The sequence below is a fragment of the Lycorma delicatula genome, chromosome 8 (genome assembly GCF_047948215.1).
Source record: "Lycorma delicatula isolate Av1 chromosome 8, ASM4794821v1, whole genome shotgun sequence".
In the NCBI taxonomy this organism is placed as follows: domain Eukaryota; kingdom Metazoa; phylum Arthropoda; class Insecta; order Hemiptera; family Fulgoridae; genus Lycorma; species Lycorma delicatula.
The window spans coordinates 132,232,010-133,385,442 of NC_134462.1; the positions used below are offsets into that span (position 1 = coordinate 132,232,010).

Below are 1,153,433 nucleotides of genomic sequence, written 5' to 3' on the forward strand. Positions count from 1 at the left end.
TATTATTGCTGAAACAGGAAATATTTTTTAGAAACTGTATTAAGAGAGTAGTTTGTATTTTGAATTAGGAGAAAAACAATGTGCAGTTTTATATCATATTTAAAATATACTTATTCCTTTTTAGTTTTTTCAGATCATAATGGTGTTATCTCCCCACTAGAGCAATCAGAATCTTCTTTCAAACAAAATCATTGAACCAAACCTTATTGGACATTCACACATTTTCACATCTATTCTGTTTAATTTCTTTTTTCTGTAATTCTCTAGAAAATTCTAGAAATAAAAGCCCCAATAATCACTTGTACAAATATTTTCTATTATCGCATAGGTATTCTTCATTTATTTCTCAAGAGTTTATAATAATAAGAAATTATCTTTTATCTTAATTAAAGATAATTTAAAATTTATTTTTGTTTCCCATATTTCTAAATTTTTTCTGGACGTCAGTTGTAGTTAACTGCATTCATTTCTGGGTCTCTCGATTGTAACCTGAAAAAGAAATCTTTTGTAAAGCTGTTTTATTGTGTAATCAACCATTCCTGTTTTAGCTAAATTTATTTTAATTTTTTTCAGCTCACTAATAAATAAAAACAGAATGTTCAAATCCAATTAATACTTGTTCTAATCCATTTTCATTTGATCCATTACCATTTGTAGTGAATTGCCAACCGACACTCAAATTTCTGAATACTGTAATACAATCTTAATTTCTTCATTGAAATCATTTACAATTTTTTACTCTGCTTTTTCTTTCAGTTACAATTATTTTACTGAATTTATGTATAGCCATTTGTAAAACTTCATACAGGAAGAAAAATACAATCCCAGTTTATATTCCTACGTTTAAGAAAATAGTCAAATGACCATATACTCTAAAAGTTCCATTTATTTTCATAATAACAAGTAGTACACTGTAATTTTGTTCTTTATGTGAATTCTCTGTTTTTTAATGTAATGCTTTTTTTTTTGTCTTCAGTCATTTGACTGGTTTGATGCAGCTCTCCAAGATTCCCTATCTAGTGCTAGTCGTTTCATTTCAGTATACCCTCTACATCCTACATCCCTAACAATTTGTTTTACATATTCCAAACGTGGCCTGCCCACACAATTTTTTCCTTCTACCTGTCCTTCCAATACTAAAGCTACTATTCCAGGATGCCTTAGTATGTGGCCTATAAGTCTGTCTCTTCTTTTAACTATATTTTTCCAAACGCTTCTTTCTTCATCTATTTGCCGCAATACCTCTTCATTTGTCACTTTATCCACCCGTCTGATTTTTAATATTCTCCTATAGCACCGCATTTCAAAAGCTTCTAACCTCTTCTTCTCAGATACTCCGATCGTCCAAGTTTCACTTCCATATAAAGCGACACTCCAAACATACACTTTCAAAAATCTTTTCCTGACATTTAAATTAATTTTTGATGTAAACAAATTATATTTCTTACTGAAGGCTCGTTTAGCTTATGCTATTCGGCATTTTATATCGCTCCTGCTTCGTCCATCTTTAGTAATTCTACTTCCCAAATAACAAAATTCTTCTACCTCCGTAATCTTTTCTCCTCCTATTTTCACATTCAGCGGTCCATCTTTGTTATTTCTACTACATTTCATTATTTTTGTTTTGTTCTTGTTTATTTTCATGCGATAGTTCTTGCGTAGGACTTCATCTATGCCGTTCATTGTTTCTTCTAAATCCTTTTTACTTTCAGCTAAATGTAATGCAAATAATACAATTTCTCAAAAATATTAATAAGTATTAGTTTCCTAACCTTTTAATTAAATATTTAAATTTAACCTCTTTGGAGAGAGATAAATCTTTTTACTATGTATATTTCATATACAAATTATGTTTACACGGTTTTGTTGGCTCATATACAGTAATTTGAATAATATACATAAAATAATTAGGTAGCTTGTAATTGCATGTACTTGTTATGTAGCTAGTAATTTCATGTTGTTTGTAATTGCATGTTCTTTTTATGTAGCTTAGAAATATAATTGTTTTATCATAAAAAATTGTTTTACTAACATCGACTAACATTAATTACACTAATTTAAGTTTAGTTGATGGGTATTTTATGTATATCATTCATTCTGCTGTATTTGAGTCGAATATTAAAATTTAAATGTAATATAATTTGATTTTCAAGTATTAAATTAGAACTGTGTCTTCAAAGAGGTTAAATTATAATATAATTGATTTTAAGGAAGAGGGTATTATATAAACCACTTAAGACTGTTTATACAACTTTACCATTTTTATAAAATAAATAGAAATTTGTGATTTGTTTATTCATAGTATTGGCTTTTCTCAATCGTATTAGATCTGTTTATGTAAAACAGTCTAATTCGCCTTTATTTTTATAATTATATGAAATTTTTTTTTGTCTTCAGTCATTTGACTGGTTTGATGCAGCTCTCCAAGATTCCCTATCTAGTGCCAGTTGTTTCATTTCAGTATACCCTCTACATTCTACATCCCTAACAATTTGTTTTACATACCTCCGGAATATTTTACCAAGGAAGGCGCCTCCATTATTATTATGTGAAAATGCAGAGCCACATTTTCTTGGAAAAAAAAAACAGCTGTAGTTTTCCATTGCTTTCAGCTGCGCAGTACTCAGAGGACTGAGTGATGTTGATATGGCCGTTTAAGTCATTGTGACTCACGCCCCTAACAACTACTGAAAGAGCTGCTGCCCTCTTTCAGGAATCATTCCTTAGTCTGGCTCTCAACAGATACCTCTCCGATATGGTTGCTCCTTCGGTCCAGCTACTCTGTATCCCTGAGCACTCAAGCCCCCTCACCAACAGCAAGGATGAGACCTTGCCGATTCGTAGAGGAGGAATTATTTGAAATAATTTCTTAAATAAATAATCATATTTAACAACAAAATTAAATCGAAAACGTCCCTTTTATTATCTATATATAAACAAATTTAAGAATACAACACATCATCAGATTTTTTTAGCTTTCATTTAAAAACATCTTCATCCTTGTCCTAAGTATTATAAAAGCATCTAACATTACATAAATCTATTTTTGACACAGTCATGCAGTATTTGAACATATACTGGTCTTCTGCCCAGAAGAATCAAGGAACTATTACAGTATGTCGGTCAGGAATCATTTTAGTTCTATTTAAAAGGCCCATAACTATTACACCTTTGATAACTTTACAGGAATATACCTTACAGGAATATTAAACCTAAAAATACACTACATTAAACCTTTTGTATGAGCAAACTAAATATATAAACCCCCTGGTTTTAGTCTTCTAGAGTATATGCCATATCTTGCCTGGTGGTTATCCACTGAAATTATTAGTTTATTTTTCTATAAATGTATGTTTTTTATAAACGATTCTCCAAAACCATGTAAAACTGAAATGTAGCACATTCTCTTTTCTTATACGAGATCAGAATTTGTGATTTAATTGGTACCTGTAACCTGCTGTTAATCATTTTGCACCTCCCAGTGTTCACATATAGAATTAAACTGTAATTATATTTCACATTGTTGATGAAAAAAGACCCTCCTTATGGATTACTGAATAATAAGATTTAATTTTTTTCTATAATCCCATAGATAAAGCTAACCTCAATATTACATTTAGTATTTGCATTTTTTAATACCCCTTTTTTTCACTTTGATTGTCATCAATCACAAATTGATTCCATTTGCTATTCATTAGTAACTTTACTTTTTTTTTCTATAATTTAAATTATGGAAAAAAACAAATTAGACTTTGTTGTTTTTAATTCCAATTGGGATTGGCCATATTATGCTGTGAAAATGCATTCTTAAGAGAATCTTAAACGGGGTAATTAAGAGGTCTGGATGGTAATGCATAGATCTGCACAAGTGCAAAAGGGAAAAAAAGAAATATGGAAAATACAAGTAAATTCATTATGATTAAAGACTCTCTGAGTAATTGATTTCTTTGAAAAATCTTCTATTTTTAATATTGAAAATAATAGAAAAATCCCTTAAATTATGTTTCTTCAAATCCATAATATTTTTCTATTAAAATTATAAAACAAAAATGTTCTGGTTAATATTTCCTAGTTCAGTCTTCTAATTTTTTTTAGAAATGCAGCTTCAAATTATGTAACAGTAGAAACACACAGATTACACTGTATTATACAGATAGAAAATTTTTGATATTCTCTGACGCAGTTCAAGGTGTATCATTTTAGATTTTTGTTCAACATGTGGCAAATCTGATATGCTCTGACAGTTCAGGGTGTATGAATTGTTTTAAATTTTTAATCAACACATAGCAAATCTGATATGCTCTGACAGTTCAGGGTGTATGAATTGTTTTAAATTTTTAATCAACACATAGCAAATCTGATATGCTCTGAAACAGTTCAGGGTGTATTATTTTAAATAGATTTTTGATAAACATATAGTAAATCTGATATGCTCTGAAACAGTTAGGGTATATTATTTTAGATTTTTCATCAACACATAGCAAATCTGAAATGCTCTGAAACAGTTCAGGGTGTATTATTTTAGATTTTTGATCAACACATAGCAAATCTGATATGCTCTGAAACAGTTAGGGTATATTATTTTAGATTTTTCATCAACACATAGCAAATCTGATATGCTCTGAAACAGTTCAGGGTGTATTATTTTAGATTTTTGATCAACACATAGCAAATCTGATATGCTCTGAAACAGTTCAGGGTGTATTATTTTAGATTTTTGATAAACACATAGCAAATCTGATATGCTCTGAAACAGTTCAGGGTGTATTATTTTAGATTTTTCATCAACACATAGCAAATCTGATATGCTCTGAAACAGTTCAGGGTGTACTATTTTAGATTTTTGATCAACACATAGCAAATCTGATATGCTCTGAAACAGTTCAGGGTGTATTATTTTAGATTTTTGATCAACACATAGCAAATCTGATATGCTCTGAAACAGTTCAGGGTGTATTATTTTAGATTTTTGATAAACACATAGCAAATCTGATATGCTCTGAAACAGTTCAGGGTGTATTATTTTAGATTTTTGATCAACACATAGCAAATCTGATATGCTCTGAAACAGTTCAGGGTGTATTATTTTAAATAGATTTTTGATAAACACATAGTAAATCTGATATGCTCTGAAACAGTTCAGGGTGTATTATTTTAGATTTTTGATAAACACATAGCAAATCTGATATGCTCTGAAACAGTTCAGGGTGTATTATTTTAAATAGATTTTTGATAAACACATAGTAAATCTGATATGCTCTGAAACAGTTAGGGTATATTATTTTAGATTTTTCATCAACACATAGCAAATCTGATATGCTCTGAAACAGTTCAGGGTGTATTATTTTAGATTTTTGATCAACACATAGCAAATCTGATATGCTCTGAAACAGTTCAGGGTGTATTATTTTAGATTTTTGATCAACACATAGCAAATCTGATATGCTCTGAAACAGTTCAGGGTGTATTATTTTAGATTTTTCATCAACACATAGCAAATCTGATATGCTCTGAAACAGTTCAGGGTGTATTATTTTAGATTTTTGCTCAACAGATAGAAAATCTGATATGCTCTGAAACAGTTCAGGGTGTATTGTTTTAGATTTTTGCTCAACAGATAGAAAATCTGATATGCTCTGAAACAGTTCAGGGTGTATTATTTTAGATTTTTGATCAACACAGCAAATATCTGATATGCTCTGAAACAGTTCAGGGTGTATTATTTTAAATAGATTTTTGATAAACACATAGTAAATCTGATATGCTCTGAAACAGTTAGGGTATATTATTTTAGATTTTTCATCAACACATAGCAAATCTGATATGCTCTGAAACAGTTCAGGGTGTATTATTTTAGATTTTTGATCAACACATAGCAAATCTGATATGCTCTGAAACAGTTAGGGTATATTATTTTAGATTTTTCATCAACACATAGCAAATCTGATATGCTCTGAAACAGTTCAGGGTGTATTATTTTAGATTTTTGCTCAACAGATAGAAAATCTGATATGCTCTGAAACAGTTCAGGGTGTATTATTTTAGATTTTTGATCAACACATAGCAAATCTAATATGCTCTGAAACAGTTCAGGGTGTATTGTTTTAGATTTTTGCTCAACAGATAGAAAATCTGATATGCTCTGAAACAGTTCAGGGTGTATTATTTTAGATTTTTGATCAACACAGCAAATATCTGATATGCTCTGAAACAGTTCAGGATGTATTATTTAAGATTTTTCTTCACACAAAGCAAATTGTTGTGACAGTTCAGGGTGTATTATTTAAGATTTTTCTTCACACAAAGCAAATTGCTGTGACACAGTTCAGGGTATATTACAACTTTTTCTTTAACGGATAGGAAATTCAATGTGCTCTTACACAGATCAGGGTGTATTATTCACATTTTAGCTTATTAGGTACCAAATAAGATGCACAATTATTTTTAATTATAGTTCTTGCTTACATATTGAAATTGTAAATATCTATGTTGTGTGCAATGAATAGTTTTCGCGATAGCCGGGTATAGAAAGCATTCGTACCGCGTCAACCGCGTCGCGACCGTATTTCATCATCCCGATCTCGTTCATCGGGTTTCGGTTGGGGGTTGCTGTGTATATAAATGTGTCTATATATTGGGGGGTGATATATAAATATGATAATGTTAGAAATATTTTATTCATAATATTTATAATTATTCTATGTTTATTATGTTTCTGTATGTTTTCAGCTCATCTCTTCGCTACCAGTGGCTGAAGTCCTCCTTCTAAATCAATTTAAATTCATAAAAAATTAAATGTTATAATTTAAATTTATTATTTAATTTTAAATTTAATCACATAAAAATTCCTTTGTATAGTTTAAATTGCTTTATAAAATTTTATTTGAAATATTAATGAGTGGGTTTTTAAATTTCCTTTTTTATAAATTATTTAAACTTTATTCATTTCATTGATAAAATTAATCATTTAAATAAGTTCAAGAAATTTAAAAAATAGGTAAATATATAGAGGCAATTTCTTAATTAAATGCAGCTTTTAAATCTGGTTCATGTAGGATATATGTTTATTTTTATATATATATTTATTTTATTTGATATTTATTATTATACATAAGTTTTTTCTTCAATTGTTTTGGTAGGTGTTAATCAAATTGAAGGTTAGAGCATTTTTATATCTAATTACAGTTTAAAAAATTTTTTTTTCTCTTATTTGAAATATTTAAAATTTTGAATACCCCTTTGCTTTCCCCAATCAACGTTCAGCCAGCCACCTGCTTCAAAGAAGATGCATGCTTGCATGTTAGTTTAATTTTTTCAAACCAGGGTCAGCTGATTTTAGAGGTGCCATAATAAATTATTTCACTTTATTCGCTAATTTTTTTATTAAAAAAATTAACTTACTTGCAAAATTAACCATTTTTTTGTGGTAAAATCTTAAGTAGAATGTGAAAAAATTCATCTAGCATAACACTGTAATCCAAATTACTTCAAGATTTAATCATTTTTATATGTAATATATTTGCCTTGCATATTAAAAAGGCATGAACTGACCCTGGTTTTTAGTGTGTAATTATTTTATCTTTCACATATTTTGAAATTGTGGGGGAAATAAATGATTGGTGTAAATAAAGTGTGAAATTAAAGTGCGATCAAGATCAAAGTGTGAAATTAACATTATCTTCCTCACTACAAAAATTTACAAACTATAAATAAAAATGAGACTAGAAATAATACAGATTACCAGATTACATTCCACATCTCATCAACTCTTCACTTCATGCTGCATCCTATTTCTTCAGAGTACCAGATCGACCGATTTTTTCAGCTGCTCGATGGATTTGATCTTTGGATTAGTCGTGGCGATAAATGTAAAGCTGTGTTGCCAAATGGTAAAATATTAAGGTACTACTAATTCTTTACTACACCATATAATTTCATGATAATACTAGTATTTATTAAGAGTCCATCAGTTTATGTAATGTTTAGCTTCAGTTAGAGCAACCAAGTAATGGAGCTACTCGCTCTGTGAATTCAAACAGCCATTATCACGGCATTAGCCCACTGTGGCTAGTCTAGTGGTTAACTCGTCATTGCAAGTCAAGAGTTCTAAGGTTCAAATCCTAGTAAAGACGTTTAAATGGATTTGAATACTAGATTGTGGATATTAGTGTTCTTTCATGGTAGGGTTTCAATTAACCACACACTTCAGGAGTGGTCAACGTGATGCTGAACAAAACTACACTTAATTTGCATTCATACATACCATCCTCTGAAGTAATACCTAATGGTGGTTCCAGAGGCTAAACAGAAAAAGAGGGTCAGGCCATTAGTTTAGACTCCAGTTTACATCATTGATAGGTAACTTTCTCTTTTGATACTGCAGTTACTTTTATTTTTTAAATATTTTATTTGAAATATAAACCACCAAAACACAGTAATTAGATAAGTTAAACTTGACATATTAATTTCCACCGACTGTTTTTTGCAGTACCCTGCATCCCCAGTATGTATTAAATCTATTTTCATTACATTAAAAGTTATATTAATGATATCTATTTTTATGATAAATTATAATGTTATTGTGAAATTTTAAATGATGATATGAACATAAATAGGGTATACAACGTATCCTATTCTACAGGTACAACGTATACCAAAATGAAACAACTAGCACTATGTAGGGAATCTCGGAGAGCTCCATCAAAAACCAGTCAAATGACAAAAGACAAAAAAATGAACATAAATGTACTTGTGAAAATATTTATAATCTACACAAAAATAATACAAATAAATTAAAAAGGATAAGATAGAATTTAATAGCAAGTGAAGGTGCAAGATGCTGCACAAACTGGTTATTGGAAATAAATAAGGTAAGTATAAATAATCTAATTACTGTGTTTAGGTGGTTTATATTTCATATAATGTTTTATATATATATATATATATATATATATATATATATTTATACAAATTTTTATGAATTTTGTTAGTTACAGCAATGAAAATTCATAAGCTTATTATGTACATTTCTTGGCTTACGATATTTCAAGACGGCTGTTCATATTTTTTAACCTTTCTAATAGTATTTTGAGTATTTATCAGTTAACAGTACTTCATTTGATTTTTTTCCATCATTGTTAATAAAATTGAAATGCAACATTTACTTATAATTTAACTCAATTATTCTTATATAATGTAATGAATAGCCATGAAAAGCAACTGATTTTGTTTCATAGTGTAAAATAAATGAAATAAGAATCAAATTATTGTCGTGACAGTCATCTTTTCACTTAGATACCCCCAAACTTTTAATCATAATAAAAATGAATTTTATGTATGCTTACAGATAGAGAATGGGTTTTGATAGATGAAACAAAGCAATATCTTCATTTAACGTATTATTTTAATAGAAGATATACTGTGTAAAAATTTACAAGTGGTTTCACAAGTTATTTCTTTTTTGACATGGAAATTCTGTTGAGTCCTTTATTGTTTTGCTTGCTTTGGCAATGAATCTCTTGCCTGACAGCGGTTTGAAAATTGAATGAAACCATACTTGCACCTCTTTCTCAAAATTTGTAGAATATACTTATAAAGTAGATGGTACATAAATATTTCATGAATTTTAAATACCAGAGCAATCAAAGCAAGTGGAAAACTATATAAAATTGTAAAAAATAATAAGAAAATAAATGATGCATTTCATTCTATAAAAATATTACGTATGATTTAAAAGAAAATATATATATAAAAATTAGTAAAAGGATCAGGTAGTAAACCGATATCCTGTATCGATTTTTGTTACCATTCAACATTATTCTTAGCTGAAAATTTTAGCTCAGCCAAGTAAGTTCATATAACACACATTCCTGGATGCGATGAAGATCTGTTACCATCTATATCGGTGAACCTTAATTCAGAATAATGTTTTTGCATCTATTCTTGGTAAAGCGCTTTGATCTTGTACGAGAGGAATCCTTGCTGCCTTAAAAGGCGCTTATAATTTTTTTGAGCGAGTTGTCTTGTTTAACAATCTTCTGTGGATTACTCCTTTCTAACCTCCACTTTTTTCCTTTATTTTCTTCCACGTTGATCTATTAAACGGGTGTTTTTCAATGATTTCTCAATGGATATCTAACGATGCGGGGTCCGTAAAAAATTCAGTGTTGTTTGTATCTATCTAGTCTGGAGGAGGGTATAGCTTTTCTTGTGTACCTACTTAGCTAGCGATTCTATTTCTGTAAAAAATGCCTATATAAATACTTCTACGTCAGGTTAAATATTTAAGGAGTAAAAATGGACCCCGTAATCATTCCTAATAAATATTTTTGTTAGAAAAAGTTCAATGCTACCATACATGAAATAAATTTAATAACTAAAACAAAGCTATATTAATTTCACAACCGCTAATTGAATTTGTCTTACTTTCTTTTGTTTCAGGTAACTCACCGGTTCATTTAATATTCTAAGGGAGAGCTGCCATGTAAGTGGCCCTCCTTACATTGTGGTACCCCCTTTTATTGTAGTTTAATTTTCTACTAAAGGTACTTACTTTTGTTATTATTGTTTAATATTATAAATTTGCATGTTAAAAATAAGTTGTGTAGTTTTTAAGTTGATAGTATAATATTCTGATAAAATCGCGGTAGGTCCCAAGTCCCAGTAGGGTTCCCTGATAGGAACTTATCTGTAGGAATTTTTTATGTGTATTTTTGTGTATGTTTCTATTTCAGGTTCGACATAAATTCTATTTTTGTTATTATTGTTTAATATTATAAATTTGCATGTTAAAAATAAGTTGTGTAGTTTTTAAGTTGATAGTATAATATTCTGATAAAATCGCGGTAGGTCCCAAGTCCCAGTAGGGTTCCCTGATAGGAACTTATCTGTAGGAATTTTTTATGTGTATTTTTGTGTATGTTTCTATTTCAGGTTTGACATAAATTTTACATTAAAATTACTTAGATAAGCAGTGTAAATTAAGTTTTATGAAAATATATTTAAATTTTGTATATGCTGTGTATTTTTTTTCAGGTACAACGTAGATATTATTTTATTATTAGTTAGTTAAGTAGCGTCCGCGATCCCAATCCCTAATAGGGTCCTCCTCCCTAAGGGGGAGGTTTTTTAGTCGGTGAGAGCCCGACACTACCGTCTGTTGCGGGCGCAGACGGTGGCTGGAAGAGCTTTTTCCTCCTCCTACGCAAAAAAAAAAAAAAAAAAAAAAATTAACAGTTCATATTAAGTGCATTACTAATCTTTTTGCCAAGTGATTTTGAGTTGTAGGTGCTGTACCAGGAGTACTTTTAAATTCATGGAAGCTGTGACAAAAAAATGGTTACTGATTCTCAAATGTAATATTGAAAGTGGAGAATAATTATGGAAGATAAGGAAAATTTTAATTAAAGTGACTATCAACCGTAGTTTCAAATCTGGATAAAATAAAAAGTAAGTACCGTAAATGTCTAATAGAATTTTTAAAACGCAGTAAAACATGAAAAAAATATGTATATCTAGAATTGTACATGGTGATTTTAACAAATTTTGGGTGCTGAATTCAAAACTTATAAAATTTTGTGTAATACATTGCATTTTTAGATACATACGTTTTATTTATCAATAAATGCATAATCAGTAGGATAACAATATTCCAAAAAAGTTATTTTATGTGTATTCATTTATAATTTATTTAAATCGCCTAAATATTTGTTTATTCAAATACAAATGAATTGAAATATATTCAATACAGTTTTTAAACATTTAAATCATTGGAATTGAATTTTTAAAATATGTTGACAAATTTTTTCACTCGTGCGATGTTTGATCAGTATCTCTAAATAAAAACCAACAATAGTCGTCAATCATTCTAGATCCCATCTTCCTTGGTACTGATGCTTCATGGTCAGAATATCCTGACAGAAACACTCTCCCTGCTCATCAGTGACAGAGCCCAAATTTTCAGGATAAAAGTCTAAGTGGAAATGTAGAAAATTAATTTTTAATGACATCCTACATGCTAAATGTTTGTAGTTTTTTAATAGCTTATTAACAAAAAAACATAGTTTTCATATTTTCTGTTGCCTAAGAAATCACCAACAATGTCTTTGAAGAACTTCCATGCAGCTAATTCACATTTGCTAAGTTTATCCTCAAAAATATTTATTCATCACTCGATTTAGGAAAACTTATTGTTAAATAATTGTTACATAATCTATCACTATCACAATCACAATGCGGTGATGCATATAAAGCACAACAGATGCAAGAGATCTGTTGATCTGTCACTTTCATTAAGAATATCGATTTACATACGCGATCAGTCCCAGTGTTGAACAGAGTGAAGGTGTCGCTTGTACAGGTGAAAGATTTCTTGTCTTTTAGTGGGCTTGGCCTACTCTGGGTAGAAGATCGCTTTCCTTATTAAGCCTGGCGTGAAATGCTTTTTTCTTGACAATGGCAATGCCGTTTTGTGAGACTTGTATCTCATATCTTATCACATTCAATACTTTGTTTATGGCAAATGACATATATAAATGTCTCTAATTATTTTATTGACTTTTTTTAAACTACAATTTCTTCCTAAGTAAGTAGAAATAAATTTTTTTTAAATTACCATAACGGCTGTGGTGCCTCTATCATGTTTTAAAATAAATATCTGAACTTCAGTCAGGTTTAATGTAATTCTCAATTACAAAAAATTGTTCAGATCTTCTTATGCAATGTTAGGACAAATGCATAAAAACTGGCAAGTTTTACATTAGTAAAAATCTAAAGCTATCGTGAAAAGTCCATTCTCCACAATGTATAGACAAATATGGCATTTACATGAATTCTGGTAAGAAAAAAAACAGTGTCTAAATATTTTGTTATTTGGATCACTATATCTTATAAACATATCTGCACTATAGTTTCCTGTAGTCGATTTCCACTCTTGGGCACTTGTTACACCACAACACCGACTTTTGTAGAAATGATTTTTAAAATCCACCACCAGCCATCCATTTCTGAGCCCCTTGTTAGTTTCATTATACCGATTAACAGACAAATCTTTATCTTAATAAAGAGAAGGTATTCAAGCAGTATCCAAACAATAAAAATCTTCAACTTCAACCGACAACTAAAGCCTTTGAGTGGCTTATAGCGTAAGGTTATGCATTTTCATTCAGAAAAATAACAGCCATCGAGAGCAGCCTGCACAGTTTGATTTGTCTAACATCCTTCACTTCATAATAAGACTCTGATACGGCTGCAGTCCCAAGCTCCATCAATTCTGCTAGTAGATTCTTTTGTTCCCAAAATGTTGTGACGATCATTTTTCAGTTCAATAATATCATCTGAATTTGTATGGTTCACTTCTCTCTGATTTTCTGGCATCATGACTATGTCACTCATAATATTAGTATAAACATGAGATTATCATCTGCAGATTTTAGTTTCACTGTATGCTTGCTCATAAAAATGAATTACAAAACACTGAATTACAAGTTGGAAACGGCGATAACATCATGTCTTTCATCAATTGCTCCTTTACAAGCACTAAACAGAATGAAGAAGCGGTTGAACAAGTGATTACATAATAAATTCCTGATCTGTGACTTCTGTGTTATACAAGTCATGCAAGATACAAGTGATACCATATAAAGTTGATTTCTTTACATTTATTATGACACAATATAACCATTCAATGTGAATTAGAGTAAAAGGACCAATTTCAGGGCTGAATATCAGCTACAGTTTAGTTAACTTCGTGCTGATGTGCAATAATTTTGAGGCAAAGGCATCGGAAAAACAATTAAAATATCCATTTTCCTCAGCAAGCCTAATTCGTGATGTTGAGTTTTTATTAAGACTGGCTCAGCGTTTTTTTTTGGGAATAGATATGTGTCATGTCAGGTTATCTGTTGAATTGTGACACCTTCAGAGACATATAAATATTAATTATTATTATTATTATTGTGAATTAGACTTCTTGAGTCGATTGGAACCCCCTTTCCTCATATACATTATCTCACACACACGCACACACACACACACACACATCCGCAAGCAGAGAGAGAGAATGCGAGAAAGTGTGATAGATAGACATTACCGATAGAGAGACATTGACCATTAACAATTTACTGTACATATACATTATCTCACACACACACACACACACACACACACACACACACACACACACACTAATGCGGATGTGTGTGCGTTAGTGTGAGATAATGTATATGTACAGTAAATTGTCAATTGTCAATGTCTCTCTATCGGTAATGTCTCTCTATCACACTTATCTCTCTCTATCACACATCCGCAAGCAGCGACGGAGAGAGAGAATGCGAGAAAGTGTGATAGAGTGACATTACCGATAGAGAGACATTGACAATTAACAATTTACTGTACATATACATTATCTCACACGCACACACACACACACACACACACACACACACACACACACACACACATCCGCAAGCAGAGAGAGAGAGAGAGAGAGAGAATGCGAGAAAGTGTGATAGAGAGACATTACCGATAGAGAGACAATGACAATTGACAATTTACTGTACATATACATTATCTCACACACACGCGCACACACACACATCCGCAAGCAGAGAAAGAGAGAGAGAGAATGGGAGAAAGTGTGATAGAGATACATTACCGATAGAGAGACATTGACAATTGACAATTTACTGTACATATACATTATCACACACACACACACACACACACATCTGCAAGCAGAAAGAGCGAGAGAGAATGCGACAAAGTGTGATAGAGAGACATTACCGATAGGGAGACATTGACAATTTACTGTACATATACATTATGTCACACACACACACACACACACACACACACACACACACACACATCCGCAAGCAGAGAGAGAGAGAGAGAATGCGAGAAAGTGTGATAGAGAGACATTACCGATAGAGAGTCATTGACAATTTACTGTACATATACATTATCACACACACACGCACACACACATACACACACACACACATCCGCAAGCAGAGAGAGAGAGAGAGAATGCGACAAAGTGTGATAGAGAGACATTACCGATAGGGAGACATTGACAATTGACAATTTACTGTACATATACATTATCTCACACACACGCACACACACACACACACACACATATCCGCAAGCAGAGAGAGAGAGAGAGAGAATGCGAGAAAGTGTGATAGAGTGACATTACCGATAGAGAGACATTCACAAATGACAATTTACTGTACGTATACATTATCTCACACACACACACACACACACACACACATCCGCAAGCAGCGAGGGAGAGAGAGATTGCGTGAAAGTGTGATAGAGAGACATTACCGATAGAGAGACATTGACAATTGACAATTTACTGTACATATACATTATCTCACACTAACGCACACACATCCGCAAGCAGAGAGAGAGAGAGAGAGAGAATGCGAGAAAGTGTGATAGACAGACATTACCGATAGAGAGACATTGACAATTGACAATTTACTGTACATATACATTATCTCACACACACATCCGCAAGCAGAGAGAGAGAGAGAGAGAGAATGCGAGAAAGTGTGATAGATTGACATTACCGATAGAGAGACATTGACAATTGACAATTTACTGTACATATACATTATCACACACACACGCTCACGCGCGCGCACACACACCATCACGCAGTGAGAGAGAGTAATCGAGAAAGTGTGATAGAGCGACATTACCGATAGAGCGACATTAACAATTGACAATTTACTGTACATATACATTATAACATACATTCACGCACGCACGCGCGCACACACACACACACACACACAATAAAATGGCGGACAGGGGCAGAACGAAGAATAAATTGCCGTTACTATGGATATTTTTCGTTTAGTTTTACAAGTAAAATCCGAAAAAGTATTCCCAGCCCAGTATTTTAGAAACACTCTTTATACACACGTAATCATCCCTATTAACATATAAAAATTAAATCTCTATGGTTTAATCTTATTAAAGAGCTCTTTAAATTTTAAATAACCGCGTTTAAATGTATTCTTAGCGATGTAAGACAGGTGAGGACATTTAATTTTTAAATATCTGCTATTTCTACAACGTCATAATCCATTTAAAAATTAAAGCTCTTTGGAAGTTGATTTAATATTTAAATACCACGTAATAATAAATACGATATATATATATATATATATATCTTAGTTTGGGAAAAATTTAGTACTTTTTTACCAGATCCGAATTTTCGGAAGAAAATTGCAAATATCTCGAAAACGGTCGGTCCTAGCGCTCTGAAAAATTTCCTCAACCCCATCCGCTCCCGGTAGTTTCCGTCAGATGATATTTTTAAGCGCCCCCGTGACGCCGTTCGGAAATTGGTGAGTGGGTGCAACGGGGTGCCGCCGTAATATCTTGGCAACCGCTGGTCCGATTTGTACGATTTAAAAGACTTAAGTATCAGCAGGTCGAGCGCTAATCGTTTAACTCATCGGGTACACTCTTGATCGACCGGATCTTGGTTATCCGGAAATTAATTCGTTTATAGCCTTGTGTTTTGATCCCACTCACCCGACGTAAAACGTACTGATCCGATATTTCGCTAAATACGCTCAAATCTGTGCGCTAGCGATTACCGCGTCAAGGTGCATCAGAAATGTACAACGAGGCCTCGAGTCATTGTCTGTGATTAGGCATCGACCTCACTCCCAAACACTGATCAGAGCAAAGAGAGAAGGGTATGTTTTTATGAGAGGCTTACTAACTTTGTAAATCTGTTTCGAGGACTTTGAGTAAATTAAATCGTAGGACAAAACTGAGGTTGTTGCAGTCAACACTTGTTTTGTTAGCACGAGGATAGTATTTTTGACGTTTAAAGACACAAACAAAAATGATTTGAGTGCATCGTCTAATTGAAGTTAGATATAGGAAGAATTTTCGTGGAAACCTTCGGTGTTAACAAAGGCCGGACCTAATATATCCCATTTAATAAAAAATATTACGTCTGGAAATTAATTTATAACAAAATTCATTTTATATTTAGGTATTTTCACCTATATTAATTAACAAATTAATACCTTATTCTGTGTTAAAGAACATAATTTTACCAAATTTTTTTCTTAACTGAAAAAAAATAAATAACGGTGCAAAAAACGAAAGAAGTCTGTTAATTTTCGACTACATCGGCAATTTTGATGACGTAATTTGTTTTTATTAAATAGTATTTTAATACATGTAAAAGTAAAAAAATCGTTTTGAAATTGGTTCCTTCTTTTATTTTAAATTCAAATACATATATTTTAAAGCGATTATATATTAAAGATTACTAAGTTACGTCAGGAGGGATTCATTAGAACAATTAAACAACTGTAATACAATTGACCACTCAGAAACACAGAAAGGTAATTAACTTGTTTTTCTATTCTTATAACAAACAAAGTTGTTTGTCAAAATTTTAACGTTGGACGGATAAGATATGTCACGAGGGAGTCGCTCGGGTCTGTAACGAAACTCTCCGATATGATTGACCAATCAGAAACGCAGTACGGTAATTAACTTGTTTTTCAATATCTTGTAACCTCATACGAAGTAAAAGACAGTATCGCCGAATTCGTTGGACTGAGTACATCTGTGGTAACTTGAACAATCTTCTAGACTGGATAACCACATAATTTAGGACATTATTTTAAAGTGAGGGACATTTATTTTATTGCATACAACATAGTTTTATTTTTTTTTAATATATCGGTTTTAAATTAAACATTTTTTTTCTTAATTACAGTTTAATGAAAATTAAATTTTAACCTAGATTTTTTAAAGCACGTTACTACAGTTTATATGATGATCTTTTTTACGAAAAAAGATTTTCTTTTTTTATGAAATTTTGTTTTTTAATTTAAAATCTATTCTAGATAAATAATAATCTTCCATTTTACAAAATTAGGTTTATTAAAAAAAAAAAAGGGGGTGATGTAATCTTTTTTGAAATGGATACATCAACGTGGCAAAATTTTTATAAAATTAATTACCGATGAATTTTATGTAGGAACTAAAATGAATTTTATTCAAGAAAATGCTATAAAATGTATTATTATTTTCAATAATTTTATAGGAATTGCCTAATTTTTATATTACATCTGGATAGATTACTTGTATAAATAGTTAAGTGTAATCTATATGTACTGAATAAACAAGTTTTTTCTTGCGCTTGGCTACCTTTAATGTCTACTGAAAATAAGTACAAATACCTTAGTACAATGAATATCTTGTAGGAACTATCAAATTTTATAGTTTCATGTATCAAATACTTTAATTATTATTGCTAAAACAGGAAATATTTTTTAGAAACTGTATTAAAAGAAGAGTTTGTATTTTGAATTAGGAAATTAACAATGTGCAGTTTTATATCATATTTAAAATACACTTATTCCTTTTTAGTTTTTCAGATCATAATAATTGTGTTGTCTCCCCGCTAGAACAATCAGAATCTTCTTTCATACAAAATCATTGAACTAAATCTTTTTGGAGATCCACACATTTTCACATCTACGATGTTCAATTTCTTTTTTCTGTAATTCTCTAGAAAATTCTAGAAATAAAAGCCCCAATTATCACTTGTACAAATATTTTCCATTATTACATAGGTATTCTTCATTTATTTCTCAAGAGTTTATAATAATAAGAAATTATCTTTTATCTTAATTAAAGATAATTTAAAATTTATTTTTGTTTCCCATATTTCTAAATTTTTCCTGGACGTCAGTTGTAGTTAACTGCATTCATTTCTGGGTCTCTCGATTGTAACCTGAAAAAGAAATCTTTTGTAAAGCTGTTTTATTGTGTAATCAACCAAACCTGTTTTAGCTAAATTTATTTTAATTTTTTTCAGCTCACTAATAAATAAAAACAGAATATTCAAATCCAAATAATACTTGTTCTAATCCATTTTCATTTGATGCATTACCATTTGTAGTGAATTGCCAACCGGCACTCAAATTTCTGAATACTGTAATACAATCAAAAAAGTTTAATCTTATTTTTTAATTATTTTCAAGCAGGTGCAAATTTTTTATTTATTCTGATTATACAGATGACTAGGTAGAAAGAAAAAATAAGGGCATAATTTTTTAATTACTCATTTTTCTTCTAAGTTTTATATATATATCTCTGTATCTGTATCTATGTATCTGTTATACATATATCTCTTTTGTCACCACATTCATATAAAAAAGTTAGCGAATTATTCAAAATAATTTCTTCATTGAAATCATTTACAATTTTTTACTCTGCTTTTTCTTTCAGTTACAATTATTTTACTGAATTTATGTATAGCCATTTGTAAAACTTCATACAGGAAGAAAAATACAATCCCAGTTTATATTCATACTTTTAAGAAAATAGTCAAATGATCATATACTGTAAAGGTTCCATTTATTTTCATAATAACAAGTAGTACACTGTAATTTTGTTCTTTATGTGAATTCTCTATTTTGTAATGTAATGCAAATAATACAATTTTTCAAAAATATTAGTTTCCTAACCTTTTAATTAAATATTTAAATTTAACCTCTTTGGAGAGAGATAAATGTTTTTACTATGTATATTTCGTATACAAATTATGTTTACACGGTTTTATTGGCTCAAACAGTAATTTTAATAATATACATAAAATAATTAGGTAGCTTGTAATTGCATGTACTTGTTGTGTAGCTAGTAATTTCATGTAGCTTGTAATTGCATGTTCTTTTTATGTAGCTTAGAAATATAACTGTTTTATCATAAAAAATAGTTTTACTAACATTGACTAACATTAATTACACTAATTAATTTAAGTTTAGTTGATGGGTATTTTATGTATATCATTCATTCTGCTGTGTTTGAGTTGAATATCTAAATTTAAATGTAATATAAATCGATTATCAATTATTAAATTATAACTGGGTCTTCAAAGAGGTTAAATTATAATTGATTTTAATGAAGAAGGTGGTTTAATAAACCACTTAACAGGCTTTTTATACAATTTTTCCAGTATTCTTTAAATTAATTATTTTTACAGCAATTTTTTTTTAAATAAGGAGAAATTTGTGATTTGCTAATTCATAGTATTGGCTTTGTTCAATCGTATTTGATCTGTTTATGTAAAACATCCTTGCATCTTATTTTCTTTGTGGATTCACTTTTATTTTATAATTATCCTAAGTAACTTCTTAAATAAATAACCATATTTAACAAAAAAATTAATTCTAAAATGACCCTTTGATTATCTACATATAAACAAATTTAAGAATACAAATCAGATTTTTTGGCATTCGTTTAAAAAAAACTTTTCACCCTAACCATCCAATGTTAAATAAAACTATTTTTGACACCATCAAACAGTATTTGAAAGTATACTGGACTTCTACAGAGAACCATCAAGGAACTATTACAGTATATCCATCAGGAATCATTTTAGTTCTATTTAAAAGGCCTATCACTATTACCGTTGACATTTTTACAACCTAAAAATACACTATATTAAACCTTTTATATGAGCAAATTATATATATAAACCCCCTGGTTTTAGTCTTCTAGAATATATGCCATATCTTGCCTGGTGGTTATCCACTGAAATTATTAGTTTATTTCTATAAATGTATATTTTTTATAAACAATTTTCCAAAACCATGTAAAACTGAAATCGAGCACATTCTCTATCTTATACGGGATTAGAATTTGTAATTTAATTGGTACCTGTCACCTGCTATTAATCATTCTGCACCTCCCACTGTTCACATATAGAATTTCTTTGTAATTATATTTCATATTGTTGATGAAAAAAGACCTCCTTATTGATTACTGAATAATAAAATTTAATTTTTTCTATAATCCTACAGATACAGGTAACTTCAATATTACATTTAGTATTTGCATTATTACCCCCTTTTCACTTGCATTGTCATTAATCGTAACTTGATCCATTTGCTATTCATTAGCAACTTTACCTTTTTTTCAATAATATAAATTATAGACTTTTAATTCCAACCAGGATTGGCAATATTATGCTGTGAAAATGCATTCTTAGAGAATCTTAAATGGGATAATCAAGAGGTCTGGATAGTAATGCATACACCTGCACAGGTACATAAGGGAAAAAAAGAAATATGAAAAATACAAGTAAATTCATTATGATTAAAGACTCTATGAGTAATTGATTTCTTTGAAAAATCTTCTATTTTTAATATTGAAAATAAAAGAAAAATCCCTTAAGTTATATTTCTTCAAATCGATAACATTTTTCTGTTGAAATTATGAAACAAAAATCTTCTGGTTAATATTTCCCTAGTTCAGTCTTCTAATTGGGTATCATTTTTAGAAATACAGTTTCAAATTATTTAACTGTAACAACACACAGATTAGATTGTATATACAGACAGAAAATTTGATATGTCATATAGTTAAGGGTGTATTGTTTAAAATTTTTTATCAACTTAGCAAGTCTGATATGCTCTGAAACACTTCAGGGTGTATTGTTATAATTTTTTTATCAACTTAGCAAGTCTAATGTGCTCTGAAACAGTTCAGGGTGTATTGTTTTAAATTTTTGATCAACTTAGCAAGTCTGATATGCTCTGAAACACTTCAGGGTGTATTGTTATAAATTTTTGATCAACTTAGCAGTCTGATATGCTCTGAAACACTTCAGGGTGTATTGTTATAAATTTTTGATCAACTTAGCAAGTCTGATATGCTCTGAAAGAGTTCAGGGTGTATTGTTATAAATTTTTGTTCAACTTAGCAAGTCTGATATGCTCTGAAACACTTCAGGATGTATTGTTATAAATTGTTTATCAACTTAGCAAGTCTGATATGCTCTGAAACAGTTCAGGGTGTATTGTTATAAATTTTTGATCAACTTAGCAAGTCATATGCTCTGAAACAGTTCAGGGTGTATTGTTATAAATTTTTGATCAAAGCAAGTCTGATATGCTCTGAAACACTTCAGGGTGTATTGTTATAAATTGTTTATCAACTTAGCAAGTCTGATATGCTCTGAAACAGTTCAGGGTGTATTGATATAAATTTTTTATCAACTTAGCAAGTCTGATATGCTCTGAAACAGTTCAGGGTGTATTGATATAAATTTTTTATCAACTTAGCAAGTCTGATATGCTCTGAAACAGTTCAGGGTGTATTGTTATAAATTTTTGATCAACTTAGCAAGTCTGATATGCTCTGAAACACTTCAGGGTGTATGGTTTTAAATTCTTGATCAACTTAGTAAGTCTGATATGCTCTGAAACAGCTCAGGGTGTATTGTTATAAATTTTTGATCAACTTAGCAAGTCTGATATGCTCTGAAACAGTTCAGGGTGTATTGTTATAAATTTTTGATCAACTTAGCAAGTCTGATATGCTCTGAAACACTTCAGGGTGTATTGTTATAAATTTTTGATCAACTTAGCAAGTCATATGCTCTGAAACAGTTCAGGGTGTATTGTTATAAATTTTTTATCAACTTAGCAAGTCTGATATGCTCTGAAACAGTTCAGGGTGTATTGTTATAAATTTTTGATCAACTTAGCAAGTCTGATATGCTCTGAAACACTTCAGGGTGTATGGTTTTAAATTCTTGATCAACTTAGTAAGTCTGATATGCTCTGAAACAGCTCAGGGTGTATTGTTATAAATTTTTGATCAACTTAGCAAGTCTGATATGCTCTGAAACAGTTCAGGGTGTATTGTTATAAATTTTTGATCAACTTAGCAAGTCTGATATGCTCTGAAACACTTCAGGGTGTATTGTTATAAATTTTTGATCAACTTAGCAAGTCATATGCTCTGAAACAGTTCAGGGTGTATTGTTATAAATTTTTTATCAACTTAGCAAGTCTGATATGCTCTGAAACAGTTCAGGGTGTATTATTTTAGATTGCTGCTTCACACGAAGCAAATCTTATATGCTGTGACAGTTCAGGGTATATTATTTCAACGTTTTCCTTAACGGGTAGGAAATTCAATGTGCTCTTGCACAGTTCCGGGTGTATTATTCTCATCTTAGCTTATCAGTTACCTAATATGATATACAATTATTTTTAATTATAATTCTTGATTACATATTGACATTGTAAATATCTATGTTGTATGTAATGAATAGTTTTCGCAAGTGCCGGGTACATAAAGCATTCGTGCCGCGTCAACCGCGTCGCGACCGTACTTCATCATCCCGATATCGTTCATCGGGTTCGGTTGGGGGGTGCTGTGTATAGAAATGTGTCTATATATTGGGGGGGTGATATATAAATATGTTAATGTTAGAAATAGTTATTCATATAATTCATAATATTTTGTTATTCTATGTTTATTATGTTTCTTTGTGTTTTCAGCTCATCACTTCACTACCAGTGGCTGAAGTCCTCCTTATAAATCAATTTAAATTCATAAAAAATTCAGTTTAATAATTTAAATTTTTATTTTAATTTTAACTTTAATTGCATAAAAATTCCTTTTTTTATTTTAAATTGCTTTATAAAATTTTATTTGAAATATTAATGAGTGGGTTTTTAAAATTACCTTTTTTGTAAATTATTTAAATTTTGTTCATTTCATTGACAAAATTAATCATTTAAATAAGTACATATATAGATTTAATTAATTTCTTAATTAAATGCTTTTAAATCTGGTTCATGTAGGATATAATGTTTATTTTTTTTATTTTTTTTTTATTTGATATATATTATATTACATAAGCTTTTTCTTAAATTTTTTTGGTAGGTGTTAATCAAATTGAAGGTTAGAGCATATTTATATCTAATTACAGTTTTAAGAATTTTTTATTTTTTATTTTATTTGAAATATTTTAAATTTTGAATACCCTTTGCATTCCCCAATCTGCATTCAGCCAACCAGCTTCAGAGAAGATGCATGCTTGCATGTTAGTTTAATTTTTTCAAACCAGAGTCAGCTGATTTTAGAGGTGCCATAATAAATTATTTCACTTTATTTGCTTTTTTTTAATTAAAACAATTAACTTAGTTGCAAAATTTACCAATTTTTTGTGGTAAAAACCTAAGTAGAATGATTATTTGAAAAAAATCCATCTACTATAACAGTAATCCAAATTACTTCAAAATTTAATAATTTTTTTATGTAATATATTTGCCTTGCATATTAAAAAGGCGTGTACTGATTCTGGTTTTTAGTGTGTAATTATTTTATTTTCTCATATTTTGAAATTGTGGGGTAAATAAAGTGATTGGTGAAAATAAAGTGTGAAATTAAAGTGCGATCAATATCAAAGTGAGAAATTAACGTTATCTTCCTCACTACAAAAATTTACAAACTATAAATAAAAATGAGACTAGAAATAATACAGATTACCAGATTACATTCCACATCTCATCAACTCTTCACTTCATGCTGCATCCTATTTCTTCAGACTACCAGATCGACCGATTCTTTCAGCTGCTCGATTGGATTAGCCTTGGCGATAAATGTATAGCTGTGTTGCCAAATGGTAAAATATTAAGGTACTACTAATTCTTTACTACACCATATAATTTCATGATAATACTAGTATTTATTAAGACTCCATCCGTTTATGTAATGTTTAGCTTCAGTTAGAGCAACCAAGTATTGGAGATACTCACTCTGTGAATTCAACCGGCCATTATCACTTGCCTTGTACCAGGGGCCAAGGTCAGGGCATTAGCCCACTGTGGCTAGTCTAGTGGTAACTCGTCATTGCAAGTCAAATGATTTCAAAGTCGAGAGTTCTAAGGTTCAAATCCTAGTAAAGACTTTTAAATGGATTTGAATATTAGATTGTGGATATTAGTGTTCTTTCACGGTAGGGTTTCAATTAACCACACATTTCAGGAATAGTCGATGTGAGACTGAACAAAACTACACTTAATTTGCATTCATACATATCATCTTCTTAAGTAATACCTTATGGTGGTTCCCGAGGCTAAACAGAAAAAGAGCGGGTCAGGCCATTAGTTTAGACTCCAGTTTATATCACTGATAGGTAACTTTCTCTTTTGATACTGCAGGTACTTTTATTTCTAAATTTTTAAAAAATTTTAGGTAGATCTGTCATTAAATGTCATGCGAAACACAGAAATTCTGTGTGGCAAATTACAACATAATGCAATAAAGGAAAAAACAGTATAATAAAGAAAAGAAACTTAATAGTGTTACATATCAAGAAATGCCAGTATCTGGTCAATGCCTAATTTGTCTCTGATAAATATTTTATTTGAAATATAAACCACCAAAACACAGTAATTAGATAAGTTACACTTGCCATATTAATTTCCACCGACTGTTTTTTTGCATCTCCAGTATGTATTAAATTCTATTTTTATTACATTAAAACTTATTTGTTTTAATGATATCTATTTTTTATGATAAATTATAATGTTATCTTTTGTGAAATTTTAAATTATATTACGAACATAATTAGGGTATACAATATTGTACAGGTACAACGTATACCAAAATGAAACGACTAGCACTAAATAGGGAATCTTAAAGAGCTGCATCAAAAACCAGTCAAATGACCTAAGATAAAAAAATGAACATAAATGTACTGTGAAAATTTATAATTTATAATTATTTAAGTAAATAAAATATTTATAATTTACACAAAAATAATACAAATAAATTAAAAAGAATAAGATAGAATATAATAGCAAGTGAAGGTGTAAGATACTGCACAAACCGGTTATTGGAACATAAGTATAAATAATCTAATTACTGTGTTTAGGTGATTTAAATTTCATATAATGTTAAATTTTATATATATATATATATATATATGTATATACAAATTTTTATGAATTTTGTTACAGCAATTAAACTTAATAACTTATTATGTACATTTCTTGGCTTACAATATTTCAAGAATATTTTGAGTATTTATCAGTTAACAACTGTACATCATTTGATTTTTTTTCATCATTGTTAATAAAATTGAAATGCAACATGTACTTATAATTTAACTCAATTATTCTTTTTGTAGAAGACAATTATTCTTTTATAATGTAAAGAATAGCCATGAAAAGCAACTGATTTTGTTTGATTTCATGTGTAAAATAAATGAAATAAGAATCAAATTATTGTCATGACAGTCATCTTTTCACTTAGATACCTCCTTAATTATAATAAAAATGAATTTTATATATGTTTACAGATAGAGAATGGGTTTTGATAGATGAAACAAAGCAATATCTTCATTTAACGTATTATTTTAATAGAAAATATACTGTGTAAAAATTTAGAAGTGATTTCACAAGTTTTTTTGTTTTTGATAATGGAAATTCTGTTTAGTCCTTTATTGTTTTAATTGCTTTGACAATGAATCTCTTGCCTGACGGGGGCTTGAAAATTTAATGAAACCATGCTTGCACCTCTTTGTCAAAATTTGTTGAATATACTTATAAAGTAGATGGCACATAAATATTTCATGAATTTTAAATACCAGAGCAATCAAAGCAAGTGGAAACCTATATAAAATTGTAAAAAATAATAAGAAAATAAATGATGCATTTCATTCTATAAAAATATTAAATATGATTTTAAAAAAATAATATAAAAATTAGTAAAAGGATCAGGTGGTATACCGATATCCTGTATCGATTTTTGTTACCATTCAACATTATTCTTAGCTGAAAATTTTAGCTCGGCCAAGTAGGTTCATATAACACACATTCCTGGATGCGATATAGATTTGTTACCATCTACATCAGTGAACCTTAATTCAGAATAATGTTTTTGCATTTATTCTTGGTAAAGCGCTCTGATCTTGTACGAGAGGAATCCTTGCTGCCTTAAAAGGGGCTAAGAATTTTTTTGAGCGAGTTGTCTTGTTTAGCAATCTTCCTTTCTCACCTTCTAACTTCAACTTTTTTCCTTTATTTTCTTCTACCTTGATCTATTAAAAGGGTGTTTTTCAATGATTTCTCAATGGATATCTACCCGATGCGGGGTCCGTAAAAAATTCAGTGTTCTTTGTATCTATCTAGTCTGGAAGAAGGTATAGCTTTTCTTGTGTACCTACCTAGCTAGTGATTCTATTTCTGTAAAAAATGTCTATATAAATACTTGTACCTCAGGTTAAATATTTAAGAAGTAAAAATGGACCACCTAATCATTCCTAATAAATATTTTTGTTAGAAAAAGTTAAGTGCTATCATACATGAAATGAATTAAATAACTAAAACAAAACTATTTAATTTCACAACCGCTAATTGAATTTGTCTTATTTTCTTTTGTTTCAGGTAACTCAACGGTTCATTTAATATTCTAAGGGAGAGCTGCCATGTAAGTGGCCCTCCTTACATTGTGGTACTCCCTTTTATTGTAGGATAATTTTCTACTAAAGGTACTTACTTTTGTTATTATTGTTTAATATTATAAATTTTCATGTTAAAAATAAGTTGTGTAGTTTTTAAGTTGATAGTATAATATTCTTATAAAATCGCGGTAGGTGCCTAGTCCCAGTAGGGTCCCCTGATAGGAACTTTCCTTTAGGGAATTTTTTATGTCTATTTTTGTGCATGTTTCTATTTCAGGTTCAACATAAATTTTACATTAAAATTACTTAGATAAGCAGTGTAAATTAAGTTTTGTGAAAATAGATATAAATTTTGTATATGCTGTGTATGTTTTTTCAGGTACAATGCAGATATTATTTTATTATTAGTTAAGTCGCGTCCGCGATCCCAATGCCTAGTCCCAGTAGGGTCCCCTGATAGGAACTTTCCTGTAGGAAATTTTTATGTCTATTTTTGTGTATGTTTCTGTTTCAGGTTCAACGTAAATTTTACATTAAAATTACTTAGATAAGCAGTGTAAATTAAGTTTTATGAAAATAGATTTAAATTTTGTATATGCTGTGTATTTTTTTTCAGGTACAACGTAGATATTATTTTATTATTAGTTAGTTAAGTCGCGTCCACGATCCCAATCCCTAATAGGGTCCTCCTCCCTAAGGGGGAGGTTTTTAGTCGGTGAGAGCCCGACACTACCGTCTGTTGCGGGCGCAGACGGTGGCTGGTAGAGCTTTTCCTCCTCCTACGCAAAACAAAAAAAAAAAAAAAAAAATTAACAGTTCATATTAAGTGCATTACTAATCTTTTTGCCAAGTGATTTTGAGTTGTAGGTGCTGTACTGGGAGTACTTTTAAATTCATGGAAGCTGTGACAAAAAAAATGGTTACTGATTCTCAAATATAATATTGAAAGCGGAAAATGGTTATGGAAGATAAAATAAAATTTTAGTTAAAGTGACTATCAACCGTAGTTTCAAATCTGGATTGAATAAAAAGTAAGTACCGTAAATGTCTAATAGAATTTTTAAAACGCAGTAAAACATGAAAAAAATATGTATATCTAGAATTGTACATGGTGATTTTAACAAATTTTGGGTGCTGAATTAAAAACTTATAAAATTTTGTGTAATAATTGCATTTTTAGATACATACGTTTTATTTATCAATAAATGCATAATCAGTAGGATAACAATATTCCAAAAAAGTTATTTTATGTGTATTCATTTATAATTTATTTAAATCGCCTAAATATTTGTTTATTCAAATACAAATGAATTGAAATATATTCAATACAGTTTTTAAACATTTAAATCATTGGAATTGAATTTTTAAAATATGTTGACAAATTTTTTCACTCGTGCGATGTTTGATCAGTATCTCTAAATAAAAACCAACAATAGTCGTCAATCATTCTAGATCCCATCTTCCTTGGTACTGATGCTTCATGGTCAGAATATCCTGACAGAAACACTCTCCCTGCTCATCAGTGACAGAGCCCAAATTTTCAGGATAAAAGTCTAAGTGGAAATGTAGAAAATTAATTTTTAATGACATCCTACATGCTAAATGTTTGTAGTTTTTTAATAGCTTATTAACAAAAAAACATAGTTTTCATATTTTCTGTTGCCTAAGAAATCACCAACAATGTCTTTGAAGAACTTCCATGCAGCTAATTCACATTTGCTAAGTTTATCCTCAAAAATATTTATTCATCACTCGATTTAGGAAAACTTATTGTTAAATAATTGTTACATAATCTATCACTATCACAATCACAATGCGGTGATGCATATAAAGCACAACAGATGCAAGAGATCTGTTGATCTGTCACTTTCATTAAGAATATCGATTTACATACGCGATCAGTCCCAGTGTTGAACAGAGTGAAGGTGTCGCTTGTACAGGTGAAAGATTTCTTGTCTTTTAGTGGGCTTGGCCTACTCTGGGTAGAAGATCGCTTTCCTTATTAAGCCTGGCGTGAAATGCTTTTTTCTTGACAATGGCAATGCCGTTTTGTGAGACTTGTATCTCATATCTTATCACATTCAATACTTTGTTTATGGCAAATGACATATATAAATGTCTCTAATTATTTTATTGACTTTTTTTAAACTACAATTTCTTCCTAAGTAAGTAGAAATAAATTTTTTTTAAATTACCATAACGGCTGTGGTGCCTCTATCATGTTTTAAAATAAATATCTGAACTTCAGTCAGGTTTAATGTAATTCTCAATTACAAAAAATTGTTCAGATCTTCTTATGCAATGTTAGGACAAATGCATAAAAACTGGCAAGTTTTACATTAGTAAAAATCTAAAGCTATCGTGAAAAGTCCATTCTCCACAATGTATAGACAAATATGGCATTTACATGAATTCTGGTAAGAAAAAAAACAGTGTCTAAATATTTTGTTATTTGGATCACTATATCTTATAAACATATCTGCACTATAGTTTCCTGTAGTCGATTTCCACTCTTGGGCACTTGTTACACCACAACACCGACTTTTGTAGAAATGATTTTTAAAATCCACCACCAGCCATCCATTTCTGAGCCCCTTGTTAGTTTCATTATACCGATTAACAGACAAATCTTTATCTTAATAAAGAGAAGGTATTCAAGCAGTATCCAAACAATAAAAATCTTCAACTTCAACCGACAACTAAAGCCTTTGAGTGGCTTATAGCGTAAGGTTATGCATTTTCATTCAGAAAAATAACAGCCATCGAGAGCAGCCTGCACAGTTTGATTTGTCTAACATCCTTCACTTCATAATAAGACTCTGATACGGCTGCAGTCCCAAGCTCCATCAATTCTGCTAGTAGATTCTTTTGTTCCCAAAATGTTGTGACGATCATTTTTCAGTTCAATAATATCATCTGAATTTGTATGGTTCACTTCTCTCTGATTTTCTGGCATCATGACTATGTCACTCATAATATTAGTATAAACATGAGATTATCATCTGCAGATTTTAGTTTCACTGTATGCTTGCTCATAAAAATGAATTACAAAACACTGAATTACAAGTTGGAAACGGCGATAACATCATGTCTTTCATCAATTGCTCCTTTACAAGCACTAAACAGAATGAAGAAGCGGTTGAACAAGTGATTACATAATAAATTCCTGATCTGTGACTTCTGTGTTATACAAGTCATGCAAGATACAAGTGATACCATATAAAGTTGATTTCTTTACATTTATTATGACACAATATAACCATTCAATGTGAATTAGAGTAAAAGGACCAATTTCAGGGCTGAATATCAGCTACAGTTTAGTTAACTTCGTGCTGATGTGCAATAATTTTGAGGCAAAGGCATCGGAAAAACAATTAAAATATCCATTTTCCTCAGCAAGCCTAATTCGTGATGTTGAGTTTTTATTAAGACTGGCTCAGCGTTTTTTTTTGGGAATAGATATGTGTCATGTCAGGTTATCTGTTGAATTGTGACACCTTCAGAGACATATAAATATTAATTATTATTATTGTGAATTAGACTTCTTGAGTCGATTGGAACCCCCTTTCCTCATATGGATTCCATGAATATCAATTACATCTTTGAACTTCATCTTTGATAAAATTCTGGATTTATCTCTTGTACCGAGGCAATAGCTACTTTCTTAATGTCCCCTTAACAGAGTGATATTTGTCTGCTTATGAAACTTATTTCCCAGGCAAATTATTATATTAAAAGCACAACATACTACATTGGATATCTTGATGAATTAATTTACATTTCTTATAATTTAATTCACTGAATTTCTTCATAACATAAAGCATAAAGATAATTTTATAATTTATTTATAAACTGTATTCACAATTATGTGTGAACTTATCATTAAACAAATAATTATACTAATACAACTTGTAGACTTCTTTGCTATTTATTTGCAATAATTTAATAATAACTAAACAGGTAATTTTTCTTTTTCAGCAATGTCAGAAGGAGTACTGATATGGAGGACTTTCATCCCAGAATTTAATCAGAAATAGAATCTTCATTTTCATTAAATTAAATTGGAGAGGAAACTGTAAATCGGTAAGTTTTTAATTTAATTATTATAATATATAAAATGTGCAACACAATAAGTAAAAACCATAAAAAATTAATGTAGAAAAGTGGTAACATCAACGTACATTTAAGTGTCCAGCAGCTGTTAGAGAGGGGAAGACAGTTGTAACAGAAGATTGGAAGGGCTCTAAGAAAAAACATTCCATAGGTTTTTTAAGTTCAGAGAAAATACTTAAAAGGATTATGAAAACCTGGGATTAACTCATCGCTTCTTGATTCTACAAAGTTTTATTTATTTTATTATATTTGAAGGATTAGCTCTATATCAAAGTTTATAAATTACATTATATCAAAAATTATTTGTCTTGAAGATCATTACAATATTAGTAATGAAGCGATTAATTTGGATAACATTGAAAGTTCCAAGTTATCTTCAAGTCTTTTACATTACTTCATATAAGAAATGCAGCATATCCTGGTGGGTTTCAATGTATTTACCAAAGAGAGAAACGATCTACTTAATTTTAAAGGGAAAATTTTTTAAGTTTTTTGGGATAAGAGTGACATTTACACTTTCATTGTCCAGAAATTTCATTTATAATCACCGATATTCTTTAGCAGAATTTACAAAATTTGCTGGAATATTATAAGTTTCAAACAATATAAAAATCACTTATTCTTTTGACTAAGAGTTAAGAGAATCAAGCTCATCAAATGAAAACACCTTTAAATCATTAATTCACTTTCAGGCATGATTTTTATTTGTAACTTACCTGTAAATTATGGTAGAAAATAATCTACTTTGTTATCCACTAAAAATTTCTGTACCTGCATTTGCATGTAGAATCTGCCATAACTTAGTTTAAAATTATATTTTAATAAATGATGTCATTTTGTTATTATAAAATTTTTAACAGTTAAGCCCAAAAATATAATTTTAATAGAACATATGAGATGAAGAGGTAATAATTGTTTGAAAATTAACATAATCATCACAGTTTACTTATTAACTAGTAAATAAAAATTTTATTTTAAAGCATTACCTATCCAAGTGCTACTTGACCAGAGTAAGATGTGTATATCACGTACTTAAAATATCATACTCAAATGTGTGATAACTAAAAGAAAGTATATACTTATATTGCTATGTTTATTCTTGATAAATATTATTGTGCAGTGTACTGACGGGGCAGCTTAACAGCAAGTGCACCATTATATTTATAAGGTAATCTAATTTTTATATTTCCATTAGCATACATGTCTTAAAAGACGTAGCCATTTCACGGTTTTTGGAAAATATTTTAAATTCTTTAAGACAAAAAAAATTTCATTTTCAATTTTCTGAAATATTGGAAAACATTTATTTATACCGATAAAACAACTTAGTAGCTGTGGTATCAGTATCTGAAAAGAAACTTGCTTTTCAAGTCTTACCTCACAATTGTACACAAGTAGTAAGATTTTATCATTTGCCAAGAATACACATGTAAATTTAGGTCCTCGCTTCAAGATGTAGAGTGTGTAGTGCCTCAGGGAAAACTTTTTGCTTTCTTTATTGTTTATTAATGATCTGCTGCAAATTCTCGAGCCATTCATTACAACTCTTTTCACAGATGACACAGCTGTATCTATTTCTGAAGATAATTAATAAAAATGGATTGAATCTTTCACAATTGCAGCTTAAAAAAATTTTCACTGGATGGATTGAAACAATGTAACTTAAAATATGGATAAAACTGTCACATTGTGCTTCTTGGTTAAACATAACATTGCAGATTGTGTGGCCAGAATTCTCATTATATATATATATATATATATATATATATATATATAGTAATTTTGTTATCCACAAAGCAAAACTTTTGGGTTTTATATTTTATAAATTCTTGTGGGATGAAAATCTGATTTTGTTTACCAAAATGGAGTGAACAGTTTTACTCTGAAGCATCTTTATAAAACACTAAGCTTGTACTCATTATCGATTATTTTTATGCCTAAATATTTTCTCGTATAATGTGTAAAGTCAAATTTGTGGGCTTTTTAAAAACATAACCTTTTAGAATACAAAAAAGTGCTTTCAGATCATTATTGAGGCATACTTTATGAAAAAGGAAAACTATAATCAGTTACCAATCAGCTTATTTTACAATTAAAAGATTTAGTTTTACAGAAACAATATTGTTCTGTTGATGAATTAAAAAAAAGACGATTACATGATTTATCTACGTCCACTTCTACATGTACAGATATTAGTATATGCTCAGAATGATTTTCAGTAGCGATTTCTTTACTGTTAATATTTTATAATTAATTAATTTACCTTAACGTAATTTCATGTGTTTGATTAAATAATTAATATGAACTTTAAACACATCTATTTAGTTTTAATTTTATAATTTGTTTTGATCAGAAAAAAAACATTTATTTATAAAGTAGCAAGTTAGGTTAAATAATTTGTTATAAAAATCAACCTTACCAACTGTTTATATTATATCCCTAGCGTTTTGGGTCATTTGACCATCATCAGGAGTTAGATTTTTTTGTAATTAAAACTTTAAAATTAAAAACGTAAACAAAAAATAACAAAATACGATTAACAAAACAAGACGTCATAACTAGATAATCAAGTTAGGCAACGTGCTAATTATTAATTTAAATAGAAAATCATCTTCAAATTTTATATGTCCCTTTATTAATTTATTGTTGTAAAAATATACATAATTTTTTTGAGATTGCTGGTTTTATAAAAATTGTTGGAAAATCTGATATATAAATAAAATTATCCGGGCTGTAATTATGTATATTTTATAAAATGTGTTTAGCATAATTGGATTTTTAGAAACAGCCCATCTTATACTATTAATATGTTGTTTAGCTCTAATAGAAAAAGAACTGTTGGTCATAACAATATATTGTTGACGGTAGTTTTCACGTTTTAAACTATACCAATCTTGTCTATCTAAGATATTTATTTCATTATTTTAGTAGAATCGCTATTGTATATAAAATTTATGTTCTACAAAGTAAACTTGAAAAGTAATAGAACTTTTAATACATCTTTATATATATATTTTTTTCTTTAAATTGAGATTATACCAACCGGGTTGGAGTGGTGAACATGTCTTTGCAAATCAGCTGATTTCGTAGTCGCGAGTTACAACTTTCAAATCGTAGTAATATGATTTGTAATAAGTAATACCCTCTGTGATTCACGGAGACTACAGAAAACAAATTAGAAATTGAGATCACGTTATACAGATTGTGTATATCAAAATTTTTTCCGTGATTTTCATAACTTATTCTGCTTGTGAAATTAAAAAAATTAAAAATTTATTAAACACGGCTAAAATGTTTCGTTTGTAAATAAAGGTTAATGAACGATTTCGCTCGTGTTTCAGCAATCCCAGTGAAAGAGGTCGTACTGAAAATTTATAGGACAATAATTAAGGGGCAGAATTAGTGATTTCTATGTGTTTTTTACCTTAAAAATAGAATAAAATAGCTACCAAAACAGTATCTGCAATAGGTTTTAAGAAATCTGGGATGAAAATCAATAATTTAGAGTAAAAAACCCGTTATTATGTTTGATCTAGAATAACTTTGTTAAATGGGTAAGAAACATGTAAAACCTTTAAATAAAACTAATAGAGAATGTAATTCTGTACATAATGGTGCAAGATAAGTCAAATAAAACAAAAAAAGTTTAGAAAAATTAGAATTCAATTTAGAAAAAATACAGTAAGTCATACCTACCAGTTTATAACAAATATTCAAAACCAAGCCCACCAGTTTTAAAACCTCCCTTCTGTACTGCTTTTGTAGTTCTTTATAATACTTCAGGGCTATCCTTAAGTTTCTCAGCAGCATCCATAATGCAAACAATTAATTCCTCACGAGAATGTATTTTAGTTTTATATATGATATTTATCATCTGTCCCTAGATGCAAAAATCTAAAGGTGTTATAACAAATGTTCTTGGTGCCCAGAAATGTGGACCTCCACGACTGATCCATTTCTCAGTGAAATGATTGATACATTATCCTTTAGGTTTATTTATTTTATCTTTTTTTATTTAATGCAAGTATTTGAATGACTATTTATTTATCTTTGCAGATTTCATCAAGACAGAGAGAGTACAACACTTATAATTTAAGATCTGATCATATGATCATTGGATTCAAGAATTAAGAAGCCAAATCTTCCAATAACATCAATTTAGTTATTTCATATGGCAGTCATAAACTTCAAGATGATAAACTTCATAACTAAATTTTATGATGGCTGTATCATTATATTGATCGATATTACTGTGAAGTCAAGTAACAAACTTTTAAAAATTAAAAGCGTCAAGTACCATAAAACAATAAAAGTAAATGAATTACAGTCAAACTAAAAGAGATTGATGTGAAGTTAAAGCAAAATTAAGTAGGAACAAGTTTACAAGTTATTACAAAAGTAGATTCTATAGAAAGCCAAACGAATAAATTTAAAAAATAGAAATAATAAAGTCAGTAGAGTTAATATATTAGAAGGAACATGGAAGACAAAAGATGCAGTGAATGGTATCAAGTTAGATACATTCAACAGAAACCGGCTAAGGAAGATCGTTTGAAAGATACTGAGGTATAGGAATGACAATAATTAAAGGAAACTGATGTAACCAAAAGTAAGGAAAATTTTAGAGAAAACAAAGCTGAAATGAAATAGCAAAAGTGCATACGATAGCGTTTAGGGTGGAAGAAACATAGCAAATGACTATACAGAGTGTAAAGTTATAGTGGTGGTAGAGAAAATGAACCGATTTTGAAAAATCAAAATTTGATTAAGCATAAAGAGACTTGAACAAGGAGCAAGAACTGAAATGTACAATCAGAGCAACTATGTTGTGTATGCAAAAGACATAAGACCTGTGTTGGCTGTGTAAGATGAGTCTGGTGAAGTACCATCAAGAATTTCAATAAAGTGTTTTTTTTCTATATAAAAGTAAAGAAACTCCTGGTTTCTTGTACAAAGAACAAGAAACCAGGAGCATCAGGATGTATAACAGTTTTAGTGATTAGATATTGTTAATACCTAATTAATATATAATTCTTATCATCTGTATTTCTGTTATTTTAGCTCTTCTATCTGCTTGAATTTTTATACAGCTTCATTCCTGATGACCTAATATAATCGTATGGAAAATCATTAGGAAATTATTTAAATATAAAAATTATTAGTAAATAATTATAAAATGAATACAGAAAATCAATGTTTCAAGTAAAATGAAAAACATAATAATATATGATTTTGAATCGTGTTTTGTTTCATTATTAAATGTATTGTAATGTTTTAAATTCTTATTTGGAAATATTGTGGAGAAATTATTCATTAAGATTACAATACTTAGTTTTATATTATGTAAAATTAATTTTTCTTTCGCTCTCGAAAGTAATATTGTTAATTATTATTAAAAGTACAATATTTTTTTATATTTATTTGATTAATTTCTTTTGGATTTTGTTGTATGTTTAATTTATATTAAGAAATATTTTTAAAATATTTTATTACAAAAAACATTTATTAACTTTTATACTCTTTATTTATGTAAATATGTTGTTATTTCTTCTACAAAAGAAAAACTAAAAATATTTTAAGTGTTATTACAAATATTTTGAAGAAAAATTTTCATGTTGCCCAACAAATATATTTTAAGGTACTAAAATATAATTTCTTGTATATCAAAACAAGGGTTTGTTCTTATTTGTATTTATAATCATAAATGTGTAAAGACAATTGTAAAAGTTTGATGGTCACTAATGTAGGGCCCCTTCCTGATAAGAATATGTTAAAAAAATATGAGATTTTTCTTTCTTAATTGATTTTATTTCAGAACATAATGTAATTGGAAGAACTTAAATTATTTCTGATTGTAACTTTTATTTTTTTTGTATAATGAATATTTAAAAATATTTTTGATGTTCTGACCAAGGTTTTACCATGGTTTCCGTTGGTTGTAAGACAAATGCCAGAAAAATTAATTTTGCTGCTTCCATGGTTTGTGCTTAAATTTTTTTGCGAGTGCATATTATAATTTAATCAGAATAATAAAACAATATTTGTTTTGTTATAACACAAATTTGTTCAAAAATATTTAATAATAATAATGAACATGTTATAAAACCATACAGATAATTATTTAAGTCTATTTATTCAACTTCACCTTGTATACCTTTATTTATTTACAGTTTCTCTATTTGAGTAGGTACTCAAAATATAATATAGCGCAAATAATTATATTTATCTCCATTGCCTATTACATCTAAAAGTAAATGAGGGGCAGAGCTTTCATCATTTCAACACTGTTGTGAGAACACCAAACAACTTTGTTCGACGTTGCCATTGCATGTATAGTACAGTAGCACCACATGAAACAGTAATGACTGTGTTGTTTACTTAAAATGTTACCGATAATTATCAATTTTCTAATCTTTTATCAATAATTACTGCTTATAGTAGGAAAACCAGGTTCATATACTATTCCTATAGTTTAACCTTTACAGGCCCTAATGTGTTTTATGCCATAATATTAAAACATTGATTGCGATTAATAAATGCATTTAAACCAAACCCAAATGAAAAAAATATCTTCATTTTGTATGCTATTTTAATTAAAATGAAAATATTACAAAGGTAAATTTAATGTAAGTGAATTTATAATGTAGATGTTTGTCACCAGAAGCATGCTGTATAAATTATGTTTTAAAATATTCACAACATCAATACTTAAATCGCTAGAAAATAAATTTTTTAACAACCCACTAATGTAATTTTGATAACAACTTATAAATAAAAACAACTTCTCCAGCAAAAATTATGAAAATGGATATTACAGCTAATAACTAATTTAGATTGTATATTAACCCAACAATGCATGAATTTTCAAATTTAAAAAATGTGTAATTTTTCAGAAAAATAGTTAAAAAATTAAAAATTGAGTTTTTAAATTATTTAGAAATTTTTTTTATATGGCTGACAAATGGCTACTTTATGCATTTTGAACCATCTATTAGGTTCTAAATTATTTATATGTTGTTTATACTGTTAAATTTTATTAAAAAAATATTTTCTAATGGTAAATCATATAAAAAAACTATCATTTTCAACAATGTAATTAAAAATGTGCAATTTTAATAAATTTGAAAAAATAAAAAACAAAATATAAATATAAATAGATAAATAAAAATGTTAGATATTTTTAAAAGATGAATCTCAAATTATTTTTATTTTTAATTATTTTTTAGTTTTTAACAGATGCCTATAATCAGACTTTAAGAAAAACACTTTTTTAAAAATTAATACTCTATTTTTGATAAGCCACAAGCTATTTTTTTTAAATGATTTATATTGATAATTTTTAACATTATAATACTATCCTTTAGCCAACACAATAATTATTCTCTAAATCACTTTACATTATCTTCACAAATACACAGTCTAATTATGTTCAACAATACGACATTTCATAAAACAATTATTTTTGTTATTGAAACACAAAGTAAACACTGTGCACAAAGGATTTACAAGAGTAAATCGTTTACAATTTGGAATTTTACATTTTAATTTTTTTATACGTACAGGCCCCATTGTTCATATTTATCCAAACGAACATCAGCTAGAGTATCAGTTGACGATTTTAATTTTTTCTTTGCTGGAACTAGTATGACCTCTAGTCGATGTTGTATTTATACCAATTTCACATAATAATTAAGCTATCTCCAGTCTGAAAGCAAATGATGACAGGGTTTTTTGTTTACTACTGGTACCTGTATTTTCTAAAACTCTTCCTGTATAACAAAATATTTACAACAGTTTTATCGATTGTATGATAGAACAAACTGTAGTACCATTTTCTTGTTCTCTTCACAATTCATCCTCACCCATTTGAACTATTCATTAAGTCCACTCCACCTACGTGTTTATGTGACGATCATGTTTGGACAAGGTACCTATTCATGGGACTTTGTTTTTCTATTATAATGCACAACATTCTTCACAGGTTGGGTTCCAACAAACGATTAAAACATTGTGAAAACATGATTTTAATTTGTTTTTTGATGTTGAAAACGGATATGAACTCAGAATCTTTATATCGCCTACAATTTTTGAAAAAAATTTAAATTTTAATTAAAAGATTTATTTTCGTTTTTCAACATATAGTTAGCATTTTAAGCTCCTATATTGTATTTTGTTAGCTCATTTTTTATTGTTTAACTTTGTTAACATAATTTTTAAGCCATAAATAAACAATACTAGACAAAGAATTAAATCATATAATAATCGCATATTATGACATAATATCTAATACTGAAAAGAGAGCCGTCATGGTCAAGATTAAACACGTCTGTGCTGGTCAAAATATGTAGCTGAAAGCACTGTTGTGTTGTTTGTATTAAGCATTGGATTTAGGAATGAATTAATTTTGTTCAGTCTTATTGCTGTCTAAAGTTTGTTAACAATGACTCAAAATTGTGTAAATGATGTGGATGCCTTTTTTTATGTATGTGGTGAGTTTACTGTAAAATTAAATTGAAAAAACATTACACCTTTAATTAAAAAAGCATATCATTTGTATTTTCAGTGTAAATTTTGATAGTAGTACAACTGAGGAAAAAATCATTGTAAGATTGTTTGGCGGGCAGTATCATCAGTCCTGAATGTTTTCCTTTCCTTTTTATTTTCAATATTACGATGCTTACTGTTCTTTTCTATAGATATAAACAAGTTTGTTATGTTGCTGGCATGGTTACCCAGCTGTTTATCTTTAGCATGTATGTTTCAAAATAAAAAATAAAAATTAATAGTTCTTCGTTTGTCCCCTTCCAAAAGTTTGCAAGTTTTTCACCTGGAGATAACTGAAAACAGCAAGACTTAACCAAACTTAACCGACGCTCAATTTGTTCGCTAACCTTACCGATTAACAGTAATGTTTTGAATATTTAAATAATAAATTGCGGTGCTGTGGTGACTGGGATCCCGTGCACAAATTTATCAGGGTGTGTCTAGTAACAATGCCAACACAACTGTTTACAGGGATTGGAAAGCCAGGTGGGATTTATCCACGAAAGGGCGGTGGACGCATCGTTTTATCGCGCATATTGAGCAGTGTGCTGAACTGGAATTCTGGCTGACACAATTCCTGACCGGCCATGGGGTCTTTCGTTCATACCTGTGAGGACGAAGAAGAGCTCTGTCCCTACTGTCGGGAGTTAGACACGCCAGAACACGTGCAAAAAATTGCAATTTTTTTTTCAGTGCCCGCAGTGGGACGAGGAACTCCGCGACTGTTCTGCCGTAACTGGGCATCTCGAGGTGGGGACCATCGTTGGAACGATGTTACGAAGTTCGGTGGACTGCGACGGGGTTTGTGTGGGGAATAATTCAACTGAAATATTGGGAAGCGAGTGGGTGAGGGGCAGCTCCGTACGGGAGTGCCGTTCGTCCGTTGACGGCGGAGATGAAGTGCGGGGACTCTCGAAAGCTAAAAGACTCTAAGCAATAATTACAAAAAACTGTTCCCTGAGCTTAAAGACTGAGTCCCGGCGGGGCCGTCCCCATTAGAGGCGAAGCACAGAGAACCGACTTCCGGTTGCTGGGTGAGGGAGGCTGGTAACGGCATAGCCGAGTCTGGCGACTAGAGGCAAAGGCATCTCCCGGAACCGTGTTCATGCTTAATTGGGGGTCTGGTTCCGGGAGGTAGGGGGGGGGGGGAAATTCAGTAATTATTGCAATTATTTATTGTTTAAATAATCAAAAGATCACTGTTAATTAGTCGAGGTTAGCGAGCGTAGGTTAATTTTGGTTACATTAATAAATTCAGTAATTATTGCAATTATTTATTATCTATATAATCAAAATATAGTGTTAATTAATCGACGTTGGCTATGGAAGCGAGCGTAGGTTAAGTTTGGTTAGATTATACTTATCAATATTGCTTATATTTTTAATATGTAAAATATATTAATTTGGAGAATTATATATTGCTATATATTGCAATTGCTATATCTCCCTCTTGGTGTTCTTATCTATTAAATTGTTTTAATACACCAGCCATGTATTGCAATTTGCCAGTCAGATCAACTAATTCATTTTCGTCTTCCCTCTCCTCAGTACTGAGGGACGCCTCCTCTTCCTGTTGTCTTTAGGTTTAATATCTCTTCTATCCTATGAATTGATGTAGTCTCCATTACGGATACTGTACTAACTGTCAAAATAACTTCTGTCTCACCACTATCATAGATCTCAGTGGGGAACGGTCCGTAATGGTCTATCATAGACCTCCCAGGCCGAAATGGATCCCTTGTACTCATATTTCTTGAATTATCTGCTTTCAGAAAAGAGATACACACTAGCCGATGACAAAAAAACTAAGTTCTATGCCGAAAAACCAGTTCTTTGACATCCCACTCACCTATTCACAGGGGAGGGGTAGGGGTAGGTAAAATGTATGAACTCAAATCCAGGGGAAAAAAATTTGGGTGGTCAAAAGTTGGGAAAGGTTACGATCCAAATCCAAATCCAAAATCCTACGTTAGAACCGAGGATTTTGGATTTGGATGAAGGAGTAAGGAAATAATCGGACTGGAAGTTCCCCCTTATAATATGCTGCTAGGCCTTACAATAATTTCATTGAACTAGCAAGAACGATTCCAAGTCCTTGTTGACTACTACGGACAATGACATAATTGTCCTGCACAAGCACGTATAAAGACTAAGAATAAATCTAATACTTTATAGGTTAAGTACGACCAGAATAATACACAAAAATTGTAATAAAAATACAATCTGCTTACCAAAATTCACAAAATTTTATAGCCACGTCCATTAAGTATCCACCAACAAATTCCAAACTCACGAAGCAAAAAATAAAGCCAATAAACCATCGAAATAACCTTATAGGTTAATAATTTACAGAGTACTATTAAATACACTAGTAAAAACAAAAAAATCGAAATGAAATCACAATCCGTTATCCAAAAAACTCAAAACTTCACAGATATGTCCAATAACTATTCGCCAAAAATCCTAATAACAAACCGATAGAAAACTAAAAAAACCAGTCCAAAAAGTTTAAAAAATGCAGAGTAAAAATCAACATGTGTGAACACAGTGAGAGAACTCCAACTCAAGATATAGGAATGGTTGACCTGAGACTACAAAACTACACTTCATTTACATCAAACATATCATCCTCGTTCTCCTCTAAAGTAATACCTAACGGTGATTCTGGAGGCTAAACAAACAAAGGAAGTATAAGATGTCATAATTCCAGACTGTTTTGCATAAATGTAAAATGGTACAGGAAAGTAGCATTCGAATTACTTTTGGAAGAGCCAGTAGTTAATACATGGGTTATTTATAAGATGATTCTGAGTAAAAAAAATTAATATAACACAATTCAAGAGAATTAGTGAAGAGTTTAGTTCATATGGACAATAACAAAACAGAGAAATAACAGGCGAAGAGACTTTGTCACACATTCAAGCCAGAAGGTCCAGGGCGAAAGAGACGGAAAACATGCAGAGGTTGCTAACAAAATCTAAAAAAGAAAACAATAGCTAATAAACAAACAAGCAGGTAGAAAAGCGCATAGAGTTATTTCTTAAAGCTAAGACTATGAAAGAAAACTGGGATATTGTCTGGAGTGTTTTAATTCACATCATCTAACAATTTTAATACAAAAAAAAAAACTCTGAAAAACTCAAATTTTGATAACTCATTATTGTGCTTATTGTGTTTTTACTTTTTCTTTAGGATTATTTTGTTATGTGTTTATAGTAATTATTTTTCATCAATTTTAATTGATCTTAATTTGATTTTTGTTGTTAAAATAATTTCATATCTTTCTTTAATAAAAAAAATCCTGAAAAGCTAACAATTTTTTAATTTCTTATTGTTTTCATCATATTTTTATTTTATGATAATTACAGTATTATTATTTTTGGGATATTTTTAATGAAATGAAACTAATTTACATTTATACTGATTGAATTTTTATTTAATTTCTGCATTAACAATTGTCACTTCATTCTATTTTTTGTAGTTCATAGTTATACCTACCTCTCAAAGTGCATTATTAAAATAAAACCAGATAAAAAATAAAATAAAAAACTTAGAGGATAGGAACTAGATAAACGTTAACATTATTCCATGCATATATAGTGGATACACTTTTTAGTTCATTAGATTCAACAGATGGACATTAATAATGATTACATTCTGAGCGCTGGTTATTGAAGCTATATTGATACGATAGTGCTGTTCCCCTCACCAAAGAGTGGAGATGCAGGTACGCGAACTCAGGAAATATTGGTGTCACAGCTAACAATATGTTGCTTCCACCTTCTCAGGACTAGAATAACATCATCCTTGTACTCTGTCTGAAGGTTGATCATATTAAATTTATTCTTATGTTTATATATATATATAATATCTAAACTGTCAAAACCCTTATTATTCCTACCCATATCGCATTTTTTAATTTCCAATATTTTAAAAAGGTATAATAAAGAATGACATTATTATAAAGGTTGCGCAGTAGATAGTACCACTACCTGTTTAGATAATAGTGTTGAGTAACTGATCTTTCAATACGGTTAGTAAAGTAAATTCGGTGAAATGGCTAGACATGATTTTGCTTTGCTTAAGTTTTTGATTTATTTTAAAAGTCTTAATTTTCATCTTTGTAATTACATTTTAATTTTAATTTTGTGATGTTTTTGTAATATGTGTGTAAATGTATGCAGCTGATGATGCGAATCAAGTTCTTGAAAGCACTTCTGTTATGTAATGAAATAAAGTAAGTCATTCTATTTCAATTATTCTGTACTTAGGGTTGATCTATTAAACATAAATTAATTTGTATTCGTACACAAGAGTATGGGTATTAAAAGAATTTATTTTTATATAATATATTATTTATATATAAATATATATATATATATATATATGCACATTAAAGTCTATGAGAAACACTATTTCCGCTTTCATGACTGTTGGCTATACAAGAACCAAACTGCATGGCTCGTTTTGGAAAAGTGGCCACTTTACAAAGTCCAAGTTTCCATGCAGCTAATCGTAATAACAATTTATCTCCAATTCCAAGCGGCATTTCATCAGAAAGGCAACACCTGTAAGACAACAAACATACCATGATTATGGAAAATACAATGAAACTATTTTAACTTTTTCTTCCTTTTTTTTTTAAAGGTTAACATCACAAATTTTTCCCAAGTACATAGGATTTTTTCAGTCATAAAATTTAACTTTGGTATTACAATTTTTTATTTTTTTATGAATTGAGTAATTTTAAATTTCTAAGTAGACATGGTTACTATATGAAGAAGATCATGAGAAAAGTAGTTTGCTATATACTACTAGATCATATATTGCTAAACTGATAACTGATCCTGACTATTTCAAGATCAGCCAGATAACTTGTCAGTGTTGTTTTTGTACTTTTAAAAATGAAAATTCATTGGTATATAATGAGAGATCTGTAAATCAATTTTCAAACCCAAAAAATGTATGGTTGTGTAAGAAATTAATTAATAGATGAAGAAAGTTTACAGTGTTTATTCATAATTCAACAGTGTAATGAAAAAATGTAATACAGGAACGGAAAACATATAAGACTTTACAATTGGATACCATTATAGATGATTTGTTATCACATCAATAGAATCATCAGATAAGGTTGGCATCACACACACTTGATATCAATGAAAAATTTCTACTTATTTCTCATAGCATAATACTTGAAATAGTTACTATTTATCTCAAGTATGGAAAAATCTGTGCAAGGTGATTCCATATGTGTGTGAGCATCTATTCTATACTCTGGGCTTGGCCAAAAGCAATGTCAACCTTTTCATAAAACTTCATAAAACAGCTCAATAAAAGGAGTATCTGTTGTGGTGAATTATGATGAGTGGAAGGGAGTAATTACTATGATTCTGAGTGGACTGAAGGTGGAGAAATATTATGATGGCATAGAAGATTGTGATAGTTTTAAATGTTGCATAGCTACATGAAAAAATAACGAGTAAAAAGAAATAAGACAAAAAAAATTTAATGATTACCTTGTTTAAGGTACTACTTTCTGTATGATTCTCTTACAAAGCTGAGCCTCAAATCTAACGAGATTAATTTTAATGTTTGTGAACTTCAAAATAGTAGCTAAACATGTTCATTTAGAAATATGTCAATATTCATCATAACTGTATTTTTGACAAAGGTACGGTTGGGGTCCTAAACAGTGAACTACTCCAATTAGGCTGGTTTTTCTCACTACCTGCCTGTTTTTTTTTTTTTGTTATCTTTCATCTTTTCTTCTACAGGAAAATAGTGTATCATTGGTTTTATACGAGTAGGTTAACCTACTCGTATAAAACCAATGATACTAGATTCAACATGTTGAAGATATCAGAACTTTATGATGCATTGTTGATGTCATCTGCTAGGTGTTGACTGCCTGTAAACTGGCTCTATTTTTTTATTTATGATGAACCAGGTTATATAGAATTAATTACAGTAATAAATTCTATACAATTATGACAATAGAGATTTAGAAAAAGTTTAACGAATACTTACAAACATTTAAACATAAACAAAAATCAAACTATGCAGATCATATAAAATGCAACAAACAAACATTTTCTAATTTGCACGACTAAAAGATAAAAATAAGTAATAATAAATGAAAAAGTCTTTTGAAATACATATAATAATGAAATACATATAAATATAATAAATACATATAATAAATAATACATATAATGAAAACAATGATAATATTATTATAAATGAGCAAGTGAAATTTGAATATGAAAATAGATTCAGCAAATACTAAAATTCATACAATTATAAATTCATCTAATAAATAGTAGAATTATTATTATCAATGAAAATTTTCTTCAATTACCATTTAACAATCTGACTAAGAAAAAATAACATTCTTCTCTTTTTTAAATTCTTAAGTTTAATACATCTGATGAAGTGGTGCAAACCATGGAAGTGCAAACATGGTTGCACTTAATGTAAACATATTTTTAAAAGAAAAATAAGCAGTGATATTGTTTTATTTTATTTATTATTGATAAAAATCCCAAGTAATAGGAGATTTTATTAATCTTCTTATACTTGCAATTACTTTTTATTAAAGTAATTCTACCATAACACGTTTTTAAAAAAAACCATCAGTAATATAGTGACAAAATGTGACTTTAGCTTCTGTTTATTGGTAGGATAATGTGGAAATTTTGATCCCTAACCAAAAGTGATCGATGCTTAAATTTAATACGGATATAATCTTGGTTTTAATGTCTATTTAGTTCAATCTGAATTTATTAATTTTTCTTTAAAGAATTATGTAATTTTCCATTTACTTAAAAGTGGGTGATAGGTGAATAATATTTACATTAAACAATAAAATGCAAAGAAATAGGTAAGTTATAAAAAAAATAAATTAAAGTAATAATGAAAGATGACAAACCTATGCCATGGTGGTAACGACTGAATAAAGGCAACTACATGTTCATCAAGATATGGCAAACGAGGTTGACATCCATGATTAGCAAGAACTCTATTATCACGACCTAAATTTCTACGACCAATAATATCTAAATCATTAGCAAGACTCAAAGCAAGAGTCTTCCAACTACGTTCGCGCCTCCATTGGGTACGATGCCTCATATAACCTCCAAGCATTTCATCAGCTCCTAGACCCAATAGAATCACCTAAAATATACATTTTCATCTGTAAACTAACATTTACTAAAAGAAAAAATAACACATAAATCTTTTACTAACGTGCACAAACATATGACAATCAGTTTCATTGTTATCTTTAATATTTAAGTAAAAATCTTTGTTAAAAGTTAAAGTTAAAAAAAAATTATCAACTTCAATTGTTGAAATTGAGTATAATGGATGGTATCAAGAAAATTTATTTATAAAATGTAAAGAACCAATATTATTCTGCTGTAGAATAATGACAGTGACTTATCACTTTTATTGTAAATGATTTACAGCTGCAACATGTTTTTATATCTTTTAGATAAGAATCGCATTAGAAATTTTATTTCTTACATTTGCACCTTTCTTTTACTTTACAAGAAGCATATTCAGGGTGTTATAAATACAATCTCATTTTTAAACTGAATTTCCATTCTTACGTCACAGGCTTTATTTATACAACAAAAACAAGTAATGATAGAGTCTGAATACATGAACAGCTTCATCACAACTTTCAAGCTCATAAGCTGTGTGTATAAGCATACATTGTATACACACACACCACACTTATTACTTATTTGCAGTACACATAAGTATACTTCTTTCACCCATACGTGCATATGCTCAAACATAATTATTCATCTGAAATACAGCATTGGGTCTATATGTCCATCAGTATGTTTTTGAGAAGCTAGTCGCAATAATTAAGCTGTTCCAGTTTGCTTGTTCTCTTAAGTTGCTGTACAGTTGTAATACAATATGGTTTAAAATTTTAATTATGTAGAATTTTATGACAAGATGAATATTTTATACCAGTTTGTTGTGATAACTTAAACAGAGATTTTTCTCAGACTGCCTTTAATTCTTCTATGAATATTGGCTTTGGCTTCTGTAGCCCGAAAAGATTATCTATTCTGTTTTGTGTTTGAACCCCATCCCACTGTACACCATTTTTAACCAAACCATGTTTGCTATGCTTTGCTTGGATACGGGCATTTGTAAATTTTTCCATGAATATTTGACACATTCCTTGAAAAAATGCAGATTGGACGTAAGCTTCCACTATAACAAACTTGTTATAGTGGAAATGTTGTTATAGTGTAAATGCCTTGATTATGGCATTTTAAAAACATAACTACAAAGAGAACAGAACTATGCTGCACTGAAGCATGAACAGTTTACAACTGACAATGATAGATGAGAGTATGACATACGCAACTAATAGTGATACTAGTGGAAGTAGCAATAAAGGTAACACTCAAATAACTGCAGTTCATGCTGGCCTAGTTCAGTTTTAAGTTGCTCACCCATATAACACTATTAGGAATGTACATTCGGTGTCTTCTGTAAAAGGGGTTAAACTACTGCTTCTGCAATAGCCCTGAAGTAAGTGATAAGTATATTTATCAATATAATTCCTGTTATAGTTAAAACAAACGGCAGATGTGTCTTTAATCCTTCAAAATTATGTTCAACTTATTTGCCAAAACTTATGACAATTATAGAGGGCTCAATTTGACATATTTAATTGTAAAAATCAATTAAATATCTCATTATCTATATTTAAAATTTTTAATAAAGAAAAACTACATACATAAAACTAGTCTTACCCTTGCATATGATGAATATGGTTGTCCTGTTGATAGAACTCCTTGACCACGAGAAGCAAACCAAAGGGTACATCCTAAACTATCATCAAGAACAGTATTTAATGGATGTATAAGATGTGCAATAAGATTCTGACGCCATGTTACAAGTTCATCATGTGTAACATCTACCTAGGACAAATAAAAAGCAACATATTTTGTAATAAAATATGACATTAAATATATTACCCAAAAACCTACTTTAAGGTTTTAGAAACTAACAGATTTATAATGGTGTTTGCTATAATACATTTGAATACTGGATAACAAAAACTGTCAGGGGTAAGTTTACAGAAAGGAAGAAGGGATAACAAACAAATATTGGGAAATTTATATTGAATTGTAAGTAGAGAAATAATTGATAATTCTATGGAACGGGAATGACAAGAGTGGATTTAGTTAGATGCTTACATTTATTTACATCATCGCTAATAGCCATTTATTCAGTGAAAATACAGTCACCCTCCAGTTGGGCGACAACAACAGAAAGGCTAATGTGTTTTGATGTACTTGTTAGTGATGTGTAATCCAAGAACTGCAGATGCACTCATTTTTATAAATTAGGAATCAAGTGATTCTTCTTAGTCACACAATTGGCACTGGATAAATAACAATTTGAAGAAACCAAAAAAGGATGGTTAAGTTTTTTTAAGCCAAAAAGTCAACATTTTTAAAAATACAAACCACTGTATAAAAACAATAAAAAAAGTTTTCAACATTAAATATTACAAGGTTCAATATTTTGCATACTTACCATGCATGCAGAATAGTTATAACTTAAAAATATAGATAATTTAGTAAAAATCATTGAAAAATATTAGCAATAAAAAAAGACAAACTTTAACACTAATAATCAATAATAATACTGTTCAATTCTTTAAATTTCAGCTTTAGAAGTCAGTGATGTATTAAAAACAACTGCCAACAACTTAAACCCTTAACTTGGTGTAGATTTTAGTGTAATGTTAAAAAAAAAATAATTGAAAAGTATTATGTTTTATTTTTTTTAACATATTCTTTGAAAATTGTATTATTTTTATTTTATTTAAAAAAAAAAAAATTTGTTAGATCTAAACTGAGAATCTTTCTCACGCAAAACAGTAATTCAAAAAATTCAAAAGGGAAACCGGCCAGTGTTTTGATTAAAATAAGCAAAATAAGGCAAAAAAAGATAAGCACTAAGTTTGACTATTTATTCATGCAATGTTTAACTAATTATTAAGTGTGAGCTAGAGCTGTGTTAAATATGGTATATTTATCATTTTTTTTCTGAAGTTTTCAAACTATTTTTCCAATATTTCATTTAAAAATATGTTGACTACCAAGAAATAATTACCTTTATGCTGAACAATTTAACTACTAAGTGAAGGCAAAGAAATAAAAACATTATTTTCAAATTGTTTAAATGACCACATAATTTTCTGCTTAAAAAATATTCCACTCGTCTACTTTCTCTACACATTAGGTGATCAAAAGTAAAGAATCCTTTAACATATAATCTAACTTTTTTTTATATCTGCCAGGATTAAATCGTTTAAAACCAAGTATTTAATAACTGGCTTGAACTTCAATTTTATGCATTTTTCAGAAAATGTCAAACTTTTACTCGAACTTGAACTGAAATGAAGTTTGAAATGTGAAACTTTAACTTGAATAACACAAAAAGCCACAAAATGCACACATCTAAAACTTCATAGCACACCATCTAAAGCAGTGTGATTCTCAATTTCCATAACACCCAAAAAGTAAAAAAAAGGAAATAATATTCTGCAGCCCACAACCCAAAGAAACCTATTTACAACTATTTAGCTGTGCGATGGATAAGAACATACATGTATGAAGTGTATAAACATGAGCAATTTACAGCTTTTAACTTGATGTGTACATGCTCCTTGTAATTTGATTTGCTTGCTTAATATTTGCTGAGAGAGCATAATGCTCTAACAAACACATGTTAAGTTTGAACACATCATGCTCTCAGCAGTATAAAAGAGGTTTAACGGATTGCAGAATGTCAGCTAAGTTTTGAATGTGAAGCATGTGTCTGTTGCCTTAAGTTTATAAAAGCATAGTTTCATTGAACATAATAATAATTGAGGTTTTGGTTTTTTAATACACAGTCATAAATGTAACTGTTTTTTTTTTTCAATTACATTCTAATGCAAAATGAATAAATTTGTGAAAAATGAGCCATCTACATCCAGTGAAACGATCGGTAAAAAGATAAGCTTGTACAATGAAAGATATTTAAATTATGGTTTTACCTCATTTGATGGAAAGCTGCAATGCATTGTTTGCTTTTAAGTCCTCTCCGATGAAACCATTAAAATTAATTCTACTAAATATCAGAATCATAAAAGCATATCCTTGGAATTTATGAAAAGAAAATTACATACTTTGAGGAAATCAACAAGTGTCTATTTGTAAATCAAGTCATAGTGATAGAAGTACACCCAAAGTATCTTACTCTTAGCATTAAGAGTAGCTAAGATGACAAAACCCCAAATAATCGCAGAAAACCTCAAACGCCTGCTGCAATTGATGTGGTCTGTTTTAAAAGATGTGGAAGAATAAAAAAAAACTGAAAAAAGTTCAGCTTTCTAACAACACAGTATCAAGGATCCACCTTGATACTGTGTTGTTAAAAAGCTGAACTTTTTTCAGTTATTTTTTTATTATTCCACATCTTTTACATCACTGCCTATGTTCATGATTAGATAATTCTGCAACTTAATTCAAGTGAATTTTTTAGTATTAAATTTGATGATTCAACAGATGCGACAAACATTTCTCAATTCTTATTTTTGTGAGATATGAATGTGATTTCTTTCTGATGTTTTTTTATGAAGCTACTAAAAACTAAAACATAGATTGTACAACGTATTGCTATTGCAATATGTAGTGATGATGCAAAGGCAATAACAGAAAAGAACAGTGGATTTCTGAAAAAGTTAAAAGATCGTCTTATACCAAGGGCAGAATGGGTGCACTGCTTCCTTCATGTTCTTGCCACAAAAAATATGCCAGAAAATCTTAAATAAATTCTTTGTACAGATGGTTAATCTTATTAAAAGTCGATCATAACAGTATAGACTGTTTGCTAAACTATATGATGAAACGGGTGAAAAGAAAGAAAAAATCTCTTTTTCTTGAAAAGAAAGAAAAAATTTGAATGAAGAAGACATTATTTATTCATCACAGTTAGGATAGCATAAAGATGCATTTGCATGAGCTGAAAATTCAATTTACATAGTATTTCACCGAAGACAAATTTCTCAAAGAGAATGGTACTGGATCGTTGCAGTTGAGATTCACAAACAGTTCATTGGAATGTCTGCTGATAAAACATTACAACTACAATTCAAATATGAAGATTTAGAAGTTTTGGCTTGATCATTGAAGCGAACATTAAAATTTAGTCACAGATGCATTGAAATATTAATCCCTTTTGCCATATTTTACCTTTGTGAAAAGGATTTTTCATTTATGCTTGCACTGAAAATTAAATATAGGAATCTTCTTTTATCACTTGAAATAATTTGGTTTTGTGTGTTTCTACCATAGATCCATGTATGAAGAAAATTTTAATGAAAAACACATGTAATCATTTCATTAATCTATTTTCTTTATATATGTGCTTATAAATGTAAGTAAAATGTTTATAATAAATGACTCTTACTTCCTCGTACGAAGTAAAGGAATGAAAAATTTCTATCTTCAGATTTCATCTCCTTTTATTTTTTTTTTTATTTCCTTGTACGAAGTAAAGGAAGTTCGGTTTTCAAATTTCAATGGAAATATCCATTTTGACCATCCCTCCCTGAATTTTGACTAGTTTCAGCATGATGTCTGTACATATGCATCTCCAATAACTTAAAAACGATCAGCCATAGGATGTTGAAATTTTGGATTTAGCACTGTTGTAACATCTAGTTGTGCACTCCCTTTTTGATCTTATAAATTCTTATAAAAATTGTATATTTATTTTTAAAGAAATCATTTTACTCAATTATTTGACAGAAAAATAAAATTCATTTTTAAATTATATTCAATTTAAAGTGATTATTGAAATTTTTTTTTCACTTCTGTGTAATATGCACAAAATTTCTGGTGTGTCTGTTTAGTGAACTCGTGTATACTGGTTACTAATATTAATTTTAACCTTGCAGTGTAGAATAATAATTTTTTATTATTGGATTATTTGGTAAACGATTTATTTAAAGAATAATGAAGGGACTTTTACTCTAACCTAATATTTCACGTAAGATTGTTGAATTAATAACTGTATAAATATTTGATGTTAATAAAAACTAATAATTTAGCAATTGTGTAACTGTCCACTTTTAATAAAGAATTAGAGGATCGTATCTCACTTTCCAATGAAATAAGTTTAAATGAAGTGCAGCAAGAATGTGTCTATGTAATCTAATAAATGCACAAGGAAGTGCGTGTGGGGCTGGAGGTGTCATGTAGTGTCCACATCAGATTATTTTCTCATAAAATGATTTCACTATTGTTTACATGTAAAGTTGTAATTTCACGACCCTGTGTAAAGAATGTGTAAAAGTTGTTAGGTGTAAATTTGCATTAGTTACCAATTTTGCGAATCCCCTTTCATATCACCACGACCCGCTTGCAGAGAAATGTTGATTTATAGGATCACACTTGTCAATTACAGTCTTTGGTTACACTTTTCACTATCTTTTTTTCAGGCCGAGAATTTACCAAAACGATCCTGGTACAAGGCAATCAGTCTTATTTACTTTCATAATTTATTAATTATTTATTTTAATTTCTTTCATAATTTTATTAACATCATCTTAAGATTTATTTTAACTACATTATACTTTTTATTTAGTTGCAGTAAAGACTTGTATATTAAAAATATTACATAAGTAAGTAAATATATTGATTGTATAAAGAAATGGGAGGTACCTACCTTGTTGCTAGTGTCTACATGGTTGAACAAATCTGAAAAAAACTGCAAAATAGATCTAATTTTTGTTTTCAAAATACTGAATGTAAATTAATTTTTTTTTTTTTTTTTTTTTTGTCTTCAGTCATTTGACTGGTTTGATGCAGCTCTCCAAGATTCCCTATCTAGTGCTAGTCGTTTCATTTCAGTATACCCTCTACATCCTACATCCCCAACAATTTGTTTTACATACTCCAAACGTGGCCTGCCTACACAATTTTTCCCTTCTACCTGTCCTTCCAATATTAAAGTGACTATTCCAGGATGCCTTAGTATGTGGCCTATAAGTCTGTCTCTTCTTTTAACTATATTCTTCCAAATGCTTCTTTCTTCATCTATTTGCCGCAATACCTCTTCATTTGTCACTTTATCCACCCATCTGATTTTTAACATTCTCCTATAGCACCACATTTCAAAAGCTTCTAATCTTTTCTTCTCAGATACTCCGATTGTCCAAGTTTCACTTCCATATAAAGCGACACTCCAAACATACACTTTCAAAAATCTTTTCCTGAGATTTAAATTAATTTTTGATGTAAACAAATTATATTTCTTACTGAAGGCTCGTTTAGCTTGTGCTATTCGGCATTTTATATCGCTCCTGCTTCGTCCATCTTTAGTAATTTTACTTCCCAAATAACAAAATTCTTCTACCTCCATAATCTTTTCTCCTCCTATTTTCACATTCAGTGGTCCATCTTTGTTATTTCTACTACATTTCATTACTTTTGTTTTGTTCTTGTTTATTTTCATGCGATAGTTCTTGCGTAGGACTTCATCTATGCCGTTCATTGTTTCTTCTAAATCCTTTTTACTCTCGGCTAGAATTACTATATCATCAGCAAATCGTAGCATCTTTATCTTTTCACCTTGTACTGTTACTCCGAATCTAAATTGTTCTTTAACATCATTAACTGCTAGTTCCATGTAAAGATTAAAAAGTAACGGAGATAGGGAACATCCTTGTCGGACTCCCTTTCTTATTAGGGCTTCTTTCTTATGTTCTTCAATTGTTATTGTTGCTGTTTGGTTCCTGTACATGTTAGCAATTGTTCTTCTATCTCTGTATTTGAACCCTAATTTTTTTAAAATGCTGAACATTTTATTCCAATCTACGTTATCGAAAGCCTTTTCTAGGTCTATAAACGCCAAGTATGTTGGTTTGTTTTTCTTTAATCTTCCTTCTACTATTAATCTGAGGCCTAAAATTGCTTCCCTTGTCCCTATACTTTTCCTGAAACCAAATTGGTCTTCTCCTAACACTTCTTCCACTCTCCTCTCAATTCTTCTGTATAAAATTCTAGTTAAGATTTTTGATGCATGACTAGTTAAACTAATTGTTCTGTATTCTTCACATTTATCTGCCCCTGCTTTCTTTGGTATCATAACTATAACACTTTTTTTGAAGTCTGACGGAAATTCCCCTTTTTCATAAATATTACACACCAGTTTGTATAATCTATCAATCGCTTCCTCACCTGCACTGCGCAGTAATTCTACAGGTATTCCGTCTATTCCAGGAGCCTTTCTGCCATTTAAATCTTTTAATGCTCTCTTAAATTCAGATCTCAGTATTGTTTCTCCCATTTCATCCTCCTCAACTTCCTCTTCTTCCTCTATAACACCATTTTCTAATTCATTTCCTCCGTATAACTCTTCAATATATTCCACCCATCTATCGACTTTACCTTTCGTATTATATATTGGTGTACCATCTTTGTTTAACACATTATTAGATTTTAATTTATGTACCCCAAAATTTTCCTTAACTTTCCTGTATGCTCCGTCAATTTTACCAATGTTCATTTCTCTTTCCACTTCTGAACACTTTTCTTTAATCCACTCTTCTTTCGCCAGTTTGCATTTCCTATTTATAGCATTTCTTAATTGCCGATAGTTCCTTTTACTTTCTTCATCATTAGCATTCTTATATTTTCTACGTTCATCCATCAGCTGCAATATATCGTCTGAAACCCAAGGTTTTCTACCAGTTCTCTTTATTCCGCCTAAGTTTGCTTCTGCTGATTTAAGAATTTCCTTTTTAACATTCTCCCATTCTTCTTCTACATTTTCTACCATATCTTTTTTACTCAGACCTCTTGCGATGTCCTCCTCAAAAATCTTCTTTACCTCCTCTTCCTCAAGCTTCTCTAAATTCCACCGATTCATCTGACAACTTTTCTTCAGGTTTTTAAACCCCAATCTACATTTCATTATCACCAAATTATGGTCGCTATCAATGTCTGCTCCAGGGTAAGTTTTGCAGTCAACGAGTTGATTTCTAAATCTTTGCTTAACCATGATATAATCTATCTGATACCTTCCAGTATCGCCTGGCTTTTTCCAAGTGTATATTCTTCTATTATGATTTTTAAATTGGGTGTTGGCAATTACTAAATTATACTTCGTGCAAAACTCTATAAGTCGGTCCCCTCTTTCATTCCTTTTGCCCAGCCCGTATTCACCCACTATATTTCCTTCCTTGCCTTTTCCAATGCTTGCATTCCAATCTCCAACTATTATTAAATTTTCATCTCCCTTTACGTGTTTAATTGCTTCATCAATCTCTTCGTATACACACTCTACCTCATCATCATCATGGGCGCTTGTAGGCATATAAACGTTAACAATCGTTGTCGGTTTAGGTTTTGATTTTATCCTTATTACAATGATTCTATCGCTATGCGTTTTGAAATACTCCACTCTCCTCCCTATCTTCTTGTTCATCACGAAACCTACTCCTGCCTGCCCATTATTTGACGCTGAGTTAATTACTCTAAAATCACCTGACCAAAAGTCGCCTTCCTCTTCCCACCGAACCTCACTAATTCCTACTATATCCACATTCACCCTATCCATTTCCCTTTTTAAATTTTCTAGCCTACCAACCTTTTTTAAGCTTCTAACATTCCACGCTCCGACTCGTAGAATGTTATTTACATTCTGTAAATTAATAAGTAATATTTAATACAGTAATATTTACTGTAAATTAATAAGTCTTATAAATAATCATATACATATTTAAAAATGTTGGAAAATTACCTTAATAAAATTCCATTTTCTTAGTGGACTAAGTTTCTTTAGTTCTTCAAAAGCTATTTCACCAGTTTTCCTATCAGGAACATTAAAATTCATAATTTTCTTAGCAGGATTTTGGAATGCAACATTATATAAATCTATAGATTCATGAAGTGGTACATATTTATTCGCTAAAATTGCTAAAACAGTTGAATCAAGCCCACCTGAGAATAATATACCAATTTTAGAATGAGAACAATGAAAATCTTTTGAAAATGTACATTTTCTACAAAGATTAGGTTGTTTGTTAACTCTTAACTCCACAGATTTTGAAAGAATATTAATCAGTGATTCAACTCTGTTTAAAATTTCATTATTTTCTAAACATTTTTTTAAAATGTCATTCGAACTTCCTGCTTGATTACATATTGTCTTGTATATTTCTATATCATGAAATTTAGGTTCTTCTTTAAACCATTCTGCTTCTTTTTCTCCATTTTTAATAATGGCATGACTAGTGGTTTCACAAATATCTACTGATATTCCTATATCGATCTTCAACTCATTCATGCTGTGTTTCCAAGGAAAAAAATTAAGTTCTGTAAACAAACAAGAACTAATTAAAAACTCTTTCTGAAGAATTTAAAACAAGTTAAATTAAAAAAAAAGTACAAATTGTATACTTTCATTTAGGCCAAATGGTATTTAAAATAAATAAGTGAAGTAATGGTTACTTATTTAAAGTCTTTAAGGTATACTTAATGACATAGAACTTAATTTTTAAACTAATAAAAAAATCTTTCTTAACTAATGATTACTTCTATCAATGATAAAACTTTGAAATACACTTAAAAATATTAGTAAATATATTGTAACTCTCTGTAACTAGTAAATAAATATCTTGCTATTTTGAATTTTAAAAAATATATTTTAGAGGCTTCCTTACTCTGTGGGAAAATTTAGAAAATTTGATTTTTTTTAAAAGTAATGCCTAACAAAAAATTAATTTACAAGAAAATTTTTTTAAATATTGAAAAATTGAGTACAATTTTATGAAAAAATGTCTTTTTCATTTTGAGTCTGGAATAAAATATAGGTGCCAAAGTTATTTTAATTTTAATAGTCCTGATGAACAAACATACAAAGAAAAATTTAACAAAAAATAAAGTTATACAAAAAACAGAATATATATATATATTATTATTATTATTATGCTTTTACGGCCAACATGGGACCACTTAAGTCAATTTTAGTTGGATCTTTTCTGAGAAAATCGTGTTATTTTACTCTTCCGAGCTGCCCAGTATTTCTTCATCCATTCAGATCTTGCTTTCTTTTCTTCATCCGTAAACTTCATTGTATTTTGTCGTTTGTCAGTCTTTTGTTTAAATCTAATGCTTTTGTCATATATATATATATATTTAGAGGTGAGGAATACACATAAGTATGTTCTTATGTGTATTGCAGTGCTTTTGGCCTTCTATCTCAGGTCTGGATCAAACCAATTTTCTTCAGATTTGGTACAAATATTTCTATTTATGGGGCACTGACCACATTATTTGTTTCAAATTTCATTTAGGGTATGGAGAGATATCATGAAAAAACCAATTTTGATTTTCTTCAAAGACATTTTGGAGAAAATATTAAAGCAGACAAGACATGTTACCTACAATGCATAAATAATAAATTTTATTTTTTTTTAAGTCAGCCCTCATCTCTTAAAATTGAAATGTACATTTTTGTTATTTTGCTCTCTCTCTTTTTGGTTTAAATATATTTAAAAGATTTTTTGAAAGTTTATACTTCATATATAGAGCTACAAGAAATGTGTAAATTTAAAAAAAAATTACAGTCCCTAGACATGTAATATAGAAAAGGTTTTCGGAAATTTTATTTTTCTCATTTTTTTATTTTTCTAATTTTATTGAAGAGGGTGAAAATTACTTAAGGAAATTTGTTAAACATAACCTATATATTAATATTTTTATATATATATATATATACACAGGTGTATCATTAAGTTCTTCTGGAACTTTCAAAACCTATTCTAAAACGTTCATACAAACATATGTCCTAAAATGCTTTGTTTGCATGTTACAGCTAGCAAAAGAATTTGCTCAGATTTCAGCTACCCAGGTGCAACGAGGTCATACTGAAATTTTTAGGGCTTTAATAAAAATGCAGAATTAGTCATTTCTTATGGTTTTTGACCTCAAAAATTCAAATAAAATAGATCCCAGAACCATATCTGTAGTAATCTGAGAAATCTGATGTGAAAACCAATAAATTGGGGTAAAAATCCCTGTTTTTTATGTTTGATATAAAATAACTTTGTTATATGGGTAATAAACATGCTTTTGTTGCTCGTTTTAGTTCTTCAGGGCTGTCCTTAAGTCGCCCAGCTGCATCCATTACATGATCATTTAATTCCAATTAAGTTTTGTACTACAATATTTTTCATCCATCTAAGACAAAAAAATCTAAAGGTGTTAGATCAGGTGATCTTGGTGGCCAGGAATGTGGATCTCCACAACTGATGCATTTCACAGGGATATAATGATTTAAGTGAGTGGAAACTGCATAAGAGAATTGGGGAGATGTGCCATCGTGCTGGAATTATATATTTTGTGTCTCAGCACTAGAGGAACATCTTCGAGCAGCTCTGGCAATTCTTGAAGAAAGTGCAAGTAGACCTCACCTCAAGTAGTGGTCAGGTAATATGAACAGTCCAAACAACTGATTGTGAAGAAGGCCATAACCACACACTGACGCTAAATCAGTGTTCAAAATTACCTTTCACCGTTCACAAGCTGTTGACGCATCTCAAGTGAACTTTTCCTCATCAGTAAACAAAGCATACTTGTATATTTGTTGATTTGTATTACACCAGATGCAGAACTCAAAGAGAAGCAGACCATCCCCTGGATGTATATGTTGAACAAAACTTGTATTGTTAAGTGCCTTCCAAACCATCAAATGTGAAACTGTGATCCATTTCATCTGTTTCCCAAAGATTGTAAAAGTCGCGATACTTGTTTTAGAATCTGGAATACTGTGATTCGGGAAACGTATTTCACATTCTATTGCAGCAACTGTAGCATTACCATTACACTCAAGAGAAATACCATATCAGTGTATTCCTCTGCTGTAAATAAGCATGGCATTACTTCAATGGAACTTCAATCATGTTCAAACTAAAAGTTCAAACCCAATATACTTAATGTACCTTACAGAGTGATTTAAACACTAATACAATATTGCACACTATTGATAAGTTTGCCAACTTAGAAATAGTAATTAGTCAAATAATTTATTATATTTCTGTCATTAATAATAAAATTATCTTAAGTAATTTTTATTTTTCAATTGCATAACTTCCATTTTTTTAATAATTTTTAACGGTAAATTTTGTTTTTAGAAATTTTTTACATCACCAAAAAAGAATCTCGTTTACATTAAATAAGTACTTTTCTGACAAATGTAGTAATGTATGCTTCTAAATTAAATTGAAATTTTTCTAACTTTTCTTTGTTTTATTCAACCTAGTTTACAACATTTTGTTCAGAATTAAATTTTCTATAAGTTTTGTTTGTAAGTTTTTAATTGTTTATTACCCATTTAACAAACTAACTATATGTCAAACATAAAAACAGAGTTTTTTGTACCTTAATTTATTGGTTACACACCAGATTTCTCAAAAACTACTGCAGATTCGGGGATCTATTTTATTTGATTTTTTCAGGCCAAAAACCAAATGAAATGGCTAATTCTGCCCTTTAATTAATGTCCTAAAACTTTCAGTATGACCCATTTCACTGGAGCAGCTGAAATCTGAGCAAAATTTTTCACTAGCTGTTACTTGCAAACAAAGTATTTTAGGATATATGTTTATTTATGAACTTTTTACATTATTTTCATGGATAGAATAGGTTATGAAATTGCTGGGAAAACTATCATACACACTGCATGTAAACAATTTTTCTACTGTACATGAACATAGATTTCAGTATTTTATAATGCAATACATAATGTGACAAATGACTTACCTAAATTATCCAAAGAATCTTTAAGATCTAGCATAAATAATCCTACTGCAGGTACCTCCAATAAATCTTTAGCATGCTTATTACCAGAAGAAGTAATAAGAACATAATCAGATGAGATCAGCCATAGCAAACTATGTCTTCCAAAAACATCACGACCAAACCACAGACACTTATTTACATTGTCCCAGTAAATAAATGAATATGGTCCAACAACTTGTGTTAAACAAAATAAAACACTATTTCCATTACACGATAACTTTTTCAAAATTTCTGAACTATCACATCCGTCCTCGCTTGCCTTAACAGAAAAGCATAATTTAATTTTATTATTCTAAATCTATTAAAAATATAAGAAATAAGGAATAAACAACTAACTGGCTGAGTATTTTATAAATTAGGTTAGATTATAAAGTATTTCATGAATATCTTATACGAACCTACACTATGATTTAATTATACTGAAATTATAAATAAAAAAAATAAAATAAAACAGTCTTAGATTCCACGCAAGTAATGAAAGCAACTTTAAAATTATAATTAAATCAAATTATACTGAAAGTACATGACACATCTTCCAAGGCCCTTCTTTATACTTAACCATTTTTATGATAATTTAATTTTTTTATGATAATTACTTATCATAACGTCTTTCTTAGACTGATTTTGCAGTACTACTTTTCAACTGGTCTTTCCTCGGGTATTTATACTCCTACTTTCTTTACCTGCAGGATCAGACCCCAGTTGAGCATGAGAACGAATGCCAGTTGGGTGTGAGAACGTGAAAAGACTAATGTTAAACGAACCTGTTACCTTTACAAAAAGGGTTTCTTTTAGTCCGTTTCTGGATTTCTCTCATTATTACATTTTCTACTACTTTCTTCTTAATTGGTAAGAATCTGTTGCTCAGGTCCGTTATACCGGTCTTGATACAATATGCTTAAATAGAATTGAAAAAACTAGTAAAAGAATTATACTACATACAAATAGTACGTACAAAATGTTGCCCGCACACTCTTTAATTATCCTATATTAAACAGCAATGTTTTTTTTTTGCAATCGTGTTTTTTAATTTTAACATTTCTCTCTTGGTTGAATCTTATACAAAACAGGAAAAGAATCTTGTTATATTTACGTATTTTTCAACACCCTTATTATGATGTATTTTACAAAAAAATAAAATAGCATTTAAAAAATTACAATATTCAATTTGTCTAATTAGCTGTTTTTATTCTAAGCTGACTTTACCTTGCTAGGATATGTTAGGTGTTACTAATGTGTTGTTTGTTTTCTTATTATTTTAGTGTGAATAACTGGTTAACATTCAGTTTGAGTAGCGATAGTAAAATTAAATAATAGTAAAACATTTTTGTCAACAGAGAACAGAATTAATATAAGCAAAAAAAAGGAAGGCAGAAAATGAAAACTTAGAAAATGTGGAAGTATGTGAAAGTACGGTTATGCCATTGACAAGTAATAGTACAATTGAAAGTAGTGGCAGTCTAAATTTGAATATGATGGAGCATATGACACTCCAACTGAATTTGCTTTGTATGACAGTTATTGCCCACAAGTAAATGTTGATTTTGATGCACCAGTATATACTATAGTGGATTTGAATAGACTATTCAGAGTTTATTTTTACATTTCCATATAAGGAATGCTATTCAAGAAGTACTGATGTAACAGTTTTCCAAATGGTTCTGCTAATTTTCTAAAAAAACTATTGTTTTTCATGTAGTGCGAAATCAACTTTTGCCACGTCAGGTTATGTAATTTAAAATGAATCATCTAGAAAAGCTTCTGATTAAGTTGGAGAGTGATGCATGCTTTTTGACCAAAGGGGAAGGGGCACAGAGCATTAGAAATCTTAAGTACGTGTATGAACATGAAAGCAATGCAAAATGAAACTTATAATAAACACATTTTTCGTCTTCGTAATGACTATAAACAAAATGTTCAAAAATTCACTTCAAGAGGCAAGTGATGAAGTTAGAAAAGCTATATGAGATACTAGATAATGAAGGTTAACTAATTGACATTACTGTTAGCTATGATGGAAGCTGGCAGAAATGTGGCTTCACATCCAAATATGTTATTGGATGCTGCACTAATGTTGTAACTAGTTTTGTCATTGATTTTTGAGTTATTGTCAAAATACTGCCATATATGTGAAAAAGAAAACTGAATTCACTAATGATTCAGAAGTGTATATATAGTGTGGTATGAAACCCACAAACACAAATGTTACTAACTACAATGGCTCCTCTCCTGCCAAGGAAATGGTGGTGGCTATAACAATTTGGTCACCATCAAAAGAGTTTTTTTAGTTCGGATGGTGATATTAAAACACTCTCAATTTGAACTACCTAAAAATCTATGGTCATATTAAAATACAGAAAGTTAAATCATATGGAAAAAAGAGTGGAATAGGCCTAAGGAAAATTGTAAAAGATAGTGTAGGGACCAATGCTCTGATGGAAGGAAGAAAGCATGGCAATTTGACAGAAACTGTTATAAAAAAATTAACCGCTCAATATCAAATGATATTAAAAAAAAATTGATGTAGACAACACATGACTTCATTGTACGCCTATTAAATTACACATACACATTTTTTTTAAAATGAAAAGTATGTAAAATTTTATTTCATTAATAACTTTTGATATTTTTTCATATCTTTTTTTTTATTGTTACTACTGAATTATTATTTATCTTTTTTTTTTACAATCAGAGATTATTAATTATTAATAAATCAAAATATTTAAATTAAAAACAAAAGGAGAGGAAGTCAGAACCAAATTCTTTTGATTTTGGGCTTTTTTGGACACTTTTGGTTCGGTCAATTGCACTCAAAAGGGGAAGTGCACAACTAAATATTACAACAGCCCTAAATCAAAAATTTTAACATAATACGGCTAATCAATTGAGTTATGCAAGATACATACGTACATACAGATGTCATGCCGAAACTAGTCAAAATGGATTCAGGGATGGTCAAAATGTATATTTCCGTTGAAATCTGAAACTGAAATTTTTTGCGATCACAATACTTCCTTTACTTCATACAAGGAAGTAAAAACATTGGTAATGTTGATGATATAAGAAGATAATATTTATCACCCTTTCTCAGTGTCAGTCTACTGATGAATAGCCAAATCATGTAAAATGTTCTGTAGAAGAGGATTTTTGGTGTTTCTTTTAAAGAGCAATATCTTGAAATGAAATCTTTGAATTGCATGAAGGTAAATTAAAAACTCCTCTAACAGAAAAAGTTGTAAGTAAATTCTACCCTTACATCAAAGACTAGCATCAGACTCTATAGTAAAGAGTATACTAGAAAGATTTATGATTGATAAAACACAAAATGCCAACAAAGCGTTATATAATGTCATCTGGACCAAGTGTCCAAAAACTGTATTCATTTCAAAAGCAAGGTTAGAAACTGGTTTATATGAAACTATATGAGTGAGACAGCACTGCCTTATAATATAAGTATTTTCTGGGTTTCTATAGTAAATGATAACATTCATATAGTTTGTATGGTCTTAGTTTCTAAACAATTGTTTAATAATACACATACAACTTAAATTTTATGATAACAAACAAAGGTAATGTTGATAATTGTTTTGCTGAGTAAAGTTCTACTGGTTGCTGTCTGTTCCATGGAACATGAACTATCAACTACACTTACAAATATCAGAATCGTTCAATAATATTCCCAGTTATTCACTAGACTTTTGTTTCAAAATATTTTTTATAATAAAATGTTTCACTACTTCGTTAATATTTAAATTATAAAACTTAAATAACAAAAAAAACTATCAGTAAACAAACAAATTCACTGCTGATCAATAATGATGACATAATCCTCATAGTTTTAATATTTTCAAAATGTATGAAAAATATTTTATTGCTTAACAGAAAGGACACATATCATGTAGCAAAAACAGAAAATAACTGCATTGCAATAGACTGATGAATAAAACTGCTGTACATAAGACTGTAACAATTCAAGATTTCTAAGAACCATCTAATTATTTAAAACAAAGTTGTTAACTCTAATTTTTCATTAATAATTCAAGCTATGAATCATTATAAGTAGTCACATTAAAAAAAGTAATCAAGAGATTAAACAAGAAGATATTTATAAAAGCCAATGTTATTAGTGTTGACTAAAAATTTTTGGTAAACTATAAAAACAAAAGTACATCATAGTGTAACGGTAATATTGTTTTAAACTTAACCCTTGAATGGTAACTGGACATTTTTATGGAATATAAATGAATAATTCATACTTACCAAATTTCTCCAACATCTCAGTTACTTTTGTTTTATTTTTGGTACTTTAAATTAGAGGCCTTTTAAATAGTTAAAAACCTTTTTTTATTACGTTTGTTAGTTATTTCAAACTTGTAACTATTATTGGTATCTGTATTATGTTGCTAATGTACTTCAGATAATAGTTTATTTTTTGCAGGTTTAATAATATAAGAACTTTTGTATAAATATAATTTCTAATTTTTTTTTATATAAAAAATGATTAAAATTAAATAAATAAACTTAAGTCACAAAATGCATACTTAAAAAATATGTACAATTGATGGTTATGTACAATTTGGGTTATAGATTAGGGATAAAACATCACACATGTATAGACAGTATGCCCTGTTATTTTTTAATCTATCTTTTTCATTATGATTCATACATACAATTCATGTAAATTCAATAAATGAAAATTTTCAGTTGGCAATTCAAGAAAAGTTTTAAATTTCAATAACATAATAAGGTTTAGAAATACAAAAACAAAAACAATACTTAAAGAGAGATTAACTAGCACATAAACAGCACGTATCAATAAATGTTTATAAATTTGATTTTATCAGTGCTGGAAGCACCTAGAATAATAAAGATTACATGCTAAAACTTTAAAAAAAATACTTACAAAAGGTCCATTAAAAACATCTCCATTCCATAAAAGGATGTTACCATAAGAATCAGTCAATGGTTGTTTTGTAGGAGAAAATCCTTGAGTCCATAACACATGTCCAATAAACTTTGCTTGCCATCCATTAAATTCCATTTTTAATTCTCCTTTAATATCAGGTCCCCTTCTTGATAAAGTTTCATTAAACTCTTCCTGTAAATAAAATTAACCAAGAAAGACTTCACAATTATATTACAAAAGAAAAATAAATTTTTCACCAGAAACATATCAATTAAGTTATGTTTAATACCTAAATGGCAAAATGTGAATTAAAATACGGTAGTAGATATGTTTCAATTAAAAACTGCGGCTTTATACTTATTAAAAAATATTACTTGTTAACAACTAGCAAAGATTGGTTTTTAAAATAATTAATTACTCACATCTGGCCCATAATCAACATCAACATCTTTATGACATCGAGAAAGGGAATAAAATATCCCACACATAACAATACGTAAAATAATAGAAGACTAACACTGTCTCTTTTTTCTGTCCAGCTTCCGCAACAAACACTATTACCACGTGCAAAATTCTTGGAACACAAAACAAGCTACTAACCTAACAAAGCTTGACAGTAGTAGATTTTGCCTTCATATTTAAATCGTTCTTTAAAAACGATTTGGTTTTAGGTTCATAAAATCACTGATGTTAATCTGTAAACACGTATATTTTAGTAAATATCACGTAAAAAAAAGTTCAGTTAACTTCAAAATAGAGCAACGAGGTGATTAATGAACGGAATACCAGTCGATTTAACACCATAGTTGATTACTGCTTTTGCTAGGTCAATAAATGCAACGTAAGTTGGATATAGATAAATATTTCTATGAAACCTTAATTTTTATCCGAAATGGATAATTTCTTTTAAAAATTTAAACACTGGAAAAGGAACAGTGATTTTCAAAGAATAAGACTGCAGTTGCACATCTGTTTTAGTGGTTCTATAATCTGCAGTACGTAATAGTTATACATATACGGTATACAAGTTACGTTACATCAGGGTATAGCATGGGAAGGTAATACCAGCGCAACATTGGCCGTATTTCATAGGCTGCACCTCACCAGTCAAAGGCGCCGACCTCACGACCGTTTCGTAGACCAATACAGCTGTAGTATTTGCAGATACAGCGCCATCAAACCCACCGGGTTGGTCTAGTGGTGAACGGTGGAGATCGTGGATACCGGTGTTCTTTGGTGGTTGGGTTTCAATTAATCACACATCTCAGGAATGGTTGAACTGAGACTACAAGACTACACTTCATTTACACTCATACATATCATCCTCATTCATCCTCTGAAGTAATAGCTGAATGGTAATTCCTGGAGGCTAAACAGGTAAAAGAAAGAAATGTACAGCGCCATCGGTCTCAAAGGTGACCTTTAAATTAATAGGACCTGATTTCAGCGATTAGTCCTGGTGAGAGCAATCGACCACATACAAAGGTACATGCTTTCTGAATTCTGCAAAAGTTTATGCCAGGTTGCTTTCTTCTTGATCATAATAAATCTCTGGAAATCTATGAACATTCTATACATCTTATTGGTGTTGCCTTTCAAATCATTGTACGGGTAGTAATCAGAATTGAGATAAGACTTTCAAATTTTTTAACTTGCAAGAGTTGAATTTCAACATGTCTTTAGTTACTTGGTTTTCCTATCTTTTGGAAAGCCTTCACATACCTTGATTTCTTCTCTTGTGATGTGGTCTGCACTGTCCATATACTGGTACTGCTTAGTACACCACACCACCTTCACTTATTTTAACAAGTCAGCATAGGTTCTATTTTGAGCTGTTACCACTACAGTCTTCGAGGGTGGGCCCAGAATACGTTCAGATGATTTTGCCTGTCCCACTCCTTGATCGAGAAAAACTTCCTCCCACCAGCATACTTCAGTAACTTCTTCAGTAAGGGACCAGTTCTACCACCTGAAGTGCCAAAAACCATCTTGTTGTTTGATAGTTCAAATATTCGACCAATGCCACCTTTCAAATCTTCAACCATCTTATTGACACTCTGTGTGTATTCAACCATCACCACAAACACTGTGTGAAATTGCAGCTCCATTTCTTCACCAATGAGAACCTTCATTTATGGTTTAAATGCGAACAACTGTCCCGCTTTCAATCTGCCCCTTTCTGCCAGGCTTCTAATGTCTAAAAAATTTCTAAGAACTGACAATGTAAAAGGGTCATCGAGAGCTGCCAGATCAACCAAAACCACTATGTCCTTATCCACACTATCAAAATAGGAACCCTTCTTGTCTTCCACATAACTATAAGCAGCTTTAGGCCAGAATTTAACTATCAGACCCACCACCTCATCATCCTCAACTCCATTGTTAAGCTGCCGTAAAATATCATCATTATCTGACTTCGCATCAGTCTGTGTTGCAGTCTCCTGAGTGCTTATCTCCAATGATCTCTTAGACAAGGCCATCTTAAATCCAGCTATCTGCACGACTATATTATACATGTCTATTTAAACTTGTTTAATTTCCCTCTTTGTATTTTTATCAATCGACTTGTGCAGAATATGAGCTGCAGTCTCCAATTTACAAATCCACTCCACTAGCTCGTTGTCCGGGTCTCTTTCCTCAGTACTAGGAGGATGCCATCTCTTCCAATCTTCCATAGGCCTATTATCACCAGTATCCACTATTGGTATAGCCTCCACAGCCAACAGTAATGTGACTTCAGATACAACCTCTGCACTCTCCTTGCTGGTCGACACCTTTCCTCTCACCGGAGAACGATCCAGGACCTTTTGGGGTTTAAATGGGTTTCCATCCATATTCTTTGACTTCCTTCCAGAAGATAGATGGAAGCTTGACAACCTCAGATTCTAAGTAAATTATTGAAAAATTTACTAAGCAACAACAGCTTTAGGCACAAGTTATACAATAGCTTACCCACCTAAGCAAAATATCAGCCTCTGTTATCAGAAATATAACCACCTATAATAATTAAACTTTTATAATTAAATTAATGTAACTAAAATGTTTTGATGTTATCACTTTGATAACAACTTATACAACTAGATAAGAAATAATTCTTATTTTCTACTTCCAATACACACACACACACACACACACACACACACACAAACAGTACTGTCATGCAAATTTAACCTTTATTGCCAACAAGCAATAAAGCAATAAAAACTCAAAATCACTAAAAAATACTCACCTGTTGTCCAAAATTATCAATATATAAAAAACACATCCTATAAATTATCCACCACACTTGTTAATGTACAATCCAATCAAAAGCCATGAACACCAATCAGAATTAAAAAACCACACACAGAGATAAGAACACATCTTAACACAACCAAAATTTCCACTCGAATCTGCGCCTTCCATTATTCAGAACTTATGCCACTGGATCATTAATATCTTTAAATAAAGTCCTTGTTAGTCTGATCAGTATATGTTTTATTCATATTTAATTTATAACACATTTAGATACATTTTCACTTATTTAAATATTATATTTTTAGTAAATTATCTCACATTGTTAAGTTTAAAATGGTGTACATTTACAATATTGATGTTTAAAGAGTATTATAATTATTGTATTTATATTTAGATTCACATTTTAAGTTACATCTTTTACTGTTTGATTTAGACTAACAATACTATTAGAAAGACAAAATTAGAAAACCCAAAATATATAATATAAAACAGCTGTTGAACTCAGCTGAATAACAAATTTATATGCCTTACATAATTAAGAAAAAAATAGTTAGATAGTTAGTTTATTTACCATTAATAAGGAGGACATGAAACTGAACATAGCTGCCCGTCAAAAATTCAGAGTATTTTTCCTTTATAATACTGTAATGAAATATTACAAGTGATAACATGAAATAATATAAATAATCTTTGTTTTGTAATCTTGATAAGTTTAACAATATATATAATTATAAATATGTATTATTCAAAAGAAAGATAATCTAAGATGCTGTATAATAACGTGATTATTGAAGATTGAAGAAACGTTACAGCTAATAACATGAAATAATAAATGATTTTTAAATGTATATTATACAATATGATATAAATCACTTATAATTAAATTATTGAATCAATAGTTTCAAATTATGTTCACATCGGTTGTACATAATACAATAATAAATAGTAATGAATAATAATCATAGAGCTCGGATATATAATAAGTTGCTTTATCAGCAATATTTTCTTTCTAACAAGTAAGTGTATCTATATCTTAATTATCATCTTTACTAGTAAACCAGGTAATCTATACCGCTTATTGTAACTAAATCTTAGAGACTAGGATTTCTTTAGAAGTGTTGTTCATGAGTCCCTTTGACATATAGGTGCATTCACTGGCGAGCATGAAGATTTAATGTAAATAATGCATGTACAAATATCAGAAATCTGCTCTGATTGGAATCATCAATCCACTACAAAAATGAATATATGTATATGTACGTACATGTTTGTGTTGTATGTATGTATATGCATGTTGTGCGTGTTTGTACATGTATGTAGTATAATAACAAGTCTGTAAGTTGTTTTAAAGTGTAGAGTAATATAAACATGATGTAATAATTACATTAATATGCATCTAGCTTATAACAATAATACGTTAATCAACAGATTTAATCAAAACATGAAATTACAATAATAACATATAGTATAAATATTAAATCAAATAATAATATATCTTAAAAATATCATCATTTAAATTATCTAATTATTTATTTAAATAATAAAATTTATGTTAATTTTTAAAAGTTGGTAAAAACATAATGTATGTATAGGTCTCTTTAGTGAGCCATTAGCTGTATATACGAGGTGTGATAAAAAAATACGGTGAATGAATTTTTATAGCAGCAACTGCCGATGCTACATCCATATGCTGTAATTTGTCCAATAGCGTGATCAACTGAGACAGGCAGGGACAAGTTGTAACACGTTCGAGCTTGCCAGTCAGCTGCCAGAGCCGCTAGAGTGAGGTTGTGTTTATCGTGTCTGTCGCGCAACATGGATTTTGAACAACGCATTAACATTAAGTTTTGTTTTAAGTTGCAAAAGAGTGCCAAAGAAGCTCACGAAATGTTAGAATCGGTGTACGGCGATAATGCGGTAACTTTGAAGACTGTGTACAAGTGGTATGACCTATTTAAAAACGGAAATGAGTCTGTTGAAGACGATCAGCGTGCGGGACGTCCAGTAACCTCAAAAACAGTTGAAAATGTGGAAAAAGTGGAAACAATGGTTCGTTCAAACAGGCGAATGACTATTCGAGAGCTTAACATTTACATTGTTAAGGAAGACCTTAACATCTCGTACGGATCCGTTTAAAGCATTTAACTAATGAAATTGCAAATGAGACGAGTGAGTGCAAAATTTGTTCCCAGACTTTTGAGTGATGAACAGAAGGAAAATCGTGTGTCAATTTGCACGGAGTTGAAGGGTCGTCTTCATGCAGATCCGGACTTCATGACCAAAATTGTAACTGGAGATGAAATTTGGGTCTATGGCTACGACCCTGAGACCAAAGTACAGAGTTCCCAATGGAAAACCAGTTCATCTTCTCGCCCTAAAAAGGCACGTCAGTAAAAATCCAACATCAAGGTCATGCTCGTTGTTTTTTTTCGATAGTGAAAGATTGCTCGTTGTTTTTTTCGATAGTGCGATCAGAGTTTGTTTCAAGGGGAACAACTGTAAACTCTGAATTTTATAACTGTGTACTGCAACGTTTGCGAAACGACGTACGAAGAAAGCGACCAGAAAAATGGACCAATGGCTTCCTTCTTCACCACGACAACGCGCCGTGTCACACCTCGCTTCTCATTTGCGAGTTTTTGGCCGAAAAAAGTGTTCCTGTCTTCCACATCCGCCATACTCACCGGATTTAGCACCATGCGACTTTTGGCTCTTCCCAAAAATTAAAACTGTGCTTAAAGGAAAACGTTTTGACACCATTGCTGACATTGAGAGGGCCACGACCGTGCAGCTGAAAGCCCTTCCAGAAATGCCTCCAGTCATGGAGTCAACGTTGGTATAAGTGCATTGCTAGCCAAGGACAGTACTTTGAAGGAGATTAAATCGAATTCTATGTAACTTTATTACTTTTTTTAATAAAAAATTATTCACCATATTTTTTTATCATACCTCGTACATCTACAACTCTGACTAAATTGTCAGAACCCGGATAAACCTGAGTTACAACTCCATGCTTCTAATGCAAGGGGTGAAGTATTTTCATTGGTGATCAGAAGTAGATCTCCAACTGAAGGGTTACATGAGGGGAAAACGCCATTTGTTGTGTTTTTGAAGATAGTGCAGATAGTCCTTTGACCATCGTCTTTAAATGGGTTGTACAAATTTTTGGAGTAGTTGCCATCAACCTAATCATATAAATTCAACCCTTTGATAATTGGGTTCAGGTAAAGATGTGAGAGGACATCCAATAAGATAATGTCCCGGTGAAGTGGTACTGGGGGTCTCTTTCATCTGTGGAAGCAGCAAAAAAAGGGTGAGAGTTAAGGCAGGCCTCAATTTGTGTCAACACTGTATAAAATTCCTCATAGAATTATTTTTTGTATTACACATCATATATGATATTTGACACTTTTGATTGCACTTTCCCATAAACAACCAAAATAGGGAGAAGAAGGAGGAATAAATGACCAAGTAATCCCCTGTGATGTTGAAAAAATTTGAATATTTGTTTTAAATTTGTCTGACTTAAAGTTGATATAAGTTGTACAAAATATTTTTAGCAGAATGAAAGTTTTCACCGTTATCAGAAAATATTTTAGCAGGTAAAATCTGCGTGAAATAAATCTTTTGAAGGCGGAAATAAATGATTGTGAAATCAAATCAGAAACTAACTCTAAATGAATAGCCTTAGTGGCTAAACATATAAAAAGCACTATACGCTTTATTTAATGTTTTAGATCTCTGCCTGCCATGACAAATTATAATTGGGCCACTATAATCTACTGCGCAAGAAGAGAATGTACAGGAAGGAATCACTCACAATGGTAATTGACCAAGTTGTTGGAATTGAGTTTTTGAATCAAACTAAAGCAAGTTAAACACTTATGAATGATTGATGAAATGATTCTTTTTGCATTTATTATCCAGTATCTCCGTTACAACAAATGATGTATTAATTGTACATCAGCTTGTAAGAATCTTAAGTATTCAGAGTTGATTAATTTTGTAATGTTCACAATAGGGTGTAAAATGATAGGATGTTTAACGTGATAATGTAGGAGAGAATGTTGAAGTCTGCCTCCTACATGGATTAGACCTAAATTATCCAAAAATTGATCTAGTGAACTAAGTTTGACAAACTTTGTTTATCAAACCAGATTATTTTAAAATTCTTTATCTTATTATTGAAATACATGGATTGCGATTGATGTATAAAAAAGTAAGAAGTATGTTCTAATTCCTTTGTGGTTAGAGTACCAAAGTTACATTCAGACGGTTTTGATTTAATATTGTGAATGAATCTGAAACAGAAGCTAAATGTTTGTAACAAAGCATCTAAAGATGAAAACCTTTGTGTGTAATCACATACAACATTAGATACACATGAAATTAACATAATTTTACACCCTTCTAATAAGGATTCAGAATTTAGATTACCATCATTAAATGTAGTATTACGATCTGTTGGCCAATGGGTAGAAGATTTTAGTAGCCAACTAGGACCATGCCACCACAGTGACGTAACAAGTAATTTGCTTGGTGAGCAACCTCTAGACAGTACGTCTGCTGGATTATCAGAGGAGATGATGTAATGCCAATTGGTAATTGAAGTTTTTTGCTGAATTTCAGAAATTCTGTTACCAGTAAATACTTTCCAACTTGAAGAATGTCCATGAATCCAGCAAAGTGCTATTGTGGAATCCGTGTATAAGTGTACACTTATACGCTTTTATGCTACACTCACTTTCCAGAAAACTTAAATAATTGCATTACATTAAACTTAAATAATATTAGCGTAAATAAATAACAGAAACACAAAAATTGAACGCTAGAACAAAAGAGAGATCGTATAAAAAGATCTTAAGATTTTGATAGTTTTAAGAGAACTGAAAAAAATATAACATATAAACGTTTATTTGATTATATGACGGTGACTATATGTCAATAATGATTATAGTGTCGTATGCAGATACGGCCGCGTTATGAATCGACAATGATACAAGCAACGTGACTAAGCAAAATCATGACGAACTCACCAACACAAATGTAAGTTTGTTTATTCTTCACTCTCCTAAGCTAACTGAATACAGTATAATCTCTGTAATATTTTTTTAATCCTTATAATTTTACTTCTTTTGTTAGATAAAAAGTTTTGTTTAATAGTTACCGCCGAGGGTAACAATTGAAACTGTGAAATACGTGGAGTCATACATTTATTAAACCGTCAAAACTTTAAACCGGCTGAAATTCATAGGCAGTTGGTTGCTGTATATGATGATAATGTAATAAATGAAAAAAAACGTCTGAAAATAGTGTGAAAGGTTTAGAAATAACAGAATTAATTTGCATGATGAACAACGTTTGGGGAGGCCCTCAATAATCATCGAGGACTTGTTTAAACGCGTCGAAGATGAAATCAGAAAAGATCGTCGCTCAACGAATTGCGACCTGGCCCTTCTTTTTCCTATGTTTCAAGAGCTGTTACTGGTCGCATTGTTCATGACCATTTAGGCTTCAGAAAGATTTGTGCACGTTGAGTGCCGCACGTCTTAACAGAACGTCACAAAAAAATACGAATGGAATCTGCTTTGGAATTTTTGATGCGCTACACAGAAAAAGGCGATAAGTTCCTTAATTCAATTATTACCGGTGATGAAACAAGGACTTCGTATTACACGCCAGAGAGAAAACGGCAGTCAAGTGAATGGCGTTATCCTCAATCATCAACCAAACCGACAAAGGTCAAGTCACAGCCATTTGGACGGAAACTGATGGCCACAGTTTTTGTGATCGGTTTGGCATCTGCTCTGATTGATTTCATGTCACATGGAACGATTGTAAATGTAAAAGTCTACTGCGAAACTCTACGTAAGTTACGGCGTACCATTCAAAATCGGCGACGTTGGGCGCTGACCGACAGTGTCATCCTGCTGCGCGATAATGCACGTCCACATATTGCGGGTCCAACACGCGATTTACTGAGAACATTTGGAAGGGAAATTTACGATCACCGCCCATCTAGTCTGGACTTAACTTCTTCTGATTACCATTTGTTTGGGAAATTGAAAGAATTTTTGAGTGATAAGCAATTCGCGAGTGACGATGAACATAAAGATGCTGTTAATCAGTGGCTAAATGGACTGGCAGCAGAAGAATATGAGGAAGGTATATTGAAGTTTGTGTATCGCTATGATAAACGTCTTAATTTATGTGGCGATTATGTAAAGTAGTATAAGCTATGTAATCTAACAGAAATAAAAGATATTTATAAAGTTTTCAGAATAATGTTTTTTAAATGAAACGGTCTTTACTTTAGAAATAACCTCTTATAAATTGATTTATTCTTCTTTTTTTGTCTTCAGTCATTTGACTGGTTTGATGCAGCTCTCCAAGATTCCCTATCTAGTGCTAGTCGTTTCATTTCAGTATACCCCCTACATCCCTAACAATTTGTTCTACATATTCCGTTCATTATGAAACCTACTCCTGCCTTCCCATTATTTGAAGCTGAGTTAATTATTCTAAAATCGCCTGACCAAAAGTCGCCTTCCTCTTCCCACCGAACCTCACTAATTCCTACTACATCTACATTTATCCTATCCATTTCCCTTTTCAAATTTTTTAGCCTACCAACCTTTTTTAAACTTCTAACATTCCACGATCCGACTCGTAGAATGTTATTTTTTAATTTTCTGTTGACCCCTTCCTTAGTAGTCCCCACCCGGAGATCCGAACGGGGGACTAGTTTACCTCCGGAAAATTTTACCAAGGAAGGCGCCTCCATCATTGCTATATGAAAATGCAGAGAGCCACATTTTCTTGGAAAAAAAAAGCAGCTGTAGTTTTCCATTGCTTTCAGCTGCGCAGTACTCAGAGGTCTGAGTGATGTTGATATGGCCGTTTAAGTCGCCTGACTCACGCCCCTAACAACTACTGAAAGAGCTGCTGCCCTCTTTCAGGAATCATTCCTTAGTCTGGCTCTCAACAGATACCTCTCCGATACGGTTGCACCTTCGGTCCAGCTACTCTGTATCACTGAGCACTCAAGCCCCCTCACCAACGGCAAGGTCTCATGATTCATAGAGGAGGATTGATTTATTAAAGATTATTAATCCGTGATTATAAAAAAAAATGTTTTTAATAATAATTCAATAATAACAATAGAGAAAAAAATCAAAAGTTATTAGTGAAATAAATTTAAGTACTTTTAAAAATGTGTATATGTAATTTAATAGGCATTATTACATATGTTTATAAGTAATATAGTTGGTGAAACATACGATTATATAAATTGAAAATTATAATCTAGAATCGTATTATTTTTGGATTTTCGAATTTAATTTCTGTTTAATTTTATCTACATTAAAGTTAACTATAGAGTGACTGAAAAATAAACCCTCACAAGAAAAACATATACACATACATGTTCGATCTTTAATATATTGAATAAAGTCTTATCTTTTAGTTCATTACTTCTCTGATATTGTCGGACAAAAATTCCGGACAAATATTCTCCCTGTCGGAGTTGACCATCATTTCGTTTATTTGTTTTTTGTTACCAATCATTTAATCGTTCTTTGGGTTCTATAACTCTTCTGATTTTTTTTTGTGTACACGTTCTTTAGTTTTCAAATTTTCTCTCTCTTTATATTCATCATATTTTCTTAATCTTTTTATTCTTTCGTTGGTCTTAACGTTTTCTTCCTCTTTATATTTATTATCTTCTCTTAATGTTTTTACTACTTTTTTGTTTGCAGCATTTTCTTCATGTTTATTTATTTTTTTTGTTTGCTACATTTTCTTCCTTTTTATTCTTCCTTTGGTTTTAATATTTTCTTCCTCTTAATATTTATCATCTTCTCTTAATTATTTTATTCTTCCCTTGTTCTTAACATTTCCTTCCTGTTCATATTCATCTTCTTGACTTTTTTACTTCCTTATATGAAGTAAAGGAAATACTGTGATTGCGAAAAATTTCGTTTTTAAAATTTCACCGGAAATATTCATTTTGATCATCTCTGTATCCATTTTAACTAGTTTCGGCGTGACGTCTGTACGTATCTTGCATAATTCAAAAACTATTAGCCGTAGGATGTTGAAATTTTGTATTTAGGACTGTTGTAACATCTAGTTGTGCACCTTCCTTTTTGATTGAAATCGACTGAACCAAAAGTCAAAATAGCCCAAAATCCAAAGAATTTGAATTTTGGACTTAACTGCAGAAATAAGCCCTCATTGAGGGCTTTTCAACGATATATATCATAAGTGGTACTTATTTTCATTGGTTCCAGAGTTAAAGCCAAACAAAAGTTTAATTAATGAAATATTTGGATCTTGCGAGAGGAAGGCACATCGGTTGATATCAGACTTCACCTCCTTTTTTAAACTTTTTTTTTAAATATAAATATTTTGATTTATTAATAATTATTAACCACTGATTGTAAAAAAAAATTTACGATAAATTGTAATTCAATAATAACAATAAAAAGAAATATGAAAAATATCAGAAGTTATTAATGAAATAAAATTTTATGTGCTTTTTATTCTAAAAAAAAAATGTGTATATGTTGTAATTCAATAGGCGTACAAGGAAGTCATGTGGTATTCACATCAGATTTTTTTGAGATATATTTCTTCATGTTCAATTTCTTTTTTCTGTACGATTGTTTCTTTTTCATTTTTGATTATTCACGAAATAATCCAATAATAAAGACTGATTATTTTACACCGTAAGGTCGAAATTAACATTTGTAACCGGTATACAGGAGTTTACTAAACGGAATAGTTTAATTATTATTAACTTTTATTTATTAGACACACCAGAAATCTGAAACGTTTGTTAATCAGCAACTCACGAAGATACGAATAATACTGATCTAATAATACGAGTAATAAAGGGACTTTTACTGTATCCTAATATTTCATGTAAGATTGTTGGATTAATAACCGTATAAATATTTGATGTTAATAAAAACTAATATTCAAAAATCGTGTAATGTTCACTTTATTAAAGGATTGGAGGATCGTATCTAAGTTTCAAATGAAATAAGTTTAAATGAAGTGCAGCAAAAAACGTGTATATAATAAAAACGTGTAATTTAATAGGCGTTCAAGGAAGTCATGCGGTGTTCTTTTTTATTTTATTTAACTTGTGAAATTTAAATAATCGATGAATTTTTTTATAATAAAATTTATGAAATAAATTCATTATTTGGGAAAGTAAATTAAGAAATTATTTTATAATTCTGAGGATTTTGTTTTTTTAACTACATAATTCCCGCTTAAATTTAACTAAAAATGAAATAATTTTGCTACTTTTTTTGTAATTAATTTGAAATAATTAAATTTGTAATCGGTAATTTAATTAAGGTATTAAAAAAAATTACATTTTTTTTAAGAATAAAGATATCAGTTTTCATTTCAAATGTGGTATAAGAGATTATACGACTAAGAGATTAAGCATCGGAAGTTATCATCGCAAAAAGGGAATGTGTGTATTACACTGTTTAGCTTACCTCAGTTGGCAACAGTTGTATTTGGCTTAGAATTCTATCGACCTCTGCCAGGGATACTCTACAGCTCTAATAAAAAGGAATGGCTAAAGGAAAAGGTAATTTAAAAATAAATAAATACATTTATTTTCGTTTATAATTATTCCGTTATTATTTATAACATTAAAATAATATTTCTATTTTAATTCTTACTCGGAATAAAATTTGTAATTACGATAGAGTATATCTGACGTTATTTTTAGATCAGCTAATGTGCGTGATTAGAGATTAATGATTATATTTTTGTCACTATTTTATGATGTTTACATCTTAAAAATTATTAATAGCAACTCTATACTTTTTATCACTTTAAAATAATAATAAATTTAAATCAGTTTACAAAAAAATATTATTTGCTGACAAATATTTTAAGAAAAAGAAATTATAAAAAAAATATAAACAAATTTTGGCGATTTTATCTATTAAATTAAGTTTACAACAGGTATTTAAAGCCAGTTATAGTTGTCTATAATGATATACGTATTTTTTTCTAAGTAATAGTTTTTAAACATGACCGGAATTCGAACCCAGAACTATTAAGATGAAAGATGAATTAATATGAAATAAATGAATAATATATTTTATATTAATAATCATATTTACGCCAAAGGATGGTATTTTTTTCGTAATAATTTAGGAAACGTAATTAAAATTACTATAAAATATACTTGTTTATTTTAAACATCTTTTATATTTTTTAATTTTTATTTTGTTAGGTTGTTAAATTAGTGAAAATCTAAGTATATTTAGAGATTTACATAATACATTTATTTTTATTTTAAAAGTTACTGTCAGGTAAGTAAAGTGTATTTAATCGTTAAAAATACATAAATTTCGTAATATTGTTTAATTAAAATAAAAATAGAAGTGAACGACAAAAATAAGTATTACATTCGGAGACTTTTTATACTAATTATGTAGTTCATAAATAATTATTATAAGGAGTTTTGTATTTTTACGAGTTAATTGACTTTTTTTAAAATAAAAATTCTAGTTTATATCTTATAATACTGACACGTATAATACTTGAAAATGTTCGTTTATTCACAAATACGCAGTTAGAAGAATTATTTTAAATTTTACTTTAAAATGTCTTCTGATTTGATAAACCTATTTTATCCTACTGTAATTAAGATTATAATAAAAACAAGCTATTTTTTCTTGTAGTCTACTCATTTGGATCTCAGGAATTGACAAAAAATGGATCTCAGGAATTGACAAAAATTTTTTTACCAGGGACATTTTTTATTTAATGCCTCTTTCTTGTTTTTGTATGAACTTAAGTTCGTTTGTAAATTTTTATTTCTATAGACGAACAATGAAAGGTTACTTGTAATACAAATTTCTTGAAAAATCTACGGATATTAATCTTTACAGATTATTATTTTCGTAATTTTCAGTTTTTTTAATTTTAAATTAAAACATCTTGTGCAACTCTGAAGACCATTTCTAATTAAGTTTTCTTTTATCGTAAGTCTAGCTTAAGATGTATCTTTTAATTTTTCGATAAAATAATTGGATAACGTTATTAATATTTTAATAAGATTTATTCTTGGTTGACTCGAGCGATTGAGATATCTTCTGCCATTTTTTTTGAGAGCGTTCTTGAACTAAAACATATATTTTTTTCCTTTAAGATTAAGTGACCTTTCAAGTTCTGAAGTAGTGTTTATACTATGTGGAATAAAATTAATTTTTTTTTTAGGTGGTAAAGGCGGTGGAGGAGGTGGTGCGGCTGCTGCTACTGAAGAAGTGAGTTTTTCTAAGCAATTATTCGATGTTATTTAAAATAATTATGGCACATAATTTATGAGTAATATTAATTATTCCTTTTGATCTTTTATAGATTAATTACATTGTAAACACATCAATTATTGCAACGAATCTATTATATTTTTCCATGCTTTTTAAAATGTCTGCCTAAGACAGAGTTACGATTTTAGTAATTTTGGTAGGAGGAAAGAACAAGTATAGCATATTATGCTATATATATTACATATTAGCTTATATATATATATAACAACAAGAATTACCCTGTAATTCTTGTTCTTGATAAGCTTGGTAATTAGAATTGGTATACGGGTACACGCTGACTGCTAGACCAGAAGTACTTGATTCCATTCTCAGCGAGAGTATAAACTTTCTTGCTTAAAAAATCTTGAAATATCAAGTCAGAAGATTGAATTTTATCGGTCTAATGAGAAAGAATTAAATTTCAGGATAAACTTATTTTTTAAGTATACAAAATGATCCGGGACTTATTTTCAAAACTTCAGATACTAATTTAGGGCATCAAAATAATTAAAAAAGTTCACATCGACATAAGTCCTATTTTGCTTTGTTTTCCTTCTGGACGCCATTTTGTGATTTTCAACAAAATTATTTTTTCTCATAAACGGTTAAAATTATTTTTTAATTAAATTTGGAAAATCTAAGACTAGTGTCTTATTCTACAAAATAAAAAAAAAATTGAAAAGTCACCTTTAAAGATTTCAAAATGGTGGCCAACTTAATTTTTTAATCTTCAATAACTTTATAATTATTAGGTTTATCCAATCTTTACTTATACAAAATTTATTAAGCATTTTCTTTTGAACAAAATGACACCTCATTTGTAAAAATACGTTAACAAACAATCGAGTTTTTGCAGATAATTAACCCTTTCTTTCTTTCTTTCTTTTTCCTGTTTAGCCTCCGGTAACTACCGTTTAGATAATTCTTCAGAGGATGAATGAGGATGATATGTAAGAGTGTAAATGAAGTGTTAGTCTTGTACATTCCCAGTTCGACCATTCCTGAGATGTGTGGTTAATTGAAACCCAACCACCAAAGAACACCGGTATCCACGATCTAGTATTCAAATCCATGTAAAAATATCTGGCTTTACTAGGACTTGAACGCTGTAACTCTCGACTTCCAAATCAGCTGATTTGGGAAGACGCGTTAACCACTAGACCAACCCGGTGGGTTGCAGATAATTAACCCGGCAGTACGCTTGCGCACGGTAATGTAAGCTGATAATTTTTTGCCTGTTTTATTTCCTCCGCTAAATGTAATAAAGAATTATTACTAATAAATGATAATGTTAAATTAATAAAAATTATCAGTTCACAGTGCTCATTTTGGTGTCCTGAATCAGTACCTGAAGTTCGTGGAATACGGCCCGAATACCTTCTGTAATCATTTTCTATTGTAGTTACAATACTTAATATTTCTTTTTAATCCTCTATCACAGATCTATCAATTCATTCACCGTTAAAAAAGAATACAGTGAATCCTAGTAGTTAGCTAATAGTAGTGGGTGGGGCTAAAGGTAACGGTGGGGTTACACTAAGTGAAATCTGATCTTTTTGGTAGGCCGGCCTTAGTGGCGTGAGTGGTAGCGTCTCGGCCTTTATCCGGAAGTCACGGGTTCGAATCTCGGTCAGGCATAACATTATCACATACGATACAAATCATTCATCTCATCCTCTGTAGCAATACCTAATGGTGGTCCCGGAGGTTAAACAAAAAAAAAAAACAAAAACAAATGATCTTTTTGGTAGACCAGCAATTTCAAAATGTCATTTTTAAAACTATTTCCAAACGGCGTTAATATTCTGTTATAATTTTCATAGTTATTTTCACAATAATTCGGTGTTTTTAGAAGATAGAATATCAAATTATATAATTTTTAACAAAGCTTTTATTATTTTGTGACTTCAGCGTGTGAGGGAATTTGGCTTTATCATTTTATAAAACGTTTTCTTCCCTAAATTTCTTTGCCTTCCCTAAATGTACTTTTTTATAATTACAAGCAAAACATTCCTACAATTATGCAACTTAAAGTTTCCAACAAAAATTTTGTTTATGAAATAAAAACAAGTTAATTCATTACTACAGTATGGTGTAGGTAAAGGCGCATATATAGTAAAATCAGATATTAAAGAATTTAAAAATTTTGATGTCTTTTACACTTTTAAATATTTGAAACTAATTTCAGCCTCTCAATTGGTTGTGAGTCCTAACCGTCTAGAATGACCGACGCAAAAAATCGTCTTTCATATTAATAGTTATAGATTATTTTGAAACTCCAGCTTTTTCTTTTTTTTCAAACCTTTTTTGTTACTTTTTGGAAAAAATAATATTCACAGGTGATATTAAACTATGGAAACGTATTTCATATTTAAAAAGTGAGGTATGTTAGGAAGTAGAAAGAAGTGAAGATCTGCATAGTTACAAAATTACTACTTCATAGTGAGTTTCTTTCTTTTTCTTGTTTAGTCTCCGGTAATTACCTTTCGGATAATACTTCAGAGGATGATATGTATGAGTGTAAATGAAGTGTAGTCTTGTACAGTCTCAGTTCGACCGTTACTGAGATGTGTGGTTAATTGAAACCCAACCACCAAAGAACACCGGTATCCACGATCTAGTATTCAAATCCGTGTAGAAAATAACTGACTTTACTAGGACTAGAACGCTGAAACTTTCGACTTCCAAATCAGCTGATTTGGGAATATGCGTTCACCACTAGACCAACCGGGTGGGTTCATGGTGAGTTTTAACATTTTTGTCCGCTACTTGCATTCGTCATATTGATTCATACTTTTTTTTTTAAATAGGAAGATAGATAATTTTAATGTAAAATTTAACGAGAAAAACGATGTGGCGAAAGCCGTTTTTTTGATAAACCTTCGGTTTTTAATTATAAGCAAAGTTGCAAAAATGAGATGAAATAAAAAAAGTAATTATTTATTAATTTATTAAATTATTAATTAATTAGTTTTCATTACTGAAAAATGAAATAAAATCGGAAAAATGAATTGTCCATCTTGCTCACAGTTGATTTACTTATCGGTTCACTGTTTTGAAATCTATTATTAAATAAATCACATACCTCTTGTAAAGGTTGAATTTTATCATTGTACCCGTAAATCACAACGAGTTCTTTTTTGGTTTCACTAATAGGATCCGTTATTATTTAATAAAACTAAATGAACAAACGAAGTTAATTATAATAACAATGCCCCTTTCTTTTTCTTGTTTAGCCTCCGGGAATTACCGTCAGGTATTATTTCAGAGGATGATATGTATGAGTGTAAATGAAGTGTAGTCTTGTACAGTCTCAGTTCGACCATTTCTGAGATGTGTGGTTAATTGAAATCCAACCACCAAAGAACACCGGTATCCACCATCTAGTATTCAAGTCCGTATAAAAGTAACTTTCTTTACTAGGACTTGAACGCTGGAACTCTCGACTTCCAAATCATCTGATTTCGGAAGACGCGTTCACTACTAGATCAACCCGGTTGGTTAATAATAATGCCCTCTCTCTCTCTCTCTCTCTCTCTCTCTCTCTCTCTCTATTTTTCCTGTTTAGCCTCCGGTAACTACCGTTTTTAGATAATACTTCAGAGGATGATATGTATGAGTGTGAATGAAGTGTAGTCTTGTACATTCTCAGTTCGACTATTCCTGAGATGTGTGGTTAATTGAAACCCAACCACCAAAGAACACCGGTTATCCACGATCTAGTATTCAAATCCGTGTAAAAATAACTGGCTTTACTAGGACTTGAACGCTGGAACTCTCGGCTTCCAAATCAGCTGATTTGGGAAGACGCGTTCACCACTAGACCAACCCGGTGGGTTTAATAATAATGCCCTGGACAAACCTAACCCTACATCTGTGAATAACACGTACGCATACGTCCGGGGCGGACAACGACATGGTAGTTTGGTACCTTCACTTATGTCGGTCAACTGGGCAATGGTTTTGCCTAGGAGCTCCCCTCTGGAGTACGGGATTCTCGATTTCGCTGTTTGCAACGGGGTGGGATCTGTTTATGCTGAAGTACGGGCGGGGAGTGCTTGTCCCTCTTCTCGGTTGTGAAGGTGGGTTGAGGTTGAGCTGGTGTGAGTTTAGCTCTGCCGATGTCTTGTGCCGCTCAGCGTGAGTCAGTAACTCATCCTTGGTAGGGATTCTAGAATGAGTAACAGTATCGGAGCCCTTACTGTTACGTTTGAGACCTGGAATATGGGTATCGTGGGTCAGGCAGTACCTGACTCCACGGCCCGGGTTAAATTGTGGGAGGTGGCTGACAAGAGGAACCCAGGCAAGATCTATGATCCGGGTCACGCCCAACCATCTCTCCGCTCACATTAAATGAATACTGACTGACGATACTATAGGTTATACAAGCATCTACATCCACATCTTCCATGGCAGTGGGTGTACGTAAAAACCCTCGTCCAGGAGAACCTTTGTCTTCGGAATCAAAGAAAAGGAAGAGCGTTGAGTTCATTGAGGTAGAGAAGAACACCCGAACTAAGTTTCAACCTAAGATCATTGGACCGATTCCAAAGTATCTGGTGATAAAAAAAGAAAGAAAGGAATTTTTCTAAAGTTAGTCCTTTCGTGATTGCTCGTGGGATCACGGAAGCTGCAGGAGGATCTGAAAAAGAGACCAAGAGGACAGCTATGGGCTTGTTTGTAGAGACGGTCAATGACTTACAGTCATCACGGCTATTGAAAGCTACGAAGATAGAACTCATTGACGTTGAGGTTGTCCCGTAAGGTACACTTAATACATCCAAGGGAGTTGTGTGCAGTGGACCTCCTAAAATGTACAGAAGAAGAAATCGTAAAGGAGCTTCAAGAACAAGGATTTGTTACAGGTCGACGTTTGAACACCCGATGTAACGGAGAAGTTGTAGCCTCCGTATCGCGTGTTTTAACGTTTAACAAACCTAAGTGTCCTGAGAAAATTAAGGCTGGCTTTCATAGACTGGATGTCCTTTCTTTTATCCCGACTCCACTGCAGTATTTTGGATGTCAGAAATTCGGATATACCGTGGCGAGATGGTCTATGGAATGGAATGGAATGCAAAGTTGGCAGGAGTCTATTACTCCCTACTTTATCGCAGAACCTGGACAGAGTCCCTTGCTGCTGGATCATTCTAATCGGGGTTGTTTTTTAAAAGGTTATTTTTAATCTCGGATCTAATTTTTCAATTTTTGTCTATTATTATTTTAGTGAATTTAAGACGGATTGCATTCCAATCCGTTGTTAAACCAGCGTTATCGAACCCATTTCATGGGCCGACCGCGGAAGGCTAGGCTTATAAAGCCTGTCCTCCCGACGTAATTCCCCTTCAGACCGTCCACTGAAGTCCTTTCGGTGCTAACTCTTTAATAGGCTAGCAGGAATACGCCACAACGGGGCACTACCTGTAAGGAGGGAGCAATGCGTCACCTTTTCCGGAGGAGTCGCAATTGCTGGGTTATTTTATCTTATTGTAAGTTTTGAAAAGGAGAGGATGTTTAGAAGCTCTTCATCCGCTTCTGGTATGGGTGCCCTTCAGGACGCGAGATGGTCTAGAAAACAGATTTATTCTTGTGATGATCCATTACATCCGAATGATGTAATGGATCATCCATTGCAAGGATCAGCCGGTTTGTGTTAACTGCCATGGACATCTGCTAGATCGTCAACTATCCGATCTATAAAGAGGAAGTAGCAATACAGGAGGTGAGGACCATTCAAAAGGTTAGCTACTTCGAAGCCAGAAAAATTGTGCTCAGCAGATCACCGAAGCTTACGTCCTATGCTCAGGTTGGTGCGGCTTCTTCTAAACCAAAGGACGTAATTTCTGAACTTGCACCAACATTGGCAAGCACGGTCGAACGTATCATCGATTACAAATTCAAGAGTCGACCGATTAGAGAAAATAATCCAAAGACGATGAAGAAAGAAGCGGATGTCTCTACAAAAAAGATTGTTATACCCAAGGAATGAACATTCGACCGGTCAAAAGACGAAGGAAATCGAAACCAAAATGAAAAAGACTGACGCTGAAGTACATATTGAAAAAATCCCACTCAGGGATCTGCGAACCGAAAGTAAAGATTTTGGAAAAGGAAGATTTTCAAAAACTAATTATGAAGCCTCTGAAATCACGGAGGCCGTTAAACGAAAGGGCGAGCATTTCGGCCGTCCCTCACGCTCTAGAATGGAGTAATCGAGTCTTGACTCTGATGCACTGATGATGACCGCCCCATAACAGCCGGTTTCATCTAATGTCGGCAGCAGGAGATCTTCCGTGATTTGCTGCGGAGGATCGGAAAATTCCATCTTCGAGATCTCGGGTAGATGGAAAAACGAAAAAAGAAAAGATGGCCTAAGAGAAAACCTAGGCGATAAAATTAATGATTGAGGTACGTTTTTTTTTTTGAAAAATCTTAATAAATGAAGAGTACTTAATTTCTTTTGTTTGACAGTGAATTTATTTTCATAGTACTGACATTTCGTTAGAAATGCTTTTTTAAGTGTTTTCAGTTTTTAGTTTTAAATGTTTTTGAAGTGTCAAGGACCCTTTACACCGTTGTTATGTTGTGTTTCTTTTGGGGTTTTTTAATACTCCTTGAAAAGTCTACTTCTGGATGATATGTTACGACAAGAATAGTTGACTACGTCATTAGTGTTTTTAACAGAGAGGGGAAAATGTTTCTGTTTTTGTTCTTTTTTATGTGGAAAGGGGCTAATGACCGTAGCAGTCCATGCCCCTAAAACGTAAAAAAAAGTAATAAAATTTGCAATAGAGAACAAAAATTTGAAGCAGTATAACTTAATTCTTTAATGCGCAATTAATTTAGACAATCAAATACTATACTTGTATGTTGAAATAAGAAGCCAAAATGAGAAGTTAATAACTTACATTGTTGTAACCTAATACCGATTGCATTGTTTTAGTTTAAAAGCTGATTTAATTCTCTAAATTTTTAATACATTTTTTAAATCTCAAAAGTTTTTAAATTGTTAAAATTTAAAAAAAAAATATATTGTACGAAGTAATTAAGAACAGGAAACATTTAACTAAATTTTAAAATTAAATAATATGATAATTAATTAAGTAAATAATATCAGTTGACCTGCCATTTAATTTGTAGTAGTGTTGCAAATTCTAAGTTATGGTGTTTATTAATGTTATTTATTATTGGGAAAGCAGTTATTGTTAATGTTTGGGCCAAATTACAATATTAACTATTTAAAGTTTGTTATTGGATGTAATTGTGAAGGTAATACGAAATACAAAAGGTTACTACGGGGATTTTACCTCTTATTACTACCACAATGTTTCCGGTTTTATAAATTTAACTACTTATAACTGGAAAACAAAGTCATTTACTGAGAAACGGTTTACGCCATTGTTTTTGAAGTAAATTTTTGCGTTAAAATCATGTATCACCTCCCCACCTTTCTATTTTAAAAACGTTTTATTCAATATGGCGGATCCAAGATGGAAGACAAACATTTCAAAATTACCATAAAGTAGAAATATTGTAATTATGTAGATCCGCACTTGTTTCTACCATCCCTCAGTGTAGAAATATGAAGCTCGTTTTCATTCTTTAATATTACTTTGTATAGCATAATCAAAATTTAACTAAACAAATTTTGCAATTCCTAATCTTTTATATGCTCGTTTAAGTGTAATCTACATCTAATTTAAAAGAAAATATATTATTATATATTTGTATAAAAATATACATTTTTTTTTTTTTTTATTAGAAAAAGGCAGCAGGTGCTAAAGGAGCAGAAAAAGGGGGAAAAGGAGGAGAAAAAGGAGGTGGTGAAAAAGCTGGCGGAAAGAAAGGTAGGATTAAATTATTAACAAAAATAAATAGTATATACAGAGTGTCCCATATAAAACGCAACCCAACCTTATATTGGTAGGTCTAGAAATAATAAAAAGGCATGTGTAAATGTAAATGTAACTTTTATTATTACCATCCATTACCTTATATTTAGAGTAAACGTTGGAAGTGGTCGCCATCTTCTTGAATACAAGCTTCAATTCTTTTTACAGCGTTTCTTGCAACTTTTTTCAAAGTTTGTCGCTGGATATTTAATACAGCTTGTTCAATATTGACTTTCAATCGTTCAAGTGTTTGTGGTTTGTTGTTGTAGGCTTTTTCTTTGAGGTAACCCCGTAGAAAAAAATCCGCCGCAGTCAAATCTGTAGATGTTGGTGGCCACAATCCTCGACCGATAACACGATTACCAAAGAACTCCTCAACGAAATCAGAAGTTGAACCTGCGTAGTGCGATGTCGCACCGTCATGTTGTAGCCGGCAGTGTCTGTCTTCCTCTTCCAAGAGTGCGATGAACTGAAAAAAAAAAATATCCTGATATCGTTCTGCATTAATGGTGTACTCGAAAAAAATAGGACCGATTATTTTCTTCCGCGATATCGCGCACCACACGCCCGACTTCTGCGGGTGTAATTGTTTTTCGTGATAAACGTGGGGATTTTCAGCACTCCAAATTCTACTGTTTTGGCTGTTTACGTAGCCATCCAAATGAAACCGTGCTTCATCTGTGAAAAATAACGAATCGATAACATTAATTCCGTCACGCTGAAATCGACGGAACCGTTGACAATATTGTAGCCGTTTTTCTTTGTCCGGCTCTAGAAGTCGATGAACCGTTTGAATGCGATATCGTAATTGTAATTGTTTGGTCGCCCGATGAACAGACAAACGTCTGATCGATTTATTTGGCGAGGCGAGTAATCGGTCTTTGATTTCAGCGACTGTATCTGTATTCAACATCGACGCAGATCTTTTGTGTTCCTTGTTATTAACAGAACCGGTCTCTCTAAATTTTGCGACTAACCTTAATACTGATGTTTTGTTAGGAGCTGGTTTATCTGGGTAAGATATATTATAATTAAATATATCGTCCGTTATTTTAAAATATATACCATCCATATTATTAAAATCGATATTTCCTGTAGGCCTATAAATAACATAACATTTATTACAAAATTATATAACTAGCAAATGAATTGAATGTTAAGAAAAGATAACCTTCAATTTAAGTGTAATATCATGTTGCTGGAAGTAAATTACAGATTATATTTCAGTTAGTATCAGGATGAAAATATTGGAAATTCATTTATTATATGAATATAACATTACTTACACAGAAGAAATCTTTTTTTTTTCAACTAATCGATTTTCATCGAATTCGAAGTTGACATATCGACCTGATATCTTTCTTTTTTTAGAAATAGAATTGTTTTACATAAATACTATATGGCATATGAAACTAGTTAATTATTCTATTATTTATTTGTTTAATCCATTAATTATTAAAATGAAATTTTCTTGTTGCTAAATAAATAATGAATAGTTAAAATGCTGTTCGAAAATATGATATCATGCGTAACATTCATTATTTCTGACCTCTCTGGTTCTCCAGAACGAGTATATTGGACTACATTTAAGTATGTTTTATTCATTTTTTATTTATTACACATTCCTGTAACTAATGGATGATTCTTATTATTTAAATGCAGTTTTATCAAATGATTATGGTTCCTTGGAGAAGGTTTTTGGATTTTGAAATAATCATATTTGCAATAAAGTTTTTGAAATTATATAATTTCTTTCTCTTCTATCAAAGTTATTTTTCATTTACTGTTTTAATGATTTTTGCTTTCCTGGTATCATAGTTCTAGAGCTATACTGCAAGAAGGAAAGTATGGTAACCGATCATAAAGTAGGGTAAGGGGTTTTTCTGCATTTCTCGATATTTTATAACCCAGGGACCCAAAAAAACAAAAAAAAAAAAAGGGGTGGAAGGGATATTCGTACATAAGTACGAATGGAACGGAACGGAACGCAAGAATGGCGGAAATTTCAATATTTCTCCCTACAGATCGCAGAGCATGGACAATGTCCCTCGCTGCTGTATCTTTCTATTATCGGGCGGGTTTCATGGGTTATGTAGTGGCGGTTATAAATTTTAAGTTTTACTTATGGACGGATTTGATAATTTGCGTTCCCATCCGTATGAACCAGCGTGAAATTTATTTACTGGTTCTGACCGTGGGAGACTAAACTTTTGAGCCTAGTAATCCCGGCATGATTCCCCTTCAGTCCATCCGCTGAAGTCCTTTCGGCACCAGCACCTATGGGCTAGCAGGAATTCGCCTACCGGAGCCCTAGTTATCTGGAGGAAGAAATGCGCCCCGTTCTCCGGAAAGAGTCGGATATGCTGACTAAATGAAATTGTGGTCTGTTCGTGGGACGGTGTGAGGTGTTGTCTACGTGTTTATAGTTTTAACAAAATTTAATTGTGAAAACGGTCACTTTCGCGGCCGGAATTTTCGCGCGGTTTCCATTTATAGGTTACGCGACATAGAGGCTCCTAAGCCTGGTTCGTCATTTTTTGACTCTCGTACCGCCTCTTCATGGTGGTTCGTTTAATACGGCATGGGGCCGTTTTCTTATACCCTGTGGAGTACGGTCCTCTCGGCAGATGTCCCGGAGATGGCCGTGTTCGGACACGGCCGCTCTCCCGAACAGTCTGCGTGCCTGCGCCACCCCCACCTCGGATACGGTGTGTAGTCCCGCATCGTAGCGAAGAGTGACGTTTCTGATGAATCACGGTGCTCCAAATATCGTCCGCAACGCTATGTTTTGGACGGCTTCTAATTTCTTTTGAAGCGTGGAGTTCAACAAAGCTTTCCATGCTGGGTAAGCATATGTTAGAATTGGCAGGACGTATAGCCGAAAAATGAGCAATTTTGTCGCCAGTGGGTATGGACTGGCACTGTTCAGTACTGGGTATAGTGAGGCTCTGACGGCCTTTGCCCCTTAGGTCACATATTTAACATGTTCTCCTAAGGTAAGGCGCTTGTTCAAGACTACTCCCAGGTACTTGACTGTTTTCCCAAAAGGTATTTTCTCTCCTGAGATTTCCAGCTGCCTGGCTGGAGCACGTGTCTTGTATATGAACATCACGGCCACCGATTTTTCACCGTTGACCTTGATTCTACACATATCGAGCCACGGCTCTACTAGATCCAATTGCATTTGGAGCCTCTGAAGCGCGTAATCTAAATTTACGGACTCGTAAAAATATGCCGTGTCGTCTGCATATAGGGCCGTTTTTACTCCTTCCGACAGCGGCATGTCATTGACGTACACCGTGTACAAGAACGATGAAAGCACTGCTCCTTGGGGGACTCCAGTGGCTACGTCTCTGGTGGAGGAGATTGTTCCCCTACGCGTACAACAAATTGTCGGTCTAGTAAATAAGACCGTATCAATCTGACATTGCGACAGCGAATCGTCGTATGTGCGAATTTATACAGCAAGCCGCTATGCTAAGCTTTATCAAAGGCTTTAGCCACATCTAGAAAAACGGTTGCAGTTACCGCTTTTCTACTTAGGCCTCCGACAAGACTGTCGATTACTTTAACCAGTTGGAGGGTCGTCGAGTGGCCCTCCCTGAACCCAAATTGCTCAGGTCGTACTCCTTTTCCCAAATGACGCCTAAGACTCTCCAGGAAAATCCTTTCGAATAGCTTTGACAACACTGGTAATAAGGAGATCGGCCTATAATTCTGGGGAAAGAGTAGACTTTTCCCAGGTTTAGGTAGGCATACCACTTTTGCATTTTTCCAGCAATTCGGAAAGTATCCAACGTAACTGACGTAAATATTGTGGTTATGGTCGCTGTAAGAGCGGGTGGAACATTCCAGAATACGCGGGCACCGATTCCGTCAACACCTGGAGCCTTGTCGGAGCTTGTGGTTTTGATTGTAGCGGAAACCTCCGCCTTAGTGACTTGGTCTATTTCTAGTGGGGCGTCCTCCACCTGTGCTAAATAATCTACGAGGAAGGACTCTACCTCGGTTGTGTGGTCATCGTTCGGGGCGGGAGGGAGGTTTGGAGTTAACTGGCTCTCCAGGGTGTTGGCGAAAACTTCCGCCCTATCCGCCTCCGAATGTGCCAGAAGGCCTCGTTGCCCCAGTACCGGGTGGCGGGGCTTCTTTTTTTCTCGTAGTTTTTTATTTAACCTGAAAACCGTGTAGTGGTCGTCTGAGACCGAGGCGAGGTATTCATTCCACGGATCCTTTCGATGTTGTGCCAGCAGCTGTTTCACTCTGTCCGTTTGAATATAAAAAGCCCTTTTATCAACGGGGGACAGGGTGATTCGGTATCTACTCCTCATTCGGCGTTTTTCTGCTATAGCGTCAGAGAGGTGAGGTGGGAGATTATTACGGATCGGCCTCGTGGTCTTTTCCGTAGAGCTGTTTGACAGAGCCTCGGTCATTGACGATGTGACGCGTTCGACCGGGTCGTCGATTTCTTCCGGTGTGGTCAGGAGTTCAGGATGCGCTGGCCTGTAATCCCGTTGGAGAGTTTCATAGAACCTTTTCCAATTCACTTACTTTCGGGGTATAGTCGGGGAGTCTCGGCTGCCCCCTGCTTGGCCCAACTTTAATAAGACGCACTTGTCAATTAAAATCCCGGTCAGGCATGGAATTTCTATTACCATACTCGATCAGCTTAAAAAAAAAAGTCGGCAGAAAAAACCTTAACCTACGATGCAGTGTTATATGTTGCCAAACTTTTAACAAAAAATATATGACATAAAATGGTAGTTAGCTGGTAGTACACCTATCAAGGTAAGAAAAAATCTAAAAATTAACTGACAATCTCTTCATGTAATCATATTGTAAGTATGAAATACTTACGATATAAATGGAATAAGCTGAGAACAATTAAGTGGTGCATTTAGACAACTCTTACTACAATTCGTTCATTCAGGTAAAGTACGTATATTGTTACACTATCTGGATAATGAACTATAGTAAGAATAATTTAGTTTTGCAGATGATCGATGCAACACGGTAAAATTAAACTCCATTATTTTGGAAGACTTTTAGTTTTTCATAGCAATATAAAATTAATATGGAAAGTATCAGTGAATGAAAGATATATTTAAAAAATATGTATTTATTGAACGAAAGAGTGAATTTCATTCGGTCTCAAGCTATATTTTTTTTTTACTTATGGCCCCTGATTGGGGAGGGAGATTGTTAGCAACCATCATGACCAGTAATCCTATATTAATTCAGCTATACTGTGTTTTTTCCTCTTCAAAAGATTCCATATAGCCATACAGAAACTGAAAGGAAATGGCCTCTTTTATCTTTTTTTAGGAATTATTTTCAGATAGCTTTCAAAAAGATGTTAAGAATTTAAAGTTAAATATTTTATTTTAAAAAAATAACAGTTGTTTCCTGATCCTTCTTTTGTTTAATCAATTTTTTTTTAATCGTGACATCTTATCATTTATGAATGTTTGAACTATCTGTATTTTATGTAAATATAATGTTTAAAAAATTTTGTCATAGAATATAATTTATTGATAATTAAAATAGTAATTATATATTAGTTCTAAGTTCAAACGATTATTATTAATTCTTTAATATCTTTTCAGGTGGAAAGAAGTGATGTTTGGCCATTAAATTTAATCGCACTGGATGTCTAACCAATAATATTGTATGTAATTATTTATTGTCGTGACATCACATTTATTAGAAATACCATTAAAAGCAATGGACAATGTTGAAATATTCACATAGATGGATTAGATTTAGACAGACTTCACCATCTCTCTCTGTATTATTACATACCCTCTTTGTATTATTTCCCTCCCTCATAATCTTTACCTCCACCTCTCTTGTTCATTACTTCCTCCCTTTCTTTTGTTTTTTTTTTTATCTCTACTATTTATGTTGTATTTATAATATTATTATTTTTATAAAATAAATTTTTAAAAATAATTTTTTTAAATAAATAACAAAGTAATTCAAAGCACACTTTTAAAATAATTTAAAAAACAATATAAAATCGTGCCAATATGATAAAAGCTTAAATAGAAAAAATGGAATATATTTTGTTTCAAATTATATTAGTTCTAGTTTTATATATATTCCTTCTTAAATAAAAAACCTTAAAAAATAAATAAAAATAAAATTATTTGTGATTGCAATATCCATATGAAATGTTATACATAATAATTTCTTTATTTTTATTGTTTTACTTCTCAACTTTTTAAATTGGTTGTACAGGATAGTAAAAATTAATTGTATTTCTATTTATGAACTGAAATAATATTTCACCGATAATTAATTTTTAGTGATTTAAAAAAATAATTTGAATTAATTAAATGAAAATACAAAAAAAATAAATAAATAAATAAAAGCATTTATTTGTAATAATTATTAAACTTTTAATAAATAATTTACTGACTAAAAAGGTTGTATTGACTTATCTACTTTTTATACTGAGGTCATAGTTTTTAACGTAATTCATACATTTTAATTTACTAAATACTTTAATTACAATTTAAAGTATTTTTTTGAAGTAAATCATAATACTTATATAATACCATTTAAGTAAATACTTTAATACTTCAAATTCATATAAAATTGTGAATTTTCATATAATATGGCGCATGCAATTTAAATGGAATATATATATATATATATATATATATGGCAAATAATATATTGCCGTTAGATAAATTGGGAAATATTCTATAGCTTCATTATCTATAGTGTTACATCGCTGTTATGTTATAGACAAGTTCCATTAATGACACCATTATTCATAAAGGAGCATTGTAAAATAGGTCCAAACACCATGAAAGCATATACCTATGTATTTAGAAGTCAGGTCATTAAATTTTTTGAGAGAAAAACCCCTGAAATTAAAAAAAAATCCTTTTTTACTTAATATTTTAACAATAATGCATTTATAATAATATCAACAATAAATCCTTCTCTTGAATTCCTCTTAATTTATAATTATATAATGCAAAAATTAACTTTTTAATCCACTTAATAGTACCATATTAAAAAGCTTAATTTAGAAACATCAAATTTTTTAAATACTGGAAAGACTGCTTTTATAAATTAATATAAATATTATTATAAATTTAAAAAAAAACATTTATTATTAAACACTATGAAGGAAAATTATGTACAAAATACAGGTATTTTTGTATTAAATACCTAAATATTATATTTAATACATTTATTAAATACCTAAATATAACTACACTATTTTATATAAAAAATTATATGATATTTTGTATTCATTACTATTTTTTTTTTTTAACAAATGACCAAACAGTATTAAATCAAAACTTTAATATTTAAATTAAGAAAAAATAAAAATTTAAAGGCTGCATAATTTGTCGTTTAATATAAGATTTAAATATGATTAATTAACAGTTGGTATATATTTTTTATATTATATTGTGAACATAATTAATGATATTAGATTTAAAATCTACATCTGCATTTAAAATTTACTTCATCTATTCTAGGAATAACAGTATTTTTTTTTTTAATCAAAATAATGAGTGTTGGTAATTATTTTATTCTCAAATATATAATTTTTTTAGTGATTGATACATTGGATTTAATTTTAACATTATCTGAATTATTTATATTTTCTGTTAATAAAAAATGTTGATATGAATATATCTTATTTGAAATATGAAATCTGATATGATAAGTTTTTATTATGTTGGACTTAAATATTATTATTATTATTAATAGATGTTAATAATAATAATAATAAATTAATAATACATAAATATTTAATATATATTACATGCCAGACAATAGAAATGTTCACATTCAACTAGATGGTATTATGATTTCACAGCATTGTATAATAATATTTATTATTCATAAAATTATATTAAAAGTATTATGCTACTGTTGTATTGACCCTATTTATTGGCATTAATTTTATTTTTATTATAATAATAAATACTTATTTAAAATAATATATTTTTTATCTCTCATATTTAAAATATCTTTTTTAGTAATTTTTTAATCGTTTATCTAATATACGTAAGCAATATTATTTTTTAATATATATATATAAATGAACTTTAGTATACAGTAAATTCAGTACTTCCGTGGGCTAATTAAATTGTTAAATTTATAAAAAAAGGATTCTTGTCAAAAGTAGAACTTATTTTAGTCTTATACACATCGTTATTCCTTGCTATTAACTCTCCACATATATTGTCAGAACATGGTTTTGTGATATTATTGGAAGCTATATAATTGTCATTATATACTTTATAATTAATTCATTAATTTAAGCATAAAAAAAACCACCTACCTAAATTTCATTAAAATTAGTTTTACTTTTAGAAAATTTGTTTTTTTTAATAATTACTTCTAAAATAATTCAAGAGATGGAAAATGTGTAAATAATTCATTAACTCTGATACTCAGTTTAATGTGTATGAGAAACGGCTGAATGTTTTTTTCTATTTAACGAATAATAGAATTATGTGATCAGTAATGACTAGATTTTAATATTATGTAGTTGGATTTATCTATCCAAAGAGAAACTTAAATATAAATGTGGACTGATTTATTTTTAATTACTTCAACAACTGACATTTTGTCCTTGTATTCATTTATTTATCTGGACACTACTTGTTTTGATGAGTTTACTGTATATTATCTCTAAAATGTTAGATATTAATGATATTCTTTATTTTGTATATATTATTTAATATTCTATATTACAAATATTTTTGGGAAAATTATTTTAAAGCGAGTAAAAATCATATTTTATAATGTTATAGTTATGTTACATAGTTATTTTATTGTTGTGAATTAAAAAGAAATTATATAAATTATTAAAAATTTAATCATCTGTTAAATACACTTGGGAACAAGGGAAGTATAGCTGTTGATTCTTTTATGTATTGATGTAAAATCTATAATATGAAAAGTAATAAATGTTATTTTTGTTACTATATTTTTTAATTAACCTACATCTTAAATAATTTTTCTTTTCAACATTTATTAATTGGTAAAAAGAAAAGTCGGTCGTGAGATTAAATTGCATTAAATCTAAAGGAAAGATGTATCTAGTGATATATACATATATACAGTGGTAATAAGAATTTACAAACTATTAATTTGTAAGTTGTCAAGAATTATTATTATCGTCTCGTATACTGAGTTGTTTTATATCCTTTTTTCATTTGGTTCACAAACATTTTTTTCTTGTAATGGATAATAAACTCTTCGAATCACTTGTCTATAAAAACACTGATCCAAGAAAGTCATAGTGTTGGCTGTATGAGCCATAGCATTGTCCTGCCGAAACCAAGTGTACTTTATCTGGTCTGCAGGTATAGTGTTTACAAATTGTTGCACCACCTGTATGTAACACTCATTGTTCACTATGCCATTAAGATTCACCTACGTGAAATTGCACAACAAAAACCTACTTTTTATCCATGCAGAGGAGATTCGTGCAGTTGATGTGGAATTTCTGTACACCAAATGCATGAATTCTGTGCATTCACATACCCATGAAGTTGGAACTATACCTTGACAGACCAAAACCAATCATCATCGTGTTCTTCCCAATCTGGCGTTGTAGATGACATGAACCGCTAACAGAAAGTTACATGTTTTCCAGTATCTGCAGGTTAACAACTAATGAACAACACAAATTCTGTACAGATGCATCCTTAAACACCTGTGCAATGCTGTGTGGGCATTACCAAGAGAGACCAGACTAGCTAGTCAGGCATCGCACAGATTTCTTGCATGTTGATAAACTTTTCTGGTGTTAAACTTTCAATCGATGACATGGCTGTATCTACCACTTTCCCTGACTCTTGGAACTTGTTTACAGCTGCTTGATAAAGGACTTGTGTGGTGCATTCAGACCATACTTTTCTGCGAACCATTCTGAGTCTGGGCATATAACTGGGACATCTAACGTATTGGGAGACAATGAATACTCTCTGCTGCATTGCCTAACGCAATTTTCCTCAATTACACCAGCAACAAAAGAAGGAAACATTATTCCAATTAGGGTTGTGTCACTTTTTGAACACTGTATTATAGAAATCTATACTGGGGCTACTGATCTTTTTATTTTACACCTAAATTTTTGCTCAGATGTCTGCTGTGAAATTAGTGTTCTTTGTTAATAATATTAATGGCTTTGTAAGATGTAAGTCTGAATTCAAGTTGCTTTCTTTCTCAGGTTTTGTACTGGAAAGTTTAGAGATATGATTCATAAATTTAAGCTTGGTTTTAAATAAATCCAAAACAAAGATAATTAAACAAAAGAAAAACAAAAATAATTAATTTTAAGTTGTCTACGGAAAAGTAAACCAATCATACAGTATATACTGTAATTGACTGATCAACGCACCTTTTTGGAGATAAAAATAGTAAAAAATATTAAACTAGGGAGAGTATGCTTACTAATTAGCAAAATAAATATATTCTAAGAGTTTTGAATTTTATGTCACATCCTATATTATAAATGCTTTGCTTACCATTTATTATTTCACACCTTCATACTGTATTATTTTGTAAGATAGTTCCTCAGAGTAAAAAAGTATTTAATAATCAGAAAAAAATAATTTGTTTGATATTTAATAAATATCACAGTATTGTGCAAAACACTTTTTTCCCCGCTAACAATACTAATATTGTCTATTCTATACGTTTTTGAGCTTCTGATATATATTCATAACAACCAAGCATGACTTAAATTTAATTTTAAACATATTTTAAAACCAGAAAACTAAATTTCATGTTATCAAAATAAAATATCAGCTTAATTTAAGAGAAGTCTACAATATATTGAAATTAAATTATATAGTTTGTTGCCAGGTCATTGAATTCTTGGAACTTTAAAAAGCATTTATCAGAATTTTTCAGACGAAGCATATTACAATCTAATGAATTTCAATATGATTCAGTTCTGTGGAAATGATAAGAGCATTTTGTTCAAACTTTAATGTTTGTGATGTATTTATAATAACAAAATTACATTTTGTTAATATGATATATAAAGTGACCAGATATCAGCTACAGGTCAGTGGCAATTTAAGTGCCTATATTGTAATGGGTAGAAATAAAAAAATACATAAATGGGTCATCATCCTTAAGTGTGAGTATCTATAAATCAGCATTTAATATTCTGGGTCCTCATAGTTTTTTCATGAATCAAACCCTGCGATTCACTGAATTTTGGGTTTATGATATGTTCATTGAAAAGTATCCAGAAAAGATATTAATTTAATTTTATTGTTTTAAATATTTTATTTATCTTTTCATAAAATAATAACAAATTACCGATTATTTATTTCAAAAGAATTATATTTTATAATATAAAACTGTATTTTTATGAAACAAGTAAAATTAGCCAAATTAATAAATAAAAAAGATAATAAACAGTTTTTTTTTTTTAATTACTGCCTTTAACAAAATAAATTTGTATTAAAAAAAATATCATAGTAGAAGAGTACAAAACAATATTTAGTTATTAAAAGTTGTTTTTATTTACACAGAAAGTGTGTTTTATGATCAAACTATGCTGTACCTATGTTAATGCATATAGATGTAAGTAACAAGGTCAGTATGCTTACAAAAAAAATGTGCCATGTAGTGATAAAAAAAAGTTTTGAAACATATCACATGTTATGCCTAATAATTAATGAATAAAAATAAACAACTGTATTTATAAACATGTTGAGCGATGTTTGCTGGCAGTAGTATTTTGATGAATTCTGTCTTACTGAATATGATTGACAATGTTAATTTGCAAAACTGTTAGAATAGATCATTTATTTTTGTGTTATTAATCTACATTTATCTATACATTAATCATTAATGTATACATTTGTCTAATATCTTGAACAGTATGTTGATTGAGTTATATTTTATTAGTAATATACATCAGATAAATATATTTAAAAAATTCCTTGTATACGTACATAAGAATTTATTATTGATGTATTAAATGCATTAGTTTATTCTTTAAAAAAAGTATGTTCAATAATTAACTGAAATTTTTCATAACTAAAGCCTTTACTTTTTATTTTTATACTTCTTCACTTCCTTTTACTTATTTACTTTATTAAACTGGCAGTAGTAACATAAGCTGAAATTAGTAATATCACTGAAGTGATCAAATTTTTTGATGGTGTGATAACTCCTTTACTTCACAAATGACAAAATATTATACAATTAAGACAGAAAATTGTTTTAAGTTATCTGGTAATCATCTGAAGCATGCCAAAGGCTGAAATTGTTCTTTGTAGAAAATGTAAAATCAATCAAAATTATTTTAATAGATTTTACAGTAAAATAGATTAAAAGCACATTTAATGTAATTCAGTTTCTGAAAATGTTAGATGGTATATAAACTTGTAAATATTTTACAGTCATTATTATTATCTCCGGTTATCTAAGTAAGTTTCATTTGACATTATTACAAGCTGTCAAATGTGTATTTAATATTCCATTTCTAGAAGACATTAATTACTTTATACTGATTTTACATGCTCAACTAAAGTTTTTCTTTGCTCATATGATTTACAGTATGTGGTAGATAAATGGTACAAACTGAACAAGTCATGATGAAATGATGAAAGTATTTATTTATAAGAAAGAGCAGGGTTTCTGTGAAACATTTCAGCTACATGGTTTTGTGTATACTTCCAAAAATTTAACATAATCTCACCAGCTCCATATCTCTAATGAGTGCTCTAGGACCTTTCCAACTAGATCAGGAACCTTTGCATCTCCCAATAAACCATGCCCAATGATTTGGAATCATTTTTTCTCAAGGGCTTTGGGTTCAAGAATGATGTGTTTTGCAGTCTCAGGACACAGGTGACAAACGAGAGCCAGACTTTGGTGTAGACTCGTATAAGTAGATGCCTGTGGAATGATTCATGTAGTAATAAAGAATAGATACTTCTTCTATTTGGTTTTACCTAACTGGGAGGAAGAATTTGAGAGGAGATCTTTTTAAGGTCTACAGATCAACATCTTCCCTTAGCCCAGAATAGTTACACCAATTGGTAGTGTGGTCATTGTAAGCCCACCTAAAATCTTTAGTTCTAATTGCAATCAATTTCTGCTTCTAAGAGAGCACTTTGAGAAAAAACTTTCTTTAAAAAAAAGAAGCTTTCTTTGTTATTGCATCAATTATGTTCCTAAGTATGCATTTACTATTTGTCGTTTGATGTCTTGACAGGGCATCTAAGCATATGAATGTTAATGTTGATAATTATTTTGAGTGAAAGTAAATTAAAAAAAAAAGTCATAAAGAAAAGGTAAAAATCTGTATGGTAGTATTGATTTTCACTCAAAGTAAAACAATGAAATTGCTCTAAATGTCATCACTATATTCAAATTGTGATGCCATTGAATAATGAAATCAATTAATGTAAAAAAATTATATTTCTCCACTTGATACCATAACTAAATAACTGTAGGTATTCCAGTCGAATGACATAAGTTAGTTTCTTATTTGACATAAATCAATTAAAATGCAAATCATAAGTTTTAACAACTGACAAAAATTCCATACCAGGAATATTAAAGGCTGTGAGGAATGAAGTAGTTGTTTTTTTCACTTAGCCAACCATAGCACATCATCATACTTTGCCAGTCAAAAGTCAGTTTTAAAGTTGATGTCTTCAATTTTTTCTCCAAGGAGTAACTGTTTGATGAACGTTATTACTTTCAGAAAAAAGCAGATGGTTTTTTTTATTTTACAGGTATTGACTGCTGTGGTCATTAGCCCTTTTCCCAAACAAAAAAGGAAAAAAGATGCTTTCCCTCCCTAATAAACATAATCAGAAGACTAATCTTGTCAGGCATATCATTCAAAAATAGATTTGTCGTAGGATATTGAAACCCCAAAAATAAACACATAATGACAAGGGTATAGGGCCCTTGACACTTAAAACATACATCCATTTCTAAAGAAATATTGTCATATCTGTCAAAACGGGTGTAATCATCTCTCAATTCTAAAAACTCATCCTTAATGAAAAATTTGTCAAAAAACTTATAAAAACTGCAATTATACCATTTATTCCCAACATTTACCCTTATGTCATCCTTTTCTCTACCTTTTCTCCATCCTCCTGCTGTCCTCCACCTTTATTTCCAGGATGTCTAGAGGCTTTGGAGATGGAATCTTATGATCCTCTGTAGTAAATCACAGAGGATGTCTTGCTGTGGGTATCAGATGATACTGGCATAGAATGAGTATTGCATCAGAGTCTAAGTCTTAATGCACTCCCTGCTAAAATGTTTGGGGTGGCTAAAGAGCTCAAACTCTCTTTTAGAGGTCTTCAAGCTTTAGGGGGCTCCATTGATGCTTGTCCAACACTCTCTTTTCCACTTATTATCATCACGTCGTCTTCTTTGCTGATTCCCTGAATGTGGATGTTCTCTATTTCAACTTTTATCATCAGTGCATTAAACTAATGCACCAAAGCCAGAAAAACTAATGCCGAAAAAAGCAGATGTCTCCAAACAAAAGATTATTACACAATTGAGAAATGAGTCTTTGACCAGTCAAAAGGTGAATGATGAAGCTAAACTGCAGAAGAAGTCTGAACAATGCACTGAATGAAAAAGGATATAAAATGGGAAAAGAAATATTTTACAACTCACAACCCCCTCCCCCGAATTTACAGATATGTCTGAAAATTACTTAAGTAAATCCCCTTTTGAGTGTTTTTAGTACATATGTGCCTTACTGTAGTAGAGCACTGCTGAGTTAACCAATATGTATGCAATACAGAACAATACTGTACAATTTCTGCAACATCACAATTACTAGATGTTGCAGAAATTGGGACTCATAAGCCTCCACATTGTATTAGATAAATTGTGTATTTCCAAAGTGGAACTTTGCTGGGATCCATGAATTAAAATTACACTTTTTCAAGATTCAGGAATGTCAAAAGAAAAATTTTTCAAATTAAGAAATAATTTTCATTTTGTTAATAACTTAAGAAAATCGTCCAGTGTGGACTAGAATAAACTGTTCTACTGAAGGAAATTAATCAAAAAATACTTGTGGTCCTACTACTGATCATCAAACTATTGACATATTTCATAAAGTTCAACCTCTGTACAATAAAATAAATGAACGTTGCAAACAATTAGTAATAGAAAAATCTGTTTGTGTGTATGAGCATATAATTCCTTTTACTGGTAATATAACTGTTAAACAGTTTGTTAAGGGAAAGCCCTCACCCTGGGGGATAAAAGACTTCTTACTTTGTAGTAAGAGTGGTCTTCTCTACAATTTCATTTTATACTAAGGTAGAACAAGAGTACTTGCTGTTAATGAAATTAAACAATTTAGATTGGGTGCTTCTGTTATATTAGAGCTCAGTAAAAGTCTTAGTAGACCAGATAACTGTCTTTACTTTGACAATTATTTTACAAATTACCACATGCTACAGATTTTATAGTCTTGACTGATCTTTTCTTCAGGCACAGTTAGATTAAATCATTTTTCAAAACCTCTATTTGCTGATGGCAAAGTACTTTTCACAAAACAAAAAGAGGATTCAGTGAAGAGTTGGTCAACCAAGATAATGATGTAGTTATGACCAAATGGTTTTATAATAGGACTGTTGTTCTTGCTTCCAATTTTATGGGTATTGGTAAGAATGATAGTGTAAGAAGGTGGGATAAATCTGGCAAATCTGTAATAAATATATCTTGCCGGCAAGTAGTAAAGGAGAGCAATAGTGCCGTGAGAGGAATTGATTTGTTCAATCATTTTGTTAGTTTGTAACATATAAATGTTTGTTCCAAAAGATAGACATTACACCTAATATTTTGTGCCATTGACATGGCAGTATGCAATTCACGGATCGAATATAAAATTGCATGCAATCAATTTAATACACCTAAAAAAAGGTATATTGGATTTATTTTATTTTAGATTGCATGTGCCAGAAGAACTTATTAAAGTTGGCAAGTCAGAGCAGTTAAGACAACAGGAAAGACCATCTTTAACAGTTGGAGAGCTTCATGAAATAAAAAAAATCAAGAAATATTTTTGAATCAAGACAGATTGATGAAGTGAAATATGATAATGCCGACCATGATAATAATAAAGAATCAATTATTTTAGATGTAAAAGAAATGGCTGTAGTAAATATAAGTTGCATTTTTATTGTTGAAAATGTAAAGTTCATCTGTGCCTTAATCAAAAACGCTTTTCTTTTATTTCATGAAAAAAAACTAAAAATGGACTTAATTTTTTTCGCTTTAAAGAATTATATAATTTTTTTAGAATGTTTAATTTAATTTTATTGTTGTAGTTGTAAGTTTAATTATCTCTATTGTTTTAAAAATTTACCACTAAAAACATTTTTTGTTTTTTATTGTAAATATTACAAAGCATTTATTTTTCAGTGTTATACTTAATAAAATTACTTTTAATTTATCATTTTATTCACTTTTTTCTGTAAGAAATGAAAATTTGTGTCAAGAAAACTATTGTACACCTTCTAGATATATTTTTGTTTCTAAAAATTTTATTACACATATGTAGTTTGACTAAAAATGTACAGTATAGTGTACAATGAATATTTTTCAGTCTGAAAAGAGAAATGGTTCAAAAACTGTTTTTATGTCATAATAACAGCATATATAATGTAAAAAAAAAAAAAAAGAAACATTAAAATATATTTTTTTTATACCAATAAATTTTGCCATTGAGGGGGTTATTAAAATTTTCATGTACAGTATAGTGTACAGTTTTACTGAGGAGTTTATAGTATAGTTACCTTTGGAAGAATTTGGAGAGTGATGTTATCAGTGTATTTTTACCTTCCTGGCCATAGTGATATATGTTGCTACAGCAGCTATAGCTTTAAGTGGAAAGAATATAGATCGGTCAAAAGAAGATCCAAAAAACTGGTCTTAAATTATGTGCCTTAAGTAGGTTTTTAAAAAAAATTTTTTTAACAAAAAAGTAAATGAATTGTAAATAATCTGTGAAAAAATCTTTTATTCCAATGCTCCCAAGTCCAAAAAGTCTATTTTTTTCAGATAGACATTTGTGCGTATTTATGTAAGTTTACCTTTGATCTTATAACTGTGGATCCTGTGATAGATATTTTTCAAATTTGGTAGATAGATACTACCTTCAGGAAGAAATAATTTAAAATTTAAAATCTTTACTGGGAAAAAACCTTTTTACAAACATTCAAGTTTTTTTTTCAGGATCACAAATTATAAAAATTTTCATTTAAAATTCACCTCCTCCCCCAAAAAAATGACTTTGTTTATATATATATATATTAGTTATATCTTGCTTCAGAAAAGGAATTAATGGGAGTTTTTTGCATCTATATTTTCTACATAAGTGGGCCTTCAAACCGCTAATTTTTTTTGCCAATGCCACTCCAATGGTCTGTAGTAACAAAAATTATTTTTTTTAGTTTAAAAAGAATTTAAATTCACTTTGCAAGTTGCCCATTGCATTTAAAATGTAAAAATCTTAATTTTTTGATAGCCCTTTAATATTTTGATAGCTGTTTTGTATTTCTTGAAAAAAAATTAGCCAAAACGTTTTACCCTTAACATAGAAAATTACAACTTTGTTTATTTAAAATTATGGCTAATTTCTTGAAATTTTTCAAACAATTATAAAAAGTTCTTTTTTAAATTTATTATCACCTCTTAGCGACTAGGTATTTTCTTAAAAATTAATTTCATTCGAATGCTTTCCCTTGAGTATGGGAGCCCCCAAAATGAAAAAGAATTTTTCATCTTTCAAGAACACAAAACAGTAGTCCTACTGTTAACTTTTTGTTAAGACCTCTCCACAAGTATAGAAAAAATAAAGTTTTTTCTATTTATTTATATTTGTATCATACAAATTAGAAATAATTATTTTCACAAAAAAATGTGAAAAAAGGAGTTCATAATTTTAGTAATTGCTTTTCAATTAAAAAAAAAACTATTTTGTCATAAAGCTTCAAGTAAAACTTTCTGGTATAGCCAGAAAATTTTTTCAAAAATGAATTTCATAATTTCTCCAACATAGCCTGGAAGGTTATGCAATTCATTACTGGGTTTTTATCACTGAGATTCACTTAAGAGCACTGTCTTATGAATGACATTCTCATACTCAATAAAGCCATATATTAAAATGTTTCTGAACTTACAGGACACTGTGCTGTATTAAATTTTTGAGTAAAATACAGAATAAATAAAAATTAATTTCCATCTGGTTTTATTTCAGTATTATTTATTATGTAAAGTTATAATTTTTACCTATTTCATGGCATATATAATTAAGGAGACAAAATAATTGATTTCATTTAGAGAGAATAAAAACTAGGATTAATAAGCCAACTACATCAATATATTGTATTTTGTAAATAATGTATTTTAAAATATATGTAATAATATGAAATCCATTTTAATTTAGTCATAAAAAAATAAAAACACCCAACATGTAAAAATAAATTCATTCACATTTTATATTTAATTTTTACACTAATTATTAAATTTGTATTTCAATATTTACGTTTAAATTTTTACAATATTAATAAAAATAATTTGATTTTATGTTTTAGAATTTTTGAGTAAATTTGTCTAAAAATTATAATTATAAATTTGTAGAATCATGGTAAATAATACATAAATTTTTATAATAAAGGATATATATATCATTTAAACATGTATAATTTGTATAAAATTAGTTGTACTTCATTTTTCTGCAAATTCTAAATAAATTATCATAGACAATATTTAAAAAAAAAACTTCTTTCTCAAAATAATTTGTACACAATTCGCAGTAACAATAATGTTTCATTAAATACATTTAGTTACGCTCTTTTTCTTATTAAAAATTTAATATATATAAATTGAAAAACAATTAATGATATGTAAATAAATAAATTGTAGAAGAGAGTTTTGTGTAAGATGGTAAACTGTATTTCTTACAACCTGTTTATTCTATAATTGATGTAATTCTCTAAACTAAAAATGTCTCTAAAATGTCTCTAAGCACTATGGAAAACAGAAAGAAATAGCTTCTTTTTTTGTTAAAAGATTTTTTGTTTTAGTAGATATAAGAATAAAAAAATTATATTATTCAAATTTTGTGATATTTTAAAGAAAAGAAAATTCATTTTTTTAAATATATTAATTACTTCTTCACTGTTATTTTATAGTAGTAGTCATTCAAAGAGAATCTACCTGCAAGCATTGAATAACTACTGTTATACTACCTAAGGCCATTACCATTTTGTCCTCGCTTTTACTTTCATTTGCAGTTCAGATTGCTTAGATATTTCAAATGAAATAAAAATCAAAACATTAGAAGTTACAGTTTACCATCTTATTTTGTAAAATATTTAATTCTGAAGATAATACTGAAACAAATTAAAACTTAACAAAATTTTTACTCATGTCTAAACATTTTCAATCATTTTGGTTGAAAATCTTTAGTAACATTCAAGAAAAATAACCATAAAAAGGGTTAAAACTATTTTGAAGTTTTAAATAAAAAATAAAATTTAAATTAGGTTTTTAGGGCATTGTATAAAATTCATTGCTGAAACTCATTAACCTCAACAAGCACAGCTTTAATCTTTTGTTCCAATAATCCTTCTTAAAATTAAATGTAAGTAAATCTAAGCTGAATTATTTATTTATTGATATCTATAATCTCTTTAATAGTTTGGAGATTTACAAATCTTAAAGTTTATACACTAAATCAAACTTTTTTTGTATCTTTATTACAGTGACAAATCATTAGTAAATATAAATGGAGATTCTGTACTCCCTGTTTTAAAATTTGTTTTCAGGTTTGGTGATGCAAGTAGATGATATAAATTTTAATTTTTTTATTGGAAAAGTTCATTGTTTTTATAAAATATCACATAATTTTTAGAAGCTCTGTTAGTGAATAAAATTTGCAAAAATATCCTAGATATTGTATGACGGCTGCAATAAATCAGATGCTTAGAATGATGGAGTATCTGTATATGCCATTGACTGTTTGCATTTGTACTTTACAAGATTTGTTGCAGTGATTTGTGAGATGTGGTGCAGATAGCTCAATGATAACTCTGTTCATCTTAATTATATTTCCAATTATATTTTGGTCTTAATTATATTATATCTTAATATATAATAGGTCTTAATTATATATTCTTAATTATATTTTGGTCTTCATCAAACTTATTCAAAATAATGTTTATATTTTTGGTAGTTTCACCTGTAATTTGCATCCTGTATTGCATTTGGCAGTGTTTTTCATGTTTTATTTAATATTTTTATATATTTTTCCAATTGTTATTCGTATTATTATTTTTGTAATTTATAGGCTTATAAGTGCAAATTGCTGGCAGAATATATGATTGAACATAGCTAACTGCAGATTTACTTAATTTCTTTTACAACTTCTCTGTTCCAGTAGAGTTATACAATATACATATGAACAAGCAGTTTAGTTTTAAAGTATGTGTTTTTAATAAATGATTTATGCATATAGAATAACTTTTACTTCAAATATAAATAAATAACTGCCTTGCCACATGAATAATCTCCTGATTAAATCATGTTCTTCCAACATAAAGAATATTTATTGCAATTTAATTTTGTCATTTTTAAACTAATGCAATCCCTAGATTTACATAAAAGAGATCAAATGTCAGAAAGAGGAAGTTAAATTAATACAGAGGGATTTAAGTTACACAGAAGTCCTTGAACTATATTCACAATTTTTTAAGCACTATGTCACTGTTAGCTATCCTGTACTCCATGTTAAATTAAAATTAATTTTTCAGCATTTGTCTTCATCTAAATATTTATTACATAATTGATTATCCCAGAAGTAAACTTTTTATAATAAAAGAGATAAAAGACAGTTATGCTTCAAACAGTTATTTTATTTGGTTGAGGAACATCACCAGAAAAATTCATTTTCAGTACATCGACTATGACTCCCAATGTAATGCAACAGACAGCAGCATGATGCCACATTGCAGCTGATCGATGATATTTCTGATAATTGATATTCTTTGTTGATATAATTAAAGTTATAATTCCAAGAATCACCTAAGAATTATAACCACACTCATATTAAAAACAGTTCATAATAAAATTAGAGAAATAAATTAAAAGTATAGAAAAAAATTACTTTTTTATTATTATAGAGTTTAAATAAAAAATTATATATTTATGTATACAAATTATATTATATATATATATTTTTTTTTTTATACATTTAATTATTTTTACTTACCTACACATCTTGGCTCTTATGCAAAAATAATAAAAAAATAAAAAATAGTGGTTATGTGTGATCAAATAATTTTCTGAAAAAAAGTATTACAGAAAGATTATACTTACATTTTTTTAAATTTGTTCAATTTTTTTTTTACCTGCTGCTTCAAATGTGTATATTTCAATTCAAAGGGAAGACTGAATTGAGATAATGGGACTGATCTATATTTAGTCCCATTGTGGAATTAACCTTTCCACTGTAAGAGTAGAAAGGCCAATTTTTAATCCAAAAAATGAGCTAATGTATACTCTGATCTGGATGACATAAACGTAATGTATGATATTGAAAATTGGTTTATGAGGGGGAGGTATACTTGTGAAACATTTCTTCTTTTTAAATTATTTTTTTTTAAATCATTTATACTGCTAAAATTGCATCTTCTTCACATGCCATCTATTTGATGAAGGTTGGCATAAGAATATATAGTAGAAGTTTTGGAAGTAACCATTTTGAAGTTGTCACTTAATGTATGCAAATATATTATTTTTCATCTTTCTATTCTTCTTCTGTAATAGCTCTTCCTCTGAACTATCAAAGTAACATGGGAGACTTTGTTTCTTGTATTATGTAACCAGTTGAAGATTTTTTTCTCTTAATTGTTTCAACATTTTATGTCTATTTGCCCAATCATCTCGTAACCTCCATATTTGTAACATAGTATAATCATGATAACAATTTTCTCAATATTTGTCTATAAACTTATGTCTTGAATACCTTATGTCTGTATTAAAATTGTTGTAATCAGATCCACTTTTCCATTTCATAATGAAGATTATCAGCAAAGACTATCTCAACAAACAAATTTTCAAATGTAAAAATGTGAGTGCATATCTCTGCCATAGTAAACACTTCCATTTCAATGAAATATGCTCATACTTTCTCAATCCTTGCTTTCATTTCTGTGGTAAAATTATAAGTGGATTTAATCACACAATCTCGCTAAAACATTTGTGCAGGAATTGATTTTTTCCGAGATTTAGTAGAACACATTCAAAATTAAAAGTAGCCCCTCAAGATTAAAACAAAAAGTATGTAGGTTAATATTTAACTTTTAATTTTTGTTTCAATGAAATTTGTGATGAAATAAAAATAAATCGAAAAATGATAGAAAATATTATTGTTGTTATAAGTGAAGTTTTTTTTTGTTTGATGAATGATTCACTACATTTAAAAATATTCCTTAAATTTTAGTTTTCCATAAAATAAGCTTTAGTTTTGTTGTTAATTTCTGGTAGAATGCAAAGTAAGCAGTAAAATTCATACCATTTTTTTTTTTTTTTAATTACTACAATTAAAAGTAAAGTTATTATGAAGTAGTTTTTTTGGTTCTGTATTTTATATTATATTTATTCATAAGCATTTTTGTACTATTTGTGTATTTATTTTTATTGAATTAATTATAACTGCTTTTGATAGCTGTTTGACAATTGTAATAATGGACAATTAGTCTTAATTTTTTCTTTATGTCAGCAATCATTGGGTATTTGTTTAGGTACTTTATTTCATAAAAGGTTATCAAATCTCAATCTCTCTGTTTAAAGTTACAACTAATATTAACATTTAATTCATATAAAATAATGTAAGAAGCAACAGAAAATTTTAATTACTTAATAACTGATTACTTTAATTTCAATATCTGTAGGTTAATTGTTCCCTTTCAATTGAGGTTCTAACCTCCTATTTAGTAATTTTCATATTTAAGAATTAGAGTTATTTACTTTACGAAATAGAAGAATGAAAGTCAGAAATATTTTTCACAAATTCATTATTGTGTAATTATTTGTTCATAAAGATGGCATAAAAATTTGATGTTGTTTAAATTTTAAAATATATAAATTAAATACAGGGCCATGAATATAAAAAATTGGTATAAGATTTTTAAAAGTTATAAACAGTACAACAATATGACATTTAGTGTTCATTATGTCTATACTGTAACCATCTTGAAAATTCTATATTTAATAGGAAAGAAGAGAAAGTGAACTCAATGACTGGTAGGAAGAGAAATCAGGAAATATAAAATAAATCTGAAATTATCTTTAACACTTCATTTATTGTTTTAATTTATTTGTCAGGTATTTACTCATAATATAACAAAATATTTATAACTGATAAATATATTAATAGAAGAATATCAAATTAGAAATTTGTTTATCTGCTTCAAGTAGTTGTTTCATAGATATACTCATATAGTAAAATATATTTTTGATTCATCCATGAGAAGTTTTCATGAATCTAATCAGAGTATTATTTCCACCATTTGTAGATTTTGTTTCTATTGGCTTTATTTGCTAGTTCCATATATTTGTGACCAGCCTTTTTAAAGTCTGTTATAATTTTATTTACATTAACATATTTCACATTCTTCAAGTTTGTCTAACCACAAAAGATTACAATGCTTGCTTTGTTTGATTAATAGGAATATTTCTGATTTATAGAGTTTGGCTCAATTAAGCAACTAGACTACACTTCTGATGATCCAAATTAAGAAATATAAATACAATGTTGCATATAAAAAAAAATTCTTTAATAAAAAGAGAGACTTTTTAAATTATAAAATGAATAACTAAATTAAATAAAGAGCAAAATAAAAATAATTAGATATTGTGCAATATTACAGATAATGAAAAAGAACCTTGAGATCTTGCTCAATATTGAGTGATTCCTTGAGATCATGAACTTGTTCTTGTAGATGTTTCTGATCATCTTTGTTTTAATGCCTAATTTTCTTAAAGTTTTATTTTCTGGTCCAATAATAGTGAAACAGTCGATTCCAACTCCCATTTATGCTTTATAATTAATGGATTATTAATTTTTGACATTACCCCTTTTTTGACATCACCCAGTTAAGGAACTAACTAATAACTTTTCATGGAATCATAGAGGGGAAAACATTATTCAAAAGTATAGTTGAAAAAACTTTAAATATAGTGTTCAAAAAGTAATGCATCCTGAAGAATGTTTCCTTCTTTTGTTGCAGGTTTAATTGAGGAAAGATGGGTTACACAATGGAGCAGAGAATATCCATTGTCTCCCAATACATTAGATGTGCTAGTTATGCTCAGACCCAGAATGCCTTCACAGAAAATTATGGTGTGGATGCACAAAACAAGTATTCCATCAAGCGGCTGTACTACAAGTCCGAAGAGATAGAGAATGTGGCAGACGTGGCCAAAAGTGGGCAGCCAAAAGTGTTAAAACCAGAAAAGTTGATCGACATGCAAACTGCATATTCAGTTAGTTCCAAGAAGTCTATGGAACACCTGTCTAGCCAGTCTGGTCTCTATGTTGGTACAGCCCACACACTTCAAGATGTCATGCATACAAAATTTGTGTTGTTCATGAGTTGGTACCTGCAGACATTGGAAAACGTGTAGCTTTTCTGTCACTGGTTCATGTCATCTGTAATGCAAGACGGGGAAAACTCAGTGATTGGTTTTGATCTGACGAGACATGGTTCTACCTTGATTGATGCATGAGTGGACAGAATTCACGCATTTGGTATATGGAAAATCTACTTCAGCAGCACGAGTCTCCTCTGCACAGACAAAAGTGGGTGTTTGGTATGCAATGTCATGTAGGTGAATCTTCATGGCATTCTTTAACGGCTCAGTGAACCGTGAGCACTATGTACAGATGGTGCAACAATTTGTAAACACTATATCTACAGACCGAATAGAGTACATGCGGTTTCAGCAGGGCAATGCTACAGCTCATAAGCTAAAAACACTGACTTCTTGGATCAGTGTGTTATGGACAAGTGATTTCGAAGGGGTTGTGGCCTCCTTGGTCTCGTGATTTATCCCTTCCTGACTTTTTCTTGTGGGGATACTTTAAGGATGCCTCTTACAAAACTCATCCTCACACTGCTCATCCTCAACAGACATTACAACATTTTTTTTAAGAGTATGCAACGCTGTATTCAATTATGTGAATCGCATAATGGAGGCCATTTTCAACAACTATTGTAATTTACTGATTTTCCCATAAGGTTTTGTCACTTTTTGAACACTAGAATTCTTTCACTATACCACATGTGATGATATGAACTGATGCAATAAAAGAATCAGTTATATAATTTATTACACTACACCATAATACACGTACAGTATATTTACACTAGCAGTTATTTATAATAATAAATAAACTGAATAATATAAATAACTTGTAATATATACATTTGTAGATATAATTGGTCTACTGTTAGTAGACAACTTATACCTGTAAATACAAATTACCTGACTTAACATGGGCTTAAGATTGCTATTATGTATTAATGAGTACTAAACCTAAATATAAAACATGTTACCATAAATAAGGAAAATATATTCTCCTTACTAAGCCTAATTGTTTTATTTGAAGATCTCTCTCTCTCTCTCGCTCTCTCTCTGTCTGTCTCTCTCTCTCTTATCTTTCTTTTTATCTTTTTCGTTTTTATCTTATCAATGAGGTTTACTTTACAGCATCTTGAATGATTGCCTCTTAGCACTTTCTTCAAATTTTATTTTCTTAAATCATAAACCAGCAAAACTACAGTTTTAAAATATCAGTAGCAGCATTTCATTTTGTCCTCTTCATAGTCATCTGATGTTCTGCTTGTTGGCAGATCCCTTACACTGCTGCTGTCTCCATCTATTTTGTGTCCTACGTGACACTAAATGTTGATAAAGAGAAAATATTCAAAGTAAGTTATATAAACCAAGCTGTTCTAAGATTTTAAGATTAGGATATATTTTTAGAAAATATATTAAACTATAAAATCATATTTAGTTATTGTTTTTAAAGGAAAAGAAGTTTTAAATAAAATTTCACTCATTTAATTTTTTTTTATAACTTGTTTTATTTAAATTCTATATAATAATCTATTATAGGTTATAGTACCAATTAAAAGGCACACAGTTACATTATAAGCCTACTCACTTCATACTTATATGATTAATATTATTTATATAACAAAGTAAAAAATTACAAATCACATAATACCTTCTTGAAGACAATAATGCAGTACAATATAATAAATTAATAAATCGTGCATTTCACCCTTCAAAATTATAAAACGTATAAGAATTATACCAACGTATTCTAAATATAATAGTAAAAGCATTTTCTCTCTAAAAATTGTTATACATTTGTAATAAAAATATTTAAAAATCAGTACAAATTTACTCAATTTCATTATTTTTTTAATTAAGTAATGTTTATTCATTAATTGTTTATAATAATAAAAGAAAACATGCATTTTGTTCTTAAAAATTTGATTACCATTTTGAACGTTTTACAAATACTGCTTTCTGACCTGGAGATTTTAGTTTAGTAAAATAAGTTGTACAATCATCATTACTAAAATATATTTGTTTTGGAGCAGATAATGAAATATAATACATAAAAAAGGAAATGATAAATGCAAAAGAAAAATTAAGTTTTGAATATAAAAACAGTCTGACTTCTGTTTTGGTATTATAATGAGAATATCTTTTATTCAATTAAAGCAAATCAATACACTTAATCAGAGTTCAGAGATTAGTACTATTATTATGAATTAAAATTAAGTATTAATATCATTTCCTTCAATTAATGAATATTTTATAAGAATACACATTTTCATAAACAATACCATGATAATGTATCATCATTCATTATATTTCATTTATAATTCATCATTCAAGTTAAATACTATCTTTAAATATAAACAAATAATTTTATGAATGCTTTTTAAAAAATATTTATTTCTATTAGCATTCAGTTATTATATAGTATGATCTTGGAAAAAATCAACTTAACTCATACTTTAAAGAAAGTACAGTAGAAGTTAACATTACTACTGAGTAATCTAACCACCTGCTTTTAATAACCATCTGTTATCTGTTTCGTGGTCCTGGCTGAAATGATAAGGAATCCTGTTTTCCCACTGCTAGTGGGTGTATGATTTTTTGTATGTAAAAAATATTTACCGTTAATTACAATGTATAAAACACTGTATATATATTTTATATACAACAATCACCTGTCTAAATTGTCCTCTTTTCATTAGTTCAACAGCGGTATTATGTACAAGCTCTACTGTATTTTTTTGTTTAAATTAAACATTTGTGGTGTTTGAGAGACTGTTTAAAAAATTAAATTGTATAATAAGTTAAAATCTAAAATTCATTGTAATTTTAGTTGCTGTTCTTTTAAATTTGTTATTTTTCATTGAGTAATTCTTTGAGCAACGTCAATTAAATACAATATAGTTATGACTGACCTGGACTACCTGTTTAAAGGTGAGTGCTACCACCAACTCAAGGTTAATGGAATAGTAGCATTTCTGGTATTAGCATAATGAATTTCTTCTAATAATAAAAATTTTCTCATTCCTATAATGTTATATATATTTTATAAAAAATATAAGGTCATCAATAACTGAAAAAAACCTGTTCATCAGTAAGATATAGGATGAACATTAATATTAATCAATAACTTTGGATAGGAACTGTTAATATCATTGCCTTATAACTTTTCTAGCAGATATTTTGTAACATTGCAGAAACTAGATTTAAAGAGTTTTAATAAAATATAGATAATTTGACATTGCAGTTAAATGAATATGCTAATATCTCAGGATTGGTTGACCTGTAACAATACATAACCAACTGCCTGAACTATAACTAACAGCAAGTAGTAAAGAATTTAATCTCAAATTAAATTTGAAAAAAATAAATATTAATAATAGTAAAAAAGAGTTGTGATTTTATATTGAAACATACTTTTTAAATGTATTATTTATGTTGTAGTTCTGTATAAATATGTTTTACTCTTACATACATTTGTAGATAAACAATAAATATATTTTTTTATAACTTTACTAATCACTAGAATACATTTCATGTATCAAATTTTTCAATTTTTATTAACTGTAGAAATACTTAAATAATCATCATTAGAAGTTTCTTTGATTTACATAAAATTACATTTTTTTTTAAATTAATAAATAAATTAACAAAAAATTAAAATCTCAAATTTTTCATTTACTAAGTTGGATTTTATTATAATTTTATTGAATAAATGATTGAAATTTTATATAATTAAAATAAAACTAAATATGTGGGATTTCTTGAAAAATTATTTATTGATAAAACTCTATGATAAAAATGAAAAGAATTTAATTGTGTAGATTGTTATCAGTACATAATTTTTATGGTTTGAAGATTCAATATTTGTTTAGTTTGTTTTCTAAATCATAAAATTAAATATGTTAAAATAAATATTTTCCCTAGAAAGTAACTTAATCATTCTAGAACACGGTTGGTTTTTAAGCGTTTCATGAAATTGTTGGTATGAGGAACATTAAACAGTTTAATAAAACATTATTTTGAAACTTATGATTAAAAAAAATAAACAATCAGGTAAAATATCACTGTAGATGTGGTTTATTAGTCGATGATTGGTATATTTCTGATGCGTGTCCAGAATGTTGAATTCCAAAACTAGATATGATGACATTTATAAGTGATATTAAGAAAATCATTATTAATATAATATCATTTAATATAATTGCTGGTTGACGATCATTCTGTTTATTTAAATCCAGTCCACCGATAATTAGAAACAGGATTCCAACGCAAATCTGCAATGTGCAGTTGATTTATATCAATTCATTATAATACAAAAATACAACAGTTTTTTTTTAAGTTTTAAAGTATAATATTAAGAGATACTTTTCTTGAAAATTTTTCAAATCCTTTATTTTACAATTAATTATAAGTAAATAAACAAAAAACAAATGTAATTCAAGTAAAGCATATTATAAGATTTTTTTTATATTTCTATTTTTTAATATTTTAAGTAATACTGAACAGTGTTCTTTTTTATCTGAATTAATTTTCTTTCACATTATTTAATGCTAAATTTAGGTATAAAAAATATGTAATTACAATAAATTCTGCTATTTTGTTCACACCTAATTTGAAATACTTTATCAAATGAATTTCAACAGAAAATTCAAATTATTGTATACAATTAGACCTTGATAACTTGAATATGTTTTTCTGAAATTTCAACTTGGTAAGGTTTGCAAGTGGTACAGTATCATTCTATAGGCCTAATTTAAAGTGATACAAGATTAACTACAAAACATGTACACAGATTTTTTTTCATTCTAAACCAATAACTATAATGTTTCTTCTTTGTTTAGTATTGAACTATAAGTGTACTATTCACGCATTAAAATATAAATAAGAATGCATGTAAAATACAGTAATGTAGTAAAAAACAAAAATTCTGAACGTTACATATCATAAAAATTATCAAAGGCTAAGTAATTAAAAATTAAACTTAATGCATAAGGAAAAGAATTTAATTGAACTGAATTATTTACAGTAGCATATACTGTAAAAATCAAAATGAGACAGTGATGGATGTCATGTACCATAATGAAAACTAAAATATAGAATGCACGGAATAATTAATTAACTTTAGTTGCAAGAAACAAGTTAACTTAACAAATGAAGTCTCTTTCTTGTCAGCTTCTTCAAAAATTGTCACCATAACTGTGTTAAATCAGAACAACTAATGAAACAAGGAATAGAGGAAACAAGAATTTACTATTTTGGAAATTATTAAACATTTTTTTGCTACTTTATTAATAATTTGTCTATCCTACTGATATTTATGTGGAATTAAACGTTACATTACGGCTTCAAAAAAATTAAAGTTAACTTTATTTTTTAAGTTATAAGGATGAAGTTACCAAGGTTTACGTTGTGTACTTAAGTATTTTATTAATTGTACTTAAAGATAAGTTTTAAAGTTCATTTTAGTTTCAATTGATACATTTTAGAATTGCGTTCTTTATTTGCTCTGTTCAATTTATATAATGTCTCTAATTCTTTCTCTTCTATAAATTTTGTACTCATTATGTATTTGTAGAATAATGTCTAATTTCAAGGATACAAATTAGTTGTAAAAAAAAAGTAAAAAGAAATACATTGAATCAAAAATTAGATCATTATATAGTAAAATGTATAAAATCAGTCCGCCAGTCCTACTAAATAGTTATATTGAATGATTGTTAATATTTGCTAATAAAAAAAACTTTTCCACAAGCATCTAGTTTCATTAATTTAAGTTTTTATTAATTCATAATGGTCTTCAGTTTGTCCAAACTAGCAAGGTTTAAATGAAATTAATCTTTAATTAATACATTTTTTAACTCGTAATACATTTTGTTTTTAAAACAAACTTCTTTAAGCGGTAGACTGTTGTATGTAATTCTTTCTATTTGCTACATAAACTAATTGTAATTATTAAATAGAAGATATTGCTAGTATTAATATGCTTTTTTTAGTTTGGATGGGCTACTTGAAAAAGGAATAAAAAACATTCTGTTAAATGATGCAACCAAAAGATTATGTAATTTCATCGTTGAGAAAGACAAAAGGATTAGTTAATGATACAAATTCCTGAATGATATGAAAGTTGATGGAAGCTTTGGAATGATGAAATGGAAGTAAGATTTCTTGAAGGACTATAATTATATGACAGATCCAAATTATCATTGAGATGTAACATACTTATAAATAATTTAAAGGTAAAAAATTACTTCGTGGAGAATCTTATATTAAAATAATAAATTATTGCTTTAGTTTGTAAAACTTAAATTAAGATTTTACAAAAAAAATAATACAAAAGGAATAAAACTATTCTATAACAATAATAGTTAAATTACAATATTACTAAATGCAGTAAGAAAGCAGATTATACATCAATTAATACTACATTCAAAATAATACATATAAAAAATTAACTTAAACATAGATTTTGGCAGGACGTGCAAAAGAAGAATGGTAAATAATCAGACTTAAAATTTAATAAAACATTTACATTTACGGCCTAAATCAGATGTAAAAAATTTACAAATCTGCTCCCTGAGGAAGTAATCTGCCAAGACCTGGATCAAAAGCACTTATCAAAAGATTGAGGGCAGAAACAGCAAAAGAACATGCCATTGTAATATGATTGATAAAAATACAAGACACCTTGTATTCGATCAGATGCAATCTGCAGTCTCTCATGAGATGAAGCGATAGAAACATGACGCCCATGAATACCTGTACCGATAATATTTTTTGTAATATAATTTATGAATAAATTTTTGATAATCAATAAGTAATACACTTGTAAAAATATAACGAAAAACCAAATATTTATTTTTAATATTTGTTATTACACCACTTATATAAATATGCATATTTAAAAAAAACATTTCTAGTTAGATGTGTGCAAACTATTGATTTTTTATTATAAAATAAGTTAACATTATTCACTAAAAATTTCATAAAGTTATATGGAGGTCAAATGAGCATAAATTTCTTATAAAAGGGTAAAGAAAATACGTAAAGAAATACTAAATTTATTTTAAATTAATCGGCCGAAATATTATAATAACCTCAACAAATGGTCGGTTAAATAAAAAATAGTTAAATAAATGAATGAAATACAGTTTTCAAGGAAAGTAATTTATTCATCAATCAACATGAAAAAAAGGGAGATTAAACTTTTTTGTCAACTGAAACATAATTCTCTTTCTAAATGCTTGGAATAAGCTTCTAGAAAGAATGAGTCTATTTTGAAAAAAAAACTATTCCTTTGAGATTAGATATCTGTGGGCACAAGATCGACTGGTCTTTTTTTAATATTCTTTACTATAGCCCATTTATTGTCATGACTCTCTATTACCATTTACTTGTTAAAATTAATAGAATTATTGATGTTACTAATTATGAAATTCATGTTATGATACATTTTTTGACCTTCAAAATGTAATACCACCTGAAATTGATGGGCAAGGTAGCCCATGGAATAAGTGAAATGCATGTATTAAAATGATGTGAATGTTTAGGAATGACAAAATGATTGCAAGTGGCAGAAAATGTTTCGGACGATAGATCATTTACTTGAAGGTGTTTCCTGATGATGAAATAAAAAAATATAGTTGTCAACTCATCACCTTGGAATTGGAGTTGAACCTTTTCATTTATTACTAACCCTGTATTCAAACCTTTAATGGATTTTTGAATCATAAGCAATTCATGAGTGATTATGAGTTGAAAAAAGATATCAAGCAGAAATTAGACTAGCAGTGAAGGAATATCATAAGGATATTTTGATCTTTGTGAATCATTATTACAAATTATAAAATATTGGTGATTATGTACAGTAGTCCTCCTCTATGAATCATGAGACCTTGCCGTTGGTGAGGGGGCTTGAGTGCTCAGGGATACAGAGTAGCTGGACCGAAGGTGCAACCATATCGGAGAGGTATCTGTTGAGAGCCAGACTAAGGAATGATTCCTGAAAGAGGGCAGCAGCTCTTTCAGTAGTTGTTAGGGGCGTGAGTCAGGACGACTTAAACGGCCGTATCAACATCACTCAGTCCTCTGAGTACTGCGCAGCTGAAAGCAATGGAAAACTACAGCTGCTTTTTTTCCAAGAAAATGTGGCTCTGCATTTTCACATATACAATAATGGAGGCGCCTTCCTTGGTAAAATATTCCGGAGGTAAAATAGTCCCCCGTTCGGATCTCCGGGTGGGGACTACTAAGGAAGGGGTCACCAGAAAATTAAAAAATAACATTCTACGAGTCGGAGCGTGGAATGTTAGAAGCTTAAAAAAGGTTGGTAGGCTAGAGAATTTAAAAAGGGAAATGGATAGGGTAAACGTTGATATAGTAGGAATTAGTGAGGTTCGGTGGGAAGAGGAAGGCGACTTTTGGTCGGGTGACTTTAGAGTAATTAACTCAGCGTCAAATAATGGGCAGGCAGGAGTAGGTTTCGTGATGAACAAGAAAATAGGGAGGAGAGGGAGTATTTCAAGACGCGTAGCGATAGAGTCATTGTAATAAGGATAAATTCAAAACCTAAACCGACAACGATTGTTAACGTCTATATGCCTACAAGCGCCCATGATGATGATGAGGTAGAATGTGTATACGAAGAGATTGATGAAGCAATTAAACACGTAAAAGGAGATGAAAATTTAATAATAGTTGGAGATTGGAATGCAAGCATTGGAAAAGGCAAGGAAGGAAATATAGTGGGTGAATACGGGCTGGGCAAAAGGAATGAAAGAGGGGACCGACTTATAGAGTTTTGCACGAAGTATAATTTAGTAATTGCCAACACCCAATTTAAAAATCATAATAGAAGAATATACACTTGGAAAAAGCCAGGCGATACTGCAAGGTATCAGATAGATTATATCATGGTTAAGCAAAGATTTAGAAATCAACTCGTTGACTGCAAAACTTACCCTGGAGCAGACATTGATAGCGACCATAATTTGGTGATAATGAAATGTAGATTGGGGTTTAAAAACCTGAAGAAAAGGTGTCAGATGAATCGGTGGAATTTAGAGAAGCTTGAGGAAGAGGAGGTAAAGAAGATTTTTGAGGAGGACATCGCTAGAGGTCTGAGTAAAAAAGATAAGATAGAAAATGTAGAAGAAGAATGGGAGAATGTTAAAAAGGAAATTCTTAAATCAGCAGAAGCGAACTTAGGCGGAATAAAGAGAACTGGTAGAAAACCTTGGGTTTCAGACGATATATTGGAGCTGATGGATGAACGTAGAAAATATAAGAATGCTAGTGATGAAGAAAGTAAAAGGAACTATCGGCAATTAAGAAATGCTATAAACAGGAAGTGCAAACTGGCGAAAGAAGAGTGGATTAAAGAAAAGTGTTCAGAAGTGGAAAGAGAAATGAACATTGGTAAAATAGACGGAGCATACAGGAAAGTTAAAGAAAATTTTGGGGTACATAAATTAAAATCTAATAATGTGTTAAACAAAGATGGTACACCTATATATAATACGAAAGGTAAAGTCGATAGATGGGTGGAATATATTGAAGAGTTATACGGAGGAAATGAATTAGAAAATGGTTTTATAGAGGAAGAAGAGGAAGTTGAGGAGGATGAAATGGGAGAAACAATACTGAGATCTGAATTTAAGAGAGCATTAAAAGATTTAAATGGCAGAAAGGCTCCTGGAATAGACGGAATACCTGTAGAATTACTGCGCAGTGCAGGGGAGGAGGCGATTGATAGATTATACAAACTGGTGTGTAATATTTATGAAAAAGGGGAATTTCCGTCAGACTTCAAAAAAAGTGTTATAGTAATGATACCAAAGAAATCAGGGGCAGATAAATGTGAAGAATACAGAACAATTAGTTTAACTAGTCATGCATCAAAAATCTTAACTAGAATTCTATACAGAAGAATTGAGAGGAGAGTGGAGGAAGTGTTAGGAGAAGACCAATTTGGTTTCAGGAAAAGTATAGGGACACGGGAAGCAATTTTAGGCCTCAGATTAATAGTAGAAGGAAGATTAAAGAAAAACAAACCAACATACTTGGCGTTTATAGACCTAGAAAAGGCATTCGATAACGTAGACTGGAATAAAATGTTCAGCATTTTAAAAAAATTAGGGTTCAAATACAGAGATAGAAGAACAATTGCTAACATGTACAGGAACCAAACAGCAACAGTAGCAATTGAAGAACATAAGAAAGAAGCCATAATAAGAAAGGGAGTCCGACAAGGATGTTCTCTATCTCCGTTACTTTTTAATCTTTACATGGAACTAGCAGTTAATGATGTTAAAGAACAATTTAGATTCGGAGTAACAGTACAAGGTGAAAAGATAAAGATGCTACGATTTGCTGATGATATAGTAATTCTAGCCGAGAATAAAAAGGATTTAGAAGAAACAATGAACGGCATAGATGAAGTCCTACGCAAGAACTATGGCATGAAAATAAACAAGAACAAAACAAAAGTAATGAAATGTAGTAGAAATAACAAAGATGGACCACTGAATGTGAAAATAGGAGGAGAAAAGATTATGGAGGTAGAAGAATTTTGTTATTTGGGAAGTAGAATTACTAAAGATGGACGAAGCAGGAGCGATATAAAATGCCGAATAGCACAAGCTAAACGAGCCTTCAGTAAGAAATATAAGTTGTTTACATCAAAAATTAATTTAAATGTCAGGAAAAGATTTTTGAAAGTGTATGTTTGGAGTGTCGCTTTATATGGAAGTGAAACTTGGACAATCGGAGTATCTGAGAAGAAAAGGTTAGAAGCTTTTGAAATGTGGTGCTATAGGAGAATGTTAAAAATCAGATGGGTGGATAAAGTGACAAATGAGGAGGTATTGCGGCAAATAGATGAAGAAAGAAGCATTTGGAAAAATATAGTTAAAAGAAGAGACAGACTTATAGGCCACATACTAAGGCATCCTGGAATAGTCGCTTTAATTTTGGAAGGACAGGTAGAAGGGAAAAATTGTGTAGGCAGGCCACGTTTGGAATATGTAAAACAAATTGTTGGGGATGTAGGATGTAGAGGGTATACTGAAATGAAACGACTAGCACTAGATAGGGAATCTTGGAGAGCTGCATCAAACCAGTCAAGTGACTGAAGACAAAAAAAAAAAAAAGTACAGTAGTAGACTAAGGATGGAGTTTTATAAAAAACACTTTTAATTAAAATATTTTTATATCAAACATTTAAAATCAAATTCTTTCAAGACAATTATATTTTTCTGAGCAATTACATGTGCACCTCTTTCATTAGTAATGTAGTATTTTAGTAAATGGTGCCTATTTTTAAGTAGTTAGGAAAACTGTTTAGTATGTGCATAGTGTTTAGCATAGTTTGTTTTTTCTTAATGCAATGTTTTTGTCAAATTAAATGCATTTTTAAATTTCACATTGTTTGAATACAATCTTTTTGTCAAATTAAATGGATATTTTTTTTTTAATTTCATATCGTTTACAGCCTACCGGGGGCTGGTCTAGTGGTTAACTCGTGTTGCAAATCAGTCGTTTAAGAGCTGATTTTCAAAGTCAAAGGTTTCAGGTTCGATTCCTAGTAAAGTTTAGTTACTTTATATGGATTTGAATACTAAATGGTAGATACCAGTATACTTTGGTGGTTGGGGTTCAATTAATCACACATCTCAGGAATAGTTAACCTGACTGAGTCTGTTCAAGACTACACCTCATTTATACTTCATACATACCATCCTCATTCATTGGGAGGGAGGGTTTGCTTATTGTTCACTATTTGAACAGACTGCTATGTTTATATTAGGAAAACAAAGTCGTTTGAACTTATTAAAATTGTGGCATGTTTAACCATTTAAACATGGTTGTAGTTATAACAATCAAATTATACTTTGAAAATATTAACAGTTTACAAAAACATTTATAAATAGTTTAATTTAAGCTTTATAAAATAAAAAGTTAATTGAATGAGCTTAATTTTTAAAAAGGTGACTGCTGAACGCAAGAGGTTAGAATGAAGTAACATCAAGACAGAGAAATATCCTGTGGATGTTGACGCTTGTAGTGGATTTGTAACTTCTAGATTCCCAGAATTTAATATAAGTACCGGAGTGTGAGTAATATAAAATATAACAAAAATTAGAATTTTTTCTCTAATTAACTTTATTTTGTTGATAAGATAATACTGGAGAAAATAAAAGTTTTAGAATGTGGGATGCTAATGAATCAGAAAAGTTTTCATATCTGTTATGAAACTGTTTTCCTGTTTTATTTGACTAAGATAAACACATTTAAAAAATCAGATTGAGTCGTAATTAGCACTAAGTTAGGTTTTTCTTTATACATCACTTTCCTACTCATAATGATGCTCCTTCAAACCTAAGGTGACTATGTCACACCCAAGATTGATTCTGAACATCCTGATAAAGAAGTTACGTAATAAGTATAAAGATTTTCTGGAAGTGCTCTTCCATGTATTTGGGAAGGAAGTAATTTTTAGTATAGCATTTATTAAATATATAAATATTTAGCAAATATAATTGTATAAGGTAGTAACCAAACGATGGATGATGAGGTTTATTTTTTATTTTTTTAACATGCACCCCGATACAGTTGTACCTAGATCTAAATTTTCTAAAAATCATACTTTCTGGCTCAGGAACTATCAAAAAATGATCATCTATTTGAATCTATACACAAAAAAATGTTTGAAATCACAATAATTTGTTATACCCTTTGTATAAAATTTCATTAACAAATTATTTTATTTATTTAATGTTAGTGTGAATCAGTGTATGTAAGAGGGGCAACTTTCAAAAACGTTTTAGAAGGTAATTGAAGTAATATTTTGTAAATTAATTAGGTTCTTATTAGTGCAAAACTGCATAAAAAGGAATACTGATTTGTTATCATGTTATATGTCCATCTTTATCTTAAGAGTTTATCAAACCAGTATCATGAAACAGATAAAAAAATAATTTAGAACGTAAAAAGAAATTAACTTAAAACGTGTACAGTTAAAGTAAAATTATTCTCAACTCCTTTAATTTCCCATAATATATGAAAATGAATAGAAAAAATATACAGAAGGCAGATAATTATTATTACCATAACTTTATGAAAAGAAAAGCTACTGCTGGTCTCTATCAGTTTTAAGTTTAGACATAAATTGTACCATTAGGTTAGTTAGCTAACCTAACATAAAGTTATTAATATGATAATAAGCCTCAAGTAATTGCAATCTACACATCCCTTTTCTGATGGAAGAGAAAATAACTTAAATGTAACAGACTTTTAATTTAATAAGTTTTTCTATTTAAAATCCATATGTACAAAATATTAATAAAATATTTATTTTTTTTTGGGAGGGAGGAAAAATAAAATGATTTGATTTGCTGAATTTCATTAGGTATGTTGCAGAATTAATAATTAATTTATATTTTTAAAAGACGTAATATTATTTTTTTATTTTAAATATCCATTTTTTTTTTGATTATTCGTTTTTTCAAGATTCTTTAATTAATTTCATTTTAAAATATACAATGTAATAACTTAAAGAAAAGAAAAATAGACATGATGAAATTGTTACATTACTGTACAATTAAATATAACTTATGCGACAAGCAGAACAAAGAATGGTTGTGGGTATGTGCCAAAATTTTTAATCGAAACTCTATTTATTTATGCATGAAATTTTTGCGACCTATATTTGAAGAGAACTCTTGCATTACTGTTATTTTTATTATGCAATGTGTTATGCAAAAACAAGACAGTAGATTGTGTATCCAAAAATTAACAAGAGTATCTTCGAGTTTACTTAGTACTTAAAAGTACAAAAATGATTAACATATTTAATTTAAAAAAAAAACACAACATAAAAATAATACACAGATAAAAAAATGTAAATACATGAATTGCATAACGTTATACAAAATAATTTTGTTTGTATAACGAGAAGAATTAATCTTGATTTATTTTACATGTTGCGATATTATACCTATTCTAGCAAATTTCGAACCCTCGTACTTAACCGCATAATATTTTTATATTTAAAAAAATAAAAATAGTCATCCATTTTTTGTTTTATGGACAAACTGTTAATATTTTCGTAAACAATGAAATGAAGGAAATAGCGGTGGTTCTATGACCCCTAGACTTCACTCATGTATTGATCGAATTTAACATCCTTTGGGCTCTACGACGAAATTTAATTAATAAAGTGAAAATGAAAAATTTCCGATTGTAATTTTATTGTGGAAAAGTTAAAAATAATTAAAAAATCGTATCGCATTATTAATAAAACTGTTTGCCCTATTTTACGACAATTTTTTCCTATAGAAGTATCTACCTCCATTATATCCGTGTAATTATTTTTATTTATTTATGTGTTCAGAGAATAAAAAGTAAGATTAAATATTAAATAGCTATTGAAAAAATCACTATTCTGTACATAAATAGAAGAACAGTCTCAGAGACAAATAAATTAGGACTAAAAACTGAGTAAATTAAAAAATAATAAAGTATCTAAACCGTAGTTGCTGAAAGTTAAACGAAAGAGGAAATAGTGCGTGATGAAAGGTGTTAGTGATTAGGAATAGAAACGCTGCTCATTACGATAACTTGGTGATGGAAACTTCCTTTCATTTATCCCTGACCATAAAAGATAGCAGCTATCATCAATCATTTTAAAATCCTTATGAAAAATCGTTACTTAATTTATTTCTGTCTTCTTTCTTTTTCTTTTTCCTGTTTAGCCTCCGGTAACTGTCGTTCAGATAATACTTCAGAGGATGATATGTATGTGTGTAAATGAAGTATATAGTCTTGTACAGTCTCAGTTCGACCATTCCTGATATGTGAGGTTAATTGAAACCCAACTACCAAAGAACACCGATATCCACGATTTAGTATTCAAATCCGTGTTAAAATAACTGACTTTACTAGAACTTGAACGCTGGAACTCTCGACTTCCATATCACCTGATTTGGGAAGAAGCGTTCACCACTAGACCAACCCGATGGGTTAATTTATTTCCGTCTAATAACAAGATATCTTACAACAAAATTTCATAAAAAATGGGAATATGTATTTGTTCATAACTGTTGTCACAAACAAATTAATTTCCAAAAGGTTGAGTTATACCGCTTCATTCGGTCAATTATCTAAACATATCTTCGTTCAAATCCCTTTCTCACAAACAAATTGACGAAACACCTCATCTTTTTTTTGTATCATCGCAGTGTTTGAATGATTGGATTAAATTGTATAAACATTTAATTAATATCATTTTCTTTACTTGTTAATTCTTCTATACAGAAGAATTGAGAGGAGAGTGGAAGAAGTGTTAGGAGAAGACCAATTTGGTTTCAGGAAAAGTATAGGGACAAGGGAAGCAATTTTAGGCCTCAGATTAATAGTAGAAGGAAGATTAAAGAAAAACAAACCAACATACTTGGCGTTTATAGACCTAGAAAAGGCTTTCGATAACGTAGACCGGAATAAAATGTTCAGCATTTAAAAAAAATTAGGGTTCAAATACAGAGATAGAAGAACAACTACTAACATGCACAGGAACCAAACAGCAACAGTAATAATCGAAGAACATAAGAAAGAAGCCGTAATAAGAAAGGGAGTCCGACAAGGATGTTCCCTATCTCCGTTACTTTTTAATCTTTACATGGAACTAGCAGTTATTGATGTTAAAGAACAATTTAGATTCGGAATAACAGTACAAGGTGAAAAGATAAAGATGCTACGATTTGCTGATGATATAGTAATTCTAGTCGAGAGTAAAAAGGATTTAGAAGAAACAATGAACGGCAAAGATGAAGTCCTATGCAAGAACTATCGCATGAAAATAAACAAGAACAAAAAAAAAGTAATGAAATTAGTAGAAATAATGGATGGACCACTGAATGTGAAAATAGGAGGAGAAAAGATTACGGAGGTAGAAAAATTTTATTATTTGGGAAGTAGAATTACTAAAGGTGGACGAAGCAGGAGGAATATAAAATGCCGAATAGCACAAGCGAAACGAGCCTTCAGTAAGAAATATAATTTGTTTACATCAAAAATTAATTTAAATGTCAGGAAAAGATTTTTGAAAGTATATGTTTGGAGTGTCGCTTTATATGGAAGTGAAACTTGGACGATCGGAGTATCTGAGAAGAAAAGATTAGAAGCTTTTGAAATGCGGTGCTATAGGAGAATGTTAAAAATCAGACGGGTGGATAAAGTGACAAATGAAGAGGTATTGCGGCAAATAGATGAAGAAAGAAGCGTTTGGAAAAATATAGTTAAAAGAAGAGACAGACTTATAGGCCACATACTAAGGCATCCTGGAATAGTCGCTTTAATATTGGAAGGACAAGTAGAAGGAAAAAATTGTGTAGGAAGGCCACGTTTGGAATACGTAAAACAAATTGTTAGGGATGTAGGATGTAGATGGTATACTGAAATGAAACGACTAGCACTAGATAGGGAATCTTGGAGAGCTGCATCAAACCAGTCAAATGATTGAAGACAAAAAAAAATACTTTTTAAGTAATATAGCATTCACGCAATTTATGAATTTTAATTTTTATATTATAAAACATAAGTAACTACTGTATGTTTTGAATATCTTAAGGTCATAGTACAATTTGTAAAGTTTGTTATAGTTATTTTTACTTATTAAATCACGCAACGTGTTATTAACCCTTTTGTCATATGATTTATAACGGACACGTTCTAATAATTTATTAATACATAAATATTTGTGAAAAGGCTTTTTATCGAGGGAAATTCTTTGTTTATGAATTTTAGATTGTACATTTTTTTGCTTAGACTAACAGCTGTGTGTATAATTTAAAATTTAACCAATCTTGAGGTTCTTTTTACTCTCATCAATTGTGCTATAGGTATTTATAATAATAAAGTCTAGATAGCATTCAGTTATAAACTTTCGGTTTATAACATTGATAATTTAGCTGGATAATGAACATATACCTACCAGATACTGATTTAAAAATTTCAAATTAATCAAAGGAAAATAAACAAGACACACACACACACACACACACACACACACACACACATATATATATATATATATATAAAATAAAATGTTAAATTTGTGTTATTATTACTGCATGATTAAAAAAGATAAACATTTTATCATAATTTAACAATAAAACCAACGAATATTTGTGGAATTATTAAACATTCTTCTTTAAATTAAATTAAGCTAATTTGAGTCATTTCAATGGCAATCTAATTTAATCTAATGACAAATCTAATTTAATCTAATTGACAATCTAATTTGACAATCTAATTTAATCTAATGACAATCTAATTTTTTTGTTTTCAGGCAATTTTACATTTCCCTGTATTCTACTGTAATTTTTTGCCCTCTAAATACAGCGTTCAAAAAGTAACGCAACCTTATGAAAGAATATTACTTTTTTTTTGTTGCTGGTTTAATTGAAGAAAAATGAATTACAGAATGCAGTAGAGAATATTCATTGCCTCCCGATACATTAGATGTACCAGATATGCCCAGATCCAAAATGCCTTCACAGAAAAGTACGGTGTGGATGCACCAAAAATGTCTTTCATAAAGCGGCTGTTCGGCAAGTTTCAAGAGACAGCGAATATGGCAGATGCAACCAAAAACGATAGACCGAAAATGTTAAAACCAGAAAATTTGATCGATGTAAGCTGCATAGTCAGTTCCAAGAAGTCTGTACGACGCCTACCTAGCCAGTCTGGTCCTTACGTTGGTAGTGTCCGCACGTCATCGCGCAAGTGTTTAAAGATGCATTCGTGCAGAATTCGTGTTGTTCACGAGTTGTTAGCTGCAGATACTGGAAAGCTTTCTGTCAGCGGTTCTTGTCATTTATAATGCCAGATGGGGAAGAACTCGATGACTGGTTTCGGCACGGTTCCACCTTGATAGATACATTAATGCACAAAATTCACGCATTTGGTGAACGGAAAATCTACATCAGCTCATGTATTGATTGAATTTAACATCCTTTGGGCTCTACATTGAAATTTAATTAATAAAGTGAAAATTTTCCGATTCTAATTTCATTGTGGAAAAGTTTTTTTTAATACGTATTTTCCCACCTACTCCTCTGGAACGGATCTACAATCAAGTTTGACTCGAACCAGAGGAGTGTCCTTTACTCTAGCTCGCCTCCCCACCCGCCGGCTGTATGTCCGGCACGGCAGGTCAGCTCACCGGTTAGCTCTTTTCATCATACACTGATTACTGAGAGTCCACCACCCTTGTTCTCCCAGCAACAGTAACCCCTATTCTTTAATCTCTCTCTTTTTTTTTATATGATATCATACCAACCCAACCAATTAGTTTAAAACATAAGCCACAGAGTCCTCAGGTTTCTTCACCTCTCTGCCCATCCACTCGCCTCTCTGCCTCCCTCGTCCCCTGATTTATCCCCTCCTGACATTTTCGTGTGGAGATACCTTAAGGATGCCGCTTTCAAAACTCATCCTCACACCGTTCCCGAATTGCAGAGCGAAATTGAACGATGTGTCGCTGCAATTCTTCAACAAACCTTATAACATGTGTTTAAGAGCATGCAAAGTCGTACTCGATTATGTAAATCGCATAATGGAGGTCATTTTCAATGATCTTCTCTTCACTATTATTTATTGATCATAAATATGATAGATCATAAATGAACAGATCAATCATCAAGCAGATGTCCTTTTCAAGAACTACAATTTATCGAAAACAGGAAATAGATGAATAAAATTAAAAGAAAAGTTCAAATATAACCATATACAACATTTAACCATTAATAGCCAATAAAAAAGAAGGCCAGATAAGGCATGACGTCAAATATAGAGATGGGTGTTGACTAAACGCTATATAAAGTTTAACAGAAATCTAAAAGTACCAGTACAATAAATTTTGACAATGGAGTGATTCCAAAACGCGTCAACAAGTGACGAAAGAAAGAACCGTAAGTAGTTCTGCATCGTCTCAATCTGTTTTTTAATATCTTTTTTCTTCTTTTCTTTTTTACAATAATGAAATTTTGCAACTTCTGGTAAATTGTTTTCTTCTATTTTTATCATTATTCTTCATCTTTTATTACTTTTGTTTAATTTAAAATTTAATTTTTTCTCCCAAGCAATGAATCCATATCATCCGTTACTTCTGAGCTCATTAATATTTTCAATCAGTAAATCCACCGGGTTGATCTAGTGCAGTAGCGGCTCGCGTATAGACACTGTGGAACTACAGCACCCCCGAATTCCACTTGATATTATCGATAACATTTAATATAATGAGTCCTTTTTTCTTTAATTCTTTCTTTATATTTGTACAATATAATTAATCCTGAAAATTAATGTCAGTAACCATCCCCAGTTTATGAAAAATATAAAAAAATCTTTGTATGGAACTGTGGGCTTTACAGTTCCAGCGACGTGGTGTTTGGTTGTTGTGAGCATGCGCACTTAGGAAACTGCACGCGAGGCTGCGAGGGAGAGACAGCATTGTCGCTTCCGAAGTTCCTGGTGGAAGGAATTTTTTTTTACTCCGCATGTGTATGGAACTTCCTTGTTCGTTCCCTTTTTTGTTTAGTCGATGAAAGGAATATGAAAATGGTTTAGTTGTTTTTTTCAATAGCGACCAGAAGATGGCGGAAAACAAGGACTCTTGGATTGCCAAATCTGTCCAAATACACACTGGAAGGGCGAAAGAGAAGGTAATGAATAAAAACTAATTATGTATTTGTTTCTCTGTACATAGAAATTTAAATTAAGCGCCATTGGACTACAGTGTTTTTAAGCGGACATTTTATTAAGTTATCTATATATATATAAATGTTAAGTTCGTTTGAGTACGCTTCAAAAACTCAAAATGTTCTGCACCGATTGAGCTCAAATTTTAGCACGATACATAACCCGCATCAAAGATTGTTTTCATCTAATTTTAATAAATCTATCTATCTATTTTTAATTTGTACAGTTTTTTAATAAATAAGAGGCTAATAAATCAGATGGAAATGTAAACAAAGGAAAACCAATCAGATCAATGCAAGATGGCCGCTGTCAAACACAACGGCCAATCACAAAGAGCCCGTATGGCCGTTGCCAATGTAAACAAAATCACAACTGATTAAGTAACAAATTTCTTTGAATTATATTTAACAGCTAAAACATCTGTTTTTTATTAAAAAAAAAACAAAAAAACACCAAAACAAAAAGAAAAGCCACCAAGAAGGATGACTTACAGTAAATAAATTAAAACACCCGACTTTCCTATAGCCCAGATAGATTTAAGACTATGCAAACAAAAAAAGTCGAAATAACCAAATACACAGAAAATAATATCCCTTCATAATGACCAAAAAATCCTTTGTTAGGTTAAATATTCACTTTTGTCTGAATTTACAGAAGGCATTTACAACGAAGCATTGATAAATATTGAAGACAAGTGCTTAGCTAATGCAAATAAATTTCTTAGTCGATTGGGAATGCCAGCACCCACCCGAGCTGCGATTGCTTCATTTGATGTGGATTTACGCCGTGAACAGAGTTACAACATCGGTGATCTTCAGTCATATGTCCGATCAAACATTCCCAAATTAACGCGTGAACAGAAAGGCATTTATGATCGCATAATGCAAATGATAAATGACGGAGTTGAGGGGACCTTCTTCTTGGATGAGCCAGGAAGAACTGGGTTAACATTCCTCATTAGATTGATTCTAGCAACGGTTCGATCAAAAAATGACATAGCCTTAGCTCTTGCTTCGTCTGGAATAGCTGCGACATTGTTACCAGGTGGAAGGACTGCGCATTCAGCTCTGAAGTTGCCATTAAACATGCAAATCATCGAGACTCCCGCGTGCAATATTTCCAAAGCATTCTGTATGGGAAAAGTATTACAAAAATGTAAACTCATTGTTTGGGATGAATGCACGATGGCACATAAAAAATCGCTTAAAGCTCTTGATCGATCGTTACGAGATTTGCGTGGAAACGTTCAACCGTTCGGGAATGCTTTGATATTGCTCGCAGAAGATTTTAGGCAAACATTGCCTGTAATTTCTCAATCGACACCAGCAGACGAAATAAATGCTTGCCTGAAATATTCAACACTGTGGCGACTCGTACGTACATTGCAGTCGACTACGAATATGCGTGTCCAGTTGCAGAATGATCCATCAGCTGAGGTATTCTCACGACAGTTACTGGACATTGGAGACGGACAGCTGCCAGTCGATGAGACGTCTAAACGAATATCATTTCCTGATAATTTTTGTAATTTAGTAACATCGAAAGAAGAACCGATCGAAAAAGTATTTCCTGATATTCAAATTAATCATAGAAATCACGATCGGCTCAGTGAACGAGCTATCCTTGCCGCAAAGAATAAAGATGTCTATCGACTTAATAATGTTATTCAATCCAGCATTCAAAGTGAGGAAATTACATATAAGTCGATAGACACTGTTGTGGAAGCAGACGAAGTAGTTAATTATCCAACGGAATTTTTAAACTCACTTGATCTGCCAGAGATGCCACCACACATATTAAAATTGAAAATAGGTGTGCCAATTATCCTGTTGCGGAATATTAATCGGCCAAAACTCTGCAACGACACGCGACTTGTAGTTAAGAAATTGATGAATTACGTAGTGGAAGCAACGATTTTAACGGGGCCTTTCAAAGGTGAAGATGTCCTCATTCCTCGAATACCCATAATCCCGACCGATACACCATTTCAATTTAAAAGATTGCAATTCCCAATCCGATTGGCATTTGCAATCACAATCGATAAAGCTCAAGGTCAATCTTTAGAATTGTGTGGTTTAGATTTAGATACGGATTGCTTCTCACATGGACAACTGTATGTGCGTGTTCCCGAGTCGGCAAACCAGATAGCCTTTATATTTACGCAGACAGTGGAAAAACAAAAATATATTGTATATCCACAAGTATTGCAAAATTAAACTTCTATGAAACGTATGCTTTGTTTTGTTTCTCATTTCTCATCCATGCAACCACAATGTGCCACAGCGAAGCGTGGCGGGTACAGCAAGTTATATAATAATACTAAAAAATATTATGTGTTGACATTTTATTATTTATTCAGTTTAACCGTATTCTTGAATGTGGTAAAGTGTCGAATCCTGCTTCCAGCTATTATATTCGATTCATTTTTTCGGTTTTTTATTTTGCAGAAAACTTTAACCGTGGTCTTAAAAAGGCCCAGAAAAAGATTTTCTGATGCAGCACCCCCACGAATTTTAGCCACGAGCTTCCACTGATCTAGTGGTGAACTCGTCATCGCGAATCAGCTGATTTCGAAGTCGTGAGTTCTAAGGTTCAAATCCTAGTAAAGGCAGTTACTTTTTTACGGATTTGAATTCTAGATCGTGGATACTGATGTGCTTTGGTGGTTGAGTTTTAATTAACCACACATCTCAGGGTTGGTCGACCTGAGACTGTACAAAACTCTACACTTCATTCATATATATCATCCTCTAAAGTAATACCTTAAAGTGGTTCCGGAGGCTAAACCGAAAAAAAATATATACGAGTATTTTCAATCAAATTTATATCGGGGAATTTTTATTTTTTATCCTTGTTCCTTTCTCCAATCTTCCTTTTAATTCATTTATTGTTCTGTCCATACATAAAATGAAAAGTAAAGAGGTCCGTGCGTTATTCCTTTCCCTTTTACAGGTGGTTTTTCTCTTCTTTTTGAAACCACTGCCTGATTCTTTTACAAATTATTAGTAAATATTCCTTTATATTTAAATTCTATTCTCGTTAAAACCTGACATATTATATATATATATTTTTTTGCTTGATGAATTAATTCATCACATAAGCTTGCGAGAAGCTTGTAAGTGGGAATATGAAATAGAAATTTTGTAGGAAATGAAAAATGCCTGACCGGGATTTGAACCCGGGACCTCTGGGATGAAAGGCCAAGAAGCTACCACTCGGCCAAAGAGATCGGCGGATTAATAATTTTATTCCAAATTATTTTTTTTTTCCATTTCATTACAAATGCCATGTATGTAACTTCCTATTTTCTTTTAAACTATTATTCTATAACTGTCAGGAAAAGATTTTTGAAAGTATATGTTTGGAGTGTCGCTTTATATGGAAGTGAAACTTGGGACTATCGAAGTATCTGAAAAGAAAAGATTAAAAGCTTTTGAAATGTGGTGCTATAGGAAAATGTTAAAAATCAGACGGGTGGATAAAGTAACAAACGAAGAGGTGTTGCGGCATATAGATGAAGAAAGAAGCATTTGGAAAATATAGTTAAAAGAAGAGACAGACTTATAGGCCACATATTAAGGCATCCTGGAATAGTCGCTTTGATATTGGAGGAACAGGTAGAAGAAAAAAATTGTGTAGGCAGGCCACGTTTGGAGTATGTAAAACAAATTGTTGGGGATGTAGGATGTAGAGGGTATACTGAAATGAAACGACTAGCACTAGATAGGGAATCTTGGAGAGCTGCATCAAACCAGTCGAATGACTGAAGACAAAAAAAAAATTCTATAACTAATCGTAAGGCTAAATTTTTTATTATATCGTACATAAAAAACGTCATTTTTTTATTATTAATACTCGTGTTTTATAAAATTTTCTATTAATTTATATTTTTACGGATAATATAAAATCGTAAGCCGTATAATTTATTTTTGTATTTAAATGTATAATTATTATTTTAAGGTAAGTTTTTTGTCATCAAGGTTAATAAGGTACAGAAATATTTCTGATTTACTTTGTAACTGTAACAAGGTCGATCAATCGATTTAATTGCTGGGAATTTCCTTCATAATTCGATAATTTTGTAAATAAATAATTATTTTGTCAAATTATTCATGGTAAACAATCTTTTTATGTAAATAACTAAAAACAAAAACGACAAATAATTCGAATTTATATACAGTTTCATTACTTAGTGTATTTAATTTTCATAATATTCTGTATTTTGCTTTAATGAAATTTAATATACTTTAAAAGATAAATATCACTAATTTTCCCATTTAACGATTACTAGTTACAAAGCAATGGCTACAAATTTTGTAAAAGTTGAATAGAAACTAAAACAATTAGGTACAGATGATTACTAAAAAATTCTGTAAATATTTACAACTTCCCTTAAGCCGTATTTATTTGGATGAAAAACGGGTAGTGTCTTTATACTTCCCATACTATGAAAATGCTGGAAATATTTAATTAAAACGTTATGCAAAGAATTAATTTTAAGATCAAATAATTATTCATACATTCTGCTCGCAGATAGAATTTCAAATTGATGACTTCACTATAAAAATTACAAAGAATTGCTGGTAAAAAACTTTTCTTAAGCTTGAAAAGGGAAAGATATACCAAAGAGAGAACGTCAAAATTCAATATTTGCATCGGAGAAGAATATGTACTTTAGCTAGTTCTTTAATAAATCATGAAAATTAATAAGAAAATTATCCTTGAATAAAATTTAATTGAATTGCAGGACTTCTACAGAAATAATTAAAAACTAAATCTAATAGAGAATTCAATTATGATCTTGTGCGTCCCCCATGGTAATATCTTTCCGGAAAGGTCCTCCGTGATTTGGTACACCGATTTTCTTTAGCTGAGGTAGATGCCGATCATTCGTAGCAGGTATTGTGGTACTGTACATTTTTTCCCAGAGCCTCCATCATATCGGTCTATCTAATTGAGTTAAAAAACATTTTTAAAATCAAGAGTAACCAATAAGGTTGACTTCCTAGAATGTTGGTTGCCGCGCTGGGCCTCTGGGATTGTATTCACAACCTGATCGCATTAATGGTTGAGCAGTCTCTTCTGAATCCACATTGTCTCTTTGAGAGATATCTTGCGTTCTGGATCGCTCCTATGATATTTCGTTTCAGAAGGCTCTCTAGTAATTCTCCTGCACTATTGAGCATACAGAGGGATCGATAAGCCGATGGTGTATAGGGCTTTGCCTTACCGATCGTCTTTACAGCCGATGGCATACAGGGCTTATTTGCTTATCAAGACGAGTTCTTTGAATCTTCCAGCTCTGTGTGGGAAGATCAAACAAGCACTCATTATATATTCTAAGGAGCAAAGGTGAATTATGCCGCGCTACAACTTAACCGCCTTTGTGGGAAATAATAGTAATAGTATTATTTTTATTATTACTATTAGTACTATTATTATTATAGTAATAATAATATCCTCCTCTATGAATCATGAGACCTTGCCGTTGGTGAGGGGGCTTGAGTGCTCAGGGATACAGAGTAGCTGGACCGAAGGTGCAACCATATCGGAGAGGTATCTGTTGAGAGCCAAACTAAGGAATGATTCCTGAAAGAGGGCAGCAGCTCTTTCAGTAGTTGTTAGGGGCGTGAGTCACAATGACTTAAACGGCCGTATCAACATCACTGAGTCCTCTGAGTACTGCGCAGCTGAAAGCAATGGAAAACTACAGCTGCTTTTTTTCCAAGAAAATGTGGCTCTCTGCATTTTTTTCACATAGCAATAATGGAGGCGCCTTCCTTGGTAAAATATTCCGGAGGTAAAATAGTCCCCCGTTGGGATCTCCGGGTGGGGACTACTAAGGAAGGGGTCACCAGAAAATTAAAAAATAACATTCTACGAGTCGGAGCGTGGAATGTTAGAAGCTTAAAAAAGATTTTTGAAAGTATATGTTTGGAGTGTCGCTTTATATGGAAGTGAAACTTGGACAATCGGAGTATCTGAGAAGAAAAGATTAGAAGCTTTTGAAATGCGGTGCTATAGGAGAATGTTAAAAATCAAACGGGTGGATAAAGTGACAAATGAAGAGGTATTGCGGCAAATAGATGAAGAAAGAAGCATTTGGAAAAATATAGTTAAAAGAAGAGACAGACTTATAGGCCACATACTAAGGCATCCTGGAATAGTCGCTTTAATATTGGAAGGACAGGTAGAAGGGAAATATTGTGTAGGCAGGCCACGTTTGGAATATGTAAAACAAATTGTTGGGGATGTAGGATGTAGAGGGTATACTGAAATGAAACGACTAGCACTAGATAGGGAATCTTGGAGAGCTGCATCAAACCAGTCAAATGACTGAAGACAAAAAAAAAAAAAAAAAAAAAAAATAATATTAATAATGAACGATTATTTGCTCTAAGGTTATTTAATAGCCCTAAAACTGCTAGATAATAACGATAAAGTAATTTTAAAATAATAAATAAGTACGTGCTTTCGAATAGTATGACAGAAACTAAAAACTTATTTTACTAATAGTAAACATCGAAAACAAAAAGCTTCTTTATATAGTTTATATTTCATTAAATTTTTTATATACTTAAATTTAGTTTTATAACTAACCCTTCTTTGTTATTATATATTTTTTCTGCTTTGCTAAATTATGTGGGCTTATTTACAAAATGCAAAATATATCTTAAATTTATCTTTTTCTATAGAGGGGTCGTCATAATTTATTTAAGATTGAGGGCAAGGTGAGTTTTTCATAGTCACCTGTTAAAAAACTCTCTCTCAATTCGATCGATCAGTATGTATATTTTTAAAATTTATTTTTAAACAGTTAACTTTTTAAAAACTAAAGTTAGTAAGTGGTCGGTATTTGATTTACGATAAATAATAATTCAATAATAACAATAAAAAAAATATCAGAAGTTATTAATGAAATAAAATTTTATGTACTTTTCACTTTAAAAAAAAAATTGTATATAGTTTAATAGGCGTGCAAGGAAGTCATGTGTTGTCCACATCAGATATTTTAAAATATAGTTTATTACTTTTTTAAATTATTTAAAAAGCATTTAACACATCACTTGAATTTAATTTAAATTCGGACCCTAATTAAATCCATTTTTTCTGTTTGGAGAAAATAGTAGCTTTATGATCCAATCGTTTCCAAAGAGAAAAATCAATCTGCAAGCCTTTCCTAAATAAATAACCTTTGGAAAGAGTATAATATAAAATATATATTAATTTTTATCCTTGATTTTTATGGAATTTTTTTTTTTATTACAAAGTTATTTACGCTAAAATAATCTTTATTTTAATATTATTTTCTCTTCCTAATCGAACAACCTTCACAAATAAACCGTGAATAAAATAAAGTAATTCGGTTTTTCACTATTTGAACATAATTTCATTATTATAACAAATTTTAAAAAAAATGTCACTGATTGTTATTGAAGTTATTTCAAGTAGTAGAAACAAAACAATAAAAATAATATCTAGAATATATAATTACCGGCCTACATTACAAATATTAGCAAACAAAATTCTGGATTTTAATATATACAAAAAAGGGAATGGACTAGGATTTTTTGCGTAATCATTTCCGCTTTCTTCATAGTAAAACCATTTGAAAAAAACCGGCTTTATTTATTTAATTCATAGTTAATATAGATTTTTGTGTAAAAATTATTTTAAAATGTTACAATTTACGATATTTTAATGAAACTTCATTTACGCATATTACTCGCGTAACTTAAATTTCTGCATTGTACAAAATTGTTAATTTAAGATAAAAGAAATGAAAAAATTCTTCATTATTCTCTGGTTTTTGTTTCGTAACAATTAATTTGTACTATCTATATATGCAATCGTCACCGTGAAAGACCGATATCTAACAAATGTCGACATTCTCTGGTGAACCTGGTGAACTCTGGTCGACCGATACATACTAAATACGTCGTTGAAAGACCGCAATATTTGGTTTTTCGGAACTTCGCCAGTATGTCGATATTCAGCACGCAGTGATGGTGAAAGTTGAATAAAAATATTTTTTTTTAAAACCTGAACAAAGGGCAAACCATCTGACCATTTATTTGTATATTTATCGTTCATCCATGCAGTTAACATATTCTGTATATTCTGATTGACCCTTTCAATTTATGAAATGTTGAAAATTTGATTAAATGTTTTTATAAATGCGGTTTTTATAAATAATCGCCTCCAATGCTGGAGAATAACATATATAATTTTTATATTTAAGGTTAATTATACGAAGTTAGCGAGCTAAGCAAGCGTTGGTGATGTTTAGCTTAAATTTAAACTTCCTTTTCTTACGAGGGTTTCTCGTAATCTATTTACCTTAGTGATTGGTATTGGGTGATTTTTTTTAAATTTCTACTTGTCGTTTCGATCCCCACCATACCTTATATGTGTTTGTTGACATATACCGGTGAAGGTCCAAATAAGCAAATATTTTGTATTTGGTATGTGTTGACATTCATCAGAGACATTTGCCAGATATCGGTCTTTCACAGTAACATATACGAGGTGCGACAATAAAGTAATGAGACTGATGTGAAAAAAAATGTTGCTTACCGTATTAGTCATGTTTAGTGTTGTCTCCTTCAAAGTAGTTCCCCTCTGATTGCACACACTTATTCCAGCGCACACTTATTCCAGCTGCCATTGATGGTAACATTTCTGTAACTCATCTTCTGTAATATCCTCCAAGACCCTCGTCACAGCTTTTTGGACATCTTGTGTTGTTTGAAAATGGTGTCCCTTGACCGCCATTTTGACTCCTCTTGGAAATAGAAAAAAGTCGCACGGAGCGATATCTGGTGAATAAGGTGGCTGTGGTAGTACTGAAATTTGTTTTGAGGTTAAAAATTGCTGTACTGACAGAGCAGTATGGGATGGCGCATTATCGTGATGCAGAATCCAATTATCAGCAATGTTGGCACGAACACGAAGAACTCGTTTACGAAGTCTTTCTAAATTTTCTTTGTAGAAATATTGGTTAACAGTTTGTCCAGGAGGCACCCACTCTTTATGAACAATTTCCTTGGAATCGAAGAAGCACACAAGCATGCATTTCACTTTTGACTTTGACATGCCAGCTATTTTTGGTCTGGGTAATCCCTTTGAGCACCGTTGCGAACTTTGGCGTTTTGTCTCTGGATCGTATTGAAAAAACCAACCTTCATCACCAGTGATAACACGGCTCAACAAATCTGGATTGATTTCCGTTTGCTCCAACAGATCGGCTGCCACATTTTTCCGTGTTTCTCGCTGTTGTTGTGTGAGATTTTTGGGGACCATTTTTGCACAAATCTTTCTCGTACCAAGATCTTCAGTTAATATTAGACGAACCGTTTCTCGATCGATGTTGAGTTCTTCTGCAATCATTTTCACGGATAATCTTCGATCAGATCGTACGATTTCACGCACCCTGGTCAAGTTGACATCTGTCCGTGAGGTTGATGGTCGTCCACTGCGGTCTTCATCTTCAACATTCGTTCTGCCTTCACTAAAAATTTTATGCCACCGAAAAACTTGAGCTCTTGACATAACCTCTTCTCCAAAAGCCTTCTGAAGCTTACCGTAAGTTGTCATCCCGTTTTCACCCGATTTAACGCAAAAAGAGATGGCATACCGTTGCGCAGTATTTTGCGGTTTCATTTCTGTGACGAGAGACACAAACACGTGTTCACTTATTACAGCACAACTCACGACTGAGCAGTTGTATCAATGTGCCGCTTGGACTAGAAGTAGCTTATAGACCAAGGTCAAAGATGGTGTGCCTACGCAAGCTGCAGGGTTGCCACATCTTGCAAAGAAAAATCAGTCTCATTACTTTATTATCGCACCTCGTATATAAATATATATATATATATATATACAATAATTTGAGATTATGCATGTGTATGTAAGGTGATTGTTTAAAATGGCTGTAGGTCATCTGACATTAACCCATAAGTCACTGCTGAAACTGAAATAACAATTAAAATGTTAACAAGCATCCCGTGCCAGGCTTACTAAGAAAAATGAGAAGTGAAGTGGTTATCCATATTTTTGAGCCATAATATTTCACTACGGCATACCAAGTATACATAAATGATTGAAACAGATGTTCAATTCTATAAGTTACACTTTAACCCTGTTTAACATAGGGGATGGATTTATAACGAGCATCATTATTTTCAGGAAAAGCATTCCTGTCTAATGTATCTTTTATCTCAGATAATTTCTATACGTCATAGCTATAGGAAAGACTAAAATTATGTAAATTATATACGTCTTCTTTGTATTGTGTATATATATATATACTCCACTCAGTACGGGAATAGTTCAAGGTATAATAATATAAAAAACAGAAATTTTAAATCCTGCTGAACAAGAAACGAAGTAGCAAAGAAAGGTATCGTAAACATATTAGTTATTTTTATTAGTTCATTATAATGACAAATTACATACATATCAGTTTTATTTTGTTATTTTTCAAAAAAATTTAACCTATTACTGAAATTGTAATAAAATAAAAAATCATTGTTTTCTAAGATTAAAAATAGTTTCTTTTTTATTACGCGTGTATATATTTTAAATCTGTACTAGAAATTAAAATGATCAAATTGTTATTTTAATTATAGAAAGTTAAACATCGCACAAATATAATATATATCTATACTATTATGTAAAGAGGAAGAGGGTTTTTGTCTGTTCGAGATAAACAAAAAAAATACTCCACCAATCGCAACCAAATTTTTATTCATGTTTCGTGGATTAACTGAGAAGTGTTAGGTATACTTCATCTGGAAAAATTTCTAAGAACCAATCGATCGACTGCTTTCAAATTTTCAGCTTACATTTGTATTACACCATGGAAGGGGTTTTAAGCCGCAGATCGAGGCCTTCCTTGAAGGTTAAAATATTAAAAATATTTAATATTTCTTCGCCCCCAAGGAGGGTGAAGTTGTGAATTAAAGATATTTATTAAGGAAAAAATAGATTATAATTCATTATTATATTTCTGTCTCCACGGCAGTCATTAGTTATGATTTTTCGTCGTTAAAGGTGAGTGTTACCATAGTTACTATTGTAACTTAGTTTCTTTTTAGGTTTCTATAAAGCATGAATTTTTTTTTGTCTTCAATCATTTGACTGGTTTGATGCAGCTCTCCAAGATTCCCTATCTAGTGCTAGTCGTTTCATTTCAGTATACCCTCTACATCCTACATCCCTAACAATTTGTTTTACATATTCCAAACGTGGCCTGCCTACACAATTTTTACCTTCTACCTGTCCTTCCAATATTAAAGCGACTATTCCAGGATGCCTTAGTATGTGGCTTATAAGTCTGTCTCTTCTTTTAACTATATTTTTCCAAATGCTTCTTTCTTCATCTATTTGCCGCAATACCTCTTCATTTGTCACTTTATCCACCCGTCTGATTTTTAACATTCTCCTATAGCACCGCATTTCAAAAGCTTCTAATCTTTTCTTCTCAGATGCTCCGATCGTCCAAGTTTCACTTCCATATAAAGCGACACTCCAAACATACACTTTCAAAAATCTTTTCCTGACATTTAAATTAATTTTTGATGTAAACAAATTATATTTCTTACTGAAGGCTCGTTTCGCTTGTGCTATTCGGCATTTTATATCGCTCCTGCTTCGTCCATCTTTAGTAATTCTACTTCCCAAATAACAAAATTCTTCTACCTCCATAATCTTTTCTCCTCCTATTTTTACATTCAGTGGTACATCTTTATTATTTCTACTACATTTCATTACTTTTGTTTTGTTGTTTATTTTCACGCGATAGTTCTTGCGTAGGACTTCATCTATGCCGTTCATTGTTTCTTCTAAATCCTTTTTACTCTCGGCTAGAATTACTATATCATCAGCAAATCGTAGCATCTTTATCTTTTCACCTTGAACTGTTATTCCGAATCTAAATTGTTCTTTAACATCAATAACTGCTAGTTCCATGTAAAGATTAAAAAGTAACGGAGATAGGGAACATTCTTGTCGGACTCCCAAAGCATGAATATTGATAAATAATTATTAATCAGTGTGATTCCCACACCATGAGGATCACAATGCGGGAGTCTAGCGGGGTGGAGTCCCCTGAGTAGATGGGAATGGTGACCTAAGCAAGGTCTGCGGATGTACAGGGCGTCAGGTACTCTGGCAGATTGGGAATGGCAAGCGAAGCGAGCTGTTTGGCCTTGGGGTAAAATGAATGTCTCTAGGAGCCCCTGATTGACTCCAGGATTTGTGTGGACTGACTTGAGCCCCGAGGGTTCAGGTTCTGGTTAGACGGGCCGGTATATATAAATATATATCGTTAAAATTAAATAATTACTTTTTTATTTATTTTTGCATTTCTAACAAAAAAAATAATAATTATAATATGTAATTGTAAAATTCTACAATAGTTTATTTAACATTTTAAAATTACAAGCAAAGCATTAAAAAAAATTAAAAAAAGGAGATATTAATTTGGCACCGATACCAAAAGACCTGTTTCATGATTTGTAAGAAGTTAAGAATTTTCAAGCCATAAAAAAATGAAAATTTGTGTAGGAGAAAGCAAAAAAAAATTACAAAAGTGTTGACCTATTTTCCTAACTGTTTCCATGAGATATTTTCTTATGACATATCGATTGTAATTCGTTTGATATTTATATATTTACACATACTGTATACTTGCATCTATTTCAGTACTAACTGTTAAAATTATTTATACACTGTTAATAAGTTAAATAAGTAATTGGTACTGAACTAACTGATCATTAATGAGGGCAATATTCGAATAATCTGTTAAAATAAATATAGATTATTTTCACACTTAATTAAAAGATTATAATTAATTTAATTAAATACAGTGTAAATAAATAAAAATAATTTACTTTTATATTTTCAGTTATTGTTTATAACTGATTTAAAAATTTTCTGTTGCTTCTTTTTAAAATAAAAAATAAATTATAAAAATGAATAAATAATAAACAAGTTTTTATAGATAAAGAAGGTGGTTGTATAAAATAATTTTTAAAAACAAGGTTACTTGGTTTTTGTTATAAAAAAATTAGTAACTTTTTCACCTACATTTGATGTGCAAAATAAGTTCTTACTACGCTTTTTAAATGTCATTAAATTATGGCACATATCATGTAGAAACAAAAATTATACCCTATCTTACAGTCGGAGGCCATTTTTGGTTCCCTCTGAATACTTCTTTGATGTACATATAAATATACATAGAAGATATGCACGTACAGCTTATAGCTGACTTGAAGTCACACATCGTTAAATGTATGTATTATGTGTATTTAGTAATGATAATAATAAACTGCTTGAGTTTTAATGGTTAAATATTTATCCAGTGACCACAATATGCTTTTAGTTTCGGAAACTGTCAAAAGCATCACTCTTTGAATTTGAGCCTTTTTCTTATCTCTCTCTTTACTATCACTGTGCTGTATGGATTTTTAGTTCAGCTTGTAATGTATACTCAAATTATTTTCTTAAATCACCGTAGTGAAATGAATATAGTGTGTGCGCGCGCGTGCACGTGCGTGCGTTTGTGTTCGTGAACACGCACGCGTACACATACACACAACCGTCTGATACATTAAAATAAAATTACATATAATTTTTTTTTTAAATTACCTGTAGTATAATTGAAGTCGTAATAAGTCCAAGCATAAGGGTATAAAATTCATGCTTATGTCCAACCTGGAGTATATATTTTAATTGACTGGCATTTGCTGTTAACAATGCTATATCCAGCATACCCTGAGCGATTGTTTTTTTAGTTGCATATCGGTTGGCATCAAGTGGTTTCTCCTGAAATATAAATTTTAGCAAATGAATTAAAATATCATCTTTCGAGTTATTTTTTTTATTAAAAACTAAAATTTTACTTAATTAAATTTTTTAAATCGCGAATTACACAAGTAGAAGAAGAAAAATGTCCTTTCTATATACATAAAAATGAATGTTTGTCTGTCTGTTATGCCTTCCTAAACCGTTCATCCGATAGCGATGAAACTTTGAGGAATAGTTGGACGCATGCCGGGAAGGTTTCTGAATTAGTTTGGACCCGCTAGGTGGCGCTGGCGTAACCCACCGGGTTGGTCTAGTGGTTAACGCGTCTTCCCAAATCAGCTGATTTGGAAGCCGAGAGTTACAGCGTTCAAGTCCTAGTAAAGCCAGTTATTTTTACACGGATTTGAATACTAGATCGTGGATACCGGTGTTCTTTGGTGGTTGGGTTTCAATTAACCACACATCTCAGGAACGGTCGAACTGAGAATGTACAAGACTACACTTCATTTACACTCATACATATCATCCTCATTCATCCTCTGAAGAATTATCTAAAAAACGGTAGTTACCGGAGGCTAAACAGGAAAAAAAGAAAAAAAGAAAGGTGGCGCTGGCGTAGATATATTTCGAAAAATTGTATTTACGGTCCGATTTGCCTCATATTCAGAATACATGTTACTTATTACATGGAAAGAATTATCTCTGCAAAAAATTGACCCGCTAGATGGCGCTGGGTTCGAGATATTTAGAAAAGTTATATTTATGGACCGATTTGGTTCATATTCAGAATATGAATATTAGTTACGTGAAAAGAAATATTTTTGCAAAAACTATACCCGCTAGGTGAGGCCGGTGTCGAGATATTTACGAAACAAACAAATATACAAACAGGCTTTTTTATTCTATATATATATATATATATATATATATATATATATAAAAGGCATGTTTGTATGTGTGTCCGCTAAAGACCAAAAAACTAATGGACCGATTTACGCGCGGGCAAAAGGGGAAAATGGAAAACGGGGAAAAGGTGGAAAGGTGGAAAGAGAAAAGGGGAAAACGGGAAAGTATAAAAAGGAAACTGGGAGAGGGGTAAGGGAGAAGGGTGAAAGGGAAATGTTGGAAAGGGAAAAGGGGAAGGAGAATAAGTGAAAGGTAAAATTTGTGAAGTTCAGTTTTATAATTTTTTATCAAATTTTCAATTGTGTTCATTTAAACTCTCTCTCTCTCTCTCTCTCTCTCTCTCTATATATATATATATATATATATATATATATATATATATATAGCAATAGCGAAGCATTGCCGGCTAGTGATTTCATAAAAACTGTTTACGCTAAACACGATTTAAAGTTACAAACACGCATACACGAGTATATATATATATATATATATATATATACACATAAACGACTACATACAGTTCTAAAAATGGGAAGAACAATTAATAAAATGTAATGATTTCGATTTGTGTCTTCAATAAAGGAAGATTCCTTCCTTTTTATCATGTAGAGTAGAAAGGAGCATTAAATTCAAAATATGAATAAAGGGGTAAAACTTTCCTGTAGATCAGACCAGGCGGTAAAGGTCCCTAAGCATGCCTCAATTAACATACTAAAAGTCAACAGTCTTACCAGTAAAAATTTACTAAAAATATTTTGAGATATCCGGGTGGATCTAACAAAATCGCCTACTCTATATCGATGTAAACGTGTCGCAGTCCCGTTTTCCAGTTGTAACTAGTTAAATATTGAATTTATCGAACAATTTGTGAAACAAATGATGAAGAACGGAAAATTTTACATAAAAAAACTTGTAGTAACATTTTCATAAAATCATAAATAAACTTGAAAATTAATGGTTACATAAAAAAACAAAAAACTTGTTTTTTATCTTAATTAATATTTTTGAAATTTAAAAAAAATAATGAAATCAAAGGTTAACACTCAATAAAGTGCGTATTTCTGGATGTCTTTACCAAGTTTAAAATTTGTTTTTGTTTACTTTACACAACATTTATTTATATCGCTATTTTCACTTCTTGGTACGCACTGACGCATTTTACAAATTTTTTTTTTTGTCTTCAATCATTTGAGTGGTTTGATGCAGCTCTCCAAGATTCCCTATCTAGTGCTAGTCGTTTCATTTCAGTATACCCTCTACATCCTACATCCATAACAATTTGTTTTACATATTCCAAACGTGGCCACCCTATACAATTTTTTCCTTCTACCTGTCCTTCCAATATTAAAGCGACTATTCCAGGATGCCTTAGTATGTGGCCTATAAATCTGTCTCTTCTTTTAACTATATTTTTCCAAATGCTTCTTTCTTCATCTATTTGCCGCAATACCTCTTCATTTGTCACTTTATCCACCCGTCTGATTTTTAACATTCTCCTATAGCACCGCATTTCAAAAGCTTCTAATCTTTTCTTCTCAGATACTCCGATCGTCCAAGTTTCACTTCCATATAAAGCGACATTCCAAACATATACTTTCGAAAATCTTTTCCTGACATTTAAATTAATTTTTGATGTAAACAAATTATATTTCTTACTGAAGGCTCGTTTCGCTTGTGCTATTCGGCATTTTATATTCCTCCTGCTTCGTCCACCTTTAGTAATTCTACTTCCCAAATAATAAAATTCTTCTACCTCCATAATCTTTTCTCCTCCTCTTTTCACATTCAGCGGTCCATCTTTGTTATTTCTACTACATTTCATTACTTTTGTTTTGTTCTTGTTTATTTTCATGCGATAGTTCTTGCGTAGGACTTCATCTATGCCGTTCATTGTTTCTTCTAAATCCTTTTTACTCTCGGCTAGAATTACTATATCATCAGCAAATCGTAGCATCTTTATCTTTTCACCTTGTACTGTTACTCCGAATCTAAATTGTTCTTTAACATCATTAACAGCTAGTTCCATGTAAAGATTAAAAAGTAACGGAGATAGGGAACATCCTTGTCGGACTCCCTTTCTTATTACGGCTTCTTTCTTATGTTCTTCAATTATTACTGTTGCGGTTCCTGTACATGTTAGCAATTGTTCTTCTATCTCTGTATTTGAACCCTAATTTTTTTTAAAATGCTGAACATTTTATTCCAGTCTACGTTATCGAATGCCTTTTCTAGGTCTATAAACGCCAAGTATGTTGGTTTGTTTTTCTTTAATCTTCCTTCTACTATTAATCTGAGGCCTAAAATTGCTTCCCTTGTCCCTATACTTTTCCTGAAACCAAATTGGTCTTCTCCTAACACTTCTTCCACTCTCCTCTCAATTCTTCTGTATAGAATTCTAGTTAAGATTTTTGATGCACGGCTAGTTAAGCTAATTGTTCTGTATTCTTCACATTTATCTGCCCCTGCTTTCTATGGTATCATGACTATAACACTTTTTTTGAAGTCTGATGGAAATTCCCCTTTTTCATAAATATTACACACCAGTTTGTATAATCTATCAATCGCTTCCTCACCTGCACTGCGCAGTAATTCTACAGGTATTCCTGTAATATTGTAATATTTGTAATATTACATAAAAAAAATAAAATTTACGCAAAACTGATTACATCTAAATGTAAATACTTTTCCCTAACTAATGTTATTATTTAATATTTCATTTCGAAAAATTTTAATAAATTACGATTAGTTTTTTGTACTTAGTTAAAGTCGTCCCAAAATATGTTTTTTGAAATATAATGTTTTTAAAATTACGAATATTTATAAAACTGCAACATATTTTGCTACAAAACCTATTACGCGGTACGTTAAGTACCGTTAAAATATTTTCGCATAGTTGTTTTTCGAATTTTTTCATTTGGTTTTAATTTGCAGGTCTTTCATAAATAAATTTGAGAATACTTCGACCTGACAACATTATACTATAATATGTTATTCCTAAGTGTAGCACGTTGCTTTAGATTTAGCAAAAGTTATTTTTTTAAATATGATTTATCGGTGACATTTTGATTTTTTGCATTATTTATCGTACATCAAAAGTTATAGGTATTTGTTTATCGCGTGCACAGGTTGAAACGGTGCCTGTGGCTAGCTCATATCTCTCCACAGTATATAGAGCGTTACTGTTTATTGCGCTAACTCGTTTATTTTTTATCTGATCGGAATGTGTCCGTAGACATTTTTGTGTAGAATTTTCCGCTCTATATTTTTAACAAGCGTGTTTTTTTTTCTGTAAAATCAATATTGAAGGACCTACAGCCGAAATAGTTTTTTAAAAAATGGTTCTTAGATTTTATTGTTTTATAAACAAATTTCGGAATGGTAGTGATGCTCTCGACTTTTAGTATGTTAATTGAGACGTGATTAGGGACCTTTGCCAACTAGTCTGATCGACAAGTACATTTTGCCTCTATATTTTGTATCTAATGCTCCTATTCTAATAGTAGATGGAGTTATTCTCTTACTATCAGGGTTGATATTTAAAATATTTACGTAATAACTTATTTTTTAAATTAATGTTTGTTTTTTAAAGATTTACACTGATGATGAGAATATTTCTCGAAAATACTACGTGTTTGTAAGAGTTGTTACCAGTGTTTTTGCAAGTATAAGTAAACAACCTCGTTATACGAGAAACACTAATTTTTAAACGAATTACAATATTATCACAGGATATTATTATTCCTTTCCTTGTAAGAGAATCTTTGTTTCAGAGAATAACACTTAACAAAACAAAAAAAAAACATTGAAATCTAAATTAATATTAGTAGTTGTTTCGTTTAATTAATTAATTAATTAATTAAAAAATAATAATCAACCGCGTCGTTATTTATAATCTCTGTTTTTTGTTTTGTTTTTAATACTAAAACAAAGGAATAGCTAAAATTGACATTGGATATATAACCTTGAAAATCTATCAACCTTGTCACTAATCACACTATTACAATAGCAACGTTATAAATCGATACGCCTGAAAATCAACAAAACTAGATGTTAGAAGTTGATGAGTTTCCATTATGCATAAATAATTCATTACATTGAAGATAATAATATCAGTATGAACAGTTTATTCTTCGAATCTCCTAATTAATTATCCTTTGATATACATTTCAAAATCATCTGACATGAAAGCCAACAATTATAATAATTACAATAAAACATACTTCACATAATATACTCTGTTTATTCAGGCCCTCCTTCGGCATTATTAATATGCAATAAGCATTACGATTTATTCAACCGAAAGCAAATTATTGCTCAATAATTATAATTACAATCAACTCTCCTGCGGAGCCATAAGTAAGTTTCCTGACAAAAGCACGTGATAAGAAGATCCTTAAGGAACCCCCAAAATAAATAATACAAATAAATAGTTGCAAGCAAACTTAAAAGTCAAATATGAAATTTCAAGCTCAGTCATAAATCACAGACCATTAATTTCAGCACCACAAAGTCCACAAAATTAACATTAATAACATATAAAAAAGAAAAAGAAAGAGAAGTAACAAGAAATTAGATACGACACCACTAAACTTGACGGTGTTAGATTCCAAACTGTTACGCAGACCCTAAGTCGAGTAAATGTTTCAACCGTCGGACGTCTCTGCTATTATCGAGTAGATTAATTGCAAAGTGGTTTACATGATTCTCAAGCCTCTGCAGGTATTTGACATTGGGGTGTTGTGCAATCTCAACAACTGATGGGATCTCCAGATAATCCTGAATCTCATCATTCCGCGTGAACCACGGAGCTTCGGCAATTACCCTCGCTACTTTGTTCTGAAATTGTCGTATAATTTCCATACTAGTACTAGCCGTTCCCCACAATTCTAAACCGTACGTCCAGATTGGGCGCAGGATAGCCTTGTAAATTAAGATCTTGTTGGGTAACGTTAGGCCTGAGTTCCTCCGTAGCAGCCAATGAAGTTCCTTGAACCTTGCGTTTAGCTGTTTCTTCTCCATCCTCACTTGACGCTTCCAGGTCAAACGCCGAAAACAAATGAACATCGAAAAAATAATATATTTATCACGGAGTTTGTTAGTAAGAGGCGATTTCATTTACACTCATACATATCATCCTTATTCATCCTCTGAAGTATTATCTGAACGGTAATTACCGGAGGCTAAATAGGAAAAAGAAAGAAAGGTAAGAGGCGACGAAGTCAACGAACTACGTTCACAGTTCTCCCTTTTTCCTTTTTAGCCTCCGGGAATTACCGTCAGGTATTATTTCAGAGGATGATATGTATGAGTGTAAATGAAGTGTAGTCTTGTACAGTCTCAGGTCGACCATTTCTGAGATGTGTGGTTAATTGAAACCGAACCACCAAAGAGCACATGTATTCACGATCTAGTATTCAAATCCGTATAAAAGTCTTTACTTGGACTTGAACGCTGAAACGCTCGACTTCCAAATCAGCTGATTTTCGAAGAGGTGTTCACCACTTGACCAACCTGGTTCTAAACATGACCTAACCTAACACTGAAATAAAAATGGGAAAAAGCGTGAAAATATTATATTTCAGTTCTGTTAGATTAGTAGTAAAGAAAACTTTCAAAAAATACCTCGAATTTTGTTCGAGGACTCGAATATGTCATTTTATTCATTTTTTTAATATACTTTAACGAATCGCGCCGCTAGATAGCAGTACTTGACAGTACTAGGTAACGTACAAAAACTTGATAATGTACTTTAAATAATAAATTTTAAAAGAAAATATACTATACATTGTTTTAATAGTAAGTGATGTTGTGTAAATGAAAGTGCTGAAGATGAAACATTTTTTTTTAATTCCCATCACTTCTTTAAAAAAAATAATAAAAGTATTAGTTTACAAGAGATTATACTAACTAGTTTTATTAAAAAAGGAATAAATAAAACAGAAATAAATTCGATTGCTAAAATCGAATATAACGATAAAAATCGAAGGTTACACTTGTAAATAAGTGCAGTATTACATCACGGATTTTCGATTTGTAAAGGTACTAGTTTTATTAAAAAAGGGAAAATGTAATATGAAGTGAATGATATGACTATCAAGAAAATAGAAATTGGCTGTGAAATTCAATTTGTTTATTCTAAGGCAATAAATTTTAATAATAAATCCACAAGATAGGAATTAGTAATTCATTAAAAAAAAAATAAAAGAATAATATAACAAAACGCAGTAATATAAAAAAAAATTACAATAAAAGTGTAAACCGTACGGTAAGAATCTCGCAGATATCATTTGCCTCTGCCGACCTCCGTGGCGCGAGTGGTATTGTCTCGGCCTTTCATCCGGAGGTCCCGGGTTCGAATCCCGGTCAGGCATGGCGTTTTCACACAGGTTACAAATCATTCATCTCATCCTCTGAAGTAATATCTAAAGATGATCTCGGAGGTTAAATAAACAAAAAAAAAGAAGATATCATTTCTTCCAATACAAGTCAGAGTAGGTGATATGATAATCCTCACGTGTAGATATCTAGGCGTGTGGTTGCAAACCATAAGGCTATATAAGAAGAGTCGAGGGTGGAAGCTCGTATTGAGAGGTCCTGTTGTATCTAGCTCTGCGTTTATTAGCTTTTTGGATTGGTTTTTTGGTGAATTTTAACGGATACATACTGAGGAATTCTTGGCATAAGGCTACCGGATAAATCTTTAAAGTTTCGAGGTTTTTTCGGATGACGGATTGTATTGTTTTTAGTTTTTTAGTGACAGTGTTATTTCTCCATATAAGACAATGCTTAACCTGTAGATTAGTTGAGTGAATATTTTCTAAGTCGGCTATATTAGTAACAACTGAGCCGAATATTTACGTCGTGGCAAGAAATGACTGGCGTACGGACGATTCGGAGGATGTAGCCATACACAATGCCCCATCTGATAACTGCCCCATCGAGGACAAGGGATAATAGCTGTGGAGTTGGCGGAAGCCGTCGTAATAGGGACGTATATTAGCCCAAACTGTTATGTGTACGTTTGAGAGATACATAGGACGTTTACAAGATGTAATCAATAGAACACGAAAAAATATCATAGTAACAGGTGATATAAACTGCAAGGCGGTTACGGCAGGCAGCTCATATAGAAATCGGCGAGGTGAGATAGTTGCGGACCTGACAACCTGAGCTGTACTGCTTAAACGACTCAACGCCGACCTTCGAAGCAAGGGGCCATTCATCCGTATTGAACCTGACAATATTGGACAACAGGTGGCACTATAATCACTGTAACTGGAAGGTCCTAGAAGGTGAGACAGCCAGCGATCACCGTACAACGCTCCTCCAGATAAACGATCAGCATAGTGGCCTATGCTGACGATTCGGCCGTCTTGGTCAGCAGTAAGACGGAGGGTGACTTGAAGATGGGTGGCAACGCAGGTTTAGTTAGTATAAGTTGGCTGAATGAGCACGGACTAGAACTGTCACCGAATAAATACGAGTTCACAACGTTAACCGGCAGAAGAAAGTTAGGTCGCATTGATCTAGAGGGGGAGACCACCCGCTCCAGAACAAAGCAAGTATAAAATACCTAGGGGTAAAGATTGATAGAACACGCAAATTTAGCCAGCATGTGGTTAATGCTGTGACACGGCAGACAGGACCAGTAAGGCCCTTAAAATACTGATGACGTCGCATGCAGAGCTGCTCACGCTTCTAAACGAAGACTAATAATGTCGGCGGTAACGTCTGCGATGTTGTATATCTCCCCGATTTGGAGCTCTGCCGTGAAATGAAACGCAACCTAAGTAAAATACAGAGTGTCCACTTGCGCACGCTGTTGAGTATAATTGTAGGTTACAGGACTGTCTGTTACGAGTCAGCATACGTGCTGGCTGCAGTTCCTCCGTTAGATTTACAGATTGAGGAAAGAAATAATAGGTACGGAGACATGAATAGATCAGACGCGGAACGTAGAAAGATCAATATTTGGAGTGAAAGATGGGCAACGGGTGACAGATCGTTGTGGAATAAATGTCTCAAATCAGATCTAGAGGCGCGGATCAAACGTGGCTCTGGTGAGGTGAATTATCAACTATCTCAGATGTTTACAGGTGCCTTTAAATATTATTTGCATAGAGTAGGCAGGCGCGATTCTCCCTGTTGTATATATTGCAGCAGGGATGATACGATAGAACATACCATCTTTGAATGTAACGAGTGGGAAGAGTTGCGAAAACAGGTTGGTATAAAGGGACTAAGACCACCTGAACTGGTGTCACATATCTTATTATCTGTAAATAATTGGAGGGCATTTGACAAAATTCCGGCTTTAGTTCTGTGCACAAAGGACGAAGAGGCTCACAGACGTGGTTGTTAGTGCTAGATTAGGGAAAAGCGGACAGTCCCAGTCGTGAGGGTCGGAATGCGAGGTGTGACAGTTCCAATGAACGGCTGGGGACTTCTGGGGAATTAAAAAATAAAATAAAACAAAAGACCGAGTCCTGGCCACAGGGTGGGGATTCGGGGGCGACATAATCAAGCCTGGCTCTCCTCTCCCCTGTGATTAGAGGCAAGAGGCACAAATAAAAATAATAATCCGGGGGCTGATCTGCCATGCCGGACGTATTACTGGTAGGTGGGGAGGCCCCCTTAGAGTTAAAGGACGCCTCCCTGGGCTGAGCTTTACTTAATTGTATGTCCGGCCCAGGGGAGTAGGGGGGAAAAAGGCTATATACGGAGCACTTGAACAGGGTTAACGCAGCGAGCCGACGCTATGATTGGTAAGTTGAGCAGACTGATGATCAGTCACAGGGGTCCATGTTCATCGAAAAGGAAACTGATTTTGTCAGTTGCAATGACAATTATTTTATACGCGGTCCCGGCGTGGGTCGAGACCTTTGATAATTGGTTTGCATGGTATTTCTTCCGCCACCACCCTATTCGGTCGCCCTAAAGCATAAGACCGAATGTCTGTGCCGCAAACGGCTACTGAGCCTCGAAACAGTTTAGCGAATAGTGTTCTAAATAGCTCCTAGAACTAACCTAAAAGCATGAGCGGAATAAACGTGGTGCCATACACCACTTGCTTGCATGTCTCACCGCCCATTTGTCATATATCAATAAAATGTGTAGACGCACCCCGTTAACTACTAATATATATATGACTATAAATAATTAAATTTATCTCGTCAAAGACAGCAATTCGCTGCCACATCTAGGCCGCTGAATGCCAGCAAGTACCTATCCACAATTAAAGCGCTTGGAGTCTTAATCTGGCTGTAGCCAGCCATATCTCTCGGTCAGCTTCCTACAGCGCCATGGTAGAAGTCTTTTCCCTTAGATAAACTACTGATGTCGGTTGAACAAAGCAACTACATCAAGGAACTCCCACACGATCCGACAATGCGACTCTCGCCACACTGACTCGCCGCTTGTGAGTGGCCAATTTTCCCCTTGACCTCAAACCTCCAGGGTGGTCTGAGGTTTGACCCCCTCCAAGAGCTGGGCAGTTGAATATCATGTGTTCGTTCGACTGAACCTCCTCGCAGACGCACAGCCTATCAGCTATCAGGCAGAACCGAAACAAATATTGGTTTAAATTTTGTTGATGTTTGGATACGTTTGGAGAGCACTCGGGCGAAATTTCGACATATTGAGGGTGACCTTGCTCTACGGTTTCATCCCTAGACCTTTTAAGTTGAAAATTTAGTGTCATCAATATCCTATACACATCTGATTAATTTTGATTAAAATCGGTCCAGTATTTCTTAATATATGTCATTTAGAGGCCAACACTGAAGACACGTACGTAGGAACATTAACATCCGGAAAATTTCCATCTGTTTTTTTGGATTTCTTAGGTGTCAAAACGTCAAGATCCGGTGGAAACCGCATATGCTTAAATTTGATCGATTACAATACTTTCCCTAGTAGAGCTATAACTCTGCTATAGTGGTATCTAGACGGGAAAATAAAAATAACAATATCCATTTCTACTAAACTAGACAACAGAACTATTTTCGTAAAACTCAGTTCAGCACTTTTTCTTACGTGAAACTGTCTTATTATGCTTTCCCTTGTTAATAAATTATTTAAAAAGTGCTCCAACTAATTTATTTAAAATACAATTAAAATATTTTCTTTTAACGAAACAATATATGTTGAATTTTTAAATAATTACTAACTAAAAAATTTAAATAAAAATCCTTGAATTTTTACATCCCATTTAACGTATACGAGTATAAATTTTGTTCAAATATTTTTCATTAAAGCCTTCTTAATTGTGAATTATTATAGTTATTTTTTAATATTTATTGCATTTATATATTTAACTTAATATTTTTTCATGCGTTTGTACTTTAAATAATTAATATGAACTTTAATCACATATATTTTTTTTTCTCTTGATGATATCGTCATATAAGCAAGAAGCTTGTGAGTGGAATATGAAAAATGCCATAACTGACCGGGATTCGAACCCGGGATTTCCGGATGAAAAGCCGAGAAGCTACCATTCCACCAAAGAGATGGCTTATTTATATTTTTCTTTAATCTTACAAATAATTGTATATCCTGTAATGCTGCTTTCATCATGATTTCGCTAAATTCATCCAGGTATAAGTAATTCGTTTTTTTACGGAGTAGGATGTCTATATTCCTAATGTAAGCTGTTAAGACTCAAAAAGGCCTTAACCTCGAAAAAATTCAGTACAGCAAAGAAATTATTACAATCGGTTCGAAAAGTATGTAGAATAAAAGTGTGCCCCAGCGGACACGAGCGAATAACTATTAAATTTATTTATTAATGAATTAACGAAAACATTTAGTTTTTGTCAGTAGCGGCTTTATTTTTAATTGCATGTAAAAATAAAAAGCGTTAATAAACTGAGGAAATTTTACACTAAGCACCAAAATCGCGCTATGGTAGAAAAGCTTGGAAATCGGGTACCTTCTCGTATAAAGTAAGACTAAAATTAAGAAATCCATAATTTCTTAATTTTGCTCGTAGAAAAAAGTGTTCAGAAGTTTTTTTATTAAAAATTTCCTTAGTTTTCCGTTGATGGTATTTTCTTCTTCATAAGATTAAAAGTAAAAAAAAAAAATTAACGAAAAACTAGATATTTTTTTAAAAACCTCGTTTTTTTCTTTCCGCAAACAGCAAAAAATTTGCAAAATTTTGAAAAATCAATCAAATCTAAGGTTTTACATAAATCTACAAAGTTGCATAAAATATCTGTTTTCATTAATTTTTTATAACAATCTGTTTATAGCATCATTTTCATGTATTTACGAAGTATATTAATATTTGCTTCCTAAAACTCATTGAAAAATTAAAGTTTTTGAAAACCATCTCTTTCATCTTAAAGTACATGTTTTACTTTACAAATAACAATTAAAATATTTTTATATTTGAGAAAACAGAATTAATAATGATCGGTTTTGATCGTTAGCCAAGGTTCCAAAACACACTTTTTCTAAAAAATGCAATTTTCAAATATCGATAAATAACTAAATAAATATACAGATATCCTTTACGGAATGAGCAGGTAATAAGCTCAAAAACAGAACGTTATATTAACTTTTTCACTTTTTGCAATTTGTTAATTGTTATAGGCAGTTTATCAAAAACTTGCAGATTTTCACAGTAGATCCGGATAAAGGAACGATCAGAAATTAAAAATACTTCGAAAATTTAATTAGTTTATAGCCTTGGGTCTTATATATCCGTACCTTTTTGAATTTTTTAATATCTCTAGATGGTACACCAATATATAATACGAAAGGTAAAGTCGATATTTGGGTGGAATATATTGAAGAGTTATACGGAGGAAATGAATTAGAAAACGGTGTTATAGAGGAAGAAGAGGAAGTTGAGGGGGATGAAATGGGAGAAACAATACTGAGATCTGAATTTAAGAGAGCATTAAAAGATTTAAATGGCAGAAAGGCTCCTGGAATAGACGGAATACCTGTAGAATTACTGCGCAGTGCAGGTGAGGAAGCGATTGATAGATTATACAAACTGGTGTGTAATATTTATGAAAAAGGGGAATTTCCGTCAGACTTCAAAAAAGTGTTATAGTAATGATACCAAAGAAAGCAGGGGCAGAAAAATGTGAAGAATACAGAACAATTAGTTTAACTAGTTATGCATCAAAAATCTTAACTAGAATTTTATACAGAAGAATTGAGAGGAGAGTGGAAGAAGTGTTAGGAGAAGACCAATTTGGTTTCAGGAAAAGTATAGGGACAAGGGAAGCAATTTTAGGCCTCAGATTAATAGTAGAAGGAAGATTAAAGAAAAACAAACCAACATACGTGGCGTTTATAGACCTAGAAAAGGCATTCGATAACGTAGACTGGAATAAAATGTTCAGCATTTTAAAAAAATTAGGGTTCAAATACAGAGATAGAAGAACAATCGCTAACATGTACAGGAACCAAACAGCAACAATAAAAATTGAAGAACATAAGAAAGGAGCCCTAATAAGAAAGGGAGTCCGACAAGGATGTTCCCTATCTCCGTTACTTTTTAATCTTTACATGGAACTAGCAGTTAATGATGTTAAAGAACAATTTAGATTCGGAGTAACAGTACAAGGTGAAAAGATAAAGATGCTACGATTTGCTGATGATATAGTAATTCTAGCCGAGAATAAAAAGGATTTAGAAGAAACAATGAACGGCATAGATGAAGTCCTACGCAAGAACTATCGCGTGAAAATAAACAAGAACAAAACAAAAGTAATGAAATGTAGTAGAAATAACAAAGATGGACCGAGAATGTGAAAATAGGAGGAGAAAAGATTATGGAGGTAGAAGAATTTTGTTATTTGGGAAGTAGAATTACTAAAGATGGACGAAGCAGGAGCGATATAAAATGCCGAATAGAACAAGCTAAACGAGCCTTCAGTAAGAAATATAAGTTGTTTACATCAAAAATTAATTTAAATGTCAGGAAAAGATTTTTGAAAGTGTATGTTTGGAGTGTCGCTTTATATGGAAGTGAAACTTGGACAATCGGAGTATCTGAGAAGAAAAGGTTAGAAGCTTTTGAAATGTGGTGCTATAGGAGAATGTTAAAAATCAGATGGGTGGATAAAGTGACAAATGAAGACGTATTGCGGCAAATAGATGAAGAAAGAAGCATTTGGAAAAATATAGTTAAAAGAAGAGACAGACTTATAGGCCATATACTAAGGCATCTTGGAATAGTCGCTTTAATATTGGAAGGACAGGTAGAAGGAAAAAATTGTGTAGGCAGGCCACGTTTGGAGTATGTAAAACAAATTGTTGGGGATGTAGGATGTAGAGGGTATACTGAAATGAAACGACTAGCCCTAGATAGGGAATCTTGGAGAGCTGCATCAAACCAGTCAAATGACTGAAGACCAAAAAAAAAAAATATATCTCTAATAGGAACAAAGTGATGGAAGTTTATTTATTGCGCCCCTCGTGTTACGCTACCTATGTATGATAGTTATAGTGTGATTTAGGTTCTTATAGTAAAATTCGCTAGCGCCGTTAGTTTCGTTTGTAGAAAAAAGTACGTTATTGGCGAAAAACTAAACTTTTTTATTATTTTTTAATAAACAAATTAAATAGTTATTAGCTCATGTCTGCAGAGGGAAACCTTTATTCTAAATATTTTTTCGAACCCATTCCAATAATTTATTTGCTGAAATAAATTTTTTCTAGGTTAAAATTTCTGTTGACTCGGCTAGAGATCATGAATATAACTAAATTTTACCGATCAAAATAAAATTTCTATTTACTTATTTTATAGTAGTATCAGTTTTTGTCGTGCACCTTATTCAGGTAAAATATAAAGGTAATTTATTTTCTAAATCTTAAACAAATCGCTCAAAATACAATAAATTTAGACGTATGAGAATTCTTTAACATAACTAGTTTATTTAATTAATTTAATTCAATTTGAATACAAAAAAATCAACGGACGTGTAAATTATTATTTTTTTCTTACATTTGAATGTATTTTAAACAGCTTTAGCTGTTGTTGGCGAACTGTATTAAAAAAAATCATTTCATTATTAAATAAAAGTAAGTGGTCACTTTCCGTTGAAATTTACTGAGAAATGAATATGTTACCGAAATTAAAAAATGTCAATATTCTCCGTTCCATGTCGACACATATCAAATGTCGGTGAAAGATCGAAATATTTGCTTATTCGGACTTTCGCCGGAATATGTCGACACAGATAACCTCAGATAACACAGATAATCTCTCGTGGGGGTCGAAACGATAATTAGAAATTAGAATAAAAATCACCCGATATCAATTTCTAAGGTAAATAGATTTTGAGAAAGCCTTGTGAAAAAAGGAAGTTTAAATTTAAGCCAAACATAACCTATGCTCGCTAATCTCATCTAATTAACGTAAAATATATACAAAATATATATGTTATTCTCAAACATTGGAAACGATTAATCAAATTCATCGCATTCAGCAAACACTGATGGTGAAAGTTGAATAAAAGTATTTTTATAAAAAAAATTGGACTAAGAGCAAACCAACTTACCATTTATTTGTATCGTTATAGTTCATCCATGCAGTTAATATATTCTGTATATACTGATTGGCCCTTTCAATTTATAAAATGCTGAAAATTTGATTAAACTTTTTTATAAATACAATGTCTTCGAATAATCGCCTCCATATTGGAGAATAACATATATAACTTGTATATTTAACTTTAGATAGATGACGTTAGCGCGTAGGTTATGTTTGGCTTAAATTTAAACTTCTTTTTTTTACGAGGGTTTCAGGTAGTCTATTTATCTTAGTTGGTAATTGGTGATTTTTTATTTTTTATTTCCAGTTATCGTTTCGACCTCCACCAGAACTTATCTGTGTTTGTCAACATATACCGGTTAAGGTCCGAGCAAATATTTCGGTCTTTCATCGACGTACTTGGTATGTGCCGACATTCATCGGATAATATCCACTGGATGATATTGTGAGCGTATGTGTTCGAATGCGTGATTTTGACTTAGGTTATGTGAGTGAGGGGAAGACTGGTCGGTTAATGCGTATGCGGCGGCCGAGAGTTGGGGGTAGTCGGCGTTGATCTGTATATGTGTGTGGTATGAAGAGATTTCGGCTGTTTATATGTCATATTATTCAGTTTTATATTTTTCATATTTTATATAATCTTAAACCAATAAATTAATTACAATCCATTTCATTTCACGTCGACCATCCACATTTGCCAGATATCGGTCTTTCACGGTAACAAATATGTTGTTACACATCAGCATTCGGAACCAAATAAAATACGAATGAGATTTAGACTTACAAGTGACAATATATTCAATCTGGTCTCCCCAAAGATTTACTATACCACAACCGTCATTACTCTAAGAGAAAGCAACTGTTTCATCTAAAATTCTTCACACCGTTATGTCAATTCAATAATTAACACTTAGATATATTATGTAAATCGAACAAATTGATTTATTCATTTCCGCATAAAAAATGAAAACAAATTGCATTTTATAGAATATTTCTACTCGGCAGGTGAATTGTTAATTTTAAGAGTCGTTTTTCAGATATAACCTTGTCTAACATCGTATTAATCTTGGAAACATTTATTTCAAATAGAATTAAAATAGATCTGTTTTTTGAATTTAGATATTAAATTACAAATTACGTGCGTTCAGTCCTTGACATCTCTATAACAGTTTTAATGCTTTTCTATCTTCACGGTTGCATTATTATTACTACAATATTGATTTCAATAAATACACGCAACTGTATTAATATTGTCGATTCAAAGCAGGTAAATATAACATACTCGTATATAATCTAACTCAAGGACATTATTTTCGTATTTATTATAAAAAATTCCAACTATGTTCAAAACGATAAATGAAATTATTAGTTTTTAAAACTAATAATTATATTTTTTTTTTAATATGATAATAACCTCAAAATTCCTCTTCTAGCCGTCCGGATCCACCCACAGCGGAAAGAAAGCAGCCATCCACTGTGAGAAAGGATGTATTTGGGACAATAGAACAGTTAATATTTTTATATAAATGTTTATCAGATGACACAAGGCAGTATCTGAATTTACCGTCTGCTAAAAGGCCCCTGCCTTACACTGTAGACTTACCTGTACCGCATCCTCTAATACATCTAACTTTAGAAGATCAATTGAAACATGAGATAACCACTGAAGATCGACATGAGGAGGAAGATAATCCTACATCAAAAACAGAATCCTCTCCGCGTGAACCTCATATGATAACTCAAGAATTAAACAATCTTGTTTGGGATTTGATTTTGTAGACAAAATCCAAGCTTTTGGGAACTAGGCTAAAACGTTATTGACACTAAAGTGGGTTTTTTTTGTGCAAGTAATTGTCAGAAAAAGTTTCAAAATATATATTTTGAAGAAAATAATTTAATGTGCTTTCATGAATTCACTTCATCGTGAGCATAACTCAACAGAATAGAGACTCTTTTCGTTGATTATACGAAAACTAGTTTAAAGATTGTCCTTTTGCACATTGGCAACGAATTACCTTCTATGCCGTTAACTTATGGACTAACATGAAACAAATATATGACAATATGAAAATCCTTTTAGAAAAATTCAGTACAAGTACTGTTTGACTATAAATGTTATTGAGTTATTAATGAGTTTATAATTCGGCTACACTAAATGGTTTTGCATTTTGTGTTAACGGATCAGTAGGGATAAGACAAAACATTGTATCAGGAAGAAATGGATAAACTGTAAAGCGCTTAGGTCAGTATGAAAAATATTTTATATCTCTCACTAGTTAACTTGGAAATTATTCTTCTACCTCAACTCAATATAAAATTAGGTTTTTTCAAGAACTTTGTTAAGGCAATGGATAAAGATGATGCCGGATTTCATCATTTGAAAGAAAAAATAATTTCCTCTTGTTACTAAAAAACCGAGAAGGGATTTCTGTGGATCCTCAAATAAGAAACTTCGACTACGGATGGACAATTTGAAGAACTGTTAAGAAAAGCAGAAAACTCAGCCTGATAGTCATATATTGTAAAAAACATTTTAGAAAATTATAAATCTCTCAACTACCGTGACATTGTAGGTGAATTATTACACCATCTTGACCCCCACGTAGGGGAAGATCCGTGTTGTAACGATCCCGGTCGTCACACTATCCCCTCGATTCCTAGCCCTGATGAGTTTTACCGGAGGTCGTCTTTTAGACCCTCTAAACTTGATATCATATCACAGTCATCAGTTTGGCCTCTGTCAGGATGCCACCGATGCAAATACTTCGGCAAACATCTCCATCAGTGTATTTACAGAACTTACTATCGCCTTCGTATGGCCTTTTCCGACTACGACTGCTTAACATAACTTACAATCCTCAACTATCAAATTTACCGATTCGCGGAAGCGCGATCCCTGCGCCTTCCTCTAACATCGAAGGTGAATTATTACAATCATACAAACATACGGGATATAATATGTTCTTAAAAATTCATTTTTTTTTTTGGATTGACACCTAAATTTCTCTCCGGACAATCTCGGCGCTGTCAGTAAGGAGCACGGAGAACGCTTCCATCAGCAAATTTCAATCATGGAAAACAGATACCAGATACAGTGCAATGCAAGAATGGTTGCAGATCATTATTGGAGAATAAACAGAGAATTTCCAGATGCCAAAAGGTAAAAGGAAAATAATAACTACCTTATTTTAGGTATATTAAACAGTATTCTGCACGTAAATTCTTATATTTCTTCCAAAGTATTTCTACTTATCACAAAATGAAGTGGGTGACGGAGAAAAACTATTTATGTATTTGAATTCAGCGTGAAAATGTCTATTAGGATCACATATTTTTTTCCTTGTGATTTCATGAACTTTTGAAATACACCTTTTATTTTTAATATTAAAATCATTCTCAAAATGAAATACAAATTTTACAATGACACACCTTTAAAGACTTTTTTTATATACTATTTCTCCGTACATTTAATAGGGCTGTCTTTACTATTATTCAATGTGACATAATATGTAGTGATTACATTGAAGACGGTGAAATTTTTTGGCTGGGAAGATGTTCAATAAATTTTGTTGCATTATCACCCTTAAAATATAAATAATATCATAGATGTTTGTAAATAAAGATCCTACAATTTGCTGATGATATAGTAATTCTAGCTGAGAGTAAAAAGGATTTAGAAGAAACAATGAAAGAAACAATGTCGATCGCGGTCGCCACACCACCCCCTCCGTTCCTAGCCATGATGAGCTTTACCGAAGGTTGTTATTTAGACCCTCTAAACTTGATAGCACAACACAGTCATCAGTTTGGCTTCTATCAGGATGCTACAGATGTAAATGCTTCGGCAGACATTTCCATCAATGTATTTACACATCCTACTATCGCCTTCGTATGGCCTCTTCCGACCACGACCACCTACCATAACTTATAACCCTCTACTATCAAATTAACCGATTCGAGGAAGCGCGATCCCCGCGCCTTCCTCTAACAGCGAAGGTTTCATCACACAAAATATCTTCCTATATCTAACTTCAATTAGACTATGCAATCAGATCATTACTTGATTGAGTCTTTAAACACCAAAAATAGTATTCGCATACCACCAAAACGAGTGTTGATCGCAAAATCCTGACCTCCGACGGCTGATATTCTTAAAAATCAAGAAACAATTCACAAATTTAATAAGCTTCTAGTGAAAACATACCCTATCTCTCTCTGCTTTGTTCCGCTTCCGGGAGCAAGGTCAATGCCTACACCCTCCCACACTGCGGCTTCAGCACAGAGTTCTCCACACATCCATTCATAAGTCAAATAACCGGGGCTTGATGCCAAAACGTCTATCTTGGCGATAGGCGTCACCCAGACCGGTCTTTAGCCAACCGGGTAGCTATTCTATCTATACATCTATAACGGCCTCAGATCCCCCAGTCATCCTTCGAAGGTCTAAGACTCTAAGGAAGCCAGCAACTATGTTCCATTCCCTTTCGGTTTTCCAATTAACCTGCAGATCAAAACTACAATTGATTCTTTCAAGGCTACATTGGTACGTTCAGATTCCTACCTGGGGCAGACATATAACACATGGCGCACACCATCAGTGGCCTTACCCTCCGTACACAAGCCTGAATTAATCAAACTAAATCTGTCCAACCTATCTCGAAAAGCACCTATCTAATATATTTCTATATTATATATGTAGAAAATTTATATATAAGTAGTCGGTGATACAAAAGAAACATCTTGAGAAAGGGAGCTGAATCGATAGGATGTAGCTATCGATCACTTTGATCTTGACTGTCGATTCAGTACAAGTAGCTCAGGTGGCTGTTGAAGTGGATTTTAATATAACTAGGGTAAATTTAACTTCTAAAGTTTATGTACGCTAATCATCTGATCTAGTTGTAAATAACTGGTATTATTTATAATAATGGAAACTAATTCTCCGGGTTATAATGTAGAATAAAACTGCATATAAATGTATTTTTGTTTGCTAAAGAGTAAAATAACTAATAAAAGTACTGTCAATTTAAATACTTATACAATTATTAAAAAAAAGTGGTAAAATTAACACTTTACAACTTTTTTCTTTCTTTTTTAACCTCTGGGAGCACCGGTAGGTATTGATTCAGAGGATGAGATGAAATGACACTTTTGTAGCGTGTGAAAATTCCATGCGTGACCGGGATTCCAACCAAATGAAAAGCGAGACGCTACCACTCGCGTCACGGAGGCCGACGCGAGATTTTACAACTTAAGAGAATTTTATTTGTTCACATTTGATTTCAAACAACTCAGTTCCGTGAAGTAAATAAAAAATCTAATGTGTAAAGCACATGACTTCCTTGTACGCCTATCAAATTACATAAACACATTTTTAAAAGTGCATAAAATTTTATTTCACTAATAACTTAGATTATTTTTTTAAATTGTTATTATTGCATTATTATTTATTGTACAATTATTTTTACTGTCAGAGGTTAATAATTATTAATAAATCAATTTATTTAACTAAAAAAAAAAAGTCGTTAATTAAGTCGGATTCGAACCGATGTGCCTTCCCCTTGTAATATTTCATTAACTAAACTTTAATTTAGCTATAACTCTGGAACCAATCAAAATAAGTACCACTTATATATCGTTGAAAAGCTCTCAATGATGCATTATTACTGCTGTTAAGAAAAAGTTCAAAATCCAATTTTTTTGGATTTTGATTGCAATCAAAAGGGGAGATGCACCACAACTAGATGTTACAACAGTCCTAAATCTAAAATTTGAACATCCTACAGCTAATCGTTTTTAAGTTATGCGAGATACATACGTACGTACGTACATACAGACGTCACGCCGAAACTAGTCAAAATGGATATCTCCGTTGAAATCTGAAAACCGAAATGTTTCTGATCACAATACTTCCTTTTTCGTACAAGGAAGTAAAAGTGGAATAATATAATTCCTTAGAAATTATTTTAAAAGAAGTGTCGAAAGACATCGAATCTCGACAATCAAATAGGATAGGAAACAAACAGAATTCTACAACGATTGGGCGAAAGAGACGGTTAGAGAAAGGCGCGTCAAAAATACCAAACGAAGAAAGCAAATGAAGATAATGAAGCCAAGGGGCAAGTTTGGATATTCATAACCAATACAAAGCGTAAAATTTGATAAAAAATCTCCTTTAATTATGATTAAAAAGTAGAAAAAAAAATTTAAACATGCTTGTCTCAGCAAAAAGAATCCGTACAAATAAGTAAAAAATAATTTTGTTTTCATGAAAATTACTTTTAAAAAAATGTTCTATTTATGAATGACTAAAAAGAAACGCGTGGAGCGCGCTCGAATTATAAGTGGTTATATATAAAAGTATACCCCATGCTTTTCTTTTTAATCTTGCAAAAATAAAAAAAAAAATTGAAAGTAATTTAAAAGTAATCTCTGGAAAATAAAAGTAATTTTTACTTTTTTGAACGATTTGTTATTATATTGTTTTTGTTTTTTGTTTTTTTTGAAGAAAAGCATGTTTTAAAAAAATTATTTTTTTTGTTATGTACTATTCGTACAAGATTGTGATGAATGTTAAAGAGAACTTTTCAACTTTAAACAATTGATTTCTTCGGGGTAAAAAATTTACAAAAAAATACACCCAAATTTCAGAGATCTACTCGTTATTTTTCTAATCCATTATAAATATGTAAACAGCCCTTAATCTCAGAAAATGAGCACAGCATTACATTAGTTTTTATTAATCTATCTTTATCATACTTTTACGTAAAATCATCTATAACTATATTAAAAATATTTGTATTTATAATGCTTTTATTATTATACTCTTTTATGTTAACAGTGGAAAGAAATTTTTGTAAAATTAAGTATAATCGTTCATTTTACGAGAAAAACAAGATTTGTTAATTTTGTTTTAGAGGTCGAAAATTAGCAATGAAATTGTAATTTATAAACAATATTGTTATTCGTTAAACTAGTTCGTTTTTTTAATAATATTTTTAAACAAAATAAATAACAAATTTTTTAAACGTTAAATCCCAATTTTATAAAAAATAGTTAACGTACTTAAATTATGTAATAATGTATTCGCTTAAGAAGAATTGAGAGGAGAGTGGGAGAAGTGTTAGGAGAAGACCAATTTGGTTTTAGGAAAAGTATAGGGACAAGGGAAGCAATTTTAGGCCTCAGATTAATAGTAGAAAGAAAATTAAAGAAAAACAAACCAACATACTTGGCGTTTATAGACCTAGAAAATGCATTCGATAACGTAGACTGGAATAAAATGTTCAGCATTTTAAAAAAATTAGGGTTCAAATACAGAGATAGAAGAACAATTGCTAACATGTACCGGAACCAAACAGCAGCAGTAATAATCGAAGAACATAAGAAAGAAGCCGTAATAAGAAAGGGAGTCCGACAAGGATGTTCCCTATCTCCGTTACTTTTTAATCTTTACATGGAACTAGCAGTTAATGATGTTAAAGAACAATTTAGATTCGGAGTAACAGTACAAGGTGAAAAGATAAAGATGCTACGATTTGCTGATGATATAGTAATTCTAGCCGAGAATAAAAAGGATTTAGAAGAACAATGAACGGCATAGATGAAGTCCTACGCAAGAACTATCGCGTGAAAATAAACAAGAACAAAACAAAAGTAATGAAATGTAGTAGAAATAACAAAGATGGACCACTGAATGTGAAAATAGGAGGAGAAAAGATTACGGAGGTAGAAGAATTTTGTTATTTGGGAAGTAGAATTACTAAAGATGGACGAAGCAGGAGCGATATAAAATGCCGAATAGCACAAGCGAAACGAGCCTTCGGTAAGAAATATAATTTGTTTACATCAAAAATTAATTTAAATGTCAGGAAAAGATTTTTGAAAGTATATGTTTGGAGTGTCGCTTTATATGGAAGTGAAACTTGGACGATCGAAGTATCTGAGAAGAAAAGATTAGAAGCTTTTGAAATGCGGTGCTATAGGAGAATGTTAAAAATCCGACGGGTGGATAAAGTGACAGATGAAGAGGTATTGCGACAAATAGATGAAGAAAGAAGCATTTGGAAAAATATAGTTAAAAGAAGAGACAGACTTGTAGGCCACATACTAAGGCATCCTGAAATAGTCGCTTTAATATTGGAAGGACAGGTAGAAGGAAAAAATTGTGTAGGCAGGCCACGTTTGGAATATGTAAAACAAATTGTTAGGGATGTAGGATGTAGAGCGTATACTGAAATGAAACGACTAGCACTAGATAGGGAATCTTGGAGAGCTGCATCAAACCAGTCAAATGACTGAAGACAAAAAAAAAAAACTTTATCGCTTATTAGTTATAATTAATAACTCATTTAATTTGTAGTTATAATTATTTATTTTTAATATTTTTTTATAAATTGTAAGTCATTTCGACTAACGTAAAATTTTACTAAAGGAAACATTTATCCAACAATTTTTTTATTTATTTTTAAATAATTTTTTATATTTGAAAAACTTGGAGATGCGCCTTTTAATCGAGAAAATAATGTGTCTGAAATAAACAATATTCTGATATATTAACTCTTACTCTTAAAATTAAGAGTTAAAATTATTTTTTTCTATCATCATTTTGTTCCGATGCTGCTTGCTAGGAAAGATAGGTTTTTACTGTTCACATGATTCAAGGTCGCTGGATTATTACAGAAAAAGTTTCAAGGAAAAGATTAAACGTAATACTTTTTTAAAGATTAAGAAAATTTAATTTATGATACTCTTTTATTATTACTTTTTTAGTCGTTATGAAGAAACATGAGAAAATTTATGTATATACGAGTATATATGTAAATTGTTTGGTTTAAAATCGTATCACTTTTCCGATCTAGTTTGTGTTTTTTGTTTCTAATTAAAGTTGAACTTCTTAAATTTATGTTAATTTTAATAGACTTAATTCACATCAATTTTCTGAGTTAAATTTCCAACAAAGTTAACTAGAAATTTTTATTCGTTTATCGGTAAATTAACAAAGTTATTTTATTACAAATCTAAAAAAGGATATTTTCCATCAAAAGTTTTTCATGTTTTACCCCGTTTTTCTTAAAATCTAAGTGAGACAGAGGTCTGGTTCCGTTTTTATTCAATTTTTTACATCAAAAACCATAAAGAAACAACAAATTTACCCCTCGATTTGTACCCGAAGAATTTTAGTACGGTTTAATTTCAGAGGAAACAGAAAACAGGGCTAAATATTTCGCGACCCGATACTCGGTAACGAAGCGTTTTCTGACATGTTTATATGTACATTTTTATTATTTTTGGCTATAGAAGAATCATCTCGCAACAGATTGCCGTGGAATTTGGAATCACGCTGTATATTTCTGCAACAAGGACGTAATCTAGCAGGAAGATTTCTCTGTTTATTCTTTGAATTTCACAACATTTTTTTATTAAAAATAAATTTATACCTTAACTATAAACTTTAGAATATTTATTAGAAAACTTATAAGAGAGATTAGAAAGAAAACTTCTCGCTTTAAATTAGCAATAAGATCATTAACATGCATATTCATTAGAAAAAAAAACTATTTTTATTTATACGTGCATTAAACAAAGTGAAACTACTGTTACATTTTTTTTCCATCGTACGTCTTCTCGTAAGGTTAGAAGTAGTGATAAATAACGGAGCGTAACGCAGCACTGTTATGATCCTACTCTCAACTAAACGTAATCCTTGTGAAAATATTTACCGTTATATAATTAGCGTTATTATTTAAAGGTTATGTTTTTATTATAGAATTTTCATTTAAGATTTTATATCATTTATTTTATAGAGAAATCTTAAATTACGAAAGAGAATTTTGAAAAATATTTCATATTATATATGACAAGACTCTTATGAAAACGTCTAATAAATAAATGTAAAATTTAATTTTCTTCTTTTCTTTGACCATATTATCCCTTTTTCATAGCATTTTTGGATTTTGGATAAAACTGCAGTCCAGCAGTTAAGCAAACCAGCAGTCCACTTTTTTTTTATACACAATGAAGGAACCGATTTTTATGAAATTTCCAGAATAAATTTTAAATTATGATTTCAATCTAAGAAAAATTTTGTTAAAATATTCATAAAAAATTCCTTCCCTTTTGTGGCATCTACATACTCGTTTAGGTAGTGTTATATAATTTGTTTGTTATATAATTTAAAAGGGAAGTAAAATTACTAAAGATGGACGAAGCAGGAGCGATATAAAATGCCGAATAGCACAAGCTAAACGAGCCTTCAGTAAGAAATATAATTTGTTTACATCAAAAATTAATTTAAATGTCAGGAAAAGATTTTTGAAAGTGTATGTTTGGAGTGTCGCTTTATATGGAAGTGAAACTTGGACGATCGGAGTATATGAGAAGAAAAGATTAGAAGCTTTTGAAATGTGCTGCTATAGGAGAATGTTAAAAATCAGATGGGTGGATAAAGTGACAAATGAAGAGGTATTGCGGCAAATAGATGAAGAAAGAAGCATTTGGAAAAATATAGTTAAAAGAAGAGGCAGACTTATAGGCCACATACTAAGGCATCCTGGAATAGTCGCTTTAATATTGGAAGGACAGGTAGAAGGGAAAAATTGTGTAGGCAGGCCACGTTTGGAGTATGTAAAACAAATTGTTGGGGATGTAGGATGTAGAGGGTATACTGAAATGAAACGACTAGCACTAGATAGGGAATCTTGGAGAGCTGCATCAAAAAAAATATATAATTTATTTATTTTTTGTTCAAGATTGTGCGTACAAAACATGTTAAGTTTGTGCAAACTTTAGACCACTACAACATCAAACATTGAATTTAGAAAATTTTATTTAAAAACTAACCAATATATCAATTAGCCAATTTTAAATACTATTTTATTTAAAAAAATCCTATTTTAAAGATGATAGAGGTAGCATCACCACCTCTCTGTCAACTTGTCATACTTGCCAGAAGGGGCGTCAGCGACGTCCTTCGATATATAAATTTGTAATCTATTATTTGCGTGTATGTCTTGTTTTTATTAAGGTATCCAGGGTTACTGAATTTTATTCTAAAAGCAAACATAATCTGAGACGAAGAATAGATGTAAATTATATGTTGAAGTCAACAAAATTAGAGTAGAAAGACAAATAGGAATATTAGGCGCAGAATAGAAAAAAATAAAGAACTGCATCAAACTAGATAAACGATTAGACAAATACTGAACATATAAATAACGAAAACTTTATCACGCCTTGCTGCCGTGTAAATAATGTAAAGGTGAAGGTTAAAGAGCCTCTTAAAATATTTAATTAACTATAGTTCAAATTATTTATCTACTTCGTATCATGTTAAAATTCTTCGTTTTAAAAGGTTTTTCATCATTCATTTAATATATTCTAAAGTTAAAATACAGTTTTGCTTTGTTTTTGAAAATTTTTTCTGTCTTTATCAATATAAAAATATGCGTACAAATATTTTAATTGGGAATCTTACATTAATTGATATATAAAAATGACAAATCATACCAGCAATCGAACCCGAAATTAACTAATTTTCGAAGCCAGTATACTGATGATAATTATACCACTGGTCATACGTGTAAGCTATATAAGAAATATATTAAAAAAGAAGATAGAAGTGTGAGAAAAAGATTTCATAATATTGTAAAAACTTAATTTTATAAATTTCAATGGGTGTTGAAATTTTAAGGGTTGTAAAAAAAATTACAAAAAAAAGTGATTTTACCTGTACTGTTTGCCGAATTTGGAAAGATGTCACCTCTCGTTAAACCATTAAATTTATTTTGATTTCGAATACTGATCAGGGTAGGAATTTTTTTCATACGTTACAAACTAAAATCCATTTTATATTCCCACCACAAGGAAACAAAATCAAATTTTTTAAATGACATTATGAAAATCTTTCAATATTTTATCGATTTTCCTATTTTAATTCATAATTTTCTAACCTGTATCAAAATAAAAATTTAGGAAAAAGATTAGTTTACTAGAAGAATTGTCGAAGTAATATAATAAGTCGAGGGGTGTCACTAGCGCTCCTTCTGGAAGTGTAACAACTTAACAGAGAGGCGGCGATACAACCTACCTCTATAATCTTTAAAATAGGGCTTTACGACACCTTCCGCACCTTCAAATTAATTTTATTAAACAAATAAGAATAATTTTGGATATATGAATTGGGTTTAAGAATTCTAAAGAAAAGTCTAATCTTACACGCAAAACAGTTTTTCGATAAGCATTCTTGTTTTTTTATTGGAGCGCATCAAAGTCCCACAATAATTACTCTCCCTCTCTTTTCCTGTTAAGCTCTCAGAACTACCGTAAAGTATTACTTCTGAGAATGAATGAGGAAAATATGTATGAATGTAAATGAAATGTAGTCTTGTACAGTCTCAGGTCGACCATTCCTGAGATGTGTGGTTAATTTAAACCCAACCACCAAAAACACCAGTATCCACGATCTAGTATTCAGATTCGTATAAAAATAACTGACTTTACTAGGTTTTGAACCTTAGAACTCTAGGCTGATTTGCGATGACGAGTTAACCATCAGACCTGCCCGGTGGGCTATAGTAACAACTCTAAAAATATTCAGACTTATGAGAAATCCGACTGATCATCAGCTGATCAGATGAAAGAAGAAATAAAAAGTTAACTCGTCTATTAATATAACATAAAACAGGCAAATCTAAGTTAACCTATACCTATAGTATAGTTATGTATAGTATAGTTAAGTTATACCTATATTTCCATAGAATTTATGTAAATAAAACGTCCATACAACAACATACGGTATTTAGCCATGTTTCTAAGGTCGAGTATGTTTTACCTCAAACTATGATGGTGCACAAAATGCAGTGACTTATTTGCAATTCACTTTCAAATACATCATTATGATAAAAATGAAATCAAAGCACACCCTGTGTAATATTTTTCATGATTTATTTAATATTTATATTGAACAGTGTTCACGCATACAACCACGCTTTTTCAAAACAGAAATTTGTCTCCGAATTTATTTTCAAAATAAATGATTATATATCTTTTTTATAAAAAAGGTTATTTATGAGCAAGTATGACTTTATGGTCCGCATTACTTTGTGGATTAAACTTTCATCAGATAATTTTCTTACAACATAAATTTTCTTTTATATTTCAATGTAAGGCATTTTTTTCTACGTACAACTCTATGTCTAAACATATTTATGTTGAGCTAATGTTTTATGCAAACTATTTATTTACTAGATCACAAGAAAGAGAAGTGATGAACAAGATGTATCACAACTTATTTTTTAATAATAATATTGTTAATAGTGTTTCGTATCATACTTAATTCATCCTACAGAATTCGTTGTACGATAAAAGCAATATGTTTCATACTAGAGTGGGATTCCTGTAGAAACAATCTGGTGTGGACACCACATAACTTCCTCGTACACCTATTAAATTATATATACACATTTTTTAAAATGAAAAGTACATAAAATTTTATTTCATTAATAACTTCTGATTTTTTTTATAGTTACTATTGAATTATTATTTATCGTAAAACTATTTTAACAATCAGAAGTTAATTATTAATAAATCAATATATTTAAATTAAAAAAAAAAAATTAAAAAAAGGAGATGGTCTGATTCGAACCGATATGCCTTCCCCTTGTAAGGTCCAAATATTTCATTAATTAAAATTTTATTTGGCTATAATTCTGGAGCTAATGGAAATAAGTACCACTTATTATATATTGTTGAAAAGCTCTCAATGAGGGCTTATTAATGCAGTTATGAAAGAGTCCAAAATCCATAATTTTCGGCTTTTTTGGAGACTTTTGGTTCAGTCGATTGAATCAAAAGGAGAAGTGCGCAACTAGATGTTACAAGAGTCCTAAATCCAAACTATCAACATTCTACGGCTAATCGTTTTTAAATTATGCGAGATACATACGTACAGACATCGCTCCGAAACTGGTCAAAATGGATATTTCCGTAGAAATCTGAAAACCGAAATTTTTCGCGATCATATTTCCTTTACTTCGTACAAGAAAGTAAAAATAAAATCGACCAAGTAACCCGTATCGTTACTCGATTTATTTTCAATCGAAAACAAACGGGACTTTGCCAGAACTTGTCCGATCCGCCGAAAAAGATTGAAGCATCTAAAAAATGTAACTATACCTAATTAGGCCATCAGTTTTTTAAATGAATTATTACTTTTCACTATTATCTTTTCATTTGAATAGTTTAAATTTCATATGATGGTGAAATAAAAATGAAACTTTGTAAAAGGGAAATTATCATTGAATGAAGCTTGACAGAATGTGTCAAAGCTTCAATACATAATAATTTCATACATAATTGGATTAGATGAGTTCTCCCATTACCACTGCTACAGTGTATTTTTCAAGATTGAAACTCTACATTAAAAATGTAATCACGGAAGAAATTATTTTTACTCAGATAATTTAGGCTGTTCGGTGTACTGTGCAATTTAAACTGAGCTGGAGAGACCTGAATTTAAAGAAAGGAAAAATATTGGTCCAAACGAGTATACACGAACTTTCATGCAATCTGAAGTTAGTAAAGGTGACAAAATCGGTGTCAGCTCGGAGTAAATCCCATATATTACAATGATTTGAATCTAATTCTTCCCGTATGTATAAGTTACATTGGTAAATGAAAATATAAAATATATACAAGAATTCTAAAGATCTACTATAGTGTGTTTTTGATTGAAAATAAATCGAATAACGATATGAGTTACTTGATCGATTACATTTTTACTTCCTTGTAAGAAGTAAAGGAATTATTGTGATCGCAAAAATTTTCGGTTTTCAGATTTCTACGGAAATATCCATTTTGACCATCCGTGAATCCATTTTGATTAGTTTCGGCGTGATGTCTGTACGTATTTATCTCGCATAACTCAAAAACGATTAACCATAGAATGTTGAAATTTTGGATTTCGGACTCTTGTAACATGTAGTTGCGTACATTCCCTTTTGATTGCAATCGAGTCAACCAAAAGTGTTAAAAAAAGCTGAAAACCCAAAACAATTTGGATTTTGGACTCTTTCATAACTGCATTAATAAGCCCTCGTTGAGAGCTTTTCAACGATATATCATAAGTGGTACTTATTTCCATCGGCTTTAATTAATGAAATACTTTGACTTACAAGGGAAGGCATATCTTCTTTTTTTTTTAATTTAAATATATTGATTTATTAATAATTATTAATCTCTGATTGTTAAAATAGTTTTACGATAAATAATAATTCAATAATAACAACAAAAAAAAAACACGAAAAATATCAGAGGTTAATGAAATAAAATTTATTTACTTTTCATTAAAAAAAAAAATGTGTATATGTAACTTAATAGGCGTACAAGTGTCGTGGGATGTTCACATCAGATTTTTTATATTTATAAATAATTTTTTTTTACGATTTACTGCTTAATAACAATGGCTTTTTAACACCACGAAATAAAGCTCTTAAAATTTATACAACGCTTTATTTCAAATATTTTGCTTAGTTTTTGCGATTTTTAACATTTTATTTTTTATCTCGACTTAATTATTCTTGTGATAGAAGTAACTTTTTAGCCTTATTTATTTTTTTTTTGTATTATTAATAATTAGTTTTTTCTACTTTTTTATGTTTTTTAATTTTAAAAAAATCTGATCTTTATCTAACAGTTCACTTTAACATTGTTGTATAATAAATCAATAAATACTGAAATTGAGTTTCAATTAAAAATAATAAAAACAAAAATAAGAATATTTATAATCATTACTACAAAAATAATATATTGAATAATCAATAATACTTAAATAAATAAAATATAAATAATGGCTTACCCCACTTCCAGTTTCTGGTGCTATAGTCGACATATTTGAAAAAATTCTTCTCAAAAAAGAAACCATATAAATTTATTAAATGTTACCTTAACCAGTTTGTCCTATGAATCGCCGGACATTGCAACTAATCCAGCACGATGCAGCGTTGTTTTATACAATATAATGAAATACAATAAAAATAGTATACAATACGCTTTACTATACTATACTTTACGAAACCGTGATCAATCAACAATAACACGTGACTAAAGTTAACCAATGAACGACAAGTACCTTGTAACGGAACGGCACGCAAGAAAATCGATCCGTAGAATAATAAATAAAAGAAAGGTTTTATTAGACAGTGATTTTTCTGCAGTCTATTTTATTCACTTTTCAATAAGGTAAATATAATTTATGTCAAAGCATAGAATGTGTGACTCTTAAAGTTATTAACATTTTTTTAATAAAAGAAAATAATACACTTTCAGCAAATAACACTTTAAAAATCGTATCCACTTGTTTTTCTTTTTCTTATTACAAGTTTGAGAAAACTTTCACGTGTGTTTTGTCAGCTAAGTATACACTGTACACTCGCTAAGTTAGAAAGTAAATCGAAGAAATGTATTCGTATAAAAATATTTTTTATAAAATTTTATTTACATTTTAATATCACTATGTTAATAATTTTTTTTTTTGTCTTCAGTCATTTGACTGGTTTGATGCAGCTCTCCAAGATTCCCTATCTAGTGCTAGTCGTTTCATTTCGGGATACCTCCTACATCCTTAACAATTTGTTTTACATATTCCAAACGTTGCCTGCCTACACAATTTTTTCCTTCTACCTGTCCTTCCAATATTAAAGCGACTATTCCAGGATGCCTTAGTATGTGGCCTATAAGTCTGTCTCTTCTTTTAACTATATTTTTCCAAATGCTTCTTTCTTCATCTATTTGCCGCAATACCTCTTCATTTGTCACTTTATCCACCCATCTTATTTTTAACATTCTCCTATAGCACCGCATTTCAAAAGCTTCTAATCTTTTCTTCTCAGATACTCCGATCGTCCAAGTTTCACTTCCATATAAAGCGACACTCCAAACATATACTTTCAAAAATATTTTCCTGACATTTAAATTAATTTTTGATGTAAACAAATTATATTTCTTACTGAAGGCTCGTTTCGCTTGTGCTATTCGGCATGTTAATAATGATAAATAATAATTAATTGTAACCTGCCTAAAAAAAATTTCATTTAAAAACGAATAATTTTATATTATTTTCCATTTATTTATTGTTCTTATAGTGAATAAAATAATGGAATCGAACAATCTACTTCTTGTTTCTACATAAATTTTTGTACTTAGTTTTAATCTTTAATGATTGGTATTACCGTTTCACTAATTACCACATTTTTCTGAACACGTTTTTAAATTACTAATGAACTTATAATTCCATATTTATAGTTACTGTAGATTTTTAATCGAATTAAAAATTAATAGAGAGGTTTACAATTTACCCAGTACGTTTTTGCTATGAATCTTTATTAATCAAAGGCAAAGTAATTCTATTCTTTTTTTAGCGTATCGCGAAAGGTTCCCCGAGTACTGTACAGTAAATATCATCCAGTTTAGTTAACGGAAGATTTTTTTTTTTTTTTTATGAAATATTACATGACCCCGGAACAATTTAAAGATATTACTTTCCCGTGTAGATATCGCTTTAGCAGAGCTGTATTTCTAGAAGGGAAAGTATTGTAATCGGTCAAATTTGAACGTATGCGGTTTTCACCGAACGTTTTGACGACTAAGGAATCCAAAAAACCGGTTTTTAAATCACCTTATATTTCCAGAACTACTGAAAACTACCGATTTTGACCAAACTTGATCAGATTAACTTTAGCTCGAATATCCTACATGATTGTGCGGCTTGGAATTCAGCCTCCGTCAAGTAGACTGACCAGCAGGAGACCGTCTTCAGCATAAGCCACGATGAGAGGCCACTCGGTGAGGAACCTCAGCCGAAGAAGTGAATCTAACTCCACGACTCACAATAACTGACCGTCAAGTTCAATGCGTGCAATGTAAGCATCCTACGCATTTAATTGCAAAATTTGAACAACCTAAAGATATCCAAATTTTAATACATTATGGCAGCCCCCTTGCAGCATGCTCTCAATACTTACTATTTACTGAGAAATTTTGGTCCTTCCGAAGACATCTGCAGTTAACAGACAAAGGGAAAGCACACTACCACCAGATGTATAAAAAGTTTACCTCGAGCCCAAATTGGGAGCACAACGATAAACATCTATTTATTGTTTGGTCCTTACACGAAGTGATATAAGTAAACAACCTGGCCTCAGATTAGAAGCCACAAAAAGGTTCATAACTCACATGAAAGACAACAAGGTGACGCTCCGCTTGGCGCCTACCTATCTTGAACAGTTGACAATCAAACTTGAAGGCCGCCTTAGCCATTTCAGTATTCCACTCCCGTATGAACGACAATAACTCTTCCTCAAATAAACGTCCATCTATATCATACACGATGACATTAGGACGCCGATTCTTTCATGTCGGTTTTACTTACAACGAGGTTGTCAGAAATAAATTTATGTCTACATCGTCGGCAACGACAACTGGCTTCCTCTTTTCCGTATATTTCGAAATCTCAAGTTAGGTGTCTGCGAATTACCATAATTAGGATTACATTCTCGCACAGATTGAACACACACAAATACACACACACACACGCACACACACACACACACACACACACACACACACACACACACACACACACACACACACACACACACACACACACACACAAAGATTGAACACACATTTCACAGATTAAACTTTTTTTGTCAGTTATTGTGAGTGGAGGATTTTGATTCACTTCTGCGGCATAGGTTTCTCATCGGGAGTCGCATCATGGCATATGCTGACGATGGCCTCCTAATAGCCGAGCGAGGCTCGTAGAGGGAGGTTGATTCGAAGCCGCACAAGCCTGCAGGATACTTGAAGATGATGTTTAGATCAAAGAAAGCAACGATGATGTTCTCCAAAGGCCGTTTGACTGCGAGGAGACGAGTCGGCGTATCGATGTTTCGAACACGAAAAATAATCAAAGTACTAACAGAGACAATTATAATGGGGATCAGTTTTTTTCCGACTTCCCGTTCGTCCCAGACTAAAACCGCCCCGGATCTCCACCGACCCAAGCCTCTGCTATGTCCTGACCCCAAATACAAAAAACCCAAAATAATTTCCACCCCAAAAAAAATCTTCCCCGGGCCAAATGCTTCCGTTTCTAACCGTTTCACATTTTTTTTTATGTGGAAGATGTCGTGTCCAGTGCTAGAAATGTCAGAAATGGCGTGCAACGCCTATAAAAGATAAGACTTTACCATAGAGTTGATTTTTATTGTGTTATGTTTTACAACCTCGATGTAAGTAAAAGCGACGTGAAAGAATCAGCGTCCTTATCTTTCTTTATCATCTGATCCTAAATCCAAAAATTCCCCCTCAACAAAATCTTCTGTAAAGAAAAACTTTGGTTGTCTAAAACATCTAACTGTATAGAATTATCTTATAAAACCAAATTTTAAATAAAGTGATTCATTCACAAGAATTTGATTTTTTGAAATTTCTGCCTTTTTAAAAAACATCTATTATGATGATTTGATTTATGCGTACTTACAAATTTACAGTCCTTTTTGGAAATGGCTGACCCAGGTATAATTTTTCATTAATAATCGCAAGTACTGTACCAACTTCAAAATTATAATTTTCACAGTTTATAGAGGGATTTTAATGCTTGAAAATTTCCAGAGATATATTGTCTCCATCAACCTTATACACCTTACACAGCTTCTTTTGCACATCAGGCATTTTTTAGAGGAGACTTTTTAAAAATTAATTTTAATTGAGAGTAACCAGACAAAGATGATGTTATGTTTATTTTATTTTTAGTTTCCAAATACAGGCACTGTATTAAGATTGGCTTATCTGAGACAAATATATTAATGGCTAAACAATTATTCAATTTATAGATTGTAAGGCAATTAAAACTAGGGAAAATTTTTCAAACATTTCACTACTTCCTTATCTAAAATGAAAATGAATAAAAGATATTGCATCAATAAAGATTACAATAGTTTTAATTTTTTTTATTTCATATCAATTTCTAAGAAAAATTAAAATAAAACCTGCTCAAATTTACTTAAATATTATCATAGGAAAATAAATAGAACCAAACAACTGTAGTGTCGAGTCGATCAGAGAATATTGTTTGACATTAGTAATTAAATTTTTATTTTAAGTTATATTGGCTCACCTCAAATTTTATAACTTGGCAATTGATATTGCCCGTTATCAGTTGGGGGTCATTCCTGAAACAGTACCATTAATTGAATACCAAATTCTAAAGACAAAATTAATCTGGAAAAAACGTATACTTTTAACTGGATTTGAACCACATCCACAAAAAATTATAACATTCATTATAAAATGATGTTAACCAATCAACCGATGTGTACATTATTAATAATAGATTTAATTTTTTCTGCTTCAAAAAAAGAAAAAAAATAATAAGGTAACAATCATATTAAGTTTCTCACTACAAAAATATTACTTGGTTTTAGTTGACTTATTTTTACATAAAAAGAGAAAGCGTAAAATAATACGTTTTACCCTCTAGCCTTCATGCTCTAATGAACCTATAATTTATAAAACTGTTTGTTATAAACAGACTACTTTTACAAACATACATTGTTACTCAAAACTCAAACTACGTAATTTTAACTTGTAAATAATACTAATGCAGTCAAACCCATTGTTAGTGATAAGTCTGAATAATAAATAAATTGTTATATTCAAGGGAAAATTACAACTAAAAAGTAAAAAATTATATATATATAATAAAAGTATAAAAATAAAAATACTGAAATAATGATAATTTTGTACAAGTGCTGCTATCTGTTGCAGTTTTTTTAGAACATCTTCCTCAAATACTTTTTGATAGTTTATCATTGACATTTCATTTGTATTTATATATATATATATATAATATTCTTTTGATGTATTTAATTTTATGTCATCTTTATTTAATTTCTAACATTTCTAAATTTGTGTTAATATCACAAATAGATTGTTTATTAAATGAGCTTCCACATTATATAAACCTAATGTATTATTTTTGTAATTTCTATAATTTTCAGGAAATCTAGTTAGTTTAATCACCCTTGGTTTCATAAAATTAACGCTTATACAAATATGATTAATAATAAAGAAAATTTAAATGGTAAAATAAACATCATAAAACATATATCGGTAGAAAATGGATATGATACTAATTTATTTAATAATATTTATGAAAAACAACTATCTGAATACAATAACTACCTTACAACCAATAAGACGCAAAAGATTGAAAAAGATATTCATAGAATATTTTAACACTAATAATATTATTGAATACATTACTAAAACTTACAATAAAGAAATATTTAAAAGAGCATAAAAACTTAATGACCACATAATAAAATATTTAAAAAACAAAAATAATAATAAAATAAACAATCTGTGTGGAATTTATAAAAGTAAATGTAATGATTGTGGTGCTGTTTATATAGGAAAAACAAATAGATCCTTTAAAATTAGATTTCTTGAACATTATAGAAATTATAAAAATGATAAATTAAGTTTATCTAATGTGGAAGACCATATAATAAACAATAAATTTCAATTTGATAAACCATCAGTGTTTGAGGGATATGTTCTTATAAAAACTGCAACAGATAGCAGCACTTGTGTAAATTAATATGCAATTATCATTATTTTTGGGTATTTATTTTTATATTTTTATTATGTAATAACAGTATTATTTCAATCATGACTGAGGATGTGGGATCCTGCAAAGTACTTCATGAACAATTAAGGTAAGATATGTATTATTTCTCAATATGCCGTACTAGGTGGTTTATTTAATAGAATTTAAATATAAATGAGTATATATATATATATATATATATATATATATAAACTTAAATGTAGTTTATTTAAGTTTATAAGTTTAGTTTCCTCTTGATTGGGTAGAATTAAATACAATAACAAGACATATTTCACTAAAAATATTATCTATATTAATCTCTTGGGTTAACTAGTCAGTTATATAAATTTATAAATTAAATATACAACGTTTCACTTAGAATTCTCTAAGCTTCCTCAGGTGACAATACACATTCATACATACATCATACAAAATTTTCTTTTTCTTAGAGGTAAGAGAATTTTGTAAGATGTGTGAATGAATGTGCATTGTCACCTGAGGAAGCTTAGAGAATTCTAAGTGAAACATAGTGTATTTAATTTATAAGTTTGTGTAGGTGATTGGTTAACCTAAGAAATTAGCAAAGCTAATATGTTTTAGTAAAATATGTGTTTTTATTATATATATATATATATGAGTTTAAAATTAACTCTTTAATTCTTGGAAGAAAATAATTTTTTGTAGGATATATTTAAGCTGGCCATTGTAAAATTATTTATCAGTAATGTGCTTTACCCATCCGGGTAAAAGTTACTTCATCTGAGTATATGTAGATGGTATTGGTGCATTTGCCAAGACCAATTTTGAGTATTCCTCTGGATAGGGTTGTGCTTGTCTCATACTACTCTTTCTTTGAAAGTACAGAGTCCTTCCTTCCCAACTACCCTTTGTCTTTAATCCCTTCTTCCCTGTTATTGGTTCTTTGGGTATAGCCTAAAAACCATCTCTAATAAAATTAAAAATGAATCCCTTATCTCTATATGTCTTCTGAATCTGTTATAAAGGTTGAAATTTATTACAAATCATAATTCCATCATTCCATGAGGACATAATTTGGGTTTTGCTTTCAAATCATACTTATAAAAGCTAGCAGCATGGGTTTCCTGATTCTTGTGAACATTCCTAAAAAGTTGAAAAAAATGAAATTTCAGCAAGGTTTCTACAAAATGAAATTTTATGACAAACTATTTTGAGATTTCTTTTAAGACCTCTTTAAGAAGATGAAACTGAACAAAGGGATTTCTTATTTCCAGTTTATAATTCAAAAGAGAAGGAAAAGAAGAATTTTGTAAATATAAAACAAAATTTGTAGTAAAAGAGTACACTGATCAACCAATGAATCAATGAGACTATGAACATCAATTTCCTTTTAATTTGATATGAGCAGAGATGGATCCTAGAGGTGATAATAGGAATGATTGTTGTATCTCTTTCATGGCATTTAAAGAATAGCCTATATTTGAATGTTTTTAAGTTATTTTCAATATATCTAACTGTATGTTTAAAATTTATATAAAATTGAAAGATAGAGATCATATTGAAAGTATTTATGTATGTATTTTTACTAATTGCTGATGTTTATGAATGTACGAGAGTTTATATAAATATGTGCTTAACAAGGTTTGACCATCTGTTTCCCAAGGTGACCTTTTTTATTTTGTTAAATATAATTAATCATACAATATTAGCTAGAAATGAGTTCCAGTGACAATGTACTGTGTGGAGATTATTTTGTTATTGGTCTGACAAAGTCAACAGAATTGACTCAAATGTAATTCTACAAATCTAGAACCAAAACAACAAGAATTAAGTTAAAAATTAAAATATTTGTATTATTTATTGTTCCTAGCAATTAAGTTACTACAGTTACTCTAAGATTTGTAAACATATTTCGTATGTACTGTTATACCCCTCGGTACTTACCGAACATTTTCAGACTTCTATTCTATTCACAAAAACTAAATATATTTTAATCTCTGGGAATCAATGACTTTATAATAATAAACTGTCTTAAGCATTTGATAAGATTTAAGCTCCACTGTGCTAATTACGAATCAGCTGATACTTTCGTTTTATTTAATGTTTCATTCCTTTCATCAGCTGAAACAAAAGTGTACGTGTAATTTAAATGATTACTCACTTCTTAAGAGCGCGTACCCACAGATAAAACAGGATAGTAATACGGGTAGTTTAATTCAAAAAGTGCAACCGACTTCACGTGATATGATGAATAATTATTTAATTTTTTGAGTAGCAACAAGAGTTCTGAATTACACCACATATATAAGAGGAATTAAATCACAATATCGTCTTTTCTCTCCTTTTAAATGAGGGTATCCCTGTGTAAGTTAAATCAATTTAAATTAAAACCCTATATGATGCCCTTTACCTCAAATTCTGTGGTAAAAGCTTCGCTTTGAAAGGTTATTCAAACTGATATTCAATGATCATCAAAAGGAAGTCTTTTTTCTTATTACTATATTAATTTCTGATCAGAGGTGCAGGGTAGAAAAGGATTACTGTATTTCTTCAAAAAGGTTTGAACTGTGTTTCATGAATGGAATAAAATTTACGCAGAGAAATTTTGGATGATCGTAAAATCAACAAGCCTGATAACGAGGATTGTTTCGTGGTAGATAGGTTATGTGTGTTTTTTCCGGTGTTTAAGGTTGTGTCAATAATTATTTTAGAATTTTTGTAATTTGTGCCATTTAGAATTTTAGTTTATCTTAAATATGTTTTTAATCGAACTTTTACCTAAAGATAAATTATGGTGAAAATATTTATTTTGAATATTTTAATTGTCTCTGTAAGTTACTTCGAATTAACTTTTAAGTAAGGTTATGTTGTTTTCTTTTAATTAATCTACAGTCGATGGATTGTTTTGCAGTACTTAATGCGTTTAATACCTAGTACACTAATTTACAGTTAAGATTTAGATAAGCGCCATGTACCTACCAATGTATTTTCTACTATCTGGGAGAGAAAATTGATTTCCCCTATGGATAGTTTTAATAATAAAGATGTGTAAAATTTGATTTCTAGTGATTGATGTTTTATTCACATCTTGTCGTATTTTTAAAGCTGTGTTTATTTGTTGTAGATTCTGTGTTATTTAATTGAATGCAATGGTGAGGTACATCTGCAGTCTGTGTTGCAAACAGTATCTGGTGAAGTTGGTGCTGGTAATTTCTCTTATTACAGTTTAATGTACATTGGTCCAATAACACTTTTTTTATACTCCAGGTAAATTATTTACTGATTGTCTAATTTTTTTAATAACATATCTATTTATTTTGCCTAGATGTTTGTTTGGTTTCAACCATTCCCAAAAAATAAATAAAATTTGATGTAAAGAGGTATAGTACTTTAATGTCATCTATATAAATATACAGCAGTAATTTTTGGTCAAAAATGTGGAGTTTGTATGTTTATCTCTCTTCTGTTATAAGTATTAACAGATAAAAAATGTTTTTTTTTTTACTCATCCTACCATTATGATTATTTTCTTTATCAGTATACACATACTTTAGATTCAGTAGAATATTAAGTTCAATTTTTGAGTGATTTGAAGTATTGATTTTGTAACAATTTAATGTTTATAAACAAGAATCTGTAATCTGTACAAACCACATTCGTTTTTTAGTGCTGCAGTCTTTGCTCTATTTTTAAGAATATTACTATAGTGTGGAAAGTTGATAGTATATTTTACACAAATATTCAAAATATTTTTTGTTTTATAAAATTAGGCCCCTAATTACCAAAAGATCAACAGTATCACCTTGTGATGCTAATACATCACAAGGTGATACTGTTGTTGATCTTTTGAAAGCATGTCATCTTTCTAAATAATTATTTAGAAACATGACATGCTTTCAAAAGTCAATAATCTTGGCATATGTTGTTGTTTTCACCATGCTGATAGTAAGTATATAAAAAAATTGTCATTTTATTGTAGTTTTTTAAATTATAAATATCTCAAAATCAAAAAATTACATATTTCTGTAGCTAAGATTTTTTCCTGTAGCTAATGTTTGAATTTATATCAATACTACTTTTTAAGGAGTATCAATCTTTTTTGTATAGTTTGTATCTAATATTTATTATTCATTGTTAAATATACTTAATTAAAATTTGTGTCGACTGATTTCAGTTATTGATAGATTGTTAGTGAAATGTTTATGTAATTAAATTACAAAAATGAAATTAAATGAGTTTCTGAACTTGATATTATATCAACAAACATAACCTGATGCTCACTTTTGTTTGTTAACCATGTAAGTAACCTTAAATACTAAATTGGCTGATTGGTAAACTGAGTCAGTAATTGTATACAATAAACAATTATTCAGTCTGAAAATAATGTATATTACAGTTGTATAGTACTGAATTACAAAACTTTAGATGATGGTACTGTGTTACTAACTAGGTACATAACTCGGGTTAAAGGTGTCGTATTGGTGTTTTTTTTGATGCTATATGTGAATTACTTTGATTAGAATATAGATTCACTTCTCATACATTAAGAGAAAGTAAAAACAAAATCTATCAACCCATACTTGAAAAATGTATTCATTTCGTACAACTATTACTTTATAATGTAATATATATTACTTTATATGTAATATAAAGTTCCACTTACCAACAGTTTTAAAAGTATATATCCGAGTACTTTTGGAGCCATTACTCCATTATCAGGGATTTCCCAAAAGATGCTAATTCAAATTCAAATGTATAATTGTATTTAAACCAAAATTGTTACATTCATAATAGTCGGTCGTCAAGAAATAAATTTAAATTGTAGGTCAATAAGACCGTAACGTCATGTTTGTAAGATGTTTGCAACTATGATCTTATTATAATAAAATAAATAATAATCTTATTCTCTTATAGTGGTAAACAAATTACGAGCATGACGTTATGGTTATATTGATGTACAATTTAATTTTATTTCTTGACGACTATTATGAATGTAACAATTTTAATTTACATACATTTGAATTTGAATTAACATTTTTTGGAAACCCCTGATGATGGAATAACGGCTCTCTAAGTACTCGGATATATACTTTTAAAATTATAATAAGTGAAACTTTATTTTATACAATTGTATTATACCAACGGTAGCAAATGCTTAGTAAATTAAATCTAAACGACGAGGGTTATTTTTTTTCAAGGTCCGATCGGTCACGAAATAAAAACCCGTGCAAAAATCGGATGAACCTTTGCGCATATGTGTTACGCAGTGTCTCTAGTATGGCCTTCAATCGTGTTGCGTCACTTCGTTTAGTTCTGAACACAAAGCTAGCACTTAAACATGTCTACAACAATAGCATCTCCCGCCAAGTGTGAAGTGTATGCTGTAATTCGATTTCTTCAGGCTGAGGGGTGTAAGCAGCTGAAATTCATAGACAAATAAGTAATGTGTACGGTGAAACTTCAATGAGTGACAGCAAAGTGCGACAATGGTGCAGGAACTTTAAAGCAAGACGTATAGATGTTCATGATGCAGACGGTCAGGGAAGGAAGCGAGTGTCAACTGATGATCTCGTTGAGGGAGTGGATGATGCAATTTGAGAAACTCGTCGGTTCAGAATTTCTGTATTGAGTGATTTGTTTCCTGAAATTTCAAGGTCAGCTCTCTACACCATTGTGAGTGAGAGACTTCAGTACCGCAAACTGTGTGCGAGATGGGTTCCCAAGATGCCGTCCAACCATCACAAAACAGTGAGAATGGACACCTCCCTAACGTTTCTCTAGTGCTACCACAATGAAGGAGAAGATTTTTTGAACAAAATTGTCACAGGGGACGAGACATGGGTCCATTTCGAAACTGAAGAAACAAAAGAACAATCCAAACAGTGGATGCATTCTCATTCTCCCAGTCAACTAAAAAAGTTCAAGCGAACCTTCTCCAACAGAAAGTGTATGGCTACTGTATTCTGGGACTGGAATGGAGTTCTCTTGGTGGAATTCATGGAACGTGGCACGACCATCACTGCAACCTCATACTGCGTGGCTCTTCAAGGTCTACGAAGGGCAATTCAGAATAAGCGGAGAGGAATGTTGTCATCAGATATTGTCTTTCTTCATGACAATGCTCGGCCGCACACTGCAGCTGTAACAAAGTAGCTCCTGCAGTGTTTTCGTTGGGAAATGTTTGATTACCCGGACTTAGCTCCATCTGATTTTCATCTCTTTGCTCACATGATACGCTGGCTAGGAGGACAACATTTTGGCATAGACATCAAGCCGCACACCAGCGTAGAAACATGGCTGAAAACACAGGCAGCTCCGTTCTATGACGAGGGTATTGGAAAGTTGGTACCACGCTACGACAAATGTCTGAATTGGAGTGGAGACTATGTAGAGTAATAGCGTAACTGTGTAAGTACTTGTTACAAATAAAAAAAATTTTTATTTTCACTGTGGTTTTAATTTTGTGACCGATGAAAAAAAATAACCCTCGTATTACTGTGTCACTTGAGCGTTGAGTTTATTCCTGATTGTATACTCTGAAACGAGAAGCATTAAAAGCAGTTTTTAAAAGGATTTGTCGTTAAATAAGTGATTAAGGTTATGTTTTCAAAAATATTTGCCTATAACAAAATATTATGGATTGATATCAGGGATGCTATATTGTTTTGAAAGCATAAAACCTATTAACATATTTTATTAATTACAATGATTTTTGTCTCTAAAGACTGAATGCTTTTATAAATGTAATGAATATTTATTGAGATCAGACCCTAGAATAATATGTGGTTATATCTGAATTCTTGTCTTGTTAAGAATTCAATAACTTCGTTTATAATATTAAAAATTGCATAAGATCATTACAGGAAGTATTATTAATAATGTAATTGAATTTTTTTCTACTTCCTCTGTAACAGCTATAAAAAAAACTGGAATAAAAATGTTTTAATATCAATAAAAACACTTTCATTATGTTGTATTTCCTATCTAATTACAGTTTGCCTCAAAAATAATATTTTTTAAAATTAGTATGAAATTTGAAAATTAAGGTTTCTCAAGATTTATGTGTACGATCTGATATATCTAATTTTATTTTATTTATAAATGAGACTAATGATTTATGTGTTTTACATTTTTTTATAATGTAATGTGTATGTGTGATTACTCTTAGCTGTTATAATTACGTGAAACTACTTACAAAAAAGTTCTTACATTGAAATTCTTGTTTGTTATAGTGAAGGTGATGCTGATCTATATGTTTCACAAGAAATTTCTAAACCAACATTTGAACCAGATAGTTACTGTTTACAATCGGCTACATGTGGAGTAGATATTATTGACATACCTAAAAGCTTTCAACGTCCAGTCAGTATAGGGGTTTATGGACATCCATCCCATGATATTAGTACATATGTATTAAAAGTTGTAGGCCTATATACAGAAAATTCTGATGAACATGATTCATCAGATACAGTAAACCCTGATTCTACTATTGAAACAGATACGTCTGATTTAAATGAAGAAGACAGATTAAATAATCCTGAAGTAAGTTAATATTTTTGGTGATTAATAATAATTATTAATGATAACAAAAAAACTGTGGAATTAATCGTATTAAAATATATTTCTGATAAAAAATACTTTTCTAAATCTCCTGCTTAAAAATGTTAAGAAATGTAAATTTAGTTTAGTTTGTAATGAATTGACCTTACTATCTTAAGTAATTTTTATTTTACAATTGTGAAATTTCCATTTTTATTTTTATTTTTAACAGTAAATTTTGTTTTTACAAACTTTTCACATCACCAAAAAAGAATTTGTTTTTTTTTTTACATTAAATAAGTACTTTTCTGACAAATGTAGTAATGTAATGTACTAAATAAAATTCTAATTTTTCTTTATCTTATTCAACTTATTTACACCATTTTGTTCAAAATTAAATTCTCTACAAGTTTTGTTTAAAAGTTTAATGTTTTTACCTATTTTACAAAGTTATGGTATGTCAAACATAAAAAAACAGGATTTTTTACCCCAATTTATTGGTTTTCATTCCATGTTTCTCAAAAACTACTGCAGATATACTTCTGGGATATATTTATATTTCATTTGATTTTTCAGGTCAAAAACCATAAGAAATCACTAATTGTACCCAAATCACTTATTGAAATGTCCTAAAAATTTCAGTACGACCTCATTATGCATAAGGAAAAGCGTATTATCTATTTAACAGTATATCTTCATAATATTTTTAGTTATTAAACTAAATTTTGTAATTTTTATTCTGTCTTTTTCTGAGCTCAAAAAGTGAATGCAGCCAAGAATTACTTAGTAAACCATAGTTATTTACATCATAATTCCGGATGTTTTGTTATGGAGTTTTCTTCATTGTACTATTTCATAAATATCTTGGTTGAGTAATAACAAGATGAGCTGACTTTCCCTCAAATTTACTTGTTTTAAGACTAAAATATATGGGAAAAAAAATAATTTTCTTAGAACAATTTTATATTGCACCACAGACAATGGCATGTTGAACTTGCTACTTACGGGAATGTCTGTTTTACACCATGCAAAATATGTTATTATGTCGTGACTCATTTATCTTTTGATTAAAAATATTATGTATTTATTTTTCATGGAACTTGTCTGATTACTTTTTAATCAGCTATTTCATTTTTAGTGTATCTTTTAATTTTGTCAAGAAAATGGATGTTCATTTTCATTATTTGAAGTATTTTTAACTTTTGGATCTTATTGTGAGATTCTACATTTATTAATTTAATCATGATTAAATCGGTAATTTAAGTGATAAAATATCAATAATAATGATAATAGAAACCTTTGCCTTTGTTCAGAATCATTACTTTTTAAAAGTTTTTTATTAAAAATATTGAGAGGATGTGAAGTAATTAAACAAAGTATTTATCAGAAGTCTTACATACTCAAAATTTATTTATAAACATCTTCTGCGTTGTGGCGTTGAGTTTGTTACAAAATAAACGTCATTCTCCTTTTGTCTCACAGCAATCACAGTACAAGGTTTTCCTCCTCAAGTCCTCTGTGCTGGCTTAACATTTTCTAACGGGAAAAACCTCAATTACCTTAATAAGTGACTGGATTAACTTACTTCCTTAGAAGCCTGAAAAAATATTGAGTTGTCCTTATGGTTATGAGGTTAAACTGATGATGAAGTTCCTCATATCAACATATGTTAGATCATTTTTAACATATTATAAATAACATAGCCTATTAATATTATTAATACATATTATTAATAACAAGCCTATTATAAATCAGTGGGATTAGGTATCCGAATTTTCATTGGGTTGTTCAGCTTAGCCAGGATATCCTTTGGAGGTAAGTGTAGCAGTTGAGTTAAAGTAGAGAAGTTAAAAAAGTTGTAGTAGAGAAGTTAAAAAAATTTCCTTGTATGATTCTTATTTTACATGATAATGATGGTGGGATAGTTATATTTCATTACTCCCATTCACTAGCTGCTTTGGGTAGTCACAAAGTATGTTAATCATAAGAATTGAGGCCAACCAGCATTCCAGTAGAATAATGCAGTATTTTACAAAGTATTTTTCTTTGTTGATGCATGATTAATTTTCTTTATTTATATATATATATTTTTATCTATATTGCCTGGCTATTACTCTCAAGAAAAGAGTGTTATGAATAGATATCTTTTATTTTATCTGTAACTTTAATTTTTTGTTTGATTTACATTAAAGTACGATTATTAATTTGTTTTGTGAATAGTGTATTTATTTTTATGTGTAGTTTTTACTACAGTTATAGTTATTGTATTGATTTTTATCTTATTTAATTCATGTAATACTTACTGTAACAGAAAGAAGAGGATATTGAATCAGTTTTAGGAACAGTTTTGTGGACGTTTTTAAATGTTTTGTTAGAAGTGTTATTTTTGTGACATGAGCTTAGATACAGAAACAATGCTAGAATACGAGAATCAAATGTTTTTGGAGATTTTACAAGAGGATGGCTTACTAATATCTGCCAAGTAAGTCTGTTGAAATAAGCCTTGTGTATTAATGATTTTTTTTTATTATTCATATGTTTATTCATTATTTGAAACACGGATCCTTTATTGTCTCTCAATGAAAGGCAAACTTTGAGTTTCATTGCATTATTCATGTTTTGTAAGTAGTCATGTTTTGATTCTAAAAACTACCTCGAATCAAAACTACCTCGGCCGTTTATGATATTTTTTGTAATAATTTTATGAAATGCAATACATGTCATGAAATTTATGTATATTGAATTGTGTTATGAAATAAAAATGTATTGTTAAATACAAGGAACAAACTATGTTAAACGATTAGTAAAATAAAGCAGAAAATTAGAAAATGCTCAAAAATTGTTTGAGTTCCTCAATTGTAAATGATGAAATCATTTAACAAGATGCATATACTGATGGGTAGCCAATAGCTGTATGTCAGTGAATTTGTCAAGTTTATTATTTTATTCTTAATACAAGTTTACAGGAACTTTGTGACTGTGCCCAGTCCAATTTATCAGGCTGTACAAAGCTTTTATGCAAGCATTTTAAGCAGGAGTTTTGAATCATTCCTTATACAGCTTTAGTTTGGAGTGAAGTGACAATCATCTCTCCATTACTTAAAATTAACACACTTTGAAATTATCCAAGAATCACGGATAGGGGTTAATTGGCTTTATACCCAACTCCAAAGTTCATCAGAAAGTCTGGAAAAGTTTTATATTGATATAATAATTGTCTGACACTAGTTGGTATCGACTAGAAATTTTATGTTTTATAAATATTTTAATATTTTTTTTAAACATTTAACGAAAGTCAGTTTGGAATAGTCTTTGTGTTATTGGGTTGAATTTGCTCTCTTGGAAACAATTGTACTACTTACAAAGAATTTTTTTATTCATAGAAGAATTGCCAAAAGCAACATTCAACATTTCTAATGTGGGTGCTGTGCTTTATTCCGTTCTTAAAGAAAATTTAATGCACTTTGTTCCACTTCTTCCACAAGTTAAAAATCATTGGATATACAAAAACATGTGTAGCCTTTTTCAAAGCCAACTAAACCAATAAACAGCATCCAATTTGCCTACAAAGGTAAATATACATTTGGGACTAGTGTACCAACACAACAAAAAAAAATTGTGACAATTGGACTATACAGCAGAGAAAATTTTAAAATTTCACATATTTTTTTTAATCAAACTTTGTATATGAATTTTTATTAAAATCAAGTTTTTTTTACATTTAACAAAGAATATTCCAAATTGTCAATATTACAGAGATATTAAAATAATTAAATGAAAAGATATATTGAACTTTTTATGTAAATTTTCCTACTTTTTTGAGAAGGATATGACAATATTTTTATCACTGGATGATGTTTGTGATGTCAGTCTGTTACAGAAATAGTGTAAAAGCAAAAATAGTAAATAATACAGTTTCTATTTTATTTGAATGAAAGGGATGGAGGGAGAGGAAATTAGACAAATTTAGTGATTAGATTTTTTATATAAGTATTTTACGAATGGTGTTGTGTGATTTGAATTTGTTTGTTCAGTTTCAATGGTAAATTAGTTTTTTTTTTGTCTTGAAACTATCCAGTCTTTTCTGTATCATCCCCTTCTTCCCCTTCTGTGTTAATTGTAAATATATTTATGATTTAATTAATGTAGTAATTATAATCATTGAAATATTGTAGTGTATTTTATTTATATATTATATAAATATTCCTATTATTGACCTTATTTTTGATTTTGTTAATTGTATCATTAACTACAATCATTTTTTCTTTCTTTAGAGGTCTCAGGATGGAGACCATACTTCTAAATTTGATAAAGGTATATTGTGACCCTGGAAATTTGGTGCTTGTATTTGGAACAACTCACGAAGAAGAACAGTTTTTTATATCAGAGCTTGATAAACAGGGTGTTACTCCATTACCTAGAGTGATTACTGCCGATAACTCGACTACAGAAAGGTGAAGATGTTTTTTGTGTTTTTTTCCTTTATAATTTCTTTCTTTATCCAGTATATTAGGTCGGGCAATTGATCCTGAACCTTCATCTTGTTTCATTTTCCACCCTTGTCCCATCTTATATATCTCCATAATTTTATTTATTTTTTAAAAGCAATTCTTTAAATAACCATACTCCTCTGTACCAATACAAATTAATTTATCTTTAATATATCAACCCTAAGTACAGAACAGTTGAAATAGGATGACTTACCTTAACCCACCGGGTTGGTCTAGTGGTGAACATGTCTTCCCAAATCAGCTGATCTGGAAGTCAAGAGTTCCAGCATTCAGTCCTAGTAAAGGTAGTAGGTGATGATGTAAATCAAATTCGTGAAAGCGCTTATGATATGTAATGAAATAAGGTAAGTCATCCTATTTCAATTGTTCTGTACTTAGGGTTGATCTGTTAAATATAAATTAACTCCTTAACTTTATTTAGCCAGCTTTTCCTTTATCCTGTTCATAGTCTCTTATCACATCCCAATCATCTGAGTCTTAGTGCATGTCCAGCACACTTTTCATTTGAGAATCTCTTACTCTACATTCCTCACATGGTACCTTTTTATTTTCCCTTACATCTGCTAAGAAATTTCATTTCCATTGTCTGCTGTCTACTTTTCTCTTATTCTTTTACAACCTAAGTTTGTATTTCATGTGTTAGAATTGGCATAAAGTATACCTTAACTTCTTTACATTTCCTTATTCTAGTAATGCTTAATCTCTCATAAAAATTTCTTGCACTCTTTATTTCTTTCTATATCTTCACTAATCTTCTCATCTGTCACCAGCTTGCTGCCCAGATATTTAAAACTTTTTAATGTGTAAGGAACATCGTTTTGTACTTTTAGCTTTACTCTTTATTTTCTTTTTTCTGATACCTCCAACATCTTACTCTTAATTTATTTAATTTTTGTATTCGTTGCTGCAATCCGTTCATCCCAGTCACCTAGCATTCTCTGAACTTCATTTTCACTTTCTCCCCATATGACAGTATTGTCAGCAAACAGCCACACTTTCTTTCTCCCTCTCTTCCTAGTCTTGTCTTCACTTCTTTACAGATTTTATTTATCAGTATTGTAAATAAAAGTGATGACAATACATTCATCTGTCTCAAACCAGTTAGAATACCAAACGATTCCAAGAAACCCCCTTTTGTCTTCAAGCAGCTTATACTTTTATTACATGGCTTTGATCATTCTTATTACTCCTTTGCCACCTCTTTATGAAACCTTTCATATTTAATTTCTTGACATTCCAATCATCCAGATTTTTTACTACTATCCAATGAAAATTTACAGTAGCGTGCAAATTAATCCTAACACACGGAATGTTTTGTTTATTTGTATCTTATGGCTGCACTGCTTGACCACACCATTTTTTTAAGTTGTCTGTGTGATATGAGTTTATTGTTCTTTGGTTATTTAGCAATTTTCATGTTATTTATAGTGCTTTATGAAAGTTTATTTCATTTTTTGTTCTGTGTGTCTTTAATGTATAATATAATGGACTTAACTCCAAAAAAGTGTTCAAAAAATCTTTTCCTTTTCTGAGAAAATACCAGTTTGTCACAACAATAAGTAGCTTCCGAGAGTAGTGTTGGACTAAGGACAAAAGGACACTGAATGGCATTTTAAAACAATTTAAAGAAACTGGTTTCTTGTCATCTCAAAGAAAAGGCGAATGTGATGATAAAAGAAAAACTATTTCCAGCATAGAATCAGTTATTACTGAGAAAAAATAAATTTGATCTAAAATTATCTGCTGTGGACTTGAATTGGAAATTAACACCCACTGAAATAGATTTAATCTTGATATTAGACACAGACTTCTTGCTGCTGGTTAGAAAGTTCGTTGGCCAACTAAAAAAACAGTTTTTTACATTTTTACAGCAGCAGTGTGCAAAAAAAGGTTCTTGTGGGCCAAAGAACATGCTAATTGGATTATAGAAGACTGGAAAAATGTTATCTTATTCAAGTTTAACTTTTATATTTAGGGGCAAAGGGTACCTATCTAAGAAAAGCATCAAATGAAAATTGAAAATACATCACCGGCTCATATCCAGCAATCAGTTAAACATCTCAAGAAAGATGTTTTGGGGTTGTTCACATTTGAAGGTCCTTGTTCATTATATCCAATAGATAGTATGTTGAGAAGTGATGGATGTACCAAGATTCTGAAGCAAAAAGTTGCGACATAACTTCAAAAAAGTTTCCTGCAAGGCAGCAAAGTGTTCAAACAAGATTTGGTGCCATTCCATACTGCCAAAAAAGTAGAAACATTTTTCAAAGAATGAAACATTAAAGTGCTCCCGCGGTCAGGCTCCCCAGACTTAAACCCAATTGAAAATCTTTTGGCAATAGTCAAAAAACTACTCTCAAAAATGAATTGTACCACAAAAATTGACCTCATTAAAGCAGTAATGTCAGTATGGTTTCATGATAAAGAAATAAAAAAATATGTAATACGGTTATTGAATTGATGCCAAATCGTGTGTGTGAAGCGATTAAGAATAAAGGAGGACCTAATAATTACTAGATATTCACAAATTATACAGGTATTTTTTCTAATTAATTTGCCTGCTACTGTAAGTATAACAGTATTATAGATGTTTACTATTTATTTGTTTTATTTTTTAGGGAAGGGATTTACCTTGGAGGAGGTGTTATGTTTATTTCTTCACGTATATTAGTTGTTGATCTTTTGAAAAAAAGAGTGCCAGTTCCTAATATTACTGGTTTTATTGTTTTTCGAGCACATCGGATATTAGAATCATGTCAAGAGGCATTTGCATTACGTTTATATAGACAGGGAAATAAGGTATTTTATATATACTGTTTAGTAACAAATTTAAAAATATATTATTAAGCCGTTAGTAAACATAGAGTATAAATTAATTTTAATGTTGTGTAGTGTAGTGTAGTGACTATTAAACAAAAGTAGAAATTAAAATTCACTGAGTGAATTTTGTGTTTCTTGTTCTCTTTTGTTATTTCTGATTTAACTAAATTAGACGTAACTGCTATTATTGGCTTTAAAAGTCTGTATGTCCTGAATTGACTACTGGATCTATATTTATTGAAGAAAAAAAAATGTAAACGATAACACGTTCACAAAATAAAACTTCTATGGATTACTTTTAAATAATAATTACAAGTTAAGTTGCTTGTAAACTGTCAATAAAAATAAATTGATATGATAAGTGTCTTAATAATCTGTGGAAAAATAAATAAATAGTTTACTATTCAGTAGAATGTATGTAGTCTTTATAATTGAGGATATAATAATAATTGTAATTATAAAATCTAATATAATTTATTAAATTGCATTTTTTCTTCTTTTTTTTTTTATAAGTTATTATAAAAGAATTATATCTAATTGGGAATGATATTAAGATAGGTATAAAAATTTAAAAATTAGAGCTGTATAATTTTCCTTCTTAAAGCTGTTAGGTTTAATTTAGCTTACGTACCTTCAAATTACCTAATAAAGTAATAAAACAGAACTTACCAATTTATTAATGTAATAAAACTAGAAATTAAAAAAGTAAGCTTTGTTACTTCTAGTTTTATTGTAAATTTGCACTGGCCTCCATGGTGCGAGTCACACTGTCTTGGTCTTTCATCTGGAGGTTCCAGGTTCAAATCCTGGTCAGGCATGGCATTTTCATACATGCTACAAATTGTTCATCTCCCCCTCTGAAGCGACACCTAGTGGTGGTCCTGAAGGTTAAAAAAAAAATCTTATTGTAAAGGTGGCCAAATTTTAGGGTTGTAGAACTCTGATATAAAATAAGTACAGTCAGTATAACATTAGTTCTTAATACTAAACCAATTTGATTCTGAAATCCAATATGCTCAGAAATGATCCTTGAACATGCTAAGCTTATAAGATTAGATTTGAATGCTGGATATGTAGAGGAAGAGAAGTAGTCACCTTACCTCTGGTAAAGCTTTTTGTACAACCTATGCAGTAAGCTTTGTTTCCTACTGTAGATAGGAAACAAAATCCCTGGATAATAATGTAGACAGTTGTCAATTTTCATTGAGGAATTGTTTGCCAATTCCAAGAGATTGAGTAGGAGAAACTTTTCAGTTAAGCCTGGGAATTCAACTCATCGTGCAGATTTTAAACTGGAAATGCTGCAATTGTGAAGATTCTACTCAAGTGCCTAAAACTTCATGCATATAATTATAGTTGATGAAAATCATGCCGTTACAATTTTGCTGTGAACATTTTGATAAGTAAACAAAGGGTGCATGCTTAGAAAAAATAATCTCTGACTAAGCTACCTTTCACATTTCCGATCATAATTGGCAGGTTTGGTGTAGCGAGAACCCTCATCCTGTTTGACAAATACATCATGATAGCCCGAACATTAACATTTGGTGAGTGTTGACTGCTTATGAAATCATTCTTCTTTATCAATCCAATAGTTATCTAGATATTTTACAGGAGTGTGCAATACCACAAATTGAACATTGGCAACCCATTGTTTCTTCCAATAAGTTGGCCCACTACTACACTAGGGTTTTCAGTTAGGGTCTACCTACATAAACAATTTCCTCAACATTGGATTGACCACGAATGACCAATTCCTCAATCCCTTGATGTTACGCCACTTGATTTTTTGTTGGAGGAGTTTATCAAAAACAGAGTGTATGCAATGAAGGTTGTTGACATCGATGAACTAAAAAGAAGAATCGAAGGTATAATTAATGAAATAACTTCAGATATTCTTCGTAATGTGTGGTGTGAAATTAATTATTGTCTAGACATTATGTGCACCACAAAAGATGCTCATGTGGAATTGTTCAAAGTTGATAAGTATTGTGAAGAAAATTGTTTGAAATGCCCTATCCAACAATAAAACATTTATATAAGTACATTGCTTCAATTTTTTTTTTTTTATTAACACCCAAAATGCATTGAATAATTTATGATCACCCTTTATACTATTGTTTCATTGTAAAAAAAAAAAGTTCATTTGGAAAAATTTATAAATATTTTTTATTTCTCTTAAACTGCGTACCTTATACTACTTCTGTATATAATTGCCTAATGAATTGAGACATTTATCGTAGTCATATGTCAGCTTCAATATATCCTCGTCATATTCTTCTGCTGCCAGTCCATTTAGCCACTGATTAACAGCATTTTTAAGATCAAAAGTCACCCACGAATTGCTTACCACTCAAAAATTCTTTCAATTTCCCAAATTAATTGTAATCAGAAGGTGCTATGTCCGGACTATATGGTGGATGATCGTAAATTACATGTCGGTACCTGAACATGTGGTCATGTATTATCATATATCAGGACGACGCTGTCGGCCAACCGCCCATGTCACCAATTTTGAATGGTGCACCAATACTTAGGTAGAGTTCTGCAGTAGGCTTTTGCATTTATAGTCGTTGCATGTGGCATGAAATCAGTCAGCAGTATGCCAAACCAATCCTAAAAGGATGTGGCCATCAGTTTATATCCAAATCACTGTGCCTTAATATTTGTTGGTCAGGTTGGTGATTGAGGATGATGCCATTCACTTGACTGCCGTTTTCTCTTTGGCATATAGTACGAAATCCATGTTTCATTGACGAAAACAATTGAATTAATGAACACATCACCTTTTTCTGTGTAGTGCATAAAAAATTCCAAAGCGGATCCCATTCAGATTTTTTTGTAACATTCCATTAAGATGTGTGGCACCCAACGTGCACAAACCTTTCTGAAGCCTAATTGATTATGAATGCAACAAATAACAGCTCTTGAAATAGTAGGAAAAAGAAGTTCCAGGTCAGAAATCATTGAGCAATGATCTTTTATGATTTCATCATTAATATGATACAACAAGTCCTCTGTGATAATCGAGAGTCTCCCCGTATGTTCATCATGTACATTATTTCTGTTATTTTTAAACCTTTCACACCATTTTCAGACATTCTTCCATTTATTACATTATCACCGTGCACAGCCACCAGTTGCTTATAAATTTTAGCCGCCTTAACGTTTTGGTGGTTTAAAAAATGTATGACTACATATTTCACAGTCAACATCGATTTTCTTATTGATTTTATAACGTAATAACTCACATGTAATCAAAGGTACTACAACACGACAACTTACGACAACAATGCAGTGTGTACATTACTAGCATGGCCATGAACAACACAGGTTCACCAACTTAAGGAGAGAAATTTCTCAGCGGTCTTTACTTTAGAGGTATTCTTTATATATATATATATATATATATATATATATAAATATAAATCACTACATATACAAACTGTATTTCTGTTTTGATTAATTTCAGACTGGTTTTGTCAAGGCTTTTTCTACCACACCACAAGCTTTCACTGTTGGATTTGCTCAGGTTGATCGAATAATGAAAACATTATTTGTTTGCAATCTCTATCTTTGGCCTCGATTCCATGCAATAGTTATTTCAAGTTTAGAAAAAAGAAAGGTAATGAATGTTTTATAAAAATCAAATAAAATCAAGATTTTAATGCTTATTTCAGATTATTAAGTGAGATCTAGAGTAAATAACGATCTTAACTGTTTAATAAATGCAATTAAGATCAGTTTTTCTTATAAAAAGTTGTAAGCTGTTGTTACAGTTGGCCCCCAGTTTGTAAACATCTAATGTAAAGAACTTCAATTGATATGATTGAATATTGATGTTGCCTCTTTGAGTGGACCAAACAAGTGGTAGTCAGAAGGAGCAAGATCAGGACTATACGGAGGATGAGCCAGTACTTCAAAGTTGAGTTTCTGGAGCGTTTCAGCAGTGTGGGCAGGAGTATGTGGACAGGCGTTGTCATGCAACAACACAACACCTTTCGATAGCAGTCCTCATGTTTGCTTCGAATTACAGGCTTCAGCTTGGCAGTAAGCATCTCACTGTAACGCGCACTGTTTATTGTCGTGCCCCTTTCCTCATAATGTTCCAGTACTGGGCCTTGTGAGTCCCAAAAAACCGTAAACATTAGTTTTCCTGCGGACAGTTGGGTTTTGAACTTTTTTTGCAGGGCGAATTTGGATGTTTCCATTCCATACTCTGCCATTTACTCTCCGGCTCATAATGATGGATCCATGTTTTGTCACCAGTGGTGATTCTGTCTTAGAAGATGTCCTGTTTGTTACCACAGCAATCCAAATGTTTTTGGCAGATGTCTAAGCACATTTGTTAATGTAAATGTGTGAGTTGTTTTGGAACCCATCTTCCACAGACTTTATGAAACCCAAGTCGGTTGCGGATGATTTTGTAGGCAGGACCGTGACTAATTTGCAGAGGATGTGCCACTTCTTCAATAGTTACTCGTCTGTCTAAGAAAATCATGTCACGTGCACGCTCAATGTTTTCCTCATTTGTGGTGGTAAAGGGTCGTTCGGCTCCTTCGTTGTGCGTAACACTTGTGCGACCATTTTTGAATTTTTCAACCCATTTGTAGACACTCCGTTGCGGCAACACACTGTTCCCATACTGTATCGAAGGTTTTCGATGAATTTTGGCCTCTGATACACCTTCCGACCACAAAAAACGGATCACTGAACATTGCCTTCTTTGGTGCAAACAGAAAGCCGAGCAGCCATGGTTAATGGCAGGGCAGTGATAATCGAACTATCCTAGCAGCATCAAACCTGCACTGACATTACAACAATTAAACCACATATGTCATCTACACAACGTGACAGTACTACCAACATAAACAAAAATATAACTAAATTGCAGATAATAATTGACTTGACCCTCGTATTTACAAAAGAACTAACCCTACTCTTTATGAATAGATAAAATACTTTTCAGTCCTGTTCACAGATAAGTCGGCAAACAGCTTCTTGTTTTCAGCGACTGTCCAAAATTGAATACCCGTGAAGCATTCTTTACTTGTTATCAAACACTTATTGTTATCACTTTGTTACACACTGTACTGAACTCGAACTTGAAACTACTAACTGCCATTCTGCTGGTCCGAGCAACAATAATTTCTATTGTTTATAATTATCTATACTAATAATTTGTACACTTTTCTATAAGCTCTTTTCTAGAAGGAATCCCTTTGTCATTTCTTCTACATTCTTCTGTCTTTATTTTCTCTATCTTTCTTCTTTCTGGAAGCTTCTGTACCTGTTACAGTATTAAGTGAAATTATTAGTAAACTGCAAGCAAATAACATAATTATTAATATTTCAAAATATAACATTTTATAGAGGTATATAAATCAGTTATAGAGAAATATTTTTTCAGATCTTAATAATTTATTCTCTATTTAGTAGTTAAAATATATGTAACAATATAAATTAACATTTGTAATTTGTAACTTGTAACCACTTCAAAAACTATGAAGCACTATACTGTACTTCAAAAAAGTTAAAGAAGAGTAAAGTATTCATAATAAATAAAATTATGCTATTAAATATTATTTTTTTATTCCAAACTGTATTATACTTTTATTTGGATGGAAAAGATTGTTCACATGCAAAAATACAAAACAATCATGTTGCCTTCAACATTCTTGATAATGATGGTATAACTAGAGAATTAATGAATGTGTAACACTACTATTAGGAGAATTATATTTAGAAAAAGTTTGGAATATTCTCTTTAAAATATTTGCAACATTATATGAATTTGCCAGTTAAACACTGGATGTAAATAAGTGTTGACCGAGTAACAGATTTATTTATGAGATATTGAAAGATTTGTTTAATGAAACTAACTGATAGTAGCAGTTATTATTCTAATTATTTGACAGTTGTAATTCTTAGGATAATATGTGATCATATCTGTAGAGAAATTGAATCTTTTAAGTTTGTATATCAAATTAATGAAACTTATGTTTGAATTTTGCTGGAAGAAGATATGCCATTATTATGATGATAGAAATTAATGAAAATGTTATATGTTACTTCACTGGAATGTTCTAAAGTTAAGTAAAAATATGTCACTTAGTTATTAACAGGTTTGGTTTTAATCGACAATCTTTTAAATTAATTCTTTTATTTTTGTAGAACTCATTCTGATTTTTTGTTTTCAGCCAGTAGTAGTCGAACTTCATCTGGAGTTGACACATTTAATGACCAATGTCCAAACAGCCATCTTAGAACTAGTCCATTTCTGTATAAAAGAGATTAAGAGACTGAATCCATCTGTAAGTTAATTTTTATTATTATGTTATAATGAACATAAAATACAAAAATTGAGGACTTATTTTTCAATAATATTGTTTTTGTATTGAATAAATAAGTACTTATTTCAAATATGAGTATAATTTTACATTGTATACAGAGTAGCTTTGACATTATATGTGAAATAATAAGTTTGTTATTCCACAGAAAATTATTTTCTTAAAAGAATCATGGCCAATAATCAGTCACAAAGCACAAAATGAATGATTAAAAGGAGAAAATGATGATCAAAATTAATAAATAAAAATAAATTTTATGAAATAATATTGATGCAACTATTTAAAAAACGGTAAATAAAAAAATAAAAGTAATTTTTATGACATTAAAATATTTACATATTAAAAGAGATTTGAGTTTGTAAAATTAAATTTTTTGGACAAATTAATAATTAGTTATATATATAAATAATATGTAGTATTATTTTTGAATTGGTCAACAGAGTAACATTGATTTTTAAAAAGGAAATATTTTGATTTTATTTTAAATTAATTTTGTGGAAGATCTTTTAGATGGTCTGAGACTTATTAAAAATTGCCATAGAACCATGATGTCACTTATCAGAGACCAAAGTATTATGCCTTGAAACACTGTAACCTGTCTGTTGACTGGTTTGATATAAAAGTATTGATTTTATTTTTTAGCAATAAGTGACTTTTTTGGCAATGGTTATACTCATTTGTAAATACAAATAATGGAGATACTTTTTAATCTCCTAAAAGTCTATGCGATTCAGATTTATGTACACCAAACAAAGCTTTGACAGCAATTTTTGTATCCTGAAACTCATTTGGAATTCTTAAAACAGCCTCAAGATGCAATTTTATGTTTCAGACAAGGATGTGTATAAACTTGATAAAATCCATAAAATATTGAATATTATTGAAAACAATAATAAATATTCAATAATGATTTACACTTAAGTTGTTAGAACACTTCAAAGTGAAACTATATAGTTTGATTTTGTTCAAAGGATGTCAGTTTGACTATCCCTTATAAAATCAATAATTTTAAAAGATGAACTGTTGAGGTGTGTGTGTGCACATGCATGCTTGTATTTCTTGAATGAGCTGTGCTCATCTTTTTTGTTTGATAATTTGGTGATGCGTGTGTGTGTGTGGTCAAGTAAGGATGTAATTAATTCAGTTTTTTCTATGTTCAATTGTTGTTACACATCAGTATTGTTCAATTAAAGTTTATTAGTCTTCTACATAAACCAAATGTTTGTCATTTATTTATCAATAAAATCAACCAGTGCCCAAATATTTTAAATTAAGGGCAACAAAAATACTGTTATTTTCATTTACATGAATACTCCCACATAATTAGCCACAGTATACTGAAGTAAAAAGTGCATTGCCTTTTAACTCTTATAATCTGTCCAGTTAATGGTTTTTAAATTTCCACTCAGATCTTTTTAACACTTTTTAAGTAATTATCTTCTGGTATGGATAGTAGTATCATCTCTGAAGAGGGAAATTTATACATTTAACCTATGTATTTATTAGATAAAATATCTATTTTTAAAATAACATAAATGAATCATTTCTTGTTACTTAAATTTAATTTTATAATCCTTCATTGTCTTCTTATATTCTGTCCACCCTCTATTTATGTCACCTTCTGTATTAATTTGATTGATAAAGTAATTTACCATGAAATAAAGTTATGTCATTGAATTATGTTGGAGTTATTACTTTTTATTTTGATCATATTACATTTTAATTATTTAAACTGTTTGTCTGTTATTGAAAAATGGATGCTATTAATGAACAAGTGTAATGTAAAATCTAACTCTTACCATGTTCTCTATGAAAAGTTAAGTTAACAGTGTTATTATTAATTTGGCTATTGTGTATGAAAGTCGGGATAACTCCTCACGTAAGGTTTTTTTACGAGGGTCTTTCAATAATTAAAGGAAATAAATGGCAGCAGTGGAAAAACTATTTAATAGAATAAACTGAAGCTGCTTGACATTCACCGCTGACATAGAAAATATCAGCTGTTCAAAAAGAATTTTTATTATTATAACCTCTTTTGTTTATTTTAAAATGTCAGCTAGATTTGAAATGTGCTCTGTGAAAGAACAGCTTGCTGTGATAAAATTTTTATTTTCTGAAGATGTAAAACTAGCTGAAATCCTCTTGCAGTTGTTAAAACAGTATGGAAAAAGTATATCAACTAAGTAAATCTTTGTAAGTGGATTGAACTGCTTAAATTGGGCAGAAGTGTCATCAATTTTCATTGTAGTGAAAGACTGGTGGGCGATATGACAGATGCTTTAAAAAATCACATTAATCTTCTTCTTTTTTTTTTCTTCTGAGATGTGTAAACATGGACTGCTATAATCATTTAGCCCGAATGGAAATTTATAGCGTATGAAAAAATGCCATGCGTGACTGGGATTTGAACCGAGGAGCTCCAGATGAAAGATGGAGTTGCTACCACTAGTGCCATGGAGGCCAGTATTATTAGTGATTTTATTCACAAGGACATTTGCTGAATTAGGAAATGGCTGAAATTTTAATGCAAGTATTAGTACTTGCCATTCTATTGTCCATGATAAGCTGATTATCGCATAACATGTTCAAGGTGATTTCCAGATGTCGACTCAAAATCACAAAGGCACCAGAATTCATATTTTTATGAACCTTAAATGTCAGTTTTTAGTGAAAGGTAGTGTTTTTTATTTGTAGATTGCATAATAACATATGATGAAACTTAGATGCATCATTCTGTGCTGGAATCCAAACGTCTGAGAATAGAATGGAAACATCCCAATTTGTCAGTTTGGAAAAAAGTCAAACCTACACGTTCAGCTGTTAAAATAATGTTAATGGAATTTTGGTACTATAAAGGCCCAATTTATCGATTGTTTTGGAAGAGCAATGTTCAGTCAATAGCGAATTTTATTATGACATGCTGGAAAATAAGTGAAACCTGCAATAAGGAGGAAATATCCTGCTTCTCTCTCAGAAGGCATAATTTTCTGCATGATAATGCCTTTCCCTATAACCCTCAAAAGACACAAGAAGCTATTTAAAAGTTAGGTTGGAAGGGTGTTGCTACATCCATCATAAGGTTCTGATCTCAGACCATCAGATTTTTGTTTTATTTGGTTTTCACAAAGAGTTTTTACATGGCACTGAGTTCAAAACAGTGAGCAGATTAAGAATGTAGTGCAAGAATGCCTCAGATACAAGGGTGAGAAATGCTGTACTGCTGTAATAAGAAAGTTCACAAAATCATGGGACAAATGCCTAAATTTAGCTAGGGATTATGTTGAAACAGTAGTGTTAGTTTTATTGTCATTGAATTAATAATCATTTTTCTACAGTCGTTTGTCTCTTTAATTACCATTCAACTTTCTTATACAGTTATTGATGTAAATATATATGTAACTTGAACTTCTTAATAGTTACAAAAACAGCTATTAGATGTTATTATTGATTTTAAATGCAACAGCTAAGTGTCTAGTTATTAATTACAAATATTTAAAAAATATCAGTACATTACAGTTAACAGAATTGCTATTACACTTTTCATTATTGTAATAAAACTGAAAATTTCCAACATGAAAGTATGCCTGATTCAGGAGACCAGTGCATTTATATTAACATTAATCATAATGAAAGTAAAGAAGTTTTTTATATTTTTTGTTACTTATGTACGTATTTTTCTTTACTAATTATATATCGTAAACAGTCTTTGTATTAAATTGTCATTATATTCTGTCTAATTTTTTAATTTTATTTTTATTTTATACAGTTGGATGCTGAAAACATTACTGTAGAGAATGCCTTATCAAAATCATTTCATAAAATGCTTATGATGCAACTTGACCCAATTTGGCATCAACTGAGTTCAAAAACAAAACAGCTTTTATCCGATCTTAAAACTATCCGTTCTTTATTACAGTAAGTATTGTGTATATTATTTTTTTATTTTTATTAAATGAAATATAAACCACCAGAACACAGTAAATATATAAGTTAAACTTACCATATAAATTCCAAGAATAGATTTTTGCGGGATCCCACATCTTTAATTGTTCGTAAATTCTATAATTATATTAAAACGTATTTATTTATGATTTGTTAATTTGTTGAAATTATTTTTCAAAATTTTGAAATGTATTATGGAAAATATGCAAATTTTGATGGACCTGCAAAAATTGATCGTTGGAATTAATATGGTAATTTCAATTTATCAATTTACTTTGTTTTGTTGGTTTATATTTCTATTAATATTAAATTTTATAAAACAGTGATCAACATTTTTTATTTTTCTTATTTATGTTTAACATTACATTTAAATTAAAATAAGGAAGATACTGAATTGCAAGAATTATTTAAATTATTTCTAACATTTTAACTAAAGAATGGAATAATAATTTTTGGGTGCAATGCTGTTATGTTACTAAGAGAGCAGTTATTCATTTTACAGAATAATGTTAGCCAATCTATTTTTTTCTTAATTTTATTGCTTTTTTTTATAGAAATCTTACGGAGTCAGATAGTGTAACATTTTATTCAATGCTTAATAAATTGCGAACATCTGATTATGTAATGAGTAGTTCTGGATGGTTGTTACTTGATGAAGCAGAATTATTGTTCTCAGCTGCAAAGAAGCGTTTATATGATGCTAAAAAAGGTAAAGTAAGTTTTGTTATAGATTTTTCCATAATACTTTAAAATACAGTCTGTATAAATAAATATAACAAAACCTTGTAGTTTTTTTATAACTATGTATTTTATTTTTGTTGATTGGTTGTATTTTTTTTATTAACTTTTTATATATTTACAAAAATTTTATTGGACACTATTTAAAAATATAATCCGTTTATACTAACTGATAAACATATTTTTATATGTTAAGATTGAATCAGAAATTTTGTAATAAAATTATTCATAAAAACTTCTTTAGATGTTAAGAGAATAAAATTCTGGTTCAAATCTCTTGTTTTCATTTGTTTACTTTTATTTTCTTGGGATCATAGCTGTAGATGCAAGAAGGAATATATGGTAATCATTCAAAAAATGGGGTCGGTTTTCTTTTGAATTTCTTGACGTTTCACGATCCAGGAACCCCAATAAAAAAAAAAAGGAGGGTAATATTCATACATGTGTGTTTGAAGCTTAATAACTTATGACTGGATTAACTGATTTTGATGAAAATTTTGTACAGAAACTCATGCATATGGGACAGTCTTATGATAAAATTTTGGGTTTAATTTCTCCAGGGAGTAGAGGGTTTTTGGTCAATTTTGCAAACAGAACCCACTACTTTATATTAAATGCATGCATGCTCATCTTACCATTTTTAAGAAATTTTGCCTCAAAATTACCTGCTTACTCAAAAAACATTATTTTATATTTATTGCATGTTTTTTAACTGATTTTTTTAATGTCTTACTAAGCATAGTATTAGTGCAAATGATCCAAAAGAATACTTTGGTGCCAATATTTTGGAGGGAGTCAATCAAAGTTTAAATATTTTGAATTTATCAAAACCTTTTTTGATACTTTTCGTAACATTTAAAATTTAAATAATAAACTTTTAACGTTAATATTACAATAAAATTTCATCTTAATTCAACTCCCACACCTCAAATAAGAGATTTATTGGTTGTACATTTATTAATGGAATTTTTTTTAGTTTTTTCATTTAACATAGTAAATAAAAAAATATTTTCTTGGAAGGAAATTTATGAGGTGGGGGAGCAGAAAAAAAAACATTTAAAAAAATTTTTAAATAATTTTTTTGGTTTATTTAAACATATAATGATAATTTTATAATAAAACTACATCATAAATTGCCCCCACCACCAAAAAGAAATCTTGGTACAACTCTTTTCATGAATAATTATTTTTCCTCTACATAAGAATAAATAACCCACGTTGGGAAATTATTACAACTTTGTTGTCAGGTTTTTTATATTACTTTCATTTAATATACATTTACACAAAAAATTGATGTAATTACAATAATAAACAACAGCATGAAATGTAGATATATAACGAATAATAAATACCATCAACAATTTAAGCAAGTGCAAATAATGATTTAAATTTAAATATCTGTATGAAACATCTTAGTCATAAAATTACTATTATAATACAAAGTGAAAATTGTAAGGTGAAAAATTTTTTCCTATAAAGTAATTCTATTTATTGAGCTGCAAACTGATATTGTTGTAATTAAATAATATTTTGTGTTGCTTATTCTAATCACACTGTCCCTTTACATAAAGATGTACATCAGAAATGTACTTTTAAGATTAATACAGTGATCTATTTTTAACCTGAAATTACAAGACGCAGACCAAATTCAGAAAATTTTAAATTGTAGCAGTTAAATATATGTGAGAATATTTCAATTATACAAATGTTTATATCAGTCTGTATATAGGGTGTCTCATGAAGAAATGGAAATTTTTAGGATTTGTTCTAAAAGTGTAAATAAAGAAAAAAGTTTCATATAAACATCGGTCTAGAAATGCTTACCCTGATTTCTGATTTAAGAGTAAAAATAAGGCCTCAATGAAATTCTTGTCCGTCACAGCTGTTGGAACACTGATTCACAAAGAGTACTGTTAGCCACATCTAGCGGCAGCAGGTCATACCAGCAATGGGTCGCGCGCAAAATTCAAATTCACTGAACTCTTGGGTAGGACCTTGTATTAGGTCTTTGTTTCTGCTGCATCTTTGACACCTCACATAAAGAAAAACAATGAAAATGAGGTTAAGTTAAACAATGTGTAATATCGTTCATTAATTTAGCTAGTGTGTCGTGTAGTAACATTTGTTATCCAATATTTTAAATTTGCACTACTGAGTGAAATTTGAAGCCTTCCAATTACATTAATTAATGTAGGTTAATTCTCCTAAATTTTTATTTATTTATTTATTTTTTAGAGGTAGAGCCAGAGCCAAATCCAAAATGGGAAGCACTTAGTGAAATTCTTAAAGAGATACATAAAAATTCAAAAGGAAGTGTTGTGACAGTGGTAGTTCTTGTTAATGACTCTTCTACTGTATTACAACTGAAAAGGGTATGTCATCTTAAACTGAATTTTTCTCTTTTGTCTAATGAACTTGTTGATTATTACAAACAATCTGTATATTTTATTTAAGATTTTAATAAATAATTTAATATTTGGTATTTTTGAGTTATCCTGGGCCGTTTATTTATGGATGTATTTGGTTAATTCTAAAAGCATTACTAAGTGATTGAAATGAGAAAGGTGTTGGAGACCAAGAATTTCAGAACTATGGTTACAATCTTTCATTAGTACGTTAGTACAGTATTAATATAATTTTTGTTAAATAATATATATTTAGATGAATTCCTTCAACTATTATAAAAAAGAAAATGGAAGTATGTTAAAAATCAATAAATACATATAACTAAGAGAAATAGATAATGAAATAAAACAAGTATAAAAGCGGGCGTTATTCAAAAAAAGTATTTTCAGTTAGAAAATGGAGTTCAGTATTATGTGACAAATATTATAGACTACGCTAGTTAATTAAATCTAATATCTCACTATAGAAATTAAATTAATTTCTAGTTTTATAAGAATTATTCTGTGAGAGGGAGATAAGAGATTGAGAGGGAAATTATTGCTGTCTAACTTTTTAATCGCACCATTTTAATAAAAAGAATCCACCTTCATCATTTTACGTTGATTTTGAATCGATGAAAGTGCTTTTCCTTTATAAAATTTACTCTAGCTGTTTTAAAGGTAATTTAATTAATTTGGTATTTTAAAAAATTTTCAAAAAGGATTTGATCACATCTGTGTAAAATTAATTTTTACTTTCCCGTCTAGCACTATAGTTGTAGAAGAGAAAGTATTGTAATAGATCCAACTTGGGCGTATGCGGTTTTCACCGGATCTTGACATTTTGACACTTGATGAATCCAAAAAATTGGATGAAAATTTTCCGGATGTTAGTGCTTTTATGTACATGTGTTCAGTATTGGTCTCTAAATCACCTTATATTTCCAGAACAACTGGACCGATGTTGACCAAACTTTGTCAGATTACTTATGTACAGGGCGTTGTTGCCATTAAATTTTCCACTTAAAGGGTCAAGGGATGAGGCCTGTAGAGCAAGATCACTCTCAGTGTCTCAGGATTTTGCCTAATTAAGGTCATATTTTTCTTAGGCATATTTGTTAACAATTAAAAATAATATTTGCAAAATCGCACGCCATCCCAAAAAATTCTCTAAACTAGTTGTTAAGTGGGTATACTGCTTCAATAGTACCCCCTGTCACCACCAGGAGTGCTGGTGTAGCACTGACATATTTTAAATTAAGTTGTGTATGTAAGCCATGCATCAGAAAAAATTCGTGCAATGTCCTACAACTGTGTTGTCAGCATTTTTTTTTATTTTTAGATCATCTAATTTTCATTTTGTTTTAACTTGATGTTACCAAACCTACACTCAAAACTGTTACTTTTTTTATAACTCTGCCAGCAAAATATAAATGAGAAATGATGTGCGGATGTTATTATTTGTTTTTTGCTGAACAGTTGATTGATTTCATGACTTTATTAGATTCTTTGTCCCTATATTTTGTCAATTGTGTAATGGATCAATGTTATCCACCAAGTTTTACTGTACATTTTGTAATAATTGTTGTACTTTCCTGTTTAATATACGATGCTGAATTCTAGTAAGAGTCCAAGTCTTGAAATATTCAGCTCTTAAGAAATGCATTCCTCAAAAAAATAGAAAGGCATCATATTAAAAGTAATTAATAAAAAAACTTGATTAAATATCCCTTCTGAAATTATATCTCTAACTATTTACCAACAATAAATTACACTGACATTTTATTCCAGCCAAAAAAATGAGTCAAAATATAATTTATTAATATTTAGTTTTCAAAGATATTCCTAGGTTATTAATTCTATAAAACAAGATTTAAAAAATTATTACTAGTTTCTGCAATTATATTTCAATATATATATATATATATAGTTATCATAAAAAAAATTTTAACTATCTGAAAGTATAGTAACTTCAAAAGTTATTCAGTCAATTGTATTCCACCTTCGGGTAAATCCTCACTCAATATGTCTGGTAGATCCTAATTTTGCATTCTCCATCCTTCACAATTCTGTGCTAGTCTCTTAGTGTCATATCGTTCTCCTATCTTAATTTAATATGGAATCTGATACCCTCCTTTTTTTCTCCTGATCCACCATTCCCTTAGTTGTGTAGTCTTTAGCAGATATTCTCTTCTCAATCATTGTCCTAGCCAATTCAACTTCTTTCTTTTACATTGAAGTATATCACTTTCTTCCCCAATCCTCTGTAGCATTTTTCATTTTTTATTTTACTACATATCCACATTTCAGATCCCTCTAACTTTCTTTTACCCTTCTTCCTTACTTCCTGTGTTTCAGCTCAAAGTTTGCAATAATAGTAGCTATAAATAATTGTCATTCGTTATCGTTATGGTTGTGAATAAAGGATATTTTTGCTGTAAAATAATATTTTTATGTTTTTTCTATTTCAGTTTTTCATTTAATGTTTTCAGTTTTATTTTTTCACGTAGCATTTGAAAAATGTCACTTAACAGTCAAAAAAATCCTACTTATCACTGTCTTCTTTTTAATTAAGTTTAGAATGAAGTCTTCATAGACCTTTTTAAAAACAGGAAGTAAAAGTTTCCATCTTGTTGAGTAGTTGGTTGCATTACCTGAAAGTGATTGGTACAACTGTTTTTATATTACATGATTTGGAGATTGAATGGTATATTCCATGTGTATGAGTCCATGATGTAAAGGAATTTCATTGTGTCTGTACATATTCATGGCAGGAAATTGAATCAATAAAAAAATCCTGAAGTAAGCTGTCTTGTAATTGTAATGGATTACCAAATGAAAATGTCTTCCTGAAATTTTTTTTTTGATTAATACATCATGTAAACTTTGAAACTTGTGCACGCGAAACGAATGAACATTTGAAATGGATATGAAATGAAGATTTTGTAGCACATGAAAAATGCCATACCTAACTAGGATTCGAACCCAGGACCTCCAAATGAAAGGCTGAGATACTACCACTCCACCACAAAGATCAGCAGTGATATGTATGGATTTGTAAATTTTAGTGATATATATTGATAGACTTGTATCAATGAGTATTCCAATAATTTTATGGGTTACTAAGAAAATATAAGACAAAATGTATTAACTAGAAAACTAAAATTATTAGATTCATTTGATCAGTTATCTTTTACAGTAAAATATCTAAATAAAACTTTTACAAAATGTAAAAATCTGTAACTGGATGATATTGATTGTTTAATAGTTGAAATGTCCATCTAAGTAGATTTTTACTTTTTATGAATAATAGAGGTTTTCTTCTAATTCAAGAGTTTTATTCTTGAACTTTTTTCTGTTATATTTCAATAACCAAATTTAATCATTTTTCTGTATTTTTTGTTATAATTGATGAATAAGTACATTTTGTTAAATAGAATAGAACATTATACAGCAGTTTTATTTACAAATTACTCTGTGCAATCTCAAAGAATTACATAGTGTAGGAAAAAAGTATCATATATTAATTTAAAGTTTTTTTATTTTTTTATTTCAGTATTTAACCAAAGGAGCCGTCTGTATGTTAGAAGAATTATACAAAAAATTAATTGATTCTAAAAAGAGTAAATTAAGTTTTTCAACATCTGATAATAATACAGATGAAGAGATGAAAGAAGATGAGATTGATGAAGAAGAAAAAGCACCAGAAAGTGTTACATTAACACAGACCCAACAAATACTCAATGATGATGATGATGATGATGAAAATGATAATGGTGATAAATGTAAATCTGACAATGCAACTTTTATGGAATGTTCTCAGGTTTGTTGAGTTATGTAATTTTATTTTACAAATATTAGTTTGGTTATTTGCTGTTAATTTTATTTTGTTTAATAAACAAATATATTTTATTCTGCTTTTTATATTTGTTATAGAATAATAATTGGTTGGTTAATTGCTATAGTAGTATGAAATTTTATTAGATTTACTAAATTTTATCCACAATTTTATTAAGAATTGATATCTTAAATTTTACTTTTTAGTAATTTTTAGTTTTTTTTATAACAATAATTATTATCATAAACTTAGTTTTTCTTCATTCAGTATAATTTTTGAGTTATCAGTTAATTTATTTTCTGGTGTTATTCTTCTTTCTTTTCTGACTTTTCAACTCGACCAGATAAATTTTGTCTTTACCACCACCAATATAGTTTATTTTTTTACAATGTTCTAGCTCTTACCGCCCTGCTCTTATATTCATTCTAAGGCATCTTCATTTCATATTTTATTAACCTACCGATTTCCAAAATCCTCCTCAACACACATTTCAGAGGTCTGCGTTATTTTCCTTTCAGTTTTCCTGTTACCCACATTTTGCTATGATGAATTACTCTACTCCACACACGTGAAATAAAATCTGTGTTATTATTAGATCTATATAGTGCATCATATCCTTGTGGATCGCAATGTTGTGCAGCATTGCGTCATAAATTTAAATTGCTGAGAAACATTTGCCATATCCTAGACAATGATAAGAAGGTTTTAGACCAGGTATTGTTGTTATTCCTACAAAGTATCAGTATGTTTCAGAAAATGTAATATTTGCCATGCGACACCAATGATCAATTTTTAATTGAGTTCTTGTATTTGTGTTATATATTTTATTCTAGTGCCAAAATTTTTATTTTTTTAGATTTAATCGTATTATTATTATTATTATAGTTTAAATCTTAGTTCTTAAATTTTTTTGTTATTTGAGAAAAGGCCTGTACATTCCTTGTTAAATGTTTATTTAAATTTTATATGTTTGTGTTTCTTTTTAAATAAATGTAATATAGTATGTTTAAGATTTTGACTGTGATATTAGTTTGTAGTGATGGTTTAAATGTGATATTGGTTGTAACTTCTTTTTGTTTTTTATATTTTAGTTTGTCTTTTTTTTAGTTTATTATTTTTTTTTTTGCTATATGTCTGTCTGTTCTGAGCAATGATAACATGAAATCATTTTTCACCCTCTAAAAACAAAAAAAACTTCTATTCAGTTTCTAACCTGTGTAATTTTTTATGACTCCCTTTCAAGGTTATTTTTTTTGCTTGAAGAAAGCATATGGTTAAAACATTTAAAATCCATGTATATATTAAAAATTTCAAAAATCTTAAGAGAAGGTGTGGAGAAGAGTGGAATCTCAGTTTTGTATACAACTAAGATTTAAGTATAATGTAATAGTGATAGTAATAATTCTGTAGAATATATTAATGTTAAAAAGAAAAGTTTCAAATCTGTCTAACAATTCAGTTTTATTTATTTTAAATTAGATATGAATATCTGTTATAAGTACGATTTTCAAGTTCTGTTAAGGGTACTATCTGAAGGCACCTTACAAAGACATTTACTATCAGTATGTTGTTAGGAGAGCAAGATATAAGAAAAGTTTTTATAATTATGAAACGGTAATATGTAATCTGTACTTCCAATTAATTTAGTGTTATTTCCATCAATAGTTTTAATGAAAAACATTAAATATGGAAGTATGTAATTATATGTATGTAAATTGCCATAACCAGCATCTTATAGGGGACCTGGTATAAGATACTAATCATTTCATTAAAAAAAAGAATAAATATAACCATTCCCAAGAATAACATCCTTTCTAGATTTATTAATATAAATGAAAAGTGAAGTGTTTCTTGGTTGCCATCTTCAAGGCAAATTTAGTTTTATCATATTTAATATGATTTTCTCTAACTTGAAGCTAATTAATTAAAGTGTAAAAGCTTTTTTTTCATAAATTTCATGTAGATTCAGTTTTTTAAACAGCAGGTTCGTCAATGTCAGCAAGATCATATTGGTACTATTAAAACTAGATTATTTTTTATTATTACAATTATTAATAGATAAAATAATCTTTGGCAGGAACAATTGGACAAACAGACTGAACCAGTTGTCGTTTTACAACAGTTTAAAGCAGATGGCAATAATTTGTCTTTACCTCTTACTCTACGCTCATTACAACCGAAATATATTATTATGTATGATGTTAACATGACAGCTATTAGACAAATCGAGGTAAGAATTTAATTTTTTGTTGTGTTACATATTCATTAATAATTGTAGTTCTTTCTGTCTTTAATTAATATGAGATATCAATTTAGAATTAATTTAAATTATATAAAATTGATAAAACCGACAGGACATTAAGGAAAATTTGTAATTCCTTAAGACACTTTCAGAAAATTTATTGGAGTGTAGCTTTTTCATTCATTCATTGCGTTAAAACTGCTGATTTCTTCTCAGATTCAAAGCGTATGTAATCAAAACATTTCATGGTATGTGGAAGTTTATTCGCTGTGAAATTTTATCTTTTTGTAATATAACGTGGGAAATTAAGTGTGCTATAAAATATATAATAATTTAATTATTTCAGTCAAAACATGACGCTTGAATAAAAATCAGTAGTTTTTATAGTTTCAATAAGTGTGTGTGTTTGTGTGTACACATGCACACTATTATTACACACATTTTATATATAAACATCTATACCGGGTGGCTGAAAAGTAATTTACACCTCCCCATAACTTTTTTTTATATTTGAGATAACTGGATGCAGTTTGTGGCATTCTTCCTTTCACTGAGGGGCTACTTTAATGAACGTATATCTCACTTTTTAATTTTTGGGTGGCAGAGGACAGGGGCAACTCTAAAATGTCAAATGGGACCACTGGTCATTTGATGTATTATTCTAAATAGCTTGACGAGATGATAAAGATGTTACAATTAAAACTAAATTCTCATTGCCCAATCCAAGATGGGGATCTATAATGTATTTTTTTCAGATAGCTACAAGGTGTTTAACTTAAAAAAGCCCCATCACTTAGTAGTTAATATTAAATACATATTTCTGTTAAAAAATGAATAACAGTTGATTCCGGATAATCTGCTGCCCCACTTAACCAGCGGGCCGCTGGTTAAGTGGGGCAGCTGGTTTTTTGAGACAGTTCTTAAAAAACAAAAACAAAACAAGATTTTACATTGATAAGTTCTTCATTTATTCAGTCCATAATTGCCACTTATTTGGGCCAATATCCGATGTATATTTCTTATTACAAATGAATACAAGCCAGCAGTGAACAACAAACTTTGTGGTTCTGAGAATTATGCAGCTAGATAATGGAGCAGGATAGAGGCAGTAAACATTCCGACAGATAAACTGCAGTAATGTCACTTCAGTCCATTAATCATAACAAATAACAAGCACAATCAATCAAACATTAATCATAATAGCAAACATAATTATCATAACAAAGGAGTTTATCATTGGACATGACATCACTTGAGATCGATGTTTAACAAATCCATTCTAAATTATGATTTCTACAAATTTCAGTGAGTCATACCTACTGAAAGCACTAGCTCCTTTGCAATTTATGGTTAGATGTTACTTGTATTTCGTATCATGTACATTAAACATTTGTATTTTCATGCTGCTTTTTAGTTTTTTTATTTCACGAGTGTGAATTAACTTAATTTTGCCAACAAAGGGTGTACTGTAACACACTTTTTTTGCTACTGTTAGGTTGTTTTGTTATCTGCAGTCATAGTTTTTAATTTTTTTATTTCCAGTTGTTTCACACATTTTGTTGACATTTTTATGCATAGGCCTATAATGGATTATGCTTAAGGCCTGTATTAACATCTTTAAACTGTGTCAATTTTTGTTGTTAATCTACCTGTTACAATTAATTAAAATTGTGAATTAAAATGTCGCATAACATTATAACATAGGATGAATAAATAAAGCTTCTTGACAAAATAAAAATGTATCCACCTAACTTAAGCCAATGTAAACTATCAGAACTAATTGGTGTACTGAAAAGTAGATAGCTTGTATCGTACTCCAAGAAGATAAAATACACCAAGAATGGGCTTTAAAATCATGGAACATCTCAGAAAAAAAATGTGATGGAAAGGACCCACTTGTTGAGGAAGCTCTGAATGGTTTGCCACTGTTACTTCACAAGGTATTAGTGCCAGTGCTTAAAAACAATGCAGAAGATTTTGCTAAAAAGTTTAATCATAATGAATTTAAAGCAAAGGATAGTTGGTTATCATGTTGGAAAACGAGAAATCAGACAAAATACAAGAAGGCTCATGATGAAAAATTGACTGCTGATATAGAAAATCCTGCTTCAGGAAATTTATCAAACTCCCTGAAATTCTCCAGAATTTTTTGCCAATGACATTTACAACACCAATGAAATACTACTATTATATTATCCTGCTACACCTGATGGGTACTTGTGCTACAAACATGAAGTGTTGTCTGGATCCAAAAAATCTATGGACCATGTTACCATGCTTTGTTGTACTAAAAAAAAAAGATACTACTAATTTACAGTTGTGCTGCTTATCCATGACCAAATTGTTTAAAGAACATTACTATTGAATTTTTACCGCTCAATACAACAAGCCTCATCCAACCGCTGGACATGGAATTCTAAAAAAAATATGAAATCTATTTACCAACGTAAGTTGGTGAAACACATTCTTCTAGAAATAGAAGAAAATTCACTGAATTCTAGCTCTGTAGCTAGAGAAGTAAGTGCTAGAGTCAACTTGTTGCAAGCAATTCAGTTCATAGCCAACAGCTGGGGAGAAATAAGTAAAACAACAATAAAATTTTTTTTTGTCCATTGTGGTTTTCCTAACCCAGAAGATGGCCCAAAAATATTCAGGAATGTAATGGTAACATGTTACTAAAGCAAGTTGAAAGTTATAAAGAATTCATGCAGATTGATGAAAATGTTGAATGTATACAAAATGAAGAATGTGACATGGCTATTGTAGAAAAACTCCAGCCCACATGCAGTAGAACAGATGAAGCCAGTGATGACGAAAATGGATCAGAAATACAAGTTATGATTTGATGCAAAAAAATTTGTTAGACTTCAATAGTTTTTATGCAGGAAGGAAGTGAAGGCAGTCCTCAATTGGAGTAGAAAATCTGTGCAAATTTTGTTGACCTAATGTCATTAAAACGAAATTGGTAATGTAGGTTGGATGAATTTTTTCAAAGAAAATAATCAGGTGAGAATTTTATGTTGTGCATGCATGGCTGCACAACATTATTATTATTATTATTATTTAAACGCTACATTATTTTATTTAAGCGTTTAACATAAAAAATGTTTAATTTTATCTTGGGATCTGAAGGGACTATAAAATAATGATCGGGCAGGCATGCGTGCATGTGTTATGTTTAATGCAATACAGTATCGTATACGCTACAATTTACGAATCGATTTAATTGGGCCAAAATGCTCCGGTCCTGTTGTGTCCCAATAAATTGGAATTGACTGTATTGTGTACTGTGCTTTATTAATCATATATAAAGTTTCAATTTGGTTATCTTTGTATATTTCAATATTGACATCTAAATAATTTACTTTCTATTATTATCCGTTTCAAATGTGAATTTTAATTTTCATTATAGGAATTTAATTTTTTTAATATTGTTAGAAGTTCATTTTTATTAATGGGTTATATATAATTAAAATATCATCAATACTATACCCGTATTAAAACATTTTGTTTATGAGTGATACCATACACTTATTTACTTTTCCTGTAAATATATTTCTGATATGATTGCTGATAGTGTAAATCCCATAGATAAGGTGGTATTCTTTTGTGTATAGTATTTGTTATTAAATTCAGAATAGTTTTATTGGCTTATATTTCTTATAATAGTAATTGTACCTTTAGTAGATTTTTTAATTGTATGTACTAATTTATATGTATAAATTTTTTCCTTTAATTTCACTCTCTTTTTTGTACAATACCAATCAATATCCATACATTAAATATTACTAATGTAGGTAATACTTATGACATATTAACTTGATATTACTTTGTTTTACTTTTTGTTACTATTAATGATCTGTAATTACAAATTTTAAAGTGAGTGAACATTATATAACCCTACAGTTAAGCATATCATAGTCAGAATATTATAAAATAGAATATGCTATGACGTTTTGTTTCATAGCAGTAACAATTTTTTGTACTGTAATTGATAACTATCACAATATCCTTCCCAGTTATAAGTAAATTACAAGAATGCTTATAAAATATATTCTGGCAAAATATTTTTATATACAAATTATCTAAGTTTATTGCCTTGCTTGATTATCCATTTCTTCAAATTATATTTCATGTGAATGTTATGGTTAACAGTAAACTTTTTCTGGATTATGGGTTAAAAATGAGGTATGTTTATTACGAAAGGTCTAAATAGTATATCATGAAATTGTATTTAAGTGGATATATTTGGCATATTTCATGCTTTTAATTCAAAATACCGTTTGTATAATTGTAAAATTGTATAATGTTTTATGAATCAAAATGATGTATGCTACATTTACAATTTAAGCTCTATTTCCCCCCCCCCCCAAATAGTTCACCTTGGAACTCGTTGGATCATTTATTTATTTGCGGTTGTTTCTTTTTTCTGTTTTTCTGTCTCCCCAGTACCTCTTCATTCCTTCTGATATCTCTTTCCTTCATTCTTCAGAAGGTTCAGCTCTGTTGTTCTTGTGTTTTGGTGCTTCTTCGAACCTTTTATATTCATCTTCTAATATTCTCTTTAATATTTACTTTTATCTTTTAATTTTTTCAGTTATCTTCAGTTCTTTTAGATCTTGTCAGACTTGTGTGAACCATTTGCCTTTTAGTTTTTTTACTTTGGAAGAAATAAAAAATTTGTTTAGTTGATCTACCGATATTCATTCTAGATAAATGGGAGTAAAATGCAGTTCGTCTTTTCCTTATCGTGTATGACAGTTTTTCAATTTTAGTATAAAGTTTGTTATTTGGAATTAATTTTACCTAAAATTATTTTTAAATTTAGGACATAAAATTTTTGTTATAATTTTCCTTTCTTTTTTTCTATATTTTCTGGTAGACCTTTGTCGCATAGTCTTAGGGTTTTTGCCGCATAGAGTGCTTTCGGCTTTATCATAGTTTTATAATGTCAAAATTTTGAGTTCTATAATAAAGACTGTTTATTATATGTGTTTTTTGTTAGCTGGAAAGCTAATTCCATTTTATTAACTGTTAATGCTTTTTTATCTAAGGAATTCCAAGCGATCCATTCTGCAAGATATTTTAAATTATCCACTTTCTTTATTTTTTTATTATTTATATTAAGGAAATTCAGGCAGTTTTTAACATTAGTCAAAATTGTTGATTTCTTAAATCCAATTTTTAGTTCCATTTTAGCAGCATGTTTTTATAATTTTTTTAATTTGTTGTTCAGCTCCATTCCAGTTTTTAGTTAATAATGTCATATCATCAGCGAAAGCCAAACAGATAATCTTTAGTCCTTTAGTTCCCAGTCACTGGTTTTGATGGGAAAAGGATCATCTGATAAGTCTCCCAGAAATTTTATTTTAGAGTATGTGTTAATGTTGCTTTCATTAAGTTTGCCATTTTTTTATCTAAAACTAATTCTGTTAATGTTTAGAAAAGTGATGTTCTGTCTACCAAATCGTATGCTTTTTGAATATTCTATAATATTTTTGAGATTAAAGATTTGTGCAAGATCTGATTTTCCTGAATACAACGTGATATTCACCCAGTTGAACTCTTTATGACAGTGAATTTAGCAGTTTTATTTGTTTTTCCTCTATGATAGAATGTTCTTTTATCAAGAATTTAATGTTTGTATAAAATAATTAAAAAATTCTTATATACTATTAAATTGGGTCTCAAAATGGCATATTATTATTATTTACCATAACCATAAAAACTTATGTATTAATAATCTCATAATTTTTTTTGTTTGTTTAAAGTTTTTTTTTTTTTCAGTGTTATCAGAGTGTCGATTGTATTGAGCAAATAACTTTGTATTTCCTTATGTATGGAAGCAGTGTGGAAGAGCAAGGTTACCTTACTACACTGCGTAAAGAAAAAGAAGCCTTTGAGTTTCTTATAAAAGAGAAAGCTGTAAGTTTTATTTTATTTGTTAGGTTGTCATCCATTTAAAATTTATCAGTAGATCTCGTATAGTCTCAGAACAAAATTTTTGAGAAAGAGCTGTTAATTAAACTGTGTGATTCGTCTAAAGTACTGTGATTAAACAGGCATTCAAATCCAGTTACTATAGCTGTAAAATAATCTAAACTAAAAATATAGTTCGTGTATGTATTACTTTTTTCTCATATATAAATGTAATTTTTTTTTGTTATAAGGGACAGTAAAATGAAAATTTGTAAAGTGGAGAAATATACCAACAGTTGAAACCAAGTATAGTTAACCATTAAACTTGGCTTCAAAAGTATGTTAGACTTAAATTGCTAAGTTAAATAATATTGGGTGCAATTTGCTTCGTTTAAATGTTTTAATGGCTATTGGTGGTATAATTTACAATTTCTTTGTTGCTGAAAATTTTAGAAAAAATTGTTTACCATTATTTTTAAACTTCATATGCAAACTTCCAATGTAGACATTGTCTATGTATTTTGTTTATGATATCTCTTTAAAAAAATCTCTTGACCTTGTGAGTTGTGCAGAAACAGATTACAGTAGTGAACCGCATTTGGCAGTGCTGTGAAGCTGTGTGTCCTTTTTGAGCAGACTTCTTTTGTCGCATAACATTATTAATGTCACTCATCAGTGTATGCTTTCTTTAGGAATCCCGTTTTGATTTTGTTTTGAAAAATTTGAATTAGCTGGCTTTTGGCTTTACTGACTGGTGTCAATATGTAATTTGTGGATAAGTGGATTAAACATTTACTAAGACTTATAAAATGAAGTAGAATTTTATGCTGATCATTTTTTAAACCATAACCAGTACTATGAGAGATTTAATCATTCAAAAATGTGGAAATCAATGAGATGATATTTAAGATCACCAGTGCCAATTTATATCATATATTTAAGAAAAATTAACAAAATTGTAGATTAAATTCATGTTTAAATGTCAGAATAATGAGGAGGAAAGGACTAAACTATGGAAAAAGATTTATGGTTTCTCCTTCATGATAACGCATTAATTCATAATTTACTGTTGATTGATGGGTTTTGGCCAAAAAAATATTAATATGCCTGTATCTTTAGGGTCTCTTTAGGGTCTCTTTAGGGTCTAGATCGTACCCTGGAAGACTCTTTCTTCTAAAGTTGAAATCTAAGATTTGTGATGAAATAAATAATTTAAAAAACAGTTTCTGAGTGAAAGTGGAATGGGGGCAGTAGAATGTATCAAACAAGGTTGAAAGTTCTTTAAGATTGGCATGTATCAATTCAATAAATTAGACATTAGTTTAAAAATAAAACAATTGGATCTTTTATATCCTATAATTTGCATTGAGTCCTACATCATGTGTTCTAATAATGCTTTTGATATCCTAACTTTTTTTTATTAATTTACAAAAATTTTTAGAAATGTAAGTATACAATAAACAACATTAATTATGAATAAATCTCCACTGCAATAATGAATTAAAATGTGACATATTATCTCAAAAATTCAGATGAGTATTTCCCAAACACAAATGAAATTTAGGTTTTAAAAAACTAGGAATTTGTTCTGTGGTGCAACCAACTGTGGAATAGTGAAAAAATCTGAAACACTGGGGTAGTGGCAGTTGCTTGAAGCTCAGCAGGCCAAGATTTTTTAGTGATAGTGATTACATTGCATCCATAATGGAGAATGTAGCAAAGGACCAAAACTTTTGACTTAAAAATTCTGCATTTAATTGGACATCAGTCAGTCACCTTTGACCAGGATTTAAAAATGTTTCCTTATGAAATTCAAGTTTAAAAATTAAACCCAAGTGACTACCAGTTGCAGCTATGTACCAATATATCCACACTTATTCAGCATAAACAATTGTGTTATTTTTTTTTCAGTTAATATGAATGAGTGAGATTTCTACCTTAGTGGAATTGTTGGCAAAAAAAATGAATCAATAAAAACAGAAAAAGAATGAATGTGAAAAAGAATCAATATTAACAGATCTTTTCATTCCAAATCTTGCAGATGAAGCAGTGGAATAATATCAATAATTTACACTTTTGGTGGCCTCGAAGGTTGCTGGATTTGATGACTTATAATTTTTTCTTTTCACACTTGAAAAGAAAAAGCTTATATTTGTAAGCTGAAAACTTTAACCGAATTAAAATAATATTCAAGCTGAAATACTTGTAATACCTGCAGCATTGCAGAGAATAATAGAAAACGTGATGAAAAGAATAACAAATTTTAAATTTGTTAACAAATTTTTAAGTTTGATTTTTCTCTAATTTTTTTTTAAAGAGATGGAATTGTTCATTCTGTACTTCAAATGAGTTCTTTTATTCACCATTAGGAGCATCTCTAGATCAGTCTGTGCTTAATAAAAATTATTATTCCTATTGATGTTTAATTTACCTGTTATATTGTCAAGAGAGCCATTTCTTCTTTTGAGGTTGTATGGCTTTATTTATGCGGCAAATAGATGAAGAAAGAAGCATTTGGAAAAATATAGTTAAAAGAAGAGACAGACTTATAGGCCACATACTAAGGCATCTTGGAATAGTCGCTTTAATATTGGAAGGACAGGTAGAAGGGAAAAATTGTGTAGGCAGGCCACGTTTGGAATATGTAAAACAAATTGTTAGGGATGTAGGATGTAGAGGGTATACTGAAATGAAACGACTAGCTCTAGATAGGGAATCCTGGAGAGCTGCATCAAACCAGTCAAATGACTGAAGACAAAAAAAAAGGCTTTATGTTTCAACAGTTTTTTGGAAAGTTTATTCATTTAAATTACCTTGCCCTGTTGGTTAAACTGGTAGATCTTATTTTATCATATCACTTGCCTTTGAGAAATTCACTTTACCCTATAGTAACGACATAATAATCAGAATGGTTTTTAGACATTGCTCTGATGATAATTAATACTAGTAATCAGAAGTGCTGTTGGAAGTATTCATTATAGTTTTCTGCAAGATCAGTGGAAAGCCATTATTGTTATTACTTGCTTTTCTTTGACTTACAATAATTCAACCGTGTCCTCAAATCTTGCAACTTTAATTACGAATTTACCGATGTCATACAATGGTGAAATTTTACACTGCAACCTAAGTCAGGTGACAATGCAATACTCCATTATTAATTTCATATATTTCTATATTTTATAATATATGAATATGACTATATATAATTCAAGTGAAACATCTTGAAGAAAGGAGCTGAATCGATAAGATGTAGCTATCAGTCCCTTTGATTTTGACTTTCGATTCAGTATGTCTAGATCAAGTGGCTGTTAAAGCAGATTTTAATATAACTAGTGTAAATTTACCTTCTAATCATCCAGTTAGTTATAAATTACTATTATCATTTTTAATAATGTAAACTAATTATCCAGGTTTTTATATATTATCTGTACTATTATATAAAGAAGAGAGGGGTTTTGTTTGTTTGGGATAAACAAAAAAATAATCCCAACCAAATTTTTTACCCATGTTTTTTGACATGACTGTTGGTTTTTAGATATATTTCATCTCAAAAAATCTCAAAGAACTAACCGATCAAATTTTCAAATTTCTGCTGTGAAATTTTCAGAATAGTCATATTACACCATAGAAGATATTAAGCCCTAGCACCCTTGAAGGTTAAAATATTAAAAATATTCATTATTTCTTCACCTGTAAATTTGTAAATTAAAGATATTCATTAAGGAAAAAAATACTAATCCTTTTACTTCATTATTATATTTCTGCCTCCATGGCAAAGAAAAGTTATGACTTTATCATCGTCAAAAGTGTGTGTACTTTAATTACCATAGCAGCTACTGTTTTCTGTCTTTTGTAATTTAGTTTCTTTTTCAAATTTTTATAAAACCTGAATATTTTAATTGTTATTTATTAGTATTCTCACAACCATAAGGATAATGAAAAGTGTAAGGGTCCAGAGGGCGAGCCCTCTAGGTGGACGGGCGATGCATGCTCTAGGAGTGTGTTCTCCAGGTAACCTAGATGCTGTCCCCCTGCGACTTGGGAATGGTGAGCTCTGTAGCCCTGGGGTAGGCTCTATGGCCCCCAAGGAGCCCCTGAGTTGGGTCCAGGGTTCACCTGAGCCCTGAGGGTCCAGGTTCTGGCTAGACGGGCAGGCTAGTATAGAATAAACTTATATAGAGAATTTTTTTTTGTTTTTTAAAGAACTAAAACAATTAAAAGTAAAAACTTATTTGTCAGCTTAAATACATATACAATTTAAAAAAATTCTTGTTTTTTAAAGGATGCTTTTCTTCAAAAAATAAATAACAAAGAAAAACAAAATAATTTGTACTAAAAAGTAAAAAAATTATTTTGTTTTCAAGAAAATTACTTTTAAAAAGATTTTCTAATTATGCATGACTAAAAAGAAAATCATGGAGTGCACTAATTATAAAGTTATATATAGAGCATGTCTCTAGGGTATTTTTTATACATGCATAAATAAAAAGTTAAATTTTCTTTAAAACAAAATAATTTTTTACTTTTTAGTATGAATTGTTTGGTTTTGTTATTTATTTTTTAAAGAATTAATTTTTTTTTCCTTTTTTTATATATATTAATTTAATTTTGTATAATAATAACTTTTATTATTTATTTTTTGATTTGCTTTGCCTTTTTTTCTTAGACTATGGTTATATCTTCTGATCAAGATGGTAAAAGTGAAGATTGTTCTAGTTTAAGTCGTGATGCTGGTCAATCTGCTGCATCAGCAGGTATAGTAAACAGTCGTAAAGGTGGTGTGCAGAAACCTTTAGGTTTATCAAAAGTTATTGTTGATATGAGAGAGTTTCGAAGCGAATTACCGGCTTTATTACATCGTAGGGGAATTGATATTGATCCTGTCACACTTTTGGTAAATAAAATGATTTATTTTTATAATTTTTTATGAAATGTATATTATGTCTACTGTACTAAATACTTTTTTTATATATGGATTTTAAAGAATTTAAAGTGTTATAATAATGAAGGAGGTGGTTTTATTTAATGATAAATGAGCTTTATCTATTTGCCATTTCAGCCATCCTGCTAACCCTTAAATTAGAGAATGGAAATTTTACAAATCTACAGCAAGTTTCACTACCTGTCAAAGTTTCACAGGGTCTTCATAAAAGATTGGTAGAGTATCGGTAATTCAGATCAAGGTAGTAGGGAAATTTTGTTGGTAGACCTGATAGCCTCCAGACCAAAAGTTTATGTAACATCAGTTTAAACCACCACACCAGTTTTTGTATTGTTGCTGAGGTGTTTGTTACTATGTTCATTTTTCAAGAAAAAGCAAAAATCGTATTTTGTTTCAAACTGAATTAAAGTCTGTAATTTGATGTGAGTGTGGAAAAGAGCCACCGCATGCGAATAATATACAATGTTGGTTCAAACAGTTTGAAGAAACTGGATCTGTTTTCAAGGAAAAATCAACTGACAGACCAGTAGTATCAGACAAAACTGTTAAACGAATTAGACAATCTGTTATCAGAAGTCCTAACAAATCCATCTGTAGTCAAAGCCTCGAGTTAGATATTCTGAAAACAACAATTCACAAAGTTTTACATAAAATATTGAAATTACACATGTATAAAATTCAGCTACTGAACGAATTGCTACCGAATGAGCTACGGAATTGAAACCTGATGGAAAAAAATTTCAATTTTGCTGTTGAAATTTTCCTCAAAATTAATGAAAACGAATCATTTTTAGACAATATAATTTTTACAAGTGAAGCTGCATTCCATATTAATGGGTGTGTTAGCAGACACAATTCATGAAAATGGGGACTGAAAACTCACATGTAATTTTTAAGAAACAATGTGACACACCTAAAGTTAATGTTTGATATGGTATGATGAAAAATCGTATAATCGGGCCTTTTTTCTTTGCTGAAAAGACTATTAATGGAAATGTTTATGTTGATATGTTAAACAATTACTGCTTTCCTCCACTGGATGAACTCAAAAATATACAATTACTTCATTTCCAACAAGATGGTGCACCTTTTCACTTTAATGGATTTGTCAGCCAGGTTTTGAATGGAATTTGGACATCAATGGATAGGATTTGGAATGATAAGGACCTACACCCTGGCCTCCAAGGAGCCCAGACCTGACACCTTGCAATTTTTCTTGTGGGGTTATGTAAAATACATTGTTTATTCACAAAAAAATATGCAACCTATGTCACTTAAAGGAAAGGATTAATGAAGCAATTGTAACCATAACAGAAGATATGTTAATTTGGATATGGGCAGAAACTGAGTATCGATTGAATATTTGCCCAGCGACTAATGGTGCACATATTGAAATTTATTAGTTATGTAAAAAAAACCATTTCAGATGACAGTTTCAATAAATAAACATCAACTTATATTATAAAAGCATATTTACAAAAGTATTTTTGTTTTCATTTAATCCATGTTCAAAACCCCACCGTTCTTTTATGAACACTCTGTACTGTATATATTAGCTATTGTACTGCATACTTTTATTCTTTTTATAGAATACTATCCTGTTTGTTGAAGTAATACTATATAAATTAGCTATTATTATACATATTTTTATTATGTTTATTATTATTATTATCTTTTATGACCACATAGGATCACTATAGTCAGTGATAGAATCACTATAGTCAGAGATATAGGATCACTATAGTACCACATAGGATACAGTCAGTCAATTATCAAGTCTCTTCAATGGGACTGTTTGGGGCTTGCGGTCCTCCCAGTACTTTTTCATACATTTTGGTCTTTATGCCCTTTCTAATGTTGAAAATGTTCGTGTTGTGAGTATGAAGCGAGTGTTTGTTCTTGATCTTGTTTAATTGTATCTTATCTGTGGTGCTTCCAGTGTAAGGCCAATTTCCTTCAGAGCCTCTCTTATTTCTCTGATCCATCTGCAGCATCCTGTCTGTGTTTTTCAAGTCAAGATTTTACCAGACTAGCTGTTTCAGAAGTCTTGAATCTTGCATGATATGCTCAAAAAATCCTAGTCTATTATTATTACACATGGTATCAGTGAAGGATTGTAACTTTGTACACGACTTCGTTGGGCACAATCCACCACTGCTCATCTTTCTAGTACTTTTTATTGATGCAGGTTCTTCCAATTCTTCTTTCGATTTTCTGGAGTCTGTCAGTCTCTGATTGTTTGTTCAGGTGGAAGAGTGTTTCTGCTGTATAAGTGATTTCTGGTTTTATAACTATGTTATAGTGTCTTATTTTTGCGTTTATTGATAGGTATTTCTTATTGCAAGTGTACCAGATTAATTTTTGAGTTTTCGCTAGTTCCTTTCTTCGTATTTGGATGAAGATTTTTTCTTTTAAATTGTTCTTTTATTTCTCCCAGGTATTTAAATTTGGTTACTATTTTGATTTTATTACCATTTGTGTTTACTTTTTTAATCGTATTGGTTTTTGGGCCGTAATTTGTCTCTTTTCGAATGGTATTTTGAGGCCAGTTTTATTTGCGTTTACCCATTCTTGCATTCTATTAATTTGCTACTCCCTCATTTTGAATTTTTTCTCTCCTAAAAATTCCTTTACTACACTGACAACAGATGGTTGTCCAATGGTGCCAAATCTGGATTGTATGGAGGATCCCTTTTAAATTCTCACAGCGTTTCCGTATTTAAAGTGACAATGTGATGGTGTAGCATTGTGCTGGAGGAAACAAATAGAAGGCTCAGCTGCTTGTCTTGTAACTAATTACAAGCCTTACTGTTTTTAAAATTATAGCATTATTATTATATACAGTGCTGAACAGTTTTTTGTTCTCCAAAAACAAAATTAAATAGAAATTTCCCTATGAATTCTAAAAGAATGCTACCATTATTTTCAAAAATGTTTTCCTAGGTGGAGGTGAGCTTTATTTTAGCCACTATATATATATATAATGTATATATTCTGAAAAGGATCGATTGTAGAAAAATAATGTAGGTATATGTTGAAGTGAAAATGAGGACACCTATGATATTACTTCAGAAGTTTTTTTACTGCCACCAATTATATTATTTTTATATCCAGAGTTTTAAAGACTTGCATTGCCAAATTTTTACTGTTGCTACACACCCAACACATGTAAAGTCTAATTTTACTGAAAAAATATTACTCCTTGATAAAAAAAGTCATAAAAACATAAAATGTGGTTTTCTAAAACTTTAGTGTTAAAAAAATGTGAGTTAATGGTCCAGAAAAAGTAATTATCCCTTTTATTCATTAATTGTTTATAGAACAATTTTTTTCATAGCTTGAAATGGAAAAATTAAATTAAGATTCTGTTAGTTTTAGTTCTTATGAAGTAAAACTTTTTCTTAACAAAATTAAAATAATAGTATGTAAAAATTATGATGTGTTAATATTTTCAAGTGTGTTTTTTTTTTTTTTTACAAAGGTGGGTGATTATATTTTAAGTCCTGATATGTGTGTGGAGCGTAAGAGTATTAATGATTTAATTGGTTCACTGTCTTCTGGTCGTTTATATACACAAGTATTATCTATGACCCGGTATTATTCAAAACCGATTCTTTTGATCGAGTTTGACCAGAATAAACCTTTTGTTCTCCAGGTAAGAGAATTAGTAATGTGGTATTTATATTTAATTTTTTTACAAATAAAAAAACATTAACATTTTTTTTTATGCTGAAATTCAAGAATGCTTAAAATATTTTTTGTCCATTTTTATTTATTATTACTAATATATATTTAGTTTCTAGCTATAATCATTACTTTTAATATTGGCGGGTTGCACACGCAGCATATTTTATATTGCACGTTGTATGCTGCGTGTATAACACGCATATATATACACTCTCTTGCACACAGGCTATTCAAAACAGTAATCAATGTGTTTTGCTTACTGTGTAATTTGTGTACAGTTCATAGTGTAATGATTGAACATATATCTTAGAATAATCTAAACTAAATAATATAATCATCATCTTTGCAATAATTTTCAATGTTTATTTTTCTACTGACTTAAAGTAATTGTAGAATTAAGAAATTTTTTGTATAGTTTTGATGGTACTATAATATTATTTCTTTTAAGTTATCAATAAATACTACTGTAGGCATAATTATAATGTAGTATTTCAAAAGATATATATAAATAATTTTTTTCATAACATGAACAATAAATCAATGACCCAAAAAGCAGTTTCGATAAGAGAATATTATTAACCTTTATTAAGTTTTATTTTTTATTGGCCTATTCTATAAATAATTCAAATAAAATAAGAATTCTAAATAACTGTTATAAATTTAGTAAATTACTGACCTTGCTGAAACAGTTTTCTTTTATATCAGGAAATTTTGATGTAAATCTACGGAACTGCGATGTTGATCGCTCACATTTATTTCCTGAAAGGTGGTTAAATAAATGATCACTTAAATAATGTCAATGTTACTGATGTACAAACAGCACTGTATGTATATTAGAAAAATAAAAAAGTAAACATACTTTTAACTTGACCGCAAAATTTCCATAAAATATGCAAATTTAGTTTATTTTACAACCTTAAAACAAAAAACTAAGTTACTCTGACAAATCACCAGGTTCACTGTCTTTACCATCACAAGAGATTTATAATAAAACAGTTCATTGTTTCTTCTCACAGCCCTTCTTTAATTAAATTGTCTTCCTGAAGTTTTCCAACGTGACTAACGCACCTAACCCAGTCATCAGTGTTTACACGCTCAATGGCATAATTCAACAACACTTTAACATCTTTTATTTTAAAAGTATTATTTCTATCAGCAACATTTCCTTTAATCTGGGCCCACAGAAGTTGAGGTCACGAAGAGGACTAAGGCGTACCGCTTCATAACCCATACTTGTTGCCAACTCATTAACCTTATAAATTTTGTATTTTCTACTATGTTTTTGAACAATATTTAGAAGACAGCTTTGCGACTGAAGAACCAGGATCAATGTTGTTTTTTTTTTAACCATTCCCTTATGTCAGATCTCTTTTTGTTGCTAGTTGGCACCTTTTCCTTATATCTGGAACGGTAACTTGCGTTATCCATGACAATGACCAATCGTTCTTCTAATCCACAAAGCAAATCTGTGAACCGATCAATAAAAACCTTTGCATTCATTTCATCATGGAAATCACCAGATTTCTTTGATTGAAACAATAGTTTGGCATTATTAATAAAACCATACCTGGCCGATCCAGCACGACACAAAATTAAACTGTTACCTTATCAACAGGAATCTTAGCCGCCTGTACTGGATGAATGTTGCCAAATATAATTTTTTGAGAGGTTTTGATTTACCCAAGTTTCATCTAAATATAGGGAATAGATTTTCTTCGTTTTGAATATTATGTATTCTTTGAAGGAGTACCTCCTGTAATAAAACAATGTATTGTGCATTTCCATAAAAATTATCTACCATCATTGCATTTTTGAACAAAAATCCAAGATCCTTAAAAATTCTCCGTAAGGCATCATGCTACCACAGTAACTAATTTTAAATAAAACACACGTTACAACGTGTGTTTTATTTTACGATTTGTATGAAGTATTATACCATGGGATTGACCCCATGTGTGATGAAGTATGACCATGGGGAGTACCCCATGGTCATAGAATTCAAGGACGATTCTAAGGATTACATCCTTATCAAAATCATTCAAATCTGTCAGAGGAGTATTAAATGGTTGCCTTTTCTTTAGAGAAGAAAAAAAAATTACACCTGTTTTGTCACCTTTCCTTTTGGTAGCGCTCTTATTATCCTCTGTAATTCACTCAACAGTTCTGAGAGAAATAACAAGCATTTGCTGTAGCTTGTTAGCGTTGGAAAAATACTCACAAAAAACATCACTGGAAGTTTTTAAATGTTGAAAATAACAATAAGCATTACACACAATGTTCTTACTCTGACTTTGTAAATTAGGTGAAACTACAGACATTTTTAAAAATAGACCATACACACAAGAAAACACTCCTACAATCACAATTATGAAGACAAGTACATTAAAACAAAAACAAAAACAGGAAACAAAAAATGGGTTAGTTGTCATTGTTGGCAATGAAACCATTAAGGTTATTTCTGACTCTCTAAAGGTCAGTGAGTCAGATATAAAAGTTGATCCTAAGAACAAGAGGTGTCCAAGAATCATACTTTATATATAGATCGGCGACTATCTGAGGATGAATTGATGACTCACATTAGAGAATACTCAGATGGATGAGGCTTCTTTTAAGTCTGAATGTCGGTTATTGTTTAAATCGAGTAGGTGCAAGGTAGAACATTACCATGTTATCTTCAAGGTAAGTAATACTTTATTTAACAGCTTCACTAAGGAGGACAAGTTGTTCATTAACTTCTCCTCTAGTCAAGTTAAGGAATATTTAGATGTCCAGCGTTGTTTTAAGTGCTGCAGATATGGTCACAGAGCTAAGGTCTCTAATCATCCTGCAGCATGTGCTCATTGTAGGAACGAGGGGCACAAGCATGACAAGTGTCCTAAGAAGTCAGAGGGTCCGACTTGCATTAATTGTAAGCGCTCTCAAAAAGACAGAAGCAACCTGTCAATAGTAAAAAATATGGACACCATCTTAGAGCTGTTGAAATGTATTACAGCTCAGTATTTAATGGTTAGATTTGGTCAGTTAAATGCACAGGGTGCCTAACGTTGTTCAAATTGAGCTTGATGTTATGTATGTTACAGCATCCATACATTGTATCTGGTGAACTGCCAGGTTTTTCTTGTTAGAAGAGGTTTTATTCCGGTCAGACAGTATATCGGCTGTTTTGTGCAGAAGAGAGATTGATTGCATTTTCATTCGACATCTCTTAAGTAATCATCACGTTGTGGTCCGTATGGATGTTCTGAACTTGCATCTGTATGTTGCAAGTTCATCTTTTCAGAATAGAGATCCTGCTGATAGTCATCTTTAGGTCTGGGGTAATATCCATTAATTCTCTGATACTAGTCCAGTCCTTATTGGTGCGGATATGAACGCTAAGTCATTTTTGTGGCATAGTGATTTCACCAATGATGGCAGTGAATTAGAGTAGAGGGCTTCTTAGTCCTGTATGATCTTCAAGTATTTAATTTACTTGGGGAGTTGCCCATCTACACAGGTAATGCAGATGGGTGACGATTGTTTAGAGGAAGGAACATTGATGTTACCATTGGTAGGTATATCCCTACCAATGTTTATAACTGGAAGGTAGTTGACGATTGCTCAAGCGATCATCAGTCGATTCTTTCTGAAATTGCTGGTGGTTTGAGTGCATGCTACCAATGTAATGTTCTGATTCAGCAGGGTTATTTTCTGCACAGGCATGTGGATTGGAAAAAATCTGTTGATTTTCTTTCGGCAAGGCTTTGAGTTTTGGATTGAAGTCAGGAGGTTCTGGATTTGGAGGACCTGGCAGTGCATATGTTGGCAGGCTTTATTGACGCCATCAAAAATTCAATTTCTTGCAGTTCTGGTCAAAAGAGGCTTGCTTCATGGTGGAGCAGAGAATTGTCAGCTTTGAAACTGGATGTTAGTCGTTTGAGAATAGCTTCCCAAAATGAGGGTGATCTGGAATGGCAGGCAGTTCTTGTGACTGAATACAGAGATTGTAGATCTTAATATTTTCACAAAGTTTGGATGACAAAGTAAGATTCCTGGCATTCCTTTGTGCATGAGCAGGGGAACAAGGATTCCTGGGGAGTCAATAGAGTATTGGGACACAAACAATGTAAGGACATTCTTCTGCTTGCCCTTTTGGCCCAGTTTGGCATAATTAAAGATGTGTCTGAGGTCTTTCACAACTTACTTGATGATTTACTGTCTGATGACAGTGAAGCTGGAGAAACCACATACCATCTGCGGGTGCGGTGTGAGGTTGTTCAGTTTCACAGGGGTGCAATGTCCTTGGAGTTTACCGATGCTGAAGTGCATCAAGTTATCTGCAGTTTAGGTAGGGACAAGGCCCTACCTGATGTCGTGCCTTCTTGATTTTAACAAAAACTAATATTTTAGCAATTATGTAACTGTCAACTTTTATTAAATAATTGGAGGATCGTATCTCATTTTCAAATGAAATAAATTTAAATGAAGTGCAGCAAAAATGTGTGTATGTAATTTAATAGACGTGAAGGAAGTCATATCGTGTCCACATCAGATTTTTTTCATAGATTTTTTATTTTGTTATGGTGCTCTGATTAAGTTTTCCATGGCATCCATTGATCTTTCCTGATATGATTTGTGTAACTTATAACATTATACATTCTGATTTGATTAAGTATTCAAATCATCTTTATCTTTAAAGTATATCTTTTTCTTTCTAGGTGTTTTTAGTTGTTAAGTGTCTATAATTGTGGATCGGTTTGAAGAAAATGATGTTATTCATGTAAACAAGATAAATCATTTGGTACTTATTTCATTATAAATGGTGCGGCTGTTTTCCTCCTGGTAAAAAAATATTAGAACAAATTAATGTATTATTAAATTAATGCTTATGTGTTGGCAGGTTAATATTAGTAACAAATTAATACAGTTATTTAGTACTGAAAGACCAATAAAAATTTTAAATCTACTTAGCATATTTTTTTACCATTAATTAATTAGTGTTTAAATTATTAACTGTGTTTGTTGTATTCTAAAATGAAATCTATTATTTTATTGTTACAGGGTCGGTATTATTTAAGTAGCGATATTGGTTCTGGTGATATAACTGCTAAATTACAATTGTTGACCATACATTTTCCTAAGTTACGCATTGTGTGGTCTCCTAATCCATATGCCACTGCCCAACTCTTTCACGAATTAAAGGTTATATTCTATTTATTAAATATATTTATTATTATAAATTATGTTTATACTATCATTTTAATTTGTCATTCAGTTATCTGGTTTTATAAACTAAACATTTATTATTGTTTTTTTCTTTATATTTATTTATTTTCTTTTACCTAATTATTTTATTATTTTAGTCTGACCATTAGTTATTATATTGTCACTATTTGTTTTTACAGAATTTTACTTATTGTCACAATTGTTTCATAATGTGATTGACAGAGTAGTAGTGATCCGCAGATTTGATAGTTTATAATACCAGTTTGGCTATTTTTGGTTAAGATTTCTTCATTAAGTTTTAATTATTTCATTCAGAGGTAGTCATTGTGTGGGTTAATTTTTTCTTCAACCCTTTCACTTTTCTTATTCATCATTCCTTCTTCTTGGGTAAGTACCATATTAGCTTTGTCCATAGTATCATATCGGCATCTTGTATAGTTCAAGGAGATACTTCTACATTGGGATGGCAGACTCTTTCTGGGAGAATCCATTAACTAATTACCCCTCTTGTCTGAAAGTTGCATTATAGTAACTAATCGTTCCTATTTCTTTTAAAATCAGTATTCTAATAGTTAAACTGAATTCTCTAGAAAGAGTACTAAAGAAACTATGAAAAGTCTTTTAAAGTATTCTTTGAAATCTCTTTGTTCAAATTAATAGATGTAAACAAATTTTAGACAACTAATAGAATTATATACCACAATACCTGTTGCAGTTTACTTAATCGTAAAATATAATTTTAATTTATCTAATTCTTTTTTATCTTATCTCTCCAGTAGCTAGACATTATTAATATTAATTTTAATTTTTATCATACCTAATTTTATAACTTTTTCATATTTTTGGATTTTTTTTAAAGTTCTATACTTAGAAATTTGAAATTAGATCTAATATTTGCCGTCTATGCAAAAAATATTATTTGTAAATTTTGAATCTTCAAAATACGAGGTGCTACCCAAAAGTTCCGGGAAGTTTACCATAAAAATAAAATAGCTTACTATAACTTATAATTTCCACTGTCTCCTTCAAAGTAATCCCAGCGTTTTCCCATGATTCCTTGCATCCCTGGAAGTCTGCAGGTGTAAGTGTTTGAAGCATGTTCTGCGTTTCTTTCTGAATCTCCTCAATTGTATTAAAACAACAGCCTTTCAATTGAAATTTTATTTTCGGAAATAGAAAAAAGTCGCATGGGGCAAGGTGAGGCAAATAGGGTGGGTGGGGAATCACTACCGTCTTTTTGGAAGCCAAGAAATTCCAAACGGCTAGCGATGTGTGTGTGTGGGCACGTTGCCATGGTGCAGAACCCAGCTGTTGTTACCCCCACAGATCTGAACGTTTGTGCCTAATGCTTTCACGTAACCGCTTCAAAACTTCACAATAGAAGATGTCTACAATCTGCAACAATAGCCTCTCGCACTTTCGCGATGTTTGCCGGTGTTGCGCTTGTTGATGGTCTTCCTGAACGCTCATCGTCATCGACTGTTGTTCGTCCATCCTTGAATCGTTTGTACCACAAAAAAGTTTTACTTTTACTCATAGCATTGTCACCAAATGCTTCCACAAACATGCGATGGGTTTCTGCACCTGTTTTTTAAGCATGAAGCAAAATTTGATGCAGGTTCTTTGCTCTTTAAAATCTGCCATTTAGAACTTCACCGAAGCAGTAAAACACAACATTACACAACCGCATGAAAGTCAACAATGCAGCCTCTCACCGTCACAGCTCTTGGAACACTGATTCACAAAGAGACTGTTAGCCACATCTAGCGGCAGCAGGTAGTACCAGCAGTGGTTCGCGCGCGAAATTCAAATTCCCCAAACTTTTGAGTAGCACCTCGTATATAACATGATTTAAAAAGAACCATTTTTATTAAAGTGTTGGATATAAATGTGAAATGTGAATTCTATAAGAATTCATCTTACATTATGCATTCACTCACATTTTCTAAGTTGTTGAAACTGTAAACGTATAAAGCTTTATCCTTTATCTTTTTTTCATCAGATCAGAGTGCATTAAAACAATTTATATTCTTTCTTCTTAGTATCGTGGCAGTAATTTAAACTAATTTAATCAGAAAAATATATTGTTTTAATATAAGTTAGCAGTGTACAATTGTTAGGGTTCAGTTAACAACATGATTTCAAACCTGAATATGGAAAAAATCTTTTTTTAAAATTTGGAATCTTATAAAGCAGTGGTTGTTAAACTTAAAGATTGTTCATAGAAGTTTTCTTGACTTGCTTGTCTTGCCTGTTTGTCCAACATTTTTAGCTTTCTAAATGATCCAAGTTCCAGTATTCACGTTTTATCTTTAACAGTGTTCTTTGTTCAGGATAAGATAAAGCAGCAATAAAGAAATTAAACTTATAGTCACACTGAGTTGTAATAGAAAATTCAATTAATTTCCATCTCAGTATTATTCTTGCAACAAATGTTGATCAACTCCTGTCCAATATCATTGAAAACATAAAAGAACATCTTGAATCATTGGCATTGGAATTTAGGGAATATTTTCCTTCTTGCAGTGGAAATAACCGAATGAATAAACTCTTCATGGTGAAAGAAAACAGTTTTCCCATCAAAGTAGAAGAGAAGTTGTTAGAATTATTGTGTGATTCCAGTTTGAAAATTATATTTCTACTATGATCCTGATGCAAGTTCAGTTGCATGCATGACTGATGTACCCAGTTGTTTCCCAGCCTGCATTAAAACACTTCTTCCATTTGCAACAATATCTGTGAGTGTACATTTTCTGCTCTAGTCTTGTTGAAAAACAAGTATAGAAGAAATACTTAATGTAGAACCAGATTTAAGGCTTCAATTATCCACAATTGAACCAGACTTTGGAAAACTAGCAGCCAAAAAACAGTATCAACCATCTCACTGACAACCGTACGGTAACCCTGAAAAATGTTTTTCACAGTGGCATCGTGTAAATATATGTTCATTTTTATAATATGTTCTCAGATAAATTTACAACCTAAAATTGAAAACTTAATTTCACTATCACTTCTTGAGATGTTTAATTCATTGCTTTATTCAAATATTTAGTAAGGTTACATTAAGTTGACCAGTGTTAATTAGGAAAAAAATTAGAAGGTCCAACAGAACACAGTACGGGCTATAAGGAGTCTATGGCAATAAAAAAGTTAGGAACCGCTGCTATAGAGCCTAACTGTTCTTTTCATTTGATTTGACAATTATAACTTCAATCATAACTTCATAACTTTGTAAAACTTCATAAATCATAACTTTGTTGTTATGATTATAACAATCATAACTTCAAAGTTATGATTTGACAATCATAACTTTGTAATGTTATGATGTACTATGTACAATCATAACAGCAAATTTTACAGAGTTTTTCATTAGAGAGAACTGCATCTTGCAGAGATGTATCTTGATTCATTTTCATTAATGAATCATTCATTTATAACTTTATATATATTTATAGGAGGGTAAAGAAGAGCCTGATTCTGCTGTAGCAGCTGCAGTTGGAGCTGAAGGTGACACTGTCGATGATGACTATAGATTAGAAAAATATAATGTTGGAATACAGGTTAGAATATAATTTCAATGAATCATCATTGTTAATAGATATTTTGTTGTTTAAGATCAAAATTTTTTTTAATATAAAAAAAGCTAAACATTTACCTTGTATTTTAACTTATTCATTGCAGATTTACTCTTGAACACTGTTTAAATAAATACGTTTTCTAAGGGATATAGTTCCAGAATTACGAGGTCTGTTCAAAAAATACATAGACTGTTTGAATTGCGCGGGTCCAGTTGGTTCCAGTCAAATCTGCTTGGCGTCGCCATGTTCATACAGATCAGCTGATTACAACGCAGTTTTTTGATTGCAGATATCATTATTGGTTGCTTAGTTACGCAGTTTATGAAGTGTGTTTTTTTTCATTTGGTGGATTTTAGAATGAGTGACTTGTATGAAGAAAGAGTTGCTATGAAATTTTGTGGTAAACTCGAAAAATCTGCGAGTGAAACTTTTGATATTCTCAAGACGGCTTACAGCAACGTTGCTATGAAGCGTGCGACTTGTTTGAAGTGGCATGGACGTTTTAAAGATGGTCCTCAGTCGATTGAAGACGATGAGCGTCCTGGTTGTCCTTCCACGTCAACTGACAACTCACACGTAGACAAAATCAACACCCTGGTTCAGGCAAATCGACATTTGACCATCAGAGAAGTTCATTAAAGTTCTCAAACATTAAAGTTCTCCAACGCTATCCGTTGGAAAAAGCCAGAAATGTGGAAGACTGGTGACTGGCTTTTTCATTACGACAACGCTCCAGCCCATTCAGCCCTCAGAACTTATGATTTTTTGGACAAACACTCGATCACTGTTCTTTCCTATCCACCCTACCCATCTGACTTCATTGTGACTCATTGTGACTTCTTGTTCCCCAAACTCAAAAGACCTTTGAAAGGAAGAAGATTTGAGACGATTCCCGAGATTGAGGCAAATGCGACAAAGGAACTAAAGAACATCACAAAAGAAGCGTTCCAGGACTGTTTCCAAAAGTGGAAACACTGTTGGGATAGATGTGTGCATCAGGGAGAAGAGTACTTTGAAGGGGACCCAGACAAGTAACTTCTAAATAAAATACTTTTTGTTTTATGACGTTAGTCTATGTATTTTTTGAACAGACCTCGTACATTAGTGACTTAATTTTTTCATTACCTTGAAAATGCTGTGCTCTTGAAAATGAAGGGCCTCATTTTCTTAATCTAACTTACAAGAACTTTTTTTTCTTAAAAAAATAATAAAACTGGAAAAAAGCTTCACACTAAATAAAATTTTTACTTCACTAGTTTTATTGTGATTTTTTTTTATTTATTTAACAGATGTAAAGTTATTCAGATGCATCAAAAAAACTGCCAAGAAATAAGTTCTGTTAAACTCCAGAACTAATCCATAATTGAGCAAAGTATTCCTGAAAGCTTTCAAAATGTTGCGGTAATATATTGACTTTAAACGACTCTGTGTTTACTTTAAAATGTTTAACTTTCTTGTAAATATGTTATTAATATTTAGTTATTCAGTTCTTATAATACCACTTAGGGGCCATTATAATCTTCAATCTAGCTATGCTAAAACTTTTAATGGAAATCATTAGACTGGCATGACTTGGACAAAATTATCATATCGTATATATGTTGATTCGTTGGTCAAAAACGTTTTTCTGTCCTTTAATGATGCTGTAACAAAATTTTGGTGTTAAAATGAGCATTGTAGCAGTGTTATGTATTAAGTATTGTACTACCATGAGGGAAATCTTACCTTGCGTAGTATATTCCTTTATCTAATATATTTCTTTGAGAGTTTATGCTTTAATAATTGCAATTGAATATTTTATAGGATTTTGTGAGAAAGTTACCGGGAATAAATACAAAAAATATTATATCGTTACTTAATAAAGGACAATCACTGGATCATCTTATAACCTTATCCCAGGTTAGTATGAAAATAATGGAGTATTTTTATTTTTTATTGAATTTGCGGTTTTTTAACATATTTTTGTTGTAAAATTATTTTTTTTATTTATTTATTTTTTGTAAAAAAAATTCAAATTATAGAATTTTAGAAAGTTGCATGAAAACCTTTTGCCCAAATATTTTGATAATGATGATAAAGTTAGCAGAGTAGTTAAATGTTTTGGTACTTTAGTAGAAATGATCCTACAGTAAGATTGAGTATGGTGTTTTTAGTTTTCTAAAATAAACTTTAATTGGTCCTTTAATTAGATAGGCATAATTTTTTTTTTTACTGTGGATTGGCAGCAAAGAAAATTATAAAATTTCTTTCATTACTTTCTTGATTAAATCAATTAATTATATGTCATTCTCTTGATATTTCCTTACTTTTGTGACAGCTGTTTGCTACCTTCATGGTCTGTCCTCTTTCATTTCTTTTTGTCTGTTTTTCTTTATATACTATATCAATAATGTGTTCATGTTTGTTTTGCTAGCAATTTTTATCCCATCGTTTTAAAATAAGTCAAAAAATGGTGTACCAGTTTTTGTATCTGCTTTCAGATTCATTTTAATTTGTACAGTTTTCCAAAAATTCTTATCATCTTCATTATCTACTTAAAATTATATTTATTTTAATTTTAGGGCATTATTTATTCATTGTTTAATTTTTTTAAATTCTTCCATGCCATTAATTTTGTTCAATAGATATATAATATAGTTATTTTGACGTACAGTGACATACTTGAACATGTTATTTAAACTTTTATTAACTTCCTAATCTTTGTACGTGTTTTAAATTTCTGATTTGATCTTCCATTTATTTCACTTTAGTCTCAATTAAATTAAATTATTTATTACAGACTGTAATTTTAAAGACTAATTTAAATATGTGCAGAATCTTCACTTTTTCATCTCTGCAATGAGCATACTAACAGCAGAAATTACATTTCAGTAAACTTTGAAAAAATGAAAGATTATATAAATGAAATGTTTTAATTTATAAACTTTAAATTTAATTAAACATTTCATATAGAAAATTAGTAGTTGTAACAATCACTTATGTGATAATTAATCATTACTTATTCTTTTAAGACAGTCGATAATGTTTAAAATTAATTAAAGTATTACATTAAGTATCTTCCAGTTACTGAGATGCCGCATGCCAACTCTACTGAAATGTAATTGATATTCAGCGATACAAGTGATTCCTTCACTCTTCTCTCTATAAGGACTGGCTGCACAGCCTGGTTAAGACTTTAAAAAGAGAAAGAGTGTACTTTTCATACTATTAGTACTTATTTTTTTTTTTACTATTAGTACTTATGTTTAAAGAATTTGGATAATGCGTGCAGGCAACCTGACATTTTCAGAAGCATGTTACTCCTGAAAGTGACATAGCTAGTCTCAAAAATAACAGCACCCTAGCCTGACTTTTAGTGAAAGTGAGGATTGAAGTGGTTTCGTACTAGCTGAATAAACGGTTGCACATCAGTATAATTAAGCCCACCTCACTCTTGAGCTGAATAATTGGTATTTTTTCTGATTTAAACACCTCTAAGGCAACTAGTCCAGCAATCAAGCATCACTTGGTGACCTCAGGGAGTCGTGTCACAGCCTGCCCTCCTTGTCTAGCTCCCTATAGAGGCATCCCACCGGGGTCTCCCTAGCATCATCAGGACATACCGACTTCCTCTTCTGGACAGCCAGCGCATCCCTCAGCTGGAGAGCTGCCCTTCCCGTCCCTAACCTACGAAGCACCAGGTGTACAAAACACACACCTTGTGTGAAAGAAGTCACCACGCTTCATCCCATGCATCATTTTAGTAAATCCCCTCATGAAAGCAATAGATCCCCTCACCACAACAGTCAGCCTGCACCCCCACACGCCGTACCTGCCTCCTTCTTCCGCAGGATCACAGCAATCTTCCATATTCTCACAGTCATCTCCCATAGGTCGGCACCTCGTAGCATGTGGGTTACTGTGTCCTCCGGCATGATCCAGCCTAGGCCCACTCATGACTTGATCTCATCCCGTCTGGGGCACTCAAAATGTGTGCTTTGTTGTATCCACTAATCCACAATAGTTATAATTAGGGAATTCCCTTCTCCAAAACCTGTAGAGGTAGGATCCAAATCTTCCCATGACCAGAGAGGAGCTGGCAGACGTAGTAATCAATATCCCCATGCTTCCTCCCCAACCACTCCTTTATCCTTGGAATCATCCAGCAGGTCCAAGCTCCCATATTTGTGGTAACCCACCTCTCCTGCCTCTCCTGAAGTAGGAGGACTGCGGTATTCCCTTATAGACTCGCTTCAACTGTAGAACCCTCAGTCGAACTGGCAGGACACCCGCCTAAACTCCTGCAGCCTCCCCTGGCATGTTCTGTATGCTGTGGTGATTTTGATCGCGGCCCTTCTCTGAAGCGAGGCCAGCCATCCTTCATTCCTTTTGAGATCTAAGGTCTCACATCATACAGACACTGCGTAGAATATCATGGAGGTCACTACTGCCATTAACAGCCTTCGTTTTGCTATTCTCGATCCCTTTTTGGTATCCATCAGTTTGCTTAAGGTTGATATGGCCTCTGCCTTTGCAGCGACCTCTGCTATATGTTTGCTACACCGTCCAGACCTATCCAACCACAGTCCCAAGTATTTATCTTGCAGTGACTCCGTTATCCTGAATCTGCCTACCATGATTTTAATTTCACGAGTTTGGCACTGACCCACAACAGCCAGCATCTGCGTCTTTCTGGCCGTCAACTCCATTCCCCACGATCTGAGCCATCCATCAACCTGGGCCACTGCCAAGGACATCAGCTCCATGACCTCTCTTTCAGTGTGCCCACACACTAGCAGCACCAGGTCATCTGCATATGCTACCTCCGATACAGTGGATCGTACTCCAAGGCACACTATTAAACGCCCTGCAGACATACAGTAGGACCAGTAGTGGGATCCTCCTCATTCTCAAGGTGCCCGCAGCGCATGATCTAATCCAAGTTGTTGCTCACCGTAATGCACCAACTGTTGACCTTTCTCGGACAAATCTGTATTGATTCGGTGAAAGGCCATCTGAGGTATCCAACTTTCAGCTGTTATCCTTTCTGTCGGCATTCTCTCATACAGCTTTCCTACAGTAAGGAGAAGGCATATTGGCCTATATGTTGTGGTCATTCTGTTCATAATTTGCTTTGGTATGAGCAGCAGTCTCCTGCGCTTCCAGTTTCGCAGAAAGCTGCCTGCACTCAGGGCTTTACTGATGGCGTCTAAGACTACCCATGGGTGTTCTCTGGCTAATGTTTCAGTAGCAGCTCTCTCACACCATCTATTCCTTGGCTTTTGTTGGTACTTATTCATCCTATAGCCCATTGTGGTTCATCCATACTGAACCTCCAGTCTTCATCACGATCAAACCAACATGCTCTCTTCCTCGCAGGGGAATAGTTAGGACCACCGATTGTGCCTGCTCCCTGGAAGGAGTGGACAGGAATTTTAGTACAAAGTACAAAAATCAAAATAACCTCAATAAAATTTTTTTAAATCCAAATCTAAACACAAGAAACTTTCCACATCCAAAGGTATTTACAGCCCAAAATCAAGCCAAACTGCTATATGTAGCTGAAACGCTATGTCACACTCAAATAATTGATATTAATGTGAACTAACAATTCTTCCACATTGTTTGCCTGAGGATTGGGAATATAGCAAGCATTATTTCACCCCTATGTAGTGTCTTTTATATTTCTCATGCTTTATATATATCACAAGAAAGTCATAGATCATTGATTCTCATACCTCTTCACCCATCCCCCACATTGAGAATCAAAAATTTTCTAGCGCCCCCAAAATATTCAAACTTACCATCTGTTAAAAATATATATTGCAATTGTTATTTTTAAGAACTGTTCTTAAAAACAGCAATTGTAAATTGTATCAGAAAAATTGTAAACATACAAAAAAAATAAATTAAAGCTAAAGTCTTAAGCTTTTAAACGATTTTAATACAGTTTACTGAAGACATTTTGTTTCCCCCGTGCACTCAATTTAAGCACAAAGAAGAAAAAGTTTCAAATTTTTAAAACTTTTCTTCTTGCTAATTTTTTTTTTTTAATTTCATGATTTTTAAATCTGAGGTATACTGTCAAAAAGTAGAATATACAAGCTTTATTATTTTTTTATTCATCTCTAAGCCTTTTGTTGCAAAATTGAAATAGTTTAATACAATTATTTGTTTTCATAAAATGTACGTGTCCCTTTAATTTTTTGTACTAGTGTAGTAGGTACTTAATTTTAGTTTGAAGTATCAGGAAAACATAATTTTTGCCTTTTTTTTTTTAAATCAGCCATTGCCTACCTAGACCATCTGAATGCCTCAAATTTTCTATGGCCTTCTACCACCCCCTTGAAGGCCTCCAGCAACTACAAAGGGGTGTTATCACCCACTTTCAGAACGAATCTCATAGATAAAGTAGAGCAGAAAATAAATTAATTTTCAACTATTGCCAGTTTATCTTTATTTAATATCCATTTATTTTCAAAATTCTTCGAGTAAGTATTTTTTATAAAGTTGTTAGATTGTTAATTCTTTTCTTAATATAGAAACAGTTCTGTTCATTGTTCTGTTACAGTGTACGGTTAAATGAGTTACTTCAGCTTAGATAGCTCTTTGTTTTTGAATGGTGGAATGGAAAAATTGTTTAAGTCATAAAACTCATGATCTCTAGATGTGCTTTTCTACCTCTGATTCATTGACTGGAAGTAATTTATTTTTAACAAAATTATTATATCTATGACAATTGCACATGGAAAAAAGTTCTGATTATTTTAGTTTACCTGTTGCTCAGATGTTTATTTTAACTTGTATTTCTTATAAAAGTAAGTAAATTTTTTTTTTTAGGATGAATTGAACGGTATACTGGATAATAGTTTAAATGCGATGCTTCTATATAATGCTCTACATCAAAAAACCAGTGTAAGCACGAAAGATGGTTCTAATAATTCTGGAAAACGTGGATTTGGAAATCGAGGTCGTCGTAGAGGTAGCAGGGGACGATTATTTAGTACTAGAGGTACAACTTGATGAATTTAAAATATTAATATAAATACATATAAATTTTATGTAATTGTGTATTTGTAATACCTGTGTCTGATTAACTGATCTTTTTAAATCTTTTTATAATTGATATAAATTAATGCAGTATTAAATTACTTGTACAATTTTATGTAGGTTTTCTGTAGCAATTATTTATGGAATTAGTGAGGTTGAAACCTATCATCAGGCACTTAACTGTGTATATAACTTTATAGTTTTTGTACATTTATACAAAGTTCTATTCTATATTTGTCTATAAAAAAAAACTATTTTTTTTAAAGAAATGCATGAATGAAAAGATTGTAATTGTTATTAGATATTTATTAGTTCTATATATTTGTATTGTTAAACAGTTAATTTATGAGTTTCAAAATATATATAAATTAACACTTTCTGCTATTGGGATTTTAAGAAAAAATATTAATCAAATAATTATTTAACTTGAAAAATGATTAAATGTCATGTTTTCAGGTTGTTACCTAGTTGTGTTTAAGTATTTAGTAGGAAAAAAACATATATTAATGCTAAAATACAACTCTATTATGTATATTAGTGACATTCACTGCATGAATCTATAAAGTACTAGAAAAAGTTTTAAATTATCAGAAAACAGTTTACACAAAAATGGTTAAAGGTTTTATAGAAATTTTTTTTGTCTTCAGTTGTTTGACTGGTTTGATGCAGCTCTCCAAGATTCTCTATCTAGTGCCAACTGTTTCATTTCAGTATACCCCCTACATCCTACATCCCTAACAATTTGTTTTACATATTCCAAATGTTGCCAGCCTGCACAATTTTTCCCTTTACCTATCCCTCCAATATCAAAGCGACTATTCCAGAATGCCTTAAAATTTGGCTTGTAAGTCTGTCTCTGTTTTTAGGTATAGTTTTCCAAATTTCTTGGATTTTTGAGTTTTCTTTCTTCATCGATTTGCCACAGTATCCACCCATCTGATTTTTAACATTCTCCTATAGCACCACATTTTAAAAACTTCTAATTTTTTCTTCTCAGATAATCCGATCATACAAGTTTCACTTCCATATACTTCACCTCCAAACATATACTGATGTTTAAATTGATTTTTGTTGTAAGCAAATTATATTTCTGACTGAAATCTCACTTCTTCCTTGCTATTTGACATTTTATATCACTCCTGCTTTGTCCTTCTTTAGTAATTCTACTTCCCAAATAACAAAATTCTTCTACCTCCTTAATATTTTCTCGACCTACTTTTATATTCAGTGGTCCATCTACTTTATTTCTACTATGTTTCAGTACTTTCATTTTTTTCTTGATTATTTTCATGTGGTAGTTCTTCCGTGGGACTTCATCCGTGCCATTCATTGTTTCTTCTAAAAGTAATGGGGATAGGGAACTTCCTTGTCTTATTTTTATTACTGCTTTTTTTTTATGTGCTTCAATTACTACTGTTGCAGTTTGGTTCCTGTAAATGTTAGCAATTGTTCTTCTCTGTATTTGAACCCTAAATTAAAAAAAATGCTGAACATTTTATTCCAGTCCATGCTATCAAATAGCGTTTTTAAGTCTATAAATGCTATGTGTGTTGGTTTGTTTTTATTTCTACTGTTAATCTGAGTGATAAAATTGGTTCCCTTGTCCCTATACTTTTCCTGAAACTAAATTGGTCTCCTAACATTTTTTCCATTCCTCAATTCTTCTGTACAGAATTGTAGTTCAAATTTTTGATGCATGTTAAGCAAATTGTTCTGTTTATCTGCTCTGCTTTCTTTGGTATCATAACAATAACACTCTTTCTCTTTTTGAAGTCTGGAACTTCCCCTTTTTTGTAAATATAACACACCAGTTTGTCTAATCTATCTATCGCTTCCTCACCTGCATTGCACAGTAATTCTGCAGGTATCTCTTCTATCCCAGGAGCATTTCTCCCATTCAGATCCTTTAATGCTCTGTTGAATTCAGATTTCACTATTGTATTTCCTTTTTCATCCTCTTCAACTTCCTCTTCTTAGAAACACCAGTTTCTAATTCATTTCCTCTGTAATAACTCTTCAATATATTGCACCCACCTATCAACCTTTTCTTTCATATTGTATTCTTTCATATTTAACACATTATTTGATTTATACTTTTGTATCACAAAATTTTCCATAACTTTCCTGTATGCTCCGTCTATTTTACCAATGACATTTCTCTTTCCACTTCTGAACACTTTTCTTTAATCCACTCTTCTTTTGCTAATTTGCACTTGCTGTTTATAGTAAAATTGTCTATTAATTGTCAGTAGGTCCTTCTTCATCAGTATTATTCTTATACTTTCTACACTCATATATCAGCTGCAATATATCCGCTTATATCCAAGGTTTTCTTGTTCTCTTTGTTCCACCTAAGTTTACTTCTGCTGATTTAAGAATTTCCTTTTTAACATTTTTCCATTCTTCATCTACATTTTCTACCTTATCTTTTTTACTCAGACCTGTTGCGTTGTCCTCCTCAAAAATCTTCTTTACCTCCTCTTCCACAAGCTTCTCCAAATTCCACCGATTCATCTGGCATCTTTTCTTCAAGTTTTTAACCTCAATCTACATTTCATTATCACTAAATTACAGTCACTATCAGTGTCTGCTCTTGGATGTACTTTGCTGTTAATGAGTTGATTTCTAAATCTTTGTTTAACCATGATATAATGTATCTGATATCTTGCAGTATCGCCTGGCTTTTTCCATGTGTATATTCTTCTTCTTATAGATATTAAATTGTCCCAATGATTATTGTTCTTTAAAAATAAAATTTTAGTGGGAAAATAAAAAAAAACTTTTGTCAAATGGGGAAAGCATTCCTGTGTTTACAATACCTTTTTTAACCTGCCTATAGCAGGTGGCATATTTTTGAAATATATATAGCTTACATTTGAATACAATTCAAGATGAAATTAAGCTGAGAGTTATGTTAAAGCTATGATAGATGTTAAGGAGTGAAACATAACTGGTCATAAGTAAAGACTTCCATTTCTTGTCACCATTATACATAGTTTAGTTATATTTTAGCATAAATACATGTTTTTTTCCTACTAAATACTTAAAACTACAACATGCTATTTAATCATTTTCCGAGTTGAATAATTATTTAAATAATAATTTTTCTTAACCCTTTGATTGCCAAGTGGTGAATAAAACTGTCAAAAAAATTGTCACCCCAATTTCTTGTCAAATACATGCTAAGAATCCCAAGTATAAAATAAGTACACAGCAGAGTCTGGAATAAACATTCATAACTTTTTTATTTTGTAAGATAATTTTATGAAAAAGGTATCAGATGTTCACAAGAACATGAACAACTAGGATATCATTTACAATTCCTGATACAAAAACTTATATTTACATAACCTGCTGAAAAAATTAAAAACAAATTTTATTTTTTTTAGTTTTTGATTTTACAACAAAAAATTGAATTACAACAAAAATAAATTGTAGAAACAATTTATCTGTGGGAAATATATGTGTTTTCCATTGGAATGTTTTCTACAAAGAAAAAAATAAATTATGCTAATATGTGAATAAATACATAATCTAAATATTTATTTTTTATTTCATATGATAACCAAAATAGAGCCCATCTTGTAGTAAGTATATGTCACCTTAAACTAAAAGTTAGTGAAAAAAGAAAAATAGCTTGCATGTCTCTTTCCAGAATATGATGTAATCTTTAAATACTTTTTTGAAAATTATCAAACAGTATATGTACACTATTTACACTATTCAGGACTGCAATCTATTTACATTTATGTCTGGGAAAAACAGGCACCATGGCAACCTTCCCCACATCTTGTACATACTGTTCTGATTCTTTTCCTGCCATTTAGTCTGTGCCTCCCTTGGTGCAGACCCAACATGTTTTTTCTTTTTACTACTACTGCTGGGCTCTATGTCCTCATTCATTCCCACACTATACCTCTCATCATTTATTGAATCAATGATACTGATGACAAATTTATAATGGGGCAGTGGTTTTTGGTACTGAAGCACCTTGTTCTCTTTATAACTTACATAAGAATTTAGTGCCATTCTTGAAAATGAATTAAAAACCGCCTTTTACCAATGTTTTAGTGCTCTTCCCTCATCCAGATAAGCCTCATATCATTGGTGTTGATTCCACCCATATATTTTTTATAATCAAAAACCCTAGCTGGGTTTTTTCTGTGATAACTATGCCATTCCTCCTCTTCGTATTTTCCTTATCCCTTACTTCAGAATTTTTAGAAACAAGGATGATGACTTCCTTTTTTGTTTTTTTTCCTCTTTAGGCTAATGCTATAATTTTATTTTGTTTGCAGTAAACCTTTTTCCCAACATTTAATTGACCTCTTACCATATCAGGAAGCCCTTTTTTATTTTTTTGAATTGTGCCAGTATGGAATGTTTCATTTTGATACAAGTATTTAATTAAAGGAAGACTGTTAAAAAATATATCAGTAAATATATGATATCCCTTTTTCAAGCAGTTGCATATTGAAAGAAGTTTCTTTACAACATAGAAGGAAAGCCCAAATTGTTTTATTTCATCCCTGTTTCCCTGAGAACTTTTTCTCTTATAACACAGCCTGTTCAAACAATAATTGAAGATGGCATCAGATGGAACCCACAACTTTATCCCCCAACAATGGTGGTGCTTGTTGCGAACATTTGCATTAATTATGTTTGGCCTTTGGTTCCAATTAATGATTCATCAACAGAAAGTTTTTAGTGGCCTACATAGTAGCATAGAAACGTTTTCATTACAGTGGTCTATAATGGGTTGAAATTTTTGTGAAGGATCGTAGCCGATTTTATTAGCGTTAGAAGGAAGCAAGCTTGCTACTGTCTAAAATGTGGAAAAAATTTAATATAGCTTGAAACCTAATGCAGATGAACATTTTTCGAAACCATGGTGTAGACTGTGAATTGTTTACTGTCAAGTAAGGTGCTATTTTAGCTTCTTTTATCAAGCGACTGCCGTTCAATAAACTGCCGTTCAAGCGACTGCGATAAGAAATACTGTGTCTGTCAGCAATTGTTTGATTGGCATACCTGTATGTTTCATTGACAGAAATATTCACCAGAGCCAGCGTAAAAAACAAATTAAAAGACAGGCACTTACAGAAGGGCTGTGTTTGGGACCAAGTGTCTCATTGTATGAAAAGCTGTAGATAAAATTGGTTTCTACCTCATTAATAGACCTCCAAATTACATTGGCATCATCATCTGATTGCAAAGAGCTGTCACTAAGTATTTGCCTACTATTTGTCCATAGTGGGCGTAGGCAATCTCAGTGTAGTTCTAGTTGGCAGGCCAGGTTGACCTAACATATCATCTAGGCCTATACAGCAATTACAGTTCATGAACAAAGGCCTACCTTGCGTATCCTCTTCTGGTGTGTATGTTGGATCATCATTAGAGTCATCATCAAATAAATTGGACACAGAATAATCAAAATGATTATCACTATCGTCATTACCAGTGTCAGATAAATCACTAAGCAATTGCCTGTCAGTTTTACTTAACATTAATTTATCACCATCCATATTCAAAATCAAAGATTATTTCATAAATACTGAGAACACAAACACAGTTAACTTATAAAAATAAACCATCAACAAAAACTAACTTACGAATCATAATCTTAAGAACATGTTGAAAACAACAAAGAACGTAAACAGAATGAATCGCACACTAGATTGATGCATCAACACTGCTCTGTCAGTCGGTGTTGTAACTCTTTTATTGTTTTGTTGTCATTATTTTATTTTTATGTAAAATACTGTATTCCAAATGTATTTTGTTTCAAATAAAACATAGTTTTAAAAGATGTGATCACTTTTAAATTAGTACAAACTGGTTTTTATTTATGAAAATATATGGCGATGACAGATTGTAGCCTAGCACTTTTAAAATAGAGAAGTGGTAAAGACTGATCATCGCCGTGGCATTTTTCGCATATATTTCTGGTGACGATAAATTGTCGCCGTGGCACTGAAAGGGCTAAAATACCAGTAGCAGGAAGTGTTAAATACGTTACAGAAAGTGTGTAATACGTTCGCATGAATACAAGATTTAGTTCCAATAATAGCCATAAAAGTTAGATTTAAAGGTATATTTCTTTACAGTTTGTAATTTAAACATATTTTAAACTCCCATTTATTTATATCATTTATTTTATTCATTTATAAAGTATTCTAATGCTCCAACATTCTCCACATAATATTGATTAACTCGGTGAAATTTATTTATTATTAAAAAAAAATCAGTTTTTATCTTTGAAGCCAGAATAATAATCATTATGAAGATATTATTGAGAATTACAATAAAAATATGACTGACACCTTCCTGCTCTAAAAATATATCTGTAACCAAATCAAAAAAGTATTTTAAGATTGAAAGATAGACATGTTAGTCTTAACAGCAAAATGTTGATAGATATTTAAAAAAAATTACTTTACAGTTATGGAACTGTCAGAAAATTCCACGTAAGGTATTTAGTAATAGTTAATTTTCAGCTGAACTTAAATGAAATTTAAAAAAATCCACAGGGTCCTTCTTAAAATTATAGATAAAAAATGTTTGCTTCTAATTTTTAGTTTAATGAAGGCAGCAGCTATTGTATTCCTTGCTTTAGACAGGCTTAATATATGTTATATTAAAGTTTTATTTATTTTATTTAGTTTAAAATAACACTGCTATCAGTTTCAGCCTGTGTTTTGAATCCCCATTTTCTAGAAGCTTGCAGCAAACCAAAACATAACAGTATGATGATTCTGATTTTATTTAATTTAGTACAATTCATCTGAGAAAAAAACACTTCTCTTTACTTTTAATATAAAAATGAAGTAAAAATAACTTGTAATAAAGTAGAAAATTGTGATAAAATTATATACTTATCTTAAAAATAAACATTTTAAGAAAGTATGTTACCTCCTTGTTAAAATGTCATTAAGTAAAACAGAAAAAATTATTTGTTGCCCCATGAATTTCTTCAGTACTCAATAAGCTGCTGTCTGTTGGACTACTGTCATAGTTTCCAAATTTATCACTATATCTGCAATAATATTGTTTTGTGTTTGTGGTTCGACAAGGATATTGAGAGACTATCAAATGTAAAAATTTCTTGCAAATATAGTTTATTATCCTAAAGACATATAAATAAAACAAATAATAATGACAATGCATACCAGAGTTCAGTCCAGTTTATTAAAAATGTTAAAATGACTGATAGAAACTAATATTGCATTAACAAGATAATAATAGAACAGTCTAAAGTTCATACAATTCACTTTCTGCAAATATTATTACTTTTACTGTTTACAGTAGAACTGCCCTACACTTTATGAATAAATATTATACTGTCACTTTCACTATTGTTTACCAACAACTAACTGGACAACTTCTTGTATTCACCCACTGTCCACACTGGAATACTCGTGATATATTCTTCACTCGTTGTTACCACATGCTTACTGATATCGCTGTCACCACAACTGTGTTGAACAGCGTAAAACTACTCTGTTATCGCCTGTTATCATGATGGCGCCAAACTCGGCCTTACCAAACTACTGACTGTTACTGCTTATTACTACAACTACACTAAACTACTGTCTCTCTCTCCCTCTTCACTGGTCTCTGGCAGTATTTATATTCCCTGCCTGCAGAATCAGTTCCCAACTCGTCTCTTTAATTATTAAAGCATAATAATTCTCACTTTCTGTGCCCTTAACGTTTTTCTATAAATGCTTATTCCAGTCCAGTAATTCTTCTGGTCGAACAGGAGCTTATGGAGGTGCTATTCTCTATATTACAAAGAACAGATTGTTAAACGGACCTATTATTGTGAGAACTGAATCCCTTTTAGTTCCATCTAGAGTCTTCTTTTCATTATTATTTTTTCTTTCTTTCTTCTGTATTGGAAGAAATCCATTATACTGGGCCTGTTACATTGCCCTTTCCTTAAAGTTGTTTGTCCCAAACAGCCTCCTGATAAGGTGCCAGACAATCCTATGTTGTTGATTCTGTTCAATACTGCGTAAGGTCCCTCCCAATTGGTCTAAAGTTTCGGATGTCTTCCAATTGTCTTCCTGAATCGATCTTCTTCTCAAAACCAGACAAATTTTCCTTGAGGTTGTATCTTGCATTTGCTAATTGTGTTTCGAACTCCCACTCGTTGCACCTTGTAGTAGAGACTACAGTCATTGTTACAGGATCATCTGGAAAGAACGTCCGCATTTGAATGCTTCTTCCCTGGCCAATGCTCTGTCTTGAAGTCATCTTCTTGACAATGTTCTATACAGCAAGCTGTTATTTTTTTCAGTAGAACAGCCACATAAAACCTTTTGTATATTACACAAAAGTACAGAAAAGCAAGTACACATAATTCAATTTTACAGTTACACAAATAACAATTCAAAATATATATACTTCAGAATACAACTTTAATAATAATTATAGATTCAATAAAAATAAACTTAATAATCAACAGATTTAATTACAATAATTATTGGGTAATAATAATAAGAATTTTTAATTCCAAAAATTATAATTTTAGTAATAAAAATAACAATGATGACAGTGATTACAATGACAATGACAAATAATACTATGATGACAATGGAAAAACAGAAGTTGGTCTTCATTATTTAGCAGTAATAATAAATTAAAGTAACAATGATAACCATAATTACAATGACAATGATGAATAATACAATGAAAAAAAAATACAAAATGACAGTGACAATACTAAAAAGTAACAGATAATTAGTAAACATAAAACCGGTTTTTAATTATAAAAATAATAAATAGAGAATAGTTTTAAATTACAAAGCATTATTATGGACAAGCAGCAGAGGGTTATAGTCAGTTTTGTAGCATTCCAGTTTTATAGCACCAGTTGTGTGTTTCAAATATTCTTTATCGTACAACAAAATAACCTTCTTAGTTCATAAACAAAATTCTTCCTTGGTTGGAAAAAATCTATTCTATTGTAGTTGTTTAGCACAGTAAAAGTGCTTCTCTCTGTCGGTGAAATAAATTTTGTACTGTAAACAAGAGAACAAAAGTTTCTAATATTGCTAAGTTGTTTGCCAAGATGGTGAAGATTAAATTTGTAAGAAAGCCGAGACAGAAAGTTGTTCTGGATGGATTCAATGTTTTTCAAAATATACTCTCTCTGAAAATTTCAGGTTGAGGTGGAATATTCAAGTTGGTTTGGAACAAGTGACTTGAAGAGTAAGACACAAGTGTGAGGATCAACAAAAGGTCCCACAATCCATTTCAACAGACGAAGGTTTTGCTTCACTCTGCTCACAATCCTGTCTGCATGTTTAGAAAGGTGCACCTTAGAGTCGAGAAGTATGGCTAGATCGGTGACAGAGTTTACAATTGTAATCGGAAGAGAATTTATTGTGTATCTAAAGCAAGCAATATTAGTCTTACGGGAGAACAGAAATGTTTTATCTTTGAAAACTTTAGCAGCATGTGATTTGTTATTGCTCAAAGATAGTCAGATTTAATGTTATGTTGCAACAGAAGTTGATCATTTCTGCTTTTAATGCGGTGAAAAATTTTAAGGTCGTTGGCATATATGCTCAGACCAACGAAGACAAATTTAGCAATGTCATTGACAGAAAGTAAAAACAGTAAACGGCCAAGATTGAAATCCTGTGAAACTCCAAAAGTTGTGGAGAATTCTCTATGGGAAGTATATCCAGCACACCTAACAGCAAAAGTTCTGTTACTTAAATATGAAGAGACCCACTTGACAAGACGCTCACTAAAGCCAAATCCAGCCAACTTCTGTAGAAACAGGTAATGCAGCATTTTATCACATGTTTTTTGAAAATCAAAATAGATGGCATCCACCTGGCCTTGAGATTCAACATCAGGACCAATTTGATCTACGAAACAATTAAGGTTTGAGATAGTGGAACAGGACTGCATGATAAGCAATGTTGAAAAGCGGAGATCTTATGTTGGATATTATGAATTATATGAGTTAGTAGGATTGATTCAAAAATTTTAGAAAAAGAGGATAGGATGAAATATGGCGGAAATTAGAAATGCAGGAGACACCAGGCTTGGGAATAGGAGTAATAATCGCCTTCTTCCATAAACTGGGGAAGGTACCTGATTTCAAGCTCCAGTTACATAATGAGGCCAGAATAGGTGTGATCATGCTGCTGATGCCTTTAATAATGAATGGTTGTATGCCATCAGGTCCAGTGGCTGCCTTGTGGTTTACTTCGTTGATGGTAGTCAATACAGAATTTACACTGACATAGTATACATCAAGCTTAGCACAATTCATCAGATATTTGGATGTTGACTAGGCATCAGGTTGTACATCCTCTGGTAAAGTCTGAAACACAGATTGAAAGTGCTCACCAAAACGGGTACATAGCTCTTTAGGATCAGTGACTGGTACATTGATAATCAGAAGTGCAACAATGCTATCTGCATTAAATTGCTATATTGTGACATATTTCCAAAACCTTGAAGGCTTAAACGTTAGATAGCCTTTGATGAACATTGCATGGTAAAGCTTATCCCTATAAAGCATCAATTTAACATTCTTCCGTCGCTCTGAAAATTTGTGGCAGTCAGAAGCAAGTCTTGTTTATTAAATCATCGATGTGCTAATTTTTTCTTCTTAACCAATTCTATAAACTCGATTGAAAACCACAACGGAACTTAGAGGTTCGATGGTAATTGACAGGAACGTTCTTGGCGATAGCCTCACTGATCACATACTGGAACTTATCACAGCCTTGTCAAGGTTAGGGCACAGAAGAGCAGTGGCCAATCGGCATTGGTCAGGTCTGAAAAGAGAAATTTAAAGTCTCCCTCTCTAAAATTATATGTGGAATGATTCGTAACATGGTCATGAATAAACAAAAAATCATATGTGGTTATCAAGAACAGAGGATGCCATTTATCTAGGTCCACAACACTGTCCGAAGAAAGAATTGAAACAGTTACATTCACCAGAACAAGATCTAGGTTCATTCCATGTACAGACGTTTGGTTATAAAAGTCCAGATTAAAAAAATCAACAAGATTGAAAATGTGCTTAGATCGACATTTAGAATAAAAATTGCAATCGGAAAGAAAAATGTGATCATACCAGACCACGCCAAAAGCATTGAAGTCACCAGTTATTATTATGTTGTATTTCAAGGAATCTATTTGTAGAATTAATTAAAATATTGCTTCTAAACAGATAGTGCACAGATTGTGGAAAATAATGAACACCAAGTATTAGGCTTTTAGATGCAGTTTTTGGTACGTCGATCCTGACCGACTCAGCAGTTGTCTCCAGATCCTTGCATCAAATACATTTGATATTATCTTTGACAGTGATTAAAGAACCTCCACCATAGTCAGCATCAGAAGAAGTCTCTCTCTGAACGAAATACATTATATGACTTTGGGAAGAAGTCTACATTTCTGTGGACATCAGACAGTCAAGTTTCAGTCAGTGCAATAAAATCGTAATCAGTCAGTAAAACCTGCGTAAACCTCGGCAGACTTAGCGTGAAGGCCACGAACATTTTGATGTAGTATTGAGACCTTAGCCATTAGTACCAATATTACCATCCTTCACCGGTGAATTCGTTGTCAGTTTTCAAGATCCCAAAAAAGGGGTAAATTAAAATACCTTCTGGCCAAATATCAGTATTCTTTATTTTGTTAAACTCCCGGCTGTACACCTCAATGTGGAAAGAATTGTTGGAATAATACTGAGTTCTCAATTTGCTGCATCTAATGTATTTTTGGTTCAGACCGCTGCGTAGTTTCTCCACATCACACTACTTGTGAATCTAGTCACAAATAGTGTTTTTTCTTTCGTGAATGTGAGGAGACCAAATTAGTTTTGGTTTTCAAACTATCAGAATTGATTAAATTTTTGTTACATTTTTCAGAGATTCTAATTGAAAAAATGCAAACTTGGAATGACCACCACTACTGGCAAAAAAGATTTTGCCATTCTTTCCGACAGTCATTCAAGGCAGATTAACTGTTTCATCATGTCAGTTTTGTCGTGATTTTTCAAGGATTCAATATTAGTAAATTCGTTATTAATATTGGTAATAAGCAGTGAAACCTTGACTCCAGAACTCGAAGAATAACTGCCTATGTCCAAAATACAGCCCATGCGTGCACTGCCAGAAAGATTGCCACTAGGCGTCATCTTATTAATTGACAATTTCTCTTACATCCCTTGTGCATTCTGACTCACTCAGTAGATGCGGTAGCAAACTCTGATATGTGTGAAGCGGATGTCAGGGGAACATTTTCATAAAATGATCTAATCATAGTCTTAAGCTCTTGATTTTCAGATCTAAGTAGCTTAACTTCATCATAAACAGAGGAAATTTCTTTCTTGAAAATGTTTAAAATTTCAGTAAGTCCATCCTGAAGGATGACTGGAGAACACGTGATATAGAGTCATAATATTACTGGGATCCTGCTTCATTACTACCAGATAAATCTGTAACTGATTAAATAAAAGACTTCTGCTAACACTTGATCATTTCTTTTCCTAACTACCCAGCTTGTTCTTGTTATTTTCCTCCAAATGCACATTCCCATTGCTTCTAGTCTTCTTTCTGCTTTCCAAGCATCCACGTTTCACAACCATACGTTAAAACACACCAGACAAGTTTTAGAGAACTGTTTCCTTATTTTTATACTCATATGATTACCAGTCAGTATATTATTTTTATCCTGGAAAGCTCGTTTTGCCAGCGCTATTCTTCTTTTTACTTTGTGGCATATTTATTATCGCTAGTGACAGTTCTTCCCAAATAACAAAAACTGTCAACCTTCTCTTCAACAGTACCATCTAATTTAATATCAACCTTTGTACCTTCCTTTGTTTTTTCTACAGTCATAATTTTTGTCTTAATTTTCAGTTTAAGTTTTGTTAGTACTTTAGATAGTGTTTCTAACATAATCTCCATTGCTCTTACTGATTCCGCCAGTAACACAATATCGTCTGCAAAGTGGATACAATGTATGGATTTTCCATTAATTCTGATTCCTTTTGTTTTTTTTTAATTTCTATAATAGTTTTTTCAATAAACAAACAGAAATGGTAGCAGTGGGCAACCTTGCTGACTCCCCTCCCCTTCTTATTTTGGCCTCTTTCTTTAAGCTGTTGATTTCAATTTCTATTTTCTGCATTTTATACAGGTTCAGAATTAATCTTCCATTCCTCCAGTCGAGCTTTATTTCCCTCATTGTTTAAAATAGCAATTACCAATCCACCTTGTCAAAGGCTTTTTCTAAGTCTACAAAAGTCAAAAAGGTTTTCTTATTAACCCTAATTCTTCTCTCTGATAACACTCTCAGCGCTAGTATCACCTCTCTAGTTCCCTCCCAGATCTGAAACTGAACTGGTCTTCTCCCAAATTTGCTTCAATTTTCTCTTTTATTCGGCTTTTAAAAATGCATTATCTTTGAAGTATGGGATAACAAAGAGATTGTTCTGTAATTGGTGCAATCCATTGCATTTCCCTTCTTAGGAATTATTACAGTTTTGCAATTTTTAAAATCTAGCGGCGGTAATGTTCCCTCTTTATAGCAACGTTTGATAAGCCTATGCAAACACTCCTTTGTTGACTTTCCTAACCCTTTTAAGATTTCTGCCAGAATGTTATCTGTGCCTGTTGCTTTGCTATTACTCAGGTTATTCAAGGTGTTGAAGTTTCCTTAGATACAGGTGGTCCCATTATGTCTTTATCCACCCTATTTTCATCTTCCAGATATTCCTTACTGTTAACAGTATCCTTTCCTTCATATAGCTCCTCAATATATTTTTTCCATCTGTCACTTACATCATCTAAATCAAAGAGAAGATCCCCTTTTTTTTCCTTACCATATTTGTTTTCGTTCTTGATTTTATTATCATTGACTTAATACTCGATTAAGCCCTGTCAGGTTTTCCTCTTTCTAGGTCATTCTGAATCTCCTTGTTTCTGTCTTTCATCCACCTTTCTTTTTCCAGTCTGAATTTTTGAGTAATCATGTTCTTTATCCTTTTATACTTCTCCAGGTCTTTTTCTCTTAACTTGTTTTGCTCTTCAATGAGGTCCAGTATTTCCTTGGTTCTAACATGTTTAGCCCTATTATTTCCTTAGCCATTACGGTTATAGTTTATTTCTTTCCTTCCCAACCTTCTTTTCTGCTGATCAACTCAACTGTCATTATTTTCAGCTCCTTAACTATTTCCTCTTCCTTGATTATTCCTATGCACCATTTATGTTGGCTAGCTCTTCTGTATTTCCAAAATCTAGTATCACACTTTGCTATCACAAGGGACATGATCCCTATCTATGTCATATCCAGGACACAAATGACTAGACTTTATTTGGTTTTTGTACTTATCCTTAACCAGAATATAGTCTATCTGGTATCCTGCCATCTCTCTCTCTTTTTTTTAACCTCCGGATCCACCGTTAGGCTTTCTTAAGAGTATGAAGCTGAATGATTTGTAGCGTGTGTGAAAATGCCATGCCTGACTGGGATTTGAACCTGGGACCTCCAGATGAAAGGCCGAGACGCTACCACTTGCGCCACAGAGGCTGGCCTCCTGCCATCTCTTGGCATTGTCCAAGTACACCTTCTTCTTTTGAGTATTTCAAAGCATATAGTGAGTGACATTCATTCCATACTGTCCACAGAAATCTAGCAGTCTTTCACCTCTGGCATTTATCTTTCCTAATCCAAATTTGCCCATCAATTTTCATTTAGTGCTTTCACCAACAGACGCGTTGAAATCATTAGATTTCAACGAGATTAATAATTAAATTATACTTGTCTTTAACGAACTTCATTAAATCACTATCTGTTCACATATTTCCTCCACTTTTTTGTCCGTACTATTAGTTGTAGGTAAGTAGACTACGATAACATACAAATTAACAGGTTGGGCTTTAATTGTAACCATGATTACTCTGTCAATATGATGATATGTGTTCAAAACGTTCTTCCATTTCCCTCTTAAAACTACTGTAACTCCATTTCTTCCTGACCTGGCACTGCCATTGTGAATAACTCTGAAATCTTCAGACTGAAAATCTCTCTTTCCTGCCCATCTAGTTTCGCAGATGCCTAAGATGTCCATTTCTGGTTTCTTCATCACCATCTTAACTTCCCAGCTTTTAAAAGAGTTCTTACATGTTCCTATTCTAAAAAGTTTCTTCCGACGTCTACTCTTTGCAGCTTTATCCAAGACATTCTCCCCCGTAGATCTGAATCGGGAAATTGAAGCTCCGGAAAATTTTGAATTGGACACAGCCATATTACTCCTTGGGAATCCTATACGGGATAATTAATGTGTGGTTTCCGGTTGCCTTCTGCATCCCCCTGCCATTGACCGTGTTATTGGTTCCTCTGCCTTCAGGGACAATTTCTCATCCCTGGGACAATGCCTTATCCTTACCCGCTCATCTGCCGTTGTCAGACTGTTGGCACTTGGTAAGTGGGGACTCCTCACACCAGGAGTCGTTCGATTGTCATAGCCTTGTTAGTATAGATAGGATGCAACAGAGTGTCTGCTTCTTGTGAAGGTGAGGTTGACTTTACCAAAGGTAACAGTAGTATTAAATTTTGTTACAAATAGGGCTTTTTTCTTCCAAGTGTGAGAAGAGACCAAATTAGTTTTGGTTTTGAGACTACCAGACTTGATTGAATTCTTATTATTTTTCTTAGAGATTCCAATAGAAGAATCAACAAACTTGGAATGATCAGTACTATTGGCAGAAAAAATTTTTCTCTTTGCAGTTACAAAGTTCTAGTGTAGCTTAAACATTTAGGAATCTTTAAATATTAATTTTATGATATTTATGCTAATTTAAAGTAATGTAATCAAGCCTGTTCTTAATTAAATGATCAAGCAGAAAGAAATAAGGTAAATAATGTTCAATAAAGGAACCATAATTTGTTATTAAAAATTATGTATCCCTAATATTGTTTAATTACCAAGTGTGCAGCTTAACAAAATTAAACATTAACCCTTTAAATGCTAAACCTATGAAACATTCAAATTATTTTGTTTGGACCTTTTTATTTTTACACTTAAGCATCAAATGTAATATAAAAAATAAAAAAAAAAATTTTTTTCAAATTTGTGCAAAATACAGAGGTGGAACGACTCATAAGCCCCGTCAGGACATAAAGAGGAAGAAAACATTCACAATAACTGTGCAATAAGCAAATATACATTTTACATGTCAAGTTACTAGTGTAGTATACATTTAATAATAATAATTACAATAATAACTAATAACAAATCGGAATAAGGTTATAATTATGATAATTTCAACGTCTAAATATAAAATAAATCCAACACCTTTTTATAAAAATACAAAATTAAAACTAAATTTGCAATGAGTAATTCCAATTTAATAAAAGATTTTAATAATGTACATTAGTTAACATTAATTTCATGATATTGTATGAAACAATTTTTCTTGTCATTTATGCATAAATAAACCTTACACATAGAACATTTAGAAAAAGGTCTATATTCTGTCTTAAGTGTACTGCACATTTCACAACCCCTCTTTTCAGTGAAGAATGGCCAGTGAGCACCTAAATTACCTAACATCTTTGAAAACAGAATAATTCGATTTTCTCCTCTTAGTAACTTGGGTTGAAGGGCTAGCCCTATCTAAATCAAGTGATCTTCTTTGCCCCTTTTGAGATTTAAGATTTCTCTTAGCCATTAGACCAAGCGCAACAGAACGCCTCATTTCTAAAACTGGAATTTTATCAAACATTTCACAGTATATTACATATGTATTTACAAAGGCTATGTCAAGTAACCCAAACAAAATTCTGTGCCACCATTTTCGAGATTTTCTATCTATTCCATACAAAACACAGTATCGATCAGCTAAATCGACGCCACCCATAAATTGATTGTAATCTTTTTACAACTATAGGACATGGAACACACTTTCTAGAACCATCTTTTTGTTTACGTTTAACTTCTGTCTTTTCTGTGCCGTGAAAATTTGAAATAAAATTTATTATCATTCCATTTAAAAAATGAAATACCAACATTTGAAACCCTATAATCTTATTCCCTTCGTTTTAAATCTTTATCTTATGTCATATTTTCAGGTAACCATTTACGGTTTTGTTAAATCTTTGCACAAGCAAGTACCTGTTCAACTATCAGTTTTTCCATTAATGCAACAAAGCTAAAATAATTATCAAATACAATAACTCTATTTGTACCCCAAAACCTTTTTGAAAAACTGAGAACGAGTTGTTCTCAGTCTCTCAGAATTACAGTATAGGAGAGCGAGTTGCTCTCCTATACTGTAATTCTCAAATTCTTTCTGTAAAATTTCATTTTTTCCCTGATATACATAAAATTTAATATGTAGCCTTTCATATCTGCAATACACCAGAGTTTATACCCACTTTTAATGGGTTTCATTGGGTTGTATTGTTTAATTGATGTCTACCTTTAAATAATATCATAGACTCATCAACGCTTAGTTCATTTGTCCCATCATATGAGGAGAAAAATACATCATTAAATTCACTAATCATGGGCCTTAATTTGTACAATTTGTCTTTGCAATTTCCTGGCAGTAAGTGATTATCATTTACATGAACATAACTCAAAATTTCATCAAATCTGACACGAGTCATGGTCTCAGCAATATCAACTCGCAAATCCCTGCTTGTCGACCAGTAATGTTGTTTGGATGGTAACTTGTGGTAACCCATCAAAAAGTTAATCTCCGTAAAAGCAAGAAATTCATCTTCATGAAGTTTTAAATGTCTATTTTTCTGAGTTGCATACAAGTTTGATTGAAAAATAATGTTCTCCAAACAAGGCATTATCAGTTATACAAAAATGTCGGTAGGCGTCTTGCAATTAGCAAAAACTACATGCAGTCGATCTGTAAGAAATGGAAAAGATAAACATAAGTGTTTGCATTTTTACAAATTGATAACATATTTTGTAAAGTAACTGTAGTCTATTAGACCAATTATTCTTTGCTATCAATGCCATATTTCTTACCTTCTTTTTGTGGGAAATTTGGAATTTCCATATTTACTTCCTTCTTTATCCATTTTCTTTTGGGTTCTACTATAGAAGCCTTTATATTAGCTGTACTATTTGGGCTGCTCTCTGTACTACTACTGGCATTGTTAGATGTACTGGGCAATATTTAAGCAGCATAAGTGAAACAGTAGCAACTGAATTATTTTAAGCAGATTTGTTTCATTTCATGGTGGTTTCATTTGCCACTCTGTGTATATTTGCGTGTAAATTTATAACTAATAACATAACTGTACTAATATGTTAAGCGTGCTAATATCATAAATGGTATCTGTAAAGTGTACAAATACAGAAAATAATTTTTCTTACCGCATATGTAGTCTTTATCACCAAAGAAAAAATGAGGAAAATGCATGTAATCTATAACTCACAACAGCAGTGACTTGAGACAGGAATTGGTGGGAAGTAGACAAGTGCTTTAGGGAGTGTCTGGACCGGTTAGAGCTGCCATCTATGATCCTCTGAGTATACTGCGACAAGGTTCAGCTGATCAGAGTATGTTTACTAGTGGAAACTGCTCTGCTTCATATGTTACACATTCTTCCTGCACTTGTTTTTCTTCATCTTTTAAATTCTTTAAACGTAACCTTCTCTTTCTTTTTCAGTATGTGTTTGACTGTATTTCAGTGATTCTCCATTTTCTTCTCCTGTCCATTTTTTCTCCAAGAATACTGGATGAATGCCCTGAAGAAACCCCAGCTCTGTCCATCGCTGACAAAATTGATATATTTTCAAAATTGTACTCGCCAATACCTTCTGCTATAGCCGTCTCAACAATGTTATGAGAAGCACTACAGGTACATCTTTGCCATATGCAATTATTCAAACTTTCATTATCATTTTGGGTTAGCCCTCTAGAGCATCTTGAAAGCAGTTGGCTCTCTGTTACTCTTTTATGTATAGGGGCAATATGCTGAAAAACAAATTGATCGATGTTTTCATATTTTCTTTATGTTTCTCAGGAGTTTTATCATGTGCTTGCCCTCTATTATAAAAGTACTGAGATTCCTTTCCTGTTGGGTACTTATAATGTGTCATCAGTGTGATGACATCATCACACATGTGTGATGTATCATCAGTTGTTGTGCAATGTTTAAGTGTAATTAAAACTGACTGCTTCATTTCAGTTACACTTTTATTTGTGTTTTCCAAAATAGCATTTCCATAGTATTTAGTTAGATTTTTAATTGTGGTCTGTAAGGGCACCATACCGTTTTCTGTTATACCTTACAGATTTTGATTACTTTTTGGTAAACAAACTTGTGAGTGCACATAGCTAACAGTGCTACTGCCGCAGAGAAAAATATATAAACCAACAGGACAAAAAATTTCTTACAAAATAAAAAAAAATTCCTCTCTAGCTTATATGTATCTAAGTTACTGATATTTGTAAACATGGGAAATTTTTACAATGACGTGCCACAAAATTTAAAAATTTTTCATTTACTTAGAGGTAACTTGGAAAAAAAATAAATATATCAACATTTTCAGGAAATTTCAGAGAAAAAAGCACAGCAAAAAAAAAATCATTTTGATGAACTTTTTTTCCAGTATTTTTGACATATTTTTAGAAAATATGTCAAAAATACTGGAAAAAATTTTGATTGCTTGTTGAAAGTGTCAAAGATATTTCTCGAAGAGATTTCTTAACCAGTTTAGTGTGACAGCTAAATGGATCAGAGCAACTTGCAAAAAGCAAGGTGGGTAGTTATCATACACCAAATATCAAAATCAAAAATAGTAATGCAATAAAATGTTTGAAAATTTGTTGAATTACAATGGAATACCCCAATATCATTTACTTGTGATTATATATATATATTCACACACATGCACCAATTAGTATTGCTTTTTTTAAATATATCACCTAATTATTATAAAACTAAATTATTTTAGTAATTTCAAACAGCCTTTCAATAAAAAATACAAATAAAGAGCTATGCTAAATGATTATTGAAATAAATTTTTGACATATTTTATAAAAACTTATTTAAAAAAAAAATTTTCCCCCCTTATTTTCTAAAAAATTAGAAAAGCAAATGAATAAAAAAAAAAAAAAAATAGTAAATATTTTTAACTCATTTTTTATTTCCAAATATGTTTTATCTAATATATTGGTTTGCTTTTTCAGTCAGATGTATTTTTTTATTATTATTTCTGATAATTGTTGTGTTGATTTGTTGAATTATTAGTCTTCCTGATGTCTGTTAATTTATTTCAAATTTTCTGAAATATTTTCATTCAGAAAAATATGAACAGATGTATTCCCATATAGCATTTGAGAAAGCCCTTACCTAAAACTAGAAGTTATTTGAACTGCTATTATATATGTTTATTAAGTGTTTAATTAAATTATTAATGTGATTAAATATTAATAAAATATAAAAATAAAATTTGAACATATTGTGATGTGGACAATGGTTGTATTAGTAGTACATGTGTAAATCATTGAAAATAAAAAAAAACGAGCTAGTTGTTATTGTTTAACATACATTCATATTTTAATTCTGCATGAAGTAAATGTTAAATTAATTTATATATATTTATTATTTTTCTTTTGGGTGTATTATTGTACACTTTTATGATTATATGCTTCAACTTTGCTACTGTGTGAGATATACCCTTTGTTAAAAAAATTCATTATGTCTTCTGAGCTCTAGTTGATTCTTTAGTGACATGCAATTAAACATCAGAGTTGATTGATTTACCTAATTTCATTATACATTGCTGTATTGCATAATTGTTGTTGGAATACTAAGGGAAGATCTGTTTATGACATCATACCAGAAAAATAATATAAGGTGGATACAAAATCCTGTCAAAGGTCTGTTGCTAAAGTCCATGTAAGAATGACAGTTGATCAGGTTCTGTTAACCATGACAATTTTGTCTTGTATTAAAAAATGTTTTGCCATAGTGGCAGGTGAATCTTATCCCTGCAGAGAAATGATACAGTTAAATAAGCATCTGATTTTGTCCCCAACCCCCTCTCTTTTTAAGGGAAGGGGGCTAGGGATCATTCACCCTGGAATTTCAATTTGGAGAAAAAATAGACCTCTCATTATTAGTAAGCCTTTGTGGCATATGCCTTTTTTTGCCAGACTAATAAGTTCTTTGATGAGATTGCTTTATTCAACTATTATTAGTAAAGATGAGAAAGCTTTATTCTTCTAGGAAGGTAGATTCAATCGCCAACAAAATATATATAACCATAATGGTTTACATGAATTATACTAACTGAAATTAGTGATCATGTAGCTGAATGATGGTTCATGTACTTCCAACCTAGCAAGACAAAAACATTATTTTATTTTGTATAAAACTATTTTCTAGCTATGAGGTCAAATTTAATAATCCAGATGTTGATGTGAGGTTGCAAATGCAATGTTGACTATGGCTGCATCCACCCTGTAAATTGTTGCATTTAAAAGATAAGTTACTTTAGTTATTTTTATTTGAAAATAAAACATTTTGTAACTAGATTTGTATTAGCAACAGTTTGTAAGCAACGATTTTTGTATGTATGCTTCTAGATGATCAAAAAAGTGTTTGTGGAAGTAATTCCAAGCAATTGTCAAGCCATTGCGATGAGCAAATTTATTTATTGTTTTTCTGGAAATGCAAATTCTAGGTTAAATCACAGATGTTTGTATAGTGTAAGTAAGCCTGGTGTAGGAAATGAAAAAAAAATATTATAAACAATTATAATTTTTTCCCAACATTGTTTTATTTGTGCACTGTAACTTACCAATGTTAGGATCATATACATTTAAGAATAGCAAAATTAAATATAATCAGTACAGTAAACAGTAATATTTAAAATGTAAATGGGAAGGGTTAATTATTTTGGATTTTGTATTGTATAACCTATATATTTCTTACAGTCAACACATATATATAATTTTTTGAAAATTCAAGTAATTCATCAACATATTGACCACTTTGCTAATCAAATCCATTATTAACTGAAAATTAACCACCAAAACACAGTAAACAGATACTGATAATCTATTTTTGCGACATCCTACATCATCAGTTGGCATTTAATTCTATAATTATATCAAAATCAATTATTTTTAAAACATTCAAACTTAGAATTCCTAATCTATCACTTTTTTATAATCCTGAAACTTACTATAGATGAACATGCAACTCCCCTGCCCACATTGGAATGTATCTTATCTGTTTACAGTGTTTTGGTAGTTAGGTTTCAGTTAATATTGGATATATATTTATATATATAATATGGTTTGTAAAAATATTAAAGATATAATTACCTGGTAACTCGTAGTTATTGATGGTTATATTTTGACAGTGTGGATTTTTTGGGTTATGTTTTTCAATTACTATGTGAAAGTATAATTTTGTTCTTTAAAGTATATGACCCACATAGTAAATTGTAAAAATTTCTACAAAAAAAAAGAACAATAATACTTGTATTGTTAATGAGAAAGATAGATTAAAGCATCTATATTAGATAATTATAACTTATTTTACTTCCTATAGTGATAATTTTGTTGTAGAGATGTTTATTTTATATATATTTTTTATTTGATAGCTTCTATTTTGTTTTAATGTTGCTCCCATCATTGTTATCAAATTTCTTGTATTAAAATTTTATTTTTTATAATTAATTGTTAAATGTTTTTGTGCGTAATTTTTTTAATTTTTCATATTTTAATGTTTGTAATTAACCAGTTTTATTTAATTTAAGTTATATGTTTATTTTATTTGTGTATATTTTATAGATGTCTTCCTTTTTTCTTCCATTATAATGAAATTAATTTGTTGATTTCAAAATTATTTTTATTTGGTTTGTTGTGTTATTATATTATTAATTTGAAATAAATATGCCATATTATTAATCTGGTGTAATTTAAAATTAGTGTTTTGTAAACATTGAATGTCGTGTAAGTTATTTTTAAATGAAAACATATATATTTATCCATTTATTTTTTGTATATAATAAATTTACATTATAATTTATCTACTTATTGTTTTGTTTTATTTTTCAACTCATTTTTTTATTTTCAGTTTATCAAAAATGATATGCAGTTGCAGATCTCTAATGTAATGTTATTTATTTAAATGTTTAAGGTTGTGCTACAAAGAAGCTTTATTGTTACATTTAAAGATAAATGTAACAACATAGGTTTCTTATAATATAGAATGATCTTAATATAGAATGATTTCACTTAAAAGAATGATCAAAAGTGCCAATATCCATGGTGGAGTGGTAGCGTTTCAACCTTTCATCCGGAGGTCCCGGGTTCGAATCCCATACATAAGGCATGGCATTTTTCATATGCTACAAAATTTCATTTCCACATCCCATGCACAACCAACCTTCAAGCTTATGTGGTAGTATCAAGCAAAAAAAAAGTACTGGAAGAAAGGAATTATTCATAAAAATAAATTGTTAAGCATTAGTCTGCTTCTTTCAAACTGAAAAACGTTTTATAGAATGGTTATATTACACTATTAATGTTACTCAAAGATCACAATCTGTCATTACTTTAGATGTGTTGTGTAATTGACTAAATCTACTAAGCAATATCCACTAAAACACTTGATTAACTAAAATGGTTGTTTCTTCGGTTCAGACTTTGAAAAATGTTCTGATGTTTGATACCCAAGCAACACCATGATGAAATCTTAAAGAACAATTGGATTGAGTAGTAATAATAAAAACAAAATTATTACTTTTTCCATCTTGATTTCAAAAGAAAATTACACCAGGTTCAAGAATTCCTTTACATTAAATTATATTTGTACTTTTCTTCGATTAAATCCATGAAAAAAAAATTTAATTTAAAGAAATAAAAATAAAATATCTACCTATAGAATTGGAGCATTAGATTAAAAACATGAATATAGGTGAAAAAATTTCCTGTCGAACAGACCAGAAGGTAGAGGTCCCTGAGGATGCCTCAGTTAACATACTAAAATTCAAGAGCCTGTCTGCCATTCCATCATCTGTTAATAAACAAAATAAAATTAAAGAATCATGATTTTTTTTAAAAACTATTTTGGTTGCAGGTCGTAAATTATTGATTTTACAGAAAAAATCATTCTTGTCAAAATTGTAGAGCAAAAAATTCTACACAAAAAGGTCTATAGACACATTCCGATCAGATCAAAAATAAATGAGCCAACACAATAAACCATAGCGCTTGTATATGTATTCATGTTCATGCAGAGAGATATGAGGTAACCAGCGGCACTGTTTCAACACACACGCACGATAAACAAATACCTATAACTTATGATCGATAATATAAAAAACCATGTTATTGATAAATGATACCTAAAGGAATAACTCTTGGTAAATTTAAAAGAATTCACTACATTTAGGAATAACATTTAGTGTAGTATTTTCTGATTGATGTTTTTTCAAATTTGTTTATCAAAGGTCTGCAAATAAAAACCAATTTCCAAAAATCGAAAAACAACTATGCAAATATATTCTTAAGGTGATTATTTATGATTGTAATAAGTTTTGTAGGAAAATATGTTGTGATTTTTTAAATATTAGTAATTTTAAAATCATTTTATTTCAAAAAACATATTTTGGGATTTAACTAATTACAGAAAACCAACCATAACTTATACAAATTTTATAAAATTAATTATTAAACAATAGCAACAGTTAGGGAAGATTTTTTACTTTTAGATGGTAATATCAGTTTAATGTAGGTTTTAATTTTTTACTGAGTTTTGTGAGCATAATATTTGTAAAATGCATCAGTGCACACCAAGCAGTGAAAATAACAGTATGAATAAATGTTTGTCAAGTGTTAACAAAAAAAACAGATTTTTTTGTTCCAGAATATGTACCTTTGATTTCATTATTTTTAAACATGTTCTAAAAATTTATTTAAGATAAAAAAAATTTTTTTGTTTTTGATGAATTATTTTCAGATCATTTTTAACAATCATTTTCACATTTATTTATGATATTATAAAAATGTTTCTGGAAGTTATTTGTGTAAAATTTTTTGTTTAAAATTTTTTTTGTAACATTTTTCGATAAATTCAATATTTAATTAATTATAACCGAAAAATGGGATTATAACACATTTACATCGATGATATACAGAGTGGGCTATTTTACTACATCGACCTGAATGTATAGATCCACTCCACGTAGGCATAGAGCACTATGGTTTATTGCACTAATTCGTTTATTTTTGATTGGATTGGAACTTGTCCAAAGACTTTTTTTGTGTAGAATTTTCCACTCTACATTTTTGACAAGAATTACTTTTTTTATAAAATCAATATTTAACAACCTACAGCAAAAATAGTGAAAAAAAACATTGTTTTTAAATTTTATTTTGTTTATAAACAAATGTCGGAATAATAGTAGTGAGGCTTTTGACTTTTAGTATGTTAATTGAGGCATGCTTAGGGAACTTTTCCACCTGGTCTGATCAACAGGAAAATTTTGCCTCTATATTCATGTTTTAAATCTAATTATCTTACTCTATTAGTGCCAAGGGATGCTTAAACTAATTTAAACATATTCAGTTTTGTGTTATTTGGATGGAGAAAAATAATGCTGAAATACTAAACAGTTTAATTGAAATGCAGACATAAATTTTCATTTGGTAATAATTTCATTGATTAGATTTGGTACACTGTAACGTAGCTATTTGATACATAATAATTAAGTTGAGTAAATCAAAATCAAGGGATCTAATGATTCTAGTAAAGCTGTACATTAGAGATTAATGCATATTAATTTTTTTATCTTCAATTACATCAATAAATCTTTAAAAAAAATAAATTATAAAAAAAAAATGAAAATTATAAAATCATCAACAACCTCAAGAAACATCATCAGCAATAAGCTAAGAAACAAATTATTTAAGGACAAAGTGATTAGAAGATACCCTAAAAAGTAAAAGTGTTTGTAGATTTATCGATTAAAATGTTTAGACTATTGTGCTTTACTTGAACCAAAGTAACTACATATTGCCACATAAATAATATATGACTGACATTAAACTAACGTATAAATGTCCTTTTCCAGAAAATCTTGCAAACATATTTATAGGTAATCAATATAAAAAATACCATAAGGTTTTACATAAATATAAAATGTTTTATCGCTCAAAAGCAGTATGAAGTCTGTAAAACCAAATGATTGTATTTTCATATTATTAAATTTATTGCTTAAACCCCATTATAATTAATAACAAATCTTATATTGCTTTATAAAAATTCAATCATATGCTAAATTTTAGATTGTATCATGGTTATATGTTTACTTAGTAATCACTGCATGTTTACTATCAAATTAGTGGACTGAAGCTCAGTAGTTGTAGAGCCTAAGGATAAGTTGAATTCCAGCAGGTATCTGGCTTAGATTCATATAACCGTAATTTTTTTCCTTTTTTTTAACCTCCGGGACCACGGTTAGGTATTGCTTCAGAGGATGAGGGGAATGACAAGTAGTTTGTCAAAATGCAATGCCTGACCGAGACTTGAACCTGGGACCGGTTATATAACCATAATTAGCTACAAATAAACTCACTCAACACTATTTTGAGTCTATCTCAGGAAGTGGGCACTGCTTTCCCTTCAGAGATCTAAATTATTTTATCAAAGATGAGAGCAAAACATTAAAGAAAAATTAAGTTATACTTTTTTGTAAAAAATAAATTACACTGAATGAGAACAGATTATTCTTGCCAAGACAATATCTTACCCATTTGTTGAACTTCATGGTTAGTGGAAGTATCCAACTGTATAAACAAAGAATTATGTTGTGTAATATTCAAGGGAATGTGCTAGCAGGCACATATACATATAGAGAGAGAAAGAGATTTTCATTATTAAAAATATTAATCCTCATTTTAAAAAATTGTATATAGTATAAAAAATTAATGAATTATAACAAGTAAAGTTATTGATGATTATATTTTGACGACGTGAATATTTAGGTTATGTTTTTGAATCAAGGTGCGAGAGTATATTACCGACTATAGCAGATTCTAAAACATTTTATAGAAATGCCGCTAGATAGCGAAGGTATCGTCGAAATTAATCGTTGCTAAAATAGCTTGTAGCTGAAGGGAAGGAGCGCCATAAATGGATAATGAGGGACCGGTGTGCTGAGGGCTGCGTTTCCACTTTCAAGCTCATTTACAACTCCGAGTCAGTGACTGCCAGTGTGTGTTAGGTGTTGTGGTGTTTGTTTGTGAGATAATATACTTCATCCTTCTACTGTTCGGTAAGTAAAATACTGTATTTATTTTTTTTTAATAACTACTACGTTAATGTTTAATATAACGTACGTTTCGATGTTTGTTTATACTTGTTCCGTGTCTCGCATTGTCTGAGTTATAAGTGGGGGTAATAAACGTGTTGTCCTGCCGCTGGAATCTTGGAATATTTAACATTTTTTTAGATGTCATCTTTTAATGACAAAAGAATTTTTAGTTATATTTAATAAGGAATAATTTTCAACGCTTATGTTATTAAGTTTACTCTAAATTAACTGTTTTATAACATTTTTTATCAGCTGTTTGTTGAACTGTGCTCTATAAATATTGACAGGGTGGGGCAAGCTTATATCTTAAATATTTTGGTCGGTCTTTGTTGAGATTTTTCTTAAATTCAGAACGTAAAAAATTATAAACCCTTATATGACACCTAAAAGTAGCTGCTTACAAACGTTACAAAATAATTATGTTTTCATGTTGCCTTTTTGTTAAGAAATCGTTAAATTTATTTATGAAACTGGAATAAATTAATTTATTGGAGATTTTATTAATTATTTTGAAGAGAATTACTTAATTTAGTTTTTTGGAGAGTTAATTGTTAATGAAATTTGTATACCAAATATTAATTTATTTTTTACATTTAACATGTATTTTGTAAACTCGAATTGTAACCAGTTTCAGCCTGTTTGTAAGATAAAAATTCTCAACAGTTTTATTTAATTTCATAATTTTAACAAAATTCAAAGAATGATTATTACTTAATAATAGTAAGGAAAAAGTAAAAAAAAAGTAGTAATAAATAGGAAAAAGTATTTATAAAAGATACAGTGATGTTTTAACTGAGATTTTGTTAGGTTATTTGAAATAATAATCTGTTATTTTTTTGTGTGTTGAATCAAAATTTTCGTCAGGTGTAATTTCCATTTTCGTTTTCCTCATGTTAAGATAATTGTATTTTAACAAAATATTTGTCTGATATTGTTTGAAGACTTGTTTGATGGCGTAACTTATATTAATTGTAATTGTTAGGTTTGATTTTAAAATAAATAATTTCTATTAATTAAACTCAAAATCTATTTACAAATTTGTGATTAGGAAAGTTTATCGGAACAAAGCATTAAACACCACCGTATTTTTAACATGTTATAAAATCCACATTTTTCACTACTTTGATAACATTTAATGTTTTTTTTTTATATAAATTATATACTAATAATTAAATTGATTAATAATCTGATAAATAAAATATTTAAATAAGATTTATAAATATTTAAATATGATTTATATAACCAATTATGATTGTAAAAATGGTAAAATGTATTGTAAATAAATTTTACAAGATATATGATACGCTATAAAAACTGTTTTTATAAATGACTGTTGCATTGTTTCAAAGAATGATTTTTCCAGTTTCATGATTGCAGTGACATGTCTTCGTCGGTTGTATGATGTTTGATTACATCCTTAACATCAGGAAAAAACATGACAAAAAAGTCACGTTCGTTGCATTTATTACCGTGTTACATCATACTTGAAATACATACAAATTAAATATTGTTGACAATCATTTGTAAAAAAAAAACCGTTATTTATTAGGAAAAAGCTGACTGAGATTCTATGTTAGTTAATTTAATACACATTAATTTACGTTTTTTAAATTGAAAATAATTTCTTTTAAAAATTAACATTTATTACTAAAAGAGCCTGAAATTTAATCTTCATTTAAGTTTGTTAATAATTGGTTATACGATTGTCTATTTTTTTTAAATATTGAGAGTACTCCTTAACCGTTGTAGAAATAAATCGGAATTTGTCATGAAGGAACGAAATTATCATTTTTGTCCGTCTTGTTGAGACTTCATATTACAATTTAATCAGTGTTATTTTTAAAATTATTTAAGCGAATTCATTGAAATTATTCAGGATTATTCCTTTAACCTTGAAAATAAATCAAATTCTCTTCTGGAATTATACTAATTTATGGATTTGGCTTACAATATTAGAAAATATCTAACTTTTAAATCGAATTAAGTTTTTGCTAATATTCAATTTTTTTTTTCACTAAAGTAATCTTGTTTTTTATGTAAAAATAATAAAAACAAGTATCTTAACAGGCATGCAAGACTACCTTATAATAATTAAAAACCTAAATGGTAACAAAATTATTTATTACGACCGAATTTTCGAGCCGTAATTGCAAATTTGTTTTTATAAAAAAAAAAAATTTTACGAAATTTTAAAATTAATGAAAACAATTCGTTGTAAATAATTTAAAATTTAATTAATATAAAAGTATTACTAGTAATATTAATATTACTGTTAAAGGGAAAGTTCCCTTTAATTTTTTTTAGAGTGCGCGCACAAAAATTATGTGTGGCCAAAAAATTTATTCAAAGATCAATTTGTGCAAAATATTTTATTATTATTATACACATATGTATCAATTGTACAATGTATTGACATGTATACAAATTTAAACGAAAATAATTAGCTGACTTACTTTATTTTAAATTAACATTTTTCTTAACTTTTTAACATTTTTGTTGTCTGTCTTTAATAGAAATTAATTCTTTATAAACTTTATTTGTATTTACTTCATAACCGTCGGCTAAACGTAATTTAATTCTCATAAGGTCATCCAAATGTTCATTTTCGAGTCGTTTCGGTATTTTGTTTTTACGGAATTCATAATAGAAAATGCACTTTCGCAGTCTGCCCTGATTCCTTAAACGTTCCCATAATGTTATATAGAAAGGAAAGGTAGATAGACAATTCAGGGTTAGTTTGGACAAAGTTTAATGCATCGCTAAAAGTCGTGAACAATAGTAGTTTAGTTTTCTCTAGAACTGTAAATTTCAATTCTGAATATTCGTTTCATATTTTATCTATATCAACATTTTTATTTGCCATAAAGGGTCTCGTGGGTTTTACGATCACAATAAATATCTCTCCGTGTTCGGCTATGAGATAACCAAATATATATATATTTGGTTATCTAAATATATATTATATATATATATATATATATATATATATATATATATATATATATATAATATTAGGTTAAATATGTATATATAAATTTAATAATAAATCTAAAATTATAAATATAATCTAACGAAACTTAACCTCGCTAACCTTCGCTTGCTATTCAAGGTTAGCGAGCATTTTGGTGGGTGAATCTATAAGTATAAATATAATCTAACAAACTTAACTTACGCTCGCTTCGCTTGCTAGTCAGTGTTAGCGAGCGAAGCGAGCGTAGATTAAGTTTGGCGGGTCATATAGTTGAAAGTGAAAATACTACCTAGTTACTAGTTGAAAATACTAGTTACTAATACTAGTTGAAAATACTACCTTATAACCGAACATTGACAGATATTTAGTGGATATTTATAGTGGTGGTCGTATAATACATGAGATCCGCCATAAACTGTGAATATTTTTTTGAAAGCTGTTTTATATTTTGCTTTCCGAAATCAAAATTGTTTCCTGAATTTATAATAATTTCATCATCAAATGCTTACCGATCTTTTAATTCTTCATCTTGATATCTGCTCTCTAAGTGAACACGCACGTTCAATAAATCGAATTATAACATGTATAATTTTGACCTTCCAATAATATTTCTCTTATATTGTCATTCCAGAAGATTTCGTGTTTCAAATATTGAGTTTTTAGATTGTTAATTTTAATTTTTACATACCGATGATTGTTAAATCGCTTTTTGTAGATATTTACATACATCTTTCAGAGCAAGTATTGTGAATACCCGATATTGTGAATTAGTCAAGAATTTTCTCACAATATTTACAAATCGGGACATTGCATTCTGCTATTTGACTTCTACAAAAACTTTACTTCTTTTGTAATTTTATACAAAAGCATCGACTGCGACCTGAATAACCATATTTTCTCTTCTTTTTCCTGTTTAGCGTCCGGTAATTACCTTTCAGATAACACTTGAGATGATTATATGTATGACTGTAGTCTTGTACAGTCTCAGTTCGACACATTCCTGATATTTGTGGTTAATTGAAACCCAACCACCAAAGAACACCGATATCCACGATCTAGTATTCAAATCCGCGTAAAAATAACTGACTGTACTAGGAATTGAACGCTGGAACTTTCGGCTTCCAAATCAGCAGATTTGGGAAGACGCGTTCACACTAGACCAACCCGCTGGGTTCTTAATAACCACCTAACTTCGTTAATGGTTTAAATTATACATCATGCTTTGACACTTGAGCTAATTCTTCAAAATATTTTGTTTTTGATGCTAGATCGGTGAAATAATGTGTGCAAGGATCTAATCAAATCTTTCTACATCCTGCATAATAGATACATTTTTCCATGCATCATCTAATCCTAAATCTTCCCTAAGAAAGTCACGGTGTATGATATAGTCTCAACTAAATATATCATTGAGTATACGTTAAATATTTACAACAGCTGATTGTAGATGAGCGAGGAATAAATTTCTCTGTGCGCTTTATTGCAGTACCTTTAAAATCGTTGTGCGGCCGCAACTTAGAAGAAAGTATACTCACGACAGCATCAAATACATAAAAATTAATTTCTTAGCCTAATTTTTTTATGTTAATGTAGTAAGTTACCAAATATCAGTAACCTGTATCCATCTAGTCTCGATTATCTTAAACATTTTATGAAGTAGGAAAACGTATGTGGAAGTTAAAATATCCTCCGGGGCATTTCCGGATATAAATAGTATTTACGTAATTTTTTATTATTGAAATCATTTATCAATATAAATTTGATTAAGACACGGAATCTAGCGGAGAGAATATTAACAAATTTAGGCCGGTCCACCTTACGGTGCAGGAATGTCCTCGATTAATAGGGATATTGCATAAGCGTTCTCTATATGCGTCTCGAAATTCCTAACAAGAGTAAGAATAGTAAAAATACAGAAATTTTTAAAACAAAATAAAATTATGAAATCGATCGATAAAATTTGATTTTTTACAAAAGTTGTATTTAAAAATACGACAGCTGCAGACCGATGACAGGAAATACTACTGATGGATTTGATAGTCTGAATAAATTATTTTATAACAACTTTTTTTTACGGTGAAATAAATAAGTCTGTCGCCAAGTTACATTGTTCGTTCCATAGTGATGGTCGATTTTACGCCGGTGGTAACAGAGTAATCGTCTCGTGTTCGATTCTACAAAGATGTTGTGTTTCTGTCTCGCTTTAACGCTTTTTTAAATCTCTTTCTCTTGCAATACGTTAAAATTAATTATTATTATTATTTAGAAATAATCAATTTTAATCGTATTCCTGTTGAAATAATTAAATTATTATTAGAAAAAGAGAAAGAAAAAGGTAATTTAACTGTCAAAATAATCATTTATATTTCTAAGTCTGAAAGTAAATCAATTGCGAGGTAAATTAAATTTTCTTACTTATATTTTTAAGCATATCCTAACCAACTTTTATTAACAACAAGCTACTGTTCTGGTATGCTATTCAGTTTTAACAAGTGTTTTGTGTGTGTGTGTGTGTGTGTGTGTGTGTTGTGTAGTCGTGTATATATATATATATACGGCTACATGTATGTGCTTTTGTCGGTTGGCAGACAAAGCCCTAATTATTTCCGCCACTCAGTCTTGCTCCCCGTTTCTCCGTGGAACCAGTTTGAAATTATAAGCAAATTTTATAACAATGCCCCCACCTGAGGTCGTTTACCTGAATCGCACACGTATAAAATAAGTATTTAATAAATAAGTATGCATATATTCATACTTATTTATAAGAATTTAAATCATAAAATTAAATGTTTTTTTTTTCCAAACCTGTTTTAATTTAGTAATTACTATTTTTCAGTTATTTACGTTGTTTAATTTCTTTTTTAAATGTAATTCTTCATTCTATTTGTTTTAATCTTAAATTGTGATAAAAAACGCTATTGAATTTTTACGGTGTAAAATATGTGCCCGCGCAATCAGTCTGTTAGGCCTTTCTAACATGTACTTCATTTAAGAATTCTGGTTTTCCTATTCTAAAAATTAACTACAGATTTCGTTTGATAAATTACGAGATCTTACACCGATACGTAGATCAAGTTTCATTGAAATTTATTTTTAAAGTGTTTATTTCTTAATTATGATAATTTACTTTTCTTCTTTAAAACTTTACCGACATCAATCGGGCAGTATTCACTAGTAACGGCAAAAATATTTTCTTACTTGTTGCAGTCCCTCGTTTTTACTTTCTCGTCTAGATAGCGCTATAGCTCTACAAGGGAAAGTATTGTAATCTTCGATTTGGACATATGCGGTTTTCACCGGATCTTGACGTTTTGACACCTAAGGAACTGAAAAAAATAAAAAAACCGGATGTAAATTTTCCGGATGTTTATCTGTACGTCTGTTCGGTGTGGGTCTCTAAATCACTTTATAACTCCAAAACTATTGACCGATTTTGACGAAACTCGTTCAGATTACTTCTGTATATGGGGCATTGATGCCGTTAAATTTTCAACTTAAAAAAACTCAAGAGGGTGTGGCTGTAGAGCAAGGTCACCCTCAATATCTCGACATTTCGTATAATTAAGATAGTATTTTTTTAAGCGCATTTTTAACAATTAAAAAATGGCAATTTGCAAAATATGTTTTTCAAAACTGCATCCTCACACCAAAAAATGCGGTTGTAGTCGTCTGCTATGTTATGATGTCACACGCGAGTGATATAATTGAATAAAAGATTAATATTTAAAGTGTAAAAAAGTAACTTTGGTCTGTCTGGGTCTCGAATTCGATCGCCTGGTCGAATCCGTATCTGGTGCGTTAAGCCTCGTGGCTAGACCAGTCTGCCACCCGTACAAACGAAATTTGTTCTATGTAAGTTGTAAAATTACATTAGTTTAGTTAGTGCCGACCGTCACCGCTAGTACCGCCACACACGCGCGAATTAAATACTGTATGCGCGCACTTTTGTTTGAATATTTGAATTAAATTAACAAAAAAATACTATATTAAAATAAATATGTGTGTGTAAATCGTGCATCAGAAACAACGTACAGTTGTAGGATTTTCTCGCAACGTGGCGCAACTGTGTTGTTACCTTTTTTAAGCGTGCCATTACTGCATCCGTTATTTTTGGAGTGAATGCATGTTAGTAATTTGTACTGGCTATACTAAATTCTTTGTTTTTTTTTTTCAAAAATATGTTGTTTTTTTAATTGTGTGATTAGAATGAGGTGTATTTTTGTTTTCAGCAGATAAATAATTCAGATATAGAAATTAATTTTTAGTGTGTAATATTATTATGGAGTGAATTAAATTTCTAATTTTTACGGCGTATTGAATCTTCTTTCTCTTCTCCTCACTTGACACTTTGTTCCTTTTTTGGAGAAAAAAAAAAGATTTGGATACTAAGACGTTGTCTGTAGCTACTTAAATCCTTTTTTTTGTCTTCAGTCATTTGACTGGTTTGATGCAGTTCCAAAATTTTCTATCTAGTGCTAGTAGTTTCATTTCGGTATACCCCTACATCCTACATTCCTAACAATTTGTTTTACATATTCCAAACGTGGCCTGCCTGCACAATTTTTTCCTTCTACCTGTCCTTCCAATATTAAAGCGACTATTCCAGGATGCCTTAATATGTGGCCTATATATGTCTGTGTTTTCTTTTAACTATATTTTTCCAAATGCTTCTTTCTTTACCTATCTGCCGCAACACCTCTTCATTTGTCACTTTATCCACCCATCTGATTTTTAACATTCTCCTATAGCACCGCATTTCAAAAGCTTCTATTCTTTTCTTCTCAGATATTCCGATCCTCCAAGTTTCACTTCCATATAAAGCGACGCTCCAAACATACACTTTCAAAAATCTTTTCCTGACAATTAAATTAATTTTTGATGTAAACAAAATATATTTCTTACTGAAGGCTCGTTTAGCTTGTGCTATTCGGCATTTTATATCGCTCCTGCTTCGTCCATCTTTAGTAATTCTACCTCCCAAATAACAAAATTCTTCTACCTCCATAATCTTTTCTCCTCCTATTTTCACATTCAGTGGTCCATCTTTGTTATTTCTACTACATTTCATTACTTTTGTTTTGTTCTTGTTTATTTTCATGCGATAGTTCTTGCGTAGGACTTCATCTATGCCGTTCATTGTTTCTTCTAAATCCTTTTTACTCTCGGCTAGAATTACTATATCATCAGCAAATCGTAGCATCTTTATCTTTTCACCTTGTACTGTTACTCCGAATCTAAATTATCCTTAAATCCTTATATAAATAAAACTAATTTCTACGAAACATTCTTTGTTACTTTTGTTTTATTATTCTTTTTACCAGGAATTGTTATTTAAAAAAAATTATCTAATGAGAAGAACTGGCTATTTTATTTCTCGTAAATTTATATGACTGTTTTCGTAGACCTGTATTTTTTATACTTTTTTTTACGTAAAATGTATTTTGTCCGTTCTCAAGGATGTTTATATTAGTTTATAAAGACAAACTAAGAAATAGTAACCGCTGACATATATCTAACTTAAACTAGACGTATTTTCTTTTTATTTACTGTTCGTGCGTCAGTAAACTAAAATATGTTAAGGACTACAAAACTAATTTAAAATTTTACGTTTAGTTATTTGTAAGGTCATTGATTTTATCTATTATCCGAGTAGTAAAACTGGGTGATGAGTACTACAAAAACAGCTAGCTGTTTTTTTCTTTTACAAAAGAAATTTATTTTAAAATTAAATTTCACTATTTTGCTTGTTGTAAACAAAGTTTTGAGTGTTAATTTTATTTTTATATATTCTAAAATGGTGGGCTGGTTTATACTTTTTTGGATTCTACATAACAAAAAGTATCCTTAGGAAAAATGGCAATTTCTCTTTCGTTTTCCCCCTGTCCGTCATTTTATTATTCTTATATAAAAATGTAAATTCGGATAGATGAATCAAATTAACATTTCGTAAGGGTCTTGCTAATGAAGTTTTAAAATTAGCAAAAAATCAGGACTTAAATATATTCGCAAATTAAAAAATTGAGGCCATTTTTATTTTTCAATCCGTTATATCTCCATAATTATTAGTTTTATCAAAATGTATGTTATTTGCTAAAATATTAAGCCTTTTATTTTGAACAAAATTACATTTTATTTTTGAAAATCGGTTTATAAATAGTCGAGTTATGGCACAAAAATTGACGTTGTAATTTTGTGCCTGTTTTCATGTCCACCACTTTACGTTCAATTCGATTAATTGTTTTTATTTATTGTTAATTCTAGTATTGTAAATTAGTATCAAATTAAGTAATAATTTTCTCACAATAATAGACCTAATAATTACGACACAAAATTACATCAATTTTCTCCCATAACTCGACTATTTGTGAATCGATTTAAAAAAATAAAATGTCATTTTTTTCAAAATAAAAGGCTTAATATTTTAGCAAATAACATAAATTTTGATAAAACTAATATTTATAGAGTTAAAACGGATTGAAAAATAAACATGGCCGCCATTTTCTAATTTACAAAGGTCCTGGTTTTAAAACTTTATTATCGAGACGCTTACTAAATATTAATGTTATTCGTCTATTACGAACTTGAAATATAAATTATTTTATAAAAATAACAAAATGGCGGACTGTGGGAGAACGAAGGAGAAATTACCATTTTCCCTAAGGATATTTTTTGTTTAGTTTTACAAATAGAATCCGAAAAAGTATAACCAGCCCGCTTTTTTTTTGGAAACACCTATATGTATGTATAATAGGTGATTCAAAAAGGATTTCAAAACTTAAAAGCATATAAAAATTTATTTAGGTGATTTACAGATTCGGTTGAGGTCTCGTATCATACCAAAACACATCAAGTTACTTCCGCAGCTGCGGATTTTATTCGAAATCTTGGCTAAACAAGATCAGCAGGCAAAGATGTAAAAAATAATATTTTTCGACACCGAATTTTGTGTTTACGTTTGATATGTTAAAAAACTACTGGAGTTACAGTTCTGGGATCTTTTTATCCTATTTCCCAGCTCAAATTACATTAGAAATCGCCAACTTATTTGGTTCTAAAAAATTACAGTAGGGCTTTTTATAAGAAGAGCTGAAATCCGGGTTAAATCTTTTCGGGTAACTCGAAAACAAAGAGTTTCCAGATTTATGTCTTTTAATATAATTATTTTCACCAGTAGCACACGTCCTGAAAGTTTCTCCGTTTCTTTGTGAGATATTCTGTATATAAAAAAGTTTCAACGAACTAATATATTACTATAAAAAATTACTTTTTTATTTATTTATTTTTTAAAACTAAAGGATGTGCCTTTTAAATGAGGAAGTAGTATTATTAATTGTATTTTATTAAAAATTGGTAATTTTTTTTATATACCGAAGAACTGTATTGAGTTATAAAAAGATAAATTATCTTGACCGGTTCTATAAAATTTGAAAATGAAATCATTTATTGATAATCTGGATTAAGATTTATAAAGGATAAAATATTTGTTAGGTGGTAGTTTTTACGATGTACTTGAACGTATGTTGGTTTCTACTTTCTTATTCCAAGTTCAACGACTAGCAAGTTGTTATTCATCTTATAAATTACTTAAGTTCAAGTTCAAGTTCTTATTATAAGTTTGAATTACTTGTATCGTATAACCTCTAAACAAATTTTTTACATCCATCTTGATGCGGCAGATTTGGTCGATTATAGAATATCATCATTTTTTGCTCGTTTAATTGGATACCTACTTACGTTTCCTTTTTTTTTTAAATTAAACTCTTCCGAATGCGGTCGAGACTTACCGTAAGTATTATTTTAATTAGTTTAACTTTAGTCTTTCTTGAATTATAGTCATTTTTATTCCGAAATTATATGAGAATTATATAAAAAATATATTTTATAAATTAATTGTTTACGTAGAAAAACTTAACTTATACTTATCTAAGTACAGAAAAAAAATAATTTACGGTATAATTAATCTTTATTTATGTTAGATTATAAATTTATTCTATTACATGCTTTATTAGATCGTGTACAGAATTAAAATTTATTAGTTTCTTTTTCAGCTTTCCACTAGAAAACAAGTTTCTTTTTAATTTTAGTGTAGAAGTTTATTTGCTAATATCTGAATTTAATTACGGTAATTAATTAATATAATTAATTTTATTAAAATATACACGATAGAAAATAGTATTTTATTTAATGATCTTATATGCTTGTACTCAGTGTCACCTTTCGCTTTATTCATAAAATTATTGGATTATAAAATTTTATTTATTTTTTGTTACTTTTGTAGTTTGTTTTTTTTTTTAGAAAGTACTGAACGTTATCTTAAAATATATATAAATAAGAAAGAAAAAAACTGAAGCGTGCTAATCGTCTAATTTTTGCTATTAGATATATATTTTTTTGTTTTAAATTCTTAAAATTTTTGTTTACTATTTGTTTTTAGGTTTTACCCTCTATAAAAAATTAACGGATGAAATGAACTAGTAAAAAAGAATTTTCAGATAATTGTAATAAAGAAAAAATATGTCATTTTTTTCGCATTTTCATGGAAGATAAATTTTTTTGCCAACTAATGACTTTCTAGTTTTTTTTTTCATTTACAGCCCTTTATTTGCTCTTCCAACTTTCGGATTCCACTAATATCTTCGTAAACCTCGTTTTAGATCTGCTTATATTTACTTAATCTCTTTCCTTTATTCTACACTTTTTGTTTATTTTCACTTATTAATCTACTTCTTGTAACTGAATCAAGACTAATTTAATTTTTTTAATTATTTATTTATCCTCTTTAAGATAAGTACAGGCGCTTATATTTTTATAGCTAATCTCTTTTTTTATGATAAAGAAATTTAGTAGTGTGAAAAAATGTCGAACCTGACCGAGACTTGAAAGTACAACCTTTGGATGAAAAGTAGAGATTACACCGCGGAGGTCAATGTTATACGCTTATTTGTAAAAAAAAAATAATAAATAAATAATAATAATTCTATGCTCGTTTTATTATCAAATTCTTCGCAACGAGGTGATTGTTCAAAGGATTTTATTTTGAAAAGAAATTAACCTTGTAACTTTATTCTGGATATTATCAAATATATATACAACTTAATTTTATCGTTAAAGAAGTATTGACGTGTGAAATTTTGTCGTATATACATTTTTATTATTATTTATTTTTGTAAACATTTTCTGTTACCTCAGAACAATAGATGTGAATCTTTGTAATTGCCTTCAAGGAGAGAAAATCCAACAGTAATTAATTCCTCCGTATTATCATTATTGTGGCTGGTATCTTTTAATAGATAAAATTATGAGTTTTTATAGCGCGTGAAAAAATGATATTCCTGAACGTGACCGAACACAGAAGGTCCGGATGAAAGACAGAGATACTACTATTCCACCCCAGAGATATTACAAATATTAAAAAAAAATTGTTATAATACCGGGTGATTCAAAAAGGATTATACAATTTTTAAACCGTATAAATATTTATTGAAATAACTTACAGATTCGGTTGAGGTCTCATTTTATAGAAAAACAAGTTTTGACTCGCTTAGTTCATTATTACCGAATTTTTTTTACTATCACCAGTGTTAAAAATAGGTATTACTGATGCGGAAAGTGCTCGCTGTTTTGGTTTCACTATTTGCAATCAGCAGCTGCTGCAGTTCAACGTAATTTTCGTAGAAAGTACGTTAGGGACCTTCCTAGCAGGCGTACAATTTACTCTTGGCACCATACCAAAGTGATTTTGTGCCATAAAGAAACAAAGACTGTACTGTTCTTCTTCCAGGAGGCAACCATAAATTGTATCCATTATCTGGACCCGTATCAAAATTGTTTAATTCCTGAGTTAGACGATGATGACCAAAATGGACGCCATTACTATCAACAAGACGGGGCACCATCTCACTACCGCCTAGAAGTCCGAGATTTTCTCGACACTCGTTTCCCAGCAGGTCCGTGGATCGGCTGTGAAGATTCAATCGCATGGCCACCTCGCTCTTTAGATTTCTCCGCTAGATTTTTTTTCCTGTGGGGTTTCATTAAAGATCGGGTTTACGTGCCACGTTTGCCTGCTTATCTTATTGAACTAAGACTTCGAATTAACGCCCGACCTCCTGGCTACACTATTAATTGAAATCGACATCAGGTGGGATAAGTCGCATTACAAATGGAAACATATAATTGTGCAGATTCCCGTTTGATTGCAATCGACTGGACCAAAAGTGTCTTAACTGCAGTAATAAAGCCCTCATTGAGAGCTTTCCAACGATATATATAATTAATGAAATATTTGGATCTTACTTGGGGAAGGCATAATATCGGTTCAAATCTGACTTCATCTCCTTTTTTTTAATTTAAATATATTGATTTATTAATGATTAATTATTAACCTATGATTGTAAAAAAATAAAATTACGATAAATAATAATTCAATTATAACAATAAAAAAAAATATCAGTTCAAATAAAATTTTATGTACTTTTCATTAAAAAAAAAAAGTGTATATGTAATTTGATACGTACAAGGAAGTTATGTGGTGTCCAAATAAGATTTTTTAATTTATTATTTTTATTATATTTGTTTTACCGACTTTTTAAGCGGAGTGGTAGCCTCTCAATCTTTCATCCATAAAGTTCTGGGTTCGCATCCCAATCAGTAACGGTATATTTCATACTCTACAAATTCCCTATTCCTAATTCGGTTTAATAAGTTGGCTTTAGAAAGGAGTTTTCCGTAAATTTCTCAACAAATTTCAACTGCTAAATCTTAATTAAGGAAACTGATAGAAAAATAAATTTCAATTTATTTATATGTTAAGTTAATTTATATATATAATTTTATATATTTTAATTTCGTTTGTTTATTTTCTTCGGCTAGGTTTATATTCGTCTGAATTTTATTCTTTTTTTATCTTTGATATTTTTTCGTTTTTTTTTAAACTTGAAAAGATTGTCGAATTGCGTTTTTAATTTAATATCACATAATTAATATGTTGTGATGTATACTTAGGTAAGAATGCAATTTCCCTTACGATACGAAGAAAAACTGAAGAGAGAAAATATTTTTTTAAACGTGATCGATAGTAAATAAATTCTTAAGCAAATTGCATTCTTGGAGTAGAATATTTTTTTTTTTTTTTTTTTTTTTTGTCTTCAGTCATTTGACTGGTTTGATGCAGCTCTCCAAGATTCCCTATCTAGTGCTAGTCGTTTCATTTCAGTATACCCTCTACATCCTACATCCCCAACAATTTGTTTTACATACTCCAAACGTGGCCTGCCTACACAATTTTTCCCTTCTACCTGTCCTTCCAATATTAAAGCGACTATTCCAGGATGCCTTAGTATGTGGCTTATAAGTCTGTCTCTTCTTTTAACTATATTTTTCCAAATGCTACTTTCTTCATCTATTTGCCGCAATACCTCTTCATTTGTCACTTTATCCACCCATCTGATTTTTAACATTCTCCTATAGCACCGCATTTCAAAAGCTTCTAATCTTTTCTTCTCAGATACTCCGATCGTCCAAGTTTCACTTCCATATAAAGCGACACTCCATACACTTACATACACTTTCAAAAATCTTTTCCTGACATTTAAATTCATTTTTGATGTAAACAAATTATATTTCTTATTGAAGGCTCGTTTAGCTTGTGCTATTCGGCATTTTATATCGCTCCTGCTTCGTCCATCTTTAGTAATTTTACTTCCCAAATAACAAAATTCTTCTACCTCCATAATCTTTTCTCCTCCTATTTTCACATTCAGCGGTCCATCTTTGTTATTTCTACTACATTTCATTACTTTTGTTTTGTTCTTGTTTATTTTCACGCGATAGTTTTTGCGTAGGACTTCATCTATGCCGTTCATTGTTTCTTCTAAATCCTTTTTACTCTCGGCTAGAATTACTATATCATCAGCAAATCGTAGCATCTTTATCTTTTCACCTTGTACTGTTACTCCGAATCTAAATTGTTCTTTAACATCATTAACTGCTAGTTCCATGTAAAGATTAAAAAGTAACGGCGATAGGGAACATCCTTGTCGGACTCCCTTTCTTATTAGGGCTTCTTTCTTATGTTCTTCAATTGTTATTGTTGCTGTTTGGTTCCTGTACATGTTAGCAATTGTTCTTCTATCTCTGTATTTGAACCCTAATTTTTTTAAAACGCTGAACATTTTATTCCAGTCTACGTTATCGAAAGCCTTTTCTAGGTCTTTAAACGCCAAGTATGTTGGTTTGTTTTTCTTTAATCTTCCTTCTACTATTAATCTGAGGCCTAAAATTGCTTCCCTTGTCCCTATACTTTTCCTGAAACCAAATTGGTCTTCTCCTAACACTTCTTCCACACTCCTCTCAATTCTTCTGTATAAAATTCTAGTTAAGATTTTTGATGCATGACTAGTTAAAATAATTGTTCTGTATTCTTCACATTTATCTGCCCCTGCTTTCTTTGGTATCATAACTATAACACTTTTTTTGAAGTCTGATGGAAATGCCCCATTTTCATAAATATTACACACCAGTTTGTATAATCTATCAATCGCTTCCTCACCTGCACTGCGCAGTAATTCTACAGGTATTCCGTCTATTCCAGGAGCCTTTCTGCCATTTAAATCTTTTAAAGTAGAATATAATTGAACAAAATTTGTAGTAACAGCAGAATAGTAAGTACAGTTTATGTAAATGATATTCGTACCTGTATATTTTAATTTTTTACGTTCTGACGAAGTAGAAACGTTTGAAAATTACCTTTGGGCTGAAATTTTACGTGAACATAGTTTTTATACCTGGAAAGAACGTAATATTATTGTCATACGAAATATTTCACCGCTTGAAGATGGCCTTTTTAATGGTTTACGGTAACAACTGAATTATGTTCCTTGCCGATAATTAACTTTTACTATTGGTCAAATTGAATCGGAGACCGTTTGCAGTATTTGAAATTAAAGTTTGATATCGAGAAAAGTATCTTTAAAGGATGGTGGCTCAATCAACATCGCCACTGCCACTGTGTGTATGCAACTGTGTCTACCTGCCTCTAGTAATTTGATTGAAAAACATTAAAAAAAAAGAATCGAAGGACGGTCACGTCCTCGTGGTGTTTATTTTATAACGCTAAGAACCGTGTAAAATACTTTTTTTACCATACTAATGACGGGGTAACCGGCTATAACTGCTGTATTAAGTTGTGGGTTGACTATTATGAAATCCGCATATTTCAGATCACTCAAAGTTTCTAGTCCTTGGCTAACAAAACTGTTGCTCTGAAAAAATTACAATACACGGATAGTTTTTTATAAATTTAACAGGCTTCACTTACCCAATCATTGTTGCTCTCACAAGCATAAGGATAATGAACATAATGTGGTTCCAGGTGCTCCGCTCTCTAGCTAGACGGGAAGGACTCGCTTCGTTCGTCCTGGCGGGCTAATTAAGTTATTACAAATATTTTTTTTTTTTTATTATTCGTCCGGACTTCTAAGGATCACGTTTGCATAATAGTCTGGAACTTCTTTTGTTTTTCCAATATTTTTCCTTTCTGACTCTATTGTTTTTCTTCCTCGGTCCACTTTCTTGCTATACTCCTATCTTTTTCTCTGGAAACTTAGATTCATTAATTAATTTTCTAAATCGGTCTTTATTTAAACAAATTTCTTTGGGGATTTTTAAAGTTTTAAGATCGTTTTCAACTTCCTTAAACCGGTTAGTTTAAATAGTTCTACTGTTTTATAAAAGTTAAATATAAATTTTTTAATCTATTTTCTCTCATTCTGTATAAACTTCCATAAAATTGTAATCTTCTGAGGATCGGCTTTTATTTTTTCTGTATTTTTATAAATTTCTATTTCACTTTTCAGTTTATAAATTCCATTCTTTTTTTTTTTTTTTTTTCTCTCAGCTCCCCTGGGCCGGACCGACTTGTTGGTATTACGCCGCCCAGGGGAGTGTCTTTAAACTCAAATAGGCCTCCCCACCTACCGGCTATATACCGGCAAGGCAGGTCGGCCTACCGGTTAGCTCTTTTTGAGAGTTCTTTATCAATATTGGCCCCTTGGGGACCCAAAAGGGCAATACTAATACACCACGCCAGACCCAGTTCGCCGCGACGCGGTACCGGGTCCCTTCAGTATTCAGTGTGCTCTTGCCTGACTGTTACCCGTGGAGTCCTTGGTGGCTCATCAGTGCCAACACACCGCAGCATGCTGGACCTCACCGGCAAGGCTGTCCACCCAGTCCTATTCTAGCCAACACCTTGTCTTCTCTCATCGGAGTATTTCTGTAGAACAACTTGTCTAACAAAACTAGCAAAATTATTCCAGTTTGACTCGCTTCTTAGCATGTAGTCTATTGTTGTCTCTGGAGTTATACCTGTGAGTGCCTTACTATGTCTAAGTGTGTCCCACCTATTGCACTCAAAAAAGGTGTGCTCAGCATCATCTATCTCGTTGCAGTAGTTGCAAATTGGTTCTTCTTTCTTGCCTATTTTGTGCAGGTAGTTATTGAAGGAACCATGTCCTGTAAAAAACTGCGATAGGTGATGGATCAACCTCACCAAATCTTCTCGACAACCGTGGCTTGATGTTGGGGATGAGGGTTCTCGTCCATCGACCCACAGCTTCCTGCGACCATCTTTCCTGCCAGATATTATAAACGGCATCCCTGACCTCTGGCTTGCCTTGTGCCCTCTCCACCCTCTTTTTTTGCGAATAGGTCAATAGGAGGTGTACCCGATAACACGCACAGGGCGGCATAGGACACTGTCCTGTATGCGGACACAACACCTAGGAGCACACACCTGTGCGTCCTCGCCAGTCTCTCTTTGTTGCGCCTGATGGCGATAGAGCGCCACCAGGCCGGAACGGCATACATAAGCGAAGACACGACGGTGGTCGCCAGTAAACGGCGCTTTGAGGCCCGAGGGGCATTCTGCGATGACATAATGATGTTTAGACTTTTTATCATCCTTTCTGCCTTGTTGCATACATCGACTATGTGCTCGGTGTATCTACCGTTTTTCTGGAGGATAACTCCTAAGTACTTGATGTTATTCGCTTCTTCTATAGCATGACCGTTGATGGAAATATTGAACGGTTCTAGCACTCTTCTACCCGTAAAGGCAATACACCGGCATTTTTCCGTAGACAGTTGCAGACCCCTGGACCTCAACCACTCCTGTATAGTGTCGATGGCCGCATACACCCTCTCCCGCACCTCCAAGACCGTCCTTCCCTCTACGAGGACTGCTATAAATTCCATCCTGGTAATCGGATCCTTATATGTTTCTTAAAATTCCTTTTTTTTATTTTAAAAAGATCTTTATCCGAAAAATTTGAAAATTCTTAGCGTTATATAACGCCTCCGGAAGAATTACTGTTTTGTAAGAGTTTAGCATTATGCAAAGGCGATTTTTTTTATTATATAAATTTCTTGTTAAGTTGAAGCTGACGCCACTTTCTGTTTTCGTTCTTTTAGCGCTTTCTTTTCTAGAGCGTTTGGCGTTATTACTTCTCCGAGATATTTAAATTTTGTTACTTTTTTAATTTTCCCGATCTTCGAGAATATTTATTGTTCGTAAATTATTTTTTTTAACATGGAAAAACCATTTTGTTTTAAAATTTGTAAGTCTATTTTATTAGCACCTCCTCTTGGATTTCTGGATTTTAATTCGAGTCTCGTTCATGTGTTTTGCAAATATCGTAATATCATTTGAGAAGGCTAATAAGGTTATGTTTATACTTTTGTTTTATATGCCCTTTTAAAATTTCCTGCAATATTTAATTTTTCGAGTTCTATCTTCCATTCTTTAATTACTTTTTCTATAGTGCGGTTAAAGAGAATCGGAGAAAGTCCGTCTGTTTGTCTAACGCCTGCTTTTATTTGTAACGGTTCAGAAAGGGAATTTAATTTTGGATTTTGTATTTGTGTTTCTTTTATAATGTTAATTGTTTTTGTGTCTATTTTAAATCAAGAATATTTTAAATCCTGACGTATGGAATCCTAGGCTTTTTGAAAATCTAAATAATATTCATTTATTTAATAAAGATTTTCATAAATTATTTCTTTACTTTTAACCGTTAATTTTATATTTAGATATATAGAGAATTAGAAGTTATACAAAAAACATGGAAATACGTGTAATTTAATAATATGGATGGCGATTTAAAAGAAAATTAGAACTGTTCGTTTAGTTAAGCTGAATAATTTACTTGTTATTTAAGATTTGAGTACAATATGATGTTTTAAGAGTCGGTAATATACAAATAGTGTACTGGATGGACAATTTGTTCACACTTAGAAAAATCCATCAGCATTATGTACAACGTATATGTGAAAACATATGAGTTCTGTTATTCCTCGATGCTATTTTTCGTATTCTAACGCTTAAAATGTAATTTTTACTTGAATATCAGTTTAATACTTGTAAAATTCGATTAAAATTATTCAATCTTAATTTCTCTTCCAGACTGAATTTATTTCTCCCCAATGGATATTCTTTTTTTTTTTTTTTGTCTTCAGTCATTTGACTGGTTTGATGCAGCTCTCCAAGATTCCCTATCTAGTGCTAGTCGTTTCATTTCAGTATACCCTCTACATCCTACATCCCCAACAATTTGTTTTACATACTCCAAACGTGGCCTGCCTACACAATTTTTCCCTTCTACCTGTCCTTCCAATATTAAAGCGACTATTCCAGGATGCCTTAGTATGTGACCTATAAGTCTGTTTCTTCTTTTAACTATATTTTTCCAAATGCTACTTTCTTCATCTATTTGCCGCAATACCTCTTCATTTGTCACTTTATCCACCCATCTGATTTTTAACATTCTCCTATAGCACCGCATTTCAAAAGCTTCTAATCTTTTCTTCTCAGATACTCCGATCGTCCAAGTTTCACTTCCATATAAAGCGACACTCCAAACATACACTTTCAAAAATCTTTTCCTGACATTTAAATTCATTTTTGATGTAAACAAATTATATTTCTTACTGAAGGCTCGTTTAGCTTGTGCTATTCGGCATTTTATATCGCTCCTGCTTCGTCCATCTTTAGTAATTTTACTTCCCAAATAACAAAATTCTTCTACCTCCATAATCTTTTCTCCTCCTATTTTCACATTCAGTTGTCCATCTTTGTTATTTCTACTACATTTCATTACTTTTGTTTTGTTCTTGTTTATTTTCATGCAATAGTTTTTGCGTAGGACTTCATCTATGCCGTTCATTGTTTCTTCTAAATCCTTTTTACTCTCGGCTAGAATTACTATATCATCAGCAAATCGTAGCATCTTTATCTTTTCACCTTGTACTGTTACTCCGAATCTAAATTGTTCTTTAACATCATTAACTGCTAGTTCCATGTAAAGATTAAAAAGTAACGGCGATAGGGAACATCCTTGTCGGACTCCCTTTCTTATTAGGGCTTCTTTCTTATGTTCTTCAATTGTTATTGTTGCTGTTTGGTTCCTGTACATGTTAGCAATTGTTCTTCTATCTCTGTATTTGAACCCTAATTTTTTTAAAATGCTGAACATTTTATTCCAGTCTACGTTATCGAAAGCCTTTTCTAGGTCTATAAACGCCAAGTATGTTGGTTTGTTTTTCTTTAATCTTCCTTCTACTATTAATCTGAGGCCTAAAATTGCTTCCCTTGTCCCTATACTTTTCCTGAAACCAAATTGGTCTTCTCCTAACACTTCTTCCACTCTCCTCTCAATTCTTCTGTATAAAATTCTAGTTAAGATTTTTGATGCATGACTAGTTAAACTAATTGTTCTGTATTCTTCACATTTATCTGCCCCTGCTTTCTTTGGTATCATAACTATAACACTTTTTTTGAAGTCTGATGGAAATTCCCCATTTTCATAAATATTACACACCAGTTTGTATAATCTATCAATCGCTTCCTCGCCTGCACTGCGCAGTAATTCTACAGGTATTCCGTCTATTCCAGGAGCCTTTCTGCCATTTAAATCTTTTAATGCTCTCTTAAATTCAGATCTCAATATTGTTTCTCCCATTTCATCCTCCTCAACTTCCTCTTCTTTCTCTATAACACCATTTTCTAATTCATTTCCTCCGTATAACTCTTCAATATATTCCACCCATCTATCGACTTTACCTTTCGTATTATATATTGGTGTACCATCTTTGTTTAACACATTATTACATTTTAATTTATGTACCCCAAAATTTTCCTTAACGTTCCTGTATGCTCCGTCTATTTTACCAATGTTCATTTCTCTTTCCACTTCTGAACACTTTTCTTTAATCCACTTTTCTTTCGCCAGTTTGCACTTCCTGTTTATAGCATTTCTTAATTGCCGATAGTTCCTTTTACTTTCTTCATCACTAGCATTCTTATATTTTCTACGTTCATCCATCAGCTGCAATATATCGTCTGAAACCCAAGGTTTTCTACCAGTTCTCTTTATTCCGCCTAAGTTTGCTTCTGCTGATTTAAGAATTTCCTTTTTAACATTCTCCCATTCTTCTTCTACATTTTCTACCTTATCTTTTTTACTCAGACCTCTTGCGATGTCCTCCTCAAAAATCTTCTTTACCTCCTCTTCCTCAAGCTTCTCTAAATTCCACCGATTCATCTGACACCTTTTCTTCAGGTTTTTAAACCCCAATCTACATTTCATTATCACCAATGATAATGAAATTGATGATAATGAAATGGATATTCTATATATTTTTTAATAATCTTTGCTTATTTTTTAATATGTTTAGTAATATATCGTATGTACAAAAAAAGTACGTTTTCCTTTTTTAAATAATTTTAACACGTATTCAGTTCCAGATAAACACATTAAAAAAAGTTTATTAACGAAACTATACACTATACGCGCTAGTTATAGTGCTATCGATCTAGACTATCGTACAAGTTCTTATCTTGTTCTTGTTTTAGAACACATCGCAGTTAATTGTCTGTGACTTATGTTTTTTTTTCAAACAACCGTTACTGAAGCAACCAGATCAAACTATCATGTCAGTTTGTTTGTTTGTTTGTACCTTTATTTGCAAGTTACCAGAACAAAAATGTAGTATTATTTTTATAACCGGCCTAAACAATAGATATTAACATTTAAAAAGTTTTCTGTTATTTTCACTAATTTAGTTTAGTCGATAGAAATTTTAACCTCGAAAAAATTTACTACAGCAAATAAATTATTGGAACGGTGTCAGAAAAAATATGTGGAATCAAAATGTACCCTAGTAGATATGAGGGTTAACTAATTAAGGAAATTTTTTTAATTTTTCACCGATAGGGGCTTTATTTCTAATCGTATGTAAGAATAAAAAGCACCAATAGATAGCTGAGGAAATTTTACATAAAATAACCTTCCAGGTTTTTTCTACGAGCAAAACAGTAACGCTAGCGAATTTTATAATAAGCATCAAATCGCACTATAGCTATCATACATAGGTAACGCAACTCGAGGGTGCGCAGTAAATGAACTTCCATAACTCTGTTCCTATTGGAGATAATTAAAAAATGTGAAATGGTACTGATTTATAAGACCCAAGGCTATAAATTACTCAAATTTTTGAAGTATTTTTAATTTCTGATCGCCCGTTAATCCGGATCTGCTGTGAAAATTTGCAAGTTGTTGATAAAACGGCTGTAACAATGAACAAGTTGCAAAAAATGGAAAAGCCAATGTATCATTCTGTTCTTGAACTTACTACCTACTCATTCCACAAAGGATATCTTTATATGTTAAATAAACATTTGAAAATTGCATTCTTTAAAAAAAGCATGTTTTGGTACCTTGATTAACCCTGTTTTTTTTTTCAAATATAAAAATATTTTAATTGTTATTTGTAGAGTAAAACGTGTACTTTAAGATGGAAAAGATGGTTATTCAAAACCTTTAATGGTACTTACGTATTAACGCCACCGCAACTACAGCTTTATTTAAAAACAAAGTAGTCATCGGATTTCGGTGGAAAATGAACAGTCTCTTTATTAATTTTAATAAATATTTATTTTATAAATATAATTTAACCAAACTTAACCTACGCTCGCTAACCTTGACTAATTAAAAGGAGTGTTTTGAGTTTTTATTTAATAAATTCAGTAATTATTGCAATTATTTATTATTTAAATAATCAAAACACTCCTTTTAATTAGTCAAGATTAGCGAGCGTAGGTTAAGTTTGGTTAAATTATATTTATAAAATAAATATTTATTAAAATTAATAAAGAGATTGTTCATTTTCCACCGAAATCCGATTACCACTTTGTTTTTAAATAAAGCTGTAGTTGCGGTGGCGTTAATATGTAAGTACCCCTTTAATTTTTCAATGAGTTTTAGGAAGTAAATGTTAGTATACTTCGTAAACACATGAAAATTACGCCATAAAGAAAATGTTATAAAAAATTAATGAAAACAGATATTTTTATGCAATTCGTAGATTTATGTAAAAATACGTCATTTTTCAATATTTAAGATTTGATTGATTTTGCAAATTTTTTCCCTTTTTGTGGAAAAAACGTAGTTAAAAAATCAAAAAAATCTAGTTTTTCGTCAATATATTGTTTATTTTAAATCTTATGAAAAAATAAATACCACCAGTAGAAAATTAAAACAAGGTTCTATAAAAAAAGCTTTTACACATTTTTCTATGAGCAAAAATGTAGAAATTATGGATAAATTATTTATTTTTTCACTTAATTTTAACTGTATACCCTGTTTCCAAATTACTCTACCACAGCAGGTTTTTATTGCTTATTGTAAAATTAGCTAGCCCACTTAGTTTTGCTGTAGTGAATTTTTTTGATGCTAAGGCCTTTTTTAGTTTCTGTTGACTCAGCTAATTATCAAAGGAATTTGGTGGTTATATTTCATTTTTAAAATTTATTACTTCATGATGAATTTAGTTAAATAATTAAAAATTACACACGCACACACACACATATATATATATATATATATATATATATATATATATATATTTATTGTAGACTTCATATACTTTATTTTTAGTAGAAGGGTAATGTAAAAGTCGGAAGGAATAAAATATTCGTATTATCTACAAATGTGTAAATCACTCCCGTGCACATATATATTAAAATATTCATTTATTCATCTTACGTACACATAGACACATTAATAAGTGGGTGATTTATATACGGAGTTTTTCACGAGGAATCTGCAGTACTTTACAGGCGTATTCTGTTTATTAAAACAATGAAAGAATTTCATAAAAACATAGGTTTGGAAACGCTTCGTTAGCGAGTTACGGCTAGCGAAAGATTTCGCCTGGATCTCAGCTCCCCCAGTAAAATGTAGTCGAACTGACATTTTGTGGACGTTAATCTAGAGGTGAAATTAATGATTTTCTATGGTTTTTTACCTGAAAAATTCAATAAAATAGGTCCCACAATTGTATCTCTTTTAGGTTTTAAGATATGTGACTTAAAACCCAAAATTAGAGTTCCAAAAACCTTTTAATGTTTAGCTTAAAATAACTGTCTTAAATAAGTAATAAATGTCTTTAATAAGTAATAATCTACTCCTAGTAAAGCCAGCGTTACTTTTATACAGATTTGAATACTAGATCGTGGATACCGGTGTTCTTTAGCGGTTGGGTTTCAATTAATCACACATCTCAGGTATGGTCGAACTGAGACTGTACAAGACTGCACTTCATTTACACTCATACATATCATCCTCTGAAGTCATACCTTACGATGGTTCCGGAGGCTAAACAGAAAAAAAGAGGAGTTATGCAACACTGCCTGTTCCGGAAACCATTTTCTTTCAAATCGATCAACATCTTTGTAAACCGTAGATGTATGTTCCTTGTAATAGAATCGTAACTATTATATCTCTTAACCGTCGATTCCAAATATTGCCACCTATTAATTTTATTTTCCAAAGTGAAAATGCCCGATTGTTTACGGGTATATTATTTCTTATCTATCTATTAATTTCCAGCTACTCCCAGTTCTTAAAATTCGCATTCTGTTGCTGTAATCACTTTTTTGTTTAAAGAAGCTTCGATGCCGGTTAGATATTACCATCGTTATATAAAATTTAAATCTAGTTTCATTCTTAATGTTCTGTGAATTGAAATACTCTTGTCTTAATTAATTTAGTTTAATCATCACATCATCGTTAAATTTAAAAGACACGACACAGCATATGTATTTAAAATTTAAAAACCTGCAACTGGATTTTATTATCTAATTCAATTATATTTTATACCTCACAGAATGTTTTCTCTTAGAAGTTACAAATTTACTTTTCTTTGTTAATAAATTTGATTTATAACATTCGCAAACATTTATTTATAATACACTTTAATAATTGAATATATGTATATGTACTCAATTATTAAAGTGTATATATAAAATAATAACTTAACTCTATTCTTTGGTTAGACAAATATAAAAAAGCTAAATAAGTTAGAAAATTATCCAAATTATTAGAAAATTTTCTAATGCAATTTATTAGGGCAACAACCAAACAAACAGAATAATAAAAATAAAAGCAGAAAACCTCAAAAGGACCTTTTCCTCTTTTCATTAGAAAATTTTCTATTAATTTGTATAATTTTCTAACTTATTTAGTTTTTATATATATATATATATATATATATATATATATATATATATATATATATATATATGTGTGTGTGTGTGTGTGTAGGCGGCTGAGTACATAATATTACGTCCTCAGTTACGTCATGATGCGTGTGTTACTACTGGAAACTTAATGCATCATCCTTATCCTTTATGGGGAAAGCGGGAAACGTAACTACTTGTTTTTTATTATAATGAATGATAAGTAGAAAGGAAGCAGTATACGGTTTACATTTTATTATTATCTTTAGCTTCATATCCTGATCTTCAACCGGAGGTTAAATATTATTTATTCTTAACGTTAATTATTGTTTTATTATGCATTTTTATAACTTTCTCGAATATTTTTATTTCTTTTGATTATAGAATGACCTTCATATTTTAATAAAATGTATAATTACTTATATTTTCAATTCTATTTACTCGTGTTGTTTTTATAGTATTATTACATAAAGAATAGTATATTTATTATTGATGTCTCTTTTTAATTTGTTTTCATGTCAAGGAAACATTTTACTTTATTATTAAATAAAGTATAGTTTTTAGTAACATAACAATATATTCATGTTATTTTTTCTTTAAAAAATAAAATTAGGAATGAGATTATGATACATTTGTACCCACTACGATTGACAAATCTCCATTGTGTTTTGTTTACGTGCATCTAATTCCAGAAGAGAGATAATAAGGTACTATTTAATAGGTAAGAAGAATGTGATTGAACCATTTTAAATATTTTTGTAGAATAGTATGATCATAATATTAAAAAAAATTTACAAACTACCTCCATTTCTTTCTTCGATATTGTAGATGAAGGGAAATTTTGTGTTTTACCCTTTTTAAAATGATTTTTTTTTGTTTAATAAATTAATTCATTATAGAAGCTTATACGTGGAAATCTAGAAATGGAATTTTTTAGCGTATGAAAAGTACCTTGCCTGATTGGGATTCTAATCCTAGGATGAAAGGCCGAGACGTTACGGCCACGGAGATCGGGAATTTCATTTTCAACATTGTTTTTTATATTAAACATTTTATGAAATAAAAATTTTATTAAGCTTCTAGTAAATGTAAGTTTTCAAATATATTTTCACAAATTTTTCACGCATATTTTTAAATATGTGTTATTTAAAGATTTACATTAGTAAAACATTGCACTGAAACTTGTAACCTCAAATATTCAACACTATCAGGCCGATTTCTACACAGTTTTAACGTATCAACCTTAACGTTTGAATCTATGAAGCAAACAATAGTGTATACGCGCGCGCGCACACACGCACACACACACACACACACACACACACATATATATATATACATACAGGTGATTCACGAAGAATATAACATATTTTCAGGACATGTTCTACAGGTGAAAATAAAAAAAAGCTCATAAAGATAGGTTCGGAAACTCTTCGTTGGCAAATGTCGGCTGGCGAAAAATTTTGCCCTTATTTTTGCGCCTTCGACATAATTAAGGTAGATTATATTAATTGTTTTTATATGATATACGACCTGAAAAATTGAAAAAAAATCGGTTTTAGAATTGTATTTTTAGTACTTTTCGAGAAATTTGAGACAAAAGAAAGAAAACACTGTTTTATGTTTCTTTTTCTGTTTATTCTCCGGAAACACCGTAAGGTATTACTTCAGAGTATGAATCAGGATGATATGTATGAATGTAAATGAAGTATAGTCTTGTACCGTTCCTGAAATGTGTGGTTAACTGAAACACAACCGCCAAACAACACCGGTAGGTATCCACGATCTAGTATTCAAATCCGTATAAAAGTAACTGCCTTTACTAGGATTTGAATCTTAGAACTCTCGACTTACCGTGAAATTGAAATACTAAGTGGCGCTGAAGTTGTAGAAAACGTTGTAAACGATTAGACAGGTTTCGAACACGTGCCCAATTCACAACATTTTCACACTTTCACAAGCTACAGCTCCAAAACGGTAAGTCGTACAAGAAAATTGTTTAAATAAAAGTTGTCTGTTTTTTTTTTTTTGTTGAGATCAACAACTTTTCCAAATGCAATACAGACGAAAAACAATTTTTTCCGTTGAAAAAACCGTAAATACGTTTTTTTACAACTTCAGCGCCACCTAGTATTTCAATTTAAAATTATACGGCATAACTTCAAATACATTAATTGTAGAGGAGAATGTCCTCTACGTTTTTTGTTTGTAAAACTTTTCTCTATAATGCATAGATTCAGAGAAAAACGCATTTCAAAAACTTTTTGAATTTTTTAAAAATCTATTGGAGGGGGATGTTAAAAATCTGGAGTTAAGCTTCCTTCATCACCCTTAACATATGGAAAAACATCCATCGGTATTGATGTTTTTGTTTTGATGTTTTTTACATCAATACGGATTTTCAAATAAAAATACTAATCGACTGTACTATGTGGTAACAGAGTGAGTAATCCTCGTAAAGCTAAGTATTTATTATCTATATTTTGACGGGCTTGGCATTCTTTTACGCAACAGTTTGTTTAGGTTAGTGAAGAAGGAAAGCGATGACAGGAAATCATTTCACTTTTTGTTTAAATTTTCATTAGAATGGCGTGCCTTATTTAATAATGATTGATGTATCATGTCAGTTTACCTTCTACCATTTGGTTATAACATTTGATTATTGAAAAATTGACTTTTTTTTTTTTAAATAGTAATTGGATGTATGTTCGACTTGTCCTCATTTTTATTTGTTTGGATAGTGATATTACACAGTAGCATAAATTTAAATACAATAAGAAAAAATGTAGTCCATAGAATAAATACTAAAATAAGAGATTAATACTTTAGAATATTGCACCTTGTACTATTCAGATGTGATAACTCTGTTTGTATTTTAATGTACGTAGTTATATTAATAAGAGTGTGTAATATTCATGTATGTAATTCATGTACAGTACATACACGTACAAGTATGTAACTGTAGTTGATGTTAATTTATTTTTTTTTATCAATAACTTTATATACCGTAGCGTAGAGAATTTACGTTAACATCGATTTATTATGTACTATTTATATTAATACTGTTATTTAGTTAATTTAAACGTGTTCTGCCTACGATACTTTGTCCGTGAGATCGATTCCGCTTCAGAGGTTCTGAAAATATTTTTTTTCTGATATCTGTAGCCTAACTACTGACTAGACTGTTGCTGTAGGTCAGCATCTATCCTCCATTGAATTTTCATAATATATATTTTTTGAAGGAGTTTTAAAATAGCTTTTTTCTTTAATTTTAATTACTGATTCTTCTTAATTGAAATTATTATCTAATATCATATAAAGCAGGGTCAGAAAAATGTGAAGAATACAGAACAATTAGTTTAACTAGTCATGCATCAAAAATCTTAACTAGAATTTTATACAGAAGAATTGAGAGGAGAGTGGAAGAAGTGTTAGGAGAAGACCAATTTGGTTTCAGGAAAAGTATAGGGACAAGGGAAGCAATTTTAGGCCTCAGATTAATAGTAGAAGGAAGATTAAAGAAAAACAAACCAACATACTTGGCGTTTATAGACCTAGAAAAGGCTTTCGATAACGTAGAGTGGAATAAAATGTTCAGCATTTTAAAAAAATTAGGGTTCAAATACAGATAGAAGAACAATTGCTAACATGTACAGGAACCAAACAGCAACAATAACAATTGAAGAACATAAGAAAGAAGCCCTAATAAGAAAGGGAGTCCGACAAGGATGTTCCCTATCTCCGTTACTTTTTAATCTTTACATGGAACTAGCAGTTAATGATGTTAAAGAACAATTTAGATTCGGAGTAACAGTACTAGGTGAAAAGATAAAGATGCTACGATTTGCTGATGATATAGTAATTGTAGCCGAGAGTAAAAAGGATTTAGAAGAAACAATGAACGGCATAGATGAAGTCCTACGCAAGAACTATCGCGTGAAAATAAACAAGAACAAAACAAAAGTAATGAAATGTAGTAGAAATAACAAAGATGGACCGCTGAATGTGAAAATAGGAGGAGAAAAGATTATGGAGGTAGAAGAATTTTGTTATTTGGGAAGTAAAATTACTAAAGATGGACGAAGCAGGAGCGATATAAAATGCCGAATAGCACAAGCTAAACGAGCCTTCAGTAAGAAATATATTTTGTTTACATCAAAAATTAATTTAAATGTCAGGAAAAGATTTTTGAAAGTGTATGTTTGGAGTGTCGCTTTATATGGAAGTGAAACTTGGACAATCGGAGTGTCTTAGAAGAAAAGATTAGAAGCTTTTGAAATGCGGTGCTATAGGAGATTGTTAAAAATCAGACGGGTGGATAAAGTGACAAATGAAGAGGTATTGCGGCAAATAGATGAAGAAAGAAGCATTTGGAAAAATATAGTTAAAAGAAGAGACAGACTTATAGGCCATATACTAAGGCATCCTGGAATAGTCGCTTTAATATTGGAAGGACAGGTAGAAGGGAAAAATTTTGTAGGCAGGCCACGTTTGGAGTATGTAAAACAAATTGTTGGGGATGTAGGATGTAGAGGGTATACTGAAATGAAACGACTAGCACTAGATAGGGAATCTTGGAGAGCTGCATCAAACCAGTCAAATGACTGAAGACAAAAAAAAAAAAAAATCATATAATAGAAGGGTTTTAATTTTATTGTATTATTCAAAATGTGTTTTTTATTTTGTATACTATATTCCAATTAAATAAAAATAAAAAAACAAAAAACTGACAATACAATTGTAGGACTTTCTCGTCACAAAGCTATTTATAAATAAAATAATATATTAATGACATATTGAAAAAAATCCCACATTATAATTACAAGTTAACAATATTGGCTTGAAGCTAAAACCGCAAATTTGAAGCCTGGTATTTCTAAAAGAAAAAACAGCTAATCAAACATAACCTACACTCGCTTCGCTCGCTAACCTCGTCTGATTAACGTTAAAAATAAAATAAAAATTGTACACAATAAGTTATACGCATAGGTAATTTTATTTTTATATACGTAAACAATTGGATTACAGTAGGGGTCCCGTATAACCGATAATTACCGATATTCTTTTTTTGTACACCCTATAAATCCAAATTACTGTTTCAAATATTTTTTCCCAAATCTATTTTAACAATATAATACCTTATAGAGTTAGCTACACCAGCCATCACACACGCCACCTTATTGCTTATCATAAAAAAGTATATTCTTCACGGTAAAATAATTGTTAGCGATTGCTGGAAGACATATAATTATTTGCAACACGACGTTTAGCGATGAATGAAAAATATTTCATACATCCGGACACGGGAGCTCATACACAAACAATCGAGCGTGCGAGGCGAGAAGTGCGTTCAAACGTTCCTCGGTAGGAAATTGTAAGCACCACCTGCACGGGCATCTCGCGGAGTTTTTTTAAAAAGAAAATACAGGTACTACAAGACCCAAGTACATAATTTATGGTGCAGTCTTGCTTCACTGTATCTTGATTATATGATGGAGTTGCCCAAAACAGCTGATAACAACGTTACTGCCATTATAGGTTCTGAGAAGAATAATGAGGTAATTTCAGCCTTCCGACTTTTGAAACTTGTATTTTTATTAATTATATAACATATTTTTCAACATTTGAAAATGATTAAGGTTGGAGGACGTATTGGCTCACAAATACCATTTTGTTTTTTTTTTAAAGCAGTCTTGGTTACAATAAAAAAGGGAAAGAAGAAAAATGTTAAAAAATGAATGACTATTAGTCGGGGTCGGGCCGCTCGGTGGGGCTGGGGCTCCAAATTTAGTAAAGATTAATTTATATGTGTAATTAGACGACAACAGAAGAAACCACAATGAATAACAACCACCATAGCGATCACAAAAAAGCTTCAACATTTATAGCATTTTTTGACGTTGGGATGAGATTTTGCGAAACATTTTTTGCAGATACTATTTTTTAATCGTAAAATAATGTGCCTAAGAAAAATATGACGTTAATTAGGCGAAATTTCGAAATACTGAGAGTGACCTTGCTCTACAACCTCATCCCTTCGGCCTTTTAAGTTGATAAATTAACGGTATCAATGGCTCATATATAGAAGTAATCCGATCTAGTGTGGTCAAAATCGGTCCAGTAGTTCTAGATATATAAGGTGATTTAGAGTCCGACACCGAACATATACATACGAACATCCTCAGAATTTTTATACTTTTTTTTTGGGTTCATTAGGTGTCAGAACGTCAAGATCTGATAAAAACAGAGTATTCTCAAATTGGACAGATTACAATATTTTCCCTTCTAGAGCTATGTATATCTGCTATAGCTCTATCTAGACGGGAAAGTAAAATTATAGCTTGCTAAAATTTTTATAAAAAAAATTACACTTGTATATGGCTAAATATTGCGCGGTATGAATCGAAAATTTATTTTAATATAAAAGTACTGTACGCAAACGATTTAGTTTTTATTTGTTTTTTTTATTGCAGCTTTTCTTTTAGTTTATTATCGATGTAAATTGAATTCTACACTAATTATTAACGAATTAAATGCTTGTTAAATTGTGAAATTAATCACACTAACGTTTTGTTTATTTAACTGTATAAAAAAAGTAAAAATATAATTAACGTGTGACTAATTTAGAGAAAGTGATTGAATTTAATTAATAAGACTTTGACATTTAGTAAGTTTTAATGTGGCCTATTCAGTACTGAATAATATTTACGTTCAATATAAATAAAATAAAAAGAAAATGAAAATGATATAATACAATTAAATATTTTTAATCGTATAATAAAATCTTTAAACATTAAAAGTTGTCATAAATTTAAAAAATAAAAAAGATAGATTTCGCGAATTATTAGATAAAATATTGATTTAGTGAAAAAATCAAATGTATGAAATTTTTTCATACGTAAATTAAAATAAAATTAAAAAAATTAAAAATGTGTAACGTTTAATTAAAATTAAATTGCAATTTTTTCCATGTTAAAAATAAAACAATCAGAATAAACAATTTGATTAATGTACTTACATGTTAACAGAAATAATAAACTCTGTGAGTGAGCGTTTCCCCCTTTCCTTTAATATTTTGTTCAACTTAATATGAGTACGACTTTGTAATTTTAATTATATGTATTTATAAATTACTTAATGTAACGAAGAATTAAAATTAAATATTTTTTTTCTATTAAATTAATATTTTTAAGTTAATGATTAATCAAACACGATAAAAAATGTTGTTTAAAAAGTAATTATATATATATTATATATATATGAGGGTGTTCCACGAAGAAACGGAGAAACTTTGAGGACATGTTCTTCTGATGGAAATAATGAAAAACGTTCATATAAACAGGTCTGGAAACGATATATTTTCTAGTACGGCTAGCGAAAGATTTCGTCCGGATTTCAGCTCTTCTAATAAAAAGTAGCCCTACTGTAATTATTGGAATTTAAATTAAGGAGTAAAGTTGGTAACTTCTTGTGTACTTTGAACCGGGAAATAGGATAAAACATGTCCCAGAACTGTAACTCCAGTAAGTTTTTTAAGATAGCCGACGTAATACACAAAATTCGGTGTCAAAAAATAAAATTTGTTTTAGGTTTGTAGTACAACACCTTTGTTAAATTATTGATAAATATGGAAGATTTAGTAGCAAGAGAATTTAATCCTGAAAAAATTAATGTCAATACAAACAATAAAAAGTAAATAAAAACATTTAAAAATCGGTTTTTACTGAAACAAAACAGACTGAAAATACACAGAAAATCGTATTATTCTTTCTGTGCCTAATAAACATTATTCTTAATATAGTGAAAGAAAATACATGAAATGATAAACGGTAACAGAATAACAAATATCGTTTACAGTAATTCTTTGAAATTCCGTGCTTCACAATGTATACAGCATCTGCCCGACATAAAATATTGCCGCTGGTTTTCAGGATCATTTCGTATAAATTGAATAGCATTTCGTATTTTGAGTAACTGTTCTTTAGTATGTCGGTTTGATATCGTTTTCATGTGACTTCAAATGAAGTAATCTAGCGTTCAATCGATTGTGGTGGCCAATCGATTGGTCTACCACGTCCAAACCAATTTAAGAAATTAGCATTCAACTGATTTCTAGCTACTAAAGACAAACTTTGCGTTTCATCTTCGTGATGAAAAATCATTTGTAATCTAGTTTGAAAAGGTGCATTCTCCAAAAAAGCCGGCAAATTATTTTTCAAGAAATCAACGTATGCGTCTCCAGTAAGATTTTTATTGAAGAAAACAAATGGTCCCAGAATTTTGTCATAAATAATGCCTCATCAAACATTAATGTAAAATTTATGATGGAAACTAGTTTCCACAGTACCGTTTAGATTTGCTTCGCTCCATTGAACACTCCGTTTCTCGAATTCATCAGTAAATAAAACTGAATTTACCATGCAGAGTTGCCTAGAAGATAATGACAAAAGTTTAACCGCTGGGGGTAATCTGTTGGCCGCAAATTTTGAACTTTTTGCAGGCGGAAAGTATAAAGATTTTCTCTCCGTAGGATGCGCCACACTTTGTTTTTTCACCGTGAAAAAAATACGACATGAAATTCGCCTGGGCTATGCTTAATTTGCTGAATCTCACGATGAAATACTTGGTGTTCAATAGAAAACAAACATGTTGGAAATGACTTTCGTTCATAAAAGCTGATATACCAAAAAATGTTTTAAAAAGAATGTATTAGTTACAGAAAGGATAATATAATTTTCTGTTTATTTCTCGTTGTTTTGCTTTGTTTAAAAATTTTATAATTTTTATTGGCAGCAGTAGTTATCTCGGAATTAACTCTCACAAGTTTTGTTACTAAATCTTCCACATTTATTAGTAACTAGCTGACCCGGCAGAGCTTCACCATTGGTAGATTTGGGTGTATATATATATATATATATACATACTCGTATATAGATAGATTAAATGAACACAATTGAAAGTTTAAACATTAAAAAACTGAATGTTAAGAACTTCACAAATTTTCACCCTTTCCCTTTTTCGCATCTTCCCTATTTCCGATCTTCTCTTCTTCCCTTTCTCCATATTTCCAATTTTCGCAAAAATATTTCTTTTCACGTAACTAATATATATTCTGAATATGAGCCAAATCGGACCATAAATACAATTTTTCGAGATATTTCTACCCCGACGCCACGTTTCTTTTCTTTTTCCTGTTTAGCCTCCGGTAACTATCGTTTAGATAATACTTCAGAGGATGAATGAGGATGGTATATATGAGTGTAAATGAAAGTGTAGTCTTGTACATTCTCAGTTCGACCGTTCCTGAGATGTGTGGTTAATTGAAACCCAACCACCAAAGAACACCGGTATCCACGATCTAGTATTCAAATCCGTGTAAAAATAACTGGCTTTACTAGGACTTGAACGCTGTAACTCTCGACTTCCAAATCAGCTGATTTGGGAAGACGGGTTAACCATTAGACCAACCCGGTGAGTTACTCCAGCGCCACGTAGCGGGTCCAAACTAATTCAGCGGGCCTGCGCACAACAGCTCACCAAAGTTTCATCGCAATCGGATGAATGGCATAGGAACACATACGGGACAAACAAAAATTCATATGTATATATAAAATAAATCTAACAAACCTATTGTACGTACTACCAACCTAAAAAAAGATTGTTTTTTGACATCGAATTTTGTGTTTTACGTCGGATATCTTAAAAACTATTATACTTACAGTTCTGGGAGCGGTTTTATCCTATTTCCCAGCTCATAACATATAAGATATCACCGACTTAATATGGGTCCCGAAAATTGTAGTAGGGCTTCTTTTTTATTAGAACAGCTGAAGTCTCAGTTCGACCGTTCCTGAGATGTGTAGTTAATTGAAACCCAACCACCAAAGAACAACGGTATCCACGATCTAGTATTCAAATCCGTGTAAAAATAACCGGCTTTACTAGGACTTGAACGCTGTAACTCTCGACTTCCAAATCAGCTGATTTGGAAAGACGCGTTAACCACTAGACCAACCCGGTTGGTTAAGGTGAGAGGGGCTGGGCTTTGCCGACTCCTAGTTACTGGATTGTACAGTGGCAACAAATTACGTGCTTGCATTCTCTTGTTCTATTTTCTCGATGTATCCAAGTCGCCTCGTATATGTTGAGCGATTAAGTCATTTATTCGATTAGTATGGCGATTCGACTTCAGTTGCTGCTATGCATAAATGAATGGTAGTAATAGTGGCCTGTTGTTATAATTACAATCGATACCACTGTAGCATCTGATAAACTATCTTCCAATAAAATTCTGCTACGTTTAATTGGGTATGGAGTTATTGAAAGAAAACGTTTTACCTGATGTTGGAATTTTTAAAGTCTTTCTAAATTCATTATAATAATGTTATACTGATTATACTCTAAAACCTCCTTATTACGTAGAATAATTATAACTTAAGCTTATAACTTTTTTTAATTAAAAAAAAATAAAATTTTATACAATTTTACTTTTTATATACTTCCTTTTTTATTTTTTGTAAATATGTACTTATTTTAATTTATTGGTGGTTTTCGTAAGATTTCTTATTAAATGTGTACTAATATTATAATTAGCTGATGATAACAGATAATAATTATATTATTACTTGTTTTCGATATTTTTCTTTAGATAAACTTTGATATTTACCCATTTGTATGCTATATTTTAAACGTTACTTAAAATCATTTTTATTGGTACAGTTAAAACTGTAATAATTTTTTATTGCTAGAAATTATGGCAGTAATCTTAGATTGTTATCAGTTTTCTGCTGAATGATAACTTTTAATTATTTCTAATATTTCCACTAGTAGATAGTTAATAGTTACTTAGCCCTGACGCGTTGTGATGTAACTATATTCAAATAACAGTGTTATTATATATTTGTAGACTCATATTACAAAATGTGTAACAATATGTATAGTTTTTTTTTTGTTTAACAATAATATTGTTTTAGACTGTAAGATACATTTATATGTGTATGTTTTTTTGCGTACGTGTATGTATGCGCGCTCGTAAAGTTTTGTGTACTCAGTTGTGTTTGCAATAGTGCCGTTATGAACAACTATTCTCTTAATAATAATTATTTTATGCTACGTCTTTCTTCGTTAAAGTTAGAAATATTTTTCGTTTAGTGTTCTAATTTTGTTCTATTTTTATTTTTATATATATAAAAAAAAAACGAAGGATGGGTAATGCTATAAAAAGACATAAAGTGAAGCCGTCTAAAGATGAGTACGATTTATTCTTGTTACGTTTTTTTATTTGTTTTATGATAAATTAATCATTTGCCTTTTAATTTAAAAAAAAGTAGTATGTAATTGTTAACCTAACCTTAATCTTTTAACCTAGAATTATTTCTTTTTATATTTTTTTAACATTAATTTGTTACAAAGTTATTTTATGATAATTTTGATTTTTATTTGTATAAATTGGCGTATGTAATTATTGGATATTATTTACATTGAAAGATTTTGTATATTTTAATAATTTATTCGAAGTTATTTTTTTTTTGGAGTGATTGTTAGTTTAATTTTTTATTTAATTTACATTATATCCTTTTTAAGTAAAATTATTATAAAACAAATCAGTTACTTTAAAATATTTTTTTCAGTTAAAATTATTTTCACCTATTGTTTTAATAATATTACACTAAATATATTATAAAAAGAGAGATTTAAATTAACGGTTAATTTTCTATTATTAAATAAAATTCATTACAAATTATAATCAGTTACTACTTTATGAATTTTCAATACATTTTTCTTGTTTTTCCAACAAAAATATATTGAAACTGTATAGGATTTTGATAATGCGTCATAATAATAAAAGTATTACATAGAGGTGTGTAAAATAAATTAGCTTTGATAAAAATATGTTAATTAATTTATTTGAATATCGCTGTGTTAAATTTAATAAATTATGTAATGTTATAAATATTTATTATTTTACTTAAGTCTTGTGCATTAATAATGTTATAATGTAGGGAATACAGTTTGATTGTAGTAACGGGTACGTCGTATAACATATATTTAATTTAAATTCGGTATGAGCTTACGTTAATTAAGAATATTAAAATATTATTTTAACTGTATTAGTAGAGTTTACTATTTTTTGGGTTATTTCACATTTCAAATATTTTGTTTTCTTAACTACGCGTTAAAATTTTACCTATGACTGTATATTAAGAACTTCATAGTAATGGCAAAAGATTATTTTATTTTCCCCCACATTTTTCTCTTTTTGTTAACTTATACAATTTCATTTAAGTAACGAAATTTTTATTCTGAAAAGTTATGGAAAAGATTCCTTTCTAGCGTATTTTTGAACCTAACTTGGATTAATGTTAATGTAAAACGTATAAAGATATGTTAAAAAGATATCTAATATTAACTGCTTATAATTAATATTTTTTTCGTTGAACTCGTCCAATCTGCACGTATTTGAATCTATGAACCGGTTTTTTTTTTCATTTGTGCTATAAAATTATAAAGATAATATTTTTATTGATTTCTATTTTTTTTAAAGAAATTTAATTAAAATATATTACGCTTTTATCAATCAATTTTACTGTATATTACTTTTGCCAGAAAGTTACTAATCTTGTCTTACACCAGGCGTTTAGAGAAGAAACTAAGGAGTACATTTTATTATGTCACCTTTATAGTATTATCTTTTTCTTTTTTTTTTTTTGTCTTCAGTCATTTGACTGGTTTGATGCAGCTCTCCAAGATTCCCTATCTAGTGCTAGTCGTTTCATTTGAGTATACCCTCTACATCCTACATCCCTAACAATTTGTTTTACATATTCCAAACGTAGCCTGCCTACACAATTTTTCCCTTCTACCTGTCCTTCCAATATTAAAGCGACTATTCCAGGATGCCTTAGTATGTGGCCTATAAATCTGTCTCTTGTTTTAACTATATTTTTCCAAATGTTTCTTTCTTCATCTATTTACCGCAATACCTCTTCATTTGTCACTTTATCTACCCGTCTGATTTTTAGCATTCTCCTATAGCACCGCATTTCAAAAGTTTCTAATCTTTTCTTCTCAGATACCCCGGTTGTCCAAGCTTCACTTCCATATAAAGCGACACTCCAAACATACACTTTCAAAAATCTTTTCCTGACATTTAAATTAATTTTTGATGTAAACAAATTATATTTCTTACTGAAGGCTCGTTTAACTTGTGCTATTCGGCATTTTATATCGCTCCTGCTTCGTCCATCTTTAGTAATTCTACTTCCCAAATAACAAAATTCTTCTACCTCAATTTTCTTCAACTGCTTCAATTAATGTTGCAGTTGTTTTTTTATTTCTTTATTTATTTCAATTAATAATTCTTTCCCAAAGTGATATGGTTACTTATAATGTTTCAGTTTATGAGCATGGAATATCAACTTTTTAATATAAACACGTGTGAGTTTTTTGCCTGAACCCCCCCCCCCCCAAAAAAAAAATCATTAACTGTAATACTTATTCAAAACACAATTGATAACTGAAAAAATATTTAAGAAACACTAAAATTTGACAAAGTAATTACAAATATTAATTACTATAAAGTAATATTTTTGATTTTATTTATTTAATTTTGTGGAATGAGTGTTATGTTGAAGTAGGTTAAATAATTGAGTCAACAAAGACTCAAAAAGCCCTTAATCTCGAAACAATTTACTACAGAAAATGAATTATTGGAACGGGTTCGGAAAAGTGTGTAGAATAAACTTGTGTCCTAACGGACATGAGGGAATAACTACTTAATTTGTCTACACAAATTATGGCTTGCAAGGTCAAATGGTTCGTGTACCACCTGCTCTTTGATTGCCTAATCTTCGGAACCATCCGACAAAACTTAGACCTGTGTTCGGATATGAAATTTTTATTAAACCAGAAAGAAGGTCTCTTCTGAAGGTCACATCTGTTGCGGTTCCTCTCCTACAGTGGAGTGAAGATTTAGTGATTTTTGTCGGATTCATGTATCTTATTTTGTATTTATTGTTGTCACTTGTCTATGTTTATTCTTTATTGTTCCTGTTTATTTTTGTTCTTTATGATTTTTGTTGTTTTATATAATACGACATGATAATGTTTCTGTAGTCGCTGATGACTATAATTGTTGATGCGACTATAAATAAAAAGAAACAAAAAAAATGTTTAATTTTTTGCTAATAGCTGCTTTATTTTTAATCGCATGTCAAAATAAAAAGCAACATTAGATAGCTGAGAAAAGTTTGCATAAAAAACCTTTTAGGTACTTTTTTCTACGATCAAAACTAAGGGCGCTTGCGAATTTTACAATAAGCACCAAAATCGCACTATGGTAAAATAGCTTTCTTTTCCTGTTTAGCCTCCAGGAATTACCGTTCAGGAATAACTTCAGAGGATGAATGAGGATAAGTGTAGTCTTGTACAGTCTCAGGTCGACCGTTCCTGAGATGTGTGGTTAGTTGAAGCCCAACCACCAAAGAACACCGGTATCCACGATCTAATATTCAAATCCATGTAAAAATAACTAGCTTTACTAGGACTTGAACGCTGGAACTTTCGACGTCCAAATCAGCTGATTTGAGAAGACGCGTTTACCACTAGACCAACTCGGTGGGTTATGGTAGAATAGCTTGGAAACTATACCTTCTCTTATACAGTAAGACTAAATAAAAGGATAAATTAATAATTTCATAATTTTGTTGGTAGAAAAAAGTGTTCGGGAGGTTTTTTATTTAAAATTGTCGTAGTTATCTACTGGTGGTATTTATTGTTTTTATAAGATTAAAAATAAACAAAATATTTACGAATGACTAGATATTTAAAAAAAAAAAAACACTTTTTTCCACAGAGGAAAAATGTACAAAATTTTGCAGAATTAATTAAATGAAGGTTAAATATTGATAAAAGACGTAGGGGAAGTCGGAGTACAGGGAACCCACTAAGTTATTTTCGCGTGTATCTTGTTTTAATCAATTTTTTTTTTAATTCAAAAAAAAAATGTTTTAATACTTGTACTTTGTATTGTTGTACCAATTGATTGGAAAGCTATAATCAATAATATTTTCTGGAAAAAAACAATGAAAACTACGTATTGCAACAGGTCCTTCCCATGCCCCGTGCTTTGGGGTACATAGGGCCGCCTAGTCCCGTGTGTCCCAAAGTGTAAAGAAAATAAACTACACATAATTTTTTTTATTGTTAAATGTTATTTAATTATACTTACGTATATAAACCACTTTATTATATTATTTATTTTTATTATTACATTTATTACTAAATTTATATTGTTTCATATTATTTATTTATTACTTTTCTTTTTACAAACGTCACATACTGTCATCTTCTGCCCCTTCACATTCATCATGTGCCCAATTTTTGCAAGTTTTGCACATTATCCATCGTTCTGGTTTCAAACATAAATAACTTTCCTGACAATAAATTCAAAGATAATTATCCTGATCGTCGTAACTTCAGTCTTCAACTGGAAATATTTTTTTCCTGCAACTCGTCTTAGAATTAGATTTTCCCGCAAGTGTAGTATAAGGCCTGCCAAACAAAAAGAATCTTTATCGGTTGTTTTTCATATTAATTTATATTGAGCCTAATTTTATTAATTTTTAATCTATTACTTTTAAATAATAGATAATAATATGTCTGATAAGTAACATTGTAACAAAACTTTTATCGAATATTGTATAAAACTACTTCATTATTACGTCAATGAATAAAATAATTTTATTAGTAAAAGAAATTTATGTAATTAATTTATATTAATTTTCAAATGTATTTGAATATTCTCGTTGTTATAAATTGATAAGCAATGTTGATTCGGTTAATGATATGAAATCACGTGTTTATGGGGTTAGGGGTTCCCGGAAGGGAGTACGGAAATAAGCCCAGCAGAGATGCGTCCTGAAGGGTAGCCAACAAAAAAGTGGATGAAGAGCTTTTACCTTTTCCTACACAACTTACAATTAAATCTAATTAAATCAGCAATTGCGACTTCCTCCGGAGAAGGGGGCGCATTGCTCCCTCCAATTAACCAATGCCCCCTTGTGGCGTGTTCCTGCTAGCCAATAAAGCGTTAGCACCGAAAGGACTTCAGTGGACGGACTGAAGGGGAATCACGTCGGGAGCACGGGTTTTTAAAAAGCCTAGCCTCCTGACCCAGAATTGGGTGTGATGACGCTGGACATGAACGGACACGGAACGCTATACGAAATCCGTCCATAAAATTAAAAGAAACCATTAAAATCATACCCGACATTAAAATAAACCCGTAAACACTTCCGAATAATAGATAGATACAGCAGCAAGGGACATCGTCCAGGTTCTGCGTTTTCGAAGGGAGAAATGAAACTCCCGCCATCTTTGCGTTCCGTTCCGTTCCGGTTAGGGGTATATAGAACCAGTTGACCTACGTGCCCTTATCTCAGCCGGACCTAATTTTCCCCAAGCCGCCAGGTTTTAAACCAAACGTTTAAAAGGAACACAGTGTTCCTGTGTTCAATACGTGTACAAACTGTAAAATTTTGCAGAATATTCAAAATTTAAATACTTTACTGTTAAAAAATATAAATAAATGAAGTTATCAAAATAAATTTTATAACTCTTACATTTAAATCATGAATTTTCTAAAAATAACTGGAATAAAGCAGCAAACGACGTCCACACTTAGTACTCGCATATAGCTAGTATTTCTTTATGCACTGACGCTCTCCCAGCAGATAGCACCCCGTACAAGTAAAAATCTCAGCTGAACCTCTCTACTCCGACTTCCCTTAAATGTACGAATTTGCATAAAAAATATCTGTTTTCCTTAATTTTTTTATAAAATTTCTTTATAGCGTAATTTTCATGTGTTTACGAAGTATACTAACATATTTTTTTCCTAAAACTCATTGAAAATAAAAGGTTTTGATAAACCATTTGTACCACCTTAAAGTACATGTTTTCTTCTTACAATTAAAATATTTTTATATTTGAAAAAACAAAATTAATAATGACCGGTTTTGAGCGTTTACCAAGGTACCAAACACGCTCTTTTTAAAAAATGGAATTTTCAAATGTGATAATTAAACAATTAAATAGATAAGAGCACATATCCATATGGAATGACTAATATGCTCAAGAACAGAATTCTATATTGACGTTTTTAATTTTTTGCAATTTCTTTATTTTTATAAGGGTTTTATCAACAACTTGCAAATTTTTCACAGTAGATCTGGGTTAACGGGCGATCAGAAATTAGATGTACTTCGAAAATTTAAGTAATTTATAGCCTTGGATCTTATAAATTCGTACCTGTCTGAAATTTTTAATTATCTCTAATAGGAACAGAGTTATGGAAGTTTATTTATTGTGCGCCCTCGAGTTATGATATATATTAGCTATAGCGCGATTTTGTGCTTATTATAAAATTTGCTAGCGCCCTTAGGTTTGCTCATAGAAAAAAACGTAAACGTGAGGTTTTTTATGCAAAATTTTCTCAGCTGTCTATTGGTGATTTTTATTCTTACATGCGATAAAAAATAAAGCCGTTATTGGCCAAAAATTAAACGTTTTTCCTTAATTTGTTGTTAACATAATCGGTTATGTTCGCTAGGGCATACTTTTATTCTACATATTTTTCCAAACCTTTTCCAATTTATTTGCTGAAGTAAGCTTTTTCTCGAGGTTAAAATTTCTATTGATTTAGCTAAAAAACCTTTTTTTTTTACCGTTTCTTCAATTTGTTGAAAATATGGAATTTGGCAGAAAAAAAAGAATATTTAATTAAGATTACATATAACGGGGCTATTAAAATCCTTTAGACTAGAATAGTGATGTCCTTTAGGCATCAATTCGTTTGAATGCTTATGACATATCTGGAATTGTACTATTTGATATGTTGACATCTCGTTATTTCCCCGGTACAAAGGATACTAACCTTTTGAAGAAGTTATCTTTGAGCAAGTCATTTATTTTTATTGTTGCAAAATATCTTTATATATTTTTTTATATTTATTTTTGATGTGCAATTGATCTTTCTTTATTAATTGTTTCGTTTTCTCTTAGATTTCAATAAAATAACATTTTCTCGTATTTATTCATTTTTTTATGAGATTTTTCTATTGTATAGTTTTTTTTTTATCATAAGTAGTAGATTTCACTGTATGAAATCGCTGCGATTTTTACATAGAATTGTTAGATTAAAAATATATTCAGAAATCGGCTAAACAAAAATGAGTTTCTGATTGTAATTTACGGATCGGTTCAAAAGAAAATTTTTAAAAGTTAAGTATTTTTAATTTAATATATTATTTTAAAAAAAATAGTTGTATTTTAAAACTAAAAAGGGAATTATTGGTGAATGTTATTCCTTTTTTTTCAACATCAAAAAACAATAACAATATTAATTAAAATGTTTTCTCTTAATAACTTGTTATGTTTTTCTAAATTATTACCGATGTTTACGATATGTTATCTCTAAAGTAAATACAATTTCATTGTAAAAACATTTATTCTAAAAACTATAAATACTTTTTTACATACCTTAACTTAATCGCCGCATGAATTGACATTTATCGTAGCGATACACCAGCTTCAATATACCCTCGTCGTATTCTTCTGCCGCCAGTCCATTTAGCTATTGATTAACAGCATTTTTAAGTTCATCGTCACCCGCGAATTGCTTACCACTCAAAAATCCTTTCAATTTCCCAAACAAATGGTAATCAGAAGGAGCTAAGTCCGGACTGTATGGGGTGTGATCGTAAATTTCCAATCCAAATGTTCTCAGTAAATCCAGTATTGGACCCGTAACATGTTCATCATCGTTATCCTACACCTTTCCTGTAGGTTTCTTCCAAACATTTTCGCACACTTGTTCTAATTTTTAACCCTCTCAACTATTTAACCGTTTTGCGGAAACGCAATCCCCGCGCCTCACGAGACAGAAGCAAGTATATAAATTCATTTGAGTCTACTATAAACATCTAAAATTCTATTTTTATACCTCTTAAATTATTGAACAACGAAAATTTTGTTCTACAAATACCCTAGGTACCAGAAATCAATTCATCAAAAACAATTAAGAACAAGTTCACAAAGCGACAAACACTAACTTACTCTGATGTGGCCCATTTTCGGATGGGAGGTCAATTCAATGCTTTCAACCTCCCACATTGCAGTTCCATCATGAAACGAGCAGCTAAACTTAGCAGGTCTCGATGCCGAAACGCCTATCTTAACGAAACAAGCACCTAACCAGGCCCCTACCTACCTTGAATGCTACTCTAGCTATCAAGGCTATCTAGGCATCAAATCCTTTCAGCCACCCTCTGCAGGGCCAGAAACCTAAGAAAACCAGCAATTATATCCCATTCTCCTTCGTTTTTCCAATTTATCCGCAAATCCAATAGAAAATTAATTCTCCCAAGTTCCTTAATTGTAGTAGTACATTCAGGTTCGTACTTTGGGCAAACTTACAAGACGTGACGCCCATTATCATCGACTCTACAATCCGAATATGTTGCAATATCTGAACTCTATACGCGTGCAATCGCGCAGTTTCTTGTGAAAAAGGTTGTCCGCCGTTGACCGGGGAATTCCTATTTCACGACGGGTAGAAATGTTTGCTGCGCAACCTCAACCTTCTCTATACTAACGAATGGCCGCCCTGTTCGCAGAAATTGACTACACTTCCACTCTCCTTAAAATTTACATACCACGCAATTTTATTCTTGCTATCAGGTGTTGGTCTTTCGTATTCCTTTCCAAAATTTCGCTGCATATTAATCGGCGATTTCGACTCGTTGTACCACATCACGCATTGCGCTTTTTCCTAGATTGATGCCATTTTATAAAAAATTGATCACAATGCCTTCTACTCTCCTGCAACAAACTAATATTAAAAAAAAACTTGATAATTTTTTTTCTTTTGCCACAAACTGGACAGCTATAACTAATGGTTTTTTTGTAATCGAGGAAAGACTTTAGGACATTCTTTAAACGTGTAATACAAAATTAACCTTTACAGATCACGAAGCCAGTAAAGTGGCTCTGTGCGGTGACAGTTTTAAAACGCTGTTACAAAATCATTTTATATGGGATCTAAGTCGGTTATATTTTTTTATATTCACAAAGAAATCAGTTTTATTATACAATTTGAACTATAGTTATACGAATTAAAATGTTTTATTTGGACAAGAAAGAATATGACCATTTTTTTCTCAGAAATGTGCTTGTGTGTGTGTGTGTGACTGGTGTATTATAATTGCTATGAGGGTTACGGATTTATTTATTATTTACAAAACTAGCTTATTATATTAGCAACAAAACGATGTATTGAAACACATAATAAGTTATGTTATACGGCACACAAAAAAAAAAGAAGGAATTTGTGGTCATAAATGTGTCACTTTTATTTGAGGCCTAATAAATCTTTTCTGACTAAAGATATCGGCATCAATGAAACACATACCGATTCGTAATGAATAACAGTATACAGTAAAAATAGTTTTTTGTCAATCCGAATAGCCTTTTAAGTGGAGGGGATTTTTATAAAACGTAGTTTTTACTGAATCTCTTTCTTTATACTAACATATGTTACTTTATTGTGTGAGTGAGTACGAGTGAACTGCAGTAAGTAACTTATATCGCAAACCGGCGTTCCGTTGGTAATATATTATTTCATTATTTTTTTCAAAATTACATCGGTTTTTTTTTTATTCAGTGCGATTTTTTTCACATATAGGGCGTTTTTTTTAAATTTGTGATTTTTTTTTATTTGCCGTAATTTTTTTTTTTATCGAGACAATGAATGACGAACAGATTAGGTTTGCTCTTGACGAAGAACTTTCAGATTATGACGAAAATGACAGTGACGACCTTGAGGGCTTGGACGACATCAAAAATACTGAAATTAGGAGTAACGATTTTTCGGAACCGCATCTCCTGAATTTTAGTAGCGACGATGATGATCCAGGTCATTCGATTAGTGATACTGACACGGAACAGAAAATAAATGTAGCCGGTTCAGTTCTACATCCACATGCTGAAGGAAACGGTAATATATTTCATGAAATCCATTATCGTTCTCCAGTGCAGTTGGATGTTGAAATGCAACCAGCTGTTGAATTTCCTCTCCAAGATGAGGAACTTGACACGGCGGAGTTACAAGAAAATCCAACTGACCGGGCCCAAAATGACGAAACAGTTACAGATGACGAAGGTTACGAGTTGGAAGGTCGTCTGCCGGTTCTTGGAAATCCCTGGTTAGTTTGTACTGATAGGTGTAAATATGACACACTAAACAGTTTGCCTTTTATGGGTCCGGAACCAGGTGCATTTGTAAAGAATCCCGACCTTTTGGCTAAATCCGCTCCTCATAAGAGAGGTCGGCCTAAGAAGCGTCGTAGGAATTTACACAATGTGCCTGAATATATTCCTGATCCCCGTATTCATGGGCAGACGCCGTTTGCCGTATCTATGTTGTTTTTTGGGGCTATCCTTGAAAAAGTAACATCACAAACTAATTTGTATTTTCAAAGCCGTAGACCTGATAGGCCATTACCTAAGGACAGAATTCAAGGTGACGTTAGTCTTGCCCAGATGAAACGTTTCTTTGCAATCATCCTGGAAATGGGTCATACTGTAAGACACACTTTACAAGAATACCGGTCGACTGACGAGGTTTCCCATTTCGCTTGGTTTGGGAATACATTACCGAGAACTGTCTTTCTTCATATTTTGAAGTATTTACACTTCACTAACCAGGATCCACCAATAGAATCAGAAATGCAAACTGGTAACTATGACCGTCTCTGGAGAGTACGCGAAATATTTTAAATTGCTCGTCAGAAATCTCGTGAACTCTGTAATCCACGACAACAAATTGTAGTTGATGAGGTTTTATGCGCCTACAAGGGTAGAGTCTTGTTTCGGCAGTATATACCTAGTAAACGAAAGCGCTTTGGGATAAAGGTTTACAGACTTTTCGATAATTCTGGGTACACATTCGATATGAATGTATATCTCGGGAGACAACGAGAGGAACAAAATGTAAACGAAAAAATTACTGAACGTACAGTTATCAATCTAATTGCAGGTTATGAAAATTGTGGATATCATTTGTATATGGAAAATTTTTTTTCATCCCTGCAATTATATCGACGACTGAAAGATGTGGGAATTCTAGCTTGTGGAACAGCTCGATCCAATCGTGCTGGAATGCCAGCTGAATTCACACGAAACAGACGTAAACAATTAGGTTTGACCAGACACCGGTTAGCCTGTCGTACGACACTGGATGGAATATCTTGTATTCTATTCAATGACAAGCGAATGGTAACACTTCTGTCTTCTATTCATGGGCCTGCTGAAGAGGGTAAATACAGTGTAACAATTCACGGTACAGAAAATGTCGTGAGACCTGTAATGATTGTAGATTACAATAATTATATGGGGGCTGTTGATCAATCTTATCTTCTGTCTTCAAGCTATTACTTACATAGGCGCATGACAAAATGGACGAAAAAACTTTTTTTCCACATTTTTGATATGCTCTTTTTCCACATTTTTGATATGCTCTTTTTCCACATTTTTGATATGCTCCTTGTCAATGCTTATACGGCTTACAATCAATAATAAATAATACGGCAATAAGATGGAGAAGAACCAATCCTTCTGATGGTTTCGAAATGAGGTTTTGAAAGGGCTTGTTTCATCATCTCCTACGAGATTTTCTGCACGAGGATCTTATGTAAGAAATCGTGAATTTTTACGTCTTGAAAGTTGTGAAGCAAGACATTTTCCTAAACGTGAGGGAACAAACAGTTTTAGACAATGCGTTGTGTGCTCGGCAAACGGCATTCGCGTAAGATCAGTCTGGAGGTGTGTGGCTTGTGAGGTACCACTCTGTATAGATGGATGCTTTCTCGTGTATCACACACGCCAAAATATCACCAACTAGGGGTAAGAGCTTTTTATTTATAAATTTATTACTTCATTTTATTTGTTTAGGTTATTTATTATTTTTCATCTATTTCATTCTTTTGTTTTTTTGGGGAATCTCCCATATTGCGATTTATATGTTTGTGTAAAAACTAGTGCGCGCTCGTAATTTCTTATTTTATATATTATATATATATAATATATATTACGATTTTATATACATAGTAACATAAAAAATAACTGTTGTTTGTACCGAATAGCTTGTAATTACTGGGGTAATTATTATGCGTTTCATGAACTCTATTGCCCCCCCCCCCCCCCGTGGCGTGTAACAGCAATACTCTGTTGTAAAAAAAGTTTTTTTACGTAATAAATGCTCTAAGGAAGTCTTATAATTTTTAAAATAAATTTTACATTATATGTAACGCTAAGAAAAAATAAATAACTATAAAAATTTCTCGAAACTGATATGCTAATTAATCTGTAATTTATGACACGGGTTTTTCATCATATTTTGCCCAACTTTCAACCGATTTGCTTGAAAGTATTTTTTTTTTAATCAGCAAACTATGTTTCATAAACACAAATAAAAAAAAAAAAAAAATTCGCTAATAAAAAACGCGGTAGAAATGCGCAAAAAAAATTCTGCAATTAAATTATTGTAATTTTTGTACGGTTTCAATTTTTTTGTTGTTACAGGCATAAAAAATATCCAATCGTAAGGTTTTTTTTTTGTCAGAATCTGTTAAATCTCGTTAATATACTGTAATTTTTTGAAAATTTTTTCACAAGAGGGTAGCATAAGACTATGAAGAGAGGCAATCAGATACCAACTATTTTTGCGGAGCGCTAAGAAGCGCGGAGCATTGTGATGGGAAAAGGTTAAGCATTTATTCTCTCTGTTTTAACTAACTGATTTGTTTATTAATTATTTTTATTATAAGTTTAATGTATTTAATTTTTATTATACATATATAGATATTTTATAAATATAGTTTTACCTACAGATTGCATCACAGTTATTGTAAATGAATTATTTAAATTAGGAAACATTTATTTATATATTTTTGAGTATTTTTATTATTTTCCGTGCGTTAATGGAAATAAAAATGTTTTTATATAAAACCTTGGGATATTATTATTATTTTGGTAATATCGCTTCAATTTTTAATTAATTTATAGTATTAAATACAATTTTACTTATATATATTTATTTTTTTTAACATATTGTAAAATGCTTGCCAAGTTATCCGTTCTTCAGCCGGGAAAATTAATATATGTTATATCTAATCATTAGTAATTAATTAGTAATAATAATGATTAAATGATAATAATTAAAAATATGTTGTCGTATTTTATTTATTTTTTCTAATATTGATTCGATGATAAGACTAAATATTTACCGAAATATTTTTTTTTTAAATTAATATTTTGTATAATTTAAATTAAAGTATGACATTAGTCTAATACATAATTAGTTTACTAAATCTGTTTGGTGTTAGAATACCCAACATTTTATTGGCAAATTATTTCTGTCGTAAACCGTTTAAGCATGAATAGGTTTTCCTCGGGATCTTTGGAATCTATTCGGTATAAGAAATAGCTCATTCATTACTCCAGCATTAGAAATGTATATTTCAAAAATTTGATTCAGACATCTGAGTTACTTGAAAGCAATTAAATAATATGTAAACTAACAAATTTTCAGATATATAACATATACCTTCAATTTTACTCAGAAATATATCTTCAATTTTATGAATTTTTAATTCTACAACTATAGGAAGAAACAGTATATAAATTGATTATTTCCAAAGAAAGGAATACTGTAGTATTTTTTTTTTTTTTTTTTTTTTTTTTTTTTGTATTATCTGACCTTTTTGTTATATTTACGTAACCATTAGAGTCCTAATAGCACTAATGTAGTTAATTTTCTCTGAGAGTGATCATTATACATTCAACCTCTCTGCTGGTCCTGCGATGAACAGATAGAAGGTTTCATTTGCAGGGTTGAATATCATATTATAGTGTTGATATGGAATATTGTATTCAGCTAATTGGAAAAAGGAAACCGCTTCATTCCTCACTTTTGTTACTAAGTTTACTACGTGAAGTTATTCAAATCGGTATACCGTTATGATAAGTCTTGTGTTAGATCGTTTTCATCATATGAGACGATACTTAGTATAAAATTTTAAGATATATTTTCTGTTGACCTACGCAATTTTAATTTTTTTTTTGTTTTTTTTTTGAGTTATTAATCCTTCTAAACTTTACCTGACCTTATGGGCATCTAAAATTCGTTAATATCTTAAAAGTGTATCCTGTATGTATATATATATATATATATATATATATATATATATAGAATGTGACGAAGTTCTCCTGGGCTATCAAAACCTATTCTCTTCGTGAACATACCTCCTAAAACGCTCCGTTTACAGGTGACGGCTAGTGAAAAATTTCACTCGGATTTCAGCTATCCCAGTGAAATGAGGTCGTACTGAAATCTTTAGAACATTAATTAATGGGCAGAACTAGTGATCTCTTATGGTTTTTGGCCTGGAAATCGAATTCCAGACCGTATCTGTAGTAATTTTTTAGCAATCTGGGGTAAAAATCAATAAATTGGGGTAAAAACCCCTGTTTTTTTTTTAATTTAAAGTATAATAATTTTATTACATCGGTAATGAACAAATAAAACTTATTAACAAAACTCGTAGAGAATTTAATTCTGAACAATATGGTATAAGTTGACTGCTTATCATTTAAAAGTTAGAAAATTATATATATAAATTAAAACGCGGAGTGATATTTGAAAATAATAATTTTACTTTTTTTTTTTGTCATCAGTCATTTGACTGGTTTGATGCAGTTCTCCAAGATTCCCTATCTAGTGCTAGTCGTTTCATTTCAGTATACCCTCTACATCCTACATCCCCAACAATTTGTTTTACATACTCCAAACGTGGCCTGCCTACACAATTTTTCCCTTCTACCTGTCCTTCCAATATTAATGCGACTATTCCAGGATGCCTTAGTATGTGGCCTATAAGTCTGTCTCTTCTTTTAACTATATTTTTCCAAATGTTTCTTTCTTCATCTATTTGCCGCAATACCTCTTCATTTGTCACTTTATCCACCCGTCTGATTTTTAACATTCTCCTATAGCACCGCATTTCAAAAGCTTCTAATCTTTTCTTCTCAGATACTCCGATTGTCCAAGTTTCACTTCCATATAAAGCGACACTCCAAACATACACTTTCAAAAATCTTTTCCTGACATTTAAATTCATTTTTGATGTAAACAAATTATATTTCTTACTGAAGGCTCGTTTAGCTTGTGCTATTCGGCATTTTATATCGCTCCTGCTTCGTCCATCTTTAGTAATTTTACTTCCCAAATAACAAAATTCTTCTACCTCCATAATCCTTTCTCCTCCTATTTTCACATTCAGTGGTCCATCTTTGTTATTTCTACTACATTTCATTACTTTTGTTTTGTTCTTGTTTATTTTCACGCGATAGTTTTTGCGTAGGACTTCATCTATGCCGTTCATTGTTTCTTCTAAATCCTTTTTACTCTCGGCTAGAATTACTATATCATCAGCAAATCGTAGCATCTTTATCTTTTCACCTTGTACTGTTACTCCGAATCTAAATTGTTCTTTAACATCATTAACTGCTAGTTCCATGTAAAGATTAAAAAGTAACGGCGATAGGGAACATCCTTGTCGGACTCCCTTTCTTATTAGGGATTCTTTCTTATGTTCTTCAATTGTTATTGTTGCTGTTTGGTTCCTGTACATGTTAGCAATTGTTCTTCTATCTCTGTATTTGAACCCTAATTTTTTTTAAAATGCTGAACATTTTATTCCAGTCTACGTTATCGAAAGCCTTTTCTAGGTCTATAAACGCCAAGTATGTCGGTTTGTTTTTCTTTAATCTTCCTTCTACTATTAATCTGAGGCCTAAAATTGCTTCCCTTGTCCCTATACTTTTCCTGAAACCAAATTGGTCTTCTCCTAACACTTCTTCCACTCTCCTCTCAATTCTTCTGTATAAAATTCTAGTTAAGATTTTTGATGCATGACTAGTTAAACTAATTGTTCTGTATTCTTCACATTTATCTGCCCCTGCTTTCTTTGGTATCATAACTATAACACTTTTTTTGAAGTCTGATGGAAATTCCCCATTTTCATAAATATTACACACCAGTTTGTATAATCTATCAATCGCTTCCTCACCTGCACTGCGCAGTAATTCTACAGGTATTCCGTCTATTCCAGGAGCCTTTCTGCCATTTAAATCTTTTAATGCTCTCTTAAATTCAGATCTCAGTATTGTTTCTCCCATTTCACTAAATAATTTTACTTAATATTTTGATTTTTATAACTTTTAATTGAGTTAGAGATTACTTACCGGCGTCTTATATCTTGTCTACTTGTATAAATAAAAGGATGTATTAATAAATCCCGTAATTTCAATAAATTGTCAAACAAGATAATTTCAACCCACCGGGTTGGTCTAGTGGTGAACTCGTCATAAATCAGCTAATTTCGAAGTCGAAGTTCTCAGATTCAAATCTTAATAAAGGTAGTTCGTTACTTTTGTTCGGACTTGAATACTAGATCGTGCATGCTGGTGTTCCTTGGTGGCTGGGTTTTAATTGACCATCGTCTCAGGAGTAGTCGACCTGAGTTTGTTCAAAACTACAAATTTATTGGTACAGTTAGTTACATTACACGGATAAGTCGATGACTTTAATTGTTGTTGCGACTATAAATAAAAGTATTAGAAAAAGAAGATAATATCGAAAACAGTCTATAAAGAAAAATAAATGAGTTACTAAAAAAAATAAAAATTATCAACATATGAAGCTTGTGTTTAAATGTCTTTTCAACTCGAAATTAATAATATATGTAATTTTAAGATGAATTTAATTTTTTAGTCCAATTTAATTAATATTTTTAAATGATACATTAATAAAATATTTTTCTTTTTTAAAAACTGTTTCATTATTATTTTAATATTTGATTGTTTTTAATTAGTTCCGTTAACATGTTTTATTATTTATTTGTAAATAGTATATTTCTTTTTTCTTTTTTCAATAATTTTTTTTTATAAAATAGTTTCTGCTTACCAAATAAGCTATTATCTCGGAAACCATTGATCAAAAAAAAAAGTTCAGTTGAACTTTTAATGTTAATGAAAACAAAACAAAAATACGTTTTGTAAATCTCATATGGAGTATTATTGAATTTCGTTGAAAGTTGTCTTAAAAAGGGAACTTTGATGTAGTTTACCTTCAATTTTAAAACAAATAACAATTAATTTTGTTTCTCTTTTGTAATTTGTTTCTTTTTAGACGGTCATTCTTTTATTCTATATTCATATATTTTATAAACTGTTTTTTATTTATTATTAGTCTATTTACTCCTAATAATCTATAGAATTCGTAAACTAATTCAACTAATAGTGTATAAAAATATATACATATCATTTTGATTAAAATAATGAAATATTAATTTTTAACGAGCTGTTGGTTATGGGTCAGTAAACTTGAGCGATAAAATAATTGCTTAATTCTTCCTCTACTGTTTATTTATTACTTTACATAGTTTCTTACGATACTTTGAGATGATTTTAATTAATAATTAATTACATATACATGTATATATCATTATCTTTAATCAATTTAAATATTCAGTGCAATGATAATAAGTACCCTGTTGCATTTTAATTAATAAAATCATTTCTAAATTAATTAAATTATATCTTTTTAAGTATAACTTATATAAATTAAAGCGTTTGCTTTGTTTTGGCGATATAATTGATAAGCGATAAAATTATATTTCTATTTATCAGGAGTTATATAAATGAATTAATAAAAGTCGATTTTGTATCCTCGGAAGGAAATAATAATAGTAATTGATTCATGTGGAGTTAATGACATATTATTTATTACTTATTGCCTTGACACATATAATATTTATTGTTTTTATTATTAAAAGTTGTTTTTTTGTTGTTTTTTTTTATATTAATAAATAAACAAGAAATTCATTTAAAAATAAACGTAAATAAAAAGTATTTAGTTTTTTATTAATTATTCCAACGAAAAAAGAAGGAAAGCCAAAATTAAAAAAAAATTTTATAATTTAAAAAAAAAAACAGCTGTCTTTTTATTAAATAAATAAACAAGTAAATATATTTTTTTTTATGAAATTTATTTTTTTAATAAATCTAACAATTTTTTAATGGGGTTTTTAATACGTTTGTAAAAAAACCGCAGATATTTGACTTAAAAACATCATTAAAAAAGCTGACAACACAGTTGTAGGACTTTCCCGTCACGAGTTAAGCGGCAACACCAGTCTGTCGACCGTACATGCGTATGCGAAATTTGTTCTATATAACTTGTGAAATTACATTACCCTCGCCGCTAGTACCGCCACACCCGCGCGAATCAAAAAAGTATGCGCACGCGCTTTAGTTAGAATCATTGATTTAAATAAACGAAAAAATGTATTTAAATAAAATGATAAATATTTTTAAATTAAGTTGTGTGTGTGTGTATGTAAACCTTGCATTAGAAACAACCCACAGTTGTAGGACTTTCTTGGAACACGGCTTTAACCTCGTGACGGGAAAGTCCGACAACTCTGTTGGCGGACTTTGTCGACTGTTGTCGACAACTGTGCCCCTACTGTCGGGAGATAGACGCGTTGGAACACGTGATATTCCAGTGCCCGCGGTGAAACGAAGAACGCCGCTATTGTACTGCCGTAACTGGGCATCTCGAGGTGGGGACCATCGTTGGAACGATGTTACGAAGTTCGGTGGAGTTCGACACTGTGACGAGGTTTGTGTCGGGAATACTGCAACTGAAATATCGGGAAGCGAGCGGATGAGGGCAGAGGGGACGGAGCTGCCGTTCGCCCGTGATGAAGTGCGGAGACTCGAGTCCCTGAGCTAAAAGACCTGGGACTAAAAGTCCCGGCGGGGCCTTCCCTTTGGAGGTGACCCCGTTAGAGGGGAAGCACAAAGGACCGAGTCCAGGTTGCTGGGTGATGGGGGCCGGAAACGGCATAGCCGGTCCTTCCGTCGTCTGGTCACTAGAGGCAAAGGTACCTCCCGTAACTGTATCCTTAATCGGGGGTCTGGTTCCGGGTGGCAGGGGAAGAAAAAACATGTCAGCTTTTTACTTCATTGTATGAAGTAAAAGAAGTATTGTGATCGCGAAACATTTCGCTTTTCATATTTCAACGGAAATATCTATTTTCATCTTCCCTGAATCCATTTTGACTAGTTTTGGTGTGACGTCTGTATGTATGTATCTCGCATAACTCAAAAACGATTAGCCGTAGGATGTTGAAATTTTGGATTTAGCAATGTTGTAACATCTAGTTATGCGCCTCCCTTTTTGATTGCGATTAATATTTTAATTAATGAAATATTTTGATTTTAAAGGGAAGGAAGGTTATCGGTTCGAATCAGACTCATCGCCTTTTGTTTTTTTAACTTTCTTTTTATTTATTTTTTTAACATTTCTTTTTTTAATTTAAATATATTGATTTAATAATTATTAACCAGGGATTGTAAAACAAATGTTTACAATAAATAATAATTCAATCATAAATAAAAAAAAATATATTAGTGAAATAAGATTTTATGTACTTTCAAAATTGTGTAAATGTAATTTAATCGGCATAGCATATGTACATATGTAATAGATTTGATTAAACATCTGATTATTTAATATTAATTGAAAATTATAATTTAGAATCGTATTATTTTTGGTTTTTCTAGTTTAATTTCTGTTTAATTTTATGTTCATTAAAGTTAACTAAAAACCGACTGAAAAATAGATCCTCAGAAGAACAACATATACACTGGGGCATACATGCCCGATCTTTAATAAACTGCAAAAAATTCTTGTCTTTTACTTCATATTAATGATATTTTCGGACAATATTCTCCCTAAGTCGGATTTGACCATCATTTCGTTGTTTGTTTTTTGTTGCCGATCGTTTAATCGCTCTTTGGTTTGATGTAATTTTTCCGATCTTAATTTGTTTACACGTTCCTCTTTATATTTATCATCTCTTAATCTATTTATTCTTTCTTTGGTTTTAACATATTCTTCCTCTCTATATTTATCATCTTTCTTTTTCTTGTATGATTGTTTCTTTTTCATTTTTTATTTTTCACCACATAATCCATTAATAAAACTGAATATTTTACACCGTTAGGTCGAAATTAACATTTGTACCCAGTGTACAGAAGTTCACTAAACAGAATAGTTTAATTATTATTAAATTTTATTTATATGACACTCCAGAAATCTGAAACTTTCGTTAATCAGCAACTCACGAAGATACGGATAATATTGATCTAGTAATACGAGTAATAAAGGGACTTTTACTCTATCCTAATATTTCATGTAAGATTGTTGAATTAATAATTTGTATAAATATTTGATGTTAATAAAAACTAATATTTCAGTAATTGTATAACTGTCACCTTTATTAAAGTATTGGAGGATCGTATCTCAACTTTCAAATGAAGTAAGTTTAATTGAAATGCAGCAAAAAATATGTATATGTAATTTATTGGGTGTACAAGGAAGCCATGTGGTGTTCACATCAGATTTTTTTTTTATTTTTCCTTATTTCAGCCGAAAAAAGTCCTGTTGTTAAAATTTAATCGTATATGTATTAAGGAAATCTTCCTTAAAACATGAGCTAAAGAATAAAAATAGTATTATTTTTTTTAAAATTAATAATAGACCACTTTGAAAAATTCGTGTATTAGAATTATTTTTACGTGAATTTATTTAAAAAAAAAAATTAAATGATTTTTTTTAATTTATTATATTACAGTTGGAGTTCATTGGAAAGATTAATAATGGATTTTTTTTACTTAAATAAGAATTACTTATACCAATTTATTTTAAGTAAAATTTTTATTAAAATATAAAGGTATTCGCTTTAAAAGATCACTCTGAATGGATTTTTTTAAAAGTGAGCTTTAAAATTCTTACTTTAATTCTTTTTTTCGTATCAAATAATTTTGTAAACGTTTCCTTCGTAATATATAATTTTACGATAAACGTTACGTCATGAAACTCGTATTTGGGCACCCTTGGTATATAAAATAACGTTAGTAAATTACTCGCAAGTGTAAAGCTATATGATCACATACCTGTAAGAATCAAAACATTTAAACGGTAATGAGTTTGTGGTTTAGAGAAGCTAATAGCGGTTAAAGCGGGAAAGAACAGGACAACTAGGTTCATTATAGAGGGCTTGGGTAAAAGTTAACCGATTTAAAAGGGAAACCTTGTATATGATTACAGGGTGAGATATTATAACACAGAAAGGTGTGAGCGTTACGGTTATATATATTTTCTTTTTTGTTAGATACAAGTCAGCGGTTGTAGATAAAAAAAAAAAAAACAAGCAAAGAAACACTTATTTATCTATATAATCTGTTTATACAACAGCTGCAACAAACAATCACTAATTAGGCTCAAATTATAAATTGTTGTCTTATTTTTCAACTTTTTTTAATTAATAAACAAGATACAAACTTAAATTTCTTGTTAATTTTCGCAGTAAAATTCTGGCAGTTTAAATTGTTATAAGCTTCCTTTTTTTCGGGATTGAAAAAACTGACAACCAAATTGTAATACTTTCCTGGAATTAATTTTATTTTTTCTTATATTGTGGAAAAAATGATACGTGAAAAATTTTTTTTAAAAATTGAAAGCATCGATAATTCAATTTTTTTTTGTCTTCAGTCATTTGACTGGTTTGATGCAGCTCTCCAAGGTTCCCTATCTAGTGCAAGTCGTTTCATTTCAGTATACCCCCTACATCCTACATCCCTAACAATTTGTTTTACATATTCCAAACGTTGCCTGCCTGCACAATGTTTTCCTTCTACCTGTCCTTCCAATATTAAAGCGACTATTCCAGGATGCCTTAGTATGTGGCCTATAAGTCTGTCTCTTCTTTTAACTATATTTTTCCAAATGCTTCTTTCTTCATCTATTTGCCGCAATACCTCTTCATTTGTCACTTTATCCACCCGTCTGATTTTTAACATTCTCCTATAGCACCGCATTTCAAAAGCTTCTAATCTTATCTTCTCAGATACTCCGATCGTCCAAGTTTCACTTCCGATAATTGAAAAACTTCGATTAAAAAATATGCAATAAGTAAAAAAATAGCTTTCTTCGATTTTTGGGAAAGTAGGAGAATTTGGAGGCGATATTTTGTTTTAAACGGAAAGGTAAGCGTGTACGCATGTACCGAACTTAATATAAAGTGTTGTTATATTCGAAAAATTTGAGACAATTGACCCCCAAAGAAATCTACATACCGCCATATATATTTGGTTGAGATATTGACGACCCCAAACCATTAACAACAAATTGTCCCATATACATGAGTTTCTGTGATAAATTTCATCAAAATCGGTTTATCCAGTCAAACGTTATTAAGTTTCAAATGTACACGAATATTATTACCTCACTTTTTTTTTGGGGGGGGGGGGTCCCTGTGTCGTGATACGTCGAGAAATTAAAAAAAAAAACCATTCCCCATTTTTGACTGATAACCATACTTTCCTTGCAAAATAGCTCTACAACTACACGATGTCAGGAAAGTAAAAGTTAGAAGAATATACATAAATATATATAAAGAATTTTATAAATAATTTACATAACTTAGAAAAACAGAGAAATTTAGATTTCTAAACCGTGAAGTAATTTATTCATATCCGGGTTAGGCGAATTGACATTATTGAGATAATTGTTAGTTCTTAGACTGCCGTACTGCTAATGTTATTTACATTTATTACAGAGAAACTAAAAGATAAACGTAATCGAAACTTCATTATCTCCTTACATTTTGTAGTTTTGAAATGTCCAATCATATAAAATTATCGAAAAAAAAAAATATATATATATTATTTTAGTTTAACACTAAACTACGGTACACCTCCATAGCTAGGCCCTCCGGCGGCCGACGTCTCGGAATTATTAGTTGTCCAAAGTTGATTACCTCTTGTGTGAAAATATTTTTTTTGAATGATGAAAATCCGTATAACGAAAGTTAATTTAAAAATTTAGAAATTTAACTCTAGAAATTGATACTAACGAAGGGGGATTTTTCGCTAGTGATCGGTATATTTCGGTGCGTACCTTTTGGTTATAGTTTATTATTTTATGAAGAAAAACAATCACGTAAATGAATAAAAATGTGTAAAAAAATGTTAAACACCACTCTTAAATTAAACGCACTAAAAGGTAAAAAAATTATTTTAGGAAGGAAATTATTTTCAGAATGGATTTCATGGTGATATGTAAGATTATGTGAAAGACATAGCTTCAAATTAAAAATTTTAATGTTTTTGCCAATTGTTTCTTACACGCGTATGCACCCCACTCTTTAGGCCATTCATCACGCATAAGAAAAATATGAAAAAAACATTAAAATTTTAATTTCAAGCTATGCTTTCACATAATCTTATATATCACCATCAAAGCTGGTTGTCAATTCCATTTGTGAGATACCGTGGTAAAATTATTTTTTACATTTTAGTTAGTTTAATTTAATAGTGGTGATTTAACATTTTTTAAATATATTTTTTATTTTCTACTTATTAGTGTTCATGATTTTATACTTTCCAGCTGCGCTAGCGGCACAGGTTTGAGCGTATTTAGTAACAGATCGTAGTAACAGAACGGTACGTTTTACGGTTGGTTAGTGCAATCAGAACATAGGGTTAAACGATTTAATTTTCTGATAACCAAGATCCGGTCGATCAAGAGTGTACCCGATGCGTTAAACAGTTAGCGCTCGACCTGCGGATACATACGTCGTTTGAATCGTGATAATCAGACAAGCGGTTACCGAACCCGCCGGATTGGCTTAGTGGTAAACGCGTCTTCCCAAATCAGCTGATTTTGAAGTCGAGAGTTCCAGCGTTCAAGTCCTAGTAAAGCCAGTTATTTTTACACGGATTTGAATACTAGATCGAGGATATCGGTGTTCTTTGGTGGTCGGATTTCAATTAACCACACATCTCAGGAACGGTCGAACTGAGAATGTACAAGACTACACTTCATTTACATTCATACATATCATCCTCTGAAGTATTATCTGAACGGTAATTACCGACCGGAGGTTAAACAGGAAAAAAAAAGAAAAAGACGAGCGATTGCCAAGATAGCTCCCCAATTTTCATGCGCCCCGGGGTCACTTGAAAATATTATCATCTGACGGGTTCCACTGGGAACGATTGAGTTATTGTTGAGGGGGAGCCGAAAAAATTTTCAGAGCGCTTGGACCGACCGTTTTTGAGATATTTGCAATTTTTGTCTGAAAATTCGGATTCGGTTAAAAAGTACTAATTTTCTCAAAAGTTCGACTATATATATTTCGCATGTATATCGAGATATATATATATATATATATATATATATATATATATATATATATGTACAGTATATCGATATATAATAATGTAACTAGTATACACCTGACCACCACGAGACTTGTACTATGGAATCGGGATTTTCCGCTAGTCATCGGTACATTCCGGTGCTATGCTAAGGGAGACACACATACACACAGACAGACACACATACAAATTCCGTTTAGTATAGGGTAGGATAACTGCTGTATTATTTTGTAATACTTTATACAAAGGTTAGGTTTAATCTTGACTTGACCTGACTAAACACTAAGAAGGGATTATTTACCTTGTAATTTTCTGTTACCGGCGAACGAACGGAACGGAACGTTACTACAATGTATTTAATATAGGTTGTGCGTGTTATACAACAGTGAAATTCAAATTAAGGGATGCATGCTAGTTTATTATAGTAAAATACTAATTTATTAGTATTAAAGAAGTAGATTTAAAATTTCGTTAAGTAACTTTGTTCTAGTACGTACTATTGGATTGACCTAGGTTAAGTTCACTGTACTGTTGATTAGGCTGGTTAAATTCATATTCTTTTTTATCTAACAGGCTAATCTTTGTTGTTTTGTATTTTATTTTTATTACTATCATCGATTTCTATCGTGAAAATTTATTTTCTCTTTCCAGTCAATTTTTTTTTTAATATTAAATTATTGCCTTATTTTTATATCATTCATTTTTATTATATTTCCCTATTATTATGCGATAAAATTATTTTATCACGTAATCTAAGTTTATATGACGATCGTAAAAATGTTACATACTACCTTTAATGTATAGTTATTTTTATAACTTACTTTCATTAAATAATATAAACTATAATATTTGCTACAACGTTCGATTGTAATGATTTTTTTTTTTTTTTAATTTATTACCATAAATTCAGTATTTATTTTAATAATGTAATTAATTACTCTTACAGACAATAAAAAATTAATTTTAACATTAAAATTATTTATTATATTACCATTAATATCTTATTTAATTAAAATGTCTTCCAAGTATTAAATCTATAAAACTATTTGTACCGTCACTTTTAAATTAAAATAATAAACCTTTGTTTGTGGTTTATTTTATTTTTAGAGTAAATATTGGAATACAACACACCTCAGGAACGGTACAATATTACACTTCATTTACATTCATACATATCAGCCTCATTCATCCTTTGAAATAGTACCTTCGGGTAGTTCTTAAGACTAAAACAGAAAAAGAGAAACGGTAAATATTGGAAAGAATTTACGGTACTATAAAGGAACATTCAGTACAATTACTCTAAGAGTGAATGTTATTAGTGATTGTAAAGATATATTGTTAATCTGAACTACGGGATACATCTGATTTCGAAATTTTAATTTTCAGTTATATAGAATGTCCCACGAAGAAACGGAGACATATTCAAGATATGTTCTACTGGTGAAAAAAATGAAAAAAGTTCATCATAAACACAGGTTTAGAAACGTTTTGTTTTCGAGTTACGGCTAGCGAAAGATTTCGCTCGGATTTTAGCTCTTTTAATAAGAAGTCCTACTGTAATTTTTGGGACCAAAATTAAGGAGTAAAGTTGGTGGTTTTTTTTTTAAATGTATTTTCAGCTGGGAAGTAGGATAGAATAGGTCGCTGAACGATAACTCCAGTAATTTTTAAAATATGCGACTGATTAAAACACAAGATTCGGTTCGAAAAACGGAAATTTTTTTTTTAGGTTTGTAATACAATAACTTTGTTACATTACTAATAAATGCGGAAGATTTAGTAACAAAACAGAGATTTTTAACTTTGACTAAATTAATGTAAATATAACCAATAAAAAGTAAATAAAAACTTTTAAATATCGGTTTTTTATTGAAGCAAAACAGACGGAAAAAGACAGAAAATCGTATTATTCTTTTTTTCCTAATAAACACTATTTTTAATATATTAAAAAATAAAATAAAATGATAAATGGTAACAGAATTACAAACCTCAGTTATACACTAATTGTTTAAAATTCTCTCCTTCACAATGTATACAGCGTTCTGCCCGACGTAAAATATTCCGGTGGCTTTCCGTATCATCTTAGGATCGTTTCGTATAAATTCAATAGCATTTCGTATTTTAATGAGTAACTCTTCTTTAGTATTAATCTTTTGCTGGTTCGTTATCGTTTTCAAATGGCTCCGAATAAAGTAATTTAGTGATTTTTAATTCAGGTAGGTGATTCTTTTCAGTTCCTACGTGGCGAAAGTTTCTCCGTTTCTTCATGGACCCCTGTTTTTATTTAAACATTAAAAAGAAAGTTAAAAAATAAATTAATCTACTTATTTACTATATACCATAAAATCAAAAATGTAAATCATGATATCAGACAAGAATAGGAGAAAATGTTTTACATTGTTTTCTTATTAATTTAAGTTTTAAAAAAAAATATTATATCATTTTTATTTATGTTTTTTTTGTTGTCTTCAGTCATTTGACTGGTTTGATGCAGCTCTCCAAGATTTCCTATTTAGTGCTAGTCGTTTCATTTCAGTTTACCCTCTACATCCTACATCCCTAACAATTTGTTTAACATATTCCAAACGTGGCCTGCCTACACAATTTTTTCCTTCTACCTGTCCTTCCAATATTAAAGCGACTATTCCAGGATGTCTTAGTATGTGGCCTATAAGTCTGTCTCTTCTTTTAACTATATTTTTCCAAATGCTTCTTTCTTCATCTATTTGCCGCAATACCTCTTCATTTGTCACTTTATCCACCCGTCTGATTTTTAACATTCTCCTATAGCACCGCATTTCAAAAGCTTCTAATATTTTCTTCTCAGATACTCCGATCGTCCAAGTTTCACTTCCATGTAAAGCGACACTCCAAACATATACTTTCAAAAATCTTTTCCTGACATTTAAATTAATTTTTGATCTAAACAAATTATATTTCTTACTGAAGGCTCGTTTAGCTTGTGCTATTCGGCATTTTATATCGCTCCTGCTTCGTCCATCTTTAGTAATTCTTCTTCCCAAATAACAAAATTCTTCTACCTCCATAATCTTTTCTCCTCCTATTTTCACATTCAGCGGTCCATCGTTGTTATTTCTACTACTTTTCATTACTTTTGTTTTGTTCTTGTTTATTTTCACGCGATAGTTCTTGCGTAGGACTTCATCTATGCCGTTCATTGTTACTTCTAAATCCTTTTTACTCTCGGCTAGAATTACTATATCATCAGCAAATCGTAGCATCTTTATCTTTTCACCTTGTACTGTTACTCCGAATCTAAATTGTTCTTTAACAACATTAACTGCTAGTTCCATGTAAAGATTAAAAAGTAGCGGAGATAGGGAACATCCTTGTCGGACTACCTTTCTTATTACGGCTTCTTTCTTATGTTCTTCAATTGTTACTGTTGCTGTTTGGTTCCTGTACATGTTAGCAATTGTTCTTCTATCTCTGTATTTGAACCCTAATTTTTTTTAAATGCTGAACATTTTATTCCGGTCTACGTTATCGAATGCCTTTTCTAGGTCTATAAACGCCAAGTATGTTGGTTTGTTTTTCTTTAATCTTCCTTCTACTATTAATCTGAGGCCTAAAATTGCTTCCCTTGTCCCTATACTTTTCCTGAAACCAAATTGGTCTTCTCCTAAAATTTCCTCCACTCTCCTTTCAATATTTATTTATGTGTTCAACTCAACTTTTAAAAATTTTCCCAATTTTTATTAATTCTTAAAAAACGTTTCTACAAGTCCTTCTGATTGTACTGTAGTATTGAAAAAAAACAAAAAACAACAGACATTTTAATCAAACAATAGAATGATTACATAAAAAGATTTGAACGCAATTTTTATTTTTTTATCTTCATAACTACTTAAAATTTAGTTGTTTTAATGATTTAAAACATGAAGTCATACTGATATTAAAAGTATTTTCAACTCAAACTCTATAAAAGATCTTTGGTAGAAGCGAAGTAAAAAAAATTACTAATCTTATTTCCGTGAACCTTATTTAAGCTTATCTGTTGTTATTTAACGTTGTTTTTCGTTAATGCTATTTTTTTTTTATGAAAATAAGATTTATAGTTGTTTAAATTTCTTAAAAACGGTTTTTTCTATTCCTGAAAAATTTAAACAAATAAAATAGAAAAACAAATATTTAAAAATAAAAATGACGTCATATGATGAGGTTTGGCTATGTTGATAACTCACGAGTAGAGTTGTAGACAGTAGGAAGGATATTCGTAAAGGGAGTGGTCTTAAAAAACAAGACCGATGAAATATTGGGTAAATCCCTTCTACTTACATCAGAGTGTTTCTCATACATCTACAAATCACAACCATATTCCCTCCCACTTGCTCGACAATTCTGATAGGGGATTTTTTAACAAATTGTACGAAAGGTTTTATTTGATTTTTAAAATAATAAATATATTTTTTTATTTAAATGATAATATTATACAGGTAAAACATAGTAAAAATAACGTCTTATTCTTTAATTATAAAGGTGCAAAGCTAAACTGTAAACTGTAGCTTAATTTAATAGTTTTAATTTTTAATAAGGCACAAGGACTCTCAAAGCTTTTTTAATTGATCTCAGTGTCTTGTTTTAATTTAACATTTTGGAACTTCGTTTAATTGTATGTATGTGTAACGTAATGTCCCAATTCATTTTGCAATTTTTATGAAAATTTAAATTATATAGAACAACGTATATATAAAGATTTTTCATAAAGCTTTCTATTTCTAAGTAACGGCCGTCAGTTTTCATAGTTCTGGATGAGAAGAGTACAGAAGATCGTGTCAGATACCTCTGATAATATCTACACGTAACGTCATTCACCTATTTCCAGCCTCTCTCAGCTGCTGCGCGTTAGATACTTCATTTTTTACTGTTTATTCAATTTTTAAGCCTAATATAGTTTTTAAGATTTAGTTTTGAACAGAATTTAATTCTTTCTCATAATATTGTTAAATACTTAATCTTCCGTTGATTTTCGATGAATTAATATTTTTTTTTTTATAATTTTCTCCTCAAATTTAAAAAAAATAAATAACTGGGTTTATATTCCTGGAAGAACGTTCCAGTCTTATGACTGAGTCACCATTCACTCATGTCCGATTTTTCTGGAAAGATATTTCTTACAAAATGTATAATAGAGTAAGATTATTTTTGGCCTTGGCTAAACCATCTGCGGCAATTATAGTCATAGTATTGTTTTTAAATTTATTTTAATTATCATTTTGTTAAATTTAGTACAAAATGAGCGAGATCTATTGTTGATAGTACACCTTTCAAAAGAATCGTTATAAGCGAATGAATTTTCGATATAACTGAACATTCATTCCACGTTAAGAGAAATGAATTTTTTATTCTTTTGTTGCCATCTTCTAAATGACTGATCAACTGGTTTCTTTCTTTATGTATTAAAATTGTATTCGTGCAAAGTTAATATTTTTATTCGAGTAGTTGGTGATTTTTGTTTTGTTTTTCCATAGATTTTACTCTTAAAAATGTTGAGCAAATTGTTTTATCGAAATACTTAAATTTCTTAAACTTTCGTTTCAAGAACTAAATTATTAAATATTATGATTTTTTTTTTTTTTTTAATAGTATAATTGGTGTATGCAACGTATTGCAATTTGTAATATAAAGGGTATCGATCGGTTAACCAAGATGTCGGTTAACAGAAACTGATTTAATCAAGGTTTTATATTACGGCTTTCTTACACTTATTCATGGTAATATAAATAAAAAATTTAAGTTAAATTAAACAATGTATTGATAACACAGTTATTCGGAAATGGTTTTATCAATAAAATAGTCTTTAGACTAATATTAAGTACTAGTATTAAGAAATTGTGATTATTATTATTTTATAAGCTTACTTTTAACCACAAATTTTAAAGAAAAGGTCTTATCACTTAATTCACCGTCTTCAGTTAAAAAGAAAATCCTGATATTAATATTTTTTATTAGTATACTACGTGTAATTGAAAAAATATTCAAATTTACTTAGCAAATTTTAAATAAATGTTTTCTTTTATCAGATGTAACTGTCTTAATTTTAACTGTTTAAATTAAGGTAGATTTATGGTTAAAAAAAATAATAAAAATAAGAATGCTTTTTAAGTTCCTCTGCTCTGTGGGAAATCTATTTTTAACGGTGATCTAAGCAACGGATGTAACATAATTTTTCAATTATAGAATCATAATTTTAGTACGTTTATAACTACTGTTGAGTATAATTTGTCTTGGTGAGATTAGGCTAGTCAATTTTGAACTCTACTTTTTTTAATGTACATTTAAAATGTACATACATATTTTTTTTATAATTATACCAATTTCAGTTTTAATTATCAGTGACTTGACTTTATAAATTGTTCTCGTAAAAATAATTTGTTTTTAAATAAAATAAATGTTTTTTATCGTTATAGGATACTTTCATGTATAGGTAATCATCAGTATAGTTGGAGATACATAAGGAATCTCCTAGTAAATATTAGCCTTTTGAATATTTTGTATATCAAGTACAGTAGTGGATAAAATGAAAACGTTTTTTATTTTACTAATATAGTATTTTGAAAAACCTTTTCCTGTACAGAATGACTCGTCGAACAAGAATTTTGTTGTACAGATCACTTGATGGGGAAAAATATTGATGATGGGTTAAAATTTATTGCTTTATGAGTTTCGGATTATTAAAAATGTAACAATAAAATTATGATTAAAATTTTAATTTTCCGTCTAGATAGCGCTATAGCTCTAGAAAGGAAATTATTGTACCGGTCCAATTTGGTCATATAAGATTTTCACCAAATCGACGTTTTGACACCTAAGGAACCCAAAAAACCGGATGGATATTTTCCGGATATTCGTTTATACGAGAGTGTGGGTTCACTGTCGGCCTCTTAATTACTTTATATATAGAATTACTGGACCGATTTTGACCAAACTTGGTCAGATTACTTACTTCTACATATGGGAAATTGATGCCATTAAAACTTAAAAGGTCAACATGGGGATGCTGTAGAGCAAGGTCACCCTCAGTATCTCAAGATTTCGTCTAATTAAGGTCTTATTTTTCTTAGACACATATTTTAACAATATTTACAAAAAGGCGTTTTGCAAAATCGCACCTCCATCCACAAAATTGCTCTAAACTACTGCTATGTTGTGACGTCACAAGCGAGCGGTAGAATTAAATAATAAATAATATTTCTTTCTTTTTCCTGTTTAGGTAACTACCGTTTAGATAATACTTCAGAGGATGAATGAGGATGATATGTATGAGTGTGAATGAAGTCTAGTCTTGTACATTCTCAGTTCGACCGTACCTGAGATGTGTGGTTAATTGAAACCCAACCACCAAACAACACCGGTATCCACAATCTAGTATTCAAATCCGTGTAAAAATAACTGGCTTTACTAGGATTTGAACGCTGGAAATCTCTACTTCCAAATCATCTGATTTGGGAAGACGCGTTCACCACTAGACCAACCCGGTGGGTCAATGAATAATATTTAAAGTGTAAAAACGTAACGCGGTCTGGTCAGGTCTCGAACTCGGTCGATTCGGTACCTGGTGCGTTAAGTCTCGCGGCTACACCAGTCTGTCCATCGTACATGTGATATTTGTTCTATGTAAGTTTTGAAATTACATTAGTACACCTCACCCGTGCGAATTAAATACTGTATGCACGCGCGCTTTAGTTAGAATCATTGAATTAAACGAACGAAAATATATTGTATTTAAATAAAATGATAAATATTTTTAATTAAGTTGCGTGTATAAGCCGTGCATCAGAAATAACTGTATTGTCAGTTGTTTTTAAGATAAAGTAGGTGGAAAATATTTAAATTAAACGTTACATTGTTCACATAAATTTTTTGAAAAATATTTTGTTTTATCGAAACGCTTACGAATAACGTATTGGGTTGTTGCAGGATATTTCTAATAATATATACTGGAACGTTGAACTTCTAGAAAACCAGTTGAAAAATTTGCGTTAATATATCTAAAATTTAAATCTATATGAAAATCGCTCTTAAAAAACTATTTCGTTTTAAATTTTGCATGACAATTTTATATAATAATACATATTCCAGCAGAGCCTTACGCTCAGTAATGTTCCTTTTATCACGCACTACTTTTTTCAATATTTTTATCAATACGCAGGATTTATACCTTTCTCTTTTTTTTGCAAACCCATTTTTGCATGTGATAATGTTTTTTTTTTTTGGATGTACCCATTTAAATAAAAAAATATTTCAGAAAACAAAAATTATTTTTTTCAATTTTTAAAAGAATATTTAAAAAATTTTTGGAACCGAATTAAAGCTTAGTTATTTGTTAGTAGTAATCTGAATTTGGTACAAATTTATTAAGAAAGTTGAGATTAAAATAAGAATTGAAAATATAAATTGTTTTTTTTTTTGTTTTTTTTTTTTTTAAGGTCGAGAATAAACTTTATTCTCGACCTTTGCAAGTAATAATAAAACAGAAAATTTACTCCGGTTCCAGCATTTCTAGTCTTTATTGATTGTTATTAAGGTTGGGTTAGATACAAACTGTTTAAATGAAATATTAAAAATGTACTTTTTAAAGTAAGAAGGTCATTTTTATCTTTAGTATTCCGTATTTATATTTCATGTAGTAGATATATAAAAATTGTTATTTATGCAGAATACTTAATAATATAGAAATTTTAAAATAATTTTTGCTAACTATGATTTGATGTAAGATAGATAATATTCTCTGAATAAATTTATCCGTTATAAATAGTTGGTTGACCTTTAACTGAGTTACTTTTAAAATAAAAAATTGCATTATCATTACGAAAATTGTTGTGTTGATCTCTTTATAATAGTAAATTGTAATAACTTTTAGCAGGTGTTTCTTTAAAATTCGTAAACTGGTTAAAGAAAATAATCGAATGGCCCATTTGTTTTTAACAGTCATTTTTTCTTTTAGCGCTGGCAGCTGCTTACTAATTTATATTACTATCTCTGCATACTACTCGTTGTTCTCTGTACAACATTGTGAAATAACAAAATAAAGAGTTTGATTCTAAATGTATTTATTTACAATTTTAAAATGGACGAATTAAAAAAAAATAATGAAAAATAAAAGTAATCTCCAGCATTCGAATGATAAATAAAAATTAGCAGAAATAAAGAAATTATTTTTGGCCGTAATTATCTACAATAATAATAATAAAATCTTTAGTAGTTTTCTTGTTTAATGAATTTACGTTTTTTTTCTAGGGGTCAAGGGATATTTCATCATGTTCTTAAAATTTTATTAATGCCACATTAAATCAAAACATCCTGACCCCCAGTAAGGGAAGACAATCTTCCCGGTCGTGTGATTATCTCGGTGGTTGCCACACCACACCTCTTTGTTCCTAGTTCTGATGAGCTTTACTGGAGGGCGTCTTTTATATCCCTTTAAATTTGATAAAACAACACAGTCAGCCGTTTGATCTCTGGTCAGGATGCCATCGATGCGAATGCCTCGGCAAAAATTTCCATCAGTGTATTTATAAAACCTACTATTGCGGTTTATATAGTTAAACTATTTTCTAAAAAAATCGTAGTAATTCAATGTATTGAATTTCTCATCTCCCAGAAGATGATTTGTGTGGCGGAACTACCCTCCGGGATATGCACTAGATGTAGGGATGTAGCGACCCCCAAAAACAAGTGTTTACACATTGAAATATACGATCATCCACCATATTGTCCGGACCTAGCTCCTTCTGATTACCGTTTCTTTGGGAAGTTGAAAAAACTTTGAGCGGTAAGCAATTCGCGGGTGACGACGAACTTAAAAATGCTGTTAATCAGTGGCTAAATGAATCGGCGGCAGAATACGACGAGGGTATATTTAAGCTGGTGTATCGCTACGATAAATGTCTTAATTCATGTGGCGATTATATAATTTAGTAACCTCATGTAATGGATACCGTGATTCTACTTCAGGAAAATTTCGACGTATCTTCCCGTGTAACATTCTCTAGACCCCAAAACCACCGTCAGTTCAAAAGTTTATATATATTTTTCACTTTTTCGTGGGCACGATAACTGCCGTAATTTTGTACCAATCACTTTTAAATTGATACATAAAATATAACGACCCAAAATGTCAGTTGAGTTCGTTAATGGGCAAAATCGGAAAATAAGGATAGAAAAAAAGAATGGGGGTTTTTCGAAAAAATAAAATATCGCTGTAACTTTCTTATTAAGTAAAATATCGAATTCGTTTAAAGTTCCTCTATTCTTTGGATAAAGTTCTAAAAGTTATCTAAGTAAAGTTTTTTGATATCAACAAAAAATGGCCCAAAGGGTGGAAAAATGGGGTTTCGAAGACAAAAAAAAATCATACCTCCCTTAATAGGCACAGTATCGAATCGGTTTAAAGCGGTCGTTAGTCCTCTAAACATCATATAAAACGTTTGTCTGATATAATTTTTGATATGACCAACCCTTACGGTTAGGGATGAACAAAATATTGCTGGAATTGTAAGAAGATGGGGTTTGCCATATGCTAAACATGTGAAACTTTTTTCACATGTAACCATTGTCGTATTCAGTAAATTTGAAGTTTTTCTTAATTTTATGGTGGAAATCTTTTTTATTCCCTACTGAGCATCGCTGAAATCTACCTCCGCCTTCCGGCGTGCCGAAAGGGATATTTTTATTTTCAATAGAGGTTTCAAAGCTCTAATGAACTTGTTATATTAATACTTTAGATAGAATTTCTATAATTATATGTTTTCCTATTTATGGTAACTCCTGTAATGGATGTAGATTGATTTATGGAAATACGAGTAGTGTTAGGAGGATATTGGTAATTAGATATTATACGACAGAAAAAAACAACTTCTTTATTATTTTTATTTGCATTTATATTTGAAAGTTTATATCTTATTATTGTTATTATTTTTAAAACTACAAGAAAATTGTAGTCTTTTTTTATTATTATTAAAATATATTGTAATGAACTCATCGATAAGTGTGTCATAAAGCATCATATATCATTAAAAATAAATATCAATAAAATATTACCGACAAGTTTTTCTAGAAATATTTTTTTATGTCGAGATATTGTACATTAAATACAACCTGTCTCTTAATATTCTTTCTCTCTCTCTCACTGGTATGAGATGTGAGAACCTTCACTTCCATCTTACCGTTACAGAGTACAACCATGCCACTGCACAGCTGTGTTTTGTTACTAGTTGCCGGTCGTTTCTTGTAATAGTAGTCTATTAGCGTCACTTCCCGGTGAACCGCCTCAGATCGCTATCGTTGTAATATTGGTATGATACAATCTTTTTGTTTGTACTTCTTTCTTTATTATTTTATTTACCTGTCTGTCTTTTTGGTTGAATATCCTCCGGTTAAAAGTTCTGTTCAAACATAAATTGTAACTGAAAAAATACTGTACGTTGTTATTTTAAAAAGTTTTGACGTTTATTATTATTATTATTATATTTCTAATTATTCTTATTCTACTTTTATTTTAATTTCACGTATTTTTTATTTTATATCCTTACTTTCAGATAAGTATTGTTGTAATTACCAAAGGAATTGTCCTAATTGCGGTAAATATTTTTATTTGCGGTCATGTAAAAAATATTATTTGATTTGGGGTCATATCGTCTAAAATAATAATGAATAAAATGCTTTATTGTTGAATTAATTCGAAAAAGGTTAAAAATATGTAAAATTTTGCAAAGATAAATTTTACATTATGAGGTTAGCGTTCATTTTTAATAAAGCTATTTCTTTTAATTAAGTAAATTATTTTTTTCTCCGAATAGTTCAACTTGGAATACGTTAGATCATTTATTTATTTGCGGTTAATTTTTTTCCTGTTTTTCTATCTGCCCAGTACCTCTTCATTCTTTCTGATATATATCTCTCTCTTTCGTTCCTCAGAAAGTTCAGCACTGTTGTTCTTGCGTTTTGGAGCTTCTTTGAACCTTTAACTTTCATCTTGTTATATTCTATTTAAAATTGCTCTTTCCCTTATAATTTTTTCGATTATCTTCAGTTGTTTTAGATCTTCTTGGACTTCCTAGTAAAGGCAGTTACTTTTATACGGATTTGAATACTAGATCGTGGATACCGGTGTGTTTGGTGGTTGGGTTTCAATTAATCATATATTTCAAGAACGGTGGACCTGATACTGTTCAAGACTATACTTCATTTACACTCATACATATCATCCTCATTCATCCTCTGAAGTAATACCTTTGCCTTTAGTTGTTCTTACTTTGGAAGAAATCAAAATTTGTTAAGTTAATCTACCGTTATTCATTCTAAATAAATGGGAGCAAAATGCAATTCGTCGTTTCATTCAGTTTTTGAATATTAGTATAAAGTCTTCTTTTTTTTTATCTCCGGGACCACCGTTAGGTATTACTTCAGAGGATGAATGACAATTTTTTTAGCGTGTGAAATGCCATGCCTGACTGGGATTTGAACCCGGGACCTTCGAATGAAAGGCCGAGACGCTACCACTCGCGCCGAAGAGGACGACAAAATTTGTTATTTGGAATTAATTTTACTTGATTATTTTAAAATTTTTCTTACAATTTTCATTTCTTTTTTTTCTAGTAGACTTTTGTCGCATAGTCTTAGGGTTTCTGCCGCATACAGGCTTTATCACAGTTTATATTGTCGAAATTTTGAATATTCTTCGATAAGAACTGTTTGTTATATGTGTTTTTCGTTAGTTGGAAAGCTAATTCCATTTTATTACCTCTTAACTGTTAACACTTTTTTATCTAAAGAATTGCAACCGATCTGTTCTCTGAGAAATTTGAAGTTATCCACTTTCTCAATTTTTTAAAACTTAAAACTTAAAATTTATTATTAGATTTTATTATTAGTCAGAAATTTTCATTTTTTCAAACTTGATTTTTAATCCCATTTTAGCAGCTTGTTTTTTTTAATTCTTTAATTTTTTGTTCAGCTTCTTTCCGGTTTTTAGTTAATAATGCTATATCATCAGCGAAAGTTAAACAGTTAATCTTAGTCCTTTAGTTCCCAGTCTTAATCCGCTAATTTTGCCTAAATTTATGTTCCATTCTTTATCTACGTTTTCAAGACCACAGTTAAAAAGCTGTAAAAAAGTCAAATCTCTTTGTCTTACGCCGGTTTCGATGGGAGAAGAATCAATCAGATAATTCTCCTAGAAATTTAAATTTAAATTATTATTATTACACGACTACCCAAAAAGGAGTATTCCACTTTAGTAGCTTAACGGCTGAACCGATTGTGCCCGCACGTTCCTTAATTATCCTACATTAGTTATTATCTTATATTAAAGAGCAAAGTTTGTGAGCTATGTTTTTTTTGGGAGTCGTGTTTTTTAACTTTTAATATTTATCTCTTGTTATTATTATTTATTCATCATTAAATGTTTTATTTTTATTTTTTATAATTTTTAACTTAATCTTTAGAATGTATAATAATTTCGATTAAAATTTATAATTTTCGTATTCTAATATTAAATATATTTCATTAATATTATAATATATAAAATAAAATTCTTTTGGTTTGAATTTTTAAATTATAATAATTTATTAATAATCAAAACCTCTCTCACTGTTGTAAGATGTGAAGACCTTCACTTACGTCTTAGTGTTGCCGAGTACAACCATGTCACTGCACAGCAGATATTAATATCTTACCGTGCAGTAGACATTTCAATTGTACACATTAGGTCGCAACAATTACTTCTTATAATCTTGAACCGAAAAAGCTCTTTCTTTTTCCGGCTAGACAAAACCCATTATTTTCCAAAATTCTAAATCTGAAATTAAAACAAAAGAATGAATTTGTATAAATTTTACAAAAAAAAAACTTTTATGTTTATTTTTTATATACATATACAGAGTGTATCACGAAGTTCTCCCAGGACATTCATAACCTATTCTACTCGTGCAAATAAACTTTGTCTTAAAATGCTTCGTTTGCTAGGTACGGTAAGGAAAAGATTTCACTCGGATTTCAGCTACCCCGGTGAAATTAAGTCGTACTAAAATTTTTAGGATGTTATTTAAGGGACAAAATTAGTGATTTTTTTTATGGTTATTGATCTGAAAAATCGAATAAAATAGATCCGAGAACTGTATCTATAGTAGTTTTTGAGAAATATGTAGTGTAAACCAATAAATTGGGGTATAGAAACCCTGGTTTTTTTTTTACGTTTGACGAACGATAACTTTGTTAAATGGGTTATAAACACAAAATTTTTAAATAAAACTTAGAAAATTTAATTCTGAACGAAATGCTGTAAGATATATAGAATAAAATAAAGAAAAGCTTGAAAAATACGAATTTTATTTAAAAACAGTACATTACTACATTTGTCAGAAAAGTACTTATTTTGGTGATGTGAAAATTTGTAAAACCAAATTTACTGTAAAAAAAATTAAAAAAAAAAAACAGGAAATTACGCAACAGTTTTAAGGTGTAATTAAAATTTTATCGTGTTACTTGAAAATGAAATATAAAATTAATTCTTTTTTTTTTTTGTTTATGAAAAATTCTTATTTTTAGTAATTTTATTACGTTTTCAACTTCGGAAAAGATCATTGAAAACTCATGTCCATGTGTTTAAAAAGAGGGAGTATTATAGTTTTATTTAAAAAAAAAAAAACATTTAAGGGATTTCTGAGTATTGATTTAAAAAGTTTTTTTTTTAATTGGATATCTTTGTTGTATTGTACAGTGTAAGGGATATATTGCGCAATATGTTCTAATATTTTAACAACCACCTTTTCGTTAAAACTGGATATAACTTTCTTGTGCGAGTTCTATATACCTTTCTGTAATGTATGAGGTTGTTCTTTTCATACGATAAGGAATTAGGGTGCATATACTCAATAAACGATCAAAGATTGTATACTAATTATACCGTAAAGGTGGTCATTGCATTTTTTTTTTCAATCGTTCCCTATTTTTTTAGGCAACAGGTCTGTCTGCATTGCATCCATACTTTATATGGCTGCAATACCTGTTAATAGTATTATACGATTTTTTAATACATAGACCTATCTTTTTATATAGTGTATTTTGTATTTTTATATTACCATCTTTTAATATACTATCTTCTCTTTTTTTATTTTGGTCGAAAACAATAAGGATTTTGACTTAAAAAAACAAAGCATCGAATTTTTATTAAAATACTATCTTTACTTACAGTGATTTGGCTTGGTTTTAGTGTAACTTATAATAAACTTTTATATCCATCTTCGCTATTTTTTTAAGCATATTTATCGCCCAATATAATAATATGTTCTTATTTATTCGGGATATAATTCCCAGACATAGTAATATTGAAGATAGGATATATTTCAATAATTAACATTGGAATATGTAAGGAAAGAATAAGTGTATTGCATTGAGAAAAAAAGGCGGCGTGTTTATTGCATTTGAATGCAGTATATTTTAATGTAAATGAATATTGATCGCATACGAGCACTCTTAGAGGGTTTTCATAGAATAGGAAACGTTCTGTAATGAGATCATGTTTATTTTGCAAGGTTTGCTGTTGAATAGAATTAAATATTTATTTGATTTTATACTTTCTACAATTCATTTTTTCTTTTTCGCAACTATGGAACACATTTACTTAGCCGTCTAGAGCTATAGCTCTAGGAGGCAAATCATTGTAATCGGTCCGATTTGAGCATATGCGGTTTTCACCGGTTCTTGACGTTTTCACACCTAAGGAAGCTAAAAAACCGAATAGAAATTTGGCGGATCTTAATGTTCGTATATACGTGTATTCGATATTTCCCTCTAAATAACCTTATGTCTCCAGAACTATTGAACAGATTTTGACCAAACTTGGTCAGATTACTACTTTGTATGGGGCATTAATGTCATTGCATTTTCAATTTAAAAGGTCAAGGGAGTAAGGTTGTTGGGTAAGGTCACCCTCAGGATCTCGAGATTTCGCCTAAGGCCATATTTTTCTAAGGCACATTGGTTAACAATTAAAAATTACAATACCTGAAGAAAAAACGTTTTTGCAAAATCCACCCACACACACAAAAAAATATGCTCTAAACAACTGCTATGTTGTGACGTCACAGGTGAGCTACAGAATAAGATCTATAAGTGTATGTGTTCGTGTTGGCCTCTAAATCACCTTATATCTCTAGAACTACAGGACCGATTTTGATAAAATGTGGTCAGATTACTTCAATATACGGGGCATTGATGACATTAAATTTTAAACTTAAAAAGGTCTAGCAGATGAGACCGTAGAACAAGGTCACCCTCACTCAGTATCTCAAGATTTCCCCTAATTAAGGTCTTATTTTTCTTAGGCGCATTTGTTAATGATTAAAAAATAACAATATTTGCAAAAAATAATTTTGCAAAATTGAACCTCCACCCAAAAAAAATGATGTTGTTGTCTTCTGCTATGTAGTGACGTCACAGGTGAGCGGTAGAATTAAATAAATGAATAATATTTAAAGTGTAAAAAATTAACTCGGTCCGGCCGGGTCTAGAACTTGATCGCCTGGGTTGACTCGGTACCTGGTGGATTAAGCCTCGCGGCTACACCAGTGTGCCCACTGTACAAGTGAAATTTGTTCTATGTAAGTTGTGAAATTACATTGATTTAGTTAGTACCGCCACACCCGCGGGAATTAAATACGGTATGCGCTTGCGCTTTAGTTAGAATCTTTGAATTAAATAAACGGAAAAATATTATTTAATATATAATATTATTTTATTTAAATAAAATTATAAATTAAGTTGTGTGGGTATGTGTGTCAAAGCCGTGCATTAGAAACTACCCACAAGTCCTATAACCAGCTTTTTTATTTTATTAATTTTTTCAGTTTTGTTAATTTGGAATTTCTATATCCGATTAATTTTTTTTATAATAATAAACGCTTTTATTTTTTCCTTCTTCTAGATAAAAAAAGGAGGATTTTTCTTGGGGTTTCTATTATCAGTCTTCCTTGAAATGTGGACTATGAAAGCTGATTTCCTGTTGTACATTATTTATTTAAATGTCTAGTATAGTGTTTAGTTGAGGGCAGAGTTTTATGTAGATATATTGTATATATGACGAAGTTCTCCCTGGACTTTCACAATCTATTCTTCACTGTAAAAATAATGGAAAAAATTCACGTAAACATATGTTCAAAAATGATTCGTTTGCGTGCCACGGCTAGTAAAATGTTTTGTTCGGATTTTGTTACCCCGATGAAACGAATTTTTATACGTTAATTAAGAAGCAGAATTAGTGATTTCGTTTGGTTTTTGAACCGATCGACAAAGTAGAACCGTATCTGCAGTAGTTTTTTTTTTCTTTACAAATCTGGGGTGAAAACCAATAATTGGGGCAAAAAACCCTGTTTTTTTATGTTTGACGTACAATAACTTTGTTAAATGGGTATTTCAAATAATTTATTGTATTTTTATCATTATTAAAAAACTTATTCTCTAAATATTGTTTATTTATTTTAATTTTACAATTGTATAATTTCTAGTTTTTTTTATTTAAATTCTTTTAATAGCAATTTTCAACAGTAAATTTTATTTTTATAAATTTTTCACATCACCAAAAAAGAAACTTTCTTATTGTTTACATTAAATAAGTACTTTTCTGACAAATATAGTAAGTATTGTTTCAAAAAAAAAATTCTAACTAAAAAGAAAATTCGAATTTTTCTTTGTTTTATTCAACTTAACCATTTTGTTCAGAATTAAATTCTCTACAAGTTTTATACGTTTATTACCCATTTAACCCTAGAATAGTACCTATACACAACAATAGTGAATGGTACCTATACGTCTTATAGACGTACAGCCCTGAAAAGTGCCAAAAAATGGTATAATAAATATTTTAAATTCTGTAAATGTCAATAAATGTTAAATCTTCTTCTATTTGCATACTTACTACATATCATAGAATGAAAAACTGCTCTTAGAATTAAAATATTAAACAAAACTGCAAGTAAGAAAACATCATTATAGAAAATAAATTTGAATTCGATTCCCAGGAATTTTTTCAAGCAGATAAAAATGTTTAAATGAAAGGATGAGGTATATAAAAAACACTTTAATGAGATTTAAACAAAAATTGGTCATAAATTTATTATTTTTTACAAACTTGGCAAATGTTGAAACAATGTTCGCCACACACTGGCTTTCTGCAGTTGCAGCAGGTCATTTTACTCATAAGAACAGTACGTACAATACTGCCTTTTTTCAGATTTTGATGCCGCTTGTATTTCAACAGGCGCATCCGTCACACCGAGACAATCTTTTATGATGCTTCGTAGGTTGTGAGGCATGTGTGACTGTTTCAGTCTCTCCATCGTCCACGGAATTGACAGTTGATCGGCCAATTTCATGAGGAAGTGAAATCTTGACAAAAGCTTCTTGTCACCATTATTTTTCATAAAAAAATTGTGCAAATAAATAATGTAAGCATTATAGCTTGCTATATTTAGCAAAAAAAAATACATCAAGAATAGTACCAACACGCCTGAGAGGCGTGGTAGGATTTGTTAGAAAAAATGCACTGACCTTGATGTGAACACTTCTGAGGTTTGAAGTACACTAATCCTCCAATGGAGAGTCAGGTGTAGTATATCTAGAAGGCAGGGGTATTATTCTCCTCCAAAACAAAATGGCGGCTGTTCAACTACTGAACTACGTCTAATAGGCGTATACGTACCATTCTAGGGTTAAAAAGTTATTCTACGTCAAACATAAAAAAAAAAAAAAACACGGGTTCTTACTCCCAGTCTATTTGTTTTCTTCCCATATTTTTGAAAAACTACTCAGATACGATTGTGGAACCTATTTTATTCGATTTTTCAGGTCATAAACCATAACAAATCACTAATTTTACCCCTTCAATAACGTCCTAAAAATTTCAATACACCGGGGTATCTGAAATCCGAGGGAAATCTTTCCCTAGTCGTAACTAGCAAACGAAACATATTAGGACGTTTAAATAAACCTTTTCCTTTATTTTCACGAGTAGAATAGGTTATGAAAGTCCCGGGAGAAGTTCGTGGTACATTATTTTATATATATTACATTAATTTATAACGTGTCTCCCTTGTAGCATCGAATATTTTCTTTAAAACATTTTACAGCGATCCACAGTTTTGGATAAATTAGCGTAGATGAAAGCATTTTTTTTTTTAATAATATTCAATTTTGTTTATATTTATAACGAGAAATTTAATTAATTTTGAAAATTTTAAACATCGTTTTTATAATACTCGTAATTACAAAACGTTTTGTGGTATACCTTTACGGTATAATAATAAATGACGTCTGGGAAATTTTATCTTATGTCACGTGCCAAAAATCGATTTGCAGACTAAAGAAACCTTTCATGATGTAGGACAACAGCATAATGTTTTAGCTCGTTAAACAAGTTACGTTGGCTTCTATTTTTATTTTTATAACTGTTGAACTTTATTGTAAAATTTCTTTGAGTTTGTAATAAAAAAGTAAAATTTTGAGTCCGCCTATATATATAAATTACAATTTCCGTTTAATATTTGTATTACTGGAATAACGAAATTCTTGTTAGTTGAAATACAATTAACCATTATTTTAATCTTCCTTAGATTAGTTTTTTTATTTTAATACCTGTGAAAAGTTTTATATTGTTCAATTTAAACTTTGTATTACTAGTACTTCAAATAATTTGGATAGAATTACTTGTTATAATGTATAATTAAAACGAGTTTGTGTTTTTGTTTTTAATTAAAAATGTGGTTACCGTTCTTAATTAACATATTATATCGCTAAATAAGTAGACTCATTATAGTTTGTTAATTTTCTGATAAGCTTATTTATTACTCTTTAGTTTCATTTAAATAATCGCCGATGTAAATTTTCTGCGATTTATTAAAAGACAGTTCAATATTTTATGTACTTCCGGAAGCAATCTATTCAATCAAGTCGAGTGTGTTGATATACTCGTGTATATATATATATATATATATATATTTATGTATTTATTTGAACTGCTGTATTTATTAAATGTAATTATTCAACCTTAATTTATATTAACTAGGACGTCCTAAATTATATTATACTGTATTATTAAAGGACGTACATTATCTCTGATTTTATTTATTAGTGCTCCTGCCCCCAGACCGCCTTCAGTGACCCATAACTACACCTGTTATTATTTCCTTCCCTTCGTAAATAACAGTAGTGTTTTGTTAACACATTTTTTCCTTTTGTTTCAAATTTTTATTTATAATCGGTTTAATATGTTAAAGTTATAGTATATTAATAAATTATAATAAAAAAAAATGTTTTTTAATTTTTTCTTCTGGTGTGACACCGTTTTGAGGTTATAATTGTACGAAATTAAATACAAATGGAATCGATAAGAGTTAAATGTTAAATGAACTTTATTCAATTTACATTTAAACAGCACACTTATCATCTTCGAAAGTTACTAACGAACACGTGCAGATACTCTCGTATGTTTTAATGTTGAAGCTTTTACGGCTCTTTCTAGGAAAACTATTGTTTGGGTGTACATTTCATTCTAACGAATCGAGTTTCTTTTGAGGTCGAAAAATGAAAAGAATTAAAAAAAAAAATCGGCAATAGCGATGTTAAATCTTCCCAGTAATTAATATTTTTTAGCTTCCTAGGCGACCGTTAGGCATTGCTTCAGAGAATGAGATGAAATGAGAATTTTTAGCGTGTAAAAACGCCATGCCTGACCGGGATTCGTACCCGGAACCTCCGGATGAAAGGCCGAGACGCTACCACTCGCGCCACGGAGGTCGGCTCTCAGTAAATAACCTGGTGTATGAAAACTGATATATTCCTTCTATCTACTCACCCCTATGAGATTCTGTCTCTAAATTTTAATGATATCAGCCGTGTCAAGTATAAAATTTATTATTCCGAGTTATATATTTGTTTAAAACGTTTTTATATTTTTATGTTTGGCTATACCAAATATTTTTGGGGTAGCTAATCTCAAGTTGTTAGCCTAAATAATCGTCAACACATGTACATGCATACGATCAAAATTGACCACTTTCTTTTTCTTTTTTCATTTTTCAACGTCTCATGATCACTTGGGTTAAAAAAAAATGGAAAAATGATTTTTGGCATGATTTTTGTACTTTCCACATGTAATAGCCTATTATAAATGATGCGGTTGAGGGGGAGGGTTGATTCGATAATTCGATTTCTACAATTAAAGTTGTTAAATACATAGCCTCATTAACCCGAAAATACGTCCATAAGAATACATGTAAAAATTTTAACAATTTCTGATACATGTAGCTGTAACCAAAAAATCTATTAGTCGAAAAACGTTCTAATTATACTACACAGATAGAAAAAAGCTGGGAAAGTATTGCTGCATGACTTTCCCGACTATTAATAATTTAAATTAAAAGAGAGCCAATAAAAAGAGTATATATTTTTTAGAGTTGAGAAATAAATTTAAAAAAGATTTTCCTAAAAATATTCATTTATAGGTTAACCGTAACAAATTTGCTTAATTAAAGTTTTTCAATAAATGTAACACCCCTTCAATAAAGGCCAAAATTAGAAAAAAAATGACATAATAACATTTGCATTTTAGTTCTGGGTCTAAAATTTAAAAAAAAAATGTAGAAATTTCTTGATAGCTCTGAATATGAAGTAAAAAATTTCAAAAAAGTTTTAAAAATATTTAAATCGAAGGGAAGTAGAACAAAAAAATATATATATTTATATTTTGAAAGTTGATTTTTTAATAATTTTTTATTTTTATTTTGGATTATTTATACATGCATTATAGATAACAAATTTACTTTAATAAAATTTTCTCAAGAAAATAAAATAAAATTAAATCTATCTCATGAAATTGAAATTGTTTTTGTTTCGTGACATAACCCACCCTTTTCACGAATTTTGAAAAAAAAGATTATTCCCAATATACAGAAACATATAAGGAAATTTGAAGGAAATCGCTTAGTTAATTATGAGATATGAGGGACGATCAGAAAGTATGTTATACCCTCTCTATGAAACAAACACATTTATAAGACATTTGTACATAAACTACATATTTTTATCTATTTTTCGACATAATCCCTAAGTTTTTATAAACACTTTTAATATCTTATGACAAGTTTTTCAATTCCACTCTCATAAAAATTTCGTCCAGTTTCCTTCAACCATTTAAGGATAGCTTCCTTCAGTTCATCATCATTAAAAAAACGCTCCCCTCCCAGGTCTTGCTTGAGAGGACCAAACAGGTGGTAGTCGCAGGGTGCTAAGTCAGAACAGTAAAATCCCCACCGGGTTGGTCTAGTGGTGAACGCGTCTTCCCAAATCGGCTGATTTGGAAGTCGAGAGTTCCAGCGTTCAAGTCCTAGTAAAGGCAGTTACTTTTATACGGATTTGAATACTAGATCGTGGATCGTGTTCTTTGGTGGTTGGGTTTAAATTAACCATACATATCAGGAATCGTCGAACAGAGACTGTACAAGACTACACTTCACTTCACTTACACTCATACATATCACCTGAACGCTAATTCCCGGAGGTTAAACAGGAAAAAGAAAGAAAAGGTCAGGGCAGTAAGGCGGATGAGACCACACTACCGCTTGAATTTTTGCAGTAACTCCCTTGTAACATGAATTGAATGAGGAATAGTTTTCGTGGAAAAAACGAACCCATCGCTCAATATTTCGGGTCTTCGATCTTTAATGGCTTTACGCAATTTTTTTTTAAAGTTTCATAGTAACATTCAGCATTGATTGTTGTTCCTTGGGACATAAATTCACTGTAAACAACTCCCTCAGATTAAAAAGAACTGTCAACCAGTCCTGGAATAACGTTGAAGAAAAGAAAGAGCAGACGCAAAACGTTGATGTTTGTATTTGTCGGTCAATAGATGTGGAATCAGTCGTGTATAGATTTTACGGTAACCAAGCTGATTGTGAATAATCGCAACCACACACCTACCGTAACTGATGTTAATTCCACTTACAGTTTCTTTAATTGTAATTCGCCGGTTACATAAGATCATTTGATTCACGTTCCGCGTTACCCGTCGTGTTTGCAATTGAAGGACGCTTAGCACACAATTCGTCACTTTGTTCTTCCGTTTCTGAACATTTGGCACTATTCTGTGATCATGGAGCGTGACATTGCATTCTCATCGTATACCTCAACAATTTAGCGATGAATTTCACAACAGTTGTATTTTTTGCCCAGAAAAGTCGGACTACTGAACGCACTTCTATGCTGGACGAAACCTCTAGAGGATACGCCATATTGACAACGATACTACACACGTACTGAATGTCGTACAGAATTGCTGCTGGGGGAGCGTAAAGACAACATAACCACTGATGCCACCACAAGAAATTAATATATCCCTTTCAGTTTAAGAACATGGCAAGGGTGTAACTTATTTTTCGATCCACCTTTCGTATTAGGCCAAAAACAGTGCGACACACATATAGCTGCATAGGTACCCACATACATAAATACATTTTTTTTTGTAGATGAACTAATTGGGTCATAAACGTAATGATTTGCATGAAACCCGATTCTTAATTTTGACTATCATTCGTCGTAAAAGTAAAAGATTTGTTATTAGACAATAGGATCATCTTTTTTTTCATATTTCACAAGGGCATTAAATCAAAGTCAATTAAGAAGCACTAAAAACCTTGTACTCTTAGATTATTTGAAGTTTAAAATAAAATTCACTAATAAAAACAGTTATCGAAGAAACGTTTTTCTGTTTTTCTGTTTATTCTCCGGAACCACCGTAAATTATTGACTACAGATGTATGAGAATGATATATGTACGTATGAATGTAAATGAAATGTTGTCTTGTACAGTCACAGGTAGATCGTTTCTGAGATGTGTGGTTATTGAAACCCAACCACCAAAAAACACCGGTATCTACGATCTAGTATTTAAATCCGTATAAAAGAAACGTCTTTCCTGAACGAAGATTGTTATTATTATTAATGTTCTCTCAATTATTAATTCATTTCTAACCTACTTATTACCTCTAAAAAAATTAATATAATTTATTTATGTTTTGGTGATTTTATAGCATTTTTCCAATTATTTAAAAATCCGTCATTTTTTGTACATTTGATTTACAAAAGTGATAATGTATTATAATAAAACCTTACATTAGTTTGGTGAACTGTGTTCTGGCTGACACAATTCCTGATCGGCCATGGGGTCTTTCGTTCATACCTGTGTGGAGGAAGAAGAGCTGAAGACACCTTCTATCCCTAACGTCGGGAGTTATACATGCCGGAACACGTGATATTCCAGTGCCCGCGGTGAGACGAGGAACGCCGTGACTCTACTGCCGTAACTGGGCATCTCGAGTGGGGACCATCTTTGGAACGATGTTACGAAGTTCGGTGGACTTCGATACTGTGACGGGGTTTGTGTCAGGTTATAGCCTAGTGCCCCGTTGTGGCGTATTCCTGCTAGCCTATTAAGCGTTAGCACCGAAAGGACTTCAGTTGGCGGTCTGAAGGGGAATTACGTCGGGAGGACAGGCTTTATAAGCCTAGCCTTCCGCGGTCGGCCCATGAAATGGGTTCGATAACGCTGGTTTAACAACGGATTGGAATGCAATTAAATCCGTCTTAAATTCACTAAAATAATAATACACAAAACTTGAAAAAATTAGATCCGAGATATAAAATAACCCTTTTAAAAACCAAGCCCGATTAGAATCATCCAGCAGCAAGGGACTCTGTCCAGGTTCTGCGATAAAGTAGGGAGTAATAAACTCCCGCCAACTTTGCATTCCATTCCATTCCCGACAACTCCGTACGGAGCTGCTGTTCGCCCGTACTTGCGGGGGTGGACGGTGGGGATGAAGTGCGGGGACTCTCGAGCCCCTGAGCTAAAGACTCCAGAAGAGTCCCAGCGCGGCCGTCCCTCCGGGGGTGTCCCCGTTAGAGGCGAAGCACAAAGGACCGAGTTCCGGTTCTGGATGATGGTGGCCGGGAACGGCATAGCTGGGCCTGGCGTTTCCCTCGTCTGGCGACTCGAGGCAAAGGCACTTCCCGGAACCGTGTTCATGCTTAATTGGGGGTCTGGTTCCGGAAGGCAGGGGGAAAAATAACATTACATTAGGGCGTTTGAATCAATTTAATAGCTTACACCGTTATTCTGTAATGATTGCTACAAAATTTTAATTTTGACGTGCACCCGACGGTCGATCGCGGCCATTGGTGTGTTCTTGTAATCCTCTAACGATGTTTAATCCGAATCCGAAACCAGGATTCCGAATCAGGATTCGGATTCAGAATCCGAATCACAGGAATTGAGAATGTTAACTACTGTTATAATTCAGGTAGAAGAATCTCGATCGGCCTTTTATATTTCACAAGGTACAAATTTTTATATTTTATTTACAAATTTTATTTTTATTTATTTATTTTTAAAGTTATTACACGATCGTGAATTTTCATTATAAATTTATTTCACTGATATTGAAAAATGTATATACAAACTGTCCTGGAACAAGGTTGAGTTTAGTTCTACCTATTATAATAGAAAAAATTCTGCATGTACTTGTAACGTCTGTTTTCTAATATATCCATGTGTGGCAGAGTTAAGCATCTTTCACTACGCTTAAGGATATAGCCGTCCAATAATCGATCGTTTATTTACATCATTACCAGATATAAACCGAATGGATTTTTCATTATTACTTCTTTAGGTTTGGTTAAAGAAGAATACCAAATAAAGCTCTCAAGTTCCAATAAACTTACAACATAAATTTACGCCTGGGTGAATCAATCTTTAATAGCATTTCGGCTTGTTTTCAGATATAATGCTTATTTTTTTTGTTGTAGAGAAGATATACTTTCTAATAAATTAGACAGTAATAACGCCAGTCTCTTGTCTGATATGAAGTGAAGCGTGTAAAGTTAAATTTGTGTAACGGAATTGAACGGAATAAAATTTTTTACCAAAAATTCTAGTAAAGAGACCTTGAGAATATAAAAGCTAGTTTTCTTTTTTAATTTAAGAAAATATTTTATATAAAAATCGTTTTAAATTATTTTAATTAAGATATTTTTAACTTCATCGATAAATCTTTACGTTATTATAAAGATTTTTATAATTTTTTGAGTATATATTGCTCGTTGTAGATGTATTATTTTGAAAGTAATAATGTACTTGTTTTATGAATATTTATCGTAAAACTTTTTATTTTTTTATTTAATAATTTTACATAATTAAAACCTAGCAGGCTAAATAAATACTAATTTATTGTGGGTGTTTCTTATTTTTTTTTAAACGTAAATATTTCAAGTAAATTAAATTCCAATCTAATATATGACTATATTTTAAGAATTTTATTACGATTCTGTCGTCAACGGTAGGATATATAATGTATTTTAGTAAAACATACTTCAGTACTATTTTTATTCTGAACTTTTAATAATGTCGTTTTAAAAATAGAATACACTAGAAGAACATTTACTTCTCTGCTCCAAATCCCTAACTTACATTTTATAGAGACAACGTGACTTTTATTTTAAAATGTAACTAATTGACTTTTAAACAGCTCTGTTAAAAGAACTATTTTAATTAATTTCCTTTTATGTTAAATTATTGTTCTTTTATCAACATAAATAATAATGAATCGATTTGATTTTTCTCACAATACGTTGATATTTTTAAATTTCCTTTCTAAAATTCGTGTAAAAACCTTATTTTACAGTTGAGATCAATAATAAACACATCGTTTTGAGAACCGTTGAATTATACTTTTCAACGAACGAAGTTAGTTTTTTAATTTAATATAAAGGATATTCCACGAAGAAATGGATAAACTCTCAGAACATATTCTACTGGTGAATATAATGAAAAAACTTCATATAAACGTAGATCTGGAAACGCTTTGTTTTAGAGTTACGGCTAGCGAAATATTTCGCCCGGATTTTAGCTATTGTAATTAAAAGAAACCCTACTGTAATTTTCTAACCTAAATTTAGAAGTAAAATTTGTGGTTTCTTATGTAATTTGAGGTGGTAAATAGGATAAAAGATGCCCCAAAACTGTAACTAGTAGTTTTTTCGGATATCTGACGACAAAATTCGGTGTCGAAAAACAATTTTTTTTTATGTTTAATTTTTTACCTCCAAATTTGGAAGATATAGTAACAAAACTTGTACAGAATTTGTTTCTGAGAAAATTAATGTGTAAATACAGCCGATAAAAAGTAAATAAAAACGTTTAAAAATCGGTTTTTTATTGAAACAAAACAGACGAAATGGTATTTTTCTTTCTGTGCCTAGTAAAAATTATTTTTAATATAGAAAAACAAAAAAAATAACATACAGGGTGTCCCATATAAACCCAACCTTATATTGGTAGTTATTCAAATAATAAAAAGGAATGTGTAAATGTAAATGTAATTTTTATTATTACCATCCATTACCTTACATTTAGAGTAAATGTTGGAAGTGGCCGCCATCTTCTTGAATACAAGCTTCAATTCTTTTTACAGCGTTTCTTGCAATTTTTTTCAAAGTTTGTGGCTGAATATTTAATACAGCTTGTTCAATATTGACTTTCAATCGTTCAAGCGTTCGTGGTTTGTTGCTGCAGGCTTTTTCTTTGAGTTAACCCCGTAGAAAAAATCCGCCGCAGTCAATTCTGGAGATCTTGGTGGCCGCAAGCCTCGACCGATAACACGATTACCAAAGAATTCCTCGACGAAATCAGAAGTTGAACCTGCGTAGTGCGATGTCGCACCGTCATGTTGTAGCCGGCAATGTCTGTCTTCCTCTTCCAAGAGTGCGATGAACCGAAATAAAATATCCTGATATCGTTCTGCATTAACGGTGTACTCGAAAAAAATAGGACCTATTATTTTCTTCCGCGATATCGCGCACCACACGCCCAACTTCTGCGGGTGTAATTATTTTTCGTGATAAACGTGGGGATTTTCAGCGCTTCAAATTCTACTGTTTTGGCTGTTCTAAAACCGTGCCATCCAAATGAAACCGTGCTTCATCTGTGAAAAATAACGAATCCATAACGTTAATTCCCTCACGCAGATATCGACGGAACCGTTGACAATATTGTAGCCGTTTTTCTTTGTCGGGCTCAAGAAGTCGATGAACCGTTTGAATGCGATAAGGTCGTAATTGTAATCGTTTGGTCGCCCGATGAACGGTTGATTTAGACAAATTAATTTCAGCAGACAAACGTCTGATCGATTTATTTGGCGAGGCGAGTAATCGGTCTTTGATTTCAGCGACTGTATCTGTATTCAATACCGACGCAGATCTTTTGTGTTCCTTGTTATTAACAGAACCGGTCTCTCTAAATTTTGCGACTAACCTTAATACTGATGTTTTGTTAGGAGCCGGTTTATCTGGATACTTATGGCGAAACAAATCTTGCATTGCAACCTATGATTTCGTACTTCAAGCGTGAAGTACGACTCGACAATGAAAACACGTTCATCTAGAGAAAACACCATTTTGTCTCATGCAATACACTGAACGTTATGATTGCATATTTCTACTATCGGTAGTGTTCTACTACTGCGTCGCCGCGATGTTCAGATGTTGGACGAGTCCATTTCAGCAACGAGTAAGAGAGTAAGCGACTTTTGAAATTTCATGGATGGGTTGCGTTTTATATGGGACATGAAATGAGAAATGGTTACAAAATAACAAACCTCTGTTTGTACATTAATTGTTCGAAATTCTCCCCTTCACAATGTACACAGCACTCTGCCCGACGTAAATTACTTTTGAATGAAACTAAAAATAAGGTTGTTTCGTAAAAAATGCTCTACACTGTTAAAATAATGCTAATTTTGGGCTAAATCTTAATTATAATTATTGACAACCGTTTAATGTACCTCAAAAAGTAGAAAATTCATATCTCGATCTATTTTGATTTTATAATAATTCAAAGATGACGTACTAATAAAAAGTGCAAAAAATGGTGAGTTTTCCGTTTTTCAACCCCTCATTTTCAATTCCAACGGTTTGGTCTAGTGGTTAACGCGACTTCGCAAATCAGCTGATTTGGAAGTCGAGAGTTCCACCCCAGTCCTACTAGTTATTTTTATACGGATTAGAATACTAGATCGTCGATACCGGTGTTCTTTGGTGGTTGGGTTTCAATTAATCACACATCTCAGAAGTGGTCGAACTGAGACTGTACAAGACTTCACTTCATTACACTCTTGCATATCATTCTCTCATTCATCCTCTGAACGTAATTTCCGGAGAATTTCCGTAATTTCATTTTTAACGTAAGATTTTTTTTTTTTTTATCGAGATGCAGTAGTTTAAACGCAACGCGCCATCTTTCACGGCGACTGCTGTAATCTCTACATAATGAGTATATTTTAAAACATAAGTTTTTATACCGTTTGATTATTTAATTGTTTTATTTAGTTGCTTACTAGTGTTATTATACGATATCATTTATATAGTTACGATATTGTTTTTACTTTCCATTGTTTTCTTATGGTTTAATAATAGCTTATTATTTACTATATTGGTAAATATAATATCCTTTATATTACACAAAGTAAGCATAATTGGTTATTTTAAACGCTTACTTATTGTTTTGTTGTTTGTTACAATGTATTTCATTGTGATTTCATATATGGCAGTGATATTTGTCTTATTTATTCCAAAATCGGAAATGGTTTTTCATTTACAGTATTAAGAAGCGAATAATAATTCTCTTTTAAATAAAAATCATTCGATTGCGCAATCATAAAGTCAGTGAACTTACCAGTGCAGTATCAGTTATCGTGATATTTAAGTAAGTTTATTATTATATTTCTTTCTTATTTATTTTTCTATAAATATTGATGGATTTCTTTTATTATCGAATATATTTATTTTTTAATATTGATGGATGTCAAAATTTATAATTATTTAATTATTTATAATATGTATACTTTTTTGTAATCGTTTACATCAAGTTTATTTCTTACAGTTTATAAATTATTCTTAACGTAATATTATTTAAATTTTACTTTTGAAACAGTTACCCTATCTAAACCTAAATTATAAACGTAATTTAATTCTATAATTTATGATTGTATTAATTCTTTAAATTTAAAAAAAAAATATAAAATTAACAAACTCGACTTCCAAAAAACAATGCTCTTTAATATAGGATAATTAAAGAGCGTGTGGGATAGTATTTCTATCTATAAATACTTGTATACTCCAGTATGCCAGAGTATTCTGTATGTGTGTATGAATGTGTATTGTTACTTGAGGAAGCGTAGAATTCTGTAATTCTACGTGAAACGTAGTGAATTTAATTTATAAGTTTGTATAGTTGATAGGTTAACGCAAGAGATTAATAAAGATAATATTTTTAAGTAAAATATGTCTTGTTATTATATTTAATTCTATTCAATCAAGATTAACTTAAATTAATTATATTTAATATTCATATATAGCCTACGACACTTTCAGTAAATTAAGGATTCCAAAGCGGGGTCATACATTTAAGTCGGTTCAGCCATTGAGTTGCTATTGTGAAACAAACAAACACACTTTCCATCCTAAATACATTACTCCTTTTGGGGCAGTTGTATAATAAATTATTAGAATATAAACCACAGTGAGTAATTTTTAAAAGTAAATTAAAAATATTTTAATTTTTTAAAGGTCAAATTTTATTGTACTTAAAACAGCTGTATTTAATTTTTACAAAATTCATAGGATTTTTTTGTTAAGTTTATTATTAATAAAAGTTGATTTATTTTTTGTATTTCATATACTATTAAACTAATTTTTTCAGAATAATGTTTTCTACACGTTTTTAAATAAGATTTACTTATTCATTAGTCATTTAACAAAGTTATTGTAATTCAAACCTAAAAAAAACTTTTTCGTCAACGAATTTTTCCCTTTTACGTTACATATCATGAAAACTACAGAAAATACAGTTCTAGGATCTGTTTTGTTCGATTTATCAGGTCAAAATACATAAAAATACCATCAGGTTTACCCCTAATATACTGAAGTTTTACCGCGGGAACTGAAAACCGCGCAAAATTTTTCGCTAGCCGTAACTCGATAACAAAGCGTTTTTGGACATATGTTTGTGTGAATTGTTTTCCTTATTTCAAGCTCTAGAATCAGTTTCCATATTATTTCTGTTTCCTTTTGAATAAACTGCATATATATATATATATATATGAAAACTACAGAGGCATATCTCTCCTGGATTGCACATACAAAATCCTGTCGAGAATCATATACAACCGATGCAAAGACCAACTTGAACTGGAACTTGGGGAATACCAAGGGGGATTTAGGCCATGGAGAGGTTGCCCGGAGCAAATAATATCCTTAAAACTTATGATGGACTTATATAAAAGACGGAAAAAACAACTAATAATCACCTTCGTCGACTTTAAAAGGGCCTATGATTGTATACACCGACCATCCATGCTGAATATTCTGAGAAACCTGGGCCTTCACCCTAAACTCGTAAACATGATAAAATTAACTTTAACCAATACCCAGTCCAGAGTGAAATTCAGAGGTGAACTCTCTCAACCCTTCTACATAAAAACTGGATTGAGGCAAGGAGACGGCCTCTCACCACTCCTTTTTAACTGCGCCCTTGAATTTGTCATGAGAAAATGGTATGAAATAAATCCCAAAAATATAAAAATGGGTACTAAGAAAAACTCCATCATACTAAATTGCCTAGGATTTGCAGATGACCTCGCTCTTTTAGCAAATAATATTCAAGAAGCCAAAACACAAATCATGAGCCTTCAAAACCTAGCACAAAAGATAGGGCTTCATATCTCTTTCGAAAAAACTGAACTAATGGCCATAGATCCTCTGGTAATAGAGCGCATTACGGTAAACAATCAGAGAATTAAAATAGTAAAACAATTTAAATATCTAGGGGAAATAATAACTTATAATTTAAATGAAAAAGTGACATGGCAAAACAGGACAAATAAAATGATTAAATCCCAAAAATTAACTTGGTCAACATATAACAAAAAATGCCTTTCTGCTAAAACAAAACTTAAACATTATAAAACTGTAGTACAGCCAGAAGTCACCTACGGAAGCGAGACCCTTTTCAAAATCACTCAGAAAAACCGAATTGAAAAAATTCTGAAAATAGAGAGGAGAATTGTCAGAACGTGTATCGATAAAAAACACCAAAAAGAAGGCCGATGGTGGATTGTGCCAAATGAGGTGGTGTATCGAGAAATAGAGCCTGTTACTGACACTATGCGGAAAAAAAGAATCTCTTTCTTCGGTCATCTCATAAGGACACCGCAAACAAGACTGTCAAGAAATATCATTGAAAAGCTCTGGTTCCAAAAGCTAGAAGTAGGATGGATCAAAGAAATTAGAGAAGATATGAAAGAATTGGGAATTTCCCTGACCGACCTACAGAATAAAACTGGAAAAATTACAAAGCTAAAAGATAAAAGCATTAGATTTAAACAAAAGACAGACAAACGACAAAATACAACGAAGAGTTTACGGATGAAGAAAAGAAAGCAAGATCTGAACGGATGAAGAAATACTGGGCAGCTCGAAAGAGTAAAATAACACGCTTTTCTCAGAAAAGATCAAACTAAAATTGACTTAAGTGGTCCCATGTTGGCCGTAAAAGCATAATAATAATATAATAATATATATATATATATATATATATATATATATATATATATATATATAAACCCTATGACACTCCCGGGTAATGTAAGGATTCCAAAACGGGGTCATACATCTAAATCGGTTCAGTCGTTGAGTTGCTACGTGGAAAAAACATGTACACATATCCTAAATACTCCTTTATGGGCAGTCGTGTAATAACATTTGTAGATAAAAATAATTATTAAAATAGTTTAAAAACCTAAAAACCTTTAAATTTAATAATCAACTAAAACAGAATAAACGATATTCGTATTTGTTTGTAATGATTTTTATTTTAAATAAAAATTTCCATCAAATAGACGCTGATAAATTATTAATAATTTTTATATTATATTTGTCTCCGGGATTTTATTATTTTTTATAGAATTTTTAAAACTAATTTTATATTCGAGTTTGAATAAATAAGGTAATTATTGCAGCTATAAAAATATACTTTTAAGATGAATTGATCTACTGGACTTCCTTCTTCCCCCACCAAAAAAAAAAAAAAAAAAAAAAAAAATATCGCATTCGTTAATACTCGTCTAACAGCTGGTCGAGTAACTGTCGTACTGACATCTGCCCAAGAAAATAAAAACTACAGCCCACCTGTATGTAAGTGGTTTTTTTTCTATCAGTTGTTCCAAATTTTTTTCTGCATTTAAAATTAAAAATTAGTGGTAGTTTAGTTAACATTTAATATTTTCATTTTTGAATTTAGATTAATCGGTATAGTTATATAGAAAATGTGGTAAAAGTTAAACAAAGAGGTTTCTATTTGTTTTTCCTCTCAGTTGTGCAAATTCGGAGATATTAATTTTTCTATTTCTTTCAAGGTTAGACCAACCCCCTGTTCTGACGTTATTTATCGGTTCTTTTTATGGTTTATATTTTAACGTATATTTAACTATTATTAATTTTATTTATTTTGTTTAGAATTGATATGTTTTACTTTCCTTGAATCATCGCTCTAGAGCTGTGCTGCAAGAAGGAAAGTATGTAATCGGTCAAAAAATGGGGTATGATTTTTTTTTTACATTTGTCGACGTTTCATGACATAGAGACCCCCTCCCCTCACCCGAAACCAAAAAAAAAAGGGAGATTCAAAAATACGAACATACGTATGTTCGTGTGTTTGAAGCTTAATAATGTTTGACTGGATAATGCGAATTTGATGAAATTTTTTACAGCGACTTGTATATGGGACAATTTGTTAGTACAATTTTAGGTTCAATATCTTCAGGAAGAGTAGATAGTTCTTTAAGGTCAATATTTTCTCAATTTTTTTTCAATCATAACCTCACTTTTATTAAAAACATGCATGCATACTTATCTTACTATTTTTAAAACCATTTTCACCCAAAATTCCTCCTTCCACAAAAATTTACAAAAGCTTTCTTTTTATTTATTGCATATTTTTAACAATTTTTTTCTTTTGATGTCTTTCTAGGCGTAGTATTATTGTACCCAAACAAATACTTTGGTGAAAATATTGAGGGTGGGGGAACCGATCAAAATTTAAAATATCGTGTTTTTTTTATTTTTCAAAAAAGTTTTTACCCCAAAAAGTTTTTTTTTGTCTTCAGTCATTTGACTGGTTTGATGCAGTACTCCAAGATTCCCTATCTAGTGCTAGTCGTTTCATTTCAGTATACCCTCTACATCCTACATCCCTAACGATTTGTTTTACATATTCCAAACGTGGCCTGCCTACACAATTTTTTCTTTCTACTTGTCCTTCCAATATTAAAGCGACTATTCCAGGATGCCTTAGTATGTGGCCTATAAGTCTCTCTTCTTTTAACTATATTTTTCCAAATGCTTCTTTCTTCATCTGTTTGCCGCAATACCTCTTCATTTGTCACTTTATCCACCCGTCTGATTTTTAACATTCTCCTAGAGCACCGCATTTCAAAAGCTTCTAATTTTTTCTTTTCAGATACTCCGATCGTCCTAGTTTCACTTCAATATAAAGCGACGCTCCAAACATATACTTTCAAAAATCTTTTCCTGACATTTAAATTAATTTTTGATGTAAACAAATTATATTTCTTACTGAAGGCTCGTTTAGCTTGTGCTATTCGGCATTTTATATCGCTCCTGCTTCGTCCATCTTTAGTAATTCTACTTCCCAAATAACAAAATTCTTCTACCTCCATAATCTTTTCTCCTCCTATTTTCACATTCAGCGGTCCATCTTTGTTATTTCTACTACATTTCATTACTTTTGTTTTGTTCTTGTTTATTTTCACGCGATAGTTCTTGCGTAGGACTTCATCTATGGCGTTCATTGTTTCTTCTAAATCCTTTTTACTCTCGGCTAGAATTACTATATCATCAGGAAATCGTAGCATCTTTATCTTTTCACCTTGTACTGTTACTCCGAATCTAAATTGTTCTTTAACAAAATTCACTGCTAGTTCTATGTAAAGATTAAAAAGTAACGGGGATAAGGAACATCCTTGTCGGACTCCTTTTCTTATTACGGCTTCTTTCTTATGTTCTTCAATTGTTACTGTTGCTGTACATGTTAGCAATTGTTCTTCTATCTCTGTATTTGAACCTAATTTTTTTTAAATGCTGAACATTTTATTCCAGTCTACGTTATCGAATGCCTTTTCTAGGTCTATAAACGCCAAGTATGTCGGTTTGTTTTTCTTTAATCTTCCTTCTACTATTAATCTGAGGCTTAAAATTGCTTCCCTTGTCCCTATACTTTTCCTGAAACCAAATTGGTCTTCTCCTAACACTTCTTCCACTCTCCTCTCAATTCTTCTGTATAGAATTCTAGTTAAGATTCACAAAAAGTTAAAAAAAAGTTTAAATAAAGTTTCCCAGAAAAGTTTTAATTTTTAAAGTAATAAGCTTTTAGTAATATTACAGTAAGATGTCATCTTAATTCATTTCCACTCACAAAAAAGAAATCTTAGGTTACTTTTTTCAGGTATAATTATTTTTTCACTGTATAAGAAAAAATAATCGATGTCAAGGAAGTATTACAACTTTATTGTACACTTTTTTATATTTATTATGAATTTCGTTTTTTTTTTATGGAGATTTGTAACCCGATTTTTCGCTATTTTTTTGGCAAGTTTATTTCTGTCTGTTCGATGATTTTTGTTAGAAGTGTAATATACATCATCAGCGAAACTTGAAGAACTGATTTTGATCTCTTCATGTTTTCGTTCCTAGAATTACCGGACGATTTCTAATTCTTCTAATTTAAGATTCGAAAATCTAATATTTTTTTTCTTTTTGTTTATTAGAAAATTATTTTTAAATCGAAAATGGCTGATACTTAAATATCTTTATAATTAATTTTATTAACCTTTTTTCGTACATATTTTTAGAATGATGATACATTTCGTTTTACGTTTACGTTATCTGTTGTACATACCACGCGTATGCGTGTGTACATATTAAAAAGTGAAGTTCTTCGTGTTAAATAGGTTATCGCATTTAATTCTGAAAAAATTTATATAATCTTTGTATTAAAGGTTATATACCGTTATGCACTAGTTAATATCTTATACTACATCAGATTTTTATAAAAAAATTGAAATTTATATTTCCAGATTTAATTTTATTGTGCATTTCACATTATAATGTCTGTAATAATCTACGTTATAATCATTACAATCTCTTCGTGACGTAATATTGTAAAATAGACTTAATAATTATTATGATTTACAACATAATTATTTATTAAATAATTTGTTTTATCAAAATAATAATTTGTATTTTTTAATGTATTTTATTGATGTAACTTTAGATTTAATTTATTAATATTAAAATATTTTTTCTTCTTGTTAAAATTTTATATATGTGATTCTACACATTCGGTAGAAGAACAGCTTTAAAAGTATTTAAAATATGTTTCTTTGGTTTTTTTTTGCCGGATATCTCATCTATTAAAAGGTAGCCTTTTAGGTTTTTACAAAAGAATGAAAAAAAATTCGGTACAAATCATTTTATTGTTTCTCAAAATATTCCCGTTAAAGATTTATAATGCATTTTTGCACGCGTTCGAACCAATTTTCGAAACATTTTTTCTACTCTGAAGTTGGTTTCTTAAATACATGGTTTTGGAAGGATTCAACAGCTTCTTGAGGTGATGAAAATCGCTGTGTACGCATTTTTTTTGACATTCGAGAACAAAGAGAAGTCCTTAAGCGATAAATCGGGTGAATACGGACAGTGAGACATTAATTCAATGTTTTTCTCCGTTAAATAATCAATTTTTATGAGGGCTTTATAAGCTTTATGAGAGTTGGGGTTTGTATGATGAATGATGCGACGTTTTCGGTTTTTTTTTCCTGATTTTATTCACGATTTCTGGCAAACAGATCGTTGTATATCATTCAGCAATAACCGTTTTTCGATTCTCTAAAGCAGTAGTTACTATATGTCCGACATAACCGAAGAAACAAGCGATCATTTTTTTTGAAGTGCTTTGCGAACGAACCACTATTGTTGGTGGATTCGGTTTTAACCCACCGGGTTGGTCTAGTGGTGAACGCGTCTTTCCAAATCAGCTGATTTGGAAGTCGAGAGTTCCAGCGTTCTAATCCTAGTAAAGCCAGTTATTTTTACACGGATTTGAATACTAGATGGTGGATACCGGTGTTCTTTGGTGGTTGGGTTTCAATTAACCACACATCTCAGGAACGGTCGAACTGAGAATGTACAAGACTACACTTCAGTTACACTCATACATATCATCCTCATTCATCCTCTGAAGAATTATCTAAACGGTAGTTACCGGAGGCTAAACAGGAAAAGGAAAGGAAAGGAAAGGGTGGATTTGGTTCATCTTGGAACAGACAAACAATTAAATTATCCGGTAAGAAAATAGAAACAAACATCTTAAAAAATAAAATAAAAAAGATAAATAAAACGCTTTAAATAAATTCTTCACGAATTCATACTGGTGTCATTGTAGAACAACGATGGTGACACAAAATAGAAACGCCTTTAGCTCTAATGTACAGATTAAGTATGCCGATCGTGGACATATTGGCGCCATGACAGAATTGGGTTCGTATTGTAACGCTCGGTAATGAAAAAGAGAACCAAAAGGGATTTATTATACGTCAGTAATGGTTCATTTGCCTCTAATTCAATTCGCCGAAGGTATTTGAAGCACTGTTGAATGGAGAACATTCTAAATCCAATTTGGATTTTGGATTTTTTCTTAACTCTAATAAGCCCTCATTAAGAGATTTTCAACAATATATCACAAGGCACATCTTTTCGAATCAGACTTCATTTCCTTCTTTTTTTTAAAATTTTAATATATTGATTTATTAATAATTATTAACTTCTGGTTGTAAAAAAAAAAATACGATAAATAATAATTCAATAACAATAAAAAAAATAAAAATATCAGAACTTATTAATGAAATAAAATTTTATATACTTTTCATTTTAAAAACAATGTGTATATGAAATTTTATAGGCGTACAAGAAATTCATGTGGTATCCACATCAGATTTTATTACTAGTGATGGGGAATCTAGTTGTAAGCGATCTAAAAATTTCAAAAAAAAATCTTTGACATTTTTCTTGTAATAAATTAAATTATTTTTGTAACGCAATATATTTGATACTAGAAATAATATAATATTGGTAATTATTAAATAAAGAATCATTTTTCTTCTATTTAATTTAAATATTAAAAATAATTGGTTTTTATATACAGCATAAGGATTTATAGATAAATCATAACGCACTATATTTAAAATTATATTTTATCTTAAAAATTCTTTCCGCTTTTGTTAATAGTTCATCGACTTATGATTTATATATATATTTAAAGTATTACTGAACGATGATGTTTGTGTTATCGCGTACGTGTATCGTTGATATATTATGTGAATAGTTAAATCCGGTTGAACAGCGGATAACTTAGTTCACTCTTTCTAAAGACCGGCGGCTAGATGGCTCATAGAGTATTTATTATTATCCACGTCTAATCTCATAAGATTTCACTCTCTCTCACATATTGTTGACATGTCCCAGATAGTGACTTTTATTCCTTTTTATTATTATTTTTTTCTTTCTGGACTGTCCAAGATAACTAAAAAAAAATCTATTTTTGTATATTAAAAGAGTGTTCTTGTATTATAATGAATAAATATTTATAAGAGGGAAAAAACATATCTGGGTATATCATATTTCTGTTTCTAATTTAAGTCGTACATTATTATATTGCTGTTGGGGTGTAATATATTGTTTGTATTTATTTTTTGTAGCTGAATTCAACTAAAAATAATGTATTTCGGGGGGAGGTAGAAACTGTAGTATATTCAAGTCACGCGACCAAAATAATGTGATTTAAAATATTTTGTATTAATACTACGATTACAAATAACCTTTATAATAATTAGTAATTCAAACAATTCTTATTTTTATTTCCTTAACTGTAGAAATTTTTTATTATTATTTAATTTATTTGTTATTTTTAATTAATTATATTAAAAATTAATAAGCCAATTATATATTAAATTAACTAAAAATTGAGTTAAATATATAGTTATTTATTATACATTGTACAAACAAATTTTAAAATATTGTTAATTACAAGAAAAAGATAATGCTGCTGAAAGTGCCGCTACACGGCACGCCCGTGTTTCGATGACCGGCCTATTTGTTATGTTTCGTTGCAACGGTATTTGGTTGTACTCCTTGATAAGAATTTTCATTTGTAAAGCGGTCCACCTCGATCGGGGGTGTACATTTTAAAACAATGAGACTTTTATATAAAGGTATATAAGAGGCGATTATACTTTACACACCACCTGTTTGGGTAAACAGAAACATTCTGTTACCGCAGTATTCTGTTTAGGGCTCAGCCTCTCGTGTTACTGTGATGGTGGGCTATAAGATTATTTCACGCGTGCCAGTTCTATTTATGTTAAACCGATTGAGGCATCGCGTCGGAACGTCAGTTACGTTACGCTGCGAAGAAGTCGGGTGAACTGACTGCGCAACGTATTCGAGAATTATAGTAGCAAGGTTTTGGTATTTGGCAGGACAGATGGGCGGTATACGCACGGCCTCTTCCCAGAAGTAAGGACATTGAGAGTCGCCTCGTGGATCTCCCTGAATCCGGTATGTGACTCGGTTTCGGGTCACGGTGCATTCGGGACAGGCTGGCTCGATTTGGCTTGATTGACTCGGGTCAGTGTATTCAATATTTAGTATCGGATGATGTTTATCATGTGTTTATACCTCTGCTCAATATATGAGTTTAAGCGGGCAGAGGTGCTCAAGGAACTTGAGGTTATCGGTTCGAGTCTACAGGCTAAGAAGAAAAGATTAGAAGCTTTTGAAATATGGTGCTATAGGAGAATGTTAAAAATCAGATGGGTGGATAAAGTGACAAATGAAGAGGTATTGCGGCAAATAGATGAAGAAAGAAGCATTTGGAAAAATATAGTTAAAAGAAGAGACAGACTTATAGGCCACATACTAAGGCATCCTGGAATAGTCGCTTTAATATTGGAAGGACAGGTAGAAGGGAAAAATTGTGTAGGCAGGCCACGTTTGGAGTATGTAAAACAAATTGTTGGGGATGTAGGATGTAGAGAGAGGGTATACTGAAATGAAACGACTAGCACTAGATAGGGAATCTTGGAGAGCTGCATCAAACCAGTCAGATGACTGAAGACAAAAAAAAAAAAAATTGTATTTCTGTCATTAATAAAACAAATTATTATCTAAGTTTATTTATTTTTATTTTAAAATTGTGTAATTTCCATTTTTTTTTTTTTTTTAATTTTTAATAGTAAAATTTTTACAAACTTTTCACATCACCAAAAAAAAATTGTATTTTGTTTACATTAAGTACTTTTCTGTCAAATATAGTAATGTTCTGTTTCTAAATAAAATTCGTATTTTTCTTACTTTTCTTTGTTTTATTCAACTTATCTTACACAGTTTTGTTCACAATTAAATTCTCTAAAAGTTTCGTTAAAATGTTTTATATGTTTATTACCCATTTAAAAAAGTTATTGTACCTCAAAAATACAAAATTATGGGTTTATTTATCCCAATTTATTGATTTTCATCCCAGATTTCTCAAACTACTCCAGACACGGTTCTTAGACCTATTTTATTCGATTTTTTAGATCAAAAACCATAAGAGATCACTAATTCTGCCTCTTAATTAACGTCTTAAAAATTTCAGTACTACCTCATTTCACCGGGTAGTTGAAATCCGAGCAAAATCTTTTCAAACCGTAATTCGCAAACGAAGCATTTTAGGACATACATTTATATAGACTTTTTTCATTATTTTCACGAGTAGAATAGGTTATGAAAGACCTGGGGGAGATTTGTGATACTCAAAAAAAAACAAAAAAAAAAACAGTAGTATAGTTAGAAATATTTAGGTTGGTCGGGATTAACCCACCGGGTTGGTCTAGTGGTGAACGCGTCTTCCCGTATTAGCTGATTTGAAAGTCGAGAGTTCCATCGTTCAAGTCCTAGTAAAGTCAGCTATTTTTACACGGATTTGAATACTACATCGTGGATACCGGTGTTCTTTGGTGGTTGGGTTTCAGTTAACCACACATCTCAGGAATGGTCGAACTGAGACTTTACAGAGTACACTTCATTTACACTCATACATATCATCCTCTAAGTAAGTATTATCTGAAAGGTAATTACCGGAGGTTAAATAGGAAAAAGAAAAAAAGGGTTGGTCAGGATTGCCTCCATATTAAGCTTTGACTTCTGCTGCGCTCTGAAGAAGTATTGAAGATCCTCAAGATATGTGAGATGGGCGCGCGATTCGGGGGAGGTATACTTGGGGTGCATACCCGGACTCTGATGAGGGTATAGAAACGGAAAGGTAGCCTTTCGGGGGAGGGGCATCGTAGCAACTAGAAGTGGTAGTCATGATGTCTCAATTAACCAGGAGGGACCCCGACGCGTACGACAGCGATGTTAGCTGCATGGACGGGTGGGCTAACCTGCAGCCACGTCACTCAGGATCGACCGAGGCAGCGTCTTCTAGACGATTACCAGTTGCCCCTGAGTGGTTAAAAAAAGTTCCGGAGAAAAAAAAGGATGTTCGGGAAAGGGAACTTAAAAATTATATTTCACACCGTTGTATATTTCATGCTGTTTTGAAACATTGGCTAACGATTGATACAAAATAACATTACTAGAAAGTATGAGAAAGATATAATATTTAACTTTATTGTTTTGATTTCCATCAAGGATTTATTACGGAAAGTTTTTTTACTGTTTATTATGGATGGATGGTACCGGCCAACCTATATTATTTCTGCTATATGTACTATTTATGTGATTAAAAATTCAAATTCTTTAAAATAACAATCTTTGCGATTTTAAATTAATTATATATTTTTTTACTATTAAATAATAAATTAGATAGCTGTTTTATTACATTCTGTGGTCGTAGGTTCAGTTCATGTGTAAAGGAAATTAACTACGATAAAATATTTTCTGTTATAAAGTTGTGGGGATCTTCAGAATAGAATAGGTAGGAATTTTTAATCTGCCTGTGATAATTTGAATCTTGAATCTATCAAATAATCCTCATCTCACCAGTGGCAAGTATGTAGGACGTAGAGAAAATAAACTGAAAAGTAGTAAATTGTGTTCCATCGGTTTTAGTAATATTTTCTACTTGATAATTTATATTTTTTTTCTTTCTTTTTTTGCTCTTGTATATCCTATTTTTTTTTAGAAATATCGTTGATAATATTTTGTAATAAATTATTTGGTTTCTTTATACTTGAGCGGTTAGGTTATCGTCTATTAAACTTCGTTACTATAATAATATATATTTTTTATTATTTTAAAATTATAGACTTATGCAGACTTATTTTATAGGATTTAATTTTTTTTAAATTAAAAAAAAACTATTATTAACTATTGTTTATGAGATACTTAGTATTTATGTAGTAAATAATTTCCTGCAATTTACTAATAAATAGAATTGAGCAATTTGTTCATAATACTCTTTTTTATCTGTTAATGCATGAATTTATTTATTTTCCATTGAAGTTTATTTTTGTATTTTTCTTATCTAATTTTATTTGATCTGATTTACGTTATTTCTAGTAATAATATTTTATAATCTTTTGTTTTATTTCAATATTTGTGGTTGTATTAGTTTTTATGTATATAATGTTTTATTTGTTTGATTAAAAACTGGTTTGAACTAGTTTTTGCGTAACATTTGACTATCAAGATGAGATTATCTATCGGCAGCTGTCCCATTTTAAATATCTATTGGAATTTTATTTAATTTGTTTTAGTTCTATCTTCAGGAACAAATACATACGCATCCGCGCGCTTGCGTGCACACACACACACACACACACACACACACACACACACACATATATATATATATATATATATTAATCCTAATTAAATTTCGTAATAAAGTATTTGGTGAGATTAGGAAAAATTATACGAATTATTGAAAAGATTCCGTATATTTTTTTTTATGCAAAAAGGCCAACTTAGGACCACACAAGTATCTTTTTTAATTTTTTTTCTCTTCTACGCATTTCTCATTTGTCTGCATGGCTTTGTTTTTTCTCATCTCTCCATTTTCTTCCTGTCTTTTTTTTTCTACCACAACAACTTTTATACTGTAAATTATTCTTTGGTAATTTATCACAATAGTCCTCTACTTTTAAGCCTATCCTTTGGAAGTCCTCTTTCATCTGTTTCAGGTAATTTGATATTTGATTCGCTTTTCATGTTCCACAGCTTGTCAGCAATAAAATCATTTTATTATTTTCAAGAATTTAATATATATATAAAGTGATCAGTTACTTTTCGAATTTTGTATTTAATGTTAAGTATATTTAATTCTAAGTTAAAGGATAATTTTTATTTTAAATTTTATCAGTGAAGAAAAGGTTAAATTTTATACTCGGCACCGGAAAATTACTGCAAGTTGTCACCAATTTAAAAAAATTTATTTTGTTTAATATTCAGCGTCTTAAAAGTTTTGCTTTAAGCTACATTTTAATTACACGTTAGAGCGAGTAGATGTTATATAAATGTGGTATTTTTTTATGTGATCACGCTGTTGAAAAGTATACTTATTTTCCATAAAAACTTGTTTTGTTTATAATATTGTATTATTCCTAAAAAATTCAGTTTTTAAATATACTGAACTGTATATTTCCAAGCCGGTCTATGTATATAAATTTATCAAATTTTATTTTCTGTTTTATAAGTTGATCAAATGATATTACACGAGATATTTTTTCTTAGAAAGGTTTTAAAAAGTACATAAATCTTTTTCATCTTATGAATTGTTAAAAGGAAACTTTTCCCTAGTCGACCCCGTTACAGTACTCCAGAAGAATGATGTCTTGAATAAATAATCTATATACTTTCTTGTCTTGGCCACAAACTTGTCTGGAGGGCTACAATTTTACTATCATTTTACTTTTACCTCATTCTTTATTCGTTTATAGTAAACCAATAAAATTTGATAGTTCAAGAGAATGAGTTATAAGTATAAAAAAACAGTTTTTTTTTTGTTGTAAATTCTATTTTTCTTATAAATGAAGAATTTCACTTAAAATATTTTATTATACAAGACTACCCTCATTTACATGTCACACATATCATCCTCATCTATTGAGTCGTGGAGGGGGGTTGATTATCGTTCGCTAATTGAACAGATTGCAACGTACACATTAGGAAAAGAAATAATAAGTGCAAATCTTACGTCTTCTATTCAATAATACTTTAAAAAATTCGTTTTGAAATGCAACCGTCCGAACGCTTAAGTATTTGGGTAACGGTATTATTAAATGCTATACAAAAGTTAAGGGAGTTAAAAAATACTAACAGTACCTAAAATAAATAACATAGTATTTACACATTCCTTTTTTATTATTTTGCAACACGTAAGGCTGTTGTAATAGCAGATTGTTTAACAAATGTTATTCTTGACTACTCCTTTTGGTTGGGTCTGCCTGTTTATTTTCAGCATTCCATTAAGTTCCGTTCTAATTATTTAATTATTTAAAATTGTTACATTTTATTACCCATTAATCATTTTATCTACTATACTTATCACTTGAAAATATAGATAAAAAAATATATATATATAGTGTCGCTCGAGGTAACCAACATACTTCACAGTGTATTCCTCTCATCAAAATAATGCAAAGTTTTCACATAAATATAGGTTTGGAAACGTTTTGTTAGCGAATTACGGCTAGCGAAAATTACGCCCTTCGGAAAATCAGCTCCTCCGGTGAAATGAGGTCGTACTGAAATTTTTAGGACATTAATTGAGGGGCGACGTTAATAGTTTTGTATGGTTTTTGATCTAAAAAATTGAATAAAATAGGTTCCAGAACTGTATCTTCAGCAGTTCTCATTATATCCGAAGTTAATCTGAAAAATTTGTTGTTTGAAAACCTTTTTTTTTAGGTTTGCAGTAAAATAACCTTGTTAAATCACTAGTAAAATTTTAATTTTTTAAAACTTTATTTTAATATTTTTATTGGGCTTATTTACATCACTATTTTTAGAATTAAATTCTCTACAAGTTTTGTTAATAAATTTTACGCATTTATTAGTCATTTTAAAGTTATTATATTGTAAAACTAAAAAATAACTGTCTTCAGGCAATAACCTTTCCAGTTTTACTTTGGATATCATGAAAACTACTGAAGATACTGTTCTGGAACCTATTTTATCCGTTTTTTTTTCACATTAAAACCATAGAAAAACCATTAATTTCGTCCCTCTATTAACGTCCTAAGAAATTCAGTACGACCTCATTTCACCGGAGGAGCTGATTTTCCTAGGTGCAAAATCTTTCGCTAGCCGTAATTCGCTAACGAAACGTTTCCAAACCTATGTTTATGTGAAACTTTCGCATTACATAGTAATACACCTGTGAAGTATGTCGGATTCCTCGAGGATACTGTGTGCATATAAATATATACGAGGTGCTACCCAAAAGTTCGGGGAATTTGAATTTCGCGCGCGAACAATTGCTGGTACGACCTGCTGCCACTAGATGTGGCTAACAGTACTCTTTGTCAACAGCTGTAACGGTGAGAGGCTGCATTGTTGACTTTCTTGCGTTTGTGAACGTTGTGTTTTACTGCTTCGACGAAGTTCTAAACGGCAGATTTTAATGAGCAAAGAACCTGCATCAAATTTTGCTTCATGCTTAAAAAAAGCTGGTGCAGAAACCGTGCTTCTGGAAGCATTTGGGGTGACAAAGCTATGAGTAAAAGTAAAACTTTTTTTGTGGTACAAACGATTCAAAGATGGACGAACAACAGTCGATGACGATGAGCGTTCAGGAAGACAAGCGCAACACCGGAAAATATCGCGAAAGTGCGAGAGGTTATTGTTGCAGATCGTAGACAAACAATCCTCGTATATATACGGATATCTCAGTAGCGCCATCTTGTGATCGTTTGAAAAACAAACGACCACTAGGTGGCACTACTGAAATTTGACATTACTATGTTGTAAAATTTGACTTTTTTATAGTTATAATAGTGGCAGCTCAGAAATCGGCCGAGTATTTTGTTTACAGTGAGCGTTTAAAAAAAACAGTTTTGTAAAAAAATGGAAATTTTACGTTAAGAATTTTGTAAGTGTCTAACCAAACAATGCCTCGAATCGCCTCGTTCAACATTTGCTAATGAATCATCATCAAAAATACTTATTTACAATCTGTTTGCAGAATGTCGTTGTGGTCGTGCTACCATCAGCGATGAATTTCGTAAAGGTCGATCACAATCGACTCCAAAAAAATCGATTCTGTGCGCAGCATGATTGAAGAGGATCGGCTGCGACTTACCGTGAAGTAGAAGTATTCTTAGACGTATTACCGGGTTGGTCTAATGGTTAACGCGTCTTCCCAAATCAGCTGATTTGGAAGTCGAGAGTTACAGCGTTCAAGTCCTAGTAAAGCCAGATATTTTTACATGGATTTGAATACTAGATCGTGGATACCGGTGTTCTTTGGTGGTTGGGTTTCAATTAACCACACATCTCAGGAACGGTCGAACTGAGAATGTACAAGACTACACTTCATTTACACTCATACATATCATCCTCAATCCTCTGAAGAATTATCTAAACGGTAGTTACCGGAGGCTAAACAGGAAAAAGGAAGACGTATTACGGTACATTAGATTTTGCATGAACATTTAGCTGTGAAAAAGATCTGTTCCCGATAGATTGCGTATAATTTGACCGAAGCTAAAAAACACGCTTGTGTCAAACGGTGTAAGGAAATGCTCAAAAAAATTCAACCAAGGAAATTCAAAATCCGTTTACATCGTAATAGGAATCGAAACTCGGGTATATTCATATGAGCTGGACACTAAGCGATAATCAACTGTTTGGGTGTTCCAAGATGAACCGAAACAAACAGCATTGGTTCGTTTGCGAAGCACTTCCAAGAAATTGATCTTGTTTCTTCGATTATACCGGACATGAAGCAACCATTACTTTAGAGGATCGAAGAAAAGTTATTGTTGAATTAAGAAACACAACCGAAAACGTTGCATCATTCTTCATGAAAATGCCATCTCTCACACAGCACGTCTAACTATTGATTATTTGACGGAAAAAACATTAAATTAAAGTTTCGTTGCCCGTTTTCACCTGATTTATCGCCTAACGACCGAACGTAAAAAAAAAACCGTGGACAGCGATTTTTATCACCTCAAGAAACTAAAACCTTCCAGTACCATGTTTTTGAGGTACCAACTTCGGAGTAGAAAATATTTTTCGTGAATTGGTTCGAATGCATGCAAAAGTGTATAAATTCTAAAGGCGAATATTTTGATAAACAAAAAAACGATTTGTATGAAAAAACTTTTTTTTCATTGTTTTTTTTTTTTAATTAAGTAATATAAACTTAAAAGACGGCCTTATATGTATATTAATAATATGTAATATTTACTTGACCTGTAAATTTAACTTTTATCTCCATTAATTTTTAGTTGTAATTTTTTTTTTAATTTAAAAATCTTATTCGTTTTTCTTTATTCTAACAGGTTGTCTAACTGTTTTAATTATCTATTAAAAATATACATCAATATTAACGTTTATTTTTTGGAGGGAAGTAAAAATAATAATAATTTGTTACGTATAAAGGAAATAAACATGGCACGCTCTAGGAATTTTATACATATTTTTGCCGGTACTATTTCCTGTACTTCGATAATAAGATGGTTTTATATAATGCAGATGATTATAAAATTATAGTTTTCGTAAATGATAAGCATATATGTGTTCATTTTTATTGGTATTTTTATAACTTAATCGTAATAAGTATTTTTAAAATAAATTAAGTGATTTTATGCTGTATGCTTTTGTTGAATTTAGATATTACTTCTTTATTCGTAGTTTCCTTTTCGTATTACGTTAATTCATATGTACGTTCATTTCTGTGCGTGCAAGGAATTTATTGAACTGCATAATTATTAAAGCATTATTTCCGCAAATACGTTATGAATCTTTGCTCGTGTTGTTATACGTATTAACAGTATTTAAAATACAAAATTTGGAGAAAAACGCATACAAAGTTGAATCGCACTTGTATCCATTCATGTGTATGACTAAAAAAATTATTTTGCTTAAACATAAAATAGTGAATTTTTTCACGCCAAACATCCCCCCCCCCCCAGGTTTCTACTAAAAATACAATTCTGGGACGTATATTTTTCAATATTTTTTTTAGGTCAGATTTTATAAGAAATTACTAAATTTACCCCCTTAATTCGGGTCCCATGAATTTAAGTCTGGCTTAATTTTAGGTAAAACGCACGTAAATGTTTTAAAACAAAATTTTTATAGAATTTGATTCTGAATAAAATGGTATTTTTGTTGGCTTCAGTTGTATCGAACTGAATACATATTTATACATATTTTATAAGAAATTACTAAATTTACCCCCTTAATTCGGGTTCCATGAATTTAAGTCTGGCTTAATTTTAGGTAAAACGCACGTAAATGTTTTAAAACAAAATTTTTAGAGAATTTGATTCTGAATAAAACGGTATTTTTGTTGGCTTCAGTTGTATCGAACTGAATACATATTTTATATGAAATTACTAAATTTACCCCCTTAATTTGGGTCCCATGAATTTAAGTCTGGCTTAATTTTAGGTAAAACGCACGTAAATGTTTTAAAACAAAATTTTTAGAGAATTTGATTATGAATAAAATGGTATTTTTGTTGGCTTCAGTTGTATCGAACTGAATACATATTTATACATATTTTATATGAAATTACTAAATTTACCCCCTTAATTTGGGTCCCATGAATTTAAGTCTGGCTTAATTTTAGGTAAAACGCACGTAAATGTTTTAAAACAAAATTTTTAGAGAATTTGATTCTGAATAAAATGGTATTTTTGTTGGCTTCAGTTGTATCGAACTTTATGTGTTTATTACCCATTTTTAATAAAGTTATTTTACGCCAAACATAAAATAATGTATTTTTCAACCCCAACCTACTGAGTTTTACTCTAGATTTCTCTAAAAGTACTACAATACAGTAGCGCTAACGATTTTCAATTTTTCAGATGAGATTTCAAATAAAACCACTAAATTTTACCCATAATTTGGGTCCCAAAAAATTACAGTCCGGTTTAAATTTACCTAAAGTTCAGAAATCTTTCACCAAGAAAGATTTCGTTTCACTTCCTTTTTACCGATAATGTCTTAACATTTGTTAACGAAGCATTTCCCAACCTATCTTTATTCCGAAGATAAGTTTTGTTATTAAATCTTTCGCATTTATTAATCATTTAACTAAGCTATTATACTACAAACCTAAAAAAAAAATGTGTTTTGACGCCGAATCTGGTGTTTTACATTAAACATTTTAAAAACTACTGGAATTACAGTTCTGGGATCTATTTCATCCTATTTATCAGCTCGAATTACATAAGAAACCACCAACTTTACTTCGTAATTTTGATCCCAAAAATTACAGCAGGACTTCTTTTTATTAGAAGAACTGAAACCCGGGCGAAATATTTCGATACCTGTAACTCGAAAACAAATCGTTTTCAGACCTATGTTTATATGAATTTATTTATTATTTTCACCAGTAGCACATATCCTGTAGGTTTCTTAGTTTCTTCGTGGAATATTGTGTATAAAAAAAATTGATAGAATGATACTTGGTTCTTTAATTTAGTATATTTTATTCTCAGTGCTAATTTTCTGGTAAAAAAATCAACAGTTTGACATATCTAGTTACTTTTTGTTTTTGTGTTACGAGTGATATAATGAACTAAATAGGAATATTGATTTTTCATCGCATTTTATTATTAAACTGTTCTAGAATTACTATCTGATAAAACCACCTTGTGTATGTTAAAAAAATTTGCATTTATCTTGATCAGCCGTAGGGTGGTTGTAAATATATACTATACACTTACATACATTAAAGTGCACGCACGAAATGTATAACATAAAGACCTGTTGCATTATCAGAACATCCCCTTTTTTACTTTCCTCATTTACTATATATATATATTACATTCACTAGACTGAACTTATGAGATTTATAACTCCCCCTCTTAAAAAAATAAAAGACTTCATTATCAATTTGTCTGGTGTCCTTCCCTTATTTCTCTCACGTTATATTATAATATATATTCATATAATAGTGTGGTATGGTGAATGCTTCCTTTGATTTTTCACAGCCTTTTCGTCTCGGAACACTTCTTCTTAAGCCTGCCCTACTATCTTATTAATGATTTCAGTTCCGGTCTCAGATATTATTATTATTTTCTCATCATTTCTATAAAGCGTACTTACATACGTACGCAACCTTCTCTTTTTAAGAGGAACGTATGAGTTTAGTTGCGATAACTTTCTTCCATATTATTAATTCAGTAATATATAGGTTATAGAGTTACTTAGATATTTTTATAGAGTTACTTTTTTTTTATGACTCAATAGAATTTTATTATAAAAAAAATGTTGAATTTAAAATTATAATACTTCTCGGAAACTACTACTACTTTCTCAGAAAATAATAAGGAATTTATTATCCTGTACTAAATAAAGTCCTAACATTTTACTCTGCTCTTGAAAAGATACTTAGAGAATGGAACAAGAATTTAGACAAAAATAGTGGAATAAGACAGGGAACTAAACGACTGAAGATTAACCGTTTAGATTTCCCTAATGATATGGCATTATTAGTTAAAAATGGGATTAAAAATTGCGTTTGAGGAAACCAAAATTTTGATCAGTGATAAGAATTACCCGAATTTCCTTAGTATAGATAATAAAAAAATTAAGAATGTGAATAATTAAAAATATCTCGGAGACCGGATCGGTTGGAATTTTTTAGATAAAAAAGCGTTAACAGGTAGAGCTAATAAAATTACATTAGCTTTCCGGTAAACGAAGAACACATATAACAAGCAGTCCCTATCACAAAACAGTAAATTTTGACACTATTAAATTGTGTTAAAGCCGGAAGCACTCTGTGCGGCAGAAACCCTAACACTGTACGACAAAAGTCTAGTAGAAAATCTAAAAACAAAGAAAGGAATATTATTAAAAAAATTGTAGGTTCTAAACTTCAAAATAATCAGGTAAAATTAATTCCAAATAACAGACTTTATAATAAAATTGAAAATCTGTCATACCCGATAATAAAAAGACGAATTGAATTTTACTCTCGTTTATTTAGAATAACAGTAGATAAAATTTTTGATTTCTTCCCAAGTAAAAACAACAGAAGGCAAATAAATGGTACACTCAAATCCAAGGAGACTTTTGTCTCTCTTTCCTGTTTAGCCTCCGGGAATTACCGTTCAGGTATTACATCAGAAAATGAATTAGGATGATATGTATGTGTGTAAATAAAGTGTGGTCTTGTACAGTTTCAGTTCGACCATTCCTGAGATGTTTGGTTAATTGAAACCCAATCACCAAAGAACACCGGTATCCACGATCTAGTATTCAAATCCGTATAAAAGTAGTTACTTTTACACGGATAGAACTGCCTAGTAAAGGCAGTTATTTGCCTTTACTAGGAATTGAACTCTCGACTTCCAAATCTGCTGATTTGAAATCCAAGAAGACCTAAAAGAACTGAAGAAATTATTAGAGAAAGAGAAATTTTAAAGACAATATAACAAGATTAAAATAAAAAGTTCAAAGAAGCGCTAAACGCAAGAACAACAGTGCTGAACTTTCTGAAGAATGAAGGAAAGAGGTATCAGAAAGAATAATGGGGTACTGTGCAGATAATAAAACAGAAAAAAAAGAAAAGCCGTAAATAATAAATGATTAACGTGTTCCAAGGTGAACTATTCGTGGATGGGGGGATCATAACCTACTACTTTTAAGAAAATTCTCATTCATGGTTGTTTTAATCTCTGCAGTTATTATTTTCAGTTTTAATATTAAATTTCTTTTATTTTATTAATTTAATTCAATTTTATTTAGACCTGGTATTAATATGAAAAGCTTGTCAAATTGTCATATATATGATAATTTATTCTTGTCGGAAATTTTGCGTTTTATATTTGATTGGATAGGAAGGGAACATCCTATCTCCGTTACTTTTTAATTTTTACATGGAACTAGCAGTTAATGATGTTAAAGAACAATTTAGATTCGGAGTAACAGTACAAGGTGAAAAGATAAAGATGCTACGATTTGCTGATGATATAGTAATTCTAGCCGAGAGTAAAAAGGATTTAGAAGAAACAATGAACGGCATAGATGAAGTCCTACGCAAGAACTATCGCGTGAAAATAAACAAGAACAAAACAAAAGTAATGAAATGTAGTAGAAATAACAAAGATGGACCGCTGAATGTGAAAATAGGAGGAGAAAAGATTATGGAGCTAGAAGAATTTTGTTATTTGGGAAGTAGAATTACTAAAGATGGACGAAGCAGGAGCGATATAAAATGCCGAATAGCACAAGCTAAACGAGCCTTCAGTAAGAAATATAATTTGTTTACATCAAAAATTAATTTAAATGTCAGGAAAAGATTTTTGAAAGTGTATGTTTGGAGCGTCGCTTTATATGGAAGTGAAACTTGGACGATCGGAGTATCTGAGAAGAAAAGATTAGAAGCTTTTGAAATGCGGTGCTATAGGAGAATGTTAAAAATCAGACGGGTGGATAAAGTGACAAATGAAGAGGTATTGCGGCAAACAGATGAAGAAAGAAGCATTTGGAAAAATATAGTTAAAAGAAGAGAGACTAAGGCCACATACTAAGGCATCCTGAAATAGTCGCTTTAATATTGGAAGGACAAGTAGAAAGAAAAAATTGTGTAGGCAGGCCACGTTTGGAATATGTAAAACAAATCGTTAGGGATGTAGGATGTAGAGGGTATACGGAAATGAAACGACTAGCACTAGATAGGGAATCTTGGAGAGCTGCATCAAACCAGTCAAATGACTGAAGACAAAAAAAAAATATTTGATTAATAAAAAAAAAAGTCATTTTGATTTATGTCAGCATGAGATCTGTGTACGTACGTATGTATCTCGCATAACTCAAAAACGATTAGTAATGGGATGTTGAAATTCTGAATTTAGGACTGTTGTAACATCTACTTATGTACCTTCCCTTTTGATTGCAATCGATTGGACCAAAAATGCCCAAAATCCAAAAAAAATTTGAATTTGGACTTTTTCTTCTAACTGCAGTAATAAGCCCTCATTGAGAGCTTTTCAACAATATATAATAAGTGGTACTTATTTTCATTGGTTCCACAGTTATAATCAAATAAAATTTTAATTAATGACATATTTGGATCTTAAAAGGGAAGGCACATCGGTTCAAATCGGACCTCATCTCCTTTTTTTAACTTTTTTTTTATTTAAATATATTGATTTATTAATAATTATTAACCTCTGATTGTAAAAAACGTGTTTGCGATAAATTATAATAAAAATAAAAATATCAGAAGTTATTAATGAAATAAAATTTTATGTACTTTTCATTTAAAAAAACAAAATGTGTACATGTAATTTAATAGGCGTACAAGGAAGTCACGTAGTGTCCACATCAGATATTTTTTAAACCATAAGACACTAAAATAGTAAGTATTTTAACGTATTTTCAAAATGATACGGAAATGGCTAAATGCTTTCTTTTTTTTTTACAAAATTTGCTTGCCTGTTAAAAATTTGCTTTCCTATCTCATTTTACGTAATTTTTTAAGGATAGCAATTGGAACGTTATTACAAAAAATAAATATGTTATATACAAAAATCCTTTTTTGTTGTAACACCATTGTTTTTCAAACGTGGATCTCGAAAAAATAATATAAATTACGTTTACTCAAATTATTAGGTAATTTAAGAAAATAATGATTTCGAGTATTCTGACGCATTTGTTTCATCGGGTTTTTAACGTAATTTTACGTCAATGAAATTAATATAATATTATAAATTATATAACATAATAAATATTATAATATATAATTTTACTTAATAAATGTAGATATATTTTTTTTTATTTTATTTTAATTAAAGATTTACACTCGGGTATTTTTTTTGCACAAGTCAACATATTAATATGCATAATTTTTCTTGTGTTTTATTCAGCAGAATCGATCTACATACATTCTAAAACATACGTGTTCTAGACAACTGTTAGATACATGATAGGATCCGACTGAGTACATTTGCGGAATCTGAAAGTTGGCGTGACGATCTGCCTTGTGAGAAGAAAACACGATTACGTCAAATTCCCGCACGATGTACACGCAAACTACGGTTGTTTAGCTGGCGGGTGGTACTTCCGTTGACTTAACTTTGTCAATATTATCTAGTTTAAATTATTGTAATACGATCAATTTTACATTATTAGTTTATATTTGATTTAGTTATGTCTTATAACTTTGTTATGAAAAGAGAGCGATATTTCAAATATTTACAAAGAAAAATATATTTACGTTGTATTAAATAATCTTATGCAACAGTATTCTCTTATTTATTTTTTATTTAAGTCGAATGTGAGAAAGTATGAAATTATAGAACTGAAGCGTATCATTTTAATTTGTAAATAGATTTTAATTATATCCCTTTAGTTTGTTGATGTCTCTGTTTGTTAATCACGATTATTAACATTTCAAAGCGATACAAATGAAGAAAGTATTTCATAAACGTATACTTTTCAGAATACGATCTCATTTATCATAAAATCTCCGGAATGTTGTCCCAAAAATTAAAGATATATAGCGGGGAGGTCCCGGGTTTGAATCTCGGTCAGCCTTGGCATTTTTCACTCGCTACAAATTTCCGTTTTTGTATCCCCATGTACAATCTTGTTTGTATGCTTCTGTTGTACATTAATTCGCCAATAAAAAGAAAATAAGTGATTATATCCCGCCTAATAATTGCACTGATCTATAAATTAGAAAGAAAAAGTGACGATACAGTTGTAGAACTTCTCTGGAATTCCTACAACTGTGATAAGACAGGAACGTAGCTAAAGCCGCGTTCCGAGAAAGTCCTATCACTGTTCGTTGTTTTTGATAGACGACTTACACGTACAAATTAATTAAAAATGTTTATAATTTTAATTAAAAATAATCTTTTTTCGTTTATTTAATTCAATGATTCTAACTAAAGCGCGGGCGTATAGTATTTAATTCGCGCAGGTGTGGCGGTACTAACCCACCGGGTTGGTCTAGTGGTTAACGCGTCTTCCCAAATCAGCTGATTTGGAAGTCGAGTGTTCCAGCGTTCAAGTCCTAGGAAAGTCGGTTATTTTTATACGGATTTGAATACTAGAACGTGGATACCGGTGTTCTTTGGTGGTTGGGTTTCAATTAACAACACATCTCAGGAATGGTAGAACTGAGACTGTACAAGACTACACTTCATTTACACTCATATATATCATCCTCTGATGTATTATCTGAAAGGTAATACCGGAGGCTAAACAGGAAAAAGATATAAGAGGTGTGGCGGTACTATCGGCGACGATCGGCACTAATTAAACTAATGTAATTTCACAGTTTAAATAGAAAAAATTTCGCTTGTACGGTCAACAGACTAGTGTAGCCGCGAAGTTTCACGCATCAGATACCGAGTCGACCGGGAGATCGTATTCGAAACCCAGCTAGACCGAGTTACTCTTTTATACTTTAAATTTTATCCATTTATTTAATTCTGTAGCTCACCTGAGACGTCACAACATAGCAGTAGTTTAGAGCATTTTTTTTTGTGTGTGGGTGGATTTTGCAAAAACGTTTTTTTCTTCAGGTATTGTAATTTTTAACCAATGTGCCTTAGAAAAATATGGCCTTAGGCGAAATCTTGAGATCCTGAGGGTGACCTTACCCAACAACCTCACTCCCTTGACCTTTTAAATTGAAAATGCAATGACATTAATGCCCCATGCAAAGTAGTAATCTGACCAAGTTTGGTCAAAATCAGTTCAATAGTTCTGGAGACATAATGTTATTTAGAGGGAAATATCGAATACACGTATATACGAACATTAACATCCGGAGAATTTCCATCCGGTTTTTTGGGGTTTCTTAGGAGGTAAAACGTCAAGATCCGGTGAAACCGCATATGCCCAAATTGGACAGATTATAATACTTTCCCTTCTAGTGCTACAGCGCTATCTAGACGGGAAAATAAAAAAATTAATATTTTTACAATTACATTACTTTGCATTTCATAGAAGTATGTTATTTTATTTATGCATTATTTTTTAGTAAAATTTTCTGATAAATCATACTTAAGGAAATGTTTTGCTGTGTTTGATGTGATAAATACGGTAAAAATGAAAACTTAAGTAGCATAACTGTATAGATGTTTGTACGAAATTCTACATAATTATGCTTTAATGTTATCTTGATTAAATTTTATTTTTACTGTAAAACTCGCTTAATACTCTGATGAAATAAATATTGTGTAAACGTCTTATTGAAACGAAGATAGTTAAACAATAATCTGTTTATTTTATTTTATAACAGTGTCAAAATTTGTTTAATATTATTCATTATAGAATTGTTTAGTTTTTTAAATTTCTTTTAACTTTGCCGATTGGTGTATTAACGATAAAAGTTTTTATCTTTTTAATTATTCAAATAAGAATTATTATTTAAACATGATTTAATTTTTTAAAAAAACTCGGTCTATTTGTTTCATATCCGTATGATCATAGGTATTCTAAAGCCGTGATTCTCAACCTTTTTAGCTCTGCGACACCCACCCCCCGGGTTGGTCTAGTGGTGAACGCGTCTTCCCAAATCAGCTGATTTGGAAGTCGAGAGTTCCAGCGTTCAAATCCTAATAAAGCCAGTTATATTTGCACAGATTTGAATACTAGATCGTTGATACCGGTTTTCTTTAATGGTTGGGTATTAATTTAACTATACATCTTAGGAATGGTCGAAATGAGACTGTATAACACTACACTTCATTTACACTCATACATATCATCCTCTGAAATAATACCTGAACGGTAATTCCCGGAGGCTAAACAAGAAAAGAAATAAAGCTCCGCGACACCCAAAAGTTATAAATATTTTGAAACTAACCCCAATCGCAGTCCAATTGACAAAAATATAAAGTGATAACATCTTATTAATGACAGACAAAATTTATGCTTCCTTAAAATGCTTTTTATCGGGATTATTCCCCCTTAAAATCTAAAATTTTGATATGTTTCCACTCATTTTCGATTATATTGAGAGAAATTTAGATGAAGAAGACACTACTTATTCACCGCAGTTTGTATAGCGTAAAGATGCACTTGCGAGAGTTAAAATATCAGTCGGCGGTGTATTTCCCGGAAGATAAAAATGATTTCTTGAACAGATGAGTATTGAATCCATTTAGGGAAAACGTTATTGTAGCTGCTAAGTTACCGGTTGAAATTTACGATTGACTCATCGAAATGTCTACCGATAAAACGTTACATCTACAATTTACATCTGAAGATTTAGATGCGTTTTGCGTTGCCCGTCGAAGCGAATATCGAAATTTAGTCATAGAAGCATTGAAAATATTAATTCCTTTCGCATCGTCTTACCTCTATGAAACGGGTCTTTCTTCTGTGGTTGCGTTCAAAACTTAATACATTAATTTGTTTCTCATAAAATTATCTCGTTAACATGTAAAGTTCTAGGTTAATTTCGTTTCCCCCAGGTTGAGAAACGCTGTTCTAAAGTAATACGAAACGGTGTGATATACCCATCGCAATAAAAATTTTAATTTCTCCGTTACTTATGAAGGAAAGCATGGTGATCAGTAAAATACCATGTACTGGAATTTTGATGTTTCAAATCCTAACGGGTCCATGATAGAAAAGTATAAACATTTTTCCCGATGGATGTATGTATGTCGCACTTCTTTTCGCTAGTATCTACAAACTGGATGAACCGATGTTCGATGTTGTTCAAATTTAGCCGTAAATTGGTGTTATAACTTTGTCATATATGGGGCATTTATCGTGATACAATTTTATGCAAATTTTTGAGAGTGGAAGAAATTTACGAATTTCTTCCACTCTGGCTTTTAACTTAAGTGTTTTTTTTTTAAAAAAAACTTTCATAGCAAAAAATATTCAGAGGATGAATGAGGATGATATGTATGAGTGTAAATGAAGTGTAGTCTTGTACATTCTCAGTTCGACCATACCTGAGATGTGTGGTTAATTGAAACCCAACCACCAAAGAACACCGGTATCCACGATCTAGTATTCAAATCCGTGTAAAAATAACTGGCTCTACTAGGACTTGAACGCTGTAACTCTCGACTTCCAAAACAGCTGATTTGGGAAGACGCGTTAACCACTAGACCAACCTGGTGGGTTAGCCCTACAATACCTACCAAAATTTTACTTTATACCTTGTACGGTTGTATAGTTAACATCATTACTTTCAGAGAAAGCAATCGAATAGTTCTCGAATAACATTTTATAATATAAATATAAATTTGGAAAAATAGTGGAAATTTTTCAGATAATTTATTAAACGAAATTTTTATATGCAGAAGGGTAAATCGGCAGTTTTCCTATACTTTGATTCCTGTTTTTTTATGTACTTACTATGAAATTATTCTAAAAAAATCCAGGTAATAGTTATAAAAAATTTCGTGTATAGCTATGAACGAAAATATAAATAGTTGAAAATCATATTGATAAAAAAGTCTTAGTAATAGAAGAGTTTTATTATTATGTAATTAAAAACAAAAATCTGATATGGACACCACATTACTTCCTTGTACGCCTATTAAATTACATATACACAGTTTTTTTTTTTTTAAATGAGAAGTACCTAAACATTTTATTTCATTAATAACTTCTGATATTTTTTCGTATTTTTTAATTTTTATTGTTATTATTTAATTATTATTTATCGCAAACATTTTTTTTTACAATCAGAGGTTAATAATTATTAATAAATCAATATATTTTATTTAAAAAAAAAAAAAAAGTTAAAAAAAAGGAGATGAAGTCTGATTTGAACCGATGTATCGTCTTTCCCTTGTAAAATCCAAATATTTCATTAATTAAAATTTTGTTTGATTATAACTCTGGAACCGGTGAAAATAAATACCACTTATGATATATAGTTGAAAAGCTCTCAGTGAGGGCTTATTACAACAGTTAAGAAAAAGTCCAAAATCCAAATTTTTATGGATTTTGGGTCTTTTTTTGACGCTTTTGTTCCAGTCGATTGCAATCTAAAGGGGAGGTGCACCTCCCTTTTCACATCACTTACCCTTTCAACATCCTACTATTAATAGTTTTTTAGTTATGCGAGATAGATTCGTACGTACAGACGCCACGCCAAAACTAGTCAAAATGGATATTTCCGTTGAAATCTGGAAACTGACATTTTTCCCGATCACAATACTTCCTTTACTTCATACAAGGAAGAAAAATTTACATTATTTTTTGAAACAATACTTTTATATAAGTAGAAAGATATTATATTATAAACATTAGAAAAGGAAATTTGTTATTGATCTATTGATCTAGGATTTCAACTGTCACCGTGGAAAAGCTAATAATTTCTAGGGTAATTAGGAAAAAATATAATAATTTTTGTAAAAAATTCATGCAACTCAGTTATATTAGACAGAAATAATTATTAATTTTGTAAAGATTTTTTAAAATTGTATTAATTGATTTTCTTTAACTGTAATGACAATAAAAACCGTTTGAAATTAGCCAAACGTTAATAACGTTTGGTTATGATCAGTTAAATCACACAAAATCACTTATATTTGAAAACTGATTTACAGTAACTGTAAATAGATTAAAAATTTGAAATAAAACTGTTTAAACTATCTATTTTTAAGGAATTATTGGATTTTTGCAAACCAAGTCAATTTGGGTAACTTTGTTTTTGCTGTTTAACCTTCGGTAATTACCGTTTAGATAATACTTCAGAGGATGATATGTATGAATGTAAATGAAGTGTAGTCTTGTACAGTCTCAGTTCGACCGTTCCTGAGATGTGTGATTAATTGAAATCCAACTACCAAACAACACCGGTATCTACGATCGAGTATTCAAATCCGTGTAAAAATTGCTGATTTTACTAGGACTTGAAACGCTGGAACTTTCGACTTCCAAATCAGTTGATTCGGGAAGACGCGTTAACCACTAGACCAACTCGGTGGGTTTCAGTTTGAGTAAGTAGATTGATGAATCGTTAGTCCCGTAATCTAGTTCTAGCAATCTAATACTGTGATGCTGCAGGACCTAGATGAATTTTTTTTAAAGATATAGTCAATTTTAATTCCTCTTTACGTTATTCCTAAATCGTATTTCAAAACTTATAAAGTATTATATGTAAAATTGTAATTGCAATTTCTGATTTGAAATGTACAGTAATTTTAAAACATGTAACTTAGCACACTTAAATCAGTCACTTGATATATTAATTTTTAATTTTATTTTATCTTTATTATTACGTTTTTGGATTTATTTTTTGTCACGTATATTTTAACTTGTGATTGATATCATAATCGGTGAAAAATGTCCGGACCGTTACCATCCTCTTCTGACTTTAACTGATGGTTTCATTTATGAATGAAACCATCATTCATAAAACTACAACGGCCAGTTTAGAATAATTAAATAAGAGTCGATTTAGAAGTATTTATTTTTTTAACACCTTTGGGTAGCAGAACTTTAATCACACACCTCCGTGGTTAAGAAGGTACCGGGTTCGAATCCCGGTCACGCGTAGCATCTTTTTATTTGAAATTAATTTCCAACGGGATAATGATCATTGATGCCCACTCTTTAATATTTCATGCCTTAATAATATAAATAAATATTTGATAAATATTGAACCGGTAGAAAACCTTGGGTTTCAGACGATATATTGCAGCTGATGGATGAACGTAGAAAATATAAGAATGCTAGTGATGAAGAAAGTAAAAGGAACTATCGGCAATTAAGAAATGCTATAAACAGGAAGTGCAAACTGGTGAAAGAAGAGTGGATTAAAGAAAAGTGTTCAGAAGTGGAAAGAGAAATGAACATTGGTAAAATAGACGGAGCATACAGGAAAGTTAAGGAAAATTTTGGGGTACATAAATTAAAATCTAATAATGTGTTAAACAAAGATGGTACACCAATATATAATACGAAAGGTAAAGTCGATAGATGGGTGGAATATATTGAAGAGTTATACGGAGGAAATGAATTAGAAAATGGTGTTATAGAGGAAGAAGAGGAAGTTGAGGAGGATGAAATGGGAGAAACAATACTGAGATCTGAATTTAAGAGAGCATTAAAAGATTTAAATGGCAGAAAGGCTCCTGGAATAGACGGAATACCTGTAGAATTACTGCGCAGTGCAGGGGAGGAGGCGATTGATAGATTATACAAACTGGTATGTAATATTTATGAAAATGGGGAATTTCCATCAGACTTAAAAAAAAGTAATATAGTTATGATACCAAAGAAAGCAGGGGCAGATAAATGTGAAGAATACAGAACAATTAGTTTAACTAGTCATGCATCAAAAATCTTAACTAGAATTTTATACAGAAGAATTGAGAGGAGAAGAAGTGTTAGGAGAAGACCAATTTGGTTTCAGGAAAAGTATAGGGACAAGGGAAGCAATTTTAGGCCTCAGATTAATAGTAGAAGGAAGATTAAAGAAAAACAAACCAACATACTTGGCGTTTATAGACCTAGAAAAGGCTTTCGATAACGTAGACTGGAATAAAATGTTCAGCATTTTAAAAAAATTAGGGTTCAAATACAGAGATAGAAGAACAATTGCTAACATGTACAGGAACCAAACAGCAACAATAACAATTGAAGAACATAAGAAAGAAGCCCTAATAAGAAAGGGAGTCCGACAAGGATGTTCCCTATCTCCGTTACTTTTTAATCTTTACATGGAACTAGCAGTTAATGATGTTAAAGAACAATTTAGATTCGGAGTAACAGTACAAGGTGAAAAGATAAAGATGCTACGATTTGCCGATGATATAGTAATTCTAGCCGAGAGTAAAAAGGATTTAGAAGAAACAATGAACGGCATAGATGAAGTCCTACGCAAGAAGTATCGCATGAAAATAAACAAGAACAAAATAAAAGTAATGAAATGTAGTAGAAATAACAAAGATGGACCGCTGAATGTGAAAATAGGAGGAGAAAAGATTATGGAGGTAGAAGAATTTTGTTATTTGGGAAGTAAAATTACTAAAGATGGACGAAGCAGGAGCGATATAAAATGCCGAATAGCACAAGCTAAACGAGCCTTCAGTAAGAAATATAATTTGTTTACATCAAAAATGAATTTAAATGTCAGGAAAAGATTTTTGAAAGTGTATGTTTGGAGTGTCGCTTTATATGGAAGTGAAACTTGGACGATCGGAGTATCTGAGAAGAAAAGATTAGAAGCTTTTGAAATGCGGTGCTATAGGAGAATGTTAAAAATCAGACGGGTGGATAAAGTGACAAATGAAGAGGTATTGCGGCAAATAGATGAAGAAAGAAGCATTTGGAAAAATATAGTTAAAAGAAGAGACAGACTTATAGGCCACATACTAAGGCATCCTGGAATAGTCGCTTTAATATTAGAAGGACAGGTAGAAGGGAAAAATTGTGTAGGCAGGCCACGTTTGGAGTATGTAAAACAAATTGTTGGGGATGTAGGATGTAGAGGGTATACTGAAATGAAACGACTAGCACTAGATAGGGAATCTTGGAGAGCTGCATCAAACCAGTCAAATGACTGAAGACAAAAAAAAAAAAAAATTATATATATATATATATATATATAAAAGAATATATAAAGGAAATATTTATCTGTTTGTATTGCTGTAATTGTAAAAAAAGTTATTATTATTATAAAATAAATGGAAGTGGTGTAATCACGAATAGTAAATAAGTTGTCTGTAATTGATCGTGAATAGACTTAAACCATGGTAGTTAAAGAAGATTGGGTGCTGAGAAGCCACTTTGGTTCCACTCGGATGACGTCCGATTAGGAATGCAGTATCTTGCATTCCGACTTCTCCGTATCGTTCTAACTTGGCTTGCAACGTTTCGTGATTTCAACATAATCCACAACAAAAAAAGTTATAGCAAAATTTGGCTTGTCCTTTCTATTTTAGTACTGCTTTTTTATGCTTTAAATTAGACATAAGAATAAATAAAAAAGATAAATACAAGTGTTTTACAGACGTGAGTGTTATATAACATGTATAAACGAAATAAATTAAAACCGTGTTAGATGTTATAACACGTACGATATATTAAAATATTTTGCAAAATACGTATGAATTTTTACCACTATGAAATTCTTACATTTCTCTAAATATTTGTTAGATTAAAAAAAAAAATAATAAAGAAAACTGCATAGCTAAAGAAATTTTTCTCAACAGTAAAGATAAAATAATAAGATTTAATTTTTTTATAAATAACTAGCATCCCCGTCGTGCTTCGCCCGCGCTATACGGTTACTTGCGTTTCCTCTCGCGATCATTTTTTTTTAATTTTATTTTTTTGGAAGCAGATTCAACCAATTGCGTCGCACATACATTAACAGCGGCTTTGTTGGTTAAGTCGCCGCGCCCTACACCATTGCACGAAATTAAAAAAAAAAAACTAAAAATTATTTTTAGTTATCTATCTGAAAAGAATTTGATAGATCTACTGAATATCTCGTTTAGTATAATCTGAAATGGGAAAAGTTTGTTCGAAATTCTTTTACCTTTCTTCACGCCTTCGAATGTCGAATTTTGAAAAATTTAGAAGTGATTTTATAGATATTCAAATGAGATTACACTCACCCAAAAAATCAAGTTGATATCTTCATTTGATATCGAGAAATTAAAACAACATTCTCGGGTTTCAAGAAATATATTAAAAAATCCATTTTTACTTTTAAACTATTTCAAAATTTCTTTCTTAGTGTGCACTTACAACGTAAGAAGAACATGTAAACAGAATTTCATCAATTTGATTATGAATCGCTTACATGTTTTATATATATATATAGATGTTCGAAAATGATATTGTAGGAAATTATTTGAACGTTTAATAACAAATTTTAAATCGATCATCAATATCCGGTCATTTTTAAGAAGGCTTCTTGAAGAGTATAATCAAGTAAAAAAAAAATAAAACTTCATAATGAAATTATTTATTATCCAAATAACAACCTAAATATTTATTTCATTCTTTCAGATTTTCTCGAATTTTAAATAATTATTTCACTTGTAGGTAATATTTGTATCTGACAAAATCCCATTCTGACATAATATATGAACAAATCGTTCCACCAGACATTTTTTTATTTTTAATTTTTCATTAGCTGTAACTGTACGGAATGTATTTATGAATCCATTATCATAACAGTCGACAGTTCTAAGGTTCCAATCCTAGTACAGGCAGTTATATTTATACGGATTTGAATACTAGATCGTGGATACCGATGTTGTTTGGTGGTTGGGCTTCAATTAACCATACATCTCAGGAATGGTCGACCTAAGACTGTACAAGACTACACTTCATTTACATTCACACATATCATCCTTTGAAGAAACACCTTACGGTGTTTCCGAAGGATAAACAGAAAAGAGAGAGAGAGAGGTGATCATATGGTTACGTAATAATTACAAGTTGTTCACACCTTTAGAGATATATTTATCATATATACAAATAAAACAAGAAAAGCAATTTTCTTTTGCTTTTTAATTCATCCAATCGGAATTTCCTGGAGTGGAAGTTATCCACTTTTTACATCTTAATTTAATTTTATGAAAATGGGAATTTTTTGTTAAAAAACTTCCCATTTTTATTATAATTGAAGATATTATTATTTTTATTAGTAAATCTGTGCAGTTCTATTTCAGGAAAATGGTAAAGAAAATAAAATTGACGAAACAAAAATTTTCATTGAAGTTATGAAAAGATTTTGAAATATGAAGACAATTTTTTTTTTTAGTCAGAAAGCGTAGTTCACTATTTTACCACGACGCTCGTACGTAATATTAAAAAAAATATTAGAATTATAAAAAAATTTGTGATGCACCGATAAAATTAGGAAACTTACTGTTTTGTTTTATTATGATTTTTTTTTTTCATTTTTAAACATCTCCAAGGCAACCGGTCCTTACCAGTTATACATAACTCGGTTTCCTCAGGTTGCCGTGGCAGCAGCCTGCCCCCCGTAGCTTGGTCCAATCCCGAGGCCACCCACAGGGATCCCCCTTGGATCGCAAGGACGTCCCTTCCTCTTCTGGACGACCCTTCTCCGGAGGGCTACCCGTTCCCGTTACTATCCTACTAGGATCCAGGCATGCATTACGCACGCCCCTTACTCACGCCCTCTCACACCGCAAGGGTCCCCCATGTCATCTTTAGAAACACCCCGTCTATCAATATCTCTTGTTCCCAGTAATATTGTATAAAAAAATAAAATTATTTTTATTTATGTTCTGATGGAGGTTCTTAAAATATTGTTATATAATTCTACGTTATGTGAAATTGTTGGCGATCATTTGTTTCCTCTTTTTGCTTCTTCAGATCTTCCTTTTTTTCTGTACTAGCCTCCGGTACCAACGTAAGGTATTACTTAAAGAGGATGAATGAGGAAACCCACCGGGTTGGTCTAGTGGTTAACGGGTCTTCCCAAATCAGCTGATTAGGAAGTCGAGAGTTACAGCGTTCAACTCCTAGTAAAGCCAGTTATTTTTACATGGATTTGAATACTAGATCGTGGATACCGGTGTTCTTTGGTGGTTGGGTTTTTCAATTAACCACACATCTCAGGTACGGTCGAACTGAGAATGTACAAGACTACACTTCATTCACACTCATACATATCATCCTCATTCATCCTCTGAAGTATTATCTAAACGGTAGTTACCGGAGGCTAAACAGGAAAAAAAAATAAATAAATAGGATGAATGAGGATGATATGTATGAATGTAAATGAAGTGTAGTCTTGTACAGTCTTAGGTCGACCGTTCCTGAGATGTGTGGTTAATTGAAACCCAACCACCAAAGAACATCGGTATCCACGATCTAGTATTCAAATCCGTATAAAAGTAACTTGTCTTTATTAGGATTTGAACCTTAGAACTCTCGACTACCAAATCAGCTGAGTTGTGAAAACGACTTCGCCAGTAGACCTTACAATAGTGTAATTGTTAAATTTCTAATGAATCGCGAAAAAATAAACTATGGATAAGGTTTAAAATAAATTTTATCAAACTCAATAAAAGTTCTAATAAAACGGCAGATGAGATCAACTGATAATATTTTTTTAACGGGTTAAGGTATAATAATTATTTGATAATATGTTCTTCCCTTTATATTTCTTTTATTAAAACGCTTTTCAAAAATGTCGTAAAACATTAATTAGTATAAATTGACAATAAGTTTACGGTAAAATATAATAATAAATTTCTGTTGTTTTTATTTGAATAGAATGTAATTCTATATGACCACCGCTTTCTTGGTAGTAATATCATAGAGTAATGATTTATATCATTTGTTACGTCATAATTTTACGACATTGAATTGTATCTATATGTATTTATGATATAGAATGAGTAATAAGCTACTGTTAGTTTAATATTTTTCCATTATATTTTAATATGTCAGTCAAATAATTTATTACGTTATCTTAATATTACATTTTGTAGGACGTGACGTATCTTGTTTTTTTGTTCAAGAAGATACGTTAGGAATTTTTTCTTTTATTTAAGTCTATTTCCTGTGTGATGTTTTAAAATTAATCAGTAGCCTATGTTATCATTAAAACGTGTAATCGTTACATTAACGGAAATAAATATTTTATAGTAATAACATTTTGCGTTCACAATTATCTTTATCAAATTTTTGACTCCTTATTTTAATTTTTTCATAGATATGTATAGGTTCTACATTTAATATTACTAATTTTACATTTTTCGTATTGTTTAAATATAATAAGCATCATTTCTAATATTAAAAAAAAAAATATTTCTTAAATTATATAAATTTGTATTTTCTGGTTACAGTGAAAAAAACTTATTGGTTGTAAAATGTTTTAGTACTATATTCTGGAATAATTTTTTCTTTATCACGGTTCCTGAATTTATTATTTTTTTTTTTTTTATTAGCATTTTTAAATAACTAGTATCTTTTTATTTATTTATTTCTTTTTCCTGTTTAGCCTCCGGTAACTACCGTTTAGATAATTCTTCAGAGGATGATATGTATGAGTGTAAATGAAGTGTAGTTTTGTACATTCTCATACCTGAGATGTGTGGTTAATTGAAACCCAACCACCAAAGAACACCGATATCCACGATCTAGTATTCAAATCCGTGTAAAAATAACTGGTTTTACTAGGACTTGAACGCTGGAACTTTCAACTTCCAAATCAGCTGATTTGGGAAGACGCGTTCACCACTAGACCAACCCGGTCGGTTAAATTACTAGTATCTGTAATTAAAGTACAGCACGTATTCTGCTACAACTGAAACATTTGACACGATATAGAACACAGTATAATGTAGATCATTATTATTAAGTTTAATGGAAGTCCACCGGGTTGGTCTAGTGGTGAACGCGTCTTCCCATATCAGCTGTTTTGGAAGTCGAGAGTTCCAGCGTTTAAATCCTAGTACATCCAGTAATTTTTACACGAATTTGAATACTAGATCGTGGATACCGGTGTTCTTTGGTGTTCAATTAACCACACATCTCAGGAATGGTCGAACTGAGACTGTACAATACTACACTAATACACATTATCCTCATTCATCCTCTGAAGTATTATCTGAACGGTAATTACTGGAGGCTAAACAGGAAAAAGAAACAAGTTTAATCAAAAATAAGTTTATAATTATACCAAATTAATTATTGCGTTTAATTCTGTAAACGTTTTTTTTTTTTGACTTTAAACGAAGCAACATTGGGCTCTGACCTGGAAAACGTTGAAGATAGGACTGAGTATGTCGATAAAACGGCGGTGGCATTTATGAATTGATTTATAAGGACAGTAAGTGGAATTTGGGATACGTAGGACGAACTAAAGAAAGTTTTAATTTATAATTGAGTAGTATTTGGCTTAGACAATGTAGGGGGCAAGTGAATTCGGCTATAACCTGGGATTTCCTTGAAAACGGACCCAATATTAGGTTATTGGAAACGACGGTTTTAAAAAATGTGCGAAGGATAAACTTTGTTGTTGAATAACGAACGGTTGGAGATAACATCCACAATATTTTTGAATTTTAAATTTGTTTCATAAGTCCTTTAATGAAAGTAATCAATAACAACGACAGTAAACTGTTATGTCCTTCCCTGAAGTTTTGTTCGTGGGTGGAGATATCTTTTTATTGGTTCATAGATATTCATAAATGTCGTTAATTGGTTAATGCTACCTTTAACTTTTTTGAAATGTATTTTGTATGTATAAAAAGGCGTAGACAGAAGGTTTAATTAATCAGGAGTTTTTAAGTTAAATTTTCCCACTATTTTTTTATATTTCTGTTTCTCTGGCCTCTAGGGCCACCGTTAGTCATTGCTTCAGAGAATGAGATGGAATTGCAATTTTGTGGCGTGTGAAATTACCATAGCTGATCGGGATTTGAACCCGGGACCTCGGGATCTACCATTCGCGCCACGTTGGCTGGCAGATTTACCCTTTATTGGAACTTCAAATAGAACGACCGTTATTTGTACTTTTTATTGTAAAATCCCGGCTAAAATTATTTATGTTATAGTTGTTCATAAGTACTGTTTATTTGCTACACTTTTTAGAAAAACTTTTTTTATTTATATTTTTTCTGCTGTATCAATTGATAATTATGTGTAAAATGACCGTTTAGGTTTAGTTCTGACGTAAACCTTTTTTTTTTAACTGTTTTCAGAGTGTAATATTATTTTCCAATTTATTTTAATATCCGTTAAACATATTTCTTTAGTATTTATACCTTAATTTAATATCAAAATATTGTAATAATCTTGGGACCGATTGTACAAAAATAAGTTTATTTGATTATCTTTTTAAAAAAAGTTAAATCTAAAGAATTAATGATTTGTAAAGTAGGTGAAATATTTAAAACTATTAATGATGTTTAATTATATTAGAAAAGGTTTACTTAACCTTGAATATTTAAGACAAAATATTACGATATCCCCAGAAAAAAAACCCGTTAGTATCCGGTTTTAAGCGATGTAGTTGGTCTTAATATAAGCTTTTAATTTTTTCTTTTCGTTCCGAGCTCTAGATCACGTTCACGGAGTTCTTTTTTCTTTTTCTTTTCCCAAAAAGTTTTCATTCTTTTGCTCTGTTGTTTTCGCCGTTCTTTCTTCGATCTGTTCAGGTTTATACCCTTCTTTTTCTTTCTGTTTCACTCTGGAAACTTAGACTCTCGAATCACTTTTCTAAATCTATCTCTGTCTTAACACAGATCCTTAGAAATGTTTAACGTTTTTAGATTTGTTTCTGTATTCTTTAAACAGGTTGGTCTTTGAGGCTGCGTTTATTTGGATATTAAATATTTGTTTTGTCAATCTCTGGTTGTTCATTCTGCATGGATGTTCATAAAATTGAAATCTTCTTTACCGGATTAAGTCCCCTATTTTTTCTGTATATTAGTAAATTTTTTTTTTTATTTTTCAATTTGTAAATTCTATCTTAATATTTTGGTCTATAAATTTTTCTGAAAATTCTTTTTTCTAATTTTGCTATTTCTTTTTCTGAAAAAAAAATATTCTGTTCCATATAGTGCTGGTAAGACTACAATTTTATAGTTCCTCGATTTGGAGTTGTTTGACAAAGGATTTTTATTTTAAATGCTCTTCACGAGAAGAACATTTAAGCGCATAGGCGGTTTCCATTTTTTGTACTCTCTATTCTTCATCCCAATTTTTTTCACTTATATAATGTTATGATTTCTCCCAAATATTAAAATTTTTGAACTCTACTTATTTCTTTGTTTTCGGAAAACCAGTTAATTTTCTCATAAGAAATCTGAAGATAGATTTTACTTGCTCGTTCGCTTAGTTCTAGAATTTTGAATTTAGCTTCGTCAACATCTCTTGCGAAAATCGCAATATCGTCTGCGAAGGCCAGAATTTTTGTATTTATGAATTTAGTTTTAGCGCCCATTTTTATGTCTTCGTGTACGTTGTTGAACTTTTTAAGTTCTTTCTCCCATTCTTTTATAACTTTTTCAAGGACACAATTAAAGAGGATAGGAAACACTCCTTACTCCAATTTTAATTTCAAGTAGTTTTGAAAGTTTCTCTAAGAAAGTTAAAGTTTGTAATTATAGTTAATTAAAAAATTATATCCTAGCCGGAGAATATGTTTATTTATTAAAACAAATTAGCTTAAATTATAGTTAATTTTTTAAATATTTTTATTCCGTAGATTTCATAAGAAAGCTACCTATTGTAATGGGTACAATGATTCGACTTCCGCAAAATTTCGACATATCTTCGCGTTTCACATCCCCCAAAACCACCATCAGCTCAAAACGTTATATATACATTTATATGTATATTTCAGTTTCTTATGGACACGATAACTGCCGTAATTTTGCTCCAATCACTTTCAAATTGTTCCTTAAATATAAGTCGTCCCAAAATCTCGGTCGACTTCGTCAACGGCCAAAATCGAACCATGGGGGTGGAAATGAGTTTTTTTTCGAAAATACAAAATATCCGTATAACTGTCTTATTCAGTAAAATTACAAATTCGTTTGAAGTTCCTAATATTCTTTGAATAAGGGCCTAAAAGTTCTCTAAGTAAAGTTTTTAGATATCACGAACATTGGCCCAGTGACTTAAATTATACTATTATTCGGATCTTAAAATAATATATATTTATATAATAATATAATAATATTAATAATATATAATAATATTTATATATTATATAATAATATTTATATATTATATAATAATATATATATATTTTAATATAAATTTTTTTTTTTTATTTTTTTTTTTAAGAGAACGTGTTTTGATTTTAATGCATATAAGACTCAGAGTACCGTGCAGAGTAAAATCACCGATTAGTTGCGAGTATTAATAATGTCCAACAACAATCAGAAAGTACTTGGGTTAGATACTTATACTAATCGATTCACTAATATCGGTCACACCGTTTTGAGATTTGGTAGGCCGTTTTTATCGTAGTTTCCATGTAGAAAATAAATAGATATATGAGTTATTCAGGAAATTATATTAAATTATTGATAAATAAAAGAAAATAATACGTTTTAATTTTAATTTATAAAAATAAGATAAAAAAGTAACAAATTAACGAAGACAGCTTATGGTTATGAGTGGCGGTTAGTTTGTTTCCCTTTAATAATTTATAAATAATGAATAATTCATTATTAACTATTATTTATTTTTTAGCTTTTTTGTATTATATATATATATATATATTTTTTTTTTTAATATAAATATATTTAGTATATTTATTTATTTTATAGGAATGATTCCACATTAGTCTATAGATTATATTGGCTGTAATAAAATTTTTATGCATTTGTACCCGTATATGTAATAAAGTTCTTTATTATTTTAAAAATATTTTTATTATTTTTGATATTTAAACAGATTTGCTAAAAATGAGTAACGTATGAATGATAATAATTGTTACTCATTTTTAACCAGATAACAGTATTTATTTCAACTGGGCAAATATGAAAATAAGGAAATAGATTAGATACTGCCTACATAATAGAAATATTTTTTTTTACGAAGAGAGCGTATATTTATTTGGCTATAAATCCAATTGTTAGTTTTTTATTTGTGTTAGTTGTATAAATTTACAGAAGCAACTAAATCTCATTCAAAATTATTTTTAAAGCAGTTTCCTGACTCCGTAAACGTACAGTTGAAGCCGCTTAACCTAGTTAGATTAATTTTGGAGGTATATTGTCTTTTTAAAATAGGTATCCAACAACAAGTATTTTGGAAAAGTCCGTTGAAAAGGAGGGAGCAAACTTCTTTTTATGTAAAATCTATATCTCAGTAACTGCGGATGTTACGGTCATGAAAATTAGTATTTAGATTCTTCTTTAAAAACAGATTGACGTGTGTTACAATTTCTCAAAAACCAATTTTGGTGTGGCAATGAGGTCATGGTTTTACATAGAATTATATATGGTCAAAGGTATTACGGTCGTAAAAACTAGACTTTTCTTTCAGAACAAAGATGCACATTTATTACCGTACTTTAAAAATCCAATTCATGAAAAGTTGTTACAAAGGGGCGAACCAAAATTTTGTATGAAAATTCTAAATTTCAACAATATGTAATGAATTATTGTGTTCGGTCTACTTTCTCAATAGTTTTGTAGTTCAAACTTTATCCGAAAGATTATATTACTTTATCGCACAACTTGTTTTGTTTTTCGTGCACGCAACTTTTAGTTTATTACTTGTTCGGTATTCTTCTGTTTAGTAGTATTTTCAATATCTATATTTCCATAGTGCGATTTAAAGTAATAAATGTTTATACAGGGGTACAAAAACAAATTCTATTCGGTTAGTTACATGCTGTGCCATCTATTGACGAATTGAAAAACTGTCAGATCGTACAATAAATGATAATTTGCAGTAAATTTAATATTGTTCGTATGATTAAAATGTTTTTGTTTTAGTTTATCTAATCGATAATAATATCACGATTCGATTAATTTATTAAACTTTGTTTCTATATTTAATATAGAAATTATTATTATTCATGATTAATTTAATTAATTATTATCACCATTACGCAAAAGAAATTTTGGAAGACCAAAATCCTCATATTTTTCAATACGTCCTCTAAAACATGAACCTTCAAATTATGGTAGGATTTTAATAAAAAATCTAACGTTTCTTTTAGGAATTTCTTTAGGTAATTAAAAACCATTATTTAACAAATAAAAAAACCATTCGAATGAACCCGGAGGCAAAGTTACGTTTATTTTAAAATAAAATGTTTGATAAACTTATAATACATTTACATTAGGAGGAGAGTTTATTTCGTTAAATTTAAAAAAAATATATGTGGACCGACTCTTAGTTAAACGTTTTCAGAATATCATTATTTAATCTGTATAAAGGACGAAAAAAGCTATTTCTGGTAGTTGTCGACCTATAAAACTATTTTAATTATGCCTACCTCAGATCAAAACGATTTTTAAAATTAAACAGATTTTTACAAAAAAACAGAATATTGTAGATATGTATTTTGAAATAGTATTATGATTTCCAATCAGCTGTAAGGTAATACATGAATATCGTTTATAAACTCAGTTCATTTTTTGAAATGAATTTTAATGTTTTTTTTTTAATCGACGTTTTGTCTTTGTACAGTTTTTTGTTATTTGAATTTTGATAAAAAGAAATTAAGACTAAATTATAATATGTTAATTAATATTATTATTGATATTATACTCGTATATTTTAAACAAGATATTTATAAATATTTATGAATTATTTATGAACACATTATAATTTTTGAATTGTCAATAAAAAAAAACATATATATATATGTATATATATATATATATATATATATATATATATATATATTCAATGAGCTTGTTAAATAGACATACTTACTATCTCTATGTGATTGTAACCTCACACGTTCCCCAGACAGAATTAAAATAGCATTTATAAAAAAGAACTTCTTTCTTTATTATTTCAATTAATTAATTATTCAACATGAGTAACTTCGAGCGTTCATCCGTAGTTGTTTTATTTTAAAAAAGAGAGAGAGAGAGAGAGAGAAAGGATATTGAACGCATCATTTATATTTACTGCTTTTTTAAACTTCTCTTTAACTAAATATTCTAATGAAGTTATGACGTGTTTTAAATGAATAACAGTTAACATCAGTAAGATTCTTATTATTTAATATTAATTTGAAAAAAAATTAAATTAAAAGTAATTAAATGTTGGATTACGCATTTGAATGATTGTGTTACATTTACTTAATAATAACATACTCGTACTAGAAAATGAATGTTTACACTTTGTAAAAACATCCCATTACGAATCAAAGCTTGTGCTGTATATAGTGAACAATTTTAATGAACTGACAGGAGTAGGAGAAGTAAATATTTCAAGGACATTACCCTCATCGACTTCCAGTTGGGGATCAGGACGAACGGTTTACAGTTCAGTTCAGAAATCTTTCGTATGTCGAATAATTCTATAAACGGGCGAGTTAGTTCCTTTAAGAATCCTCATTCGGTTCTTGTTTGATAATTTAATTTCTTTGAGAAAAAGCTGTTTTTGTTATTATATATATATTTGTCCTAATCAAAGTAAAAGCGTTGTAAAATCATTTACCTGCTGTAAATAAATTATCTGATCTCCCGAAGGATTTTAGACCAAATTAACGTCTACGTACTCGGAGGAGACATTGAGTTATCCTGTATGTTACACGTGCCTTTCTTGTATTATGATTTCTTGGATAGATCGTCTACTCTTTTCTATATCTATGATCCCATGTTCTCTGTTATTGGTACGCTGATGTCTGACGGATAGTGGTAGGTTTACAAATAGAATATCAGAACTAGTATTCTACTTGGTTGTGATGAGATAGGAGAAGCTATTCAGGCGGGTATTGGTCCTTTGTCCAACCTGTAAAAGCGAACGCATTGGTAATATAAATAGGCGGCCTTAATTCTAGCAATTATTTAGAATTCTCTTTTTTGTCCAAAGGTTACACATTAAGGCTAATGAATAGAAAGCCTTTCAGGTATAGCCCGAGTTGCTAATTTTGCCCGAAATACAAACACCTTCCGCAGTAATGGCTTTATTATTGTTGCACGCGCAATTTATACCGTTATATATTATTGTTTGTAAAATAAATTATTTTTATGTCGATTTTATGTGAGAGGTATTTAACGAATCACCGGAAAAATGTTAAGAAAATGGAAATATAGGAAAAGCGATGTGAAGTGTGGATTCATTTTAAAACATTTGCTTTTTAGTAAATTTTTTTTCGTGTCATGTACCTTGTCTTTCAAAACGACTTCGTTTTGAAACAAATGGTACTGTAATAAAGTTATTTACTGATAAAAATGATATTTAAAATGTTTTAAATATATATATATATATATATATATATATATATATATACACACCCGCAAATACACACACATTCTAATATATATTAGCTGTGTTTCTCATTATTGAATTTATCAGATTACTTATTTAAATTTTGTATAACCTTTAATTTTTTTTTTTTTTAATAGTAAAAATTGGGGAAAAATGCTGTTGCTGCACCTCTTGCTAAATTAGATTACATTTAAAAAATTGAACATACTGCCAGTTTAAAATAACATCCAAAACATTACAATGTAATGTATAGTTTTTAATCTCGAACCCTGATTAATAACATCACCTTATAAAATTAAACACATGGATGCAGCAATATTTCCCTCTATTTTCTAAATTGATTTCCATAACATCGTCAAAAATTTGAAACTAAAAATTAATAAAAAAAAAAAAAAAATTGTTATAAATAATAGGTAATAATTTGTTTTAAGAACATTTAATGGTAAAACTATTTTGGGTAAAATCAGTTCTAGAAATCGTTGAAGAAAATCTTTACCAATTTTAGAATGAGTATACTCCATTCTGTTTCTTTTATTTTCCTTCCAAGACCACTGAGGATGTCCAGCAGTTACGCATTGCGCATCCTCAGTGGTTGCCTGGCCTCTAACCTCCTGGGACCCCACAGGATGGCGATGCCGTGCCCTGTGAAGGTCGCTCACTCAATAGACCGGGACTCTGTCTTTTTGTGCCGATACCAGTTTCTCTCCAAGGAGGGATCTAGCCTGGTCTCCGGTCTTTTCAATTTTCTCAAAACTCAAGGGATCCCCGGTCAATCATCGAGAACGGCCTACCTCAGCGAACCGCCCTCTGATACTTTTCGCAAACGAGACTTTCAAAAAATGGGAATCTATAAAGAAAGATACCTATATGAACAGGATAATCAGGATAAATATGTATTAGCAACACTAATTTAATAAAGGAATACTGCGCATCCGCCGATTATTGTAATATTTTTTTCAGGATGACTACATCAAAATCGTAACCTATTAAATAATCTTTAAATTAAATTTATATGATGTACCTTGTTATCCTTGACCAGTTAGTTTATACGATTTTTTGGAAAAAATAAACGGGTTTTTTGAGTATTCATTTAAAATAAATATTTATTTTTATTATTTGACCTTCGTTTTTTTTGTTTTTTTTTGTTGTTTTTTGTGTAATTTAATACAGTAACCTTAGCAGTACAGCTTTTATGAATAACTGAAGGTATTTAATTTATACTTCACTGATCATGAACTGTTTTCTCATAACTTTTTGTATATTATATAATATCAAATTTGAATTCGTTACAATGATTAATTATAGTTGTTTCCTATTCCAGTAATAAACAAGTTCTTGTTTATTTAGCGCAATTTTATGTATGTTTGTACTAAATGTTTTTCAACTAAATTTTCTGAGCTTATATATATATATATTATTATTATTATTATTATTATGCTTTTACGGCCAACATGGGACCACTTAAGTCAATTTTAGTTGGATCTTTTCTGAGAAAAGCGTGTTATTTTACTCTTTCGAGCTGCCCAGTATTTCTTCATCCGTTCAGATCTTGCTTTCTTTTCTTCATCCGTAAACACCCTCTTCGTTGTATTTTGTCGTTTGTCTGTCTTTTGTTTAAATCTAATGCTTTTATCTTTTAGCTTTGTAATTTTTCCAGTTTTATTCTGTAGGTCGGTCAGGGAAATTCCCAATTCTTTCATAACTTCTCTAATTTCTTTGATCCATCCTACTTCTAGCTTTTGGAACCAGAGCTTTTCAACGATATTTCTTGACGGTCTTGTTTGCGGTGTCCTTATGAGATGACCGAAGAAAGAGATTCTTTTTTTCCGCATAGTATCAGTAACAGGCTCTATTTCTCGATACACCACCTCATTTGGCACAATCCACCATCGGCCTTCTTTTTGGTGTTTTTTATTGATACACGTTCTGACAATTCTCCTCTCTATTTTCATAATTTTTTCAATTCGGTTTTTCTGAGTGATTTTGAAAAGGGTCTCGCTTCCGTAGGTGACTTCTGGCTGTACTACAGTTTTATAATGTTTAAGTTTTGTTTTAGCAGAAAGGCATTTTTTGTTATATGTTGACCAAGTTAATTTTTGGGATTTAATCATTTTATTTGTCCTGTTTTGCCATGTCACTTTTTCATTTAAATTATAAGTTATTATTTCCCCTAGTAATTTAAATTGTTTTACTATTTTAATTTTCTGATTGTTTACCGTAATGCGCTCTATTACCAGAGGATCTATGGCCATTAGTTCAGTTTTTTCGAAAGAGATATGAAACCCTATCTTTTGTGCTAGGTTTTGAAGGCTCATGATTTGTGTTTTGGCTTCTTGAATATTATTTGCTAAAAGAGCGAGGTCATCTGCAAATCCTAGGCAATTTAGTATGATGGAGTTTTTCTTAGTACCCATTTTTATATTTTTGGGATTTATTTCATACCATTTTCTCATGACAAATTCAAGGGCGCAGTTAAAAAGGAGTGGTGAAAGGCCGTCTCCTTGCCTCAATCCAGTTTTTATGTAGAAGGGTTGAGAGAGTTCACCTCTGAATTTCACTCTGGACTGGGTATTGGTTAAAGTTAATTTTATCATGTTTACGAGTTTAGGGTGAAGGCCCAGGTTTCTCAGAATATTCAGCATGGATATATATATATATATATATATATATATATATATATATATATATATATATATATATGTATTTAAGCCCTTCTTAATATCTGTAAACAACCTTCCAGTTATCTTCGTTGAAGGTTAAACAAGGGAACTTTGAAGATATATCTTCTGTGTCGCCACTACATAAAAAGGGTGCGGTTATCGCATTTGTTTATCATATCGTAAAGGTATCGATAAATATAGGGTAGGTATCGAATTTTCTTAAATGAAATATTATACGGTTGTATTAATAAAAATATTACCTCTAGAAAACCATTCGTTTTCAGTAATTCTACGTACTTTTCTCCACCCTGAATCATAAAGGGATGTAAGAATTCTGTTTTAGAGGATTTTTATTTAGTTTCTTATGATATTGATATTTTAAAATAATTTTGCATACAAAAAACTAATTTTTTTTTTATTAAAAAAATTTTATTTCGTAATTTGTTTAAGAACAAAATGTGATTTATAAAAAAAATTTCTTTGTCAGATTAAAAAAAAATCTTAGATGTTTAAAAATGATACCTTTTCAATGTTCGAGTTCTTCAAGAATTCAAAAAATATTAATTGATAAGCAAGCCCAATGTTTTAATGCTTTGAAATCAGTCATCGAAAAAGGTTGCAACAATTTAAAAAAAATTGTATCTCAGAAACTACTAGAGATAAATCAAACGAGTATTTTTTTTCTTTTAATTAACAAACTTAAAGAATTTTTTACATACCTTAGCATGTTTCAATATTAGCTCCGCTCCTTTTTCCTGTTTAGCTTCCGGTACTGTTTAGATAATACTTCAGAGGATGATATGTATGAATGTAAATGAAGTATATAGTCTTGTACAGTCTCAGTTCGACCGTTCCTGAGATGCGTGGTTAATTGAAACCCAACCACTAAAGAAAACAGGTGTCCACGATCTAGTATTCAGATCCGTGTAAAAATAACTGGCTTTAGGATTTGAACGCTGGAACTCTCGACTTTCAAATCAGCTGATTTGGGAAGACGCGTTCACCACTAGACCAACCCGGTAGGTTCAGTATTAGTTCCACTGGTCGATATGCAAACTTCCAGGCTATGCATGATCGCAGACGTAACTGTGGCAAAGAAGCGGTGGGCTGTTCTTAAATACTATACATCCCTAATTTTTTTACTGTAGACAATTTTTTTAACTATCCCCATAGAAAAATGTTTAAGGGTTTTAAATCCGGGGTGTGTCGAAGGCCAAAGCACAGGACCGGCTGTACCGATTAGACGATTAGGGAATCTTGTATTGAGAGCGCGTCGAACTCCTAGGCTAGTGTGCGGGAGTGCACCATCTTGTTGAAACATAACAGCAACGTTACTTTCTTGTTTAATTTGGTTAACTTACGGGAAAATGTGCAGCTGTATATCTAAATAAAACATTCCCTGTTATAGTAGACTCATGAAAAAAGAGTGGGCCGATCATACGATCGGATATCAAATCAAACCACACGTTTATTTTTGGGAAATCAATGACATACTCAATAAAATTTCATCGGGTTACTGAGATTCCTATAATCTACAATTATGCCAATGAAGACAACGAACCATCGCTGCTATTGCCACAGTTACGCCTATGATGATTTAGCGCACTTGGGCAGAAGTCGATTATCGTCTGGTTGTTTGCAGAAAGACTAACTGAGCTCATCATTCTAAAGTATGTAAAAAAAAACTTTTTGAGTTGGTGAATTTAAAAAAAAAATTGATATGAACACCATATGACTTCCTTGTACGCCAATTAAATTCCATATACACATTTTTTTAACATGAAAAGTACATAAAATCTTATTTCATTAATAACTTCTGATATTTTTTCTTTTTTTTTTATTCTTGAATTATTTTTTATTATTTAATTTAATTTATTTTTTAATTATTATTTATCGTTAATTTGTTTTTACAATCAGGTTAATAATTACTAATTAGTCAATTTAATTAAATTAAAAAAAAAAAGTTAAAATAAAAAGAGGAGATGAAGTCTGATTCGAACCGATGTGTCTTCCCTTGTAAGATCAAAATATTTCACTAATTAAAATTATATTTGGCTATAACTCTTGAACTAATGAAAATAAGTACAACTTAACTTTTTTACGATACGTATATCGTTAAAAGCTCTTAATGAGAGCTTATTACTGCAGTTAATAAAAAGTCTAAAATTAGAAAAAAATTGGATTTGGGGCTTTTTTTGGACACTTTTGGTTTAGTTAATTGTAATCAAAAGAGGAGGTGCACAACTAGATGTTAATACAATCCTAAATCCAAAATTTCAACATTCCACAGCTAATCGTTTTTTTAGTTATGCGAGATACATACGTACGTACCGACGTCACGCCGAAACCAGTCAAATTGGGTTAAGGGTTGGTCAAAATGGATATTTCCGTTGCGATTTGAAAACCGAAATTTTTCGCGATCACTCGATACTTCCATTATTTTGTACAAGGAAGTTTGATTATCTCTGGCAGTTTCTGATTACGATTTTTTTAAATTGCTGCAACCTTTTTCGATGACTATATTAACACACACACACACACACACACACACACACACACACACACACACACACACACACACACACACACACACGTGATTCACAAAGTATGTAATAAACTTTGAGACATGTTCTACTGGCGAAAATAAAGAAAACAGATCAAATAAACATAGGTTCGTAGAGTGTCGACTGGCGAAAGATTTCCCCTTTGATTTCTGTTTTTTCCATAAAATTAAATCTGACTGTTATTCTTTGAATCCAAATTAAGGAATAAATTTAGTGGTTCTATATGAAATTTGACCCGAAAAATTGGAAAAAAGTAGATTTCAGAACTGCAAAACAAGAATTTGTTATTAGAATTCTAAGTGCAGTACAAATAATACAAAACAACCTTTTTGAAATACGTAAAACCACCGAACACTGTTTGTCGGCAGAGTGGTGTACCCACTATAGCAAAGGCCATTTTCAGGATTATATTTAATTGTTTGAATACTGGGTTTTATTATTTTATTTGTTATTTTTCAAATATATTAAATTTTTTCGTTTTTATATATCTATAATTTTTTTTTAAACTTCTATATGTTTATTATACAGGAAAGTTAAGAAAAATTTTGGGGTACATAAATTAAAATCTAATAATGTGTTAAACAAAGATGGTACACCAATATATAATACGAAAGGTAAAGTCGATAGATGGGTGGAATATATTGAAGAGTTATACGGAGGAAATGAATTAGAAAATGGTGTTATAGAGGAAGAAGAGGAAGTTGAGGAGGATGAAATGGGAGAAACAATACTGAGATCTGAATTTAAGAGAGCATTAAAAGATTTAAATGGAAGAAAGGCTCCTGGAATAGACGGAATACCTGTAGAATTACTGCGCAGTGCAGGTGAGGAAGCGATTGATAGATTATACAAACTGGTGTGTAATATTTATGAAAATGGGGAATTTCCATCAAACTTAAAAAAAAGTGTTATAGTTATGATACCAAAGAAAGCAGGGGCAGATAAATGTGAAGAATACAGAACAATTAGTTTAACTAGTCATGCATCAAAAATCTTAACTAGAATTTTATACAGAAGAATTGAGAGGAGACTGGAAGAAGTGTTAGGAGAAGACCAATTTGGTTTCAGGAAAAGTATAGGGGCAAGGGAAGCAATTTTAGGCCTCAGATTAATAGTAGAAGGAAGATTAAAGAAAAACAAACCAACATACTTGGCGTTTATAGACCTAGAAAAGGCTTTCGATAACGTAGACTGGAATAAAATGTTCAGCATTTTAAAAAAATTAGGGTTCAAATACAGAGATAGAAGAACAATTGCTAACATGTACAGGAACCAAACAGCAACAATAACAATTGAAGAACATAAGAAAGAAGCCCTAATAAGAAAGGGAGTCCGACAAGGATGTTCCCTATCTCCGTTACTTTTTAATCTTTACATGGAACTAGCAGTTAATGATGTTAAAGAACAATTTAGATTCGGAGTAACAGTACAAGGTGAAAAGATAAAGATGCTACGATTTGCTGATGATATAGTAATTCTAGCCGAGAGTAAAAAGAATTTAGAAGAAACAAGGAACGGCATAGATGAAGTCCTACGCAAGAACTATCGCATGAAAATAAACAAGAACAAAACAAAAGTAATGAAATGTAGTAGAAATAACAAAGATGGACCGCTGAATGTGAAAATAGGAGGAGAAAAGATTATGGAGGTAGAAGAATTTTGTTATTTGGGAAGTAAAATTACTAAAGATGGACGAAGCAGGAGCGATATAAAATGCCGAATAGCACAAGCTAAACGAGCCTTCAGTAAGAAATATAATTTGTTTACATCAAAAATTAATTTAAATGTCAGGAAAAGATTTTTGAAATTGTATGTTTGGAGTGTCGCTTTATATGGAAGTGAAACTTGGACGATCGGAGTATCTGAGAAGAAAAGATTAGAAGCTTTTGAAATGCGGTGCTATAGGAGAATGTTAAAAATCAGACGGGTGGATAAAGTGACAAATGAAGAGGTATTGCGGCAAATAGATGAAGAAAGAAGCATTTGGAAAAATATAGTTAAAAGAAGAGACAGACTTATAGGCCACATACTAAGGCATCCTGGAATAGTCGCTTTAATATTGGAAGGACAGGTAGAAGGGAAAAATTGTGTAAGCAGGCCACGTTTGGAATATGTAAAACAAATTGTTAGGGATGTAGGATGTAGAGGGTATACTGAAATGAAACGACTAGCACTAGATAGGTAATCTTGGAGAGCTGCATCAAACCAGTCAAATGACTGAAGACAAAAAAAAATGTAAAGAATAAATAACTTATGCCAGGAAACTATTACAACCTTGTCAGATTTTTTTTTTAATCTTGATGATTTATTTATGTTTAAAATCGTTTGGTTTTTCTTACTGAAATAATTCAATTTATTTATTTTATGTTTGTCTGATAAAAATTATGTATTTGCAGGACTAATTTTGTGATAGGCTAACGTAAAATTACTTTCTGTAGTAACGATATTGCGAAAAAACTTCTTGTCTTTATTCTCAATTATTTATGATTTTTTTAATTAATAATATAATTTCTGTTTTTATTTTTAACTAGTAAAAAGAAAATTAAATTAAAAAAGATTGTTTATAAATATTATTTTTGTATTTATTTTTAATGTAATAAATTTAGTGGTTTAAGAATTATTCGTTGGTATAAACTATATTACTCGTACATAGTGTAGAAAAGAAATGATTTTTTATTTACTGGAATTTAGTTGGCTATGATAAAAAGAAAAAAAAAATGCTGGCAATATTGCGGATGTGGGAACCGATCAGAGTATAAAAACATAGATTTATTTGAATTTTAAAGACTTTTTTGGTATATTTAAAATTTTAGTGATAATATTACCATAAAATTTCATCATAATATATCTCCACCTCCAAAAACGAAATCTTAGGTAATTTTTATTGATCGTATATTTCACTTGATTATTTTTTAGTTCCTTCCATTTTACACAGTAAACGTAGAAAAAAATTTTGGAAGGTAATTTTGGAGGTGGGAAGTAGAAAAAAAATTACTGATTTAATAAAAAAATTAAACTTTTTTTGGTTTATTTAAATATATAATGATAATTTTACAATAAAAAGTTATCATTGTAAATTACCCCTACGTCCAAAAAAGAAATCTTAGGCAACGTTTTTAAATGTATCATTATTTTTCCATTATATAAGATTAAATAACCGAGGCTTGGAAAGCTTTTTTTTTATGAATTTTCTTCGTCGCTGTCTTTTTTGCGAATTCTTGTACATTTATTTTAGGAGGAGTCAAAAAAACGTACTTCGAAAACAATTGTAAAATTACACAATATGTAAAACAGTATGTAAAATTAATATTTATTATGAAATACCGGCAACATATTGTTTTAAAATAATTTAACTGAATTTATTGTTCTATTTGGCTTCATGCGAGCAATGCGTAATCTTTATTAAATCTAAAAAAAAGGTTTAAGAATAATTATAAAAAAAATATATGAGTCTTACTATTTAGAAATATTTGATAAAACTCCTCTCTGGTATGATGAAATTTAATACTTAAAATTCGATAAAAATAACTTTTCTTTTATAATAATATAAGAAAATGTGTGGGGCTGAATACAAAACAATAATAAATTTATTTGGAATTTTAAATTTATATTTATTTAATATTCCGTTCAAACGTTCATTTATAAAAGGAATCTACATTATAAACTGGCAAAACTTTATAAATTTTATTTATATTCATACAACCGATTAAACTATAATTTTATTTTGAATACCTTTGTTTCATTTTTTTCTCTTAGATCTGCATCATGTTTTTTGTCTTATACCTCCAACGTTGTTGTTTTCATCATGTCACGTACTTATTTCGTTGTCTTCATCATCATGTCGTTCTTTATCGTACTCTTCATCTGTAAACTTCTCGGTGACGTTTTACAACTTCTCCGTCAGGTCTTTTATCTATTTGCAATCGTAATTTTATTCTTTTGAATCTTTTGTGTTATATCTTTTTAAAAGAATCTTCTTTTTAATGTAACCTTTTTTTTTATAACTTTTGATTTCATTTCATAATCAACTCTTTGTGTTTTAAATAGAGTATTAAAAAATGATCAGTCAGTTTTAGAGTTTTTTAAATTTGTGAATTAATTTTATGCTTTTATTATGCTCTTAGCTAACAGAATACTGGATTGTCTGAGAAACTTTATAACTGAATTCTTTTCAGAAGTGTAAGTTAAGCTGTTTCTCTTTATCATTTGATACACCTTTTATACAAAATTTCTTGGCAATCATAATTAAAGGAAGAAAAGGAAATTTAATTTATTTAAAGATTTCATATTTTAGGTATAAATTATTTAAATTTTTTCTTTCCCACCTAGACAACGCTATAGCAGAGTGCTATAGCTCTAGAATGGAAAAATCGATCCAACATGATCATAAATGATTATCACCGGATTCTAACACCTAAGCAATCCAAAAAAACCGGATGGAAATATGTCGAATGTTAATGTTCGTATGTATATGTGTGTTTCGATGTTAACCTCTAAATCATCTTATATCTCCAGAACTACTGGACCGATTTTGACCAGAAATTGTCAGATTACTTCTATATACGGGGGCATTGATGCCATTACATTTTCAATTTAAAAGGTCAAGGGTGTGAGGATATAGAGCAAGGTCATCTTCAGTATTTCGAGATTTCGCCTAATTAAGATCGTATTTTTCTTACGCATATTAGTTAACAATTAAAAAAATATTTGTCGACCGTATAAGCAAAATTTGTTCTATGTAAGTTGTGAAATTTCATTAGTTTAGTTAGCGCCGACCGTCGCTTACTACAGTCACATCCGCGCAAATTAAATACGGTATGCGCACGCGTTTAGTTAGAATCATTGAATTAAATAAACAAAAAAGATATATTTAAATAATTTTTTTTTTTGTCTTCAGTCATTTGAACGGTTTGATGCAGCTGTCCAAGATTCCCTTTCTAGTACTAGTCGTTTCATTTCGGTATACCCCTTACATCCTACATCCCTAACAATTTGTTTTACATATTCCAAACGTTGCCTGCCTGCACAATTTTTTCCTTCTACCTGACCATATAATATTAAAGCGACTATTCCAGGATGGCTTAATATGTGGCGTATAAGTCTGTCTCTTCTTTTAGCTATATTTTTCCAAATGCTTCTTTCTTCATCTATTTGCCGCAATACCTCTTCATTTGTAACTTCATCCACCCATCTGATTATTAACATTCTCCTATAGCACCGCATTTCAAAAGCTTCTAATCTTTTCTTCTCAGATACTCCGATCGTCCAAGTTTCACTTCCATATAAAGCGACACTCCAAACATACTTTCAAAAATCTTTTCCTGACATTTAAATTAATTTTTTATGTAAATAAATTATATTTCATACTGAAGGCTCGTTTCGCTTGTGCTATTCTGCATTTTATATCGCTTCTGCTTCGTCCATCTTTAGTAATTCTACTTCCCAAATAACAAAATTTTCTACCTCCATAATCTTTTCTCCTCCTATTTTTATATTCAGTGGTCCATCTTCGTTATTTCTGCTACATTTCTTCATTACTTTCTTTTAAATTCGCAACTTTTAAACTATATATATTTCTTTTAGCTATATTTTTCCAAATGCTTCTTTCTTCATCTATTTGCCGCAATACCTCTTCATTTGTAACTTCATCCACCCATCTGATTTTTAACATTCTCCTATAGCACCGCATTTCAAAAGCTTCTAATCTTTTCTTCTCAGATACTCCGATCGTCCATGTTTCACTTCCATATAAAGCGACACTCCAAACATACACTTTCAAAAATCTTTTCCTGACATTTAAATTAATTTTTTATGTAAATAAATTATATTTCAAGGCTCGTTTCGCTTGTGCTATTCTGCATTTTATATCGCTCCTGCTTCGTCCAACTTTAGTAATTCTACTTCCCAAATAACAAAATTTTTCTACCTCCATAATCTTTTCTCCTCCTATTTTTATATTCAGTGGTCCATCTTTGTTATTTCTGCTACATTTCTTCATTACTTTCTTTTAAATTCGCAACTTTTAAACCAACCGGGTTGGTCTAGTGGTGAACGCGTCTTCCCAAATCAACTGATTTGGAAGTCGAGAGTTACAGCGTTCAAGTCCTAGTAAAGTCGGTTATATTTTTACACGGATTTGAATAGTAGATCGTGGATACCGTTGTTCTTCGGTGGTCGAGTGTCAATTAACCATATATCTCAGGAACGGTCGAACTGAGACTGTACAAGACTACAGTTCATTTACATATCATCTTCATTCATCCTCTGAATTATTATCGGAACTCTAATTACCGGGGGCTAAACAGGAAAAAGAAAGAAAGGCTTGAAAATTTTTCTTCTAAATGGTTTATACAATTCTATAATTTTTCATCTAATTTTTAAAAAAATATATTTTTTGAACTTGTGGTTTTTGTAATAAATAATTCTATATAAATAGTTTAGATCGATTTAAATATGTTATTGTTGAAACAAGTAATAAATTTGCTATAAACAAATTACCCACCTCATTTGAGCTTATATTACTCTATTTTTATCGTCAATTTTGACGTTTTAGTTGTATTTACCATAAAATTAGATTTACTAATAAATAAATTAACGAATACAAATTATATTAATATTTTCTTTGTTAATCATTTTGTAAAAAAATAAATAAATTTTAAAACGTATTTAATTATAGTGCGAATAACCGTAATTACAAATTACAAATCGTTACGGCTTGAAACCGTGTTTTTTTATTTTATTAATATTATTAAAGTCATCATACTCGATTTCAGTTACCCCAGTTTAACGTGTGATATTTTCATAGTGGTGACCTAATAGTATCTTTAACATTAACTGAAATACATACACCTGTGCAGGTACTACGCCAAACCTAATAGTACATGATAATTAATGATGTCGGTTCTATTTCTTTAATGGGGTCAACTACTTGGCAGTGCACTTAAAAAATTTATTTTATCCTTTGAACTTTTGGTATAGGTTGTTATTCTTTTTTACACCCGTGATTAAATAAACATCTATTTTATTTTTACCAGTATTTTCTAATAGTTTATTTATTTTTATAGTTTTATACAAAAGTAAATTAGTTTTGACAAAAACGTTTTCGTTTACTTGTACAGTATATCTAGTACTCTCCCGTATGTTTTTTTAGCTTTCTTCTTAGAAAGTATTTTTGTCATGAAAGATTTCGAATCGTATAAATTTTGAATTCTTAAAAATATTTGTATAAACAAAAAATTGTGTTTATGTCACCAAGCAATTTTAGGCCTCAGATTAATAGTAGAAGGAAGATTAAAGAAAAACAAACCAACATACTTGGCGTTTATAGACCTAGAAAAGGCATTCGATAACGTAGACTGGAATAAAATGTTCAACATTTAAAAAAAATTAGGGTTCAAATACAGAGATAGAAGAACAATTGCTAACATGTACAGGAACCAAACAGCAACAATAACAATTGAAGAACATAAGAAAGATCCCCTAATAAGAAAGGGAGTCCGACAAGGATGTTCCCTATCTCCGTTACTTTTTAATCTTTACATGGAACTAGCAGTTAATGATGTTAAAGAACAATTTAGATTCGGAGTAACAGTACAAGGTGAAAAGATAAAGATGCTACGATTTGCTGATGATATAGTAATTCTAGCCGAGAGTAAAAAGGATTTAGAAGAAACAATGAACGGCATAGATGAAGTCCTACGCAAGAACTATCGCATGAAAATAAACAAGAATAAAACAAAAGTAATGAAATGTAGTAGAAATAACAAAGATGGACCGCTGAATGTGAAAATAGGAGGAGAAAAGATTACGGAGGTAGAAGAATTTTGTTATTTGGGAAGTAAAATTACTAAAGATGGACGAAGCAGGAGCGATATAAAATGCCGAATAGCACAAGCTAAACTAGCCTTCAGTAAGAAATATAATTTGTTTACATCAAAAATTAATTTAAATGTCAGGAAAAGATTTTTGAAAGTGTATGTTTGGAGTGTCGCTTTATATGGAAGTGAAACTTGGACAATCTGAGAAGAAAAGATTAGAAGCTTTTGAAATGTGGTGCTATAGGAGAATGTTAAAAATCAGATGGGTGGATAAAGTGACAAATGAAGAGGTATTGCGGCAAATAGATGAAGAAAGAAGCATTTGGAAAAATATAGTTAAAAGAAGAGACAAACTTATAGGCCACATACTAAGGCATCCTGGAATAGTCGCTTTAATATTGGAAGGACAGGTAGAAGGGAAAAATTGTGTAGGCAGGCCACGTTTGGAGTATGTAAAACAAATTGTTGGGGATGTAGGATGTAGAGGGTATACTGAAATGAAACGACTAGCACTAGATAGGGAATCTTGGAGAGCTGCATCAAACCAGTCAAATGACTGAAGACAAAAAAAAAAAAGTCACCAAGAAAAAGTAATACGGTCTGATAAAAAAAATATATGTACAGGTGTCCCATGAAGAAACTTTCAGGAAATAATTTTCATTGTTGACCGGCTGTTAGCATTACCAACTTTACAATAAACTTTTTTTTAAATATTTTTAAAGTAATATACATTTCAATTTAGGTTTTTACGTAATTATTTCGTTATACTTGTGTAAATTATTGATTATACACAGCTAAAATATTTTTTACAGATTTTGTATTTCTTTTAAAATTATTTTCAGTAATTAGTACATTTTTGGTTTTATAAACAATGATTAGTACAGAACGAAAAATAAGATTTTTTTTCTACTTTTCGTCTGTTTTACTTCAATGAAAACCACGATTTTTTAAATTTTGTAGTTACTTTTTATTGGTTTTATTTGCATTAAATTCTCTCCATGTTTTGTCACTAAATCTTCCGCATTTGTTAGTCATTTAACAAAGGTATTTTAGTACAAACCTAAAAGAACCTTTTTTCTATACCATTTTAAGTTTTACGTCAGATAACTTAAAAACTATTGGAATTACAGTTCAGGGACCTGTTTTATCCTATTTCCCAGCTCAAATTATATAAGAAAACGCCAACTACTTCTTAATTTGTGTCCCAAAAACTACAGTAGAGCTTTTTTTTATTAGATGAGCTGAAGTCCGGGCGAAATCTTATAATTCGAAAAGAAAGCGTTTCCAGAGCGATATTTTTTTATGAACCTTTTTTATTATTTTCACCAGTAGGACATGTCCTGACAGTTTTTTATGGGACACTATGATATTCGATTTTTCAGGTCAACAATCATAAGAAATCTCTAATTGTGCCCCTTAATTAACATTCTGAAAATTTCAGTACGATCTCATTTCACCCAGGAAACTGAAATCCGAGGTAAATATTTCACTAGACATAACTCGCAAGCGAAAAATTTTAGGACATAGGTTTATCAGAACTTTTTACATTATTTTCACGAGTAGAATAGTTTATGAAAGTCCCGGGAGAACTTCGTGGTACACTCTGTATATTAAGGCATCCAGAACAATGGAATTGATTCTAGAAGAAAGTGTAAAGAATTAAAAATATTAAAGGAAGATAATGATTATAGTACATAAGGTACCAATAATTTAGGCCGAATGGGAAATGTTGAGAAGCTGGGACAATTTCATAGAATTGAAAATAAAAAGTTTATGAAACTAGACCGACGACAGATTACAAAAAATAAAATAAAAAGTTCACGAATAATTTTTCTTAAACCCTTCTTTATGGAATTTAAAGCAGGTTCTTTAATATTACAATTTTTATTAAACTTGAAGAATATAAAACCGTTGAACTCATCGCAATACCAGGTTTCAGAGTTTAAAAAAAAAAGTTCCTGACATATAAGGATAATTAGACGACACAAATAAGATATTTACTGTGATGTACAGAATTTTAATTTTTTTACTTGAGATATCACAAAAACGGTATAAAACTGGCTAAAAGATGTAGTTGTAACATGCTAAATTAGATCAACTACTCTTAACCCACCGGGTTGGTCTAGTGGTGAACGCGTCTTCCCAAATCAGCTGATTTGGAAGTCGAGACTTCCAGCGTTCAAATCCTGGTAAAGCCGGATGTTTTTACACGGATTTGAGTACTGGATCGTGGATGCCGGGTGTTCTTTGGTGGTTGGGTTTCAGTTAACCACACATCTCAGGAATGGTCGAACTGAGAATGTACAAGACTACACTTCATTTACACTCATTACATATCATCCTCATTCATCCTCTAGAAGAATTATCTAAACGATAGTTACCGGAGGCTAAACAGGAAAAGAGAGAGGTCAACTGCTCTTGGCTTCGTTTCCTGGAATTGTCTGGTTTTTTTTATGAATATTAGGTAGATTTCATAACGAAGCTACCTATTGTAATGGGTACCATGATTCGACATCCGGAAATTTAGATATATATTCGCGTTTCACATCCTTCACTAGCCATATATAGCCTTCAAGTTTATATATATATTTCACTTTCTTGTGGACACGATAACTGCCGTAATTTTGCGCCAGTCACTTTCAAATTTATACATAAAATATAATGACCCAAAATCTCGTTCGTTAATGGGAAAAATCGGACCGTAGGGGTGGAAAAAATGATGGGGCTTTTTGAAGAAAAAAAAAACAAAATATTGCTATAACTTTCTTTTAAAGTAAAATGTCGAATTCGTTTAAAGTTCCTCCTATTCTTTGGATAAGGGCCTAAAACTTATCTAAGGAAAGTTTTTTGATATCATTGGGTCAAGGAGTGAAAAAAGTGGCGTGTCGAAGACAAAAAAATTATACCTCCCTTAATAGGCAAAGTATCGAATCGGTTTAAAGCGGTCATTGGTCCTCTAAACATTCCTAAAACATTTGTCTGAAACAATTTTTGATATTACCAACCCTTACGGTAAGGGATGACCAAAATGTTGCTGGATTTGTAAGAAGATGGGGCTTGTCGTTTGTTAAACATGTGAAACTTTTTCTCACATGCAAGCATTGTCGTATTGAGTAAATTTGAAATTTTTCTTAACTTTGTGATGGAAATCTTTCTTATCCCCTACTTAGCACCGGTAAAATCTATCTTCGCCTTCTGGCGTGCCGAAAGGAATTTTTTTATCCTTTTTATCTTCCTAATTAAAATATCATGTCTGAGGTCATGAAAAAATAATATATTTTATAAATATAGAAATTTTGAATTCCAGGAAAAAAATAATTGGAAAATTAAATTTGGTTGTTTTAATGAATTTATTTATTAGTTTTATGGTGAAAGTTATTGCGCATCAAAATTATTTCCTTCGTCGCTAGCCACAATTAATTTTCTTTTTGTTTTGTTTGTAATTTTCTGTGCTAATTCTTTTAGTAAGTGGTGAGAAGATAAAAAAATAATAAATTTAAAAAATACAGACTTATATTAATGACAGTATCCGTAATACTGTAAGCTATAAAATAAGAATTTTTAATTGCGAGTATTTGTACAACAAACAATACGGTACTGTTGCATTTAATTTAAAAAGTACTTTAAAAAAATATGAAAGAAAAAGGTTAATTGTAATTGAATTGCATTTTGTTGTTTTTTTTTTTTATTTATTTTTTTATTATTATTTAGGTTGCAAAATTAAAGGAAACGTTACAGAAATGTTTTTGTATGTTAAATAAGAAGAGGGAGAAAAAAGACATTAAAAGGAAACGGGAAGTTTGTTTCCGGAGGTTGATATGTTTTTTTTTTTATATGATGTCTCTTTTTTACAAGTAATTTAGTGTTAATGTCTGAATAGTGTTAATATCGTAATTTTATTCGCTGCATAATAAGATAATGTTATAAATTGTTTTTGCATTGTACCTTATAATTATAATAATAATATTCATAAAGCATGTCTGTGCTTACTCTTAAAGCGTCTTGCTTGTGCATTCGCTGTGACGGATTTTTTGAAAAATGTTTATTTTTCGATAAGACGGAATCAAGATCTAACATTTTTTTAAAAATTTTGTGTAAATCATATTCAACAGACATGAATAATTTATTGATATAAAAGCATATTATATTCTTCGCATTTTTTAAATTACTTTTTTTTAAATATTCAAATCATTGATTTTAATCTTTCAAATTTTTCCCCGATGAACTTATAAAAAAGTCTTATACTTTTCCGACTATATAGCTATACGGAATATGGGTAAATTAATCTAAAGGGATCAAATTTTGAATGTCAGGATTTTTGTAGATCTTGACTTTTCACGATCTGACTAAAAAAAAAACAATTTTAGCATTGAAAAATTCCAGAAAAATTGATGTATCATATATTGGCCTTTACTTCGTAAAAGGAAGTATTGTGATCGCCAAAAATTTCGGTTTTCAGATTTCAACGGAAATATCCATTTTGACCATCCCTTTCTTTCTTTTTCCTGTTTAGCCTCCAGTAACTACCGTTTAAATAATTCTTCAGAGGATGAATGAGGATGATATGTATGAGTGTAAATGAAGTGTAGTCTTGTACATTCTCAGTTCGACCGTTCCTGAGATGTGTGGTTAATTGAAATCCAACTACCAAAGAACACCGGTATCCACGATCTAGTATTGAAATCCGTGTAAAAATAACTGGCTTTACTAGGACTTGAACGCTGGAACTCTCGACTTTCAAATCAGCTGATTTGGGAAGACGCGTTAACCACTAGACCAACCCGGTGGGTTCTTTTCTGAGCTCAGTCGCCTTGATTTTCACGGGCTCTTCACGGGATGAAGTTGTAAGATGAGCTGATGAAGGTTTTTAGAGGTGTCAAATCCTGGTTTGATGAACATCGACTAACCTTAAATGTTAAAAAATAAATAAAAATAAAGCGTGTTTATGTCGTTTTCTACAAATCACAGGAGTCAGCCTCTTAACTTAAACAATTTAACAGTGCATTCAATTTAAAATAGAGTACAGTAGGCAGCTGTACTCTATACGAAAATTACATTAACTGCAGTTGCTCAATGCAAATTTTGAAATTAATACAAACCAGTAAATGTATCCATTTTTTGTATTACTGTGGCTGAATTCGGTGCTAACGAACAACGAGCGTAAAAATTGATGTTTTTTTTTGTTAAGAAATGATACCTCAACCGAATCTGTAAGTTATCTAAATAAAGTTTTATATGCTTTTAAAATGTTGAAGACCTTTTTGAATCTATCAGTACCTTTGATATGAATAAATATGTATTTGTACATACATACATTGATCCGCGTAAAAAGTTTCTAATTTACTTAAAAAAAAGTGTTCCAAAATCATCAGAAACTAGTTTTTTTTATAAAAAAAAATGAATATATTTTTAATTTAAGTTCCGGTCAAGTTTTTTTAATCGATAGAGTATAAATATCTTACTAGCAAACAACAACAAAAAAAATGAGACGGTAATCCAAAGAACTATCTTAATCAGAAGCGACATCTACGTATAATTTTTTTGAGAAAACATCTCGGAAGGATTTGTTTTTTTTTTTATTGATCCATAACTTAATTTTTGCGTAACCTAATATAAACGTTTAAAAAGATGAAAAAAGTGCAGAATTTTAGTCGGTATGATTAAAAAAAAAAAAAACACAAGTTACTTTAATTAAAAAAATAAATTTATTTAACACCATGTGTTTTCTATCCGCGTTTATTATACATCGTTATCTTCTGTTAAATCAGTCATCTTTTAATTCGTGGAAGTTTAAAAATAGTAGGGTGATTCAGATGTGTGTTTGTGTGTGTGTGTGTGTGTGTGTCTTACATACTAAATTCTCTTACATAATAAGAGTAAGTGGTATATAAGTGAGAATTTTGTATGATGTGGTATGAATGTGCATTGTCACCTGAGGAAGCTTAGAGAATTCTAAGTGTAACGTAGTGAATTTAATTTATAAGTTTGTATAGTTGATTAGTTAACCCAATAGATTAATAAAGGTAATATATTTAAGTAAAATATGTCTTTATATATATATATATATATATATATATATATATAGAGCACATTACGGTAAACAATCAGAAAATTAAAATAGTAAAACAATTTAAATATCTAGGGGAAATAATAACTTATAATTTAAATGAAAAAGTGGCATGGCAAAACAGGACAAATAAAATGATTAAATCCCAAAAATTAACTTGGTCAACATATAACAAAAAATGCCTTTCTGCTAAAACAATACTTAAACATTATAAAACTGTAGTACAGCCAGAAGTCACCTACGGAAGCGAGACCCTTTTCAAAATCACTCAGAAAAACCGAATTGAAAAAATTCTGAAAATAGAGAGGAGAATTGTCAGAACGTGTATCAATAAAAAACACCAAAAAGAAGGCCGATGGTGGATTGTGCCAAATGAGGTGGTGTATCGAGAAATAGAGCCTGTTACTGATACTATGCGGAAAAAAAGAATCTCTTTCTTCGGTCATCTCATAAGGACACCGCAAACAAGACCGTCAAGAAATATCATTGAAAAGCTCTGGTTCCAAAAGCTAGAAGTAGGATGGATAAAAGAAATTAGAGAAGTTATGAAAGAATTGGGAATTTCCCTGACTGACCTACAGAATAAAACTGGAAAAATTACAAAGCTAAAAGATAAAAGCATTAGATTTAAACAAAAGACAGACAAACGACAAAATACAACGAAGAGGGTGTTTACGGATGAAGAAAAGAAAGCAAGATCTGAACGGATGAAGAAATACTGGGCAGCTCGAAAGAGTAAAATAACACGCTTTTCTCAGAGAAGATCCAACTAAAATTGACTTAAGTGGTCCCATGTTGGCCGTAAAAGCATAATAATAATATATATATATATATATATATATATATGAGCTTAAAATTAATGTTTATTAAATTCGTAATCTATTAATGAAAACTTACGGAAACAGGACGACTGTAGAATATGAATTATAATTTCTGTTACGTCATCGTTATATTGTAATTTAATATTTATAAACAGTTTAAAAAATGGGAAATATATAAAAATTTAATTTTGGAACAAGTATAAAACCGATTATAAATTAATTATATATTAATAATTTAATTAATAAATGCATGGTATTTAAATAAATTAATGTAGCGTAGAAAAAAAAATGATTTCTGAGATTTTTAAATCTTAGGAATAAATATTAAAAGTTTAAATTAGTATAAAAGATATGTTATCTATTGTTTCAGCCCAGCTGGGAGCATTTAGCTCTTCAAAGAATTTCGAGTTCTGATTTTCGAGGTTTCGGGTTCGTATTTTTATTGAAACACAAATGCATGTAACATATATTATCTTTTAACATAGTGTTTTAAATAAAGGTACTAACAAATATACACTTCTAATATTATTAATATTATTTATTTTGATGGTAAAATTGATTGCTGAATTACTTTTTTTACGGGACAACTCTATGACAATAGTAATTATTAATTCGTATAGTAAATAAATGTTATATTTATTTGTTTGTCTTCTTTTAAAATCAGAAAAAAATTAATTGATTTTTATAAAATTGTATCAACAATTCATCTACATCGCGCAATTAATTCTTTTTATATAACGATTTGAAGAAAACATAATAACAAATGTTAAACAATAAATTTTCCACGCTGAAAAATCAAAATCTTTTAAAAGAGCTTTAAAAGCGGTATTTTAAAAATATTTATTAGAGTTTAAAAAAAATATTCAAAGATAAATTATTCATTCAAATAAATGTAAACCTACCGGGGGCTGGTCTAGCGGTTAACTCGTCGTCGCAAATCAATTGTTTAACAGTTAATTTACGAAGTCGAAGGTTGTGAGGTTCAAATCCTAGTAAAGGTTTGTTGTTCTTTACGAATTGAATACTATTCAGCGGATAGCGGTGTACTTTGGTGGTTGGAGTTCAATTAACCATACGTCTCAGGAATGATCGGCCCGAATCTGTACATGACTACACCTTATTTATATGTTATACATTCCACCTTAACTCATTAAGCTGTGGAGGGGGGTGTTGCTTATTTTGTTCGTTAATTGAACTGATTACAACGTACACATTAGGAGAAATAATTTTTTTTTTTTATTGTTTTTAGCAAATGTATTAAAGATACGTAGAAACAACTATGAAAGTAATTATAAAAATAATTTAAATTGAATCTCAAAATTTTTTTTCTGCGATCTCTGGAGTAGAGCAGTATCGTCTTAGCGTTTGTACCAAAAGGTCTGAAGTTCGAACCCCGGTCATGAGTATTATATTTTATACGGAGCGAATTTTCATTCTATATTCATATTATGTAGATTCTTTTGAACTTATGTATGGTTTATCAAAAGAGAAAATATTAAATATTTTTAATTTGGCATAAAAAAAAAAAATCGAAATTTTTTTGAAAAAATGTAGTATGCCATTAATATAACCAATCCTGTGAACATCCAAATCGATAAAATTATAATAAAAAAAAAATATTTATGAATCTTTTGTAGCCATTTCCCAATTTAAAAATCCCCCATTATAAGATTTTTTTTTCTTCCGTCATTAAAAATCATCACTCATCCAATAGAAAGATTTTCTTTTACGCTGATGGTCCCGGGTTCAAATCCCAGTCAGATATGTAATTTTTAAATCTCATAAAAATTTCTGTGTCAACTTGAAGCTATGGTGAATAATTATCTAAAAAAAATCCTTTATCATATTTTGTTAAAATTAAGTAAATATCAACTGTAATAGAGAGGTTTATTTTTTTAACAGTGGGTTTCATCAATTTTTACATCAAGTTGGTTCAATTTTTTATTTTTATTTTTAAGCGGATAATGTAAGATTTATTTAAATAAATAAACCTTATAATCTATCTTTGTAATTCTTAAAACATAATAAAATTATAATAATCTTTTTGATGAATCAGTTTTTTATTTGGAATTTATTTGTATGTGTTATTTTTAAATGTTCAGCATTTTAAAAAAATTAGGGTTCAAATACAGAGATAGAAGAACAATTGCTAACATGTACAGGAACCAAACAGCAACAATAACAATTGAAGAACATAAGAAAGAAGCCCTAATAAGAAAGGGAGTCCGACAAGGATGTTCCCTATCGCCGTTACTTTTTAATCTTTACATGGAACTAGCAGTTAATGATGTTAAAGAACAATTTAGATTCGGAGTAACAGTACAAGGTGAAAAGATAAAGATGCTACGATTTGCTGATGATATAGTAATTCTAGCCGAGAGTAAAAAGGATTTAGAAGAAACAATGAACGGCATAGATGAAGTCCTACGCAAAAACTATCGCGTGAAAATAAACAAGAACAAAACAAAAGTAATGAAATGTAGTAGAAATAACAAAGATGGACCGCTGAATGTGAAAATAGGAGGAGAAAAGATTATGGAGGTAGAAGAATTTTGTTATTTGGGAAGTAAAATTACTAAAGATGGACGAAGCAGGAGCGATATAAAATGCCGAATAGCACAAGCTAAACGAGCCTTCAGTAAGAAATATAATTTGTTTACATCAAAAATGAATTTAAATGTCAGGAAAAGATTATTGAAAGTGTATGTTTGGAGTGTCGCTTTATATGGAAGTGAAACTTGGACGATCGGAGTATCTGAGAAGAAAAGATTAGAAGCTTTTGAAATGCGGTGCTATAGGAGAATGTTAAAAATCAGACGGGTGGATAAAGAGACAAATGAAGAGGTATTGCGGCAAATAGATGAAGAAAGAAACATTTGGAAAAATATAGTTAAATGAAGAGACAGACTTATAGGCCACATACTAAGGCATCCTGGAATAGTCGCTTTAATATTGGAAGGACAGGTAGAAGGGAAAAATTGTGTAGGCAGGCCACGTTTGGAGTATGTAAAACAAATTGTTGGGGATGTAGGATGTAGAGGGTATACTGAAATGAAACGACTAGCACTAGATAGGGAATCTTGGAGAGCTGCATCAAACCAGTCAAATGACTGAAGACAAAAAAAAAAAAAATGTTATTTTTATTAGTTTAATTGTATATACTAACATATCCATAATTACACAAAAAATATATTTCGAAATGTGTTCTAGTGTTATTTTGGTATAGTATATTTATATTTATCCTAATTCGGATTTGTTTAGCACCTTAAAAAACGATTTTCCATTTAATCTGTAGTTTTAAAAAAAAAAAAATCTTTACAAAATTTTTTAACTTTTTCATGAAATAAAAAAGTTAAAAAAAATTTACTTTTTTAAGTGATTATAATACATATGTAATATAGTTACTCGTAATTAGTACGGTTTTTTGTGGTTTTTTTTAGTTTCTTTCTTATTTTTCTTCTTTCCTTAACATTCTTGATTCTATTAATCATTTTATACGTTTCTGTATTCAGCAATCATTTTGCTTTGTAAGTAGGTTATGTTTTCCCCTTATTAAGCACGTTCATTATAACTCAGGTCAGTCCTTATTTCATCATTTTTTCTCATTAATGTCAATATTTTTTTTTAATGTTTATATTGATTCCGTGTAATTTATTTTATTTAACCTTTATAATTTTGTATCATTATTTTTTTTTAATTTTATTTTATCGACGTTGATTGATTCAAACACAAGTACGGCATTATTGAAACTAACTAAAAAGAAAAGACTCCTGCGCAGTTCTACGCAAGATGACCGACTTTTCGTTATTTTATTTTTTTTTAAAAAACCTTTTTTAATTTATAATTTTACAAAGCAAACGAATTAAAAAATAAATAAAAAACGAAAGAGTAAACAATCAAGAAGCAAATTAAAAAAAAATAAATTTATACACAATTATAAATAATAATAATTAAAAAATAAATTTAATATAATGTAACAAAAAATCCGTAAAAGTTAATAATTCCGATGACCTCACTATTTCGCAGTCAGAAACGCACTGATTTTTAGAGTACAACGCACTATGTACATTCGATTAACCAGTAGACCTTGCACACAAGCATCAAGTTTCAACTCGCTGCATAAACGCATATGAAAAACACACCACTTACTACTACACGTTCAACATAATCCTTATACAAAAAAAAATAACCATTTCCAGTCATCATGACCCTCAAAGTAGGAAACGCTACCTGAATACGCCGATCAATGTTGATAACAGTAGATACCGCTGATAAAGAAAAATCAAGTTCCAATTTGCAGTATCATAACGAACCACGCTTTTAACTTACCCTGCTCATATGTTTTTTACCTTAAATTCAGCTTGACTTTCGACTCAACCGATCTTTATCAAATTTTCACGTGCACAACTTCAGATACATTACTAGATAATATCGAGATTTCAATGAAATTGTTTTAGCAATTTTGAAGATTTTCGAATCACAATATTTTTTACGTCATAAATAAATATATAAGAAAACCATAATTTAAGTGAATTTTACTTTCGTACACCAACCTCAAGACGTAAAGAAATCAATTTCACCCCCCACACCCATTTGCAAAATGCGATCGTATGTTATACCTTAATTTTGTTCGAAAAGTTGGGGGAAAACTGGACTATAGGAGATTTATTTCACTGAATCCGTCTTTATTTTCTATTTTGACTGGTTTGATGTTTTCCTACATTTCCTTCTTTATTGTGCTAATTTTTTAACCTCATATTTACTTCACACTTAATCATTTGTGTTACGAATTGTAATTTTTGTCTTTTAGTATAAATTTTACCCTCTTTTAGTTCCTATACCAATACCTTAAGCAAAATTGGATGAGCCACCAATCTAGTTCGTCTCTTTGCTACATTCTGACACAATCTTCCTCCTCTCTTGTAATTTCTTAAGACCATTTATTTTGAATTTTCAAGGTCCTTTTGTCACCATAATTTAACGGTCTTAATCTTTTTTTCACTGTTTTTTTTTGCGTTATCTATGTTTCATTACCATGAAGCTCTCTGCTTCAGAAAAATATCTTTAAAATTATTTTTTACTTTCTTGTATGAAGTAAAGTGATCGCGAAAAATTTCGGTTTTCAAATTTCAACGGAAATATCCATCTTGACCATCCCTGAATCCATTTTAACCAGTTTCGGCGTGTTGTCTGCACGTACGTATGTAACGCGTGCACTTAATACAAAACAATTTAGATTTTCGACTTTTTCTTAACTGCATCAATAAGTCCTCATTGAGAGCTTTTCAACGATATAACATAAGTGGTACTTATTTTCACTGGTTCCAGAGTTATAGCCTAATGAAATATTTAGATCTTAAAGGGGAAGACATCGGTTCGAATCATACTTCATCTCCTTTCTTTTTTTAACTTTTTTTTTAATTTCGATATATTGATTTATTAATAATTATTAACCTCTGATTGTAAAAAAAACCTTTACCATAAATAATTCAATAATAACAATTAAAAAATAAAAATATATCATAAGTTATTAATGAAACAAAATTTTATGTACTTTTCATTTTAAAAAAAATGTGTATACGTAATTTAATAGGCATACAAGGAAGTCATGTGTTTCACATCAGATTTTTTAAACAATAGATTATCGTAAAAATTGATAGAATATTTACTGAAAAGAAAAAATAAATATACGAATTTTTTGATGGCAACATTCCTTTCGATGACACGGATTGAAAAAAAAAAAACAAATTTTATTCAAATAAATATTTATATAATATGTACACAAGCAGCAGTTTTTTATGCACGCGCGCACACACACCATCGAGGACAATCAATTCGATAACTACTTATTAATGAAAATTTCGCAATCTGAATTAAAATTTCAAATTTATTGATTTATTAAATGTATTTGAGATTATCGTAATTTTTTGTTTATTTTTCATGATTATTTATCTATATAATAAAGAAATAACCAGGGTTGTCCTTGTGCGTACATCACGTACAAACTACTGGACAGATTTTAATAAAACTTCATAGATTTATACCTTAGAGGCTTGGTTATTATCTCCAATTAGAATTATCACGATATTCCTAACGGGGGTTAAGATATTAAAGATATTTTTTAAAGAAACAAAATTAATCCTTTTATTTCATTATACTTCTGTTACTATGGTAACAGAAATATATTTCCTGGTTCAGGTGTATATACTTTTAAATATTTTATTATATGATTATTATTATTAGCTTAAATAAGCACATTAATTAACTTTTATGAGCTTTGATTTGTTTATTTTGGCTGTCGATATTAGATTGTCAAAAGTTAAAAAAAATATGTCTTCAAGAAAGATATAGAACCTTTCTATTATTCAAAGTCTGCGAAAATAATGAGAGTGTCTCGGTCCTCTGAAACAACTGAACTGCATAATTCTAAGTTAGCTGCTGACCAAGAGCGCTACGTCCAGATTCGAACTGTAGCTTCTTTTACGCCAGAAGCGTCATTAAAGATTCTACATAAGGAACGACGGAAACGTTGGAGGAAAAAGAGCTTTCCTGGTTTTAATTGTTATTTATCATTATTATTTTCACAACCATGAGAATAACGAACACAGCGGGGGTCCAAGCTAATTTGTAATAATTTATATAATTTATAGTTAACTAGTGGAGCCGACAATGCTTCGCTATTGTCAGAATGTTTACCAGAGTTCAAACCTCACCGATCTCACTACTTTTTTTTTTTTTTTTTTTTGTCTTCAGTCATTTGACTGGTTTGATGCAGCTCTCCAAGATTCCCTATCTAGTGCTAGTCGTTTCATTTCAGTATACCCTCTACATCCTACATCCCTAACAATTTGTTTTCCATATTCCAAACGTGGCCTGCCTACACAATTTTTCCCTTCTACCTGTCCTTCCAAAATTAAAGCGACTATTCCAGGATGCCTTAGTATGTGGCCTATAAGTCTGTCTCTTCTTTTAACTATATTTTTCCAAATGCTTCTTTCTTCATCTATTTGCCGCAATACCTCCTCATTTGTCACTTTATCCACCCATCTGATTTTTAACATTCTCCTATAGCACCACATTTCAAAAGCTTCTAACCTTTTCTTCTCAGATACTCTGATTGTCCAAGTTTCACTTCCATATAAAGCGACACTCCAAACATACACTTTCAAAAATCTTTTCCTGACATTTAAATTAATTTTTGATGTAAACAACTTATATTTCTTACTGAAGGCTCGTTTAGCTTGTGCTATTCGGCATTTTATATCGCTCCTGCTTCGTCCATCTTTAGTAATTCTACTTCCCAAATAACAAAATTCTTCTACCTCCATAATCTTTTCTCCTCCTATTTTCACATTCAGCGGTCCATCTTTGTTATTTCTACTACATTTCATTACGTTTGTTTTGTTCTTGTTTATTTTCATGCTATAGTTCTTGCGTAGGACTTCATCTATGCCGTTCATTGTTTCTTCTAAATCCTTTTTATTCTCGGCTAGAATTACTATATCATCAGCAAATCGTAGCATCTTTATCTTTTCACCTTGTACTGTTACTCCGAATCTAAATTGTTCTTTAACCTCATTAACTGCTAGTTCCATGTAAAGATTAAAAAGTAACGGAGATAGAGAACATCCTTGTCGGACTCCCTTTCTTATTATGGCTTCTTTCTTATGTTCTTCAATTGCTACTGTTGCAGTTTGGTTCCTGTACATGTTAGCAATTGTTCTTCTATCTCTGTATTTGAACCCTAATTTTTTTAAAATGCTGAACATTTTATTCCAGTCTACGTTATCGAATGCCTTTTCTAGGTCTATAAACGCCAAGTATGTTGGTTTGTTTTTCTTTAATCTTCCTTCTACTATTAATCTGAGGCCTAAAATTGCTTCCCTTGTCCCTATACTTTTCCTGAAACCAAATTGGTCTTCTCCTAACACTTCCTCCACTCTCCTCTCAATTCTTCTGTATAGAATTCTAGTTAAGATTTTTGATGCATGACTATCTGATCTCACTACTATAAATCATAAAAAAATGTATAAATAAATAACGTGAAACTTCTTTTTCTAAATTTAATGTCTTTGTATATATCGAGAAATATCATCTATATCGATCGTTGTCTATGTCAGTATCGACTACCTCAGATGTTACTTAATTTAAATATTGAATATTATGGGATTAATAACATGTAAACACTCCTGGGAGAAATATAATAAATTATGAACTTTTCAGCGAAATCGGTAACGTAGTTTTTGAATTATTAGGGCACACACAAAACGATGATTGAATTTTTTTATATAGATTTATGCATAATGTTGTTACGAAACCCAATAATGCATTTATACAATTAGTACATTTATGAAATCCTTCTTTCATGTGTTTGATATTCCAGTTCATGACACTCAAACAATATTGATTTTTCGATCAGATTAATATAATCGGTGTCTTGTTTAACAGTTTTCGCTTTGTTCTAAAAACTTTATTTATCTGCATATTTAAAATCAATTGTTTGTTATTTATTACGAAAAATTTGTTTTTATGTTATAAATACAAAGAAAATTAAACAAATAAAAAACCTTTCTCTTTGTCTAGTCGAGTAAAAACAGTAATTATTTTTTTTGTAAAATAGTAATTTTTAATTAAAATAGTAATTTGTAATTTTTTAATTTAATCATTAGGTTTTTGTAAATTAACTATTTGAACCACTGTCAAACAAAAAAAAAGTTTTAAATTGGGATTTATGAATTAATTAAAAAAAAAAAAATGTATTATGATACAAAACAAAGCCGTTATATTGAAGTTAAGTGATGGGTTTTCGTAAATCAGAATAAAATCAGTGTAGTTTAGTCATCTTTTATTTTAAACGATTTAAAAGGAACTGCTGAAGTGTACGCTATAAATAATGCTTTGAATATCATTAACCCAAAATACCGTCACCTTTATTTGTAGCGACATGCTCTCCAAGCTTTTAGATTTGTATTCTAAACATTTTATCGCCACCGAAATCTACCTATGCAATCGCTCATTTGAACCATCGCAACACACAAGTGAGTTTCTGCTGGATCCCTAACCGCCTTGGAATTCCGGGTAATGAACGTGCAGATTCCGCTGTTAAAGACGCATGAAGTCAACCGTCCTTCACCACTCGTGTTACTACTTCGCGTTGGTTTGCTTGGCATTTCTCCCGCCACTACTCCAATCGGTCGCTCTAAAACATAAGACCGAATGTCTGTGCCACAAACGGCTACTGAGCCTCGAAACAGTTTAATGATAGGTGTCCTAAATAGCTCCTTGAGCTTACCTAACAGCGTGAGCGGACTAAGCGCGGTGCCATACACCACCGGCTTACGTGTCTCAACCGCTCACTTGTCATATATTTAGTAAAATGGGTCGACGCACCCTGTCAACTACTAAAAATATATATGACATCCATAAATTAAAATTTATTTCGTTTAGACAATTCGCTGCCCCGTCTAGGTCGCTGAATACCAGCAAGTACCTGTCCCATCATATTAAAGCTCTTGGAGCCTTAATTAGCTGGCGGTCAGCCGTATATCTCTAGGTTAGCTTTTGATAGCAGTGCGTTAGTAGGAGTCTTTCCCTTAAGTAAACCACTGCTGTCGGTTGAACATAGCAACCGCATCAAGGAACTCCCACACGGTCTGACACATTGCCATTTGTGAGCGACCAATTTTCCCCTTGACCTCCAAGTTCCAGGGTAGCCCGGTCTCTGGCCCTCCCCAAGTCAAACATTAGGTGTTCATTTGATTGGATCTCCTCGCAGACGCACAGCTGTCAGGCGGAACCGAAACAGATATTGGTTCAAATTAACATGGTTGGTGAGCACCGGGGCACCCGTTGCCCTTAAAAACGAACTCGAGGCATACCATCCCCCAGATTTCGTATAAACTTGTACAGGAATCGTTTTAATATATCCGCCTTTATTAATTACAAAACACAATTTTCGAGTAAATCGGGAAGGCGACTGGACTGCTACAGTAGTTAATAAACTTCGGCACATTAAAGATACCGTCTAGTTATTGGACTCCTCATGCAGCAAATTTCGTCGAGAGGAAATGGTCCTCTGCCGATTGTAGTTAGGCCATACCAGAATCTCATTCACAGATATCTTTTGTCTGCAGAAAACGCACCACTACACGTACAATGCGACTGCCGCTTGACTGTGAGCCCATACTCGTGGTTTTCATATGTTATGCGGCGTTACGTTGCAAATTTAAATTACCAAAGAATATTCGACGTATTCTAAGTAATGATAAAAATTTATTAGACCAGGTGTTGTTATTTCTCCGACGAATCAGTATTATACACAGAATTTAAATAATATTTCTAGATTGTTTTTATTTTCTTATAAGTGTTGGTTTTTTTTTAAGCAAGTTCTTTAATGGTTCCGTTATCCGAGAAAGGGCCCTTTACACTCTTCTTGGACTTTCTTAAATTCTATTTATGTTAGTGAAATTTCAAATCTTTTATGTTTACGTTTATTTAAAATAAACCTTTTTTTATTTTAAGTTTACGACTGTGATACTAGTTTTAAGTGATAGTTTAGCTGTGCTATTAATAGTACGTTTTTTTTTATTTCATTTTTTAGGTTTTTAATGTAGTTTTAGTTGTTTTGTGGGGTTTTCCGGCCGATAACACGAAAGCGTTTTTCGCCCCTTCAAAAAAAAAAATCGTTTAATTTTTTTTTATCTTATGAATATTCCTGTAATCTTAACCTAATCAACTTTTACACTAAATAACACACATTTGTATTGTTTATGCATCTAATAAATGTATTCATTCCATTTACGGTAAAATAAGAATCGTCTAGAGAATAATCCAGTTATTCAAAGTTTCCTGTCATTAATTTTATTTACTTATTGAATAACCGGAAGCTTTTTTCTTTTTCTTAGATCTTTTTTGTATTTATTTAAAATGCCCTTGTTCACATACAAAAATATTACTAAATAGATAAAAAAATTCATTAAAATTTTTATTAAGAGTTTGTATAAATATATCATCACTCTCTGTAGAGTACAGTTAGATAATGTTAAATAATTGTCAGAATGATAATATTCGTAGGATTAGAATGATTAATTAAAATAAAATCCGGATTAACAAAAAAAAAAAAAGAAGTTTTATGTTTATAATTACGTAATGTAAATTAGTTTACTTGGAATTTTTTTATTACTTATATTAAAAAAACGTCATAATATTTGCTATTTTTTATGTGAAAAAGTTGTTCTTTTTGTTGATTGAATAAATTAATTTAATTTCTAATTAATTGTAAAAGATTTATGTTACCTGTTTCTTTAACCGGTTTCATTAATGCTTTTGTGAACTTTAATTAGTTAAAATTAACCTATTTGATTGACGGGAAATTATTTCGATTGTAAGAATTTTGAATGCTAATTATTCATTTTTACACGAAAACCTTTCAGGAATTGAACTCAAGACTCATATGTATCTTATTATTTACGTTCTTAAATTTTATTGTACAGAGTGTTCAAAAACTGACGCAACCTTACGGGGAAGAATGTTTCCTTCTTTTGTTGCAAGTTTAACTGTGAAAAAGTGGGTTACACAATGTAGCAGAGAATATTCATTGTCTCCTAAGACGAGTACATCAGATGTATCAATTATGCCCGCTCAGAATGCCTTCACAGAAAAGTACGGTGTGGATGCACCAAACAAGTCCTCCACAAGCGGCTGTAGGACAAGTTCAAAGAGGGACTCCAAAACCAAAAGCGGTCGACCGGTAATTTTAACACCAGAAAATCGGTCGACGAACCACAGTTGCGTATTCCGTTATATCAGTTATTCCTAAGAATGTGTGACGCCTATCTAGCCGGTCTGGTCTCTTCGTCGTAGTGCCCGCACGGGATCGGGCAAGTGTTTAAAGATGCATACGTACATGGATAAGTGATTTCGAAGGGGTTTTGTCCCCCTCGGTCTCCTGATTATCCCCTCCTGACCTTTTCTTGTACCTTAAGGATGCCGCTTACAAAACTCATCCTAATCGTTCCCGATTGCAGAGTGAAATTGAATGATGTTTCCCTGCAATTCATCAACAAACGTTACAACTGTTTAAGAGCATGCAACGTCGTATTCAATTACGTGAATCGGATAATGGATGTTAATTCAACAACTATTGTTAACTTACTCCTTTCCCGTAAGTTGCATTACTTTTTGAACACCTCGTATTACATGTAATAAAAGTATTGATACGTCAGGATTAGATTTTAGTGTCCTTTAATTATAATTGGCCATATGTTTTTTTTTATTTATTCCTTATTCGGAAGATGTTTTAAAAAAACGTTTATTCACGTAATAAATTATAGTCATTCGTAAGTTTTGATTTGTAATAAAATAATTTTATTACTTTAAAATGTTTATTATTAATAATCTTAAAAAAAAATTATCGATGTTATTAAACGTTTCTAATAGTTTTTTTTTAAATTTTAACTTAAATCCTTCCTCTTAAGTAACAAAATGGAGAATGAAATTTACATTTATACATTCGCTTTTTTCTTTATCAGATGAAAAAAAAATGATTAAAATAACAAATATTCTAAAATTATTTAACTAAATCGTTAAACGGGAATAAAATACTATTCTTTCCATTTTATACTGTCTTAAATTCTTATAAATTATGGTTAAAACAGGTAATTTATTAAAATTATACACAGGTTTAAAATTATATACAGGTTATTTATTAAAATAATACCTCATTTAGAATTAAATTAGTTAAAAAGATTTAAATTGTTCAATTAAAACAATCAAAAGTACATTAATTTATTAAATTGAATTTTGAAGTGTATAGGGTTTTTATAAAAGTAAAATAAAAATTAAGATGTTGTTTTTAACGATATACGGGATGTCCCACGAAAAAATGGAAAAACTTTCAGGATATGTTTTACTGGTAAAAGTAATGGAAACAGTTCATATAAACACTGGTCTGGAAAGGCTTTGTTTTCGAGTTACGGCTAACGAAAGATTTCATCCGGATTTCAGCTCTTCTAATAAGAAGAAGAATAAGTAGCCGGTCTGGTCTCTTCGTCGTAGTGCCCGCACGGGATCGGGCAAGTGTTTAAAGATGCATACGTACATGGATAAGTGATTTCGAAGGGGTTTTGTCCCCCTCGGTCTCCTGATTATCCCCTCCTGACCTTTTCTTGTACCTTAAGGATGCCGCTTACAAAACTCATCCTAATCGTTCCCGATTGCAGAGTGAAATTGAATGATGTTTCCCTGCAATTCATCAACAAACGTTACAACTGTTTAAGAGCATGCAACGTCGTATTCAATTACGTGAATCGGATAATGGATGTTAATTCAACAACTATTGTTAACTTACTCCTTTCCCGTAAGTTGCATTACTTTTTGAACACCTCGTATTACATGTAATAAAAGTATTGATACGTCAGGATTAGATTTTAGTGTCCTTTAATTATAATTGGCCATATGTTTTTTTTTATTTATTCCTTATTCGGAAGATGTTTTAAAAAAACGTTTATTCACGTAATAAATTATAGTCATTCGTAAGTTTTGATTTGTAATAAAATAATTTTATTACTTTAAAATGTTTATTATTAATAATCTTAAAAAAAAATTATCGATGTTATTAAACGTTTCTAATAGTTTTTTTTTAAATTTTAACTTAAATCCTTCCTCTTAAGTAACAAAATGGAGAATGAAATTTACATTTATACATTCGCTTTTTTCTTTATCAGATGAAAAAAAAATGATTAAAATAACAAATATTCTAAAATTATTTAACTAAATCGTTAAACGGGAATAAAATACTATTCTTTCCATTTTATACTGTCTTAAATTCTTATAAATTATGGTTAAAACAGGTAATTTATTAAAATTATACACAGGTTTAAAATTATATACAGGTTATTTATTAAAATAATACCTCATTTAGAATTAAATTAGTTAAAAAGATTTAAATTGTTCAATTAAAACAATCAAAAGTACATTAATTTATTAAATTGAATTTTGAAGTGTATAGGGTTTTTATAAAAGTAAAATAAAAATTAAGATGTTGTTTTTAACGATATACGGGATGTCCCACGAAAAAATGGAAAAACTTTCAGGATATGTTTTACTGGTAAAAGTAATGGAAACAGTTCATATAAACACTGGTCTGGAAAGGCTTTGTTTTCGAGTTACGGCTAACGAAAGATTTCATCCGGATTTCAGCTCTTCTAATAAGAAGAAGTGTAATTTTTAGAACCCAAATTCAGGTGTAATGTTGGTGATGGTTTCTTATATAATTTGAGCTGGGAAATAGTATAAAACAGGTCACAGTACTGGAACTCCAGTAATTTAAGATATCCGAAGTAAAACACAAAATTCGATGTCGAAAAGTAAATTTTTTTTCAGTTTTGTATAGGGACAAGGGAAGCAATTTTAGGCCTCAGATTAATAGTAGAAGGAAGATTAAAGAAAAATAAACCAACATACTTGGCGTTTATAGACCTAGAAAAGGCATTCGATAACGTAGACCGGAATAAAATGTTCAGCATTTTAAAAAAGTTAGGGTTCAAATACAGAGATAGAAGAACAATTGCTAACATGTACAGGAACCAAACAGCAACAGTAATAATCGAAGAACATAAGAAAGAAGCCGTAATAAGAAAGGCAGTCCGACAAGGATGTTCCCTATCTCCGTTACTTTTTAATCTTTACATGGAACTAGCGGTTAATGATGTTAAAGAACAATTTAGATTCGGAGTAACAGTAAAAGGTGAAAAGATAAAGATGCTACGATTTGCTGATGATATAGTAATTCTAGCCGAGAGTAAAAAGGATTTAGAAGAAATAATGAACGGCATAGATGAAGTCCTACGCAAGAACTATCGAATGAAAATAAACAAGAATAAAACAAAAGTAATGAAATGTAGTAGATATAACAAAGATGGACCACTGAATATGAAAATAGGAGGAGAAAAGATTATGGAGGTAGAAGAATTTTGTTATTTGGGAAGTAGAATTACTAAAGATGGACGAAGCAGGAGCGATATAAAATGCCGAATAGCACAAGCGAAACGAGCCTTCAGTAAGAAATATATTTTGTTTACATCAAAAATTAATTTAAATGTCAGGAAAAGATTTTTGAAAGTATATGTTTGGAGTGTCGCTTTATTTGGAAGTGAAACTTGAACGATCGGAGTATCTGAGAAGAAAAGATTAGAAGCTTTTGAAATGCGGTGCTATAGGAGTTAAAAATCAGATGGCTGGATAAAGTGACAAATGAAGAGGTATTGCAACAAATAGATGAAGAAAGAAGAATTTGGAAAAATATAGGTAAAAGAAGAGACAGACTTATAGGCCACATACTAAGGCATCCTGGAATAGTCGCTTAAATATTGGAAGGACAGGTAGAGGAAAAAAATTGTGTAGGCAGGCCACGTTTGGAATATGTAAAGGAAATTGTTAGGGATGTAGGATGTAGAGGGTATACTGAAATGAAACGACTAGCACTAGATAGGGAATCTTGGAGAGCTACATCAAACCAGTCAAATGATTGAAGACAAAAAAAAAAATACAACATCCAACCCCCGTGGGGGAAGACTCCCTACCTTGTGACGATTCCGGTCGCCACCCCCCCCCCCCTCCGTTCCTAGCCCTGATGGGGTTTATCGTCTTATAGACTCATCAACTGAATACATCTCACAGTAATAAGCCAGGTCTCGTTTGGGATGCCACCGATGTAAATGCTTCGGTAGATTTGTATAACAACAGCTTTGTTAAATGACTAATGAATGTGGAAGTTTTATCGACAAAACTTGTAGAGAATTTAATTCTGAGGAAAATAATGTAAATACACCCAATAAAATGTAAATAGAAACTTTTTAAAAATCGGGTTTTTATTGAAGCAAATTAGACGAAGAATAAATGGGAAATTTAAAATGTTCCCGGGAGAATGTTAAAAGTATTAGTATAACATCATGGGCTATAATAATCGTACATTAAATAATAAGGGAAAATATCTAAAAGTAATTTTCAAATTGATCTCGTTAGCGTATAATTTTTTATCTAAAAAAAAAAATTGCTTCTATTTTTTTAGACGAGACTAACTCACATACCGCGTTAAGATCTCCTCTATAAAAGAAAAATAATATTCATAAGCAATTCTATTTTAAATATTGGTCGATGCAAGTCGCCTTGATAGCTTATTTAACAAAGATATTGGCTTATATAATGAAGGTCCCATGATTTATTCTTGGCTTAAGCGTGCTATTTCTCATGTCCATACCTATGCATTGCTTATACAGGCGCATTATAAATAAAAAAAGGATACCTTGAATATAATGCTTTTATTAATTGCGCCTGGGTACAACCATTTATATATAGATTTAAAACTAATCTCTTATGTAAATATATAATTTACTTTGAGGAAATAAACTTTTAAATAGACGTAATTTCGTGACGATTTTATAAGTGAATAAATGATGTTAAATAGCAGTTACCGTAATTATTTTTATTTATATCAAGTGGAATTAAAAATGTATTTTTGTCGTCAGTTCCCACCATTAGAGAGGTTATAAGATGAGATTTATTTAGTTAATATTGTCATTATGGTAAAAACGGAGCTAGTTTTAGATAAAGATAACATTCATGGTTTCTTTCTTTCCTTTTTTTTAATCCAAATTCATGAAATGAGATTCATCTCTGTTTTTCTCTTTTTTTTATTTATTTTTTCTTTTTAAATATTTTTTCCATTATTCTTCATTATCTTCTTCGACAAACACATATAGCTTTACGCGTGAAAGTATGCTCGATATTTTTCTACTTAATTGACGTTAATATGTTCGTTCTGTTTTGTCTATTTAATTCGTTAAAAACTGTTTAAGTACGTGTTATTTCTGTTTAAAATTGAAACGATTGTTTTTTTTAATGATGTGCTCGTATATTGATTTAATTGATGTATATAGGAAAACAATTAAAATAGTTTAAAAATTAATGAATCAGAACACTGAAAATAATTATTTATTTTTCTAAATTTTATTTTATACATATTTCAAAACCGATAGATATTAGAAGGTAGAAACAAGTGTGGATGTATAAAATTACAAAATTATTATTTAATGATTTTTGAAATTTTTGTACGCCATCTTGGATCTATTATTTCATCAAACGTATTTTTTTTTTTAAATAGGAAGGTGGACATGTGATACAAATTTTAATGTATAATTTTACGAGAAAAACGATGGTCGAAATCGTTTTAACGATAAATTCCTTCGTTTTCGTGTTATAAGAAATGAAATTTTTAAAAACAGAAAAATCACGTTGGTGATAATAAAACTAAGTTAAAACGCCCTGTAGTAACTTTTAGATAAATTTCATAAGAAAGCTACCTATTGTAATGGTACCATGATTCGACATCCGGAAAATTTTTACCGCGTTTCACATCCACCACATCCAAAACCACCGTCAGTTCAAAAGTTTATATGTATATCAGTTTCCTGTGGACACGATAATTGCCGTAATTTTGGGCCAATCACTTTTAAATTGATAATAACATATAACGACCCAAAATCTCGGTCGAGTTCGTTAATGGGCAAAATCCGACCGTAGTAGTGGAAATGGGGAGGCTTTTTCGAAAAAAAAAAATATTAAGTAAAATTCTTCCTTCTTATTAAGTAAAAAATCCTATTACTATTCTTATTAAGTAAAAAATCTTATTAAGTAAAATTCCTTCTTATTAAGTAAAATTTCGAATTAGTTTAAAGTTTCTACTATTTTGTGGATAAGGCCCTAAAACTTATTTAAGTAAAGTTTTTTGATATTACCAACCATTGTCCCAGGGGGTGGAAAAAATGGGGTTTCGAAGACAAAAAAATCATACTCCCTTAATAAGCACAGTATCGAATCGGTTTAAAGTGGTCGTTAGTCCTTTAAAATATTACCTAAAAATTTTATCGGAAACAATTTTTGATATGACCAACGCTTACTGCAAGGGATGATCAAAATGTTGCTGGAATTGTAAGAAGGTGGGGCTTGTCGTATCCTAAAATGTGAAACTTTTTTCGCATACAACTATTGTATTAGGTAAATTTGAAGTTTTTCTTAACTTTAAGTTGGATATTTTTTTATTCCCTATTTAGCATCGGGGAAACCTACCTCCGCCTTCCGGCGTGCCGAAAGGGATTTTTTTATTTCGTATTTCTTTCAGAATTACATCCAATAACAGATTTAAACAATTAAAGATGGAATTAATGGCCCAAACACTATCAATAATATATTACACAAAAATAAAGAATATTTATAATACACAATAACTAATAGTTTCCAACATTATTATAAATTAAATGGCTTGGTCAACTGATATTATTTACTTTAATTATCACAAAATTTAATTTTAAAATTCGATTTTACTCATTAGTTCTCTGTTTTGTAATCTGTTACTAAATAAATCACACGTCTTGTAAAGGCCGTACTCTATCAAACTCGCACATCATTTAACAGAGTTATTCTTTCGGTTTCGCCTAAAGGATGCATTATTATTTGATAAAGCTAAATGAATGAAGAAAAAAATAATAATAAAATTTCCATCAAAGTACAAAGATTTGAACCATTACAACTTAATCTTCAATTCATAATTAATATAAAAACAATCAAACCCTGTACTTGTTTGTTAAAAGTCAAAGTAAAAAAGTTATTTTACAACAATGCAACTTGCATTATTGTAACGTAATGCAAGTTGCATTGTTGTAAAATAACAGCTGATTTATCATTCTAAATTTGTAATACATTCTTTAAATTAAGTTTTTTCAAAATTTATAATTAAAGAAATTTTACAATTAAGTATTGTGATAATTAATTAAGTAAATAATGTCAGTTGAACTAGCCATTTTATTTGTAGTAAATTTGAAATTATTAGTTATTTTTTATTTATATTATCAGTGTTGTTTATTATTGTGAAGACTGTTATTATTAGTGTTTGGATCATTGTTACTGGATGTAATTCTAAAGGTAACACGAAATAAAACAGTTACTACGAGGCATTTTACCACGTTTTATTTCTATTGCGATTATTCAGTTTTTTCAACTTTGATTATAACTCAAAAACCAAGACATTTATCGAGAAACTTATAGTTTTTCTCGTAAAACTTTACATTAAAATAACGTATCACATGTTCACATTTCTATTAAAAAAAAAAAAAAATTGATTCAATATGGCGGATCCAAGAATGCAGATAAAAATTTCAAACACCATAAAGTCGTAATTTTGAAACTATGTAGAACCCCACTTGTTTCTACCTCCTTGTATCCCTCTGTTTTGAAATTGCGGTTTGCATAATTTAATATGTTTCTGTATATCTTCGAGTAATTGATTATATTATGAGAAAAAATACGTTTATTTAAAATTCAAACACGGAAATCTTTATTTCTTACTGGTTTTTAATATTCTCAAAGGTTGTTAAGACTTGTGTAGTGTTATCATCGGCTTATACAAAAGCTTGGTTAATAATATACAGGTATACTAGGTAAATATAAAGCGTCCAGAAAGTTGCTGTCCACTGGCGTTATGGAAGGGTAATGATGAAACTTTCTTAATTATTTTTATTTCATTATAAAAAAAAGGATATTTCAATAACTGGAATAGTTTATAAAAGGTGTTGAAAATGACCTCCTCCAACAATAAAATATCTATAATTAGTTTTACAATAAAATAAATAGTTTTCAAAACTTTAACCTCATGATGTACTGGAATTTCTCGTACGTATGCCGTTATTGCGGTTTTTAGTTTGTCAGTCGTGTGTAGTCTGTTGCGATATACTGTTTGTTTCGCTTCCTTTCATAGAAAGTAATATGGAAGATTCAGTTTAGGCGATCGAAATTATTCGTTTATCAAAGATATTTCGTAAAAACTTCATTGACCTGTTAGTTGTGTGCTCTGAGGCGCCATCTTGTTGGAACCAACCGTGATTGATTTCCATTTCTGTTAACTGAATAATGAAGTTTGTTAAAAAAACACATTAACAATCACTATTATCTGTATTTTCAAAAAAAGATTGGATCTACAATGCGCGTTGTACTCTCAGACCTCAATTATCGCATAAATATTGTTCCTGTAATTAATGAGGGTTAGTTATCGACCGCAGTCGTATATTTTATGAATTAATATACCGTCCCTGATGAAACCGCGCTTCATCTGTAATGTTGAGGATATCTACGGAATTTTTGTCGATAAAACGATTTAAATCATTGACAATAATTTATTCTTTTGGCACGATCTGTAGGTTTTACTTCTTGGACACATATTACTTCGTAGAGGAAAATTTAGTTTATTTTTACTGCTTTATGTGCGGTAGCAAAAACGATATCTTCCTGCTGTGCTAACTTACGCATTGACTTTGATGGACTTCGGGCTTTAGCATCCGAAATAACAAGCAGCTTCTATTCGTTTACTTCAAAAAGGTGATCTTCCTCTTCGATCAGAGTCAGCACCAGGTAACCCGAAAATTACGTTGAGGAATACGAGTATGTGGAAATTTTTCAGAAACCTTTTGTCTGCTTCACTAAATTAGTATACTTTTCGAAAGACGTGTTTAACGAGAAAAATGCGCTTCTCTACCGGAAGAACCATTACGTTTTTCGCGAACGAAACGAAGCGCGTTCAATTACAATTCAACAACTGATGTTTTGGTTTATTACTGAGCAACGCCCAATGAACCCAAAGGGCAACCAACGGCGAAAGAACAGAAAATACATTACGTAATTCCATAATTCTAAAGCATATTGCATAGCGATATTTTGAACGCTCTATATTTATAATGCGAATGGGCCTGCTAATTCAGTTACACAAACCTAAGATTTGAAGCAAAATATAACGACTGATATCGTTAAAATCTAAACAGTAAGACTAGTCTTCGATACATCGATTTTAGAAAGCTAGTCGCATTAAATTTCTTATCCTACAATAAATCTTAGCTTTAACGTTACGTTTTTATTAAGTATCTATTTATGAAATTATTGAATTGCTGATGTATATTTTTAATTACATAGCCTCTACCTTATAGAAAAATTTTATATTAAAACTTTTATTTACTTCTATTGTTATATGCAATCGTTTTAATTGGAAAGAATAGCATAATAGGAAAGTAATATAACCACTACTTTCACGCGCGTCTATTTCACTTATTAATTTAAGTTAATTGAATTCTTAATTTTGATGTCACGGTTGCGTACTTTTTTCAGTTCGTAAAAAAAGTAAAATAATTACTAATCTCAAACTATTAGTTTTAGATTAATACTATTTATTAATGAATTTAATTTGAGATTTATCGCATTTTATTAGGTATGATTATTTTATAAATTAATTGTGAAAAAAAAATCAATAAAATTATCATAATATTTTAAAAGATTGTAAATTATAAGTGAAAGTACGATTGGTAATAAAGTAAAATAAATATATTACTAGAAAAAAGGCGGAAAATAGTACGTGGTTTATATTTCATTACACAATTTGTTAAATATTTTTGCCAATTGTAACTGAATAACGTTTACGCATTTAGCGTACTAACAACAACAAAAATGTTTACAACCAAAACCTTCATAATCCTGAACATTTTTAGCTGTTTCTTGATTTGTGATTTTTTAACACAGCTGTAACCCCCATTGTTTTCCTTTTTTTATCCCCAAAACACAAATATAATTTTAGATAAATCGTTCGTATCAAGAAATATATATCGCTGCGCGTAGCCGCCCGGCGCCCCACTATTGATCCGCTCTGCGCCAACAACAGCTAAAATAAAAATGCGAGCACATACAACAAACAAACAAACCCACGCACCATCCTTTTTTATGGAGAGTGATTTATACTCTTATATAATAAAAGGAAAATTTTCTAAAGTTATAATTTCTCTAAACATAATTTTTTTTCATTTTTGATTTTGATACGGTTTTAAAAACTTCTAGAACCGAATTAAAGATATGAAGGAATAATTAACGGGGGTGTAAATTTACCAGAATTATTATAAAATAGAAGATATCAATAAATTTTTGTGTGGCTGACTTACTATTAATATTTTTTACAATGCTTTCTAATACTTAAGACTTCTAAATGTTGTTAAGAAATTTAAAAAAAAATTATTTATGATAAATAAAAATCGTTTGTTATTTATCATCTAATTATAAATGTTTTAATGTTTATGATTTTATATAGAATGTAAAAAGATAATGAAATTTAATCTTTTCCTTTATGAAATTATTATTTTTTTAAACTAAGCGCAGTAATTTTTATTATTATTATTTTTTGTTTAAAGAAAAAAGATAATGTATATTCAAATGAAAATTTTATCATTCGATGAAAATTGAAACTTCAAAAAAATTAAAACCCTTAAAAATGAAAAAAAACCTATCATATTTTTTACCGACTTTTCGAAGAAAAATACTGTATTACTTTCGGTCGCATGGTTAGAGTGGGGGGGGGGGGGGGAATGAAATTTCTTTACGTTTGCGATATAAGGATTACGAAAATATCATTCACTTAAATTGTGGTTTTCTTATATATTTAATTTATAGGCTTAAGTATAAAATTTTTTGTTTGAAAATCCCCAAAATTACTTGATTAATTTCATTGAAATTTAAATATTCTGTAGTAATGTATCTGAAGTTGTAACTGTGAAAATTTTATGAAAATTAGTTGAATTATTATGGAGCAATTAAAGGTCGACGTGTGGTTCGTTACGATGCTATTAAGTTAGAACGATGGACCCGCCGGGTCGGACTAGTGATGATCTCGTCATCGCAAATCAGCGATAGTTTTAAGATTCAAATCCTAGCAGTGGCGGTTCGTGTTTAGACACTGTGGAACTGCAGCACCCCCTATTCCAGTTGATATTATCGATAACATTTAATATGAGTCCTTTTTTTTTTTAATTCTTTCTTTCTTGTACAATGTATAATCCTAAAGGTTAATGTCAGTAGCCATCCGCCATTTATGAAAAAGATACAAAAATCTTTGTATGGAACTGTGCGCTTCGTAGTTCCAACGGGGTCGTGTTTAGCTCTTGTGCGCATGCGCACATAGGAAGTTGCACGCGAGGTTGTGAGGGGGAGACGCTTCGGGTAGTTCCTGAATCGCCGACCTTGGTGTACTCGTAGAAGGTATTTTTTTTTTACTCCGCATGTGTATGGAACGTTCCTTGTACGTTCCCTTTTCTAGTTTAATCGGTGGAGGTAATATGAGAGGGGTTTAGTTGTTTTTTCAGTAGTGATCAGAAGATGGAGGAAAGTAAGGACTCTTTAATCGCCAAATTTGCTCAAAAACACGCTGGAAGGGTGAAAGAGAAATTGTATATAGAAATTTAAGTTAAGCACTATAGTGTTTTTAAGCGGACATTTTAATAAGTTAACATCTAATAATACTAAAAAATATCTGTTTTGACATTTTATTATTTATTCGGTTAAACCGAATACGATTTTTAAGCACAATGTGCTTAAAAACCGTGTGTACCATATTCTTAAACATGATAAAGTGTAGAATTATTATCCTGTTTCCAGCTATTCTATTTGATTCATTTTTTCGCTTCTTTTATTTTACAGAAAATTTTAACCGTAGCCTTGAAAAGGCCTAGAAAAAAATTTTCTAGCATCCCTACTAATTTCAGCTACGAGCCGCCATTGAATCCTAGTAAAGGCATCCTAGTAAAGGTACTTTTACGCGGATTTGAATACTAGTTCGTGGATACCGGTGATCTTTGGTGATCGGGTTTCAATTAACCATACATATCAGGAACGATCGACCTGAGACTGTACAAGACTACACTCATTTATATTCATACATATCCTCTGAAGTAATACCTTATGGTGGATCCGGAGGCTGAACGAAACAGAGAACCTTAGAACGTTGACGTTTCTTTATCTGCGGTATCTGTGTTAGTAATACTGTTCGACGTATTCTGGTAGCGTTGAGTATGATGACCCTCAAAAGTAATCCATTATTATTATCCCAGATAAACGTGACATATTTTTCCAAGTATTGAAACGCACAAAATTTTTTTTGTGCGTTTTGAATGTAAAATAAAAACACACTATTTTTAACGGATCAAAGTTGTTTTTTAATTTTTGATTTGATTAAGTTCATACTTTTTCAAAAGGAAACAAAATAAAGTAATAAAAAGTCGAACTTTTTGCGCAGAAGTGCGCAAGAGTTTTGTTTTACCTTGAAATAACGAAGGGTTTGAGACGTAACTAGTATCTGAAGGTGTATTACATTTAAATAGAGTTGAACGCTTATTTAATGGATCGTCTATTAGTTGCTTATCTAGCGTTTTAAAAAAAAATAATAATTTTTTTTTTAAATTGAATTATGAATAGAGAAGAAAAAGGATGGAAAATTTAAAAAAAAAAAAACCTTTTGGATGTATTTTATCGTAATTTTGAGAGGCAAAAAAACAAGAACAACTTTTTTTTCATGAAAATTTTTTTCCCAAGTTTGTAAGTAAGAAATTTCGAAACTGTTAACTTAAATCTTTGATTTTCTCAAAATGTCTAATAAATTTTTATTAGTTTTATTTTTACTACCGATTAATTTTTAATCCGTCAGGAATCAAACTAAATTTTTGTTAATAAAAATTTACTCTTTTTCATTTATATATATATATATATATATATATATATATATATATATATTATATAGTTTGTGATATAATTTGTTTACATCAAAAATTAATTTAAATGTCAGGAAAAGATTTTTGAAAGTGTATGTTTGGAGTGTCGCTTTATATGGAAGTGAAACTTGGACGATCGGAGTATCTGAGAAGAAAAGATTAGAAGCTTTTGAAATGCGGTGCTATAGGAGAATGTTAAAAATCAGACGGGTGGATAAAGTGACAAATGAAAAGGTATTGCGGCAAATAGATGAAGAAAGAAGCATTTGGAAAAATATAGTTAAAAGAAGAGACATCCTGGAATAGTCGCTTTAATATTGGAAGGACAGGTAGAAGGGAAAAATTGTATAGGTAGGCCACGTTTGGAATATGTAAAACAAATTGTTAGGGATGTAGGATGTAGAGGGTATACTGAAATGAAACGACTAGCATTAGATAGGGAATCTTGGAGAGCTGCATCAAACCAGTCAAATGACTGAAGACAAAAAAAAAATATTTATATAAACTATAATATTTACATATTAATAAATAAATGAAGATGATTTAGGTACATTCAATTAGCTATGATTATGCATGATCATAAATTGTTTGTAATTATTTATGATTTAGTTACGGTTTAAGGTAAAAGAATGCTGTACAGCTGTATTCCACTTGCATTCTTCTTTTGAGTCGACACAAATCTATTGACTACGTAAGTATTTCACTACATACCATCATTGTAGATATATATGTGTGTGTGTGTGTATGTATATATATGCATACATATAAACGTGTTTAGTAGTTCTATTTTAATCATGAATATTGAGGTTTCCAACCCGTGTTACAAATAACTAAACGGTGATTCAAGAGTTAGTGTGATGTTTTTATGTATAAAATAACTTTATAAAATAAACTTTTACTTTTAAATTTACTTTAATTTTTTATTTAATTATTTTTATTTTGTATAAATAATTTAATATATAATTAGACGAATAATTTAATATATATCAGATAAATTATTCGTAGAACTTAATTTTTGATATCTAATTTTTTACGGTTATAGAAATATTCATAGTTTTATTTATAAAATTTTTAACTCTGATTTTGCTGTATGTTTTTATTGTATTTATAGAAGATATAAACTTCTAAATAATCATAATGCTCATAATGCTATCATACTGATCGATCGGTCGTCCTAGATAATTCCCTATTTTCTAAAATATGTGCTTTTTACAAGACTCTTCAGTCCCTTAGCTGGGGCGTGTTTAGTCTCAATAAAGCGTCTTTTGTTTCTTATTTTTTTTTCATTCTGTAGACCGTGTTTCTACACTCTTTATACACTTTCATTAGCGTTTTGTTTGCTCGTCATTTTTCCCAATTTTTGAAGTCTAATTCACAGTGATTAACATTTATTTATCGTGTAATGTTCCTACCCCCGGTATTATCTGAATTCAATGAAATTTCCAAAATTCATCTGCGGTCTGACGTCGTGATCCACCTCAACAAATTTTCTTTATTTTTTTCCATTCTCTACCGTAAATCTCGCTTCTTTTTAATTTCCCGTTTAGATAGCGCAATAGCATTAAAGGAAAAGTATTGTAATCAGTCCGAATCGGGCATATGCGGTTTTCACAGGATCTTGACGTTTTGACTCCTAAGGAACCCAAAATACCGAATGGAAATTTTCCGGATCGTTTGTACGTGTGTGTGTGTGTTCTGTTTTGGCGATTAAATCACCTTTTATCCAGAACTACTGGACCGATTTTGACCAAACTTGGTCAGATACTTCTACATACGAGACAATAATGTTATTGTATTTTCAACTTAAAAGGTCAAGGGAGTGAGGCTGTATATCAGGGTCGTCACCCTCAGTATCTCGAGATTTCGCTTAATTGAGGTCATATTTTTCTTAGGCGCATTTTTTAACGATTAAAAAATAATTTTTCAAAAAAAAAGTGTTGAAACATCGCATCCGTACCCTAAAATATGCTCTAAAGTACTGCTATGTTGTGACGTCACAGGTGAGCGGTAGAATTAAATAAATGAATAATATTTAACGTGTAAAAAAGTAAGTCGGTTTGGCCGGGTCACCTGGCCAGATCCCTTGTCGACCCGTATATTGCCCCGGGTCGACCGATCGTCTCTATACTTGGTACGTTAAGCCTCGCGGCTAGACCAGTCCGACGACCGTACAAACGAAATTTGTTAACTGTTAGTGGTGAAATTATATAAGTTTAGTTAGTGACGACTGTCGACGCTAGTACCGTTATACTACAAATTAAATACGGTATACGCGCGCGATTTAGTTAGAATCATTGAATTTAATTCACGAAAAAATTATATATTTAAATAAAATGATAAATATTTTAAATTAAGTTGTGTGTGTAAACCGTTCATCAGAAACAATCTACAGTTGTCAGCTTTTTTTTTAAAATTCATTACCTAATTTTCTTTTTATCATTTTACTTCTTGATTTTTACATTTAATTCACGATGAGGTGGACCCATTTAGTGTAATGATTTTACGACTTACCGTAATCACTGTATAGTATCCGGAAACATTATTTTATTTTTTATGTAAGTCTGAATTTATTGAATACTACTTTATTTATAGCAGCCAATCCCTTGATCATTTCATTCCTCATAAACTTCTTTATTTAAAGATTTATTGTATAAATAAAAATTCATTGAAATTTGAGCGATCGGTTTAAAAATTTCAGACAAGCACTAAAGGACGATATGTATTTCAGCAGATAACGGTTCATTTGATAGAACTTGTAATTAAACTTAACTGATTTGTAATTCTCTAACATAATTATTGTATTTATCGGTTTAACTACATCAAATAAACTCATTCCTTCTCGTCGAGTCGGAATTTAAATTCTTGCAGAGATCCTGAATTTTTACATAAGTACATTACATATCTAAAGGGTATAATTAAAATTTATTTTTCTAAAAAACATTTTTGTATTATATACACATATATTATCTTATCATATTTTCAGGATAATAATTTATTATTAATAAATAAAATAATAAAATGAATGCTATAATCATGGTGGTAAGTATATAATATGCATTACAGCAATAAAAATACAGTCTACAAATGTCTGTAGCGGACATGACGGCGTCACTGTTCGTGGCGCCGTCATGTATTGACACAGAAATACCTCCATTCGTTTAAATATATATATACCCATAGCTGTTATTTGTAAATCAGCTTAAATGTATTACAGTTTCTTGCAGTTGTATTTGCTCTGAGACATCGTTAACTTGGTTGTATTAATGTGAGAATTTAATAATAAATAATTTATTGGTCGTGTACCGTTATTAATCGATTTATTTTCTTGTGTTAACAAATAATTTTCCTATCATATAAAAAAAAAAACGCTCCTTGATTCACTTAGGTCTGTTAAAAAATTAAATTATCCTTCAATATGGAAAATATACAGTTCATGAAATTTAATTTTTTAGTTTTATTTAATTGTAAATGAAATATCATCGTCATCGATCCACTGCAGGATGAAGGCTTCTTCAGCGATTCAATTTTCTACCAATTTGGTCCAGTGTACTTGATGATATCATCAATCCAACGAGCCTTTGGTCTTTTTCGTGGGCGTTTAACATCTAGTGGTATCCAGTCAAGTGCTAATTTAGTTCGTCTGTCATCAGTTTCTCTTGCCACATGGTCTGCCTACCGCCATTTTAATTCTTTAACTGTCGTGATGATATGTACTTTTGTTTGATCTGTGATTCAATCACAGTCTTTCTATCCTCTCTGGTAATTTGAAGCATACATCGTTCCATATTTCTTTGCGCTATGATTAAACGGTTAATGTTCAACTTTTGCTTCCATAGGTAAGGACTGGTAGGTTTCATTGATGGAAAACGTTTTTTTTTTTTTTAGACAAAAGGGGGGTTTGTTCTTGAAAACAATGTTAAGTCTTTCGAATGCCACCCAACCTTAACTCGTAGTTCTACTTCTTTGATTGCATCACCTTCAGTTGCTACTTTCTTTCATTGTTGAACATGACCGGGCTCTTTTTAAGATTCATCCTTAGACCGTAGGATTCACCAGCTATCTGCAGTTCCTTTATGTATTTTTGTCTTCTGTATTTTTGTGTGTAGAGAACTGTATCATCTGCGAATCTCAGCTGGTTTAGATAGACGACATTTATTCCTATTCCATCTTGTTCCCATTCCGGATTTCTAAACAGATCCTCAAGACAGACTGATAAGGGTATGGGCGATATAGTGTCGCCTTGTACACTTTTTTTGTCAATATATCTTTATGTTCGTTTTTGCTTCTTCGTATATAGATTGTAGCAAATTTATGTAGTGTGTGTTTATACCGTAGTTACGCAGTGCAGTTATTATGGCTTGCATTGTTACCGAATGAAATACCTTTTCGTAGTCAGTAAAAGTCATACATAAGGGCATGGTATACTAGTGTCTTTCTATGACTTGCTGAACAGCCTGGATGTGATCCATTATGCTAAAAGCCTTTTTAAAGCCTGCCTGCTCCTTGATTGTGATTCAGTCAGTGTAGTTAGCATTATTTTTGCTATTATCTTTGTGAAAACCTTGTAGATAATCGAGAAGAGGCTTATTGGGGGATAATTCTTCCCGAGTTCCTTTCTTGTGTAAAAGAATCACTTCAGCAGTTTTCCATGCATCGGGAATCTTTTGGTTTTTAAAGTATGTCTAGTACAATTTTGCAAGTGCTGTGTGTAACGTTTTGCCACCAGCTTTCAGCATCTCAGCACTATTATTATTTGTTCCCGAAGCTTTCCCATTTTTTATTGATTTTATAGCTTGTGATATTTCTACTAAAATGTCTGATACTTCTTCTTCTTTGACAGGGATCTTTAATCTTGACTGGTTTGGTGCTTGTGTGAATTAGAATAAAAATTTTAAGTTATTTTTAATATTCCCTGACGTGTTCTGAATATGGAAACATCTTATTTTAAGCCAAAAATTTGCTTTCTTTTAATACACCAGTTTATGTTTTGGTCTATTAAATCCCTTAACTTCTTCAACGTCTTCTGCACTAATTTCATATTAAACTGACACGTTTCTTTCTGGCGTTTCTTTATGGTCTTAGAAAATTCAACATATTCAATTTTTTCAATACAATTTTTGTAAATTCTTCATTTTCCGCCGTTTTTTTCATTAGACAATGTAAAAGTTTCAACTGAGATTTTTTAATAATCTCAACGATATTTGTCTGATGATGCTACTGACTTAGCCGAATCAAGTATGCAGTTACATACACCTTCATTATGTTGTGATATGTCTATATCTTCCAAATCTTACAACAGAAAGAACCGATTCGATAGATTTAGCTGAAAAATGCTCTTGATTTTGATAGCTTTTCAGTGTTTATTTACCTTGAGGTTTTTATCATTTTTTTGAAGTTTCTTTTCGTAAATCTATTTTCACTTTACCTCGGACCATTGTATGGTCACTTCCAACATTGACGTAGATTAGAACAATGTAATCATATATTATTGCTTTATTGTTCGTCATGATGTAATCCCTTTTACTCACGTAACCAGCTAAGTTTTTGCACGTCCATTTTCGACCGATTTATTCTTGTAAAATGAGTTTATTGAGTTCTTGTCCTTCTGTAAAATCCACTAGCATGTCACCCCTGCCGTCTTGTTTCCCTCTTCCATATGGGCCGACTGTATTTTCACAAATTCTCGATTTTTCTTTTCTTGCATTAAAATTGGCCATAAGGATTTTTTAATGGTATTTTTCTTTGCTTTGCATAAGTGCAATATTATCATAAAATTCTTCAGTCTCTTCATCACTGCAGTTTCATAAGCTTGGATGTTTTGAAGCTTATAATGTTGTTTGTTTAGCTGAATGATGGATGAGCTACTCTGTTGGATAGACTTCCAATTTTTACTACTGAATCTTTTATCTTCCGACTGATAAGAAATCCAATTCCACCACACCGTCTATCATCCGTGCCACTGGATATCATCTATCATCCGTGCTACAGGATTAGTACACATAATCCTGTAATATTCCAACTAATATTGTCAAGTTCTATCAATAATTCTTGTAGTTCTGTTTTTTGTCCGAATGTTTCAGCGGCAGCCTGATTTAATCCGACAATTCTTAGCACCCTCTGCCTTTGGACAGGTCTTCCTGCTGCCTTTAGTAGTTGTTCTGGGGTCTTCGGGGAATGAGGGCCGTGTTTAAAGTTTTCGTGTCGTATTGAAGGAGTGGATCTACCGCGTTACTCCATTGCGGGTTACCAGATGTCGGGTCACATTAGTCTGAGGCCTCCAATTTGACCAGTCCTCCACGGATGACCCTTCCAGGATCATAAACTCCAGACGGCATAGTTCAAACTATCCTTGATCTAGACAAGCCCCTTCATCTCGCCAAGGTTTGATCCGTGGAAGGGGAAATGAAATATAATGTAATTTTTTTTTTATTGGGAGAACGATAGGAAAAATAAAATTGTTGAATTTTTTTAGGTTCGTTTTTTTATGGTTTTACGCCTTTTATCTTTTTGCGCCTGAGTATTTTTTTTATACTGCTCCTCTTTGCTGAAGTTAAGCTGCTTTTTCTTTTTGGCTATGCTTACTGTACTGTCTTTCTTTATAAAAATTTCTCATATAATATGATTTTTTAAAAATTTTAAATCAATATTTTTCTTATTTTAAGAGTATTTTATTTTTTAGCTTTTTAAGTAGTATATGTAACAATTTTTATCTTAGTGATAAATACAGTGCGTCATATAAAAAAAAAAACTTACGATTAAATTAATGTAACTTCTTTAGTCATTTCATTTTTTTTTTCTAAGAAATTACTTAGTTGAAAAGTTTTGCTTTGTCCATTGTTATAAAAACAATATCTGTAGAATTTTTTTCTTTTTTGTATAGATGTATGTTTGAAGGTCAATTCTTATAATAGATGTACGTGCCTAACTGAAGGATTATGTAGGAGATTGGTCACAAACATTGATTAAAACTTATATCGGCGTATATGTATACTTATGTTTCTTTTCACGTATAGGTTATTTATATATATGTACACATGCACACACACACCCATTTATTTCTCATGATTCATTCTAAAAAGTGCTAGACTATTATATGTCAATTAATTAATAATAATTCATTAATTTTTTATGTTAATAAGTTATTGGGTCTCTATAAGGTTTCATAAAGACAAAACCGAATAAATTAATATTTTAATTTACACATATTAGTATTCCGTGCTTGTTCATAATTTTAACTTCCAAGGAAATACGTGTGGACCATTATGAATAGTGTATTGGTTATAATATTCAAAGAAAATCATCGTAATTATGTTATTAATATATATATATTTCGTGTGTGTGTAAATACATTTAAAAAACTCATTTAAGTATTTAATTTTTTCTTATTTTTTAGGTATACTCTATGTTCTTGTAAGAAGAAAAAGAAATAGAAATTTTTATTTTGTATCTATTAATTGTGGAAATCAAAATAAGAAAACATTTTATTAAATAACTAAATAGAAGTTAAATAATAGAATGTTGATTTATATTGAGGAAGTATTTTTCATAATTTATGTAGTATAAATTATGAAATTTTTTTAATCTGTTGGTTTTTATTTATTTCTATTTAAAATTTATTAGCATCTCAAATTTTAAAGTAGCCTTTTCTCCCTTTAAAAAAATAGTAATTTTTCATCCTCTTAGAGTTTTGAGATTTTAATTACTTCGGCAATTTTGTAATTAGAGGAGTTCATTATTATTGTTCCTGAAATTTGTAACCATTAACTTATCAGGAATTAAAGAAAAAAAATTCTGTGTCCGAATATATTTATTATTTCAGGTTGTCTAAAAGGTATTGATGTTTTGGAACACAAAATTGAGAATACATTTATTGTTATTAGAAAATAATATTATGAGACCGCATATACAACAATTTTTATCGATGACCTGCCATTTTTCCGGCAACACCATAATCTCGACGCTGTTTAATTTCTATGGTTTCTGGTCAAAAAATTGTGACACGTGGTTTTTACAGGGGCTTCTTTTGACACCAATACCATTCAGGGAGTTGTGCAGAAACTGAAACAAATGGTAGTCTGACGGTGCGAGGTTCAGGCCATACGGTGGGTACATTAAAACCTCCCAGTAGAGTTTTCACTCAACTGACGGGTTGTTAAAGATGTATGCGGTCTAGTGTTGGCGTGGTATACGACACCCTTTCTGTTGACCAGTACAGATAGTTTCTTTTGAATTGCTATCTACAATCGCGCTAATTTGTCGACAATGCAGTTCTGAGTCTATCCTTCTGCCGTCAGGCAGAAGGATAGACTCAGAAGAAGCTCATGATGCACGATACCCTTCCGATCTCATCAAAAGCACGGCATAACCTTCCTGAGCGTCACCACAGGTTGCGGAGTTTCTCCTCGGTTCGACCACGATCTCTTTCGCACATTGTTGTAGTTTATCCACTTTTCATCATTCGCGATCAACCGCTTCAGAAACGGTTCGTTTCGTTACTTTTCAATAGAGAGTCGCGGATAACGGGTTGGTCTAGTGGTGAACGCGTCTTCCCAAATCAGCTGATTTGGAAGTCGAGAGTTGCAGCGTTCAAGTTCTAGTAAAGTCAGATATTTTTACACGGATTTGAATACTAGATCGTGGATACCGGTGTTCTTTGGTGGTTGGGTTTCAATTAACCACACATCTCAGGAACGGTCGAACTGAGAATGTACAAGACTACACTTCATTTACACTCATACATATCATCCTCATTCATCCTCTGAAGAATTATCTGAACGGTAATTCCCGGAAGCTAAACAGAAAAAAGAAAGAGAGTTGTGGATAGAAATTCGATCGAATAAATTTTTTTGATTCAGATCAGCCGTACGTCAAATTTGTTTTTGAAGCCGGCTTTCTATAAATGTTTTAACATTATTTGTTGATGAATATTTAGATCATTGGCGATGTCATGATTGCTTCCATGTCGGTCTTCCTCGATTTTTGCCAGAATACGCTAACGCTATTTTTTGCTCAAAAGGCTCATTACTTTTTATGACTACCTATTATAAATATCTCCCGGTTCTGTAGGAAATAAAAATGGATCGAATCAAAAACTCGATAGTATGTTATTAATTTGAATCTGTTTCCAGTTGTTCTGGAATTGCAGTACTGCCAACATATTCGAATATAAATTTGTAAAACACAGTACGTTTATCTATTTCGGTAGTCGGTTAAAAATAATTTATATTTTCATGCTTTATCCTATTTGAAAGGTTTTTAGTGTTGTGTTAAAAAAAAGAAATCGTAAAAACGTATTGTTTTATTGAACTGATTTAAGTTTCTTTAATTTTTTAACGAATATTTATCTGAAACAATACGTACTCTCAGAATTACTGTACTTATATTTCACTTCACTTTTATTTTAAAAATAAAAATGACGTTAAAAAGGTTATGTAAAGAATTTTTAAGAACTTGGATTTAATTTTGTATGTTTTTTCCTTTTTTTTGTTTTGTTTTCTACATAGCTACATGTGTACACAGCTGGGATTCATAAATGTTACTGTAAATTAGACTAGAATTACGTGTTGGTAGAATAGAAGTTGGAAACAAGCCATAGTGCACTGCATTAAAATAGTTTTCTAAAATAACATCTATTGACTGACTTAAAAAAAAAAAAATAATACAGTGAAATAAAAACTTTACTTACGTAAATTCCAGAAAATATATTTTAGTTTAAGTAAAAAGAAATGGTTATGTTAAATCTTCACGTGATGTGTCACAATGAGCATCATCCGTGTTTGCTTATAAGAGTTCATATGAATGTGTGCGCGTGTGTTTGCATATTTTTACAATTACCGTAATTATTGTTCAGAACTTGAGATTTTTACCCTAGCGAAAAATAAATTTAAATTGTATTTAAAATTTTGACCTATTTTAAATTTATTATCAATAAAATTAAATGCAATGTGTTAGTCGTGGTGTATTATTAAAAATGTCTAAACGTAATGAAACCAAACGCATCGGGTTTTATTATGTAATGACAAATATATGGTGTATACTAGTATATTTGTCAAAAAATAAAATTAATTTTTAAATTTGAGAATATTTCTGAAGCTTAAAAAAATATTTTTTGCTTAGATTTATTAACAGCATTACTTAATTATTTGTACAATTTTCCCGAAGTTCTTACACGTGGAATGGAATGGAATGCAAAGTTGGCAGGAGTCTATTACTCCCTACTTTATCGCAGAACCTGGACAGAGTCCCTTGCTGCTGGATCATTCTAATCGGGCTTGTTTTTAAAAGGGTTATTTTTTAATCTCGGATCTAATTTTTCAAGTTTTGTCTATTATTATTTTAGTGAATTTAAGACGGATTTAATTGCATTCCAATCCGTTGTTAAACCAGCGTTATCGAACCCATTTCATGGGCCGACCGCGGAAGGCTAGGCTTATAAAGCCTGTCCTCCCGACGTAATTCCCCTTCAGACCGTCCACTGAAGTCCTTTCGGTGCTAACTCTTTAATAGGCTAGCAGGAATACGCCACAACGGGACACTAGCTATAAGGAGGGAGCAATGCGTCCCCTTTTCCGGAGGAGTCGCTATTGCTGGGTTATTTTGTCTTACTGTAAGTTTTGAAATAGGAGAGGTTGTGTAGAAGCTCTTCATCCGCTTCTGGTATGGCTGACCTTCAGGACGCATCTCTGCTGGGCTCTGTTCCGGACTCCAGTCCGTGATGTTGAGGCGAGTGGTTGGTCTTCCTTCTTCTTCTCCCTCTTCTTCTTCCGAAGACCTCTTCGTTCTTCTTTGGCCTGCACTTTCCAAGAATTGGTAGTAACCGAAGTTACATACCATTAACCTTGTAATTCCCGAAGCCCCGAAGGGCTGAACGGGGGAAAATGCAGGTTTCTTCGTTCTTCTGTCTTACACGTAGGAAAAATAAACATTTTTTTACGAAGGCCATGGTGCATCAGAAAAGATATAAAATATAGATTATCTCAAGGAATGTATTACCAACGCTATCACAAATATAAATACAGCTGCTTATTTTTCAGTGGTTGGAAAATTATGGAACACTGTAGTAACCTTTTTTAAAAAAGTTTTTACGTACTTTAAAAAAGTTGTAATTTGTTTTTCTAGTGCATCTTTTCTTAACAACTATTAAAAATAGGTATAATAATGATATTTAATTTTTAAATGAATTGCAATCATTTAAAGCAGGGTGTAACATTTAAAAAAAAAAAACATTTTTTTGCAGTTTTGCCCAAGATCGACTTTTCGGTATTTCATTTTGTTACCACGATCCTTTTATTTCTTTTTTCTGTTTAGCCTCCGGTAATTACCGTTCAGATAATACTTCAGAGGATGATATGTATGAGTGTAAATAAAATGTAGTCTTGTACAGTCTCAGTTCGACCATTCCTGAGATGTGTGGTTAATTGAAACCCAACCACCAAAGAACACCGGTATCCACGATCTAGTATTTAAATCCGTATAAAAAATAACTGACTTTTCTAGAACTTGAACGCTGTAACTCTCGATTTCCATATCAGCTGATTTGGGAGGACGCGTTTATCATTAAACCAACTCTGTGGGTTGTTTCCACGATCCAACTTGCATCAACGAACCACCCTTCTTAACTTGCCATACTCAAATCTTTTCGGACTTAAATTGAGCGTAACTCAAAAAAAACTTAATTAATCGTTATCAAATGTTCACAAGCACAATTTCAGGTACATTGCTGCAGCATATCTTTATTTAAATGAAATTGATCTTATAGTCTTATAGATTTTTGGCCACATTTTTTTTTATAGCCTTTAAATAAATTTGAATACAAATAGATATATAAGGTAACCATAATTTAAGAGAATGGTATTTTTGTACTCCTCATACCTAAAAACGTAAAGAAAATTTATTTTCATCTCCCCACTCCAGCCATGCGACCGAAAGTAATACTATACTTTACTTTGAAAAGTCGATAAAATTTTTTTAATTGCCGATAATGGGAGAAAAGTACTTTATAGTTACGTAAGAAATATATTGCTGATCTACTGTTATAGACTATTCCTTATAAATGTTGGGCTCTATTTAATTCTGAATTTTTTTGTACCTTGCCTCAGCCGATGAAAAATATTTATTCTCACTTTTTTCCAGAAATCCGTTCATCCATATATAATTGTTTTCTTTTATAACTTAACATATGATTTGAAATAAGCATTAGGAAATGCCCGGAAATTGAAAAACGTTGGACGGCAAACGTCCAAATTTGTCGAAGAAAAAATTATATCAGGGATAATGGGACATATTTTTGATGTTTATACCGATTACATAGTCGTATATTTAAAGTAATTGTTAAAAACGAAAACATTTCATATATTTCTCTTCAGTCTTTTATTTGAATAGAGATTTGAGTTACTGAATGAAATCACAGAAAAAATGGAAAAATAAAATTCTATCGATTTTATTATGAAGCAAATAGTTTTAAATGTAATGGAAAACGTATAATAGGACTAGTAAGTGTGGGATTTTAGTATAAAATTTGATTATTAAAATAATAAATCTATTAGTATTTTGTTACTAAAATTAGAACGAATAATATTAATTATAAATGACAGAAGTGGGGAACCATATTAGATATTTAAACTCAAAATGATAACATAACTCTCTTTACCCTATTTCCCTCCCTCCCTACCAATTTTTGGCCATATTTTCTTTGGTCGTTCTTATTTTTCATATCCCTACACTTTGCTTTCGTTCACACACACACACACACACCAACAAGCAAAATCCAGTTATAAAAAAAATTAAATAAATTGTGTCAAACTTATTAAAAACCTTTTTTAAACATATTTTGTTACAACTTTTTGCAGTTAGCGGTTTAAAACTTTTATTATTATTTTTTAATTAATTTATTAATTAATTATACTATAAAAATTATCTTCTTCGGCTAGCGACTACTTTTTTTTTCAGTTTCCTTTAAAATGGTTTACTTTACAACCTCTTGACATTAAGAATTTTTAATGTCGAGTAAATATTTTTTCCGTCTATTTAGGTAAAAAAAAATATATAAAAATAAAACGTTTACTATTATAATTTAACTTCACAGATTTCTTTTATGATTCAATTTATTTTTTTCAGTGTTCAGTGGGTCATTTATTTATTTTTTTATATCAAAATAAATAAAATATAAATGTTTTTTAATTAGTTCCATTTAACTTTCATAATTATTTTCTCCATTTATATTTCAAGTTTTTATTTTATAAATTTCTTTTATTAATTTTTCCTTCTATTTTTAGTGTGTTAATGTGCAAGTATGTCACTATAAGTTAAATAAATTTTCATTCAATGATTGATGTTTCGCATAAATATATGAACTTATCATCTAGCATGGACTGTTTTTAACAAAATTTTAGAAAATTGAAGTTATTCACCTAAATATATATATATATATATATATATATATATATATATATATATATATATATATATATATATATATTTTAGTTTAGAAATTCAGAAAGTGAATAGAAAATGTTCAGCATTTTAAATGGTTCAAATACAGAGATAGAAGAACAATTGCTAACATGTTCAGGAACCAAACAGCAACAGCAATAATCGAAGAACATAAGAAAGAAGCCGTAATAAGAAAGGGAGTCCGACAAGGATGTTCCCTATCTCCGTTACTTTTTAGTCTTTATATGGAACTAGCAGTTAATGATGTCAAAGAACAATTTAGATTCGGAGTAACAGTACAAGGTGAAAAGATAAAGATGCTACGATTTGCTGATGATATAGTAATTCTAGCCGAGAGTAAAAGGGATTTAGAAGAAACAATGAACGGCATAGATGAAGTCCTACGCAAGAACTATCGCATGAAAATAAACAAGAACAAAACAAAAGTAATGAAATGTAGTAGAAATAACAAAGATGGACCGCTGAATGTGAAAATAGGAGGAGAAAAGATTATGGAGGTAGAAGAATTTTGTTATTTGGGAAGTAAAATTACTAAAGATGGACGAAGCAGGAGCGAAATAAAATGCCGAATAGCACAAGCGAAACGAGCCTTCAGTAAGAAATATAATTTGTTTACATCAAAAATTAATTTAAATGTCAGGAAAATATTTTTGAAAGTATATGTTTGGAGTGTCGCTTTATATGGAAGTGAAACTTGGACGATCGGAGTATCTGAGAAGAAAAGATTACAAGCTTTTGAAATGCGGTACTATAGGAGAATGTTAAAAGTCAGATGGGTGGATAAAGTGCCAAATAAAGAGGTATTGCGACAAATAGATGAAGAAAAAAGCATTTGGAAAAATATAGTTAAAAGAAGAGACAGACTTATAGGCCACATACTAAGGCATCCTGGAATAGTCGCTTTAATATTGGAAGGACAGGTAGAAGGAAAAAATTGCGTAGGCAGGCCACGTTTGGAATATGTAAAACAAATTGTTAGGGATGTAGGATGTAGAGGGTGTACTCAAATGAAACGACTAGCACTAGATAGGGAATCTTGGAGAGCTGCATCAAACCAGTCAAATGACTGAAGACAAAAAAAAAAAATGATACGTAGAACCACATCCTAGAGTTTGGCCTCACTTTTTAAGGACACTGTTTATTTACTTTTTAATTTCTTGAATTCATTGTAAAACGGTCATTTGTCAGTTAGTGAGTAGCAAACAAAGGAAATTCTATAAGTTTTGTAAGAAAGGTAAGAAAGACTTAAAAGTATTTGAAAAAAGGTATTTTAGGAAAGAGTGACTAAGCGATTCCGTTCTCATATTGGGCTATACACACTTAAATACAATGCTCTAATCCAACATTCCAAGTAATAGTCACAAACTGACAGTTAGCATGTAGTTATATCACACACACACACACACACACACACACACACACACACACACACACACACACACACACACACACACACACTCACACACACACACACACACACACACACACACACACACACACACACACACTTAAGGTATTTCTGATTCATTTACACTACAAGTGTGTGTGTTTTTTTTCTTTAAAAATTTCTTGAGTAGACTTACAATAAAAAGTAAAATCTCTACAATTCAACCATTATTTCTACAAGAAAAAATGTGTGCAGCTGTTTTTTGTTTTCTTGTAATCATGCTTCACGTATACAAAACCTATTTTTTTTCGACTTGAAAAAAAAACCCACGAAAACACGTTTTCTATTTCATCCATTTAAGTTCCACTTTATGTTAAAGTCTTACTTTTTAATAAATGCACAAATTTGAATATTTCTTTTGTTCTCTAGCGGAAGTTCCTCTAATGGTCCCGTTAGAAGTTTAAATGGAAAATTTTTTGTTTAAAGAAAAATTTCATAACTAATTAGACAATTTCTAGTTTCCAATTTCATACATCAAATGTATGTTTTAATTTTTTTTTTCATCTTCATCATCATTGCTTAATGTTTGATTCTTGTAGCTAATATTAAAATTTAAGAAAATTACTTTAACAAAATTTAATTAAAAATAAGTTCGCTCTCTAATAGCTTGGCGTTTACGTTAAGATTACAATTTTTATATATTTTCTCCATCTTTTTTTTTTATTTTCGTCAGAATGCGTAGATTTTTTGGTTAGTATCTCTTGTAAATGGGTTTTTTTCATATAGGAAATGTTTTTATATCATCTCTGCTCCATATGTAAAAAAAAAAAAAAACAGTAACAACTTTCAATTCATTTTTAAATTTCGACTTTTGGAAGTCGTTGCCAGATTTAAGGATATTACGTTTTTAAATTTTAAATAGTTGTAATAGTATTTTAAAATGAATAAAACATAATTTTTTTTCTAAAAGAATTGTAAATAAGTAAATTAAATGAAAACTATTTCTTTTTTTATGCGATAAATGTAATGGATTACTTAGATAATTTGAAGCTACATTTTATTTTATTTTTCATTATCATTTCTTAATGTAAATTGGATTTTTATAGCGTAATATTATACAATTCAATGTAATTCTGTTATTTATATTATAATCTCAAGTGAAAATCCAATCGGCGAGAAAATTAGCGTAAAAAGAAATATTTAGATTTAGAAATTATTTTAAATAAAAAAAAATCTTTTGATTAAGCTTTAATTTACAGATATAAATTTAGGTAAAAAATAGTACATGTTCTCTTTTATTTCTGAAAACTCTGATCATTCTTTCTATTCTTTATATCGTTTATTTCCGGTTTTTATCTTATTTTTATCTAGGCGTAAGTTTCTCCATTATTGCGTTTTTTTTTTGTGCTGAGTTTCTTGATACGGACAGTCAATTATGGATGCCTCCATATTTTATGGTAAAACTTAATAAAATTGAAATGTTTAAAATAAGGATAGAAAAAATATTATAAATATATAACAGTTATTAAATTTTTCTTTAAATTGCGACTTTTTCAAATCGGTTCTAATTAAATATGTTTAATTAGTTAAGGTTGATCGTTTTTAATTTGACAACTACTTAAAATTTTGAGATTTTAAAAAGATTTCAGTAATTTTTTTAATGTGAAATAAGATGATAGGTTGAATTAATGGAGATAAAATTTATTATTTTTTCCAAAATAAACTGAATCTAATTAAAAAAAAAAAAACAAAAAAAACCAAGATTAAATATAATAATTACATATTAAAATTATTTTGATTTGTTTAATATATCATTTATAAGAATTAAAAAATTCCATTAAAAAATAAAAATAAACTAATACTTGAAATATTTTCAGAGCGAATTAGCATGATGAATTAATTTCATGTTATTAAAATATCAAACAATTCAGCTAACGAACATTTGTTTCAGTTATTTTTATTTATTTTTGTTTTATAACAATTATTGAAGAATTTAAACAAGATTTGATATAATCAAAAAGTTAAGTTACTGATTACTATTTACGCTACTATTTTCTTGTCAAATATTTTATAAAATTAGTTTTTTTTTTATTATTTAAATTCTTTGATCTCTAATTATACGATAGGTGTAAAAAAATATATATAAAAGATTAAACATGAAATATTTAGGAGATTTCATTACTTCTACTGAGTATAGCCAGTCAGAGCTCGTTTCATTCGCCCGACCGTCTAACCAACCCGACCGCCCCCTGGACTCTCGACGAGTTTGTATCCTCATCTTTTTGGGAATATTAATTATTTTACACATATTTTTAACGCCTTAAAGAGAATAAATAACAGTAATTTTACTTAATTATATTTCTGTTGCAGTGGTGACAGAAATATAATAATAATAATGTAAAAGGATTAATACATTTACGTATATTATATATATATATATTTATATATGAACACATACACACACACACACGCACACACATCGTTCTTATAGTGCTTATATCGTCCTACATTGCTTATGATGCTTCTATACTTATTTATTTTTATAAAAAAATCAAAAAAAATATGCCTACAATAGTTTTTTTTTAGCAAAATGTAAATTAAATAATAAGTATAATAAATGTTAATGTAAACAACGTACTGTTTACAGTGCACAATACAATTCATTATACAATTGTTAGTTCTACTAATAACGCTAAACTGCAGTGTGCAAGAACGGCTTCGCGCAGCCGCCTGGCGCACCACGTGGTCCGCACTGCGCCAATAGCAACTAAAATAAAAATTTTGAGTACAGACAACAAACAAACCAACCTACCATGTGTTTTTATTGGAGAAGAAATAAAAATCGTATCTTTAAGCCAATTTCTATTGTAAAAATAATTTTTAAACTTACAAAAATAAACTTAATTAAAGTTATTATTAAACTTATTAATCAAAAGTTAAATAAATTTTTCAAATTTTTATATATGTAAAAAATACAAATATATAATTAACGTTGTTGAAGTTTAAACGAAAAGAGAATATAAAAAATGTATAATTAAATAAAATAAAAAAAAAAAAAATGTTAACCGGAGAATAAATAAATAAACAAACCTTTTATTGCCTATAATTTTTTTTTTTTGTCTTCAGTCATTTGACTGGTTTGATGCAGCTCTCCAAGATTCCCTATCTAGTGCTAGTCGTTTCATTTCAGTATACCCTCTACATCCTACATCCCCAACAATTTGTTTTATATACTCCAAACGTGGCCTGCCTACACAATTTTTTCCTTCTAATATTAAAGCGACTATTCCAGGATGCCTTAGTATGTGGCCTATAAGTCTGTCTCTTCTTTTAACTATATTTTTCCAAATGCTTCTTTCTTCATCTATTTGCCGCAATACCTCTTCATTTGTCGCTTTATCCACCCATCTGATTTTTAACATTCTCCTATAGCACCACATTTCAAAAGCTTCTAATCTTTTCTTCTCAGATACTCCGATTGTCCAAGTTTCACTTCCATATAAAGCGACACTCCAAACATACACTTTCAAAAATCTTTTCCTGACATTTAAATTAATTTTTGCAGTAAACAAATTATATTTCTTACTGAAGGCTCGTTTAGCTTGTGCTATTCGGCATTTTATATCGCTCCTGCTTCGTCCATCTTTAGTAATTTTACTTCCCAAATAACAAAATTCTTCTACCTGCATAATCTTTTCTCCTCCTATTTTCACATTCAGCGGTCCATCTTTGTTATTTCTACTACATTTCATTACTTTTGTTTTGTTCTTGTTTATTTTCATGTGATAGTTCTTGCGTAGGACTTCATCTATGCCGTTCATTGTTTCTTCTAAATCCTTTTTACTCTCGGCTAGAATTACTATATCATCAGCAAATCGTAGCATCTTTATCTTTTCACCTTGTACTGTTACTCCGAATCTAAATTGTTCTTTAACATCATTAACTGCTAGTTCCATGTAAAGATTAAAAAGTAACGGCGATAGGGAACATCCTTGTCGGACTCCCTTTCTTATTAGGGCTTCTTTCTTATGTTCTTCAATTGTTATTGTTGCTGTTTGGTTCCTGTACATGTTAGCAATTGTTCTTCTATCTCTGTATTTGAACCCTAATTTTTTTAAAATGCTGAACATTTTATTCCAGTCTACGTTATCGAATGCCTTTTCTAGGTCTATAAACGCCAAGTATGTTGGTTTGTTTTTCTTTAATCTTGCTTCTACTATTAATCTGAGACCTAAAATTGCTTCCCTTGTCCGTATACTTTTCCTGAAACCAAATTGGTCTTCTCCTAACACTTCTTCCACTCTCCTCTCAATTCTTCTGTATAAAATTCTAGTTAAGATTTTTGATGCATGACTAGTTAAACTGATTGTTCTGTATTCTTCACATTTATCTGCCCCTGCTTTCTTTGGTATCATAACTATAACACTTTTTTAGAAGTCTGATGGAAATTCCCCATTTTCATAAATATTACACACCAGTTTGTATAATCTATCAATCGCTTCCTCACCTGCACTGCGCAGTAATTCTACAGGTATTCCGTCTATTCCAGGAGTCTTTCTCCCATTTAAATCTTTTAATGCTCTCTTAAATTCAGATCTCAGTATTGTTTCTCCCATTTCATCCTCCTCAACTTCCTCTTCTTCCTCTATAACACCATTTTCTAATTATTGCCTATAAAACAATACAAAATTGTATCACAGTCGTCAACAGTCAATAACTAAGAAAATGTGTTTAAAAGAGTACAGAAATGATTAAAGTTTTTAAAATTGTAAAGTTCTTTCTATCTATTCAGTCGCCCTATTCAAACATACAAAACATATCATTCATGCACAACTCATAGGCTCTGTCTTCCTACGGTCATCCATGAACTCGTCAACAGAGTAGTAGGACGCCTTAAATTTAGGCGGATAAATTATCCCTAGGAAAAAGTGTATCAAAAAAAATCACGTTAGCCAGTTGTTTTAATTTGTTTTTTTTTTAACCCTTACTTAAAGAATTTCTATTTGGCTTTTTTAATACGCTGAAATTACGTAACTATGTTTTAATGTATTATTTCAATTAATTTTTTTAATTTATTTATTAGTAAATAATTTTGAGTAGAATTTATTAAAATGTCTTCCCGATTCTGATGTTTATAAGTTTTTATTTTATAAAAAATTCTGGTATGTATATACAACAATCGAACCATTCACGATACAGTTATAACATAAATTTAATTAATTTAATCGTTTTAATGTAAACATTATAATTCCTACAAGTCTATATAATCTGTTTTTATTATTATTTTTTACACAATTTACTACGTAATATGCAAATTTAAACCAGTTAGTATGAAAATGATTCAACATTCTTTCGATCGGACTTCATCGGCTAGTTATTATTAATCTTTAAAGATTCCAAACTATTAGATGGTCGTCTGACATCCGGCGTTACATTCTTATGAATCGACTGTCTTGTTATAAGTAATAGTCATTAAATTACTCATACAAAAAGAGAAATATTTCATTTAGTTATTTTACATGCTATACATATGTTTTGATTATTATTAATATCTTTTTTATTTTATTTTTATATTTTATTAAAATAATATTATTTTTAGCTTTACAACTATTAATAATTTACATTTAAATATATTTATAAGGAATTTGTTTAATAGAAGATATTTATAAAATGTTTCTTATTTATCATTTAAACAGTTAGCTAACGAATCATCGGTGCCCGACAAAGGTAGAAAATAACGCGGAACGCGGTCAGGTTCACAAAAAAGAAATATTTAGAGTTGGATTTGGAGGAAAAAATCCAATTTATATATGCTTTGTTATAGAAATATTTTTTCTGGAAAAAAAATTCTTATTAAATTCGAATAAGGATGTATAAAATAGAGGTTGAGTGAAAATAAGAATGTAAGATAAAATTACTGATTTTTTCAGCAGCATATAATAATAATATTCAACCAATCACAAATCGTGGTTACCTTACCTCTCGATTTCAGCATTGCGCATAATTACTTGTGTCGCAGTTTAAAATAAAATAAATCACAGCTTTTACATAGAAATTGATGAAATCCAACAAACTATTAATGATTTTTTTAAATTAGTCGTCTATTTTATTATTTAATTCTTGATAGGTTGCAATTTACCCAATACGTTTACACTTCTTTTAACCTGTATTAATTTAGTTTTGATATCCTATGAAGTTGTGCTAAATAATCTATAAAGATATTTTTAATGAAAAACTTAATTATCTGATTATAATATCTATTAAACTGATCTAATTTTTACAGAAATATAATATAAGGAAATTTAACCAATGAGTAGCCACGGTAACGTCTTAGCTGCTTTTTTATGCATTCCATCTCTTGCTCAGTGTCTTCGTATACAAATCAGAAGTCATAATCTGTACGTAGTATCTGATGGAATACAATAAATAATATAATCTTTATCTTTACACCTTGTAGTGTTACTCCGGATCTAAATTGTTCTTTAACATCAAAAATCTCTTAAAATATAATAAAAATAACAATAATAAATATAAATTTGGATTTTTTCAAGTCGGCACGAAATTTAAAACAACTTATCATGACAGAGTTTGGAGCTCATTTAAAAAATTTGTAATTTAAAGATGGATTGTGCGAATACTGTTTTTTCGATCATTTTCTAAAAACTATTTTTAAAATTTTTAGTTTTATTTAGAATACGGAAAAATTTCCCTATGAAAGAAAGTTGTTCAAAGAAATACAGTCGTGAAAGACCTTCTTAGTACAGGCAATTTGTCATCAAAATAGGCTGTATTTGAAAATCCTTACCTACCGTTTGATCTTTTGTCCATGCGTTAGGGGTGATGAGGGAAGCTTAAGTCCAGATTTTTAACATCCCCTCTCATAGATTTTTGAAAAACCATAAAACGTTTTTGAAATGTGTTTTTCTCTGAATCTACGCATTTTAGAGAAAATTTTATCAAACAAAAAATGTAGAAGACATTCTCCTCTAAAATTAATGTCTTTGAAGTTATGCCGTATAATTTGAAATTGAAATAGTAGGTGGCGCTGAAGTTGTAAACGAGTAGACCGGTTTCGGACACGTGCCCAATATCACAACATTTTCACACTTTCACAAGCTACAGCTCCAAAACTTTAAGTCGTACAAGAAAATTATTTAAATAAAAGTTGTTTTTGAGATTAACAATTTTTCCAAATGCAATACAGACGAAAAACAATTTTTTCGGTGTAAAAACCGAAAAAACACGTTTTTTACAACTTCAGCGCCACCTAGTATTTCAATTTCAAATTATACGGCATAACTTCAAAGATATTAATTGTAGAGGAGAATGTCTTCTACATTTTTTGTTTGAAAAACTCTTCTCTAAAATGCATAGATTCAGAGAAAAACGCATTTCAAAAACTTTTTGAGTATTTCGAGTTTTTCAAAATTCTCTGGGAGGGGGGATGTTAAAAATCTGGACTTAACCTTCTCTCATCACCCCTAACATATAGAAAAAACATCAATCAATAGGTAAGGATTTTCAAATAAAAACACAAATTAACTGTACTACCTACTTTTTTCTGTTTAGCCTCCGGAACCACCGTAAGGTATTACTTCAAAGGATGAATGAGGATGATGTGTATGATTGTAAATGAACTGTAGTCTTGTAAAGTCTCAAGTCGACCATTTCTAAGATGTGTGGTTAATTGAAACCCAACTACCAAAGAACACCGGTATCCACGATCTAGTATTCAAATATGTATAAAATTAACCGTCTTTACTAGGATTTGAACCAAAAACTCTCGACTTTCAAATAAGCTGATTTGCGATGACTAGTTCACCACTACACTAACCCGTTGGTCAATCGTGAAAAACCTATATCATTTTAAAGTAAAACAAAAAACGTCCAGAGAAAGGATGCAAATAGGTTGTTATTTATTTAAGTTAAGTAAGGGCTGTCTGAAGCGAAGTTGTATGTATGTATTATTATTTTTATAATTTTTATTATTTGTAATTAATAAAAACCTTTGTTTATCAATTTTTTCTTACTTATTTTCTTGAATTTTCACGTAAAAATACTATGATATATAAAAATAGCGTCAAGCTACGTATATATCAAGCTTCATTTATAAACAATGATGGCGACATAAATAATTCTTGGAATCATCTGCGTAAACATTTTAATTTATCATCAAAAATAGCTCCCTCTTAAATTCCTTGTAAAAAAAAAAAAAAAAAGGTAAAACGAGATCACTATAACGTCTTCTACAAAATAATTAATAGAATTCTTTTATTTATTTTGTACTGAATTTAATAAATTTAGCTCTACAAATAAATTGGATTAATGAAGTAATTATTAAGGTTAAATACACAGTTTTAAATGAATCTGAAAAAATTTAGTAAATGCCAGAAATAATCTTACGTGTAAGGGATAATTTATAATTATTTTCACTGAACTGGATAGCACTGACTTATGATTATCAGTGAGTTACTTCCATCGTTTTGGTATGTGTTTTTTAAACTTAATTACAATATATTCAGTAAACACGAAACAAATTTAATACTGACGTTTATTATAAAAACACAACCCAAGTAAAATACTTTTTAGAAAAGTTAATACGATAATTTTATATGAAGAGGTTGGCAGCACTATGTATTGTTGTAGTTTTTCTATCAGCTGATATAATTTTCCATTTCTTTTTCGTGAAAAATTAGTTATTTTCAGTCATCTGTGTTTTTTTTTTAATTAAAAAGAAGTGGTTTTGAACACGGGAGAAAGAATTTTTATTGTGGAAAATTATTTAACCAATAAATTATTTGTTTTCTGGCAAGAACCTTTTCAATTGCAGTTCCCGGGTAATAATGTACCAAATAAAGCTTCAATTCATCGTTTGATAGTGAAATATAGAGGGATTGGTTCTGTTTGGAGTTAGATAAATAGCCGGTAACGTTCAGTACTTACGAAACATTGAAAGATATTAGAATAAGCTTTTTAATCACAACTAACAAATCATTACGAGAACTTGCGCAACGAAAAGAAACATCTTTGTATAGTGCCTTTAAAGCTTCTCGGCTACTTAACTTGACCGACCGGGTTGGTCTAGTGGTGAACGCGTCTTCCCAAATAAGCTGATTTGGAAGTCGAGTGTTCCAGCGTACAAGTCCTAGTAAAGTCATTTATTTTTATACGGATTTGAATACTAGATCGTGGATAACGGTGTTCTTTGGTGGTTGGGTTTCAATTAACCACACATCTCAGGAATGGTCGAACTATAATCGTACAAGACTACACTTCATTTAAACTCATACGTATCATCCTCATTCATCCTCTAATGTATTATCTGAAAGGTAATTACTGGAGGCTAAACAGGAAAAAGAAAAGCAAAGGCTAATTAACTAAAAGTCATACCTTATTAATATACCACATGAATTACACACGGTTGATTATACTGCTAGGCTCCACTACTGTCATTGGTTTAATCAGTTTGTTCGGTAGAGCATTTATTTTTTACAGTTGAGATTTAGTTTAATTTGAGTGGTTACGTTAACAATCACAACGATCACTACTGGAGCTCCGACAATCCTCACATCATCCATTCATGAATACTACACCCACAGACTGTTGTGTGGAGTGCAGTTTCCAGAACATCAAGTACTTAGGAGTTATCCTCCAGAAAAACGGTAGATACACCGAGCACATAGTCAATGTATGCAACAAGGCAGAAAGGATGATAAAAAGTCTAAACATCATTATGTCATCGCAGAATGCCCCTCGGGCCTCAAAGCGCCGTTTACTGGCGACCACCGTCGTGTCTTCGCTTATGTATGCCGTTCCGGCCTTGTGGCGCTCTATCGCCATCAGGCGCAACAAAGAGAAACTGGCGAGGACGCACAGGTGTGTGCTCCTAGGTGTTGTGTCCGCATACAGGACAGTGTCCTATGCCGCCCTGTGCGTGTTATCGGGTACACCTCCTATTGACCTAATCGCAAAAAAGAGGGTGGAGAGGGCACAAGGCAAGCCAGAACAAGAGGTCAGGGATGCCGTTTATAATATCTGGCAGGAAAGATGGTCGCAGGAAGCTGTGGGTCGATGGACGAGAACCCTCATCCCCAACATCAAGCCGTGGTTGTCGAGAAGATTTGGTGAGGTTGATCCATCACCTATCGCAGTTTTTTACAGGACATGGTTCCTTCAATAACTACCTGCACAAAATAGGCAAGAGAGAAGAACCGATTTGCAACTACTGCAACGAGATAGATGATGCTGAGCACACCTTTTTTGAGTGCAATAGGTGGGACACACTTAGACATAGTAAGGCACTCACAGGTATAACTCCAGAGACAACAATAGACTACATGCTAAGAAGCGAGTCAAACTGGAATAATTTTGCTAGTTTTGTTAGACAAGTTGTTCTACAGAAATACTCCGATGAGAGAAGACAAGGTGTTGGCTAGAATAGGACCGGGTGGACATCCTTGCTGGTGAGGTCCAGCATGCTGCGGTGTGTTGGCACTGATGAGCCACCAAGGACTCCACGGGTAACAGTCAGGCAAGAGCACACTGAATACTGAAGGGATCCGGTACCGCGTCGCGGAGAACTGGGTCTGGCGTGGTGTATTAGTATTGCCCTTTTGGGTTCCCAAGGGGCCAATATTGATAAAGAACTCTCAAAAAGAGCTAACCGGTAGGCCGACCTGCCTTGCCGGTATATAGCCGGTAGGTGGGGAGGCCTATTTGAGTTTAAAGACACTCCCCTGGGCGGCGTAATACCAACAAGTCGGTCCAGCCCAGGGGAGCTGAGAGAAAAAAAAAAAAAAAAAAAAAAAAAAAAAAGGTGAAGAATAATTGGACACAAATTCTTTGAAAAAAACACGTAATGCATACCTTTATCAAACAACTGTAACCCTATTTATTGCAGATTAAAAATTAAATGAGAGAGATTCGTGGTTTTAACAAGATGGGGCCACATGTCACACGGCAAAAGCAACAATGGATCTTCAATGAGAAATTTCTTTGGTGAAACAGTAATTATTGTTATGACCAGCTAGGTCACCTGATATTTCTTCTGAAGATTTTTTTCTCTGTGATATCTAAAAAGTTATGTATTCAAAAAAAAAGCCACACGCCAATGAAAAACTGAAAGCCAATATAACTCAAGGATTACTAGAAAATGGAAGACGTATACTTGGAAAGGTTGCATGAATATGAAAAAGAGGGTAATGACTTGCGTTGGTGAAAATGTTGTGACACTTTCAAAATTTGTTGTAAAAAATTTTATCTCAATATTGTTTTTCACAAATAATTTTAATATTTATGACTAAATTGTATTAAATATCACACAATATTTTTATTTAAATTGAGTTGCTTTTTTTTGGGTGCGTTTCAAAAAACAAATACTCGGTATAAACTTATTTTTTATGTAATTTGGCGTCAATTTATATTAGTTAGAACTTTAAGAAAAATTGAAAACGTCTTCTTTTTTATTTTATAATATATTGCATTATACATTCTTTTGTACTGTAATTTTATTTATTGTATTTGTCAGAGACTAATCACTCTTATTGTTTTAGAATTACCTGAGACTTTTCCGAATAATAATAATTACTAATTATTTCAAACTCATTCTATTTCTTTTTAAAATTTTTTTAAATTTAATATTAGTTAAAATATGTAATATAATATTTATACTACTTAACGTATATTTATGAACGTCTTAACAGTTGTAGGTGCACAGAGATGAGATATTAATCGTAACCGAAAATGAGACACCATCATCCCAGGAATAACAGGCATTCTATACCAAGGCTACTTATGAGTAGTGATATAAATTTTTCACTGAGGTGAAAATATTTACGCATATCAATATGTCAAAATGCAGATCAAATTTAACTTTACAAGTGACACTTTACCGCCTGTACAATGAATATCATAAATCACAGGGAAAGTTACTTATTTTGCTTGTACCTAAGATGATTTAAATGCATTATAGCCATTAGAAAGTTTAACCCGTTTAGACTTGGGAGAACGGTTGCTTCTTTATTAGCAGTCGTCCATAGTAGTGATCCACCGGGTTGGTCTAGTGGTGAACGCGTCTTCCCAAATCAGCTCGTTTGGAAGTCGAGAGTTCCAGCGTTCAAGTCCTATTAAAGTCAGTTATTTTTATACGGATTTGAATACCAGATCGTGGATACCGGTGTTCTTTGGTGGCGATTGTTTTTTTCTTCAGAGGATGGGATGAATGATTTGTAGCGTTTGTGAAGTGAAAATGCCATGCCTGACCGGGATTCGAACCCGGGACCTCCGGATGAAAGTCAGTTCTTTGGTGGTTGAGTTTCAATTAACCACACATCTCAGAAATGGTCGAACTGAGACTGTACAAGACTACATTTCATTTACACTCGTACATATCATTCTCTAAATTAATATCTAAACAAGTAATTTCCGGAGGCTAAACAGGAAAAAGAAAGAAAGTCGTCCATAGTAGTAGATGTAAAGTCTATTACGTGCCGTTACTGTACTTTCCTCTGTGCATTGATTAATAGCTCTTAAAAAGTTTTTTAATTTTTAAATGTACTTCATCCCTGCGGTAATAATGGTTATTTTTAATCATTAAATAACATTTTTTTATTCGACCCTTTAAAGGAATACAACATAACTTTGCATTTTTTCTTTTTCTGTGATGATATGTGTGAATGTAAATGAAGTGTAGTCTTGTACAGCCTCAGGTTGACCATTCATCAGATGTGTGGTTAATTGAAACCCAAACTCCACAGATCACCGGTATCCACGATCACCGATATTCAAATCCGTATAAAAGTAACGGCCTTTACTAGGATTTGAACCTTAGAATTCTAGACTTCGAAATCAGCTGATTATCGATGACAAGTTAACTACTAGACCAGCCCAGGTGGGCTACATATCTTTTTATTGTAAATAGTTTACTATACATACTGACTATACTTAATAAGGGATGTATATTTCAATCATTTAGTAATAGTTCCTTGTAAACATAAATATACTCTTTCTCTCTCTGTCGAATTAAAAGAATTGAACAACTATTTTCTTATTGGTTACTGTGTTTTTTTTTACATGTACATAAATTTGTTTTGTCTTAAGAAAAAAAAAATCGATATTCCTTTCACATATTAAGATCACTATCATTTCTTCAGCTCATTAAAATTTTATCCGAAATTATTGTACCTGTCGGAAAATACACGACACCAATTAAAAGACGGCAAAGTCTCTGAAAACAATATACGCATTCATTTTTGCCACATTTTTATTCTGTTAATTTATATCATATTGTTATAAAAAGAATTACAATCAACATGCGGGCGAATTTATAAGCGTGCGTGATTTTTTTTTTTTTTTGTTGCAATTATGAAAAATAACATCTTGACTTACCATATGGTACACAATAGCAGTTAAAATATGGGAACTAAGTCATGTGAATTTACGCACAGAGATGTTATGTTTAATTATTAATAAACTGTATTTTCTATTGTTATTTATATATTATAGTATTCAAGGTTTCTGTCCTAGTTTATTTTCTCATTTTTATTCTAATTAGCACATTTATAAAACCTTTCGTGAATTCTATAATTCTTGTATAATCTCTAAAGATATAGTTTTTACTGTGCTGTATTAAAAGTTCCAATTGAAAATCTTTGAATTCATAACATCTGATATTTATAAGTTACTTTTTTGCTGTCTGGCAGTGCAGAAGACATATTGGTCTAAAACATAAATCATACGTACATGTGCTAAGTATAATTTGAAAATTGGCTAAATAAACAGTATTTAGCAAACATAATGAATACTTCAAGTTATACGTCAAAGTAATACGTCCACTTCAAGTTTAACAGTGCACTTCTACAAATTATTTTTAAGTATAATTACTTCGGTACTTGGCTAAATTATGTTACGGATCAGTCCATTAAAACATTTAAACAGTTATTACAATAAGAAGCATATAGCCGAGTCAGTAGAGATTTTAATCTCAAAAAAATTGTTCATTCAGCAAATAAATTATTGGAACGGGTTCGGAAAAATAAGTAGAATAAAATTGTGCCTTAGCGGACATGAGCGAATAACTATAATTTTTTTATTAACAAATTAAGAAAAAAATCGTTAGTTTTTCCCCAGTGCGTCTTTATTTATAGAAAGGTAGAAAAACGGACCGACCTGGTAGTGTTTTATTCGAAATTTCATCAGGTATATATTCGTGCTTTTTATTTTTACAAGCGATTAAAAAGTAAATCCACTATTGGCGAAAAACTAAAACTTTTCCTTAATTTGTTAATAAACAAATTTAATAATTATTCGCTTATGTTCGCTAAGGCACACTTTTATTCTACATACTTTTCCGAATCCATTCCAATAATTTATTTGCTGTAGTGAATATTTTCGAGGTTAAGTTCTTTCTAAGCTTCTGTTGACTCGGCTAATAATACTTTTATCCCAAATATTAAACAAATTTTTGTCATAACTTGCTTTCTTTAGTAAGTGTATTCTGACAGGTTCAGTTGAACGACCTCCATTTTTGACGGCTCTTAGCTTTATCTTCATCTTCTTACGGCTTCTTCTCTTCCTAATATCTTGAAGCATCTTAATCCTTTTTTACTTCCTTGTAAGAAAGTAAAAGAAGTATTGTGATCGCGAAAAATTTCGTTTTTCAGATTTCAACGGAAATATCAATTTTAACTAGTTTCGGCGTGACGTCTGTACGTACCTATCTCGCATAACTCAAAAACGATTAGCCGTAGAATGTTGAAATTTTGAATTTAGGAGTGTTGTAGCATCTAGTTGTGCATCTCTCCTTGTGATTGCAATCGACTGGACCAAAAGTGTCCAAAAAAGCCTAAAATAAAAAATATTGGTTTTTGGACTTTTTTTTAACTGCAGTAATAATCCCTCATTGAGAGCTTTTCAACGATATATCATTAGTGGTTTTCATTTTATTTCAAAATTTTTATAGAGGTTAATAAATCATTTTATTCATTATTAATAAATCGATATATTTAAATTAAAAAAAAAAAGAAAAAAGTTAAAAAGTATATGTATTTGAAGTCGAATTCGAACCGATATGTGCATGTTTTACGCATCCGACACGTTCTCGCTTACACTACATAACTACTTCAGCGACGTGAAACACAATTAATATATAAACTAATATAAAATGCTGATACGGTCACCACAAAAAAAGTGATCCAATGTGGTGTCCACCACAATGCAATTGTTTAACTGTCGACTTTATTAAAGAATTGCAAGATCGTATCTCAGTTTCAAATTAAATAAGTTTGAATGAAGTGCAGAAAAAAAAAAGTGTAAATATTATTTAATAGGTATGCGTACATACCATGCCATGCCTGACTGAAAATGCCATGCCTGACTGGGTTCGAATCCCGGTCAGGCATGGCATTTTTCACAGACGCTACAAAAACATTCATCTCATCCTCTGCGGAATGAATTGCTTGAGTGCGGACCCGGAGGTAAAACAAAAAAAAAAAAAAAAAAAAAAAAGGTATGCGTACAAGGAAGTCATATGGTGTCCACATCAGATTTTTTCCTTCTATCGTTTCTTCGATGTCGTATATATCGAGAGATGTCGTCTATAACGATTGTCATTGTCTATGTTAATATCGATTTCTTTAGACAGTTATCATGTGAGACATTGTTGTTTAAATATGTAAATTCTCCCAAGACAAATAATAATAAATTGTGAAATTTTCTGTGAAATCGACTGACTAGCTTTTGAGTTATTAGGGTAAACACAATACCTTTTATTCATGTAGATTTTGATAAACTATTTCTTATAAAGGTAAAATGAAAAAGTTAGTCATAAGGTGACTTATATAAAAAAAAAAATTACGTTTAAATATAGGCACGGTGTATGCAGACAGAAATGCAAATCGACTTTTTTACATTTTAAGCGTATTGAATTATTTACCGTTAATCCCTTATTCTCGTTTTAAGGTTATTTATTTTTTTGATCTAAAACTCCTTTCATCTTCTTTGGAACTTGACATTTTAAATAATATTAACTGATTTTTATTATTATTATTGTTGTAGATGTCTTTGTTTTCTAAGGAAAATATTGAATTAATAACAGTTATAGTGTTGATAAAATACGAAAATAACTGCAAGTTTGTTTGTTTTTATTAGTATTTAGGAGTGGATGTTTAATTATGAAGATTTAATTAAATATATTATGTTATATAATATATTGTTCCTTTCCAAAAACACACACACATATTCTTATTATATAAATTTAAAAAAATATACATGACTAAACATAAGCCAACTCATTCGATGAGTCATCAAAGACGGCCATTCTAATGAATGGCTTTTTATATGCGTGTAATATATTTGATAACGTATTCATATAAATTCTTTTCATAGATTTACATGTTAATAAATTATTGCATTTTTTTTTTTTATTTCAGCAATTCATATTTTATTTGAGTTTTATCTTAGTATTTATTTCAATAGTTTGTGTTTGTGATAGTTGACTGTATATGAATGCTCTTGCCTAGATATAATTTTTTTTCAATGCAAAATGGTAATATTGAGTAGTATTTTATTTTTTTTAAAGTACCTGTAATATAATTGTAGTATTCTGTATTTTATAAAAAAAAGAAAAAAAAAAGTTTAATTTTGTTATTGAAGCTGACATTTGACATTTTGTCCTTGAACGAAATTGGAAACAACAAAAATAAAAAATCTAAAAAGATTTCTCATTGGTTATTTTCTAAGATTTTACTTCATTTAAAGTTAAACTGATTTTGTGTTTAAAAAAATTAAGTTCTTTATAAAAAATATTTTTTTACCGCCTAAAATCTATTATTATTATTAAAATATTTCAGATTTAAAATATTTAGGAAATCAGTAGTAAACTAAAATTGATTCAAAAAAGAACATTCCAAAACTTAACGTAGTACTTTTAAAATTTTAATTTCTTAATTTCGCAGCCAAGTTAAAAAAATCTGATGTGGACACCACATGACTTTCCTTGTACGCCTATTAAATTGCATATACACATCTTTTTAAAATGAAAAATACGTAAAATTTATTCCATTAATAACTTCTTATATTTTTTCATATTATTTTTGTCGTTTATTTTATTATTATTTATTGCAATTTTTTTTTTTTTTACAATCAGATGTTAATAATTATTAATAAATCAATATATTTAAATAAAAAAATTAAAAAAGGAGATGAAGTCGGATTTGAATCGAAGTGTCTTCCCCTCGTAAGATCTAAATATTTCATTAATTAAAATTTAATTTGGCTATAACTCTGGAACCAATGAAAATAAGCCTCACTTATGATTAGTCGTTGAAACGCCGTCAATGAGGATTTATTGATGCAGTGAAGAAAAAGTCCAAAATCCAAATTTTTTGGATTTTGGGCTTGTAACATCTAATTAGATGTTACAATTCTAAATCTAAAATTTCAAATCCTACGGCTAATCGTTTTTGAGTTATGTGAGATACATACATACGTACAGACGTTACGCCAAACCTAGTCAAAATGGATTCAAGGATGGTCAAAATGGATATTTCCGTTGAAATCTGAAAACTGAAATTTTTCGCTATTACAGTATTTTTATTTTTGTACTTCGTACAAGGAAGTAAAAAACGACCAACTGAGTAATCCTTAGATTAAAGCAGGTTTCTAAAAGTTAAAAATTCTATAATTAAATACTGAATAATAAAATGCTAGTTGGAACACGTGATAGTTAAAAATAATTTATTTTTTAACTATCGAAGGGGTTGATCACCTTTCCAAGACACGTAGACTGCTTCAATGTAGCTTCTTGAGTCTGTCTTTTCAATGTAGTTTACATTATTCTTGTATTACAAAATAGCTGTTCATCTATTCAATTTTTTTTTTTTGGGAAATTAACGTCCTCTAAAGTAAAGAAACAAACCTTTTTTCATATTGTTTTAATTATTTTAAAATAAAAGATTTTTGTCTTTTTTTGTACTCTGAAAAGAATTTTTAAATTATATCTTTTACGCTTTGCTCTTACTTAAAAACTGGTCGATGTCCTAGAAAATATAAGGAAGTATGATGAAGAAAGAAAAAAAAACGATGTACGTAGAGCGAGTGGTGATTCTCTCTACCTCCGATGGCCTAAAGCCAAAATAAGATTATTAGTTCCTTTTTTAAAAAGAAGGAAGAAGCATGCTACTTGAAAATGAGATATCATCTAGACTCATATGTAAGCCTCCATTCATAATATCTATTTTTAACTTACGTTTAGTTTATATGTATAATATGAACATGCACGTTTTTAAGCGTATAATGGTTTAGAAGAAATTAACTTAGTATTGTCATCCTTAAGAAGGTAATTGTAATATAAAATTAGTTTATTTTTTATGCAGCTACATACGGTACGATTTTTGACAAGTGTTTGTACTCGTCTTTTTAAATTGACTTTTAAAAAACGCGTATAGAATTAAATTAAAAAAAAAAATTGGATTTTTTCTTCCCCTTCCATTTTTCCCCTTTTTTTTATACTCGTCTTTCTTATTTGTCTATTATTAACAACAAAATAATTGATAATTTTTAGGTTTTATTTTTTTCCCTTATTAACCTCTGGTGATACATGACATTTCATTGTCTTTTAAACCTTTTTATTAACTAAATTAAAAAAAAACTGGTAAAGTATTGCATGACTTTCCTCGTCATGATTACCAACATAAGTTTCAAAATTCCCAAATCTCGAATAAAAAGTTTTTAATTTTTTTTTTGGCTTTCTTACTCTGTAATGAGAATTTAGGAAAAAAATATTTATAAAGAAGTGATTCTTAACAAACAATAAAATAATAGAAAATTGTTTATAAATATTGAAAAAAATAAGTTCGGCACATACATACATATATGTGTTTCTTTTCTAGATGAATTAAATGGACTCTAAAACGTAAAAGTTTAAGAAAAAAAATCGCGATACCCTATTTTTGAAATGTTCACCATATTTTCCCCTTTAACATAGCTATTCTAGCTGTATTCTCCGAGGGAGAAAGAGAAAAATAATGTCCGTCTATTACACTCATATTTTCAGTTTACTCTCCTGATGAATTAAATAAGTGTTACGACGCATTGATTCACATTAGAAAGGGTAAATATGTAAATATTTCGATTTACACTATTTGTTCCGACCTTTCTTATGACAATGATGAATATAACTAGGTGTTTGAAGGACATCAGTTAAAATTGCTTTCGTTGAAAGTACTAATGTTTATCTGCGATCAATCTTTGCGGTGAACAGAACAAAAAGGTAAATTTTAGAGATAAATATCACCTGAATTTCATTGGGTTTGGCACTTTATAATTGGCTCAGAGAAGGCAAAGTGAAAGCAAATAACTTAAGGAGTTATTTATACAGTAAGCCTTACTTCGTTTCTTATTGTTCGTATATTATTTATATACCGAGTGATATTTAAGTATGGAAAATAAACTTTATACTGCATATCTGAGAGATATTTGGAGGCACAAAAAAGTGGGGTTCTACGTAGTCAAAAGAAAATCTGCATTATAGTGCGTTTTTAGTTTTTTCTGCCATATTGAATCAAACATTAATTTTTTTTAAAGAAGGTACACGATTTCAATTTAAAATTTAACAAAAAAAAAACAACGGTGAAATCCGGTTTTTTTTGTTAATGCTTTCGTTATAGAATTAAAAACATTCAAATTTACAATGACGAAAAATCGTGTTAACACTAAAACACGCTGCATGAACAATTTTATTGCACTTTGCGATCATAATGCATACAATAACGTACTTTAAACGGTGCTATATATTGATAATAATTAACAATAACTAATAATTATATAGGCCACATACTAAGGCATCCTGGAATAGTCGCTTTAATTTTGGAAGGACAGGTAGAAGGGAAAAATTGTGTAGGCAGGCCACGTTTGGAATATGTAAAACAAATTGTTAGTGATGTAGGATGTAGAGGGTATACTGAAATGAAACGACTAGCACTAGATAGGGAATCTTGGAGAGCTGCATCAAACCAGTCAAATGACTGAAGACAAAAAAAAAAAAAAAAAAAAAAAAAAAACTAATAATTAACAACAAATTATAAATATTACAATATTTATTTTAAAATTTGAAATAAATATTTTCGATCGTAAATTAGTAATGAAATACATTTTGAAAGCATACCGTTCAACAATAAATGTTCAGAACGCTCTTCCCTCAACAGCTTGGCAGTGTTCTAACCTCAAGTAATATCCGTTTATAACTTATATCATGTCTGGTGTTACAGGAGCAGATTATTCTTCCTTTCAGTTCGTCAATGTCTGAAGGTTTTGTTTTGTAAACATTGTGTTTCAGGTACACCTAAAAAAAAGTAATCCAGAGGAGACAGTGTGGAGACCTGGTCGTCCATTCTGTGGATCCTCTACGACCTATCCAGCGATTTGGAAATTATTAATTTAAAATTTGTCTTGCCGTTAAATAGTAATGAGACGGTGCTTCATCTTGCTGAAACCGTACGTTTTTATTTTATTTTTTTCCTACATTTTCCCGGATATTTCTATCGGCTAACGAGTTGCAGTTAGCATTTCCTGTAAGATTGTCATATAAAACAAAAGGACCTACAATAAAGTGATCAACGATTCCCGTCCGAACGGTCACTTTCTGAGGATGGTGTGTGTGAGCTTCCAATAACCATCTGGGATTATTATCGCTCCAATATCGACAGTTTTGCTTATTCTCACGGCCATTTAAAATATATTTCATTAATAATTTTCGATCGAAAACATTTATTTAACATTTTAAAATAAATATTGTAGAATTTAAAGTACGTAATATCAGTTGATATAGCAGTTTAATTTGTAATTGCGTATTGTTTATTATTATCAATATTATAGCTGTTTAAAGTTCGTTATTGTTGGCCTTATAAATGTGAACTACAGTAAAATTGTTCATGCGGCTCGTATTTACCTCGTTTATTGGTAACACGATTTTTCTGTCGTTGCAACTTTGAATGCCTATAACTCGATAACGAAGGCAATAACAAAAACGGGTTATTCATCATTGTTTCTCTTGTAAAATTTATCGAAATTATTTTATGATTTCGATACGAAACATAGAATTAAAATAAGGGTAAATATTATAATATATATATATATATATATATATATAATATTTAACTAAATATAAATAGAATTTTACGAAGTCCGAGAGGGGTGTAAAGGACCTCTTTTCGGACAGATTTTTAACCAAAACAAAACATAAAAATTAAATAAAAAACAGACGCTAAAAACTTTTCAAATACAAAAACTATACGCAACAGTATCAAATTTTATGTATAAGAGCAACACGACGCAAAAATGCGTGATAAATGTCCATCTTACTATTTATAAAAATTAAGTTTGATTCAATATGGCAGATAAAAATTAAAAACCCAATATAATTCAGACTTATTTTTAACTATGTAGAACCCCATTTCTTTCTATCTCAAAATACCTCTCAAGATATGCAGTATAAAGCTGTTTCCATACTTAAAAATATCACTCAGTCGAAAGTTTGTATGTTCTCGCATCACGCGAGAACCAAACGACCGACTGCTTTCAAATTTGCACGGTACATTCGTGTTATCCGAGGGAAGGTTTTTTGAAGTCGTAGACCCGAGGTCTTAACCCCATTGGTGGTGAAGTTATCAATTAATGATATTCATTGAAGAAGAAAAAAATAATAATTAATTTCTGTCACCATGGCAACAGAAATAATCTGTGAATCTTTCGTCATCAAAGGTACGTTAATTACCATAGTTATTGTATTTTGTAAATTAGTTTCTTTTTTAGGTTTCTATAATGTGTGAATTAATTGTTATTTATCAGTATTATTCTCACAACTATTAAGGTGATGAACAATGTCCCGGGTGGACGGTCGGACTAGTGAAGTGAGCCCCAACCGTTTAGTTATATAATATTACATTTTTCTGTCTTTTTGCAATAAATTTCTTTGCAATTAGTAAAAAAATTCAAATAGTTAAGAAATCAGGGTGGATTGTTAACCATTTGTTTTTTTTTTGTATTATACAATAGTAAAAAAATTCAAATAGTTAAGAAATCAGGGTGGATTGTTAACCATTTGATTTTTTTTTTGTATTATACAATAGTAGGCTTATCCAGCGTTAAGATTTTTTTTCTGTTTACACAATTTACCTATCTCAATTCTACACAGTATTTTCATAATGTAATTTTTTTTTAGATAGAGTTCATTCTACGTATTTAAATGTTAGTATAAAATTCATCTTTCATTTCTCTGTATATGTTCTTTCATTTTTCCTGATTTATATAAAATTATTTCAAATATTAGTATGTCGTGTCATATAATCGATATATTCGTCGTAATATTTACTTTTACGTACTGATTCATAAAAAAATATATATCTTTTAATTTTTATTTTCATTATCAAATATCAATTAAATTTACATACACCAATATGGATTGCATATGTTATACAGTGTTGCGTCGTAAATTTAAATTACCCAGAAATATACGACAAATCTTGGGCAATGATAATGAAGTTTTAAACCGGATGTTTATATTTTTGCGTCGTGTTGCTCTTATACATAAAATTTGATATTGTTGTATATAGTTTTTTGTATTTGAAAAGTATTGTGTCTGTTTTTGATTTAATTTTTATGTTTTGTGTTTGTTAAAAATACTGTTATCCGAGAAGAAGGGGCCTTTACATCCCTCTCGGATTTTGTTAAATTCTACGTTTATGTTTATTTTATATTATTTTTGTGTTCTTTTTGTTTCTTTTAAATAATTTTATCGTATTTTTAAGATTCCGACTGTGATATTAGTTGTAATTTTTTTTTAGCGATATTAGTTTTAAGTTTTTATTTAATTTTAATAGTTTAGTTTTTATGTTCTTAGTCATTTTGTTATCCGAGAAGGGGCCCTTTACACCCTTCTCGGACTTCGTAAAATTCTATTTATTTTTAGTTAAATTTTATATATATATATATATATATATATATATATATATATTTTATTATATTTACGCGATATTACGTGATATTAATGTAAATGTATTTTAAGAAAATTTTTATCTGCAAAATTAGTAGTAAGCTTTTTAATTAAAATGACTGTTTGTAGTTATTTTTTATTTATTTTTTTTTATAAAACCTTTTTATTCCGAGCGATGATAACGCAAAAGCATTTTTCGCCCTCCCCCCCCCCCCAAAAAAAAACACCAATATGTATATGCATGTTTATTATTTTTTTTGTTTGTACTGAGCATTTTTATATTTATCATTCATTATTAAGTTATTATGACAAATAAAAAGAAAAAATATGTTGATTGTTAACAATCTTATTGCATGTCATTTTTTTTTACTTTTTCTTTAAGAAGTAGAAATAATTTTTATCTGTACTACTATCTTGATAATCGTTTTTATTAGAACGTTTTTTTCTCTTCTAACATCCTGTTAAAGAAATTTTCTTAACAATATTTCATAGTTTTATTATTATTATCTTTTTTTTAACATTTCTCCTTATAACGGTAGGATACACGTATATTTTATACATAATATAGTATGTTAAAAAAAAAGTAGATAATAAATTAGGTATTATTAATACAAGTTAATTTGAAGGAAATATTATTATTGCTGATCGTTCTGTATTTTAATGTCTACTATATATTTGTATATTATTTTATTCTTACTGTACATGCAAGTAATAAGAAACATAAAACGAGTTAATAATAATAATAACAACGTAGTTATTCTTAGCGGTATCTTTGTGTGCATCAGGGACATTTCTTTTTGCAATATCACTAATGTCTTAGACCGTTAAATGTAAGTTATACCGTAGTTGGATGTTAGAAGTGACCGTTGCTGATTCACTTCTTTTTTTGTATTTTGGTATTTATATAATTTTTTTTTCTTAAAAGCATTATCATTTTATTATTTAAAAAAAATGTAAATTACAGATATAATGGTGAATGTATATATCATTTATCTAAAGGAAAAGGTGTTGCCATATGTTATTATTTATATTTTCATCTCTCACCGTGGTTTTTATTTAATCATTAAATTGGTTTGGGAATTTAAATTATGGAAAAAAATTTATATACATATATATATTCATATTATACATACATATAAATTTATATACATATAAGCCGAGAATAAAAAGGATTTAGAAGAAACAATGAACGGCATAGATGAAGTCCTACGCAAGAACTATCGCATGAAAATAAACAAGAACAAAACAAAAGTAATGAAATGTAGTAGAAATAACAAAGATGGACCGCTGAATGTGAAAATAGGAGGAGAAAAGATTATGGAGGTAGAAGAATTTTGTTATTTGGGAAGTAGAATTACTAAAGATGGACGAAGCAGGAGCGATATAAAATGCCGAATAGCACAAGCTAAACGAGCCTTCAGTAAGAAATATAAGTTGTTTACATCGAAAATTAATTTAAATGTCAGGAAAAGATTTTTGAAAGTGTATGTTTGGAGTGTCGCTTTATATGGAAGTGAAACTTGGACGATCGGAGTATCTGAGAAGAAAAGGTTAGAAGCTTTTGAAATGTGGTGCTATAGGAGAATGTTAAAAATCAGATGGGTGGATAAAGTGACAAATGAGGAGGTATTGCGGCAAATAGATGAAGAAAGAAGCATTTGGAAAAATATAGTTAAAAGAAGAGACAGACTTATAGGCCACATACTAAGGCATCCTGGAATAGTCGCTTTAATTTTGGAAGGACAGGTAGAAGGGAAAAATTGTGTAGGCAGGCCACGTTTGGAATATGTAAAACAAATTGTTAGGGATGTAGGATGTAGAGGGTATACTGAAATGAAACGACTAGCACTAGGTAGGGAATCTTGGAGAGCTGCATCAAACCAGTCAAATGACTGAAGACAAAAAAAAAAAATATATTAAAAAACTTGTGAGGCTTCCTTTAAAATTATTATTTTTTTTAGAAATTTTAATATAAAGTATTCATGTAAATCTATAATCTACATTTGTATTTATCTGTTGTTAAAGTAAATTTATGCTCGTTATGAGCATTCGATATAATTGTTATAATTTTATAAACTATCGATCACTGATCGGTTTTGTGTGAATCATTTGTTATATACTTTTTTTTCACTGCGATTACTATAGTACAACGTATCTTATTACTAACGAATGTTTTACTCATAATACGCGTACACTTATTAAATTCATTTTAATAAATGGTTTAATTTATTTTCTATTAGTTTTTTTAAAAGCTGTCAACGATGCGGGTGATATTTTTAACGGTTTATTTACCACTTAAAACTTATCCCTGCTTCGGTTATACAGAGCGATCGGAAAGTTACGTGTATTGGAATTATGGAAATGTCGTGACGAGACTTTTTTAATTACTACTTTGTATTTTTATTTCATTATTTTTTAGAAAGGGATATTACAATAACTGAAATAGTTTATAAAAAATTTGAAAATGACCTGTTTGAAAATCACCTACTCCAACATCAATACAACATGCACATGTTTCAATCTGTTTTCAAAAACCTTTACTAGCTGATGTACTGGAATGTCTCGTACGTATGCCGTTACTGCGGTTTTTAGTCGGTTAATCGTGCGTGGTATGTTGCGATGTACTGATTTTTTCGCTGTCCCCCAATAGAAAGTAATTTGTGGAAGTCAGGTAAGGCGATAGTGCAGCCACAAACCTCTCGAAATGATTCTTCTCCAAAGATATTTCGGTTAAAATGTCATTGACTTGTCAGCTGTGTGACCTTTGGGGCTATCTTGTTGGATCCGACCGTGATTGATTTCCACTTCTGTTAACCGATTAATGAAGTTTGTTAAAACAGCACAATAACGATCAGTATTATCTTCTTTTTTTTTGTCTTCAGTCATTTGACTGGTTTGATGCAGCTCTCCAAGATTCCCTATCTAGTGCTAGTCGTTTCATTTCAGTATACCCTCTACATCCTAGATCCCCAACAATTTGTTTTATATACTCCAAACGTGGCCTGCCTACACAATTTTTCCCTTCTACCTGTCCTTCCAATATTAAAGCGACTATTCCAGGATGCCTTAGTATGTGGCCTATAAGTCTGTCTCTTCTTTTAACTATATTTTTCCAAATGCTTCTTTCTTCATCTATTTGCCGCAATACCTCTTCATTTGTCACTTTATCCACCCGTCTGATTTTTAACATTCTCCTATAGCACCACATTTCAAAAGCTTCTAATCTTTTCTTCTCAGATACTCCGATTGTCCAAGTTTCACTTCCATATAAAGCGACACTCCAAACATACACTTTCAAAAATCTTTCCCTGACATTTAAATTAATTTTTGCAGTAAACAAATTATATTTCTTACTGAAGGCTCGTTTAGCTTGTGCTATTCGGCATTTTATATCGCTCCTGCTTCGTCCATCTTTAGTAATTTTACTTCCCAAATAACAAAATTCTTCTACCTGCATAATCTTTTCTCCTCCTATTTTCACATTCAGCGGTCCATCTTTGTTATTTCTACTACATTTCATTACTTTTGTTTTGTTCTTGTTTATTTTCATGCGATAGTTCTTGCGTAGGACTTCATCTATGCCGTTCATTGTTTCTTCTAAATCCTTTTTACTCTCGGCTAGAATTACTATATCATCAGCAAATCGTAGCATCTTTATCTTTTCACCTTGTACTGTTACTCGGAATCTAAATTGTTCTTTAACATCATTAACTGCTAGTTCCATGTAAAGATTAACAAGTAACGGAGATAGGGAACATCCTTGTCGGACTCCCTTTCTTATTAGGGCTTCTTTCTTATGTTCTTCAATTATTATTGTTGCTGTTTGGTTCCTGTACATGTTAGCAATTGTTCTTCTATCTCTGTATTTGAACCCTAATTTTTTTAAAATGCTGAACATTTTATTCCAGTCTACGTTGTCGAAAGCCTTTTCTAGGTCTATAAACGCCAAGTATGTTGGTTTGTTTTTCTTTACTCTTCCTTCTACTATTAATCTGAGGCTTAAAATTGCTTCCCTTGTCCGTATACTTTTCCTGAAACCAAATTGGTCTTCTCCTAACACTTCTTCCACTCTCCTCTCAATTCCACTGTATAAAATTCTAGTTAAGATTTTTGATGCATGACTAGTTAAACTAATTGTTCTGTATTCTTCACATTTATCTGCCTCTGCTTTCTTTGGTATCATAACTATAACACTTTTTTAGAAGTCTGATGGAAATTCCCCATTTTCATAAATATTACACACCAGTTTGTATAATCTATCAATCGCTTCCTCACCTGCACTGCGCAGTAATTCTACAGGTATTCCGTCTATTCCAGGAGCCTTTCTGCCATTTAAATCTTTTAATGCTCTCTTAAATTCAGACCTCAGTATTGTTTCTCCCATTTCATCCTCCTCAACTTCCTCTTCTTCCTCTATAACACCTTCTTCTAATTCATTTCCTCCGTATAACTCTTCAGTATATTCCACCCATCTATCGACTTTACCTTTCGTATTATATATTGGTGTACCATCTTTGTTTAACACATTATTAGATTTTAATTTCTGTACCCCAAAATTTTCCTTAACTTTCCTGTATGCTCCGTCTATTTTACCAATGTTCATTTCTCTTTCCACTTCTGAACACTTTTCTTTAATCCACTCTTCTTTCACCAGTTTGCACTTCCTGTTTATAGCATTTCTTAATTTCCGATAGTTCCTTTTACTTTCTTCATCACTAGCATTCTTATATTTTCTACGTTCATCCATCAGCTGCAATATATCGTCTGAAACCCAAGGTTTTCTACCGGTTCTCTTTATTCCGCCTAAGTTTTCTTCTGCTGATTTAAGAATTTCCTTTATAACATTCTCCCATTCTTCTTCTAGATTTTCTACCTTATCTTTTTTACTCAGACCTCTTGCGATGTCCTCCTCAAAAATCTTCTTTACCTCCTCTTCCTCAAGCTTCTCTAAATTCCACCGATTCATCTGACACCTTTTCTTCAGGTTTTTAAACCCCAATCTACATTTCATTATCACCAAATTATGGTCGCTATCAATGTCTGATCCAGTATTATCTATATTTTCAAAAAAGATTGGGCCCACAATGCGCGTTCTACTCGCACCGACCCAGACTGCAATTTTCGTTTCGTGTAAAAATTATTAGTGTAATTCTAGGGGGTTGGTTGACGACCACAGTAGTGTATTTTGTGAAATAATATACCCTCTTAGATGAAACCATGTTTTATCTGTAAAAAAACGTCGAAAAAATGTCGAGAATACCTACGGAATTTAGGTGAATAAAACGTTTAAACTGTTGACAAGAATTTGGTCTTTTGGCATGATCTGTAGGTTTCAGTTCTTGAACATACATTACTTTTTAGGGGAAAAGTTTCAGTTCTTTTCTTACAGCTTTTTGTGCGGTAGCAAGTCCGATATCTTGTTTCTGTGCTGACATACGTATTGATGCGTATGGACGGATGCTATGGACTTTCGGCCATAGCATCCGAAATATCAATCTACTCTTCGTTTAGTTTAGGTGGTCTTCCGTTTCGATCAGCATCTTCAACAGAGCCTGTCGCCTGATATTTTTTGATAACATTTCGAACTCTTTTGTTCCTGTAATGAAAGAACCGTTTTTTTTCATGCAACTATTGAATCACATTAACGAAACAAAACGAAGCACGTTCAATCACAGCTCAAAAACGGACGTCTTCATTTATTACTGAGCAACGCCTAACAAACTTACAGGGCAACCAACCTAACGTCGAAACAACAGACTGCACCACACAATTCCAAAGCATGCTGCACAGCGATCTTCTGAATGCTCTGTAGAATTAAAATTATGTACATCCGAAATCACATTTATCTATATATTTCTTTTATCTTTATTTATTACGCTATAAAAAAACCGATGTAAATATTTTCCAAATATATTTGCTTGTTAAATCAGTGGAAAAAAAATATATTCACTAATGCTTAACTCTATGATTAAGTTACATTATCTTAAAAGTGTTATATAAAATATAATTAAATATAGAACAAATGAGATGTTTTTTACGATTAGTTTGTCATCGCAAATCAGCTGATCTTTGAAATCGAAAGTTCTGAGGTTCAAATCCTAGTAAAAGCTAGTTGTTTTTTAAACGGATTTGAATACTAGATAATGAATGCCGGTGTACTTTGATTGTTGGGGTTCAGTTAACCACACGTCTCAGAATGGTCCGTCTGACTGTAGAAGACTACATTTATAGTCGGACTTATTATTCTCACTCATTGGGCCGTGTGAGAGTTGCTTATTGTTCACTGTTGCCATTTTAGTAATGGCAAGTTTAAATAAAAGGGAAAAGTCAAAAATAGATGGAATCTTTTTGTAAAATTGTTCTTATTAAGATAATAATTACTATTATTTTTTCTGCTCATATCATGGTAGTTTCTACGGTGAGTACTGTTTACCTTTCATAGCTTCATTCTTTTATCACTTGTTTTACTCAACCTACTATCGTCTTCGTACGGTTTCTTTCAACTACGACTACCTACCGGAACTTACAATCCTCTACTATCAAATTAACCGATTCGCGGTGCACGATCTCCGCGCCTTCCTCTAACACCGATGTTTTCATACAAAATCTCTTCCTATGTTTAATTTCAGTTAGACGATGCACTTAGATCATTACTTGATCGAACCAAAAATATTTTTGGATTTGGATTAGACCTAAAATATTTACACCAAAAATATTATCCTCATACCAACAAAACCAGTGTTGATTGTTGATCGCAACATTTCGATTCCCCCCTGGAGGGGAAAAGATCTTGCCTCGTAGCGTGTCTGGTTGCTACACTACCTCCTCCTTTCGTAGCCAAGTGTGGCTTAATCGGAGGTCATCTTCTTGCCCTCAAACTGATCACATTCCACAATGCTCAGTCCGGCCTCGTGAGATACCACCGATGCAGATGCCCCGAGGAACATCTACATCAGTAATTTTGCCCCTCTAAATTTGCCTTCAAAGAAGACATCAGACACCTAATACTACCACGTAGCCCTTAGGAAGTAAGCTAGAAGCGTACACGCGGAAGATCGAAGACCCCCGCCTATCACCACTTTGAAGCTCCAAACTATAAGTACCCAGTACGTACAAATGCAACAGTTATGCCACGACAGCATATCAGATAGCAAATTCAGTCAAATCTCCGCAACGACATATCGTTAATTAAGCGATTGTGCAGCCGGCATAAAAACTAAATCCCAGAGGACCTCAGGTCTGGTCCGTTCGGGGGCTGAGTATAACCTCTTGTTGATCGCAACAACGAAAATTTTGTCCTACAATTCAATTTACTCACAGTCCTCTTGAGTTACTTAAAAATCAAGAAAACAGGTTCACACTTTTAATAAGTCTCTAATGAAATCTTACTCTATTTCTCTTTACTCTGGTCCGCTTTTTGGAGGTAGGTCAGTGCATACATCCTCCCGCACCACAACTCCATCACAGAGTTCTCCAAATATCCAATCTCATCCTAACAGGGAATATATCAGCTAACCGGGGCTCGATGCCAAAACGCCTATATTGGCGAAGTAAGCACCCAGGCGGGCCCCTAGCCACCCGGGTTGCTATTCTATCTGTACATTTGTAATAGGAGCAGACCCTTTCGCCGTCCTCTGCAGGGCTATAAATCTTAAGGAAGTTGGCAACTATGTTCCATTCCCTTTAGGTTTTTCAATTAATCTGTAGATCAAAATCACAATTGATCCTCGCAAGCTCTCTGGCTACTTTGATGCGTTCAGCATCGTACCTGGAGCAGATATATAAGACGTGGCGCACATCATCCGTGTTCCTACATTCTGCTCAGAAGCCTGAATTAACCAAATCTTACCAACCTATCTAGAAAAACTCCATGTACAGAAAGAAACTGTGTAATATGCCGATCTGGGAAAATCAACCCAACTACCTGCATTTTTCTTACATCAGGAAAAATACCATGCGTTAACAGCTATCGGACGATTCAGTCCACCTTAGCTACCGGAAATGGAAATCTTGGTTGGTCTACTTCTTTTATGCTCCTAGAGGTAAGTTTTTCTTCCTTTTTAGCATCGTAACATAATTCGGGAGCGGGTCAATGCTTATATTACGAAACAACGATTTTGTGTTGACCGGTTAAATGTGTGTTCCAACAAATTTCCTTTTTCTCCGGAAACCAGAAATTAACAGGGCTACCTAAGGAATGGAATAGAGTTTCTTAATAAGGTAAGTCGACCGACCATCTTCAGTATTATGTGTCATGTGGATGTACCCAACTGAATTTTTTCGAACGTTCAACAAGATAGTCGCTGGAGGGAAGTCTTGAATTTTAACTAAAGTTTTTGCTTTTGTTATATTAAAAGATTGGATATGTTGAGTAGTTTTATATAATAATAATTATGGGTATAATTTGTGGAAAAACTGACTGATTTTTTTGTTGATTTTTATCTATAACAATTAATATAATATTTATTTTAAATAGTTTTCGGTGAAAATTCAATTTATCTATGAAAACTTTTGAAGACGCTAACTTTTTTAATTTAAATACATAAGAAGTAATCTGATCCAAGCGAAAAAGAAAGAAGTAAATTTACGTCTTTTTCGTTTAATTTAGTTATATACATAATGTTTATTCTTAATGGATTTTTAGGTTGCGGAACATTACGTAGAATAGCTTCTGGAATTTTACTTCATCTATCTTGGCGACAATCTAAAAAAACAAATCATGTTTAATTATGCAGCTTTGTAAAATAAATAGACGGGCATCATAAAGATGTAATTAATGAAAGATGTATGAAAAAAAATATTATATAACTCATAACAGTAGTAATAAATTCAAGTTACCTCATTCTTTTCTCTCTTATTTTGTATATCTTATCTTTATTCTTAATGAGTATAAAAAGGACCGGATATAGAAAAGGTTGTTGTATTAAAGGGTGTGGACAACTGTAATAAAGTTTTTTTCATTTTTAAACTGCCATTTAATCAAGTGGAAAAAGTTGTTTAGCTTTCTTGGATGGTCTGTTACTAAATTTACGGATTATAAATTGTAATTAGAATACAGACCAAAGATGGTGACTCAAAACTAATGATTTAAATAAATTTCCGTGTGAACAACTTTGAAGTTCATAGTCATTAATGGATGAGGAAAATTATTTACTGTTTAAAAAAAAAAAGGCTAATTCTATATTTATGAATACGGTACAGTTTTGATTAACCGATATTTTGTTAGTCGTGGTTTACCTTTTAATTATGTGATTAGAGGATAACTTTAAGGTACAGCGGAAAAACTGTGAATTCATTTTGAGAATTGTTTAACTTTTTTTATAACTTTTTTTTTATGATTGAAATTCAATATACGATTGATTGATATATGATTAATATTCAATATATATATTAGCGGAATTATGGCGTAAAATAACCTCAACATAAAATTACCATATTTTCGTGAAAAATTAATGATTTTATACATCATTCATTCATAGTGTTCTGCCATTAGGGAAGGTCCTGCACGGCTGCTGCTCTCCACCTTGTTCTATCTTTTGATAACCTCTTTGTTTTTACATGTTCTCCCTTTTCCATAATCCCATCCGTATTTTAAATCTCTTCCTTCCCTTCTATCGCATCCACTAATAAACATTTCATTCATCGTCCTAATCGGTTGCTTTTGTTACATTCAATCACGTTTCACACTTTCCTGTTCTCTCTGATTCTCCATAATGCTTCATTTGTTACATGGTCTTACCATCTGAAATATATCCTCTGCTCCACGGTCGCATTTCAAAAGTCTCAATTCGTTTTCTGTTGCCTTTCTCACCGTCCATGTTTCAGCTCCATAAAGCATCTTCACATTCCAAATAGAACATTTTATTAATGTCTTCCTTAACGCTAAGTTTAACTTTCCACACGGCAGTCTTCCCTTCTTATTAAATGCCTCCTTACTTCTTGATATTCTTTTTTTAATTTCTATCGTGCGAGTCAGGTCATCGGTTATAAAACTCTCTAAGTGCTAAATTTCTTCACCTGCTCTAAAACTATATTTCCTGTCTTAATCTTAATTTTCTCCTCTTTTCCACCTGATACCGTACATTTTGTCTTTTTGTTCATCCTCGTACCCTGACTTTTGTAATCATCGAGCATTTCATTTAGTTTACTTGGGCTCTCCGACAGTACCGCCATGTGATAGGCAAAACGTATAGATTCTATTCTTTATTTCTCTTTTCCTATTCAGACAGTTTATAACTATTTCTTCCAAATATATACTAAATAGTGTTGGTGACATGCAGCATTCCTGGCCTCATTCCCCTTCCAATCCGTATTCTTCCTGTCATTTCCTTTTATTCTCTGGCTATAGCTCTTTTATTAGGGGCCTCTTTCCAATCAACTCCTTACTTTTCCAAAATTAGCTGTAATTTTTCCCATCTAACCCTGTCAAACGTCATTTTCTAGGTCGACAAATGCAACATACACTCTCCGCCTCTTTTACCTATTACTCTTGTCTCTTGTATTAACACTTCTCATAAATCTACACAAAAGTAAATTATTTTGTTTTTATGTTAGGTCTCTTAACTAAACAACTATAGACGATTTAACCTGAAAATATCTAAATTCTTTAAGTAAACCTTAGATTAACAATTTCAGTGGGTTTTTCAATATTTGGAGGAAATGTTTGGTGTAGTATTAATCTATCCAAAATTATTGGGCGTTAATATTTTGCACCTGATCTGAGAAAAATACTCCAGTGTGGGTGGATAGTTGCCTGGAGCGAACCTAAGATATTTTTTTGGATGGAGTTATTGCAGTTCCAGTGAGCGTAAAATTCACCTTTTATCAACATTCTCCTCTTTTCTCTTTGTCTTTTACTTCTTTCTTTATCGATAATCTATTTTTTTAGACCCTCATTGGTCTGTATTAAGAATAACGGGACCTCCTTGAGTTACTACATTCTTATAATCTATGACGTTATGTATTTGATGGGACTTATAAAATTTTCTGAAGATTCTTTTTCTTATTTCGTGACTTTAATAAACAAACCAACAGTGGCTGAAGTAATTTTTACGTAAAGCCGGATCTATTAATGTAATTATGTATAATAGGAAAAAAAAGAAATGGTTTACCATTGCTTTCTTCATCGGGCCGAATATATTTTTGCTGATCAACATTTAACTACTACCAAAATGTGAACACTGCACGTAACATAATCTTCAGTCTGTTTGCTAGAAGGATTGATTGTTTTGTGAATTCATAAAGAAAGCGATTCTTAATAGTGTCGTATGTAATCAGATGTTTCACGAACACCGTAGCCATAAGAATGCAAATAAACAATGTTAAATGACAAAATAACCCTTTATTAAGAAACACTGTAGCATATACATTTTTAAAAAAAATAAAAAAAAATATATTTAAAGAAATGTTCCTCTTATTTTTTGTAGTTTTTTTTTAAATTTTTTATAAGGATTAGTTTAAAATATTTTTATTTTAATTAAATTTCGGTAAGCTGCTTGGTATTATAAAAACAGCAGTTCTTTTCTCTTTAATTCTGCCATAAAGATCAAAATTTATCGTCGGTTATTTGATTGCTCGGATGTTTTGATTTATTGTTATTTCTAATGTTAAGCCCATTGATATCCTTGCGACTGATCTCAACTAAGTTTTGATACCAAGAAGGTAGCAAACTTAAAAGAAATAACGACCAGAGTTTCCATTTATGGCAATTCAAGTAGAGTGAATCGCCCGATGGCCGTTACATGCATGGAATGTTTCTTGTGTAAGAAGTATGCAAGTAGTTAGATAGTTTTCCCCCAATCGGCATATTATACAATTTCTTTCTTTACATGGTGCTTTTCGAAATAGGTTGGTCATATTTAGTTTGGTTAATTCAGGCTTGTGTCCGGAGAAAAGGGTCATTAATGATGTGCGTGATGTTTTATATGTCTGCCTTAGGCATTAAGTTGAACGTACGTTACTTCGTCAAGATAGGCATTTTGGCATAGAGCCTCGGTTAGCGTAGATATTTGTGGTTAGAATGAGAATGGATGTGTGGAGAATGAACACCACAGCTCTGCGATGGAAACCCACCGGGTTGGTCTAGTGGTGAACGCGTCTTCCCAAATCAGCTGATTTGGAAGTCGAGAGTTCCAGCGTTCAACTCCTAGTAAAGCCAGCTATTTTTACACGGACTTGAATACTAGATCGTGGATACCGGTGTTCTTTGGTGGTTGGGTTTCAATTAACCACACATCTCAGGTATGGTCGAACTGAGAATGTACAAGACTACACTTCATTCACACTCATACATATCAACCTCATTCATCCTCTGAAGTATTATCTAAAACGGTAGTTATCGGAGGCTAAACAGGGAAAAGAAGGAAAGGAAGGAAGCTCTGCGATGGAGCTGTGGTGTTGGAGAATGGAGGTATTGACCTCTCTCCCGAAAGCGAGCCAGAGCGGAGAGAGAGGCATGTTGCATTGTAAGCTTATTAAATATGGGAATCTTTTTTTTGATTTTTAAGTAAATCAAGATGAGTTTAGGTAAATTGACTTGTAGGATAAAACTGTCATTGTTGCGATCAACACTTGTTTTGTTGGTATGAGGTAGTATTTTTGGCGTTTAAAGATTCGATCAATAATGTTCTGAATGCATAGATTAATTGAAGTTAGATATAGGAAGATTTTTTGTGTGAAACTTTCCGTGTTTGAGGAAGGGGCGGAATCGAACTTTCACGAATCGATTAATTTGATAGTTGAGGGTTGTAAGTTATGGTAGTTGGTCTAGGCTGGAAGAGGCCATACGAAGAAGATTGTAGATTGTGTAAATACACTGATGGGAATGTCTGCCGAGGCATTTGCATCGATGGCATCCTGATAGAGGCTAAACTGATGCTTGTGTTGTGTTATCAAGTTTAGAGGATTTAAAAGACGACCTCCAATAAAGCTCGTCAGGGCTATGAAGGGAGAGGGTGGTGCAGCGACCAGGGTCGTCACAAGGTGGGTGCATTTCAGAATGTTCTGATTTACCAGTGAATTGGTTTGTCGGATAAATAATTATATGATATCCATACAATAAAATTCATACTGTCGTGTACTCTTTTCGATTGTAGATTTCTTAATTTCTACTGTTAATGTTTCTTTAATGATTTATTTCGTTCACATCTAAAAATATTAGGAAGGGAAAGAATAATATAAAGAATGAGTATAGTTAGAAAAGAGAAGTGTTACTGTAGTGTTAGAGGTGTGGATTAAAACGAGTGAAGTGAATATTTGTCAACGCCTCGTCTAGTCTAGGATTTTATATATATATATATATATATATATATATATATATATATATATATATACGTGAGGGTAGATCGAGGAAAATAAAGAATACGTAGAATTATTATTATATAGTCTATTTAACGTAAAATATTATTATTTTATCTGACATAACCAGTCCGTAGAAAAAATTTGACATATGGTGCATTCTACACTCTAATAATGTCTAGCGACATTTAGTGATAAATCATTCAGCTCACCGTTATGTGAACTTATGCCAAACTTTTTACACGTAATGCTTTTTAAGTTCTAATATTAAAATGAAATTTCCTCATTTTATTGTTTATTTTTAGCGTACTTTAACTTTTTTAGTAAATTAAGAACGGTATTTGCATTAAATACTTTTTTGTTATAATAAAAATAAATCAAAATTTTATATTGCGTATTTTATATTGTATATTTAATAAACTTAGTAGAAATAGTATAAAAATTATTTTGGGTTTCAAGTGAAATATCAAATGCATCCGATTTCTAGCCATTTTGGACTGCAGAACTCCAAAAGATATTCGATTTTTACCTACCAGCATAACGAATTAATGTAATTGCAACTTTACTGCAGCTATTCAAGGTTATAAATCTTCTCAGTATAAATTATTACATTAAAAAAAGAACTTATCTGTACTTGGGTTGTAATTTTGTTATAGCTTTGTAGATCGATTCATATTATTTCAATATCATTTAGATGGAAACACAAGTTTATACAACATATTACAGGAACTAAAACCAGTAACGATTTATCACACAGTTAATTCAGAAAAAAAAAATTAATTTTTGTTTTTAACAAAATTTATGTTGCAACAAACAAATCGGTTTTACATACTTTAATGAGTTAAATGTTAAAAGTGTTGAGTTCTATTAACATTTTTCATTTAATAATACAGGTGATAAATTATTCAGCGCATTTTAGGTTTAATAAAAAAATAAACCAAAGCAGTGTACTTACAAGCATGTTTCATCGTAGAACAGGCATTTCAGATAGTTTTTGTTTTCAACACACTTACTAACTTCAAACAGTTCCCACATGAGCACCTTTTATGGCGCGCAAAATGTCTAGACTATATTTAATTTTACACCACCTATTACAAAGTTTTTCCGTTAATTAGAAAAAAATAATTCTTCGTTTTAGTTGATTGATGATGTTGACTACTTTCGTTGCGTACACCCTGTTTTTGATAAACCTTCCAAAGATACTAATCGAGTGGCGTAATGTCAGGGGATCGAGGCGGTCAGGGAAACGGACTATCACGGCCAATGTAACGTTGAGGAAATTGTTCAGGTAGGTAGTTCCTAACATCTAAACTCAAGTGTGGGGGTGCGCCATCTTGTTGGAAATAAATGTCGGGTTGCCGATGCTCAGTCTCTCTCTTTCTCTTTTTCCTGTTTAGCCTCCGGTAACTACCGTTTAGATAATTCTTCAGATCATGAATGAGGATGATATATATGAGTGTAAATGAAGTGTAGTCTTGTACAGTCTCACAATTCGACCGTTCCTGAGATGTGTGGTTAATTGAAACTCAACCACCAAAGAACACCGGTATCCACGATCTATTATTCAAATCCGTGTAAAAATAACTGGCTTTACTAGGACTTGAACGCTGTAACTCTCGACTTTCCAAATCAGCTGATTTGGGAAGACGCGATGATTTTGGAAGAGCCGATGCTTAGTCTGTGGTACTGCAACTTACCGGGTTAGTCTAGTGGTCAACGCGTCTTCGCAAATCGGCTGATTTCGAGGTTGAGTGTTCCAAGGTTCAAATCCTAGTAAAGGCAGTTAATTTTATACGGATTTGAATACAAGATCGTGGATACCGGTGGTGTTCTTGGTGGTTGGGTTTCGATTGACCATACATCTCAGAAATGGTCGACCTGAGACTGTACAAGACTATACTTCATTTATATTCATAGTTATCATCCCCTGGAGTAATACCTGACGGTGGTTCCGGAAGCTAATCAGGAAAAGAAAAAAATATGTGGCACTGCAAACTCCTCTGACATGTCTAGATAACTAACGGCTAGTAACCATTTCCTCGGCGAAGAAAAATGGTCTCGACTACACAAGCAATCGTCATACACCAAAGTTAATTTTCGGGCCATCACATTGTGTTTGTCGAACGGCATGAGTGTTCCTGCTATCCCAAATCCGACAATTGTGATGGTTAATGTTACCATAATCATGGAAGGTAGCTTCGTCACAAAAGATTTTTTTTTCTAAAAACGCATATCTTTGTTAATTTAATCAAGAATGTTCACTGCAGAATTGCATTTTACTTATCAGTATACTTGTCACTTTCACGAAAGACGGGTTCAATGAGAAAAATGCTTTCGTCTACTGAAAGAACCGTTACGTGTTTGGCAACTATTGAGTGCTGTAAATTGAACAACACAAAACGAAACGAAGCACGTTCAATCCAAACTCTACTGACGTCTTGGTGTATTTCTGAGCAATGCCTGACAAACCCACAAGGCAACCAACCTCTCTCTCTCTCTTTGTTTTTCTGTTTAACCTCCTGAACAACCGTAAGGTATTACTTCAGAGGATGAATGAGGATATGTATGAATGCAAATGAAGTGTAGTCTTGTACAGTCTCTGGTCAACCATTCCTGAGATTTATGGTTAATTGAAACTCAAACACCAAAGAACACCGGTAACCACGATCTAGTATTTAAATCCTACCCTAAGAATAAATTAACCTTTGTCCAATATTTTAATGGTTGAAACATTTCAAAGTCTTATTAAACATTACTAATTGAAATTACAACAGTTTTTCATTCATTTTTTTTTTTTATTAAGATCTGCCACTTATAACCCGGTTATTAATTATAGATCACACTTTTATGTCGGTTAGTAGATAAATATTACATTTTATTCGAAAAAAACGTTGACATTCACGCATAAAATCTCTCGGATGCAGTTTGTTTATAGGTTAACTAATTTTATATCATAATTAGTTCAATACGTCATACCTATAAATAGATATATTAGTGATTTTTAGATTCGTATATTTATTTTGAACCGAATATATTTCTTAGAATAAACAAATAAAAAAGCCTTTTAGTTTCCCATTAGTGTAGGAGTAAACTTCATTTCTACAATAATGTTTCAAAATCCATTTAACCTAACCGAAAACCAATCTGTTTTCTATTTTTTATGATGTAAATAGAAATATAATGTTATTATTAACCTTGCTAATATATTTAAATAAGTTTCATTTGTAATCTATATTTGAGAAATTGTTATTTTTATTTACGTTTCTTGTTTTTTTTTTTTTTAAAAAAAGGAAAAAAGAAATACTGTTTTTATTTGTGCCAAAAATTGATTTTTTAGTTTTTTCCAAATCCTTCTGAATCTTCTTTGTTATTAATTTTAATTTTCTTGTGAAGGTGCTTTCAGATTATTTTTAATTTGTTACAATTAGCGTTAATTTAACGTACTTTGAAGTCTTCTTTGTTCATTTTTGAATCGTGTTTAATGTATGTTAATTCATTTTTCTCCAATAAAACTAAAACTTTTATAAACTAAATCTTGTTTTTAAAAATGAATATCGGGGTTTTAAATTTATGCAATATTTATTATGTTTTAATTGCATTGATAAATTATACATGAAATGAAAGAGCAACTCAACAGTTTTTCCTATAAGAGTTCAACGTGAGCATCCCCCGTAGAAGAAGACCCACCTTGTGACGATTCCGGTAGCCACATCACCCCCTCCTTACCAAAACTTGAGGGGCTTTACCGGAGGTCGTCATTAGACCCTCTAACTGATTACATCCCACAGTCATCAGCCAGGCCTCAATCGGAATGCCATCTATGCAAATGCCTGGGCAGACATCAGTAAAAATTATTATCGCAGCCAACGCCATCCATCGCTTTAGGTTTCTTTCGGATATCTTCATTCTCCTTAACCTACATCACCCTCTGAATTAGCTAACTTAGTCTGCGATAGCGCGGACCCCCTGTGTAGTCCAATTTTAATACCAACGCTTGTGATTCTAGGAGAGTTCCATATTTTAATCAATAACTCTGAAATAATTTAAGCGACAGCTACAGCAATCGTGTGTCTCAAGTCGAGTTGGTCGGTTGGTAACGGTAGCACATACACTTGATCCTTTATAAACCCCCAAAGAAAAAGAACGTACGGGGTCACATCGGTTAAACAAACCCTATTCTCTGGTCTCCGGCGACCGATCCAGCGGTCGGGGAAAATTTCATTCAACCAATCGTGTACAGCGTTATGCCAGTGAAGAGGCGCACCTTCTTGTTGCCAAATAAAGTTCTGTGATTCATATTGCAGTCAAGGAAAAAGCAATAGTTGTAGGGTATCGAGATAGTTCGTTTCTGACACGCTTGCTTCCGCGACAAAGAACGGTCCGTAGACTTGCCGTCGGGATACGCAACAAATAACTTTCATTTTGGGGGAATCTCGTTCACATTGTAATAATTCGTGAGGATTTTTTGATCCCTAGATACGCGCATTATGGGTGTTTATTTTTCCATCGTCATGAAATTTTGATTCGTCACTGAATAAGATACGTTAAAAAAATGTCTTTATCGTCCCCGGTGGTAATTTCATTTGTGAAGATGCCACGCAAATCGTAATCTGTAGGCTTTAGAACTTGTAACAGCTGTAAACGATATAGATGCAGTTATAAGCGTTTCCTTAAAATCCTCGATAGAGACGTCACTTGAATCGCTAATTTGCGGTTAGCCATGCTCACTGATTTCCTAGGATTATGCACAAAAGTCTCTGTTACACGACCAAAATTGTCTTCGGACACACTCGGTCGCCCTATATTCTTCCCTTTACAAATAAAGCCGGCGGTTTCAAATTATTTATACCATCTACGATTTTTATATTCACTCGGGGGATCACAACAGAATGTATTTTAAACGGTAATTACAGGTTCACACTTGGGAAATTGCAAAACATTCTTTCTGTTGTCGGGTCGCCATCTTTGCTATTTGCGCTTTAAAACGGAAGGTATAGGAAAAATTTTATGAGCTTGCACACAGCTAAAACTATTTAAGTTGCTCTTTCATTTCATGTGTAATTAATTAATTTACGGGAAACCTGAGAAGTATTACATAGCTGTAAAACCCCCATATTCATTTTGAAACACAAGGTAATTTAAATTATTTTATTATTAAAAAAAAAATTGTTCTGTTTAATGTTAATTTAAGTTTAACTTCTCGTAACATATCCTACTACTTTTAATTTTCTATGAGCATTTGGACGTGTATGTATATAAACTAAATTTTGGGATACACTGTCTTTTTCTTTTATTCTTTTTTTTTTTTTTTATAAAAGTTGCAAAACTATAGTTCGCAGAACTTGGTAAGCATATTGATCGCCATTGTAAAAGATAAGTTTCTTTCTTTTTTGTTCCTACAATATCTCCCTCTCTATTTCTTAATTAGTTTTGGTGATAAAAAAATGTAATATACCATATTTACAAAATATAATGGTATGATCATGTGACTGAGAAATACTTGTATGTTTGCGTGTAAGAAGAGCAGACCATCACTAAAGTGCATTACTAATAAATGAGTCTCTACTTTTATTATTATTATTTTTTTGTTTATATATGTGTAATTGAACACTCCAATGACACATCTGTCAACATTGTCTTATGTAACACCAATGCTTATACACTATTTGTATTTGTATTTGTAATAAAATATTATAGGGACTTAGATACGTAGAAAATGAATGTCTATATTCGGGATAAATTATATTTTTTATTTTACGGATTTTTGATGTTATACTCCAAAGTAATAAAAAAAATAATTTAGTACGTAATAAAATAATAAATATTTTTGCTGCTGTAGATAACATGTATGAAAAAATTAATAGAAATATTTTTAATTCCGTAAGTTAAAGAACATTCTGTAAAATAAATTATAATATCTTTACTTTGTGTTTTAACAAAATTTGATTGCCTCTTGGAATATGGAAAAAGGTATCCTTTTATGATCCTTCAAAAAATCAGGATATGTATAAAAAAATTGACTAAATTATACAGGAAAGATTTCAAAACAAAAAAAATAATTAAGGAAAAACTCAAGCTGCATTTATTTCTATCTTTACGTAATTATCTTATGGTGTTTTTTAAAATGATTTAGATATTTAATATAATGAAAAAAAAATTGCTATTACCGAAAGTGAAAAATGAAAATGTCGTATGCTAAAGATGTGAAATTTTTTTTCACATGCAACCACTGTCGTATTGAGTAAATTTGAAGTTTTTCTTAACTTTAAGGTGGAAATCTTTTTTATTTCCTACTTAGCACCTGTGAAATCTAACTCAGCCTTCCGGCGTGCCAAAAGGTTTTTTTTTTTTTTAAGTAACGGAAATTTAACGTTTTTTTTTCTTTTTTGTTTCATTTTTTCTCCAGTGTCCTTGAAACATCGTATTGAAATGATTCCGTTTGATACATATTTCGTGAAAATTGGTGCAGCTGAACTAAAATTACACTTTTCTAATCTAACATTGACATTCAAGAATTTGACTTCAGATGAAGTGAGGTAAAAAAATGATCATTAATTAAATCTTTATATAAATTTGATATTAGTAAGATATTAAATTTGAGATTTTCATTTCGTACTGCTAAATAATGAAGTTTTTATTCTGTCACCTTTATCCTTTTCAATAAGTAAAATTCTATTTTAATATTAAAAATATTACCATATTCCTAATTATTTTTTATCCATTTTAACATATATTTTTTACTTTTAGAATTAATTTGTATTTCTGTATATTAACATAACGTTTTATACTCTTTTAGTAAAAACATACGTTTTTATTCTCAGTGCTGATAATGTTTACATTTAATATTGAATGTTAATTCTGTTTTCTTATCTTTCGTTTAGCGTATATTACAGATTTTATTTTTCATTTGTTTTCGAATTTCTCTTATAATTTTATATTTTATCTCATTTTATTATTATTTTTTAAAGTGTACATTGCTTTCTAAAGGTTATGTATTTTTTTAAACAACTTTAGATCTTAGAAAAAATTCGAAAATTTAATTGTGTTGTTGACATGTATGTTATACTTAATATTAATTATTATTATTTTTATAATAACCGGTTACCATAATTTTTAATTTTTATTATTAACGATTAGCTTATTTATTAATAGCATCTACGTATACAATATACTTTTAAAAAAATCATAATTACGTTTATTTATACCCTGATTTTGAAAAAAAATTTAAAAATTTTACAAAGCATTTGTAAAAAGCTGCTTTGACGTGGTTGGGAATCTTTCCCGGATGTATGTAACCTCGCGCTTATGGGTTAAAGGTGAAGTGCCCTCACCTCCTTGTCCGATTTTCATACAAATTTAATAACATCAATCCTTCATACAAAACAAGTCATTATACAAAACTTCATGATTATACATTTATCTAGAGATATTAAACGATGACACACATACACACAAACGTGTGTGTATATATATATAATTCCGCCGTGGTTTTATTATGTTTTTTTTTTAAATCAGAAAATCTCAAAAGTCGAAATACGAAAAAACTGGGTGCCCAAAAAATGTGAACATACAATACTTTCTCTTTAAGTACACTATATTGTATTAAACAGGCGGGAAATAAGAAATACGTCAACATACGAATAATTATGTACAGTCACTATGAAAGTATTATAATAGGTCCAGATTTTTAGGCACCCAGTTTTTTTTATATTTCGACTTTTGAGGCTCTCCGAATCCAAGAAAGTATAATAAAACTATGGCGCAATTTTATATATATATACACACATATGTTAGTGTGTATGTGTGTCATCGTCTACTTTGTTTTATTTTATTTTTGTTACAGTGGCTTATGTACAGAGCCTTTTAAAACAGTAAAGCGTTAAGAAAAATTTACCTTTAATAATTATCTAATATGAAGATTTAAAGGCTGTAAGAATAGTGGATACTGTCGATTGTACAAAAATTGTCATATACTTTTTTTTAAAAATAAAATATAAGTTTCAGTAGCGGGTTTCCCAAGTTTCATATGAAATTTCACGACAATTCTTTGTTCTAATGAAAAACTTATCATTTTTTCGGCAAAACAAAAAACAGATGTTATCCAAATGAAGGCCACGGTCAGACTATTATGTCTTTAGAAACTGGCGTGGCAACAATCGAAAGATAAGGGGCTTCAAGCTACACAGCTATCGGTCGTACGAATTTGGCGCATGCGCAGTTTTTCTTTAGCAGCATTAGTCTCGTTATTTAATAACCACACCTCGTACATTATGCCATATTGATGGATTTTGATTTCTTATTACATAAGAAATCAAAATTTTATAAGTTTTTATAAAAATCCATAAAAACGGATAAATGAAGTATTATATTAATGAATACACTTTGGATATGAACATGTAAGGACACGGATTCCTCGTATAGTCTTTTCAAGAACATTTTCAAAAACTTTCCATTTTTGTTGATATAAAAATCACATTATTCATATTGTGTCTAAAAAAAAACGAAATCGATAATTTTCATTATTTTTTAAAGAAAAATAATTTTATTTAGACTAAATTAATAAAAGTGACAGAAAAACAGATTATAGACACTTTTCAGATAATCGATAATTCGGTCATTCATAAAGTTAATCAAGATTCCTATTAGCTTGTAGTTAATTGAAATTATTATTTGTTTACTTATTTGTCTGTAACAAATAATAATAGCTTACATACCTTTATTATTATTCTATATTAAGAAGTTCTTATTTTCTGTTGAAAAAATAACAAAAGGAAATTAATGATGTAAGAGTCTCATAGACATTTTTAATTTATTATTTTGCAAAGTGTGCGTGAGAAATTGAAAAGAGTGTTGTAACAAAAGAACACGTTTTGATTTGTCAAGCCTATATTTTATATATTATCCTCTTCTATTGGTTTTAACCTCTCGTAGGATTTTTCATTGATTTTTATTAATCTAAGTAATTATTTGGTTTATATATTGTAGGACATCTATATGACGTTTAATTTGTTGTATAGAGATTTAATTGTTTGGAGTAAAACTGCATATTCTATTTTCCGCACATTTTTCTAGAAGAATCAAAAGTTCAATCAGTTGGCTATGAACGGATTACGATTTTATATTCCATTTAAAATTACAAAAAAATATATGGAGTGATTCACGAAGACATAAGAATTTCGAATTTTATTAAAAACAAAATTTTCGAATGTTTTGTTTTTAATAAACTTCGCAATTCTTAAGTTTGCGTTCATTTCTATTGGTTTTATTTAAACCATTTTACTCAGAGTAGAATTCTACAGTTTTGTTTAAAACCTTTACGTATTTATTAACCATTTAACAGTTATTTTACGCCAAACATAAAATATTATTTTTTTCAACCCCGATCTTTGGTCTTTTTCACCAGATTTCAACTAAAACGTTGTTCTCGGACCTATTTTTTTCAATTATTCAGATTGTATATCATATAAAACGATAAAAAATTTATCCTTTAATCTGGATCCCAAGAATTACAGTCTGGCTTAATTTTACCGTAGGCGCAGAAATCCGTGCGAAAACTTTTGCCAGCCGACACTCGCTAACGAAGCATTTCTGAAAACCTATGTTTACATCAATTTTCTTTCTTTATCACCAGTAGACCCTAGTTCTGAATGTTTATTCGTTCTTTGTGACTTACCCTATATATAATAACAAGACATATTTTACTTAAAAATATAATCTTTCTTAATCTTCTGGATTAACCAATCAACTATACAAATTCACTATGTTTCACTTACTCTCAGAGTAAATGTGCTCAGAGTTCTCTCGATTTGCGTATTCTTAGAGTATACAAGAGAATTCTGTATGATGTATCTATATGAATGTGTGTTGTCACCTGAGAAAGCTTAGAGAATTCTAAATGTAACGTAGTGAATTTAATTTATAAGTTTGTACAGTTGATTGGTTAATCCAAGAAATTAATAAAGGTAATATTTTTAAGTAAAATGTGTCGTTTTAATATATTTAATTCTATCCAGTCAAGAGGAAAATAAACTTAAATAAATTACGTTTAAGTATATATGTAAATATACATTTAAGTATATATATATATATATATATATATATATCAGGTTTTCCACGAAGAAACGGAGAAGTTATCAGGACGTTATACTGGTGAAAACAATGAAAAAAATTCATATTAACATTTTCGAGTTAGTTTAACGAAAATTATTTCCAGAATTTCAGCTTTTCTAATAAAAAGAAGCTCTACGTAATTTCTGGGACGTAAATTAAGGAGTAAAGTTGGTGGTTTCTTTTGTAATTTGAGATGGGAAATAGGATAAAACAGATTCCAGAACTGTAACTCCAGTAGGGTTTTTTTTTTTTTTTTCCCACCTACTCCTTTGGAACGGATCTACAATCAAGTTTGACTCGCGCCAGATGAGTGTCCTTTACTCTAGCTCGCCTCCCCGCCCGCCGGCTGTATGTCCGGCACGGCAGGTCAGTTCACCGGTTAGCTCTTTTATTTCGTAGGTGGAAATTCCACCTACGACAAGCCGTCATCAGCGAGCGGTTTCTTCTTGACGAGCTTCCTCATCTTTATTCTTTATAACTGCGGTTATAAACGACGAGATCACATTAAAGTTATCCTCGTTAAGTAGCATTTTATCCACCACATTCTCCGTAGATAATGGCCCTATACGTCTTACACAGGATTGCCTGCTTTCAGTCCAACGGTTACATTCAAATACTACATGTTCAGGGGAATCATAAGCCCCACAGTAAGGACAGTTGTTGTTATCTACCCTTAGTCTCGCACATAAATAGGACCTGAACGACCCATGCCCTGTAAAAAATTGCGTTATCCAGTAATTTATGTCCCCGAACTTCCTTTCTATCCACGGTCGGATCAAAGGTATCAAACGATGTGTCCATCGTTCCGTGTTGGCTACATCCCAACGATGTTGCCGATTACGCAGCATCTCTTCATATGCTTCTTTAGAAGGTTGTCCACATGCTATACTCACTCGCATCTCCGCCAGTTGTTTAAGCGGAGGAACTCCTGCAATTACGAGTACTGCCTCGGTGGAGACTGAAGAATATGCGCATATCACTCTTAAGCCCATGCGCCGTTGAATTCCTTCAAGGGCTCTTCTGTTCTTGTCGGCACGCAGAGCTCTTTCCCAGACTTGTATACCGTAAAGTAAGATGGAATTAACTACGCGAGCGTAAATCTTACGCTTCGCAGTTCTGGATCCTGTCATATTACCGAGTAATCTGCTAAGATTTTTGACCGTGCATTCAGCTCGTTTACGTATTTCATTCACGTGTGCCGTAAAACTGCTCCTCTTGTCAAGCCAGATCCTTAAATATTTGGCTGAAGTCTGTTGCTGGACAAGATTACCCCCTACTCGAATTAGGATGTCAGATATTCTCCTACGACCTGTCATGACTACGTATTTTGGTTTACCGTGCGAAAGTTTTAAGCCTTTAGTAGACATCCAGACTTCTGCCATTCGTATCGCTGCGTTTGCCTTCTCCGATACCTCTACTTCAGTTTTTCCAGTAACAACCAAGGCCAGGTCGTCAGCAAAGGGTCCAGTAGGGTTTAAGATATCCAACGTAAACCACAAACTTCGTATCGAAAAACAAGTTTTTTTTTTAGATTTGTAGAACAACAGATTTGTTAAATGATCAATAAATGCAGAAGATTTTGTTAGAAAACTTGTAGAGAATTTAATTTTTGAGAAAATTAATGTAAATACAGCCAGTAAAAAGTAAATAGAAACTTTTAAAATTCGGTTTTTTATTGAATCAAAACTCGAAAACAAACCGTTCTCAGACCTATGTTTATATGAACATTTTTCTCTATTTTCGCGATTATAACATATCCTGAAAATTTCTTGAGATAAAATTAAATAAATATATACTTTATTCTGATTGGTACATAATACATTACATACATAATACATACATCGAGAATGGGTAGGTGTACAAAAAGGAACTGTCTGGATTTCTTATTTGCCGCTGGATAAAGAAAGGGAAATAGTAGTATTAAAACCTTAATAAGCAGGCAAACCTTAAAGATACTCAATTCTAAAATAAAATAAAAAATAAGTAAAACCCATATAAATTATAAAAATAGTTAATATATAGAAATAACAGTAAAGTGAATATGATATTAAATAAAATAAGTAAAAAATAAATAAAAATTCAGAAGGCGTTAATGAAAATCATGTGAATGCTTATTTACATGTATTTAACGGAGATCAATTTAATTTAAGTTTTTGTTGTAACTTTTTAAATTGTGGTTTTTTTTTTAGTTTTACGGGCATCAACTGCAACGGTCATTAGCCCGATGGAAATTTGTAGCGTATGCAAAAAATGCCATGCCTAAAACCGGGGGATTCGTACCCGGGAACGTCTGGATGAAAGACCGTAACGTTCACATTTCATAATAATGACGGAGATCGGCATTATTATTACTATTATTATTTAAAAACTTATTGATATTATTGCTGCAAAAGAAATTCTTTTATTAAAAGATAATAAATTGGTAGAATTAATTTTAAATTAGGTCGTTAAATTATAAAAAATGCTAATTGAAGCATAATTTCTCATTAAGCGAGGTATTATATTGTGTCACGTGAAAAATATTTCTTTTGTTTATTTTGGTAGAATTTGATATTGTTACTATTATTCTTTAAAAGCGTAAATAATTTTTTAATCGAAGTTGCACATTCATTTATTTAATACATGATCATTTATCAATCCATCAAATTCAATAATTTATTTATTAAATCAATTAATATATCATTTAATTAGTTTATTAAAATCTCATTTATTTATTCGTATTAAACGATGGATATAAATAATTTTATTAATTTGTTAAAAAAGTAAATTAAATTCAAGAATTAAAAGTAAAAAAATTAGTTGTACCGATTTACAACTAAGCAATCCGTGGCGGAGTGGTAGCGTCTCGGTTTTTCATCCGGAGGTCCCTCGGGTTCGAATACCGGTCATTTTTCATACGCTGCAAAATTTAATTTCCATATCCCACGTACAAGATTCAAACTTATGTGTCGATATCATCAAGAAAAATAAAGGTTTTTTATGTCTGTTTTTCGTCATTTTAATGAAAACTTATTGACTTATCCTCAGCCCAGGTTTTATGATAATGAGATAGAATGTATTTTAAAGATGAAGGCACTGAAATTCATTTGTAATATAAAATTATTGGATTTTAAGTTAAGTAAATGCTCGTATAATATTTATTTAAGGCAGTGTTTCAAGTACATTGAAAAAAAATCAGTTGATCGATTATTCTTCTAAATTAGATTGAAATTAAATTAGGTTAATGTGGATTATTAATTTGCATTTATATCATTTTTCTTATATTACTAATAAAAATAACAAAAAAATGAAAATAATGCAAATTTATGAGAAAAATAAATACAAAACCGTAATAATGAATTACGGTTCGATAGAGATGTATAATTAAGTTATATATTGGAGACATTAGGTCCATAGAAGTCTGGAAATAAGTAATTTAGTAATGGAAAAAGGGGTAAGTAGTTAATCCATGAAACATTAAATATTATTTTAACCTACATGCTACGTCGTAGTGATGTTACATTAAAATACTTCGTTAAAATCATTTATTAGATCGAATACACTTTCTGAACGATTAATTTATTTTTGCTCGCTTTAGGAAAAGTTATTTATAGATTGTGTTGCCAAATAATGCATTATTTTTCTGTGAACCGGGAGGAAGTTAATGAGAACTAACAAGTGCGCATGTCTGAAAACGGTTTACTAATCTGCTTTCACATCTTTCTGAAAGCTTTGAGTCAGAACTTAGTCTTCTGCGTATGTGCATCACATCGCTAACATTGTGTTTAGAAACAGGTAGACTAAGAATATAGAGCTTATTCGTTCGCTAGCTTTTATCGTATTATAACTTTTCCAGACACGACCGTCGTATTTGTTTTATGATCTTTCATTAATTTTTATACAAGGTCGATTCATTGTTTTGATTTAATAGATTCAAGGCTGGTTTTATTATTAACTTACTCATGCTTGGAGTTATTTATAAGGCGCTGCAATTTAAAAGGTTAAAGTGTTCTCTCTTTAAGTTTAATTCGATCGGAATTAAATTTTTAATTTAAAACGATCCAGTATTTTTATTAAAGTACATTTTTAATACGCTAGTAAAAAGTTGTATTAAATGTAATTGATGAAACACACGCGCGCGCGCGCGCGCAAATATAGATAGAAAAAGAGAAATAAAAAATAAAGATAGTAAATAAAACTGATAGTTTATTTTTTTCCGGCTTTATTGTTATATTTTAGTTCAAGTGCATATAAACAAAAACTGTCGTTTTTATTAACTTTTTATTATATTTTATGTTTTATGGTACATAGTTAAGTAACTGTGTCAAGTGCAGTCATTATATTGGTCGACTCTTCGGCGTCAGTTTTATATGTTTATTATATTATTTTTTAAGCAGTTTATTCTTAAACGTAAAAAAAAATAAAAAGTAAGGGTAAAAGTTTTGATTTTATAGTTCCATTAAGATGAAAGTTCTGTGTTTTTACGATCAGTAAAAAGGAAGTTTAATAAGTTTAAACAACTAAAAGCACGTATTTATTTCTTAAAAGGATGTCATCGTTATTCATTCATGATACCGTGCACTATATTTTACTAAGTAATGTTTTTAAAGAATTACATAAAATGGGATATAAATGATTATTACTATATTAGTGTTGGTTTATATCTTAGGATCTTTTCCGATGAGTGTAACCTTAATATGAGATCATCGAAAAAGGTTGCAGCAATTTAAAAAATCGTATCTCAGAAACTACTAGAGATAATCAAACGAGTATTTTTGTTTTTAAAAATTCATCAACTCAAAACGTTTTTTTACATACTTTAGACTGTTTCAATATGAGCTCCGTAAACAACCAACCGATAATCGACTTCTGCCCTGGTCCGGTGGATTTTTGTAGGCGTAACCGTGACAATAGCAACGGTGATCAGTAGGCGCACCATTTTGTTGAAACATTAGAGTAACGTTACTTATTTATTCAATTTGGTTAATTTGCGGGAAAACGCCCGCACACTTTAGGCTAGACGTCAACGCGCTCTCAATGAAATATTCCCTAATCGTTGGATCGGTAAGGCCGGTCTTGTTCTTTGGCCTCCAAGAAGCCCAGATTTGACACTCCTAGAAGTTTTTCTAGTGGGATACGTTAAAAATATTGTGTAAAGTAAAAAAAATCAGGGAAATACAACGTTTAAGACAACGGAACACAGCTGCTATTGTCACACTTACGTCTGCGATGATCCAGCGGATCAGGGCAAAAGTCGATTATCGGATGGATGTTTGCACAGCATTCTAAGGTATATAAAAAAAACGTTTTGAGATGATGAATTTAAAAAAAAAAATAGTCGTTTGATTAACTCTCATAGTTTCTGAGATATGATTTTTTAAATTGCTGCATTCTTTTTCGATGATTCCGTATATTTTTTTTTTGTCTTCAGTCGTTTGACTGGTTTGATGCAGCTGTCCAAGATTCCCTATCTAGTGCTGGTCGTTTCATTTCAGTATACATCCTACATCCCTAGCAATTTGTTTTACATATTCCAAACGTTGCCTGCCTGCAACAATTTTCCCTTCTACCTGACCCTCCAATATTAAAGCGACTATTCCAGGATGCCTTAATATGTGGCTGTAAGTCTGTCTCTTCTTTTAACTATATTTTTCCAAATGCTTCTTTCTGCATCGATTTGCCGCAACACCTCTTCATTTGCCCCTTTATCCACCCGTCTGATTTTTAACCTTCTTCTGTAGCACCACATTTCAAAAGCTTCTAATCTTTTCTTCTCAGGTACTCCGATCGTCCAAGTTTCACTTCCATATAAACATATACTTTCAAAAATGTTTTCCTGACGTTTAAAATTAATTTTTGATGTAAACAACTTATATTTCTTACTGAAGGCTCGTTTCGCTTGTGCTATTCGGCATTTTATATCGCTTCTGCTTCGTCCATCTTTAGTAATTCTACTTCCCAAATGACAAAATTCTTCTACGTCCATAATCTTTTCTCCTCCTATTTTTACATTTAGTGGTCCATCTTTGTTATTTCTATTTTTATAAAAAATTCAAAAAAAATATGCCAAATATCCCAAATAACAGAATTGTTCTACCTCCATAATCTTTTCTCTTCCTTTACATTCAGTGGTCCATCTTCGTTATTTCTACTACATTTCATTAGTTTCGTTTTGTTCTTGTTTATTTTCATGCGGTAGTTCTTGCATAGGACATCATTCATACCGTTCATTGTTTCTTCTAAATCCTTTTTACTCTCAGCTAGAATTACTATATCATCAGCAAATCGAGCATCTTTATGTTTTCACCTTGTACTATTTTTCCGGATCTAAATTATTCTTTAACATCATTAACTGTTAGTTCTATGTAAAGATTAAAAAGTAAATCCCATGTATTAGCTTCATAATAAAACGAAAAAAATAAAGAATAATCTTATTTTATTCTCCAATTACAATTCTGTTCCATACAATTTTATTTCACTAATAAAAGTTTTCTAAAAAAAAAAAACTGAAGGATAATTAAAAAATATATTTTTTTTATTTGCTACCTTTTTGTATCATTATAATTTAAGCTCGTGCGGTGCGAAATGCGTACGTAATAAATTACTGATATATTCGTTATTAACTGATAAATAAATATTCTTCTCTGTTTTCAAATTTAGACGTTTTTCAACACATAATGTTTCAGTTATCGGGGGATTTTTAATTGATAATTATTTCTGTCAAAGATGATTATTTTTTTTAAAATATATTTTTTAACTTAAAACAGGAAAATGAAATAATTTTATTATTAAGTAGAAATAATTTTTATATTCTTTTGAAAGGATTAAAAAAAATTGTATTTTTTTACATTACTTTATCGAGGGGCGTTGCTAGTAGGTATGAAAACTTGACTGAGAGGCGGCGACGCTGCCTCTGTAATATTTAATAAAGGGTTTTTTGACACCTTCCGTACCTTCAGATTCATTTTTTTAAATAAATACCAATGATGTGTTTATAAATGATTGTGTTTAAGAATCCTGAGTAAAAATGTTATCTACAACGAATTCTGTAGTATGAATCCAGTAAGATACGAAACACTATTAGGAATACTATGTAAGAATAACTTGTGATACTTTGGTTCATCGCATCTCTTTCTTTAAAATCTAGTTGAAAAAGAACATTAGCTCAACATAAGTTTGTTTAGGCAGAGAGTTTCATGTAGAAAAAACTCTTATATTGAAATATAAAAATAACTTCATGAAATAGGAAAGTGATCGAATGAAAGTTTAAGCTTGACAGAATGTGTTTTGATTTCATTTTTTGCATAGAGTTGAAAATGTATATCGAGTTAATAAAAATTATCTTATATTGAAATAAAAATGAAACTATGTAGAAGGAATGATCGAATTAAATTTAACCGTATTAAAAAATAAAAAATTTTGCAAACCTTTTTCAAAATCGCACCCCCACCGGAGGAAATGTTGTTGTAGTCGTCTGCTGTGTTGTGACGTCACAGGTGAGCGGTAGAATTAAATAAATGAATAATATTTAAAATGTAACAAAGTAACTCGGTCTCGAACTTGATCGCCTGTTCGACTCGATACCTGGTGCGTTAAGCCTCGCGGCTGCATCAGTCTACGGGACCGTGCAAGGAAATTTGTTCAGTGTACGTCGTGAAATTGCATTAGCTTAGTTGGTGCCGACCTTCGTCGTTTGTTCCGCCACACCTGAGTGATTTAAATACGGCATGCGCGCGTGCTTTAGTTACAATTGTTGAATTAAATAAACGAAACAATATTATATTTAAATAAAACGATAAGTATTTAAAATTATGTTGTCCGTGTAAGCCGTTCATCAGAAACAACGCTCAGTTGCAGGACTTAACACAGAAGGAAGTAATGGAAGTATTGTAATCGCGAAAAATTTCGATTTTCAGATTTCGACGGAAATATACATTTTGACCATCCCTGAATCAATTTTGACTATTTTCGGCGTGCCATCTGTATGTATCTCCCATAACTCAAAAACAATTAGCCTTAGAATGTTGAAATTTTGGATTTAAAACTGCTGTAACATATAGTTGTTGACCTCCCCTTTTGATTTCAATCGACTGGACCAAAATAGTTCAAAAACCATTTTTTTTTGGATTTTGGACTTTTTTTAAGTTAGTAATAATCCCTCATTGAGAGTTTTTCAACGATATACTATGTGTTATTGTATTTTCATTGGTACCATAGTTTTAGCCAAATAAAATTTTAGTTAATGAATTATTTGGATCTTGCAAGGGGAAGGCACATCGGTTCGAATGCGACTTCAGTCAATTTTTTTAAATAAATTTCTTAAAATTTATAATTAAATTAAATTATTATTTTTTTTTAACTTAAATATATTGATTTATTAATAAAATTATTAACCTCCGATTGTAAAAAAAAATACAATAAATAATATTTGAATAACAATAAGAAAAAAAAGGAGAAGTTATTAGTGAAATAAAATTATATGTACTTCTAAAAAAAAAATGTTTGTATGTAATTTACTAGGCATGCAACTAACTCATGTAATGTCCACATCAGATTTTTTTAATATTTTTCAAATAGTTTTAAATAAAAATACTGTATGGGGATTTCTTTTTGTTCAATTCATTCGTAATTATGTATAATTATATTATAATAATTAAAATATATTATTATATTTTAATATTTTTTTATGACTGTTCATTCACAAAAATTCATAATCATAAAATTATTACTACGCTATTGTGTAAACAATAGCATAAAAATAATGTAATATTTATTATTCATATAGATTTACAAACACTGGCATAATTATTATATAATTATTGTCATAGCAAATAAATAAGTAGATAAATGCTGCTTGTGCAGTATTTATTATTAAATAATATAACTGGTTTTGAATTAATAAATTACCGAAGAAAGGGAGACTTATGAACCTACAGACACACACATACACATAAACATTATGGTGCGCGCGCGCATTTTAATGAAAGAAACCTAGCAGTACCACCGCCGGTTCCGTTTACACACATATTACACTACTGGTATACTCGGAAATGACTCAACCGTTTCATCCGTCCAACATCTGGCAAGCTAACCGTATAAGTTAGCTTGGCGTTACATTCTTTAACTGACGGATATTGCAAAACAACAAATAAAATGACGAATATAATGATCTTTTAAGAATAAATAAGTTTCTATTTATTGTATAAATTAAATAAAAACATATTATTATTACCTACAATACTTTCATTTTTTGAAATATCTTGTGATTACTTAACCATCAAATAATCTGGTTTACAATGGGCGATGAAGACTGTTGAAAGAAAAACAATTTAATATAATAATATATTTAATTAAATACAAAGAATAAAAATAAAATTCCAAACAAAAACGTTCAAAAAGAATAACCTTTTTTCATTCTTAATGTTTTAGTTACAATCCGTTCAACCTGTGTACAATAAACAACTCCCCGCGGCACAGTGAGATGAGGATGATATGTATGACGTGTGTAGTCTTGTACAGACTCAGGCTGATCGTTCCTGAGATGGTGGTTAATTGAATCCCAACCATTGAAGTACACCGTTATCCATTTTCTAGTTTTCAAATCCGTTTAAAAGCAGCTAACTTGTATTAGGATTTGAACCTCCGAATCTACGACTTTGAAAATCAGCTGTTTATTGATTTTGCAACGACGAGTTTTCCAGTAGACCACCTCGATGGACAAAAAAAGAAAAGATAATCCAAAAATACACGCGAATTTTGATTATTTAACAATCACAGTAGGTAGATTCAAAACGATTATTAAAAGTAAAACAAAAAGAAAGTAAACGCATACATTTCCGCTTTTTCAAAACAAAAAATTTATCTCCAAGTTTATTTACAAATTTAGTGATTATTCTTTTTTTTTGCAAAAAAGATTATTTAGGAGCTATTATGACTTTAGGAATGGAATGCAAAGTTGGCAGGAGTCTATTACTCCCTACTTTATCGCTTTTCACATTCAGCGGTCCATCTTTGTTATTTCTACTACATTTCATTACTTTTGTTTTGTTCTTGTTTATTTTCACGCGATAGTTTTTACGCAGGACTTCATCTATGCCGTTCATTGTTTCTTCTAAATCCTTTTTACTCTCGGCTAGAATTACTATATCATCATCAAATCGTAGCATCTTTATCTTTTCACCTTGTACTGTTACTCCGAATCTAAATTGTTCTTTAACATCATTAACTGCTAGTTCCATGTAAAGATTAAAAAGTAACGGAGATAAGGAACATCCTTGTCGGACTCCCTTTCTTATTAGGGCTTCTTTCTTATGTTCTTCAATTGGTATTGTTGCTGTTTGGTTCCTGTACATGTTAGCAATTGTTCTTCTATCTCTGTATTTGAACCCTAATTTTTTTTAAATGCTGAACATTTTATTCCAGTCTACGTTGTCGAAAGCCTTTTCTAGGTCTATAAACGCCAAGTATGTGGGTTTGTTTTTCTTTAATCTTCCTTCTACTATTAATCTGAGGCCTAAAATTGCTTCCCTTGTCCCTATACTTTTCCTGAAACCAAATTGGTCTTCTGCTAACACTTCTTCCACTCTCCTCTCAATTCTTCTGTATAAAATTCTAGTTAAGATTTTTGATGCATGACTAGTTAAACTAATTGTTCTGTATTCTTCACATTTATCTGCCCCTGCTTTCTCTGGTATCATAACTATAACACTTTTTTTGAAGTCTGATGGAAATTCCCCATTTTCATAAATATTACACACCAGTTTGTATAATCTATCAATCGCTTCCTCACCTGCACTGCGCAGTAATTCTACAGGTATTCCGTCTATTCCAGGGGCCTTTCTGCCATTTAAATCTTTTAATGCTCTCTTAAATTCAGATCTCAGTATTGTTTCTCCCATTTCATCCTCCTCAATTTCCTCTTCTTCCTCTATAACACCATTTTCTAATTCATTTCCTCCGTATAACTCTTCAATATATTCCACCCATCTATCGACTTTACCTCATTTATATAAAAAAAAAGAATAATAATTCAAATAAAAATTAAAATCTACACGTTTTTGACAGAGTAAACGTAAAAACTAATTAAAAAATTATAAGAAAATATTGTATTATGCATGATATAGTATTAAAAAAATCTTAGCCTATTCTTGCTGATAATTAATACATTATCATCGAATATCCGTAATATGTGCAACTTAGCCTTTTAATATAATTTTCGATACATTTACTGCGTGCTAAATGTAAATAAAAATATTACTTTTTTTGAAAACGTACAAAGAAAATTCTCAAATAAGGGAATAAAATTTCGTAATTGATATAATTTAATGTTTAATAAATAAGATAAATTTAGTGGTATTAAAGTGCAAATTCTGTACTTTATTACACATATATAGGTCATCATAATACGTAGCTAATGTTAGCATGTTAAAAAGTACTACTAAATAAGAGAAAATTATTTTTTTAGGAAATATCGCACCATCCAAGACTAAATATATTTTTTCTAATTAATGTATAATTTTCTTTCATTATTTGATAAAAACAAATGTACTAATTTTTGGGTATGAAAAAGAACCATTTCTGATTGAAAAACAATTCAAAGAAAAGATATCCGAAAAATAGTTTCCCCAAAAATTCCAAAATTACGTGAGGACAATCTGTAAAAAGAATGTTATAGAGAATATTTCAATGTTTTTTTCGTTTTTAAAACGGATAAAATTGAATAAAGTAAAAATTATGCAATCAGAAAATTTTCTTTTATCTTCTCTGAATAAAAAAAGGAAAAAGAGTTAAAAAAGAAGAATTACAACAAGAATTAACTTTTTTTTTAAAAGGAGGAAGGAATTTTATTGAAGCAAATTGAATACTTACTTTAATTATTTACAAGTTTTAATTTCTTTTGGATAAATCAGAAACAAAGATATTGAATAACCAACAAAATTAATAAGGGGAAATCGTCTAGTTTGATCATTATTAATGTCTAGTTTGATATTAATATTCATAATATTAAATCTTCTACAAGTTTTATTACTAAATCTTCCGCATTTATTAGTCATTTAACACGCTATTGTACTACAAACCTAAAAACAAACTTGTTTTTCGACACCGAATTTGATAATTTACGTCGGACATCTTAAAAACTACTATAGTTACAGTTCTGAGACCTATTTTATCCTGTTTCCCAGCTCAAAATACATAAAAAACTACCACTTTACTCCTTAATTGGCTCCCAAAAATTATAGTAGGGCTTCTTTTTATTAAGAGCTGAAATACGGGTGAAAGTTTTCACTAGCTGTAACTAGGAAACAAAGCGTTTCCAGACGGACGTTTATATGAACCTTTTTCATTATTTTCACCGTAGAACACGTCCTGAAAGTTTCTCCGTTTCTTCGTGGGACATCTGTAAATTGGATGAATAGAGAATATTATTTTAAAAATAGATACTTTCACTAAAAGATTTAACATAGATAACATAAAAATATTTTCAATTAATATTTTTTACGTATTTTCGAAATGATGAAATAAAAACTGGAGGTTGTATTTTTGATTGTTTTGTTAGTAAGAATTTGATTGTTATTATTGATATTAATTCTACCAATTGATTAGGATTTTGTTTGATAAAATATTATTAACTGTTATATAGGTCCAAGGTCATTCAGTCTTCAAAGATTTGTTTGAAATCTTGAAAGTTATATAAACATATAAATATTCTGATTTACTAAAATTTTGCTTGTTTAAAATAAATTTTAGAAAAATTGATAAATTATAAAAAATTTCTATTATTTAAAAAGGTGTACTTATTCAATTAGAAATTTCTTTCCTAATATTGCTGTAAAAATATAACGTCATAATTTAAAAAAATATGTATGTATTTACAGCTGTCGAGACATTTGCAGAAAATTGAAGAAATTTGAGACAAAACCAAATTTTTGAAAAGTATTTTTTGATTTTGCAATAAAAAAATCCAATTAATTATAAATATTGTATTAGAAAAAATGATATTTTTGTAATTTTTAGATATTTAAATTTTTTAATTTAAATTTTATATATATTTATGAAAAATTATGGATTTCTAGTGAAAATTATTCGGCAAAAGGTTTATCAAATAGGTAAATAAATTTATAGAATTAATTTTTTTTAAAGAAAATTTCATTACCGTGAAATTGCAAATGCGAATGAATTTTCTTTAAGATTTTATATGAACGTCTTTTATTTTGTATGTACAGAATGATTCACGAAGAATGTAACAAATTTTTAGGTCACGGCTTACCGATGAACATCTAAAAGAAAGTTCATATAAGTATAGGTTTGGAAACGCTTCGTTAGTATCATCAACTGGCGAAAGATTTCGTTTTAATTTATGCGCCTGTATTCACTCAGATTGTAATAGTTGTGACCTGAACGTTAAGGGGACAATTTAATGGTTTTATATAAGAAATTTAAACTTAAAAATTGAAAAAATAAAATAGATCCCACAACTTCATTTTTACTAGTTTTCCAGAAATCTAGAGTAAAAGACAAAAACTGGGTTAGAAAAACATACTATTTTAAGTTTGGCATAATATAACTTTGTTAAATAGTATTAAACATGTAAAGGTTTTAAACAGAACTTGTAGCAAATCTGATTCTGATTAAATTTTTTTTTCTTCCTGTTTAACCTCCGGTAACTACCATTTAGATAATACTTCAGAGGATGAATGAGGATGATATGTATGAGTGTAAATGAAGTGTAGTATTGCATTGTCTCAGTTCGACCGTTCCTGAGATGTGTGGTTAATTGAAACCCAACACCACCAAAGAACACCGGTATCCACGATCTAGTATTCAAGTCCGTGTAAAAATAGCTGGCTTTACTAGGACTTGAACGCTGGAACTCTCGACTTCCAAATCAGCTGATTTGGGAAGACGCGTTCACCACTAGATTCTGATTAAATTGTTAAAACTAAAGTTCACAGAAAATAAATACAAACGTAAGAATTACGAAGTTTATTAAAAAAGCAAAATATATCAAAATGTGGCAGGTTTTAACTAGGTATTAAACAGTAAAAGAAATAAAACAGAATATTTTAGGTATAATTTTATAGATCTATTTAGTAATATTGTTTAAAATGAAATTAAGAATCAACTGGTAAATTATACTTGTTAAAAACCATTAAACTTCTTTATAATTTTAATTATAAATAATTAAAATTTTCTATTTAAAAAAATGAATTTACAAAAATTAAATTAAACAATTTTTGCTTTTTGTGAGAGCTATTAGTTTCAGGTACCGTTTATTAAAGCATGATGTTATTACAGTCACTATCGTTGAAATTGGTTATTTATTTCTCTCCAATAATTTTCTTATTATAATTTAATTTTCATTTTAAACATTTTGTTTTTTTAAATAAATAAAAAATCCATATTTGTTGTTATAAAAAGGAAAGAAAGCTCTTTACTGTATTTTATATTACTGTCTTACTTTTCAATTGGGAAACGTTTCAGTAGGGAATTTATAATAAGATAAATGTACACATACATATTGTTGTGTATGAATACACATACAATAGTCATTTAATTTTTAAATGGTAGATTGTTCTTTTATTTATGAATGTTTGAGTACTTTGTGTACAAAGATTAAATATTTGTGCGTGCAGATCCGTTTAGAGGCAGTTATTTACTTTTTCTCATGATAGAAATTATGAGAAAGAAAAGTAAATGAAAATAATGATTTTTTATTTAATCTTTCTTAATGTTAATTATTCTATATTCTCAATTTTTTATGTAAATATGTGTTTTAAACTTTAAATATTATCGTAATTCAAACAATTATTGGAATTAAATAGCAGAATATCCATGTCCGGCCCGATTCGGGCCGGGCTGAACAGTCATGTCCTGAATTTAACGCACCCTTTCCTTAAAAAAATAAAGATTTTCCAAAATCAGCTGTAAAATGGTCGTTGGTAGACCTGATCAATATTTTAACATTAAATCGTTATATTTAAAAAAAATGCATATATTTATTTTCATATTTCATAATTTCTATGGTATAAAAGTCTGAAATTTTTCAAATTCAAAAATAAAAAATACATCTGGTCTAGTTTAAGTTGGAGCCAAAGTCAAATCGCGTCGTTCAACTTTACGCGATTGAATTTCTCAGCAAGAATTCCTAGAAATTATGGTTGTGTTCGAAAATAAAAATATGCAGCTCTGAATTCACCATATTTTTGAAACTAAAACGGTTTTTTTTCGAAAAGTACATCCGTTTACTGAATCAAACCCTTCAACTTAAAAATTATGTACCGATATATCGTTAACTGAGGTCGATTAGGACAGCTGAGATGAATCTGGACATAGTTAAGCGTGCAAATATCAACTTGAATATCTTGTATAAATGTGTCTGGATTCACCTCGGCTGTCTTGATTGATCTCAGTTAACCATACCGTTGTTGAAGATACCTGATTTAAGAAGGAAGAAAAGAAACAGACAATCAAAATCAAAACTTTACTTTTATTAATTGTATAAAAGAAATACGTAAAAGGTCTTGCTTCTGAATTGGGTTAAATTTTATTATATTGCGTTTTTTTTTCGGTGAGTCTGAGGATCCCATTTACGGGCTGAGTGGAGTGTCGGACTCGCTAACAGGTTCCGCTAGATGTTATTAAGAGAGCGTGTGTGTGTGCTTGTGCCCTACCGATCAAACCTCATATCTCACCGATCCTCCCCTCCCGGGATCGGGTTCACAATTAAGCATTACACTTCCCCTTTAGGTGGCTTTGGGCCAGAGGGATTCAGAGTCTCCGTGCTTCATTACCGACGCTCATCCACGTAAGCGCGGACGAACGACGGCTTCGTAGAGAGCTGTCTTTCACCCTCCGACCCACCGGTCATGTTCTTCCGTTTTACTCTGAGGACTTTTATTGTAGTATTCTCTAGAAGATCCACTTGGAAGCATGCAACAGTTCCTCTCTTTCCGGACTTTGGTTTGCAGGAATCCTGCTGCGACTGTTTCAAAGGAATACTGGCTTTTCAACGTGGTATCTATTATGTCATTTACCATACTCTGTCCCGTGACTGCAAAGCAGCGTCGACGTTCCTTCCCCCACCAAGACCACTGAAAAATGACATGTTCAGGTGTGTCAACTTCTTGGCAATATGGGCACAGAGGATCCTCCATTCTCCTCCTTCCATGTAGGTAGGAGCGGAAGGCCCCGTGTCCGGTCAGGAATTGGGTGAGCCAGAACTTCTGTTCAGCAAAATCCTTCCCGGCCCATGGCTGTATACATGGAATCAAGCGATGCGTTCACCTCTCCGTTGTGGATGCATCCCGCTTGGCCTGCCAATCTCTGGCGACTGCCGCTCTTATCTCTTCCTTAGACTTCCTCTGATAACTCATCCTACTAGCTTTTATTAACTGCTACATTGACGGCATGCCTGTAATCATCATCCGACGCTGAACACTTACATCCGACGCCTCTTATTACGTTCTACCAACACAGCGCTAGCCTGAACCGGTGCACCATAACCAAAACAGAGTTGGCCACCTGAGCATAGAGCCTCTCTTGCTCGTTCAAGATCCTTCAACATTTGAAATCAATTTCATTAGGTTTTTGACGGTCCGGCCGGCCTTGTCACATTTACGTTTTTTTTACAATTTTATAACTTTTGAAAATAATGAAACGAACAATATTATGAAAACAATAAATTGTGCGATATTAATTTTCTTTCTTTCTTCTTATGACCCTCGGAATGTTTACCATAGTACAAACCTCACCACTCTCGGTACTATATAAATCATAAAAAATAAATAACCTAAAATTATTTTACTAAATTTAATGTCGTTGGAAATTATATGTCGAAAGGTATCGTCTATATCGATTGTCAGTGTCTATATCGATCGTTATCTATGTCAATATCGACTATTCTCAGACAGTTATTATGCGAGACAAATATTTTGTCATTTTAGACGCATTGCTATTTAAACATGTAAACACTTCCGGGATAAATACCTAATAAAAATAAGTTGTGAAATTTTCAGCGGAATCGGTTAAGTAGTTTTTGAGTCATTAGGGCACTCGCAAAACGAAGACTGTCTTTATTTTTATATAGTATAGTTTTTTTTGTTTGTTACGAAAGAGCGGGCATCAACAAGGTCATTAACCAGGTGGGATGGTCATTATCCTGAACGGGATTCAAACCCGGGATCTCCACACGACATGCCGAGACGCTACTTACTCAGCAACGGAGGTCGACTATTGTGTTTTTATTTTATCGTGTATAATTCCAGTCATTTTTATTTATTACGTAATTTTGAGTTTCTCGCTGGTATATAATATCTCATTTAGTAGGATGCGAAGTTATAATAAGATGTACGTTCACAGAATTACTAATTTATTTCTTCTTCCTGAGAATCATCGTTGCATATCCTGTCAAAACGTGACTAGCCTTCTGTAAACCTAATTTTCTTTCTTCTTAAATTCATTTTTTTTTTATTTTGTAACCCAGATTTCATAGCTTATTTGGAAATTTTTTTTGAAGAATTGTTTTGATTGTATATTCTGATATTTTCTGAATAGAATTTTATATATATGGTTTCGCTTGCGCGTGTATATAACCTGTATTTTTAAAATTAAAATTGGGATTTTTTTTTATAAATTATTTTTTTACGATTATGTTACTGAATATGATATTGCTATATGATATTCTATTAAATTCGTGCTCTATTAAATTCGGATCTGTACTCGAGACGTGATGCTGTTAAAAAAAAATTTATCTAAATCTGCAGGATTACACTTGTTCATCTTCGAGTATTCTAGTCGTCAAAGCCTTATATTGAAGTAACTGGGAGTACATTTATAGCAGCTGGTTGGTTGCCTCTGTACGCTGTTCGCTCAAGTAATTTAGAAGTGCGTTTTATTATTCTTTAATAATGAGAGGGTTAAATGAATATTGAACATCTGTCGTCGTTATATCAATAATTATAAACACGCAAAAAAAATTATCCTGTAAAATATTATATCTCATTTAAATAATTATATTTGTAAGATTATAAAATGCGTAATAATTATTTTGTTCGTATAGAAATGAAACTTATTTTTTTCCAATACTTTTTCATCTGATCTCTGAGCATCTTGTAGATTTGTTAACCTTCTCTTTTAATAAGCGATTCAATTGAGGATATCAGTATCATAAAACTTGGTATAAATTTTATCTCGCTATTGCAGGGTGTTCATAAAAGAATGGTATAGAATTTTGACCATGGATAAATGAAAAAAAAAATTATTAAAGTTGATGTTGTTTATTTATTGAATTTGTCATCTTAAACAGTATTTTTATATAACTAATAAATTTCAATATATGCACTTTAAGTCACTCGGAAAATGACCAATCATCACTCACATTTCTGCCCATATCCGAATTAATTATGTTTACAATTGTCCCATTAATCCTTTCCTCTAACTGATGTAAGTCGCTTATTTTTTTGCAAATTAACAATGTTTTTTTTATATACCCCCGTAAGAAAAAATTGCAAGGTCTGGACTCGTTGGAGGCCACGGTATAGGTCCTTGCCGGCCTATCCATCGATATCCAAATTTTCCGTTCAAAGTCGTTCTAAATTATGCGTGTAACTTCAATATTTTGTTTAATACTTAGTAAATTGTTGTTTTTCGAATATCTAACTCGAGGCTTCTACGAGAGTTTGATTTGTTAGGACTTCTGATTGCAGATTGTCAAATTCGTTCAACGGTTTCGTCTGATGCTCGTGGTCTGCCGGTTAATTTTTCCTTGAGACTAAAACACTAAAATTACGGAATTTAATCCAGCCAGCCACAAAACATACTTTGCGTTTTCTTGAACAGTGAACATAATAACGACAGTGAACATAATAACGAACTAAACACACTTCAGTAACAATACAAAAACTGGTATATTGGTTGGAACACTGTTACACAAAATTTTGGGTTGGGGACTGTCAGGCCCAGCAAGAAAACTTTTCAAAATTTCCCTACTACCTTGATCTTTTTTTCCTGTTTAGCTTCCGAGAATCGTATTACTCCAGAGGATGATAATGAGTGTAATTGAAATGCAGTCTTGTACAGTCTCAGGTCGACCATTTCTGAGATGTCTGGTTAGTTGAAACCCAACCACCAAAGAACACCGGTATCCACTATCTAGTATTCAAATCTGTATAAAAGTAACTGCCTTTATTAGGATTTGAACTTTTCAACTCTCGACTTACAAATCAGCTGATTTGCGAAGACGCGTTCATCGCTAGACCAACCCGGTGGGTTTACTACCTTGATCAAAATTACAGAAACCCCACCATTCTTTTATGAAGATTCTGTATGTAAAGAGACGTCTTTTTCGTTTGTTCCGGATAACCACCAAAACTACTGAATCAATCATTTCGAATCTTTTAAGTGTTACTTTTCTTATAACCTTCACCGCAGTTCAAACCTCACCGATTTCACTACAATATAAATCATAAATTAAAAAAAAAAATCGTACAAATAACCTAGAACTTCTTTACTAAATTTAAAGTCATTGTTTATTTCTTCATACCATCTTTATCGATCATTATCTATGTTAATATCGACTTCTTCAGTTATGAAATTTAATGTCATTGTTTAATCTACAGGAGACTCTTACTTTTTCCTGTTTAGCCTCCAGGAATTACCGTTCAGGTATTACTTTAGAGGATGATATGTATGAGTGTAAATGAAGTGTAGTTTTGTATAGTTTCAGTTCGACCATTCCTGAGATGTGTGGTTAATTGAAACCCAACCATCAAAGAACACCGGTATCTACGATCTAGTATTCAAATCCGTATAAAAATACCTGACTTTACTAGGATTTGAACGCTGGATCTCTCGACTTTCAAATCAACTGATTTGGGAAGACGCGTTCACTGTTAGACCAACTCGGTGGGTTCTAGAGGTGACCCGCGAAACCTCATCCTCATGCGAGTAAAGTAGCACTCTCTAGATTTTTATACCTTGAATTAAGAAGTTCCATCAAGGTAATTGGGTTAATTCGATTTCCAATTTACATAACGGCTAGGTATTTATTATAACGGCTAGGTTGACGTCACAGATAGGAAAAACTATTAGGTCTACCAGAATTTATTGTTGTAGACAACGTGATTCTACGCCAGAGCGTTCTCAAAAACTTAAATGTTACGTATACCTCGGCTCAAAATCGAGTTAAACCTTTGAGATATATGCTATAAGCTGTGAATAGCGATATATCTTTGAGAGTAAGAGCTCATATGTAATTATTAAAAAACTATTTCAGATTTTTTAAGATATGTAGGCATATAGCACGGGCGAAGTTGAAATAATTTTTTTGAGCTATGTAGGTATTATTAACACGGAAGTGTTATGAAACTACTAAATTCCGGATTATTTCTTACTACAGTTTATTGATCTCTCACCAAATAATCTATGAAGTAACAATTTCGATTAAATATTGTATTTAAACTTTTAACTGTACGACATAAATTATCATATACATATTACATTTTTTTTTAAAAACCACTTTATTACGTAACTGAAAAAATAATTAATTTAGAATGCATTTTGTTATTATTGGTTCATTGTTATCTGCAATGCGCAGTTTGTTATACAGTATAATTTTTCGAAGACTTACCAGTGGGAATCCTTATAACTAAATCGCGCTAACTGTAGTTCAGATAAACAGAAATGGTAATATTTTAAACAGGTATCTTCATGATCAAAGATACTTGTTAAGTAAAATTAATATAGTTTACTAGATATCTGGTTTATTTTTAATTAAAATCATGCACGTCTATGTTTTTACTAACTTTAGTTTTTTTCTCTGACTCAATATTTCTATCCGGTATAACTTTCATTTCATTTGGTATTGTAAAAAAGTTCGATTTCTTTTCTCTATATTCCGTACTTCAAATATAGTTACAGTAGTTTCGTTTTAATATATAAAATATGACTCATGTATCTTTAGGGTGTTGTGTTTTTTTTTGTATCGTAATACTTAGCTCTATATATATTTCTAGCAATAATGACGTAATTTAAAAGACTTAAAAGTGACTTTTAACCTCTTATAAGAGATGTTCTCGCCTTGAGTGAACACAGCAGGGTCACTTCACGACCGTGTAAGTTAATTCTCGTGTATTGAATAACCTCGTTAAAAATCTTTTAATAGATATAGGATTTTTTTTATTGTTATAAATTTTATAATTAATTATAACAATTATTTTTAATGACATTTTACAAGAAGTAGTTTCATAACAAAATGATTAATTATAATAGAGTTGATTAATTTAGATTAATTAACTTATCTTTGTTTTTCTTATATTTATGTGCGGTACGTGTACTGGTGAGATGAGTCTTAATGATATAAAAAATTAATTTCAAGGTGGATCGTAAATTTACTTGTTTTGAGATTTAATCGGGTTCAAGATTATGGTATTATATACAAAACTTGAATTTGCTTAGATTTGAACCTGATGAACTGGATTAGTTTTGTTCAATTTTAGGTAGATTTCATAAGAAAGCTACCTATTGTAATGGGTATCATGATTCGACTTCGGAAAAATTTCGAAATATCTTCCCGTTTCACACCCTCCAGACCCCAAAACCGCCGTCAGTTCAAAGGTTTATATATACATATATATCACTTTCTTGTGGACACGATAACTGCTGTAATTTTGCGTCATCCACTTTCAAATTGATACATAAAATATAACGATCCAAAATCTCAATCGAGTTTGTTATTGGGCAAAATCGGACCATGGATGTGGAAATGGGGGGGGGGGATTTTTAAAAAAAAAAACAACAAACTATCGCTATACCATTCTTATTAAGTAAAATATCGAATTCGTTTAAAGTTCCTACTATTCTTTGGATAAGGGCCTAAAACTTATTTAAGTAAAGACTTTTGATATCACCAACCATTGGCCCAGGGGTGTAATAAATGAGGTTTGGAAGACAAAAAAAAATCAAACCTCCCTTAATAGGCACAGCACCGAATCGGTTTAAAGTGGTTGTTAGTCCTCTAAAGATTCCCTAAAACTTTTGTCTGAAACAATTTTTGATACGACCAACCCTTACGGCAAGAGATAACCAAAATGTTGCTGGAATTGTAAGAAGATGGGGCTTGTCGTATGCTAAACATGTGAAATTTTTCTTCATATGCGACCATTGTCGTATTGAGTAAATTTGAAGTTTTTCTTAATTTTAAGGTGGAAATCTTTTTTATCCCCTATTTAGCATCGGTGAAATCTTCCTCCGGCGTGCTGAAAGGGGGTTTTTTTTTAGAAAGAAGTTTTCTATAATGATTATAGTTTTGCATTTTAAAAATTGTTATAATTTTTATGAAATACAATTACTTTTAAGGGAAAGGTTAGAATTTTCTATCCTTCTTTTACAATAATAGAAAATAAATTTAACAAAGAAATTTATTGAAACTTTCTAGGGAAATATTACGTCTATATTTTTCTAAAAAAAAAAAAAAAAAGACTGATGTAACCAATGCGATTAAACATTTTACATTTATTCAGTGTTTTTTTTTTCATTCATGAAATGTGAAAGGTTTCTCTTTATTGGATAAGTTATTTTTTAACGTGTTAATTGAATTAGTTTCTACAAACATAATTTATGATATTAAAAAACAATAACATTTTCTTTGTTTATTAAAGTTACTTGTATAAATGTAACACGTATTGTTTGCATAACTTATATGATAATTATTAGAAAAGTTAACGTATAGATGTTAGAGAAAGCATAGAAACTATCTTATATTCACAAAACAGTGTCAAAAAAAGGAAACACTAGTTAGTTTTAAGAGTATTTATGACCCCTTTATAATAGAACTAACGTACCGGTTTAAAATGTACAGATATAAAAATCATTTGAAACTGAAATCTGGGGAAACGTGTATCAGAAAATTTGTTTTATTCCGTTTTAATATAAAATTGAATTCAATAAACTAATTTCGAAAATTATTTTTGAACAATACAAACAAGAAAAAATTTCCATGGTTTCATATACAGTCATCGAAAAAGATTGCAGCAGTAGAAAAAAAATCATATCTCGCTATGTAATTGAGATAAAGTATTAATTGGCACTGCATAATAATCGGGATATCAAGTCTTTTTAGACGCGACCGACCGTGACCTTGAGTAGATACGCACCTCGCCTCTTTGCCACTGTCAGTCAGTGCAATGGCGACTGTTCAGCAGAAAGCACAGTGCGTTTTGCGGTTAGCGGAGTATAAATCAGTTATAACTATTCGACGGAATTTTTGGGGTGTTTATGGCAATGATCCCTCTCACTCAAACCGCATTAGACGGTGGTAAGAACAATTTAAAGAATTTGGGAACGTGGAAGTGAAAAAGTCCCCCGGACGGCCCAAAACGAGTGACGAAGCAGTTGAGCCTATACGCCAGAGTTGTTTAAAAAGTTATAAAAAATCAATTTTTAGGCGAAGTTTACAGTTAGGAATTACAAAGATAACTATTCAAAACGTATTGCACAAGCGTTTACGCCTTCACGCTTACAGAATCTAGTTTAAACATCAAATTGAACTTACGGATCGTCCTAAACATGTTGAATTCCCAAATAAAATGCTTAATAACACTGACGATGGCGAAACTTTTTTTAAAGAAAAAAAAGTGTTATATTTAAAGATGAAGTGACTTTCCATGTCAGTGGTTGTGTCAACCGACATAATTGTAAGATATGGGTATCTCAGCAACCCGATGAAATTATTGAGTACGTCAGAGATTCCCTAAAACTAAACGTGTGGTGCGGTTATTGAAACATTCTAAAGTACGTAAAAAAAAAAATTGAGTTGGTAAATTTAAAAAAAAATACTCGTGTGATTATCTCTTTAGTAGTTTCGGAGATAATTTTTTTTTGTAATTGGTGCAACCTTTTTCAATGAATCCTGTATTGTTATATATTTCAGTTTGAACGCTGAATGGAAGGAGGAGCTGCTCTTATGTATTTGTCGAATTGCACTTACCTTACGGAATACCTTTGTTTCTCATCTCAATACTCCCCAAGACGACCAGCCCACGCTACAAAGCTTAACACAGTCGCTTCAAGGTGTCATGGTAGCGCAGTCTGCCCTCTCTAGCTCGTCCGAACTCGGACAACCCATCGGGGTCTCTCGTACCTCCTCGGAAACATACTAATCCCCTCTTCCGGTGATCAGAATGTTTATCCGCAGGGGAGCTATCCTTCGCATCCCTATCTTAGCTAATCCAGACACGCATTTCACTTGCCCTTTACAGTTACGAGTCCCCCCCCCCCCCATGCAAACCTCGATGGTCTGCTATGCCATCATCGGGATCTCCGACCCACCCACTGTTGCGAGTGAGTAGGCCCGAACACCCTAGGCATAGAGGCTGCTTCCCTGGCCCTACACGACGACCACATTTCGTTGTAAATATAAATTCCTTGTATCCCCTTCATTATTCCCGATTTCCGTACCGCAGCCACCGGTCCCTAGGACATAGGTACTCCATCTTGCCTTACCGCCTGCCTGTTATAATACGTCCACCTCTCTGGCGACAGCCACTCAAAAATCCCTATATATATATATATATATATATATATATATAGGGATTTTGCATATATATATATATATATATATAGGGATTTTAGTTGTTTCTATATATGCAAACAACTTAAACCTGTGGAATTACACATGTGATTTCCAATACGATACTCCATGACTCATCCTTACGTATTGGCTTACTTGATCAAAAAATTAACCTGCACAGTAACTATAATAATGATTGCACCGTCTACAGCAGCATGGCGCATAATATATCTCGCCCATACCCAACTGGTGCCATGCGTGATCCACATAGATAATACATAAAACATGAATACTACGTACTAAAATAAATACATCACACATAATACAATGACTACATAATATAAGAATCTTACATAATTAATGGATATTTTACAATACAATAAATAATACATAATACATTGAACAATACATCGTAAAGTTAATACTATGATTCATGAATAATGGCATTCTAATACAATAAACATTACAAATACAATGGATACTACATGATACTCTGAATAACATGATGAATACAAAATACAATAAATACTGCGTAATACAATGAGTCTACATAATGATTGAGTATTATGCAATCTAATCTCATTCTCATCTCTCTTAAGCTCCTATATTATAACTATGGTATGTTAAACACCGATTGCTCGTACTTGACGATTTGACACATTGATCGATTGTTGTTTACGGCTCGATATGACTACAACCAATCCTTACGAGGAAGCTAGGTTCCCTACCGGCAAAATCTAGCGTTAAACTCTGGAAAACACGAGATTATTTAGCGTTAGGAGTTTGGAATTCTTACTTTTCCTGTTTAGCCTCCGGGAATCACCGTTCAGGTGTTACTTCAGAGGATGATATGTATGAGTGTAAATCAAGTGTAGTCTTGTGCAGTATCGACCGTTCCTGAGATGTGTGGTTAATTGAAACCTAACCACCAAAGAACACCGGTATCCGCGATCTATAATTCAAATCCGTATAAAAATAACTGACTTTACTAGGACTAGAACGCTGGAAATCTCGGCTTCTTCCAAATCAGCTGATTTGGGAAGACGCGTTCACCACTAGACCAACCCGTGGGTAGGAGTTTGGTAAGACAAAATTATAACTGTATTAATTTATTTAAATATATATTTTGCTTTGCAGTTGAAGATTTGAAAATATTCTTGTAATTTTAATCCGCCGGTTAGGTTTTGTTTACCGATTTTTTTTTATGTGAAAACTTTTTCGGTGTCTTTATAGCGTATATTGATATTTTGTTTTCTTTGTAACATTTTTAATTATTAATTAAATTATGTTTTTAGACTTTTTATTTTACTTCTACTTTTACGAATAAAATATAAAATAATTCAAATCATTTGAACGAATGAAACTTTCGATTAACATATCGATTAAAATCAGAAAATGAGAAGTTTTGAAATTTTCGAATGAGTTATCAAATAATACGATCTAGAAAACATTATTAACGTATTAAAATTCTTATTTTTTAAGATGATTAATTCATCAAATAAGTCTGAAACTTGTGTATGGGAGTATGAAATGGAAATTTTATAGCTTATGAAACACACCATGCCTGACCGGGATGAGAATCCGGGCCCACCAGATGAAAGTCCGAGACGCTACCACTCTGCCACATAAACCAGCAATAAAGTTATGGTTAATTTTAAAAAGATATTTAATTTTCTTTATGTAGTAGCCTGTTTAATGTTTTGTGTTAATAAAAATACGGTAACATAATATTTAATTCCTATGTAACATAGAATTTATGTATTTGTAGAAACTTAATGCACTACAATAATAAAAAAAAAAATATAACTGAATTAATTCAGTTATGATTGTATGTTAGTTACATAACTATAGTATTATTTATTTTTGTTACTATTTTATTACAGAATATAATTTTTTATTGAAGCAGAAAATATAAAATATCCTGTTTATTTTAATAAACATATTATTATACTATAATTATTTTAATGGTAGAAACTCATCTAAGTTTTATCTGATTATGAAAGGGCAATAGAATAAAATAAAAATATGAAAAAATATTTATTTAATCGACTATGAAAGGAAGGTTTGATTATAATTATGATAAAGAATTGTTTGATAATTTTATGTACGTACGAATATTTTTATGAAACTGTAATTCCATAACTATCGCCTACTTTTATTGATAAAGTAGAAATAAATTTATCAGACTTGAATAAATGAAATTTTTTACATATCGATTAAAATCGAAAAATGAATATTGTTTTAAAAAAACTGACAACAATGTTGTAATACGTGTGTTTCAAAATCAATATCGGGTTTTAAAGTTATGCAATATTTATTAAGTTTTACTTAATTCATAAATCATACATGAAATGAAAAAGCAACTAAAACAGTTTTTCCTGTAAATATTCAATGTAAGCACCATTCATCACACGGCACACATCCAGCTGATACAAGAGTTTATTCCGTACTTTAATCAGCAAGAAATTGATGCGACAGCTGTTAATACTGTGTCTTAAGTCGAGTACGTCAGCCGGTAACGGTAGCACATACACTTTGATCATTTATAAACCTTCAAAGGAAGAAATCGCACGGGGTCAGATCGGGCGAACGTTGAGGCCAAGGCAAACAAGCCCTGTCGTCTGGTTCCCGGGACAATCCAACGATCGGGGAGAATTTCATTCAACCGATCGTGTACAGGTTTATGCCAGTGGGAGGCGCACCATTTTGTGGCCAATTGAAGTTCTGTGATTCGTATTGAAAGATTTCCTAGGATTACGCACTAAAGACTCTTACAAGTTCAACATTATCTTCGGACACATTCGGTCATTCTGTACTCTTCCCTTTACAAATACACGCAGCGGTTTCAAATTGTTTATACCATCTACGAATGCTATTTTCACTCGGGATCACAACGGAACGCACGTTGAACGGTAATTACAGATTCACACTTTGCAAACTGCAAAACACAGAACGTTTTCTGTTGCGGGGGTCGTCATCTTTGCTACTGGCGCTTTCAAGCGGGAGGTACAGGAAATGAGTTTATGAGCTTGCAAACAGCTAAAACTGTTTGAATTGCTATTTCATTACATGTATAATTAATCGATTTACTTGAAACGTTAGAAATATTACGTAGCTTTAAAACCCGCATATTCATTTTGAAACACTCTCGACTTTCCTGGCATTGGTTATTTATTAACCAATAATAAAATATTATTATAATATTTATTTATATGTAGTGGGAAAATAATTATACATGAAAAAACATACCTAAGATTTGTTTATTGGGGTGGGGGTAATCTATGATGAAGTTTTATTGTAAAATTATCATTGGGAACGAATGAAAAACGGATGTGTGAAAAGGGCAGCCATAAATAATTCGAGAAATGAAAACACGGTCTTTATAGATGACTGAAGCAGACAGGCAGGTCTTACCCACCGGGTTGGTCTAGTGGTTAACGCGTCTTCCCAAATCAGCTGATTTGGAAGTCGAGAGTTACAGCGTTCAAGTCCTAGTAAAGCCAGATATTTTTACATGGATTTGAATACTAGGGACTTGGATACCGGTGTTCTTTGGTGGTTGGGTTTCAATTAACCACACATCTCAGGAATGGTCGAACTGAGAATGTACAAGACTACACTTCATTTACACTCATACATATCATCCTCTGAAGAATTATCTAAACGGTAGTTACCGGAGGCTAAACAGGAAAAAGAAAGACAGTCAGGTCTCAAACAAATAATCAAACAGATACAAATATGACAAGCCCAAATACGAAACATAGTAATAAATTTACCAAGCCTCAAACAAACAACATGACCCAACCCTAACTTTGAATTCATTGGAAATAACGTAACTTTAAGCAATGGCGTAAACAATCATTATTTGCTTTTTTTTTGTCTTCAGTCATTTGACTGGTTTGATGCAGCTCTCCAAGATTCCCTATCTAGTGCTAGTCGTTTCATTTCGGTATACTCCCTACATTCTACACCCCTAACAATTTGTTTTACATATTCCAAACGTGGCCTGCCTACAAAATGTTTTCCTTCTACCTGTCCTTCCAATATTAAAGCGACTATTCCAGGATGCCTTAGTATGTGGCCTATAAGTCTGTCTCTTCTTTTAACTATATTTTTCCAAATGCTACTTCCTTCATCTATTTGCCGCAATACCTCTTCATTTGTCGCTTTATCCACCCGTCTGATTTTTAACATTCTCCTATAGCACCGCATTTCAAAAGCTTCTAATCTTTTCTTCTCAGATACTCCGATCGTCCAAGTTTCACTTCCATATAAAGCGACACTCCAAACATACACTTTCAAAAATCTTTTCCTGACATTTAAATTAATTTTTGATGTAAACAAATTATATTTCTTACTGAAGGCTCGTTTAGCTTGTGCTATTCGGCATTTTATATCGCTCCTGCTTCGTCCATCTTTAGTAATTTTACTTCCCAAATAACAAAATTCTTCTACCTCCGTAATGTTTTCTCCTCCTATTTTCACATTCAGTGGTCCATCTTCGTTATTTCTACTACATTTCATTACTTTCGTTTTGTTCTTGTTTGTTTTCATCTGATAGTTCTTGCGTAGGATTGTTTCCATGCTAGTCATTGTTTCTTTTAAATCCTTTTTACTCTCAGCTTGAATTACTATATCATCAGCAAATCGTAGCATCTTTATTTGTTCTACTTGGACTGTTATTCCGGATCTAAATTGTTCTTTAACTTCATTAACTACTAGTTCATGTAAAAATTAAAAAATAACGGTGATAGGGAACAACATCCTTGTCGGGACTCCCTTCGGCTTGTTTCTTATGTTCTTCAATTATTACTGTTGCTGTTTGGTTCCTGTAAATATAAGCAGTCGTTCTTCTATCTCTGTATTTGAACCCTAATTTTTTTAAAATGCTGAACATTTTATTCCAGTTTACGTTATCGAATGCCTTTTCTAGGTATATAAATGCCAAGTATGTCGGTTTGTTTTTCTTTGATCTTCCTTCTACTATTAATCTGAGGCCTAAAATTGCTTCCTTTGTTCCTATACTTTTTCTGAAACCAAATCGGTCTTCTCCTAACACTTCTTCCACTCTCCTCTCAATTCTTCTGTACAGTTATTGTTTGTTATAAACAATTATTATTTGTTTAATAAACAAATACATTTGTTTAATAAACAAATTCAGAAATTCGAAATATATCTTAAAAAAATGTTCATTTCAGGAAACGTAATGTATGCCAACTTACGGAAATACGGTTGCTATTCCTAAAACTTGAAAGACGCCAGATTTAATACAGAATATATTAATTAGATGTTTATATACAAACGGATTTACGGTTATAATCGGATTATTAATCGAGATGCGTATCGGATTCAGACAGATGAACAAATTCATTTGCGTGCTTGCCAGTAAACCTAACCATTTATAAATTATTATTAATAATTACGTATTTCATTCCATAGTTATCATTTAATTGAAAATTGTCACTTTTACTTTTTTTTTTGTTGTAATTATTACTTATTGGATTTCATGAGATGTAATAACCATGTGATTGATGAAATTTCATTAATTCTGAATAATAATAATTAAATATTTTAATCCGTTTATGTTTCCTGTACTAATAATTATCGCTTAACTTTCTCCAGTATATCTGCACCAATTTATTTCGTTGACGATGAAGAGTCTTTAATTTTTTCTCCAATAGTTTAACTTACCATATGCGTGATTCATTATTCGTTTTATTGTTATCCACAGTAATACGAATTAAAAAGAAAATTCCGTATGAAACAAGAAAGATAAAAATAAATATTTATTTTTATTTCAAAAAGGTCATTTACTGTTGAATTATACCGATCCCAAAATAAAATATCAACTGAAAATAAAGTGTTCCTTTAGAAGACGGTCAAGAAATTTATAAAAAAAATATATATACTTTTTACATTATTTTCAACAAAACCAATACGCATTAGAATACTAGATAAAATAAATTATCTTTTTTTTTCTGTAAATTATTTCAAAGGATCGTAATTATAAAAAGATTAAATAAAAACTGCAATTAGTTTGATTTCTTAAAAACTATTATAATGTTGAATAACTTGCTTGATTTGTTGATTAATTTTTATTGAAGTACCTTTGATGAGACTACGATATTGTATCTAACAATCTATAAATCTTTCTTTATTTAGCGTATACAGTATACAGTTGACAGTTTCTTTATTCATATACGTGAAAAGAGACACTTCCAACTGTCCTAGAAAGTTGAAATTTGACTATACCTTTCTCTTGACCGAGACAGGTGACGATAGATATCCTGAAATTTTTTTAATTGGGAGTTCAGAATATTTTTAAACAAGTTGTCTGTATACTTTGATACTTTAATGGATAATCATTGTATCAGTACAATAACTTTTGAAAACGGAGCGGTTCCGAAACGCGTCAACAAGTGATAAAAGAATGAAGCTAACAAAGGTAAAAGGTATTAAACATTGAAATTATAGTGATCTTAGCAGAAAAGATAATATTAATTATTATTATTTTTATAACAACAACAATTTTGCTCTTATAATATCTCTGTAAAGAATCGTCTGATTTTTAAAATTCAAACGGGTATTTTTTAGTAGGTTGAAGGCTAATTTTTGCACGCGTCAAATATATTTTCGATTTAACAGATATCACTGTTATTCGGAAATGGTTATATCTTTGCAACCAACCTTCCGATTTCAAACTTCAAACGTAGTATTTGCTAGGATAATATAAAATTACGATGGAACCAAACCAGAACAAAAATTAATTGATATATTCAGTAATGGACCTTATTATACGACTGCCCAAAAAGGAGTGTAATGTATTTATGGTGTATGTATGTTTGTTCTACCGTAGCAGCTCAACGGCTCAAGCGATTTAAATTTATTACCTCGCGTTGGAATCCTTACTTTACCGGGAGTGTCATAGACTATAATATATATATATATATATATATATATATATATATATATATATATATGTTTAAATAAATTTAAAAAAAATTGAACAAAATATTATACTATATACAGAATTACCATCCGCACGCTCTTAATCATTCTATATTAAAAAGGAATTTTTTTATAATATTTGATTGAATAACCAAATGAAAATCTTTTTTGAATTAATTCAAATAAAAACGGTTGTACTTTGTACCGAAAGTAAAATGATAGCAAATACGTAATTGTTTAAAAGGACTTTTATGTACTTAAATTTTTTTTTTTGCTTTATTATTAAGAAAACGTAGAGAAATATTTTTTCCTCGCTCTCATAATTAATGGGGAAGACAAGCTTTTTTTAAATAATAACCACTTATGAGATAAAGAATTTTAGAATGTTACATTAAATTATATTTTTATTTTGCAGATATTATTTTAATCGCTCGACACAGCCTTGGTGAATAGAATATTATAATGAAATCCTTTTCTGGGTAATCGTAAAATATTACGTTCGTTCGTGCGTACAAATACATACGCACGAGTGAATTGCTGCCGCTTGTAATACGATAATGTACAGTTTTACCATCACGTATCTTTTTAACAGTTCAATAAATGAACAGTAAAGCTATAAAAATGCAGTATTTTAACATCGATTTATGTATTTTGTATGTATATATGTGTGTGTTTGTACATTTTAAAATCTTTAATATGTTAATTCCGTGAAAAAAATACAGAAAAATTAATTGCGGCCTATTAAATTATTTTTCATTCAACAAGAATTAATTCGTAAAAAAATACTATTTAGAAATATTTTTTAAGTTATTTTTATAACAAATAGTTCGTTGTATCGCATTCGTCTTACTCGATTATCCGAGTAAAGTGAATTGATATCTATCACGCTTTGGTGTCATTTATTTCAGTCTGAGGACGTTTAACACCAAAATAAATATTCCTATCGGTATTTAAAGAGAGAGCGAAAAAAAGAAGTAGAAAGTAGGATAGAAAAAGATAGTGAAGGGTGTAGAGAGATGATCGCTAACAATTTAATGTTATTTACCTTGAAAGCTATATGTCACAAATAATGTGTTTTTGCTTTCAAATTATTTGAATAATTTAAATTACACGAGTATGTTACTCTTAATCTTTGTTTACTTTGTGAAAATTGCTGCAAACAATGAAATTTGCATTACTGTTAATCGAATAAACTTGTACTGACCGATACAGTTTTATTGGACTCGTTTGAACGTTGTTAATTCCTGGCCTTTATTTATCTGACATTATCTGAGTAAATAAATGGAATGAAATTTTTGAGAGAGAATTCTTTTTAGAAGGAGAAATACGTAACGTCTTATGTGAAAGATTATTTCATTTTTACAAGAATGTTTTTAGAGAAAAGCGTAAAATGTATTTTCCATTTATTATCATAGCGATATCATTTCTTGTTTGTTTCATATTCAGATCGCGAAAATGAAATAAAATACTTTATGGAATTTAAAATTATTACTTTAACTTTGAGATGTTATTTGAACTGAATTTATTTAAGTTTATAAAAAAAGCCGGTCCCTTTTTTTGTTTTATAGCATTACTAAAATTGAATAAAATTTACCTTTTTTTTTTTTTTGTCTTCAGTCATTTGACTGGTTTGATGCAGCTCTCCAAGATTCCCTACCTAGTGCTAGTCGTTTCATTTCAGTATACCCTCTACATCTTACATCCCTAACAATTTGTTTTACATATTCCAAACGTGGCCTGCCTACACAATTTTTTCCTTCTACCTGTCCTTCCAATATTCCAGGATGCCTTAGTATGTGGCCTATAAGTCTGTCTCTTCTTTTAACTATATTTTTCCAAATGCTTCTTTCTTCATCTATTTGTAGCAATACCTCTTCATTTGTCACTTTATCCACCCGTCTGATTTTTAACATTCTCCTATAGCACCGCATTTCAAAAGCTTCTAATCTTTTCTTCTCAGATACTCCGATCGTCCAAGTTTCACTTCCATATAAAGCGACGCTCCAAACATATACTTTCAAAAATCTTTTCCTGACATTTAAATTCATTTTTGATGTAAACAAATTATATTTCTTACTGAAGACTCGTTTCGCTTGTGCTATTCGGCAATTTATTTCGCTCCTGCTTCGTCCATCTTTAGTAATTTTACTTCCCAAATAACAAAATTCTTCTACCTCCGTAATCTTTTCTCCTCCTATTTTCACATTCAGTGGTCCATCTTTGTTATTTCTACTACATTTCATTACTTTTGTTTTGTTCTTGTTTATTTTCATGCGATAGTTCTTGCGTAGGACTTCATCTATGCCGTTCATTGTTTCTTCTAAATCCTTTTTATTCTCGGCTTGAATTACTATATCATCAGCAAATCGTAGCATCTTTATCTTTTCACCTTGTACTGTTACTCCGAATCTAAATTGTTCTTTAACATCATTAACTGTTAGATCCATGTAAAGATTAAAAAGTAACGGAGATAGGGAACATCCTTGTCGGACTCCCTTTCTTATTACGGCTTTTTTCTTATGTTCTTCGATTATTACTGTTGCTGTTTGGTTCCTGTACATGTTAGCAATTGTTCTTCTATCTCTGTATTTGAACCCTAACTTTTTTAAAATGCTGAACATTTTATTCCAGTTTACGTTTTCGAATGCCTTTTCTAGGTCTATAAACGCAAAGTATGTTGGTTTTTTTTCTTTAATCTTCTTTCTACTATTAATCTGAGGCCTAAAATTGCTTCCCTTGTCCCTATACTTTTCCTGAAACCAAATTGGTCTTCTCCTAACACTTCTTCCACTCTCCTCTCAATTCTTCTGTATAGAATTCTAGTTAATATTTTTGATGCATGACTAGTTAAACTAATTGTTCTGTATTCTTCACATTTATCTGCCCCTGCTTTCTTTGGCATCATGACTATAACACTTTTTTTGAAGTCTGACGGAAATTCCCCTTATATTATGGAATTATCTTTTTATATTATTTATTTTTGGTGGCCTTAACTTATAAAAATTGTAAATTTAGTTACTTTCAAATTTAATAAAGTACACTCCAAAAAGTTTAGCCTCTTTAAAAAAAAAAAATGAAAATCTGACACAGTTGTAGGACTTTCCCGGCTTAGCCTAACTTTTTTAATGTATCATTATTTTTCCAGTATATAAAAATAAATAATCAATCCCAGAAAAAAATATTATCTTTGTTGTCAGCTTTTTTACTTTTTAGTATTTTTTTGAAATTTGTTTTGTTATCTATATTATAGATATAAATCCCAGTTAGACTTGGACATTTTTCACTTGCTACTAAATTCATCTTATCTATCTTAACAAAATATAGATATAAATGTTATTTTTAATTGAGATTTCGTCCTGTTATCACTAAAAAAAATACATTCTTTTTCTTCATTAGTTTGGTTTCTTATTAACAATTTTTTAATTTTATTTTCGTTCACAATATAAGTAGATTTGCTAACTGTAAAATCACTAAAACATTGTAACTGAAAAGAAAATAATTTTCAAGAAGAGTGAAAAACATGAATTTTGATAAAAATAAAAGTTAAAAGGAACTAAAATAAAAGTTAAAGAAACTACTACTGAGATAAGAATGCCTGGAATGTGGAAATACACAGCGTTCGGAAAATTGCTGTGCACTGGAATTATGGAAGTGTAGTGATGAAAGTTTCTTAATTACTACTTTGTATTTTTATTTCATTATCTTATAGAATCGTTTGCGGTCTGTTGCGATACACTACTTGCTTCGCTGGTCCCCGTAGAATGAAATCTGGGGGAGTCAGATCGAGCAATAGTGCAAACCACAAACCCCTCGAAATGATTCGCCCACCAAAGACATTTTATAAAAAGGTCATCCACCTGTTAGTTGTGTGCGCTGTGGCACCATCTTGTTGGAACCAATCGCGATTGATTTCCACTTGTGTTAACTGAGTAATGAAGTTTGTTGAAACAGCACAATAACGATCACTATTATTTTCAAAAGAGATTGGACCTACAATGCGCGTTCTACTCGCATCGACCCAGACTACTATTTTCGCTTCGTGTAAAGATTGTTCGTGTAATTCATGGAGGTTAGCTGTCGACCACAGTCGTGTATTTTGTGAATAAACATACCCTCCCGTATGAACTACGCTTCATTTGTAAAAACCGTAATGTCGAGGATACCTACGGAATTTAGGTGAATAAAACCTTTAAACCGTTGATAACAATTTAGTCTTTCTGCATGAAAGACTAAAGATTTATAAAGACTAAAGACTAAGGATTTCAGTTCCTGAACACACATTACTTTATAAAGGAAAAGTTTTAGTTCTTTTCTTACAGTTTTAAGTGGGTACCAAGTCCGGTATTTTGCTACTGTGCTAACTTACGCATTAACTTCGATGGACTTCCCGCCATAGCACCCGAAATATCAAGCAGCATCTGTTCATTTATTTTGGTGGTCTTCCGATTTGATCAGCGTCATCAACAGAGCCTGTTGCCTGAAATTTTTTGATAAGAGTTTGAACTCAATCGCTGTGAGGAACAGAAGGATTTGGAAACTTTTCTTTCACTAAATCAGTGTACTTGTCACCTTCACAAAAGACGTGTACAACGAAAAAAATACGTTCCTCTACCGAAATAACTGTTACGTTTCTCGCAACTATTGAGTCCGACAAACGAAAGAATACGAAACAAAACGAAACACGTTCAATCATAACTCAACAACTGACGTTTTGGTTTATTACTGAGTAATACCCAACGAATCCACAGGGCAACCAACCTTACGCCGAAAGATGCATTATATAATTCTAAAGCATACTGCATGGCGACTTCCCAAAAGTTGTGTATTTTTATTTTTATCTTAAAACCTCCAGTTAATTTTTTTTTAATTTTTCGAAAAAATGCTAGAATTATAATCCGTAGACTACATCTTATTACACTACAACAATCTAAAAACAAACTACTGATAATGTGAAATATGTTTTTTTTTAAAATCATCTATGCAGGCCATGTAACTTTTCATTTAAAATAATTTCCACCAAGTTTTATACCGGAAAAAACTTATTATGATGCCAACTTTTACTACATAATTCTGTATATGAATCCAAGTCAGGGTTTCCATTTTTCTAGCACAAAAAAAATTTTGTTTTATTTTTCTGTTGGTACAACGTTAAAATTTATATTTTAAATTAACTATCTTCAAAAAAAAAACGTAATGAATAAAATAAAAACTGGTCATCAAAATAAGTGGTTTTGGTGAAAAGTAAGAATTGAATTAAGACGTTTAAACCGGGTGTATGTACGCGTGCGTATGTACTAGAGATAGAATTTTGTATTTTTCAATTTATTATATGGTATTTATATTATGTATTTATGGGGGTATGTATCCATTATCGAGTAAACTTAATCACAAATTTCACTCTCTAATCCTGTCTAATTTATTATTATTCTTTCACTTAACAGTTTTATTTCTTTATTATGCTATTACTTACTTTCCCTTAATAAAATATACCGTTTCACCGATTACGATTATCCATTCAGTACATCATCGAATAGAACGCACTTAATTTTTTTAAAGTCACGTATTTTACAAGTTTTAGGTTTTTTTTTATTAATTCACCAAATAACCGGTAAGCTTGTGCCGTGGGAATATGAAATTGAAATTTTATAATATGAAAAATGTCACGCTCGAACGGGATTCGAACCCGGGGAGTTCGGGATGAAAGGCCGAGAAGTTTCCATTCCCCGACGGAGATCGGCATATATTCGAAACATATATTAAATTTGTTTAGGAATATGCTCTTGTTAAGATCAACCAACAGTATTTTTAATAATTAAAAAAACTCTATTCCTAGGTATTTATAATTTAGTCTCATAAGGTCTCTACGCTTTGTTAAAATCGTTAGATTTTATTAATGAACTCTGTTTCGCGGACCTAATTAGCAGCCATGTTTGGATTTAGACAATTGCTATTTTCAGAACACAATGTTATCTGTAGTTGTTGCTGACTGTGGATTCAAGGTAGTTCATTAGTTAAAAAAAATGACTTGAGTCTTAAATTGTACATAAACTTCTTAACGAATTGTTGGATTTAACTATCTTAATTAAAGATTTTTGAAGAATTTGAATGGAATGCAAAGTTGGCAGGAGTCTATTACTCCCTACTTTATCGCAGAACCTGGACAGAGTCCCTTGCTGCTGGATCATTCTAATCGGGCTTGTTTTTTTAAAAGGTTATTTTTTAATCTCGGATCTAATTTTTCAAGTTTTGTCTATTATTATTTTAGTGAATTTAAGACGGATTTAATTGCATTCCAATCCGTTGTTGAACCAGCGTTATCGAACCCATTTCATGGGCCGACCGCGGAAGGCTAGGCTTATAAAGCCTGTCCTCCCGACGTAATTCCCCTTCAGACCGTCCACTGAAGTCCTTTCGGTGCTAACTCTTTAATAGGCTAGCAGGAATACGCCGCAACGGGGCACTAGCTATAAGGAGGGAGCAATGCGTCCCCTTTTCCGGAGGAGTCGCAATTGCTGGGATATTTTGTCTTACTGTAAGTTTTTTTAAATTTAGACCGCGTTTTTGTTTTATGCGCGACTTACCGTGTTTGACGTCTTCAAACTATATAACTCGCGAAAACTTTTCACTCGCGACCCCGGAAACGCGTCTGACGCACTATTCCGTTTATGGCTCATGCGATATGGAGGCCCCTAAGCCTGGTTTGTCGATTTTCGGCTACCGCACCGCACCATCACGGTGGTTCGTCCAGTACGGCGTGAGGCCGCTTCCTTACAACTGTCGGAGTTGGGTCCTCTCGGCAGATGTCCCGAAGATGACTGTGTTCGGACACAGCCGCTCTCCTGAACAGTCTGCGCGCCTGCGCCACCCCCACCTCGGACACGGATTGAAATCTCGCATCAGATCGGAGAGTGGCGTTCCTGACGAACCACGGAGCTCCAAAATCGTCCGCAACGCGATGTTTTGGACGGCCTCGATCTTCTTTTGAAGCGAGGAGCTCAACACTGCCCCCCATGCCGGGTAAGCATATGTTAGAATCGGCAGTACGTACAGCCGAAAAATGAGGAGCTTAGTTGCCAGTGGGTACGGGCTGGCACTGTTCAGCACTGGGTATAGCGAGGCTCTGGCGGCCTTAGCCCTCCGGGTCGCATAATTTACATGTTCGCCGAAGGTAAGCCGCTTGTCCAACACCACCCCCAGGTACTTAACTGTTTTCTCAAAAGGGATTTTCTCCCCTGAGATTTCCAGCTCTCTGGTCGGTTTTCGTGTCTTGCATGTGAACATCACGGCCACCGATTTTTCACCGTTGACCCTGATTCTCCACATGTCGAGCCACGGTTCCACTAAGTCCAGCTGCCTTTGGAGCCTCCGGACCGCGTAATCCACATTTGCGGATTCGTAGAAATATGCCGTGTCGTCTGCGTAAAGGGCCGTTTTGACCCCTTCCGACAGCGGCATATCGTTCACGTACAAAGTGTACAAGAACGGGGAAAGTACTGCTCCTTGGGGAACCCCAGCGGCTATTTCTCTGGTAGAGGAAATCGTTTCCCCTACGCGCACGACAAAATGTCGGTCTAGCAGATATGACCGCATCAGTCTGACATAGCGGTACGGGATCGCCGATCGCGCTAGCTTATAAAGCAGCCCACTATGCCAAACTTTGTCAAAGGCCTTGGCCACATCCAGAAAAACGGCTGCAGTCACCCGTTTCCTGTTCAGGCCTCCGACAAGGTCGTCTATTATTTTTACCAGTTGGAGGGTGGTTGAGTGACCCTCCCTGAACCCAAATTGCTCGGGCCGCACTTCTCCCTCCATGTATCGCCTCAGTTTTTCGAGAAAAATCCTCTCGAACAACTTCGACAATACCGGTAACAGGGAGATTGGCCTATAATTCCGTGGGAAAAGTAAACTTTTCTCCGGTTTGGGTAAACATACGACTTTGGCCGTTTTCCAACAATTCGGGAAATATCCAACGTACAAAATGGACGTGAATATCACCGAAATTGCTGTAATCACGGAGGCCGGTATGTTCCGGAATGCACGGGCGCTGATCCCGTCGACACCCGGGGCCTTTTGAAGAATTTATAAATAAATTGTAATAAATTTTTTTTTTTTTTTTTTTATTGTGTAATAATATACGAATAGGTATATATATATATATATATATATATATATATACACGAATTTTTTTTGACTCATTCAATTCTTAATTTTTTTTTTAAAGTTAAAAATAATTGTTGAAAGTTTAAAAATTGGCTAATAGAAGAGAAAAATATTGTTTCTTTTTTATCTAATTTACAATGTTAGGATGATATGCGTTTTTCTCCCTCCCCACTCTCATCCCCCATAACACACTCTCTCTCTCTCTCGCCCCCGTATATATATACATATATATATATATATATTTGTGTGTGTGTGTGTGTGTGTGCGCGCGCGCGCCCACATTTAATTTGCATTAAATGCGAATTAATTGCATTTTTTACAAATGCAATTAATTCTATCGGCTTGCCACGTCTGACGTAGCTGTAGATGTAGTGCAATATAAATCTACCGGTAAGCATGTAGTCTGGAACAGACTCAGGTCGACCACTCCTGAAACTTGTGGTTAATTGAAACCCACCCACCAAAGAATACCGGTATCCATAGTCTAGTATTCAAGTACATATAAAAGCAACTGCCTTTACAAGAACTCGAAGCTTAGAACTCTCGATTTCGATAATCAGCTAATTTTGCTAGTACGAGTTAACCACTAGACTAACCCGGGGGGTTTTATATATATATTTATATAATATATAATATTTTAAAGAATATGTCAATCCTCATATTTTTTATTTTAGTTCTTGGGATTCATTTAACGGCACTTGTCAAGATAGATTTGACTCTTGACTTTAACAATTATCAAAACGTAATTAGACGCAGTCGTCTAAATTCAGTGAATGTTTGGATGATACAAGGTAAAATAATTAATTATAAAAAAACCCATATCATTACAGCTTACAAAAGTAATAAGTTACTTATTTTTCAGTGCGGTACGTATTTTTAAATAATTGTTTTTTTAACATTTCAGGACATTTCGGATTCAGCCAGGAATTATCCTGGCTTCAAATAGGTAACCCACCGGGTTGGTCTAATGGTGAACGCGTCTTTCCAAATCAGGTGATTTGAAAGTCGAGAGTTCCAGCGTTCAAGTCCAAGTAAAGTCAGTTATTTTTATACGGATTTCAATACTAGATCGTGGATACTGGTGTTCTTTGGTGATTTGGGTTTAAGTTAACCACACATCGTAGGAATGGTCGAACTGAGACTGTACAAGAGTACAATTTATTTACACTCATACATATCATCCTCATTCATCTTTTGAAGTATTATCTGAACGGTAATTACCGGAGGCTAAACAGGAAAAAGAAAGGCTTCAGAAGTGTCTCTTGCCTTCCTATATGAATTACTTTCAACTCAACGTTTGTTCCAGTTAAAATATGAAAAGGTTATAATTATATATACTCGTGTATGTACATATATATATATATATATATATATATATATATATATATATATATAAATGGGGGCGAGAGAGAGAGAGAGAGTGAGGGCGAGAGGGGATTGAGAGAGGGGGGAGAAAAACGCATATCATCCTAACCTTGTAAATTAGATAAAACAGAAACAATATTTTTCTCTTCTATTAGCCAATTTTTTAATTTTCAACAATTATTTTTAACTTTTTTAAATTAAGAATTGAATGAGTCAAAAAAATTTCGTTTTGTTTGGTATGTGAATTTACGAGGGTAGTGATGAGTTGTAACTAATATGTATATATTAAGCTGATAAGTCCAGCATGCTGCGGTGTGTTGACACTGATGAGCCACCAAGGACTCCACGGGTAACAGTCAGGCAAGAGCACACTGAATACTGAAGGGACCCGGTACCGCGTCGCGGCGAACTGGGTCTGGCGTGGTGTATTAGTATTGCCCTTTTGGGTCCCCAAGGGGCCAATATTGATAAAGAACTCTCAAAAAGAGCTAACCGGTAGGCCGACCTGCCTTGCCGGTATATAGCCGGTAGGTGGGGAGGCCTATTTGAGTTTAAAGACACTCCCCTGGGCGGCGTAATACCAACAAGTCGGTCCGGCCCAGGGGAGCTGAGAGGAAAAAAAAAAAATGTATATATATATATATATATATATATATATGTTACCGTGAACGACCAATATCTGGCAAATGTCGATATTTTCCGGTGAATGTCGACTCATATCAAATATGTCGATGAAAGACCGAAATATTTTGTTTATATTATTATGTGTTCGGACTTTCGCCGGTATATGACGACATTCAGCATCTACACTGATAGTGAAAGTTAAATAAAAAAGGTTTTTATAAAAAAATTGCTGTAGTAGTGTCAGTCTTTTGGTAACATATAGATTGACTTTCGAAGCTGGCGGTCACAACTCGCCATATCTGATGGTCGGCCTATAAATTCGGAATCGTTTCGTTTTTTTTTTGAGGTAAAAACAGGTTTTGTCTTTATATTTCAAACGTATCTTTAATTTGCGTATCTCAAACGTATTTCAAACGTATCTCTTCGTTGTAAATCTTCAGTCATCTGTTCGTCATTGTAAATCTTTAGAGTATTGCCTGGTATTTAGTCGGAAGCTAAATCAAAAGACGTATTGATTTAAATAAATATTCTTACTAAGTATAAAAAAGTATAAATTTGATGCTGAAGTTTTCATATTTTAAAATCTATGAAATGATCTTGTAGAATTAACAACCAATTAATAAAGTTAATAATAATTTAAAGAGTATAATTATCGACTAGAAATTTTATTCCGAGATTCTGTCCAACCAATCCTACATTTCTTTTTAATTAATAATTTTTTTTAATGTAATTTCTTTAATAGGTTTATATGTAACTTATATGTAAAAGTAACACATAGCATGATGAGAAAGTTTTTACATTTTCTTGTTTTTCTGGTTTTCATTAATCAGTAATACAAGATGTACGTAGTAGTAGTAGTATAACGAATATATATTTCAGGAATTGTTCAACGATCTAAATCTGACGGATCATCAAAGTCGAACAGTTTTCTTTTGTTGCTGGACAGACAGGATTTGCGTTTAAGTTGAGTAGGTCAAGCCGGCAGTTGGCAGTAGCGACTGCAACAGCATTCTGACTGACTTTTACCACCTCTTATGTTTAAGAGTAGTCCTCCGCCGGGCTACACTACTCTTTCCAACTTCACTCTATAACCTCACGCCGTACTACCAACTCTCTGTTTCTCCGTTTATACCTCTCTTGCCGTCTCTTGGCCTTGAACTTGTGATGACCGCCTGCCTCTCTTCTATTCTACAAGATATTCACTTATGTAGTCGCGCCAGTGTATCTTATATGAATATTTTAAACAACTGTCTGTGGTTTTTTTTTTAAAAAGAAGATATTTACTATATAACGTGGAATAATTTCGTAAAAATTGTAATATTTTTGTTTTCAATCAAGATTAATTTATATAAATTAATTGTAAATATTTATCAATTTAATCAAACTTTGCGACGAGTGAAAATTTATTTGCTTTCTCTGTTTGCAAAATCTTGTTTTCAGAAGGTACAACGAATCAGTATTCTCTATGTGCATCGTAAAATTGCAAATTATTCTTGCAGTCAGTGGCAATAATGAATGATTACATTTATATTGTCGATATTTCTTTTCCCCTTTTTTTAATGATAGCGCGTTAGAATATTTTAGTATGCATTTGTTCAGGATATAATCATCTCAAGGAGGGTCAGTTAAAATATCTCAAACCTTTTAACAATATGTAATTTTTCGTTTACTAATAGCAAAATCTCTTAAGATACTATAATTGTTTTCTAGTTTATTGAATTTGTTATTCGATTATATGTAATATTTATTATTTTAATAGCGTAATGTCTTAAAAACATATTCTTTTCTTCGAAAAAAATAGTTTTTAAAATTTCCTATTTACTGGTAAAGATAAAGGCTAGACAATATTAATTTAGTTATCATCTGATATAATTAATTATAATACATATTTGTAGCTTTATAATTTTTTTGTTACGAGTGGTTCTGTTCATATTAAACAACTGTAATGAAAGCTGACCGAACAGAGATTCAAAAAGGGTTAACCTCGAAAAAATTCACTACAGCAAATAAATTATTGGAACGGGTTCGAAAAAATATGGAGAATAAAAAAGTACCCTAGCGGACATGAGCGAATAACTATTTAAATATCCCCCCAACCCCTTCTCAGACACACGTGTGTCTGAAGGTTAATAATTACGTGGAGTGAATAATTACTGTTTACTTCTTTCCACAAAAATCGCCGCCCCAAAACCGCGATCGCGAATAGGCATCACCATTTGTAAGTTCCCTATTACCTTCCTTTCCTTTCAAGAAAGAAGAAAGAGGGAACGAGCCCAGCAGTCATCAGCCCAGCAGTCACCTGCCCAGCAGCCACTGACAGCGCAGAAGAACGAAGAAACCTGCACTTTCCCCCGTTCAGCCCTTCGGGGCCTCGGGAATTTCAAGGTTAATGGTACGTAACTTCGGTTACTAACAATTCTTGCAAAGTGCAGGCCAAAGAAGAACGAAGAGGTCTTCGGAGGAAGAAGAGGGAGAAGAAGAAGGAAGACCAACCACTCGCCTCAACATCACGGACTGGAGTCCGGAACAGAGCCCAGCAGAGATGCGTCCTGAAGGGCAGCCATACCAGAAGCGGATGAAGAGCTTCTACACAACCTCTCCTATTTCAAAACTTACAATAAGACAAAATAACCCAGCAATTGCGACTCCTCCGGAAAAGGGGACGCATTGCTCCCTCCTTATAGCTAGTGCCCCGTTGTGGCGTATTCCTGCTAGCCTATTAAAGAGTTAGCACCGAAAGGACTTCAGTGGACGGTCTGAAGGGGAATTACGTCGGGAGGACAGGCTTTATAAGCCTAGCCTTCCGCGGTCGGCCCATGAAATGGGTTCGATAACGCTGGTTTAACAACGGATTGGAATGCAATTAAATCCGTCTTAAATTCACTAAATTAATAATAAACAAAACTTGAAAAATTAGATCCGAGATTAAAAATGACCCTTTTAAAAAAAAACAAGCCCGATTAGAATGATCCAGCAGCAAGGGACTCTGTCCAGGTTCTGCGATGGAGTAGGGAGTAATAAACTCCTGCCAACTTTGCATTCCAACTATTTAATTTGTTTATTAACAAATTAAGGAACAATTTTTAGTCATCAAGCTTTATTTTTAATCGCATGAATAAATAAAAAGCACCAACAGATAACTGTGGAAATTTCGCATAAAATATTTCGTGTACCTTTTTCTACGAGAAAAAATAATTCGCGTTAGGGAATTGTACAATAAGCACCAAAATTGCTTTATAGCCATCATATACATATGTAGCATTAACTCGAGGGTGCCCAATAAATAAACTTCCTTAACTCTGTTTCTATTAGAGATAATTACAAAATTCAAATAAGTACGGATTTATAAGATTCAAGACTTATAAATTAGTAAAATTTTCGAAGTATTTTTAATTTCTGATCGCCCGTTAATCCGGATCTACTGTGAAAATGTGCAAGTTATTAATAAAACGCCTATAACAATAAACAAATACAAAAAATGAAAGTCAATATAACGTTCTGTATTTGAGCTTATTTCCTATTGATTCCGTAAGGGATATCTCTATATCTTATTTAACTGTTTAACTATCGACATGTGAAAATTATATTTTTTAGAAAAAGCGTTTCTGGCTAACGCTCAAAACCGATCATTATTAATTCTGTTTTTTTTTTGTTTTGTTTTTTTTAAATTGTCATTTGTAAAAGGAAAAGCGTGTACGATGTACATGTAATTTAGAATATAAAGAATTTGTATTCTTGTAAGAATACAAATGGGATGTATATCGCATTAAAAATGGAAGCCATATCGTGCCAAAATGAATGTTGGGTGACAAACTTGATTTGTTTTTCAATGAAATGAGACCTCAACCGAATCTTTAAGTTATCTCAATAAATTTTTATATACTTTTAAATTTGTGAAGTCTTTTTTTAATCACCCGGTATTACAATTAAAAGTTCCGCAAATCATTCCCTGAAAATCCCACTTTCTAGTTTAGTTAATTGTTATATATTTTATTATTTTTACAATAATAAATTTAATTTTTAACAATTAATTTGGTAACGATTAAAAGATTGGATGTCAAATTTTATAAATATTTCGTTTGAGGAAATCTGTGTCTTAATTTTGCCATCTTTTTATGTTGCGTTCGTTTATTTCAATTGTGTTTCACGTATAAAAAAAAAAAAATTAACGAATGTCTACAAAAACTTTTATTGAACGTTCAACTACTAACAAAAATAACTTAATTGATAGAATTTATTTACTTGAGAATTAGTCTATTTATTGTTGAAATACTGGCTCATCATTATTACTGTTGAAATTCAACGATATTTTCACAATTATTGAAATACTAACATTTTCACCAGCACCTTAAATTTCTACAATGTACCTTTCTTTCTTTTTCATTTTCACCAGCACCTTAAATTTCTACAATGTACCTTTCTTTCTTTTTCCTGTTTAGCCTCCGGTTACCGTTTAGATAATACTTCAGAGGATGAATGAGGATGATATGTATGAGTGTAAACGAAGTGTAGTCTTGTACATTCTCAGTTCGACCATTTCTGAGATGTGTGGTTAATTGAAACCCAACCACCAAAGAACACAGGTATCCATGATCTAGTATTCAAATCCGTGTAAAAATAACACGGATTTGAATACTACAATGTACCTATTTGAAATTAAAAATGTTCGTATAAATTAAAGTGGTAATCGTGAGCCTGAACGTCCTCAACCTTAATCTTTTTCAAATTGAAGTATATTGAAAAGTATGTTTTTATAATTAATAAAAATACAAGTTTCAAAAGTCGGAAGAGTGAAATTACCTTGGTATATTCTTCCTCAGAATCTGTAACGGCAGCCGCGTTATCAGCTGTTTTGGACAACTCCATCATAATCAGGATATAATGAAGCTGTCTACTGGCCACCTAAATAGGTAAAATATGTATATTTAACGTTAATTAGATGAAAATAACGAGCGTAAGTTATGTTTGGTTAGGTTATACTGATATTACCCACCGGGTTGGTCTAGTGGTGAACGCGTCTTCCCAAATTAGCTGATTTGGAAGCCGAGAGTTCCAGCGTTCAAGTCCTAGTAAAGCCAGTTATTTTTACATGGATTTGAATCTGAAGTATTATCTAAACGGTAGTTACCGGAGGCTAAACAGGAAAAAGAAAGAAAGAAAGGTTAACTGATATAGTGCGCGGTATGACATTACACGGAATCACATGATATAATCAAACATAACCTACGCTCGCTAACCTCGCCTGATTAACGTTAAAAATAAAAATTATATACAATAAGTTAATACGCATCGGTAATTTTTTTAAATTTTTATTTACGCAAACAATTGGATCTCAGTAGGGGCCCCGTTTAACCGATAAGTACCAGTATTCTTTTTTTGTACACCCTGTAAATCCAAATTACTGTTTCAGATTTTTTCCCCCAAATTAATTTTAACAATTTTTACTTTTAGCAATATAATACCTTGTAGAGTTAGCTACACCAGCTATCATACACGCCACCTAATTGCCCATTCTTCCCGGTACAATAGTTGTTAGCGATTGCTGGAAGATATATAAATTGCTTGCGACACGTGGGAACCAACATTTAGAGATGAATCATAAATATAATTTCATACATCCGGACACGGGAGCTCATATACAAACAATGGAGCATGCGAGGCGAGAAGTGCGTTCAATCGTTCCTCGGTAGGAAATTATCCCATACCGGTAGGTAAGCACCATCTGCACGGGCATCTCGCAGAGTTCTTTTTCAAAAGAAAATATAAGATTACAAGACCCGAGTACATAATTTATCCTGACTATATGATGCAGTTGCCCAAAACAGCTGACATTACAGATTCTGAGGAAGAATACTATGGTTATTTCTTTCTTCCGACTTTTGAAACTTGTATTTTTATTAATTATATAACATATTTTTTTTCAACATACTTCGATTTGAAAAATATTAAGGGTGAGGACGTTCAGGCTCCCAATTACCGTTAAAGTATTTTTTTTTTTGTAATTTTCTATACGGAGTATACACACAAAACAATGTGTTCTCAGAACGAGTAAATAAATGATATAAAAAAAAATTCGTTATTCGACCGGATCTCAAGTATTAGAATTAATAAGGATGTGATTTGGTATTAAACCCTCTCAAGAATTATCTGTTGTTTTATTTCGTTTATTCCACTCTATGTTTGTTTATTAAAAAGAATGTGACAGATAACAAAACAGTTGTTTGTCCTGCTTGTCACTGAATTAAAGCTGTTTGAAATCATTTTAACGTCTAACATAACCAACGAAATAGCTACTGTTTAATTTATTTATAACACGTTTTAAGGCGTAAGTAGTTTTTTTCTTTAAGCGTAGGTTTGTTTTGTATAATGGCCAAGATTAAGGGATCTTTTTTTTATTACCAAATAAGATATATATTAGCCAATAAAAAAGAAAAGAAATTCATCCTGTTGCTGAAAATTAATAAATTAATTTTTATACAAGAAAATGCTTTAAGTTTCTTTTTCGAGAGTCTATGAACTATACGTATTGTATTTACCGACTTCATTATAAAGTACAAGGAAAAAATGTAAAGGCTAAATTACTATCTCAAGAAATTTAATTTTTCTTAAGTTAAAAGAAATAATACTGGAAATTTTTAGGAAAAAACCAATCTGGAGTTTGAATATAATTCTCGGAACCGTACAGGAACATGAAAACATTCTATAAAAGAAAAAAAAGATAGATATTGGAATTGAAATATCAGATATTAAAAAAAACTACGGGATTCGTAAATGTTTATTTATTTGTGCGATTTTAATTTTTACTATTATTCAAAGAAGTAGAAGAGGGTTTGTGTTTGTTCGGGATAAACAAAAAACTAGTCGATCAATCGCAACCAAATTTTTACCCGTGTTTCTTGGCATAACTGAGAAAGTTTTTAGATATATATTCATCTCGAAGAACTAACCGATCGATTGCTTTCAAATATTCAGGATAATATTCGTGTTGTACCGTGGAACGTGTTAAGCCACAGACCGAGGTCCTAGCACCCTTGAAGGTTAAAATATTAAAAATATTCATTATTTCTTCGTCCCCCAAGAGGGTGAACTTGTGAATTAAACATATTCATTAAGAAAAAATAGATTAATCCTTTTACTTCATTATTCTGTCTCCATGGCAAAAGAATAAGTCATGAATTCTTCGTCGACAGTGTGTATTTTAGTTACCACGGCTACTATTATTCTGTCTTCTGTAATTTAATTTCTTTTTCAGGTTTCTATAAAGCCTGAATATTTTAATCGTTATTTATCAGTATTATTCTCACGATAATGAGATCCTGAGGGCGGAGCCTTCTGGTAGACGGGAATGGCGACCTCTGTGGTTGTTCAAGGCGCCGTTTCCCTGCAAGACGGGAATGGCGAGTGAAGCGAGCTATGCGGCCGTAGGGTAGGCCCCGGGAGGTCCCGAGGAGCCCCTGAGTTGGCTCCGGGGTTCGGCTGGGCCGATCTGGACCCCGAGGGTCTAGGTTCTGGGTAGACGGGCCAGCTAGTCAACGGTATAAAAGTTGATCAAAATTCATAATATTGATATCGAATTGATATGCACAGTAGACAATTTCATTTTTAATTTTATATGTTATAAATTATATTTAATATAGATAGTCTTTAATTAACGTAATTTTATCTATTTATGTTTACCGATTGATTTTTTTTCACGGGTTAATTTATACATCTACTGCAACTTTCTTATGGTTATGGTGAGATTCTATTAATCTTTAGTCATTATAATCGTAAACAAGTACAGATTATTAAAAAAAATCTAACTTATACTCCTAAAATAAATAAAAAGATACCTTTAAGATTTATTTGTTTTAGATAAATGTGGAAAATTTATTATTATTTTTTTAAAGATAAACTCCTGGAAAGTTATCACTTGAAAAACCATTAATAACAGAATGCCTTACTGCTTCAAAATAAAGAGTAACCTAAATAACATTTTGAGAAAGAACTATAAACATTTTAATAATTTTTTTTTTCAAATACAATACTATAAAAAATGTAAAACAATTTTTACTTCCTTGTACGAAGTGAAAAATTGTATTATTTTTGTGAAATTTTTCACTATCACAATACTGAAAAATTTCGGTTTTCAGATTTCAACCGAAATATCCATTTTGATCATATCTGAATCCATTTTGACTATTCTCAGCGTGACCTCTATACGTACGTACGTATGTATCTCGCATAACTCAAACGATTAGCCGTAGAATGTTGAAATTTTGGATTTAGGACTGTTAACAATATCTAGTTGTGCACCTCCCCTTTTATTTGCAAGCGATTGAACGAAAAGTGTCCAAAAAGCCCAAAATCCAAACGGTTTGATTTTAGACTTTTTCTTAAGTACATTAATAAGCCCTAATTGAAAGCTTTGCAACAATATATCGTAAGTGGTACTTATCTTCATCGGTTCCAGAGTTGTAGCCAAATGAAATTTCTTTCTTTCAAGGGGAAGGCACATCGGTTCGAATCCGACTTCATTTTATTTTTTTTTATTTTTATTTTTTTTAAATTTAATTACATTGATTTATTAATAATTATTAGCCTGTGATTGAAAAAAATGTATACATTAAATAATAATACAATAACAAAAAAAATCCTTATTAAAGAATAGAAGGATAATATCTCACTTTCACATGAAATAAGTTTAAATGAAGCCAGCAAAAAATGTTTATATGTAATTTAATAGTCGTACAAGGAAGTCATGTAGTGTCCACATCAGATTTTTAAATATGTACTCGGTAAATAATAAATAGATTTAAGTACTTTTGCACAGTGGAGTGCATGCGATACATTAAAAGTAAATTACAATGTAGGAGGTGGAAAGGGATTTTCATTTACGAGAAAATGTTTGAAAGCAAAATGGATTTATTGACCTCTCAGGAAAATAAATGATATGGTATAAAAAATAGTAAAGGAATAAATAATAAAGGAAAAAATCCTAATTGTTAGCTTATCAGTCTATTTACGTATATAAATAAATCATAATGCAAAGTTCGTAATGATTTATTAGTACCGAACATACTACTTTTTCTTTTGTGTTATTTCGAATCTATCGAATATTTTTGAAAACTGATGTAAGTCTAGGCTTTATGAAAAGGAGTCTAGCAAACTACGACAGTCGTGGATACCTAAATTTAACCGTAATGGATCTTTAAATTTAAGCCTCATTTTCAGCTACATTTTTTAAACTGCATTGCCAAGTTATTCACTTTTTTAGATCTTCATATTCAGAGAATATTGGTAAATTTAATTGAGTTTATAGTCTCTTCTAATTTTGTCTGAATATACAACTATGAGTATCAGTATAATATATCTACGAAATCCTTTATAAAAAAAAGTCTGATGTCAACACCACATGATTTCCTTTTACGTCTATTAAATTGCATACTCACATTTTTTTTTAATGAAGAGTACATCAAATTTTATTTCACTGATAACTTCTGATTTTTTTTTCATATTTTTGATTTTTTTTATTGTTATTGAATTATTATTTATTGTAATTTTTTTTTACAATCAGAGGATAATAATTATTAATAAACAAAATATTTAAATTAAACAAAAAAAAAGTTAAAAAAGGAATGAAATCGGATTCTCGCCGTTGTGCCTTCCCCTTATAACAGTGCTTCCGAAACTTTTCCGTCGCGGCGCCCTTTTTCAATTAAAATTTTTCCATGGCGCCCTACCGTAAATAAAAGTATTATTCGTAAGTAGGAGATAAAAATAAATAAAACTCGTGTATCTTCATTATTGTTTGTATTATATTAACATTAAATTAATGTTAATATAAATTAATTATAAATGTATAATTATTAATTAATTATACATCTATGTTCAATTAATTATGAAAATTATACAATATTTCGCGGCGGCTCTGTGAAGAGGCCGCGACGCACAGTTTGAAAATCATCCTCTCTCTTTTTCTGTTTAGCTTTCGGGAATTACCGCCAGGTATTACATCAGAGGATGATATGTATGAGTGTAAGTGAAGTGTAGTCTTGCACAGTCTCAGGTCGACCATCTCCGAGATGTGAGATTAATTGAAACCCAACCACACCAAAGAACACCGGTATCCACGATCTAGTATTAAAATCCGTATAAATGTAACTGGCTTTACTAGGATTTGAACTTTGAACTCTCGACTTCGAAATCAGCCGGTTTGCGAAGACGCGTTCACCGCTAGACCAACCTAGTGGGTAGTTTGGGAATCACTGCCTTATAAGATCTAAATATTTTATTAATTGAACTTTTATTTGGCTATATCTGTGGAACCAATTAAAATAAGTATCATTTATGATATATCGTTGAAAAGCTTTCAATGAGGACTTATTACTGTAGTTAAGAAAAACTACCCAACATTTTTTGGATTTTGGACTTTTTTTGAACACTTTTGGTATAGTTGATTGTAATTAAAAGGTTAGGTGCACAAATAGATGTTACAACAGTCCTAAATCCAAAATATCAACATTCTACGATTGATCGTTTTTGAGTTATGTAAGATACATACGTACAAACGTCACGCCGAAACTAGTAAAAATAGATTCAGGGATGGTCAAAATGGATATTTCCGTTGAAATCTGAAAACTGAAATCTTTAAGATTACAATTTTTAATTTTTTGTAGTTGTACAAGGAAGTAAAAAAGGTTGAAGATTAAATTAAATTCTGAAATTATCTTAAAAAGCTATCCTGGAAACATGTTTTTTCCCCTAATATTCATATAATGCCCCTTTAGTCATTATAAAATGAATCAACATAGTTCTAATATTAAAAAAATTGGAGCATAAAAAGTAAGGAAGTAATTTGAGACATTTTGTTTATTACGTTTGTTTTTGAAATGCTACTTTATTTCTGATAATAAGTTAAGAAATAGTTTATATTATTACTTGACATTACTCAGCAATAACGTCAGTCGCCAGAAGTACACAATATAATTATAGTAGACTAATACGTAATGCAGTATTCTTTATATTATATCGTGCACTAGTGCTACCTTTCTGTCTGTATTAGAATGTATATTAACTTGGTCTATTACTATTACTTTATAATACTGAATAGTTCTTCGTTAGGATCATTGAACTCATTGGTCCAGAATCATGCTGCTTTTAAATCGATAGATGGCGTTACGGTGTGTCGGGTGGTTGTACGGTTATTTGCTGTCTCATTCAATCCCTTCTCTATTCTCTATTTCTGTCTCTTTCTTTCGTTGCATACCACGAACACGCGCACTCGACGCTTAAGCACGCAAACAAGTAGGCATTCAAATAGTTCTGTTTCCCCCTATTTTTATTTTCTACTACTGTAAACAAAAAAAGGAAAATCAATCGATAAACTTCAGTTTATGCATCGAGTAATATATATTGATAATCGATTATTTTTTTAAAGAAATATTTATCGATTTTTTTTATGGAATATGTTCTTACTAAGTTGGGGCAATGTATGAAATGCATTGTTTCACAACAGAAAGGGTAGTTACATTAGGTTGTTGTAATGTTAACAGAACCTTACGGTTTTTAGAAGTAAAAATATTTATTATACAGAATGAACCACGAAGAAACGGAGGAACTTTCAGGACATGTTCTACTCGTGAAAATAATGAAAAACGTTCATATAAACATAGATCTGAAAACACTTTGGTTTTCGAGTTACGAGTAGCGAAAAATTTTGCCCGGATTTGAACTCGTCTAATAAAATAGAATCCCTACTGTAATTTTTGGGACCCAAAACAAGGAGTAAGGTGGTTTCTTATGTAATTTGAGCTGGGAAATAGGATAAAACAGATTCCAGAACTGTAGGTTTAGTACGTTTTATGATATCTGACGTAAAACATAAAATACGTTGTCGAAAAAATGTTTTTTAGGTTTGCAGTACAATTGCTTTTTTAAATGACCAATAAATACGAAAGATTTAGTAACAAAACTTTGAGAGAATTAAATACTGAGAAAATTAATTAAATATAGCCAATAATAAGTAAATAAAAATTTTTAAAATATTTTTATCGAAGCAAAACAGACAGATAATTATATTATTATTTCTGTACCTAATAAATATTATTCTTTATAGCAAAACAGAAAAAAACAAAATACATGAAATGATAAATAACACTAACAAATTTGATTTACAGTAATTGTTCGAAATTCGTTCCTTCACAGTGTACATAGTACTCTGGTCAACATAAAATATTACCCGTGGCTTTCTGTATCATTTCAGGATCGTTTCGTATAAATTCAATAGCATTTCGTATTTTTAATGAGTAACACTTCTTTAGTATTAACTTTTTATTGGTATGCGATCATTTTCATTAGATCCCACATGAAGTAATCTAGTGGCGTTAAGTCAGCTGATCGTGGTAGCGAGTCGATTGGGGTCCACTACGTGTCTAATCCAGTTTAAAAAAAATTAGCTTTCAAATGATTTCTAGCTACTAAAGAAAAACATGACGTTTCACCATCTTGCTGGAAAATCATTTGCAGTTTAGTTTGTAAAGGTACATCCTCCAAAACGTTGGAAAATTATTTTTGAAGAAATGAACGTCTGCATCTTCCGTAAGGTTTTCTCTGAAAACAAACGGTCTCAGAATTTTGTCATTAATAATACTACACTGAACATTAATGTGAAATCTATGTTGGAAACCGTTTCCTACAGTACATTGTGAATTGTCATCGCTCCATTAATCACTATTTTTAAAATTGAAGATTCCGTTAGTGGCTTCATTAGTAAAATTGAATTTACCTTATCAGCGTTATCTAGAAACCAGTGACAGAAGTTTAATCGTGGGGGTAATATGTTGGCCGCAAATTATGAACCTTCTGCAGGCGGGAGGATATTGATTTTCTTTCCGTAGGTTGCGCCATACTTTTTTTCGACAAACCAGTGTGACATGAAAATCACTTGTTCTAGTGCCTGGGCTAGGATGAATATGCTGAATCGCACGATGTTCCTCATTTACGCGATGTTTTACTTGGTGTTCAACTGAAAACGAACACGTTGGAAATGACCCTTCCGTACGTAAATGCTGATAAACCGAAGAATATTTAAAAAAATATATTTAAAAAATAATGTATTACGTATAGAAAGAATAATAGGAGTTTCTGTCTATATTTGGTCTGCTTTGCTTCAATAAAAAACCGATTTTTAAAAGTTTTTTTTACTTTTTTAATCACTATATTTAATTAATTTTCTCTGTATTAAATTCTGTACAAGGTTTGTTACCTTCCGTATTTATTAGCCATTTAACAAAGCTGGACTTACAGTTCTGGAGTCTGTTTTATCCTATTTTCCAGCTCAAATTGCATAAGAAAACACCAACTTCATTCCTTAATTAGGGTCCTAAAAACTGCATTAGGGCTTCCTTTTATTAGAAGAGTTGAAATCCGGACAAAATCTTTCGCTAGATAACTCGAAAACAAAAAACATTACCAGATTTATGTTTAAATAAACTTTTTTCATTATTTTCACCAATAGAACATGCCCTGAAAGTTCCTGTATTTCTTTCTTGGTCCTCTGTATCTCAGGATTTACCAAACCGATTTTCGTCAAATTTGGCTAAAATATTACTATATTTTGGGCATTGATCATATTATTTTATTTTTAAATTCAAGGGAGTGGGGGTTATCGTGATAAAACCAATTTAGACTTACTTCAGAGGAAATTTTATTAAAAAAAAAATTTGTTACCTACAACACATTTATAAATAAAAAAAAAGATTTTTCAAAAAATCATCCCTTTTTCGTATTCTTTTGATCTACGAGGTGTATGAGAAAAGTAACGAGATTGGTAACGCTGCGAGCGATCTGGCAACGCTGTGTCTACAGGTCTGTGCTAGACCGATTTGTTCATTCCTTTCACATGCTGATGATATGTATGGGTGTAAATGAAGTACGAGGTGTGTGAGAAAAGTAATAAGATTGGTAACACTGCGAGCGATGTGGCAACGCTGTGTAACCGGTCAACCGCTGCTAGACCGGTTTGTTCATCCCTTCCACATGCTCAGTATGAGTTTCAACTCCTTTCAGCCAACACATTGTTTTTCACAGCGCCATTAGAGAAGTAGTGTTTTTGTTGTTTGTTACGAAAATGGAGCATAGGAATTTAGAGCCACGTTGTGCAATCAAGTTTTGCATTAAACTTGTGGAATCTGCGAGTGTGACCTTTGAAAAGTCGAAACAGGCCTATGGGGAACATTGATTATCAAGAGCACAAGTTTTCCGCCGGCACAAATCATTTTTGGAAGGCCGAAAACATGTTGAAGATCAACCTCGCTCAGGGAGACCTTCAACTTCAAAATCTGACGAAAACGTTGAGCGTATGAGGGTTCTAGTGAGATCAGACCGTCGTTTAACAATAAGGATGATGAGTGAACAGTTAAATTTAAACGCTTTCACCGTATATCAAATTTTGACAGACGATTTGGACATGCGAAAGGTTTGTGCGAAATTGGTGCCGAAAAACATCATAACGGAACAGAAGGACAATCGAAGAAATGTATGCGTTGATCTTCTTGAGAGGATGGACAACAACCAAGAATTCTTCAATAGTGTGATCCCAGGTGATGAATCCAGGATATTTGAGTACGTTCGTGAAAGAAAGCGGCAAAGCGAAGAGTGGCACACTCCGTCAACACGACCGAAAAAATGTGGAATGATCAAATCAAAGATCAAAACCGTGAGATTTGCTTTTTTGACAGTAGGGGTATCGTGCATAAAGAATTTGTTCCTGCAGGACAAACTGTCAACCAAGTGTTTTACAAAGGTGTCCTTGAAAGGCTCAGGAAAAGAGTGATTCGCGTGAGACCAGACATTGCAGACAAGTGGACAAGCTTCATCATGACAATGCCCCGTGTCACACGGCCATTTCCATCAGGGAATTTTTGATTTCAAAACGGATTCCTACGGTTCCTCAACCCCTTTATTCACCTGATTTGAGTCCTTGTGACTTTTTCCTTTTCCGGAAATTGAAACATTTCTTAAAAGGACGTCATTTTGGTATTCTGGAGAACATTCAAAAAACTGTGACCGACCAGTTAAAAGCCCTACCAATTGAAGCCTTCCAGCCCTGCTTCCAGGGGTGGGAACAACGACTCCGCCGGTGTATAGCTGCCCAAGTGAACTGCTTTGAAGGGATATTGTTTGAAAAAATAAAAACTTTTGTAAGTAAAAAGTCAGTCTCATTACTTTTCTCACCTCGTATTTCCTTTCGAATTAAATATTATTTTAAATATTTTGAAAGTTTATAATTGCTGTATAATACAATATCATATTTCTTTTACAATTTGAAAAAAAAAGTTAAAATGCTTAGAGTTTATTACCACGGATCTTAAATGAAGAAAAGGTTTTTAAAAATGATCTTTTCCCTATTTTAGCCTTTGAAAGGGGTGTTAGATTTAGAGAGAACTTCACTTAAACAAATTTGTTATACTTAACCTATACATGAATATTTTTAGAAAACGTTTTATTAAAATTTATTTCCCCACCTCTAAAAATATGTATTCTTTTTTTTTATTTATTGGTTCTTACTCTAAATTTTTATTATTGATACTCGAGAGAGTCACAGCTATAAAAGTCACTTTGCCGGCTTTTCCCATTTTCAAGGAACGACGTTTTTATATGAGTAAGGATTTATCACCTTACTTCCTTGTTTTTGGTTTGATTTAGAATATTTCGCAACAAAACTTAACCCGAAATTTTTATATTTAATTAAAAATCGTTTAAAAAATAAAAAACTTGTCGAAAATTTATAATAAAGTATAAAAAAAGAATGTAAAATTCATATATATATAAATAATATTATTTTATTTAATTAACTTTAATATTTTTATTTTCTTTTATTAATTGCTCTGATTGTTTTATGAATAGAATGCGTTTCTAATTATGACCTTTTTTTTTTGAAAGCTTTCTGGGCGTTTCTTTTTATGGATTTATTTTTTAGTCATTTATCATTTCGTCTCTTTGTATATACCGTACATTATATCTTAATCTAAGCATTATTTTACTGTAGTTTCTATTAGCTATTCAATTCCCTTAATATAACGATTAATACACACGTTAATAAACGATTTCATGAAATTATCAACTCAGAAAATTTCTGAAGTTTTTTCTTTTCTATGATATTATGCCCGTTCCTTTGAGAAAATTAATAATTGCACATATGATAACAGAAATAAAAAATCTGATGTGGACACCACATGACTTCCTTGTACGTCTATTAAATTACATATACACATTTTTAAAAGTACATAAAATTTTATTTCATTAATAACTTCTGATTTTTTTTCATATTTCTTTTTTTATTGAATTATTATTTATTGTAAATTTTTTATTACAATCAGAGTTTAATTTTATAAATTAATATATTTAGATTAAAAAAAAAAAAAGGCGTAGAAGTCGGATTGAATCGATGTCCCTTCCTGTTGTAAGACCAAATATTTCATTAATTAAAATTTTGTCTATAACTCTGAAATCAATGAAAATAAGTACCATTTATGATATATTGTTCAAAAGCTCTCAATGAGGGCTTATTACTTCAGTTAAGAAAAAGTCCAAAATTAAATTTTTTGGGATTTTCGGCTTTTTAGACACGTTTGGTCCAGTCGATTGCAGTCAAAAGGAGAGGTGCACATGATGTTACAGCAGTATTAGTTCCTGTTTAGCCTCCGGTAACTACCGTTTAGATAATACTTCAGAGGATGAATGAGGATGATATGTATGAGTGTGTATGAAGTGTAGTCTTGTACATTCTCAGTTCGACCCTTCCTGAGATGTGTGGTTAATTGAAACCCGACCACCAAAGAACACCGGTATCCACGATCTAGTATTCAAGTCCATGTAAAAATAGCTGGCTTTACTAGGACTTGAATGCTGGAACTCTCGACTTCCAAATCGGCTGATTTGGGAAGACGCGTTCACCACTAGACCAACCCAGTGGGTTTAGCAGTATTAGATCCAAACCTTCAACATCCTACGGTAATTAATTATTAATGTAATATTAATATTGTAATTTAAATGAACGAATTAAATGCTTTACTTTCTGAATACTTTCGTATTTTTTTATTCCACTTTAAAATACCGGTATATTCTAGATTTTTTTTGTTTAGATTTTCGGTCCGGAAAATCGAGGTGCGGGGCTTATTCGGGAGCGGGGGGTACTCGAATAAATACGGTAATTTATTTATTAAGATTCAAAAACTGGTTGTATGAATCTAAACACATAAAAAATTATAGTTCCCTCAAAGAAAAATGGTCGAGTCACACGATCGTGAAATAATTCGTACCAAAGATTAATTTTTGGGTTCTCTCTAATACTGTCAAATGTAATATATGTGGGGGTCCTCTGATCCACATATTCGAACGTTCTGAGCTTTCACTTTTCCAGACCCGTAAAATGTAGCCCACGTCTGTGAACGTAACTTTTTTAAGGTAGCAATCATCATTTTCCTTTTTTTCAGTCATCTCTACATCAAAGTCCATTCTAGCAGTGGTGTATGTACTGCAATATTTGTAACTTATAAGGACGCAATTTTAATTTTTTCTTCAAAACATTGTGATTCGTAGATCGCGGAAGATTTTTCTCGCGCTCTGCGTTGACTTCCCAGAGCTGCGAAAAAAGACTAATGAATGATGTCCATTCTTTTCATCTGATGTTCTAAGCCTCCTGCACCCTTTTTATGTTTCTTTTTAAGTTTCAAGAGGAACTTAGAGGTCAAGGGAAAAATTGGCCACTCACAAGCGGCGATTCAGTGTGGGATGAACTGCATTGTCTGACCGTGTGGGAGTTCTTTGATGCAGTTGTAATGTTTGATCGGCATCAGTAGTTTACCGGGAATGACTCTTACGGTTTTGCTGTGGGAAGCAACTCTTGAAACATGGTCGTCCATCGACCAATAGCTCGAAGCAGCTATAAATGGCGGACAGGCACCGCCACGCTATTACCGCGCCACGCTTATACCGTTCACGCTATTAGATTAGCTCCAGGAACTAGTTAGGTGACTGGTCGCATAAACTGTTCCGAGACACAGTAGCCCTTCGTGGCACAAACATTCGGTCTTATGCTCTACGGCGAGCAAATGGTGTGGTGGCGCGGGATTATGCTAGTAAACCGATTTATGTTCAATACTGCCAGGTTGTTTAACTTTATTATACCACGAACAAATACTTGTTTTATCAGATGGTTCTAAGTTATGCCGAGTTCTAAAATTGCGTCGAACTAGTGCGTTCGATTTTGTTTCAATAAACCACTATATTATATTTTGTGGTTTCACGGCTACTGATGTGTGCGGTTACGTATGCGATCTCAGCGTTATCTAGTATTTGCCAAGGGAAACGTTATGAGTTACCTGTTAAAGAGAGACCAACGATTCAATAATAGGACTATTACTTTTTTTTTAATGAGATATTACAGTTCAGATAATTCTCGGACACTCGGATAGATTATAGGTCAACGTCTTTATTATTAACCTACGCTAGCTAGTCAAGGTTAGCGAGCGTACGTTAAGTTTGGTTAGATAATATTTATAATTTTATTTATTTATTTTCTTATTTCAGTATAGCGTTTCAGTGGCGCCGCCTAATAAGTTACTAAGTAACTACAGAAGCGTTGTGGGCATATAACAGATTTTGACCGTTTTTAATAATAATTTAAAACTACATACATCTTCAGTTGATGAATATTTATTTAGGCTCACGTTTAATTTAAATAAATTTCTTTGTCTTTCACCAGAATGTAGAGTATTTGCGGAAATATCTAACTAAACTATAAATCGGTTCCAGAATAGTAAAACTAGTAATTCAAAACTGAAGTTACAGAAATCTTTATTGGTTATTTGCAGACAGAGTTGTTTCTATTTCTTCTCATTGGTTACCGGGATTAAAAATATATAGACGATTCGTGACGATTGGAAATGTATTAAATGTAAAGGAGTCGTATTACTATTTTCTTCCTTTGAGAACAAAAAATTATAGTAATAAAGTTAGTATATATTAAAATATAAAATGTTTCTCTATTTTCGGTATTAAAGTTATTATATTTAAATTCATCGCTCGTTTGAAGTAATTTTTTTGTGGTAATTATATAAATTATCTTCAATTTATGAATAAATAAAATTTAATTTCTGCTACTTAGTTTGAAGAATTAGATAAAACACAACTTCTACACTGTGCTACTAATTATCGTTTGATTTATATACGCGAATGTACACGCATGCACGTTTGATGACATGAGAATCATGCTGTGCGCAGTACAATACAGCCCAGACGTTATGTCGTTGCTCTCAAATTGCAATAAGGCACAATAAATTTACTGTTGTTATATCGCAGACGAGTAGTACATGTGCGTGTTTCCACACGCCTACAATATTTCTACCTTTATCTGCCCACGGCTTAATACACACCACTGTTCATTCTCTTACTGATTTGTTTTTTTTTCTTCTATATAGTGGTTTAAAACCAGTTTTGGTTTGGAATTTTTGGTACAACTGATACATCGTCTTGTTATTTTGCTGATATTACATAAGTTAAACCAAAAAATAACAACATGATAAGTTTATTTTACTGTATATATCACAATTAAAAAAAAAAAACGTTTAAATAAGAAATTATTATTGACTATTAATAGACAAAAATTAAAATAATAAAAGGGTTTTAAACTCTCTCATTAGATGGATTCATAATTTATTAGTTAGAAAAATGAATTTTACTTGTTCATAACTGTTATTTTTGTTTTCCGGTCTTTTATTTTTAAATAAAAAAATATTATATACAATATATTTATTTTTAATTAGAAAATTATTACATAATCTTTGAACACAGTTTACTAAAACTTCTCGCAAAAATTACATAAAAGGTTGATAAAAAATAAAAATTCGGATCAATTTAGTTTAAATATTTTTACATTAAAAAAAAATTACATTTCTTTTTTACCAATGAACGATTTGATAAAAATAATAATTTTGGTGAAATGTGAGTGATTTTTTAAATGTTCATTATAATAAGCCACATGATATCAATAGTACTCTGCAAAGATGCCGAGTAATCTGTGCGCAATCTGGCATGTAATTTTAAATGTACCGGTAAATGCGTAGTCTTGAACAGATTCAGGCCGACCACTCCTGAAACGTGTAGTTAATTGAAACCGACCGTCAAAGAATACCGGTATCAACAATCTAGCACTCAAATCCGTATAAATGCAGCTGCCTTTACAAGGAATCTTAGAAATTTTGACTTCAAAAATCAACTGATTTTGTGATGACGAGTTTAACCACTAGACCAAACCCGGTGGGTTGAATGATTTGTGGTATTATCTGGTCGGGTATTTTACTGAAAAATTATTATAATGTATATCTGATGCGCTCTAAATTAGGTGTATTAATTAACTATAAATAATAATTGTTAACAGTTTAAAGAAAGATTACCAAGGAATAAAAAAAAAAATAAAATAAAAATCTTCACGTAGGTTTTATCTTTTTAATTAAAAATAACTGTTTAGAAAATTTTATCCGTTTATTTAACATATTAATTTAAACTATTTAAATTATTATTTTTTTTTTAAAGAATTTTAATAGTTTTTCAGTAAAATATCCGTTCAGATTTTTTTTTGTTGTCTTCAGTCATTTGACTGGTTTGATGCAGCTCTCCAAGATTCCCTATCCAGTGCTAATCGCTTCATTTCAGTATACTCTACATGCTACATCCCTAACAATTTGTTTTACATATTCCAAACGTGGCCTGCCTACACAATTTTTTCCGTCTGCCTGTCCTTCCAATATTAAAGCGACTATTCCAGGATGCCTTAGTATGTGGCCTATAAGTCTGTCTCTTCTTTTAACTATATTTTTCCAAATGCTTCTTTCTTCATCTATTTGCCGCAATACCTCTTCATTTGTCACTTTATCCACCCGTCTGATTTTTAACATTCTCCTATAGCACCGCATTTCAAAAGCTTCTAATCTTTTCTTCTCAGATACTCCGATCGTCCAAGTTTCACTTCCTTATAAAGCGACGCTCCAAACATATACTTTCAAAAATCTTTTCCTTACATTTAAATTAATTTTTGATGTAAACAACTTATATTTCTTACTGAAGGCTCGTTTCGCTTGTGCTATTCGGCATTTTATATCGCTCCTGTTTCGTCCATCTTTAGTAATTCTTCTTCCCAAATAACAAAATTCTTCTACCTCCATAATCTTTTCTCCTCTTATTTTCACATTCAGTGGTCTATCTTTGTTATTTCTACTACATTTCATTACTTTTGTTTTCTTCTTGTTTATTTTCATGCGATAGTTAACAGTTTAAAGAAAGATTACAAAGGAATAAAAAAAAAATCAAAAAAATCTTCACGTAAGTTTTATCTTTTTAATTAAAAATAACTGTTAAGAAAATTTTATCCGGTTATTTAACATATTAATTTAAACTATTTAAATTATTATTATTTTTTTTTTAAAGAATTTTAATAATTTTTCAGTAAAATACCCGTTCAGATAATACCACAAATCATTTAACCCGCCGGGTTAGTCTAGTGGTTAAACTCGTCATCACAAAATCAGTTGATTTTTGAAGTCGAAAGATTCGAGTCCTTGTAAAGGCAATTGCTTTTATACGGATTTGAGTGCTGGACTGTAGATATCGGTGTTCTTTGACGGTCGGATTTCAATAACTACACGTCTCAGGAGCGGTCGGCCTGAGTCTGTTCAAGACTCAGGTACATTTAAAATTACATGCCAGATTGCGCACAGATTCTTCGGCATTTTTGCAGAGTACTTTTGACATCATGTCGCTGTACTGTTACTCTGTAATTAATTAATTAAGAATTAGAAAAAAAACATATAAAACTTTCATTTAAATTAACTGTAAACGAATAATTAACGTACTAATTATTGTTAATTACATAAAAATTCATTAACGTTTGAAATTAACAATAATTTTTATTTAGTTTAATTTATCCTTAATGTTCCTTTATGGAGGTTTAAAATTTGTAATTATCGGTGCTAAAAACAGGTGTCATTTCAGTGTTCATTGATTCAATTGTAATCGTTATTATACGATGCTGTAGAACTCGTATTTACATTTATTGAAATTTTATTTAATTAGATTTTATCGGTGTATTTTAGTCGTTACGTTTAAATTAACTGCTCTGTATTCTCGAATTATTAAAATCAATTTTTTTATACTATATAATAATGGGTTTTAATTACCGTTTAAAAAACAGTAAATTAGTGAATGCTAAAATACCGACTTTTAAACATATATATTAAAAACGAATTACATATTTTAAAGCGTTAAAATAGTGTAATAATTTAGACCCGTAAACGGTAATATACATTTTATATGTATTAACAACTACAGAATATGCAATTTACTTTGAAAAAAAAAAATTTAGTGTTGTATTTTATTTTCAAAGTTTTCAACTTTATTATTGTAGTCTCATCTCTCGGTTTTCTGCAACATGAAACTTTCTTTTTTTTTCACTTAACATTGACTAACTGATGAATTGATAATATTCTTGAAATCTTAACGGTTGGTTACCCATTTTATAGTTTTACTTACACTTTCTTTTATAATTATTTTTCATTTCCTACTTTTACTATTAACTGTTCTTTATTAAATGAACTATTATTATACTTTGTCAACTTGATTAAGCAGTAGAAATTGGATAGATTACGATTTTATATTATATATTATTATTATTACTTAAAATTTAACTTTTAAAATAATTACACTGATTACAAGTAAGTATAACATTGTACGTGTACGTATAAATTTAAAATAATAGAAAACTAAATTTGAAGCAGTCTTCTTCTAAGGCTCTTTCTTTTACTTACCCGTCTAGATAGCGGTATAGCTGAGCGATAGCTCTAGAAGGGAAAGTATTGTAATCGATCCAATTTGGGCATATGCGGTTTTCACCGGATTTTGACGTTTTGACACCTAAGGAACCCAACAAACCGGACGGAAATTTTCCAACGTTCGTATGTACGTGTGTTCGGTGTTGGCCTCTAAATCACCTTATATCTCCAGAACTGTTGAACCGATTTTGATCAAACTTGATCAGAATATGTCATATAATCGGGCATTGATACCGTTAAATTTTCAACTTAAAAAGGTCAACGGGGTGAGGTTCTAGAGCAAGGTCACCCTCATTTCGAGATTTCGGCAAATTAAGGTCATATTTTTCTTACTCCAAAAAATGTTCTAAACTACCGCTACGTTGTGACGTCACAATTGAGCGGTAGATTTTAATAAAGGAGTAATATTTAAAGTGTAAAAAAGTAATTCGGTCTGTATCGGTGTCGAACTGGATTGTCCGATCGACTCGTTACCTAGTGAGTTAAGCCTCGCGGCTACACCAGTCTGTTGACCGTACAAGCGAAATTTGTTGTATGTAAATTGTAAAATTTCATTTTTAGTTGGTGCCGCTAGTACCGTCACACCGCGCGATTTAAATGCGGTATTTGCGCGCGCTTTAGTTAAAATCATTGAATTAAATAAACGAAAAAATATATTTAAATAAAATGTTAAATATTTTTAATTAAGTTGTGTGTGTAAGCCGTTCATCAGAAACAATTTGTTGTCAGCTTTTTTTTTACGACTCACAATTTCATAATATCTACTTCTAAATTAAGCTTTCAACTTTGATAAGAAAAGTATGGCGAATTTTTATATTGGGAAAATTATCTTATTTCATGTATTTATTTATCCAAGAAAATTTTTGTAAATCGATTTATCAAGTTCCATTTTTTTTTGTTTTTGTATTCTGTTAAAACGAAGTTTATTCGTTCTAGCCTTTCAGCAGAGAATTGTAGCAGAAAATTGAAAACAGAGTTTACAATTTGGGCAGATCTATAGACAGAGCTGCCGCTATCTAAACGTACAATTATTTGGGACAAAAGAGGTTCCCACATCCTTAACAAAGATCACGAGTATCTAGAAAAACCCCATAAAAAACTACAGAGAGAGAAAATCGGTCAGCGGTAAGGAAAATGAGTCGAATAAATTCACCTAAAGTAGCACCATTTTGTCCTTAATCTCCTAAAATATTGGGATATCTTTACTTAGAATAGGAGCATTAAATTACCGATTGTGTTTTTTTTTTGTCTTCAGTCATTTGACTGGTTTGATGCAGCTCTCCAAGATTCCCTATCTAGTGCTAGTCGTTTCATTTCAGTATACCCTCTACATCCTACATCCCTAACAATTTGTTTTACATATTCCAAACGTGGCCTGCCTACACAATTTTTCCCTTCTACCTGTCCTTCCAAAATTAAAGCGACTATTCCAGGGTGCCTTAGTATGTGGCCTATAAGTCTGTCTCTTCTTTTAACTATATTTTTCCAAATGCTTCTTTCTTCATCTATTTGCCGCAATACCTCCTCATTTGTCACTTTATCCACCCATCTGATTTTTAACATTCTCCTATAGCACCACATTTCAAAAGCTTCTAACCTTTTCTTCTCAGATACTCCGATTGTCCAAGTTTCACTTCCATATAAAGCGACGCTCCAAACATACACTTTCAAAAATCTTTTCCTGACATTTAAATTAATTTTTGATGTAAACAACTTATATTTCTTACTGAAGGCTCGTTTCGCTTGTGCTATTCGGCATTTTATATCGCTCGTGCTTCGTCCATCTTTAGTAATTCTACTTCCCAAATAACAAAATTCTTCTACCTCCATAATCTTTTCTCCTCCTATTTTCACATTCAGTGGTCCATCTTTGTTATTTCTACTACATTTCATTACTTTTGTTTTGTTCTTGTTTATTTTCATGCGATAGTTCTTGCGTAGGACTTCATCTATGCCGTTCATTGTTTCTTCTAAATCCTTTTTATTCTCGGCTAGAATTACTATATCATCAGCAAATCGTAGCATCTTTATCTTTTTACCGATCTTTTTTTAGCATCTTTTTTTTTTACCGATTGTGTAGAACAAATATTATATTGAAGAAAATTGGTTTTCCGCTGGTATTGAAAAAGAGCTTTTTAAAATATTAAGGAAACCCTCAGTTATCCCCTGAGGTGTGGAGTATTGAATATCTAAATAAACTGTATAAACCATTCATCAAGATTTCCAGTAGAAAATTCAACAAGGGATAGCGGCTACATAGCTGCTTCATGGACAACTCTAATAGAAACCTGTACTGACGTACAGAACAGACTCAATACCCTTAGCGTAGAACAGGCCTTGGTTGGTTTTTTTAGATTTCGATGTATTCCTGAAAAGGAAGAAAAATTATTGGGACAGGACGTCGGGAAAGAGGAAATCCACCGATGCAGCACAGCTGTTGATACAAGAAACAAACTTGAGAACTACTTTCCGAGGTCTTCTAGCCATCTCACTACAACCAGCCAAATTATCACAGGTTAATTGAATGATAAAAAAAAAATGTAAAAAGCAACGTGGACTGAAAAACGATAATTCAATTTTCAAGGATGTAACATTGAATTGTGGCTACTGGAAGACCGTGAACTTTCGCCTACCTGCTTTTTAATTTTATTGCACTGTAGGGGGCTATCATAATCAGTCTAACCGGGCGTCTATTGTTATAGTTATAACGTTCTAATCACTTATTGCTAAATTTTGATGGCCTCGTTCAGTGACCTGTAGGAATATACCATAGTTAACAAACGCGGTTTTCATATTATGTTTAATTGTAGTAGTCTATTTTATATATATATATATATATATATATATATATATATATATATATATATATATATATATATATATACACACACAAACAATACATACACGAGTATATAGCTAAGTCAATAGAGATTTTAACCTCGAAAAAATTCACTGCAGCAAATAAATTATTGGAATGGGTTCAAAAATGTAAGTAAATATGTGTTTATGTTGTATGAGCAATTAACTATTTAATCTCTCAATTAACAAATTAAAAAAATATATTTAGTTTTTCGATAACAGCGACTTTATTTTTAATCGAATGTAAAAATAAAAAGCACCAATAAATAGCTGAGGAAATTTTATATAAAAAACCTCCCGGGTATTTTTTTTTCTACGAGCAACGTCGCTAAGGTCGCAAGCGAATTTTACAATAAACACCAAAATCGCACTATATCATACATAGGTAGCGTAACTCGAGGAGCGCGCTTCTTCCATAATTCTGTTCCTATTACAGATAATAAAAAAAAAGATACAGATTCATAAGATCAAACGCTATAAATTAGACAAATTTTCGAAGTATTTTTATTTTCTGATCGCCCGTTAATCCGAATCTACTGTGAAAATTTACAAGCTGTTGATAAAACGCCTATAACAATAAACAAATTACATAAAATAAAATAGTCAATATAGAATTTTGTTCTTGAGCTTACTACTTAGTCATTCCGTAAGGGATATCTTATTTAATTGTTTATTTATTAACTTTTGAAAATAGCATTTTTTTTTTTTAGAAAAAGCGTGTTTTCGTACCTTGGGTGACGCTCAAAATCGATCATAAATTTTGTTTTTTCAAATATAAAATATTTTAATTGTTATTTTTAAGTACGGGTACTTTAGGTGACAGATGGTTTTTCAAAAAATTTAAGTTTTCAATGAGTTTTAGGAAGCAAATATTAATATACTTCGTAAATACATGATTACTCTATAAAACAAATTGTTATAAAAAAATAACGAAAACATATATTTTATGCAACTTCATACATTTATGTAAAAATACATCATTTATCAATATTTAACCTTAAATTTGATTGATTTTGCAAATTTTTTCCCCTTTGTGGAAAAAATGTGATTTTTGATTTTTTTTTTTTGTCTTCAGTCCTTTGACTGGTTTGATGCAGCTCTCCAAGATTCCCTATCTAGTGCTAGTCGTTTCATTTCAGTATACCCTCTACATCCCACATCCCTAACAATTTGTTTTACATATTCCAAACGTGGCCTGCCTACACAATTTTTCCCTTCTACCTGTCCTTCCAAAATTAAAGCGACTATTCCAGGATGCCTTAGTATGTGGCCTATAAGTCTGTCTCTTCTTTTAACTATATTTTTCAAAATGCTTCTTTCTTCATCTATTTGCCGCAATACCTCCTCATTTGTCACTTTATCCACCCATCTGATTTTTAACATTCTCCTATAGCACCACATTTCAAAAGCTTCTAACCTTTTCTTCTCAGATACTCCGATTGTCCAAGTTTCACTTCCATATAAAGCGGCACTCCAAACATACACTTGATTTTTGATAAAATATTTAAATTTTCGTCATTATTTTGTTTATTCTTAATCGTATGGAAAAATAAATACCACCAGTAGAAAACTACGACAATTTTCCATAAAAAAGCTTTCGAAGACGATTTTCTGCGAGCACAATTAAGAAATTATGGATTAATTATTAATTTATCCACTTATTCTTTCTTTTTCCTGTTTAGCCTCCGGGTATTACCGTTCAGATAATACTTCAGAGGATGATATATACGAGTGTAAATGAAGTATAATCTTGTACAGTCTCAATTCGACCATTCTTGAGATGTGTGGTTAATTGAAAACCCAACCGCCAAAGAACACCGGTATCCACGATCTAGTAGTCAAATCCGTGAAAAAATACCTGACTTTACTAGGACTTGAACGCTAGAACTCTCGATTTCCAAATCAGTTGATTTGGGTAAACGTTCACCATTAGACCAACCCGGTGGGTTCCATTAAGTCTTACTGTATACGAGAAGTTACCCGGTTTCTAAACTTCTCTACCACAGCGCGATTTTGGTGCCCTTAGTTGTGGTCGTGGAAAAAAGTACCCGTGAGGGGGGTTTATGGAAAATTTCCTCACCTATCGGTATTTTTTATTTCTACGTGCGATTAAAAATAAATCCGCTATGGCGGAAAAGTAATTTTTTTTTCTTAATTTGTTACTAAAATTTAAATACTAGTTTTTCGCTCGTGTCCGATAGGACACATTTTTATTCTACGTACTTTTCCGAACCCGATCCAATAATTTATTTCCTGTAGTGAATATTTTCGAGGTTAAGGCCTTTTTGAGTCTCCGTTGACTCAGCTAATATATACATACTTTTATTTAATCTCATTTAAGAAATCGGTTTTTAATATTTTTTCCAAATATTATATATTCAAGATTGCAGGTAGTAGTTAATCATAAATAATTCAAGGCTATTACAATTTTCTCATAAATGGATTAAAATATAACCTCAACCTCAACTACAGTCAAGGACCTGTTTAAAAGATTATGAAATTACTTCAAAATGCAATAAAATTGAAAAGCAACTGCTGGGAGGTTATCAGACATCAATTACTTAGGGAATTCTTTTCATCTTATAAAAGTTTTAAGGCAATTTTAGGCCTCAGATTAATAGTAGAAGGAAGATTAAAGAAAAACAAACCGACATACTTGGCATTTATAGACCTAGAAAAGGCTTTCGATAACGTAGACTGGAATAAAATGTTCAGCATTTTAAAAAAATTAGGGTACAAATACAGAGATAGAAGAACAATTGCTAACATGTACAGGAACCAAACAGCAACAATAACAATTGAAGAACATAAGAAAGAAGCCCTAATAAGAAAGGGAGTCCGACAAGGATGTTCCCTATCTCCGTTACTTTTTAATCTTTACATGGAACTAGCAGTTAATGAGGTTAAAGAACAACATAGATTCGGAGTAACAGTACAAGGTGAAAAGATAAAGATGCTACGATTTGCTGATGATATAGTAATTCTAGCCGAGAGTAAAAAGGATTTAGAAGAAACAATGAACGGCATAGATGAAGTCCTACGCAAAAACTATCGCGTGAAAATAAACAAGAACAAAACAAAAGTAATGAAATGTAGTAGAAATAACAAAGATGGACCGCTGAATGTGAAAATAGGAGGAGAAAAGATTATGGAGGTAGAAGAATTTTGTTATTTGGGAAGTAAAATTACTAAAGATGGACGAAGCAGGAGCGATATAAAATGCCGAATAGCACAAGCTAAACGAGCCTTCAGTTAGAAATATAATTTGTTTACATCAAAAATGAATTTAAATGTCAGGAAAAGATTTTTGAAAGTGTATGTTTGGAGTGTCGCTTTATATGGAAGTGAAACTTGGACAATCGGAGTATCTGAGAAGAAAAGATTAGAAGCTTTTGAAATGCGGTGCTATAGGAGAATGTTAAAAATCAGACGGGTGGATAAAGTGACAAATGAAGAGGTATTGCGGCAAATAGATGAAGAAAGTAGCATTTGAAAAAATATAGTTAAAAGAAGAAACAGACTTATAGGCCACATACTAAGGCATCCTGGAATAGTCGCTTTAATATTGGAAGGACAGGTAGAAGGGAAAAATTGTGTAGGCAGGCCACGTTTGGAATATGTAAAACAAATTGTTGGGGATGTAGGATGTAGAGGGTATACTGAAATGAAACGACTAGCACTAGATAGGGAATCTTGGAGAGCTGCATCAAACCAGTCAAATGACTGAAGACAAAAAAAAAAAAAAAAAAAAGTTTTAAGGAAAATTAATTTCCATTTAAACATACGTATATTATTTTCATTAATATAAATTAAGGTAAAAATAATTAAATATATTCTTAGCTTGATTTTTTCCCTGTAGAGTGCTTTATTATGGGAAAGTAATATTCTAATCGGGTCGGGACTTTAAGGAAAAAAACTTATGCCTGTTTGTCGTGTTAAAATATAAATTAAAGTAGTTGTAACTTTTTTATTCTTGCTTCTTTCTTCATCTATTTGCCGCAATACCTCTTCATTTGTCACTTTATCCACCCATCTGATTTTTAACATTCTCCTATAGCACCGCATTTCAAAAGCTTCTAATCTTTTCTTCTCAGATACTCCGATCGTCCAAGTTTCACTTCCATATAAAGCGACACTCCAAACATACACTTTCAAAATCTTTTCCTGACATTTAAATTAATTTTTGATGTAAACAAATTATATTTCTTACTGAAGGCTAGTTTAGCTTGTGCTATTCGTCATTTTATATCGCTCCTGCTTCGTCCATCTTTAGTAATTTTACTTCCCAAATAACAAAATTCTTCTTCCTCCATAATCTTTTCTCCTCCTATTTTCACATTCAGCGGTCCATCTTTGTTATTTCTACTACATTTCATTACTTTTGTTTTATTCTTGTTTATTTTCATGCGATAGTTCTTGCGTAGGACTTCATCTATGCCGTTCATTGTTTGTTCTAAATCCTTTTTACTCTCGGCTAGAATTACTATATCATCAGCAAATCGTAGCATCTTTATCTTTTCACCTTGTACTGTTACTCCGAATCTAAATTGTTCTTTAACATCATTAACTGCTAGTTCCATGTAAAGATTAAAAAGTAACGGAGATAGGGAACATCCTTGTCTGACTGCCTTTCTTATTAGGGCTTCTTTCTTATGTTCTTCAATTGTTACTGTTGCTGTTTGGTTCCTGTACATGTTAGCAATTGTTCTTCTATCTCTGTATTTGAACCCTAATTTTTTTAAAATGCAGAACATTTTATTCCAGTCTACGTTATCGAAAGCCTTTTCTAGGTCTATAAACGCCAAGTATGTCGGTTTGTTTTTCTTTAATCTTCCTTCTACTATTAATCTGAGGCCTAAAATTGCTTCCCTTGTCCCTATACTTTTCCTGAAACCAAATTGGTCTTCTCCTAACACTTCTTCCACTCTCCTCTCAATTCTTCTGTATAAAATTCTAGTTTTTTTGATGCATGACTAGTTAAACTAATTGTTCTGTATTCTTCACATTTATCTGCCCCTCCTTTCTTTGGTATCATAACTATAACACTTTTTTTGAAGTCTGATGGAAATTCCCCATTTTCATAAATATTACACACCAGTTTGTATAATCTATCAATCGCTTCCTCACCTGCACTGCGCAGTAATTCTATCAGCTGTATTATTATAATTTTCATTAACGCATGCTTGAAAGCTTAAAAAAAGGAGATACTATGTATTAACTGCATATTTTGGGTTTCTTATTCATCATGCTAGCATATACGCAGGAATATAGGGAGGGATAAATATTCTAGAAATAAAAGTGAGAGTATGTTAAATTCAGCAATAGCGGCCTTAAAATATAACATAATTATACTTATTAACTTTTGGTCACACTATAAAAGTGATTCTTAACCTTTTTAACCCCTCGACCTCCAAAAAGTAAAAAAAAATCGGGTGGTGGTGGTGGCTCTCCCATTTGGGAGAGCCACCATCGTATTTTTTAACAAAACTGAAAGTCTCTAATGGTAAATTTTAGTTCCTTAATTTGGCCAACTCTACAGATAAATTGGTCGGTTTGTATCTCAGCGAGTCGGTTTTAGTGTACTGGATTTAAATAACGAGATATTGACCGAGTACTAAATTTAATTTTAACAAAACAGACGCTAAATGGTACAATATATTTATTTCTAATAATATTCGACGACAGTTTTGTTCAACATCGGTCTGTGATATGAGAAATAAGAGACATATGGTATAGTAAGCAGCGGTAAAGGTGCTCGCGCCGTCGGCGTCGTTCAACGAGCGCGCCGTGCCAGCGTTGCGACGCTCCGAAACAGTCTCGCTAGCTCGGCCGGACATTGTGGTACCTGTGCATGGCCCATAACTTACCCCTTTCCTACGATATGCGTAATTTATATTTCCGGCTGGCTTTTGCGCTGGCTGAGGCTGACATATTGAATTTTTATGCCTTTTTACATGTTTACTTTAATTTTTTATCCATAAATATTGTACAAAATACACTTATTATTACTTAAATCGATCTGTCTCTGCAAACTCCAAACACGAACACACGAATCACCGCGCTATCACGTCTAAGTTGGGAGCTACACTGAATGAAAATGAACGAGAACGCCAGATTTGGCCGATCAGCGCTGTGCCCCCTCCCCGCCAACCCGCTCCCAAGTGACGCAAACTCAAAGTTATATCGGCGAGCTGATCAGGTAAGTTATAAAATGACACCGCATTTACCTCTCTAACATTAATATTTAGGAAGGACGATATAGATCTTTTCGTTACGCTACAAATTTTTTTCTGGTGTCCGTATGTTTCGGTGGGATTTTAAAGACGTTTTATGTCCAAAAAAAGAAAAAAAAAATTATAATGAATATTTCTCGACCCCCTACTTCTACCCATTGAAACCTAATTAAAATAATTTAGCTGTGTTGATAGCGACGGGTATGAACGTGCATGTATGAAGTATACAAACACGAATAATTTACATGTTCCATCTTGATATGTCCTTGTAATTTGGTCTACTTGCATAATATTCCCTGAGAGCGTCATGTTCGAACATGCATATGATACGTTTGAACACGTCGTACTCTCTCGGTAATATAAAAGTGGCGTAAAGGATTGCGGAATGTCACTTTAATTTCGAATGCGAAGCAAGCGTCTTGGTTCCTTTATTTAAAATTTAAAAAAATCTCTTCTTTTCCACACAGAAGTCAGATCGTTATCGCGGGAAAAGTGTTAACCCGTTTATTGAAATCGCAAGATGAATCTATAATATTTTTCTAAGATAAAAAACGCCATTCTCATTAATTTTACAGAGTAAATGTTTCTGTTGACTTACTTAGCTGATGTATTTTCGTATTTGAAAGTATATTTACAAGCATGTGATATAAACAATTTATTATTAATAAAGTTCATGCTTCCATTAAAAAGCTTGATATCTGGATTATTTACCTTTAAAGCAAAAGTTTTGGTCTGTTTCCCCTCACTTCCGATTATAGTGAGAAAATTTGGATGAACACTTATTATTCACCACAGTTTAGATAGCGTAAAGATGCATTTGCGTGAGCTAAACATTTTGTCGGCGGAGGATTTCCCGAAAGATAAAAATGATTTCTCGAAGAGATGAGTATTTAAATCATTTAGTGAATCGTTATTATCAGCTGCTAAGTTACCGGTTGAGATTTACGACCGGCTCATCGAATTGTCTACCGATAAAACGTTGCATCTGAAGATTTAGATACGTTTTGGCTTCCTCTTCGAAGTGAATATGGAAATTTAAACACAGAAGCATTGAAAATATTATTTCCTTTGCCACGTCTTACCTATGTGAAAATGGTTTTTGGAGCAAGGCAAAAAACCTTTTTCACAGAGGTAAGACGTGGCTAAGGAAATAATATTTTCAATGCTTCTAAAAATATTTTAATATTTTAAATTATATTTAATATATTTTATATAACTATAATATATATTGTATTAAATATATTAATATTTTTATGGTTGCGCTAAAAAGTAAATATCGTAAAGTAAAAATAAATATATGTCTTTTATCGCTTGAAAAAAATTTTCTTTTATGTGTTTCTAACATAGTTTCATACATGGAGAAACTTTTAAATGAAAAACATACGCAACACAGTTTTTCGAACACGGCACCGTTTAGTATAATGATTATTATATATAATTTAAAAAAAAACAGATTACCAAATTCCAGTTTAATTTCCTCGTCATGACGCATTGAGGACCCTCGAGGTTTCTGAGGTGGGCGCGTGATTCTGGTGGGGGGGGGGGGTGTATGCGTGGGGTGCATACTCGAACCAAGTGAAAGGGAAGGGTGCCCCTCTTGCGGAGAGTCACCATGGCAACCGGAATGGATATCGTGATGTCTTAATGATCCAAGAGGGACTCCGTCGGGAGATCAGCTTTAAGCTGTAGTAAGGGGGACTAGTGTTCAGCCATGTCACTTGGGACCGACCGAAGTAACGTCTTCTAGGCGGTTACCGGTTGCTCTCAAGTGATAAAAAAAAAAGTTTAATTTCCTCGGGCGCTTTCGGCTATTCTGCCATCTTTAAGAGGAATATAATTATGACTACAATTATAAAACTATCATAATTGAATTAATATATATATATATTTTTTTTTTGTCTTAAGTCATTTGACTGGTTTGATGCAGATCTCAAAGATTCCCTATCTAGTGCTAGTCGTTTCATTTCAGTATACCCTCTACATCCTACATTCCTAACAATTTGTTTTACATATTCCAAACGTGGCCTGCCTACACAATTTTTTCCTTCTACCTGTCCTTCCATTATTAAAGCGACTATTCCAGGATGCCTTAGTATGTGGCCAATAAGTCTGACTCTTCTTTTAACTATATTTTTCCAAATCCTTCTTTCTTCATCTATTTGCCGCAATACCTCTTCATTTGTCGCTTTATTCACCCATCTAATTTTTAACATTCTCCTATAGCACCGCATTTCAAAAGCTTCTAATCTTTTCTTCTCAGATACTCCGATCGTCCAAGTTTCACTTCCATATAAAGCGACACTCCAAACATATACTTTCAAAAATATTTTCCTGACATTTAAATTAATTTTTGATGTAAACAAATTATATTTGTTACTGAAGGCTCGCTTGTCATATTCGGCAATTTATTTCGCTCCTGCTTCGTCCATCTTTAGTAATTCTACTTCCCAAATAACAAAATTCTTCTACCTCCATAATCTTTTCTCCTCCTATTTTCACATTCAGCGGTCCATCTTTGTTATTTCTACTGCATTTCATTACTTTTTTTTTGTTCTTGTTTATTTTCATTCGATAGTTCTTGCGTAGGACTTCAACTATGCCGTTCATTGTTTGTTCTAAATCCTTTTTACTCTCGGCTAGAATTACTATATCATCAGCAAATCGTAGCATCTTTATCTTTTCACTTTGTACTGTTACTCCGAATCTAAATTGTTCTTTAACATCATTAACTGCTAGTTCCATGTAAAGATTAAAAAGTAACGGGGATAGGGAACATCCTTGCCGGACTCCCTTTCTTATTTCGGCTTCTTTCTTATGTTCTTCAATTGTTACTGTTGGTGTTTGGTTCCTGTACATGTTAGCAATTGTTCTTCTATCTCTGTATTTGAACCCTAATTTTTTTAAAATGCTGAACATTTTATTCCAGTCTACATTATCGAATGCCTTTTCTTGGTCTATAAACGCCAAGTATGTTGGTTTGTTTTTCTTTAATCTTCCTTCTACTATTAATCTAAGGCCTAAAATTGTTATATATATATATATATATATATATATATATATATATATGTATATAACAATTGATCTTCATTTTATTATTCGTCAAAAGTTTAGGTCTTAAGTTCCTACGTCCGTATTGTAATATTTTCTCAATTGTTATGCTCGACGAAATTAAACTGGAATTTTGAAAGCTGTTTTTTAAAATTATGTATAATAAACGCAACTATTTTATTAAATTATTTATTTTACACATCTACCTTATAAATTTAAATAAAATATTTATAATTAATGATTTTTTTTTCTCATGAAATGATTTCATTATTGTTTACGTGTAAAGTTGTAGGCTAATTTTGCGATCTCGAGGTTAAGAAACGCTGAACTGTAGTAACGTTGTAGCAATTTCATCTTACATTTAAAATTTCTGAGAAAGTTTTAAAAGAAAATAAATAAAACGAGAAAACTAAAAAAAAAAAAAAGAAGAAATCTTGTTAAATATTTTTTTACATTATATATAAAGTTGGTAGACGAGGTCCTAACAGATGAGATCTCGGTAATATGATACTTAGAATTTGGTAGTGAATTTATTTGTTTTATTGAATTTAGAAGGAGGTATAAGATTAGCGAAAATTTTAAATAATTATAGGATTTTTCTTTTAAGTGAGAAGTCTGAATTTATAAGTTTTCAATTAAATTTAAGTGAGAAAGTTTAGATTTTTGTTTTTAAAGATATTGATACAAGTTTATCGCTACAAGTGAAGTTTTCAATTGTTTTTGATTTTTTAAAAAGTAATCATTAATATTAATACGTTAAATGTTTTCTTTTTTCTTAAGAAATAAAATATTTAATTAGTTATTATTTATTTTTTTTAATTTTAATTTTTTAAGCTTTGAATATTTACAGGATTTTTTTTATGAAAAAAAAATCGATTAAGTAGTAAAACAATTAGAAATTGGAATTTTTAAGGGTAATGTAGTAATTTAAATGTTTGAAAAGATATATATAGAAAATTTTACTAATTTGAAAATTTGATTGACAGTGATTTTATATTAAAAGATAAGTAAGTAAAATTTTAATCAAGGATACGATAAATTTATTTAGACGTTTCTTTAAAATCAGTTTTGTCGTTCGTATTATCCGGCATTAAGATTGGACCGGTAAAGAGAGGTCACCTCTCTCTAGCCCAGTCTTACGTATTGTATACCGACCGGTGGTAACATTGAATATACCAAACCAGTCTTCAGGTTGATTATCTGAGTGTATAAACTATTAAGCTGTTGTAATTTCAGTGATGTGTTATTATTATTATAGAATGAAATAAAAATAAGCATCTCATTAAGAAGAAAGAAACAATTAAATTAGGAGTCGACGACATTTAAGGTATTTCTGTAAAGTTTTAAATTTAAGTACGTTTAATAACTGTTGATCAACCTTTCCGACGGTTGCTGTTCGTTATGTATTCAATATAACTGAGCCTACACCACTTAGTTGTAATCAACCATCTGGAAAACTATGTTGCCTGAAATAACTAGCTATCTTTTTTCTCAACAGAATACGTCATCCACTATTTATTCAACAGAGTACTTACTATCGGATTTTTTCCCGACATACGGTATTTAATTGATAGTAATTATTTCTTTGTAGAATATATATATATATATACATGATCGCATAATAATTTTAAAATTTACTTATATATTTTTATATAAATATAAGTTTTGCGAACATTACATTTCTTTACTAGTAATTATATTACAGCATGTCGGCCTCTATGGGGTGGGTGATACCGTTTTGGCCTTTCATCCAGAGGTCCCGGGTTCGAATCCTGGTCAGGTATGTCATTTTCACACGCTATAAAATTGTCATTTCATCCCATTCTCTGAAGCAGTATCTAAGCAGTATTTTTTTGGGGGGGATCAGGAGATTAGAAACAAGAAGAAATGCAAAAAATGGGTAGGGGATAAATAAATCTTTTCGTTCGTACATATGTTGGCTTAAAGTTATTTATATTTTGGTTAATAACTTAGAATCGGGTGGATTAAAAAAAAGTTTTTGAAAGAAATATGTTATGTATTTAGCTCTTTTTTTAGGGCGTTAATGTTATTAAAATTTGGACTCGGGATTTCAAGAGGGAGGGAGCAAGCAATTAAGAGAAAGCAGTTAAGGTTCGACTTAATAAAAAATTTTACTTGTTCGAGTTTTGAATTTTTTTATACGTTAAGTTCTAGGGTATTTAAATAGGTTATTTAATTTTTAAATGAAGGTTGGCATTCCTGTTAAATTCTCACTTTTTTATGACGCCTTTTTAAATGAGGAACTTTAAATTTTATTTAAAGAAGACTTTTAATTTTTAAAAAGTCCTTCGGATAGCTGCACTTGGCTCCGTACGACTCGTGTAGCTCCTGGCGGCTCACTCGGCTCCATACACGCTATAAAAGCTGGCTCCTCATTAGAATAGTGGAGTCTAGTTCCTTCATCCAGAGACTCTACTTGTGTTTATAATGCATATAATAATGTTAAATAAATAATTTACAAGTTTAAGATTATAATAAAAACAATTTTTATTATAAACAAAATTAAGACCTTTATTTATTTATATGAACCCAGCGAACAACAAATATTTAGAATTATTAAAACCCAACCTAGATATTAAGCCAAGGCAGTAAATTATTCGATATATATATATATATATATATATATATATATATACATACATACCAGGGTGTCCCATATAAATTGCAACCCAACCTTATATTGGTAGGTATTGAAATAATAAAAAGGCATGTGTAAATGTAAATGTAATTTTTATTATTACCTTACATTTAGAGTAAATGTTGGAAGTGGCCGCCATCTTCTTGCATACAAGCTTCAATTCTTTTTTCAGCGTTTCTTGCAACTTTTTTCAAAGTTTGTGGGTGTATATTTAATACAGCTTGTTCAGTATTGACTTTCAATCGTTCAAGTGTTCGTGGTTTGTCGCTGTAGGCTTTTTCTTTGAGGTAACCCCGTAGAAAAAAATCAGCCGCAGTCAAATCTGGAGATCTTGGTGGCCGCAAGCCTCGACCGATAACACGATTACCGAAGAATTCCTCGACGAAATCAGAAGTTGAACCTGCGTAGTGCGATGTCACACCGTCATGTTGTAGCCAGCAGTGTCTGTAGAGTGTCCAAGAGTGCGATGAACTGAAATAAAATATCCTGATATCGTTCTGCATTAATGGTGTACTCGAAAAAAATAGGACCGATTATTTTCTTCCGCGATATCTCGCACCACACGCCCGACTTCTGCGGGTGTAATTGTTTTTCGTGATAAACGTGGGGATTTTCAGCGCTCCAAATTCTACTGTTTTGGCTGTTCCAAAACCGTGCCATCCAAATGAAACCGTGCTTCATCTGTGAAAAATAACGAATCCATAACGTTAATTCCCTCACGCAGAAATAGACGGAACCGTTGACAATATTGTAGCCGTTTTTCTTTGTCGGGCTCAAGAAATCGATGAACCGTTTGAATGCGATTAAAATTACGATTTTAATCGTAATTTTAATCGTTTGGTCGCCCGATGAACGGTTGATTTACACAAATTAATTTCAGCAGACAAACGTCTGATCGATTTATTTGGCGAGGCGAGTAATCGAACTTTCACTTCAGTGACTGTATCTGTATTCAACACTGACGCAGATCTTTTGTGTTCCTTGTTATTAACAGAACCGGTCTCTCTAAATTTTGCGACTAACCTTAATACTGAGGTTTTGTTAGGAGCGGTTTATCTGGGTACTTATGGCGAAACAAATCTTGCACTGCGACCGCTGATTTCGTACTGAAGTACGTCTCGACAATGAAAACGCATTCATCTAGCGAAAACACCATCTTGTCTCTAGCAATACACTGAACGTTATGATTGCATTATTGTTACTATCGGTAGTGTTATACTGCGTCGCCGCGATGTTCAGATGTTGGACGAGTCCATTTCAGTAACGAGTAAGGGAGTAAGCTTGGCTGTTGAAATTTCATGGGTGAGTGATCGATGGGTTGCGTTTTATATGGGACACTCTGTATATATATAGTGTCGTTTAAATGTTTTCTCAAAATTATCAAATTGGAAAATAATTTTTTTTTTTAATTTCTTTTGTATGTTTCGTTGAAAATTTGATATTTTATTTATATGTACAAACATACTTTCAATTTTGAATTTAAAATAATCCGACTTTTTGAAAAAAAGTACGGTATTACTTTTGGGTTGCATGGTGGGAGTGGGGAGGTGAAAACGACTTTTCTGTAGGTTTTGAGGTATAAAGAGTACTAAAATACCGTTCACTTATGGTTTCGTTATATATTTATTTAAAGGCTTATGTATAGAATTTTGTGGATCGAAAATCCCAAAAACTACTACAAATTTCATCGAAAGTTGTACATGTTAAAATTTTATGAAACTAAAAATTTGAGGGGGCAAATTAAAAGCACGGTTGTTTATGATTATGGAAGTTGAAACGTGGAACAAAGTAAAATAACGAAAATCGGTCATCTTGCGCAGAACTGCGCATTTTTTTTTTTTTAATTTCAAACAGATTGTTTTGCCGATAAGGATGAGCACACCGTCCGCTTTATTCATACATCTGTTTAAACATGCACAAACTACGACTATTTTGTTACTGTATTATACAGTGTTGGTATTTAATAGCAATGCGGTAATTGCTTAACTGTTACGGCAATTTTTTATTTATTGTACATCGCTTTGTTATTCGATACACACCAACGAGCTTCACTTTCCCCGCTAAAGTGATACAATTATTCAATCAAACAGATGTAATATTTGATGAACATTTAAAACCAATTTTAAAATTATTCATATAAGTGTGTCCCACGACAAAACGAAGAAACTTTCAGGACATGTTCTACTGATGAAAATAATTAAAATGGTTCATATAAACATAGGTTTGGAAACGCTTTCTTTTCGAGTTACGGCTAGCGAAATATTTCGCCCGGATTTCACTTCTTTTAATAAAATGAAGCACTACTGTAATTTTGGGACCCAAATTAAGGAATAAATTTGATGATTTCGTATGTAAATTGACATAAAAAGTCATTTTTTTAGGTTTGTAGCTTTGTTAAACGACTAATAATTGTTCGAAATTCCCTCCTTACAGTGTACACAGCACTCTGTCCGATGCAAAATATTTTCGGTTGCTTTCCGTACCATCTGTGGATCATTTCATATAAATCCAATAGCATTTTGTATTTTAATGAGTAATTCTTCTTTAATATTATCTGTTTGTCGACACACTATCGTTTTTATACGGCCCCAAATTAAGTAATCTAGTGGGTTTAAGTCAGGTAATTTATTTATTATTCGAAAGAATAATATGATTTTCTGTTTATTCTTCGTTTGTTTTGCTTTGATAAAAATCCGATTTTTAAAGGTTTTTATTTGCTTTTTATCGGCTGTATTTACAAAACTTTTATCAAAATTAAATTCTCTGCAAGTTTTGTTAATTAAATCTTCCGCAATTATTAGTCGTTTATCAAAGTTATTATACTACCAACCTTGTACTACAAAAAAAATTGTTTTTCGACACCTAATTTTGTGTTTTACGTCGGATATCTTAAAAACAACTAGAGTTACAGTTCTGGAACCTGTTTTATCTCATTTTTCAGCTCAAATTACATAAGAAACCACCAACTTTGCTCCTGAATTTTGGTCCCAAAATTTACTAGGGCTTCCTTTTATTAGAAGAGCTGAAATCCGGGCGAAATTTTTCGCTAGACGTTAACTCGAAAACAATGCGTTTCGAGTGTTTATATGAACTTTTATTATTTTCCCCAATAGAACATGTACTGAATGTTTCTTCGTTTCTTCGTGAGATATTCTGTGTATATGGTATTTTAATCTGTTGCCTAATAATCAACATTAGAATAATTTTGATAATTTTTTTTTTGTATTTAACATATTTTCCTGTCCTTAACTTATAAGTTAAGGACAGTAATTTATTTCAATATAGAGATTGAAACATTTGAAGGTAAAAGAAAAAACTCTTATGCAATTCTGCGCAAAAATACAGACTTTTCGTTTTCGACGCCCTCACTTATTCGTAATGAGGAACGGCACTGATTTTCACAGTACGGCGCACTACAGTACATTCGATTAACGAGACTTACAAACAAGCATTAATTTTCAACTCACCACTGTGAGTCGCTGCATAAGCGCGTTTAAAAAACCCACCGTACACAATCAACATCAATTTTAGGTTATGTTGTTTTACCTTAAATTGAGCGTAACTCAACAACGAGTCAACTAATTTTCATCAAAGTTTTACATGCAAAATTTCAGATAAACTACTACAGCATACCTAAATTTCAATAAAATTGATCCAATAATTTTGGAGATTTTCCAGCCACAAAATTTTATACATGAATGGTATTTTCGTAATCATCAATTTCAAAACGGAAAGAAAATTCATATATCACCCCCTTCGCAATCCCACCGCGCGATCGAAAGTAACACTACTTTTCGTTAAAACAACCGTGTGCTGGGAAATCTAGGAATGCGATTTTTTCCTTTATATTTCGTTTTTTTTATTACATATGGTTTTATTTGAATATTGGCTTTTTTCAAGTTCACGAATTTTTAGGGTTGAATAATGTAATATTTATTTAATTCTAATATCTTCTTTGTTCGTTTATTTGTTACCACTATAAGGGAATTAATATTGTAACTCTTTAGTTGTAAATTATTATATTCTTTGGTAGGTTTTGAACTGCAGCTGTTTGCAGAAGTATTATGGAGTCAGCTCTGACGTCATACATGACGTATATCATTCGTTCATATATTACTGTATATTATTATTCATTTCATTTTTACTGCTTTTTTATTTTATTTTTTATTGAAATTTCTTAAAGTCTTTTCTTCTTATGAAAGATTTATAATATTTATACAGCTTGTTCATTTTACTAAAGTGTTTTTCTTAGAATTTTATCTGACCTTTTTGAAATGAATAAGATTATATCAGTCACTTTTTTACTGATGGGTTAGGCTTAACTACTCGCTATATCAATAATAATGGTAATAAAATGAGGGTGATCATATAACATTTTTTTTTTTTTGCTATTTTATGGAATTCATAATTTCATTACTGTAAATTTGTCTTTTAAAATGATTTTCAGAAAAACCCAATTTTTTTTTACTACTTTTCAACCTACCTTACACCATATAAAACGTTTAAAAAAATTTCTTTAAAAATTCGTTTTATTGGGTAATATTTTTGTATTATCTTCAACAAATTTAGATGTTTTTAGATGAATGCTTTTCAGTTGTTCCCTAAAAGTTTTTTCCCTAAAAGTATGTATATCAGCAAGGAATAATAAATAACATTGAAAGAAAAATCTGACAACGAAGTTGTGTTATTTATCTGACATTGGTTATTTATTCTCATGTACTGGAAAAATTATGATACATGAAAAAAGTTTCCTAAGATTTATTTTTTGGGTGGGGGTAATTTATAACTAAATTTTATTGTTAATAACCATTATATGTTTAAATATACCAAAAAAATAAAAAATCGGTATTTTTCTGTTCCTCCACCACCAAAATTACCTTCCAAAAATGTTTTTTTGATCTTTACACTTTTATTATGTTAAATGGAAGAAACTAAAAAAAAATTCTATTAAAATATGTGAACCAATAAAAAGTTACCTAAAATTTCTTCTTTTGTGGGTGGGGGGTGAATTATGATTAAATATTATTGCAGTATTATTATTAAAAATTTAAATAAAAAAAAATGTTTAATTCCAAAAATCGATATTTTTAAATGTTGATCGGGTCCTTCACCCCGATATTGCCACCAAAGTAATTTTTGAGGGTCTTCTGCACTACTATTATGCCCTTTTCTATTTAGAGATGGAGGAACCACATCTACGGGCGCCTAAGCAGTTTCGGGCTCGCTAACAGGTTCCGCAGGATGTTATTAAGTGCGTATGTATACCTTATTTCTTTTTCCTGTTTAGCCTCCGGTAACTTCCGTTTAGATAATACTTCAGAGGATGAATGAGGATGATATGTATGAGTGTGAATGAAGTGTAGTCTTGTACATTCTCAGTTCGACCGTACCTGAGATGTGTGGTTAATTGAAACCAACCGCCAAAGAACACCGGTATCCACGATCTAGTATTCAAATCCGTGTAAAAATAGCTGGCTTTACTAGGACTTGAACGCTGGAACTCTCGACGTCCAAATCGGCTGATTTGGGAAGACGCGTTCACCACTAGACCAACCCGGTGGGTTTGCGTATGTATAACTGCGCACTACCAACTAAACCTCCTCCCTTTGAAACCCTCCTCCCTGGAACAGATAGTAGAGCATTCCTTCAGGGGGAAGGGTAAACGCCCCCCCCACACACATACACACACACACACACACACACACACACACACACAATTGGTCACCACAAGGTAACATCAAAGCCATATCATCACGGGCATCACAAAACACAGCGCATCGCAAAAGGATATCAAACACTGTTCCAACCAAGTAGAAACATCTCCACAGGCACATGAGACCTCCTCAAACACACACACCACACGCCCACACATTCGGGTACAGACCCTGCCAACGCACAGACACAGACATCGCAAGTGGAAAGAAACGCCAACCACGAAAGGCATTCTCGAAACAGATGCCCATCAAACACACTTGCACTCGCCGCTCACAAACCTAGCAAAAACATGCATTCAACTCGAATACTTACCCGTAACACACTACTATTATACCTAGGAAGACAAAAAATCGGTTAAAAAATATGTAATAAATTTTAAAAAAACTTAATATAATTAAAGTAGATAAATAACTTTTCAATTTTTGGGAAACGGGGGGGGGGAATGTGGCAACAATTTAAAAAAAATGGAAAGATAAGCATGCACGCATAGTCAACTATATATAATGTGAGACTATGTTGGCCAAAACTTTGAGAAAATTGACTCCAAAAAACTATCTATCCCACCCCTTGGAGATTTTGACCCCAAAATTTTACTATCAAATTGCCCCATATATACTAGTCTCCAAAATTTCATCAAAACCGAATTATCCAATCAAAATCTATTAAGCTTGAAACACGCCAACATACGAACGAACACTACCCCCCCCCCCACAAATCATCAAAAGTCGAGAAAAAAACATACCCCATTTTTAGACTGATTGCAATACATTTCTTCTTGCTCCATATCTGTTGAGATATGATGCGAGGAAAGAAATAAAAATTAAAAAAGGTTGATAAATTAAAGTAAAAATTGATAAAATAATTCAGAAAATATATGTATTAATTAAAAATGATATTTATTATAAGGTCAAGGGGAAGTAAAAATAATTATCTGAAAAAAAATTAAATAACGGTTACATTAACTGTAGCGGTAAGAAAGGTTCAGCAATAATAATTAATAAGTCGATTATAAATATATATTTAACAAATTTGAAATATAATGTTAAACACACCAAAACTCTTTAATGTAAACGTTAAAAAATTCAAACCGTATTAAGAATTACCGTCAAGTGCATATTTTTTTCTAAAAATAATAAAATAAATAACGTAAGCTATACGTATCCTTGGATAATTTATTATATATTGTATTACTATATATATATATGAATCAAAACGAATAAAAATGTAAATGTATAACTAAAAAATCCCATTTTATCCGAGAATTCTTAAAGTCAAACCTAATCTTACCTACATCTCATAACGGTCCTAATGCTATACCGCGGTGTATTGTCGATACTGTTCACAAAATATAGCAACATTTTTAACTTCTTAAAACTGTGTACTTCAATTGAATTTCTTAAGTTTGGGGATGGTTTATTGTATAAATTTATTTTTTACTACAATTCTTTCTTTTGACCGCAGAAGCTTATATGTAGAAATTTTTAGGGTATGAAAAATGCCAGACCTGATCGAGATTCGAACCCTGATAAAAGGCCTAGGTGCTACCGCTCCACTAAGGAGAACTGCAAACAAATAGTATTTAAATTTTTATATTTTCTTCGTTTATAAAATCATATTCTAGAAATTTAGTTCGCACGAATACGGTTTTATATTAAGTACGATATGATATTAAAGGATATATAGATATCGTTGACTTCTAAATGTACAGTATAAACAGGAAATAGGGTATATGAAAGCGTTTATGAAAGCGTATGTCTTATATACAGCAGAATCGTTGAACGTCATTCTTTGATATTTTACAGTAGGCTGCATAATAATTATAAAACTTTTCTATTTTTAATTCACGTTTTAAAATAAAATCTAGAACAATTTTAAGTTAAATTATATTGAATTAAGTTTAATTAAATACTAAATATGGAATTAAATTGATGGTACAGCAGTATAATTTAATTATATTGAATTGCTGCAGGCTTTTGATACGTTAAACCGTTTTACTCTGTTAGTCATTCGATAACTATTATGAGTAACATGACCTTGTGTGTTGCGCCTTAACACACTAGACATGCCTACTGTTTACCGTCTTATTGAGTAAATACAGTTATACAGAAAAAACGTTTTTTCTTCAATTTGTTTTATCTTTTTAATCGCGTTTGTTTTATTTGTTTATAACTTATTCGTTGTAAGTTGAAACGGAATAAGAAAAACGAAATTTTTTTCTTTCTCTGAAATTTATAAATTATCTTAGTGCAGGTTATAATACCGTATTTAATCTCGTAACTACTTAAAATAAATAGGTTTTTATACTTAAAACAAAGAGATTTTTTTAAAATGTTGGCGACATATTTATTTTATTCGTAAAATTTTAACAATCTTCAACTAATGGAGTATTTCTTAAATCCGATTTTTATTTACTTTTTTTTGTACGTATGTTCATGTCTTACTCTTTCAGAAATATATACATTTCTATAATTTTTTATTTATTTTGTAATAGAACTTCCTCTACCGGTCGCCATGTAATCATTTTTTTTTATAAAGAAAAATTACACTGTCTTTGTAGATGTTATGATAATATATTTTTTAATTTTCGTGTCCACATTATTTGGTATTTAATTATTAGCATAAAATAAAATAATATGTGACCAGTGTTAATTTGTTATATCTTCTTTTTTCTCATGTATGACGTGGACAGTCTGTTTTTTACTTAGTAAGCAACTGATACCAAACAAAGCTGGGGCAGATAAATGTGAAGAATACTGAACAATTAGTTTAACTAGTCATGCATCAAAAATCTTAACTAGAATTCTATACAGAAGAATTAAGAGGAGAGTGGAGGAAGTGTTAGGAGAAGACCAATTTGGTTTCAGGAAAAGTATAGGGACAAGGGAAGCAATTTTAGGCCTCAGATTAATAGTAGAAGGAAGATTAAAGAAAAACAAACCGACATACTTGGCGTTTATAGACCTAGAAGAGGCATTCGATAACGTAGACTGGAATAAAATGTTCAGGATTTTAAAAAAATTAGGGTTCAAATTCAGAGATAGAAGAACAATTGCTAACATGTACAGGAACCAAACAGCAACAGTGATAATCGAAGAACATAAGAAAGAAGCCGTAATAAGAAAGGGAGTCCGACAAGGATGTTTCCTATCTCCGTTACTTTTCAATCTTTACATGGAACTAGCAGTTAATGATGTTAAAGAACAATTTAGATTCGGAGTAACAGTACAAGATGAAAAGATAAAGTTTTGCTGATTCTAGCCGAGAGTTAAAAGGATTTAGAAGAAACAATGATCGGCATAGATGAAGTCCTACGCAAGAACTATCGCATGAAAATAAACAAGAACAAAACAAAAGTAATGAAATGTAGTAGAAATAACAAAGATGGACCACTGAATGTGAAAATAGGAGGAGAAAAGATTATGGAGGTAGAAGAATTTTGTTATTTGGGAAGTAGAATTACTAAAGATGGACGAAGCAGGAGCGATATAAAATGCCGAATAGCACAAGCTAAACGAGCCTTCAGTAAGAAATATAATTTGTTTACATCAAAAATTAATTTAAACGTCAGGAAAAGATTTTTGAAAGTGTATGTTTGGAGTGTCGCTTTATATGGAAGTGAAACTTAGACGATCGGAGTATCTGAGAAGAAAAGATTAGAAGCTTTTGAAATGCGGTGCTATAGGAGAATGTTAAAAATCAGATGGGTGGATAAAGTGACAAATGAAGAGGTATTGCGGCAAATAGATGAAGAAAGAAGCATTTGGAAAAATATAGTTAAAAGAAGAGACAAACTTATAGGCCACATACTAAGGCATCCTGGAATAATCGCTTTAATATTGGAAGGACAGGTAGAAGGGAAAAAAATTGTGTAGACAGGCCACGTTTGGAATATGTAAAACAAATTGTTAGGGATGTAGGATGTAGAGGGTATACTGAAATGAAACGACTAGCACTAGATAGGGAATCTTGGAGAGCTGCATCAAACCAGTCAAATGACTGAAGACAAAAAAAAAAAAAGCAACTGTGTAAAAAATACAACGAGCAAGCAGCTCGTTGTGTTTTGCTAACTTTAAGTATGAAATAATACAGTCTACCGCATTCCAGTTAACTTTGTGTTCTATAGTAATTTTGACGTGAGACTTCTTTAAAATCACACCGAAACGTACGGCTATTAGAAGAGAAATTTGTAGAGTAATGAAAAGGTCTATATCGTCCTGCCTTAATAACTCCCTAACTATTAATGTTAGAGACGTAAATGGGGTGTCATCGTATAACTTACATAATCAATTCGCCGATACGACTTTGAGTTTGCGTCACTGGCGAGCGGGTTGACTGGGTAGGGACACAGCACCGATCGGCCAAAATTGGCGTTCTCGCTCATTTCCATTCTGTGTAGTTCACGACTTAGACGTGATAGCGCGATTATTCGTGTGCTTTTGTTTAGAGTTAGATCGATTTAAGTAATAATAAGTATATTTTGGAGAATATTTATGTGTAAAAAATTAAGGTAAACATGTAAAAAGTTATAAAAATTCAATATTTCAACCTCAGCCAGCGCAAAAGCCAGCCGGAAATATAAATTACGCATATCGTTGGAAAGGGGAGGTTATGGTCCACACACAGGTACCTCAATGTCCCGTACCGAGCGAGCGAGACTGTTACGGGAGCGTAGCAAAGCTGCCACGGCGCGTTCAGCGAACGATACTGACGGCGCGAGCGCCTCTACCGCAGCTTATTGTGCCCTATGTCTCTTACTTCTAATATCACAGACCTATATTGCAACAAAATTGTCGTTGAATATTAGTCGAAATAAATATAATGTACCATTTAATGTCTGTTCTATGTTAAATTTAAATTTAGTACGCAGTCAATGTCTCGTTTTTATTTCAATCCAGTACAGTAAAAGCGACTCACTGACGTACAGACCGACCAATTTATCTGTAAAGTTGGCCAAATGAAGGAACTAAAATTTTCCATTGGAGACTTTCAGTTTTTTTATAAAAATACAATGGCAGCTCTCCCATTTAACTCTACAGGTAAGTTGGTCGGTCTGTGGTTCGGAGGAACTTCATTCAATGTGTTTAACGTTTCACGGCCGTGCGCCCCGACACAGCGCCAGCGTATCTTTTTTTAATGTCATTTTTCTATTTTTTTTTTTTTACCAAGACTCGTACTTCTCATCTTTGTATTTCTTTGAAGGAGCTATTTTATTCACATAGGCATCGTTTTTTAATCGATCTAACTCGACTTAATAAAATCGACTTAATAAAATCGAACTACAAAGAAAAAACAAATAATTGGTTTATATGCCGCTTCGGAAATGTTTTCCACGTAATTAATAAATCAATTTATATATACTTCAACCTTGGATTGATATATATATTTTCAAATCGGTTAGCTTGTGTTTGCTAGAACGAACAATGACCCACGCAGAATAGGTATAAGTTATTACATAAGTCAAGAAACACCATAAGACATGTTAGGGGTGTAACACAAAAGGCTATAATAATAATATGTTTCCTTTTTAAGTCCAGTGATATCTCATAAAAAGTTTAAATAATGATATAACCTTGATTTCATGAATTATACGGATACAGACGTATGTTGGTTATTGTTCTCAAGATTATATTGCTGTTGTAGGTTTAACGATTGTTTTATTAAATTTTATGAACAGCTGTGATTATTATTCCTGAATAGGTGGATAAGTACATAAATTTCTGTTTTACAGTACTTCTACTTTTAAACAGAAAACAACATTGAAGTTTAATGATTAAACATCAATATCGATTTCTTTTAACGTCTACATTTTTAAAATCGACATTGTCATGACATAAGTCATGTTTCTAATTAGATGCGGACGTAAAATAATTAATCGGTTTTTATTTCAAGCTTAATTACATTTGTAAACTGCAAACTGCTCATTAATTAAAATTTGTCCTTTTATTCTCTTGAGGGGGGGGGGGGGGGGTTCAGAGACCGGGCTACCCTGGAACAGAGGTCAAGGGAAAAATTGGCCACTCACAAGCGGCGAGTCAATCTGGTGAGAGCCGCATTGTCGGACCGTGTTTGAGTTCCTAGATGCGGTTGCTTTGTTCAATCGGCATCCGTAGTTCGCTTAAGGGAAATACTCTTACCGCATTGCCATGGGAAGCGAATCCTGAGTACGATTGACCACCAGCCAATTATTATGGGTGCAAGCGCTATAAACTGGTGGACAGGTACTTGCTGACATTCAGCGATCTAGGCGTGGCAGCGAATTGCTGCCTAGACGAAATAAATTTTATTATTGATATCATATATATATATATTTTTAGTAGTTAACGGGGAACACCTACCCATTTTAGCAAATATATGACAAGTGAGCGGTTGGGACACGTAAGCCGATGGTGTATGGCACAGCGCTTAGTGCTCACGCTTTTAGGTAAGCTCTAGGAGCTATGTTAGGATACTGGTCGCTAAACTGTTCGAGGCTCAATTGACGTTTGTATGCTTTAGGGTGAGGTGGCGGGAGAAATGCCGAACAAACAAAAAAAAAAAGAAAAAATGTCCTTTTATTCATTAAACTAATTTTTTTTTGTTAGGAATTATTTTGAGGTTATTTATTTTTTTCTAGTTCATTTTTTTTTGAGTTTGGATTGTAAAATCTTTTAAAAATATATATATTTTACGTAGTATATATAAATAATATTTATATGTTTGTAACCGACGAAAAAACCATTAAGCGGCCTATTCTTCGCAGACGATCCGTATACTGGAAGTAATATATCTTTCAATGCATTAGTAATTCTATCATGTGTGTCCAAACCACTAAAATAACCAGTCCATTAGTTACGCATGGGTTGATACAATTTTTCAGAGATTTTTTTTTATGAGATAATCGGCTAAAAATATATATCAACTTTTATTATTTCTTTTTTATGAATAAATATTCAGTAATAGAACATAAAAAGATGGAATAAAATCCGTAAGGTACAAAAACGGCTTAAATAGAAATAAATAAATTTTCAATATAGTAAAGAATATACGAGTACATTATGTTTAATTTAACTTATTTGCTAATCGACAGTTAAATTTTTTGAAATTGTTTAGTCGTATGAAATTTTTTAGTATAATAATTTATATAGTGTTCAAACGTATAAAGTATTACTTTAACTTTAATTTTTACTTATCCTTATCTATACTATTATATAAGCAGGAAGACTGTTTTCGTTTGTTCGGGTTAAACGAAAAAACTATTCGTTCAATAATAACCAAAGTTTTACCCGCGTTTCTTGGCATAACTGAGAAAGTCTAAGATATATTGCATCTCGAAAAAAAAAATGTAGTAGTCTCTATCACTGTGCAAGCTGGGTTTGAACTGAATGATTCAAATCAATCGAATGAATAATATTACAAAAATTAAGAATTATTTTTCGTCTTCATTCATTTGACTGGTTTGATGCAGCTCTTCCAACCTCTACAGAGGCTGTTGGGATTTGTAGAAGGGGATCTCTTTATGCCTGGTTCCAGCTTTTGTTAGCCGCTTACATATACTACCATAAGCAGTACGTGTAATCGTTGCTCCCTCTCTACAACGGGTAGATGAAAGTCCAGAATTTCCCTTTCTCAAAATCAGAATCATAACGCATTTCCTAATTTCTCCAGTACTTCTCCAATACAGAGAGGCTCAATAGAATTACAATTACGTTAAATAAAATAAAATTATATTAAATAAATTAAAAAGATTTCTGTTTAACAAGTATTGGCTTTCCGTGGGGACTGAGTGTGAGGCTACTCTAGCCTCACCACTCTGGTGAGGTAGCGAGTACCTCGTGAAAGGCTAGGCCGATTCAAAACATCTTGTAAAAAAAAAAAATTAATAAATATTTTATGCTTCTAGAATATGGACGCGTGTTGTTTTTTTTTTTGTCTTCAGTCATTTGACTGGTTTGATGCAGCTCTCCAAGATTCCCTATCTAGTGCTAGTCGTTTCATTTCAGTATACCCTCTACATCCTACATCCCTAACAATTTGTTTTACATATTCCAAACGTGGCCTGTCTACACAATTTTTTTCTCTTCTACCTGTCCTTCCAATATTAAAGCGACTATTCCAGGATGCCTTAGTATGTGGCCTATAAGTCTGTCTCTTCTTTTAACTATATTTTTCCAAACGCTTCTTTCTTCATCTATTTGCCGCAATACCTCTTCATTTGTCACTTTATCCACCCATCTGATTTTTAACATTCTCCTATAGCACCACATTTCAAAAGCTTCTAATCTTTTCTTCTCAGATACTCCGATCGTCCAAGTTTCACTTCCATATAAAGTGACACTCCAAACATACACTTTCAAAAATCTTTTCCTGAGATTTAAATTAATTTTTGGTGTAAACAAATTATATTTCTTACTGAAGGCTCGTTTAGCTTGTGCTATTCGGCATTTTATATCGCTCCTGCTTCGTCCATCTTTAGTAATTTTACTTCCCAAATAACAAAATTCTTCTACCTCCATAATCTTTTCTCCTCCTATTTTCACATTCAGCGGTCCATCTTTGTTATTTCTACTACATTTCATTACTTTTGTTTTGTTCTTGTTTATTTTCATGCGATAGTTCTTGCGTAGGACTTCATCTATGCCGTTCATTGTTTCTTCTAAATCTTTTTTACTCTCGGCTAGAATTACTATATCATCAGCAAATCGTAGCATCTTTATCTTTTCACCTTGTACTGTTACTCCGAATCTAAATTGTTCTTTAACATCATTAACTGCTAGTTCCATGTAAAGATTAAAAAGTAACGGAGATAGGGAACATCCTTGTCGGACTCCCTTTCTTATTAGGGCTTCTTTCTTATGTTCTTCAATTGTTATTGTTGCTGTTTGGTTCCTGTACATGTTAGCAATTGTTCTTCTATCTCTGTATGGGACGCGTGTTATAACATCTATATTATTAAGCTTTATTCAAATGCAGAGAAAGTTCTGCAATAAATTTGGCAATTTAAAAAAAAAAAAAATTATAAAGGATCAATATTTTTTGGGTCATCGTCACTTTCCTTTGTTATTATTATTATTATTAAAGAGGCATTTGTATGCAGATTATAGCATAGTAAATGACAGAATGATTGGTTCATTATTTCCAGTGTCAGATAAATTGTAACAATGCCCCATTATAATGATTTATTATATTACAATAAGTTCTTTAAATTACAATACGGTTTGTTTAAGTGTTGATACCTAACTTAGGCTATAATGTAAATTGCAATCATGATAAATGCAACTGAAATAAAATGACAAAAGGCCATTTTGTTGCGGTTCGTTGTGTTTTTGCACCGTTACTGTTGTTGATGTGTATAATAATAATATTATTATTATGGTTATAAGTACTTAGGCTGTTATAGTACGTTAGTTTTATTTTTACAATCATTATAATAACATATATTTACGATTATGTTACAATAAACTGTTAAACACATTATTTTGTTCTTTATTTCTTTTTCTTATGATCGTTTATTATTATGCTACGTCGTGCCTTGTACAATATATATTATTCATCTCTTTTATTTTAATGGTTAAATTTCGTTTCCGTATTTAATGCATCAAGCTCGACTTACGTAAATGTACACGTCCGTGAATCATATGGTGCTATTTGGCGACGATATTTTTCTATAATTCCATTTTATAGTACTTGCAGGATTTATTATAGCCTTGAATCTTGAATAGTTATATTTAAACCAATGTCGTTTAATGGAGAGAAATAGCCTTTTTTCTGTAATATTAAATTATGTACTTTTTTGAGCCGATTAAGGTAAAAAAAAAAATATATATAAAAAAAAACAAAAAAAAAACGTTTTTGAATAAAAAATGGATGGGAAAATATTTTCTTGGAAATGAAGGATAATAGAATATTATTATTAAAAAGTGAAGAGTTTTAAAAACAAAAATTAAAGAGTTAGTAGATTTATTAATAAAAAGTGAGTTTCCTTTTTTCATTTTATAAGTAGGAAGTGTACAGTCCATGCATTTATTAATTTACAAATATTTAATTCATTAATTAAATCTTCTTTCGTAATTTTTTTATGTGAAGACTATTTTACTATTTTCAATAAATCGTTTTTAATTCTTAATGCAGTGCTCACACACACGTGCACGTGTATTTAACCTAGTCAAAAGAGACTCAAAAGGCCTTAACCTCGAAAAAATTCAGTACAGCAAATACGCGTAAATTATTAGAATGGGTTCGGAAAAATATGTAGAATAAAAGTACCTAGCGGACATGAGCGAATAACTATAATTTTTTAATTAACAAATTAAGGAAAAATTCTTAGTTTTTCGCCCATAGCGGCTTTATTTTTAATCGCATGTAAAAGTAAATAGCACCAATAGATAGCTGAGGAAGTTTTGCATAAAAAATCACTCGGCTACTTTTTGCTACGAGCAAAACTAAAGGCGCTAGCGAATTTAAAATAAGCAAGCACCAAAATAAAAATTAAAAGTAATTCTTTATACGGAGGTCGCCTTTTATGTTTTTAAAAACGACCACTAGATGGCGGTATAGAGATGTGACATTACTATTGTAAAATTTGACGTTTTTATTGTTACAACAGTGGCAGCACAGAAATCGGCCGAGTTTACAGTGAGCGTTTAAAAAAAAAAACAGTTTTGTGAAAAAATTGAAATTTCACCTGAAAGTTTCCGTCGGATGATTTTTTACGATTTTACTGAGGGCCAAATTCAACAACAACGCCTCGAATCGCTTATCCAACTTTTTGTTATTAATCACCACCAAAAAAAGACTATTTTTAATCCGTTCGCAGAATTTCGTCGTGGTATTGTTTCCATCAGCGATGAATTTGTGAAGGTCGACCACAATCGGTTGTTATAAAAAATATAGATGTTATGCACAATACGTTTTAAGAGGATCGGCATGGGACCTACCGTGAAATAGAGGCATCCTTAGGTGTTCGTTAGACTACAGTATATTCGGTTTTGCATGAACATTTAGCTGTGAAAAAGATCTGTTTCCGATTGATTCCGGATAATTAAGACCGAAGCTCAAAAACAGACTCGTGTCAATCGGTGTAAGGAAATGCTCAAAATATTCGACCGTGGAAATGCAAGCTCCTGGAATAGACGGAATACCTGTAGAATTACTGCGCAGTGCAGGGGAGGAGGCGATTGATAGATTATACAAACTGGTATGTAATATTTATGAAAAAGGGGAATTTCCGTCAGACTTCAAAAAAAGTGTTATAGTAATGATACCAAAGAAATCAGGGGCAGATAAATGTGAAGAATACTGAACAATTAGTTTAACTAGTCATGCATCAAAAATCTTAACTAGAATTCTATACAGAAGAATTGAGAGGAGAGTGGAAGGAGTGTTAGGAGAAGACCAATTTGGTTTCAGGAAAAGTATAGGGACAAGGGAAGCAATCTTATGCCTCAGATTAATAGTAGAAGGAAGATTAAAGAAAAACAAACCAACATACTTGGCGTTTATAGACCTAGAAAAGGCTTTCGATAACGTAGACTGGAATAAAATGTTCAGCATTTTAAAAAAATTAGGGTTCAAATACAGAGATAGAAGAACAATTGCTAACATGTACAGGAACAAAACAGCAACAATAACAATTGAAGAACATAAGAAAGAAGCCCTAATAAGAAAGGGAGTCCGACAAGGATGTTCCCTATCTCCGTTACTTTTTAATCTTTACATGGAACTAGCAGTTAATGATGTTAAAGAACAATTTAGATTCGGAGTAACAGTACAAAGTGAAAAGATAAAGATGCTACGATTTGCTGATGATATAGTAATTCTAGCCGAGAGTAAAAAGGATTTAGAAGAAACAATGAACGACATAGATGAAGTCCTACGCAAGAACTATCGCGTAAAAAAAAACAAGAACAAAACAAAAGTAATGTAATGTAGTAGAAATAACAAAGATGGACCACTGAATGTGAAAATAGGAGGAGAAAAGATCATGGAGGTAGAAGAAAGGAAAAGCTGCCATGCTTTTATCGCGAGGCTCTGCAGCCTCCTCCGCAGGCAGGAAATGGTCAACTGAAAGAAATGTAGATCCAAAGCATTGTGATCACCGTTCCGTCCCGGTACTGGAATCACTTTAGAGGATCGAAGAATAGTTAATGCTAAATGGTATACAACGATTTCTTTGACAGATGTCATCAATGTGATCATAAAAAACGACCGAAATCGTCCCACTCATTTTTCATCATGACAATGCCAGCTCTCGCACAGTACGTCAAACAATTGATTATTTGACGGAGAAAAACATTGAATTAATGTCTCATTTCCAGTATTCACTCGATCTAACGACTTTTTTTTGTTCCCGAATGTCAAACAAAAAATGCGTGGACAGCGATTTACATCGCCTCAAGAAGTTGTTTGAATCCCTCCGAAACCATGTTTTTGAGGTACCAATTTCAGGGTGGAAAAAGTGTTTAGAGATCAAGTTCGAGTGCATGTAAAAGTGTATAAATCTTTAAGGCGAATATTTTGAGAAACGGTAAAACGATTTGTACCAAAAACGCGTTTTTTCTTTCATGGTTTTTCTAAAAACTTAAAAAGGCGGCCCACGTATTCCAACGTTTTTGAAATAAGTACCAAATTCAAGATTACTGAATTTTTTTTTTTTTTGTCTTCAGTCATTTGACTGGTTTGATGCAGCTCTCCAAGATTCCCTATCTAGTGCTAGTCGTTTCATTTCAATATACCCTCTACATCCTACATCCCTAACAATTTGTTTTACATATTCCAAACGTGGCCTGCTTACACAATTTTTCCCTTCTACCTGTCCTTCCAAAATTAAAGCGACTATTCCAGGATGCCTTAGTATGTGGCCTATAAGTCTGTCTCTTCTTTTAACTATATTTTTCCAAATGCTTCTTTCTTCATCTATTTGCCGCAATACTTCTTCATTTGTCACTTTATCCACCCATCTGATTTTTAACATTCTCCTATAGCACCGCATTTCAAAAGCTTCTAACCTTTTCTTCTCAGATACTCCGATCGTCCAAGTTTCACTTCCATATAAAGCGACACTCCAAACATACACTTTCAAAAATCTTTTCCTGACATTTAAATTAATTTTTGATGTAAACAACTTATATTTCTTACTGAAGGCTCGTTTAGCTTGTGCTATTCGGCATTTTATATCGCTCCTGCTTCGTCCATCTTTAGTAATTTTACTTCCCAAATAACAAAATTCTTCTACTTCCATAATCTTTTCTCCTCCTATTTTCACATTCAGCGGTCCATCTTTGTTATTTCTACTACATTTCATTACTTTTGTTTTGTTCTTGTTTATTTTCACGCGATAGTTCTTGCGTAGGACTTCATCTATGCCGTTCATTGTTTCTTCTAAATCCTTTTTACTCTCGGCTAGAATTACTATATCATCAGCAAATCGTAGCATCTTTATCTTTTCTCCTTGTACTGTTACTCCGAATCTAAATTGTTCTTTAACATCATTAACTGCTAGTTCCATGTAAAGATTAAAAAGTAACGGAGATAGAGAACATCCTTGTCGGACTCCCTTTCTTATTATGGCTTCTTTCTTATGTTCTTCAATTGTTATTGTTGCTGTTTGGTTCCTGTACATGTTAGCAATTGTTCTTCTATCTCTGTATTTGAACCCTAATTTTTTTTAAATGCTGAACATTTTATTCCAGTCTACGCTATCGAATGCCTTTTCTAGGTCTATAAACGCCAAGTATGTTGGTTTGTTTTTCTTTAATCTTCCTTCTACTATTACTGAATTAGTTTCTCAAAAATTTGAAATGGAAAAACGTTTTAAAAGGGTTGAAAAATATTAGTTTTACAATTTAATCCGTTTAATTTACAATTTTAAACTCTTTAATTAAAAAGATAGGGAAAAGTTTATCTTACGTTGCTTTAAAATTATTTTTGTTAGATCATATATGTACGCGGTTTGTAATAAATTTGTGTTTGTAAATAAATATTGTGTTTCCACCTTGGTAAAATGTTTTTTTAATTCCCTGAAGTGTTACAAACAGGGTAGGTGCCTGATGTCTAGAGGGCCTTTAAATCCTTTTTTCGGTTGCGTTGTTTGTCTTATACAACGGTTTTAATAAATTAGGAGGACAATATTGTACGTGATTGTAAAGAATGAAAAATTAATTTCACGTTAAATTAATTATGGATTTTACTTCATTTGTTTTATAAGTTATTTTTATCGTTAATAATAATTTATCAGGAAATCCGTAATATTGTCTCTCGTAAACTCACTATCATGATTGCCGATCGCGTGATTGTGGTTAATTTAACGGAATGCCGTCCTCGAAGGTAATATCAAATGCTCCCTCTTCTTTTTGTTGGCAGCTGGCATAGATTCTAAATTTAACTGTTGCGCGCGCTTTGCTTAACTACCATCTCTTGGTATTTTTTCAGGTTTGCAGCACCATTATTTACGGGTATTCCAGTATTCTATTTATTATATTTTTTTGTTTAAATCGTTTGTTCATCATATGTTTGAGTCAAAATAACTTTTGTTTAGCGTGTTATTGGTTCATGTTAATCTACTTTTCTTAACTTGGTTTAATATTATGTTATTTTACAGTTTTCTTTTGATCATTCAAAAGTATTGTTTAGTAAATATAACATAGTATATTAATAAAATTTACATTTTCTCTTTGTCCTAAACATTAAAAAAAAGTGCAGAAATTATCAAAAAAAAAAAAATTATCAGAGGATGAAGTTAAATAGTTTTACCGAATTGGGGGGAGGGGGGGGGTTATTTGGATATTGTGTTAGAAACACTCATTTACTGCTTGGGTGATAATTTTTAAAATACCATGTGGAAGACAGCTGTGCACGGGATGTAAAACTAACTACTGTAAGCTATGGTGGAGAGATAAATACTGCGCATTAAAAAATGCTTTATGTATTTAAGGGTATATAAGATTATATTGATATTTACTCTGATTAAAAAAATAATTCAAAGAAAGAAAAACGCAAATCAGTCTGTACAATTCTTTTGTTGCATCGGTAAAAAGATTAAATAATGTATGATTATCATATATCAAATAATGTATGATTTTACCGTAAACTGTGATGCTTTCTGTGAGGGCAGAATATATCTTATTTAGTTATATTATTTGTTAATGAATGAGTTTACTTTTAAAAAAATAATTAAAATTAATTCCTCAGGTCTGAAGACATTTATTTACATCCCGAAGAGTTTATTGACAAAGTTTTGAAAAGAAAAGGAGATACATTGAACGGGTAATTTAAAAAAAAAAATTATTTAGTTGTATGTTTTTTTGATTAAAATGAATTATAATTTGAATTGAAAGGAAGAAAATTACTTTTTTTTTAAAAAACTGTGTAATAAACTCCAAGAAGCAAGTTTTATTATGTTAAGATGTTAAAAAATGATCAGTTGAAAAATTTACTTTTTGGAAAAAACATAGACCTATTTGTAATCTAGGTTTTGCGAAAATTTACTTAGATGCTGTTGTTTAACTAACAGCCAATGAAGTTGCAAAAATTTTTGTTTACTATTTACAGAAAATAAAACTATCTTGATCAATTTAAACTAAATATATGTAGGTTTTTGTAATGTAAATAATGTATGTAGGTTTTATTAACTCATGTGTTATGCCGTTATAAATAAAAATACATTTTTTGCTATGTTTTTCTTCATGATGAATGGCAATAATATTAGTTAAAAATTTTTCTAAGTTAAAGCGAATAAAAATTTTGATAAAGTATTTTTAAAAAGTTACTTTAAATCGTTTTCAATCATCTACCCTAGAGTAATGTCATTGATTATAAGATGACTGAAAATGTTTTACAATAAAATTTTTGATTTTTAATTAATAAAAATTTATAATTTTAGTTTTATAAAAATTATATCGCAAAAATTTGGTTACTGAATACAAAATTATGACATATTTTGGTTATAATATTAAGTGTATTTCTATTTAAAAATTTTTGGAGTGTTTTTTGTATCGTATTATAGGTACATAAGCACAAAATTTTATCTCCAACTCAGCATGTCATTTTTATGTACAAAGCTTTTGTCCTGTAATTTTTACAGCTTCTCTATGTAGCACAGGCACATTCTATATCATTAGACATTTACTTTGTTTTGTATGTTGTTCATAAAATTTTTATAGTGTTTCTTTTTTTATTTCTTTGCTTGTTTTACTATCTCTCTACCATTTTGTGATTTCTTTTGCTTATCTTTAGTCTTCGTTTTATGTACTTTATAGATCAGATGTATTGGTGAATAAAAACTGTATTGAATTGCTTACAAAGGTATAATTCATTCATAACTAATTAATGATGTTTATAGTTAACAATTAATGAATTTATGTGCATTAATTAAGAAGATAATAAAAATATTCTTGTTAATTACTGAGCAATCAAATTTTTCTGCAGTAACATAAGCGGGCACAACAATAAATTCCCCAGTGTCCTGAAATGGTTAATTTTACGTGATTAATTACTAAAGCAAATAATTACTGCAGGGGATTTTAAATAAAACAGTTGATTAGAAGAATACACTACCGATCTATAATTAATTACAGTCATACTGATTTTACAATGCTATGCTATAGTGTACTGGTGTAGTTAACTGGAATGTTGATGCTATTATATGTTTGTAATTTTCTAACTCTGAATATTTTCTTCATGCAAAAACGAAGTTTATTTATTGTATATCATGAAATTTGATTGGATTGTTCATAATAGATTTGAAGTTATGAGTTTGAATGTTTCTTTGTTGTGTAAACTTTAAATATAAAGTATTGTTTCTTCAAACAATTTACAGATTTGTTTAACTTTTCAAGTTATATTTCATTTTTTGTGGTGATTTTTTATGTTTAATTCTTCTTTATGCCAAAAGGTATTGTTATTTATCCTATCTAAAATTATGATAAATTTTTTCAGATTTTGATACTGATCTATAAACTAACCTAACTTATGTAATTTTATGTTACTAACCTTACACAAATAAGTAAGCGCTTTTCTAACGTTTTTTTTTGTAATTGTCTAATTCATGATTACAATGATAAATTGACATTATTTAATAATGAGACAAGCTCATTGAACAGCATGATGAAACCTGATAATGATTTAAAATTACTAAAAATTGTAAAACATTCTCAAATATTGGGATTGTGCAGTTAATAATTTTAAAGACAAGATAGATCTTAATACAATTTATAATAAGAATCATTCAATTTTCACTTTCTGCTCCTTTCCACTTTAGCTTTTTAACACATTGTACAGATTAAAATAAAATTATTAAGAAAATAATTAATAAGGATTTAATTAATTTAGAATTAATAAATTATTATTATTGTATTCTTATTTATGCAGTTTTTTCTAAAGATTATGTTGTTTTAAATTGTTTCCTATGTAATAAATTCTCTGGGTAATTATTTAGTTGAGGTGCCTCACCCTGAAATCACAAAAAAACTGAATCAAATTCATTCAAAATTAATATTTATTCATTGATTGATGTATTTTTGGTGTCGGAAAATAGAAAATTAGTAAAAATTTACGTAGTGATACAAATAAAACAAAAATGAAAACTTGACAAAAATGCAACAGAAATACTAAAAATCACTAAACAACTAAAAACAAACAATAGAATGAAAAAGTAACAGAACTACTAAAAAAATTGCAATAATAACCACGAATACTTGGAGCAAGAAAAATGCAACTGCAATCATCAAGAGCTGAACCTAACCTAATTAATTATTTATTATTTAAATAATCAAAGGTTAGTGATTAGTCAAGGTTAGTGAGCGAAGCGAGTGTAGGTTAAGTTTGGTTAGATTATATTATTTATTTTCGTGTTTATATCTTTTAAATATAATGCTTCACCATGATATAAGTATTTTTTTCCGATTTTCATTGTGTTATGTGTTGTATGTTATATGTTATCACTTATGTAAATTTTACTAATTTTTTATTTTCCGACACCCAAAATACATCATTAAGTGAATAAATATTAATTTTGAATGAATTTGATTTTTTTTTTTTTGTGTTGATGGGGTGAGGCACCTCAACTAAATAATTACCATTCTCTGTTTTAGTTTATAATGTTTGCTAATTAATCATGCCAATAAGGTGAGTATTAAACTTCTCTAGAGAAAAAAGATTCGGTAACAAGATCGTAGGAAATCATATTTAGTGTAGCACATCATCATATTTAAATATTAAAAAAAATTATAATTTTTAATGATTTGAAACTACCTAAGGAAATAAAATAAATCTAAAATGAAAAAATGAAGCCTGAGTTATTACTGAACAATTATGAATAGAATGCATTTGTGGTCAAGGAGTGCAATACCCACTAGACATTACAGAGCTGGCTGAAGTTTTTAATGTCAGACTCTTGCTGTGGCATCTTTCAACTAAAAAAGTGATTATTTGTTATTCATTGATAATTAAAATGAATGAATGAATGAATGAAGGTTTTGAACCTTTTAGAACATTAATCTTTTGTGTTTGAGATATCACAGCATCAATACCTGATGGAGAGAAGAATTCTCTCTATCTCCTTCACGCAACCTGTTTCAGTCCATGAGAACTAACTCTACAGAGTGTCAGGGTTGCATATTTCAGAGTCCTATCAGAATATTTTATATTATACACATTGAATTAGGTTGCTTGAATAATTTTCTATGATTAGCAAATAATTGTATTATGTTCTTGTATGTTGGTAAGGGACAGAAGGTGGTCAGTGGAGAAACAGACACTGAATGCTGTTGAGGTGATAAAAAAATCACAACAGAGGAGACATGTTGGGTTTCCAGCCCAATTTAAAAAAAAAAACTTATTTATAATACTTGTGAGTTTTTAAAAGAGTTTCACAGTGGAGAGATACAGGTTGTTTCTTCTTTACAAGGTTTCTCATTTTCAAGGGAAAGGCTTAACCTCTAGTAAAAAAGAAGTAGTGGGACTCCATACTTTTTGATGATGTAAAAGCTGCGGGGTTGTTACAGTACAGCCTTGCTGCTTTCAGAAAAAAGTGTAAAGCTTGATTGTTGTTTTTTGGTGATCATTTTACTTTGTTCCAGTAAAAATTTTAATTTTTTATCTTCTTTTTGAAAACAAACCAGTAATTTTTGTGTAATGTTAACAATAGCAGGTAATTATTGAAAAGTTCAAATGATTTATATGCGTTGTTTACTTTACTTTTAAAAAAATGCCCAGAAATCAACAGTATAAATTTTGTTTTTTGAAGTTAAAACAGTTAAAATTACACAATAAAGGATACTTGCCAAAAGTACAACTTATAATTTCAATGGGTGGTTATTTCATGCTACTTCTTTGATGACTACATGCACATTTTCTTTTCTTTTTTTATTACAACCCATTAAGTTGCTGAAGACAGACAGAAACAACAACATTAAGGTCATCCATATCAAAATTTAACAATTCTCATTTTTGGCAAGGTTACTCTTTTTTTTTCTGGAGTTAAGAGCTTTTACATCGGTTGAGTATATGTAAAAGATACATAAACTTTAAACATAAGCACAACAGAAGCTAACAGAATGTTTCAAAAAATTTCACACCTTTCATGTCATGATTTTTTTAATCTATTATATATTGGAGAGATTCAAATTACTGCTTGCTGTTTTTTTTTAAATTCTGCTTTAATTATTAAACTTTTATTATAAATACTAATAAGCTGAATAAAATTAGTAAAAATAAACACTTATCTGACAACCAAAAAAAAAAAAATTGAAACTGTGGAATCATATGTTAAAACTTTACATGCAGTTACAGGCAAATTTTCTTCTTATTTATTTTATAATTTTGTTGCACTGCTTTATTGTGAGTTTGTTAAATTGGTTTTAGCAGGGTATCATTAACGCTGAACAGACTTTTTTTTTGTTAACTTTCAATAATTTATGTACTCAGAATTAAGTTAACCTTTTTTTTTTTAATGATTTAATTTAGTTTAATTTTAATGAGAAAATTTATCACAAATTTATTCTGTTTTTGTTGTTTATATGTAATGGATAAATAAAGAAGAAATTTTTTTGTGGGTATAATGTGTACATTATTGTTACAAAGTTATTAAAAGTGTTTATTTTTATATATCGTTAAATTTTTCTAAGTGTGTCCAGTCATTCAATAAAATTAATCATCATGAACATTGTGAGTAAATAAATAGATTTATTATTTGATGTTATGAATAAGAAAAACATTTTTTGTTCAGTAAAATTTTTGTTTTAGAAGTTATCTTCTAAAAAAAAAAAATCATATTAAAACTTCCCAGTTTAGATTTAAAATCTTTTGTGTTAAAATCACCATTCTGTACGATTACTTTTGTTTACATTTAATTAACAGTGTTACATATAAGACAGGAGGATGTTTTTGACTTTATTATTGATGATTGGTGAATAAAAATTTTGTTCTTAGGTGAATGAATTTTGTTAGTCATTTTTTGTGAAGCAAAAAGTAAAACACCCATTATAAACGATTAATAACAAAAATGAAATCTTTAACTTGGTATTTTGAATGTTTTAACAATTACTGTTTGTAGTTGTTAAGGTATTAATTAAAAATAAATATAAAAATTTTAAAAATTGTAAATAATTAAACGGAAATTATTAAACATAAAAACTGTGGAGTGCTAAAAAAATTTACTACCTGATTCATAACCCTTGCAATAAAATAAACTAAAAATATTTTATCATTACAAGTAGAAAAAAATTGTACTGCTTTCACAAGTGGTAGTTTTTATTTGAGTTCAGTTCATTATATGTTAATGATAATTATATTTATATTATCAGTTTAAATGCAGCTACATTTTTATTTTTTGTTAATGACTTGAATATTCCCTTTGCTGTTCCATTTAATAACTGTTTAACGTAATCCTGTCTTCTTTTTCAATTATTTATTTAGACTTTTTTATTAGTTCTTTAAATTTTTTCTTTTTGTTTTCAAAATGTATTAAGTATACAATGAAATTATTTTACAAATTAATATAATTTGAATTATAGAAAAAAGTTTATACAACGAAATGGATATACAGAAATAAAACAATTTTTGAAGTTACAGTATAATCAAAAGTAAAGCTTAATACTTATTTAAAAGTGTTTTTTTTTTAAATTTATTTTTAAATACTTGTGAAGATAAATTAATTTGAGTAAATTAAATTTAAATAAAATTAATTGTAAACAATAGAAACAAAAACAATAATTAATTGTACAATTATAAACTTTTTACTTCGTGAAAAAAGTGATCCCATAAACATTTGGTTAGAACAAATCTCAAGAGAATGGGAAAATTTAAAAGATATTTGTGTCACAGTACAACACTATTATTTACTTTATTAAGAGTTTACTTACTAATGTAATTTTTTAACGTATTTAAAACTGCTGAAGTGGACAGTAGATTAGACGATTAGAAGTAAAGAAGTAAAAGATTAGACAAAATTATGTGTATTTGAAAAAAATATCTTCAATTATTTTGGATTATTTGTTGCAATATTAAAACATTCGCAGTACATGAAATTAAATGAAAGCATGCATTTTAAATGTTCTTAAATATTGGTATTTTCTTCACCTTCATCTGTAGTTGGTAGAAGAAGGTGATAGATGTAGGTACTTTATTTTAGGTTAGGTTAGTGAAGAAATATTTCCAAATATTATATTTTCTTTTATACTTAAAATAAAATTAGGGTTATCTGTATGAATGAATTTAATAAACATTGTGTATTTTTCATAAAATTGTCCCAAAAGTTTAAGATTGTATGTAAGTTTTACAAAAAATAGTATCACATTTTAATGTCAGTTCTATTGCATTTGTTTTTGTCTGTGTAAATTATTTTTGAGCCCTGGAAATAATTAAAAAGCATTAAAAATGAAAATCTAAAAGTAATTATAACTGTTCACAAAAAAATCCCCCATATAGGAATTACCATAATGTACATAGAAAAGTAGAAATAATTCAAATTCAATGGTGGAGCATCGAATAGGAAAATGATAGTTTATTTTGAGCTCATTAATGTTAAACTTTTTTTCTCCTTTGATGTAATGTTTAAGTTCAATTCACTACCTGCATTACTTAGCCTACATATAAAACCAGAAATAAAAATTCACTGAAATAAAATGATGATGGAATGATACTGTTTTTACTTTCCTTCAGAAGGTTTTTGGTTTGAATTCTGGTCAGGTTTAGCATTTTTCACATGCAGAAAATTCATCTTGTAATGCAGCTGTGTGTTTGTATCAACCTGTTTTAGCTAAAAGGAAAATATTTTAATAAATAAATAGAAATAAAAAGTGTTACTACCAGTCCAGCAAATATAATTATTACTTTATGCTAATCAGTTAAAAATTGCTTATTTAAAAAACTGTTCATATTAAAACCTGTTTTTGTGAGTGGCTTTTCCCATAAGTATCGTTTGTTAGGTTATCAAATCACTTCTTTTTTTTTTTTTGCACCTCCGGAACCACTATAAGATATTTCAGAACATGAATAAGAATGATATGGGTATACATATCATGTAGTCTTATACAGTCTCAGGTCGACCATTCCTGAAGTGCATGGTTAATTGAAAACCCAACCACCAAAGAATATCAGTAACCACGATCTAGTATTCAAATCCTTATAAAAGTAATGACCTTTTCTAGGATTTGAACCTTAAAACTTTTGACTTTGAAACCAGCTGATTTGCTATGATGAGTTCACCACTAGACCAACCCTGTGGGTTTATCAACATAACCCCCTTTTTTTTCAACCTCCAGGACCACTGTTAGGTATTACTTCACAGGATGAGATGAATGACAATTTTTGTAGTGTGTGAAAATGCCATGCCTGACTGGGATTTGAACCTCTGGATGAAAGGCTGAGACGTTACCACATAGGCCATGGAGGTTGCTAAGCCAAACATTACTTAACGTTCACTAACCTTGACTAATTAACATTAAAATCACAAATTTTGTTTGGACAATATTTTTTATCTATTGTGCTAGACTGCTTAGGTAAGTGTAAACTTCAGGGTTGACCACACACTAAAGGAGCACCCGTTCTATTTATTTTTTTAAATGATTTATACTTTCTATACTATTCAATTGCTTTTTTTTTATAATTTTAATTGTAATAATTCATCTTTCTGTTTCAGGTCGGAGATGGCAGGAGTGGCACAGAATGTGGTTGTAAGTAGTGAGAGTGTTGTTTTTGACCCAGAAGTGTCATCGAGTGATTCATTTAGCTTAACATTAAACTCGGCTGATGGAACCAGCCTGCAGGATTTAATTGATACAGAACTAAAATTACGCATCTCCAACTCCAATCTTAATACATCTACTACTAGTTTAACGACAACTGCTACTACTGTTAATGATACTAATGTTAATTTGCTTGATTTTGATCCATTGATCCCATTTTCACACGCTTCTGATACCTGTGATCTTGACTCAAATAGGCAATTTATTATTAATGAACAAGAACACACTTCCTTACATTCCCTTAATAATAATATCAATATAAATCCAACTGTTGAGTCAGCAGCACCATTAGAACCTACGGTGTTAATTGACAAGACTGAAACGATTTCTAACGATACAAACATAAACGATGACAATAACGATATTCTAGTAAACCGATTGGAAAAAAGTAATGGAAAAGAATTGTCATCTTCTATACATGAAACTGATAACAGTGCAACAGAAAATAGTGAAAGTATGGTTGAGAATGGTAAAATTGCTTCGACTTGTGATCTTGATTTAATTAACAATGACTTAAAAGTAGTAGATGAAAATGAAATAACTAGCGATGTAAATTCTAATGAATCCCAAACATCCTTAAAGATTGGGGCTGGAGATGATACCACAAATTGCGTAATCTCTGAACTAACACAATTAACCGAAATGAAAGAGTGCATGACCTACAGTGTGAAACTAATAGAAGCAGAGCGTAATGAGTATTTAATATCAATTGATCCAATTCAGTCAGTCGATGAAGAAAAATTAGTTAATGAAGAAAAATTAGTTAATGAAGAAAAATTAGTTAATGAAGAAAAGTTGGTTAATGAAGAAAAGTTGGTTAATGAAGAAAAGTTAGTTAATGAAGAAAAGTTAGTTATTGAAGAAAAGTTAGTTATTAAAGATAAATTAGTTAATGAAGATAAATTAGTTAATGAAGATAAATTAGTAAAAGAAGAAAAATCTGCTACAGAAAATGTTATTGATGAAAAAGAGCAAGAAATCAAAATTCCGCAATTTAAGGATAATATAGTAGTAAATAATACAGATAAAGATTTTGATACATGGACTACTGTTGCTGAAGCGACTCAAGATAATACAGAAAAATGTTTGATCGATGACGATACACCTGTTGTTGTTAGTGAAGGTCAGGAATATGAAACAGATTCACAAAATTTTCTCGATGCAGATGATACACAATCGGTTGAAATAAATGTAGAAAATCTAGAAAGTTTTCATAGTGGACATACTCCTCTTTATCAAAATGGTCATATTTTAGAAGATGCGATACCTAATCAATTTTTAGAAAAGGAAAATGAAGTTTGTAATGAAACCTTATCTTCAGAAGATTTAACTGATATTTCTTGTGCTGCTCAAATGCATGTTTTGCCTGATCATGTTGTGACTAACGAGAGTGATTTTGATGTAAGTAACATTGTTTTTTCTTTTTTTTTTAACTATGGATTTAACAGATTCTATTATAATATTCTTTAAAAAAATTTGGTTTTAAATTACATAAATAATACATGTGTAGTTAAAGAAAAAATCCTATCTGACATACATTCACAATAATCCATATTTTAAACAAGCATATATACGATTTGAAAAACTTCTAAAAATTAAATTTAAAAAATTATTTTTGGTTCAATCAGAAAATTCTATGATTATTTTACTATATAAATTGAAGAATCTGCTAGTTCATTGCAATTAATTTTTGTGTATTCTCTTTTGTCTTAGTTTTGCTGTATAGTGTTATTTTTTTATTTAAAAGAAAGTTTTGATTTTTATATTAATAGTTTTACATTGTTTGACATTGTTCCTACAAGCTTATTTGCAATTACTTTATGAATTAACTTTATAAATACTTATAATTACTTTATAAATTAAGGTAATGCATATTAATTTATCTAACTTCCTTTACCATTTATATCATTAAATGGTATTCATTAACATGTTTTAAATGTGTGAATTAATCTAGTTGTAAAAAATATATTGTAATGATAAAAATACTAAACAAATTATAAATTATGGAACAGTTTTTTTGTTTTTATAACTTAAATTTGTATTTTTATCATTTCAATCGTTCCAACAACAAATTGCAGTATTCTGATGGAATATAATTTTAAAAAAATTAAATATTTTTCGTGCCATGTTTATTATTTGATACACTTTACACTTGGATTATCTGAATTAGAGAAGAAGAATTAGAGATAGTTTGGGTTAGAGAGTTGAAATTTATTAAGGCAAATATATAGCATAAAATGTAATAAAGGAATGAAAGATTTTTCTGAACTTAACTGAGTCTGATAAGTGGATAATCCATAATTTTTTTATCACACTATAGAATTTACTTTTATTAATTCTGGTTTATAATAGATAACAACTGTAAGTATTTTTTTAACACGTGAAAAATTAATAAGTTTTATTGAATAATCCATTCAGGAAGAAATGAAATTGACCTATTCAGTTAATGTATTTGTATATTTTATATTATCAGTGAGAAAATTGATTTATTTTTGAAAAAACCTTTCAAATAGAAATTCTAGTGAATGATTTGTTTAATTAAATAAAATTATAAATTATCTTAAGCATGTATGTCCATATATTAAGATTTCCGCTATAGTTAATAGGATGAGTTGGATTTTATAAGATATATAAAGAGATATAGAAAAAATATATAATTTTTTAACTTGAATATTTTTACTTGCTCTTTACCAAAAATTAATTTTTAGAAAAAACCTAGTTATATAGAACAATAGAGAAGTATTGCACAACTTTTGTGTAATAGAAAATAACCAGATTTTTATATAGTTTTAAATGCAGAACATCTTATTGTAGGTTATTTAAAAGCACAATTGAATCAACTGTTTTTGAATTATTGATGTGGTATGGGTATTGAAGTTGTGGTATTTCACACAACTACTAGAATACTAACTTATGTAGTGATTAAATGTATGTATTATTATTTCTCACTGATCAACGATTTATCTATGTTTTAAACTTTCTAAGTGCTGTTATTTTATTGTAACTATTTGCAGTATGGAAATATTATATATAGTTATGATTTATATATTGTATATTATTTTTGAATGAAAATAAGATTTATTTTCATCCTAAACAAAATCTAATTGTAATTTATTCAGATTTATTCCCATTACAAATGTATGATTATATAAAATTGTATGCCATTAACATAGATATAATAAAACTCCAGAAATATTTTTATCGGAGTATTTTGGATTGCACTAATTACTTATGGCACTTAATTAGTGTATGGTATTAATTTTTTCATTATTTTTTACTAATGTGTTAGCATTAACTATAGTAAAAGAATTGCCATCAATACAGTAATTTGTGAAATGAAAATGTATGTATAAACTCCAGTTATATAAATTTAGTATCACCAAAATGTGTGCTTATGCACACTTTGACAAACTATTAACCTTAAAAAATGATGATATCTATTTGATACGTATAATGAATGATTGTTTAGATGACTAATGATGATGATGATGATGATAATAATTATTTTTGTGATTGAAATAAAAATAATATTTTTATGCAAGAATGGGCTGATATGGTTTGTAGTTAATTTTACTGAATAATAAAACATTCTTTGTACTTTAGATTTTTATAATTTCCTTTGTTCTCTCCACACTGAAAGATTATTATTTGTGATCCTTTTACTCCTGATAAGCTTTATCAGCATCTGATTTGGCCGTTCAATTATTTTTACTTCTTTGTACGAAGTAAAGGAAGTATTGTGATTGCGAAAAATTTTGGTTTTCAGATTTCAACATTAATATCCATTTTCACCATCCCTGAATCCATTACGAATAGTTTTGGTGTGACGTAAGTACATATGTGCATATGTAACTCGCATAACTCAAAAACGATTAGAAGTAGGGTGTTGACATTTTGGATTTTTGACTGTTATAACATCTAGTTGGGGCATCATCTTTTGATTGCAATCAATTGGACCAAAATTGCCCAAAAGACCCAAATTCCAAAAAATCTTGGGACATTTTCTTAACTGCAGTAATAAGCCTTCATTGAAAGCTTTTCAATTAATTTACATATAAAGGTGCTTATTTTAATAGGTTCCAGAGTTATATAGCTAAATAAAATTTTAATTATTGAAATATTTGGATTTTACAAGAGGAAGGCACATGTTCAAATCTGACCTCATCTCCTTTTTTTTTTAATTTAAATATATAGATTTATTAATAATTATTAACCTCTTGATTGTAAAAAAAATTACAATAAATAATCTACTTTTCATTTTAAAAAAATGTATGTATGCAATTTAGTAGGCGTACAAGGAAGTCATGTGGTGTCCACATGACTGTCATGTAGTGTCCACAGCAGATTTTTTTTTAAAGCATATCACATATGTGAATGCTGTTGCAATGTATATCAATTACAATATTTACTTCCTTTGATTAGTTTGTGCTACCCTCATCTCTAATTAATTCCTCTACATTTCATCTTAATTATCTTTTCTTATGTTAGGGATATTGGAGTAATCTTAGACTGTATTTAGTCTGAAAGAATAATTTTTCAAAAAATTAACATTTTTTACATTAGTTTACTGTTTTGTTGAATCTTTAAAAAAATAAGTAAAAACAATAATTTACTTAATGAAAATTCCAAATAAGTTTGGTTTTTATTTATAAATTAACATTAATTTAATGTTAATTTTAATTAATGTTTAATTTTTTTTAGAAAATTAAACCTAAAAACTAGCCGTGTGATGATGTATCACAGTTGTATTCCATTAGTTTATAACATCTCCTTTTTGTAATGCCTCATTACAACAATATTGTATTTGCCTATTTATAAGAAACAATGTGTAGTAAGTACATTGGTAGTATAATGTATTTAATACACTTTAAATGTCTCTTTGGTCACATTTTGGCAGTGGTTATCTAATTTCCTGCATTTCTTTTCATAATTTTATTACTTTTAAACCAGACAGGTTTTTCAACCTAAATAAAAGAGTAAACATAACAAAAGTAGATCATAAAACTATTTAAAAAGGACATAAAGTAAAAAAAAAAAAATATTTTTTTAATTCTTAAATTTAACATTTTGATGTTTTTAATCTTTTTTTAGACTTCAAAAAGTTGAATTTTAAGGAAAAATTGAAAAAGTGTTTTATCTTTTAGTAAATTTTTTGAAGCCTTTTTTTATTTTTAATTCATTTTTTTTACTTTTTTAATTTATATTATTATCATACACATTTACATTAATTTATTGCTATATCTGTCTCAATATCTTTCTTAAGGCTAATGAATATAAGGGGCACCTGTCAAGAATTATTTTCTCTGTACCATATATTCATTTCCTATGGTGAAAAGAATAAAGGTGTCACTTTTAGAGCTTATTATTAGTGGGCTTGTGATATGATACACACTGATATGCATCAGTGTATTTCTGCTGTATGAAGAATGTAGCAGGAAATCGCTCTATTCCTAACTTTGCTTTGTTAGTCTGGCATCGGATGGTTGTTATTCTTTAGAATGATTATACCATTTATGGGAATAGCTTGTGATTCAAGTGAGATTACCTTAAAGTATTTATTTATGGTATTTAAAATATGTATCTGCTTGTATATATAAAATATATATATATATATATATATATATATATTTTTTTTTGTCTATACAGATGGTGTCTTAGTACTGATTTTTTTTCTAATACTCTAGAACATTGATTCTCAAAGTTTCTCGCCCCCCCCCCATCCATATTGAGAATCAAACAAATTTTCTAGCACCCCCAAAATTTTTAAACTTACCATCTGTTAAAAATAATAATTGCAATTGCTGTTTTTAAGATGCGCTTTTAAAAACAGCAATTGCAATTGTTTTTAAATGTGGCATATCCTATTTCTGACTTGAAACTTATTTTAAATGAGAGCAATTACAGCGCATATTTTTCCGTATTTGGAAGTATTTTTATTAAAATTGAAATTGAAGTATACTGTCAAAAAGTAGAGTATTCAAGCTTTAATTTTTTTCTATTCTCTCTAAGCCTCTTGCTGTAAGTTAAAGAAGTTTGACAATCATTTTTTGTCATAAAATATAGGTGTTCTTAATTTTTTGTACTAGTGTGTAGTAAGTATTTAAATTTTAGTTTGAAATATCAGGAAAACATAATTTTTGCCTTTTTTCTAATCAGTCATTGCCTTCCTAGACTGCCTGAATGCCCTCTAATTTTTCTGTGGGATTGAATGCCCACTTTGAGATTGAATGTTATAGTTGTAGTGCACTTCTTAACAAATTATTTAAAAATTTACTACATTGTGCTATATGTTAAGGTGAATATTATGCAACTTCGCCTTCATCTTTTTCTTTAAATGTTTCAAGTTTCTTCAGAGATTGCTCATGTAATCAATAAATGTTGAAATGCTTTTGGAAGTGGTACTGGTGGTTAGTATTTTGTTTTGAAAGTAAAAATTGTAAAATCGAGGTTTTCGTAATATGGAGGTTTTATTATAAAATTACAGATTTATGTATAAGCTTTTCAAATCCATCGATTAATTAACTATTATTGAGTGGAAAACAGTGCATTACCATTACCTGATGTGTTTTATAACTGATAATGGATGCATGGATTCTAAGATCTTATATAAATTGGTAAGTGAAAATTAGACTACGTACGCTCGAACGGTTTCCTGCACCTTCCACTTGAAAGCGTAAATAGCAAAGATGCGACCCCCTAACAGAAAGGATTCTGTGTTTTGCAGTTTGCAAAGTGTAAATCTGTAATTACCGTTCAACGTATGTTCCATTGTATTGTCCACGAGTGACAATAACATTCGTAAATTGTATTAACAATTTGAAATCACTGGCTGTATTTGTAAAGGGAGGAGTACAGGACGACAGAGTTTATCCGAAGACAATTTGAACGTGTAAGAGTTTTGTATGAAGTTCTAGGAAATAGGTTCAAGTTCTGAAGCCTACAGAATATGATTTGTATGCTAGCTTCGCAAAGGAAATGATGCATCATAACGATGAATACTACATTTATCGTGTCATATTGTGACCAATTAACATTTCAATGGAGAAGTAAACACTAATAATGTGCGTATCTTGGGATCAGAAAATCCTCACGAAATATTGCAGTGTGAACGAGACCCTAAAATTGAATGCCATATCCCGATGACAAGTTAACGAGCTGTTCATTTTCGCAGAAGTAAGCGTGTCGGGAATGAACTTTCTTGATATGCTAAGACTGAGGCTCTTTCTTTAACTACAATATGTACTACACAACATTTTTTGGCAACAAGATTGTGCGCCTCCTCACTGGCAAAACGCTGTACATGTTCGATTGAATGAAAGTCTCCCCGATCGCTGGATCGGTCACCCGGGACTAGATGACAGGGCTTGTTTGCTCCTCGTTCGCAGCATCTGACCTCGTTCGATTTTTTTTTCTTTGGGTGTTTATAAAGGATAAAATGTGTATGTGCCACTGTTATCGGCTGACGTACCCAACTTGTGATACAGGATTGAAGCATCTGTTGCATCAATTACTTCAGACTTGTTGATTAAAGTATGGGATGAACTTTCCTATAGACTGGATATGAGCTGTGTGACAAATAGTACTCACATTGAACACTTAACAGAGTTGAGTTGCTCATTCATTTTACAATTTATAAATGTAAGTAAAACTTAATAAATATATTACATAAATTTAAAACCCCGATATTCATTTTGATACACATGGTATTTTGCTGTGAATTTTAGTTGATTTGTATTAGCACATATGATTTATTTTTAACACACACGCGTGCACACACACACACACACACACACACACACACACACACACACACACACACACACACATGCACACATACACACACACACACATGCACACACACACACGCACACATACACACACACACACACACACACACACACACACACACACACACACACACACACACACACACACATATATATATATATATATATATATATATATATATCTCCTACATACATCCACATTTGTAGGGAGTGCATGTAATAATCTATTAGTAAAAGTATGAACTATCCGGTTTTTTACTGTATGCAGTAAGAAATATTTATAGGTACGCTAAATATTTTTAAAGAAATTATTGTCTGAAATGAAAAAAAATAATACAATTTTAATTGTGGAAAGAATTTTTGCTATTTATGAAAATTGTTAAACACTGTATTGCAGTATACTTTGGTTTCTGAATGAGTCTAATGTTATGAGAAAAGAGTAATATTTTTCCCTCCACTGCGACTGTTTGCCTCGTGCAAGCAAGCTTTTATTTTCATCGTATGCACTATACATACATACATTCATATATACATATGTACACCTACACATATTCATTCAAATACACACATACATACATACTTAGGAGACATATGTACCAGTTTATGGTACATATAATATTTTTGATAGTGACGATAATTTTTTAAGTTATTTTATTATACTAAAATAATTAAATAAAGATAGTGCAGTTTAAAGATAAATTAGAACTTTAAATCAATTTGTTGTTAGTCTTTAAATATTTTGAAGGGAAAATAGAGTGCAAAATTTATTTTAATAACTTATTTTATAGAAAAAAATCTTTTGTAATAAATTTAATCATTAAATACTTATTCTATTCAAGAAAATTTAGTAGCTAAAATTTGATTTTATAGGATATAGAATTTATAATTACCCAATTAATACATCAGTTGATCGTACTACTGTTAAAGTGGAATAGTTGCCAGGGCAGGTCCTTGGAATTCATTTGGTCCTGTGCCATATGTAATTTTTTTCATTTTAAACTTGTGAACTGAGTCAGTGAATTTCTTTATTGAGAGCGTTGACACATTTGGCTGGGTAAATGCACATGGAGTTGTCAGGTCATGGAATCATTTGTTATTATTTTTAGAAATATTATTACGTAATTATTTTATTACTATCTTTGATACAGAAATTTATTACCTTTTTTCTGAATATTTAAAATGGTGTTCTTTCGAGCAGCCATTTATAATTTAGTTCGGTAATTTTATTTCCTTAAGTATATAACAAAAAATAAATTTATTCATTTATTGGGTATAATATTTATTTTTAATTGATTCTAATGGAAACTGGCATAATCATCACAAAGATGATTTTAGAATCTAAATTCTATTAATTAGCGACTCATGAAAAATATTTTGACAGTGTAGAAAAGAAAACACATTCTTTGTTTTATATTTTTGTTTTGGTACCATAAAAACAATTATCTTTTTTGTCTTGAAAACACAATTGTCAACTTATTTTGTTTATCTTACCAATAAAATTTTAATTATTTTAACTAACAGATTCAGAAATTAGATTCATAATAATTTTTTTTTTTTTAAACATTTCACTCGGTTATAAAAGATGTGTAATAGTGATTTCTTAGTATAGTGCATCACATATCTATTTATATTGTATTGCGTGATCTCTCATAGTTGTTGTATTAGACTGTGCATTTAACTTTTATTTTATATGAATTAAAGGAAGTATTGTAATCACGAAAAATTTCAGTTTTCAGAGTTCAATGGAAATATCCATTTTGACCATCCCTGAATCCATTATGACTAGTGTTGCCGTGACGTCTGTACATATGTACGTACGTATACGTATATATCTCGCATAACTCAAAAACAATTAGCCGTAGTATGTTGAAATTTTTGATTAAGGACTGTTGTAACATCTAGTTGTGCACCTCCTCTCCTTTTGATTGCAATCGACTAAATGAAAAGTGTCCAAAAAGCCCAAAATTCAGAAAGTTAACTTCTTAACTACAGTAATAAGCTCTCATGAGAGCTTTTCAATGATTTATCATAACTGGTACTATTTTCATTGGTACCAGAGGTATAGTCTTAAAAGGAAAGGCACATCTGTTTAAATCGGTTCATCACCTTTTTTTTAAAGTTTATTTCTTAACTTTTATTTAAGTATATTGTTTTATTAATAATTATTAACCCGTGATTGTAAAAAAGTTTTATGATAAATAATTATTCAATAATAACAATAAAAAAAAAAAATATGAAAATAAATTAGAAGCTATTAGTGAAATAAAATTCTACGTACTTTTAAAAATGTGTATATATGTAATTTAATAGGCGTTAATGTGTATATGTAATAGATTTGGTGATTAATATTAATTGAAAATTATAATTTAAATTGTATTATTTTTGGATTTTCTAGTTTAATTTTATTTAATTACTCTGGAATTTCTGTTTAATTTTATCTACATTAAAGTTAACTACAGAGTGACTGAAAAATAGACCCTCACAAGAACAACATATACACTGAGGCATACATGCCCAATCTTTAATAAACTATAAAAAAATCTTACTTTTAGTTCATTACTCCTCTGAAATTGTCTGACAATATTCTCCCTAAGTCGGAGTTGTCATCATTTCGTTTGTCTTTTGTTGCCAGTTATTTAATCGCTCAGTGGCTTGATGTAATTCTTCTGATTTTAATTTGTGTACACGCTCTTTAGTTTCCAAATTTTCTCTCTTTATATTCATCATCCTCTCTTAATTTTTTTATTCTTTCCTTAGTCTTAACGTTTTCTTCCTCTTTATATTTATCATTTTCTCTTAGTATTTTTATTTGCAACATTTTTCCTTTTTTTAATTTTTTTTTAATATAATATATTGATTTATTAATAAATGAACCTCAGATTGTAAAAATAAAAATGTACGGTGAATAATAATTAGATAATAATGAAATAAAATTTTATGTACTTTTCATTAAAAAAAATTTGTAAATGTAATTAATTAATAGCCGTACAAGGAAGTCGTCATGTGGTGTCAGATCAGATTTTTTTGTTTTATCATGTCTGGTTAGATTAAAAATTTTACTTTAAAATCTACCACATTAACCAAATAAAATAAATTTGATTTTAAATTCTGGAACCAAAATCAATCTCTAGAACATCTTATTCTCAATGTCTTAATGCAAAGTGTCTGTTATTCATATTTTTTTACCATAATGATAATGATTATTATTGTGGTTTAGTGGTGAACTCATCGCAAATAAGCTGATTTCAAAATAGAGAGTTCTAAGGTTCAAATCCTAGTAAAGGCAGTTATTTTATATGGATTTGAATACCAGATTGTGGATACTTTGCTGGTTGGTTAATGAGCCTGTACAAGATTCAAAATGTACAAGCCTCTGTACTTATATTAGCCTAAAAGTGTATAATAAGACGTCAAAAGTAATGCTTGTCTTTATGGTTCATCAGTCATCATCTTTTATCAATAAAGCTTAAACCTAATTTCACAATATATTAAATGTATGTAATTCATTCATGTTATTTAAAATGTTCTCGATTTTATAAAGGGGAATTTTAAACAAAATTACTAATTCAATGAAATGTTCAAGAAACATAGAAGAACTTTAAATTTGAAAATAATTATTTTAATTTATGAATATTTTATTACAACTTTTAGAATTTCTGTGAAAATAGTTAGATCATTGAACTTATTTTCTAGCTACATAACTATAAGAAATGTTATAAATTTTTGATTCATTTTTTTTATTAATGTTCTCAGCATTTATGCACATTTATCATAAAGTTTTAAGTTGAATAATACATAAATTTTAATCACATATATTTGTTACAGTATATTCAACAACAAATCATTATTAAAATAGATTTGATATTTTGTATTTTACTCTAATTTGATTGATTTTTATATTTTTAATCACTTTGTTATGAGAGTATTCTATTTTAATTCAAAAAATAATCAGTGCGTCACTATTATTGATTTTGTTGATATTTGATGTATGATAACTACCCCCTTGTAGTGGCCAAAAATTTTTTTTATATTTAAAAAAAATTGTTTTCATGAGTAATAACCTATTTTCTAACTTGCCAGCAGGTAAAAACAGCAAAGTTCGTCACTTTTTCCCGTGACCTGTAGCGTTCTTATTTTACATCATACAGAGGGTCAAAAGGTTTTACTCTTTTTGCAAAGAGTAAAGATGGAACATCATCTTGTGTACTCAAAATTCATTTTGTTATATAACAAAATCTTGTTATGTTTAATAAGTTATGTTTACAAATTGTTTTTTCAAATTTTGGGCCCAAAATAAATAATTATTTATAAAAATATATATAATAAAGGGATTAGGGTTACGGGCCTTGTTTTTTACCTTTTAACTATTATGTACTAATAGTACTTAAAAAAAAAATGGACTGTTACAGTGTTCATTAAAAAAAATGGCTGCCAAATCATAAGATTTTAGAAATGTCTCATTTTTGGGGCTCAAAAACCACATGTGGGACAGATGGAAAAACTCTGAAATGTTTACAGGTGTAAGTAATTTTTATGTGCTTTAAAACCATATAAAATTATTTTGTTGCTCAAAGAGGTTGATGAGTAATGAAGCCAACAAAACCGCTAAAAACACGGTTCCTTCTAATCGTAAACAGTGTGTCCAAAAATGATATGTATTTTTTTCAGATTATAAAAATTACAAATAAACTCATTAGAATAAATAAATTGATAATTAATGTAGTCAATTATAGAATGATAAATATTAATTACAAAATGATAAATAATAATTGAAAATGATAAACAATTCAAATTCATTAGCAAGTTGTTTTTTATCTTATATTACTCCTACTAGTGGAAGTTATGAATAAATCTTGCACTTTTTGATATCAAACTTAGTGTTCCTGCCATTTTTTTATTGAGTAGAACTCCTCATTCGTCTTTGATGTAATGTTGTGTGTCCTCTTCTAGTAGTTGATAGAAAAAACTCTGAAGGTATGAGAATCTTTAAAACATTTTCCAGTTACTGTTTGATTATCCCTCAATGATTTCTCTAAGTACCAGGACCTTGCAGATGGAAAAAGTGTATTCGATATTCCTCTTCATTTTCATGTATTTTGACCTTCAATAACTTGAAGTCAAAACCACCACATGCTATTGTATACGCAGCAGACAAAATTTTTACATTTCGGCTTTGGTAAACCTATAAAGCAATCAGAAACACTGTCCTTTTGTATTGATATTAATGTAAATGTTTTTGATTCAGAGATCGCTTGGACTTATAGAATATATTTCTGACTTGTTGGAAATTGTGAAAGATTCTTGTTTCTAAGACTGTTGTGATTATCTGATAATGAGAACTGAGGTATTCTTCAGTCTCTTATCTTTATTAGAGCAGAGAATAAATGTTATATTTTTAATATTGTCTCTGCAATAATTGTACATTTCAGAAAGTGTAACAATTTGATTGTTGATTGTCCTTCGTAGGTTTGCTTTACTCAGTCCTTTTTATAGTTCCACTAATACCATCACATGGTCCTTTACCATGGTATGAGGCAAAAAATGCCATTCAGCTGTAATTTCAAAATCTTCTTGGTGGTAGCACAGATTTATGAAATTTTTGTTTGTTTTTATACTGGGTTGAGGAGCCATGAAAAAAATAAAAAACATGTGTAACTTGTAATAAGTGTTTTTTATTTATAACTTGCTTTTGGAAGTAGAAGAATGATGTAGTACTGTGATTCAAGTACTCACTAATCACATAGTAGTTTGGCTTTTTAATTTTCCTTCTTTTTTAAAATATTTGAGAAATGGATGTACTGTGACATAAGTTTTTGACTAGTGATATGATTGGACTTCATCCTGTATCACAAAAAGAAAATTTTCCATAGCAATACATTCACCCTCCAACAAGTTTTCCTTTTTAATGTTGAGGAACTAGCTTGTTTCTTTTTAAAAAAAATGATGCATTTTAGATTATTAAATTTTTCAGTAAGTTTATCTGAGTACTTTTGAAATGGAAGAATTTGAGTAGTTAGTTCACAACGGGTACAGAAAAACACTGTTTGAAGTTAATTTCAGAATCAAAATCATCCCAGCTCTCTTGCAGTAATCTGAGCACTTCATTAGTGCCTGGCATTTTTCACACTGTGACAGCATGCGAATTTAATTTGCTACATCACATACCCTGGTTGAAAGGAGAATTAATTATATAATCAAATTTCATTTTTAGAGCAGATAACATGAGTTTTACATTTTGGTGAGTGGCACCCGATTAAAGATTTTTGCTACCTGTTCCACATGTGGTTTCGGACGCCAAAAATGAAACATTTCTAAAATTTTACGATTTGGCGGCCATTTTGTTTAAATGAAGTACACTGTGTTGTAACAGTCCAATTTTTTTTATAAGTACTACTAGTACCTTAGAGTTAAAAGGTAAAAAACCGCTCTGTTATCCTAACCCCTTCATTATTTATTTTGGGCCTATAATTTTAAAAACAATATGTAAATGTAACTTCTAAACATTACAAGATTTGGTTATGTAACACAGTGAATTTGAGTTCACCAAGATGAAGTTCCATGTTTAACTCTTTCCAAAAAACGTTTTTTGATCTCTGTGTGATGTAAAATAAGAATGCTACAGTTTATGGAAAAAGTGATGAAATGAGGCTGATTTTACCTATTGGCAAGTAAGAAAAGTTTATTACTAAAGCAAACATTTTTTTTTTAAATATAAAAAAAATATTTTTTGGCCACTATAAAGTGGGTAGTTATCATATATCAAATATCAATAAAATCAAAAATATTGTTGCAATAAAAGTTTTGGGAATATATTGAATTAAAATGGAATACTCCTATGTTTATTTGTCACTTGAAATAATTGACATTTTTTGCATTTACTGAATTAAATATTAAGTACATTTTGATGTCCATGTTGGTTTAATTATAAGAAATTTCTGTTATACATCATTCAAACTAACTGCAGACTATTTTTTTTACTTTTCGACTAATTGACAGGTCTGTGTTATAAATTCAATTAAAAAAAATCTCATTTATTTATTTTTTTAATTTTTTTACTACCATTCTGCCTATCTCCAAAGTGAAATTTTAGTGTAACTGCTTTTTATCTCGTGGTTCGGATCCAAGTCTTGATTATGTATAGCCTTTTACATCTTACAAAATTTTTCTTCCATTTTACTAATACTATGGTTGTTAATCTATTATAATTATTATAAAAATAAATAAATTATCATCATCATCATCAGAAAAAATCATCTTAATTTTAAATTAAAATTTTCTTGTTTTTTATCTTATCTATTACATTGAATTGAACATATTTGTTTTTTCTGTTATTTTTTAACAGAGTGAAATTACTGAATCAGTCAGTTCAGAAAAGAAGACAGTAAAGAAGAAGAAAAGCAGCGAGGGTGTTGATACTACATCAACAAAAACTAAGAAGACTAAGAAAACGAAAAAGTCTGAAGAAAAAGAAAATCATATTTCAGTTGTAAGTTACTTTATAATATTTTTTATTAAAAAATGTTCGTTTTTTTCTCCTGTTTGCTGTGTTTGCTTATTATTAAATACATAATTTGCATTGTAAATACATGCTCCATTGATAAGTAAATTGTTAATTGAATTTAATTTTATAAAATTTCATTGTGTAATGTAATGTTGTTAGTAAAAAAATTTCAATGAACTGATCACTTCAATATGTTGTATTTAAAGTATCATTATAGTGAACTTGAAATTATTACCAATACTTTTTTTACATTTAATTTATCTTGTTCATTGTTAAATTGCTGTTGTTAGAATTATTTTATCATTTGATCTTATACAATTTTATTTCTTAATATTAACTGTTAAGATTAATTTTATGTGTGCAGAATATTAGATAATTTATTTACATTATTTAGCCTAATTCATTATTTAAAAAAAAAGAATTTATATTCCTGTCAAATTAATTGCAAAGAAAAAGTTTGTTAAATAATATAATATGAAGTTTTATATTTTTTAGATTAGCTACATTATTTTTTATATTTAAAATGACTAAAATAAATATAATTACATGCTTAAAATTAAGTGGTACTTAATTAAAACATTAATTTTGGACAGTTCAAACGTCTATTACGTGTCGTTTTGATAGCAGGGATCGAACAACATTCTTTGATCTGTTTGTGTAGTGACTGATGTTTGAAATCTCATTGATATAAAGTATATTGATTAACATCCTCAAATGGCTGCCAGTAGAGTGAAATACTTTTAAATGAAAAAAATTTCAAATTTTTTTATATAATGAAGTGGATACAGGTACTAAAAAATGTGTTCCACTTAAATATAATAAAATTTATTAAAACTATATAAACCATCTTAAGAAATTCAGTTATAAATTTAAAAATTTGTAAAAAATATATTTAAAAAAAATAATTTTATGAAAAATTGTAGCATAAAAATATTTATGAAAACTTTCAAAACATGTTTTTGAGAAGACATAAACATGCTAAAAGACAGTTAAACATGCTAGAAGACAGTTAAATTGCTAAAATAGTAGCTTGGTTTTATAGGTTTTTGTCATATCTGAAGAAAAAGATTTATAATTTTGAAACATAAAATAAAAATGGTCATTTAAAAAAAAAGATTTCTGGGTGGTTTGAAAATTTTCATGAGTATTCATGGTTAGTCTGGTTATATGGTTTGTTGTATCTGGCATGAGTGTACGTTGTGTCCCACAAAGAGGTATATGCTTTTGATTTAATATCACTTGCCCTTTCCCCCAACGACTCTATTGAAAACTTGAGCGTCACTTCACCACATACATAACAAAAATTGTTAGGATGACTTAAACTGTAGGCATTTTGTAACTAACGACTAATTAAAAGCACTTTCAATGATGTATTTAGTAGTACACTACTATCTCACAACTGGCATTGTTCTGATGAATGTGTGCTACACTAGATCATGTTTGTATATGTATATACACGTGTGAACATGCACAACAATAGTAACATTACCCTTTGAGTTAGCTCATTTGGTTCCATCATATTTACAATGTTCTTGGAGCTTGTACTTGACAATGGACGAAAAAAACATTTTAAAATATTTAAAAGAATTAAAACAACAAAAAATTGTGGGTGATGGAGAAATTCCAAATATATATTTGAATACAGGATAAAAAACTGCATTAAAGTACATCTATCTGTACTCTTGAGACAAAAATCTTGTTGACCAGTGTTATTTTATATTACTCAAATAATGTAATAATAAAAAAACTAAATTGTGGTTGTTTAAATTGAAACTAAATTAAAAAAAAAAGAAACTATTAGGTCTTAATTTTAGAACATCTAGATCAATATTTTGAAAACTAAAAAGTTCACCCTTCTATTACATGACATCCGTATGGTGTAGAAAGCATTGGTCTTCTGATCTGGCCTTTATAAATACATTGAAATGCATTAAATCTTCTGTTGTGGGTTTTATAAATTGTAACAGTTTAATGTTTAATAGAAGATAGCCTAGTATGTTATTTCAGGTGTTCGAGTAATTCTTTGTTCCACAGTTATTTTTTAAAGGATTTGTAGGAATAAATTCACTGGTTGTGAACTAATTTGAATAATTTGTTAGCAGTTGCAGCTACATATTTGGTTAGTTATTCTGAAAAAAATAATTTTGTTAATTGTTCTAGAAAATCTGAATTCCATAAAATTGTGGCTTTATTAAATTTAATGGATTCGTTTCATTTGAGTTACATAAATTTACTGAATAATTATATGCTTTAATGCAAGAATTCCAGTTTTTGGCACCATTCATTTCTTACCCTACGTCTTAGCGACTAATGTATATTCATTCTGGTTAACTCCCACTTCTTAATGTTAAATTTAGATTCATTTTTCTCAGTGACTCAGTTAACCTTTATAAAATTCATTTACGTACTCAATTTTACATATTTGTGCTATGTTTCTGTTACTTAGTGATCCTGTTATTTAAGCTCCTGTATTTTTCTGATCAGTAATTGTGGCAGTGTAGTTAAATTTTATTTTTTTTAAATATTTTCTCTTTTTTAAGTGTACTTAAATTTTATTTTTTGAATAGTTTGTGAATCTTGAAATCATATTCAATAACTTTTTATTTTTAATTTAGATAGCACTATCATTAGAAACAGAGATATCTTCACTGCATTATGACGACATATAAAATGGTATAACTGTGTTAAATAAAATTTCATTAAGTTGCTTCATAACATTTAGCTCTTTTGTATTTTTCTTAATAAACTAAAAATTAAATTTTTTGAATAGTAAATTGAAAGACATAATAAATGTATAAGTATAATATTTAATGTATAATGTATACGTTACTGATGCTTAGCATTTGCTGTACATAAACATTTGTTAATATGAAATCATTAGTTACATATAGATACATGTTTCCTTTCATTTCAGTGTCTATATTATACATAGATGATGTGGTTGAAATTTAAAAACTTTTTAAAAGCTTGAAATCAATTACAATTTTTCAGTGAATTTTAATTTTAATTTTTAGTTCTTTTTCATTTCCTTACTCTTTCTCCTTATATATTGGTGATTCATGTGGCAATTTTTTTGCTTATTCAATTATTATGAGTGTTTTCTACATGTTTGTTTTTCTAAGGGATGGAGCTTCATGTTCATGTAACTTTCAGAATTTTCTCTTACTGGGCATTCCTGTAAAATTCCTATATTCTTTGCTTGCAGTGTAATGCATCCACTATGCTATTTGAATATTGTTTGAGTCATATTTGCTTCAATACTGCTTTGTATTTAAAGGCTGTATTATATTTGTGCATCTCATTTTGAAAAATTTATGTTTATTATAGTTTTCATCAAAATTTTAAGGTGGTTCATAGTTTGAAGCAGGTGCAGTATTCTATTTCTTGTATTTCTCAGATTATACATTACTTGAATAGTTCATCCCCTTTAAAAAGCTACACTGTTACTAAAGTAACTGAATGTAATGCAATTCTCTGCTTTTGGTATTAGATTATTGAACAATCTCTCGTGTGATATCTTTACATTCAGTAACTATCTTAAGATTATTTTGATTCTATTTGGATTTAACCAGAAAAATTTTTTATTTATAAATGTTAGAGGCAGTAGTATGTTATGATTTTGTCATATCAAATAATTATTATTGATATGAATGCTGTTGTGATATAGTACCTTAAATTTTGTTTTTGAATCTCCTGTTGTTTTTTTTTTTTTATATCATCAAATTTAAAGTAATTTTTTCAAGTTTATACAAAACCTTCATTTAGATACATGAGAGTAAGTGATTTCGGTTTATTCTACATTGTTGATTACCAATTTGTATTAATATTAAATTTAAGTCATGTTTATTTATATTCAAATTAAAATTATTAAAATAATTGCTTGAAATAGCTATGAGAAGAGTGCTTTCTAAAAAAAAATATTATGTTTTTTGCCGAGTGCTGAGTGCTTTAGCATTTTGTTTTTGTTTTAATATAAATAACAGCGCAAAGTGTTTGTGTTTATACTAACACAGTGATTGCTTTTAATTGTTATTTATAAAATATGTTTTCTAATATAATTTAGTGTAATTTTGCTTATGTGTATTGTGTTTTGTTGTGTTTGTTGCTTTCATGTCATTTATTGATAGATGACAAATGGACATAGTTCAGAATTACTTAAAACACCAGTAGTTGTTACTGTCGAAGAGGATGATTTGTCTAACGTATGTGTACGAGATTTGGTAAGTATCTATTATTATATATTATTTGTAATGTATATTTTTATGTTTGTGTTTGTCATTAGCTTGTGCTTGTAATTATCGTATCATTTACACCTTATTTACCTTATCTTTTCACTTTCAAGTACGTGTGTAGATAAGTAAGTTACGATTTATTGCTGTTATTTTAACTATTAATCCAGTTCTATCTGAAATTTTGAAATGCTTGTCCTCGTTCCATTTGTTTGGTTCAGTCTTAGAAATGTGTATTTGTGGTATTTTGGAATAAATGCTAACAAAGTAAGTATGAGTAGCTTATAAATAAAAATCATTTTATACTCTTAATCTTATATATAAATAGAACAACTTTGTTATCTGTTTAATGTGAAGTAAAGTGATAAAAAATCAAAGATACTACACCTCTGCTTTTATCAATGTTGTTGTAAGTAATTGTAATTTTGTGGTCCCTACAGTGTATTCATTTTTTTTAAGTTTCATAATTTGTATTGATTTGATGATGACTTTAATTTCATTTAGTTCACACAAAATTCAATTTTAACTTCAAATAATTTTATTAAAAAAAATAATTTGGTTCAATAACTATAATTGATAATATTTTATATATTGTGGTTCATGCTATCTCCATGAATAAAATTATTAAATAAAAATTTTTACATCCTGTTTGCATATTATATATGTTAGGTAAGTAATTTTGTTATTAAATAAATAAACTTGAATAACTTTTTAGAATTGACACTTTTAAATTTTTTCCACAGAAGCTGCTTTGTTTTCAAACTGTGTATGAGATAAATTTTATATACGGTTAATAGAAAATTTGTGTTTGATGCAAAAGTGGACACATCTGAGTGATGTTCGGGTTAAATGGCTGATTTCCAAATAAAACTTCGGTTTAACACTATAGATTTGAATTAAATTTATCTGTTGATTTGGATTATCCAACCCAATTTAATGTAGGGATATATTTTAAACATTACATTTATTTTTTATGAAATTCTTCTTTAAGAAGACCCATTCATTAAATGTGTATATGTAAAATGTAAACTGTTATAGTTGTAACAGTGGAAATTAAACTGCATATTGTTTTGCCCTTTTTTCATTAAAATTGACCTTATTACATGTAAAGTATGAAGTTATATTAATATATACACTAAAAATGATTTAAAATAAGTTCTGTATTTTACACGTTACACGCGTGATCTCTAGGTGTGGTCTATGTGATATTTCTGAATTTCTTGACATTAATTCACCTACATAATTGCCATAAAGTCCCTTTCCATGATATAATATACAGGTTATAATATCACTGTACATCATCACGTGATTGTAGAGATTAATCATCTAATTTCGTTTACTGAACAAAGTGTAGAAGTTGATATTTTTACATTTTCAGTGAGAATTTTGGTTTGTGCACTGTTTTAAAATGACTGACACAAGCGAGTATTCAATTGAAAAAAGACTTGTTGCTAGTATTTGGTTGCATGAGCAAATGAAAACTACAAAATCATGAGACAGATTAAGTGTTTATAGTAAGGAAGCTCCATTCATTAGTAATAACACCAAAAGTGGGAAAAGAGAGCCAGGATTAGTTGTAGATTTGAAACAATTTAGATGCCGTAACAGTCAAATAGAATAACATTGTTGAGGAATCCTGTTTACAATTTCCTCTTAAATTGACAAGGAAAAGGTCTTCAGAGCTAAATATTACTTGTTCAACACTTCTAAATTTAAACCTTTTTAAGCCTACTTGTGTTAATGAGGTTTCTGATTAAGACATTTTTTTAAATGAAATTTGTTCCAAAGATCTTCTAAGATCTTTCCCAATGTTCAATCACAGAAACCAGTTTTATTCTCTGACAAGTTTTACTTTTACCTGAATAATAAATCTTTGAGGTGTATTTTGGTGTACAGAAAATCTCTCCCACTTGAGGAAATCACATGTATGAGGAAATCACATACCATCAGTACTCATATTGATGAAACAGTGATATTTAAAACAATGTTATAGGGCCATATTTTAAGGAAATGTTAACATTGTTGTATACCGTAACATGTTTGAAAATTATTTTATTCCTCAGCTTTGACTGGTATTAAGTGCTATTTTACAACAAAGTTAAGCTCCAGCTCATTATAGCTTTTTGAATAAACATTTTGAAGGACAATGGATTTGTAGGGGCTGAGAAATTCAGGCGCCACCTTGAAGTCGAGTCTTAACAACCTATGACAACCGTTTTTGAATTATAATCAAAGAGAAAATTTTTCATGTACGACTAATAAATGTTGATGTTAAAACTGCTGTCAGACACTGTTTTTACAAATTTGTTCCTTCATCATTGAAGAGAATGTCTAAAATACACTTGGCAGTTTATAAAACATAGTGAGGACAATGAAAGAGCAGATACAGATGTAATTTAAAATTGTATGTAAAAATATAAATAAGCCAATAACAAACAGTTCTCATATTTATTCCTTTATATGAAAAGGGACTTATTGGCCAAAGTGTAGACAACATCTGGTCCTGTAGATGAATGTGATTTTACTGGTTTTTGATACATTATAAAGGAAAACAGTTTTGTCATGTTACTAAAGTTATTGTAATATAATTTTTCCCCTTACTTTTCTTAAATAAAAATACTACATTTATATTTTGTGATAAGCAAGTTATTATGGTAATTGCAGATATCATAATTTTATCTTTTTTGATTATTAGTATATATATATATATATATAGGTTATTTTAAATTGTTATGCATGCACACTGTTAATGTGGTAATAAATGTTCTCTATATAAAGAAAATATAATACACACCACACCCTCTTAAATACTTATTACCACCTATTACTTTCAAATAATTGATTATTAATTTCAGATAAATTACTATCAAGTGTTTTTATTACTTTTACTTAGCACCATAAAAAGTTCAATCAGTTGTAAACAGTCATAATACTGATAATGAATCGTATTAAAATAATATAACAATATAAAATATGTATAAATAATATTCAATCAAAACTACATCAGTATATGAAAAACCTACATCTAATTATATAACAATTTCTTAAAAAATCAAATCATCCCAATCACCCTTGTTCTCATAAATTTAACATTTATACAAATATGATTAATAGAGCAATCAAATACACACATAATAACAAAGAAAAGTTAAATTATGAAATAAACATAAAATTTATATTGGATGTATATGATACTACTTTAATTAATAATATTTATAAAAAAACAAGTATTAAAACAAAAGAGCTACCTTACAACAAATGCATAATCAGTCGTAATGAAAACATTGCTAACACTTAACAATTAAGAAATATTTAACCAGCATGCAAACCTAATAATTACAATAAAATATTAACTATGTGGAATTTATCAAATTAAATGTAATGATTGTGATTATATGTATTTATATAGGAAAAACAAATATATCCTTTAAAATTAGATTTCTTAGAAATTAACAAAAATAATTAATTAGGCTTATCTAATATGGCAGAACTTCTAATAAACTATAAACATTCTTCTATTTCTGATAAAACACAAATTTAAAAATAATAGAAATTAATAATGAAGACATTAAATTAAATATATTAGAAAAATATTACACACAAATTGCATTTATATAAATATAAAATTTCTGTTTTATAAACCATCGGACAGTGTTTGAGAGAGACAGTCTTATAAAAAATGGAACAGATTGTAGCACTTGCAAATGTTAAATTTTCATTATTTTAGTATTTTTGTTTTTAAATTTCAATTTTTATTATGCAATAACAGAATTATTTCAGTCATGACAAGATGTGGGAACCCGTGAAAGTACTTTCGTGAAAAATTAACATATTTTTTATCTCGGTATTCTGTTCTAGGTATATATATAAACAAAAACAATTCGATGAAATTAGAATATTGTGTAAACATTTTGAAATGTATTTTATAGGTACTTTTATTGCTGCTTTATTTATTTTAAATTTAAATTGGTAAAATTTTTCCCTTTTTTTGTTACCTGTAGCTGTTTTATATGTTTACATACTTCATTAAAGTTTTTCTTTTCTGATGTTCCTATTTTATCATTATTTGTTGTCATTAAAAAAAATTAGCCTTAGACGTGTGCGACCCTTGGTTATTCCAATTCCTTGGAATTTTCCTGGCAGGTTTTACAGATGGTTTACCCAACCTGTAATTTGGTGTTTCCACCAAATACTGTAAAACCCAGTCATCAAAGAATATCTATATCCACAGCTTAGTATTCAATTCCATATAAAAGCAACTATCCTTTACAAGGACTGAAATTTTGGAACTCTTGACTTCAAAAATCAGCTGATTTTGTGATGAGTTTAACCACTGGACTAACCTGGCAGGTTATGACCATAATTACGCATAAACATTGTACAGATTTAAGCAGATATTTTATTGTATTAGTTTCTGATAACACAATTTAGTAATTACACAATTTGTTTTAAATAAGTAAATTGATGTGCAGTTAAAACCATGTCACCATTTGCATTGTAATATAAAATAGGCTTATATAATTTTTAAAACTGCTTTATAAATTATATTATTATAAGGTTTAGTTAATTAGGTTAGGGGAAACAAGAAATTCTTTTAATAAATTTTGCCTATCAGGTGTTAACATGCATATAATTATTTTTTTTAGTAATATGTCAAATATTATAATCTTACAATTATTTGTGATAATATAATTCCCCCAAAGTTCATCCACTTTATTTAACCTAACCATTGGTTGGAATTAGAGAACCATTGAACAACTGTAACATAACAAAACCACTAAGACAATCCTCTGTCGCATTATTCTAATATTCTTTTCAAGTTTGTAATATCTGAGTGATTATGTTTTTGACAGTTTTGTATTGTTTCCTTTTGCAAACCAATTACAATTAATATAAATACCGGTTGAATTCCTGAAACAATGAAAGTTTTTTGCAGGTTATTTTATGCTTTAATACTTTATCCCTTTATTGCTAAAATAAATCTTGATTGATTGAATCATAAAAAATGTCTTGTTAGCTTGATATATTCAAAATAAAAACTGAAAGTTTCTTATTAAAGTTCTATAAAAACCTAAAATTGTATTTTATATTGCTCTTTACACTTTGTAGACACGAAGTTCTGCCTGAGACTGCTAATATATTGATTACATTTGTAAATTGAAGGCAAAGCAGTTTAATTATATATTTCATTACACACATATCTTTTATAATTATTCATACTTTGAACAACTAACAAATTCAGTGGCTAATTTTAAGTTTGTTACTGAATTGTTTGTAAAATGCTTATAATTGATAAAACTATCTGGAATTTTTTTTGTTATTTTATTTTTTTTTTATTGTGTGTAATCTTAAGTATTTGAGATTAAGCACTTACGTGCAAGGAAAAAAATATTCTAATATTATGTGAGCTGATATTATAAATTATTTTTGTTAGCAAATTGTTGTAATCTGGTTTATTAATAGTATATATTTTTTTTAAATTAGCAATCTTTCTTAACATTAGGCTTTATTTTATATTTTTCCCCCTTTTTGTTTATTATTAGTAGCAGTGAGATTTATGCCTTATTTATTTTTATGCCTTTTTAAAAATTGTTAGTATTGTAGCAATTGCTTTTTTACTTACAGTAGTTTGTTTTTGTATGTTATTTGTTTTATTATAATAGAAACAAACGTATTGTAGTGAAGCTGAAAAAACTTTAAAAACAGTAAAAAAATGTTCAGAGGAACCAGTTGCTGCTCCTGTTCCAATCAGAGAGCTTGTAAGTATTTTTGTTTTAATAAAAATGCTATTTCATTTATTTAGTTTTCTTTTTATTAATTTGTTTTAACAGCTTTATATTTTATTTTATAAATTATATATCTAGAACAAGGGTAAAGGACGTTTAGATAATGCAAGCTCTACAGTCTGAGTTGTGTTAATTTTTTTTTGGTTTTGTTTATAAACTGAACATTTTTTATTAAATCTCTTTCAAACTAATTTATTTTGAAAATCAAAACATTAGCTTAATAAGCTTAATTTTCATTTTCTATAATGTCTCAGCAAATTTCAGTTCTGCAGCGATGCTACTTTATGCTTACCAATTGTTTCTGATTTTTTACGGGTCCTGCATCGATAAAATTAATGGTAGGGCTATTCTCTGCTGTGTTGGGATTTCTCCTCACCCATCATTAACTTGTCGTGTATAATTCTAGTTAGTGGTACTGGAGGTACTCTAGTTAGGTTGATAGTTTTGGGACTGTCAACCTTGTATGGGACTGGGTCTTTGACCTGAGGCTTTGACCTTTTAAGATAAAAAATAGTTCATTAAAGGTTAGTGCATTCTTATTATAATGTTATTAGTAAAATAAATTATACTGTCATTATGGCTTAAACAATCATACCTCATATCCTAACCACCTTTAGTAGTTCTACCCATTGTAATACAATCTTTAACTTTTTTTTTGCTATTCTATAACTCAAGTTTGCTACTTTATTGCAAGTTTTATTCTTTGTTCTTAAAAAAAATTATTCCTTCATCTATTCTGGGCCCTGCCCACCTTAATTTATTGCTTCTAACAATATTTTCCTACATTTTATGCTTATTAGAATTAATATCTATTAATTGCATTCCTTGGCTCTTTAGTACATGATGTATCGTGGTAGTGTGTCGAGGAGCTTGCTTTACTGAAATTCACACGTTTAAATCATTTTTCTGTAGTAAATTCACTCTTAAACTCTGTTGTGTAAGATGACAGTTTTCTTGTGTAGGCCCAATTTTAAAATTAATTTTCCAATTTATGTAATGTAGATAATCCAGTTGTGGTTTGCATTGCCTGAGAAACCCTGACCTACTGGTAACATTTTATAATGTCGTTTAATTTTTTCATTTAAGTAGTACTTATTTTTCGTTTCTTATGTTGAATATCCATACGAGTTAAATTATAGTAATTATAGTAATATATTTATTTAATCTGAAAATTATAGTTTTTTTTTTTGCTTTTGATTGTAGGCATGGTTCTTATTATCATGGTATAGAACTTATAAGAAAACATTTAATGAGAACTTTGGCTTAGGTAGAAAGAGAGAGCAGTATGGTCGTTAATAAAATTCATAAGAGGTTAATGTTGTTTAAATCTAATGACAGTGAAGTGTATATAGTATTATTAAATTTAGTAACCAGAGCGTATCTTTGAAAAGTAAGGGATTGTATCGGTCTAACAATCTTTACACTACTAACATTCATCCAGTCTATCAGAAGTACTTTTATTAACCAGTTTAATATGAAATGGAATACCCTGTGAATTTGTTTTACATATTTTTACTAATTTCTTATATTTTAGTTTATATATTTTATTTAATTTTACCTCCATTATTTTATATAATAATCATATTTCCGTTTATGAATGTTTTTTGTGGTTATCAGATTTCTTTAACAAATTTATATTATTTTGTTAAAATTAATTTTGCTGTTATTTTACTAATTTTGCATGCTAATTTTGTATTTGTCATTTTACAAAACTATTCAATTCAGAGACGAAGTTTTGGTGATCTTCATAAAGCTTGTGAAAATGCCGAACTTACACCAGTTGAACAACCTAATATCAACAATGCCCAAGTGGTAAGTTAAAGCTCTGTGTGCTAACGTGTACTTATTAGTATTATTAATTTCTAATTTTATATTAATTTTAATGAAATTTAATCATGTAATGATGTGTGTCAGTAAGCTCCTTATCTCCAACTATTATATTTCTGATATTAATATTAAATTGCTGATTAACACTTTAACTTTGGACTTAAAGGAAACATTCATATAAAACCGCAAGAAAAAAACATAAAAAGTCTTGATAAATGAAAGTTTTAGGTTTTATTTTATTGCTGAAGTTTGAAACAAAAAATAATCAGTGAGGGTGCGCTACGTATACATTTTTTTTACATGAAACCAGTTTTGTGTAGAACACTTTTACAGGCTTTCTAATCAAAACAATTGTTAATTTTTTTTCTGCTATGATTTATTAGAGTACTAGATCCATTAAGTAATTTTTCTTGCAAACTCCTGTTTTATTACAGTTTATTTTTATTTGAGAGAATTTAAATTCAAAGCTTATGTTAATTATCAATTAATTTGATAATTAATTATCAAGAATGATAGCCAGGAAGAAATTTTTCTTTGTCATATTTGATGACCCATTTAATGTCTTGCTGGAGGTAAAATTCTTGTGAAGCCTAATTATATCTTAATATAAAAAACCTCAATGTTTCATGTGTATAATTTCAGAGATATTCCATTTTGTGTAAGTTAAAGACATCATTTTATTGAAAAGAAACGTCATTATTGGAAAAGTACCAATCTATGTTGTAGTACATCACATGAGTTCTGGTTTATGTGATTGGAAATAACAGAATGCCTTAGATTATTTGACATATAAACAGAACGATAACATAAACAAGTTACTGAATGTATTTAATGTGAATTCTCTGGTAACTTATTTCTGATCTGGAATATTCATATTCTCTTTGTAAAACAATAGTTGCCATTAGCTAAAACAGGTATCTTACTATGAATGCATTTGTCGTACTTTAATGTCTAAACAGTGTTCTGAAAACATTATTGTGATATTTTGGAGATTTGTGATTCATACTTAACTCGCTCAATTATGATTCATTCTTTTAGCAATTGCAAAAAGAATCAGAAATAGAATGAGAAATGAAGCTTAGTTAAATATTCAAGTTTTGTTTATAATTTCTAAACAAAATTTCATAATTGGGTATTTAATAATAAAATTATATCTCTACTCCAATGATTCATACCATTTCTAGCTTGCTGATTATAATAGTGCTTGTGTCTTCTTCCATACAACTTTTTCTTTGGCAATGTTTGATATTGTACGGTGGTTGTATATCCCTCAGCCTGTGATCATATACTTATTGAAAATTAATTGCCATCAGGCAGAAGAGCTGGAATGGATCTAGTACGGATGTCAATGTGATTTTCAAGTATTGATATGTAGCAATAAATTAAAACAAATTCATTAATTCCTGACCATGAGAATCCAACGCTTTGGCCATTGCTTCAACGCTTAATTGATGAAATATCAATTTTTGTAACTATCTGTTGATTGATTAAAACATGATCTGTTAGTCCTCTATATTTGTATATAAAAAAAATTAGACTGTAGTACAATGTTGTGATCTCTATTTAACCTGCATGAAGTATCACCGACAATATTTATCTTCTTAACCAATGTCTGAACTTTCCATTGTCTGTCAACACCAATGTTGTGGTAGTTCTCTCAAAATAAGTACTTTTAATCTTTTCCATTTGTGGAATATAAATTCCAATTCCAGTAAACTGCAGTAGTAAAACAAATGATTGAAGTAACTTCCAAAATATGTGCTGGGTTTAAAAGATGTAAGGTATAGAAGAAATAACAAATGTTGAAATAACAATTTTTTCATGTAGAATTGTGGTACATTTTCAAATTTTTTAGGCCTTTAGACCAACTATATACAGGAACAATATGTTCTTGTAGGACTAAATTCCAACAACCTTACAACTTGTAACTCTTAAAACCTAACAAGGATTAACCCTTCTACTACAAAACAGGTCATGGTAGCCTTATTTAGTGTTTAATCTCCAGGAATAATTATTGTTAGTTTTTTGAGGTGTTTTTCAAAAGAATTAAAAATGTATTTGCTGTGAAATTTGTATAAATGTTAAAATAAAATTGTATATTATAATAAACTTTATTTATTATAATGTAATTAGGAAATTTTCAAGTTGATAAATTTATTAACGTTATGTTTAAATATACTTATTTATTAATTGTGACGTAATTTATTATTTAAATGAATAAAATTGTATTTGATATTCCATCTAGCTTTTTTCGTACCTTCATTTGAAAAAAATTAATTTATCTAAAAACTATTTATATTCTTTTCATGCTTTGCCTGCTATTCTTCCTGTAATTTATATATTCTTAGATACCGCTATGCTAACCAGCTTAAACTAACCATATATGTAATTAGTAGTGACTGCATTTGAACTAGTTTTTATTTATATTATTTTAATGTATTTGGGTAATTAACTTACAAGAAAGCAATGAATTAAAATATATTTGCAGATTACTATAATATTACAAGATATTATCTTTATTTAAATTTTGATTTTATGATAAATGTAATTGATTTTGAGGTTTGCTTTTTAAATAGCAAAGAGCATAATAATATTTTTATTTTCATCAATTTTTGATTTAGTTGTGTATATATTAAATATATATATATTTAATATATTATTTTAAAGTAGTTGAATATTATTGAAGCATGAGAATTTTAAAATTTTTACTGAGTTCAGTAAGTTTTTTAATGCTTTTTTTACTATTTAATCCACAAGAGGTTATAGTAGATGAAAACAATGACACTTAAGGAGTGATAAGGAGAATAATTCATCAGTTCATGCCATTTTAGGTAGATTTTATAAGAAAAAGCTACCTATTGTTATGATGCTAAAACCACCATCAGTTCAAAAGTTTATATATATATACTGTATTTATATTACACTTTCTTGTGGACATGATAACTGCCATAATATTGCACCAATCACTTTCAAATTGATATATAAAATATAACAACTCAACATTTTGGTAGAGTTTGTTAATGGGCAAATTTGGACCATGGGGGAGCTTTTTTGAAAAACAAAATATTACTATAACTTTCTTATTAAGTAAAATGTTGAATTCGTTTAAAGTTCCTACTATTCTTTTGATAAGGGCCTAAAACTTATCTAAGTAAGGTTTTTTGATATCGCCAACCATTGGCCCAGTAAGTAAAAAAACTGGAAAAAATGGGGTTTCAAAGACAAAAAAAATCATACTTCCCTTATAGGCAGTATCAAATAGGTTTAAAGTGGTCATCAGTCCTCTAAACATTACCTTAAACTTGTCTGAAACAATTTTTAATATGATCAACCCTTACGGCAAGGGATGACCAAAATGTTGCTGGGATTGTAAGATGGGCCATGTTATGTGCTAAACGTGTGAAACTTCTTATCACATGCAACCATTGTCGTATTGAAGTTTTTCTTAACTTGAAGGTGAAAATCTTTATTATCCCCTACTTAGCACCAGTGAAATGTACCTCCGCCTTTCGGCATGCAGAAAGGGATTTTTTTATTGTTTACTTTATTATTCTATATTGGGATGAAGCGAGATAGGATTTTGTTTCCTGTCCAGAAGTGAGAGGAAGTTGTATTTAGAATAGAGACTGTGGTGAGGTGTCTACTGGGTAAAAATTTTATTCTATTCCTCACAAAATGTAAATTCAGTTTTAAAAATCAAGTTAGAACGGTAAACACATTTAGCCAAATGATTAATGATAAAAGCATTGATTATGTTACGTATTGTTTTCTTTTGGAGTGCTAGAATTAAATAATAAAAAAAATCTTATTGGTTAGTTTTAATAGTTATTGTTTAACTCTATATTAACCTCTTTTAGGTTGTATACTATAATTTTATGTTCAACAACATCTGGGTTTTGTATCATAGAAGATAAATAATCATGGTTTTTTTTAAAATCTTTTTCCTCTAAAAGACTCTGTAATAATGGCTTGTAAGTATATGAAAAATTCTTTGTCAGCGAACTTTAATATCTAATCCTTCTACTGTATATTTTAATGATTGTAGTAGTGATATTAGAAGTAATATTTAACAGCATGTTGCTTGTGGTATAGAAAGCGTGCTCGCTAGGTGACCTAAGACGACTCTCTGATGCTCCGACAAAATTATCAGTCCATACTGGCGTATCTGTTAAAGCTTTGGTGAGTTTGAGCATTAATAATTGTGATTTTTTTTTGCACAATTTTATCACTTATTTATTATTTAAAAAAAAAATCATTTATGCACTTCAATTTTTTTTTATTTTATGAATTAAATTAAAAACTCATTTATTTGAGCAATCATGTAATCTTCTAATTACTTTTTTTAAGTTTAATTTTTATTTTTTAAGAATTCACCAGTTTGCTTTTGTTAACTGTTATCTCTGAAATTATTTCAAAGTATATGTTTTTAAAAGTTAGTAACTAATCTATTACAGGATTAATAGATAAATGTATTTTTTCCTTAATCTTTTTAAACATAATTTATATTTTATTTCAAAGTTAAAAATTGGATGTGGAGTTATATTATTTCTTGAACTATTATTAACACAGTTTGAGAATTATGACTGATACATTTCTTATTATAAATAGAAGCTTTTAATAATGTATTTTACAGTTCCTTCATTTGTGGAATCATTTTTTTTTTAAGAATTTGGCTTTTTGGTTCTGTCTCCCAGCCACCAATTTTGTTTTTCTTTTTTGTTTCTAATTATTGCATCCTGGACTGGTAAACCAGCATTTTGTAATTGTAAATGCTATTTTGGACATGAGGGACAAGCAACCTTAAAAACCAGTTATATTAAATAAGGATAGTTTCTGAATACTCATATGAAATTGTTCATCTTATTTTTGATATTATAAAATCAATTTTTCAATTTCTTGTTCAAAGATTATGGAATTTTTTATTTGTTAAAGGAAATTTTGTTGAATAAACAATCATTTTAAAAACGAATGCTCTAAGAACGTTTCAACAGAAGTAAATGGTGGATTTAAAAAAAAAAATTATCAATTATTAATAAGTAATTTTTGAATTTTAAATTATTTTGATAACCAGTTTTAATTTAATTTACTTATGTCATAATTATTTTTATACTTTTTATAAGTATACATATATGAAGTTTAGTTTAATATATTTTTAGTATATTTTTGTAGATTCTTGAAATAATCTTTAGTTAAATTGATAAATTACATATTGGTAATCAAGATTATAATTTAAAACAAGATTTAATAACTTTTGTTAACTTTAATAATTATTTGTTTAAAACTTTAAAAATAATTTACGGTGGTAATGTGTTTAAAATTAGTCTTCCAGATTTTTTTCTAATTTTGGTAATGTAAAGTTTTTATGGGTAAAGTCACTGTCAGATAGATTTCATACAATTGCTAAATTAAATTATTTCAGGTATATATATTGTTTTAAATCATTAAAATTAACAAACTTTGAATACATATTTTGTTTTAGTTGAGATGTTTTGTCTTTTTAAAGTAGTGTAAACTGTTAGAATGACTGATTTGAGAATGCAGATAATATAGATTAAACTAGATAACATTTTTTTCTATTACTTTTTTGTTTCTATTACTTTTTTGTTTTGACAGTTTGGTCAGTGAAAAAAAAAGGGTAATTGATTTAATATTTTTTTTTAGTAATATTAGTAAATTTTAACAACTTGCATGTGTTCGTTGCTGTTATTGCATGTATGCAACAGGCTGCTAGTTATTGGAGCTTGGTTACAAATAATGAAAGCTCTCCTACGCCTTCACTGCCCTATGCTTCTAAATCTCGTAGAGCTTCAACTGACAGTTCAGTAAGTAATTTTCTTTCTGCGTTTCTGTTTCATGATCTATTTCTTTTCATTTTGTTTTTGTTTTATTAATAAAGAATGAAATATGTATTGTTAAAAATTTCATTAAATGTATAATACATTTATGTAATGTAACCTCTATTTATTTGTTACCCTGCTGCATATTATTAAATAAAAAAGTAATCTTTTTCAGGAACATCTTCTATTTTAGCTGAAATTTTAAGATTTCTCATTGAAAATTAATATAAATAAAAGATATCTATTGTACAAATAAATTGCGAAAAGGATAACTGCATGTAAAGCAGGGTGTATGTTAAATTTGAGTGTAGTACTAATCCCTTGAGATATAGTTGTTTTTCAGACAGTCAAATCTGATTGATCTTGCATTACTTATATATCTTTTTACTGATAATTTTGGTGTAGCTATCACATGAAAAATATTTAAAATCTTCAGTAATCATATTCTTGAGTTTCTCTTAATTGGTGCGGGTAAATCAAAGAATATGGGAATCAGAGAACATGAGTTTTTGACGTATTTGCTTTTAGCAAGTTGCTCATTTATACAAATAGATTAAATGTAACAAAGACAATGATAGGAGGATACTGACTTATCTTATTGGGGGATTTTTTTTATTATTATGAGGATTCTAAAAATTTGTTTACCAAATTGATTTGTATCTGTAATTAAATATTTATATTATGCAATTTGTGTAGTTTTGAGTTATCTACTCTCCTGGCAAAATGCAAAAATGAATAAATTATTAGGATATTTATATTAGTATTTATATTATGACGTCTGTTCAGAAAATAACTGAAATTCATTTTTTTTTAAATCTTTATTATTAATTTTGGTCCTTGCCAAGTACTCCCCTCCTCTTTTCACACAGTTTTTTCTAGTGGTGTTTCCACTTAGCAAAGCAGTCCCGGATAGCTTCATTTGAAATGGTCTTTAAGGTCTGTGATTTTAATTTGCTTTAATGTCATCAATAGTCTCAAAATGGTATACTTTTTATCACAGATTTTAATTTTAGAAATAAGAAAAAGTTGTAAGGAGCCAGGTCTGGCAAGTAGGGAGGCTGAGGGAGGAGGACAGTCATCTGATTTTTGGCATAAAACTGATGGATTGACAAAGCTGATGAATTTGTAAAGCTGAGTGTGCAGATGTATTGTTGTGGTGAAGGAACCATGAGTTGTCTCGCCACAACTCTAGTCTCTTTTGATGGATTATTTATGTAACTGTTGTGAAATGCCTTGATAGTATGCACGATTCACTGCTTCACCTTGTAGATTGAGACTAACATTTTTTCTTGGGGTGTGGAGATCTTTTGCCAATCCATTGTGATGATTGAACTTTTGTCTCAATGTCATAGCTGTAAACCCAGCTTTATCTTGTGTTATGATCTTTTGCATGAATGCTTCATCATCATCAGGTTGTTGAAGAAGTTGTTGACAAAATCCACTATGTTCTTTCTGTTGTTCAGTTATCAAATAAGGAACAGACTTTGCTGCAACTTGATGCATGTTCAATTTTTAAGTCAAAATGTCAATGGCATGATGCAATTGAGATGCTAATCTCTTCTACAAGCATGCACCAGACTCATTAATTTTCTGAATGCGGGTGTCATCAATTGAAGTTGAAGGCCTTCTGAGGGTCATCTTCAATTGACCGATGACCACTTTTAAATCATGAAAATCATTCACAACATTGCATATGACCAGAGCATCATCTCCGTAGGCTTGTTTCAAAAGTTAAAATGTTTCTATTAAAGTTTTCTCCAGTTTCATGTCAAATTTTATGTTGTATCATTGTTTCCAAAAATCGCACATTATAAAAATTGCTACTTTGCACTTAACTCGTTGCACTGAAATAACAATAACACAAGAACTAAATGAGATATCAACAATCCTAGAACCGTGTAGTTACAGAGGTTATGTGGAATATAATGCAGCCAACTGCATGTCACTAATTATCTCCCTAGGTGCATAATTAAAAATGATGGGTTATTTTTTGAACAGACCTCATATGTAGGTGGCAGTACGCTATTCTGTAAATAAATAAGTCCTAAAATTTACCATGAAAGATCAAGGGAATTGTGGAATCATTTTGAACAGAGCAGTGTTTTAAAGTATAAAATTAATAGTAAAAATAAAAAGGTGGTTAAAGTTCTTATTAATACGTAAAAATAATAAATATGTGAAGATTAATAAATGAAATTGTCCAAGATAAAATAACTTTTGAGAGTATTAATTACATTAGATTATTCTATGCATACATGTTAAATAAGTTTGCAGAATAAAATTATTATTAAAATCTAATTAATAATAAATTAGTATTGTAAAAAAATCTTTAAATTTAATGTTAAATTAATTAGAGGGAAGATCTTTGAAATGGGAGAATAATTCATTAAATATGGAAAAGAAAGCATAATAACACTCTTTCTCATATTAGGTTTTAATATTTTATAAGAGCTGATTGTTGGGATAAGATGAAAAGGCATGTAGGTAAATGAACCTTAATTCTGTGATACTCAGATAGAAATTACTCTTTTCCATGTTTAGAAACTGTACAAACATAGATGAAGGCAAAATTAATGTATTATTGGTAGAAAATGAGCATTCTAAACAGTAGTTGTAATAAATTTGAAGAAATTAAAGTCATACTAGGAGTACATTTTGCTAAGCAAACATTATTGATAAATGTAGGAGAAATAGGTAAAAGTAAATTTGAAAGAAATTAAAAAACCCTAAAAGAAAGTAACTTAATAAAAAAACTTAGAGTAGAGTTAAAAACACGCAGAACTATACTCTTTTTGAAGTGTTTCATGCATTGATGAAATAGAACAGAACATATAAATAGAGACAAGTACTCACTTCGTAGTGTTTAATTATTTTTTTTATTGTCTTCTATTGTTGATATTTATTCTTCACTCACTTAATCTTTGTTTTGGTATTTACATTTACTGATTTCACTTTGAAATGCATATTTAGTTTATTTTGTGTTAAATGGTTTTAAATATTCTCTTTTTTGATTTTGTAGCTAAATAAACTTTTTTAATTTTGTAATGGTATTTAAGATGTTAAAAGTTTAAATAGTTTAATATATTTTTTAAAACTAATCATATAAAATATTAGTAAAATAAATCCTCCTTTTTTTATAGATAATTTTTTTTGTAGTTAAACAATTCTTGTTTTATTTAATAATTGATTGGGGACATGAAATTTAGTATTGGATTATGAAAAATAGTTTTATATATTTTGTTTTAATCTTCTTTTTCTAAGTTAATTATTCTTGAGTCTGTCTTTATTTACTTTCTATACATTTCCAGTAATATTATTGACAAACCTGTTTAAAAATTAATTTGTGTGGATGTAACCGTACATCCAAGAATATACATAGGAAGTCATTTTCTTGCCATTCAGTGTACGTTAAATCAATTTTTTTTACCTAACTTAAATAATTTCTTTTGTTATGGTATTGTGATATTGTTATTTTTACAATATTTAAATGTATTTTTAATTTTATTTAATAAAAATTTTATTTTATAAATTTATTAATAATTATTTTATTTTTGTATAATTTTCAAGTACTAATGTTTTTATATTTGTTTAATGCTGCTTTTAATATAAAATATAAAAAGGTAAAAGGAACAATTGACAGTGCTGTAAATTCATTATTACAGGTTTGTATTAAAAAATGTATTATAATTTATATGTTTTTATTAGTCTTGTCGACCATAACCATAATGATCCCATAACTTTGAAATTACTTCAAAGTTAAAGGATCATTAGCATATTTTAAATATTAAAAATATAAGCATTATTGCTTATAATTATAAATTATCAAACTTAAGCTACACTTCCTAACCTCGAATAATTAACAGTGATGTTTTGATTATTTAAATAATAAATAATTGCAATAATTACAGAATTTATTATTTAAATACTCAAAACATTACTGTGTTAATTAGTCAAGGTTAGCGAGTGAAGTGAGCGTAGGTTAAGGTTGGTTAAATTATATTTAAAATAAATAAAAATAAATGGTAATAAAAATGGTAATATAATGGTTATATCGAGTGATGTTAACAATAAACAATAACCCAAAAGTTTCCAATTTATTGGTAGACGAACTAATATGCAAGTACTGTACCTTATAAAGTATGTTATAAAGTAGCAATCAAAATTCTATTAAATAACTTGACATTTTTTTTACGAATAGTAATTTTTTAAAGAATATCAATATTAAGCTTATAAAATGTGTTTATAAATCTTATTTGTAATTAAGATTAGTTAAATTTTGCAAAATAAATTTAAATTTATAACCTAATCTTTGCTTTTGTTGAGTTTTATTATGGTGTTGTATAGCCTATTATTGGTAATAAACTAATAATTTTTGAGATTATTAAGAAAGCACTTAAGTAGATTTTAACTTAAAATTTCTTATTTTACTGCTAATTAATTTGTTTTTGGATCTTGTTCAGTATTGAGTGTGTGATCACACATATAAAGTGAACTTTTAAAAAAAGGAGCTAAATTGAGAATTATTTCTAATTTTCAGCTGAGTGTGAGATAAATGTATGTAAAGTGCATATTATAAAGTACTTTAAACGATAGAATTGTTTTGCACTGAAAATGAAGGTAAACAATTGATATATATTAGTGTTCACATCTGATTTAAAATGTTTGATTAACATTGTTTATTAAGAATTTCATAATTTTAATTTAAAACAACCCTTTTTATTTATATTATTTTCTATTTACATACTATATAGGGATGGTAAGGACAGGGTGAGTTCTGGGCTGTAAGGAGGATGCAGCAACACCTCCCAATCCAACTTCTCAAGTGTTTCTCCTGTTTTCTGGGTGATGTGGGTCATGCATTGTCATCCAAGAAAATTACACTTTTTGAGAGTGCACTGACGTTTTTGCCTTATCATGGGTCTCACTTTCTGAGCATTTAGAATTATACTTGCTGTTCATGGTAAATTGTTCTTCTAAATAGTCACTAATTATTGGGCTTTGTATGTCCCAGAAGGCAGTCTACATCACTTTACTGGCTGATGTGTGAGTTTTGAATCCATATGTTTCCACTCAAGACTTTGCCGTTTGAATTTGGGCTCGAAATGGTATATCCACATTTTATCACAGATTATTATACAATCTAGAAAGTAAAACTTTCTGCTTCAAACTGTTCTTTGAGCTCAGAATAAATGCGAATTCGGATGTCTGTATGAGCTTGAGTCAACTGTCTTTGAACCAATCTTGAACACATTTTGTGATGATTCAGCATGTCATGAACGAGATTGAATGTGTGGTTCCAACACTCATATTACACAAACTGGCAATTTGAGAAATCTTGGCATTAGTCAAAACTTCCAACTAGTCTTCTAGAGCGATGGAGAATCAATTATACTTGTTCTGCCCAAATTAAACTGTTTCACTCACTTATACACATTACTGCAGTTTAAACACTTTTCACCATACAACATTCTTTAGTAAATTTCTGCCGGTTTCACACCTTCTGAAGAACTCTTCGGCATAAACATTTCAAGCGAAGCTAACATTTTGAAATCAACAAAAGAGGTTATGTGTAGATAATTATGATCAAACAGCTGATTAAATGTTTTTCCAAGGTTGCTAACTTTACCCCCAAAAAGTTTCATTGTCATTGAATGAATTTTTTTCTATATCAGTTTGTCTCGTTAATTACTAAACATCCTCGTAACATAGATATATGAGTTACTGTAACTTATTTGTTATGCTACTAGTTTGATTTTTTGTGCAACCGAGTTTACAAGAAGCGAGTCAAATTAAGGAAAACAACTTTCCACCAGATATTTGAAGATACCTCAGCACAGTGCCTAACACAATTTCTAAAGAGCATATATCCGAGAAAAGGATATCTATCCAAGGTTAATGAAAATGGAAGGATAAAGGAAACTGATAATCAATTCACAGAGGGGGGTTACTTCTGATGATGATTATTTACTACCGGTCTTGCCCATTAATTAATAATTATTATAAGTTATCAACATCCAGTATGTAAAAATAATGTCAAAAATATGCCTTAATAAATAAGAATAAGGTATCTTATTTAAAAAATTTTTTATGTAAATTCACATGTTACTTTTGTTACATTATTTATCTGTTGAAAATGGTCATTGCTTAAAAAATACTGTAAATTATTTCGCTTTTGTTATTTTAATATTATAATTTTGTTTCAGAAATCAAGTTTCAGCAAGTTTGATCAACTTCAAAAGAAAACTCTTCTTCATGTTCGATCTTCTGATTCTGCTAAAGCTCAGAAACAGTTTAATCAGGTAAATTCATGCTGTGTAATGTTTTTTTTTTAATGTATGTAGCTTATTAAATTAGCTGGTAATTGAGCTGGTAGGTATATTTTGGAAAAATATTAAATTTTATATTTACACTAGGTATATTAAGCAAAATTTAGATTTTTCAACACATCCTTCTCAAGTGAGGAATTTCTTTATTAGACTTATTTTTTAATATAAATCATAGCCACATTTTTTTTTGTTCAATTTGGAAGCATCTAAATTCTCAGATAGCATATCTTTAAAAAAAAAATATATATATACAAATCCAAAAACAGCAATCTACCACAGTAAAAAACCAAATAAGAGCTCTACCTTATTTTTTCATTTTTATTACCTCTTATGTATCAATAGTGCTTTCAAGGAATTCCTCATCAGTTGGTTAATATTTAAATTTCAAAGGTACACATTAAAATATCAAATTTATTACATTTATAAAATATGTGTAGTCAAAATTAAAATTTTTTAAAACATGTTTACATTAATTATTTCACTACACATATGTATATAGAACAAAACAAAAGTGATGAAATGCAGTAGAAATAACGAAAATGGACCAGTGAATGTAAAAATAGGAAGAGAAAGGATTGTGGAGGTAGAAGAATTTCATTATTTTGGAAGTAGAATTACTAAAGATGGATGAAGCAGGAGCGATATAAAATGCCGAATAGCACAGATGAAACAAGCCTTCAGTCAGAAATATAATTTGTTTACATCAAAAATTAATTTGTCAGGAAAAGAATTTTGAAAGTATATGTTTGGAGCGTAGCTTTATATGGAAGTGAAACTTGGAAGATTGGAGTACCTGAGAAGAAAAGATTAGAAGCTTTAGAAATGTAGTGCTATAGGAGAATGTTAAAAATCAGATGGGTGGATGAAGTGACAAATGAAGAGGTGCAGCGGAAAATTGAAGAAAGAAGCATTTGGAAAACATAGTTAAAAAAAGAGGTAGAGTTATAGGCCACATATTAAGGCATCCTGGAATAGTCACTTTAATATTGGAGGGACAGGTAGAAGGAAAAAATTGTGCAGGCGGCAATGTTTGGAGTATGTAAAACAAATGATGTGGATGTAGGGGGTATACCAAAATGAAATAGCACCAGGTAGGGAATTTTGGAGAGCTGCATCAATCCAGTGAAATGACTGAAGACAAAAAAAAAATTGTATATATGTAAAAACCTTTAATGTGTAATTTTGGAATTTTAATTTTAATCAACTGATGGTTAAGAATTCCTTGAAAGCGCTATTGATATATATATATAGTTTTTTTCAGCCTTTGCTAAGTACAGAATTAGAGAACACTCTTATCTTTGCTTTTTTATGTTCATGAAAATGAACATAAAAAAGGCCCAAGCCCAGCCCATCTTATTTTTTTGATATGACATTTGATATTTTTTATTTTAATAAATTCTTCTGTGTTCGCATTTACATATTAATTTTAGCTTTTTACATTGTATTTTGTAAAAGTTATTTGTTCAGTCAAGAAAATGAAAAAGTATTGCAATAACTATTAATTTATGAATATCTTATTGTTTGCCAATTTAAATAATTTTAATATGAATGTCCCCCATCAAATTCTGTTTGCAGATTTATAAGGCTGAATTTGTTTCTAATTTTTTATTACTATTTTCATGTTCAATTTACATCTATTTCTAAATTATCTTCTAAGCTAGTTATATTATTTATTTAACAGTCTGCTATATTTGAGAAACCCATTTTTCTATTTTTAAATGATCTAAAATGTTCATTAAATGTATTTTAAAGGACCTATTCGTTTTATTAATATATATCTATATATTTTTGAAATTGTTGCATTTTATTTTATAAATACTGAAAGAATCATATTTATTTTTTACTTTTTTATTATAATATTTTAAATGTTTTATTATATGGTTATCAGGCCTATAAGCAGGTTATATTTTTTTTATTATGTGCATCAATCAGGTTTTCTATAATTTTATTTGTGTAGGAGTATTTTATTTAAATAGTTTCACTATTTTTATTTTTATTTGTGGGTATTAATGATATAGTAATGTTTGTGTTATTGAAAAATTCTGAATTATATTTTTTATATATATTATCAATTAATGATGTACGATATCCATTTTTTATAACTATATTTTTATACTATTTTTTTCATTATGCAATTCCTGTATATCGTTTATGTATTTATTGCTGTATTTATCATGATTTTAAAAATATTCATTTTTGGGATCAAGGATGCAAACAGAATTTGATGGGGACATTCTTATTAAAATTATTTATTTGCATACAATGATAAGATATTGATAAATTAATAGTTATTGCAATACTTTTTTATTCTCTTGACTGAAATTTTTTAAATGTTTTAAATTTGATTAACAAACAATTTTTACAAAATAAAATGTAAAAAGTTAAATTGTGTGAATGTAAACAAAGAATTTATTAAAATAAAAAATGCCACTGAAGATAGGCTTGAGCCTGAAAATATTTTGATTGACATAAAAAAGTAAGTGTTCTCTAATTTGTACTTGTATACAACTGAAAAAGTTTAAACTTTTAAATTAAGGTGTACTACAAATTCACCATACAGTGATTCTATGATTTTTTCCAAAAGTTATACTGGTAGCAGTTTTTAATGGATGCCTGTTAAAATAAAAAAAAATTATGATCTAACACATATAATATTTTTTTAATAAGAAGAATGTTATTGCAAAATGTTGTGAAAATTAGAAAACATGTTTTCTGTGTTGTGTTAAAATACAACTCTGTGTATTCAATTTTCAGTCAAAATGTCGTGACATGATCCAATTGAGATGCCAACTTCTTCTGCAAATTCTCTGACAAGTCAATTGGCGATATGCATGCACCAGATTGTTGATTTTCTAAATGTGGGTGTCGGTTTGTCGAAGGCCTTCCTGATTGATGGTCATCAGTTGACTGACAACCACTTTTAAATCGAAGACCGTAACATTGTATACGGTCTAGATCATCATTTCTGTAAACTTTTTCGAAAAGTTGAAATGTTTCTGTGAAAGTTTTTTCCAGTTTCATGCAAAATTTTATGTTGTATTGTTGCTCCTATTCTTACTTTACGTTGTAAAAATTGCACATTACAAAAATTGCTAATAACACTTGACACATATTGCACTCTTATAACAATAACAAGAAAATTTAACAAGATACCAACAATCCAAGAACATGTGGTTACAGAGGAGGTTATGCGAAACACAATGCTGCCAACTGCACATCACTAAATATCTTAGTTGGTGCGTAATTAAAAATGTTCGGTTATTTTCTCAACAGACTTTGTATGTGCGCGCGCATGTGTGTGTGTGTGTGTGTGTGTGTGTGTGTGTGTGTGTCTCTCTCTCTCTCTCTCTCTCTCTCTCTCTCTCTCTCTCTCTCTCTCTCTCTCTCTCTCTCTCTCTCTCTCTCTCTCTCTCTCTGTGTGTGTGTGTGTGTGTGTGTGTGTGTGTGTGTGTGTGTGTGTGTGTGTGTGTGTGTGTGTGGTTTGTTTGTAAGTAAGAATGTCGAAAAATATAAGTAGCTCTCAATTGTATATTACTGATATATAGTTGGTCGCTCAGTTCCAGTTAGGTTTGTGTAATATACAGTTTTTCTTAATTATGTTTAATATTGTCAAAAAATACTGTTTTTAAATGAAAAAAAGCACACACATTTTATCATTTAAGAGCTTAATAATTATTCTTAATTACTGTTTTGATCCTGGGCAAGACTGTAAACTGAAAAGGAGATTATTGTTCTGTTATTGAATCCTGTTTATATTTTTGTATTCTATGTACTATAAAAGAAGTGTCAAAAGTTTTCAGTGACATTATGAAGTGCTTATTTTGTTACATATCATTATGGTTTAGTGCTTTTACTGGATATATATTTTATATTGTTCTTCTAATTTGCTGTCTTTGTCACAAAGTTTTACTCTTGTTTTCAAAATACCTGTATTGTTGAGAAAACATTCATCCTAAAAATTGAGCAGTGTAAAATAAAAAAGTCGCTGACCAGATCCATTATATATTAATTACCATAGATCACTGAAGTTAGAAATTAAGTGTTGGATGTTTGTATGTTTAATGTTTAATAAGTATAGCAGTTAAAACAATAGATAAAAAGTGACTGAAGAAAATTACAGATGTTTACAAATCAAGAATAAAGCATAAATGAAACAAAAGTTGCCTGCTGCTGCTGCTGCCTCATCTGTAGTCATATGTTTGTAATGCTTGAACATAACGAATTGTTCTGTCAGGGTATTGCTGTAAATTTTATTTTATCTAAATTTCTGTGGAAACATTTATTTCATCTTTAATAATATATAATAATAAATATTTTAACTGAGTTCTTTGGTTTTATTTTCAGGGTAGTACTGAATCACTTAACCCTGGTGTCAATCCATCATGCAAATCTTGTGGAAAGACTGTTTTTGCTATGGAACAAATTAAAGCTGAAAGATGTGTTTGGCACAAGAATTGTTTTCGTTGTAAAGAATGCAACAAGCAGTTGACGTAAGTTTCTATAAAAATTTTTCATTTTCTGTTTAGCTAATATGAATGTTTAAATCACAAATTAGTGTGAATTATAATGAATAATATGAATTTTAATGAAATTAGAATCAAAACTGGTAGTTCCTATAATTGATAATATAATATGATGCAATTTTGTGTAATTTTAATTGAAGTGATAACATTTTTAGGTTGGATATCTATAGCAGTCATGAAGGCCAGTTGTATTGTAAACCACATTTCAGAGAATTATTCAAACCAAAGGCAGTTGTTGATAACAATGAAGATGAACCAGGTGAGTTATTTTCACTATTATGTAAATTAATTAATTTTATATACCATGAGGTACACCTAGATAAATGGAACAAATAGGAGAAATTTGTCCGGTGAACTCAATCTAAACTTACTTCACAATTTCATCTATCATAAAGTCATATCCCACTGTTACCTTACTGGATCACATCTGGAGTTGTAATCTGGGACCTAGTCGTCCCCCCTTTGGCAGTCAACCATGAAAGGTCTTTTTAAGCTCCACCAGCTGAACCAAGCAACACCAGAGTTCAGAGAAGGCAGCACTCGAATATGGTGGGCTGCCACTTAGAAGTAACATGTGATCAGAAGCATTGGAATGTCCTAATACCACACACATGAACAAGGACAACACAAAATCCAAAATCAAAGTGAAGCAAATCGCCTACATTCCCACACACAATATAAACTCACTCATGTAGACTGGTAAACTAAAAAAAAACACCTAATGGACCAACAAAAAATTCTCATCATGGGATTGTAAGAAATAAGAAACACCAATTAGGACGCCATGGAATCTTAAGGATTTAGGCTCTACAAAGGTATACCTGGAAAGAGAGTAATGAAAAGTGTCCCACAGTTTGGAACAGGCTTTTTGGTCAGCCTTAAAATTGTAATGTCTGTACCAGAATTAGAATTCCCAAGAAGTATTAGAAGTCACAATCCCCTCAAATCTCAACACTCACCCTAAAAGCATGTAGATGTACACTGTAATAAACACCCATGCCCCACAATAACAAAAACAAATCTCCAAAAGACCATAAAGAAACAGAAAAGTTTTGTGACCAATTTAACCAGACTGTAAAGAACTTCCCTAAAAATTATGCTAAACTAGTGGAGAATACAATGCTCAACTAGGCTGAGAAAGAAGATACTGTGACATCTTTGGAAAATTGCCTGACCAAAAGAGAACAACTGCAAATGAACAGACTCATCGATCTCTGTAGAAAACCACAACCTAATCCTGAAATTCACATTTTTTAAGCGAAACCTCAACCTGAAAAACCCCCATAGCTATAAGGGAGAATGACAACTAGTTTATGTCTTCATGGACAAACACCCCACTACAAAGAGATCTACAACATAAAACTCATTCAAATAAACACAGGCTCAGATCACTATGTAGTCAAAATTAAAGTTAAATTCACTCCCGAAGGACGCAACAAAACCAAGCTCCTAAAACTAAAAGAAATATAGATAACAGAAAAAATACAGTTGCAGTTATACTCAGAATATCTAGAATAGAACCCTGTATAAAGCATCAATGGTGGAACAGCGAATGTGACTGAACAGTGAAGAAGGGACAATCAAACATTGCTATTTCACCTATCCTAAAAATCAGAAAAATCCTTCCAAAATCTAGTAAAACAGAGAAAAGAAACCACCTGAACCATAAGGAAAATAAATAAAGACAAATGCAGAAATCGAAGCTAAATATTTTAACAAACTCCTAGTTGCAAAGAACTGACAGAATTCCGAAACTTTGACACCAGCACCCAATAATACCACCACCAGAAAACATCAACCCTCCCACAATAGAAGTTATCTACCAAGCACTGGGTGAGATGAAGAATTAGAAAGTGGTGGGAGAAGATCAGACCTTTGAAAAATAGGCCAAAAAATCAAAACACTGCCTTGGTTTCACCAAAAACCTGGGACTGCTAGCAAACTACAATGATGAAGCTAAAACACAGATATTAGAACTTCAAAACATTGCAAATATAATTGGCGTCAAAATATCATTTGAAAAGACAAAAATTATGTCTCAAAAACCAACACAATTAAAACAAGTAATCATAAACAGTAATAAAGTTAAAATAGTAACCAATTTAAATACCTCTGAGAAATAATAATGAAATGACCTAAACAAAGAACCCTCAATTCAAACAAGAACAAACACAAAAATTAACTTGGTACACCTACAGTAAAAATGTTTATTCATAGATGCAAAAAGAAGACACTACAACATAATTATAAAACCAGAAGCCACGTATGCAACAGAAATATTCTTCTATCTGAACGAACAAAGACTGACAGACTCCAGAAAATCGAAAGAGGAATTGGAAGAACCTGCATTAACAAAAAGTACCATAATGATAGGCAGTAATGGACCGTACCCAACAAAGTTGTGTGTAGAGTTAGAATCCATCATTGATAACATGTCTAAAAAGAAACTAGGATTCTTTGGACACGTCATGAGAATGCAAGATTCAATACTTCTGTAATAGCTAGTACAGTAGTCTTCACTTAAAAACTACCAAGATAGGTTGCAGATTGATCAGAGAAATAAGAGAGGGTCTGAAGGAAATTGACCTTTCACCAGAAGACACCACAGACAAGATAAAATTAAACAAAAAAAATCAAGGACTGATACAATGGTTCACACAAGAAAGAAACTCTCAAAATGAGCATTTCAGCATCAGAAAGTGCTCTGAGATCCAAACGTATGAAAAAGTAACTGATCCTTTGCGGCTGTAAAAGATAAAATATATAAATATTTGGTGGTAGAAAATTTTGTCTCTTTCTGAAAGTTTGTTTTAATGGGTTTTACAAAACTTCTGCGTTATTAATAATTTTAAACGTTCTCTGTGATGTAGTAAGCAGTATTTATCATGCCTAGTACAGTCATATAAAGGATATAGTACCTGCCAATCAAATGTTATATTTTGAATGAATTGTGGGATTGTGAAAGAATACTATTCAAAAAGTGTTACAGAATTTTCCCTTTTACAGAATTTTTTTTTGTAGGTAATAATGAAAACATTCTATAATTAGATTACAATAAATTCACTGCAAACATTGTATTTATCCTTTATTTAATATTTTACCCTTTCAATCTGTTCATTTCATCTGTTGTGGTAACATGTTCCATGTTGGATTGTTTAGATTCAATGAGATATGAGATATTAATAATTACAAAGGGTTTGGCTTTATTTATTTTCCTTTATCCAACGTTTTTGAATGTTTGATACTGTTTAAATTAATGTCAAATGAATTTTTATTATACTGGTGTCTTGAAATAGAAAAATATAATTTAATATAAATAAATCACATCAAAAACTTAATAAATCATGTTTTTCAAATGCGATGTATTTTTGCCTTCTTAATTTGCTATTTTTTTCTATGTTTTGGACAAAGAAAAAGATTTTTTACTACTAGTTAATGTGATTTTATAATTGTATATATTGAGAGTAATTAATTGAGATTAAGTTGTCAAGTGGCTTAACATTTTTTTGGGGTTTTGTTAAGTTTTTCTTGTTTTTGCTTGAATTTTGTATCATTTTGATCTTGCAAACATATCTTTTAACTAAATTTTAAAACTGTAATCAAAATTTCTTTGGTTCTGTTTTACTTTTTTATGTACAGCACCAACTTTGTTCTCAAAGCATTATCTTTAGTTATAACTGGGGTATGTATGTATTTGTTGTAAAAATTTCTTCTAAAGTTACTACTCGGGTGTATTGTTTATTCTGGTTTTCGTACATCTACTAAGCTATCTCTGTGGTACATTTTTTCCTTTAAATGTATAACTGGTGTATGTATATTAATGTGCAGTATATGTTTTATGTGCATGGAATACTTTACTGTTTCTTGATATGTGGGTTTGAGTGGTATTCTTTTTCAAAAGAAAATAGTAATCATAAAATAACAGTTTTATTTCTTAATGTAGTATTCTTTCCAAGGTGAAAGTTATATTTCTTTTATTGTCTACTTTATATATTTATTTATTCTAAAGTGGAATTTGATGCAATTTCATGTTATTTTATGAATAAATATGTATATATACAGCTTTGATGATATCTGGTAATGATAGGAAGGAAATCCTGATTGATCAAATTGTAAAAATCATCATTCTTTATCCATAATTCAATGTTTAATGTTTAGTAATTAAAAAACACAGTAAGTAGAAATTGCACATATTTTAAAGCAATAAAATGTATTAATGGAAACATATTTCACATTAATAATTTAATATACAGGATTATCATAAAATAATGGTGCGGTTTTGAACATTGTTTAAATTAAAACAGAATTACTTACAGTTTGTTTTTTATTTTTTAAATTTGTCATCTCACATTTTTTTACATAATTAATAAATTTCAATATGTGGGCCCTTAGTCGCTCGACAAATGTCCAAATGATACTCAACTTCTCTCCAAACATTAGTTAACATTCTTCATTTATGGTTGTCATTGCTTCGTTAATCCTTTTTTTTAAGTGGTTTAGGTCATGAATTTTTTGTTTATAAACAACGCTTTTGATGTACTCCTACAAGAAAAAATCGCAAGGTGTCAGGTCTGGACTCCTTGGAGGCTAAAGTATGGGTCCTTGCCGGCCTATCCATCGATCTCCAAATTTTTTGTTCAAAGCATCTGTGACCAATGCATTGAAGTGCGGGGAGGCACCATCTTGTTGGAAATGAAGTTGATGAGGAAAGCAACTTCTTCATCCAGCTGAGAAAAGCAATAATTGGTTAATATGTCAAGAAACACAACTCCATTAATTGTTTTTTCAGCAAAGAAGAAAGGCCCTATTACACAATTTTTCATCACACCACACCACACCAAACATTAACTTTAGGCGAATTGCGTTGTTTCTCAATAATTGCGTGTGGGTTTTCAGAGCCCCATATTCGTGAATTGTGTCTGTTAACACATTCATTCACATGGAATGTAGCTTCGTCTGTAAAAATTATATCATTAGAAATGATACGTTTTCACTTATTCTGTCCAACATTTCAACAGCGAAATTGTAACGTTCTACACCATCATCGGGTTTCAATTCCTGCAGTATCTGGATTTTATAAGCGTGTAATTTCAGTTTTTTATGTAAAACTGTTGATTTTGGAATACCTAATTCGACGCTTCGACGGGGGATGGACTTCCCAGGACTACTAATTGCCGATTGTCTAATTAGTTCAACCATTTCGTCTGGTACACTTGGTCTGCCGGTTGATTTCTGTTTCTTAACCGATCCAGTTTCTTCGAATCGTTTGAACCAACGTGTTATGTTATTTTTGTGTGGTGGATCTCTTCCGAATTCACGTTGAAACGCATGTTAAACTAAAATTACGGATTTTAATTCAGCCATCAATAAAACACACTTTGCTTTGTCTTTATCCGAGAACATAGTAACTCACTAAACTCACCGCAACAACAATACAAGAACTGACATTGTGGTTACAACTGCTGATAAACAAACTTTTGGGTTGGAGGCTTTCAGGGATACCAATACAACATCTAGAAATTTCCCTACAATCTTCCTATGAATTACTGAAACCGCACCATTCTTTTATGATAACTCTGTATAATACATGTAGAACTTCAGTTATATCTTTTGGTGATATTAAGCCTTATGGTGTCTGAAGGATTTTTTTTGTATTAGCAAGCATCTTCTAAGTTTATTACTGAGCTTCTTTTATTTATTTATAAGATTAACATAAAAAGACATGTGATAAAAATACATTGACCAAACCAGTCATTAGATTTACAGTATATATGATATTCCCAGTTACGAGTAAAAATACTTGCATTTAATAATAAGATTCGTTCAAAACTATAATTATTTCTGCTGTATCTATTTTAATGGTACTTAACTGCATGTAAAAATAAATACAACACTTAAATAAAACAAAAAACCCAGTAAACTTAAGAAAGATAAAATTCCTTCAGTCCTCCAGAAGATGGTTTGAGAAAAGCAGCAAAACTAGTCTTAAACTGTGAAATGTATACTTGTTATTATTATGTGAAAACTGTGTGCAGTGCAAATAATTTGCAAATTTTTAAAAATAAATGCACATGTACAAATACAGCACCTACTTTATTTTGCTGATAATAAATAAATATCTTTATTAATTAATAAATCTCATAAATAGAATAAAAACAGAATCACCACTGGTGATGTGTCTTTGATCCCTTGGGTATCTTTAGTTTTAATTTTTATTATTGTTATTATTTATAATCTAGTAATAGTAACATTTAATATTAAAAAAAAAGATGTTTTGAAAAAAGTGTTTTCATCTTACCAATTCAGTATCTGGTCATAGACAGAGTATAAATTTTATATTTTCAGATCTGGGGTTGTATCTGTAAAATAACTATAATCAACAACAGTATGAATCATCTTAATGTGGCATCAACATATTTTAATTATACTTATTTTAGACTAATTGATGGTTGAAATTTTATGATTAAACTTAAATTTGTAAATTTAATAATTTCTAATTTTTCTGATCTATTATTTCTTTTTTACTATCGTTACTGACAATTATTACTTCTAGTTACTCTATTTTGGTTTTTTATTTTGTGCTTTTTAAAAAGTGAATATTCTGCCATATTATAAGAATTTTGAATTCCCATTTTTATATGTTGTAAAATGTTAATAAAAGCAATGAGTAAAACAAAATTTGGATATTCAAATATATTTCTATAAACATTTTTTTTTATCATTAAATATAAGAATAATACTAACAATAGATGACTAATGATAAATGATAAAAATTGTAATTGAGTTTGATAAGTTTTTGCTGGAAATTTCTAATTTGTATGGAAATGTTAGTTATATATTTAACAGAATGTAAAATCCAATTTCTATAATAGTGAGTAGATCCATTATAATAGTTCAGCCATTAATTTCAAGTATATAAAAAAATACAAATACATTTTTACATCTTTTTATTTAGAAAATTGTTTGCCTAAGTAGCAAAAATTTACTGGAAGTTTGGTTTTCACACCAAAACTAACATATAATATAGGAATTGTATTATACAAATTGACTAATGTAAATTTTTATAATCATAAGTATTTGATAATTGGCAAAATTTTTATGAGGAAATTATATTTTATTCTAGTTAGTTAGTTGTCTATTTTCTTAAAATTTAGAAGACTGCATTCCAGTATAATGGCTGAATGTATACGTAGGCTGAGCATTAAAAAAAATCCAGCAAAACCGTTTTTTAATATTTTAACTAAATTCACAATTAATCAGTTTATTTTTCATAAATTACTAAAAATTGAAGTAAATTATGGTAGATAAATTTAATAATTTGTTAACTAGTGCGGCGGAGAAAACCAGAAATGATTATTCGAGAAAATCAACCTGTGGAGTTACCACCAGATGTGGTGCGAGGTATTATTCTTATGAAGTCTTTTTAAAGCTCTTTAAAAAAAAAAGCTAACAGATTAAAAAATCATTTATTTCTGAATAATGAGTGTGTTTTTGCCTTATTAACTTGAAATTTTATTAATTTTCAGGTATTACTTTTTGTGAGCTAACATTTTTTACTGTAAATATTTTTTATAAACTGTGCTTTTAAAATCCATTAGGTTTACTTATCAAAAAATTATTAAAATGATTTATTTAATGTGCATGTTCATATTATTTTGTGCTTCTCATGTTTTAGTATTTTATTTGTGCTTATGATAAATATACGTGCAAGTATCTACTTTTGTGAAAACAATTTTAAAAGCATGTTTACGAGGTAAAACTCCTACCTCCTACCTTGTTTTTATATATTTTATTTTCAGTTTGCTGTTAATATTTTGTGCTTTCACTGTTATATACTGATATTACTGTTGTAAACTACCCTGATAAACAATTACTTTTTTTAATATATATATTTATAATATATAAATTATATTTTATTTTAATAATTTTTCTTCAATATGTTGTCTTAATAACTGAAAATTGTATTGCAAATTGCTTCACATTGTTCTCAGTGTTTAAAAATATTTTCAATTCTAAATGTTAGTTTATATGGGTCTCACAGGTTGCATGTTGTGACCTGCCTCAAGGGTTTTTGTGGCTTGCAGACTCAAAAAAAAATATTTATAAAAACTTCTTATTTTACTAAATATTTGTTTATTTATAAAATAAATTTGAAAGAATTGAATTTTGAAACACTAGAAATCAATTTTAGTTAATTTCATTATTTGCAGAGTTTGTAATAAACAAATTCCAACAGTGTAAATGTTTGAGAACTGAATTTAGTCAACAATCTAAAAATGTTAAATAAAAATTCAATTAATCTATTAATTCAATTAATTTAATCTCAAATAAAAATTTTTAAGAAAACTTTTGTTTAGTAAATTATTATTTAAGATAAGATTGAAATATTAGGTGTGTAAATATGAAACCAGAATTTGCCCATAGATGGCCCTAGCTGTTAGTAGTTACCATCAACCTCATCATTGGCACCATTTTCTTTATTTGACAGAAACAATAAGATTTTCATACAACAGCATAGTTTTAATTAGCTTTGTACAAGTCTAGTTTTGTAACTACAAACTATGATTTACAGACAGCATTGATGTTCTGTTACCATTTAAAGAAAACTGTTGCAGAATCGCATCGAATGCGTGTTGAAGCTTACAGTGAGCATGTTCTTGGTAAATCACAGTGCTTTGAGTGGTTTAAAAAAATTTAAAGTGGCAATTTTAGACGTGAGAAACAAAGAACATGGAAGACCACCGAAAAAGTTTGAAGACAGTGAATTAAACAAGCATTGCTTGATGAGGATGATGCTCAAATGCAACAACTCACCGATCAATTAAATTTAACATGAGAAGCCGTCACCACATGTTTGAAAGCCATGGGAAGGATCCAGAAGATGGGAAAATGGGTATCACATGAACTGAATAAAAGTCAGCAAGAAAACCAAAAAACCACTTGCGAAATGCTGCTTGCCAGGTACTAAAGAAAGTCGTCATTTCTTCATTGAATTGTGACAGGTGATGAAAAGTGGATATATTTTGAGAGTAAAGTGGATGTATTTTTAAAGCGTAAAAATTGTGGGTAACTCCAAGCAAAACATCGACATCGATTTCGAGGCCAATTCGCTACGGAAAGAAGACAATGCTCTGTGTTAGGTGGGATCAGAAAGGTGTGATCTATTATGAGCTGCTAAAACCTGGCGAAACTGTTATGAATACTCAACGCTACCAACAACAAAGATTGGTTTGAATCAAGCATTGCGGTTTACTCACCAGACTTGGCTCCCATCAGACTACTATTTATTTGCATCAATGGGACATGTACTTGTTGAGCAGCACTTCAGTCTTATGAAAATGTACGAAAATGGCTCGATGACTGGTTTGCCTCAAAAGAACAACAGTTGTTTTGGCGTGGCATTCATAAATTGTCAGAGAGATGGGAAAAATGTATAACTAGCAATGGACAATATTTTGAATAAAATATTTATCATTTTCATACAATAAACGCGTATTTTCTATACAAAAACTCCGGTTTCATATTTATACACCTGGTATGTTTATACAAAAAATAACTCAAAAAGTTTTTTTTTTTACATACCTTATAGTATTTCAATATAAGCTAAAACATCCAGCTAATAATCGACTGATCATTATAGGCATAACTGCGGCAATTGCAGCGGTGATCAGTCATCTTAAATGTTGCACATCCCTGATTTTTTACTGAAGACAATGTTTTCAGCATAACGATAAGGGAATCTTTCATTGATAGTACATCAAATGCCTAAGCTAAAGTGTGGAGGTGTACACCATCTTGTTGAAACATTACAGCAACATTACTTGTTCAATTTGGTTAACTTGCAGGAAAACGTTCAGATGTAGCATGTCTAAAAAATAAAATTCCCTATTATAGTGGGCTCATGGAAAAAAAATGGGCCAATCACATGATTGGACATCATACTCAATAATCTCATTGGGTTGCTGAGATCCCCATATCTTACAATTATGCCGGTTGACACAACCACTGACATGGGAAGTAGCTTCATCCGTAAACATAACATGTTTTAAAAGCGTTTCATCTTCGTCAATGTTATTAAGCATTTTACTTTGTCTGTTGTGTCATTGTGGACATCTTGTGGACATCAGCTCAAGGTCATGGCCAGTCACATCTAGTAAAACTTGATGAAATTCCAATTTTGCAGTTCCAGTTAATACTTTTCTCAATTTCACAGGGAGAGATATTTTTTTATTGTTGTAACTGTTTTTGATGATCCTGTATATGCCCTTTTGGATTAGGCTGACAGTATAGGTCTGTAAAAGCAGAATAACTGTTTGTATATTCAATTAAAGTATTGTATGTACCAGATTGTAATCATTTAGCCAGTACAGGTAAGAAATATTGGTTGAACTGGGAAAAGAGTGAAAAAGATTTGTGGTTTATTTTAACTGAGATACCTGTCCCAGAAAAGTGAATATGATTAGGTGCTACATTATAATCTATAACTGAAAAAAATCTTTTAAAATGACTTTGTAGTTGGTAACATGTTGGCTAGTAACTGTTATGTTGACTGCCAGCCAATTAGTGCTGATTATTTTTGTAGGTTATGCAACAGTGATGTAGGAAGCTATTGCTGTGGTAAATCAGCATACATAGTTGATGGTTTTCTTATTATTGCAAGTAAATGAAACATAAATTACAAACACCATATTTCTTGTTACCCTGAATTATGCCTTGTTTATAAAACTGTGAAATAAAGGTCGTAATTTATTACTTAAAAATATTTTTCATAAAAATATAAAATGTGTAGACATTTAATATGCTTATAACAATATAGATTAATGAAATTTATTAGGGATGCAGTGATAATAAGCCTCTGATGAAAATTATGATAAATTGAATGTTTATGTAATGTACATATTGTAATATATCATATTTTGACTAGTTGGTCATTTATTAATGTTCAGTCATAAAGAATTGTATTATAAAATATAGAAAAGCATATATCACATTCAATTAACCTTTTACTGAATTGAAGTTTTTTTTAATGAATAAAGATCATGTAAATTACAGTTAATGAATTTTTAAATTGTTCATAATGCTTTTAATGTAGAAATTTATTTTCCTAATTTATAAACAAAATTTACCACAACAATTTCCTTTTAACTGTTCATGAGTATAAACACGCATCAAAAATTTTTTTTGTTTTATTGTGGTATGTTTTTTCCTTATTTATACCCTACCACAATACGTTGTTAAATCGTAGAAATACAAACTCATTTGTCCATAATGTTCTGATGATTAGGCTCATGTTTTCTCATCAAGAAAGATAAAATATAATATATAACGAAATGTAATTTTGAATGTTCCTATTACCATTTGATATATCTACATTTCAGAATGTTTTTTTAATAATTTAAGTTTGATTATAAAATAGTTAACTTTACCAATAGCTGGTATTGTTTTGATGACATGTAGCACTTCTTATCTTTGTAAATTTATTTTTATAAAATGATAAATTAAACCACAAATTATATTTTTCTGTCATGAGTGGTTAACCATATTTATTTTTAAATAAACTTTATACAGTGTACAAACAGACAATTTTACATCTTCATTTGCCAAGTTAAGTTTTTCAAGTCTTTATTATAATTTGGACTATTTTTTTTATTTAATTTGTATAGTTTCTTATTTTTCCTAAATAGTTCTGTTTAAAAAATAGAATGCTGTTAGAAAATAAAAAAGGAAACGTGATGAATCATCTGATTTAATGTTTAAATATTATTCATTTAATTAAATAATTTGACTGTAGTTTATGATAGTGTTAGGAATTCCATTGATGTTATAGCTGACTGTGCATTTTGTTATAAGTATGTGACATTATTATTGAGAAATATAATAATAATCATTTATAGTTGTTTTTGTTTTTAAAAATAAAAAGTGATTATTTCCTACACAGCATGGGTAATTACTTAAATTTTTCTAATGATTTTTTTTAGGAGGTTTATTAAAATGAATATATAACCATAATCAAACCAATATAATTATTAATTTTACTTTTATTTAGGCTGAAGAATAATAAAAAAGACCATGATTATTGTTCATTATTATTTAAACATTGATGAAAGATTTGTGATTACTCAGATTTTATACTTAGATATTTATCAGTCAATTGATGTATTGCTAAGTTTTTCTACCTTTGGTACAAATACATTTATACATTGCATTAATAAATCGAGCAAATGCTAATCCATCCATTCTTTTTTTGGAATACACAGCATTTGTTTTTTTAAATAAATGTTAAACACACAGATTTTTTTACATTGAAAAAAAAAATAGTGAACTGTTTTAACATTGTAATGAACATAAGTTTTACTGTGTACTGAGTGATACAGAACACATATAGTAGCTGTTAACAAATGTATCTGACAGTGGTAAAATCCCTATTTCCTTCATGGATTTGTATAGCTTTTGTTAAATTAACAGATAGAAAAAAAGGTGTTAATTGATTATTTTAGTTTATCTGTCAGTATGTGTTGTTTACAAGTATTAAGTATTAAAATGGCAAGTTTTCTGTATAAATATATACTGAAGAACTAAATAAGAACTTTTGAAACTAAATTAAGAACTTCTGGAATATGAACTTTTAAGTTTTAATTAACTGTAAAGCTGCACTATTATGTAGTTTAAATGTTGGAATATTTTTTTTTTAATAAATCATGAAGTATCAATAATGTATAATTGTCAATAAAAAAGCTGGTATTTGTATACTTTGTAACTGTAGGCTAAGTAGTAAAACTTTGTTGCTTTTCTTATTTTCAATTTTATTTATGATGCTTCAATTTTATTTTCAAATTAAAAAAAAGATTGTGAGAAGTTTATTGTTACTCGTTTATTTATTTATAGGTTTTTGTTTATCTTGCTCTGTTGCTAGCAAAAGAAGGCACTTTAGTTTCAACTTCTATAGTTTTGTAAATATCTTTTAAAGAATCATATTGTATTTTAAAGCCTGTAATATTTTATTAATAATTAACATTTTGTAAAATGTATGCTAAAATATTAACAAAAAAATGTTTTCAGTCATGTAAAGTCACTTCAGCAACAGTAGTCCTTAATCAAGATAATATCTGAAATTTTCCTTTAAATTAATTTTAAAAGACAAGAAAAAAATTTTCCTTGATAAGAAAAATGTGAGTGAAAAAATGCACAGCTGACTGATTTAAACCCAGTATCTTCCAGATGAAAGTCATTAATGCCCATCACTTCTTTTTAGAGATAGGAGAAGTGGAATTTGTACTTTGCTGTTGCTGGTCACTGAATAACAGTTAGAGTTTTTTTTATAGAGATATTTAATTTTAACTGGGTTTTACAACACAATACTTAGTACTCCTATACTAGTTATAAACGCTTACCAATATATTTTGGTAAGCGTTTATAACTAATCCATGAGTATTGATTATTAATTTCATGACTATTTTTAAGAGATTTTTATCTACAGTATTTTGTATTGCTATGTGCGAACTTTAATTCTCCCTTGATCATAATCATAATCATAATAATTTCTTGATCACAATTTTTTGTTCATTATCTAAAGTTGTTAAATGACTGACCGATCTTAAGGAATAACAGTGAAAGTTGATATTTTAAATACTTTTTTAGGATTGTTATATTTTTCAAATTGTCATTTTTACAAGAGAAAAAAAATACCTTATAAATCTTTTTTATTTAAATGTCATATATATATATATATATATATAAGCTCTAATTTTTGGTTTGTTATATGAATTAATTTTATTAGCCAAACTATAAATATCTATTTTAAGAGTTTTATTGTGTATAAGTATTCATATGTTAATGCTGAATGTGATTTTTAGGGAAATTATAAACAATGATAAAATAATTTGAAGGATATTTACCTATGTTAATTGATATTATTAAGAGGCACAGATACTTTTAAAATATTTACGAATATGCTTTTCAAAAATCTTGTGTTGGTCCTTGAACATATTTTGTTTTTTATTTTAATTTCAAATTATTTTTTTTAATTTAATTAAAAATTCTGTTAATTTTATAGAGAAAGCAATGTTTTTTATTGTTATTATTTCTGCTTGGAAGTCAAGGGTGTTATGCAGTTCATATTTCTAAACTTGTTTCACTTGAGTGATTCAATGTCCTTGTCTACTTTGAAGGATCAAATTTCAGTGTCTGGAGCTGACAGAATTCTCTTTTAATATAGTTGCTACTTCACATAGTTTGCATGCCAACATTGTGTTGTTGATTTCTTTTTTTTTTATTCTGTTAATTTTTGTTTGTGCTGTTTTTTCCAGTTTTTTATAATGTGTATGTAAAAATTTAATACTTTCAGATTCATATTTTGTAATCTAATATTATTTCTTTGATAATAATCTTTTGCAGCATTTTATTATCATCGTATATATATATATATATATATATATATATACACATTTTAATTAAAATCTGAGCATATTTCACAATCTATTTGCTAAAATTTTCTTTTGTTAAATTAGCTTTTTTAGGTGGATAGTTTATTTTTATTAAAATCTGTTTTTATAATCAAGAAACCACAGATTTATAGTTGTTTATGCATGCAAATTTTTATATTACTTTGATTTAGTTTTCCTTTTCTTTAAAAATTAATACACTGCTACTTATTGTAAACTAATAGGTTTAATTACATTTGAAGAATGTATTAACAAAATTACTCACAATAATAAATATTGTGGCTTTATTTATTACAAAATGTGACTGAAAAAATCTTATTTTAATTATAAATATTCATTTATGGATTTGTGGAAATAGGATTTTTATATATAATTTTTATATTTTATTATAAAATTTTTTTTTCTCAATCAAGATATATAATTTTTTGGCAAGTTATTAATGTATGTGCACAAATTAGTTAACTTTAGGTTATGTTAGGAATTTTTTTAAATATGCATTTGTATTGCCTTTAATCCCATTTGATTTGATTAGTAAGGGTTTGAAAAAAAAAAAAAATAATTTAATTAAATGTTGAGCTTTTTTAATTAATGGAAGTAAAGCCTGTTTTTTGATAACATTATTGTTTTGTTATATTACTATTTATCTTTGTTTTTAGCGAGTGACAAACCAGATCTTGGTCTTGAGGAATTGAACAGTCTGAATGTAAAATCACGCTTCCAAGTTTTTGAGAAATCTGGTGAAAATGAAGTTGACCGTTCACCAAGTGCAGTTAATGTAAAACGATCTCCAAGTATATTGAGTAAATTAGCCAAGTAAGTATAATTTAAAAAATTTTTATTTTAAAATATAGATTGAGTTGTAGTCTGTTATTAAAAATAAGAAAGGATTCTGCCGAACTGTAGTATAAAATATTTCAAATATTAAATTTTTAGCCACATGATTTCACTATTAAAAACCTTTACAAAGATTTTACTGATATTTTTACAAAAAATATTTTGAAACATATTTCTATAAAAATATGAGGAGTTAATTATAACAAATTTATTTATATTTATTAATTTATTAAAACTAATCTGTAAACTAATCAGTAAAACTAATCTTTATATTAATTACATGAAAGTTAAGTATAAAAATGAAGTAAGTATATAATATATTGTGAAATGGTATGCACTGAAATTTTATTACTCACTTTAAATTGTCTACTAGAAAAGTAAACACCCGTAACCCACATCCTTATTTTTTATGTATTACAATATTTTTTATATTATAAAATATCAATATAAATGGGTTAATTGTTAAGTTTTGTGTTCTGTATGTAATATCATTTTCAAAATAATGTTAATTTATTGACTACAGAACTGTAAAAAAAGTGTTAATTCACTTGAATTTATACTTTTATATTACAGTAGCAAGTAGAATTACATAGTAAAGAAACAACTGATCACAACTTGTAAAAAAAAAAGAAAGAATTATGTGTACCATAAAATAATTATTATTTGAAAAAATTGAAAAAAAATGATACAAAATAAATATGTTAATTTAATTTTTTAAGTTAATTGTGGGAGTTTTTCTTATATTAAACAACTGCAAAGCATATGTTTTTGCTATTATCATTGAATGGTAATTTTCATTTTTTGATAAATACATAAAATTTGTATTTTGTAATGAATAAGATGTGCATGTTGAAGAGGTAGTACAAAGCAGCAATTCAAATGAGTCTGGTTGTGCTGAGAGAGTTTGTTGTTGGTCAATTCTGAGCTCATCAGCCCTGCAAAAGCAGGTTCAGCTTAACAAGCTATCCTTGCTGTTGGTTGAAGTAGTGAGGTTTTACTGTAGCTTGTGCTATTGTGTTAGTGCAGTAATGTACTAGGTGACTGTTAGTTCTTACCAATATTTATATATAATGCTTTATCTATTTTGTTTTTGCCTACAGTAAAAAAGCTAAATATAGCTGCCATGTAATTAATTCATAAATAACTTGATTCAGTTGGTGCCAAATGAAAACATCATACATAAATCAGATTTAAATCAAACATAAAACATAATTTGCCTGTGTAATGTTTGAGACATTCTATTACAATGCCACATGGTTTGTTTATAACAGGATAGCTCTTAAGGTGAATAGAATAAAATGCTGGGTTTCTGCTTTATTTACTTTTACTGACTTTTAGTCAGTCATTTAGGATTGTTTGAAATTTAAAGAAATCATATCTTTAGAAATTTTTAATTAATTGGCAAGAGTTGCAATAATCAGTCAGGCAGGATAATATTTAGTTTTCACCAGCCCAATAAATGTTTAACTAGATGCCATTTTAAGTATTCTTAAAATGGATGAGACTTATATAAACAAACAAATAGTTGTTCATTACTCAGTAACAATATTTTAATTTTATTTATAAAATTGAAAGTTGTAGGGGGTTAATTTTATTTTTTGTGATACTCAAGTTATTAAAGTCAGATTTACTTAATATTTTCAGGAATACAGTATTTTGAGGCATTTCTGTGCGTGCAGTAAATATTTTATATAATTATGAATTTGCATAGGGTATGTTTAATAATTCTATAAATTTTGTATTAAATAAGATTTAATGCATGTGCATCTTTTTTGTACTAGGTTTCAGAAGAAAGGAATGGATGTTGGAGTTACAGATGAATCATTGAATGGTGTAGATTATGAAGAATCATCAAGTTCAAGCGAGGATGAAGATGGTAAAACAGTTCGCAGTAAGATATGATTTATTCTCCAAGGGTGTCAAACAATCAAGCAGGCCAGATATGAAGCATGGTTTTTATTACCTTAATTATGCTATTTGTGCATGCTTTATAAAAAAACAAATCATCACGATTATCATCATATTAATTGCTGATTAATAAATTAAAAATATAAATTTTTATTATTTGACGCTTTAACAGCAGATTTGATTAATGGGAAACTGCAAATAGCTTATTATTTTAACACAGCTTAAAATTTAAATATAAATATTTTAACTCTACTGTTTATGTGGGTTGTTCTGTCTTTATAAAATTAGTTATTTATACTTTTTTTAAATTATTAACTTCATGAATACTTCACGAGTGTGAATTCTCAAAAATATTATCTCTCAAAGGCATATATTCTAGTCTTTAGTACGTAATGGTAATTTATAACTTAAATTAAATTTTAAGTTATGGCAGGATTTTTGAAATTATCCAAGTTTTATGGATAAATAATACAAGCTATGGTTAACGAGAATGATGGTAGGGAAGTGATTAAAAAATCAGGTTTAATAATGAAACATGAAATTTGATAATATGAAGTCAGTGGTAACAAGCATTACAGCTTGGTCTGAAGTTAAGAGTAATTGGCTGTTGTATCTTTCAAGCTGTTATTGATTGGGATTAACTGTACTGTCTGCTATTATATAAAGGAGATTGTCTTCTTCGGGGTTTTGTGATGTTCAATAATTCACAGATTTTCTGTGTAAAATGTGAAAATTGAATTCTTGTGTGTGTTTGCATTGAATTATCTTTTGTATTTGCATTTCATATATATCTACAAGGTTAACAAATGGTTCAATTTATTCAGAAATCTCATAATAATTAATCTCAGAATAATAAACGTTGCATTAAATCCATTGTGTGTGTGTGTATGTATGTGTGTGTGTGTGTGTGTGTGTGTGTGTGTGTGTGTGTGTGTGTGTGTGTGTGTGTGTGTGTGTGTGTGTGTGTGTGTGTGTGTGTGCACATGCACCAGTGTGTGAGACTTTTATTGTACCACTTTTTTCTATTTTTAAATGTATTGTTATATTCAGCATTGATTTAGTATGTGTGTATTCTTCCCAAGTTTGTATTTTTGTAGTTTTTCGTTTGTATGTTATGTTAGTAGGTTGATTTCTTAATGTACTTTTGTGTTTGCATTGTATATTCCTCTTAGTCAGCATTTTATTGTAGACATTTCCAGTTGTTTATTTTTTTCAATAATGTAATATTTTAGTTTGTCTTTTCACTTTCCTTTATCATCATATTTCTTAAATGTTGTTTGATTTGAATAAGTCCATTGTATGAGAATGTAGTTATACTTAGGAATTTTTCTTTGAAGTTATGTAGAGTATTGTTATAGTTTGTGTTTGTAATTGTCTTATTACTAAGACAATAACAGTATTAAGTTATTTATTTTCTTATTAAATAAAAACAGTATCCTTATGAAATTAATGTAGTTTTAAAATTTCTGATGGATTTTTAATTAAAAAAAAAAATAAAAAATAAATTTTTCTGTTGAATCTTGTTTCATGAGTGTTGTTTCTTATAGACAGTTTCTTACAAATTCAGAATATTTTAATTTTTTTAAGGGTAGTAGATAATTATTCTGCCTCCTTTAGAAAACTTTCTCAAAATTTGAGGTAAGTTTGAGTTTTATAACAACAGTTTAATAATATAATTTTCAATATTCTTGAGGTGCTTACTGAGACACAACTTTTTATACTATAATACAATAATCTGCCACTTTTTTTTTGAAGCGAAGCTTCTTAATGCAGGCTTCAAGATGGGGAGTCAACTGAGAAAAAACAAGTATCACATGCTAGCTGATTCTCCCACTGTGCTTACTGTGTGCTATATGTAGATAGCATGCAGTGCTCTGTACATGCTTGGTAACCTCCCTCTCCCACTTTTATACACAACTTGAAGTAAATATTTTTTATGATGTGTATTTCATTGTTAGTTAGTATTTCTTGTTAATAAAAAATTTTATCGTTTGTGTATATTGCTTATACATTATTTTTCACCATTAATAATTCATATAATATTGCATAAGAAGCTTTGCTTCCATCGCATGTCCATGCACTGACACAGTTGTTTTTTATTGATAATTCAGATTGTTTATGTCAATTTCATATGGCATAATGACAGAATTTCAGGAAATTCTGAGGAGAATGGAGAGATTGTAAAATGTTAATCCATATGAACATTTTCGTAGACTTCACCAAAGGTGAAAATCATCATTCACCAAAGGTGAACCTTTTATCATGAATTTCATTGCTCACCTTCCCTTATTCTTTATTAAATATTTCAACCCATAATCATCTGCTACTCAACAAATTTTAACAGATGTGCTGAATGAGTTTTGCTTTGCCACATGTTGCTCATGTTCAAAACGAATAACCTGATGAAACAAATAACCACAATTGTTAAGCTATTTTAACATATTTAATGCTGAGTAACAATCATAAACAGCTTCAATTTAATGGCATCTGTGGTTACACAAATACAGAAAATGGGGAATTTTGAGGTTAGTCACTAGAACCTACTTTCTGGACAATCTTTGTATTTATATTTAGCCTTAAGTTTTATATTATTACTTAAAATATATTAAAATGTTTCTATTTTTATATGGGTTGACTTCATCACCTTTACTTCCTTATTTGTATTTTATTATACTACTATATTAATTTACCTGGCTATTTTTGTAGCGTTTAAATCATGTTTACTGTTTTGAACACAATTGGTTTGAAAGTAATTACAGTTGTAGAATATTGTATGGCTTCAAAACTATTGGTGTGAAAATTTATGGTGTCATGGTGTTCTTATGGTATATGAAGTATTTATTTTAATAAATTAAATAATGATGAGATGGAAATTACAGATAGGATATGTTTATGAAGAAGCTTTATTTTTATTTTTTATTTTGTTTTGCTTAGATTTATATTACAAATGGGGCTTATAAAATAGGTGGACATGATTGAAATATTAAATAATCTCTCTTAAGTTTTATATTTCACCTACTAATAAAAACACTGCTTAAAAGTTAAATAAATAAAGAGTAAATATAATCTTGTTTTTAACATTCATTTGCCATAATAACAGAAACATTTCAAAATTAAGGTACATTTAAAAAAGTATAAAAAAATTTAGTTGAAATCACTGAATATTTTGTTCGTAATTGACACATGTTATATTGACATATTTATATTTTTGTTTATTAAGAATAACTTTCAAACATGATTATATTGAATTTGATGGATGAACCAAATGTTTCAAATGCTACATTCAAATATGGCTGGCATAAGGGACTGTCAATAAATGAACTTCAGTAACCTACTTTTTTTACTATCTCGCTTTATCAGTATTATCTCATCTTTCCTGACATTATTTCACTGCTAACTGTTCTATAGCTCTAGCATTTACTATACTGTACCTGCTGCTTTTTCTTTGTTTTCGTGTACAAGCTAATATGAGAAAGCCTGAGATCAATTTGAGCTAATCTCTTGACAATAGAGTATGTTTGCCGTAAGCTATATAATAGGACTGCTAATTGAAATTAATCTCTGCACATCAAGTAAAATCCTGTTATACAGTGTTAAATTTATCTCACCAACCCAAATGGGTGAACTGTACAATAGAGCTGCTTCACAAAAATTGTGTAATGTCTGTATGGGAAAGAAATTCAATCCCTATTCACAGTACCTACTATTGTAATGACTTCTACAATTTAACATTCTTGAAAATCATTATAATGTATATATATTAGTTTTTATCCAACAACTTGTAACATATCTAATCCTCTGTTTAACTAATGGATATCTTGATTTTTTTTTAAAACTTCCTGAAACAACATTATCATAGTTATAATAAATACATTGTAACATTACCACTAAAGAGTATTTTCGTTTAAACATTTCCCTGTATCCATTTTAGTTAGCAGCAGCAATGTCTGAATGAATAGTAACTGCTTAGAAGCTGAAGGAAGATGTAACAATAAAAATATGTAAAATAAAACTAGTCAAATGTGTTTCTAATAACGTTTTCTCCATTGTGCAACCTAACTTACAGTACTACACAAACACTAGGCATTACAAAATGCATTAAAAGTGAATTATTGGATGTATCTAATGCACTAGATACATATATATATATATATAAAAGAAGTAGGTTGTTTGATGTCTCTAGATGACAGTGATGATGAGATGCACATATATATTATTTTGTCATCAGGTTTACATCAATCTCAATTTCATATTCCAAATAAAAATAAAAAAAGCTGACATTACATGGATTCAGTTTTGTTAAATTGCCAAATTTAGTATCCATACAGATACATAGAACATAGTGAGAAAGTTTGTCTGAAAGGGAAAATATTTCCTGTGCACTTGATTTTGTTGATTGCTCTTTCATTTTTGACTAAATTTTTTGGGGGTTACTTTGAAGTTAAATTTTTATTAAAATGAAACTAAATAGAGATGTTAAAAGGTTTATATTTGGAATAAATTGAGATTAATTCCCAAATTAAAATTGAGGGATCTTGAAATAATTTTAAATCCAGCCAGAGTTTAGTATGTTCACTTTTACAAGAATAGTTTTGAATTAAGAGGATTGAGTTTCTTCATTTTTTTATATTTATTGTTAACTAAAAATTAACTTTGCTTCATTTAAAAAATGTCCTGCTGATCTGCTGTGTATAAAGTTACTCCTTTAAATTTTCAAATAAATAGAAACTAACAGTTACTGAGCTGGTGGTATAGATTATTTTGGAAGACAGTTTGTTTTGTTTGAAAAAAAATTTCAATTTTGGATTTAATTTTAAATTTCACAACTAAGATGTTACAATAAAAATTAATTAGAAACTGCAAAGAAAAAGGGTCTGTAAATAAATATTTAGCACTACAGGACAGAGACGATCATTTTTTTATTTTTAATGAACAATTTATGTTTTGCTATATAAATTATAATTATTGTTAATTCTATGTAGCTTACATTGCAGGAGGTATCAATGATAGATTAAAATTAAAGGTAAACTTTTTCATTGGATTATTATTAAGGAGAGATTGAAGAAATCATATTAAGAAAAATATTTTTTTTATTACTCTCAAACTAATTAGGAAGTGAAATCATAATAGGCAAACAGGAAAATAGGGATGCAATTTTATTGATTGATATTATAAAGCTTCTCATGTTTGGAAAAATGTTTAAATTGGATTGGAATCTGTACTAAAGAATAATGAATATCCTTAATTTTTATATTGTAATTGAAAGAAATTAGAATATTTGGTTTTTATATGTACCTTGCTATAGAAAATTTACTGTTTTTCCTCTGCATTTTGCCACTTGCCTCAATGAATTTCTAAATGTTACTTATTAACTCTTTATGAATAAACACATTCACATACACATACACAAGTTTATGTTACTTATGTTTACTTTTGTTCCGCTCTTGAGTTCATTCACTTCTCACCTTACAAAAGTTTTGCTTGGGAAAATATTTCATTGTTCTTTGTAGAAAAGAGTTGGTGCATTTCAAGGTTACTTAAATTGTTTGATGTGTTACATGTGTCTACTCATCTACTTATTATTTGTAGTTTATCTTTGATGGATACAACAAGCATTTATTAATTAGACATATGACGCATTGTAAAAAAATGGTAAATAGGTTTCACAGAAATCTTAAAGGTATAAAAAGTTTTAAAATAGTAATTTTTATAAAATTATGTATTTGTTTCAGTTTGAGTGGAATATTAATTTTGTTATACCAGTTTTGTAGAGAAATTGTTATTTATAATTAATATTGATTCCTTGAAAAATATATAAAGAATTTCATTTTACTTATTAATCATATCTGTTGTTATTGTGGTTTATAATAAATGATTTTTGAAGTTAATTTAATTTTTGGTTATTATCTTCATCGGTGATCAATTTTTATAGCTTTTTTATAGAGTTATCATAAAGGAAAAGAAAATGTGTTCAGTAATATATTAAATTTTTAAATAAATTTTATGTTTATCTAATTAAGTTTGACACTCTAGAGAAAAATTATAACTTTCTTTCAAACTTGTATTTTATTATAGTTAAATCTTTTAAAGTGAAATTAATTTTCACAAAAAAATATCAATTTATGATTTCATAATTTTATGGACGTACTTAAACATTTTATCCATTCTTATTACTCGTAGAGATGTAATACTTTATAATTAAACAATAATTAAGATTAAAGTTTTAATTGTACATCAGTCATTTATATAAATGTGAATTAATTTAGTTCAAACTTGTATATATACTTAATATATAAAATGCAGATTTCTATTCCTTTAAGTCTATATCTTTAAATTTCTATTAAATCCATCATTCACAGGAGTAATTTAAAAAAGTACCAATTTATTCAAGTATTGAGTACTTAAAATATTTGAGTCCAAATATAAAGTTATGATTTTGGCTTATTTTTATTCACACACATGTACATGCCATATGCATACACACACACACACACACACACACACACACACACACACACACACACACACACACACACACACACACACACACACTATATATATATATATATATACATGCACCTTCATTTATGTATATATACATGCACATACATATAACATCATTTTATCATTTTAATGAAATGTATATTGCTTTTTCATATTTTTGTTTTCCTGATTTGCTCTAAATACCTTTCTTTAAATGGTGCTAAATTATAAATTATAATATTAATTAAACATAACACTACATTTTTAATTAACATATAACATCATTAACACTTTCATGAAACGGTTAAGATTATTACTGTTTTTTAATTCCTACATAATTAACATTGCCAGCATGATGGAAATTGGAGTGTAACATTATAATTTTAATGGGAGATTATTTCTAAGTGATAATATAATGAATATGATGGCATTTAATTATTTTTTAATTGAGGTCGATTCACTCATCACATCAGCTTAAAGCATTTTGTGTGAGAATATAGTAGGAAAAGGTATTATATCTCTGTATGAGTTTTGTGTAAAAAAAGTTTCATATAATTTTTTATTATCAGTTAAAATACATTTTAATTATTTTTATTAAAATTATTTTTGTCAATTTTTTAAAAATAGATTTAATTATGTCGCATAATTTTTATGCTTTTCTTAATATTAGATGGAACATTAAAATATGTAGCATTAAGTATAAGCTTTTAAATTTAATTAAAGTATATAACAGTGTATTTAACTTCCTTATTGAATTTCCTGTTTTTCAAATTTTCTTTATAAATTTGTTTTATTGATTATTGTTTACCTCTTTTTTGTTTATAATTAATTAATACTAATTCATTAATTTAATCGGAATATGTCTTGTGATATAATTTAGAGGATGGAGTAGTTCGTAGCAGCAAACTGGTTGAAAGACCTACTTCATTTGGTAAAATGGAAGATGTAAAACGTACATGGGAAAGTGGTCAAGCAGCACGTAAAGAAGAACGCCGTGAGGAGCGTAAACAAGAAATACAGTCAATTCGCTCTCGTCTCTTTATGGTAAATTTATTTAAGATTGTAATTTTAAATTATATCTATTGATAACAATTTGTCAGTTATTGTTAAATGTTCAGTTGCATTTTTTTCTATTACCTTAGAATAATGTTAATAGGTCTGTGAACTATTACATGAACTGAACTTTTGACAAAAATGTTTCATTTATATGTGGCAGTTACTATATATTTATTTTAATTTCATTTGGGCCTATATTTATTTTTGTTAGAATGTTCAGTAGAAAATGAAAGGCAGAATTTCTAACAGCTGTTGCTAATATGATTTATTAAAAAGACTATGGTTACTGAGTTTTCCTATTTCTTTTATTTGTACTAAATGTGTTTTACATATGCTGTACTTTTAGTTATCTGTTAAATAATTGCAGGATCAAGAATTATGGATAAACTATGCATTGTTTAGTTTTAGTTTTTTACAGCAAGGTGAATACTCTTGTTTGTTTATTGAGGTAATTTTGGACATTTTATAGGACATTGCCTATAAAAATTAATTCTTTCATACTAACTGGTACATACATTAAAAACTATACCATTAACTACATTTTTGGGCTAACAGTACTACTATTAATACTATTTTGATTTTAGATATAATAAATTTGTGTTGTATAAAAAATAATTCCCTGTCTATTCAGGCATGTGTATTGTAGTTAATGTTACTTAAAAAATATCTAAAATTGTGAATAAAAATAACTTGCTGAGAACGAGAATGTCTCGGTCTTTGATTTTGACATAAAATACTGTTCTTTCTATGAGCCAATTATTAGCTAAGTTTTAGCTGTTAGTATTTGATATCGATAACAGTTTTAATTAATTTTATTGATTTATCTTATAGGGAAAACAAGGTAAAATGAAAGAGATGTATGAACAAGCTGTTGCAGAAAGTGAGGGTAGGGGTGGTACTGGTATCGCCAGGAAAGAAGTTGAAGCATTAAAAAGTGATAAAGCAAGAGCTGTTAGAGAAAGATTTGAACGTGGTGAGGTTCTTCCTTCAGATTCTGAAGAAGAAGGAGAGAAGAAATCTAAAGAACAAGAAGATATGAGCATCTTTGAAGCTGGTAAATTAATTATTTAATTTTCTCATAATATTATTTTATACTATATTATATAATATAATATAATGTAATGTGTATATATATATATTATGTATGTTTTTTCTGCTGTTATGTGGTTAAAATAAGGTTTGTTAGCTGCGATACTGTTATTAGCATTGATAGGAATTTTTATATCTACTGGTCTATTCAATAAAATCCATGGCTGGATTGTCTTGAAGTTCTGATCCTCTATTGAGTTTTTAAAATATTTTTCTTGATGCATTATATCATTTGGGCTGTATTAAAATGTTTACTAAGTTTTTTTTTGTTCATGGTCTCAAATCTTAATTTTTATTTTATTTGAAAAATAAATTAAATATCTTTCATTTATACAAGACAAACGAAAATTTTAGTAATTTACACAATAAAAAAATTTATATCAAATTTTTAAATGAAAGATATAAATGAAAGAATGTTTTTATTGTGTATGAATGTTTGAATCTCTTGATAAGATTTTTTTTATAAAATTTATAGTCTACAAATTAAATTAAGATAAATTACTATTTTTACTCAAGTTTTTAAATTTTAAAATCAGACTAAATATTCTTGAGTTGTATATATTTCAGTGAAAAAAAACAATTATATTGAAATTTGAAGATTTAAATTTTTTTTATTAAGGTTAAATTTTCTTGTGGATTGAACTGATACAAGCCAGCAGAGGGTTTAAATTCATTCTTACGCTATTGATATATATATATTTCATCTCAGATAACAAAATAACCACCAAACACAGTTGCACAATTGTTATTTTGTTGTTTGTGGTTAATTGGCACATTGATCAGAATGGTGAATTTTTTGAATTTTCAAAAGCTTATATGTATATATATTATCATACTAATTCTTATAAGGTAAAAAAATTCTTCCAATCTAATAAGAGAATTTGAAAATAATGTTATGAAGTGTTACAATATTAAAAAAAATCTTTTCATTAAAATATTATTTTAAATAAAGTATAATTTACTTATTTAATTTTTATCTTTGTTTTTAGAGTTGCATATAATTTTATTTACCATATTCAAAGGCATATTCTTGCTGAAAATTATAATAGTGAATGGTAAAACAATCGTCATTGTTACTTAATTGAATATTCAGAGCCGTATTTATCTTTTATTTTATTCATCTTGCAGGTTGAATGCTAATGTGACTAAATGTTGATTCATAACATATGTAAATATATATTTTATTTTTTATAATCAAAAACCCACAGTTTGGTACAGAGGAATATTAGTCTTATAAGTATTGACTTTATATATAATAATTAATACTGTACATAAACTTAAGGCTTGTGTGTGATATATGTATTTACTTTTAATAATATAGAAACTTATTGTACTAATAAGTGGTGGTGTGTGATAAAATTAAAGTACTCTAAAATTTGTATTTTACCTGTACATTTTTGTACCGTAATTATGTATCTTTTTTTTTAATAATAAATATAATTTTATTTTTTTAAGTTTAAAATGTTAGTATAATTTTATTTTAGGTATATCAAAGAAATCAAGAAGTTTATTTTTGGAGATGGATGCTAATGTCGCTAAAAGTCAAACAGCTATGCCCCTTTCACCAGTATCACAACCTGTTAATAATATTGAAGGGCCTAGAAGACTTTCAAATGTAAGTAAATGATTTATTGATGTACTGTTGTTATTAGATGAATATTTTTGTAGCAGATGGGTATATTAACTTGGTTGTAGGTTATATTTTGAGTTTTCGGTTGTTCTGTTGAAAAGGTGCAGTATTTTTATATTTACCAAATTTGAAATAATTTAAAAACTATGGAAAAAAATAATTTACCAATTAATTTACCAAATATGAATTAACAGTCTAAGAGGATTTAAGATAACATAAATATTTTAATATTAATGTTATTAAGAGAATAATATTTTCATGAACACCAAATTGTATTTAAAAAATACATGTAAAAATCTTTATAATTAATTTTTTACTGTGAGTGAAAGTATTGTATTTTCTTAAATTAGCATTAAGTTAACTTCAAACCAATAATTTAAAAAAAATGAATTTTTGAAAGTAGGTCATTTTCTTCCTCTTCGATCTTAAACACTTTAATGGGGTTTTGAAGACAAAAAAAAAGTCTCCCTTAATAGGAACAGCATCGCATCAGTATAAAGTGGTCGCGTTAGTCCTCTAAACATTATCTAAAACTTGTCTGTAACAATTTTTGATATGACCAAGCCTTGGAATTGTAAGAAGATGGGGCTTGTCATATGCTAAACAAGTGAAACTTTTTTCACATGCAACCATTGTTGTATTGAGCAACAATTAAAAGAAATAATTAACCATCAGAAAGTTGAAAAAGTAGTTATTAAACTGGCTGAAAATGGTTATTCTATAATTTAAAAAAAAAACAAACTATGAATTAGATTATTTTGTTTTATTTACCCATAATCTTATTAGGAGAATCTTTTGTGATTCATACATCATAGGGAACTGAAAGTTGGTAAATCTTTTAAATATTTTACATTTCTAACATTCTCAGTTTGTTTAATGATATTTAGAATTAGGCGCGATACATAATATTAAGAACAGATATAAATAACATTTGGCAGTAATAAAACAGAACTTGTTAGTTGAAAGTTCTTCAATTTTAATTTTTAATTATAAGTCATTAATGTAGTAAATTCAGTGTTAAGAATAGTTAATTTTATGTTCTCAGGCTCAGATATTGGAATATAAAAGGAAATGTAGCCAGCATTAGTGTTGAAACTCCCTCAAATATTGCACCAATTTAAATTTAATTATTTCATAAATTATTGATGGTTTATCAATATATATTTGAATTTGTGAAAATATTTGTAATTTTCTATTGCAAATTGAAATTGCTCTATTAGTAAAGTGTAATGTAAATTTAAACTAGATACAATATAAATTCTTAGAAGTTTCATTTGTCTGCTTGGTTTTCATGATGAACTGATTATTTATCTAATTAACAATTATAACAGAAGACTGTTGAAAAAAATAGTCTGGTTTTTGTAATTTTTTATTTCATATATTTAGTAATAGAAAAATTTACTAAACATTAATAAATTAAAGATTGGGTATTCAGGTATCTAATGCCAAGCGTCAGGTATCAACAGAAGATATTGTACGATCAAGTGATACTTTAGAAGATGTTACTGTACAAACTGCTGATGTATCATCAAAATTTAAATTCTTTGAAACATATAAAGCACCAGAGAAAGAACGAAAAGCATTCAGAATTACTCCTCCAAGAGAGGGACAAGTCAAGGTCAATTTTGAATTTTTTGAGTATCTGTGCTTTGCTGATTTTATACTAAAAACTACAAGCATATAAATAAATACTTTATTCAAAGAATAAAGTTTTTAAGATCGTATGCTGTTGCAGTATTTTCTTGAGTGCTTATTGTGTTGTGTTTTATTAATTTGTATTTTATCTATCATCTGATCTTTTTATAAGTTTCCATTCATCTTTTTTAAAATGAAAATAATTTAAAATCTGTATAAATTTGGTTTTTGTCAGATTATTTTTTAAAGATCAGATATTTTTGTTAGGTTTAAATAAATTAATATTTTTAGTACCGGTAGTCAAAAAATGTGTTAAAAGTAAAATATTTACTTTTAAAAAAAGAGTCCGTGAAAAGAATTCACACACTATCTAATTTTTGCTAAGCTAATTCCACAAATCTGTAGAAAATGTAGTAAACTAAAACTACATATACAATAGGTCAATTTATTGCTGTCAGCTGTGTACATATTTTTTACTTAAAAGTAGTATCTTAATTAAGTCTCTATATAACTAGCGCATGTCATTCCTGAATACTTTTTGATGCAAAACAATTTATTTATATTCAATAAATTAAATTCTATGGTACAGTTTAATAATAAATTGTGCAGTGATTTTTTAAATAGACAAAAAAGCAACATTTGTTTGTATTTCAAGTGACAGTTATTCGACCATAAAAATAAGCAAAAAAAATGTTTAGGAGTAACTAACAATAACAAATCCTTTTTTGCATTGTTTATGATTTTATTTTATATACTGTTGTTTTAGTGTCCTGATAAGCATTTTCAATAAAAATACAAAAATAGTGGAATGTAAGTGATGAGAGAATATTTTTTGACAATTTGTGGCAGTATGGCTAATAAAATTGAGAAATATGCCAATTCCTGAACTTTGGAAGATTCTGTTGTGTTGTAAGGTTATGACAATATGAATATTGACTCAATAATTTGTCACTGAAATGTTTAATTTTATAAAAGTTTTATGTAGAAAAGAGCAGATGATGGATAATTATTATGTTGTTTTTGCAGTTAACTAAAATGAGTGATCAAATGAGCCATTTTATTTTATTTTTATCCTTATTAAAAAAAATCTCTAATAATACTGTATGATTTTATGTATTGTAACTTCTAACACTCAAAATTTTTGTGGTCTTCCCTAGTTAACCAAAATCTTTCTTACTTTAGTGGTATTGTTGGAAAGTACTGTTTATTTTTTTCCTAGTTTTCCTATATTTTGTTATAATTGTATAATTTTTGGTAAGTCACTTTAGTGTGTTGACTTTTTTTTTTGTACGCAATATGTATTTTTTGCTTTGTGAATTGTGTAAGAATATATTTGTTTTAAAAATAGTAATCTTTAATGTAAGAAATTTGAATATTCTGCTAAATCTTAATAGTTTTATGATTCTATTTTTACTTTTAGTATGCGGTACATCAGATTCAATGAACATTGTAATATCATTTTAATGTGTATTATTGAAAAATGTTTTTTTCAAAAATCATATTTCATAAGAAAAACTTATTGTAATGGGGGCACCATGATTCAACTTCTGGAAAATTTAATATATATTCACGTTTCACATTCCCCAGACCCCAAAACCACAGTCAATTCAAAAGTTTATATATATACATAACTGCCATAATTTTCTACCAATTCTACCACTTTCAAATTGATACATAAAATATAACAACCCAAAATCTTGGTTGAGTTGTTAATGAGCAAAATCAAATCATGACAATGGAAATGGGGGCCCTTTTTTAAAAAAAAAAAAAAACAAAATATTGCTATAACTTTCTTAATAAGTAAAAATCAAACTCGTTTAAAGTTCCTACTATTCTTTGGATAAGGGCCTAAAACTTACCTAAGTAAAGCCTTTTGATATCACCAATCATTTGCCAAGGGGGTGGAAAAAATGGGGTTTCGAAGACAAAAAAAATCATATCTTCCTTAATAGGCACAGCATCGAATCAGTATAAAGTGGTCGTTAGTCCTCTAAACATTATCTAAAACTTGTCTGTAACAATTTTTGATATGACCAACCCTTACAAAATCTTGGAACTGTAAGAAGATGGAACTTGTCGTATACTAAACAAGTGAAACTTTTTTCACATGCAACCATTGTTGTATTGAGTAAATTTGAAGTTTTTTTCACACCGGTGAAATCTACATCCACCTTCCGGTATGGGAAAAGGGGTTTTTTTTTTAATGTGTTTTAGTAGTTTATTTTTACCAGTGAATTTTTAAAGATTCTGGTTCTAAATATTTTATTTTTAAAATTTAATTTAAAATGTAATATATTTTTTAACTTTGAGTGGATCTTGCTGATAATTTTATAGCACATTTAAAAGGAAAGTGAATATATCAACAAGATTTTTTTGTATTGTTGGAAACAAAAGTAACAACAAAAAATGTTGTAATTTAAAAATAAAATTACGCAATAAAAAAATTTCTGAAATAAAAAACTCTTGTTGTGATAAATTACTATTTTTAAAGTTATTTCTGATTAGATAATCAGAAATTTAGATAAATATTTAATTCTTTTGATTTTATATATTTCTACAACCAGTTTTCCAGCTTTACCAGGTGTGTGTGCGTGTGCGCATGCATGTGCATGCATGTGTGTGCACACTTGCTCGCGTGTGTGCTAATGTGTATAGGCAAATGCAATTATTGCTACCAGCTTGCCAGGTCTGATATAGCTGCAGAAGTGCAATATGTGTAAATGTACTGATAAACATGTAGTCTGGAACAGACTTAGGTTGACCACGCCTGAAACATGTTAATTGAAATTCAACCAACAAAGAACACCAGTATCTGCAGTCAAATTCATATAAAAGCAGTTGCATTTGCAAGGACCCAAATCTTAGAACTCTTGACTTAAAAAATCAGCTAATTTTGCATGAGAAGTTTAACCACCAGACTAAACAGCCGGTTATTTTTTCTTATCTGTTTAAAACAAACCAATACGTTAAATTAAATTGGTCATATCTAGAGATATATTTTGTTTTGTTTGACACCTTAAGTTAACTTATTTGGTGGAATCTATTTCCCTATTACTCATATGTGAAATGGTTGGTGGTTAGTTATACTTAGGAAATAATGATACAGAAGAGAGGCTTAGTTGCAGGTAAAAGTTTTTGTTAAGAAAAATTCTCTTCCATTGATAAATTATTAATAAAGATTGGTGAAGTCTTGCAATGCTGCATTGCTTGATTAGAATACACTAATTTAATGTTTACTTAATGTGACACTTTATCTCTGTTACTGTTGTGGTGTAACCATATCCAAGGGATAGCTTGTAATTAGTAGTGTTTGGTATTTGATTTATCATTTTAATTTCCATGTTTATTTAATGAGAAACTTGTTATTCTACTTGGGTGACTTTTTAAGGATTAATTACATTTAAAAAAATTTAAATAAATGATTTTTTATATAGATATTTACTTTAATGTATGGATATTATTTTATAATCTTTCATTCTTTATTGTAAAAACATAATTATAAAATAGTTAATGTTTTATTTATACGTATATAAATTTCAGATATGTACTTATTTATATATATTATACATTTTTCAGGCTGAATCCCCTGATAGGGAGATTTACAGAGATCCAACAATTATTAGAAGTGATGACAGAGTTGAAGATGATTCAGTGATCAAAAGAAGCCAAACTACATCAAAAATGTTGTCTATATTCAGACAGATGGAGGAGGCTAAAGAATCAGTTCCAGATGGTAAGACAATTTCCTTTTTATCAGTAAATAATTTTTGAGATATATGAGGCATGTTTTTAACAAAAGAAACTTTCATATGAATATTTTTTCTACATATTCGTCATTAATTCCAGTACATTTTTGCTACCGACTTTTATTTTGCGCCTTTTGTTTTGAATTGAACATCTTAGTTTTGTAAGAGTTTCACAGTACTTTCGGCATTAACAATTCTTCCACATTCTAGGAATTGAATCAGCAATATCCTTCGGTGTCCCAAAAAACCATAGCCACAAGGTTTTTCATTGAACTTTCTTGCTTAAACTTTTTGGGCTTTGGGGATGGTGATTGCTGCCATCACATTGATTGCTGTTTTGTTACTGGTCACAACATGTTTCTGTAAATCATCACCTTCACTTTTGTAGCATTTCAAAAATTTTTGAGTTACAGCTTCTTTGTATTTTTCAAAATTTTTGGTACTCGACTGGAACACAACTTCCTATAACCCAGTTTTTTCAGTTAAAATGTTGTAAGTTACTGATCTCGAAACAAAAGGAAATTCAATCGATAATTGAGAAATGGTAAGCTTTTTGTTTTCATGGATTTTTGCATTCACATTTTGTCAATTAATCTGTGATGACAGTTGGGCGATCACGACGTTCTTTTTCTGCAAAACCAACTACACCATTGGTGAACTTTATCTTGGCACATAACCTGGGTCCATAAACATAACAATTTTTCTCTATGAATATCGGCAGCAGATTGTGGTTTTTCGCTAATAGATAAATTATTAATCACACTTCACAACTTGTAGGATTATTTATTGTAGCACTCACTTCAGCCATACTATATACAGCAACTAATGTGACTGTTAACCTATTTTTGCAAACAGATGATGGTTTATATAAATAAACATGCTATACTATCGCCATCAATTTCCTTCGCATTTAATGGCAGTAAATTGAAAGCAGCCCTTACTTAAAAAACATCTCATATTTCAAAGTTCTGAAATATTTCAAAGTAGATCTGAGAATCTACTATTTATTTTCTGATCATTGTAGGTGTTGGTATTTATTTCTTTGTGATATTTAATTTGAAATACTAAAACTGTTGTAAAATGATTTTTTTTTCTTTAATTTTTTCCCAGGTCCAAAACCACTGAAAAGATTCACACCACCTCCAGATTACAAAGAAGAAGAATCAGGTACTGAAGAGGAAGAAGAGAGTGAAGAGGAAGAAGAAGAAGAGGAAAGTGAGGAAGATAATGGCATTGTTCGTGCATCTGATAAGGTTGAAGATGAATTCCTAAAACAGGTTTGTTTGTGCTTTTATTTTTATTTACATTTATTTTTGTAATTTGTGTGTAATGCAAAATTTTTGTCTCTAAATTAACAATAAACTCATTGCATAAAAATTGGGCTCTAGATGACTGCTATAAATTTATTTTATTAAAATGGAAAGTGTGGCATTATAATTCTTCTAGAGAAAGTGATATATAGAAAATGATTGTGTGTGTGCGTGCGCACACACACACACACATATACACATTTATATAGTTTCATTTTTAAAGTTCAGTTTTTATCTTGTGTTACGGGTTTTAAAGTTATTTTTGTTTTTTATTGTTTCTCAGATCAGTAAATCATTCAGAAAGATTTCTTTACATTTTATGATTTTGTCTAAACTGGAAAGTAATCTATTTGTTCTTTACAAGTAAAAAAGTTCTAAGCAAAGCCTTGGCTAAAAAAACAAAATTAAGATATTTTTAGTGAGGCAGTACTGAAAAGTTATTTCTTACATAATAGTTCTGTATATATTGAAAATAAGGGAATAAATGAATAAATAACTATTCAATTTAGTTCTGAGCTAGTACTCAACCTGAACTGTGACCCTTGGCTGAAATAGTGAGGATTGATTGAAGTGGGAAGAAGATGCATATAGTTAATTTTGTTAGTTGGAAGAGGAAAGTATTCTACAAATTCATGATTCTTTTTAAAAAAATTGAACTTAAGAAATTTGACAAATTTTTATGATTTTATGTTTTGATATAAAAAGTCTTTTCTTTACTTTGTCGTGAAGTTGATACAACTTCCCAGTTTGATATATTCATGGGTTAGGGAATTAGGTAGAATTTTTTGGTTTCTGAGAAATACAACTGCTAAGGATTTCTGAAAAATATGCTCTGGGAAAGGTTTTGAATAAAAAAAAATTGTTAACATCAGTCTTTATGTTATAAATGAATACTCGAATTCAGCATGCTTTGATTAGAAATCTTTGCCTAAATGTCAGTAGCCTTTTGAGATCAGTTTTTATGATTCACTTTTCTCAAAATGGTATGAGTCAATGTCAACATAAAAACCATTAAACCCTAATGCTTGATACATCTTATATTATATGTCTACACGTCTTATATTTGGCTATTTTATAATTCTGTTTTTATTAGAAGCTTGGTTTATAATTAGTACCTTCACTTGTATCAGTTATTTAGGAATTTGATCTGATATAAAATTTTTATTTCATGCATTTATAAATTTTTGTAAAAAAAAAAACCAAAATTTTTTTAATGATATGCACAATAATAAATTCTAATGGTATTTCTTATTCTTGTATTGATCCATAGTGTGTTAATATTTACATTTTGATGAAATAAGTCATTCATTTATTTTCATCAAAAATTTATAATCTATAGAAAAACTTTACAGGATTATGAATTGTAGAAAGTTAAAAATTATTGATGCACTAGGCAGAAAAATGCAAAAAAAACAATGGAAATTTATCAAAACTTAATGTACTAATCCTTTTAGTAAAATATATGATGGACTGCTGTGGCGTAATTGTTGAATAGGGTAAAAATAATGAAATTAGAGTTAAAGTTACAGTAAAATTTACCATTATTCAAGCCAGTCAACCGAACTAATTTTAATTTTGAGTTATCAGAATTAAATTTTGATTCTTTATCATGGATGAATTCTCCTACACAAGCAGAGGTTACTTTTTAATGTCAGGATGATGTACTATATACATTGTGGGGTTTTCTTGATTCTAGTTCCATTACTATAATTTGGTAATTTTTTTAGTGTTTTATTGATAGAGATAGGCTTAGATTATGATAACATGTTTATTCATTTTTTTTGTAATTCAGACATGTTTAAAAAATTTATCAAGGTGAGGGTCCCAACACCAGAGTGTTACTTGTAATTGAAGGGTGTAAATTAAAATGTCAGTGGATAAAGCCATGTTTATACATAAGGCACAGCATTTAGTACATAATACATTTAATACGCTATTTCCTAATAAAGGGATTGATTAATTTGTTTCATATTAGCTGATCGAATCTGCTTTTTGTAGCTGTAATTCATGTAAAAAAAATCAGAGGTACCAATTTAACTTGTGTACATTACAGAAAATATTATTTGAAGGGCAGACTATCACTGACATTTTGATGTTGGGTGTACTTGTTCTTCTTAGGAATGGATATGCCATTTTTTAATGATTAGTATTTTTAAGCTTCCTCAACTTTCAGCTTGTTTATAAGTATTTAAAGTTATTTTAAGTTTTTTTTAAATATTAGAGTTTATAAATATAATTTTGGAATTTCATTAAAATTTATAGAAAGTGAGATTTAAAGTGTACGTGTTTACCTGCTTCTTAATATTATTCTTATTGAAGAATAATTTTTTGTGTGGCATGTGATTGATACAAATACCTATAAATATTTATTATTGAATAAATTTAATTTAACCTTGCTTTAATATTTATATCAGTATTTTTAATTCGTATATAATATGTTGAATTCATTTTTCTATTTTAGGCACAAAATGCAGCAAGAGCAAAAACACTTAAAGAAAAGTTTGAACACTGGGAACCGGAGAAGCAATCAAAGAATAATGCTATTAACATGCTAGAATCTGACCAAGCTAGTCTTGACTCGACAAAGTCCTTGCGTGCTCGTTTTGAATCTTTGAAGTCTGAACAACCCAAAGAGAAAGCTAGACCGAAAGTTAATCGGTTTGTGGTGAGTCTTTCAATTTAAAATTACTTTTTTTGACTTCTTTTATTTATAATGATTACAAAGTTTAGAGTTTAATGAGGTTTGCAGTTGTTGATGTACCTTTATGATAATTAAATAAAACTGATTGTTTTATTGATTATAATAAGGTTTTCAATCGATTTGAAATTGTTTTTCATTATTATTAATTTATATAAAGAAAATTGTGCTCTATTTTAATATCATGCATGCAGTTGTTTTTCGTATTTTTTTTTGTTATTTTCAGTTTATTGCATTGTGAAATTAAAAGAAATGTTTGTATTGTATTGCTCTTCCTTTTTACCATTACTTAAAATATAAAATTATTATTTTATTTGATAGTTATTTACTTTTATAAGAATACTTATTCTTCTTAATTATTATGGTTATTTTAATGGTTTCCTTTAAGAAACTTCTAATTCTTTTTTTTCTTTTCTATGTCATTAAACCCTTTATCCATTTTTTACAGCTGTGATTATTTTTTTTTTATCTAATTTTAATTGTTCATCTAATATCTATTGCATACAACCTAATTTTGTACTGTAATTTCTTTCTTGAGCATCATTCTCTTGAGTTGTGATATACTACAAATATTGTAGGTATAAGTTTATTTCTTCAATATTTTCTGTTGTTTTTTTTTTTTAATTTATAATTGAAAGTGTTCTAATTTTTATTTTGTTAATTTTTGGGCATCAATTTCATTGTGTCTTTAGTGAAACTAAAGTAGTGTATTTAATTTGTAAATCTGTACTATATTTTAATATAAACATTAGTATAATAGTACAACATAGATACAGTATAATAATTTGGCTCACCGGTTGTTCATACAATTGTCATTTTACGTCTGAAATGTATTTTTACACTTTTTAAAACAGCATTTTAAAATAAACAATAAATCTCATCATTTTTCCCTTTGTTAAAACAAGAATTTAAGTATTCTAATGCAGTATATATGTAGGTACTAATCATATCACAAAATAGTAATTATTATATTTCTAATATAATAATTATTAATGCTAATTTTTTTATTGATGAAATAATTAACAAAGTTAACTATGTTGTGTAGTTGATTCCAGTTTTTAATTTATATGATTGATTTTCATTTTTACTGAATATTAATTCTCAGTTTATATTATTATATTTTACTGACTTTTTTGCATGGATCCATGCAATCCATGCATGGATTCTTTATTGCATTGTTTGTTGAAATTGCAATAAAAAGATGTAAATCTCATCATTAAAAAAAACCTTTTATAATAATGCATACTTTGAACTTTAAAATTGGTAAAAAAAATTTGATAAAAATTGAATGGCTTTATTAGTATTAATTTTACTAAAACAGAAAGTAGAACCTTATTTCTGTATAAAAATTGATTTGAGAACAAAATTGATTTGTGTTTTTGTCAGGTTGTTGATTGTGTTCGGTTTGGTACTATAACAATTTATAATATATGATAATATACCACAATTTGATGAATGTTGTCAGAGTTGCAAATGTATTATTTTATACGTATTATAATATCAGCTGTTGTGTAACATCTGATTATTTATATTATGTTCATATTTATTACTTTTTGTTTGATTATACATTGTTATAGAAATTGCAGTTACACGTAGTTTTAATTTTGTATAACAATAATCTTTGTGAAAACACACACATAATATTACAAGTATAATCTATGATAAATGAGTCTTTTTTTCTTCTTTGCATGAACTATCTGAGATAACAATTTTTTGATAAGTGGAATAATTCTTATGTTAGTTCACCATAAGTGTAAGCATTGTAGAATTTATTAAAGTCATTTAAAATAACAGGTTTCTTCATTGGGATGGAAAACTATTGCTGCCATTTCCTTATTTAGTACCTTATATTTACTATTAAGTTAAGTTAGAAAGTAAAATAAAACACTTAACTAATCGTAAACTGTTGAATTAATTAAAAATTTTCCACATGCTTGTTAAAGCAGCATTAATGTTAAAAATTTGTTAAAGCAGTAAAATGCAAAATTTGATTTGTGCTGTTAAATTGCAGATATTTTTCATTGTAACATGCATTATAATGAAACAGAATATTCTTGTATGCAAAAAATGAAAAATGTGATGCAGCTGTGTCATGCTCATGAATGCTACCAACGTATATATATAAATATGTCTTTGTTAGTGTGTGTAATATATATAAAAAATATTAAAATTTTCTGTCTGCATTACAAATAGAATCGTGTAATGATGCATTTTTAAACTCTTTCTTTCAACATTTTATGAAATATACAAAATTAAGTAAGGTCTGTTTTAGATTTGCCACCTACATATGAATGTAAATAAATAGTGCTTATGTAATTCAGTTATTTCAATCAGTAGTCAGCTGTTAGAAATAATAGTTTAGCCATTTTGTTGTTGTTGTAATGAGTGCTACAATTTGTAATTCTGCCAAGGATGAAGTAAAAGGTGAAGGGTTTGATGGCAAAAAAATTCTGCGGCCAAAATTCGCAGGAAAATTTGTGATGTTTTCAGGTAAAATATTACGAGTGACGCCTAAACTAAGACAATGGCACGGCACCATTCATTTTGAGAAATGAGAACAAATTTACGTGATGAAAAATGTAGCATCCACTGTCTGTGATAACAGATGATTTGATTTAAAAAGTGGACAAAACAATTAGAGAAGTGCTTTATCATGTCACAATTGTTTTTGATGCTTTATAATCTTTAATTTATGAAGTTTTGACTTAAAAAATTGGGTTACAAAATAATTTGTGTCAGGTGGGCGCTGAAGATGTTAGCAAACGCATACACAAGAAAAACATCTTGCTACAACGCATCATTTTTTCAGCACTATGAGATTGAAGAAGATTAATTCTTTAATCACGTTACCGCTGAAGATGAAACCTGGATTTCTTATTTGAATGAGAAAGAAAAATTTCTAAAGTCATCTCCTCGACTGAAGAATTTCTGACAAGAATGTTCAATAATAAGCTTAATGTTTTTTGGGACAAAAAGAATATCTTGCTTGTTGAATTTAGTGGTCATGGAACTACTATGAATGCAATGGCAATCATAATTTTTTAAATATATAATTTGAGACATTAAAATCTTAGAGATTTCTATCCTGTGGGATTTTGTTAGTATGGCCACATATGAAAATCAGACTCTGAGACAATTGGAACATTTTCATTTATCCACCCTATAGCCCCTGACTTTTCTTCCAGTGATTTTATTTTTTTCACCTGAAACAGTAGCTTGCATCACAAAATCTTGACATTATTGATGATGAATTAAAAAATGGCATGACTACGATTTAAGTTGCTGGTGGTGGAATTTCTGAAAGAGGGAATGAAGAAGCTATTGAAGTGATATAAAAAATGTGTTGAAATCGAAGGCAGCTAAGTAGAAAAGTGGTAAATAAGGAACTTTTTTCTGTAAGCAGGTACCACTTTTATAAAAAGTAAAAACAAAAACTCAAATTTTTACATTTATATAACAATAACCAAATTTTTCGGTAAAAATTTGGTTACCTAATTTTTCGTATTAACAATCAATCTTGGATTAGTCTTGTACATTTTTTATTTTTCTCGTCAATTTTATTCAAACATGGGTCTTCCAAATGTACCTGAGAGGTCCAATATAATGTTATTGCTTATAATTATAGATGTAGATTATAAATATAATTAACCAAACTTAACCTATGCTTGGTAGTCAATGTTAGTGAGCGAAGTGAGCGTAGGTGTTAAGTTTAGTTAATTATATTTATAATTTCTGTTCAAATACCTCCAAATACCTGTTGATTTTGAAGAAGAAAAAAGTGGTACCTGAAAAAGGGCCATGTAAAAAATGTAGTTTTTTTGTGTAAGTACTAATGTCTGTTGAATTTTCATTTTTGTTTTTACTTCAAAGCAGGCCTTATTTTAAAAACACTTATCTATCACTGAATGTTGGACATGTGTTATATGTGTGGGGTTTTATGTGTGGGTGTATGTTGTGCGTGTGTTTTACCTTGATAAACAAGAGAAAAATAATTTAATTCAGAATTATATTTTCTTTATTTTGTAATATCTTTATAGAATGGCATTTCTGAGGATGTATTTTGCAGAGTTGTATTTGTATAGACATTTTTTGTATGAGAATACACACGTGCCTTTTATAATTAAAAATTAGATAAAAAGTATAAATTTACATTCATTATTGTAATTCTTAGAAGGTAAAAGTTTAGGAATAACATGATCCCATAATTAATTTTACAATCTAAAATAAAGTTATGATCAGAAATAAAAGTAAATTAACATTAAATTCAGTTGAATATCTTCAAATAAATTTGTATATGTGTAATATAGATTTGATTATAAATTAAGTGTACTTTGGAATAGCAAAGAACAAGCCACTGCCTGGCAATAATATTTGGGCATTGTACAGAGAGTATCAACAGCCTAAAACACATAATTACTTTTCATACTGAAAGGATTGAAGAACATGAAAATTGTACCACTGAAAAAGATATGAAATAGTGGATTTACATATTCTATGAACGACTTTGATATTAGCAATCTGTTTTGAGATATTGAATGACCAGCATTCTATAGTACTTTTTTGCTGTATCTACAATTGTTGAAAAGTACAAATTTCTTATATGTAAAAAAACTTTATTTTACCATTTGACACATTGACAAGATGTTTAAATATTCTTATGGGTATAGAGGAAATCGTATAATAATTAGAACAGTCATACAATTTGGTTGATCAGTCTTTTATTGGCATGTGAGTATTAAGCATATAAAGAGGGAAACCTTCAGGTGAAAACTTCTTACAAAGATCAGTATAACCTTATTGTCTGAAAAGTGGTAGAGATTGTTAATATATATTAGCCTTCTCATGGAGGAGTTTGGTAATAATTGAGGCCCAGCCAAACCAGTTAATATTTTAACAGTAATGGCTTCTTTATACTGTCCCCTAACTACCACTTGTGGTAGGTACATTTATTACACAAACAAGTTAGACATATTTGCCTGTGGACTCTGAATCAAGGAAGTAGCACTAGATATCAGCAGTCGTAAGAAATACCATATAGTTCCAAAATTAATCAAACTTAATGTTCTAATAAAATACCTAGTTTTATTCATGTGCAAGTGTAAGTTGCAATTTACTGTAATTTTTTATTTTTTTTACTCATTTTGATATAATTTTTATTGTAAATCACAATGTTATTGTTTTGAATAATTTTGTTCTGAATTCGCATGATTTGCTAATTGCTATGTGTGTTTATTTATATACCGACTTTTTTTTTTTTTTTTATTTTTGCTTACTGTATGTTTTAAAATTTATTTTGACATAGTTTTTTTTTTAATTTTATCGTAAATTATTAAGCTTTTTTTTTAATTTTTACCGATTATTTTACCAATTTATAATTTTGACTAACAAGGCTCGTCAAGACGAAGCCAGTTCAGTATGACATGACAGGCTGTGCTGCATGCTACATTTGTTGTATGTCATTTGTTTGTGTCGTTTGTTCATTCGCATGCTGCAACTGTACTACAGTAAGAGGTGAGTGCATGCTATAAATAACTGATTTATAGTATAAAATAATATTAAATTAATATAATGTTAAAACTACATTATGTAATAATTATTTCTCTTTATAAGCGATTAAGTAAAAGATTAAGCTAAACTGGTTTGAATTCTAACAAATTAACAATGTGTTATTTTTAAATAATTTTTTTTTTTTTGAATGAAGTGGCTTTTTAAAAGAAGAAATTAACTTTGGATGAAACATTTAAAAAGAAATAACTTTTGATAAAAAAAATTATCGTATATAAATTTTATATTCTTTTAATGTAATAAAAATTAAATTATAATAATACTTGTACAGTAAACCCATATTTACAAATTTCACTGTCACATATGCGCAAAACTAGGTTACTACTCATAACTCAGAGTTATAGTATAACCCTTTCGGTGGTGGTAGCTTAGTTTTTCTGTCATATTTTTTTCAACTTTATTTTATATACTACTGTATGAAAGACTGCAGTAGATTTTCTCGCTAGATGTTTATGATAAATAAAGTACAATATGTTAAGTTGCTGTGATCTACATTTCACATTGATGCTTCATAATTGGATCAGAAGTGTTGTTATTTTTCTTTTATTTTGTGCTGAGCTTTTATTATATTTATCAAGAGATACATTTATTAAGCGTTAAATATATTTAGGTTCAATATCTACTTAGGTTAATAGTTAGGTTATCTAGTTTTATTTTATAATTCTGCAGAAAACGGGTGCTTGTTTCTTTTCTAAGATTATTTTATTGCATAATTAATTTTGGGGAATCTAATTCTAACAATTATTCCCTTGTATTAGTAAAAATACATTTTACTATACCCAGAGTTTTCATACGCAGCTGTGAAGTGTTGACACAGATTTGCTCAACCCAAAAAAAACACAACAAACCCTTGATTCTTTACAAATATTTTTCAAATTTGGATCAAAACTTGATTTTTATGAAATATGATTTTTTTTTTTAAAAGATATTAATAACAATTAACAGTATAAATTTTATGGTATATATAAATGAAAATCTAACATAAGAAAATCTAACCTGCTTTTATTATAAAATGTTTTGATATATGTAAAAGTTAACATACTGTTTTTAAGTATTAAAGAGTATACCATATCCTTAGAATACACAATAATTGCCTAAATTATTTTTTGTTTAAAAGTGTACATGGAAAAGATTGAATTGTTGAACTGGCTTTTTTTTACAGTAAATCTAAACCATACTAGTGATAATTTATACTATAATTAGCATCAACAAAAATTTAAATTGTCATTATTAAAATCTTAGCTTTCACTGTAAAATTAAAAACTTAACTTTATTTATTTTCTGAATGGCTGAAATGAATGGGCGTGTGGTTTGTTGATATAATATTCAAAAGAAAAGCAGTAGTCATGGCTGTTTGTGAATTTTTTTATGAGTTGAGAAGATTAATTTTTCAATCATGAAGCTTGTTGTGCGGTCCTGAATAAATATATTACAGAATTTTTACTGAAATATAATTTAATACAGGGTATGTATAGATTAATATCTTTTAAAATCCTTTGTAGGCTAAAACACTTTTAATCTGTTTAGAATGTCAGTAATTCTGTAATATTAATAAATATATATTGCTTTTCCCAAAATTACTCTCATGCAGACTTTTGTTGTGATACTTAAAGCCTATTTAACTTCAGAGTAGATAAGAAAAATTATTACAAGAGTTCCTTATAATAGCTTAGTTTTTATTTACGAGAGATGTTCAGTAATTAACAAGACAAATTGATGTAGAGAAAAAATAATTTATTTAATGACAATGAAACTTATACTACATTTCAACATAGTCTCCAGCAACATTTGGATAATTGTCCCACCATTCTGTGAGCTTTCTAATTCCTACAGCACTGTTTGAACCATTTGTGTACTGCTTTTTTGACTACTTTGTTGTCGTCAAAATTCTTGCTGCGTAAAAGTCTTTGACGGGCTGAACAAATGAAAATTGGACAGGGCAAGGTCTGGGCTGTAAAAGGAGGATATGGCAACACCTAACCCAACTTTTTGAGTGTTTCTCCTGTTCTCTGATCAATCTGGGGGCACCCATTGTCATGCAAGAAAATCACACCTTGATGTTTTCACCCTGATGTATTCACCTTATTGCAGGTCTCACTTTCTGTTGAGCATGTTAGAATAGTACTCACTGTTCACATTATGTTGTTCTTCTAAGTAGTCACTAAAATTTGGTCTTGGTGATGCGAATTCAGTTGTTTTTACGGGCTTGACTGTCTTTCAACCCATCTCGAACACATTTTGTACAATAATTCAGCACATCATGAATGATCGATTGAATGCCCGGTTCCAACACTAATATTACATAAACAAGGAGTTTGGGAAATTTTGACTTGCCTAAGATAATTTATGCGATTTTGCAGCACAGTAGTTCAAACTTCAACTGGGCTTTCAGAGAGATGGAGATCAGTCACACTTGTTCTGCCTGAATTAATCTGTCCCACCCACTCGTATATGTTACTGCGGTTTAAACACTTTCTCCATACTGTTTCAACATTCTTGAATAAATTTCTGTCTACATGTTTCAAGTGGAACTGACATTGTGAAATCTACAAAAGAGGTTATGTTTAGATTAATTATGATTGAACAACTGATTAAATGTGTTCCCAAGGTTGCAAACTTGACCCTCAAAAAGTTTCATTGTCATTGATTAAACCGTTTTTTTGCAACATCAATTTCTTGTTAATTATTGAACATCCCTTGTATTATTTGTCAGGTGATTTTACTATCTCACTTTGGACTGTTAGCTCAGTTATAGTTCTTATCAGACTTTGGCCAGTGACTCCTTAAAATTACCAATTTTGTAGAGATAGCCTGCTTGAGTGTTGGCTAACTATATTTTTGTAATAAAACCATATTTTTACCAGTTTTAGGCTATATTTCTCTATACACACCCTAAGAGTAATGTGACAGATTTTAGTAGTCCCGTGAGAAAAAATTTGCATTAAAAAGTAATAATAAATTTATAAGTAAGATCAGTTATTATATATGATTAATAATAATTTGGGTATAAGATGTGAGCAAAGTAACGCTGGTTTCATATTTTATTATATGAATAAATAAATCAACACTCCATAAGAATCAAAGTAAAGAAAAGTAAAAACTAACTGTAATAAATTTAGTACATTTTTGCTGTAGTTATATGTAAATTAAGACATACTACGTACATGTTCATGTGGTTGAATACTTTCCTTCTGCTGCTATGTACAGCAAATACATACATGTGTTTCTACATTTGTAATGATTTTCCAATTATTTTCTGTTTTTTTGTAAATTTTAAAGTGATTTTGGTTTTTTAATTGTAAAGCATATATTAGATAAAGGAATAAACTACAAAATCTTATCTAAAAACAATAATACATTTATTATTGATTCAAAAGTCTCTTTATTAAAATGAGAAAATAAATTATGTTTACAGATAAAAATATCTGTTATACTCATTTATACAATGAGTGGTATTCAAATTAAGTGTTCTCAGCCTAATTTTTCAAAGATTTATTGTACTATTAATAGGTACAACATTTTTCTGTTAAATTTTGTTTTTAATAATAGCTGATTATTTTTTTTGTTGATCTTTCATAGATTTTATTAAATTAAATTCTTTACAAGGTTTGATAATAAAATTTATGCATTTATTAGTCATTTAAGAAAGTTTTGTACTTCAAAACAAAATTACAAAACCAAATCATGAAAACTACATTTATTCAATTTTTCAGGTCTAAAAACATAAGAAATAATAAAGTTTTGTCCTTAAATAATGTCTAAAAAATTTTAGTACAACTTCATTTCACTGCGGGAACTGAATCCAGATAAAATTTTTAGCTAGCCCTAACTCAATAACAGTGTTTTCGGGTATGTTTGCATAAACTTTTTTCCTTATTTCAAGCTCTAGAATTGGTTCTCAAATTATTTCCCCTTTCTCTTGAATCACTGGGTATAAACAGATTCCACCATTTGCTACAGATTTACTGATAAAGGGTTTACTGTACTGAAGGGTTTACTGTACTCAAAATTATCTGTGATAAAATCTTTTATGGATTTTAAAACTTTTTAATGGATTTTTTATACAGTTTTTAAATTTTCAAGTACAATAAAATGAAAACCTATTGATTAATTCTATAAAGGTGTATCAAATCAAATTAAGGTGTAAATTAAATTAATCAAGGTTGTAATGTAACTAAATTACAAATTTTTAAGAAAAATTTTGTTTTGTTAATTCTCAAACTAATTTTAATATGTAGTATTGTATTGAATTAAGAGTACAATTAATTACATGGTTATATGTGTATCAACTGCACAATCAAATAAATGGTTATTTATAATTAATATAGTGTTTTATTTTTTAAATAATAATTTTCTGTTGTAGTGTTTATACTGAATTATAAAAACATTTGTATTTTGAAATATAAAATTATATTGTTTACATTTTACTTAGTATTAATAATTCATTCACGATCTTCATAAAGCTAAGCTAAATTTAAAGAAAAATGGTTTCAGTATTTGATGTTAATATTGTGAAATATTTTTAAAAAATATAAAAATGTATTAAAAAAAGAATATTATCTAGAATGAGTCCACTATTATCTGATTTTGGCATGAATATAAGTTTCTGTTAAATAAAAAAGAAATCATTTATTTTGTTTTATTGATTTAAAATTATTTCATTGAAATATGGGATGTTTTACGATTAGTTTTTAAAACTACAAACTCTTAAAACCAAGCCAATTTATTAAATACAGAACCTTTAAAACTTGCTTCATAAAGTTTACAATTGCTTTTGCAGCCATCTTCAGTGATTCTGAAGATATTATTAGGAAGTTAAACTGCATTTATATATTTAATTTAGTTTATTATTTAAAATTCAGTAGTTATAAATAATTTTCATCATCAATTCATCACAAACAAAAGTTTTGTATTTATGATGTACATTAAAATATTTTTTAAAAGTGCAGTGCAGTTTAAATGCCTTGTAAGTTATCATAATCATTTAACAATCAATGATCAAACCAAATTATGTTTTAAATACAATAATGAAACTATTTTCCATTGGTCATAATTACTTTTTTTTAATTTCTGTTTTATATTGACTCAGAAGAAAGCTCTGAATTCTGAAAAAGATCTGATTTAAGGATAGTATAGATCAACCTGAAATTAGTTAATTTTATAATTTTCTCTCTATATCTCTTCCATTGATTGAAAATAATAGTCTTCGAAGATATATATTTATATATTTAAGTATACTGTAGTTAAATTGAAGACATATACTAGGTAAATTTGAAGGGTAGAGATGATTGGTGTTTCATTCTTTAAAAAATTACTTTGCAGGATTAAAAGTGTTAAATAATATTCATGATTTTTCATGTTTGAGGAATATTTTTCTTTCATTCAATTACCATTTAAATAAAAATTTCTGCAAATCATTTAACCTGGTTGGAAAAAACATTGATATTGATATAAAAAAATCCATGACCTTTAAGTTTAAGCAATTTTTTGACTTTCTCTTTACTATCTTTGAAATAATTATCCCAATAATCATAATGCTACATGTGGTTCATTCATCAGTCTCCATCAGCTTTTTTTACAAAGAGTTTCTGTAAATATTGTTTCATTTAGAACAGAATTTTTTGAGAAAAATTACAACTGTCAAATATAGTTTCAGTAAGCTGTGAATATTAATTCATATATAATTAGTTAATAACTCACACTAAATAATCTTGTCAGTGCTGCTGGATAGGTTTTCAATTCCTACACTCTATTTGAAATGCTTGGTTTTACTAGAACAGACCTATTTTAGTATATTAATGGTATGAAAACTTTAAATACTTTTAATATTTATAAAGTGGTTTATGAAATTTATTACTTGTCATTTGATTCAGTTCAAATTTAGAATGAATTATGTTTTGTGAAAGTACTACTGATGAGAGATGTATAATTTGACACTTAAACCTTTTGACGTTTTAACATTTAAACCTTTTGATGAATTGTGAAGGAGACAGTAAATTTGGCCATTCTCTCCTTCACAATTTCTATAATAGCCTGTAATATTTGTCTTTTGGGTATACCAATGCATGGGTTTATCTTGACTTCCGGTGGTGATGTAAATGATTCCTGTAGATAAATGGTTTGAAATGTTTTAAAATCTTTTTTTTTTTATGTGATGTTTTGTAGAGATCAAAACTAGCACAGAAAATTGGTATATTTTATCTGATGAAGTATATTTTATATGAGAAATTATTTAAACTTTTTGAAAGTTGTTGAAAAATTATCTTAAATTCACTTACATTCTGTTGCAGTTATAATTTCCAAATACGGGTAGAAACCCTTTACCCACCCAACTGAATTATTTTCAGTTAAATTTTTGTTTATCTTAATTTTTTATTTGTTTTGTGACTATATTTTTGCTAATTAATTTTTTTTTATGTATTTGTTGTTTTACATCTATTTTAATACAATGTATTTTTAATGGTTCGCTTTATAATCTTTTTTTGTGTTATTTTTTTTTCTTGTTGTATATTGCTACTTGAAAAATGTTCCTAGTATGGACTTATTTCTTTTTCAGTGTTGTTAACAGTGCTTCAAATTCTTTAAATCGGGCTTTTTTGCGAGTTTTTAATTAATTTTTTATTTAAGAAACAAAACAATAAGCTTTTGAGTGAAATTTTTTATTCTGTAATATTCAAATGATTATTATAACCTTTCCTGGTTCCCCCCTCACCCATGAAAAGGACGGCTACTTTAGTTAAAAACATTCTGAAAAGGCTAATGAAGCTTGGAACTGTATTATGCAGAAATATTCTGTATAAACTTGTGATAATTATTGGCTCTTGTTGTAAAAATATGTAATATAGAATTGATTATATAAAAAAAAATTAACATTTGGACAATAATGTAAATAAAAGCTTAAAAAAGTTGTAAATAGTCTGTTGGTCATTTGTACTGATGGCTGCTCTAACTGGTAGCAGTTGCAGTTATCCTCTTAACAGTCTAAAATGTGTGTTAGTGGGAGTGGTGATGGAAAAAATTAGTAGTGGTAGAATTTGTTGAGAATCCAAATTATTTTTCAGTTAATTACAAAAAATCCAGTTTTATGGCCTTTTCTGGGTCTTTAGTTATAAATTCTTCTTACAGAAACTAAATTTATTCATTATTTAATGATAATTTTATGAAGGATGTAATGTGCTTGATAATAGGAGCACATGTATTTTAAAAATACAAATTTTTGTAAAATATACATTCATACTACAATATTATATTGTCTAGTGAAAGATATATACTACACGTAGAAAAAAATTTCTTTTGTAAGGGAATTTATTAGTTGTATAAAACAAGGTGATGATTATTACAAATGAAATATACACTTTCACTACACACTTTTATTAAAAATTTATTATTTAAGAATTGAGATGATTACTTACATGATTAAATAGAATCTTTAAATTTTTATTTATAAATGTTCAATTTATAAATTGATTAGTTTTATTTATAAATCTGTGCACTGTTTGTAACATGGCAAATATCAACAATGTAGTTGAATTCATCCCAAACACGTGCAAGCATATGCCGGTCATGATAACAACAGCATTTGTGATGCGTTGTTTTAAGTCATTGATATCAACAGGTTAAAGGGGTAGTAAACTCCATAAAAAGTAGTTACAAGGCGTTAAGTCTGGACAACATAGTGGTTAATGCTTAAACATCATGTTTTCCTCACTTACATGGCCAATCCATCCTCTGGGAAGGCATTTATCCAGATAATTTCTGACCTGTAAGTGCCAGTGAAGTGGAGCTCCATCTTGTACAAAAACAAAGGTTACTGTCACTCTGAAAAAACTGCCCGTACACCCTACACCAAGCACAAAACGCTTTTCACTGTAGGGGAATTGCATATGTGTTGTAAACTTTATCTTGGGTTTTCTGTATCCCATATTCTTACATTATGTCTATTAACTTTTCCACTAATGTGAAATGTACATTCAAAAGCCATCACTTTCAACACATTCCTGCAACTCCACACAAAAATGTTTACTAAAACTTTATCATTGACATTTAAACTTTGTACTAACTAATTTTTAAGGCATAATTTTTAAACATTTTCCACACAGTCAGTCGAGGAATTTGCAATTATAAACTTGCTGATCTAGTTAATTTGCTTGGGCTATGTTGATACATCATGAACATGATCAATTTGTTCTTCTGAAATGGGAGGTCTTCCAGCACTTTTCTTTTTACATAGACAACCTGTGTTTTGACTGTTTATTCCAGTCTTAGATTGATTTTCTTGTTTGTAGTGATTTACCATATTTTGTTATAAATGTCGCTGCATGACAGTAGCAGCTTGTTTTGGCTAATTTGAGCACACAAAAAGCTTTCTTTGCTGCAGTAGCGGGAATCTTTTCTGACTGGCAACATGACACATCAGTCTGTGACATTAGCAGAGCAGATATACAAACATAAACTTTAAAAAATTCCCGGTAAAATCATATCATTGGCTGTATTCGCTTACACCAGTTAAAATTTTTACAAGCTATCGAAAGTGTATATTTAATTTGTAATCAATCTGTATATTATTACAGGAATCTAATTGCCAATAAACCCAGCTGCTTTTATAAAATTGGCCAATACTTGGTGTTATTAAATTTCTTTTTATTTTATTTATTTTACATTATATTACTGTAAAGTGAATTGAAAACCAGAAATTCTTATTTTGTTAAAAAAAAAAAAATTCAGTATTAAAATAAAAGATTTTCTTTGTTTTCAAAGTTTTTTTAGGTATGCCCTGAATTTTCATCTACCTTGTGACCCTTTTCTAATCACTTAGATTAATTTTCTGCTTACTTGTTTTATTATAACTGGGATACTCATTCCTCCACTGTACTGTTGCTTTTCCCTTTATTCTATCTTCAGTTCATTTCAATTCTGATTATTTTTTTTATATTAATGTAATGTATTTTTGATAATTTACTTATTATGTATTATTTATGTATCATAAAGTTTGGAAAATTATTTATTTATTGTTTATAAAGAAATAAAAACAGATCTTTAAAAGTAAAGCTGTTATGAAGTTAAGATTAAAATGATAATATTTAATTCACTTAATGAATTTTTCATCAGTGATTTGGAAAATATGAAATTTTATCTCTCATTATAAGCAAATTGTTAGGATTTTATTGGTTTTCTGAAGATCATGATGATTTATTTTACTGTTAAGAATTATATATAAGTTGAATAAAAAAATTATGTATTAGTAACCTTTTGGATCTCTTCTTTATTATGTTTCAGTAATTTAAGAAAATTAAAAGGATGTTGACAAGATGATGCTGCTGCTTATGTGAAGATAATAGTGTTGATTGATCTATATATATATATATATAGATCAATAGTTTGGATGCTGTATCGTGAAAAACTGTTCTAATATTTCTATGTCTGTGGGCATATTGTTGTAACTAGTCAACATTTGTTATATATCTTTAAAAATCTCATTAAATCATTTTTTAAAATTTATTAAAAATAATATACTATTTTGTTTTAAGCATTTTATATATTATATAAATATTTATTATATTTGTTACATTTGTTATCTGTAACACTAAAAAATAATTGTATTGATTAATAATACAATTTATTTTAAATGTCTATTTCATATTATATATTATTATACTTCATTGATATATTATCTCATGTTTTCTTTTATAATCTTAATCTGTATACATTAAGGAATAAAGTATTTCTAAAAATGGATTGTTATTACTCGCTATCCTTTTTAATAATTTTTTTGTACTTGTCTGATTTTAAATATAGTTTCTTATTTCTGATTAATAACTGTGTGTGTTTTGAATCATGATAACCAATTAGTAATAATAAGAAACTTGTGCGAATAATGTCAGACATTTAGATATGAGTCCATTGAGTTTTTGAGGTCAATATTAGCTTTGTTTTGTGCTGTGTGTTGTTGCTATCTTATCAGCATGGAAGCCTACTCTTATGGAAGAAGAACTGAATCAGACTGCGTCTGATAGTGAAGTACATGCTGTTATAAGGTTTTTCTTGGAAATTAACAAAGGCTTTATAAGTATCCAGTTAGTCACTGGTTTATGAACATTTACACAGAAATGTCAACAAATTTCATCTGTAAAGATTCTACTCTTTCAGCTAGAAATACTGTGGAAGTCTTCTTAATTAGTGCTGGAAGTTCTTATTTTTTTCTTCCTTGGATAATTATTGGATAAACCATTAGAAATATTCAGTTTATCATCTTTATCAAGATTGTTTTTGTAAGTGTATCAAAACAACAAGGATCTTCTGCTTGTGGCACATTGTGACTGGTGGTGAAGACTGTGTATTATTCAGCTTTTGAAAGAAAAAAAACATTTAATTAGGTTTGGAAGAGAGCTTGAGAAAGCGTTTCCAAATAGAAGCTTGACGTCATATGATCTGCAGTAAGTTTATGGGTCTTGGAATTTTTGTGATAACTATCTTTGGAGAAAAAAGTTATCAGTTGTAAAGACTCAACTAAACTTAGAAATGCCTAGGACTTAAAGCTTTAAATCTTTTTACATAGAGTATTACCCATTCTTATATCTAGTGACCAAATAGTGTATAGTAAATGATTTTATATTTATTGTATTCTCCAAATTTTGTTTAGTAATTTCTACCTCTTATCTCCAAATTGAACCTTGGCCCCATCAGTGGTCTGAGAATGATGGGAGTAATTTTAATGCAAACAATTAGTTGTGCAGATGTAATATAAATTTGCATAAGTGAACAAAACACTATTCAGTGTTAAAAATCTTAATATCAGAAATTATGTTTAAATATACTGTGTATAATAATGAAACTTATTAGATCATTTATGCACTTAAATTTTATACTAAATTTAATTTTTAATTTTACTTAACTATGTAAAGTTTGTCTAAATTTAAAAGTTTATTATCTCTTTTGTCAAATGGCGGATAATGTAATTGATATGCCTTAAAACACTTCAAATAAACTTTCCACATTTTCTAATATCACATAGCTTCTAAAGATCTTCTAATTTATCTTCGACTATCTTTACTACTTTTTTAGCTTGTATCTTTCTGTACTAAAAGAACATAGTTTTGATTAAAACTGTACTCTTACCTCATGAATTTTATGAAAAATTTGTGAAACATATTTTATGTAAATGTCCTGGAGAAACTTGCTTTAAGAATATACTTTCTGAAATCACAGCTTATCCTACTGAGTTATATAGATCCACATACCAATGCTTGCTTTTCCATAACATTGATCTTTCTGAGAAGTAATCCTACCAATGACTATCTAATAACAAAAGTTAATTACTTAAGTTGATTATTTAACCCATTAAGTTTCAGATTAGTCTCCTTCTGTCTGTTACACATATACTTCTGTTGTGATCCATCCTCTACTTGCTCTTTCTAATCCCTTCTGATATTGTTCAATAGCTATTGTCAAGATCTTTCTTTCAAATAAGACAGAAGCTGAAAGTCGCATTGATATCAGGATTTCCTTCTGCATTCTATCAGCCAACTGGTTACTTTAATTAACAAGCAGAATTCTGAGTAGATCTGGCTTGTTAGATCAAATTTGTTCCAGAAAACAAAGAGAATATCCTTCAAATCCTCGACCAGATTTTTACTGTTTGGTCCTCTCAAGATTTTTTATATTTCACACTTAGTTGAACAATACTTCACTTTTTGAGTAAAAAATCTCACAGAAAGAGCCTAAATATTGTCAGACATTATATTGAAAAGTAGTGTTACTTACATTGCTGTTGAATGAATAATTTTTCTGCATTTATTGTCTTTAATTATTGAACAACTCTTGTTTTTATGACAGTATCTTACAACTTAACAATGAAAAATTTGTGTTATTTAATTAATAAATCCTTCTTTGATTTATCAAAGGAAATAAAAATATTTAATTCATCAATCAATTTGTCACTAATTGTATCAAAAGCATTTAATAAGAATGTGTCAGCATTACTTACCTCAATTTAATCGTTCATTTTATTTGTTTAAAATAAAATATTGTTCAGATAATTAAAAAACAAACATAATATTCATTAATTAAACTCGGTAGCATAAATCAAATGTTCCTAAAAAACACGTTTAAGAAAACATTTACATGTTTACATCTTAAAATACATAAACTGACAAATTATTTAGTAGCTTTTGTAGTAATTAACTTTACTTTTTTCAGCTTTAATATTCTACAATATCTTTTATGCTTTCTGTGAAATATAATCTAATAATTTTTTAGTAAGTTTTTTTAATGTTTGCCTTATAAACTATCTGTAATTTTAACTGATTATGGTGGTTTATAATGCCCAGTACTATTATTTAATGGAATTGTAATATCTTAGCATTATTTTATATCAAATTTATTTTTTAGATTTTGGTAAGATTTCTGTTAAAGTTAATCAAAACTGATAAGGTTTTATGATTAAGGGTTTGTGATAATTAATTTTTTTTGTCTGTTGAATAATAAAGATTAAGTATTTTAATTAAATAAATTATGTTGAACTGTGAACTGTGCTAGAGTATTCTGTTTTATAATATGTTGAAGAAAATTGCGTGAATAAGTTTTCTGTCTCTGAAGTGGTTACTGTTGTTGTGTGAACTTATTTATGGTCTGATTTGTGTTTATTTAGAACTAATAACTTTTCAAACTATATATATGAAAACAAATTTAATAAATAAAAAAATTTTCAAAAATTGTAACTTTGGTTTTGTGGCCATCTTTAATGATTGGTGTTTATTTTTACTCTGGCACTAGCTGGCTGATATTGTTGCTGGCAGTACATATTCTACATATTTACAAAAACGACTAAATCTTTAACTCTGTTGAACATTATGAAATGTACAAATGCACAACAGTATTCTTAATGAAAAAACACAATTTAAATCTGTGGTTTTTAATCAGGTTCTCTAAAAGAGGTGTTTGCACTACAAAAAAGCTACCGGTAATAGCTTCTACTAATGTCAGATTGAGAATACCAGCAGCTTTTGCCGATTGGTAATAGGGGCAACAAAATCATTTGACATTGCAAACATAATTCATAATATATAAGTTTGTTTTAAAAGGTTTTAGTTTAAATGATTTTCATTGCCAACTGGTTTTTGATAAAGTCTTAACAGATATATTTTTATGATTGATTTATATGTTTGTATTTTCTGCAGACTTTGGTGGCCTTTAACCACATCATAGGTACTTCAGTAGGGGACTTGAGCAAATGATGTGAATAAACCAGTTGAATAAATCAGCAAGTGTGCCAGTCTGTATAATTTACGGAGTAGTTTTTACTTTGTTCAAGAATATTTATCAAGTTTATATCACTATAATTTAAAAAAAAGAAAGTTAATTGAAAAGGTTATACTTTCTAGGACTCAAAGGGTTTTTCTATTCTCAGTGATAAATCTAATTAAAAAAAATATATAATTAGAAAATATGGATTTTTGTTTAAGAAATATTTTAATTTGGACAAAAATCATGTGTATTGTTACAATTAGTTTTTATGGTAAAGGAATGTTTTTGGTGATATATGCTCTTCACTTTGTACATTTTTCTCTTCATTAAATTTACTGAAGAAATTCAAAAACGAGATAGAAGGATATTCTAGGCATTAAGATGCAGTCACAAAATGCACTTGTGTTGGTTTCTCATGTTGTGTATACAGTCAAATTACGTTCTATGTGATTTAATGTTCCTGAGAGGACATGTATGGTTAAATGTGGATATTGTGGTAGGAGTATATCCCTACAATCGCAGATTGTTTTCAATTAAAAGTATGTAGTCCTTTGGAATATTTTTATATTTCAGTGTACTCATATGGAATTTCACATATTTATAGTAACTTTAATCATAATCACTATTTATGTAGTCTTTAAAAACCCTTAATGTAACAATTTTTTGGCTATATTTGGAACGTTTAGAAGATAATTCTATAAAAGTTTTGTTGTAACTGGTTATAAAAAGTAATTATCAAAAGTTGTAACTAAATATTACATTTATTTTTGAACCTTGTACCTCTACTAACAAATGCATTAACTTGAATTGTTGAACAAGATGTCTATTAAAGATTTCAATTTTATTTCCTATTAAATGAGATGTTTTAAATTTGGTGAAAACAGAAGTTTTAATACTTGGAAATAAAGTAAGTAGTATACGGTTAGTAGTAATAGTAATGAATCAACATAAGTTTTTGTAAGTTCTGATGTAAATTAGAAGAATGATGAGTAATTGTTAATGAGCCTAAAACTGTAAATACTATAACAAAATAGTTTTCTGTTATCTATGGCAAGTGATGGTAGAATTTCTGCCTTATATCTGGAACTTTTAAGGTTCAAACTCCTGTCAGATTTGGTATTTTTTCACACACTACAAAATGAATTTCTTGATCAAAGAAAAAAAAATTGATAGGGTATTTGAGCACATGACTGTTATGGAGGGAGAATAAATAAATAAATGAAGGGAAAATCAGGACAGAATGTTTAGATAACAAAATTTTACATATTATAGTTAGTGTTGGTGAGTATAGAATAACTGATAGAATAAGACAGAGAGATTTATTCATCAATTACTTATTTTGTATGAACTTTTATTGGTTATTGTCTTTTATCTTCATTACTTTTTGGTATAATCATACAAAAAAAATAAAATAAAAATTTATTAACAATTTCAGAACATGTATGGAGGATAGTGTTTTCTAAAGATTGATCTGGAAGTATGTTTAGCATTCTTTATTTCTTTATTGGATACCTACATTTAAATATATGTTATTGTAACATGTAGTTGCACATTAGAAACTGGTATATTAATTTATTTAATACACTATCTATATTTCTTATGATTGAATATGCAAAACATCTAGGTATGAGGCAACAGTGAATGTAAACAGGTGTTTACATTTGAATAGTGAATGTGGTGTAGTTGAAGGTGCTTAGTAGAGGGGTATTTTAAAAACTGTGGGTACTGGCCTTAGTAGAGATCACAGAAAATTTAGATAATATAGGATGTATTAGATATATAGGATTTAGATAATAATAAAATATAGGATGTAGTTGGCAGAACAAAGTTAAATTAGAGATCTCATTGGGTTATAACCAAAGAGTAGGAGTGTTAATGGCAAACATTATGCACATGGTATGATGACATTCATTAGCTTGTTAGAAAAAGATAATGTATGTCAGACGAAGAAACTTAGTGCAATATAATCTCATGAAATCTAATACCTCATGATATAATATATTCATTATTAATTGATGTTGAGAGGGCTAGGCTAAATTCCTTTACTAGTAAGGTTATTTTCTCAATTAAGGAAAAATTGTTCACTATATTGCCAACTGTATGTCATCTTCATTTTTGTATACTTGGCTTATTGATGTGCAACAGAATATTTAGTTGCAGAAAAGTAATCGGAAACCACTTCATTCATTAGGCTCACTTAAATTATTTTAAGTTTACTTCTTTCATAATATTGACATGAACGGATTGCTTAGTACTATTATTATTTTAAGAGTAAATTGAAACTTATGTTAATGACTAATCTAATAAACAGTTTCTGAGAAACGTATGAAATCATGTGAGTTATGGTTGCAACATTTGCTAATATGCTGTTAAAATAGCTGTTTTATAATTTTCTGGACCTAAATTTAATTAAGTGTGAGGAGAATTTGTTACATTAGTTTATTAGACTTTTTGTCAGTTAGTGATATATTGTAGTTGATCAGGTACAATTAATATTATCTGGATTTGCTAGAAAAAACAGAACAATTAATAAATTCTAATCGAGGTATTTCCTGTTGTAAGGTGTTTAGATAATTCAACTTAAATATAAAGTTCCTTGATGATTTTTTGACTGCTTTTTTGTTCTTTATCTCCTGGCAGCTGATTTGTAGTATTTAAAATGACTTTTAGTCTTTAAAAGAAATAATCCATATTATCATTGTTAAAGTTCTTTCATTTGTTTATAGCTAGTATTTATTTTATTTTATCAAACCATTTTTTGTTTTCTTGCCCCTCATTTCCTAGTATTCTCTTCAATTTGTCAAAAGAATTTAATTACTAATTTGCCTAGAAAGAAAACTATATAGTTATGTTGTTATTAATAAGCAAGTATCTTACTAAACTGTTTTCTTAAAAGCATTGCAATTCACTTGTAAATGGAAGTCATTAATAAAACTATTATAATATTCTGGAATTATTTTTCAGGTACAACAGTCAAATGATTCCTTAAGTATTTGTGCTGCATGTGAGAAAAAAGTCTATCTTCTTGAAAAAGTGGAAACAAATGGAAAAGTATTTCATAAAGCTTGTTTTAGATGTACACAATGCGGCTGTATTTTGAGGTAGATTATTTTTTTTATTAATGACTGGTGTATATTTTAGAATACTTTGTGCTGTAATAAAAAGTTCCAATAATAATGCAGGAAAATAATTTTTTCTTAATTACTTTTTACGGGATAAACATGAAATTTATTGGTCAACCAAATTTGGGTTTTTCTGTAAGTAATATTTGCTCATTGTGTTATAATACTTCATTTCTAAAGTTCTCAATTGTGAAACAATTTTTCTTTTTCAATGTTTGTTTTTTAAAGAAATTGGGTTATTTCTGTTCTTAATATTGCTGTTTAATAATACCATTTATAATGGTAAATAATAGAAGTTTTGATCACTTCACAGAAGTTTAGTATTTACCCAAAATTTATTAGAATAGTAGTGAAGTAGTGAGGTAGTGAACATTTAGTAATTAACATTTCTGTAGTTATTACGCATGTCAGCTCTTTGTATAACATCATAACAAACTTGCCCATTGTTGTTCTTCTAATATATATTCAACTTCTAATATATATATTTTCTTATTCACAAATACTCAAGAGTAAAAGTTAATTGGGAAACTATTATAGTTGAATAACTATATGAAAAACAATAATATTAGTTCATAACAAATCTGACTATTTGAAAGCATTTTTAAAAGCATAATAGGCATATTATGATAAATTAATGGTTTTTCAAGATTCTTGCACGTGTAATAATGAAAAATCTTTCTTGAATTTAAAAAAAAAGATCATGTTTAGAAAATGAAAATGAAAATAATTATGTTCCACATTTATCTGCCCCTGCTTTCTTTGGTATCATTACTATAACACTTTTTTTGAAGTCTGACGGAAATTCCCTGTTTTCATAAATATTACACACCAGTTTGTATAATCTATCAATCGCTTCCTCACCTGCACTGCACAGTAATTCTACAGGTATTCCGTCTATTGCAGGAGCCTTTCTGCCATTTAAATCTTTTAATGCTCTCTTAAATTCAGATCTCAGTATTGTTTCTCCCATTTCATCCTCCTCAACTTCCTCTTCTTCCTCTATAACACCATTTTCTAATTCAATTCCTCCGTATAACTCTTCAATATATTCCACCCATCTATCGACTTTACCTTTCGTATTATATATTGGTGTACCATCTTTGATTAACACATTATTAGATTTTAATTTATGTACCCCAAAATTTTCTTTAACTTTCCTGTATGCTCCGTCTATTTTACCAATGTTCATTTCTCTTTCCATTTCTGTACACTTTTCTTTATTCCACTCTTCTTTCGCCAGTTTGCACTTCTGTTTATAGCATTTCTTAATTGCCGATAGTTCCTTTTACTTTCTTCATCGCTAGCATTCTTATATATTCTACGTTCATTCATCAGCTGCAATATATCGTCTGAAACCCAAGGTTTTCTACTAGTTCTCTTTATTCCGCCTAAGTTCGCTTCTGCTGATATAAGAATTTCCTTTTTAACATTCTTCCATTCTTCTTCTACATTTTCTACCTTATCTTTTTTACTCAGACCTCTTGCGATGTCCTCCTCAAAAATCTTCTTTACCTCCTCTTCCTCAAGCTTCTCTAAATTCCACAGATTCATCTGACACCTTTTCTTCAGGTTTTTAAACCCCAATCTACATTTCATTATCACCAAATTATGGTCGCTATCAATGTCTGCTCCAGGGTAAGTTTTGCAGTCAACGAGTTGATTTCTAAATCTTTGCTTAACCATGATATAATTTATCAGATACCTTCCAGTATTGCCTGGCTTTTTCCAAGTGTATATTCTTCTATTATGATTTTTAAATTGGGTGTTGGCAATTACTAAATTATACTTCGTGCAAAACTCTATAAGTCGGTCCCCTCTTTCATTCCTTTGGCCCAGCCCGTATTCACCCACTATATTTCCTTCCTTGCCTTTTCCAATGCTTGCATTCCAATCTCCAACTATTATTAAATTTTCATCTCATTTTACGTGTTTAATTGCTTCATCAATCTCTTCGTATACACACTGTACCTCATCATCATCATGGGCGCTTGTAGGCATATAGACGTTAACAATCATTGTCGGTTTAGGTTTTGATTTTATCCTTATTACAATGATTCTATCGCTATGCGTTTTGAAATACTCTACTCTCTTCCCTATCTTCTTGTTCATTATTAAACCTACTCCTGCCTGCCGCCCATTATTTGAAGCTGAGTTAATTACTCTAAAATCACCTTACCAAAAGTCGCCTTCCTCTTCCCACCGAACCTCACTAATTCTTACTACATCCACATTTATCCTATCCATTTCTCTTTTTAAATTTTCTAGCCTACCAACCTTTTTTAAGCTTCTAACATTCCACGCTCCAACTCGTTCCATTTCCATTTCTTATTTACTCCGTTCTTTACATTTGTTATTTACTCTTAACGTTATAGTATTCGCTGTGTTTAGTTGTGAATTTTTACTTTTAATATTTTATATGGGAATATAATGAAAAATTAAATGAAAACTAAAATTTAGGGATTACTAAAATATTTTCAGATATAATTTAAAAAGTGTCTAACTTATATCTTAGATTTTATGAGTAATATTGATAAATAATTCAGTTTTACTTTCCCAGTGAATATAACTAAAATAGCTACATTGAAAGAGAAAATATGGTGATCACGTCAAAAATGGGGTATCAGGTTTTTTGCAAAGCTTTATGTTTTTGAATATAACTAGTTATTTAGACAAAAAAACTCTCTCTCTCTCTCTCTCTCTCTCTCTCTCTCTCTCTCTCTCTCTCTCTCTCTCTCTCTCTCTCTCTCTCTCTCTCTCTCTCTCTCTCGCACGCGTGTGTGTGTGCGCACACACACATATGCATGTGTATGTGTTGCACTGATTTTGGGCTTATACATCAAGATTGACCAAAACATTTTTTTTAAATTTTAGCTCTAATATCATTTCAAAATTTGGGAGTTGGGGGATATTGTGAAAAAACAAATTTTGTATTTAGTCAGAGGCATCATAGAAAAAACTTTGTACAAAGCGAATTTTTTATCTATAATGCGTATAATTATCCAAAATATATTTTACACTTTCAATAATGTTTTAAAATGTTTGTTATAAGTGTAAATTTTATTTAATATTTAACACTAGCTCCCCGTCGCAGCTTTGCCTGCACGATGTGGTTACCCAGCTCCATATACCTTTGCACCAATTAAAAAAATTGGAATTAAAAACCCAAAAATGGTTTTTAAATATTTCCCAGGATTGGGAAAATTTACAATCAGTGTTGAACATTTTTTTTACTTTTCTTCATCCCCTTTCAAGGTCAAATTACAAAAATCTAGACATTGGTTTATTGACATGAAGATTATTACACTCTCCAAAAATCAGGTTAATTTCTTCATTTTTGACAGAGAAATTAAAAAAAAATAACAGGGTTTCAACAAAAATTAAAAAATCAGTTTTAACCCTTGAAACTTGGAATTTGGTTTATTTGGTCTTAAGAACATTAAAAAATTAGGTTACCTAAAAAGTTTTGTAATCATGTTATATTCCATTATTGTTATAGTTTTATAAACGGATAAAGTTGTTATAAAAATAAAAGTCAGATCCTTAATGTTTGAATTGCAAAAACTTTCCAGTTAGATTATGCAGTGAGAAGCTATATAAGACTTTGCTGGTGTAGTTAGAAAAATCATGCTATACTTTGCCAACTTCTTTTTTTATGTAATGTGGGAAATTTTGTAGGATGTGAAAAATACCAGGCCTAACCAGGGTTTGAATCTGAATCTATCAAATTAAAAATATATTAATGTAGCTGTTATTAAATGAGGTTTATGCCCTTATTTATCCAAGGTTGCTGTTATCCAGATTTACTGTTTACACACTACCTAGATTGGCTGTAGTGCCTGTTGTATAGATGTTGGAATTTTTAAATTTTATTCTAACATTTCTTGTCTTCCTTTGAAAACAGAAATTCCCTTAGCAAATTTTACTTTCTTATGTTTTATTGTAACTTTTTAAAAATAATTATTTTATTTTTCTTATTTGTTACAGAATGGAAACCTATACCCTTAACAATGGTCAATTGTATTGTCTTCCACACTTTAAACAATTATTTATCGTAAAAGGTAATTATGACGAAGGCTTTGGTATTGATCAGCACAAGCGTAAATGGGAAGCAACTACTATTAATGGTTCTCACTAGTTATGAATTAAATATCAGTATAAGTATGTAATTAGGATATATAGACTGCAATTGTACATACTTATTATTGTGTAAGAAACTTTTATTAATGTTCTATATTTTTAAGAAGTATGAAGTAACCAATGAGGAGTATATCAAAGAAATACAGTTTTTGTATGTGTGTATTATTAAGTCGAATATTAATTTTTCTTTAGAATGAATAAATATATTTGGTATTAATTATTTGGTTATTGTTATTATTATTATTATTATTATTATTATTATTGATAGATTAAATTTGACTGTAATAATTCATTACAAACTGACTAAATTAATTAAAAATGTTGTTGCTTTTTCACCATGAATAAACAGAGTAATATGATATATAGACTCTTTCTCCATCTTTTTTGTTTAATGGTAAAAGATAGGCAAGAAAGATATGTGTAATAATATTACTATTATTATTACAACTATTTATGTGTAATAGGAACATTTACAGTTATTTTCATGTAACACTATCAATAATGTGTGATATACTCAGTGTAATGTTATAATATTTTTCAATAATTTTATTTGTTTCATGTTTGTTTATATAAATCTTATTATTATTTTAATGTTAACATTTTTATGGGAATATATCTTTTTGTTAATGTGTTGTTTATGGTAAATTTATATTGCTCATTTATTTTTTTGTATTGCAATTATTTATGATCAATTGATACAACAACACACAAACACAAAACTTTTTATTACAAAACTATAATAAAGAATTCAGTTTTAATAATAAAATAAAAGAGCTTATAGAAACATTGAAATAATAAATATGAAATATAATTAATTATATTTTATAATATAATATTATTGAATTAATATAATAATAATTAATTATAATATAATTATTAATTGAAAATTATAAACAAAATCCTTTCATTAAAAAACTATTTTATTAATTTTGCCTAGATTTTATAAATTGTGCTTTTAATAATTAAATTCGTTGATAATTTTATTCTGTCACTTCTGATTTTTTGAATGATTTCTATGTAAATTAAAATTCTAGAAGCCAAATTTTGTACAGAATTGAAAATGTGTTTTTATAGGTTTTTAATTTTAATAATTATATCTCATCTAATTTTTTCATAATTAAAAAAAAAATAAGCAAATTTAATTTGATTACCATATTTATTATTATAATAAATTTTGATTAATATTGTTTAAAAATAACTTTGGTATGATTTTCAAGAAAAGAAGTTTTCTTTCAGAATAGCCTGATTTGTATTTTTTTATAGTAATACTGCTTATTATGTAGTAATAATACTGCTTATGTAGGAATAACAAGCATTTATATATGTAATTTGAACCAAGTTTTCACATTTTTTGATAATAAAGATTAAATCTTTGGGTTAAGAACATATTCATTTAACCACTGTAGCTTCTCTGTCTTAATGTATTATCTATAATTATATAATTGTATTTACTTCCTTAAAAAATAATCAAACAAAATTTATAATATTTCAATAGTACGTAAATTAAGCCGTGTAATAAATTGTAATTATATATAGTCCAGACCTTAGTTGATTGTTATTTGTAACAGTTATGACCATCTAACATTTTTGGGGGCCTCCGATGTAGTTATTAATCTGACATGTTCTTCTGCTTTATAGTTCATATTACTATATTACTGATTACTATAATCAGCAGTAATATATTTTGTTAGGAATTATTGAATGAAAATTGTTGTTAAAATTGTTCATTACAAATAAACATATAATTTTTATTATTTTATTTTTCAATTATAAATATTGTAATTAAATAAATTGTTTATTTTTATTAGGATAAATCAATATTTATAATTTTATCTTTTTAGATTATGTTAATTTTATTGAAATTTGTAGAAAATGTTTATAAAATAATTTTCATAAATTCAGTTAATGTATTGAATCAAATCTCTTGTAATTTAGTGCAATTGTTTTCTTAAATCCTGAAGTTTTAATTTTTGTAGTTTTTGATTTTATTAAATACAATGAATGAGTAATTAATAAACAGACATTTATCATTACTTCTATTATTTATATTTTCTATAAAGATTTATTTCATTTTTATCTAGGTTATAAATAAATTTTATAATAAAAATAATTATACATTAATAACAAGATTATGCTAGTTTGTTCCATGCTTAATATGCTAACTAATGTATTTATATATTTAAGTTATTTTGCCATGTTGTTTAAACAGTAAGAAGCAATACATAACTATCTATAATTAATTTCATAGTTGTTAAAAAATATGAGAAAATGTTAAAAAATATATTAGTTAACAAGAATTAATCTTATGTAACTATGTAAATGTTTGGTTATTAGGATGTAATAAATATTTTTAAAAATAATTGCCAAAATTATAAACGTATAATCGTAATTATGAATTTCTTTCTTTTCTTTGTTAATATATACATATCATTAATAATATTATAATCAGTGTAAAGAATTCATTTATCCATATTACATTGTACGAGTATTATATAATCATACTTATAATGTCAATCTTCGAAAATGTTTGTAAATTTTTATTAACTTTTTAATTGTAAATAAAAAGGTTTATCAAGAAATTTATGGAGATGGTTATAGTCTGTTATAAAGCATTAAAATTTGTCAATATTGTTTATAAAATTATGCATTTTATTATTTTTGTTTGCCTGTTTCTGAATATTTTCATATAGTTATTTTATGGACTAAAGGTCTTTTCTAATGTATGATAATGTATGATACTCAGTTGTCATGAAGTATTAATTTGTGTTTAATGTTGAGATAATTTAGCTATGTTCAAATATAAACTAGTGTACTGTCATATTAAGTCAGTCATCTAATCTAAAAAAAATGAAAAAACTTCTCAGCTTTCTCTATATTGTTATTTTTGTTGCACAGAATTTTATAAGGTTATCTCTTAAGCAGTAATTTTTACATAACTTCTGTTTCTATTAAATCTATTTTTGCCGATCTTATTAAAATAAACTGACAGAAAGCCTTTCTAGTGAAAAGCAGATGTAAAAAAGTATAAGTATATATACCCCATTCATTATTTCATCTTACAGTTTCACACTTTTAATCATTACCTAACAAGAAACATTTTTAATGCTGTTTTTTTTTTCAACAGCAATGGAGGGCTCCATTGAATCTCATTGCTGTTGTTTCTGTATGTAATGTATGCCACTGCTTGCAAATTGGTTTTGTTTTGTATACTTTTATCGTACAAGTTATATTTAGGTTATATTATAGAACAGTTAATGATGGTAGAAACACAGCACAATAAGTAGATAGATCACTGCTCTTGATGGTAGGGTTATGCATTACCTCATCCCTGGAGAAAATCTAATTTATAGGTAACGATATGAGCAGACCTTCTTAAATGAGCATGCTGAGATTCTAAGGCAGGCTGCCTATGGACTGTTTCTCATGCCTGCACAATATTACCTAATGACTGGAGAACCTATTGGAAAAGCCGGGCTGCGTGCACCTGTTGGAAAAGCCGGGCCATGCAATCCCATCAGTAAAGAAAAACATTTTTTCTTTTTGTCCACATTTTTAAGAGTATTGCGGTTGAGCATGCACAAGGAAGAACATAGGATACTTGAAACTATGTTGGTTATCTTTAAAAGTTGAGCGTGATTTCATTATGTTTTGAAGTTTTGTGAATTTCTCTGAGTGTATGTTTAATTGATGTTTGTTGCAGAATTCTTCAGCTATGGTCAAGTGGCATATCTAGTTAGGAAGAGGAGCAAGATGTAATATATATAATTTACTAATTTATATTTTGTTGCAGGTACTGGTTTGAAATCTTATTGAGATCCATACTGAACATATTTCTGTGCTTCTTTTTTCTTATGGCAACAAATTTCAACTGTGTTTTGGATTACTGGCCAAGGAGTCTACAATCATTTTTGTTGTTGCCAGCCTTAGGATGGCACAATATAACAAGGAAAGAAGTTACAGGAAGACATTCTTCTTTTTCAATTTTTATCAGTAGATTAGATACATGGTTGGGATATGGCTACGAATGGACCAGATCAGTGCTGTAGAACTGGTGCTAAAGAATCTCCCTGACCTAGCTTTTGAAAATATTCACTATTTTCTTGGTTACTCTTTTGGACTGAAGTCCATCAGAAGAATACTGTGTACATCCCTATTGTAAAATTAAATTGGTGATACACTAAAATTAGATAACTGATAGTATTTTATATCGCTGAACTTCCTAATTTAGAAGGAAGGTAGAATCATCTCATCTTGCTGTTAAACTCTGAACTACATATACCACTATATGTAGAAAGGTAGCCGGAATTACATCTTTTTTACATTACTTTGAAATTCTTAGATGGCTTAGAGAGAATAGACTGAAAAGAAAATGTATTGCCAAAGTATATTTTCTGTTACTATGCAGGTTTAATACATAGGCATCTCTGAAATGTTCCAATCTTTTACTTTTATGTTTGATTAGGTTATCATGAGATAAATGATGACTAAATGAATAATCCTGGTTTTTTTTTTTTTTAATACATCATTATGAATGATTCCTATTTATGCCTACACCCTGAAGCCTATCTATGGTAATATGGTAGGTAGTTCCTTCTAGTAGCAAACAGTTACTTCTATTAGGATTCAGTGGGGTTGTGAATCTTCCTGTTAGTGGAATTTTTCAGGAGCTGTGTTTTCAATTTGGAATTATAAAATGATAATGATTATATATTAAAATATCTAAATATACTAATATACTAATGTTCTAAAATAATTGATTTAATTTTTGTTCACAAAAGCTTACATAAAATTAAGACAGTATAGTGTACTTTACTTATTCAGTATATTTGTTGATTATATTATAATTCATTGCAATTTTAAATGAAAATCATAATTATTGTAATTTATTGATTACAATGAACTGTAAAATACACTGTGGTACAATATGCCCTATAAGAGAGAATTCAGAATTTACATCAATATTTGTATAATACTAATTAACCTGTTTGACTTGTATGTGTAATCAGCAGTATCCATATTTACTGACTGATTATATTTGTTCTACCATATTATGAAGTTTGATATCAAAATATTATTTAAGTTTGATAGTCATCACATCTGTATAACATTAAATTAGTTTTTAATAGCCTTATTAATTTTTTTTTTTAAATCAAAAATTCTTTCAGAGCTTTTAGGATCAGATTTGAAATTTGATTTAGAAATAAGTATATAATGTAATTCTTTTTTAAGCATGTTTTAAAGCAATTTGTAATTTTGTTGTTGTAAAGAATGCTATTTGTTTCCTTAGCATTTTTATATTTTTTTAAAAATTGACTAAATAGACTTAAGGTGTTGCAAAGAATGTTAGTAAGCTGTTCAATTAATATTTACATAAACTGTCATCCATGAGAAGATTTCTGATAGTTATACACTTGTACACTACATGTAAAAATCAGATCACACATTACCATTCTTCCAAAGTACTTTCTTTGAGTGAACAAGCAATCATATCTAAGACTTTAAAGGTTATGTTTACGTAAATATTAATTGAACAGTTACTAACATTCTTTGCAACAATCTGATTTTTACTTGTAGTGTAAAAGTGTACAACTATCAGAAATCTTCTTATGGATGACCAAGCAATATGGCAGTAGTCGCATGACCTGTGTGAGTTTTACACATGGGTGGAAAAGTTTAAAGTGACAAGAAAAGCACGAGCATGAGCATCATTCTGGGCATCCAGTAAATGTCGATCTTGGCATTAAGATTCTCGTATCGATCAACTGCAAGTCATGTCTTCTTGGCTAAGTTATAACAAATTGCTGAAAAATGTTGAGTAAGTGTTGCCACAATTCATTACAACATTCAAAACAAACTGAACTACCATATGACTTTGGCAACGTGGGTTCCCAGAGAGCTCATCACAAAGTCATTTACACTGAACTCTTTTTGGAAATCGTTTCAATAGTGTTGCATCTTTGCACAGGACTTTAACATGTGATTGAGCTGGAATCAAGCATCAAAGCATGCATTGGAAACTCCCTGAATCGCCTGTCTGTAAGAAATTCAAAACTCGACAATCATCCCAACCCCCCTGTAGGGGAAGACACCACCCACCCACCTTTTGGTGATTTCGGTTGCCACCCTCCCCTCCATTATAGCCCTGATGGGCTTTAATGGGAATCGTTGCTTGCCCTCTTTTTACATATGATAATAATAAGCCAGGCCTCGGGATGCCACCAATGTAAATACTTTGGTAAACATTTGCATTAATGAATTAATGACTCAGCCTTCGCCTTTGCTGTAGGCTATGTTTAGACAATCTTGACTGTCCTACTTTGTTACCCTTAACCCAAGTTCGTGGAAGCATGAACCCTGTGCCTAGTTCTACGCTTTAATAGAGGCAATTTAATAATAAACACCACAAGAAATGTTGTTTGCAACAACAAAATTTATTCATAGTTCCCTTGGTGAACTCACTTTACAGTTCATACCTCTGACTTTGTTAAATTATGGATTCTGATCTGGTCTACCAGATCAGAATCCATAATTATGTTCTCCTCTCAGGAGAACAGACCTTCTACTCCCACTCAGCTCAATCACAGAGTCCTGCATGACATTGACTTTTAAAGAGATTGCACTACACCTCATAACTGCATGGCTAACCATACCCTCAGCAGTGCAATCGTCATTCCGCCAACAGCAAACATTATAATAATAATAAAATTACTTTTTCTAAGTGTGGCTCGATGTAAACACGTCCTACTGTACTTATACTCTACTGAGTACTCTACTCGTCCTACTCTACTGAGCAGTTCTGCTCACTGCAAGAAATCGAAGAAAGCCAGCCACTATAGTACATTCTCTGTGAGTATTCCAGTTGCCCGCAGATCAGGAAAGGAATTTACTCTCTTGAGCTTACTAACTACTCTGGTACGTTCAGCCACGTACCAGGGACAATCATAGTGGACATGATCCACAGTGTCATCAACCCTACAGTTCTGGCATAAGCCCAAATCAGCCAAACCAAATCTAGTCAAACTTTCCTAAATTCACCATGTCCTAAAAGAAATTGAGTTGTGTACCGATTGGGGGGAAACTCGCCTAATTGCTCACAGATCCCTAACATTTGGAAATATCTGTAAAACAAAAAACAAAACTTCTTTTAAAAATGAAAAAAAAAGCGTAATCAGAAAAATTGTAACTTTGTTCCCTGCCCAACGTTTAATGTATTTTTCTGAAACTTGAGTTATCCATAACCAGTTTAAATGGAAGGAATTGACTAAAAGGTTTCATTGGAAGACTAATGGTGAGGGAAATTCCTCAGATATGTTGAATTTCCACAGTATGCAGTGGAAAATCTAGGTCTAGAAATCTCCCATGTAATTATATTTGTTTCAATAATTATTTGTTATATATAATTTTCAAAGAACAAAGATAAGGAAATTTTAAGTTAGGAAAAGTACTACATAAATAACTGTAGTCAAGTCATTACAAATACAGTGTTCAATTCAAATTTTTCAGGCTCCTGATATACAGAGTGTATCACAAAGCTCTCCCAGGACTTTAATAACCTATTCTATTTGTTATAATATATTTGTCCTAAAATGCTTCGTTCGCGAGTTACGGATAGTGAAAGATTTTGCACAGATTTCTGCTACCCCGGTGAAATAAGGTCGTACTGAAATTTTCAGGACGTTAATTAAGAAGCACAATTAGCCGATTATATATGGTTTTTGACCTGAAAAATCGAATAAAATACGGTCCCGGAACCGTATTGGTAGTAGGTTTTGATAAATCTGGGATGAAACCAATAAATTACGGTAAAAAATTGTTTGAAGTACAATAATTTTGTTAAATGGGTAATAAACATTTACAATTTTTAAACAATAGTCGTAGAGAATTTAATTCTTTGCAAAATAGATAAGTTGAATAAAAAAAAGTTAGAATTTTATTTAGAAACAATACACTAGATCAAAGTGAATTATACTTTATAAGACAGGCAGTTTATAACGTGCCTGTCACTTTAATTTCTTCAGCCGCATCAGATCAGGCGATCTTGTTGGCCAGGAATGTGGACCTCCACGACAGATCCATTCCTCAGGGAAATGATAATTTTTAAGAGAGTGGAAACTACACAAGAGAAGTGGAAGGGCGCCATCGTACTAATGTATTTTGCGTCTCAGCGCTAGAGAAACAACTTCACGCAGCTGTGTCAATTCTTCTTGAAAAAAAGTGTAAGTAGACTTCCCAAACAGATGATTGTGAAAAAAACGCATCATATGTTGACGCAAAATCTGTGTTGAAAATTGCCTTACATCGTTTCATGAGGATTTGCCCATGTATGCTAATGGGGTAACTTGTTGGGCCATCTCGAGTGAAATTTGCCTCGTCGATAAACAAAACGTACTTGTAGAATTGTCGACTTGAATTCCATCGGTTGCAAAACTCAACGTGAAGCGAACCGTTTCTTGGGTGTATATATTTCTTGGGTTTATATATAGATGTTGAACTGACTGTTTATGATAAGGATTAAACTTGTTTTAAGTGTACAAAAAACCATCGAATGAGAAACTTCGATTCGCTTAGAAACTACATCGATAATAGTCTCATCAATAACAGCGTCATGTTGAACAGATCGTTCGTAGCTGATACGAATACTAGGTAATGAACCTGTTTCTCGAAGACTGCGAATAGTTTCGCTAATTGTTTTGGGATCTGGAATCCTGACATTCGGAAAACTTATTTCATATTCTACTGCAGCAGATGTAGCATTATCATTACATACACCCAAAATAAGTACCATATCAGCGTATTCCTCTGTTTTAAATAAGTACGGCATTATTTCAATGGCAAACCGATCACGAATTTTAAAACTTCGCTAACGTCAGCACATTTCACAGTACGCGTTATATTTAACGTACCTTACAGAATGATTTATACGGAACTGCGCATTGTTGATCATTTGTTGTTATTTTATTACTAATTTTGAATAATAGTTTTCAAATAATTTATAGTATTTCTGTCATTCATAAAATAATTATTACTTAAGTTCTATTTGTTTATTTTTATTTTACAGTAGTGTAATTTCCCGTTTTTATTGTCTTTTTTTTTAATTTTTAACAGCAATTTTAAACAATAAATCTTGTTTTTGTATTAAAAGAAATGAAAAATCTCAAAAGTAAACGTGGAAGAACTTTGGAAATACTCCTTCAAGGAGACTAAACAGTCACTTCTAGAAAATCTCCAAAAAATCTGGAAAGAAGAAAAATTACCTAAACACTTGACTACTGCACTCATACACCCAGAAAGGGGACAAAACCAATCCCGAAAACTACAGAAGAATTTCACTATTAGATTGCACATTTAAAATACTTTCAAGAATAATAGTGAATAAAATAAAAGACCAACTTGAAAATGAGCTGGAAGATATCAGGGGGGATTTAGACCGTGGAGAAGCTGTCCTTAGCAAATAATCACTACCAAATTAATAATGCATGTACACAGTTGGAAGACAACTAGTAATATCATTCATAGATTTCCGAAAAGCCTACGATGGTATTCATAGACCATCAATGCTGAAAATACTAAGAAACCCAGGATTACACCCGAAACTAGTAAAAATGATAGAACTAACGTTAACTGACAGATACTCCAAAATAAAATTTAGAGGAGAAATATCAGAACCATTCCTAATCAAAACAGGTTTAAGACAAGGATATGGACTATCCCTACTGCTTTTCAACTACGCCTTAGAGTATGTAATGAGAGAGTGTTACAAAACAGACCCACCACACGTAACAATTGAAGCAAGGAAACATATAAACCGTATCAAAATAAACCATCTAGGATTTGCAGATGACATTACTTTTCTAGCCAATAACATAGCAGAAGCTAGAATCCAAGTAACCTAATTGGAAGAAATAGCAGGAAAAATAGGCATAAGAATGTCATATGAAAATACTAGAATAATGGCCGTAATACCCCTGGTATTGAACCACGTAATTATAAACCGAAATATAAATAAATATTTATATTTCGGTTTAAATATTTAGGAGAAAATATCACACATGACCTCAAAGAAAAATGCACAAAATTCTACAAAAACAACATATATTAAAAGATGCATCTCAATAAATACCAAGCTCAGACATTACAAAACAGCATGATATCATATGGAAGTGAAACACTCTTTAAACTAAGATCCAACATTTCCTACTCAGCAGAGGTGCAAAGAATAGGAAGAAGAATTCTAAGAACATGCATAAGTAAAATACGACTTACTGATGGGAGAGAATGGAGACTCATACCAAACCAAGAAGTACATAAAGATGTAGAACCAGCTCTAGACTGCTTTAGAAAGAAAAGAATTTCCTTCTTTGAACAAATAATAATAACAGAACTGAACAGGCTCGTCAGGAAACTAGTCGAGAAATACTGGAAAGTGTCCAGAACACTGACCTGGATAACCGAAATTAAACAAAATATGCAAGAACTAGAAATCACAATAGAAGATTTACAAAAAAAAGACAATATAAAATATTAAAAGAAGATTAACTCCAGATTTAAAATTAAAGAAAAGAAAACAACGAGGATTTGTTCACAGGAACTCAAGCAAGATCTGACAGAATGAAGTATTTGGAAGCAATCAAGAAAAAAGAATAAAAAGAAACGACGAAACAGAGTTGACTAAAGTGGGTCCACTGTGACCTCAAAATTCTCAAAAAAAGTCTTCGTTTTTACAAATATTTCGCATCACCAAAAAAGAATTTTTGTTTTTTTTTTTTCATTAAATAAGTACTTTTCTCACAAATGTAGTGATATAATGTTTCTAAATAAAATTCGAATTTTTCTAATTTTTGTTTGTTTTATTCACTTCACTATTTTTATCTATTATGCATTATCTTGTTATCTTACACTATTTTCTTAAGAATTGAATTTTGGAAAAGTTTTATCTGTTTATTACCTACTTATTAGGGCTATTGTATGCCAAAAATAAAATAAAAAACCATAGGGATTTTTACCCCGATTAATTAATTAGTTTTCATCCCTGATTTTTCAAAACTATTGCAGATACAGTTGTGGGACTTTATTCGATTTTTCTGGTCAATAACCATACGAAGTCTGTGCCTTAATTAACGTCCTAAAAATTTCTGTACAATCTCATTTCACCGAGCTAGCTGAAATCCGAACGAAATCTTTCATTAGCCGAAATTCATTAACGAAGCACTTTCGGACATAATTTTATATGAATTTTTCCATTATTTTCATGAGTAGAATGGGTTATGAAAGTCCCGGGAGAATCTCGTGATACTCTGTATATCTCCTTTCACTTCAATTTCTGCACTGCCAGCGATTAAATTAACCTGCTAAGTTCTTAGAAAAATTATGATGGCTTGGTTCAATGGACAAAATGCTGTTTTAATCAGTCATGCATGACATACATAAATATTACGTATAGAAATATTTTTTTCTCGCATTTTAAGTTAAAAAGCATTTAAAAGGTGCCTTAAATGGAGTAAATCCATTTTCTGTAATAATCAATGGATAACATTTTATTTCTGAAAATGTTTGTGTTATCAAATGTACAACGGAACGCAAGGATAGCGGGAGTTTTATCTCCCTACTAATCGCAGATCCTGCACAAATGACCCTTGCTGGTGGGTCTTTCGTTTATCGGGCGGTTCATAATTTATTTAGTGGCAATTATAGATTTTTTTTTGTATTTTATTTATGGACAGAGTTCATAAAACAACGGATAATAAACCTACACGTTATAAGTATCCAACAGGAGAGGAATTTTGGTGCTTTTATAATAGAACACAAGCACATGATAAAATAAAATTCCTGGGAAACATAAAGGTAATATGAAAACACCGATCAGTTTGTGTGTTTTGCAGCATATCGTTCCTATATATGAAAGACTAACAGAGAAATGACTGCTTTCAAGATCCACTAGAGGGTTAAACCTAAATGTTAATGAAAGTTTGAATAATTGCATAATCCGAAGATGTAACAAAACCTGAACTGTTTCTCGAAAAATTGTTGAGACGGCTGTTGCAGAAGTTATCGGCGTGTAAAATTTTGGAAATATATCAATTTTGTCAGAAATGGACAAAGCTGGAGTTTCCCCAGAGCGTTCATCCAGTATTCTTGGCGAAAAATGGACAGAAGAAAACGATGAATCACCGATGTTTTCCGCAAATTATTTTTTCCATGTTTTCATTCGATAAGATCAATCTTATCTTTGATTCTATACTAGGTAGAAACATAATTCTTTTTCCAATTTGTCATGTGTTTTTGGTATTTAAAAAAAAAAAAGTTTCTTCGGTGAATTTGACTTTTCATCAAAAACCAAAAAAGATTAAATAGCTGTTTAAAAACAATATACTTTCTAATGTGTTCCTTAGAGTTCATAAAACCATGTTAGGCCTTTTAAATGAAATTTTTTTCTGTTTAGGTTCAGTACTAATTAAATTATGGTTCCTCTAACAAATCACTGTTTTTGCCACTTCAGTCACTACGTCAGGGGTTGTAAGTAACTATTGGTGTTAAAAATTATGTTACTCTTAACTGCTGTACACTTATGACAAAATATTGTGACCATAAGTCTTAAATTTAAAAATAATAGAATCTGACGTATACTCCCCTCCCTTAATCTTTAATAAACTAAATCACCGTTATGTGATTGCTCATCTTTTATGAAAGAAATCGTTTTAGGACTCATCAGTTCGAACTGTGTCGGTAAGAGACCGCAGAAAACTGGACGGACGGCACGGCGAAGTCAACGAACAATGTTAACAGTTCGAAACATGACCTAGCTAAAAGTGAAGTAAAAACTGGAAAAAATAAGTATGAAAACATATATTCATAAACATATATTTCAGTTTAATTAGATTCGTAATAAAGAATACTTTTAAAAAAAATACCTCGAATTTTGTTAGAAAACGTTTTTATCTTCCATTTGATAAACCGCGGAAATCGAATATTCTGCTTTTTCCTCAAAAAGGTCGGTTTACGAATCACGCCGCTAGGTGGCAGTATTTAGTAGCGTACAATAACGTAATTGATAAGTACTTTAAGTAATAAAATTTAAAAGAAAATGTACTACAGCTGAAAATGTACTGAAGATGAAATAATTTTTTTAATTACCATAACTTTAAAAAAAAAAAATAAAAGTATTATAGCTGCTAATAAAACACTAAAAACACGAACAGCAGGAAAGTGTTGCAAATATGGCAACAAAAATTTGTTACATAAAACAGAAATAAATTCGATTGGTATAATTTTTTTTTACCGTTAGAACTATTTGAACTAATTGATGGAGAAATAAAAAGTTCATTTAATAATAATGTATGTGTTCACGGATACGATAAAAAATCGAGGGTTACACTTACAATATAATAAGTGCAGTATTACATCACGGATCTTGGATTTGTGAAGTTCATTATACTAGTTTTATTAAAAAAGGAAAAATATGATATAAAGTGACTATCAAATAAAAAAAAAAAAAAAAAAATTGTCTGAGAAATTAAAAAAATATATATTTGTTTTTTCTAGTAAGGCAATAAATTTTAATGGTAAATCCATAAGATAACAATCAGTAATTCATAGAAGAATAATCTAATAAAAACCGGTGATATCCAAAAAAAGAAATTACACTAAAATTGTAAACCGTATGTAAGTCTCGCAGACATCATTTCTTCCGTTCAAAGTTTAACAAAATGATACTGATGTCATAAAAGGTTAAGACTGCATTTCTATTATCAAAATCTGTTATTAATTTAGAATTTTGTTTAAAAAAAAAATACATTTTAAATATATGTAATAGGCAATAGATATACAATAATACTTAAAAAATGTTTAAGCGTTCCATATAATAAGCAAAAAGTAGAAAAATTTGTTACAAAACTCTTACCGGCCCGATTTCATTTATTAAACAAACTCATTTAAATAGCAGGGGTAATAATTACCACAATTTTGGTTAAATTTGACAATTATAAATTTGTTGTCACAAATTTATTATCTATTAGCGTTTATTCGTTATATATATATATATATATATATATATATATATAATCGAACAACGTACTATATATATATATATATATATATATATAGTACGAACAACGTACTATATATATATATATATATATATATATATATATAGTACGTTGTTCGATTTCAGGGTTTCTATAACAATATTAAAGTTATTTGTCTTTGTTAAGTTTTTAATTTCCTTTATTAAAATGTCAGAAAAGCCAACTTTGAAAAATTGCTTATAAAGTTTTCGTTGTCGAGTAAATAAAACAAATACATGAAACAAACTGCGACATGTTATAAATTATGTTATGTTGTTCTAATTGAGATGAATTGTTTTCAAAGGGAGTTTGTGCGGTCTTTATGGAGAAGCGTAATCATTTTAAACTGGTGTTTGACACTGCGTATACTACGAGAGAGACAGCTGGTCGCCGACCGTCGACAAGGCGTAGAGTACGTATTTATGATTGAATAGATAACTTCGTGTCGTGATACTTGGGTAGTAGAGACGTTGACGATTTCTCAACCGCCTGATAGAGTGCGTGGTTAAACGCAAATAATTCAGACAGCGACAGGGACTGTTTAATTCAGTGTTATCGTTTGTGATTTGTATGTTAGGTTGTTTTGTTCATTAACTTTGAAAAATGTGTGTTATAATTCATGAGATAATTGATTCTACGTATACATAAACGGTATTAACTGTAAGTTTTTAAATCATATTTTAATTGTTTTAATTATTTTAGGTTACTTTGGTTATTTTAGAGTTATTTTTTTAATTACTTTATTGTATTGTTTAAACATTTTTCTCAATTTCACATAATTAGAATTTTGATGAATTGGTAAATGTTTATAATAACTAGCTTAAATAATGATTCTTTTCACGGGCATACCGATTTTTTCTGTTAAAAATTTGGATGGTTCGACGTTTAAATATTTTGTACTGTTAATCTATTATACATTGATTTACAGAATTGATTAATTACATTGATTTAAGAAGTTATAGAAATAATTTATATAAATCAGTTTGAAAGTTGATTTATTTAAAGGAATGTGTGATGAATGAATGAGGATGCTTGATGTTAATACATTGTTCTTCTTAATTATGTTTTTATTATATTACATATTTCTTCTAGAACTTTCGGAGGTGTTTTTCGTTTTACCCCTACATTTTCGCATTTTTCAACATAAAAATTAATTAATATAGCATGTTGATTAAATAAAACATTGGAGAAAGCACACTAACATGGTGTTTATACCGGTTATTTTAATAATTACTGAATTTATTATATAAATGATCAAAGCACTAGTGTTTATTAGTCAAGGTTAGCGAGCGAAGCGAGCCTAGGTTAAGTTTAATTAGATTTATATTGATTTCGTGTATTGACAAATAGTACGTATTCAATATATACAAACCGAACGTAAACCAAACATGTATGGTTTAAACATAATAATCACACTAAGTTACTAAATCGAAATATAAATAACGTACTCGTATATCGAACGAAAACATTTTTATTTCACTGGATAGAATTCTTACTAATGTGTTTTAATATTAAATAAATTCCAATTTTTATGGTTATTATACCATACGAATTCGCACAAATACGAGTATAAATCCAACATTTGTCAAGCGGTTTCGCTTTTCCTCTTCTTACGTTTTTTTGGAACAAGCCCACAAATTTGAAATATTTTGTGTATGAGCTGCGGTGATTGGATTTACAAAATTTTCTGAGTGATTTACAGTATAATGTTGAAAATTATATCCATCGAAATGAAAAATACCATCATAGGCTTTCATACATTATTGTTGATCCTTTTTTAAAGCCTGCTGTTATTTTCTCAATTAATGTTTCCTTGGTACGAAACGGAACAGCGTACATGAAACAATCACGTGTTTCTCTGCAAATACCTCCAAATATCCACTGATTTGGAAGAATTCTGTCTCTATTGTACTTTCTTTTTGAAAATGAGGACTCGTCTATTTCTACCGTCATTCCTAAACCACCTACCTTTTTTGGATTTTTTTAAATAAATGATCAACACACACCTCTCTCAGGTACATTAACTTCGTTATCGCTTCACTTGACATTTAAAATTCTTTCGAAAAAAACTTAATTCTTATATATTCATGACCCCAACAGTATATAAACATCATACTGTTTTGTCCCCAACAGTATATATATATTTTTTTGTCTTCAGTCATTTGACTGGTTTGATGCAGCTCTCAAAGATTCCCTATCTAGTGCTAGTCGTTTCATTTCAGTATACCCTCTACATCCTACATCCCTAACAATTTGTTTTACATATTCCAAACGTGGCCTGCCTACACAATTTTTTCCTTCTACCTGTCCTTCCAATATTAAAGCGACTATTCCAGGACGCCTTAGTGTGTGGCCTATAAGTTTGTCTCTGCTTTTAACTATATTTTTCCAAATGCTTCTTTCTTCATCTATTTGCCGCAATACCTCTTCATTTGTCACTTTATCCACCCGTGTGATTTTTAACATTCTCCTATAGCACCGCATTTCAAAAGCTTCTAATCTTTTCTTCTCAGATACCCCGGTTGTCCAAGCTTCACTTACATATAAAGCGACACTCCAAACATACACTTTCAAAAATCTTTTCCTGACATTTAAATTAATTTTTGAAGTAAATAAATTATATTTCTTACTGAAGGCTCGTTTAGCTTGTGCTATTCGGCATTTTATATCGCTCCTGCTTCGTCCATCTTTAGTAATTCTACTTCCCAAATAACAAAATTCTTCTACCTCCATAATCTTTTCTCCTCCTATTTTCACATTCAGTGGTCCTCCATCTTTGTTATTTCTACTACATTTCATTACTTTTGTTTTGTTCTTGTTTATTTTCATGCGATAGTTCTTGCGTAGGACTTCATCTATTTCATTGTTTCTAGTTCATTGTTTCTTCGGCTAGAATTACTATATCATCAGCAAATCGTAGCATCTTTATCTTTTCACCTTGTACAACAGTATATAAACAGCATAATGTTTTGTAGCTATAGTTTACTATTCGCGAATCACTTGTCTTTTCTCAAACCAAATTCTCCGCGTGATCTTTTCTTGCACACCCGACGCCAATGTTTTAAATGAAATTTCAGTTTCATTTCATGTTTTATTTTACAAATTCTTGTTGAATGTATTATTATTTGTTGATTGCAAACATTTCGCAGCACTCTTTTCATCATTAATATCGCGAATAAGAGAAATAAAGGCTTGTGATAATTCCATGACGTATATATTTACACTAATTTAATAACAAAATATTATTTTTATTGAGTTGTAGGGCTACAAGGGTTTTTCTCTAATTTTTTATTCATTAATTCTTATAAAACGTGCTACATTAACTAATTTTTATGTAAAAAAATACGAAACAAATGGGAGGGCGTAAAACGAAAAAGTACTCTTTCGGAATATAGATTAAAAATATGAATTAAGAAAAGCTTAAAGGGAAATCTTAAAATAAATTTTCATATTACTTAGTAGTTAGTATTTGTAATGAAATTTTAATTTCTATTTGATTTTATTAGAAATATCTTAGCGAATTAGGGAATCGATTCTAATTCTATTCCACCTTTTTAGATGTGGTTAGGAAGGAATCCCCATCCTTTTTTTTATTTTATTTTTTTAAATTATTGATGTTATTTTATAACTCGATTTTAGCGTTTATCTCGAGCAGATCGTAAAATATTCAGAAACTACCAAATCCAACCTTGATCCAGTCTCACCCTTTTAGGGTTGATTTAAAGGGAAAAGCCAAGATATGTTATCATAGAATATTGAATTATTAAATGCGCTAAGTCATAACAGTAAGATACACAGAGATTAGGGAATATAAATTTAATCCCACTTAACCATCTTCAGATTGATTCAAAGGGAATCTTCTAAATTTAGAATAATATTTGAGTATTGTAAAAGTAAATAATCTCAGCCAATTTCAGCACCGTATGTTGGAACGAGATATGCCGTTTTAAAAATGCCCGTTTGTATCCCTTTTCATCTCATAAGAATGATTGAGGTAAAATTCCTTTTCACTGGTAGATTAATTGTCTAAGGCTGAAAATCCGTGCTCTCGGGTCTTCTTTTTAAACCGTTTTTAATACATACCTCTTTGGATTTATTAAAGTTTTTTTTATAAAGATCTTGTTAAGAATTTAAACAAATTCAGTTTATTAGCTATTCACGAACGAACTGGTTTTGTTAAAAAGCACTGTCCGGTTTACTAATTACAATCGGATCAATTCTGTATTAAAAAAAAAAAATAATATTTACAAACCTTTTTTATATCTTAAAATTAATTAAATTCTTTAAAAACCTACTCTTATTTTTCCCGGGTACACCTCTATTGTTACTGCCAGCATCATAGTTATAAATAGAAAATATAAGGATCGGCAAAAATTTGGAGTGTCACGATTTTTGCAAATATCGACATTTTCTGGACGACTGCCCGAAAAGGAGTGTAACGTTATTAGGGTGTATGCGTGTATACACCCTAATGCTGCTACGGTGTTCCACCGTAGCAGCTCAACGGCCGAACCGATTTAGATGTATGGCCCCACGTTGGAATCCTTACGTTGCCGGAAGTGTCACATGCTACATAAATATGTATATACATATATATATATATATATATACACAACCTTAAACAACTCAATTAGAACTACAACCCTATACAACTCAACAACCTGCGCACAGTTTATCCTACGTTTGCTAATTATACATTGTAATTCTTTTTTTGTATAAGAGAAGTAAAGGTTTATTCATGGCTGCTGCTTCCTGAAACGTTTCAGGTACAAAGGGACTATTGGGTTTCACTCAACGTAGATTGTCGGAGAGTATGAGATTATAGGAATAGGTGAATTGGAATCACAAGCCTAGTGAACACGTTTACTAGACTAGAGATAATGATTATTATATTTTTTGTAATAATATTATTTTTATTTATTCAGTAAATAATATAAATTAATGAATCCGCTAAATACTAGGCAAGTTTAAGTATTATGTGATTTTAATCTTTTAAATTTTAAAATCTATAAAAGGTATTTTTTAAGATTTGCACTAGTTTTGTTTCATTTTAATAAATTGATATTTCATCATATAATTAAAGGCAATTTGATTAAATCATCTTATTTGTTATTTTAACTAACAATTTATGATAAAAATCTCTTCACTTGTGATTATAAAATTAATTTAATTCGTATATATATATATATGTATTATTATTTACTTTCAAGGCCGCAAAGGACCACTTTAATCAGAATAATTCAAGTCTTTTTTGCCGATCTTTTGGCCTTTAAGTTCTAAGATTTTGCTTTCTCCCAATATTTAGTCATTCTTAATGATCTTGCTTTACGATCCTCTTCTGAATAAACCCTTTCTGTATAATTAAAAGTTCTTACTCGGATCTTTAATAAAAAATTTTAATTTTTCGGATTTATTAAGTAAATCTTCGTAAGTCAAATTTAATTCTTGGCATGTCGTCTTTAATTTCTTTGATCCATAACGGCGGATTTTTTAAAGACCAAAATCGATCGATAATTCTCTCAGTAATCCTATCCTCCGGTAATCTTAACAAGTGTGCGCAGAAAGAAATTCGCTTCTTTTTCATAGTATCGATTAACGATTCCAAGTTTTCGTACAGAAATTTATTAGGCGATAATCTGTACTGATTTTCGTGTTTATATTTTTTGTTTATGCAGGTTCTAAGAATCCTGCGTTCAACTTTAAGCAAAGGTTCAGTCCTATTTTTCTGATTTAATCTAAATAAAATCTCCCTCGCGTAAGTAATTACCGGTTTAACCACAGTTTTGTAATGTCTAATTTTAGTGTTAATCGAGAGCGATTTTTTGTCGTAAGTATTTTTGGATACTTGTAGCACTTTAAATAATTTATTAAGTCCTTCGGTCCAATTTTGTTTTTCGTTACGATTACAAGTAATGATCTCTCCAAGATATTTAAATTTTTTTACAAGTTCTACTTTGTTTCCATTAATATTCACAAAATTATAACTAAAGGATCTATAGCCATCATTTTAGTCTTTTCGTAAGAAATTTTAAGTCCAATTTTATAGCAAGTTCTTCTATACTTGTTATTTGTATTCTGGCTTCTGCGATACTATTAGCTAATAAAGCTAAGTCGTCGGCAAGTCCTAGACAATTTAAATTTAAGTTATCTCTTTTCGCGCATCAGAAATTCTAGTGCACAATTAAATAATAAAGGCGAAAGTCCGTCGCCTTTATATACATATAAATATATATATATGTATAATATATATATATATATATATATATATATATATATATATATATATATATATATATTTTATAAGGAGAGACGCTTATTAATTAGAGATGTAATTAACTAAAATATTTAGTTATACTGCTTTTTAAGTTAGTTTTTCGCACCTAGTGGTTGCACTGTAAATGATACCGATTATAGGTCAAAGGGTACGTGATGTGACTAGGGTATACGGTACATATGATATTTATCCGCGTACTGAAACGCGGTCTAGTCCGTACGATTTACTATGTGTCTATAGTCAGGGTTGTGAAAGTTTATGAGAAGTTGAGAAAAAAAAATCAGAAAAACGACAAACTACTTCTATGATTTTACACTACGTAAAAGTAATGGATCTAGAAGAGTTTACTGAACTTTATCTTATAAATAAACCAATCAGAATTGATTTTATATTATTGATTTGATTTAATACAAACTGCCTCACCCACACGAGTCTCTACCAAATTTCATTAAAATTTGGTTTATCCAGGAAAAAGTTATTAAGCTTCAAACACGTCAGTACACTTTCATACGGACATTAACTCTCAACTCATCGGGTTGGTCTAGTGGTTAACGCGTCTTCCCAAATCAGCTGATTTGGAAAGTCGAGAATTATAGCGTTCAAGTCCTAGTAAAGCCAGTTATTTTTACACGGATTTGAATACTAGATCGTGGATAACCGGTGTTCTTTGGTGGTCGGGTTTCAATTAACCACACATCTCAGGAACGGTCAAACTGAGAATGTACTACAAGACTACACTTCATTTACACTCATACATATCATCCTCATTCATCCTCTGAAGAATTATCTAAACGGTAGTTACCGGAGGCTAAACAGGAAAAAAAAGAGAAGGACATTAACCCCCAACATTTTTTCGGTTTTTTTTTTAATTTTTATTCCTGCGTCACTGTAGAATTCAGAATCGTTGTAAACATAAATATAAGCAATCTGTGAAATAATATATTGTTTCTTAATAAAATGTTAATTTGTTATTTCTTTACGTTATCTTTTCTAATCTTTCATATGGTTGTGATTTATTTAAAGCATATAAATAATAAAAGGCATTAATATCTGCTTCTTAGAGAATAGTGATATTTAATATAGTACATGCGTGTATACTTATCTTAAAATTAAAGAAAAATTCCCCCTTCCTCCAAAAATTGAAAAAGGCTATCTTTTTATTTTCTGGATATTTTTTAACCGAATTTTCTAAATGTTTTAAGCGTCTTAATGTCTTAAGCGTAGTAGTAGTGCATGCAAGTGACCTAAAAAAAATACCTGGGGTTAATAATTGGTGGTGAGGGAGGCGATCAAAGTTTAAAAATATCGATCTTTTGAAGTTTTTAAACTTTTTAATGTATCATTATCTTTCCACTATATAAGAATAAATATCCATTAAAAGGAAAGTATAACAATTTTGTTGTAAGCATTTTTACTTTCCGCAAGATGAAAGATTGTACGATCAATCTTTCAATTTATGTTTACAATTATTATTAATTTCAAGATTTTTAGTGATAGATTTGAAATTTGGTTAAAACATCCGGTTTTGTTTATAAAAAATATCTGTAGCTGGAAATTATAAAATTAAAATTAAAACACGGTCTCAACAAAAACCGAATTTTGAATATTTTCAAATTTTAATATAATTTATTTCCTGGCGGAGGGGTTGAAATATCTATTTCTATAAAATGATAAATTTTAAAAGTGTTAGTAATCAAATATCAGTTTAATGTACCAAATTTTTTTGTTGAAACTTGACTCGATATTTCAGTTTGTCTTATTCAGTGTGCATAGATTTGCATCCTTTCTACTTTAAATGTATGAGTGTATGTGTGTGTGTGTGCATTGCTTAATAATATAAGGTTGTCATATATATATTTATATGTAAAAGCAGTCGAATCGGTGTCAGTATAAGTTTCAAATCATTTTGGTTGTTTTACGATCGGTTGTAATATAGCGTGTAAAGTTAAAGTACTTTACGGTACGTAGGGAGTAGTTTGTTACAGTAGTTCGGAATTTCAGTACTTTTAGATTAATTCTGCGAGTTTGATCATTACTGTCCAGATTACAACTTTATTTCCTACGTCATAACTTCATTCTCTTTGCTACTTTTAACTGCAGTTAATATAAATAACTTAAATGTTAATAATACGTTGACCCTATGATGGCTGCTATTTTATTTCAAGTTATAAGTTATGTTTTTTACATTTAACGTTATAGAAGTTTTTTTAAAAATTTATAGTATAAATAATCATATGTAGATACATAAATATTTAATTACTCGTGCAAAAATTATAGTTTTCCTTATTATTATTTTTTGTAGTTATCGGGCATCGACTACTAAGGTCATTAGCCCTTGTCAATTCTTAAAATAGAACTATAAATAAAAGATAACATATAAGTGTGTAAAAATTAACTAATAAACTTGAAAGGACAGCACAAGAAGAACACACTTGGAAGTCCTTGATAAAAGCTCCACAACTGAATGGGATATAAAGGAACCATTAAGTACGAAAGAAGACATAAAACAAAATACAATAAATATCTAAATTTCTTCTTTTGACATAGAAACTTATATTTGGAAGAGATGCCTTCTAAAATTAAATTTAAATACAATAGAAGAGGCCGGCTGCGTAAAGAAAAGACAGGCTCTAACAGTATATTCTTCGTTCCTCAAAATTTTCTTTATTCCTCTTTCTATTTTACATTGACGACGCAGATCTCTGGTTTGTTCATGTGCGTTTATTGAACGGCTATCGGACCGTCCAGCTATAGCCTTAATCTTCTTCCATACTTGCGTAGCAGGTGTGGAGGATATATATAACTCCCAAGTTGCTTTTTTCGCAGATAATATGGTACGTCTGGCGTTGGTACGATGTATTTTATAAGATATTAAATTCTCCAGGGTAGGACGTTTCTTGAATAAATTGAAGGTCTTATTTTTCTTGCTAATCACTATATCTACTTTGACGCTCAACCCCGATACTGTGGGTTTCGTCGAATTTGCATTGGTTTTAGGTGATTTCATCTGATTTTAAAATTGCTCGCGTTACTACTTTTATGTCTTCATCAATGTTTTCAGCTGAACTGGCATAACGACATTATTTGTGTAGCCAGTCCAATCGGCACGTTTAAGACATCATCGACTATTATTCGAATCATCATTATTGACTATTATTCGACATCATCGAATATATTTTTGATAATATAATAACACATAGGATCACTTTAGTCAGTCCATTATACAAGTTTTTTCGATAGGACTGTTTGACCATTGCGGTCCCCTTAGTACGTTTTCGTACATTTCGATCTTTGCGCCCTTTCTAGTGTTGTGAACCTTTTCTTGTGTGTGTGAAGCGAGTGTTTTTATTCTTGATTTTCTTATTTAATTTTATCTTAAACGTGGTGTCTTCTGGTGTAAAGCCAATTTCCTTCAAATCCTTTCTTATTTCGCTCATCCATTTGCATCCTGTCTTTGTGTTTTTCGAGTCAAAATTGTACTGTACTAGCTGTTTTTCAGAAGTTATGAATCTTGCAACCTCATGATATCTCCAAAGAATCCTAGTCTTCTCTTACGCACGGTATCAGTAATGGGTTTTAACTCTTTGTACACGACTGTCGGGCACGATCCACCATTTCTTGTCTTTCTGGTTTTTTTTTATTGATGCAGATTCTTCCAATTCTTTCGATTTTATGAAGTCTGTCTGTCTTTGATTGTTCGTTTAGGTGGAAAAGTGTTTCTGCTGCATAAGTGACTTCTGGTTGTATAACTGTGTTGTAATGTCTTATTTTTGCATTTATTGATAGGAATTTTTTATTGTAAGTGTACCATGCTCATTTTTAACTTTCGCTAGTTCGTTTCTGCTTATTTGGATCGAGTTTTTCTCGCTTAGATTGTTTGCTATTATTTCTCCGAGGTATTTAAATGGGGTTACTGTTTTGTTTTTATTTCCGTTTATGTTTACTTCTTTTAATTGTGTTGAATTATGGGGCATAATTTCTGTCTTTTGTTTTATATTTTGAGGCCAATTTTATTCACAATGTTTTTAAGTTTTAATATCTGTGATTTTTCTCGCCGATGTCGTTTGCTAGCAGCGCAAATTTTTTGTCGAAACCAAGACAGTTTGTTTTGATTTTTTAGCCTATTTTTAATTTTGGTGAAACGTTTTGAGCTATTACCTTATTACCACGGCTAGAGCGCAGTTGAATAATAGCGGTGAGAGCCTATCGCCTTGGCGCAGTCCTGTTTTGACCTCAAATGTTTCCGAGAGCTTGCCTATGAATTTTACCTTCAACTTAATGTTTGTGAGGGTCAGTTCTATCATGTTTATTAATTTGGTATGCACTCCGAATAGTCTTAGAATTTTTAGTAGGGGTTCTATGTGGATGCAGTCATAAGCTTTTTTGAAATCTATAAAAATTATCACAATGTCTGTGTTTCTTTTCCTGTTGCAATCCATTATTAGCTTGAGACTTACAATCTGGTCTCCAGGATCTAAAACCTTCCTGGTATTCTCGTAGTTCTTTTTCGAATTGTGGACCGATCCAGATGAGGATGATTCTTGAAAGAATTTTGTACGTTGTGTCTAGGAGTGAGATTTCCCTGTAATTGTTAGGGCCTATTTTGTTCCCTTTTTTGTGTAGCGGATGGATGAGGGCTGTCGCCCAGTGTTCTCGTAGTTTTTCTTTGATCCAGATGTCGACAAACTGTTGATAAAGGGCAATTTTTGCTGATCTTCCCGTTTGTTTTCAGATCTATACAAAAGTTTGATCTTCTCCCGCTGCTTTATAATTCTTCATGTCACCCAGTGCTTGATAGACTTGTTTTAATGTGTGAGAGGTTTTCTGGTGGTCTTGTTATTGGGGAGTTGGTGTTGAAATTTAGGAGTTCTGTCAATACTTCGCAATTCGGGAGTTCGTTGAAATATTTAGCTTGATTTTCGTGTTGGGATTTAGGGTTGGGATTCGTATTTTTGAAAATAGATTTCCTTAAAAATACAGTATTTTTATTACTCTTATTTTCACATATATAATTTTTTTTAGAAGTTTACTTTATGGAATCCTTCTTAAGTAACGGTGTAACAAATCTGTTATACATCTCTTTATTTTTAATAGGATTATCTCTATATCTGATTCAAATTCTCACCATTTTCACTACAGTCGTCATTTATTCCTTCTACCTCGTGGTTAAAGGTTTTAATGAAACCAAAATTAGTTAATAGTGAAATTATAAAAAAATTAATTTGTACATAAACTGATTAGTGATTTATTCTGCATTTACTTAAGGTCTATTATTTTAAGATGTAATTAAAGTCTTTTTTATATGCTTGGATATTCTAAAATAATATTCAAGCCGTGCTGGTATTGAACAAAACCACTGCGTTTAAAATAATTATATTCTTTAGATTTATAAAAGTTTTTTTGGAATATAAAACATTTCATTAAATATAACAATTATTCGAATCTTATAAGTGTTATATAACGATACATAACAATTATTCTATTAAAGATACAAACAAATAATTTTACTAGATAAGTGACCGATCAAAAGTTCTGCAATTTTTTTTTCGTAAAGAGATATTACTTTAATGAAGATTTAAAGTGTGAAACACAAGTGGGTCTGATAACTTACATTTCCTTGAAACTTAGTTTTATTTTAAATTCGGTCGCTGAATCATGTCGGTTTTCAATTTAATAGTGGAGTCAATAATAGTAAAAACTACGGAATTTCTACATACAAAGTATTAAACTTATTTTGTAATTGTAAACTTGATCATGTAGTTGATTGACAGAGGGGATATAGATGGCGATGTGATTTATTGTTGTATCGGACTGGAGACGGTAGGATAATTTTAATAATTAAAATTCCAAGAATTTATGAAATATTAAAATTACAGAATATCTATAGAAAATTTCAGTTTACAGAAGAAGAAACAATTGTTTCTACTTTTAATACTGCTTACCTTTCTTAGCTTCATTTTTTTATCACTTGACGCAACAAGTGAGCTAAGAAAGATAGGCAGTAATAAACATAGAAACTATAGTGATATTAGCAGAAAAGATAAAATTAATTATCATTATCTTAACAATGACAACAATTTTAAGAAACAATAGGTACTTAAAATAATACTAAGTTTAAAAAAGAAGAATTTTTTTTTTTTATCTCACTCCCCTGGGCCGGTCCGACTGGTTGGTATTGCGCCACCCAGGGGAGTGCCTGTTCTACTCTAATGGGCCTTCCCACCTACCGGCTATTAGTCCGGCATGGCAGGTCGGCCCACCGGTCAGTTATTTTGAGTTCTTTTGCCCCATCCGTATATCGCCACGTCAATACCATGTATTGTCGTAACGTGGCGATTGGGACTTCTCAGATCTTGATATTAACCTAACGAAAAACCCTTAGGAGTCCCCAGTGGATCATCGGAACCGACACACCTCGGCATGTCAGCCCTCACCACTGAAGCTGTCCACCCTGCCCTATGCTAAAGTTTAAAATCCTAGTCTCATCTCATCGTTGTTTTTCTGCATAAGTATTCTTTTGATGACGAACTCAACTTTTTTCCAAGATTCTTCACTGTTTAACATGCTATTGATTAGTCTTCCAGCTCCATCAGATGACAGGTCAATACCGTCTGTCTCTTCCCTCCATTTATGACATACAGTGAAAGTATGTTCGACATCATCATCACTACCGTGATGATGATGTCGATCATGATGATGATGTGATGTATCATCATCATCACTACCGTGATGATGATGATACCGTATTTTACAGGACACGGTAGTGTCCTGTAAAATACTGTGACGTGTAAAAGTTTATTTCACCGTGTTTTCTATATATCCAGTTCCTTAGATTGGGGATTAGCCTTCTGGTCCTGTCTCCAGGGCCTGCTGTGCTCCATCTCTCCTGCCATCTCTCTGTTAGCCTATGCCTCGCTTCATGAACTTCAACACCTTGATCTCTTTCCACTCTGAAATGAGCCATAAGGTCGATCGGAGGCACTCCTGACAAAACGCATAACGCCTCATAGGAGACTGTCCTGTACGCGGAAACCACGCCAAGTAACAGTCTCCTATGGGTCCTAACTAAGCGTGTCAAGTTCTTCTTTATCCGTACTGAAGGCCACCATACCGGGACAGCATATAATATCGACGACATAGCCGAGGACGCAACAACCCTCCTTTTAGACGCTTTAGGTGCTCTTTGAGAAGTCATAATAATATTAAGAGATTTAGTCATCTTATCAGCCCTATTGCAAACCTCGTGTATGTGTTCCGTAAATGCACCATTTCTCTGAAAGGTTACCCCCCAAGTACTTTAATCTATCTGTTTCTGCTATTACTTGTTCATTGACCTTGATGTTTAGCCGTTCGATGATCCTTCTGCCAGTAAATGTAATAAAATTACATTTACCAGTATTAAGCGTTAGATTTTTTTCACATAGCCAACCGTTTATTATCTGCAATGCCAAATTGGCCTTTTCTTGTGCCTCCAATTCATGCCTGTCAGTCGCCAAGCCCACCAAATCGTCGGCATAGGCCATAACTTCAACCCCAGCAGGATAGTCTAGATTTAAGATGTCATCAAATGTTAAGACCCATAATAACGGGCCTAAAACTGAGCCCTGGGGCACTCCACCATGTATATCTATCTCCATTTCTCCTTCTTGCGTTGCCACCTTGCATGTTCTATCAGAGAGGTATCTCATTACTTGCCTCCTCAAATATGGACTAACATTTTTTGCTAATAGAAACATAGAAACTATAGTGATATTATCAGAAAAGATAATATTAATTATCATTATCTTAACAACGACAACAATTTTAAGAAACAATTGATTAGGTACTTAAAATAATACTAAGTTTAAAAAAGAAGAATTAGTAACTGAACAAATAATCCACCGGGTTGGTCTAGTGGTGTACGAGTCTTCCTAAATCAGCTGATTTGGAAGTCGAGAGTACCAGCGTTCCTAGTAAAGTCAATTTTTACATGGATTTGAATACTAGATCGTGGATACCGGTGTTCTTTGGTAGTTGGGTTTCAGGAATAGTCGAACTGAGACTGTACAACACTACACTTCATTTACACTCATCACTAAGGTGACACCACAAAGGTAGACAAAGGACACAGATAGAATAAAAGTAAATATACTCCCAATGCGAGTGCGCGCCCCTACACATTCACATAAGACATGTAGCAAGCGATTATTCATGCTGTAGTTGAGAAAAAATTAAGAGCAAAAAGAAACATACGAGTTTATCATTGTGAAATCGTAACACTAAGGAAATTATTTCGATTTTATGCGCTTAACTATTTTGAAGTAAGTTTATTTTAAAACGTTTTCAGTGAGCCAAATTGTTAAATTATAGTTAAATATTCGTTTTTGGTGAAAAAAAAAGTAGACAGTTATCCATTTCATAAACTAAGTGAAATATTAAATATAACTTCTTATATTTAATAAGAATTTAAATCTTCTCCAATTACCGTAATTGTTATTAGTTTTTATCGTGATATATATCTCTCGGCGACTATAACTATAAAAAAAAAAAAAAAAATTACTCTGTCGGTACAGATTGGAAGTGAATAAAGTATTTTATTTTCATAATCGCATACCGGAACAAAACCGCATATGCTTATTCACAACCTTTTAAATCTATTTTCAGATCACAGTAAGGAGAATTATTTATTCCTGTAGGTAAGGGCATTTGAGTGTTCTGGTCGCCAGAAGATTCGTGATTCTCACACCTTATTGTATAAACTAGGTTAAAATATGCATAGTTTACAGAAGTTTAGCTAGTAGAATGTTTATGAAGCTTTCGTGCTTTACTAATAATGGTCATATCTTTTTTACGATTAAAAAATATTATTTTATATCTTTAAAGAATTTCGGAGTTTTCGCGTATTTATGTAATAAAAAAAAATCTATATCTTTATAATTGTTGGAGAAATTGATCAAAGCGTATAAAAAATGACCTTTTGTATTGACTGTGGGAGGGGAAGGAAGAAACATGACAGGAAATTATAGTACGGTGGGGGTGATTGCATCATCAGCTCTTTACATTGGCTGGCGACATTTGTAACCATAGCAGCAAGTACCTCCCTCCAACCAATATAATTAAAAAAAAAAAAAAAGGTTCTTTTTTTCAAACAAATCAGCTGGTTTCGAAGTCGAAAGTTCTAACGATCAAATTCTAGTAAAGGCAGGCACTTTTATACGGATTTGCTAGATCGTGGATACCGGTGTTCTTTGTTGGTTGGGTTTCAATTAACCAAACATCTCCGGAAGGTCGACCTTAGATTGTACAAGACTATATTTATATTCATACACATCATCCTCATTCATCCACCTTACGGTGGTTCCAGAGACTAAACATAAAAAGAGAGGTTTGCCATTACTTACCCAATGTGATTAATGAAATCCAACCACCAAAGAACACCGTTATCCAAAGTCTAGTAGATTCAAATCCATATAAAAGTAACTGTATTTGCAAGGACTCGAACCTTAGAAGTTTCGACTTCTCTAATTATTTACAATTTAGTAAATACAAAATTTTTAAATTATGTGTCATTTAGAATATAATTTTTTTATTATGTAATCCTACAAATTTTATCATTCGATGATAAATAATAATTTCATTCTTTTATTGTACCACCACATATACAACTTGTACACTTTTTTGAAGCAGTTTTTACTCTAAAAATGCTTATCCATAAATCTGTGAAACACAAAGATAATTCATTATTTGACTGAAACTCAAATTAACTCTTGATTTGTAGTATAAATTAAATAAAAATAATAGAATACTGCTAACTTTACAGAAAAAAAATTATGACTCAGAATATTTATGTTACAAATAAAAATAAATTTTTACGAAACAATTGTAACAAAAAAGAATATACCGTAAACAGTTTTATATTTTAATCCTAATTCGGAAAGTTGCTGATGATATAGTAATTCTAGCCGAGAGTAAAAAGGATTTAGAAGAAACAATGAACGGCATAGATGAAGTCCTACGCAAGAACTATCGCATGAAAATAAACAAGAACAAAACAAAAGTAATGAAATGTAGTAGAAATAACAAAGATGGACCACTGAATGTGAAAATAGGAGGAGAAAAGATTATGGAGGTAGAAGAATTTTGTTATTTGGGAAGTAGAATTACTAAAGATGGACGAAGCAGGAGCGATATAAAATGCGGAATAGCACAAGCTAAACGAGCCTTCAGTAAGAAATATAATTTGTTTACATCAAAAATTAATTTAAATGTCAGGAAAAGATTTTTGAAAGTGTATGTTTGGAGTGTCGCTTTATATGGAAGTGAAACTTGGACAATCGGAGTATCTGAGAAGAAAAGGTTAGAAGCTTTTGAAATGTGGTGCTATAGGAGAATGTTAAAAATCAGATGGGTGGATAAAGTGACAAATGAGGAGGTATTGCGGCAAATAGATGAAGAAAGAAGCATTTGGAAAAATATAGTTAAAAGAAGAGACAGACTTATAGGCCACATACTAAGGCATCCTGGAATAGTCGCTTTAATTTTGGAAGGACAGGTAGAAGGGAAAAATTGTGTAGGCAGGCCACGTTTGGAATATGTAAAACAAATTGTTAGGGATGTACGATGTAGAGGGTATACTGAAATGAAACGACTAGCACTAGACAGGGAATCTTGGAGAGCTGCATCAAACCAGTCAAATGACTGAAGACAAAAAAATTCGGAAAGTAATAGGCTTTAAAATAGATCAGTATTATATTATCAGTATTTTTTAAATTTGTTCTAGCTTTATTTTTTATCAAACGAAACGATTTTGATAATTTTTTAAAATTTTATTTAATTCTAATTTGGCAAATTTTCTGATTAACTTAATGAAACATTTTTGAAATGAAAAATAACATGATTTGAAGGTACAGAATATTTAAAAAGTGACGCAACCGTATGGGAAAATGAGTAAGTTACAATAGTTGTTGAAAGTGACCTCCATTATGCGATTCACATAGTGGAATACGACGTTACATGCTCTTAAACACATATTGTAATGTTTGTTGAGGAATTGCAGCGACACATCGTTCAATTTCGTTCTGCAATTTGGGAACGGTGTGAGGATGATTTTCTTAACAGCATTCTTAAGGTAGCCCCACAAGAAAAAGTCAGGAGGGGATAAATTAGGAGAATCGAGGGGGTCACAACCCCATCGAAATCACTTGTACATGAAAACACTGACCCAAGAAAGTCTTGTTGGCTGTATGCGCTGTAGTATTGTCCTGCTATTCTAGCCGGTCTGCAGATATAGTGTTACAAATTGTTGCACCATCTGTATGTAACGCTTATTGATCGCTGTATCATGAAAATTTTCCTACGTGACATTACACACCAAACACCCACTTTTTGTCCGTGCATCTGATGTAGTTTTTCTGTATACCAAATTCGTTAATTCTGTGCAATCACGTATCCATCAAGGTGGAACCGTGCCTTGTTAGACCGATCATCGAGTTCTTCCCCGTCTAGCGTTACAAATGACGTGAACCGTTGATAGAAAGCTACACGTTTTCTAGTGTATGCAGGCAACAACTCGTGAACAAACGAATTATGTACAAATGCGTTTTTAAACAGTTGCCGTGTGGGCAATACCGACGGAGAGACCAGACTGGCTAGATCGGCGTCGCACTTCTTCTTCTTCTTCTTCTTCTTGGGACTAACAGAATATACAGCTTTTACATCGATCAACTTATCTGGTGTTAGCACTTTCGGTCGACCGCGTTTGGCTGCATCTGTCACATTTCCTGTCTCTTAGAAATAGTCGTACAGCCGCTTGGCGGAGGAATTGTTTGGAGCATCCGCACCGTACTTTTCTGTGAAGTCATTCTGGGTCCGGGCATAGCTGGCATATCTAATGTTTTGGAAGACAATTAATATTCTCTGCTGCATTGTGTAACTCATTTTTCCTCAATTAAACCTGCTACAAAAGAAAGAAACATTCTACCATAAGGTTGCGCCACTTTTTGAACAGACTGTATTTTAATATCTTTTTATTGTTAGTTAAAATTCCATGAACTTTATAATGAATTTTTAGAACGTAATATGATGTAAATACTGATTTAATTGTAATACTAAAATTATTTTTACATGAAAATTCAGTGGAATTAATTGGAAACATATAGTAAAATGTAATATATAATACTCATATTCCGGGAAGTCATACCTCAAGATTGTTACAATTTCTTTCGTAATTTTTCTGAATTTCTTTTCTTATTTTTAATACATAAAACCGGGAAAAATTTCCCGGTTTTATGTATTTTACAAACGTTTGTTTCCATATAAATAATGAAGCAGCTTTTTTAAGGAGTATCAGTATTTTAAATTAAAAAAAAAAACGCACTACAAAATATTACCTTTTCCGTTATTTCAATTTTATATTTTAAATTTTCAAACGGTGAACATTTAAAAAGAACTGAATGGTAATTATCTTTTATTCCAATTTCTGAAGTTAGTATTATTAATTTTCATATAGTATATGTAGTTTATATTAAATTGCTGCAAGATTTTAAATTAATAAATTTTCATTATATAAAGTTAGAATTTTATTGCTTGAAGGAAAAATATATAAATTATTGAATGTAATAATTACAGAATGTAGGTTATTACAGACAATGTTTAACGTTTTAGACGGTTATTTACTAAATTTTATTAATATTTAACCAAAACTTCAATACTAATATTTAACTTATGGAAAGAAGTTAAATAATCTTTGTTTAACAGGCCTATGGTAAAGCATAACGATTTTACATTACTAACGCATTCAGTTAACTAACAACGCAACGGTATTAGAACTTTTCCTAGTAGGTAACCAGCCTACCAGCCTATCAAAGGCTATTCAATTTTATCCTGTAAATTAAATTCATAAATTCCGTTAACGGAATATTATGAGGGAAATTTCTAACGGGACAATAATGAAATTCCATGAAGTTTAGGGGTTCGCTGTTGTTGAGGTTTGATATTACACTGTAATAAATACTGTTAATTCTCAACTTTTGAATTAAAAACTATTTAAATTTGAATTCATTTTATAATTGAGGTACAAATAATAAGTTTTCTTTTTCAAGAAATGAAATATTATTTTTTTGCTTGAAATAAAATTGAAGAACGTTTAATAATAATTGAAAAATGTTTTTTAATATTTCTTATTTGAATAGTTTGTTGTTCTCCACTTGTTTTTGTTCTGTAGTCATTTTATAACTTCAGTACGTATTTAATATCTTCCACATCCTCATTTATCTGTTAAATATTCTTGTATTTCAATTTTTTACAGATTTTTTTACTCTGTTTACATCCGCTTCTCAATTACAACATTAACTAAACCTACATATCTTTTAATATATGGTTTATCACATCAACCTATTTCGTTTCTTTAAAAAGAAATCATGCAACATTTCTGTCTAGCACTATATATCTTAAGATTTTTTAATTCTGAATTTTATAGAAGCAACAAATTTCAACATCCTCTATAAAGACTGAAAGAACTCTATTACTTCCTTTCATCCATGTCTGTCTTGAATCGACCATATTTACTGCATTAAATATATATATATTTACGATGTATGTGAGAAAAGTAACGAGAGTTATTTTTTACTTACCAAAGTTTTTATTTTTTCAAACAACAATATTATCCCCTTCAAAGTAGTTTTCTTCGGCAGCTATACACCGGCGGAGTCGTTGTTCCCATTCCTGGTAGCAGCGCTGGAAGGTTTCAACTGGTAGGGCTTTTAACTGGTCGGTCAGAATCTTTTGAATGTTCTCCAGAGTTCCAAAATTACGTCCTTTTAAGACACGTTTCAATTTCGGGAAAAGGAAAAAGTCAGAAGGACTCAAATCAGGTAAATAGGGGGGTTGAGGAACTGTAGCAATGCGTTTTGAAGTCAAAAATTCCATGATGGAAATGGGCGTGTGACACGGGGCATTGTCATGATGAAGCATCCACTTGTCTGCAATGTCTGGTCTCACGCGGATCACTCTTTTCCTGAGCCTTTCAAGAATACCTATGTAAAACACTTGGTTGAAAGTTTGTCCTGGAGGAACAAATTCTTTATACACGATACCCCTACTGTCAAAAAGCAAATCAGCACGGTTTTTTATCTTTGATTTGCTCATTCGACAAGTTTTCGGTCGAGGAAATGATCGAGTGTGCCACTCTTCGTTTTGCCGCTTTGTTTCAGGATCGTACTCAAATATCCAGGATTCATCACCTGTGATCACATGATTGATGAATTCTTGGTCGTTGTCAATCCTCTCAAGATCAACGCACACGTTTCTTCGATTGTCCTTCTGTTCCGTTGTGAGGTTTTTCGGCACCAATTTCGCACAAACCTTTCGCATGTCCAAATCGTCTGTCAAAATTTGATGTACGGTGAAAGCTTTTAAATTTAACTGTTCACTCATCATCCTTATTGTTAAACGACGGTCTGATCTCACAAGAACCCTCACACGCTCAACGTTTTCGTCAGATTTTGAAGTTGAAGGTCTCCCTGAGCGAGGTTGATCTTCAACATGTTCTTGGCCTTCCAAAAATGATTTGTGCGGGCGGAAAACTTGTGCTCTTGATAAGCAATGTTCCCCGTAGGCCTGTTTCAACTTTTCAAAGGTCACACTCGCGGATTCCCCAAGTTTAACACAATACTTGATCGCACAACATAGCTCTAAATTCCGATGCTTCATTTTTGTAACATACAACAAAAACACAACTTCACTGATGGCGCTGTCAAAAATAATGTGTTGGTGGAACGGAGTTGAAACTCGTTCTGAGCATGGGGAAGGGATGAACAAACCGGCCTAGCACAGACCGGTAGATACAGCGTTGCCAGATCGCTCGCAGTGTTACCAATCTCATTACTTTACTCATACAACTCGTGTGTGTATATATATATATATATATATGTACACACACCTACACACACACACACCCACACACACACACACACACCACACACACACACACACAGAATGTATCACTTTGTTTTCTCGGGACAATTTGTTTTCATAACCTATTATACTAGTGACAATAGCGGAAAAAGTTCATATAAACATATATTCTAAAATGCTTTATTTGCGAATTCGACTAATGAAAGATTTCATACGGATTTCAGCTACCCCGATAAAAAATGGTCTTATTTAAATTTTTAGGACGTTAATTAAGAAGATAATTAGTGAATTCTTTTGGTTTTTGACCTGATAAATCGAATAAAATGGATCTCAGAACCACATCTGTTGTAGTTGTTGAGGAATATCGGTTGATGATCAATAAATTGGAGTAAAAAACCCTGTTTTTTTATGTTTAACGTACAACTTTGTTAAATGGGCAATAAAATTAGCATATCACTATTTTTTTTTTGTTTTTATTCAACTTATTTACATCATTTTTTTCGGAATTAAATTCTCTACAAGTTTTATTTAAAAGTTTTATGTTTTTAACAAAGTTATTATGCATTAAAAATATAAAACAAGGTTTTTTTTACTCCCAATTTATTGGGTTTCAACCAATATTTCTCAAAAACTACTGAAAGTAAAGTTCTGGAATCTATTTTATTCGATTTTTCATGTCAGAAACCATAAGAAATTACTAATTCTGTCTCTTAATTAATGTCCTAAAAATGCCAGTACGACTTAATTTCATCGGGATAGCTGAAATCCGAGCGAAACTATTTACTAGCCGTAACTCGCCAACGAAGCATTTTAGGACATATGTTTATATGAATTTTTTTCCATTATTTTCACGAATAGAATAGGTTATGAAAGTCCCGGGAGAATTTCGTTATCCACTCTGTTTTTTTTTGTTTTTTTAAAGAAAAATCTTTCTAATACTTAATCGTAGTTTTGATAATATTTAACTTTTTTTTTTATAGAAGCAGAGTTTTTATAAAATCAAAATCGGACTTGCTTGGTCTGATTTTGATCTCTGCTTTAGTTTTCCACTCATTCAAAATTTACTATCTAAGTAACGTTAAAATTCTACGACTTCTGACTTAAAATTCTTTTTTCATGTATTTTTAATTTTTTTAATTTTTAATTTAATTATTTTTTTACTATTTTTGCTGTAGATTATAATATCTATATTTATAATATTTATTTTTATGATCACAATGTATCTATATTAAAATAATATTTGCAGTATGCGATCTGAGTAAAATATATCTGCCATATAAAAGCATTAGAACAAACTCAGAAATGTTATTTACAAAAGTTTACAAATAAACATTTCTAGTTATATAAAATGTAAATATCACTAATATAAGGTGTTACTATATAAATCTTGTAATGTATAAATCTTTATTACAAATGATAATGAAGTATCAAATGTTAAAATCTTGAAACGAACAAAACTTTTCAAAGTTCTCAATCAATTCATTCTTACGAGGATATAATAAAATAATGGGAAATTGTAAATACGTAAGTGTATTTATATGAAATAATTGATGGACTCTTGTAAACAAGTAGGTTAATCAAAAAATGAAACTCTGTAAAAGTATAATGATTGTGAGTTAAAAAAAAGGTTAACCGTTCCTGAGATGTGTGGTTAATTGAATCCCAATCACCAAAAAATACCGGTATCCTCGATCTAATATTCAAATCCGTATAAAAGTAACTGCCTTTACTAGGATTTGAATCTTAGAACTCTCGACTTCGAAATCAGCTGATTTTCCATGACGAGTTCATTACTTTATTTTTCTGTTTAGCCTTCGGAACCACCGTAAGATGTTACTTGTGCGGATGATATGTATGAATGTAAATGAGATGTAGTCTTTGTACACTATCAGGTTGACTGTTCTTAAGATGTGTGGTTAATTGAAACCCGAAGAGTTCACTATTAGACTAACCCGGTGGGTTTAAAATAAAGTTTGTAATAATTGTTTTTAACTTTATTGTTTACGAGTTTTTTTCTTCGTGATTAAGAATCGGCGCTGTTATTTTCAGTTGAAGTTTTTCAATTCGCTAGAATGACCCTATGCTAAAAATTGCTTTATTGAGAGTGATTTTGAATATTTGTTGTAATTTTGAAATATTCTTTCAATTTTTGAATATTTTTGTTATTCGATAAGAAGTTAGTCTGTATTATCGTCTATGTTATACAGAGTAATTCACGAAGAATATAACAAACTTTTAAGTAAATGTTCTACTGGTGAAAATAAAGAACAAGTTCGTGTAACATAAGTTCGGAAACGCTTGATTAGCGATTGTCGGCTGGCAAAAAATTTCGCAGCGATTTTTGTATCTTCAGTAAAATTAAGCCGCTAAACTTTTGGGACTTTCAAAGTAACTTTTGGGACAATCAAAATCACTAAACTTAGTTTAGTGGTTTTATATAAAATATAATTCAAAAGATAGAAAGAAATAGGTTAATTCTTTTGTTTTATAATATTGAAAATTTTATTTCGTTTAATATCTAGTTAAAATCTATCACCTTTTGATATTTATTGTTTTTAATAAACTTTAAAATTCTTTTCTTACGTTTATATTTAAGTTTCTGTAAACTTTATTCATACGGTTTTACTCAAAATGAAATTCTGTAAAAGTTTTGTTTAAAACTATTTCTTTTTTACCCGTTTAAGTAGTTTTATGCCAAACATAAAATACTGTGTTTTTCAACCACCAATTGTTTGTCTTTTACCCCCAGAATTTCTTGAAAATGATTAAAAATTTATATATGGGACCTATTTATTTTTTTAATTTCTTAACAGATTTAATAGAAAATCATTAAATTTACCCGTTAACTTGGGTCCAATGTATTACAGTCTGGCTTAACCAAAGGTGCAGGTGTGTAGGCTGGCGAAATCTTTCGCCAGCCTACACACTAACGAAGCTTTTCTTAACGAATATGTTTATGGATTTTCATGTTTATTTTCCACAGCAGAACATGTACTGAAAATTTGTTAAATTCTTTGTTCAATACTGCATATATATATATATGTAATTTATATACAGAATGCTAGACTGTGGATACCGGTGTTCTATGGTGGTTGGGTTTCAATTAACCACACGTCTCAGGAGTGATCGGCCTGAGTCTGTTCAAGACTACACATTTACTGGTAAATTTACACTTACACGCCAGACTTCGAAAAAATGTCTTGGCGTCTCTGTAGATAACTGTTGACATCGTGTCTCTGTGCTGTTACTCTGTAACCTAGCATTATATAAATTAATAAAATAAATAAATGCTATATATTGTTTGGAGCGTAGCTTTATACGGAAGGTGAAACTTGGACGATCAGAGTACCTGAGAAGAAAAGATTAGAAGCTTTTGAAATGCGGTGCTATAGGAGAAAGTTAAAAATCAGATGGATGGATAATGTAACAAATGAAGAAGTGTTGTGGCAAACTGATGAAGAAAGAAGCATTTGGATAAATATAGTTAAAAGAAGAGACAGACTTATGGCCAAATATTAAGGCATCCTGGAATACTCGCTTTAATATTGGAGTGACAGGTAAAAGGGAAAAATTGTACAGGCAGGCAACGTTTGGAAAATGTAAAACAAATTGTTAGGGATGTAGGATGTAGAGGGTATACTGAAATGAAACGACTTGCACTAGATAGGGAATCTTGGAGAGCTGCATCAAACCAGTCAAATGACTGAAGACAAAATATATATATATATATATATATATATATATATATATATACATTATAATTTTCTGGGACATATTTATACAAGTACAATTCAAATAAACGAACAGAACGGAATTTGAAGAATACCAATACGTTGAGAAATTGTGGACCAGTTTTTTAACTAAAACTGATGATATGATTACAGAAGATGTTTATTTGTTTTATCGTATTTAAGATTATTAATTTTTATAATATTGGAAGGACAGGTAGAAGGGAAAAAGTGTGTAGGCAGGCCACGTTTGGAATATGTAAAACAAATTGTTAGGGATGTAGGATGTAGAGGGTATACTGAAATGAAACGACTAGCACTAGATAGGGAGAGTTTCATCAAACCAGTCAAATGACTGAAGACAAAAAAAAAAAAAAATATTTTAAATTCTTTTTTTTATTTCTTAGATCTTGTGAGTACTTATTAAAAGAGAATTGAAACTTGTCAGATGTGATTTACTTGTAATATATAAGTTCTATTCGATATTCCAATTAAATAAAAAACATCTTTGAGTTTTTTCTTTTATTTTTAGAAATCGGATATTAAATTCAAAATTCAGCTTAAATTAATTTTTTCCTTTGTTATTCTTTCTTAAAAGGGTATTCATTTTCATAAAGTTAGAAAAAAGCTTTTTCTTTTTTTCACGTAAAACAAAACAAAACAGCAAAAATGGAAAAGCCTTATAATTTCTTCTTTTTTTTTAATTAACCATGTTTTTTTATTAAAAAAAGGATCTTTTATTAAAACGAAAAGAAATACAGAGTTATATAATTATGTTTCAAAGTAGTGTAGTAAGAAAATAATAATTTGTAAGTACAGTAAGCCGGTTGTAATGCTTAATAATATATATGAAGTAAATTTAAAAAAATGCTAAATAAATAAAACAGTGAAATGTTTAAAATAAATAAACAAATTAAGATTATTATTATTATTTATTGATTTATATATTTTCATATAATTGTATAATATAGAGTTCTGCTGAGACATAAGTGTTATCAACAGGTTCTCGTACTAACATAATTAGAATGCAAGTTATTTACACAGTAAATCACAAAATGGATTAAAGAAAAGTGTTCAGAAGTGGAAAGAGAAATGAACATTGGTAAAATAGACGGAGCATACAGGAAAGTTAAGGAAAATTTTGGGGTACATAAATTAAAATCTAATAATGTGTTAAACAAACATGGTACACCAATATATAATACGAAAGGTAAAGTCGATAGATGGGTGGAATATATTGAAGAGTTATACGGAGGAAATGAATTAGAAAATGGTGTTATACAGGAAGAAGAGGAAGTTGAGGAGGATGAAATGGGACAAACAATACTGAGATCTGAATTTAAGAGAGCATTAAAAGATTTAAATGGCAGAAAGGCTCCTGGAATAGACGGAATACCTGTAGAATTACTGCGCAGTGCAGGTGAGGAAGCGATTGATAGATTATACAAACTGGTGTGTAATATTTATGAAAATGGGGAATTCCCGTCAGACTTCAAAAAAACTGTTATAGTCATGATACCAAAGAAAGCAGGGGCAGATAAATGTGAAGAATACAGAACAATTAGTTTAACTAGTCATGCATCAAAAATCTTAACTAGAATTTTATACAGAAGAATTGAGAGGAGAGTGGAAGAAGTGTTAGGAGAAGACCAATTTGGTTTCAGGAAAAGTATAGGGACAAGGGAAGCAATTTTAGGCCTCAGATTAATAGTAGAAGGAAGATTAAAGAAAAACAAACCAACATACTTGGCGTTTATAGACCTAGAAAAGGCTTTCGATAACGTAGACTGGAATAAAATGTTCAGCATTTAAAAAAAATTAGGGTCAAATACAGAGATAGAAGAACAATTGCTAACATATACAGGAACCAAACAGCAACAATAACAATTGAAGAACGTAAGAAAGAAGCCCTAATAAGAAAGGGAGTCCGACAAGAATGTTCCCTATCTACGTTACTTTTTAATCTTGAGCTGCATCAAACCAGTCAAATGACTGAAGACAAAAAAAAAAAAAAATCACAAAAAAAAAAAATAGACTGAAAAATATACTTACATATTTAGAAAATAGTTAAAATTTTATCAAATAATTAATTTGGCATCAGAAAGTAAAACAAAACTAAATAAAAATTAATTAAATATGATATTAATTTTTTTTTCTCTTCAGTCATTTGTCTGGTTTGATGCAGCTCTCCAAGATTCCCTATCTAGTGCCAGTCGTTCATTTCGGTATACCTCCTACATCCTACATCCCTAACAATTTGTTTTATATATTCCAGACGTTGCCTGCCTACACAGTTTTTCCCATCTACTTGTCCCTCCAATATTAAAGCGACTATTCCAGGATGCTTTTAATATGTGGTGTATAAGTCTGTCTCTTTTTTTAACTATATTTTTCAAATGCTTTTTTCTCATTCATCAATTTGCCGCAACACCTCTTCGTCACTTTATCCACCCATCTGATTTTTAACATGCTCCTATAACACCAAATTTCAAAAGGTTCTAATCTTTTCTTCTCGGGTACTTCGATCCAAGTTTCACTTCCATATAAGCTACGCTCCAAACATATACTTTCAAAAAGGTTTTCCTGATGCTTAAATAAGTTTTTGATGTAAGCAAATTAAATTTCTGATTGAAACCTCGTTTCGCCTGTGCTATTCGGCATTTTATATCGCCCGTGCTTTGTCCATCTTTAGTAATTCTACTTCCCAAATAACAAAATTGTTCTACCTCCGTAATCTTTTCTCTTCTTATTTTTACATTCAGTGGTACATTTTCGTTATTTCTACTATATTTCATTACTTCCGTTTTGTTCTTGTTTATTTTCATGCAGTAGTTCTTGCGTAGGACTTTATTCAAGCCATTCACTGTTTCTTTTAAATATTTTTTACTCTCGGCTAGAATTACTGTATATATCATCAACAAATCGTAGCATCTTTATCTTTTCACCTTGTACTGTACTCCGGATCTAAATTATTCTTTAACATCATTAAATGCTAGATCCATGTAAAGATTAAAAAGTAACGGCGATAGGGAACATCCTTGTCGGACTCCCTTTCTCTTTCTTATGTTCTTCAATTGTTACTGTTGCTGTTTGGTTCCGTACATGTTAGCAATTGTTCTTCTATCTCTGTATTTGAATCCTAACTTTTTTAAAATGCTGAACATTTTATTCCAATCTACGTTATCGAATGCCTTTTCTAGGTCTATAAATGCTATGTATGCTGGTTTGTCTTTCTTTAATCTTCCTGCTAATATTAATCTAAGCGCTAAAATTGCTTCCTTTGTCCCTATACTTTTCCTGAAACCAAATCGGTCTTCTCCTAACACTTCTTCCACTCTTCTCTCAATTCTTCTATACAGATCTAGTCAAGATTTTTGATGCGTGAGTAGTTAGGCTAATTGTTCTCTATTCTTCACTTATATCTGCTCCTGCTTTCGTATTATGACAATAACGTTCCGTCATTTGTAAATATTCCCCCTTTTTCGTAAATATTACACACCAGTTTGTATAATCTATCAATCGCTTCCTCACCTGCACTGCGCAGTAATTCTGCAGGTGATTAATTTATAAAATTATATTAAATAGATTTCAGTAAAAAATAAATTATTATAAGCTTAAATTAATTTAAAAAAAATTACGTAAAGGTACCTTTTAATACACGTATACATCTAAATTTAAGATGTTATTTCATATTATAGATTACATATGATAATATAAAATACAAAGATAAATAAATAAATCAAACCTTTTATAATAAAAACAAAAATAACGATTAAAAATAAAATATTAAATATTAAAAATATTATGCATAATATATCCACATTTATTAATATATAGTACAATATATATATATATATTTTATAATAAAAGGAAAAGCAACTACTGAGAAATTCTCGCTAATAAATAATTAAAAAATTCTTTTTCAAATGTTATTTTCTTTTTATCTGTTTTTTAAAATATGTGAAGGCAATTTATTAAAAGTGCTTGGAATTTGAATTTGAAAAGTCTTCTTATCCTATAGATTAAAATAATTTAGTACTGTGTACATTCTCCTGTGTCGCAAATAAAGGGGTAAATTGCGTTTTACTACGTATTTATTATTTTGGAAAAATAATTTACAAATGAGACATGATGGTAACCAAAAGGGGTCATCGTATTACAATGCTTATAAAGATTTAAATTTGGGTCGTTTGACAAAAAGTCTGAAACAATTTTAAGCGCTCGATTTTGAAGTTAAGTTATAATTTTTAAATGCGAATCAGCCGCCAAGCCACAAACCTCCATACCAAATCTTATTGAAGATTTTATTAGAGCTTTATATATTAGTAAGAATTTTACTTGTAAGAACATTTTTTGGGTAACAAAATCTATTCAGACAAGCTCTAATTTTACAAAAAAGGTTTTTTTAACTGATAATCTCATTTCAATTTATTGTCGACTATCACACCCAGCTATCTAAACTAGGTTACTGTCAATCTATTTATTACAAGTACACGGCTCATTATTACGTATACTGAGTCTGAAGGAACAATTGTAGTTATGCGCAATTAATATGGGCAAGGAATCAGATTTCATATGAGCAGATTTGAAATGTACGAGTATATTTCTTTTTTATTTTGTTTATACCAACTCGGTTACTATCAGACAGTGTTAAAAATTTATTAAAATTATCCTGTAATAAAGATTCTGCTGTATGAAGGTCTTTGTGATCTAAAAAAAGTACTTTGTGATCTAAAAGTACAGTATAATCAGCGTACATGAAAGCTAAACTACGGGATAAATTACTTAATATTTCATTAAAATAAATTAGATATAAAATCGGACCTAGTTGACGTCCTTGTGGGACCACAAAATTACAATTCATCGGATCGCTAAAACTATTATCTATTTTAACCACATATTTTCTGTCATTTAAATAACTTTGAAATCAGTCAATGAGATTACCTAAAATTCCTATTCTTTTTAAACCAGTAAACAAGGAATTTCAGGACTGAGGGTATATCTAAAGCTTTACTGAAGCCAACAAAACCCGTAAGATCGTGACAAATAGAATTTAATTTATTGTTTACAAATCTACAAACTCAACCAATAAATCTTTAACATCCTTTCCTCCCAGAAAACCAAGTTGTTTTTTAACATAATATATTATTTTCCAGTAAGTAATTATTTAAATAATTTGCCATGTATTTTTCCAATTCCCGAGAGAATAGCTATAGACCTATAATTGTTAATTAAACTACGATCATCCTATTTAAATATGGTTCTCATTATGGAAACCTTCAATAAATATGGAAAAGTACCTATTTTTATGGAAAAATTTATTAAATTAGCATTACGTAGTTGTACGGAAATAGAAGTACGGGCGCCATTTTCAATGGCGACTGTCGGCCATTTTGAATGACGTCATTATTCTAAGATAGCGGTGGTCGGCCGTCGGATTGATGACGTAGTGGCGACTGGACCCCTACTGTTGCCAACCTGATTATATTTTCGGGTTAAATATTAATTATTTATGCTATATTACAAAGGTTGGTAGCACTGGTGAACAGCTGTTGCTGTTGCCTGTGACGTCAGAGCTGAACGGTAAAAGTAAATACGAGCGTTATTTTTTTTCAAGGTTCGATCGATCACGAAATTAAAAAAAAAAACAGTGAAAATAAAAAAAATTATTTGTAACAAGTAATAATATAGTTACGCTATTTAGCTACATAATTGCCACTCCGATTTAGACATTTGTCGTAGTGTGGTACCAACTTTCCAATACTCTCGTAATAGAACGGAGACGCCTGTGTTTTCAGCCATGTTTCTATGCTGGTCTGCAGCTCGATGTCTGTGCCAAAATGTTATCCTCCTAGCCAGCGTTTCATGTGAGAAAAGAGGTGAAAATCGGATGGAGTCAAATCCGGGCTGTATGGTGGGTGATAAAAGACTTCCCAACAAAAACGCTGCCGGAGCTTCTTTGTTCAGCTGTTCGGCTGCAGTGTGCAGTCGAGTATTGTCATGGAGAAAGAAAATGCCTGATGACAACATTCCTCTCCGCTTATTCTGAATTGCCCTTCGTAGACGTTGAAGAGTCACGCAGTATGAGGCTGCAGTGATGGTCGTGCCAAGTTCCATGAATTCCACCAAGAGAACTCCATTTCTATTCCAGAACACAGTAGCCATACACTTTCTGTTGGAGCAGGTTCGCTTGAACTTCGTTTGTTTACTGGGAGAATGAGAATGCATCCACTGTTTGGATTGTTCATTTGTTTCTTCAGTTTCGAAATTGACCCATGTCTCATTCCTTCATTGTGGTAGCGCTGGAGAAACGTTAGGGAGGCGTCCATTCTCATTTTTTGTGATGGTCGGACAGCATCTTGGGAACCTATCACGCACACAGTTTGCAGTACTGAAGTCTCTCACTCACAATGGTGTAGAGAGCTGACCTTGAAATTTCAGGAAATGAATCGCTCAATAGAGAAATTGTGAACCGACGATTATCTCGAATTGCCTCATCTACTCGCTCAACGAGATCATCGGTTGACACTCGTTTCCTTCCCTTACCGCCTGCATCATGAAAATCTGGACGTCCTGCTTTAAAGTTCCTGCACAATTGTCGCATTTTGCCGTCACTAATTCAAGTTTCACTGTACACAATTATTTATTCGTCGATGAATTTCAGCTGCATTACACCTCTCAGCCTGAAGAAATCAAATTACCGCACGCACTTCACACTTGGCGGGAGATGCTATTTTTGTAGACATTTTTACGTGCTAGCTGCGTGTTAAGAACTACACGAAGTGACGCGGCGTGATTGAAGATCATACTAGACAAACTGCGCCACACATAAGCGCAAAGGTTCATCCAACTTTTGCGCGGGTTTTTATTTCGCGACCGATCGGACCATGAAAAAAATAACCCTGTATTATTCTCACCGTGTGATAGGTTAAAAAACAAAAAATACGATTGATTGGAAATTTTTGCCTGATAATGATGAGATTACCCTCACTTATATAATGATAAGTACGAGTAATATTTATTAAGTAATATATATTGGTATTATGAGTTTAATCTGACCACAAATGTTTTTGAAATATCTTTGTCTTAGCCTCACAAAGTTAGTATTTTGCAAACATCTTCGTTTCAAGTCACTAATATAAAGTCGTAATATGAATTAAATCTGACCATAAATCTTTTTGAAATATCTCGATTCCAGCCTCACCTAGTGAGTCCATATTTGGGAAACATTCTTCGTTTCAAGTCACTAATATATATTGGTGATATGAGTTAAACCTGACCAAACATTTTTTTGAAATAACTCGATCCAAGCCTCGCCTAGCGAGTCCATATTTTGCAACCATTTTTCGTTTCAAGACACTACTAATATAAATTCGTAATATGAATTAAATCTAACATTAACATTAATTTCATTAACAGAATGATTCTGCACTACTTTAAAACATAGTACTTTGGAATTATATTTTCAACGTCTGAGGCAAAAAAATTAGCAAATCTACTAACAATATTTTCCTCAATGCCGAAATTACTCGTTTTGTTTTAATATTCTATCATCTAGATTATTCTTAGACTTCCCACTTAAAAGGTTAATGAACTGCCAAAATTTTTTGGTATGATTATTAGATTTTATTTTCTCATTTTTAAAATAGAAATTTAAAAGATATTATTAGAAATAATAACAATAAACTGAAACTTGTAAAAAAGGAAAAAACTACGGAATATTTCCGGTTACAAACATGTTATTGTTTTAGACAGCAACTGTGGCCAAAATTAAAATTCTCTCTTTAAATAGCATGCGCATTTACAAACACACTTATAAAGGTTGTATGATGCTGTCATTTGCAGCTATTTTTTTTTTTATTCTTCATTGTTGAATATATATTAAAATTCCTTTTGAAAAAGTTTTTTTTAAAAAAATAATTTCATTAATTTTACATTTTTATCTCGTATAGATTTCTTTTAAATGGTTTTTAATTTAACTTATAATGTCCATGTCTTTTGTTTTCTATATGTCTGATCATTGATTTATCCAGCGATTGATATTATTACATAACAAAGGAAATAGGAGATATTCTTATAATTAATGAAATATATATAGGTAGTTGTTGCTTTTTTCCGTATTGAATGGAAAACAGAATATAACACAACATTTTTTTTTTGTCTTCAGTCATTAGACTGGTTTGATGCAGCTCTCCAACATTCCCTATCTAGTGCTAGTCGTTTCATTTCAGTATACCCTCTACATCCTACATCCTTTACATATTCCAAACGTGGCCTGCCTACACAATTTTTCCCTTCTACCTGTCCTTCCAATATTAAAGCGACTATACCAGGATGCCTTAGTATGTGGCCTATAAGTCCGTCTCTTCTTTTAACTATATTTTTCCAAATGCTTCTTTCTTCATCTATTTGCCACAATACCTCTTCATTTGTCACTTTATCCACCCTTCTGATTTTTAACATTCTCCTATAGCACCGCATTTCAAAAGCTTCTAATCTTTTCTTCTCAGATACTCCGATCGTCCAAGTTTCACTTCCATATTAAGCGACGCTCCAAACATACACTTTCAAAAATCTTTTCCTGACATTTAAATTAATTTTTGATGTAAACAAAGTATATTTCTTACTGAAGGCTCGTTTAGCTTGTGCTATTCGGCATTTTATATCACTCCTGCTTCGTCCATCTTTAGTAATTCTACTTCCCAAATAACAAAATTCTTCTACCTCCATAATCTTTTCTCCTCCTATTTTCACATTCATTGGTCCATCTTTGTTATTTCTAATACATTTCATTACTTTTGTTTTGTATTTGTTTATTTTCATGCGATAGTTCTTGCGTAGGACTTCATCCATGCCATTCATTGTTTCTTCTAAATCCTTTTTACTCTCGGCTAGAATTACTATATCATCAGCAAATCGTATCATCTTTATCTTTTCACCTTGTACTGTTACTCCGAATCTAAATTGTTCTTTAACATCATTAACTGCTAGTTCCATGTAAAGATTAAAAAGTAACGGAGATAGGGAGCATCCTTGTCGGACTCCCTTTCTTATTACGGCATCTTTCTTATGTTCTTCAATTATTACTGTTGCTGTTTGGTTCCTGTACATGTTAGCAATTGTTCTTCTATCTCTGTATTTGAACCCTAATTTTTTTAAAATGCTGAACATTTTATTCCGGTCTACGTTATCGAATGCCTTTTCTAGGTCTTAAAACGCCGAGTATGTCGGTTTGTTTTTCTTTAATCTTCCTTCTACTATTAATCTGAGGCCTAAAATTGCTTCCCTTGTCCCTATACTTTTCCTGAAACCAAATTGGTCTTCTCCTAACACTTTCTCCACTCTCCTCTCAATTCTTCTGTATAGAATTCTAGTTAAGATTTTTGATGCATGACTAGTTAAACTAATTGTTCTGTATTCTTCACATTTATCTGCCCCTGCTTTCTTTGGTATCATGACTATAACACTTTTTTTGAAGTCTGACGGAAATTCCCCTTTTTCATAAATATTACACACCAGTTTGTATAATCTATCAATCGCTTCCTCACCTGCACTGCGCAGTAATTCTACAGGTATTCCGTCTATTCCAGGAGCCTTTCTGCCATTTAAATCTTTTAATGCTCTCTTAAATTCAGATCTCATATTGTTTCTCCCATTTCATCCTCCTCAACTTCCTCTTCTTCCTCTATAACACCATTTTCTAATTTATTTCCTCCGTATAACTCTTCAATATATTCCACCCATCTATTGACTTTACCTTTCGTATTATATATTGGTGTGCTATCTTTGTTTAACACATTATTAGATTTTAATTTATGTACCCCAAAATTTTCCTTAACTTTCCTGTATGCTCCGTCTATTTTACCAATGTTCATTTCTCTTTCCATTTCTGAAGACTTTTCTTTAATCCACTCTTCTTTCACCAGTTTGCACTTTCTGTTTATAGCATTTCTTAATTGCCGATAGTTCCTTTTACTTTCTTCATCACTAGCATTCTTATATTTTCTATGTTCATCCATCAGCTGCAATATATCGTCCAAAACCCAAGGTTTTCTACCAGTTCTCTTTATTCCGCCTAAGTTTGCTTCTGCTGATTTAAGAATTTCCTTTTTAACATTCTCCCATTCTTGTTCTACATTTTCTACCTTATCTTTTTTACTCAGACCTCTTGCGATGTCCTCCTCAAAAATCTTCTTTACCTCCTCTTCATCAAGCTTCTCTAAATTCCACCGATTCATCTGACACCTTTTCTTCAAGTTTTTAAACCCCAATCTACATTTCATTATCACCAAATTATGGTCGCTACCACAACATATTGTTTCAAAAGTAATTTCAATTATATAATCAGCCCCGGTACTGAATAGAATAATTAATATCATCATATCCAGGGTTGAATGTTGCCTGGTATTTCCTTGGGATTGGGTTGCTGAATACAAAAATAAATCTAGCTTAATGAAGATCAGCCGAGAAAACACTTCTTTCCTCACTTTCACTAATAAGCCTAGCATGGCGTGATTATTAATCTTCATAATTGACGCCATTTTTGTAAGTGATTTGTGACTAATAACAGATAGTAGTATTCATTTTTTACTTATCTGTAATAGAATAATATTTTGCATTGGTTAATATTTTCTAATAAAGAAAACGTTACTTTGTATGCTTCTAAATTTTTTAATAAAGATTCTGAACCGTACTCCAAATTCGAACATGCGAAAAACAGATATGATCGATTGAGTTATACATAATAACGTGTCATTGACAAGTGCAATGAGATGTGCGTGCATCATCGACGGTTATAATAATTTAGCCCGTATGGAAATTTGTAGCGTATGAAAAATTCATGAAAATTTTCATACGCCACATGCCTGACTGAATGCTTTCATGCCTGACCGGAATTCGAACTCAGGACCTTCGAACAAAAGGCGGAAACACTACCACTTGCGCTACGGAGGCCGACTAGTTGAAAACCAGATCTTACAGTTTAAGAAAACTGCATAAGACGCGTGTTACATTATTTAAAATCATATTATTTGAATACGATTTGAATATGAGAATATTTGCTTTATTTTAGAATAATTGCAATTCTGATATTCATCTGAAAATTATTTAAATAAACAATTGAAATATACATTCTATTAATTCATACCATGAAATTCCAAATTCTTGATTTTTAATATTTCAAATTAAACACACACACACACACACACACACACACACACACACACACACACACACACACACACACACACACACACACACACACACACACACACACACACACACACACACACACACACATATATATATATATATATATATATATATATATATATATATATATATATATATATATGTGTGTGTGTGTGTGTGTGTATATATATATATATATATACATATGTGACAATATATATATATATATATATATATTGTCGCCGAATGGCTTCGCCACGTGGCGTTTACTAACTTTATGGTAGCCCTGAAAAGGGCCGTTTTTGTCGTCGATTGGCTTCGACAGCTTGTTGTAACTACTAACCTTATGGTAGCTCTGAGAAGGTCTGTTGTCATCGAATGGCTTCGACGGTTCGTATTTCATAACCTTGTGGTGGCCCTGAAAAGGGTTGTTTTTTTGCGTTAGCTCTGAGAAGAGCTGTTGGGTCCGGAAGTTGATTTCCGGCGAAGTCGGGAAGTTGCGGCTCGTCCATTGAAGTCCGACCGGGCTTTCTCTCAGCGGCAGTTGGGTCCTCATTAAAACTTAGCAGTAATAGCTCCCAGAGCTCCGCAGTGTCGGGTCGGCGTCGGACGTCCTTTCTTGGGCGCTGCCGAGGCGGTTCTCCCCGAGTGATCCCACGCGGGGCCGGCTCCTGCTGCTGAGTCCGCCGGCCAGGGCGATTGAAGCTGGAGCGGGAAGGTAGCGTCCGCGTCCAGCGATTTCCTCGGCGGGCCGGCCAGGCCTGCTGCTCCGGCGGGGATATTGGCATCCGCCGGGAGGTCCCAGGTAGAGCCGGCCAGGGAACTTCTGTCTTCCTCTTCTTGGTCTTCCCCAGGTGGTGGTTGATGATGAATTGAAAATTCACTCTTGTGCACGCTCTTTTATTGGAGCCTGAGAGTGGTGAGGCTGCAGCGCCACTGTGGTGAGAGAACTGCGCGGTAATCTGCGCGGTGGGAGTTACTTGTATCAGCGCGTACTTATATAGTGCGCTCACATCGTTGTTACCGTGTTCGCCCGTCGATATTAAATTAGGAATGTATGTGGTATCAACATATATATACATACACACATCTTAGAAAAGTAAAACATACACATTTTCGTCGGTAAAACTGACGATGGTATTACACAACAAAGTTATACGAAAATTTAATGGAGAAAACAGAAAAGAAAAGCACGTTTAAATATAATAAATTTAAAATTAAACAAATACCAAAGTAAATCGAAATAATATTCTAGAAAATTAAATTTATAAATAAATAATATTACAAAAATGTTTAAAAACTTGAAATTTCTAATATATTTATAAAATACCAAATAAATTTTCAATCAAACGTTTACTATACAAAGTAACGAAATAGTGAAGTTTTTGATTATTATTGAAATAAAATTGAAAATTAACAAAACTTGTTTTTGTCGCTTATAAACATTTTACAAATTTACCCCGTATGGGGGGATGTTTGCAAAAGTAATGGTTAGATATTTTATTGTCACCTGACCTCTATAAATATAGTCACTGTATAAAATTTCATCAATAGGCAATGTCAGGAACTATTTTATTTACCCTCTCACCCGGGCCGGATCCTGCACTACGTTTTGGCCCGCCGGTCGGATCTAGAGTAGGATTCACCAGGCTTGGCTCTGCCGTCCCTGGGTCCTCACTCCGGATGCCGGGACTTTATGATAACGCCTCTAACGGGGACACTCCGAGTGAGGAATCCCCGGCGGGACTTGCTCTTCTTCACTCGGGGGTGCAAGAATCCCCGTGTATCATCGCTACCGCCCACTCGTGCAAGCACGTATGAACGGCAGCTCTGTAGAAGGCTGTCCCTCATCCCCGAGCCCCCCCCGATCCTTCTCCTGAAAAACCCTCTCTACGAACCCTGCGATGGTATAAAGGTTTTTGGAGCTCCGCAACATGGTGCCGATGATATTCTCCGCGCTGAGCAGTCTAGTAATCGCCGAGCAAGCTAGGCGGTATTCATCCCACTGTGAGCACCAGAACATGTAATGTTTTGGTGCCGCAGGTCAATCTCGGAACAGGAACGCATGTATGTCCCCGTTGGGTACTCCCCGGTGGCCCAACACTCGAACCTTTGCCAGCTACTGAAGAGGTAGCTACTCCGTGATCACCAGCACCGTCTCTGTCGTCACCAAGGCACAAGAACTATGTTAAATTATTTTACAAGCACTCTTTATTTTCACTCTTAATTTACCCCCCGTACGGAGGGATGTATGCAAAAAATAATGGTGGAATATTGTATTGTCACCCGACCTTAGCAACTGCAGAATTTCATCAATCGGCAATGTCAGGAAATATGTTAAATTAAGGATGCAAGATTTGAGGACAAATATGAAAAAAAATTGAAAACTGATAAAACATTGTGAGTTAAAATAAAGTAAGTAAAAATCAGTAAATCTTTTAATAATCTCAATTGATAATTTTCTTTATTAATTTAAGGAATTTTATTAATCGCCTCCAATGTTGGAGAATAACATATAATTTGTGTATTTAACGTTAATTAGAAGAGGTTAGCGATAGGTTATGTTTGGCTTAAATTTAAACTTCCTTTTTTACGAGGGTTTATCGTAATATATTTACTTTAGAGATTGGTATCGGGTGATTTTTTTTAATTTCTAGTTATCGTTTCGATCTCACCAGTGCTCATCTGTGTTTATCGACATATACCGGCGAAGGTTCGAATAAGCAAACATTTTGGTCTTTGACTGATGTATTTGGTGTGTGTCGACATTCATTGGAGAATATCGACATTTACCAGATATCGGTTTTTTACGGTAATATATATATATATATATATGGCATATAAAATTTAGAACAATTTCAGTTTAATTTGTTATTGTTTTAAGAAAATTAAAACCTGGGGTTTAAAAACCTGAAGAAAAGGTGTCAGATGAATCGGTGGAATTTAGAGAAGCTTGATGAAGAGGAGGTAAAGAAGATTTTTGAGGAGGACATCGCAAGAGGTCTGAGTAAAAAAGATAAGATAGAAAATGTAGAAGAAGAATGGGAGAATGTTAAAAAGGAAATTCTTAAATCAGCAGAAGCAAACTTAGGCGGAATAAAGAGAACTGGTAGAAAACCTTGGGTTTCGGACGATATATTGCAGCTGATGGATGAACATAGAAAATATAAGAATGCTAGTGATGAAGAAAGTAAAAGGAACTATCGGCAATTAAGAAATTCTATAAACAGGAAGTGCAAACTGGTGAAAGAAGAGTGGATTAAAGAAAAGTCTTCAGAAGTGGAAAGAGAAATGAACATTGGTAAAATAAACGGAGCATACAGGAAAGTTAAAGAAAATTTTGGGGTACATAAATTAAAATCTAATAATGTGTTAAACAAAGATGGTACACCAATATATAATACGAAAGGTAAAGTCAATAGATGGGTGGAATATATTGAAGAGTTATACGGAGGAAATGAATTAGATAATGGTAGTTATAGAGGAAGAAGAGTTAGTTGAGGAGGATGAAATGGGAGAAACAATACTGAGATCTGAATTTAAGAGAGCATTAAAAGATTTAAATGGCAGAAAGGCTCCTGCAATAGACGGAATACCTGTAGAATTACTGCGCAGTGCAGGTAAGGAAGCGATTGATAGATTATACAAACTGGTGTGTAATATTTATGAAAAAGGGGAATTTCCGTCAGACTTCAAAAAAAGTGTTATAGTCATGATACCAAAGAAAGCAGGGGCAGATAAATGTGAAGAATACAGAACAATTAGTTTAACTAGTCATGCATCAAAAATCTTAACTAGAATTCTATACAGAAGAATTGAGAGGAGAGTGGTAGGAGTGTTAGGAGAAGACCAATTTGGTTTCAGGAAAAGTATAGGGACAAGGGATAGTAGAAGGAAGATTAAAGAAAAACAAACCAACATACTTGGCGTTTATAGACCTAGAAAAGGCATTCGATAACGTAGACCGGAATCAAATGTTCAGCATTTAAAAAAAATTAGGGTTCAAATACAGAGATAGAAGAACAATTGCTAACATGTAAAGGAACCAAACAGCAACAGTAATAATTGAAGAACATAAGAAAGATGCCGTAATAAGAAAGGGAGTCCGACAAGGATGCTCCTCTCTCCCTTACTTTTTAATCTTTACATGGAACTAGCAGTTAATGATGTTAGAGAACAATTTAGATTCGGAGTAACAGTACAAGGTGAAAAGATAAAGATGCTACGATTTGCTGATGATATAGTAATTCTAGCCGAGAGTAAAAAGGATTTAGAAGAAACAATGAACGGCATAGATGAAGTCCTACGCAAGAACTATCGCATGAAAATAAACAAGAACAAAACAAAAGTAATGAAATGTAGTAGAAATAACAAAGATGGACCACTGAATGTGAAAATAGGAGGAGAAAAGATTACGGAGGTAGAAGAATTTTGTTATTTGGGAAGTAGAATTACTAAAGATGGACGAAGCAGGAGCGATATAAAATGCCGAATAGCACAAGCTAAACGAGCCTTCAGTAAGAAATATAACTTGTTTACATCAAAAATTAATTTAAATGTCAGGAAAAGATTTTTGAAAGTGTATGTTTGGAGTGTCGCTTTATATGGAAGTGAAACTTGGACGATCGGAGTATCTGAGAAGAAAAGATTAGAAGCTTTTGAAATGTGGTGCTATAGGAGAATGTTAAAAATCAGACGGGTGGATAAAGTGACAAATGAGGAGGTATTGCGGCAAATAGATGAAGAAAGAAGCATTTTGAAAAATATAGTTAAAAGAAGAGACAGACTTATAGGCCACATACTAAGGCATCCTGGAATAGTCGCTTTAATATTGGAAGGACAGGTAGAAGGAAAAAATTCTGTAGGCAGGCCACGTTTGGAATATGTAATACAAATTGTTAGGGATGTAGGATGTAGAGGGTATACTGAAATGAAACGACTAGCACTAGATAGGGAATCTTGGAGAGCTGCATCAAACCAGTCAAAGGACTGAAGACAAAAAAAAAATTAAGAAAATTAATTTTTATTTTAATTAAAAGAAACCTTTATAAAAATACTTGGTAAGGCTCACTATAGTACTTTCTCTAATTGCTAAATAAACAAGTTCTACCTTAATGTGAAGTTGAAAAAACAAAAAAAAAAGTTGTTTCTTTACTGCTAATCGTCTTAACTGTTACCGATATAGGATTGAAGATGAAACGCCTTACTCGAATAGAATAGCTTCACATTTTGTTATGTACTTTGCACCACTCAAATTGCAAGCTTTATAATAGATTTTCTTTACGTTAGCTTTTACTTCTCAAGACTAACTCAGATGGATCTTATTGTCTGTATAGAATTATTCCGTGTAATTTAGATTCCTGTATTTAGATTTCATATAGTGAGATCCATTCGTTTGATATTTGCTATTTTCTGTTAACTTCAATGAGTATTTCTGTCCTGACATTTAGCGCTCTCATTTCACGGATTGAACTGAGAAAATCATTTATTAATCACAGAATCTTGTTTCAAATTATCGCGTACTTGATTTGCTCAAATAATTTATAGAAACAGATGCGGCAAACATTATTCCTTAGTGAAAAATCTTAAAAGAATAATAGTAAAGTTTTCAGGAAATGTTATATTTTCAAGATATGTTATTTATGAAAATATTAGGAAATAACAAAATGTAAAACTGACGAATTCGTCAGTTGTAGAGATCTTTCATTTGATTAATAGGTTAAGAAAATGAATACCGCTTAGAGAAAACTGGTTTTTTTTAATAAATTTGCTAATTGTTGTATTTTTAAAATTTATTCTAGCTTAGAGTCGATAAATATTAAATTGGTTTTTCAAATATTAACAGAGAACTTCTTTATGTTCGATTAGGAATAATGATAAAATCAGAAGATTAAACAAAATCGAAGTAATATTCTTCAGAAAAAATCTGATGTGGACACCACATAACTTTCTTGTACGCCTATTAAATTACATATACACATTTTTTTTTTAAAAGAAAAGTACATAAAATTTTATTTTATTAATAACTTCTCTGATATTTTTTCGTATTTTTTTAATTGTTATTGTTGTATTAATATTTTTTGTAAATTTTTTTATAATCGGAGGTTAATAAATCAATATATTTAAATTAAAAAAAAGGAGATGAAGTCGGTTTCGAACCGTTATTAACCTACTCTCTATAAGATCCAAATATTTCATTAATTAAGATTCTATTTGGCTATAACTCTGGAACCAATGATAATAAGTACCACTTTTGATATATCGCTGAAAACCTCTCAATGAGGCCTTATTACTGCAGTTAAAAAAGGCCAAAAACCAAATTTTTTTGATTTTGGGCTTTATTGACACTTTTTATTCAGTCGATTGCAATAAAAAGGGGAGGTGCACAACTAGATGTTACAACAGTCCTAAATTCAAAATTTCAACATTCTACGGCAAATCTATTTGAGTTATGCGAGATACATAATATATACGTACAAACGTCATGCCGAAAGTAATCAAAATGATTCAGGGATGGTCACAATTAATATTTCCGTTGAAATCTAGAAACCGAACTTTTTCGCGATCACAACTTCACTTACTTTGTACAAAGTAAATAGGCCAGTAAGATGATTTCTAATCTTTTTTTATCTTGATTAAACTTCATTCGGCGAATACGTGAGATATTTGAACCTACTGTAATTATTACAGCTCAAAGTTGTAAACAGTTATAATTAATAAACGAAAATAAATAAAAAAAATTATTGGAAAAACAAATAATTTAACAATGAAATACTACCCCAAAAGGAGTACGCGAATATACTTTACGATTAGTTTAGTTAACTCTACTGCGCAAGAGCGTTTTATATATATATATATATATATATATATATATATATATATATATATATATATATATATTGGAAGAAGCGTTAGGAGAAGACCAGTTTGGTTTCAAGAAAAGTATAGGGACAAGGGAAGCAATTTTAGGCCTCAGATTAATAGTAGAAGGAAGATTAAAGAAAAACAAACCGACATACTTGGCATTTATAGACCTAGAAAAGGCATTCGATAAGGTTCACTGGAATAAAATGTTCAGCATTTAAAAAAAAATTATTCAGAGATAGAAGAACAATTTCTAACATTTACAGGAACCAAACAGCAACAGTAATAATTGAAGAACGTAAGAAAGAAGCCGTAATAAGAAATCGAGTCCAACAAGGATGTTCCTTATCCCCGTTACTTTTTAATCTTTACATGGAACTAGCAGTTAATGATGTTAAAGAACAATTTAGATTCGGAGTAACAGTACAAGGTGAAAAGATAAAGATTCTATGATTTGCCGATGATATAGTTATTCTAGCCGAGAGTAAAAAGGATTTAGAAGAAACAATGAATGGCATGGATGAAGTCCTACGCAAGAACTACCGCATGAAAATAAACAAGAACAAAACGAAAGTAATGAAATGTAATAGAAATAACGAAGATGGACTACTGAATGTGAAAATAGGAGGAGAAAAGATTATGGAGGTAGAAGAATTTTGTTATTTGGGAAGTAGAATTACTAAAGATGGACGAAGCAGGAGCGATATAAAAGGCCGAATAGCACAGGCGAAACGAGCCTTCAGTCAGAAATATATTTTGTTTACATTAAAAATTAATTTAAATGTCAGGAAAAGATTTTTGAAAGTATATGTTTGGAGTGTCGCTTTAAATGAAAGTGAAACTTGGACGATCAGAGTATCTGAGAAGAAAAGATTAGAAGCTTTTGAAATGCGGTGCTATAGGTTTATCCACATCAGATGGGTGGATAAAGTGACAAATGAAGAGGTGTTACGGCAAATATACATTTGAAGCGATGAATGGAGAAGCTTAAATACAAAACTGAATGCAGTAACAATTACTCCATATCAATGGAAGAGCGATGCAAAACTGAGTCGTCAGCAAGTGGCGTTGACAAGATTCATAATCGGTCACATACGACTAACAAATTCATATATGCTTACTGGTGAGGAAAGAACAATGTGCGGTGTATGTAATGACAAACCGCTCTCTATTAAACATCTAATTCAAGTGTGTACAATGTACGAAAACCTCGGAAAGAGGAGATATGGATTAAGAAATGATGTTGCCCCTGAATTGGAAAATGGTAAAGAAGAAACAGTATTTGCTCACCTTCATTCCAGCGGATTACTAACCATATTATATTGTAATAAGCCTTCGGAAAATGAAAATTTGTGTAATGTTTGATTACACAAATCAAACATACCCTATGTGAATGCCGTTTACATCTGAACGTAGGTTTCTCTACTTATTTGATATTGTCTATGTTTGTTTATTTTATTTAAATGGATAATCATTTAAATCTGTTTAATGTTAAGATTAATTTTGTGTAAATTTTACACAAGGTAACAAAGATATTTAAAAATATAAAACATATATGTATAAAAAAAAACATGTAAAATATTGTAAGCAAATTACAAAGCAATTTTTAAATAATGTAACGAGGGACGTTAGACGTCGATATTCACACATCTCAAAAAAAAAAAGTGTGTATATATATATATATATATATATATATATATATATATATACACGAGGGTAAGTCGATTATTATCTGAATGTAGTTGTAAATTTTATTGTAATACAAGTAGGAAACTTACATATAAATCATTTTTCAACATAGTTCCCTTGCATTTCAACGCACTTGGTCCATCGTTGCACAAGCTTGCTGATGCCCTCATAAAAGAAGGTTTTCGGTTGAGCTGCGAGCCAGGAATGAACCGCTTCTTTCACCGTTTCGTCCGAGGTAAATCGAGGGCCCCTAATGCCTCTTTAGTGGACCAAACAAGCGGTAGTCAGAAAGGGCAAGATCAGGACTATACGGAGGATGAGCCAGTATTTCAAGGTTGAGTTTCTGGAGTGTTTCAACAGTGCGGGCAGCAGTATGTAGACGGGCATTATCGTGTAACAACACAACATCTTTCGACAGCAGTCGTCAGCGTTTGCTTCGAATTGCATGCTTCAGCTGGGCGGTAAGCATTTCACTGTAACGCGCACTGTTTATTGTCGTGCCCCTTTCCTCATAGTGTTTCAGTACTGGGCCTTGTTGTCCCAAAAAACCGTAGGCATCAGTTTTCCTGCGGACAGTTGGGGCTTGAACTTTTTTTGCAGGTCGAATTTGAACGTTTCCATTCCATACACTGCCGTTTACTCTCCGGCTCGTAATGATGGATCCATGTTTCGTCACCACTGTTTATTTTGTCTAAAAAGATGTCCCGTTCGTTACCATAGCGATCAAAATATTTTTGGCAGATGTCCAAGCGCGTTTGTTTATGCGACTGTGTGAGTTGTTTTGAGACTCATCTTGCACAGACTTTATGAAACCCAAGTCTGTTGTGGATGATTTCTTAGGCATTACCGTGACTGATTTGCAGACGATGTGCCACTTCATCAATAGTTACTCTTCTGTCTAAGAAAACAATGTCAATACGCTCTATGTTTTCCTCATTTGTGGCGGTAAACGGTCATTTTTAATTTTTCAATCCATTCGTAGACACTCCGTTGCGGCAATACACTGTTACAGTGCTGTACCGAAATTCTTGAATGAATTTCGGCCCCTGATACACCTTCCGACCACAAAAAACAGATTACTGAACGTCGTTCTTCTTTGGTGCATACAGAAAGCGGATAAGCCATGCTTAACGGCAGGGCAGCGATAATGGAACTAACCTAGAAGCATCATACCTGCACAGATATAACAACAATTAAACCACGCATGCGTCATCTACGCAACACGACAGTACTACCAACATAAATAAAAATATGACTAAATTGCGGATAATAATTGACTTACCCTCGTATATATAATATAAATTCATTAATAATCTTTTTTTTGTTTAAAAATAAACTTTTAATATTTTTTTGTAACATCATGTTATTCTCTTTTGATTTTCCATTCCTTAAAATGTAACATCTATCCGATAGGCCCAATGGTGTTACAAAAGATGAATTTGTTAGGGGGAAAGACTTTAAAAAGGAAGCAAAATGGTAATTTCGAGAATTTACGGAGTTGAACGTACGTACATAATTGAACAATGCAAGACAAGTTTGTCGGATACATACACGCCCCCCCACACACACACTGTGTGTATGTATACGCTAGTCGGTTCAGTGTTTCCTTTGCTTGTCCTTCCCGTCTATCCAAACACCCGTTGGACCCATCTGAACCCCCGCTGTGTTCGTTATATTCATGGTTGAGAGAATAATACTTATAAATATAACAATTAAAGCTTGGAAAGCTTTCTTTCTTCCAATGTATCCCTAGTTCTTGACATAGAAGCTCTGATGCGCTCCTGCTGTAAATGATTTCCGTTTTGGTTCCTTTTTCCATTACCCTAGAATGCCCTATATCTCGATAAGTATTCAAAATAGAGAGTAAAAATCGGATATGTTATAAAACGCGTAGTCTACTGTTTTTACGTAAACGAAATCATAGGTCGTCGTCTAGGAGAAAAAATTCACAACTTCACCCATAAAGGGGTTAGGGTCTAGATCTATGGCTTAAAACTTTCCTTGGATAATATGAATAGATCCTGAAAATTTAAAAACAATCTGTCGGTTAGTTTTTGCACGGTGCTATTGCAAGCTTATAGAACCGCCACAAACGTTTGTATAATATTATTATTTTTAATAGTAGTAATAATAATAATAATCTTTATTTCATAAAATAAACAGATTACAAGTGAAAATAAAATTATTTACAGTTATAAATTCTTTATACATAAGTTTAATACCAACTAAACAATATAAAATAGAAGTAAAATAATGAAAGTAACCATTTATTACATAATCTTGTAGAACTAGGTATTCCCGATAGTAATAATTATATTGGAGGTTACCATCCGCTATTTTTCAACGAGTAAAATAATAAATTAATAATTTATTGAATAATGATCAAGTGTGGATTTCCAAGTGGCTTTCAAAGTTAATTACACGATACAACAAGTCTTGCAGTACTAAAATTTCAGCTGGTGACAAAACATTATATATATATACAGATTAATATTAAATAACTGAAAACCACAAATACAATACAAGAATACAGTAATAAATTGCAAATGAAATTAATACTAGATAAAATTAAAAGAAAAATAATGATAACAAAAATATTAAACTTTTAAAGTCATTGAATTCACCGAGAATTACAGGCTAATCAATTAAAAAAATTCTACATCTTTGACAACAATCAATTGTAAATTAATAGTGAAACCCTTTTAAAATCTTCTATGAATTAAAATTTCCGTGGTCAACGATTAAATATTATTTGAACCTAAGTACGAATGAAAACGTTTAAATAACTCAATTCTTGGCCTACGAGGAATTTCTCTATCCGCTTGACGCAAAGGCCTCGTAACCAAAGCACAGAGGATCCTAATCTGTTTACAGCCTTTATAATATGCCATTAATATTCTATAGAAATACATATAACGCAGTGGCAAGATCTTAAGACCTCTGAATAACAGGAAGGATTCATGTCGTCTGCCTTTACCCAATATTATATGTACTACATGCTTCTGAGGAATATAAGCAGATCTAAAAACATTGTAGTAGGCTTCACCCCAACGTATCACCTCGTACTTTAACCTTTATTCTAAAGAAGCATAATACAACTATTTCAGAACTCTAACAGGGCAATACTTTTTTTAAATAATAAAATTTATTTATACAAACACGTAATTGCTTTTTGAGATTAGTAATATGGACATTCCAGGATGATTATCCTGGAATGTCCATATTTGGACATTAGATTACAGTCCATTAATATTTGGACAGTAGATTACTGACCAAAGTAATGTCCAAGTATTTCAAAGATGTAGTATGTGGAATGTTCTCACATGAACGACCACTATTCACATTACTTCCCAACCAGTGATATTTAATATTTTATACATTTTCCGTTATACTTTGCATTCATGTAATTTGTCTTATTTAAATTTAATGAAATTTCGTCACAAGCCACCATCTTATGACTCTTAGGTCAGTCTCCATGTCATTTTTAATTCCAGACTAGAGGACGACACATAAAAAAGTGCTGTATCATCTGCAAAGGTGGTCATGTGCCCTCGAAAGAAGTCTACCCATAAATAATTAATATATACAATTAACAGAATAAATGTACATATAAATTAAATTCAAATGTATAATAATTGTACATCAGTTAAAAGTATAAAAAATTAACGAAAGCTGATATTGCATAATTTTACTCTAACTGATAAAAATTATTATTATCTTAGTTTGTAACACTTAAAAAACAAAACAATGAAGACGTCTGTGTGTATTAGGTACTGGTAATAGTGTGGGTAATCTAACGGTAAATAAGGGACTGCAATTAAAATAAAAGGATTAATTAAAGTTTATTAAAAACATAATGAACCAAAGATAGAAAGAGTTATTAAAAAAACTATTCAGGTGACTTTAAAATTATATATATAAATAAAGAAATTAGGTCGCGCATCAACTTACATAAATTTTTTTATTTTAGAACTGGTGCCATGTTACAAAATTTAAAAAAAATATATTTAAATTTAATATAATGTACACAACTTACTTGAAGAAATAAGTAGATAAATAAAAGTTGAAATACATACTTTGAAATTAATACGTAACTTAAATAAAAAAAGTTAACAGTTGGTCCGAGTAGGTTGTAAATTAAACTAGTTGTAAATAAACTGTACGCCGTTTGGAAGAAAGAAAAATAAACTTCAAGCATAAATAACGTGGAACTTGAAACAGCACTTATGTCGTAAAAATAAAGAAAACTGCAGTAGGTTTAAGAAGTTTATTACGATTAGAGAGATAGATTTGATTATCTTAAAAAAAAATTAATATTATTGTCAGAAGGTAGAATTTAATTCTACAGAAAGGAAATATCATCGGATAACACAGTACAGATATATAACGAGTTAAAAAAATATTTATGTAATAAACACGTTTAAAAGATGCTCATGTTCAGAGCAGATCTTCAATTTAAAATCAGTAATTCGACGTAAAAATTTATCAAACAAAGATATAATGATTTCGTTGACAGATTTTAACAAAGCTTATAGTTCCGTAGATCGAGAAACATAATAAATATAGATCAAGCCTTTGGAATTTGTGTACAGTTAAAAATCTAATTAAAGAAACTAACCGGGACATATTCAAAAATAGAATTCAGAATATAGAATTTTCTGAGCCTTTCAAAAAAATCCCTTTCGGCACGCCGGAAGGCGAAGGTAGATTTCACTGATGCTAAGTAAAAAAGATTTCAACCTTAAAGTCTAAGAAAAACTTCAAATTTACTCATACAACAGTGGTTGAATGTGAAAAAAGTTTCACATGTTTAGCATACGAGAAGCCCCCCCATCTTCTTACAATTTCAGCAATATTTCCATCCCTTGTCGTAAGGGTTGGTCATATCAAAAATTGTTTCCGACAAAAGTTTTAGCCAATATTTAGAGGACTAACGACCATTTCAAACCGATTCGATACGGTGCTTATTAAGGGAAGTATGATTTTTTTGTCTTCGAAACCCCATTTTTTCCACCCCCTTGGACAATGGTTGGCGATATAAAAAAGAATTAAATTATGTAAGTTTTAGGCCCTTATCCGGTGAATAGTAGAAACTTTACACGAATTCGATATTTTACTTAATAAGATAGCTATAGTGATATTTTGCTTTTTATATTTTTTGTTTTTTTTTGTTTTGGTAATCCCTTGCCGTAAGGGTTGGTCATATCAAAAATCATTTAGACAATATTTAGAGGACTAACGGCCATTTCAAACCGATTCGATACGGTGCTTATTAAGGGAAGTATGATTTTTTTGTCTTCGAAACCCCATTTTTTCCACCCCCTTGGACAATGGTTGACGATATAAAAAAGAATTAAATTATGTAAGTTTTAGGCCCTTATCCGGTGAATAGTAGAAACTTTACACGAATTCGATATTTTACTTAATAAGATAGCTATAGTGATATTTTGCTTTTTATATTTTTTGTTTTTTTTTTTGTTTTGGTAATCCCTTGCCGTAAGGGTTGGTCATATCAAAAATCGTTTAGACAATATTTAGAGGACTAACGACCATTACAAACCGATTCGATACGGTGCTTATTAAGGGAAGTATGATTTTTTTGTCTTCGAAACCCCATTTTTTCCACCCCCTTGGACAATGGTTGCGATATAAAAAAGAATTAAATTATGTAAGTTTTAGGCCCTTATCCGGTGAATAGTAGAAACTTTACACGAATTCGATATTTTACTTAAGAAGAATATTAAAGTAATATTTTTTTTATTCGAAAAAGCTCTCCCATTTCCACCTTCATAATCAGATTTTTCCCATTAACAAAATTTACCAAGATTTTGGGACGAGTGATTTGAAAGTATTTGGCGCAAAGTTACGGCAGTTATCGTGTCCACAAGAAAGTGAAATATATATTGTATATATATAAGTAAACTTTTTAGAGCTGACGGTGGTTCTGTGGTCCGGGGGATGTGAATTGCGAAGATATGTCAAAATTTTCCGGAAGTCGAATCATGGTACCTAATACAATAGGTAAGTTTCTTATGAAATCTACCTAATTAACAACAGCCTAAGATAAAAGGACGGATTATCACCGATATTTTTAAATTCAGTCTTAGAAAAAATTATTATTATGTGGATCCTAGAATTACTGAACCGTAAAATAAAACCAATAAAGTTAGAATGTAAACCGGGAAACAAAATTAATTGTCTAGCCTTCGCGATTTGACTTAGCGATCATTTCTAGGACCTAAAATCGGTAACAATTCAAATTGAGATTTTAAAGAGCTATGAAAACAGTTTACGGAATTCTACAGAAAAACTAAAATTATGACAAATATTAAAAACTTTCCAAAATCCGTACGAACAAAAATAGGCCAAATTAAGGCGGTTCAAGAATTCAAATATTTGGGAGAAATAATCCAGAAGAATTTCCTTGACAAATCTGCGATTGGAAACAGAATCTCCAAACTCTAAAGTGCGTACGGAATTACAAAAAAATACTTATAATAAAGACAGCTTTCCAGAAATCTAAAAATCAGGCACTACAATACGGTTATAAAACCACAATATCTTTACGCCTCCGAGTGCCTAAACTTAAATTTAAAAGTGGAAGAGTTAAAAAAAATATAAAGAAGAAGAATATTTCTTTGCCCAGATTATGAAAACGGAAATTATTGAATGAGAGATAACGGCGAAATTTACCGACACAGAACATTTAATAACAAAAATGAAAAAAAACGAAGATTATGTTTCGTTGGATACCTTTTCAGAATGGCTAATAATCATCTTATAAAACAAATATTTTTATAAAAGGAGAACTGAAATTAATTGATGAAATTGGTTAAAATCGATCTATAAAACCAAAATATCTCAGAAAATGAAGTATCAAACAAATATGTTAATAAAGAGAAAGTTTAATTAATACTTCAAGAAAAATAAAGGGAAAAAGATAACTGCAAGCTGAAAGAACGAGAGAATATTATGGGCAAACAGAAAACTGCAAAGATGAAGACTGGAACGCGGTATTTTAGAAGACAAAATAGAAAAGAAGAAAAAAAAAGACTCGTTTAAAAAATATACATCGTTACTAAAGCGCAAAAATCTTTTCAAATATTTAAAAATTATGTGTAATAATAAAAACGAATTGTAATAATTACATCATGAAGTTGTAATAATTGCATCATGAAGTATTGATCCTCTGAAGTTTGCTGCAAGAAAAAATAAAATCTATCAATTTGGAACGAAGTTAAGAAAAATTACTTCAAATTTTACGCAAATAGAGTACTTTCTGTTGGTTAAAAGGAAAAGATAATGATTAAATAAGGGATAAATGAAATAAAAAATAAATATTGCTTATATATTTATTACGTAAAAATACAATATTTATATTAAATAAATATTATATTGCTTACAGAAATTCTTCGTTTTATGTATTAATTTGAAAGTATTTTACTTTCTCGGTGAATATCGCTAGAATTGATTAGTTGTTTTTTTTTACAAATCTTTACGTTATAGGATCTAACTAATTCATCTAGAGTCTACACCAAAAGATCATACGTATTATGTATGTGTGTTAGTAGCTGCTACGTAACGGCGACCTTGGATGTTCAGCCCCGCGCGTCACTGCTAGACTATTGTCTCTTGAGACATTGGCACACTATGATTATTCATCTCGTAGTAGCATAAATATGATAAAGTGGTTTACGAACCAATGTATTTTTATTACACGACTGCTTAGAAAGAAGTGTAATCTACTAGGGTGTATGTTTGTTCTACCTTAGCAGCTCAACGGCTGAACCGACTTAGATGTATGACCCCGCATTGGAATCCTCGTAAGGATTCCAATGCGGAGAATGTCATAGGCTATATAATTGAAAAAAAAAAAATTAAAAAATCTGATGTGGACACCACATGACTTCCTTTTAAACTATTAAATTACATATACACATTTTTTGCTGCACTTCATTTAAACTTATTTCAATTGAAAGTGAGATACGATCCTCAAATTCTCTAATAAAGTGGATAGTTATACAATTGCTGAAATATTAGTTTTTAATAACATCAAATATTTATACAATTATTAATTCAACAATCTTACAATAAATATTAGGATAGAGTAAAAGTCCCTTTATTACTAGTATTACTAGATCAGTATTATTCGTTTCTTCGTGAGGTGCTGATTAACAAAAGTTTCAGATTTCTGGTGTGTCATATAAATAAAACTTAATAATAATTAAACTATTCTGTTTAGTGGACTCCTGTACACTGGGTACAAATGTTAATTTCGACCTTACGGTGTAAAATATTCAGTTTTTATTATTGGATTACTTGGTGAATAATCAAAAATGAAAAAGAAACAATCACACAGAAAAAGAAATTGAACATGAAGAAATATATCTCAAAAAAACGACAAGCAGATGAATATGATAAGGAAGAAAATGATATAAAAAAGGGAAGAATAAAAAAAATTAAGAGATGATAAATGTAAAGAGGAAGAAAATGCTAAAACCAAAGAAAGAATAAAAAGATTAAAATAAGTTGATAAATATAAAGAGGAGGAAAATGTTACAACCAAAAAAAAAACAAAAAGAAGAAAATTTGGGAAACGAAAACAAAACATAAACAGGAAGAAAATGCTACAAACAAAGGAAGAATAAAAAACATTAAGAGAAGATGATAAATATAAAAATGAAGAAATCTCTAAAGAAATAAAGAGGAAGAGGAATCCCTGAATCCTTTTTGACTAGTTTCGGCGTGACGTCTGTATGTACGTACGTATCTCGCATAACTGATGTTGAAAGGATGTTGAAATTTTGAATTTAGGTCTGTTGTAACATATAGTTCTGCACCTCTCCTTTTGATTGCAATCGACTGAACCAAAAGTGTCCAAAAAGTCCAAAATCCTCAAACAATTGGATTTTGGACTTTTTCTTAACTGCAATAATATGGCCCCATTGAGAGCTTTTCAGCGATAAGTGTTACTCATTTTCATTGGTTCCAGAGTTATAGCCAAATAAAATTTTAATTAATGAAATATTTGGACCTTAGAAGAAGGCACATCGGTTCGAATCAGTCTTCATCTCCTTTTTTTTTTAATTTTAATATATTGATTTATTAATAATAAACTCTCATTGTAAAAAAAAAAAATTACGATTAATAATATAATTCAATAACACAAAAAAAAAAATCAGAAGTTTTTAATGATATAAAATTTTATGTAATTTTTAATTTAAAAAAAAATGCGTAAATGTAATTTAATAGGCGTACAAGGAAGGCATGTGTTGTCCACGTTAGATTTTTTTTTGTTTTTTTTTGCTCTCGAATTTTTATCATTAATAGCCAGGAAAGTCACGTAATACTTTGTCAATTTTTTTTATTTCTTACTTCTTTAATTATATTAAAAATATTATTTGATTTACAATTATAACTTTTGTTTGCTCTTAACGATTTTTATTCTGTAGCCTTTATTCTTTATCATTCTGAAATTTTTAAGAAATTGTAAAGGAATAGACTAGGTATACAGACAGGCAATTAAAATGATGCCGTGTGGACTTTATATGTATTTATCAAGGAGGGTGTTGATAAATACACACGTGTACGCTTGCGTGCACGTGTATTTTGTGTGCGTATTAGTAATAGTTATGTGAAGTTGGCGGAATGTATAAACCCCAACTTAAACAACATGAGGTAACAATGTACACATGCTTAAATACATTTAGCGTTCCTGGTTCTGTGTATTCAGTTCTCAGTATACATAGAGTTCTCTACTATAATTATTAACTAATAGTAACGTTATTAGAGGGGGAGGGAGTTCCTCTTAAACTATCTAATTTTATCTTCTTTTCTTTTTTTTTTTTATTTTAAGTATTTCATTCAAATATTTATATATCATTACACTTCAACTTTATTTACAACGAAAAGAGAATCACAGAGATATTAATAATAATTAGTCATATGTATTTTTAAAAAGTTATATGCATTCTATTTTTTGCTGTTTAATCCCCTGAACCACCGTAAGGTATTACTTCAGAGAATGATATGTATGAATGTAATTGAAGTGTAGTCTTGTATATTCTCAGGTCGACATTACTGAGACGTGTCTACCGCCAAATAACACCGGTATCCACCATCTAGTATTGAAAATCCGTGTAAAAGTAACTGCCTTTAAGAGGATTTGAACCTTAGAACCCTCGACTTCGAGATTATTGAACTATTTCTTAGTACGTGCACTATTTCTTGGGTAGTTTTAATTAAGGACGCACAGGTGTGTGCTCCTAGGTGTTGTGTCCGCATACAGGACAGTGTCCTATGCCGCCCTGTGCGTGTTATCGGGTACACCTCCTATTGACCTAATCGCAAAAAAGAGGGTGGAGAGGGCACAAGGCAAGCCAGAACAAGAGGTCAGGGATGCCGTTTATAATATCTGGCAGGAAAGATGGTCGCAGGAAGCTGTGGGTCGATGGACGAGAACCCTCATCCCCAACATGAAGCCACGGTTGTCGAGAAGATTTGGTGAGGTTGATCATCACCTATCGCAGTTTTTTACAGGGCGTGGTTCCTTCAATAACTACCTGCACAAAATAGGCAAGAGAGAAGAGCCGATTTGCAACTACTGCAACGAGATAGATGATGCTGAGCACACCTTTTTTGAGTGCAATAGGTGGGACACACTTAGACATAGTAAGGCACTCACAGGTATAACTCCAGAGACAACAATAGACTACATGCTAAGAAGCGAGTCAAACTGGAATAATTTTGCTAGTTTTGTTAGACAAGTTGTTCTACAGAAATACTCCGATGAGAGAAGACAAGGTGTTGGCTAGAATAGGACTGGGTGGACAGCCTTGCTGGTGAGGTCCAGCATGCTGCGGTGTGTTGGCACTGATGAGCCACCAAGGACTCCACAGGCAAGAGCACACTGAATACTGAAGGGACCCGTACCGCGTCGCGGCGAACTGGGTCTGGCGTGGTGTATTAGTATTGCCCTTTTGGGTCCCCAAGGGGCCAATATTGATAAAGAACTCTCAAAAAGAGCTAACCGGTAGGCCGACCTGCCTTGCCGGTATATAGCCGGTAGGTGGGGAGGCCTATTTGAGAGTTTAAAGACACTCCCCTGGGCGGCGTAATACCAACAAGTCGGTCCGGCCCAGGGGAGCTGAGAGAAAAAAAAAAAAAAAAAAAAAAAAAAAAAAAAAAAGTTTTAATTAAGGACATCTTTTTAAAATTAAAAATACTCTCACGGGGCATAAAATTAGTCAGGGTATTGTGACACTATCAATACTATTTTGTTTAATCTATAATTATTTTACAATAATGACAATCTCTCGCAAAAAAAAAATTATTTTACGTTTATAACGTAAAAATATAGTCTAAATTATAATTGTAGTATACACTAAGGTGGTACAAATTGTAATATATATTTAACATTTACTCGTCAGTCAATACGTAATTTTTGGTTTTTGGCATTTCCCTAAAGCGTAAGATCGAATGTCCGTGCCACGAAGGGCCAATGTGCTTCAAACAGTTTAAGCGAGCTAAACCTATTTAGCTACTAGATATCCTAGTAGCGTGAACGGTGTAAGCTTTGTAACTACACCATTAGCTTTTGTGTCCAGCCGTTCACTTGTCATTAAACTAATAATCAGGACTAATAAACTAATAAACTAGGCCATACCCGTCCATACTATAATATATGACTATCGTAAATATAAAATTTAACTTGTCATCTTAAATCTAAAGACAGCAATTCGCTGCCACGCTTAGGTCGCTTAAGTACTTGTCCACCATCGCTGGGAGCTGTTGGCCGATAGCCGATCATTCCTCGAAGGTAGCCTCCTATAGCAGCTCGGTAGAGTCTTTTCCCTTAAGTAAACTACTGATGCCGGCTGAACAACGCAACCGCACCAAGGAACTCCCACACGGTCAAACAATGCGGCTCACGCCACATTGACTCGCCGTTTGTGAGTGGCCAATTTTCCCCTTGACCTCTAAGTTCCAGGGTGCCCCGATTTCTGGACTTCTCCAAGAGCGGGCCAGCTCTTGGGGGACCTGTACAGATATTGTCTCAAATTAACATAGTTTGTGAGCACCTTGGCTTCCGTTGCCCTTAAAACTTAACTTAAGGCGTACCATCTCCCAGATATTATATAAATTTATACAAGGATCATCCCTTAGTTCAGGAGTTTTTACTTATTATATTTTTAATTAATTAGCTCGGTGGACTAATTAATTAAAAAATTATAATGTTCTTCTAAGCTTTTCTTTCCGGCAGTTATAGAAGATGTATAGTATATACAATAAGGGTGTATATTATTACAAATATATATATAATAAATACCAGGTGATATCTAAGTATGAAAACAGCTTTATATTCATATTCTGGAGGTATTTTCAGGCAGAAAGAAATGGGGTTCTGCATAATTAAAAAAAATCTGCATTATGGTAACGAAATAAAACTCCGTGACACTTACCTCTGTTTTCTTTTTCCTGTTTAGCCTCCGGTAACTACCGTTTAGATAATTCTTCAGAGGATGAATGAGGATGATATGTATGAGTGTAAATGAAGTGTAGTCTTGTACATTCTCAGTTCGACCGTTCCTGAGATGTGTGGTTAATTGAAACCCAACCACCAAAGAACACCGGAACACCCCCTTGAAATCCAACGGCCAAACTTCAATATCATCAATTGCCCGTATGTAGAAGTTCCCATTTCAAATTTGAAAATCTTTTATTTAGCCGATTCCGACTTATTAATCCATATACATTAACACTCATACGAGTATTCACATATTATCATACTAACTGAACTCAGTTTATTCCTTCCTTCTTCAAACTTCATAATACCCTGAGTCTAATAGATCAAACAAATAGAAGACTTTTTTCTACGATTTTCACTCCAAATACTTCTCAGATATACAGTGTAAAGCTGTTTCCATACTTAAATATTACTCTATATATAAATTATATGAATATAATTTTATATAAATTATATATTATATTACGAATAAGTGAAAATCGTAGAAAAAAGTCTTCTATTTGTTTGATCTATTAGACTCAAGGTATTATGAAGTTTGAAGAAGGAAGGAATAAACTGAGTTCAGTTAGTATGATAATATGTGAATACTCGTATGAATGTTAATGTATATGGATTAATAACTCGGAATCGGCTAAATAAAAGATTTTCAAATTTGAAATGGGAACTTCTACATACGGGCAATTGATGATATCGAAGTTTGGCCGTTGGATTTCAAGAGGGTGGTAAGTGTCACAGAGTTTTATTTCGTTTAAGCGTGAAATTAATTTTACTCGTACGAGTTTTGATCTCTTAAAACAAAGAAGATTTTCTTTATCAATCTTTTCCCAAAATGGATAAAATTCAAAAGTAACGGTTTTATTTGACGCTTTCAACTTTTAATTTGATGTTTTACTTTTAAAATTAGTACATACTATACGTATAAAATATTATTCCATTAAATTCTGGAATCTAAGTCTAAATATTTGGAATGGATTAAATTTACACTACATGTATTTTCATACCTGGATCTGGTAATCCAAAACTGTTTAAACTTAGCGCATACGCTTCTATTCAAGTATGAAATTCTGTATATTGCTTTGCTAGTAGAGGTGAGCTAATACACACGATTATTAGCGCTGTACTTGTGCTCTGTCCGAAGCATTCACGGACTATTCCAGGTATGAAACGTTCTCCGTAGATCCGTTATTATATTCTGCCGTGTTAATAAATTGTAATCGAGTAAAACTCTTACAGTAAATTTTATGATTATTAAATCGGTTATTTTTTGTACAAAATGAATTGAAATATTTTGTAATCGATAAGACATTTCATGTTGTTAACATTAATTAATGTATTAACATATTTTTAATATAAAGTTTAGTATAGCAGCTCGTTTCGTTTCTTGATACCCATCAAGAAGGGACTTTAATTCCTACTGCTAAGGTGATGTAATTGTCCACCGAGTAAGGCAGTCCAATTACTTTTATACGGATTTGCATACTAGATCGTGGATACCGGCGTTCTTTAGTAGTTGGATTTCAATTAACCGCACATCTCAGGAACGGCCGTCCTGAGACTGTACAAAACTATACTTCATTTATATTTGTACATATCATCTTCTGAAGTAATCCCTTACGGTGGTTCTGGAGGCTAAACGGAAAAAGAAATAGTAAGGCAGTTCTCATGAAGGTTATTGACCATTTTAAAGCCTTTGTAAAAATTATTTGCATTTGCAAAATTTTTATGTTATGTTTTCTGCTAGGTAACGTTAGGTTAAGTTTTGTATGATTTTGCATCGTTGAAATCTAAAATTTATATGTATGTAAAGGTTTAGGTTGTTTAATATGAAAAATGTATTTGTTTATTTTTGAAATAACATTCAATTATATTACCTTTTATTATTATTATTATTATGCTTTTACGGCCAACATGGGACCACTTAAGTCAATTTTAGTTGGATCTTTTCTGAGAAAAGCGTGTTATTTTACTCTTTCGAGCTGCCCAGTATTTCTTCATCCGTTCAGATGTTGCTTTCTTTTCTTCATCCGTAAACACCCTCTTCGTTGTATTTTGTCGTTTGTCTGTCTTTTGTTTAAATCTAATGCTTTTATCTTTTAGCTTTGTAATTTTTCCAGTTTTATTCTGTAGGTCGATCAGGGAAATTCCCAATTCTTTCATATCTTCTCTAATTTCTTTGATCCATCCTACTTCTAGCTTTTGGAACCAGAGCTTTTCAATGATATTTCTTGACAGTCTTGTTTGCGGTGTCCTTATGAGATGACCGAAGAAAGAGATTCTTTTTTTCCGCATAGTATCAGTAACAGGCTCTATTTCTCGATACACCACCTCATTTGGCACAATCCACCATCGGCCTTCTTTTTGGTGTTTTTTATTGATACACGTTCTGACAATTCTCCTCTCTATTTTCAGAATTTTTTCAATTCGGTTTTTCTGAGTGATTTTGAAAAGAGTCTCGCTTCCGTAGGTGACTTCTGGCTGTACTACAGTTTTATAATGTTTAAGTTTTGTTTTAGCAGAAAGGCATTTTTTGTTATATGTTGACCGAGTTAATTTTTGGGATTTAATCATTTTATTTGTCCTGTTTTGCCATGTCACTTTTTCATTTAAATTATAAGTTATTATTTCCCCTAGATATTTAAATTGTTTTACTATTTTAATTTTCTGATTGTTTACCGTAATGTGCTCTATTACCAGACGATCTATGGCCATTAGTTCAGTTTTTTCGAAAGAGATATGAAGCCCTATCTTTTGTGCTAGGTTTTGAAGGCTCATGATTTGTGTTTTGGCTTCTTGAATATTATTTGCTAAAAGAGCGAGGTCATCTGCAAATATTACCTTTTAATAATAAAATAAAAGAAGCAATGATTACGTGTTTGTTGTATTAATAAACACGTAAAATAAATTGTACAACAAATTATATATTATTGAATTAGTGTACAATCTGTACATAAATTCAACTAATGGTTTTTTGTCTTAATCAATGATCGCCATTGATTAATGAAGTTTAATCAATGAATTTAGTTGTTATTTACGCTTTCTAAGATACAAAATACAAACGTGGCAAAAAGGTTTGATCCCCTCCTTCTCCGAAAATAGTAATAATTTTTTTGGAACAGCTAATAGTTTTGAGTTACCGGCAAAAATTTCATCCCGATATATCATGACTACTTGGTCATAAAATTAATAAAAAAGGAAAACAGGACTATCATGAAAAGGAGTAGAACAAGGTAGCATTTTCATTGTAAGAAACATGCATTTTAGTGAATTTGGAAATCAGTATTGAACCCGGTCATGTTTATATACAATATATATGTATAAGGGTTTTTTCGTTCTCTCCATCTTAAACCGATTTTGACGAAAATGGGGAAGAGGTATCCCTATTGGGAACAGAGCCCTATTTATTTTCGAGCTAATCACAGGAATTTATTTTCAATCGAATCAATTCATACACAGGATCAGCGTTAGACCAAAAAAAACGGGGTTTTTGGATACATTTTCTGGTTTTTTTTTCGCAATTTTTAACCGATTTTGATGAAACATGGTAGGCTGATGTAAACAGTAGAAAGAGAATCTTATTGATTTTCAAAAGCATCGGTTCAGAGGAACCGGAATTACAGGAAAAGAAACTTGGTTTTTGAGTGCGTTTTCAAATAAAACCGGAAATCTGCCTTTGTGACGAGTTTTTTTTTTATCATCTTGTCATCACCTTAAATGCATAAATTCTGTAGAAAATACTGTTAATTGTTTTTTTTCGTTTAAATTTTAATATAGATATAACCATTAAAAAAATTATTATTTCCTTTATGAAAAGTTTTTGAAATTTAAAAAAAAATTTGATTTTTTAAACTCTAAATAATTTTTTGTTTTAACACGATTAATTACTGAAACAATCATAAGATGGCGATGAAATTTTGTATTTGGATCTAATTTTTGAGGAAAGGATATTAAAAATAATAAATAGGTTTTTCAGACTGCATTGTAAGAACATGAATTTCTTATTTAAAAAGTTTTTTTTCATTATCGCCGTCGAGCACTTTCAAAGAGATTTTTACTAATTCAGAATGGATTTCTTTTATAAAAAATAATAATGTATATTTACTATTTCAGTCGCTAAAATAAAATCAATTTTTTGTTGTTATTCAACTTTGTCGGTATATAATCAAACTATTATTTTGGTACGACATTTAAATATAAATAACTAGCCGGTCCGTCTAGCCAGAATCTGGACCTTCGGGCTTAGGTTAGTCCAGGTGAATCCCGGAGGAAACTCAGGGATCTCTCGGAACCTCCCGGTGCCAAGCGGCCTACCCCATATTCACAGAGCTCGCTTCGCTCGCCATTCCCAATTTGCCAGGGGGACCGGGCTCTTGACACCCGCAAAACTTGCTTCGGTCGCCATTCCCTCTCCAGAGGGCTCCACCTACCTGGACTCCCGAACTGTACGTTATCCTCATGGTTGTACGAATAATACTGATAAGTAATAGAAAAAGAAACTAAATTATAAAAGACAGAATAATAGTAGTTAAGGTAACTAAAGTACATACACACCTTCACGACGAAAAAATTTATAACTTATTTTTTGCCACGAAGGCAGAAATATCATAATGAAGTAAAAGGATTAATCTTTTTTTCCTTAATGAATATCTTTAATTTACAACTTCATCCTCCTTTTGGGAGCGAAAAAATAATAAATATTTTTAATATTAAGGGAGCTAGGGCCTCGGTCGATGGATTAAAACCTTCCCTAGGGTAACACGAATGTATCCTGCAAATTTGAAAGTAGTCGGTCGGTCGGTTCTTGCGTGATGCGATAACAAACAAGCAGACAGAATTAATATTTATATACTGTATATACGTTTCCAAATAACCAAGATCTGTTAGATCGATGTGTACCTGATGCGTGCAAAAGTTAGCTTTCAACATAGTAACAAATATCCCGTTTAATCTTGAATATCGGACGATTGTTTGCGGAGCCCCACATTGAACCTCCCAAAACAGCGTCCCAGGTGCACCCCATTTGTTAGAAGGTGATGGTGATGATTGGTCTACCCTCACACGCAGTTCCCATGGAAAGCCCAATATTGTTAAACAGACATTTTTTTAAATTTATTAAATATAATTTTATTTAACGTAAATTTTATTCTATTATTTTAGTAATTATTTATGCGATTGAGTCGAATCATTCAGTCAAACCAGATTGCACAGTGATACTCATAGTTCACAGTTCACAGTTCATTAATTCAATTCATTAATGTTTGTGCTTCAATCAACAAATCTTTACTACTATATATATATTACAGATTTTTCGAGATGATATATATCTAAAATTCATGTTAGTTATGCCAAGAAACATTGGTTAAAATTTGGTTGCGATTGATCGAGTAGGTTTTTTGTTTATCTCGAACAATCAAAAAACATTTCCAATTTACTTCCTTGTGCGAAGTAAAGGAAGTATTGTAATGGCAAAAATTTCGTTATTCTGATTTCAACAGAAATATTCATTTTGACTCTCCCTGAATCCATTTTGACTAGTTTCGGCGTGACGTCTGTACGTACGTACGTACGTATGTATCTTACATAACTCAAAAACAATAAGCCGTAGAATGTTGAAATTTCTGATTTAGGACTGTTGTAACATCTAGTTATGCATCTCCTCTTTTGATTGCAATCGACTGGATCAAAAGTGTCCAAAAAAGGCCAAAATCCAAACTTTGGATTTTGGACTTTTTCTTAGCCCTCATTTATAGCTTTTCAACTATATACCATAAGTGGCACTTATTTTGAAAAGAGGTTCCAGAGTTATACCCTAATGAAATATTTCGATCTTACAAGGGGAAGGCACATCGGTTCTAATCCGATTTCGTATACATATGTTTAAAAAAAAATTGTTTAATTTATTAATAATTATTAACATCTGATTGTAAAAATAAATTTAACTTAATAACTCAATAATAGCAATACAAAAAAATAAAATACGAAAAAAAATCAGAAATTATTAGTGAAATAAAATTTTACGTACTTTTCATTTTAATTAAAAATTTTTACAATCATTCGAACCGATGTGTGCATCGTTACGAATCCGACACGTTTTCACCACATATCTACTTGAGCGACGTGAAACAAAATTAATATAAAATGCTAACGAAATTTTTAGGGCCATTTCTCTTGAGTATAATTGAATATTGCGTGTTAATACTTTGTAATGAAGACACGTAAACAGTGTACTATTCGCACACGCAATATGGTTCAAATAGGTGTCCCTCATGCCCGTGCCTTCCCCTTGTTAGCTACAGTTATATTGATCTTTTTTTTCCTGTTTAGCCTTCGGGAATGACTATCACGTGTTACTTCAGAGGATGAATAAGGATGATATGTAGGAGTGTAAATGAAGTATAGTCTTGTACAGTCTCAGTTCGACCATTCCTGAGATGTGCGGTTGATTGAAACCCAACCATAAAAGAATACCGGCATCCACGATCTAGTATTCAAATCCGTATAAAAATAACTGTCTTTACTAGGATTTGAACGTTGGAATCTCGACTTCGAAATCAGCCGATTTGCGAAGACGAGTTCACCACTAGACTAATGTACATCTTAGGTGCTTTATATTGATTTAATTTTTAATAAAAAAAGGTCACTTTTGTTATTTTCTTTCAGAATTACACATAATGTGCTTACAAAAAACCATTTTTTTTAAAAATATTAAGTTTAATCTTAGTATATTAGAATAATTTTACTTCCAACAGTGATGACGAAAAACAGAAGGATGGATCATGTCTATTCCGTTCATTATGTTTCTTTGGGATACAAGAAATGCATTAGAATGTTATGTTGTAATATTTTTTCAAAATTTGGTTATATTTTGAACACCCTGTTAATATGACTTCTTTGTTCAAATATGCAAGGGTAATCGAATTAATAAATAATATTGCGAACATTAAACCTTGGGGAAATGAAGGGCATGCGATTGCAGTTGCAGCTTCTAAAGATATTTATATTTATGTAGAAATAAAAAGTGTCGATATAAATAAAAGAAAGACTTTAGGGAATTACAAGATAGATATGACTTAGGGCTATTGAATAAAAATCATTTCTTCTTAAAAAGAATACTTTCAACAATGACAGTGATAAGTGTATTTAAAGCTTATATCAATACTGTATTCTGATGAAACAAACGTTGCTGATTATTCTGCAATTTTATCTAAAAGTTTGAGTGTCATTCTTTTGAAACCAAAGTATAGAAGAGACCTACTGAAAATTCACAAACTGTAGTAACGAGTGTTATAAATTCAGAAAAATATATACAAAGACATAAACCCTACAATACCACACTCATTTTAAACTCAGTAAAAACACATTAAAAGTATGTACCTTTTCTGTATGTATGTATGTACCTTTTCTGTATGTATGTATGTATGTAACACATTAAAAGTATGTACCTTTTCTGTAAAAGTATGTAGTACCTTTTCTAGTTGTGTTTTTATTTACATTGAATTTAATGATATATATATATATATATATAAAATGATTATGAAATATGATAGCGTGAGTAGGTAATACTTACTTGGTTCTCCATTTCTTCTGTATAAATTTTATTTTTTTTTATTTATGCGTTTGTTTTATTCTAATTGATAATAAATATTGCTGTAAAATTTAGTAACCTTCTCCTGTTTCGTTTTTGTTGATGGTTACATCATAATAATTTAAAAAAAAAAAAACATAGAGTTAAATAGATATAACTTACATTTATTAAAGAGTAATAAAGGGACTTTTACACTATCCGGATATTTCAGGTAAGATTGTTGAATTAATAATCGTATAAATATTTGATGTTAATAACTAATATTTTATAAATTGCGTAACTGTCCACTTTATTAAAGAATTGGTGGATCGTATCTCACTTTCAAATGAAATAAGTTTAAATGAAGTGCAGCAAAAAATATATATATGTAATTTAATAGGCGTACAGAAGTCATGTGGTTTCATATCAAATTTTTATATAATAGTATAGGTATAGATTTTTTAATAAGTCAAAGTAAATTTATTATTTCTATAAGCTAATCATTGTGTTTAAATTTGAATTTGTTCATTAATTTCACTGTTGTTTTTTATTATGTATATTTTTCAAGTATGAAGAATTTAATTTATTAGTTTCGATCATTTACTTTAAATGGCAGAAAGACTCCTGGAATAGACGGAATACCTGTAGAATTACTGCGCAGTGCAGGTGAGGAAGCGATTGATAGATTATACAAACTGTTGTGTAATATTTATGAAAAAGGGGAATTTCCGTCAGACTTCAAAAAAAGTGTTATAGCCATGATACCAAAGAAAGCAGGGGCAGATAAATGTGAAGAATACAGAACAATTAGTTTAACTAGTCATGCATCAAAAATCTTAACTAGAATTCTATACAGAAGAATTGAGAGGAGAGTGGAAGAAGTGTTAGGAGAAGACCAATTTGGTTTCAGGAAAAGTATAGGGACAAGGGAAGCAATTTTAGGCCTCAGATTAATAGTAGAAGGAAGATTAAAGAAAAACAAACCAACATACTTTGCGTTTATAGACCTAGAAAAGGCATTCGATAACGTAGACTGGAATAAAATGTTCAGCATTTTAGAAAAGTTAGGGTTCAAATACAGAGATAGAAGAACAATCAATTGCTAACATGTACAGGAACCAAACAGCAACAGTAATAATCGAAGAACATAAGAAAGAAACCGTAATAAGAAAGGGAGTCCGACAAGGATGTTCCCTATCTCCGTTACTTTTTAATCTTTACATGGAACTAGCAGTTAATGATGTTAAAGAACAATTTAGATTCGGAGTAACAGTACAAGGTGAAAAGATAAAGATGCTACGATTTTCCGATGATATAGTAATTCTAGCCGAGTGTAAAAAGGATTTAGAAGAAACAATGAACGGCATAGATGAAGTCCTACGCAAGAACTATCGCATGAAAATAAACAAATACAAAACAAAAGTAATGAAACATATTAGAAATAACAAAGATGGACCAATGAATGTGAAAATAGGAGGAGAAAAGATTATGGAGGTAGAAGAATTTTGTTATTTGGGAAGTAGAATTACTAAAGATGGACGAAGCAGGAGCGAAATAAAATGCCGAATAGCAGAAGCGAAACGAGCCTTCACTAAGAAATATAATTTGTTAACATCAAAAATTAACTTAAATGTCAGGAAAAAATTTTTGAAAGTATATGTTTGGAGTGTCGCTTTATATGGAAGTGAAACTTGGACGATCGGAGTATCTGAGAAGAAAAGATTAGAAGCTTTTGAAATGCGGTGCTATAGGAGAATGTTAATAATCAGACGGGTGGATAAAGTGACAAATGAAGAGGTGTTGCGGGAAATTGATGAAGAAAGAGGCATTTGGAAAAATATAGTTAAAAGAAGAGACAGACTTATAGGCCACATACTAAGGCATCCTGGAATAGTCGCTTTAATATTAGAAGGACAGGTAGAAGGAAAAAATTGTGTAGGCAGGCCACGTTTGGAATATGTAAAACAAATTGTTAGGGATGTAGGATGTAGGGGGTATACCGAAATGAAACGACTAGCACTAGATAGGGAATCTTGGAGAGCTGCATCAAACCAGTCAAATGACTGAAGACAAAAAAAAAACATCATTTACTTAAATTCTTTAGCTGAAAAAAGTGTATTTTTTTATCTACCAATATATAGTAATTACTCTAACAGTCGATTTTATTTTATTGACTAAGTCGTAAACACGCATTAATAGTCTGAATTTTTTAATTTATTATTTAAAAGAAAATATCCTTTAAAAGAAGTAAAAATTCCTAAAAGTACTCAATAGGTATAAAAAGGACAAATGGGCATAAATAAAAACAAGGGCTTCCAACTTAACAGACTACTACTTAGGAGGAAGATTCCCGGTTGACTGGTATTTTTCACAGAAAAGAAAATTAATTTCTATATCTGTAAAACAGGGATTCGGGTAGTTGTAATCGGGCATGGGCCCAATTAGAGTACCGTAGAGAGAATAAAAATATAAATAGTGAAATGCCGATCTCAGACTTTCATTCGGGAGTCCCAAGTTCGAATCCCGGTCTGGCATGACATTTTTCATACGATACAAGGTTCCGTTTCCATATTTCCAGATACAAGGTTCAAAGGTTTTGTACTGAATTAATGAATTAATTAATCGATTTATCAAAGTATTTATTTATAACAAATTATAATATAATAATAAAAATATTACGGCAATGATACTGTAAAACTAAAATATGTTACACAAATTTATTTGAAATGATTCATTTAAGATTAAATAGATGTTATAGAAAAACACTCTTTTTTATAAGTATTTTAACTAAATAATAAAAGGTAAAATGATTTTATTTAGGAAAGATTTTACAATGCATTTTTTAAAAAGTTATATATATATATATATATATATATATATATATATATATAACAAAACTTAAGTAATAAAAATATATGATATGTATATATTAACATTTTTCAACGTTAGGTATATAAAAGGAAGCGTAAGATATTCTTCCTTTTTTTTATTTAATACAAAAAAATGTTGAAGAAAATTGGTTATTGTGTAGCTGAAAAATGATCCGTGAGAGAGATGACGTGTCACGGAATATAATGTAAATTTTTAAAATTGAAGCGTCATCGATTTTTTTTACGATACCAGCTGTTCGACAATAAACTTTGTTTTATAGAGCTTGTTTAATACTTATCTAATATTTTATAATACGAAATAAAATACTGCTTATGCAGGGCTATCAGTTATATAGCTACAAAAAAAGAAAACATTTTAATTTTAAAAACAAGAATACGATTTTCAGAGAATACTTGGAAAGTTTTATAATGACGTTTGTGTAATGTTTAATATTATTTATTTCATATTATTTTAAAGAAGTTGATAAAAATATTGAAAGTATTATCACTTTAAATTAAAGATATATTTTTTCTAAAATAAAATCTAACCAGATTTTTTTCGGCTATTCTCTGCAGTATTATTATAAATTTACACTTGCCGATAACAGAATTTTCTGAATTATTCACTCCGCGTCCGATATTTTGAGCAACTACTCCGCAGTTCGTAATTTAATTTCGCAAAGTGGCAGCTAGGCATCTATCAAGTTGTCGCCATTTTATTATTTTTTCTCCTCCTACTCAATCTGTTTGGTTCAAACAATATCCGCTGAGCGCTTAGGGAGCCACCAGTCAGCCAATTAAAAATACGCAAGTGAAAAACAACCTTGTTAAACAATAATACAATTGTTACATTCAACTATCAAACTATCAAATTCGAATTGAAATAAATATAGTAAATAAATAATGTAATAAATAAATAAACAAAACGAAAAACAATTAAAAACAAACAAGTAAAAATAAAAATATATCTTAGGTAAGTCAATTAATAAATTCAGTAAGTAAAATTCAATAAGTAAAATATTGCCGTAAAAAAAACGGCAATATTATGAAATATCTAAACACGAATAAAAAATAAATTAACAATTTAATAAACCAATATTAAATTAACTAATAGTTAACAAAAAATAAACAATACAGTACCTGACGGTTAGCGACCCACCTTATTTATTTTAAATAGTAGATATAAATTTATTTTAAATTATATCCAAATTGTATATAATTTGTATGTTATAAACAGAAAAAAAAATAGTATAAATTATAAATTTGTTGTTAATTAGACGAGGTTAGGATGGGTTGGTTAACCCACCGGGATGGTCTACTGATGAACGCGTTTTCCAAAATCAGCTGATTTGGAAATCGAGAATTCCAGCGTTTAAGTCGTAGTGAAATCAGTTATTTTCTACACGGATTTGAATACTACATCGTGGATACCGGTTTTCTTTGGTAGTTGGGTTTCAATTAACCACACATCTCACGAACGATCGAACTGAGACTGTACAAGACTATACTTCATTTACACTCATACATATCCTCATTTATTATCTGAAGTATTATCTGAAAGGTAATTACAGGAGGCTAGACAGGAAAAAGAAAGGGTTAGAAAACTAGGAAAACTACGTTACCTAACTTTCTTTCTTTTTCTGTTCAGCCTCTGGAACCACCGTAAGGTATTATTCAGAGAATGATTGAGGATGATATGTAACAAATCCGTATAAAAGTAACTGCCTTTACAGGTAGACGTTACCTTTTTTGTTGTTTAACCACCGTTAAGTAATGCTTTAGAGGATGAGATGAATGATTAATTGTAGCGTGTGTGAAAATACCATGCCTGACTGGGATTCGAACCCGGGACCTCCGGATGAAAGGCCGAGTTGCTACCACTTGCGCCATGGAGGCCGGCGTGTTAACGTTACCTTTATTTTTTCTTTTTCTGTTTAACCTCTGGAACTACGGTCAGGATTTCTTCAAAGGACGAATGAGGTTGACAAGTATGAGACTACACTTCATTTACACTCATACATATTATCCTCATTCATTCTCTGAAGTAATCCTGACCGTGGTTCCGGAGGCTAAAAAGGAAAAAAAGATAACGTCAACCTGCCGGCCTCCGTGGCGGGAGTGGTCGTGTCTCGGCTTTTCATCCGGAGGTTTCGGGTTCGAATCCCGGTCAGGCATGGTATTTTCACACACGCTACAAATCATTTATCTCATCATCCTTTGAAGCAATACCTAACGGTGGTTTGGAGGTTGACGTTACCTTACCTAACTTAACCTAACGCTCGCTTCGCTCTCTATACAAAATTCGGTTAGTTTTTAGTTTTTAATAGCGCGTAAGAGTGTTCAGGCGGCCGACCCTCAAGCATCACCTGAAAATGATGCATATAAAAAGAAACTACGCGATGTTAGTATTTTAGTAACCAGACGGTATTATACTTCAAAAGAATTATACATATATTTTAAATTTAAATAAATTAAGAAATGTTAAATTATAAAAAAATATTTCTTACCTTTTTCGATACATCTTATAACTCGTGAGTATTTAATTCATTAAAATTGTTTTTAGTTACGTTGTTTCTTTGAGTTTTCAAGAATTTTGAAATTGTCAATTGTCCACTAACAGTAATTGTTCACCAATATTTTAGATTAAAATTCTATGATAATAAAAAAAAGAAGAAATTTAATTCAGTTTTCGTCTTCTGACTGTATGAAATCCATAATGCTGTCAGTATTAAGTGATACTGAGACACTCAATTTTATTCTCTATTATGTTATCCAATTCCCAATAATTTGGTTCAGCAGTATCCGTTATATGTTTTAACAGTTTTTCCATTCCTACTAGGCTATTTTATCGATTCTTTTAAGAGTAGATTTTTAACATAAGATATTTTAAAAGTAATATTTTCTGACGCTACGTAACTTTTGATTTGTCCTCAAATTAACTCAATTTGATTTAGTTCACAATGACAGTGAGGTAATCGAAGCACGGTTTTGCCGCTGGATCTTGCTAAATCATCAATTTTATACATATTAAAATTTCTTTTAATAAGTGAAACCCTTTGCAATAATTGGACCTTAAGTTCATCCTCTTCAAAAATCATTCTTTTTAAACTAAGCCACATTTTCATATCATTCTTTTTCCTAGTTACGGCTGGAATGTTTTCGTTTTTACATGAATTATAAAGGGCGTTTTCCAAGACAAACGAATTATCTTCCAGAAGCGGTAGCACATCGCTAATCCAGTTCTCAAAAGCTCGTTTATGATAGTCTTCTGTAGATTTAGATTCAAAAAATTCGGGAGGAACTAGCGAAAAAGATTCTGTTGCCAGGGGTTCGAATTGTGGACACGTACAGGGCCAGGGAGGTAGCCTCGTTACTGAGGGCGTTCGGATTCAGCAGATGGCTGGATCAGGACGTTCTGATGACCCATTGAGGACCCTCAAGGTTTGTGAGGTGGGCGCGCGACTCACGGGGGGTATGCGTGGGGTGCATACCCGGACCCAGACTAAGTGATAGGGAAGGGAAGGGTAGTCCTCTTGGGGAGAGTCACCATGGCAACCGGGAGGGGTGTCGTGATGTGTTAGTGATCCAAGAGGGACCTCGTCGGGAGATCAGCTTCAAGCTGCACAAAGAGGGGGGGCTAGTCTTCAGCCACGTCACTTGGGACCGACCGAAGTAACGTCTTCTAGGAGATTATCGGTTTCTCTCAAGTGGTAAAAATTAAAAAAAGATATAGATTCAAAAATTCAGAGTCCACCATTAACAAACCCGTCATATATATATATATATATGTTAATGATGTTAAAGAACAATTTAGATCCGGAATAACAGTGCGAGGTGAAAAGATAAAGTTGCAACGATTTGGGGATGATATAGTAATTCTAGCTGCGAGTAAAAAAAGATTTAGAAGAAATAATGAATGGCACGGATAATGAATGGATTTTTTTCTTAAACAAGAACAAAACGAAAGTAATGAAATGTAGTAGAAATAATGTAGATGGACCAGTGATTATAAAAATAGGAAGAGAAAAGATTACGGAGGTAGAAGAATTTTGTTATTTGGAAAGTAGAATTACTAAAGATGGACGAAGCAGGAGCGATATAAAATGCCGAATAGCACAAGTGAAACGAGCCTTCAGTAAGAAATATAAGTTGTTTACATCAAAAATTAATTTAAATGTCAGTAAAAGATTTTTTCAAGTATATGTTTGGAGCGTTGCTTAATATGGAAGTGAAACTTGGACGATCGGAGTACCTGAGAAGAAAAGATTAGAAGCTTTTGAAATGCGGTGCTATAGGAGAATGTTAAAAATCAGATGGATGGTGGATAAAGTGACAAATGAAGAGGTGTTGCGGGAAATTGATGAAGAAAGAAGCACTTGGAAAAATATAGCTAAAAGAAGAGACAGACTTATAAGCCACATACTAAGGAATCCTGGAATAGTCGCTTTAATATTAGAGGGTCAGGTAGAAGGAAAAAATTGTGCAGGCAGGCAATGTTTGGATTATTTAAAACAAATTGTTAGGGATATAAGATGTAGTGGTTTACTGAAATAAAACGTTTGGCCCTAGATAGCGAATCATGGAGAGCTGCATCAAGCCAGTCAAATAACTGAAGACAATAAAAAATAACGTGATAAAAATTGAGGCATAATTCGAGATAAAAAAATAACCGAAATTTCAAACATTAAAAAAAAATCGAGGGAGATTTATTTTTAATAATATAAAAATCACCTCTGAAGATTATATTATAGTAAATAACCAAAATAGGAATACGAAAATATTTTTAAATACCACCGATTGAATCACGGAGGTTAATACATGATAACCTCTAAGAAAAACACTTCCAGTGTGAAAATTTTGCAAATCCCTCTCCCACTACCAAAAAATCTCCCGCTTCTCAAAAAATCTATCACCTTCCATAAAACTCATGTCAAAATGCGTCTGACAGAAAGAATTGATATCAAGAAAGAAAATGGTGAATTTCATTCCCATTCTTATAATGTGGGATGTGAACGAGAAAGTAATTAACACGTTAGATGCATACGGTAGAAAAGGACAAAAAACCACGCGTCTTTGTCACAGATTATTAATGTCTTTTTCATTTGTAAGTGAGCGAAAAACTTTTTTAAAATTAAAAGATTCACACGCAACGGAGAATCCTGTGACGATGAATTACGTTGATAATCAAATCAAAATTACGAGCACCTTTAGGAAAAAATACATGTTCAGCAATGTACTACTGCTATGCATATTGTAGAAAAATATACGCAGGATTAAACTCGTATAAGCGATAAAAGTTGCAAAAACGGAAAAATTGCGGTAGTAATATAACGAGGTAAAACTCCCCATAGAAACTTTTTTATTTCAAATTGCTTTCAGAATTACGTCCAGTAACAAACTTTTGATAGTTAATGTTGTTACTAATGGGTCAAACGCCAGTAATAACCAGTAAAATTCAAAAAATAAAGAACATTAATATTAGTAATATACAATTACTAATAATTTTTAACACTACAACAAATTAAGATTGATAGATCAAACTGATATAAGTTAATTTAATTAATATATTTAATTTTAAAATTTAAATTATTTCGGTCATAAATTACTTAATACATTAAATTTTTAAAGCGTACCATACTACAAGACATATTCAAAATTCCCTTCTACAGCTTAGCAGCGCGCTAACCCTAAGTAATATCAGTTTATAACTTGTATCATATTTGATGGTAAAGATGCAGAATCATAAATTATACATTTTTTAAAATCGTCCATATCTATAGGTTTTGTTTTGTATACATTATATTTTAACTTTTTTTTTGTCTTCAGTCATTTGACTGGTTTGATGCAGCTCTCCAAGATTCCCTATCTAGTGCTAGTCGTTTCATTTCAGTATACCCTCTACATCCTACATCCCTAACAATTTGTTTTACATATTCCAAACGTGGCCTGCGTACACAATTTTTTCCTTCTACCTGTCCTTCCAATATTAAAGCGACTATTCCAGGATTCCTTAGTATGTGGCTTATAAGTCTGTCTCTTCTTTTAACTTAATTTTTCCAAATGCTTCTTTCTTCATCTATTTGCCGCAATACCTCTTCATTTGTCACTTTATCCACCCGTCTGATTTTTAACATTCTCCTATAGCACCGCATTTCAAAAACTTCTAATCTTTTCTTCTCAGATACTCCGATCGTCCAAGTTTCACTTCCATATAAAGCGACACTCCAAACATATACTTTCAAAAATCTTTTCCTGACATTTAAATTAATTTTTGATGTAAACAAATTATATTTCTTACTGAAGGCTCGTTTAGCTTGTGCTATTCGGCATTTTATATCGCTCCTGCTTCGTCCATCTTTAGTAATTCTACTTCCCAAATAACAAAATTCTTCTACCTCCATAATCTTTTCTCCTCCTATTTTCACATTCAGCGGTCCATCTTTGTTATTTCTACTACATTTCATTACTTTTGTTTTCTTCTTGTTTATTTTCACGCGATAGTTCTTGCGTAGGACTTCATCTATGCCGTTCATTGTTTCTTCTAAATCCTTTTTACTCTCGGCTAGAATTACTATATCATCAGCAAATCGTAGCATCTTTATCTTTTCACCTTGTACTGTTACTCCGAATCTAAATTGTTCTTTAACATCATTAACTGCTAGATCCATGTAAAGATTAAAAAGTAACGGAGATAGGAAACATCCTTGTCGGACTCCCTTTCTTATTACGGATTCTTTCTTATGTTCTTCAATTATTACTGTTGCTGTTTGGTTCCTGTACATGTTAACAATTGTTCGTCTATCTCTGTATTTGAATCCTAACTTTTTTAAAATGCTGAACATTTTATTCCGGTCTACGTTATCGAATGCCTTTTCTAGGTCTATAAACGCCAAGTATGTTGGTTTGTTTTTCTTTAATCTTGCTTCTACTATTAATCTGAGGCCTAAAATTGCTTCCCTTGTCCGTATACATTTCCTGAAACCAAATTGGTCTTCTCCTAACACTTCTTCCACTCTCCTCTCAATTCTTCTGTATAGAATTTTAGTTAAGATTTTTGATGCATGACTAGTTAAACTAATTGTTCTGTATTCTATAATTTTATACATTATATTTTATCTACCAAAGTAATAATCTAGAGGGGAGAGATATGGAGACGTGACAGGCCATTCTATTCCTAAATAACTGTATTTTTTCAGAGGAAAGTGAAATAATAGGAGAACTGATTCTAGAGCATGAAATAAGGAAAAAGTTCATATAAACCGTATATCCGAAAATATTGTGTTATCAAGTTACGGCTAGTGGAAAATTTCACCGGGATTTCACTACAGCCAGTGAAATAAGGCTACACTGAAATTTTTAAGGTCTTATATAAGGGATAAACTTAATGGTTTCTATGTTTTTTGACCTGAAAAATCAAATATATTAGATCTCGGAACTGTACCTCCTTTAGTTTTCATGATATCCAACGTAAAATATAATAATTTGATGACAAAAAACACATTTTTTACTTCCTTGTATGAAGTAAAGGAAGTATTGTGATCGCGAAAAATTTCGGTTTTCTGATTTCAACGGAAATTTCCATTTTGACCATCCCTGAATCCATTTAAATTAGTTTCGGTGTGATGTATGTACATATCTCGCATAACTAAAAAACGGTTAACGGTAGGATGTTGAAATTTTGGATTTAGGACTGTTGTAATATGTAGTTGTGCACCTCTTTTGATTGCAATCGACTGAATCAGAAATGTCCAAAATAAATCAAAAAGGATTTGGATTTGGACTTTTTCTTAACTACAGTAACGAAACACCTCATTGAGAGCTTTTCAACGATATAAGTGGTACTTATTTTCATTGGTTCCAGAGTTTCAGCCAAATAAAAGTTTAGTTAATGAAATAGTTTAATTAATGTATTTGGATCTTAGAAGGGGAAGGCTTCGTCCGAGACTTCGTCTTTCTTTTCTTTTTTAACTTTTTTTATTAATTTAAATATATTGATTTATTAATAATTATTAACTTCTCATTGTAAAAAAGATGTTACGACGAATAATAATTTAATACAAAAAAAAAGAAAAAATATCAGAAGTTGTTAATGAAATAAAATTTTTATGTACTTTTCATTTAAAAAAAATGTGTATATGTAATTTAATAGGCGTAAAATAAAGTCATGTGGTGTCCACATCATATTTTATGAAAAAGATTTTGTGTAATAAAACGAAAATGCCTGGATTTATAGAGATATGATTGGGGAATAAAATAATTTTAACTTCAATTTTACTGTTATTTTGAAGCCATTTATACTGATTAAAATAATTACTTAAGTATTATCTGGAATAATAATAATAATAATAATAATAATAATAATAATAATAATAATGATGATGGTTAGCCTTACCGTTACCCCTTCAAGCCAACCCCTATCAACGAACGTAACGTGGAAGGAGGCGTGTCAGTGAGATAGTGTAACAGAACAGCAAAAGCCTTTGTATGTCACATAGTCACAGGTGAAAAATTTATAATCAAAGTCGTGCATTAGAAAAACGTCAACTAACCGACATCTAACCGACTTGTGCTATTCTTAACCGACATCTTGTGTAACAAAGATGATGAATTATAAAGGGCCGACATGATATAAACCGCAGCTTCCAAAAGAATAACATAATATCCAACGTAAAATAAAGTAGAATAAAAATTTAACTACAAAAGCATAACGAAATAATAAAATAAAAATGGATGACACCCTATATAAAATATACAAAGTGATAGTAACGAGCGAAAAGAAGAAAAACTATGTAATCTAACAGGAAGCATAAGTAATTAAATAAGCAAAATAATATAATTTTTGTAAGAAAATCGAAGCAGAACAAGTGAATCCTTTATCCTTATATTGCACATCCCGTAGGGAAAGACGCCTGGTGACGATCCCGGTCGTTACACCACCGTTCCTAGTTCATGGGCTTTACCGGAGGTCTTCTTTTAGATCCTTTAATCTTGATAACACAAAACAGTATTCGGTTTGCCCTCTTTCAGGATGCCACCGATGCAAAATGCCTTGGCAGACATTTCCATCAGTGTATTTACACAATCTACTATCTATCGCCTTTGTATGGCCTTTTCTAACCACAACCACTTACCATAATTTACTCCAATATTAAATTAAACGATTAGCGGAAGCGCGATCTCCGCGCCTTCCTCTAGCACCAAAAGTTACAAATAAAGCTCTTCCTACATCTAACTTCATTTAGACACTTATTCATTCATTTATCATCTATGCATTCGTCACTTATTATTACTTGATTCAGTCTTTAAAGACAAAGATTACTACCTTCATACAGACAAATGTTGATCGCAACAACGAAAACTTTGTCCTACAATTTAATTTACTCTTCATTGAAGTCTTCTTCATTTACCATATATTACACACACATAAAAAAAACGTACAAATTACGCGCAAATATTACGCACAAATATTACGCACAAATATTATATACAATATTATATATTACACACAAATTTTGTGCTAAAAGGTATCCTAAATGTTTAAGAAAATTTCTCGCAATGGTGCAACACAACTGGTCGCGTCGGGTCAAATAGCTTATTTCTGTTACTTATATTACACAAACTAAGGGAAGCTGGATATTAACAAATTACGACAGATTAACACGCTTGCTTGGTGATTTTAGAGTAATTAACTCAGCGTCAAATAATGGGCGGGCAGGCAGGAGTAGGTTTAATAATGAACAACAAGATAGGGAAGAGAGTAGAGTATTTCAAAACGCATAGCGATAGAATCATTTAATAAGGATAAAATCAAAACCTAAACCGACAACGATTGTTAACGTCTACATGCCTACAAGCGCCCATGATTATAAGGAGGTAGAGTGTGTATACGAAGAGATTGATGAAGCAATTAAACACGTAAAAGGAGATGAAAATTTAATAATAGTTGGAGATTGGAATGCAAGCATTGGAAAAGGCAAGGAAGGAAATATAGTGGGTGAAAACGGGATGGGCAAAAGGAATGAAAGAGGACCGACTTATAATTTAGTAATTGCCAACACCCAATTTAAAAATCATAATAGAAGAATATACACTTGGAAAAAGCCAGGCGATACTGCAAGGTATCAGATAGATTATATCATGGTTAAGCAAAGATTTAGAAATTAACTCGTTGACTGCAAAACTTACCCTGGAGCAGACATTGATAGCGATTATAATTTGGTGAAAAGAAAAGATTAGAAGCTTTTGAAATGCGGCGCTATAGGAGAATGTTAAAAATCGGATGGGTGGATAAAGTGACAAATGAAGAGGTATTGCAGAAAATAGATGACGAAAGAAGCATTTGGAAAAATATAGTTAAAAGAAGAGACAGACTTATAGGCCACATACTAAGGCATTTCTTTACAGTACGTAAGCCGTTTTTACAGTACAAGGTGAAAAGATAAAGATGCTACGATTTGCTGATGATATAGTAATTCTAGCCGAGAATAAAAAGGATTTAGAAGAAACAATGAACGGCATAGATGAAGTCCTACGCAAGAACTATCGCATGAAAATAAACAAGAAGAGAACAAAAGTAATGAAATGTAGTAGAAATAACAAAGATGGACCACTGAATGTGAAAATAGAAGGAGAAAAGATTATGGAGGTAGAAGAATTTTGTTATTTGGGAAGTAGAATTACTAAAGATGGACGAAGCAGGAGCGATATAAAATGCCGAATAGCACAAGCGAAACGAGCCTTCAGTAAGAAATATAATTTGTTTACATCAAAAATTAATTTAAATGTCAGGAAAAGATTTTTGAAAGTATATGTTTGGAGCGTCGCTTTATATGGAAGTGAAACTTGGACGATCTTGGAGTATCTGAGAAGAAAAGATTAGAAGTTTTTGAAATGCGGTGCTATAGGAGAATGTTAAAAACAAGATGGGTGGATAAAGTGACAAATGAAGAGGTATTGCGGAAAATAGATGTAGAAAGAAGCATTTGGAAAAATATAGTTAAAAGAAGAGACAGACTTATAGGCCACATACTAAGGGATCCTGGAATAGTCGCTTTAATATTGGAAGGACAGGTAGAAGGGAAAAATTGTGTAGGCAGGCCACGTTTGGAATATGTAAAACAAATTGTTAGGGATGTAGAATGTAGAAGGTATACTGAAATGAAACGACTAGCACTAGATAGGGAATCTTGGAGAGCTGCATCAAACCAGTCAAATGACTGAAGACAAAAAAAAAACACGCTTGCCAACCTAAAACCATTGACGTAAATATTAAACTTTAAATATAAAATAATGTCTCAAGTCACGTAGACCCGATGCGACCAGTTAAGGGTAAAAAAAATTATTAGATTGTGTAACGTAAAAATTTCTTTATTTACATAACATTGTTATACGTTGCTACGTTGTCATAAGTGCGCATGCGAATCCGCGGGTAGGAGCTAGTATATATATATATATATATATATGCATATGTGAAAGTTTGTGGCGAGTTCTGTCTGTCCATTTGGAATAGCATCACACAAGAACCAACTGAGCGATTGCTTTCAAATGTTTACGATACATTCGTGTTATCCCAGGGAAAATTTTAAACTACAGATTGAGGCCGTAGTTTGTTTGGGGTGAAATTGTAAATATTTCCTCGTCATAAGCCTTTATATTTTGTTATTTATTAGTATTATTTTCACAATCATGAGGATAACAAAGAAAGCGGGGGAGGTCCAAGGGGCTCCAACCCCTGACTAGTATATATATATATCCTAGGTATAATTGATTCTTTAACTATACGTTTGATCTATCTGCAGATTACTTGTTGGGTCTGATTAAAATTAATTGGAAATTCCTTTTGGTTTAAAGGTTTCATTTATTTACATTCATGTCAATCATCGCGATTTTTACGTTTGAGAGTTTGTAAGGTATATATATTTTAACGTTCATGATTTTCCCTTTTTGTATCCAGTTCGAAAATAACCGGTGAATTAATGTGGATTAATAAAATTCTAAATTATATACAAAGGGAGGGATAACATTGGCTCTATTTTCCTTCTAAAACTGGTAATTTACGGAAACTATTAAAAGTTAATATTTTTATAATTAAACATTTTTTTTTTATCCCGAAAAAACTGAAGTGGTGCGTATTTAACAAAGGATAGAAACGGTGGACATTTAAAAGGACGGTTAATAAATCTAATTTATACTGTGAATAATTTTAGTAATAACCAATTACATTTATTCGATTTATCACATTTAATTTACGAAATACTATAGTTATAATTAGATATTATACCTTGTGTTAGAATGAATCATATTGTAGGTTGCTATGGTAAGTAAATTTTGGGAATAGGTAAATGTCAGATAGTTTAGTCTAAGAGAAGATGACTGAGAAATGAATATTAATCAGACGCTGGACGAAACATATCAATGGAATTTAATTAACTAAAAGAGGTATTCATGTTTTTAGTAATGACATCGATGATAAGACATTTGTTTAAAGTTTTCTTTAACAGTTGTTTTACTCTTCGCTCGTACTTAAGCTTCGTTATATTTTGTAGTCGGTTCTTCTATTAAGTAAAAAGCATTTAAATTATTAAATTTCTTTTTTCCTTACTTTTTTAATCTCTCATTTTATTAATTTTTGTTTTGCTTATTTCATTCTATTAATTACTTAGTTAAGTATACGTAAAAGGTCAAAAGGTGAACAATGACCATTAAGAAATTGTCTTGTTGAAATAAACTATTTTTTTTTAAACGTATAATGATATAAAAACTTGAAGGTTATTGCATGGGTGAATCAAGAAGCTTGAAGCGATGTCGCTGAACGTTCCTTGCTTTTCATTAACTTAAAGTAAAATTGTATTTTTCTATTATAGAGATAGAGTTGAAAAGTAATGCAAACCTTTCGACTTTTTATTTATTCATTTTTCTTTACGTATAAAAAATAGTTCTGTAGTTTCGTAAATCAATAAAATTCTATAAAAATTATCTAAATTTTAGTCCTGTTTAAGAGTGTTGTTAAATTTTTATAAAACGCAATAATAATAAACGCAATAAAAAAAAAAAAAATAAAAAAAAAAAAAATAATAATAAAAATAACAATAATAAACCATCAATAATCTTTCGTACTATTAGAACAGGGCTATTAGAATTTACCTTTCCAGAATTTTAGTAGGGCTTCATTTCAGTGAAGGAGCACAAATCGGGGCGAAATCTTTCACGAGCTGTAACTCGCTAACGAAGTGTTTTCGGACCCCTGTTTGTATGAACTTTTTTCATTATTTTAAACAGAGAAATACGCCTACGAAGTTTAGCAGTATCCTCCCGGAACACACACACACACACACACACACACACACACACACACACACACACACACACAAACGTATATATACATACAGTATTTCTACTATGGTGGGCTGGCCATACGTTTTCGGATTCTATTTCTCCTTCGCTCTCCCTTTGTCCGCCATTTTGTTATTTTTATATAAAAATTTATATCTCAAGTTCGGATAGACGAATCATTTTAATATTTGAAATTAGTAAGTTTAAATTAGTAAACAAACAGGGGTCCGACTGTTTGTATGAACTTTTTTCATAATTTTAAACAGAGAAATACGCCTACGAAGTTTAGCAGAATCCTCCCGGAACATACACACACACACACACACACACACACACACACACACACACACCCACACACACACACACACACACACACACACACACACACACACACACACACGCACAAACGTATATATACATACAGTATTTCTACTATGGTGGGCTGGCCATACGTTTTCGGATTCTATTTCTCCTTCGCTCTCCCTTTGTCCGCCATTTTGTTATTTTTATATAAAAATTTATATCTCAAGTTCGGATAGACGAATCATTTTAATATTTGAAATTAGTAAGTTTAAATTAGTAAAAACTTTGCAAATTACAAAATGGCGGCCATGTTTATTTTTCAATCCGTTATATCTCCATAAATATTAGTTTTATCTAAATTTATATTATATTAAAATATTAAAGCATTTATTTAGAACAATGAAATTTTATTTTTTAAAATGGGATAACAAATAGTCGAGTTATGGCAGAAAATTGATGAAATTATGTGTCTGTTTTCATGTCCTCCACTTTACGTTCAATTCGATGAAATATTAATTCTTTTTATTTATTTTGAATTCTAGTGTTGTACATTAGTATCAAATTAAGTAATAATTTTGTCAGAAATAGACCTAATAATTATGACACAAAATTACAACATCAATTTTCTCCCACAACTCGCCTATTTGCTAATCGATTTAAAAAAATAAAATGTCATTTTGCTCAAAATAAAAGGCTTAATATTTTCTTTTAGCCTTTTTCAATCAAAAGGCTAAACATAAACACAAGGCCCAGTTACTGGAACATTATGAGGAAAGGAGCACGACAATAAACAGTGCGCGTTACAGTGAGATGCGTGCTGCCAAGCTGAAGCCTACAATTCGAAGCAAACATCCACTGCTGTTGAAAGGTGTTGTGTTGTTGCACGACAATGCCCGTCCACATACTGCTGCCCACACTTCTGTAACGCTCCAGAAACTCGACTTTGAAGTACCGGCTCGTCCTCCGTATAGTCCTGATCTTGCCACTTCTGATTACCACTTGTTTGGTCCACTTAAAGAGGCATTAAAGGGGCCGTCGATTTACCTCGGACGAAACAGTGAAAGAAGCGGTGGATTCCCGGCTCGCAGCTCAACCGAAAATTTTCTTTTATGAGGGCATCAGTAAGCTTGTGCAACGATGGACCAAGTGCGTTGAAATGCAAGGGGACTATCTTGAAAAATGACGCACATTTAAGTTTCTTATTTGTATTGCAATAAAATTTATAACTACGTTGCGGATAATAATTGACTTATATATATATATATATATAAGTCAATATATAAGTCTATATATATATGTGTGTGTGTGCAGTTGTTGCCAAATTAATCGATAAAACGATAATTCTTGGAAATTATTCTTTTTTTGAAATCTAATGAATATCAACAACTAATTGTTGTAAATAAAATTTCTATTTAAAATTATACTGAGAAAACATTTTGGTTCTAATAATAGATTTTTAGTAATGATATAAATAAAGAAAAACCTGATAGCTCTTTATCAATAAGATGAAAAGTCTTCTTTTCAATAACGCTTTTTATATAGGTTACAAGAAAAGTATACTAAATTTCCTTAGAACGATTGGAAGGTGAAGCGTTTTGTAATTAGTAAAAAATTTAAAAATAAGAAAGAGAAACTTTTCATTTGTTAAAAAAAAAAGAAGTAAAAATAGAACTTAACGAACAATTAATTAATTGATACTAAGCTCCTCTTTCAATTCCGTGACGTTTTGTCATTACTTTCTTTATTTATATTGTTACAGTTTTGTAATTTTTTTTTTCTAGATGTTTCATTTTTTAAAGATATGCACATCTGCAGGCTACTAAAGTAATAAGACTATATACTCCTGGCTGTTTGTTTTGCGAAATTACTTTATATATTTTATTTTTATTATATTTGTTTTGTTGTAAATATCGGTATGAAATTACATTTATAAAAGGTATATTAAAAAAAAATGTATTTCATTTTAAGTACGGGCAACATCGTATTTTTCAATTTATCTTGATTGTTCTTCTAACCTAATGTTCTTCTAATAAAATTAGATAATAATTTTGTAAACTTTTAAAGAATTTAACTTTAATAAAGTGATTTTTGTTTTAAAATAAATCGATCTAATGAAAGTTAAACTCTTTAAAAGTTTACAAAATTATTATCTAATTTTATTTTTACTTTCCCGTCTAAATAGCGATATAGCTGTAGAAGGGTAAGTAAGTTTTGTAATCGGTCCAATTTGGGCGTAGCCGTTTTTACCAAAAGAACGCATGTATGGTATTTAGTAAAAAAAATGGGATATGGATTTTTCATGACCTAGGGACCCCCTAAAAAAGTGGGGGATACATCGTACGTACGTGTGTCGGCGTGTTTGAAACTTAACAAATTTTGACTGGATGAACTGATTTTATAACATATTGTTCAGACTCGTGTATATATGGTCAGTGAGTGGGGTAGATAGTTTTTTTGGAATCAATTTTCCTGAATTTTGCAAAAATAACCCCAACTTTATATTAAGCTAACATGCACATACATTAAGCATTAAGTATTTCTTATCGTATCGTTTTTATTTAAGCTATTTTTTTTATTTATTGCATATTTTTTACTTTCCCGTCTAGATAGCGCTATAGCAGAGCTGTACCTCTAGAAGGAAAAGTATTGTAATCGGTTCACCTTGGACTTATGGGGTTTTCACCGAAACTTGACGTTTGACACTTAAGAAATCCAGAAAAACGGATGCTAATGTTCGTCGTATGTACGTGTGTGTTCGGTATTGGCCTGTAAATCACCTTATATCTCCAGAATTACTGGACCGATTTTGATCAAACTTGGTCAGATTACTTCCATATATAGGGCATTGATGCCATTACATTTTTAACTTAAAAGATCAAGGGGGTGAGGCGGTAGAGGAAGGCCACCCTAAAATATTTTCAATTATCTTAAATTAATGTGAATGTATGATATAATGTGTGAATGTATGTGTATGTAAGCCGTGATTCAGAAACAGTCCACAGATGTAGGACTTGGAAAAGTCCTACAACTGTGTTATCCGCTTTTTTAAATTTAAGTTGTACATATTTTCCTCGTTCGCCATACACTTTAAAAGCGAGACAAACAGTATTCTACGCGTTACAATAAGTGTTAATCAACCATACAATATGTTGTAATAATAAGTTTATATGTTGTAACAATAAGTTTACAGCATTACAATAAGTTGAAGTCCGAAATCTTTCAGTATAATTGTTTTCAGTACACCATTTTTTAAAACTTGATTTTTTCCATCTTCACCTTACGTAAGAAAAAAAATTGGCTACACTTTTCTATTTTTTCACATAAAGATTTCCATATAAGTAAATTTTTATTCTGATCGGAACTTAATAATTGATTATTAAAAAAACACACCAATAGATAAATTATAAAAAAGACAAAAAAGCTGACAACACAGTTGTAAAACTTATCCGTCACGCAGTCTTTTTTCTGATACAAGGATTACGCACACAACTTAATTTAAAATATTTATCATTTTATTTAAATATAATATTTTTTCGTCTGTTTAATTCAATGATTCTAACTAAAGCTCGCGCGCACACCATATTTCATTCGGGCGGGTGTGGCAGTAATAGCGGCCATAATTACACTTTAAATATTATTTATTTATTTCAAACGTTAATCTGTGATGTTACAACAGATTACAGCATCATAGTACAGGCAGTTATTTTTATACGGATTTGAATACTAGATCGTGGATACCGGTGTTTTTTGACAGTCGAGTTTTAATTAACTAGATCTCAGGTTGTCGACCTGAGACTGTACGAGACTGCAATTCATACACTACACTACATTCATACATATCATCCTCTGAAATAATAGCTTACGGTGGTTCCGGAGGGTAAACAGAAAACGAGAGACGACGGCAGCAGCTGTACGTCAGTGTTATACTAGCGCTCCTTGTGGCAAGAGGGAATACTAATGACACAATACACCCTCTTAGTCACTAATTTAATTAAAGAATTTTTTAGGGTAGGATACGATTTTGCAAAATTTCTTTTGGAAATATTACTTTTTTAATCGTTAACAAATGTGCCTAAGAAAAATATGTACTTAATTAGGTGAAATCTCGAATTACTGAGTGTGAACTTGGTCTACAGGCTCACACCCTTGACCTTTAAGTTAAAAATTTAACAGCATCAATCCTCTATATATAGAAGTAATCTGACCTAGAGACCAACACGTACCTAGGAACATCTGAAAAATTTCCATCCGGTTTTTTGGGTTCCTTACGTGTGTCAAAACTATAGCGCTAGGCGGGTAAGTAATATAAGATAAAAATAAATATGTTTAAAGTCCATATTAATTTTTGTAATGAAATATAATTAAGTGTAAATATCTGTTATACAATAATTCGCACTTCAGAAGGTGCTATTGAAAATTATTTTGAGCTCATATTTATATACGTTTAACGGGAAGCAGAAAATGAAAGTGTTTTTTTGATTTATTAATAATTACTAGTTTCTCATTGTAAAAAAAAATTACGATGAATAATAATTAAATAATGAAAAAAAAAACACAGAAGTTGTTAATGAAATTAAACTGTCAATAACAAATATAGCACACTGAAGCAAGATTCTGAATCATAACCGTAACACTGTTTCAAAATTTTGTTTTTTGAACGTTACACCTCCCCTAATGGGAAATTAATATACTAATAATCATTAATAATATCATCATACTGCAGATAGACAAACAGGTATTAGCGTAATCTTTCTCTAATTGTTCCATATGACAGTACAACTAAACTGCTGTTGTGGGATGTTGTTGGTACATAATTTACATCAATTTTCTCACAATTAAATTTCCTATCAATTTGACAAATAAGTTTTATTTGTTTATTGACAATTTGACGTCAAGTTATTTTATGCCAAAGCTAAAAACACTGGGTTAAGATCGGCTGGGTGAATTGTCGGTCCTCCACGAGAGGTCCTGATGAGAAATGTTATCGCTGTTGGGATCGGGACAATATGTCCTCGACCTGTCGCGGGGCTGATCGCTCGGCGTTGTGTTATAATTACAGGCAACCGGGTCATCAACGAGCCACTTATGGGAACCTACGGGTATGCGTTATTTGTAGGAAGACGGATCACCGGACGGATGAGTGTGCTGCTCGCGAGTGAATTGCTGTCCTGGTGTTTACAGGCTTTGTAGAAGGTGATTGTTGCCCGGTGACTGGCTTTTCAGTTTCTCCTACGTGGGGGGCGTTCCGGTTAATTGCAGTACCGTGAATGGTGGGGTAGCAATGGGGTGCTGGACAGCTCCTTGTGGAGTCGGCGTCTGTCCACGCTTGGCTGGGTGGCCGTTGATGATGGACTCTGGTGCCCCGGAGCAGATAAGACCGAGTCCCGGCAGGTGCAACCAGTAGATCGCGCTTGTTAGAAAGAGGCGCTTGAAAGACCGACTCCCGGTGGAGGTTACCTTCGGGTTGCCTCCGTTTGAGACAAGCAATGCAAAACCGAGTCCGGGCTTTCAAAGTGGGTTCGCTGGGCACGACTTTGTCGGACCTGGTGGCTTTGCACTTGGGGGGGGGGGTTTAGTGGCAGGGCAAGGAAATTAAGATCCTACCGGCGGGCCTGCTTGTCATGCCGGGCTTACAGCCGGTAGGCGGGTAGGCTCGTTAGAGTAATGGATACTCCCCCGGACTGTGTTTTCCTTCACGTTGATCCAGTCCGGCGGAGGAGATCTGCTGGCTTCCGTGGCGCAATGCCACTGCTGGCTTCTCTGAAGGTGGAAGTGGTCCACCAAACGGTGCTGGTCCCGGAGGTTAAAAAAAGCTGTTTTTTTTTCAACTCAGTTTTTTGTTTATTACAAGTATTTTGAAAAAGAAGATCTGATGTGGACACCACATGACTTTCTTATACGCTTATTAAATTACATATTTTTAAAATGAAAAGTACATAAAATTTTATTTCATTAATAACGTCTGATTTTTTTACTTGCTTGTACGAAGTAAAGGAAATATTGTGATCGCTAAAAATTTCGGTTTTCAGATTTCAACGGAAATATCCATTTTGACTAGTTTCGGCGTGAAGTCTGTACGTACGTACGTATGTAACTCGCATAACTAAAAAAAAATTAGCCGTAGAATGTTGAAATGTTGGATTTACGACTGTTGTAACATGTAGTTGTGCTCCTCCCTTTTTGATTGCAATCGACTGGACCAAAAGTATCCAAAAAAGCCGAAAATCCAAAACAATTTGGATTTGGACTTTTTGTTATCTGCAGTAATAAACTCTCATTTAGAGCTTCTCAACGATATATCATAAGTAGTACATATTTTCATTTGTTCCAGAGTTATAGCTAAATAAAATTTTAATTAACGTAATATTTGGATTGACAAGGGAAAGTCACATCGGTTCGAATCTGACCTTCATATACTTTTATTTTAACTTTTTAACCGTTGACTGTTAACAAATTTTTACGATAATTAATAACAATTAAAAAAAAAAAAAAAATGAATAAAAAAATCAGAAGTTATTAGTGAAATAAAATTTTATGAACTTTTCATTTGAATTCAAAAATCAATATATTTAAATAAAAAAAAAAAAAAATACATGTATATGAAGTCGGATTTGAACCGACGTGTGCATGTTTACGGATCCGAAACGTTCTCACTTACACCACATAACTACTTCATCAACATGAAAAGAAATAATATATAAACTAATATAAAATGCTGATATGATCAATGTAATGCAATGAGGTGTCCATTACAATGCAATTCTGTAACTGTCCACTTTATTTAAGAATGGGAGGATCGTATCTCACTTTCAAATGAAGTAAGTTTACATGAAGTACAGCAAAATTGTGTATATGTAATTTAATAGGCGTACCATCAAATGGTATTCTCATCAGATTTTTTTTAATATTGATACATTTTTAAAATCTCTGGGAATTAATTTGAAAAAAGCAGTGTATAACAATTTGTGTATATGTTTTTGTGAGAGAGAACAATAATTAATATTTATGATTTCCTATGTATCATGATTGACCCTGATTTCGTGAATTTACTGTTCATACCAATATAAATATATATATATATATTTACGTATATATACGTTTATGTTTACTTTGAAGTTCACTTAATACAGAAATAAGTTGTTTGATCCTCAGTTCTGAAGTTACTTCCCTTTACCTACCCGTCATTATCTCTTGTGTATCAGTCCTTTGTAGACTTACTTACTGTGTGTACATATAAATGTGTATCCGTTAGATTTATCGATGTTCAACGAAGCTCTTACCTTGATAGAATATTGCCTTAACAAAATCTGCTGATATTATGCATCGGTATATATTTACTTATTTTCCTTTTTATCATATCATACCAGCAGCAGATTTATTATTTTTTATCGAGTTATTTCTTCGAGGAGTTATTTCTACCGATAGATTTTATGTTTTGTTTTAGTTTCGCTAGTATATTTAAGGCACTTCAAATGTGTTTCTGACAAGAATAATGTTCTTTTATACATTTTTAATTCATTTATTCTGGAATTATTTTCGAAAATGATTGTGTAATTAATATTTTTAATTCCTATCAAATTTAATTTCTTTTAATTCACAAAAAAATAAAAGTATCTGTGGGAAAACAAAACTTTTCTTTGTAGTGGTACGTTTAAAAATCTTATAAAAAAAAATATTGCTTCTAACATAGAGTAAGGTTATTTGTATTGATGATGAATTAACCCGATAAAAGAATAAAAAACATAATGAAGACATTATGTTTTTTATTCTTTGGGTGGATAAAATCAGATGGGTGGATAAAGTGACAAATGAAGAGGTATTGCGGCAAATAGATGAAGAAAGAAGCATTTGGAAAAATATAGTTAAAAGAAGAGACAGACTTATAGGCCACATACTAAGGCATCCTGGAATAGTCGCTTTAATATTGCAAGGACAGGTAGAAGGAAAAAATTGTGTAGGCAGGCCACGTTTGGAATATGTAAAACAAATTGTTAGGGATTTAGGATGTAGGGGGTATACTGAAATGAAACGACTAGCATTAGATAGGGAATGTTGGAGAGCTGCATCAAACCAGTCAAATGACTGAAGACAAAAAAAAAAAAAACTAAGGCATCCTGGAATAGTCGCTTTAATATTGGAAGGACAGATAGAAGGGAAAAATTGTGTAGGCAGGCCACGTTTGGAATATGTAAAACAAATTGTTAGGGATGTAGGATGTAGGGGGTATACTGAAATGAAACGACTAGCACTAGATAGGGAATCTTGGAGAGCTGCATCAAACCAGTCAAATGACTGAAGACAAAAAAAAAAAAAACTAAGGCATCCTGGAATAGTCGCTTTAATATTGGAAGGACAGATAGAAGGGAAAAATTGTGTAGGCAGGCCACGTTTGGAATATGTAAAACAAATTGTTAGGGAGGTAGGATGTAGGGGGTATACTGAAATGAAACGACTAGCACTAGATAGGGAATCTTGGAGAGCTGCATCAAACCAGTCAAATGACTGAAGACAAAAAAAAAAAAATGAAGACAGGTAATTGTACAATGTTTATGGAATTTTTTCCATTTTCAGTAGCAGGGTGTGTTTTAACGCATGAAATGTGGGAATTAACTATTTTTTTTGTTACATATTTGATTGTTTTTTTACTTTGTTTCTTTAATATTTCCTGAATTTTATTAAGCATTTAATAAATTGATAAAAATCAAAAACCTTACTTCAATTATTTATATTTCAGAAGCTATATATTAAAGTAGTGAAATTTTAATTAAAAATTTTTTAGAATACAAATTTTCATAAGAAAATAAGAAAAGCATAGTTATCCTTTAAATCGTACGAAAATGTTACATAAAACTTAGGTTAAAAGATAAATTCGGATGGCTAATAGGTTATGCGTTTCGGCCTTTCATCCGGAGGTCCCGGGTTCGAATCCCGATCAGGCGTGGCATTTTCACACACGCTACAAATCATTCATCTCATTCTCTGAAGCAATACCTAACGGTGGTAACAAAGGTTAAAAAAAAATTTGTCCTATATGTCATCTGAATTTTGACATTTTATTTGTTATCATTAGTATTTAGTACTGGGTGGTTTATAATGATATTCAGGTGTCATTCCCATATTCAAAATATTTTTACGTAAAGTATCAAAAAACTTGAATAAAAAAAATCTGATCTGGACACCACATAACTTTCTTATACGCCTATTAAATTACACATACACATTTTTTGCTGCACTTCATTTAAACTTATTTCATTTGAAAGTGAGATACGATCCTCAAATTCTTTAATAAAGTGGACAGTTACTCAATTGAATTGTGGTGTACTTCATATATATATATATATTTTTTTTTTTTTAACTTTGTTTTTAAATTAAATATATAGATTTACTAATAATTATTAACCTCTGTAAAAATGAGAAGTACATAAAATTTTATTTCGCTAACTTCTGATTTTTTTTCATTGTTGTTGTTGAATTATTATTTATTGTATAATTATTTTTACAATCAGAGTATGACTTATTATTAATAAATCAATAAATTTAAATTAAAAAAAGAAAAAGGTAAAGAAAAATTATGTAAGTCGGATTCGAACCGATGTGCCTTCCTTAAGAACGGTTAATAATTAACTCTAAAACCGATGAAAATAAGTACCACTTATATCGTTAAAAAGTCCTCAATGAGGGCTTGTTAGTGCAGTTAAAAAAAAATCCAAAATCCAAATTTTTTAGATATTTTTGGACAAGTCGATTGCCAAAAAGGAGGTGTACAACTAGAAGTTACAACAGTCTTAAATCCAAAATTTCAACATTCTACGGTTAATCGTTTTTGAGTTATAGGATATACATACGTACGTACAGACGTCACGCCGAACTAGTCAAAATGGATTCAGGGATGGTCAAGATGGATATTGCCATTGAAATTTGAAAACCGAAATTTATCGCGATTACAATACTTCCTTTACTTCGTACAAGGAAGAAAGGAAGAAAAATAATAAATATGCGTTATGTTCCAAAGAACCTTATCTCATAATCGATAGTCTTATCTTTATTTCTTTGTTTTTTTTTTTTAATTTCTTGTCTTATATTATATATTTACATTTTGGATTTCTTACCAATGGATTTTTCGTATCGATCGCGTAGCATAACCAACTTTATATAAGAAAAAAATTAAGTTATAATATATTTATTTAGAAAAATAAAAGTAAATAAACTTCAACATATGTAGTAAAATACAACGCAACTTATTTTTATTGGTAACCGGTCCCTGTTTATTGAATTCACTGCTGTAACAATTCGATTTTGCAGATGTTAAAGAGTAGCAGGCTCAATTAGTAAACCTACCGAGTTGTTCTAGTGGTAACTCTTCATCGCAAATCAGCTGATTTCGAAATCGAGAGTTCTAAGGTTCAAATCCTAGCAACGGTAAGAATATCGTTTTTACGGATTTGAATACTAGGTAGTGGATGCCAGAGTTCTTTGGTGGTGGGGATTCAATTAGCCACATATCTCTGGAATGGTCGACCTGAGACTGTACAAGACTGCACTTCATTTACAAGTAATAATACCTTACGGAAACTAAACAGAAAAAAAATGGAAATGGGGAGACTTTTTCGAAAAAACAAAATATCGCTATAACTTTCTTATTAAGTAAAATTTTTTGATATCACCAACCATTGGCCCAAAGAGTGGGGTTTTGAAGACAAAGAATATCATACCTCCTTTAACAGGTACAGTAGCAAATCGGTTTAAAGTGGTCGATAATCCTCTAAACATTACCTAAAACCTTTACCTGAAACAATTTTTATATGATTAACCCTTACGGCAAGGGATGACCAAAACTTTACTGGAATTGTAAGAAGATGGGCTTGTCGTCTGCTAATCATGTGAAAATTTTTTAATATGCAACCATTATCGTATTAAATAAATTTGAAGTTTTTCTTAATTTTAAGGTGGAAATCTTTCTTATCCCATACTCAGCACCGGTGAAATCTATCTCCGCCTTCCGGCGTGCCGAAAGGGATTTTCCTTAAGTTTACTGTTAAAGCGAGTTACCAAATAATCTTGGAAGATTAACGCATCGTTTGTGGGCTTCATTTTCGCCGCTATTGTTATTGAAGCTCTCCTAGAAGTGATCAGAAAACTTTTATGAATAGTTGATTAATAGTTTCATGTGTGTGAATTACTCATTAATACATCACCCAAAGTTGAAGTTTCGATAATTTTGCCTTTTATTTGGTTATATATTTTCCTGTCATATCTTTTGTATTTTTGCTAGACGTCTACTGGATTGATGATGAAGTTGTGTAGACTTATTTTGAGTTATTACAATTTTACTTCTTTGGTTTAGTGATTATGGTTCCGAGACCTAAGGATTTATCCTAGGTCCTTTAAGCTAGTGGCTGTACAAATAACCCAATATATCTAGTAATACAAATATATACATATATCAAGATTACTTGTTTGTAATCTCGTCAGTAGACCGATATGTTGTTTCAAACGTCAAATCTAATGGATAATGGGAGCGGGTCTTGATTGTGAGAGGACCAACCGATGGAGAAGGGGCTTAATTTCAACGCGGTTGCGAGAGGACTAATCATTATCGTCCAACAACTTTGCAATTTTGTCACGAATTAACGACTGCCCTTCAGTCTTATTTACATTTCTTAAAGGCTGTACATAATTAATGAACCCCTTTATAGGATTAATTCATTAAAAATTAGAGCGCATTGAAAAGAAGTTATAAAGACTGCGTGGTTCCAATCCATTGTATGCAATACAATTTTAACTGGAGATATAAATGATTATTTCATTATATACATATATATATATATATATATATATATATATATATATATATATATATATATATAATAACATTGTTTTTTCTTAAGTTTATTTTCATTAATATGATTCTATCTTTTATATTGTTTTTTACGGCTTAATGTCATAAATATTATCATTAATGACATGTAATTAATAAAATTCTGTTTTTCAAGATATTAAAAATAAATGTATTAAATAAACGTCTACAACGGTAATTAAAGTTATTGAAAATAACAAAAAAAGTCAATAAGAAATTCAACAACTTACAAATAAATAATGTAAATAGAGAAAATACAGTGAGTTTTTTTTAAAACCATAAGCTTCAAATCAATTTGAAAATTGATTTTTCTTCTTTCTTGGTTTACTACAACTGTACATAAATTATGTTATAAAATAAACATAATAATATTATTAAATAAACTATGGAAATACAATTTTGCTATTAAATTTTCCTGATATCTGTCGAACTTCTTGACATCTGTTCAATAAAATATTATGTTACTAAATTCAGTAGTATTAGTATCTGAAATGGTGAAATTACATCTATATCTAGACGATTGTACATTTTTGTTTCGTTGTAAATCAACGGTTATTTAATTAAATTTATGTTCAGACATATTTTTGTAAGTTTAGTAAAGTTTATAAATTTCTAATTACTCTACATTATAGAAGATTAATTAAAAATAATTAAATGGATTAATACCTTGGTTTTATATAAATTTCACTAAAGTCTATACAAAGTAACTCACGGTTCATTGAACTTGCAGACGTACATGAAAATTTTAATACCAATTTTACTTTTTAAAGTTTTAGTAGAATAGATATATTGTGATTACATTCGAGTTTTACTCAAAGAAAGGCAAACCTACAATATTTTAATATTATAGGATTTCTCTTTTTTATATTCTTTTTGAAATCGAAATGAGTGTTTTATTTAGGTAGTCTAGCAGGTCAAGTGTAGAGAATGTCCCATAAGTCTCTATACCCAGAAAAATAATGGTGTTTAAAGAAAAAACAAAAAAAATCATTTCGAGGAATGTATCACCTAAACCATCTTAAGCGTAAATCCAGCTGTGGTTGTACGTGTTCTTTAGCAGTGGGTGACGACACGCATCAAAATATATTTTCAAAACAATGGTACTTATGTAGAGCATATTAAATATGTATAAGAAAGAAAATTACGTAATAACATTTTAGTATATATAGATATGACACACACACACCCACACACACCCACACACACACACACACACACACACACACATATATATATATATATATATTACACATAAACGATTTTTCTAATTGTTATTATTTTGTTCACAGCTGCAAGAGGACATATACCAGTATAATTAACTAATTTACATTTTCTCTCTGGTGAGTGAAAAATTTAATAGCTAGTAATAGATTTTTGTATAGATATAGGGGGGTTGGCTATACTTTTTCGGTCTCAAGTTGTAAAATAAAAAAAAAATATCCTTAGGAAAAATGGCAATTTCGTCGTAGTTTTCCCACTGTCCGCCATTTTGTTACTTTTATATACAAATTTTTATCTCAAGTTCGGATGTAGGAATCACATTAATATTTGGTTAGCGCCTTTAAAATAAATTTTTAAAATTAGCAAAAAATGAGGATTTAAATCCCTTCGCAAGTTACAAAATGGTGGCCATGTTTATTTTTTAATCCGTTATATCACCATAAATATAAGTTTTATCAAAATATATGTATTTGATAAAACATTTAGCCTTTTATTTTGAACAAAATGACATTTCATTTTTTTAAATCGGTTAACAAATAGCCGAGTTATGGCAGAAAATTGATGTAATTTTGTGTCTGTTTTAATGTCCTCCACTTTACGTTCAGTTCGATTAAGTATTTATTGTTTTTATTTATTGATTATTCTAGTACTGGAAATTAGTTTCCAATTAAGTAATATTTTTCTCACAATAAATTGTAATATTACATAATAATAATAAAGCAAACAATTGATATTAATTTTTCACTTTTGAATAATTTTACTCAGCGACTGTTACTGCTGATCATATTAAAAATGTAAAAATGAAGCTTCTTTCAGCAGGAATGGCGTTCAAAACTATCACAACCAGCATATCTGGAGCGACAATAATTCTATGGTACGTTCCAAAGCAGTCATTAGCAAAGATTTTCTCTGAACATACGGACAGGTATTTTTAATGACTATCTTTTGGGTCCTGTCATTCTGTCAAATCATTTAAATGGAGAAAATTATCTTCCTCATTTAACTGAATATCTTCAACATTTTTGGAAGATTACCTCAAAAATTAAGAGGAAATGTGTGGTTTCAGCACCATGGAACTCCAGCCCATTTCAGTCAGTCGGTATCAGATTTCCTGCATGAAACTTTCCATGAAAAATGGATAGACCGCGGAAGGGCCAGTGCTTGGCCTGCCCGATCACCTGACTTAAACCCTCTCGACTTCTATCTGTGGAGCCATTTGAAACGTATTGGTTATTTAATTTCATTATTCAATATTGAGGATCTTCAACATAGGATCCAAAATGGATTTCAAGAAATTAGGAATACTGCCGAAATTTTTGAACGGTTAATACAATCTCTCAGAAAACGAATGGAGACTTGTGTAATTTCTAATGGTGGACAGTTTGAACATTTCTTATAAATTTTAACAATCGTTAACTGTTTATCTAAAAAAAAGTATACGTATTGTTCTACAACAGGTAACGTAAGTTTATTACAGGTAGTTTTATTTTTTTAATTATTGGGTCTGTTATTGTGACAAAATTATTACTTAATTTGATACTAATATACAGTTCTAGAATTAACGATAAATAATGACAGTACTTAATCGAATTGAACATAAAGTGGAGAACAAGAAAACAGACACAAAATTACATCACTTTTTTGCCATAACTTGTAAACCGATTTAAAAAAATGAAATGTCATTTCGTTCAAAATTAAAGGCTTAATATTTTAGCAAATACAAACATTTTGATAAAAATTATATTACGGAGATATAACAGATTGAAAAATAAACATGGCCGACATTTCGTAATTTTGGAACGTATTTAAATCCTGATTTTATGCTAATTTTAAAACTTTATTACAAAGACGATTAGCAAATATTAACGTGGTTTCTCTATCTAAATTTGAGATATAAATTTTTATATAAAAATAAAAAAATGGCGGACAATGGGAGAACAAAGGAGAAATTCCCATTTTTCCTGTAGTCAGTCCATGATTTTAGAAACACTATAAGTGTTTTATATATTTTTAATCATAAGACGGCATTTAGTGTATTGAGTATGTAGGTGATAAGAACAAAATACCTTTTACAGTAAAATGCTTTTATAACTCTAGATTTTCCTTTTCTTACAAATGAAACTGTAGATACAGTTTCATTTGTAACATAAGACTTTTGTATTTGACTTAAGTAACTGCCTGAAAAAAATTCATTACCGACGTAATAAATAATTTAAACAGTAATTAAAATACTATATTCCTTAAATTATGTAACACTAATCATACGACTAAATTAGAATAAACATATGATTTGTCGTTTATTTAATTTTTAAAGTTACGATACGAACGCTAAGGGTGGAAAGAGAATGATATTTATTCTATAACATTAGGTATGCTCAAAATATAACCTCTCAACTGGAGTATTTTATGTGACCTCATGCTTCTGTGTAACGGAAATTCACCGACACCAATAACGAACGTTCCAGTTATATAATATACTCGTATTTCACTGTTGTATGCGTTTAAGTGATATACCGGGTGATATTTAAATACTAAAACAGCTTTATACTGTATATCTGAGAGCTATTTGGAAGGGGAAAAAAATGGAGTTCTACATAATTAAAAAAAAATGAGCATTACGGTTGTTTTTAATTTTTTCGGCCATCTTGGATCCACCATATTGAATTAAACATAATCTTTTTAAATAGGAAGGTAGACATATGAAATATGATTTGTATTTAAAATTTTACAAGAAAAACAAGAATTAAACCCCTTTTTCTTTTAATGCCATCGTTATCGAGTTATAAGCATTCAAAGTTGCAATGAAGGAAAAATTGTGTTAACAATATAACGAGGTAAAACGCGCCGCATGAACGATTTTATTTTATTTATCATAATGGATACAATAACGGACTTTAAACAGTGATATAACATTGATGACAATAATAAACAATTACTAATAACACAGGTAAAAAAAAAAAAATAAATAATTTGGAACTGAGATAAAAATAGGTAAATTAGAAGTACTTTTTTTTTTTGCTGAATCTTAAAATGAAATGAATTTTTCTACATCACTCTCAGAGTTTTAGTTAAGAATCTTTAAAATATTGAGAAACTTCTTAAATAATAGAATATAAAAATAATAATAATTACCGTTGAAATTCCTACCTTTATTTTGCAGACATTTACGTTTATCTTAATTTATTTTTTCTTATTTTCCTTTTGTGTTCAGTGACGTGTTCTCTTTTTATCATTCAGCAATAGTCACTCATCATAGATTCATTCCATGTACCTTGATAACTTTGTTCTATCTGCAATATATCTTGGTGGAACATTTCTTCTTGTTCTTCGCTGATGTTACCCAAGTTTAAAGGGAAAAAGTCCAAATAAGAATGTAAAAAATTGAATTTTCTATGGCATTCTGCGGTCTAAATTTTTTTTGTTGAGTTCATTAATAAGTTGATCATGGTTTTTTTAGCTTTTTTGTTTTTAAGAAAACCAGTAACATGTTTGAAAGACTTCCATGCAGCTAGATTCAGTTTGCTGTCAAATATATTTTCACAAATTAATTTTCTTATTTGTGGCCCGATGAATATTTCCTCTTTTAATTTGATTTCCTTTAATTGTGAAAAAACCTTAGCTAAATATTTTAAGTCGTCTCCATTTTTATCTAATTCTTTAAAAAAATTCTTCTTCAGGCCTAGTTTTATGTGTAGACGTGTTAAAATAATACCATCTGATTCGACAAGAGGAATGTTGATATTTTCCTTTCTTGGGGTAAACTGATTTCTTTTTGGCCACTGTTTAATTCCGTAGTGTTTATCTGCAGCCTAACATTCCCACAAATACAAAACACATCTATTTTGTAAAGACATTTCTGGAGATCGAGAAAAAGCCATACTGCTTTCAGTTCAGCGATGATTTCATTGTGAATCATTGGCTGAACTGAACTCATCGTTATGAGTGTTCATTATACTTAATAGCTTTTAAGATTTTTTACATACTTTCATACATTTATTTCACTCCTACAGCTTGTGCTACCGCTATAGAAGAAAACTTATTCGAGTTATGCAACAAAACTGACTTTAAGCTTCTTTTTGATAAATCTATAGATAAACCCCGATCATGAATAACATATTCAATGTCCATTTCAGACATTGGCCCCCTAAAATCATGGCAGGAACAAATAAACCATATCTTCAAAGGATTTCAGTAAATTTTCGTTTCAGTTTTTACATACTGAAATTTTAGTATTCTTGTTTAATAAATTTCATTATTTAAGACGTGAACCTAGTAGTTCTGCACATTGTTTGACAAATATAAGTTACGAATTAGGTCGCTCAGTTCTGCTTGTGTGATGAGGTAACGTTCAGTATTTGGTTCTTCTAGAATGTAATTAATATCTACTGAAGTTGAGGATTCATCGGTTGAGCCTTTTAGGGAATCAGGAATTTCTTTCCCAGAAGTTGGAGCGATCGGAATCGGTAAATCAACACAATGAAGTACCGGCCTCATAGGTAAACGAACATTTGGGTATGCGATACTGCTTTTATTGTTTGAATTGAAACCGGTAACATTTATAAAGCAAAAATAGCAGTCATCATAATGGTTAGTAGGCTCTAGCCAAATCATAGTACGCCAGAAGACAAATGCTCTGTTTTCCTTTTAACCACCTTCTTTTTCCTGTTTAACCTCCGGTAACTACCGTTTAGATAATTCTTCAGAGGATGATATGTATGAGTGTAAATGAAGTGTAGTCTTGTACATTCTCAGTTCGACCGTTCCTGAGATGTGTGGTTAATTGAAACCCAACCACCAAAGAACGCCGGTATCCACGATCTAGTATTCAAATCCGTGTAAAAATAACTGGCTTTACTAGGACTTGAACGCTGTAACTTTCGATATCCAAATCAACTGATTTCGGAAGACGCGTTAACCAGTAGACCAACCCGGTGGGTTTTCGTTTTAACCACCGGGTTACTTTAACGTAACACTTGATGCATGCATGCTACATGTGGAGCCCAGGATTTATCTTGGTCTCCCAAGGGACAGTCAAGCTTTGTAAGCAGTTTTCAGCAGATTATATACTGGTTTTCGTTAACGTTTCGTCGTGAATTCTCTGAAAACGTAACATAAAATATTTGGAGAATTATTTATTACAAGCCCAATTTTTATTCATCGTAAACTTCAAAATGTTTTAATGAATGAAAATAAACTGAAATACTTAATTATAAAAATAATTAAGTTTTAATTTTTAATGCTTAGTTACTTAAAAACCTCCATAAAATTGTTTCACCATGGAGTGCAATAAAACAAAGAGCGAAACACACACACACACACACACACACACACACACACACACACACACACACACACACACACACACACACACACAAACACAAACACACATACACAAACACATACAAATTAATAGATCTTAACGTTCAGTAAAATATTACCAAAAGTTGTTCTGTCATAAAAACCGTTCACTAAATTTTTGATATCACTTATGAAACTATTTTTATAATATATGTACGATAAACTACTATCACAACAAAAGAACACAGAAAGTCGTACCAAGAGCTGTACTGATACTGAAGAAATTCATCACGTTGAATTAGTCATTACTTGACTCGCTGACATGTCTATACATGTCTGGCTTGACATGAAATGACATCATTCGTTCGACTGTTATGTATCAAATATAGGGTTACAGCATGCATCACAATATAAATCAGATGTGAATAAGCAAACATACAGACGTAATAACTTAATTGTATTGTTATAAATAAATTGTATTGTATTGTTACAAATAAATTAAAGGGTTGCAACTTAAGAACGTTACGTGACGTTTTGGAATACATATTCAGATTCAGCATATAAAATAATACATAGAAAACCTACTCCCTTTTCAGTTCCAAATTTTACGTTGACCAGTGATAGTTAACAAAACAACAAATTAAAAGGCTATATCAACCGATATTATTTTCTAAATAAAAATTAACTTTCAGTGTTAATATCAGCTGATATTTGTAATTATCAGCTGTAAATTTACAACAATGCAGTTTGTATTACGTTGAATGAAAAGATGCAACTTATTAACTTTTCATTTCACCCTTTTACTTGTAAACGCTATTGTAATGGTAAAATTTGATAGTGCTGGTAAAAATTAAGTTGTAGGCCTAGCGGTACAAATCTGATTTTGGTGAAAGTTTTATTATTAGTTTTCTCTTTCATTTATCTAGTTTTATTAAATCTTCAAATGACAATGCTTTTTTAAGTGAAACCGAAAGAATAACTCTGTCGATGATGTATGGGTACGGTGACAGAGTTCGGCCATTACAAGAGATATCTGATTTATTTAATAATAGTAGATTTGCAAACAGAGAACCGATTTGTAAATCGACTGCGATCAACAGAGTACAGCGATTGGAAGAAACCAGTACTGTAAAGAATCCTTCTTGCACCGGTAGAGAAGAACTGTCACAACTGTTGCAAAGCCATTTAGATGTATCCCAGACATTTGTTGAAGACCCTCATTCATCTATTTGGAAAGCTGTTGTCCGACATGACAATTATCTTTCAGTTCAAAAAATTTTTTAAATAAATAAATTTCACCCTTATAGCACTTTCGGAAGATGATTTTGACCGCCGACTTAAGTATTGTGATATTATAATGCAAAAATTAGACGTTGACGCAAATTTTTTTAATTCAATAATATTTACTGATGAAGTGTCTTATGTTAAATAGCCATGTGAATAAGCAATACTGTCGATACAGCAATTGGAAAAAGCAATATGGCTACCGTAAGTAACATAACAATCAATCTCTAACAAACAATTATTAAAAATAATAAAAACCTAAAATAACTAATCCAGAACAGAACAAATATAACCAGAACCAAAAACAAAGGAAAACTCCGAAAAATGACATCCCAAAATGGGAACATAAGTATTTCATAATCCAATAGCCTAAGTATACAAAGTCCTAAAAATCAACAAAAACCGAAATAATACCTAAATAACTATAATAAAAACCAAATAAACATCAAAACAAACAAACCCTAATAAACAAGCAAAATAAAAAAAAATTAAATACTGACGAAAACACTGCAATAATAATCTTTAAAATTAAAGCTATCTAAGATCAACCATCTCGTCGGTATTACATATCAAACATTACGTAATCCGGCTCGTAAAAACGGAATCCGCGGTTAAAATGGTTTTAGTTCTTGAATTCGGGCAACAAACCATATTAATATCGAATTGGAGCAGAATAAACCACGAATTAAAAATGATTATAACAATATTATTATTTTATTTTATTGTATTTATTATAATAAAATTAATTGTTACTAATTAATCTCGCATCGACTTACATAAACTTACTTTGATCTTTTAACGAAAATGTTTGTCACTAACAAAAGCTTGTCAAAAGTTGTCTTAACTGATTACACGGCCTATAACAGCGCGATCACACGCCTGTATCGTTCAACCGTTAAGTCAAGGAAAGGAACATCGTTTCGTAGTTCTAAATAATGGAGCGCTTTTGTGAGAAATACAGTATTGTTGTGGCTATTATTTTCATTTTCATCAATCGGTTCGTCTTCGTCACTGAAGATTTCATCAACTTCTTCTATCATTCACATAATTATCATAATCATAAATTTTAAATGTTTTTCCTTTGAATACGATTCTAACTAGTCTTGCATTTCATTTTCCTTTACATTTTCACTTCCCGGTATATTTTCTAATAACGGACAAAACTCCTGGTTTGAGATGGCATAGTATAACAAATTTTCTGATTGTTAATCTGTCGAATTTCTGGTCATATTTTGGTAAATGACTTATTGATTGTTGTGTTAACGATTGAGTTTCATGATTCTGCAACATATAAATTGCATGTTTTATGGATAATGCATTTAATGCGGGCGTAATTTGAAGTTCTAATGCTAGTATATGAGATAACATCTTTCGTTTATAATATTTATTTATTGCTGCCACAATTCCCTTGAGTCCGTAACGGGGATGTTCCCTATCCCCGTTACTTTTTAATCTTTACATAGAACTAGCATTTAATGATGTTAAAGAACAATTTAGATCCGAAGTAACAGTACAACATGAAAAGATAAAGATGCTACGATTTTCTGATTATATAGTAATTCTAACTGAGAGTAAAAAGGATTTAGTAGGAAGAATAAACGGCATGGATGAAGTACTACGCAAGAACTACCACATGAAAATAAACAAGAACAAAACGAAAGTAATGAAATGTAGTAGATATAACGAAGATGGACCACTGAATGTAAAAATAGGAAGAGAAAAGATTACGGAGGTCGAAGAATTTTGTTATTTGGGAAGTAGAATTACTAAAGATGGACGAAGCAGGAGCGATGTAAAATACCGAATAACACAGGCGAAACGAGCCTTCAGTCAGAAATACAATTTATTTACATCAAAAATTAATTTAACGTCAGGAAAAGATTTTTGAAAGTATATGTTTGGAGCGTAGCTTTATATGGAAGTGAAACTTGGACGATCGGAGTACCTGAGAAGAAAAGATTAGAAGTTTTTGAAATGAGGTGCTAAAGGAGAATGTTAAAAATCAGATGGGTGGATAAAGCGACAAATTAAAGAGGTGGTGCGGCAAATCGATGAAGAAAAATGTAGTTAAAAGAAGAGGCAGACTTATATGCCACACATAAGGCATCCTGGAATAGTCGCTTTAATATTGGAGGGACAGTTAGATGGAATAGATTTTGCAGGCAGGCAACATTTGCAGTATGTAAAACAAATTGTTAGGGATGTAGGATGTAGGGAGTATACCGAAATGAAACAACTAGCATTAGATAGGTAATCTTGGAGAGCTGCATCAGACCAGTCAAATGACTGAAGAAAAAACAAAAAAAAAAAAAACGATACCCTTATCCATAGGTTAAGAAATGGGTCACATTTGGTAGAAAAAATTGTTTTAATGTTCCCCGAAATAAGAATATTTTTAGATGGAAAGCAGGGCGCATTTTTCTTATAAAATATTCAATACTAGTTACTACGCAACAGTAATTACGTATAACGAATAATCTTCCGTAATAGGATATCATAAAATTCGTACATGGAATGCCATGGGGCAACTCGGTTAATTTTTTTTTTAGTTTTACTATACTTCAGAATTTTTTACCTGAAATTATGGATCTAATGAATGATTTATAGTATAGTGAGAAGATGCCATGTTGGGATTCAAACTCGCAACTACAAGATGAAAGGCCGAGAGGCTACTCGACCACGGCAGCCGGTCATCTTGCTTAAGAGAGGCTCGGTTAAGAGAGGTTCTGCTGTTTCTATATATATATGTATGTATAAAACAATAATTTTACATAATTTCTGATAATGGCTATGTAGTTATCAAACGGCTAGTGTTACAAAACAAAGTAACGACAATGATCACAATTATATTGTACAATGGTAAAAATATGGGAAGTTTCGGAATTTAAAAAAAAATCCCCTCTCCTTAACATAATCATTTCCTGCCCTAGATGAAATGAATTTTAATTTATGAATGTAATATATATTTTTAGTAGTTGACGGTATGTGCGTACCCATTTTAGCAAATATATGACTAGTGAGCGATTGGGACACGTAAGCCGGTGATGTATGGCACCGCGCTCAGTCCGCTCACGCTGTTAGGTAAACTCTAGCAGCTATTTAGTATACTGGTAGCTAAACTGTTCGAGGTTCAGTTGCCGTTTGCGGCACAGACATTCGGAATTATGCTTTAGGGCGACCGAATTGGGTGATGGCGGGAGAAATGCAGAGCAAACCAATATCCTGTCCTAACATTTCATCTTCGACCGCTCACATTCGCTCCTTAACTGCAAGGTTATTGCGTTAGAATATTTCTGATAAACAGGAGTGTACTAGTAAGTTTTCCAGTATCGGAACGTTTGAGCTTGTATTACAACAGACCGCAAAAATATGGTTCACAGCCACAGGATCCTGATTACATGATAATTATATGAAAATGCACATCATTTCTATATTTGAAAAGAAGCAAAAATTATTATTTTTTTTCACGTAAAATATTTGTTTTTTCTTGAATTAAAATTTTGGTTATTTATTTTATCACCTTTTGCCTACGGATATCCAAAATCAAGGAGCATTTTCGTTGGGTTTAATTTTTATAATTTAGGTTTCATTTTTTATCGGGTTTAAGTTAAAACAAATTTTATGTGGATAATTTTTTATTTCTCCCAAAAAAACAGTACCGGAACGGCGTTTCAGCACCAGTGTACCGGTGCTGGTACACGAGAAATTCATCCATGTTCTGTTGGTCACATACGAGCGTCATTTTATTTTATATTGAGAACTATAAAAATTTTCTTCATTGTAATAATATTTTCAGAATTTTCCCTAATTTATTAGTTTTCATCAACCATCATTAATTTCTACAGTATTACGTTCTTGGCATCACTGCTCTTTAGGTATGCTGCAAGTAGGAAAATATGGGAATCGGTTTAAAACAGGATATAAAGTAGGATATTTCTCGACGTTTCATCACCCAGATACGCAAAAAATGAAAAAAAAAAAAAAATTGTGAGTAAATGTTCGCACGTACGTATGTATGTGTGTTAGTGGTATTTGAAATTAATACTTTTGACTAGATTAACCGATTTTGATGAAATTTTGTACTCGTGTATGTAGAAGGCAATTTGTGAATAAAATTTTGGGATCGATATTTCCCAAAAGAGAAGAGGTATTTTTTTGGGTTCAATTTTTCAAAAGTTTTGCAAAATATCCCTTTATATTAAGCTCAGTATATGCGTGCATTTAAAAAAAATCTTTTGCCCCATAATTCCCATTTACCCAAAGATCGAAAAAATCTCTTTTCTTAGGTGGGGGAGACGATAAAAATTTAAAAATATAAATTTTTTGATCTTTAATATATTTTTTAATGATTTTAATTGCATTACAATTAATTTTTTGTTTTATTTTGGGCGAAAAATAAATCTTAGGTAACTTTTTCACGTATAATTATTTTTTCACTATTTTTTTTTTTTTTGTCTTCAGTCATTTGACTGGTTTGATGCAGCTCTCCAAGATTCCCTATCTAGTGCTAGTCGTTTCATTTCAGTATACCCTCTACATCCTACATCCCCAACAATTTGTTTTACATACTCCAAACGTGGCCTGCCTACACAATTTTTCCCTTCTACCTGTCCTTCCAATATTAAAGCGACCATTCCAGGATGCCTTAGTATGTGGCCTATAAGTCTGTCTCTTCTTTTAACTATATTTTTCCAAATGCTTCTTTCTTCATCTATTTGCCGCAATACCTCTTCATTTGTCACTTTATCCACCCATCTGAATTTTAACATTCTCCTATAGCACCACATTTCAAAAGCTTCTAATCTTTTCTTCTCAGATACTCCGATTGTCCAAGTTTTTCACTATATAAGAATAAATAACCGTGCCAGGAAATTATTACAACTATGTCAACTTTTTTTAAGAGCCAACATTTTTCTCATTGTTAAAACGAAATCTCAAACAAAAATTAATATACTTTTTCTCTTTTTGAATTATTTACCGAACCTATCAGATGTGTAGGTTTTCGAATTTAATCATTAAAATAGAGGGAGGCGTGTTTAAAATTTGTCCATATCCGTTGTCCCTGTTTCCAATTTATCTACTAGTAAAAAGTTTTAATCGATCATTTTCATGAGTATTTTATGTAAACCCTACGAGAATAGTTATTATACAAATTACGATTACGTTAATATATAAAGCACTTTCATCAATTTGTTAAAGTTATAATTTAATAATTTCACCTTCTTAGGATGCTACGTTGCACAAACTTGTAACAATTGTAACAATCTTTATTGTTGAAAATTGGCGTGGTATATAGTTTATGACAGCTATTGCTAAAATTAAAATAACGATACAATGAAGCGTGACATGAAAACATCACATTCCTTAGATTAACAATTTATGCGTGTATAAATATGTCACCTGATTTTGAGGATATTAAAGAATGTGAAATAAATTGCACCACTTGAAGCATCTGTCGAGTAATTGTATTAATTTCGTTTTTTCTAAGAGCCTTTAATTTTTCTCCCATTATTTCCGCTAAATTTAAAACATTTTTATCCATTCATGAATTCGTGAGATTTTAGATACCTTTGTTCTATTTTTATTTTTTTTTGGATACTAATTATGAATATAGCGGGTGATATTTAAGTACGGGAACAGCTTTATATTGCATATTTGAGAGATATTTGGAGGCAGAAAGAAATGGGGTTCTATATGGTTAAAAAAAAATCTGCATTATGATGGATTTTTAATTTTTGTCCGCCTTCTTGGATACGCCATATTGAATTAAACTTAATTTTTATAAATAGGAAGGTGGACATACGACACATGATTTCGATTTAAAATGTTGAAAGAAAAATAATGGTGAAACTCGTTTTTCTCTTACTGCCTTTGTTATAGAATTTATAAGCATTCAAATTTTACAACGACGGAAAAATAGTATTAACAATAAAACAAGGTAAAACGCGCTGCATGAACAATTTTATTGCATTTTACATTAATAATGCATACAATAACGAACTTTAAACAGTTTATAATAAATAACAACTTAATAAATTATTTAAAGTGCTACAAGTAACAAAAATACTTACAACAAAAAATCGTTCTCGATTAACACTAAAATTAGACATTACAAAACTGTGGTTAAACCGGTAATTACTTACGCGAGGGAGATTTTATTTAGATTAAATCAGAAAAATAGGACTGAACCTTTGCTTAAAGTTGAACGCAGGATTCTTAGAACCTGCATAAACAAAAAATATAAACACGAAAATCGGTACAGATTATCGCCTAATATATTTCTGTACGAAAACTTGGAATCCTTAATCGATACTATGAAAAAGAAGCGAATTTCTTTATGTGCACACTTGTTAAGATTACCGCAGGATAGGATTACTAAGAATATTATCGATCGATTTTGGTCTTTAAAAAATCCGCCATTATGGATGAAAGAAATTAAAGAAGACATGACAAGAATTAAATTTGACTTACGAAGATTTACTTAATAAATCCGAAAAATTTGTTATTTTTTTTATGTCTTCAGTCATTTGACTGGTTTGATGCAGCTCTCCAAGATTCCCTATCTAGTGCTAGTCGTTTCATTTCAGTATACCCTCTACATCCTACATCCCCAACAATTTGTTTTACATATTCCAAAGGTGGCCTGCCTACACAATTTTTCCCTTCTACCTGTCCTTCCAAAATTAAAGTGACTATTCCAGGATGCCTTAGTATGTGGCCTATAAGTCCGTCTCTTCTTTTAACTATATTTATCCAAATGCTTCTTTCTTCATCTATTTGCCGCAATACCTCCTCATTTGTCACTTTATCCACCCATCTGATTTTTAACATTCTCCTATAGCACCACATTTCAAAAGCTTCTAACCTTTTCTTCTCAGATACTCCGATTGTCCAAGTTTCACTTCCATATAAAGCGACACTCCAAACATACACTTTCAAAAATCTTTTCCTGACATTTAAATTAATTTTTGATGTAAACAACTTATATTTCTTACTGAAGGCTCGTTTAGCTTGTGCTATTCGGCATTTTATATCGCTCCTGCTTCGTCCATCTTTAGTAATTCTACTTCCCAAATAACAAAATTCTTCTACCTCCGTAATCTTTTCTCCTCCTATTTTCACATTCAGTGGTCCATCTTTGTTATTTCTACTACATTTCATTACTTTTGTTTTGTTCTTGTTTATTTTCATGCGATAGTTTTTGCGTAGGACTTCATCTATGCCGTTCATTGTTTCTTCTAAATCCTTTTTATTCTCGGCTAGAATTACTATATCATCAGCAAATCGTAGCATCTTTATCTTTTCACCTTGTACTGTTACTCCGAATCTAAATTGTTCTTTAACATCATTAACTGCTAGTTCCATGTAAAGATTAAAAAGTAACGGAGATAGAGAACATCCTTGTCGGACTCCCTTTCTTATTATGGCTTCTTTCTTATGTTCTTCAATTGCTACTGTTGCTGTTTGGTTCCTGTACATGTTAGCAATTGTTCTTCTATCTCTGTATTTGAACCCTAATTTTTTTTAAATGCTGAACATTTTATTCCAGTCTACGTTATCGAATGCCTTTTCTAGGTCTATAAACGCCAAGTATGTTGGTTTGTTTTTCTTTAATCTTCCTTCTACTATTAATCTGAGGCCTAAAATTGCTTCCCTTGTCCCTATACTTTTCCTGAAACCAAATTGGTCTTCTCCTAACACTTCCTCCACTCTCCTCTCAATTCTTCTGTATAGAATTCTAGTTAAGATTTTTGATGCATGACTAGTTAAACTAATTGTTCTGTATTCTTCACATTTATCTGCCCCTGAATTCTTTGGTATCATTACTATAACACTTTTTTTAAGTCTGACGGAAATTCCTCTTTTTCATAAATATTACACACCAGTTTGTATAATCTATCAATCGCCTCCTCCCCTGCACTGCGCAGTAATTCTACAGGTATTCCGTCTATTCCAGGAGCCTTTCTGCCATTTAAATCTTTTAATGCTCTCTTAAATTCAGATCTCAGTATTGTTTCTCCCATTTCATCCTCCTCAACTTCCTCTTCTTCCTCTATAAAACCATTTTCTAATTCATTTCCTCCGTATAACTCTTCAATATATTCCACCCATCTATCGACTTTACCTTTCGTATTATATATAGGTGTACCATGTTTGTTTAACACATTATTAGATTTTAATTTATGTACCCCAAAATTTTCCTTAACTTTCCTGTATGCTCCGTCTATTTTACCAATGTTCATTTCTCTTTCCACTTCTGAACACTTTTCTTTAATCCACTCTTCTTTCGCCAGTTTGCACTTCCTGTTTATAGCATTTCTTAATTGCCGATAGTTTCTTTTACTTTCTTCATCACTAGCATTCTTATATTTTCTACGTTCATCCATCAGCTGCAATATATCGTCTGAAACCCAAGGTTTTCTACCGGTTCTCTTTATTCCGTCTAAGTTTGCTTCTGCTGATTTAAGAATTTCCTTTTTAACATTCTCCCATTCTTCTTCTACATTTTCTACCTTATCTTTTTTACTCAGACCTCTTGCGATGTCCTCCTCAAAAATCTTCTTTACCTCCTCTTCCTCAAACTTCTCTAAATTCCACCGATTCATCTGACACCTTTTCGTCAGGTTTTTAAACCCCAATCTACATTTCATCATCGCCAAATTATAGTCGCTATCAATGTCTGCTCCAGGGTAAGTTTTGCAGTCAACGAGTTGATTTCTAAATCTTTGCTTAACCATGATATAATCTATCTGATAATACCTTGCAGTATCGCCTGGCTTTTTCCAAGTGTATATTCTTCTATTATGATTTTTAAATTGGGTGTTGGCAATTACTAAATTATACTTCGTGCAAAACTCTATAAGTCGGTCCCCTCTTTCATTCCTTTTGCCCAGTCCGTATTCACCCACTATATTTCCTTCCTTGCCTTTTCCAATGCTTGTTTTCCAATCTCCAACTATTATTAAATTTTCATCTCGTTTTATTGTTAACACGATTTTTCTGTCATTGTAACTTTGAATTCTTATAGCTCGGTAACGAAGGTATTAATATAAAAACGGGTTTCACCGCTGTTTTTCTTGTAAAATTTTAAATTGAAATCGTGTGTCATATGTCACTCCACCTTACTATTTAAAAAAAAATTAGGTTTTATTCAATATGGCGAAAAAAAAATTAAAAACTCACCATAATGTAGATTTTTTTTTTAAACATGTAGAACCCCATTTCTTTCTGCCTCTATATATTTCTCAGATATGCAGTATACGCGTAAAGCTGTTTCTTCCATACTTGAATATCACTCTATATATTTATAAGGAATATTATATTTTCTTTAAAAATATTTGACCTCTTTTGTCTATTGGAGTTATCTCAAACTATACGATTAAATAAATATGTAGATCTATAAAAACATTATACACAAAAAATGAATAAAATATTGTTTGAAAATAAAAAGAAATCACACAAAAAGCTTATGGTCTGAAACGTTTATCAAGGTGTCATCTGTTTTGCATTATTTACAAAACAAATTTACGGATCAATTAACTTATTTATATATCATTTATTTACTCGTATTTTAATTCTATACAAAGTAATAGTGGTAACCAACAATTAGCAGAATTGCTTAGTTATTCGATATTCTAATAATGGTGTCACAAATCAATTTAGAACTTACTTATTTCACTTCAACATTAGAATCAATAAAACTACCATCACAGATTATTTAGTAAAACTGATATATCTGCTCAAAGGGGGAGGCCGAGGTATGTGGGATGCGTTTTCGAGCCGGGCCTGTACCGGAGCGGAACGGTGATCTCAATGTACCGGTTTTAAATTTCGAACCGTTGCCCATCTCCTGCCTGCGGAGAGGAGGCTTTACAGCCTCACGATGGAAACATGGTAGCAAGAATGGCACACCACGACTTGTATCCTTGTATAGATTTATACAGGATCTGGGAAGATGTTATACCTCTCCTTAGTTTCTAAGGACAACGGGAGCCCGAGTACTATCCAAACATGTAAATTTAAACAAATGTTTGTTTCGGTTCCGCCTGGCAGTTGATGAGTTGTGCGTCTGCGGGGAGGTCCAGTCGAACGAACACATGGTGTTCGACTGCCCAGCTCTTGGAGGCCACCCTGGAACTTAGAAATCGAGGAGAAAATTGGCCACTCACAAGCGGCGAGTCAATGTGGCGAGATGGGCATTGTCGGATCGTGTGAGAGTTCCTTGATGCGGTTGCTTTGTTCAACCGACATCAGTAGTTTGCCTAAGAGAAAAGACCTCTACTGCGCTGCTGTAGGAAGCTAACCAAGAAATAAGGCTGGCTACCAGCCAGATTAAGGCTTCAAGCGCTTTAATGGTGGATAGGTACTTGCTGGCATTCAGAGGCCTAGGCGTCGAAGCGAATTACTGTCTTTGACGAGATAAATTTAATTATTGATAGTCATATATGTTTTATTAGTTGACGGGGTGCGGCTATCCAATTTAGTGATATATAGTGGGCGGTGGGACACGCAAGCGAGTGGTGTATAATATCACGCTTTTAGGTTAGCTCTAGCAGCTAGTAAGGAGACTGGTCGTTAAACTCTTTCGAGGCTCAGTAGCTGTTTGTGGCACAGACATTCGGTCTTATTTTTTAGGGCGACCGAATGGGGTGGTGGCGGGAGAAATGCCAAGCAAACCAACCAATATCTGCTCTAAGTCTTTGTTATTGAGCGCAATCTTTGAGCGAACTAGATATTTTCCTCTAAATATCATAATTGTTTAATTATTACAGGAAATTTTAAAGTTATGTTCTTTATTTTAAGATGATCTTCTGAGATCGTTGAAGATCTCGGAAGATCATCTTAAAATTGTCGATTAATCAGTAAATCATCCGAAATAAATAATACATTTAGGTAGTCGTCATTAGTTAATCTATACTCTTTAACAGAGATCAGATTTTCTTGTTTTAAAATATACTAAACATAAATCTATACTATTATATGAAGAGGACAAAGGTTTTTATTTGTTGGGATAAACAAACAAATTATTTGATCAATCGCAATCAAATATTTAACCATATTTCTTGGAAAAACTGAGAAAGTTTATATATTATATGATCCTTTTACATAAAAAAGATAATAATATATTATATTACTTTCTTACATGTATAAACTTTCTCAGTTATGTTGTTGAACACTGCGGAACTTCACAAAATTTAACCTTTCCCTTTTAGCCCTTTTCTTTTCCTTTTCCCATTTCCATTTTTCCTCCCCTTTTCCCTTTACTAACCCTTTCCCTTTCCTTTACCCATTTATCTTTCCCTTATTTCCCTTCCCCCTTCCTCATTCTACCTTTCCCTTTTATATTTCTCCTTTCCCCTTTCCATTTCAAATTTCCTTTTTCTCCTTTTCCCCGTTTTCCTCGTACTTCTTTTTCATATTTTATTTTTTCCCTCTTTTTTATTTTGCGAGAAACTGTATTCTAATCTCAAAATATAATCATGATTTTATATTATCACATACAAAAATCCATTGCTAAGCAATGAAAACGATAAAGAAAATATTCTATGTAGACCGTGTAATTTATTGTTTTTAAGAACCTTCTATTAATGTTTTTATATTTAAGAGTATTTTATTACGAGATCATCAATGAAATTCTTCTATAAAAAAAAATCTGATATGGACACCACATGACTTCCTTGTACGCCTATTAAATACATATAACCATTTTTTTAAAATGAAAAGTACATAAAATTTTATTTGATTAATAACTTCTGGATCCAGAAGTTAATAACTCCAGGCATCCTGGAATAATCGCTTTAATATTGGAAGGACAGGTAGAAAAAGAAAAAATTGTGTAGGCAGGCCACGTTTGGAATATGTAAAACAAATTGTTAGGGATGTAGGATGTAGAGGGTATACTGAAATGAAACGACTAGCACTAGATGCACTAGATAGGGAATATTGGAGAGCTGCATCAAACCAGTCAAATGACTGAAGACAAAAAAAAATAACTTCTGATATTTTTCATATTTATTTTTTTATTGATATTATTGAATTATTATTTATCGTAAAAGTTTTTTTACAATCAGAGGTTAATAAATCAATAAATAATAAATCAATATATTTAAATTGATAAAAAAAAGTTAAAAAAGGAGATGAAGTCTGATTTGAATCGTCTTCCTGTTGTAACACCCAAATATTTCATTAATTAAAATTTTATTTGGCTATATAACTCTGGAACCAATGAAAATGAGGGCATATTTCTGCAGTTAAGGAAAGTTCAAAATTCAGATTTTTACGGATTTTGGGATTTTTGAACACATTTTTTGTTCAGTCGATTGCAATCAAAAGGGGATGTGCAGAACTAGATGTTACAACAGCCGTAAATCCATAATTTCAACATCTCACGGCTAATCGTTTTTGAGTTATGCGAGATACATAAGTACGAACAAAAGTCACTCTGAAACAAGTCGAAATGGATTCAGGGATGGTCAAAATGGATATTTCCGTTGAAATCTGAAAACCGAAATTTTTCGCGATCTTTCGTGGAACTTTCATAATCTATTCTACTCGTGAAAATAATTGAAAATTCATCTAAACATATGTTCTAAAATGTTCATTTTTGAGTTACGACTAGTAAAATATATCGCTTGGATTTCAGCTACCCCGGTGAATTGAGGTCGTACTAAAATTTTTAGGACATTAAGGGATATAAATAGTGATTTTGTACGGTTTTTGACCTGAAAAAAGCGAATGAAGAAGGTCCCATAACCGTATCTACAGTAGTTATGGAGAAACCAGGAGTTTTTTTTTGTCTTCAGTCATTTAACTGGTTTGATGCAGCTCTCCAAGATTCCCTATCTAGTGCTAGTCGTTTCATTTCAGTATACCCTCTTCATCCTACATCCCTAACAATTTGTTTTACATATTCCAAACGTGGCCTGCCTACACAATTTTTCCCTTCTACCTGTCCTTCCAATATCAAAGCGACTATTCCAGGATGCCTTAGTATGTGGCCTATAAGTCTGTCTCTTCTTTTAACTATATTTTTCCAAATGCTTCTTTCTTCATCTATTTGCCGCAATACCTCTTCATTTGTCACTTTATCCACCCATCTGATTTTTAACATTCTCCTATAGCACCGCATTTCAAAAGCTTCTAATCTTTTCTTCTCAGATACTCCGATTGTCAAAGTTTCACTTCCATATAAAGCGACACTCCAAACATATACTTTCAAAAATCTTTTCCTGACGTTTAAATTAATTTTTGATGTGTAACAAATTATATTTCTTACTGAAGGCTCGTTTCGCTTGTGCTATTCGGCATTTTATATCGCTTATAAAATGCCGAATTTTCACCCCTGGCTGACATTAAACCAGGGGTGAAAATCAATAAAATGGGATAAAAAAGCTGTTTTTTATGTTTGACGTACAATAACTTTGTTAAACGGGTAATAAAACGTATTAAAACCATTTAACAAAACTTTTAGAGAATTAATTCTGAAATTAGTGTAAGGTAAGTTGAATAAAACAAACAAAGGTTAGAAAGAGTACTTATTTAATGTAAACAAAAACTCTAAATTTCTTTTGGTGATATGAAAAATGTGTAAAAATAAAATTTACTGTTAACAGTTGCTGTCAAAAAAAACAAAAAAAAAACTCAAGATTACACAACTAACGTAAAATAAAACCTATTTAGATAATAATTTTTTTTTATTAGACAGAAATACAAGAAATTATTTGAAAAATTATTATTTCAAAGGTTGTTATAAAATTACAACACTTGATCAATAGTGCCCAATACTGTATTAATGTTTAAAAAAATTTGTAAGGTACATTAAGTATATCGGGCACTGTACCGTCATTAGAGAAGTTTCTGTGAATTTTAATTTCAACGTAATCGGTTTGCCGTTAGTAATGCCGTAATTATTTACAAGAAAGTAATAGGCTGATACGGTATTCTTTCTGAATATGTGTAATGTTAACGCTACAGCTGTTGCAGTAGAATATGAAATATGCTTTCCGTATAGCAGGATTACAGATCCCTAAACAATTGGCATGACCTTTCACAATCTTTGGGAAACAAATTCACTAACTAGTATTCGTACCAGCTACGAACTACCGTATTATTGTATTAATGAAATTATTATCTATGCATTCAGCGCAGTCCAGGGGTCAGTACAGATGTCTTTCTAAGAGGATGGGATTTTCGCATTTGATGGCTTTGAGGACACTTATACAAAACAAGTTTTATCCTCATGATAAACAGCCAGTCCAACATCTACACCCAAGAGACCCCTTTTTCTTGGAAATCAACAATTAATTGGTCGAGTACAAATCGACAACTCTAAAAATATGTTTTGTTTACCGACGAGGCGAATTTCACTCGAGACTGCGTCAACAACTTAGCAATGAGCAGACAGAAGAAGATCCTCATTAAACGGTGGAAGGCTATTTTCAAAACCGATTTTGCGTCAATGTATGCCTTTTTCACAATCAGCTGTTTGGCTTCATATTACCTGGCCGCTTAAATGGTAAGGCCTACTTGCTTCAAGAAGAATTATCGCAGCTGCTTCAAGATGTTCCTCTAGCGCTGAGACGCAAAGTTTATTTCCAGCACGATGGCGGGCCTCTCCACATCACGTGTGCCATTTCCACTCACTGAAATCATCATTTCCCTGAGAAATGTATCCGTCGTGGAGGTCAACATACCTGGGTACTAAGATCGCCTGATCTATCACCTTTAGATTTTTGCGTCTGGGGATGGATGAAAAATATTGTATACAAAAAAAAATAAATACATTCTCGTGTGGAATTAATTTCCCGCATTATGGATACGACTGAGCAACTTTAGGACAGCCCTTAAGAAATAAAAAGAGTAACAAAAGCAGTACAGAAGCGTGCAAGAAAAAGCATTGAAAATAGTGGGCTCATTTTTGAACATTTGTTATAAACTGGTACGTGGTGTAATTCACTTGATCTGGTGCACTCTTTCTAAATAAAATTCAAAATTTTCTAACTTTTTTGTACTATTCTACTTATCTTACACCATTTTTTCAGAATTAAATTCTATTAAGTTTTCTTTAAATGTTTTGTGCCCATTTAACGAAGTTACCATAAGCCAAACATAAAAAAAACAGCGTTTTTTACCCCAATTTCTACTTTTTCACACCAGATTTCTAAGACTTTTTTAGGTCAAAATTTAATTTTTCAGGTCAAAAACTATTACGTCACCAATCTTGCTTCTTAATTACAGTCCTAAAAATTTCAGTACGACCTCATTTCACCGGGGTTGTTGAAATCCGAATGAAATTTTTCAATAGCCGTAGCTCATAAACGAAGCATTTTAGGACATATGTTTATATGAAATATTTCAATTATTTTCAACGAGTAGAATAGGTTATGAAAGTCCCGGGAGAACTTTGTGATACACTCTATATACGGATTTAATATGGATCGTTTTTTATATATTCGGGTGACTAATTCAGGTGATAATTTTTTTTTTTTTGAATGTTTCATTAAATGATAGATTTAAAAAAGGAAGAAACTAAAAGATGCGTTTTTATTATAAAAAAATTTGTTTATTTTGCTGAAAACTAAATTTTTTAATTATTATTTTCTTGGGAATTTTTTTGCGGGGGCAGGTACTAATAATTAAACATTTCATTTTTCCTTATTTTATATCTCTAAAATTAATTGATTTTTACTTCCTTGTACGAAGTAAAGGAAGTATTGTGATCCCGAAAAATTTCGGTTTCCAGATTTCAACGGAAATATCCATTTTGACTATCCCTGATCCATTCTGACTAGTTTCGCCGTGACGTCTGTACATACATGTGTACGTACGTATCTCACATAATTCAAAAACGATTAGCCGTATGATGTTAAAATTTTGGATTTAGAGCTGTTGTAACATCTAATTGTGCACCTCCCCTTTTGATTGCAATCGACTGCACCAAAAGTGTCCAAAAAAGCCCAAAATCCATAAAAATTTGGATTTTTTACTTTTTCTTAACTGCAGTCATAAGTCCTCATTGAGAGTTTTTCAACGATATATCATAAATGGTACTTATTTTCATACGTTGCAGATTTATAACCAAATAACATTTTAATTAATGAAATATTTGGATCATACAAGAGGAAGGCATATCGGTTCGAATCAGACTTCCTCTTTTTTTTTTAACTTTCTTTTTTAATTTAAATATATTGATTGATTAATAATTTTTAACTTAACGTAAAAAAAACTTTTACAATAAATAATAATTCAATAGTAACAATAAAAAAAACATATGAAAAAATATCAGAACTTATTAATGAAATAAAATTTTACGTACTTTTCAATTAAAAAAATATGTATATGCAATTTAATAGGCGTACAAGGAAGTCATCATCAGATTGGTGTCTTCATCAGATTTTTATATAACAAAAACAGTAATAAGTTTTTAGTATGTAATTATAATTAATTTTAATAAAAGAAAGAATACGTGTTTTTATGATTAAAAATTTATAGCATTAAAAAAGAATTATAAAAAATAATAATGTTTCTTTTTAAAACACGTACAACAACTTTCGCAAGCGGGTTTTATTGTATAAAGTAGGCTGATTATGGTTGTGATTAACTTTGTTATATTGTACGCTGAATAATTTAACGTAGTAAGTTTCATATGCAATAGGGCGCATGACGTTGTGATAGTACAAGCATTTGCAGGTGTAAAACTGTTGCTATGGTTACAACTGGAGGCCTGGAAACCGGGCTCGCGTACCCGTAGCTATAGTAACCGTTCATATTTTTACGTCATAATCTTTGCTTGGTTACCGATATATATATATATATATATAAATGTTATGATATTTAAATTCATTGAATGTATAATAATTTTCATATACTTATGTGTAGAAATATATTGGATCAAACGAATCGATAGTTTTTTTCCTTATGCGAGATAGAAAATGTTTAGTTTAGTAAACAAAACATTAGTCATGTGGACATTAACATAAGGATTTTAAGCAGTGATTAAAACGTTTTCTATTTATATAATGGGATTAACAAAATTCATTTCGTGTTTTAATCGCTAAAATCTTAACTAGTATGTAACTAATTCGAAGAAGAGATCCAAAGAAGAAAGAAGAAAATTGAAATGTTAACGAAAAAACTTTAAAATTTTAGTCTGTAGATCTGAAATATTTTTTTTTTTACTTCAAGTATTCAAATACCATTAATTTTATCTAATAATGCAATTATCGTTCACTGACTCCACGTAAAACAAGCTGTATTAGAACGTGAACTGAAGACGTTAGGTGTAAATGGGATATTTAGATTAGAAAACGTAGTAACGAGTGGCAACACTGATTTTGTATTCCTCTAAAGTCTTCTGTTCAACGAACTAAAGGAGAGGATTCCCGTATACTATATGGATCCCTCTGACTTAGGTAGGTAGGATTTGAAACAAATAATACATTATAGAAATCATTTCGCGGTTAAAATACGGGAAGTTCTGAGAAGCACAACAAAATTTCTATAGGAAATAAATTAATTAAAATTTTACTTGATAATTTTATCACTAGGTGAACATCAGTGTAAACGTTTTACCCGGAAGAGAAACACCGGTAAAAATTGGTGAAATACATAAATGTATTTTCAATCAGATATAATTCTTGTTCTTGAAATCTTTTATTTTCCTTCAATGCAAACCTAACAACTAAATTAAAAATACCTGCGCTAGAGTAATGATGGGTAAGTTTCCATTTAGGATTGTTTCATTAAATGATGTTAAAGTTTAAGTTTAAAATTCTATTTATACTAATTTGTATCCCTTAAAATTTAAAAAAATATTTTTGACTGATGAACTAATTCATCAAAGAAGCTTTGTATTAGCATATGAAAATGAAAATTTATAGCGTAAGAAAAATAACTGGAATTCGAAAGCGGGAATTCCAGATAAAAAGTCCGAGAAGCTACTACTTCGCTACGTAGATCGGCATTTAATAAAAAAAAAATATTTTCCCCGGACAAACCCCAATAAGAGATTAATTACCCCGTTCAAAAGAATTTCCTTAGAAAGTAATTATAAAATATATTGTTTTATTAATAATAAAACATATTTTAACGACTGTAGATCACAAAAAAGAGATCCCCAAGAAGTGAGGAAATCTTTAATTCTTAACTAAGGAAGTAAATCCCATGTACGAAAAAATTCTTCAAATGTAGTTTTGATTTAATTATTTCTGTTGAAATTTGTTTTTTTACATATTAACAGGTATAAACCACAAGAGATTTAAAAAAAAAAAAACAGTGGAACTAAATTTTGAAAATTAAAAAACATATTTTTTACAAGATTTTTTCACATTTATTTTTCCACTCTTGATCTTTTATTAGATTGAAATCGCGATAGAATAAATCACAAAAACGTTTCTGTAGTGACTTATACAATTTTTCGTCTCTGTATAAATAATATTTCGTCGAAAGTGTGTCGGAATTTCAGTTGAAAGTTAAAAATAAATTCCTTGCAAATAAATTATATAAATTTCGTGTGTTATCTACGGTAATCAAATGGTGTTAGGCTACAATGACACGAAACGTAAGCCAATTCCAAAAATAATTCATTAATTTTCAATAAAAACAAGCATCTCATGGCAAATACTCGTGAAAGTTGAAAGTAAAATGGTTTCTCGTTGCCTTCTTTAATGATTGGAATATAATCTTGCATATAACAGATAGCCTAGCAAATAGAAACGTAGATCATGATCATCTCGACAAGTAACAGCTTCTCTTAATTTTTGTTTAAGTATTGAATTTATGATAATCATCATTACTTTCAGTGAATGCAGCTTTAATAAGTGATGCGTAACCTCGGATTCATTACATCCGTTACATCTATAAGAAGGTTCGGGGCATAGTGATACATTTTTATACATTTTTCTTTTGTTTTGCTGAACTTAATCCTACGAAAAAATATTTCAGTTAGTTTAAAACTGGGTGTCTTCGATATACCCATATTATTGGTTTATTTCTAGAATTTATTTTTTGAAACATATGTCTAAAAACATAACTTTGAGAGTGTTAATAATAATTTAGGTTTATTTTAAATCTTGGAATTTAAAACGTCCATTTTATTGTCCCTAATACAAAGTGTTCAAAAAGTGGACGCAACCTTATGAAAGAATGTTTCCTTCTTTTTTTGCATATTTAGTTGAGGAAAATTGAGAAAAAATGGGTTAAGCAATGCAGCAAAGAGTATTAATTGTCTTCCAATACATTAGATGTGACAGTTATGTCCAGATCCATATTTCCTTCACAGAAAAGTACGGTGTGGATGTACCAAACAAGTCCTCTGTCAAGCGGTTGAACGACAGGTTCCAAGAGAGTGTGGCAGATGCAGCCAAAAGTTGTCGAACGAAAGTGCTAACACCAGAAAAGTTGATCGACGTGCAAGCTGCATATTCTGTTACTCCCAAGAACTCTGTGCGACGCCTCTATCTAGCCATTGTGGTCTCCGTTGGTAGTGCCCACACGGCATTGATCAAGTGTTTAAAGATGCATCCCTACAGAAGTCATGTTGTTATCTGCAAACCCTGGAAAACGCGTAGCTTTCTGTCAACGGTTCATGTCATCTGTACCTTCATGGACACGTTGAATGCACAGAATTCACAAATTAGGTGTATGAAAAATTAACATCAGCTGCACAGACAAAAAGTGGATGATTAATGTCCAATGTCACGTAGGCGAATTCTCAAGACATTCTTACATGACAAAGCGAACAGAGAACGCTACATACAGTTCGTACAATAATTTGTAAAAACTATACCTGCAGACCGGCTAGAGTGCACGTGGTTTCAGCAGGTCAATGGTAGGCTCATACAGCCAAGCATACAACAAAAACGCGTTTTTTTTTTGTTTTTTTTCCGCGTGTGTTTTGTTCTGTTTCTCTTGTTTCAGAAACGGGAGAAACGTGGATGTGGAACGACTCGACGTGCCGTCTCATCCTGCCAGCCGAAAGAAAAGTAATAATTAAATTTTTTTTTTTTTTTTTTCGTGTGTGTGTTCTGCTTCTTTTTTGTTGCAGATACCAACAGCCACCACAAAAACAAATGGTTTCTTCACTGTGGCCACGCGGTCCCCCCAACCCCTTCTCAGACACACGTGTGTCTGAAGGTTAATAATTACGTGGAGTGAATAATTACAGTTTACTTCTTCCACAAAAATCGCCGCCCCAGAACCGCGATCGCGAATAGGTATCACCATTTGTAAGTTCCCTATTACCTTCCTTTCCTTTCAAGAAAGAAGAAAGAGGGAACGAGCCCAGCAGCCATCAGCCCAGCAGTCACAAGCCCAGCAGTCACAAGCCCAGCAGTCACAAGCCCAGCAGCCGCTTGCCCAGCAGCCACCTGCCCAGCAGTCACCTGCCCAGCAGCCACTGACAGCACAGAAGAACGAAGAAACCTGCACTTTCCCCCGTTCAGCCCTTCGGGGCTTCGGGAATTACAAGGTTAATGGTATGTAACTTCGGTTACTACCAATTCTTGGAAAGTGCAGGCCAAAGAAGAACGAAGAGGTCTTCGGAAGAAGAAGAGGGAGAAGAAGAAGGAAGACCAACCACTCGCCTCAACATCACGGACTGGAGTCCGGAACAGAGCCCAGCAGAGATGCGTCCTGAAGGGCAGCCATACCAGAAGCGGATGAAGAGCTTCTACACAACCTCTCCTATTTCAAAACTTACAATAAGACAAAATAACCCAGCAATTGCGACTCCTCCGGAAAAGGGGACGCATTGCTCCCTCCTTATAGCTAGTGCCCCGTTGTGGCGTATTCCTGCTAGCCTATTAAAGAGTTAGCACCGAAAGGACTTCAGTGGACGGTCTGAAGGGGAATTACGTCGGAAGGACAGGCTTTATAAGCCTAGCCTTCCGCGGTCGGCCCATGAAATGGGTTCGATAACGCTGGTTTAACAACGGATTGGAATGCAATTAAATCCGTCTTAAATTCATTAAAATAATAATAGACAAAACTTGAAAAATTAGATCCGAGTTTAAAAAATAACCTTTAAAAAAAAAAAAACAAGCCCGATTAGAATGATCCAGCAGCAAGGGACTCTGTCCAGGTTCTGCGATAAAGTAGGGAGTAATAGACTCCTGCCAACTTTGCATTCCATTCCATTCCATACAGCCAACAACATTAGGAGTTTCTTAGATCACTGTTTCCATGGACAAGTGATTTCGAAGGGGTTGCGGCCTCTTCGGTCTCGTGATTTATCTCCTCCTGACTTTTTTTTTGCGGGAATACTTTAATGATCTCGCTTACAAAACTCATGCTCACATCGTTCCCGAGTTTCAGAGCGAAATTGAACGATGTGTCGCTGCAATTCCTTAACAATCGTTACAAAAAGTGTTTAAGAGCATGCAACGTACTTAATTATGTGAATCATATAATGAAGGCTACTTCCAATTACTATTGAAAATTACTCATTTACCTATATGATTTCGTCACTTTTTGAACACTCTTTCTTTAATATATTATGATAAAATTATTTAGTTTTCTCATTTTAAAGGCTAATTTATTTTGGATAAAATTTCTTAACCTTTTAATGAAACCTGATTTATCTCTCAAATTCCATTTTTTTTGTTGAATTTAGAATTGGCTTGTAAGGATATCAGATAGAAAACGTGTGTATTTTATAAACATGACTTTTTCTGATTAAATTTTGTATATCATAGATTAGTATTATTTCAATTAAAATAATTGTAAACGTTAGTATTTTAAATTAACAAATTTTAATTAGTATTTACGTTCATTGATTATTAATACTTGAAAAACTCGATCAGTCTTCTATTGGAATAACGTGTTAACACGGTGGTTAAAGACTGAATTACTCGTTTGATAATAGAATTTTAATTTTGTTTTAGCAATTATTACAATTTAATTACAGAAAATCATGTAATAACTTAATATTTCCTTCGATCCTAACGATGTAACTTTTCTATTAAGATAATATAAATTCCGACATGTATTAAAGTTTGATCTTAATTTTTAATTATAAGTTATAATTAGTTACGTAATACACTGTACGATGAAAATTAATAATTACATTTTAAATTAATTAAAATTAGCGATAAAATGTCAGTAATGTGGAAAAAATAAAAGTTTTGTATAATATATATTTTGTTTTAAACATAATGAGTAAATATTAGCCGGAAAACATTTTTAATAATAATTCATTTGTTAAAAAATGAATTCACATTGACAATAATGTCGTTGTTTTAGCTCTCCTATCTTGCCTGCATCAGCTTCTTTTATAAAAATTTTCATTAAAAATAAAATTGAGAATCTATTTTAATGAAGATATGAGATAGAATGATAAACGTGTAAGGTTGCAATAAAAATAATATTAATATTTAGTAGATGTATTTTGACTGTTCATAAAATAAGAAATTATCAGTTATTATAGGAAAAGTATGTAATTAGTTGCGGATGAATATTTTTAATTGCACTGTTTCTACTGAAACGATAGGAAAATTAAAGGATATTTATTTACAATATTACCGATACCGCTAATATTATATATAGCCTATAAAAATGATATTTATGAAATACTAGCATTCCCGTTCGAAAGTAATAAAATGTAGTAAAAATAATGTAGATGGACAACTGAATATAAAAATAGGAAGAGAAAAGAGTTCGGAGATAGAAGAATTTTGTTATTTAGGCAGTAGAATTACCAAAGATGGATGAAGCAGGAGCGATATAAAATACCGATAGCACAGGCGAAACGAGCCTTCAATCAGAAATAATTTATTTACATCAAAAATTAATTTAAACGACAGAAAAACATTTTTGAAAGTATATGTTTGGAGTGTCGCTTTATATGGAAGTGAAACTTGGACGATCGGAGTACCTGAGAAGAAAAGATTACAAGCTTTTGAAATGAAGTGCTATAGGAGATTGTTAAAAATCAGATGGGTGGATAAAGTGACAAAGGAAGACCTCTTGCGGCAAATAGATGAAGAAAGAAGCATTTGGAAAAATATAGTTAAAAGAAGAGACAGATTTATAGGCCACATATTAAGGCATCCTGAAGTAATGCTTTAATGTTGGAGGGACATGTAGAGGGGAAAAATTGTGTAGGCAGGCAACGTTTGGAATATGTAAAACAATTGTTAGGGGTGTAGGATGTGGTCATGGGGGTTTCAGGTCTTATTTATATAGATTTGGGATCGATCTATTTGAAAATTGTCCGGAGTGAGAGGTTGAAGAGACCCCCCCCCCCAACATGTATTCTTTTTGTGCCCGCCATTCGCCATAAAGCGTAGAGAGATGGTCGGCAACCTGAGACGTGACCACATGGTTCGCCCTAAAGATACCCTACGAATCCTATTACAAGGTGAGGCACAGTGGAAGACTGTCTAAAGATTCGTCAGGGCGGTCATGAGAAAGCTGCAATTATATGAAGAGTCCCGCAGCGGAGAATGGCGCCGGTGGGCACGGGGACGGCGCCCTCCTCAGCTCTCGGCTGAGTGCCTAGTGGGTCCCTCGTACGTGTGGGGGTCGCCTGGGTGCGATGAGGCCGGGGACACTGCTCGTGCCTCTGATGGTGGCCACTAGTAAGTGGTGTGACTATTTGAGATTTCTGTGTTGACTGCTGTGTGGGTGTGTAATAATGCGTGGGTGTTGCGGATGTTAGAAGCTTTGTCCTATTTTCTGCAGGGTTCTTTGTGATGTTGTTGTCGGTGTTTGTATTTGATATGCTGCATGTGTTGCTTCCAGTGGTGTGTGACATTTGTTGGTTTGGTATGACTGTGTGTGTGGGCGATTCCCCCTTCTTCTGCTGAAATGTTTTTATAAGCAGTCCCAGGAAGGGGGAAGCCAGGGATGGAGGTTTAGTCAGTAGTGCGCAGGTATACATACGCCCTTGGTTATAACTGGCGGAACCTGTTACCATGCCCGACACTGTTTAGCCGCCCGTAAATGAAGGGATGTAGGATGTAGGGGGTATACCGAAATGAAACGACTGACACTAGATAGGGAATCTTGGAGAGCTGCATCCAACTAGTCAAATAACTGAAGACAAAAAAATGCATTCTCGTCGCGGTATTTCCCGCTCTGTATGCATATAGAACTTCAAAAATTGGAAATAGTTTTTTAATAACTGTGTGTAGAGACTTGTTTTCAGAGTTATCGCTATTTACCACTTACCGGATACTACTTGCCGGATAAAGTGGTTTAGTGTGGCTGATACTTCTTCGCAAAATAATATTTCATAAAACATGATAAAATAAGAGAACTGTAGGATTTCTGGTTGAATTATATTTTGTGCTTTTTCACCCGTTGTATTAAGATTATTTAGATGGCCGTGGGAGAAACACTCTAAATGGAGATCCGCTCCAATGTGATTGAAAGTTTGGTTTTATAATTTGTTAATAGTAATAGCATAAAAATCTCTACGGGAATTGTAAATGTTTTAATTTAAATCATAGATCTGTAGAGATTACAGACAGGGATTCGAGGATATAAGCGATTTCTCTTGTCGCTGGGCCAGTAAGAATTCTAGTTTCAATGGTACTTTTATCCATGATTCTGATGTTTAGTACGATACCATTACACATTATTGGGAGGTTGAATGTAACATAATAACATAATTGGAGAACTAACTTTTAATTTCAATGTATGAAGTGGAAATCCTGACGGATTGAGTGCGTTAAAAAACTTTTGTAAATAATGGACTGCATCATCGGTGCTTAAGTCTGCATAGATAGATATTTACGAAAATTACGGTCAAATATTTCAAGAATAATATTTATTTCTTTTGCCGTTATATATTCCTTTGAAAAATTATTGCTGTTTCGTACAACTAAAGATGATTTATTCAATACATCTGAAATAATCACAGAATAATCTTAAGAAATCAAATCAGAGTAATAACAACCTTATCTATCTTTTAATTGATATTTTTGTAATCGCTATCATTTTCTGTGGTTCAATCACTAATTTTCAATAATTGTATCGGAAATTAGGGTCTCCTTCCTAAGATTAGCTCTTATATTTGTGTGTAATTTGAGTATTTCCAAATACGATATTGTTTCAAATACGTCAAGCGTTTAGAGATATTTTTTATATTAGCCTGGATAATATTTTTTTGAATTATCGGTAAATTCTGTCTATTATATTCGGCAAAAACGAACGTTTAGGCCACCCATAAATTTGTTATTCGATCTAAAATTTCGTAAAGTTCGATTACGGCTTCAATATGACCCCTTTTTACGAATAATATGATTATAAAAATTGATCTTTACATATAATGATACTAAATTTAGTAAATTCTGTCTGGTAAAGTCAATATTGACATAAACGATGATCGATATAGGCATTGACATTAAATTTAGTAAAAGAACTTCTAGGTCATGTTATTTATACGTGTTTTTATTTGTGATTTATATACTAATGAGATCGGTGAGTTTTTAACTGTGGTAAACATTCTAGGAGTCATAAATCTGCATTTGCAATCTGCAGATCTTTTTTTAATTCTGTATGAATGCTTAGAATGAAAATTTCGTAATTATCGGTTCAATAGTTTTCGCCGTTATCAGACCAAACAGAAAAGATATTGTCTCTTTTATTATTATTATTAATATGCTTTTACGGCCAACATGGGACCACTTAAGTCAATTTTAGTTGGATCTTTTCTGAGAAAAGCGTGTTATTTTACTCTTCCGAGCTGCCCAGTATTTCTTCATCCGTTCAGATCTTGCCTTCTTTTCTTCATCCGTAAACACCCTCTTCGTTGTATCTTGTCGTTTGTCTGTCTTTTGTTTAAATCTAATGCTTTTGTCTTTTAGCTTTGTAATTTTTCCAGTTTTATTCTGTAGGTCGGTCAGGGAAATTCCCAATTCTTTCATATCTTCTCTAATTTCTTTGTTCCATCCTACTTCTAGCTTTTGGAACCAGAGCTTTTCAATGATATTTCTTGACAGTCTTGTTTGCGGTGTCCTTATGAGATGACCAAAGAAAGAGATTCTTTTTTTCCGCATAGTATCAGTAACAGGCTCTATTTCTCGATACACCACCTCATTTGGGACAATCCACCATCGGCCTTCTTTTTGGTGTTTTTTATCGATACACGTTCTGACAATTCTCCTCTCTATTTTCAGAATTTTTTCAATTCGGTTTTTCTGAGTGATTTTGAAAAGGGTCTCGCTTCCGTAGGTGACTTCTGGCTGTACTACAGTTTTATAATGTTTAAGTTTTGTTTTAGCAGAAAGGCATTTTTTGTTATATGTTGACCGAGTTAATTTTTGGGATTTAATCATTTTATTTGTCCTGTTTTGCCATGTCACTTTTTCATTTAAATTATAAGTTATTATTTCCCCTAGATATTTAAATTGTTTTACTATTTTAATTTTCTGATTGTTTACCGTAATGCGCTCTATTACCAGAGGATCTATGGCCATCAGTTCAGTTTTTTCGAAAGAGATATGAAGCCCTATCTTTTGTGCTAGGTTTTGAAGGCTCATGATTTGTGTTTTGGCTTCTTGAATATTATTTGATAAAAGAGCGAGGTCATCTGCAAATCCTAGGCAATTTAGTGCGATGGAGTTTTTCTTAGTACCCATTTTTATATTTTTGGGATTTATTTCATACCATTTTCTCATGACAAATTCGAGGGCGCAGTTAAAAAGGAGTGGTGAGAGGCCGTCTCCTTGCCTCAATCCAGTTTTTATGTAGAAGGGTTGAGAGAGTTCACCTCTGAATTTCACTCTGGACTGGGTATGGGTTAAAGTTAATTTTATCATGTTTACGAGTTTACGGTGAAGGTCCAGGTTTCTCAGAATATTCAGCATGGATGGTCGGTGTATACAATCATAGGCCTAAAAAATAATAAGGTGATTATTAGTTGTTTTTTCCGTCTTTTATATAAGTCCATCATAAGTTTTAAGGATATTATTTGATCCGGGGAACTTCTCCATGGCCTAAATCCCCCTTGGTATTCCCCAAGTTGCAGTTCAAGTTGGTATTTGTATTGTCTCTTTATATAGTAGTAAGATATCACATTAATACAATCCAAATTATAATTTGAAATTAAATACGCCACTAATTCTGTTTTATATTTATCAATGAGATTAAAGTTTAATAATTCGCTTTACAGTATTACAAAATTTAAAATAGTACTTTTTTATTCCTGTATTCCATTTAATCTACGTAGTTTTATTTCTTTTTTCAGACTTTTAAAAAATTTGAGAAAACATTTTAATAAAGGTATCATTTTTTATATTTGTTTTACTTAATTCGAACAGTATTGAACGAGATCTCTAAATATGCTGGATTAGTTGCATTACAATTTAAGTAAGTTAAATTAAAAGTTGAGCCCGTATTGTAGATAAACAAAAAAGAAAAACGATTGATATTCTACAGATTTTCAAAATCTATGAAATAGATTTACAATTTTCTAAATTCTATTAACTACTAAAATATTGTTTGAACATGAACAAACCTCATATTTCCCGGTAATTTTTGCAATCATTAAATCTACTTTTTTTAAAAAGTAAAACAACTTCAGCAGGATTCAGAGTCCTCATATACTTTACAACATTCATTAATGAATGTTATCCTGGCTTCATTAGTAACTCATTGTACTTAAACGATCCAGGATTAATGCTATCTAACCGTATTATTTCTGTTTTTCTTATCTTTCAGAGCACTGTTCAACTCATCTTTTTTTTTTTTGTAGAGGTGAGGAATCCATTTTACGGACTCCTAAGCACTGTCGGGGTCGCTAATAGGTTTCGCAAGGTGTTATTAGGTGCGTATATATATCCGCGCACTACCGACTAAACCTTCACCCCTGGCTTCCCAACTTTCCTGATAACGCTGATGTAAGGCGTTATTATTTAGCAATAATAACGCCTTTTCACAAATTCATACATCACGATATTGCATTAAAGAAATATCATTACAGACATACAGATCAAAGCAAACATTGTACAACAAACAAAATCATTAATAATAATAATATTCAACATCAATCATTATACTTACAACGAACGTAAGAAGAGCAGCATTGTCTTACTTCCATTATTCTTACATATTTAAAGAATGCTGCTCACACAAATAGCATATCAAACATCAAGTAAGCAATCAAATACAGGATAGTGAACATTATATATATATATTTACGCTGCAGGTACATACAACAATTTTCGTAATAAATAGTTTTTCTTAATTTTAACCTGTGTGTACTCCTAGGTGCGAGTATTTTAAATTTAAAACCTTTGCATTTTGTTTTATTTAACCGTTACATACCAACGGCGTGTTACACACAGCGGTAATCCTAATTAAATTATAGTTGTTTCTTAAGACGTAGTTTTAGTTTTAATGTATTAAATCTTAAATTTTTTTTTTTTTTTTTTTTTTTTTTTTGTCTTCAGTCATTTGACTGGTTTGATGCAGCTCTCCAAGATTCCCTATCTAGTGCTAGTCGTTTCATTTCAGTATACCCTCTACATCCTACATCCCCAACAATTTGTTTTACATACTCCAAACGTGGCCTGCCTACACAATTTTTCCCTTCTACCTGTCCTTCCAATATTAAAGCGACTATTCCAGGATGCCTTAGTATGTGGCCTATAAGTCTGTTTCTTCTTTTAACTATATTTTTCCAAACGCTACTTTCTTCATCTATTTGCCGCAATACCTCTTCATTTGTCACTTTATCCACCCGTCTGATTTTTAACATTCTCCTATAGCACCACATTTCAAAAGCTTCTAATCTTTTCTTCTCAGATACTCCGATCGTCCAAGTTTCACTTCCATATAAAGCGACACTCCAAACATACACTTTCAAAAATCTTTTCCTGACATTTAAATTCATTTTTGATGTAAACAAATTATATTTCTTACTGAAGGCTCGTTTAGCTTGTGCTATTCGGCATTTTATATCGCTCCTGCTTCGTCCATCTTTAGTAATTTTACTTCCCAAATAACAAAATTCTTCTACCTCCATAATCTTTTCTCCTCCTATTTTCACATTCAGCGGTCCATCTTTGTTATTTCTACTACATTTCATTACTTTTGTTTTGTTCTTGTTTATTTTCATGCGATAGTTTTTGCGTAGGACTTCATCTATGCCGTTCATTGTTTCTTCTAAATCTTTTTTACTCTCGGCTAGAATTACTATATCATCAGCAAATCGTAGCATCTTTATCTTTTCACCTTGTACTGTTACTCCGAATCTAAATTGTTCTTTAACATCATTAACTGCTAGTTCCATGTAAAGATTAAAGAGTAACGGAGATAGGGAACATCCTTGTCGGACTCCCTTTCTTATTACGGCTTCTTTCTTATGTTCTTCAATTGTTATTGTTGCTGTTTGGTTCCTGTACATGTTAGCAATTGTTCTTCTTAAATAGATAAATATATTAATCTTAATAATAATATATTAAATCTTTTAATGCTAAATGTGTTATTAATTGTTAAATATATCACGATATTTTGAGTTTTCGGAATCTAAAAAATTATTTATTAATAAATTTAGCTTATAATAATTTTGAATTATTACTTTTTGTTAAAATATTATGATTAATGGTGATGATACAAAATTATTAATGTATGAGTACTACATGAGTAGTAGCTATTTTATGAGTGTCATGGTGTCTCTCCTAAGTATGCAAGTAATCATGATCTGTAAACAAAAGAAAACAAACGCGAACATAATATTTTAATGTTTATACGTGAAAATATTTAGCGATAATCAAATCTTTTACTTACAATTAAAAAAGAATCTCTGTAATGGTTTACAGAATTCAAATAGAATAAATATATTTTTACAAATTATAACTGAATTTTTTTACGTTCATTACAATGAATAAAAAAAAACCTTACGCTTAGAATTACAAGATTAATTTTAAAACATAAAAACAGAGATAATACAATACCGTTTTAATTTTTAACACCGATAGACAACTTCTCTATTTCTGTGCGATCGTTACAAATAGGATTTCCACATGAAACGTGTGATTTTATCTTCCTTTTTAATCTATAACTACAAAGGGTGCAATATTTTCTGTGACATAATTTACCGGCGTTGTCACGGAAGGAGTAAAATGATCTTCCGACCTTAAAACGTTATAGATGGAGTTATGGAGAAATTTACTCAAGTAGAGATAATTTGATAATATTATCCGTTGCCACGGTTTACAAAATTAACTGTAATTTAAATTAAACAAGTATAATAATAGGAAGTATTAAAAGTTGAAGAATAACATTAAGGATACGTAATCAAGCTTATGATCAAGTGCTGAACAAGCGGCAAATTACCGAGTTCAAAGGACTATATTAGAGCAATTATAGAAAATTATTCTCACCTTTTACGGAATACAGAATACTACAATTTTTATACTTTGTCAAACGAATATTTGTCAAATTGCTGGAAGGAAAAACTTGTAAAAGCAATCTGTTCAGGATTGCCCACTGAGAACATGAAAACTACAAGTCGCCTAGACGTGATAATAATAATAATGATGATGGTTTTAACCGCCACCACAAACAAGTTAACGCGCTGGAGTATTTACTAAAATGATCCGATACCAGTGCTCTGCATAACGATATCAGTAATGCATACATAATCACTCCAACGAATCTGGAAACAGAGAGTTTGATCTAACCGAAAAGGCTGTCGGATAAAACGAAAAGTTGATCAGTGGAACAATAAATCATGGAAGACAATTGCCGTCACTCAAAAGACAAGGTATTGGCTTTGACACCTCATGTAAGCGGGTTGAAGTAGAAAACACATTCGCTGAGACAGAGGAATTATGATTCTTATTCAAATAAGTTTGATCACTACCAAGAATTGTAGGAAGTATGACCTCAAAAATTCAGTTCTGAACTCAGTTATTTTTTTACACTTTAAATTTTATTTATTTATTTAGTTCTATTGTTTACCTGTGATGTCACAAGTGAACGAGCTTAATTAGGCGAAATCTTGAGATACGAGGGTTACCTTGCTGTACAGTCTCATCCCCTTGACCTTTTAAATTGAAAATTTAATTGCATTAATGATCCATATATAGAAATAATCTGACCACGTTTAGTCAAAATCGTCCAGTAGTTCTGAAAATATAAGGTGATTTAGAGGTACCTCATATACGTACACGATGCACCTCATTTAGAGCCTAAACACGTACACGTACATACGAACATTAACATGGGAAAATTTCCATCCGATCTTTTGGACTTGCCATAGCTCTGTTATAGCGCTATCTAGACGGCGAGTACCTACCTCGTTCAACGAGATCAAATACCTCTGGCATCAGTGTAAGTTAGTTGTACCTTTTCTTTTTTCCCTACTCTCCCCGACCGGATATCCAATTAAGTATACTCAGTCGGGGAGAGTGTCCTTTTACTCTCAAAGGAGGCGTCCCCCACCCGCCGGCTATACGTCCGGCACGGCAGGTTGGCCTCCCCGGTCTTGGATCTTTTGTTTTACATTGCCTGCCTCTAATCCCCCGCTTTAGAGCCAAGGTCCGGCTATGCCGTCCCCCAGCGCCTCAGCAGGGAACCGGGACTCGGTCTTTACGCCTTTGGCCTCTAATCGACAGCGCCGACCCCACAAAGAGCCTAGGCTCCCGCAGGGACGACCCCGCCGACCGGGACTTGGTCTTTTATTTTAACCCAAACTCAAACTCCCCTGGAGTTCACCCCCTTCTCCCGCACACCAAGCCGTACAGGCCCTCCATGGAGTGACTGTCCGCCCTACCCTACTGTTTATACTCCCATTCTTCTGTCTTCATCCTCTTTGGCCCGCAGGACCTCCCCGGCGAACCTGCGGAACCATTCCCAGTTAGTTGTACCTACGATCCGATTGGTGCACTACGAAAAATACCTCAATTTTGCTGCATCGTGCCTTAATCAGCTCGGACTCATGACCCTTAAGTCATGAGTATTGTGACAAATAGTCGTGCCGTGTATGTGTGGGGATTTTCCTGGACATATCTGATGCATTTGTGGTTACTCTCCACTTTGTACCGGTTACACAGACGTGAATGAACTTGGAATAAAATACAGGTAATGCATATTTCTGTCAGTCATTGAGACATTCTGCTTTGTGGTGGTGGCCGCGAAGTAGTAAAGACAATGTCTAAGGGTTGTATTCAAGGCAGTGAACTGGACCCTTTGTTATAGGTTGTAGAGTTTGATTTTCTATGCGGCTGAGGTTGCCCGGCGGTTGTTGTGTTATCGCTTATGCCGACGGCCGGGTGCTGCTGGTAAAAGGATGCAGACGAATCGAGATGGAATTCTCAAGCCAGTAGGATACTAGAGCTGTGAAGCCATCAGCATAAGGTGGCATTCAGCCCGGATAAAATCATATTGATGTTGCTGAAAGGCCGTTTGGCTGTGATGCGACAAGTTCGTATATCTGTGTCAGGCCACCGAATCCGTTATTTTCAAGTTCAGAAGTATCTCGGAGTGCTTCTTTTCGAAAATGTTAGATTCAAAGGACATTTACAATACGTCCATGTGTATCCTTTATAAAAATGTGTGTAAGGCAACTATGTTGTATGCCGCACCTGTATGGGCGGATAGGCTGAAATAAAAAAACTTTTAGGGATTTTTTATCGAGGGCCCAGCGCCTCTTGCTGTTAACAGTAATAGGAGGTTATCGCACTATATCTTGTCAGGTTGTTCTGGTGATTGCTGGAGTGAAACCAATTGATGTTCTTGCGATTGAACAGCGTTATTTTGCAAAAAAAAATCAGGTAAACTGACTTCTAAAAAAATTAAGAAAGTTTGAGAATAGTGGATTTCAATTGCGTGAAGAGAGATAGTTTGAGACAACTAATGGGTGTTATATGCACGGTCTCTTTCCTGAAGAGAGGAGTTTACGTGGCGTCTCTTGGATATTTCCTAATAAATATGTCACAGAGTTTCTTTCGGGCCGTGGCGCTTTTAGGGATAAATTGGCTCGTTTCGTCCTGGCTGATTCGGGTCTGTGTTCGAATTGTGGTATAATGGACGATGCTTTTCACGTTTTGTATGTCTGTCTTCGTTATAAGGACAGACGATTAGAGGTTGTGAGGTAGCTCGGATATATTGGATCTTACTTGGATTTGACTGTCGATTGGAAAAGCCGGGCCGAATGGGTTATATTAGAGAATTATATGAAATAATGAGCGAGCGAGTTAGGGATGGCGTATAGCAATTTATATTCATGTAACACGGGTGGCTAGGGTCGTTTGAGCGTTTTAGTTGCCATGATAGGTGTTTTTGAAGTTTTTTTTTGGTATTAATTGTTTATGTTTTGTTACTTTGCGGTGTTGTACGTTTAATTTTCTTTTTTTTTTAGGGAATTTAGCTCAAAATTTATAATTTGTTTTACTCGGTCTACGAGTATTTCATATGAGCAGTTTTGGTTATTTTTTTTTCGTTATCTTAGTTTATAGAGTTTATACCGATGAAAATATAATTCGTGGAATTGTGACAGAGACTAAGCTGATCATTGAGAGATTTCAATCAGTATGATCATCAGGGCTTGGTACGGGGTGGAGCGAGGTAGCGTTGCAACCGGATACGTCACATGGCGAGATCTTCCTCTCGGTGTCTCTCGGACTCCGTAAGAACATTTATATAGAAGTATAGAAAATTGTTATAATAAAAACATATAGCAGGATGATGAAACTTCTTGGCAGCGAAGTCAGTCCTCCAGTAGTAGACCAGACGTAGACTTGGAATCTCCTCCCGCCTGAATCAATGATTGATAAAAGCCAGGCTTAACCACAGAAAAAAGTAAAAGTAATAATAATAATTATTATAATAATAATATAATAATAATAAATAAAAATATTATTGTGGAATATTAAGTGTTAGTTTAGGAATTATTTTTAAATAGTTACTGTTTTATTAATTTACTAGTATCTTGCTCATCTGTGTATGAATAATATAAAGTATACAATAATATGAAATGATATTTGTCTTGAAACTTTTGACTTCCTTTCAGCTGTTGAATACATTTTACTACTGGTCAACTATCAACTTTTTTTTTATTAAATATGCAACACGCAAAGTTATACAAGATTAAATAAAAACGATAAATTTGTACTGACTCTTGTATAAAATAAACTCGTGTTTTTATCACGAAAGGTTTCTGCTTTTGATTTGAACAAAAATATTTATGGTTCTTTAGCTGTATTCCTGACATGTAGGATAAAGAAGTTTTATTGAATGTGGTGAAAGGATCTAAGTAGGCTATAGTAAAATTCCCAGTTGAATAGGCGTATCTCTTACTAGGTATCCTCAGCACCAGATGACGCCTATAGCTCATGCTTTCAAGCGAAATAAATAACCAGAAAGAAAATATAGAATTATTAATAACATGTTTATTATTATTATTATTATTATTATTATTATTACACGTGAATTCATTTCAAGAGTATTTTATCAAAAGGAAATTTTGTTATAAAGATATCTTATTTAAATTTAAATGTATGTGTACAGCTTAATTATTTTGGTATATGTATTTACCTGTTGGAAAATGAACTGTAAAAGTGCTCTTTTTGTTTAATTTCATTTTCCAAGCTTTACGTCATATTTTTACCTTTTATTACGAATTAATTAATTTTTCAAATGATTCTTGTTTAAGCGAGATAAAAGATTATGTTTTAAATATATATAAAATTTATAAAAAAAAATTAATTAATCTAAAAGAAGATCGTTTTCATGTTCCCGTAATTAATTTAAAATAATTTCGCTTAGTATTTTTAATGACTTTTATACACCGTGTAAAAAACGTGGTAAAAGAAAATTTACCGCATTCAAAGTTAACACTAAGACTTAATATATTTACATAAAACGTAATAACATATTTATAGATTAAAAGTAGATACATCTATAAATTGTATTAAAAAAAGGTGTGAAAGAGATCGCATTGTAATTTGTTCGCAAGTCAATAAAAAAAAAACCTTTTAAAAAAAGACACAATTCACTAAAGAATAAATACAGTTCAAAAAGTGAGCAAGCTTATGGAAGAATGTTTCTTTTTTTTGCTAACAGTTTAATTTTAAAAAAAAAAGTTACAATTTGCAGCAGAGAATATTCATTGTCTCTTAACATATTAAATTTGTCAGTTATGCTCAGACCCAGAATTCCATCACAGAAACGTATGGTGTGGATGCACCAAAAATGTCCGTTATTTTGTTATTTTTATATAAAAATTTATATCTCAAGTTCAGATAGAGGAATTACATTTAAGTATCTTGGTAATAAAGTTTTAAAATTAGAAAAAAATCAGGAATTAAATACCTTCGCAAATTATAAAATGGCGGTCATGTTTATCTTTCAATCCGTTATATCTCCGTGTTTTATCAAAATTTATGTTATTTAGTGGATTTCAAGGGAACAAAGATTGACCACTGAATGTGAAAATAGGAGGAAAAAAGATTATGGACGTACAAGAATTTTGTTATTTGGGAAGTAGAATTACTAAAGATGGACGAAGCAGGAGCGATATAAAATGCCGATTAGCACAAGCTAAACGAGCCTTCAGTAAGAAATATAATTTGTTTACATCAAAAATTAATTTAAATGTCAGGAAAAGATTTTGGAAAGTGTATGTTTGGAGCGTCGCTTTATATGGAAGTTAAACTTGGACGATCGGAGTATCTGAGAAGAAAAGATTAGAAGCTTTTGAAATGCGGAACTATAGGAGAATGTTAAAAATCAGACGGGTGGATAAAGTGACAAATGAAGAGGTATTGCGGCAAATAGATGAAGAAAGAAGCATTTGGAAAAATATAGTTAAAAGAAGAGACAGACTTATTGGCCACATACTAAGGCATCCTGGAAAAGTCGTTTTAATATTTGAAGGACAGGTAGAAGGAAAAAATTGTGTAGGCAGGCCACGTTTGGAATATGTAAAACAAATTGTTGGGGATGTAGGATGTAGAGGGTATACTGAAATGAAACGACTAGCACTAGATAGGAAATCTTGGAGAGCTGCATCAAACCAGTCAAATGACTGAAGACAAAAAAAAAAATGTTATTTACTAAACCATTTGGTAATCTGTGGATTAAAACCGGGAAAATTATTTTTTAAATTACTAACACAAAATTTCCCCATTTAATGTTTTCTAAATTTTCAAGGAGTAAAAACTTATTATTTTTTTTCAATGAGACGATGTAGCTTGTGATTGAAAAGCCCTTTGAATGACAAGTAATTTGGTACAAACAAAATAAAAATTGGCTCACTGGTATTGAAGTTATGATTAAAAATGCGTTTTTTTGGTTTTTTTTTTGTCTTCAGTCATTTAACTGGTTTGATGCAGCTCTCCAGTTTCCCTATCTAGTGCTAGTCGTTTCATTTCGGTATACCCCATACATCCTACATCCCTATCAATTTGTTTAACATATTCCAAACGTTGCCTGCCTACACAATTTTTTCCTTCTACCTGTCCCTCCAGTATTAAAGCGACTATTCCAGGATGCCTTAATATGTGGTCTATAACTCTGTCTTTTCTTTTAACTATATTTTACTTGAAGAAAGAAGAAGATGAAGAAAAAGAAAGAAGCATCGATTTGCCGCAACATCTCTTCATTTGTCATTTTATCAACCCATCTGATTTTTAACATTCTCCTATAGCACCGCATTTCAAAAGCTTCTAATATTTTCTTCTCAGGTACTCCGATCGTCCAAGTTTCACTTTGTGCTGGTGTATTGGGTTGAAAATATAAACGATCCTATTAATAAAACCATTAGGGAAAGAAAATTCATTCTTAAGTTGAAACAATAATTTTTTTTTGTTTTGTTGAATCGAATTATACTCTTATTTAATTGATAACTTAAATTTTTCTGGAAAAAATATATTTATAAATAATTTTTTTCATTACGGTTTTTCTAATTTTATTTTTATTTTACGAATTCAAAAGATATCTTTCAATATCAGATTACTTCAATACTTTTGTGTCATGAATACATTCTGTATAACATTTTTCCGTTTAAACTACTGCTTTATGTTATTATTCACTTATTTCAAAACAATCTGGTTATATAAATAAATAAAAATGATATAGTACTTAATCAATAAAACATGTTATTATAATCCAAGAAAAAAATTCGAGTCATACTTAATAAATAAAACAAATGGTCATTAAAATCAAGTGAATAAGACGAAATTGGTTTGCAAGATATTATTATATCGCATGGATAATAGATTAATTGGCAACTTTCCCGGAACCTCCATTCCGGGTCTTCTTGTCGTCTATAACCTAAATCTGTTCCAAATATCTCTATTTGATTATAAATTAATTTGCGATCTATTTATAAATGAAAATTTAACTAATTAAGATTATATTACAGTTGAACCAGTCAGATTTTCCCAGCTGTATACTGCATTAACCACATTTATTGCACCCTTAACCCCTTCTTGTCTATTTTAAAATTAGGTCTATTTATGCATAAATAAAATTCAGGGACAACAGTTCACTGGTAAGTCAGATTGCAACTTGAAATACGAGCCACCTGTTGTAACCACTGTTTCAGTAATTATCTACGCACCGATAAATTCCGTTCCTTTGTCTGTAATGAAACACGTAAATTTAAATTTACTTCTGCTTGAAGGTAGAGGATCCTTTAGGTATACTATCGATGTCGTTCGATCAACGTAACTTCATATTTTTTAACAATATGACTCATATAATAAAGTCCTTAATGAGAGGACAGTTTTTTCTCTGATCTAACAATCCCAGAATGGGTATAATACTTAGTTTTCCTATAATACTAACATTTAAAAAAAGCAGAAATAGAATATTAATTTTTGGATCGATTGGAATATCCCTTCGTAGAATCATGATTTATTAATAGATAGATATTGCTAGGCTGGTCACCGCTTGTGAAAAAATTATAATCGTAATAGATGATTTCTGTATTTAAATGAGGTAAAAATTTAGTAGTTGCAAGTACAAATAAATTTTTAACCGATTAAAATAAAAGAAAAAAAATTAAGGTTTTAAATTCAACCCGTATGCCCAAGTGTCTTCTTCTTCCTTTTGGTTCTACGTTCAAGTCTTGATACTCATCAAACGAACCCGTATTTTTTTTCTTTTGGAGGAAGTACCTTTATTATCCCGTACTTTTCTGAAGTCGGGAAGATTTTTGAAAGGAAAAATTACATGTCTGCCAAGAGATTTGGATATATATTTTATTTTTTGTATGCCATTAATTAATGCTTGTTATTAAATTATTTATCGATAATGAAATATTTTTTTTAGCTTGATTTTATTTGGTATTTAAAACTAACTGATTTATAAAACTAACTGGTTGAAAAATCTACATTAAATGTAAAGATTAAAAAAACAGTTTTAAAACTTTTTACCAAATTTTCAAGTAAAAATATGATATTAATTTCGGTCGCATGGTGGGATTGGGAGAGTGAAATTGAATTTGCTTTACGTTTTGAGGTTTTGAGGTAGTACGAAAATACCATTTTTCTTAAAATGTAATCTCCTTATGTATAATACCAATTTTGTAGCTCAAAAAACTCCAAAACTACCGCATTAATTTCATTGAAGTTTAGATATGCTATAGTAGTGTATCTTAAGTACTGCTTATGAAAATCGGATGAAGATTGGTTGACTCGTTCTTCAGTTACACTCAATTTAAGGTCGACAACAGACAACATAACACTGACTGCGTAATAGTCAGGTCGTCGGAAACGAAAAGTCTCTCTTGTTGTACAGAAGAGACTTTTTACAAAACGGAATTGTTTGTTACTTGGATTACGGATGTAAAAATAAACTAATGAGAAAGATTTATAAATATGTTTTACAATGTAAATTGTATTAATTTAAAGGAGAAAAAGATACGGTTTTGGCAAAAACAGAAAAGTGCTCAAGTTTCTTCAATTTTATTTCGATTTATAAAAATTAAGCTGCAAGTTCTTTTTTTTTTTTGCCATCTTTTGTTTCCCCGACCCCAGAGCTGGATCCGAAACTAAGGATAGACAAAGCTCCGAGGGTGTCCTTGCCTTAAACTACCTCGGAAGGACACAAGACCCCACATAGGTAGCCGGGACTCGGTCTTTTTGCTTGCCATGCCTTAAGTGAGGAGTTCTTAAAAGGAAACTCCCCACCGGAACTCCGATCTTGATGCCTTGCCTGTAGTGGGGAACCCCCTACCGAGACTACGGTCTTATTTACTCTCCCCAATGGCATTTCAAAGGAGTCCCCACTCGGTCATCGTAGGTGGAAGACCGAAGCCTTCCACTCTTCCCGATTGAGGCTGTCCCTCAAAGATACCATGGAATTCCTATGAAGACACAGTTCCAGATGCAGATGAAGCCGTCTTACATCCCCGACCTCCAGGCGCATGATCATGGGACTTACAGGATGAGCATCTACGTTCCTGTTTGCAATCCTTACGTAAATGCCGGATTCACTGCGCGTAAAACAGTGGCCATTCCTATCTACTCCGGAACAAAACTTGGCCCTGTGGCCAAGATTTCCAACACTTAACTGAATTCCAACACCTGAAGCTAAGTTCATCGGAGGCACGCCGCATCACTCGACAGGCCACCCACCCAATGCGGACGCATTGGGTGGGTGGACGCATTATGATTAAAATATATAAAACTTACCCAATTAAATTACATGTATAACAATTGATCGTCAATTTGTTAAAATTCGTCAAAAGTTAAAATTTTAGGTTAAAGTAATTACGTCTGTATTGTAATAGTTTCACAGTTGTTATGAGTTCTGTAAGTTGTGAAATCAGTTTAGCCAAATTAATTGTTATTGTTTATTATTTGCTTACATAAAATATCGAGTTTAATTTGTTCATTTATTAATTTGTTATTATTATTTATATAATATGGAATTTTTCGAGATCACAAGTGTTATAATAATTATTAGAGTAACCAATATCTCCGTAAATTTATTTAGATCATAAGTATGCTTATTTTCCAATATATTTAAAAATTACAAAATGTAATTATTCAATTTAAAAAAAAATTCCAGTTAGGACACTGGTCGCTAAACTGTTTCGAGGATCAGTAGCCGTTTGTGGCACAGACATTCGGTCGCCAACAGCGTGAACGGACTAAGCGCGGTGCTATACACCATTTAAAAGAAGAGAGAATAGGCCACATATTAAGGCATCCTGGAATAGTCGCTTTAATACTAGAGGGACAGGTAGAAGGAAAAAATTGTGCAGGCAGGCAACGTTTGGAATATGCAACACAAATTATTAGGGATGTAGGATGTAGAGGGTATACCGAAATGAAACGACTGACACTAGATAGGGAATCTTAGAGAGCTGCATCAAACCAGTCAAACGACTGAAAACAAAAAAAAAAATTATAAAATGTAATTATTCAATTAAAAAAAAATTCTGTAAACAAAACTAAATGATATATACAAACCTTTTTCTATTATTTCAAAAATAAACAGAAAATAACAATATCTTTTCCAATAAATAAAAATTTATTTTCCTTTGAGGAGGACGGTATTCCCTAACATTCGACTGTATTTTCTTAGATTATTTAGTAATTATGTCGCTTTTTGCCAAAGAAATTCGCGTAATAAACCAAAATTTGTCTATAAAAAGAATTCGACAAGATTTCACCGTTTCGCAGAAAACCAATATAACTAATAAATTGGGTGTGATAAATACTTTGTAGATCTAACAAATTTTCCTATCGGAATACCGAGTCAAATTCATTTCGGATATATATTGCAGTGTATAAGATTTTCCTAGGTCAAAAATAATAATAGTTTTCAGGTTCAACCGTTAATTGAGTAACACGTATATTTTTACTAACCTGTCAGAAACAGGGAACATGGAATACCGATTATCTTTTTGACATATGTAGCCAGAAACCCAATGATGCTATTCGTAAACCCGTCAAATGTTTGCAGTTTTTGTAATTTTTTGCAATGGAGAAAAAACTGATTCTTCAGTATATTTGGTGTCCGCCAATTTCATTTTTTATTACGTGGTCAGCATAGACGTCATGTACGTTTCCTAGTCAGTTGTAGATTCGGGGCTTATTTTCAATTTTCCTGGGAAATTTAGTTCTTATATAATACTCTTTAGCTTATGAACAGATAATCAGCAGGATAGATTTTTGAAAACCTACAACCACGTGTCTTTTCCATAATGTAATTCTTTTGGCTGTATGCCTTCAATTTTGACTGCATCTCTGTGTCTTTTCTTACCGACAAAGATATAATCATATTGTAACCATGACGTAATAAGAAATAGGGCTATTGTGTCACTTGTATCGGCTGTTGATCGCAAGGAACGCTACTGTCGCAGTCTGCTATCAAGTAAATTCCCTTTTCGATCGGGGATAATTTCCAAGCTAACTATTCTTTTACATAATCGTATATAAACTAAAATGATAATAATTTTAAATGAAAAAATATATATCCTATTTGAGAAAACGAGAGACATATCTATAAAGAAGCAGATAAAAAAATCTTATGAATATATAATAAAATAATCAACAATTTTGATAAAAAATTTCATATCCTTTTTGGGTAATAAAAACGTATAAATATACATCCTATCTGAGAAAATCATGCATCTATTAAGGATACAATATTTTATGAATAATATATACTCTTAATAATCAAACGTTTTAATAAAAGATTTTGTATTCTTTCTTAAAATTTACGTCTGCATTATCAAAAATAAAGTTTAATGTAAAATTACTGAAATAACTTAATTAAAATCCATAATAAAAAATTTTACATCCTTGAGAAAATGAAAATTTTACATTGGAATATATAGTCACACATATATTGGACATTTTTGAAGATCATACAGCTAACCATCGAGATAGAAAGATAGTGTTATAGAATAGCATAAAGTCGTCGTAAAATCCCTCAACCGAAATGACAAAAAATTGTTTTTTAGAAAGTCTTTTATTAATTTACAAAATAATATTAACATTTACAAAATTATTGCTTACAAGTTTAGGTGCTGGAAATGTCCCACCGTGGATTTCAACGCGTTTTCCTACATTGTATGTGACCTTTTTCAGTGTAGCAACAGTGATATTTGATATACAGTCCTCAATATTTTGTTTAAGTTCATCAAGTGTATGCGGGTTGTTTGAGTACACATTATCTTTCAAAAAGCCCCACAAATAAAAATCGGGAGGACTGCGGTGGGTGAAGGAGGAGGTTATAGATCACGAGTAATTTTCCGGTCATCGAAGAAATCGCGAAGAAATTGCATACTAATGTTCGCTGTGTGTGCAGTTGCTCAGTCTTGTTGAAGCCAGCAATCACGTTCATCAGTATGTAGCAAAGCTATAAAGCGCATGATTATTTCTTGATATCGTTCAGCTGTGATGGTCTCCGAAAAAAAAAAGATAGGCTCGACAATTCTCCAATGAGATACACCACACCAATTTTTTGGGACTGTGATGACTGTTCATGAAACATGTGTGGGTTCTCTGAAGACCGTCCGACAATTCTCCGACGAGATGAAACACACTATACCCCAATTTTTTGCGAATGTAATGGCTGTTCATGGAACGCAGTGAGTTCTCTGTAGACCGTATTCTGTAATTTTGACTGTTAATATATCCGCTAAGATAAAACCAAGCTTCATCGTTGAAAAATTCCTTGTCTAGAACAGATATATCATTTCGAATGAAACTTCTAATTACCGACAATACTGCATTCGTTTTTCCTTATCTGGTTCTTGAAGCCGATGACTTACCTGTACGTTGTAACTTTAGAACTGCAATAGCCTAATGAACACTTCCGTAAGATGGCCCGATTTGGTTAGAAAGTTTTTGAAGAGAAATTTTTGAAAACCAGGAAGTGTTTCATTTATCGTCTGCACACTGTCGTCAGTTAAAATACTTGGACGGCCGGTAGGCTTACGGTCATGCACACTACATGTATCCCGAAAACGATTAAATAAACATACAGTGGATTTGTTGGGCACATTGACATCTGGAAATGGATTTACAAAATCTTTTGACACTTCTCGTACGATTTCGATTCGCAGTAACTCACAACAATAAAGACGCGTTGTTCTTGCGTAAAAGACATTGCTGCTTGGACTAAACAAACTTTTTCTTGTTTAGCCTTCGGTAACCTTTCAGAAAATACTTCAGAGGATGATATGTATGAGTGTAAATGAAGTGCAGTCTTGTACAGTCTCAGTTCGACCATTACTGAGATGTGTGGTTAATTGAAACCCAACCGCCAAAGAACATCAGCATTCATGATCTAGTATTCAAATCCGTGTAAAAATAACTGACTTTACTAGGGCTTGAACGTTGGAATTCTCGACTTCCAAATCAGCTGATTTAGGAAGACGCGTTCACCACTAGACCAATCCGGTGGGTGGGTGGACTACTTGCTGCAAACTCACTGTTGCCCGGCGGTGTTATTTAGCAGTGCTACCGTACACTGTTCTCTCGCACAGAAAAAAAAAATTATCCTAATTAAAATTTCTTTTACAAATATAATTGTCATGGGAGAATGTTAAAAAGGAAATTCTTAAATCAGCAGAAGCAAACTTAGGCAGAATAAAGAGAACTGGTAGAAAACCTTGGGTTTCAGACGATATATTGCAGCTGATGGATGAACGTAGAAAATATAAGAATGCTAGTGATGAAGAAAGTAAAAGGAACTATCGGCAATTAAGAAATGCTATAAACAGGAAGTGCAAACTGGCGAAAGAAGAGTGGATTAAAGAAAAGTGGAAAGAGAAATGAACATTGGTAAAATAGACGGAGCATACAGGAAAGTTAAAGAAAATTTTGGGATACATAAATTAAAATCTAATAATGTGTTAAACAAAGATGGTACACCAATATATAATACGAAAGGTAAAGTCGATAGATGGGTGGAATATATTGAAGAGTTATACGGAGGAAATGAATTAGAAAATGGTGTTATAGAGGAAGAAGAGGAAGTTGAGGAGGATGAAATGGGAGAACCAATACTGAGATCTGAATTTAAGAGAGCATTAAAAGATTTAAATGGCAGAAAAGTTCCTGGAATAGACGGAATACCTGTAGAATTACTGCGCAGTGCAGGTGAGGAAGCGATTGATAGATTATACAAACTGGTGTGTAACATTTATGAAAATGGGGAATTTCCATCAGACTTCAAAAAAAGTGTTATAGTTATGATACCAAAGAAAGCAGGGGCAGATAAATGTGAAGAATACAGAACAATTAGTTTAACTAGTCATGCATCAAAAATCTTAACTAGAATTTTATACAGAAGAATTGAGAGGAGAGTGGAAGAAGTGTTAGGAGAAGACCAATTTGGTTTCAGGAAAAGTATAGGGACAAGGAAAGCAATTTTAGGCCTCAGATTAATAGTAGAAGGAAGATTAAAGAAAAACAAACCAACATACTTGGCGTTTATAGACCTAGAAAAGGCATTCGATAACGTAGACTGGAATAAAATGTTCAGCATTTTAAAAAAATTAGGGTTCAAATACAGAGATAGAAGAACAATTGCTAACATGTACAGGAACCAAACAGCAACAGTAGCAATTGAAGAACATAAGAAAGAAGCCATAATAAGAAAGGGAGTCCGACAAGGATGTTCTCTATCTCCGTTACTACTTAGAAAGTAGCATTTGGAAAAATATAGCTAAAAGAAGAGACAGACTTATAGGCCACATACTAAGGCATCCTGGAATAGTCGCTTTAATATTGGAAGGACAGGTAGAAGGGAAAAATTGTGTAGGCAGGCCACGTTTGGAGTATGTAAAACAAATTTTTGGGGATGTAGGATGTAGAGGGTATACTGAAATGAAACGACTAGCACTAGATAGGGAATCTTGGAGAGCTGCATCAAACCAGTCAAATGACTGAAGAGACAAAAAAAAATTTGTCATTCATGTAAAGCTGATTTTCGTGACTTTACGATCACTTTTTAAATATATATGTATAATTTTCTATTATCAAATTTAATCACACATTTATATGTATATACATGCATACCTACACACACAAACGCATACACTCACATAAGCATCTATAAATACACGCGCGCGCACACACACGCACTTACAGAGAAAAGGGAAACACATACACACTTACACATACTTAGAAACTACAAGGCCTACTCTTACTTCTTTTTCATTTAAACATACTTTTTAAACATCCCGCGTACCATTGAAGACGAAAAACTTCGAATTTCATTCGAACCCCCATCCGTCGCCCGGTTAAGTTTTTTTAATTTTATGCGCGCGCACGGGTTTCATTACTCCATTTCCAAAACGCACTAGATCGGTCCACCGTGCGTTCCTGAACAAAACGACGTTTGCATTTTCAAAATCCTTTCACCTGTTCCCGAGATATTTAATTTCTTCCGAACGTATTAAAGACATTTCTTATCATTTAAGACGTTCGTATTAATAAAATTTTCTTATCTTTTAAGACGATACCTGAACATCTTAAGACTATACCAATTAACACCTGAACGTCTTAAAACAAATTTGTTTGTCCTAGCACCCAGCGTCTTAAAACACCTTTGAATTCCTATTTTATATCTATTATTATAAACAATATAAAAGACCCATCAATTCGGGGGCCCCAAAATTTTAAGACTTTTCAGGCTTTGCCGGAAAGGTTTTGCAGCGAAAAAGGTTTTATGCGATCACAGTTATATAAATTCATATCAAAACTATTTCCAGAAATTTTTTTTTGTAAACAGAAAATAATTTAATAATGAATATATGCAGAATTTGTAGCATTTACTTATTAATTACTAAGAGTGTTCCAAATTTACTTAGATATTAATTACACTAGCTTCCATTTGCGAATGTTAAAGCGATGTTTAAACAAATAACAACGTCAGTATTGTACTCTATCTAGTAGCAAATTTCTGTCTTGTACGAGTGCATAAAGTTTAATTAACAAGTTTGATATAGCTTAATATGACAAACATAACTAACGACGTTTTTTTTATTCCATTTATTTATTTTTTAAAAATTAATTAACGTTTATTTTTCTAGTATGTAACAAACATTGCACCTTGTTTAGTTTTGTTTTATTTTGCTATGAAATTTATTTTTTTACTGCTGATTATAAAATTGTATATAAAAACACTAAAAATAACATTTTATAAAACACCAAAATTATTTTAATGAAGTATTCGGTTAATTAACATTAATTTTTGGTACGGTTAATTAAGGTTCTACAACGCAAAAGTTGATTAAAATGAAAATATTCGTTTTAGTCTTCTGTGTTTGTTGGCAGTTAGTGTATTTTTTAAAAAATATGTTCGAAGTGTTTCTTAATATATATATGTATATAAAATCTTTTTTTTTTGTTTTTATAAAACATAAGGTACTGAACTTTATAATCTTTTTCTAACCTTTTAATTATATGAGTACATCTTTTAGTGAATCTTTATTTATGTATCTATAGTCTAATGAAAAAAAGAGAATTAAACTATTCACGTAAAAACGTAAATTAAATATTCAGTATTAATGTTAAGGGTAAATAAATACCACATTTACCAATCATTCACCACTACCTGAGGAATCTATATATTAAAAAAAATTTGGTAAAAAAACTACAAAAATTTAGTTTTTCTGCAATTACTCAGCAATTAATTTAGTTAGAGATTTCATTGGTGCTTTTAAAAACATTAACTACATAGGATCAAAGTAAACCAACATGAAGCGACTATGCTCACTCAATTATGAGAGGAATTTTAAGGGAAAATAGCTTTTCTAATTCTTAGTCTTACTTCAATGGCATTCAAATAAAAATATCTCTAAATCCGTCAGAAACGTTTTAATGTAATTTTCGTAGAAAAGTGCTCATATCGCAGAAGCTTTAAGCGAACACATCAGTATATACTTAATAACAAATAGAACGAGAGTTTGTTTTGTTCATATATTAATAAGGACGAAATTAATTATTGTTTTATTTACTAACGCCCATGATAATTTATGTAACGAGAGAAAGTTTATCTCAAATTTCTATTTAAAAACAATAAATCATGTACGAACGTTTTGGTTTTTATATTCAAAACAACTGTCTTGTCGAATTGGTCGTTATGTTGGTGCTAGCCATAATCTGAAATAGCTATAATTTTTTACTTCCTTGTACGAAATAAAGTAAGTACTAAGATCACGAAAAGTTTGGTTTTCAGACTTTAACGGAAATATCCATTTTGAACATCCCTGAATCCGTTTTGATTAGTTTCGGCGTGATCTGTACGTACGTATGTATATCTCGCATAACTCAAAAACGATAAGCCGTAATATGTTAAAATTTTGGATTTAGGACTATTGTAACTTCTAGCTGTGCTCCTCCCTTTTTGATTGCAATCGACTGAACCAAAAGTATCCAAAAAAGCCCAAAATCCCCCAAAAAATTAGATTTTGGACTTTTTGTTAACTGCAGTAATAAGTCCTCATTGAGAGCTTTCCAAAGATATATCTATCATAAATGGTATTTATTTTCATCGGTTCCAGAGTTATAACCAAATGAAATTTTAATTAATGAAATATTTGGTACTTAGAAGGGGAAGGCACATCGGTTCGAATCAAACTTCATCTCATTTTTTTTAACTTTTTTTTAAATTTAAATATATTGATTTATTAATAAAATTATTTTTTTTAATGAATATTTGAACCTCAACACTATTCTAAGTAGCCTGTTTATTATTTTGAAAGTGAATATAATTATCTCTTATTTTAAGTTATTTTAGGGTTCATATTATTTTTTCATTTGTAATGTTCATTACTTTCGACTAAATGGGATTTCTTTGTCTGAATTTAAGATATGGCGAAAGAAAGAAAATTTTCTATGAAAGAAAAATTATGTATTAGTTTGGTAATAATGTTTCTGAAAATCAAACGGATTCATGATGATATTTTATTCTTTTTTTTATTTTATTTTAAAAGAATCTATTTTTTATTACATAAGAAAAGAAGTATGTTTTTCATAAAACAAAAACTTTGTTAACTGATGGTGTTAGATTCAAACACTAAATATTATTTTATACAAAAGAAAATTGTGAAAAAATAAATCGGTTAAAAGGACACGATAGTTTTTTAATATAAAAATCTACGATAATCGAGGTAAGTGGAAAAATAGTTGAACATATTCATTCCAAGAAACTGAATTATACCTCCTATAAATCTCTGATTCAATAATTTTTTGGTTGTGTGTACAACCAGAAGACAAAATTAATTTCTCAAAATATTTTTTAAAAATTGTCATGAGTAGTTACAAACAACTGAAGAAAAAAGTAACATAACCTCAGTATATTAAAAATGAAAATAATATTTGTAATTTAATTAATTTTTCATATAATTAGGCCTAATTATCTAATTTAAAATAATAACACAATAAGAATTTAATACCTTTATGCACATAGTTTTTTTATACAAGTTAGTTTACCTACCTTGTGTTCCATACATAGACAAAACGCACACACAAAGTAAATTAAAAATTGCAAAACATATGGTCGTTAAACATATGATCGTTGTAGGTTATAAGACTAAATTAATTACGGGATTTCTTCTACAGATGTATATATTTAAAATATATTTATTTAATATTATTTGTTATCATATTTGTAACTATTTTTATTAAATTTTCTGTTGTAGAAAAAATTCATATTGCAAATAATTACACACGTTATGCAAAACTGATAAAAAAAACAATTGTTCTCTTTCTGCCAACTTAAAATTTTCATAAAGAGTTTGATATTTAAAATAGTACCTAATTGTATAAATAAATAAATAAGTAAAACTATTAACTAATTATAATTAAGACATTAATTAATATATATTATTTAGTTGTATTTAAAAATATTATTTATTTAAGAGTTATAAAGGTATTTTTAAAAAAATAATCTAGTAAACAAAAGTTGATGAACGCGGATGATTATTTCGCGACTCAAATCTATTGTAGAACTCACAAACCAGTACGTCGTTACGTAACTGAACGGAACACGTTGTTTCGTATTAGCTTACAAAGTTAACTTCCTGGATTTAAGGTAAAATTAGGGTAAACTTATTGTAAAGCAGCATATTTATGCGAGGAATAATAGTTTTTTAAGTATTTACATTAATTATACCAATTAATATTCAATTTTGACTGGTTACTGATTAATAATTATAAAGCTATATACTTTAGTTTGTGTAGAGTAGAAAATTTATTTTTCTGAAGTAGATAATTCATTTAAATTGAATTTAATATAATGTTTATTGCAATAACATTTATATGTAAATATAATTTTCTCATTTTTTAAATTTGCCACTTTTTTAATAAAAAATTTGTTTCGACTGTTGTCTTTTGTCCATGCTTTCCTAGCAAAATTCTGGTTTTTATAAACTGAAAATTCTAAATTATTAAGTTGTTCAATATACTGCTGTTTGCCTTTTTGACACTATAATTGATATTTAAAAAAAAATATAATGAATTCTTATAATTGAAAAAAAAAGATGATGCAATAAGTTGAAATTGGCTACAGCCTAAATTAGATGAAGATTATGCAATGTAGTCTATTGAAAAATAGCTCTACAATCTATTTTATTAATTTATTGGTAAAACGTTTATCAATTTATTTATTAAATAATTAATAAATGAAAAATGCATGAGCAAGTGTTATTGCATATACTAACAATTTAAGTTAATGTAATGAACAAATATATATTGACAGCTTTCATATCATGGCTGTTGTAAGTAAACTGCTGCTTGAAACTTTGATGTATTTAAGATTTTTTTTGGAGTAATGACTGGTTCATTCCTCAAAAAAAAAAGAAAAAATGTAATTATTATTTGTATTTATTCAAAATACATTGGTTAAAATTAAAACCAGTTATTACTGGAATTTTTTAAGTAGCTGTTTAATTAGAAGTTTGAAATAGTATTAGATAACGTTTATTAAAATGATGGAGCGAGAACAGTAGATTATTATGCTATAAGTTGACAATAATAATAATGTATGTTTTTATTAGTTCTGAGGTCACTTGTAGATTCAAGATAAGAAAATTGAATTTAAAAGTTATTAGCAGTACTATTAAATTTATTTCTACATGTGTAAACTATCATTAGGTTTTTACGTTTGCTTTGTACATATTTGTAGATTATTTTTAATATAATATTCTTTTTGTAATATGGGATACAAGTAGGACCTAAATAAGTTGTTAAGCTATATATAAACACACAAGTGACCTGATCATTTAATGTATACTTCTATAATTTTTTCATGATTTTTAAAAGTAATTTTCAGTTAATTAAATTTTGGTTGTTATTTCTAGCAATCTTAACGAAAACAATTATGCTTACACATACACAACATCCCTAAGCATTTATTAATTCAAACACTAAACTTCTGTAATTAGAATGAATTCTTGCACAGTTCTGACCAACTTTTCATTTATGACACCCTCATTGTTAACAGTTGGAAATGCACTGATTTTCATAGTCATAACACACTACATAAGTTCAACAACTCGACCAATCTTCATCAAATTTTCATATGCACAACTTAAGTTACACAGCTTTATTGTTACATATGTTAATTATCCACAGATAATATTTTCATTCATTTATCACAAGAGATCTTAATCATTATGAAAAGAATTATTTTTCATTTTAATTATTTACAATGAAAGATAATTTAAGATTTATGTTTAATTTTCATGCAGTTCCATATTTCTAGTAAGTCAAAACAGAAACTGATTGCATATTTAAGTCGCATGACTTAAACCAACTTTAACTAGCACCTCTTATGAAATCTTTTTTAAACAGTTTTTTTCAACTCTGGTCACTGTAGGACCACAAAAATACTTAACTTGTGGCTAGTTTTTTAGCTCTCCAATACTCCTTCATTCTTTCACTGTGCCACTTCCATCTTTTTTTCGAACACTTTAGATTACCATATTCTTTCTTCTCCTTCTGGATTCCTTTGAATTCTAAGATTTTTTTCTAAGCAACCATCTTTCTTTTAAATCAATCACATTTATGTTTGCTACACTTAAGTCCTCTTTAATTTGCTTGGACAACTTAACATTCATTTTGTCACCATTACACTTGTCAAAAATTCTCTTCATAAGCCTGTTTAAATCCATTCTTGTCAGATGTCTTCAAAATGCCAATCTTAACTAAATGTAGTACTTATGTGATTATAACTCCCGGTAAAGTTCCTCATTCTTCCTTAATTTCCAATCATTAGTTTTACTGGGTCCTAGGATTTTCCTTGTATCAGTCTTTCAGCAATTCCAATTTACCTATTCCCCTTGGTTCAGAGCTATGCGTTCGGCTCTGTATAAAACTCCTAATCGGATTACCATTGTATAGTAACTGATCTTACCCATCCTTGAGATCTCTTGATCTGAAAATAGGATTTTAGAATTTTATCGGTCTTGACAATCGTTTGCTTCCTTGTCCATTTCTTTTAGTCGGATAACTTCACCCAAGTAACTAAATTTGTTCGTCTTTTTAATTTTTTTGAAATCTGTCCACAATAATTTTGGTGTATTCTTAATGTATGTCATATACTTTACCTTTTCTGCAATTCCATTTAGAACATTTAGTTGTTTTTCTACCATTTCTTTATATTCTGCCAAGATGGCAAAGCCGGAATATTGATGTTCAGATTTTCCCGCGTGTATCCCAGTTTGACTTGCTTCAGGCCTTTATCTTTGTATACTTTTTTCCACTCTCTTATGATCTTTTTCGAAACTACACTAGAGATAAGAGGAAAGAGACAGTCCTCCTACTTGATTCCAAATAGATGAGATATTTGACCTTTAAATCTAATCTTGGACTTGTGAATGTTAGGGTCTGCTTGATGATGTTTATTAGTTCTGGGTCTGTCCCAAATTCTTTAAGAATGTCAAACAATTTCTTCTGATCATTTGAATCACAGGTCATTTTAAAATTTACAAAGTTGATCACTATTCTCTTGTTTGCCAAATTGTATTTCTGATGACTGTTTTCAGGCAAAAAATCTGTTCTTTACTAGATCTCCCTTTCCTGAATCCACCTTGATACTCTCCAACTTGTGGATTAATTTGTTCTTCTAATTTGTCAAGGATAACTTTAGAAAGAATTTTGTATGTAATCAGCAGAAGAGATATTCCTTGGTAATTGTTGACATCCATTTTGTTTCCTTTTTTTGAGTGGATGAATTAGAGCCGTTTTCTGCTCCTTTGTGAGGTCTTCTTTTCCCCAAATCCCTGTAAGCACTCTACATAGTGAGCAGATTATACTTTCCTTGGGATATTTCCACATTTCTGCTCTGATTGAGACTTCACTGACTCTGGGATCCATTGTTTTGGTTCTGCTTTGAGAATCTTTCCTCTCTTCATCATAAATGAGTAATTTTCAAAATATTCTGCCAGAATTTCAGTTTTTTTTTATTATAGATTTAACTAATTCATTAATACAGTATAACTGACTTGGGACATAAACACAGTTTAAATATAATTTTTGATGGCATTCTTTTTCAACAATTGTTACATAAAAAGCTGTTTCTTTTAAGTAATCTTTTTGTTACATCTTATAAATATAATTTCAAGTAATCCCTTTGTTTTTTATTATTATTATTATACAGCCGTAACAGTTCTTTTTGTTTTCACTAATATCCTGATCTTTTTAGTAATCCAGTTTCGTGTTTTATTTTACAATTTATTTGTACGTATAAACGCTTCCTGTAAATTAAAATTTACAAACTGTAAGTAATTTTTGCATATTGCTTAATATTCTTTATTGTCTTTTTCCACAATTAAATATTAATTGTCTTTTATTTGTAATTTTGGTTTGAATCAACATTCAGAGAGACAGAGAGAGAGTCAATACTCTCTCTCTCTCTCTCTCTCTCTCTCTCTCTATATATATATATATATATATATATATATATATATATATATATATATACGTATTAATTATAATTTAACCCCTCAATCAGATTAAATTTTTAATTTCTTTGGAGAAAAGTTGTTGACTGATATTTTCTCTGTGTTAATGTTTAAAACAATTTTATTTGCTTAAAAATTGTGACATTAATATATACATAAAAATAATCTGTGTCTTTAACAACTATCTACTAATTGTATACTAACTTACTAACTACTAACCGTTAACATTAACATTAATTTGGGTACGAATTATATTAGTTAATAAGGAAATTAACTGGTGGTGGATTTTTATGTATATTATTTATGTTGCTATAATATATATATAAACCTTATATTTAAACTTAGATCATTATGTTTAAGTATAACTGCTGGTGAGTTTATTTGTTGATGAACAAAGTATTCAAAGAATTAACAAAAAATCTGATTGTTTTAGTTTAAGTTATTAATTATACGAGAAACAGTTTGAGGGGGTCTTAACTGTTTTAACTTCTTCTTAACTGACTGACTTCTTTATCTAAACCATTAATTTGGATTATCTCTCTGATATCTAAATTTATTAACTTTGTTGAGTTTTACATATTTTGGATTTTTGAATCTTTGTTATTGGTTATGAATTCCACCTTATTGAAGGAAATTTTAACCCTACTTTGTCTGTGATTTGTTTTATGTGGTTTATTTGTTCTTTTACTGTGTGAGATTTTTCAAGAAAATTGCAGTGTGTTTGGCAGTTAATGCAAATAACTTTCAATTTCAGACCCAGTTTTATTTCATGGTGTGTTCCAATTTTTTTCATCTCCTCCCATTCTCTTACTTTTTCTACGACACATTTAAGAAGAATTGGTGACAAACTATCTGTTTGCTTTATTCCTGTTTTAGTTTTAGATTCTTCTGAGAATTCTCCTATGAACTTCTCTTATTATGATTCTATTTGTTATAACTGTGCAAACTATATGGTTGTATTTTTTTCAGAATAATTAATGATATTTGAAACTATTTTGACCCACTTCCTATTATTGAAGTTGTTACATCGTATAGGCCAGTAATTCTTTCAAATATGTCGCTCAAGTTCTCATTTAATCTACCAACATAATTTAATATTTCTGGTGTTATCAACCTCTTATGCAACATAATTTTTTTTTATTCACTTCTATTCTGATGAGGTGAATGAATTATTTCTACTGATATTATTATAAAAATCTTTTTGTTATTGTTAATAAACTTTATTTTTTCATATTCATAATCTCATAATTAAATTGTGCTTTAATTTATGTTACTTTTCATTGTAAATCACCTTCAGCCTATTGTTGTAGCTCAAAAGTTTTACCTCTCCCTTTTTTAACAGAAAACTCTTATTCTGTTTCATGCCATTTTATTACTATATTATAATTTTACTGTTTCCTTCTTATCACAGATAGTTTGGGTTTTATCTTTATTCTAGATATTTAAATAATAACATTGAGCTACAACTGTTCTAATCCAATAAAGTGACTATCCGTGAAACATTATATTGCCCTTTATCTTTGCTCACTTAATAATTTTCAGAAGAGAATATTCTTCCATTTGTATAATATTACAGTTTTCTTATTTTAGCTTATATAGGTAAATTATATTCTAATAAAAAGTCATTTGTTCTTAAAATATATTGTAGAGATTGTTACTTGAGGACAAGGTTGATACGGTTTGGGTGGTGAAGCATGATGCAGTATATGAAAGCTTCTAGATGACTGGAAATGTTGAAACATAAAAACATAAATTTATTTTTGATTAGGATCTCTCTGTGTAATATATTCTTGAGTGCCATATTTTCATAGTATAACTTGTGAAAATAATAATAATAATATCTACTACTCTTTATTGCAATGAATTTGATAAATACATTGGCATTAAATTTAATTAACTTCATTATAATTCAACATTTTTTACTGCGAAAGCATCCATATCTGCCATATAAGTGAAAATATTGTTCTGGTCATATGCTCCAGTTAGGGTGAATTGTTGTAATAAGATTCAGTGTTGAATTAATAATAACCAGCATAAATGTTTGGTACTTGAGTATGGAATATATATCAGATACCATTATCTGTGCTCTGCTTTGCAGTGTACAGTGTACAATATCAATGGATAACTAAATGTTTCATGCCTTTGCAGGGAATAGTACATATCAGCAAAAACAAATGTGCTCTGATTACAGAATACAAATGTATATATATCTCTACGATATATTACACAATTATGGTCTTACAAATATTGCTATACATGCTCTGCATGTAATTAATTTCATCGGCTGATATATAATAAGCGTAAATATGCTGTAATATTTCAATAAGTGAGTGCGCGACACGTACGCGTTTTCAACCGCGTCGGACACTGGCCGTTTTCTTCGATACGGGGTTAGGCATAAACCGTAAATGTGGATACGCGAATGGTATAAGATGGGTGTTACTAATGTTAACACCCATATGTATTTTTGTGCTGTTTCTTTACAGGTCTGACTACAGGAGCTCCACCAGCAACAGTCCTCCCGATTATCCACCTGAAAGGAAAACCCATTTTTCAAAATTTAATTTTTGTTATATCAAAATATTTTTTCATTCAATTTTATTTATTTTCCAGTTTTAATAGCATTTATAAAATTCAATTTTTAATGAAATTACAGTAACTGCTTTAATAAAGTTTTTTTAAATTAAAAAAATTTTAAATGCATAATTTTAAATTGTTTTTGTTTTAAATTTTTTTAAGAAATAACCTAATTTTATTATATAAGGGAATTTATTTTCATTAAGGTGATGTCATTTTCTATTTGTTTTAAGAATGATTTTTGAACATTGATTAATAATTAATTTTTATTTAACAATAATTACATTTTTTAAATATTTAAATTATTAAACTTATTATTATTATTATTCAATAAAGGGGGGATACTCCACCTTGGCCCTTTACCCCATCCAGCAAGCTACAGTCTACATTTTCTTCAGTTCATTGCTTCAGCATCAACAGCATCAATCCTCCCGATTATCCACCCAAGGGGAACACTCTTTTTTCAAAATTATAATTTTTTAATTTTTATATTGTTCATTTAATTTTTCTTTTCACTAGAACTTAATTTACATTTAACATTTTTATTTTAATTTTAATAAAAGCTTATTCTTAGTTATAATATCTAATTTTATTAATTGAATTAAAATTTAACAATAAAATTAATTATACGCTGATTATGAAGTTTATTTTTTTTAAAGCTTTTTTAATTTAGATTTTGCAGATTAGTTTGTTTAATTTGTAGTTAGAAAATATTTTAAAAATTAGTTTAATTAATGAAAATTATTTAATTTCTTTTTATCTTTTAATGTATACTTTTTCATTAAGAGGGCTATAGTCCACCCTCCCTGGCCCTTATCCTCTCGGCGATCTTCAGTCATCATCTAAGTACTTCTGCAATATTATTATGTGCTTTGTTTGAATCAGGGCAAGCTCAAAATTGGTGAATTAAATCAGTAAGTAAGATATTAAAATTCATTTAAAATATATAATAAAATTTTGAATAATTCTTTTCTTTTTCTGTAAATATTGTTATTATGAGTATGAAATAATGAGTATTTCAATTTGAATTATTTTAATATGTTTGAAATAAATCTTATGGTTTTATACCGCTAATTATCTTCATGTTGTTTCATGAAAATAGATTGCCTATGATTGTAAAAAAAGAGCAAACCTTAATTTGAACTTTTAGTTTTAAGAAGGCATCATTATCCAGTTCGACGGTACAGTGGTCTTCTTTGCAGTTCTTCAGCTTTGTATCCACCACTGCAAGTCTATATTGGTGGTTACCTGAAAGTCTATACCTTGATATCTGGATGGTTCATAAAAGTGCTGGTTGATCATGTTTGAATAATTAGAAGAAAGAAGATGAATCAACCTGGTTATTATCGAGGGGGCTGCAATTGAAGGCCTCTACCACCACAGGGCAATAAAATTAAGGTAATTTATACTACTATTATACTTTGGGAGGAGGGGAGAGGCTGAGAAACATAATGGTATGTCAGTAACCATAATTTTTTTGCAAGAGAAATTTATCATTCTTAAAATAAGATTTTATATCTGGTATCTTATTTATCAAATTATTAATGTATATATATATATATATATTATGTATGTATGTATAAAAATTAAGTAAAAGAATAAAAATATTTCAATCTTTACAAAGATTTAATTCAATAAAACTGACTTACACCTTTATGTTTCTAAGTATTTTATACGTAATATGAACTTTATTACTACTGAAAGTCATGATTATCATCATATTGATTAATATTTGCCACATCGGGTAAATTTTTATGATTTTTCTTTTTCTAATAAAATTGAATTATAATATTTTAATTAATGCTATAAATTTTTATTACATTATGTAAATATTTTTAATACGAAAATTAAAAAAAATCTTTTGTTACCTATTTAATAATCATTCAGATATTTAACCATTATAATGTACAATTTACATAATAGGTGTGGTGTTGTTACTGTTGGTTTAATCGATAGATTTTTTCATTCTTATGTAATCCAAGATATACTAATGAATGTGACGTTACATATAGGTTTTTAAAATGTTTAATTAATGTATTGAAAATACTTTTTTAAAAAGCAAAACAGAGTTGAAAGGTTAATATTAATATATTATTATAATATATAATCATCAGTGGCAACTTGCATAAAGGCACTGTGGAACTGCAGCACCCCCTATTTCCACTTGATATTATTAACATTTAATATAATGAGTCCTTTTTTCTTTAATTCTTTCTTTATTCTTGTGCAATATATAATCCTTAAGCTTAATGTCAGTAGCCATCCCCCAGTTTATGAAAAAGATACAAATCTTTATACAGAACTGTGCACTTCACAGTTCCAACAGGATGGTGTTTGGCTGTTGTGCACATAGTAAGCACACAAGACTGTGAGGGAGAGACACCACTTTCACTCTTGCAGTGCCGACCCTGGCGTCTGGTGGAAGGTAGTTTTTTTTTACTCCGTGTGTGTATGAAACATTCTTTGTTCGTTCCCTTTTCTAGTTTAGTCTGTGGAAGGAATATGAAAGTGGTTTTTTCAGTACTGATAAGAAGATGGCAGAGAGAAAGGGCTCTTTGAATGCCAAATCTGCCCAACAACACTCTGGAAAGGCGAAAGAGACGATAATTAGTAAAAACTAATTATGCATTTTTGTTTCTGTGTACATAGAAATTTTTGGACTAAGTGTTTTTAAGTGGACATTTTATTAAGTTATTATCTAATGATACTAAAAAATATTACCGGTACTGAAATTTTATTATGTATTCTATTAAACCGAATACGGTTTTTAAGCACAATGTGCTTAACAACCATGTACCATATTCTTGATGTGATAAAGTGTAGAATTAGATTATTATCCTGCTTCCAGCCATTCTATTGGATTCATTTTTTTTTTAGTCCTTTGATTTTACAGAAAACTTTAACCTTGGCCTTGAAAAGGCCCAGAAAAACATTTTCTGGATCAGCACCCCTACTAATTTTAGTTACAAGCCGCCACTGATAATCAAATATATATATATATATATTATTACATTTGTTGTTACATTTTTTAGTTATAAAAGTACGTTAGTGTTTATCATTATTATTAAAAGTAGTTATAAAAAAATACTCAGAATATAAAGAACTGAATTATTTAATTAATTTATATTTTAGTAATGAAACATTTTCTTTTAATTAATATTAATCAAAAAAATGTGTAAAAAGTTGTTAATAAACATGATTAAATATTAAAACATGAAAATTCTATTCTGTTAGATTCAAAACAATAAACAATAACAAACAAACAATAATGATGTGATAAAGAATATTATTTTATTTCTTTTCATTAAAAAGTGTCCATTTTAATATTCAGTCTTCTTTTCTGTGCTCATCAGGTGGTGGATTATTCATTATGTTAATTTTTGTAGCGTTGATAATATTTTTTTAAAAATGCATGTCCAATCAGCATATCTTCCAAATAAATCGTATCAACTATCCTTTTTAAATTTGGAATCCAACCTATAGATTCCAACAAAGGATATATGCTAAAATATATCTTTCTTTAAATAGTTTATTACACTCCATTCATGTATTATTTTTCCTAATTTCTTTGGTCAATCCTGCTTTCTTAGTTTCATATCAATCTGAGTAAATGGAATCGGTTACTATTTAACCAGTTTATATATGGGCCAACTTCATGTTTTGTAATAGTATTTTCATTGGCTACATTTTCAACAAAAATGATCCTTGTGTGTCCTCATAAAAATTTGTTTCTTGTTTAGTACCTCTTATCTATTACCTCTTTGTATCAATCAGTTCTCTGAATGAACTTAGGTGATCTTGTTTCACAGCTGTATGACAGAAATTAGAGCCATTAAGATACTCTGAATGACAAGATACTGTGAACTTTAAGGTTAGTTGTCACTTCTGTACTTGTTTTCGGTTGTGTCAATGAAACTTCTTTTTGTTTTTATTCTGTTCTAAACATGTATTGCTTAAGATAATTTTTTATGGCAAGTTTTATACAACCGGATTCCTTCTTGCTTATTTTCTTGCGTCCTAACTACAATCTGTTCTATCTGTAATGTCCTCATGAAATGATGAATTTGATTTGTGGGGTGATTTTGTTCTTGTGTTTGGGACAGATAATTTCAAGCAAAGCTTAAGACCAAACGGTAAAATATAAATACATTGGTATTATTCAGATTTGTACTCTAGATCTTAGATATACTCTAATCGAATATCATACAGAAAATTAATTATTTTTACAGATAATATGCATCATCTTGGTAACAATGTGAGATGCTATTTTTAAAGATATACAAATAAATTCTTAACAATTGAATAGCTTATATATTCAATACTTGCCAAACATTTTGTAGATATTAGTTATAAATTCACCAAAATAGAAAATAATGTTGATATTATCCACACTATAAATAATTCTGTTCATTAGAACACATAAATACATATTAATGAATAAGCACAATTAAATACAATACAGTTTTTGACCACATTCTAAGTATATGTCTTTCTAACTTGAAAAAATATAGAAAAAAGTTTCTTACATTACACAAAGTTAAAACTATCGGTAAACATGATGACAGAAAAGCTATATACATGAATCTGTTTGTCTTATATTTAAAAGAAACTTATCTTGTGGCATTATTATATTCAAAATGAATTCTATTTAATTAGAACATAATGTGGCACCTTGCAAAATAATTCTGCATCTGATAACGATGAGGAACAAAATTAAACTTTTCTTGGTATGAGAAGCAAAAGATGTGATCTTAATAAAACATTCAAATTCAAATTTTTGAATAAATTTTCTCCATCATACACAGTTTTTTTTTGTGGCAAGTAAGTAACCTTTGAAAGAAATGTAAGAATTTACATTTCGAGGACAGAATTCAACTTATCTAAAAGATGGTAGTTATTGTTTTCCTTTTGTATATGGCATCTAGAATTTCCCTCTTTAGCATCTATCAAGTTTGCAAGCATTCTTATCACTGTTGCTGATACCCGTTTTCCCTATGCTTGTCGCTGACGGTGCAGAGATTGTACAAAAAGAATTCCAGATCTGAATCCAAAAATAGATTTTAGGGACATATTACTCACATATGTTTGTATGACTGTAGTAATTCACCTATAATGTCGAAAATAGTTGAGAAATTTATAATTTTCTAAAAGGTTTTGGACAGCACTTTTAACTGATCTCCACGTAAACTTTTGACTTTACTTAACAGTTCTTTGAATTGTCTATCTCTAATCAAAGTTCTTTATCAGGAACCCACAAAAATTCTTTTCTTGATTTAAGTGTCGCTAAAGTGAGGATAATTTTATTTTGAATAATGAAATCCAGTATCATTTTTATCCATTGTCTTTACAAAGTTTTTGGAAAGGCCTAATTTTATGGTGGAATGGATGTAGAAATTCATTTTCGAGTAACTAGTAAGGGATGTACAACACTTTTCTATCCAGGCATAAATGCTTCATGCTTTGGTTATTAATTCCTTATTCACAATGATTTGTCTTGCTCCTGCTGTCCCATTTGCACAGAAAGTAACAACATTTAATGTAGCTGAATTGCAAACCATTAATAATATAATAAATTGAACTGCAACATATAGTTCAATGGTACTTGGAATCTGCTACATCTGTGTAAATGACAGTTCACTAGTACTTGTACTGAATTTTTTCTAATGGGATTTTCATATATTTCTTTCATGTTAGATGCATTTACTAAAGGCACAGAAGGAAATTTTTTGCTGTTGTGCAAAAGGACAGTTTTTAAACTAATTTTCAAAGAATTTATGAACAATCTTCTTTCTGTAAAGTTATATTCATTATAGACTTCATCCACCACGATACAAATATTGTTGCAGAATACTAAATTATGTTTTTCAGAATATCAGTCTTGAAACTCTTTCTGACAGTAATGAAATAAACACATTGTCAGTTTAGAGACGATTCCAGAATTTCAGCCTAGATCCCCAAAAACCATTGCTTGTTTCTTTAGGGAATTTTCTCTAAGTACTGTTTTATTTATTATGTATGTATGTTTCAAGTACATCAAACTGTGTTTTTATCAATTGCCTTGGTATTTTTACTAATTTTGTTCAGAATTTTAAGTTTGTTTCAGGTATAGATGATTGTAATACTTTAACTAATCAATGATGAAGAAAATTCAAATCTTTAACAAGTTCATATAATTCACTTTGAGTTATCTATTAAGATTCCACGGAAGAGGATTTTGCTTTAAAAGTAGGATCTTCTTGCTACTCTTGTAACTTCGGTGGCTATCTCATATTTCAATTCATCTTCTAAAGTTAAATGTGCTGGAGGATGCGGTATTGGTAAATCCTCAGCATGAGGCGCTCCCATAATAGTAGTTGGTGTATGTTTGGATTTACTAGCTATTCTTTTATTTTTGTAATACAGAAGTAATAGTCCAATGATCTTGTAGTTCATGCCACGTGTCGATATGGCAGAACTCATGTGCCAATTATCTGTAGTCCAGACTATGAGATATTTCACATAGGTTGAACAGTAGATGTGATGGGATTAATTATTACATTGAATCCCTATACTTGTAACAAAAGTTTGGGTCATTTACACACTTCTTGGCATATTTATTCTCTTTATGCAACACACTTTGACTCTGTAACTGTAAATCACAAAATGAAATGAAACCACTGTACATGTATACATAATGAATGTTTAAACAATATTGGTGTGTTAATTGAATCATTCTGAAGACTGATCTGTACTGACATGTTAGAACTTACTGAACATGAATCATCATTCAAATTGCAGCAGTTGCCTTCTTAATGTTATATTTGTATTCTCCCTCAATTAGAAATCATTTAAAATATTCTTTTATGTACATAAGTTATCTCTCTAAAAAAAAAATACATAGAATTCCACTAAATTCTGAGGAAAAATTTTGAATGCATTTTTTTAATTCAATACAAAAAGATACATCAGAAACTTTGTTTATTAGTGTAATTAGATCATGATAAACTTAATGCAATATTTGATTTATTTGTTAATCATTCTGGCAAACCTTCTATAACCATACAACATGCTGGTACTACATTACTTGTCAACATATTTATCCTGTGATGTATAATCTCATACCTTCTGTATGGAAAGATAACAATAACCATATCCACCACACTGACATTTTATTTAATTCTAATTCACATTTACTTAGGCATTCACGGGCTGCTTATAAATTTCTCTGATAGTATTTAGTGAGCATATGTAAACTTTTATTTAAAATTTACTTGTTAATTTTGTCAATAAGCTAGTTTGAGTTCTTTATATAATGAGTTGCTTGAACTGAAAACTTACGGTTTAACTATTAGTACTATTATAATGATTAACAAAATTGTTTTTAATTAAGTATTTTGGATAAATGGGCTTGTTTTCTTAGATCAATAAATAAATAGATACACAAGCTCTGTTAAGTTGCTCTTTTCTACTATTTCAAAAATCATAAAATGAATTATAACATTGTATAGAATAGCTATTAATTAGATAGTATGTTTTTCTTAATGCTACTAAAGAAATAAATGTTTGCTACTAACAGTACATATATAATACTAACATTGTTCTTTTTATCATTTGTTGCAGGTACGACAACGATTACGTACATAGGTTAAGAGTGAACAGCGTTAATGTGGCTTAATAAATTAGTTTTAAAATAACAATTAAAGGGAGGAATACATGCTTTGTAACTGGTGTTCCTTTTCTTTAAGATTAAGTTTTTTTTCAGGTAATTATATATTCTTGTTATGTATTGTAAACATGTGCATGTTAGAATTAAGGAAAATCACGTATCCCCGGTAGGCCTCTCAGTTGGTTGCAATTGTTTTTTTTTATTTGTGATATATGTGTTGTGTTTTTTTACAGGTACATTATGTAATTTAGGTTAGAATTAGTTATGTTTAGTCGTGTTCGCGTTCCATACCCCAATTCACAGTAGGCCCAATTATGAGTAAAGTATTATTTCAAAAATGTTTTGTTATATTTATTTAAGATCAGATTAAGTGCATGCTGTTAAGCCATGTTAACCTGAAAGGAATTTTCCCTAATTACTGTTCTATTTACTATGTATGTATGTTTCAAGTACATCAGATGGTATTTTTATCAATTGCCTTGATATTTTTACTAATTTTGTTTCAGAATTTTTAACTTTGTTTCCGGTATAGTTTATTTTGTTTGATGGTAATACTATAACTAGTAAATGAGGAAAAAATGAAGAATATAAAAGGAAAAATGGATTCCTGAAGAATTAAATTTGTTATTTATGCATTGGTTAAGTTTACTATTTTTATACTAAATTTTTCTCCAGAGGGTTTTCTAGTTTGTTTCAGGTATAGAAATATGTGTATTTAACTAATTAATGCTGAAACAACACACTAAAGAGGTGCTTAGAAAATTCTACATGTGATGATGAATGTATAATAGAAAATAAGGTGAAAAGGCTAATTTCTAAAGAGTCAGATGATGATCGAGTTTAAGATTAACACAATCATTATCTAGACCATGTGTGAGTGTAATTTTAAATTTAATTAGTTTATAGGAAAACAATGTAAAACCTCATGATCGGTTTTCTTTTGAATAATAAGTGAAGGGTTATTTTTTTGTAAAAGACAATTTAATTTTTTGACATCATAAATTGTAAAAAAAATTATGGTACGCTCTCTTTGAGTTTAAATAGGTTTAAGTAAAAAAAACAAGTATAATTATATAGCCTTATTTCTTAATAAAAAAGCCTTGTGAATATTTTTACTACATGGAATATTTTATGTGTATGAAGATGATTGCATGGTACTGGATTTAAATTGATTTCTTTTCAATATTTTTTTGTAAAGATTTTGCCCAATACTATATTTTATATGTTGTTGATGTTCCCCTGTTTTGCTGTAGTAAAAAGGTTGATGCATTCACTATAGACACATTATAATAATAATGTTAGCATTTTAAATCTGCATTTGTCATAGTCTAGTACATGTTTTATTTTATGTCATATTGAAGATTGGCCGTCTCTTTTTCTGTTCAGTTGTCAAAACCACCATGTTGTATTACTTAAGTGGATGAATGAGGATAATATGTATGAATACAAATAAAGTAGTATTTTGTAGGCTCAGGTCTACTAATCCTGAGATTTGTGGTTAATTGGGACCCAATACTAACATTGTTTTTTATATCTTTTGTTGCAGGTACGACAACGATTATTTACTTAGGTTTAGAGTAAACAGCGTTAATGTGGCTTAAATAATTTGTTTTATAATATCAATTAAATGGAGGACTACTTGCTTGGTAAATGTTGGTCCTTTTCTAGCAGGATGAAGTTAATTTTTCAGGTAGTTATATATTCTTGTTTTTGTTTGTAATCATATGCGTTTTTCAATTAAGGAAAATTGCGTTTTCCCGGTAGGCCTCTCAGTATGTTGTAATTGTTTTTTTATTTTAATTATGACATATGTGTTGTTTTTTTTTTACAGGTTCATTATGTACCAGGTGTGTGGGAAAAGGAATGAAACTGAATTTTTACTTGCGTAAGTTATTTTTACCTTAGATATTTTCTTAAAAATATATTGTTATATATTTTTTTAGTATCAGATTAAATGCCTGCATTTAAGCCTTGTTAATCTGTAGGGAATATTCCCTAACTACTGATTTATTTATTACGTATGTATGTTTTAAGCACATCAAAATGTATTTTTATAAATTGCCTTGATAATTTTACTAATTCTGTTTAAAACATATAAGCTTGTTACAGGTACAGATGATGGTAGTACTTTAACTAATCAATCATGAATAAAATGGTGTGATGAAGAATAAAAAAGGAAAAATGGATTCGAAAAGGTAAAAATATTATAACTTGTTCTTTTGTGTTAGTTTATTTTACTATTTTTATATTATTTTTTCTTCAGAGTGATTCATGTTTGTTTCAGATATAGAAAATTGGGTATTTCACTAAGTAATGCGGAAACAACATACTACTTAGAAAATTTTATATGCGATCATGAAGGAATAACAAAAAATAAGTTGTAAATTTCTAAGAGTCAAATGATGATCAGGTGATACATAATCATTATCTAGATGATCAGTGAGTGTAATTTTAAATTTTAATTGTTTATAGGAAAATAATAAAAACCTAAAGGTCAGATATCTTTAACAAAATAAGCGAAGGGGCTTTTTTTTTAACATGAATTTTTTATTCTTGACCTCATAAATTGTAAATTTTTTAATGGAATGTTCGATTGAGTTTTAATAGTTTTAAGTAAAAGTAAACAAGTATAATTATATAGACTTATTTATAAATAAATCAGACTTGTGAAGATGTTTACTGCTTGGAATATTTTATGTGTCTCGAAATGAATCAATGGTGCTAGATTGAAATAGATTTTTTTCTATAATGAATTGTAAACAATTTGCACGATACTATATTTTATATGTTGTTGCTGTTATTCTGTTTTGTTGTAGTAAAATAGTTGCTGCATTTTCTATAGACACATTATAATAATCATGTAAGCATTTTAAATCTGCATTTGTCATAGTCTAGTATATGTTTTATTTTGTGTCACATCGAAGACTGGCTCTCTCTCTTTTTCTGTTTAGGATAGCTTTCGGAACCACCATAAGGCATGATTACTTCAGAGGATGAATGATGATAATATCTGTGAGTACAAATCAAGTGTAGTTTTGTGTAGTCTCAGGTCTACTAATCCTGAGATGTGTGGTTAGTTAAGATCCAATACTGACAATACTAACATTGTTGTAAGTATTTTTTTTGCATGTACAACAACGATTACTTACGTAGGTTAAGAGTGAACAGCGTTATTATGGCTTAATTAATTACTTTTATAATAACAATTAGCGGGAATACTACTTAAGTTGTAACTGGTGATACTTTTCTAGTAGGAATAAGTTTCTTTTTCAAGTAATTATGTATTGTTGTATTGTTTTGTAAAAGCATGTGCATGTTAGAAATAAGAAAAATCTCATTTTCCCAGGTAGGCCTCTCAGTAGTTTTTAATTATTCTTTTTGTAATCAAGATATATGCGTTGTGTTTTTTTAAAGATTTCTTAGGTAATTTAGGTTAGAATTACTTATGTTTAGTCGTGTTCGCGTTCCATACCCGCGTTCCTAGTAGGACGATTTATTAAATGAGGTATTTTTTATAAATATTTTGTTACATTTATTTAAGGTCAGATGAAATGCACGATGTTAAGCCGTGTTAACCTGAAGGGAATTTCCCTTAATTACTGTTTTATTTACTATTTATGTATGTTTCAAGTACATCAGACGGTATTTATATCAATTGCTTTGATATTTTTACTAATTTTGGTTCATAATTTTTACCTTTTTTTTCAGGTAGAGTTTATTTTGTTTGATGTGTATACTTTTACAAATAAATGAAGAAAAAAATGGTGTGTTGAAAAATGTAAGAGGAAAAATGGATTCCTGAAGAATTAAATTTGTTATTTATGCATTGGTTAAGTTTACTGTTTTTATACTAATTTTTCTCCAGAGGGTTTTCTAGTTTGTTTCAGGTACAGAAATATGCGTATTTAAGTAATTAATGCTGAAACAACACACTAAAGAGGCGTTTAGAAAATTTTACAAGGGGATGATGAATGTATAATAGAAAATAATTGAAAAGGCTAATTTCTAAAGAGTCGAATGATGATCCAGTTTAAGATTAACAGAATCATTATCTAGACCATGTGTGAGTGTAATATTAAATTTAATTAGCTTATAGGATAACAATGTAAAACCTCATGATCGGTTTTCTTTTGAAAAGTAAGTGAAGGGTTATTTATTTTGTAAAGGACAATTTAATTTTTTGACATCATAAATTATAAAACAATTTATAGTACGCTCGATTTAAGTTTAAATAGTTTTAAGTAAAAATAAGGAAGTATAATTATATAACCTTATTTAATAATAAAAAAGACTTGTGAATATTTTTACGACATGGAATATTTTATGTGTATGAAGATGATTGCATGGAATTGGATTTAAATTGATTTCTTTTCAATATTTTTTTGTAAAGGTTTTGCCCAATACTATATTTTATATGTTGTTGATGTTCCCCTGTTTTGCTGTAGTAAAAAGGTTGATGCATTCACTATAGACACATTATAATAATAATGTTAGCATTTTAAATCTGCATTTGTCATAGTCTAGTACATGTTTTATTTTATGTCACATTGAAGATTGGCCGTCTCTTTTTCTGTTCAGTTGTCAAAACCACCATGTTGTATTACTTAAGTGGATGAATGAGGATAATATGTATGAATACAAATAAAGTAGTATTTTGTAGGCTCAGGTCTACTAATCCTGAGATTTGTGGTTAATTGGGACCCAATACTAACATTGTTTTTTATATGTTTTGTTGCAGGTACGACAACGATTATTTACTTAGGTTAAGAGTAAACAGCGTTAATGTGGCTTAAATAATTTGTTTTATAATAACAATTAAATGGAGGACTACTTGCTTGGTAAATGTTGGTCCTTTTCTAGCAGGATGAAGTTAATTTTTCAGGTAGTTATATATTATTGTTTTTGTTTGTAATAATGTTCATGTTTCAATTAAGGAAAATCACATTTTCCCGGTAGGACTCTCAGTAGGTTGTGATTGTATATTTTTTAATTGTGACATATATGTTGGGTAAAGTTAATAAAAAACACACAGCTAGTATTTGCCAAAAGAAATTGGACTTTATTGAAAGTGTAACAAATGAACTTATGTTATAATTATAATCTTAAAACATAACAGGAAATTATAAACTTAGCATAACTTAATAATACTTAACATATCAGCTGAATCAACAAATGAATAATGCTGTTAAATACAAAAATACATGAATAAACCTTTTTAAATACACAATGTAACAGAGCCGGAAAATAAGAGAACATAAAACACCTTAATTTTAAATTAGATGCTTAAGACATAACATCAATAGATAGTGGAACTGGAAAACAGTTGCACTACTAACATATACTGTACTATGAAGATTAGCAATGAACAGATTTCATTAGGTTAGGAAACATTAATTACAATAATTTCAGTATAGAAGGCGTTAAATCACAATATAAATACATTAAAATAAATAGAATTTATTCTAGTAGTAAGCTTTCTTGAAAATATTAAGTTACAAAGAAGTACACAAACATAACTTCATATCAGGAGTAATTTTCTTTAGATTAATTTAAGAGAATATGAATTCAGTGCATGAATAGATAAGAATTAATCTCGGCGATTAACTAGTTAAATTAGATTAAATGATAGAGTTGAATGCAATAAACATTTCAAGTAAAGGTAATTTGCTGTGAGTAACTGACGGTTGAACAAAACTTTTGATGAACAACACGAAATATAATAATAGTTATCAATAATAATATATGAAGTATATCGCACATAAGTTTTATAATTCTGAAATAGTGTTTAAATTAAAAGTAGATTTGATAAGAACGATAGTTTGCATTTAATAACCCATAAAATGGGCTACACATGAACAAGGATAACATAAACGTTTAATATGAATAATATTGAATAATTTGCACTTGCCTGTATCACACACAAATATTAGCAAGAGATGAACAAGTAAAAGCAAGTATATATGAATACATATGTAATCCTGGGCGTAGTCCGCACTGGTGTATAAGGAATACAGAGGTGTGATGTGGTTTAGTGGTATAATGATGCGTAGAATCTCAGATGTGTAGTGACGAGTTTTGAGATTCTGCTTGAATTGGAATATTACCACAAAGTTTGCAGGAGAGTATGGCCATAGGCGACTGCACTGGTGAGATGTTCTATCTACTCTGCCAAAAAGATGGCGAAAGAAAAAAGGGGGAAACCAGATCCAGGTAGTGGACAGGAGAGAGTGTGTATAAAAGACAAGAGTATGCATGTAGTGCATGTAGTAGTTTGGGAATGAAAGAATAACGGGTGTATGAAAAGGGTAGTCAAAAATAATTCGATAGAAGAATGGACGCGGTCACTAAGGATGACGGTGGGAGGGTCGAAAACAAGCACAAATAATAAAAAAGGTAGTTTTGACAAGCCCAAAATACGAAACAAAGTGAAATTTAACATTCCTGAAACAAAACAACGGGACCCACCCTAGCTTGGAATTCGTTGAAAAGAACGGAAACTTTACGCTAAACGGCGTAAACAAAATGTGTTGTATTTTTTTTAACGGTTCATTAGGTACCAGGTGTGTGAGAAAAGTAATGAGACTGAATTGTTACTTACGTAAGTTATTTTTACCTTAGATATTATTTTAATAATATTTTGTTGTATTCTTTGTTAATATCAGATTAAGTCCCTGTATTTAATATGGATAATATGTATGAATACAAATAAAGTGTAGTATTTTGTAGGCTCAGGTCTACTAATCCTGAGATTTGTGGTTAATTGAGACCCAATACTAACATTGTTTTTTATATCTTTTTTTGCAGGTACGACAACGATTATTTACTTAGGTTAAGAGTAAACAGCGTTAATGTGGCTTAAATAATTTGTTTTATAATATCAATTAAATGGAGGACTACTTGCTTGGTAAATGTTGGTCCTTTTCTAGCAGGATGAAGTTAATTTTTCAGGTAGTTATATATTCTTGTTTTTGTTTGTAATCATATGCGTTTTTCAATTAAGGAAAATTGCGTTTTCCCGGTAGGCCTCTCAGTATGTTGTAATTGTTTTTTTATTTTAATTGTGACATATGTGTTGTTTTTTTTTTACAGGTTCATTATGTACCAGGTGTGTGGGAAAAGGAATGAAACTGAATTTTTACTTGCGTAAGTTGTTTTTACCTTAGATATTTTCTTAAAAATATATTGTTATATATTTTTTTAATATCAGATTAAATGCCTGCATTTATGCCTTGTTAATCTGTAGGGAATATTCCCTAACTACTGATATATTTATTACGTATGTATGTTTTAAGCACATCAAAATGTATTTTTATAAATTGCCTTGATAATTTTACTAATTCTGTTTAAAACATATAAGCTTGTTACAGGTACAGATGATGGTAGTACTTTAACTAATCAATCATGAATAAAATGGTGTGATGAAGAATAAAAAAGGAAAAATGGATTCGAAAAGGTAAAAATATTATAACTTGTTCTTTTGTGTTAGTTTTTTTTTACTATTTTTATATTATTTTTTCTCCAGAGTGATTCATGTTTGTTTCAGATATAGAAAATTGGGTATTTCACTAAGTAATGCGGAAACAACATACTACTTAGAAAATTTTATATGCGATCATGAAGGAATAACAAAAAATAAGTTGTCAATTTCTAAGAGTCAAATGATGATCAGGTGATACATAATCATTATCTAGATGATCAGTGAGTGTAATTTTAAATTTAAATTGTTTATAGGAAAATAATAAAAACCTAAAGATCAGATATCTTTAACAAAATAAGCGAAGGGGCTTTTTTTTAACATGAATTTTTTATTTTTGACCTCATAAATTGTAAATTTTTTAATGGAATGTTAGATTGAGTTTTAATAGTTTTAAGTAAAAGTAAACAAGTATAATTATATAGACTTATTTATAAATAAATCAGACTTGTGAAGATGTTTACTGCTTGGAATATTTTATGTGTCTCGAAATGAATCAATGGTGCTAGATTTAAATAGATTTTTTTCAATAATGAATTGTAAACAATTTGCACGATACTATATTTTATATGTTGTTGCTGTTATTCTGTTTTGTTGTAGTAAAATAGTTCTGCATTTTCTATAGACACATTATAATAATCATGTAAGCATTTTAAATCTGCATTTGTCATAGTCTAGTATATGTTTTATTTTGTGTCACATCGAAGACTGGCTCTCTCTCTTTTTCTGTTTAGGATAGCTTTCGGAACCACCATAAGGCATGATTACTTCAGAGGATGAATGATGATAATATCTGTGAATACAAATCAAGTGTAGTTTGGTGTAGTCTCAGGTCTACTAATCCTGAGATGTGTGGTTAGTTAAGATCCAATACTGACAATACTAACATTGTTGTAAGTATTTTTTTTGCATGTACAACAACGATTACTTACGTAGGTTAAGAGTGAACAGCGTTATTATGGCTTAATTAATTAGTTTTATAATAACAATTAGCGGGAATACTACTTAAGTTGTAACTGGTGCTACTTTTCTAGTAGGAATAAGTTTCTTTTTCAAGTAATTATGTATTGTTGTATTGTTTTGTAAAAGCATGTGCATGTTAGAAATAAGAAAAATCTCATTTTCCCAGGTAGGGCTCTCAGTAGTTTTTAATTGTTCTTTTTTTAATCAAGATATATGCGTTGTGTTTTTTTAAAGATTTCTTAGGTAATTTAGGTTAGAATTACTTATGTTTAGTCGTGTTCGCGTTCCATACCCCCGTTCCTAGTAGGACGATTTATTAAATGAGGTATTTTTTATAAATATTTTGTTACATTTATTTAAGGTCAGATGAAATGCACGATGTTAAGCCGTGTTAACCTGAAGGGAATTTCCCTTAATTACTGTTTTATTTACTATTTATGTATGTTTCAAGTACATCAGACGGTATTTATATCAATTGCTTTGATATTTTTACTAATTTTGGTTCGTAATTTTACCTTTTTTTCAGGTAGAGTTTATTTTGTTTGATGTGTATACTTTTACAAATAAATGAGGAAAAAATGGTGTGATGAAAAATATAAGAGGAAAAATGGATTCCTGAAGAATTAAATTTGTTATTTATGCATTGGTTAAGTTTACTGTTTTTATACTAATTTTTCTCCAGAGGGTTTTCTAGTTTGTTTCAGGTACAGAAATATGCGTATTTAAGTAATTAATGCTGAAACAACACACTAAAGAGGCGCTTAGAAAATTTTACAAGGGGATGATGAATGTATAATAGAAAATAATGTGAAAAGGCTAATTTCTAAAAAGTCGAATGATGATCCAGTTTAAGATTAACAGAATCATTATCTAGACCATGTGTGAGTGTAATATTAAATTTAATTAGCTTATAGGATAACAATGTAAAACCTCATGATCGGTTTTCTTTTGAAAAATAAGTGAAGGGTTATTTTTTTTGTAAAGGACAATTTAATGTTTTGACATCATAAATTATAAAACATTTTATGGTACGCTCCATTTGAGTTTAAATAGTTTCAAGTAAAAATAAAGAAGTATAATTATATAACCTTATTTAATAATAAAAAAGACCTGTGAATATTTGTACTACTTGGAATATTTTATGTGTATGAAGATGATTGAATGGTACTAGATTTAAATTGATTTCTTTTCAGTATTTATTTGTAAAGATTTTGCCCAATCTATATTATATATATTGTTGATGTTCCCCTGTTTTGTTGTAGTAAAAAAAAAAAGTTGCTGCATTCACTATAGACACATTATAATAGTCGAGTTATCATTTTAAATCTGTATTTGACATAGTCTAGTACATGTGTTGTTTTATGTCACATTGAAGATTGGCTATCTCTTTTTCTTTTCAGTTTTCAAAACCACCATGTTGTATTACTTAGGTGGATGAATGAGGATAATATGTATGAATACAAATAAAGTGTAGTATTTTGTAGGCTCAGGTCTACTAATCCTGAGATTTGTGGTTAATTAAGACCCAATACTAACATTGTTTTTTATATCTTTTGTTGCAGGTACGACAACGATTATTTACTTAGGTTAAGAGTAAACAACGATACTGTGGCTTAAATAATTTGTTTTATAATAACAATTAAATGGAGGACTACTTGCTTGGTAAATGTTGGTCCTTTTCTAGCAGTATGAAGTTAATTTTTCAGGTAGTTATATATTCTTGTTTTTGTTTGTAATCATATGCGTGTTTCAATTAAGGAAAATCACGTTTTCCCGGTAGGCCTCTCAGTATGTTGTAATTGTTTTTTTATTTTAATTATGACATATGTGTTGTTTTTTTTTACAGGTTCATTATATTCCAGGTGTGTGGGAAAAGGAATGAAACTGAATTTTTACCTGCGTAAGTTATTTTTACCTAAGATATTTTCTTAAAAATATTTTGTTATAAATTTTTTTTAGTATCAGATTAAATGCCTGCATTTAAGCCTTGTTAATCTGTAGGGAATATTCCCTAACTACTGATTTATTTATTACGTATGTATGTTTTAAGCACATCAAAATGTATTTTTATAAATTGCCTTGATATTTTTACTAATTCTGTTTAAAACATATACGCTTGTTACAGGTACAGATGATGGTAGTACTTTAACTAATCAATCATGAATAAAATGGTGTGATGAAGAATAAAAAAGGAAAAATGGATTCGAAAAGGTAAAAATATTATAACTTGTTCTTTTGTGTTAGTTTATTTTACTATTTTTATATCATTTTTTCTCCAGAGTAATTCATGTTTGTTTCAGATATGGAAAATTGGGTATTTCACTAAATAATGCGGAAACAACATACTACTTAGAAAATTTTATATGCGATCATGAAGGAATAACAAAAAATAAGTTGTAAATTTCTAAGAGTCAAATGATGATCAGGTGATACATAATCATTATCTAGATGATCAGTGAGTGTAATTTCAAATTTAAATAGTTTATAGGAAAATAATAAAAACCTAGAGATCAGATATCTTTAACAAAATAAGCGAAGGGGCTTTTTTTAAACATGAATTTTTTATTTTTGACCTCATAAATTCTAAATTTTTTAATGGAATGTTTGATTGAGTTTTAATAGTTTTAAGTAAAAGTAAACAAGTATAATTATATAGACTTATTTATAAATAAATCAGACTTGTGAACATGTTTACTGCTTGGAATATTTTATGTGTCTCGAAATTAATCAATGGTACTAGATTTAAATAGATTTTTTTCAATAATTAATTGTCAACAATTTGCAAGATACTATATTTTATATGTTGTTGCTGTTATTCTGTTTTGTTGTAGTAAAATAGTTGCTGCATTAACTATAGCCACGATATAATAATCATGTAAGCATTTTTAATCTGCATTTGTCTTAGTCTAATATATGTTTCATTTTGTGTCACATTGAAGATTGGCTCTCTCTATTTTTCTGTTTAGGATAGCTTTCGGAACCACCATAAGGTATGATTACTTCAGAGGATGAATGATGATAATATCTGTGAATACAAATCAAGTGTAGTTTTGTGTCGTCTCAGGTCTACTAATCCTGAGATGTGTGGTTAGTTAAGATCCAATACTGACAATACTAACGTTGTTGTAATTATTTTTTTTGCATGTACGACAACGATTACTTACGTAGGTTAAGAGTGAACAGCGTTATTATGGCTTAATTAATTAGTTTTATAATAACAATTAGCGGGAATACTACTTAATTTGTAACTGGTGCTACTTTTCTAGTAGGAATAAGTTTTTTTTCATTAATTATGTATTGTTTGTTGTATTGTTTTGTAAAAGCATGTGCATGTTAGTAATAAGAAAAATCTCATTTTCCCAGGTAGGCCTCTCAGTAGTTTTTAATTGTTCTTTTTTTAATAAAGATATATGCGTTGTGTTTTTTTAAAGATTTCTTATGTAATTTAGGTTAGAATTACTTATGTTTAGTCGTGTTCGCGTTCCATACCCCCGTTCCTAGTAGGACGATTTATTAAATGAGGTATTTTTTATAAATATTTTGTTACATTTATTTAAGGTCAGATGAAATGCACGATGTTAAGCCGTGTTAACCTGAAGGGAATTTCCCTTAATTACTGTTTTATTTACTATTTACGTATGTTTCAAGTACATCAGACGGTATTTATATCAATTGCTTTGATATTTTACTAATTTTGATTCATAATTTTTACCTTTTTTTTCAGGTAGAGTTTATTTTGTTTGATGTGTATACTTTTACAAATAAATGAGGAAAAAATGGTGTGATGAAAAATATAAGAAGAAAAATGGATTCCTGAAGAATAAAATTTGTTATTTATGCATTGGTTAAGTTTACTATTTTTATACTAATTTTTCTCCAGAGGGTTTTCTAGTTGTTTCAGGTACAGAAATATGCGTATTTAAGTAATTAATGCTGAAACAACACTAAAGAGGCGCTTAGAAAATTTTACAAGGGGATGATGTATGTATAATAGAAAATAATGTGAAAAGGCTAATTTCAAAAGAGTCGAATGATGATCCAGTTTAAGATTAACAGAATCATTATCTAGACCATGTGTGAGTGTAATTTTAAATTTAATTAGTTTATAGGATAACAATGTAAAACCTCATGATCGGTTTTCTTTTGAAAAATAAGTGAAGGGTTATTTTTTTTGTAATGGACAATTTAATTTTTTGACATCATAAATTATAAAACATTTTATGGTACGCTCCATTTGAGTTTAAATAGTTTTAAGTAAAAATAATGAAGTATAATTATATAAGCTTATTTAATAATAAAAAAGACTTGTGAATATTTGTACTACTTGGAATATTTTATGTGTATGAAGATGATTGAATGGTACTAGATTTAAATTGATTTCTTTTCAGTATTTATTTGTAAAGATTTTGCCCAATTCTATATTATATATATTGTCGATGTTCCCCTGTTTTGTTGTAGTAAAAAAAAAAAAAGTTGCTGCATTCACTATAGACACATTATAATAATCGTGTTATCATTTTAAATCTGTATTTGACATAGTCTAGTACATGTGTTGTTTTATGTCACATTGAAGATTGGCTATCTCTTTTTCTTTTCAGTTTTCAAAACCACCATGTTGTATTACTTAGGTGGATGAATGAGGATAATATGTATGAATACAAATAAAGTGTAGTATTTTGTAGGCTCAGGTCTACTAATCCTGAGATTTGTGGTTAATTGAGACCCAATACTAACATTGTTTTTTATATCTTTTGTTGCAGGTACGACAACGATTATTTACTTAGGTTAAGAGTAAACAACGATAATGTGGCTTAAATAATTTGTTTTATAATAACAATTAAATGGAGGACTACTTGCTTGGTAAATGTTGGTCCTTTTCTAAGAAAATGAAGTTAATTTTTCAGGTAGTTATATATTCTTGTTTTTGTTTGTAATCATATGCGTTTTTCAATTAAGGAAAATTGCGTTTTCCCGGTAGGCCTCTCAGTATGTTGTAATTGTTTTTTTATTTTAATTATGACATCTGTGTTGTTTTTTTTACAGGTTCATTATGTACCAGGTGTGTGGGAAAAGGAATGAAACTGAATTTTTACCTGCGTAAGTTATTTTTACCTAAGATATTTTCTTAAAAATATTTTGTTATATATTTTTTTTAGTATCAGATTAAATGCCTGCATTTAAGCCTTGTTAATCTGTAGGGAATATTCCCTAACTACTGATTTATTTATTACGTATGTATGTTTTAAGCACATCAAAATGTATTTTTATAAATTGCCTTGATATTTTTACTAATTCTGTTTAAAACATATACGCTTGTTACAGGTACAGATGATGGTAGTACTTTAACTAATCAATCATGAATAAAATGGTGTGATGAAGAATAAAAAAGGAAAAATGGATTCGAAAAGGTAAAAATATTATAACTTGTTCTTTTGTGTTAGTTTATTTTACTATTTTTATATCATTTTTTCTCCAGAGTGATTCATGTTTGTTTCAGATATAGAAAATTGGGTATTTCACTAAGTAATGCGGAAACAACATACTACTTAGAAAATTTTATATGCGATCATGAAGGAATAACAAAAAATAAGTTGTAAATTTCTAAGAGTCAAATGATGATCAGGTGATACATAATCATTATCTAGATGATCAGTGAGTGTAATTTTAAATTTAAATAGTTTATAGGAAAATTATAAAAACCTAAAGATCAGATATCTTTAACAAAATAAACGAAGGGGCTTTTTTTTTAACATGAATTTTTTATTTTTAACCTCATAAATTGTAAATTTTTTAATGGAATGTTCGATTGAGTTTTAATAGTTTTAAGTAAAAGTAAACAAGTATAATTATATAGACTTATTTATAAATAAATCAGACTTGTGAAGATGTTTACTGCTTGGAATATTTTATGTGTCTCGAAATAAATCAATGGTGCTAGATTTAAATAGATTTTTTTCAATAATGAATTGTAAACAATTTGCACGATACTATATTTTATATGTTGTTGCTGTTATTCTGTTTTGTTGTAGTAAAATAGTTGCTGCATTAACTATAGACACATTATAATAATCATGTAAGAATTTTAAATCTGCATTTGTCATAGTCTAGTATATGTTTTATTTTGTATCACATCGATGACTGGCTCTTTCTTTTTCTGTTTAGGATAGCTTTCGGAACCACAATAAGGTATGATTACATCAGTGGAAAAATGTAGATAATATCTGTGAATACAAATCAAGTGTAGTTTTGTGTAGTCTCAGGTCTACTAATCCTGAGATGTGTGGTTAGTAGATCCAATACTGACAATACTAACATTTTTGTAATTATTTTTTTTGCATGTACGACAACGATTACTTACGTAGGTTAAGAGTGAACAGCGTTATTATGGCTTAATTAATTAGTTTCATAATAACAATCAGCGGGAATACTACTTAATTTGTAACTGGTGCTACTTTTCTAGTAGGAATAAGTTTTTTTTCATTAATTATGTATTGTTTGTTGTATTGTTTTGTAAAAGCATGTGCATGTTAGTAATAAGAAAAATCTCATTTTCCCAGGTAGGCCTCTCAGTAGTTTTTAATTGTTCTTTTTTTAATAAAGATATATGCGTTGTGTTTTTTTAAAGATTTCTTATGTAATTTAGGTTAGAATTACTTATGTTTAGTCGTGTTCGCGTTCCATACCCCCGTTCCTAGTAGGACGATTTATTAAATGAGGTATTTTTTATAAATATTTTGTTACATTTATTTAAGGTCAGATGAAATGCACGATGTTAAGCCGTGTTAACCTGAAGGGAATTTCCCTTAATTACTGTTTTATTTACTATTTACGTATGTTTCAAGTACATCAGACGGTATTTATATCAATTGCTTTGATATTTTACTAATTTTGATTCATAATTTTTACCTTTTTTTTCAGGTAGAGTTTATTTTGTTTGATGTGTATACTTTTACAAATAAATGAGGAAAAAATGGTGTGATGAAAAATATAAGAAGAAAAATGGATTCCTGAAGAATAAAATTTGTTATTTATGCATTGGTTAAGTTTACTATTTTTATACTAATTTTTCTCCAGAGGGTTTTCTAGTTGTTTCAGGTACAGAAATATGCGTATTTAAGTAATTAATGCTGAAACAACACTAAAGAGGCGCTTAGAAAATTTTACAAGGGGATGATGTATGTATAATAGAAAATAATGTGAAAAGGCTAATTTCAAAAGAGTCGAATGATGATCCAGTTTAAGATTAACAGAATCATTATCTAGACCATGTGTGAGTGTAATTTTAAATTTAATTAGTTTATAGGATAACAATGTAAAACCTCATGATCGGTTTTCTTTTGAAAAATAAGTGAAGGGTTATTTTTTTTGTAATGGACAATTTAATTTTTTGACATCATAAATTATAAAACATTTTATGGTACGCTCCATTTGAGTTTAAATAGTTTTAAGTAAAAATAATGAAGTATAATTATATAAGCTTATTTAATAATAAAAAAGACTTGTGAATATTTGTACTACTTGGAATATTTTATGTGTATGAAGATGATTGAATGGTACTAGATTTAAATTGATTTCTTTTCAGTATTTATTTGTAAAGATTTTGCCCAATTCTATATTATATATATTGTCGATGTTCCCCTGTTTTGTTGTAGTAAAAAAAAAAAAAGTTGCTGCATTCACTATAGACACATTATAATAATCGTGTTATCATTTTAAATCTGTATTTGACATAGTCTAGTACATGTGTTGTTTTATGTCACATTGAAGATTGGCTATCTCTTTTTCTTTTCAGTTTTCAAAACCACCATGTTGTATTACTTAGGTGGATGAATGAGGATAATATGTATGAATACAAATAAAGTGTAGTATTTTGTAGGCTCAGGTCTACTAATCCTGAGATTTGTGGTTAATTGAGACCCAATACTAACATTGTTTTTTATATCTTTTGTTGCAGGTACGACAACGATTATTTACTTAGGTTAAGAGTAAACAACGATAATGTGGCTTAAATAATTTGTTTTATAATAACAATTAAATGGAGGACTACTTGCTTGGTAAATGTTGGTCCTTTTCTAAGAAAATGAAGTTAATTTTTCAGGTAGTTATATATTCTTGTTTTTGTTTGTAATCATATGCGTTTTTCAATTAAGGAAAATTGCGTTTTCCCGGTAGGCCTCTCAGTATGTTGTAATTGTTTTTTTATTTTAATTATGATATATGTGTTGTTTTTTTTTTACAGGTTCATTATGTACCAGGTGTGTGGGAAAAGGAATGAAACTGAATTTTTACTTGCGTAAGTTATTTTTACCTTAAATATTTTCTTAAAAATATATTGTTATATATTTTTTTAGTATCAGATTAAATGCCTGCATTTAAGCCTTGTTAATCTGTAGGGAATATTCCCTAACTACTGATATATTTATTACGTATGTATGTTTTAAGCACATCAAAATGTATTTTTATAAATTGCCTTGATAATTTTACTAATTCTGTTTAAAACATATAAGCTTGTTACAGGTACAGATGATGGTAGTACTTTAACTAATAAAATGGTGTGATGAAGAATAAAAAAGGAAAAATGGATTCGAAAAGGTAAAAATATTATAACTTGTTCTTTTGTGTTAGTTTATTTTACTATTTTTATATCATTTTTTCTCCAGAGTGATTCATGTTTGTTTCAGATATGGAAAATTGGGTATTTCACTAAGTAATGCGTAAACAACATACTACTTAGAAAATTTTATATGCGATCATGAAGGAATAACAAAAAATAAGTTGTAAATTTCTAAGAGTCAAATGATGATAAGATGATACATAATCATTATCTAGATGATCAGTGAGTGTAATTTTAAATTTAAGTAGTTTATAGAAAAATAATAAAAACCTAAAGATCAGATATCTTTAACAAAATAAGCGAAGGGGATTTTTTTTAACGTGAATTTTTTATTTTTGACCTCATAAATTGTAAATTTTTTAATGGAATGTTCGATTGAGTTTTAATAGTTTTAAGTAGAAGTAAACAAGTATAATTATATAGACTTATTTATAAATAAATCAGACTTGTGAAGATGTTTACTGCTTGGAATATCTTATCTGTCTCGAAATGAATCATGCAATAGACTTAACCAAAAGTGTCAAAAAAAAATCTTAAATCCCCAAAAAAAATATGATTTTGGACTTTTTCTTAATTGCAGTAACACGCCCCCACTGAAAACTTGTTGATTTATCATAGTGGTACTTATTTTGATTGGTTCCAGAATTATAGCCAAATGTAATTTTAATTAATGAAATATTGCCTCTTACTATGGAAAGGTTCGAATCAGCCTTCATCTCCTTTTTTTTAAAACTTTTTTGTTTAATTCAAAATTATTAACCTTTGATTGTAAAAAAAGCTTTGATGATAAATAATAATTAAAAAAAGTATTAAAATAATATCAGAAGTTGTTAATTAAATAAAATTTTGTTCACTTTTTAAAAATGTGCATATGTAACTTATTAGGCTTACAAGGAAGTCATGTGATTCCCAAATCAGATTTTTTAATGTAAAATCAACAATCTGTGAGATGATAATTTAGTTTAGCTTATGATTTTTAATAATTAATCTAATGTTTATACAAAAAAAAAATTAATTATATATAACTGTAATTTTATGAAATAATTAAATATAACTAGTAGATCTTACACACAAAAAACGTTTAAACTCACCAATCACTTCGTAAGAGCGCATGAAAAATACACAGGGTAAACATAACCTCAATTTGAGGTTATGTTTTCTGTTGTCGAACATAAATTAAGCGGAACTGATGAATGACTCAACCAATCTCCATAGAAATTTCACAGGCGAAACTTCAGATACTCGCACATTACTACAAAATATCCTAATTTCAATGAAACTGATGTACTTTTGGAGATTTTCGAGCCACGTATGTTATACTCTTACATGTAAGAAAAAATAAAATAAAAAATTGTTACAAAACTCTTACCAACCCGATTTCATTTATTAAACAACGAATAATCATAAGAATTGCATTATTTCTGTAAATGTGATATGTATTACATATAAATGAAATCGTGCCGGTAAGAGTTTTGTAAATTTTTTTTTCTTCTATGGAAGGCTTAAACGTTTTTTATTATCTATTATTGTATATCTATTGTTTATTACATAATTTAACATGTATTTTGTTTTTTAAGAAAATTCTAAATTAATAACAGATTTTGAAAATAGATATGTAGTGTCTTACCTTTATTGATATCAGTTTCATTTTTGTTAAAAACAGTTTTATTTATATTACATAAATTTTGAGCGGAAGAAATGATATCTGCGAGACTCTTTATCATATGATTTGCATTTCTTCTTTTTTTATGAATTACCGATTGTTATCTTATGGATTTATTATTAAAATTTATTGCCTTTCTAGAACAAACAAGTTGAATTTCACGGCCAATTTTTTTTTTTTTTTTTTTGATAGTCATATCACTCCATACCATATTATTCCTTTATTAATAAAACTTGTATAATGACTTTCAGGAATCGAAGATCCGTGAAGTAATATTTTACTTATTACTTTGTAAGTGTAATCCTCGATTTTTATGGTTAAATTCGATTTTACCGATGGAATTTATTCTTTTTTTAAAAATAAAACTAGTATAATCTCTTGTAAACTAATACTTTTATTTCTTTTTTTTTTAAAGAAGTGGGAATGGAAATTAAAAACATTGTTTCATCTTCAGTGTCTTCATTTACATAAGATCATTTACTATTAGAACAAGCAGCAATATATTTTATTAAAAATTTCAAGTATATTATCAGATTTTTGTACGCTACCTAGTCTATCAAATACTGCTATCTAGCGGCGCAATTCAAAATTACATATTCATAACCCACGGTTCATTAAATGGAAAAATAAAAGTGTTCTAACAAAATTGAGGTATTTTTTAAAGTATTCTTAATTACAAATCTAATTGAACTGAAATATTATGTTTTCACGACTATTTTACCAGATCTAAATTTCGTTCAATTGCCCATCTCCTGGCTGCGGAAGAGGCTGCAGAGCCTCGCAATGAAAGCATGGCAGCTGGAATGGGTACCACTACTAAGGGAAGATCCTTGTATAAGTTTATATAGGATCTTTGGGGATGGTATGCCTCGAGCTCGTTTTTAAGGGCATCGGGTGCACAGGTGCTCACCAACCACGGTAACTTGAACCGACATCTGTTTCGGTTCCGCCTGGCAGCTGATGAGTTGTGCGTCTGCTAAGAGGTCCAGTCAAATGAACACGTGATGTCTGACTGCCTTGCTCTTGGAAGGGGGGCGGCTAGAGACCGGGCCATCCTGGAATTTAGAGGTCAAGAGGAAAATTCCAATCACAAGCGGCAAGTCAATGTGGGGAGAGTCGCATTGTCGGACCGTGAGGAAGTTCCTAGATTTGGTTGCTTTGTTCAAACGGCATCCGTAGTTTACGTAAGGGAAAGACTTTTACCGCATGGCCGTGGGAGGCTAACCCTGAGTATGGCTGACCACCAGTTAATTCTTATGGCTCTAAGCGTTATCAAATGGTGGAACAAGTACTTGCTGGCATTCAGCAATCTAGGCGTGGCAGCGAATTGCTGCCTAGACGAAATAAATTTTATTGTGTATGTCATACATATTTTTAGTAGTTGACGGGGTGCGCCTACCCATTTTAGCAAATATATGACAAGTGAGCGGTTGGGACACGTAAGCCGGTGGTGTATGGCACCGCGCTTAGTCTGCTCACGTTGTTAGGTAAGCTCTAGGAGCTATATTAGGATACTGGTCGCTAAAGTGTTCGAGGCTCAGTTGCCGTTTCTGACACAGACATTCGGTCTTATGCATTGGGGCGACCGAATGGGGTGATGGTGGGAGAAATGCCAAGCAAACCGATTTTAGTTTTATTTTTAGAGAAATGAAAGAATTAATGATGAAGTGTGTCATAAAAACTTTGAGTATTTAAATTTTTAATTTATTACTTTCCCGTCTAGATAGCGCTACAGCAGAGTTGTAGCTCTAGAAGGGCAATATAATCTAGAAGGGATTATAATCGGTCTGATATAGGCATATGCAGTTTTCAACGGATCTTGATGTTTTGACACCTAAAGAATCCAAAAAACCAGATGAAAATTTTCCGGATGTTAATGTTCATATTTACGTGTGTGTTCCATGTCGGTCTCTAAATCACCTTTATCTTCGGAACTATAGAACCGATTTTGACCAAACTTTGCTCAGATTTCTTCTATATATGAGGCATTGATGCCATTAAAGTTTGAACTTAAAAGGTCAAGGCCAAGGTCATATAAGTGAGACTTTAGAGCAAGATCATCCTCAGTATCTCGAGATCGCCTAATTAAGAAGGACATAGTTTTCATAGGCAAATTTGTCAACATTTAAAAAATACAATATTGCATAGTTTTTGCAACATCGCACCCACCTCCAAAATAAAAAAAAATGCTGTTGAAGTCTACTGCTATGTTGTAACGTCACAGCTGAACGATATAATTAAATAAATGAATAATATTTAAAGTGTAAATAAGTAACTAGGTCTGGTCGTGTTTTGAACTTGATCGCCCGGTTGACTCGGTATCTGGTGCGTTAAGCTAGCTGCTACACAAGCCTGAGGACCGTAAAAGAGAAATTTGTTGCGTGTAAGTTGTGAAATTACATTAGTTTATTCGCCGACGGGGAGTCTTATTCTTTAAGACTTTGGGGGTTGGCGTCCCCACGGGCCTAGCCTCTGCAGCTTTTCTTCCCACTATACACTGAGCTGCAGAAGAGTTTACACTATACACCTCGTATACTACACAAAGAACACTACATAAATTACAACATATACAATTACACAACTACACAACAACGTCCTACACTGATATTTCTTACATTTACACTCGGTGGTGTTGCGACATCTTACGAAACGCAACTGTAACTCGAGGTGGGAACTATCGTGCCGATGAGTGAGTGGCTCTACGTAGTGATTCTCGAACGATGTACTCTGGGCACCAGGGCGAACCCAGTTGTATTTAGCTCTAGCTGCAGTACGCGTGCGCTCTGCTGGAGTGGTCCGTTTTATCGCCGGTACTCGCGGGACCAAAATGTCAGTTCCAAATAATAATACTATGATGGTTGGTGGTCCATCTGAAAAAACCACCATTTTTAATCTTGTAAAAAGACCTCGTTTAGCCTTGTCTGACGAGGAGAATAGTCTGGTAGAAGACGGTACATTAAATCTTAAATACAAAAACATACGTTTCGTTGTTCTCCGCAATAATCACGAAGGTGGCTCCCTCCAAAAGGTCTCACCTTTCTTGATTAACAAGTTTATAACAACCTCAAGCGGTTCCCCGAAAAATATTAGAAAATTACGAGACGGATCGATTCTGATCGAAACTTATTTTAAAGTCTTATTTTAAAATTCTGACTGTGGTATTAGTTATTAAGTCTTTTATTTCATTTTAATATGTTAGTTTTTATATTAGATATATTTATTTATTTTTATGTTAGTTATATTTTTAATTTAGTTATAGTTTAATTTTACCTGTTAGTCTTTCTGTTATCCGAGAAGGGGTCCTTTACACCCTTTCTTGGAGTTTGTTAAATTCTTTTTACTTTTGGTTTTATTTTTGATTTTATCGGTGTTATTAATTGTAAGTTTTATTTATATTTTAGATTAGTTTTATTTTCTTTAATTTAAAAAAAAAAAAAAAAATCCGGCTATGATAACTACCGGATAGTACCGTCACACTCGCGCAATCTAAATATGGTATGCGCATGCGCTTTGGTTAGAATCATTGAATTAAATAACTAAAAAATATTATGACGGGAAGCCCTGCAACTGTGTTGTAACCTTTTTTTATTGATAGGCCTATCAATATTTTTAATTTCTTGAATACAGATCAAATTGTTTGTACTTTAATTTACGTGTCGCAATTATATCCGTTTCATATTCTTATAAATGCATTTTCAAACAGTTTTGTAATTAATTGAAGAAATTCTGGTATATACATGAGTATCTACACAAATTATCGGTGTTTTTTTTTTCAAGTTCACTAAAACGGTGTTTTTCAGTAAGTTACTATTGTACGTAATTTAATTATTTAACTTTACTATCTTACGTTAGAAAGTAAATGAATATCATTTATTGGAACATACCATTCTCGGATAAATTAAGTTTACTTTCACAATGGACTATTTTAAGAAACTAAAAATTATGTTTTTACAGTATAATTATAATTATCTTAATGTTTAAGCTAAAACTATTTAATATTACTTGTTTGGATAACGTATGTTTCTTTCATTCGCTATTTTACTTTTAATAAACTTGTTCATAAATTAGTGCCTGTTTTCCCGTACGAGTGTCGTATTAATTCCTTATACAATACCACCGTACTGATTTCTAATTTACATATACATATGCAAGCGCGCGTTCGCGTGTGTGAAATCAGAACAGAAAGTTATAAAGTAATCTATCTACTTTATTACATACCTGTATATTTGTGCGTACGTATGTTATGTTTTTGAACAATATGTCTTTTAAAGTAAGGAGTTGGCAGAGACAGCACCCGCAAATTACGACGGTGCGTTTGTCACAATGATAAAGGGCATGAAATGGAACTCAGACGACGCTTTCACGGAACATAATTAAAATCATTCGCTATAATAGATAAAATACCTTTATTCTTAATTGGTAGATATTAAAACTGCTTACCAGTAGTCTATACGTATGCGATCGTGTGCATATAAGCATGTACTTTTATATATGAGCTTGTTTCTCTGTCTTTTCTAAATTAGTTAAAAGAATTATTTTAAGTTATTTCTTTTAAAAAATATTTAAAAATGGTGTATTAAGTCATTTATTTTTTTCTAATATATTAAGTTCAATTAAGCGATCCTTTTTAATTGTTTTAAAAAAAATCATCTGTAATTAGTGTAATTAAATTTGATAATTACTAAATTCAATATAAAGTATTTTAAAACATTGTTTTTTTTTTATTTTAGAAAGTAGAAGTATTTGCAAAGAGACATTTATGCATTTCATATATCTTTCTTTCTTTCTTTTTCCTGTTTAGCCTCCGGTAACTACCGTTTAGATAATACTTCAGAGGATGAGTGAGGATATGTATGAGTGTGAACGAAGTGTAGTCTTGTACATTCTCAGTTCGACCGTTCCTGAAATGTGTGGTTAATTGAAACCCAACCACCAAAGAACACCGGTATCCACGATCTAGTAGCCAAGTCCGTGTAAAAATAGTTGGCTTTACTAGGACTTGAACGCTGGAACTCTCGACTTCCAAATCAGCTGATTTGGGAAGACGGGTTCACCACTAGACCAACCGGGTGGGTTGCATTTCATATATCTGCTTATGTTTATATATACGGTCTGTCCCAGGAAGCGGTATACGTATTTGATTTAGTATCACTCGCTCGTTTTCCCACCAATTCTATTAAAACTTTGCAGATTTTTTAACAAAGTTTCTTAACATGTCGTGTGAAAATTTCAACCGTCAAGCATTTATATCAACCACATTTTTTATTCATTACAAAAATGGCTAGTAAAAATGATTAAAAACAGATGGTGTATTGTTAAACAGCTGTTCAAATTGAATAAACCAAGTTAATAATTAGTTATAACCATGACTGATTACCTAACCATTTTTAATTAGTCTAGTTTTAATTATCATCTGTTTTTAATCATTTTTACTAGCCATTTTGTAATGAATAAAAAATTTGGTTGATAATAAATTGAGTTTTTATTTGAAAGCCTCCGTTTTGTTTATATAAATTCTATAAGGTTGAAATTTTTACAAAACATTTTTAGAACCTTCATTAAACGGTCTGTAAAGTTTTAATATAATCGGTGGGGGAATGGGTGAGTGATAATAAATCAAAGGCCTATACCTCTTCCTGGGATACGTTGTATATATCCATTGTTTTTAATTGTATTGTGTTTGAAAGGTAGCGAGCCTCCTAATAGGCATACCAAAACCTTGGTATGCCTATACCAGAGTTAGATACAATTAGTAATTATACCAAGGTATAATTAATTACCTTAGGTATTATAATTACCAAGGGATAATTAAGGCACCAAACCTTAGTTGATACAGGTTGTTCTTTTTCCAGACAGAATTACCCGTTCTTCTCCCAGGAGGAAACCCGTAAACGGTATCGTTTATCTGTTTTCCGGTTTAGCCTCCTGTAATTACCTTTCAGATAATACTTCAGAGGATGAATGAGGATGATATGTATGAGTGTAAATGAAGTTTAGTCTTGTACAGTCTCAGTTCGACCATTCCTGAGATGTGTAGTTAATTGAAACCCAACCACCAAAGAACACCGGTATCCACGATCTAGTATCCAAATTCGTGTAAAAATAACTGACTTTACTAGGACCTGAACGCTGGAACTCTCGATTTCCAAATCAGCTAATTTCGGAAGACGCGTTCACCACTAGACCAAGCCGGTGGGTTGATATCGTTTATCTAGACATGCTTAAAAATTTTCTAATTCCTCAGTTAGGCGATGGACCAAGATGAACGCAATTACTATAAGTAAGACGGGACACAACCGCACTACCGCCTAGAAGTCCGTAATTTTCTTGATTCTCGATTCCTAGGTCGGTGGATAGGTTGTAAAGGTTCAATCGCATGGCCACCTCGCTCCCCAGATTTGATCCCGCTAGATTTTTTTCTAGTGGGGTTTCATTAACGATCGGGTTTATGTACCACCTTTGCCTGCTGATGTTGTTGAGATAAGACTTCGAATTAACGCCGCAGCTGCAGAAGTAACGCCCTACTTGCTGGCTACAGTCTGAAATGAAACTAATTTCAGGTGGGATTATGTTACATTACAAATACGAGCTAAATCGAACCAAAGTGAATGTTGGGTTTTTTTTTTTTTCAGTCATTTGACTGGTTTGATGCAGCTCTCCAAGATTCCCTATCTAGTGCCAGTCGTTTCATTTAGGTATACCACCTACATCCTAGATCCGTAACAATTTGTTTTACATATTCCAAACGTGGCCTGCCTACACAATTTTTCCCTTCTACCTGTCCTTCCAAAATTAAAGCGACTATTCCAGGATGCCTTAGTATGTGGCCTATAAGTCTGTCTCTTCTTTTAACTGTTGGAATGTTGGGTGACAAATTTGATTTGTTTTTCTACAAAATGAGACGTCACTCGTATCTGTAAGTTATCTCAATAAATTTTTTAATTCTTTTAAAATTTTGAAATCCTTTTTCAATCGCCGGGTATTTCTAAAAATTATTTTAAAGTTAAATTAAATTTGTGTTCGAAGACACAAATAGTAATAATTCTTCCTTTGCGGGAAGTTGATAATTCGAGGCTCGGTTAAACCGGTAATGTTTTAATGTTAATGACTCCACGATACTGTCCCAAATATAAATAAATGAATTAATGCTAAACTACGAATAATTAAAATGTTATTATATTCTAATTAATACATCCTGGTCTTAGGCTTTGTAATATAACAAGCCACAAGTTTACTCTTTATACTAAGGGACATTTCTATCTTAAAGTTTCGTATTAAGAAAACTACAGTATATATCTATCATTCGAATCAAATTAAATAAAATAAAAAAATGTAATATTATAATTTTAAATTAAAACAATTATTCCGTTTTTTTAGGTATTTTAGATGAATGTGCTGTAAAATAAAATAAAAATACATTATTTATTTAAGAATTTATATATTACTGGTCTTTTGATGTGCTCCTTCTAAGTGGACACAAAATAATTAATGAAGTTCAAAAGTTTGTTCAACAGTACTTAGTATTCCCATGACAATTGCTATACCGTAACTGAAAGCCTTATTGCTTCAAACTTTACAAAGTGGTTGTAATAGACCTAATATCTTATCGACTTTCATAAAATATACAAATGACCAAATTTTAAACAGCTTTCTTTTTGTTTGTGTAGAAATTATAATTTATGTAAAAAAATATTTAGATCGATCTTCCATCGCATGCTAACAGAAATCTAATAATTGAAATAATTATAACATCTATACTTTTAAAAATAAAAAAACGTATACCTCATTGCCAAAAACACACATTACACTGTTTATCTTTAAATTAATTTTATCAATAAATCTATTAGAAAACTAAATAAATAATTTTTGTTGTGAAAAATTATAAGAAGGAACCTTAACACATTTTCATAAGATATATCTATACCTTTATATATCAGAAAATATTGTTCTACTCCCGTCAATAAGTGGATGTTATGGTTCAGTAAATGATTATTATTGTTGCCAATTTTGTGGCAGAGTGGTAGCGTCTCGTCCTTTCAAGTCCCGGGTTCGAATTCCGATTAGACATGGAATTTTTCACATGCTACTAAATTCATTTATCATCTAGTAACTGTAAGAGGGTGTAAGCCTGTTTTTACTATGTAAATAAATAAACAATATGAATAATTATTATAAATAGAAGTAATATTCTTAATTAGGATATCATTATTCAAGTGAACTTTTAATTTGTAATGTTAACTTCATTTAAATTTACATGAATATTTTAAAATTTATTTCCGTATGAAATTGGGGGAAAAATATTTATGCAAACTATTTTCAATTTTAAACTATTTTAATATTACTATTTTCTATTACATTTAGGTCCGTATTGGAATTTTTCAATTGAAAAAATTGGAGATTAATTTGGAAATTGAAACGATATAAATTTTCACATTTATTTTCCAATGTTTTATATGATTTCGTAAATGGAATATGTAGTAAAATTTCGTTGTTCTTTGATATTCTTTCATCTCATTTTCCGTTTAGCACACTATTATATAATTTATCGTAGTACTTATTTCTTTATCTGATGTTATGTATTCCTTTATACAATTTTTTTTATTTACTTCCTTCTTTTATGTTATTGATTATTTATTTTCATTTTTTTCGCCAATTAAAAATTATTTTTTAATGTTTTATTTTATTTCGTTTCAGCCACTGTGGATCACGCTAAATAATTTTTTCATTTCTTTGTCTTCTCTTCCCAGAATTTTTTCATCATAACAGACACTTTTTTACTCTTATCTAACCATTTGGTGTTTTTTTCCTATCCCGTCTACAGCTATAGCTCAATTTGGGTAAATTCGGTTTTTACCCGATCTTGACGTTTTGACAGCTAAGTAACCCCAAAAAAGACAAAAAACCGGATGGAAATGTTCCTGATGTAATGCTCATATGTACGTGTGTGTGTTCGGTGTTTGCCTCTAATCATCTTATATATCTAGGACTACTGAACCGATTTTGACTACGTCCGATTACTTCCATATATGAGGCATTGATACCGTTAAATTTTCAACTTAAAGGTAAAGGAGGTGAGGCTGTAGAGCAAGGTCACCTTCAGCATCTCGTGATTTCGCCTAATTAAGGTCATATTTTTCTGAGATACATTTGTTAACGAGTAAAAACAACAATATTTTCAAAAAAGAGTTTTGAAAAATTGCACCTCCACCCAAAAAAATGTTATTGTAATCGTCTACTATGTTGTGACGTCACAGGTGAGTGGTATAATTAAATAAATAAATAATATTTAAATCGTAAAAAAGTAACTCGGTCTGATCTGGGTGGGTTTTGAACTCGATCGCCCGGTTGACTCTGTACTTGGTGCGTTAAGCCTTGCGGCTCTATCAGTCTGCCGATTGTACAAGCGAAATTTGTAGTATGTAAGTTAGGAAATTACACTAGTTTAGTTAGTGTTGACCGTCACCGCTAGTACCGCCACATCCGCGCGAATTAAATACGATATACGCGCGCGCGCTTTAGTTTTAATCATTTAATTAAATAAACGAATAAATAGTACATTTAAACATGATAAATATTTTTAATTAAATTGCGTGTGCAGTGTGTAAGCCGTGCATCACAAACAACTCACAGTGACGGGAAAGTCCTACGACTGTTTTGTCAGCTCCTTTACGATCTCTTGGAATCCCGTGATCTGTTGGATTGTCTTTTAGTAGGGTTTTCTGTCTAATTTTAGTTCCTTCTTTATGTTATGTTCGTGTACGTCCTTTTTGTATCAATTTGCCTGTGTTTCTCTGTTTTCGGTAAAATTTAAGATTTTCTTTGATATTTTATTCTCATTCATTTTTCTCGATGTCCAAAAAAATTTATTTTTCTTAAAGGCTGTGATTTCCTTAAGAACTCCGTGTTTGATCATTATTTAACGTTTAATTTTACAGATTGATTACAATTGAAATATACACTTTCGATAGCTTATTAAAATTTTATTTTTAGGGGTTGAGATTACATGATTATATAAAAGAATTCCTTAAGTTTTTATTTATAAATGTTGATTGTGTGCACCGTTTGTAACATGACAGATATCAATACGGCAGTCGAATTCATCCCAAACACGTGGAAGCATAAATCGGTCAACGGTAGCAACAGCATTTGTGATGCGTTGTTTTATGTCATCGATATGTACAAAAATTTTGGGGCGGTAGAAAAATTTTGTCTTTTATACAACCCCATAAAATGTAGTCGCAAGTCGTTAAATCTGGACTTCGTGGTGGCCAACGCTTAAACATCATCTTTTCCTTACTTGCACGGTCAATCCATCGTCTGGGAAGGCGTTCATCCAGATAATTTCTGACCTGTAAGTGCCACTGAAGCGGAGTTCCATCTTGTACAAAAACGAAATTAGCACTACCTTCCTCGAGTAGAGCCATTGGCCATTCACTTAACATTACTCCGGTTACTGTCACTTTGTGAAAAAATAAAGGCCCGTACACTCTTTCACGAGATACAGCGCAATACACGTTAACTTTATGGGAATCGCGTATTTGTTGTAAACTTTCTCTTGTGTTTTCTCTATCCCGTATTCTTACATGTCTATTCACTTTTCCACTAATGTGAAATATATATTCATCACCGAGAATTAGACGATGAAAAATGCCATCGTAATTTTCAACACATTTCTGGAATTCCACACAAATATTTTTACGTAAAGACTCTATAGTCGACATTTAAACTTTGTACTAACTAACTGTAATTTATAAGGCGTCATTTTCAAACGTTTCCGCAGAATTTTCCACACAGTCGGTTGAGGAATTTGCAATTAAACTCGTTGATCTTGTCGATTTGCCTGAACTACATTGATACACACCACGAACACAATCAATTTGTTCTTTTGAAACAGGAGGTCTTTCAGCACTTTTCTTTTTTACATACACTGCGTTTTGAAACTGTTTACTCTAGTCATACATTGATTTTCTTGGTGGTGATTTACTATATTTTGTTCTGAAACGTCGCTGCACGAAAGTAATCGAGTTTGTTTTGGCTAATTCGAGCAGATAACAAACTTTTTCTACTGCAGTAGCGGCCATCTTGCTAGACTGGTAACATGACATATTAATTAGTGATATGAGCAGCAAAGAAGATATACCAACACAAATTTGAAAAAAATTCTTTGTAAAACCATATAATTTTCTGTATTCACATACACCAGTTTAATTTTTTATAAGCTATCGATAGTGAATATTTCATTTTTAATCATTCTGTATTATTGTTATGTAATTTACTATGCTATTCAATAAGTTTAGTTTAAATATAAATTTGTAATTTTGTTAATATCTTTACTATTAATAACAATTTATAACGTTTATTTTTGGTTTTAATGTAATATTTCACATACTGAATATTTGGTGAGCTACAAACGATTTTGGTTTATAGAAATTGATAAAATAACGTGTTCCATTCAATGATTAATTTAATCTAAATTTTAATATATCCTTAGATTTTTGCATGTATGCCTACGGACAAAAATGTGCTTAGATTATACATACTGAAGAGACACAAGACAAAGATTAACTTCAGCGACTCAAGGTGAGCCACGAGACACCCCAAACAGAGCAAAGCTACTAATTAGTGGCGTTAAACTACCAAATTTTCGTTGCTTTTAGCGATAGGACAGCAATACGTAATTCCTTTACAATAGATTATTATTGTTATAATAATTAGATTATTGTTAATAATTCGATTATTATTGTTTACAATAGATTATTTTTATGATCTCGATCCTTTATGTGAAAAATACCGGATAAAAAGTAGTACTATATACAAGTGTATTCTCTGAAATGTACTAGTAACATTCGTGACATAACTAATGACAACTACACAACTACCTCACACATAACCAACAACTGCCCAACAACTACCCAACTACTCAACAACTTCCATAAGAAAGCAGGCAAGCAAGCAGGCAGATAGGTAGGTAGGTATTTATGTGCGAATGGGTAGTTAGGTAGGTAGGTGGGGAAAAACGTAAGTAGTAGGTAGGTGGTTAGATTGGTAGGTAAGTAATTGTTTAGGAAGGCAGGTGGGTATGTGGGTAGGTGGGTAGGTGGGTAGGTGGGTAGGAGGGTAGGAGGTCAGATGGTAGGATTGTCATTATATAGGTTAGAATGGTGGATTGCCATTCTTGGGATTAAGAAAAATTCTTTAATTTTTTTTTAAAACGATTACTTCACTATATAAACATAAAATTTGTGCATGAGAATGTGAAATAGAAATTTTGTAGGTTATAAAAAATGCCATGCCTGACTGGGATTCAAACCCGGGACCTCTGAATGAATAGCCGAAAAAAAATACTATTGCCAAAAAAAACTTGTTCTTTAATATAGGGTAATAATTAAAGAGCTTGCGGGTGACTGTTTTGTATAAAGTATAATTAAAAAAAGAATTATTTAAACATATATGTAAATAATATGTATTATATATATATTTATATAGTCTATACCATTCCTGGTAACGCAAGGATTCCAACCCGGGAACATACATATAAATCGGTTCAGCCGTTGAGCTGCTACAATGAAACATACATATATACACCCTAAATATATTTTACTCCTTTTTTGGTAGTCGTGTAATAAGGTCAATTTTTGAGTATATCAGATAATTTTTGTCTGGTTTGGTTTCATCGCGATTTGTATTATGCTAGCAAATACCCCGTTTGAATTTTGAATTGGAATATCGGTTACGATGATATAACAACATTGATCTAACATATCCGTGATCTGTTAGATCAAGAATGTACCTGATGCATGCAAAAAATAGCCTTCAACCTACTAACAAATAACTCGTTTGAATTTTGAAAATCGGCTGATTGCAGAGATAATATAAGAACGCCCCATTGCATCTTCCAAAACAGCGCCCCAGGAGCACCTCATTTGTTACCAGTTTATGATAATTGTTAGTCTAGCCTCGCACGAGATGCTTGCATGACCTCACCACTGTACCCCAACGGAAAGCCCATTATTATTGAACAGCAAATTTTTTAATTTATTTAATCTTATTTTATGTAGTAAATTTAATTCCATTTTTTCTGTAATATTATTCATTCGATTGTTTTATTATTCATTTCGATTGATTTATATTGCGGTCTTTCATTTTAATCGCCCTCAGGCGATTTTCTCGTAAACTAAAAACAATACAAAAAAAAAGATCTTAACAAAATCTACTCAGATTAAAGGGGGACACTCATGGTGTATTTTGATATCACCTTAAACTTGACCTTGTCATTATTTCAAGATTAACACGATTTTTGTAAATTTTTGATCCCACCAATGAAACTAGCAGAAAATTTTGTATTGGAATATGTATTCACTCGTATGACCTTGGTCCTTTTTTGAAGGTGATACAGCTAACCATCGGGGATAGTGTATAGAGTTACACGTTTTTGAAGGTCATACAATATTCTTGTAGTATTTATATTCTAAGCCATTTATCTTGTAAACTGTGGGGAGAGTGTAAAAATGACTTTACTCTACCGTGTAACTTATAATTACTAAATATTAATTTGTTTTTTCAATTTGAACATCTGTTTAACAATAATATATCATCTGTTTTTAATCATTTTTACCAGCTATTTTGTAATGAAAAAAAAGAAGGTTTACATGAAATTATGTTTTTATTTAGAAGCCATCATTTCTATAAATTCTAGAAGGTTAAAATTTTCACAGAATATTTTTTGAACTGTCGTTCAAAAGTAAGTGAAGGTTCAATAGTATCGGTATGGGAATGGAAGAGTGAGACTTAATCAAAACCGTATACCTTTTCGTGGGACACACGGGTTACATGTATGTATATATATATATATATATATATATATATATATATAGAGCTATGACACTCCCGGTTACGTAAGGATTCCAACACGGGGTCATAATCTAAATCGGTTCAGTCGTTGATGTACTACGGTGAATCAAACAAACATACATACATCCTAAATACATTACACTCCTTTTTGGGCAGTCGTGTAAAAACAGGCAAATATAATACTTTTATATATTACTCTTCATCTTCTGTTTTCAAAAACAGTTTTTGAATTAACCGTTATAAAATGTTTAAAGTAAAATTATAGCTTCTTCATAAATATAAAAAAGTAATGAAATTAATATTTATCTCATTTGATAATTAAGTTAAAAAAAATATTACTCTTAAAAAACCTTTTGGTACGATTCAAGTATTTCCATAAGTACTTCAAGAAGGAAGGTGGATAAAAAATTTCGTGCTTTATAAAAGAGAGGTTTCAGTACTTATGTAAGACGTCTTAGCTTTAAAAAAAATTAATCAGTTAAGTACTACAATTTCTCCTTTTTACGTTTGTATCAAAAATTTTATTCTCTCTCTCTCTCTTTCTATATATGTGATGCCAGACCTCTTACGCCACCTCTTTCTCCATCCAAATTCGGTCCCAAACCTTCTCCTACTCCCATCACAGTTTCTTTTTCCCTTCATATAAAAAGTTCTACATTCTTCCTCGCTTTTTTTTTCTTTCTTCTGATCCTTCTAATGCAGTTGTCAAGAGTCCACTTCCTCTAATCATATGTCGTAACCAGTCTTTTCGACTTTAGATTTTTTCCTCTTTAATCCTGTTATTACTCCTCATTCCTCAATTTATCCGTCCATCTTATCTTTTCCACTCTTCTCTATATCTACATCTCAAGAACCTCAATCCAACCTTTCTTTTTCTTCCTTATCATCCATGTTTCACTTCGATACAACAAGACACTCCATAAATAGAATTTGGCTAACCTTTTTCTTGACTCAAAGTCCTAGATATTTGTTACATTTTAATCCCTACTTCTTATTGTAAGCTACTTTTGCCGTTACTACTCTTCTAATCCTCTGTCAGCGTAGTACCCAAATATCTATAATTTTTAATGGTTTTCTATTCTTCCTTCACTTGTCCTTAACAAAAAATCCTCTTTGTTGTTTGCTTCCATTAATTTAGTTTTTCCTATATTTATTTTCATCCCGTACTCTTTCATTCCTTCCTTCAGGACTGTTAACAATTTTTGAAGCACATGTGTGCTATTAAGTAAAATTACAATATAATCAGCTAACCTAATGAATCTTATTTTTTGTCCTCCTGTCCATGTAAATGTTTAACAGTAGCAACGCCTTGACCTTGAGAAATCCAGACAGTTATATTCTTATTTATCTTCATTTCTGTTTCTGTTTCACATGTATAATTCATTAATTAATCTTTTAAATTTTCTCTTAAAGAATCTCCATCACTTTCTTTGATTTCAACCTATCAAATGCCTTTTTAATCTATGAAATAACAGACTCATCTCTGGTTCCTTTACCTTTCCTGAAGCCAAACTGTTCTTGTCCTGCATCATTTTCTTCCATTATTCTTATAATAAAATTGATTCAGTTTATCGTTTAAAAATGTATATAATTTAAATTCTGGCTATAATAAAAATTAAACATTTTATCCGTTAATTTTCTAGTCAATTTTATAGAAAAGTTTCTAAATTATTCAATGGTAAATTATTTTAAGTATTAAAATAATAAATGAGAAACATGAAAATAAAATAATGAGAAAAACTTTACATACATGTTAATATTAAGAAGCACATTATTACCAAGTATTAAATTTTTAAAATGAATTTAAGTGGCATTTCTTTTCTTTTTTCTACGGTATTTTTATTCTAATTCATTATAAAATAACTTAAAAATTTACTACTACTCAAATACGGACTTTGATTAGTGCAAGCTTTGTTATTTTTACCTTTTTCACCCTGAATTACATAGAAGATGTTTTTATTATATCTATTTTTAGATAAAACAAAACATTTATCCCCAAAAAGATATTGCAGGAAGTTAATTTACAGAGAGTGTATCACGAAGTTCTCCCGAGAATTTTAGAACCTATTCTACTCTTAAAAATAATGGAAAAATTTCATATAAACACATGTCCTAAAATGCTTCGTTCTGAGCTGCGGCCGTGAACGATTTCACTCGGATTTCAGGTACCCCGGTGAAATGAGGTCGTACTGAAATTTTTAGGTTTTTAATTAAGGAGCAAGATTAGTGACTTCTAATAGTTTTTGACCTGAAAAATTGAATAAAATAGGTCCCAGAAGCATAACTGTAGTCTTTGAGAAAATGGGGTAAAAAACGCTGTTTTTTATGTTTGGCGTATAGTAACTTTGTTAAATGAGTAATAAACAATTAAAACTTACAAACAAAACTTGTAGAAAATTTAATTCTGAACAAAATTTTATAAACTATGTTGAATAAAACAAAGAAAAGTTAGAAAAATTCTAATTTTATTTAGAAACAGTACACTAGACCATTCTGCATTATACGAACCACTTTATAATAACTGTTCAAAAATCAGCACAAAATTTTCAACACATTTTTTGGCACACTTCTGTACTGCTTTTGTTGCTCTTTTTATTTTTTCAGGCTGTCCTGAAGTAGCTTAGCCGCATCCATAATGGGGACAATTAATTCCTCGCGAAAATATATTTTTGTTTTGTATACAATATATTTCATCCATCCCCACACACAAAAATCTAAAGGTGTTAGATCAGGTGACCTTAGTGGTCAGGAATGTGAGCCTCCACAACCGATCCATTTTTCAGGGAACTGATGATGTAAGTGGGTTGAAACGGCACAGTAGAAATGGGGAGGGGTGTCGTCGTGCTGGAAGTATATTTTTGCGTCTTAGCGCTAAAGGAACACCTTCAAGCCGTGGCAATTCTTCTTGAAGAAATTCCAAGCAGACCTAGCATTATATGAATGGTCCAAGCAGTTTATTGTGAAAAAGGTCACACCACACATAATTGATGGCAATTCGGTGTTGAAAATTACCTCCCACCGTTTCATGAGGATTTACTTCTGTCCATGTATGATCATTGCGTAGGTTGTTGCCATCTCGAATGAAATTTGTCTGCGAAAAGGTCCGTTTCCTGGGTTTAGATGCTGAATTACAAAAAAGGAAATTATAAATTCAAAAAAGGGGAAAGTATGTGTATAAATTTATATTATAAATTATTGTTGAAAAAGAGTTATTAAAAATAATTTGATTTTTACATTAATAATAATGAAATTATTAGAAGAAAAAATATAGTAAACAGTATTGATAATCAATTTATTTGTAAATTTTTACATTTTACTTATCAAACGCCGGGGTTTGAATTGCGTCAGGCTAGGCAATTTTACTAACTACAAAAATCATTTCAACGAGCTATAACTCAGCGTTAGTGTTTTATTAAAAGTAAATTAACAAATAACTGTAACGATTATAGACCTGTTAAATTAAAAAATTACTACCATAAACGGTATATCAAGACAACTCGCCGCCATACGTGCTATAGAGATTGAGGAGTGAAGTGGTTTTTCTGTTGCTCTTATTTTACTGCAAAAATTATACATCAAGATTATTTCTATGTGGTAATCAGTTTAATTAATTGAAAGTACAAATAAAGTGAAATTAATGAAATGAAAGGCTTCTACTCCGTGAAAATTAACCGGTTCTTTCTTCCTGTAAAACATATGATCCAACCATCTACTACATTCCAGGTCTATTTGACCTGGAACACCCATACTCCTTTTCATAACAAAATGTTGAAATTCTCTTCTAGTTTATGATCGCTCGTACTATAGAATGGAGAAATGTTATAACGTATATGAACTGCGACGTCAACTGTTACGTCATGTTAAGATTCGCTAACGAGCTCCCTACGTCACAGTAAGAGCTTACTTCGGGGATTAATCTTCCCTCTGCCGGTAAATTAGCATTCCAAGCACACCGAAATGGTGGTTATATTCATCCCTACACGTGACATCTTAACTTTGTTCACCACACGGACTGTGTATGTTATAAATGTAAGAAAAAGCAACTGTGATTGGTGCTTCCTCTTCCTTTACCTCAGATGCTTCATGTAATTTAAATTCATAAGAATGACAGGTAGTGTTCAAAACAACAAATTCTCCGTTATGAAATTATACATCATTTACATTGTTTAAAATCTGTGAGAGAAAAGGGAGAAATCATCTAAAGGAAATTAACATTTCATAATTGGAAAATCTTTAGAAAAATAGCTCAAAATTAATGACAAAATAATAAATTAGGTCGAACAAATTAACAACAAACGTGATTTCATGACATGTAAAAAATTATTTTCCACTTCCCATAAAAGAAAAACAAATTTTAAAACTTGAAAAAATTAATCTTGAAATAACTTTATATTTGATATTTCTTTTACAGTTGAAAGTTTTTTAAAAAGTGTATTTTAAATAGTTATAAACATTTATTTCGTAAAATAAACTCTCATTCTTTGATTTCTTTTAAGTTAATTTAAAAAAAATTGTTGAGTTGTAAAAAGGGAGAATTATAAGAAGGAGCGGTAATATGTTACAATAAACATAAAGAATTGTTTAAAAGTGCTAAAATTTTTGAACTTTTAAAAGCTTTCTTTTAGGTAAGTGTAACTTTATGAGAGATTCTTTTTGTTTATTTTATGAACAGTTGTCTATGAAATACATTGATTATTTCAAGCTATTTTGAACAAATTCTTATATATATTATTTTATTTCTAAATTTTATATTACTCTTAATATATTTTAATTAATTATTTCTCGTTCTTGTGAAGAAAAGAGCTTTAAAAATACGCTTTTTAATAAAATCATCATTATATACCGTATGATATTTAAGCATGGAAACAGCAATGTAATAAAACTGTTCATGCAGTGGATTTTACTTCGTTTTATTGTTAAAATTATTTTTCGTCATTGCAAATTTGAATCCTTATAACTCCATAACGAAGGTATTAACAGAAAAAACGGATTTCACCAATGTTTTACTATTAAAATTTTAAAACTAAATCAAACATTTTTGCTTCCTATTTAAAAAAAAAATTAAGTTTATTCAATATGGGGGATCCAAGATGGCGGACAAAAAATTACAACTCACCGTAATGCATATTTCTTTAACTATGTAGAACCCCACTACTTTCTGCCTCCAAATACCTGTCAGATATGCAGTATAAATCGTTGGAATAGCATCGATGACGCGCACGTGGAATATCTCCAGATTCCGACGGGTTCGTGGAAAATATTGTCACGCCATCAAGGAATCCAAGCTCAAATGCTGGCGGGACTCCATGCGCGTGATGCAGGGAATCCCTGGCAGCTCGCAAAATCATGTTACTGGTCAAAGCCATTGCACGTCCTATCCAGTGTTCGATGCGGGTTTAGCGGTCGAAACCACACTTTAACACTTATGGCGACTTACCTTGATACTCTATTTTCAGATGCTCCGGAGCGTGAAGCAGAAGTCGGCGTTCGGGCGAATGCAACACCCTTTCCTGACATGCGAGGCTGTGGATCCCGTAGACATTGACCGGGTGGTTTCTCGAATGGCACTGAAAAAGGGCCCGGGGATTGACCAACTTGAGCCGGATATTCTTCACCATCGGCTGCCTGTCATAAGAATACCACTTGGCTCCCTTATGACACCCCCGTGGCCAGGGGAAGCTCACAGGGTTCCGTTCTCGGTCTTCTATTTTGGAACCTGGTTTTTAACGGATTTCTGGAATTAACATTCCCAGAAGGGATTTTATATTCTTTTTTCTTTTATTTTGAACAAGGATACACAAAAATTATTCGGAATAATATTTGTATTCACTTTATATTTAAATATAAGAATATATTTTTGGAGGTTCCTTTTAAAAGAATTTTTAACGTGTACAAAATTATTCCGTAGAGCATTATATTTATAAAATAGGGAATATTTATGTAAAATAATATATTTTTGTATTTAAATTTAGCATTTTTGAAATTACTTTTATCGATTTATAGGCATAAAACCTACCTACGTTTCTAATAATAAGTGAATGTGGATATTCACATTTGTATGCCTACGGTAAAATACTTACGGGTAAAACATACCTTTCTAAAAAAAAAAATTTTTTTACAACCCTCCGATTATAATATATTATTCTTTTTTTCTTAGGATATTTAAACTGTTGCAAAATAAAGTAGAGGTGATATTTTCAAGAAAAAGAGAAACTAAACAAATCGCACCAGAATGGAGTAATTTTTTTTTTGTCTTCAGTCATTTGACTGGTTTGATGCAGCTCTCCAAGATTCCCTATCTAGTGCTAGTCGTTTCATTTCAGTATACCCTCTACATCCTACAATCCTAACATTTTGTTTTACATATTCCAAACGTGGCCTGCCTACACAATTTTTTCCTTCTACCTGTCCTTCCAATATTAAAGCGACTATTCCAGGATGCCTTAGTATGTGGCCTATAAGTCTGTCTCTTCTTTTAACTATATTTTTCCAAATGCTTCTTTCTTCATCTATTTGCCGCAATACCTCTTCATTTGTCACTTTATCCACCTATCTGATTTTTAACATTCTCCTATAGCACCGCATTTCAAAAGCTTCTAATCTTTTCTTCTCAGATACTCCGATTGTCCAAGTTTCACTTCCATATAAAGCGACACTCCAAACATACACTTTCAAAAATCTTTTCCTGACATTTAAATTAATTTTTGATGTAAACAAATTATATTTCTTACTGAAGGCTCGTTTCGCTTGTGCTATTCGGCATTTTATATCGCTCCTGCTTCGTCCATCTTTAGTAATTCTACTTCCCAAATAACAAAATTCTTCTACCTCAATAATCTTTTCTCCTCCTATTTTCACATTCAGTGGTCCATCTTTGTTATTTCTACTACATTTCATTACTTTTGTTTTGTTCTTGTTTATTTTCATGCGATAGTTCTTGCGTAGGACTTCATCTATGCCGTTCAGTGTTTCTTCTAAATCCTTTTTATTCTCGGCTAGAATTACTATATCATCAGCAAATCGTAGCATCTTTATCTTTTCACCTTGTACTGTTACTCCGAATCTAAATTGTTCTTTAACCTCATTAACTGCTAGTTCCATGTAAAGATTAAAAAGTAACGGAGATAGGGAACATCCTTGTCGGACTCCCTTTCTTAATGGAGTATGATAAAATTTAAACTCCAAAAAATTATCGATTGTTCAGATAAAAAGAGTATAACAAAATAATAAATAAATAAAAATGCATTAATAAATAAAAATCATAAAACCGTTTAGACAAAGTTAAAAATAAACCGGTTAAAAATAAAGTTTTAATAAGAAAGATTTGAATACATTTTATTATATTTATCAATTTAAAACCAATTTATTTATTTCAATTTGTCAAGTTACAACAAAAAGAAGTAAATAATTGCTTTAATAAATAAGAATATTTAATTTTTCATTAGTTATTTAAAAAAAAAAAGAGTAAACGAAAAGTATAAATTCAAAAATTTAAACTAAAATAGATTATTTACAATGCTAAAGGAGGAATAGTCTTTTGCAGCACGTTTTTGAGAATCTCGCATCTCAGATCTGCTTGCTTTACACTAACTGCTTGCTACTTCAACAGGTGGTTGATGGGTTGAACAGTGTTGTGTATTTTGTCGTCTTTTTATTTTATAAAATTATTACCAACTAGTATTATACTTTTTTCTTTCTTATAAATCGTTCTATTTTATAAACTAACATTTACTTTGATCTTTTTGTTGTTTTAATAATTATTATTTTAAATTTTACAAACAATAATAATGAGGGAAAATGTATTTATATTAAATATTTAAAATAAAAGAAGTATTTTATTCCTGAATATTTAATAATACCAATGCACAACTTGCTTAATTCTTATTCACCAGAAAAAAATGTTTCTTAACAAAGTAGACATTAAGGCTTGTCATCTATTTCAAGTCATTATTTACGCTATAAGTTTTTTTTTAAATTCTTTGTTGTACGCACAATATATTTATTTTTAAAACGATTCCATTTTAAATTTCTGTGTAGATTCTTTTTCCTAATTGTATCAAGCTGCTTTTCCTTAGAGCGTTTTTTCATAATTTTGCTTATAATTCTTCTTTTTTTTTTGTTTACTATATTAACTTGTAATTTATTCCTGTCTTTTTACTTTAATAAAATATTAAAATTTATATTTTATTTTAATTTATTTAATATACTTTATTATAATAAATAAAAAAAAGTTTCTTTAATTTATTTTAAGATAATTTATGCTGGAAAATTCTCTTTTGCTACTCTTCTTTTAAACACATAGGAACACCCGATTTAGTACACATACAGCTCACATTTTCAAATAAAACAATAAACACTGTTTGAAAACATTGTTGCGTAACTGTTTGTGGAGTCCCATAGCTGAAATCGACTGAATCGACTGAAAATGGATCGACTGAAAACGATCTATTTTATTCAAGAAGAAATAATAATTCATTATTCTATTCAAGAAGAAAAAGTATTTCATACCAGGTTTTCTAGATAAAATAACCGTTAGGGATAATTTTATAGATTATAATATTCACCTTAGATTTTTTCACGATTACAGAATTTTAAGGATTTCCATGCACGGTTTGCCAATGGATTTTTTCGTTTCGTTGATACTTAGATATTCTAATATTAATTACTCAAAAATAAACTTAATAAGATTTACTGTGTTATTCTATTCCTTATAGTATATATTTATACTAAAAATTAATGTTACGCTGTACTCTATAAATATTCTTAAATATTTAACATTTAAAAAAAATCGAAGGGGTAAGCTTTATTTAAGTTTTCATATTTAATTTTTTATAATGGGTTGTAATCTGTTACATATATATATTTTTTTTGCTTGATTATTTCGCCACTTTACTGTGGAATATGGAAATGGAATTTTTTAGCGACTGAAAAAACTGTTATGCCTGACCGGGATTCGAACTCCGGGACCTCCGGATGAAAGGCCGAGATTCTACTACTCCGCAACGGAGATGGTATTTGGTAAATCTTCAACCAAGTGCTATGAATTATTGATCTAAACTACTATATTGATTTTATAAATATATATTTGTATATTTTACAAGAAAAAGTATTATTCCTTACATATTAATTATTTAACAAATAAAAACTATTAGTACAAGATATCTAATACGGCAAAGTCTTGTATGTATGTGACGTCATTAACATTAATATCAACGCCGTTTCTTTACGGGGTGTTTCATTTTTTAAGAAATTACACCATGATCATATAAATACGTGATTAATTCATCTTCTAACGGAGATAAATTAAAGAACATTTTTCATAATTTTTACATATACATCACGTATTCTCAGAAGATGGTATTCCATTTTCAGTAAAAGAGGATGAATTTTTCGTCAATTTATTTATATTTTGATTCATTACGAAGCAGGTAAGAGTTAATATATATATATATATATATATTACTTTGAAAGACCGAAATTAGAAAATGTCTCTATTTTCCGGTGAATGTCGACACATATCAAATATGTGAAACACCGAAATATTTGCTTATTAGGACCTTGGCCGGTATATGTCGACAAACATCGATAAGCTCTGGTGGGGATTGAAACGATAACTAGAAATCAAAAAAAAATCGCCAAATAGAAATCACTAAGGTTTACTAGTTTACTAGACCATCGTAAGAAAAGGAAGTTTAAATTTAAGTTAAACGTAACCTGCACTTGAATCGCTCGCTAACCTCATCTCATTAAATTTTATTTATATTTTACATTTAACGTTCCTTTGCACACTAACCTCGTCTACTTAACGTTAAATATACAAATTATATATATGTTATCTTCAAAACTGCAGACGATTAATCAGATTCACCGCATTTATAAAAATAAAATTAATCAAATTTTCAGCATTTTATAAATTGAAAGGGCCATTCAGGATATACAGAAAATTTTACGGAAAATTGAGCGTGCACGCTCAATGTTTTTATAATTTGTGGCGGTAAACGGTCGTCCGGCTCCTTCGTCGTGCGTAACATTTGAGCGACTATTTTTGAATTTTTCAATCCATTCGTAGACACTTCGTTGCGGCAACACACTGTTACCCTACTGTACCAAAAGTCTTCGATGAATTTCGGCCCCTGATACACTTTCCGACCAAAAAACGAATCACTCAACGTTGCTGTTCTTTGATGCAAAAAGAAAGCCGAGCAGCCATGATTAACGGCAGGGCAGCGATAATGGAACTAATCTAGCAGCATTAAACCTGCACAGACATAAAAATTAAACCACGACAGTAATACCAACATAAACAAAAATATACTAAATTGCGGATATTAATTGACTTCCCTCGAATATATACATGAATATTTTAAATTATTAATTAATGTACTTTTAATGTTGGAAATGTACTTTACGAAGTTTATTACGTTAAATTCCAAATAAAAATATTTCGGTAATTGACAACGGCCAAAAATTTTATTTGTAACTTGTTTCTGTACATGGGATTATAATGTTTTGTGTTATAAGAAAAAAATGTGAGTGGGATACCATATTCTGGATAATTATAGTTGCGAATGAAATTTTTTCCCGTTGTCTTTTTCACTGTACCGATATTTGGTTATACATCACCAGCGTACAAAGTCCAGTGTCAAATTCATATGACTCAGTCCTACGAGTGATATTTACTAGAAAGCGTATCTGTGTATAGTGAAAATTAATAGTCTCAGAGAAATTAATACCCACATCTTTTTCGTTAGGTGTTGTACCTATATTTCAACTACAAACAAATGAAAAATTAAGACAGTGTAATAGGTTTATAAAACAGCCTACTTTTTTTGAGGTCACAGTGGACCCCTTTAGTCAACTCTGGTTCGTCTTTTCTTTTTATTTTTCTTCCTGATTGCTTCCCAATACTTCTTCATTCTGTCAGATCTTGCTTGAGTTCCTGTGAACAAATCCTCGTTGTTGTTTTCTTTTCTTTTAAGTCTGGAGTTTGCTTCTTTTAGTATTTTTTTTATATTGTCAGTTTTGTTTCGTAAATCTTCTATTGTGATTTCTTTTCTTTTTTTTTTTGTCTTCATTCATTTGACTGGTTTGATGCAGCTCTCCAAGATTCCCTATCTAGTGCTAGTCGTTTCATTTCAGTATACCCTCTACATCCTACATCCCCAACAATTTGTTTTACATACTCCAAACGTGGCCTGCCTACACAATTTTTCCCTTCTACCTGTCCTTCCAATATTAAAGCGACTATTCCAGGATGCCTTAGTATGTGGCCTATAAGTCTGTCTCTTCTTTTAATTATATTTTTCCAAATGCTACTTTCTTCATCTATTTGCCGCAATACCTCTTCATTTGTCACTTTATCCACCCATCTGATTTTTAACATTCTCCTATAGCACCACATTTCAAAAGCTTCTAATCTTTTCTTCTCAGATACTCCGATCGTCCAAGTTTCACTTCCATATAAAGCGACACTCCAAACATATACTTTCAAAAATCTTTTCCTGACATTTAAATTCATTTTTGATGTAAACAAATTATATTTCTTACTGAAGGCTCGTTTAGCTTGTGCTATTCGGCATTTTATATCGCTCCTGCTTCGTCCATCTTTAGTAATTTTACTTCCCAAATAACAAAATTCTTCTACCTCCGTAATCTTTTCTCCTCCTATTTTCACATTCAATGGTCCATCTTTGTTATTTCTACTACATTTCATTACTTTTGATTTGTTCTTGTTTATTTTCACGCGATAGTTGTTGCGTAGGACTTCATCTATGCCGTTCATTGTTTCTTCTAAATCCTTTTTACTCTCGGCTAGAATTACTATATCATCAGCAAATCGTAGCATCTTTATCTTTTCACCTTGTACTGTTACTCCAAATCTAAATTGTTCTTTAACATCATTAACTGCTAGTTCCGTGTAAAGATTAAAAAGTAACGGCGATACGGAACATCCTTGTCGGACTCCCTTTCTTATTAGGGCTTCTTTCTTATGTTCTTCAATTGTTATTGTTGCTGTTTTGTGATTTCTAGTTCTTGCATATTTTGTTTAATTTCGGTTATCCAGGTCAGTGTTTTGGACACTTTCCAGTATTTCTCGACCGGTTTCGTGATCAGCCTGTTCGGTTCTGTTCTTATTATGTGTTCAAAGAAGGAAATTATTTTCTTTCTAAAATAGTCTAGAGCTGGTTCTACATCTTTATGTACCTCTTGGTTTGGTACGAGTCAAAATAAAAGACGACTTTCTTCCCCATCAGTAAGTCGTCTTTTATTTATGCACGTTCATAGAATTCTTCTTTCTATTCTTTGCACCTCTGATGAGGAGGAAATGTTGGGTCATAGTTTGAAGAGTGTTTCGCTTCCATATGATATTATAGGTCTGATTACAGTTTTGTAATGTTTGAGTATGGTATCTATTGAGATGCATCTTTTGTTATATGTTGTTTTACTGGTATTTTGTGAATAATTGAGGTTTTGAGATCTTTCTTTCCAGTTTATTTTTTCTTTGAGGTCATGTGTGATATTTTCTCCTAAATATTTAAACCGTTCAACTAGTTCGACTTTATGTCCGTTTATGATTACGTGATTCAATACCAGGGGATTTATGGTCATTATTCTAGTATTTTCATATGATATTCTTAGGCCTATTTTTCTTGATAGTTCTTCCACTGAAGTTACTTGGATTCTAGCTTCTGCGATGTTATTGGCTAGAAACGCTAAGTCATCTGCAAATCCTAAACAGTTTACTTTGATGTGGTTTACATGCTTCCTTGCTTTAATTGTTACGTGTGGTGAGACTTTTTTCTATTATTTTCTCATTACATATTCTAGGGCGCGGTTGAAGAGCAGTGGGGAGAGTCCATCTCCTTGAATTAAACCTGTTTTGATTAGGAATGGTTCTGATACATATATATTTTTTTTTAAATCTAATCGTAGGTGCTAATTTTATCAGTGCTACCGTTAGTTTATTGTACAAATATATAAAAACGGCAGAAGCTAAAATTAACTAATAAAATTGAGGTACGAGGTAGAAAAATCATTTCGTGTTACCGGCATTCTTTTATTTATTCAGACCTGAGGCGCTTGTAAGGATAGGAGTGTTTCAATAAATATTTACGCTGGTGATTTTAACTTAGGTTTTTCACCTTCTTTTGGAATGTTCTTTCTTTTCAAATACAACCCTCTCGATTATTAATTGTTAATGGAAGCAAACAAACAACGCTTTTTAAAATGTTTAATGTAAGGCTAACTATTCACCAAAACAAAAGCTTAATATATTATTTATTATCGATTAATATTTATTTTACCTTCAACAAGACATTTAAAAGAAAGTTATAAATTTAAATTAAATTTCAATTCTCAGAATTATCGATTTTTTGAGGTTTCAAATTTGTCATTCTTTTAAATCAAGGAAAATTTATTTTCGTTATCGATAACAAAGGAAATATGTATGAAAATAAAAAATAGAGAATTTTACATTCATGGTCTCAAACTGTTATTTTTATAATTTATGAGCAACCTATATATAGGTATATTGTTTTACATTTAATTACAATTTTAATTATTGTTCATTAATTAGGTTAACATAAAAAAATTTTTGAGAGTAGTTAAATTTATTAATATTATATGTTCGTTTATATATATATGAAACCCAGGGGCGGATCCAGCAATTGAATTTGGGGAGCCATTGATGGCAAGGAGTCACATTATCCTATTCCCTTCTAATTTGGTCGGTTATATAATATTTACCATACTATTTTATTGGTTACATCCTTAATTCTGAACTGTTTTTAAACACGAATAATCGTTTAACTAATTTAATTGTAAGAGACAAAAAGGGACGGTCTCGGCAAAACCAAAAAAGTGCTTCAATTTTATTTCGATTTATAAAAATTAAGTTCTAAGTTGTGACCCTCACGAGAACTCCAGAAGCTAAATTAACCAAAATCAAACAATAAAAATTATATAATAGTATAAGATGGGATAAAAAATAAGATTAAGATTTAAATTAAGTTAATTTTTATTTGTTCATTCATTTCAATATTTATCATTAATCCGTTACGATCCAAAATTTTACACAATGATAATAATAATAAAACAATAATTTATTAACAAAATAAATTCATGATGATGATTACGCATCTTTTTTTTTGTGTTAGGGGAGGAAAAAGCTCTGCCAGCCGCGGCCAGATTACGCATCTTTGTTTTTTTTTTTTGTTTAACCTCCGAGTCCACAGTTAAGCATTACTTCAGAGGATGAGATGAATGATTTGTAGCGTGTGTGAAAATGCCATGCCTGACCGGGATTCGAACCCGGGACCTCTGGGTGAAAGGCCGAGACGCTACCACAGAGATTACTCATCTTGGCATACAGATCGATAACGCAATTTATATACGAGTATATTTGCATGTCGTTATGAATATGCATTAGAGCAAGTGACGTCAGCCTCTCTTAATTACCTATTAAGAAAAAATATATATTCATGTAAATTACAGAGTTGCAACTTTCAGCTGGTTATTTTGACGATACAGTATTATATAATTTTCAATTAAGTTTTCAAAATGCAAGGCCTTGCTGATGATCCAGGGAGGTCCATGACCTCCCTGGTCATGGACCTCCCTGGATGGGTCACTGATGTAACCAAACGTTGTCTAAAGATTTAATATAAATTTAAAAAAAATTGCTGCTTTCATAAAAAATGAATGCTGTCCGTAATTTTCAATTTTTTTAAAAAGTTTTTCTTAAGTCTTTCTTTGTTTTTTCGAACTACTATGAACATTTCGATAGCTTTAAAATCATTCTATTTTACTTTAATTAATATATTTTAATAGATCTTTTTCTATACTGTTGCTATGAAACAGAAATTAATTTGTTAAACAATTAGTAATGTGGAGAAAAATAATAGTGTAATGCCAAATAAAATTTTAATTAATGAAATATTTGATCTTACAAGGGGAAGGCACATCGGTTCGAATCCGACTTCATATTAAAAAAAAAATTTTTTTAATTTAAATATACTGATTAAATAATTATTAACCTCTGATTGTAAAATAAATTATCCAATAAATAATAATTCAATACTAACAATAAAATTTTTAAAAAAATATGAAAAAATGTCAGAAGTTATTAGTGAAACAAAATTTTATGTATTTTTCTTTATAATTAAAAAATTTATACAGAGATTAAAAATGTTTAATAAATCAATATATTTAAAAAGAAAAATAAAATATTTATACGAAGTCGAATTCGAACCGATTTGTCACACGTTTTCACTTACACCCTATAACTACTTAAGCGACGTGGAACAAAATTAATATATAAACTAATATAAAATGCTGATACAGACACCCCAAAAAATTGTGATGTATGTGGTGTCCACCATAATGTAATTGTGTAATTATTCACTTTCTTAAAGAATTGGAGGATCGTATCTCACTTTCAAATGAAAGAAGTTTAAATTAAGTGCAGCGAAAAATGGGTATATGCAATTTAAAAGGCGTACAAGGAAGTCATGTGGTGTTCACATCAGATTTTTTTTTGTTGTGTACACACAATTTCAACTCGTTACACATTAAATATATATTTTTATACAAATAGTTAGTCAATTGATATAACATTCAAGTGTAAAAATTTTTACAACCAATTATAGATTTCTGATTTCGATGATTGGTTCGTCTGACGTTCATAGGATTAAAATCATCAACCCTTTTAGCAATATATTTAACTATTCTAAAAGTTTAATGTACTGCTTCTTACGAATACGATTTTATATATTGTTTGATTTATATTTTATTTCTTAACAGTTATTTTCAATTGCATTATAAACGAGGAAAAGACCCATCTTTTCCTCATTATATATTCCTCATAAAAAGCGATTTTTCATAATGAACTAAAATCTAAAATCTAGCCAAAAATACAAACGGTTTTAGTTAAATTTATAATATTATATTTGTTACAGTGGATTCAGCAACCTTATGTTGTTCGAAGGCACGCACTAATAGACACGTTTCATTCCACGTCAATAAAATTTATGTTTTCCACTGAAAATACACATACGCTCAAATAAAGAAAGATACAATACGAATAAAATTTATGAAATAAGAATTTTATTGTTTCTAAATAAGCAAATAAGGTAAAAAAAAAAAAAACTATTTCAAAGGTGTTAATATACCATCAAATACATGAGTTAATAATATTAATTATTAACTATTGGTATTGATTTAACCACCGGGTTGATCTAGTGGTGAACACGTCTTCCCAAATCAACTGATTTGGAAGTCGAGAGTTCCAGCTATTCCAGTTATTTTTACACGGATTTGAATACTAGATCGTGGATACCGGTGTTCTTTGGTGGTTGGGTTTCAATTAACCACACATCTCAGGAACGGTCGAACTGAGAATGCACAAGACTACACAATTTATTTACATTCATACATATCATCCTCATTCATCCTCTGAAGTATTATCTGAAGGGTAGTTACCGGAGGCTAAACAGGAAAAAACTATTGGTATTGAATTAATATACTCTTATTTATAACTGAAAATGCGTCCAAAAAATAAAGTAACATACAGAAAAAACTGACAACACAGTTGTAGGACAAGTGACAACACAGTTGTACCCGTCACGCAACTATAGCCTTGTTCCGGGTAAGTCCTACAACTGTGGGTGTTTCTGAAGCACGGCTTACACACACAACTTAGTTTAAAATATTTATCATTTTATTTAAATATAGTATCTTTTATTTTAATGATTCTAATAAAGCACACGCATACCACATTTAATTCGCGTGGGTGTGACGATACTAACTAAACTAATACAGTTTCACAACTTATATAGAACAAATCTCGCTTGTACGGTCGAGAGACCGATGTAACCGCGAGGATTTAACACACCAGGTACCGAGTCGACCGGGCGATCGAGTCCGTGACCAGCCAGACAGAGTTACTTTTTTACCTTTAAATATTATTCATTTATTTAAATCTACTGCTCACCTTTGACGTTAGAACATTGCGGAGGACTACAGTCAAACCCCGTAGGAAAAGACTACCGCCTTGTGACGTTTCCGGTCGCCACACCACTCTCCCGTTCCTAGCCCTGATAAGCTTTAACGGGAGGCAGAGGACTATAGAAGTTTTTAATTTTTCAAAAATCCAAAACGACAACAGGGACGTCCAATTATACAAGGACAACAGAACAACAGTGATTTGAAAAAATGTTTTTTTTGCAAATATTGTTAACCTTTAACAAATGTGCCTAAGAAAAATATGACCTTAATTAGGCGAAATGTTGAAATACTGGGGGTGACCTTGCTTTATGGCCTCACCCTCTTGACCGTTTTGGTTGAAAATTCAAAGGCATCAATGCCTCATATGCAGAAGTAATTGACCAAGTTTGTTCGGTCTAGTAATTCTGGACATATAAGGTGATTTAGAGACCAACACCGGTCACACTTACCTATGGACATTAACATCCGAAAAATTTCTATCCGGTTTTTTGGGTTTGTTAGGTGCCAAGGGTTAAGATCCGGTGAAAACCGCATATGCCCAAATTGGACCGATTAAAATATTTTCCCTTTTAGAGCTATAGCTCCACTACAGCGCTATTTAAATGGGAAAATAAGTCACATCTTAGAACATATAAGAATAAATTTATATGGGTAATGGAATTTACCGCTATCATAATACAAATATTACCGCTTTTTAAAAAGCAGTTATGAAACTTCAAAAATACATTTGAAGATAAACAGCTTGTATATGGTAATAATAGACAGATATAACATGTACACTGTTTAACAGTACATTTAACATTTTACGATTTATGGCTATCAGGATATGCTGGCCAATTTAATTCTACGTATGTTTTCCTACAAGTGCTAATGTGATTTATTGTTACTAAATAGAAATATTCAGAAGAAATTTTCTATTGTAACAGATTTATTAATAAGTACGTTAAAAGAAGCAATAATTATCATACTGATTAATATATACTATTTTATAAATAGTAGAGGGTTTTGTTTGTTCTAGATAAACTACTCCATCAATCGCAACCAAATTTATTTTTGCCATGTTTCTTTGCATAACTGAGAAGGTTTTTAGATATACTTCACTACGAAAAAAAATATATATATACAATGGTGGAGATTTTCTGGTTGAAGTACAAATTTTAATCAATCGAATTAATGAACTGCGAGTTTATTACACGTGTGCTGCGTTTGAATTTAATGATTCGAATCAATCGCATGAATAATATTATAAAATTAATATAATTAAACTTACGTTAAATATGTGCTCACCAACCAAGTGCTCACCAACCACGTGAATTTGATGCAATATCTGTTCAGGTTTCGCCTAGCGGCTGATGAGTTGTGTGTCTGCGGGGAGGTCCAGTCGAACGAACATCTAATGTTCGACTGCCCTGCTCTTGGGGAGGCCAGAGACCGGGCCACTCTGGAACTTAGAGGTCAGGGGGAAAACTGGCCGCTCATAAACGGCGAGTCAATGTGGCGTGAGCCGCATTGTCGGACCGTGTGGGAGTTCCTCGATGAGGTTGCGATGTTCAACCGTCATCGGTAATTTGTTTAATCTAAATTGGGATTTATTGATTCCTGTGGCGTGTCGGTGGAAAACCTTCCTAGAATTAATGGCTGCAATCAGCCAATAAGCCCCAAGCGCTTTAAATGGTGGACAGAGACTAGCTGGCAAACAGCGACCGAGGCGTGGCGGCTTAAATTGCCGTTTTTTTAATTTGTAACTTTTATAGTTTTAAATTGTAACAAGGGGGCGCGCCTCCCCGATTTAGTTTTAATGTGACAAGTGAGCGGTAGGGACACATAGGCGGGTGCTGTACGGCGCCCAGCTTAACCGCTCACGCAAGATAGGAGCTCATTAGGAGCATTTAGGTAACGAGGTCGCAAATCTGTTTCGAGGCACAGTAGCCGTTTTTTGGCACGGTAAATTTGGTCTATGCTCTAGGGCGACCGAATGGGGTGGGGGCGGGAGAAATGCCAGCTAACCAAACAATTACGTTAAATATAATATTAAATAATATAAAATAAATTAAAATTTTTTTTTTTAGCAACATTAGGCTTCCCGTGGTGACCTCACCACTCTAGCCTCGCATATTCCCGAGTTGTATATTTACGCTAGCACCTCACGGGAGGCTAAACAGATCATCACCATCAAATGGTAACAAACATGAAACTCTGGGACGCTATTTAGAGAGATGTAATGGGATGCTCTTATAATATGTCCGAAAAAAATCGTCTGATTTTAAAAATTCAAATTGGGTATTAGTAGATTGATATTCAGAAATATTGTTATAACTTCGTAAGCGATTTACCGATTTTATAAACTCAAGAGGGATATATATAAAATTTTCTGTTCGTTTTTTAATCACCCGGGAACCAACTGACCGTTACTTTCAAATTTGCAGGATATATTCGTGTTATCGCTAGGGAAGGTTTTAAGCCATCGACCGAAACCCTAGTTCCCTTGAAGATTAAGATAATAAAAATATTTATTATTTCCTCACCCTCCAAGGAGGGTAAAGTTATGAATTAAAGATATATATTTTAAGAAAAAAATAATTATTTTTGCTACCATAGCAAAAAATCTAATCTGAATTTTTCGTTATCAAAGGTGTATGTACTTTAGTTACCATAGCTACTATTATTCTGTCTCTGCCTGAATAATTTTGTAGCTATTTATCAGTATTATTATCACAACAATGAAGATAACGAAAGGTAAGGTAATCTAACAAGTAGTCTAACGCCTCTGGGTAGATTGGAATGGCAACCGAAGCGAGCTCTGCGGCTCTCGGGTAGGCTCGATTGCCCTGTGAGGCCCCGAGGAGCTCCGAAATTCGCCTGGGCCGACCCGGACTTGGAGGTTCAAATTCTGGCTAGACAGGCCGGCTAGTTTATACCTAAAGTTCGGTGCATATGTTTATCAATCCATGTTCATTTAAAACTTAACAGCCAATTCGCCGATAAGGCTGAGTCTTTTACCAAAGTTTTAATTAAAATTTTCGGATGAATCTAGCTATTAAACTATTGAAATTTATTTATTATTTAGCTGAAATGACACCAGTAATAATAACTTTATTTGAATTTTATTTGTTCCGATTATAACTATTTATATTTGCTTTTTCGTTCAAAGATTCTATTTAAGTTTATTTTAGTCATTTTAATTATTTTCCTAGCTTATTTTATTTACCGTTTATTTTATACTTAACAAATTGTCATACGTCCATAATTCATCGATTTAAAATTCATCCCAGTTTCTCATACGTAGTAGTATAACGATAATTATTTGAAAGAATGTAACAGATTTAGTACTGAAAGTAGTTACAAGGAGAAGAAGGGACTTTGTGGAAGATAATTTAATATATTACCTCCTTCAGTTTTTGTCATTTTTTAGTTGTAAATTAAAAGCAGCTTTGTAAACTACGCCGGCTGTTTGTAGGAGACCCCTTTTTCACTTTAGTCTTTGGGAAAATCAATAAATTAGTTTTAAGAATTGTTCGTTACATTTTATTAAATTGTACCCCAAAAATGAAATTTTGTAATTTTTTCGTTTTACCAATCTTAAAAACTTTTCCGCATATGGAATTTTACAATTCGTATGATTTAGAAGAATTTCAAAAAGTAGGTACGTTGGAAAAGGAGGTAAAGAATAAAGGAACTTGAAAAATTTGTTAATTTTACTCTCTGCCATGACGGTCTACTTATGATTTTATAACGAATGTAGTAAATAGGTTTTCAAAAAATAGAGAAAGACTTGTTACAGTACATAATTTTTTTAAATCAGTAACTTATTATAACATACTTTACTTTCTATAATATAACTGAAAAACGACGAGTTTAAATTATTATCCATAACTGTTTAGTTTATGAACTCATGCGCCCGCGGTACATTTCATTAGTGCCTGCAAAAGATAATAATGTATAGTTAGTTTTTGTAATTAGCAAAAGAGGATAATATTGTATATTTACTACTTTTAAAGCGAGAAAAATGTTTTAGTTAAATATTTACTAGTGTAATTTTCTTATTCAAAAATGTGAAATTTGTTTGCGTTTTTTCTCTCAGCTGTCGGGCCGTCCGGCCCGTTAATCAAGCGGGCATTTAAGAACTGAATACAGAATTAAACTCTTAATTTCTATCGGCTAAGTTTGTCGATTGGTTACCGTAAGTTGAAATGTATTTTACATAAAAATATATCCTTAAAAATGTTTTCACACACACTCACAGATATATATATATATTATATATATATATATATATATATATATATATATATATAGTGTGTGTGTATGTATGTAGACCGTAAAGACATCGTAAAAAATTCTGTATGACAACATTACTCGTACTTAAAATGTATTGAAATTTTATCTATTTATGACAACGAAGTAATGAGCATAAAGAAATGTATTTATGATATATTCTATCCTTTATTTATTTAAATTTATCCTATATTTTATTTATTTATTATTTTTTTTTAGTTATTTTATTTTCTTTGCTGTCAACTGTCATTATTTTTATAATGTATTTGTTTTACTATAATGTATTTGTATTTGTATGTATGTATGTATGTTTGTTCCACCCTAGCAGCTCAACGGCTGAACCGATTTAGATATAAGGGTCCGGCATATAAACCTGACGATTTTTGAGGGATAATAATTAAAGTGTATTTCGTACTATTAAAACATTTAATATATCAAATTAAAGATCAATTTTTGCAATTTATAGTGAATTACTTACATAGATTTTTTTATTTTTATTTGAATATTATGTCGTCCAAATGTTTTCCATTGCTCCTCACACACTCGCTTAACCTCATTCTAAAATTTTCTCGTTGAATGGCCTCCTTGAGTTCTGCAAGGAATGGTCTCCTTGAGTTCAGTGGTCGACTACTGAAGACTTTATGTTTGAGATATCTCCACAGAAAAAAATCACAAACAGCCAGATCAGGTGAACGCGCTGGCCAAGGAATATCGCCAAATCGGGAAATCAAATGTCCAGGAAAGGTTCCTCGCAGAACAACCGTTGCGATTCTCGCCGTACGGGCGGTGGCACCATCCTGTTGAAACCAAATATCATGTCCTTGGAAGTCATTCAGTTTCGGTCACAGAAATTCATTCAACATGTTTACGTATGGGATGAGATGTTACTGTTATTCTGCGATTTAACTCCTCAAAAAAATACGGGCCAATTATGCCGAACTTTGAAACCCCACACCGCACTGTAACCTATCGACTGTGAAGTATTTTTCAAGAATTTGCCGTGGATTATGCGAAGCCCAATAACGGTAATTTTCTTTATTCACAAATCCCGACAGATGAAAATGCGCCTCGTCACTTAAAAGAATAATGGCACCTGATGGAAATTTTTGAGGATGACCTCGCAAGCTGGTTTGCGAGACGCCCAATCGTTTGCATTAAGTTGCTGCACTAACATCATCTTATACGGATGGAATTTCAGATCGGCATGAAGAATTCGTCGTACACTTCGATCAGAAACGGCTAGCGCAGCAGCACGTCTCGCTGCTGAACGTCGTGGAGACCGCGTAACAGCTAACATTACAGCAATAATGTTTTCAGGCGTTCTCACAGTCCATTTTCGTCCTGTTGGTTTCATTTTTAAAGCAGACGACGTGATCCTAAAATTCTTCACCCACAACAATATCGTATTCCTACTTGGAACAGACGCGTGTCGATTTAAATTTAAATGTCTGCGAAATAAACGCTGTGTTACGATTACCGAGTCGTTATTTTTAAAGTAGGCTTCAATCGTAAACGCTCGTTGTTCACCCCACCACGACATACTGGCTACTGAAATAGCATGAATAGACCTGTCGATGTACAACATTCCCGCCTTCTCATTGACAGTGGTGCCAACATAACAATTACTAAAAAATCCTCAGATTTATGTGCCGGACCTTATGACCCGGCGTTGGAATCCTTACGTTACTGGGGGTGTCGTTGGTTATATAAATATGAATGTACTCGTACATACGTGTACATATTTATATAACATATGTTTAAATAAGGATTGATGCTTTATTGTCAGGATAAAATCTTCCCAAACGGAAAGCGATAAACATTTCCAACTGCAGCATCCATTTATTTATACAAGCATATTACTAATTCCCGTGCCTAAAACGTTACTCATCCAAAGAATTCAATATTGAATCTACCAGAGTAATCATAATAAGGTTATTTTTAATCAATCAGAATACCGTATTTAATTAACAGATATAATTCGTAATTCTTTGAAAAATTACGATTTTCATCGATGTATAGACTATATTTCAACCAGTCATAAAAACATCGGGTTTTTATTAACGTAAGCATGGACACAATATAACCGATCAGATAATTTCAAGTTATGGTGAATCATAATACGGAATTAGCATGTCCGTTACTAAATAAAAATTTTTCTGATTAGGAAAACCAAGAATTTTTCAACATTTTAGGAGGCTCTTAATTCATCATTTTAAAAACCTTGGCAATTTCGTTTATTCTAATAAGAATTTAGTTTAAAACATTTAGGAATACTAATTACGGAGTAAATACTTTTTGTACGTTACAAACAAAAACATGATAATTACAGAGAGGTTATGATATTAATTTCCGTTTATAATTTATTAGTTGTATAAGGGAAATAAGTATTTTTAATTGTGCCAGTATTTTTTTTGCCAGAAATGGTGGCTGTTTATTTATTATATTGTTGTGTTAAAATCTAAATTCTGTTTTGTTTATTCCCGACATTCATTTAAGATGTTTCATGCTGACAGAAAAGAATATCTACATTTACAGTCACATTAATTTGAGTAGTATTCACTGGTTTAAGAACTGCCTATTACTTTTTTTTATAGACATTAAGAATCACTGGAAATAAAATTGTAAGAAATAAGGATTTAATTATTGTTTAATTAAATTTTGTAATTTATATTAATTAATTTCAAAACTAGTCATTTCCGAAGGTGTTGTAGTTCCAGTATAAGCTCGATTGTATTTTTATTTATATCAATACTGATTTTTTTATATAATTTCTCAAAAAAAATTAAATTACTGCTAACGAAATTTGAAAAAAATCTGATGTGGACACTACATGACTTCCTTCTACGACTATTAAATTACATATACACATTTTTAAAAGTACATAGAACTTTACTTCACTAATAACTTCTGATTTTTTCATATTTTTTATTGTTATTATTGAATTATTATTTATTGTAAACATTTTTTTACAATCAAAGGTTAATAATTATTAATAAATCAATGTATTTGAATTTAAAAATAAGTTAAAAAAAAAGGAAATGAAGTCTGATTCAAACCAATGTGCCTTCTCCTTGTAAGATCCGAATACTTCATTAATTAAAATTTTGTTTGGCTATAACTCTAGAACCAGTGAAAATAAGTACCATTTATGATCTATCGTTGAAAAGCTCTCAATGAGGGCTTATTACTGCGGTTAAGAAAAAGTCCAAAATCCAAATTCTTTGGATTTTGGGCATTTTTGGACACTTTTGGTCCAGTCGATTTGGTCCAATCAAAAAAGGAGGTGTACAAGTAGATATTACAACAATCTTGAATACAATATTTTAACATCCTACGGCTAATCGTTTTTGAGTTATGCGAGATACAAACGCATTTATGTACGTAGAAACGTCACGCCGAAACTAGTCAAAATGGATTTAGGGATGGTCAGAATGGATATTTCCGTTGAAATCTAAAAACCGAGATTTTTTACGATTACAATACTTTTACTCTTTCTTTTTCCTGTTTAGCCTCCGGTAACTACCGTTTAGATAATTCTTCAGAGGATGAATGAGGATGATATGTATGAGTGTAAATGAAGTGTAGTCTTGTACATTCTAAGTTCGACCGTTCCTGAGATGTGTGGTTAATTGAAACCCAACCACCAAAGAACACCGGTATCCACGATCTAGTATTCAAATCCATGTAAAAATATCTGGCTTTACTAGGACTTGAACGCTGTAACTCTCGACTTCCAAATCAGCTGATTTGGGAAGACGCGTTAACCACTAGACCAACCCGGTGGGTTACGATTACAATACTACCTTGTAATTCGTACACGGAAGTAAAAAGAAGTATTTTCAATAGGTAATCTACACTCAGATAAGAAATAATGTAATGGCCCAAGGGCTGAATATGTTATATTGATAGCTAAAGTATTGGTTGATTTTTTTTTTCAGTGTCCTTATAACTGCTAATTTTACATTATTTCTTCCACAATTTTGTTGATATACGTTAAATTTACCTGTTTTCCAGTACTTTACATCTAATCAAGGAGACATGCTTCTATTTTTGTACTCTCAATAAGAACGTCCCGAGTTTATTAGCCTAAAATAAAAAAAAATAGAGTAACTTGCATTTTAATTGGATAGATATTTTAAAATGTTTTTCTAGTTGTATATATTATTAAAATAATATTTAATACGTAGTTGTCTAGCGATGTTTGCATATTACAAGCTACAGTACACTAACAATGGACGCAGCTGGACTCTGTAATTCTTCATTAAGGAATTTAATCACCGGTAGAGTGTACGGCAGCCGATCTATCCCGAGAGATTTTCCATTCTTCATATTTTTTATTCCTTGGAAAATTTTTGAGTATTATTCCTACTTTAATCTTCTAAAGGGGGATCATTTGGCTTACTTTTGTATATAATTCTCTATGTATTCATTCCATTTTTTAAGTATAACTTCCTCTTTGAACAACATTTTTCGTCTTCTACTTAAAATTACTTTACTATACTATAATATTCACTAAAAAAAAAGGCGCAAAAATGTTACATGGTATCAATTTTAGTACGCATGATTTTTTAAATATTTTTGCCAATTTCTCCAATAAAAAATCTGATATGGACACCACATGACTTCTTTGTACGCCTGTTAAATTACATATACACATTTTTAAAAGTATATAAAATTTTATTTCATTAATAACTTCTGATATTTAAAAAAAAGAATTATTGTTATTACTGAATTATTATTTTTTGTATGTTTTTTCTGCAATCAGAAGAGGTTAATAATTATTAATAAATCAATATATTTAAAAAAAAAGTTAAAAAAGTAGATGAAGTCGGATTTGAATCGATGTGCTTTCTCCTTGTAAGAGCCAATATTTCGTTTAAAATTTTATTTTGCTATAACTCTGGAATCAATGAAAATAAGTACTACTTATGATACATCCTTGAAAAGCTCTCAATGAGGGCTTATTACTGCAGTTAAGTAAAAGTCCAGAACTGAAAAGTTTTGGATTTTGGGCTTTTTTGGACACTTTTGGTCCAGTCGATCTGCAATCAAAAAAGGAGGTGCACAACTAGGTATAACAACATTCCTGAATCCAACATTTCAACATTCTATGGTTAATCGTTTTTGAGTTATGCGAGAAAATACGTACGTACGTACAGATGTCACGCCGAAACTAGTCAAAATGGATTCAGGGATGGTCAAAATGGATATTTCCGTTGAAATCTGAAAACCGAAATTTTTTGCGATCACAATACTTCCTCTTACTCTATACAAGGAAATATAAAGCATAGTGCGTTGGTTTGTTTGCTATAAGTGCTCATATATTTACTTTAAATGAAACGTATGAACGGATTCATTTGTTAGAACGATTTATACTTTTTGATACGATTTTTATAAAATTATATTTTGGGGATAAAAAGAAAAAAAATGGGGTTAGAACTGAGATAAAAAATAACAACTCAAGACACAGCTAATAATTTTCAAAATTTTGATGCTTTTCTTTGTAAAGGTTTTTGTTGTTAGTACGATAAATTCATGAACTTTAGTTGCAATTGGCAAAAACTTAAAATCAGGTGTAATGAAACATAAACCATATAACATTTTCGCGGCGGTTCGTAAACCCACCTTTTTTCTACTTAATAATAAACAGAGAATCCTCAATTATTAACACAGCTCTAACCACAATGATTTCCTTTTGTATCCTCAAAATACAAAAATAATTTTAGGTAAATCGTTCGTATCTAGTAGTATAAATCGTCCGAACGAATGAATTATTCATCCGCTTTATTCAAAATAAAAATGTGAGCACATACAGCAAACAAGTAAACGCATCATGCTTTTTGATTGGAGAGATTTTCCATTTAATCCAATTTATTATTCCTACATCTTTATACGTTCATGCCATCCATTTCTTCATAAATCTTTTTGGTTGACCAATAACTCTGCAAGCAATCTCTCCTTTAAACTGTTTTACTTTTAGATGATTATTCAATTTCTTGGCCTTTAATCTGAAGGTCCTGTGTTTGAATCCCGGTCAGGCATGGTATTTTTCATACGCTAAAAATTCCATTCCATTCCCGTACATAAGATTACGTAGCGATATCGTCAAGCAAAAGAAAAAATTCCTTTCAAAAATCCTATATTTCTTGAAACATCCTCTTGTAACACATGAGGTCTTTATTTTTATTTTCTAATTGTAGCCTTAATTAGTTTGTTATATAGCTGATTTCTATGGTATTTTTAATATTCATCCATAATTCATTTATATTGTTGAAAAAGTTTCTATTTCTTCTATTAAATGTTTGTGTTTAATTCTGTCTTACCATTTTTCTAATCGTTACTGATTAGGTTTAATTAGATTATTTTCTTCACTGTCTTAACTCTCTTCAATATGGTTTTTTTTCCTGCTAATAGATTTGTATAATAGTTGGCTTTTTCAATCCAACTGTTGGATTTTTAAATCGTATTTCTAAATTTAAAGAAGTTTGCACGTGATGAATTAATTCAGTGAAGTGTCCTACAATATAGCAATACAAGAACTTCTTTCAATAATTCTACAATAATATTTCTTATTAGTTAAAAATTTATTAAATATATTTTTTTTTAAATTTAGTTTATATATTGAAAAAAATTTGAAATGTATTTAATAATGATAATACAAAGTAAATCAAAAATAATAATTCGATTTCAAACATAAACCTGTGCAACCACGCGTTATCAGTGAATGAAATTTGCATTATTTGAAAGTACGCGTCCTAGAGTTTCCAAATACCGGCCAGCATTTTAGAATCTATCCAATATAGATTAGAACATTTGTCACAGGCATAAACAATCTGAAGAAAGATTGCGATTATGTAAGGGAAAGAGTCGCAACCACGCACTTCAGAATAAAATATACATGGAATCATGAAATTTTTCAACAAAGCCCAAAACGTCCACTCGTTGCGTTAGTCGAGAATTTACGATCCCGCATTTTAATTTTTTTGTTATTTTTTATTTTGTTATAGGTGAGAAATGCATTTTACGCACTCCCCATAAATGGGGGAGTGTCGGAATTGCACGGGTTTGGCAATGTTATTAAGAGCCTATGTGTATTCGCACCCTACTGAATAAAACTCCTATCTCACCGTTTCTCCTCCTCCAGGGTCGTTCCTGCAGTTTAAGCATTGCGCGGGCCCAGGAGGTGCTTTAGGGTCCAGGGGTTCATCACTGTCACCCATCCGCACAAGTGCAGACGCACGACGGTTTTTATTTGACGTCAGTTAAAATAACATTTGCGTTTCAGGTCGTACCAACGATAGCTTCTAACAGCGGTTAATTATAATGTTGAGGCAACATTTCATTTAAGCAGTAAAGTTTCATTTCACGATGTTCGCATACGGGGGTTTGAAAATCCGTTCGAGATTGTACAGCAGAAGATTCATCAAAACTTAATGTTTTTTCTGCGGTTTCATTTACAAAAATTATGGTAGTTTCTTTTTTAAAGGAAACAAGTAGCAGGGCATTCTTATCTTCAGATGTTGCAGGACTGGCTTTTTCCAAAATTAAATGAAGACTCTGATAAATTCATTTCTAAGCAAGGTGGAGCCTCACCACATAAGCACAACCGAGCTCATCAGTTTCTAAATGAATTACCTTGACGATAGGGCGTAGGAAAGCTCAAAACTTGACATAACACTCTTGACCCCCGAGATTCCCAGACATTTTTCTTGCAGGAACATGTGAAACAAAGTTTTTAAATTCTACTGTTGAATGAACTAAAAATCAGGATCACAGCCGCAGTAATTTCTGGAGCAGAAGACTGTATGTTGCGGAATAATTCCGTTATCGCCTTGGTGTTATCGGTGCAGCAGATGGAGGGTATATAGGAAATTTGTAACTTCGTAAGTAAAATTTAAAAAAAATTTGGACAGTATATAGTTTGTTAGAATAATCGGGTTATTATTTTTTTATACTTACTTATTTTTAAAATATTCTCTTTCATTTTTTGTCATAAATTATTTGTTTTCGTTTGATAGAATTTTTCGAAACTTAATTTAATACAGTTAAGTTATAAGTACGTATGTTTTTCCTGTAAGTAAATACTAGAATAACAGCAAATTTTCGTTATTAGTATTATTATTATTATTATTATTATTATTATTACTAAAAATAATTCTATGTATAAGAAGAAGAAAACTATGAATCTTTTATTACGTTGTTTATCCAAAGGATATTATTCAGCAGGAGTTGAATTCATAAAGTAACATATATGTATAACACTTCCAGTTTAGGCCAGCTTTTACACGTAACCCGATTTTACGTACGAACATTTGCTATAATATGGCTCCTGAAATTGTCCCTTTTTATGATTCTAACGCCATATACGTCTTGTAACAATTTGCAATTCCCATGCAAGCTAGATAATTTTCTTTTTGAAGGTATACTACTGAAATTTCGGTATTACGAATATAGGTATAGGTTTATTTTTATGTCGCATTGAATCTACTTTTTAGAAAAAAAGTCCATTAAATCTAAATCTAATTCATTTTAATGTCCTATCGAAAAAAAATTTATTGTTGTAATGTGCTGGAATAAAATAAAAAAAAATATATAATGCATTATATTGATTCAGTATACCAAGGTGTATAAAAAAAAAACCTGATGTAACGAAAAAATATATTTAAACGATCTTAAAATTAGGGTACTGATAAGCTAATAGAAATAAATATTTACACCTGACCCAAAATATAAACAACAGTCGGTTATATTTAAAATGTAATTGAAATTTTCCAGCCTTTTCTTTCATGGAAGTTCTTTTACTGTTATCTTTTAATAATTTCTTTCTGTAATTCATTAGATAGCTATCTAACCTTAGTGTTTTAGGGTAGCTTAAGATGAGGTTATTTAATGAAATTTTATTTTGTTATCAATCGATTTAAGTGGATAAATTAAAGCATTTTGTATTTAATGAATTTTAATCTTAGACAAAACAATTATCCAAAAACTATATTCATATGTATAAGGATAATTTAAAAAAAAATTACGTAAGGTTTTATGTATGATTGTAGATATTTGACGAAAAAACAATTTGACGGAAAAAAATAATGGATTTTTATACATAAAAAAAATATATATATATATATATATATATATATCTTCCGTTCCATGTTGAGCCGGTTGGTGCTGCACTCTAGCATCGACTAGCGCTGGCCGGCGAGTTAATCTAATATGACCATTCTACGTTAGAATCCCGCCCGGGGCGGTCGCATTTTCATTTCGAACGGAAGGACAATTAGTGTTAGTTAAATTCTACTTCAGAATCCCGCGCAGGGCGGTCGTGTTTTCATTTCAGTCTAAGTAATAGTTTCTTGATAATGTTCAAGTTTAATTATGACTAAAATGTCATACATTCTTAAGTTTAATGTTACTATTGTAATTCAATCAAAATGTCAAGAGTGACAAGAAATTAAATATAACGATTCAAGAAGAATATGTTTTAGTTCATTTCATCATCTACCATCTTATCAAAAATACAGTCCACACTACTTCTAAATTCTACCAGTATACATATACACACACACACACACGTATAGTATATTCGATCTCTAAAATAAAGACCTGGGAAATTTCTCTCTTTAAGGTTGGCAAACCTCTGTCGTTCATGGCCACGCTAGTAATGTAATCACTGCATTGTTGACTGTAATTTTGTCGCGTCGTAGTATCTTTGATTACGTGTGCACATTAAGAAACGAGTAGGAAAATCGATTTTGCCGCCGATTGTGAAATACGTGAACATACGATTTTTAAACCTTCAAAAACGTTAAGCGGCCTAAAATTCATTAGCAGCGAGTGCCGTAAGCGGTGATAATGTAATGAATGAAATAAACGTCCGAAAATGGTATGAAAGGTTGAGAAATAACAGAATTAATTTGCATGATGAAGAACGTTCGGGCTGGCCCTCGATTATCACCAAGGACTTGTTGAAACGCGTCGATGATGAAATCAGAAAAGATTGGTCGCTCAACGATTTCCAATGTAGCCCTTCTTTTTCCTGATATTTCAAGAGTTGTTATCGGTCGCATTGTTCATGACCATTTAGGCTTCAAAAAGGTTTCTGCACATCGGGTGCCACACGTCTTAACGGAACGTCACAAAAAAATCCGAATGGGATCTCCTTTGGAAGGTTTGATGCACTACACAAAAAAAAAGTTTATGAGTTCCTTAATTCAATCGTTACCGGTGATGAAACATTGATTTAGTACTACACGACAGAGAGAAAACGATTGGCGTTGTCCTTAATCACCAACCAGACCAACAAAGGTCGAGTCACAGCCATTGGACGCAAACTGATGGCTACAGTCTTCTGGGATCGGTTTCGCATACTGCTGATTGATTTCATAAATGACGATTATAAATGCAGAAGCCTACTGCGAAACTCTACATAAGTTACGGCACGCCATTCAAAATCGGCGACGTGGACGGCTGACCGACGGCGTCATCCAGCTGTACGATAATGCACGTCCACATGTGTCGGGTCCGACACGTGATTTACTGAGAACATTTGGATGGGAAATTGACGATCACTCACCATATAGTCTGAACAACCCTCCTTCTGATTACCATTTGTTTGAGAAATTGAAAGAATTTTTGAGTAGTAAGGAATTTGCAGGTGATGATGAACTTAAAAACGCTTAAATAGGTGGCTAAATGGACTGGCAGCTGAAGAATACGATGAGAGTATATTGAAGTTGGGGTACCGCTACGATAAATGTGTTAATTCATGTGGCGATTATACGGTGAAATAGTATAAGGTATGAAGTTAAGAGAAATAAAAAATATTTGTAACGTTTTCAGAATAAATCTTTTTGCAATGAAACGGTCTTTAGTTTAGATATAACTACTCTTAATTTTTCTATATGTTCACGTCAAAAAATTTATTTTTTTATTTTTTTTTTTTTTTGTCTTCAGTCATTTGACTGGTTTGATGCAGCTCTCCAAGATTCCCTATCTAGTGCTAGTCGTTTCATTTCCGTATACCCTCTACATCCTACATCCCCAACAATTTGTTTTACATACTCCAAACGTGGCCTGCCTACACAATTTTTCCCTTCTACCTGTCCTTCCAATATTAAAGCGACTATTCCAGGATGCCTTAGTATGTGGCCTATAAGTCTGTCTCTTCTTTTAACTATATTTTTCCAAATGCTTCTTTCTTCATCTATTTGCCGCAATACCTCTTCATTTGTCACTTTATCCACCCATCTGATTTTTAACATTCTCCTATAGCACCCCATTTCAAAAGCTTCTAATATTTTCTTCTCAGATACTCCGATCGTCCAAGTTTCACTTCCATATAAAGCGACACTCCAAACATACACTTTCAAAAATCTTTTCCTGACATTTAAATTAATTTTTGATGTAAACAAATTATATTTCTTACTGAAGGCTCGTTTAGCTTGTGCTATTCGGCATTTTATATCGCTCCTGCTTCGTCCATCTTTAGTAATTTTACTTCCCAAATAACAAAATTCTTCTACCTCCATAATCTTTTCTCCTCCTATTTCCACATTCAGTAGTCCATCTTTGTTATTTCTACTACATTTCATTACTTTTGTTTTGTTCTTGTTTATTTTCACGCGATAGTTCTTGCGTAGGACTTCATCTATGCCGTTCATTGTTTCTTCTAAATCCTTTTTACTCTCGGCTAGAATTACTATATCATCAGCAAAATCGTAGCATCTTTATCTTTTCCCCTTGTACTGTTACTCCGAATCTAAATTGTTCTTTAACATCATTAACTGCTAGTTCCATGTAAAGATTAAAAAGTAACGGAGATAGGGAACATCCTTGTCGGACTCCCTTTCGTATTAGGGCTTCTTTCTTATGTTCTTCAATTGTTATTGTTGCTGTTTGGTTCCTGTACATGTTAGCAATTGTTCTTCTATCTCTGTATTTGAACCCTAATTTTTTTAAAATGCTGAACATTTTATTCCAATCTACGTTATCGAAAGCCTTTTCTAGGTCTATAAACGCCAAGTATGTTAGTTTGTTTTTCTTTAATCTTCCTTCTACTATTAATCTGAGGCCTAAAATTGCTTCCCTTGTCTCTATACTTACTTAACATAAAAAATTTATGTTAAATCGAATTCAATATTTTCTTATTTTCATTTGAAATTCCTCTTTTATTATTCCGATAATTTAAAGTTCCAATATCACATTCATTCTTTCTTATGATTTCCTAAATCTTACTAATACAAGGGATCTGAAATATTTGATAGCTAAACGCATCAGATAAATTATCTTTGTGGGGATTTATTAGCTGTAGTCACGTCGCAGAAGAATTAAGGCAAGATTTCGGGTTGCATTTAAAGACAGGAATATATATATTCAATTCACAATTCACTTTGCAAATATATGGTTTTTATATGTAAAACAAATGAGATAACGAATTGGACGGTATGTTCTGAAAGTCATAATCTGAAATATATTTGAGGAACACTTTACAAATAAATGAAATCCCACAGTATATATTCAATCCTTTTAAAATTTCAAACCAGGTAACGTTTCACGATATGTTATATCAATTTACTTTTAAAATACATGTAAATTTTACGGGCAATCGTAAAAATACATGCGTAAAACGTTTATAAATTTTCGATAGAAATTTTAATGCCAGAGGCTGATGTAGGATTAAATAAACAGCTAAGGTAATAGTATTCATTAGTTTTAAATATTATTAAATTTCTCATAGAATTTATTTATTATTGGCCCCTTCAAAACATTCTCTTAAAAAATGTCAAATGAACCAAACTCCATAGTCCTCCCATACAAATGTTGACAAACAATAAACCAATGACACATTCAACCTCGCGTAACGCAGATATTAAACTTCCGTTAAACCGCCACCAAAGATAAATTCAGTAACTAACGAATCATAATACAGTATTTTAATAACAAATAAATATACGAAAACAAATTTTTTTCTTCTTCTTCTTTCCCCCCGGGCCGGATCCTGCAGTTACATAGGTCAGGGGATTGTCCTTTACTCTAATAGCCCTCCACGTCTCGGCCCACCGGTCGGATCTCAATTTGCGCCTGTCTCAAACCCCCAGAGTAGGATCCACCAGGCCCGGCTATGCCGTCCCTGGGTCCCCCCTCCAGGACCGGGACTCGGTCTTTATGCCAATGCCTCTAACGGGGACACCCCGAGTGGGGTATCCCCGCCGGGACTCGGTCTTTTTCGCTCGGGGGTGCGAGAGTCCCCGTCCCTCATCACTACCGCCCGCTCGTGCTACGGCAGCTCCGCAGAGGGCTGTCCCTCATCCCTGAGCCCCCCGATCCTTCCTTCTCCTGAAGAACCCTCGCCACGAACCCTGCGATTGTGAAAAACCTCTTGAAACTTCACAACATGGTGGCGATGATGTTCTCCACGCTGAGCGATCCGATAATCGCCGAGCAAGTTAGGCGGTAATCAATCCACTGCGGGCACCAGAACACTAGGTGTTCTGGGGTATCCGGGTCGCCGCGTAAGGGCAGTAGGGGTCGTCCTCTCTTCTCCCACCACATAGGTAGGCGCAGAAGACCCCCATGGCCGGTCAGGAAATGTGTGAGCCAGTAGTTCAGCTCACCAAACCTCCGACTGGCCCACGGGTTTATATCCACGATAAGGTGGGGCGTCCACCTGTTCTTGGTGGACGCATCCCACCTAGCTTGCCAACCCCGGAACAGGGCCGCTTTTATGTCCCGCTTGGGAACTGCCCGGTGGCCCAACGCTCGAGCCTCTGGCAGCTGCAAAAGAGGTGGCTGCCCCGTGATCACCAGCATCGCCTCTGTCGACACCAAGAATCCTCTAGGATTCTCCTGTTGCGCCTCACGGCCATGGCTCTCTTCCACGCAGGAACGCTATAGAGAAGTGTTGCATTGACCACGTGTGAATACAGACTTCTTTTCGTTGCTCGTAGTCCGCCGATGTTAGAGAGCAACCTACCCAGACGCTGCACCATTCGTCTCGCCTTCTCGCTAACCTCTTTCGCATGGTGGGTAAACGATCGTTTGTGGTCCAGTCAGATTCCCAAGTACTTGGTGGTTTCCCGCGACTGGACCACCTCTCTCTTGATGTTGATCGCGGTGGCCACCAACACCCGTCTCACCGCCTGCGGGACGAAAACAGATTTCCTATACGAAAACAATTGACTATTCAAGAAGTCACTGACTTCCACAAATCAGAATTGTAAAAGAGATTGACAGTTACTGAAAAGGCTGTAAAGGAAACAAGTCATACGTTTTGTTTTTTAACCAAACATAAGGTGAGAATAAAACTTATCAATTTTAACACAATACATTTTGACCGAAAAGATAGTACCGTCACTAAACTTTTTATCACTATATCATATACCGATAAGAAACTCTACTACTTTTTTATCAGAACCAAAGACTGACAACCATTCAGACAAGAATTCCTTTTTATCAAACAAAAGACAGAGTTATCAAAATTATTTCATATAAAAAATAAAAGCAATATTTTTTAATCAGTACAAATGCATTTAGTATTCAATATTTACACAGCCCACTGTATACGTGTATTGCAAGATTTCAATGTGTGAAAAATGTATCTTTATAGATTTATACTTTTTTAAAAGTCCAAAAGAGAAATTCTTTGTACGTAAAATAACATATTAGATTTCTATTTTACGTATTTACCAACGTAACATCGACATCTATGGAACTCACCAGAACAGGATATGGATTTTGTCTGAAATGAGAATTAAATAATCTTATCCTTATTGGTGCAGATGTTAACGCTAAATCACTAATGGCACAGTGATTTCACCGATGATGGCGGTGAATTAATTGAGAGCTTTTTATCCCAACATAACTTACAGGTATATGCTGAACTTACAGGCCTTGTGATTTGCCGAAAACGTTACATGATGGGTGTCTTCCCCTACGTGGTCAGGGTGTACTAAAAGAGCTTTTTTTTTTTACAAATTCATAACAGTTTTCTATTAAGTTTTGTTATTAATAATAAAAGTTGAGGGATTACTGTTTTTCATAGATTTTATTATATAAATTTTCTCAGAATAAAATTCCTTACGAGTTTGTATATAAATTTTACGCATTTTTCATTTAACAACATTTTTGAACTTCAAATCTAAATAACCGTGTTTTTCATCACCAAATTTTTTGGATATCATGAAAACTCTGGGAGATACAACCTGTTTTATTCGATTTTTCATATCAGAAAACATAAGAAACCATCAAATTAACGCCGTATATAAGCATTAAAAATTTCACTATGACCTCATTTCGCCGGAGGAAATTTAAATCGGTTGAAATTTTTCGCTAGCCCTGACTCGATAAACCCACCGGGTTGGTCTAGTGGTGAACATGTCTTCCCAAATCAGCTGATTTGGAAGTCGAGAGTTCCAGCGTTCAAGTCCTAGTAAATTCAATTATTTTTACACGGATTTGAATACTAGATCGTGGATACCGGTGTTCTTTGGTGGTTGGGTTTCAATTAACCACACATCTCAGGAATGGTCGAATTGAGAATGTACAAGACTTCACTTCATTTACACTCATACATATCATCCTAATTCATCCTCTAAAGTATTATCTAAACGGTAGTTACCGGAGGTTAAACAGGAAAAAGAAAGAAAGAAAGCCCTGACTCGATAACAAAGCGTTTTCGGACACATGAATTTTGCTTTCCCGTCTGGATATTGCTATAGTAGAACAATAAACCTAGCAGAGAAAGTACTGTAATCGGTCCAGTTTGCATATTCGCATATGCGAATTTCATAGGATTTTATATTTTTGACGCCTAAAGAATCCAAAAAACCGGATGGAAATTTTTCGGATGTTAATGTTCGTATGTGTATGTGTGTGTGTGTGCGTGCGCGCGCATGTGTGTACAATGTTGGCCTCTAAATCACCGATTTTGAGCAAACTTCGTCAGATTCCATGTATTTATTGTATTAAATTCCTTTGATGCCATTAAATTTTCAACTTAAAAGGTCAATGGAGTGAAGCTGTAAAGCAAGGTCATACTTAGTATCTCGAGATTTCCCCTGATTAAGGTATATTTTTCTTACATATTTATTAGTTATTAAAAAAATAATAATATTTACAAAAAATAATTTTTGTAAAATCGTACCCCCACCCCAAAAAATGCTGTTGAAGACGTCTGCTATGTTGTGACGTCACAGGTGGGCGGTAGAATTAAATAAATGAATATTATTTAAATTGTAAAAAAGTAACTCTGTTTACGAACTAGATGGCCGGGTTTAAACTCGTTCACTTGGTTGACTCTATATACGGTGCGTTAAGCCTCGCGGGGTACACGAGTCTGCGAACGTACAAGCGAAATTCGTTCTATGTAAGTTGTGAAATTATATTATTTCCCCGCGCGAATTAAATACGGTATGCCCGCGTGCTTTAGTTAGAATAATTGAATTAAATAAACGAAAAAATATTATATTTAAATTTAAATAATAAATATTTAAATTTAAGTTTTGTGTGTGTATGGGTGTGTAAGCCGTGGATCAGCAGCAATTCACAGTTGTAGGACTTTCCCCGAATGCTGATTTAGCCGCTTGACGGGAAAATCCCGTCGGTGTTGTCAGCTTTTTTTACTCTACGCTATTTTTTTTTTTTTTGATGCATTTTCAGTCTACTTAGGAATACTATTATTAATTTAATAGCGTAATTCAATATCCGTGATTAATTATTACAATATTAAAGTCCTACAGCTGTTTTGTCAGCTGTTTCTATTTTTTTTTTTTTTATTTGAAGCTCTAATAAGATTATTATTAAAATCAATTCTCAAACTATTTCCTTTTTCTCCTGAATCACTCTGTATATATCTTCTTAACATTCTATTTATCATTAATTTTTTCTTTTCTGAGAATACAAATTTTAGCACTACTTTTCTTGATAACATTCGAATTTTTTTCATAATGACTAAATGGAATGAATCAGCTGATTTGTATAGTTACAAAGAATAATCAGATAAGTGATTAAAAGGTGCATTCGGGTTTAGTTTAAAATTGATATTATTAGTTGTCATTCTTCAAAGTGTTAAATTTATGATTTTTTGCATCTTTACGATTTATTTTTTTAAAATCACCTTAAAATTAGATTTCAATAAAGAACTAGTCCTACTAGTCTTCCATAACATTACAGTTTCTAAATTACTTATTAAATAGGCTAGGTGAAATATAACCCTTGTGTATAACTCTTTCCCGTAGTAACATCAAACTCTTGAAATCTTTCAGCCGTATCGATAAACAGTAAAATTATCTAGATTTACACCAATCAATTACACCTTTCCTAGTTTTTTTTAACCAATTACAAAAAAAGAAAATTTCTTACCAGTCGGATTACATAAGATTTAGACAAATCACAACATCAATCGTTAAAGTACAAAATGGAGATGGTACAATATCCTAGCCAATTAAAAACTGCTTAAATTTTACTTGCCCGGCTATAGCGATATACGCTGCTGTAGTTAAAATGGGAAAGTACAACTACATATATCAGTAAAAAAAAATCTAAAAACCGGTATTTTTTAAGTTTTTGCCTTAAGGAGACATTAAAAAAATAAAAATTAATAAATTTTTAATAATTTGCATGAAAATATTTATTCCAGTAGTCCGAAGTTAAAAATCTTATTTTTATAAGACGGACATTTGTGCGTATGGACGTACATACATACATACTGTACGTACGAAATTATGTATGTTGGCCTGTATTTATTTGGGTTTACTTTGGACATCGTTGATCGATTTTCTTCAAACTTGATAAACAGGTACTACCTTTGAGGAGGAAAAGTTGTTTTAAATTTTTGCAAAAATTGGATATAGGATCGGGTTGTTTTGGCCGAAATAAAACTTTAAATCTTTACTGTGGTACTTTAGCAAAAGATTTTTTCTTACAAAATTTGAAATATTTTTTATGAAGATCACAAATGACCAAAGATTTTTATTTAATATTCACTCTTTCCCACAAAAAATGGCTTTATATATTTTTTCCTTTTTTTTTTAATTACATCTTGTTTCAGAAAAGAAGTTAATGAAAAATTTTGCATTAATGCTTTCTACATGAGTAGGATTACAACAGTATTTTTTCTATAAAGCTTTCCACGCCATTTCCCATTCCACGCCAACGGTCTGTGATAACAAAAATATTTAAAATCGTTTTTTAAAATTAAAAATATATTTTAAATTGAAATCCATCTCGTAAGTTACGCATTACATTTAATATGCAAAAATCATAATTTTTGATAAAGTTCCTCTTAAATATTTTTTGAAAAAAAAATTAGTCAAAAATTTTCACCCCCTTCAAACTTGACAGAGGTAGCCGGGAAAGTTATGTTTTATTCATTGCTGGCTTTTTTCCACTCATGAGAAATTACAATGTTAACTAATAACAATACGTATACATTTTAAGATTATTTTTTTTGCTTTATGACACCGCCACATAAGCTGTGAAGCTTGTACGTGGGAGATGGAAATGCAACGTATGAAAAATGCCGTGCCTGACCGGATTAGAACCCAGGACCTCCGGATGAAAGTCCGAGACGCTACCATTCGCGCCACGGAGGCCGGCATGATAAAATATTTTTAATTTTAGTACGCTTATGATTCAACAAATCAAAACTCGATAGGTTTGTGGTGTATTTTTCCAGTTAGACATTAATTTAAAACTAAAGTTTTGATTTTTGTTTGTTAGTTATAATTAGATACAAACCCGGAAGATAATATACATAACGACGTGATGATTATATATATATATATATATATATATATATATATACAGGTTCATTCACGGGAACCGGATGTTTTTAAAATAATCATAAGAAACTGAATATTTACTTTAAAAAAGTTTTATCGGTACTGAAACACTTGTTAAATCAAAGCATTTGTTACTTACTCATGAACGAAAAATTATGTCCGGCAAGTGATGTCCATTTTGGGCAATACATTGTTGTAGCCCTTCACGGTAACTGGCCTCAATTCTTTGCAGCATGTCTACATCAATCTGGGTGACGTGATGACGAATTGCTATCTTTAGGTCCTCCAATGTACGCGGTTTATTGCCGTACACACGCGATTTCGGAAACCCCCACAGAAAAAAATCACAACTACTCAAGTCGGGGGACCGAGGGGGCCAAGCAATGCCGCCGAATCTGGAAACGATCCGTCCCGGAAACAGGTTACGGAGAACAGCCATCGTTGCCCTCGCTGTGTGCGCTGTAGCTCCATCCTGCTGGAATAACATATTTTGAAAATCGATTCCCCGGTTTCGTAACTCAGGGATGAAAAACGTATTCAACATCGCAATGTAACGATCAGCTGTTACGGCAGCATCATTTTCTTTAAAAAAATATGGTCCAATAACCTTTCCTATTGCACACCAGACAGACACCTTTGGGCTATGATGTGGTCTCTCGTGAAGCTGATATAAATAAAACGCTCTCGTAAATATATATATAAAACGACGTGTGTAGTTTTGTTCATTAGTTCCAAACAACGTGGAAGAAGATGACAGTTTTGTAAACGCGCTTTGTGTTTAGTGACGAGACTACTTTTCATTTAAGTGGAAGGTAACCCCCTCAGTATTAAAATGGGAGAGAGAAACTCTCCCAATGTTTTTTGTGCAATTTCTCGGAAAAGAGTATATCGTATCTCGATATACTTAAAAAAAAACGGTATGTAACTTCGGTTACTACCAATTCTTGGAAAGTGCAGGCCAAAGAATAATGAAGAGTTCTTCGGAAGAAGAAGAGGGAGAAGAAGAAGATGAAGAAGAAGGAAGACCCACCACTCGTCTCAACATCACGGACTGGAGTCCGGAACAGAGCCCAGCAGAGATGCGTCCTGAAGGGCAGCCATAGCAGAAGCGGATGAAGAGCTTCTACACAACCTCTCCTTTTCAAAACTTACAAGTAGAGTAAAATAAACCAGCAATTGCGACTCCTCCGGAGTAGTGGTCGCATTGCTCCCTCCTTATAGTTAGTGCCCCGTTGTGGCGTATTCCTGCTAGCCTATGAAGCGTTAGCACCGAAAGGACTTCAGTAGAAGGTCTGAAGGGGAATTACGTCGGGAGGACAGGCTTTATAAGCCTAGCCTTCCGCGGTCGGCCCATAAAATGGGTTCGATAACGCTGGTTCAACAACGGATTGGAATGCAACTAAATCCGTCTTAAAATCACTAAATAACAAACAAAACTTAAAAAAATTGGACCCGCCATTTAAAATAACCCTTTTTAAAAAAACAAGCCCGATTAGAATCATCCAGCAGCAAGGGACTCTGTCCAGGTTCTGCGATAAGTAGGGAGAAATAAACTCCCGCCTACTTTGCATTCCATTCCATTAAAAAAAAAAAAAAATGGCTTTTTCCTCAGCTAGAGGCCGATTCGGAAGATTTCATTTTCCAGCAGGACGGAGCACCATCTCGCTGGAGTCTGTACCTTCCAGAATTTTTGAACGGTAGGAGTTCTCAACGATGGATCAGCTGTATGGGACCTAACGATTCAGTTTTATATCGCTGGCATCCTAGATCGCTAGACCTCGCCGACTACGATTATTTTACCTGTAGGGTTTTGAAAAAGATTCCATTTTTGCGCCTCCCCTTCTTGCTACAGTGGTAGAACTGCCGAACCGCATAACTGCACCCGTGGCAGCAGTGAATAGAGAAACACTTGGTAAGGTGTGGGACGAATTCGAATACCATGTGGACGTACGACGTCCATCCATTTTGAATGTAAAAAAACTTCAGGAATAAACTTTTAATACAAAATTAATCTTAATTTTTTATATTTAATATATTTCAAAAATATAAAAAAATCAAATGGGATGATTATTTTTGAGATACGCTTTCGATTTCATCAATATTTACGATTTAATAGTAATGCTAAGGAAAACATTTTTTTTTTTTTTTAAAAATACGACCTGATTGATTGGCAATTTCATTTTTTTCCGTATGGCCTATCTGTAAATAAGTATTTAATAATTTACGATTACATTATAATAAAATATTATCATAAACTTTGCTTTTGTAATATCAAACGAGAAAATTTTAAGAAGTTAATATAAGGAATGAAGAGATTAAGAAAAAAAATTTAATGAATAATTAATTTTCCTTTAAATAAATTGAAATGTAAGTTTAATTAATTAAAATAAAAGAATAAAAAAAGAAATGAAAAGTTTATTGAAAGAATAACAAAAAAAAACGAAGAAAAAGAAACAGGGAGAGAGAGAGAATGGGTAATATATGATAGTAGAAGAAATGAAATCGGCCTCAATAGAGAAAGAGTCGGCCATTAAGAATAGAGTGCTAAAATTCACAATTCTATTGTTAAAGAGCATAAAGAACTGAAATCTTTTGTTCACCTGAATTAATTGGAGTGACACAAAAATGTTTCTTCTAAAATAAATAATTATACTCTTCGTTTTTCTTTACTTTTTATAAATGTTTATTAGTATTAATGTTATAATACGATTAAAAAAAAAAAGGTTTGCATTATTATTTTGTAACGTTAGAAGAAAATTGGCCTAATGTGTATAAAAATAATTGCCTATTGTGTGGCAGTTATAGATTGTCTTGTTTCATCGTCTGTATAAAGATTACTTAACAGAAAATTACAATAAAACTTACTGAATAACTAAAAATTATTTCAAGCGTTCGTTGAGCATTACTGAAAAAATTGTAAATTTAAATTCAAAATTAAGAAGCAGATTCTACGCCGTAATTTTAAAATTATATCCGAGACTAAATTTAACTCTTATGAGAATAAATCAATCGGTATAAATTATTGAAATCGGTCATGTCGATAGTGGAAGGAACACGTTCCTTCTTTTTTATTTGTACAGCATTACTGTATTTGATCATTTTTTCTCAAACAGTAATCAGAATTACTTTATTTAATGTTGAGATTTTATTTACTCTATAAAATAAGTTTAGACCAAGTACTTCTTGTATTTCTTGTTTTAAAACGATATCATAAATTAGGCTTTCACTATATAGACTCAATTTAATGGAATTCGTTTTCTTTAGTTATGGAAAATCTCCTTTCTTACCTTATAGAATTTAATACGCAGAATCCGGTAGCTTAGTACCATATTTTTTCTTTTTTAAATAACTAATTTATCTTTCTTTCTTTTCCTGTTTAGCCTCCGGTAACTACCGTTCAGATAATACTTCAGAGGATGATATGTATGAGTGTAAATGAAGTGTAGTCTTGTACATTCTCAGTTCGACCATTCCTGAGATGTGTGGTTAATTGAAACCCAACCACCAAAGAACACCGGTATCCACGATCTAGTATTCAAATCCGAGTAAAAATAACTGGCTTTACTAGGATTTGAACGCTAGAACTCTCGACTTCCAAATCAGCTGATTTGGGAAGACGCGTTCACCACTAGACCAACCCGGTGGGTCAACTAATTTATCTACGTTGAGAAAAATAAGAATAAGAAAACTTATTTTATTTGAAATATAAGCCACTATTTTACCAAATAATTTGGCAATTAGTAAAACAATTTTTTAAATGGATAAAAATTCGGAACCAGAAAAAAGTTAATATTATAAAAATTCATTATCATTAAAATACAGAGTGTATCACAAAGTTATCAAACAACCATTCTACTTGTGAAAATAATGGAAAAAGTTCATATATGTCCTAAAATGCTTCGTTTGTGAGTTACGGCTAGTGAAACATTTCGCTTGGAATTTAGCTATCCCGGTGAAATGAGGTCTTACTGAAATTTTTAGAATTTTAATTATTAAACAGAATTAGTGATTTTTTATGGTTTTTGATCTATATAATCGAATAAAATATGTCTCAAAACCGTATCTGCAGCAGTTACTAAGAAACCTGGGGTGAAATCCTTAATAAATTATTCCAATAAATTGGGATAAAAAACCCTGTTTTTTAAGTTTGGCGTACAATAACATTGTTAAAAGGGTAGTAAACACATTAAATTTATAAAAAAAAACTTGTACAGAATTTAATTTTTAACAAAATGGTGTAGGATAAGTTGAATAAAATAAAGAAAAGTTAGAAGAATTTGAATTTTATTTAGAAACAGTTTACTATACCAAAATCATTTTACGTAACATTTTATAATAAATGATTGAAAATGAACCCGCTACTATACAACATAAACAAAGGTATTTACTTATAAAACATAAACAAAATTTATTTTGGTAACGCCGGAAGGCGGAGGTAGATTTCACCGGTGCTAAGTAGAGGATAAAAAAAATTTCCATCTTAAAGTTAAGAAAAACTTCAAATTTACTCAATACGACAATGATTGCATATAAAAAAATTTTCGCATGTTCAGCATACGAGAAGCTCCGTCTTACAATTTCAGCAAAATTTTGGTCATCCCTTACCGTAAGGGTTGGTCATATCAAAAATTGTTTCAGACAAAAGTTTTGGTAATGTTTAGAGGACTAACGATCACTTTAAACCGATTCGATACTTTGCCTATCAAGGGAGATATGATTTGTTTTGTTGATAACAATTTTTTTCTATTATATACATTAAAATTTAAAAAGAAATTAAAAAAATTGTAATATTATAATCGTAATAACTGGAAGTCATGTATAAAAGTAATTACGTCCGTTTACGTAAGAGTGTCTCAGACTCGTGGGTACCGATGTTGTTTGGTGGTTGGGTTTCAATTAACCACACATCTCAGGAATGATTGACCTTTCTTTTTTTCTTTTCCTGTTTAGCCTCCGGAAACTACCGTTTAGATAATTCTTCAGAGGATGAATGAGGAGGATGATATGTGTGAGTGTAAATGAAGTGTTAGTCTTGTACATTCTCAGTTCGACCATTCCTGAGATGTGTGGTTAATTGAAACCCGACCACCAAAGAACACCGGTATCCACGATCTAGTATTGAAATCCGTGTAAAAATAACTGGCTTTACTAGGACTTGAACGCTGGTACTCTCGACTTCCAAATCAGCTGATTTGGGAAGACCCGTTAACCACTAGACCAATCCGGTGGGTTAGGAATGATTGACCTGAGATTGTACAAGACTACACTTCATTTACATTCATACATATCTTCCTCATTCATCCTATTAGGTAATAATATGTTATGGTGGTTCCGGAAGCTAAACAGAAAAGGAGAGTTGTTATTTCATAACCCGCCGGGTTGGTCTAAAGGTTAAACTCCTCCTCCCAAAATATAGCTGATTTTGAATTCGAGAGTTCTAAGGTTCAAATCCTGGTAAAGGCAGGATTTGAATATTAGAGCGACGATACCGGTATTCATTGGTTGTTGGGTTTCAATTAACTACACAAATCATTCATACAAATCATTCTCATTCATCCTCTGAAATAATAACTTAACGGTGGTTCCGGAGGCTAAACAGAAAAAGAAGGGAAAAGTTGTTATTTCATAACAACTTCAAATAACTTATCTAACGTAACAGACGTAATTACTTTTATACCATGACGTTGTTGGCAAGTTTCAAAAAATTGTTAAATTTTTAATTTTAATGTTTTAAATTTGAAAAATATTTCTCTCCTAAGGATGGTCGAATGATCGAAAAACTAGAGATATAATATAAATTGTTGGTAAGGTTGATTTTTATTTTATTTTTATATAATAATTAATTTCATATACCAACGGTGCAATGTTTGAAAAATTTAACTTAAACTAAACTAATCAGAGAGATATTCCCTACCATAAACAGAATAAGTAAACAAATAACATCCAGACATTTTTACCATTTTTTAGTTTTATATTTTTAACTATAGCTCACATTTTACATTTTTTAAATAATTATTTTTTTAAATTATTCTAGTTTAAAAAAAATTAAAAAACATTTTTTAGTACGCGACATGAAAAATAGAGAATAAATAACTTAATTTTTACGTTATTCTGAAATTTATAAAAGAATGTTTTGAAAATTTGAATTTCAAAGTCAAAATTATTTCAAATTTAATGACACTGGATTTATGAATCCGAAAGTTCAACTCAAATCTCAAACGGCATTTTTGAAGCGTACTAAGTCACAATTTATAGTGTACGATTTCTAAATCCTCCTACTTATTGTAACTTAGTATTTTCAGTTTTTAACTGAAATGTTAAAGTTTTGTAAATATAATAATAGAATTTAAAGAAAAACTTAGATTTAAGTCTAAAATAAATAACGTAAAGAAGAAATGAATTAACTACGTTTAACGGATAAGTTGGGTAAAACTTATATGTTAGATAATATACCTTTAACGTATCAAGTAAATTGTATTGTGAAAGTCCGCTTACATGAGCTACCGAGTGATATCAACATCGAATAACACAACTAGAGAACTTAGCCTCTGGGTCGTAACAGAAAGTTTGCTTTCTAAGGGAAATGTCAGGGGCAGTATCTTGTTTTTACTTGCCTTTGGGTGTTGCTTTTATACTTCTATTTCTGTTTATTCAAGAACAAATGTTAGGTTTGCTCCTGAACTAGAATCTCTTACTTGTAAATATAAATATACAGTAGTCTATACTCCTTTAAAACTTATTATAAAATGTAATATTTATTATTCTTACGTTGTAACCTGCTGAGTTAATCTATTTGTTTTTTGTTTCTCTTACGTATTGTAAGTTGTTTAAATTTTACTTCAATGTTCCAATCAACAATAAAAATAATTTACAATTGATTATTAGTTATTTAAGCATTTTTTTAGGAAGTTAAGCCAGTAATAAAAACAATCGTTAAAACTTCTATTTCTTTCTAAGAATCAGTGTTTTTCCTTTCTTTTAATAAAATTTACTATAAGCAAACTTCCAAGGATCAATATGATCCTAGGAATTAATTAATCGGTTTTTTATTACCCATCATTAAATTTAAATCTTGTAATATCTAACGATAAAAATCTGATGTGGACACCATGACTTCCTTTCATGCTTATTAAATTATATATACACATTTTTTGCTGCAATTCATTTAAACTTATTTCATTTGAAAGTTAGAAATGATCCTCCAATTCTTTAATTAAGTGGACAGTTATACAATTGCTGAAATATTAGTTTTTAATAACATCAAATATTTATAAAATTATTAATTCAACAATCTTACATGAAATATTTTTTTTTTTTTTTTTTTTGTCTTCAGTCATTTGACAGGTTTGATGCAGCTCTCCAAGATTCCCTATCTAGTGCTAGTCGTTTCATTTCAGTATACCCTCTACATCCTACATCCCTAACAATTTGTTTTACATATTCCAAACGTGGCCTGCCTACACAATTTTTCCCTTCTACCTGTCCTTCCAAAATTAAAGCGACTATTCCAGGATGCCTTAGTATGTGGCCTATAAGTCTGTCTCTTCTTTTAACTATATTTTTCCAAATGCTTCTTTCTTCATCTATTTGCCGCAATACCTCTTCATTTGTCACTTTATCCACCCATCTGATTTTTAACATTCTCCTATAGCACCACATTTCAAAAGCCTCTAACCTTTTCTTCTCAGATACTCCGATTGTCCAAGTTTCACTTCCATATAAAGCGACACTCCAAACATACACTTTCAAAAATCTTTTCCTGACATTTAAATTAATTTTTGATGTAAACAACTTATATTTCTTACTGAAGGCTCGTTTAGCTTGTGCTATTCGGCATTTTATATCGCTCCTGCTTCGTCCATCTTTAGTAATTCTACTTCCCAAATAACAAAATTCTTCTACCTCCATAATCTTTTCTCCTCCTATTTTCACATTCAATGGTCCATCTTTGTTATTTCTACTACATTTCGTTACTTTTGTTCTTGTTTATTTTTACGCGATAGTTCTTGCGTAGGACTTCATCTATGCCATTCATTGTTTCTTCTAAATCCTTTTTATTCTCGGCTAGAATTACTATATCATCAGCAAATCGTAGCATCTTTATCTTTTCACCTTGTACTGTTACTCCGAATCTAAATTGTTCTTTAACATCATTAACTGCTAGTTCCATGTAAAGATTAAAAAGTAACGGAGATAGGGAACGTCCTTGTCGGACTCCCATGAAATATTAGGATAGAGTAAAAGTCCCTTTATTACTCGTATTACTAGATCAGTATTATTACACAGTATCTTCGTGAGTTGCTGATTAATAAAAGTTTCAGATTTCTGGTGTGTCGTATAAATAAAAGTTAATAATAATTAAACTATTCCGTTTAGTGAACTACTGTATACCGGTTACAAATCTTAATTTCGACCTTACGGCGTAAAATATTCAGTTTATTGGATTATTAGGTGAATAATCAAAAATGAAAAAGAAACAATCGTACAGCTAAAAGAGAGATAACATGAAAAAATATATCTCAAAAAAACGACAAGAAGATGAATATGGAGATGAAGAAAATGTTAAGAACAAGGGAAGAATAAAAAAATTAAGACGAGATGATAAATATAAAGAGAACGAAAATGCTAAAACTAAAGAAAGAAAAAAAATATTAAGACCAGACATGTGTGACTGAGTGTATATGGTTGTTCTTGTGAGAATCCATTTTTCACTCGCTCTGTAGTTAAATTTAATGTTGATAAATTTAAACAGAAATTAAACTAGAAAATCCAAACATAATACGATTCTAAATTATAATTTTCAATTAATATTAAATAATCAGATCTTTCACCAACTCTTATTGCTTATGTAATAATGCCTATTAAATTACACAAACACATTTTTAAAAGTACATAAAATTTTATTTCTGTAATAACTTCTGATTATTTTCATATTTTTTTTTTTAATTTTATTTTTATTATTGAATTATTATTTATTGTATATATTTATTTTACAATCAGAAGTTAATAATTATTAATAAACCAATATATTTAATTTAAAAAAAAAAAAAAAGTTAAAAGAACATTAAGTCTGATTCGAACCGTTATGCCTTCCCAAAATTCCTGATTATACCAAATAGATCCAAATATTTCATTAGTTCAAATTTCATTTGGCTATAACTGTGGAAATAATGAAAATAAGTACCACTTATGATATTTCGTTGAATAGCTCTCAATGAGGGCTTATTACTGCAGTTAAGAAAAAGTAAAAAATTCAATTTTTTTTGGATTTTGTCCTTTTTTAAACACTTTTGGGTAAGTCGATTGCAATCAAAAGTGGAGGTTCACAACTAGATGTGAGATACATACGGACGTACGTACGTACAAACGTCACGCTGAAACTAGTCAAAATGGATTCAGGGATGGTGAAAATGGATATTTCCGTTGAAATCTGAAAACGGACATTTTTCGCGATCACATACTTCCTTTACTTCGTACAAAGAAGTAAAAAGTAGCAATCATCGAAAATATTAATTTTTCTGACATTTTTTTTTCAGAAAAAATCTAAATTTTTTAGGAGATTTCCGCTTCCCATCATGTATATGTTCAGATCCATAACTTCTAGACTCACGATCTTGTCTCCTCACCGTAAGTCAAACAAAATTACTTTCAGACTTGCATCAACGACATAAACTATCTCTGAACATATTTTCTCTAGGAAGATAATATAAAATTAAAAAGATTTAGGATGTGTTTTTGATCAAAATATTTTAACCTAAAATACCTAAAATATTCTTATTCATGCATGATTAATCCGCCATGGAATGACCTTTTTTAAAAAATATTTTAAACCAAAAATTGTCAAAAAAATTTATTTGAAATTTTTGATGGAAAGTTCTGTTTTTAGCAAATATAATAATTTCTGATATTCGGAGAAACGTAGGATAATTCAGCTAAAGTATGCCAAAGTATTCCCTCGATTAAAAATTAAACCTTTTAAACTTTCTGTAGCCAAACACAAAATAAATAAATTTATCTCATTCTTATAATAAGTTTACTAGATTTTCCAATAATATAAATTTATATTTTGGAAAAAATATATTTTTTTGTTTATCTGTTTAAACACTCCAGTGGAGTTGCTTTAAAAAAAAACTAATTTCAAAGCTTTTGAAAGGAAACAAGCTTACAAATAACTAAACTGAGCTTTAACAATAACTAATTATTTCATTAATTTTTATTTTTATTTAATTTAAATAATTTTTAATTTATTTAATTATTTTAATTAGTATTTTTTTTTTTTTTTTTTTTTTGTCTTCAGTCTTTTGACTGGTTTGATGCAGCTCTCCAAGATTCCCTATCTAGTGCTAGTCGTTTCATTTCAATATACCCTCTACATCCTACATCCCTAACAATTTGTTTTACATATTCCAAACGTGGCATGCCTACACAATTTTTTCCTTCTACCTGTCCTTCCAATATTAAAGGGACTATTCCAGGATGCCTTAGTTGTGGCCTATAAGTCTGTCTCTCCTTTTAACTATATTTTTCCAAATGCTTCTTTTTTCATTTATTTGCCGCAATACCTCTTCATTTGTCACTTTATCCACCCATCTGATTTTTAACATTCTCCTATAGCACCACATTTCAAAAGCTTCTAATCTTTTCTTCTCAGATACTCCGATCGTCCAAGTTTCACTTCCATATAAAGCGACGCTCCAAACATACACTTTCAAAAATCTTTTCCTGACATTTAAATTAATTTTTGATGTAAACAAATTATATTTCTTACTGAAGGCTCGTTTAGCTTGTGCTATTCGGCATTTTATATCGCTCCTGCTTCGTCCATCTTTAGTAATTTTACTTCCCAAATAACAAAATTCTTCTACCTCCATAATCTTTTCTCCTCCTATTTTCACATTCAGCGGTCCATCTTTGTTATTTCTACTACATTTCATTACTTTTGTTTTGTTCTTGTTTATCTTCATGCGATAGTTCTTGCGTAGGACTTCATCTATGCCGTTCATTGTTTCTTCTAAATCCTTTTTACTCTCGGCTAGAATTACTATATCATCAGCAAATCGTAGCATCTTTATCTTTTCACCTTGTACTGTTACTCCGAATCTAAATTGTTCTTTAACATCATTAACTGCTAGTTCCATGTAAAGATTAAAAAGTAACGGAGATAGGGAACATCCTTGTCGGACTCCCTTTCTTATTACGGCTAATTTCTTATGTTCTTCAATTGTTATTGTTGCTGTTTGGTTCCTGTACATGTTAGCAATTGTTCTTCTATCTCTGTATTTGAACCCTAATTTTTTTAAAATGCTGAACATTTTATTCCAGTCTACGTTATCGAATGCCTTTTCTAGGTCTATAAACGCCAAGTATGTTGGTAGTATTTTTTAGCAATAACTAATTATTTCAAAAGAATTTATGATACTTTCTTTGTTCAACCGACAGTCTAGTCAGGTATATTAGGTGATCAGGGCTTCGCCCCCTGGACCACCGACGCCTTCGATATCCTCATGATATGTATATATCCTGAGTCATTTTATTTCATTACGTTTCTGTTGCCATGGTGACCGAAATATAATGAAGTAAAATGGATTAATATTTGTTTTTTTTTATGATTATTTTTAATATCTTAGCCGGCAAGGGGGTTACGGCCTCGTTCTACGGCTTAAAACCTTTCCTGGGATAAAAAATTCCAGGAAAATTTTTTCATGAAAATTTGAAAGCATTGGTCGGTTGGTTCTCTCGTGATTCCAGAACAAACAAATACATCCACAGACTTTCGCATTTATATATAATATAAATAATTTTTATATGAAACCAATTTCTTTTGTTGTGCTTTAGAAATTTCACAGCACTTTTAGTAACCTTTATATGTTTATTAGTTTTGGATAACAATAATAGTTTTAAAAATTAGAATATAATAAAAAATTTATTGTTGAAATTTATGATACACAAACTTATAACAAAATAAATAATTTTTATATAAATCTAGTTGTGTAAAAAAAAAAAAAAACAGTAACTTTTAAAGGACTGTATTTTTGCTGAGCTTTACAAATTTCCTATTTATTTCACAAAAAATTATAATTTTTTGAGTTGATGATACTTTGATTGCTTTTAATTATTGATCTTTTTAACCATTATTATCAAGAAATTATCGCTTATAATTGTGACGTAATCAACCATCCTATTTTAAAAACAAAAATATTTCGACTTTGTTAAAATTCTATTCAAATATTTTTAAATAATTCCGTACGAAAACTTTATTCTGTTAATCAATAAATTAAATTAGAAAATATTTGAATAATTTTCAGTAATTTCGATCAAATATTAAAAAAATAATTCCAATTAATGAATTTAATAAACTCGTTATGTTTAATTAAAAATTATAGCGACTTTTTATCATATCGATCATGTAAGAAGAATTACCGAAGTAGCTTCCCGCACGCTTAGATTTTAGATACTTAACTTCTTTTATCTCTATTTTCCATTTCGTTTTTATTCTTTTCCGGCCTTTTATTTTAACCCATTTGTATAAACCAAATATTTCTTGCATAATATTGTTTTTTTTAATTGTTGGATTCAGTTAAATCGAACGATAAAATTTTAGGAAATTATGATTCGCTATTGTGATGTAGTATGAAATTTATTTGATATTTATACTGAACAATGTTCACGCATATAATCAGTATATTTACAATAGGCTCCTTAAGTGGAACTATGAGTAAATCGTTTGATAAGAAGCACACGAGAAGAGGTTCTTAAGGAACTCCCGTAATAAATAACCTACAGTAATAATTTTCAGTAATCTTAAAGTACATTAGAAAAAACCATTTCTGCCAAAACGTCATAGTCAAAAACAAAAAATAATAAAAAAACAAAGAAAAATAATAGTCAAACAAGAATAATATCACTAAATTTATCAATGCAGTAGCCCTTAATTCAAACACACGGAGACATTTCAACCTTTGGTCCCTGCTGTTATGATTGATTGCTAAGTGGTTGACGTAATTTTAAAATCGTTGCTAGTACTTAACACTGCGGTGACAACTTCACGAACCGTCGGAAGCTCTAGATATTCATAAATTTCATCATTCCGTGTCAACCACGGTGCCTCTGCAATTGCTCTCGTTACTTTGTTTTGGAAGCGTTGTGTGGTTGTTACTGTTACTTGCTGCTCCCCACAATTCCACCCCAAAAGTCCAGATTGGTTATAGGATAACCTTGTAAATCAGTAACATAACGGACAACGTGAGGCGTGAGTTTCTCTGTAGCAGCCAAAGCAGTTCTCTATACTTCACGTTTAGTTATTTTCCTTTCATCCTCACGTGACACTTCCAGATCAAATGCCGATTTAGATGAAGTCCTAGATACCGCACACTCTCCGTTTGTGGAATCAAGTCACCACCACGTACACTCTGGGACACTCACCCTTTCGCATGGCGAATGTAACATGCTTTGATTTACACTGATTAACTTTAATCTTCCATCTTTTGTGCCATGCACAGACAAGGTCTAATGCCATTTGTAGCTCCCGCGAGACTAGACCTGTATCTTCATTAACGGCAAGAATAGCAGTATCATCGGCAAATGTGGCGACAATGCAATCTTCCGGCGCTGGAAGGTCTGCTGTGTACATTAAATATAACACAGGACCTAATGCAGAGCTCTGAGGGACACCCGAACTAATGTCAAAGAATTTCGATAACTCATCATTACACATCTTAGCTGAGAGAAACGTCCCTCAAGATAATTCTATAAGACAAGGTAGTAGGGTTGAGGAAGTTTTAATTTTAATTTGTAGAGCAAGCAAGGCAACCATACTAGAAAGTTGCATACAAAATATTTACCAGCATCTACATCTCTTTGTAAAGAATAGACTTCTGCTCTAAAGATTAGACTTCGTTAATTAACCCAGAATACAATGCACTTTATAAAAAATAAATTTTAAGCTCACACTATACTGTATTTTTTTTAGAACATTTTTTATTTACATCTTTAGAATTCATTTTAAAAAAATTTCAAGGGTGAAAATAATATTTAAAAAACTCCTCCGATGTTTCGATGTTTTGTCTTTCATTTCTAACTGTGCTTTTTATATTTACTAAATTGAGATGAACTTCAACAAAGATATTTCAAGCGATGGAAATTATATAAAAACAATGTTTTAGGACTTTTTTTAAATTTCAAAGGAAGATTTCTTCTCTAGTGTGTTTTACTTCCTTTTTGTGATTTATTTACTGAAGATGTATTCTACTAAAATATTTCAGGGAAACAAAAATTAAATAAGAAACATTTCTCGCACGAAATATTTAATTTTTTTTTTTTTTGTGTTAATGACTCTGTTTTTGTTTTGGTTTTACTACTAATAATAATATGGAGAGAAAAAATGAAACATATCTTTGCATTGAAACAAATAAATAATAAAGTTAGACGTAAAAGATTCTAGAGTTAAAAGAATTAAGTAAATTTATTTTCTGAAAAAGAGGGCAAAAGTCATTGTAGAAATTGTGTGTGTGTGTGTGTGTGTGTGTGTGTGTGTGTGTGTGTGTGTGTGAGAGAGAGTGTGTGTGTGTGAGGGGAGGTGGTTTGAAAATATAGAAGACGGAAGTTATGTTGAGATTTGTTGTTATAAAAGTTTAGTTGTAGGGGGAATTTACGAGTAGAAATGGAATGAGAAGAAAGGAGTGATTGAAACAGAGGAGGGATTCTTACATCTAAAAGTTGAAGGCGTTTATTACAAATCAACCCAAAAACTTTAGGGTTTACTTATTTTTTGAGGAGAGAGAGACTAGTGAAATATACATTTCCAAAATTGGTGGGTAATATAATGAATCTCCTTTCTTTTGATGCCAATCGTCCTTATATTGCTTTTTAAATTCTACTGACAGTTAAATTGATCGATCTTTGTAATGATTTTATTATATTATTGTGTATACCTAAGAATATACTATTTATTTGTTCAAATTATTTATATTTTACCGGCTAATCTCTTCTACACTTTATAATGTAGTAAAATGTTAAATTACCTTATGTGTTGTACTTTAACAGCTGATTTCATATTTTCCTTCTATTTTTAATTGTTACAGCTAATACTATAAAATTTAATAGAAATTTATTTCCAGTATAAAATATTTAAACTATAGACATTAAAACTAAATGTAAACCTTCCCAACACACATAAAATTCGATCTATCGGGTTCAAATCCTGGTCAAGATCTTTTCACATATCATAAAATTCATTATCATTTGTTATTAAAAAAAGCTGACAACAGAGTTGTAGGATTTTTCTGTCACGCGGCTACAGTCGCGTTCCGGGAAAGTCGCGTTCCGGGAAATTTAAGATACACAAACATCTTAAATTAAAATATTTATCATTTTATTTAAATATATTTTTCGTTTATTTAATTCAATGATTTTAACTAAAACGCGCGCGCATACATTATTTAATTCCTGAGGGTAATAGCGGCGACAGTCGGCACTAACTAAACTAATGTAATTTCACGACTTACATAGAATAAAATCCGCTTGTACGGTCGACAAACTGGTGTACCCGCGAGCCTTAACGTATCAGGTACCGAGTCGACCGGGCAATCGAGTTCGAGACCCAACCAACTCAGTAACTCCCAGACCGAAGTTACTGTTTTACACGTTAAATATTATTCATTTATTTAATTTTACCGCTCATCTGTACGTCACAACATAGCTGTCGACTACAACAGCATTTTTTGGGGTGGTGGTGCGAATCTACAGAAATGTTTTTTTTGAAAATATTGTTTTTTTTTATTTATTAACAAATGTGCCAAAGAAAAATATAACCTTAATTAGACGAAATCTTGAGATACTGAGGGTGACCTTGCTCTACAACTTCATCCCCTTGACCTTTTAAGTTGAAAATTTAATGTCATCGATGCCCCATACGTAGAAGTAATCTGATCAAGTTTGGTGAAAATCGGTCTAGTAGTTGTGGAGACATAAGGTGATTGAGAGGACGACACCGGATTTTTTGGATTTAAGTCACTCGTTTTGGGCAGTCCGGGGGACTTTTTCACTTCCACGTTGCCAGATTCCTTAAACCGCTCGTACCACCGTCTAATGCTGTTTGCTGGAGAAGGATATTTGCCATAAACACACGAAAGTCCGTTGAACAGTTATAACCTATTTATACTCTCCTAACCACAGAACGTACCGTGCTTTCTGGTGAACTGTCCCATTGCACTGACTGATAGTGCCGCAGAGGCGTTGTACACATCGATTCAAGGTCACGGTCGGTCAAGTCTAAAAAAAACTTGATGATATGGCAGTTACTTTTCAGTTCCAATTAATACTTTATATCAATTACACACGGAGATGTGACTTTTTCTATTGCTGCAAACCTTTTCGATGACCTTATATTTCTATATAATTCTTTTACTTCAATTCAATTACATTTTCACTAAGTTTTATTTAATCTTAATATTTTTTATGGAAATATTAATCAAAATTTGTTACGACATATTTCGCCTATTTAAATGAAAACAAAAAACCTTGGATTTTTCGTACATTTTTCACGTTGCATGTTTATTCTAAATTTGTTTTCTGTGAAATCCTAATCATTTTATTATTAAGTTATCTTATAAATTAAAACGTAATAAATTAATTATTGCATTAATAACAAGAAATTAACTTTTTCTATTTTACTTTTTTATATAAATTTCAGGTAATATTATTCTCTACTTTTTTGTGAGTGTAATATTCTTTTATAAAACAAACTGATCTTTCTATAAATCTATGTATAACTGCTTTTTTTTTTAGCTTATAAGATAGAATGTTTTATTTTTCTTTTCTAACCTCCGTATCTACCATTAGACATTGTTCAGAGGATGAGATCAATGATTTATAGCGTGAGTGAAAATGCCATGCCTGACCGGGATTCGAACCCGGGACCTCCGGATGAAAGACCTAGACGCTACCAATCGCGCCACGGAGGCCGGCAAGATGGAAAGGTTCTCATATATTTTATATACTTCTCTATGTTCTATTATCAGCATAAAACGATTAAACTGAACTAATAAGTCATATTAAGTCTAGACTTACAGTTGAGTATAAAAAATTCCTATTTAACTTGCAGTTACTTGACAATTAAATGATTCAATTATCTTTATTAAAAGATGTTAATAATTAAATCATATCATTTACTGTATAGAAGAAGTTTTGAAAAGAAATTACACCGACTGGAACAGTTTACTTTTTTGTTTATATTTTGAAGAGCTTCATTTTTTTTGTCTTCTGTCATTTGACTGGTTTGATGCAGCTCTCCAAGATTCCCTATCTAGTGCTAGTCGTTTCATTTCAGTATACCCTCTACATCCTACATCCCTAACAATTTGTTTTACATATTCCAAACGTGGCCTGCCTAAACAATTTTTCCCTTCTACCTGTCCTTCCAATATTAAAGCGACTATTCCAGGATGCCTTAGTATGTGGCCTATAAGTCTGTCTCTTCTTTTAATTATATTTTTCCAAATGCTTCTTTCTTCATCTATTTGCCGCAATACCTCTTCATTTGTCACTTTATCCACCCGTCTGATTTATAGCACCGCATTTCAAAAGCTTCTAATCTTTTCTTCTCAGATACTCCGATCGTCCAAGTTTCACTTCCATATAAAGCGACACTCCAAACATACACTTTCAAAAATCTTTTCCTGACATTTAAATTAATTTTTGATGTAAACAAATTATATTTCTTACTGAAGGCTCGTTTAGCTTGTGCTATTCGGCATTTTATATCGCTCCTGCTTCGTCCATCTTTAGTAATTCTACTTCCCAAATAACAAAATTCTTCTACCTCCATAATCTTTTCTCCTCCTATTTTCACATTCAGCGGCCCATCTTTGTTATTTCTACTACATTTCATTACTTTTGTTTTGTTCTTGTTTATCTTCATGCGATAGTTCTTGCGTAGGTCTTCATCTATGCCGTTCATTATTTCTTCTAAATCCTTTTTACTCTCGGCTAGAATTACTATATCATCGGCAAATCGTAGCATCTTTATCTTTTCACCTTGTACTGTTACTCCGAATCTAAATTGTTCTTTAACATCATTAACCGCTAGATCCATGTAAATATTAAAAAGTAACGGAGATAGGGAACATCTTCCTTTAAAAATCAGTTTGAGTTTTTTAAAATTTTATATGGAAATTACGTTATTGCAATTGGCATTCTAAGGACAAGCTATTAGAGTACTGTGATTTTAGCGTTTGGGTGTTATTTTTTACAAAAAAAATTGCAATGTGATGAAGTGTCTTTTTTTCTAACAAATACAGTTTTGGTGTCGTATACACATCCTACTCGTATTTTTTGTCAAATGTTTCACAAATGTGGATTCTGTTCTATCGGGTAGTAATTGTAATCTTTGTATTCTTAGAGATTATAGGAAACGTTACATCCTTTATGGTCGATCTATTTGTTATTGAAGTTACATCTTTTATGAAATATCAATAATTTTTTATTATGATGACTGATTTGTTCCATACCTTAGGTGAATTCTTTAAAGTATTTAACTTCTATTTGAAATAAAATCTTTAACAAACCTACATACATTACTACTTTAAAATCAAGCGTTTTTAAATTAATTCGTTTTCTTATTTTTATGAAACCATGTGTTAAATTTATAGATAAATTTCATGTCAATCTGAATTTTATTATTATTATTTTCATTTTTTACCACTAGTTAAGATTATGAATTTATTAATTGGTCTAATATTTTTTATGAGTTTTCAGTTATAATTGTATAATATTACAATTTCAATCAAAATAATAATACGTTATGTACTGTAATTGATAAATTAATTGTTCCTTTAATTATTTCCTAGAAATATCTCGTATAGAAGCCACTCGTCCCGAGTGAACCATAATTATAATACTGACCACATAATGTAATTGCGAAGGGGCAAAACAGTAACGTGTATAGTACAAGCTTGCGTTATAAAGAAGCACATTTACTCTTAACTTAATCATCTAGAAACGGCCTTCTATCAAAGTTCAGTCATATTATCAAAGTAATTTTCCATTTAATTTCGTAATATCATTTCCTCTCATCTTCAAACCTAATTATCACGTTGAAAACTAAACTTAGATATTACTTTACGTTCTTAGATTACTAGAGTTAGATAAAATTGAGTAGTTATGGGTATATGAAGAGGGTCCCTATAAATATTCTTCTTTGCTTTGAATCTTTATATTTTTTTTTTGTCTTCAGTCATTTGACTGGTTTGATGCAGCTCTCCAAGATTCCCTATCTAGTGCTAGTCGTTTCATTTCAGTATACCCTCTACATCCTACATCACTAACAATTTGATTTACATATTCCAAACGTGGCCTGCCTACACAATTTTTCCCTTCTACCTGTCCTTCCAAAATTAAAGCGACTATTCCAGGATGCCTTAGTATGTGGCCTCTAAGTCTGTCTCTTCTTTTAACTATATTTTTCCAAATGCTTCTTTCTTCATCTATTTGCCGCAATACCTCCTCATTTGTCACTTTATCCACCCGTCTGATTTTTAACATTCTCCTATAGCACCACATTTCAAAAGCTTCTAACCTTTTCTTCTCAGGTACTCCGATCGTCCAAGTTTCACTTCCATATAAAGCGACACTCCAAACATACACTTTCAAAAATCTTTTCCTGACATTTAAATTAATTTTTGATGTAAACAAATTATATTTTTTACTGAAGGCTCGTTTAGCTTGTGCTATTCGGCATTTTATATCGCTCCTGCTTCGTCCATCTTTAGTAATTTTACTTCCCAAATAACAAAATTCTTCTACCTCCATAATCTTTTCTCCTCCAATTTTCACATTCAGTGGTCCATCTTTGTTATTTCTACTACATTTCATTACTTTTGTTTTGTTCTTGTTTATTTTCATGCGATAGTTCTTGCGTAGGACTTCATCTATGCCGTTCATTGTTTCTTCTAAATCCTTTTTACTCTCGGCTAGAATTACTATATCATCAGCAAATCGTAGCATCTTTATCTTTTCACCTTGTACTGTTACTCGGAATCTAAATTGTTCTTTAACATCATTAACTGCTAGTTCCATGAATCTTTATATAAATTATTCAAATAAAATTCTATTAAAAGTAGGTAAATATACATTGTTACGACCAATAACAAGGATAATTATTGTAAAAATTTATAAAATTTGGAGTATCTGACTGTAATTCCGTCACAAATTCATAAACAGAAGTGACGCCAAAAAAGTTGAGTTAAATCAAAATCTCTCGCTCCTTACTTCGATCTTGTATGGTATGGAGAGCAAACTGTAAAGAATACCATACGTATTACTTACAAAAATTAATCGTTTATCTGTCACGCCTTGCTGGAAACAAAAAACAACCTTTATCTCGGTAAACAGAATCCGTAGTAACACTCACCAAATTGGTGTATTTAAAAAAAATTAAGTATACAACGTGTGACCATAAAATTAAATTTATCACAGATATATTATTAAGAGATAATATGATTTTAAAATATGTTCTAGATTAGACTTAAAACTTGGCTACACTGTTTTCTATCTAATTTTGTATCTATATTTGAATAATCTTCAATTTCTTTTTCCTATTCTTCTGAATCTATTGATTACTTACAAATGAGATTTAAAAAAAAATAAATTAAAAATTATAAAATTTAAAAAATAAAATGAAAAACCTCACCCACAGTAAATATTACTTAGGTATCAATATTAAACAATATTTTATACAGTATTTAAATTATGCTGTGTAAAAAGAATAAGAAGGAAATCATACAATAATAGTGGTGAGTTTTCTAGTTCAGACTGTCTATGTGAATTTATACTAACTTATAACTAATTTATAACGTGAATTTATACTTATATAGCGTCACCAAGAATTTTCTAACTAAATAATTACATTTCTAAATATTTAACAATTTTTAAATTAATATTCTCTCAAATAATACGGCTTGCGTTTTATAATATTTGATAATTCTTCTTTCGTTTATTCAATAGATATTTGAATTTTAGACGTGATAAACTTAATTAAATCTAATTTCATAATTATTTCAGCCCACGGTCTAGCGGTTAACTCGTCGTCGCATATCAGTTGTTTAAAGGCTGATTTTCTAAATCGAAGGTTCTGAGTTTCAAATCCTAGTAAAATGAACGGATTTGAATACTAGACACCCAATACCAGTGTAATTAGGTGGTTGGGATTTAATTAACCACACGCCTCAGGAATGGTCGGCCTGAGTCTATACGATTACACCTCAGCATGTCTTACTTATCATCCACATCTCATTGGGCTTTGGTGGGTTGCCTATTATTTCCCAGTTGAACAGATTTCAACGTATACATTAGGAAAATAAAAAAAAATTACCATTCTGTTTTCAAAAGTTTTGGTTTAAAATGAATAAATTAAAAATTTGTATTAAATTCATTATGAACATCTGGTATTCTGTCTAGTAGCAGGACCTTCACGCCACCGTTGTCTTAATTCATTTCTGTCCCAAGTCTTAATTTTTTTTTTTTACCTTACTTCCCGGGCTGGATCCATAACAAAGCAAAGCATAACCCCCAGGGGGTTGTCTACGCAAACGGGCCTTCCCGTTCGCCGGCCATAAGTCTTATCCGACAGGTCAGCCCGCCGGTTAGATCTTTTCATTGCCTGCCTCTAACACCTATGGCGGGGTATTCAACCCCGACTACGTCGTTCCTGGACCCCATCCCAGAAGCCGGGACTCGGTCTTGACGCCAATGCCTGTAGTGAGAGCAGGGCACCCACACCGATGTAAGCCTTCATCTTACAGTTTCCAATCTTCGCATAATCTAATAACTTATATCTTTCATTTTCCTGGCTTCCTTTCTTTTTCTATTGATCCTTCCAATGCATTTGGAAGGGTTATTTCCTCTAATCACAATTTTTTTCTTTTTAATACTTCCCGGCTAAGTGTTCTTTATTTCTTAAATATTATTTTCTCATTCCTCACTTTATCCGTCATTCTTCTTTCTTCATCCTTCTCTGTATCCATATTTCAAAAGCCTCAATCAACCATTCTTCTTCTTATTCATTGTCCTCATTTTAAGTTGTTTGTTCATTGTAAGTTATACATTTATTTATGGCAGGATACGGCTTCATTCAGATGAAGGTTTCGTATTACCAATAGAAATTTTTCAAATTCATCGTAATGGTAAATATTATTTTCCTCAAAAAAATTTATAAGACCAAACTGATTTTTCTAATGAGCAGAAATACTTGAACAATTTTTTAAATTCATGAAAAGTTTGTTTCATGTTTTATATTAGTTTAGTTTAGTTTGTTAAAGTAACGGGTGATTCAAAAAGGATTTCACAACTTTAAAAGCAAATAAAACTTTATTGAGATAATTTACACATTGGGTTGAGGTTTCATTTTACAGAAAAACACATCACCCAACATACACTTTGGTTCGATATGACTTCAATTTTTTAATGGGATATACATCCCTCTTGAAGTCTGTTTCATTCAGACTGTAGCCAGCAGGTCGGCCGATACCTCTGCAGCTGCGGAGTTAATTCTAAGTCTTAGCTCAACAAGATCAGCAGGCAAGAGTGGGATACATAAACCCGAGCTTTAGTGAAATCTCTTCAAGAAAAATTGTCAAATCTGAAGAGTGAGGTGGCCATGCAATTGGACTTTTACGATCAATCCACCGACCTGGGAATCGAGTATCCAGAAAAATTTGACTTCTAGACGGTAGTAAGGTGACGCCTCGTTTTGCTGACAATAATGGAGTCCATCTTGGTCAACATTATCTAACTGAGGATTTAGATACTATAGAAGCATGTCCAAATAAACGATACTTGGAATACCAGTCTCACACACATCCAATTGATTTCTTCGGACTAGGTGCAAAACTTTCTCTAAGTTGTTTCCACAGTAGTTTCATGTTTAACAGGATAACCTGTCTCAACAATGGTTTGACAATAAGAGTAAACTGTATGTCTACTAGGAGACTCCCTACCGAATTCTCCACAAAAATTACTTTGAACTGCAGCTGGCGACTGAAAATCGTGAAAATAAAACACACAGCGAGCACGTTTGGCACCAATAAATTTGTTACTAATGAACTCGTGAGTTAAAACTTGATGTGTTTTGCTATGAAATGATACCTCAACCGAATTCGTAAGTTATCTAAATATTCATAGATTTTGTTATGCTTTTTAAGTTAAAAAAGTCTTTTTTAAATCTCTTCTTATTTATAAAATTAATGTTGAATGAATTTCGAAAAATTTATTTCGTTAAACATAAGGGCGAAGTATTTTTGAGAAAAAAAAATTTGTCTAAGAATATTTACTGTTAGATTTTTTAAAAATATTTTAATTGTATTTTATAAATCATCTTGTGTAAAGAAAAAATTGCTTTATGTTAGTATTAGAAGAAATGTCTCTATAAATAGTTTTCGTTAAAAAACATAGAATTCCCCTGTTATTATGTGATTAGAATTTTAAGCCGGTAGTTAAAAATTAAAGGTATAAAAAGAAATCATGAATTTCTTCGTTAAAAAAAAAATTGTCTACCGAAAAGTATTATTTTATTAAATTGTCATATAACATTCATTGACCAGGTTAATCTTTAAGGTTAACCTGGTTAACCTTAATATGCCTTAAAGGTTAACATTTAAGGTTAATCTGGTTGACCAGGTTAACGTTTAATACATATTTCATACTTGTCTAACCGTTTTGAGTTACAAAATCACAAAATAAAATATCAAAGAGATAATATTCATTCCTTCACTCGTAGTAGAAAATGTTACTTATTTACTAAGCCAAACAGAATACCAATGATGCATTTGATATTACTTCCATTTATTTGTTGGAAATACATTACGGTCTAAATTTTCTTTTTATTTCCAGATCGCGCTATAAATATTTCATTTCAAAATATTTACAACGGTTTTGGACCACGTTGAAAGCCTTCAATTCTTTTCTTAGCCGTAGATCATCATAATTCGTAATTATTTAAAAACTTAAGTACTTCGTTAATGAGAAACGCAGTAGCCTTAATATTTCGCTGGACTTTTGAATTATTGATAAGGAATAGTGCAACAGGTGTATTCTGCAGATCCTCCTTCTGGTGTTGTATATACATCGCTTCAGATTTTCTTCTCAATTAGATTCCTATTCAATTTCTCTACCTCTTTTATACAAAGTTCATAGTTTTCCCCTCTTACTATCTCTCCTGTTCTTTACCATTTCTTTTTGTAAATATCCGCACCTAATATAATCCATTTTTGGATCACTCTATCATTAGTTTAACGATATAAAAAAAAATAAAAAAAAGGAATTATTACCACGATACATTTATTATATAGAGTGTCCCATGAAACTTTTACGAAATCTTCTACTGATGAAAATAATGAAAAAAATTCAAAAAATAGGTGTGGAAACGATTTTTTTTCGAGTTCGGCTAACGATAGATTTCGGCCAAATTTCAGATCTTTTAATAAAAAGAAGCCCTACTGTAATTTTTTTGATCCAAATTAAGGAGTAAAGATGGTGGTTGTAAAGATGATCCAAATTTAAGATGATTCCAGAACAAATTTAAGATTGGATAAAACAGGTTCCAGAACTGTAGCTCCAGTAGATTTTAAGATATTTGACTAAAAATACAAAATTCAGTATCGAAAAACAAGTTTTTTTTTATGTTTGTAGTACAATAGCTATGTTAAATGACTAATAAATGCGTAAATTTTATTATGAAATCCAAACCAATTCCAATGAAATTGTAAACCGTACGGTAAGTCTCGCAGATATATGTTTTTTGGACATCGCTGCGTTTTGTTAGATTCTTTTATGAATTAGTGATTGTTATGTAATCGACTTAATTGCCTTTCTAGAACAAACAAATATACATTTTTTGAATTCCTCAGCCATTTTTTTTTTGTTTATAGTCAAGATCCGTGATGTAATAATGCGCTTATTAAATTGTAAGGGTAACTCTCGATTTTTATTGTATCCGTGGACACTCTTTTTATATTAATATTAAATGAATTTTTTTTTATTTCTCCATCAATTAGTTCAAATAGTTCTAACTGTAGAATACAAATTTTATCAATCGAATTTATTTCTGTAATAAATCTTTGTTGCCACATTTGCAATACTTTCCTGATGTTCGTATTTTTGTGTTTTATTACCAGTTATAATCTCTAGTAAACTAATTATTATTTTTTTTTTAATGAAGTGCTGGGAATTAGAAAATATTGTTTCACCTTCAGTACTTTCATTTATCAAACAGCATTTACTATTGAAACAAGCTGTAGTATATTTTCTTTTAAATTTTATTTCAAATACATTATCAAGTTTTTGTACGAGATCATTCGTAAATTCAAAGGCGCCGTTAAGTACTGCTACCTAGCGGCATTCGTAAACCCACCTTTTTGAGGAAAGAGTAATATTATATACGAGTTCTGCGGTTATAAAATGGAAGAAAAAACGTTGTCTAATAAAATTTGAAGTATTTTTTGAAAGTATTCTTTATTATAAATCTAATTCAACTGAAATATAATGTTTTCATGCTTATTTTAAAAATGTTTCCCCATTTTCATTTGACTTTTAGTTAGGTCATGTTTAGAATTGTAAAGTTCCTTGACTTTTCCGTGCCATCAATTTCTGTGGACTCTTACCGGCGAAGTTTTAACGGTTATTGATCTTATTTTGAATATAATTTTGAAATAATTTGATCTATGAAACCCCGCCCCCCAAAAAAATATATTATTAAAAACGAAACAGAACCAAACTTAACAGAGAAAACAAAAAACATGAAAAATTAAAAACAGCTGTTTTAGTACAACAAACCTTTGAAAAATTAGGTTGGCGACACTGTATGCTTCAAAATAAATTTCAATACTATTCCTTGTTGTCGCAAAATTGTCGTTATATGTTAATAATAAACGTTAGGCAATTTAGTTTTTGACACAATTTTGATTCTGTTTAATTATTTTTTAGAATCATGCAATGTTATACTTTTGTGTTTGTTGTACTCTAAACTGTTTCTACATTTTTCCAATTGAATTTTAATTTAAAATTTTGAAATTCCGTCTTGAATTCTTTATTTTTAAAAATACATATTGTCTTTACTCACTCATGCAGAATATGCTGATATAAATTTTGTGCACGAATTTTATTATGAAAGTGCTTCAGCTGCGAAGGAAAAATAGTAACGTAGTTATTCTGGACGTTAACAAAGCGTTTTCGGATATATTTTTGTATGAACGTTTTTTCTTATCTTAAGCTCTAGAATCAGTTCCTAAATTATTTCTCTTTCCTTATGAATCACTGTAAATACCAATAAAATAGTTTTTTGATAATATATTACATAGAAAAAATCGGTCATGTTATCATAAAAATTTATTCAGTAGACAAAATTTTTAATATTACTATACACGTATTTCGTGTGATAATATTTATGCTTATGTTATCTCAGAAATAACCATTTCGGTACTTTTTCGTTTTACTCCCTCCCCCCTTACATTTTCGCTTTTTTCACATGAAAATTACTTAATATAGCATGTTTTATAATAACTGATGAATAAAATATTAGAGAAAATACACTAACAATGCTGTTTTATACCGTTTATTTGTAACATATTAACACATTTTACATATTAGTCAAGATTAACGAGCGAAGCGAGTATAGATTAATGTCAAGTGAAGCGAACGGATTGGAAAATGTACCTGAGGGAGATATGTGTGATGATCATTTATTAATATATTCCAAAAAAGATAGTTGGTCCAGGAATGACGGTAGTAATAGACGAGTCCTCATTTTCAAAAAAAAATTACTATAAAGACAGAATTCTTCTATATCAGTGGGTATTTCGAGGTATTTACAGAGAAACTATAAATATAATTTAACCAAACTTAATCTACGCTCGCTTCGCTCGCCAACCTGGACTAATTAACAGTAATGTTTCGATTATTTAAATAATAAGTTCAGTAATTACTGTATATTTTTTTAACCTCCGAGACCACTGTTAGGTATTCCTTCAGAGGATGAGATGAATGTTTGTAGCGTGTATGAAAATTCCGTGCCTGACCGGGATTCGAACCCGGGACCTCCGGAAGAAAGGCCGAGACGCTACCACTCGCGCCACGGAGGCCGGCAATTATTTATTATTTAAATAATTAAAACATTACTGTTAATTAGTCAAGGTTAACGAGCGAAGCGAGCGTAGATTAAGTTTGGTTAGGTTACGAATTTGAATAATAGATCGCGGATACCGGATTTTTTTGGTGGTTGGGTTTCAATTAATCACACCTCTCGGGAATGGTTGACATGTGACTAAACAAGACTACACTTCATTTATATTCATACATATCATCCTCTGAAAGTAATACCTTACGGTGGTTATTATATATTTATAATTATAAGCAATATTGCTTTGCTTATATTTTTAATATATAAAATATGTTGATATGAGAATGTTTAAAATGGCCGGTTTAAAGCTGCATGTTAGTCTGTTTTCTCTAATGTTTTAATCATCAAAAAAAAGTGTTATAGTTATGATACCAAAGAAAGCAGGGGCAGATAAATGTGAAGAATACAGAACAATTAGTTTAACTAGTCATGCATCAAAAATCTTAACTAGAATTTTATACAGAAGAATTGAGAGGAGAGTGGAAGAAGTGTTAGGAGAAGACCAATTTGGTTTCAGGAAAAGTATAGGGACCAGGGAAGCAATTTCAGGCCTCAGATTAATTGTAGAAGGAAGATTAAAGAAAAACAAACCAACATACTTGGCGTTTATAGACCTAGAAATAGCTTTCGATAACGTAGACTGGAATAAAATGTTCAGCATTTTAAAAAAATTAGGGTTCAAATAAAGAGATAGAAGAACAATTGCTAACATGTACAGGAACCAAACAGCAACAATAACAATTGAAGAACATAAGAAAGAAGCCCTAATAAGAAAGGGAGTCCGACAAGGATGTTCCCTATCGCCGTTACTTTTTAATCTTTACATGGAACTAGCAGTTAATGATGTTAAAGAACAATTTAGATTCGGAGTAACAGTACAAGGTGAAAAGATAAAGATGCTACGATTTGCTGATGATATAGTAATTCTAGCCAAGAGTAAAAAGAATTTAGAAGAAACAATGAACGGCATAGATGAAGTCCTACGCAAGAACTATCGCATGAAAATAAACAAGAACAAAACAAAAGTAATGAAATGTAGTAGAAATAACAAAGATGGACCACTGAATGTGAAAATAGGAGGAGAAAAGATTATGGAAGTAGAAGAATTTTGTTATTTGGGAAGTAAAATTACTAAAGATGGACGAAGCAGGAGCGATATAAAATGCCGAATAGCACAAGCTAAACGAGCCTTCAGTAAGAAATATAATTTGTTTACATCAAAAATGAATTTAAATGTCAGGAAAAGATTTTTGAAAGTGTATGTTTGGAGTGTCGCTTTATATGGAAGTGAAACTTGGACAATCGGAGTATCTGAGAAGAAAAGATTAGAAGCTTTTGAAATGCGGTGCTATAGGAGAATGTTAGAAATCAGACGGGTGGATAAAGTGACAAATGAAGAGGTGTTGCGGCAAATAGATGAAGAAAGAAGCATTTGGAAAAATATAGTTAAAAGAAGAGACAGACTTATAGGCCACATACTAAGGCATCCTGGAATAGTCGCTTTAATATTGGAAGGACAGGTAGAAGGGAAAAATTGTGTAGGCAGGCCACGTTTGGAGTATGTAAAACAAATTGTTGGGGATGTAGGATGTAGAGGGTATACTGAAATGAAACGACTAGCACTAGATAGGGAATCTTGGAGAGCTGCATCAAACCAGTCAAATGACTGAAGACAAAAAAAAAAAATTAATCATCAGTTATTATAAAACATACTAAATTAACTAATTTTTATGTGAAAAAATGCAGAAAAGTTGGGGGCGTAAAACGAAAATGTAGCATCACTTCTCTCAATGTTATCACAACGTTCGATCGGGAGAAAAAATGCAGTCGACGTAAAATATAGTATTTATTCCCTTAACTGTATTTCTCATTAAACATTCCCAATCCAACATCATATTACATTTACCGGACTTTACCGAATTTATATTATTTATAAATGTATTATTCATACCTTAATTTAAATTTATATTTTATAAAGTTATTTTGATGTAATTTAATCTATATTGTAATATTATAATCAAAATAAATAAACTTTTTGTTCAATACAGTTAGTTACCTTTGCTTTCCTAACAGCAATAAATATTTTAGTATGTAATTATGAAGTTCAAATAGCTTAGTTTAATTAATAAGTTATGTAGTTAGAAAAGTTTAGATGAAAAATAAGTTTTATTTAAACTTTATACAATATTAGTTAACTTACTTTAATGCATTACTGTGAAGTACACGAAAATTCTTATGCGATATAGTAATAACTCTATCAGGCTTATCTTGTATTTTAACATTAATAGGAGTAATTTAATTTCTGTTTTACAAATCTGTTACTAAGAATTAGTAAAATATTAAATTTAGGTGGATGTGACTTTAAGTTCATCTTTAGGTTATTTAAATTAAGAAAGTTTTAATATGCTACAGTATTTGAATCTTTATTTGTAAAAAAAATTATAAATTTAAAAAAAATAAAAAAATTTCTCAAAGTGGTGTAAGCTCAGCTAAAATAAAAATAAGAAAATAAAATTGAGAAAAAAAAGTTGAATTAATTTTCTTATGAAAAATAATCTGTAGATTCCTTCAAAATTAAATTTTACATAGATGAATATCGGGTAGTATTACTCGTAGTTAATAAATTAAGTTACTTAAAATAAATATGTTTCACAAAGTTTTTGATGTAGTATTATCACTTGCCCATTCCTCAACCGAATTGAAACTTTATACACCTTTTAACGAAGATTCTACAAATGTTCTGTGAAAATAATCAACGTTCTAGAATTTATAGAAACAAAATGGCGGCTTTCAAATAAAAACATCAATTTCGAATAAGCCACTGTTTTTATTCATTACAAAGAAACTGGTAAAAACAGATGAATTACAAAATGAAAAGAACTCCTAAAATTGTGAGACATTTTTGTATGAATTAATAAAAAAAAAAATACGTTACTAAAAGTGAAATCCATCATCTGATAATATCGTTTAATAAATCCTGAGTGTGCATTTGTAAAGAAGTGTCTTGGAATTCGTATAATTTCTTCTTCAGTACTCTCATTAACACTTCACTGGTTTTAAGGCCGTGGGAGTACACACGTTCCTACCCTACAAGAATAAATCAGACGGTAAGGTTTGACATTTTCTGACAATTTTGGTGGCCATCCTGACCCCCATAGAGGAAGACACCCTCTACCACCTTCTCCGTTCTTCCAAAAATTAACTTCCACGACCGATCCAACGATCTTGAAGGTGAGTATCTAGTAGCAGTTTAACTGGGTTTGTAAAATGAGTTGCCGCTCCATCTTGCTGAAAAATTTCGTAACAGTAAAATGAGGCGTTGTCATTTAACACACTTTAGCTATCTGATTGCAGTCATTATGTTGTCTAATTATATTGCAGGCAAATACACAATTGATAGTAACAGCTGCCCAGACAGTAATGCCTTTTGTTTTAAGCTGCTTTTGTTCTAAGAATATCCAGTCTGGATCGACTTCATGATGATCCTCAATAATACGTGAAAAAACTTAATTCTCCTATGTGGATCATCTTTCAAAAGATTATAAACCAGGAGACTTAAAAAAAATTATTTTATTCCCTTTTTACTATTCTTTGGACAGTCGATTTTGGCACACGAATATCTAAAGAAACTTTTCTCACTGAATTAGGTTTACCGGGATGTCATAGTAATGTAGCACACACCACTTCCTCATTAACTTCATCAGTAGATCGACTGTAATTTTTAACTATAACGCCAGTTTCCAACAACAAACACTTTCACTTAGAAATTGACATTTTGGTTAGTAGATCAACACGAGGAAATTCAGCTCTAAAATATCGTATGGACCCTGCTAGATTGTCAAATGCGATGGGTCATGTACAACATTTAACTTTTTGTTCAGTTGTAAATTCCATTTTTTTTTTTTTTGTCTTCAGTCATTTGACTGGTTTGATGCAGCTCTCCAAGATTCCCTATCTAGTGCTAGTCGTTTCATTTCAGTATACCCTCTACATCCTACATCCCCAACAATTTGTTTTACATACTCCAAACGTGGCCTGCCTACACAATTTTTCCCTTCTACCTGTCCTTCCAATATTAAAGCGACTATTCCAGGATGCCTTAGTATGTGGCCTATAAGTCTGTCTCTTCTTTTAGCTATATTTTTCCAAATGCTACTTTCTTCACCTATTTGCCGCAATACCTCTTCATTTGTCACTTTATCCACCCGTCTGATTTTTAACATTCTCCTATAGCACCGCATTTCAAAAGCTTCTAATCTTTTCTTCTCAGATACTCCGATTGTCCAAGTTTCACTTCCATATAAAGCGACACTCCAAACATACACTTTCAAAAATCTTTTCCTGACATTTAAATTCATTTTTGATGTAAACAAATTATATTTCTTACTGAAGGCTCGTTTAGCTTGTGCTATTCGGCATTTTATATCGCTCCTGCTTCGTCCATCTTTAGTAATTTTACTTCCCAAATAACAAAATTCTTCTACTTCCATAATCTTTTCTCCTCCTATTTTCACATTCATAGCTCCATCTTTGTTATTTCTACTACATTTCATTACTTTTGTTTTGTTCTTGTTTATTTTCATGCGATAGTTCTTGCGTAGGACTTCATCTATGCCGTTCATTGTTTCTTCTAAATTCTTTTTACTCTCGGCTAGAATTACTATATCATCAGCAAATCGTAGCATCTTTATCTTTTCACCTTGTACTGTTACTCCGAATCTAAATCGTTCTTTAACATCATTAACTGCTAGTTCCATGTAAAGATTAAAAAGTAACGGAGATAGAGAACATCCTTGTCGGACTCCCTTTCTTATTATGGCTTCTTTCTTATGTTCTTCAATTGCTACTGTTGCTGTTTGGTTCCTGTACATGTTAGCAATTGTTCTTCTATCTCTGTATTTGAACTCTAATTTTTTTAAAATGCTGAACATTTTATTCCAGTTTATTTAATTCCATTTTAGCAATTAAGTATTTATTCAGGAAAGTCAAAAAAAGTAGTAAAAAAAATCAAGTAATTTTTCGGTTAACTTTTTCACTAACTATTAACTTGTTTTGTTCAATTTGAACAGCTGTTTACAATACATGATCTAGTTTTAATGATTTTTATCAGCTAGTTTTAATTAATAAAAAATGTGATTTACTGAAATTAATGTTTTTATATTCTTTCTATAGATCCTAGAAGGTTGAAATTTTCACAGAACATTTTTAGAGGGCTTCTCTGGGTACTGCTTTGGTGGTATGCAGGGGAGTCTTGAAGGCGGTCTACGAAAGATGGTGAATGTCACGCGGGACTCCGTGATGGCGCTGTGCGTGAGTAGGCGTTAATTCTCCTCTCCCGGGCGGACCGGAGCGGAGTCAGATAGAAACTCATTTTGTTCTTAAGGGTTCTTAAGGGAACTAGGTCTAAATTTCGATGTATGAAACTTTAGTGGGAAAGTTTGTCGTTGAGGCTATTAGTACGGATCTGAGACATTCAGTAGTTGGCTCTATAATAGTTAGGACTAGGCGCGGGGTCTTCGTTCTGCGGTTAGGCTTCTATCTTAGTTCCTGAGGGCGACGTGGTAGCTGCAGGTGTCCATCGTCTTCATTCTGAAGGCATAAACACGAAAAACTATCTCGGGGTGAACTTTACCGATGCAGATGTCCCTCGGGGCATCTGCATCGGTGGCATCTCTGCGGGGCCTGGACTGAAAGCTGTGGTGCGCAATCAGTTTGAGGGCGAGAAGATGTCCTCCGTTAAAGCCACTACTGGCTAGGAACGGAGGGGGTGGTGTAGCGACCGGACACGCTACGAGGTGGGATCTTCTCCCCTCGGGGGGGAATCGAGAACATTTTTAGAATCTTCGTTAAAAGGTCTCTAAAATTTTTCAATAGAATCGGTGGTGGAATGGGCGAGTGATACTAAATCAAAAGCGTTTACTACTTCGTGGGACATACGATATATATACGACATCGACAGCGAAGTAGTAGTATTTTTCCCTCTCATTCGGAATGTACCGAGTTTGAATCCCGTCAAAGTTTGGCATATTTCATACGCTATTATCTTACAACTAACAAAAGAAATTAAAACTGGACTTCAGATTATTATTATTTCTTGAAAAATTAATGTTAAAAAGAAATGTGTAACTATAGAAAAATTTTTGTATATTATTACAATATTTTATAGCTAACGGTTATTGTCTAATTATTATTTTCGGTTTCATATCGTGAGATAAAAAATTCGAGTTAGCATCTGATTCCTCGTTCTTTTGTAAATTATTTCCTTTTTTATTTCTGTACTTTTTTTTGTAATATTTTATGTTACGTATTTGTATAAGTACAGTCATTTGTTGTATACATCAGATAGTATTTGGTTACAAATAACAACATAAAAATTACCTATAATAATTTGTATTTTATACTAGAAGTAGAAAAAAAACTAGCTTTTTATAATGGTGATAAATAAATCATCTCTAATTAATAGTGATGAAAAGGATATCAAGGGAGTAAGTATAAGAGTGGGGAAGTACGCTACGTATACGGTGGGATGGCGGCTAATTGTGCAGTAGACTATAAAAAAAACTTAGCTAAGGCGTTTTTTACTGGATAAGAATTATTTAAGCAGACTAATTAATTAATTCATTAATATTAATAATGGTAATTATTAAATGAAAATGTACTATAATAAATGACTTGCCTGTATCTGTATTTTTAAATTAAAATACTTTTTTCAATCGTTTAATTTTAGCTGATATAATTATTTTTGTATTTGTACAGTTATTTGATGTAATAACTGATATAATTTTGATAATAGTAATATATATTATACACAATAATATAATAATAAACAATAACATTATAATATAATGTAATAATTATTAGATATAAAATCAATTACTGATTAATCATGATTATAATTATATGAAATTTTCAATTTTATATACGACTTACATAATTCTATACAACATAACAAAATGTAGTATACTTATAATAATAAATAATTGATAACTGAGTGGCAAAAAAGTCATAAATGACGCATTTTATTATGTGTTCGACCATTAAAATTTCATTAGCTTAATATTTTTATAAAATAATTTTTAATTAACAAATCAGTTTAATAATTTATTGATTTAATCACAGTTTTGCAAATCTTTTGTATCGAGTACACTATATTTCAATCCGAAATCAACTTGATATGGTTACATTATGCTTTATTTCTTTGATTTGACGGATTCAAAAATAGTCTCATTAAAATCAGTAACTTTGTTAAAAATCGGTAATTGTTCCAAATAAAACCATATTAATAATATTAAATAACAATTGGAAATATTGATTCTAAATTATTCTAAATTTTGTGATATCGCATTTAAAATTGCGAAAATTGTGTTGTGATCGGGTAAAATTTACTATACTATGATTAAGGTAATTTAATTTCCAGATTAATCATAATTTAATGAACTTAATTATTGGTCGTACATCTGTTATTTTTTGGGGTAAAAAATAGGTAATTTGTTGTGATTGATTGCCAAGCGATCCTCGTCATATTATATTTTATTCTGTTGTAATATTTAATAGAAACATGGTTGAATTTTGGTGGTACTAATTTTTCTGGTCAGTGCAATGCTTTATTATAATTAAAGTAGTTATAGTTTATTAGATTAATAATAGCCGATCAAGTGTGGTTCCCAAAGAAAACCTGGCCTGTTTTATTAATTTAAAAAAAAAAATTATTTGATAGTTACAAACTAAACGATGATTGCCTTAGTTAATAAAATAAAATATTGTTTAATAATTAATTTTTTTTTTTAATTTATTCATTGCTATACAAGAAAATACTCATTTCCTGAATGTTTTTTTAGAAGTCTCGCAAAATGTAACAAACCGATTTTATTAAGAATTTGCAGTGGAATAGAAATGAACTTATTAATAATCTAGATTTCACAATAAAATAAAACGGTAATACTTCCCGTAAATTAATAACAATAATTTTTTTTTGTAGGAGGAGGTAAAAATGCATTTACGCACGGAGTGTCGGGCTCCTACTGGTGGACTTATCCAACCGCCATCAGCAGATTACCTACTAAAACCAACCCGCTTTCTACCAGGACCCGACCCGAAACCGTTTCATAGATTACTTCAGGCCGAGTTCTCCTATCCTAGCCTGAGAAGGACGCTACGTAACTATAACCTGGGTCAGGACTATCCAGGTCTCCCTTCTTGGTCCTGAAAATGCTCCCGACGAATCGGACCATACTCTCCCAGATGCTCAGGTCACGGAGCAATATCCCAACCAAGTTATGGGTGCTCAGTGCTTGGAGATCTGCCTCTGGTATCCCTCGACTTACCTCACATCGAGCACATTTGAAAAAGGTGTGCTCGGCGTTGTCCCGTACTCCGAGGCGATAGAGGCAGTCGGGGGACGGCGCTTTCCCTACGGCATATAGTTACGCGCGGAAGTACCGGTGACCCGTTAAAAACTGATCACTTAGTAGTTCATATCTCCATGCCGCCGTTCTGTCCACTATCTAACCAGAGGGATAAGCCTTACGGCCCATCGTCCTCTAGTCTCGCAGTCCTAGGTCTCTTGCCAGGCGAGGAACGTGCGAGTCCATTCCTCCTCAACGATGGTCTCCCGGTCTTCGCCTACCCGTCGTCTCCTGTAGGAATAATAATAATAATAATATCCAGCTATAATAAAACATTGCATTGACAAACAAATCAGTACCACCAAATTTAACTATTTACTATTAAATTTTATTATATATGTATATACATACATATATATTTAATTTTTCTTTAATCTTTAACGCACGATCTTATTAAAAAATAAGTTTTACAGTTATTAAATTATTTTTAGGTATCTATATAAGTACATAATAAAAACCATTTCTGAAATATTTTTTAAATACGATACATAATTCTAGTTATTATCGTAAGTTTTTTTTTTTATAATTGTACTTTGATAGATATTTTTAATTTATTGTTTTGAGTATTTTTTATTTGGTTTGCAATTTTATTCTACGAATGCAAAAAAAATATAATGAATTTATAGAATTTCGTATTATATATGAACATTGAAAAAAGGCAGCACGATCGAGTAAACAGTATTTAATATTTACTGAATTTGAACTGTTGAAAATAAGTTGGTATGTTGGATAAAATATTTCAAACGTTGAACTTCGTATAAAATGGTTAAATAAATAAAGTAAAAAATAACGCAAGTAGTTAAAAAAAAAATCTATTCAACTGTAATGCACTGTTACTTACTACTGTTCATTAATTTTTCGTACTTCGTTAGTTTCTGTTTTTAATCAATAATTTATTCTATGTTGTTTAGGTATGGTTATAAAAAAAAACATTTAAAAAAAATGTTTAATACGTAGGAGAAATCGATAGGTCGTTCTTTTAATTTATTGATGTGTTCATGTGCTTAGTGTGTGTGTGTATTTTTAAATCTATATATAGACATTATATTTTATAATTGATTTTTACTCATTACATTTCTGATATAATTACCTACAGATCAGTAATCATTTAACAGAAATTTCGGGCACTTGACTAGGTGTTAGAGGAAGGCGCAGGGATCCTAATTCCGCGAACCGGTTAATTTTATAGTTGAGAGTTGTAAGTTATGGTTGGTGGTTGTAGTGGGAAGAAGCCATACGAAGGCATAACGAAGGTTATGAGAATACACGGATGGAAGTGACTGCCGAGGCATTTGCGTCGGTGGCATCCAGATAAAGGTCAAACTGCTGATGACTATGATGTGTTATCTGGTTTACAGGGCCTAAAAGACGACCTCCGGTAAAGCCCATCAGGGCTAGGAACGGGGGGTGGTGTGGCGACCGGGATAGTCACAAAGTGGGTGTCTTTCCTTACAGGGGTCTGGGTGGCATAAAATAGTAACTCTTTTCCTAGAAGAGTATGTAGTCTTAAATACATTTTGTAGTGATTTTTTATTAATCAAAAAGTCTCTAAATCATTCGTTCTCAAAGTGAGCGATAACGTCCCCTTGTGAACACTGGAGGCCTTCAGGGGGAACGATTGGGGAAAAAGCACATCAGAGTAATTTTTCACGTTAATGTAAGTGTAATTTTTCAATTGAAAGTTGTTTTGTTTTAGTTATTGTATTGTAATATTGATATACTATTACAATTGTTGTTGCATAACTATATAGCTAAATAGTAATTTTTTGAAAGCAATTTTAATAAAAATACTTCCATATATGATTAAATATGTGTTTTAATTGCTCTCATTTAAAATGTAAGTTTCAATTTAGAAATAGGATATGCCACGATTAAAAAAAATGTAATTTCAATTGCTGTTTTTAAGAGCGCATCGTAAAAACGGCAGTTGTAATTATTATTTTTAATAGATTGTAAGTTTAAAAATTTTGGCGGCACTAGAAAATTTTTTGATTCTCAATGTGGGTGGTGGACGAAAACTTTGAGAATAAATGTTCTAAATCAGTAAGGAAAGTAAAATTTATTAGATAAATTCATTATAGGAGTATATTATTCAACATTTTTTTATTTATATTTTAAGGTTAGTTATAAATGTTTTTTACTCTTTCATGGTAGCCTGTGAGGTTACGCACAAAGAAATTTCCGTTCAATTTTTGCAGCATTAATGTATTTTCCATTCCATTCTAGCTGTTGTAAAGTCGTTCAAATAGAAGTTTCGATTTCCAGTAGGCCTGAAGAACACTGGTTGCCTTAACAGTCGAAATTCTAGTAAAGCTAAAGATTTTCTGAAAATATTTTAATCTCGTTTTCAGCGAAAACTGTCATATTTTTCTCCAACGTTATATTTACTATCCCGTCTAGATAGCGCTATAGCTCTAGAAGGGAAAGTATTGTAATCGGTCCAATTTGATCATACGCGGTTTTCACCAGATCTTGACGTTTTGACACGTAAGGAACCCAAGAAACAAAAAAACCGGATGAAAATTTTCCGGATGTTAATGTTCGAAGGTATGTGTGTTCGGTGTTGGCCTCATAGTCACCTTACATATCCGGAACTAACGGACCGATTTTGACCAAACGTTATCACTTCTATGCATGTGGGGCATTGATGCCATCAAATTTTCAACTTAAAACGTCAAGGGGGTGAGGCTATAGAGCAAGGTCACCCTCAGTGTCACGAGATTTCGCCTAATTGAGGTCATAGTTTTCTTAGGCACATATGTTAATAATTAAAAAATAACGATATTTGCAAAATCACTCCCGTCCGCCACAATTCTGTTGTAGCCAACTGCTAAGTTGTGACGTCACAGATGAGCGAAATAATTAAATAAATGAATAATACGAGTATATATATATATATATTTCATTTATGTATTTAATAATATGCATGTAAATAAATCTGTGTAAATTTTCAAGAGTTATAAAGCACATATATATATATATAATATTATTTATAGATGTAAGTTAACCACACTTAACCTATGCTCGCACCGCTCGTCAACCTCGACTAATTAACAGTAAAGTTTTGATTATTTAAATAATAAAAAATTCAGTAATTACTGAATTTATTATTTAAGTACTCAAAACATTAATATGTTAATTAGTCAAAATTAGGGAGCGAAGCAAGCGTAGGTTAAGTTGAACTGGAATGGTCGAACTGAGAATGTACAAGAATATATTTCATCCACTCCTACATATCATCCTCATTCATCCTCTGAAAAATTATCTAAACGGTAGTTACCGGAGGCTAAACAGGAAAGAGAAAAAAGCTTTGCCACTTGGCGCGCCGGGCAGCTGGGCAGCTGCGCGCAGCGCACGAACGATTTATACTTCTTTATACGATTTATAACGATCTAACTAAAATTATATTTGTCTTTTGGAGGTAAGAAAAGAAAACACCTTGGGCTTAGAGTTGCGTTAAAAAATCACATCTAAAAAAACAGCTAAAAATGATAAAAATTTTGGATGCTTTTAGATGTAAAAGTCTTTGTTGTTTTTAGTACGCTAAATTAATGAACGTTATTTAGTTACACCTAGCGAAAACATTTATCAAAATCATGTGTAATGAAACATAAACCATGTAACATTTTCCCGCATTTTTCCTAGTAAACATATAAAATTTATTTTGTTTATTTAATTTATATTATATATATATACTTTAGAAAATATATGACAAGTGAGCGGTTGGAACACATAAGCCGGGGGTGTATGACGTCCGCTCACGCTGTTAGGTAAGCTCTAAGAGCTATGTTACGATACTGGTCGCTAAATGAGGTTTGAGGTTCAGTTGCCGTTTGTGGCACAGACATTCGGTCTTATGCTTTAGGGCGACCGAATGGGGTGGTGACGGGAGAAATGCCAACCAAACCTATCTTGTACTAATCTTTTTTTTCCTCTTTATTAAACTTTAAAAGTAAAATACATGAACTCTGTACGTAAGTCTGAATGTTCATTTTTTAAAAATAAACAGTAGTAAATCTAAGAAGATTTTACAGAAAAAATCACTTACCTTATATTTATAGTTTTTGCTTTCCTTTATGTATTATATATACGTTATCTACGATTTTTATCTAGGCTTAGATTTAAAATTTAATAACTTAATCAATAAGATAAATAGATATTTTCTATGGTAGAAAAATAACCGAAATCATTCTATAAATCAAAAATATATTTATAAGTTCATGACAACGATGTAACTATTTTTTTCTCATTTTTAAAACGTCATTGAAATTTTACACGATTTTCTTTTGATTTCTTAATCTTTTTTGTGCAGTTAAACTTTAAACCGGTTTTTATAATATCTTTATTTTAAACTAATCCTGTTAAATTCATTTTACTACAGTTCATATAATCACGTCATGCGATTAAATAATGTAATACAGGATTATATTAAATTACCTGGCCCGTCTTCTTTCTTCTCTCTTTCTGTTTGGACACCGGAACTACTGAAAGGTATTATTTCGGAGGATGAATGAGAATGATATGTATGAATTTAAATGAAGCCGGTCCGTCTAGTCAGAACCAGAAACTTCCAGGCTCAGGTCAGCCCAGGCGAATCACGGAACCAACTCAGGGGTTCCGCATGGCCTTCCGAGTCAAGGAGCCTACTACATAGCCGCAAAGCTCGCTTCGCTCACCATTCAAAATTTTCCAGGGGGATCGGCGCTCTGGACACCCGCTAAGCTCGTTCGCCATTCCTATCTACCCAGAGGGATCTGCTCCCTGGACCTCCGCACTGTACGTTATCCTCATGGTTGTGAGAATAATACTGATAAATAATAATTAAATAATACTTCAAAAAAAGTGTTATAGTTATGATACCAAAGAAAGCAGGGGCAGATAAATGTGAAGAATACAGAACAATTAGTTTAACTAGTCATGCATCAAAAATCTTAACTAGAATTTTATACAGAAGAATTGAGAGGAGAGTGGAAGAAGTGTTAGGAGAAGACCAATTTGGTTTCAGGAAAAGTATAGGGACAAGGGAAGCAATTTTAGGCCTCAGATTAATAGTAGAAGGAAGATTAAAGAAAAACAAACCAACATACCTGGCGTTTATAGACCTAGAAAAGGCTTTCGATAACGTAGACTGGAATAAAATGTTCAGCATTTTAAAAAAATTAGGGTTCAAATACAGAGATAGAAGGAGAATTGCTAACATGTACAGGAACCAAACAGCAACAATAACAATTGAAGAACATAAGAAAGAAGCCCTAATAAGAAAGGGAGTCCGACAAGGATGTTCTTTATCTCCGTTACTTTTTAATCTTTACATGGAACTAGCAGTTAATGATGTTAAAGAACAATTTCGATTCGGAGTAACAGTACAAGGTGAAAAGATAAAGATGCTACGATTTGCTGATGATATAGTAATTCTAGCCGAGAGTAAAAATGATTTAGAAGAAACAATGAACGGCATAGATGAAGTCCTACGCAAGAACTATCGCATGAAAATAAACAAGAACAAAACAAAAGTAATGAAATGTAGTAGAAATAACAAAGATGGACCGCTGAATGTGAAAATAGGAGGAGAAAAGATTATGGAGGTAGAAGAATTTTGTTATTTGGGAAGTAAAATTACTAAAGATGGACGAAGCAGGAGCGATATAAAATGCCGAATAGCACAAGCTAAACGAGCCTTCAGTAAGAAATATAATTTGTTTACATCAAAAATTAATTTAAATGTCAGGAAAAGATTTTTGAAAGTGTATGTTTGGAGTGTCGCTTTATATGGAAGTGAAACTTGGACGATCGGAGTATCTGAGAAGAAAAGATTAGAAGCTTTTGAAATGCGGTGCTATAGGAGAATGTTAAAAATCAGATGGGTGGATAAAGTGACAAATGAAGAGGTATTGCGGCAAATAGATGAAGAAAGAAGCATTTGGAAAAATATAGTTAAAAGAAGAGACAGACTTATAGGCCACATACTAAGGCATCCTGGAATAGTCGCTTTAATATTGGAAGGACAGGTAGAAGGGAAAAATTGTGTAGGCAGGCCCCGTTTGGAGTATGTAAAACAAATTTTTGGGGATGTAGGATGTAGAGGGTATACTGAAATGAAACGACTAGCACTAGATAGGGAATCTTGGAGAGCTGCATCAAACCAGTCAAATGACTGAAGACAAAAAAAAAAAAAATAATAATAATTACAGTATTGAGGCTTATAGAAACCTGAAAAAGAAACTAATTGATAAAAAATAGAATAATAGTAACTATGGTAACTAAAGTACACACACGTTTGACGACGAAAAATTCATAACTTATTTCTTTGCCACGGTAGCAGAAATATAATGAAGTAATAGTATTAATCTATTTTTTTTTAAATGAATATCTTTAGTTCACAACTTCACCATCCTTCGGGGGAAGACATATTTTAACCTTCTAGGGCCTCGGTCGATGGATTAAAACTTTCCGCGGGATAACAAAAATGTATCCTACAAATTTGAAAGTAATCGGCCTGTTCTCGCGTGATGCGATAACAAACAGACGAACTTTATATATAACCGTGATCTGTTGATCCAGAGCGTACCCGGCATGCAAAAGTTAGCCTTTATCATACTAACAGATACCCCGTTTGAATTTGGAAAATCAGACAAATTTGTTTGCAGAAATATTATAAGATCACCCCATTACACCTCCCAAAACAGCGCCCCAGGGTCACCCTGTTTGTTATCAGTTGATGGTCTAGCTTCCCACGAGGTGCTTGCATACCTTACCACTGTTGCCTAATATACATTCCCCACGGGAAGCCCATTATTGTTAAACAGAATTTTTTTAAATTTATTTAATTTAAACGTAATTCAATTTTTATAATATTATTCATTCCATCGATTTTAATCATTCAGTTCAAATCCAGCTCACATTGATAGACACTCGCAATTTAGTTCATTAATTCAATTCATTAAAGTTTGTCCTTCAACTATCAAATCTTTACAACTACATACACAGTGTACATATATTTTTTTGGTGATTTTTCGAGATGAAATATATCTGTAAACTTTTTCAGTTTTTGCCAACAAATATGGGTAAAAATTTGGTTTCGAGTGATCGACTAGTTTTTTTGTTTATCCGGAACATATAAAAACCCTCATTCTGTTTATATAAAATAGGTCACCTATTAATTCGTAAGTACGATAAATGCCATCTGTGCTTGTATTGATCCGGCTTACCTATATTACAGTAATAAAAATTAATTTTTATTGGAACTTTTTTAATGTTTATATGATGTTACCATAGTTTCTGTATTTCATTAAATAATAATTGTCATATAATTTGTGTTTTCTTTTAGAGCTCATTCAAGTAAAAAAAAAAAAAAAAAAAAAAAAAAAAAAAATTGTCGATGAATAATATGAGTGGTAATTTGTAGTCGAATTAGGCTACATGTTATTTAAAGCGCCACCGCTTTACTGTAATTAAAATAGTCAATGTGTGAGAGTAAAGCAACAAAATGTAAGCTATACACAGCAGTTATAAATTCTGCAATTTAAAGTGATGTAGTATGGGATTATAAATTTTAGAATAGTATTATTCTGGGCACATATGTTTTTGGTTTTTCGGTAAGATAATAAAAGCTGACGTATGCTGTTTTCATTGTTTGCGTATATGTTGTTTTCTCTCTTCGTGATGTAACTTAAATTTTAATATCTTTTTAGTTGCTTAGCTGAAAAACTGATTCTATTCGTACGATTGAGATGCTAAATTAGTTTTTACGAACGCACTAAAGTAATATAATATTTATTTAAAATCAATATTCCTACTATTACGTTGAATATATTCAACATTTTAACAATAAGCAACCCCATGGTTCAAACTCACCGGGTTAGTCTAGTGGTGAACGCGTCTTCCCAAATCAGCTGATTTGGAAGTCGCGAGTTCCAGCGTTCAAGTCCTAGTAAAGCCGGTTATTTTTACACGGATTTGAATACTAGATCGTGGATACCGGTGTTCTTTGGTGGTTGGGTTTCAATTAAATACACATCTCAGGAATGGTCGAACTGAGAATGTACAAGACTACACTACATTTACACTCATACATATCACCCTCTGAAGTATTATCTAAACGGTAGTTACCGAAGGCTAAACAAGGAAATGAAGAACCCATGGTTCAATGAAATAAGGATGATAGTAACATGTAAACGAGGTGTAGTCTTATACAGATTCAGGCCTACCATTCCTTCGCAAATTAGCTGCTTTTGAAGTCGAGAGAGCTACGGTTCAAACCCTATTAAAGGTTTATACGGATTTGAATACTAGATCGTGGATACCAGTGCTCTATAGTGGTTGGGATTCAATTAACCATACTTCTCAGGAACGGTCGACCTGAGACTGTACAAGACTACATTTCCACTTACATTCACGCATTTCATTCTCTGAAGCAATAAGTTACGATGGTTCCGGAAGATAAACAGAAAAAAACAAGAGGTTGATCATTCCTGAAAAAAGAGAGAGGCCGACCATTCCTGAGATTTGTGGTTAATTGAACCTCAACCACAAAAGTTCACCGGTATCCACTGTGTAGTATTCAAGTCCTTAAAACAGTAACTAACATTTACTAGGATTTGAACCTCAGAACATTCGACTTCGAAAATCAGCTGTTAAACAACTGATTTTCGACGAATTAACCATAATGACTCTACCTTCTATATGAGCTAAATGTTATCTTGCTTTACTGTAAACTTGCATTGTCAGTGCAGAAGTCTAGTGTTGTGTTCGGATGGTTGTAGGTTCCAGATTTGGGGAATGTGTGGAAAGAAAAACAACGATTTATAAATAATGCGTATAGCAGAAAATACCCAAAATTGTTAACAAAAAACAAAGTTGTTTACTAGGATTCGAAGTTGAGAACCTATGATTTCTTTAATCAGATGTTAAACAGCTGATTTTCTACGACGATTTTACCACTAGACCAACCTGGTGAGTAATAGAAAAATAAATTACTTTTTATAACAAATAATACATGAGATACTATCAAATAGTATTCTTTTTTTGTGGAGGAAGTTTGTGATGAATTATAGTTAATTTAAACACAGTACTGAGTATTATATTTGTAAGCAGGATGGTTAGGGGGAGGGCATACTAGCCGTACACTGATCTTATCTATTGCATCTAGTCAACCGTCCATAACTGTAAATATTAATTTTTTGTCCTTGGGACTTTTTTCCTTTTAATTTTAAGTCAAATACTTTTTTTTAATCTCTGACACCACCGTTAGGTTATGCTACAGAGGATAAGAATGACACATTTTTGAGCGTGTAAAAATTCCATGTTGACCGGGATTTGAACCGTCAAATGCGAGTGGTAACCTCTGTGGTGCGAGTGGTAGCGTGTCGGTCTTTCATCCGGAGGTCCCCGGTTCGAATCCCGGTCAGCTATGGCATTTTCACATGCTACTTGTCATTGATCTCATCCTCTGAAGCAATACCTAACAGTGGTCCCGAGGTTAAAAAAAATTTAATTCAAATATCTTGCTATAGATTGAGTTCTTGGGTTTAACCGGATATTCCGAGGAAATCTATTACTATAACGCTGAAAGAATAGGTACGATTCCATTAGGACTGTCAAGAAGATTTTTCAGTAATCTGAAAAATTAGAATCAAAGAAAAAATTAATTATTTTAGACAATTTTAATTACGATTACCTATCCTTTACAATTACGTGTAAAATAATATATAATTAAAATTTTAGTTAATTATAGAACCAAACAATTATATAACAATTTCAGTTATATTCATATAAATAACACCCGTATTTTAACATTCGATTTATGAAATCACAAGAAATTTCCTGCGACTGACTATTATGTCTAATCGTAGGTATTCTGTGGACGGTGTATTTAAATACAATCCTCTTCCTAAATGTTCTTTGGTTGAAAAAAACCTTGATTTCTTTAATGATTGTACATACACCAGTAAATTAATAATATAATGGGACTCTATGAATAATATACATTGAGTATATTCATTAAAATATTAGTTAAATTGAAGAGGTTAAAATATAAAAAGTCAATTTATTTTTTCTTATTATTTTATATGTGTTTTACTAGACATCATCTGTTCTAATTGTCAGTTGGTCCCTTATACCACTGTTGTCTCATCAAATCTTTCCAAGCTTTCTCTTTCGTTCTTTTGAAGTTTCCAATCTTCACTTCAACTATTAACTTTATCCCTCTTCTACCTTGATTCCTGTCTCCTTCTACTGTCTCATCTAATACAGTTTTCAAGATCTCACTTCCTCTAACCGCTTCTTATAACCAGTTTCCTTTCCCTTTGTGAACTTCCCTCATAGGTATTGTTTCCCTTTGATCCTGGTCATTACTTCCTCATTTCTCACTTCTATTTTGCTTCATCTGTCCTTCTTCATATAAAAAAAAGCATTAATTTTTATTAGAAATACTGAGTTAAAAACATATTTTCTGATCTAAGATATTCATTTTTGTTAAATGTTAATCGCCATTATTTTTGTGTTAGTTAAAGTAAATTAATATTAATACGTACATAACGAAAAGAAACGAAAAAAAAGAGGAAATGAAGAAACTTTCAGGACATGTCCTCGTAAAAGTAATGAAAAATATACAATAGGTCTGGAAACGTTTTGTTTTCGAGTTATGGCTTGGTAAGATTTCGACCGAATTTTATCTCTTCTAATAAATCGAAGTCCTACTGTAATTTTTGAGACTCGAATTAGAGAGTTGGTGGTTTCTTATGTAATTTAAGGTGAGAAATAGGTTAAAATAGAACTCAGCACTGTAATTGCAGTAGGTTATAAGATATCCCACGTAAAACACAAATTTCGCTGTCCAAAAACAATTTTTTTTAGGTTTGTAGTAGAATAACTTTGTTAAATGATTTTAACCTTGACATTTTGGAACAAAACGTGTAGAGAATTTTAATTATCAGAAAACTAATGTAAATTTAGCCAATAAGAAGTAAAAAAAAACCTTTAAAAGTTAGCTTTTTCTTGAAGCAAAAGAGACGAAAAATGGAGAGAAAATCGTATTATTCTTTCTGTACCTAATAAATATTATTCTTAATATAACAAAAAAAAAATTATGAAATGATAAATGGTAACAGAATAACAAACCTGAGTAGGTGGGTGGATAAAGTGACAAATAAAGAGGTTGGGGCAAATCAATGAAGAAAGAAGCATTTGGAAAAACGTAGTTAAAAGAAGAGACAAGACTTATAGGCCACATATTAAGACATCCTGGAATAGTCGCTTTAATATTGGAAGGACAAGTAGAAGGGAAAAATTGTGCAGGAAGGCAACGTTTGGAATATGTAAAACAAATTGCTAGGGATGTAGGATGAGGGGGTTATACCGAAATGAAACGACTAGCAATAGATAGGGAATCTTGGAGAGCTGCATCAAACCAGTCAAATGACTGAAGACAAAAAAAACCTGAGTAACAGTTACTTGTTCGAAATTCCCTCTTTTTCAGTGTACACAGCACTCTGACCCACGTAAAATTTTTCCGATGGCTTTCCGTATCATCTCGGATCGTTTCGTATAAATTAAATCGCATTTTGCAATGTTTCATCAATTTTAAAGAAACAAACGTATGCATCTCCCGTAAGATTTTCATTGAAAAAAAAAAAAATCAGTACCAGAATTTTGTTGTAAATAATGTCACATCAAATATTAATATGAAATCTATGTTGAAAACTATTTTCCACAGTACCATGTGAGTTGCCTTCGCTTCATAAATGACTATTTTTAGAATTAAAGACTCCGTTTCTGGTAAAAGTGGCTTCATCTATAAATAAAATTGACTTTACCTTATCAGGGTTGTCTAGGAGCCAATGACAGAAATTTAACCGCCGCGGGTAATCTGATGACCGGAAATTCTTAACCTTCTGCAGGTGGAAAGGATAAAGATTTACTTTATGCAGGATGCGCCACACTTTGTTTTTTGACATACCAGTAGGACATGAAATTCGCCTTGAACTAGTGTCTGACTACGCTGGATATCCTGAGTAACATGATACTCATTATTAACACGATGATTTACTTGGTATTCAACAGAAAACAAACACGTTGAAAATTAGCCTTTCGTTCATAAATGTTGGTACACGGGAGAATGTTTAAAGAAATTCTTTAAAAAGGATTGTATATTAGGTTCAAAAAGAAAAATACGATTTTCTGTTTATTTTTGTCTATTTTGCTTCAATAAAAACCCGATTTTTAAACATTTTTATTTACTTTTTATTGCCTGTATTTACTTTAATTTTCTCAGAATTATATTCTCTACCAGTTTTGCTAAATCTTTCACATTTATTAGTCAATGAACAAAGCTATTTGATTTTTTTTTTCAAACTGTATTATGTGTTTTACGTTGGATGTTTTAAAAGTTACTGGAGTTTTGGGACCTGTTTTATCTTATTACCTAACTTGAATTACATAAGAAATCACAAACTTTACTGCTTAATTTGGGTCTCAAAAATTACAATAGGACTTCTTTTTTTAAAAAAACTGAAATCCGGTCGAAACCTTTCACTGGCCGTAACTTGAAAACAAAGCTTTTGCTGACCTATGTTTGTATGAAATTCTTTCATTATTTTCACAGTATAATATGTCCTGAAAATTTCTCGGTTTCTTTGTGAGACACTATACATTACCAGATCAAAGAGAGCTCATGCTCATAGTAAATATTTTTATTTTTGTTTTTATTTCTATACGTACTTTTTCATATTTTTATAGCCCTGGATATTTTTATAGCATTCTGTTCTTTTGTTTACAATTTTTTTTAAACGTGGATTTTTTTTCTAATTATATTTTTTATAAAATTCTTTCTAAAATATTTTTAATATAAAAAAATAAATAAACAATTTATACAAAAAAACAATCACTGAACAGTAATTTTTTCTTTAATGATTTCTTCTTCATAGTTTACTTTTAGAAATAAGTCGACGCCAAGTTAATAATTACTTAGTAATAGCGAGTTTTTTTTCGGTTTTATGATTTCGCTTTCTATTTAAACAATGTAGATGGACTACTGACTATAAAAGTAGGATGAGAGAAAATTACGGAGGTAGAAGAATTTTGTTATTTAGGAAGTAGAATTATTAAAGATAAACGAAGCAGAAGCGATATAAAATGCCGAATAGCACAGGCGAAACGACCCTTCATTCACAAATATAATTTGCTCACATCAATGAATTTAAACGTCAGGAAAACAGTTTTGAAAGTATATGTTTGGAGCGTAGCTTTATATGGAAGGGGTATCGAGAAGAAAAAATTAGAAGCTTTTGGGATGTGGTGCTGTAAAAGAATGTTAAAAATCAGATGGGTGGATGAAGATGGACAAATGAAAAGGTGTTGCGGCAAATAGATGAAGAAAGAAGCATTTGAAAAAATATAGTTAAAAGAAGAGACAGACTTATATGCCACATATTAAGGCATCCTAGAATAGTCGCTTTAATATTAGAGGGACAGGTAGAAAGGAAAAATTGTGCAGGTAGGCACGTTTGGAATATGTAAAACAAATTGTTAAGGATGTAGGATGTAGAGGCGGTGTACCGAAATGAAACGGATGGCACTAAATAGGGAATCTTGGAGAGCTGCTTCAAACCAGTCAAATGACTGAAGACAAAAAAATAAAATAAAAATTTAAACAAAAAAATCAACTAAAATTTGCAGAAGAATTGTATAATGAATAATTTTTTTTATTTAATTTTTTCACGTTGTGTTTTTTTTTTATTTGACATCTTTATTTTATAAAATACTTGGTAGAATGTATAAAAATGAAATTACTCGTTATTTTGTATGTGTGCGCCAATGCGTTAATCAAAACAAACAACGTTAATTAATGCTAAAACCTTGTATTTTTTTGTTTTTCTACTAAAACAATATGTTGGAAAGTTTCCAGCACACTTTCATCACACCTGAGAAACATCATCAGTCAATATTTCTATTTATTCATGTTCCTTACAATTATTTTTTTGTTGTTGAAAGAGCAGGCATTTTACACCTAAAAATATACAGCAACTCAAAACAATAATTTCTTTTTATAATTCTTTTTTAAAAATTTCTGTTTTTAATCAAATTTGACCCAATATCATATTTCTATCATGATAACATTGACCCCATATTTATCATAATAAAATTTTAATTCACCCCGTTCGTAGGAATAAGTCATTTGGAGAGAGGCAATAGCAATCCACTCTCTATACACCTTATACAGCAAACATTTAACATCATAAATGAATCAATTTGAGTCATCACAATAAAACTAGCGCGATACAGAATCGATTGGTATCTTCATTTAAAAAGTAAATATTTGCGTCTGCGTTATAAAAAAAAAAGAAGTTAACTCGTCGCATCGCGTCTAGTCTAAAACTTGTTACGGCCATATTTTTTATCTTCTATAGAGAAATTTCCTAACTCTTCTTCCACAACAGTACATGAATATTTAAAAAAAATTTCCAACCAACCTTGCGTAAAATTAAATTTTGGTTAGCAGATAATGGATAAAATTAATTATTTAAAAACAAATTTCAACAATGGTTTTTTTTTATTAATTTAGCCTTCATCAGATATAAATGTCAAATTTTTTAGATGAAGAAAAATAAACGCATAATTAATTTCTTTCATCAAAAATTATTTTTTATTTAAAGTTTTAACGCACTCTTTCTTTACTTTACTTGCTTCATTATTGTTTTATATTTTTACTGTGGTAGCAGCAGGAAAAATCAATTACTAGTATGATTTTTTTTTTTTTTGTCTTCAGTCATTTGACTGGTTTGATGCAGCTCTCCAAGATTCCCTATCTAGTGCTAGTCGTTTCATTTCAGTATACCCTCTACATCCTACATCCCCAACAATTTGTTTTACATACTCCAAACGTGGCCTGCCTACACAATTTTTCCCTTCTACCTGTCCTTCCAAAATTACAGCGACTATTCCAGGATGCCTTAGTATGTGGCCTATAAGTCTGTCTCTTCTTTTAACTATATTTTTCCAAATGCTTCTTTCTTCATCTATTTTCCGCAATACCTCTTCATTTGTCACTTTATCCACCCGTCTGATTTTTAACATTCTCCTATAGCACCGCATTTCAAAAGCTTCTAATCTTTTCTTCTCAGATACTCCGATCGTCCAAGTTTCACTTACATATAAAGCGACACTCCAAACGTATACTTTCAAATATCTTTTCCTGACATTTAAATTAATTTTTGATGTAAACAAATTATATTTCTGACTGAAGGCTCGTTTCGCCTGTGGTATTCGGCATTTTATATCGCTTTTATATCTCTGTAAGAAATTACATACAAAACTACTTCTATTTAATCTGTAATATTAATTAAAATACAGAATTTTATATATTGTGCTATTCGGCATTTTATATCGCTCCTGCTTCGTCCATCTTTAGTAATTTTACTTCCCAAATAACAAAATTCTTCTACCTCCAACTAGTATGATAGTGAATAATTTCACATAAACTACACCTCTATATATAGCCATGACTAAGGGAAAAGGGAAGATCCTTGTCATCCTTGGAAGATTTATACAGGATTTTTTTTTGGAGGGGGGCAATGGTATGCCTCTCCTTCGTTTTTAAGGGCAACGGGAGCACAAGTGCTCTCATAATTAATTAATGTAAATTTAAACCAATATTTCTTTCGGTTCCGCTGGCAAATGATGAGATGTGCGTCTGCGGGGAGGTCCAGTCGAACGAACACATGTTGTTCGACAGCCCAGCTCTTGGGGTGGGCGGGGGGGGGGAGGTCCAGAACTCAGGCCACCCTGGAACTTAGAGGTCAAGTGGAAAATTGGCCACTCCAAGCGGCGAGTAAATGTGGCGAGAGCCGCATTGTCGGACCGTGTGGGAGTTCCTAGATGCAGTGATTTTGTTCAACCGATATCAGTAGTTTACCTAAGGGAAAAGATCCCTACCACTTGCTGGCATTCAGTGGCCTAGGCATGGCAGCGAATGACTGTCTTTGATGAGATAAATTTAATTATTGATATTATATATGTTTTGGTAGTTGAGGGGGTGCGCCTACCTATTTTAATGATATTTGACAAGTGAGCGGTGGGAGACGCAAGCGAATGGTTTATGGTACCACGCTCATGCTTTTAGGTTAGCTTTAGGAGCTATTTAGAACTCTGGTCGCTAAACTGTTTCGAGGCTCAGTAGCCGTTTGTGGCACAGACATTCGGTCTTATGCTTTAGGGCGACTGAACGGGGTGATGGCGGGAGAAATGCCAAGAAAGAAAAAGATTACCTATAAATATAATGATTATTGATAATATGTTACGTACACAAATAAAATATTTTAACAGAATGTATGTTGGTTGACAAATTAGTAAACTTTTCGCCGCTTGTGCAGGACGTTGTTTAATTACATCTGCTAAACCCTACATCCTTGAGTACGTATTTGATATAATATTTTATGTTATTATTATTTTAATTATTTTTATTACAAGATGTCAGCAACTACAGTATTATTCTGTTTTACTTAATCTTGGAACCATGTTACATTCTCCGCTTAAACATATAAGATACAAGCACGCGCCCACGCGCGCGCACACACACTTTCATGCATACACAACATTCACAAACGATGTCTCGCACATTTGTAATTAATTCTGTTTAAAAACTTACCACGAGTTTGCTACATAAGACGAAAAGAGCCTTATGCAACGTAGGGTCATACACAACACATAGAAATCACAGGAAATAAAGATCTAAAAAACTTAAAACTGTTATCTGATTGTAAGAGGTGAAAAAGACCTCAAGTAATCTTATTAAAGTAATTTAAAAAACCTAAAATGAAAAAAAAATTGAACTGACTATAATAACTTTGCGTAAGGTGAAAAATAAAGATATAAATATCTATCCGTAAGGGCTTTATGCAGTTTCAAGCGAGAAAAAAATGAATACTGCGAACATGTAAGGGTATAAAGGGTCCTTAAATCCATCCTTGTTTAGTTATTTATCTAGATGGAGAACAAAATTTCTGTCTCATGAAGACAGATAATGAAGATAATGAAAATTCATTAAGAAATTGACATTTTTTTTCAGTTTCCTACTTTTTTTTTCTTTTCTTTTTCCTGTTTAGCCTCCGGGAATTACCGTCCAGGTATTACTTCAGAGGATGAATGAGGATGATACGTATGAATGTAAATGAAGTACAGTCTTGTACAGTTTCAGTTCGAGCATTTCTGAGATGTGTGGTTAATTGAAACCCAACTACCAAAGAACACCGGTATCCACGATCTATTATTCAAATCCGTATAAAATAACTGACTTTACTAGGGCTTGAAAGCAGGAACTCTCGACTTCCAAATCAGCAGATTTGCGAAAACGTGTTCACCACTAGACCAATCCGATGGGTCAGTTTCCTAGGTCTACTTTTCAGTAACCCTCTTTTGTGGCTATTTTTCATATATAATGCATTCAATTATTAAATGTTTGAACGTGATTCTAATGTCACAATCACCATATATTGGTCTTTCCAGCCCGGAGAACAAACACTTAAACGTTAGGTTACTGTGTCCAATCCTCAGTTCTGTTAGTGCAGCATCCTTTTTTCTTTTTAATTTTAACCTGCCTTTCAGTTTCAATGGAGGATCGTTAGCAGCATTTAACTTTTCTGTACCAGTACTCCACATCATATTCGTTTCTTTTTTACGGTTAACTTTACAGCAGCTTTTGGTTATCATCTAGTATGATACGAGACGTTATCCTCTACAAGCTTGCCAGCAATACATGCAGCTAAGGCCTCATTTCGTATAATGATGTGAATGGGCGTTCATATGACACCCAGTTCTGTTCTCTCTAGTTGATACCTCGGAGTGCAGTAAGTATTGCCTATAATAAGTGTTCAGATACGTAACAATGGCGTGCAAAGCACTAAGTGGATCGGTACAGATAACAGCTATCTGTCCTCTGTACTGCTGGCAATATTTTACTGCTTGCCAAATGCGTGCGGTTTACCTAGAAAAATCCAGTGGTAAGATGATTTACCGTAATTAACGCACATCAGCCTCTGTCCTTTGTCTTCGACCCGTCGTTTAAAATTCTTGTTAACCAGGATATTCAGTTATTGTTTCGAAATTTTTTTGTAATGTATTTCGTGGTTGTATCGTTCTTGACGTATCCAGTCTGCAAACCGGTTGTACAATACACCATAGTGAAATATTTCAGTCTGTTATCGAAAGACATTTTGGTGAATTTAATTCATATTTCTGATGTAGTTCTACAGCTCTAACACCTGATGGTCAACTGTATGGCTGGTACGTCTGGCGGCGAGTATAATGGTCCTTTAGAGGACGACTATTAAATTTACCATAATTCACATATCCTGGGACAGAGAGAATTTACATTGTACATCGGAGGCGGAAGAGGAGATCTTTTCCGAATCTTATAGACAGTATTATTGATTCAATGCATAAACTCTTCGCAGGACTGATATAAAAACCAACAGCATATCTAACCTCCTCTGTTTTATAATTATTATTAATACACACGTTTAACATTTTATTTTCCTATTTATTTATTCTTGTAGAAATTACAGGTTCACACTTAATAACAACTTTGTTGATTTTTTAGGATTAATATTACAGCCTGGGAAAAACGTCAAAGCTTAATCGGATTTAAATTCTTATCCTTTTACAAGAAAACCAAAAAGTTTAAGTTCCAAAAATATTTTTTTAAAAGTTTAACCGTTGAATCATTTTCATACAAAATATTTTTTTGTGTAAGTACTAATCTAATTAAAAATAATTTACGAAGTTTAGTAAAAACGAGCTGTTTAACAACAGAATTATCAACAAAAAATATACCTAAACGCAATGTTAAATATAATCCACAGATTAAGTAGGCAAACTCGATTAATTTTATTTTAATTCAATAATTATATTTAGTACAAAATCAATCCTCTTATGAGATAATGTTATACAAATACTATTAGAATACCTAATAATCTTCTTCCCATTAAAATTATTATCATCGTTAGATAAGCTTAATGAAACTGCAGATATCCATTTTAAATAGTTACGCTTTATAGTCGGTTTTAGCATACACAAAACGTAAGCGTTGTGTTTTTGGTGTGAGAAGTAATGTATGTTTATACAGCTGGAATGAGATTGTTGTGTTAACATTTAGAACAAACACAAGTCTCTAATGGTCCAAAATCATCTAACTGTACGCAAACAAATACCTCTTGGTCATTAGCTCTTATATACTACCTGTTATTAATGGTTGTGGTAATACATAGTTAATTTTCGTTTACCTGAAAATTCATGGAATATTTTCATTTTTAATTATTTTTATTGATATATAATTAAAACCTTCCTAGAGGGCTATATAAAACCTAAGTCGTTCACAGGTAATATTATTTAACAATGTACGAGTATATCGAAGGATTCTGATTAATAAAAATAGTGTGACCCGTACATTCTCGAATAGATAAAGCGGAAATTTAGAATACAAAATAGTTCAACAGTTATCGTAACACATTCAAGAAAATCTCATAAATAGTTGTTCCATTAAATAAAAACTGTTAACACAAAGACTTCACCCCCTCCATACGTATTGATAAAGAAATGAAATGGCGATTTGTTATCAACCTACAAAATAAAAATCGTTATTTTAAAGGGAAAGGTTGTATGACTGTACTCACGACCAAATGCGATATTTTTTAAATTTTAATTTACAAAAATTGATTAGAAGTGTATACAAATTCCAATATCTCTTTCTGATTTTCTTCTCTTAACTGAAAATCAGTATAGTGTTATTAATGTGCAAAGTGTTCTCTAAGGAAACGAACTTAACTTCAGTAATAAAGTTTAAAGAACAATAAAAAAAAATACAAAGAAATTATTTCTTTCTAAGTTGAGGAAATCTGTTCCATAAATCTATCGCCTACAACACTCATCTCTTCACGCTCCTTTGCCTTGTCACTTCAAAACATTTTGTATATCTGACAATCATAATAACTTTGTACACACTAACCACTTATTGTTAATAACGGCTGTTAGCACGTTTGGAAAATAAAAAAGTAGGTGTCCCAAGTTCAGATTTAATAATTGACGACAATTTCAGCAAATGAAGGACATCAGTAAATATGTAAATAAAAAGATACATCCTAGTCTTCCAGGTGTGCCAACCAGTTACTAAAATATTCGTTAAATATTAACGAATATAAAATATTTTCATTAATATACTCTTGTAATATTTAATTTCATAAAATCATTATAAATAATCATGTACGACAGTTTTAAATTCCTAGGAGAATGGATAACACAAAATAATAGTGAAAAAATAGAAAACAGATTCTTCAAAATATAAAAAGCATACAATATCACGAAGAATACCTACCACAAGAAATCGCTTTCCTGGAAAACCAAACTAAGACGCTACCAAACGGTTGTTAGACCAGAAATACTATATGCGGCAGAAACGTTGTCATCGATTCAATATTTATCTGCTTTGCTCTTCTGATTGGGTAATTGCTGAAGTTATCTTCTTGGGTGGTTAATGGTAAGTGTATTCCGCGATATTAAAAAGTTAATGTATGTGGTTACTGGTTCAATTATTTTCGGCTTTCCTCTTCTGATTGGGTAGTTACTGAGGTAAAGCGTTGTAGGCGGTCAATGTTATCTGTATTCGGCGATATTGAAGGATGAATGTGTGTTATCATTTTATTAATTTTTATCGGATTTCCTATTCTGATTAAGCAGTTACTAAAGTATTCTTTGAGGGTGGTCATTATTACGTGTGTTCTGCAATATTGAAGGGGAGTGTGTGTTGCCATTATTTTATTGGCTTTTTTATTCTGGTAGGGTATTCACTGATGTAACCTTTAAGGCCGATGCTTGTTAAGTGTAATTTGCGATATTGTCCGGAGAATTTGTGTTGTCATTTTTTTTTATTTCACCGATAAATATTTTTTAATGTTTCTTTAAGTTTGATATCATTTTACGAATTGGTTTTTTGCATACATTTCTGATCTGTAAATACAATTTTTCTGTCGCCCTTAATTTTAACTTAATTACGCTTCACGTAAATTAAATGTATATATATTTATAATCCGCAATATTTATATTTTTCTACTGACTATACCAGTTTCTGAATGATTTCGCTGATGCTTTTCTTTTATAAACAGCTTCAGGCATTCTGAATAATATCCAATGGTAATCGGCTACCATGTTTGTATTCCATTTGTTTTTATAGTGGCTATCCATCACTGAATTGTCTTGGTGAAAACGTCAACATTTTTCGTCATTTACGTTTCCGAAATTTTTTGGGAAAAATGTTATGAGTGGAGATAGTACTGAAGAGTTAAACACTAATAACTTCTGTTTTTTTTCATATTTTTCTTTTATTGTTATAATTAAATTATTACTTATCGTAAATTTTTTTTACAATCAAATGTTAATAATTATTAATAAATCAATATATTTAAATAAAAAAAAAAATTAAAAAAGGAAATGAAGTCTTACTCGAACCGATGTGCCTTCCCTTTATAAGACCCAAATATTTCATTAATTAAAATTTTATTTGGCTGTAACTCTGGAACCATATATACTGTTGAAAAGCTCTCAATGAGGGCTTATTACTCCAGTTAAAAAAATGTCCAAAATCCAATTTTTTTTATTATGGGCTTTTATGACACTTTTGGTTCAGTGGATTACAATCAATAAGGGAGGTGCATAACTAGTCTTAAATCCAAAATTTCAACATTCTACGGCTAATCGTTTTTGAGTTATGCGAGATACACATACGTACGTACACACGCCGTAACCAGTCATCATCTATTTAAGTTTGGTCTAAGTGGATATTTCCGTTGAAATTTGAAAACCGAAATTTTTCGCCACTGAATTCCGGAAATCTACAGGAAAATTTCCCACATCCTTAACACGAATTTAGTGTATGTCCAACCAAAACCCGTGAAATATCTTGGAAAAGAAGGAAAAGTGGAGGTTTTTAAAAAGAGGATGGTTTATCTACAGAAGGAAAGTTAAGCAAGAAAAACCATACGCAAAAGGAATTTTTCTACCTTTTTCCTAGTATTGAATATGTTTAGTGTCCTTCCACTCGGTAGTAGATATACTTGTACTATAAATAACCGATGATCCGTTATTTTTTAATTGTACGTATTATACAACATTTACACAGAAATTCCTTTAATATGGATTGAAATAATCGTAATAGAGGAATTTAAGTTTATATATTTTAATTTTGCTTAATATTTTATCATGAGTTATGTCTTTCCATTAAAGAAACGTTAATTTCTTTAAGGGAAAAATTTAGTTCCTGGTAAAATACAAAGTTAAAATTATATATATATATATATATATGTCAAGATTTGTAACTTACTGATTATATAAATAAAAAAAAAAAAACAAAACAAATGCTAGTAATATAATAAATGGTAAATACAAACAAATACTAAGGTAACTAACACTGTATACTATTAATTTTTTTCTGAATTATTCATTTACTAAAGTTTCCAAGTTGAAACGTTTAGTTTAAAAGAGAATCATTAGTAGTTAAGATTATGTAATATGTACAAAGTACGCTCAACATCTGACTAAAGAAAATGTTAAATAAAAATAAACTTTTGTAAATCAACTTCTAGTCTATAAATTAAAGTTCTTAAAAGTCCTACTTTTTATAGATTTAAATTTTAAATCACGAAACTCAAACTCACTCTTCATTAGAAAAGTTAAAATAGCACAGTCACATAAACAAATATATATATATATAAACACACACACACACACACACACACGCACACTCATTAATCCTTTTGACAGTTAAAAAAAGCAATTTAGTTAATTACAAAGTTATTTTAAATGGAACTCAATTTTATTTTTTATAATTATGAACAAATAATCAGTAGTTACACCATTATTATGCTATATTTAAATAAAGTTTTAAATTTTTTAAAGAATTTTTAGCATTTTGGTTGACGATCAAATAAATGTATTACAAAAGAAAAGTGATAAGTCCATATCATTTGTAAATAATACATTAATTTTTAACCTAAGATGTAATTGTGTATAAGGCCCATGTCTTATACACAGTCTAATAGTCTAATATAGTTAACTAAAAAAGTTTGAAAATTATTCTAGCGATTAAGGTATGCCGATTCTATTCCAATCTAACAAACTAAAAGCTGAGACGCTACTACTCCACCGTAAACATTAGAATTAATTAAATAAATTACGAGAAGAATCATTATTTTTCCTCATAAATTTTTTTTTTTACTGCCGTTTTTGGAGTATATCTTCCCTATTTAACCTCCGGTAATTACATTTTAGATAATACTGCAGAAAATAAATGAGGATGATATATAATATGTATGAGTGTAAATTAAGTGTAAAGTCTTGTCCAGTCTCAGTTCGACAATTCCTGAGGTGTGTGGTTAACTGAAACCCAACCACCAAAGAACACCGGTATCCACGATCTAGTATTCAAATCCGTGTAAAAATAATTGACTTTACTAGGACTTGAACGCTGTAACTCCGATTTCCAAATCAGCTGATTTGGGAAGACGCGTTCATCGAATAGATCAACCCGGTGGGTTCCTATCTCTTCTATTAATATACATTAAATAAACGCCACAAGATTTTATGTTACATATATGAATAAAATCTACTTTTTAGAATTAAATAACTAGCAAAATAGCAGTAAAACATACTTAAAAAATAAAACTAAGAAAAATAATATTAATAATCTAACGTGATGTATTTATATAGAATATCAGGATTCCCACTGTCTCTACCTTCCCGCCGGAAGACAAAAAAATGTTTTTTTGTCAATTTTCAAACCGATTTTTGAGTTTAAAAATTTTTTCAGCAGCAGGGTCGATTGCAACAAAATATATTACAATCAGTTTAATAGAAAAAAAACCGGTATGCGCGAAAAAAAAACAAAAAAAATACATACAGGTGGAATATAGGTGGAAACTTCCTATTTTAACTTAAAGTAGGAGGTTATGTACCCTTAGGAGGTTATAATTTACCTTTCCTTAAATTCCGAATTTTATAAGATGGCGCCAAATTAAAAACAACTATCACACTCTCTTTTTTATTTTTATTCGTCAATTTTGAGCTTGACCAATTAGTAAAAAATTAAATAATAATGAAAATTATTAAGTTTAAGGTTTTATTTGGTTTTAAATATCTATTTTATTTCCTAATTTATAATTTTATTTAAAATATTTAAGGCCTACAAAAAAAAAAACATTTTCCTTGTAGAAAAACCATTTACAAGAAACTCCAAAGTAAGATAAAAATAAGAGTACGCATGTAGAAAACTAACGTAAGAAGATTGCTACTAAGCATGAGCTAAGGCTATCAAAAATAAAGAAATATCTTGGCTATAATTTATTTTGCCCCAGTTTACAGCCTCATTTTTTTTTATATTTTTCACATTAAAGTATATTGAATATCAGAATGACAGTATATTTATCAGAACTGTATACGCGTATCATTTATAAGGAAGTAGGGCTAAGAGCCACGAATAAATAATATACTGTTTAATAATGAGGCTATACTGAGAAACTTTTTAAATATTTTAAAGTTATGTTGTTTAAACTTTACTAAATATTACATTATTTTTTCTTCAATTCGACTGGGAGCAATTAAAATTCCCGCCTATTTTACTTTTACTTTCATGTAGATACATATTATTTCTTATTTATGTTAAAATATTTTTTTTTTTTTTCTCTACGTTTCATAACTCTTTTTTATCATAATTGAATCTTCCAAGCGATAAATTTTACACAGTCTTATTAGGTTTATTGGGTTCGTTTTAGGGAAATTCTCTTTACATTTGTCAAGTGCAGTTTAATTTTTTATACGATTATTTCTCTATAATTCTTTTTTGAAAATTATGTACACATATTATTAATTTAATTTGGATGGAATTGTTCTTTTGTATTTCCCGTACAAGTGATACACGCCGTACTGGACGAACCACCGTGATGGTGCGGTGCGGTAGCCGAAAATCGACAAACCAGGCTTAGGGGCCTCCATATCGCATGAGCCATAAACGGAATAGTGCGTCAGACGCGTTTCCGGGGTCGCGAGTGAATAGTTTTTCGCGAGTTATATAGTTTGAAGACTTCAAATACGGTAAGTCGCGCATAAAACAAAAACGCGGTTTTTTTTTCTTCGCGTGTGTTTTGTTCTGTTTCTCTTGTTTCAGAAACGGGAGAAACGTGGATGTGGAACGACTCGACGTGCCGTCTCATCCTGCCAGTCGAAAGAAAAGTAAAAAATTAATTTTTTTTTTTTTTTTTTTTTTCGTGTGTGTGTTCTGCTTCTTTTGTTGCAGATACCAACAGCCACCACAAAAACAAATGGTTTCTTCATTGTGGCCACGCGGTCCCCCCAACCCCTTCTCAGACACACGTGTGTCTGAAGGTTAATAATTACGTGGAGTGAATAATTACTGTTTACTTCTTTCCACAAAAATCGCCGCCCCAAAACCGCGATCGCGAATAGGTATCACCATTTGTAAGTTCCCTATTACCTTCCTTTCCTTTCAAGAAAGAAGAAAGAGGGAACGAGCCCAGCAGCCATCAGCCCAGCAGTCACAAGCCCAGCAGCCACCTGCTCAGCAGTCACCTGCCCAGCAGCCACTGACAGCACAGAAGAACGAAGAAACCTGCACTTTCCCCCGTTCAGCCCTTCGGGGCCTCGGGAATTTCAAGGTTAATGGTATGTAACTTCGGTTACTACCAATTCTTGGAAAGTGCAGGCCAAAGAAGAACGAAGAGGTCTTCGGAAGAAGAAGAGGGAGAAGAAGAAGGAAGACCAACCATTCGCCTCAACATCACGGACTGGAGTCCGGAACAGAGCCCAGCAGAGATGCGTCCTGAATGGCAGCCATACCAGAAGCGGATGAAGAGCTTCTACACAACCTCTCCTATTTCAAAACTTACACTAAGACAAAATAACCCAGCAATTGCGACTCCTCCGGAAAAGGGGACGCATTGCTCCCTCCTTATAGCTAGTGCCCCGTTGTGGCGTATTCCTGCTAGCCTATTAAAGAGTTAGCACCGAAAGGACTTCAGTGGACGGTCTGAAGGGGAATTACGTCGGGAGGACAGGCTTTATAAGCCTAGCCTTCCGCGGTCGGCCCATGAAATGGGTTCGATAACGCTGGTTTAACAACGGATTGGAATGCAATTAAATCCGTCTTAAATTCACTAAAATAATAATAGACAAAACTTGAAAAATTAGATCCGAGATTAAAAAATAACCTTTTAAAAAAACAAGCCCGATTAGAATGATCCAGCAGCAAAGGACTCTGTCCAGGTTCTGCGATAAAGTAGGGAGTAATAGACTCCTGCAAACTTTGCATTCCATTCCATTCCATACAAGTGATAACAGATTTTCTAGATATTTTTCCCATTGAAATAGTATTACAAAAATTATAACTAAATTTTGATATTCTTAAATAACAGCTTGTTTGTTTTGATTATTATTTATTGATTTTCGATTTTTATTTATAAACTCATGAACCATAATTTAATTATCATTGATTTACGGTAAATCCAAATTGTACAAGACTACAACTTTACTATGAATGTAAATACATTCATACATATCATACTCATTCATTCTCTGAAGTAATAACTTACGGTAGTTTCGGAGGCTAAACAGAAAAAAAGATAATTATCCTGAAGTAAAAGGTTACACACACACACACACACACACATATATATATATGTATATTTGTTGTTTATATTCTAACGTCGACATATTAAATATATTAAAAAATAGAATTATAAACGTGTGTTCTGGTCTAAAATATTTAAAAAAATATTATTATATTTGCTATTTAAAAATTAAAGAGATAAAACATTTCAAAAGATCGTAATAATATTAAAAATGCCCACCTTATATAAACAAAATCTATAAAAAAAAATACGAATAATACAGTATAATGACACGCTTATAATAAATTAATAATATGAGTAACATGCTTAAATTTAATATTTATTAAAATACGATACAAATAGGATAAAGCAGCCTACACTTTAATATCAACGCATCGCTTTGTATTTAAATGTTTTTAAGATGATGATGTGATATTTAATAATTAAAGGTCCGGTGTTTTTACTCAAATTTAAACGAGGTCATCGTTTTAAATGAAATTTTATTCAAAATCAGTAAAAGATTTTTAATAATTAAGAATCATTTTATTTTTTTTATTTTTATGTAAAATATATTTTTTTCAAACCGAATGAATTATCGAATTTTAAGGGGTTGTAAATGGATAAAACCCCCCAAATTACAAAATAGTTTATTTCATTATATTTTTGTCCAATCTAATGATTTAAGTAGATTTTATTAGAAAGCCACCTATTGTAATGGGTACCATCATTCGATTTCCGGAAAATTTCGACATATCTTCGCATTTCACATCCTCCAGACCCCAAAACCACCGTCACCTCAAAGGTTTATATATATTATTATTATGCTTTTACGGCCAACATGGAACCACTTAAGTCAATTTTAGTTGGATCTTTTCTGAGAAAAGCGTGTTATTTTACTCTTCCGAGCTGCCCAGTTCAGAGCTTCAGCCGTTCAGATCTTGCTTTCTTTTCTTCATTTGTAAACACCCTTTCCGTTGTATTTTGTCGTTTGTCTGTTTTTTGTTTAAATCTAATTTTTTTGTCTTTTAGCTTTGTAATTTTTCCAGTTTTATTCAGTAGGTCAGTCAGGGAATCACTGAAATTCCCAGTTCTTTCATATCTTCTCTAATTTCTTTGATCTATCCTACTTCTAGCTTTTGAACCAGAGCTTTTCAATGATATTTCTTGACAGTCTTGTTTCCTGTGTCCTTATGAGATGACCAAAGAAAGAGATTCTTTTTTTCCGCATAGTATCAGTAACAGGCTCTATTTCTCGATACACCATCTCATTTGGCACAATCCACCATCGGCCTTCTTTTTCGTGTTTTTTATTGATACACGTTCTAACAATTCTCCTCTCTATTTTCAGAATTTTATCAATTCGGTTTTTCTGAGTGATTTTGAAAAGGGTCTCGCTTCCGTAGGTGAATTCTGGCTGAACTACGGTTTTATAATGTTTAAGTTTTGTTTTAGCAGAAAGGCATTTTTTATTATATGTTGACCGAGTTAATTTTTGGGATTTAATCATTTTATTTGTCTTATTTTGCCATGCCACTTTTTCATTTAAATTATAAGTTATTATTTCCCCTAGATATTTAAATTGTTTTACTATTTTAATTTTCTGATTGTTTACCGTAATGCGCTCTATTACCAGAGGATCTATGGCCATTAGTTCAGTTTTTTCGAAAGAGATATGAAGCCCTGTCTTTTGTGCTAGGTTTTGAAGGCTCATGATTTGTGTTTTGGCTTCTTGAATATTATTTGCTAAAAGAGCGAGGTCATCTGCAAATCCCAGGCAGATGGGATATATGAAATATATATATATTTCACTTTCTTGTGGATACGATAACTGCCTTAATTTTGTGTCAATCACTTTCAATTTTTCCTTAAAAATAACTCGTCCCAAAATCTCGGTCCAGTTCGTTAACGGCCAAATTCGGACCATGGGAATGGAAATTGTTGTGTGGGGGGGATTTAAAAAAAAAAACAAAATATCGCTTTGAATTCGTTTTTATTTCCTACTATTTTTTGGATAAGGGCCTAAATCTTATGTAAGTAAATTTTTTGGTATCACCAACCACTGGTCCAGGGGTGGAAAAAATGGGATTTTGAAGACAAAAAATATCATACCTCCCTTAATAGACAAGCATCGAATCGGTTTAAAGTGATTGTTAGTCCTCTAAACGTTACCTAAAACTTTTGTCGGTAACAAATTTTGATATGACCAACCTTAACAGCAAGGAATGACCAAACGTTTGCTGGAATTGTAAGAAGATGGGCTTGTCATATGCTAAACATGTGAAACTTTTTTCGCATGCAACCATTGTCGGCTTGAGTAAATTTGAAGTTTTTTTTTAATTTTAAGATGGAAATCTTTTTATCCCCTACTTAGCACCGGTAAAATCCGCATTATGGCGTGCCGAAAGGGATTTTTGTAATTTGGAAAGGTATTTAAATCCTGATTATTTGCTAATTTTAAAACTTTATTATAAAGACGCGTACCAAATATTAATGATTCCTCTATCCGAACTTGAGATATAAATTTTTATATAAAAATAACAAAATGGCGGACAGTGAGAGAACGATGTTGCTTGCCTATTTTTCTAAGGAAATTTTTGTTTAGTTTTACAAGTAGAATCCGAAAAAGTATAGCCAGCTCACCATTTTAGAAACATTCTGTATGTATGTATATATATATATATATATATATATTAAAATAAAAATAAAAATACTTCATTAGTTGTTTTTAAAAATTTTATTCATTGTAGTTTAAACCCTAGAAATGAGTAAAATATATATGTACTTTTTTTGGTTTATCCATTAATTACTTCTGTCTAACTTTTATAATGTTATAACTAAATTCTTGCGTGCAGGTATGTGTAGATATGTAGAGATAAATCCATGTTAGATAAGTAATTTGTCTTGCATTCAAAATAATAATATTATAAAACTAATTTTAATATTACGTGATGTAATTAACTGTTCCAATTCTGCAATATGGAAATATCGATTTATTATTATTACTGTTGTTATTATAAGTCGAGATCTCCCCAGCGGAAGACGTTAAGCATTCATGATTCATATTTCTTTCGGTTGGCAGTCTTTTTTTCCCTCCAAAATTCTTTCATTCTTTCGGAAAAGGCATTCTTCCGTTCTTCATACCATTTCGGACGATGTTGTTTAGTCTTCGGCGCTTCTGGTTTAACTTCCCATTTATCTATTCTATTTCTGTATGTGCTTCTGTCTATGATCTCCTCCAGCGTAATTCCGGCGTGTCCTAAATCTTTTCGTGTTTCTCCGAACCAGGGGATTGCAACTTTTAATGATGTTAAGTACGCGATTATTCTTTCGGTCAGTCGGTTTTCCGGCAGCCTGCAAAGGTGTCCGAAAAATTTCATTCGTTTTTTCCTGATATCAATTTCGATGTTAGAGTATGTTTTAACAATTTCGTTCGGTTGTAATCTGTATCCTTCTTCACTTTGTCTCGGCCCAATATCTTCCTTATAATCTTCCTTTCTTGTTTCTTTATTTCTTCTATTTCGGTTTTCCTACTTCAGGTCAATGTTTCACTGTGCATATAATACTGTGGATTTAATAACAGTGTTGTAATGCCGGATTTTCGTTTGCGTGAGAGGGATTTCTCGTAGAGATTTTGCACTAAACCAAGAGCTTTCTGACCTTCTGCATACAGTCCAATTGACTTGGTTTCTCACAGCTTTTCGGCATAATAAATTCTCCAAGCGAGGAACTTTATTTATTACTGCATATTTTGTGTTTAAATTTGGGATTTCTATTCTGCAGCAGATGAATACTGTTTTTTCAAACGAAATTTGTAGTCCCACTTTTTCTGCACATTCCTTGAGTGTTTCTAATTGTTTTATCGAAGTCTCTTCGTCTTCCGCAAGGATTGCCAAATCGTCTGCAAATGCCAGGTAAGGGATACTTAAATATTTAATTTCGCGAATCCCATTGAAATCGGTTCCAGTATTTTTGTTGTTTGCCTGTACCTTTCCACGCTTTCATCACTTTGACCAATGTGATGTTAAATAGCACGTTTGGGGGGGGGGGGAGAGTCCATCCCTTTGTCACACTCCCGTCTTATTTTCAAAGGATTCTGAGATTACGCCCATACATTTTATTTTAGATTTAGTTCCAGTTAATGTTTGTTTTATTAATTTTCGAGTTTTCTGATCTAGTCCTCTTTCTTCTAAAATTTGTAAAAGATTGTCTGTCTACGGAATCGTAGGGCTTTTTTGAAATCTACAAATGTGCAGATCGTGGGTTTGCTTCTGTTGTTTTTAATTTTGATTATTGTTTTCAGGCTGAAGATTTGTTCCGGGCATGACCTGTTAGGTCTAAAGCCTGCTTGATATTCTGATAGGTACAGTTCCTGCTGTTCTTGTGATCTAGTTAAGAGGCAGGATGATAGGATTTTGTATGCGACTGGTAAAAGGGAAATTTAAACCCAGTCTAACGGGATCTTTTCTGTTTGCCAGATGTATATTTATGAATATACATCTGGCAAATTATGGTAACGATTTATATTTATGAAAGTGAATACTCATAAACACATAAAGGCGCATACGAGCACATTTGCAAATTCATATTAAATTTGTCCATACTCTACTATAATAATGATGTTAAAAGAGAAAGGTTTTGTGATAATATTAAAAAAAAGCAATCCGAGAATTATTTTAAAATTAAAAAGTTATTGAAATACTATCTCATACACAGAATTCTCGTTAAAAATTTCAATTATTTTTACTTTAACAAAGTTTGAACACACAACGATAAAAATTCGTTACCTTCTTCATATTGTTTTTATATTTTCACCAAATTAATATTTTAGTACTCATAAAACTTATTTTATACCAATAATTAACTATTAGATTACAATATAATTAGTGGAAACCGGCTATGATTAAATTTCATATACCAGTATCTTTTCAATTTTTTTTTTCATAAATAATACTTATACCGAAAAGGCGACAAAAATACTATGTATAAAATTTGTAACTCTGATATTTTTATCGATTTTATACCTACCTCGACCATTTTATCTTGCTTCTACCAGCGTATAAAGAAGCCATCCTATCAAAATTCAACTGTTTACTAAACGCAGTTCGAAAATATAAAATGTAACTGAATTTCGTTACCGTCTACTAAAACAAATTTTATACTGATACTATTATAGTACTATTCGTTTAATAAAAACCAGCATTGTTTGAAATTGATGTATTTTAAATATATTAGGTAATGTCAACACAGTTTTAGGACTTTTTCTTCGCGCGGGAAAGTCACTTTACACTTTAATATAATAAATTTAATTCCACCGCTCACCTGTGACGTTACAACATATCAGCCGATTACAACAGCTGGACGTCAGTGCTACACTAGCGCTCGTTCTGGTGACAAGAGGTACTATTGAAGGATTATTACTTAGCCACTTTTTTGGAGAATTTTATGGGGTAGGGGTACAATTTTTCCAAAATTGTTTTTTGCAAATATTGTTATTTTCTAATTGATAACAAATGTGCATAAGAAAAATATATCCTTAATTAGGCGAAATCTCAAGATACTGAGGGTGACCTTGCTCTACAGCCTCACCCTATTGACCTTTTATGTTGAAAATTGAATGTAATCAATGTCCCATATATAGAAATAATCTGAACAAGTTTGATCAAAATCGGTCTAGTAGTTTTGGAGAGAAGAGGTAATTTAGAGTCCAAAACATACGTTCGTACGAACTTAACATCAGAAAAATTTCCATCCGGTTTTTTGGGTTCCTTAGGTATTAAAACGTCAAAATCCGGTAAAAATCGCGTACGGCTCAAAATGGACCGATTACAATACTTTCCCTTCTAGAACTGTAGCGCTATCTAGACGGGAAAGTAAAACTATTAGAAAAAAGAGATACTATTTTTTTACGCGAAACAGCTTAACAGAGAGAGAAATTGAGAGAGAGAGATAGTTATCTTGCAATTGCATGTATACATAACTTATGACTTAATTAGTTATGCCTTCTCAGTTATGCAAAAAAATCTGGGTAAAAATTTTGTTGCGATTGATCAAGTAATTTTTTTTTATACCGAAAAAAAAACCCTCTTCATCTTTATACAATAGAATAGATATAGATTTAGATGTGATTACTTTTTACATAACAAATTGGGTGTGTCGTTTATCGTTAATATAATAATTTTATCTAATTTCTGATACTTTTATTATTATTGTTTATATTGTCAAAAAATTATTTTCGTGCTAACAATTTATATTTATTTCATTGCTGATAAACTTATTAATGAAATAAATAAAAATTAAGATATTATATGTAACCAAAATATTTTTTTCAGCTACTTATGCCGCAAATACACGAAATATTGAATCAGAGACCGCACGAGTATGTTAATAAAAAAGAGAAATCGGTTTAGTAAAATTGTGTATTTACCATGATTTCATGGTCACGTATATGTGGTCAGAACATGTAATTCGCTTTGGTTTAAACGGCAACAACGTCCATTAAATGAACCTAGGGGTTGGTTGTATAGTGGGCAGTTAAAAGGGTGGGAAAGGATCGGATGGTCGGTGAAGTGGGAAAGAGAAGAGCGAGTGAGACAGAACGATCGAAGGTGCCTCGGGTCACGAGATTCTCGTTGAGATAATACAGAGTGCATACCTCCTACCGCTTTTTTTTTATAAGGTTGTATTGTCCGTTCGAATAGTATTTTCAAACGTGACATTACATTACTTTCTCTTAAAAAAATTTGTGATTTCCTGCTTTTTTATTTTTTTTATTTAAAGAAACTTACATTTAAAGTATCTGAAAATTTGTTATATTTTATTTTATTATATCTTTAAAAAAGGTAAAGTCAGTTATAAAACAAATAATGTATATTCATTTATTTAATTTACTGTTTTATTATTAAAATGTTTGAATTTTATATATTTTTAAATTAAATATATTTTCTTGGGTACGCTTGTGATGTTCTGTGCATAGTACACTATGCACGTACAATGCACGTTCAATGCACGTACACGTGCATTGAAGTATGTTTTGGGAAAATCAGGGCTGTTTTTATTCAAAAGACACTTTAGAATAAAGTTCATATAATACCAATGAAGGAATAAATTCTAAATCCATAAGTAACCATACCCACGAATTCATCCGCTCTGCAACTCCTCAGGAAGTAGTTGCTGACATCTGACTTACATGCAAAGCTTTCAAAACAGGAAGATCTAAGGACAAAAAAAATGTGAGAAAAAACGATCTGATTGTAACTTGAAAATACTTCAGTCTTGGTCCTGTAAAGCATAAGAAAAGCCATCACTTGATTTTAATAAAAGGCAGAAAAGGGCTGTTTGGCTGTTCTTGGCTTCAAAAAAACAACTTTAAGTTTTCATTCACGGAGTAGAAATCCGTTTAACCCACCTTCCACCTGAAGTCCGAGACATTTTTTTGAGAATGTAAGTAGTATATTAATGATTAATAATTTTGATTGTTTTCCCAACAATAATTTTTTTTGCTCAAGAAATTAAAAACCCCTCAAAAACAGTCTTAGATATTTAAAGGAACATCGTCTCGAAACACCAGAACTTTGTGGTGATTTAAACTACCCAACGTAAACCGTTCAATTACTTACATATATATTTTTGGTCATTTTTTGCATAAAATTTTAACTTCCTTGTACGAATAAAGGAAGCATTGTGATCAAGAAAAATTTCGGTTATCAGATTTCAACGGAAATATCAATTTTGACCATTCCTGAATCCATTTTGGCTAGTGCAACGTTGATGTTATACAACACTTCCAGAATAAGTTGGCGTGATTTGCACGGAACGAAGAAATTCATAACAGTTTGGAATTACCTTATTTCCGCGATAAAATTAAAAGTTCGGTTCACAATACAAAGAACAGCTAGGTAATTATGTGAACTAGCTAACGCTAAATTTCATAGACAACGGTGAAGATGTCTAGAGACTCAAACGCGTTAACGAGATGGACCTGGGGGAATCTGAGTAACTCATGGGCTCGGACGACATCCCTTAAGTGATGTCTATTTTTTCTACGCCTTAATGAAGAACCTAAATTCTTTTCATAAACTTTCATAATCAAATTATGTTACTGTTTTTTTTTTTGTTTTACAATATTATTTGATTTTTGTTAAGTTTTTACGGACTTTTTAATTTTTATAGAAAGTATATTTATGCAAATGAACTAACGTCTTAGATATGTATGTTTTATTGAGGAGATTCATTGGAAACCCCTCATGAAGTGCTTATTGCAATTATATTTACTTATGGCTCCTTTTAAACATTCTTATGTTAATTTATTTTTAAGTTTCTACATGAAGAAAAAATTAAAATCAGTATTTTTAAAGTGGAATTACTTTTGTTAACCCTAGAATAGTACCTATACACAACAATAGTGAATGGTACCTATACGTCTTATAGACGTACTGCCCTGAAAAGTGCCAAAAAATGGTATAATAAATATTTTAAATTCTGTAAATGTCAATAAATGTTAAATCTTCTTCTATTTGCATACTTACTACATATCATAGAATGAAAAACTGCTCTTAGAATTAAAATATTAAACAAAACTGCAAGTAAGAAAACATCATTATAGAAAATAAATTTGAATTCGATTCCCAGGAATTTTTTCAAGCAGGTAAAAATGTTTAAATGAAAGGATGAGGTATATAAAAAACACTTTAATGAGATTTAAACAAAAATTGGTCGTAAATTTATTATTTTTTACAAACTTGGCAAATGTTGAAACAATGTTCGCCACACACTGGCTTTCTGCAGTTGCAGCAGGTCATTTTACTCATTCTTTTCTTCTTATAAGAACAGTACGTACAATACTGCCTTTTTTCAGATTTTGATGCCGCTTGTATTTCAACAGGTGAATCCGTCACACCGAGACAATCTTTTATGATGCTTCGTAGGTTGTGAGGCATGTGTGACTGTTTCAGTCTCTCCATCGTCCACGGAATTGACAGTTGATCGGCCAATTTCATGAGGAAGTGAAATCTTGACAAAGGCTTCTTGTCACCATTATTTTTCATAAAAAAATTGTGCAAATAAATAATGTAAGCATTATAGCTTGCTATATTTAGCAAAAAAAAATACATCAAGAATAGTACCAACACGCCTGAGAGGCGTGGTAGGATTTGTTAGAAAAAATGCACTGACCTTGATGTGAACACTTCTGAGGTTTGAAGTACACTAATCCTCCAATGGAGTGTCAGGTGTAGTATATCTAGAAGGCAGGGGTATTATTCTCCTCCAAAACAAAATGGCGGCTGTTCAACTACTGAACTACGTCTAATAGGCGTATACGTACCATTCTAGGGTTAAACAGTATTTAAACTCTTAATTATTTTGTTGCCGGCCTCCGTAGCGCGAGTGGTACTGTCTCAGCATTTTATCCGGAGGTCCCGGGTTCGAATCCCGGTCAGGCATGGCATTTTCACGCACGCTACAAATCATTCATCTCATCCTTTGAAACAATACCTAACGGTGGTCCCGGAGGTTAAACAAAAGAAAAAAGAAAAATTGTTAAAATTTTAATTTATTACTTCCATTTAAATTATTTTTAATTTAATACAACTTTCATGCATAATATTACTAAAAATTCAACTGATACAAATTTTAAAGAATATTTTTTTCATTCATACTTATATATTTTTTATTCATTTAAAAAAAAAAAATTAATCCTCTCTTGTACCAATCTTTTGTTCAAAATATCATATACGTGAGTGAACTTTAGACCAGTGATAACCATTCTGATTTATAGGGTGGATAATTAAATACGCCAAACCAGATGTTTTACTTTCTTTTTGTAAGAGTTGGATAATTAACAGAACATTAAATTTAAATATTATTCTCAACGAATAAAGCATCATATTCAACAATTTTACGCAGGCAATGTGAATCAGTCGCATTTTTTATATTTCAATAAATAGATAGAATTTATTGATTTTTTTTTTTTTTTATAAAATATTTAGAAAAATGTTCATACATTTTTTTCTAGATTTTCAAGGGCTTTAATAAACATAATTTTCAGTAATTTTTCATCCCTACATCTCAAAGCATGATAAATTATAGATATTACAATGTTAATGCATTTCAAAATACAGAAGCGGGTATATATTTTGAAAAATGAAGAACTTATATGTAAAAAAAAAATTAGATTAATAATTGAAATAAATTTTACATACGTGTATTTTAAAAATAAGCAACATTAACACAAAAAAATTTCAAACGTAATTAATTACAAGAATATATTTTTACTCGTGTAATACTTTAATGTAAAGTATATTCTTTGCTTTGATGTTTGTTGATACCAATTTATTACGGCCGTATTATTAGAATTATAAATTATTAATAGTTGGAATATCCAGTGTATTTGGATCAATAGTGTAGAATGCATATCGTGGTTTATTTGCGCACCCTTCTTTGCTATAAAACTTCACATGTACAACCATTTATGTTAGGTGCTATTACCGTGCTCGTCGGCGATCTGACAAAGTATAAACCTGTAATTGTTGTAAAACCCTGATAAAAATGCAGAAAAAATACGAATTATTACAAATACAAGAGTTACTGCAGAAAAAAAAGGCTAAATATCATTAATATTTTATACTTAAATGGTATCGTAGTATTATTCGAAATAGTTATAACAACAAGTATCGTTATAATATTATAGAAATGTATTAATCCAAAATATTTAAAAACGAGTCAAAGAATATCTTTCGAAAAATAGGCTCATAACGAACATGAAAAATCACCCAAACACTTTAGTAAAAAATACGGTAAAATCGTGTTTTGGTGTGTTTGTTTTTTTTCTGGGCGAAAATCGCTTACGCGTTTTCATCGGCCTGACACGATACATTTTGTGTAGATAAAAAAGATAAAAATTCACAATTAAAAATTAATTAAAAGTTAAAAGTTAGCAACGTAAAATTTCGTTAAATAACGTAAAATTTCGATATAACGTTAAAAAAGTAACATTAAAGAATAAAATTTACCATCCGGCATATGCCAAACGATACACACAGTCGACAAGGACCATATAAATAATTAAATTCTTGAATCAAGATGCACGGTCTTTATAAATCGCAAGACAGTCAATAACATCATTGCATTGTTCTCCCAACATATTTCGTATGTCAGCTATAATTTGAACTGGTGACGTAATGCCGTATAACAGGTACAATCCACAAGGATGTGGTGCACTGTTAATTGGCAGTCGCAGCGAGCATGAAGGGGTGTATCTGTTTGCGTCATCAGATATCCGTAAGTGAGTCTTCCTTCTTTTTCTGTTTAGCCTCCGGAACTACCGTAAGGTATTACTTCAGAGGATGAATGATGATGATGTGTATGAATGTAAATGAAGTGTAGTCTTTTACAGTCTCAGGTCGACCTGTGACTGTGAGGATGTGATTCAAATATCTTAAGTGAATCTACGATCTAGTATTCAAATCCGTATAATAGTAACTAACTTTACTAAGATTTGAACCTTAGGACTCTCGACTTCGGAATCACATGATTATATGATGTTGAGTTTATCACTAGACCAACCCGGTGGGTCCCATGAGTGAGCCTAGTGTGCCCTATTCGCAAACGGCAAATATTAACCTCCTCTCGGAGGTTATCTCTGCACGAGGAGCTCCACGGTGACACAGTATGCTTAATAGCCGGATGAAGTTTATTGTTAATAGTTTTAACAGTTAATAGTTTTCACTTTCCCACTTATCGTGATCTACTCTCTTCAGGAAACAGATAAGATCGTTAGAACCAAGGCGATTGGTAAAAGTAGGCTGAAAACAAGCCTCTTTTCCTGCACTATTGAATTCAGCAGTTCACTGTTGTATTACGTCTAGTCATTTTCGAAATAATACACTGAATCTCACAATCAACAGTGAGTGATGTGTCTGGAATACACATCACTAATTATCTGTAAGATACTCATGAAATCCGTGCAAACAAGTACATGTCGAAATGTTAGGCTAATTACTAAAGGCCTTATTGTTAGCAAACGGCTCCGAAACGAAAAGAGGGGGGCAAGCACCTATGAGAAGTACTACATCGAACGAGCTAGATAAAAGAAGCCAAATTCACCAGAATCACAAAAGCTTATGAAATGTCCAAAAATATATTTAACGAATCCCAAGGATAAAAAAACTGAGGCGCTGTACAAATTAAGACCAGAGATATTAAACGCAACCGAATGGACAATCTGAAACAGACAGAAATAAACAATCTTGAAGATGTTGAAAGGAAAATACTGATATATCAGAAAACCACAAGATGGTTGGCAATTACAAATAAAATTATGAACTTTACCGGAGGATAGTGAAACTATCAGACCCGATTACGAAACATAGCCTTTCCGTCTATTGATAACGGATGAAAGAGACTAATCAAAGAAATTTTTGATCAAAAAAACAACAGAAAGACAATTATCAAGTAGTTTAAACAGGTCAAAGAAAATCTAAAGGAAACAAAGATAGAAACAAGAAATCATAGACAGAGACGTGTTCAGACAAAAATTCAAAACATGTGATCTCAGAAGAAAATAACAAGAACAGAAAGGAATACTATAAAGGCGAGAAGAACACTCATGCAAAATGGAAACAGTACTGAGAACGAAAAAAAAGAATCGGATAAAAGAGCGTGCACGAGAGTGAATTTTCACTCTCGTAGCAGTAGTAGCCGGGCCCCCAGAGTGGGATCGCTCGAGGAGAACAGCCTCGGCCTCGCCGGCGAAGGACGACCGATGCATGGGGACCCAACTGCCGCTGAGGGGAAGCCCGGTCTGACTTCAATGGACAAGCCGCAACTCCTCGACTTCGCCGGCCCGGTCTGACTTCAATGGACAAGCCGCAACTCCTCGACTTCGCCGGAGACTAGCTTTCGGATCCAACAGGTTTTCTCGAGATAACGCAAAAAACGGCCCTTTTCAGGGCCACGACAAGATTATGAATTACGAGCCGTCAAAGCCATTCGACGACAACAGCCCTTCTGAGGGCTACCATAAGGTTAGCAAGTGCCACGTGCCGACGAAGCCATTCGGCGACAATATATATATATATTTATCTAATTCAGTATAATTAAGTAAAAATACTTTTAATTTTTCATAAAATTTTGAAAAAAATGCCTGTTTTATTGCAGGTAAAGAACAACAACAATAATTAAAGGAAGACCAATCAATTTAAGGCCATTTTGGAAGAAATATTATCGTACTTAAATTCTATGATATTCTGGGTGGGTAAATTTAATTTAATTCTAGTTTTTTTTTAAATTTTTTATTTCTAAGATACGTTTTATGATTTTATTAATTTTTTATGTGTTAATAATTTAAAAATATAAATTAATTTTTTTGTTCTTTATAATATAACTTCATATACTTTTTTTTTACAATGACTGTTTCAGTAACGAATTTTAATTAATGGAAAACCTTTAAAAAAATTGGTGGAAATCCTGTTATTAGAAATATTTTTTTAATAAAAATAATTTTAGAGAAAAAAAAATACAAAATTGAATTTAAAAGAGTAAGGAGGGAAAATGAAATTCCAGAAAAAAATTAATTACTGGAAAACATCAGAAGCTAAACAATGGTAATAATATATATTGGATTTGACTGATATCAAAGAATTCCAACAGTGTAAGCCGACATGTCAATATTTTATTATATATATATAAAATCGGATTAAATTTCATCTCTGGGTAAATTCATTAAATAGTTAAATATTTTCACAATGACTTTCAAGCACGTAACAAATTTTAATCCTACAGATGAAAAAGTTAATTTAAATTAAATACGTAAAAGCTGACAAAAAATATTAGAATTATTTATTAAATATTTAAGTCGCAAGACTATAAAGGATATTTCAGCAAAAATTGAAAGAAAATTTAGGTACGGTAAAATATGTATAGAGTGTATCTCGATATTTTCCTTGGACTTTCATAACCCGAAAATAATTGCAAATGTTCTATAAACATATAGCTTATAATGCTTCGTTTGCGAATTACGGCTAGTGAAAGATTTCGCTTGGATTTCAGCTATCCCGGTGAAATGAGGTCGTACTGAAATTTTTGGAAAGTTAATTAAGGGGAAAACTTAGTGATTTCTTACGGTTTTTGACCTGAAGGATCAAATAAAATAAGTCCCAGAACCGTCTATGAAGTAAGTTTTGAGAAATCTGGGATAAAAACTAATAAATTAGCGGAAAAACCCTGTTTTTTTTATTATTGACGTACTATAACTTTGTTAAATGGATAATAAATTCAAAAACATAAAAAACAGAACTTGTAGAGAATTTAATTCTGAACTAAATTTTGTTAGATAAGTTGAATAAATCAAAGAAAATTTCTAATTTTATATAAACTAGTCGTAACTCACAAATGAAGTATTTTAGAACATACGTTTATATGAACTTTTCAAATTATCTTCACGAGTAGAATAGGTTATAAAAGTCCCGGAAGAACTAATAGTATATTACTTTATAATGTAACTACTTAAATTTTTAAATCTTTTTCGGATGCATTCATTAAAAAAAAATTCGTGCCACTGGCAGAGTTACGATTGTTAGAAAGATTCTATAATTTTGGTTAGATGCTTATACTCGTGTGTAAGTCACAATGATATCTCAAAAACGGCTCGACCTCTGATATACAAGTTGATTCTAAAACCGGTTTGGACATATTGCATATAGCTGTGCGGCACAACAAAGTGTAAAATTAACGTTGATATTATACAATGTTTTCAGAACAAGTTGGCGAAATTCATTGCAGAGTCACCATGGTTCTCTCCGAATGAGGAAATTCAAGACTATCTTGGATTGCCTTATCTTCATGACGAGATTAAAGGTTCGGTTTTTAAGTTATAGATAGCGATTATATAATCATGTGAACTTTCTAGCAGTTAATCACATAGACAACAGTGAAGATGTGCGGCAAATGAAACGCCACCACGTGCTGGAGTTGGGATATCTGAGTAATATTTGAACTGGTTCGTTTTCTTATGTGTGATAAACAGCTTAACTATTCCTTACTGAGTACTCTAACGCCCTTCTATTTCATTCTGCGAACTTGTTATGGTACTATTTTTTTCTCTTATCTATTGTTTTCTATCTGTTAACTATTTTTTCATTAATGTTTTGGATTCTATTTGGTTTGTTTTTTCAGTAGAATATTGTGATCTCTTGAGTCTTTGTGACCCTAATTAATGGAATGTGTTTATTTATATAGACTTTTTATGTGTTTTTTTTTGTCTTCAGTCATTTGACTGGTTTGATGCAGCTCTCCAAGATTCCCTATCTAGTGCTAGTCGTTTCATTTCAGTATACCCTCTACATCCTACATCCCTAACAATTTGTTTTACATATTCCAAACGTGGCCTGCCTACACAATTTTTTCCTTCTACCTGTCCTTCCAATATTAAAGCGACTTTTTATGTATACGTAGTTTATCTATCTATCTATATATATATATATATATATATATATATATATATATATATATATGTATATATATATATATATTAATATTGTACGCATTATTGAGAGTATTCGCTGTAAACCTCTATTCACGTGCTTTTTATAATTTATTTTTTTTTTAACCATCGGAACCACCGGTAGGTATTGCTTTAGAGGATGAGATGAATGATAATATTTGTAGCGTGTGAAAATGTCATGCCAGATCTGTATTCGAATCCTGGACTTCCAGATGAAAGGCCGAGACGCTACCACTCGCGTAATGGAGACCGGCTGTTTTTTGTAATGCAATTAACTTGTGGTTCGAGAACTGATTTTAAATACATGATTTGTGAGACCAAAAAAGTTTTTTTTCTAAAGTAATTGTTTTCTTCCTTTTAATTTTTTCAGTTTTTTACTTAATTAAAAAAAAAAAAAATAGTGAACTAAAAAATTATGAAAACTAATATACAGCAACAAAAAGGATTATTTGAAACAGTACCTTCTCATCTAAAAACGATGAAAATAAATTAGAGTAAAAAATTTGCTCAAAATTTTCTTCTAATCTAATAGATATAAAAATAAAAAGGAAAAAATTGTTCAAATTTTTTTCCAATTTAAAAAATATAAAATTTTTTATTTCATACTTATTCTATTTAAACTTATCTTTTGAGATTCGCTATACCGTCTGAAATATTCATCAATTGTCCAGTTTTTCGCCACTTAAAAACCTTCATGTTTCAGTACCACTAGATTTATCTTAAAGAAAAACAAACCAACATACTTTCCATTTATAGATCTAGAAAAGGCATTCGAAAACGTAGGCTGGAATAAAATGTTCAGAATTAAAAAAAACTTAGGGTTCAAATACAGAGATAGAATAACAGTTGCTAACATTTACAGAAATCAAACAGCAACAGTAATAATTGAAGAACATAAGAAAGAAGCCGTAATAAGAAAAGGAGTTCGACAAGGATGTTCCCTATCTCCATTACATTTTAATCTTTACATAGAACTAGCAGTTAATGATGAAATAGCAAATAATAATGAAAATAAAGATGTGGCCTGCCTACACAATTTTTTCCTTCTACTTGTCCTTCCAATATTAAAGCGACTATTCCAGGATGCCTTAGTATGTGGCCTGTAAGTCTGTATCTTCTTTTAACTATATTTTTCCAAATGCTTCTTTCTTCATCTATTTGCCGCAATACCTCTTAATTGTCACTTTATCCACCCGTCTGATTTTTAACATTCTCCTATAGCACCGCATTTCAAAAGCTTCTAATCTTTTCTTCTCAGATACTCCGATCGTCCAAGTTTCACTTCCATATAAAGCGACACTCCAAACATATACTTTCAAAAATCTTTTCCTGACATATAATTAATTTTTGATATAAACAAATTATATTTCTTACTGAAGGCTTGTGCTATTCGGCATTTTATATCGCTCCTGCTTCGTCCATCTTTAGTAATTCTACTTCCCAAATAACAAAATTCTTCTACCTCCATAATCTTTTCTCCTCCTATTTTCACACTCAGTGGTCCATCTTTGTTATTTCTACTTCATTTCATTACTTTCGTTTTGTTCTTGTTTATTTTCATGCGATAGTTCTTGCGTAGGACTTCATCCATGCCGTTCATTGTTTCTTCTAAATCCTTTTTACTCTCGGCTAGTTTTTTTTAGTTTTTCCTTATCTTTTTGATCCCATCAGAGCTTAACCGTTGTGTTTGTCGACACAAACTGGCGAAGGTCCGAATAAGCGTATATTTCGGCCTTTCATCGACATATTTGTTATGTGTCGACATTCACCGGAGAATATCGATACTTACCACATATAGGCCTTTCTTCGTTTGTATTGTCTGTTTACATAATTATTGTTTGATATTTCTATATCGACGTAAAAATTTCGTTTATAAAAACATTACAAATGAAATACAATCAGTATTAATTAATTATTATAATTTAATATTATTAAAATCTTTTTCAGTTAACAATATTTTAGATTAATAAATTTTTTCTATTTAGAAAAAAATATATTTTTTTAAATTCCTGAACCACTGTTAGGCATTGCTTCAGAAGTTGAAATGAATGATTTGCAGCGTGTATAAAGATATGCCTGACCGGGATTCGAACCCGGGACATCCGGATGAAAGACGCTACCACTCGCGCCACGGAAGCCGGCGATATATTACTTACATTGTTTCTTTTTAACGTGTATTTAATTTGAGAGAACTATCAAAATTATGTCTTATCTTTAATACTTTTTTATTACTTTCACTAGGCTAAATATCCAACATTATTTGTCAACTCTCGAAGAAATATCAATACAATACCACCTTATACAAACGCGCGCGCGTTCACACGCACCCACACAGCCATGTATATGAAAATCTTAAAGAAAAATAATTTCAGGTTATTTTATTCAAACCAAATACTCTGTTGAAAATAATAGCATTAAAAGAATATCGAGTTCTCATTAAAAATTAAAAGGTATATTGAATATGAAGAAAATTAAACAGTCGTTGAACTGTTTTGTTTGTGTGTGTTAAAAACATTATAAAATGACATAAATTTTCAATTCTAGAATTTATTCCATTATATTTTCATTTCTAAGTACTTTTAACACAACAAAAGAACATACATTTAACATTAAGCAGGTCGGTCGTGCGGTTCAAACAAATGTAGGCTAAAAAACCGTTTTCTTTCTTCACAAAATTAATTTTTTTTTCTTTTCTAGCTATTATTATTTCCATTAAAAGATAATATAGTCTAATATCACTATCTTTTGATTGCAAAAACAATCTGCGAGAAATTTAAGAATTTTTTTCAACTTCAACATTTTTTATTAAAATAAGAAATATAATTGCGAAAAGTCGTACTTTTAATCTATTACTTTATTTATTTCATTACTTCCTATTATTAAAGAAATTATTCTTTTAATTAAAAATATTCATACACAAAAGATTTCTCCTTGTATAAGATTTCTATGCCGCTTGAAACGTATTGGATTAAAAAATTACATTTTATTGAACCGCAAAAAAAAAATCATCTTTGAATTAAAACCCTTTTTACGACTTGTAAAAAATTACTAACAATCCCTATAGGTTTAGCCAAACTGGAAATAATATAACTTCCTGAAAACATTACAAGACTGTTTCTTTACGTTTTTGTTTATAAATATGTTACAATTCCTAAAAAGTATTTTTTAAATCTATATCCATGTATAACGAGGAGAGAGTTTTCCTTTGTTCGGGATAAACAAAAAAACTACTCGATCAATCGTAACCAAATTTTTACCCGTGTTTCTTAGTATAACTGAAAAGGTTTTTTGATATATTTCATCTCGAAATACCAGGAAATTTGCCGGTTGAAGCAGAAACATAAATTAATTGAATCAATAAACTGTGGAATGTGAGCCTCTATCACGGTGTGAGCTTGATTTAAACTGAATGATTTGCATCAATCGAACGAATAATATTACAAAAATAATTGAATTATATTTACGTTAAATAAAATAATATTAAATAAATTAATAAAACTTCTGTTTAACAATAATGGGCTTCCGTAGGGACCGTGTATGAGACTGGAGTGGTGAGGTATGCAGGTACCTCATGGGAAGGTATACCAATGATTACCATCAATTGGTAACAAACGAGGCGTGCCTGGGGCGCTGTTTTGGGAGGTGCAAGGGGGTGCTCTTATAATATCTTTGCAAAAAATCGTCCGATTTTCAAAATGTAAACGGGGTATTTATTATTAGATTGAAGACTAAATTTTGCATGTATCAGGTACACTCTCCATCTAACAGACACGGTTATTCCGAAATGTATACTATTGTATAAAGTTTTTTCGTTTTTTATCGCATTACAATAGAGCCAACCTACCGATTACTTTCGAATTTACAGGATACATCTTATCCCAGGGTAGATTTTAAGCCATCGACCGAGGCCGTAGCTCCCTTGAAGGTAAATATATTAAAAATATTCATTATTTCTTCGCTTCCAAGGAGGGTGAAATTGTGAATTAAAGATATTCATTAAGGAAAAATAGATTACTCCTTTTACTTTGTTATTATATTTCTGCCGCCATGGCAAAGAAATCAGTTATGAAATTTTCGTAGTCAAAGGTGTGTGTACTTTAGTTACCGTTGTTTGTAATTTAGTTTCTTTTTCAGGTTTCTAAAAAGCCTGAATACTAAAATTATATTTTTTTATTATTTTTTATTTTTTTTTTGAGGTTTTTAGGGGCATCGACTACTTTGGTCATTAGCCCCATCCCACTTCAAATAAAAAATAAAAAAAAGGTTTCAAAATTTCACATTTTCATCTGTCAAAAAAAAAAAAAAAAAAAATGATCAAAATTTTACTCTTTCTTATAATTTCTGATCCAATAAAATTACTTTCTAGGCTTTCCTTTCGGCCATCCTTTTTTACACCGTTTTTCCATTCTGCGAACGGCCTCAACTTCCGACGAGAGTGTGTCTGAGGCTTCGGACATGGCATCGTCTTCTCTTTCTGACGCCAAAGACGTTCGCCGGCTTACATCAGGTGATGAAAGCTTCAATCGTGCTGTGAGCATCGTTGCAATTGAGTCTAAACTTGCAACCGATGCACTTTCGGCGGTTGATGAACTTGATTCAATGTCTAAGGCTGTGCTTGGGCCGGCTGATACAGATGCTCTCGCCACAGTGGTTCTCTGAGCTTTTGGGGCCTCTGTAGGTACAGTTTTGTTACCGTCTGTGTTTGGTGCTTTTTCGATAGTTACTTGCACCTCCATTTTGGTTGACGCAGATTTTTCCTGTACTCTTGTCACAGTATCCTTAGCTATATGACTCGTCATCGGGGTGATCTTTAGATCTATGTCGGATAAATCAAGATTTTTCTTCATTACGTCTATTGCTGGAGTTATAATTGAAGATTTTGCCGGTTTTTTAAACTGCGCTGGTACGGGTCTTCTGTCGGCGACGTCAGTCTGAGAATGAGCCTTCTCATGTTTACTTTGTTGTATCTGATGAGTCGACTCGATCTTGGAATCAATGATTCTTTCTATCATTGTCGCGAGACTTGGAGCCATCGTATTAAGCAACTGCTCCACGTTGATTTTAGGTGTGGGGGGAGCAGCAGCTGCTTCTGCGTATGTAGTCGATGGTCTAGGTGTACGTAGGTTTACAATCTTCTTCGCTTCAGGGTAGCTGACTTTTTGAAGCGTTTTAACCTCCTGAATGGCTGTTTCTGATTTGTATACTGGGCAGTTCCTAGATCGACAGTTATGGTGCCCTTTACAATTAATGCAGACTGGAGGGTCTTTACATGGATCACCCTTATGTATCTTCATTCCGCATATACAAATTTCCTGCGCTTCACATCTAGCTGCAGTGTGTCCGAAACGTTGACATCTAAAACATCTCATCGGCTGCGGAATAAATGCCCGTACATCAAGCCGATGGATGCCAGCTCGTACCTTTTCAGGAAGATTTGGCCTATTGAATGTCAAAACATGAGAGGCCGAAGGAAGAATCTCACCATTTCGTCTCATAGAAAGTCTGCGACAATGTGTCACTCCCTGACTAGACATTTCCTGCACTATTTCTTCTTCAGTACAGTTAAGAAGATCACGGCAAACAACAACTCCTCTAGATGAATTAAGTGTACTATGCGGTTGGACAGTAACCGCAAATTCACCGATCTTCTTCAACGCCTGGACTTTCTGGCTTTGCATGTCGTTTATAGTTTCGATATGTAATCCGTTAAACGTCTTACGGATTTCCTTAACAGAACCACCAGCACAATTTGTAATCTCTCTAGCAATTAAGAATGGACTTACCTTTTGGAAGTTACCATTCTCTTTTGTAATGACCAAAAATCTTGGTTTGGGAACATTATTTCCAAACAGGGCTTTTCTTAAATCTTTACTGATTTTATCAGCATCTTTTCTAATCTTATCACTCTCCTTACTTCTTTTCCTCTTCGCTTGTGGCGAATCGGCGGTTTCTAAACGAGGTTGTTTACGTGCACCCTCTGCCACGTTTGATTGTTCAATATTCATGAACAGTGGATCCCTTCTGTAGCAAGGCTAGCCGCCGGGGTACACCCCCACTCCAGGGCTACTAACCTTGGAGGTCCGATCCGGTACTCCGGTGGAACCGGCATATGTCCTGGCAGAGAGCGGATGCGCAGTCTCTGCACTGACTCCAGGCTCCTACCCACGGAAGCTTTCAGAGCTCCCATGCACCGACATACATGAGCACTATTGCTACATGCTTGCCATCGCAGGGGGCATGTGGACAACGGAAGGGTCTCCGTAACACCTGCAATAACATTGACCCTGGCCGCCACACCGCCAGCTCTAAGAGTGGTATGAATCCATTTCCACAATCGTTTGTTATTCCATTTCCTGCAGGTAGCCAAAAATCCAGTCCGTTTAGTGACCTGAAGTTGGAACCAGGTCAAACTTAACAAAGCATAACCGAGGAATTTACTCGGAACCCCGTTAGCCAGCTATATGTAATGTACCAAAGTACAGCTGTTGCCGCCCTGGACGTGGAACATAGATGTTGTGTTCCGGACGTGGGGATTATCTACCTCAGGGCACTAAAATTATTATTTGTCAGTATTAGTCTCACAACCATGAGGATGACGTACAGTGCGGGGGTCTAAGAATGAAGCCTTCTGGGTAGACGGGAGTGGCGAGAGAAGCTAGCTCTGCGGCCCTGGGGTAAGCCCCGTGGAGCCCCTGAATGGCTCCAGATATCGCCTGGACCCCGAGAGTCCAGATTCAAGCTACGGGCCGGTTAGTTATAAATAAAATCTACCCGAGTGACAGAGGTAGCATTGTCACAGAAACATTGCATTGAAACAGAACCATTGTCGCTTAACATAAAGTGCTTTTATCTAAAAAAAAAAGCCATATTAATACCTTTCTAATGCTATTTTTTATAATTTTCCGACTCATTTAAAATATTTTAAAAGATTTAATTTGTTTAAAATTAAGTTAAAATAATTTTCTTTTAGAAAAAAATTACTCTTTTGATGAATTTAAAAATAATACTGCTTAAAAAGCAACCGGAATTTCTTATATCTTATAACTCGGTGGGCTACTTATATAAAGATGATTGAAATTAATATCCAAAAAGATTAAAATGAAATTGTAAACCGTACGGTAAGAGTCTCGCAGGTATTATTTCTTCAGCTCAAAAAACAAAACATTTCTGTAATATAAATAAAACTATTTTTAACAAAACAATATTGATATCAAAAGACGTAAGACACTTCATTTCTAGTATCAAAATCTGTTATTAATTTAGAATTTTCTTTAAAAAAAAATCATGTTAATAATATGTAATAGACATGAAATGTACAATATAACCGTTCCATATAATAAGCAAAAAAAAATAAAAATTTGTTACAAAACTCTTACCGGCCCGATTTCATTTATTAAACAACGAATAATCATAAGAATTGCATTATTTTTGTAAATGCGATATGTATTATTCCTTGTTTAATAAGTGAAATCGGGCCGATAAGAGTTTTGTAACAATTTATTTTTTCTTATTATATGGAACGCTTAAACGTTATTTATTATCTGTTATTGTATATATATATTGTCTATTACATTTATTTAACATGTATCTTTTTTTTAAAGAAAATTCAAAATTAATAACATATTTTGATATTAGAAATATAGTGTCTTATCTTTTTTGATAACAGTTTCATTTTTGTTAAAAACAGTTTTATTTATATTACATAAATTTTGAGCAGAAGAAATGATATCTGCGAGACTTACCGTACAGTTTACAATTTCATTGTAATTTTTTGCGAATATCACTGCGTTTTGTTAGATGATTCTTCTTTTTTTTTACGACTTACTGATTGTTATCTTATGGATTTATTATTAAAATTTATTGCCTTTGTAGAACAAACAAATTGAATTTCACTGCCAATTTTTTTTTATTGATAGTCATATAATTCACTTCATACCATATTTTTCCTTTTTTAATAAAACTTGTATAATGACTTTCATGAATCGAAGATCAGTGAAGTAATATTTCAGTTATTACTTTGTAAGTGTAAACCTCGATTTTTATCGTTAAATTCGATTTTACCATTCGAATTCATTTCTGTTTTATTTATTCCTTTTTTAATAAAATTAGTATAATGTCTTGTAAACTAATACTTTTTTTTTTTTTTTTTAAAGAAGTGATGGGAATTAAATAATATTTTTTCATCTTCAGTACTTTCATTTACATAAGAGCATTTAATATTAAAACAAGCTATAGTATATTTTCTTTTAAACTATATTATTTCAAGTATATTATCAAGCTTTTACCTACTTATAATACGCTACTATACCTATAGTACGCTATTTACTTATTATAGTACGCTACCTACTACTATGAATGCAGCGGCGCAATTCGTAACGTTACATTAAAAAATGAATAAAATGACATATTCGAGTCTTGCGGTTCATCAAATGGATAAAAAACGTTGTCTAACAAAATTTGAGGTATTTTTTGAAAGTATTCTTTATTATAAATCAAATTAAACTGAAATATAATATTTTCACGATTATTTCCCCCTCCCCCCAATTTTTACTTCACTGTTAGATTAGGTCGTGTTTAGAACTGAAAACGTAGTACGTTGATTTTGTCGCCTCTAACCGACGAAGTTCTAACGATCTCCATGTTAAAGGAGATATTGGTATACTGATTTTTGATTGTTTTTTCATTCATTTTGAAGTTACTTGACATTTAAAGGAAAGATTATTTAATAAATATATATGTAATCTTATCTAGTTTTATTAAAATTAACATTTCACTTATAAATATTAAATTTAAGGAATTTTAATCAGCCATATTAATTCATAAAAATGAAACTAATTCCTATCCAAAGCGATTTAAGAAGATAATCAATCTTAATCATTTTTTTCTGATTATTTTATTTATGAGGCTTTAAATTACATTTTAGGAAATCTATCTCACCGTTTTAGAATAATCCGTTGAATGTATCCAAAAATTTAATCAAAATTTGGTTTCTCATGTGGATTCTAATTATTAACATATTAATTATAAAATACTTCAGGAAAATCTAGAGTTCCGAAAAACTAAATATAAATTTTAATCTTTTTTTTTTTTGTCTGCAGTCATTTGACTGGTTTGATGCAGCTCTCCAAGATTCCCTATCTAGTGCTAGTCGTTTCATTTCAGTATACCCTCTAAATCCTACATCCCTAACAATTTGTTTTACATATTCCAAACGTGGCCTGCCTACACAATTTTTCCCTTCTACCTGTCCTTCCAATATTAAAGCGACTGTTCCAGGATGCCTTAGTATGTGGTCCATAAGTCTGTCTCTTCTTTTAGCTATATTTTTCCAATTGCTTCTTTCTTCATCTATTTGCCGCAACACCTCTTCATTTATCACTTTATCCACCCATCTGATTTTTAACATTCTCCTGTAGTACCACATTTCAAAAGCTTCTAATCTTTTCTTCTCAGATACTCCGATCGTCCAAGTTTCACTTCCATATATAATCCTCATGGAAATTTAATAGAATTGTATATTTTTATCCCTCTTACTGTTTAATATAAATCAAATTTATTTCGATGTAATATTACGTGTATATTAATCGTTATAAAAAGTCACAGGAAATCTCCAATCACGTTTTTTGTTTTGTCTTACAATTATCAAAACAGAGATTGATTTAATAATTTAGACAATGACATTTTTTATAGTGTTTCAGATAGCATATCTTTTTTAATATCAATATAAATAAAACGTTTTTGAAAATATTCAACAAAAGTTAGATTATTACAATAGCTCAGAAATATTACTCATTAAAATAAATAAAAAAAAAAAAAAAAACACTAAAGCGAGGCAATATATATGTGAAAAAAAGCTTCAAAAATAAAACAGTGTTTGAACCACGGTTACACATAAAAATAATACATTGTTTGGTTTTCACACCGTTTCACAAAAACCTATACGTTTTGATATTTTATACAACCACAGTGTTTCCCTTTCATTTACATTCTTTTTATCTTCAATTTAAATTATAGTCCAAACATTTAACGTTTAACAATACAGTAATTGTCCTCTGAATAGGTAAATACATCTTACTTCTGTAACACTTTTGTTTTTGTTTGATTTTATATTTTTCTTCTCATAATAATACCATTTTTTTTGTGTGTGAAACAAAATTTTATCTGTGTATTGTATGAAAATGTAATATATACATTTTAATTAAAATGTATATATTAAATATATATCCTACCAATTCAATTAAATGTTAGAATACAACAATAAAAAAAATTAAAAATTCAACAAGAAAAATTTAATTTATATAGAGAAGAAATTACATCAGTATTAACCTAAATTAAATGTTTTAAACAGGTTAAATCATAATAATTTTTCGAATAAAGGCAACAACTTTTTGTTGCCGAATAAAATAGATTCAAAAAAATTAACTTTTTAACATTTTTTTTTTTTTTAACCTGCGGATCCACCGTTAGGCATTCTTCAGAGGATGAGATGAATGATTTGTAGCGTGTGTAAAAATGCCATGCCTGAGCGGGATTCGAACCCGGGACCCCTGGATGTAACTTTTTAACTTATTATAACATTAATGTCCTCGTAGACGCTAAACCTTTTTATGAATACGATTCTAAAAATCAAAAATTGATGTTATAAAGAATGTGCCGTGAAAAAACGAAGAAAATTTCAGAATATGTTTTACTGGTGAAAATAAACAAAAAAGGAATACTATAAACATAGGTCTGGAGACGCTATTTTTTAGAGTTTCGGATAGCGAAAAATTTTGACCGGATTTCAGCTCTTCTAATAAATCGAAATCCTACTGTAATTTTTGGGACCCAAATTAAGAAGGGAAGTGGTGGTTTCTTAATGTAATTTCAGCTGGAAAGTAGGATAAAATAGGTTCCAGAAATGCAACTCTAGTAGCTTTAAGACTTTTTTTTTTTTTGTCTTCAGTCATTTGACTGGTTTGATGCAGCTCTCCAAGATTCCCTATCTAGTGCTAGTCGTTTCATTTCAGTATACCCTCTACATCCTACATCCCTAATAATTTGTTTTACATATTCCAAACGTGGCCTGCCTACACAATTTTTCCCTTCTACCTGTCCTTCCAAAATTAAAGCGACTATTCCAGGATGCCTTAGTATGTGGCCTATAAGTCTGTCTCTTCTTTTAACTATATTTTTCCAAATGCTTCTTTCTTCATCTATTTGCCGGAATACCTCCTCATTTGTCACTTTATCCACCCATCTGATTTTTAACATTCTCCTATAGCACCGCATTTCAAAAGCTTCTAACCTTTTCTTCTCAGATACTCCGATCGTCCAAGTTTCACTTCCATATAAAGCGACACTCCAAACATACACTTTCAAAAATCTTTTCCTGACATTTAAATTAATTTTTGATGTAAACAAATTATATTTCTTACTGAAGGCTCGTTTAGCTTGTGCTATTCGGCATTTTATATCGCTCCTGCTTCGTCCATCTTTAGTAATTCTACTTCCCAAATAACAAAATTCTTCTACCTCCATAATCTTTTCTCCTCCTATTTTCACATTCAGCGGTCCATCTTTGTTATTTCTACTACATTTCATTACTTTTGTTTTGTTCTTGTTTATTTTCATGCGATAGTTCTTGCGTAGGACTTCATCTATGCCGTTCATTGTTTCTTCTAAATCCTTTTTACTCTCGGCTAGAATTACTATATCATCAGCAAATCGTAGCATCTTTATCTTTTCACCTTGTACTGTTACTCCGAATCTAAATTGTTCTTTAACATCATTAACTGCTAGTTCCATGTAAAGATTAAAAAGACATTAAGACATCCGACTTAAAACACAAAATTTGGTTTCGAAAAATAAGGTTGTTTAAGTTTCTAGTACAATAGCTTATGTTAAGTGACTAACTAATGCGAAAGATTTAGTAAAAAATGTTGTAGAGAATTTAATTCTGAGAAATTAATGTAAATACAGCTAATAAAAAGTAAATAAAAACTTTTAAAAATTGTTTTTTCTTGAAGCAAAATCGTATTATTCTTTCTGTACCTAACAAACAAACTTTTTATAAGATTTTTTTAAGCATTCTTTTTAAACATTCTTCAGTGTATCACCGTATAGGAACGAAAGGGTCATTTCCATAATATTCATTTTCGGTTGAACGCTAGTAAATCATCGTGTGAAGCAGCATATTCAGAGTAGCCCAGGGGCTAGTACAAAGCGAATTTCATGTCGTACTGGATTATAAAAAAATAAAGAGTGGCACATCCTGCGGAAAGAGAATCTTCCGTCTGCAGAAGGTTGAAAATTTGCTGCCAATAAATTACCCCCAGGTAAACCTTATGTCACTGGCTCTAGACAACACTGATGATAAATTCAATTTCATTTCCTGATGAACCACTTTTACGAGAAACGGAATTTTCGATTCTAAAAATAGTCATTTATGGAGCGAAGCCATTCCATATTGTACCGTGGAAACTAGTTTCCAACTTAGATTTCACATTAATGTTTGGTGTGGTATTATTTAAGACCATTATTTAATGAAAACTTTACGGGTGATGCATATGTTCATTTCTTGAAACGTAACTTACCGGCTCTTTTGGAGGATGTACCTTTAAATACTAGATTGCATATGATTTTCCGGCACGATGGTGCAAGTCAAATTTTTCTGTAGTATCTAGATATCACTTGAACGCTAATTTCTTAAACTGGATTGGATGTGGAGGTCCGATCGATTGGCCATTACTTAATGGCACTAGATTATTTCATTTGGGGCTATATGAAAACGATAGTATACAAACCAAAAGTTAATACTAAAGAAGAGTTACTCGTTAAAATACAAAATTCTATTGAATTTAAACGAGACGATCCGGAGATGATACAGAAAGCCATCGGAAATATTTTACGAGGCACAGTACTGTGTACATTGTGAAAAAGGGAATTTCGAAAAATTACTTTTACTCAGGTTTATTATTCTGATACGATTTATCATTTTATTTATTTCATTTATTTTCCTATTTTAAGAATACTATATTTCTGTCTATCTATCGTTTGTTTTGCTTCAATAAAAAACCGATTTTAAAAATTTTTTATTTACTTTTTATTAGCTGTATTTACATTAATTTTCTCAGAATTAAATTCTCTACAACTTTTGTAAAAACCTTTTGGAAATATTAATTATCTAACAAAGCTATTGTACTATAAATTCAAAAACTTCTTTTCGACGTCGAAATTTGTGTTTTAAATAATAAATTACTAATAATAATAAACTACTGAACTAAAGGTTTGGAAAACTGTTTTATCCCATTTCCCAGCTCAAATTACATAAGAAACCAACAACTTTACTTCTTAATTTCGATTCCAAAAATAACAGTAGGGCTTTTTTTTTTTTAGAAGTACTGAAATCCGATCGAAATCTTTTGCTAGCCTTAACTAAAAAGGAAACCGTTTCCAGACCTATATTTATTTTTGAAGTCGATAGTTCTAAGGTTGAAATCCTATTAAAGGCAGTTGATTTAATATGGATTTGAATACTAGATCACGGATACCCGTGTTCTTTGGTGGTTGGGTTTCAATTAACCACACGTTTCAGGAATGGTCGACCTTAGACTGTATGAGACTATACTTCATTTACATTCATAGTATCATCTTCATTCATCCTCTGAAGGATGCCAGGTTCTCCAGAATTACGCGGTGGTTCCAGAGGCTAAACAGGAAAAGAAAAGACCTTTGTTTATTACGTAATTTTTTCATTTTTTTCACCAATAGAACATGTCCTGAAAGTATCTTCGTTTCTTCGTAGGATACTCTGTATACGTACGTATTAAAATTAATTTAATTTAAAGAAGACAATTAATAATGCCGATTAATCTTTAGAAAGAATGAGTACTTCATCAAGAACAAGTACCTTAGATCAGAAAATATATTATTAAATAACTATTTTTTAATAAAACTGCGGGTTTTGGGATGTGGGTAAGTATGAAGGAAGCTAAATGGACGGATAAAGTGAAAAATGATGAAGTAATGAACAGGATTAAGGAAGAAAGGGGACTTATTATGGAAGTAACAAAAGAAAAATAAACTGGTAATAACGTGTGGTTAGAGGAAGTGAAATCTTGACATCTGTATAACAGTAGAAGTTCATAACTGCATAATACTAGAAGAAAGGAAGAAGAAAAGAAAAACGATGAAGTTAATAGATGAAATGAACACTGGAAACTGCAAAGGAACAAAAAAGAAAGTTTGAGACAAAAATGGATGAGACAGCAGTGGTATAAGGGATCTACCGTAAGCAGAATAGATGATAATCTTTTAAAAACACATTTAAAATAAGAAAAAATAAATTGATGTTTTATATTTTTAATTTGTTCAATTTAATTAATATTTTAATCAATATACTCAATGTATTCATAGAGTCCATTATATTAATTATATATTGTTTTATACTATTTTTCGGTCTTCTTTTAGATTAAGAAAACACATATATGTATATAGAAGGCACTAGAGAAATCAAGAATTTTTTCAACAAAAGTACATTTCGAAAGAAGATTGGATTTAAATAAACCCACCTGAGAGCACTTGCGGTTAGTACTAATACCCAGTAGCAGGAAATATTTAAACTTACTTGTGAATTCACAAATCGAATGTTAGAAGTACGGAGGTTTTATTTGTAGGAATATAAGTGAAACTGTGTTTGTTGTATAATTGCTTGGTTGTATAATTAATTAAAAAAATAATTATATATTTAGCTTACGCTTAATTGTAAAGAGTAGCTGAACGTAATTAAAACTGCCCGAAATAATTAATTTTTCTTTGAATTTAATTTTTCAAATTATTGAAAATTTTCTAAACGGTCCTACAGGAACCGTATCTGTTCTTGCAGCCTTACAGCAACAGATTTCAGGTGAATATCCGGTTAAAACTGAAGAACTAAATCTATAAAAGCTATTTGACTTAAAATTAAAAGGAAAAAAGTTTCAAGGACAAAATATATTGTAACAAGACCGGCATAGCGGGCCTGAGTAACGTATTCCTATCAATTATTATGAACGTAATATAAAGTATAATAATTGCAGGAATCCAGAAAGGGTCAAAAAGAAGAACCTTTTTTTGTAAAGTATAGGTCCGTTTAACAATCATCCTTTGTTATACTGCCCGCTATCACACAATAAACACCTGTTGCACGGTGAAAAGACCGGGATTGGAATTCATGGGAAAAAAAGCCTCAGTCTACTGTTCTTCCCCTTCGACTTGGGTCCGGTCCGACAGGTAAAGAGGCTAGCATTATAAATAGTCAGGATAAGACAGCTAAAAACAGATTTCTATTAGAACCAATCTGCGAGGCGTTACGACATCAGTCCCACAAGTGAAGTTCTGTGAGGAGTTCAGCAAGGAGAGGCTGCTAGTTGTGTGGAATCGTGTGGGTTCGGCAGAGTTTTTCAAACCAGTCTAGCGAGACGTACGACGACGGTCCACCGTGGAAAGTCACAGGTGTGAATCTGCGAAACGTGTGTGCGAGACGTCAGTCCAGCGAGAAAAGTTTCCAGTTCGACACGATTAAGGTGACGTACGAGTAATTCCAGTAACCAAGAAATACTATTGGTGAGTTACAGTAAAACTTCAGTGTATAAGTGAAATAAATAATCAAATAGACTTCATTTATTAACTGTTAAGGTAGACAACAAAACGGATTTGCAAGTGAATTTTATAAGATTGTTAATATAACACTAGTGGTTAAAAAGGGTTAAAACTAGCAGTTTCTTTTGTTAATTGGTCTGAATAATATTTTTCTGTTTATATAATTGGAATAAATTTTGAACGTTTATTTATTTTGTACTCTGTCTTATGTGTAATCCGTATTTATTATTTACTATTGACATTACTATCACTAATTGATGTGTATATTTTGATTTTTATTCTTTGTTGATTATATTACGTGTTTTTTTCTCTTTTTATGTCACGCTTACTGTTTTGATTATATTATGTTTTACGTCATTATTATCCTGACTAATTGTGTTTGTAATTACTACATTAATATTTGTGTTCATTAATTGCTTTATTATTCCTATTTATTGTATTTATCACCATTGTTATTATTATTAATTTTCCTGGTTGTAATTTGGACATTTTAAACGAATAATCTGAATTAAATTTCCAATAACCTCTCAATATCTTGATCGAGCCGCGGAACACGCGAAAATATCTACAATCGTAACCAGTTGGCTAGATACGATAGATGTGATCAGTGTACAGTTGGTATTGCCCCCCCCCCTCAACTTGCTTACAAATATAATATTCAGTATTCTGTTTAAAATAACCATAATTTATCTCAAACTTCCTCCACAAAAAAAAAATGAAAAAAAAAGAATATTATTCGATAGTGTCGCGTGTGTTATTTATTACAAAAGGTGATTTATTTTCTATTACTCACCAGGTTGGTCTGGTGGTAAAATTATAGTTAAAAATCAGCTGTTTAACATCTGATTAAAGAAGTCGAAAGTTCTCAACTTCAAATTATAGTAATCAATATACTTATTTATTATTTTTTTAAATTAATTTGAGTCTTTTCCCTGCACTCTAAATTACATAACGAATAGAAAACTACATTTACACAAACAATGAAAACAGCAAAAAGATACTTTAACTGTTATTATAGTACCGAAAATCAAAAACATATGTGGCAAGAATGGTATACTAAAATTTATAATCCCGTTCTACACTATTTTAAATTGCAGAATTTTTAACTACTAATTATATAGTAAGCTATAATCAGTAGTTAAAAATTTTGTATTTTGTACTTTGCTCTCACATTGACTATTTCAATTAGAGTAAAGTGGTGGCGCTTTAAATAACATGTAGTCTAATTCTACTACAAAATACCACTCGTATTTTTCATCGATTATTATTATTATTTTTTTTTACTTGACTGATACATATAGTAAATACAAAATTATAACAATTATCATTATTTAATATACGAGAGAAACTATGGTAACATCATATAAACATTAAAAAAGTTCAAATAAAAATTAATCTTTATTACTCTTACGTAGGTAACAAATAAAACCACAGATGTCAGTTACCGTACTTACGAATTAACATTTGATTAAATATAATCCTGATTTTCATCGGATTACCTGATTATATTAACTGTAGTAAAATAAATTTAACAGATTTAGTTTAAAAAAAATATATATGATGAAAATCGGTATAAAGTTAAACTGCACAAATAAGATTAAGAAAACAAAAAAGAAAATTATGTGAAAATTCTAAGGTTATAAAAATGAGAGAGGAATCAAATACATCGTTGTCATGAACATATGAATATATTTCATTTTTTGATATATAAAATGATTGCGGTTACTTTTCTGCCAGAGAAATATTCATTTATTGATTTAGTTATTTAAAATTTAAATATAAGAGTAGATAAAAATCATACATAACCTATAAGTAATACATAAAGGAAAGGAAAACCTATAAATGTTAGGTAAGCAATATTTTCTGTATATTTTTCTTAGATTTACTACTGAAAAACAAAATAAACATTCAACCTAAGCACAGAGTTGATGTGATATTTTACTTCCTTGTACGGTTTTCAGACTTCTACGGAAATATCCATTTTTTGACGTGTGTACGTTCATATGTACGTATTTCACGTAAATAAAAAATATTAGCCGTAAGATGTTGAAATTTTTGATTTAGGACTGATGGAACATCTAGTTAGTTGTGCACCTCCCCTTTTGATTGCAATCGACTGGACCAAAAGTGTCTAGCCCAAAATCCAAACAAAATTTGGATTTGGACTTTTTCTTAACTGCAGTAATAAGCTCTCAATGAGAACTTTTCAATGATATATCATAAGTAGTACTTATTTTCATTGGTTGCAGAGTTTATAGCCAAATAAAACTTAATAAAATATTTGTATCTTAGGAGAAGGCTCATCGCGGTTCGAATCAGACTTCATCTCCTTTTTTAATTTTAATTTTTAAGTCAATTATATTGATTTATAAAGAATTATTAACCTGTCAGTGTAAAAAAAATTACGAAATAATTAAATAATAAAAAAAAAATACAATTTTATATACTTTTCATTTTAAAAAAAATTGTATATTTAATTAAATAGGCGTACAAGGAAGTCATGTAGTGTTCACATAGATATTTTAAAAGTTATATAAAAAAGAAAAATCAATATTAGTACATGATTATATAAATCCAACAAACTTACCATACTTGCACGTGACCAGCAGGTGTTAGAGCTGAAGAAATACATCAAAAATATGAATTCCCCAAAATATCTTTCAATAACTGTCTGGGATACTCCACCATGGTGTACTCTACAGCTGGTTTACAGATGGACACGTCAAGAACGATGCAACTGGATTTTTCTAGGTAAACCGCACGCATTTGGCAAGCAGTAAAATATTTCCAACAGTACAGAGGACAGATAGCTGTTATCTGTACCGATCCACTTAGCGCTCTGCACGCCATTGTTACGTATCTGAACACTTATTATAGGCAATACTTACTGCACTCCGAGGTATCAACTAGAGAGAACAGAAGTGGGTGTCATATGAACGCCCAGTCACATCATTATACGAAATGAGGCCTTAGCTGCATGTATTGCTGGCAAACTTGTAGAGGATAACGTCTCGTATCATAACCAACAAAAAAGAAACGGGATATGATGTGGAGTACTGGTACAGAAAAATTAAATGCTGTTAACGATCTTCCACTGAAAGGAAAGATAAAATTAAAAAGAAAAGAGAATGCTGGCACTAACAGGACAGAATTGAACACACAACGTTTAAGTTTTGGGCAGGAAAGACCAAATCTAGTGATTGTGGCACTAGAATTACGTTCAAACATTTTTAATAATTGAACGCATAGGGAACTAGAAATAAAATGTCAATTAAATAAGGATGCGTGTAAGGACCCTTTACACTCTTACATGTTTGCGGTATTCATTTCATTTTTGTCGCTTGAAACTGCATAAGGCCTTTACGGCTGGATATTATCTTTATTTTTTTCTTATGTATAGATATTTAGTCAGTTTAAATTTTTTTACTTTACGTTTTTTTAAAATTATTTTAACAAGATTGCATGAGATCCTTAATTTAATATTTAATTTAGTATTTAATTTTATATCGGTTTCGTCCGTGATTTCTATGTATTGTGTGTGGCTCGTCGTTGCATCCTTTCATCTTATGCAGTAAAAATATTTCTAATTTTTTGGTTTTAGCTTTTTTAATTCAGTCACTAAGATAACTGCAGAAAGCTCTTTACATCATACAACAACTTCGTGGTATATTTTTTAACATAGTTAATTGTTGTATGTGTATGTACGCGCGCGCATGCGTGTGTAGATTTTATATGTCTAAGTGTAGCCAGGAACATGGTTCCGAGATTAAGTAAAACATAATAATGACCCTACTTGCCAATACATTGGAATAAAAATTAAAATAATAATAATAAGAGAAATATATTAACTAAAGAAACATAGAAATTACATTAAATGAGTACTTGAAGATGGAGGCTTAGCAGATATTACTGTGGAGTTAGGAAAAATTATATGAACTATTATTATAAATTCGACAACATCCTGCACAAGCGTCGAAAAGTTTATTAATTTGTGAACTAAAATTCTCTTGGAACTTTATATTTTCATACGAAACATATTTTTATGACTAATTACATTTAGAGGTGTAATTTGTGAGAGATTATTCACTATCATACTTCTAACTGTGTGATTTTTCCTGGTGCTAACTCAGTAAAAATTTAAAAGAATAATGCAGCATGTAAAGTAATGAAAGAGTACATTAGATCTTTAAATAAAAGTTATTTCTGAAGGAAAAAATTAATTATACGTTGTAATTTTTTTATCTGAAAAAATTACACTATATTTAAAAAAATTTCAATTAATAAAAAACCATTGATGAATTTTTATTGATTTTTTTTAAAAAATAATCTTATCCTTCCTTATCTGCTAGCCAAAACTTAAATCTATGGAAGGCTGAATGGTTTTTTTTTAAATAGTCATGTACTAAAGGGAAGAAGCACTTAAGAAATTTTTTATATAAAATATAAAAAATCGGGCCATCAGTAGTTGTCGACTAGACACGATGCGATGAGTTTTTTTTTATAACGCAGAGGCAAATGTTTACTTTTTAAATGCAGATGCCAATCGATTCTATATCACGCTAGTTTTATTCGGATGACTCAAATTGATTCATTTGTGATGTGTAAAATGTTTGCTGTATTAAGTGTATTGAGAGGGCTGCTATTGCCTTTCTACCTACATTAATATATATTACTCCTACGAATGGTTAAATTTAAAAAAAATATTCGTTACACAATTCTTCTGCAATTTTTAGTTGTATTTTTTTAAATAGGAATCGAAATAAAAATAACAGCTACTACCATGTAACTTAACATCTCTAACTTGGCGTCGATTTATTTCTAAAAGTAAGATTTGAAGTAGAAATTGAAAAAAAAATTTGACTATTTAGAGATTTTGTTTTTAATAAATTTATCTTGTTTAATTAATATTTTCGTACGGATTTTATTAAAAATACCTTGTGTATCAAAATAAATATCGGAGTTTTAAAGTCAGTTTTATCTATAAGTGTTCAATAAGAGCACTATTATAAGAGTCACACGACACGCATGCAGCCGACGAGTGAGTTCATCCCATACTTTAATCACTAAGTCTAGAGTAATTGATGCACAGCCTCTTTAATCCTGTGTCTCAAGTCGAGTAGGTAGCACGGACGCTTGATCCTTTGTAAAGCCTTCAAAGAAAAATTCGCACGGTATCAGAACGGGCGAACGTGGAGGCCACGGCAAACAACCCCTGTCATTTGGTCCCCGGCGACCGATCCAGCGGTCGGGGAGAATTTCATTCAACCGATCGAGTACTGCGTTATGCCAGCGAGGAGGCACAAAGTCTTGTGGCCAAATGAAGTTCTATGAATTGTATTGCAGTTTAGGAAAGATTTTCTAGGACTACGCGCAAGAGACACTTACACGTTCAACATTATCTTCGGACACGCTCGGTCGTCTTGCAGTCTTACCTTTACAAATATAGACAGTAGTTCAGATTATTTATACGATCTACAAATGTAGATTATATAAATGTAGATCTCCACTCCAGGAGATCGCAACGGATTTTCAAACGGAACGCACGTTGAATAGTAATTACAGATTCACACTTTTCCAAACCGCAAAGCACAGAAGGCTTTCTGTTGTGATGGAGGGGGTCGCCATCTTTGCTATTAGCGCTTTTAAACGGAAAGTATAGGAAACATTTTATGAACATGCACACAGCCAAAAATGAGTAATTTTTGAAATATCACATACCTTTAAAACCCCGATATTTATTTTGAAACAATCTAATTAGATCAAAAAATTCATATATAAAAAAAAAAATTTGAATACAACGAAAAAAGACAAGAATCGTGCAACGTAATAGAAATATGAAAAGATATAATATTTTAAAATCGAAATAATAAGTATTTACTATGAACGTGAGCTCTCTTAGATGTGGTAATATATATATTATATTTTAACGTAATTAGTATGAAAGTATTTTGAATATCAGAGTGAGATATGGTTGTATAATGAATCATTAAGTTATAACAACAATCGATCTTATTACTATGCAACGACGATAATAAAACAAATAATATTTTTCAAATCGGTTTGGAAAACGTTTAATTTCTTATTTAAAAACCTTCTTTCTGTGATGTTTGTAATAAAATATCTCTTAATACCAAAAGAGGAATTATATCTAAGGTTTAAAATCATAAAAATCGAAGTCCATTTGGTTGTAAGTAAGGTTTGAACTCGTTAAAAAAAAAAGAAAACACATGTAAGTCTATTTAAGATCCTCCAATTTTTTATTTGAAAAAAAAATATGCATAACTTATTGTAAAAAAAAAAATTAATTTATCTTTTATTTTTAACAGTATATAAAGATTCTATCAAAGAAAAAGATTATTCACACACAACTTATATGCATTTTAAAGGGGAAAAGTATATTTATATGGATACAATTAATTTTAAAAAACATAATAAAAATATATAGTTCGATTAATGGTCACTTCCTAATGATTTACATAAAGCTTAAATAGCTATAAAACGTCTATGGATTATTAGTCGTTTAATCATCATATCTCTTTAATCTTATAAAAAAATACGGTTAAATAGTCATTCAAAATGATTAAAAAAAGCACAGCATAATTTGCCCGTTCAAAAATGAAAAAAACTATTTTTTAAAATTAAAAATATTTAAAAAAATAGTCTCTGTAACATTCTATCGCTTTTAAAATTAAACATATCAATTTTCGTATTTTTCAGTGATATTCATTTTTTTATTAGTTATTTTTATATTCACGTATCGTATACAGAAAAAGAGTTATTGTTTTCACATATTTCATCATATTTAAAATTTAATTTTAGATTATTTATCGCAAATTTATTGAAATTCATTTAAAATTGTAGTAAAAGGTTTTCTAGGAAAAAAAAATCTTTTATAGCCCGCAACTAAATGAGTTAGAACGGTGTAACGTTCACGGGAAAGTGAAAAATGGAATGTAACACCCTGGCTAATCTTCTAGTAACACCGGTCCAGATAACATTGTGATGTGGTATTTAAATAAATGGACTTCCCTTGTGGCTTAGAAATAACCGTGTTGTAAATATTTTTCTCTCTTTCTATTTTCGAATTACACACTCCATAATCTTTCTCTTTCCTTTAATATATTGCTACTTAGTCTGTTATTTTCTACTTCTGTTGCTACGTAAAATATTTACTACACTACGAAGAGAATATATACGTTAATTACAACTTTGCAGTATTCTATTACTTTTAAATCCCTTAATTGCATTTTTAGTATCATTACTGTCGATATTAATTACATTAACGGTAATTTGTAGTTAACATTTTAAAGGTCTGAACAAAAGAGAGAACATCACAAATAAGATCAAATCGGAAATTTTAAAGCTCTTTATAGCCTGCAAAACAATATTTCATTTAAAATCCGAGAATTAAATTAAGAAAAGTAAGCCGCTTTATTACAGAAATTTTAAGTAATCTATATTTACTGAGACGGATTTAAGAATAAATAGTATTATATATTGATGTTAACGTCAAGTTTTTGTAATTACAGCCTTTCAACTATCCACCGATTGATTTAATTGAAATCGTTTAAACTGGAAATTACAGCTCTTTTTCCATCGTTACTTTATTTATTTACTACCCTTTAAATTTTAAATAATAATTATTTTTTATTAATGCAATACTGTAAGTATTAAATACTATTATATAATGGTGATAAAATATAAAACATTTATTGATTTTTTTTTTAATTGGTAAAAGATGAAGTATAACTATTATTTTTTTCATACTATTTATTTATTTATTACAGAAAACTTTAATAAAACTTAAGATATATCTCTTTATAAGAAACTAGTATATTCGGCAATACTTCGCTTTTGCCAGAATGTTTACCGCAGTTCAAACATCACCGATCTCACTACTATATAAATCATAAAAAAAAAAAAAAACAAACAAATAACCTAACATTTCTTTTAATAAATTTAATGTTGTATATATCGAGAAATATCGTCTACATTTGACTATATCGATCGTTGTCTACATCAGTATCGACACCCTCAGACAGTTATGTGATTAAATATTAACCCTCTGGGATAGCCTAGTGGTTGAAGTAGCCACCATAAAAAAACAGATGATTTTCGAAGTCGAGAGTTCTATGGTTTGAGTCCTTGTAAATGCAGTTGCTTTTATATGAACTTGAAAACTAGACTGCATACTTGGCGGTTTTTTCCTGTTTATCCTCCGGGAATCACCGTCAGGTATTAATTGAGGATGATCTGCATGAGGGTAAGTGAAGTGTAGTCTTGTACAGTCTCAGGTCAACCATTTCTGAGATGTGTGGTTAATTGAAAACAAACATCAAAGAATACCGGTATCCACGATCTAGTATTAAAATCTGTATAAAAGTAACTGCCTTTACTAGGATTTGAACGTTGGAACTCTCGACTTCGAGATCAGCTGATTTGCGAAGACGCGTTCATCACTAGACCAACCCGATGAGTTCTTTGTTGGTTTCGATTAACCACAGGTCTCAGGAGTAATATATTTGAGTCTGTTAAGGATTGCATGTTTACTGGTACATTTAAGCTTAACATTTGCAGCTGGAGGCCTGGCTAGCCTGTAGGTGTAACTGGACCCTAAACACAAACACACCGAGATGGCAGCAGAAGTTGGAAAAAGTGGTTGAAATAATAAATATTATGTTATTAAATAAAGTATTATGGAACTAATAATATGTAAACAACTCGGGGAAAAATGATAATAAATTGTGAAATTTTCAGCGAAGTCGGTTAAGGATTTATTGAGTTATTAGGGCACACATAAAATGAAAATGTCTTATTTATAAAGATAACATCATTTTAGGATAAATGGTAAGTACTTGTATTTTTTATGTAAAGATATACAACATTTATTTTAATTTTATAATCAAGATATCTTTTATATTTTGAAGTAGCGTAATACTGTTTGATTTGGGCATATTTACATTAATTGATGTAAGCATAGTAAATATGTCTGTTGCGTTACTTTGTGGTTTTGTCAAAAAATGCGTAATTTGGTCTACATCACCAGTGCCTTACTACATCACATAACATCGCGTATCGATTCCATTGTGATATGATTTAAGTAAGCGTTCTTTTAATATTGTCTAATTTATTCAGTACACATACAGCGGGCATTTTACAAAGGAAGTGTCTCATCTAAATTTGCTATGGATAATGTTTAGAGTTTTGTTTTAACAAAGCATAAGTGTCAGGAAATTGGGAATTATTTATTTCAGCATTTCAACAGTAATTCCAAAAACTGGGTTACAAAAAGCAATGAACTATAAGTGTTTCTGAGGACCATCTTTGGAATTCCTCGAAAAACACCAAATTATATAATTTATTTAGAATATTATTAATCTATTATATTAATTATTTTAGAAGCTTATTATTAAAAATACCATATTGTAGATTGTACAAAAGTAAGTTGGACTTGGAAGATAAATTCGCTTAGTTTAAGTTTTGGTAAGTATTTTGGTGAAAAAACACCAATATAATCTGAAAAATATATGATAAGAATTTTATTATTATTTTACTTAGGGCCAGAACTGTACTGCTAATTTTTTAAATTCAAAGAAGAGTAGAAATTTATCATTTCGTGAGTAGGCGTTTTTGACTAGTGATAGGGAAAAATGGGTCGGTGGTAATATCATATATAAGTTGCTACATTTCTTAAACGAAGAAAATTGCGTGATATTAGGGATCGCTATAAATTTCGGTTTTCAAATTTCAATGGAAATATTCATTTTCACCATCCCTGAATCCATTTTGACTAGTTTCGGCGTGACGTCTGTACGTACGTACGTATGTATATCGTATAACTCAAAAACGATTGGATAGGACTGTTGTAACATCTAATTGTGAACCTCCGTTTTTGATTACAATCTACTTAACCAAAAGTGTCCAAAACCGTATGGATTTTGAACATTTCCTTAACTGGAATAATAAGCCCTCATTAAGAGCTTTTCAGCGATATATCATAAGCGGTACTTATTTTCATTGGTTCCAGAGTTATAGCCAAATAAAAGTTTAATTAATGAAATATTTGGATCTTATAAGGGAAAGACACATCGGTTCGAAACTTCATCTCCTTTTTTCAATTTTTGATTTAATTTAAATATATTGATTTATAATTCTCAAATTTTAAAAAAATATTTACGAAAATAATAATTCAATAATATTAATAAAAAGTTTTAAAATTTTATGTACTTTCATTTAAAAAAAAAATTGTATATGTAATTTAATATTGTTTCATTGTTTAGGAATTATTATGTGTAGAAACTAATTTCAAAAAATTAAAAAAAATTACTAGCTATCTAATTCCAATTTTTACTTCCTTGTATGAAGTAGAGGAAGTATTGCATCGCGAAAAACTTCGGTTTTCATATTTCGTCGGAAATATCCATTTCGACCATTCCTGAATCCATTTTGACTAATTTCGGCGTGACATCTGTACGTACGTATGTATCTTACATAACTCAAAACCAATTAGCCGTAGGATGTTGAAATTTTGGATTTAGGACTATTGTAAACATCTAGTTGTGCATCTCCGCTTTTGATTTCAATCGACTGAACTAAAAGTGTCCAAAAAAGCCCAAAATCCAAAACATTAAATTGGATTTTGGACTTTATGTTAACTGCACTAAGTCCTCATTGAGAACTTTTCAACGATATATCATAAGTGGTGCTTAATTTTCATCGGTTCCAGAGTTATAGCTATATGAAATTTTAATTAATGAAATATTTGAATATTCCTTTTACTTAAATTTTTTTTAAATTTAAATATATTGATTTATTAATAATTACCAACCTCTGACTGTAAAAAAAAAAAATAATAAATAATAATTGCATAATGAAATAAAAATTTTCATGTACTTTTACCTGGGCAAATTATTAAATTTTTCCACATTTTAATTTGGTCAATTTATTTAAATATTGTTGTAACAAAAAAAGAACAGTTACTGCGTAAATTAAATATCAGATATCTAAGTAAATACTTTCATATTTTTTGATTGTTATAAAATATTGTTATAAAATTAAAATAAGATACACAATGAATAGTTAAGTTAATCAATCAGCTGTAACCACATCTGTTACGGAATAATTTTTATTTGTAAAACATAAAAAGGGAAAAATAAGCTGGTTAACGTTTTGATTAAAAATCAGGGAAGAATCCTCTTTTCCACTGATTTTAAGCATTTATTTTTGTTACTGCAATAGATTTTCATTTAAAAAAAATATTGCTTTAAAAGCTTAACGAGTATAATTAAGTCAATTTTGTTATTCAATTATTGTTAAGATAAATATAAAATGTAATTCATGTAGTGTTACCTACGCTTTCTGAGCTCATTCTACTAGAGAAAATAATTAAAAACATGGATTTTATCACACACCTCCAAGATAAATACCATATCGGCGAATTCCTCAGTCTTATCAGAAAGCGGTGACATCAATTAAAATAAACAAAACTCTCTCTTAAGCTACAGTGTATTGGAACATTTCACAGTAGTAATGCAGTGCACTAATGACATGACATAAAATGGCATTGTTGGTCAGCTTATTTCCGAGTTACCAACTTACGAAATCATAATTTCTGAAATTTTCAATTTGACAGTGAATTCAGAAAGATGCATAAAGTTCATTGTCTGATTAATATTAGCACTGTTTTTTTTTTTTAATTTTATTCATTTTTTGATTTTATTTTTTCCTTAATACAACACATTTTTTTGTATCATTGCACTGTTTAGGAAAGCAAACATGTATTATTCCTTTTGTTTTTAGAGTTTTTTATTGGGCTATTTTACATTAATTTTTGAACATTAGATTTTCTACAGTTTGGATAATAAATTTTACGCATTTTGTAAGTCATTTAACAGTCTTTGTATTACAAAAGTAAAAAAGATTTTAGATAACAAATTCCTTTGTTTTACGCTGGAAATTATGAAAACTACTGGAAATATGGTTCTGAAACCTGTTATTCAATTTTTCAGGTCAAAAACCATAAGAAACCATTAATCAATTAATGTTCATACCTAGAGTTTCAGTAAAATTTCTTTCTTTGCCCAGAAATCAGGTTGAAATCTTTCCGTAACCATAACTTGCTAACGGAGCATTTCCGGACATTGTTATACGAAATTTCTTCATTATATTCGGTAGTAGGATGAGCTCACAAAGCGCCAGTAACGACGTTTTCTACAAGGAATTCTATTGATACTTCCATCTTCAAATACGGTCAAAGTCCCCTGTATTTTCGATTGAAAATAAATCGAGTAAGGAAGTGGTGGGTTCCTTGATCGATTCCATTTTTTTTTTTTTATAGGGATCCCATTTTAATACGAGACATATTCTTTTTATCATACAACGAATTCACAGGATACGAATTCAGTAAGATACGAAACACTATTAAGAATACAATTTAAAAGTAAGTTCCGTACATTTTTCATCACATTTCTTTTGTTGAGATCTAGTATATAAATGGGGGCTTCTCCCACTTCCGAACTAAAGCTGATGAGATGTAAGTATGCGTATGTTAAGTATATGTTGCGAAAGTTGTTGGTGTGCATGTTTCTGTGCGCGGGTGGTTTATACGTGTTGGTATATTTGGTTCAAGTGTGTTTGCTGTTGTTTTGTTTTGGTTTTGGTTTTTTAGTTGTGTGTGGATTTGTTTTTGTGCGTGTATGTGCCTTGCTATTTTCTTTGTTGTCTGAATGTGTGTGTGGGCGCTTACACCCCTTCTACAGTAATCCTTTACCAGCTATTCCCAGGACGGGCGGGTAGCCAGGGGTGGAGGTTTAGTCGGTAGTGCGCAGGAATACATACGCCATTTTTTACTATCTTGCGAAACCTGTTAGCGAGTCCGACACTGCTTTGGCACCTGTAAATGGGGTTCCTCCACCTCTAAAAAAAAAGTAGGAAAATGATCGAATGGAAGTTTAAGCTTGACAGAATGTCTTGATTTCATTTTTTTTTTGCACAGAGTTGAAGATGGAATTACCCATAAAATTCCATGTAGATAGTCAAATTTCTGATTTGAAAAGCGAGGTTGTGTGCGTGAACAATGTTCAATATAATAATAAATAAATCATGAAAAATACTTGTCGGAATGTGATTTTATATATATAATTAGATTAATATATATATATTTATATATAATCCCTACGTACAAAATTTTGAGGCTCAAAAATCTCCAAACTACATCAGTTTCATTGAAGTTTATACATCCAAGATAAAATCTGATGTAAATAGGTTGGTTCGTTCAATCAATATCGGCTGATCTCAGTCGGACTACTTCTGAAATCCGGATATTTTTTAAGTTACTATGGGTCTTTGATGCGCTCCAATAAAAAAAAACAAAATAATGCTAATCGAAAAACTGTTTTGCACATAAAATTACGTACATTTTTATTCGAGATTCTTCAACACAACCATTCATAAATACATCATTCTTATTTATTAATGTAAAAAGTTTTTTTTTTTTTAGTGTACAAAAACCCTATTTTAAAGATAATGTAGGTAGCGTCGCTGTCCCTCTATCGAGTTGTCATACTTGTTAGAGGAGCAGGAGCGACGGTTTTGATTTTCTTATAACCAAAAATATTAAATTTTTCTTTTTATTAATTCAAATTTTAAATAATTTTTTTCTTATGATTATTTAATTAAATTGTACGGTTTTTTAAAGTTAAATTATTCTTTACACTATTTTAATAAGATATGAATACAGACGGTTGACAAAAAGGTCAAAAATAGTTTCTTTTTGTCACCATTATTCATCTTTTTATACAGATATTTAAAAAAAGAAGAAAAAGGAATCCTAGCGTGTAAGGGCTAAATTACTGTTAGGCAGATGCACTCAATATAGTTTGATTCTTACGCGACATACAATTTAACCTTTTTGAATGACTTCTGTTCACGAACCAATCATTCTTACGTCAGATCCACGACTTTCCACTTTTTTAGTCTTCTTATATTTCTTCTCATGCCTTTTCTAGTTTTAGTTTTATTTAAGTCCTTATCGATATTTCTTCTTTTTTTGTTGTAATTCATGCTGACGTTTTTCGTTTTACATTATTTTATGTTGCGTGTTATTTATCTATGACATATATTACCCAAGATATAACTTTTTATATTCTTTGATACTTTCTTATTTATATATGTATTAATACAAATAAAATATTATCATAATTTATTTGTTTTGTATTCTATTTATAATTTATTGATTTTGCAATTTTTTTTTCATCTTTTAATATAATTTTGTCTTTTCTTAATATATTTTTTTTTTATAAAAAGGTGACTCATGTTATGTAATTTAAGAAAGGTAAATTCCGAATTTGGTAATGTTCTTTTACACAACTGCCCAAAAAGGTGTAATGTATTTAGAATGTTGGTATTATGTTCACCGTATCAGCTCAACGGCTGAACCGATTTAGATGTATGACCCAGAATTGGAATCCTTACATTACCGGAAGTGTCATAAGCTATATAGATATGTATATATATATATTGAACAAATATAAAAAAAAAATACTACGTAAAAAATTTTCACCCGCACGCACTTTAATTATTCTATATTTATTAATAATTATCCTACATTAAAGAGCAATGATTTTTGTTTCGCAATCGTGTTTTTAATTTTTTAAATTTCTGTTGTTTAATAAATGATTATTTAAAAACAGTGAATTGTTTAATAGTAGTTGCTAGAAATGATAATCAAATAACAATTACATATCATTGTACCGTACTTTATTATAAAATCGTTTATTATTTCTGTACCTTTGTTATATATATATATATATATATATATATATATATATATATGTATATATATATATATGTATATATATATATATGTATATATATATATATGTATATATATATATGTATATGTATATATGTATGTATATATATATGTATATGTATATATGTATGTATATATATATGTATATGTATATATGTATGTATATGTATGTATATGTATGTATATGTATATATATATATGTATGTATATGTATATATGTATATGTGTATATGTATATATGTATATGTGTATATATGTATATATGTATATATATGTATATATGTATATATATGCATATATGTATATATATGTATATATGTATATATATGTATATATGTATATATATGTATATATGTATATATATGTATATATGTATATATATGTATATATGTATATATATGTATATATGTATATATATGTATATATGTATATATATGTATATATGTATATATATGTATATATGTATATATATGTATATATGTATATATATGTATATATGTATATATATGTATATATGTATATATGTATATATGTATATATATATATATTATATATATATGTATATATGTATATATGTATATATATATATATTATATATATGTTTTATATATGTATATATATGTTTACTTGTCATAACTCCCTTAATTGGGTCTTGTATACCTTTTTACTTTCCTAGCGAATATAGCTAAAATATCTCTATATTAAATTGCAAAGTACGTTACGTATTCTTTGTGTTTTATTTACCACGGAGAGTATCTATAATAGATTTGCGTATAATTAGTGCTGAATTTTTTTCTGTGAACAGAACAGCACACGCCCTTTGCTTTCTCTTGTGGCGAGGTACTGAATTCTGGGTTTATAAAAGCTCGGCTTATGCAAGAGTCTAACGCAGCTGCTACCGTACGGAGAATGTAAATGTAATTAAAACCTAATTTTTGTCGCTTCAAGATTTCGCATAAAATAATTCCGAATGTTGCAAAATAAAAACCGTATTCATTCTTAGAACACCGGAAATTTTTCGGACACCCGTTACTGTAAAAATAATTACTGTAAAAAAGAGACGATCGTAAGGGATCCTGAATCGTCATTTAACACTACCTAAACTAAATATTCTGTATCCTGACCAATAGAATCGCTCCAATCTTTATAATAAAAAAACTATACTCCTACTAAAGTTTACTCATTCTTCAGTATTATCTACAGTACCGCCTCCCATCACCATGGCAACAACTCATTCGTAAATTTGGAAGCTGTAATTCTTTCTACCACCATAAATTTATGTCGTGGCTGTGCACGTTACAGGTAATTTAATTTGCCATTACAACAAATTTTATTTAATTTCCATTTTATTACTTAAGCAATTCAAAATACACTAATTTAAATTTATTGTTTTAAAATATTTTTAAGGAAAAATTTAAACATAAATCTAAAAAATAAAAAAGATTACAAGTATCTATCCGTCAGAGAAAGTAACGAAACTTTTCATGTAAACTACTGAAATTTTGCACATACGTATAAATAGAATTAATAAACATAAACATTAGTTTACGCGTAAAAAGTATTGAATCGGCAATAAATCGGGAATGGCAGGCCGGCCTGCCGGTTGGATCTTTTATTTATGCCTGCATCTATCTTCCAGAGTAGGGTAACGAGGCCCTACTATGTCGTCCCTGGGCCCCACCCTAGAAGCCGGGACTCGGTTTTTACCCCAGTGCCTCTAACGGTAGCATATCTCAGGAGAGGTGGCCCCCCAGAACTCTATCTTTTTCAGCGGGGGGTTTTGGAGTCCCCATGGAGGACTTCAAAACCCCCGTTTGATTGGCATTTCTTCCGCCACCACTCCATTCGGTCGCTCTAAATCATAAGACCGAATATCTGTGCCACAAACGGCAATTGAGCCTCGAACAGTTTAGCGACCAGTATCCTACCTAACAGCGTGAGCGGACTAAGCGTGGTGCCATCATCGGCTTACGTGTCCCAACCGCTCACTTATCATATATTTGCTAAAATGGGTAGGCGCACCCCGTCAACTAGTAAAAATATATATGACATCCATTATAAAATTTACTTCGTCTAGGTAGCAATTCGCTGCAACGCCTAGGTCGACTACGGATGACGGTTGAACAAAGCAACCGTATCTAGGAACTCCCACAAATGGGGATAATCACGGCCGGGTATCTCAGTTTCAATACTTCATCGTAGACGATGTTCCACAGCAGAAGGCACAGGACAGAATACTGGGGCACCCTGCATGTGGAACTAAACCAGAGGTCTGAGCTATTAGGCTTATATATGCGTCGTCTCTCGTCAAGGTAGTCTAGCTGTATGCGCCGGAAGTACCCGCTAATGCCCTACCCCTCAGGATTGGAAGATGGAGACCCAACTGACGGAATTTAAGGCATTTTTAACATCCTTTTGGTCCTCCAGGTTCCCGCAGCCGCATCATTTATCTGCTTATTAGCGCAGAAACCGCATCTACAGCTGTCATCCCGGAACTCATACTGGTTGGGATGGAATCCACCCTTGCTGTCTATGTCTTGTATCCTCCGATCAAGCAACGGTTCCAGCAGCTTAGTTAAGTTGTTAGTAGGACACATCGGCCGGTTGCTGTAGAAGTACTTGTAGACTAGGGTTTCTTGATTAGGACGCGTGGCCCGCTTCCAGGTTTCCGGGAAACAGCCGAACTCTAGGATATTGTTAAAAACTCGCAACAAATCAGCTGGTGCCTTCTCTACCAAAATGTAGACCTCCTCAACTGGTATCTCGTCCGGGCCAGGGCCCTTGCATTTAGGGTGACCGAATAGGGTGGTGGCGAGAGAAATGCCAACCAAACCAAATTATTCCCATTTGGAGTCCTCCACGGGGACTCCAAAATCCGCGCGCTGAAAAAGACCGAGTCACGGAGGGGGCTGGGGTGTGCTACCGTTAGAGGCATTGACCTTGCCGCCTGGATAAGCTCGTGTTCCTTTACTAACGGGACATCCTCGGCTGCAATCTTCTCCCTAGGCTGCCGCTCACAAAGTGGGAATAAGACCCCTACAGACGACCGGATCTGGGCCGCAATCAGCACAGAGAGGGACCGACTAAACCTTCCAGTAACCCATCGGTAACCCCTATCCCAGGGGTCGTTGTCCATATCATTGCATAATTTTCTTTTTAATGAACAATACTAATTGTTTCGTATCTGTACGGATAAGAAAAAATTAGTATTTTCATATTTTTTGTTAATAAATAATTACACGTATAACAATACACGAACGTATGTTAAAAATATGGTACTTCTTTATTTCTTCTAAAATAATCCAATCTACGCATATTTAATTGGAGAAGTTGCGAACATCTATTTGAAAAACGTTTACTACTTGAATGAGGCATTCCAGACAAATCTGTTTATTCTACCTGCAATGAAATTTCTTATAGAATTTCATATCAAGAGCTAGATTAAAAAAAAATAATTAATTTATATTTAAAATTACACTTACAATTAAATATATAAATAAATAGTAAATTAACTTTTACAATTAAAATTTCATTTAACATGGATAATTATTTCATGGGTTTTAGCTGAAGGATTCATTTTAAAAATTTACGAAAAAAGTTCGTCAAGAAATATTGGCATAATTTGAAGTAGTTTATGAAAGTAAATATCGCTTTACGTAAATAAAAAAAGGATTCTCTTTTTAATTCACGCTTATTTAAATATTTTATTTTCTAATGAAACAATACAACTACATCTACTTATCTAATAAGACTATTACGTACTTTATTATAGTGTTTTTACTTAACCGTCTAGATAGCCCTATAGCAGAGCCATAGCTCTAGAAAGGAAGTATTGCAATCGGTCCAGTTTGGGTATATGGAGTTTTTACTGGATCTTGACATTTTGATAGCTAAGGAACCCAAAAACCGGATTGAAATTTTCCAGATGTTAATGTTCATATGTATGTGAGTTTAATTGGCCTTTAAATCACCTTATATCTTCAGAACTACTGAACCCATTTTGACTAAACTTGGTCAGATTACTTCTGTATATGGGGCATGATGCCATTAAATTTTCAACTATAAGAGGGAGTGGGTGAAGCTGAAGAGCAAGATCACCATCAGTATTTCGAGATTTCGCCTAATTAAGGTCATATTTTTATTAGACGGATTTTTACAATTTAAAAATAATAGTAGTTGCAAAAAATGTTTTAAAAAATCGCACCCCACCCAAAAAAAATACTAGTGGCTAAGTGAAGATACTGCGTCAATAGTACCACTTGTCACCACAAGAAACGCTAGTTGCACTTCGCCATCTTGGAATTACCCTTTTTCCCTGTGGGAAATACCATTTTCCCTCGTCCTCTTGCAACCGGAAAATTTTAAATTTCATAGGATTACCAACCAAATTATTTTTTCAACTTTAAATATTTTTTAATTTAGTTATTATTTCAAAGGTTGGTAGTACAGACATAAAGCCGTTGTAGTCGCCTGCTATGTTGTGACGTCACAGGTGAGTGGTAGAAGTAAATAAATCAATATTTATACGTACCTGGTGCGTTAAGTCTCGTGGCTACCCAGTCTGCGACCGTACAAGAGTAATTTGCTATGAATAAACGAAAGAATATTATTTTTAAATAAAATGATAAATATTTTTAATTAAGTTGTGTGTGTAAGCCGTGCATCAGAAATAACTCAAAACTGTGTTACTAGCTTTTTTTAATTCATGCTTATTTAAATATTTTATTTTGTAATGAAACTGTACAAATACATTTTCTTAGTCTATTACAAACGTTATTATAGTGTTTTAAGTAGTTGGAATAACTTTAATTCAATTAATATACAATATTTCTCCCATTAATGTTACACGTTATCTTTCAAAATTAAATTTCATTATTAACCTAATTAATTTATAAGCTTTATTTACGATAATTTTTCGTTGAGACAACCCACGCATATTTACTAGCTGAGTGACACTGCAGTTATTACTCTTATATCAAGCAAACAATATTAATTTATTTTCTTATTTTAAAGTAATATAATAAAATTTTTAATTTAATTTGTATTATATTTAATTATTGATATTTATTTACGATATTTCCATTCATATTAATATATTGTTCAAATTTCCAAAAAAATAAAGATCAACAGTTTGTATTATATTAAGGTAAAGTAAGAACTTAATAAGAACTTATGATTTATTGTACTATATAAGAAAGCTAATTGGAAAACCGGCTGTTTGGTGAACTAAACTTCTTGTGAGTCTGATGTCGTAATCCAATATCATCTCTTTACAACAGATGATTTGATCTGAAGTCTTTTATTGTTATTCTATTATTTTTAAAGTAGGTATACATAAATTATGTAATATTTATGCTACGCAGCATTTTCTGAAAAAAAAAAAACTACCTGAGGTATATAATTTAAAATAATCTCCTTTTTAATGTAAATATTTTATTTTTGTCGTTTTTTTCAAAGTAATTCATATAACGCGAACTGTTAAAATTATAAAATAAATTTTGATAATCCTCATGGCGGAGTAATAGCGTCTCGGCCTTCCATCCCGAAGTTCGAATTCTATTTCCGGTCAGACATGGGGCATTTTTTTATACGCTACAAATTTTCATCTTCATCTTCATATTCCCACACACAAGCTTCTTTGTAACTTCTGTGGTAAATTAATTCATCAGTAAAAAAAACAAATAAAAAACAAGTAAAAAAAACAATAATTTATTTCATGATTTATTTGATGCAGAAATTGATATATATTAATCGACAGTATGGCATATGAGAGAATGTATATATTTTTTAAAATAATCCTGGATTAGGATTATACATACGATAATTTCTGCATACGACGTAACATTGACTACACTACCCGCATTGCACATGCTCGTATTGGCTATTGCTGGATTAGCTAATTAGAAAACGTTTCGTGGCATCATTCAACTAAGAATAAATATAATCTTACGGCGTTCTCTTTCCAGTAAACGGATAATATATTACTGTATTAGTATGAAACGTTCTAACATTAATATAATTCTGAACTAATGTTTCACAACTTGTTCATAAAATTCTTTTTCCTTTCCTGATTCTATCAGAAAACCCTTCAGTTGTAATAAAATTCATAAATTAGTAAAAGGAATTTGTTATTTCCTTAATCAGGAAGGATAATGATGTCTGAATTATGTTTTGAAATTACCTTGGGATATTTTAACTTTTATCTATTTTAAAAATATTTTATTCAAAATGCAAGTTTTCTGGTTATAATTCAATGAAATTGTACACGGTTTTTGAGACCGATTACTGAAAAATAATTGATCAAACCTCTGGAAATTTTTTTTATTTTTATTATTATTATTATTATTATTATTATTAAAAGCCATAAATTTTAAAAATGAATATTGAAGTTATTTTACTGTAGGGTATGGTTGATGGAACAAGCATATTTACTTAATTATTAAATGAAATTTTTGTATGACAATACGCAAACAACAAATACTATGTATATCCAAAAAAATTACACTGAAATTATAAACCTTACGTTAAGAGTCTCGCAGATATCATTTCTTCCACATTTCTGTAGTGTCTACAGAAATCTATTTTTAATTTAGAATTTTCTTTTAAAAAATGAAATGCAAATTAAACATATTAAGCGTTATATATAAGAAAAAAAAAATTTGTTAATACCGGCCCGATTTAATTTATTAAACAACTAATAAGAATTGCATTATTCCTGTGAATGTGATGTGTATTACATATAAATGAAATCGAGCCGATAAGAGTTTTTTAACAAATTTTTCTCTTTTTTTCTTATATGGAACGCTTAAACATAGTTTATTATCTATTGTCTATTACATATAATTAACATATCCTTTCTTTTAAGCAAATATAAATTAATAACAGATTTTGATAATAGAAATATAGTGTCTTACTTTTTTTATATTACAGAAATTTTTGTTTTTTGAGCGAAAGAAATGATATCTGCGAAACTTTATTTATTATAGATAAATTAAAAATAAATTTTATTATTTCAAATACATTATCAAGTTTTTGTACGCTACCTAGTACAATCAAGTACTGCTATCTAGCGGCGCGATTCGTAAAGGTAAATCTAAACAATGAATAAGATGACATATTCGATCCCGCGGTTCATCAAATGTAAAAAAAAATTGTCTAATAAAATTCGAGCTATTTTTTGAACGTATTCTTTATTACAAATCTTACTGTAAACGTAGTTCGTTGACTTCGTCGCCTCTTACCGATGAAGTTCAAGAACTCCATGATATATATGTATATAATTAAAACTAAACTATTGACGATGAAATAAAGGAAAGTTTTACATATATACTAATACAAGACATACTCTAGAGGATAAAAAGAATAATGAAACACAAAATTATTACATGTAGAGAAAAACAGAAAGTGCTCTGTGAATGTGCGGTTCCCCCTTACTAAGTTAACACAGTTGGTTCATAGTTACTATCAGCAGCCATTTAATTAAAAAATAAAAACAAGCTTTATATCAAGTCATGTAAAAGAATGAACAGTTTATGAATTTATATAAAATTGTACTAATGAGCTGCTTGGCTTTAAAGTAGGGGTTTATCTTTGTCTGGAATACAAGTTATATAGCAATAGTTTACAACTAACTTTTTGTGCTAAAGCCTCAAGAAATTACTTTCATACCCACACTGTAATTTTCCTATTATTCAGTTTTTTTACGTCTTTGGAGTTTTTGTTTGATTTATTTGATGTATTTCTAAATTCCTTTGTATAATATGTAACCTGGACTTAACCAATTACGTTCCAGTTACCATCAAGTGGACTTAACCAATTTTTAACGTCGACTTTCAATTATCTGATTCATATATTCCAATCTTTGTCTTCTATTTGCGCAAAAATTTTTATATATTTGTATTTTTATCTTTTATATATTATATAAAGAATGTTTGCGTGCCAGTTTAACATTTATACAGATCTACATTTTATTACGATAGTGATGAAATTTTGCATACTAACAGTTTCAAACAAGAGAAAAGTTTTAATTTACATTTGTAAATTAAAAACTACCTCAATCCCCTTTTTACTCGTTTAGTGTAACCTCAAATTTTACGATTACGTTTATAAAAATATATTAAGGAAATAAAGTCGTTACTATGGAAATCGATGATTATTAAAAACAAATACTTTCGAATAGTAGGACAATTAAAAGTGGAAAAATAATAGTATTAGAAAAATAATTACAATGGAAAATGAATAGCTTGAAAATTTTTCATTGGTACTTTTGACTCCGTACCTTTTAAACCTATCGAAATGCCACCGAAAGAAAATAAAGATTATTGGTTACATAACACCTGCAGCAAAAAAAGATACATCCGCGCGTCGAAAACACCTGAACAATGGGAGCGTTGTCTACTGCAGGAGCGTATGTAACGTCAACATTTCCCTGTTTCTACGTTAAGAAAGAGGGAAATGTTGGAGGCGATAGAGCTTCGTCTGCTCCAGAACCGTTCACAGCTTCTGCTGTATATTACCCTAAGGAGGTAATATACTATTACGAGGAGGAGATATTCTATTACGTAACATTGACCTACCAAAACTGTGCTGCACAAAAATACTCATCGCATAGAATCTGTTGCCCAACAAACGTAGAAGCCACGATCATCACGGGGAATGTAGCAGAAGACGTATTTATCCCTCGTATTCTGTTGATACACGCCAACACAAATATGACTTTTGAATTCAAAAGTTTCCCACTTGGGAAACTGCAATCGATAGAAATGCACGCCAGATGGCGTACATTCGCTAGTCAACAAGTCTCAGGGGCAGTCACCTTGTGTGGCAGGTATTGGAAAGTCCTTGTTTTTCAGCCAATTATATGTAGCTTGCTCAAAAGTCGGTGCGCCAAATAATTAATCTGTCTTTGCTTCAGACCGACAAACCAAAACATAGTGTACCATCAAGCATTACAGTAAAAGCTTTGAATTAAATAAAACCGTTTTCTGGTTTACCATCTACTAAAACCCCCGATCTACTCTTATATATATAAAAAATAAAAATACTTTAATGAAGTATCCTTACTGTATGTACTCTAAACAAAGCCTGGGCAACTTCGGGTAACCAAAGTAGTTTGTATATACAGAGTATATATCGTGTGAAGTATGTTTACTTCTCATCAAAATAATGAAAAAAGTTCACTTAAAAGGAAATGCTTTGTCAGCGAGTTAAGGCTAGAGAAGATTTCACTCGGTAATGGGCCGTTAACAGAGGTCAAATAGTAATTAATGGTCTCATAAATAGAAAATGGTCTCATTACCAGAAAATCTCATAAACTGGTTGTGGTACAACAATGAGAACTGGGAATGGTTCCGCAGGTTCGCCGGAGAGGTCCTGCGGGCCAAAGAGGATGAAGACAGAAGAATGGGAGTATAAACAGTAGGGTAGGGTGGACAGTCACTCCATGGAGGGCCCGTACGCCTTGGTGTGAGGGTACCTGAGAAGGGGGTGAACTCCAGGGGAGTTTGAGTTTGGGTTAAAATAAAGGACCAAGTCCTGGTCGGCGGGGTCGTCCCTGCGGGAGCCTAGGCTCATTGTGGGGTCGGCGCTGCCGATTAGAGGCCAAAGACGTAAAGACCGAGTCCCGGTTCCCTGCTGAGGCGCTGGTGGACGGCATAACCGGAAATTGGCTCTAAAGCGGGGGATTAGAGGCAAGCAATGTAAAACAAAAGATCCGAGACCGGGGAGGCCAACCTGCCGTGCCGGACGTATAGCCGGCGGTTGGGGGACGCCTCCTTTGAGCGTAAAAGGACACTCTCCCCGACTGAGTATACTTAATTGGATATCCGGTCGGGGAGAGTAGGGGGAAAAAAAAAGAGGGACCCCGTCGGAAGATCAGCTTCAAGCTGTACTAAGGGGGGCTAGTCTTCAGCCACGTCACTTGGGACCGACCGAAGTAATGTCTTCTTGCCGGTTACCGGTTGCTCTCAAGTGGTATTAGTTAAATACTTACAAAACAGTTTTAAAATGTTCAACAGAAACAGGATTTCAACAATATGTATTAATTGAAGTTCTTCAAGTTTACTGGAAACCTAAAGTTGGCAACACTGTTCTTTTCAGAAAGAAAATATGATCAAAGTTATCGTGCAGCTGTTCAACAATTAACTTATTAATCATAACTAGTTACCTATCTGTGATTTGTGTAATGTAAGTGCGCTTTTTATGATTAGTGTGTACGTATAAATATTCATGATTTTTAAAAAAAGTGAGGTGAAATGCCTTTCAAATTTTCAAATCAAGAATATGCAGATATTTTTTTAATTTATGATTTTACTAATGAAAATAGCCGGGCTGCCAACCGTGAAGATGAACGAAGATTTCCGAATAGAAGAATAACTACTCACGAAAAATTTTCTTTAGTTTTCAATAACTTAGGAACTAATGGATCTTTTCTAACGGCTCCTTGTTCCATCGATCGTCTGTAGAATAGCCTTTATTTAACAAGAAAATATCATTCAGATGACAGGGTAGTTCTCGACTCAGCAGACGCCGAATTTCAAATAGAAACAGAAATAACTCATAGTACACTATGAAGAACACAAAAGAAAGATAACTTTTATCCTTGTAGTTTGCAAACTGTTCAGAACCTTCAACCAGGCAAAGAAGAATTTAGATTAAATTTTTGTCTATGGGTACAAGAAAATCGACATATTACTCATTACATTTTATACACTACATTTTATTTTACATAACTATTTTTACAAGAAACGGAATAAAAAATTCAAGGATTAGTCACAGGTAGTCAACTGAAAATCCGAATGTAATTAAAGAGTCAAACGTTCAAACTCGATTCTCTAAAAAGGTATGGCTTGGTATAATTGGGGACCATTTATTTTTCAAAATCGCCTTTCTGTTACTGTGTACAAATATTTTTTACAACATTAATTAGCAGTTCTGCTAGAAGATATACCTCTTGAAAAAAGGTTGCAAATGTTATTCCAACATGATGCTGCACCACCTCATTGTTCACAAGACATGCAGATGGATCGTTCGAAGTGGGCCAATTTACTGGCCTCCAATTTCTACCGATTTAAATCCCTTGGACTATTTCATTTCGGGTCATTTAAATCGTCTTGTTTACGGAGAAAAAGTATATTCCAAAGAAGAATTATGGAACCGAATAATATAACGAATAAACGCCTTTTGAACATCCTAAGAACGATTATGATGCTATTAGGAAAGCTTCTTTGATGTTATACGTCGCACTAGATTTTGCATAAACTATCAAGGAAAATCATTTTAAACAGTATTTGCAAGGTATGAAAATTAAATAAAAAATAAAACAAAACTAATTACAATAATTTTTTTTGTGTCCATTTCATATATTTTTGTTCTGCTTCCTCTTAAATAAAATTTGATTTTTTAAAACGTTTATCTTTTGTCGGATTTATTTTCACTACTATTTTAGATTAAATTTTCTACAAGTTTTGTTAATAAATATAATACGCATTTATTAGTCATTTAACAAAGTTATTGTATTGAAAACCTGAAAAAAAAAACGGTTTTCAGATGACAAATTTTTCAGTTTTACTTTGGACATCATGAAAACTGCTGGAGATGCATTTCCGGAACCTATTTTATTCAATTTTTTACGTCAAAAAACCATAGAAAATCATTAATTTTGTCCCCTCAATTAACTTCCTAGAAATTTTAGTACGACCTCATTTCACCGGGGAGCTGAATTCCGGGTGAAATCTTTAGCTAGCTGTAACTCGCTAACTAAGCGTTTCCAGACCTGTGTTTTAAGTAAATCTTTTAATTATTTTGATGAGAGGAATTCACCTGCAAAGTATGTCAGTTTGCTCGTGGGACACTCTCTGTCTCTCTCACTCTATCTCTATCTCTATCTCTATCTCTCTATCTCTCTATCTCTCTATCTCTCTATCTCTCTATCTCTATCTCACTATCTCTCTATCTCACTATCTCTCTATCTCTCTATCTCTCTATCTCTCTATCTCTCTATCTCTCTATCTATCTCTATCTATCTCTATCTATCTCTATCTATCTCTATCTATCTCTATCTATCTCTATCTATCTCTATCTATCTCTATCTATCTCTATCTATCTATCTCTATCTATCTATCTATCTATCTATCTATCTATCTCTATCTATCTATCTATCTCTATCTATCTATCTATCTCTATCTATCTATCTATCTCTATCTATCTATCTATCTCTATCTATCTATCTATCTCTATCTATCTATCTATCTCTATCTATCTATCTATCTCTATCTATCTATCTATCTCTATCTATCTATCTATCTCTATCTCTCTATCTCTCTATCTATCTCTATCTATCTCTATCTATCTCTATCTATCTCTATCTATCTCTATCTATCTCTATCTATCTATCTCTATCTATCTATCTATCTCTATCTATCTATCTATCTCTATCTATCTATCTATCTCTATCTATCTATCTATCTCTATCTATCTATCTATCTCTATCTATCTATCTATCTCTATCTATCTATCTATCTCTATCTATCTATCTATCTCTATCTATCTATCTATCTCTATCTATCTATCTATCTCTATCTATCTATCTATCTCTATCTATCTATCTATCTCTATCTATCTATCTATCTCTATCTATCTATCTCTATCTATCTATCTATCTCTATCTATCTATCTATCTCTATCTATCTCTCTCTATCTATCTCTCTCTATCTATCTCTCTCTATCTATCTCTCTCTATCTATCTCTCTCTATCTATCTATCTCTATCTATCTATCTCTATCTATCTCTCTCTATCTATCTCTCTATCTCTCTATCTCTATCTATCTATCTCTCTATCTCTATCTATCTATATGTGTGTTGTATGTGTATATATTTCTATTAATTTATTTATTAATTGCAACTCTGTAGGTATTTATTAATATGTATATTATTATAATTTAACCGTTCTCTTTATTATTTTTATATTCTACCCTTACTTTTTGTATGGAATTCAAAAATTTTAGATTTTAATGCATTTTACTTCTATTAAACAAGTACTATTGTCAGTCAGTCAGTTAAATCACTTTTTATTGCTTACATTCTACAAGATGTAATTAAAAATTCGTAATTGTTTTATGTTTTTTCTTCTCTTAATACAAAATTAATTATAATTACAATAATTATTCTTATAAATAATAATATATGATTATTACGCTCTTTTAAGTAATATTATAATTTTTACACTTAAAATTAAAAATCGGTGATAATAATAAAAAAAAAAAAAAAAATGAAAAATAGGTGAATTCCTTTTTATGAATGACATCTCTTGTGGTTGTAAAAAGATCGACGGCTATGGGGGATGAACCGTTAAGATGTCAGAGACGTGGCTCGTAAGATGATAAATAACTGATGTAGATAGTATGTATGCACACACCATAAAACATATAACCACATTTACACACTGTGATTGATGACATGTCGACAATTATTAATACTTCCTCGAAATAGAATTTTGTCCACCTCTAAAAAAACTTAAAAAAAAATAATTTATATATATATATATATAAAATTATTCATTATATTTTTAAAAGTATAAATATTATACTTATGGGATTTTTAGAAAAAAATCTGATTAAAATAAATGACAGTTATTATTTAAGTAATTTTATCAGCTGAAAAATCAACAGACAAATATAAAAAAAAATAATAAAATTGGTTATATTATTATATGGTATTTAATTTATTAAAAAAATGTAAGGTAATAAAAGAAAATATTTTTGTGCATAAAAATCTTTAAATGTAGCAGATTTTCTTACATTTTTTACAGATTTCAAAAAAATATGAGTAGGTTCTCAATTTAACCTCTCTTTATTTACATTTATTTTTTAATAAATGATCCAGACTTATTTTATATTTAATCCATTAATTTCTGTACTAATGGTTTTTTTTTTTAATTTTCCATCTGGTGGTCTTGTAGTAAGTTTATATAAATAAAATTGAATGTACATTTATTTGCTTGTTTATCAAAATCATAAATATGGATTGTCTATATTGGATTGTAATAACGTAATCAAATCTAACCTGAAATCATGATTATTCATATACACAGAATTTCCCACGAAGAAACAGAGAAACATTCGGGACATGTTCTACTGGGGAAAATAATGAAAAATTTCATGTAAACTTAGGTTTTGAAACGATTTTCGTCGAGTTACGGCAAGTGAAAAATTTCGCCCGGATTACAGGAACTCTGCTAATAAAACGAAGTCATACTGTAATTTTTGAGACTAAAACTGTAAAACTGTGACAATTCGAAATGCTATTGAATTTATAAGAAACGAATCTGAGATGATACTGAAAGCTACTGGAAATATTTTACGTTTTTATCTCCGCCCTAAAATCGGGTGGACTACTGTGTACATTGTAAATGAGGGAATGTCGAACAATTACTGTAACTGACGTTTTTTATTCTGTCAAAATTTATAATTTCATGTATTTTATTTATTTTTTGTTTTTCTGTAGTAAGAATAATGTTTGAGTACAGAACGAATAATACAATTTTCTTTCCTTTTGCTTCAATATAAAACCAATTTTTAAAACTTTTTACTACCTGTATTTATATTAATTTTCTCAGAATTAAATTCTCTACTAGTTTTGTTACAATATTTTTCACGTTTATTAGTTATTTAACAAAGTTATTCTACTACAAACTTAAAAAAAAAATCTTGTTTTTCGACACCAATTTTTGTGTTTTACGTCTGATATCTTAAAAACTGCTGGAGTTACAATTGTGGGACTTATTTTATCTTATTTCCAAGCTCAGATTACATAAGAAACCGTAAATATTACTCTACGATTTCTTTTTTATTAGAAGCGCTGAATTCCGGGCGAAATCTTTCGCTAGCCGTAACTCGAAAAAAGCGTTTCCAAACCTATGTTTATATAAACTTTTCTCATTATTTTTACCGTTAGAACACGTTCTAAAAGTTTTTCCGTCTCTTTGTTGGACACTATATCAACGTAATGGAAAAAAATAGGTATAAAAATACTTTATTTCCGAATTCCAGAATCAGTTATATTAATCTTTTCTAATTTTAATGAATACATAATAGTGTTTGTTATTAATTATTCATCGTCTTCAATTTACAGTAAAACTGAAAAAAAATTACTTTTAGTGATTTTTTTAATACTATTATTTGTTTAAGCTTAATAATATGAAAAGTTGAAAAAGTATATTATTTATTAATTGTTTAAATTAATTTCATCAGATTAAAAATTTATATGATTAAGATTATGGCAATAACCTCCGTGGCGGAGTAGTAGCGACCCGGTATTTCCTCCCGAGGTTACAACTTCGAATCCCGAGTATGGCATGAAATTTTTTTTATACGCTACAAATTTCGGTCGGGCTTATAATGACCGTAGCATTTGATGACCGTAAAACTAAAAAAGTATCTTTGAATGAAATTTTTAAAAAATTGAAAGAAATACAAAAAAGCTTTTACGATATTAAGTTAAATAATTTAATTTATAAAAACAATTTGACATTTTTTTTTCGTTTTGTTTTTCCAATTTACGGTTTCTACAGAGGAACTAATTTTCCGTTATCACATAGATAATTGATGAATTGTTACGTAAACGAAAAAAATCTGATGTAGACACCACATTGGGCGTACCATCTTGTATGCTTATTAAATTACACATACACATTTTTAAAAGTACATAAAATTATATTATCTAATAACTTTTGATTTTTTCATATTTTTCTTTTGTTGTTATTCTTAAATTATTATTTATCGTAATGTTTTTTTACAATCAAAGGTTAATAATTATTAATAAATTAATATATTTAAATTAATAAAAAAGTTAAAAAAAGGAACCGATGTGCCTTCCCCTTGTAAGATCCAGGTATCACATTATTTAAAATTTATGTGCCTTCCCATAGTAAGATCCAGGTATCTCATTATTTAAAATTTTATTTTGCTATAAATCTGGAACCAATGAAAATAAGTACCACTAATAACCATATATTGTTAAAAAAACTCTCAATGAGGGCTTATTACTGCAGATCCAAATTTAATTTTTAATTATCTCTTATTAATTCAATTTTTTTTGGATTTTGGGCTTTTTTGGACACTTGTAGTCCAGTAGATAGCAGTCAAAAGGGAAGGAGCACAACAAGATATTTCAAGATCCTACTGCTAATCGTTTTTGAGTTATGCGAGAGATACATACGTACTTATGTACAAACGTCACGCCGATAATAGTCAAAATGAATTCAGGGATGGTCAAAATGGATATTTCCGTTGAAATCAGAAAACCGAAAGTTTTCTTTCACAATACTTCCTTTACTTCATACAAGGTTGTAAAAAGATCCCAATTTTTTCTTCCTTGTACGAAGTACAGAAAGTATTCTGATTGCGAAAAATTTCGGTTTACAGATTTTAACGGAAATATCGATTTTGACCATCCCTGAATCCATTCCGACTAGTATCGGCGTAACGTCTGTACGTACTACGTATGTATCTCATATAATTAAAAAACGATTAGCTGTAAGATGTTGAAATTTAGGATTCAGGACTAAACCAAAAGTGTCGAAAAAAGCCCAAAATCCAAAACCGTTGGATTTTTTACTTTTTCTTAACTGCAGTAATAACCCCTCATTGGGTGCTTTTCAACGATATATCATATGCGGTACTTATTTTCATTGTTTCCACAGTTTCCATAATGAAATATTTGGATCTTAGAAAGGTAGGGTACATCGCTTTGAATCATACCTCATGTCCTTTTTTTTAACTCTCTTTTAATTTAAATATATTGATTTATTAATAATTATTAACCGCTGAGTGTAAAAAAAAATTACGATAAATAATAATTCAGTAATAACAATAAAAATAAAAAAAATATGAGAAGTAATTAATGAAATAATATTTTATTTAGTTTTCATTACAAAAAAAAAATGAAATAATAATAATAATGTATGTAGGCGTATACATTAGGCGCCTTTTAATAGGCGTACAAGGAAGTCATGTGGTCTCCACATCAGATTTTTCAAATTATTATCATTTGAGGTCTTCCAAAAACAGATTTTCTTATTATATTATAAAAGTAAACCCTATTTTTGTAATTTTTTTACTTTACTAAAGAAAGGTTAAATTTCTAGCTGTATGAAAATTCTGGGAAGTTTCAGGAACGTTATTATCAGTTTGTTTAGTTTAGTTTACCTTGTTTTCACTGTTTGCATTTTACTTAATTTTAACATTTTATTATAATTTGGTATTTAGTCGTTCAATTGTTTTAGTATTTAGTAGAATATTTAGTGGTTTGCTGCTGATATCAGGCGTAAAAATCTTTTTCCTCCTATTGATTTTTGAAGTGGACAAATGTACTTTTATTTACATTAGTTTTTCCGTATGAATATATGCTTATATATTCGCTTAAAACACAGGAACCATTTGAAAAACCTGAATGATTCTTTTAACAATATTTTTATTTAGGGTTAATTCTAGCATGTGTATATACCCAGATAACTCCAATCTTGGGTTAGAAATGAAGCTTCAACAGAAAGAGATTCGTATTTTACCGCACTATTTATCAAGTACTAATATTTTGAATCGGTGACTAAGTACGCTCTGGATTTGATAGCTTCATAGTTTTCGCGAATATAAATTATAAAAAAAAAAAGAAAACGGAATTTCATTTATCAAAATCGGAAAAAGTACCCTTGCCTCATATCACACATTAGTTACCAAATATTTTTTTTTTTAATCCATGATTCTTAGGGTTAGCGGTTGATATAATTTTTGTAACAATTTACTGTGGGTAATTGAAATCATGTCTGTAAATAATAATATGTAAGTCTGTATTTTTTACGTTATTTTTGCTTTCCACACAAGATTAAATAAAGTTAACGGATACATTATTTTTGATTTTGTTCATCCCAATTTGTACCAAATATCTGGATTTGTTTCCGTTTGTACATTTATTGTCATTTATTTAAATGATCTTAAATTAATATTTCTCGTCACTTATTGACGAGAAAGTAAATTTTTGTCACTTATTCTCCCTTACTCCCTCAGGATATATAATAAAAAAATAAAATTATTCAAGTTTAAAGATGAGAAAATTAAACTGACTTCCCTTTTGATAAAAGGTTTTTAGTTTACAAGTTCAAAATTCTTTTTAATAAAATATTTTAAGAGATGAAAATAAAAGCAGTTAAAATAGTATACAGCTTTCACTGAGACTTTTTTGAAATTTCAAACAGGGTTTCCTACTCAGTCTTGCGGAGACAATCTTTGTAACTTGCTGTAGGTAAACTTCAGTTAAAGGTTTCATGGAACAATAATTAAAGTATATAAATTTTGAAAACGTACAAAATAATAATTTTGTTCTAATTTTAATAAAGGAATCTTTTCCAGATAATAAATAGCGTCCGGTCCCTGGAGGAATGTTAGATAGTTCAATTTGTAATAGTAGCATACGTTAATACAAAGATAGTATTTAAAAAAATATATATATCGTATAAAATACAATAATGGCAGGTATAAAATATTACTTAATTTCAACTTTATGTAATCGAGATATATTAAATACAGTTGTTACATCCTCTATTGAGTTCCATTTCCAATGTTTATTATATAATCAACAAATAATTTCTTTGTATTAAAATAATCATTATTTAGAATGACGTATTTTATATATAAATATAGGTTTTCACCGTACCATATTTGACCAAATTAGTCAGTGAATTTGTCAGCTGGTTATATCACGTAGGGAGTCTTCAGTAATCGTCATGATTATAGAGTTCAGGTGGAGGGAGGACTGATCGTTAACGTGGCTCATTAGCAGTGGCAGCAGATACCGCTAAATTATTCACTTGCGGTCAGTGGAAATCAATTGTTGGTTCCATAGAGATTCAATACCTCCACATATTCTACCGAATATTGGTTTTAAAATAAGCTTAGCTACTATTATTTATTATTTTTTAAATAACATATTGTAACCGTTTAATATTATGAAAATTACGAAGCTTTAGAAAATTATAAAGGAATTTTTAAATGAAACCGTTTCTTATATATTCAGCTTATGTTTGTTCTATTGATTTAAAATGAAATAATACACATTTTTCCGTTTCCTAGAATATTAAACTTTATTTTATCTTTAGTTGATGTCGTAATTAGATGGTTTCGTGTTAAACAATCACGTATGAAAAAATGTTTACTCATCATCAAGAATAATAAGTATCTCATGTTTTGGCTAAAAAAGGGAAAACGAAGAGGACTACACTTGACCGCTTATCACCCTACGTAACGACTGTAAAAGCATGATTATTTTCAGAAAAAGCAAACGTGACGAGCACGTCAGATGATTTATATGAATGGAACACAGTTTACAACAGTGATTAATAAATTAGTCTTTTATTTTTTGGAAATTGATATACTAGAAAAAAGGTGAGCCTACGGCCCGCTGTAAAAATGGCTAGGAAAACGCCGTCTTCTACGTTTAGTCCGCGCAGAGCGGACACATGTGTGCCGGGCGGCTGCACGCAGCCAACTCTCTCCCATTCACGGTGCTCTCTTAGTATTTTTTTCTTACCGTTCCTTGTAACGTATTTTTTACTGCTAAATATTATCTAATATTCATCCCTCCTTTCTTTTATTAATAAGTTTGAATAATCTTATATCTTTATATATATATTTCTTCTGTGCGTGTGTATGTCACTGAACTCCTCCTAAACGGCTGGACCGATTTTGATGAAATTTTTTGTGTGTATTCAAAGGGATTCGAGAATGGTTTAGATTCACAAGTTGATACGGTAGAAAATGTTTTTTAATTTATTTATTTATTCATGTGTTGTTGATCTTGGGATGGCTAAGGTTCACAGCTGGATCCGGTAGGCAGCGCTGCGATCGCGTTTTCGAATTTTTTTCAATTTTTGGCATATCAGTCAGACCCAGTAGTTGGTGCTGCAATCAGATTCTAGGAAATATTTTTATTTTGTTGCTTTCTCTCATATCAGTTGCTTGCGTCGTAGCTTAGTGTTGTTATTACATTAAAATACGTATTTTTAACGGATTACTGTGTTTAGAGAGTAATTTGAATTAAATCCGATAGGTAGTGCTGTTCTGACAATTAGATTTATTTACATTCTGACTTTTATAAAGTGAAAGGTTAAATTTTATGAAGTTCTGTAATGTTTTGTAAGTTTCTTAATGTTCAGTATTAATTGTAATGATTTTGCAGTCACAACTCTTTTCGTTAAAAAAATATTTTCCACCGAATACTGTGATTAGAGAGTGGTGTGAATTAAATCCGATAGGTAGCGCTGTTGTTTTGCCATTTGGATTTGTTTACATTCTGTGTAAGGTTAAATTTTGTGAAGTTCCTAATGTTCAATTTTTTAAGGTTCAATGAAACTTTCGATTGTGTTCGTTTAATCTGTCTGTATACTCAAATCTAGTGACAGCGAAGCATTGCCGAGTCTGCTAGAATTGCGTGCTTATTATCATATTATATTATTATTTATTGAAATAACGTTTTAAAGTGTAATTAAAAAATATACATCATGCAAATTTGTAAGGTGCAGTATTGAAGTGAGTATTTTACATGAGTTTTCATGAGTTTTAATGATGTATAAACGTGCATTCAATAACAATCAACTTAACCTAAAAATTTAAATTGTCAGTTCTCATTTGATTCTATGCAACTTATGAATATTGAACGGCTCTTTGAAAATAAAAATGTAAGTTCGTAAAATAAATTATAACATTTATAAAATAAAAATAAAAGTTCGTTATAATAATTATAGTTTAAAGTATATTTAAAAAATTGAAATTATAATTTTTGTAGCCGATTAATTTTATAAAAAATTTTCTAAAATTGTTTTTAATTTACAATTATCTAAAATTTGGTAAAATAGATGTTAAAATAAAGAATGAGAAAAATGATAAAAATTTCTACTGAAATTTTAACTACTTTGCTTTTTTTTACAGTGCTTTAATTTTTATATTGATTGATAAATTAAGCATGATTATAGAACCTCAAAATTATTAAACAAAAAAAAAATGTAGGAGGTACTTTTTTAGAATGATCTTAAGTGAAAATTATCAGTAATGTGGATGAAAATTGATTAATTACACTAATTATTAATTTTACGGCATTTCGATTTTTTAATTCAATTTTCATCAGACATCTCAATATTTAGTGAAAATAAATATTAACCATACTACACATAATTAATCAATAAACCCATTAAAATAATACAACAATCACAAACTTATAATATTCATACTAATAGTCATATTAATGAAATTTCGTTCACATTCCTGCTAATTTTAACTTAAATAAGTTACTTATATTTATGTGTTGTGCATTTATTACAGAACAATGCCACGTCAGGACAACGTCTGTCGGGTCCGCTAGTATATATATATATATATATATTGGTGAGTTGTTTTACGCATGACCCCGAAGTTTCTGAATTAGTTTGGATCCGCTAGGTGGTACTGGTGGTCGAGATATTTCGAAAAAATTGTATTTATGGTCCGCTTCAGTTCATATACAGAATGTAATTACGCGAAAAGAAATTTCTTTTTTTTTTTTGTCTTCAGACATTTGACTGGTTTGATGCAGCTCTCCAAGATTCCTTATCTAGTGCTAGGCGTTTCATTTCAGTATACCCCCTACATCCTACATCCCTAACAATTTGTTTTACATATTCCAAACGTGCCTGCCTACACAAGTTTTTCCTTCTACCTGTCCTTCCAATATTAAAGCGACTATTCCAGGATGCCTTAGTATGTGGCCTATAAGTCTGTCTCTTCTTTTGACTATATTTTTCCAAATGCTTCTTTCTTCATCAATTTGCCGCAATACCTCTTCATTTGTCACTTTATCCGCCCATCTGATTTTTAACATTCTCCTATAGCACCGCATTTCAAAAGGTTCTAACCTTTTCTTCTCAGATACTCCGATCGTCCAAGTTTCACTTCCATATAAAGCGACACTCCAAACATATACTTTCAAAAATCTTTTCCTGACATTTAATATTTTAAAATCTGTTAACAAATAGCCGAGTTTTGGCAGAAAATTGATGTAATTTTGTGTCTATTTTGTCCTCCACTTTTCTATTAAACAAATTATCAATATCAAATAAATCATTAATATTAACAATCAGACTAGGAATTTACTTCACAATTCTTCAAAAATGAGAATACCTACCTACATTCAATTCGATTAAATATTGTTTTGATTTACGTATTCTAGTAATTAATACTTTTGTTTACATCAAAAATTAATTTAAATGTCAGGAAAAGATTTTTGAAAGTGTATGTTTGGAGTGTCGCTTTATATGGAAGTGAAACTTGGACGATCGGAGTATCTGAGAAGAAAAGATTAGAAGGTTTTGAAATGCGGTGCTATAGGAGAATGTTAAAAATCAGACGGGTGGATAAAGTGACAAATGAAGAGGTATTGCGGCAAATAGATGAAGAAAGAAGCATTTGGAAAAATATAGTTAAAAGACGAGACAGACTTATAGGCCACATACTAAGGCATCCTGGAATAGTCGCTTTAATATTGGAAGGACAGGTAAAAGGGAAAAATTGTGTAGGCAGGCCACGTTTGGAATATGTAAAACAAATTGTTAGGGATGTAGGATGTAGAGGGTATACTGAAATGAAACGACTAGCACTAGATAGGGAATCTTGGAAAGCTGCATCAAACCAGTCAAATGACTGAAGACAAAAAAAAGTAATTAATATCTAGTATTGTAAATTAATTCTAGTATTGTAAATCAGTATCATATTAAGTAATAATTTACTCACAATAAAATATAATATTCATTAACTTGATACTAATTTAAAATAATAGAATTAACAATAAATAATAACAATTAATGAATAATTTAATCGAAATGAACGTAAAAAGGAGAACATGAGAACAGACACAAAATTACATAAATTTTCTGCCATAATTCGGCTATTTTTCAACCGATTTTGTTTAAAATAAAAAGCTTAATATTTTATCAATAATTTACATTTTGATAAAACTAATATTTATGAAGATATAACGGATTGGAAAATAAACATGGTCGCCATTTTGTAATTTGCAAAGGTATTTAAAGTTTGTCCTGATTTTTTGCTAATTTTAAAACTGTATTACCTAGACGCTTACCAAATATTAACGTGATTACTCTATCGGATCTTAAAATATACATTTTTATATAAAAATAATAAAATGGCGGACAGGAGGAGAACGAAAGAGAAATTGCCATTTTTCCAGAGGATATTTATAACCAGCCCACCACTTTAGACACACTGTACGAAGTTCTCCCGGGACCTTTGTAACTTAGCCTACTAATAAAAATAATGGATAAAATAATGTAAACACATGACCTAAACTGCTTTGCGAGTTACGGCAAGTGAAAGATTTCACTCGGATTTAGGATACCCGGTGAAATGAGATCGTACTGAAATTTTTATGACGTTAATAATAACGGGCAAAATTAGTGATTTTTATGGTTTTTCACCTGAAAAATCGAAAAAAATAGGCCCCAAAAACGTATCTGTAGTATCCTACTGAGAAATCTGGGGTAAAAACCAATAAATTGGGATAAAACCCCTGTGTTTTTTTGTTTGACGTACAATAACTTCGTTAAATACAAACACAAGACTTATACAGAATTTAATTTTGAACAAAATTTTGTAAGTTAAGTTGCATCAAAGAAAGAATAGTTAGCAAGGACATTATACGTACCAGTTTATAATAAATGTTCAAAAATGAGCACGCCATTTTCAACAAATTTCTTGGAACGCTACTGTATTGCTTTTGTTGCTATTTTTAGTTTTTCAGGACCGCCCTTAAGTTGTTCAGCCGCATCCATAATGCAGACCATTAATTCCTCAAATTCTGAACAAAATTGTGTAAGATAAGTTGAATAAAACAAAGAAAAGTTAGAAAAATTCAAATTTCACTTAGAAACAACAGTACATCGCTACATTTTTCAGAAAATTACTAACTTTAATGTAAACAAAAATCACTCACGCACTCATCTGAACCTAACCGATTTATATATATCTTTGGAAACGACATCTGTCCTCTATTTACGGTTCATATTCATATTTTTTAATTTTTGATAGACCTGAAATTTCGTTCATATACCCCTCACCTAAATTATTGGAAGGATTTAAAGTTCTTCGTCAAAAGTTTAATCTTTCCTCCTCCCAAAATTCTCCTATAGCATTCTTTAGAATCCGAATAAAAGAGTAAAACTTCATGACCAACATAAAAGTCAGTGGCCTTCAGTTATTTCCTTTATAACTCTATTTGTACGAATACTATCGACAATTTATCAGTGAATGCAATGTATAAAATATTTACCCTGTTTCTGAACTTGACGAAATGTTTTCTTTTATTTTTGCCGAATAACTTTATTTAGTTACAATCAGCTTCTACAGTGAAGACATAAGCAAGTAGTATGGCTGATCATCGACCCACCGGGTTGGTCTAGTGGTTAACGCGTCTTCCCAAATCAGCTGATATGGAAGTCGAGAGTTCCAGCGTTCAAGTCCTAGTAAAGCCAGCTATTTTTACACGGATTTGAATACTAGATCGTGGATACCGGTGTTCTTTGGTGGTTGGGTTTCAATTAACCACACATCTCAGGAATGGTCGAACTGAGAATGTACAAGACTACACTTCATTTACACTCATACATATCATCCTCTGAAGAATTATCTAAACGGTAGTTACCGGAGGCTAAACAGGAAAAAGAAAGTATGACTGACCATCACTTGAAAGAGTACCACCCAATGATAATCCTGTAGTAATACAAAAACAATAATATAATATAACAAACAATAGTATATCATAAATAATATAACATTTGATAGTTGCCTTTGAATGTCCAGTCAACATTAACGTTAAAACGACAAAATAAATGATAACTTTAAATAGAACAGTAACTTTGAAAAAATCAAGAAACAATAAACGGAGAACCAAGCCGCCAAATCGGATTATCATAACGGGCCATCAACAAAATTAAGCACACGGAGCCTTTTTAGTCTCCTAACGTCCACGGTGTTGTCAGTATTCCTCGCGAACCACGGCGCGTGGGTTATGTTCTGTAGAAGTTTATTCTGAAATCGTTGCACGACCAATCGGTCCAGTTACTGGCCGTTCCCCATAGTTCAATCCCTTACGTCCATATCGGTTTCAAGAAAGCCTTGTTCAGGAGAATCTTGTTAGATAAAGAAAGTTGCGATCGCTTACCTAACAACCAGTACGTCTTCTTAAGCTTAATTTCAAGCAACTTACTCTTCTCCCTAATGTGAACCTTCCACGTCAAACGGCGATCAAGGTAAAAGCCCAGGTACCGTACCGTACTGACGAAGTATTCTGACACCGTATAACTGCACCGCGGAGCAATCTTTCCTCCTCATCGTGAACATCATGTGGCTGCACTTCGCCAGATTACCCTTTATCCTTTACGTACGCAACCAAGCGCTGATGACAATTTCATATATATTTCGTTGCAGATTTGCTATTTTTCAGAGGCAGGAGCCGGGCTATCGTCAACCGCCAAGATCGGCGTGTCATCCGCGTAAGAATCAACCGTGACATTGTCTGGAGTAGGCAGGTCAGAAGTGTAGATCAGTAACGGAAACGGCCTCAGAACTGTGCTCTGTGGAATACCCCGACTTGTGTTCGGAAAACGCTGACATCTCTTGATTGTAATTAACGCGCGAGAAGCGACCATCTAAATAGCTGCGTAGAATTAAAAAGTACGGTTGTGGTTAGCACGATTTCAATTTGAAAAGAATACCTGGTATATAATTTGGATAATTATGGAATGGAATGCAAAGTTGGCAGGAGTCTATTACTCCCTACTTTATCGCAGAACCTGGACAGAGTCCCTTGCTGCTGGATCATTCTAATCGGGCTTGTTTTTAAAAGGGTTATTTTTTAATCTCGGATCTAATTATTCAAGTTTTGTCTATTATTATTTTAGTGAATTTAAGACGGATTTAATTGCATTCCAATCCGTTGTTAAACCAGCGTTATCGAACCCATTTCATGGGCCGACCGCGGAAGGCTAGGCTTATAAAGCCTGTCCTCCCGACGTAATTCCCCTTCAGACCGTCCACTGAAGTCCTTTCGGTGCTAACTCTTTAATAGGCTAGCAGGAATACGCCACAACGGGGCACTAGCTATAAGGAGGGAGCAATGCGTCCCCTTTTCCGGAGGAGTCGGAATTGCTGGGATATTTTGTCTTACTGTAAGTTTTTTTTAAATTTAGACCGCGTTTTTGTTTTATGCGCGACTTACCGTGTTTGACGTCTTCAAACTATATAACTCGCGAAAACTTTTCACTCGCGACCCCGGAAACGCGTCTGACGCACTATTCCGTTTATGGCTCATGCGATATGGAGGCCCCTAAGCCTGGTTTGTCGATTTTCGGCTACCGCACCGCACCATCACGGTGGTTCGTCCAGTACGGCGTGAGGCCGCTTCCTTACAACTGTCGGAGTTGGGTCCTCTCGGCAGATGTCCCGAAGATGACTGTGTTCGGACACAGCCGCTCTCCCGAACAGTCTGCGCGCCTGCGCCACCCCCACCTCGGACACGGATTGAAATCTCGCATCAGATCGGAGAGTGGCGTTCCTGACGAACCACGGAGCTCCAAAGATCGTCCGCAACGCGATGTTTTGGACGGCCCCGATCTTCTTTTGAAGCGAGGAGCTCAACACTGCCCCCCATGCCGGGTAAGCATATTTTAGAATCGGCAGTACGTACAGCCGAAAAATGAGGAGCTTAGTTGCCAGTGGGTACGGGCTGGCACTGTTCAGCACTGGGTATAGCGAGGCTCTGGCGGCCTTAGTCCTCCGGGTCGCATAATTTACATGTTCGCCGAAGGTAAGCCGCCTGTCCAACACCACCCCCAGGTACTTAACTGTTTTGTCAAAAGGGATTTTCTCCCCTGAGATTTCCAGCTCTCTGGTCGGTATTCGTGTCTTGCATGTGAACATCACGGCCACCGATTTTTCACCGTTGACCCTGATTCTCCAAATGTCGAGCCACGGTTCCACTAAGTCCAGCTGCCTTTGGAGCCTCCGGACCGCGTAATCCACATTTGCGGATTCGTAGAAATATGCCGTGTCGTCTGCGTAAAGGGCCGTTTTGACCCCTTCCGACAGCGGCATATCGTTCACGTAAAAAGTGTACAAGAACGGGGAAAGTACTGCTCCTTGGGGAACCCCAGCGGCTATTTCTCTGGTGGAGGAAATCGTTTCCCCTACGCGCACGACAAAATGTCGGTCTAGCAGATATGACCGCATCAGTCTGACATAGCGGTAGGGGATCGCCGATCGCGCGGATAATTATGAAGTTTTTTTTTAACGTGCTAATTCATGCTACTAGAAACTAAACGGGGAAAAAGTAATTTAAGCGACTATTTTGCACAAAATGCTTTGTTGAAATAATACTGTCGAAATGAAATGTTATTGATTCATAAACACCGAACAAGATCAGTGTTTTGCAGCCTATATGATCAGCTAATATTGAAGTAGAGAATTTGATAGAAATGCAAATTACAATGATTATTAATTAGAATGGCATTCCTTTGTTCGAATTAATTTATACTTCATTAATGGACTTTTAGAATAATTTGTGAATTATATAATGTATAATGTATGATGTATGATGTATAATGTATATAATTAGTTGAATAACCTATACGTAGAAACTCATACATGTATAACGAAGTTACATTGTTTTTAATATTGTATTATGTGATCTAATTTTAAACTGGATTCATCGTTTATGTAATGCTGTTTTCGTAAATGTGAACTGCTTATAATTAACATAATGAGGTAGATTGGAGTTATTTACGGAATTTAATTAACGTTGCTATCCGTTTCAATTATTTAGTGGAGAGTTTAAAAATATTTAATAGTTTTTTTTTTATTTATTGATTTATAGGAAATCAAGAAAATAAACGGCAATTGTAGTTTTAAAAACTACACTTGCAAGTGAATTTCGAGCAAAATATTCACAGAGAATTAAAAAATTGTGAAATCTAGATATAAATACTAAAAAAATTTTAAGGAAATGAAAAGAATTATTAAAACATTTTCACATCCCAAAAAAGAATTTGGTTATCTTAATATTAAGTAAGTACTTTCTTGATAATGTAGTTTTTTTTTTTTGTCTTCACTCATTTGACTGGTTTGATGCAGCTCTCCAAGATTCCCTATCTAGTGCTAGTCGTTTCATTTCAGTATACCCTCTACATCCTACATCCTTAACAATTTGTTTTACATATTCCAAACGTGGCCTGCCTACATAATTTTTTCCTTCTACCTGTCCTTCCAATATTAAAGCGACTATTCCAGGATGCCTTAGTATGTGGCCTATAAGTCTGTCTCTTCTTTTAACTATATTTTTCCAAATGCTTCTTCTTCATCTATTTGCCGCCATACCTCTTCATTTGTCACTTTATCCACCCGTCTGATTTTTAACATTCTCCTATAGCACCACATTTCAAAAGCTTCTAATCTTTTCTTCTCAGATACTCAGATCGTCCAAGTTTCACTTCCATATAAAGCGATACTCCAAACATATACTTTCAAAAATCTTTTCCTGACATTTAAACTAATTTTTGAAGTAAACAAATTATATTTCTTACTGAAGGCTCGTTTCGCTGGTGCTATTCGGCATTTTATATCGCTCCTGCTTCGTCGATCTTTAGTAATTCTACTTCCTAAATAACAAAATTCTTCTACCTCCATAATCTTTTCTCCTCCTATTTTCACATTCAGTGGTCCATCTTTGTTATTTCTACTGCGTTTCATTACTTTTGTTTTGTTCTTGTTTATTTTCATGCGATAGTTCTTGCGTAGGACTCATCTATGCCGTTCATTGTTTCTTCTAAATCCTTTTTACTCTCGGCTAGAATTACTATATCATCAGCAAATCGTAGCATCTTTATCTTTTCACCTTGTACTGTTACTCCGAATCTAAATTGTTCTTTAATATCATTAACTGCTAGTTCCATGTAAAGATTAAAAAGTAGCGGAGATAGGGAACATCCTTGTCAGATTCCCTTTCTTATTACGGCTTCTTTCTTATGTTCTTCAATTGTTACTGTGGCTGTTTCGTTCCTGTACATGTTAGCAACTGTTCTTCTATCTCTGTATTTGAACCCTAATTTTTTTTAAATGCTGAACATTTTATTCTAGTCTACGTTATCGAATGCCTTTTCTAGGTAAATAAACACCAAGTACATTGGTTTGTTTTTCTTTAATCTTCCTTCTACTATTAATCTGAGGCCTAAAATTGCTTCCCTTGTCCCTATACTTTTCCTGAAACCAAATTGGTCTTCTCCTAACACTTCTTCCACTCTCCTCTCAATTCTTCTGTTTAGAATTCTAGTTGAGATTTTTGATGCATGACTAGTTTAACTAATTGTTCTGTATTCTTCACATTTATCTGCCCCTGCTTTCTTTGGTATCATTATTATAACACTTTTTTTTGAAATATAGTAATGTACTGTTACAAAGTAAAATTCAAATTTTTCTAATTTTTCTTTATTTTATTCAACTTAACTTACACCATTTTGTTCAGAATTACATTTTCTACAAGTTTTGGTAAAAGTCTTTTGGGTTTATTTACCCATTTAACAAAGTTATTTATGTAAAACGTTGGTTTCAACCCGCATTTCTGAAATAACTACTGCAGGTACGGTTCTGAAATCAGAGGAATAGCCGAAATCCGACCGGAATGTTTTACAAGCCGTAACATGCAAACGAAGCATTTTAGAACATATGTGAACTTTTTCCATTATTTTCAGAAGTAAAAAGGGCTTTGAACGTCCTGGGAGAATTTCGTGATGCACTCTGTATCTGATTTACAGAAAATCTCTTTGAGAAAAAATATATGTACAGCCTAAAATTTTTAGACATTATTTTGTTGTTATAATTGATCTTCTGGTAGAAAATCGGTAAAAATTTGTTTGGCACTATTTTATCTATTAGTGATATAACTACAATGATTCTTCAGTCATAGTTACGTCATTATAGATGACTTGTCGAAAGAAAAATAGGAATATGCTCAAGATCAACAAACATTTCATGCAAGAAGTGAATATATTTCCTGTTGCCTTTTTCACTGACTTGAAATACAGTATTTGTGATCCTGTTAATAAAGTTTTTCTATTAGGATGTAAAATTCTACATCACATCCGTGTAAATGTAAAACTTGTGATAGTAAAAATTGTGATAGATTGGTTGAGCATAAATTCCATCATTGGGATTTAATCGTTGTACGATAAAATTTAACAGAAATTAATTTAAATAAAATATGATGAAAATCATATAAATGTTATTTTTTGTACAAGATAAATGAATGAGAAAATTATTGAAGAAACTGGGAGGATTTTTTTTCTTAATTTACCTGAAGGCAAATTAAAATAAAAAAAAAAAAATAATTATAAATTATGAGTGCTTTCATATTTATTTCTGAACAGTTTATAACTGAATGCAAAATTAACGAAAAATTACAAAACACGTTTTCGAACGAGAGGCCCCCGCCGAAGGCGTTATTCTAAAATGCAATATGCGTATAATCCTTTCTGATTATAAAATTTTTTAAAGGTAAGTTTAACTTAAGAATGAACAGAAAAAAATATTCAAATTTAAAAAAAAAATTGAAAACTGTAAAGTTTCTATACATAATTAGATTTTTTATATCTAGATCTTTAAAATAAAATTTTATAATATTTTTCATAACCAAGTACAGAAAATCTAATGATGTATAATCTATATATATAACATAATTTTATTGTATCTTACCTAAAATCTAAACTAGTGTTATTAAGAAAGGAAAAATAAATTATGATTTTTTTCTTCAAGATTAATTCTTTCTCAAATTTTAATTTACTTCTTAAGCGGCATCATATATATGATGTCACTTCACCGATCACTTTTTCTTTTTTTTTAAAATGGATGTCAGTATTTAGTTTGATTGACTTTCACCTTTTGCCAGATTTGGTACAATTATGATTATGGTATATATATATATACCATAATCTAAAAAAAAATAATAATTCTACAAAAATTACTTCTTGCATGAATTTTGGGACACTATATATGTATATATAGTGTCCTAAAATTCATGCAAGAAGTAATTTTTATAGAAAACACAGGATTTTAATTAAAAATTGTAAATTCTTTATTGATTCATAAAGTATATATATAGTATAGTGTTATGTATGGAATAGCATATCGGGTAAATGGTCTCCACGATTTTGCTGGCACATACGCATACTTTTTTCGAAATTTTTCATGACCGTTTTGCATAAATGTGGCTGAATTTCGTTGATACAGCGCTCAATTTTCTCCTTCAAAGCATGGGTGGTCGTGGGCTTCTTGGCATAAACGTTACACTAGGAAAAACGCCAAATAAAAAAGTCCAACGGCGTTGTCGTATGATCTAGGCGGCCAATTCTGATCACCAAAACGGGAAATTACACGACCAGGAAATGACTCGTGCAATAATTGATTTGTTTCTCGGGCTGTATGTCATGTGGTACCGTCTTGTTGAAACCACACGTCGTCCACATCCATATCTTGCAATTCAGGCACAAAAAAACTAAATTATCATGTCGCGATAGCAAGCACCATTAACTGTTTTGCCTGAACAGCCGAATTTTCGAAGATCGAAGAAGAATGGTCCGATTATAACTCCAATTTAAAATTCGCACCAAACAGTGATACGTTGTGGATGCATTTGTTTCCCAACATTCACTCGTGGATTATCTGAACCCCAAATTTTTTAATCAATCTCTTCACAATGATGCTGTTAAATCACTATTCCGACCATATTTTGTACGAAAATTGCGAACTGCAGCTGCCAAACCTTCATTATTTCTAAAATATTGCTCAACAATGAAAACGCGTTGTTCTTTCGAGTAGCTCCATTCTTAATAACCTTGAACTGTTAGCTGCTACGCTATCTTTTTTTTTGTTGGCAACACTTTACCGTATAAATGGCGCAAAATTCAAATCTTGCGTGAATTTTGGGACGCCCATTATATATTTTTAGATAGATTTCATAAATCTCACCGGGTTGGTCTAGTGGTGAACGCGTCTTCCCAAATCAGCTGATTTGGAAGTCGAGAGTTCCAGCGTTCAAGTCCTAATAAATTCAATTATTTTTATACGAATTTGAGTAGTAGATCGTGGATACCGGTGTTCTTTGGTGGTTGCGTTTCAATTAACCACACATCTCAGGAACGGTCAAACTGACTGTACAAGAATACATTTCATTTACATTCATTCATATTATCCTCATTTATCTTCTGATATAATACCTGAACGGTAATTCCCGGAGGCTAATAGGAAAAAGAAAAAGGTAGATTTCATAAGAAAGCTACCTATTGTAATGGCTACCATGATTCGATCTCCGGAAAGTTTCGACATATCTTCTTGTTTCAGACCCCCAGACTTCAAAACCACTGTCAGCTCAAAGTTTATATATATATTTCACTTTTTGTGAACACGATAACTGCCGTAATTTTGCGCCAATAACTTTTAAATTATTTCTTCAAAATAACTCGCACCAAAATCTAGGTCGAGTTCGTTAACGGCCAAAATCGGACGATCGGGGTGGAACTGGGGGGGCTTTATCGAAAAAACAAAAAAATTGTTATAACTGTCTTATTAAGTAAAATAAAGAATTCGTTTAAACTTCCTATTATTCTTTGGATAAGTGCCTAAAACTTATCTACGTGAATTTTTTTAATATCACCAAAAAATGGGGTTTAAAAGAAAAAAAAGAATCATACCTCCCTTAATATGTACAGTATCGAATCGGTTTAAAGTGGTCGTTATATCGCTAAACATCACCTAAAACTAAAATGTGCTTTATTACCAGAGGATCTACGGCCATTAGTTCAGTTTTTCGAAAGAGAAATGAAGCCCTATCTTTTTTGCTAGGTTTTGAAGGCTCATGATTTGTGTTTTGGCTTCTTGAATATTATTTGCTAAAAGAGCGAGGTCATCTGCAAATCCCAGGCAGATGGGATATATGAAATATATATATAGTTCACTTTCTTGTGGACACGATAACTGCCTTAATTTTGCGTCAATCACTTTTTAATTTTTCCTTAAAAATAACTCGTCCCAAAATCTCGCTCCAGTTCGTTAACGGCCAAATTCGGACCATGGGAATGGAAATCGGGGGGGGGGGGCTTTTCCAAAAAAAAAATATCGCTATAACTTTCTTATTAAGTAAAATATCGAATTCGTTTAAATTTCCTACTATTTTTTGGATAAGGGCCTAAATCTTATGTAAGTAAATTTTTTGGTATCACCAACCACTGATCCAGGGGTGGAAAAAATGGGATTTTGAAGACAAAAACATCATACCTTCCTTAATAGACAAGCATCGAATCGGTTTAAAGTGATTGTTAGTCCTCTAAACGTTACCTAAAACTTTTGTCTGTAACAATTTTTGTTATGAACAACCCTTACGGCAAGGTTGATCAAAATGTTCCTGGAATTGTAAGAAGATGGGATTTGTTAAATGCTAAATATGTAAAACTTTTTTCACATGTAACCATTGTCAGATTGAGTAAATTTGAAGTTTTTTTTGACTTTAAGGTGTAAATCTTTTTTATCCCCTACTTAGCACCGGTGAAATCTACCTCCGTCTTCCGGCATGCCGAAAGGTATTTTTTTTTTATGTTGAGTACTGCTCTTACCTTTCTTGGCAACTTTTTTTATTATATGTTGACGCGTTTCGGAACCAGTCCATTGTCAAAACTTACTGTACTAGTACTTTTAAATTTCTGTTAATTTTTATATAGCGATTAGTCATCGCTCCTCCCTAAATTTGTCACCATGCCTTATCTGGTCTTCTTGTTTATTTGTTTTTATTGGTTATACTTATCTTTTAATTTTATATACTTATTTCCGGTTTTCAATACATTGAGATTCTTGAAAAGGAAATCCGCATGTGGGTCTGTTAATTTTTGATCGTTTTATTGTTACTTTTTAATTTAAAGATTTCTACATAAATGTTCATTCTTCATCATAAATTTTTTAAACATTTTGAATTAATTTTATTGATTCTTCCACTTTCATCGGGGTATGTCCTTCGTATATAAAATATGTTGCTTAATTAAAATCTTGTTTTTTATTTTTTTTAAATCTTATTTGTTCATTATATATTAATTTTAATTTTCTTCTCGTTTGTTTAATGTATGTTGCATTTCAATTACATTTTAATTTGTATATCCCTTTACTGTTATTTATATATTTTCCTTCTGTTACAATTAAAAATAATTTTTATGGTATTATTTGAATTTATAGCCATTTTTATATTATATTTACTAAAAAATTATTTAATTGGGAAAAATTTATTTCCCAATAAATATTAATTTACTTCATTATATATATAGTTACAGAGTTTTAACTAAACCGAGGAGAGATTGATAAATTGGAGTTGGTTGAAAGGAAAACGCTAGGAAAATTACTCTGACCACGGAAAACAGATGAGGGTTAGAGGACACCGAAGAACTCTACCTCTGTATAGACAGACCCACAGATGCCATTCGAAAAAGAAAATTAACCTTTTTCAAAAACTTGGCTAAAATAAAAGAAAACAAAGAAGATTTTCGGGAAGAGGTATAGAGCCAAAACGAACATTAGATGGTTCGTACAGGTGAAAGAAGATCTTGTTACTGCAGGGATAAATCAAACAGATATAATAGACAGAGATATATTTATGAAGAAGATCCAAGTTTGTGAAGGTTTTCAGAGAGGAACCAGAGAATGTAGCCGTTAAAAAACGGTCGCTGGAAAGGAAGGAACAACATAGATTGAAAATGAAGGAGAGTTGGAAGAAAAAACTTAGCCAGGAATTAACTATTAAACTTGGTCCTGTAGTGGCCGGTGGCAAGAGAAAAAATAAAAACTATATTTATTCCTTGAAAAATGATAATAACCTCGTTTTTAAGATTAAGATTTTTAAATTGATGACTAGTTTATATACGGGTTCCTCAGATGACATTATACTCTCAATGAAAGTTTTATTTGAGTTACCTGGAATATTTTAATGCTAATGTAACCCGTCTTTCGCAGTCTTAGTGACGTGAATTATTTTACATAATACACCGTCGGGTTTTATTTTTTATTTTTTGTAAATTACTTGATTTCCTGAAGTTTTTTTTTTATTTTACGTATCATAACTTTTCGTAAAATCCTAAAAAAAACTTCGTAAGTTGGTGATTTTTACTTTTAAATAACATTTATCTGAAACACCATCACTTTTCCATAAAATAAATAATAATAGACATACACTACTAGTTATTAGTGTAATGTATTAGAAGTAGAAATAATTATATTTACCAAAATTTATCTGTAATTATGTGGTAGTAAATGAAAACCAACTGTAAAATTGATTTACATAAATGAAAAAAAAAACAGAGTGAAGATAAATAGAAAAAAAACAATGATTATTCTACAGATTAAAAAAAAAATAAATAAATAAAATATTATTCACATTGTAAAACTAAAATACGGATGAATCTAATAATAAACAATTAATAGAACTTTAAATTAATTTAAATGTCAGGAAAAGATATTTGAAAGTGTATGTTTGGAGTGTCGCTTTATATGGAAGTGAAACTTGGACGATCGGAGTATCTGAGAAGAAAAGATTAGAAGCTTTTGAAATGCGGTGCTATAGGAGAATGTTAAAAATCAGACGGGTGGATAAAGCGACAAATGAAGAGGTATTGCGGGAAATAGATGAAGAAAGAAGCATTTGGAAAAATATAGTTAAAAGAAGAGACAGACTTATGGGCCACATACTAAGGCATCCTGGAATAGTCGCTTTAATATTGGAAGGACAGGTAGAAGGGAAAAATTGTGTAGGCAGGCCACGTTTGGAATATGTAAAACAAATTGTTAGGGATGTAGGATGTAGAGGGTATACCGAAATGAAACGACTAGCACTAGATAGGGAATCTTAGAGAGCTGCATCAAACCAGTCAAATGACTGAAGACAAAAAAAAAAAAAAAATATAGAACTTTCTCACCTTTGAGGAAACCCAGCGCTCAGCTACAGTATTTCAACGGAAAAAAACATGTTATATTTAAACTAACATGTCATTACCAACATCATTTCAATCTTTGTACAAGATTTATTAGTAATTCTGGCGAATCTAGATTGGTAATTATTTAGTTTATCTGTAAAACGTAGATATATTTAAAATAAATTTCGTTGTCATATTGGGTATTTAAGTCTTAATGTTATATCTGCTTACTTTGTTTTATTTTTTCTAAGAAAATAAGTAGGTTACGGATTTCTCTTGGGGAAGAGTTTATTTATTTACGAACCGGGCAGACGCGGCTTTTGCCATGGCTTATGAGTGGAAGGTATATTTATTTAACTTAATTATCTTTCTTCTTTGTAATATAATAATATTAATTTTTTACTACAGGGTTATCATAAAAGAATGATGCGGTTTTGAACATGGTTTAAATTAAATCAGAATTACTTACAGTTTATGTTTTTTATTTTTCAAATTTGTCGTCTCAAACATTGTTTTACATAATTAATAAATTTCAATATGTGCGCCCTTAGTCGCTCCACAAATATCCAAACGATACTCGACTTCTCTCCAAACATTAGTTAACATTTCTTCGTTAATGGTTGTCATCGCTTCATTAATCCTGTTTTTTAAGCGGTTTAGGTCGCGAATTTTTTATGTATAAACAACGCTTTTGATGTACCCCCACAAGAAAAAATCGCAACGTGTCAAGTCTGGACTCCTTGGTGGCCAAAGTATGGATCCTTGCCGGCGTATCCATCGATCACCAAATTTTTCGTTCAAAGCGTCCGTGACCGATGCATTGAAGTGAGAGGGAGCACCGTCTTGTTGGAAATGAAGTCGATGAATGTATTCGAGTTCATCCGGCTGAGGAAAGCAATAATCGGTTAACATTTCAAGATACACAACTCCATTAATTGTTTTTTCAGCAAAGAAGAAAGGCCCTATTACACGATTTTTCATCACACCACACCAAACATTAACTTTAGGCGAATCGGGTTGTTTCTCGATAATTGCGTGTGGGTTTTCAGAGCCCCATATTCGTGAATTGTGTCTGTTGACACATCTATTCACATGGAATGTAGCTTCGTCTGTAAAAATTATATCGTCTAAAAACGATTCGTTTTCACTTATTCTGTCCGACATTTCAACAGCAAAATTGTAACGTTTTACACCATCATCGGGTTTCGATTCCTGCAGTATCTGGATTTTATAAGCGCGTAATTTCAGTTTTTTATGTAAAACTTTGTGAACTGTTGATCTTTGAATACCTAATTCGACGCTTCGACGGGAGATGGACTTCTCAGAACTTCTAATTGCCGATCGTCTAATTAGTTCAACCGTTTCTTCTGGTACACTTGGTCTGCCGGTTGATTTCTGTTTCTTAACCGATCCGGTTTCTTCGAATCGTTTGAACCGACGTGTTATGTTATTTTTGTGTGATGGATCTCTTCCGAATTCACGTCGAAACGCACGTTGAACTAAAATTACAGATTTTAATTCAGGTATCAATAAAACACACTTTGCTTTGTCTTTAGCCCAGAACACAGTAACTCACTAAACTCACCGCAACAACAATACAAGAACTGATGTTGGGGTTTCAACTCCTGATAAACAAACTTTTGGGTTGAAAGCTTTCAGGGATACCTATATAACATCTAGAAATTTCCCTACAATCTTCCTATGAATTACTGAAACCGCACTATTCTTTTATGACAACCCTGTATCTTATAATAAAAAAATGAGTTATTGTATTCTTTAAATGATTGTAGGCATTTTGTTTACTTTTATTATTATTATTATTATTTTACCTTGCGTTCATTACGTAGGTATTAAGTTATTAATAACTTGAATTCTAAGTTGTATTACAAATGGTTTTGAACTTCAATAAATCTGGTTGCCGTATACCGTAATTTTTATAAAAGATTTACACTTACTTTAAAACATCAGGATTTTAGCCTGGATTTTTAAATTTGAGTTGAAGTGGAAATTTTAAGGGTTGAAAATTTGGGAATAGAGTCGCTTATGTCTAGTATCAAAATTTTTACGAATTTTGGAAAACATACTGTTTCCAAGTTAGTCGTTTATCGATGTAGAATTCTAACTATTTGACTAGAATTTTGACATCACAAAATAAAAGTTTCTTGTACGGTTTTATGTCAGTGTTAATTTTTACATGGAAATCTGGGAACGTGTATTTGAAATGATAAATTGATTTTTTCAATTTAAGGGTTCATCATATGTGGTATCTGGAGATAGATAAATGGCGTAGTGCTTGAAAAAAAGTCATTAATTTCACGGAGAAGAGTGATATAGTTGAAGTGTAGATGTTTTACGGAAAATTTAGCTCCGATGAACGCCTAAAAAAAGTGGGAATTCTGGTACTGAAAACTGTGTTCACAATAGTCAAAATGTGGTATAAATACTCCATCATCCACCAAGTACCCAAGGTAGTAAATATCTTGCCATTGCCCAGTACAGGAAGGTTATGTTAGTTTAACCTTGGTTTTTTTTTTTTGAGTTTAGTGGTCCACCGTCAGTAAATCTCAATAAAAATTTTAAAGCATTATTTAATTTTACAATGAAAATTTAATTTAAATCGTTGATTTAAAACTCGGCTGGACAGTTACAATATTTATCACAATTTTTTTTTTTAAATTTTAATAATTTAAATATTTAAAAAAAATTGAAATCAGAACTTGATGCGGTAAACCACAATATATTTTCTTGTATTTGTAAACCATGTTTTGTTAACTTATTAACCGCTGTCTCAATTTCATTGACAAGACCAGAAAGTTAAATATGTTAAATTAGAACTTTCAGAGAAATAGTTTTAAACTTTCCACTCTAAATTTTACTAAAATCATGATACATATTTGTTAATAATTTATATAAAAGTTTATCGATAAGACTACTTACTTCGCTAATTAGCGCGTAAAATCTTATGTCTAATTAATTACTTTATCTCATGTAACAGCAAATTAATCAGGTAGCCTTTAGGCTCTTTGGCTAAGTAGTTTGATCAGTTTTGAGCCTATTAATTTTACCAATTTTTGTTTTATTTTTTTTTTTATATATGGGTTAGAAGTATTTTGGATAAAAATGCTTATTTTTGGTTAGGAGTGAGAAGATTTTCATAATATTGTTTTACTTTTTTACTCTTAAAACGTTATTCATATTTTTTAGAGTACTTTTTTCTTAGAGTATTACACGTTTCTTGGAGATTAAGCTTAAATCTGTTAAAATACGGGATGATTCAAAAAGAACTTCACAACTATAAAAGTGTATAAAAATTAATTGAAATAATTCACTAATTCAGTTAAGGGCTCATTTCATAGAAAAATACATCAAGTTTGACACCCAATATACGCATAGGGCTGGATGGACATGCAAAATTAAAAGATTTCTGTGCCAAGACGAAGTACATGCTTCTGAAGGGTGCAGACAAATTATCGTACAGTCAGAACCCCAACATTAAGTATAATCAGCCGAGTTAGAGTTCATAAGGTCCTAGGTGTTTTGTTTGATTAGAAGTTGCTGTTTAGAAACCACATTAAGCAAGTAGCGACGGACGCCGTCTCAGTGATGCAGAAACTTAGGAGGATTGTTCGGAAAGACTATGCGTTGTCGGGCCGTCAAATGTACATGGTGTTCCAAGGTGTCTTTGAAAGCATGACCTCTTACGCAACGTCCGTTTAGGCGCAAAGGTTGGAAATAAATCGAACACTTGTTCAAAATTTAAGGAGTGCCCAGCGCAGAACCTTAATTGTATGCACTGGTGTTTTTAAAATAACCTTCTACGAGGCTACCACTGTATTGGGAAAGGCTCTCCCAATCGATTTAGTGGTGAGATTTCGGGCAACCATGCGGAGATTACGAAGAGGTCGGGATGGCGAGGTATTTGGGATCCGGTTTCAAGCCGAACCAGTACCGGACCGGAACGGTGATCACAATGAACGGATCTAAATTTCGTTCAGTTGCCCATCTCCCGCCTGAGGAAGAGGCTGCAGAGCCTCGTGATGGATACTTGGCAGCTGGAATTGCACACCACGACTAAGGGAAGAGCCTTATATAAATTTATACAGGATCTGGGAGGATGGTATGCCTCGAACTCATTTTTAAGGGCAACGGGTGCCCAGGTACATCATGTTAATTTAAACCAATATCTGTTTCGGTTCAATCTGGCAGGTGATGAGCTAAGAGTCTGCGGCGAAGTCCAATCAAATTAACACCTGTCTGCCCTGCTCTTGGAGCGGGCCAGAGACCGGGTCACCCTGGAACTTAGAGGTGAAGAGGAAAATTAGCCACTCACAAGCGGCGAGTCAATGTGGCGAGAGTCGGATTTTCGGACCGTGTGGAAGTCCCTTGAAGCATTTGCTTTGTTCAGCCGACATCAGTAGTTTACCTAAGGGGAAAGATTCCTAACGCACTGCTGTGGGAAGCTAACCTAGAAATATATATGGCCGGTCACCAGCCAATTAAGGCTCTAAGCGATTTAATATGGTGGACAGGTACTTGCTGGCATTCAGCGACCTAGGCGTGCCAGCGAATTGCTGTCTCGCACAATGATAATGCTGCGTGAGTTCTTTGGGGAATACACCATTCCTCTTGGACTGTAACCGCCTAGATCGCCAGATTTAACACTCACCGACGTTTTTCTTTAAGGACATCTGAAGGATAATATCTATAAGAACAACCCTCACAAATCTATCGAATCAAGTACAATCGATGACGAAATATCCCGCGTAAGTGCAGCGCATAAATAACCCGAAGCTACTTATGATTTTGTTAGTTCATAACTAATATGAAGAAACGTGCTGAGGCATCTGTAGCAGCAGATGGAGGACATTCCCAGCATCTACTGTGAGAAAAATAAATAAATTTAAGCACTTTTTTTTCACCTACATAAGTAAAGTATATTATGCAAAATACATTTTTTTAATAATATTAATTATTGGGTTTCGTATCTTTTGGCACACACTGTATTATCGTGTAGTTAATTTTAGTAAATTCTGCATATACTATATTGTTAAAAAAAAGAACAAAAAAAAAAACGAAAAAACGCTGGGAATTATATTTGGTGCCTATTTTCTTTATTTATTTTTTGATAAAAATAAAATACAGTATTGCCGACTTGTCTTCATTTTAAATTTTCAGTAATTATTTTATAAATTTTTTAGTTTCTACTAAACAATTTAGCTTATTATTGATTGAACGTAAACTGTAACATGAAATAGACTTATAAATAGATACATTAAAAAATGAATACTTACAAAACGTTTTTCGATTTTATTAAACTTTACAAGTTTATCTAAAAAAATCGATTTAACCTACATTCATGAAATAAAATAAAAATAAAATTCTTTAATCTTAAATTCATTAATTTTGCATGTCCCCTTCAATTTATTTACGGTAAATTATAAAAATGCGATGCTCGAATTTTTTTTTTGAACCCCCATATCCATTAATATTTTAGTAAATGTAATATAATTTAAATCAAAGGAAAATATATGAAAGTAGAACCTAAAAAACATAACTTTGTTCGTAGAATATTTTGATTGTACTTATTAAGGTTTAACTAGTCATGCATCAAAAATCTTAACTAGAATTTTATACAGAAGAATTGAGAGGAGAGTGGAAGAAGTGTTAGGAGAAGACCAATTTGGTTTCAGGAAAAGTATAGGGACAAGGGAAGCAATTTTAGGCCTCAGATTAATAGTAGAAGGAAGATTAAAGAAAAACAAACCGACATACTTGGCGTTTATAGACCTAGAAAAGGCATTCGATAACGTAGACTGGAATAAAATGTTCAGCATTTAAAAAAAATTAGGGTTCAAATACAGAGATAGAAGAACAATTGCTAACATGTACAGGAACCAAACAGCAACAATAACAATTGAAGAACATAAGAAAGAAGCCCTAATAAGAAAGGGAGTCCGACAAGGATGTTCCCTATCTCCGTTACTTTTTAATCTTTACATGGAACTAGCAGTTAATGATGTTATAGAACAATTTAGATACGGAGTAACAGTACAAGGTGAAAAGATAAAGATGTTACGATTTGCTGATGATATAGTAATTCTAGCCGAGAGTAAAAAGGATTTAGAAGAAACAATGAACGGCATAGATGAAGTCCTACGCAAGAACTATCGCATGAAAATAAACAAGAACAAAACAAAAGTAATGAAATGCAGTAGAAATAACAAAGATGGACCGCTGAATGTGAAAATAGGAGGAGAAAAGATTATGGAGGTAGAAGAATTTTGTTATTTGGGAAGTAAAATTACTAAAGATGGACGAAGCAGGAGCGATATAAAATGCCGAATAGCACAAGCGAAACGAGCCTTGAGTAAGAAATATAATTTGTTTACATCAAAAATTAATTTAAATGTCAGGAAAAGATTTTTGAAAGTGTATGTTTGGAGTGTCGCTTTATATGGAAGTGAAACTTGGACGATCGGAGTATCTGAGAAGAAAAGATTAGAAGCTTTTGAAATGCGGTGCTATAGGAGAATGTTAAAAATCCGATGGGTGGATAAAGTGACAAATGAAGAGGTATTGCGGCAAATAGATGAAGAAAGAAGCATTTGGAAAAATATACTTAAAAGAAGAGACAGACTTATAGGCCACATATTAAGGCATCCTGGAATAGTCGCTTTAATATTGGAAGGACAGGTAGAAGGGAAAAATTGTGTAGGCAGGCCACGTTTGGAGTATGTAAAACAAATTGTTGGGGATGTAGGATGTAGAGGGTATACTGAAATGAAACGACTAGCACTAGATAGGGAATCTTGGAGAGCTGCATCAAACCAGTCAAATGACTGAAGACAAAAAAAAAAAAAAAAAACTTATTAAGGGGAAAAAAATTAAAATATTTTCTGTATAATTCAAAATTTAGATGTAATAAAATCTTTCTCCTTTTGGCCATTCTAGTGGAAGTTTTTAATATTTCTCATGAAATGAAAAAAATCTAAATTATTATATATATGCGTTTACCAAAAATATCACATCCTATCTACATCAATAAAATTGCAGCATAATTATAACTTTGTTAATAATGCGAAGGTACTTTCATTTAATGTATTTTTTTAAAAATATTTAATTTTCAAAATAAATTCAATCAATTGTGAAATTATATCATTACTTTTATTCCTCAATCAAAGATATAATTGATGAATATAAAAACTAATTTTTTTAATAATAGTATATGTATTACCGTGAAAGACCGAAATTGGAGAATGCCGATATTCCCGGTGAATGTTGACACACACTAAATACGTCGGTAAAAGACCGAAATATTTACTTATATTATTATACAGGTTCATTCACGGGAACCGGATGTTTTTAAAATAATCATAAAAAATTGAATATTTACTTTAAAAAAGTTTTATTGGTACTGAAACACTTGTTAAATCAAAACATTTGTTACTTACTCGTGAACGAAAAATTATGTCCGGCAAGTGATGTCCATTTTGGGCAATACATTGTTGTAGCCTTTCACGGTAACCGGCCTCAATTCTTTGCAGCATGTCTACGATCCGTCCCGGAAACAAGTTACGGAGAACAGCCATCGTTGCCCTCGTTGTGTGCGCTGTAGCTCCATCCTGTTGGAATAACACATTTTGAAAATCGATTCCCCGGTTTCCTAACTCAGGGATGAAAAACGTATTCAACATCGTCATGTAACGATCAGCTGTTACAGTTAATGCAGCGTCATTTTCTTCAAAAAAATATGGTCAAACTACACCGACCTTTCCTATTGCACCAGACAGTCACCTTTGGGCTATGAAGTGGTCTCTCATGAAGCCGATGCGGGTTTCTTTCTGCCCAATAGCGGCAATTCTGTTTGTTGACGAAGCCATTTAGATGAAAATGGGCTTCGTCAAACATTAACAATAACAAATTTTCATTTTCTTCAAAAACGGTAAGCATTTGTCGACAAAATTGTAACCGCCGCGTGAAATCTTGCTCGTTTAACTGCTGCACGACAGCTATCTTGTAAGGATGGAAATGCAGGTCTGTATACAGACTTACCGTACTTGTGCTCATTTGAAGCGCTGCTGAATGCTTCTGAATAGAGCGGCGTGGGCTTCTGACAACGGCTTCCCTTACTCGTTCGCTGTTTTCCGGAGTGCTAGCGGTTCGTCGGGGACCCGGTGGTTTTTTCTTCAATATTGAACTGCTTTTTCGAAGGTTGTTTACCCGTCGCAATATTGTGTTACGAGAAGGGACACTAGCGTTACGATGGATATTAAACTGACGGCGGAAATCTCACTGAACAGCAGTTACGGATTCGTCATTTCGCACAAAACTGTCATACGCGTACAGGCGTTGGTCTAGCGTCCTCGGCTCCATCTCGACGACTAAAATGTAAGTGCTATGAACAAAGGAAACGTCAGACACCTGCCACACCCCTCCCACCACGAACGCCCGACTACAACCCATTTCAAAAACATCCGGTTTCCGTGAATAACCCTGTACATTCGGATCTTCTACGGTATATGCTGACAAACATAGATAAGCTCTGATAAAGATCGAAATAACTAGAAATTAAAAAATTATCACCCAGTACCAATTTCTAAGATAAATAGATTACGAGAAACCATCGTAAACCAAGGAGATTTAAATTTAATCCAAACATAATATACGCTCGCTCTCGTCTAATTAACGTTAAATACAAATTATATACGTTATTCTCCAACATTGGAGGCCATTAATAAAATTCACCGTATTCACCATGCTCTGATGGTGAAAGTTGAATAAAAATATTTTTATAAAAAAAAAAAAATAACAAAGGGCAAATTATCTGATCATGTTTCATATTGGGCCTTTCAATTAATAAAATGCTGAAAATTTGATTAAATTTTTTTATAAACGCGGTGAATTTGATTATTTACCTCCAATGTTGAAGAATAACGTACATAAATTGTACACTTAACGTTTATTAGACGAGATTAATGACAGTAGGTTTATGTTTGTATTAAATTGAGATAAATTTATCTACCTTAGACATTCGTGATTATTTTAAATTTATATTTATCGTTCGACTCCCACCAGGACTTGTTTGTCGATATATACACCGGTGAAGATCCGAATAAGCAAATATTTCAGTTTTTCACAGACACATTTTGTATGTGTCAACATTCACCGGAGAATATCGACTTTACCAGATATCGATGTTTTACGGTAATATATAATCCGATTAATCTTGCTTATCCTTAACCCACCGGGTTAGTCTAGTGGTGAACACATCTTCGCAAATCAGCTGATTTCGAAGTCGAGAGTTCGAACGTTTAAATCCTAGTAAAGGCAGTTACTTTCATACGGATTAGAACACTAGATCGTGGATACTGGTGTTCTTTGGTGGTTAACCTGAGAGTGTACAAGACTACACTTCGCCTACACTCATACATATCATCCTCATTCATCCTCTGAAGTAATATCTGACGGTGATTCCTGGAGGCTAAACAGGAAAAAACCTTGCTTAACATAATATACAAATTTCTTACAAAGACGTTTACGTATTTTTCATTTCTGATAATTATGTTATTTAGCGACCAATTTAGATGAAATTTGTTGTGTACAAATAAAAATTATGATATTTAAATATAAAAATCCATTGTTTAACGTAGATTTTCGTGAAATTATGGATAATATATCACGTCAGCTTGCTTTAAACTTTTTTTAAATGTATGCTGTATTTTAGACTTTAGTGATTATAGTTGAATTTTGTAATTTTTTAATTAGATGATGGGTGCCTTTTTATTATACAAATACTGTTAAAATGATGAACTACCTGATTGGTGGATTGTACACTCTAGTGAATTTTCGAATTGGCCATCAACAACGTCCGATTGAACCCTTATTTACTAATGTTGTCTCAGTATATGTAATTTACTAAGACTTTGTCTTAGACTTTGTCTTAATAAGTTGTCTCTTAATAATCGGTAAATACGGAGTGATTCACAAAGAATTTAATAAATTTTCATGATAAGTTCTACTGTTGAAAATAAAGAAAAAAGTTTATATAAACAGAGGTTAGTTCAAATAGTTCTAATTGTAGAATAAAAATTTTCCCAATCGAATTTATTTCTCTTTTATGTATCAAATCTTTGTTGCCACATTTGCAATACTTTCCTACTGTTCGTGTTGTTTTTTGATTTTTTATTTTTTTGTCTTCAGTCATTTGACTGGTTTGATGCAGCTCTCCATGATTCCCTATCTAGTGCTAGTCGTTTCATTTCAGTATACCCTCTACATCCTACATCCCTAACAATTTGTTTTAGATATTCCAAACGTGGCCTGCCTACACAATTTTTTCCTTCTACCTGTCCTTCCAATATTAAAGCGACTATTCCAGGATGCCTTAGTATGTGGCCTATAAGTCTGTCTCTTCTTTTAACTATATTTTTCCAAATGCTTCTTTCTTCATCTATTTGCCGCAATACCTCTTCATTTGTCACTTTATCCAGTTATTTGTCACTTTTTGATTTATTAGCAGTTATAATCACTTGTAAAGTAATACTTTATTTTTTTTTAATGAAGTGATGGAAGTTAAAAATATTTTCATTTTCAGTGCTTTTATTTACATAAGAGCGTTTACAATTAAAATAAGCTGTAGTATAGTGTATTTTCTTTTAAATTTTATTATTTCAAGTACATTATCACACTTTTGTACGCTACCCAGTACTATCAAGTACTGCTACCTAGCGGCTCGATTCGTAAACCCACTTTTTTGAGGAAAAGTGACATATTCGAGTCCCGCGGTTCATCAAATGGAAGAAAAAATGTTGTCAAACAAAATTGGAGGTATTTTTTTTTAAAGGATTCTTTATCACAAATCTAATTGAAATATAACGTTTTCAATGTTTATTTTTTAATTTTTTTCTCATTTTCATTTCACTTTTAGGTTATGTCATGTTTAGAACTGTAAACATAGTTTTCGATGATTCGCCGTGCCGTCATGTTTTGCGGACTCTTACCGGCGAAGATCTACAAACTTCTTAATTGTTAAAAGGTTATTAAAAAATGTTATAAATAAAATTTTATTAAAATCTATAAAGTGGCTGAAGCAACTGGTCTCTCTTTTTGTATTTCCATTTTTTGTGTAATAGGTTTTTCCGCGAATGTTTCCAGTATATCAAGTAGGATAACATATTAATAAATATATATGGATTTATATATATGGGTTTGAAGTTAAAGAGGCGTTTTTTTTTTCGATATTCTGATTAATATTTAGAATTATATATTTGATGAAGTATGAATGATGGCAATATAGCAATGTTTTTAAAAAACTTTACACCATTTGTATTTGGCGGTAGCGGGCGACAAGTGTGATTATAGTACACTACATTTTGTTATTAAATTTAGGTAGACGTGTGTTTAATGAAGTTTCTCATGATTTTTATTTATGAAATTGTATAACTTTTATTTCTATTTTCTGTTAAAAAAAAAAAAGGTTATTTTGTGCCTATTTGTTTTGTTCGATGAGGATATAATTTAGAGGCTTTCATTATAAAACATATTTTAGGGTTTGATTAAATAAACTTTTTTTAACATTTGTTAGAAAATATAAACAAGTACCCTCGCATATTTAAGTTAAAAATACTATTAACAATATGATACTAGAAAATGTAATGAAAAGTAATAGTGTCTTTTTATTGTGTTCAACCAGTTACATTGTTTTTCAGTTATGTTATTTTAATGCAAGATCCAACGGCGGGCTGACCTGTCATGCCGTATATAGCCGGTAGACAGGGAGGCCTGTTTAGTATATGAACACTCCTCTGGGCTGTGTTGTATTTAATTGCAAACATCCGGCCCAGAGATGAGGGGGTAAAAAAAAATTTTTTGACTTTTTTGTCATCCAACTAATTCACACTGTGATGTAATTTTAAGAAAGAGGAAATTTAGTTTTTATCTTTTCATATCGTTAATGACAAAAAATCCTTTAAGAGATTCTACTGTACTTTAATAGGATTTCCCTAACACAAATTATAAGAATTATTTTAACGTTTTTACCTTATGTGTCTGAGCTCTTATCGTATGATTATTAAAATACTATTTCTTTTACGCTATCGTTAATATAAAATTTATTTTTTGATAATTTCTTTAACCGATTTCAAGAAGGGTTTTTTGACGTTTGTTTGCGCGTAATTTTTTTCCTATTAATCCGATTGAAATAAATTTAGTTGCAATCGACGCAGGTGCTTTTCGCAGTAGTGCAATCATGTTGAAAACATTTTTTAGACACAAAACGTCGGTCTAAAAATTGAAAAAAAAATTTTTTCCCCGTCTGGTGGATAGGTAGGGACAATGGGAATCGTGATATTATGTATGCGTCACGGTAAGTGATATTATGTGGTCTTCTGTAGGGCAGGTAATTTTCTACACAACATATGTAACTAAAATCATAAAAAATCGAGGTATCTCGTCTTAAATCTTTCAGACCTATTGTACATTTTACATAATAAATGCAGCACCGGTAGGGACAGTGGGAATAATACACACGTACACCACATAACATCGTCTAGTCAATTCCATTTTTTAAAAATAATTATTTAATAAATATTATTTCATGATTATCATAGTAAAGATTACTTTTGATTATAAACCCGTTATTTATTCATTCATTTTTTAAAATGAAACAAACCAGTGTTTTATTTATATACAAAGTTTTTCTCGATTGAAGTACCCGAGTAGTTGTTATTACTAGCAAAATTGCCGTTAGTACAATCGTTATTTGGTCAGATTTAGGAACGATAATAAGTAATTATTTCTATAAAATAAGCATAATTTTAGAATATTTTTTGTTATTTGTCATAAGTCTTAAAAAAGATAAAATTACTTGAAAAAAACTAAAATAAAAATTTCAGTAAAAAATTATTTATTTCTTTAATATGAAAGAGCGGGAATCAACAGCTACGGTCATTAGCCCGATGGAAATTGGTAGCGTATGAAATGATGCCATGTCTGTGACCAGGATTCGAACCCGGGACCTCTGCATGAAATACCGAGACGCTCCCTACTCAGTCATGGAGGTAGTATTATTTAACAGAGATAAACGTAAAATAAAATGTCATCTACTATCTTTGAACTCGTTATTATGAAACGAATTCTTACCCATAAAATTTATCCCACCGGGCTAGTTTAACGGTAACTCGTAGCAAAGTTACTAGTTTAACGGTGATTTTCGAAGTCAACGTTTCTGAGGTTCCAATCCTAGTAAAAGTTAGTCGGTTTTATACAGATTTGAATACTAGACAGTGGATACAGGTTCAATTAACCTTACATTTAAGGAACGGTCAGCCCGAGTCTATACAAGATTACATTTCATTTACATGTCATACAAAGCATTTTGATCTCATTGAGCTGTCTACGGGATTGCTTATTGTTCAGTAATTGAATAGGTTCACATACACATTGGGGAAAAATTTTTTTCGCAAAGATAAAATGTAAATGAAATATTGTAGAATTAAATTAACTTTCTGTAAAAATAATTAAGATGTTACAAACTGAGTTAATGTTGTAGAAGCATATATAAAGCAGGTTTTAATTTAATTTTAGCGATTTATTTTTGTCACGTGATTGTCATAAAAAATACGACAATTTTATATGTATGAATGCATGTGGTGATATATGATCTAATACAAATTTTTATTTATGATGAGCATTGTAATTGAATCTATTTGTAAATAATATCCTGTTTGTACAAAAGTGATTAATCATTAAATCTGAAATATTTTTAGAAACAAAAAAAAAAGGTTAAATTGAGTTTTTAATTAATAGACCTAAATTAATATAATTAAAACCAATTAAAACATGCCTTCTAGCTTTAAATAAAACACCATTTCATTTAAGTGTTTTATTTTTTATTATTATTATTTTGGACGTTTTTTTTTAAGCATTAAACTTTTGAAGCAAATAATTTAAAGTAAACTTAATTAGAAATTAATGTAAAATGCTAATATAGCCTTAATGTATTATCCATATATTTAACATAAAATTACGTATTCTTTTAATATTAACATTCATTATGTGAAAAATATTTTTTATTTTTTTAAAATTAACTATGATGTAAGTAAGGAAAGAGAATCGTTTTAAACTACCGTTAATGAATTAAGTAATCAATTGTCCGTCATTAATACAATTCTGATCTTACATTTCTAATGATTTTTGGTACTATAATTATTATTAAAAATCATCAAAAAATCCACATTATATAGATTCTTATCAAAAAAGCCTACAACTGTGGTTTGTTTCTCATGCGCGGTTTACGAATACAACTTAATTTAAAATATTTATAATTTTATTTAAGTATAATATTTTTTTTTTCATTTATTTAATATAATAATTCTAACTAAAGCGCGCGCCTATACCGTATTTAATTCGCGCAGGGGTGGCGGTACTAGCGGTAACAGTCGGCACCAACTAAACTAACGTAATTTCTCAACTTACATAGAACAAATTTTGCTTTTACGGTCGGCAGACTAGTGCAGCCGCGAGGCTTAACTCTTCGCAGAGCAGTACCGACTAAACCGAGCAATCGCGTTTGAGACCCAGCCAGACTGAGTTACTTTATTTTACAGTAAATATTATTACCCAGTCAAGCTAGACAAATCGACTGAAATAAATCCCAGAGTTTAAACACTTGGCATAATTTTTCCTTGGTATCTAAGTTAAAAGAAAATAAAAATTTCTGGGGGGTGGGGGGTTGAGATCGAAAGTAAGGGACTTTAAAGGTGACTTTTTAAATTTTTCGCTTATGTATAAAAAATTATCATTCGTAGCGAAAAATTTAAGCTGACAAAATTTTCTTTGAAAATGGTTCTATGTATTTTTTTACGTAGGGCCGAGAAAGTAACAGTATTTCCTGAAATTGTGATTTAATCACATTTCATTGTTATACAACATGCTTAATGAATATTTAATGTTAATACTAACATTAGTAATGAAAATTATGCATTATTAAAAAACAATCATGTTGCCAAGGTCGTATTAATCAAACAATCAACTCTTAAGGATTGTTAATCTCTTCTTCGTCCAGGCATTTGTCGTCTACTGGAGGGCTGCTGGTGCAGGCTCCCTCGCAGTTCCCACACACAATTATGCAGTGGATTCCCGCCTTGCGACACCCGCATCAGTCTGGCGTACAATTACAAAAGATTATGCTGAGATCGAAGTGAGGAACAGCAGATTCCTTGGTCGTAAGGGGTCAAAGATTTTCATCAACCCTCTTCGCTCAATCCCAATCCGTAATTGATAGCCGGTTACCCAACCACTTTCGAACTTGCAGATACACTCTGTGAGAGTGCTGCTGAGCAGATCCTCTTGTGGGTACCAAAAACGATAGGTCTGGCTTGATTTTAGCGGTTGACTTGAGGATAAGTATCGTTCGGTGTTGAGATCTTGTTCGGGAGCTTGGTACAGCGCGAGGAACATGCGCTCACCGGCTTCATTGACTTCCTGTGGTGTTGAAAAAGACTCGTAGAAACAGTTGGACATAGCTTGAGGCTGCTGTCCCTACTGAACAATTTGACGATAATTGACTTACCTTTCCTGAAAATGGATGAGTTAGTATCACACCCACTAAACCCATGGATGCTTTCGACGAAGTCAAGTTTTTGCGACTCAAAGGAGAAATACGTTCTCGGGTGGAGCTAATGCTGACAACAAGACCAGAAAATCTACGTCTTCGTCTATGACAGCTATATTTTCGTTGGATGCTGCTTCCAAAGGAGAACAACAAAATTAAACCAAAAGAGCCTTACCTCCGATTTACCAGATAGCCCCATATAGAGAAGTAATATGTACAATGCTCCGTATATAGAGGTAATCTGACCAAGATGGTCAAAATCGATCCAGTAGTTCTCGAGATATACGAAAGAACATTAGCATCCGGAAATTTTCATCCGGGTTTTTGGCTTTTCGGTTCCTTAGGTGTTAAAACGTCAAGATCCAATGAAAACCGCATATGCCTAAATTGAACCGATTACAATAATTTCCCTTCTAGACGTTTATTTCTGCTATAGCGCTATTTAAACGGGAATGTAATATCTTGAATAAATTATAAAAACCTAAGAATTCAACGAAAAGCAGGGCTATTTACTTAGAAGAATTGCACATTTTTTTCTCCATTGTTTAGTAATATTTTATGATTACATGAATATAGGGTGGTTTTTTTATCTTTTATTTGTGTAGTATATACTGTGTTAAGATCAGTGAAAGTAAACAACTACCTGTCACAGCTGATTTTAATGTAAACACTTGTTTCTAATCATTATTTATATTTCAAAATAGCTGTCTGGATTTAATCTATAACTTTTTATTCTTCTTATGTTTTTTTACGAAATTTAAATAACTTCATTTTTTTCTTAAATATAAACCATACCCGTTTCATCTGTAAAAGTGATATCTATTTAATTTATTGAAGAATTTATAAATTCACTGCTGAATTGGCGGAGATAAATGTCGGATAATATTTATTATGACGTAAATTTCCATAACACAATCTAGAACAGTCAAATAGAATTTGGATTGAAGCCAAATGTAAATAAATAAACTTAGGTGTATAATGTGAGAGATTGTTGTAACATTATATAAACATATTTTAATTATTAACCACGTATTTTACGATAAGAAAGTTGTATGTGTGTGTATATATGTAAATATATATATATATATAGTAGGGTGGAGGGTGGTATTTAAAAGCGTATAACAATTCTTAAGAGTACAAAGTAGGTAGCATTTAAAGGTAGCATCACACAAGATTCTTCCTTTGTCAGCTTTTGATAATACAAATTCAGTTCCATTTTACACGAGGGTTGAAATAAGATTATTTTTGTTATTATTCTGATTACACTTCAAATTTTGCATTGAAAATCAAACATTAAGAAAATCCTGTAAGTGTAGAATTTAAGAAAAGGTTTATACTTATTGTTCTATACATTTTATAAAAATGAATGGTTGAATAGCAAATCTTAGTTTCTGAAAAAGGATGTATAGAACGAAAAAATAAACTAATTTGATAACAAGGAAAGCAAATCCAAGAAATGAGTTGAAAACAAGGTGAAGGAAGACTGCCCATTTAGTTCCCACCTTACAGTGTGATTTTTGTTTTTTTTTTGTTAAATAAAAAGAAAGGTAGTCAATAAAGGACGAGAAAGACAAAGAAAAAGTAAAGTCTGCATGTTTATGAATATTAACTAGGAACGGTACAACTTAAATACAAATATTACGATAGTATTTAAAGAATACTATTAAAAAAACTAAAATACTATTAAAAAGATGTATTAGATATATCGAAAAACGGAAATATCATTTATAATACCGGGTGATTCAAAAAGGACTTCACAAATTTAAAAGAATTTAAAAATGTATTTTGATAATTTACAAATTTAGATGAGGTCTTATTTCATAGCAAAACACATCAATTTTTGACTCGCTAGTTCATTAGCATCAAACTCGGCCATCTGGGCTGTCACGAGTGTTGTTAAAAACAGATACTTTCCTGGTACGGAACGTGTTCTGTGTGTATTTTGGTGTCATAATTTGCAGTCAGCAACTGTTCAACGTTATTTTCGTAGAGAGTGCGGTTGGGAGCATCCTATTAGGCGTAAAATTTACTCTTGATACCAAACCTTCATTGAGACAGGTTGTTCTGTTAAACATACTAAATCACCAGGACGCCAAAGCGTCCCTGGAGCTGCTGTGGAACAACTCAGAAAAACCTTTTCACGTTGTTTAAAGAAATTAAATCGACATGCGTTACGTGAGACTGCCATTCCGCAAACGACTATTTGCTGCGTATTACGTAATAATATTTGAAGCCATACAGACTAATCGTGGTTCAATACATATAGACGAGGACAAAAATTGCTCGGCTGCAGTTTTGTGTGGAAATGATTGATGGAATTGCAGATAACGATATATTTTTAGGCAATATAGTTTTTAGTGATTCAACATTTCACATCAGTGGCAAGGTGAACACCCAGGGCTGCCGAATGGGTAGCGAAAACCCTCATGAAACTTTGCTGCACCTTTGTATAGCCCTCAGGTCAATATTTTTGTGCCCTAAGCAAAATAAGACTGTACTACCCGTTCTTCTTAAGGAGGCAACCGTAAATGGTATCACGTATCTGAGCACGATTCAAAATTTTCTAATTCTCAATTACTCGGTGATAACAAAGATGGATGCCATTACTATCAGTAAGACCAAGATTTATGTTTAAAATTTTCCTGATACTCGATTCCCAGGTCGGTGGATCGGTCGTGAAGGTCCAATTGCATGGCGACTTTGCTCCCCAGATTTTTTCTTGTAGGGTTTCACTAAAGATCGAGTTTGTTTATCGCCTTTTTCTATTGGCCTTGTTGAACTAAAATTTCGAATTAACGTCGTAGCTGCAGAAGTAACACCCGACTTACTGGCTACAGTTTGGAATGAAATCGAATTTAGGTGGGATGTATGTGCATTACAAATGGAAGCGATATCGAATCAAAGTGAATGTTGGGTGACAATATTGATGTATTTTTCTATGAAATTAGACCTCAACCGAATCTGTAGCTCAATAAGTTTTTTATGTGCTTTTTTATTGTTTTTTATGGAAGTGAAACTTGGACAATCGGAGTATCTGAGAAGAAAAGATTAGAAGCTTTTGAAATGCGGTGCTATAGGAGAATGTTAAAAATCAGACGGGTGGATAAAGTGACAAATGAAGAAGTATTGCGGCAAATAGATGAAGAAAGAAGCATTTGGAAAAATATAGTTAAAAGAAGAGACAGACTTATAGGCCACATGTTAAGGTATCCTGGAATAGTCGCTTTAATATTGGAAGGACAGGTAGAAGGGAAAAATTGTGTAGGCAGGCCACGTTTGGAATATGTAAAACAAATTGTTAGGAATGTAGGATGTAGGGAGTATACCGAAGTGAAACGACTAGCACTAATAGGGAATCTTGGAGAGCTGCATCAAACCAGTCAAATGACTGAAGACAAAAAAAAAGTGCTTTTAAATTGTGAAGTAATTTTTTCAATCACCCGGTATTGCATTGATCGACCACCTTACTGTTGATTTAAATATTAGAGCAGTTTAATTTAATTAAAAATAAATTACAATACGAAAATAATATAGAGGCAATAAAAAGAAACAGGAATTTTTTTTTAAAAGAAACTTTTTGTGATTTAATTTTCACTTTGTCACCGATAGCTCTTTAAAAAATTTTTGATAAGTTATTTACATGTTATTAATGTAATACGTTAATATAATGTTCTACGTTAGGTAATGCCGTATCCGGAGGTCCCGGGTTCAAATTCCGGTCAGGCATGGCATTTTCAGTTTCACACGCTACAAAATCCCCGTTTCATCTCGTCTTCGAACCAATTCCAACGGTAGTCCCGGAGGCTAAAAGAAAAGAAAGAAGATAATGCGGTATCGATAAAAGTTAACGGAATCGACATTTGTGCGTAGGAAATAGTTATGGGTTTATGCTGTACCAACGGTTTTTGTAGTTTTAAATTTCATATTTTTGTTAGTTAAAAAGTAATTATTCCATTTTTTTTAAAATCTGTTAAATGTCGATTTTTTTAAGGAAATCCTGGAATGATTATACATTATTAAATATTATTAAGTATAATATTGTATGCTACTAAATAAGGTATACATTAATATAAATTGTACGTTTTTGATAGAAGTTTTCATTCTATATTAAAAAAAAAAAAAAAAACTATATAGGAATACGAAAAATAATATCAACAATTACACCATGAGGAGTACTCTTTATTTTGTAAAACAATCTTTAAAATCAAGAGCTTATTCCATAAAAAATCAGTTATTTTATAGCGCTATAGCAGAGCAATAGCTGTAGAAGGGATAGTATTGTAATCGATCCAATTTGGGCATATGCCGTTTTCACTGGATCTTGACGTTTTGACACCTAGGGAACCCAAAAAATTTCCCTGATGTTAATTTCTAATGTACGTGTGTTCGGTGTTGGCCACTAAATCGCCTTATATCTCCAGTACTATTGGACCGATTTTGATCAAACTTGGTCAGATTACTTCTACTATGATGACATTCAATCTTCAACTTAAAAGGACAAGGGATTGAGGCTGTAGAGCAAGGTCACCCACAGTAGTGCCGGTCGTCGTCGCTAGGAAATATAGTAAATATGTGTGTGTGTGTGTGTGTGTGTGTGTGTGTGTGTGTGTGTGTGTGTGTGTGTGTGTGTGCGCGAGAGAGAGAAAGATAGAGATAGAGAAATAGAGAAAGAGAGAGCGAGCCAGAGAGAGAGAGAGTGAGAGAGAATGAGAGAGAATCTCTCTCTCTCTGTGTGTGTGTGTGTGTGTGTGTGCACGAGAGAGAGAGGGAGAGAGAATGATAGAGATAGAGAAATAGAGAGAGAGTGAGAGAGTGTGTGTGTATGTGAGAGAGAATATCCCCCTCGCTCGCTCTCTCTCTATTTCTCTATCTCTATCTTTCTCTCTCTCTCTCTCTCTCTCTCTCTCTCTCTCTCTCTCTCTCTCTCTCTCTCTCTCTCTCTCTCTCTCTCTCTCTCTCTCTCTCTCTCTCTCTCTCTGTCTCTCTCTCTCTCTCTCTCTGTGTGTGTGTGTGTGTGTGTGTGTGTGTGTGTGTGTGTGTGTGTGTGTGTGTGTGTGTGTGTGTATGTGTGTGTGTGTGTGTGTGTGTGCGCGAGAGAGAGAGAAAGATAGAGATAGAGTAATAGAGAGAGAGAGAGCGAGCCAGAGAGAGAGAGAGTGAGAGAGAATGAGAGAGAATCTCTCTCTCTCTGTGTATGTGTGTGTGTGTGTGTGTGCACGAGAGAGAGAGGGAGAGAGAAAGATAGAGATAGAGAAATAGAGAGAAATAGAGAGAGAGTGAGAGAGAGTGTGTGTGTGAGAGAGAATATCCCCCTCGCTCACTCTCTCTCTATTTCTCTCTCTCTCTCTCTCTCTCTCTCTCTCTCTCTCTCTCTCTCTCTCTCTCTCTCTCTCTCTCTCTCTCTCTCTCTCTCTCTCTCTCTCTCTGTGTGTGTGTGTGTGTGTGTGTGTGTGTGTGTGTGTGTGTGTGTGTGTGTGTGTGTGTGTGTGTGTGTGTGTGTGCGTGTGAGCCGTGCATCGGAAACAACCGCAGTTGTAGGACTTTTCTGGAAAGCGGCTTTAACAGCGTGATGGGAAACTGCCACAGCTTTTTGTCAGCTTTTTCTCTTCTACAAATAAATAGTCAACATCAGGTTGACTAAAAATCTAAGGTAATAGATATACTTGTAGAAGAAAAGAAGAGTAAATAAAATGTTAATAAATTCTTTACACAAACACAACAAATTTCAAATGTTAAAATAACATAGCAATTATTTAGAGAAGTAACCTTAATTACACGTAGAGTATAAAAATATTTCTTTGTATAAAACATTGTGACCTATTTACGAAAACAATGGAATAAAAGAAACCTTTCTACTTAATAGCCGATTCCTCGAATAAATAAAGTGAACCGATTTAAATAAATTTAATGCTTAACTAAATTCAGCTTTAATTCTAAAACCTCAATTGCAAAAAGTACAACTAGTTAATTAATGGCAGAGCTTAATTTAATTAACCTTTAAAAAAAATACTACACAGAAATATCGTTGTAAAATAATAACCGATTTCAGTTTAAGTTTTATTGTACACTAATTAATGGAGAAATTTGAATTATTTAACAGTATATACATTCAAAAAATTTCAGTAAAAACTACGGTAAAAGAATCGATCAGATCGTCTCAGCAGTTTATGAGCTTTTAAGCGAAATCGTAGAACATAGACTTAGAAAATAGTCATTCATATGGAAGATTTGTTTTTAATTAATTTATAGTCAGAGTATTCAAAAAGAGAGGCAACCTTATAGGAAAATGAGTAAGCTACAATAGTTGTTGAAAGTTGCCTCCATTATGCGATTCTTATAATTAAATACGACGTTACATGCTCTTGAACACATGTAATGTTTGTTGAGGAATTGCAGCGACGTATCGTTCAATATCGCTCTGCAATTCGGGAGTAGTATGAGGTCGAATTTTGTAAGCGTATCCTTAATGTATCCCTACAAGAAAAATTCAGGAGGCCGAGGGGGGCCACAAACCCCTTCAAAATCACTTGTTCATGAAAAAAACTGTTCCAAGATATTCATAGTTTTGTTTGTTGGCTGTATGTACCGTAGCATTATTCTGCTGAAACCACATCTACTCTAATAGGCCTACAGGTATAATGTTTACAAATTCATGCACCATCTGCATGCAGCGCTCTACTGTTCACAGTGCCGTGAAAGAATTTCATGATGATTTGCCTACGTGACATTGCATACTAAACACCCACTTTTTATCCGTGCAGCTGATGTGGATTTTCCGTACACCAAATACGTGAATTCTCTGCATTCAGGTATTCATTTACGTGGAACCAGTCATCCAGTTTATCCCCGTATGGCATTACAGATGACATGAACCGCTGATAGAAAGCTACACGTTTCTGTACTGATGCATCTTTAAACACTTGTGCAATGCCGTATGGGAGCTCTACCAACGGGAATACCAGACTGGCTAAACTTCTTGCGACTAACAGAATATGCAGTTTGCATATCGATCAACTTTTCTGGTGTTAGCACTTTCGGTCGGCCGCTTTTGGCTGCATCTGCCACATTCCTGTCTCTTGGAACTTGTCGTACAGATTGATGGAGGACTTGTTTGGTGCATCCACACCATACTTTTCTGTAAAGGCATTCTGGGTCTGGGTATAAGTGACATATCTATTGACAATGAATATTATCTGCGGCTTTGTGAAACCCATTTTTCCTCAATTAAACAAAAGAAGGAAACATTCTTCCATAAAGTTGCGTCACTTTTTGAATACTCTGTATTAATACCGAAATTCATCGAAGACTTTCGATACAGTAGGAGAACAGTGTATTGCCGCAACGGAGTGTCTACGAATGGATTGAAAAATTCAAAAACGGTCGCACAAGTGTTACGCACGATGAAGGAGCCGGACGACCGTTTACCTCCACAAATTATAAAAAAATTAAGCGTACACGCGACACGGTTTTCTTAGACAGACGAGTAACTATTGATAAAGTGGTACATCGTCTGCAAATTAGTCACGATTCTGCCTACAAAATTATCAGCAACAGACTTGGTTTTCATAAAGTCTGTGAAAGATGGGTCCCAAAACAACTCATACAGTTGCATAAACATATGCGCTTTGACCTCTGCCAAAAACATTTGGATCGCTATGGTACGAACGGGGACATCTTCTTAGACAGAATCATCACCGGTGACAAAACATGGTTCCATCATTCCGAGCCAGAGAATAAACGGCAGAGTATGGAATGGAAACATCCAATTCACCCTGCAAAAAAAAGTTCAAGACCCAACCGTCCGGAGAAAAACTGATGCTTACGGTTTTTTAGTATTCACAAGGCCCGGTACTTGAACATTATGAAGAAAGTGGAACTTTAATAAACAGTGCCCGTTACAGTGAGATGCTTACCGCCAAGCTGAAGCCTGCAATTTGAAGCAAACGCCTAGGACTGCTGTCGAAAGGTGTTGTGTTGTTGCACGACAATGCCCGTCCACATACTTCCACCCGCACTGCTGAAACGCTCCAGAAACTCAACTTTGAAGTACCGGCTCGTCCTCCGTATAGTCCTGATCTTGCCCCTTCTGACTACTACTTGTTTGATCCACTCAAAGAGGCATTAAGGGACCGTCGATTTACCTCGGACGAAACAGTGAAAGAAGCGGTGCATTCCTGGCTTGTAGCTCAACTGAAAACCTTCTTTTATGAGGGCATCAGGAAGCTTGTGCAACGATGGACCAAGTGCGTTGAAATGCAAGGGGACTATGTCGAAAAATAATGCATATGTAAGTTTACTATTTGTATTGCAATAAAATTTATAACTTGGTATATTGGGGATAATAACTGACTTATCCTCGTCTGTAGCTGTATTTCATCAAAACTACTTTTTTTATATTTTAAACAATTTAAAAAATTTTTAAATGTCGAAATGGTTTTAAAATGGTGAAAGTAAATAAATCTTTCGGTGTTGACAAACTCTTGCCGGCGTCATTGTACCGAACGACTTGAAAGGCCTACATACATAAGCACAAACGTCCATCAATAATACATTTTTGAACTTGGGAGCATTGGAATAAAACTTTTTCGGAAATTATTTAAAATAGTTTTTTTTAAAATATATTTAGAAATAATATCTTATTAAGTAACAGAACTTCAAAAAAATAATTTTTTAACATTTTACCCAGCATATATCGCTATAGCTACAAAAGTAAAAATTGAAGCGTTTAAAAATGTCCAGTTGAAATATAAGCCGGTGAGTAACATTCCATTGAACATGTTAGTATATTAAATATCGTATATATTTTTTTAAAATATGGATCTTTTAGCAGCGATGTATTTATTTTTTAGTAGTTCTGCATTTGATACCAAATTTATATTAAATTTACTTAAATAGTTTAAAAATATTTATTGCATCTGTAGGATAATTTTATGAAAAGGTTATCCAAGTATAAATCAGAATTATTAAAATAAAGAGTTAAATCATGCAATTTGAATACGAAGTGGATAACATTTGAAATTAATTTGATTTAATTTAATTTATGGGAAGCGATGCTTAAAAATATTCTCGTTTTTTTTTGTCTCATTAACATCAGTGTGCATTTTAATTACAGTACTTCCATCTGAAAAATATTAAAGAAAAAACAGACTAGACGAGTGACTGACTTATTCTTTCATGTAAAGTTCATACAAAAGATTTGCCCTGTAGCTGAAATATACCGAGGAAGAGAGAGTACGAAAATATAGAAACATAAAATAACTTATATCACTGAAAGGGTTAAAGGGGGTTACGTAAAGGTTAAGAGTTACGTCTGTAAAGATATTTTTTTTGTTTTGCAGTTTTTCAAATATATATATATTTTTTATAGTTTTATATATATGTATACATATTTTTTTCATGGAATATATTTTATATTCTACTCGTCTCAATGGATTACAGATCTTGTAATTACAGCGTTTAAACAATATCCATATAGCGCGCGCACACATACACACACACACACACACACACACACACACACACACACACGCACACACACACACACACACACACATATATATATATATATATATATATATATATATATATATATATATATATATGTGTGTGTATATGTGTACATATGTGTATATATATACAGAGTGTTTCAAGATGTATTCTTCCCCGATCCTCAGGTGCTGATTCAGGGCAACAAAATGAGCAAAAACGTTCATGTCGACGTAAGTCCTGTTTTTTTTTGTTTTCCTTCTGAATGCAATTTTGTGATTTTCAACAAAAAAATTATTTCTGAGGAATGGGTAATGAGGAATGTCTTATGGTACAAATTAAAAATTTTTGAAAATCTCACCTTCAAAAATTTCAAAATGACTGCCTCCTTAATCTTTAATGATCAATAGCTTTATAATTATTTGTTTCATCAAAGTTTTACTTTTACAAAATTTATTAAGCATTTTATTTTGAACAAAATGATACTTCATTTGTGAAAATCAAGTTATTGCAGGCAATTAACCCGGCAGTACCCTGATAATTTGTTGTCTGTTTTTTTATTTCCTTCGCTAAACGTAATTATTAATAATAAATAATAATTGTAAATTAATAAAAATTCACCTTACATTACGGTGCGCAAGGGGCAGCCGGTTTAATTATCTGCAATAACTTGATTTTCACAAATGAAGTGTCATTTTGTTCAAAATAAAATGCTTAATAAATTTTGTAAAAGTAAAACTTTGATGAAACAAATATAAAGCTTATAAAGCTATTGATCATTAAAGATTAAGGAGGCAGTCATTTTGAAATTTTTGAAGGTGAGATTTTCAAAAATTTTTAATTTGTACCATAAGACATTCCTCATTACCCATTCCTCAGAAATAATTTTTTTGTTGAAAATCACAAAATTGCATTCAGAAGGAAA

General features: G+C 30.9%; 6 protein-coding genes across 26 annotated transcripts; 4 read left to right on the forward strand and 2 right to left on the reverse strand.

Moving 5' to 3' along the window:
• Window positions 1-43,326: 43,326 nt before the first annotated feature.
• On the reverse strand, window positions 43,327-66,336 carry LOC142329034 (asparagine synthetase domain-containing protein 1). The gene is made up of 7 exons (XM_075373290.1): window positions 66,148-66,336; window positions 65,723-65,917; window positions 60,781-61,078; window positions 56,759-57,333; window positions 48,706-48,873; window positions 46,854-47,098; window positions 43,327-44,490 (listed from the first exon to the last, which is right to left on the reverse strand). Exons 1-7 carry the CDS (start codon window positions 66,211-66,213, stop codon window positions 44,316-44,318), a joined length of 1,722 nt encoding a protein of 573 aa, XP_075229405.1. The 5' UTR covers window positions 66,214-66,336; the 3' UTR covers window positions 43,327-44,315.
• Window positions 66,337-75,097: 8,761 nt separating this feature from the next.
• Window positions 75,098-97,153, forward strand: LOC142329535 (uncharacterized). Its single transcript, XM_075374206.1, has 5 exons — window positions 75,098-75,127; window positions 78,417-78,572; window positions 80,219-80,265; window positions 88,067-88,151; window positions 93,800-97,153. The coding sequence occupies exons 1-5, from the start codon at window positions 75,098-75,100 to the stop codon at window positions 93,848-93,850; spliced, it is 369 nt and encodes a 122-aa protein (XP_075230321.1). The 3' UTR covers window positions 93,851-97,153.
• A 9,350-nt stretch (window positions 97,154-106,503) lies between these two features.
• On the reverse strand, window positions 106,504-177,850 carry NijC (Ninjurin C). 3 transcript variants are annotated; one of them, XM_075372792.1, is made up of 3 exons: window positions 177,692-177,850; window positions 146,253-146,429; window positions 106,504-109,280 (listed from the first exon to the last, which is right to left on the reverse strand). In XM_075372792.1, exons 1-3 carry the CDS (start codon window positions 177,755-177,757, stop codon window positions 109,098-109,100), a joined length of 426 nt encoding a protein of 141 aa, XP_075228907.1. In that variant the 5' UTR covers window positions 177,758-177,850; the 3' UTR covers window positions 106,504-109,097. The 3 variants fall into 3 exon arrangements, with proteins under 3 accessions (XP_075228907.1, XP_075228904.1, XP_075228906.1); XM_075372789.1 differs by lacking the exon at window positions 106,504-109,280 and adding an exon at window positions 114,325-117,115 and having other exon boundaries at window positions 177,692-177,848; XM_075372791.1 differs by lacking the exon at window positions 106,504-109,280 and adding an exon at window positions 119,306-119,597.
• Window positions 177,851-186,027: 8,177 nt separating this feature from the next.
• On the forward strand, window positions 186,028-191,132 carry LOC142328767 (UPF0669 protein v1g209471-like). Its single transcript, XM_075372788.1, has 3 exons — window positions 186,028-186,317; window positions 186,612-186,754; window positions 190,720-191,132. The coding sequence occupies exons 1-3, from the start codon at window positions 186,279-186,281 to the stop codon at window positions 191,036-191,038; spliced, it is 501 nt and encodes a 166-aa protein (XP_075228903.1). The 5' UTR covers window positions 186,028-186,278; the 3' UTR covers window positions 191,039-191,132.
• mei-9 (DNA repair endonuclease XPF mei-9) lies at window positions 190,907-267,058 on the forward strand. Its single transcript, XM_075372787.1, has 19 exons — window positions 190,907-191,029; window positions 193,338-193,508; window positions 195,301-195,480; window positions 198,156-198,336; window positions 201,830-201,982; window positions 204,558-204,671; window positions 208,474-208,622; window positions 209,204-209,358; window positions 211,623-211,759; window positions 215,328-215,594; window positions 217,687-217,839; window positions 223,639-223,776; window positions 228,437-228,664; window positions 232,194-232,367; window positions 237,440-237,580; window positions 241,060-241,164; window positions 242,986-243,081; window positions 248,002-248,173; window positions 266,893-267,058. Exons 2-19 carry the CDS (start codon window positions 193,420-193,422, stop codon window positions 266,901-266,903), a joined length of 2,643 nt encoding a protein of 880 aa, XP_075228902.1. The 5' UTR covers window positions 190,907-191,029; window positions 193,338-193,419; the 3' UTR covers window positions 266,904-267,058.
• An 8,335-nt stretch (window positions 267,059-275,393) lies between these two features.
• Window positions 275,394-735,182, forward strand: LOC142329075 (uncharacterized). 19 transcript variants are annotated; one of them, XM_075373399.1, is made up of 25 exons: window positions 275,515-275,524; window positions 432,104-432,162; window positions 617,777-617,851; window positions 625,725-625,758; window positions 640,960-641,103; window positions 645,246-645,338; window positions 651,011-651,106; window positions 652,859-652,945; window positions 657,053-657,139; window positions 658,684-658,782; window positions 665,001-665,096; window positions 669,468-669,613; window positions 669,802-669,905; window positions 676,976-677,047; window positions 684,744-684,900; window positions 686,703-686,812; window positions 694,193-694,356; window positions 695,200-695,422; window positions 696,942-697,072; window positions 698,523-698,705; window positions 702,299-702,455; window positions 703,579-703,745; window positions 706,240-706,443; window positions 728,248-728,384; window positions 732,390-735,182. In XM_075373399.1, exons 4-25 carry the CDS (start codon window positions 625,732-625,734, stop codon window positions 732,538-732,540), a joined length of 2,835 nt encoding a protein of 944 aa, XP_075229514.1. In that variant the 5' UTR covers window positions 275,515-275,524; window positions 432,104-432,162; window positions 617,777-617,851; window positions 625,725-625,731; the 3' UTR covers window positions 732,541-735,182. The 19 variants fall into 19 exon arrangements, with proteins under 19 accessions (XP_075229512.1, XP_075229513.1, XP_075229514.1 ...); XM_075373397.1 differs by lacking the exon at window positions 617,777-617,851 and having other exon boundaries at window positions 275,394-275,524; XM_075373396.1 differs by lacking the exons at window positions 275,515-275,524; window positions 432,104-432,162 and adding an exon at window positions 312,300-312,361.
• Window positions 735,183-1,153,433: the final 418,251 nt, after the last annotated feature.

Excerpts from the sequence above, each read along its gene's own strand:
- LOC142329075 (XM_075373379.1), top strand. The coding sequence starts at position 626,287 with ATGGTTGAGAATGGTAAAATTGCTTCGACTTGTGATCTTGATTTAATT. Across the intron at positions 686,813-694,192 it reads AGATGGTAAAACAGTTCGCA|AGGATGGAGTAGTTCGTAGC; the intron begins GTAAGATATGAT and ends GATATAATTTAG. Across the intron at positions 706,444-728,247 it reads CGAAAGTTAATCGGTTTGTG|GTACAACAGTCAAATGATTC; the intron begins GTGAGTCTTTCA and ends ATTATTTTTCAG.
- NijC (XM_075372789.1), bottom strand. The coding sequence starts at position 177,757 with ATGGTTTCTTTTTTGAGAAGAATTTTTTCAAATATGTCGACTATAGCA. Across the intron at positions 146,430-177,691 it reads CACCAGAAACTGGAAGTGGG|GAGAAACCACTTGATGCCAA; the intron begins GTAAGCCATTAT and ends TTTATATTTCAG. Across the intron at positions 117,116-146,252 it reads CGACTTCAATTATACTACAG|ATTTGCGTTGGAATCCTGTT; the intron begins GTAATTTAAAAA and ends TGCACATTGCAG.
- LOC142329535 (XM_075374206.1), top strand. The coding sequence starts at position 75,098 with ATGGACTGGCAGCAGAAGAATATGAGGAAG. Across the intron at positions 75,128-78,416 it reads AGCAGAAGAATATGAGGAAG|ATTAAGCATCGGAAGTTATC; the intron begins GTATATTGAAGT and ends TACGACTAAGAG. Across the intron at positions 88,152-93,799 it reads AAAAGCTGGCGGAAAGAAAG|GTGGAAAGAAGTGATGTTTG; the intron begins GTAGGATTAAAT and ends ATATCTTTTCAG.
- LOC142328767 (XM_075372788.1), top strand. The coding sequence starts at position 186,279 with ATGGTGAAAATATTTATTTTGAATATTTTAATTGTCTCT. Across the intron at positions 186,318-186,611 it reads TGAATATTTTAATTGTCTCT|ATTCTGTGTTATTTAATTGA; the intron begins GTAAGTTACTTC and ends TATTTGTTGTAG. Across the intron at positions 186,755-190,719 it reads ACACTTTTTTTATACTCCAG|TGAAGGTGATGCTGATCTAT; the intron begins GTAAATTATTTA and ends TGTTTGTTATAG.
- LOC142329034 (XM_075373290.1), bottom strand. The coding sequence starts at position 66,213 with ATGTGTGGGATATTTTATTCCCTTTCTCGATGTCATAAAGATGTTGAT. Across the intron at positions 65,918-66,147 it reads ATGTTGATTATGGGCCAGAT|GAAGAGTTTAATGAAACTTT; the intron begins GTGAGTAATTAA and ends TTTTATTTACAG. Across the intron at positions 61,079-65,722 it reads ATGTTTTTAATGGACCTTTT|GCAAGCGAGGACGGATGTGA; the intron begins GTAAGTATTTTT and ends TTTTCTGTTAAG.
- mei-9 (XM_075372787.1), top strand. The coding sequence starts at position 193,420 with ATGAGCTTAGATACAGAAACAATGCTAGAATACGAGAATCAAATGTTT. Across the intron at positions 193,509-195,300 it reads GGCTTACTAATATCTGCCAA|AGGTCTCAGGATGGAGACCA; the intron begins GTAAGTCTGTTG and ends TTCTTTCTTTAG. Across the intron at positions 243,082-248,001 it reads ATCTTATAACCTTATCCCAG|GATGAATTGAACGGTATACT; the intron begins GTTAGTATGAAA and ends TTTTTTTTTTAG.